Below are 839822 nucleotides of genomic sequence, written 5' to 3'. Positions count from 1 at the left end.
TACTTCTTTGGCCCGGGGGAACGATTTCCCCGCCGCGGGATAATGTGCGGGGAGGGGATCGGGAATTCCTTTAGATGGCAGTTGACTAATCGGGGGAGGGTCAGACAGACGGTTATCGAAGAACAAAAGGGAAGGCCAAAGAATAAAGGGTTTCCCCAGTAAAATGACACGCTGATTGCGGTTCCTGTTTTCGGGGTCTTTCCCCGAAATGGCGGTTTCCGTCTTCTTGCTCCACAGCGACCCGGAGCGCTCGGTAAGCGGGGTGGGGAGAGGCAGAGGTGGTCTATGCAGCCAATCAGAGTCTGATGTGTTCTGTCGAGCGCGTCCTGATTGGCTAGCAGTGACCTCATGCTGCAGCAGCGGGTGGGGCCAGAGCCGTAGGGGGAGGCTGTTGCAAAGGCCGAGAGGGAGAGTGACGATGGTGTTCGTTGCTGCCGCGGCCGATTCGGAACACAAGCCGTGGCGAAGGGAATCTAAAGGCTCTTCCTTGACTATTTTCTCCTGTCCCTGCGCGAGGTGAGGGCCCCGGCTCGGCCTCTGCGAAACTTTGGGGCGCTGGCGCGGACGAGGAAATAAATTCTCCCGTGACTTTAGTAACTGCGTCAGGGCAAGATGGCGCTGGGTCTCCTTGGGGCGCGGGGGGAGAGGCACGTCCACCGTCGCCGCAGCGCATGTGACCGGGCTGCATTCCTGTGGGGTTTGGCTCAGACCCAGGCGGGGGCGGGGGAGGGGAAAGGGCTGGGGCGGAGTAGTCTGTGGTGCGGTCGGCGGCGGCGGCGGCCTGAAGAGGAAGAGTTGACTGAGGGCGCTTCCCCTCCCCCATACTGCTTAACAGCTGCGGCTCGCTGGGGAAAGCCCCCCGAGGGACGCTCCTGATGGGGCTGTGACGGCTGTTGGTGAAAAGAAAGGCTTGTCGCCCTGTTTCTTATTTGCCTTTCTCCTACGAAGTATACTTACGTAAGGTGGCAGGTCCCTAATGTGGGAGCTGGAATCAGCCACGAGTCGGGAAAGGCCACTGGACTGAGTAAAGAGTCTAGCTGCTGGGCCACAGCGCTGAGGAATATCGATTAGTTTCTGAGAAAACTTAAGTTTCCAGGTTCGAATAGCAAAATAATCTTTAAGTTTGGAATCAAGTGTAAAAAGCGTGATGATACATACCCAGGAACACTTGTAATTTCCTGAACGTTAAAAAGAAATCAAGGAGTATACCATCTGAAGTTTGAGGGCCCTTTTCAAACTTGTCGCTTCTGTCTGTATTTACTTTCTTCCCCTTTTCTCCCTGTCTGTATATCCTACAAGAATGTTAAATCCTATCTGAATTTTTTTAAATTTAGACGTAATTAGTAATACAGAATAAAAACTGCTAGTATTGTAATATACATGAAGTAAGGGTGTTTTCAGTATTCTTGGTCTCCTGTTGTTTTTCTGTTGTCCTCTTAACTGTGGTTTTTAAAAATAAAAATGAACTTGTAATCATTTTTGGTAACTGTTATTCATTAAGATTCCTGCACCATTATGAAATATTAAAACTTGCTTCTTTAAATCACTTTTGTATAAGTACGAATTTTAATTTTAGTATTTGAAACTTTGCTAGGTGAAGATTTCCAGCAGCTCAAAAGTTCTTATGGTCAATATTAGCAGATTAAGTAGGGAAGTCTAATTTTATTTTTTTATTGTTCCCACTTGCCAAAGTAGTATAGCAGCCATTAACTGAACTAGAGAAGAAAAAGGGCTTCTCACCTTGGGTGGTGTTGAGTGAGAGCTGGGAGTTACTCAACAAAGACTTTTCCATCTAAAATCTGACTTGCTTTTTTACTGAATATCTATATTTGGTGCTGTGAGAATGTTTGTTGGTCCTACAAAGATAAGTTTAACCTGGAACCAAGGTTGAGCTATTTCCTTAGTCTTAGTTGTAGACTTGGTAGTTTGAAAACAAGATTGAATTTTTAATGCTTTAGTACAAAGATTTTAAAATTAAACTTTTTTGTCCACTCTCAATATAAATTGGGCTTTTTTTCCTATAAGAATTCTTGAGTAATTTCAGGGATCTATATTACATGTAAGTAAATGTCTCATTCCCCTTAAAGGAATTTTCTTCTGGCTTAGAAAAGAGGGAGTAAATATGAAGTCAGTAGATTTAAATGTAATTTTCAAAATGTTATAACTTCACTGTGCCTTAATAATGAAACCAGGCCATATTGCAAGCTAATGGAACCAAATTCTTGTGCTTTTAATCCGTTTGTGTCCTCACTGTTCCTGATTGCCAAATCCATGAACATATTTAGCTCTAATTTTTCTTTACTTTCCTGTGACTCTTGAAATAGTACTTGCAGTTACTTGTCTTTGTCTACCTTCTTGCATTTTATGTTCTCCCTCGACAATTTCATTTGTGCCCATTCTCTAATTAAACATCCAAATTTTCATCTCAGAGCTGCAGATGCAGTGTTCAGGTTTACCAGGGGCCACAGGCTTCCTGAGGGTTGCAAAGAGTTCCACATAACTTACTGACTGAACAACAGGCTTCCTGAACTCATTTAAAAAAAAAAAAACTATACTTGGTACTTGATCCCAAACTGTAGCTTTCAGACTAAATCAACAAGCCAAAAACAAAAAGCCCTCTTTTGATTCTCAGAGTTTGAGTAGAGGTAAAGGGCTGATGATGCTCAGCAGCAAGGTTTCCTCCCCTTTCATGTGTGAGATGGGGAGGGGAGGCTGCCCCCACAAAGATGGGAAAACAGCAAATGGCCTTAATATTTTTTAACGTTCATATTTTTTTCACCTATTAATGGACATTGTAACCTACAAACTTCAACGATATCTGAACACCAGAAATTATTTGGGTTTTATAGTCCCTTGATATATTTGGTGCTTATCATGTAGTACTGCTTGTTCTGATATAGACAACCCAGTAAGTACTGCCCTTATGTTTTTGTCACTTGTCATTTTATGTGTTACTGTGTCAGCCACTAGCAGCTATATGTGTTTTATGTATTATAACGTTGGCATTCCAATAATAGGGCTTATTAAAATGATATGTAAAATGAAGCCCTGCAGGAAATCAAATTTGAGCTTTTAGCATAAACACTGATAACCCTTCTGTCTTAAAGCTTTTGGGGGGATTTTTGAATAGTCGTTGTCTGTTAACTTTATTTTTTGACATTTGCTGAAACTAAATTCATAGTAAAGAAATCATCTTAATTACATGTGACTTTCAGTAGATTTTGTTTTTATATAAAACTCCTCTGCTTCACCTCTCCCTGATTTTAATGGCCTTTAAATGCAGAATGAAAAGATTTATATCTGAGAACTGAGTTGAAACCATTAAATACACCTTTAAATATTATAGTTAAACAACATACACAGTTTGCTTAGTTTAACTTCCTGGGGGTGGGTGGGCACAGATTAAGTGCTATCTTATTCTCCCTGGGCAAGGTGTTTGTGTTAGCACTAAAATTCGTATTTGCAAGTGTTGGTCAAAAAAACTTTGCAGGGTTGTGGATACCTTAGGTCAAATTGATGTTTTTCTCTTAAGGAGAGTTAATAAGTTTGTTCCTCTAAGTATCTAAAAGAAAGTTACCTGCTCTCTGCTATTGAAAAAGATCAGGTCCATGGTCTCTTCCCTGTTGACTTGTTTATGTTTAGTTCAAGTTTGAAACATCTGTAAATACGGGATTTCACCTGGAAACTAGAAAAATCGTGTTCTTCTATCTACATGAGGCAAATAGGAAATAGCAAAAACTTACAGACCCCACCTTCTCTGAGTGATCTAGGAAAAGTATTTTATGCCTTTTTTTTAATGCCATTTTTTTCTTTAGTGCTTATGTTTGCCATAAATTCTGCTTGCTTCAATGTTGATCTTGCACTTATATTTCTTACAAAAGAAAACTGGGTTTGGGGTTTTTTGTTTCTTCTTTATTATATGCATACACCTTAACAGAAAAGGACATGGTCAACATTGTGTTTTTGAGGTACAGAATATACCTTCAGTAAACAATCTTTTATATGGTGCTGGTTCTATTAAAAGTAATTTGGTTATGGACCCAGGGTAAATGGTATTTCATACAACTGAAAATTAAACCAAGTTATATTATGTGATGATTTATTTAAAGGGATTATATCAGTTTAATATATTTTATCCTCAAAAGTATTTATTTTTAAAGGTGATGGTAGTTTAGTCACTAAGTTGTGTCTGACTCTTGTGACTCCATGGATTCACATGAACTTGTCAGGCTCCTCTGTCCATGGGATTTCCCAGCAAGAATACTGGAGTGGGTTGCCATTTCCTTCTCCAGGGGATCACTACCCAGTGATCAACCCAGGTCTCTTGCATTGCAGGTGGATGCTTTACCAGATGAACCACCAGGGAAGTACCCTCTCAAAGTAGGTTAATATTTGTATCTTAGATTTAAAACCATATTATGGTTTTCTCTCTGCAATTGCTTTGTTCTTGGGACAGACTGGAACTCTAGCTCTAAGTTCAATCAAATAATTTACATTCCTAACATATTTAGGGCTTCCCTGGTGGCTCAGACGGATGGGAGATCCAGGTTCAGTCCCTGGGTTGGAAAGATACCTTGGAGAAGGGAATGGCCACCCACTCCAAGATTCTTACCTGGAGAGTTCCACGGACAGAGGAACCGGGTGGGCTACAGTCCATGGAGTCAGAAAGAGGTGGACACAATGACTAATACTTTTCACACCATATTTAAGATACATGGAAACATGGAAGATAATTCCTAGCTCTTACATTTTTCAGTTCGGTTGACAAGATAAACTCCTTTGAAAAATTATATATGACTGAAGAGATACTCTATCCATAACATAGAGGTCAGGGGTTCACTTGTACCATTTTTGAACTTTAAATGACTAAAAGTTAACTAGTTCCTCTTCTCCACAAACTCAGCCTTTTAGGTAAGTTTTATCTTAGGAAATAATAAAACACTATATACAACTGTTTGCATTTATAACATTTTGTGAAAGTTCTTTATTATGTGCTCCAGATGTGGGTGGTGGTATATAACCTATAGTATGTGATTTCTTAGAATATACCTCTTCAAAACTCCTTGGTCTATATGCTAATTCCCTTTGCTAGTTGCTACTCATGTCCTTCCTGTTTTTATTAATTGCTTTTTTCTGCTGCTTGTTTCCCAGTGTTATGTCCACAATCACCTTTTGTTGTTTAGTTGCTAAGTTGTGTCCAACTCTGCGACCCCTTGGACTGGAGCACACCAGGCTCCTCTGGCCTCCACTATCTCCCATCGTTTGCTTAAATTCATGTCCATTGAATCACCTTTACACAATCAATTCCCACCCTTTTACCTATTGATGAACTCCAGAATCGTCTCTGAACTCAATTGGAACTGCTAAATATCTCACACGTCTCTGAACAAATTCAAAACTGACCTTTTTTCTCTTAGCTTTTCTCCTTTTGTTTCCTTTTAATGGTTCTCCCCTTCTAGGTAAATTTATATAATCAAACATTTTTCCAATCAGTCTTTTTTGCTTAAAACACTCAATTAGTTTGCCATATTTGAGGATCAAGCTACAACACACCCTATGGCATGCAACGTCCTTCATCTGTCTCTGGTTTATCTCCAGAAAATGAGATATTCCCTTTTCTTTGTTAATTCTGTGTCTGTCACACTGTCCTGTTCATGTTATTCTTTTCCGTTATAGTTTATGAAATATTGGTAGGCAGTGTCTCATCTTTGTGGCTAAAGTGCAGAGTTCCTGGCATATAACAGGCACTCAGTTTTGTTGCAGGAATAACATAATGTGCTCTGATGCTAACTGCCTGAACATTTTGCCATAGCATGTGTTTATCGTAATGATAGCAAGTCAGTTGGATATATAAATGGATGGAAAATGTTCTGGTTCATTCTGTACCATCATGTTACAGAACTTTTGGGGTTCACCCACCCACCCATCCATTTATCACCTATTTTGCCAGTGTTTTTAGTCCTCAAATCTGCTTTCTGCCACCTCATCCTCTTCACTTAAATATTTGTACCTGTTTGTACAAGCTAGGGTTTCCCTGGTGGCTCAGTTAGTAAAGAATCTGCCTGCAATGTGGGAGACCTGGGTTCGATCACAGGGTTGGGAACATCCCCTGCAGGAGGGCATGGCAACTCACTCCAGTATCCTTGCCTGGAGAATCCCCATGGACAGAGAAGCCTGGCGGGCTGCAGTCCATGGGGTCACAAAGAGTCGGACACGACTGAGCGACTAAGCATAGAATAGGACTAGTCTGTATTCTGTTAATTTATAATCTGGCTTGGGTTTGGGCTTCCCCAGTGACTCAGATGGTAAAGAATCTGCCTGCAATGTAGGAGACCTGGGTTCAGTCCCTGGGTTGGGAAGATTCTCCGGAGAAGGGCATGACAACCCACTCCAATATTCTTGCCTGGGGAATTCCATGGATAGAGGAGCCTTGTGGGCTACAGTCCATGGGGTGCCAAAGAGTCGGACACAGCTGAGCAACTAACGCTTCGGGATTAAGCCTTGTAGGTTTGTATTGTAAGCATTCAACCAGGAGCCCCAGTTAACAGGTAATGTGCTTCGTAGAGGTGATTGAATTTTTGAACTAGGAGGGACAATGTGGATTTCAATAGTGGATGGGGTAGGAGCAGTGAAACAATGCATTTGCAATCAGTATGGCTTTATGTGCAAAGGCAAAGAACAGGAGTAAAGAAAATATGTTCTAAGTATAAGAAACCTGTCTGACTAGTCTTACATGAAGTACACTGAGAGATGAGACTGAAAAAGAGGGTGGACTGGAACCAGATTATTTTTTTTAATCTAGAGTCCTTTTATCAGTGAAGCTCAAGCCATTCTCTCTTCTTTCTCTTTTATTTTGAGGAAATAGTTTCAAAGAGGGAAATTACTGACTTGTCTCACAGAGGTCCTCAGGGACTTCACAGGGACCCAGATATTGCTTACTAATTCCAAATTGAAAACTGGACATTCAGTAAAGAGCCTGTCATGTAACATTTTAGATACCAGAGTCATAATTTGTAAATGTTCACAAGTAGCTAAACATCAGAACAAGCTAAGAATGAATACCATTTATAAGGGATCTTGACATCTGTGGGGCAAGGATATGGAGGGACAGCTGTGCTTAATCTGTCACGTGAGCTAGTGTTTTCTTTGCCTTTGTGCTGTGTCTTACAGAAATTAGTTTTTAGTGATAGAGACTTGGTTTTGATTGTCTTTTTACAAGTGACGAAATATCCATCAAGATAACTTGGATTTAAGTACTTCATTTTTCTAGGTATGACCAAATTTGATCATGTTTTCTTTTTTCCTTAATTTTTAAGTGAATCCTAATCAGTTAGTGCTTACATTAAAGAAGTCATTCATGTTTGTTTTCAGTATTTTATGTATCTTTGTCTTGCTCCTACATGATCATTAACATAGAGTAGACACTTAATTTTTGGTTCCCATTCTTGCTCTCTTCCCCCTTTTTTCCCCTTTTGTATTTTCCAGACTTCCCTCTTGATTACCCACTTGATTAATTGCAGTTTCTGTAGTTAATGTAACAATGTATACTGTTGAAATATGTGTATCAGTGTGATCTAAATTTATCCTTACCTCTGTAGGCAAGAAATAATACAACAAGTCAAACTTTGGTATTCTTGAAGCCCTCAGCCTCTGTAAAGATGACCAGTTAAATTGATGGGGAGATTAAGACTGTCTTAAAATTTCCTCACATTAAGCTACAGAGTAAACTGAGCTTTAATTGAAGTTCGGTAGTAGATTACTTCTTAATTCATACCTTTAGGTCCAAATAGCTTCTCTGAAATAAAAAACAAAACAGAAAACATTGAAAGAAGCAGAGGTTTATGTCATGAAAATCAAAATTTCATGATTATGAAACTATAATAGCTATGGCATAGTTATTTCTGTGTATCCCTGCCTTTTTTTATCAGCCAAATGGGAATTATCAAATTATCAAATTCCCCATTATCAAATGTTCAAGGATAAGGTCTAAATTCTGACCGGAATTTAATTGGAGACTTAGATCAAAGTGAAAAAAATTTTTAAGGTAAATTCTTTGAACAAATGGCTAAGTTTTCTGAACCAGGTACTTAGTAAAATCAACTATTTGTGGAAGCGAAGCGACTGCTTGCTTTTTATGCATAACCTTTTTTTCTCGCACCAGCCCTTGCCATCATGTGTTCCAAAAATACTAGTAACAAACAATACTTAGGTTATGTCTTCCATTTTTCAAACAGTAAAACAAATCATATGTTCCTACTGGAATAAATGTTACATTTATAAATGCAGTTTTTTCCTTGCTATGCATTTTTGTGAAATAACATAATTTGTGTGAAATTAAAATATAATCATTCTGAAATGAATCACCAATGTAAAAGGAAGGAATCAGATTATAAAATCAAATGAGGTAAGGCTTAGAAGATGGAAGAGGATAGTTAAGCATTCATATGTGGATTTTTAATTTCATTCTTTGGAAAGGAATTCTCAGTGAAAAGAAGATCTTCATATCAATCATAAAATTTGGTATTTTAGAACTCAGTAATTAGAGCCAGACCAGCAAACTTCTTAGAATTTGGGGCCCCAGAATGATCAGGTGAAGGTAAATGTGTTAAGGTATTGGTCCTCTTTTAGATTGAGAGCATAAGGAAGAGTTTTGACATCACAGGCTATTTTGACTTAAAGTATGAACTTGAAAGTAGTTTCATTGTTTAGAGTTTAATTATTCATTCCCTTGCAGCCTCTCCCTCTCACTGGCAGAACTTACATCCTTGCTTACTCATTCTGTTACTGTGCATCAAAGAGGCATTGTGTACCCAAAGTTGTTAAGCTACTTGGAAGAAAGGTACTTACAAGAACAGGGTAATTATTAGTCATAATAAACTGTCTTTGTAGAGATACATGGGTAACTCCCTTATATATTAGTAGCAGTGAGCAACTAGATAGCTTCCCAACAAGCTGGTTAGATTTGTTCTAAATGAAGGACTTGTGCCTCATAGTCTAGGTCTAATGTCTTATAGGAGCCTAACAGAGTCTTTGTTTTGAAGATAGGATAACAAAATTTAGGACAGATCAATGTGTGTCCATAAATCTCTAAGATATGAATCAACAAAGCAAAATAATCATGAAACTTGTAGGGATTTTTGGTAGAACACAGCAATTCAATTTGGTATGTATGAGAGACAGACTAAAAAGAACTAGTTGGCAGGGGTTTCAGTTCAGTTCAGTCGCTCAGTCGTGTCTGACTCTTTGCAACCCCATGAATCACAGCACGCCAGGCCTACGTGTCCATCACCAACTCTCGGAGTTTACTCAAACTCATGCCCATCGAGTTGGTGATGCCATCCAGCCATCTCATCCTCTGTCGTCCCCTACTCCTCCTGCCCCCAATCCCTCCCAGCATCAGGGTCTTTTCCAATAAGTCAGCTCTTTGCATGAGGTGGGCAAAGTATTGGAGTTTCAGCTTCAGCATCAGTCCTTCCAATGAACACCCAGGACTGATCTCCTTTAGGATGGACTGGTTGGCTCTTCTTGCAGTCCAAGGGACTCTAAAGACAGTTCAAAAGCATCAATTCTTCAACGCTCAGCTTTCTTCACAGTCCAACTCTCACATCCATACATGGCCACTGGAAAAACCATAGCCTTGACTAGACAGACCTTAGTTGGCAAAGTAATGTCTTTGCTTTTTAATATGCTGTCTAGGTTGGTCATAACTTTCCTTCCAAAGAGTAAGCGTCTTTTAATTTCATGGCTGCAGTCATCATCTGCAGTGATTTTAGAGCCCAAAAAATAAAGTCTGACACTGTTTCCACTGTTTTCCCATCTGTTTCCCATGAAGTGATGGGACCAGATGCCATGATCTTCAGTTTTCTGAATGTTGAGCTTGAAGCCAGCTTTTTCACTCTTCTCTTTCACTTTCATCAAGAGGCTTTTTAGTTCCTCTTCACTTTCTTCCATAAGGGTGGTGTCATCTGCATATCTGAGGTTCTTGATACTTCTCCCAGCAATCTTGATTCCAGCTTGTGCTTCTTGCAGCCCAGCGTTTCTCATGATGTACTCTGCATATAAGTTAAATAAACAGGGTGACAATATACAGCCTTGACGTACTCCTTGTCCTATGTGGAACCAGTCTGTTCCATGGCCAGTTCTCACTGTTGCTTCCTGACCTGCATATAGGCAGGGGTTTAGGCCTAATCAAATACACTATAGAGTTGCTAGATTTAGTTGTCTAAATAGCAACACTGTCATTTTTCTTTTTCTTTTTTTTTTTTCATTTATTTTTATTAGTTGGAGGCTAATTACTTCACAACATTGCAGTGGGTTTTGTCATACATTGACATGTATTTCAAAAATAGTTACTAACAGCAAATAAGGACAGGGTCTCTTGATTTTAGAAACTGTTACTTTGAAAAACTTACTGCTGCTGCTTAGTCCCTTCAGTCTGTCCAACTCTATGTGACACTGTGGACTGCAGCCCGCCAGGCTCCTCTATCCATGGGATTCTCTAACCAAGAATACTGGAGTGGGATGCCATTCCCTCCTCCAGGGCATCTTCCCAACGCAGGGATCACACTCAGGTCTCCTCCGTTGCAGGGAGATTCTTTACCACTGAGCCACCAGGGAAGCCTGAAAAACTTGCTGCATTGTTCTTACTCTCTTTTTGCTGTGGAATAATGAAAAATAATCCAGAATTCATTTGGGATTATGATTTGTGAATCATTCATGTTATCTCAACTCTCATTTTGTGACAAGTCAATCCTGGAAGTAGACAAATGTGTAAAAGGATTATAAAATTAAAGAATCCATTTCAGAGCATTGTATACTACAAAGAAAAGGTAACAAAAACATGAAAATTTATAGTTCATAGGGCATTTGTATATTGTGTGTGCTTTCACAGAAATGAGGGTAAAGGAAATAAAGTATAATGGTTTCACTGGTTCTCTCTGGGTTGTATGCTTACAGATGAATTTTCTGCAACAGGCAAGTATTCCCAGAAAGCATTTTTCTTCAGAGTTCTAGTTTGTAGTGACAAGGCAAAATGCTTGTATATTATCTTTAGAAATAGGATGCAAACTGTATGATTTACAACTTGTCAAAACCCAGGAACCATCTCTCATTTCAACATTTGGTGTCTGTTATGTCCATAAGTATGTCCATTATTTTTTGGTTCACCTCCCCTTGTCTTTGTAACCATTGCCACTATTTTAGCTCAGACCTGGCATAGAGTAGCCTACCCTAAATATCAAATAAATGAGTATATATAAAACTGTGTAGTGACATAGCTTACTCTGGCTTTAATCTTGCCCCTTCTAATCCATCTAACATCCTTCAAAGTGATTTTACTAAAATGTGAGTCTGATCTTACTTGAAATGCTTTAAAGGAATCCATGCTCCTAGAGTGGCATAAAGGAAGGAACTCTGTGACTTGGTGGCTTCTCCCTTTTTTCCAAAGATGCAGTTGCTTTTCCTTTTGCTTCCACCCATATTACTGCTTTCAGTTCTCCAAACTTGTTCTGTCAGACCTTTCTTTTGTATCATCTCTTCATGGAATATTCCTACTCTACCCACTTCTGAATGCATCCTTCAGTTCAAATGTTCTTTTCTCTCTCAAGCTTTCTCTGGTGCTCTCCCAGAAGTCTGTTGTTATTTAAATTCCATGTACCCTTTACCCAGTTCTGTTAATATCATAGCAGTTTGTTATAATTGTTTAGAATCTCCACACCCTGCTAGAATGTGAGCCCTTGAAGGGCCGTGTTTAACTTGCATTGTCTCTCTCAGATAAATACATAGTCCCTGCATTAATTCCCAGGGCATAGTAAGTGCTCAAGTAAATGTTTTAATTACTTAGGTCTCTTCTCTCTTTGTTGTAAGTATGAAACTGCAAAATAGCTCCTAAACTTTAATTGTGAAGAGAAGTAAAGATGAATTTTTGTAGTTAAAAGCTAGGAAAATGGTAATGGTTGTGCCCAAGAGCAAAGCCACTCTATTTGGGGGTGGAGGTGGATGAATAATTGAACATCAATTCTATCTTTCCTAGTAGTCTTTGTCCATTGCAGATAAAAACCTCCTCAAAAAAAAGTGTTCAATCGTGTTGATCAAATTGAAAATTCCTGTCCAACCTCTGGTATTTGGTTATAAATTCTTATTTTTCAGGTTAAACTTGCCTTTCCATAGCATAATAATAATAAGATAACTGTACGGGTACTTTTGCTTCATTACATTAGAAAAAAGAACCTTTGCATTGCAAACTTTTCTAAACTGATCAGCAGCCCTATTAACAGGATAAAATTTCAGGACTAGATTCTGGTATCTCATTTCAAAAAAATAGGCATGGTCCCACAAATAATGAATGGAGATCATAAATGCTTACCAATAGGCAGCAACAGTCCTAGGGACTAAACATCCCAAAATGGCTTTGATAAAAAAGTACATGTTTGTCTCTGCACAGAAGGATCCTTAGTCTGAATTCTTATTAGTTTACAATCAACAGAAGATATTGTTGATATTCATTTTTATAAAGTTGAATCTAGTAATGTGTTGACCAGTCCCTTGCACAACACAAGCAATTTTATAATCTTCAGGCAGGTTTGGCACTGTTAAAAATAAATTGTAAGATTTGTAACATTTTTATAAGGTGATACATTCTGTTATACAGATCCTGACAAATTCTTTTCCTTCTTTTCCAAACTGTTAGGTGAAAGTGCTACATGAAAACTGGTAGAAATATCATCACACATTTAATTCAGGGCAGACTTAAGGTTGGTCACCCATTTCTAACAACTTAATTGATTTTTCATTGAAGACAAATTCTTAATGCCCACGGTCATACTCATGGCTACCAAGCCTTTAAAAAAAAAAAAAAACTTAAAAAAATTAGCTTCTCTACTACAGGCATGTTAAAGTGTTGCATGTCAGTAGTTCCCAAGCTAGTTTGACTACTATAATTATCTGGGACGCTCACTAACTATGCATTCCAGGGCTCCACCCCAGTTCCCCCAAACAGGTTATTATGTATCATTCGTAATTTTCTTAGAATGTAGCAATTCCATAAGAACCACAGTTGCTGAAGTCCTTAGTGTGACCCAGGAGTCTGCATTTTGCAGAAACTTCTCATGCTCAGGCACTTGCCATGCAGGTACCAGTTTGATAAACACTTACATGGAAGGAAGCATTCCACTAAAATGTGTCTGTAAAGCTACAGTGCCAACAGTTGTTCCCCATTCCCTATTTCTTTTTTGGAGAGCTCTATTGTACCTCCAACCTGAGAAGCCTGGGGGTACTATTGGCATGAACCATTTAGTTTCTTCTTGGAGGTTTCTTCAGAATAGCGACATAATTTGTTTCCTAAAAAAGTTGTAATGTTCTGATGGACTTTTTTCTGTAGTAGATAAGGGTCAAGTTTTGTTAGCCTGGAATCAGTCTGTCTTTTAGGAGTGCTTAGGTTTTTTGTGAAAAATACCTTATTTATATACTCTTTTAATATACAGGAGCGTTTTAAATGGGGAGGAGCTATCAGCTGTTATTTTAAACATAGTGACATTTCATCCTACTACTTTTACAACTAACTTTTTGGAGATATTTAGACAATGATCTTTCAACCAAGGTTACTGTGTTCTCTTTAAGGTAAAAGCAGGAACTTGAAATCCCAGAAGTGCAACTCAAGAGCAGAAAGAAGCATTCTTTCATTCAATATTAGTAACTTAAGAGTAGTAGATTTTAAGAACTTTAGATATCATGAGTTAGGACTTAAGGACCCACTTCAACATAAAAACTCCAGCCCCAATACCAGTAAATATTCTCATCATATAATTCCACATGTATCATGTTCACCAGGCAGCTTTATGCACACTATTAGACTTCCTATATAATAACCTCCTTGAAGGAAATTACTGGCTAAAGAGATAATTGTCTTTTCTTCATAAACTGATAAATGAACTTTTTTTCAAATACACCTGCTCCTTGGTTACTCTGTCTTCAGTCCAAAAGATACCAATTTGCTTATTAACAAGAACAGGTTTTTTGATCTTACATTTAGATTGTTAAATTAGTATTCTTTTGACTTATTTATAAATGCCAAATATAAAGAACTACAAATGACTTGAGCAAATCCATAATACAGCATATGGAGATATATATACATATATATATGAAAATATAGTAAATAGTATACCAAGAGTTTATGCTTCCATCAAGCTGGTAATAAACATTGTGTGTGGGTGTGTATAAGGGAGAGAGGGAGGCTGTTTCTGAGAATGCTGACATATCTTTTAGTCTTGATATGGTCACCACGTTGTCCAGAGGATTAATCTGGAATAGAAAATGTAAATTTAACTTACTCTAGATCAGAATTAAGCTCAAGGTGGTCTTTGCCTGCTGATTGTGCCAAACTAATTGTCTTGGCAGTGTTTCAGTGGATACTGGGTAGGGACAGTGGGAGTTGCATTCATAGGCATCACTGTTTAGATAATGAGGCATTTGGCTATCTTAAAGAGTCATAGTTACTCCTTATCTTACCCTCACTTATTTCTTTTTGATTTGTAATTAACTTTTATTGGAGTATAGTTGATTTGCAATATATTAGTTTCAGGTGTACTACAAAGTGAATCAGTTGTAAATACACATATATCAATCTTTTTAAAATTCTTTCCACATATAGGTCATTACAGAGTGTTGAATAGAATGCCCTGGTCTTCATTATCTATTTTCTATAAAGTAGTGTGTATATCTCACTTAATTGAATTTTTTAACTTTTTTTTCCCCCCAAATTAAGGCATAGATTTGCCTCAAATGGGAAACCTAAGTGGTCATGTCATTAATTACGGGATTCTTCAACTTGAAAAGCAAGATGACATAAATGCATTTAGAATGTATGGATAAGATATTTTGTGGGGTGAGAAGGAAAGAAAATTTTTTTCAGATGAGTATATTCCAATACATCCTGCCTAATAAATTCAAGTCTGAAGGGACAAATGGGGTGTGGAATTGAGTCCTTCCAACATTCCACTATGTTGAGCATTATTCCTGTTCAAAGAGGCAGTGAGGGAATTTGTGAGTTGCTGCAGTTAAAAGGAATGTGCCATACAAGCACCAAAGGGCAGAGAGAAGGATGAAGTTACTGGTCTTAAGAAGATGACTGAGTTTACAAAAGTGCCAAATACATGAACAAGAACACATTGTAAATTCCTCTCAAACATTGTCTATGAGAGTAGGTACATCTGTGGGCTATCACAGTGGTCAGTCCTGCTCCATGCAGCATAGCATAGCAGATGTTAGCAGAGATTGATGGAATTCAGCCTAAAAACGTCCAATATACAGTGTTACCTCTCCCTGCCTCTTTATGCATGCATTAGTTTGCCCAGCAAGTGACTGGCTTCTGTTTAAACAGCCTCAGTGATACTGGACATCTCTGTGGTCAGCTCTTTTTTCCTCTGCACCTCTGGAACTGAATACATTATTCCAAACTGGTTCTGTCCCACAAAACATGATGAGTAAAATGAGGAACCGGATAGGTAGGTGGCAAACAGCAAAAGTTATTTGGACATGTAACTCACTTGTAAGTAGACTAACCAAGTAAGCAAGAACTACTGGAGAAATTTAACCTCAATTTTTTTTTTTAGATGTTATTTTAAAATCAGTTCAGTTCAGTCACTCAGTCGTGTCCAACTCTTTGTGACCCCATGAATTGCAGCACTCCAGGCCTCCCTGTCCATCACCAACTCCCAGAGTCCACTCAAACTCATGTCCATTGAGTTGGTGATGCCATCCAGCCATCTCATCCTCTGTCTTTGGGAATATTCAAAAAATAACTTCTATTATGTTACTTACTAGAATTACAGCAAGTTTCAGAAGCTATTTGAGATAAAAGATGTTACTTGTAAAACTAAAATATACACATAGTATATAATTGTACACATTACAGTAAACTTAAATCTGTTTGAGTTATTTCTTCATAATCATTGAATTTCTTTTTCCCTAAAGTGTGAGTATATTTAATACATGCTATATTAATTGACCAAACAAGCACTTGGTGATATTTTCAGGTGCCAGAAAGCATTATGATGAAGACCATGTTGAAATAAATATTCAGCCAGCACTTGTAAGTTACTGTGACCATACATGCTTGCATGAAGTTGAGGTTTATCTACCCTTTATCCCATTAAGGACTAGAGTAAGACTAGGCAAACTATAGCCAGCACTGCCCAGCACTGCCTGTGTCTTTATAGCTGAGGAGTTAAGAACGTTGTTTATATTTCTGAAGTGTTATTGTGGGGGTGGGGACACCCTATTTGACTGACACTGTGGTTTGAAAAGCCTAAAATATTTCCTTTGTGACCTCCCTATAGAGAAGAAAAAAAGAAAAGATTGTGGATTCCTGAGCTAGAGCAGTTCAAGTATTCTGAACTTAAGACTTCTGAAAACAAATAATGCTCAAATGGTAACCGGTAAGCCAGAGAGCCTGCTGGTCATCAAGGGATCAGTTGGTACACAGAAAAGGAAGCCAGGTTAGCCAGGAGGTCAGACTACACATACCAAGAAATGGCTAAGGAATAGACAAATAATTATATACCCTGTGTCTGAGCCAGTAGATGGAATAATATGCTGTGATTAAAATGAATTTATAATAACATTTAAAAAATGTTCTTAATATATTTAAATTATTAGTATAATGCTTTATACCCTATATTTTAGTGATATATAGGAAGAAAATATAGGAAGTATGCACACACAGTGCCTACTTCTTGTGTAGGGGTAGGGGTTTTACTTAGTCCTCTGCCGAGTGCTGCGTAGTCGGTCATACAACAGCATTCTCTGAAGTATCATGTTGTTGTTGTTGTTTAGTCAATCAGTCGAGTCTGACTCTGTTGCAGCCCTGTGAACTGTAGCACACCGGACTCCTCTGTCCATGGGATTTCCCAGGGAAGAACACTGGAGTGGGTTGCCATTTCCTTGTCCAGGGGATCTTCCCGCCTCAGGGATTAGACCTGCATCTCCTTCATTGCAGGCAGATTCTTTACCGCTGAGCCACCAGAGAAGTATAGTGTTGGCACTGCCCATATTTTAAAGAGAAACAAGCTAATGCGTTAAGGAAATTTGTGAGTCAGGGCCTGAATCATGCTCAGTATTCAAAAATAATTAATTAATGGGATAGGTGACATTAATAAATGGAAAACAATTATTTGTCTTCTCATTAGGAAAGTAACCTTCAAATATGGCACTAACCAAGTAAAAGTTTTAGTGCAGTGGAACCACAGATTACTATGAATACTTTATTACTTGACAGACTACTAATAAAGTTAATTGAATTTTAATAAGCATTGTCAAGATTTTCTTTTGAAATGATAGACTCTTCAGTGAAGTGTTGGCATTTTATAAAGCAATTAACAAAGCTGTATTGAACCTAAAAATTGGTCACCAATTCTTGTACATCCTATGTGTAATTGCCTTCCTTGGGCAGCCTCTGACATATTAAAATTTAAGACAGAACTGTGCACTTAATCACATTCACCAATAAGAGAATTTAATTTACTCCATGAGGCATTAATACATAATATATACTGACAATTTCACAGGGGGGACTGAGTAAGAGGTTGAAACTGCAAAAATTACCTTATAAGATTTTCTTCTAATTGTAAAATACATACATGAGGTCTGTTGTGTTAAATTTTTAAAGTGTTCAGTACCGTAATGTTTCTCCTTTTTTTCTTTCTGCTGCTTATTTTCCAGGTGCCCTGTCTTTCTAATAATGTCTTCCTCTAAGTCATCTTTCGTTTTGCAGAATAATTTAGCACTTGTTGGCAATATACAAACTTAGCAAGTATATTCTCATACTTGTTTAGGAAGTAGCAAATATCATATTGCATGTTCTTCTACCTTGTGGCACTGATCTTAGTACAAGGTCCCACTGGGTTGAGGACTGGTAGTATCAAGAACGCTGTAGCCACTTGTCACAGATGGACACAGCTATAAAAGCAGCAGCATCTGTCTAATATCTTTGAGAAGTGTCTCACTGGACTTACCTGACTAAATTTTTTTTTTTGCAAAGAGAGACAGATGTTTATTTCTTCTAAGGGCCCAGAAGTGAGACAGCTTGAATACAGTGTTTATAGTCACTGGCTAGTCACTTTTATTTATTTATTTTTTCCCATTTATTTTTTATTAGTTGGAGGCTAATTACTTTACAGTATTGTAGTGGTTTTTGTCATACATTGACATGAATCAGCCATGGAGTTACATGTATTCCCCATCCCGATCCCCCCTCCCACCTCCCTCTGGGTCTTCCCGGTGCAGCACTGATTTTACCAAGTATTTGGCAAGGTGTGGCTGTGGTACAGGACCTTTTATTTCACAACTTAATTCAGGTCCTTGGCCTGCAAAGGCTTGGTCCATTTCAGTGCTTTCCTTCAACCCCAGGCCCTTGGTCGGCAATAAAGTAATAAAGAATTGTACATTTTAATCATAAATAGGTGAAAGAGAGCTTAAATTAGTTTAATAACCTTGGCATACATTATCTCCGAGCCTAAAACATCTTGAATAAATAACAAAGCATTTGTACAAACTGGTTTTTCTATAAAAAGGCCACATTTCCATCCAGCACATTTTATTTGGCTGTGTTCCTTTCCTATAATAGGACAGAACTTCAAGAATTCCAAAGCAAATTTGCACTTTCGCATAAATTACTGTTTGGTGACTGTCATGCCTCCATAGATATTTTCTACCTGATTGTATAAAATACGGATAGCTTGAGATTAACCGGAGAAATTATCCCAAGCAACCATAATGTATTTGCTTTTTAAGCCAGTAGTACTTAAATTGGGGATTCTGGGTCAACCTATAGCAGAATTAACTGTGGTGCCTGTTTTTGACAACCTACCAAGTTAAAATCAAATTAGTCCTGTATTTTGAAAAGGTATACTCGAGAAAATTTAACCTTTTTTGAGGTACTAAATTTCAATGAAGAGTTTGTCTCTTAAAATACAATTATGAGAAAGGATACCATAATACAGGCTCCTCACTTATGAGATGTTTTATGAAACCCGGATTAATATTTTAAAAAGACTTCAGGAATGCAAATATTACAGGCTATCGCTTGAACAGTTGTAAATAGTGTGTTTGAGCAATCATGGTTTTTTAAAGGAGCTGTGAATTTACAGTGCAATCCTATGAGGAAAGAAGGGAGAGAAAATTGCTATTTTCAGCTGCACACAGATGAATTAATTGCATCACATCTGAGATTTGATAGTCCCTCTCCTCTTTATTCTTGTTGAACAGGAAAACTGCATGATTAACTAGATGTTTAAAAAAAAAAAAGATACTTTAGGATGTCAGAGAATAATGAAAACACTTTCAAAGATTAGTTGTGGAGGCAGGAGAGAAGGATTTTGCCTGGCCAAATGAGTTTAAATATTATAACAAGGAAATTAGCAATATTTAAGAAAATTGGTTATCTAAAAGGAAGTTACTTGTCTGCACAGTAGGTTTACCATAAACAATCTGATACTGCTAACCTTTGGTAGGCTTTAAAAAATTTTTTTTACAGTTACATTTGTAATATGTGAACCCAACCATTAACTGGAAAATAGTCGAGGAGAATTCAGGTGCAAAAAGCAAGATCTTTGTACATAGGGAATACAGCTTCAAAACACCTCCAGAATGTGGATTAAAGTAGTTCATCAGAATCCTTCCTTTTCTTATGGCGTTTCATGGAACCAAATTATTTGGGCTAAGATTGTTTCAGGCTCCCAGAAAAAAACTTAAATGACCTTTAGCATCAGTTTCTTCCAGAGATACTCCCCTAGATCCCAAATAGGCAGATTCCTAACCAATTTTGTGCTATGACTTTTGACAGCCCCATGAAGTGAAGTGGTAATCGCACAGTCGTGTCCTACTCTTTGCGACCCCATGGACTGGAGCCTGCCAGGCTCCTCTGTCCATGGGATTCTCCGGGCAAGAAGTGGGTTGCCGTTTCCTTCTCCAGGGTCTTCCCAACCCAGGGATTGAACCCTGGTCTTCCTCATTGCAGGCAGATTCTTTACTATCTGAGCCACCAGGGAAGCTCCATAAAGCCTAAGAATTCTCAGCATGCTGTAAATGTGCATTACAGAGTGCACACACGACTCTCTGCCATCCCCGGACTAGCTGTTAGTAATGAGGCCTTTAGCTACTGTTACCCCAGCACCCCTTTCTAGCTTAGGACAGCCTCTTCCCTCAACAGACCCTGGAGAAACCAGCTGACTTCAAAGTGGAGGTGAGAAGCCACAGTGAGGAACTTTAGTTGGAAACGTTAACAGAAGTTAACCCTCTTCAAAGTTGGACCAATCAAGAGGAAGGAGAGGTTCTGTCGTCCAGTTTTGGCCTTTTGTGGAAATAGGCCCTTTCACTGTATATATATGATAAACGGGCTTAATCATACAGTGGACACACCCAAGATCCCCTTTCTCTTCATTCAGAACTCGCTAGCTCCTGGTGGGATGGGACTTGCCCTCGTGAACTTTACCCAGCCGTCCAAACATTGGCTCCCCGTCTGGAAGAGGGAGCTGTGGGTGGCTGCGCAGCAGATGCAGCAAGCTCGTGGCTTGGCCACCTGCCCGAGAGAGTCGGGGCCTGGCGCGCTCGTCCAGGCAGCCGGCTGGCCCGCGCCGAGAAGGGCGTAGCCGGGCCGCTGGCAGCGTCACATGGGCACCGCCCTCGCGGCGGGGGAGGGGCCGGGGTTGGCCCCGGAAAGCGGCTCTTGCGTCTCCAGAGGCCCGCCGCCCCTCCGCCTAGACTGCCAGTCTGCCGGCAGCCAGCAGTTCCACGGGGTCGAAGGAGAGGGCAGGCCGCGCAACCGCTGCCCGGCTGGAGCTGCCGCCCCACCCGCGACGTCGCGGAAGAGCCTCAAAAACGCACACCCTCCGCGGCCGAGCCCACTGCCGCCCAGCGGTTCCTGGGCCGGGCCCAGAGCCTTAGCCTTTTCTGCGTCACTGAGTGTCCTAGTCGCACCCTTTACGGTCAGCTGCTCATTCCTTCCGAAATACATATAATGTGTCTTACAACTTGCCGGGGTGCACAGGGCTCAAACAACCTGGCCGCAACCATTTTCGGAAATACTGGTAGCTGTTAGTCTGTCCATTGTCCTACGTGCCGAGTGGAAATGACTGTGCATTATGCTCTGCTAGAGGAGGCCAGAACGACAATGTCCCTGCCATGGGGAGGATCTGTATTTGAATTCTGAGGCCCCTGTCACCGCTTACCAGCTGTGTCCAAATTTAAAAGAATGTCGCTGAGTCATTTGTTGATGGATCAAATGAGGTAAAACATACAAATCCCTTAGCATACCTGGCATAAAGTTGTATCTAGCATAAAGGCTAAGTATAAATAAGGAAATGTGTAAAATATTTATCGAGCATCTATTTGTTCAGTAATATGTTGGTTGTGTTAGGTAAGGCTTCTCCCCGTCCCCATACGAATGGCCTCCTCCCATCTGAAGGAGCTGGTGTTTCTTAGTATGTTACCAGCTCCCAGGCATCCTTCAAGCTCCTGGTTCTGAAGAAGTTTCTGTTCGTATTCAACTTGACCGTTATTGCAGAGCTTAGTACTGGATGAGTATTTTGTAGGGATGGTAGACAAGCCTAGGTATGGTATGATTGTAGCACTGTTCTGTTTTTATTTCAGAGAAAAAATGTACTAGTGGTAGTAGATAGGCTTCCTCCCAAGTACATTTTATGCTGCTGACTGACAACAAACCATAATACTTCCCAACCCGTGCCCCCTACCATTTGGAGCCAGGTGCAGATTGGAGATGGGGTGGTGAAAAAAGATCTAAACAAAGATGGTAGATTTTTTTTGTTAGTTGCACTAATGACACTAGCAGATTTTTGTGCTGCTTGTGATAATTTATAAGCATACAAAAATTATTTTCCACCAAAAAATTGACAAACTCCAAACTTGTGACTAACTCATTCATGATCCATTTGATCTTGAGATGTGGAGGAGTAATTAGAACTTTTCTAGGCTGAGTTGTTAACTTGTTTTGATTGATTTCTGCATTCCCAGCAGGACTCTTAAGTCCTTGCCCCTTCAGACACTATTCTCACTGCTGCATATCTAAGACAAGATCTTCAAATATCACAATTCCTACTGTGGAGTGAAATGGTCTTATCTTCACGCTGGTTAAAGAGGTGGAGTTTCCTTATACTTTAGAACATTTTCTATGTAAGTTACACTACAGTTTTTTTTTTAATGACATTTTCAGTGCTTAATGACATGGAAGGATGAGCATCATGTATAATTTGATGAAATCCCATATACAAAGTAATCTCATTATTGTAAAAAAAATTAAATGTTATGCAATGCCGAGTTATTCCTCTCTTAATATGGGGAAATAAAAGTTACTTTGTAAACTGGGGTGGGTTGCTGTGCCCTCCTCCAGGAGATCTTTCTAATCCAGGAATCGAACCTGCATCTGTTACCTCTACCTGCATTGGCTGGCAGGTTCTTTACCACTGGCACCACCTGGAAAGCCCATAAAGATAAACAAATAATGTCAGTTTGATAAATCAAGAAATAGAAACATAAACATTATTTAGGAATCTGGAGTTAACCTCTCAAAGATGTTGCCTCTTGAGGTTAAGAATGGGGTGGTGTTCCTTTTAATTTTAAGCTCTTGGATGTAAGGTGGGGTATTTCTTTTCTTTAAAAAGAAAATGCATGATTTACTTTGCTAAATAAATTAAAAAAAAAAAATCTCCGTGTTTAATTTTTAAAAATTTATTTTCATCCAGATTACCCTACCCTTTTCCAGGTTACTCTTCACCACTCAGCTTGCAGAGCAAAGAGAAATTTGAAAACCCAGCTGAAAGGCACTTTGAATAACATCAGTATCAGGTAGAGACAAATTATAAATTGCTGAATATAAAGCACAAGGGTTTTTCCTTTCTTTTAATTGTAGGGCTAGAAATACAACTGTTTAATTGTCCTAAACTGCATCACACTCTTTCTGGGATGGCCTTCTGGCTTGAATCTTTACTGATTATATGTTTTGTTGCACTATGGGAACTATATTAGCAAAACAGTTCTAAAGTCACAGTTGTGTATTTGGCGCCCTCTAGTGCAATTTTTAAATGACAAAAACATAGTTATCTTTGCTGAGCTGTTAACTGGAAGAGAATAAAATTTAAATTTCAATCTACCTTCCCAGTGTGACTGATCTTGCTTTTTTCCGACATGCGCCAAGACTGACCCCCCCACTCTGTATCTACGTGTTATTTCCTAGTCATGACATTCACTAGACTGTGACCTTGCACTAACTAGTTCCTTAATCTCTGCACTTCAGTTTCCTCATCTGTAAAATGAGGATGATAATCATAAGAACGCTAACATGAATGCCCTGCACATATTAAGAACACAATAATTGCTAGCTATCTTTCTTTTACACTTAATAGATCAGTCAGTACTAAACATACTTAAAGATAGTAATTGATCTTGACTCATAATCTGCTAGTTGGAGAATGTGAAGAATGCTAATGACTAGCTTAAAAAAATAAAGAATAAAAGCCTAGATGTGATTCTCCTCTCTGGTCCCATCTTACTGAGTCAGTTCATGCCAATTCTGAAGTCTGGAAGCGTGGTAGATATCTGCATCCCTATTTCTTAAAGGGTATATAATTACAGGCACTGTATATTACTTCTAACTCTCAAAACTACAATCTAGTTAGGCAAAGGATATTATCCCCATTTTCCAGAAGAGAAAATAAGCCCTAGGTCACCCAGATAAATGTCAGAGCCACACTTCCAACTCGAGTCAGCCTCTAGAGCCCATGGCCTCAAAGGTCATCAGAAACACTTTCCAAAGGGAGAATGCTAAGTTATGTAGTCTTCAGAAGTGCAAGGAAAATCTTGCAACTCCCTTCAGGCATTCAGTCATCAGTTCAGAGGATTCTTCCTGTCAAGAAAGCCCATCTATCTAGCCCTGCCATAATGATATTTCTTTTTTAGATCCCTGATGGTTCACATTTGCTTGGCAGCTTGCAGTTTTCAAAGATTGGCCCATGGGGTATCTCATTTTCTATTCCAGAAAGCTTTTTGCACTCATCGTCCACTGAACCTCCAAGCTGGGGCAGTAAGTTCTTCCCTGGCAGAAGATTGCAGCTGCTTTGATTTACCCTCCATGGAATACACTGCACACCCTAAGCCTTACAGCTGGGAACACAGATCTGGCCATGCAAGCATATAAAATAAACTCTGATGGGGAGAGGTGTTCACACTCGCATCAGCCTGGTCACCCCACGTTGGGCAATGAGCTCTCTCACTGGAAGCCGTGCTACAGAATCAAAGGCAGGGTCTTGGCTATCGAAACCACATTCAGCAGCCCTTCAATCAGCCAGGCCTCCCCAACATATGTGCTCACTTGCTTGCGGCAAGTATATGATCATGTAATTGCTTTTCCTCTCTTACCTTTTCTCCCATCTTCCCCTCACTCCCAACTCCCTCTGGTCCTTAAAAACTTCCTCCAGGTTTACACCTTAACCTCTTTGTTTGGATCCCAGTGAATGCCTAGGCTTGTGTGGGTGCAAGGTTATGAATCAGCCATAGACACAGGCCTGGGGGATGTGCCTCCTGGAATGTAGAAGGTCCACGAGTTGAAAACAAATGACCCTCTTTTATCCCAGTGGGATTTTGGTTGTTTTCTAAGCCTGCTGTTCAGCAGGGCACTTCACCAGAAGCTACAGTTTCTGGATCTTTTAGACAGCATGAGCACTAAGAGCAGAGCTGCCCACATGTGCGTCCTCTACAAGAATTTCAGCAGAGCCTGGGGGCCTGGGAAAGTTCTCTTTTAAACAAGCCTCAGTTTCTTCCTTAGGAGAACAGACTTTACATTATTTGAAAAGTAGCTTAAAGTATATCACTCACCATCATTTTTTCCATAATGAGAAGTTCACAAAATGATAGAAGGGGTCAGATTTGAGAGATCTGACTATAAATTTAAGAAAAATAAAATCCTGTTCATTCTCAATTATCTGTGCTGGTGGAAGGAAGCAGGAGACAGAATTCCAGTGCTACGTCAATACACTGTTCATTTTTATTGGTTTTACAGGGCATTTTAGTCATTAACATTTTTATATGGGTGTGTCTGTGGTTCTGGAAATTTACAAGTGTTTACAGCAAATAAAGCTACTCCGGGAAGATGCTGAAGGGGCTACAACGCTGTCAAATGACTTTTCCACCCTTTGGACCAACTCTGCTTAGTGAGGGGTGGAAACAAACTGGGCTTTGGCCTTAGACAAAGAAAGGTTTAAATCCTGATGCTGCTGTGTGACTTTTTACACCTTACTTGGAAAATGGGGGAAATGCTTTATGGTATTAGAGAATAACCTTCCAAGTTGTAAGGGAATTCTCAAAACACAACCATGAAATGTCTCCAGCATTCATTCAGGTATTTTAATCTAGAGGAGCCTGGATGAGTTACAAATGTCCAAGAACACACCAGAACTGCTAATTAACTTGGATTGGGGGACTTTAGCAACCTCTCTCTGAGATTCTGGCTATAGACTATAAAGGGGCTTCCAGGAATGACCCAGGAAGGTCACAGACTACAGTCTCTGGCTGGAATCTGGCCAGTGAGTAACTCAGCTTAGAAGATAAGCATATTTTGTGTCCCCATAAAAGAAATAAAAAAAGCTCAATTTCTTTTAGGTTGCTACTCCATGGTTTATCCTTTGTCAACTTATCCTGTTAATACATGGTTAATTTCCAATAATTAATTTAAATGTATACTAAGTGGCAGATGTGGGCTTCTGAGTTCATGATGTTGCCTGAGAGGTGAGATGGCAAGAAGGCTCATTTGAGCAGCTGCCCTAAACAAAATCCTGGCATCATATGCACAAGTTCTGAACTGGGGTGGCAGAAGTGGGTGGTGGTGGTGGAGGGATGGATTAAAGGCAGGGGTGAGCCGGTTAGTTTCAGGTAGAGAGAACTGGAAAGTGAGAGAACCCAAGAATATATGATCTGCTGAGAACACCAGATAAATCTCTGCATCTATATTTAATCATACCTATGATGTAACTACCATGTTCTGGACTAAGGACCCACTCTTGATCACCAGGGTAGAAACGGGTCCTTGTGCCCACAAACAAAAGAAAGCTTGACAAACTCAATCATATGTTCTTCCCAAAGAGTACATTTGTCTTCAGGATCAGGAAACCTGAGCACTGTTCTACTAAATGTTTAGATCTGTATTCCTTAGAATATAGGTTCAACAACCAACAGAAAAGTTCAGGGACTTCTCTGGTGGTCCAGTGGCTAAGACTTGGTGCTTCCAATGTAAGGGGCCTGGGTTCAATTCCTGGTCAGGGAACTAGATCTCACATGCTGCAACTAAAGGTCCCACATGCCGAGTATAAGACCTAACGCAGCCAAATAAAGAGAAGTTCAGACAGTAGGGCAAGTAGCATTTTCTGCCATGATTCCCTTCCTGTGGTTTCCCACTCCAAATCTACTTGATTAATAATTCAAAATGCTGAACTAGGAGCTGACTGAATTCCCTATAGACAGAAAACACTGAAAACTACTGGCAGTACTGCCTTCTCTGTTGTTTTTTGGATAGCGTAGGTATGTGTGTATTCTCGGGGCAAAGAGTAAACGAGTAAGGACTTAAGAATTGGCATTGTAAGACTATCCCCTAGTGATAATGATACCAGGATCTTGATGTCTTTCCTGACGGTCTTGTCTAATACAAATGTAGACATAAATTACATAGAATCTCTGGATGGTAATTTACATTACATGATGGCAGTGATGACAAATGGTCTGTCTCGTTATATGGGGTGGGGAAAGGACTTTTAACTGGTTAAACAATTAAAACAGAAATTGGGAGGCTTAGTTCCACTTCTTAATTGACCCTGCATGACTGAGCAAGTAACATATTCTTAATGTTTCCATTTTTCCATACATAAAATAGAAATTATGTGTGATTTTATCATTCAAATCACTGTAGTGATTACCTCACTATAAAGATAGTTATGAGAATCAAGTATTCCTTCCTGTATTCCTGCACGCACTCTTGGGTGCCCTCCATGTGGTGGGTACCTAAAACATGTTCTCTGCCCCCATGTAGCAGAATCTAGTGGGTGAGGCATATCAGAATGTTTCGAGGAATGTCCACTGAGTCACACAAGTCAAAGGTTATTATCAAGGGGTGACCACCAACTATCATAATGTTCCTTGGCCCTTCACTTCTCTCTTCATACTTCTTTGTCAAGGTCAAAGTGATAGAAGAGGTAGGAGATTAAGTGGTAATTTGGGAGGAGGTGATCTGCTTTGGACAGGCTGCCATTCCCCCCGCCACCCCCAATCCCCAAACCCAATCAGTCCTAACTCTTTACTGTACAAATCAGCATTTTCTGGTTACATCTCTTCTCTTCCATTTGCCCCACCCTCTTGACAGGGAAGTAGGAAAATTGAGATTTGCAGAAGTTGGTAAAAACTCATGTCAGAAGGCAGAGTTCCATTTCTAGATCCAAGAAAAACTTCCTGTTTTGTTAAGACCCTTCTTAGGAGCGGAAACTAGCTCACTCAGATGAAAACCACAATGAATAATTTCACTGATTTGTACCATATGTTTAGCAAGCCTAAAATCCCAAGAGGGGGTTGGTGAATCAGAAGAGAAACCATCAGAAGGGAACTGACCCATATCATCCCCCCAACTGACCAGGCTCTTCCTCACTTCCTCCTGCAACACACCCTGCAGGAACAGCCACAGCTCAGAGAGTGGAATAACTTTGGGAGCACATGATACAAAGGCAACCTGGCAGAGCCTCCTAGGCTGGTTCAAGGATGGCACCACTCAAATTGCTCATCCCTTCTCCAGATGGATTTTTGTGTTTTTTTACAAAAAGATCTAGAAAAGCAGCTGTATTAGCTTAGACTATGCTGCAGTAACCAGCTAAGCCCAGAATCCTGGCTCAACACAATGAAAGTTTATTCTTGCTTTCCTTATGTGACTGATGCAGGCTAGGGGGAGAGTGGGAGGTAGACACAAGGGAATCCTGCTCAACAGCCCTGGCTGATACGAGCTCTGCCATTTGGAGTCTTGTCCTTCACCGTCCTGGCAGTAGAGGAAGAGGATGCGTGGAGAACGCACACGTGTGCTCGCCTGTGCACAGCCTGGAAGCAACGCCGTTTACTTCTGCCCCAGTGGTTGGACAGGGCACACTACGGAGGGGCTGTGACTGATGCGGAAGCGTGCAGATATTTGGCAAGCGTTCAGTGCCTCTGCCCTTGTAGCACTGAAAGCTGAGTGCATGCTGGAACATGTAACGACAGTTCAGAATCCCAGACCATGGAAGAACTGTTTGAATCCGGATCCACTGAGATGTATCATCTCTGGGTCTTCCTTATGGATTTCCTGAGTGCCTAACAGGCAGTTCTCAGGTCACAAATGGCCCACACCATTTAAGGAGTGTTCTTCATGAGGGTTGTGCTGGCATTGCCTATTAATTTGCCTAATTAGCCAGTTCACAAGAACCGGTCGCTTAGCATAGCCTCACCAAAGGTTCTTGGGGGGCTGACTTAGCTTGGTGTCCCTGAAGCATGGACAGATCAATCACTGGAATCAAAGCTGGCTTTTTAAAAGTCGTGGAATTTTAAGCTGTTCACATTTAATTCCACAAAAATGACACCATAAAACCGGAAGATTGTTCTCTGAAAGACTATTGACCAAAATTGTTCAAAATATGATTCAAGCCTCCTCTTGCAGTTGACTCATGTCTGACTCTTGTTCAATGTTTTTATGCCAGGGGAGGATGCTCTGTACTCACCATCATCACCAATTAAATATACATAAAGCCCATACATGGATGATCGAGTTCTCTTAAATGATCTTGTATGTCCCTGCTGGGGGACAAGGAGCCACTTTCTATGTAATAGCTTATCCAGTACTTGAATTTCTCTGCCTCCCCTCCACTCTTGCTCCTTGCTCTGGGGACATCTTGCCACCCACCAAAAAGGAGAGAAGCAGAGAAACAAGGGAAATAAAACTCAGTTCGAGGCCAGCTGACTTCACAGGGCGGTTCGCAGTCAGTCTGTTTTACTTGGCCTGCTTTGAAGCTGTTTTGGGACATAATGAGGTTCTTCAACCAAGAGGTCTTTTCCAGACCTGATTTCCCCTTGGAATGACACATTATTCTCGCTTCCAACGTAGCAATTGTAATTCCTGCCTGGGGAGCAGCAATTGCTTTGAATTACACACTATTTGAATAAACCAGTATGGGATTAACAAAGGCTTATTGTTCTGCAACCTTCTACTGAAACTTGCAGGAGTAATTTCTGGCAACATTACTTTTCCCTGCTTAGCATTTGACTATTCAACCAACACTTCTCCACTCTTTAATTGATCCTTCTTCGTTGAATGTAATAGAAACCTTTTTAAGCATTCTACCAACACTGAACAGGATGAAATAATACTATCAGGGTTTTCTTAGTTCACCTTTTACTCCCTTTCCCTCTCTGGTAGGTTTACTACAATTCCATATCTTTAGAATTTCTCAGATTTCTTGTGCCCCAAAACTACTTCCTGACCACTATATATACGTGCAGGTATACACACTGTAACACACAATTTAGGATTCTGTCCTTTACAATATGTGTACCATGCTGTTTTTTAAGTAGACCTCAGGAGCACAGAATATAAACAGTGATCATCCCCGGTCTGGGACGACTCTCATTGTTAAGCTGGAAATGCTATTTTAAACACGTTTTCATGACGACTTGAGGAAACCACCTACATTTTCTCTATTCCATTTTAAAAAATTCTCATTCACCTTTTAAATCATTTGCAAATGAAACTCAACAACTAAGAATAAATCTAAAAATAAATAAATAAATAATTTTTTAAAAAAAAGAATAAATCTACCAATATTTACTTCCAAACCAAAATTATTTCTAACAGTACCAAAAGAGGATCTCTTTACAATGACAAGGTCTAAAGTTACAACTATGAAAATGCTGAGACCAAGACATTACTGACTGATAGAATAGATCTTTATAAAAGCTTCTGAGTCGGTGAATGTGAAATGAATAAATTAGAGCTGTAATGGGTTTTTTTCTAGCTGGTTTTAGGCCAGTTAAATCTAATAAAGATCATGAAGATAGGAAGCTAACTTGAAACCAAAATAACTACCAAGAGCACTTTGTATTCCATTAATAGGTAACAAAAAGCTATGCATTGCTAAATGAAAATATAAATTCTGCTTACCTATGTAAAACTTTAGGCCCACATAATTATTGATCTAAAAAACAGCTTAATAGCACAATATTTTTAAAATCGGCTTTGATGAAATCCACAAAAAATAATCTTGACTCATTTGTCTCCAAACTGTCTTCTTATATCCTATACCTAAGTTGAAATTTTTATTCCAGGGGGAGTTGGAAGATATTTCAGATACAGCTATGTCATAAGAAGTTTGATAAATTAGTATTATTAAATTAGATGATGATCATGAACTAAAAGGAAAAAAAGTCAAGTCTAGAATCTTCACTGAAAAGATTTCAATATATAAAAATATAAGCCAACTTTTCTTCTTTTTCAAACCAGAGACTTTGAAGCATTTCCTTTTAGAAAAATAAATAAAAGGAAATGGTGTTGCTGCTGGTGATAATTTCATTAGCAAGGAGATAAAACTAATTCATTTAGGGAACTTGTTTCAAAGTTGAAGTGTAGATGAAATCCAACAACACACAACTGGAGTTGAGTGGGCCTTATATAGACACTTGGCTCACAGGCAGCATAAACAAGAAATCGCAGTAAGTTCAAACAAAGCTGAGGCCAAACTCATGTGGCGATTTGTAGAGGAGCAAAAGGTATTTGCAACTGTACTATAAACAGACGTTAAAGTAAATGAAAATCGTAGGAGCAGGTTCTAAAAAAAAAAAAAAAATGAAGGGCTTTAGAAAAGCTGCATCTAGCCCAGATTTACAGTACTCTTGCCTGGAAAATCCCATGGACGGAGGAGCCTGGTGGGCTGCAGTCCATGGGGTCGCTAAGAGTCGGACAGGACTGAGTGACTTCACTTTCACTTTTCACTTTCATGCATTGGAGAAGGAAATGGCAACCCACTCCAGTGTTCTTGCCTGGAGAATCCCAGGGTCAGAGGGGCCTGGTGGGCTGCCGTCTGTGGGGTCGCACAGAGCTGGACACGACTGAAGTGACTTAGCAGTAGCAGCCCAGGTTTATTTTTTTCCCCCTCATGAGTAGTGAGTGCATGATTACAAACAAGTGAGTAGGAAAAAAAAAAAAAATAACAAGGAACTTGAAGTATAAACTTCCAGACTTCTGGTAATACAGTTTATAACAGGCTCAAGTATTCAAGCTTCTAAATTAAAAAGAAATAAAACAAAAAAATCCCAGTCTGAGCCTAAAACATTTCATATTTGGTAAACTATTTGGGGAAATTCCACCAAATCTTCAGGCCAAGTAATTTTATTTATTCTTACCCTCCAGCCTGTCCATTTCATTTTGCTTCAGCAGTTGTTAAAAAACTGAGTAGATAGCTGGGATAGACCCAGGAGCTCTCTTTTCTAAGGAAAAAAACTACATGTGCATCCTGGGCAGATAAGAAAAGTCAGTTTCTTCCAGGTTTGGGCCCTTGTCACTGTTGCAGAATGTTCTCCTTACTCCTGTCTCCCTCAGTGCACCATATACTGACCACTCGCCTCCCTGGGCACCAAGGATCACACTGCTAGGAGCTGTGCTGAGTGCCAGAGTCACTGGTGGCTGTGATCAGTGAGGCAGAACTCTGAGCGCCTAGGTGCTCACCCAGATCATAGCTTTTCCTCCCCTTCCTTCCTCTACTGGATGTTCACCCTGCAGTGACCTAGTTGGTTATGCTGCCCTGGGGCCTCAATTGCCTTCATTAGGACTGAAGACCTGCCCCTTAGAGGCTACTCCGTCTTGCTGTTTGCCAGCTGTATGCCTTCCTATCCACCCTCCCACAGCCCCCATGGGCTGGGAATGAGTCAATTGCTCGAGAACCATGACTCCATCCAGACAGTCATTTCCCCTGAAGATACTGATGGCTGCCTGGACCAAATCCTAGTTTGGGGACTTCCCTGGTAATCCAGTGGCTAAGACTCTATATCCCCGATGCAATCGCTCCCAGGGTTCTACCTCTGATCAGGGAACTAGATCCTACACACCACAACTAAAAGATCCTGCCTGCCACAACTAAGACCTGGCGCAGCCAAATTAATTAACAACAAACCCTCCAAATTCTAGCTTGCCTTATCTACTGAGCCCACCTGAGTACCTTTTCCAGAGCCAGTCTAACCGACAAAGTTCGCCCTTTGCCTCCCTCCTCCTACCTGCTGATGATGCTAAAATGTAGGTGATGGTAACAGTAATCAATGATAGTTATTAGTAATAAGATTAGTCTCAGGACTTCCCTGGTGGCCCAGTGGTTAAAGAAAATCTGCTGGCCAATGCAGGGGATAAGGGGATTGCTAGTCTGGGAACTAAGATCCCACATGCCACAGAGCAACTAAGCCTGTGAGCTGCAGCTACTGAAGCCCATGTGCCCCAGACCTTGTGCTCCAAAACAAGAAAAGCTACTGCACAAGAAACCCGTGTAGCACAACTCGAGAGTAGCCCTCACTCAGTACAACTAGAAAAAGCCCATGCACAGCAGCAGAGATCCAGCACAGCCAAAAATTTAAAAAAAAAAAAAAAAAAGTTTCTCTCAGAAACTGTCATAGGTGTTTAATATACTTATTTATCTAATAATGACTCTAGCACTTGGAGAAACCAACACGAGGAGAGGTTAGGTGACTTGCTCAAGGTCACCCAAAGAACAAACAGCACAGCTGGAATGTGAACCTAGGTCTTTCTGATGCCAGGTATATTTCTGCTCCCAATTCCAACATGTGGGGTTTTGCCACACACCAAGCAATTTTAAGGCACCAGTTGGGTGTCCTATAGTTCAACTCAACTCTGACACTCTCTGGAGAGCATCAAATCCCACAGGCTAAGGGCTCAGTCCTATGAAAATTCACACCCCACCCCCCTTCAGACACAATCACAAGAACAGTTGTCACCTGTCATAGATTGGAGGTTCCGCCAACTCCTTCCTTGGGATCCATTAATTCACTACAGTGGCTCACAGAACTTACAGAAACATTTTACTTTCCAGATTAAAAGTTTACTGTGTAACTCAGGAACTGCCAGATGAAAGAGCTGCATTGGGCCAGGCAGGGGGAAAGGACGCAGAGAGCGCACCACTCTCCTCATTCTCCACCCGTTCTCCAGCCCAGAAGCTCCCCTAAGCCCATCCTCTTAGCTTTTTCTTGTTCAGTCACTAAGTCAAGTCAGACTCTTTGCAACCCTGTGGACTGCAGCATGCCAGGCTTCCCTCTCCTTTATTATCTCCCAGAGTTTGCTCAAACTCATATCCATTGAGAATCGGTGATGCCATGCAACATCTCATCCTCTATCATCCCCTTAGCTTTTTCTGGAGGCTTCATTACTTAAGCATGATTGGTTAAATCACTAGTCATTGGTGACTGAGTTCAGTCTCCAGCCCTTCTCCCCTCCCCTTAGGTCAAGGGCATGTGACTGAAAGTTCTCTCTAATCACATTGTTGGTTCTCCTGGTAGCAAGCCCTCATCGTCAGGTGGGGTCCAAAAATCATCTCTTTGAAAAAGGCACCTTTATCACTCTCATCACTTAAATTCGAAGGGGCTCTGGAGCATTATGCCAGGAATAGGCAAAAAGATCAGATATCTATTTCTTATCATAAAACAGAATATCACACCAGATAAATACTCTTACCCACAGGCCAATGGTTCTCAACATTTACTTTGTCACTACATCATCCCCACATGCTGAATGTTTGTTGAAGGGAGGCACCCCTCTGGGCTGTGCAGAATCTCAGCTATGTGGCCTCGCAGTAGGCCGTGGACACCATCCATTAGAAAACTGATGTCTTTGCCCCCCTCATTAATGCCTCTGTTATGTAAGCTGGCTTCACTATCAGCTGACATGGCTTGTTCACAATGATTGAGCTTTACACCTAAGTGTGGTTATCCATCTGCTCTCTGGGGCCTGTGTAGGTTTCCCCAGGATCTAGGAAGCTCCAAATCTTAGGGTTTGGGCCCAGGCCTTTACTTTTACTATTCAGAGCTGAGCCTCAGAAAGCTGTAGTGAGCTGTCCCATGTCAACAACTAGTTAATGGCAGAGCCAGGACATTTTATATGTAGTATTACCTTTTTCAACCCCCATAACAACCCTATGAAATAGATGCTTTATCATTGTCATTTAACTGTAAAGAAATTGAGCCACAAAGAGGTCAAGTAACTTGCACAAGATTACACAGCTAGGAAGTGGCAGAGCCAGGATCTGGATGAAGATGTCTATTTCCTAACCGTACTTCTAATACCTGCACCAGATTGGCTTTCATGGGAAATGGGGAATGGATGTTTCTGAAACCCACCCGAAGACACAGGGATCTGAAGTTTTTGGTGCAGGAAGAGCAAGGACCATTTATCATAGACATCCATATTGCTAGGCTCAAGGCTTGCCTGCTAATGGACAAGGGACCAGGGATGACCTTTACCGTCCACAATTAGCTTTTCAGAGCTTTTCACTTTGCTCCAAGAAACTTATCCAGCCCCATGTGGTCTCTAGGCCATTCTCTGCATGCTTTATGGTCACTTCAATTCCTAGGTTAAAGTTCAAAGCAGATAAGACGCAAGGAAACAGAAAAGGAACCAAATAAAACTACCAATAAAACAAAAGTTTGGCAATTTTGAAATCTTGTTGCATAACTCTTTGCTTGGGAAGAAATGCTCAAAAATCAACAAAAGGAAGAAAAAACAGGATGTTAAAAAGTACTTTTATTATGTTTTTAGAAGCTTACTGCCAGACTACAATTATTTCTGCCAAAAATAACATACTTACTCCTTGCAACCTACAAGATTTGGGGTTTGCTTGGAATTTTGTGGACTTTTGGGGAGTGAAACCATAAGTTCCCACCAAGTTCATTTTCAAAAAGAATGTGCCAGAAATGAAGATGTGTCCGTCCGGGGAAGGAGTCCCCAGGGCGGAAACAAAGGTCCAACAGCTCCTACTATGAGTTATGGGTCCCAGAAAGCTTTGGCCTGAAGACCGGCACCTTCCACAGGGTCCCTTCAGTGCATGCACCTGGAGTGAGCGCAGGGCTCCTTTGGAAGGCTCTGTCCAACGGGCAGGGAATGCAAAATGACACAAGATCTAACGATGTGGGAAGGGCCCAGGATCAGGAGCCAAACAAAGCTGGGCTCAAATCCTGGATCCACCAACTCCTAGCAGTGCGACCTCCCTGATCATCCATTTCCTCATCGGTGAAATGAGAATAACATGCTGTCCTGCAGGACTGTCGTGAGGGTTAAATGAGGTATCAGACGTGCGTGGCTCAGTGGCCAGAAGCGTCCAGAAGTAGTAGGTTAAGCCCTTCCACTTGGGAGAAGCCTGGATAGAGCCACATCACTGCTAGCCAGGAACAGAGGGAGGGGAGAAGCAAGACCCTGAGGGGGCAGAGAGCTGATGGGTGACTCAAGGGTTCAGGAGGGAGAGGAAGAGAAGAGAGAAGGGCTTGCTCCCTTTTGTCCTCCAAGATATACTTGGTAGACAGATGAAAGATTCCAAGGGTAAAGGAAAAATTACTTTGCAACATCCAAGAGTCAGGTTTTTCAACCACTTAAGCACCACCCTGGAGAAGGCTATGACAACCCACTCCAGTACTGTTGCCTGGAAAATCCCATGGACGGAGCCTGGTAGGCTGCAGTCCATGGGGTCGCTAGGAGTCAGACAGGACTGAGTGACTGCACTTTCACTTTTCACTTTCATGCATTGGAGAAGGAAATGGCAACCCACTCCAGTGTTCTTGCCTGGAGAATCCCAGGGACTGGGGAGCCTGGTGGGGTTGCACAGAGTCGGACATGACTGAAGCGACTTAGCAGCAGCAGCAGCAAGCACCACTCTTCCAAATATTGAAAGCATAGAAAAGTGGTCCCCATTATTGTTACTAGTGGTGGGATTTTTTTTTTTTTTTTTTTATGTTTTTAAAACATTCTCTCCACTTGCTTGGTCAAGCTTCATGTCGCTAACAGCAGGGGGTTCCTGATCTAACTTCCACATTTCTCAAGTCATGAATTCAGTAGCTTCAGGGACAGCCCCTGATCCCCCACCCTCCTAAGTTGGGCAGAGATTATAGCTCCTGGGGGTGCTGGGCGGGGGTCAGTTCTCTGGGTTTTCAGGGAGTCACTGCAGAAGGCACCAGCCCAGAAGCCTGTTCCTTCAGTACTACAAACTATTTTACAAGCACCAACTTTCCTAATTGGTTTTGTGCTTAAATCCTAGTTTGGTTCATATTTCTTGCACTAAGAGTATACTATTCCAAAAACAAGGGCCGAGGGGGCTTACCTTTATTTTAAGTGGAGAATCAGGACCATTGTACAGAAATGTTTATAGTTCCAGAAAACCATGCCGTGTGCCAAAGGAGCAGCAGGACAGCGTGGGTCTGAGAGGTTCCCAGGCAAAAATCCTCACCACCCCAGCTTTCTTAGGCTTCACAGCAGGGTGGGACTTGAAGGAACCGTCTTCAAAGACCGAGCAGTGTGCATTCTGGCTGACTTTCCTGTTCCAGCGGGCCGTGGCCTTTGCCTTGCTCCTGCTTCCTCGTTTCCTCCTCCACACCTTCCTTTGTGTAACTGCCCATGTGGAGCTCCCTTCCTTTTCTCCAAAATGCCAAGCCCCTTTCTCCTGCCATCTTTTTTCCCAGCGTGACTCCTTTCAGAGTATCCATGTGTCTGTATGTTTCAAAGAAGTTCATAGTCTGCAGCAAGCGTGACTAAATGGATGTCGTTTATTTATTTCAGGATATGAGCCCCTGCAGATTGCCACGCATTGTCCCAGCGCACAAGGACTCCGCAGAGTTGCTGTTTGTTGTTTGCTAGGGGAGCCTCCACTGTCTGAAGGCAGCTCGAGAAACTGAACATGGGGATTTCTGTTGCTGCCCGTGCCTAATGAGCATTTGATTAGCTTTGTCCAAAATGAACAGAAATTCAAAATGACCCATTCCAAGCCTGTAGAGTCAACCTGGACTGACTCTCCCTATAAGAAGCTTTCCACATGAAGATTCTGGCTTGGCAGGCAGGAAAGGCTTTAGTATTCTAGTTGAACCCACTGTAGTTTTTCCAGGGATAAAACCAGCCATGAGTATAGCTCAGAAGGCTGGTGTTCTAGCACCTCTTCTCTAGGTGGAGACACCATGAGCATTTCTCAGGTGGCGCTCTCACAGCGATGCTCACTGAGCCCCTGCACTGAGGCCTCAGCTCCTGCTCAGGAAGCTCCCGTCCCTGGTCTGCCATCTGCTAATCTCCTGTTGGTGAGATCAAAGCAGTACTTCTGTTCTGCTTCAAGTGTCACTACTAAAGAGAGTACTATGGGCCTATGTCAGTCAGGGTATTCCAGAGAAATGGAACTAAGAGGATCTGTATATATAGTGAAGGAGTTTTGTTTTAAAGAATTGGTGCATGCCATTGTGGAGGCCTGGAAGTCCAAAATCAGACGGCAGAGGCCAGCAGCAGGCCGGAGACTCAGGAAACAGTTGTGGTTTGTATCCACAGGTTCTGCTATCAAGCCAGGAAGAGTTGATGCTACAGAGGCAGGAGTAAGGTAGTCTGCTGGCAGAATGTGCTTTTGCTATGCGAAGGTCAGCCTTTTGTGCTATTTAAGCTTTTGACTGATTAGATGAGGTCCACCCACATCATGGAAGATAATCTGCTTTATCTAAAGTCCACTGATTTAACGTAAACCTCATCCAAAAACATGCTCGCAGAAATATCCAGAATAATATTGGACCAATTATCTGGGCACTGTGTCCCAGCCAAGTTGACACATAAAATTAACCATCACAGACCCTTTTTACTAAGTGACAGGAAGGAACTGTCTCCCACTCTTTGTTCCTGCTGCACCCTTTCTCTGGTGCAGTCACTTCATCATAGGTACCCCCCACCCAGCTTCCTGTGTCCCCGACCTGGTATGATTTTCCTTAGAGGTCAGTGACGGGGGGTTTGAGGTAGAAGAAGGGGTGCTGGACTAGAAGATAGTTAGAGGAACACTGAACTCAAAATCTACTCTTCTCACGAATTCCCAGCCTATATGTCCAGACCAAGAAAGAGAACTCTCGTTGCTCTCAGGTTTCCTTCCACAGCAGCCTTCACCCCCAGGTCAGAGGAAGATCATTTCCCACCCTTCACCAACATCTTGGCTCTGGAGCTCAAGTTTAGCCAACCACTGTCTCTCTAAGGAGATACATCTCCAGTTGGTCAGCCCCAGTAGCCCGTGGTGTGAGTACAAAACTTCCTGATCCCATGTATGTGGTTTTGTTGAACTATGGGGACATTAGTCATGTTTACTGTTGATGGAAAACAAAGAAATGCTGTAACCAAGGCCTCACTGTGGTTCTTAACTGTTGCTCACTAACTGTAATAAGATTATAAAAAGGCCCCAAATAGAAAGTGTATATACGGTCAGAGTAAACAGGATCAGAGACCAGACTACTCCTACAGGGACGGATGGTGACTTGTCTCCTTCACTGAAATAAGTTTGTGTACACACCCTCCCTGATGCTGCCTGTGTATTTCCTGTTTTATTGAGATACAATTCACGTTTCATACCATTCATCCATTTAAAATGTATGACTCAATGGTTTTTAGTATAATCACAGAGTTGTGCAACCATCACCACAAAGAATTTTGGAACATTTCATCATCTCCTAAACAAACCCCATACCCATAAACAGCCACTCTGATTGCTTCTCTCCCTGCAAAATTCCCAGATCCTAGGCAGCCACTAATCTACTTTTTGTACCTTATGGATTTACCTATTCTGGACATTTCATTAAATGGAATCATACAATATGTGATTATGACCAATTTTCACAAACATAAAATTAGCTTAGATCTTGTCATGATAATTAGACCAAGCCCTCACTTCCCAGAGATACCTGTCACATTGCTCATCTCAGTACAACAGGCAAATAAGCATCTAAGCAGTAAGAAAGTCAGATTCTGAATTTCTAGCAGCCCTAAGCAGGCAGAAATCCTGGGTTCCGTGTCAATCTGACTTACAGTCAAAAGAAATCTCAAGGGGTGTTTAGTAGACAAGGCACTTATGATCACATGAAGAGCCTGCTGAACAGTTCTGTCCGGCCGGCTAGGTGGCGAATTTCCTGGGGTCCAGCTGTACCCTTTAAGATGTGTTTCTTGGGAAATTAGCTCTCTTACCTCTTGTAATTCTCTTCCCAAGGAGAAATCAGTAAATGTGAAATAGGCATTTTATGTCTATGTCCTGACTGAATAAGAGGAAGACACAGAGGGTGTAAAATCAAATGTGTACAGTATCAGAGCCAGACCCCAGGACCAAAGATCCAGAGCATGCTGCCCCTCAATGCGGTGCATCTGGCAGGTTCCAAGAAGGAAGTGCTGAGAACTGGAGTCAGTGCTCTGAAATGGTGAGAACAGCTAGCTATTCAAAACAAAGGAAACACTCATTATTAGCCAGCTCTCAATCGCCTGTCTCTAAGGCCTGTGGAATGATTTTCCATTCTCAGAGTCTGAGAATTATAAAATGTGGCTTAAAAAGAAATGAGTTCTTAAACATAAGAGTTTAAGGATCCTTCGGCCAGTTCATGAGGCTAACCAGGACCCATGTTTGTGACAAAGCTCCCTGTAGAGGTTACAGAAGGCTGGTCCATTGGAAAAAGGTACTGGCCAGATGAGCAAACTTGAGCTTGAAGGGAAAGAATGACTGAGTTTACATAACAGCAATGACCGAAGTGAGAGTGAAAGGGGAGGAGGGTGGAGCATGTCCCTGACCACAGCTCATTCCAAGCATGGCCTGGAAGTCAAATCCTCTCAATAAAGAACTCCAATAACGCCTAAGCTTTGTGCAAAAGTTTCAGAGACAGAAGATCATGGCTATTCCCTCTCTTTCATGCAAATTTATACAAAGCTCAGAGGAATGAAGAAAACAAATCACTCAGCTTATCTAGTCAATTAAGCTGGCAGACAAATACACATTCTAAAAGGAATCTAAACAAGGAAAAATTTGGAACATGGTCATTACTTTATAAACTGCCTTACACTTTTTATAATCCCTTGTGATTTCTTCTCTCCCCATCTGCATTTTAATCTTGAAGGTGGGGGATATGTATTTTCCTTCTGTGCTGGCATTCACTGTGCCCGGCACACATGGGACAGGGAACTCTATCACTTTAGGCTGGTGGTTTGAAGCCAAGAACCCACACTCAGGCAGGCAATGGTGACACAAGGCAGAAGAAGCAAAATTTTCGACAAATTAAGCAAATCAATTTGTGACTAATCAATAGTTAGTTGTAGCATCTTGAAACCCATTCCAAGACCCAAAGTGTTTTAGAAATTAATCCCATGAAATGTGTTGCACATTTTAGTGAACTGAAAGCAAAATCACGGTTTTACACGGAATATATATTTTAATAAATCATGTGTGTAATCCCTTGAAACAGTCTAGAAAATTTTCTTTTTCTTGGGAGGGTGCAAACGTGTTAAATGAAGTTGAAATACAAGGAAAGAAAATGCAGGGAGCGGGGATTGGGATGGGGAATACGTGTAAATCCATGGCTGATTCATATCAATGTATGACAAAACCCACTGAAATGTTGTGAAGTGATTGGCCTCCAACTAATAAAAAAAAATTAAAAAAAAAAAAAAGAAAAGAAAATGCAAAGGTCCTGTGTTGAAGAAGAGTTTTCTCATTCTGGGAAGGAAAAAAAAAAAAAAAACAACCCAAAACATCATGCTGCTTTCTGAAGTGCTGCAGCCAAAGAAAATAATGCAGATACAAGCTGGACTAACCAAAAAATGGGCAAAAGATCTAAATAGATATTTCTTCAAAGAAGACATACAGATGGCCAAGACGCACATGAAAAGATGCTCAACATCATCACTAATTATCAGAGAAGTGCAAATCTAAACTTACAATAAAGTACCACCTCACACTGTCAGAATGGCTACCATTAAAAAAGTATACAAGCAATATATGCTGGAGAGGGTGTGGAGAAAAGGGGACCCTCCTACACTGTTGGTGGAAATGTAAATTGGACAGTCGCTAATTTAAGAAACCTGCATACTGCTAATAACAGTATGCAGGTTTCTTAAAAACCTAAAAATGGGGACTTCCCTGGTGCTCCAGTGGTTAAGAATCTGCCTTGCAATGTAGGGGACATGATTTCAATCCCTAGTCGGGGAACTAAGATCCCACATGCCAAAGGGCAGTTGAGCCTGGGCACTGCAAGTCCAGACCCTGAGCCATAACTGCAGAGCCCGTGCGCCACAAGCAGAGAGAAGGCCGCACCAGAATGACATCCTGAGAGGCGCAACAGAGACCCAACACAACCAAGAAGTAAATAAACGTTAAAAAATAAAAACCATTAAGAGTCAAAGGAAAAAGCAAAGCTCGGGAATGTTAAAACAAACAAACAAACAAAACCTAAAACTACCATATGATCCAGCAATCCCACTCCTGGGCATATATGAGGCGAAAGCCATAATTCAAAAAGATACAGGCACCCAGTGTTCACTGCAGCACTATTTACAATAGCCAGGACATGGAACCTACCTAAACACCTATTACAGAGGAATGGTAAAGAAGATGTGGTCCATGTATATGGTGGGATATTACTCAGTCATAAGAAAGAACAAAAGAATGCCATTTGCAGCAACACGGATGGACCTGGAGGTCGTCATAGTGAGTGAAGTAAGTCAGAGAAAGACAAATATCATATGATATTGCTTGTATGTGGAATCTAAAAAACTGGTACAAATGAACCTATTTACAAAACAGAAATAGAGTCACAGATGTAGAAAACAAATTTATGGTTACCAAGGGGGAAAATGGGGGCGGGGAAGAGGGATTAAACTGGGAGACTAGGATTGACATATACACACTATTATATATAAAATAAATTACTAATAAGAACCTACTGTGAGCACAGGGAAATTTACTCAGTACTCTGTAATGACCTATATGGGAAAAGAGTCTAAAAAAGATTAGATATATGTATATAATAACCAATTCACTCTGCAGGTACAGCAAAAGCTAACACAACATTGTAAATCAGCTATATTTCAATAAAAATTAATTTAAAAAATAAAATTAAAAAGAGTGAATATATGTATAACTGATTCACTTTCTTGTACAGTAGAAACTAATACAACATTGTAAATCAACTATATTCCAATAAAAATTAATTTTAAAAACTTAGAAAGTACAAATTGGGGGATGGAAATACTGACCTTATGAAATTTAATGTTTTAGTTGCCCCTCCCCCCACATGTGGCCACCACTAATGGCCATTTCCAAGTTAGTGGTTCTCATCTAGGATGCTTGAGATAGTTACTAGGAGGTTATTAAAAAGTCAGATGCCGGGGCTCAACTTAGACCTACTGAATCTGGGGCAAGATTTCTGATATTGAATATTTTTTAAAGCTCAACAGGTCATGGTATTATAGCTGGGTCTGTGGATTGTACCTTGAAGATACACTGAAGTAGACTGCTGCTATGGACTGTTTCCCTTCCATATGGCTGTGCTGAAGCCCTAACTCCTGTGATGATATTTGGAAATGAAATCTCTAGGAGATCATTAGTTTAAGGTGGCAGCATTGAGACTGGGGCCCTCATGATGGGATTAGAGAAGAGACACCCAGGCCGTCATGCTTTCTCTCCATGTGAGGACACAGCCAGAAGGCTGCTATTTTTGAGCAAGGAAGAAGGCAATCATCAGGAACTGAATCTGCTGACACCTTGATCTTGGACTTTCAGCCTCCACAACAGTGAGAAATAAATGTTGTTTAAGCCACCCCATCTATGGTATTTTGCTATGGTAACCCTAGCTGACAAAGATAAGCATGAAGTAGATACATGGAGTTTCCCCTGCTCTGTAATGCTGGAAAAACTGCAGTCATATCATAACACAGAGTTTTTCAAATAGTTTGAGGTCATATTTTCTATACACATTCAAATTTATATTATGCTAGGCCTTGGAACACTCATATGTAAATGCTGAGTCAAGCATCTAAGTCATGGCTGGGTGGGAATGGATTCGGTAAAGATAAATGTTTTTGAAACTGTTCTAGACAGTCTATTCCTTTTTGTAATACTTAGCATGTTTTTTGTCCTATATTTCATTTGTGTACAGGCTTTCTTTGCCACTAAACCATAAACTAGATTCAAAGAGGCAGTACCTTTGCCTCTTTGTGGATTGGCATGACCAATCCACATCTGCAGCCTCACAGTTTAACTGAGTACCTGGCACACAGTAAGTGTTCAATTAATATTGAATGAAATGCTTGTTCAGTGAATTATACTTGCAAACATTTTGAAGGACAGTTTTCTGCTCAAAAAAAAAGCAATAACAACATCAACAACACTTCATTACTGGACATTTTCAGACACAAAACAATAAAATAAGCTCCTATACACTTATCATCCTGCTTAAAATATTACCAACCTATGACCTATCATGTTTCAACTATATCCTTCCACTCCATGTACCCCCAGATTCCACAACATACACAATTACTTTAACAAAAACCCCACACCTTACCTCATTTCATCCATTTTCTTCAGGATCTATCTCTTTAGGATAAAGACCCTTAAAAGAAAACAGGACAAAATATAATTACAATAACACTATCAAGCTTGAAAAGATTAACTATAATTTTAATACCATAAAATATCCAGTTAGTATTCAAATTTTTCTAGTTGTATCATAAATAATATTTTTGTTTTGGTCTGTCTGAATCAGGACCCAATGCCCCCAAGGCGAATTTACCTCTTGATCTGTCTTTCAAGTTTTTTAACCACCAAATTTCCCTTCTTTTTCTCTTCTTGCAACTTTTTGTTTGTGTTGTGAAAAAGCCAGTTTATTTGTCCTGTAGACATGTCCACATTCTGGACTTTCCTGATTATATTTTTATGACATCATGTTCCCCTAATGTGTTCCCTAATCCTGCAAACTGGTAGGTAGAATGATATCTATCTAGAAGGTTGATAAAATTCAGGCCCCACCACCTGCCTGAAAACTGCTTTTCTTGGTAGGGGTTGAGGACAAAAAGGCTTCTCTTTTGGTTACTATTGTTGCATAACAAATATATCACTTAGCTCATCAGCTTAAATAACTACATTTTTAAAACTAATTTGTTTTTAATTGGAGGATAATTGCTTTACAATATTGTGTTGCTTTCTGCCATATATCAACACGAATCAGCTATAGATACACATATGTCCCCTCACTCTTTTTTTTTTGTCCCCTCACTCTTGAACCTCTCTCCCACCTCCCACCCCATCGTACCTCTTAACTTTTAAATTTTGCTCATGATGTTTGGGGTCAGGAATTTGGAAAGGAAAACAGGTACAGTTTACCTTTGCTTCAAGGTGTCTAGGGGCTTAGCTCAGGCTAAAAACTATACACATACCCCAATACCAATATTACCACTGCACATGGAATATAGTTTTAAATTTCTTTATAGTCTTTTATGGGCTGAACTGTGTGCCTCCAAATTTATATGCTGAAATACCTCAGAAAGTGACAATATCTGGAGATAGGGTCTTCAAAGGGGTAATTAAGGTTGAATTCATTAGGGCGGGTCCTAATCCTATGACTGGTGGTGTTATAAGAAGAGGAGATTAAGACAGAGACTGCACAGAAGACTGCACAGAAGACTGTGTGAAGACTCAGGGAGAAAATAGCCATTTACATGCTAAGAAGAGGAGCCTCAGAAGAAACCAATCCTGCTGACCCCTTGATCTTGGACTTCTAGCTTCTAGAACTGTGAGGTAAGAAACTTCTGTTGTGTAAGCCACCCAGCCTGCAGTATTTTTTCATAGTAGCCCTGGCAAACTAAGACATAGTTCCTTTTATCTTTAGGGTCTATCACAGTAGGGGTAGAGTTAGCTTACTATATTATAAAGTTATTAGAAATAATTCCTTTCTGTATAGTTGCCACTAATTCAATACACAGATTCATTTGCTCTCAATCTTTAGGAATTTCTTTTTTTAACCCATCTTGTAAAATTTTTGCTTTATAATATTTAAAACATAGACATGGTTCCAAAGTCAACCCTACAAACTAAAGAACATTGAGAGAAGTCAAGTCTTCTGTGTAATTTTCTCCTCTTCACTCGACCCCCTTCTCCTTGAAGATAACCAGTTTTCCTAGTGTTTGGTTTATATTCCATACATATAAGTAGCTGTATTTCCCTTCTTCAGATAATACTAGTATACTCGACACACTGTTGCACATCTTGTTTTTTTCATTTAACGATACATTCCAGAGATCATGTGAATATACAGAACCGCTTCTTTTTACAGCTGCACAGTACTCCATTTGCATAGATTCCTTTCTAGATGGACATGGGTGTTGTTTTCAGTCTTGTGCTATTACATAAAGTAGCTTCTTTGGCTGCCTGAGACTTTAGGATAAAATCTGATTAACTCTGCCAACATCCTACGTCCACCCCTGTCTCAAACTGACTTACTGCTAGTTTACCCTGATTGCTAAAATATTCCATCTTTCATTCTTTCTTACCTTATTTGGCATAGGAAATCCTTAGCATGAATAACTCAAAATTCTATATTCAAAATAATACTCATTGGGTGTCTGAAGGAAAAAAGCAGCAATTTCTAGTTCTGTGGGTTACTTACTATTTAGCAACTTAGTCTCCTCACCCTCCCTCCCTCCTTTCTGCCCTAAGCAAGACCAAAGTCAGGGATTGTAGGAATGCTTCTGGTTCAGCATTCCTTACATCTAGATGAGGAGTCAGACCACATCTCAGGTACCATCTCCCCATTGCTGATGTGGAGAACAATCTGCCAGTTCACTTACTTATTCGGTAAATATTTAATGAATGAGTGCTATGTGTCACACATCATGCTAGGTGCTAAAGACAAAGTAGTGAACCAGACGACCTCATTATCTATTTTCCTGGAGCTCAGACAGTGGTCCTTAGGTTCTGTGACTGGCTCAAGCCATTTTGGTCCACACAAAAAACAGCACTTAGTTATCCTTCCCAAGGAGCTCACAGCTTCAAGAATATCGTCATCTTCCCAAGGTTAACACCAGACTGAGACTTTCTGCTCTTTGTATGAAAGTGATGGCATGCTCAGTCATTTCAGTCATGTCTGAGCTTTGCAACCCCATGGACTGTAGCCCACCAAGCTCCTCCATCCATGGGATTCTCCAAGCAAGAATACTGGAGTGGGTTGCCATTCCCTTCTCCAGGGGATCTTTCCAACCCAGGTTTCCCACATTACAGGCAGATTCTTTACCATTTGAGCCACAAGGGAAGCCCAGAAAGTGATGGGAAAAGGCCCAAAAGGTTTGGCAGTACTTTCAAGGCTTCGCTCTCAGGTGGCCAGACTGTAGATCCAATGGGAGCAAATGCTCTAATTTTAATGGATAGCAGTAAGGCTTTCCTTTACATGCCTCTTCTAAATCAATCATGTCTCAGTCTTAATTTCACATTTATTTTGCTCTGGACTCCCAAATTCTTTTTATAAGAGCAACAATCATCATTCATTGAATATTAAATATGCTCCAGGCATCGTGCTAAGTCTTTTCCACTTAAATCATGTAGTTACCTCCAATCATAAGGTAGGTACTATTATTATTGGGTTTCCCAGGTGGCTCAGTGGTAAAGAATTCACCTGCCAATGCAGGAGATGTGGGTTAAATCCCTGGGTTAGGAAGATCCCCTGGAGAGGAAAAGGATACCCACTCCAGTATTCCTGCCTGGGAAATCCCATGGACAGAGGAGCCTGGCAGGCTACAGTCCATAGGGTTTCTAAAGAGTCGGACGTCCGAGATTAAACAACAGCACTGTTATGAGGAGCGCACTGAAGTTTAGAGATGTTAAATAACATGCCAAGGTCACACATCTAATAAGGGCAGACACAATTAGAGAAATCAGACTGGAGCAGGTAAGGCAGTCTCTACTATTACTAATTGGCTATAACTAGAAAAACAATAGTAACAGCTAAGTTTTATTGAGCTCTTACTATTGTACCAAGTACTAAGTGTTTATGCATATTTATGGGGCTTCTAGGGTGGAAAAAAAATTCTTCCTCACCCCTGATATTTCCTTCCACAGGGCAGAAGCACTTCTGGCGTAAAATTTCTGACCTCTCCTTTTTCCTTGACTCACTCCTCCCGAGGAGCGGGGAGGGACAGGAGGCCACGAAAGGGGAAGAGAAGCAGTTTCTCTGTGGTGAGTATGTGGGTAGGAAGCCTCTCTCTTCTTTCTCTCTGCAGCAGGTCTCCTCCAGAACGCCTGTTGGTTCTCTTCTCCCCTAATGCCTGGTTTTCAGGGACAGTTCACAACTGGGCGGCCTGCCCCAGCCAAGTGGTACCTTGCCTAATTCTGGGGTTCACTTACCCACACATATAAACCACTGACTTCAATATAAAACCTATGAGAGTAAAGTTGATATTTTGATTCCATTTATTTGACTTGTTCACGTCCATTCCTTAATTACTCAGAGCTTTGTAATGGATGAGGGCTGTCCTTCATTATATCCTCTTGAAACCCCAACATTATCAACCCATTTAATTCTAGTAAGACTTCCATTAGAAAAGTACTCTTATCCTCTCAAATGAGGAAACGAAGCAGTCCTCATTTGGCCTCTCCCTTGAAGGATAAATATTTGCTCTCAGTTCAGGATCAGAAGAAACTAAAGCACGTGAGAAAGTCTGCAAACTGTTAAAGCTATACAACAGAAGGCCATAGAGCGGTGGTTCTGGCTCTGACGCTGGCAGTGGGACTCGGATTGGTTAACTTTCCTGCTTCCCGTTCCTTTATCAGTAAAGCGAGGGTTACGAGAGGCTGCCGGTTGCAGCTTGGTCCTGCTCTACGGTTCAGACTGTGAATCAATGGTGACTCGCCACTGACTGTTTCCCCTGGCTTCCTTTGCGTCATTGTGGACTCTTGGATGCTGACTTTTCCTTTGATCGAGCTGGGCCCAGTCTCTGGGGTACACTAGGTGCTTGAGATTCCCCCTCCGTAACGGGCTCTGCCTTCTGAGGTTTGCTGCTTGGTTGCCTTTGGTTGCGCGGCAACATAACACACGCCCACACTTCCGGTCCTGAGAGCCGGATCTGCTGTCGTCGGGCTGTCGTTGAAGGGGCTTCCCCCACCCGGCTGCATTTCCTTGCTTCCTCACAAGGGCCAGATGATGGCGAGAGAGACTCCCTAGTCATTCCTACGAAGTTGTGGGGACTGAAAAACATGCACATATACATCAGGTCAGCATTAGGAAGAAAAACCTCAAGAGATCCAGGCTTAAAGCCTGGTTTGGGGCAGTGAGTTCTGCCGTTGCAAAAGCCTGTCCTTTCAATGGCACCGTGAAATCTCGTTGAGTCACCAGGTTCTGGGGGGATGGAGGCCATATGGCAGGCCTACACTGTGTTTCATCTGATTCCGAAACTCTGGTGGTTTAACACCGGAAGACAGCAAAATAGCAAAGAACAGGAAGTGGAAAAAACATTTTGCCTAGTGGAAACTACCTCTCCTTCACCTGCATTCCTCCAAAACAGCAGTCAAATTAGCACAGAGACCTCCTTTTGGCGGCGGGTGGGGGGCGCGGAGGGGCATCCCCGGATGGTGCCTCCCCAGAAAGGACTTTGTTGATGAATTTGATACTCCAGTTCTTCAGAGGAGTTCTAAAGGCTTAATTAGAGGAACCTGAGGTTGTGTCTCCCTGCTTCCATAACAAGATAACTCACTCTTGCATTTTTTGAAAAAAGAAATTGCAGTGGGGTTGGGGCAAGAATAGAGCCAGAGCCAAGTTCTAAACCAGCGAAAGGAAATGTTTACATGCTGGGAAGTATTGGGACTACTCCTCCATAGGGAGGAGCAGAGATGTGTTTGGTTTGACCAAGGGGAACACAGGAATAAGACAAGCACAGGTTTTGAAAGTGCAAAAGGGTGGGGACATCAGTGTGTGCCAGAGGAAAAAGAACAGGCAGTCAGGGTAAGAAAGACTCCTCTGTCCTTCCGAACTTTGCCCTCGTAGGACCGTCCCCACCCACCACCAGCAGACACCTCCTCACTTAGGTGGGGGAGGGAGGCTGTGACCCTCGGTGGCATTGTTCCCAGGATGAAAAATATGGGTGTTGGCAACCATATCAAAGGCCTGGAATTGTTCAGAAATCTTTACACCTCTGATCACCAGACTGCAGAGCCCAAGGGCCATTCAAGGCCTGTGGAAACTTTGGAACAATAGACTTGGCCCCCTGCCTATCTGTTTCCCTGGCTTTCTGACAGACGTATTGGGCTCTAGACCAATCACCAACTTACCAATCTCCTTCAAGCTGGTTCTCACTAGTTAAAGTCTATGCTGAAGCCAACAGCAGTTAGAGACGGAGAGCTGAGGTTAGTGCACTCCACTCTTCTGGGACTGAAACTAGCCTGACTGAGTGAGGTACTCACCTCAGTACACAATTTAAGGGAGTGCCAAGAAACTCAATGAACAAGATAAATAATATTTAATATAATTAAAATGTTTTCTGATATTTTGTTCATCATGGACTATTTTTCATTAGTTCTGATTTTCTAAAATGATTAATATGAATATTATTAATCTTAAAATTACTGAGGTTTTTGGTGCCCCCTTAAATTTTATACCTTGTGGGGAGTACCTTAATCATCTCACCCTAGACTTCAGTCCTGATGAGAAATGATTCACAAAGGGTCAAAAATAGGAGATGTGGAAAAGCTCTGTGAAGACTAATCAGGAGGTGAGGATCCTTCAGAAGGTGTGGAAAGTGTGGCCCTGATATCCCAGGCCTGGATACTGAAGTTGGGTGAAGATATGAGAAAAGTCAGCCTTGTTACAGAGAATTCTGCCAGGGAATACAGCTGGAAAGTTCTCTCCCAGGGCTTTGTCCAGTCCACCTGAAACCGTTCACAGGGAGGCTGGGGCAAGTGTTAGCAGCAGGTTGTTGCCTACTTGTATCATCTGAGAAGGATTGAAAAAGTTCCTTTTCCCCAAGGTCACAACGGGTACACCATAGTAGAGTGGTCAGTCCTTTGGCTCGTGAAGTTGTTTTGGTTTGAAAGAAACTGCTGTTGTTATGTTTAAAAATAACTGGACTATATAATGATCTTTTACTTTTATCTAGTTTGTTTCACTTTTTTCTATTTCATATTCAGTGCTCCCATTTCATTTCATTTATGTTTTCCAACTTCTCCATCTCTCTCTTTTTTTTAATGTTCTTTCTGAAGCCTTTATTAAGCATAGTAGAAAAGCTTTTCTATACATATACATACATAATAAATATATATATTTTAGAAAACTTAGGAATTTTTGCCTAACTAAAAAAATTTATGACATTTTGATTCTACTTGTTTGACTTAGTATGAATAGAATGCTAGATTTCTAATTTAAAAAAGATATGCAACAAGCAACAAAGGTTTACTGTATCGTGCAGGGAACTATAGTCATTATCTTGTAATAACCTGTAATGCAAAATAATATCAAAAATAATATACGTGTATATGTATAACCGAGTCACTTTGTTGTGCACCTGAAACACTGTAAGTCAACTATACTTCAATAAAGTATATATATATATTAAGGAAAAAAAAAAGAACCTGCCCTTATAATACAACGATCTCTGTGGCAAACAATTATTGGTAGAGATCTCAGCAGAGACAGACTTACTCATTCATTCATTCATTCAACAAACATTTATTAAGCACCATAAACCAGACTAGAGTAGGATCTACCCTGCTCAATATAATAGAAAGTGACAGATAGGAATGTGAACTGAGTATACCAAGGTCAGGTTCAAGGGAAGGGCAGGATGGCAGAAGGACTCCTCATTCAGTTCAGATCTCCTTCTATCTGGGACTATGGTATATAAGGAAGAGAAGGACTCAGGGAAGGCGCCTGCCTGGGATTACAGAAAGGGACAGAGAGAACTCTCAAAACACCCTCATCCGTCTCTCAGATTTGTGTCTGGGCTTTGCAGGACTAAAGTGAGGTGAAGTCGCTCAGTCGTGTCCGACTCTTTGCGACCCCATGGACTGTAGCCCACCAGGCTCCTCCATTCATGGGATTCTCCAGGCAAGAATACTGGAGTGGGTTGCCATTTCCTTCTCCAGGGGATCTTCCAGACCCAGGGATCAAACCCGGGTCTCCCGCATTGCAGGCAGAAGCTTTAACCTCTGAGCCACCAGGGAAGCCCTAAGCATGACCTTAATTTGCAGAGTTCTTGCTCACAACTCCAGGGGGTACCATTCTCCTAGAATATAGTGGCATTGGACAGGATGGAGGGTTCTGTCTTGGCACAGTGAAGACAGTCTCTGAGAGGGAGCTGAGTTTGCCCCCGAAGTTATGTCACTGAGCATCTGTGGGCCTGTGCACCAGAAATCCTGACCTTTGGGAGGGGTGGCGGTGGTCAGTGGAGGGGAAGAAGAGGAGCCTAGATGGGTCCCACCCCTTGGATTTCTTCCCAGGGCTGACCTGACACTGTGAGAGTTTGTTCAGCTTTGTGGCCCTGGCCTAGCTTCTTGGGTGAGAAAGGGGCTGTGACCCTAGTTAGGCAGCCTCCCTGGGAGACAGAAGCCATTCCACTGGTGCTCTCTAGCATGTGCTTCCCAGGGGAGGTGGCCTGGGACCTAGTCACTGATCAGGAAGCCTGGGAAATGACAGGAGAGGGGATGACAGGAATGTTTTAGGTCCCTGAAACCTCTCTCTCTTTTTAAACAATTAACCAACAAACACGTTTGCAGTGCTTTTATACACACCTTCCTGTTCCCTTTTCATGACAACTCTGTTATGAGAGGTTCTATTATTTTATTCCTGTTTTCCAGCTGCGGAAATTGAGTCCCACGAGGTGACATAACGTCCAGATAAGACAGTGAGTAAATGGAAAAGTTGGGATTGAATGTTACATTGATGCTTCTTTCCCTGTGTCACTCAGGTCCTGTGACCCAAATGCTCCTAGACCTCAGACCAGAACCTTGGGTTACCCTTTCCTCCTCACACACGCCCCACGGTGGTGAGCGTTTCTACCTAAGGAAGGCGCTCCATCTGCTCATTTTCCCTCTCTCCCTGCTACTGTCCTAGTTCAAGCCATACTCACCATTCTGCTACCACTCCTGTAGTCCCTTGGTTTTTGTTTTTTTTTTCCCTCTTCTTGCTGGCTGTGTGTCTTTGAGCAGGTTTCTCAACCCCTCAGGGCCTTAAAAGGGGTCTGAGACTAGCACCACCAAGGAGCTGTGCTAAAGATTAGGCAGATGCTTTGTTTACAGGGGTTCCTTCCAAGAGAACTGTAAACGTGAGACCCACGTGTAATTTATACACTTCTCTAGTCACCATATTTAAAAAGGCAAAAAAGAAATAAGTGAAATTAACTTTAGTAATGTAATCTATTTAACACCACATATATACACAGTATCCATTTTAAAGGGGCATCCCTGGTGGCTCAGATGGTAAAAAAAATCTGCCTCCAACGCTGCAGACCTGGGTTTGATCCCTGAGTCGGGAAGATCGCTTGGAGAAGAGAATGGCAGCCCACTCTAGTATTCTTGCCTGGGAAATCCCATGGACAAAGGAGCCTGGTGGGCTACAGTTCATGGGATTGCAAAGAGTCACACACCACTGAGCAACTAACACTTTGACTTTAGTATTTTAAAATATTAACATTTATATTCATTTATTTCATACTAAGTCTTCCAAGTCCAGTATGTATTTCACTCTAACTGTGTGTCCCTGTTTGAAGGACTAGTCCCATTTCCAGTGTCCAGTAACCACTTGTGGCCAGTGGCCTCTGCCCTGGGCAGTATAGGCTTCGTGTGCTCAGAGCAAGGGTCTGGTGTGCGCTCTGCCAGTGGCCTGTGGCCGTATACAGTGTCACAGCTGTTCCACGGCCCTGGGCCCCAGGCACATGCTTCCTCCTGAGATCATGGCTTCTGCTCTTGCTGCCTTCACCACGGGAGGTTATGGGGCTGACTTCAGGGGGCAGAAGTTCTGTCGTGTTTCCTGCCAGCTGCCAGCCTGAATGTGAGGCCCAACACTCCTTAGTTTTCTTGTCTGCTCATGGGAAGCCCTTCCACTCAGCGAACCTAATTATATCCAATCAATCTTTAAACAATGAGCATGTCTGGTGGGGCTCCCTGGGGTGGGAGAGCATATTTTGAGTAAGGAGGGTTCGGGAAATTCCCCTTTGAGTCAGGAGAAGAGGCCTGTCCACATCCCCGGCCCCATGATGTGGAGGAGGGAGGTGCCAGACTCCACAGTGGAAGGTGGTGATTAGGAAGCGGTTTCCGGGCAGAGCGCCGAGCCTCTGCAGAGTTAGGCTGTCCTTCCATTTCTTTCATTTTAAAAGAGTTTGCCTAGAAGCACCTGGAGCCTGGAAGGATACTCTGCCCTTCAGTGGGTTTCCTGCTCCCATCCCCAGTGCTGTCTGCCTCTGCCCAAGTACAGAAGCAGAGCACTCTCTTTAGAGAGCTGGGTCCAGCAGGCCAACTGCTGGCCCTCAGCCCCGGCTCAGCTTCTGCCAGGGGCTACTCATGCTGGGGGGTCCACTGCTCTCCTGCCCAGAGCAGCTCCATGGCTTGGCTTTGCCTTCCTCCTGTTGCTCAGGAACTCAGCTGTGGTCATTTGCTGGGGCTGCCCTGGCAAAGCACCACAAACTGGGTGGTTTATCTTAAAAGAAAGTTACTATCTCCCAATCTGGAGACAGAATCTGACAGAGGTCAGAAATCAGGGTGTGGGCAGGCTGGGTTCCTCCTCTGAGCTGTGAGGGAAGGACCTGTCTGAGGCCTCTGTCTCAGCTCCCGGTGGCCTCTGGAGTTCCTTGGCTCATAGGTGATGTCCTTCCGGTGTGTCTACGCTTGTCTTCCTCAGGGTCCATATATCCTTTTACAAGGAGCCCAGTCAAGCTGGATTGGGATCCACTCTAATGACCTCATTTAGCTTGTTTATCTTGGTAAACACCCTATCCAAACAAAGTCACTTTCTGTGGTACTAAGAGTTAAGATTAAATGTGTGAATTTTGGCGGACGGATGCAATCCACTTTATAACACCAGCCTAAGCTCTTCTGGAAGAGAAGAGGGAACATGGGAACCAAGGAGGTGTCTGAGCCTCTGAGCTCTCCAGGGCCAGTGACCGTGTCTTTAAGCCTGTGGTGTATCCCACAGAGCTACCAGGATAATTACCCATAACTACCAAACCAGTTCACAGACACTCAGAATTGCCTGGTGCTGCAGCCAATACAATGGCCAACAAAACTCTGCCCCTGCCCTTTAGGAAATGTAATCCAATAGGAGAGATAACCAAGTAATAAAATACAGGGCAGAGAAAGGTATGGAGAATAAAGCCATAGAAGTGGGAATACTTTCTTTTTGCGTTGAGAGATAAGTGAAAGATTCATGGAGAATCGCTTGGATGAGACGAGCTTGGCAGACCCTTTGAAGGCAGAGATGAGACCAGCTGGGCACGCCTGGGGTGGAATTCCAGGGAAAGGTGGGCATTCCAGGGAGGACTGGGTTGCATGGACGTGAGTGGAAGCAGCTGGGTGGGAGAGCAGGACAAAGCCTGGTCGTGGTGGGCTTTTCTTGCCAGGCCAGGGGGGGCCCACGGGGGTGTTTTGTAGCAGGAGCACCACATAAAGCAAATCACTCCTTAGGGATATACATCCGGTCGGTGAGAATGGGCTAGGAGGGCTTAAGGTGGTGGAGGAGGGAAAGGGAGGGCTTGCAGGAGTCTGGGGAAAGGACTGAGTTAGGGCAGGTGCCCTGGAAATGCAAAAGGGGGGTTGGGAGTGGGGAAGTGGAAAGGAAGAGCCCACAGAACATGATGCCCAGGTGTGGGAGAAAAGAGAGCAAAGACAAAGATGGCTTCAGCTTTTCAAGTCTGAGCAATTCAGAGAGGGCGGGTACCGTTCAGAGCAGGAAGCAGGGAAGTCAGGGTGTGGCTGTCCTGCTTCGTGCAGACACACCCTGCCAGAGTGGGACACTTCCCCTCCTCCCGCCTCCCTTCAGTTGCCAAAAGCAGGAGTGGCCTCCCCTGACCCCACTTTGTCTCTTTTCTCAGAAGCTATATCTTAATCGGTTAAAGGTACTCTGTTGTCTCAAGGGTGTTCTTAATGTTGTAACGAGGAAATGAGAGAAGGGAAAGACGTGCGAGCAATATCAGGGAGGCTATGAAAAATGATGAGGTTTCAGTGGCGTAAAATAGATATCTGACAACATCCGCCCACAGCTGGCTCAGTATCCGCAGAACACCTCTGACACGGGCATCCTCCTTTTGAGGCAAAATAGACACTTGTGTTTAGTCCCCAGGCCCTGGCTTTTCTGCAGGACCTGAGACGTATACAAAATGACTTTTGTCTCCTTACGAAAACGTCTCATCTCCCGTGTGTATAGGCTCTGGAACATGCCTGTGTGGTGTGTGTGTACGTGTGTGTCTGTGTGTACTGTGTTCCCTACTTAGTATCTCTCCGTCCCTACCCTATCTCAGCCCTCTCCCACTGCTAGTAAGTTCTAGGGCCCCTGGCCTAGTCAGGCAGAAACTCTAGTATGGGCAGCTGCCAACAGTGTAGCTGGCAAATCACTCTCTGCTAATAAAGATGCTGAAAATGAGATCTAGTTGACGCCACCTTCTTCGTCTCAGCTGTGACCTGTTATCTCTGAGGGCTGAGGTGCGGGGCGGGGGAGAGCCCAGTAAGAGATGCAGTTGGGGCCCTGACCACACCTGTTTCTGGATGGGGCTCACGCAGGAAAACATCTGGAAATATCATGAGGTTGAGTATAACGCAACACAGTGTACAAAAGGCTAAGCAGTCAGCCTGATGGAGACGATGGGGTTGAAGACTATAAAAGGCTGGGATATCATCCCTTTTGGTTTCAACGTCTGCCATTTCATAAAAGGATTTAAATTCCATCAGAAACGATCCAAATGGGCTGCGTGCGGTAGGGGAGTGGTGTAAACCATTACCTTTTATCCATATAATAAAACACACTACAGTCATTAAAAGGGAGTGGCAAAAGTGATTATACTGACATGGAAAGATGTTTATGATCTATTGTTGAGGATATACTGTAGTAGCTAATTTGTGTGTGTGTGTGTGAAAAGCATATATAAACTAAGTGTTGAAAGTGTTTATGACCTAGTTGTATTATGGGTGACTTATGTCCGAGCTGTAGCATGGGTGATGTTTCTCTCTTTTTCTTCCTCTTTTTTTTTTTCTTCAATGAAAATATAGTACTTGTGAAATTTTAAATAGATATAATTACTTATCAGTTATTTAAAATTATTTCGTATATGCCCTCAGAAATACTTCATTGGTGCTTAGAGAGTAGCCTTAGATGAGGAGCATTTCCTGACTACCCAGGGTCTCCCCTAGGCCCTCTCCTCATCGTTTCCATCTCAAAGCTCCTGTCGGCAGGACTGCGCTCCTGAATCCTGCTGAGGAGGCTGTGGGGAAGCATCACTGCCTTCATCAGGAGAGGAAGGGGGTCTTAGGCAAGTTCAGTGACTTTTACTGTGAAATCCCCAGTTACTCGGGTCCTGTAGGAGGTGAGGATTGGCCTTTCTGTCTCTTCTCCTGTTTTCCAGCTGCTTCTCTCATGAATAGGTTTCCTTCCGTTTCAGTGCCATGACTTTGCTCTCCCAGAGCTACTGTACCCAGGCCAGCTGGTGAGCAGGACTAGTTTTTAGGGTTACAGAGTCTTCAGGTCTCATTGGGGTTAAGTGCCACAAGAAAGGCAGAAACAAAATTAGACGGTCACCTGGAAATTCGGGGGTCCGGGGCCAGGGTGAAAGGAGGCGGGCCTCCCTGTACTGCATGACTGGAGGGCAAGTGTCCGCTAAGCGGGCAGGTCACTCTCAGGAACTTGAGTGCAAGGTTTCCTGCAGCAAAACTCTTAGGGCTGAAAGAACACCCAGCTGTTCTTCAGACAGCTGTGCAGACTTTTGTCGCGGCTCTGGAGGGTTAACGTGGGTCAGCCCCACCTGTTCAGCCCCACCTTGCCCTCCGAGGAGCGCCCCGGCTGCAGCGAGGGTGCTCTGCTTCCTGCAGAGCCTGCAGTGAGCGGAGCCAGAACTTCGGTGCAGCCTTAGACACTGTTGGGTTGTAGGATGGCTGCTGCTTTGTGATTTTTTTTACTATGACCCAGCTATCAGTGTTTCGTTTGGGGAAATCTGACCTGGAGAAAAGGGGCTACCCGAGGATACCCAGACTCCCCAAGGCCTCAGGCTGCAGCCTCTCGACTCTTCTTGACTGCTCTGCTTTTTCTTTTCTAAGGACAGAAGAAAGAATTCTGACAAACCAACTCCAGGGGGTTCAGCCAGAAAATAGGGAGCAGTGATTATAAACTCTGCCTGTGACCCTGGGTTACTTATATAATTTCTCTGAGTCCCAGTTTCTTCATATGTAAAGAGAAGGACTAATAGTATATGATTTGGAGTTGTTGTGAAATAAGGTATCTTAAAGAATTTAGAGGACGGCACTGGGAGGCACTAAACAGGGATGGACTAGAAAAACGTGTAACAACTGGTAAGGGCAGAGACAGCTGCTCTCATCAGAGCAGAGGGTGGGGCTGCCGGAGCACGCTCTGGAGAACCACTGGGTGCCAGGTGTTAACTCATTACCTGCTGGATTGTGGGGAGACTCCAGAAACAAGCTGGGGTGATGAGAAGGGTAATGCTGTGTCCACAAGTGTGAAGTTACTTCAGTATTTTAACTGTCAAGTATGGCAGCATACCACCTGAATATCGATTGTAGTTCTGAATGTTAACTGTTAATTTTTCATTAGAATAAGTAGATATTAGCTACAGGACTTTGAAAGCTATCAGCTTGTCCAAAAATTTCATTTGGGTTTTTCTGTAAGACATATGGAATATATTCCCTCCTCCCCATTATATGTGTGTATGCATTGACAGACAGACAGACACACACACACTCACACACTCACAGAACGTCTTAACCTTTAAGACAGAAAACCCAGAAAGGTAAAGGATCGACATGTGTCAGACTTGGACTGCTGCTGCTCAGATGTGCGATCTCAGGGTCTGGAGTGTGCGGGTGCCAGCAGCCTGTTCAGAAGGTATTACCTTCTGATGAGCCTTGCAGTCCTGCTCTGTCTCGTGTGGGTTCTGTGGAGTTCCCGCACACTCCAGACCCTGAGACCGCACATCTGAGCAGCGGCAGTCCAAGTCTGACACATGTCGATCCTTTACCTTTCTGGGTTTTCTGTCTTAAAGGTTAAGACGTTCTGTGAGTGTGTGAGTGTGTGTCTGTCTGTCTGTCTGTCTGCCTTGCAGTCCTGCTCTGTCTCGTGTGGGTTCTGTGGAGTTCACACTTCCCAGTCAGGGAAGAAGGCTGGTGGGATATGGGAAAACCTCCCTGGGCTCTAGCGGCAAATCAAGGTGTTCTCTGCTAGCTTGCTAGGACTGCCTTAACCTGGTATCACACACTGGGCGACTTAAACAAGAGGAAGTTATTTCCTTGCAGTTGTGGAGGCTAGAAGTTCTCAACGAAGGTGCCCACACGCTGGTTCCTTCTGGGGGATCTGTTCCCGGCCTCCCTCGTTGTCTTGCAGATGGCTGTGTTACCCCTGCATCTCCACACCATTTTCCTTGGGTGTGTGTCTGTGTCCAGACCTTCTCTTTTTACAAGAATTCCAGTCACCTTGGATCAGGGCCTTTCTTAATGACCCCACTTTAGAGCCTATCTCCCACTATGTTTACATTCTTCGGTTTTGGGGGTTCATACTTCAATATAACAAACTGGGGGGGAGACATAATTTGGTCCATAACAAGTTCTTTCCGCCTAGCCTCGTGAACCCAGCATACTTGGCAGGCTTTTCTCTCTGGCACATGTAGGGTACATGCTACTCTGAGATTTCTCCCTGTGTTGTCTTCTTTTTTTGCTTTCTTGTGAAAATACTCAAACACATAGTAGGATATATGCCAATACATGTATCCCTCACTAAATTCAATACAGCTTAAACATTTTGTCATATATCATTCTTTGTATGTATGTGTGTGTATTTCCCTAAAGGTAAATATTTAAGTTACCTTTAAATGTTGTAGGATGCACTTCTAAAAATAAATGATAAAGAAAAAGATAGTCTTTCACACACCACTGTACCATTATCATGTGTGTATGTGCTAAGTCACTCAGTCGTGTCCAACTCTTTGAGACCCCATGGACTGTATCCCACAGGCTCCTCTGTCCATGGGATTTTCCAGGCAAGAATACTGGAGTGGATTGCCATGCCCTCCTCCAGGGGATCTTTCGGACCCAGGGACTGAACCCATGTTTCCTGTGGCTCCTGCATTGCAGGCAGATTCTTTATCACTGTGCCGTTGGTTCTAACAATAATTCCCTATATCATCTAAATATAATCAATCCATATTCATGATTCTTAGACTATCACCAAAATGTCTTAAAATGATTTTCTTCACCAACCAAGCAAGATTCATGCATTGAAAATGGTTATGTATCTTCAGTATCTTGCCTCTTTTTAGCTTAAACATTTCTCCCTCACCTTTTCTTTTCAGGATACTGACTTTTTGAAGACACTAAGCCACTTATACTGGAAGACGTTCCAGCCAATAATACTGGAATGTCCCTTATTCTGGTGTTGTCTGACATCTCCCTTGAGGTCACTACAATAAACAGCCATTAAAACCATTTATTTACTGTAAAACAGTTGTTGAAGACAGACCTGGCATGACTCCAGCTCCTTATGTATGTTCTATATGAGAAATTCTCACCAGATTTTAGTACCAGGAAAGAGTTGTGCCTCCTGCCATGAATGGCATTTTATTTTTTTCTGATGAGAGCTAGGAAACATTCTGTCTCTCTTTTTGTTCAAAAAGTACAGAGTGTAATTTACAGCTGTGGTACTTTTTAGGGTTATCACATCTGCTTCGCCTTTTCCCCTTGATCCTGAGTTCTACTTTGGTCACTCTTTAAGGTATTGTGAGTCTTTCATTGTAAATGCAAATTCTTTTTTTGTTTGCTTTGAAGATTTGGGATATAAGTAAATCCAGCTGATTTCTGCAAGGCCTTTCCTAACATCCAAGCTCAGAGATGAAGGGCTTGCCCAAAGGTGCTTTATAGCTGATTCCTTTCAGGGAACCAGAGGGTTGCAGAGAACTTCTGAAGACCAAGCCTCTCCCCCACACAAAGCGTTCTTCAAGGTAGTTATGATTTAACACTAACCTTGTTTTCTTGTCTTGTTAACAGTAAACAGGACATCTGCTCCACTTGTTGATTTCTTAAGGGGATCCTGGCTCTCCCATAGTAACATGTGGCCCACATGTATCGGCCATCATTCAGCTGTTCACCAAGCTCTGTGCCAAGAATGAAGAGAAGTCCAAGAAACCAGTTATGGCCTCTGAACTATCACGGTTAGGATTTATGGCTCTTTTATATTTCCTTGAGATCACAATAGCTTTTGATATGCTAGGACTTATGCAAACCCATCCAGTGGGGCTATTAATCTCAGTGTAAACTTGATAGCCAGAAATATAAATACCATGAGGTCTGGTTTTAGTGGCTGCTTATTAAGTACTTATTATGTGTCAGGAACTTAAGTGTATTGTCTTATCTAATCCTCACAACAATTCTGTAAGATAAACACTGGTGTCTACATTTTCTAAAACAGAAATCAGAGGTTCAGAGATGCTGAGTAACTTGCCCGAGTAAGTTGTGAAGCTAGAGTTTAAATCTACATCTGTCTCCTAAACACATCTTTTAACATTATACCACATTGTCTGTGTTTTGTTCCTTGCCTAGAAAAAAATTAAAGAGGAGAAAAACACTGCTGCTAAACTCAGAGTGAGGGGAAAGGAAACTATTTATTACGCTTTTGACCTCCTCCAATACACATGGGGCAGGACTGCTCCAGGACGGGAGTTAGGTTAATTCTGCTTGTTTATTTTCCTGATCCCTAGGGTGGAAGTGACTTCTGACCACCCCAGCACCTGACAGTATGTGAGGCATCAGCAATAGCATCTGGTCACACAACTTCTTCCAGAAGGCCCACCCACGGCCTGCTTCCCTTCACACTGGCAGAACAAAAGCATCAGCATTCCCAGACCATGAGGCTCGCCAAGAACTCAAATGCTTATTCAATAGAACAAATATGGTTGAAGAGAGTTTATGATTTGATTACATGTTGGCAACCCACTCCAGTATTCTTGCCTGGAGAATCCCTTGGACAGAGGAGCCTGGCGGCCTTTGGTTAATAGGGTAGCCAAGAGTTGGACACGGCTGAGTTACTGAGCACACGGAGGCAGAGCAGTTGTGCCAGCAACCCTGATGATCTGTGCTAATGGGGGGACGCTGGGACTGAAGTGACACCCACACCATCTGCACTTGGAGGGGCTTTTCTGGGGTTAGGAAGTGTGAGGTCAAGAAGTGGTAACTTAGGGCTCCTCCAGGGCTTCAGGAAGTCCCTGAAGTTCAATGCAGACTTCGTGTGTATATGCACATATTTCTGGATAAGGGTCTTTAATTGATGTCAGATTTTCAGAGGGGACTCTCACTCCCAAAGGTTAAGAATCATCACTTTGAGACTAATTGAGACAATGCTTTATTATTTAATATTAACTGGAGCTAATTTAAATTTAGTTCACCTTTCTGTTCGGTTATCTAGGCGGTGGGGAAATGCCAAAAGTGAAAACCATGTCACTGATTAACTAGAGGAAGTTTAACCCAGCAGTTAAGAGCCAGGGTCTGGAACTTTGCTGTTCTCTAGCAACATGCTCCTGGGCAAGTTACTGAATTACTCTGAGCTTCAGTTTAGTCCTCTGTAGAATGGGTTGATAACTACAGTTCTACCTCATGATGTTCCCAAGTGGCACTAGTGGTAAAGAACCCGCCTGCCAATGCAGGTTAGATGTAAGAGAGGCAGGTTCGATCCCTGGGTCGGGAAGATCCCCTGGAGGAGGACATGGCAACCCACTCCGGTATTCTTACCTGGAGAATCCCATGGACAGAGGAGCCTGGCGGGCTGCAGTCCTCACAGTCGCACAGAGTTGGACACGACTGAAGCGACTTAGTACACGCACACCTCATGATGTTATGATAATAGACACAAAGTCTTTAGCCTTACCTAAGGTTAGCCATTATTATTGTTTGTTTTATTATTTTGTTTCTTATTTTACAGAGTGGAATCATCACTGGTGGCAGAGTCTTTGTGGCAAGAAGCTGTCAAGTTTGTCCTTCCAATTCCCCCACAGGTTCGGCACAAGCTGGGTCCTCCAACATCATCCCTCCTCTCTCCTCCCTAGATCATTTAAAGCTGGCTTAGTCTTGAGGCCAATTCAAGAATCACCTTCTCAGTATCTCCCAGCACATTCCATATTCCAGCATGGTTTATTATTTCTTTTTTAAAAGTTTTTACATTGAAGTATAGTTGATGTACAATATTATATGTTATAGGTATATAATATATAAAAATTCACACTTTTAAAGGTTATACTATATTTACAGTTATTACAAAATATTGGCTATATTCCCTTTGCTGTACAATAAATCCTTGTAGCTTGTTTTATATACAATTCTTTGTACCTATTAATCCCCTACCCCTATACTGCCCCTCCTGACTCCCTCTCCCACTAGTAAACACTAGTTTGTTCTCTATATCTGTGAGTCTGCTTCCTTTTTCCTATATTCACTAGTTTGTTGTATTTTTTTAGATTACATATAAGTGATATCATACAGTATTTGTCATTCTCTGACTTATTTCACTTAGCATAATGCCCTCTAAGTCCATCTACGTTGCAGCAAATGGCAAAATCTCATTCTTTTCTTTGGCTGAGCAGCATTCCATTGTATGTATGCTTTTGTGTGTGTGTGTGTGTGTGTGTATATACATTTTCTTTATTCATTCATTTACTGATAAACAGTTAGCTTGTTTCCATATTTGGCAACTGTAAATGCTGCTGTGAATATTGGGGTACATTTATCTTTTCCAAATTAGTGTTTTGTTTTTTGAATATATACCCAGGAGTGAAATTGCTGGATCATATAATAATTCTATTTTTAGTTTTTTGAGAACCCACCATACTGTTTTTCAGTCCATTTTAACCATCTTTAAGGGCACAATTCAGTGACATTAGGTATTCACACTATTGTGCAACCCAAGATCACTATTTCATATCCAGAGCTTTTTTCTTATCATCCTGAACTGGAACTCTGTATCCATTAAATAATAATTCCCCTTTGCCTCTTTCCACCAGCCGCTGCTAACTATCATTCTACTTTCTGTTTCTGCAAATTTTACTATTATAGGTAACATATATTGTGCAATCAGACAGCATTTATCTTTTTGTGTCTGATTTACTCCACTTAGCATAATGTTTCCAAGGTCATTCACACATGCATCAGAATTTCATTTGTTTTTAAGGCTGAATAGCGTTCCATTGATGTATTAATATATATCTCATTTTGTCTATCCATGCATTTGCTGATGAATATTTGGGCTGTTTCCACCTTTTGGCTGCTGTGAATAATACTATGATGAGCACTGGTGTACAATATCTGTTTTAGTCTCTATTTTCAATTCTTTCAGATATTTACCTAGAATTATCAGATCATACAGTAATTCTAGTGACCAGAGACCTGACCTTGGATCTTCCTCGTGTCCAAAGATCTACTTGCTAATGGACTGGGACAGGCTATTCTATCTCTGCATCCTGGGGGGCTATGCAGATTAGGCTGCCTGTGACCTCCCAACACAATGGTCCCTTGTGTTCCCACTGGGCATTTACATTGTGCCAGAGTCTGTCCCGAGTGTCATGTCTTGCATGACTCTGTGAGATAGATTTGATTATTATCCCTCTTTTACAGATTAGGAAACTGAGGCCTGGGAGTGTTTCATAACTCTCCAAGGGCACACAGGTTGCAAGTTCTGAGCCAGGATTTGAACCCAGATAACATAACGTAGCTTTTGTGTCTAACTGTATGCAATTCTACTTTTCCAAATGGAGTGACCATTAAATTAGTCAGTCAGGATTGAATTTCTTTGCCTAGAAGGGCTAAACAATTTACATAGGATAATTATGGTAAAAATCAAAGATATAAATAAAAAAGCTAATCCAAGCATCTGTGGTTTAAGAGAACCTCTCTTGGGCACCCTCTTATATATCTATGTTAAAAAAAGTTTTTTAGCCTCGTATGCTGTGTAGAGGAGCTAATTTGCTTTCTATCTGCAACATAAATCCTCAATTCTATGATGTTTAAGGGTAACTCAGCGGACCTAACAGAAATATGCTCTAAGGTGTTGAAATTGCAATGAAATGTATCACTAGATGGCAGTACAAATCAATGTTTAAAAATCCAACTGCTTTCTAACTCTGTAAATGAAGCTCTAGGAAAGCACCATCATTTTTGACAAGATCGGGCAAGTGTATTTAATTCAAGATGGATTTTAATTACCAAGAAGAGAATTCACAAGGTTTTTAAAGGTAAAAGACCTGAAAAGTGTAGACTTTTATAAGGAAAGACACTTCTAAGATTTTTGAAATTCCTGCTTTGGAGGAAGACAAGGTTTTAAGTAAGTATTTTGACTTGGGAAACTGCCATCAGCAAGGTAACATCACATCCGCAAACTTCTGACAGTCTTTCAGTCCACCATCTTGGTTTGGATAAGAATCAGCCTTTAGTCCATAATTGAAAACAAGGCTGTCAGTTTAGTCCTTGGGGAAGTTCCTTTCAGTTAATGCCAGAGAAAAACCCAGTATTTAAGTAATTCAGGAAGTCAGAATTGACCTATAGGTTGGTTTAACACCTAAACCCCTGGGTCTGTGAAATATGGTAATGATGATAATGAAATAATGAGATAATGAAATAGATCTCACCCATCAGAAGGGAATTCGCAGCTTTTTATTTGAGAAAGTGGCAGGCAGTGGGAGGTGAGGTAAACACATTTTCTCAGCTCAGCTCACCAAAATTTGGCTTTCATCAGATGGATTTTAATGATCTAACTGGTATCCTGCTTAGGAGAGAGGATTAATGTTTTAATTTAGAGAAGGCCTAGAGTCAAAATGGGAAACTTTCTTTTTTTTCTCTCAAGCTATCATATGCAAATTATAGCCTCTTCCAGAAAGTTCACAGGGAACCGGCATCAGAGAAATGGAATCGAGCTAACACCTCCAAGAAACTGAAATCTCAGGACACGCCTTTCAAAAGGCACACACAGGCTGACTCCAGCCCATAGGCCACCGAGAGTCAGAATATATCTGGAAGGCACTGTCAAAGCACAGAGTGACAAGACCGTTCTTTGCGACCTTATGGGCAAATCATTGAACCTCTCTGAGTCTCAGATTCCGCATTTGTTAAATGGGCATAATAATACCTCACAAGGGTGTTGTCAGGGCAAATGAGATAATGGATGTGAAAGTACTTGTAAGCTATATGGTGCCATCATATATGGACTACTATTGCTTTTGATATGTCAGCCCACCTAACTCCGTAGTCATTCACACACACACACACACACACACACACACACACACACACACACACACACCTCAATAATGTAGACTGGAAGCCCGAACATTGTCTTTGTTCTCTACTGCCCCATACACATCTATCTGCACCTCTTTGTCTCCATTTCCACAACCAGAAGACTCTCCTGTGTGGACTTTCTGCTTCTAACCTAGCCTTGCTTGACTCCTGCTCACTGCTGAAGAAATAATCCTGTTAAAAACTCACTGATTAGATCTTTCCCCTGCAAAGCTTTCAGTGGTTTCCTACTGTCTGCAGAATAAAGTCCAAACTTCAAAGCAGCTAGAATGAAAAGCCATCGACACTCTGGCTCTCCTACCTAAATACCATCAATGAGAGGGCCATACAGAAAACAAAATGTAAGTGTTACATCAGAGGAGAGGTGATGTAACCACAAATGTTTGCCAGCAATTTTTTCTTCCTCTTCTTTCAATCTTGACCTTGAGAAAGTCCATCTGAGGCTTGCCTTCCTCTGTAGGGTCATTTTAACGGAAACTTACCCAACTTTCAACCCCTTCTAGCCTGCCGAAATTCCTTGCACTCACACACCTGTCCTAGAGCATGCTCTGCCATGATATTTAGCTTACTTTGTGAGAGCTCACCCTCTTGCTGGAAGTCAGAAACTCAAAACCCATTGACTGAACCTGACTCTGAGATGTGCTTTTGACTCTCATAATGTTGGTCTGCGCTGTGCTGAACAATATAACAACTTATTGGACAACTGATATTATAAAAAAATTCTGCCCTGTCTTGAGAAACTAGGAAAGCTAAGCAGCCGACCCTAGAGTCTCAGATTCAAATGGCCTCAGATACAGTGGCCTTCTTGTAAAAGTTGTCTATAAAGCTGTCTCCACCTTCTCAATTTCAACGTTTCCCCCAATTCCAATACTTACAAATGTTTTATTCCGCAAAGACTGCTCTTGTCAGTGTCATTAGTAACCCCCATACTTTCCAAATCTAGTGGTCTCTTCTCAGTTTTGTCTTACCCCACCTTTCAATAGATTTGACACAACCACCTTTATTTCTTGACATACTTTTTCCCTCCTCCTGGCTCTCATTTATATCCCATGTTCTGGGTTCTTCTCACTCTCCATCGCCGGTTCCTGTCCTCTGTCTCACTTCTAAAGTCAGGGCAGTCAGGACTGGCTCAGGGTCCTCTTCCCTATTTGTACATTCTTTCTAAATTATCCTATCCAGTCTCAGAGCTGTAAAAGCCATCTATTTACCATGCACACTAACGTTTTTTTCTAACTTGGACTTCTCTTTAGGAGTCCACATGTCCACATCTAACTGCCTGTCTAATTTGCCACTGCCTTCTGAATTTTTAATAAGCATCTTGAACTTCACTGTCACAAAAAACAATTTTTGGATTTCTGTCTTCCAAACTTCTTCCTTCTCCTCTTCTTCCTACCTCAGTAAATGGCGCCACCATCTGCTCTCAAAGCAAAAACCAGTAGCCCTCTCCCCACATTTAGTCCTGCTCCTGAAACACACCTCTGTAGTGGATGCTGTGACGTGCCCAGCAGAGCGGACGAGGGGACGTATGCCCAGAGCTGCTGGGTGTCCTGACAATGCAGCCCTCTGCCCTCTCTGGAAATTGTCCTCACCTGAAAAGAGCTACCTCACTCAAGGTCACCCCCCTTTCCTAGGGGCAAGAAGCCATACAGAGACAGATGTTTGAGGCTGAACTCCTAACACAGGGTTACTCTGGAAAGCCATCCCAGCTTCAGTGTTCCCCCCACTCCCACCCCAGGGAATCAGCTGAGGCTTCACTGAGACTGCATCACAGCCCAGCTTCTCCTTCTGCCCAGCCTGCTTCCTTCCTTTCCCTTTTCTTCCCTGCCGTGGGTGTTTACCCCAAGAGCCCTAAATAATACACTTATTTCACCCTGATCTCACTCTCTTAGAGTCAGCTTCCCAGGAAACCCAATCTGCAACACCATCCCATATTTATCCACCTTTTTCCATTTCCACTGACTATTCTAGTCTAAGCCACCACCTTCTCTTACCTTGACTACTGAAATAGCCTTCCCCCAATGCCCCTGTTAGTACTGTTTTCCTCACAACTGTCAGCTATCTTTTTAAATATTCAACTTGTTTTATCTTATTTCATTAGATGATATTTGATACAAAAATGTAATATGTGTGTGTGTGTATATATGTTTTGAACCTTTAATAAAAGTAAAAAATGAATGTAAAAAAAAACCATGATGCAGAAAATTTAGTATGAATGTAAATCTCACTAGATGTTCAAATTTGGTATAGTGCAAGGTTTTTTTTTATTTTTTTGGTATAGTGCAAGTTTTGTTCACACTATTTTGCATTTTTAAAAACTCAAATCACTTTGGTTTATATACATGCTATAAAGTATTGGCAACAAAATTCTTCAGATTCACAGTATTTTGGCTACATTATTTCTAACAGATATAGATTTACTTCCAGTTTAAAAGAAAAGAATATTTTTAAAATAGACAAAAGCATATTTACTGTTTGTACATAATCGAGACTCAATTAGTGGTTTCATCTAAAAATTTGTTTTTCATAAAATGCTGACATCGTCATTGACTACATCTATATATATGCATGCCTTCCACTTAATTAAGATCTGGAACTATTGAAGTTGCCTGTATATCTTTCCTTGATGATAACCCCTCCTAACTTTCCAGAAGTGATCACAATTGTGAGATTTGTTTTTATCATTCCTGTACGTAAATCTTTATAGCTTCACCATATAGGCAATTATCACTAAATAATAAAGAGATTAGTTTTGTTTTTGTTTTTCAGATTTATAAAAATGGAGCCATGGTGTACCTGCTGAGCTTGTGTTTTTCCCACTCAAAAGTATGTATCTAATATAATGTGATCATTTATGTTGATATTAGTTAATTAGGTTTATTCATTTCCATAATTATGGTAGTATTAATAGCATTTAATAAATTGATTATCCACATAAATAAATCCACTATTTATATATTCTCTGATGATAAATATTTGTATTTTCCATTTTTGTACATTTTTTTGGTGCTTATAGTTAAGAATGTCTCAGCATATATACCTAAAAATAGAATTGATGAATTTAGTATATGTAAAATGCTCAATTTTATAACATGCTGACAAATTATTTTTCAAAGTGATTATATCAAATTTTACTTTACCAACAGCATAAGAAGCCCTATTGCTGTACCTCATAGTAGTGCTTTAAATTTATGCCAATAAAATGGATATTATCATTGTGCAATTAATTTTAGAATTACTAAGGAAGTTGAGTAATCTTCAATGTGTGTACCATTTGTTTCTTTTTCTACTAAATTCCTGTACATATCTTTTGCTCATTTTTTTCCATTTTTTTGGCTGTTAGGAAGTTGATTTTCGAGTTCTTATATATTCAGTATTATTATTTCTTACCAGTAATAAAGTTAATAAATACTTTCTACCAGTTTGTAGCATCACTACAAACAAAGCTAGTGGAGGTAATGGAATTCCAGTTGAGCTATTTCAAATCCTAAAAGATGATGCTGTGAAAGTGCTGCACTCAATATGCCAGCAAATTTGGAAAACTCAGCAGTGGCCACAGGACTGGAAAAGGTCAGTTTTCATTCCAATCCCAAAGAAAGGCAATGCCAAAGAATGCTCAAACTACCACACAATTGCACTCATCTCACACGCTAGTAAAGTAATGCTCAAAATTCTCCAAGCCAGGCTTCAACAATACGTGAACCGTGAACTTCCAGATGTTCAAGCTGGTTTTAGAAAAGGCAGAGGAACCAGAGATCAAATTGCCAACATCCGCTGGATCATCGAAAAAGCAAGAGAGTTCCAGAAAAACATCAATTTCTGCTTTATTGACTGTGCCAAAGCCTTTGACTGTGTGGATCACAATAAGCTTTAGAAAATTCTGAAAGAGATGGGAATACCAGACCACCTGACCTGCCTCTTGAGAAACCTGTATGCAGGTCAAGAAGCAACAGTTAGAACTGGACATGGAACAACAGACTGGTTTCAAATAGGAAAAAGAGTACATCAAGACTGTATATTGTCACCCTGCTTATTTAACTTATATGCAGAGTACATCTGAGTCAGACATGACTGAGCAACTTCACTTTCACTTTTCACTTTCATCCATTGGAGAAGGAAATGGCAACCCACTCCAGTGTTCTTGCCTGGAGAATCCCAGGGACAGCGGAGCCTGGTGGGCTGCTGTCTATGGGGTCGCATAGAGTCGGACACAACTGACATGGCTTAGCAGCAGCAGCAGCAGCAGCAGTGCACATCATGAGAAACACTGGGCTGGATGAAGCACAAGCTGGGATCAAGATTGCCGGGAGAAATATCAATAACCTCAGATATGCAGATGACACCACCCTTATAGCAGAAAGTGAAGAACAGCCTCTTGATGAAAGTGAAAGAGGAGAGTGAAAAAGTTGGCTTCAAGATCAAGATTCAGAAAACTAAGATCATGGCATCCGGTCCCATCACTTCATGGCAAATAGATGGGGAAACAGTGGAAACAGTGGTTGACTTTATTTTGGGGGGCTCCAAAATCACTGCAGATGGTGACTGCAGCCATGCAATTAAAAGACGCTTGCTCCTTGGAAGGAAAGTTATGACCAACCTAGACAGTATATTAAAAAGCAGAGACATTACTTGGCCAACAAAAGTCCTTCTAGTCAAGGCTATGTTTTTCCCACTTGTCATGTATGGATGTGAGAGTTGGGCTATAAAGAAAGCTGAGCTCCAAAGAATTGATGCTTTTGAACTGTGGAGTTGGAGAAGACTCTTGAGAGTCCCTTGGACTGCAAGAAAATCCAACCAGTCCATCCTAAAGGAGATCAGTCCTGGGAGTTCATTGGAAGGACTGATGTTGAAGCTGAAACTCTAATACTTTGGCCACCTGATGTGAAGAGCTGACTCATTTGAAAAGACCCTGATGCTGGGAAAGATTGAGGGCAGGAGGAGAAGGGTACGGCAGAGGATGAGATGGTTGGATGGCATCACCGACTCAATGGACATGAGTTTGGGTAGGCTCTGGGAGTTGGTGTTGGACATTGGAGGCCTGGAGTGCTGCGGTTCATGGGGTTGCAAAGAGTCGGACATGACTGAGCGACTGAACTGAACTGAACCAGTTTGTGGCTTTTAGTTTTCTTTATGGAATATTTTGATGAACAGAAGTCTTTTTAATCTAGTTGTTTATTGTGTTTATTGATTATTTCCCTTATGATTTTTGTGTTTTATTCAATAAATATTTCCCACTTTCCTCGGTTATATTTTCTACCAAAAGTTAAATTTTTGCTTTTCACAGTTAAAACCCTTAATTCACCTGGAATAGATTTTTGTGTATAATATGAATAGATATCCAATTTCTTTTTTTCTCCAAGTGGCTAACTGTGAAGAACTGGGAAAGGTCTGAGACTTATCCTACTTGCCAATGGAGAAGCTAGTCTGCCACAGTCTTGTTGACACTGGCAGAATACATGAGACTCCTGGATCTCAGACAAAGGGCAGGATTTATTACTCACAGCACAGCAAACAGAGTGTTGGGTGTTGGTTTCTTTGGTCATGTTCCCAAACAGAGGGCTATGAGAAGAGGACTGGGTGGAACCTACAGTGCAGTGGTTTGTGTTATGGGAAAGGAAACAAAGTTTAGAGAACCTGAACCTTTTATAACGGGCAGTGAGTCAGCCTGATCTTTACCCCAGTGTGTGCTGAGTCGCTTTAGTAGTGTCCGACTCTGTAGCCCCATGGACCATAGCCCCCCAGGCTCCTCTGTCCATGGGATTTCCCAGGCAAGAATACTGGGGCGGGTTGCCATGCCCTCCTCCAGGGGATTTTCCTGACCTGGGCATTGAACCCATGTCTCTTAATGTCTCCTGCATTGGCGGGCGGGTTCTTTACCACCAGTGCCACCCGGGAAGCCCACTAGGGATACGTTATCTTCTCAGAAAACAATAAACAAACCTACTTTCTTATTCTGTAGGAAGACCCTATCTCTGTTTTTTCAGAGTAAGCTATACAAAGAGTTTTGAAAAGACAGCCTGGAAAAAGGCAGTCAATGTCTCTGCTCACAGGATGTTCAGAAACACAAGAGGCTCATGTAAAATTGTCTCCTAATAACAACCAATTTGGGGAGAATCAAATCTTAATGATACTGGGTTTTCCTATCAGTGAATATACCTCTATACTTGAAAACATTTTCTTTCAAGTTTTTCACTGAATTATATAATTTCCTTCATAAATGTTCTCTATATATTTTGCTTGATGTATTCTTGGGTAATATAAGTTATGTTAATGCTATTTTTTTGAAATTATGTTTTCTAATTGCTTGCTGCATGATAGAGAAATGCAGCTGTAAAAAAAAACTTTAAAGAACTTCTAAATTGTAAAGTAAATTAAACAAATAGAGAGCTTAGTGAATAACTATAAGGTGGCTACACTAGCAACCATCTGGGTCAAGAAACAGAACTTTTCCAGTCATATCACAACTCCCTCTATATGTCCCATTCAATTCAGTGCCCCCTCTCTTCCTCCAAAATAACTACTATCCTGACTTTCATAGCAATCTCACTCTTGCATTTCTTTATGCTGTACTTTAGTTTGCCTGTCTTTTTTTTAAACACCTTGTTGTCTTTTAACTCTCTTAATTTACAGATTCCCCCTCCATCCTTTCTTTTCCTTACACCTCATCTGTTGCAGAACTCAGTCTGTTGGACACAGAATTTTACGACCTGGATTTCGCTGTTTGCACACTTGTGATATAGTCAGTCTATCATGTTTCCCTGCCCACTGGATTTCCTAGAAACTGGCAGCTCAGTCCAGATGCTCCATCAGGATTAGGTTTGATTCCTTTAAGTTTTTCTTCAGGAAGTCTGGTTTTCACTCTTTTTAAAAAATAAAAATATCAGCAGCCACTGATATTCAATGTTTAGACTCATTAACTGTCAGTTGCAAAAAGACAATATTCTATTTCTCCCATTTTGCTTTTATGGATTACTTTAAATAACTGTTTGAGATGCTTCCTTTTCTCTATTAGCTGGTTATCCAATGGAACCGTTTATAAAGAATAGGCAGGAAAAGCACTTGAGTTTTCTATTTCCCCAGTTTTTTTTTAAAGAAATAGAATTTTATATATTGATCTTAAATCTAGTCATTCAATGAATCTCTTATAGATTCTAATAAGTTTTACCTGTATCTTTTATGAGGGCAGTTATAATTAAAAAATGATGACAGTTTCATTTTTCTTTTCAAATTCTTATCCCTTTTACTTCTATTTCTTGTTTTACTCTGCTGGCAAAGATAATGCAGTGTTGACAGAGGTAGTGATGGTGGGCTTATCTGTCTTATTCTTTATTTTAAGGGACTACTTTTTATATGTGATAATTATAAGCAGAAGTATATTATTTGGTAGAAATTGTTTCTTAGGTAAAGGAAAATTTTCCTCATTCCTAGTTTTGTAAAATTTCTTGTTATCATCAATGAGTTTTAAGTTTTATCAAATGATTTTTTTTGCACTTATCAGGTAATAATATGGTTTTTATCTTTTAGCCTCTTAATGTGGTGATTTAAATAAATATATTTTAGGAAGCCATTATTATTAACATATAAATGGGTCCAGTTTTCCTTTTTCAAACTGTCCACAAAATGAGTTGTAGAGGCATTGCTTCTATCTATCCTCTGGATAACTGTGTACTAGATTTAAGTAAATAGATTGTTCATTGAAAGTTTGATAGTTAACTTTCTTTGTGGGAGATTACCAGTTTTTTAAAAATCAGGTAAAACACATAAGGAAGTTAAAATTTTTTCTGTGTCCTTATATTTTATATGTTTCTTGTAAATAGTATACTGATGGGTTTTTAAAAATCCAATCCCCCCAAAATTTTTTTAACTGACAGTTTTAGTCTACTTATATTTATTAGCTTCTCTAATTTGTTTTTTTTTTCCTACCTTACATTGTGCTTATTTGTTCTGCTTTTTCTACATTTTTCTGTTTGCTTTTTTGGGGGGCCATCTTTTGTATTGATTTAGTGTTTTTTCTTTCTTATTTTACTTTCCCTCATTGAAGCTATATCTTCTATTGTTTACTTAACATTTTTATCATTGCTATTTAACTTTCTAAAAACAGCACAGAGAATACTATATAGTGGATCCACTTTGGAGTTATTTCACCTGAGTTTGAACCCAGCTCTTTGCTTACAAGCTGTGTGACCACTTTCTTTGCCACTTCATCTGTAAGCTGAGGATAACTATAATATCTAACTCAGAAAGTTGTTATGAAGGTTAAATGAGTTACTACATATGCCTGGTGCATTATAAACAATCAGTGGCTAGCTATTGTTCATCTATATCTCAGCTCTCTTCCCAATTAACACACATTTCTTCAACTCTGATCATCTCAATTAACATGCTATTGTTATCCAGTATTTTAGCTGTCCTTCTTAATCCCACAATTTAGATGTTTTATTATTATTTTGTACTATATTTGTTTAGATTTACTCACATATGCCCCAATTTCTTTGCTCTCTATTCCTTTTTGAATCTCAAATATTACTTGTTGACTCATTTTCAGAGATTTTTTCTGTGTTAGTTTATTGTGAGTAAATCCCCTTAGGTTTTGTTTATCTGAGAATGACTGTACTCCACCTTTGGTCTTAAAAAACTGTTTTGATGTATAAAATTGTACATCAACTATACTTCAATTTTTAAAAAAAATAATAAAAAAGTTTTGCTGAAACAGTTTCAGGCTGACAATTATTTTACTTCAGCACTTTGACTATATTATGCTAATATCTCTGGGATTTATTATCAGTCTAAAAGTTATTCTTTTGTAGATGGTATACCACTTCTCTTTAGTTACTTTTATGGTAGTTCTTCTATGGACTACACTTTTACTGCCATGTTTGAATTTACTTTTCATTTATCTTCCTTGATATCTTTTATGATTCCTATATGTGTGGATTCATATTTTTCACCACTTATGGCAATTTTTCAAACAACTTGGATTCAGATATTATCTTTCCCTTATTCTTTTACTCTTATTGGAACTCAAAATAGACATATATATCTTCCCTGATTCTGAACCTCTTTTCATTTTCCAACCCCTTGGCTTTGTGTATTTCATTCTGGGTAATTTCTTTAGATTTATGTTCTAGCTCACAACTTTCCCCTTCAGTTATACTTAATGTACATTTAATTTACAAACATATTTTAAATTCCAGTGATCATATTTTTCTAAGCATTTTTCTTCAGATCTATCTGGTTATATCTAATGGATTCTTTATATATTTTTTAGAAACCACTTTTCTTTCTTTTACATATAAAATATGATTACTTACATTCTCTATCTGGTGATTCCAATATCTAAAATATAAAATAATATGTTAATTATTTCTGATGATTCTGTCTGATGGTTTATTTGTGTGTTTAGTAATTTTAACATTGTGAGCACTTACTCCACTAAGCATAATTGGTGAGCCAGCTACCGGTGTTCTAGCAAGTTCACAGATTTCTTGGAGTTTCTTTTGACTATCCAGAGTCTGTAAGATTGAATTCCAGACTAGAGTTGGCCAATTTCATGGGTTAAAAATTTCAGAGAGTGTCTATTCCTCTTTTTCTTTTCTCTTTTTCACCCTATCTAGAATCAGTGTGGAGACAGAGTTCTTGATAGGCTTCTTTGCTTTGCTAGCTTGAATATTTTTCCTGGGCCACACTTATCTAAGGTTGTAGCCATCTTCAAGGGTACTGGTTTAGAGTATGGGGATTCTCAAATTTAGCCCATCTACTTCCAGCAGCCCAAAGCTTAACGTCCCATTCCTTTCTCCAATATATGGATTTTGCATTTGCTTACACTTTATGCTATTTTTTCCCCATTTATTTTTATTAGTTGGAGGCTAATTACTTTACATTTATGCTACTTTTTACTCTTTTTCTTTTTTTTATGCCTTTGGGATTTCTCTTACTTCCTTGCAAGCCACTGCTACTGCTAAGTCACTTCAGTCATGTCCGACTCTGTTCGACCCCACAGACGTCAGCTCACCAGGCTCCCCCATCCCTGGGATTCTCCAGGCAAGAACACTGGAGTGGGTTGCCGTTTCCTTCTCCAATGCATGAAAGTGAAAAGTGAAAGGGAAGTCGCTCAGTCGTGTCTGACTCTTAGCAACCCCATGGATTGCAGACTACCAGGCTCCTCCATCCACAGGATTTTCCAGGCAAGAGTACTCGGGTGGGGTGCCATTGCCTTCTCCATCCTTGCAAGCCAAGCCATGTCTTAAAACCAAGCTCATTGTAACAAAAGTAAACAAATGGGACCTAACTAGGCTTAAAAGCTTTTGCACTTCAAAGGAAACCATAAACAAAACAAAAAGACAACCTACAGAATAGAAGAAGATATTTGCCAACAAAGCAACTGACACAGGATTATTCTCCAAAATATACAAATAGCTCATGCGGCTCAGTATGAAAAAAGAAACAACCCAATCAAAAGAATTGAGTGGAAGATCTAAATAGACATTTCTCCAAAGAACTCATACAGATGGCCAAAAAGCATATGAAAAGATGCTCGACGTCACTAATTATTAGAGAAATGCATATCAAAACTACAATGAGGTATCACCTCACGTTGGTCAGAATGGCCATCATCAAAAAGTCTACAAACAGTAGACTGGAAAGAGTGTGGGAACCCTCCTACATTATTAGTGGGAATGTAAATTGGTACAGTCAATATGGAGAACAGTATGGAGGCTCCTTAAAACACTAAGAATAGAGCTACATTAGATCCAGCAATACCACTCCTGAGCATATATCTAGAGAAAACCATAATTCAAAAAGATACTGCACCCCAGTGTTCACTGAAGCACCATTTACAATAGTCAGGACATGGAAGCAACCTAAATGTCCATCAAGAGGAACAGATAAAGGAGATGTGGCACACAGACACAATGGAATATTACTTAGCCATAAGAAATGATGAAATAATGCCATATGCAGTGACATGGATAGACTTAGAGACTGTCATACTGAGTGAAGCAAGACACTTCACTTCAGACAAAGACAAATATATGATACTGTTTATATGCAGAATATAAAAAAATGGGAGTAAGAAACCTATTTACAAAACAGAAATTGAATCACAGATATAGCAAACAAACTTATGGTTACCAAGTGGACAGGGGAGGGATAAATTGGGAGATGGGGATTAATATATAGATTCACTATATATAAAGTAGATAATCAACAAGGACCTAGTGTATAGCACAGGGAACTATACTCAGTACTTTGTAATAACCTTAATGGGAAAAGCATCTGAAAAATAATAGATATAGGGATATGTATAACTAAATCACTTCGCTATACACCTGAAACTAACACAACATTATAAATCAACTATGTTCCAATGTTAAATTAAAAAAAAAAAGGTTACTGTAATTTATTTATTTATTTTTTTGCATGTTAATCTAGTCTTTAATTAAGACTTTGCAAGATGAAAATGTCCAACTGCTTTTTATTTTTTTGCAAAAAGTAGTGACACTTGGTAATATATATATATATATTTAAACTTATTTACCAAGTGGCCTATTGTTTTATACCTGATAGGGTTTTTCTTTTCTTTTGTAGTGGTTTTTGCCATACCTTGACATGAATCAGCCATGGAGGATCATTGTAATTTATTAAAAATCTGGTAGTATTGTGTTAGGAAGGCCTTTTAGAGTATCCAGCTGATACCTGCTAGGAGCACAAGCAAAGAATAATCTTTTAAAAATATAAAATAGTTTCCATCTCTCCCCTATTAAGACCCTCAGATGGCTTTCTCTAATACTTAAAAAATGCACCAACCATTCTGGCCTACCAAGCCAGAAGCTGGTTTCTAAAGTTCCTATCCCCTCCCTGCCATCTGCTGCTCCTCACCTAGAGTGACCTTATTCCTGCCTTAGAGCCATTACACTAGTGGCTCCCCCTGTGTGGCATATCCTTCTCTTTCTTCTCATGGCTGGCTCTTCTTATCATTCAGGTCTCACCTTAAATGCCACCTTTTCATAGCACCCTTCCTTGATTCATTTCCCTATTTCTGCATCACATCACCTTGTTATAATTCTCTCTAGAACACCTCCCCTTCACCAATCACAGCCTTGTCATGGTGAAGGGACTTGAATAACTCAATGAAGCTATGATCCATGCCATGCAGGGCCACCCAAGACAGACAGGTCATAGTGAAGAGTTCTTACAATATTATGGTCCACTGGAGAAGGGAATGGCAATCCACTCCAGTATTCTTGCCTCGAGAACCCCATGAACAGTATGAAAAGGCAAAAAGATATGACAATAGAAAATGAGCCCCCCATGTTGAAAGATGTTCAATATGTTACTGGAGAAGAGCAGAGGGCAATTACTAATAGTTCCAGAAAGAATGAAGCAGTTGGGCCAAAGCAGAAACGATGCTCAGTTGTGGAAAGTAAAGTCCTATGCTGTAAAGAACAATATTGCATAGGAACCTGGAATGTTAGGTCCATGAATGAAGGTAAATTGGATGTGGTCAAGCAGGAGATGGCAAGAGTGAACATCAATATCTTAGGAATCAGTGGACTAAAATGGACAGGAATGGGCGAATGTAATACAGATGACTATTATATATATATCTACTACTGTGGGCAAGAATCCCTTAGAAGAAATGGAGTAGCCTTCATAGTTAACAAGAGAGTCCGAAATGCAGTACTTGGCTGCAACCTCAAAAATGACAGAACGATCTCGGTTCATTTCCAAGGCAGACCATTCTACATCAGAGCAGTCCAAGTCTATGCCCCAACCACTGATGCTGAAGAAGCAGTTGACTAATTCCGTGAAGACCTATGACACCTTCTAAAACTAACACCAAAATAAGATGTTCTTTTATCATAGGGTATTGGAATGCAAAAAGTAGGAAGTCAAGAGATATCTGGAATAACTGGCAAGTTTGGCCTTGGAGTACAAAGTGAAGCAGGGCAAAGGCTAACAGAGTTTTGTCAAGAGAACATGACAGTCATAGCAAACACTGTTTCCAATAACAGGAGAGATGACTGTGACTCTACACATGGACATCACCAGATGGTCAATACCAAAATCAAACTGATTATATTCTTTGCAGCCAAAGATGAAGAAGTTCTATACAGTCAGCAAAAACAAACCTGGAGCTGACTGTAGCTCAGATCATCAGCTCCTTATTGCAAAATTCAGGCTTAAATTGAAGAAAGCATGAAAAACCACTAGGCCATTCATGTATGACCTAAATCAAATCCCTTATGGTTATACAGTGGAGGTGATGAATAGATTCAAGGGATTAGATCTGGTAGATACAGTGCATGAAGAACTATGGACGGAGGTTCATAACATTGTACAGAAGGCAGGGACCAAAACCATTCCAAAGAAAAAGAAATGTAATAAGGCAAAATGGTTATCTGAGGAGGCTTTACAAATAGCTGAGGAAAGAAGCAAAGTGAAAGGCAAGGGTGAAAGCAAAAGATGGCCAACTGAATGCAGAGTTCCAGAGAATAGAAAGGAGACAAAGAAAAAGCCTTCTTAAATGAACAATGCAAAGAAATAGAGGAAAACAACAGAATGGGAAAGAGTAGAGATCTCTTCAAGAAAATTGGAGAGATCAAGGGAACATTTCATGCAAAGATTGGCATGATAAAGAACAGAAATGGTAACGACTTAACAGAAGCAGAAGATATTAAGGAGAGGTGGCAGGTATACACAGAATTATTAAAAAAAAAAAAACTCTTAATGACCCAGATAACCATGATGGTGTGGTTACTAATATAGAGCTAAACATCCTGGGCTGTGAAGTCAAGTAAGACTTAAGAAGCATTGCTACGAAAAAAGCTAATAGAAACAATGGAATTCCAACCGAGCTATTTAAAATCCCAAAAGATGATGCTCTGAAAGTGCTGCACTCAATATGCCAACAAATTTATAAAGCTCAGCAGTGGCCACAGGACTGGAAAAGGTCACTTTTCATTCCAGAAAGGCAATGCCAAAGAATGTTCATACTACCATACATCTGTGCTCATTTCACATGCTAGTAAGGTTATGCTCAAAATCCTTCAAGCTAGGCTTCAACAGTACATGAACTGAGAACTTCCAAATGTACAAGCTGGGTTTAAAAAAGGCAGAGCAGTCAAAGATCAAATTGCCAATATTTGTTGCATCATGGAGAAAGCAAGGGCATTCGAGAAAAACTTCTGCTTTATTGACTACACTAAAGTCTTTCACTGTGTGGATCACAACAAATTCTTAAAGAGAAAGCTTAAGAATTTTATGTGTGAAAAATTCTTAAAGAGATGGGAATATCAGACCACATTACGTGTCTCTTGAGAAACCTGTATGCAGTTAGAACTGGAAATGGAACAACAGACCGGTGCAAAATTGGGCAACAAGTATGACAAGGCTGTATATTGTCACCCTGCTTATTTAACCTGTATGCAGAGTACATGTGAAATGCCAGCCTGGATGAATCACAAGCTGGAATCAAGATTGCTAGCATAAGTATCAACAACCTCAGATATGCAGATGACACCGCTCTAATGGCAGAAAGTGAAGAGGAACTAAAGAGCTTCTTGATGAGGGTGAAAGAGGAGAGTGAAAAAGTTGGCTTAAAAAACTCAACATTCAAAAAGCAAAGATCATGGCATCTGATCCCATTACTTCATGGCAAACAGAAAAGGAAAAAGTGGAAGCAGTGACAGATTTTATTTTCTTGGCTTCCAAAATCACTGGAGATGGTGATCAAAGCCATGAAATTAAAAGATGTTTGCTCCTTGGAAGGAAAGCTATGACAAACCTAGACAGTGTATTAAAATGCAGAGATATCACCTTACTGACAAAGGTCCATACAGTCAAAGGTATAATTTTTCCAGTAGTCAAGTATGGATGTGAGAGTTGGACCATAAAAAGGCTGAGTGTCAAAGAACTGATGCTTTTGAATTATAGTGCTGGAGGAGACTCTTGAGAGTCCCTTGGACAGCAAGAAGATCAAACCAGTCAACCCTATTAGAAATCAATCCTGAATATTCATTGGCAGGACTGATATCGAAGCTGAAGCTCCAATACTTTGGCCACATGATGGGAAGAACCAACACATTGATGCTGGGAAAGACTGAAGACAAAAGAAGCGGGAAGCAGAGGATGAGATGGTTAGACAGCATCATCAACTCAATGGACATGAATCTGAGCAAATTCTGGGAGATAGTGAAGGACAGAGGAGCCTGGCGTGCTGCAGTCCATGGGACACAGAGTCGGACACAACTTAGCAAGAGAACAACAACAATAAGAACAACTAGCGCATCTATTGTTATTAGCAGACATTTCCCTATTTATTATCTCTTTTCCTACCAGAACATGAGACCCATAGGAGCAGGGATCTTATGTTTCTGGTTCACCACTATCTTTCCCAGGCTTTAGAATAATTCCAGACACACAGTAAGGACTCTGCATGTTTGGCAAATGATTGGAGCTGAGTACTGGCAATATCATCTCTGTAGACAGACCTAGGCTCTCCAGGGCTCCACTGTGCCCACTACTTCCTATTATCTCAGCAGCCCAGCTTGCTTTGCTCTGTGACTTACTTATCTCCCTGGCTCTAGTAGGTATTCGAGTTTTAAATCCCTACTCATAATGTTACTTTAATTATCTTTGACATTTTGAGAGCCAAGGCCATGTTTATGTCTCTTTTCTTCTTCAATGTCTTGCAAATAGTAGGGGGGAAGGAATTAAATTCATTGAATATATTGCCTACTAGTCAAGCACCAGCATAGCACTATACCTTAATTTATAGCCTCACAACATCACTATAGAGCCAGACTTTATTATTTGTGTTCATTCAATAGGTGAGGACACCAAGGCTTAGAGCTGTTTAGAGTTATGCAGTAAACGAAGGATCTGGCATTAGGACCTACCCAGACAACACATACTCAAAATGAACTACTGCAAAACTGCTGCTCGTGTCTAGGGAACAGGTGACTGTTTCAATATGCAAGAGCCAAGGTGGAGCAACTAATTGGGTATTTCAGAATATTTCAGGCCAAGTTTTACTTAACAGTCTGGCTATTCACTTCTCAATTTCACTCCACTGAACCTATGAAGGTTTAGCTTGAGGTGTGTCTCTACTTGGTGAGGAGAGGCCTTGGAGGTATTAATCATGCCTTTCGCATGATGAGGGTCCTGCACACCCAATAAATGTCTGCTCTTGGCAAATATTATAGAATCTGACAGCAAGGAGATTTTTCAAAGATGGTTATTTCAGTCAAATCATCACCTGTCACTGGATCACTGAACAAAGACAGACGCTGAATACAACGAATGTACGCCACAACACCAAACAATCTTTTAAATAACAAAATCTTATTTTTATTTTTTTACAGAAATTCAGATATTCCAACAAATTTCTTTACATTTCCTGGACCTTAAAAAATTACACACAACTTTTGGACGCAATACAACAGAACAGAATGAGAAAGGGAGTCACTTTTTTTTTTAAAAAAGATAAAAACATACTTCTTATACCTAATTAACATTTAGTGATTTACATGTGTTTTACCTATGTACAAATGGTACACTGTCAATGACCCATCTTCAGAGCACTATGGTATGCTAAATTACACTTAGGTTTTATGGAAAACAACTTCTTAAAAACACTTGCATGTGGATAGGAAGCACTTTTCCATTTTCATAAACATCACTATTAGTGTTGTAGGACTCCCCATGGAATCTACAGTTTACACGGATTAGAGAAAGCCAATACCTTCTATTGTTATTGTAGGTAAAGTAGAGAGGTACCTCCCTTAACTAAAAGATGAATTCTTGAAAAGTTGTGTGTAATTAAATTTAGTAAGTAGGGTGTTTTGAATGCAGAGGGAGAGCTAATATTTAAAGCAACAAATAACTCCCAGAACAGCTAATACTTTAGAGATAATAAGTACTCCCCTAATGCGTTTCTTTAGAAAATCCATATCTTTGTGAATTGCATTTCACTTATTTGACTGTATCTGTAATATACTTTTTAGCCATTTGAAACATAAAACTCATTTGGGGTGAAAAGATGCTAATACCAGTGACATTTGACAAAACTAGGGGTGTGAGACAGGATAAAAGAAATCAACCATGATCTGTATCTTGGTTGATTCTTCTTGTATTACTCTCCACTGTTCCAATAATATATACTAAATGGATCTTAATTTTGAGTTCAAAAAATGAAGGCATTCTACAATGTTCATGTTTTCTGCTCAGGTATAGAATATGGTTTGGCTTATATTGATAACTCCTGCACATACATTTTAGCTTGTGTCATTCTCAAGCAATTGGCTACTTCAATATTAAATATTTTTCTGTTGTTGCATATTGCAGGATATGTGATAAGGGTGATGGTGGGGGACGCCTGGGAGCAAAAGATCGTTGAAGACAACTAATCATTTGTCACTACTTCTAAATGCCAATCAACTAAAAACAAACAAACAAACAAAAACTGTGTTCTTGAAACTAAACTTAGTAAACAAAAAGACAACTTACTCCTACCAAGTTTTTTTGACCTGTATTAAGTATATATTCATTTAGTTCTAAGGCTATTAAATTATTATGTATTTTATTAGTACCACTTACTATCATTTAGAAATAGGTTTAATGGAATGGTGTTTTTTTAAAATAAAAATGAGTGCCTGTCAGTAAGGGAAAGAAAGGATATGGATTTCTGATGATATGACAAAGAAAAAGAAAAAGAAGATATTTTAGATGTTTATTTGTAAAGTATATTAAATTCTTATACATATTACTAGGGGCAATTAGAAAAAGTGTTTATTTGATAGCAGCCTATATATTACATGTGCGCATTCAAGGTGAAAATGAGCTTTCTATATTTTTCAGAGTTCCTTGATGCTATTTCCTGAAAGATAGGGAAATCTATGTTGCTCAGGAACCTATGATGTAAAGATGTACTTCCTGTAATATACAGCTTGATGGAGTAATAGTATATGTCAGAAACACTTTCTCAGTAATAACTGGTACAGACAGATTAAACTGAACAAAGACTCAGTAAAAAGTTTGAAGCGTTAACATCTCTTAACTGAGTGGTTGTAACTAATCACACAGTGACATAAATGAACGGCAGAGATGGGAACCAAAGGTCATGGCTCCTATGAAAATATTCAGAGGCATTTTCTAAATGTTTCCTCAATAACTGATGGTTGATCAGCCTCTTGGCTATTGAGATAGGAATAATTTAGGATGTACTGCCTTTTTTAAAATAATGTTGAAAGATTAAAGCTTTTTGTTTTCTGTTTGATTAAAAAAGGACAGTTTACAAACCTCAGTACATATATATTTTACATGTTAATTCTAGCACATTTATATTCCTCTTCCTTAAAATATTTCCTGAATGTGATTTCTCATGAATGTCATCTGCTCTCATTCAATGATAGTTTCCAGTGAGCTGGTGTTTAATCCGTGATTGTATCTCCTTTCAGGAAAATCACTCCCATCTCTGCTGATCTAGGTTTAGTAGATGCTTTGACAGTTGGATCCTTCACTCTCGCCGGTATCCATCTCGGTACTCTGATCTCTCCCAAGCGTTTTCCTTCTCGATGCTGATGTACAAAAGCTGTTATTCAATTAGTTTAGCTGTTATTTGATTTGTTTTGTGCTCATTCTAGAGAATATTGGCTTAGCAGAACTGCAGAGGGGGGTGGGGGGATGGGCAAGAGAAAGAGAAAAGAGAGAAAGAACAAATGCATCATTTTCTGTCCTCAAGATTTTTGTGCATATTTGTCAAGGAAAAACCATACCAACAAATGCACCTTAGATCTGTTATCAAACAAGACTGAAAAGAGTGAGGTTTCTGGTCCATTAAACAAACAGCACAGCCTTCCTGGTGAGGGGGGAGGGTCCCCTGATAATTCAGGTATGCATATTCCCTGCATGTGGATGAAGATTACAGGCTGCTTTGAAGGAGCAAGGAAGAATGTAAATGATCCCATGCATCACCGATTTTTCTGCCTGGCACAGAAAATGCCTCACTTGAGTGTTTTCCTTTTCCTTCCAAGTTTTATTTATTATTGAATGAACATTATAACAGTTTCAAAAGGAGTGACTATAGAGATGAATCATCCACAATCCAACCACTTTGAGACACCAGCTGTTTTCTTCCCATTTCTCTTTCTGTTCCTTATCTAAGGTGTGCACTTATTTGATATAGTTGGAATCACAGCATAGATGACATTTTCAATACAATATTAAAAACAGTTTCCTATATTTCCACTCTCTCCATCATCAGCAGCAGTTTCTCATGACTGCATTATATTCCATTCCATTCTCATTTCTCTCCAGGCCACGCTCAATATTCCACCCTCTATGATTTCACCACGTCAGATACATAGGTACGTTTCTGTTTCTTTTGTTACTATCGAAAATGAATATTTTTGCATATGAAACTTGACTTGTTCTTTTAAATTCTTTTCTTTAGGACAAATGCTCAGGGGAAGGCTGCTTTTCCTTTTCTGCAACATATTAGGGACTGTGCCTGTATTGACAGAGACCACAGATGGTGTGATCTCCTCCATCCTCTGGCTAATTTTCATAGATTTTGGCACTGCTAACCAGGAGTTAGGGGTACCTTATACATTGTGAAGATGGGCCAATGCACCTAGTAGCTCAGATTGGGGCTGACAGAAAATAATCTGTTGGATTTTGAATCACAGAGCGCTTAGAAACACAAATTATAATAAAACAATTGGCCCATTATTCAGTTATAGTCCTCATCCCACATTTTAAGATAAGATTATGCTTTCTGCATAAGTGCAAGAGAAACCCCTGAAAGATTCTGTCGTTGTTTCTAGAATTTATCCCCTGTTGGCTTCCAACAGGCATTTAAAAAATCTTAACGCACATTATGATTTTTAACGAACTTCTCTCAGTCAGAGAATTTGCTTTAATGTACCCAGACTACACAGGGGATAATTGAAATGTGATCATGCCATAATGATTATTAGTCTGTAACGATTCTCTGAGCTTGAATCATGCTGGCAGAGGCCCTCTGGAAGGGAATGCTTTCTTCAGATAAGCAATGTAAGCCAGCAATCCAAGGATCTGACATAGTGCCCCAGGGCACTTCTGAACTTGAGTGGTCTCTGCTACAGTGTCATGGAGGTACTCTGGCTCGATGGCATCCAAAGTTGGGCTTGTGGGTCCATGATTCCACTGCCCCAGCTCATAATTCGCTCATTCTGCATCATTTTCTATTTAAAATCCACAAAACTGAAAGTCTGGGTTTTCCAGCAAGATTTGTGAAAGGTGCTACCTGGGGAGGGAGAAGGAGAGGAGTGGGTGGGGTTGCAAATGTTAGAAGGAGAATAGGGAAATGGTGATGAAAAGTGACCCTGCATGTGGAAGTGCGCTTCTCAGCATACCCATGTGATGCAGGAGACAAGGGAGACAAGAGGGGGTCCCCATTGTATTGAGGTTCACAAATGAATATACCCCTGATTTAATGATAGAAAATTCTGCTTTGGTTGAACCATTTGTTTCTAGGTAGCGCTAGTGGTAAAGAACCCGCCTGCCAGCGCAGGAGACATGAGACGTGAGTTCGATCCCTGGCTTGGGAAGATCCCCTGGAGGAGGGCATGGCAACCCACTTCAGTATTCTTGCCTAGAGAATCCCATGGACAGAGGAGCCGGAAGGGCTATGGTCCATAGGGTCACAGAGAGTCGGACACGACTGAAGTGACAGCACACACTCACACAGAACCCAAGACTCCCGCTTTTTCTCTCCCCGGTGCTAAGCTGCCTGACTTGGCATTATAACAACACATTGGGCTGGGAAGAGAGCAGACAGGGGTGGAAGGGCTTCAGATCAGCCCTTAGAGCTCTGACATCCAAGCCTGGGGAGAAAGGAACTTTCTAGAGGAAAAGCATCTTCCTGGGAAGATTCTGAGCTTTCTTGTACAAAGGGAACCTCTGTGGCCAGTCTCACAGAGTTTCCTATTTATGCCCCACCATCCTGGCCCACAGCTGAGGGGCAGACCAGGACAAGTCTTTCATCACCAACCCTTCCTGGATCTGCTCTGGTCATGGGTCACAGGTAGCCACTGCGTAGCCAAATGCCTCATTGGATCCTTCACTGCAATCTCACCATCAATTTCTCAGCTCTTCCTTCTTAAAGCTCTCTTCTTTGTTGACCACTGTCAGCATGGGGCCTACACTCCCCAACCCTGGTGCTAACCTTGGGAAGGAAGCTGAGGAGTGAATGGGAAAAGAGAGAGTGAGGCCTTTGAGCCAGACCTGGACAAAGGGAGGCAAGTGGGTCTCTTTGCATACGAGATTCAAGGAGGTGCTCACTCTCAGGGTTGTGCAAACACAGGACAAGGGCCTCCTTAAATTTTGCATACTAGGCACATTGGCCTCACCCTAGTCCCAGTCCTGCTGTGAGCGCAGGCTGCACGGTCACCAGGTCCCTTGCGGAAGCTGGCTGGGCTGGGGTTACTCAGACATGGCTCCTACTGTGTATTCTTTCTTCCTAGAAAGACTGATTCCACCATGCAACAGGAACCCCAGGGCATGCAAGAATTCTGCAGCATGTGCCAGGCTGAAAAAATCAGCACTTGTGTTCCAGGGGTGATCAGAACATCAACACTCCCCACTCAATGCCAGGACAACACTCTGTAGAAGCAGTGCAGTGAGAATGCTACTATGATTACTTAAATGACCTGCACAAAGAATTTTCCACCTGAAGGCTTGGAGGGGCTAGCCCTTCAAACAGATGTGTGAAGCTGGCAGGGTTTTCCCCTCCAGATGTTGCTGTCACTCCTTCTAATGATTCTGAGACACCAGGGCCGTCTGCAGAACTTGGTGGCAGCATTAGCATGGTTACACTGTGATCTTTGCTTTATAAAACTTTCTGCTTTTTTCAAAATTCTTGCTAACATTTCCCACGCACCATGGATGTTGCACAGCTCAGGGGAGTCAGTTTAAAAGCTGTCATCTTCTCCTAGGTTTGTACAGAGCAGGACTGAATAAATAAGTCATTCAGTGCGGCTGTGGATCTTTGTTCAGTTGGGTTTGTCCTTGTACCATGTCATGGGCTCTGAGGCACCCTTGTTCCATTTCCAAAGGGCTCTTTGCAAACCCTTTTCGAAGCTGTCATTTGAATCACTGCTCATGAGAGCAGCATTTATAATGGCCACATTGTCCACATTATCTAAATGCTGTGGTATCGCTGGGTTTTCATTGTGTTTGCCGGCTCTGAAAGGTCTCCTGGACCTGCTTCTGCAGATTGTTCCCATCTGACCTATTCCGTAGGGGCTTGGAGCTCCCGCTGTCAGGACAGCTGAGGGGCAGGCACTGAGTAAGAAAACTGCTTGGTGGGGGCGGTCAGGCTTTTAGCAGAATGGTGTGCTAAATCGTTGTTGTGAAAACGAGGAAGGGTGGAACTCCAGGCTGGTTTCCCTCCTTGGCCCTACAGCCTTTGTCATTTTCTCCCCCTCTGTCGTTTCAAGCTGTGCTCACCTCTAACAACGCTTTCTGACACCCTTCATCTTCGGGAGGTTGAATATGCCCCCCCTGGAAATAACACCTCACCTTCTAGGCCCTCAGGAGCTCTACAGGATCTGCCCCTTGGTAGGGGTGGCAGGGGGAGAGCTGGCTACATATTCTCCACATTCCTCTCACTGAGAGGTGGGTTTATGTTCCCTTCCCCTTCAATCCGGGCTTTAAGAGTATCAGCGGTTTGCTTTTTAATGTGGTAAACAAACAAACAAACAAACACACAGAATACAATCTACCGTCTGTCATTTTGAAGTGTGTAGTTCAGTAGTGTTCAGTAAATTCACATTGTTGTGAAACAGATCTCCAGGGCTTTCCATAATGCAAGCCTGAAATTCTATACCCATTATACAACATCCCCTCTCCCTCAGTAACATACCCCCATCCCTCAATAATCACCATTCTGTTTCCCCTTTCTATGAATTTGATGTCTTTAGATAGCTCCTGTAGGGGGAATTATACAGTATTTGTCTTTTTGCAACTGGTAGATTTCACTTAGCCTAGTATCCTCAGGGTTCGTCTATGCTGTAGCATGTGACAGGATCTCCTTATTTTCTAAGGTGGAATAATACTCCACTGTATGTATGGACCACATTCTGCTCATCCGTTCATCTGTTGATGGGCATTTGTTCCCACCTTTTGCGTATCGTGTGCAGTGCTGCTATGACATAGGTGTGAAGATACCTCTTCAGGACCCTGCTTTCAATTCTCCTGGATACACACCCAGAAATGGGACTGCTGGATCATATGGTAGCTCTATTTTTAGCTTTTTGAGGAACCTCCATGCTATTTTCTTTTGTGTGTGTGTGTGGTTTTTTTTCATAGTATTTTCTACTGTACTGTTTCATAATCCCACTCACAGTGCACAAAGATCCAATTTCTTCATATCTGTCTGACATTTTAAAATTTCTGTTTTGAGAGAAGCCATCCTGATGGGTGTGAGGTGATAAGTGTAGTTTTGATTTGCATTTTTCTGATCATCAGTGATGTTGAGAGCCTTTAGAGCACTGGCAATTTCCAATCTCTCTGCTGGGGTGACCACATGAAGAGGTCCAGGTAGCACAGGGAGAGGGAGACTGGTCCAGCTGAGCTCACCTTTCCAGCCATCCCTGCAAGGGGCCTACCTGTGAGTGAGCCTCCTTGGACCCTCCATACTCCTGATCGCCAGAGTGACCCTAGTTGATGCTACATGGAGCAGAAGAACTGCTCAGTTAAACCCTTCCCAAATTCCTGATCCACACAATTGTGAGAAATAATAAAACTGGTTGTTAGGAGCCATCTTAATGGGTGTTGAGTTTTTTCAACAAAACTTTGACAAAGTTTTAAGCCACAAAAATGTGGGATAGTTAGGGCAATAGATAACTGCAACAGTGGGCAGATGCCCTTTCTCTGACTGTGGTTGAGATCTGCTACATTAAATATTCCTTCATGACACAATTTCTAGAGGAACAGTACCTGAAACCCCGTCCTCTGATGACTGGTTTACCTGTATCCCCTCTTTGGGCAATCACTGGTTTGTCCGTCAAGAGGTCTAACTGTAGTGGGTTTGGATTTGTGCTGAAAATAAATGCATGGTCAAAATATACTTCTGTGCTGAATTAAGGTCTAACACTGATTTTGGTCGCAGCCTATTAGCACTAACACTGTAGGTGATGAGAAGGTCTGAAGTTGTTGAGGTTGCATGTATATGTCCATTGCTCATCTTGCCTTGCAGGCCGCCCTCCTGTTCATCCATCCCCACCAGCACACACTCTGGCCCCTGACCACAGTGATGCAAGAAAACAGTGATAGGAAGCTATGCCCCAGTCCCCAAGTCCTTCTAGATTCTCTAATGCCTTTTTACTACAACCAGAAAGGTAATGCCAGTACTTCTTCTAGGCTTCATCATCCAGCTCACATCCAGATTTTTAGTTGCTCATAGCCTGGACTTTTTGGTGGGCTTGGCTGTGACTATACCTGCTTGGTGGTATCGAGAGTTTTAGTACCAGTGCCAGAGGCAGAGGGATGGGCATGGAGGAGAAAAGAAGGATTACAGTCTATAGTATTATAGTCTTTGACTCTCTTCACATAGGACCAGTGGTTATGTTTACATTTTTAGAACAGAAAGCAAAATACAAAATAGAAATAACTTACTTGTGAAGACATCCACCCCCATAACCTGTCATAGTTCGGTTTGGTTTCTTACCATCACATTTCAGTTTATTTGCTTCATAGCACTGCTCATGATCTGTAACTAGCTCATGCATTTTTTTTTTTTTTTCTTCTGCTTTTCCCCCCATGAGAATGTGAGCTCTAGGCCATCAGCATCTCCTTTGTCTTGCTCACCCATGGACCACCAGCTCCCAGCCCCGAACCTGATGACAGGTGATCAATAAATACTAGCAGAATAAATGGGAGAATTAAGAAACTAAAGAGGGTCTCCCTCTCCCCTGCCAAAAACCTATTAGGTCAGTGCTTTTTAAACTTCAATATGCTTAAGAATTGCCCAGGTATCTTGCTAAATATGCAGATTTTGATTAAGCTGGTCTGGGATGAAGCCTGGAACTTTGCATTTTTAACTATCTCCCAGGTGATGCTGCTGCCGCTGGTCCCACACTCTTGGAAGCAAGGCTCTGGACTGAGCTCCCTAAGGAGAGACTGTGTCCTACTCATCTTTATTCTCCCAGCTCAATGAGGTGCTTGGTTCACAATGAGTGTTCAAAACTTGTTTTTTGAGTGAATGGATGGAGCCAACCAGTCACATAAATCTATGAAAAACCCAGCAAAGCAAAGCTTGGGAGACTGGTGGAGGCACTCAGTGACCTGAAACTTCAATGAAGACTCTGGGGGGCTTTCTATTCCTTCTACTTCCATTAAAGAGCTGGGCAGAGGAAGCCAAGGTTAGGGAGAGGGGTTCTCCCATCCTCAGCCTACAGACAGAGATTTTATCTCTTGGTTGTAACAATAATTAAAAAAAAATATACACACAGAGGTATCTAGGAAATGCAAAATATACAACCTGAGACAGAACTAGTAACTTTTCTCTCGTCCTTACTTCCCTTCTCCTGCTTTTTAGCCTTTATATTCTCTGCCTTTCTTGCTGTTTTTCTTTCTGTCTCTTGCTAATTTCATTTCCATCAGACGTACTAATTTGAACACAGAAGAGTTAGAGGATAATTGCAGAGGATAGTTCTTCTGGCTACTCATGTAGATCTTCTTTGCTGAGAAGGGGCAGAAAATGGCCTAAGGATAAGGTCCTGGTGACTGTGCACTATTCTTGTGTTCAATGGACAATTCACCATTGACATCAGGCACAACACTACCCCATGTGACCTTTTCTAGAAAGTAAATAATTTATGAGCAGGAATTTCTATTGTTAACTCAAGAACGTCTCTTTTCTTTCTCCCCTTGTCTCCATTAAGAAATACTATAGAATCTGTTCTCCATAGTGGCTGTACTAGTTTGCATTCCCACCAACAGTGTAAGAGGGTTCCCTTTTCTCCGCACCCTCTCCAGCATTTATTGTTTGTAGACTTTTTGATAGCAGCCATTCTGACCGGCGTGAGATGGTACCTCATTGTGGTTTTGATTTGCATTTCTCTGATAATGAGTGATGTGCATCTTTTCATGTGTTTGTTAGCCATCTGTACGTCTTCTTTGGAGAAATGTCTGTTTAGTTCTTTGGCCCATTTTTTGATTGGATCATTTATTTAAAAAACTGGAAATAGAACTGCCATACGATCCAGCAATCCCACTGCTGGGCATACACACCAAGGAAACCAGATCTGAAAGAGACACGTGTACCCCAATGTTCATTGCAGCACTGTTTATAATAGATAGGACATGGAAGCAACCTAGATGCCCATTGGCAGACGAATGGAAAAGAAAGCTGTGGTACATATACACAATGGAATGTTACTCAGCTATTAAAAAGAATGCGTTTGAATCAGTTCTAATGAGGTGAATGAAACTGGAGCCTATTATATGGAGTGAAGTAAGTCAGAAAGAAAAACAACAATACAGTATATTAATGCATATATATGGAATTTAGAAAGAAGGTAATGATGACCCTATATGCGAGACAGCAAAAGAGACACAGATGTAAAGAATAGACTTTTGGACTCTGTGGGAGAAGGTGAGGGTGGGATGATTTGAGAGAATAGCATTGAAGCATATATATTATCATATGTGAAACAGATCGCCAGTCCAGTTTTGATGCATGATACAGGGTGCTCAGGGCTGGTGCACTGGGATGACCCTGAGGGATGGGATGGGGAGGGAGGTGGGAGGGGGCTTCAGGATGGGGAACACATGTAAATCCATGGCTGATTCATGTCAATGTATGGCAAAAACCACTACAATATTGTAAAGTAATTAGCTTCCAGTGAAAATAAATAAATTTTTTAAAAAAGAAATACTATAGAATCTATTAAAAGCAACAGGTACAATTCCTTGGAAGGCTTCCCCAGGCATACTGAGAATAGAATGAGGGTGCTTACTTATTAATCCCAACAAAATTCACTGTCCAGTTTTAACAAGAAGCCATTCCGTACTTCACAGGTTGAAAGGCTGTTAATAATGAGTTCAAAAGACACGCCTGTCGGAGGGGCAGAGTGTAGCACCCTCATTCTTAGTGCATTTCATAAGGACTCACAGGGTGTCAACCTCACTATGCCATCCCTGCTTTGGTGACTTCCACAGAAGTCATATACTTCCACTTTAGTGACTTCCATAGAAGTACATATACTTCTGTGCACAGAAATTACATATTTTTTCAAAATTGTTTTGCTTTCCCCTTTCATAAACTAGCTCATAAGTAACAATTTACTCTGTGGTCATGGCAACCTTTTAAAAATATTAATAAAAACAAAAACAAATTGAGTATTACCATACATGAAACTGCAAATCAGGGAACCCAAGTATGTGTAAGCTCCTCAAAATAAATACTCATTTCTGCCTGTGACTGTGAATATTCAGCCTCCCACGTCTTCCTCTAAGCTGCTTCTCCTTCCTGCTCAGGGAAGATGACCAAGAATAACGTGTCATTTCCTCCTTCCTTGCTTTTGTCCACGTCTGTCTCGCCTGAGGTGCACTTTCCCTCTGCCTCACAGGTTTTCTCTTTTCCAAATGCTACCTTGAGATATAAGTTTCCTGATTTTCTTGAAGGCATATAGCTGTTTGGTTACATATGTTTTCTCTGGCTTTGAATACGAATCTCACGTGGGTGGGTAACCCTATAGAAGCTCTTTAACATCTCTGAGTTTCATTTGAAAGATGGGAGTAACCCCTTCCCAAGGCTGTCCTGATGACTGACTGATAGAGATGATGCTTATAAGGTGCTTAAGACTGAATGGACAAATGCGGCCAGTAGGAAGAACTCAATAAATGTTGCCAGGTTGTTTTTGTTGAAGGGGTGAGGTAGCTTTAAAAAATGTCTGAATATGAAACAGACACACACATCAGTGCTGTATCTCTACTATCATGATTTCCCAAGTGACCAAGTATCTGAGGTTCTTGGTCTTGGAAAGAGTGGTCAGGGTGACTCTGTGAAGCGGCAGCCACCCCAGAGGAGGTGCTAGCAGCTTTCAGAATGAAAGGCAGGGCCACTTTCCCTGGTCAGGCACACCAGATCGGCTTTTCTTTGTAACTTGTTTGAACTCTCAGGCTGTTGAGAGTTGTCACTAGGAAAATCCAGTCCCAACCCAGAATGTCCCAGTCCACTCAACCAGAACCACAATCACCTGCTTCTAAGTATATCTCCAAGGTTTCAGTTCTATGAAAACTTTCCAGAGTTGTCCTGCTCAGCTTTGTTTATACACAAGATGACTTTGTAGGAGAACATCCATTTTTTAAGGAAATATATTTTTGCAAAAGTCAATATTCGCAGTAGAGGCTGTGGACTCTCCGCCTTTTACCCTTGGGTGTTGCCATTTCACTGTCCACTGGACCAGTGTCCAACTGCCTGCCCCAGCTTCTCTTTGCCTGAGGACTTTCTCTGGACATAAGAACCCTCTCCGCTTGTTCACAGGGCAGACGAGAACCGCCAGGGGATTAAGTCTCCTCTTCCCAGCAGTCCTCAGTCGATGCCTGATGGAAATTGAGGTTTACATACCACCTCCCTTGTCCACGGTCTCCCAGGCTTCTCCCATGGGGCTGAGCTCCAATTACCCAAGAAGTGACTTGTGGCTGCCCTCCCTTTCACGTCTTCCCTTCTCATGTCCCGCCTGTGTTTCCTGGGATCACTTCCCCAGCAAACTATTTACACTTGATTCCTGGTTTCAGGGACTGCCTATGGGAGAATCTGAACTAAGACTGTAATTTTTTTTAATTTATATTTTTAATTGGAGGAAAGTTGCTTTACAATGTTGTGATGGTCTCTGCAGTGCGACAATGCAAATCAGCCATAATTATACATATGTCACCTCTCTCCTGAGCCTCCCACCTCTCCTTCGATCCTAGTCCTCTGGATCATCACAGAGCACCTGGCTGGGCTCCCTGTGTTATATAGCAACTTCTCACCAGCTATCTGTTTGACACATGATAGTGTGTGTATGTCTGTGCTACCCTCTCCACTTGTCTCACTCTCTCCTTCCCGCACTATGTCCACAAGTCTCTGTAACTGTGTCTCCACATTAGAAAGTCATCTGCCCTTCACTCCGGCTGTTTCCTACAAAGGATTCAGTTTGGCCTTTTTGCTCTGCTTTGTGGAGCTGATGCTGATATGCTCCTAGTGGAAGTAGATACCTATCTTTGTGGGGAAGTTTACAGGTAATGGCTGCCAGCAAAACAAGCTTGGGCATGAAAAGAGAAAATGCTAAGGATTTCTTTAAGGCATAGGAAGACAGGCACAAAACAAATTATCCATCAAAAGTTAAATGTCAAGATTAGTAAGCTCTTTTGTGAAGTTTCATCTCGCTTCCCTTCCCTTGACCCCTGAGACCCAGGGAGGCCTGCAAGAGTTTTAATGTGATTTCTACAATGTGCTTAACTTTCAGAGAGGGAACAGCTTAGCCCCTGGGAGAATTCCATTAATACAATTTTGCAATAGAAAAGCTTCCTATTGCCTAATCTTATCAGATCTGTTTTATGGACAGTAAGTGGGTAAAAGCTGAGTTTGTGACTTGGTAACTGTGAATACACAATTTTTGAGTGCTTAGAATTGTGGAATAAAGAAGAGATTTTCTATGTCTGCAGAGAGGAGGTGCAGAACTCCAGAAATGACCATTTACTAAAACAGAATAAAACAGGAGCATGCCACATCCAAGTAGCCACCACAAAATAACACACGGGAGGGAAAAAGAGAGGAACCAGTTACTCCAATCTTTCTCCAACTCTCCTAATAAGACCTTTGATATAACCTTAAAACCATTTGTTAGTAGCCATCCTTACTTATATTTGTACTTTTGCTTAGTTTTACATCATTCACTCAGCAAATACTAAATTGAGCATATATGATGCATCAGGCACAGTTGTAGGCACTGGGGACACCGTGGTGGACAGAAGAGAATAAATCCTAGCTCTCACAGACCTTGCACTTGAATGTGGTAGACAATAAACAAATAAACATACATTGTAATATGTCAGATCATTTTAGGTGCTAGGAAGAAAAAGAAATCAGAGTAAGAAAAGAGTTGCTATTTGGAAGTAGGTGATCAGGGAGGGCCTCTCTGCACCAAGCGAGGGGACAAGATAGCTGGGGTCTCCACCTTCTGGGTGGAGCATTCAGCAAAGTCAAAGGCAGGAGGAAGAGCAGGGGAGCCAGGGTATCTGGGGACAGGAGACGGGTCAGCCACGAGGATGGGGCAAATCTTGTGATGGGGAAGTCTTCGGAGGGTAGGGAGGTAATGAGAACTACATTATAAAAACTTCAACTATGGCTATTTGTAGCAACCAGACTGTAAGGGTAAGAGTGGAAGCAGGAAGGGCAGTTAGGAGACAATAAAGTAGCCTGGGTGAGCAGAAGTGCTGGCTTGGACCAGGCTGGTAGAGGTGGAGGTGGTGATAGGCAGATTTAAGATGCACTCTTAAGGCAGACTTGGCGATAGGCTGCATGAAGTGTATGTTGCAGGAGGGGAGAAGATTGACTAATGGATGATGAAGTTTCTGATCCAACCTATTTGGGTGAATGATATGCTATTTCTTGGAACGGGGGAACACTGGGGGAGAAACAGTATTAGAGGAAAATCAGAAATTTAGTTTTGTATGTGTTAAAGTTTGAGCCAATTGTAAGACATCTAGGTGGAGGCCACCCAGGACAGACGGGTCATGGTGGAGAGTTCTGACAAAATGTGATCCACTGGAGAAGGGGATGGCAAACCACTTCAGTATTCTTGCCTTGAGAACCCCATGAACAGTAAGAAAAGACAAAAAGATATGACACTGAAAGATGAACTTCCCAGGTCAGTAGGTGCCCAACATGCTACTGGAGAAGAGTGGAGAAATAGCTCCAGAAGGAACGAAGGCTGAGCCAAAGTGAAAACAACACCGAATAGTGGCTAAGATTGGTGATGGAAGTATAGTCCGATGCTGTACAGAACAATATCACATAGGAACCTGGAATGTTAGGTCCATGAATCAAGGTAAATTGGAAGTGGTCAAAAAGGAGATGGCAAGAGTGAACATCAATATTTTAGGAATCTGTAAGCTAAAACGGACCAGAACGGGCAAATTTAATTCAGATGACCATTATATCTACTAGTATGGGCAACAATTCCTCAAAAGAAATGGAGTAGCCCTCATAGTCAACAAGAGTCCGAAATGCAGACTTGGGGGCAATCTCAAAAATGACAGAATGATCTCTGTTTGTTTCCAAGGCAAACCATTCAATATCATAGTAATCCAAGTCTATGTCCCAACCACTAATGCCAAAGAAGCTGAAGTTGAATGGTTCTATGAAGACCTACATGACATTCTAGAACTAACACCAAAAAAGATGTTTTTCTTATCATGGGGGACTGGAGTATAAAAGTAGGAAGTCAAGAGATACTTGGAGTAGTAGGCAAGTTTGGCCTTGGAGTACAAAAGGAAGCACGGCAAAGGCTAACAGAGTTTTTCCAAGAGAATGCACTGGTCATAGCAAACACTCTCATCCAACAACACAAGAGATGACTCTACACATGGACATGACCAGATGGTCAATACCGAAATCAGATTGATTATATTTTTTGCAGCCAAAGATAGAGAAGCTCTACACAGTCAGCAAAAACAAGACCAGGAGCTGACTGTGGCTCAGATCATGAACTCCTTGTTGCCAAATTCAGACTTAAATTATAGAAAGGAGGGAAAACCACTAGGCCATTCAGGTATGTCCTAAATCAAATCCCTTACGATTATACAGTGGAAGTGACAAATAGATTTAAGGGATTAGATCTGATAGACAGAGTGCCTGAAGAACTATGGATGGAGGTTCATATGTCTGTATAGCAGGCAGTGATCAAAACCATCCCCAAGAAAAAGAAATGCAAAAAGGCAAAATGGCTGCCTGAGGAGGCCTTACAAAGAGCTGTGAAAAGAGAAGTGAAAGGCAAAGGAGAAAAGGAAAGATATCCCCATCTGAATGCAGAGTTCCAAAGAATAGCAAGGAGAGATAAGAAAGCCTTCCTCAATTATCAGTGCAAAGAAATAGAGGAAAACAATAGAATGGGAAAGACTAGAGATCTCTTCAAGAAAATTAGAGATACAAAAGGAACATTTCATGAAAAGACTGGCACAATAAAGGACAGAAATGGTATGTACCTAACAGAACCAGAAGATATTAAGAAGAGGTGGCAAGAATACACAGAAGAACTATACAAAAGAGATCTTAATAACCCAGATAACCATGATGGTGTGATCACTCACCTAGAGCCAGACATCTTGGAATATGAAGTCAAGCGGGCCTTAGGAATCATCACTATGAACAAAGTTGGTGGAAGTGATGGAATTCCAGTTGAACTATTTGAAATCCTAAAAGATGATGCTCTTAAAGTGCTGTACTTAATATGCCAGCAAATTTGGAAAACTCAGCAGTAGCCACAGGACTGGAAAAGGTCAGTTTTCATTCCAATCCCAAAGAAAGGCAATGCCAAAGAATGTTCAAACTACCACAAAATTGCACTCATTTCACATGCTAGCAAAGTAATGCTCAAAATTCTCCAAGCTAGGCTTCAACAGTACATGAACTGAGAACTTCCAGATATTGGATTTAGAAAAGGCAAAGGAACCAGAGATCAAATTGCCAGCATCTATTGGATCATAGAAAAGGCAGAAAAATTCCAGAAATACATCCACTTCTGCTTCATTGACTACACTAAAGCCTTTGACTATATAGATCACAACAAACTGTGGAAAATTCTGAAAGAGATGGGAATACCAGACCACTGTACCTGCCTCCTGAGAAACCTGTACACATGTCAAGAAGCAACAGTTAGAACTGGACATGGAACAAGAGACTGGTTCCAAATTGGGAAAGGAGTACGTGAAGGCTGTATATTGTCACCCTGCTTATTTAACTTATATGCAGGGTACATCATGAGAAATGCCGGGCTGGATGAAGCACAAGCTAGAATCAAGATTGTCGGGAGAAATATCAATAACCTCAGATATGCAGATGACATCACTCTATGGCAGAAAGCAAAGAGGAACTACAGAGCCTCTTGATGAGGGTGAAAGAGGAGAATGAAAAATCTGGCTCAACATTCAAAAGGTCCCATCACTTCATGGCAAATAGATGGGCAAACAGTGGAAACAGTGACAGACTTTATTTTCTTGGGCTCCAAAATCACTGCAGATGGTGACTGCAGCCATGAAATTAAAAGATGTTTGCTCCTTGGAAGAAAAGCTATGACCAAACTAAACTGCATATTAAAAAGCAGAGACATTACTTTGCCTACAAAGGTCCATATAGTCAAAGCTATGTTTTTCCAGTAGTCATATATGGATGTGAGAGTTGGACCACAAAGAAGACTGAGTGTTAAAGAATTGATGCTTTTCAACTATGGTGTTGGAGAAGACTCTTGAGAGTCCCATGGACTGCAAAGAGATTCAACCAGTCAATCCTAAAGGAAATCAATCCTGAATATTCATTGAAAGGACTGATGCTGAAGCTGAAGCTTCAATACTTTGGCCATCTGATTTCAAAGATTGGCATCATTTGAAGAGTTGACTCATTTGGAAAGACCCTGATGCTGGGAAAGATTGAGGTGAGGAAGAAAAGGGGACGACAGAGGATGAGATGGTTGGATGGCATCATTACTCAATGGACATCAGTTTAAGCATGCTCCGGGAGGTGGTGAAGGACAGGGAAGCCTGGCGTGCTACACTCCATGGGGTCCCAATGAGTCGGACATGACTGAGTGACTGAACAACAATGACGGGGGAGGCATAGAGGAGGTCGTTAGACACAGGGTCTGGACAGCAAGGGGAGAGGGTGGGACTGGAGATACATATTTAGGAAACACCAGTTGTGTGGATGGTATTTAAGATCATGAGCTAGGAAGAGTTCACTTAGAGGCTGTAAGAGAGAAGGGGGTGGGGGATACCTAATAATTGGAGGCTGGGTCATATCCACCTTTAGAGGGAGAAGTGGTCTGGGAGCAACAAAGAGCAAGGGGCTGTTACTCCTTAGCAGCTTTATATTAGGCTGTGCAACTGGGCAGTTTCATATTAAAAAAAATAAACTCAGTAGCAAATAAAATAGAAGCCTCAGCTGTGATGTCTCTGGGATAGAGTATAAAGGATTGCAGCTGGGACCTTCTGGACTTGGATGAGCTTGAAGCACACAGGCAGTTGGGATGGGGCTGTTTGGGAGGGTGGTTCTTCCTGCCCACTGCTCTCTCAACTCCTCTCCTCACCTTCCGTCTCCCCGTCTTCCTCCTTGGCCTTCTTCTCTTCTCTTTTCCCTCCACCCCACTAGTCAGTGAGCCTGGGGTTCCAGAACATAAGAAAGCTTCCCCTGAGGTATGTATGGGTCACTGGCAAGGTCACTTTACTTTAAACATCCATCCCAGACGTTTCACTAATTAGGAATTCAGTAAAATTTGTAAAATGTCAGAATGCAAATTCTCCTGAAAGGGGAGTTTATTTGTTCTTCACAGATCAGTGTGAATTACTTTAATCAGATAATCAGTTAACAGCTGGTTGAGATCAATGTGTACTATATTTTCCGTTTTAAAAAAAAACCTCACTAGGAATAGAGCAGAGATTTTCAAGTTTTATCATGCATAAGATTGACTTTGGAAGCTCATTAAAATGCAGAGTCCTAAAAAAAAAAAAAAAAAAAATGCAGAGTCCTAGATTCCATCCCCAGAAATCCCCACTTTCTGGATCCAGATGATTCTGATGCAAGTGGCTTTTGAACCACATGGGGAAACACTAGGTAGAGAGGATTGAACAGAACTTTGGGGATCACTGTATTTCTGTGGAGAATGTCCTTGGCAAATTGCCAGAAGTAAGACTTTTGAAGCAGGTCTCAGGGGATCTCTGACGAAGGAGGGAGGAAGGGAGAAGAGATCCTAGAACGGAAGGGAATGGAAGAAAGCTAATGCCTTCTCTGTGACCTTGTTGACATCGGAACCCCTTAACGGCTTCCAGGGTGTACTATGGAACTGAGCATTTACGATGCAAAAAGTACGGGATTAGGTATTAAGCACTCTGCAGACATTGACTCATTTAATTCTTATCATTTGCCTATGCCTGAGGTACTTTATAATCCTTGTTTGAGGATTAAAGAGGCCGCGTAGTACCTTTGCAGAGCAGTTCTGAAACCCTTGCCTGGCTGACTAAATCCATGCGCATACCCACCCGGTCGCTTTGCCGAAAGGCACAGACTGGGCACGGATCTCAAAGGGGAGGCTGTGACGCTCACCCAGCTGCCCAGGAGTCAGACTCCGTCCTCCGGAATGGTCTTGCTTTGGTGCCCCCTAGTGGCCGCTAACCTGTAGCGCTGAGAAGTGACGGGGGGAACCATCACTGAATTGAGTCCTGGCTTCCAAGGTCAAGAGTACGATTCTTAAAATACAGCGCCAAAAACCACTGCAATATTGTAAAGTAAAAAAAAAAAAAAAAAAAAAAAAAGAAAGAAAAGAAAAAAAATATAGCGCCTTTCACCTGGTCAAACATGCAAGCCCTTGACTCCCTGTATCTGAGCATTTCCAGGGAACTAGCGTTAGAGCTATGTCACTCATCTTCTGCCTCAGTGACACATGATATGCTAATTTCCAAACTACAAGCCACAGCCTTTTAACCTGATCACACAGCGGCACACACCTTCCCTCCAACCATTTGGGCTCAGAGGACCGGCTTAATTTTCATTAATCGGTGAGGAAAAGGACTCCTGCTTCTGTACTCTACTAGGCCTACTTCTATTTTTAACAGCCTGTCTTCCAAAACACTAGTGGGCTAAAAATAGACTTACTTACAATACAGTCAATCATGTACTCAGATGCCAGGAGGAACTAGTTTATGCTTCATCCAAGATGAAACACTTTAAAGAAGCACATTATTTCATGTAACTATTTATTAATATCATTCTTAAAGAGTCCTCTGACAAGAACCCTTTGCAGTAGACCTTGGAAAGGAGAGAACTTGAGGCAGAAAGTTGTGAAAAGAGTTTTCTGAAGAACTACTTGGTAATAGTTTTGGCCAAGGTTCTAAAATGCTTTGGGAACTTTCTTCCTTAACTTCAAACACTATCGGTCTCTTAGATTTAAATTTAACTCTAGACCTGTGCTTCTATGTGATCTAGACGAATGGATCATCCTGTAAAATCGGGTTGCCAGATTTAGCAAATAAAAATAGAGGATGCTTAAATTTCAGATAAACACAACTTTTTTTTTTTTTTTTTTACTATAAGTACGTCCCAAATATTGCACGGATTGCCTAAGACTTTTCTAGTTTTAGCACTGACCATTATGTTTGGGAATGCCCTCAGTGCCAGGCAAATGAGGACAGTTAGGTACCCTAAATAAAATATAAACCATACACTCCTCTTGAGGATTTTTCCATTCACTGAGAAGTCTTGTGGAAGAGAAACTATTTTCTTGGTAATAGCTTTACTAAGACGTTAACTTACATACCATAAAACATCACTTAAAGAATATAACCCATTGATTTTTGATATATTCATAGAGTTGCACAACCAGCACTACTAACTAATTGTAGAATATTTTCATCACCACAAAAACATCATACCTCTCCATTCTCCCCTCCCTCTGGTCTTTGGAAACACTCATTTATTTACCTTCTGTCTCTCTGGATTTGCCTATTCAGGGCATTTCCTATAAAGTAAGTCATGCAACACATGACTATCCTTTGTGACTGGCTTCTTTCACTTAGCAAAATGTTTTGAAGGTTCATCCATGTTGTAGCATAATTCGGTACTCCAGTCCTTTTTATTGCCAGATAGGGTACCATTGTATGAATATGCCACATTTTGCTTACTTGTTCTTCAGCTGAATAGTATTTGTTCCTAACTTATGGTTATTATGAGTAACGCTGCTCTAAACATTCTTGTACAAGTTATTGTGTGATGTATGTTTTCATTTCTCTTGGGTACATATACCTAGGAGTAGGATTCCTGGGTTATATAGTAACTGTGTGATTTTCTGAGGAATTTCCAAGCTGCTTTCTAGTGTCCACACCATTTTATATTCCCATCAGCGAAGTATGTGGGTTTCAATTTCTCTATATCTTTGTTAACATTCATCTCTCTATTTGATCACAGGCATACTAGTGGGTGGGAAATGGTATCTTTCTGTGGTTTTGATTCATATTACTCTACTGATTAAAGATACTGAGTATCTTTTCTTTCTTTTTTTTTTTTTACTGAGTATCTTTTCATGTGCTTATTGGCCATCTATATATTTTATGTATATCATTTGGAGAAATTCTGAAATCCTTTGCTCAGTTTTTAAACTGGGTTACCTGATTTTTTTTGGTTGAGATTTAATATTAATAAAGGAAATTAAAGATGATTCAAATAAATGGAAAGATACCCAATGTTACTGGAAGAATTAATATTGTTAAAATGGCCATACTACCCAAAGCAATCTACAGATTTGATGTGATCCCTATCAAACTACCCATGAAAATTTTCACAGAACTAGAACAAATAATCCTAAAGTTTATACAAAAACATAAAAGACCCAGACTTCCAAACCAGTCCTGAGGAGAAAGAGCAAAGCAGGAAGCACAACCTTTCTAGACTTCAGACTGCGCTGCAAAGCTACACTAAACAAAACACGTGGTATTGGCACAAAACCAAATATACAGATCAATGGAACAGAACATTGGGTCCAGAAATAAACCTGCACACCTACGGTCAATTAATATTTGACAAGGGAGGCAATAATATAAAATGGGAAAAAGACAGTCTCTTCAACAAGTGGTGCTGGAGAAGTTGGACAGGCGCGTGTAAATTAATAAAGTTAGAACACACCTTCATACCATGCACAAAAACAAACCCAAAATGGCTTAAAGGCTTATACAAGACACCATAAAACTCCTAGAAGAGAACATAAGCAAAACATTCTCTGACCCTATCATACCGGTATTTTCTTAGGTCTTCCAAGGCAATAGCCATAAAAACAAAAATAAACAAATGAGACCTAATCAAACTTATAAGCTTTTGCACAGCAAATAAAACCATAAACAAAATGAAAAGACAACCTACAGAACGGGAGAAAACATTTGCAAATGATGTGACTGACAAGGACTTAATTTCTAAAATATATAAACAGCTCACATAATTCAACAATAAGAAAAAAAAAAAAACCCCCAAAGTCTACAAATAACAAATGATGAAGAAGGTGTGGAGAAAAGGAAACCCTTCTATTCTCTTGGTAGGAATGTAAGTTGGTACAACCACTATGGAGAATAGTATGCAGGTTCCTTAAAAAACTAAAAATAGAACTACCATAGGACCCAGTAATTCCAATACTGAGCATATACCCAGAGAAAACCATAATTCCAAAAGATACAGGCACCTCAATATTGCAGCACTATTTACAATAGTCAGGACATGGAAGCAACCTAAATGTCCATCAACAGAGGAATGGATAAAAAAGATGTACATATATATATAATGGAATATTACTCAGCCATAAAAAGAACAAAAATGATGCCATTTGCAGCAATATGGATGGATCCAGAGATTGTTACATTAAGCGAAGTAAGTCAAACACAGAAAGACAAATATCATATGATATTGCTTACATGTGGAATCTAAAAAAGGGGTACCAATGAACTTATTTATAAAACAGAAGTAGAGTCACGAATGTAGAAAATAAACTTATGGTTACCAGGGGATGGGGAGGGGGATAAACTGGGAGATTGGAACTGACATATACACATTACTATAAAATAGATAACGGATAAACACCTACTGTATTGCACAGGGAACTCTACTCAATACTCTCCAATGGCCTACGTGGGAAAAGAATCCAAAATCAAAGACTGGATTTATGCATATATGTAACTGATTCATTTTGCTATACACCTGAAACTAATGCAGCATTATAAATCAACTGCACTCCAATAAAAATTTTAAAACAGATTATGCATATGTGAAAAAGAAAAAAAATACTAAATGTATTAGTACCATAGTTAAAAAAAAAGTACATGCACCCCTATGTTCGCAGCAGCACTAGTCACAATAACCAAGTGATGGAAATAATCTAAATGTCCTAGGTGAGTGGATAAAGATGGTGTGGTGTATATATACAATAAAGTAATACTCAGCCATAAAAAAGAAAGAAATAATGCCATTTGCAGCAACATGCATGCAACTAGAGATGATCACACTAAGTGAAGTTAAGTTAGAAAGAGAAGACAAATGCCATATGATATCACTTTTATGTGGAATCTAAAATATTGCACAAATGAACCTATTGGTGAGATGGGCTTCCCTGGTGGCTCAGACAGTAAAGCGTCTGCCTGCAATGCGGGAGATCTGGGGTTCGATCCCTGGGTTGGGAAGATTCCCTGGAGAAGGAAATGGCAATCCACTCTAGTACTCTTGCCTGGAAAATTCCATGGACTGAGGAGCCCGGTAGGCTACAGTCCACGGGGTCGCAAAGAGTCGGACACAACTGAGCAACTTCACATGAGATGGGAATACCAGTCCACCTGACCTGCCTCTTGAGAAATCTATACGCAGATCAGGAAGCAACAGTTAGAACTGGACATGGAACAACAGACTGGTTCCAAATTGGGAAAGGAGTATGTCAAGGCTGTATATTGTCACCCTGCTTATTTAACTTATATGCAGAGTACATCATGAGAAACGCTGGGCTGGATGAAAAACAAGTTGGAATCAAGGTTGCCAGGAGAAATATCAATCACCTTAGATATGCAGATGACACCATCCTTATGGCAGAAAGAGAAGAAGAACTAAACAGCCTCTTGATGAAAGTGAAAGAGGAGAGCAAAAAAGTTGACTTCAAGATCAACATTCAGAAAACTAAGATCATGGCATCTGGTCCCATCACTTCATGGCAAACAGATGGGGAAACAATGGAAACAGTGACAGACTTTATTTTCTTGGGCTCCAAAATCACTGCAGATGGTGACTGCAGCCATGAAATTAAAAGACGCTTGCTCCTTGGAAGAAAAGTTACAACCAACCTGACAGCATATTAAAAAGCAGAGACATTACTTTGCCAACAAAGGTCCATCTAGTCAAGGCTATGTTTTTTCCAGTGGTCATGTATGGATGTGAGAGTTGGACTATAAAGAAAGCTGAGCACCAAAGAATTGATGCTTTTGAACTGTGGTGTTGGAGAAGACTCTTGAGAGTCCCTTGGACTGCAAGGAGATCTAACCAGTCTATCCTAAAGGAAATCAGTCCTTAATATTCATTGAAAGGACTGATGCTAAAGCTGAACCTCCAATACTTTGGCCACCTGATGTGAAGAACTGACTCATTTGAAAAGACCCTGATGCTGGGAAGGATTGAAGATGAGAGGAGAAGGGGACGATGGTGGATGAGATGGCTGGATGGCATCACTGACTCAATAGATGTGACTTTGAGTAAACTCCGGGAGTTGGTGATGGTCAGGGAGGCCTGGCATGCTGCAGTCCGTGGGGTCGCAAAGAGTTGGATACAACTGAGCGAATGAACAGAACGGAACTGAACTCATGAAACAGAAACTGACTCACAGAATAGACTTGTGGTTGCGAAGGGGAGGGATGGACTTGGCGTTAAGGATTAGTAGATTACATATAGAATGAATGGACAAGAAAATCCTACTGTATAGCACAGGGAACTATATTCAACGTCCTGGGACAAACTATAATTTAGGAAAGGAATATAAAAAGGAATGTATATATATATGTATAACTGAGTCAGTCTGCTGTAGAACAGAAATTAACACATTATAAATCAATTATACTTCAATAAAAAATAGTGGGGGGAAAAAAAAGAATTCTTAACATATTTTGGATACAAGTCCATTATCAGGTACATAATTTCCAAATACTTTCCCTCTATTTGTGCTTTGTCTGAGAAATCTCTTTTCCACCTAGTGTTCCCCAAATGGAACACTGGAATTTAGTCGAACCATCTTTCAAACATTGAAGTTACACTGTGCCAGGCAGGGCGGTTCCCAGGATGAAAAGGAGCTGCCAGGAGGAGCTCACAGTCTTGCCTGTGGGGGGTGAGTCAGAAACATGCAAGCAAATGATTTTGGGCAAGACTGGGATGAGCAAAGCTTTAGAAATATAGATATTCAGCTACCTCTAGTATTTGGTGCAATTCAGAACACACAGAAGTGATTGATATATATCTGAAATAAAGATTAAATCAGTAGCTAGAGAAACTTGGGATCCTCTTGCCTCTCTTTTTCCTGGGTGTTGAGTTGTGATGTTTTTATTTGCCACATAATTGAGAGAATTCTAAATGGCTTTTAACAAGCAACATTTCCATCACCATCAAACATCCCTAAGACTTTGGTTACAATGAAGTCATGCTATCTGGGAGCTATTTTCAGTTGGGTAACAGATTTAATAACCTGCCAGAACACAGGAGTAGTAAATTTCGAAAGACTCAGGCCAGGGAGCACAGAGCCTGTGTAGATCCATAGACCTGGTGGACTGGAGGGAGGGTGGCAGGAGTGTGAGGATGGGCAAGGGATGCCCTGACAGGGCAGGAGAGGCCAAAGAAAGGAACACCTAAGAGCGTCAAAGATGAGTTCTGACTGCACAGTTGTGCCCAGGGCTGCCCTGCTCATGGGGATGAGCATTTCACCTTGTAAGGTGAGAGGATAATTCACATAAAAGTAACTCTCTGCAAGAAGGATCAAACTACAAAGTTTGAATGTCATGAGATTAGGGGCAATGAACGAGTGTGAATTAATGTGTACGTATTATGATTCTGAGGGCCTCCTGAAAACCAGCTCATGTGAACATAAGAAAGAATTACTTTAATGTAAACAGGCTCCCTTTTAGGCACTAAAACAGTGTCAGCAGAAAGACACTCTTGAAAAATCTCTCCCATCTCTTTGCAAATCAAAACCTCAGTGAGGTACCATTACACGCCAGTCAGGATGACTGCTATCCAAAAGTCTACAAGCAATAAATGCTGGAGAGGGTGTGAAGAAAAGGGAACCCTCTTACACTGTTGGTGGGAATGCAAACTAGTACAGCCACTATGGAGAACAGTGTGGAGATTTCTTAAAAAACTGGAAATAGAACTGCCATATGACCCAGCAATACCACTTCTGGGCATACACACCGAGGAAACCAGATCTGAAAGAGACACGTGCACCCCAATGTTCATCACAGCACCGTTTATAATAGACAGGACATGGAAGCAACCTAGATGCCCATCAGCAGACGAATGGATAAGGAAGCTGTGGTACATGTACACCATGGAATATTACTCAGCCGTTAAAAAGAAATCATTTGAATCAGTTCTAATGAGATGGATGAAACTGGAGCCCATTATACAGAGTGAAGTAAGCCAGAAAGATAAAGAACATTATAGCATACTAACACATATATATGGAATTTAGAAAGACAGTAATGATAACCCTATATGCAAAACAGAAAAAGAGACACAGATGTACAGAACAGACTTTTGGACTCTGTGGGAGAAGGCGAGGGTGGGATGCTTCGAGAGAACAGCATCGAAACATGTATATTATCTATAGTGAAACAGATCACCAGCCCAGGTTGGATGCATGAGACAAGTGCTCGGGCCTGGTGCACTGGGAAGACCCAGAGGAATCGCGTGGAGAGGGAGGTGGGAGGGGGGATCAGGATGGGGAATACATGTAACTCCATGGCTGATTCATGTCAATGTATGACAAAACCCACTACAATACTGTAAAGTAATTAGCCTCCAACTAATAAAAATAAATGAAAAATAAAAAAAGAAAAATCTCTCCCATCTCTTTTTATATACGTCAGATATTAATTAAAGCAAATAAATTAGGTTGCAATTATGTGTAACTGTGAATTGTAGTATTAAGAGGAAATGCTCTTCAGCACAACTAATTGGCATCAACTGCGATTTGTCCAAATTAATTTAATATAGAGAGTGAGGTTAATATTTTGAACATTCTAATAATAAAAAGAATTAGAGAAATGAGATTAGAGCAGCTGCCAGCTATGGATGACATTTCTTGGGAGTCCTATCACATTTCTGGGGTTACCTTCTGTTCACTCCAACATCAGTTGTCTCATCAGTGAGAGAAGACCCCATGGACCAGTTTCCATTAGGGATCTCCGAGTTTACAAAAGAACTCATCCTTCCCTCCTCTGCCATCTCCCCTACAAAAACCCTGTCAGACTTTACCGTGATATTCTGAGAAGACCAAGACTAGCTTTGTAAGATGAATGCAGTTCAAAGTCTTGCCAAGGGCCATGTCTCCCATTCTGAGATCTCCCACTCTACGAAGGCAATTTGCTCTAAATACTGGAATCCCCTTGGAAATATGCAGGAGAATAAAAAAAAAATGTGTGTGTGTGTGAATGAATGAACACATTCATATATTGTTAAAAATCAGAATTTAAAAAACTAACAAACTGGTTTCAGGTTTTTCTTTTCCTTAATAGGATCACCTGCCACTGTTTTTCTTTGAAAATAATCTTAGTAACAACATGTTTACTTGACACGTGATCCTTTTGGGAAGATGAGCTGAAGACTAAATAAACCTGACAGAAATATTCATGTACACATGCATAAACACACACACACACTCCTATTTTCTCTTCGTTTGCAAAGTTTAAAGCAGCCCAGTGCTTCAACCTGCACTGGCTATTAAAAGGACACCCTCATCAAGTATTTGGGTGGCGGGGGACCTCGGCCATTGAGGCTGACTCTCAGTCCAGTGCTATTGCTTGCTCCCACCCCACGCTGAATCAGAGAACTGGGGCCTCTCAGGACTGGGTACATCCACACTGCACATACAGTGCCTCCTGGCCTCACTCTTTGGTGAGAAAAACATGTCCCAGTTGAGATCCTTTCCTCCTCTTTGGAGGGTTTTTGAAGACACATCTTCTATACAGGAGGGTGTGGGGATGGCCAAGTCCTCCAGACGCCCAGGTTCTAAGTTCCAGTTTGGATACATCTCAAGTTGGTCATCCAGGAGGAAGTCAGAGTCCTTAAGGAAACTGCCCTGAGGTTCTTTCCTCAATACACAAACTGGGCCGTCAGTCTTTGGTGAAGTTTCTGCTGTCTCAGGACCCCTGCTCTAGGACTGGTAGAATTTTCTGCTTGGGCTTTTCCACCTAGCTGAAAATTTCATGAAGTCATTTCTTGGACCTGGGACAGTGCCTACAATGACATTAGTATTTAGCATTTTACCATTTATTTTGCTTTTGCCATGAGTGAGGCAGGCTCTGGGCTAAGAGCCTTCATACATTTTCGCCTGTAACCCTTGCCCCATGAGACATGTATCAATATTCCCATTTCACCGGCATGCAAGCAGGCTTACAGAAGGGAAGCAGCTTGATTGTGGTCACTGGGTTGGTAAGTGGTCCCGCTAGGATTTGCACATCGTCTGTGCGATACTAAACACCATACTGTTAGCTACTAGTGGTTGTCGCTTCTCGGATTCAGGGCTGTTTCCTGCACAGAACATTTGCATACAGGGTGACCCAAAACGTTTGTCGACAGAGTGAAGGAGAAAAACTAACAGTTTTACACTGCCAACTTTATGCCAGGCAATGATCTGGGCACTTTATGAACATACACACCCAAACAATTCCAAGAGGCAAGTATCATTAATGTCCCCGTTTTACAGATGGACAAGGGAGGCGTGGAGAGGTAATGTAACTTGTCCAAAGTCCTATGGCGAGCAGGTGGTGGACCTGGGATGTTATCGTGGGCAGTTTGACTGGTCCAGAGCCTGTGATCCTGAACATGACTCACACTCCCAACTCCTGAACGAGCCTCAGCACTTCCAAAGAGTGGCCAAGAGGCTTTTATTCTGGTGAGGCTTTTATTCTGGTGGTGTAAGGGAGGGTTATTCCGGATGGGGAAGCTATTCTTGGAAGCTACCCTGGCCCCTGTAGGCCTGCTCAGCTACTACCCCTGCTGAGTTCCAGGAGCATCTGGTACTTAATGGCTTTCTTGTCTATTGCTCCTTGGCATGTAGTATGTGATTTGGTACATTTTAAGTGAATAATCAGCTAAATACAATCTCCTCCACACATTTCTTGACTGTGCAAGAAATTAGCTAAGAGGGAAAAAAGGAAATTGAGAAATAATTTTAGAGACGAGAAGGAAAGGACAAAAGCTGACAGGAAAGATAAAGAAGAGATTGTGAGAAAAATAGTAGGACCTAAATTAAAAATAACACTAAGTTAAAATGGAGTTTTGTTTTGTTTTTCCTCCCAGAAAAATACATGTGTCTGTATCAGGGAGGAGACCTGCTCAGCAAAACATGAGAAACTTCCTCTCTAGGGCTGCCTGTGAACTGTGAATGACTGATCCTAGTTTTATGAAGTTCAGTGCCTGATTCCCGAAGAGATGAAGTGGAATGAGGAACATGGCCGAAGGAAGAGGAAATGGGCTTCCTAATCAGAGAAAACTGGGTTCAAATCCTGACCCAGCCAGTGACTCACTGTTTGAGCTTGAGCCAGTAACATGATGTCTCTGGGCCTGTGTTATCACCTCTCCAATAAGGATAATAAACCTCACCTATCCCATAGGGTTAGGTTAGAATTAAATGATGACAATTGAAGGAAAGTGCCTGGCATGCAGCAGTTATTCAGTAAAACTGTCATCTGCCTTTTCCACTGCACCCTGACATTCTGACTACAAGCTGCCCCAAGGCAGCCCAGAGTTTCTGCCACACAGACCTCAACTGAAGGAGCTAATATAAGAGCAAAGATCCTGAAAACACAGTGCTTGCATTTTAGACAGCCTTTGATGTCACTGAAGCAAATGCAGAGGTGGTAACTGTGCTGCTTTATTTGTAATTGGTTAGTGACCACACCTTTTAGTAGACGTGCTTTGAAAATGGAGGCAGGGGAGTCAATTTCATTTGGCCAGAATGTAATTCAATACACTCATAAAAATAAATCAAAATGTTTCCAACTAGAAGATCAACCTTCTACGCATCATTTGCATTATTCACTTCATAGGATTTTTGAGAGGAAGAGAGAGAAGTTAAATGGAGGTCAAGGAAAACGAGGAAAATATGATCTGGAATCAATAAGGCAAAGCCATTTCTATTCTTATTTCTTTTCAGGGCAGATTAGGGGCTCCAATTAGAGAAATCCATTAAGCCAAATATGAAGGGCAATTAGAGCATTATCCAACTCTGCATAAATGGGCTTTGCTGTCCACCTCTGAGACAGTGAAGGTTGTTTGCAGACTCTCAGATGCTCTTCAGCATCTTCCCATATGTGCTGTCCTGGGATTGGGCTACCAAACAGCTGGGCTCCTCTCCCAGCTCTGACACTGGCAGCTGCTCACGTGTGTGTATGTGTGTGTGTGTGTGTGAGAGAGAGAGAGAGAGAGAGAGAGGGACAGAGAGACAGAGAGAGAGAGACAGTTTGCCTCTGATCCTCCCTGGATGAGTGTACTCTGGCTATACCTACTTCCAGGTTGACCACGGGGAGGTGTGGATAAAGCACCTTGAAAAGCTGGCCCTGGGGTGCTGCAGGTATAGATCCATGACCAGCTTTGAGCTTTGCAGGAGGCAGTCAGATCTGGCACCCATTTAGGGACCTGGAACCCAGGACAAGACCGGCAGCTCATACACAGACAGGTAGACCTGCCCTTCTCCAAATCACTGAGGCCAGCACATCAAACCTTCTGTTGCCTGGAGGTGAATGACAGTGTGATCCTGAGCCTGAGGTCAGAGAAAGCTGGGTTCCAATGCAGCCCTATCAGTGTGTAATGAGAACTCTGCTTACTGATGCCAAGAAGCTCAGAATCAAATCTGATGCTCAGCTGCAGCAACTAGAGTAACTTTTATGATTAGCATATTTGAATTGGTTCCATTCCTTGGTTCTGAGTTTTCTCTTTTAATAATATATGTGTCTTTTATTATATATATATCCTTTATTATAAGTAATATATAGACATATATGTGCATACACTTTATTATAAGTGGAGTCAGATCCTTTTTTGGAGATGTAATTTTCTGCCCAATAGAAGTGGCTGGGTGATGATAACGTTTAAGATTCATTGAACTTCCCTGGTGGTTCAGTGGTTAAAGAATCTGCCTGCCAATGCAGGGGACATGGGTTCTATCCCTGCTCTGGGAAGATCCCACATGCCTCAGAGCAACTAAGCCCAGGCGTCACAAGTACTGAGCCCACGCTCTAGGGCCCGCGAACTGCAACTACTGAGCTGGTGAGCCACAGCTCTAGCCTGAGTGCCTAGAGCCTGTGCTCAATAAGAGAAGCCACTGTAATGAAAAACCCAAGCATTGCAACGAAGAGAAACCTCCACTTCCCGCAACGAGAAAGCCTTGGAGCAGCAATGAAGACCCAGCACAGACAAAAATACATACACTTTAAAGCAAGATTCATTAATTAACTCAAAGAGTTCATCCTCAAATAATCTTTTTTAGCATCTATCTCTTTGGGATATCTCACAAGCCTAATAAATCTGGGTTATAGCCTTAGACCCTCTGTGGTCTTTGAAGTTGTTTAACCTTAAGTCTCAGTATAAAAATCACTGCCCCATTTACTGAATAAAGTGCTACAGGGATCAGATAAAATAATGAATTCCTTTGAATTGAGGCTTTTTTGAAAAGTACAGGAGTGGTTCAGCCATTCTCAATGTACAAATAATTGTTGCTTGATGAGGAAAATGCAACTAGGAGGAGTGAGGAAGAAGATGAAAGTGTATTACACACTTCGCTTGATATTTTCTGGTGGCTCCTCTGGATCCCTTCTCCACCCAGCCCTACATTTTAGGAGGCTGATCTCCTTCGACTGTGTTAATCCGCCTGTTTTGCCCTCTTAGCTGCAGCCAATAGGAAATACTGGCAGGAGGTCAGAAGAGAGCGCAGTTAGGGGATTTTTTTCTCGTAAGGGCCATAGGTTTGTGGTAGCATCCTTCTACTGAAAGCCACAGCTCCTGGGAGAAGCCCTCTCCCACAGCCAGCTGCCAAAACATGTCTCTCCAGCTTTTTGTAACCACTCTCTACGTAAAGGCTCCCTCTGCTGGTAACCTGCGAACGCTCTATGTTCTTTAGTCCTCCCCACATCTTTGTAAATAGTTGCTTTAATAAACTCTGCTAATTACTCTGATGGAGGGCATCTGTTTCCTTTTGGAATCTGGTTGTGTCCCCCCAGAGGCACAGCCATCACAAAACTTCCTTAGGGTAGATATCATTGCTCATTTTATAGATGAGAAAAAGACATGGTTAAATAAATTTCCCAAGGTCCCGTGAACTGTAACCTATAGAGCTAAGTATCAAACCTTTGTCTTACATCCTTTCTATCCATCTCATGTTCTCTTCTATGGGTAAAGTTTTATTTTTTGATACTTTATTAGGACCTATAGAATAATGCTCAATGACAGTTTGTGGTGAAGACATCTTGTCCTTTACCTTAAGGGGAGGACTTCCAGAGTTTCACAGTTAAGGATGATGTTTGCCATTGATTGATTTGTAGTGGATACCCTATATACAGGGTCACAATAAAGTTGTCCTGTATTCCAAGTTTTCCAAACTTTAAACTTTTCTTAGATCACTTAATACTTTCTTTTTCTGTGACTACAAGAATGAATGTTGGCTTTTCAACTTTAATGTGATAATGTGATGAGTTTAGTTCTGGGCAGGTGCAGATCATCAAAGATTTTGGTGATGGAAGAGATGTGAAGAGAGGAAGCTGGAATTTCCATCTCCATATCCACTGAGCTTGGAAACTTCCCCTAATCACCTCCCCAGAAAGTCTTTCCAAGCTCTGCTGTTAAGAGAGTGGAGAGTTTCTCATCGGCCTGGGAGGAACCAGTCTCCTGCGGTGCCTCCTCTGGGCACTATATAACATGAAGCTACAAAAACCTGTCCAATCTCTCTTCCTCTGGAGAGCCCTTAGGACATGGCCAGAGGACCTGTCTCAGGTACTTTCATCATTTCAGTTGTTCTTTCTGAACGCCCAATGAGTGTTCTCTAGGCTTGCTTTAAATGTGGTGTCTAGAGCTGAAATCAGCACTGCAGGCCTGGTTCAAATACTGTTAAATGGAGGACACTCCCTTCCTCGCTCTAGACATTTTATCTTTTACAGCCTGAGATTCCATCAGCTTTTTTTTTTCACAGTATTGTTGCCCAGTGGCCCTGCCACTTAACTAAATCCCTGTGGTTTTCCTCCACATAGCTCTTGACTTATGACTTCTCTGATTGTGTGGTTGGATGGTGAGAACTACGGTCAGGTCCTTATATTGACCTTTGTTGAATTTCATGCTATTAGAGCCAACCTGTCAAAATCTTTTAGATCCATATACTGTTATTCATCAATATGACATCCCACACAGCTTTGTTGCCTGATACTTACAGCTGTCAAAATCATAGAGGCAAAGAGTAGAATGGTGGTTCCCAGGGGCTGGGGGCAGGGGAGAGGGGATAGGGAGTTAAAAGAAAAAGAATTCAGGAGGAAGAGGAATCTTTGGGATAGAAATAGGATGGATTCAGTGGTGAGGGGATAAAAAGTGTGCCAATAAAGATCTGAGATGACAGGAGGGGATCTGAAGTTGTTATTAGATGAGCATCATGCCAGCAGAGGGGCTGGTGGGGTCCACCGAGGTTGGAGGTGTATTTTGAACTTGAGCAAAGGGGAAGCAGTTTGGAGTCATTTCTGGAAGGGAAACGTGAAGGACCAACAGGGAACAGATGAAGGAGGTCCCCATGCGCGATGGATGAGTGCTCAGCGGTGATTAGTCTTGGGTCTTTCTCCAGCAATGCTTGGCTACCTAGGAACAGAGGTGGGGAAAGCAGACGGGGTGTTGGTGGTGATCCTGCATGCAGGGTTCTCAATGTGGGGGAAGAAGCTTGGGGTGCTGACAAGGTCTGAGGAGGGCAGGGCAAGACACCCTCTCTGTCTACAGTTCAGTTTAGAAGGAGGGGTCTCTGGATGCAGCTTTGCTTTCAGGAGCCAAATTGTGAGGGGTGGCTGGGAGGCTTGTGAATTGTAGTTTGCTATAAGATCTGAGCCTGCCCCAGGTCAGGGACTTGAGCCCCGAGGGCTGCTTGGCCCCCAGGAAGCCCCCACAGGAACACCTGTAATGTAAGAGGGGCGAGAAAAAGTCTTACAGATTGGTTTGGGTGGTTTGGGGGTGAAAAAACACCTGCAAGGCTTATTTTCAGGGCAAGTCTAAAGGGTCTTCAAGATACTTTCACAGTTTTCCTATTGACAGTGAGACATTCCGGTTTGTATTCAGCCTTCACAGCAGGCTGGGACATGGCTAGAATTTACCAACTTATTTTAAGTAGATTTTAACTGCCACAGAAGCTGCTACACAGTAATGATTGCAAACCACATGCACCATTTCTTTCCTGCAGAACCTTCAGTCAGAAAATCTCCCTGCTGTTCTCAGGCATAGCTTCGCTCTTTGTTTTTAGGGATGACAATGAGGGGGCCAGTTTTGGGAGCCAAGTAAATTTTTATCAGTATTCAGGAAGGAGGAAAATGATGGACTTTAACACACTGAAAGATGTAAAAATTACATTTATCTTTGCATGACAAAGAGGCTTCAGTTCCAAATTTACTGCCCCTAGGAGCAGTTTCGCTTGAGTAAGAACAGCTAAACTGGCAATTATTCTGACATCACACTAATGCTAGGGAGCTGGAAGCTCCGTCCCCTGAGAGAATTGTAGAAAGGCAAGCCACGCAGCACATTGGGCTCAAAGCTGCTCAAGGAAGTTGGAGGTTCTGAGTTTTAACTCTGGACTTTCTATATGATTCAACATTTTGGTAACTGGGACTGTCTTGACAAATAATGATTCATTTTGTATCCCCAGAACCTGGCAGGCTCTGGTGCTTCATGGGTTTAATACACAAAAAATCACCATTGGAATAGAAACTGGGGGGCTATATGGTGGTACACACTTCACAGCATCACCTCCTAGTTTCTGCGTTATTAGGAAAAGGAAAATAACCATGATGGTTGGAGTAGTGGTGAATAAGAGCCTGTGTTCTGGAAGTAGACTGTTGAGAGTGAATCCATGTTCAACTGTCGACTCGTCAGACAGCTCCACTGAGCTATCTTCATCTGTAAAGTAGGACAATATCTTTGTGCCTACTTCACAGATGATTTTGAGGAAGAAATGAGATAATACAAGCAAAGCCTCTAGCATATGGCAAAATCCTAACGATGCAAGGGAGTGGGAGTCTTTTAGCCATTATTATGGTTACATTTTTCTCTAATCCTACCAAAGATTGACTTCTCAATCCTGGCTTGCACCCTGAGGTTTTCCTAAGTACACCAAACATGCAGGATGTCCCTGTTGAGAGAGAAGGCACGAGGCTCAGTTAACTCACAGAAGCCAGCACCGTGCCCAAGTCACAGTACTTCCTCAGTTGGTGCTTACTGAGAGAATGAATCTTGAAAGAAAACTGCTCTTGACGTCTGGGAACCACAGTGAGTTGCTCAGTTGTGTTCAAAACTCTTTGTGACCCCATGGACTGCAGTCTGCCAGGCTCCTCCATCCATGGGATTCTCCAGGCAAGAATACTGAAGTGGCTTGCCATTTCCTTCTCCGGGGGATCTTCGCGATCCGGTGATCGAACCTGGGTCTCCCACATTGTAGGCAGACTCTTTACCATCTGAGCCACCAGGGAAGTCTCCTAGTTAACTAAAAAATGCCCAAAGAATCAGAATTGGGAGATCTGTGCAGAATGCAGGCCATAGGATTTTAAACCAATTCCCCCAGTGGTTCTGACACAACACTTTAGAGCAGCCTAAAGGCCTCCGCTGAGAAACTCCAGGGGACACTTAAAAATGCGATTTGTGCCGATGTTCTTCTACCTTTAGGTTTCCTTCTTTCTTCAGTGAGTGAAAGAGTGAAAGGACTGAAATCACCTGCAGTCACGTATTGGGCTGGGAAGGTCTGAGCCCAAGCAAATTCTGGGGCTCAGAATCTGAGCCCTAGAAGTTGGGTGGTACACGCACGGACATGCTTAAAGGGTTTGCCACAAAGAGGCAGAGTTATGTGGACATCCTCTACGTCTGGAAAACCCCCAGAAGGGCCATTCTTTCGATTGTTAAGCTAGAAGCCTATCTGTTCCTCAGTCTGACATTTCAGGACTACCGAATTTTCCACTTCAGAATTAAAGGAAGAAATACTCTGTAATGCCATTATAAATAATTCAAAATCCAAGAGGGCTTATGACCTGCAGTCACACTCCAAGTCCAGGAAGGATGTGTTTAGATCAGCAATATATATATATATATATATATATTACTAGGAAATAAATGCTAGGCTCATCAGTCTGTAGGGGAGACATGTCTGTGTATTTCTATGATTTGTCTAAGGAATTACACTTTGCCAGAGTCTGGCTACTACTTGTCAACTCCAGTTGAGGTCACCAGTCTGTTCTATTACCACACGGTGCTACAAGGCACCACTCTGCCTTCCCCACTAATCTCTCGTTGTAGATGTTGCCTTGAACTGGTCTTAAGATTCAATTATTAATCAGAATTAATTTAACAGGCTGTTGATGCCAGGAATGAAATTTTTTAAATTTGCAAAGCTGGGATAAGCTGATCAAGGAGAATGGTATAATTTCACAGGAAATACATTAAGCTTCCCATGACTGCCTAAAGAGCTTACCAGGGTTCATGGGAATGCAGAGAAAGGTGTGTTTGGGTGGATAGTTACTGGTCCACAGAGAGTAATTAGGAGGAATTTGTAAACATAGAAGGCCTCAGTTTAGCCAAAATTTTCTTAACTTGTAAGGATCACAATGCTACTACACTCTTAAAAAAACCTTATTTAAAATGTAGCGCCACAAATTTTCCTTAGACAAATGGTACTCCGGAGATATTTTCTGCACTTAAATCTGTTTTATTTCCTTTGATCATACCAAAGTGGTGAGACGTTATCATCTTATTAATTATCTTTGAGGCACCAGACTTCAGACAGGAGGCTAAAAAATGACCTAAATTATTTGCCATACACTGGAAATACAGAGGAATCTGTGTTAAGTGTGAGAAGCTGTTTTTGAAGACATTTTCTCATCAATTAATGAACTGACCTCACCCCGGAACTCTCACACTGCCCTGTGCTTATCTGAGGTCACCTAGAAATGTGATGGGTGCTCATCTAAATGCAAGAATCTGTTTTTTTCATTTTTATGTTTCCTCCTTTTTTCCCACCTGTAGATGAATGTTGATGAAGGCTGAAATTACTTTTAGTCAGAGAATCGGACCTCCCTACCCCCTGCTGCCAGGATTAGAATTTGCTCTGTAACATTGTGTAAGCTCTATGTGATCATGTGCAAGTCAGGAGGGACTGTGAGCTGCACCACTTGCAGACTCACTGTTAGATGAAAATTGTTCAAAAAGCAGAAAAAAGTGCCATTCAAGACATTAAAATACAAATTTTCATCATATTTTTCCCTGTGGTCATTCTCTCTTGCCTCATCATGATGTTTGTTTCCACTCTTTCTTTTTGCTTATTGCAGTAATAGACGTGTAACATAAAATCTGCCACTTAACCTTTTTTTTCACATTTACACATTCCATGTACATCTTAAGCAATACAGTTCAGCTGTATTAAATACATTCCCATTGTTGAGCAACCACCACTGGCCATGGTGCTTTTTTACTTCATATTTAATGTCCCTCTGAGTAAATAAAAATTAAAAATTTAAACAGCATAAATTTTACCATGTGTTTTTACATCGTGCAACACCAGTTTTAAATGCAAATATCAGAGCATTTAACTTATTTGCGAAATCACTGAAATCACACAAATATATTTTGTCCCTGGGGGGTGCCTTGAGCTGGCCAGAAAAAGTAAACAGATTCAGGAAGACTGGGAAGGAAGAGAGGGTTCCCCGGGCATAGAGTGGGCTCCAGAGAGTGGCTGGGTTGGGCCTCTGGCTCGGGGACACTTCAGAGCCTTACTGGCACCCGGGAGCCCTGTCCCGTGTGCTTCCCATGCCTGACGGCTGCTGCTGCTCCCCGCTCGCCGGCTGACGGACACACTGCTCCCTGGCTTGGGGAAGGCCTTGGGGTTCTCCCCTTCCCATCGTGGGATACACGGGTGGGAATCTCCAGCCCTCAGCAGATGAGTGGACCACTCACCCTGCCAAGGGTACTGCAACCTCTGCATTAGGTAAAAGGGTCAGGGCGGGCAGCAGGTTCTTCCCTCACTGAGTTGCAGCCTCCTATCCACTGTCCACCAGACACGCTGCAGAATGGCCAGTCCTGGGGCAGAGGGTGGCGGGGGTCACAGTGTGGGCACACGGTGGGAAGGCTGGGCGGGGCTCAGGTTCCAGGGCGCAGACAACTGGGCTGAGAACGCACCCCCAAGGAGCTGGGGACACGGGGTGGGTGGGGGAGGAGGGGTTGGAGGCAGGGGGAAGCAGGACCATGAACAGTCCCAAGCTCCTCTCCGCCTCTCCATTGGCTCCGGTGCACCACTGCCCCGTCAGACTTCACCAACAGGACCTGGTTTCAAGATGGGGGCTGCAGAGCATTAAGCCCTAAGCATGGGGCCCTTCTGCGCCTGGGAGCCTGTGGGACTACACTGGCCGTGCGCTCACAGTGCCCTGGGTACAGAAGCAGGAACAAGGAAGCAACAGGAGGCTCTGCGCTGCCCACCTGCGAGGCCGGCCCCATCCATCCCAACTAGCAGATGGGGTCCTTCCTGACCCAGGAACAGCCCTGGGAAGAGTAGTCTACCCTCTGGACAAAAGCTTTCTCTTCTCTTTACGACTGCCCTGTTTTCAGCATTTCCCCCTTTTCTTCTTCCTCTTGTTTCCTGCAGACTTAAGCCTGGTGCTTTTACCAGACCCCAGGGCTGGGGACAGCGTGGGTTGCACTCCTTCTGAACACAGAGTTGAAAATTTGACACTGTTCGTGGCTTCTTTTTGAATTTTCCTTTGCTGCTTTTCCCTTCCTTGCTTCCCTGCTGTCTCCCTCTGTCTGAGCGAGGGGAGACGGGAGATCTGTCTTTTAATTATGTTTTACAGTAAATTAAGGTGACATTCCCTGCCTGGCAGGATGCCTGTGGTTTCAGCAGTTAATGCTGGTGAGGCTCTTGCGGCTCCTGAGGTGGGGTAGGGGAGCTGCTTATAAGGACTATGGGAGGCCCAACAAGAAGAGGAGAGGGGAGAAAAAGCTGGAGAAATACACAGAAGCACAGAAAACACAGGAAAGGAAGCACGGGGAAATGGGTGAGGGCAGAAGATGGAAGGAAAGTGTCAAAAAAGGAAGGGAGGAGAGGAGGAGGATGGAAGGAAGAAAGGGAGTGAGCATTTTTGCCTGCTTTACCCACGTGGTTTTAAAGACTAGAGGCTTGACCTGGTAAAGATGCTGCCCCCAAGCAGACATACTCGTGCACACAAGCCTCTTGACAAGGACTGAGAATCCTGGGTGGAGACAAGGAATGTCAGTACCACAACTCTCTCTCTGTTCCCGTCAGATTCTTGAAAATGTGAGTGCGTAGGAGTCCTGAAATGTGCTTAAGAGTCTTCTCAGAGCACAGCTCAATGAATTAGCACCCCATGAAGATGTGGGTGCTTGGCAGAGAACTGGGGGGGGGTGTGTTTAAATGGGAATGTTCAATGGGATAGAAGAATGCTGGCAATCCCCCACCCCGGATCTCCCAGTAGGGCCCAGAGCTGTGATGAGAAGACCTGGGATTTTTCATTCATAGGAATCTTCACAACAAATGAACTCTATTTTTCCAGAGTGATCAATGCAGGTGCCATATAAGCCAACTGCACTCATAACCTCAAGTCTTGAAAATTCTTTCCTCCTAACAGTAATATAATGAACTAACGTCTTGGGCCTCACTGAGAAAGTACTACTAAATCTCGAATTGTTCAAGAAGGGAAAAGAAAAGGGCAACTTGCTATCTGATGGACTTATAGCCAAGATGGCACACAGCTTCTTGGTTGAGTCTGACATACCATCCAGAAAGGAAGCATGGGGAAATCCAGACTCACAAGGATCTGCAGGCCTCCTGCTCTTCTTGTCCCCTCAGTAACTACTGTTTCTTTCCAGAGAAAGGGCTCATGTTGAATTATGATACAGACCCCACTGAGATCTTCCTCACAGCTGCAGCAACACCTCATCTGCCAAGGGAGACCTCCGTCAAAGACCTGGAGTATCTGATACGTTTACCGAGGTTTCTCTCACAACTGGGGAAATATGAGAACACTCTTTATCTCTCATTCAAGAGAGGAAGCTAACCCGTGCTGGTGAAGGTGGCCCTGTTCTTTTAAGAACAGACTTCCTCAAAACGGTAATGTGTGGATCGCTCCCATCAGAATTATATGGAATGGTGATGAATCATCTTTCTGCATCCTCACTGCAGAACTATGAAATCCCTGTGGGTGAGGGGTTAGCATCCACATTTAAGTAAGCTGAGAGTTTGCCATCACTTATATACTGATGTTTGTGAATCACTACTTGGAGCAGGGGCCTCAAACCAGGGCGAGTCTCACTGTCACCTGGAAGCCTGAAAGATACAGGTGGCTGGACCCCACTCACAGAGTTTCTGATTCAGTAGGTCCAGGGTGGGGCCTAAGCATCCACATTTCTAACAAGTTTCTGGGTGATGCTGACGCTGCTGGTCTGGGGACCACACTTTGAAAACCATTGGGTTAGAACAATTAAAACAATCTAGCCTTGTGTCAGTCAGGTGTAACCTACTTACTGTTCCCGGGAAGCCCTGAGGAACAGTGTGGGAGGCGGTGGCGGGCTGGTGTTCTGTCCCTTTTGGAGCTGAGTGTCCGGGGAAACAGTACAGGGTCCCCTGACCCCGAAGTCAGGTGGGTCAACACCAGGACCCTGGGGGACAAACGTGGGTTAGTACATCTGCCTGTCAGATGGCCAGACCTCTGGCTGGCTCTTCAGACTCTTGGGAACGCAGTTTGGTTTCAGGTAACAGTGGGGTTAGGGTATTGTCTTAGGCCAAGTCTTGAAGGGTCTGGCAGATCCCAGAACTGAGCTGGAATAACCAGAGGCAGATGATAAGGCAAAGTCATCATCACCATGGTAGCAGCCACCTGGGCATGTTCCCACACCGACAGGCCACTGAGCGCCAAAGACTGTTTTGGGGCTTTCCACAGCGTCTGACTTCCTCCCCTCCCACCATGGTCTCCTGTAGTTACCAGTAAGGCCACTAGAGGGCTCAGCAGGACAATTATTATCCCGAAGGGCCAGGAAGGAGCTGGAAGAGGCCTGAATTTCCAAAAGCTGCTCCCTCCCATTGTCAAGGTCTACTGGCATTTTTCAATCTTATGTGAAGTGCCACGCAAATGTAGCTTTAAGAATCCTTTAGAGCGACCCTTCCAGCCAGGTTTGCTGCCTACAAAGCCCCTACTCCACCAAAATGCTGGAGCTGAAATTCTGTCCCAGTAGTACTTTTCAAGGTCACAGCTCTTTGCAGTTCTCCATTTTGTCCAGCAGCATTAAGAACCTAAGACACGCACAGGAAGTTATCCACTTCTGTATTTCGACCTCCCTGTCCTGTTCTTCCCATCCAACTCTAAATCAGCATCAGATACAGGGAAGACGGCTGCAGACCTGATGCACTATCTTGGAAATAATTGTGTGTTAATCCAGACTGGATCTATGGAAATCAAAATGGGCCAAATGATAAATCAGTGATGATCCTTTGCTTTTTAAAAAAGATTCATCATAAAATGCCTTGGATTTACCATGGAAAAAGAAATCTCTATTAACATGACATGGCACATTTGGTTAATCTCTGTATTTCTAATTTTACATAAACAAGGAGTGTATCTCAAAACTCTTCTGGAAGTTTGCACACGTGGGTCTCTACACTTGCCTTAAGTGGCTTTCAGATTATGTTTGGACTGCGTCAGTGACTTCCCTGGCCCCCTTAGTTCATTAAGCAATACACTAAAAGGAGAAAATGTGACTTAATTCAGCTGCTGAGTGTCCTTAAGTTCCAGAGCTCTAATCATCGGTGTCTTGGAAAGAAGTGGATACCAGCCAGATAACCTCAGACTGTAGAAATCAGCATAACCGGGATAACTAAACCTGGGGTCAGCCACGTCCACCTATGACGTGGTAGGTCTGAGTGGGGAGCGCAGGCTATTTGCCTTTCTCCTGCGCCTTGTCCCTCCTGCCCTCATCGTTCCTCACTTAATGACAGAGACTCACAGGGCTCCTGCTCCTCTGGGCTGTCTCTTTGCACATAGCCCAACTATAACTTTCTCCATAATCCTATTGTGAGAAATGAATACTGCTGGGAGGAAGCTGCATGGAAACAGCTGACTTAGAAGCAAACTTATCATTTACTTTTTGAAACTGGCTGTTGTCAAAGTCATTTTATAGATGAGGAGCCCAAGGTCCAGAGGGGCAGTGTAACTCTCCCAAGTTCATCCAGACATGTAGTGGCAGAGCCAGGATTGGGACCTTTTCTTGGGATGAAATCAGAGTGACTCCTTCACTTCATTAATTTCCTGGTTGTGTACAGGGTTCTCTCCCAAAGAGAAATGAGCTGGGGGCAGGACATTGATCGGTGCTGTGATGGAAAGAGAACTGAGTTGCAATACAGGCTCTGCCCCATTTGGCCAGGTTGCTTTCCCTCAGTCATCTGTGAATTAAGGGTTCTGGAGTGAAGAATCCATCTCTAAGGGCCCTTAAGCTCCACAATTCTTTGTGTGTCTAAATGATGGGTAGGGCTCCCAACACTGCAGGGGGAGTAAGTGCTTGGTCACATCTCATGAACGTCCCTGCAATTTCCAATTCTGGTCATCACAGCAAGTAACTTGTTAAGTTTCTTCCTACCCAATTCCCTTTCGACACACATTTGAAACTTCAGGGAGACCAAGAACAGGAAGTTCCAACCCGGAAGTCACAGTCAGGTGGGGAGGCTGTACCGGAAGTCAGGACTCTGTGTCAGGCGCAGATTCCTTCTCCCCAACTTACTTATTCAGTAAATCTATTTTATCACATTGAATTCACTCAAAGTAGAAATACGGTTTATGTAGATTCAAGGAACACCAAAAGGGAATGTGTGTGTGTGCACATGCGTGTGTGTGTACAATGAAAGGCCAATATAACCCATACGTGGCTTAAACACTATTCTCCTTTCTCATTCATAATCGCATGTTTGTTCAACATATGTATATGTGTCCACCATATACACAGGTACAGAGAAAACAGTAAAGAAATGAGGAGATTTCCACTTTTCTCCATAGCTCATTTTAACCCTGCAGCATGGTATTTATTTTCACATGGCATTCACACCTGTGAAGACTCACAGAGCAATTATCTGTTTAGGCTGGTGGCCCCAGAAGAACACTGCACAGCAAAGATGCTCTGGTGACCACAGCCTGCATGAGAAGCCTACACGCATTTTCACTGTGGAGTAGAATGCTGCCGTGAGAATGTGGTCACATGCCCAGAATCCTAAAAGCTGACAATATGAGGGCTCATTGTCAGAGAACAATAACCAAACGCTTTCTCCAGGCGTCCCCAGCTCCTTCCCAGGGAGATGCCAGGCTGACAGCGGCAGTTCTCTGGGGATTGTCGGAGAGAGAAATACAAATACAGAATCAGGAGCAAAGACAGGCGCTCTATGGCTTAAAAGTGACGGTTCATGCGGCCCCACTGCCAAGCGGCGGAAGCGGGAATCAGAACAGCAGAGGAATCATGCGGGGATGGTAGGCAGAAGCGCACGAAACACAGCCATGCTCACACTTACATGGCGTAGTCTCACACTACCTTAGTGTGCTTTAAGCATTTCCATCATCTGAGAGTTTAGGAGGGAAAAACAGAATGGTTAATGGTACAATAAATTAAGAGCTCGCACTTTTATTTTTAAAGGTTAAAAATAACAGTGTCATTCCTGGCCATTCCATTCCCAGTGTGAAGAGAGACACATGTGATTCATAGTGGTGAGATATACAGTTCTGAGAGCCAGAGTTTAGTTTCATATCTTGGTTTTGCCACTTGCAGCTGTGTGACTCCATGCCTCAGTTTCCTCATCTGTAAAATGGGTCTAACAGTAACACTTACCTCATAAGTCTGTGGTGAGGATGGAATAAATTAACACATGTGAAATACCTAAACAGTTCTATTCAATGCTAAGCATCATTCAAGTATTAGTTATCACTGTTGTTCTTTTGATCTTTGGCTCCCTCAGGCAATACCACCCAGATTAGATTAATACCACTCAGATTAAAACTTTGCAGACAGCTAATGACTCAGTAAGAATTTTAGATGCTCAATAAGAAAAACAAAGAAATATAAAACACTTAGGAGGAATAAAAGAGACAAAGTTAGAAATGCAGAGGTTGAGCAATAGTTTATATGTTATTATAATTCTCTGAGGGCATCATTTCAAATTCCAAAGCTTTTTAAGAGTTTGCTTTTTAAGAAAGATAAATAAAAATCAATGGCACACACACAGATTGATTAGAGCCCTGAGGCCTGGTTCACGGTGGACAATCCCAGGCTATGTACACATCACCAGGTGTTACCCTGCAGACTGCTGGCATTTTACAGGCTTTACCTTGCTTTTGCCCCATGCCTCATGCAATAAGCGGCCAGTGCTAGGACAGGGGTGGGCCATGAGTACCAAGTCAAACAGAAGGACACACATCTCCCCTCTATTCTTTTCCAGATCCATTCTGTCAGCTTTGACCTCACTTGGCAGGATACTGTGGTCAAGGAAAGTATGAGACCTTAGCCTGAAAGGAACCTGCAAGTAGAGAGCTCTGAGGAGGATTACACTGCCCTCACTGATTACACTGTGTCCCTGAGTGGGCAGAACTAGTGTCCTGCTAGTTCTTTACCTGCCTCCACAGTGAATTCCCTCCTTCACATCCATCTCCGAGTGCTGCATCTGCTTAGAGACAGGTCTTATTTAAAAACACGGCAGATGGCCAAGAGGCACATGAAAAGATGCGAGAAACACAAATCAAAACTACAATGAGGTATCACCTCACACCAGTCAGAATGGCCATCATCAAAAAGTCTATAAACAATAAATGCTGGAGAGGGGATGGAGAAGAGGGAGACCTTCTACACTGCTGCTGGGAATGTAAACTGGTAAGAGCCACTATGGAGACAATGTGGAGGTTCCTTTAAAAACTAAAAATAGAGCTACCATATGACCCCGCAGTCCCACTCCTGGGTATATATCTGGAGTAAAGCATGGTTTAAAAGGATCCATGCACTTATGTTCACAGTGGTGCCGTTTACAGTAGCCAAGACATGGAAGCAACCTAAACGTCTACTGACAGATAAAATGGATAAAGAAGATATGGTACATGTACACAGTGGAATACTACTCAGCCATTAAAAAGAATGAAATAATGCCATCTGAAGCAACATGGAGGACCTGGAGATGATCATACTAAGTGAAATCAGACAGTGAAAGACAAGTATCATATGATATCACTTACATGCAGAATCTTAAAAAATGATACAAATTTATTTACAAAATAGAAACAGATTCACAGACTTAGAGAACAAATGTATGATTATCAGTGGGGGATGGGTGGGAGGGGAGGGTTAGACTGAGAGTTTGGGATTGACAGGTACACATCGCTATCTTTAAAACAGACAGGACTTCCCAGGTGGTCCAGTGGTTAAGAATCCACCTGCCAATGCAGGGGATATATGTTCAATCCCTGGTCTGGGACGAGTCCACATGGTGTGAGCCAACTAAGTCCATGCAGCACAACTACTGAGCGGGAGCTCTGGAGTCCGTGAGTCGTAACCACTAAGCCCGTGCACCACAACTACTGAGCCCGAGCACCGCAACCACTGAAGCCCATGCACCACAACCACTGAGCCCGTGCACCCTAGAGCCTGAGCTCTGCAACAGGAGAAACCACTGCAGTGAGAAGCCCGCGCACCACAGCTAGAGAGTAGTCTTTGCTTGCCGCAACTGGAGAAAGTTCATGCGAAGCAAAGAAGATCCAGTGCAACCAAATTAATTAATTTAAAAATAGAATAAAATAGATAACCAACAAGGGCCTACTATCTAGCAGAGGGAACTCTAGTCAATATCCTGTAATAACCTAAATGGGAAAAGAACTTGAGAAAGAATAGATACATGTATACGTATAACTGAATCACTCTGCTGTACGCCTAAAATGCAACCTTTTTATTTTAGGACCATCTTACTTAACACAACATTCTCAATTTATACTATGAAATAAAAATTTTAAAAAATAAAAAATTAAAATTAAAAAAAAAAACAACATGTGGCATTCCATGAACCCAGAGTAATGGCTGCCCTGTCCTTCTGACCCAGGGACACCTGATTCCTTCCCCTCTGACACCTCACATCTCCTGCTTCCCATTTCACCCTCTCCTGATTTCTCTTGTCTGGTAGTTACCTGACTATGTCACTTCTGATTCATCACCGGTCTGAGAAAGTCTCCAGGGTGGAAGCTGGAGGCCTCTCCCCCATCACTCTAAGTTCCCTCACACCCTTTCTCACTTCTTCAAAGGCAGGAAGGATTGTGTTGGCATTCACTGGGATGTGAGCATTTGGATGAAGCAATGTGATTCTTTAAAGCTGGAACATTCAGCACTAAAAACATCATTTCAAATGAAAAATTAAAAGCAACATTGAAATCTTCAGCTGCTCAAACACAGAAGAGAAGGATGACAAGGAAGATGCCAGGGACTGTTCAGTACCCTGGCTTAACTGACCTTTGGCAGCAAGGGTGGGTCATAGGCTGGCTAGCAGGAAGCATACTCACCCCTGGAACACAGATCCCATCATGGTTCTTGACTTCCACAGGAGTGCATTCTCCCACCATGCAGTGTGTGGTGTGTGTGAGGTGTGTGTATATGTGTCCAACCACAGACCGCTGTGCTCTGAGAAGGCCTCCGCTCTGATGGTATTCTCTGGTGTAAATATAACCCCAGCTGCCCTCTGGGCTGTAGCTCCTAAAGGCTGGGCCTGGGTTATTTCTCAGGTAGCCTCTCTTACTCTGTCAAGCACATCAGACCCCCACTGCAGGGGCGTGTCAGGGTTGCTGGTGACTGCAGTTTCATTTATCTGGCAGGGAAGCTAGCTTCTTAAAGACATACTCTCAGATCTTTCCCAATCACAGGTACTGCTTCAAGGACATGGAATACAGAGCCTGGGCTCCGGAACACAGAGAGGCACCCTGACGTGTCCAACTCCTCTTTGAAGGGATGTTACTTACGTCACATGGAATGTTGCTCTGGCAAAATTACAAACGGGAGAATGAGGCAGCGAATATTTAGGGGAGCAGAGGGATTTCTAACCAGAAAAAGCAGGTCTAATGAAATGATACTTGCAGCAATGGAGACATTTAAATAGAATTATTAAGCAATTAGCCAAATTATAACTAGAATGGGAACTACATGATGATTTTAAAAGGAACCATTTGAAATAAGTCACTCTTTTGCCTTGGAGGGCTTTCATCCCATGCTGACCAGAAGGGTGTTATTTTAACAGAAGAGACAGAGGCAGTCACATTTTTCTTGCCGATGGGACAGCAATGCCATCAGTCTCAGAGGATCAGTGATCCCATCAGACCGTGGGACCACATCTGGAGGGCTGGAGTCCTTGGTGCAGGGCAGACAGCTGTGGCGTCGTCATTCTACATGGGGTGAAGTTTAGGGAAGAGTTCAACTGCAGTGACTTCTAAATTCTGCTCTGGATCCCACAACCCAGTGCTTGCCTCCCAAGGTACAATAGGTATTTCCAGGTATAAGTTTTCAGGCTAAGTTTTAGTGGGTGGCCAACGTAAGAAAAGGCCAACAAATTGGTTCTATTGCTGGCTGAGGAGCTGACGCCAGAGTAATCTTTAGAGTATTTTGATGCTCTGTGCTGTGTCTTGGCTGCACAGATCTCAAGGGAAACCTCTTCTGGATCCCTCTGAACTCTAAGAATTATTCCACAGATGACAGGTATGCTATTCCAATCATGGCTGAGGCAATGGGGCATACTTTATGTGCGTCCTTCCATAAGAGTGGGAGAGGACTTCTTAGAGAAAAGGAATTGCATTACCTCTACCAAAAGGCAGCAGTGGCTTGATGGTTCCATGTCCATGTGTGGCCAGCGTGCTTTCTCTTTGCTCTAGATGCACACAGACCTTATGTACCATCACTGCTCATACGCGGCACCTCTGTTCTGAGAGCTCACTAAATATGTGTCACTGTCAGAATGGAAGATCAACCAGCAGGCTGAGAGTCCACTCATTAAGCAATTTTAATATTTATAATACTCAAAACATAAAAGCAGACATAGTTTGTGTGTTTCCATTTGATTTACTCACACTTGAATGAATATCTGTCTCATTCACTGGAAACTTTACAGAAACCAGCCCAAATGTCCCTCTGAGTATTTCTTTTGTATCTGGGTGATTTACACTGAGTCCTTGGAGTTTGGGTTCTATAGTTTAATTTCCCACTTCCAAGGTAGTAGCAGATAATAGATGGAAGGCTGAGTGTTGACTGATTTTTTTTTCCCCTTCAGATGCATCACCTCCTGACCCTTTGGTGCTCTGTGGTGGAGTGTAACAATGAAAAGAACAGAAATGAAAGAGAGTCCTAGTAAAAAGCATTTTCAGCTGAGAGGCCTTTCATAGAAGACATATGAGATGACGCTGCAATTTATTGTGAGTATCAAAGAAATCTAGGCTGGATGTGACCTTGGTAATTAATTGTCCAGTCCTCGGCTTCATTTTTCAGATGAGGAAACGAAAGCTCAGAGAGGACAAGTGAGAGCCAATTGGGAGAGTCAGGGTTAGAGGCAGAGCCCCTGACTAGTGATCCAGGACCACCCGACCCACCACACTGTTTCCCATTTGCAATAGAAGAGTACAAAGATATCCATCAGGGAATATATTAGGAAGAGTGTGTCCAGCCTGCCTTCTGAGTTTGGAACGATTTAACCTCTTCACAAGAAAGCTAAGGGCAAAGTTAGAAAACTGCTTTAACTCCTACAACAAAATACAAATCAAAAGGTTTGTGTGGTCTGTCACTAGGCCACTGATCCCCAAATTTGAATAAACTATGGACTTCTTTAAAGGAAAATAATTCTATAGGACCTATGGTAAATTTTCTTAATCAGCACTTGAGAAACAGTCACATAAGAAAGCTGAAGTCTCATTCTTTGAATAAGATTTTCAATTGAGAAGTTTCACTGAAAAAAGACAAATTTTATCTTTATAATCGGTAAAATGAAAGCACAAAACCTAAACGTCCTTATTAAACTTCAAGACCCCCATCTCTCTGCAAGCATACGTGCCCAAAATCTGATTTGAGAAATAACTGTCCTAGCTTAGAACTCATCACTGCTCTCCTGTCTGGCCCGTGAATAACCTTCTGTTTACATCCCTCCCATCTCTGTTCCTTTGGTAGCTACTTCTTCTGTACAGAATCAGTTTTTTTTTCTGGTTCACATTTTTGCAATGGAGCCTGTGTGTCCTGTATTCCTGTTTTCTCTTCACTCTCTCTCTCTCTTTCTGAATCTGGGGTCATGTTCTGACTTTCCTAATATTTGATTTAGATGAAAATTCAGCACGTTCTATTTTTGTGGAATGGAATTTTTAATGGAAATGCTGGTTTTCTAAGGTGAAACAGATGCAGGTTTTGAATCTGCCATCTAGGAAGCATCAGTCTCTGTCTGGATTTCAGCAAAGAAGTTGCATTGGTTAAAACACACTTTAAACACCTCAGCTGGCCTTGTGCAGTAGTAGTTAAGTTCCTTGTTTTACAACCTTACCAATTTAACATTGCCATCCTTTCCTCCCTCCGGGGTGACAGGTGGCTAAAAACACATTTAGATTTTCCTCTGAGGGGGAATTTCTCTCTCCTTGACAATCTCTCTATGCTCCATGTCTCATAGACAACTCGGAATTTGCAAGGGAGCTCCCCTTGGGAATGCCTCTTTGCTTCCTAACTCCATTTGTCTATCCTGGGTCAGAAATTTCTTTTTTTGTTAAGAATTCATTTCCCAGTGGAAATGTAAGCATGGTAGAGTTTCTTCTAGGTTTTTACAGTATTATTGTTTTTGCTTTGGATTTTATAGAAACGGAATCGGTCCTAGCTCTACATTATTTTGGCTTAAAATAATGGAAGGATGTTTCTTTATACTGTACTTGTACATTCCAATATGGACTGCAAGGACATCAAACCAGTCAATCCTAAAGGAAATCAGCCTTGAGTATTCATTAGAAGGACTGATGCTGAAGCTCCAATACTTCAGCTACCTGATGTGAAGAGCCAATTCACTGGAAAAGACTCTGAAGCTGGGAAAGACTGAAGGCAAAAAGAGAAGGGAGTGACAGAGGGTGAGATGGTTAGACAGCAGCACCAACTCAGAGGACTTGAATTTGAGCAAACTCTGGGAGATGGTGAAGGACAGGGAAGCCTGGCATGCTGCAGTCCATGGGGTCGCAAAGAGTCAGACACAACTTAGTGACTGAACAACAACAACAAATTGCTAGATACAGGATGTTATTTATATTTAACTTAATTAAAATAAAAATGATTAAAAATTTTAGTTCCCCAGTCTCACTAGCTACATTCCAAATGCTCAGAAGCCACATTTTTCTAGTCCAGGACACTGTACTAGACAGAGCAGATAGAGAATGCTTCCATTATTGTTCTATGGGGCAGTCCTGCTCTACATTAAGCTCTCATAAAATGTTAATGTAAGCTGTGTACTATGTGATAGAAGTCTAACTCTGAAAAAGACACAATGAAACATAAATATGTAAGTATGTAACTCCATCTTCTGTGAAAACCCACCGGTAAAAGTGTTGAGGATAATTATTTATTTACTAAGCAGTACAGTAGAAGTCCCTTGGACTGCAAGGAGATCCAACCAGTCCATCCTAAAGGAGATCAGTCCTGGGTGTTGATTGGAAGGACTGATGCTAAAGCTGAAACTCCAGTACTTTGGCCACCTCATGCAAAGAGTTGACTCATTGGAAAAGACCCTGATGCTGGGAGGGATTGGGGGCAGGAGGAGAAGGGGATGACAGAAGATGAGATGGCTGGATGGCATCACCGACTCGATGGGCATGGGTTGGGTAGATTCCGGGAGTTGGTGATGGACAGGGAGGCCTGGCGTGCTGTGATTCATGGGGTCGCAGAGAGTCAGACACGACTGAGTGACTGAACTGAACTGAACTGAACAGTAGAAGTCTGGATGTCTTTATGTTCCAGTCAGCCACATAAAGCCTCATCATTGAATTTCAATTCTAAGAAGATCAGCCTTTATTTAAATGAAAAGATAGAACTGACTTTCTCTAAACGGAGATGTGTGTGTGCCGAGGTGGGGATGTTGGAAGTGTTTGGTGAAACGTATCAGAAACACCTGGAAACTTGTATCAACTTAGACATTTCCTCTCCTACCCATCTAGGATGAAGATTTGTTGGGGGAGAGGAGGTGCTGCACTTGGAACTTCTATAGTTTGAAAAAGTTCATCAAGTTGTTCTCATGTGTCTCCTCATTCCATCCTTCTAGCTAGGAACCACTGCTCCCCCAAATGCTTAAACTAGTTGGGGAGACATGCTTAATCAGAGAATATCAAGGAAAATTTAACATAAGTACAGTGAGTAAAGCTTTATGGTGAGCAAGGTTACAGTGCTTCTCCAAAGCAGTGTGAGTGATGACTGAAGGGAAGTCAGCAAAGCATTAAACATTTATTCATTCAACAATCACCTATTGAGCATCTAATAATATCTGTCAAACATCTTGACGTGTATTGTGAATATGATTAAGTAATAAACAAGGGATGACGCTGCAGTGTGGCAGCTAAATTTTTGCATAGGTTTTGGAGTCAGCCTGGGTTTAAATCTGGTATGCTCTAGCCATGATCTCAGGTAAATTAACTTTTCCAAGGTTCCGTTTCTTGCATGAACTTGGACATAATAGTAGTGTTTACAAATGGGGTTATATGAGAATTGAATAATATACATTCCATAGTCAACATTCAGTAAAATGTAGTTACTACATTATTATTAAAGAGTATATAGTTTAGTAAGGAAGATAAACTCATTTGATCTGTACACTTCAGGGCAGAGATGCCTGGTTCAACTGATATGAAATGGTGCTAAAGAAGACAAAGGTATAGGTTTAATCCCTGTGTGGGCCAATCAGCTGTATGGCAGACCAGATGTCCTTGCCTTTAGTCTTACCATCTCACAAATGTGGGCCTCTGGAAATCAAGATGATTGTATATGGACAATTATATGTGAGAGCTGAGAATGACCCAAGATAGAGTCAGTTAAGATTCCTTTCTTCAGAGATGAGCAGACTAAGGTTCAGAGTCAGAGTATTTTGCCAAACTTTAAACATAATCCCTTGGTATTCCTGATTCCCCGCCCAGTGTTCATCATATACACACTGATAGTCCCCAAAAGGAAGAGAAATCTTTATCACCATGAAATATTAGGAAAGATGCTTATCTTACTATCACTGGGTTGTGGGTTTTTTCCCAAACACTTTGCATTAGCTCTAGAACCCAGACACCACACTGGGTATAATTTTGATTTGTCCTCAGAAGTACACTGACATTCTGAGACATCACTCCTAGGAGGGTCTCCATGCAGACTCACAATCTATGATGGCCAAGTGTTCTTGGGATCCAGTTTGGGGTACATTCCAAAGGTCAACCTGGTTTATCACTGGTCAGCAGAGGTAAACCTTCAGTTCTTTCCAGAATACTGGAATAACTGTGACTGCACACTGAACTAATGAAAAACAAGGTGCAGGAAGGCAGAATCTGATCTTCATGTTCACTATAGCCCTGATACTATCTTTCTTGTTTGTAATTCTCAGGGTAGAGAGTCAACTTCCTGCTTTCAGTCAGTCAGTTCAGTCGCTCAGTTGTGTCCGACTCTTTGCCACCCCATGCACTGCAGCACGCCAGGCTTCCCTGTCCATCACCAACTCCCAGAACTTGCTCAAACTCATGTCCATCGAGTCGGTGATGCCATCCAACTGTCTCATCCTCTGTCGTCCCCTTCTCCTCTTGCCTTCAATCTTTCCCAGCATCAGGGTCTTTTCCAAGGAGTCAGTTCTTCGCATCAGGTGGCCAAAATATTGGAGTTTCAGCTTCAGCAACGGTCCTTCCAATGAATATTCAGGACTGATTTCCTTTAGGATTGACCAGTTTGATCTCCTTGCAGTCCAAGGGACTGTCAAGAGTCTTCTCCAGCACCACAGTTCAAAACTTGCTTTCATTTTGCCACCTCCTAAAAGCATAAATGATGAAAGAACCATCGGCTTTTCAGAATGTGATAGCCTCTTGGTCTGCTGAGTACTTCTTCCTGTGTGGCTGTAGGGGATATCTTCTTTCAAAGACAAGAATTATTTCAGCAAAGAAGGCCAGCCATGCACAGTGACAGTAGAGAGAGGCATAAGACAGTCAGGATGTACCTTTAAGAATTTAAGTCAGATTATACCACTCCCGGTTTACAGTCATCCAAGGGCTCCCATCATAGCTGAAATAAAATCCAAACTCCTTTCCCTGGCTTAGAAAACCTCTGGATCTGACCCTTGCTTACCTTCCAGCTTCATTTCACATCACTCCCCCTCTCACTAAGTACTGTCCAAGTTGACCTTCTTTCTGCTTCTCATTCCTGTCTTTGGATCTTTGACCTTGTTCCTCTCACTGCCTTGAAGTCTTTCTCATGACTGTTGTTGGGTCTTTTCAGATTTTGACTTAAATGTCACATCCTCAAAGGCTCTTCCTGAACAACCAACCCAGGGGAGCTTCTTGGTTATTGTCTACCATACTGTGTGTGTACAGAGTCACTGAATTGTGTCTGACTCTGCAACCCTTTGGACTGTAGCCTCCCAGTTTCCTCTGCCCATGGAATGGAATTTTCCAGGTAAGAAAACTGGAGTCGGTTGCCAATCCACACCTCCTGTGTCTCCTGCATTGGCAGGCAGATCCTTTACCACTTATGACCTAGTTTAAAAGACAGTCAGGGTGTACCTTTAAAAGTTTAAGTCAGATTACATCACCCCCAGTTTACAGTCATCAGATAGCTCCCATTCCCTGGAAAAGGAAATGGCAACCCACTCCAGTATTCTTGCCTGGAAAATCCCATGGACAGAGGAGCCTGGCAGGCCACAGTCCATGGGTTCGCAAAGAGTTGGACATGACTGAGCGACTAAACACATAAAATAGCTCCCATCACAGCTCCTTCAAAATTGGGAAAGGAGTATGTCAAGGCTATATATTGTCACCCTACTTATTTAACTTATATGCAGAGTACATCATGTGAAATGCCGGGTTGCATGAATCACAAGCTAGAATCAAGATTGCAGGGAGAAATATCAATAGTCTCAGATATGCAGATGACACCACCCTTATGGCAGAGAGCAAAGAGGAACTAAAGAGCCTCTTTAGGAAGGTTAAAGAGGAGAGTGAAAAAGCTGGCTTAAAATTCAACATTCAAAAAACAAAGATCATGGCATCCAGTCCCATCACTTCATGGCAAATAGAAACAATGGAAAACAGTGACAGACTTAAATTTCTTGGGCTCCAAAATTACTGTAGATGGTGACTGCAGCCATGAAATTAAAAGACACTTGCCCTTTGGAAGAAAAGCTCTGACAAACCTAGATAGCATATTAAAAAGCAGAGACATTACTTTGCGAACAAAGGTCTACATATTCAAAGCTATGGTTTTTCCAGTAGTCATGTATGAATGTGAGAGCTGGACAATAAAAAAGGCTGAGCACCGAAGAACTGATGCCTTCAAACTGGGGTACTGGAAAAGATTCTTAAGAGTCCTTTGGACAGCAAGGAGATCAAACCAGTCAATCCAAAAGCAAGTCAGTTCTGAATATTCACTGGAAGGACTGATGCTGAAGTTGAATCTCCAATACTTTGGCCACCTAAAGTGAAGAGCTGATTCATTGGAAAAGACCCTGGTGCTGGGAAAGACTGAAGGCAGGTGAAGAAGGAGATGATGGAGGATGAGATAGTTGGATGGCATCACTGACTTGATGGACATGAGTTTGAGCAAACTCTGGGAAATAGTGAACAACAGGGAAGCCTGGTGTGCTGCAGTCCATGGGGTCACAGAGAGTCAGACATGACTGAACAACAAAAACAACCTAGTTTAAATTCTCTGTGTAGCACTTTTTACTCTGATATCTTCTTGCTTCTTAAATATAAAGTCTGTCTCTCTCCAGTAGAAAACAAACTCTAAGAGAAGTGGGATTTTTGTCTACCTTGTTCGCTACTTTATCTCCATCTTCCAGAATTGTGCTAATATATAGTGGGTGCTCAATAGGTGTTTACTGACTGAAATGAATGGATGAACAAGTGACAACTGTTTGAGGATCACAGCTCGTCTCAGCTTTCTTGGTGCTATTTGTGCCTACAGTGAGTTTCCTAGGCTGTGGATATTGGCTGCCTAGATGCAAAGTGCGAAGCACCCTGGAGAGCTCACTAAAGCTCACTCTTACCAGAAAAACACACAGCAAATGTTGGTTGATTGAATAATACCCAATGAGTTCTTACTCTGCATCTGATAATAGGGTCTTTATGAGCACTCATTCATTTCATCTCAATAAATCAATCAGATAGGCACTATTCTCATTTCCATTATAATGTGAGGAACAGTAAACTGAGGTCCTTACAGTTAAATATATCACCCATGGCCACACAGATAGTAAATGGAAAGGTCAAGATTTGAACCCAGGGCATCTGACTCCAGAGACCACACTGCTAACTGTTACAGAAAATTCACAAAGGAACACACACAAGTGAAGAGAATGCAAGGAAGGAATGAATGGCAGAAAGAAAATGCCAGAAAATACAAACTTGTACTTGTTAATGCATAGAAATCTGGCTGATAACTGTCTTCTACCTGCATCAAAATAAAAAGTATCCCTACCTCTCCAAGGCTACAATGGCCTTTAGTGGTTTGGGAACATCTGGTGAGAGGTACAAACGTCTCAGCAGTATGGAGATCTATTAAAGGAATTCACTGGGCACGATCCACCCAAACCATCATGTAACTGAAGCTGCCTTCTCAGCATCCAGACTTGAGTAGGTCATGCTGAATGGATTGTGCACATGTGTGTTGATTAACTAGTCATTGTTACATTGGGAGCCTGTCGGCTAGCTTTTGGCCCTAAGTCTTCCTTCTGTCCCCTTTCTTCATGCAAGAGTTTGTCTCTACTGGACAATGGCAACTGCCACAACTTTTTGTCACCTGGACTTGCCATCTTGATCCCTTGTGCCCAGCCAGACCCCACTGATGTCTACTAGGCCCAGACACGTAATTTTAGGAAGCAAATGATGCTACAAAATATTTAAGGTCAAATAATAAAAGCACTAGAGTTGTCCAAGGGCATCCGGGAGATACAGGAGAGAGAGAGAATGAGAGAGAGATGAGGATTCAGAAGGAGTTTGTGGTTCAGCCCAGACTGAATCCAGAGACAGGAAAGTCCTCCTGAGGATTTAGTTATTCTCACCATCTGGTCTGACCTTTGCATCAGGTAGAAATACTGAACAGAAAGCTCCTAAGACAAGGTGGTGAGCTATGACAGGGAAAGAGCTTTCTGAGGTGGATGAAAAGTATTCTAAGTGAGAAATGACAGAGTAAAAGGAATGCTTTAGGACTCAATTTGCTGGGTTAAATATGCTTTGCAGAAGCATTACTCTGTGACACATTTGGGCAGAATGAACATTGTTTATGAAGAAAATTATTCTCTCCTCAGATATATGTACTCAAGCCCTATGAACTAGAGTCACTGAGTAGCTGGGTGCAAAATTTGGTCCTTTGCAGCTACCTGTTTTTTCTGTTATTGTTCAATAGAGAACACGACGCTATGGGCACTAATATCACCCCATAGGATGACGGACAATGCAACCAACTTTAGATTTTCCATCATGAGAGGCCTATGACAGTTTGCTGCTGCAGTTAAACTCAGAAATGTTCACGTTTATCTTCTGTGCCAAGCTCTTTAACTGGAGCGGAAAATAACAAAAGACAATGCTGATTTCTGTAAGTTTCATTCCATTTCAAAGTTTTCTCACTGTTCCAGCTTGGTTTTCATTAATATATACTGAAACTGCAAAAGATAGGAAAATAGGAAGAGAGAAGGGACAGAAAAAACTTACATAGAACACACACCATTAGTCCCTAAATAACTGGAGGGCTGATCAAGCAGAGGGACTGAGACTATTTAGTGTATGACAGGCATTTCCTTGTGCCATCTTAGTCCATTTCCATGACATCTGTGAAGGCAAGTATTATTAATCCTCCATTAATCGATGAGGACAGTAACTGCAAATTTAGCCTCTTACCCAGAATGACCTAATTAGTAAGCAGTCGTGCAGGCTCGGTGGGTAGTGATTCAAATTCAGGGCTGGCTGCTCTGAAGACTACATTCTACCAAGCAGCCTCCGCCACCGTCCCCCTGCCCAACGCCCTGCGTGTTGCTCAGCATTCCAAAGCACCTTTTTTCTTATGAATTAAGGTGTTCTATGAGACTTGACATCACTAAACTTCACGACTGTTTGGTGAAGCAGGAAAATCCCCACCACATCTGCTTTTTTTCCAGTGAGAAAATTGTGCTGAAAGGAGGCTCTCAGAGAATCTGGGAATCTGGCTGGGGTGTCTGGTGGGTTTGATGTAGGCAGGCACTCGTGGGGACTACATGGGAGAAGGTGACAAGGGCCTCCTGGAAGAGAGGGGCCTCAGGTCACTCTCCTGTATGACAGTGCTTTAGCCCTGATTTTTCCCTGATACAGGATGCGGTTACTCATAGGGCAACACACACCTGCCTCCAGGCTCTAATATTTGCTTTATGGTTGGAAAATTCTGATTTTTCTTCCAAAAGAAACAAGCTCAGTTTTTCTCAAGGAAAAACTTCTGATACATTCTTGCCAAAGTTCTCTTTACAGGTCCATAGATGAAACCACCTGAATTGGGAGGGAAAAACTGCATAGCCTGCACCTTCACCAAAACTCTCTCTGCTTAGGTAGATACTGGAATGCTCTCCTGCTATAGGAAGCAGCTGTGACAGGACCATGTTATGCTTAATCAGACTTCTGCTCTGCCAGGCACAGTGATGAGCATCACACATTTAATGTCTCATGAAATCTTCCTCAGATCCCCATCGGATGGGCAATAGCACACAGCGTAAGAACGCAGGCATTGAGTGTGAGCTGTGTGGTCTTGGGCTGGTGCCTTAACCTTTTGGTTTGCTCTGTGTAAAAATGAGGATTATTTAACAGTACCTCCCTCATTAGGTTGTTATGAGGATTAAATAAGTTAATATATGTGAGCCACTGAGAGCCACTGAGAACAGGGCCTGATCAGTAGTTCACAGTTGATAAATATAAGCATCCTTATTATCATTCCCATATTATTAATATAGAAACAGAGGATGATATTGAAAAACACCACAAAGAAAGATGAAAAACCTGACTCTACACCCAGCTGTATTGAGTCTAAAGTCTCTACTCCTTCTCTATGCTGAGAAGCCCCTCCTTAAAGATCAATAAGCAGGTCAGGAAAATATGAATCCAGCTTTTGAAAATGCAAAAACAAAGTTAAAAATAATCAAAAAGCCCTGAAGACATTGAATTGGCTTCAACAAAACTGTTAAATATTAAATATTAATATTAAACCTATTATAATGATTTGTAGACTCAAACTATTAAACTCTCTCCAGTTAATTTTAGTATTACCACTATGCATGGATAGTATTTTTTATTAGGAATAAAAACACAGATTGATGACATATTACTTTGATTAAGAGAGCTTAGATAAGAATATAATTTTTAATTTGTAAAGATGAACATGGTCACATGGTAAAACGGTCAATGTCTAGCTATAAATATATTATGAATTATAAGAGAAAAGCCAGAAAGAGAGTAATTTTTTATTTTTTCTAGTTCATCTCCAAGGTAAAGCCAACATGTTATTTATTATTCAGTCAGGTTCATTTTGAGAATGAAAGTGGATGCTATTCATAATTATGTCAGGTCAGTAGGTATAAACCAGGCTGTCTGAGGAAATTCAGGATGGATACCCATGCTTATCAGTTTAGTCGCTCAGTCGTGTCTGACTCTTTGAGACCCCATGGACTGCAGCACATCAGGCTTCCCTGACCATCAGCAACTCCTGTAGATTGCTCAATCTCATGTCCATCGAGTCGGTGATGCCATCCAACCATCTCATCCTCTGTTGTCCCCTTCTCCTCTTGTCTTCAATCTTTCCCAGCATTAGGGTCTTTTCCAGTGAGTCAGTTCTTCGCATCAGGTGCCCAAAGAATTGGAGCTTCAGCTTCAGCATCAGCCCTTCCAGTGAATATTCAGGACTGATGTCCTTTAGGACTGACTGGTTTGATCTCCTTGCAGTCCAAGGGACTCTCAAGAGTCTTCTCCAACACCATAGTCCAAAAACATCAATTCTTCAGCTCTCAGTTTTCTTTATGGTCCAACTCTCACATCCATACATGACTACTGGAAAAACCATAGCTTTGACTATATGGATCTTTCTTGGCAAAGTAATGTCTCTGCTTTTTAATATGCTATCTAGATTGGTCATGCTTTTATTCCAAGGAGCAAGCGTCTTTTAATTTCATGGCTGCAGTCACCATCTGCAGTGATTTTGGAGCCCAAGAAAATTAAGTCTGTCACTGTTTCCATTGTTTCCCCATCTATTTGCCATGAAGTGATGGGACTGGATGCCATGATCTCCATTTTTTTAATGTTGAGTTTTAAGCCAGCTTTTTCACTCTCCTCTTTAACCTTCCTCAAGAGGCTCTTTAGTTCCTCTTTGCACCACCATAAGGGTGGTGTTATCTTGCATATCTGAGGTTATTGACATTTTTCCCGGCGATCTTGATCCCAGCTTGTGCCTCATCCAGCCTGGCATTTCGCATGATGTACTCTGCATATAAGTTAAATGAGCAGGGTGACAACATACAGCCTTGACATACTCCTTTCCCAATTTGGAACCAGTCTATTATTCCATGTCCAGTTCTAACTGTTGCTTCTTGACCTGCATACAGATTTCTCAGGAGGCAGGTAAGGTGGTCTGGTATTCCCATCTCTTTAAGAATTTTCCACAGTTTCTTGTGATCCACACAGTCAAAGTCAAAGTGTAGTCAATGAAGCAGAAGTAGATGCTTTGGATACCCATGCTAGCCAAAGGGAAACCACTTTTTGTCCGTATCTTCCATGAAAATCCAGCAATCTGTGACTTAAAAGGCACCTGTGACTTCTATCACTCCTCACAGCACGAATAGGTCATTTTATACTTTTTCTATTTTCTCCCTTTATAATTTCCCATTTCTACTTGCCTTTGATGGTAGGCAAGCCAGGCTGTGGACCCTTGGTCAACGAGAATAGAACTATTCTAGGAGGCTCTTGACTGGCGGTCCTCTGTCTTTCCAGAAGGCAAGTCCTAAGGCCAGGAGTTTGGGACTGAACTGCAGCCTGGGCCTCATAAGGATGAGCTTTGAGAATCAGTATGTTTTGGGGACAATTTTTTCCCCTTACCTTTCTACTTATACCATCTGTCTGGCTAACTTCTTCAGCTTCTCTGGCTTGGGGAGCCTTCACCCATCTTTCCTGTGGTTGGAGGACAGAAGGGCTGCTGGCTATGTGCTCCTGAGCCCTGGGAAGGGCCATCAGGCCAGTACCCTCAGGCATAAGTTCTATACTCCAAGACACTGCTCTTTTGCTGGAAGTATATCTGGGAATCTAGGTCTCTTGGTTTTGGACAACAGGGCAGGGAGGGAGCTAGATTTGAGTTAGGGTTCTCTGCTTGCTGGGGCAGGGCTCTCCCCTCCTCATGCTGTGAGGCCATGTCCTTGACCCTTTGCCTGCTAATTCTGGGGACAGACAGCACCCTCCTGTGGGTATGGGGAGTCTGAGGGCAGTGGGGACAGAGACCCAAAGGCCTAGTTTCTCTGCTCTAACACCATCAGCACCCAGGAAGGTCAACTGTATTTCTTAGGCTGTCCCATAGAAAGAGGCCCGGGCTGTCTCAGAACCTCAGATGAGAGTTTGCCAGGGCTGATTTATGAGTCAGGAACAGCAGGAGTGGGCTGCAGAAACAGAGTCTAAGACTAGGAAACTGACAGAACTTCTCTGTTTCCTCTTGGGTTGTCCTCACCTGGATCATTTGGTTCTGCTGTACGAGGCCCTGCTAAAGAGAGATCTGGTTCACAGCAGAATGTTCAGGACTTCTGACAATACCATCTGACTTTAAGGATCAGGGGGTATTTGGTCTTGAGCTGAGACAATCTAATAAGTACAGGAAAGTGGCTTTCAAAATGCCAAGGGTTGTCGTCTGGAAGAGGGTCTGACTTCTTTTGTGAAGTCTCCAAAGGGTGGCAGAGGCCTCTGAGAGGTGGGCCTTGACCCAAAGATTGAATAGGCCTTCTAAGGGAGTCAGAATAATGAGAGGGCCCAAGCATTTCCAAAATAGTTTTAAGAATACTTTAAATAAAGATTCCCTGGAGAAGAAAATGGCTACCCATTCCAGTATCCTTCCCTGGAGAATTCCATGGATAGAGGAGCCTGGTGGGCTACAGTCCACGGGGTCAGCAAAGAGGTGGACATGACTGAACAACTAACACAACACCATATTCATTAAATAATAGCTTTTATTCACTGATAGCTTCCTTTGGTTAGGTGCTTTACATACCATGCTGCTGCTGTTGCTAAGTCGCTTCAGTCGTGTCCGACTCTGTGCGAGCCCATAGACGGCAGCCCAAGAGGCTCCCCCATCCCTGGGATTCTCCAGGCAAGAACACTGGAGTGGGTTGCCATTTCCTACTCCAATGGATTAAAGTGAAAAGTGAAAGTGAAGTCGCTCAGTCGTGTCCAACTCTTCGCGACCCCATGGACTGCAGCCTACCAGGCTCCTCCATCCATGGGATTTTCCAGGCAAGAGTACTGGAATGGGTTGTCATTGCCTTCTCCTTACATACCATGAGAGACTGCTAATTAATTACCCAATCCATTCTTTCATTTTGCCTTAATCCCCTATCTTGTTGAGGGTAGTAGTGTGTCCATCTAAAATCATAACTCTTCCAGTCTCTCTTCAAGTTAGGTAAGACCAATGAGTTATAAATAAAAATTATTGGGTGGGGCATCTAGTGTATTATAGTGTTAAGTCATTCAGTTGTGTCCAACTCTGCGATTCCACGGATTGTAGCCTGCCAGGCTCCTCTGTCCATGGGATTCTCCAGGCAAGATGCTGGAGTGGATTGCCATTCTCTTCTCCAGAGGATATTCCTGCCCTAGGGATCGAACCCAGGTCTCTTGTGTTGCAGGCAGATTCTTTTACCGTTTGAGCTACAGGGAAGACTTGGGGCATCTAGGAAAATGTTTTAAACAGTTAGCTGGAAGGCAAGCTTCTTTTGTCCTTCCTTCTTCTTCCTATCTGAAATGCAAATGTGATGGTTGGAGCTGCTGCAACCATCCTATGATCACAAGGTAATCTAGGATACAAGCCACAAGCTAAAGATAATACAGCAAATTAAAGAAGGAAACTGGGAGATTCTTGATGTTGTGGAGCCCCCTTGCCAGTCATGAACTGCTACAATTAGAATTCATACTATATGAAGGAAAATCAATGTCTCTGTGTTAAAGGCATTATTATTTGAATTTCCTGTTATATGTAGCTGACTCAGTCTGGAAACACACATTATTTCATTGAATCCTCACAACAATTCTGTATTATAGGGCTTATTATATCCATTTTGTAGACAGGAAAATGCAGTCTCCAAGAGGTTAAATAACTTGTCCCAGAACACATAAGCAGAAAGTGGTAGAGGTAAGATTTGATCTTAGATCAATCTGACCCCAAGTTCATCACATTTCCATGTTGCTTATTTCTCTCTCTCTCTCTTTTTAACAGAGTAGCTAATGTGTGACAGCAAATTCTATAGAAATCCATGCCATAAACTACTCCCGTTTTCTGAAGATGCTTCATTAGGCTCACTGTTGTTATGCCTGACCCATGCCGACCTGACTGGAGAAGGGGAGTGATCATTTGCAACCTTCTAATCTCCGTGCCACTTCCTTCTACAACCCTCCTATCTTAACATATCCTCTCTCTTTCTCACTTACCCACTCTCTCTCTCTCATACATGCCTGCTTGAAATGGATACTCAACATTAAGTGCTATTCTAAGTTAGTGGACCTATTGTTTCCAATGTCCATCCTCTGCATGTCTAGACACCAGCCAAATCACACAAACATGAGTAATTTAAAGAAGGGAAGTCACAAGCTGGGCCCTGTGCTTTCCAAGCTCCTACATCTTGTTTGAATAGTTTATTATCTATATGTCTTTTCTTCTTTTTTTAAATTCAGTTTAGTGGCCATACTAGCAAATGTGAAGGTTGATTTACAGTTTGTACTTTGTGCACTCTCTGAAGTGGAGCAAAAAATTGAAAGGCTCATGTCAAGCCCATTCATTCACAGACACATTTAGGATCAAATTATTTTTAAAGCACAAATTAACTTTAAAGCCCATAAGGGCTATTTAATGCTTCGGAGTTTTGCTTTACAAATCTATAGTGATCTCCCTGGCATAACATATATTTCAAGCTAAAGCTATTGCAGATTTGGAAATATGATTTTTTATATAAAATACTCTGGGATGAAATACTTCAGAGGATGAAAAATTAAGTTCGGAGTGAAGTAAACCAAACCTGCTCAATAAATACAGTCACCTGGAGACAATGACCCAAAAGGCCTCAGAGTCACAGAATGTTGTAGCTGGAAGGTCTGAGCGATCATCCAGCCCAGCCCTCTCATTTTAGGGAAGGGAAAACTGAGGCCTAGAGCAGTCATTTGGCTGTTGTCTAAATATACAGAGAGCAGACACTGGAAGCCATAGGTCCAGGAACTCAAAACAGAACAGCACTTAACATTGAGTATCCATTCAAGCAGGCATGTATGAGAGAAAGAAAGTGACTGAGAGAGAGAGAGGGAACGAGTTAAGGTAGGAGGGTTATAGAAGGAAGTCGCACAGGTCGTAAGTCACATAGCTACTTAGGACAGAACTAGTCCTTGAACCTGGGCATTCCAAACTCTTCATTCAAATGAAAAATACTTATAAAATAAAAAATTTTGTTAAGAGAGAAATTTTGGGGGACCAATTTATCTTTTTTCTGAAATTATTTATTAATCTGGGGAGCTGTTAATAACATTCTCCACATACCTTACTGCAGGACCTATGGAATATGCTATCATGTATCACTATTTCTATTCATCACATATTGCTTGGGCCATAATCCTACTGATGTACATGTCTATGTTCATTTCTTCATGCACACTCTAAAGTTCTAGAGGCTTGGGGCTCCGAGTTACTTTGGTTTTGTATTCTTGCTGGTATAGCACCAAGACAGTCACAGAGCAGACACTTAACAGCTACTTCTTGGTAGAATGAACAATGAGAACAAAGCAATCTTTGTGTACAAGCCCACAGTCCCTAAAATTCTTTACTTTTACTCTCCCATTCATGGCCTGCCTGTGTTAGACCTTTGCTGAAGGTTACAGCTACTCTGAACCTCTCTTCAATCTATGATTCCCCCAAGCTGTTATGGGTTACTTGGTTTTAGGGGTTGGACAAAGAGGGATTTGCTAATAGGCCACTGATAGCCCACAGGCTGCCTTTATGTGAATTAGAAAAAGATCACTCCTTCCTTGCCAAGGGTTCTCAGTCAGGGGGAAATTTTGGATCCTACGGGATATTTGGCAATAACTGGACACATTTTGGTCTATTACAACTTAAGAGTGCTATTGGCTTAGAATGGGTACAGGTCAGGGATGCTGCTAAACATCCTGAGATGCACAGGAAAGCCCCTGAGCCCCAGATAATTAGCTGGTCCAAAATGTCAACAGTGGTGATGCTGAGAAATGCTGTAGCAGGAGGAAAACATTCAGAACTAGACTAGGATGAAGAGGGGCCTTGTTTTTACTTAAATGTGCTGTACTAAGAATTTAGCATTTTCTGCATCAAATATTGATTTGGACCAAGGCTGAATACTTCAGAACACCTGTATTTAGGAACATCAGGACTACACTAGAGTTTATTTAAGCTCTATGTTTCCACCTTCGAGAAAGACCCTTCAGACTAGGATCACTTCTGGAATACAGTGAGCCTTGGACTACAGAAGTCTCATCCAGTCACTTGGTATCACGGAAAGCTCCTTAAATGCACAAATTCCCAGTTATAATTGATGATTGTGACTTATTGAGAGATCCTCTCCTGTTCCTCCTCCAGGTGATATTGTCACCAAATTCTAAGTTCAGCCCCTCATGCTTCACTCAATAAGCTTTCTCTCATTGGTATTGCTGTCTTCTTGATATACGCAGGTTGTTCTCATCTCCACCCTCCAATTCAACAGAGCTAAGTAGCTCTCTAAAAAACTCTTAGTAAATTTACCAACCTTTGATTATACCACTTAATCTGTGTTTGTAAAGTGCTTCACCTATATTCTTTTTTTTTTTTTTTTCACCTATATTCTTATTTAAGCAGTTTATTGCATCTAAATGAGGTTTCACTTGGAGCTGGGAGAACGGGTTATTTAATTTGTTCCTCTGTGAACTCTGCTTTTGCAACTCCAGAAGCTCTGCTACTTTAGGCCTTCAAAGATAGCAAAAACAAGGTTATAAAGAAATGTAGTGAGCTGGTCGCACTATAGGCTAAATCAGATCTCCTGAGTTCAGCATCACATGGAATGACTTTAATGGGTCTAGTCTTTGTTTTCCAGAACATTTGGGCTGACAAGGTTATACCCCCTGGAACTTGAAGACTTAGCTTTCTCTGAGGAGCAGGAACAGTAAAATGTACTTAAGGAATAATTCAGGATTTCATTTCAGAACCAAGATGATTCTCCCCACTTTAGAGTGCATCTGCATTAAACCACCTCCTGTCCATAGCTCCAAGTGCTTCTGGGTCAGAAACCTTCATTTCCTGTCTCTTCTGCTCTTATGGAGGCAGCCTATCTGACCCTGGGGTGGCACTATGAGTAGGGGGCCTGTGCTACTCTGGAGGGAGGAGGAGGATATTGTGCAGCCCACTCAGTCACATTTCTGCATGTTCTCACACCTACATACACTTGCTAAAACCGATGGAATAGATTTTCTCTGGCTGGCATTCCCTTGCATATTTATTAAAAATTTGCTACAACATAATAGTATTGTTTTAGAGACAGAAAACTTGCAGAAAAGATTAATCTAGGTATCCAGAATGAGTGACATCAGCAAGATGGCTGAAGAAGATGTTTGTTACTTATATTCCTTCCTCAACAACAATAAAGTGGAATCCTTAGATAGACAAAAGTACCTTTGTGGGAACTGTGGGATCCAGGTGGAGACTATGAAAGGCCAGTACAGTCTAAGAATTGGGAAAGCTATTTTAGGAGAAAGACTCGCATTCAGGCATCTAACTGGCTGACCACAGTCATGCCTATAGACCCAGGAACAACACTGTCCCCTGAGGACTAGGCTACAGGCCCTTTTGGCTTTGGATCACAGACTTCCCTCATAGCTCAGCAGGTAAAGAATCCACCTGCCATACAGAAGACCCTGGCACAATTCCTGGGTTGGGAAGATCTGCTGGAGAAGGGATAGGCTACCCACTCCAGTATTCTTGGACTTTCTTTGTGACTCAGCTGGTAAAGAATCCGCCTGCAATGTGGGAGACCTGGGTTCGATCCTGGGTTGGGAAGATCCCCTGGAGAAGGGAAAGGCTACTCACTCCAGTATTCTGGCCCAGAGAATTCCATGGACTGTATATAGTCCATGGGCTCGCAAAGAGTCAGATGTGACTAAGCGACTTTCACTTCACTTTCATTTTCATGGATCATATACTCAGGGACCTGGAACGAGTCTTGTCCACCTGTGGGCTGAGTCTCCTGTGTGCTTGGCCTTGGCTGTGGGCCTTGTAAAGTGCCCTGTGAACTGGCTCTAGATACTCTTGGCCATGGTCCAGGAGCTCCTGGTAAGCACTGACTTAGACAATCACCCATGGAGGAGAGCAGATTTGTGGAAGTGCTTTTCCAGAAGAGAAATTCTAGCAGTTCACTGGAGCAAAACAATTCAATACTGGATTCAGTGGAGAGGAAAAGAGGAACAATTTGACTTGACCTGTGTCAACCCTCCCCAAGGTGGCACTGCTCAGAGCCAAGAGCCCTTCTCAGCCTGTGGTTACTCTTGTGGGGCAAAGGAGGGTGTGTGCATGAGTGCTCAGCTTCCCCACCTGTGCGGGATGATGCTGGAGATGCTCACTTCTCTGTGTCATTAGATGCAAGGATGGGGGCTGCAGTGTGTCAAGCAGATGAGATCCTAAAGACAGTATTAAGGACTCCACGGGGGATGCCTGCCCATGAGCCAGTGGGGATGTCTCACCTGCAGATCTCCTCACCAGGCCCCTGCACATTCCCCTGAGCTCTGCAGGGCCCATCCACATGCCCCATTACCTCATGCCTGACTCCCTGTATGTGTTCCTAATGAGTGGCAAGAGCAAGCTTTTGCGGATGGTGACACGACTGAGTGACTGAACTGAACTGAACTGAGTGAGCTTGAATCAGTGGGCCCAGGAGATTGACAAACTTGAACATTTAGCACTACCCTTGGAAAAGCAAAAGAGGGGTTGTCAGCACCTGGCATGGCTCTGTAGGGTTGAGAGAACTCATTCCAATTTAAGAATTCTAACACAAGAGGAGGCAAGAAGTGTGGAGCAGGTATTGCTATAGAAGATCTGAGAAAACCTCAGATCCACAGCAAGGTTGACAGAAAGTATTTCTCTCTTGAAATCAGTTAGTAAAGATGCAAGAGGCACCTACAAATGCTAAGAGAGCAATGCAAGAGTTCAAGGAACATAAAGAATCAAGGACACATGATATTACCCAAAGAACACAAAAATTTTCCAGTAACCGATCCCAAAGAAATAAGGATATATGATTCACTTGACAATTCAAAATAGCTGTTCTAAAGAAGTTCAGTGAGCTATAAGAAAACACAGAAAGATAAACCAAAGTAAAAATACATATATAAGAAAAATTTAGTAAGTAGATAGAAGCATTACAAAAAAAAGAATAGATCAAGCAGAAAAAAGAATCTGTGAATTAGAAGACTGGGACTTTGAAATTATTATATCAGAGAATAAGGAAAAAGAATAGGAGAGAGTGAAGAAAGGCTGTGTGATCTATGGGCTAGCATCAAAAGAAATAATTGGTGAATTATTGGAGTACTATAAAGAAAAGAAAGCGAGAAGAGGGCAGAAGTTATTTAAATAAATGATGGCTGAGAACTTCCCAAATCTGGGGAGTGATTTAGACATCCATGTTCATAAAGCAGATGTGTTCCCAAACAAACTTAATTTAAAGCAAGACACAGTACAATAAGACACACATTACACTAAAAGTGTCAAATATCAAAGACAAAGAGAGGACCTTAAAAGAGCAAAGGAAAAGAAGTTTGTAACTTACAACAGAATCCCAGTAAGACTAAGAGTGGGTTTATCAGCAGAAATGTTACATGACAGGAAAGCTTGGAACAATATATTCAAAGGGTTAAAAATTAAAAAATCGCCAACCAAGAATTCTCTACCCAGCAACACTGTTCTTCAGAATTGAAGGAGATAAAGACCTTCCCAGGCAAACATTTACATTAAACAAAAAGAGAGATTTCAAGTAACCAAACTTTACACCTCACAGAACTAGAAAAAAAAAGAACAAACTCGCCACAAAGTTAGGAGAAGGAAAGAAATAAAGATCAGAGTGGAAGTAAATGAAACAGAAATGAAGATAATACTAAAAAAAAGAAAACCAATCAAACTAAGAGCTGGCTTTTTAAAAAGATAAACAAATTGACAAACATTTAGCTAGACTAACAAAGAAAAAAGAGAGAAGATTCCAATTAATAAAATGAGAAATGAAGGATGAGCTATTAAAAGAGGAGATACACCACAGAAATAAAGAGGATTATAATACTATGAAAAAATATACACAAGCATATTGGACAATCTAGAAGAAATGGACAAATTCAGAGAAACGTGCCACCTACTGAGACAGAATCATAAAGAAAGAGAACATCTGAGCAGACCAATAATGAGTAAGGAGGTTGAATCAATAATAAAAAACCTTTTGACAAAGAAAAGCCCAAGATCAGATGGCTTTCCTGGTGAATTCTAGCAAACATTTAAGGAGGAATAAATGCCAATCCTTCTCAAACTCTTCCAAAAAATTAAAGAGGGAACACTCCCAAATGCATTGTATAAGTCCAGCATTATCCAGATAAAAAAGCCAGAAAAGGATGCTGCATGGAAAAAAAAAAATATATATATATATATATATATATATATATATATATATATGCCAGTATATCTGAGGAATACAGATGTAAAATTTCTCAAAGTATTAGCAAACTGAATACAACAGCATATTGAAAGACTCATACACTATGACCAAGCTGGACATATCCCTGGGGTGCAAGGATGGTTCAACATATGCAAATCAAAAAATGTGATACATCATACGAATAGAATGAGAGCTAAAAATCATCTCAAAAGATGAGAAAAAGCATTTGACAAAATGCAACTCCCTTTTCAAGATAAAAACTCTCAACAAATTGGGTATGGAAGGAATGTACCTCAACAAAGTAAAAGCCACATATGACAAACTCACAGCAAACATCATACTCAATGGTGAACAGCTGAGATCTTCTCTAAGATCAGGAACAAAATAAGGATATCCACTTTCAAAACTCCTATTACATAGTACTGAAAGTTATACCAAGAGCAATCAGGTAAAGAAAAGAGGTAAAAGGCAGCCAAGATGAAAAGGAAGATATAAAATTGCCTTTGCTTGTAAATGGTATTTTATATACATATATAATTCTAAAGACTCCATCAAAAAAACTGTTAGAACTAACCAAAAATTCAGAAAAGTTGCAGGATACAAAACCAACATACAGAAATCAGTTTCATTTCTACACATTAACAACAAACTATCTGAAAAAGAAACAAAGTAAACAAAAATTCCATTTCAAAACAATAAAAAAATAGTAAAATACTTAGGAATAAATTTAACTGAGGAAGTGAAAGATTTCAGATACACTGAAAACTGTAAGACTTTGATGAAAGAAACTGAACACAACGCAAACAAATGGAAAGATTTCTTGTATTCATGGATTGGAAGAACGGATATAGTTAAAATGTCCATACTACTCTCCAAATGATCTGTAGATGTAATACAATTCTTATCAAAATTCCAATGGCAGTTTTTCATAGAAATAGAAAAAACAATCCTAAATTTTGTATGGAACTACAAAAGACCTTAAATAACCAAAGCGATCTTGAGAAAGAACAAAGGTGGAGGCCTCATACTTCTGCTGTTCAAACTATATTATTTAGCTAGAGTAATCAAAACAGTATAGTCCTGACATAAAAATAAAACAGACATAAGACTTGAAAAAGTCCAGAAAAAAACTCATGCTTTTATGATCAATTAATCTAAAAGCCTGGTGTGCTGCAGCTCATGGGGTTGCAAAGGGTCAGACACAACTTAGCTACTGAACAACAAAAATCTACCAAAAAGGAAGCAAAAAAATACAATGGAGAAAAGATGTGTTGGAAAAACTGGACAACTACATGTAAAAGAATAAAACTGGACCACTTTGTTTTTAATACCATATCCAAAATAAGCTCAAAATGGTTTAAACACTTACATAAGATCTGAAACCATAAAACTCCTAGAAGAAAATGTAGTCAATAAATTCTTAGGCATTGGTTTTAGCAACAATTTTTTTGGATCTGTCTCCTCAGGCAAAGGTGATAAAAGCAAATGTAAACAAATGGGACTACATCAAACTGAAAAGCTTTTGCACAGTGAAAGGAACTAGCAACAAAATAAAAAGACAACCTACTGAATGGGAGAAGATATTTGCAAACATTACATCCAATAAGGAGTTACTATCCAAAATATAATAACAACTCATACAAATCAATATAAAAAACAATCTAATTTAAAAATGGGTATTGAATTCAAATAGTTTTCCAAAGAAGACACACAAATGGCCAACAGATACATGAAAAGATGCTTCTTGTTACTAATCATCAGGGAAGTACAAATCAAAACCATGAGATATCACTCATATTTGTTAGAATGGCTGTTATCAACTCTATAATTTCAATACCTTTAGAGCATGAAATTTTTGCACCTTGTTTTATGTCCTTGGTTATGTTCCAGTGTGTCCTAGTTTATAGTCTATGGGAACTTGAATAGAATTCATATCCTATTATTGTGTGAAAATTGTATAAATCTTAATTATGTCAAATTGGTTCACTGTGTTTTTCAGGTCTACCATATCCTTCTACTTCCCTGTATATTCATTCTATTAAATTTTGAACGTTTGATATTGAAACTCCAACTAAAAATCTTACCTACTTAAAAAAATAATTGTATACATACAGTGGAACTATATGTAACCTTGTTCTCTATTTTCCAAGTCTCCTGTAAATGTGTTATCATACTTTCATAATTAAAAAAAAAGAAAAGAAGGGCTTTATTAAAAAGACAACAAATAACAAGTGTTGGTGGGGATATGAAGAAAAGGGAATCTTTGTGCACTGTGGGTGGAAATGTAAATTGGTAAGGCTACTATGGAAAACACTATGGAGGCTCAATATATTAAAAATGGAGCTGACATATGATCCAGCCATTTGACTTCTGGGTAGATATCCAAAGGAAATGAAAACAGGATGCTGAAGAGATATCTGCACTCTGAAGTTCATGGCAGCATTATTCACCATGGCCAAGACATGGAAACAATCTAACTGTCCACCACTGGATGAGTGGATAAAGAAGATATGAAAAAAAAATATATTTATATATATAAACTCAGCCCTAAGAAAGAAGGAGATACTGACATTTACAAGAACATGAATGGACCTTGAGAGCATTATGCTAAGTGAAATAAATAAAACAGAGAAAGACAAATAGTGCATGATCTAAACAGACAGTACAGTTGTAGACTGGTGGCTGCCTGGGGCTGGGCAGTGGGGGAAATGGGAAGATGTTGGTCAAAGGGTATAAACCGCCACTTATAAGAGGAATAAGTTCCGGGGATTCAATGCACAGCATAGTTAATACTGTATTGTACACTTGAAAGCTGCTCATTTAATATCTTAAATCTTAAATACTCTCACTTAAAAAAAAAGATAAATATGTGAGGCAATGGAGTTGTTAACTAAACCTATCCTGTCAATCACTTCATAAACAGGTTCTGAATCAAATCATCACATTGTACACCTAAACTTAATGCTACATGTCAGTTATGCCTCAATAAAGCTGAGGGAAAAAGAAAAAAAAAAAAAAGATTAATTGTGGAGATGCTTTGAAGGTTCTATTTTGTAAATTAGCAGCATAAGGGTTAATTTTGGGAAGAAGGCTCCTGGAAGATGTTTGAAGCTCCCAGGGAAGGGGAAATGGAGGCCAGTTTAAGCAGAGAAACCCCGGGGGTGTCTCTCTAGGCTCCTGGGATCAAATCCTGAAAATGATCAAAAAGGCTGATGTGCTACAGTTCATGGGGTCACAAAGAGTTGGACACCAATTAGCGCTTGAACAACAACAATCTCAGGACAAACTGGTTGAGAAGTTATCTATTTGCTTTCCTTGGCAGTGGACTCATTGCAAAGGATCAGGAAGCATTTCCTCCTCTTCTGGAGAGGGTGTGGCCTGGACCTTCTGGAGGTCTTTGCTTCTTATGCTGAGAGGGGAGGCAAGGTGTCTCCGCTAAGTCAGTGCTCACTAAGGCAGTGATGGTCAGACTGTAGAAGTGAGGTGGGCTGTCTGAACAGAGGGAGAAATAGCTTCTACCTGACACCAGGAGGACACTTGTGTTGCTAGTTCCACATGTGGTAGACCTCTGTTTGTAAACTGAAGAAAACTGGGCATGAGGTAGTAGGTGGCTGGGGAGCCTCAGCAAAGATCCCTGGAAACACCGATTAATCTGCCTCACAATTCTGCCAGCTCATCTCTGCTACCAGTTTGACAAGGCATGCTTGGCTTATGAAAATGTATTCTGGACATTCAGCTCACATCTCTGAGTATCTTCCTTTTGCTAATCAAACCCAGAGAAGCATTTCAGCTGCTCAGATGCCAAGCAGACTGACACTTTAATCTGGACCGTGGCACGTTATTAGCACTGTGCTCACCCTTTCATTCATTTGCTTCTCTAGCAGAAGAAGCCACGTGAATGATTTTTTCACTGAGAATGATAAATGGGTTTGACGTTTCTCACTCTCATGTTTTGCATGGTCTGTGAATGTACTTGCATTTCCCAATTTTCAAATATAACATGTCCAGATGTGTATGAATGAGAAGATGCAAATATCCTGATGAGCTTAATTTTCCTGGAGAGAATTTTGCAATAATATGAATGTGGAGCCCAAATTGTTAAACGCACAAGGGAAAAAGAACAGAAAAAGAGCTTTCTCATTAAAAAGAATCACAATCAGCTCATTTTTTGCATTGCTTTGATCCTAGAGTTTCCCTCCCATCAGGGGCCTGGTGACAGGGGGGACTATTGTGGCAGCTGAAACCTCTCTATAGCCATGTTTGTTTCTTTGTAATTTTTGAAACTGATTGTTCCTTGACAAACTGTTTGGGTGCTTTCAAATATATGGGCTGCAGTGGTGAATTCAGAGAGATGATGTGGAATCCCTATTAAAATATGCAAATATCAACGAGCTCTGATATAAAACGACTAGAATCCTGAATGGTCGTGATTATTTTTGAGCAAAGGGCTTCCCCATGAACTGCATTTAAAGTGATTAATTTAACTACTGTAATATGGGGTATTAGTGTTGAAGGATATATACTTTATAATACAGGAGTAATACAACTGCTGTTTTTTATGAGAGAAGAGGGAAAAGAGGCACAGGCTCCCTACTGCAAATTATTTTCTGCTAGGATATTGAGAAATCATTCAGAAGCCAGGGTCAGAGTTTTTTGTGTGTAATCAAATAGGAGGCTCTGGTGCAAAGCTGAAAGTAAGTGGTTGAGGGAGCAGAGAATAGAGAATAGGGTTTTTTGTTTTTATTTCCTCAGATCCAAATGGACTAAAGAAATGCATCCTTTTGATGACAGACAAAGGGCAGAAGAAGATGTCTACATAAAAATAAACTGTGGTGAGCTGTGGTGGATTCCTAGTGGTGCTTTGTTAATTGTGATGGTTGTAAATGTGGACCATCTGTTTTGGAACCATTATTAAAAATGCAAGCACATTCCCCACCATTCACATGATTTACTACTTTCTTAGCAGGATCAAGATGAAAAATTTTCAGTTGCATTTACAGGGATCAAATTAAGCTGATATTAAACCCATTTAGTAATGCTGGGAATGGTTTGGGGCTTTGCCTAATGCATTAAAATAAAAATTATGAATACCAACAGGAGGCCATAATATATTTGCTCTTAAATCTCTACACAGCTATGAATTGTATAGGCAGTTTCTTCTATGTAGCAGACATATAATGAGAAGAGAGAATCTCAATGTTGGTAAGGGCATTACCAGATATTAAAAAAGAGGAAGAAGCCTAAACACTAGCACTTAAAGATGATATCTCAAAGATCTTGAGTTTGTATAGGAAATCCCTCTTCTTTTTTTTTTCTTTTAACATTTGAGTCAGAGAAGAGAACAAGCTAATAAATTCCCAAATCCAACCCATGTAAATAACCACATTATAGGAAAAGTGAAACATCTTTGTTTTTCTGACTTTGCTCCAGTTTCCTTCTCTGAGTGCTTCTGAACATCTGAAATTTAGATTATCAATCATTTCACTTATAAACTTGATTCCATAATGATATGCTCACTCAAGGTCAAGTACAAAAGAATCCCAGAAGAACACAAAACTGAAACTGCAATTAAAAAAATCAAGTAGATATTTAAAGATCACATATATTGGGCTACCCAGGTCAGCTGTCTCAGGCACACTAAGAAATCCACAAGTAAGGATAAACTTCGGGGAGAATTTCCTACTTGTGTGGATTGTGATAGGTTCAATAGATTACCCAGAAGGTGGTAAAAAGACTCTCCTTGTAATTGACAGAAAATGAAACAGAACAGGAAAATGGGCTAGCATATTCTTCAGAAGAGTTTAGGCACATTCATCCCTAAGAGCTCAATCCTTCCTTCCCCTGTTTTCTCATCACTCCTCCGGCTTGCTGTAAGTCAGCACTGCCCAATACAACTTTCTGTGATGCTAGAAGTGTTCTGTATTGTTGTTAGGGGAAACACACTGATTGAAACCGCCCACTCTGGCCAGGCACCATAGTAACCATTTGCATGAGTTGTTTTATGACAGGAGATCCTGATAAGGAATACGGAACTAATAAGCCACCACCAACTGGAAGAGTTCGGGAAAGGTTGAAAGGAGACACCGTGTGTCGTTCCACTTCCCAGAATCCCTCTCACTATCATCCATCTTGGCTGAGCAATGCATGCGCCACCAGGAAAGACTCTGAATTAGACTGATTGGCCAAAGATCACCTGGAAACTAATCCCATCACCATAAAACCTGAGAACTGCAGAGCAGTTCTCCTGGGTTCCCTGACCCTACTGCTCTCCACCCCGGTGCCTTTTCCCTATAAAATCTCTTGTTTTGTCAGCACATGTGTCTCCTTGGACAATTCATTTCCGAGTGTTAGACAAGAGCCCAGTTTTGGGCCCTGGAAGGGGTCCCCCTTTCTGCAACATTTGTGCTGTCTAATATGGTAGCCCCTGGCCACATGTGACTACTGATCATTTGAAATGCAGCTAGTGTGGCTAAATTGGAAACTTTAGGAAACAAATTGCACTTAATTTTAATTAGTTTAAATTTAGCCAGTGTAAGTCTAAGTCCTTAATATTGCAACTGAAGACTTCATGATGAGTCAGCAGTGGGAGGATTCCAAAGGATAGTTGGTGATGTGGTGTGAGGGAGGGATTGTTCTGAGGAGGAGGGTGTAAGTGTGTGGTTAAGGGAATTCATATGAGATTAGAATGATACAAATGGTGCCTTCCAAGGGAGAAGGTTTCTGTGAATCTATACCTAAAGCTCTCAATAAGCAACTTAGGGAAGGTCTTTGAGTTCCTCTGGAATGTGAAGCCCTCGGGGCTATATAATAAAGCACAGGCAGGGCTTTTCGTTAGGATTCTCCCAGTGTAATGGAGAGATGAAGAAGAAGAAAGATTATACTATTGACCAAAACACAAGTAAATACATTTTCCAAGAGATTGGGAAAGGGATGGATTCCAGAGATAGCACTGGAAAGTAAGGTTGTTAAAAATGGTGGCATCTGCACAAGAAAAATTCCCAGGAACAAGAAAGCCATGATTTTCTGATTTGTGGTTGGGCTAGGTCAAGCTCAACCTTAGAGAAGATTAGAGAAGGTCAATCAGATGAACAGGAAAGGGTTGGGACGCTGTGTGGGCTGACTGAAGATTATGGCGTGAGGTTAAAAAATCAGAGTTTTTACCTGACATATCAGTATTTAATGCCCAGCACGAGATAGGCATCGTTTGTGCACAAAGTATTGAACAGGGTTCTACCCTCAGGAAATTATAACAAAGATGGCAAACCAGCTCTACCTAAGCTGCAATAAACAACACAAAGCAACACTTCAATGCAGTGCTTGGGAGAAGCAGAGCAGGATACCCCCAGCTTCAGAGCAGGCAGACTCCTGTGGGTTGGGGTGGCTAGAGTGCAGGGCGGGTTGGGCTTGAAGAGTTTAACTGTATGGAAAGCAGAGGAGGGAGAAAGGACAACAGTCAGAGGGAAAGTACAGAATGACTGGAGGAGCCAGCTGTCCGAAAGTTAAGGTGGTCATGGTCAAAGGTGTGGGCTTGACCCAGAGGACCCTAGAAAGTCAGCAGACAGCTAATGCGGCAGGCTTGGAAAGGGCATTCTCTGGACAAATGCAGTGGTGTTAAAACAGCACAAGGCTGGGAGGCCCCAGGGAGGCAGTGACTGGAGCAAGATGAGCTATTTCTACACCAGGGCAAAGGATGCTTAGGACCGAGCCACCGCCCAGCTGAATGGCCTGAAAATGAAACTGTTCAGCTCTAACAGCCCCTGTCTGCCTGGGAAAGAAGGGTCCAAAGTTCATTTTATACGTGAGTTGCCACCCAGGTCAAGGCAGAAATTTCAGAGGAGGCTTAAGAGATTAAACCCAACATCTCCTTTATGTAACTGCTCATAGTAATTGGAAGAAGGATTCTGAAACCATGGTTACCATAGAGGACTAAAATTAAGATCAAAGGTGATGATTTCAAATCCAAGGAAATAGAATAGGTTCAAGCTAGAGCTCACATTTATGCTTTGTATAGACTATCTGATAATCCTTTGCAAATGCATCCTTTTATGAAGCAATCTCAGGAGACAGGATAGTCGTTCACGAAGCCCTGAAGCTTAGCAGACCCTCCCAGTACTGGGTAACAGGACAGAATCCTAGGCTGAAAGGAAATGAGGTTTATAACAGGTATGAGGTTTTTAGACATGCATTTTACAGACACTGCTGATTCTTGTTGCTCCTGCTGGGCCTAGTTGAGAATTGGCATCTATTAGCAAAGGTAGTCACTGTAAAAAATATTTTCCCAGGAGACTTCAGAGTAAAGATTTTCTAGTAGAGCTAGTTCTTCAAGTTTTTCTTTCAGTCAGGGATAACCATATCATTTATAAGGAGGGGGAACAACTGTTGTGTATTGTCCTAGAACGGGTGACAGGAAGTACACCCAGGGGCTAGCTCTCCTCATTGTGAAAGGGGTTCTGGCCTGTCTGGAATGTTGTAGACAGCTATGAGGCCTCTCTACTCTGAATAAACATAGCAGTTCCCCACATAAGGGCTTCCCTGGTGCCTCAGATGGTAAAGCATCTGCCTGCAATGCAGGAGACCTGGGTACAATCCCTGGGTTGGGAAGATCCCCTAGAGAAGGAAATGGCAACTCACTCCAGTATTCTTGCCTGGAAAATCCCATGGACAGAGGACCCTGGTAGGCTACAGTCCATGGGGTCGCAAAGAGTCGGACATGACTGAGCGACTTCACTTTCTTTCCCCGCATAAATCCATCATTCTTCAAAGAGAGGGGTACACTGTCAGCTGTTCTCACCACTGAGTTTCTTTCCCGCATTGCTGCTGTCAGGCAATGTGGTGGTTACCCAGCGTCTTCCAGAAGCCACAGCTGCAGCCTGCCTTGTGTCAGAAACCAAGATGGGGTTCAGAGTGTGGGCACCAACTGTGGGTGGGGTGGGCGGTAGGGAAGAAGTGAGTGGAGTTAAAAGGAAGGGCCATCTGAGAGGGAGGTGGCTTTGGGGAAGTGTTCTGAACAGGAGAAAAAGGTAGTGCTGGAATAACTCTTTGTCTTTTGGGAACAAATCACTATAATTAGAATTTTAAAATTTTATATTTTAAGTTCCCTCAAATTGTTACTCAAGTAGTCTCTTTATCTTAAGAAATTTTTTGTGTGTGATGTAGAGTACACATTCAGAAAAGTGCATAATATACAAATGCACAGACTAATAATTTACTATAAAGTGAACATTGGTGTCATCACCAGTCAGGTCAAGAAATAGGACATCCTGGAAATCTCATGTGCCCCTCCCTAGTCACATGCTTATGTCTTGCCTCTGGGGGTAACACCATTCTACATTTCTTAACAATCATTTTTCATTATGGCATTATGAGCTATGAACATATTCCAACAATATTCTAAGTCCAACTTTTGATACTAGAGTAATACTAAAAATATTCTTTTATATTTTCTTTCTCTCAGCATTGTGCATTGTGAAGTTCATCCCTACTGATGTGGGTAGCTATGTTTCTTTTATTTTCATTTCTGTATTCCATTGCATAAATACACCAGTTTTTTCATCGGTCCTAGTAGGGATGGCCACTTGGGTCATTTCCCTTTTTTTTTGAGATCATTGTTTTCTCAGCAGCTGCTGGCTCCCCATACTGATGATCACTACTGAGTGATCATGCCAGAAAAATAATTAAAGTTCAGAAGGAGACTTTCCAGATTGTAATAAAGATCAGTCACTGAGAAAATGTTATTGATCACCTTCCAAGTAAGACATCATACACGATACACAACAAGGTTCACAGAGGCTCCAATACTGAGAGGAATTTGAGTCTCTGTATTAGCAACTCAAACTTTTACCTGCTCTAATTTTATCAGTATTAGACAAATAACTTTCTGTATTGGTACATTCAGGTTACAAATTATCAAATAATAATTTAAACCTTTATCTTTTTGTGAGCTGTATTAATTTTGCAGACTTACTATCCAAATTTTTCCTTGTTGTGTGCATTCTCCATAATAGCTTTCTCTCATGATGATATAATCAGCTAGTAGGTGACAGCAATAATGTCTTCATGTTATTTCAGGTTTAGCCTTCAAAATGAGAATGAACTAAAAATGGAAAGTACTTTAATATATGCATTCATTTATGCTAGCACTGACAAAGACTGATGCCAAGCATCAGTGTGGCATCTGTCATAATAATAATAATAATAATAATAATAATAATAATGATAATTGCTAATGATTATAACAACCATGGCAACAACATGCTGTCATCCATACATAAAATAATGCCACTAATCCAGAGTCAGTAGGCTGTAATTTTTAAGTTTTTCCCCTTCAGGATTGGGAAATATATGTCCCCAACCATCCCTGCTCTCTTAACTAGCTCCCACTAAAAGTCTGCCCTCAGGCAAGTTGCCTCTGATCATATTTCATCCTGACTCTATCTTCAAACTAGATAGAGTTCTGCTGGGCACACTCAGGGTATTCCTGGACCACTTGATATAAGAAATGCTATAAGGGAGAGGACAGAGTGATAATCATTTGCTGCCAGTTTATTTTGGCAGCTATGGTGACAACAGTCATAAAATGTGTCTTAATTAAACATTATAAAGCAATTGGAAAGAAACAACTCCCTTAACTGTTTTCCTAGTGGAAAACCCTTTGGTCACGGATTTCATATAAACCCAGGCCCATATATATCTGCTGTCTAATAGAGATTGTCACTTGAATATTTTCTTGGTAGCTCCCACCTCAATATGTCCTCAAACTAGAATGACCACGTCTGGTTTTCCAGCCACAGGCTCAGTTTATATTGTTGTCCCAGTAGCATGAACAGCACCTCCCTTCCTTTCCAATTGTGTGCTGGTCTGAACAATAAACAATATGCTCACCCTACCCAAAATGCACTCTTGTCCTCTCTGCCTCAATTTCCCTCCACATCTCCGATTTACTATTTCACTGACGTTCACTTTCTCAACTACTGGCACTATCATCCTTTCTGTGGCTTAAAGTGGAGAAGAATGATGCTGTCTCATGAAGCCTTGTGGATTCTACCTTGGAAGCCTCTCTCCCAACCAAGCACTTCTTCAACTGCCACTGTGCTTCTCCACACACCATTATCTCCTGCCTGGGTGCTTCCATGAAGTCTCCCCTTTGCTTCCTTTGCCTCTAGTATTGCTCCTCTGTCATTTGATTTTCACCCTCTTTGAACCACAAGACTGATCATGTCACCCCAACTAAATCCGTGCAATGGCCTCTCACTGACTATGGATAAAGTCCATGGTTCATGGGGCCCATCACGGCTACCTGCAGGCTGCTCCTTTTGGCGCGGCTCATGTCACCCTCTACCCTCTAGGAGTGCAGGACCTCAGGTGTTAGAAGCATGGTACCTGCACTCTCCAGATACACTTCTCCTCTGGCACCTTCCTCCCCCTCACTTGGCTCACTCCTCCAGATTTCAGCTTAGTTGCTGCTTCCTCCAGGAAGCTTTCTCTGGCCCTTCTAGACTAGCGTATGTGTTCCTGCCAGGTATAGCCTGCATCTTTCCTACTGGAGCACTGACCATAATTTATTCTCATTGCTTATTTATATACCATATGCTCCAAGAGGCTAGAACTGTGTTCATCTTGTTTATCACCAAAACCCCAATACCTGACTCAGTGAGTATCACTGGTGTTCACAAAGGTTCATCAGTGAAATGACTAACATTCAAATTCAGGGTATCTGAGGCACAGAAGAATGAACTCTTTCTGTGCTATTTGGGTCAGACACCTTTTATCTTCCACAGTAATCTCCCTAGCAAAAATAAATAAATTGGACCTATTCTAACTTACAAGTTTTTGCACAGCAAAAGAAACCATAAACAAAATGAAAAGAACCTATAGAGTAGGAGAAAATATTCACAAATTATGCAACTGACAAGGGCTTAATTTCCCAAATATATAGACAGCTCATACAATCTAATAATGACAACAACAACAACAAACCCAATTGAAAAATAGGCAGAGGACCTAAATAGACATTTCTCCAAAGAAGACATACAGATGCTCAATATGGACATGAAAAGATGCTCATTGTTGCTAATTATTAGAGACATGGAAATCAAAATTATAATGAGTTACCACCTCACACCAGTTAGAATGGCCATCATTAAAAAGTCCACAAATAGTAAATTCTGGAGAGGGTATGGAGAAAAGGGAATCCTCTTACACTGTTCATGGGAATATAAATTGGAACAGCCACTATGGAGAACAGTATGGAGGTTCTTAAAAAAAACTAAAAATAGAGTTACCACATGATCCAGCAATCCCACTCCTGGGCATATACTCAGATAAAACTATAATTAGAGGGGCTTCCCTGGTGGCTCAGCGGTAGAGAATCTGTCTGCCAATGCAAGAGACACGGATTTGATCTCTGGTCTGGGAGGATCCCACATGCCAACAGAGCAACTATACCTGTGCACCACAATTACTGAAGCTGGCACCACGTCTGGTTTTCCAGCCACAGGCTCAGAAAACTGTGAGGCCACACAGTGGCTGAGGCCACACCCCACAATTACTGAAGCCTGTGCACTCTGGAGCCTGGGTTCAGCAACAAGAGAGGCCACTGCAATGAGAAGCCCATGCACTGCAACTAGAGAGTAGACCCCACTTGCTACAACTAGAGAAAAGCCAAGCATAGCTAAAAATAAATAAATAAGATTATAAAAAAACTGTAATTTGAAAAGGTACATGTACCTCTTTGTTCATAATAGCACTATTTACAATAGTTAAGATATGGAATTAAATGTTCACTCTTGCCATCTCCTGTTTGACCACTTCCAATTTACCTTGATTCATGGACCTAACACTCCAGGTTCTTATGCAATATTGTTCTTTACAGCATTTTATTTTACTTCCATCACCAGTCACATCCACAACTGGGCACTATTTTTGCTTTGACCTAGTCTCTTCATTCTTCCTGGAGCTATTTCTCTACTCTTCTCCAGTGGCATATTGGGCACCTAATGACCTGGGGAGTTCATCTTTCAGTCTCTTATCTTTTTGCCTTTTCATACTGTTCATGGGGTTCTCAAGGTAAGAATACTGAAGTTGTTTGCATTCCTTTCTCCAGTGGACCACGTTTTATCAGAAATTTAATTCAGATGACCATTCTATCTACTAGCGTGGGCAAGAATCCCTTAGAAGAACTGGAGTAGCCCTCATAGTCAACAAGAGAGTCTGAAATGCAGTACTTGGGTGCAATCTCAGAAATGACAGAATGATCTCTGTCTGTTTCCAAGGCAAACCATTCAATATCACAGTAATTCAAGTCTATGTCCCAACTGCTAATGCCAAAGAAGCTGAAGTTGAATGGTTCTATGATGACCTACAAGGCTTTCTAGAACTAAAACCAAAAAAAGATATCCTTTTCATCATAGGGGACTGGAATGCAAACGTAGGAAGTCAAGAGATACCTGGAGTAACACACAACTTTGGCCTTGGAGTACAAAATGAAGCAGGGCAAAGGCTAACAGAGTTTTGGCAAGAGAATGTACTGGTCACAGTAAACACCCTTTTCCAACAACACAAGAGACAACTCTACACATGGACATCACCAGATGGTCAACACCAAAATCAGACTGATTATATTCTTTGCAGCCAAAGATGAAGAAGCTCTATACAGTCAGCAAAAACAAGACCTGGAACTGACTATGGCTCAGATCACGAAATCCTTATTGCAAAATTCAGACCTAAATTGAAGAAAGTAGGGAAAATCACTAGACCATTCAGGTATGACCTAAATCAAATCCCTTATGATTATACAGTGGAAGTAACAAATAGATTCTAGGGATTAGATATGATAGATAGAGTGCCTGAAGAACTACAGACAGAGGTTTGTAACATTTTACAGGAGGCAGTGATCAAGACCATCCCTGAAAAGAAGAAATGCAAAAAGGCAAAATGGTTGCCTGAGAGGCCTTACAAATAGCTGAGAAAAGAAGAGAAGCAAAAGGCAAAGGAGAAAAGGAAAGATATACCCATTTGAATGCAGAGTTCCAAAGAATAGCAAGGACAGATAAGAAAGCCTTCCTCAGTGATCAGTGCAAAGAAATTGAGGAAAACAACAGAATGGGAAAGACTAGTGATCTCTTCAAGAAAATTAGAGGTACCAAGGGAACATTTCATGCAAAGATGGGCACAATAAAGGACAGAAATGGTAAGGACCTAACAGAAGCAGAAGATATTAAGAAGAGGTGGCAAGAATATGCAGAAGAACTATACAAAAAAGATCTTCACGACCCAGATAACCATGATGGTGTGATCACTCACCTAGAGCCAGATATCCTGGAATGTGAAGTCAAGTGGGCCTTAGAAAGCATCACTACGAACAAAGCTAGTGGAGGTGATGGAATTCCAGTTGAGCTATTTCAAATCCTGAAAGATGATGCTGTGCAAGTGTTGCACTCAATATGTCAGCAAATTTGGAAAACTCAGCAATGGCCATGGGACTGGAAAAGGTCAGTTTTCATTCCAATCCCAAAGAAAGACAATGCCGGAGAATGTTCAAACTACCTAACAACTGTAGTCATTTCACACGTGAGCAAAGTAAAGCTCAAAATTCTCCAAACTAGGCTTCAATAGTTCGTGAACCGTGAACTTCCAGATGTTCAAGCTGGATTTAGAAAAGGCAGAAGAACCAGAAATCAAATTGCCAATATAAGTTGGATCATAGAAAAAGCAAGAGAATTCCAGAAAAACATCTATTTCTGCTTCATTGTCTACGCTAAAGCCTCTGATTGTGTGGATCACAACAAACTGTGGAAAATTCTGAAAGAGATGGGAATACCAGACCACCTGACCTGCCTCCTAAAACATCTGTATGCAGGTCAAGAAGCAACTGGATGTGGAGCAACGGACTGGTTCAAATTGGGAAAAGAGTACGTCAAGGCTGTATATTGTCACCCTGCTCATTTAACTTACATGCAGAGTACATCATGAGAAATGCCGGGCTGGATGAAGCACACGTTGGAATCAAGACTGCAGAGAGAAATATCAATAATCTCAGATATGCAGGTGATACCACCCTTATGGCAGAAAGTAAAGAGGAACTAAACAGCCTCTTGATGAAAGTGAAAGAGGAGAGTGAAAAAGTTGGCTTAAAACTCAACATTCAAAAAACAAAGATCGTGGTACCTGGTCTCATCACTTCATGGCAAATAGATGGGGAATTAAGGGAAACAGTGACAGACTTTATTTTCTTGGGCTCCAAAATCACTGCAGATGGTGACTGAAGCCATGAAATTAAGATGATTGCTCCTTGGAAGAAAGCTATGAACAACCTAGACAGCATATTAAAAAGCAGAGATATTACTTTGCCAACAAAGATTCACCTAGTTAAATCTATGGTTTTTCCAGTTGTCATGTATGGATGTGAGAGTTGGACCATAAAGAAAGCTGAGTGCCAAAGAATTGGTGTTTTTGAACTGTGGTGTTGGAGAAGACTCTTAAGAGGCCCTTGGATAGCAAGGAGATCAAGCCAGTCAATCTTAAAAGGAAATCAGTCCTAAATATTCATTGGAAGGACTGATGCTGAAGCTGAAGCTCCAATAGTTTGGCCACCTGATGTGAAGACCTGACTCATTGGAAAAGACCCTGACGGTGGTCAAGTTTGAAGTCAGGAGGAGAAGGGGATGACAGAGGATGAGATGGTTGGATAGCATCACTGACTCAATGAACATGAGTTTGAGCAAGCTCTCTCTGGGTGTTGGTGATGACAGGGAAGCCTGACATGCTGAAGTCCATGGGGTCTCAAAGAGTCGGACATGACTGAGCGACTGAACTCAACTGAAGATATGGAAACAAATTAAATGGCCATTGACAGATGAATGGATAAAGAAGATATGCTACATATATACAATGGAATACTACTCAGCCACATAAAAGAATGAAATAATACCATTTGCAGCAACATGGATGCAACTAGAGATTATCACACTAAGTGAAGTAAGTCAGAGAAAGACATATATGATATCACTTATATGGAGAGTCTAAAATACAGCATGAACACATCTATAAATCAGAAACAGACTCTCAGACATAGAGAACAACCAACCTTCCCATTGGTTGCCAATGGTGAGGGAAGTGAGTAAGGGAAGGATTGGGAATTTGGGACTAGCATATGCAAATTATTATATTCAGAATGAATAAACAAGATCTCTCTGTATAGCACAGGGAACTATATTCAATATTCTGTGGTAAACCATAATGGAAAAGAATAAGAAATATATACATAAATGTATAACTGAATCACTTTGCTGATAGCAGAAATTAATACAACATTATAAATTAACTACAATAAAATTTTTAAAATATCCATCTGGCTTTAAATATGACACTATATATGATACAAGATTATTGATAGGAAAAGCTATTTATCAATAATTCTAAATTAAAAATATTATGAGTTTGCTGATTATTTATTTTAAAAAAGAAAATGTATCAAGAACTAGTATACACAGTTGACATTAGATTGATGGCCTCAGGACTTACTCTCATAGAAAACCTGTCCTATTTCCAGGTTCAGTCCCTTAAGGGCAGATGTGGATAGTCCCCCCAGCACTCACTGCTGCATCCACTAATCTGTTCTCTTAGACAGAAATTGGAAAGGGTGCTTATCATTTTGTTCACTCCCTTCAGCACATGTACTAAGAAAAGAATCTGAAGGCATATGTTCATCTTCTGCCTGGCTTAGAAAATTGACATTTATGAAAAAGGAATTCAATGATTTATAAACTTATGAAGAGCTCCAGGCTGAAGGACTTGAACTTCATTTTTTAAAAAATCCTTTCCCTCCAGATTTATTCAGATATAATTGACTATTTAAGGTGTACAACATGTTGGTTTGATGCATTTACCTATTGCTAAATGATTACCATCATAGCATTAGCTCACACCTCCATCTTGTCCATAATTATTAACATCCTTTCTTTTTTATGGTGAGATCTACTCTCCTGGCAACTTTCAAGTATATAATATAACATTGTTAACTACAATCACCATGCTATATATTAGACCCCCAGAACTTATAACTAGAAATGCATACTCTTTGACCAACGTCTCCCCATTTCCCCCACCCCCCAGTTCCTGGTAACCATCACTTTATTATTTGTTTCTATAAGTTTGTTTACATTCCACATATAAATGATATTTTCAGTATTTACTTTTCTGTAAGACCTGCGCTTTAGATTCATTCCTAATCTTTTCGTAAGATGATCCAAGGTCCATGGGGTTTGTGTGAGACGGCAGCAACTGACCAAAGAGTGAAGAATAAATATTTTGTGAGGGATTTTCCCAGGCAGTGCAGTGGTAAAGAATATGCCTGCCAAAGCAGGAGACACAAAAGACATGGGTTCGATCCCTGGATCAGAAGATCTCCTGGAGGAGGAAATGGCAACCCATTGCAGTATTCTGGCCTAGAAAATCCCAAGGACAGAGGAGCCTGGCAGGCTATAGTCCATGGGGTCACAAAGAGTCAGACATGACTGATCATCCATGCATGTACCCTAAAATCAACAGATAGTCCTATAATAATAATAACCTTTTGTTGTTGTTGCTGCCATTTACCTGTTTTAAGACTCATTAGCTTTAAAGTATCTAATAAATAGTGCCTTGCAGTGTGTGTAATTATTACAACTGGGTAGAACCAGCCACTGGTAGAGCAAAAAGAATATTTTCCCCGTAATATCCAGACCCCAGTCACCCAAAGCTCTGGCCTTGAGTTTCTGTCTTCTTCACCTCTTCTCTTCCAATTCTAGAGAATTTCTACCATGTTGTAAAGAGTGTGGGCCTCGGAGTCATTCAGGCCACAAAATACCTGACCACTATGACACACCAAGCACCATTATAGGGTCTGGCTTCTAAGCAGGGCATTCCTGAGGCATAAATTCAAATTCTAGTTCTGTCAATTCCTTGCTGGATGATCTTGGGCAATCCAACCACCTTTGAAATGAGTGGTAATTTTTGAAATGGGAATAATAATTCTTCCATGCTGAAAGTGGAGGTTGTGGGATTGACCGGAATAATGATTATGTAATAAGTGTCTCATAATGTTTTAAATACCTAGTAGGTGCTTGATAAATGGTAGCATTTAAAATCACCTGGGCACTCTGGCCCTTGCAGGAGGTCGGCATAGTTTGTTGTCTCATGCCTTCTTATGCCTGCTGGAGGAAGACTGTGGAAGGGGAAGGGGAGGAGGTCGTAAGAGCACAAAGCCACAGGTATAGCCCTTGTGTGCACACAGACCACCTCTTCCCCTAGGATCCAGTATAGTGCTGGCTGAGGCGGAGATCCAGACCACCTGATCACAAGTAAATACTTCTGTTGAATGTACAAAGGGGCCAGGAACTATGCTTTCCTCTCAAGAATTATCCATGTGTGATTAAACACCAATGCCTACCAATATAATTAGTAAGAATAAACATTCAGAAGATTAAATAATGAGTCTGCTTTATTCTCTTTGGGTGGATGAGTGAAATACAAAGAGAGAAAAAAAATATATATCTCGTGGAGACGGTTTTGTATTTCACAGAAGGGAGTCAGACTCAGTTAATTCATTCTCTTCTTCCTCCTGTTGATTCTTTTGCTTCTCCTCCCACTGCTCAGCTTCTCCTCCCCCTTCTTCTTCTGCCACTTCACCAGCATCATCGCTATCATCATTATCAACAGCAATGGCAGTAGTAGCACCATTAACTTTTATTGAAAACTTGTTATGTTTGAGGCATTAGGCTACATAAGCCCTTTGGGATGTCTGTGTATCTCTTGTCAAGCAGACAGTTTAGAAAAGGGTTTTGAGCTGAAAATAGTAATTTGGGAGTTGGGATCTGTGTTCATTTTCTAGGGTTGCCATATGTACTGAGTGGCTTAGGTAACAAATTTGTTGCTTCAGAATTACACAGGCTACCAGTCTAGGATTCAAATGTTGGCAGGGTTAATTCTTCCTGAGGGCTGCAAGGAAAGATCTTTTCCAGGTCTCTCCCCTCTGGTAGTTTACTGGCAATCTTTGGCCTTCCTTGAATTGTAGAAGCATTATCCTGATCTCTGCCTTCATCTTTATATGGTGGTGGTGGTGGCAGTGTGTGTGTGCACACACGCATGTGTACAAATTTCCCCTTTTATAAGGGTACAGTCACACTGGATTAGGGCCCACTCTAGGACTGCATTTTAGCCTTACTACCTCTTTAGAAACCCTATTTTCCAGCCAAGTCATATTCTAAGGTACTAGGGACCCAATATGTCCTTTTCGGGAGGGACAAAATTCACCCCAACATGGACACGGAAATAAGTGAAATTATTAGAAAGAACATGTAGAAGGAGGAGAGGACTGAGAAAAGGAGCTGAGAATTTTCAAAAGCAGTGTTTACTGCCTGCCTGTGAGGCATCATGAGCACAATGAGGCCCTTGGCTCTGACAGTCAGGAGGGTGAAGGCAGATGGCTGATCCCAGGCATGTCCCATAGTAGGCCTTGGTTGGGTGCCCTTTCCTCATTCCAGGGCCCAGCCCTACAGATAAATATTTTGTTCAAACTGAATGAAGAAAAAGGACCTGCTTGCATTAATAAATAATATTCATTCTAGGAATGTCAACCGAATTTAATCATTTTGATATTTTTTTCATGTTGTAAACATTCAGATGATGTTCAGATCAAAGAACATAATGGACAAACATTCTAAACAGATCCTAAGTGCTCTCCATTTTAGTAGACACTTCAGAGAAAATTTCACGGTCATCAAAAGAGCATCTCTGATTACAAAAAAGAGAGTTTTGATGCTTTGGTTTTGAGAATCCAGAAGCTGTATTTGTATCAAAGACAACTTTGGGGTCAGTGCAATCCCTTTGCTGGTTTGGGAATCTGTTGAGATCTAGAACCATTTGAGGATGCTGGGAAGAAACTGTTGTAGAAATTTTTCTCCTAATAGAATGAATTTTATTCTGAGTTAATAATTCAAAACACACAATACATGTCTAAACAATCTATGAATAACTCAGTCCTGAAAAACTTAATATTTTATATATGAGAGAATCATTATGCTTTGCAACAGTTAGCATAGGAACTCTGAAAAAAAAAAAAATGAAGTGTAACTAAAACCCAGAACCTTCAAGTCATTTTGACCCAAATGACCTAAACATCAACTAGAAAAAAGTCAGCGAGCTTTCCCCCGGAACCCTGCTCTTTGTCTGAAAGCTTGCACCTCTCAGTGCCACGCGCCAGGCAGAGCTGTGTCTTCACCCAGGATTGCTCTAATTCTGTGCTGTCACTCTCGGTCATTATACATGGCCTGCAGCAAGCTTTAATTACCCGTAAAGGCACCACCTGTCGCCTTTTTAGTGCTTAATCACAAAATATATCACGGTTTACTGAGTGACAAGCCTGAAACACTATACTGAGTCACAGAATCTCAGAATCCATGGGAAGAATAAAGCCCAGGTTTGGGATGAAACTGAGTGGCTGAGATAAACCTGGTGAATCTTATTCCCTGAGGGGTGAGGGATCCAGTCTAAAACCTGTGGATTGGGCTCAGAGGAAATGAGTGTAAGTAGAAAGGGTGTTTGGGGGCGGCCTGAAATTCCCAGAGGAAAGAGGAAATATGACTCTCCATGTGGGATGATGGTCTCCAAAGAACTGGGAGACCCTGGGGCCCAAGTCCAGGCTGGATGCTTTGTGCTTTGGTGGCCAGAAGCTTCTCTGTGGTGCTGTGAATCCTCCTTCAGTGCCACTGCAGTCCAGGCTCCACAGGGTTGCAGCTGAGGGCGCCTGGAAAGAGTGATGGAGGGGAAGAGGAAAGGACTGAAAACAGGAGGAAGACTGATGTGGGGCCATTCAGCTCAACTCTGGCCATGCATGATGGCTTCAGATAGGAAAGGATGTCAAATACAGTAACAGGTGATAACTGTCCCCATTATCATAGGCAGTCATGACCTCCATTCATGAGGACTGTGTTTTCATTTGAGTCATTTTTCTCTTGAAGAGCAGTTACTGGGGCTCCAAAATGCTTCCTTACCCTTTAGCTCTGCACCATCGCATTATATGTGGAGCTGACTTCTGGAGCTGAACTTAAAAGAGACGCCAGAGAGGACCCCAGATATCATCAATGAAAAATGTCACTGAATGTCCTTTCCTTTGGTTACGACCAGGAATCTGTGATAACTGGCTCAGTCAGATGCTTTCTCTGAACAGTAAACTGAGGTGAGTGTACAGATGAGTGAGGGGAATGTATGGGGAGCAGGAGTCCTGAGCCTTCCCTAGGGTCCTCAAGGAGAAGGCATTACAAAAGGGTAAAGTGCCAGGAGTTGGGGGTTACTTAAGAGGAGCCACTTAAGAGGCTGCCCACCATACGGAATCAAGTAGGATGGTAGACATCTACTGTATTTTGTTTTTTTTTTTTTTTTTCTGCTTTCTATCCTTTCATCTTTCTTCTGGTACTTCGACTTTCCCTCTCCATCATCCCCAAAGTGATTCTGGCAGTCCTATCTGCAGAGCTGGACACGTGAGTCAAGTCTGGTCAACTAGAATATCACACATCTGGTGATAGTGATTGACTTAGGGTTGCATATATGGCCCAACAAGAGCTGATAAAAAACAATGAAACTTTCTTGGGAATCCTGGAGGGATATGCCCCACTTTTTAGACTGACTTAAAACTAGAGAGAATCTAGGGCTTGGAGCTTCTGCTTCTACATGGTATGATCTAAGGCTCAAGACTGAAGGTTGACATATCAGAAGGAGAACCAAGAAGAGTCCTGATGCTATTGTTGAACCAGCCCTGAATTCAGCTGTGCTTTAAGTGAATTATTCCTGACGTACTTAATCCAGTTTGGATTGTTTTCTGAGGTCTGCAACTGAAAGGGTCCTAACTGACTCAAGGGAAGAAACTAACATTTATCTGATACATTTAGCGGTCATGAACATCCTACATCCCATCTGAAGGCAACATTTTTTTAATACCAAAGAGATTTACTTCGCTATTGGTTAGGTTGAGTACATTTGTGAATTTTTTAGACATTTACTTTATCTATTGCTAGTTGACTGTGACAGTTCTTTGCTTTGGTATAGTGGGCTCAGAGTGTTTATATTCTTGTTTTTGATTGTGATCTTTCAAAAGCAAGGACTGGAGTTTTCCAACAACTTTGTTGTTTGACCTTTAGTTTCTTTTGAAGGCAACTTCTGAATCCTCTGGTTTTAGAGTTGACAAAGTATTTTACCTACAGTGATAAATATTTTACCTAAAATATTTAGCCTATAATGAATTGCCCTAACATGAGGTACACATGAAGCTTTGAGATAAAGGAAGTGGCTTCCATAATTATCACCTTCCTTTCATCTTTGAGTTTCTTGTTTTAAGCAGCCTAGAAAAACAGAAGGGTCCCAGATATGTATAACTTGCACAGGAATTGAGAGCTTCTTCCAGAGCATATTTATGGCAAATATGACCCACAGGGTCCCCTGCTGCTGACATTCACCAGTTCAGACACCTCCTTCTAGATTGAAGTCTTTATACCCCGTGGCCTCTTTGTCTAGAGCTCAAGGCTCTGCTAGACCACTGATATTCTCAGAATCTCTCTGGTCTCTCCTTGGACAAGCAGGAACTTCTGAGACCCTATATGCCTCGAGCAGCCCTTGAGAAACTGGAAGCATATCCTTAGGCCCATCTGCCTGATCACCCTGCCTCAGCTCTGTATAGTCTGTGGCTCAGAGGCCAGATGATATGGCTTTCTGCACAAGGCTGGTGGTCTCATAAAGAGAAGCTGGGGCAAGGTCCTATCTATTCTGGGGCCTCCAGAACTTATTTGGAGCTTCTCCAGAACTTATTTGGAGCTTCTATTGTACTTTGACTCCTGTCCACTCCCTGGTCTCAGAGTTGTGTGTGTGTATAGAAACTCCAGCATCTCAACTGCTACACACTTCTCCAATTCCTCCTTCATGTACTCTCTCTGGCCAATAAGGAAAGGAACTAGTTTTCTAAGAATACGCAAAGAGGTGATTGGGTAGGTAGGTTGATGGTGGGGGTAGGAAGCAAAGGTTTGAGTGGGAGATAAAGGGCCATTTAGTTCAGCTTAGATTGAATTTGGGAGAAGGCAATGGCACCCCACTCCAGTACTCTTGCCTGGAAAATCCCATGGACAAAGGAGCCTGGTAGGCTGTAGTCCATGGGGTCGCTAAGAGTCGGACATGACTGAGTGACTTCACTTTCACTTTTCACTTTCATGCACTGGAGAAGGAAATAGCAACCCACTCCATGGTTCTTGCCTGGAGAATCCCAGGGATGGGGGAGCTTGGTGGGCTGCTGTCTATGGGGTCGCACAGAGTCGGACACGACTGAAGCGACTTAGAAGCAGCAGCAGCAGATTGAATTTGAGGTGTCTGAGTGCTGCATTCAATATGCCAGCAAATTTGGAAAACTCAGCAGTGGCCACAGGACTGGAAAAGGTCACTTTTCATTTCAATCCCAAAGAAAGGCAATGTCAAAGAATGTTCAAATGACTGTACAGTTGCTTTCATTTCACATGCTAGCATGATTAAGCTCAAAATCCTTCAAGCTCGGCTTTAGCAGTACATGAATTGAGAACTTCCAGATGTACAAGCTGGGTTTCAAAGAGGCAGAGGAACCAGAGATCAAATTGCCAATATATGTTAGATCATAGAAAAAGCAAGGGAATTTGAAAAAAATATCTACCTCTGCTTCATTGACTATGCTAAAGACTCTGACTGTGTGCATCACAACAAACTGTGGAATATTCTTAAAGAGATGGGAATACCAGACCACATTATCTGCCTCCTGAGAGACCTGTATGCAGGACAAGAAGCAACAGTTAGAACTGGACGTGGAACAACAGACTGGTTCAAATTGGGAAAGGAGTACATCAAGGCTGTATATTGTCACCCCACTTATTTAACTTATATACAGAATACATCATTCGAAAATCTGGAATGGATGAGACACAAGCTGGAATCAAGATCACCAGGAGAAATATCAATAACTTCAGATATGCAGATGATACCACCCTTACAGCAGTAAGTGAAGAGGAACTAAAGAGCCTCTTGATGAAAGTGAAAAGGAGAGTGAAAAAGCTAACTTAAAACTCAACATACAAAAAATGAAGATCATGGCATCTGGTCCCATTACTTCTTGGCAAATAGATGGGGAAAAAGTGGAAATAGTGTCAGATTTCATTTTCTTGGGCTCCAAAATCAATGTGGACAGTGACTGCAGCCACGAAATTAAAACACACTTGCTCCTTGGAAGAATACCTATGACTAACCTAGACAGTGTATTAAAAAGCAGAGACATCACTTTGCCGACAAAGGTCCATATAGTCAAAGCTATGGTTTTTTCCAGTAGCTATGAATGGATGTGAGAGTTGGACTATAAAGAAGACTGAGCACCTAAGAATTGATACTTTCAAACTGTGGTGCTGGAGAAGATTCTTGAGAATCCCTTGGACAGCAAGAAGATCAAGCTAGTCAATCTAAAGGAAATCAACCCTGAATATTCATTAGAAGGACTGGTGCTGAAGCTAAAGCTCCAATACTTTGGTGACCTGATACAAAGAACTGACTCATTAGAAAAAATCCTGATGCTGGGAAAGATTGAGGGCAACAGGAGAAGGGGGTGACAGAGGATGAGATGGTTGAAAGGCATCACTGACTCAATGGATATAAGTTTGAGCAAACTCAGGGAGATAGTGAAGGGTAGGGAAGACTGGCGTGCTGCAGTTCATGGGGTTGCAAAGCGTAGGACAAGACTTAGCAACTGAACAAAAACAACAGGGTATTTCAAGGGGCTTCCCTGGTAGCTAAGTGGTAAAGTGTCCACCTGCAATGCAGGAGACATGGGTTTGATTCCTGGGTTGGGAAGATCTCCTAGAGAAGAAAATGGCAACGCACTTCAGTATTCTTTCCTGTGAAATCCCATGAACAGAGGAGCCTGGCGGGCTATAGTCCATGGTGTTGCAAAAAAGTTAGACCTGACTTAGCAACTAAACGACAACAAGGTATTTCAAGACACCCTGCACTGGCCATTGGAAACAGGATTTGGAGCTCAACAGTGGTTGTGGTCAGAGTGGTTGATTATGGGTGGTCAAAATAATAGGAGTGGATGAGTGTAAGGAAGAGAAGAGGTTTGAGAAACAGAAGCTGGGAGGATCCTGGGAGGGGGTGTTGGATAGGTAGAAGGTGAGTTCTCCATCCTGCTTGACAATGAAGCCTAAGATCCCACATATACATACATACATATATATTCATACAGATCCATCCATTCATCCATCCATCCAGATCCCAGAGAACTTGATGCCTCTTGGAAAGCTCACAAAAATCTACTTAAGCAGCAATACAAAGTTCATTTTGCCTTTCTATAAGAGAGAAGTATATCTGGCAAACTGAGATGTAAACTCAATTATCACTGAGCAAAATTCTCAAAGAGAAGGCACTGTCAGCCTTAGGCTTAAGAACATCACTGGTTTAGGGACAGCAGCCTCTTCATGATCTGCCTTTGTAACTGTTTAAAACTTCAACTCACTTACAAAACAGCAACAAAGGACAAAGCCTAGACCTGGTGTCCTGAGCTCACAGAAAAGGAAGGCCACCTGGAAGAGCAGAACAAGAGACTCCAGCACTGTTTGTGGGTCAAGAGGTAGAAGGCTGCCAACGCAATTGCCAGGAAAGAAGACAGAAGACAACTCCTGGAGATCAAGACAGCCAAGTTTACGCCTGAGCAGTGCCTGCAGGGTGAGTTGTGGAAAAGGCAAACTTATGAAGGGCATTAATCAAGGTAAGAGCAAAAGGAAAATGAGGCACTTCAGGGCACAGTGTGTGGGAAGCAAGGGCGTGATGGAAATCATTAGGAGAGATGCTGGACTCCCTTGCCCAGCAGGCCCTTTTGTTAGCACTGTCTGATTCTAGCTCCTAAGGTTAGATGCTGGGATTGTCAATGCCCAAGGCTGGTCCTCAAGGAATCTGATTCTTCCCTATTGTGTCATGAAAAAAGTAGGAGTCCAGGGTCTGGGAGCTTTGGGATGCTTTTCTCCCTGGGCTAACTATTAGGGGACGACGGGGTGGGACATAGGCCATGCATCTCATGTTGACCAGACAGACCCACGAGGATCGTTTGTCAAAGGGAAGGGAATCTCTTCTTGAGGTGAGGCTGGTGCAGCTGTCTGGATGTGAACATGCTGTATGTGTTTCCAGCACATGTCTGAGACTCTACTCCCATCCAGACGTTGCTGACTGCAGCATCAGCCAGCCAGGTCCAGAACCCAGAGCCCAGACCTTCTGGCTCCCAGGCCAGTGCCCTTTCACAAGCCAGTAGACAGCCCAGTAACAATTTATGTGCCTGACCATTTTCACCTCTGAAATTATGATAGTAAAAAATAGCTCTAAAGCACAGAATTTTAACTGCATTTTAGAATAGGACACAAAAAAGTTAAACTATGAGCATCTTGTCACTGAAATCATGCCATGTTTTAAAGATTATGACCTAATCAAAACTATCCAGATATGCTGTTTTGGAAGCTCTCAACAACCAGACAGGGTGTTTTTGAATACAGCAATATAAATCATCTATATGAGGGAAAACCACCGAGTCTTAAACATTACTCTCAGGGGGAAAAAATCATCCTCCAAACCATTCTCAGATTATATACCAGGGAATTCCATATGATTCATTATATACCAGGGAATTCCATGTGATTCAGGGAATTCCATATGATTCCAACCAGTTAATTTTGAACTGGTTTCAAAAAAATTTCAATATATACAGGTCAGAGTCAATCCACAAGAAAAAAGCAGTGACAGAGACAGGAGTTGGTTTTAAAAGTTTTTTTAAGAAAATATATTTGAATATACGAAAGAGGTATTTTAATTATTAACCACTAAAAAATTTGAGACTTTTCTTCTTTTTTATTTTTCATTTGAATATGAAGGTTTCACCAATCAGACTTTATAGCACTTACCTTTTTGGTACTAGGATAGCCTATACTATTTGCATATTTGTTCATACTTTAAGAAATGCTGACATTTTATAAACACGGGGATTAAGAGTGAATGATGATTACCAGGGTTTGGGGGAATTAGGGAGCTTTTAAGGGTACAAACTTGTAACCAGTGGATAAGTCTTACAGATCTGATACACAGACAATACCATATTACAAACTTCAAAGTTGCTAAGAGATTAGATCTTAATTGTTCTCACCACAAAAAGAAATGATCATTAAGTGATGGAACATAGATGTTAGCTAATACTATAGTGATGATCACATTGTGATATATAAATATATCAAATCAACATGCTGTGTACCTTAAATTCATACAGTGTTATATCAATCACATTTCAATAAAAAGCCAATTATATGATGAAATGGTACCAAAATTATATTTGTTTGGTAGATTATACATTAGGGCAATAAACACTGCCTATGTGTAGTAATATATACATATCAATTAGCGATACCTACATATTTCAAATGCATTTCAAAAACTAAAACTTATTTTAATAAATGTAAGACTTAAATTTTTTTTCTATGTTGCAGCTTATTTTTTCCATGAATACATTTCTGATCCTAAGTAACTGTTTATATGAATTCAGATTTCCTTCATTTGAGTAATCCTTTTTTCCCAAATTTCTTGAGTAACTTCTTTAATTAAAAACACAACAGAAAGTATATTCTTTTTTTTTTATTTCTTATATGCCAGGCATGTATTTATGCCCTTAAGATCATTAGATTATTTAAAAGAGACAAATTAGGAATATAATCTTTTTCTCTCATTTCCCTTGAGGACAAGAACCATAACCGGCAGCTCTATCTGTAGAAGGGGATTCTCAGGACAATGTTTTCTTTTGTTTTGTTTTCTGGCATAGACTTGCTCACCCTGGTCTGCTCATAGTAACTGATATGTGATACTGATGTCTACCTCACCTGGCCTCCTTACCTAGGACAAGACCCCAAGAGCTAACACTAGTTGCTGCCACAGATGTTGTTTATAGAGGTATCAAGGACAGATATGTTGGAGTAGAAAAAAAGACCTTAGTGAGTTTTAACAACAAAGTTTATTTCTTCTTCATCTTCACATGAGTTGGCTGGGGGCTCTGCTCTATGCTTCTTTATTCAGAGACGTGAACCAAATCAGCAGCCACAATTTTGAGCATTCATTTGTCTCGCAAGCAGAACTAAAGATAGGTCTTGAGGCATCACATTGTCTGTTAAAAATGTCTGGTCTGGACAATACTCGCTACTCATTGACTACAATAGTGTCATGACCTCACTCAATCTCTAGGAAGCAGAAAGTACAATCTCATCATGTGCCAGGAAGGTGGGAAGCCAGAAACACTTGGTGGGCAGCATCAATGATTATTATAGTCACTTACACAATATGCATTTACTGTCTCCTTCCTAGGAGAATGCTGACTTTGATGAGTTATCTATCTCTCCCAGGCTGCCCATGGAGTTAGGCAAATCTGACCCTATTTCCTATTCCAGGAATCAACCTTGATATATTTAAGTGAATCAAAATAATCTCAACCTGGTTATAATAGTTCAGGAAGGAACATGAAACATAATTCAGGCCAATGAGATGGAGTGAGAGGTTATAGGGCCTTTGGGGAAAGTTTCTTCTCATTTTTCTGGGACAGCTTCTAGGAATGACTCCCTTGTTCTCTCTGGATATGAAAGAGAAAGCATGAGAGCCCAAATGCAACTTGTGGCTATTCTGCGACCAAGAGGAGAACCAGTTTCAGGATGGAGTTGACACTGAGGTTGGTAGAACAGAGAGACAGAAAATACCTGGGGCTCTGATGAAATAACTGGCCTCTGGGTCAGCCAAACCTAAAGCCTATTCTACCTTTGGACTTATAGTTATCTTATCCAAGATATGCCCTTTTGTTAAAGCCACTTTGAGTTGGATTTTCTGTTACTTGCTGCCAAAAACATCCAAACGGATACATCTGCTTAACCAGGTCTCCCATCATATCCTTCCTGCTTGATCTGTAGCCCATGACTCCAACCTGGTCTTCTTATTCATACCCTACTGGCTGTCTTTCTCTCTTGTCACAGTTCACTCAGATATAGAATATAAATTTGCCTTAAATTCCCAATATCTTATGGATTCCTCCCCTTGCTTTCAACTTCATGACCATCATATGTAGCCTGCTGATATTTTACTTTCTGCCTCCAACTACGTGGACCGTTTCTGGTCTCCCTTGATTAGCAGCCCCCCACACCAGTGCTAAGAAGGACACCAGCTTCTTGAGGACATTTTTGCTTCTTGAAAACATGTCCTTGTATTGTTAAACTGTATTTTACCTGCACAGTGGTTGAAACTAAAACAGCCTACCTGGTCAACTGCTATCCAATACAAAAGGTCAGCAGAGTGGTACCCCTACTCTGTCAGCAGCACATACTATCAAAGAGCTGCCAGCTTTGTGATTTAATGACTTGTTTGAGTCCTAAATTGGGGCTGTGCTCCCAAGGCCTCAGCCATCTGATTTAAAGCTGCCACTGAAGCATCCCATCACATCTCATACACGGGCTGAAGGGTGATGGCAGAGCTCGTTCCTATGGCGCTTGTCACAGCAGAAGGCAGAAGCCCCAGCGCTCAGAGAGCAGGGATGTGCTTTTAAGGCTCAGGTTTTAAGGGGGATATTTTAGGAGAATTCTAATAGGACTGAAGTTAACACATCTTGTATGTCTCCCAGCCTGGCTCATTTACCACCATAAATATAAGAAGCTGTGCCAAGACATCTTACCTCAAGTAGTTTTGGAGAAGTCAGGGATGAGGCAGAGCTGTGAGTAATCTAAGAAACAGAAATATTCTAGGAGCTGTCAGAGTGGAGGGCCTGGTGTGACTGGTGACTGGACATATGGGGTCTGAATTGGTCTTTTTCTGAATTATTAATACTTCCCCAAACCATACCATGAAAGACCTGGACCTCTTAGATTTACTGTCCTTGTATTTGACAGAGATGATTCCAAAGAGATCTCTGGCAGATTCTAGGAAAATACTCAGAGACTGACAGTTGCTTTGGGGAATAGAGAGACAGCATGTGTCTGCTTTTTTCTCCCTATTCCTTTTCTTTAGCTCATTTTATTGAGTCATGCAAGGCTTTCACTAATACAGTTGAGGCTTACAAACGGTCAGAAGAACCATTGTCTTAATGAACATCATTTAAGGAAGAGAGGAAGAAAGAAAGGAGACGAGGGGCAGGGAGAGAGAACAGAAGGCTGTTATCTAGCCCTCTTGGCTTCCTCTCATCCAGAAGGCTGACTTTCCGGTAGTGGAAAGGAGGATGGGTCAAATTATGGTAATTAGAATCTTATGTGGCAGCTCATGATTTGCATTTCCTTCATTTTATTGTTTCCCTTCACGTTTGCTGGAGGATGAAATAATACACTTCTATGTTTGTACCAAAGGATTATTCTTGGGACTCAGAAGAGGGATGGCCATCAGTGAGCACGTCTGGCCTGGTTTCCCAGAATGGTTTTCAGGAGGACAAGGCAGGTGGCTTAACAGAATCAGGTGACCTATCTATAGGGGAACTTGAGAGACTTGAGAAAAGGATCACGAGATTTTTAAGAATTTCCCTATGCACCCAGGTGCTAATTCATTTGATTGTACATTGGATTATCAAAATCATTTATTTTTCCCTTTTGGCTCTCTACTAAACATGTTTTGCCTTCCAAGAGACTCAAGTTATGGGAAAAGCCTACAGGGAGTTAGGTATAGCTCATTTTCTTATCAAAGGGAGGTTGCAGTCTTTTCTTCTGTCAATACAGCAAAGACCTTCCAGCCCAGGCCCTGGGTTTTCCCCATCTATTGTGAGGTGTGATTGGCAACTTCTCGCTGATGATAGAGACTACCAATTTTCCCTAGCTGCCAGTCACAGGTCACCTTCAAGCTCACTTCATTCTAAATAAGAAAGGAAAGAAAGTGCTTGAAACACGAAACTGGAGGATTGGTTGGAAGTTCCTATAATATATTTTAACAGAATCACATTTTCCAGCAGCTACTTTTGAAAAGAAACTATTAGAGAAACATTGGGTTTTGGATGTAATGTGATTGCAACATCACTAGTTGTGGGATGAACATCTGCTATTAAAAGCAGGGGCCCACACTGACAGCCACCTGAATTCTTCATCTTTGCTATCAACACGAGCCCTGTAGTTCCAATTATTATTCTACATCACTCCCCATGCAGAAAATTTACACAGCCTTCAGTTCATTCCCTCTTCTGGGAGGCCCTGTGGCAACTTTGTCCATGTTCTGATTATTATTCGAGTCACTAATAGCTGGAAAGTGAATGCTCTGCATTCATCATGTGCCAAGGATGATGGCCTGAGAAGCTTCAGCACTGGGGTCATTTGGTCCACTTTTTCGTTTTGCACAAGAAACTGGGGCTCAAGTGACCTCCCTCAAATCTGTTGGTTATTTAGAGAAAATTTGGCAAGAGTTTCTTAATGTAAATGTCTTATTAAAGTCTAATGTGTACTGTACTTCTGTAGTAAATGTAGAAAAGTATGCATATCATATATGTTAGCTTAGTGAATTCACAAAGCAGGAACACCTAGCCAGATGGCACCCAGTTCAAGAAACAGAATCCATATATCTGTACTCCCTTCCCAACAATATTGTGCCCCCCAAAGATGACCTCATCTTGACTTCTAACACCCTAGACTATATTAACAGATCCCAAAGCCTTTAACTCAGTGCTCCTTACTACTAGAGTTTCTTTGGAAGAGAGACACCTTCTAAAGGAGATAACATAAAACTTTAGCGCTTTGAAAAATGATACTGGAAGGAGAGCCCAACTTTATTCTGAGGTCAAATTTCCATCATATTCTAGTCAACAGTGCTACAATCTTTCACAGTTGGGGAAAATGCCACTTTACTGGGGCCAAGTTGCTAAAAAAACAAAAAACAAAAAAACAAGACAAGCCTAAACCTGCTCCTGTTCAATCAGCTGTGGAGTGCAGGGCCACCTAGTTTCTTCGTGGCCACTCTGATGACAGTTATAATTCTGTAAGTGTAGGCTCTAATCATTCTTTGGAAAAATTTATTACCTTTTTGTGGCTGCTACTGACTTTCACCCTGACATATTACTCTCCTTGACAATATTGCTTTTTCATTGCTGATCTTAGTAGATCCAGAGACAGACATATCATTTGAGTACATTTTGAATTTCTTCACAATGAACAGCCAACTTTCTAAGGCTCATTTCCTATAATGCAATGTTAGTCTTTTTGTTTGTTTTCATTTTGATTTAAACACTTAGTTTCTATGACAGATATTTACCATCCTTCCTCTGTTTTCTCCCCTTTCTCCAGGAGGTAATGAAAATCTACATGCTTCACTTACCATCCCGTTGTACAGCAGACTGCAACTTATAAATGCGAGCAAATAGCAGGGTCTGAGACAGACTAATGGTCAACTCACAAAATATTCGTGAGGCTTACATCTTTGGTCACACATCCCTTTTTGCATAGTCAGAAACTTTTTCCAAAACAGTTTTTTTTATGTATGGAAATGTAAGTGGCTAAAGATTCAGTCTATCTGCTGTTCAAACTTTTCAGCTTATCTGTGGATCATCTTATTTTTCTGCTCTACAAGTTACTGAACATGGGAGAAACAGAATAGATTCTCCTTGTCTAGTAAATGAAGGAGATCAAGTTACAGTAGTAGAAACAAGGTACGGGATCAAAGTGCTTGGGTTTGCTCTTCAGAGAGCGTTTTACACAGCCTGTGCCTTCTTCCCCAGAGGCAGCAGGACTCTTTTGCCACTTGAGTCCTGAAGAACTCTGAAAGAGCCAATAGTGGACAAGCTATTTAGTCATGGATTGTAAAAGTGAACTGAAATAAGTAGCCATGACAGAAATGATTAACTCATCTGTAATTGAGTTTGGACTCACAGAGAATTCTAGTAGTTTTTTATTTCAAATGTGGAAGAGAGATGTTATGGTTTCTAGGGAAGAAGCTAGCCATAGATAGTTCTTCCCTCAGGTTAAAAAAAATTATAGGCTCTAAGTCTTCAACTAATAAGGGGACTAGAGGCATACACTTCTACCCATTCTCCTTCCTGAGATGTCTCCCTATCCACTGGATGGTTGTAGGCCCTCTTGCCTTTGTGGGGTGAAGGAAGAGGGAAAAGGGAAGTGGGAAAGAGGGCCAGAATGATACAGATGGGGAAATGCTCTATTCTTGACTTTGAATGAGAATGTGATGTTTTCCTTCCATCAGCAGTATGGAAACTTTGCTATTTTGAACTTCTTAAAGATCCAGTATCTTTCTATAATCCATTGGGAGACTGGGAGTAGGCGAACTCTCTCAGAAAAGCCCTCAGGTGCCTGAGAGCATAGTATCTCAAGGAAGAAAAACGTGAAATCATCCTGTAGCTACTACTGAAGACTCGTAAAAGCTAACTGTCAGATAAAGATTGTCCTAGTTTGATAGGCCAGGTGAATCAGACGTAGCTGCCTTGGAAACCAAGAATACCAAGGCTCTGCACTCCTGGGAGAATATTATTTCTAATCAGGCATGAAATATATCCCTTAAGATGCCTGAAAGTTAGAAACTACCTCCATCTTTGATTGGCAAAAGTGGCAGTAGCCCAAAGAAGTTGAGGACCCCAAGGATGGCAAGGCAACCAGCAGTTCCGGCCATGCCGCCAAAGATGCAGGCAGGTGGGAAGACTCTTGAATTGTAGGGATCACATGGCTGGAAGCTAAAAATATCAAGGAGCCTGTGATGTAAGGCTGCCAGAAAGTCTTTCTCTCTACTTAACTCCATGATTAATTGAATCCTTTTTAATTATGCCAGAAATAGCCCTGTCAATAGAAATGTTGCCCAAAGGCTCAGTGCCCAGGCTTTTGAAATGTCCTTTGTACTTCTTTGTGTTTGTTTTGAGCAATGAGAAAGCTTCTCTGATGCCAAGGAAGTCTAAGCCAATGACATCCTCCCCCTTTTACAGATCATATCATGACAGTGATAACTTGGTTACTCAAGAGGAAACAGCTCAGAAAGACTGTTCCAGTTACACCAACAAGAAGCATGGAAAAAAAGGGAGCAGGTTATGGCAAAAATAACAGAATATCAATCAGAAAATTAGTGGTAAAGCCTTAGATTTGTGGAAGATCTAGAAAGTTCAAGATGCTCTACCCACACTTTCATGTCAAAAATGCATAGAAAAACCAATAACTTGATACTTAAATGTATATATTTCAGTGTTTTATTGATATGAATTGCTTTGCTTATTCTTTTTTGATCCTTATTTGAACCTCGGAGATAGAAAGGTATATATTAATTTTGTATACAAGGACAATGAAGCTCAAAAAGATTATGTGGCTTGTCCAAAGTCACAAATAATTAGGAATCTTGTCACTTAGTAGTCAGTCAGATATGAATTTCAATGCACTAGAATGTCTTGTTCAACACATTTCAGAAGGGTGAATTCTAGAAGATGGGCTCGGCATCCTAACATAATCAAAGAATTACTCAGATTACTATAGCCTGAACCATGAGCTTCAGAAGGAAAAGAGGATGTGCCCACACGTGGCTTACAATCTAGTTGGGGAGAGTGACCCTGAAATAAGGGATGAACAAGACACTGCAAAACTGGATGGTATCAAAAAAGCAAGCAAATTCCAGAAAGGATATATATACATGGCCAGGCAATGCTGGCAGGTTTTCAGGTAGGAGGCAGGATCTACAGGAAAGAGGCGCTGTAGAAAAGTAGTGCCTGTGGGGAGACCAGTGAATGTGTGATTTGGACCCAGAGAGCAAAAAGGCAACTTGAGGAACATTCTGATTTTAAGTTGTGTACAAAGAGATTTTGGAATTTGTGGGGAGAGCTGCCTTGGGGTGATGAATAGGTCAGAATTTTGTTGTTCAGTCACTAAGTTGTGTCCGACTCTGTGACCCCATGGACTGCAGTATGCCAGGCTCCTCTGCTCCACTATCTCACTGTAGGGTTTGCTCTATTTCATGTCCATTGAGCCAGTGATGCTATCTAACCATCTCAACCTCTGCTTCCCCCTTCTTCTGCCTTCAATCTTTCCCAGCAAAAGGGCCTTTTCCAATGAAAATAGGTCAGGCTACAAGGACTCAAATCATTTAAAGCTTCAGGATAAATTTCAACACTTGGAATTGCATTTGGAAGCAGTCATGGAGCCAGGCTGGAGCACAGAGCCCTGGTGAGCACACAAAGTCCATCTGGTTTACGCTACTCAGCAAAGTGCCATCACCAGCTTTCTTCTTGTCTTGAAAGGCAGTTTTGAATAAAAAACCTAGCAGGGTAAATCAGGAGATTCAGAAACCCAGAGACATACTTGCCTGGATGACAAATTCAACAATATACAAAGTAAATTCAATGCTTTCATGTTACAGAGAAGAGAAGAGCTCCTAGAAACAGTTAGGGCCTACAATCAGTCAGAAAGTTGACAAAGAGTCTTGTCAAGGCTTCACTCCTCCATTGAGATGTGTATGGAAGGGAATTCTCTCGATAAATATCTAAGTCAGCCACAGCCACCTGAACCCAGGGCTGGTAATAGTCAATGCTGAAGACTAATACTTTTAGGAAAATCATAGTTTATGAATACATGGCTACATTAGGTAATTTTTCTGTTTTTTTTTACTACTCAATGATTTGAGTTGTCCAAACCCATTTTAAGGTACACATGGATGTAGTAGAAAACAGTGGGAAAAGAGTAATTGATGCTTGAAATAAAGTCAAAGCTTTTTACTTCTAGTAGGCTGGGCAGTGGGACAGGACGCCAGAATCTATGTTTTTATATTAATTTTATTTCCTTCATGGTGGCTTCCTGTGCAGATAGTTGAAGGCTGGCTGGGAACATGGGAAACCCCAGAAACCCAATCCATGTAAAGATAGCCCCTTGGCTATCCTCTTTTCTCTGGGAGTTCGCTATCCTTAAAATTCACTTATTCCCTGACCTCTGTTCTTAGATCTGTGCTAAGTTCTCTCCATGTATTCACTAAGAACACCATGTGCTTATCAGCTGTGGTGTGAGAATGTACACGTGTGTGTGTGTGAGAGAGAGAAAGAGACAGACAGACAGAGACAGACAGACAGACAGGGAGACACAGAGACAGGGAGCTGGGGGTGAGGTAGGCAGAATTAAATGGTACAGGGTGGTTACTGGCTTCCAGAGTAGTTCTGGAAGGGAAGCTGTCATGAGCATGTGATGGGCTGTGAATCCCAGCCTTTACTTTGCCCCTCTCAGTTCCCCTGTGCTTTTCATACTGGGAGCATCTTGGTCTATTGGCTATTTTGAAGTTTAAAGACATTTTTTAAAGCATAGTCTATAAATACAAGAATGGCATTCAACCAACAGGCAGCAATTGCTTTCCACACCAGCAGAAGTTGGATGTGTTGGATTTAGAGACACAGTGCTTTCCTAAAGGAGTTTGCCAGGGTAATTCTGGCTATAATTTTTGTTCTTCTGTTGACTTTCACCACAATTCCCATGAGCAAGCAGTCCTGCCCAAGAATGTGAGAGAGAGACTGGTGAAGGTGAAGAGAAAGTCAGAGGAGGTGGGCAGTACAATTTGGACGCTTCTTTCACAAACACCTCAGGAAAATGCCTCCTTGCCCATGAATGGCCACATCTCCATACACTGTTGACACAGTATCTTTCTCTTGGGCTTCAGCAATTCTCACAGCATTCACCTGAAGCAGGCAGGGAGAAGACAGCCTTAGCCTCAGTAGAAACGCAAGAAAGTCACGGTACCAGCTGGCCTTAGTCAGTGAGAAAGCGTTAGACTTGGAACTCCAGGCTCAGTTCATCTTCTCACATACATAATTTAAGCATAAAATAGAGTACTATGAGCTTTCTCAACAGTGTGAGAGCAAAGTAACAGGAAAAGGTTTTATAGTCCCATTGGATAAAGCCCTACAGTAGATTGAAAAGATAAAGTGTGAAATGGTGTGTGGAGAGAATGAGCAAAGTTAACGGAGTCAGTCTGAGAGGCTGCAGCTGACAGGATTTGGGATGGAGTACCTATGATGCCTTGTGGAGGACAGTCTTGAATAGTTTGTTCATATCTCTGGATACACACACGCTGAGCTCCCTAATAGGCTGTAGTGATTCTGTTCTGCATTTTAGATTATAAACTAGTTGACCTACATCATGTGTCAGAGATTATAAGAACAGAACCAAGGAAACGGCTGGGAAGGTTCTTCATCAGGGAGTTAAATTTCCTATGTGTGATCAGAAAGAAATGGTTTCTACTCCTCCTATGGTACTGTACACAATTTATCAATACAAAAGCCTCACTAGGGATAGATTGCACTGCCCAGGTTTTAAAAATTCAGTGGAAAAGAATGCAAGGTAGATAACCATTCCAAATCTATTATTCTCATTCTTTCTATTGTTTTAGGACATGTGACTACCCTGGGAATGAGCTAACATTAATTTCTGGCTTCACAGCTGCTGTGTTCCAACAAGTTACCCAAATTATACTGAAAGGAATTACAAGACTCTCCTGTACTTGAAGGGGCTTCCCTGGTGGCTCAGACAGTAAAGAATCCGCCTGCCAATGCTGGAGATGCGAGTTTGATCCTAGGGTCAGGAAGATCCCCTGGAGAAGGGCATGGCAACCCACTCCAGTATTCATGCCTTGAGAATTCCACGCACAGAGGAGGCTGGCAGGGCTACAGTTCATGGGGTCATGAAGAGTCAGACACAACTGAGCAACTGACCCTTTTACTTTCCCAAACGTGAAGGGCAGAGAGCATAAGATGAATAACATGAGGCTTCAGTGATGATGGTGAGGGCTTCTGAGTGGTTGTCTGTGCAACTGTGAGAACAGCCCCTTTTAGAAGTGGAAGAGTACGTGCCACAATGCCCAGCAATGAAAACATATACAACAAAACAAAGCATAAATGTTAGGTGGCTTGTAATAGCAAAGATCTATCTGAACAATCATATACTGCAGTAAGGCTGAGAAATATACAGGGTGCAGTAAGAGAATTTTCTAGAACTATCTTGGTCGAACAATACTGGGCTTTTAGAATATATTACATTGTTTCTTTAAAAGTTATTTTTCTAATAGCACAAATGCATTCATATAATCTGGGTAATTAAACTTAACTGTGTAACCAGAAAAAATGAGAATTAACTGTACTAACCATATATAACAACGTTATTAGGCATATAAATCTTCTGTTTAAGTTTCATACAGTGTACACACTCCTGCTTACACACACACATACACGTCTTCCCCAGGATGATGAACCTTCATCTCACCATGTTATTCAGTATGGCACCTATTATCTCAATCCCTCTTTCTCCCCTACCTACAAGGAAGTAATAGTACTAAAGATGTTGATGAGGTCTGTTAGTAGGAACACATGCTAAAGTAGCAGAATAAGAGAGTTCATTTTATGATAACAGTAGCAGCCATTTATTAGGCATTACATATGTCTCGTATTGGGTTAATCACTTTATATATCATCTTGTCCAAACTTTGACAACTCTATGAGGTAGGTATTATTTTTAATCTTATTTGGCAGATGAGGAGACTGAGCAAATAGCAATCTACCTATAGAAGATACCAAAGTTTGGCTCCTAACCACTATACTACTTTGATGTTGATAATATTTATTATTGTAATTCTAAATATTGCAAGCCAATCCCTGCTCCTGCCTCTTTTCTTGTGGGTATATGAACTTTGTATAAACATTTCAGTCTGTAGTCAGTAGCTAAGCTGGCTGGACTACTGTGCTCAGGGGGGAAGTTTTTCAAAGTGAAATTGTTTATACCTCATCCATATTGCTCCTTTGTAAGTTTTCACCTAATATCCATGAGGCATGAGTTGTTTCCATGAAGAGAAGTTGGGGGTGAGGGAGAGTTTGTTCACACAGAGGGATGCAGACCTGGAGTTAGAGATGGTGGGGGACCAGAACACAGGTGCACTACTGGCCCAACCAATGTTTGTGAAATAACTCCATAGGTGATAAGAGTCCATGGATGTGCTCACAGGGGTTAAAGCCTAAGCAACCTTGCTACATAATGAGATATGCCCTTCAGAAAGAAAAATTTGGCACTATTGCACAGAAGGGACTTCTTGGAGGAGCAAATGGAGATAAGGAAGAAGTTACTGCCATAGTCCACTTGAGAGATGATGTGGCCCTGGGGAAGGAGAGCAGTGTTCAGATTTTCAAGACATCTCTAGTTTGAGATTAACAGGGTTTGGATATCAGTGTGAAAGAAGGTTGGGAAAATATGGACAATATTAACCAAGATGACAAGGAGGAGCTTCTTTATTTCCTTGCATGCATGCTAAGTCACTTTAGTCATGTCCAACTGTGTGACCCTGTGGACTATATAGCCTGCCAGGATCCTCTGCCCATGGGATTCTCCAAGCAAGAATACTCGAGTGGATGGCCATGCCCTCCTCCAGGCAATCTTCCCGACCCAGGGATCAAACCCTCATCTCTCACATCTCCTGCATTGGCAAGCAGGTTCTTTATCATTAGTGCCACCTCGGAGAAGTTAAATAAATGAAAATCTGGATATGCTGGATTTGCCAGACCAGTGGGACAGTCAGGTGGCAGGGTCCACTGCGTAGAGCTAGAGCTCTAGATGCTCACTGACTTAATATATCTATTGAGCACCTACTTTAGCTCCAAGCCCTCTTTTAGAGACCTGGGCAAGAGCAGTGAATAGTCATCATCATGTCAGTGTCTGGTAAGGTCACAGGGGTGACTGAAATCCCAGGAGTGTGAGACAAGCAGAGAGGATGGCCAAAGATGGAATCCTAAACAACCTCAACAACCAGAGGGCAGGTGGGAGAGGAGAAGGGGGCAGCGAAGGGAGCTGAGAAGGAGTGGTGACAAGAGCAGGAGCACACAGTTTTAGGCGGAACAAAGGGAGGGAATCAGGTCTGCTTTTTAAGTTTAAAAAAATTTAACATGCTTACAAAACACACAACCTAAAATTCATCATATAAACTATTTTAAGTGTACAGCTCCATGTATTAAGTGTATTCACACTGCTGTACAAAGGATTTCCAGAACTTTTTCACCTTGTAAAACTGAAACTCTATACTCTTTAAACAGTTACCCATTTCCCTCTCCCCCAGCCCCTGATAAGTGAAAAGTGTTAGTTGTTCAGTTGTGTCTGACTCTTTGCAACCCCATGGACTACAGCCCCTGCTCTGCGCTGTCATGGACTATAGTTCCTCCGTCCATGGAATTCTTCAGGCAAGATAACTGGAGTGGATTGCCATACCCTTCTCCAGGGGATCTTCCCGACCCAGGGACTGAATCCCTGGTCTCCTGCATTTCAGGCAGATTCTTTACCGTCTGAGTCACCACAACCCCAGATCCTGGTAACCAACATTCTAATACTTCCTGCTTCTATGAGTTTGATTACTTTAGATTACTGATGTAAATGGGATTATACAGTATTTATATTTTTGTGACTGGCTTATTTTCTTAGCATAATGTTCTCCAAGCACATCCATGTCATAGCATGTGATAGGATTTTCTTTTTTTAAAGAAGAATAATATTCCACTATATGTATATACCATATTTTATTTATCCATTTACCTGTAGACGGATGTTTGGGTTGCTTCTACCGCTTGGCTATTATGAATAATGCTGCTGTGACACAAGTGTGCAAATACCTATTGGAGTCTCTGCTTTCAATTCTTTTGGATATATTCCCAGAAGTAGGGTGGCTGGATCATACAGTAGTTCTACTCTTAATCTTTTGAAGAACCACCATACTGTTTTCCATAGTCTACTTGGTTTTTGATAACCCTCTCTAATTCTGACTGGGAAGAATAGAAAAGAGAGCTATTTTATATATTAACTGTGTGTTAAGGAGAACATATGTATTATCTCACATAATACTCAAAACAACATTATAAAGAGGTATTATTACCACATTTTGCAGGAGATACAGAAACAAGAAGTAGTCTATATAGCTAGTTAAGACGTGGGACTTGACTTTGGGTTGCTCTGATTTTCAGATATAGCCATTTTGTTGTTATATTTCTAAGAAGAAGGGCTCATTTTTTCAAGTTTCCTATTGATTCATGAACAGTTTTTCATAATTTGGGGAGTATTTTGTGAATCACATAGTCACACTGAAAATGATCGAGAGTCAGTAATTATACAGCCACTCTGATAACGGGGCCCCAAATTCTTAAATAGTCATATCCTTCTATGCAGAAAGTAGACACAGTTCATTCCTGGCGTCACCAATAGCACTCCAGGTTAGCACTACACGAGCCTCTCATCTCCAGCTTGCTGTCTGCATTGTACCCAGTTGCTGTTATTGTGCAGAATTAATGAATAGTTTGCAAACTAGCATCACTTCTGTGAAAGTTGATGGACATGTTAATTATACATTATTTAGATTTCACAGTTGCATGACCCAGATTCTTCTTTTCGGCCAAATTTCCAAAGATTCAGACATTTTAGAAACTCCAGTAACACAGTGCATTAAAATGCAAGCAATGGAGGAACTGGCCACACAGAGGCAGGATGATGATGAGCCTGGTTTATCTGATTGGAGGGCTAGAGTCAGGTAGTCTGTTTTTGGGATTTTAAGTTGATTCAACAGTGCGTATCTTTCCTCTCTGGGGTTTCATTAAAGTCTTTTGTAGGCACTGTACCTACTCAGTGTCTCCTTTCTGTTAGGCAAGGATGAAAGCATTTACTTGAAGCCTAATCCTAGCTGCTCGTTACCAATTTCCTCAGTGCATTAACTCTCTTATTTTTGGTGCTTGTAGTCTATCTTTCTAGAAGATCATTATGCACACTTGGGTTTGAACTCTGGCTTCACCACTTTTTATTGAGCTACTAATATGACAGGCATTATGAGACAGCAGTAAACAAGATAAAGTCCCTGTCTGTGGGAGCTCAGAGAGAGCCCATGGGGCTTAGCAAGTGAGGAGGCAAGTACACTGCCTTGTGACCAGGAGGAAGCAAGGGGCCTGTGGACACGCACAGAAGAGATCCCAATTCCAGGAGCCAGGTGGAGGGTTATGTTTGGGAAAGCTGCTTGGACAAAGTGTTGTCTAAACCAGTGTTTCTCAGATTTTATTGCACACTAGAATCACCTGAGGGGAGTGTTAAACAGAGATTCCTGGGGCCCATCTTTAGAATTTCTGATTCAGTACATTTAGGGTGGGGCCTGAGAATTTGCATTTCTAACAAGTTACCAGTTGATGCTGTTGCTACCTACTCTGGGGCCACATTTTGAGAATCACTTTTTTAAAAAATTTAGCTGCACCAGATCTTATTAGTAGTTGTTGCACGCAGACTCTTTGTTGTGGCGCGTAGGCGTCTCTCTAGTTGTGGTGTGCGAGCTCTCTTGTTGTGTTGCATGGGCTCAGTAGTTGAGGCACACAGGCTTAGGTGCCCCACGGCTTGTAAGATCTTACTTCCCCAACCAAGGATCAAACTGTACCCCCTGCACTGGAAGGCAGATTCTTAACCACTGGACCACCAGGAAAGTCCCAAGAATCATTTCTTCAAGCCAAGATATGAAGGAGGGTGAAGATGGAAAGAGTGTGTGTGTATCTGTGTGTGCACATGTGTGTTTGTGCTCACCCATGGGGGGTGGATGAAACAAGGGGAGTGCTGGGTAGAAGTATTCCAAAGGCTTGGTGATAAAGAAGGCATGCCATGCTTGGGGACATTAATGCTGTAGAGTGTAGAATGTAGGAAGTGCTGAGAGGGAGGTGTCAGGAGTGACACATTACAAAGGCTTCAGTTAGTTGGAGTCTTGGTGGATTTATACAAGGACAAGGATTTGAGGCAAAGGATTTGAAGATGTTGACAAAGAGGACTGAAGTGAGGGTCAGAAAGCAAGTGATGACAGATAAAGTCAAGCCTGAGGGATCAAGGTCTTGATCAGCTTGAAGGACAGAGAATGGATATCTGGGTTTTTTGCCCCCCCTTTTTTTTTTTTTTCTGGAGGCCAGAGGTAATGGCAGAGTCCAGGATCTAGAGTGGGTGACTGGAGTGGCAAGGAACTGAAGAGCATTAAGCAGAGGAAATCAAAGAACTGAAAGTCCACACTTGTGTGCATGATCACTGATAAGCTCTTTATGAAGGTGGCAGGGCTTGAAGGTGAAGGAAGACTGGGGAAGCTGATCAAATGCTCAGAAAGCATGCAGGTCTAAGAGGCTGTAAATTATGAGGGACTGGGAAAGAGGAAGATTGGTGACATAAATCTCAAGTCTTTTTATTTTGTGTGTCTTTTTTTTAACCTGGGGGTGCCAGAATATGCCCTGGAATCGCCAGAATATGCCCTGGAATCTGCACTCAAAATCAAGGAAGGCAGTGTCCTTAAAAGGCTGTGGGATGATGAGCGGGAGCTTCAGAATGGGGCTCTCAGGGCAGAGCAGGGCTTTGGCTGAGGCAAAGAGGTGGGGGAAGATTCAGGGAGGAAGTTGAGGGAGATTTTTTTAATTATAGGGGGAAAAAAAGGAAGACCGCATGGAAAGTCAGATGTCCCGGCATGATGGTGGTTCCAGGGTCTTTCTGACAGTGGGAGTGGGACCCCTGCCTGGGACACTGTTATGACTCTCTCCCATCCAGCGAGTCCTGGTTCCCATGAAAGAAGAGTAGACTTCTGCATGAGCACTTGCTCAGGAGGAAGAAGTGGCCACCAGTGTGGAGGTGGGATCTCGTTGCTCAAGGATGAAGCCACACCTATACAGATTTGCAGAAGACAAGGCGCACTGGATCCTGCAAAACTTCAAAATTCCTTCACTTATAGGCAACATTATAAGTTATGAAATAGATTAAAGATTACTTTAAAAACAACATATTTCCCTGGAGAAGGAAATGGTAACCCACTCCAGAGGGAAATCTTATGGACAGAGGTGCCTGCTGGGATGCAGGTCCATGGGGTTGCAGAGTCAGATATGATTTTGTGACTAAGCACGCATACATATTTGAAAAAATAATTTAGAATATAATTATCTGCTTTTCATACATTTTCTGAGAGAACTATATGGCATAAAATTGAAAGTTGACATTCAATAACCTGTAAGTACCTAATTTACCAGATTATTTCTTCCTTCCAATTACTTCTGTAGAACCTTAAAAAAAAATTTGTATTATATTCCATAGTAACAAATAACAGGCCCTACCTTAGTTTTAAATTTGTTTAAATTATCCTGAATATTATAGCTTACTGGAAAATCTTTCTTATGGTGTTTTATAGGGCTTCAATATTTTCTATGCAAAGCACATTATAATAAATTTTTTTTCAAAATTGAAAAAAAAAACCAAATTTATACTATTTTGAAGAATTCCACTTAGGGATTTTAGTCACAAAACTGTGCTGCAGGGATGGATTCTTAGAGATCAAATACCATTATGATAAGAAGCCTATGAACTGCTGTCAAGTCAGACTTGTTGCACATGCCTATTGAGCTTGTGTAGAATCCATGTTCCAAGAGAAATGAAAAGAGGAAGGAAATGAAAACTAGTGATCAGGAGCTCTAGACTATAATCTGTTAAACTATATTTTAGGTACAGATGATATAGAAAATCAACAAGACATCTCCCTGTCCTTAAGTAGCTCCAAGTTTAATGAGACAGACAGATAAGTGAGTCCACACTGATTAGAGACTCTGCTTATGTGGCACTTACTAGGCCCTGGTGATGCTTTACATGTGTAACTTACTTTATCATCACAACCACCCTATGAAGTTAAGACCTATCATTATTCATTCTACAGAAGAAAAAAACAAAGGCACACAGATCATATAGTTGATAAGCGGCAGAGCCAGATCTTGAACCCAGGGAGTCAGGCTGAAGAGTTTGTGCTCTACCACAGGAAGCTGCCTGTAATTATAGTATGTGTGAAAATAGCTATAGAAGGCTCATGAATAGGGAAGAAAAGAGGGAAGGAGGGCTCCCAGAGGACATAGTGGCATCTGAATAGGCCCCTGAGAAGAACAGCTCACATTTATTGAGTCAGGCATTATGGCAAATATTCTACATAAAATAATTCCATTGAATTGAACCCTCTTGACATCCCTCTGTGGAAGCTTAGTTATCATCATCCCCATTTTAGAGAAGATGACACTGAGACACAAAATGCTCATCACTGGCTGCACATTTTGGAGCATATTTTGGAGACTGACTTCACTAAGGCAATCTGATGTCAGAACCGGGGCACCCAGCCACTGCACTGCAGGTGCCTTAGTCCAGGAGCTCCAGAGGGCAGAAATGGCAGGTAATGGTGAGAGGGGGCAGGGGCCTGGGGCAGAGGGAGTGTGTTGGCCAAAGTAGGAGGAGGTATGTGTGGGAAATGCCCTGAGGCTAGCGGGTTCAGGGACTTCCTGCAGGGAGCACGTAGTTGGGAGACTGGACAAATGCAGAGTGAAAGATTTTGATTCCACTTGGGAATGAGGATAATTGTTCCTTCCACATGAATACACAGAGCTCAAGAGTGCCTCTTGGATAAATTTGTGAAGTGGTGAAGTCTGTGGTTGGTGTGCTCCTGCCTGCCCCCTCCCCACACCAAGCATACATCCCTAACTCATGTGACCCAGCAATTCCAATCGTCAGCTGATTCTGGCTTAGAGAGGGAATGGTTGCACAAGGCACTCAAGCCCGGCGGGTGCGGTTGCCAACTCTGCCCAAGGTTGTGGGAGAATGAGCTACTCACAGTACTGTCGGGCTGCTGGTGACTCGAGGAGGGACCACAGAGAGCCCACAACTATGCAAATCTAAACTCAGTCAATGTGGTTTGAAGCATGTATGAAGGACATTGTGAGAAGTATGTGGGCTTAGGCTCTATCCAGCCATACCACCTCTGGCTCTGCCACCCTGATAGGAACCTGGTCTGTTTCCTTCTCAGTCCTTCCCCAAGATAGTGTTCTAGTCCCAGGAAGCTGAGCCCAGGTTGTTCTGGAAGGAGCTTGGGTAAGCACTGCCTGGGCAAGGAGAACAGATTAAATACATGCCAGATTCTTTCTAGACATCAAATCTAGACAGGCCAACAAGCATCTAGGGGAGAAAGGCTGCTGAACTGATTTATTTAAATTACAAGAGACCCCCATCCTCTCTTTTCTTTTCACTGGGAGGAATTTCTCAAGAGAAAGTGATTTCTGCTGTTTCTGTCCCAACTTTGCCTCTAGCTCAGTCATTCAGATAGGGAAGGAGAAAGAACAAGTGGTTAATCTACAGCCACTGAGCCGCATATCACTGAGCCATAGAGGATGGTGCAGTGGTCCCCTCAGGTTCTGCAGAGTAATTAAATAAGACAAGTGATGTGATCAGGCACTGGGGATTTCTGGGAACACTGCCTTTGGGAGTTTGGATCAGGGCAAGGGAATAAATAGCTGCAAAGGACAATAAGAAACTGTAAACATAGCAACTAGAAGGTATCCTCAGGAAAAGCCTCGCGGCTCCTCATTCCCATCAGACCCCGAGCCTGCAGCGCTCCCTGACTCAATACCACAGCAGCAATAGGACTGATGGGCCACGTAGGGATTCTGCTAAAGGACTTCAGGGCTTATTAGAGTGCCATTCCTTGCCAACTTCTTAAATCCTGTTTTCTAGGAGCTCCTGGAAGGAAAATACCAAGTGCTCAAGCCTGAGGTCATCTCCAAACATATCAAAGAATGTTCAGAGGTGATGGTTTAGTCACTAAGTCGTGTCCAACTCTCGCGACCCCATGGACTGCAGCCCTCTAGGCTCCTCTGTCCATGGGATTTCCCAGGCAAGAACACTGGAGTGGGTAGCCATTCTCTTCTCTAGGGGATCTTCCTGATTCAGAGACCGAACCCGGGTCTGAAGAGGGGACCACTTCAGGCAAATTCTTTACTGACTGAGCCACCAAAGAATGTGCAGAGATCCATTAAAAATCATACATGGAACACTGTTCCTTCAAGGCAGAAAATAATAACAAGGGAGGTGGCTTCTTTCTCCTAAGATCACACCAGAAGTCTATGGGGCTATATTTCACTCTCTGCATCTCTTTCCTTTGGCCCAGACAACTTGAGACTCCTAGAGGTCATGGCACTCAGAATCAGACTGCACAGTGCCCTCTGGATGATGCTGGAACATAATGCTCTTTTCCAGCAAGGTTGTCTCAGGACATAGTTCACTAAATTAAGCATCATTTTATTTCTCAAATGGAGCTTTTTGCAGCTGAATCAGGAGTAAGGGGTGTTCATCCATAAGTAGGTGTGTTTGTTCCCTTTGTTATAAAACCTGTCACAGATTTTTACAATGTGGGAATAGTTGCCCTTCAGTCTGGCAGCCTACCCATCCAATGTGATCTTCATAGTTCTACATGCTATAAAATAAGAAACCAAACACTAGGGAAATTCTCAATGAAAATGCAGCATCTAACTGTCAACACAAATATTTGGGATGTTAAAAAAGCTATTTCTTGTTGGATTAAGACCACAGATTCTCCAAGTGTGGACCCAGGACCCATAGATCCATAGGACCTATGAGTTTGTTAGAAATGCACATCCTTGGCCTCACCTCAGACCTTCCAAGTCAGAAACTTCAGGGTGAGGCCCAGTGGAGCAGAAGGCTTGGAAGTAGGTTTTGGTGTGTACTGCTAGGTGAGAACCACTGGTTTACACTGACCTGAGAAAAAGAGGGAGCAGGCAGGGGGGCTCCTGTGCTTGAACTAGACTTCAGGGCCTTTCAGACACAGGCTGTCTGAGCTTGGGAGGAAGGGAGGGAAGAGTGATGACTTGGCAGTGGGAGCGGGGAGACCCATAGGTAGCCTGGTAGCATGCACATGGAGTATGAATTTTTAAAATTTGCTTTATTTGACATTATAGTCATGGCAATAGGCTGAAGTGTCATATTTCCAAATACACTTTTATCAGTATAGGCACAGAGTTATAGCTGTAGCCTGGGTGGCTCTGGACTCACAGAGATGACTTCCCTTCTAGTGCTTTGTATCTACCATGTCCACCATGATGAAGCCCTGATGTTCTCAGGAATGCCTTTAGAGCTATATCCACTGGATTTATATACCCCTTTGGCTTTAGTCGGATACTAACCAGTCTATACTTTCACCCCCCACTAGGAAATATGGACAGTGGCTATTTTTGAAATTATATTTTCTTTCTTTTCTTCTCAACAATGCATTCTAAGATTCTGATACAAATCGGATGCACTTTAGAGTACATATGGAAAATCAAGATTTAAGAAAAATGTAAACATGCATTTTTTCATATTCTGGTAAGCTGAGGAAAAAAAAAAAAAAAAAAGGATGGGAAAGACAGTTCAGAGAATCTAGAGGAAGAATCCCTGAAGAATAAGCCTTTTAGCCAAGAAAAAAGATTGTTGGTTGTTGGTTACATTCAGAAGATTTGCATTTTTAAAGTTAATGACTAAAGTAATAAAAGGTTCCAGTTAAATTATTACAGTGACTGTTTGCTTCAGGGCAAGCAAAAAACCTTTGAGGCTTTAAATCACATTTTTCAGTCTGGCAGGAAAGGGTATTTTAAATTCCTACAAACGATTTCTTTAATCTTTGTAACTTTTCTCTACCTGGCCCCTTATTCTCACACCCCCGGCAGGCAAATGAAAAAAAAAATTTGTACAAAAGAATGTTGGTATTTGGATACAAAGGTAGAGCTGAGGCTTCCTTGGAAATATCCTAGGTTAATAACCTATGAAAAATTGGTAGCTGTATTTAATTGCCTAAAAAACATCATGTTTTGGCTATCCTGTTTTTGAGCTTTGGTGTGATCCAACCTTTGACATGTGCATTGACAATGCGGCAGGACCCTTGAAATTGAACCTGCCCAGAAAAGCCCAGTGATGTGCTGTAACTGTAACACCAGAGCTGACATCTCAGCATTTGCATCAAAGAGGCAGGGCAAGTGGAAATTTTACAGTACAGTTCTGCACTAATGCATAAAGATGCTAAGACTCACGTATTTTGCCTCCTGAATGAGGTCTTTAATCCAGCATGCTCCTTGTACTGCAAACAGAGATCCTCAGAGCAAAACTCCATTAAAGAGCATGATCAGAAAGAACTGAATGTACAAAAGTTTTTGAATAAAACAAAACATATCTCAATGCCCAGAATATAAGTAATCAAAGCACTCTCTGTCAACAAAGCCCACCTTCTGGAAAAGCATTGGGGCCTAGTGATGGACATTTGCTTAGAGGCTTTACTGAGGTTTAAGCCCTGGAAAAGCAAAATGTTTTATTTGGCCTCAGATTGCAAAGACTCTTTCTACACTATCTGAATAAAGGTATAGAAGTAAACAGTAAAGTGGCTGGAACTGGGCTCTGGAGACTGACTGACTGGGACCAAATTCTGACTCCATTGCTTATTAGTTGAGTGACACTGAACAAGTTATCTAGCAATCTTTTGCATTAATTCCTTTATTTGTACAATAGGGCCAACAGCAGTATCTAACTCAAAGTTGGGGTTGGGTAATGATGTAAAGTGCTTAGAACCATGGCTGGCACATAGCAAATTCAATAAGTTCAGCTTCTACTACTAATATTATTTTAATTTTTATGACTGAGAGTCCTGTAAGAAGATGAAAGCAGCAGCACTGCTTTCTTCCTTTCTTTCCTCCTTTCTTTCTGTCACCGTTCTTTCTTTCCATTTCTAGTTCTTTGCCACATTCCAAAAGGGATCAGAAGCTGAGGAGTGATATTGAGCATGTGCAGAGTTATGTGTGGATGCAGCCCTGGTCTGGAGGCAAAGAGACTGACTTCTCTTCCTGGCTTTACTGTTAACTACTAAAAGCCGTGTGACTGCGGGGAAGTTTGCTTGCCTTCTGTATTAGTTTGCTAGGGCTCCCTTCACAAAGTTATCACTCCCTTAAAACAACAGAAATGTCTTGTCTCACAGTTCTGGAGGCTAGTGGTCCAAAGAAAGGTGTCCACAGGGTTGGCTCCTTCCAAGGCTGCGAGGCAGAATCTGCTCCAGGCCTCTCGCTGGCTTCCAGGGGTTTGCTGGCCACCTTCAGCCTCCCTTGGCTGGTAGAAGCATCATTCTGCTCTCTGCCTCCATGGTTACAAGGTGTTCTCCCTGTGTGGGGGTCTGTGTCCAAATGTCCTATTTTACAAGAACTGGATTAGAGGCCCACCCTACTCCAGTGTGACCTCATCTCAACGATTATATCTAAAAGGATCCTATTTCTGGATCAGTTCACACTCTGAGGTACTGGGGGTGAGGACTTCAACATGTGAATATGGTTGTGGGGGCAAGACATACAATACAACCTATGATCAATGGGACACTTTTCAGAGTCTTCTGGATGTTGCCGTGCTCTGTGATTCTCTGAGAGGGGCATAAAGCATATACGGTATTTCTCCACCTTAACTAACTAGAGAGCGCTTTTGTTCTGCTGTGGAGAATCCTGATGCTGGCCTCATGCTAATCACGATAACATTGTGGACAGTGCTGATGGGGCTGTGACTTCCCTACCATGAATATGGAGAATCAGGGCTGACCATAACCCAGTTTGGAATGTCTTCCCTCCATCTCAGGGCAGAGTCCATCCTGGCTCTCCTCCAGCGGCACCCTGCCTATCTGTGGCTAACTCACTGGGATGATGGGTGAAACCAAACCAGCAGCCCCTCACTGCCCTGTCAGTCTTTGGGTGGGTGAGAGCTCCACATCCCCACCCCCGCAGAGGCCCTTTCTGGCTCAGAGACAGCTGGTGTGGGTGACAGGGAGACTGGCGGCTGCATTTACATTCAAGCAGCTATGATCCCATGCAAACTAGACGGGAAAGCCCATAAGGGAGAAAATGACTTACTCATAAAATTTTATAAATAGCTTGAAAGAAATACCTGCTTCAGCTTTGCTTTGTGTTGCTGTCAGCAAGCACATCTTTCATAGTAAGCTGACATTCTTGTTGACAGTGCTGTTAACAGCATTCTGAATAAGGTAATTACCCAATAAAGTTAATGTTAGCCAAACTGCACAAAATTTGAGTTAAAAATATATCTGATCACAGGACGGAAACCTGAGTCATGTGTCCTACCCACTGAACCTGTGATGTGCCTGCCTTGAGAGGAGGAACCGTCTCAGGAAGGAGAGTGTCATTTATATTCTGGACATGAACCGACCCTTGGAAGGAGGAGCCTCAAGGATGCTTTCTTCTCTACCTTAAGGCAGCAAGAAAACGAGACTTCTGCCTTCTATTTTATCTCTGCATGATGTTTCTGTTCACTTTGCAGGGCACAGTGCAGTTTAGCACAGCCAGCCCTTTTCCTTGAGGAGCGAGCTGAGGTGGCATCAGAATAGGAATTCATATCACTGTATGGGTTCCAATGTCCTTGTAGGACTGGTGCAAGGAAACAGTCTGAGTGCTGTCTGAGCTCTCCTGTCTGCATGCCCTGGAACTGCAAAGTTGTGAGACAGCTCACACAAAGGGCATTAAGATTGAGCAGAGGGAGTACAGGACTTAGGGTCAAAAGAATTGGGTTCTCATAGCCAGCATGTCATTAATAATTGACTGATTTTTGGCAAGCCAGTTTCCTTTTTCACATCTTGTTTTTCTCATATGTCAAATGGAGGTTAAAAAAAATTCACTCTATCCCTCTGGGATGAGATAATAATAATAATAGGCATGGAAGTACCATGAATATAAGTAGTTATTTTTAGCCTTAAATGATTGGCCAGCAGGGAAGTTGTCATTTTAGGATATCAAAAAAAAAAAAAAAAAGATAAAATAGAAACTTATAAAAAATAAAAAATAAGATTTAGGAACTTCCTAACAAACATTAAGTCCATGGCAGACAGCCTCATTAGTGAATTCTACCAAAGAATCAAAGAAGAATTAATATTACTTCTAATCAAACAACAGATTAGAATTGAATAGAAAATAGAAAAAGAGGAAGCACTTTCAAACTTCTTTTACAAGGTCAGTGTTACCCTGATACCACCAGACAAGGTTGCCATAAGAAAAGAAAATTAAAGGCAAATATCTGGGGTAAACACAGATGTAAAAATCCTCAACAAAATATTAGCAAGCCAAATTTAACATTACATTAAAAGGATCACACATCATGATCAGGTGGATTTATTCTAGAGTTTCAAGGATGGCTCAACATCCACAAATCAATCAATGTGATACATTGACAAAATAATGGATAAAAATTCTATGACCATCTCAAGAGAAGCAGAAAAAGCACTTGACAGAATTCAACATCTACTTATGATTAAAAACTCTCAACAAATTGGGTATAGAGGGAACATAACTCAGCATAATAAAAGTCATATATGACAAGCACATAGCTAACATCCTACTCAATGGTGAGTAGGCACTCAAAGGCAAAAGCTTTCCCTCTAAGATCAGGAATAAGACAAGGATGCCCACTCTAGCCACTTTTATTCAACAAAGTATTTGAAGTCCTAGCCAGAGCAATTAGACAAGAAAAAGAAACACAAGGCATCCAAATCGGAAAGGAAGAAGCAAAACTGTCACTGTTTGCATATGAGATGATATGATATATATTAATAGAAAACCCTAAATACTCCATCAAAACCCTATTAGAACAAATAAATACATTCAGTAAAGTTGCAAGATATAAAATTAATAGGCAAAAAACTGTTATATTTCTATACACTAGTAATGAACTATCAGAAAGAGAAATTAAGAAAATAATCTAATTTACAATTGCGTCAAAAAGAATAAAATACCTAGGAATAAATTTAACCACAGAAGTAAAAGTCTTACACAGTGAAAACTGTAAGACATTAATAAGAGAAACACTACACAAATAAATGGAAAGATATTATGTACTCATGGATTAGAAGAATTAATATTGTTGAAATGTCCATACTACACAAAGCAATCTATAGATTCAATGCAATCCCTTTGAAAATTTTCACAGAAACAGAACAAACAATCTGAAATTTGTGTGGGGCCACAAAAGAATACAAACAGACAGAGCAATTTTGAGAAAGAAGAACAAAGTCAGAGGCATCATGCTCCCTGATTACAAGCTATGTTACAAAACTACAGTAATCAAAACAGTATGATATTTGCATAAAACAGATATATAGATCAATGGAACAAAATAGAGAGTCCAGAAAAAGTCCACTCATATATAATTTATGACAAAGGAGTCAAGAGTATGCAATGGGGAAAGGACATACTCTTCAATAAATGATGTTGGGAAAACTAGATAGCCACATGCTAAAGAATGAAATTGGATCAATGTCTTACACCACATACAATAATTAATTTTAAGTGGATTAAATATTTGGATGTAGAAAGTAAAACTATAAAACTCTTTGAAGAAAACACAGGTAGTAAGTTCCTTGACATTGGTCTTGGTGATTTTTTCTTCTTTTTTAATTTGGTGATGAAAGTAGAAATAAGCAAGTGGGACTACATCAAACTGAAAAGCTTCTGCACAGTAAAAGAAACCATCAACAAAATGAAAAGGCAGCCTAATGAGTGGGAGAAAATATCTTCAAATTATATAGCTAATATGGGGCTAATATCATATCTATATGTATAAAGAGGGCTTTCTTGGTGGCTCAGTGATAAAGATCCACCTGCCAATGCAGAAGACATGCATTCAACACCTGGATAGAGAAGATCCCCTGGAGTAGGAAATGGCAACCCACGCCAGTGTTCTTGTCTGGAAAACTCCATAGATAGAGAAGCCTGGTGGGTTGCAGTCCGTGGAGTCGCAAAGAGTCAGACATGACTGAGCACTACTATTACTACTACTTTATATATAAAGAACTCATGCAAGTCAACAGTGAAACCTCAAACAACTTGATTTTAAAGTTGTTAAAGAGTAATTATCCTCCAATTAAAATAAATAAGTTAATTAAAAAAATTGTCAGAGGACCTGAACAGACATTTTTCCAAAGAAGACATATAGATGGTTAATAAGCATATGAAGATATAATCAGTAATCATCCGTTGTCATCATGAAAAATCAAATCAAAACCAGCTATTACCTCACCCACAATGAGCTATGACCTCACCGCTGTCAAGAATGGTTGTGATCAAAAAGACCAGAAGTAGCAAGTGTTAGCAAGGATATGGCGGAGAAGGCAATGGCAACCCATTCCAGTACTCTCGCCTGGAAAATCCCATGAACGGAGGAGCCTGGTAGGCTGCAGTCCATGGGGTTGCGAAGAGTCAGACATGACTGAACGACTTCACTTTCACTTTTCACTTTCATGCATTGGAGAAGGAAATGGCAACCCACTCCAGTGTTCTTGCCTGGAGAATCCCAGGGAAGGGGGAGCCTGGTGGGCTGCTGTTTATGGGGTTGCACAGAGTCAGACATGACTGAAGCGACTTAGCAGCAGCAGCAAGGATATGGAGGAAAGGGAACCCTTTTACAGTGTGGTGGAAATGTAAATTGTTGCAACCACTATGGAAAACATTACGGAGGTTTCTAAAAAATTAAAAATAGATCTACCATATGATCCGCAATTCCACTTCTCAGAATTTATCCAAAGAGGATGAAAACACCAATTTAAAAAAATTTTCAAATATCTCAGGTGGAAGGGCTGAGAATTAATTATGGAGGTTCTGTGTGAGCTGCCCCTGAAAAGTGTGAACAAGCAAAGATTGATTGATTAAATCAGTATTTGCAGAGCTCCAACCCTATGACAAGCATTGTTCTAGGGACTTAAGAGTTCATCAATGAACAGAAGGAAGATCCTTGCACTTAAGAAACTTACATTCTAGTGGAGAAGGTCAAGGCCAGGTGAGTCAGAAGGTGCAAGTCATGAGGGTGAGGAGAGATCATCCTGGGAAGACAGCAGTGTTAACAAAGATAACAAAAGGAACTCACGGGGCAATAGAAAACACGTTTCATTTCTGGTTTTGTTTCAGATTATTTGGTAGTGGCTGTCTGGAGTTGATGCTGAGGAGAATTCTGAGACTTCCTTCTGGCTCAGGTGGATGAGGGACAGGGTTGATTAATGATGTCTGTAATGAGTGTGGAAAGGGAGGATTGGAGGATGTGTATTGGATATTCGCCATTCTCACGTGGCTAGATCATACTTGTGCCATTATGGTCTGTGCTCTTCCAGTCTCCCAAGAGTGTTTTGAAGTTCAATAAGCAAGTATTACGAAGTCCAGCACTTGGATATTCTCACAGCAAGGCTTTCATACATACGTGGAAGTGTTACTGGCTTACTTCTCTAACTTTTGTCTTCTCTACATTGAGATCACAAGTAGGTGTGTAATGCAGCAGTGTTTCATAGAACCTGTTTCTGTTTGTGGTTTCATTTCTATGGCTCCCTGGACCCCAGCTCAAAGTAATCTTCAGCCTCTAAAAATTCTCAGAATTTTAAGTTGCTTATTTTTTATTCCCATCTTCTGTTTGGAGTCATCTAATTTATCCCCTTCATAGCACTTTAGAGAATGATATACTTCTTTCCTTTAAGTCTCCTAAAGAAACTATGCAGCCCTTCTTGTTGACTCATTTTTGCCTCATACCTCTTACAGTTTGTTGGGGTTTCAGAATATCTTATACTAGAATGACTCCAACTGTCTAGTTGGGCCTCAAAGGAGGAAACCCTACTACTTAGGCTTTGATGGGTCAAATAAATAAATTTAGAAAATCCTTTCTCTGTTAGGATTGTACTGCTTTTAGACTACCATGTTAGTGCAAAATTTATTTTGGATATCAAGAGTGTCCATTTTTTCCTATTAGAGCGGACTATAGGAAATTGTCATATTTTAGGTCAAAAAGGCTGCCAAAATTTTTCTATGGTTCAAGGTATATTTGCATACCTTCTTTAGCAATCCTAATCTGGAGCATTTGAGCTTTAGACTATATTAGGGAAGACTGTCTTGTTCTTAGAAAGGCAAAAGAGAAATGAACGTAAATATTTCGTTAAAACATGTCTTTCTGCCTTTAAAACACATTCTTCCTGTTACCTCCTTATGACAGTAAGAAAAGTTGCTCAAAAGCCTTTCTTCCAAAGCTTGAAGAGTTGGATGCCCTTCAACTCAACTTTTGTAAATGACTTAATGCCAGAAGGCAGATTGTCCCCTTTAGTATTCACTGGTTGGATGGAAAAAATAAAGTATTTAATGAGAAACTCTGGGATATGTGGAATGATATTAACAACTCTATTTGTTTCCCAAATGCCTGAGGCCAATTTGGTTCCTGGATTAACTACTGAATAGCATCTGTGTTTAATAGCTGACAGAACCTTGCAGGCTGGTGTTCAGGGAAGTTCTGTCTGATCATCTTTTTTTATTTCATTCATGTAATCCAGTGACTGTTTGTGCATGCAGGTATGGAGGTACCTGGATGTTTTGATAAACATTTGTATGAAGGATTGCAGTGCAACTGAAGAGTAAAACGTAACAGGCAATTGGAGAGAGGGCTGTTTCAGTTTGCTAGAAATTGGCAACTGACCCATTTTCTTAAAGGGGGATGCTGGGAGTAGTGCTCTGTTCCTGGAAATAAAAGCCAAACCAATCTCTTTGTGCCATGGACTTTGCTCACTGGACCTACTTCTTATTGTCTGAAAACTGTCAGTCATAGAAATAATGCAGCCAGTTGGCTAATTAGCAGGGATTCTGCTCCTGGGAAGGGGAGCATCTATGGATGACAAAGGGACACTAAGAGACCTTGGCTCCCTGCACTGTCATCTTATACCATTTAGTCACACATACGAGATGTGTTGGGCAAAGCAGCAGGCTGAAGCCCGGCTCTGCTGACATCACTAATAAAAATGGCAGCACCCAGAGAGGTTTTCACTCCCCAGAGACAGGAGTGTGAAGTCAATTCACAAAAGGCTAGTGAGATGCTGTCCTTTGGTGTCAACTTTTTTTCATTGTGCCAAGAAGAGGGTTCTCAGCAAAGTCTCAGACTCCCTCTGCCAACTGACCAGGTCCCGGTCCTTAAAGATGATAGACGACATGAAGCATGAAGATCAAAACTAGAGATCTGATATATTCCCAGTAACAGGAAGGAAGAAGCACTGTTCCTGGTTTTGTTTTCTAGTAGAAGAATCACAAGAGTGTTTGAATGTCTGCTTCAGTCTTTCATGAGCATTCTCCTTGGAGGCTGATGTGAAAGATATCAGAAGCTTCTTTTTCTTTCCTCAGACAGTCATTGTCTCAGAGCTTTAGGTATTAGAGAACAGAAGATGCCATGTGATGGGGATAAGAGGTAGAAAGCAATCTGGGAGTGCTTACTTTTAGGTAAAGATGAAATCTCACGTCTTCTTTTTCTGCCTTGTTCTACAATTTCCTTAAAAGCCATGTCACATAAAGACAGTATAAATAAAAATTATTTTGCAAGTGGGGAAAAAGAACTCAAATTTGGAGGTATGATGTTAGAAAGGCATCGTCAGAAGCCACTGAACTCTGTTTTTATTCTAAAGCCAGTCTGTGGATCTGGTGATATATTTTGGTCCATTCATTTAACTTTCATGATTTTTTCAACAAAATCACTCCCTGCCACCTGTGGAAGCTGCAAGTTGGTTTAATTAGGGTTTGTACTTTGAGAGGCTCATGAAAGGTGTTTAGAAATACAAGGTAGTGTAACAAAGTAGGCTGAGGACATCTTATAAAAAGATTAAAAATACACACAGGGTACCTAAAGCTCATTTCAGAGAAGCCTAAAAGCAAACTTTACCCAAGAGGCTACATAAATACCAACTGGAGAGAGTAAGATCAGCTTTCCCAGGACTCAAAATATCAGAGATAGGGTGATTCTGTTAATCCTGTCCCTTTGAGTATTACTAGAATTTTCAGCCGCTCTCTCTAGTTCCTCTCCAGGATGGAAGCACCTCTGGGTTTACAAATCCTCCAGCAACCCTACTTCTTCCAGAGCTCATTCCCTGACTGCAGGGCCAAATGACCTCTCTCAGCCCCATCTACTCCCCAGCAGCTCTAGTTCTAACAGTTTCTATACTGAGGGCACCAAGTGAGAAGACTGCAGAGAATGGGCATGATGGTTATCCTGACAAATAGCATCTTCAGAAAGTCCCAGTTTATCCCATTTGATCAGAACTTTGATCTGTTTTTAAATTGGTTTGGATTATAATTTCATCATTCAAAAGTTGGAGACATTCAGTGATTTTTGCTTTTAGCTTTCTAAAAAGAAAATCCAAGTATCTTAAAGATAAGCAATTATAACTCTTCCCACAATTATAAGCTCTGTTAAATGCAAATAACAATGGAAGTAAAATGTATGAACTTGGTATCCAAACCAAGACTAAGCCACCTTGGATTTGGTGCCAATCAGAGATACTGACTGCAAACACTTGAAATGAGTTTTCCTTCTCCAAACAGTTACTTTATGTGTTTTGAGTATGACTTTTCTGGGCCATGTGGTATGGTTTCCCAAACCCACAGTTTGAACTTTTTTGAAGATGACAGAGTGGTAAAGGCAAAAAAACTGGGAAGAAAGGGACATCAGAAAAACAGTGGGAGCAGGACATTGGGGAGTAGAATAAAAAACTGAATGTTTGCTCTCTTTCTCATCCTCTGATGTCAAACTTTGTGACTCATCTTAGGGGCTCAGAATCAGAGGATCACACACAAAGCTGGAAGTATCACAGTCGTTTTCAAACTGCAGGCCAAGGAACCCCAGGAGTTCTTTTCTGGGGCTGCCTCACAGATGGGGAAGGAGAGAAAGGGTTTATTATTCCACTTTTCCCAGATCTTTTGTGGACTTGACAACAAAACAGAATCCTAAAGGGAGAGTCAATTAAAATAGTTTTCCAGATGAAATTTAACCCATTTAGCATTTCGGTTTTAAAATTAGGATCATCACAAAATGAACAAGGTGGAGAAAATCAGCAATGATTAGAAATGATCCAACTGAAACATCCTGTCATTATTGGTTCACACCCGTCGTGGCTGGACTTTCCAAGCTGACAAAGAGGGTACTCCTCACATTGGCCTCTCCGAAGTCTCATTCCTATGATCCTCAGACTCACAAGAAAATACAAATTAGCTGTAGATCACTCCACTTCTCACTCTTTACATCGTCTATCACCTCTCTTTTGTTTCTTTTGTTTTCTAGAAAACCAAGCTAACAGCAAATCTCAGCTTCACAATTCGCACAAATTATTTTAAGGTCATTCAAGATGGTCACCATGGATTTCTGTGCCAACTCAAGAACAAAGAATTTTGTTGCACAATGATGGGATAACAGAAAAGATATTGAAACAAGGGTTTAGAGAATTACCAGAGCTGACTATAAAATACGGAAGAATGTGCTGGAGTTTTAAAACAGTTCCCAGGTAGTGTAAGAAGTGCAAGGGGGTAGACAGAGCCTGATGTCAACCATGAAAGAGCTGCCAGAACTCTTCCAGAAGAGCAAGATTTCTGCCCAAGAGATTGGAGGCTGGACTCCCACTACTGTGCCAGTCATCACACATCCGCACTGCACATAAATGGTGGGGAGTGGAAACACCTGCTGAAAGCTCTGCTGAGACGGAACTACAATAATTAAGTCATGGGGCTCTGCCCTGCTGCCACAAGGTCATCATGGAAGGAATGATGGAGCAGCTTACAAAACTAAGAAGTATTTGGTCTTTTACATGCCCTGCATTGCATTTTGTATGTGACAGCAGCTCGGTAACTGTTAAAGATGGTGCATAAAATGCCTTTGCAATTTCTCTTGGGAAATGTCTTTCTTTGCAAAACCTAGGTTGAAAGAAAAGCATAACTATTTCTAAAAGTGATGACAAGAAAGCAAGAATGAGTCCTTTATGCTAATACTGCCCCTCCCCAACATAAATAATTCCCAGGGTTATTAAAATTGGAAGGTTATCTAGGCATCTCTTTGAAGTACAGCAAGAAACCACAGCAAGGTCTTTTTGGTCAAATACCAAGTTCAACAGCATTCTGCAGCCTATGCCAAACTTTATACTTCTAAGAAAATAATCTAACCTGATTTCAGATGTGTTTTATCAGCTCCCTAGTAAACTACTAGTGACATACACTTTCCTATTACTTGTAACTAGGCTGGAATCCTTTCCCTTAAAATGGTCACTTATTTAGACCTATCAAAATTTTAAGAGTTCAACATAATTTTCCCCACCCACTTCATCAAAAATCAAAACAACAAGCTAAGTGTCATCTTCCAGATGCTTTTAAGGAACCCATTATATGAAGTGTCTTTGAAGTTTTACATGTGATAGCCTATGAAATTGAGCTCCATTTTACATTGTAGCTTCCCTCATCCATACCCAACATTATTTCCTCTAAGAACTAGAAGATGGAGGTGTGAACCTTGGCATCAGCTCTTAAGAAATGTATGACCTTGAACAAGTCACCTAGCTTCTGTGAGCATGAATTTTTTTTTTTTTGGCCTGTAAAATGAGGACAATAAAATGAAGATTGCTGGAAGGATCAAATGAGATAGAGGATATAAAAACAAACTGTAAATTGTAGAGTGCCCCACAGATATAAATACTAAAGAAACAGTGATAGTACAGTGGGATGAGCATCAAATTTGACATCAGGAGACATAGGTATAAATCTGGAATCTTCTGCTTAACAGTTGTGTGATTTGGGGCAAGTCTTGTAAACTAGGGAAGACCCACTTTCTTCAAATGTAAATCTGGATTATTAAACTACCAAAAAACTTTGTAGTTAAAATAATACCCAAGTGAACCAGGGGGAGAGGTCTAGCCCAACCCATGCCAATCAGTTATTTTCCCTTGGGAATTTGAGATTAGGATTAAAGGACTATCATTCATTTCTGAACAAAGATGTGAGACAGAAAAACTTGGACCACCCTGTATAAAGGGCTGATTAGTAAAGAAAGCAGGTTTACTGATGAGGAAGAATGAAATGCGTGAGCAAGACAGAGATACATACGTACACAGACAGAAAGAGTACTGTGTATGTACTTCTTTACTCTTGACCTCTTTACTCTTCCATTTCTAGGTGACGTCCCTAAGTATCCTTTTTGTAAATTCCTCCTGGATTAGTCAAGGTTCAGTTGTAGATAAGAGAATCCATTCTAACTAGTTTAAGTGGAAAGGGGTTTAGTGCAGGAATTGGATACTTACCAGGTTGTTGGCAGGGAGAGGAGCAGGCTTTAAGCCAAATTTTCAGGAAAACCCCCCAAATGATCCCACAGAAGTGGCCCACTGGGGGAGTTACTACCCTTCCAGAAAGATGGTAAACAAGAAAGCTGGGGAAGCAAGAAACTGCTCCCACAGCCACTGGCTTTGGACCGCACTGGTTTTGTCAGGAGGCACACCAGTAAGATTATACCTGTGAAGCCGAGAACAGGTCAAGGAGGTAACTGCTACTCCTCTCAACTTCCAACCCAGCCCCATAAATTCTAAGGATCTGAGCAATGTGAGCTCTCTTGCTTCAGTCTGCGGCATGCAGCAAACCAGGCATGGGATATGATAGGGTTCAGTGGGCTAATCTACATATCCCCACAATATCTACTTTGACTCTTTCTCCTCAAAGGTGGTCCAGTCAATTTCTGTTCATTTGAACCCAAGAGCACTCATCAACACACCCAAGTGAAACTGCCAGACTCCTGATTTGCTACAATGGAGCCCTTAGGTTTCTTTCTATGAGATGTTCAGGGATGGCCACTTCAGAGACCAACATAAAGAAATAAGGACGAGGTCTGGCTCTGCTTGGGAAGTTGTGATCATTATGACGTCTCTTCTGTCCTCTTTCAACATTTTTTGTCCTGAATTACTGTTGGCAAGCCCAGAGCTTAAGATGTGGGTACTTTCTACATGAAATAGCATAACTGCAGAAGAATTGACACCGACAAGAACATTTTTGGCACCATCACAAGCCTGAACTGAAGTCTTAGTAAAACAGCAGGTCCTTCTGTGTCCCGCAATGCCGGGCACCACTCCCCCACCTTCAGTTCAGACCACTTGTCGCACTGAAAGCCCACATTCCGTGGATCTGGGGGCAGATTTCAGGAGCCCAGTTACTCCATTATTCTGGTGCTAGGCCTGCATAGAGTCATAGAAAGTGCATAGAATATGAGTCATTTGCTTTGGCACTTAATAGCAAGGGACCTTAGACTAGAAATTAATCCCTCAGAACTTCAGATGCTTTTTCAAGATGGAGCAGTAACGCCTGATATAGACATTTTGTGAGAACTATGTGAGATAGTAATTACACAGCCCTCTGTAACAGTGCTCAGCACACAGACCACATGTATTAAACACTAGCTTTTTTAGGGTTGGAGTTTTGATATTTGTGGGCACAGCCATGTTTCTGAAGCCCTACTTTTGGTCAATGGAACCTTGTCTTGTTGTCCTCAGTATTAGTCTGTGTCTCAGTTATAGAAATCTGCTACACAGCAGCTTGCCCTCACCGACATCTGAAAGTTTTGAGATTCCCCACTATACCAATCGCCCTCTTTATGGTCACGACATCCTTAACCGCCACTGCTGGCTTGAGGTGCCACCTCCTATTTGTCATGTTCTCTGGGTGCCAAGCTCTACCTGGCTTTCCTCTCATCACTTTTAGTTGGGTCCTTACTTTTCCTCCTTGCTACCGGTATTTCCCTCTCTTTCTTTCTGGCTTCAGTGAACATATCTGCTCTCAGAGTCTGGATATTAGCCTTCTCATGTCAGGTATGAAACAAAGTCCTTCAGGTCCCTGCTGCTCAAACTATGGTGTACTGGCATTGCCTGAAGCTTACTCTGAATCAGAATCTGCAGTCTAACCAGATCCCAGGTGATTCATAGGCACATGAGAGTTTGAGAAGCACTGAACTATACAAGGAAATGTAGCTAGGCTTAGAAAATCTTTTGATAGTGGCTGGCAAAATCTTTTAATCTTTTTCCTTGTGATGTTCTAGAGACAAACTGCTGTTTTCTAATAGAGCTTGCTGGCACCTCCATCAAAAGGACTGTGGTATGGTATTCCATGCCTTTTCATTCAGGGCATGGGCTTTTTGTGCTTTAAGGATGAACTTCAGACTTCAGTTAAGAAGCCATTAAATGAAAACTCTGGTAGGATGTTGACTCTAAGGCAGTTCTACTTGCTTCTGGATCAAATCAAATGAAGGAATTCTGCATTTGTGATTCATACTATAAAGAGAAAGAACTCTTGAAGTCCATTTTTTATCTTTGGTTTGCCCTCCTCCTACTCCAGATTTCCTCAAACCTTCCTTTTACCAGTCCTTCAGAACTAGCACCCAAGCACACAGCAGAGCCAAGAAGTCCTAAGGTACATGGTGGAGAAAAGCTTTGAAAAATGGCAGGCATTTTTGGTGACATGACTGAATTGGTATCCTGTGTTTGTATTCAAAACATGTCTTTGTGATATTGGGGTACTATAATTTTATCCTTTTTCAATTATCCAGATACTCCAAAACCCCGCCCTTCCCCTTCTTAAAAGCTCTAAGTGGTGTAAGGATGAACTATCTTAAACAAAAGCAAAAAGAAATCATCTTATGAAAGGTATAGAGATATTGAGAGACATAGTGGTCTTTCCCACCTAATTGCCCCACACCACCTCACTTCGACCTATACTGTCATTAGGTGATTGAGGGGAAAAAAAACACACCCTGTCCTTCATTTTGCTTTTGTACACATAGATGCTACCCATTTTTCTGATGAAGTGTTTAAGGAAAATAAGTCTTCCATTCTCAGTGCCAAAATCAGTTTGACCTGGTCCTATCCAATCAGTACATCTAGGTTGACTGTTGTCTTCTGAAAATGATGGGCTCCATGATACGCATGAGGTAATCTGCTGTTTTCCTTTAGATATTGACAGGGTTGGGAGTTGGGTTAGAAGAGACGGCTTAAAAGTCATTAAAAATAAATAAGAGGAAAGAAAAGGGCTCTCCCTTGCAAGACTGAAAAGGTCTAGAGGTCAACGGCTAGAAAGATTGAAAGTGCCCCCAAGACACTTAATAAATCAAGAGATAGTGGACCTTGCTGTTAATAGAAAGTAAATAATTTCTTGCTTCTTAAGCACAGTAGTGGTGGTTAAAATACAATAAGTTAAATTTCTGACCTGAATAGGATTTTTCTAAACTGTGCTGGGTACACAGTGACTATCACTTGCTTTTAAAAAATGCCACCAGGAAAATATCTGATGGGGCTCCATCTTAAATAAAAGATACTGTATGAATTTTTCAGCAGTAGGGATGACTTAGAAGTAAGTGCTTCAGAAAAGACTACCTGATGTGTACATGATGCAAGACATTTTCATGGATCATTTCCTCATCCCTGCAGGAACTGGGTGAAGAGGTGAATGTTTCCCTACTTGCAATAAAATACTTACGTTCAATGGTTAATTACAAATTAATAAAAAGGGTCATAATGAGTGGATGAGTCCAGTGGGCCTTAGGAAGCATCACTGTGAACAAAGCTAGTGGAGGTGATGGAATTCCAGTTGAGCTATTTCAAATTCTGGAAGATGATGCTGTGAAAGTGCTGCACTCAATATGCCAGCAAATTTGGAAAACTCAGCAGTGGCCACAGGACTGGAAAAGGTCAGTTTTCATTCCAATCCCAAAGAAGGGCAATGCTAAAGAATGCTCAAACTACCACACAATTGCACTCATCTCATATGCTAGTAAAGTAATGCTCAAAATTGTCCAAGCCAGGTTTCAGCAATATGTGAACCGTGAACTTCCAGATGTTCAAGCTGGTTTTAGAAAAGGCAGAGGAACCAGAGATCAAATTACCAACATCTGCTGAATCATCGAAAAAGCAAGAGAGTTCCAGAAAAACATCTATTTCTGCTTTATTGACTATGCCAAAGCCTTTGATTCTGTGGATCACAACAGACTATGGAAAATTCTGAAGGAGATGGGAATACCAGACCACCTGACCTGGCTCTTGAGAAACCTGTATGCAGGTCAGGAAGCAACAGTTAGAACTGGACATGGACCAACAGACTGGTTCCAAATAGGAAAAGGAGTACGTCAAGGCTGTATATTGTCACCCTGCTTATTTAACTTATATGCAGAGTACATCATGAGAAACACTGGGCTGGAGGAAGCACAAACTGAAATCAAGATTGCCAGGAGAACTACCAATAACCTCAGATATGTAGATGACACCACCCTTATGGCAGAAAGCGAAGAAGAACTAAGAGCCTCTTGATGAAAGTGAAAGAGGACAGTGAAAAAGTTTGCTTAAAGCTCAACATTCAGAAAAGTAAGATCATGGCATCTGGTCCCATCACTTCATGGAAAATAGATGGGGAAACAGTGGAAACAGTGGCTGACTTTATTTTTCTGGGCTCCAAAATCACTGCAGGTGGTGATTGCAGCCATGAAATTAAAAGACGTTTACTCCTTGGAAGGAAAGTTATGACCAACCTAGACAGCATATTAAAAAGCAGAGACATTACTTTGTCAACAAAGGTCCATCTAGTCAACGCTACGGTTTTTCCAGTGGTCATGTATGGACGTGAGAACTAGACTATAGAGAAAGCTGATCGCTGAAGAATTGATGCTTTTGAACTGTGGTGTTGGAGAAGACTCTTGAGAGTCCCTTGGACTGCCAAGGAGATCCAACCAGTCCATCCTAAAGGAGATCAGTCCTGGGTGTTAATTGGTAGGACTGATACTGAAGCTGAAACTCCAATACTTTGGCCACCTGATGCGAAGAACTGACTCATTTGAAAAGACCCTGATGCTGGGAAAGATTGAGGGCAGGAGGAGAAGGGGATGACAGAGGATGAGATGGTTGGATGGCATCACAGACTCAATGGACATGGGTTTGGGTGGACTCTGGGAGTTGGTGATGGACAGGGAGGCCTGGCATGTTGCAGTTCATGGTGTCACAAAGAGTCGGACACAACTGAGCAACTGAACTGAATGGAACTGAATGAGTGGGTCTTTCCCAGTCCACATTACAGGGTAGCTAACTTTAGCTAAGAGAACAAAAATGCAATATTTATAAAACAAAGTTCAGTTTCTGGCAGCATAGGGAAGCATCATTCTTAGTTTAAGACAGATGCCTATTAAAGATATTACATCCAGATGGTATAGCAGAGTTTTTCACATTGTGGTCTCTGGGCCAGCAACATCAGCATCTCCTGGGAAGTTGTCAAAAACATAAATTCTAAGGCCCCACCCTGACCTGCTGAATCAAAAACTCTGGGGGTGAGAGCTAGCAACCAGTGCTTGAACAAGACCTCCAGGCAACTTGGGTGCTCACCAGTTTGAGAACCACTGCTCCCCAGAGAAGTCTAAGCAGGGATTGTGATAGAGTAGAAAGTGCCAGGGTTTTGGAGCCAAGACTGAGTTCCTCTCCTCCTTGCTTTGTCAGCACTAGCTGTGTGATGTTGGTGAGCCATTGGCCTTCCTGATCTTGACTTTTCCTTCTGAAAAATAAGGACCATATCCCCTCCCCACAGATCTGTTGTGGGGCAAATGAGATGACCTAAGTCCTTGTTCATGCAGTAGCTCAGAAAACACTGATGCTTCTTTTCTTCCCTTCCCTGAAGCTGGGTCCCTGCTAGGAAATCTAGCAGGTCAGATTCATCAATATTTGTGGAAAGTTAAGAGCATTTTTGTATACTATGGACATTGTACTGAAAGTCAGATAACTTGTATTAGGCAGGCTATTGCTGACTTGGCTGTCTTATTCAAGCCTTACTGCCATGTGTGGCCACTGAGCACTTGAAATGTGGCTCCTTGAACAGAGATGAGCTGCAAGAACAAAATACACACAAGATTTTTAAGACTTAATATGAAAAGGTGTCAAAATATTAATTCATATTTTTTCAATATTGTTCACATATTGAATTTAAAGTTTGGATATCCTGGGTTAAATAAACATACTCTTAAAATTAATTTCACCTTTTTTAAAAAAACAAAAAACAACTTTTAAAAGTGTGGCTACAGGTAAACGTGAAAGTATTTTTGTGCCTCACATGATATTTCTCTTGAACAGTGTGGGTCCAGGCATCCCCAGGGACTGGCATGGCACTGTCCACATGGCAGACCCAGGGGACCAGGGAATAGAAACTGCTGATAAAAACTGCTTACTCGTTTCTTGGCTACAAAATTTACAATCTCTGTGGCACTGCTCCTCATTAAAGTCTTTGCAGCGTTTTGTAGCTGCAAAGGATTCCACAATCTTTTCATGAGTTATTCCTCAGGACATAGTTTGTAAGGCAGGTCACTGCTAAATTATGAGGCTCATTAAAATGATCTTCATCATTCACAGGTCAGTGGAGGCCTCCACAGACATATACCCTCACACAGTGGTGAAACGGAATAGCAAAGGAATGCTAAGAACTACAAAGGAGAGTCTGGGATGGGGTGGGGCTGACAGAGTAATCTGTGCCTGGTAGTAACAGCCTGCCCCAGGGAAAGCTCACTGAGTGGTCCCTGTATCCCTTGTGGCATCACCTCTCCGCACTCCACCATGCTTTCTTACAGGCAGAATCTAGAGACTTGATTAACGCTTCAGGCATTTTAAAGTCAGTTTTCAGGAAATAAGAATTCTTTCAGCATTCAGCCCACTCTATCTTCTCTTGCTTAACAAAAGACTGTGAAAGGCAATTCCCTCAGATGTCTATTTGTCCTCAGTTCGACTTAAAAATCAGCTCAGGAAATCATCTGTCGATCAAGTATATTACCGAGAGAGACAGTCATGGAATTACGTGAGCTGAGATGTTTAAAATGACAATTTTGTACTTGCACCTCTTCAATTATTCAAGACAACACAAGTCTGCTCTAATCCTTAAAAAGGATTAGATTAGGGTTAAGGAAACTTGGCACTCTGTGTTTCAAATATTTAGAGTTATTTGAAGAACCCAACTCTTACATGAGACTCAGGGAAGGTTCTAAAACTGGAAAGAAGACCCTCAACATGAGAAAAGCACCAGGCAGTAAAGACAGGTGACCCCACTATGTCTAATATGTGTAATATCTGATTATTCTTTTCATTACAAGGGTTTGTTTTGATGGGGTGCAGGAAGTTCCCAGCTAGCTAAGCTGAAATAAATATTGAGCACCTGCTGATGCCAGACACTCTGCCAGGCACTGTGGGTACAGAACTGAAAGAGATACAGTCTGAAGTCCAGCTTGGACTAAAACAGAAACAGGTGACAATCCCCTTTATATATCCATGATTATTATTTTATTGATTTTCATGTATAGAGTTCATTGTTTTCTTTTTTTCCTTGCTTTCAAGGCACCATTCTAGGTAATTGGCCCTTGGGACATTTTTAGAGTATAAACCTATATTTAATTTTAGCAACAGAGAAAGGGTTATTTTACACACAAAAGTGAAAAGTCTTTAGAGTCTATATTTAGTATTCAGAACAAAAATGTCTTTTTTGAATGAATGAATGCTTCTTTGAAGGTAAAACTGTCGCATCATAATGTAATATGAATGCACATTTCAGGCTGCTTAAGCAGGTTTTCCCCTACCCTAGGACAAAAGATTCATTTTTTTTTTTCTTAAAAGAGACTTGAGGATGATCCATTTCATCAACTGACAATTTTGCATTTAAAGTTTATATATGCCAGACTGTAGCTATTGACATTAGTATGAATATCAACATCAGTCTATGACAGTCAACCAAAGGTTCAGGGCAAGGTACTGTTACTTAAAGTTTTATAAAAAACTCCTAATTTCATCTCAGAACTTGGTTAACATGTCTACATTTGTTCTGGATTCAAGAGGAGGTTTTCCCTCTTCATTTCTTAAAATAGTACCCCCAAACTGCACTTTCTACTCAGTTGTCTACTTTTTTTTTTTTTTGTTTGTTTTTGTGTAGTTGTCTACTTTAAGGATAGATCTCCACCCCTCTGCACCTCCCACCCTCAGAGCCCAGAGTAAGACTTACCTATCTTTGCTTACTTTACTTATTGTATTAAAGTTAATATCACACTAGTTACTGGGCTTCTGCCCTACTGTGTGGGTACTTCTCTCCGTGAGCGAGACTCGCTCAGGCCCACTTTTTGCATTGTCTGGCATTCAGTTTTCCTGCTTTTTCCGCTAGGCTGTGTTCCCTCTCTCCTGTCACTCAGGACCACTTGTCAGGGTCCACACAACTTGCTTTGACCAATGGAACATTAGCAATGTGACACAGCAGAGGCTCAAACATCCTGAGCTGTTGAGCTTGATTTTTCTGTCTCTTGTCATCACCTTGCGAAGGACATGCTGGCCTATTAGTTCCAGGAAGAACAAGAAGGACACATGGAGCAGAACACCCCGAGACAAATCTAACCCAGATGCTCCAAACCCGGGTAACCCACTGACTCGTAAGGAATAATAAATGATTGCATTGAGCCACGGAGTGTTGGGATGGTTTGTACACAGCAGTAACTCCCATCCTTCTCACCCTGTCACTACCACAAGGGACAGCTCTCCTCTTCTCTATTTCATAGGCTTTTTTTCCACCTTACTTCACTATGTCCCAGCAACTGTTGGCAAAAAGTGGGACCTTCTATGGCACTAGGGAAGTGAAAGAGGAAATCAGGGGAGGATACAAGGGCAAAGGAGAAGACTGATGCTAGTTGTGAGATTCCTATTAGGAGGATGAAAAATTTAATTGTCACCATACTCAGCCTGCTCCTGCCTCAATTCTTCCATCTCCTTTCTCTCCCCCAGTCCTAATTTCTTACCCTTAATAAACATTGTCCCCACAATCTTCACAATGAGGCTGAAGTTCTACTGTTTTTATTGCTAACATTTATTTGATACTAACCAGATAAGCACTGAGCTAAGTACCTTATTAAGATTTTATCTTTTAACCCTCACTGTGATGCTGTAAGATAGATAGTATGATCTACATTTTACTTCTGAAGAAGCTTAAGAGACATCAAGATCCACAGCTAGTAAGTGGTGGAGCTGAGGCTCCAATCCAGGCAGCCTGATGTCACAGCCGGGGTTCTTTCCCCCCACACCCCACTGCCTCCTCTTGTTGAATCCCCTTGTCCCCATTTCCCACTGTCATTCTCCTCACCCACTCCACAGACACACAACAATGAATGTACTTTTATTCGAATATGTTTTATATTACACTGTGGATCACTGTTTGATGTGTATTATTTTTAATTTTTGTAAACAGTATTTTATTAATCATATTATTTCTTTTTATTTTTCACTAAGCATCTTGTTTTTGATACATTCATGTGGTCATGTGTTGATTGCCAAAGCAATCCTGACAAAAATGAACAAAGCTGGAGGTATCATCCTTCTAGACTTCAGATTATACTACAAAGCTATAGTAATCAAAATAGCATGGTACTGGCACAAAAACAAATATACAGATTAATGAAACAGAATAAAGAATTCAGAAATAAACCCACGTGACTATCATCAATTAATCTATGACAAAGGAGGCAAGAATATACAATGGAGAAAAGTTTCTTCAACGAGTGGTACAGGGAAAACTATACAGCTACATGTAAAACAGCGAAGTTAGAACACTCCCTCACACCATATATAAAAATAAACTCTGAATGGTTTAAAAACCTAAATGTAGGACATGACAGCATGAAACTCCTAGATGAGAACATAAGTGAAACACTCTTTGACATAAATCATAGCAATACTTCCCCAGATCAGTGTTCCAAAGCAAAACATAAGTAAAAGCAAAAACATTTTTAAATGGGATCTCATCAAACTTAAAAGCTTTTGCACAATAAAGGAAATCAACAACAAAAAGATGACCTTGGAAATGGGATAAAATATTTGCAAATAATGTGGCTGACAGGAGGTTAATATCCAAAGTATACAAACAGTTTGCCCAACTCAATATATATATATATATATATAAAACAACAATACAATAAAACAATTGGCAGAAGACCTAAACGACATTTACCCAAAGAACACACACAGATGGCCACCAGGCACTGGAAAAGATGCTCAACATCACTAATTATTAGAGAAATGCAAATGCAAATCAAAACTACAGTGAGGTATCACCTAACACCAGTCAGAATGATCACCATCAAAAAATCTACAAGTAATAAATGCTGGGGAGAATGTGGAGAAAAGGGAGCCATCATACACTGTTGGTGGGAATGTAAATTGGTACACATACTATGAAGAACAGCATGGAGGCTCTTTAAAGAGCTAGAAATAAATTCAGCACCACCAAACCAGCTCTTCAACAAATGCTAAAGGATCTTCTCTAGATAGGAAACACAGAAAGGTTGTATAAACACGAACCCAAAACAACAAACCAAATGGCAACAGGATCATACTTATCAATAATTACCTTAAATGTAAATGGGTTGAATGCCCCAACCAAAAGACAAAGACTGGCTGAATGGATACAAAAGCAAGACCCCTATATATGCTGTCTACAAGAGACCCACCTCAAAGCAAGGGACACATACAGACTGAAAGTGAAGGGCTGGAAAAAAATACTTCACACAAACGGAGACCAAAAGAAAGCAGGAGTCGCAATACTTATATCAGATAAAATAGACTTCAAAATAAAGGCTGTGAAAAGAGACAAAGAAGGACAAAGAAGGATGATCAAAGGATCAATCCAAGAAGAAGATATAACAATTATAAATATATATGCACCCAACATAGGAGCACCGCAGTATGTAAGGCAAATGCTAACAACAATGAAGGGGGAAATTAACAATAACACAATAATAGCGGGAGACTTTAATACCCCACTCACACCTCTGGACAGATCAACTAAACAGAAAATTAACAAGGAAACACAAACTTTAAATGACACAATGGTCCAGCTAGACCTAATTGATATCTATAGGACATTTCACCCCAACAATCAATTTCACCTTTTTTTCAAGTGCACACGAAACCTTCTCCAGAATAGATCACATCCTGGGCCATAAATGTAGCCTTGGTAAATTCAAAAAAGTTGAAATCATTCCAGTCATCTTTCCTAACCACAATGTAGTAAGATTAGATCTCAATTACAAGAAAAAAACTATTAAAAAATCCAACATATGGAGGCTAAATAACATACTTCTGAATAACCAACAAATCATAGAAGAAATAAAAAAGAAATCAAAATATGCATAGAAATGAATGAAAATGAAAACACAACAACCCAAAACCTATGGGACACTGTAAAAGCAGTGCTAAGGGGAAGGTTCATATCAATACAGGCTTACCTCAAGAAACAAGAGAAAAGTCAAATAAATAACCTAACTCTACACCTAAAGCAACTAGAGAAGGAAGAAATGAAGAACCCCAGGGTTAGTAGAAGGAAAGAAATCTTAAAAATTAGGGCAGAAATAAATGCAAAAGAAACCAAAGAGACCATAGAAAAATCAACAAAGCTAAAAGTTGGTTTTTTGAAAAGGTAAATAAAATTGACAAACCGTTAGCCAGACTCATTAAGAAACAAAGGGAGAAGAACCAAATCAACAAATTTAGAAATGAAAATGGAGAGATCACAACAGACAACTCTGAAATACAAAGGATCATAAGAGACTACTACCAGCAGCTCTATGTCAATAAAATGGACAACTTGGAGGAAATGGACAAATTCTTATAAAAGTATAACTTTCCAAAACTGAACCAGGAAGAAACAGAAGATCTTAACAGACCCATCACAAGCATGGAAATCGAAACTGTAATCAGAAATCTTCCAGCAAACAAAAGCCCAGGACCAGACGGCTTCACAGCTGAATTCTACCAAAAATTTAGAGAAGAGCTGACACCTATCTTACTCAAACTCTTCCAGAAAATTGCAGAAGAAGGCAAACTTCCAAACTCATTTTATGAGGCCACCATCACCCTAATACCAAAACCAGACAAGGATGCCACAAAAAAAGAAAACTACAGGCCAATATCACTGATGAACATAGATGCAAAAATCTCTAACAAAATTCTAGCAAACAGAATCCAACAACATATTAAAAAGATCATACATCATGACCAAGTGGGCTTTATCCCAGGAATGCAAGGATTCTTTAATATCCACAAATCAATCAATGTAATACACCACATTAACAAATTGAAAGATAAAAACCATATGATTATCTCAATAGATGCAGAAAAAGCCTTTGACAAAATTCAACATCCATTTATGATAAAAACTCTCCAGAAAGCAGGCATAGAAGGAACATACCTCAACATAATAAAAGCTATATATGACAAACCCACAGCAAACATTATCCTCAATGGTGAAAAATTGAAAGCATTTCCCTTAAAGTCAGGAACAAGACAAGGGTGTCCACTCTCACCACTACTATTCAACATAGTTTTGGAAGTGTTGGCCACAGCAATCAGAGGAAAAAAAGAAATAAAAAGAATCCAGATAGGAAAAGAAGAAGTAAAACACTCACTGTTTGCAGACTACATGATCCTCTACATAGAAAACCCTAAAGACTCTACCAGAAAATTACTACAGCTAATCAATGAATACAGTAATGTCGCAGGATACAAAATTAACACACAGAAATCCCTTGCATTCCTATATACTAACAATGAGAAAACAGACAGAGAAATTAAGGAAATAATACCATTCACCATTGCAACAAAAAGAATAAAATACTTAGGAGTATATCTACCTAAAGAAACAAAAGACCTACATATAGAAAACTATAAAACACTGATGAAAGAAATCAATGAAGACACAAATAGATGGAGAAATATACCGTGTTCATGGATTGGAAGAATCAATATTGTCAAAATGGCTATTCTACCCAAAGCAATCTAAGATTCAATGCAATCCCTATCAAGCTACCAACGGCATTTTTCACAGAACTAGAACAAATAATTTCACAATTTGTATGGAAATACAAAAAGCCTCGAATAGCCAAAGCAATCTTGAGAAAGAAGAATGGAACTGGAGGAATCAACCTGCCTGACTTCAGGCTCTACTACAAAGCCACAGTCATCAAGACAGTATGGTACTGGCACAAAGAAAGAAATATAGATCAATGGAACAGAATAGAAAGCCCAGAGATAAATGCACGAACTTATGGACACCTTATCTTTGACAAAGGAGGCAAGGATATACAATGGAAAAAAGACAACCTCTTTAACAAGTGGTGCTGGGAAAACTGGTCAACCACTTGTGAAGGAATGAAACTAGAACACTTTCTAACACCATACACAAAAATAAACTCAAAATGGATTAAAGATCTAAATGTAAGACCAGAAACTATAAAACTCCTAGAGGAGAACATAGGCAAAACACTCTCCGACATAAATCACAGCAAGATCTTCTATGACCCACCTCCCAGAATATTGGAAATAAAAGCAAAACTAAACAAATGGGACCTAATGAAACTTAAAAGCTTTTGCACTACAAAGGAAACTATAAGTAAGGTGAAAAGACAGCCCTCAGATTGGGAGAAAATAATAGCAAATGAAGAAACAGACAAAGGATTAATCTCAAAAATATACAAGCAACTCCTGCAGCTCAATTCCAGAAAAATAAATGACCCAATCAAAAAATGGGCCAAAGAACTAAACAGACATTTCTCCAAAGAAGACATACAGATGGCTAACAAACACATGAAAAGATGCTCAACATCACTCATTATTAGAGAAATGCAAATCAAAACCACAATGAGGTACCATTACACGCCAGTCAGGATGGCTGCTATCCAAAAGTCTACAAGCAATAAATGCTGGAGAGGGCGTGGAGAAAAGGGAACCCTCTTACACTGTTGGTGGGAATGCAAACTAGTACAGCCGCTATGGAAAACAGTGTGGAGATTTCTTAAAAAACTGGAAATAGAACTGCCATATGACCCAGCAATCCCACTTCTGGGCATACACACTGAGGAAACCAGATCTGAAAGAGACACGTGCACCCCAATGTTCATCGCAGCACTGTTTATAATAGCCAGGACATGGAAGCAACCTAGATGCCCATCAGCAGATGAATGGATAAGGAAGCTGTGGTACATATACACCATGGAATATTACTCAGCCATTAAAAAGAATTCATTTGAACCAGTCCTAATGAGATGGATGAAGCTGGAGCCCATTATACAGAGTGAAGTAAGCCAGAAAGATAAAGAACATTACAGCATACTGACACATGTATATGGAATTTAGAAAGGTGATAACGATAACCCTATATGCAGAACAGAAAAAGAGACACAGAAATACAGAACAGACTTTTGAACTTTGTGGGAGAATGTGAGGGTGGGATATTTCAAAAGAACAGCATGTATGCTATCTATGGTGAAACAGATCACCAGCCCAGGTGGGATGCACGAGACAAGTGCTCCGGCCTGGTGCACTGGGAAGACCCAGAGGAATCGGGTGGAGAGGGAGGTGGGAGGGGGGATCGGGATTGGGAATACATGTAAATCCATGGCTGATTCATATCAATGTATGACAAAACCCGCTGGAGAAAAAAAAAAAAAAAAAAGTTTGTTATCTAGTGGTTGTAAATTAGCTGGTGAGGGAAAGGATCAATTTAGAGTGCATCAGGAGAGAGAGCCAGAGAGAAATGGGTTTTGAATAATGAGGGAGGATTTCTCTCCATTTTAGCTTCTAATAAAATTTTATTACTTATGTTTGTTTGACTTATAGATTATATTTGCCATGTGTATGGTGAGGAAAATAAAGATGTGCTCTGATCCAAACACAGTCACACACTAGCCTAGTGGCACGAAATTTTTATCACCCTGTGTACAAACTGAAAGGACTATATTCTCCTATATTCAGGAGATTCTTGTCTTTACTGCATTTTCTGCCTTGGTGGAATCCTTTCCCTCTATCACTTCTGAAGGACATCTCTCACAGACATTTTTAAGGACCTGAGTTTGCCTCTCACAGTTCCACAATGCAGTGAAGGACTTCGCAGCCAGGCTGGAATTGGGTAACATGGTAAAGAGTGAGTCTCATTTCCATCAGGGGGTCATGGATTCTCCTTGGTAACTGCCACTGAATTTACAGAGACAGCTATAAGGTTTGAGCTCTTTGAGTAGCAAATGTAAAGGAATAACTCCTCCCATATCCCACCCCTGCTTATCCTGAGATATGAGTATATGCAGGAAGATTATAAAAGTCAAAGGAAAAAAAAAAAACTTCCAACAAACCAACCCTCACCAGTCATATTAAAAATACTTGCAAAACTACCAGATAAAAAAAATATTTAAACATGTGAATGGAGCAATCTTTAGATTTTAATGAGGTCCCCATAATAAAATAGAGTTGATAAGAACAGAGGGAGCCCCTGGTGCAGTGATTAGAGTGGGGGCTCTGCATCACATGAACCATGGCATACAAATAAGCTATTATGTGTTAATATAATAAAAACTATAAAATCAAACTCTCAAAGTAAACACAGTTGATCGGTGTCAAACACTGCGACAGACAGTTTACATGCATTATTTTCACCAAATCTCTGTGAGGCAGGTACTATGAATGTCCTTACAGAAGAAGACACTGAGGCTTACAGAGGTTTACCCAAGTTCACAGGGCCAGCAGGTGGCACAAATCGATTTCCCAGGGCTGGCAGACAGCTCTGTTTCCAAAAATAGTAGCAGCAGAACTATACTGTGGGTGCGTGCTCAGTCGTGTCTGACTCTTTGTGACTCCATGAATTGTAGCCTGTCAGGTTCCTCTACCCATGGGATTTTTCCAGCAAGAATTCTGGAGTAGGTTACCATTTCTTCCTCCAGGGGATTTTCCTGACCCAGGAATTGAACCTGTGTCCTCTGCATCTCCTGCATTGGCAGGTGGATTCTTTATCACTGTGCCACCTGGGAAGTCCAGACTATATCAGAGAGGTGATTATTTAGCCTATTATAGAGTGAAATGACTATTTTCATGGGTTACCTGATTTCAAATTATAAAAATTAGAAATGATTTGAGACGGTCTTTATTTCCCTACTCTGTGGCTCCGCTTCCTTATCTGTAAAATGAGGTGCTGGATGAGGCTATTGGTCCTTAACCCTGGCTGCACATGAGAAACTCCTGGGAGTTCTTGTACTTGGATCCACCTCACGCCAACTGAATTAGAATCTCTGCAGTGGTGCCCAAGCACTGGAATCTACTTTAAAGCCCCCCAGGTGATTGTAAAGAGTCAAGTGATTTATGCCTCTAAAAGTCCTCACTCTGTATTTCAACACTTCTTTAGCTTGATCACTCCTCGCCCAATACATGAGAGGGGAGAGTTGGTCATTCACTCTACATCTGAAGAGTTATGAAGCCCATCACTAAGACTTTCTCTCAGGTTGATTTAAAAAAAAACAAAAACTAACTAACCAGTCACTCATGTTTTTAGATTTTTCTGAAAATAAAACTTCAAGACAGTGTCATCTGGTAATCTGCTACCTTATACTAGTCAATATAGTATCTTTGAACACCCTCAGGGAAGGTGTTAATTTTTTTTTTTTCTTTTTCTTTTAAATGGGTGAACTGGAAACAAAGCTCCCAGAGTCCAGATAATTGCACTTCTCCTGTCAGGACAGTCAGAGAATGTCTTTCATTTTGGGTGTTGGCATTGGCACCAAAAGGCCAGCCCCTGGTGAGGAACTATCAGGCCAGCAGATGGAGTTTGCTCATGTGACTTCCGGGCTTGTCACCTTCTCCGGGACAAGGGACAGTGTTCTAGATTCTCTGTGGAGAATCTGGGTCAGAGCCTCTTTCAGTGAGGGCCGCAGCCTCACCTGTTGCCCTGAGGCGCTGTGGCTGGCTTTTCTCCAGTGACCAACCAGTCTCGTGGCTCTGTCAGAACACGTGTTGGGGTGGCTGACACTAACACCACAGCTGCTTTTTCTCCCTGGTTGAATCCTGCCCTCCAGATCTCTTGACGATATTGTCACTCTCTCTCTTGTGGGCTCGACAGCACATCAACTTGCAGACAGCGTTGGGTGGCAGTTGCCAGAATTCACATTTCACCTCCTGGTTATTCCAGGCACATCATCAAAGGTGACACGGACAAATTAAGTTAGAGAGATGATATCTAGTCAGGCCAAACTGATCTTTCTCTACCAAATCCAAGGCCCAGATTACATCTGCAGTAAACCAGGAAGAAAAAGTCAGTGAAATGCATAAATAGCACTTGCTGAGGATCAGCAGGCTGACTGACTGGAAAGACATGTTTCAAGGGTGACAATGTTGGCAGTTACAAGGGACTTTTCCTCAGTTTCTGGAGCTTAGATTTTCAACAGGCTGCTCTAAAACAAATGTTTTAGCAGTAAGAGAAAACTAACCCCCTCTCCATTCTGACTTGTCCCTGTCCACAACACACCTACTGCATTTTTTCATTTCTTTACAGTTGCGTTCTTTTTTGTTTATCTAACACTAACAGACTCGATGCTTTTCTGCAAGCTGATTTGTTTAAAGCCTCTCAGAAGCCGAACCCTTGTATATTCAATTGTCCTTGGGAAGCAGTCTCTACTTATTATAGCATCATCTTTCACTGGTGCTGGAGTGAGGTAGCTCAGGGATGGGCATGCACTCACTTTACAGACACCAGGTACCAACAAAGTTACCTGCCAAAGCCACAGGTATGAGAATGGGATTGGACTTCAGAAATATAACCTAATACATGTAACACTACCTGTTCTCCCCAAAGAGACAGAGGGCAGACCCTGCCCCACTTATTCAGGAACTCCTGGTGTCTATCATGAGGCTTGGCATACACAAGGGGAGGAAGAGATGTTTGATGAGTTGACTGCCCTCGTTTTTCCCATCACTCAGCACATAGCAACTGCACAGCCACATTTTTGTGGCTGTTGAAATAAGGCCTAAAAAGGTGCACTTGTGTGTCGCAAGTGGCAGAGTTAGTACATTGTTCTAATATGCTATTCTTTGATTCTTTAAAAATACATGTGAAGGAAAAACTGTTTCATGTACAGAAAACATGTTAGGAGGGGACATTGTTTACAAAATTCTTTCATGTAATTGATTCAATAGTGTTTAAATTTATTAAGCATTTACTATTTCCTGACAACTATAATACTGGAGATGAGATAAATAAGATATAGTTTTTATTTTCAAGAAATTTAGAGTAAAAAATGTTATTTGCAGGGTTTTTGTGGGAGGTGGTCATATTCTGTGAAGCACTGTGTAGTCCACCAGGCTCTTCTATCCATGGGGATTCTCCACACAAGAATACTGGAGTGGGTTGTCATGCCCTCCTCCGCGGGATCTCCCCAACCCAGGGATAGAACCCAGGTCTCCCACATTGCAGGTGGATTCTTTACCAGCTGAGCCACGAGAGAAGCCCTGAGGCACTAGCAGAGAACTCCTATTTCTGCAAGTAATCTCAACATTTATTTATCTCAAGAGTATCTGCTTGGAACTGTGTCCTTACCTTCCTTAACAGATATTAAAAACAACACTCTTTCTCCTTTGTCAGGGCCAAGTGAAGAATCAGGTTACAGTTTGGGGCAAGTGAAGTGACAGGTTACATTTTCAGTGTGTTCTCTGACCGGGCAATTGAATATCAGTGAGCATGTAGCAAGAATGTAAACATCATTTGCCAAAAAATTTCATGTACACTAAAAAAAGAAGTCTGAGTAGGGAGGCTGAGGCCCAAGGAGATTTAACTAGAATTAAAGTTAAGAACACTAACATTTCACTTGGTACCTGTTCTTTTCCAGGTAGGAAATATGAAGAGAATAAGAGACTTCAGCGTGAATAAGAGAAAAAACTAGAGGGGTTCATTGCTAGGAAACTAACTAGATAAACAGGAAGAAACTAAATTACTTGAGCATATTTATGGGGGGGAAAAATTTTCAGAGGTATATTTGTGGCCTAGAAAGTTAAATGTGTAGATGAGAAGACCAGAAATAAGAGATTTTCCCTGAAATAGAGTTTACTTTAATGACTGAGTCCATATTACATGTAAAAAACAGCAAATTTAGGAAGAGATCATGGATCTTAATTAATTAATTTATTGGATCATTAATTTCAAAGACTGAGGGGCCTACTGATGCAATCTAGAGTACATTGATCTGAAATTGGACACAGTCTTAATAAAATAAAATTAAGAAATAATTGGCCACAGATCAGTAACTTAGAAGTAAGTAAACATAATCAATAAACTTGAGTGGCCCCTCAAACTTGGGAGGTGGGGTTATGATATTCCTCAAATTTTCAGCTCTCATGATGATACTGTTAAAACAGGGAAGTAAGGGGTAGGGAGAAGCAGGTAACTTTTAATCTAACTATAGGACTTCATTTAAAGTTTTGCTGGAATGTTGAAAATTTACTGGTAGGGCTAAGTGTTAGATTTCATGTTTTCGTTGTATACAATTTCTTTTTTATTTTTCACTCCCTCCTTCTTCCTTTCTTTTAGCTGCTTTGATGTTAACCTAGAGATTCTTTCTCAGTCCTGATCTCAGGGACTGAAAAGATCACTGAAATGTCAAAATTGCTTTGGATATTGGAATAAAGTGGTTAGAGATGGAGCTTGCATGACAGCCACTCAAAGTCCGCCCTGCCTTTGCCCTCAGATTCTTAAACCACTTCAGACTGGCAGTCTAATCGGGGAGGGCTGAGAGGAGGACACTTGCTCTGACGGCATCATTTCAGGTTGGGTACCCATCAAAGGGAGAGCTTCCTCTTCAAGCGCACCATGGTACATTCATGATCTCAATGTGTATTTGTTGGATAGACTAGAGTCAGTCTCACAACAACATCTTAGATGTTGTCCAAGTTACCTCGGCATAGAGGGTCAACTGAAGGAGACGAACTCTAGCAACACATCCATGGGCAACTGTAAAGTTCTCTTCCTTCTCCCACACTTTTGGATGTCCTCCCCCTCCCCCTCCCCAGTGGTGCACTCTGCCCTGGCACCTAGGGAAGACAGCGGACAGCACTGACTACATGGGTGCCTGCAGATGCCCAGCAAGACATGGAGAGTCATGCTGCTGGTGAATGTGTTACTTTAACCATTACAGACACAGTAACTGTTTCCACATAAATCAAGAGTCTGAAGTAGAAGAGGGGTTAGCTATGAGAGAATATTACAAGGATGTGGGCTTCCCTGATGGCTCAGATAGTAAAGAATCTGCCTGCAATGCAGGAGATGCAGGTTCAATCCCTGGGTCAGGACAATCCCCTGGAGAAGGAAATGGCAACCACTTCAGTATTCTTGACTGCAGAATCCCATGGACAGAGAAGCCCGGTGGGCTACAGTCCATGGGGCTGCAAACAGTCTGACATGACCGAGTGACTAGCACTTTACTTTCACTTTAAACATTAAAGGAGGCATGTTTCAACTTAACAGAAATAAAAACTTTCCAAGGTTAAGATCTGTGTAACAATGGAACGACCATTTCATGAGCTAGATATGAATTCATTAATTCATTAATTCAGTCATTCAATACATAATTATTGCTTACTTACAAATGCCATGCATTATTCTAAGCACTGAGGATACAGTAGTGAACAAGAGTGAAAAATCCCTGCCCCTGTGGAGCTCTTCTGGGGAGACAATTAACAGCAGCAGCAACAACAAAAGCAGAATATCCAGTGGGCTGGATAAAATACATGTGTCAGAAAACATTTTAGAGAGGTTGGCCAGGGAACACCCCACTGAGAGGGTTATATTTGGGTAAGACAGGAAAGATATGAAGGAGCAAGCTTTGAGGTTTTGAGGAAGAACATTTCAGGCAGAGGGAACAGCAAATGTAGACCCTGAGATGGGACCACCCCTGGAGTGTCTGAGAAACAGCAAGAACGTCAGTGCATCTGAAGCAGAGGAAACAAGGAGAAAAAGCTCAGAGGAGGTCAGAGTGGCCAGGACGGAGGCAGATCTGCCTGGTCTTGCACACCCTGGGAAAGGATTCTAGCTTTCACTCTGAGTGCATCATCCAGTCACTGGAGGGTCCCGAGTTGAGGAACAGCATGATCCAGCTACCCTTCTTTAACAGGATCGCACTGGTTCTCCTCTGCTAAGACTTGGCCTGCACCAGGGTGGCTGCAGTGATGGGACAGAGAAGGGTGAGGATCTGGGTGTCTTTTGACACAACTGATCAACTAAACGACAACAAGAGCAAGTTAATACAAGGACTGATAACTGACTATGAAATCGGGCAGTTAGGACACTAGGGGCGATCTTCATATGACAGGGTCCGTGTAGAGCTGGGGGAGAAAAAGTGAATGAAGTGAGCTTATGAAAGAGTGAGAAGCTGCAAGTATATAAAACCATTCTATGAGCACTAAGGTCTGTTTCAACTCTCATATTGATTTGAGTCCTTCTGAAAAAGTGTCAGGATATATGCTATTTTTTCGATGTACACTCTGAGATGCTTTAGTGACCACAAGGACTTCATTCAACACAAATCCCATTGGGAAACACAATTCACTGCGGCCTTGCTAAAACTTTAATTCAAAGTACTTGAAGGTTTCCTGATCTTATCTCACTGGGTTTTTTATAAAGTTACAGAGTCAAGCAAGAGGATGAGTTTTAAACCAAGGCTATTCCCTATTCTCAAGTGTATTAAGTGTATTAAGCTTTTGTTTGAATACCGTTATCTAAAAGCTACCAAATGAAAATAAGACTAAACTCTTACTTGTACAGGGCTGACTAGTCAGTGGAAAGCAACAGAATCAGCATGCACTAAGAATTGATTACATCATGTTATGTAATAGAACTTGAAATTCTGAGTAAAATGATTTGTGTTTGAGTCCTGGATCCATTCCTTCCTAGCTATGAAAATTTACACAAAATATTTAACTTTTACAAGCCTCAGGTTCTGACATGTAAAACTAGGATGACAGTAACTATCTCACAGGATTATTCCAAAGATCAAATAAAATGTCATTTGGAGGAAATGATTAGCGATAAGCGAAGCCTATATCAACATGACTGATTATAAGTTGCTTCTATACTCATGTTTTTGTCAGATTCTCCCAACTGTGTAGAGGAGGCAGAGATGGGTGTTACTGTTCTCATTTTAAAGAAAGTGAAGCAGAGGCTCTGAGATGTTAAGACACTTACTCAAAGTCACGTGACTAATAAGTGCCAAAGTTGGGACCAGAAACAGAGTTTGGGTCTGTGATCTGGGGCTCTGTTCACTGTCAAGGCGTCCACATGGAATCTAGTGGGGTAAGGAGCCTCCTCTGCATGGGACTGAGTTTCTAAATCTGACTCTTTCTCCTCTTGATGGTATGAATGAGTGGGGCCGTGGGGAGGTACATGGCTAAGGAAGGAACACTGAGGCATCCTCGACCTCCTTCCTTTTGAACTTTCTTTCCCTTCTCCTAGTCACCCCTGCATTGCTAACACATCCCTAAAAAAGCCTTCAAGGACAACCTTAAAGGACAGCTCTGAGGGTGTCCCTTGAATTGGAATATTTTACAGCTGGAAGAAACCTCAGATGTCATGTAGGCAAGCCTGCATTTTACAGACAAGGAAGCTGAATTCTGGGACTATTAAGATATGAACACAGAGCCCCTCAGGTCACATCACACCAGCTCTCGGCAGTGAGCGTTCTATCCACAGATCACACTGCCGCCCACAATGAGGTCGTGGCACGGCATGGTACCTTCAGTCAAAATTCTGAAGTGTTAAAAAAAAAAAAGAATTCTGAAGTGTTTCTCAATTAGTTATTTACCTAAAATGAATTTATTGTAACTCCCCCTATTATAGCATTAAAAAGAGCTTAAACCACTTAATAAATGGTAGCTGAAGTCATCTCTTGATGGATAATGTTTTCTCATTTGCAGTTGAAGTGCTAGAAGACAAAGTGACTTTAAAACTGCTTGAGAGGCCCCAATTATCTGATAAGCAGTTCCAAAGACCATACACACAAATGCAGAAACAGACCTCTTTATGAGTGGTGTCTGACAAGGAAAGAGATATTTGTGGCAAAGGAGCTCTGGAAAATGTAATTATTTATCCTTTCACAATTAATGAAAGAAATTGAAAATGAAGCTTTCATTTCAAATCCTTTTTATCTGGATGAAACTTTAATTTTACATAATTAAATTGACTTCACAGTTCAGTGTGTTAAAATATGCAATTAAGCAGCATAACGAGGTTAAATGCCTAGTGTTGTTGGCTCATTTAGAAATCACGCTGTCCAACTCCCAAACAAGAATGAACACCTGCCTGTCTGCATCTATCCCCAGATCCAGGGACAGCACACAGCCAGCAGGGCTGGCTCCCCAGATTCAGGGGACACGGCTATGTTTTCTTGCATATGCTAACTCTTGTATACAGTGAGCTGGGTATTTAAAGTTTTCACTCCTTTTTTGTGTTTCAGTGGAAGCTTGTGTGGGGCATGTAAAAATATTTCAGAAGTCTGATTGACTGCCACAGATGATTAACTTTATCTCTTACAGAAGTTCCCTCTAAGATAACACTTGCATCATCAAAGCTGTTGCTTTTGGTTTGGTGAAAGAACATCACAACTCCTTCATTCAAACTTTGCCATTTCACAATTTATGATAAACTTCAGCTTTGAGCTCTTTCAAATTATGTTTACATTCTTTGAAAAGGAAGGCCTTATGAAATGCTGTGAGGGGTGTGGTATGGGGACATGGAAATGGGATTGAGGTGAGGTCACTGGAAATCCATCTTAAGAGGCAGAGGCAGACGTGTTCATCTGAGCACCTCTCCTCTTTTCTCTTTGAAAAGCACCTTCATGAAGATTAATTCATGATTCTGGAGCATATAGGTCAACAATCAGAACTGAGTGTCCTTCCCTTCTCTGCTATGGTCTGCAACAGTGATTCTTGTTTTGACCACTGGGGTGGCTGTTGGGAAGGACTCATAGATCTAAGCAGTATCTTATTATACTGAACCCATTTGGTGGCTTCTCTAGATACACAGGGCAAGCACGTTCTTATATTAATTATAAAAAACAAATGAAGAAAAATGATAAGGCCTTTCAGGACAAACTTCTTTGCATTGTGGGGCATATGCCACAGTTGCAGGTTTATTCTTCCTATAATGGTCCCACTACTTGCTATAGGGTGTAGTTTGTTATGATGACTGGCAGATCATAAAACTGGAAGACTGTAAAAAGTATTACAGTGCGTGTGGCGATATAACCTATACATGAATGTACAAAGGTTTCTTCTTCTGAGCCAAAGCTTCAATTATGGTACTATCTGCTTCCATGATACGAGAAGGCATCATGTAGTTTATAAAATCCCCTAAAATTCCATGAGCTAGATCTGCCTCTTGTTTTACTGCATTGCCTTGGAACCCAAAGGAGGCCTTAGCTATCAAAGGACATAATGTTAGTTTTACTAGAAAAAAAAATAATCATGAGAAACAGTTTCAATAAGGGAGAACTTATATTAACGTAGCCATGCAAATTGCAAAAGCCCCTATTTGTATATAACCAATTTCATAATTACAAATTATTTTTATAGATCCTCAGGGAAGTAAGATCTAATAGAAGGTAACATCAAGGTATTTGGTTTTGGTTATTGTGTGCACTTCAAAGCCATTAAACTACTGGTTAGTGAAACTATGCCTATATACAAACATACAAACAAATCACTGATAGGCTTTCTCTCAAACAACCTAAGTTTTTGCAAGTTTCAACACTGAACAAGTATTTGAATAATAACAATAAAGCCTACTTTGTACAACTGTAAATCTATAATTTCTCAGAAACATTCATGTATGATTACATTTTATACAAGGCTTAGACCTGCTCTGACTTTAAACAGACCTTATTGTTTAAGAAATGCCTGGGTAATAAAACTGTTGACACATTATCAGAGTTCTAGGAAAAGGAATTGCAATTGTGAAATAAAAATGCAGGAGAATTGAAATATTTTATCAGTATGGCCTGATGTTCTTTGCTGCTTTACTAGATCTATCTTATGTGATCTAGATGAACTGCTACAGATTTTAGTTCTTCAGAACCACATGGAAGAAACTATGGTCTACACCCATATATGATACATTCAAATGCAGAAGAAGATCAACATGAAAAATTATATACAGATAGTCCCTAAACCTTATATTGGTTTCTTTTAATCTTCTTTCCCATTAAAGCTTTTACTAAGGTGTTTCCAATATATCGAGTTGAAAATAACATTTTCTTTAATAAAGACCTAGATAGAAGGGATCAGACATCCACATTTAATTGAATCAACTGGAGGGAAAGATTCATCTTAAAAACTATTATTATTCTAAAATCCTTCTGTTCCTTCCTGAGGTATGAATTCAGGAGAATTGTCAGATTCTCATAATATGAGATTATGAGGGAGAATTCTCAGTAGTCAAGTGAAAACTTTCCTGGTTTTGCTAATTTTTTTCTTCTTGTTACACATGGTCAAAGAGTACCTGGAAAGTTAAAGGTTCTTAATGTAACTTTGATTTGTACAGTGAATAAACAGCATTCTGGGTGGTGGTCAGAAACAAGCATTTGCAGAACAAAGTACTGTTTTTTTTAATTCATTCTCTAGGGAAAGTTATTCTAATATTAAGTTATCTTTACCATGAAATTTGAAGTGAATTTAACAGGGCAAAGACCCATGTACATACAACAAGTCCCAAAGACAATAGCCAAGGGCACGAAATTAATGAGTACATGTGAAAGCACTTTAAATCTGCAACATGCTTTATAAGTGTAATTACCGTCTTCACATGGTCCTTTTTATGTAGAATAGGCAACTTTGAGAGGGAAGTGGTTGTGTTTTGGGGAAGTTCAGCACTATTCCCTTATGAGAGGATTATTTTTGTGTTTAGAATATTTCTGATAGAACTGAGTAAACCATTATGTTTTCTGTCTATAAATGAGGGAGATAAAGGGCTCATGCATGACTGCTGCTCTCCTAGACTTCTCTATTTATCTCTTTATATTTCATGGTTTATAAGCATAAAGAGTGATGCTCTAAACATAAAGCTTACTACACTATCATTACATGTGACATTCATGTAGGTGCTAACGTATGCTTATATTTGAGGCAGTAAAGAGTTTTGAAATAAACACTACTCGAAATAAACTGAATTTCATAATTCAAGGATGGATTTAGTTCTTAATTAGGGAAAAAAGCTAGAAGGCTGCGCCACTTAATTGAAGGTGGCTCCAAAGTATTAAAGATAATATAAAGATAAAACAATTTAAGGAAACTAAGGCTTTAACAAAACAGAGACAGTAAAATTCTATCCCAAGAAATTGGTTTAGAAATCTGGAAAGAAAATTAAAAGATTCATCTTGAATAATGACTTGCTACCTCTTACTGGGATACTATAATATTTATATATCATTCACTAGTCAATGTCCTATTTTCTACCCTAGTTTGTGTGTTGTGTGTGTATGTTTCAGAAGGCATTTTCTTTTTGAAAAGAAATTTGAGGACTTTGATTACCCAGATAACACATTTAAAATTCAGCTAATTAAGCAATTACTGAAATAGCTTACTGTAACTATTTGGGGTATCTCTACCTCTTTTGGAGAGATTGAATCTAAATTCATATATAGTGAGTAGCTGAGTAAAGATGCTTATAGATGATTCTCAAAGATTCCCCAGGCATTTATTTCACTTACTGTTTAGCCAAGTAGAGAATGTTCTCTCTCTTTCTCTACATACATGTTGTATCATAGCCATGAACTCAGAGAGGGAAGGAAAAAGAAACTGAAAAAGTATTGAAATATTATGGACTCAGCCTCAGAAAGGTAAATGCAAAAATATGCTATTTTAATTGCGTAAATGTCTTGAATTATGCTTGAGGAAGTCTAAACTAGACATCATGAAAAGATGCAGCATCTGCTTGTCCCAAACTCCCAAATCATCCTTTCCCTAACCCTCCACCTCCTTGGTAAACCCTAAGGTTGTATTGTATAGCAGAGGGAATTACATTCAATATCCTGTGATAAACCATAATGGAAAAGAATATGAAAAAGAATGTACACCTTGATGTACAGTAGAAATTAACATTATAAATCAACTATATTTCAACAAAATAGATTTTTAAAAACATGAACAGTGGATAAACATCAAGGTCCTACTGTATAGCACAGGGAACTATATTCAGTATTTTATAATAAACCATAGTGGAAAGGGACATGAAAAAGAATGTAGATACATTGTCTAACTGAATCACTTTGCTGTGCAGCAGAAATTAAAATAACATCGTAAATCAACTATACTTCAATTTTTTAAAAAAAGCAGCAAATTAGACCAAGAGGGGATGCTACCAGATGCGAAAGGATGGAGAACGCCGTTTTTTGTGCTGTGGGGTAAGTTCCCCAAAGCAGTCTTACCTTTGTTTTCTGCCTTCAGTTCCTCTGCCATCAAGCTGTCTTGTCGGTTACCGAGCACGAATGCCAGAAATGAGAGGATGAGGGCATCCAAAATCCCAATGATAGCCAGGATGTAGGCCCAGCGGACTGAACAAGCCCCAAGAGTGTACTTGTCTGTCTTTTCTCCACACATCCGTTTTACTTCATCTGAATCCCAGCCATCAGGGAAAATCATACAGCCAAGCACAAGGCAAGCAGCTTAGAAAGAGGAAAAAAAGAGAAAAAAGACTTAACATAAATTTCATTTTAGCAAATATTGCCACTGTGTGTCAAATCATTGTCCAAATTCTCCATGTAAAGAACACCATGTCTTACTGCTGTCCAACCCTGACTGGCTCTTCCTCTCCACCAGTTAACTTCAAAGCCCATCACTCTGCAATGAAAGGGGCTCTGGGAACACTCTTTACAGGAGGACGGAACATTAAAAGAGAGATCAAGGTAGGTTGATCAATAAGAAAAAACCTAAAAAAAAAAAAAAGTCAAATTTTGGCATGCATTTGTGAGAAGGCTTCCACTGCAAATAGACCCACAAGCAATCCTAACACTGCAAGATGACAATTCAATTCTGGCTTTCAAGAGCTATGACAGCAGTCAGATAAGGGATTAGATGTGGGATAACATGGAGATACAAGAGGATATATTGATTCTGAGTCACAGTAAAAAAAAATAGTTTCATATTGTGACCAACACACACACACTACGAAGTTTCTTGAAGTTATACTTACCGCATGCAATGCACTCTGATATTTTCTATTCTGTTCTCTGTTCTATTTCATTTTTAAAAAGGTTGAAAATCATGGCAACACAGTATGGAATTGCAGAGCTTTTATTTAATATGTAAGTTCAGGAATTTAAGGAGAATGCTTAGTACTTGTTCTATTTCTCAAAAACCACCATGTGAAATACACAAATACTTTTTAATAAGAATATATTGATTTGAAGGCTATCACTGCTACTCTCCTTACATTTAATCAAATTATTTTGGGGTAAGTGGTGACAGTGTTAGGTTATATTCTGAATATGTGGTTCATCCATTAATTAATTCACTCATTAATTCAACAACCACTTCCTGAGCGTCTCTGAAGGAGTACCAGACATAGTTCTTGGTGCTAGGGATACAGGGATCAAGAAGAGAGACATGGCTTATGCTACCATAGACTTTATGTTTTGTCGGGGAAAGAGGACAAAAGAAAATGAATAAGTACCCAAATAAAGTAATTTTAAGTTGTAACAAGTAATAGGTAGGAAAGAAACAAAGCGCATAGAGAACAGAGAGTGGAACCTTCTTCAGAGAAGGTAAACAGATAATGCCTCTTGAGGGAATGACATTTAAACTAAGGCCCCAAACAAGCAAAGCACTAGACATGGGAAACGGCAACAGCATGTGCAAAGGCCCTGAGGTTGAAGAGAGGCTTGGTGTGTTTGAGAAGCTACCAGAAGATTAGTGATGGGGCTGGAGAAAGTGATCATGTTGAGGCATCCTTGCAGGTTATCCATTTGCGGGGCACGTAAATAAGAAAACTATGACAGCACAACCAAGTTAAGAGTTCTGTGATTGTCAGATATAAACAATCCCTGAGGCTGGCAAGAGGAAGCTGCATATAGCTCTTGCCTCACTGCTACTTACTGAACAAGCTGGAAGTAGACAACTACTTTCTTACTTCTTAACAGAAGCACAGGTCTACAAGGCAGGTCTGGAGAAGACAGATACCAAGGGGGGCAACAATCAGGAAGACAGCCTGGGAGAACTCTGCTTTAGCGTTCCTTTTGATTTTACAGAATGACAGTTCAAAACTTCAGGCCACACTTGGTTGCTCTTTTCTCTTTGCCCACATCCCAAATGTTAACATGCTTGCCTTATCTATCCCTGCAGTATCTCTATATACACGTGCCTACTTTAAGCCTTTGTTCTCTCTCAAAGGGAACCCTAACTTCCCTCTGCCTTCTCTTTGCCTTCACTCTATTTCAGATCAGACATTACTGCTCATACTCAAAATGTCATGCTGGTTCCCACTGGTGCTGAAGAACACTTAAACACTCAGTCAGGTATTCAAGGCTCCACGGATCAGTCCCTACTTATGTTTCCAGTCCTCTTCCCCTTTATACGCTCCACTTCACGTGGGCTGTAATATGCATGATTGCCTGTCTATGCACCAAGTTTTGGGATCTCTGTTTTCTCTTCTGCCTAGAATATGTCCCACTACTATCCCTAAGTATTCTACCCTTAAATATTTTTTTATTGTGGTAAAAGTCATATAATATAAAACATACTACTTTAACCACTGTTAACTGTACAGTTCAGTGCCACTCAGTATATTCACATTGTTGTGCAACTCTCACCACCATCCCTCTCCTGTGTTTTTCACCTTCCTTAGACGAAACTCTGTCCCTAACCGCCTGGCATCTATCAGTGTGCTGTCTGACCTAAGTATTTAACTACTCTAGGTAACCTGCACAAGGGGAATCCAACAGTACTTGTCTGCACCTAACGTATGTGCTGTGCGTAGTCGCTCAGTTGTGTTCGACTCTTTGCGATCCCACGGACTGCAGCCCGCCAGGCTTTCTGTCCGTGGGGATTCTCCAGGCAAGAATACTGGAGTGGGTTGCCATGTCCTCCTCCAGGGGATCTTCCCAACCCAGGGATCAAACCCAGGTCTCCCGCATTGCAGGCGGATTCCGTATTGTCTGAGCGCCAGGGAAACCCACACCTAATGTATACTGGAAAGCATTTTTAAGGCTAACTTTATGTCCCACAAACATCCTGCACCTTCTCCTCCCCACCCTGTACTCTACGGTAGGCCCTCACAGCCATCTGCTGCATACACAGTGGTGTACACATGTCAACCCCAGCCTCCCAATCCATCCCTCTCCCCTTTCCCCTTGGTGTCCATATGTTTGTCCTCTGTGTCTCTCTCTTTTTTTTCTGCTTTGCAAGTAGGTTCACCTGTACCATTCTTCTAGATTCCACATATATGTGTTAACATACAAATAGCTCATGCAGCTCAATATCAAAAAAACAATTAAAAAAATGGGTAGAAGACTTAAATAGACTTTTCTCCAAAGAGGACAGACAGATGGCAAAAAGGAAAATGAAAAGATGTTCAACACCACTAATCATTCAGTTCAGTTCAGTCGCTCAGTCGTGTCCGACTCTTTGCGACCCCATGAATCACAGCACGCCAGGCCTCCCTGTCCATCATCAACTCCTAATCATTAGAGAAATGCAAATCAAAACTCAGTGAGGGGACTTCTCTGATGGTCCAGTGGCTGGGCCTTCACACTCCCAATGCAAGGGGCCCAGGTTCCATTCCTGGTCAGGGATCTAGATCCCACATGTCGCAACTGAGACCTGGTGCAGCCAAATTAAATAAGTACAAAAAAAAAAAAAAAACCCTACAATGCGGTACCACCTCACACTGATCAGAATGGCCATCATCAAAAATATATTTACAAACAATAAATACTGGAGAGGGTGTGGAGAAAAGAGAATGCTCTTAAACTGTTGGTGGGAATGTAAAGTGATACAGCCACTATGGAGGACAGTATGGAGATTTCTTAAAAAAAACTAAAAATAAAACTACTATGAGATGGTTGGATGGTATCATCAACTCAATGGACATGAGTTTGAGCAAACTGGGAGATAGTGAAAGACAGGGATGCCTGGAGGGCTGCAGTCCATAGGGTTGCAGAGTCGGACACAACTGAGCGACTGAACAACAAATGACTTAGCAATTTCACTCAAATATTTTTTTTAATTAATTTATTTTCTATTGAAGGATAATTGCTTTACAGAATTTTGCTGTTTTTTGTCAGTCCTCAAAATTTCACTCAAATATTTAACATTCAGTCAAAAGCAACATTCTTCACAAAGTGAACCATCTCAAATTCTTCTTGACCTACACTGTTGCCCTTCTCTGAACTCACATAGCTGTTGACTGCACTGATCTTAAACATCTTGTTTTTTTAAACATGTTCTATAGTTATTTATTTACAAGCATTGTCTCAATTACAGACTATAAACTTTCTAAGGAAAGACTCCTGGCTTAAGTCATATTTATAGCACCTAAATCAGTGCCTTGTACAGATTGGCATTAAAATACTTTTGAATGGGAAAGTGAATAAAGGAATAATCAAATTAGAGCACCTAGACAGTATACTCTAAAATACAGTTTATAAAAGTCAATATCACAACTACCAAAAGTCACAAATCTAGTTAAATATGGATTCATATTTCAGTGACATTTAACAGAAACAATTTTGTTATAACTAGACAACAGATTACAAGTGCTTGGGAGATTAGAAAAAAGTGAAGCTAATGATCTTCCATTCTTTCTGTAGTTTCTAGCATTTGGTACCAACATGCTCTCCAGGGCACTTCTAGTAGTAACCATTTTTGTATTTTAAAAATATGTGGTTTCCATGAATGAAAATTCATTTTATTTGCAAAGACCCAGATTTTTTTTTTTCTTTCTTATTTTTTATTAGTTGGAGGCTAATTACTTCACAACATTTCAGTGGGTTTTGTCATACATTGACATGAATCAGCCATGGAGTTACATGTATTCCCCATCCCGATCCCCCATCCCACCTCCCTCTCCACCCGATCCCTCTGGGTCTTCCCAGTGCACCAGGCCCGAGCACTTGTCTCATGCATCCCACCTGGGCTGGTGATCTGTTTCACTATAAATAATATACATGCTGCTCTTTCGAAACATCCCACCCTCACCTTCTCCCAGAGTTCAAAGGTCTGTTCTGTACTTCTGTGTCTCTTTTTCTGTTTTGCATATAGGGTTATCATTACCATCTTTCTAAATTCCATATATAATGTGTTAGTATGCTGTAATGTTCTTTATCTTTCTGGCCTACTTCACTCTGTATAATGGGCTCCAGTTTCATCCATCTCATTAGAACTGATTCAAATGAATTCTTTTTAATGGCTGAGTAATATTCCATGGTGTATATGTACCACAGCTTCCTTATCCATTCATCTGCTGATGGGCATCTAGGTTGCTTCCATGTCCTGGCTATAATAAACAGTGCTGCGATGAACATTGGGGTGCACGTGTCTCTATCAGATCTGGTTTCCTCGATGTGTATGCCCAGAAGTGGTATTGCTGGAAAGACCCGGATTTTAAAATACAAACTATACCTCAGAAAAACACCTCCAAGGAAGCTACATTACTCGGAATATCTTTTAAAATATCCTAAATGCTTCTTAACAATTTTTGTTAATGAGAAAATTACTTTCTTATAAGAAAAAAAAGAAAATTAAAAAATTTAATGAATGGGAATCACTTGGAGAATGGTAACTTGTAGTTTTAGCCAAACTTAACACATATCACCAAGTGACCCAGGCTCAGGCAGGGTATTGGATATTATTATAAGTCAATTTCGCTAGAACAGGATGTTTGTGGAATGCTGACATCAACAAAGACATCTTTTCTCAAGGTCTTTCTGCACTGAAGGTAGACTATCTTAAAAGATTCCATTTCTGGAAACTCTGAATATCACACTGGGATAAAAAGAGCAAAGATAGAATTCACACTCTGAAGCTAAAACCACAGGAGAATATGAGTGGCAATTCATTATTCCCCATCTTCAAAGTATATGATTGTCTTAATCAAATTTTAAGTGAAGAACCTGGGAAAACAGAGGCTATATAATATACTGTTGTGCTTCATTTTATACAATTGCTATTCTCCTGAAAGTAACAAAAATACAATTTTTGAAATTCAATTTTCACTTTCTATATAGTTTAAGTGATTTGGCTATTCAGAGAAATCTTAAGATAAAACCTGGACTGATAAGGTTGGGTTTTGGCCTCCCAGGGTCGGGGGAAAGGCTTAGGTCCCCCCAACCCACCCCACAGGTGTGTCCTTCAGGCCATGGGGCATTAGAATTTGTACTGGATTCTCCAACCTTTTCTTGTTGGCTCTCTCTTAAAGTGAAAGGTCTGATCTTTTAAAAAATTTGTCTGGTTTGAAAATCTGAATGGTTATATAGAAGGATAATAAAACATGAAATTCAACTGCATTTAAAAGCTTTTAAAACTCTGTAAGTGAAGTCTGTGATTAAAATCCAATTTTTAAAGAAATAAATCCTATCTTTTTGAAGCTGTGCTTCTACTTCAAATGGCCACTGCATAGCAAATTTTATCTTCTGATTATGTTTTATTAAATACACATTTTCTTCTCATCCTATCTGAACTTCCCCAATTTGGCTATTTTATTTTTGAAAGGTAAATCTTCCCTGAATTACAGTGTATTAAAGATTACTTTACACCATTAAGATAGTGTAGGCTCTGTTGGTTTCTTTAGAAAGGTATGGGTCTCACATTCTGCATTGATGCTATTATAAATTCTGCTTCCTGGCATTCTATTAACCAGAACCTTACTAACCTGCACAATCTGTAGAGCTTCTGGAAACTAACAGCTATTTGTAATCTTGACTAAGAAGTACTTACAAGATCCTAGGCTAATGTCTCAATAAATGAAAGATTAAATAACATTCCTCTTGGTTCTATAATTATTTCTAATTCTTTATAAACTGGTCATGATGCAGCACCATCATTACACTAAACATTAGCATATACACGGCACCAGAACATTTGATTAATTTGGACATGCTATTTCCTGACTGGGAGGGATAGTGGAGAATTAGTTCCAGCTGGGCTGTTATCCAAAAATGGGTTTCCTATTAGGATGTCACCTAGGAAATGACTAAGTTACTTGCTGTTATATATTCCTTCATTTTGGCAGCAGGTCTTCCAGAAGTGTATTACAGAATATTCTTGAATGTTAAAGAGACACAAGAGCTCACAAGCTGGAGGTGAGCAGAGAAGAATGATGAAAAGAAACCCGTGTCCTTACTGAATGCCGCCATGACATCTTCTAATCTGGAATATACAATCAAGGCATCTTTGTGAAGGCAGGACTGTTGATTTCAATTTTAAGCATACTCCAAATAGTGAGGAAGCGTTCACATTCTAAAAGGAACCTCTGTGTAGAGGCTACTGCTGCCCACAATGGGTCCTTCTGAAATAGTACATAAACAACTAGTGGTTCCCTAGAGCCACTAATTGCTCTGGCATTTTTCTTTGCCAAAGAGCTGAATGTAACCTCTGTGAAAGAAACAGCCTCAGAAAAATCCACAAATGTTTTTAATTGGGTCTTTCTCTGAAGGAAAATGAAGCAAGAGGGAAAAAGCAATAGAGGGGTCTATGATTTGGGTTACTTTGGCCTGCTGATATTGCTGGACCAACGATCCAATCAGGACTTTCAACACTGCAAACCTGAGAACTGCTTATTTTTTGGACAGGAAGGGAAAGTCTAATTCATTCTTTTAAAAGTCTATGCACTGGTGCACAGAAAGCATGATAAATTGCCTCATGTTGCTGAAGCACTCAAGGGGAACGCAGCGAAAAAAACGAACCTGCACTCACTTAACTATCAATTATTGAGGCATACAGTAATTGAAGAAACTGATGCCAGCAGAGCTGCCAGGCTATGGAGGGGGGACTTTCACACGAGGACTGTTACTCTACACACCTGCTAAAGGAGAGGCAAATCATTCCTACAGTTTCTTCACCAGCACATGGCCAACAGAACGGAACTGCTGTATGAACTACAGTATTTATACATCTGGAAAAGGTACTGTATTTATACCTCACTTTAGCTCTGGAGAACTGAGTTGCTAGACAATCCAGGACATGAAATACTGTGGTTTAGAGTCCAGTGGAGAAAACAAAATTTTCTCCTGATCAGGTCTGATTTTAAACCTACTATAATTTTATGGCATTTAACTTTGGATCGTAACACAAAAAAATACAACATTCCTTAGAAAGGGGAGAAAGAAAATGTAAATAACAATGGGTTCTCAAAAGAAGAGCATTAGAAAGTTGTGTGTAATGAAGACAGGAGCTTCTCTATGCAGGTGCTCAGCCCTAATTGTCCCAGTAAAGGGAGCCATACATTCACCTGTACCTTGCACTCAACCACCTGTAGAACCTACCCCATGCGGTGGAATCAGAAAGGGGAGAATCAGGAGCCCACCCACACCTGCACTGGCAGCTAAGGGGTGGAGAAACTGCTTTTCTGGAATAGGATACCAGACAAGAGGAAAAACATTTAACTAAGTACAATGTAGCTTGCTACTTTGCTCAAATTTTGAGGGTTACTAACCAGATATAATATAAATCAGAATGTAGAACTTAAAAATACAATGCAGTTCTGATCTCTAGAATGCCAGCAGATGGTTTCTGATGTCTATCTTGGATCCAGTCAGACTCTGTGAAATCTTACTATGACATAGTTAATAACAGTATGCATCATCATAATAGCTAACATTTATTATATGAACATCATTAGTGGGGCACACTGCACATACATCATCTAATTCTCAAATAAAGCTAAGACAAACACAAGAGCATTACTTCCTGTCTTCTCTAATTTCCAGAAAGAGGGATGTTTCCTGAAATACCCTTGGCTCCTTATCTCATTCTTCCTTCCTTCCCATGGAGATGAAGTGAATTCCCCAGGAACATCTGGAAAATTACTGGCTGTACCAGCCCAGGCCTTTCCCCTACTTACCTTAGGAGCAGTTTGCCCTCATGCAGCATATATCCCAGTCCTCTGTGCTGTACATTTTATACAGGGTGAACTGCCCAGGAGTAGGAAGATGACTATGCTTGATTCTGGGGTTGCAAATTAGGGAGTCCTTTTGGCTCAGAGACTCAGAGGCATTTCTTCAGTCATCCTCAGTCATTTCTTCTTTCTCACATAAAGGGCATATTTGGCCTTCATCTGCCAGCTCTCCTTTCTCTCAGTTGCTTCAGAGCTTCAGAGTGTCCCATAGTTCTGGAGGCTGGAAGTCTGAGATCAGAGCACCACCATGGTGGGTTTGGTTGGCACCTTTTTCTGAGTTGCAGAGAGCTGACTTCTCTTTGGGTCCTCCCTCATGCATGAAGGAAACGGAGCTAGTAAGCTCTGTGGCCTCTTCTACAAGTGAGTCATGGGGGCTCCACCCTCAGAACCTAATTACCTTCCAAAGGCCCCACCTGCTAATACCATCACACTGGGATTAGGGTTTCAACCTGTGAATCTTAGGGAGGCATAAACGTTCAGCCCTTTGCAGAGCAGAAACAGAGGGTTGTCATTCATTGCTTCTCCACCAACCCCAACATTACTTTGTTTTTTACATACAGGAAAAAAGGAAGCTGAAGCACAGAAATTCCAAATAGCTTGCTCAAGGTCATACAAAGCCCTCAAGTGGTGGAACAGGATTTGAACTCAGGTAGTCCAGTATTCTTGCCTAGAGAATCCCGTGGACAGAGGAGCCTGGTGGGCTGCTGTCCATAGGGTCGCACAGAGTTGGACACAACTGAAGCAACTTAGCATGCATGCACTGGAGAAGGAAATGGCAACCCACTCCAGAATTCTTGCCTGGAGAATCCCAGGGCCAGAGGAGCCTGGTGGACTGCCATCTATGGGGTCACACAGAGTCGGACACGACTGAAGCGACTTAGCAGCAGCAGCAGTCTAGCTTTGGAATCTATGCTTTTAACACCACATACCCTATCATCCTTTACTTATCAACAATAATGATGCACACGAAATTACTTTATCTTAGAGTTTAAGATTTCAGTTTTGTTTTTCTTTTCTTTCAGCCACACAGCAGGGCATATGGGATCTTAGTTCCCTGACCACAGATGGAACCTGTACCCCCTGCAGTGGAAGCGCAGAGCCTTTACCACCGATCTACAAAGGCAGTCCCCAAATTACTTCAGAATATTGTTTTTTCTTAAAATGAGAACATTTACAGAATCTTGGCAGTGCTTATTTTTTATAATTAGACATTTATTTTTTGAGTACAAGAACTATTAAAATGATGCTTAGAAACTGCTAGCTTTTATATGAATTTTTTTTTTTTTTTTGTTTACACCAGTATTATACCTAATCAGAATTTTACCTTTTATATAGTGGCAAGAACATTACCTATAAATTCTAAATGTGTGAAATGGGAATTGATGAGATTAATTATAAATAAATATAGGTATATTTTGGTTTTATAAACATTTCACAAAAAATGCATCCTTTTTTTGTTTGTTTTGGCTTGGTATTTTGAGTGAGTTTTTGGCTTGATATTTTGAGTTAGTTTTTGGCTTGATATTTTAAGTTGGCTTCGTGTTAGCCAAACATTTTATGTGTTCTTAAAAGGCATATATTCAAGAGTATATATGCATTTATGTGTATATATAACTAAGAATATATGTATCTTATTCATTTATATATGGCTACAAATATATAGAATAATTTCTGCTCCAGTTACAAATAAAGACATGAATCAATCCAGTTCTATTTAAGTTTCTGTGAAGCTTTGTTTCTTTTAAGTAACTCCCTGGGTGTCAACAGATACATTGTTTTAATGAACATTTCAATCAACAGGATACCAAACAGGTTGGCAGGTCACAAACTTGTCTGAAAAATTGCCCGAGAGCTCTCGACTCAGGCAACATTTTCAAGTGCTAAAATCTATATTGCATTTCTGACACAGGATCTTAATAGAGGAAAATATCATCTTTCTCCACAACCGTATGAACCATACACCGATCACCGTTCTCCCAGTAAAATCTGCTTCAGCCATGATAACACCCAAAGCAGAGACCAATGATTATCTTGCCAGCACTTTTCCAAGTGGCTCTTTGTGCTAAGCTACTTTATTTGTAAAACAGGGAGCCCTAGTCTAGATGATTGAGTGGTTATCTGCTATTTACCTTATATCATTCATATTTAGGAATACATTTATATTCACCTGATGCTCCAAACATACACACATGATGGGAAATAACTGCATTTGTAGAAGTGATTCTTGATGGACTCAATGTGGCACCCTCACTCTCTGCCCTAACTTGGGAAAAGTTGCCATTGGCTGGAGACAAAGTCAGGAATCTCATGCCAATCTGGTTAGCAACACTTTATTTCTCAGTAAAAGGGGTAAATTTAGGAGCAACTAAATTCCTTGTCAGTGAGGAGGAGCTCTCCCAAGCCTGCTAGACTCCCTGGAAACCATGTGCCTATTTGTATACACTTTCCTGAAACAGACTTTGGTACTAATATAGCTCTATACAGCTGGACTACTTTTTATTTTATTCTCCTGAAATAACATTTGAATACTTTAGAAACTTCAACTGGCAAAAATCAATTGTTCAAAGAAAACATGTGGAAAAACTACTACATACTCAAGATGTTAAGCAGTGGAACCAAGCTCGAGCAAGATGGGTGCTTTCCTAACCATCCTTTGTAAGGAAGGCTCTTACTTTCAAGGAGGCATCAGATACACATTATTAATAGGCTCCCAGATTATGTTTTTTTCACAGTTTAGCAGATATTTCTTTCATTCTCTTTCCCTTTCTTTCTCCCCCACCTCTTTACTCTCCCTTCCTTTTCTATATCTATATCGATATTAATATCCATATTGATCTATAGAGATCTCCCTCTGCTTCACTCCTGGTGCGTATACAGCTTAAGAACAGTCATATAACCTATAGAGAGCTGTCACTCTCTTTGCAGAAAGGGCTTGTAACATCACTCAGGACGGACACGATACAGTTTAGGCACTGAATTATTTTTTCACCAAGTTGAAAAAGGCAGAACAGCAGAATGGGGCTCTGAATCTGGATAACAAAATTTTCGAACTGACTGTTTCTGATGTCTACTCTGTTCCTCCTTAGTGTCACTTCCTCTCTTCCATCCCCTTGCCCCTTGGATGCTTAAGATAAAGGTAATGTGGATTCTGAGGGATGTTTTATTACATCTAAAACAAAAAAGTGCTAAAGAAAAAGACAACTATGGTAAATTGTTTGAGTTCCTTTTTTTTTTTTTGGTTCTTTATTTCTTGTTCCCTTTCCCCATTAGATTTTCCTTGGGAAAAAATGTCTTTTAAAGGCTTCCATTCTTTTGCTCTGTCTTTGAAATAATTTATTAGACTTGGGGAAATACTGTGAGATATGTCAGGCTTTAACCAATCTATGGTAAAATCTTCCAGTTATTTATATGTTTATGAAGAATGCCTATGATTTAGAACAAGAAACTATCCCCAGAGAAACCGAATTGGAATTGGCAGTAGGTATCAAAAAAAGAATAGGAGAAAAACTGGTCAAGAGAGGGTAAAATAACTCAGCATGCTAAATGTTCTGTCAAAAGATTTTCACACATCTTGCAACTTCAAATTCTGAAAGCCAGAAGTTTGTAGATAAAACCTTGACCATTGTGATATTTGAAGAACAATGCCTGAATCAGAACAATGCCTTCCCTTGACTAACACAAAGTGTAACCCAATCTTAACTTGCCCGAAGGTGGCTTTGCTTTGAACTCAGGTGCCAGAATGGCCTGAGGCAGGGCTGTGTAGAAGTCTGGAACCTCAGCGGGTAGCTTGGGCTTTTGCTCTTTGCCCTTGGGGATCATTCCTCTTCTCAGGGTTCAATACTTTGACCTTTTAACCACCACCCCAGGTTCCTGCTTGAGGGTTAAAAACTCTATTGTGCTTCATTTGCCACTCTCATAACCAAAACTGGGTTATGCTGATGGAATTACAGGACTGTGATGATCTAAAGTATTTTGAATTTTGAGATGATGGCCACATGAATTACTGATAAACTCTGCCAGTTAGAAACTTTTCATAAAGTGATAGGATGGTAGACTTGTTTCAAGATGTTCCACTAAAGAATTTTTGTTCTTCTTTCATTTTTAAATAAAACCAATATCTTAATCCAGAATACCAGTTTTCTATCTGTCCAGACAGAGTAGGGGCTAAATCAATTTTTGTTAGAGATAAATAAATGACCAGGGGAAGAGCTTAAAATTACTGAAACAGAACAGTCTGGAGCAAACATGATCTGGGCTTGGGTCCTGGTCCTGATCTTAACTTGAACCCAGCTCTAGGCCAATACTTTGGCCATGTGATGCGAAGAACTCACTCACTGGAAAAAGACCCTGATGCTGGGAAAGACTGAAGGCAGGAGGAGAAGGGATGATAGAGGATGAGATGGTCGGATGGCATCACTGACTCGATGGACATGAGTTTGAGCAAGCTCTGGGAGTTGGTGATAGACAGGGAAGCCTGGCATGCTGCAGTCCATGGGGTCACAAAGAGTCAGACACGACTGAGCGAATGAACTGAACTGAACTAAGGAATAAGAAGAAGATGAATACACATTCTCCACCTTACAGCCCTGCCTACTCTCCCTCTTCAAGGTACCGTTTGTATCCTTCAAAGAGAAGTCAACACATCACTTGGGACAAATTGAGGGTTTGTTTCTATGATCAAACACGATTTAGATGAAACATTTCCTCATTTGCAATGTGCATTAGTTTTTCTACGACTATTGTAACAAACCATGATCTTAGTGACTTAATACAAATATTTTATAATTCTGTACATCAGCATTCTTATTTGCATCTCAATGGGCTGTTTTAGTTTGGAGGGATGCATTCCTTTCTAGAGGCCATAGGCAACAATCCATTTCCGTGCCTTTTCTTGCTTCTAGAGACTGCTGGCTTTTCTTAGCTCCTGGCCCCTTAGTCCTTTTCAAGGTCAGCAATGGCAAGAGAAGTCCTTTTCATGTATCATCTCTCTAACTCTATTGCCTCTTCTCCATCCACTTTTAAGAATTCATGTGATTAGATTGGAGTCACCCAGATAATCTAGGATAATCTCCCCATTACAACATCATCTGATTAGCAAACTTAATTTCCTATTTCCATGTGACCTAACATATTCAGAGGTTACAGGGACTAGTGTATAGACATCTTTGGGGGGCATTATTCTGTGTATGTGTATAGTGTGGTATATGATGTAAAACATAGGGTGTCATTATAATCTTTTTATAAAATTAAAGTCTAGTTGGTCTATAAAATTTCACGTATATAGCAGTGATTCAAATATATATATACACACACATATATGCTTTTTCAAATTCTATTATTATAAGATATTGAATATAGTTCCTGTGTTAAAAAGTAGGTCCTTGTTCATCTATTTTATAAATAATTGTGGGCTATGTGTTAATCCAAAACTCCTAATTTATCCCTTTCTCTCACCTTTCCCCTTTGATAACCAGAAGTTTGTTTTTTAAGTCTGTGAGCCTATTTGTTTTATAAATAAGTTCTTTTGTATCACTTTTTCAGATTCCACATATAAGTGACATCATATATTTGCCTTTCTCTGACCTACTGCATTTGGTATGATAATCTCTAGGTCCATCAGTGTTGCTGCAAAAGGCATTAAACCAATCTTTTTCATGGCTGAGTAATATTCCACTGTATATATGTCCATCAATAGATGAATGGATAAAGAAGATGGGAAAAAGGACTGCTCTTTACCAGGATTGGAATGGCATATAGGACAAAACACAAACCACCTTGCCTCCTGTGATCTTCTCTACTCCAGGGCTCTGCTACGGGGGTACCGTGTCACCTCTCTACCTCTGCAGTCAAGTCATCAAGTTACCATGTAGCTGGGTTCAAACTCCCCAAGGAATGATCTGGTTAGTCACTATCTAGTATATAGTGTCCTGTTGATCAGAGCTTCTCTCCAATCTGCCAGTTGGCTGACCTCTTTCTAGATGGCTGCCTTTGGCCCCAGTGTCCATCCCTGGCCCATAGCTGTGATCAGTTATTGGGACCACATGGTATGCTTCATTTGTACATGAGGGACTGCCATGGCTCATGGCCTTGGATGGGTGCTGTGGATACGGCCGTTCATATCATATTTTGCCCAGTTCTGGGGAGGCAGTGTTGATGTAGGAAGTTAGGGTAAGGGTTAGAGGTGAGGGTGGATGATTACTAAATACTCTGAATAATTTGTGGCACCAAAAGTTTGGTTTTGGTCCTCTTTAATGGTCACTCAAAAGTAAGATGAGGAGCACTTTTCTAAGTCCAGGGACAGACCCTTAACAGCTTTGGAATATGGGGAATTTACCCCATAGCTAAACTTTAGCATTTCAAAGATGTCAGCACCTTAGGTGAACGTGGCCTGCCTGAGGGATCAGAGGGAGTGAAAGTGGTGGCCCTGGAGAGGCCAAAGCAGGAGATGGCTACGGTATTTAGTGGTTGAAACTTGAAGAGACTGGTCTGTGACAACACATGGAAAGCCTATGATGACTCTATCATTTGGGTTTTCTTCCCTGGTTGCTGTGGCTAGAACTCCCAAAACTATGTTTAGTAAAAGTGGTGAGTGCTGGCATGTTGTTATTATCCTGTTCCTGTCCTCTGATTTGCAGTTGCTGTGGTACAGACTGAGGGACGTTAAGTCAATTGCAGATCTGCTGTATGGGACAAACTCTGAGCCCCTGTGCTTCACAAGGCTGGCCTTCCATGGATCTTTGCTGGGTTTTCTCAGCATGACATGGTTCTGTCTCGGGTTCCTACTTAGCCTTATGTTTTCCTCTTGGGACCAATCTTTGACTTTATTTTGAGTCTACATGTCTGAAGTCCTGATACTTTCCCTATCTCTGACTGTGTACATCCTTTTGCTTAGGCCCTCAAAGGCAAGCTTGAGTCATGTTTCAAGAATATGGAGTATCTTGACCAAAGCAAGTGATGCTCAGAAAGGCCATGACTTGGGGGCCTTCTTGCTATAGGATCAAATCCACTGCTCGGCCACATCTCTGCCTTGGATATTGCCTTCAGCTTGAATCATGCCTAAATTTGGAATTCTTTGGGCTATCTGCTATTCCTCTTAGTGACTCTATGCAAGCACAGACTTGCTAGTCCCTACTTTCTCTCTTTCAGTCCTGGATCCCCACTGGGATCACAGCATACTATTTGGCTGAACCTATCTAAACTGCAGCAAACAAATCCATTTCAAAAGCTCCAGACTTGTAGAGGTGATTACCAAAGACTATTATTTTCCCCTTCCTTCTTAAAAATGTGGGTGATCAATAGGCATACCTCTGATGTCTACAGGGTGACAGAGTTAAATAAAAATTTCCTGAAACTTTTGCCATTTGATGCATTTGGAAGTTTGAATAAGAATGCATATGGGCCCTGTAGCCTAACCTCTAGGTATTGTTGCACTCAACCTGAGGGCTCAACCTTCACACCTTTAATCTATCTTCACAAAGACAGGCAACATATTGGGAGGTTCAGATGTAGTTGCATGAAGTTAGTGATTGGTCTAGTGTGTAGCATGAGCTCAGTACCTTTGTTCTTACCCATTATTCCCATGTACTAATCTCTATTAATGTATTGATAATACATTAATAGTATTATTATTTTTATATAAAGTCAAAGCCATCATTTAGGTTTCTGAGAATTCAGAATCCTCAGTGAAAACAAGCAGTTTGCACAAATGTTGAAGAAAATAAATTTGTTAGAGAAATTGGAGCAAACACCTTTAGTTTCTTCATTTTCCTAAATTTTAATACTGTAAAAATAATAGCTAACATTGGTAAGCACCTGTATCAGACATATATTAATCAACTCATTTAAACCTCATTCCAACCCTATGGAGTGGGCATTATTAACATCCCCATTTTACAGAAGTTGAAACAAGAACAGAGAGCTTAAATTATTTAAAAATGTCACAGTTACCAAGACTGACACCTTCGGCAAGCTGATTGTTGTTCTCTTAACCAGTCGACAATGATAGAATTTAGTTTTTACTATTTCAGGAAAATATGGAGCTTTCCTCTGACAATAAAATCAGAATACCAAAAAAGAATTAGAGTCACCTAAGAACTGATGAGACTAGTGTAGATAATATGACAAAAGACAGGTTTGTGACTTAATTAAATACAGTCAACAATTAAGGTCAAAGCAGGCTGGAAAAAAGGCAAAAATTGGACTTATCAACAAATGTTGTACTGCAGCTCATGGCTAGAAGTCTGTTACTGAGAAATGGTCTTGTGGTGCAATAGTACTAGAGTTCCTAGGAACTTCAAGAAATGGACCAACTTATCTTAAAGTATTGGCATTCTGAATTGTCAAAATGACATCTCTAGAAATAACTGGCAGCAAAATCAAAGTAAACTGAAATGAAGGTACTTCATTGATTTTTGTTATTGTTGTTGTTGAACTTTAGGGCAATATATTCACAGTTAAGGGAGTTCCTGTCAACAGCCGATGAGAATCTTAGGACATGCCATTTTTTGTATGGCCAGACATAAAGTTATTTTAATTTCCTTGGCAAACAGCCTCTTCAGTCACGTACTATTATATATGTTCCTGTTCTGGAGATAGCAGGCGATTAAGACACATCTAAATCCTTTTCCCAAGGGACTTGTAATCTAAAAGGGTACCCAGTTTAACTGCCATAATTAGAAAAAAAAGGGAAATATAGGCTTCTGAGTATAACTGAACATGTACTCCCAAATCTGCAATCTATGTTTTGAAATCTCAAAATTTACTGGAAGGGGAAATTTAAGATATTTAGTCCCACACCATTTTTCTTTCAACCAGATTCAAGAGTTGGGAGAATACTGGAACACAGAGGAACTAGCAGTTGGAGAAGAGAAGTAAAACAGTATGTGTGTGAATGTGTGTGGGGGGGCATGGTTGTTTAATTGTAGTATATAAAATAAAGTATAGGTACAGATATAACTGTTAGGAAGATAATTAGTACCAAAACAGGAATATGCAGTAAAACTTACAATTACCAGTGGAAGTCTCTGCTATATGACAATAAGATTCAAACTCAAGCTCCCTACCACTAGTATGGTATGTTATTCATCTCTTCTACTGAAAATACAGTAAATATCAGGACTAGATGTTTCCAGAGTGAAAGTTATGTTTCCTCTAAGTAGCAGGAAAAATGATTTACAATTCCCATACTTTAAATGAGAATACTTCATGTATTTCCTCAGTGCCAGATCCTAGAATGTTGCCTAGAACCCTGATGTGATCTACGGTTTACATGATCGATAAAAGCAGACAAGAACCTCACTCTTGGGTGTTTCTTCATGGTGATGGGTGTTTGGTTTCTACCAGCCCTCCAAGTTGGCCCTTGGAAGCAAGGATAAGAGTTCTAGACACTGATATTCCTGTTCTCCCCTTACCATTTCTTTATTTTTGGCATATTCCAGGTCTTTGGCCTCTCTGATATCTCTGTAGACTACATTATTAGCATTTCTTGGAATCAAGCACCATTTCATAGCTTTAAATTATACTTGCTTGCCTTTACTTTGCTGGTAGTATCATGGCTGAATATGCCCCTCCAATCCCGAGTTCTTCTCCTTGAGCATCCTCTTCCTGCACTGGGTAGGGGGATCATACTGGTTCCTTAAATTCTACAGGAAGTGTTTTCAGTCATGCAGATACAATCAAGGGAGAACTCAGCACAGCCTTTATAAGCCAGAATGGAGCCAGTATACAGAAAAATCTAAAGAAAAAAAAAAGTACTAGAGAAAATGGAAAAGGCACACAGTTCTGTATCTAAAACTACTCATGGGTCAGAGAGAGAGAAGCAACATCCTTCTTGTGGTTCCAGCAAGACCTCTATCAGGGATGATTAAATCCTTAAGTTAAATGTTCCTTGAAGTTTCAGCTGTCATGGAGCTATTTTAGACTGGTCTTCCCAAGATAACAATAGCTGCAGTATTACACATTATTCTTATATGGTTGGTGACCAGTGCATTCTCATGGTTCCTACTGGGTCCCAATTTTGTACATCCACCTGACCAGAAAGTTTCCACACCTGGGGAGGGGGTATGTGTTTTATTTTACACATTCCAGGCTGATATAATGTTAAATTTGATAGAATATATTTTTCAGTGAACTGGCTAGAAACCCTAGGCTCTTGGCTCTTCCCTGATTGAACACTATGTACCCTGGGAAATGGTGAGCTCTGGAGTGAATTAAGCCTAATGGAGCATGAACTTAGGTCTCCATCCATCTGCTGTCAAGCACACTCATATATTTGGTTTGACTTGAAATGGTGCTTTAGATGTGGTTGAGTGATGATGCAACTGCTCCTCTGGCACACCTGGGATGTTGAATGTTTGGTGTCAAGTTTAGAATGAAGACCTAAGGCTTTTTTTTGTTTTTTTTATCATCATGCCCTGAGGGACCAGGATATTGGTTAGCATCATACATTAGTCGAGCTGGGCATTGGATCCTGTAGCTATTACCCACCCTTGCACCCTTGCCCCACTGCTGCTGACCCTGCTCCTAGAAAACTCTCATAATTGCAGCTTCTCACATTTTTTGTCATTTTTCAAATTGTTGCCACAAATGAGAATCGTGGCTGGGCCATTTAATCTGGAATGGTATTGACATCAGTACTGATCACTGAAATTTCATCACACAGACAAACATCATCCATGATGATCTTTCTCCTATTTGAAGATTAATTAAAAAAAGAGGCCAGCATGGGGTATTGTAAGATATGTCCTATCAAACTGAAAATTTGACTTCTAGTAAATAGCTATTACCTATAATTTTTTATCACCTCAATGCAGTAAGTTCATACATCCTCAAACAACGTAGTTTGGGGATACAATCTTCACTGAACTTGATTTTTGGCTCTACTTCAACCTAGAGTAAGAGCTCTATTATGAATGCCAACTGTCTTGAATATAAGACCTTAATGGTCAAAATATTGAGAATACTGCTCACCTGGTCTGAGGTGTCCAGCTGTAACAATGCCCACAGTAGTCCTTTGGGATGTTGAGTCATAGGCCAGAGCTAGATGTTACGCAGCAGTGTCCCTGTTGAGGTCTGTCAGTGATAGCCCTATCTGGTTTATGTGCCAGTGGTAGCACTTGCTGGCAGCAGCTGATGTCTTGGAATTTTTAAGGGAATGCCAAGTATCATGTCTGTGGTTACTTTTGATGATGATGTTGACTAGTTAGTATAATCATGAAATACGGTTAGGCTGTATGCCTATAACATACAGCCTACTGCTTTGCCACTAAAATAATGTACTGGAAGATGAAAGCTTGACAACACATCCCTGACTCATTCCTCCAAACAAAATGAACAAATTGAGAGTGCTGGCAGAGACAGGAGGGTGTGTGCCAACCTGAGTCAAAGTTTTTGCTCCCTATTGAGAAAGAGTGGAGAGGGCTATGGAGACACTAAATTTCCCGCTCCTGGAGGGAGTCAGACCAGCCTGCTTGCATGTGCTGCTTATATTCCTGGGAGAACTATCAGATTTCACATCCTGGAGGAGAGATATTTGGTCGCTGAAAAGAGGACGGCTGCTTGTTCCCAGAAATGCCTCCTTCCTGCCTCAGACCAGCAACTGCCAGCTCAATGCTTATCAATTGACATAAGCAGAAGTTTTCATGACCAACAGCAAGGGCCGAGGGAACCTCAAGGTCCTCACTGATGCTGAAGATAAATAAACCATGATGAGACAGAGGAATGATAATTCTCTTATGGGGTATCAGACACCCAAGAAGGAAGGCAAAGCTGAATTGGACCTGGGGGGGTGTATTGCCATAAAACTGAAAAAAGTAGAAGAAAGACAAGAGATTTGAAGTTTAGAAACTTAAAATATAAATAGTAAGGACTCTGAGAATATAGGGATAAATAAATTTTTAAAAAAGAAGAAAACTTCTTTGGATAGACAAGGTCTTAAATTATTACTGGTTACCAAGACTCAGATGGGATTAATGGGAAAACATTCACATACCTAGTTATACCTTGGGGAAGCTTACAAATTCCTTGGACTAAAAAAATCTTATAAATTTCCACAAAGAACATCATGACAACAAAAATTAGTTAAAGGAACAGTTACTATGTGATACAGAATTCTGAAACAAAACATATATTGAAAGGGAAAATAATAATCCCTCAACTAAAATTCTGAAGCAGTCTAGCAAATCCTACACATTTTAGTGGAAGTAGAAATGCAGTGGTATAGTGGTATATATATAACAACTGACTCTACAGAAAAATGATAGATAAAAAAAAAACCCGAAGCCTTGCTTTGTAGTGCTTGCCAATTTCACGGTGTAAATACTCCCTCCATGGTCAATTTCAAGCTATCAAGGTGATGTCATTGAACACAGAGTTGAGAAGAGATGAGTCAGTTTAAACCAGCTCTAGGACATCCCTCTACAAGAGAGGCAATGCAGACAACAGAAGTTACAACAGCTTAAAAATACCATCTTTGAGGAATACTGGATGAGTAAGCAAAGAAAATACCTTAGTGGGAGGACACTTTTAATATGTTCATAGAGAAATGCAGAAATGCAGGTGTGATTATCGCTGTTGGGCTGAGAAGGTAAGCCTTTGAAGACTTGAAAACAATTAATTTGCACTTCCAAATTAATAGGGCAAAATGCAGTAAGGAGAGAACTGACCAAGTCAGAAAAGTAAGAAGAGGGACTTCTGGTTTCCAGTCCACCATACAAGGAGCTTGGAAGTCACCACTTAACCTGAACCATAAGTAAAAATTTGAACTAAAAAGTCAATAAGCTTTTTTAGATCTGTCAGGGAAGTGAGGTCACAGGGCAAACCACTGCTCCCAAATTTGGAGAGCCATACAGGTGGACATAAAGATTCACAATAGATAAGAGCAGAAATCCATGAGTGGAAACCTCAGGTACCAGTGCTGAGGTAGGAAAACCTGAACTGTGGACAAGTCTGAGGGTTAAAAACCCCAGGGGACCCTGTTATAAGATGGCCCCCACACTTTGGTGAGTTTTACCTCCTTGAGCTCTGCCAGATCCCCACCACGAAGACTGGAGAAAAATCACTGCATGCTTCTGGCAGAAAGATGGAGAAGGCACCATTCTGAAAATCGCCAGAGCATCTGTTCATCTTAACAGGACCTATCTTCAAGGAAAACTATTTTACCAGAGTCTAAACCATTGGGATTTTATCAGAGGCTAATAACCCTTGGAGAAGGAAGGAAATATTCAACACTAGCCTCTTCTAGCCATCCTGTTCCACGTAAGGCTAGAGAAAAATTGAGAAGCACTTATAAAGAAAAGTAAGTAGAGGCAAAAAGAAAATATGATTTATGATAATATTAAACCTAAAATAAATGGAAGAAACAACACAAAGAATATCAGTTACGGAACAAATATGAAAAGTCTGAATTCCCCTATCAAAATACATTATCATACTCAGACAAAATCTAGTTATATATGTTAATAAAAATCAAAATTAAGATAAGACAAAGATATGTCAAACATATGTGTGAATATGTCTCCTTAGGTAAGGAAAACAAAAGCAAAATTAAACAAATACGACAAATTAAACTAAAAAGCTTTTGCTTTCAGGAAACTACAAAAAAAAAAAAAAAAAAGAGAGAGAGAAAAGGCTACCTACCGAATGGAAGAAGTTATTTTCAAACAATATTACCTGATAAGGGGTTAATAGCCAAAATAAACAAAAAACTCATACAACTCAACACCGCAAACAACCTGATTAAAAACTGGTCAGAGGATTCAAATAGATGTTTTTACAAAGAAGATATACAGATGGCAATGGGCTTATGAAAAGATGCTGAACATAACTAATCATCAGGGAAATGCAAATCAAAATCACAATGAAATATCATCTCACACCTGTCAGAATGGCTATTATCAAGAAGACAAAAAATAACCAGAGTTGCCAAGGATGTGGAGAAGAGACCCTTGCGCACTGTTGTGGGAATGTAAATTGGTGTAGCTTCTATGGAAAACTGTATGGAGATATCTCAAAAAATTAAAAATAGAACCATCATACAATACAGCAATTCTACTCCTGGGTATTTATCTGAAGAAAACGAAAGCACTAATTATAAGAGATATATGCTCCTATGTTCACTGCAGCATTATTTACAATAGCCAACCCAAGTACCCATTAACATATGAATTGATAAAGTTTTGATACATCTTTATCCATCAGACTTTATCCATAACTTTATACTTTATCCATTAGTATACAATAGACTATTACTCAACCATAAAAAGAATGAAATCTTGCCATTTGTATCATCATAGATGAACCTAGATGGTATTATGTTAAGTGAAGTAAGTCAGACAAAGACAGATACTGCACTGTATGATTTCACTTACACGTGGAATCTAAAAACCAAACCAAATCAACAAACAAAACAGAATCAGAGTTACAGATATAGACAACAAATAGGTGAGGGAAAATAAGAAAGGTTGAAAATAAGGATATGAACAAAGTTAAATCTAATTAATGCATACAAAGAAAGCAGAAGTAGCACAATTCAAAGTCAAAAGCATTTAATGGGACCTTGGCCTCTGATAGCTCAGTTGGTAAAGAATCCACCTGCAATGCAGGAGACCCCGGTTTGATTCCTGCTTCAGGAAGATCCTCTGGAGAAGGGATAGGCTACCCACTCCAGTGTTCTTGGGCTTCCCTTGTGGCTCAGCTGGTAAAGAATCCAGCTGCAATGTGGGAGACCTGGGTTTGATTCCTGGGTTGGTAAGATCCCCTGGAGAAGGGAATGGCTACCCACTCCAGTATTCTGACCTGGAGAATTCCATGGTCTGTATAGTCCATGGGGGTCACAGAGTCGGACATGACTGAGCAACTTTCACTTTCTGCCTCTGGCCGCTTGCCTGGCCAGGGTCACCTCCCAGCTCTGACAGTCTGTACCTTCATGAAGATCTCTACCACCCCTTTGGCCATGTACAGGCTCATTCATTTGTCACCCCTCTCCACGGGGACTTCTGTGCCCGCCTCATCAGAGTCCAGGAAGAACTCCCAGGACAGATCATCGAACTGCCCTGCCTCCTTTACCTTGCTGGTTCTCTGAGGTCAGCCCTGCTCCTCCAACGGCCTGGTCTTGGCACATTTGTAAATGGCTGTGTCCTCCTCAGAATAAAGTCAGGGAACATTTCTGAAGATACTGAGCACAGGAAGCTGCCTCGCAGCCATGAGCTAGTGACGTCCGGGGATTACAAGAATTCCTTGTGTGTGTATTTCTCTCCCACACACACACGCACAAACTTCACACACTCGTTAGTGCATGGCCTCTTCCATAGCCACCCTGGCCCTTCTGGTCTAGCTGTTCCCCCTTTCCACGCCCTTCCCCATCCATGCACCTCCCAGTACCTGGCCTTTCTGAGCACCCGCACCTCCTGTCTTTACACTCCGGTGGAATGCTCTCCACCTGATAACTCAGCACAATCCTGCCCCCTTCCCATTTAGGTGTGCCGTCTGGAGCTGTAGCTGGGCCACACGTGAAACCAGATTGCCTGCAACACAGCACCACGCGCAATTCAAGGCCTGTTGGGGGCGAGTTAACCGCCCGGCTCCTCCCACCAGTTTCCACCTGTGGAGAATACAGACACCTTTGTCTCGTCTTTCCACAGACAACAGCCTGCCCTCGCGGCCCAGGTTCTTGGTATCTCAACAGTAAGGCTAGGCTGACACAAAGAATAGTGTGAAAACTCCAATATAAAAAGATAACCACTTTCACTGAAAAAAAATTTTTTTTTTTTTTTGCTCACAATTTGATTAACATTTACTTTCTTTTGATGAAATATCAGTAAATCCCCACCTTTTCCTTAATTCTCCTGGGCCCCACAGCCATTTTCAAGTTTTCCTGAGTGCTCTCCTCGGAGATGAGCATAGCTTCCAAAACGCAGTTCCGAGGAACTGAAGAGAAACGAGAGACGCCCAGGTGGGCAGGGGAAAGCCCTCTGCACTAGCGGCGCGGGTCTGGCCACAAGATGCAGGCGAGGAGTGCAGAAGATGCCACACTCCCCAGAGTTCAGCGGGAGAATTGCGTCCAGAGGGGCCACAAGACCAGCGACACTAACTTTCTGTACTCCAGTCAGAGGGAAAGGGACTCTGGTACCACAGGGGTTGAAAAATGAGGCTGAGGCTGAGCCCTCCTGTTGCAGAAAAGCCCTGTTCGGAAAGCCGCCTCCAGCCGGTGGCTCCACGTAGGCGAGGCACACGTGCGGTCATGTCACGTGGGCTTCTGTGCTTCAGGCTGATGGGTCGATTGATGGAGGGCAGGCTTACTGCAGGCTCTGGAAGCCAAAGTGACATCAGGCGCCTCTACGGAGATAGGAGTTTGTGGGCTTTTTCTTTCTTTCTTATGCCTCAGAGTAGGGGCTGACATCTGGAGGTCACTTAAAATTTTGGATTAGGTCACACTGAAACTGTCTTAGTTTGCAAGGAGTCCATTTCAAGAAGCAATTTATTAAATGGTGAGGTCAGAACTCTGCTAAATCACTGTGCTAAAACTTAAGAGACAGTTCATCCCTAAAATATACTGCGTGGGTTTTAACTGGGTTCTGGTTTGCACAAAAGACATTTTGAGAAACATGAGATATAGTTTAACATAAACTGAAAATTAGATCGTATTGGGGAATTATTGTTTTGTTAGGTAGCCAGGGAAGAGGCCAAGGAGGAAAAATAATTCCAGTTTTCAGTGACACATGTTGAAGTATTTAGCCAGCTAATGATGTTTGGAATTTGTTTTGTAATATTTAAAATTTTACTAAATCAAGGATATGGGGTAAAATGGAAGGAGAGGAACTATTATAGAATAAATGAAGGAAAAATACTTAAGACCATGTGAACTGAATGCAATAGAATTGACCTTGCTTGGATGAAAATTTTTGTCTGTGAGAAAGTGCCATCACAATCGGAAATTCAAAAATGGCTTTTTATTAGACAGCATTAAAAAAAAATTTATTAGGTAATAAGATTTTTTAGGCATGTATTTTTAAGTCCCTATATATCAGATAGATACATGAAAGAATTTATCATTAAAAATGTTATTTGGGATTTGCTTTAAATTATTCCAGGAAATATGCTGGTAGGGGAATAGATGAAACAAAATTGGCAGTATTGATAATTTCTAAAGCCAAGAAACAGGTACATGGGGAGGCTTATTATAGTAGATTGGTGCAAAAGTAATTGTGGTTTTTGCATTGCTGAACTTTGTCATTTGTTATTGGAATACATCCTTAAATAAATGTGGTTATATTGTACATTATTTTAAAAGTGGGTTATAAAGCTGCAGAGACAACTTGCAACATCAACAAAGCATTTGGCCCAGGAACTGCTAATGAATATACAATGCAGTGGTGATTCAAGAAGTTTTAAAAGAACAGAGCCTTGAAGATGAGGAGCATAGTGGCTGGCCATCAAAAGTTGACAGTGACCAACTGAGTGGATCATGGAAGGTGATTCCTCTTACAACTACGTAAGAAGTTGCCGAAGAACTCAACATCAATCATTCTACCATCATTTGGCATTTGAAGCAAATTGGAAAGGTAAAAAAACTCGATAAGTGGGTGCTTCATGAGCTGACCAAAAATAAAAAAAATTGTCATTTTGAAATGTCTTCTCTTATTCTATGCAACAACAAGGAACCGTTTCTTGGTTGGATTGTGACATGCGATGAAAAGTGGATTTTATACAACTGACAACAACCAGTTCAGTGACTGGACTGAGAAGAAGCTCCAAAGCACTGCCCAAAGCTTAAATTTGCACCTAAAAAAGGTCATGGTCACTGTCTGATTGTCTGCTGCCCATCTGATCCACTACAACTATCCGGATCCTGGTGAAACCATTATGTCTGAGAAGTATGCTCAGCAAATTGAGAGCAACATCAAAAACTGCAGTGCCTGCAACTGGCATTGGTTAACAGAAAGGGCCCAATTCTTCCCAAGGATAACACCTGGCCACATCTTGCACAACCAACGCTTCAAAAGTTGAATGAATTGGGCTACAGAGTTTTGCCTCATCTGCCATATTCACCTGACCTCTCACCAACACACTAGTACTTTTTCAAGCATCTCAACAACTTTTGCAGGGATAATGCTTCTGAATGTGCAGCAGACCCAGAGACAGCCTGGTACAGATTGGATATGGGGGATGGAGGGCTCTAGAAAAAAAAAAAAAGTTGACAGAAAAGAAAACATGATGGATGTTTAAGGGAAAAAATAAAGGATATGGTAAAATCAAATAGTAGAAGACAAAAAGGCAATTAAAAATAGAAAAATCAAAACTATAAATATGGCATGAGTTTAAACCTCTCGACTGTAAGAAGAGTGAATCTATTAACCTCAATGCTAAAAACACTCTCCTTTTGCTTGCTGACAGAGGAAGGAAATAGAATTAAACACACCATGTGACCCAAGACAAAAGCACATTTGAAGCCTTATTAATGTAAAGGCAGTTCAACCATTTTCAACTTTTAGAGTCAACCAATGGACAAAGTGGAGATGATTAATAGTGCTTGCAGGATATGTCACATAGGAAGTTCCGTATACTCCTCATCCCCCAAGGAAAGAGTGGAGAACCCTTCCTGCTGGTGGAATCAAGAGAGGGAGTTTCATGGTCAATGACTAAAGAAGAGTGAAGACCCTAACCGGGTTCCTCATGAATCCAGTAGCTCACCAATCTAGCTCACCCCCTGGCCAAGGAGGGTGAGTGGGTAGAGAAATTATAGACTTTGGCAGGCTGAGAGGAAAACCAAAAACAGAGGGGATCAATTAGCTCTTTCCTGATTATCTTTGTGCCAATATTGAGAAGTGACAGGAAAAAAAAATGAAATGGTGGTATAACATGTTGATATTAAGAGAGGACTCAAAGCAGCTCTTATTGATTCTACATAGCATGTAGATCTTGCATGGCCCTCACACGTGGGGGGTGTGTAAGAAGCCTAAAGATGTTGTCTGGTGGTCTTATGGCCTGGGGCTGGGGGGATGGTGGGGGTCAATACAGCAGGGAAAGAAGTGATCTTACAGCTAAGGACTGAAGGGTAGATTCCCAGACTGGGAAATGAGTAGAGATTGGAGCTAACCCAGGGAATCTCTGAGGCCTGATGGCTGAGGTTGAGACCTACTCATTAAAGGAAGATAGCAAACTCCTTGGGAGAACAGACCAAATATATTATAATGCTGGAGGCAGTATGGCCAGAACTTCTTCAGGTCAACAAATGGGACCTAATGAAACTTAAAAGCTTTTGCACTACAAAGGAAACTATAAGTAAGGTGAAAAGACAGCCCTCAGATTGGGAGAAAATAATAGCAAATGAAGAAACAGACAAAGGATTAATCTCAAAAATATACAAGCAACTCCTGCAGCTCAATTCCAGAAAAATAAATGACCCAATCAAAAAATGGGCCAAAGAACTAAACAGACATTTCTCCAAAGAAGACATACAGATGGCTAACAAACACATGAAAAGATGCTCAACATCACTCATTATTAGAGAAATGCAAATCAAAACCACAATGAGGTACCATTACACGCCAGTCAGGATGGCTGCTATCCAAAAGTCTACAAGCAATAAATGCTGGAGAGGGTGTGGAGAAAAGGGAACCCTCTTACACTGTTGGTGGGAATGCAAACTAGTACAGCCGCTATGGAAAACAGTGTGGAGATTTCTTAAAAAACTGGAAATAGAACTGCCATATGACCCAGCAATCCCACTTCTGGGCATACACACTGAGGAAACCAGATCTGAAAGAGACACGTGCACCCCAATGTTCATCGCAGCACTGTTTATAATAGCCAGGACATGGAGGCAGCCTAGATGCCCATCGGCAGATGAATGGATAGGGAAGCTGTGGTACATATACACCATGGAATATTACTCAGCCATTAAAAAGAATTCATTTGAACCAGTCCTAATGAGATGGATGAGGCTGGAGCCCATTATACAGAGTGAGGTGAGCCAGAAGGATAAAGACCATTACAGTATACTAACACATATATGTGGAATTTAGAGAGATGGTAACGATAACCCTGTATGCAAGACAGAAAAGGAGACACAGATGTACAGAGCAGACTTTTGGACTCTGTGGGAGAAGGTGAGGGTGGGATGTTTCAAGAGAACAGCATCGAAACATGTATATTATCTATGGTGAAGGAGATCGCCAGCCCAGGTTGGATGCATGGGACAGGTGCTCCGGCCTGGTGCACTGGGAAGACCCAGAGGAGTCGGGTGGAGAGGGAGGTGGGAGGGGGGATTGGGATTGGGAATACATGTAAATCCATTCCATGGCTGATTCATGTCAATGTATGACAAAACCCACTGGGGAAAAAAAAAAAAAAAAAAAAAACACCTCAACTGACGTCAGAATGCAAACCAAGGGTGTGGCGCCAATGCTATGAAGATATCTAAGTTCCCTGAGGGAGTAAGCATCCCGGAGAACCTGTAAAGTAGGGAAAACTGCTCTTATAATAAAGTATACATAATATAAAATTTACCACTTTAACCATTTTTAAGTGTACAGTTCTGTAGCATTTTAAGTTCATTCACATTGTTATGCAACCATCACCACCATCCATCTCCAGAACTTTTCATCTTCCTAAAATGATACTTTCCCTATTCCCCTATTCCCCCAACCCCACCCCAATTTATGGCAATGACTATTCAATGTTCTGTCTTTATGAATTTGACAGCTCTTGGAATTTCACAGCAGAGAAATCATACAATGTTTTGTTTTTCATGCTGGTTTATTCCACTTAACATAAGGTCTTCAAGGTTCAACCATGTTGTAGCATGTGTCAGAATTTCCTTCCTTTTTTAACAATGGGTAACATTCAAGATTGCTGGGAGAAATATCAATAACCTCAGATATGCAGATGACACCACCCTTATGGCAGAAAGTGAAGAACTAAAGAGCCTCTTGATGAAAGTGAAAGAGGAGAGTGAAAAAGTTGGCTTAAAGTTCAACATTCAGAAAACTAAGATCATGGCATCTGATCCCATCACTTCATGGCAAATAGATGGAGAAACAGTGGAAACAGTGGCAGATTTAATTTTGGGGGGGCTCCAAAATCACTGCAGATGGTGACTGCAGCCATGAAATTAAAAGACGTTTACTCCTTGGAAGGAAAGATATGGCCAACCTAGACAGCATATTAAAAAGCAGAGACATTGCTTTGCCAACAAAGGTCCATCTCATCAAGGCTATGGTTTTTCCGGTAGTTGTGTTTGGATGTGAGAGTTGGACTATAAAGAAAGCTGAACGCCAAAGAATTGATGCTTTTGAACTGTGGTGTTGGAGAAGACTCTTGAGAGTCCCTTGGACTGCAAGGAGATCCAACCAGTTCATCCTAAAGGAGATCAGTCCTGGGTGTTCATTGGAAGGACTGATGTTGAAGCTGAAACTCTAATACTTTGGCCACCTGATGTGAAGAGCTGACTCATTTGAAAAGACCCTGATGCTGAGAAAGATTGAGGGCAGGAGGAGAAGGGGACAGCAGAGGATGAGATGGTTGGATGGCATCACCGACTCAATAGGCATGAGTTTGAGTAAACTCTGGGAGTTAGTGATGGACAGGGGGGCCTGGCGTGCTGCAGTCCCTGGGGTCTCTGAGAGTTGGACACGACTGAGTGACGAAACTGAATTGAACTGAACTGAACATTCCATTGTTTGTGCACCATATTTTGTTTATCCATTCATTTATCAGTGGACACATGGGTTGCTTCTGCCTTCTGTCTATTGTGAATCATGCTATAAACACGGGTGTACATGTTCATCAGATATTTTTCAAGTCTGCTTTCATTTTTTTTTTTCATTATATACCCAGAGGTAGAACTTGGATTATACAGATTTTCTATGTTTTTTTATTCTTTGTAAAAAAATGATACTATTTTAGCTGTTGCATCATGTATTAGGTTGGCCAAAAAGTTTGTTTGCGTTTTTCTATAACAGCTTACAGGAAACACTGAACAAGTGTTTTGGTCAACTCAATACATTCCTACCAGCTACATGCAAGAGTTCCAGTTTCTCCACATCCTCACCCACATTTGATATTTTGATATTTTCCTTTTCTGTCTTTCTTTTTCTTTTTTTGATAGTAGTCATGTTAATGGGTGTGAGGTAATGCTGTGGTTTTGATTTGCATTTCCCTGATGACAAGTGGTATGGAGCATATTTTCATGTGCTTATTGGCCATTTATATGCCTTCTTTGGAGAAATGTCTATTCAAGTCCTTTGCTCATTTAAAAATTGGGTCATTTGTCTTTTTGTTGTTGTGTTGCAGTAGTTCCTTATAAATTCTGGATATCAATTCCTTATTAGATACATGACTTACAAACATTTTCTCCACTTCATAAATTGCCTTTTCACTCTGTTGACAGTGTGCTCTGATGCATGAAAGTTTAAAATTTTGAAGAAGTTCAATTTACCTACTCTTTTTTTTTTTATTGTTGTTCTTGGTTGTGCTTTTGGTCCTTATAGAGTTTTAAACTTAGAATTGACAGAGAGCCCAAAGAATCTGTCAACATATCTCCAAAGCTTAATGAGCAGAAAGAAACATGGCTAACTTTAATTGGGAAATTCATGCCTTTTTTAGTTTTTATATTTTGCTACTGAGTGACATTGGTTCTTTAACGTGGCACTCCTGGAACCAGAGCAGCGCAGAGAACACCCACTTAATGAACTTGTGTCCCATGGATCTGGTGGGAAGGTAATGGATGCAGGAGCTCTACTGTAAAATATGATCATGTTGCTTTTTTGTTGTTCTTGTATATCTGAATTTTAGTGTGTACCTTTTTGGCCCTTAATCAAAAAGGTGGCAGAATATTCAGAAGCAAAATGTGACAAAAGCCTCATGAAAACTTTGATAGAATATCATTCCACACCAAGAACAAGCCCTGACTGGCAAGCACACTGCTCACACACAGGCCCTGTGATGTTGGATGAGGATTTGGAACTTATTTAGGTTAGTTTGTTTTTCTTTCTTAAGAACATGAAAACCATCACCCTGGGAATAAGAAATCTGTAATACAACCATGCTAAAGATGGGAATTTAAATTGAAAGTCGTAAAAGGCAAAACAGAGTTTCAGAAGGAATCATTGCACTGTCGCATCCATTACCTTCCCACCAGATCCATGGGACACAAGTTCATTAAGTGGGTGTTCTCTGCGCTGCTCTGGTTCCAGGAGTGCCACGTTAAAGAACCTGACAAACTGGCTTTCTTTCCCTTTCGTGTTTGAGAACATAAATATTGCATTGGCACTAGGGTAAAACTCAATTATAAAGACAAGTTAGATGAAAAGCTCAAAATAAAAGCTTTGCTCTTTTAGTTTTGTTAGACTTCTGCAATCGGGTAAGGAGAAATTGTTCCAATCTCCAAAGTATACTACATACTCATTGTTTTTGAAAAGGCAAATGAATTATTACACTTACATTCTTTGGCTTAATATACCGCAAATCTGATTTCTGTTCTGTTGATGCTTCTAAGAAGGCTATAAACCTCCTTTTGGCAGGAAAAATCACTGTATATTTTATTTATTTTTTGATCATGTGCTATTAATATTCTCAGGCAGTATATTTGTTCTATCCTTGTTTATGGATTCTTACAGTATATAAATCATGTGAACCTCCTCATATATCTGCCAATTTGAAATAAACTGCAGGTTTTTGCATAGATTCTCAGCTCAAACTGAAGTCTTTGCTCAGAGCTTATCTCTTATTAGTCATTAATGCTTGTCTTTATTTCGGGAGAGTATTTTCTTTTTGCATTATTACCCCCTTTTCCTGACCTGATAACCATTTCCTTGTTATGGGAAAGATTCCTTTGACATGGAACAGAGAAATCCTACCCAGAATGACTTGACCTGCCTCTCCCAGAGCTTGTTATTTTCTTTTTTGGTTGCACTGGGTCTTTGTTGCTGCGTGGGCACTTCTCTAGTTGCTGGGAATGAGGGCTCCTCTCTAGTTGCAATGCATGGGCTTCTCATTGCAATGATTTTTCTTGTTGCAGAGCACAGGCTCTGGGATACGTGGGTTCAGTAGTTGCAGCACACAGGCTTAACTGTCCCACTGCATATGGGGCAACGACATTCCTGGACCAGGAAGATTCTTAACTACTGGACCATCAGGGAAGGCCTCTTCTAGAACTTGTTGATGGAAACAGTTTCTAACAAAAGGATAAAATGATGGATTATTTCATTTTAACTTCACCAGTTAATTCGGCTTTAAAGAAAGACCCTTATCTTTCCTTATGCTTCCTATTCACCTTTTCCCAAAGAGTGGCATTTTTGCAAGTTCATTCCCACCCTTGAGACCCCTTTTCAACGAGCCTGTCTACTGCCCTTTACCATAAAACTATGCATTTAATTTTTATCAATCAGCTCCAATACCAACCCCCAAAACAAATTCCTGGGTTGGAACGCTACAGGAACACCCAGTTTACCAGATGCTGAAAAATCCTCAGAGCTGTCGATTTCTTTTATCTTTTGTGACACATGCTTGAATTTTTCAGTTCTTGCTGTGTTCAGTCCGCTTCTTTAGTGATGGTGAAGCAGGGACCTACACTTGTTTCTATCTTCCCTTCTAAGACTTTCTGCCTACTCCCTTAGCTAATTTAGCTCATATTCTCAATACCCTTCATAAAGGAAATTTGGTAAATTTACAGAATTTAAATTTGTACATACAAAGTATGTACACACATGTAAATGCTCAGTGACACATTTTTTTTTTTCCTGTTTTGTCCTTTTAAACTTATCTCTTTTTAAACTCTTATTTGCTGAGTACATTTTTTACACCCTGTTGCTTTGTAGTTCACATTTAACCCTCAAAATGATCTTGTAAGTAGGGGTTAATCCTGGTTTATAAATGAGAGGTTTGAATCTTGGGAGTCAAATCATCTGGCAAAGAGCATGCATATTTCAGAAGTGGGCAAACAAGAAGGTGAGCCTAAGCCTGCTTCTGTTTCTACTCTAGCCCACTACATTTGTACCTGGTGTTCTGCACAATTTCCAGGCCTTCTGCTCATTGCTAGCCCTTGTCTATATAAGGTAGACAAGTGCTAGATTTAGTACATTTACTGCTAGTGCTGTAGGTCCCTTGGGTAAGTGGTAAGTTTATTCTGGATGTTTTATATTCCTCCTGTCACCTAACTTCATCTTTTGTTACATAGATCTCACTCAGCAGAAATAGTGTGTAAATATTCCAGATGTGAAATATGCAGATGCAAAGTCCTTAACGTTCATAGTCTCAGCAGCTTCTTTGGCCTTGTTTACAATTAGGATATTTGCTCCTTTGCATCTGCATTTCTCTCAAGCTAATTGTCCTTACCAGAATATTGAGGATTCAAAAGTCAAGGAAACCCAACCAATAACGTTGTACCCTTTTGATAAGAGTCTCTCTGTCTTCTTACTTCTTTGTTGCTTTGCATCTTTCATTGTTTCACTCAGTTCTGGTTGGAGATGACCCATCAATGACAATTACATTGAATTAATACAGTTAAGTGATTCAAGTACTCAATTAAAACCTGACAAACTGTTTCCCTTTCTTTTGGGGAAGTGGTGGTGGTGGTATACCTCCATACAAATCTGAATTTTTCACTCTATTTTGACATTAGGTCTGTAGTGACACAGATTTCTATCACCACGGCTTCCACTTTCAGAAAAAGAAAAAAAGGGGCTTTTAGTCTTAATTGGATAAGTGAATCAATTTTGTTAATTCAATATAATTGTCACAGTGCCTTTACTAATCGTTATTCTTTTGGGTGTACTTGGGTTAAGACTATTAAATCTGGTTCCCAAGGCTTCCATACTGCAATAGATCAGCGTTTCTCAACATTCATTTTTAATTATTCCTGTATAAGGAGCATTTTTAGACCTTTTTCTTAATTGCCCCCCTTCACAAGAAACTTTAATACCAAAGTGCATCATGTATCTGTTTATAAATTGCAGCCCTTTGGGAAGGGCTCACAAATCTCTAAATTGATATTGCCCCCATAGATAATGAATGTAGAGACCACCAAGGTAAACTCGACAACATTATGGTTAGGTGCTAATTCTAGAACAGTTTTTATGATCCTTGCTGTTTCTGAATAGGGAAGAAGGGGCGAACACTCCTTATTTCTCCTGTTTCAAGACCCTACCACTAGACCTAGCTACTTCTCAGCTATGTAGAATATAAACCAATTACTAATTTTGTGTGGTGTTATTAAGAATCTCAGATGTCAGAAATGCAAATCAAAACTTTAATTAGGTACCAATTCACTGGTCAGAATGGCTATCATGAAAAAATCCATGAACAATAAATGCTGGACAAGGTGTGGAGAAAAGGGAACCTTCCTACACTGTTATTGGGAATGTAAACTGGTGTAGCCACTATGGAGAACAGTATGGAGATTCCAGAGCTACCGGATGATCCAGTAATCCCACTTCTGGGCATGCATCCAGAGCAAACCATAATTTGAAAAGATACAGGTGCCCCAGTGTTCATTGCAGCACTATGTACAATAGCCAGGACACGGAAGCAAACTCAGTGTACACTGGTGGAGGAGTGGATCAAGAAGATGTGGTACATATATACAGTGGGATATTTTTCAGCCATAAAAAAGAGTGAAATGATGGCATTTGCAGCAACGTAGATGGACCTAGAGATTATCATACTAAGTGAAGGAAGTCAGACGCAAAAACACAAATATCACGTGATATCACTTATATGTGGAATGTAAAAAAAAAAAAAGGGTATAAATAAACTTATTTACAAAACAGAAAGAGTTACAGATTTGGAAAACAAAACTTATGGTTACCAGGTGGTAAGGTGGGAGGGGAGGGATAAATTGGGAGATTGGGACTCATATATACATACTGTGCTGTGCTATTCTTAGTCACTCAGTCATTCATGTCCAACTCTTTGTGACCGCATGGACTGTAGCTTGCCAGGCTCCTCTGTCCATGGGATTCTCCAGGCAAGAATACTGGAGTGGGTTGCCATGCCCTCCTCCAGGGGGTGTTCCCAAACCAGGGATTGAACACACTACTATATATATATAATAGGTAACTACCTCCTGTGTAGCACAGGAAAGTCTACTCAGTACTCTGTAATGACCTATATGGGAAAATAATCTAAAAAATAGTGTATATATGTATATGTATAACTGATTCACTTTGCTATACACCTGAAATTAACACAACACTGTAAAGCAACTATACTCTAATAAATTTTTAAAATTAATTTTTAAAAAAGGAGAAAAAGGATATCAGATGACAAATTGAGGTGTACAAGAAACCCAACTTTCTGTATTTTTCTATAATGAACTGAATTTCTATTTCTTTCTCCCAACTGCTGTGTGGTAGACATTTGATATCAGGCAACCCAAGGCCGTCACTCCTCTTTTCTCTGGGGTTTCATTTAAACTCCAGGCAGGCTTACAGACCTCTGGTCTTGAATCTCCTATCAGGACTGATATCTGCTGAGATGCCCTGTCTTCCAGCTGCAGGTTTCAGTAGGGCGCTGTTATATTCTCTTTGTGTGTGTGTGCTCAGTCCCTCACCATGGTGCTCCCAGGAGTCCACCCCTCTATTCCAATCTGGCATCAGGGCTCACCGGGCATGCCTAGCAGGTGGTGCAGGGGACCTGGACCTGTCTGGGGCCTGTCTGCTATTTCATGCTGCTTGTAGGACTGGGCTCTTGCTACCTCTGCCCACTTTGAGGGTCTGAGGACATGGTCCTGGGGTGTGATAAGGAACAAGACTTCTCTTCAGGGGACCCCTTTACTCCCCTCAACACTCCTTACACCCTGAAGGCACTTTGCTCTCACTATTCACAGTGCTCCTTTCACACCTTTTGTCTTACGCCAGGGCTTGGGCTTTTGCAACTCAAAAGCCAAGAATTTGACTTTTCTTATCTGCTAAACTGTCCTTTATCTGAGGGAGTGAAGGCAGGGTCCTGCCCAGCTGCCCCAAATATGGAAAAAGCAAGGGTAACGCAAAAGACTAGAGGAGCAGATGTTAAGTTAGCATTCTGAAACAAGATCTCCCCTATTCTCAGGTGCTTATTTCTCACTCTAAAGAATTAGTTCTTAACTTTTTTGTCTATAACCATTTCTAAACTTAATACATTTCCATTGGTAAAAGTATTTCAATAGGGCAAGGCATGGCCTACCCATTTAAGAATCAATGGTAACCACTCCTTGGTGAATTTAGTAAGGTGTGCCCATTTATATCTAAAATGCATAAACCACGCAAGAATCCTTCCTTCCTTACTGCTTTCTGAGAATCTGTTGTGTTTCTTGAACTTTAAACTTATCCTTGGAATCTAGGTTTTGGAAGCAGAAGCCTAACTTCAGTCTGAGGCTTCAGATGGTGGTGAAGAAAGGATATGGCCCGTTTGCATCTGATCATTCTTAGAGATATTCATGGAGTGCAATCTAGAAAGAGACAGACTTCTTGTGGTTCTAGCAAGACTGAGGTGAAGAGCATAATGATGGCCATACACATTTAGAGCCTGGTTAATCCTGGACATACCAGTTACATGGAGAAATTTATTCTGAACCTGGTCTTGAAGATTGAGCAGAACTTCTTGTACCATCGGCTGTGTTTGGAACTTTGCTTTTATAGCTCTTCTCCAAAGAGGGGCAAGGCACTAAGAAGTGCAGAGTGCAAGGAGTTCAAGCAGAAATTTATTCCCTTAATCAAAAATTTTAGAACGTACCCATTTTAATAGAGAGTCATTTCAGAAAGTACTCCCCTAAGTTTAAAAATATTTCATTCAAGTAAAGGGCAGAAATGGTTTGGACGTAACAGAAGCAGAAGATATTAAGAAGAGGTGGCAAGAATACACAGAAGAACTATACAAAAAAGATCTTCATGACCCAGATAACCATGATGGTGTGATCACTCACCTAGAGCCAGACATCCTGGAATGGGAAGTCAAGTGGACCTTAGGAAGCATCACTATGAACAAAGCTAGTGGAGGAGATGGAATTCCAGCTGAGCTATTTCAAATCCTAAAAGATGATGCTGTGAAAGTGCTGCACTCAATATGCCAGCAAATTTGGAAAACTCAGCAGTGGCCACAGGACTGGAAATGTCAGTTTTCATTCCAATCCCAAAGAAAGGCAATCCCAAAGAATGCTCAAACTACTGCACAATTGCACTCATCTCACATGCTAGCAAAGTAATGCTCAAAATTCTCCAAGTCAGGTTTCAACAGTACATGAACCGTGAACTTTCAGATGTTCAAGCTGGATTTAGAAAAGGAAGAGGAATCAGAGATCAAGTTGCCAACATCCGTTGGATCATCAAAAAAGCAAGAGAATGCCAGAAAAACATCTACTTTTGCTTTATTGATTATGCCAAAGCCTTTGACTGTGTAGATCACAACAAAGTGTGGGAAATTCTTACAGAGATGGGAATACCAGACCACGATACCTGCCTCCTGAGAAATCTGTATGCAGGTAAAGGAGCAACAGTTAGACCTGGACATGGAACAACAGACTGGTTCCAAATTGGGGAAGGAGTACGTCAAGGCTGTGTATTGTCATCATGCTTATTTAACTTATATGCAGAGTACATCAGGCAAAATGCTGGGCTGGCTGCAAAATGCACAAGCTGGAATCAAGATTGCCAGGAGAAAATATCAATAACCTCAGATACTCAGATGACACCACCCTTATGGCAGAAAGCGAAGAAGAACTAAGAGCCTCTTGATGAAAGTGAAAGAGGAGAGTGAAAAAGCTGGCTTAAAACTCAACTTTCATAAAACTAAGATCATGGCATCTGGTTCTATCACTTCATGGCAAATAGATGGGGAAAGAATGGGAACAGTGAGAAACTTGATTTTTTGGGGTTCCAAAATCACTGCAGATGGTGATTACAGCCATGAAATTAAAAGACGCTTGCTCCTTGGAAGAAAAGTTATGACCAATCTAGAGAGCATATTAAAAACTAGAGACATTACTTTGCTGACAAAGGTTCATCTAGTCAAAGCTCTGGTTTTCCAGTAGTCATGTATGGATGTGAGAATTGGACTATAATGAATGCTTGGCACTGAAAAATTGATGCCTTTGAACTGTGGTATTGGAGAAGACTCTTGAGAGTCCCTTGGACTGCAAGGAGATCAAACCAGTCCATTCTGGAGGAAATCAGTCCTAAATATTCATTGTAAGGACTGATGCTGAAGCTGCAACTCCAATACTTTGGCCACCTGATGTGAAGAGCTGACTCCTTGGAAAAGACCCTGATGCTGGGAAAGATTGAAGGCTGGAGGAGAAGGGGACGACAGAGGATGAGATGGTTGGATGGAATCACTGACTCGATGAACATGAGTTTGAGTAAACTCCGGGAGTTGGTGATGGACAGGGAGGCCTGGCGTGCTGCAGCCGATGGGGTCGCAAAGAGTCGGATACAACTGAGCGTCTGAACTGACTAAACTTTAAAGACAGACAGTATCAGCCCTAATTTCCCCTTCCTTTCCTCTCTGGCTAAAGAGCACACTTCGGGCCTCCACTTTCTTCTGCAACACTATGGTTGCTGCAATAGTAAATCTATTTATCATGCTAACATGGAGTCATCTGACTGCAGTGTCTCCTAGGATCTTGCCTGGACTTGCTGTCCATTTTCTCAGTCTTCGTCTAAGCCTTCAGAGATATTCAAACACAAGGAGAAACCCATCTTCATGTGGGGAATACTTACAAGGTCCTGGGTAGGTCTCATAAGTGATCATGCATAGTGAGTGTATCATGGAATCTTTGTTCTCAGCACTATACTCTGTCTCTTGTTGAATGAACAAAATCTTAGAGACTGAGGGTCCTGCATTTCTGGTGATCAGTTGATCGCTTGTGGCTACAGGTACCTGGTTACACCTTCTGGAGGTTTCCCATGATGAGTACGGGAAGGGCATCTCCTAGGGGCTCTTACACCCTGACATTTGAAAGTCTAGTCAGTTGAGTAAGGCAGGGAAAATATATTTTTGGAGGAGACAGTGCGGAAGAGGACAAAGAGTACCTCGATATGGCTCATGCTACTGCTTCTAAGAGTTACTGTTTGTTTTTTGTTGTTGTTTTTGTTTTATGAGTTACTGAAGCATTCTGGGTTAGGCTTCATCTGAAAAAGGGAAAACATGAATTAGACCTGCAGGGTCCTAAAATTCTATATCAAATGCTTTCCTCCATGGTCACAAGAATAAATAAATGAGTTTCTCTTTGAGGAGAATGACCTGTTTCTCTTCTGGAAGTATCCACAGAGGCAGGATACTCTGAGATGATCAATTCACGTTTTGATCAATTTCACAGCAATTACTGCTGTCAAAGAAATAGCCTGAGTATGATTTTCCCTCTCACCCAAAAGAGGACAAAGAGAACCCTGAGTGGTGGAGAGCAGGAAAATCCTTAACTCCTAAGTTCTCAAAAAAGGATGGAAAATTATCTGAGAAGTAGGAGCCAGTGAGGTCTGAGCTGGGCGTGCTTCCTGTCTCAGGTCCAGACAGCACACGGCAGGGTGGAGCATCCGGGGCTGCCTGGCAATGGGCGCCTGCATTCCAGCCTCTGTAACTGCCTTTCTTTGGGGCACCAGCGAGGTTTTACCCTGAACACATCAGTAGCATCAAGTGTGGACAGAAGATCAGAGCAGGAGTTGGAAAATCATATACCCTGCTGCCTAGGAGCAAACAATGGATTTTACATTTTTAAATGATTGAAAACAAATAAAAAAGAATACTTTTTTATGACTGTGAGATAAAAGGGGGGGGGGAATGTATATATTGGTCTCTGCCCCTGGATCCAGGAATAGAACTTCCTAAATCCTTGTAATTTCCTAAGTGATAAGAACCCTAGGAATATCAGGAGCCTGGTTCCTGACACAGAATTCCCAAATCCCTAGGAATTTTCTGTGTGATTGGAGTGTCATTTGTTCTACTGAGGTGACTCTTCATGGGCTCTTAAATGAAGTTGGTCATCAGAAAAGATCAAGTCATGATTAGAAACAAAATTTTCAGCTCCACCCTCCATTCTCCAGAGAGGAAATGGAGTTAATATTGATAACTGATCATGCTTACATGAGGAAGCCTCCATAAAATTCTAATAGTATGGGGTTTGGAGAATTTCTGGGTGGGTGACCACGTGGCGGGTTGGGAGAGTAGTGTGCTCAGGAGAGGGCAAGAAGCTTGGCACCCCTTCCCACATATCTTGCCTTATCTATCTCTTTCATTTGGATATTCATTTGTATCCTTCATCATTTCCTTTTATAATAAAGTGGTAAACAAATAAATAAGCTGTTATTTCTGAGTTCTGTGAGCCACTCTAGCAAATTAATCCAACTCAAAAAGAGGGTCATGGGAACCTCTGCCTTATGGCCAGTCAATCAGAAGCACAAGTGATCTCCTGGATGTGTGACTGGCATCTGAAGGGGTGGGGAGTCTTGTGGACTGAGCCTTTAATCTGTGGATCTGATGAGATCTCCAGATAGATAAAGTCAGAATTGAGTTAAACTGTAGAACACCAAGCTGGTGTCACAGAATTACTTGGAGTGGGGAAAAACCTCACACACATGGTGTCAGAAGTACTGTGACTGTGTAATAATGTGAGAGCAAAGGAGAAAGACAGGAGAAGGAGGACTAAGTTTTCTTTTTGCATGCATGTGTGCTAAGTCGCTTCAGTAGTGTCCAACTCTTTGTGACCCTATGGACTGTAGCCTGCCAGCCTCCTCTGTCCATGGAGATTCTCCCGGCAAGAATACTTGGGTTGCCCTCCTCCGGGAGATCTTCCCAACCCAGGGATCAAACCTGTGTTTCTTATATCTCTGCATTGGCAAGCAGGTTCTTTACTACCAGCACCACTTGGGAAATCCAAGTTTTCTCCTACACAATGACAATTGAAAATTACATGAAATTCAAAGTTTCAATGTCTATAAATGAAGTTTTGCTAAAACACAACTACATTCATTTGTTAACCTATATATTGTCTATGGCGTCTATGGTTTCTACAGTATTGGAACCAAGCAATTCCAAGGGTGACCACTATGGCCTGTAAAGCCGGAGATATTTATTATCTTCCCATTTATAAATCATGAACCCTTGACTAGAGAGCCCTAGGAGATTTTCACTTATCTCTGGTGAGAGGATGCCCATAATGATTGAGGTGAAATTCACCATCACCTGGGGTTCATGGTAGACCAAATTAGATCTAGAGAGAGAAATGTGATGTTTATTATATGAATGATGCAGATTGACTTACACCTATTATTGTTGTTTGCAGAAAAGATTAATTACATAAGAAGTTTTATTGAATTGGGAACTTGTCTTAAAGTGCCTTTTTTATTAGGCGGGTTTTTTTTTCATTCAAATATCATCTCTGGATAGGGTGGAACGTTATATAATCTCAACTTATTAGTAAACTGCAAGTTCTTAAAACAAATATAATCCATCCCTATTACAGTTTCTAGTTTAAGGTGGAAGATTCTTTAATATTTGGCTATACAACCAAGGAAAAAGAAAGTTTCATTGAAAATATGTCTATGTCAAACCTACCTCTCAGAGGATTATTTAAAGGCATTTCAAAGAGCAAGAATCAGATTCTTCTACTGGGAAGAACAAGTGGCATTCTATTCTATTTCATTCTATTCCATCACATTCTCATCTCATTTTATTTATTAAATTTAGCTACACAGTCTTTTGTTCAAAAGAAATCTGAAGCACAGAAGCATGGCATAAAACCAGACAAAAAGTTGAGTTGAGTTGGTTGGTAGAGAATTTGGAGGTAGGGTTGGAGAAGGGTTATCCAGAATCTTGCCTCCTCCTCATCTTCACCTATGAAGGTCCTTTAGGAGGGGTTTCAGAAGACTGATTTTGAAAAACTCTGAATGAATATAACTTTATTATTTGTATGAGTATTGGGTGATTTGTTTTAAATCTCAGTTAAGTGGGAAATAATTCTTTAACATGAATTAACTTTAGTACTACAACAATATGGCAACAAAAGGAGATAACTAGAAAGCAAAACTTAAATTCAGAATTGTGGATTAACAAATTTGGCACGGATGTATGTTCTAGAAACTAAAACTTCAAAAGTAATCTGGGGCTTCCCTGGTGGTCCCAGAGGTTAAGAATCTGTCTGCCAATGCAGGGGACATAGGTTTGATTCCTATGTCTGGGAATTCCTATGTCCTGGAAGACCCCACATGTTGTGGAGCAGCTAAGCCCCAGTGCTGCACTACTGAGCCCTTGCTCTAGAGCCTGCAAGCTGCAACTACTGAGCATGAATGCTGCAACTACTAAAGCCCTTGCACCTAAAGTTCAAGCCCTGCAAGAGAGAAGCCACCACAATGAGAAGCCTGAGCACTGCTTCCAAGAGTAGCCCCCGCTCTCTGCAACTAGAGAAGCCTGCACACAGCAATGAAGACACAGCGCAGTTGAAAATAAATAAATCACAAAAAAAATAATCTGGCATTTACTATAGCATTTTCTTTACTATAGGGGGTTAAGTTCTTCCCCTAAATATACATGTGCCTTTATTACAAACATTACAGACAGAAATAGTTCTTTATCGATAATAACAGCATACACAAAAGCTGATAAAATTTTTTTGATTAAGTCTTTAATTTGAATAAATGGAAAGAAATGTCAAGTTCCTGGCTAATGAGGCTAAATGTTGTAGAAATGTAAATTCTTCCCAAATCAAATTAAAGGGGCGTGGACTTTTGATAGCTGTTTTTGTTTTAGTAACTTAGTGATAATGTTGAAGTTTACTAAGAAACAATGAAAACAAATTAAAATAAGTATTATATTGATATTACCTCTCTATTAGTAGAAACTCTGAAATATATACTAACTGGAAGTTAGTTGGCTCTGAATTTAGATTAGTACTTAAACTGCTTTGGGGGCCAGGGATTGATTGGCATAGTCTTTCTGGAAGTTGACATTATGTTTCAAAGTAAAGGTATCAATTTCCTTTGACTCAGGAAAGTGGGGTGGAGGAACAAATACTAAGAAATCACCAAACATGGACAAAGATTTATAAAGAACATTCAGCATACAATGATTTAAATAGCAAACAAAATTAGAAACCATATACCTTTTCAATTAGGGGTAATTAAATTTTGAAATAATCACAAAGTAGAATAATAGAGATCCATTTAATTATCTTCAAATTATATGAGGTGGGAAAGTGTTCAGGACAAGTGAAAAAATCAGGTCACAAAATCCACCCATGTAATACCACTTTTGCTTAAATTAAGATGGGTAAGAAATGCATCTTAGCAGCAGTGGTTTGTATTTTCTAACTTGTCTACAATAAACATGTATTATTTTTGTAGTCAGGTATAAATAAGTACCATAAGAAGAAAAAACATCCCATCTGAACTAAATATAAGCTTGAATTCAAACTGCTGCCTATTAAAATTAATGTCAAAGCACATGACACAATCAAATCCTAACAAGGGCTCAGCAGTTGAGAGGATAAAAATAAACTTGCAAATATACATTCAAGCAGAGGAAAGGGGCATAATTATCTAAAAATTGTCTTCCCTGTTGGCAAAGTCCCATTCCACGACCCTCTAAAGCAAGCCCCTCACGTTGACTCTGTAGCATCAGAACACTTGATCTTCCCAGAGATTTCAAGGTTTCCCATTCTTGTAGGGAACAGAATGGGGTATAAGCAACAGAACTCAATGGAGCATTGTCAGACACTATGTTGACAGATGAGGTCCTTGAGTCCTATGGCTGTGCTTCTCAAAACTCAATGTGTCTGTGAGTCACCTGGGGATCTTAAAATGCAGTGTCTGATTCAGTGGGTCTGGGGTGGGGCCTGAGGTTTTACATTTCTAACAAGCTCCCAGGCAAAACCTGTACTTCTAGCCCCCGCCCGCCCCCCTACCCCTCCGCTCCCTCAACAGTGATACTTTGAGGAGCAAGGATTTCCAGAGGGAGTCTCTGGTCCAAAGTCAAACAGCTAGTATAAAATGTGTGTGGGTGTAGCTTTCTATTCTTTTGACTGTTTTAAAAACAAATGTGAAATGAGTTTGAAAAATGGATGTGTGAAACCTTAGCTTTCCCAGGATGAATTATTTTCCATAACTATTCAGGCTGCTAATAACAATGCTTGACAATTATGTAGTTCATTATATTTTCAAAGCTTTTCTGTAACTATTAATTTGCTCATCCACCAATTTATCTTGAAGAGAGGTAACTATTATCATGGCTCAGTTAATTGTACACAGTGTTTTCAGTTTTTTACAGTAGGCTGATGGTGGAATCTGAATTTAACTTAAACTATGGAAGTATTATTACACATAAGTATTATACACAGACATGTATGAGAACATAGACCAAGATAATGTGGGTGGGACCTGGCCCACATGTGCCTTAGTGTTGTCTTTTAAAAGTTAGAAGAATGGTATTTGCTGAATGAATACATGTTAAAATTAAGTCCTTTGGTAGCTGTGTGGTTTAGGGAAGTTACTTAATCTCTCTAAGCCTTAATATTTTTATTTGTAAAACAGGGATAAAAAGGTCTTGTGGGGATTAAATGTGATGATATTTCCCTCCTCTATTAACCCGTCCCTTGCTCCCTTCCTTCCTTCTGGTCTCTTGCTTCCTCTCTTTTATCCTACCTCCTTCTTTTATTTCCTTCATCTTACCCCCCAAGTATTATTAAGATATATGTAACATGTAACATTTTAAAAGTTTAAGGTGTACAATGTGACACTTTTATACACATATATATTGACAAATGATTATCCCAGTGATGTTATTTAACACATCCTTCACCTGACATACGTACCATTTTTGTCATTCTGGAGGACAGAACATTTAAAATCTACTCTCTTAGCAACTTTCAAATACACAATATGGTATTGTGAACTAAAGTCACCATGCTGTACATTATACCTCAGGACTTATTCATTCTCTCACTGGATGTTTGTACCCTTTGACCTCTTTCCTTCTTCTTTCAATAAATAATGTTTAAGAGCACACTCTATGCCAAGAACTGTTGTACATGTTGCCTAGAGATATGGCAGTAAATGAGACAGACAAGAATCCCTGTCCTCATCCTCATGGGCTTTACATTCTATTGGAGGAAACAGACAACAGACGGGGCACACCCACCCCCTGAGCCCTGCCAAAGCCAAACAAGCAAACAAACCAACCTCTCAAAACCAGTAAGATATGTTAAGCATGTACAACAGTCACTTAATAAATGCTTATTAAATTAAAATGTTATTAGTACATTGGGCAATGAGGCTATGTCTCATGGAATACAATCTGTTCAAGTACATGCTCACTTTTCCATAGGAAACAGCAGTATTTTATAAGCTTAAGCTTAGTTTAGGTTGGATGGATACTATCATTCTTTGTATTCGGTCAGCAACTCTTTCATTCAATAAACATTTAAACCAGACTAATTTTTTCTCCTATAGATGCTTCCCTTCCTATGTTTTTGCCCTCTGGTAGAATTTACCCTGTGTGGGCACCACCAAGCTTCCCTTCTTTACTTCTTCTTTCATCTCCTTCAAGTTTATCTTTTTTTTTTTGGTCCTGATTCTTCCAAGCAAGGATCTCTTAGTGATTACAGTAAGCATTGCATATTCAATTGTCCTGGCTAATGTATACATTTACAGCATGAATAGTCTTTCCTATTTTCACAGAACAAAACCTATGATAGGCCTTTGGGACAAACTTCCCTGGAAGGACTTGAAAATTGTTAGGTCCTGCAAGGGGAGTTCCTTTTTATGGAGGTATGAATGATATGGTAAGAACCAGAAAATGGTAGGACTTGATAGGGACATATTTGTGGAGCAAAGAGGGTTTCAAGTATCCTCAAGTCACACCATCAGAATTTCTTGATCATGTCACCCACACAATCCTGAGCATAAGTGATTGATGAGTAATCCCCTGTGTAGGCAAATATTCCTGTAGCCATGAGGGGTGATGAATGCTGTCATATAGGCAGTGCCATGACATCCAAATAGGGGAAATCTGTTTTCAGCTTGGAGACCAGTCAAGACATTACTCTTGCTGTCAAAGGAGTGGAATATGTCTCCTCCCATACCCTCTGCATCAGGAGCAGCATGGCGGGGATGGCAGGCTGAGTAGCCACGACTCCACGTGGGCAGAAACAGCCCATTTTCAGGTGAAGCAAGGAGGGCTCATTGTCCTGCACGCTTATCTCACTGCTTTTCTTCTTCCCCGTGACACTGAAGGAAATATTCTGCTTTGGACATGGCATGTTTGAGAAGCCAATTAATCATCTCAGCAGAGATGTTGAGGAGGCAGCTGGATATACAAGCCTGAAGATCAGGGAGAGGTCTGGGCTGGGAATAAAAAAATTGAACCTCACTGAATTGCATGAGATCACCCAGAAAAAGAATACAGATAGGGAAAAACAGAGGACAAGAAGTTATTTCAAATAAAATGTCTTCCATTTGCCAAAGTAAAGCTGTAGAGCATCCACTGTGAGACTCTTCTGCTCCTGTCCTTCAGAATTGAGAGACCATCTGAGATTTCTTTGAGCTCTTCTTTCACAATGAGCCTAGAAGGAATCTTAGGAAACAGAGGGTACCATGCAGTTTTGGACTTTTGATCTCACAAAGGTACATTCTTAGTGGGAAAAATGTGCCAAGCACAAAAGTACAATTACTGTGTAACAGAACCTTAAGAAACATGGGAGAGAAAAAGTATATTGTAAATCTGACATTTGACTATGAACCTTGGCTTGTAAATTCTATTCAGGTTCTAAGTGTGACTTTGTCTTTCGCTATTCTACAAAGGTATAATAAACACAGACCAGTCAAGCTAGTTAACAGGCTAATTCATTTCATGTATGTTTTGATTTAAAGTACACATGTCCCTTGATACTGCCTTCAAGAGGAGGACTCTCACTCCCTATCTCTTCAATACAGGCTGGACTTAGTGACTCTTCTAATGAACAGAATAAGGCACACATATGGCTGTGTGACTTCAAGGATGGTCCACAAAAGATGAATGAAGTTTCAGACTTTCTCTTTTGTATTACTAACTGTGGTAGCAGTCAGCTGCCATGTAGTGAAGACAGCCAAGCAACCCTGTGGAGAGATCCGTGTGTTGAGGTCTTTGTTTCTGCCAATGCCCTGAAGGAACTGAGATTTCTTGCCAACAGCCATAATGGAAGTGGATCCTCCACTCGGAGGCTCAAGTTAAGGCTTCAGATGACTGCAGCCTGGCAGACAGCTTGACTGACATCTCATGAGAGACCTTGACCTAGAACCACCCAGCCAAGTTGCCATAGGATTCCTCACCTTCAAAACTGTGATTAATACATATTTTAGGTTGCAATGTTTTACATTAATTTTTTACACAGCAATAAATAATGAATATAATGTACAATTATCAGTTATAAAGTATATTTCTTTTACTTTTTTGCTTATTTTGTAGAAAACTTATTTAGATTTTAATAAAATTTTCTATGAGTATCCTCAAATTAATATGAAAACAAAAAGAAAAATAGATTTCCTGTTATTTTTAAGAAGCAAGAAACAAGTGAAACCTAAGGCCACGCAAATGTCAATGTTCAAAAGCAGAATTAACTTCAAAGTAAAGAAAGTCTAATTTAAAGTTTTTTATGGCTATATAATTATATCTAAATGCTTCTGCCATAATTTCATTATTTTTAAAACATTATTCTCCTATCAGAGTATAATAATTACATTTCCTTAAGTGCTATGAAATTTTATAATCTTGAGAATTAAGAATTCTGCCTTTTTCTTCTAGTTAAAAACAGAGATGGCAATAGATTGGGGGAAGCTTTTAAACATGTTAACAAGAAGAAAATAGCTCTTAAAACACCAGGCACAAAGCAAAATATCAGAAAATAAAGGTTTTTTTTCTCCTTCTTTTAAGAGGGTAGTTATTCATATGTAACTCTAACATGTAGCACATGCAGACAGAAACAAAACTATTTATTTATTTTAATTTAACTACAGTTAATTTACATTATCATTTTTATTTCAGGTATGTAGCTTCAGATTCTTTTCCATTAAAAGTTATTAGAAGATAGTAATAACCTTATGTTACAGAGTAAATCTCTGCTTATCTATTTTATATATAGTGGTATGTACCTATTAATCTCATACTCCTAATTTATCCCTCCCCCTCCTCTTTTTCCGTCAGTAACCATAATGTTTTCTCTTTTCTTTATTTCATTCTTTTTTATGGCCATGTAATATTCCATCAAACACACACACACACACACACACACACACACACACACACACACACCCCCATATGTTCTTTATCTGTTGATGGACACTTAGCTTGGTCGCTCCCATGTCTTGGCTATTGTAAATAGTGTAGCTATGAACATTGGGGTGAAAATATCTTTTCAAAGTAGAGTTTTTTGTCTTTTCTGGATATATGCCCAGGAGTGGATTGCTGGATCATACAGTGACTGTTTTTAGTTTTTGAAGGAACCTCTATACTGTTTTCCAGAGTGACTGTACCAATTAGTATTTCTCCCAACAGTGTAGGAGGGTTCCTTTTCCTCCATACCCACGCCATCACTTATTATTTGTATACTTTTTGATGTGTCCGTTCTGACTGGTGTGAGGAGATACTTCATTATAACTTTGTTGTTGTAAATATTGTCTTTCTTTCCTCCAGCTGTGCCACACAGCTTGCAGGATCTTAGTTCCCCAACCAGGAATTGAACCCAGGCCATGGTAGTAAAAGCACCAGATCCTAACCACTAGATCACCAGTGAACTCCACACTGTACTTCTGATTTGCAAGAAATAAGCCTATTTAAAAAAAAACAACAACATTTGAGAAGTGCTGTTGTCTTCCTCCTCCGAACATTAGACTCTTGCCTGTAACATTAGGATAGTATTTACCCTGCCCAGAATTCTATCTTTACCAGGATCCAGAAGAATTCTTTAATTATGCATTTAATGACACCAACCAACTATAGAAATTAAGAAAAAAACCTACATTATGAAATTAGTACTCTATATGGTTTATTTAACAGTTAATTTACACTTAAATTATGTGCATCTATGAATTCCATACAGTGGGGTTGGAAATAAACCTCCAGTTTCTCCTGGAAACTGATGGGATCCAAACCCCAAAGGGGTTGATAATCTTGAATCTCATCTACTCTGGATCTTGTCTCTTTTCATACTGAACAGGGTCTGCAGAGCCTTTCCTTCATGCCCCATGCCAAACTGCCATAGAACCCCACTGTCCAATTCCGTGGCCATTACCTGTATCTCGGTTCTGTAGATTTAACTTAAACTGAAGAACAGGTTTCTCAGTTGGACTAGCTACATTTTAAGTGCTCAAGAGCCACATGAGGCTGTTGCCTTAGCTTTAGGACAGAGCATGTCCATTGCTGTAGAAGGTTTTAATGGATGCGCTACCCTAGAATGCTGCTTCTGTGCTATTTCCATGAAAAGTTCCCAACCTTGTCTTCTGTCACTGCTCCATGTGCCGATGTAACTAATAAATGAAAAGCAGAAAAATTGAAACTGGCAAATTTAATAAAATTAAGATCATTTATCTGACACCACCCAGAGATGAACATGTTTTGGCTTATTTCCTTCCAGTCTATTTTCCAAGCAAATGTAAACAGAAGTAGTTCATAGAGTGTACATATATATATATATATATAGAGAGAGAGAGAGAGAGAGAGAGACAGAGACAGAGAGATTTTTCTATGTCATTTCTATGTCAATATTTTCATATGTCACTGGCATGACATCATCATGTGTCATCCTACACAGGATTTTATCATATAGATATTTTTGTATTATTCATGCTGTTCTCAACTTTTCACCACCCTGATTTTGTATATAGTGAACATTCTCATAGTTAACTTATTTATTGTTTAATAAATCAATTATCATTCCCTTTAATACATTTCTAGAATCAGAATTTCTAATGTTGGGACTGCTGAGTCAAAGAATACCAAAGTTTTCAGGTTTTTGATGCAAATTGACACAATGTCTTCCAGAAAATGTACATTAATTGACAAACCCTCCAACATTATTTCAGAAGGACCCTGTCTTTTATTTCCTAGTCAGCTATGGATTTTTCAAAAATTTGTGTTCTTTGCCACTTCGGTAAGAGGAAAATTAAATTCCTTTCATTTGTATTTATTTACTATGAGGCTAAACATCTACCAGTCTTTACCAATGGTATGCCTAAGATGCTTTGCTTCATCCAATGTGGTTGTCAGATAATTTTTAAAAAGACCAGATATGCTACCAGAAATATCATCTACCAGAGAAGAATTTGCACATCATAAGTGCATAATATGATGTTTCTTAATGAAACTTTTTCTACATCTTTGCCTTGATATGCTTAAAATACTATTTTTTTTTCACTCCTTTGGAAGCCAGAGATGATTTTTTTTAAAGGTGATAAGCTTGAAGCTATGACTTCCTAAATTCACATCTGTTTACATGTATAACCTTTTTTTTTTTAACCACTGAAGTGTTAGTATTCCTCCTAGACATTTCTGAGTTTTTAAATATATCAGGAATATTAACCCTTTGTTCAAAAATTTCTCCTCTGATCTTGGTTTTTGCCTTCAGACTTAATTAGCAATGTACTTAGAAGTAGAGAACTCTTAATAAACATAAAATGATTAAGTGGACACCCCACTAAGTGATGGGACTTCCCTGGAGGTCCATTGGTTAAGAATCCACCTGCCAATGCAGGGGACAGGTTTGACCCCTGATCCGAGAAGATCCCACATGCCGTGGAGCAACTTAGTCTGTGCAGCACAACTGCTGAGTCCATGCTTGAGAACCTGGGAGCTGCAATTACTGAGGCCTGTGTGCCCTAAAGCCTGTGCTCTGCAACAAGAGAAGTCACTGCAATGAGAAGACCACGCACCACAACTAGAGAGTAGCCCCTGCTTGCTATAAAAGCCCTTGCAAGCAATGAAGATCCAACCAAGCCAAAAATAAATAAATAGATAAAACTAGTTTTAAAAAAATAACTAAAGGAGCATAAAAGCAACAGGGCAAATCACAAAGCAAACCTTGGCACATCTCACCACATAAAATTCTTATTCTTGTATAGTTCTGTTTTCTTTGCTGGCTGCTCCTCATTAGTTGGCTCTTAAGGTTAGGGTACCCCAGGCTCAGCCTCAGACAACTTTCCTTCTCTCTACCTCTTCAGTACTTGCCAAAGATCATATCTGGTTTCAGCTTTAAAAGTACACCCATATGCTGAGGATTCCGTGTCCATCTCTGGTCCCATCCTTTCCTCTGAACTTGAGACTTATATATACAACCACTTTGGAGGGACATCTCAAATATAACATGTGTAAAAGGGAACTCCTGGGTTTTCCTCCCAAACCAGTTTTCCCCACAAACTCCCTTATGCTACAAATTACTGATCTAGCTACTCAGGTCAAAAAACCCTTGTGTCATTTTGAGGCTCCCCTCTCTCTCACCCCCACATTGGATACTTCAGCAATATCTGCTGACTCTGCCTTCAAAATATGTCCAAGATTTGATTATTTCTCACAACTCTTTATTATCATCCTAGACTTAGCTACTTTCATGTGCTATCTGGATTGTTGCAATTGTTTGCTAATTGCTTTCTCTTCTTTAGACTTTGTCCTCTCCATCTTTTTTCTACATAGCAACCAGAATGATGATCCTTTTAAATCTTAAGCCATACCATGTTTCTCTTCTGTTCCAGTCTCCCAAATGCTTCACATCTCACTCAGAGCAAAGGCGGGGGGCGGCGGGGGGGGGGGGGGGGGGGGCGGGGGCAGGAAGATCCTGCAGAACTGTTCTTATCTACTGTCTTTCTGACTTCATTGCCCATTGCTGTCCTTTCTGTCCAATCTGCTCAGCCCCACTGGTAGCTCTTATATTGAAGACACCAAGTATTCACTGCCTCAGGGCACTTATAGCTGCTGTTTCCTCTCCAGAAAGCTCTGTTCTTAGATATCCAAATAGTGAGTGCCTTCTCTTCTCTGCTCAAATGTCATCTTCTTAGGCACACAGCCTCCCAATTCCTGGGATTCTTTACTGTTTCTACTCTGCTTTATTGTGATTGCCTTATTTAATGAATACATTTCTATTTCTTCTTCTCTGAATTGCTCAGATCTTCGATTCCTTTTTCTTTCAAACTTTTAGTGTTTCTGTTTAAAAGACTGACTTATATTTGGGATACATTTACCCTTTGTGGGAAACATTTTCTCCTGATTTTGATTTGCATTAAAATTTTATTTATGATATCCGCTGAAGTATAGAAATATTAAAATTTTATGTTGTGTGTGTCAATCTTTCTTCCTTATCATTTATTTAGTTGCTTTTATGCCTTATGAAGTTTTTTCCCCTTTCGAATTTAATAACATAATCACATATGCTTTCATGTACAGTGTTCTTAAATTTTTTAACTTTTCAGTCTATCTGAGATCTTTGCTGTATGGTGTAACTGACAACAAGATTGAGTAGATGACAGTAACACCAAGGTATGTGAGAACTGACCAAACAGGATGAAGAAACCAGGGCTTCTAGAACATAATTGGTTTTGATATTTTAAAAGTATGCATTCTGAGCTTTTCCTAATCATGGACAAAATAGAAGATGCCCCTGCTACTGGATTCTCGCCTATCTAAGCTGATTTTGGAAAAGCCTCAATGTGGCCGAGAAGCCTTGCTGAAGAACTGAGCTATTTCCAGTTGGTGTCTGCTCACCAGGAATCTGAAGGGTCCTGCAGAAGTCCTCGTTGGCAGCCCAGTTTCTTCCATTATTAAATGGGTTGAGCAATATTATTGATGAAATATATAGACAGGCAGCAAGTATCACACAGACATAGGTCCAACACAGAGTGGCTAAGAGTGCAATGCTTTCCCAGGTCTGAGGATCTAACTTCAAAACAAATAACTGTCTTTATTGTTCTCACCCAGTACTGAGCTTTTGCCACTGATTAAGGTTGGTTTGGCTTCAAGCCATCATATCCGCAGCTTACTATGAGCAATGTCTCTAATTTTACATGGCACTCACAGTCTGTAGCAGGCAATTTTTTCTCTCATTGTATCCTCTTTTCTGGACTGTTATCTCATTGTTCCATATCTTTATGTCCTATTGCCCCAAAGAGAAAGGTTTTTTCCTCCAATTAAACGCACACAGCTTTTGGAAAATATCAGAAAGCATCACATCTGACTTGATTTGACCTAACATTTCACACAGTGCATGCAGCAAAGGTGCAAAGACGAGCAGTAACTACCAGCCAGAAGGATCCCTGCGTGTTGCCTTTGATTACAAAGCCCTCTGATCATGCAACAGTCGTTTTAATCTTAATGATAAGATTACACAAAATCAGTGACTCTCCAACAAATGTCAGGGAAGAGCACATAACAGATAAAGGCAAATAATTATATACTTAATATTCTATTTTGGAACTTCTTGAGGCAAAGCAACAAGATAATGCTAATTGAGTGTTTCCCAAGAACTTCATACTATGATTGGCTAGGTTACTTTTGACCCATGTATAGACCTTTTTTATGTTTTGCTCAAGTGTTTAAAAAAAAATAAAGATTGATTTAGTTCATAATTCAAGTCATTCTCCGCCTTTAAAGTTATAGAGCCAACGTACAGGGCAGGCTGTGAACTTGTAGGGGGTCTGCTGAAAGTCATAATAGATTAGACATAAATGTAAATTAATCAGTAAGTGAGCTAGCATTGCAAAGAATAAACATCTAAGGTCAAGTAAAAGTGGGGGGAACATTATTTCATTCACATTAGGAATAAAAGTCCTGAGACAGTCATGCAGTGAAATGACCACATTTTTTCCTTTACTGATTGGGTAGAGAAAAAAGACACGGGGACCCTGAGGGCCCAGTTACTCTAAAGAAGAGGGTAGCAATAGGAAGCCATTCCTGGGATCAACCAAAATGGTGGGAGAAGAAGAAAGGTGAAGGAAATCAGCACAAACTCCATGAGGATTCGGGATGAACTGAAAAGGTGTGCTTCTCCACAGAAGCCAAAACTAGATTAAGCTGTGATTCAAAAATACAGGTCTGGGACCGAGAGAGTTAACAGTACTTTGGTATAGGAGAGGAAGGGGAAAATCCTTTGAGTTCCCACTAAGTGCTAGGCATATCCTAGGCACATCACAATCTTATGATGCTGGTTCTTTCATCAAGAGAGGAGTGGGGAGGAGAGTCAGCATTGGTACTGCCATTTCTTAGCATTTGACCTTGAAGAGATTGTTCATTTCTCTGAGCCTTGTTTCCATGCCAGTCACTCTTTAGCCACTTACTCATCCAACATTTATTGATCATATTCACTGTATCAATCGGTGTGCTTGGAATCAACAATGCAAAGCTGAATTAGGATATGGACTCTGGATCCAATAAGCCCTCAGTCTAGAAGAGGGAAAAACCACATCTAGCAGGTAGATTATAAAACAAGATGGTTAGTGCAACTAGGAGAGAGGAACTCTGTGAGCTCAGACCATTTACACTGTGATGATATTAAAAATATTTGCCATCTTATTAATATGGTTTTATTGAGTCACAAGGGAGGCAGCCATGAAAAATCAACCCATGACCCATCATTTAGGCCCTTGCTCTGCCTACTGGCTGGATGTCAGCCCTGAAAACATCCCTTCAAGTAGGAAATTTGCACGAGTAATTACAGCAGCAGCAGCAATACAACAAAATATGCACTTGGGAATTAAGGAAGGGAAATTTTTTACAAAAAAAATTCAACACTCTTCCACTTGCTTTTACAAATTGCTCTTTAATACTACAATCACAATCAATAAAAGTAATGAAAAGAAAGAATAATTCTTTCAAAAGAAAGAGGAACATTGATATTAGTAGAGAAAAAAAAATCAAACACCTATTCTTCAACTAAATTGTAAAATGCATATAATAACATTTTCTGGGTTATTAATAGGAATAAACTAAATAAAGGATGTAGGCCAGCTATTTCCATACTTAGCAGTTACAGGGCCCTGAATAAATGGAGACTCTTAAAGTGTTTTTAACAGATGAGGAAACAGACTCAAAGAGGTTAAGCAATTTGTTCAAATTTACATAACTAGTTAGTGCTGAAGCCAGAATTTGATATCATTATATAATAACACAATGGAGAGTCCGTAATTTTTCCTTATATTTGTTTAATTATTTCTCTAAGTTGTAAGTGGCAAGTATAATGATATGTTAACCTTAGTCACTATTTACCTTTAGCTCTTTTGACAAGTTCAATGTTGTACACTGAACATTCATTAATGCTGACATTTGATCCAATTACAAGGCTTTGGAGGAAGATTGGCTAATCTGACCGCAAGTTCATCACTCAGGAAACATTGATCCTGCTGGGGCAACTAATCTAAATTATAAGCATAAGCACCCACGATGATGGAAGCAGCCACTGGGTTGTGAGCCTTGAAAAGTCAGATCTATAAAGTGACAGCGATGGCCCATGGCATGTGATGATGTTTAATACAGGCAGGGAGCGTGAAAGTGATCTGTGATTACAAGAATGTGGCATAGCCACCATAAAACACCTTTAAGCACTCACATATATCAGGTGCCATGTAAGCCAACTAAGGATTTTTCCCCACAAAAAAAAAAAAAAAAAAAGGATAATTGTAGGAGGAGATATTTTCATTGAAAATTTGCACCTTTAAAAACATTTCACCTAAAATCATTTAGAAACTATAATGGAATATTTTAAACAGGATTTGTAAAAATAAAGCAAGGTACACCTGCAATGCATTTGGAGTCTGTGATTTTTATGCCCAGAAGGAGAACTCCATGCAGAAACAGAAGTGATTAAAGGAGGAGACCTCCCCTCCTCACACTGTCTGAGTCAGGCAGTCTTCTCTGACAGTTAAAGAGATTAGGAAGATACCTGTCAGTCTAGGCACTGGACAAAGTAAAAAATAGTAGATCAGTTCTTTCCTCAATTGCAAGTCCATTAGCTAGATCATTCTTTCCTCATGCATCTGAAAAAACTCACCTTTAAGCAGAGGTAAAACCTATGTAAAGCTTCACTAAAAAAAATAATCACATTTTCTTTCATTCAAGTTACGAACAATGGATAAATGGGAATTAGGGTGTCTATAATTTAGCTCTTGCTGCCTTGGACACAACTCTATCTGGATATAATTTCTTTGCAGTTATGCAAAGCAGAGTTTCTGTACAAAGACAAGTCAAAGTGATCATGGAGACTACAGTTTAGACTTTCCTGGATTTTGTTTTCTTTACAAATAAAAACTCAATATGGTTTTATTTTTAAATCAAATGGATTAAATTTAAATCTGAATTTTAAATCTCTGAACCATATTTTCCTCATCTTCTGAAGAAAACACTTTAACTTTGAAAACAATTCAATGTCCAGTCTTCATTTATGGACCCACCTACTAAGAGTTCTGAGGAAAATTATGCAGAAAAAGTCCCTGGTTAATTATAGATATGCAAACCACTACTTTCCAATAGATGCTACACTTGGAGATAACAAAAAATGTTTCCATAAAAACATGACCTATTATTTCAACACAGAATGAATTAACCTCTTTTGAAAGTTAGTTTTTTTTTTTTTTTTTACTTTTAATAGGTTGCCATCTTTATTTTTTTCTTTTTTTCTTTTATTAGTTGGAGGCTAATTACTTCACAACATTTCAGTGGGTTTTGTCATATATTGATATGAATCAGCCATAGATTTACATGTATTCCCAATCCCGATCCCCCCTCCCACCTCCCTCTCCACCCGATTCCTCTGGGTCTTCCCAGTGCACCAGGCCCGAGCACTTGTCTCATGCATCCCACCTGGGCTGGTGATCTGTTTCACCATAGATAGTATACATGCTGTTCTTTTGAAATATCCCACCCTCACATTCTCCCACAGAGTTCAAAAGTCTGTTCTGTATTTCTGTGTCTCTTTTTCTGTTTTGCATATAGGGTTATCGTTACCATCTTTCTAAATTCCATATATATGTGTTAGTATGCTGTAATGTTCTTTATCTTTCTGGCTTACTTCACTCTGTATAAGGGGCTCCAGTTTCATCCATCTCATTAGGACTGATTCAAATGAATTCTTTTTAATGGCTGAGTAATATTCCATGGTGTATATGTACCACAGCTTCCCTATCCATTCATCTGCTGATGGGCATCTAGGTTGCTTCCATGACCTGGCTATTATAAACAGTGCTGCGATGAACATTGGGGTGCATGTGTCTCTTTCAGATCTGGTTTCCTCAGTGTGTATGCCCAGAAGTGGGATTGCTGGGTCATATGGCAGTTCTATTTCCAGTTTTTTAAGAAATCTCCACACTGTTCTCCATAGTGGCTGTACTAGTTTGCATTCCCACCAGCAGTGTAAGAGGGTTCCCTTTTCTCCACACCCTCTCCAGCATTTATTGCTTGTAGACTTTTGGATAACAGCCATCCTGACTGGTGTGTAATGGTACCTCATTGTGGTTTTGATTTGCATTTCTCTAATAATGAGTGATGTTGAGCATCTTTTCATGTGTTTGTTAGCCATCTGTATGTCTTCTTTGGAGAAATGTCTGTTTAGTTCTTTGGCGCATTTTTTGATTGGGCCATTTATTTTTCTGGAATTGAGCTGCAGGAGTTGCTTGTATATTTTTGAGATTAATCCTTTGTCTGTTTCTTCATTTGCTATTATTTTCTCCCAATCTGAGGGCTGTCTTTTCACCTTACTTATAGTTTCCTTTGTAGTGCAAAAGCTTTTAAGTTTCATTAGGTCCCATTTGTTTAGTTTTGCTTTTATTTCCAATATTCTGAGAGGTGGGTCAGAGAGGATCTTGCTGTGATTTATGTCAGAGAGTGTTTTGCCTATGTTCTCCTCTAGGAGTTTTATAGTTTCTGGTCTTACATTTAGATCTTTAATCCATTTTGAGTTTATTTTTGTGTATGGTGTTAGAAAGTGTTCTAGTTTCATTCTTTTACAAGTGGTTGACCAGTTTTCCCAGCACCACTTGTCAAAGAGGTTGTCTTTTTTCCATTGTATATCCTTGCCTCCTTTGTCAAAGATAAGGTGTCCATAGGTTCGTGGATTTATCTCTGGGCTTTCTATTCTGTTCCATTGATCTATATTTCTGTCTTTGTGCCAGTACCATACTGTCTTGATGACTGTGGCTTTGTAGTAGAGTCTGAAGTCAGGCAGGTTGATTCCTCCAGTTCCATTCTTCTTTCTCAAGATTACTTTGGCTATTCGAGGTTTTTTGTATTTCCATACAAATTGTGAAATGCTTTGGTCTAGTTCTGTGAAAAATACCGTTGGTAGCTTGATAGGGATTGCATTGAATCTATAGATTGCTTTGGGTAGAATAGCCATTTTGACAATATTGATTCTTCCAATCCATGAACACGGTATGTTTCTCCATCTGTTTGTGTCCTCTTTGATTTCTTTCATCAGTGTTTTATAGTTTTCTATGTATAGGTCTTTTGTTTCTTTAGGTAGATATACTCCTAAGTATTTTATTCTTTTTGTTGCAATGGTGAATGGTATTGTTTCCTCAATTTCTCTTTCTGTTTTTTCATTGTTAGTATATAGGAATGCAAGGGATTTCTGTGTGTTAATTTTATATCCTGCAACTTCACTATATTCATTGATTAGCTCTAGTAATTTTCTGGTAGAGTCTTTAGGGTTTTCTATGTAGAGGATCATGTCATCTGCAAACAGTGAGAGTTTCACTTCTTTTCTTATGTGGATTCCTTTTACTTCTTTTTCTGCTCTGATTGCTGTGGCCGAAACTTCCAACACTATGTTGAATAGTAGTGGTGAGAGTGGGCACCCTTGTCTTGTTCCTGATTTCAGGGGAAATGCTTTCAATTTTTGACCATTGAGGGTGATGCTTGCTGTGGGTTTGTCATATATAGCTTTTATTATGTTGAGGTATGGTCCTTCTATTCCTGCTTTTTGGAGAGTTTTAATCATAAATGAGTGTTGAATTTTGTCAAAGGCTTTCTCTGCATCTATTGAGATAATCATATGGTTTTTATCTTTCAATCTGTTCATGTGGTGTATTACACTGATTGATTTGCAGATGTTAAAGAATCCTTGCATTCCTGGGATAAAGCCCACTTGGTCATGGTGTATGATCTTTTAAATATGTTGTTGGATTCTGTTTGCTAGAATTTTGTTAAGGATTTTTGCATCTATGTTCATCAGTGATATTGGCCTGTAGTTTTCTTTTTTTGTGGCATCTTTGTCTGGTTTTGGAATTAGGGTGATGGTGGCCTCATAGAATGAGTTTGGAAGCTTACCTTCATCTGCAATTTTCTGGAAGAGTTTGAGTAAGATAGGTGTTAGCTCTTCTCTAAATTTTTGGTAGAATTCAGCTGTGAAGCCATCTGGTCCTGGGCTTTTGTTTGCTGGAAGATTTTTGATTACAGTTTTGATTTCCTTGCTTGTGATGGGTCTGTTAAGATCTTCTATTTCTTCCTGGTTCAGTTTTGGAAAGTTATACTTTTCTAAGAATTTGTCCATTTCATCCAAGTTGTCCATTTTATTGGCATAGAGCTGCTGGTAGTAGTCTCTTATGATCCTTTGTATTTCACTGTTGTCTGTTGTGATCTCTTCATTTTCATTTCTAATTTTGTTAATTTGGTTCTTCTCTCTTTGTTTCTTAATGAGTCTTGCTAATGGTTTGTCAATTTTGTTTATTTTTTCAAAAAACCAGCTTTTAGCTTTGTTGATTTTTGCTATGGTCTCTTTAGTTTCTTTTGCATTTATTTCTGCCCTGATTTTTAAGATTTCTTTCCTTCTGCTAACCCTGGGGTTCTTCATTTCTTCCTTCTCTAGTTGCTTTAGGTGTAGAGTTAGGTTATTTATTTGGTTTTTTTCTTGTTTCTTGATGTAAGCCTGTAATGCTATGAACCTTCCCCTTAGCACTGCTTTCATTTTCATTCATTTCTATGCATATTTTGATTTCTTTTTTGATTTCTTCTATGATTTGTTGGTTATTCAGAAGCGTGTTATTTAGCCTCCATATGTTTGAAGTTTTAACAATTTTTTTCCTGTAATTGAGATCTAATCTTACTGCACTGTGGTCAGAAAAGATGACTGGAATGATTTCAATTTTTTAAAATTTTCCAAGACCAGATCTATGGCCCAGGATGTGATCTATTCTGGAGAAGGTTCCATGTGCACTTGAGAAAAAGGTGAAGTTGATTGTTTTGGGGTGAAATGTCCTATAGATATCAATTAGGTCTAGCTGGTCCATTGTGTCATTTAAGGTTTGTGTTTCCTTGTTAATTTTCTGTTTAGTTGATCTATCCATAGTTGTGAGTGGGGTATTAAAGTCTCCCACTATTATTGTGTTACTATTAATTTCCTCTTTCATACTTGTTAGTGTTTGCTGTAGATATTGCAGTGCTCCTATGTTGGGTGCATATATATTTATAATTGTTATATCTTCTTCTTCGATTGATCCTTTGATCATTATGTAGTGTCCTTCTTTGTCTCTTTTCACATCCTTTATTTGAAAGTCTATTTTATCTGATATGAGTATTGCGACTCCTGCTTTCTTTTGGTCTCCGTTTGCATGAAATATTTTTTTCCAGCCCTTCACTTTTAGTCTGTATGTGTCTCTTGTTTTGAGGTGGGTCTCTTGTAGACAGCATATATAGGGGTCTTGTTTTTGTATCCATTCAGCCAATCTTTGTCTTTTGGTTGGGGCATTCAACCCATTTACATTTAGGGTAATTATTGATAGGTGTGGTCCCATTGCCATTTACTTTGTTGTTTTGGGTTCACGTTTATACAACATTTCTGCATTTCCTGTCTAGAGAAGATCCTTTAGCATTTGTTGAAGAGCTGGTTTGGCGGTGCTGAATTCTCTCAGCTTTTGCTTATCTGTAAAGCTTTTGAATTCTCCTTCATATCTGAATGAGATCCTTGCTGGATACAGTAATCTAGGTTGTAGGTTATTCTGTTTCATTACTTTCAGTACGTCCTGCCATTCCCTTCTGGCCTGGAGGGTTTCTATTGATAGATCAGCTGTTATCCTTATGGGAATCCCTTTGTGTGTTATTTGTTGTTTTTCCCTTGCTGCTTTTAATATTTGTTCTTTGTGTTTGATCTTTGTTAATTTGATTAATATGTGTCTTGGGGTGTTTCGCCTTGGGTTTATCCTGTTTGGGACTCTCTGGGTTTCTTGGACTTCGGTGGCTATTTCCTTCCCCATTTTAGGGAAGTTTTCAGCTATTATCTCCTCAAGTATTTTCTCATGGCCTTTCTTTTTGTCTTCTTCTTCTGGAACTCCTATGATTCGAATGTTGGGGCGTTTCACAGTGTCCCAGAGGTCCCTGAGGTTGTCCTCACTTCTTTTGATCCTTTTTTCTTTTTTCCTCTCTGCTTCATTTATTTCCACCATTTTATCTTCTACCTCACTTATCCTATCTTCTGCCTCCATTATTCTACTCTTGGTTCCCTCCAAAGTGTTTTTGATCTCATTCATTGCGTTATTCATTTTTAATTGACTCTTTTTTATTTCTTCTAGGTCTTTATTAAACATTTCTTGTATCTTTTCAATCTTTGTTTCCAGGCTATTTATCTGTAACTCCATTTTGTTTTCAAGATTTTGGATCATTTTTATTATCATTATTCTAAATTCTTTTTCAGGTAGATTCCCTATCTCCTCCTCTTTTGTTTGACTTGGTGGGCATTTTTCATGTTCCTTTACCTGTTGGGTATTTCTTTGCCTTTTCATCTTGTTTAGATTGCTGTGTCTGGAGTGGGCTTTCTGTGTTCTGGAGGTCTGTGGTTCCTTTTTATTGTGGAGGATTTACCCAGTGGGTGGGGTTAGACGATTGGCTTGTCAAGGTTTCCTGGTTAGGGAAGCTTGCGTCAGTGTTCTGGTGCGTGGAACTTGATTTCTTCTCTTTGGACAGCAATGGAGTGCCCAGTAATGAGTTTTGAGATGGGTCTATGTGTTAGGTGTGACCTTGGGCAGCCTGTATGTTGATGTTCAGGGCTATGTTCCTGCGTTGCTGGAGAATTTGCGTGGTATGTCTTGCTCTAAAACTTATTGGCTCTTGGGTGGTGGTTGGTTTCAGTGTAGGTATGGAGGCTTTTGGACAGTCACTTATTACTTAAAGTTCCATGTAGTCAGGAGTTTTCTGGTGTTCTCAGGTTTTGGGCTTAAGTCTCCTGCCTCTGGATTTCAGTTTTATTCTTCCTGTAGTCTCAGGACTTCTCCAACTATACAGCACTGATAAGAAAACTTCTAGGTTAATGGTGAAAAGATTCTCCCCTGTTAGGGACACCCAGAGAGGTTCACAGAGTTACATGAAGAAGAGGAGAGAGAGGAGGGAGATAGAGATGAGCATGAGGAGAAAAACGGGGGACTCAAGAGGAGAGAGACAGATCTACGCAGCTGTATGTTCCCAGAGTGTTCTCCGTAACCCAGTCACCTACAAAGATTCACAGAATTGGATTGGGAAGAGAAGGGGAAAGGAGGAAATGGAGGTGTTCTGAGGTAGAAAACAGAGAGTCAAGATTGGGAGAGAATAATCTTCGGTTTAAAAATAGGGCTTCTCTTTTTTTTTTTTTTTTAAGAATGAATCAATGAATTTGGTAAAGTTGCAGGATATAAAATTAATACATAGAAACCTCTTGCATTACTATACACTAACAATAAAAGATTAGAAATAGAAATTAAGGAAAAAATTTCATTTACCATCATAGCAAAAAGAATAAAATACCTAGGAATAAACCTATCTGAGGAGGCAAAAGACCTGTACTCAGAAACTATAAGATATTGATGAAAGAAATCAATGATGACACAAACAGATGGAGAGATATACATCATGTTCTTGATAAGAAGTATCAATATTATGAAAATGACTATACTACCCAAAGCATTCTACAGATTCAATGCAATCACTGTCAAATTAACAAAGAAATTTTTCACAGAATTAGAGCAAAAATTTTTACAATTTGTATGGAAACACAAAAGACCCTGAATAGCCAAAGCTGTCTTGAGAAAGAGAAATGGAGCTGGAGGAATCAGACTTCCTGGCTTTAGACTATACTACAAAGCTATAGTAATCAAAACAGTATGGTATTAGCACAAAAACAGACACATAGATCAATGAAACAGGTTAGAAAGTCCAGAGATAAACCCATGCACTTATAATCACCTAATCTATGACAAAGGAGGCAAGAACGTACAAAGGAGAAAAGACAGTCTCTTAAATAAGTGGTGCTGGGAAAACTGGACAGTATATGTAAAAGAATGAATGAAATTAGAACACTAAATAACACCATACACAAAAATAAACTCAAAATGGATTAAAGACCTAAATGTAAGGCCAGACACTATGAAACCCTTAGAGGAAAACATAGACAGTACATTTGCTGATATAAATTACAGCAAGATTGCTTTTGATTCACCTCCTAGAGTAATGAAAATAAAAACAAAGATCTAATTAAACAACTGAGATCTAATTAAACTTAAAATTTTTTGCATAGCAAAGGAAACCATAAACAAAACAAAAACACAATCCTCAGAGTTGGAGAAAATATTTGCAAATGAAGCAACCGACAAGGGATTAATCTTCAAAATATAAGGATAGCTCATGCAGCTCAATATAAAACCAAGCAAAACAAATAATCCAATCAATAAATGGGTGGGAGATTTAAATAGACATTTCTCCAAAGAAGACATTGTTGTTCAGTAGTTAAGTCATGTCTGACTCTTTGTGACCCCATAGACTGTAACCTGTCAGGTCTCTCTGTCCATGGGATTTCTTAGGCAAGAATATTGGAGTGGGTTGCCATTTCCTTCTCCAGGGGATATTCTCAACCCAAGGATCGAACCTGCATCTCCAGGGAAGGCGGGTCCTTGGCAGGTGGGTCTTTACCACCCAGTCACCAGGGAAGTCCAAAGAAGACATACAGATGGCCAAAAAAGCACACGAAAAGATGCTAAAAATTGATAATTATTAGGGAAATGCAAATCAAAACTACAATGATGTGTCACCTAACACTGGTCAGAATAGCCATCATCAAAAAATCTACAACCAACAAATGCTGGAGAGGGTGTAGAAAAAAGGGAACTCTCCTACACTGTTGGTGGGAATATAAACTGATACAACCACTATGGAGAATAGTATATAAGTTTCTTAAAAAACTAAATATAGAACTATCATATGACCCAGCAATCCTACTCCTAGGCATATACCTGGATAAAACCATAATCCAAAAAGATACATGCACCCCAATATTCATTAAGCCAGGACATGAAAGCAATGTAAATAGAGAGGAATGGATAAAGAAAATGTAGTACGTATATACAATGGAATACTACTCAGCCATAAAAAGAATGAAATAATGTCATTTGTAGCAACATGGATGAACCTAGAGATTGTCATACTGAGTGAAGTAAGTCAGACACAGAAAGACAAATATCATATGATATTGATATATGTGGAATCTAAAAAAAAAAAAAAGATACAAATTGAACTTATTTACAAAACAAAAGTAGAGTCAGGCATGTAGAAAACAAACATAGCTATCAGGGGATGGGAGGGAGGGATAAACTGGGAGGTTGGGACTGACATATATACACTGGTATATATAAAATAGGCAACTAATAAGAACATGCTGTATAGCAGAGGGAATTCTGTTCAGTACTCTGTAATGGCCTATATGCGAAAAGAATCTAAAAAAGAAAGAGTGGAGATATATATATATATATATGTATAACTAAGTCACTTTGCTGTACACCAGAAAGTGATACAACATTGTAAATCAGTTATATGCCAATAAATTTTTTTAAAATAAATGTAACCTTTATCTTTTCTATGGGACAGAATAGGGGACATAAATGAATTTCTATCTCTATAAAATTAATTGGATTGCCATTAGATAAGAATCATTTCCATCACTATCAATTTTCTAAAAGTTATTCTCTATCTACTACTAATCAACAGTAAAAAGGAAATTAAACAAATGAACACACTCTTAGAAAATAAGATAATCCCTAGTTAGTTCTACTCACTAGCATGTCCCCTAATGCTGAAAACACATGCAGTAAAAAAACTTTTGACTGTTTCAAATTGTGTTGGTATTATAGGTGAGGTGAATGAATAACTAAAGTCTGAGTGACGGACTAGTTGAATACCCAATTCCAAAGACCTTAAAAAACTAAAAACAGAACTATCATATGACCCAGCAATCCCACTCCTAGGCATATACCTGGATAAAACCATAATCCAAAAAGATACACGCACCCCAATATTCATTAAGCCAGGACATAGAAGCAACCTAAATACAGAGGAATGGATAAAGAAGATGTAGTACATATATACAATGGAATATTGCATGCAGTATTATATTTAATGGAATATTACAAACTACCACACAATTGCACGCATCTCACACACTAGTAAAGTGATGCTTAAAATTCTCCAAGCCAGGCTTCAGCAATACGTGAACCGTGATCTTCCAGATGTTCAAGCTGGTTTTAGAAAAGGCAGAGGAACCAGAGATCAAATTGCCAACATCCATTGGATCATTGAAAAAGCAAGAGTTCCAGAAAAACATCTATTTCTGCTTTATTGACTATGCCAAAGCCTTTGACTGTGTGGATCACAATAAACTGTGAAAAATTCTGAAAGAGATGGGAATACCAGACCACCTGACCTGCCTCTTGAGAAACCTGTATACAGGTCGGGAAGCAACAGTTAGAACTGGACATAGACCAACAGACTGGTTCCAAATAGGAAAAGGAGTACGTGAAGGCTGTATATTGTCACCCTGCTTATTTAACTTATATGCAGAGTACATCATGAGAAATGCTGGGCTGGAAGAAGCACAAGCTGGAATCAAGATTGCCGGGAGAAATATCAATAACCTCAGATATGCAGATGACACCACCCTTATGGCAGAAAGTGAAGAACTAAAGAGCCTCTTGATGAAAGTGAAAGAGGAGAGTGAAAAAGTTGACTTCAAGCTCAACATTCAGAAAACTAAGATCATGGCATCTGGTCCCATCACTTCATGGCAAATAGATGGAGAAACAGTGGAAACAGTGGCTGACTTTATTTTTGGGGCTGAAAAATCACTGCAGATGGTGATTGCAGCCATGAAATTAAAAGACACTTACTCCTTGGAAGGAAAGTTGTGACCAACCTAGACAGCATATTAAAAAGCAGAGACATTATTTGGCCAACAAAGGTTCGTTTAGCCAAGGCTATGGTTTTTCCAGTGGTCATGTATGGATGTGAGAGTTGGACTATAAAGAAAGCTAAGTGCAGAAGAATTGATGCTTTTGAACTGTGGTGTTGGAGAAGACTCTTGAGAGTCCCTTGGACTGCAAGGAGATCCAACCAGTTCATCCTAAAGGAGATCAGTCCTGGGTGTTCACTGGAAGGACTGATGCTGAAGCTGAAGCTCCAATACTTTGGCCACCTGATGTGAAGAGCTGACTCATTGGAAAAGACCCTCATGCTGGGAAAGATTGAGGGCAGGAGGAGAAGGGGATGACAGAGGATGAGATGGTTGGATGGCATCACCAACTCAATGGACATGGGTTCGGGTGGACTCCAGGAGTTGGTAATGGACAGGGAGGCCTAGCATGCTGTGATTCATGGGGTCACAAAGAGTTGGACATGACTGAGTGACTTAACTGAACTGAACTGAACTACAATGGATGCAATGGATCCAATTCTAGCAATGTGGCATTCTATGATAGTAAATACAAATTTATCTTGGTAATACACCATGGAATCAGCTCTTTTAGTTTTCTGGTTGTTCTTTTTTTAAGCATAAAATATGTAGTTTTCTAAACTGATCTCCCATATGGTAACCTAGAAAATTTTGGCATATACTCTAACTAACTCTCCTTGGTTTTCCCATGACAGTAAATCTGTTAGCAGGGCATATGAATTTTTACAACTCTATGAAAGATACATGTTGTTGTATATGAATTCTCCAACCAGATGGTATAGCCATGTTTCATTTGAAGTTAGCAGTCTGGATCTATACTCAGTTAAGGGTGAGTAAGCCTTGGATCCTCCTGCAGACAGGGAGCTCCAGCCAGAGCTGATGCATGGTTTTCTTTAGTTGAACGTCTTCAGATAAAAGTGCAGTTTTTCTTGGACTGGAATGTTAACATTTTCTGCCCATCAATGTTGAGGTTTTCCTCAAGAAAAATTAATGAAGATTCTATGTGTTGGATATCTGTTATTTCTGATGTTTCTTTTCTCTCAGCATTTGAGTTGATCTCTAGGATATAGTTAAAATAACTTGTTTTAAAAATCCCTAAAGCATTTCAGATTCAAATTCAAATGCACTGTAAACAAAGTTGATTATATAACTCAAGAGATTGAACCTTCAAGTTCTTGAGTTTGTGATCAAGGTTATTATTTTCTTTTATATTCTGAAGTTAACACTGGAAGAATAGGCATTCAATTAAATATATGTATTTTTAAAAATACCAGTCATGATTGGGTTTGTGAAGAAAGTTTACCTGAGAAATTGGGACTTAAATTGTGTTGAAGAGGAAAATACTTTTAAACACAGAAGAGTATGATGTATTTGAGAGAACTGTGAGAATCAATTAAAAATGTCTAAAGACAGGGACTTCCCTGGTGGCTCAGTGGGAAAGAATCCGCCTGCCAGTGCAGGAGACATGGGTTTGATCCCTGATCTGGGAGGATCCCTCTGCAGAGCAACCAAGCCTGTCTGCCATAACAGTTGAGCCTGTGCTCCAGAGCCCATGTGCCACAACTACTCAAGCCCGCTCACTCTATAGCCCATGCTCCACAACAAGAGAAGCCACTCAATGAGAAGCTTGCACACTGCAACTAGAGAGTAGCCCCTGCTCACCACAACTAGAGAAAGCCCGTGAAGCAGCAATGACCCAACACAGACAAAAAATAAATAAATAAATTTAAAGCGTTGTCTTTTTTTTTAATGCCTAAAGATTATTTCAGGAAAACCATATATTTTGATTTAAAACTTTGAAAGTTGATGATCTAATGGTCAGTATACAGAGTTTTTGCTTTTATTAAATTATTTTGATCCAATATTTGAGAAGATAGGTTCTGTCAACAATTACAAGTCCTAAAAGAAGAAACTTCTTTGCTTGCTTTGCAAGCTGGTTGAATATTCCTTTGCTTGTTTGTTCACTCACTTGTATCATCCCTCCAACCAATACTTATTAAAGTGCCTACAAATCACCCTCATTACTCTGGAAGTTGGGTATCACTTATCATACCTCAAGGAGCACATAGTTAAAGAGACTAGGTTCCAGAGTCAAGCTCCCTGAATTTGATTCTAGACATCTCCGTTTATTAGCTGTGTAAACTTGGACGAGTTACTAAAGGTGGCTGTGCTCACTGTCTTCATCTGAGAAATGGAAATTAATAATAGTGCTTACATCATTGAGTCTTTAGGAAGATTCGATGAAATAATCTAGTTTAAAAATCTGGAGGGGTGAAGGTAAATAGCGAATGCTAACGTTGTTGTTGTCAGGTTGTGTCTGACTCTTTGTGACGCCATGGACTGCCGCATGCCAGGCTTCCCTGTCCTTCATTATCTCCTGGAGTTTGTTCAAACTCCTGTCCATTGAATCAGTGATGCCATCCAACCATCTCTTCCTCTGTCATCCCCTTTTCCTCCTGCCTTCAATCTTTTCCAGCATCAGAATCTTTTCCAATAAGTCAGCTATTCTCATCAGATGGCCAAATATTGGAGCTTCAGCTTCAGCATCAATCTTTCCAATGAATATTCAGGGTTAATTTCTTTTATGATTGATTGGTTTGATCTCCTTGCTGTCCAAGGGACTCGCAAGAGTCTTCTCCAACACCACAGTTCAAAAGCATCAGTTCCTCAGGGCTCAGCCTTCTTTACAGGCTCACTCACCCTTAACTGAGTATAGATCCAGACTGCTAACTTCAAGTGAAACATGGTTATACCATCTGGTTGGAGAATTCATATACAACAACATATATCTTTCATAGAGTTGTAAAAATTCATGTGCCTTGTTAACAGCCTTACTGTCACGGGAAATCCAAGGAGAGTTAGTTAGAGTATATGACAAAATATACTCTCACATCTTTACATGACTACTGGAAAAACCATAGCTTTGTCTATATGGACCTTTGTCGGCAAAGTGATGTCTCTGCTTTTTAATACACTGTCTAGGACTGTCATGGCTTTCCTTCCAAAGAGCAAGTTTCTTTTGGTTTCGTGGCTGCAGTCACCATCTGCAGTGATTTTTGAGCCCAAGAAAATAAAATCTGTCACTGTTTCCACTTTTCCCCCTTCCATTTGCCATGAAGTGATAGGACTAGATGCCATAATCTTAGTTTTTTGACTGTTGAGTTTTAAGCCAGATTTTCACTCTCCTCCTACAACTCTCATCAAGAGGCTCTTCGGTTCCTCTTTGCTTTCTACCATAATAATAATCTGTAAGATGATTCTGTTCAAACATATCACCAGAACTGAACCATAAACACAAGCCATGTCCTGCCATTACAGTTATTAGTATCTACATATTATAAGGTAAACACATATTGGATTTATCATCTATTGCTCCCTGTCCCCATCCCAAAATAGCATACAAATATCTTTTTCTCTTCTCAATCAAGTAGACAAGACAAAAAGTCAGGATACAGGCATTTTGGATTCCTGAATTAATTTTGCCTGTCATTCGGGAAGATCCCCTGAAGGAGGGCATTGAAACCCACTCCAGTATTCTTGCCTGGAGAATCCCATGGACAGAAGACCTCTAGAGAATCCCCATGGATGAAGGACCTGGTAGGCTGTGGTCCATGGGGTGGAAAAGAGTTGGACATGACTGAAGCGACCAAGCATAACAACAACACAGAGGACAGCAGTTCAGATGGCTTGCTTTGGTCTAATATGAGTTAACTCAATTAGTTACTAATATTGTCATGGATATTGTTAACTATTTGGGGAAAAGACTCCAGGGAAAAGTGTACTTGGGTAGAATGGTTAGGGCAATCACCTTCCCCTCAGTCAGCAGAACACTGCTTCTGGAGGCTAAGGAGATTTCTCTGTAGTTTACATCTTTATATACAGCTGCTATCACCACCTCACGGGAACTTGAATTTCCTTTGACATTGTCTTAATTAGGTTTACTGTGCTCTGCGTCCAGCAACTTCAGGGACCATTACTGCACCATTCTTAAGCCTGGTTGATATCAGTGTTTACGTGATCTCAATATGGAAGCATCTACTTCCTTAAGAAAGTTAGTTGTACTACTAAAAGAAGTGTGGTGTCTCCATGACCACACTGCCAGTCAGCAGAGCACCACTTTTAAGATTTAACCCCATCCAAGTTTACCTTTGTAAGTATAATATGGAGACGTATGGCATCTAGTTTTAGGGAATGTGTTTGAGAGTAATGAAAAGGGGACCAGACAAATGGTGTACAATAGAGTATATGACCTTGGGAAAACCATTTGACTTTTATGTGTTAAGAAAGAAGAGATGAATATTGATGCCCAAAGGGCTGCTGTGAGGCCAAATGTGGAGGTTTTTGAAAACAAAAAGAGCTATGCAAATGTGACTATTAATATAACCTTGAAAGCAAAGATGAAAGTCTTCAACGATGATTTAATTTACACTGACTAGAGAGCAATCTATTTCCTTAACACCTGTACATACAACAGAAGGTGACTAGGAAGTTCACATGGGGTTGTTTATACAGCAACTCTCTAACCCACTCTGACACGGAAATCATGTACCTTCTGCTAAATTTGCATCTAGTTGATAGAAATAGACAACTTGGCATAGTAAAAACAGGCAGCATGGTATGACTAACACTCTCCCCCACACTGACTGAGGGAAGAAACCCCCCCCCCCCCCCCACCTTTTTTTCTGACTCCAAGCCACAATCAACTGGAAAGAGATCTCAGCCTGAGGTTGGAGATGGACAGAGTTGGGCTGGTTGTGCTGCAAAGCGGATGGTAAACGGATCGCTTGTTGTTACATTGGGTTCAATTAAACAAAAAGGGTTACTGTGGGAAACTTGAGGGCCAGGAAACAATCTGAAACGTTTCATGATGATTAGGAAGAAAGTGACAATGAGGACCTTCTCCCGGGGGTAGTGGGCCAGCAGGGCACAACAGGGGACCACTTCTAACTAAACCCTTTCTTGCTAATATTAGTGTTAGTTGGCTCAGAAATAGGGTTCCTGGCTAATACAGATCAAAGCAAGACAGCTTTCTATGGCAGCAGCCCAGCTTATTCCCTGACTTCACTGTCTGAAGTTTTGAGAAGCAGCACCATTCTGTTCAGTTGCTTATTTAGAATATTTCACTGAGGTACCCACGTTAATGGTTTCAATTTTTGTGCTGAAAGGTAGTGTCTTTGGTCTGTTATAGGGCCTCAAATCATTTCCCGAATCCTACTAAGAATTCCCTACCACCACCAGAAGCATCCGTAAAAAGCGTGTGGCTATTCTGTGTGTTATGCAGCACTCCTAGCCGGCATCTGAAAGTTCCTGCCCTGCTGGTGCAGCCTGGAATTTCCTGGTGAGAGGGAAAGAGCCCCGAAGGGCTGACAGAAGATGGTGGTCAGATCCTGGTTCTAAATCCCGAGTGCTTTATGTAGGAAGTACCCACTATGTTCTAGGCACAGAGAGGGGCACAGGGTATCTGAGATGAAGCTTGCCATGGAGGAGCTGACAGTCTACAGGGGCACAGACAGGTGGAGAATGAAACACGTTAAATGTGGCATCTACCTACCAAACCATCAGAGCAAGCCAAGGGCAAGGAGTGGACGATGCACTCTGCCCACATAGAGCCACGGGTGCTGAAGGATGAATGGGGTTCCAGTCACAAGAAGGTCGTGTGCAAAGGTACGTGGTGGGTTCAGGTAACCGGATGGTGCAGGTAGTGAGACCTCACTGAATCTCAGATTTTCCACTGGTAAATTTCCACCTCACAGACATGTATTGAGAAACAAATAAGATAATGTAATGTTTGTTATGCTAGCTCCGGTATCTCTTCTAGATTTTCTCCAAGTAGGGTTTGGGGATCACCTGTGTCAGAATTATTTGGGTTACTAGTCAAAAAGGCAGACATCTGGACTCTAACCCAGATATCCTGAGTTTGAATCTGGGGTGCAGCCCAAGGAGTTGACATTCTAGTAAATACTCCAGGTGCTAAAGATGGAGAACCACTAATGCCATCTATAGCGATTCTGAGCAATTCTGAAAGAACTAACCTGACTTCACAGACTCACTGGGTAGCTAAAGGACTAAGTCAGCATGTTTTCAAAGTTGGGCTGAAGTGAAAAAAAAAAATCAGAAAGATGTCTGTGTAGATAGATTGGGGAATGTATTTCCCTGAAATCTTTCTTCTCAGTCTATCTCAAGATATTTAAAAGAAGTTAGATATTTAAAAGAAGTCAGAACTGAGAATTTGCAATAATATATATATACACACACAGATATATTTAATGGTGCATAAAGTACTATATGCATATTTTCTTTTTACGAAGTCAGCATTAAATACCAAGCAATTTTAACTGCAAGGAAGCAAGAAATTTGAAAGCTCTCCATAATTTTACTTCAAATCATGTATTATTTTCTTCCAGTGAACACTTGGTGATTTAATATTATGGCCCTATTTTTTTTTCTGCCAAAGGCGTAGCACTGAAAATAATTGTACTAGTATCTATGGAAAAATACTTGATTAAATGGACCCACATATCACTGTAATTGCTTTCTACTGGCAAGTTAGTAGCCAAATAAAATGGGATATTATTCAACTGTCAAGACTCAGGATTTACTATCATTAAAGCCGTTCAAGTTGATTGTGATTGTGGAAATTCTCAGTATGGTGGAAAACGAGAATTTAAAGCCGTGACCTGGGAGCTGGGGGAGGGGAAGTCTGTAAGCGGCTGAAATGAAGCTCCAGAGGAAGGAAGACAACGGACAGAAGGGTGAGTGAGAATGAAACGCTCCAAGGGAGTCAGTTATACCAGAAAGAGTGTGGGATTTGGAATCAAATCCATACTCACATTCAGGCACCTTCATGCATTTGGCAAAGTAATTAACAATAGCATTCTCAATTTCTTCAGTAAAGTGAGAATATTATTGTCTATCTTGCTGGGCTGCTATGAGGATTCAATCTCTGCAGATACTAGATGTTTAGTAACTAATAACTATTAAGACCACTCACTGGTATATCCAATGGAAATGTAAAAAAAAAAAGACCCTAGATTTTATTTTTAATCCTCAGAATGAATTTCAAACCATGCTTTGTTGTTTGAAGAGTCAAACTTAAACCTGACCTTTCCAAAGTCATTAGCTACATATGACTTAGAGAAGCTGAAAGCACTGCTAGGCCAGCTTTGCAGAGCATGCTTTCGGGAAGCAGGGTTCCCTCTGGCGGCATTTCATCTACTCTGAATTCTTCAAATGCGAGGTTGTGCCAACAGCAACCGGTTTTAAAATATACAGAGTTGGAAAATATGTTGATGATGGGATATTTTGATTCTTAAGAACCACTTGGAGAGGGAGCCATAAAATTAATTAGCATACACATAAGATTGCTCAGCATGTATTAGATTATGTTCTGCTAGATTATGCATGATTGAAAATAAAAAGGGGAATGTAGAGAAAGTGAGTCATCACAATCAGCCAAACCCCTATTCTTACCCTTAAGAAAGGGTAAATGGGAGGCCAGGGCTCTGTTTCTAGCCAGAAACAGAACAGAACAATATTCTGTTCTGAGGCATGTGGACATGTGGACAACCACGCATAAGTTAACACGTGCTCCAAAGGGAAGTGGAGAAGGCACTGGCACCCCACTCCAGTACTCTCACCTGGAGAATCCCATGGCCGGAGGAGCCTGGTAGGCTTCAGTCCATGGGGTGGCTAAGAGTCGGACACAACTGAGCGACTTCACTTTCACTTTTCACTTTCATGCATTGGGGAGAAGGAAATGGCAACCCACTCCAGTGTTCTTACCTGGAGAATCCCAGGGACAGGGGAGCCTGGTGGCTGCCGTCTATGGGGTTGCACAGAGTCGGACACAACTGAAGTGACTTAGCAGCAGCAGCAGCCAAAGGGAGGTAGACACCCATGACCTTTTTAAAAAAGATGTCCAGATGGAGAATGAGAAGATCCATGTAATATCTTAGAAAGAAAATAAAATGTGATTGCAAATGGTCTTACAGTGGGCAGATATTCATCCAGACAGGTCCTCCTCATCTCAGGGAGTCCTGAAGAAGTCTGAGAGGTAGGAAGAGAATGCTGTGAGGATGGTGGGCAGATGAATCTTGTGCAAGGCAAGTGGGTTTCCTGTGGGCAGGCCCATCTCAGGCTGAGTGATGTCTAAAGGGCCACCCTCTTCAGGAAGCGTGAAGGGGGAGGATGCCTCTGTGTGTCAACTCCTCATGTGGGATTTATATCTACCTATGCCAGGAGACTGGTCATTAGGTTTTAGACAGCATCAAGAAGTGGGGCTGGGAGCAGGGTATCATCAGTATCACATCGCTGAAAGTAGCCCCCTGATTAGTTCACAGACACTTATTTCCTAGCAAGACCCACTCCAGCTCATGTTGCCCTCCTCTATGGCCTACAGCAGGCCTCACCAGACTAATGGATTCATCTGAATTAAGCTCATTTGAACTTGTGTAGAACAGTACGTGGTGACCATGCAAAAACAAAGAAAGCCTCAATGGAACAGGCTTTTCCCTTGCATACCATAGCTCCAATCTCATCTACTTTCCCTTGGAATCATGTAAGACACAATTAGCCAATTCAGGGATGTTGGAAGGAATTAAAAAAAAAAAAATAGCAGCAGACATCTTGTTTACTTTACTTAGGTGGAGAAGCTCAAATTACTATTTGGTACAACTAGAGTGATTATACAGAGTTTTAAATAAAATGTCTCAATTCTAAAATCTGTGACAAGAGGAATAAAACCTCCCCAGTAAAGAAAACCCTACCAGTCATTTTCTGTTTTTTTGTTACTGTACTCATTTTATTGAAGAAACAAAATGTGGTGCTTCTCTGGAGACAAAAGCACATCATTAGTTCTAACCTTTGTCAATGCAGCACAAAAGCAGACATATTTTGTTTCATATCAGAAACCCACAAATGAAAAACTGAAAGTCATTGGTAACCAAGGAAACTAACAGTGAATGGCTGGCTGTCTTTCAAAGGAAGATAAGAAGGGGCAGGAGAAAGATAATGGAACACAGGTTAAATCCCACTGCAGGAAAAGATGCCCTGTGCCCAGGTATCCTGTTAGTACCATCTCTATTTGCATTTTGCTGATTTCTTGTAACAAAATCCCCTGCCACAAACAATTCAAAACAAGGAATGCCTATTTTTGGTCTTAGTCCACAGAAGAGTTGTGTTTTATGATAAAACCCATTCAATATTTCATTTTGCCTGTGGCCCTGTAGGTATCCCCAATTTTGCCCTCAAGGGCTGTCACCCCAAAGTACATACCAAACACTATTTCTTGCCAAAATATTTATTTGCTCTGTGATTGCCAAGTTATCATTCCTGGAACATAATAACATTGTCAACTGCACCTATTCACGATGCACACCCAGATATCTGCTATAGAGTCATCTTTCTCCAGTTTCAATTATCAGTCAAATGCATTCACAGGATGCCACCATGCACTGAGAGAAGAAATTAGATGTAGAATCCTGGGCCAAGATAACCTTAAGAGATGGAACAGACATATGGAGTGAAAAGATAAAAGACATCCAACTGGAAAAATAGCAAGAGAAAACATAGCAACTGCCCTTTGCCAAAGCCAGCTACACAGCACCGTACATACATATGGGAGAGCTGGAACAAGGGTTGTCATCACTCACGGATGGCTTCCTGAACCAGTTGGAGACAGAAAAGGAAGCAAAGATGGAAAGAGGCATAAGAAGCCCCTGAGGTAGGGAATGTGTCAGGTGTGAATGCTCGCAAATAGGAGAGAACAATTTGTATTTAGTGTAAGAGAGTAAATGTGTGTGTGTCTGTATGAGTGTGTGTAAGGTTCATTTAGCCGGTATATGGAGTATAGCTGCCCTATAAGAAAGGGCTGGTGGGGTAAAGAAGCATGTGGTTAGAAACCTGGAGTTTATAGAACTAGAACTAAAACAGACCTTGAAGAAAAATCACATTGCTTAGTGACTCATCTCCAGGCAGGTGAATATCCAGACTGTTGGGCATAGATGGCACTTAGTTTCTTTTGGCATGTTCTGAAATGAGACTCTTTGACCTTACAAATATTATTACAACCATATACAGAGTGCCTTCTGGGTGCCGGATGCCTCACTCAAAGGTTACAGATGTTATGTCTAATTCTCATGATAATCCTGCAAGGTATGCACAATCGTCCTCATGTCACAGGTAGGGAGTCTGGGGTCAGAAAAGTTAGGTCACTTGCTCAAGGTCACACAGATAATTGAGTCTGGAATTCAGATCCAAGTCTGATTCCCAAATTCAAATGTTCCCAATATAACCTGCTGCTTTCCTTAGAGGTGCATTTCAGAGGGTACAAGATTCAGGAAATTATTTTTTCATGGCAGCCCACCTATATCCTCTAATCCTAGAAACATGTCTGAATACCTAAAACAAACAAAAATGCTCAGACATTATTATCACTAGCCGAAAGGAGAAAATCCTTTGGGTCAGTTCTTGCATTTTCTGCCAATGACATGGGGCAGAAGGACCAGCATGATGCTGTGGAGGACTGTCACATCTACTTTCCTATTCCTGTTCTTAGGTAATGCAACTAAGAAACCTACTAATTAAATCGCATGTGGAGTTGCAATCCGAGGGGAATTGCCTACTTGTGGTTTCTCTTTGGAAGCAAGTCAGAAATTTCTTGGCACACAGTGAATGGGCAGACCTTAGGTACCATCTGAAGATATTTTTAATGTGAGCATTGTCATGCAGGAAGTTGCTCCCAATTAAGCTTAAGTAGTGGGCAAAAAACAGCCGTCTCCAGGGAGGCAGTATCACCTGGCTCTGAGTGGAGGCTGCTAGTGTGCAGCTGAAGAGAAGGAATTGGGCCTGAGGATTTGGAGAGATGCCAAGCAACAAATTAGTTCTGCATCCAGTAGATGAGGTTGTAATTTCCTTTCCTTGGTGGGGAGGACGGGATGAAATTTTGCAGGTAAATGCTCTGAGAAAGTCCCCACAGACGGGTGAATGTCAAAGTGTTCTGTGTAAATTTGAGGGGTGAAAAGAGTGACCTCTATACACATATGGGGTCAAGCCAGAGCTCAGTAAAGGGGTCAGCAACTGACAGCTGGTTAAATCTGGCTTGCAACCTGTTTTCATACAACCAGAATGACTTGTGCATTTTCAAAGGTTTAAGAAGAGAGGAATGCTTGTCAGAGCCCATATATGGCCTGCAGAACCTAAAATATTTACTATCTGGCCTTTTACAGAGAAAATTTGCTGATCCCTTGTTTGAATGCCACTGGTAAGGGACTTAGGGCTCCTCTGTGCCTCAGTCCCATTCTGGAATTTGATCAATTGTGGTTTTTAGTCAATCCTCAATTTCTGGTTCAGTCTTGCTTCTCTTTTGGATCTTTCCACTCAGCTTAAAAATATCTTTATGTTGCCAAGACCCTGCCTCCTTTGAAAGACTCTGCCCTTGGCCAAACTCAGGCTCCTCCAAGCCTTCTTCTAGATGAGGCTTCAATCTTGGCCTATAAAGACGGCAGACTCAGAGCAAAGGACCTCATCCTCCCCTGCTCCACCAAGAGACTTAAACCAACTCTAGTTTCTCACAACTCAAGGCCTCATCTCCATCCACTCTTAAGTTCATGTCTGAGAAAGCTCAAGGCTGCCAAAAAATTTACTGCATTCCAGCCAACACCAGAAACCCTGCCTCTGATAAGCATCAGTCAGCAAATCCAGATGCCCTAATTACACAGAGCAGCCCCTTTAACCTGTGTTTAGTAATTTTCCACTTTTCCAGCTTGAGTCCTAATCATTGCCCTTGCCTAGTCCCTCCTTCTACCTTTAAAAGACCTAGTCACCTCTGCACGGATCAAAATGGAGCTCAGCTTACATTGGACTCTCTTCCCTACTATGGTAGTTATTGAGTAAAATCAGTCTTATTTGCTTTTTACTAATGTCAGACTTTAATTTTTTGGGCTCCAAAATCACTGCAGATGGTGACTGCAGCCATGAAATTAAAAGACACTTACTCCTTGGAAGGAAAGTTATGACCAACCTAGATAGCATATTAAAAAGCAGAGACACTACTTTGCCAACAAAGGTCTGTCTGGTCAAGGCTATGGTTATTCCAGTGGTCATGTATGGATGTGAGAGTTGGACTGTCAAGAAAGCTGAGTGCCGAAAAATTGATGCTTTTGAACTATGGTGTTGGAGAAGACTCTTGAGAGTCCCTTGGACTGCAAGGAGATCCAACTAGTCCATCCTAAAGGAGATCAGTCCTGGGTGTTCACTGGAAGGACTGATGCTGAAGCTGAAACTCCAATACTTTGGCCACCTGATGTGAAGAGTTGACTCATTGGAAAAGACCCTGATGCTGGGAGGGATTGGGGGCAGGAGGAGAAGGGGATGACAGAGGATGAGATGGTTGCATGGTATCACCAACCCGATGGACATGGGTTTGAGTAAACTCTGGGAGTTGGTGATGGACAGGGAGGCCCGGCGTGCTGTGATTCATGGGGTCACAAAGAGTTGGACACGACTGAGCGACTGAACTGAACTGAATGTCTAACTTCTATTTCTGATGCCTCCCAAAACTTTCTTCATCAGCCAAATGGCCCTTGCTTATTACCTCCAAGATCCTACCTCCCACCTACTCCTCAGTCCCCAGAAAACAGGGTGCTATTTCCATAAAGTTCCCACTGTCCTCCTTGTTTGTGCAAGTTGCTCAGCCGTGTCCAACTCTTCAAAACCCCATGGACTGTAGCCTACCAGGCTCCTCCATCCATGGGATTTTCCAGGCAAGAGTACTGGAGTGGGTTGCCATTTCCTTCTCCAGAGGATCTTCCTGACCCAGGGATCAAACCCGGGTCTCCCACATTGTAGGCAGACGCTTTACTGTCTGAGCCACCAGGGAAATCCTATAGATAGATAAGGTAGCTGACATTTATTGACCGTCTGTTTTGGGTCAGAGAAATGCTGGACACCTCACCTAGGTGATGTCATTTAATCCTCACAACCTATAATCACCATTCATAGATCAGGAAACTGAGGCTGAGATGGTACTATTAATACCTTCCCCAAGGTATCACTGCTAACGAGGGCAGAGTGATTCTAGAGCACATGACCTGATGTGCTTCTTAGGCAAAATCAAGGTGGTGCTATATGCCAGAGGCATAGAGAGTGGAACCAGAAATGTATCATCTTGAGGAAGGAAGAAGACCTGGCTGAAATCATCTTTATTTCGTTTGTACACCTTTATGGAAGAATCCCCTGGAGGAGGGCATGGCAACCCACTTCAGTATTCTTGCCTGGAGAATCCCCATGGACAGAGGAGCCTGGTGGGCTACAGCCCATGGGGTTGCAAACAGTTGGACACTACCAAGAGATTAAGCACAGCACAGCACATGAAAGAATCACAATGCTGGATTTCTTATGTCCAGCTCAGCCCAGTCTGAATAAAAAGCAAAGGCAAGCGCCCCGTTTCCCTTCCTTTCACAAACTACACTGCTGAGGACATGTGAGCATCTGATCAGTGGCCAGGTACAGAGGCACCTGGAAGCAGGGGCCAAGGCCCCGGGGCTCAAGGTTGCACACAGACAAATTTTCCCAGAGATACTTAACCCTTGGGTTCCCAGAGCTCACAGTGCCATCCAGCCAGATAGCTTATGGCTTAAAATCTTTATTTCAGAATAACAGCCATAAGGAGCCCAGACAATCAAGGCTTTGTTCAAATTTATACCAGTTTCAGAGCTTGAGGAGGCTCAGATTTCTAGCTCAGGGAAGAAACATCACCAGGGACGATGCTTCTCCTTATAGACCATTAAAGGGCAGCCTTCTCCCCACTTATCAAATATCTTCCCTCACTGGCTTGGCTCAAACTCACCCTTATCCCGCACCCCATGGGGTGTTACATAGTCTGATTATTCTCACAGCAGCTGCTTCCTCACCCGCTAGTACACTCAGAGGTGACCCTGTCACATGAAGACAATTGGATTCTTATAAGTCCTTTGAGATGAAGATAGACTTCTATTGAAGTAAGTCACTATTGAGTCAGATTTTTTTTTTTTAACCAGACTCTCTTTCAGAGTATGAATCATTCCTTTTAGAAGTTTCACTGTGATGCCCCATTGAAATTTTGTATCACCTTAAGTGACTCTCCACTTTGCTTTCACAATCTTGTCCCTTTTCCTGCCACAGACCTCTTTTGCATCTCTCTGCAGTGTCAAGGGCAACTCTTTCTCCACACTGTGGATTTTCTACCCCTCTCCAAACGGGCTTGTATTGACAAGAGAAGGAGTACTCAGAAGTTTTTTGCATTGAAGAGCTCACTTTCTTCAGGTTGTAAATGCTTCCTGAAGATTACAAACTCTTTGGGCACTCAGGCATAAAGAAAACAATGCTTTTAGCAAGGGATTCACCAATCTGAATGAAATAATCTAATTTTGCTTATGTAAAGTTCTGCATTGTCATTATTAGCCTTGTATGAAACGTTTCTCCAATAACTTCAGAATCATAAAGTCTTGAAGCATTTAACTGGCTCACTCCCATAAAAGGGACTGTTCGCTAAGGAGGAAGAAAGAAGTAGTGAGGATGATCTCTACCATCACCCTTATTATCTGGGAGCTATCTGCCGGAGTGCTTCTCTTGGCCCCATTTTTGTGGGCTTTCCAGCAACTTCTGAGGCTGTTGGGGATGTGTGCGTCCATCTCAAAGGATGACTCAGTCACTCCTGGGAGAAGCTGTGTCTTCCGGGTCCAGTGGCTTAATTGCAGCCTCTTATTATACACATCTTCTCCAGATCACCGAGCAGGAGCACATGGGATCTGACCCTGGCGTTTCAGGCTCCTTTGCATTTATGTGGGCAACAGGCAGATAGCTACTCCTAGTTGCTGTCTCCCCTCAAGTAAAAGCCTTCTATTGGGCTCATTCTTGGATGGGATTTAAAACAGATTCCTTGATAAAAAATTTTCTCTCTTGCTCATTTACTAGAGCAGTGCTTCTCAAATGTCAAACAACATGTGGGTTACTTGAGGATTTTACCAGAAGTGCAGATTTAGTAAGCAGATCTCAGGTGGGGCTTGGGATTCTACATCTTTTTTTTTTTTTTTTTTTCTAATTAAAAAAGTTATTTACTTATGGCTGTTCTAGGTCTTTGCTGCTGTGCGGGCTCTTCTTTAGTTGTGGCCAGCAGGCTTCTCACTGTGGTGGTTTCTTGTTGCTGATCCCCAGCTCTAGAGCACAGGCTCAACAGTGGTGGTAAATGGTCTTAGGTGCTCAGCAGTATATGGGATCTTCCTGGATCAGGGATCAAACCTGTGTCTCCTGCGTTAGTAGGCAGATTCTTTACCACTGAGCCACCAGGTAAGCCCAAGATTCTACATCCTTAACAAGCTTCCAGGTATTGCCAATGTGAACCACCAAATATACTTTTGAGTATAAGATATTAGCTTCAGTGAAATTAAAATTTTGTGGCAGCATCTCAAGGGAGTCCCTCCCAGAAGCCCATGGTCCCAGTGGATGTACAGACACCTTCTTTGCTCTTGGTGCTCTCAATCACTCACACCTCTGTGCTTGTTTTTGTTCAGTCATCAAATCGTGTCTGACTCTGCAAACCCATGGATTGCAGAATGCCAGGCCTCCATGTCCCTCACCATGAATCCCATGAACCTCTCTGCTGCTGCTGCTGCTAAGTCGCTTCAGTTGTGTCCGACTCTGTGCGACCCCATAGACGGTAGCCCACCAGGCTCCCCCATCCCTGGGATTCTCCAGGCAAGAACACTGGAGTGGGTTGCCATTTCCTTCTCCAGAACCTCTGTGCTAGTCACACACAAATCCACCCTCCACCCTGGATTACTCACATTTGGCAGATGTGTACCCTCTCAGCAAGAGCTTGTATTCAGTTAGGCAAAATCCTAAATGCAGTGAACATCACAATTTATCTTTCTGGGCTGGCCTCCTGTCTCCCCGTAGTCCTAATCACCTACTAAGTGACTGATACTGGCTGAGAGGTTGCTACAGGCCAGGTCCTGCCCCACGGACTCTGCAAACTCTCCATGTTCTGTCATTCCTCAAGGGTCTTGAATATATTATTCCTTTTCCAGGAGTCCTCTCTCCCCTCCTCTGCTGTTAGGTGGCAAGAGGTCCATGCTACCTCCTCGGGAAAGCCCTCCTAAATTCCTCCAGGCAGGGCTGCGTGGCATCCTTCTCTGTACTCCATCAGCTTCCAGGAAAGATCTGGTTTATTTTGTTCATTTGCCTGTGTCTATTCCCCAAGTGTATCCTCCAGACTGTGAGTTCTTGAAGTGAAGTGTTAGTCATTCAGTTGTGTCTGACACTCTGTGACCCCAGGGACTGGGCTTGCCAGGCTCTTCTGTCCATGGGATTCTCCAGGCAAGAATACTGGAGTGGGTTGCCATTTCCTTCTCCAGGATATCTTCCCAACCCAGAGATTGAACCTGGGTGTCCTGCATGGCAGGCAGACTCTTAACCGTCTGAGCCACCAGTGAGTTCCTGAGGGGCCTGCAAAGTGTCCTGTCATTCCTAGCATCGATCCCAATGCCTTTCCCTGATCTCCAAATTAATGCAATAAAGTGAATTCTTCTAGCTAACCTATTTGCTCTTCAGAACAGTCAAATCCTTTCTCAACTCCTAGATCATAGGTAAGCAACATCTAAGTGATGCTGTCCACTGATCCACTTTACTGAAGCACAAAGAGAAATGGGAGGAGCTCTTCAAAGGATGGCTTGGGCTGGGGAGTTGACAAGACATGTCTCATACAGCAGAATTAAACATCCCCATGTGCTATTCTACGAGCCACTACTGCATCATGGTGAAGAGTATGGGGTGTGGGATTAGACATTCTGGGTTTAATCTGAACAAGCAGCTTTACTTTCAAAGCCAGTTCTCCTGACAGGACTAGTACTCACCAGCACTAGTAGTCACAGACAGCTGTTGTGAGGATGGAATGGGCTTCTCTAAACCAGCACTTAGTCAGTGCCTGGCACCAAGCAAGCACTCTGTACATGGTTGTTACCACATTAAATAGCACCATGCTAATCTGAGGAAGAAAGGCAATGCCAAAGGATGTTCAAACTACTTAACAAGTGCACTCATTTCACACGCTAGGAAAGTAATGCTCAAAATTCTCCAAGCTAGGCTTCAACAGTATGTGAACTGAGAACTTCCAGACATTCAAGCTGGATTTAGAAAAGGCAGAGAAACCAGAGATCAAATTGCCAACACCTGTTGGATTACAGAAAAAGCAAGAGAATTCTAGGCCATCCCTGATAAGCTCACTCCTGAGCACAGTGCTTGGCAGTGGGGAAGCGCTCAGTACACGGAGATGCTATTATCACTATCAGGAGTGGAAGCAGCCCACGAATGGGAACAGCACACTTCAGGACTTGCATCTCGGCCACTGGCATCCTACATAGGAAAAGTTCTACAGGGATAATTATATTGATGTTTAGATCTGTTAGATGGAAATGGCCCAGCTACTCAGTCAAGAAAGTGGAGAACACATATCTAAATATCTAATAGAAATGGTAGATATTTCACTCTCCAATCATAAGAATAGAAGCCTTCCTCAGAAGTCAGTTATCACTGCTGATATGAGTCAACTTGCTTTAATTAGTAGATATGTGAGCCCACTTATACACTTATTTCAATATCATCCACTCCAGTGATGAGAGGGGTGTACAGCAGACACTGGTGGTCGATGGACTCACCTCTTCCCAAATCCCTTTCCCTTTCTGACTCAATAAGTTGCCAGATGAAGCCTGTTGTAGGCTTCCTGGGAGCTTTGATTTTTCTGATACAGATGCTGCCCTTTCTTCTTCATCCTTCTTCCTAAAGGAACATGAAAAAGATGTCAGGAATTGCAGCAGCTATTCAGTGATTATGAGGAAAGGACAAAGAGAATCAAGGCGATTTCGGCACTGGCCTTGTCGATTTGTTGAAACACATTCCAGTAGTGTTACATGAAAACTCTTTGCATAAGTCTCTCTAGTGCAGGGTGCTGCCTGTGCTTGTGCGGGCTCAGTCACTGCAGTCGTGTCCTACTCCTTGTGACCTGTGGACTATATAACCCACCAGGCTCCGCTGTCCATGGGAATCTCCAGGCAAGAACATGAGAGTGGGTTGCCGTGCCCTCCTCCAGGTGATCTTCCCAACCCAGGGATAGAACCCGCATCTCCTGCATTGTAGGCAGGTTCTTTACAGACTGAGCTACCTGGGAAGCCCTGGAGGGTGCTGCTACTTGAAGCTAAAAGAATATCTAAATGATGCAACATGGATGCAATTAGACATGATCATATTAAGTGAAGTAAATCAGAAAAACACAAATACTACATGATATCACTTACATGTGGAATCTAAAATATGACACAAATGAAGCTACCTATGAAACCGAAATAGAATCATGGACACAGAAAATTGACTTGTGATTGCCTAGGGGGAGGGATGGAGTGGGAGGTTGGGGTTAGCAGATGGAAGCTTTTATATAGAGAGAATGGATAAACAACACAGTCTTACTACAGAGCACAAAGAACTGTATATAATATCCTATGAGAAACTATGATAAAAATAATATAAAAAGAACCTATCTATATATATATATGTATAACTGAATCACTTTACTGTATAGCAGTAATTAATGCAACACTGTAAATCAACTGTACTTCAATAATAAATAAATATAGTACAATAAATACATTGTGGTGCTTTAAAAATTAATATTTGTCATATAAACCCTACAAATACAACAATAGAAAGATAAATTAACGACTTATTCCAGACTCTTTCTAGATCCCTGCAGAACTCATATTCATAAATCCAGCCCCAATTCACTCTATTTCCTTGGAGGCAAAATGAACACTTTCCTCAGGCAAGAACCACTAGCTCAAGCTAAACTCAGCTATCCAAGGTCCAATCTTAAGTTGACATATGTCAGCCTTACTTAGTTCAGATCATTTCACTTGGGGTTCTGGGTGACCTGAACCCTTATGAACTAAAGAGGAAGCTCTCTAGAGTTGATCCAAACAGATTAATTCCCTCTTTCTGAAAAACTCAGGTTCACAACCTGTACATTTTCGCAACTATATTATGAATAGTAAAAGAAACAAATAAATAAGGAGACTTGTGCTTTCATCAGGCTGAATGAAAAGAAGTAAATAATTGAGACTTCCCCTAAGACTCCTAGCTTGTCCTGGGTATCCCAAAGAGATTTCTTATCCCTTTCACAGGCAGCAGTTGGGGTCTGTGACTCCACAATCATCAATCTTTCTAAGAGCATCCACTGTACTCAGTGTGAATCAAGGTATTCATGTTCACAGCTCCATGGGGGGAGGGTCCTGAGGGCAGGAGGTTGGGGGGAGCAGGCACTGTGCTTATTCAACTTTGTATTTAAGCAGTTAGCCCAGAATTTGGTACTCCACAGAAGTTTGCTAAATGCTGAATAAATGGAGTCATTTCTATTAATAGTGAGTTGGTAATTCAAATCTCATTGCTGTACTCTAAATGTATTATATTTGCAGAAAATCATCTGAGTGACTAATGATTTACGTTATATAAACATTCAGTAGCGCGGTCCTCTATAATTATGTTTATCTTTGATTAGGACAACTACAATTTGTGCCTGCCCATTTAATTTGTTTTAGTACAGTACATACTACGAGTAAACTTGGAGTGTCGTCCCAGTTAAAACAATTTTCTTATTGAGTTTTAGGATCTGTTTTTCCAATGGAAACTGGATAATGCAGCCAAAAAGATTTCAGGTCTCTTTTCTTGCTGTTTGCCAATTTTTATGTTCTATTTCACAGAAATAAAATTTTGAATCATAATTCCTCATTGCACATACATGCAGCACTATTTTCCTTCACTGGAAATGATACTGGTGATCATTTACAGAATGTTCCAGAGTGTGCTACAGAAAATAAAACTTAAAGTCCTCGGTGAGCAACTAACAACCAAAGTGGAAGTGAACAAATTCTCTAAAATACAAGAGTATAAACTGAACAACTGATTTATTGACTACAATACACCTGGCATTGGGGCTGTTTGCTATACAAAATTTACTCAAGTCTCATGCAGTCATTGAAGGGGATCAGGATATGCCATCCTCAAGTATGCCCTTTGACAAAGATAATTTTGATCTGAAGGCAATTAAGAAACAACAGATATGGGGAGGGTTTTTGCCTGCCTAAGAAGAGGGCACACATTTCCCCTTTCCTGCTCTAGGATGAGGGGAGTGACCCTTATTGCTGGAGATGGAGAGCTGGCACCAAGAGTCTCATTTGTTTATGAGTCTCCATAAACTAATCTTCCATTAATTCTCCCATATATTTCCTAGTGTGCTTTGCTTTGTTTAGTCACTAAGTAGTGTCTGACTCTTTGTGACCCTATGGACTATAGCCCACTAGGCTTCTCTGTCCATGGGATTCTCCAGGCAAGAATATTGGAGTGGGTTGCCATTTTCTTCTCCAGAGGATCTTCCTGACCCAGGGATTGAACTTGGGTCTCCTGCATCTCCTGCACTGCAGGCAGATTCTTTACCACTGAGCCGCCATGAAATTGCGTATTTCCTAGTTATACTGTCTAGCCCCTCCTGTGACATACGGGAAATTTCCTGACATTTCTGCTCCATAGGGGTAGGTTTTCCATACTATTGCTCTTCAAAATCAGGATCTCTCATCCTCAAAAAGCAGAGCAGTACCTGATGCAGGCTTCTTCATAACATTCCAGGCACCATGGCTTAGGGGAACGTGAGAGCTAGGTTCACCGCCAGGCAGTACTTTGTACTAGCCAGCTAACCAAAAATAAGGTAATTAATCTCTCTGAGCCTCATATTCCTTGGTTATCTAAGAGAGGGGTAATAATACTGTTGGGGAGTAAAATCTTTCTGTCTATCCTCTTATGTTCAATGAATGGGGATCTGTAAATTTAACTGACAAAAACTGATAGGAAGATAACTGCATTAATATTTTTACACGCATGAGAGTTCACAGGAAAAAAGTGAAACTCAAAGAAGTGGTTAGATGAGGTTATACACCCTTCTTAAAGAAAAGAGGGTCTGGGCTTCAAGAGAGTGATTGTAGAGAAGTAGTCAGTCTTTTGTGCATTAAATTTACAGATCCCTGCTCACTGAACCTACCTCTTAGGTAGATGGAAAGCGTTTACTCCTGTTGGATGTCACACACTGCCAGATATCAAGGAGCCTTTCTACTGAGAAAACTGTCTTGATCACCATAAAGTGCTCAGCTTGGCAGATGAAGAAAATGCTGTTAACCCAGTTTTATCATGACTGATTCTAGATGTTGATTTCCCAAGAGTAAGCATGGGTGCTGCCAGTTCATCCATGGTGTGTGTGTGTGTGTGTGTGTGTGTGTGTGTCTGCTTCCTTATAAGCACCCACTACTATTTATATGGCATTGGCTATGTTATGGGCATTGTGAGAAAAGAGATTTCTTGGGAACAGCTGGGTTTAAGAAAGTTAGGAAAGAACTCTCACAGTGCTAGCAGTTTGAGCCTGGGTTGGTGTTTGAGCAAGAGCTCTAGGTGAGAGGGTGTGGAAGACAAGTGATGCTCTCACCTACAGCAGCAGATCATTCTACAGACATAGGTCCCAGAGCCTGTTAGAAACAGCAATTGTAATTTATGAGTGCATCAGTGAAATATTTGTCTGGTGATGAAGGAGAAACTTGGTAATTAGTATTTTGACTAGTCTGTGAAATCAATGACAAGTTATTTTGACTACTGTCAATTCAAAAACACAAAATGTTTTATCAGTGGCTGCAGTCTCCTGGTACAGGTTAACATTCAGCAAAGAACTAGTAGCTGACATCCATTAACGGGGCTTGGATTTGAACTGTGTTAGTGGATAAGAGCTCATTAATAGATTTTTCAGGGTTTCTCATGGATAAGATCATAGTTCAATAGCCACACAAGGAAATCCTACAATTTTTACCACAAGTAGTTGGAGCATTCCTTTGTGAATGGGCTTTATGCTGGCATTTTTACAAGCTATTTGCTAAAGACAGAACCCCATGCTGGATTTTGCTCAGATTGTTTGAATCTAAGTTTAAACAAAAATAGAGTTTTCAGGGACTTCCCTAGGGGTCCAGTGGTTAAGACTGTGCTTCTACCGCAGGGGCTGCTGGTTCGATTCCTGGTTGGGGAACTAAGATCCTGCATTCTGTGTGGTGCGGTAAAAAAAAAAAAGTTAAAAAAAAAACAGTTTTCAGTCTTGGCTGCCCATTAGAATGACCAAGGGAGCATTTAAAAGACCCAGGCTGTATTCCAGGCCAAACAGTTTAAGTACCTCTGGGTGTTGGGCCCAGGCATCAATCCTGTAGTTTGTAAAACTCTCCAGGTGATTTCATTGTGTGACTAGGGTTAAGCAGTAATAGCCTAGAGCTCTCCATGGGTCACTCAATTTCTCCCACTGCTCCTGCTTTATCCTGGAGATAGCAAGATACATGCAACAATGGCTAGGAAAGTTTCAAGACAATCTATCCAGAAGAATCATAATGTGTATGATAATCATAGTGTATATAATGTATATAGAATGTATTTGATTCTACATATAATAGTCCCTGTAGTACTAAGTAGTAGAAGCAGTTAAGAATAACAACAAAAATAACTAATACTATGAATTATCTCATTCAGCCATTAAGAAAAGCCATGTGAGGTAGGTACTATTGTTACCTTCACTTTAAAAATAAGAAAACTGAGGCTATGGAAGGTGTAAGAGTCTGCAGGAATATTCAGAGAAGTTTTTATTTGGCATGAGTGTGTGCTAAGTCACTTCAGTCATGTTCGACTCTTTGTGACCCCATGGGCTGTAGCCCACCAGGTTGCTCTGTCTATGGATTTCCTAGGCGAGAATACTGGAGTGGGTTGCCATTTCCTTCTCTAGGGGATCTTCCTGAACCCAGAGGTCAAACCCACATCTCTTGCATCAGCAGGCAAGTTGTTTATACTAGTGCCACCTGGGAAGCCCCTTTATTTGGCATGGCCCTCTTTTATTTCTTGTGGTAGAGAAAGAGTCAGAAAGAGATTAGGCCAGGAGAGCTGCCTTCTTGCAGACAGAGCCCAGAGAAGAAGTCAAGGCTATACCGACAGAGGAGATCTGACGGGTAAACGCCTCCCTGATGAGCCAATTGTACCTGATGTTTATACATCAGATTCTTGCGGGCATACCTGCCCTCCACCTCCCTGTAAAGATCAAGCTGAGTTTTTGCAAAAAACAAAAAACAACACATTATCTAAAACAGTAGAGCTTACAAGCAAATAAGCTCACAAGTCCCTTGGCTAAGTATCACTGAAGTTGAACTAAAAAGGGGGTAAGCTTTTAGTTTCATGAAACTAAAGAAAAATCACTGTGCATTACAGGATTTTGAAAATAACAGCTCAAGAGACAGTTGCTGGGTTATAGTTCGATAATCCGTTAGTTATGAATGCCAGCTGGTGAGGAGGAAAAACCTCTAGAGCCCAGACTTACGCTGCATGTCTTATAATCAGATCTGGCAGCTGGTAGAAGCAGGATGCTCCCCAGTCCTCTCCTATCACACCCTGCATGGGAGAGTGGGAGTCCAGGTTACTGAGAAGAATGTGGGAGGGGGTAAAAAGTGGCTTTTATTTTCACTTGGGCAAAAAATACCCTCTTCCTACGACTAACAAGAAGGAGGAGGAAGAGAGAAACTTCACAAGCGAGAGGCTCCATTTTGTAAACATGAGAAGTACTGTGCTCTGAAAATTGAAGCGAGGAGTAAAACAAAAATTTTCGGTTGGAAACATTCTTATTTATGCTTGTTCTCTACCATATTTATTCTTGAACAACCAAATTACTCTAGGGGAGGAATAGAAAATAAACTAATTTGTGAAACTTGGAAGTTATGGACCAGCAGAAAAATCTCAGTGTGAAGCAATTTAAATATTGCTCCCGAGGAATCTTTAAGAGCAATAACCAAAAGATTTATTATTCTTCGTGTCTATTTTGTTATTCTTCGTGTCTATTTTGTTATGTCTGGTTATAAAAACTTAGGTTGTTTTTCACCATTTATATATTACTTCAAAAACATTGGCTAACATAATGAGGTGCAGAGAACAGATAATCATCACTTTCATAAGATCTTCTTTCTATGCCTGTAAATAATAATAACTTAAAAGTTCTGATATATACAATGCTATGGTAATTAAGTGCAACATGAAAAAAATGTCATTCAGAAGCTAATCTTCTGAGGATGTGAATGAGTGGTCTTGCAAATATTCTATAATCTCTCCCATCTATTTCTCCTTTCATGTAAAACTTTTCCCACTCAATTTAAGGAGGAATTTGTCACTGAAATGACAGGCCAGAGCAAGAAAGGATAATTAGTCATCTGAAGGAACCCTCTCATGTTTTACTTAAAAGACACAGCCAAGAAAGAGAGGTATCTAAATAAGTTCTGATTCTCAAGTTTACCTGAAGTGAAAATGGACCAAAGAAGGATATTTACTGAGAAGTAATTATTGCATAAACAATCAGCTGGATTGTTTTATAATAAAACTCTTTTATAAAAAACTAGCTCATTCATGTATCCTCTCTATAGAGTTCACTGAGCATGCAATGTTTTCCGAGGTGCATTAAGAGAGGGAATCGCATATTCCCATTCAAGTGAAGCTACTAGTGATTCTAATTTAGCTCAATGGCTGATGATCTAAAAGTCTGATATTGCCAACTTTCCCTATCTTGTGCATTGTTGGTGATCAAAAATAAGGCCTGATTTATTTTGCAATTCACACTGTTACTGATATTTCTCAAGTTATTTGGCATCTCACTTGGAAATAAGGTAGACTGTCCAGGAAAATATGTGGTACATATTTTCTGTACAAAATACAGTCAACATGCTTACTTATTCCTTGTACTACTTTCAATGCAATGTGCCTTATTCTTGCCCTCCCCCCCCACCCACAGGGTATGTTGAGGAGAAGCAGACCTCTTTAATATGAGTCAACCTAAGGAAGCATTGTATAAGGGGCAAATATACTTCTAAAATCAAGTAATATGGTCCAAAACCAAACATAAAAGTTTTCCCCATCCCTCAGAGGTAAGCCCTTTCAACTCTTTGAACTGTTTCTTCTAGCATTAATTTCCATGTTTCTAAGTGTATACATATACTGCTACCTCTTAATACATTTGCTTTAGACACTGACTATTGAAAAATGCTTAATTTCCTTTATGATGGGTAAATATTCTTCTCCTGCTAATATAGTTATGACTAAGTCCATTTGTATTCAATGTTCCCATTATAATGACAACATAAGGATTGTTCACTGCTGAACCAGACAGTTAATATTATTCCATTTCCTTATTTGAATTATATTTTATTGTTTATGTAGCTCATAACTCCCTTATTTATTTACTCATGTGCTGGGGGGCATCTGATTAAATGTTTCTCACAACCTCCAACAGCTCTATAAAATGCCTTTCAGTATGACCTTCAACATGGTCAAACTGTCTTTGATTTACGGGTCCATCTCTCTCTCTTGGAGATATACCTATTAGGGTCCTCTAGTTTCCTGCTGCAATCTTGGATGGCTGTGTTCTGGCTGGTGGCAGAGATACCATGCTTGAACTTCCTTTCACTCTCATAAGCTCTCCATCTCTTTCCTGTTATTGATCTCTACTTGTCTTCCTCCTTCTTTGTTTATTCCCTTTGGTTTCGTGGGACACATGCTTTAGTAACTTCTTGAATAATGGTGCAGAGAGAGAAAATTTTTTGTGTGCTTGCATGTCTGAAAATGTCTTTTTTTCTATCTTCTTCTTTACATGATAGTCTGGTTACAGCATTTTCTGTTAAAGATCATTTTCTTTCAGTATCTTGAAGGTATCACTCTATTGTCTTCCAGCTTCCAATGCTCTGTAGAGAAATTCCATACTCCTGTAATCCTTTTCCTCTACATTTTGTCCCTTTATTCTCTCCAGAAGGTTTTTTTTTTAGCATACTTTCTTTCTCCCTGGTATTTTGAAATTTCATTATCATGTACCTCGGAGTATACCTTGTTTTCATTCATTGTCTGAGTACCTGGTAGCTTTTCAAACTAGAAGTCAACACCAGCCTTCTTAGAAATTCTGTTCCATTTCTTTGAAAATGTCTTCCTCACTGGCTTTTAAGTTCCTCTTTCTATAACTCTTATTAGTTGGGTGTTGGGCATTCTGCGTTGATAACTGTTTTCTTACCCTTCCTCTGTCTCTCTCTCTCTCTTTTTGTTCTACATTCTGGGGGATCCTTCCATTGAAAAATATTATTTGGGCACACCAATTATCTTAACCTCTTTGATCTTAAGTTCTCTGTATTATTACTAAATTCAGAATCGTAGTGAGGCTTCTGGGAATATATATAAAATTTTTAGTACACTGTTTGGCACTCTTCAATGAATAGTATGGGAATCCTAAAGACATGAGGTTATGGACTGAACTGTGTCCCTTCCTAATTCATATGGTGAAGCCTGAACTCTCCATATAACTATATTTGAAGATAGGGCCTGTGAGGAGGTGATAAGGGTGGGGCCCTAACCTGATAGACTGGTGCCCCATAAGGAAAGAAAGAGACACCAGAATTCTCCTATGTCCACCACACGAGGTCACAGTGGGAAGCAGCTATCTACGGAGGAAGAAAACTCACCAGGAGCCAAAACCAACCATGCTGGCACCCTGACTTTAGATTTTCAGCCTCCAGAACTGAACATAAATTTCTGTTGTGTAAGTCATCTAGTCTATGGGATTTGTTATGGCAGCTCAAGCTGATTAATATATTTATAGTGACTATATGTTTTGTGAAAAATGTTATTAGCTATTGGACTTACATATTTACTTCAGAAAATAAAGAAGGTATCAGTGAAGAAAGATATCTGTTATGTAGCCATGAAAGTTTAGGATGTTAGTGGTACTTAATGCTATCGTAGAATCACTGAATTACACAGGTGAACAGAGAGGAGAGGTTAAAACTACTAAAGTGGTCTTTATATCCAACACCAACTGTCAGGTATCACAAGTGGGCTGGACCAACAAGGTTGGTGCCAGAGAAATGAGTGGACAATGGGTAGAAAAAATGGCTACTCCATAGTGAAATAAACCAGCCTAATGATGGCAGTTTTAGCATTACTTTAATAAAGATGAACCTTTTTTAAGAAGATGAAAATATACAGATGGCAAGTTTTCCCAAGTGAGAAGGTTTATATCTAGGACAGATTAAAAAGATGAATTAAATATTGTTTCCTCTAATGTAATTATGTACACAGTAACAAGCTGTACATGTTGGAAAAATGACCCCTTACTGCCACAATGTAATAAAACATGTGGCCATTCCGTCTAATATCAAGTTTTAGGAAGGAAGCTACAATGATGAAGATATTAGGTGGTTTCTATCCTTACAGAAACAAAATTAACAGAGAACAATTGTATAGACACCAACGGGATAAGGGGAGGCAGGGTGGATTGGGAGATTGGGATTGACATGTATACACTATTGATATGCTCTATAAAATAGATAACTAATGAGAACTGACCATATAGCACTAGAAATTCTTTTGGATGCTCTGGTAACTTAAGTGGGAAGAAAACCCCAAAAAGAGGGAATACATGTATACGTAAAGCTGATTCACTTTGCTGCATAGCAGAAACGAGCACAACATTATAAAGCAACCATACCACAATAAAATAAACAAAAAACCCAAATTATTCCTGCTTCATTATGGTGGTAACCTTCAGCCAGTCTGTTGGGGATGGAGGTACTATAGGACACTTATGGTCATCACCCTAGGGGAAGGTCATGAATAGACTTATTTAGTCCAAAACTATGTTTGCTTTCACTTTACCAGTGGTTTCCCCAGCCACCTGAATAGAAACAGACAAACAAAATGTCCATCACAAGGTAGGTACTGAGGTATGGGTTGTGGAACAAATGAACATTGTTTCTCTAGAAAGTTGTTTTTGTTGACTATAATCTTGGGAATTTACAATGGAAGATAAACCACTAAATTATTCCTCCAAATGTTTAACTAGTATTCAGGATTGACTGATGTTTTCAAGTATCTGACACTGATAAATTGAGTAACTTGGTCAATAGTTACTTTAAACAATTGTAACAAGTTATAATAGCTGGAAATAGTTATAAAATAGTTTTATATTTAATTTATTTTATATTTATTTTTATAATATAGTTATAAAAATAGAAGGCTTAGCCAGGGCTGGAAAAGTTTCAGAAGCCTCTCACAGCACTAAAAATTGTTTATAGATTTCATGATTAATATCATCATCATCATCACCCTTTGTGGTTACCAAAAAATGCCTATTTTGAGGTGCTCGAAGCATTAGTAAGGCTATACGATTTCTTGGATAATATTCACAGTTTTCATATCTATACCCTTTAACATTTAACATTTAACCTAGTGCCCTGGATTGTATATAATTCTGACTTAATTTAAAAGGGTTATCTGTATAGAAAGCTAGAGGCATTGAGTCAAGTTTCTTAGAAAACATTTCTAAAATAGCCATTGTTCACCTTTTAAAATGTAACTAGGTTATTTCACAATAGTTGTGTATTATAAATTGTTCACATTATAACACGGTAATAATCTTTAGGCTTAGAATTTGTATAACAGTTTAAAATGAACCACCAAATCCTTTCCTTTTATTGTAATAATACTATCTATATTCTGAAGACCACATTCAAGTAGTGGTATTAGAATGGTCCTATGCAACTTAATTATGTACAGGAATTTAATCATTTGTGTCTTTAGGACTAGGAAGACTGCAAATCTTATTGCTGCCTCTAAACGAAAAGCTGGGCTTAGTGATCTCTTCATTGTTTTCTTTCTAAAAGAGCTATGATCTCATCAGGGACTGATAACTTAGAGGATGGGTTAAATATGAGGTTTGAGCCTTGTCTCTTTGGAGGAATATTGGGATAATAAGCAGGGTTACTTTGGCCTGTTCCTAGAATCTCATAAAGGGCTAGAGAAAGAAGGAATCTCAAATAGTGTTCCATCTCGATCCAAAGAGAGATGACTCATTACCCACTAAATCAGTCTCTGATTTTTCTAAGCAATGCCAGTGTTGAGAAAGTCCTCCTTAGATTAGATCTCAGGTTCCTTCCTACAATGTATTCCTGATGGTTCCTCTTCTGCCTTTTGGGATGATAATGCATAAGTTAAAATTCTTTTTTGATATGGGCGCTTATAAAGGCTGGAACCGTGTTTTTTTGCCTTCTTTTTCTTAGGCTAATATCCCCAGGTCCCTCCAGCGTTCTTAGCTTCTTCATCATACTGTTCTGCAACTGCCATAGTTCTTCATTGTCTTGCTTTTTTTTAAATTTATTTATTTTAATTGGAGGCTAGTTACTTTACAATATTGTGGTGGTTTTTGCCATGCATTGACATGAATCAGCCACGGGTGTACATGTGCCCCCATCCTGAACCCCCCTCCCATCTCCCTCCCCATCCCGTCCCTCAGGGTCATCCCAGTGCACCAGCCCTGAGTGCCTTGTCTCATGCATTGAACCTGGACTGGCGATCTATTTCACATATGGTAATATACATGTTTCAATGCTATTCTCTCAAATCATCCTACCCTCGCCTTCTTCCACAGAGTCCAAAAGTCTGTTCTTTACATCTGTGTCTCTTCTGCTGTCTTACATATAGGGTCATCTTTACCATCTTTCTAAATTCCACATATATGCATTAATATACTGTATTGGTGTTTTTCTTTCTGACTTACTTCACTCTGTATAATAGGCTCCAGTTTCATCCATCTCATTAAAGCTGATTCAAATGCATTCTCTTTAAAAGCCGAGTAACCTAGATGTCCATCAGCAGACGAATGGGTAAGAAAGCTGTGGTACATATACACAATGGAATATTACTCAGGTATCAAAAAGAATGCATTTGAATCAGTTCATTGTCTTTCTTTAAAATGTGGTGCCTGGAATTGAATGCAGTGTTTAGGCTATAGGAAAAGCTCTACAAATAAAAGCTAAGCCAATATCTCCCTTGTTTTGAATCCCGTTAATGCATCCTAAGATTACATTTGCTTTTTTTTTAGGGATCTCATCATTTTGTGGGCCCATAGTGTACTTTCAGCAAACTAACCCTCTACTCCCAGATCTTTATCACAAAAACTGACAAATCCATTCTCCCTCCATCCTTTGCATGTAGAGCTGATTAACAGTCCTATTGAATATAAGCATGTTAGCTTAGACTACTGACTCCCAGTCATGAGTCATGCTCCCTTCCAAGGACTAATCAGGATCTCTGGAGGAGGCAGAGTTGGGTGACTGGATGACACACAGGTGACTAATTTAAAAAGCATAGTCTACATGGTTATATATTTGAAAAATAAAAAAGAGACACTGGAAAACCCTCAAGAAATGAGAAGTCAAGGTATTCCAGTTACCAATTTATTACTCAGCTACAAATTCATATTTATCACTTGCTTTGCAAAAATTGAGCTGGACCTTTTAAATATTTTATTTAGTCAGCTAGTAAGATCTTAAGCTTTGTCAGTAAAAGGTATTGTAGAGATATTGAGGGGGATGAGACATCTCCTTGTGAACAGCTTTTCTTGGTACTCCAAGAGCAGATTTCTAGCAAGTCCCATCATCATGGTACCCCAGTGACTTCTCTGCCATTCAGAGAGCCACAGTTTGTCCCTCTCCAACAAGGTCTGGATTTTAATCCTCAGGCAAGGGTGGAGGGTAGGGAGACTTTTTCTCAGACACTCTAAACTCTAAGTGGAGTGGCTATTCCTTATATCTGATTTTCTTATCTTCTTTAGAGCTTTTTGGGCTTCCCAGGTGGCTTCCCAGGTAAAGAATCCACCTGCCAATGCAGGTTTGATCCCTGGGTCAGAAAGATTCCCTGGAGAAGGAAGTGGCAACCCACTCCAGTATTCTTGCCTTGAGAATCCCATGGACAGAGGAGCCTGGAGGACTACAGTATATGGGGTCGCAAAGAGTCAGACATGACTAAGCATTTTTGTTGTCGTCCAGTTGCTTCTAAGCAACAACAACAGTAGAGCTCTTTATTTTTTTACTCGTCAATCTCTTGTTGCTCCAATCTCCTTTAGAAGTAACAGTTCTTTATAGTCAACATTCCGGTTCAAGTTATTGTGTGATTTTTTTCTCCTAATTGGAACTATAACACGTGACAAATGCAAAAGAAAATAATGGAGCTCTTCCCTCTCCTGAATCAAGTGGTTCTGAGGTACTAGGTTCAAATCCTATGCATGGTGCTCCAGGCCTCCCATTGATGGTCTCTATTCTTGCTCTACCATCTTAGAAATCTTAGTTTTCAGATTTCTCCTTTCAGCACTCTTTACCCTAGTCAAATCTGTATGCTGTTCTCCACGAGGTGACCTATATTCACAACCATCTCTGCCTTTTTTGCATGTGGTTACCTCCTTCTTGAATGCTTGTTTTCCTCCTCTGAACCAGTCTTATTCCTTATAAACTTGGATTACCATTCCATTCCTCTAAAAAAAAACCTTCTCATCAATTTTATCACATTTTAATTGCTCATTTGTCCTGCACCTGATGTTGCTATTTTTGTGGCTTTGATGTACATGTACAATGTAAAGTATGGATTTTAAATATTTGAAATCTCTTTTTTAAGTCTGTTGAAACTCTGACAGTAAATCACAAACTCCTCAAAGGCAGGGACTTTGTCTTTTATTTGTCCTGTATATCTTTCTTGGGGGGCCTGGTACAGAGTTCATTGGAGGTTTCTTACTAAGTCAGAGCTAGCTGAATGACTAGGGACAGCCAGAACCTTCAGTTCTTTGTCAGTTCTTTGACAAATGATGTGCTGACAACTGCTGCAGGAAAAGAAATATGCCCAAAGAAGTATCCATTCCTTGGGGTACATGTGACATTGAGGCAGTGCATATGGTCCAGTTTATACATTTCCTACTTATGAGTACAGGTCAGAAATAACCCCATTCAGTGTAGCATTAGGGCTTCCCAGGTGGCACTTTTGATAGAGAATCTGCCTGCCAACACAGAAGACATAAGAGATATGGGTTCGATCCCTGGGTCGGGAAGATCCCATGGAGGAGGGCGTGGCAACCCACTCCAGTATTCTTACCTGGAGAATTCCATGGACAGAGCAGCCTGGCGGGCTACAGTCCATGGCGTTGCAAAGAGTCAGGGCATGACTGAAGTACCTTAGCATGCATGCAGTGTAGCATAAGCACTGTGTCAAGCTAAAGAGTCAGCAAAATGTTACAGAGTAGGGAACAATCACGTTTAAGAGACAATATGGCTGGGACACAGACTGGCTATAGCTACTATAAGTAGTTTCTTAAAGAGTTTACTCAACACATTTTATGCATTAATTGGAAAGTCTGAGTCATGAGTGGTGAGCTGGAACACAGCCACTCTATCAGAACTGAAGCCAGGCTTGGAATAGCATCAGCCCTGCAGGATTGGAAACGTACAAGTGACAGATAACACAAGGACTGCTCACCAGCTTCCATGTGGGGACAGGAAGGGCAGGCGAAAGAAGTGTGGTAAAGACTTCTTAAGGAAGACCTGAGGTGCTACTACCTACGCTGTAAATACTGAAGAAGCTAATCAGCCTCGCTTATGGCCCTCAGGTGCCAAGTAAATCATTTTAAACTGTGGGACCACAAACTCTAGAGAGTCAATAAGCAGAATTGTGAACAGTGACCAAGTCAACAGTTAATTTTCCAGAATATGCAATAAGTAAGGAGCTGCTGACCCCTCTTTATCAGTCTTCATCACCATGTGAAAGCACATGAGCCTCAGAGTTGTCAATAGCAGCCTTCTATGAATACAAAGAGAAGTGAGGAGACAGGTCTAAGATGTTGGAAGAAATAACAGAGAACTGACATTGTAAAGGAGAGAGGAACATTTACAGTCATCGGCAAGTAATAATACATACAAGATATTTTTGTCGGCTTAAATGGAAGTACTACAATTACACAAGAGGAAAAAAATCTAAACAAAATTTATGTGATAGAAGGCAAGATGGTATTTTATTTAGCAATATTCTCAGACACTTAAGCAAAAACATTTTCAAGATATCTTAAGGTTAATATAACTGGTGCTGAGGACAGTCATTGATCTTCTGGATTTGAGAAGTCTTCTATTCTGAAATCAAGAAACATTCCCACTTAATGTGCAGCCTCCCCAAATTATGGCCTAAATGTCCAAAGGCACCATTATTAATCATAAGAGTAGAACTGGGGTCAGTTCTTAAGTTCTTTAAAAAGAGCCAAACTTTAATTAAAATTACATAGAAAAATTCTATAAAAGTGGTTCATTTAATTTTAACTGAAAAAGCCTAAATTTAACTCTAGGGAATCTCAGTAACATTAATCTCCTTATCTCACTACACACACTCACACACACAGCCACTTATTTCCACTGAATAGAAAACGCTGCCACTTGTTGCAATAATTTAGCAATTCTGTACATGCAGTAAGATCCTTGGCAGTTTTCACCTGATGGAACCACAAGGGAAGATTTATTAAACAAATTTAATATTCTAGCATCACAGTCTCAAAGTAAATATTATTTACATCATCTCTGATATCTTCCCAAGAGATATTTTGTAAACATAAGAGGATCCTTCATACATCATCAGATTAAAACAAATCATTGAGCATTGGATTTTTGCTGTTCATCAAATTCTACAGCTTGATTTGCCAGTGTCTGAGGATTGAGTATTCCAGGGCAGTGCTGTGTTTTGGCTTTTGGTGCTTTATCTTAGCTGAAGATGGCAGTGATTTAGGAAAGCCTTAGTCTCGGGTAGTCACTGTAGCAATAAAGTACTGTTCTATTTAAAGCTTGCTTAGTAATGTACCTAATACAACATTACCTCCAATGAGGTTTTATACTCATGCACAGTTATCAGTCTTGATGTAGACAGGAGTGAGCCATGTGTATCTGATTTTCAGTGGACAAGAGAACAGTTATCACTGTCATATACCCCAGACTTGTGCTTCCCTCTCTCTACTCTACAAGCCCTTCCATCTAAGGCATTCAATCAAAAGTTACCTTGACTTCAAGATTAAGGGCATAGCATCCCTGACCCCAGAGGAATGTTACAAACCTCCTCTGCTCTGACGATTCCGGATGAAAAGGGTCATAAATTTACTACCTTTAACAGATTTAGACATCTGATTTGGGTAATTCATGCTTATAATTATTTTCTGATTTCCTTTATTGCAAGAGTAGCAGTCAAGTGCTGAACAAGAATATTAGATTTTTCAATAATTCTCTCACCACAACACCACATGAGGCAAAAGTGCTGTCTTTGAATTCTGCCGTGGAGGAAATATAGGCTGGCAGTTTCTGGATCAAATTTTAGAAACCAGAGTTCTAATCCCAGATTCCCAGCACAGAGCAGCTGATGTATGCAAGGAACCATCCTGGTGCTGAATTCTTCCTGGTCTGTTATTCACAAGAACATTCAGTGCAATAATGAAAGCAATGGTATCTTCATGAAAGTTAAGCAAAATCAGTAGGTCTCTACATTGGAAAAACAGCTCAGAAGGAGACTTAATTTTGTGGTGAATCCTGTTCATCCCAGATCTGTCCACTATTACAATATCTTCTTCTAGTTCTTCCTGAAGATGTCCCTTCTCTTACCATAATAACTAAAAAGGTAGTTTGGTTATAAAAGCAGCAGAATAGTGCTCTATCAACTAAATAATTTAGTTTCTAGATGTTACCAACCAAGACATACCAGTACCTCACAATATCTCAAATTCTTTTGCATCTTTACAGTGTCCAGCATCCATATGTCAAAAATTCTACATTACAAAGATTTGTGTCCTAGACTGAGGACCCCAGATCACAACAAGGGAAAGGAAAGTGAAGTCCTTCAGTCGTGTCCAACTCTTTGCAACCCATGAACTGTAGCCCGGCAGGCTCCTCCATCCATGGATTTTCCAGGGAAGAATACTGGAGTGGTTACCATTTCCTTCTCCAGGGGATCTTCCCCACTCAGGGATCGAACCCTGGTCTCCCGCACTGCAGGCAGACCTTCTCTGCAGGCAGACCGTCTGAGCCACTAGTGAAGTCTTGGAGACTGAGGACCCCATATCACAACAAAGAGGACCATAAAATGAGGGATGGAGGGGAGGTAAGTATTTTAAAGTGCTTAAATAAGAGAACAGACACAGTACATTATGCAAATCAGAGCAACTCAGTTTATTGTAGATTCCTATTTGGGAAACTGAAAAAACAGAATGGAAGCTTAAAACCATCTGCCTCTAACATTGACACCTGTAACTGTGAACAGCTGGACTCTAGAGTCAGGAAGTCTGATGCTCAGAGCCCTAAGTGTTTTTGGGGTTGAAATGAGTCACATATACCACCGTCTCTGGAAAGCAATCTTGTAAGAAACAAGCACTCAGGTCAAAAATGTGAGGTTCTGGAGTTAGCACATATATTGATTAAAGTGAAAAAATTACATGAGTGTGGAGATGTTTTTCCTATAATATTGCTGTCTTATTTATATGAAAGGAATGACTACAGTACGTTTGTGTTGTTTATTCTTACTGACTACATGCCAAGTGTGAAAGTGGAGCTTATTAAGTCCTGTCAGGAAAATTGGCTCTGGCAGGGCCATGGGAGGGAAGATGACAGCTAGTTGGCTGGGGTCTTATTTTGGAAACTTGGAAGAAGCTTCATGATGTGAGTACTATGTGAATATTTTAAACATTGCCATTTCTGTGTGGGCAAACTTGATTGAATTTGGTTGATAAAGTCACATCCAGTAAATGAAAGACCCCAGGGAAGAATTCACAGATTGGTAAAAATTTCCTCTTAAGATTTCAAGTTTAGGTGGACCTTTGTGACTCAAAGTTATTTGTAACTGGGGGACGGAGGACAGCCAATGAGCAAGGGAGGCTGCTATTCACATCACAAATGCCTGGTGATGTTAGTCTTCACAGAAATTATCAATGATAAAAAGAAAAATATGATCTTATGGATAAGATATAAAGGTACAAAACTAAGGCAGGTATGGTAGATACTTTGAAGAGTGTGTGTGTGCTCAGTTGCTCAGTTGTGTCCACCCCATGCACTTTGCCACCCCATGCACGGTAGCCCTCCAGGCTCCTCTGTCCAGAGAAAACGCCAAGTGCTGCTACTTTTTCTGCTGGTTTGCCACACTTATTGCTGCTGTTGGACTTTGGTTCATGAATGGGAGGATTCTGGTCCCCTGTACTGTGGAACTGAGACACGTGGCATTATGCTTAAAGAACAAAAAGGTAAAATTTTAAGTTTGTTGTTTAAGTTGCCTGTTTCATGTGATAGGCCACAAAATGCCAAGTGGAATTACAGTCATTGTTTTTAAATAAATGTCACACTTAGTTCAAAATTGTCATCTTTTCAACGCACATTTTGTTTGGTGAAGGGTGATCACATACTCAATGTAATTCCTGTCTTTGCATGATACTTAAATCTAGGTGGAAACTTAATGCAAGGGCTATCTTAGTGAAGAATTTATCTGACTATGTATGATTTCATGGATGTTTTAATAAATTAGAAGCAGGAAGGGGCCTCTACATACAACTGTCACATAAATGATTATGGGAAGATGAAAAATGAATATGGGAAGGCTTCCCTGGTGCCTCAGATGGTAAAGAATCTGCCAGCAATGCAGGAGACCCAGGTTCAATCTCTGAGTCGGGAAGATCCCCTGGAGAAGAGAATGGCTACCCACTCCTGGGTAGCCTGGGTATTCTTGCCTGGAGAATTCCATGGACAGAGGAGCTTGGTGGGTTACAGTCCATGGGGTCACAAAGAGTTGGACACAACTAAATGACTAACACATGAATATTTAATTCATCATGATCTTTAAGGAGGCAAAAACACAGTGCTTACTACCTATAAATCATCTTAATGATTTACACTACATATGATGAGAAAGTTCAAGGTTATACCGAACTCAGATTTATTCTCCTTTTGCTCTTTAATCAATCTCTGGAGATAAGTGTCTCTCATATATGATAAACCAAAGACATTTTCCACTAGGGAAAGAGAAGAAAATCTCATAAATCTCAACCTTTTTTGTAAAGCTTCATTTTTTTTTTTTTTTTTAGTTGAAGGGATACTACTAAATGGTCTCTCAAAGAATATTCTTTTTCCTTCTATCCATTCTCCTATCCATTCAGACATCTATCCATACTCCTACCCACCTTTCTATCTATCCATCCACCCTCTCTCTCTTCAAAATAATAATAATTCAAAATGACTCCTTCTTTTATTCCAATGTTTAAGTCAGAAAAAAAGCAGGGCTGCTTTGGCTGAAGGGAGGGTGATGAGGAGGCCCACTCACTGGCCTCATCCTCCTTTCTCACCCCTTCTTCCCCCTGGAAGTATAGCTGAAGCAATACCATAGACCCTATGGGACTCTGTGGAGTTCAGGAGGAAGATGAGTTCCAAGGAGATGAAGTGACTTATCCATGAGTGACTATTAGAACAGCTAGACTCCTATAGGAGTTCCTGACTTTCAGCAGTCCTCTTTTATATACAAACCACAGAATTTAATTAGAGGAAGCCTCTGATTCTCAACATTAGGTATTTGACTAGTAGCTGGGCTGTTGACAATAGCTACAGCTCCACAAACTGCACCCTGAATTGTTTTTAAAAGTAGATGCTCCATTTTCAGATGTGTGTAGAAGTCTCAGTATATTTGGTTTAAGTTTGTGGTGATGTAGCAAGCAGTTGAGAGATCACTACTGCCTGAAGTAGTGGAAAAACTGCTGGAAAAACTTCCAGCATGCACAATATTCAAGACTCAGGATCACAATAATAACACCAAAGAACATCATTTTTTATAGTAAATTCTTCAGTAAACATAATCTTTTATTTCTGAACTAGACACCATCACTTCCCCAGTGTTTCAGTTACCCACTTTTGCAGAACAAACTGTCTCAAAACTTGGTGGTTTAAAATAACATCATCTTATTTTTTAATGATCTGAGTCAGGCATTTGGACAGGGTGCTTCTGCATGGTTCTCTTGCTTCACATTGCAGCAAGAATTCCCGGAATTCCCAAAAGATCCAAAATGGCCTCATTCACATGGTTGGCAGTTGATGCTGACTTTGGCTGGGAGCTTAGTTAGACGTATTGACTAGAGGCCTCAGTTATCCTTCATGTGGACTTCTTTGCACAGCTATTGGGCTTTCTCACAGCATGGCAGCTAGGTTCCAAGAGGAAACTTATCTGTATTTGAAGGCATAATCTGAAAATCTTTTAAGATACAGACTCAGACTCAGAAGTTGCTCAGAGTCACTTGTGCTATGTATCAGTCAAATGAGCTAAAGAGTCAGCCTGGATTGAAAAAAGAATGTCAAAGACACATTGCAAAAGAGTTTGTGGGAAGAGAAAATGTCTGCTAATCATATATATGATTTGTATCTAAAATATATAACAGATCCTTACAACCCAATAATAAAATACAAATAACCGAATTAAAAGTGGACAAAAGGATTTAAATAGGCATTTCTCAAAAAGAGATATATAAATGGCCTATAAACACACAAAAAGAAGTTCAGTGTTATTAGTTACCAAAGAAATGTAAATAAAAAACACAATTTGAGAATACTTCCTAAATATTAAAATGGCTACAGAAATAGAGACATAATAACAAGTGCTGGTAAGGATTGGTGAAATTAGAACCCTCATTCGGTTCTGATGGGAATATAAAATGTCACAATCTCTTTGGAAAACAGTCTGGTAATTTCTCCAAAGATTAAACATAAGAGTTACCATGTAATCCAGCAATTCTATTACTATAATAGGTATACAACAAAGAGAAATGAAAATATATGACCACACAAACTTGTACATAATATCCAGAGCAGCATTATTCATAATATCAAAATACAAAGGTGGAAGCAACCAAAATGTTCACTAGCTGATGAATGGATACATAAAATGTGGTCTATCCATACAGTGTAATCAGTTCAGTTCAGTTCAGTTGCTCAGTCGTGTCCGACTCTTTGATAGTATTTGACAATAAAAATAAATGAAGTGCTGAGGCATGGAATAACATGGATTCATTTTAAGTGAAAGATACTAATCACAAAAGAACACATATTGTATGATTCCATCTTATATGAAATGTACAGAAATATACATTAGTGAAATCTATAGAGACTAGAAGTAAATGAGTGATTGCCTAGGGCTGTGGTGCAAAGGATGGAGAGGAAAGGGAAAGTGGTTGGGTATGAGGTTTGGGGGGGAAGGTAATGAAAATGTTCTAAAATAAATTGTGGTGATAGTTGTGCACTTGTGACTATATTAAAGCCATAGAAGTGTACAGTTTAACTAGGTGAGTTTTAAGGTACATGAATTATATCTCAATAAAGTTTTTAGTGGGATGAAGGATATTGTTGCAGCCATCTTTGAAAATGCAATCTACCACTCTGAGGGATTCACAGTTTATGCCACAATAAGTAGAAATCTAGGGAATTTAATAAGTTGTAAACACATATGCTTTACCATCTTGAATGGGAAGAGTACTTTTCGGTACGTAGAAGATGATGTTTTCTGTGTCAGCATGGATTATTAAAAGGCCAGAAGACTAGGCATGAGAGGCCTATTTGAAAAATAAAAAAAATTCTTTGGAGACCTAGAGTTCAAAGTTGTTATAAAGCTAAAGTTTTGTGACCTCTGTCAGTGCAGGGATCCTCTCTTCCTGCCCTCCTTCCTTTTAACATTCTATAATAAAATGAGAGAACAGAAGTTGGAGTGTACATGCTCCCATCTCTTACCCTAGTTACAGATGCAGCTAAAAAGCCAGTTACAATCCCCTTGTGAGAGAGAGAACAATTCCCTAGTCTGCCATCCTCACAGATGGCAGTAAGATTAAGTGATCTGCCAGCTTCATGGAGGGAAAGGTGTCAGTGTCATCACCTCTGTTTGGAAGTACTAGGTGCCCCCTCTTGCCCAGCTCACTCTTCTCTGGTTTTCATCATCATTTTGTAGCAGCTGCTTCTTTTCATGTGAATCTGATAGAGTGGGCAGTAACTCAGTTTGCAAACGTGTTAACTCTGGGAAATTACATATTAGCATCATGCTTTTAGGAAAGGCCACATACAAAAACATGAGTGTACTTGTTTCTGGAGTGGCAAACTCTTTCAGTGAAACCTCTCTCATAGAATATTATGCTTTTCTCCTAATACCTCAACAGGAGGAAAAAAAAAAGAAACCAATTCAACTAAACCTCAAGAGCCCTCAAATTAATTTTCAGGGCCAGATCTCATTTGACTTTTGGATGGGCAGCTGATGCGTCATGGGATTATTTAATGGGTAGGGTTGGAGACTGAAAATTTGGAGATCTGGGGATGGGTCCACAGATTAGGAAGATAAAGAAACTTGAGATCGTAATCCTCACTTTGCCCCTTGGATTGTCTCTGTAAGAGAGGACATGGAGGACAAATGCCTGAGCAGAGCTGACTTCTGGGAGCAGAGGATGGGTTTTCCTAAAACGTGTAGAGATGTATCATGTGAAGGACTGTACAGAGGGCTTTCTTTCTGAGGAAGGAAATAAGACAGGTTTCTCAACCTCAGGGCATTTGAAGGTCAACCTCAGTCATAATCACATGATATCTTTCTCTATATTTGCACTCTGGCTATGAAAAAAAGTAGTCAGATACTTCATTTAGCCTTCTTGTTAATCATAAACCCCCAAACTGAGCTCCAACACACAGAAAGTATTGGTTTCAAGATCCTCAGTGATTAGTCTGGGCTATTATGTAACTAAAAGTGGAAAATCACTGGAGGGATAAAATGCTACACTAAAGATAAAAGGTATTTCTATTTGGCTAGAGTTGCCATGCGCAACAAAAGATCAAATTGGAGAATTAGATGAGGGGTTAAAACTGATAAGGAGTCCCTGTAGAAATGAAATGAATGTTGATTTATGAATATATTCAAAGAATCACAGACTTGAAGGAGTAAAGTACAGACTGTCACACAGCGATGAATGGTCAAAATGGAAGCAAAAACTGCACAATTTGATACAGCAAAAGATGAGGTAGAAGCAAAAAATATGTAACACAATCTACACAGACAAAGGGTTTTTGCATAATTGTTCCATCTAAAACTCTTAAACACTTATGAATCTATGCTAGAGTGACAACTGTTCCTAATAAGTCTAAAGCACTATTAGACATGTAAGTGTCCTTTGAGTCTTCCAGGATCAAATTATACTTAATAAGATTTTCCTGCTTCTCTAATTTCCCAAGCCTGGTCATAGGCTCGTCTGAAAGTCCCCTAACTACTGTGTTCTTACCCTCACCATATAACACTTGCCATATTGTATGATGCTGGTGTAGCTCCCCAAGTAGACCACACACTCCCTGGATAGAGACGTTATGACATTGTTAATTTCTCAGTATCTAGAACACTGGTTGATTCAGCTAATACATATTTTCTGATTAAAGGAAAACTTACTGAGCATTAAGTGGTTAGGTATATTTAATTCAGACTATTTGAAAACTGATACCTCAGCATATTGATTTAACAAATATGTAGCATTCTACCAACTAGAATAAATACGTATTATTCTATTAACCAGAATATCTCTCACCCAAATAATTCCAAATTAATAGAAACTTTAATTAATTATAAAGCTAATATGATGAGCACTGGCCAAAAAATTTCTAAAACTAGAACAAGGACTACAATTTGCAACCTGATATGTAGCACTAAAATATCAGTAGCATTAGACTAGAAATTTTAGAAAAAGTCATGGTAAAAGGAGTACATGAAAAACAACAGAAGTAAAGAAGAGGATTTTTTTTTAAAGATAATGAAATTAATGAAAGAACAGTTTTCACACTGTGTTCTAAAAATAGTATCAGAAATAAACATTAATAGTGACAAATAAAAGAGACTGTAAGTTGTGACTACATATGAGATATTGAATATTATTCTTACTAAAGTCATTTACATCTGAAAAGACCCCTTTGTACAATCTTAAAAAGCCTCCAGTTTCTTACTCTCTACAGCGCACACTGCAGGCTGCCTCATTTCTCCTAGAGTCCAGAGGGAAGGCATTAAGCCTAAGCATTGCTCCTGATACAACCACAACTGATGGTTTTATCTGATCACTGAGTGAAAAATTACTAGTTGGGGATGAGTTGAGAAGCTGCCAAGGGGACTGTTGTTTCAGCTGTCCTGAATTCTAGTGATCTACTCTGCTAGTGGAAAGAGGATTACACATCATTTTGAACTCAATGAAGATAACCCTCCCTAAACTCAGCAAAGTAGCTGAGATATTTATTTACTAGTCCTAGCTCTACTATTAAGAGGAGTGGGACTCCTTTGGCCATCATATGACCTTTCTGGATCTTAAAGAGTTTCCCATTTGAATCAAATAATCTGAATCTAGTGATTTTTTATATCACACTTCCTTTTCAGAATCTAGTATAGAGCTCTCCTCTCTGAAAATAAGAACTACTTTTAATAGAACTGCCATATGACCCAGCAATCCCACTTCTGGGCATACATACCGAGGAAACCAGATCTGAAAGAGACACGTGCACCCCAATGTTCATCGCAGCACTGTTTATAATAGCCAGGACATGGAAGCAACCTAGATGCCCATCAGCAGACGAATGGATAAGGAAGCTGTGGTACATATACACCATGGAATAGTACTCAGCCATTAAAAAGAATTCATTTGAATCAGTTCTAATGAGATGGATGAAACTGGAGCCCCTTATACAGAGTGAAGTAAGCCAGAAAGATAAAGACCATTACAGTATACTAACACATATATATGGAATTTAGAAAAAATGGTAACGATAACCCTATATGCAAAACAGAAAAAGAGACACAGATGTACAGAACAGACTTTTGGACTCTGTGGGAGAAGGCGAGTGTGGGATGTCTCGAGAGAACAGCATTGAAACACGTATATTATCTAGGGTGAAACAGATCACCAGCCCAGGTTGGATGCATGAGACAAGTGCTCAGGCCTGGTGCACTGGGAAGACCCAGAGGGATCGGGTGGAGAGGGAGGTAGGAGGGGGGATCGGGATGGGGAATACATGTAAATCCATGGCTGATTAATGTCAATGTATGACAAAAACCACTACAAGACTGTAAAGTAATTAGCCTCCAACTAATAAAAATAAATGCAAAATAAATAAATAAATAAGGTACAAGAAAAAAAAAAACTAAAAAAAAAAAAAAAAGAAAAGAAATAGTAGTTACTCTAGTTTATTAAGGTCTGTGACATAGTCCAAGTGAATCATTAAAAAATGTGATGACAAGTACAGCCAACATAATCAAACAATATACAATGAATTGGAAGAGGTAGGGCCTTAAAAGGGGTATAAGTGGAGGCAGCCAAACATGGTGTTTAAGAACAAGGGCTCCAGAGCCATACTACCTGGGTTTGAATCCTGGTTCTGGCACTTACCAGCCATGAAACTTTGAACAAGACACTTAACCTCTTGAAACATCAACTTCCTCATCTGTAAAATGGGGAGGATAATAATAGAACCTTACTAATAGGTTGTGATGAGGATTATATGAGCTTGTGCTGTAAAGCCTAGAATAAACACTGCATAGAGTGGGGGTTGTTAGTCAAGCATCTATTCATGGAAGCACTGATGGGGTTATTTTCTTCATCATGGAATTTTTTGTCAATTTTTAAAATTGATGTATCGTTGATTTACAATGTGTTAGTTTCTGCTGTGCAGCAAAGTGATAGTTATATACACACACATTCATTCTTTTTCATATTCTTTTCCATTATGGTTTATCATAGCACATTGAATATAATTCCCTGCTCTATACAGTAGGACTTTGTTATTTATCCATTCTAATATAATAGTTTGTGTCTGCTAACCCCAAACTCCCAATCCATCCTTCCCTCAACACCTTCCCCTTTGGCAACCACAAATCTGTTCTCTGCATTACAGACTTTCTTTATTCTTCACTTTTTTCATGTTTATAAAACATAATCTTTATCAAAGTACAGTAATGGGTATCATATTGCAGTAAGAAGCCAAGATGAAAAAAGTTTCTGGCTATAAAAAAGAACAGCTGTTTTATGGAGCTAGTATGAAAAGAGATTATGGGGAAAAAAAAAAACACAGCAAACAAGGGCGGAACATAATCCTTTCAGTTACACCTGGGAGTCCTGTTGTGAATAAACATGTATTCAGTCAACAGATATGTATCGAAATATTACATTGTGCCAGGCATTGTTGTAGTTGTTGGGATACAATGGTGAATAAAACAGGTAGCACAGAAGAAAATAAAGGAATTGCTCATGATGCTGTTGGGAAAATGGAACCCCTGTTAAAACAACAATACCATCACTACCAAACCAGTGAACAATGGTGCAAGCTGCTAATGTCAGCTTCAGGATGTGCTGTTGGTTTCTGCAGACATCAAGTGTTTTGGCAGGAGAGACATGATTTTGACCTATGTACATTACCAGGCAGAGTGTTAATGGAGGGGCTTGTCTTTTCACTACTTAAGTTTTCATAACATAAAGTTGTCATTCTCAGAGTCTCATTCCATAGGAGTATGCAGGTGCTCCAGTGAGAGGTCCATCCTCACCAATCTACCAAAAGAAATACCTCTTGTCAAAGTCACCAATGATCTCCTTGATTCTAAGTCCAATGATCAGTATCCAAACCTGCTCCTACTCCCCCAAGCCTGGTCCCTGAACAATCTTCCTCATCTCAGTTAATGGTGATCCTGTCCTCCTGGTTGCTTAGCCCAAAGTCTCTCGAATCATCCTTGACTTTCTTTATTTCTCACACACCATGCCCAATCCTCCAAAAGCAAATGTGTTCAAAATAACACCACTTCTCTCCTCTTCCTCCACTGTGCCAGACTTTCATCATTTCTCATCTCAGGATGTCTTTGGTGTCTTCAGAGGGTTCCTACATTGCTCTTGTCCACTTATTATTTACTTTCTAAAAATACTAAGTCAGATCACATCACTTCTCTGTACAAACCCTCCAATATCTTCTCATCTCACTCAGAAGTACATCCCAAGTCTCTGCTCAAATGATGCCTTATTCAGTGAGGTCTTCCCCAAATGTCCCATATAATACAGCAGTATCTCCCACCTCCCATCCCCAATGTGTACCTATTTACACGCTGCCCTCAGAACCAGAAATCCCCCAACCCCTTCATCCTCCCTTTTCCCCTTCAAGGCACTTATCTTTCTGACAACTTGCTTTTTGTTTTGTTTCTGTTTTTGTTTTTAAATATTTCCTGCCTTTAGACCATAAACTTAACACATTGCTGCTGCTGCTGCTGGTAAGTTGCTTCAGTCGTGTCCGACTCTGTGCGACTCCATAGACGGCAGCCCACCAGGCTCCCTCATCCCTGGGATTCTCCAGGCAAGAACACTGGAGTGGGTTGCCATTTCCTTCTCCAATGCATGAAGGTGAAAAGTGAAAGTGAAGTTGCTCAGTCGTGTCCGACTCTTAGTGACCCCATGGACTGCAGCCTACCAGGCTCCTCCATCCTTGGGATTTTCCAGGCAAGAGTACTGGAGTGGGGTGCCATTGCCTTCTCTAGGAACTTAACATGAACAGGGATTAACCTGTTTTGCTCACTGCTCTATCCTCTGTCTCTAAAGTAGGCACTCAGAAAATAGTTGCATATGTATAGGATGTCAGAATATCCAAAGCCATCCCCTCCTTCTTTGATGGCAGAACCTGGACATCCACTTAGGGAAAATCCTGATTATTCCTTCATCCATGGTCTCATTCTTCTTGTCAGTGACTAGTATAGCCCTGCATAAATGATTGAATAATATGATGCAATGTGAAAATTGCTGGGAAAAGTTGGCTGATAAAAAAAGGGACATGTAGGAAAAGAAGTCCCTTCTCCCTCAACATAGTATCTGGAGCTGGGGCAGTTACCTTTTGTTCCTGAGGACAAGGAAGACACCTGGAAGACTGGAGAACATAAACAATGGACAGTGATGAAATTGTTAAGCTGCAGATTCAACTAGTCTGGAACTGCCTCACCAATGAGTTCTTGTTCAGTGAGACTATTTGATTCCTTATATCAAAGCTTAAGGCCAAAGTTATTCTGAGTTCATTTTCAGTTGCTTGGCAGGAAAAGCACTTATAACTGATACAGTATGCATAGATTGCAAATTTCCTCCACATACACAGACATTGGCTAGGATTTTGTCTTCAACAAAGTAGGGATTACTATTGTTGTGACTATGTTAAAGAAAGTCATAAAACTCTAAAGTCTCAGCTTGAAGTCATTACTGGTGCCATAGGAATAGTAAATTCAGGGGTTACTCAAAGTTAAACCATTTGGATGAAAGGCAAACCATTTATTTAATAATTATTTCTTGACATCTGTGTATCACTGTGATTCAGGTATCTGGAAATATCTGGATAGTAGATATTATCTAGGAAAAAATCATAAAACTATTAATTGGAATTTTAAATTTACATTCAGGTGTTTTAGCATTATGTAAACATGAATTATACCTAGGAAAAACAGAAGAAATATAAGGTGTCATTATTAGAACTCTTCCAAATCTGAAGCTTTGGAAAGAACCAATTAAATATACAAAGGAGTAAATTAGCTTTGTTGTCTTTATAAGGCCCCTGAGAGTCCTAGAAGAAGAAAGCCTTTATTTTGTGTTATGTTTTAAGAATGCTGTTGTTTCATGTCATGCATGAAAAGCTGATTCTTGGTGGCTAGAAAAAAATTTAAATTTCTAGATTTATTTTACTAAAGTCTGTTTCATGGCTTCACATTCAGTTAACAATCATCTTTATTTAAAAGTCAGCTGAATCACTGACTTTAGGGGAAGAATCCTTATTGAGAAGGCTGTATTCCAGGGTCGGTCTGTAAACACTTTAATTCTTCTATCAGAACTCATTCTTCTAGGCCAAGGCTAGACTTGAGTGATGATTTAAAATGTTTGTAAAACTACAATGACTATTTCTGAAAAACAGTGATGAATGGGGTGACTGCAAGTGCTTTTAGTTGCTGTGGGGAAATATTTTTGAGAGAAGAAAAATGACATAAGTACAAATGTTTCCAAATAAATTTTAAAAGAGACATCTGCCATTTATCTCCTGAAAACATCTTTATAAATGTGAAGAGGGTATGCAGAATTTTTCCACATTTATTAGGGCTCATCTATTAGTTTGAGCCAGCTCATACATACGAAAAAAAAATATTTTGTGCATCCTTTTGTGCAGACTTTTGTTCTATCAGTGTTTACTTAATTTATCGAGGGAAAATCAAGTAAAAGCCATGATATTCAGACATGACAGAGCTGTAGTCATGGGAATAAATATTTATAAATTACCAAATGAAGTCCTTCTTTTTTACCTAATATCCAAATGAGCCTTTAACCCTGTGATAACAAAGAAGAGCAGGGAAGAATTCTGAAGAAACTGGATTCTTTTAGAAATTTTTCCTTTTCCCACAAATATTTAATGAAAGTCTAGTATGTGTCAGGTACTCTGTACTAAGGACATAGTGGTAAACAAAAGAGTGACCCTGTTCCTGTCCACTAAACATACTCAAGATTGGTACCTTTGGGGCTCTTATCAAAAACTCTAATTAAGTGTTTAAATTCACAAACTTTAAGAAGCCCAAATAAGTAACTGTAATTGAAGCAACTATTATGAAAGTGCCATGAAAGCATAGAACGTACAGAAGGACCACGACCAAGATGTTTCTAGTGCTCTTCCTAACTGGTCTAAACTTTAGACAGGCTGCCACGATTTTCTTAGAACATTTACATCAGCATTTACCTCTTGCCAGTTTAAGATAAGAACGTCTTTCTCAAGGACCTAGGAGCCATCCCTTGGAAATGTAATCATCAAGAAAAACAGCACCCCTATCTCCCAGTCTGGGTCATGAAGGGGTGTAGAAGCCCAATTTAAGTGCCAATTAGCAAACACAGATGGCCTAATCATATTCACCAACCTTTCCTCTAGCTCATTTCAGTACTTGAAACCTCTCCCTCCTTTTCTCTCAATAGAGCTGAGTTCAATCCCTCGCAGTAATCTTGAATAGTCTTCTCCGCCAGTTCAACCTGTCTGGTCCAGTTTTTCTTTGAGGGCATAATCTAATTTGAGTGGCAGAGTGGCTGGGGACACTTCACAAAGGAAGTGATGATTAAGACAAGTCTGAAAGTTGGATTATTTAGGCAAATGCTGATGGGGGATGAGTGGAGTGTAGGTGGGCTGTTGTTGAGGATGGAAGAGGTATGCAAGGCAAGGAGGGATACATTATTCTTTATCACAACCTTTCATCAGCCTTGGTGAATTTCAGCCTTCTCACTGGCTCTGAAGAGGTAATTTCAAAAGCAGGATCACTTTATAAGCCCTGGATCCCTTTCTTTGACAGTAGCAATTAAAAGGCATTGAGGTTCATTTGCAATTACACAGGAAAGCCAATTTAAGATTCAAGGCAATAAAGGTTTTGTTCTTAAAATTCTTAAATAGCTCAAGTTGCTTTTCACTTAGCTGATCTTTGACGTTCCCATCTGGACACCGAGGTTTTAAAAAGTTCTGGGAGTCTAGCATCATTTATTTATTTATTTATTTAGTTCTGGAATTCTGCCTTTTTTTTTTTCATTTTTATTTATTTATTTTTTAAATTAATTAATTAATTAATTAATTTATTTTTTCAGTGGGTTTTGCCATACATTGACATGAATCAGCAATAGATTTACACGTATTCCCCATCCCGATCCCCCCTCCCACCTCCCTCTCCACCCGATTCCTCTGGGTCTTCCCAGTGCACCAGGCCCGAGCACTTGTCTCATGCATCCCACCTGGGCTGGTGACCTGTTTCACCATAGATAATATACATGCTGTTCTTTCGCAACATCCCACCCTCACCTTCTCCCACAGAGTTCAAAAGTCTGTTCTGTACTTCTGTGTCTCTTTTTCTGTTTTGCATAAAGGGTTGTCATTACCATCTTTCTAAATTCCATATATATGTGTTAGTATGCTGTAATGTTCTTTATCTTTCTGGCTTACTTCACTCTGTATAATGGGCTCTAGTTTCATCCATCTCATTAGAACTGGTTCAAATGAATTCTTTTTAACGGCCGAGTAATATTCCATGGTGTATATGTACCACAGCTTATTTTCATTTATTTTTATTAGTTGGAGGCTAATTACTTTATGATATTGTAGTGGTTTTTGCCATACATTGACATGAATCAGCCATGGATTTACATGTGTTCCCCATCCCGATCCCCCCTCCCGCCTCCCTCCCCACCCCATCCCTCTGGGTCTTCCCAGTGCACCAGCCCTTGTCTCATGCATCCAACCTGGGCTGGTGATCTGTTTCACCCTTGATAGTATACTTATTTCAATGCTATTCTCTCAGAACATCCCACTAAGACTGACTCCCTTCACCCCACCCCCAGCTTTATTGAGGTATGATTGACAAAGAAAATTTGTATATGTTTAAGATGTACAACATGCTTTGATATACATACACACATTGTGAAATTATTACCACAGATCAAGCTAATTAACACATCCACCACCTCACATAGTTACCTTATGTATGGTGGGGGTGGTGAGGTGTGTAGTGAGAAGACATGAGATCTACTCCGTCAGCAAATTTTAAGTATATGACACACTATTGTTGACTAGAGGCTCTATGCCATATACTATGTCTCCAGAACTTATTTATCTACTAACTAAAAGCCTGTATGCTTTGACTGACATTTCCCCATTTACTGTACGCCTGCCCCCGTCCCTTGTAAATACCATTCTATTCCCTGAGTTTGACCTTTTGGATTTCACTATGAGGAGCTTTCATTACAAGCACTATTGTTAGATACATTTCTTTGCATATTTATTTCTGAATGAATTACTCAAATTCCACCTCTCAGTCATACACATGAGAGCTGAGTGTGGTATGAGAAAACATTGATATGAAAAATTTAGGAACAAAGAAGCTATGATTAATGGCACAGGTTAACTCACAGCATTTGGGTTCTCAAAGATAGCCTATGGAAGAGGAGGAAGAGAATCACTGTCAAGGCAGTTAGGAAAATGAAATGTCAGTCTCTAAGTAAAGCAGTGACTTTATCCTTCATAGCCCTCCACTGCCCTGTATTGACCCCAAACTACATAATTAATCGGTTGAGAGGTGTGAAAATTTAGATCTGAGCACGTGTCACTGTGGGGCTTTCATCAAGAACTCTTTTTAATTCATAGACAAATTTTAGAAGCCCAAACACATTTTGTGGGCATTTAAATACTTCTAAAACTACTAGCAGCTATAATAGAGGAACTTCTCTTTATTCTAAACTTTGGTATTTGTAAGTGCACTCAATTCTTTTTGAGGCATTCATTGTTTTGTTCTGCTTCTTGGCTATCAGTCCATCCATCCATCAGACCATCCATCTATTTATCATCACTACTGAATCATCACGATAATACTTAACATAATTATTCAATCCTCAACAACTTGCCAGTTGGCTAAAATCATCACTAGTTTGCAGATGTGGAAACTGAGGTACAAGGATTAAATAACATATTTAAAATCCTATAGCTAAAAAGCAAGGGATCTGGGATTTTAAATGTGGTTTGACACATTAAGACACATAGAGTCTATATTCTTAATCTCTGGTCTTGAATTTCTAAACCTACTTATGTAATTGTTCCCTAATATTTCCCACACCATGTAACTCCAAAAGCAGAACAAATTCAGCTTATTGCCTAATGATGGAACAGGAGTTATTGTGATAATTATCCAATTCAATGATGGAGGATGACAATATTTTACTGAGTACTTACTGTAGGCAAATTACTATGTCAGAAGCTGATGTCAGCAGCAAATGACATGCTTCCAAAGAGCCTTACAGACAAGCTGACATGTCCAAGGCAGCCCAGGATTGCATCATCTAATTGTACAAAACTCAGCACTTTTATATTCTTTCTTTCAAATTATCTAAATTGGGATTTACTTCAGATACCTATAACTACCCTTATTCTATCATTATCCTTATATAGAAGCCAATCTAAATTTTGTTTTCTAACATTTTCTGCCTTTTAATCAACTCTCTTATTTTGACCCCATGTTTCTCTTTCCTCTGCTATAATTAATTTCAAGTATGAGGATGGGGAGATTGAGCAAAGATGATGCTATTTCTCTTTTACTCTTTCCCTTTATTTTTCTTTTGCTGCAATCAACTATCTGCACTGCCAACTTCTCTCAGTTGAGGTAAACGTCAGACACTAGTCTTCTTTGTTTGCCTTTTCATTCAGATACTTTCAAGTGTTCTAACAAATACACCCTTCCTCTAATTAGCTAAGGCAAAACTGTGTAGAGGATGATGTGTGCCCTGGAGTAGTTTCTGCCTGGATCTCTCCCCATGCAGCCTGCTGCTTGGTATTGATATCTCCTTCCAACGGTATCACATGGTGGATTGGAATTCCAGCTCTGAACTGACCAGTGACTGGATCTAACTTTCAGTTATCTCAAGTTCCTTGTTTGTAAACTGGAGACAATAATAGTACACGCCTCATATGGTTGCTCTGAAAATTAAATAAAACTTGTGTTGTCATGTTATCTTAACTCATTATGATCATTTAATAAAGTATCTGCTATTCTTACCACCACCACCACTACTATCACCCAACACTTATCATCATCATCCTAGGGTTTTCTCCAACTCCCTTATCAGCCTATTCTGACATTTCCTGGTCCACACAGCTGTGCTAAGCCACTTCAGTCATGTCTGACTCTGTGACCGTATGGACTGTAGCCTGCCAGGCTCCTCTGTCCATAGGATTCTCCAGGCAGCAGTACTGGAGTGAGTCACCGTGCCCTCCTCCAGGGCATCTTCCCAACCCAGGGTTCAAATCTGCATTTCCTGTGGCTCCTGCATCGCAGGCGGATTCTAACCGCTGAGAGACCGGGGAAGCCCCCCATACAGCTAAGAGCTGCTTTATTTCTCACTCTTCCTGCACTACTGCTTTTTTTCTTTTTTGGCCTTGTCATGCAGCTTGCAGTCTTAGTTTCCCAACCAGGTATTGTACCCTTGGCGGTGAAAGCATGGAGTCCTAATCACTGGACTGCAAGGGAAGTCCCTTTATGGTACTTACAATCGTACTCCCTAATGTAGACAGCTGACTTTGCTTTAGTCAGTTAAAAGGGAAGAAAAACCCTGACTAATTCAATCAAAGAAACCCAGATATTTAGTGAGTCTTTTAGATTAGGGATACACGGAGGATTTCTTATTTACAAGTCAAAGTCTAACATTTACTCCCAAGCTTTAATTTGTTGTACTGCATCTCCAGTCAAAGAAAATAGTTATACAGCCAACTGGAATCAATACTAGAATGGGGATCAGCTAACATGATCAGTTCAGTTCAGTTGCTCAGTCCTGTCTGACTCTGCGACCCCATGGACTGCAGCATGCCAGGCCTCCCTGTCCATCACTAACATGATAATGGGACAGAATTTTGGTTTTAGCAATAATTCTGTGAAGGAATTATGGCAAAATGATGTCTATTTAACCTTAGTTGGGGGAAAGGTGTTTATTTTTGGTACTTTTCTTTGTTTGAATAGTTTCACTATGAAAAATTAAAGAATAACTATGCTTCCCTCATAAGCCCCAAATCTCCACTGGCAATGTCTGAGAATGTAATATCATATCTTCCCAGAATAGTCTCTTCCTTTTATCTTCATAACTGCATTATTTAATTACTGTACTATTTAACTAAAATATTTTAAAACTAATTAGACACTGTTTTGTTTTAACTATTTCTCCAGATGTCTTCCTTGCTTACCAGCCAAATTTAGGAAGTGATGGCAAACAAGCTTGGCGGGAGCTGCATGTTTAACTGTTTATGGTCGCTGTATAATACCAATACTGTCATTCTAAATGTACTTTACTGTTCTCATAGGTTTTTACACTCTCTGCCATTTCCATTACTGATGATTCTGTGCTTCTACCTGCTCATTTAAGCTGAAACTCCTTGTCATACCCTACCTCTCAAATCAAAGATAATATTTATTTTGAATATTATTTACTTCAAAATAAAAAATATCTATCTATGTATCTCAAGACATATCTCAATTACTGAAAATCCTCTACTTACAGGAGATGGGAAGTTTCTTGCATTTATATTATAGATGGACAAATAGAAGTGCAGGACTTTAAATCCCAATTAAGATAATTAAAAAAAAAGCTGTAGCTAACATTTATTGAAAACTCACTCTGTTGCTTGTTATAATTTTTTTTTTTTAAATCCTTTCATCAATGCCACTGTTGTTGTTGCTGCTCAGTCACTAAGTTGTGTCTGACTCTTTGTGACCCCATGGTCTGCAGCACATTAGGCTCTTCTGTCCTTCACTATTTTCCAGAGTTTGCTCAAATTCATATCCATCGAGTTTGTGATGCTACTTAACTGTCTCTTCCTCTGCTTCCTGCTTTTCCTTTTGCCTTAAGTCTTTCCCAGCATCAGGGTCTTTTCCAGTGAGTCGGCTCTTTGCATCAAGAGGCCAAGGTATTGGAGCTTCAACTTCATTCCTTCCACTAACTATTCAGGGTTGATTTCCTTTAGGATTGACTGGTTGATCTTGCAATCCAAGGGACTCTCAATAGTCTTCTCCAGCATCACAATTCAAAAGCATCAATTCTTCAGCACTCAGCCTTCTTAATGGTCCAACTCTCACATCCGTACATGACTACTGGAAAAACCATACCTTTGACTATATGGACCTTTGTCGACAAAGTGATGTCTCTGCTTTTTAATTTGTTGTCTAGTTTTGTCATAGCTTTCCTTCCAAGGAGGAAGCATCTTTCAATTTCATGGTTGAGGTCGCTGACCGCACTGATTTCAGTTCAATTCAGTTCAGTCTCTCAGTCGTGTCTGACTCTTTGCGACCCCATGCACTGCAGCACGCCAGGCTTCCCTGTCCATCACCAAGTCCCAGAGCTTACTCAAGCTCATATCCATCGGGTCAGTGATGCCATCCAACCATCTCATCCTCTGTTGTCACCTTCTCCTCTTGCCTTCAGTATTTCCCAGCATCAGGGTCTTTTCAAATGAGTCAGGTCTTCACATCAGATGGCCAAAGTTTGGAGCTTCAGCTTCAGTATCAGTCCTTCCAATGAATATTCAAGACTGATTTCCTTTAGGATGGACTGGTTGGATATCCTTGCAGTCCAAGGGACTCTCAAGAGTCTTCTCCAACACCACAGTTCAAAAGCATCAATTTCTTGGTGCTCAGCTTTCTTTACAGTCCAACTCTCACATCCATACATGACTACTGGAAAAACCATAGCTTGAACTAGACGGACCTCTGTTGGCAAAGTAATGTCTCTGCTTTTTAATATGCTGTCCAGGTTGGTCATAGGTTTTCTTCCAAGGAGCAAGCGTCTTTTAATTTCATGGCTTCAGTTACCATCTGCAATGATTTTAGAACCAAAGAAAATAGTCTGTCACTGTTTCCATTGTTTCCTCATCTATTTGCCATGAAATGATGGGACCGGATGCCATGCTCTCTGTTTTTTGAATGTTAAGTTTTAAGCCAGTTTTTTTTTCACTCTCCTCTTTCACCCATATCAAGTGGCTCTTTAGTTCTTCTTCACTTTCTGCCATTAGAGTGTTATCATTTGCACATCTGAGGTTGTTGATATTTCTCCTGGCAATCTTGGTTCCTGTTTGTGATTCATCCAGCCCAGCGTTTCACATGATGTACTCTGCATAGAAACTAAATGGACAAAGTAACAGTATACAGTCTTGACATACTCCTTTCTCAATTTTGAAACAGTTTATTGTTCCATGGCCAGTTCTAACTGTTGCTTCTTGATCTACATACAGGTTTCTTAGGAGACAGGTAAGGTGGTCTGGTAGTCCCATCTTTTTAAGAATTTTACATAGTTTGTTGTGATCCACAAAGTCAAAGACTTTAGCAGAGTCAATGAAGCAGAAATAGGTATTTTTCTGGAAATCCCTTGCTTTCTCTAAGATCCAGTGGATGTTGGCAATTTGATCTCTGATTCCTCTGCTTCTTTGAAACCCAGCTTGTACATCTGGAAATTCTCAGTTCATGTACTGCTAAAGCTTAGCTTGAAGGATTTTGAGCATAACCTTGCTAGTATGTGACATGAGTACAATTGAATGGTAGTTTGAACATTTTTTGACACTGACCTTCTTTGGGATTAGAATGAAAAATGACATTTTCCAGTCCTGTGGCCAGTTCTGAGTTTTCCAAATTTGCTCACATATTGAGTGCAGCACTTTAACATCATCATCTTTTAGGATTTTAAATAGCTCAGTTGGAATTCAGTCACTTCTACTAGTTTTGTTGGTAGTAATGCTTCCTAAGGCCCACTTAGTTTCACGCTTCAGGATTTCTGCCTCTAGGGCAGTGACCACACCATTGTGGTTATCTGAGTCATTAAGACCTTTTTCGTGTAGTTATTCTATGTATACTTGCTACCTCTTCTTAATCTCTTCTGCTTCTGTTAGATCTTTACTGGTTCTGTCCTTTATCATGCCTATCCTTGCATGAAATGTATCTCTAATCTTCTTGAAGAGATCTCTAGTCTTTCCCAGTCTATTTGTTTCCCCTATTTCTTTGCATGTTCATTTAAGATGGCCTTCTTATCTCTCTGTCCTCTTCTCTGGAACTCTTCATTCAGTTAGGTATATCTTTCCCTTTCTTCCTTGCCTTTTGCTTCTCTTCTTTCCTCAGCTACTTGTAAACCTCCTCAGGCAACCACTTCCCCTTCTTGCATTTCTCTTTCTTTGGAATGACTTTGGTCACTGGCTCCTGTTCAATAGTTCTTCTGTGTCCATAGTTCACTCTGTTCACTCTGTCTACCAGATCTAATCCCTTGAAATTATACATTACCTCCACTGTATTATCATAAGCAATTTGATTAAGGTCATACCTGACTGGTCTAGTGATTTTCCCTACTTTATTCAAGTTAAGCCTGAATTTTGCAATAAGGAGCTCATGATCTGAGCCACAGTCAACTTCAGCTCTTGTTTTTGCTAACTGTACAACACTTCTCCATCTTTGTGTAAAAAGAACATAATTGATCTGATTTCAGAATTTACCATCTGGTGATGTCCACGTGTAGAGTAATCTCTTGCGTTGCTGGAAGGGGGTGTTTGCTATGACCAGTGTGTTCTCTTGGCAAATTTCTGTTAGCCTTTGCCCCATACTCCAAGGCCAAATTTGCCTGTACTCTGGGTGTCTCTTTACTTCCTACTTTTGCATTCCAAAGTCCTATGATGAAAAAGACATCTTTTTTTGGTGTTAGTTCTAGAAGGTGTTGTAGGTCTTCCTAGAACTATCAATTTCAGCTTCCTCAGCATCAGTGATTGGGGCATAGACTGGGATTACTGTGATGTTGTATGGTCTGCCTTGGAAACGAACCAAGATTTTTCTGTCAGTTTTGAGGTTTCACCCAAGTACTGCATTTGGGACTCTTTTGTTGACTAACAACCCCATTAAATGTGCATTATGATTATCTTCATTTCACAGATGATAAGACCAAGGCATAGGGAGGTTATGTAACTTGCTCACAAAGGTAGATCGAGCAGGATCCACTTTTTAAACTCTGTTCTGTACAAGACTGACTTAATTACCATGCCTAGACTTGCATGTGTTTGCTTAACAGGTTAGATTTCTGCCAGAGGTGTCCTAATGCTTCCTACAGGACTGACAACATTCACAACAGCGTCAGCATCTTTTACTGTTTGTACTCACTCTAAGGAAATGTTATTGTTCTTTTAAATGCCAGCCGTGATGCCTCTGGCCTCAGGCTTGGCCCTCTGTGGGTGCTGACCCTCTGCCATGAGCCCTCAATCTTCAGTCTTGCTGGACCTAGCCATGGTGATGGTTTATAGAGGGGACATCACACAGGGAGCATTGCAAAGCCTCTGACAGACATACAAAGGCCTCTGATCTGAACACAAGTAGTTAGGTTCAGGGATTGCTTGGTGCATTTCAGGCAGACAACTCTCCTGAGACAATTAGCACAAAACCATACATTTGTGCAGTATTATGTGGTTTTCAAAGTCCCTTAACATATATAATCTCATTTGACCTTCTTCCCAACCCTTTGAGGCAGGCAGGAGCAGTATTATCATTATTTCCCTTTTTTACATTTTTAGAGAAATGTGACATTCAAAGAGGATAAGTGATTTGTCAAGCTCACAAAATGTGAAGCATTTCAAATACAGAGTCAAGGCAAGTCAGCCCTGGACACCTGTCAGGCTGCTTAAAACAACAAAGCTAGTTCTTTTCTGTAGACACGAACAAATGATGGATTTGAAAACAACAACAGCAACAAAAACAACATGATCCAAGCAATACTGCTTTTTGATATCTCTGTTTATCTTCTTACTTCCAAATCCCATTCACTACCGTCTGGTCAAAAACCAACTGCGCTGACGGAACCCTATCACTAAAGATGGATAATTATGATGGGCGTGTGGTTCATACAATACGTTTCCAGTCCCCATGAGCCTCTAGTTCTGTCATCTAAGGTGTTCTTCATTGGCTCTAACCAACATGTTTATATTAAAAAACAAGAGCCTGACAAAATCTGTGGTAGCTTTTTAATATTTTTTATGATGTTTCTTTTCAGTAACTGTCATTTTGATTTTGATCAGCTTCAAAAGCAACCTGGGTTTTCTGCTCTCTTAATATGAAAGTAAGTTTGGTGTCGTTTCTGTAGATGTAGCAACAGTGATAAATTTTGCTTTATGTGTCGGGGATGTTCTTGAAAGTTATCTGTAAACTGAATCACCAAAAATGTGATTGAGGCTCTTAAAGTGAAGACTGCTTTGATAAGAAATATCGCTTACTGATGTGTTATAATTTCACAGTCAGCTTTATCAAACCAGAGTAGACCTTAGAATTTCTCTCTCTCTGTGTGTGTATGCATGTATAATTTGTAAGTACATAATGATAAAATATTTTTTACTCATTACTCTGTAGTCAGAATTCTCAAGTTATAAGTTTGTGCTACTACAGTAGTTATAATATGAGTGAGCATAATTTTGAAAGGCTTAACCAAATACAGTTTGGATAGCCATTTAGAAAACGAATATATATGCTCATTGCTGTCACTGGAATTAGAGGAACTGACCATTTTCTTCACTTGCTTTAACAGGAAAAACTTTTCATTTCTTTTTATTCCATTACTAAGAAGGAATTCTTTGTAAAGTTGGATTATTAGAAAGGAGAGGCACATAAAAGGATTGTCCTTATGAAACAAAGTGAAAGCCATTATTCTGACTGAGACCTATCAATCAAAGGTTTAAGAACTTTATTAGATGTGTAGACTTTTTCTTATGGGTTAAAAGAAAGGATAGTTTCTGAATTTGCATTGCCAAAACCCAGGTTATTTGAGTATTTAGTTATCAATACCTTGTATAAACAGCTGAAAATAACAGAATTGTGTTTAGTGAGAGACATTTCAGAACCTTAAAGGATGAAGGAAGTGGCTGGTAAATCCCAGTAGGAAAACAACTATTTCCCCCCGGTAAAGTCCATTTAATTCTGATGGTCCTTTGTGACCATTTTGAAATAATTCATTGGCTCCCTGGAGACTGACAATCCTAACTTCATCTGGCAGGGGAACAGTCTTGAAACAAGTTCTGCATGGCCCAGCAGGTTCAGTAGCTGAATAATTGAGTGGAAAAATCCATTATTGAAGAAATTTGATCTTCCTGCTATTTGCTTTTCCAATAAGTTGGGAAAAAAAAAAAAACTATCATCGTGACCGACAGAGTTTTTTTCTGTTATTCTGAAGGAGCTTATTTCAGAGCTTCTGTCAATCCAGGTAGATTCAAATTATACATTTAAGCATTTTAAGTCATAAAAACCTTAAAATTAAATCATCAGGACTTATACAGATTTCAAAAAAAATTAACTGTTATATTTTAGTATGTATTTAAAAATCTATAGGGTCTAAGCTGATTGACATAGTACATGTTAATTAATACTTGCTGAAAGGATGAATAAACCAATTTAGCGTCCAAGCCCCATTTGATAAGCTTATCTTAGAAATTCAGAATTTTGTCCAAATGCAGGAATTTCTGTGGAATTTCTTTGTTATAATTTCTACAATTATAAGAAATTGTATTCAACAAATCTTCAGCATCTATGTACAAGGCACTGTGGGGCCATAAGGGAAAGATACTAAGTGCCATGTAATATAGAGGTGCCATCATAGACCCAGCAAGTATTGTGGAAGGGTGAGAGTGTGTTAATTCCAACTTGTGGTCATCAGAGAAGACTGTATAAATTCTGACCCTGGCCTGGTAGTTTCTACAAGCTGTAATTTATTGAAAGCTTGGCTTTGTGAAAAACACTCTTCACATAGTTTCCAGAATTTTCTTTCTGCTCCAACACAGACCATGAATAACAGAGTTGAGTATAATGACTATTGTCAAAGGAATCATATCCCCAGTATGTGCATCACAGTTTTTTACAAGGTGAGAATGGAGTAATTTGAAAAATTTCCTTAAAGGTCATCACCTCCTTTACTACCCCCTCCAGTTCCCCAATCTTTTAGATTATGGTTTAAAGTCTATTTTTCACTTTTATACAAACACAAACTTGGTTTCCATTCACTGTAAGTCCTAGACTGATGTATTTCAGTGATAGGTTTGTACGAAACACTTCTACTGACATCATTCTGAAGGCACCACTGATTCTGTGTCCTTGATGTTTAATTATGGGGAACTTTACCACTCAGCATTCCAATGTAATAAAAACTGAATGGAATCATAGTTGCCAGTCACCTTACATGTAAAACTTACAGGACACTGGGGACAGACATATCAAGTAAGGACTCAAGAGTCAAACTGCTTTCTGGAATCTTCTAGTTCCTACCTACTCCACTTGCTGCTTGTCTCCTGTATATTAAGTTCCATTCAGAAGGCAATGAAAGAAAAGAATCTGGATCTTTAACAAAGGCAAACTGCTTACAGAAAAATAAGCCTCCAATGTAAATGGTTTTCAGTTTTTTAAAAATGGACATTTTGACAGTTGACTATCACATGAGTCAGGGGCTCTCTGTGTATAGGTTCCCACCCTTGCTGAAGATGGAATGAGTTTTTCTATGGGTTTGGAGAGCTGGGGAGCCAAGTGCAGGGCAGCCACGATTTTAGGTCATGTGGACCAGAGCCAGCTGTAGGCTCTGACATAGAGAAGGGCTTGTGATGACCAGGCTTGCCTGGTGCTCTTGGCATTCTGGCCCTAGCTGGGAGTTGAGTAGTCTGAGTTCATGTTTGGTGCTTCTGTGGGATGAGGGAAAGCAATGCCAGCTGTAGGGAAAAAAATGCCCAAGACCTGACTCCAGCTCTCCACATGGCTGCCTGCTTTTTGCCAAGTTCAGGCCTTGGCCTGATTCCCCCTGAGAAGACGTCTTGACCACTCTATCCAGCAGCCACTCTCCCAAAGTCTATCTCCTTATCCTGTTTAGTTTCATTCAGAGAACTTGTCATTGTCTGGAATATATGCTTCATGAGTGCTGGAGCCTCATGGATTTTGTTTACTCTTGCAATTTCAGCACCTAGAACACACCTGGCACATGTAGATACTCAATAACTTTTTGTTGAAAGGATAAAATTAAGTTGGATTTTTTTTCCTAAAAAGCCTATTACAAGAGTTAAGAGATATAGTCTCTAATAGGGAAGAGAAGAATCTTAAACTATCCTGTCTCCTGAATGCCCCTCACCTCACCCCATTCCTCTACCAACAGATTCTGATGTATCTTTCAGGCAACCAAATCCTTTATGAAAAATCTCCATAGTGTAAGAAGAGATATTATTAGTGAGCATGTGCTCTGCTTATAAATGGATTGGAGATGGGAAAAATACTGCAAACCTCTGGCTTAGTGGAAAAAGCATCAGAAATGAATTTCAGAGCTGCATCTACTACCAGTAAATGGAGACTTGGGTAATTAATTGGTTTGTTCTTCCATCAGATATGGATGACAGTACCTACTTCATAGACCATTATGATTTAGATAAGACATTATATATGAATGCACTCAGCACAGTGCCTGACACAAAGTAGCAGCTTGATACCTCTTAGCTGGATATGAATATGCATGACTTTGGGCAATTATAGCCCTTCTATGTATGTCAGTGTCCTTATCTGTAAAAGAGTACTAACTCCAACTCATGGGGAAACTGTGAAGAATGAATGAAACAACAGTACACCCCCTTATGAACGTTCAAGCATGAGGCTCTATTTCTGGTTTTGTCACGAGCTAAGTGACTACATCAATCTTTGGTGTCTAAATCTTTATCAGTAAAAAGAGGATTTTATCTGCATTATCTACTTCTTCACTTTGAGAATAAAATGAAATAAAGGTTTGGAAAATGCTAAAAGTAAAAAGTATTATGAAACATGAGTTTTTTGTCATCACCACCATCAACATCAAAATGATGCTTTCAGTGGCTCTGATAGCAGCTCAGATAAACAGTAAAGGTCCTATTAGGACCTGTATGACAATAATCTTTCAGTCATAAATCAACTTGGTGACTTGGAAAGTATATAGGATGAAAGTTCCATATACTTTTGAGTGTTTGTATTCTCCACAAAACAGAGCTCAATATTTCAATAAATATTTGTTGAATGGAAAGAATGGAGGCTTAATTCTCAAAAGTAGTCAGCTCAGAAAGTATTCAACAGTGAAGTAATGTTATGGTGATAAAATCTACTAAACAATTCTTCTACTATGAATTCAGATGCCTTACTTACTTTTTGATGCTTTTGAACTGTGGTGTTGGAGAAGACTCTTGAGAGTCCCTTGGACTGCAAGGAGATCCAACCAGTCCATCCTAAAGGAGATCAGTCCTGGGTGTTCATTGGAAGGACTGATGTTGAAGCTGAAACTCCAATACTTTGGCTACCTGATGCAAAGAGCTAACTCATTTGAAAAGACCCTGATGCTGGGAAAGATTGAGGGCAGGAGGAGAAGGGGACGACAGATGATGAGATGGTTGGATGGCATCACCGACTCGATGGACATGGGTTTGGGTGGACCCCGGGAGTTGGTGATGGACAGGGAGGTCTGGCATGCTGCGGTTCATGGGGTCTCAAAGAGTCGGACATGACTGAGCGACTGAACTGAACTGAACTTTTCCCTCACTTCCCAACGTTATGTGGGCGTCAGTGGGCCAGGAGTTACAGTTACAAGGGTTAAACACAAAAGAGTAGAGAGGAAGGCTGGGTGCATTACCCCACACAGTCATCAGGCCAGGCGCAAAGAGGCTTGAGTCCTTTCTTGTGGCTCCTGGTATAGGATGGGGAGTCTACCAGCCTGGCTGGGGCCAGAGCCTGAGGATCAATGCCACAGTGCTCCCTGGGGCTGTAGTTGCAGGATAAGGGAAACTCTGGGTGGTGTCTAGGTTTAAGAGGTATAAGGCCTTTACAAAACTAAGCTAGGGCAGCTCAGGAGTGCCTGTGTAACCAGACTACGGTTATTATGGGGCTTCACATCAGTCATTGTTGATGTTTGGCACTTTGGTTGCTTGGATGGGTAAGAAAGAGACTGGGTGCCTGGCCTTTTCTCACCACTGCTACAAGGAAGAGAAGCCTGGTGTAGGTCCTCTGTGATGTTTCCATAACACCTAGTGCACATCTACAACACAGACCTTCTTCAGCATATTCAAGTGTTAAGTTTTTGATGTTTCTGTCGTTAGACTGTGATAGGTGCTCAGTGAAGCCTCACATCCTCCGATGATGGACAAAGTCTCTGGCATAAAGAAGGTTCTATACTGGTTAAATGAATGAGGAAGAAAATGGATAAAGTGTGTGATAGGTTCTTTCACTCTCAAACCCTAATGCTGCTCTCACTTTAAAGAGAGGACAAAGGATTCATCAATCAATTAAGGAACATCTAACACCATTGCTCTGTCCTACTACTTCTAGCCCATTATAATCAGTCCAAGAATTTCAGTTACACCTACAAGAAAAAGTTTATTTCCAAAATAGGACTTGAAAGCCACATTTAACTGAAATGATAATAAAAAGAAAGTAAATATAAAACACTTCTGTGATAGAAGCTATTAGTGGTAATAATGGTGATTCTACATACATAGATGTAAAAATCACACAAACTAGTAGAAATCTATAGGAGTTACTCTCATTTATTATATCACTAACTCTTGACTTGTGATCATTCAGATCGAATCAAGAGCAAAGTTTTCTCTTTTAAAAATAAAAAGTAGACACAGTCAGGAGAATATTTACCTATTAATGAAAAGCCTTCAAGGCCTTTAGAAGCATTCACATACATGCAAAGCGAGCAATCACAATGCTAGCAGAAGCCAGTGTGGTCAGTATACAAAGCAATTTTATATACTGACTGAAAAAGGACAAATTCTAGTCAGAATTTCAGCAAAGATAATGCCAGTTCCTTAAAAATTCAGTCTATTTCAGACTTTAATTAATTACAGTTGTATTTCCTCTGAATTAATGCAAGTAAGTAACTACATTTTATTTTCTTCCACATATGTCAGTAGAGGCAGGCTCTACTTGCCTATTTATATGTATAGTGAAGTAAAGTAGAGTAGACTTGAATAATCTAATGAGAATAATAAGCATTTAATTTCTTCTGGTATGACTATTATTGGAAGCCTGCAATCTACCTTTAATCAAGGGAGATCAATTTAAAGATGCATCTGCAAGTCTTTTTTTTTTTTTTTTTTTGCATCTGCAAGTCTTAACTAAAGTGCTTAATGATTCAGTTGTATCGAAGCTTGAAATATAAAGAGTGGAAACTTCATTTTGTAGTTAATTCTAAAGGCAGCTTTAATGAATATTCACAAAAAGAATGACTGAGTTGAATTAAGCAGTGTGCAAAAGACATACAAAAAGAACAGTTATGCAAAAACAAGTTTAAATGGCAAGAAATACCTTAACGTGCTTTGTATACAAATTAATAAAAGAATGTTACTGCCATCAAGCAAAGTATTATTGGCTGTGTCACCTCATGTATCCATTTATCATGCCATAGCTTTGTGACTTACATCCTGCATGAATTTATCTGGCAGGCAGATGACTATATTTGCTTTTAATCAGGGAAGAACAGAAGAGATAGTATTTGTGAGTTCTTTAGTTCAATCAACATTGTTATTCAGTACTCAGATATGGGTTAGACATTGGGGATAAAACAGAAGAACAAGATAAGGTCACAGATTCCCTCAGTGAGCTTATAGTCACTTGGGTAGGAGGGACATACAAAAAGAAAATGATTTAGAGCTCATTAGTCACTCCAATAAAGAGTGCAAAGGCCTAGCCATTTATCTTCTGGCAGTGAATGCTGGCCAAGTCTAAGAGCGTAAATCTTAGATTGTATTATTAGGTATTTGAATGCAACCTCCATCTATAACAGTAGATCCTATGATCACCAAGGCAGGTATGAAGTTCAGTGAAGAGCTTTGTGTCATGAGCTATGTTTTGTCATTAATGTGCCTTTAATCTACCTTGATACAAACAGATGTGAATAGAGTGATTTTTATTTCCTAGTCTTTGATAACATTCTAAAAGATACAGGATTGCTATTGTTATCTCTTTTTCACATTGGACAAAGAAACCTGAAAAGTGCTCACTTAGACTTGTAGCTACTCATCAATCATATTGAGATTAAAATCACAAATGGAGGAAACTACACTTCATGAAGATGCTGTTACTTCTGAGTAGGATCTATGTGATCTGTCTCAACTGATCAATTCTACATATTTAAGTATGTCATGGGCTCACCATGGAACTGGAGTTCACAGTGAAGGTCTTCATTGGCACTTGCCCTCTTGGCTAAACACATGATTATGAGCCCTGAGAAGGTCCTATGCAGGGAGACTGGATCCTATGTGATGAAAATTAAAGAAGCAATTAGAAGTTTGGGTACTGTCATCACAGCGGGATAGAGGGCTCTTACCTGAGCAACAGGGAAGCCTAGGAAAGGCTTGCTCCAAACCATTTTCAGAAGAATCAGATAAACAACTGTCCTCATATCTGCCATTATTTTCATACATGCCAGCAAAGGATGTTTGAAGCAGATTCCACAAGAGGAAGGGGCATTTGGTGGGACTATTCCATTCAAAAATTATTTTTTTAAAAAAGCCAGTTTCTATCAAAGCAGTTCATATCACCCAGCATTCAACAATCTTAATTGTTTAAAAAATAGAGAGTCATATGATGTACCTCAGGATTCTCTGCTACTTATTACAACATTACTCATTAGAAATATTGTAATCATGATATTATAAACACAACTTAATTACAAAATAAAGTTTTCATTTTCACTCTTGATACTTCACTGTTCCTACTTACGTCCTAACCAGATGCTATTAAGTGTAAAAAAACAAACAATTCCCATTAACACAAAGCTTATAGTCTGGTGGGGAAAATGGGCTGCCTCATCTGAATTACAGAAAAAAATTCCAAAATTTTAATAGTGCTCGGTGGTTTTTTTTTTTAACTTTATTTTTAATTGAAGGATAATTGCTTTACACTATTGTGTTGGTTTCTACCAAACATCAACAGGAATCAGTCATAGGTTTACCCATGTCCCCTCCCACCTGAACATCCCTCCCACCTCCCTCCCCATCTACACCTTTAGGTTGTTACTGAACCCCAGTTTGGAGTCCCTGAGTCATATAGCAAATTCCTATTGGCTATCTATTTTACAGATGGTGATGTATGTTTCCATGTTAGTCTCTCCATACCTCCCACCCTCTCCTTCCTCCCCACCCCAGACATGTCCATAATCTCTTCTCAATGTTTGTGTCTCCACTGTTGCTCTGCAAATAGGTTCATCAGTGCCATCTTTCTAGATTCCATATATATGTGTTAATATACAATATTCATTGTTCTCTTTCTGACTGACTTCACTCTGTATAATAGGCTCTAGGTTCATCCACCTCATTAGGACTGACTCAAATGAATTCCTTTTTATGGCCAAGTAATATTCCATTGTGTATTTGTACCACAGCTTCTTTATCCATTCATCTGTCAAGGGACATATAGGTTGCTTCCATGTCCTAGCTATTGTAAAGAGTGCTCAGTGTTTTTAAGAAGAGTTGTGGAGGGCTAAGAGAGCATCCATCAGGAATCCTAAATTTGGTCAAGAGGGCTGAGAGAAGTTTCCCCTGATGTTTAGATAGAGACCTGGAGTATGATTAGGGTGGAAGTGGGGTTGCAGGGGAGGCACAGAAAAAAGCCCATGGAATAGTGCCTGTCACAGAGTAGGCTCTTAATAAATGATTGCTTAATTAATAATGCAGCAGCATGGGCTCTTCAGCCTTTTGCCAATGCTGACAAGGGTACCATATCTTTAAGGCTATGATTATAAGTTTTCACTGCTGGAAGCTATGCTGTGAGGTCTATAGCAGCTTCAAAGATAAGTTTCTATTTATTATGAGGTATGCCATGGAAGTCCTGCAAGAATTGTTTCACACTTCTAAGAGTCAATTTCCAAGAAATTCATGCCCCTAGAGCAACTTGACCCCGAGAAGTTGTCAAGAGATTTCTGAAGCTGTTCCCCACAGACTGAGAGTATACAAGGGGAAACTGTACCATTGAGTGTGAATTTAGTCATATGCACTGCAGATTACAACAGTCTAAGATTATGGGAAATGATCCATACACAGTGTAGTCCAAAATATGATTCCCTTCACTCCATGTGCAGCAGCACACCTTTCTCTATAGTTTAATCTACCAAACCAAGTAGGAAAGATTTGTCAGGAAATCAAAGGTATCCTCTTACTTAAGTGGGCTCTCTGCACTAGCTTGTTATCCTATTATAACAAGGCTCAAAATAGAAAGAAAATGATTTTAAAACAATATTTCTTTGGGCTTAATGACTCTTCTTACCCTCACACCACATTTTGTGATTTTTACCTTTCTCTAATACTAAGTGAGCCAGTGGCTTATGTAATCAAGTCTGCACTCTGATTTTTGCTTGAGTGGGTGGTTTTTCTAGCTACCAAAACAATAATTAATATGTTAACCTAAAACTCCATTGTGGGCATCTGAAGCTTTTGAATACTTGAGATACAGAGTGATACATAGAACTTTTTGTAAATTCATATATAGTTATCTTGTGAAAAGCAGAGTCACCTTTTAAACTGGTATATGAGGCTCTGGCTTGCTGGTAGACCATTAACAGTCCCCTTACTCAACCCTCCCACCCTTCCATTAATGGCAAGTCTCTCTCATTTTTTAAAAATTGAGGTATAGTTGGTTTACAATGTTGGGCTAGTTTCAGTTAGATAGCAAAGTGATTCAGTTATATATATACATACATAGACACATATATTCTTTTTTCATATTATTTTCCCTTATAGGTTATTACAAAATATTGAGTACAGTTTCTTGTGCGATACAGTAGGTCATTGTTGGTTATCTATATTTTATAGACAGTAGTGTGTACATGTTAGGGCTTCTCAGGTGGGCAATGGTAAAGGATTCACCTGACAATGCAGGAGATCAAGAGACCTGGGTTCAATCTCTGGGTCGGGAAGATCCCCTGGAGAAGGGAATGGCAACCCACTCCAGCATTCTTGCCTGGAAAATTCCACGGACAGAAGAGCCTGGTGGGCTACAGTCCGTGGGGTTGCCAAAGAGTTGGGCACGACTGAGTGACTGAGTATGCACGCAGTGTGTATATGCTACTGGCAACTCTCAAAATGGAACTGGTTGCTGTGGTCATTCCCAGGGCATCTTCTCACTTTCCAGTTGGTGCACAAAAATGATGCTGCAACAATTGAAACTGACTTTGTAAAGGTAGAAGGAAAGCTCAGGTGTGGCTATATGAGAAGGAATGAGATTATGACTTTTCAGGGACCATGTCTGGCTACAGAGAGAACATCTGGGGATGGCCCCAGTGAATGCCTTCTGAGCAGGGACCACAAGCTATTTTGTCTTGCCATCTCCAGGGCCCATTGAAGGGCCTGGCACACAAGCACTCACTGAATAAATGAATATGTTTGTTGAGCTGGGTGGTGGAGGAGAAGCAATAGGAAGTTACGCAGCCTTAGAACTCCCAGGTGAAGGCAAGAAAACTGGCAAGCAGCAAGCCCTCTGCAGTCGTGGTGGGTGTTGTGACCTGCCCTCCATGTCACTCAGATGACTTTCACAGTATGATTGCTCAATGTTTAATTTCTGGTAAAAATAAAATATCTTTAAACATTGTCGCTTATATTTAAGTACTCTTTTCTATCACCAGAGTCGTCTTCATATTATAACTGATTGTATTACTCCTCCTGCTTAATACCTTCAGGACTGTCAAATGCCTACCAGATAAAGTCCACACCTTGACAGAGCCTAAGACAGCTTTCATAATTTGAAACTTACCCAGTTCTCCAACTTGTCATCCCCTTAGAGACTTAACTCTGCATAAGCTCAGCTACTTGTAATTTCCACAACTGGGCCATTTCATGGGACCCTAGGCTGCTGTTTATCTGTCTCCTTTGCCTTCCTCCCTCAGTTGAACATCCACTAATCTTGTAAGACTCAGCTCTGAACAAGTCTCTGACTCTACCTTTCTGGATGGCCTTGTACACCCTTCTTCAGTGGCATGCATAAGGTGTCACTGAATTTGTGAGTTAACATAGATACCTCTGAATTCTAGACAGAGGCCTAGAGGCCTCCTTTCTGGGGCCACCTTCATATTCATTTCTGTATCCCAAGTGCGTATCATATGGTAAATGCTCAAGCAGACTAAATGAATGAATAAATAACCCAATGAGCATTTCCCTCTGTGTCATTTTTGGCATCAAAATAGGAATAATTTGTCTCTTTGTTTCACACACAAACGAACCTCCAAGTTTTATGTCTCTAATATGGAAAAGAATCTCTCAACAAGATACATTTGAAAAGAAAGGTCCTTTTCAACATTTCACATACTGCCAGAAGTGCCTACCAACTTTTCCAGTAGTTTTCCAGCTGACTCATCTGGAGCCTACAGATTGGGTTACTGTGCTCTGCTAGAAGAGCTTTTTATAAAACACCCCTATATTGCCTGGCATATAACATAGGAGACTCATAAAGTGAAAGGAAAAGGAAAGAGAAGTCGCTCAGTCATGTCCAACTCTTTGCAACCCCATGGACTGTAGACTACCAGGCTCCTCCATCCATGGGATTTTCTAGGCAAGAGTACTGGAGTGGGTTGTCATTTCCTTCTCCAGGAGATCTTCCCGACCCAGGAAATGAACCTGGGTCTCCTGCACTGCAGGCAGACTCTTTACCCACTAAGCCACCAGGGAAGTTCTGCTAACCAAATCAATCACTTTTTAAAAAGTTACTACACCCATCTGTTGCGACTGCCTTCCATAAAAATGAAGTAAGTACATAATGCTAATTCTAAAATATTTAAGATGTTTTCACCCCTTGGAAATTTTAATAAAATATTTAGATTAAATTTTCTTAAAACATATACAACTTTTAAGAAGGGAATCTGGAGACTTCCCTGGTGGTCCAGTGGCTAAGACTCTGAGCTCCCAATGCAGGGGACCCAGCTTCAATCCCTGCTCAGGGAACTAGATCCCACATGTTGCAACTAAGACCCAGCACAGCCAAATAAATAAATATTGAAAAAAGAAAGGGAATCTGGGACAGGGGAGATGAAAAAAACATAATTTAAGTCATTTCAACTTCTTACTTTGTAATACTTTGTACAATCAATTATTTTTTGAGCAGTAAGGATAATTTATATGTTGTGTTATCTCTTCTCTTCAAAATACAGAAGAAAAGATGTGGGCACAGATAACACTAGGGAAGAAAAACTAAAAAAAAAAAGAAAAAGAAAAAGAAAAACTAGTGGGAGGGGGAAGTGGTATGTGAATTGTAAAAGTTGCTTTTGGCTCTCTAAAAGATGGAAGAAGTAGATGTGAGAAGAAAGAATACTTGATCTCCTCTAACTTGCTTTCCCCACGATTCTTAACTCCTCCTTTCTCTTTCTCCATTCAGTTCAGTTCAGTTCAGTTCAGTCGCTCAGTCATGTCCGACTCTTTGCAACCCCATGAATCACAGCACGCCAGGCCTCCCTGTCCATCACCAACTCCCGGAGTTTACTCAAACTCATAGCCATTGAGTCGGTGATGCCATCCAACCATCTCATCCTCTGTCATCCCCTTCTCCTGCCCCCAATCCCTCCTAGCACCAGGGTCTTTCCCAATGAGTCAACTCTTCGCATGAGGTGGCCAAAGTACTGGAGTTTCAGCTTCAGCATCAGTCCTTCCAATGAACACCCAGGACTGATCTCCTTCACGATGAACTGGTTGGATCTCCTTGCAGTCCAAGGGACTCTCAAGAGTCTTCTCCAACACCACAGTTCAAAAGCATCAGTTTTTTGGCGCTCAGCTTTCTTCATAGTCCGACTCTCACATCCATACATGACCACTGGAAAAACCATAGCCTTGACTAGATGGACCTTTATTGGAAAGTAATGTCTCTGTTTTTTAATATGCTGTCTAGGTTGGTCATAATTTTTCTTCCATTAGAACTGTCTAATTCTTAAGGCTTCCCTAGGTTCAATTCGAACACACCTTCTTTTATTTCCTCCTTCCAAATGAACATAAATGAGTTTTATTTTCATGCTTCACCTTCCCCATAATTTATACATGTTCTGATATCCTAATTCAGATTTTCATTCTATTCATTTTTCACATTAATTCTCAACTGACTGACCCTCTTCATCTGTAATTATTACCATGAAGGTTTTGAATATCATTAAACTCTTCTCACTGGCTGTGTTAACTTTAAGGTAATTTGATTAATTCAGCAAGTCATTGGTAGATGCAAAACTAACACCTCACTGAATTTGTGCATTATCAGTTTTTTGCAGTAACTAGATATGAAAGATAAATTAAATCCTTATGGACCAGATTTTTAAAAGGCTGGTTGTTTACTTGCAAGATTTTAAGTAATTTTGTTAAGCTTTAAAAAGTACATTCTAAATTGTTCACCCAGAATTACAAACAGAACAATCTTCTGAATTCCCCTGCAGTCTTGGTTTAATAACTTTTCATTTCTGTGCAGTGTGTATATTTCCAGAGGTCAGTCAAAGGTTTTTCGCTTGGGAAAACCCAATGACTTGGAGGCAGAAAAAGTAATCAACTGATAAATTGTAGAACAATGTAACCTGCCAAGGTCCTCCTCATGCAAAGGTTTCTGCTTTCTTCATCCCTTATCCCAGTACAAAGCGAGGTTAGTACACGTGTGTGTATGTGTGTGTGTCCGGAAAAAGCTACAAATACAGTAGCTTTGGATTAAAATGATAAGGCAAGTGGTGTAGAGTGCTGAAGAGCCCCATGCAGATCTTGACAAAAGTAAGACCTGTTCATGGTGTATGTGTGTGTGTGTGTGTGTGTGTGTGTGTGTGTGTGTGTGTGTTAGTTGCTCAGTCATGTCCGACTCTTTGCGACCCCATGGACTGTAGCTCGTCAGGCTCCTCTGTTCATGGAATTCTCCAGGCAAAAATACTGAAGTGGGTTGCCATGCCCTTCTCCAGGGGATCTTCCTGACTCAGGAATTGAACCTAGGTTTCCTGCACTGCAGGCAGATTCTTTACCGTCTGAACCACCTCATGGTAAATGTCAACATCTTCTTTTAGAGGAACAAATAGTTAGCTAAAATGTTTTCGTGGGTGGAATGGGAGTCACCAGGTGTTACAAGAATCCATGACAAGCCCATGGTACAAGAGAGATAGAAGGCAGATAATAAAATGAGGAAAGGAAGTACAGGAGGCGGATGGTACAGGATTGTTGGTAGCAGAGAAGGGAGAGTATACGAGAAATGAAAAAGTGCTAATCATGGCAGACACGCGTGAGGCTCAGGAGCCACTGAGGGATGACAGTGAGATGTAATCACTGCCCTTTATGTACGTGCATAAGGCTTTTGTGGGCTTCCCCGGTGGCTCAGAGGGTAAAGCGTCTGCCTGCAATGCAGGAGGTCTGGGTTCGATCCCTGGGTCGGGAAGATCCCCTGGAGAAGGAAATGGCAACCCACTCCAGTACTCTTGCCTGGAAAACCCCATGGATGGAGGAGCCTGGTAGGCTACAGTCCATGGGGTCACAGAGTTGGACACGACTGAGCGACTTCACTATTCACTAAGGCTTTCGTGTAAAAATAAAACATAAAACCAAAATAAAATCCAAAGGATGTCATCTACATTGGTAAGCCTAGTCAACACGTCCTAGTTGATTTCAGGTTCATCAAATTCATTGAGTTACTTTGGTGACTTCTGTTTATTCTGTGGACCACTATGACGTGTGAGTTTTTTCTTCTAAGTACCTACTTAAATGATAATTTTAGTTAAATGCTAGGAAACAGAATAAAATCATGTTAAAACTTTACTAATAAAGATTTAGTACATTATTTTCTATTTACCTGCTTGACTAAAGGGGTAAAAAGGAATGTTTGCAATGTTTTGGTTTGGACAAGTCTATCTTGGCAATACTTTAAAATATCAACTATCTAGATACTCTGTAAAATGGTTCTAGAAGTGCCAGACCAGCTACTGAATGATCTTCAGTTTTTTATCTGGTTTTATTAAAAATAATATACAATAAATGAAAAAAAAAACCCTTACCAAAATAATGTAATTCATCATATTACAGGCCCCAAATAGACATATAATCTCAATAGATACAAAGAAGCATTTGACAAAATTCAACAAATGGGAAAGACTAGATACCTCTTCAAGAAAATTAGAGATACCAAGGGAACATTTCATACAAAGATGGGCACAATAAAGGACAAAAATGGTAAGGACCTATCAGAAGCAGAAGATATTAAGAAGAGGTGGCAACAATACACAGAAGAACTATACAAAAAAGATCTTCATGACCCAGATAACCATGATGGTGTGATCACTCACCTAGAGCCAGACATCCTGGAATGGGAAGTCAAGTGGACCTTAGGAAGAATCACTATGAACAAAGCTAGTGGAGGAGATGGAATTCCAGCTGAGCTATTTCAAATCCTAAAAGATGATGCTGTGAAAGTGCTGCACTCAATATGCCAGCAAATTTGGAAAACTCAGCAGTGACCACAGGACTGGAAAAGGTCAGTTTTCATTCCAATCCCAAAGAAAGGCAATGCCAAAGAATGTTCAAACTACTGAACAATTGTACTTATTTCACATGCTAGCAAAGTAATGCTCAAAAGTCTCCAAGCTAGACTTCAACAGTACATGAACCGTGAACTTCCAGTTCACGCTGGTTTTAGAAAAGGCAGAGAAACCAGAGATCAAATTGCCAACATCTGCTGGATCATCAAAAAAGCAAGAGAATTCCAGAGAAACATCTACTCTGCTTCACTGACTCTGCTAAAGCCCTTGACTGTGTGGATCACAACAAACTGCGGAAAATTCTGAAAGAGATGGGAATACTAGACTACCTTACCCACCTCCTCAGAAATCTGTATGCAGGACAAGAAGCAACAGTGAGAACAGGACATGGAACAGCAGACTGGTTCTAAATTGGGAAAGAAGTACATGAGGCTGTATATTGTCACCCTGCTTATTTAACTTATATGCAGAGTACATCATGCAAAATGCTGGGCTGGATGAAGTACAAGCTGGAATCAAGATTGCTGGGAGAAAGTATCAATAACTTCAGATATGCAGATGACACCAACCTTATGGCAAGACAACAAAGAGGAACTAAAGAGCCTCTTGAGGAAGGTGAAAGAGGAGAGTGAAAAAGCTGGCTTAAAACTCAACATTCAAAACACTATGATCATGGTATCTGGTCCCATCACTTCGTGGCAAATAGATGGGGAAACAATGGAAACAGTGAGAGACTTTATTTTCTTGGGCTCCAAATTCACTGCAGATGGTGACTGCAGTCATGAAATTAAAAGACACTTGCTCCTTGAAAGAAAAGTTATGACCAACCTAGATAGCATATTAAAAAGCAGAGACATTACTTTGCCAACAAAGGTCCATAGAATCAGAGCTATGGTTTTTCCAGTATGGATGTGAGAGTGGGACCATAAATATCAGAGTAGAAATAAAATATAGAAATCTGAGCACCAAAGAATGGATGGTTTTGAACTGTGGTGTTGGAGAAGACTCTTGAGAGTCCCTTGGACTGCAAGGAGATCCATCCAGTCAATCATAAGGTAATCAGTCCTGAATGTTCATTGGAAGGATTGATGTTGAAGCTGGAACTCCAATACTTTGGCCACCTGATGTGAAGAGCTGACTCATTTGAAAAGACCCTGATGCTGGGAAAGATTGAAGGCAGAAGGAGAAGGGGACGATAGAGGACGAGATGGTTGGATGGCATCACTGACTCAATGGACACGAGTTTGAGCAAACTCTGGGAGTTGATGGTGGAAAGGGAAGCCTGGCATGTTGCAGTCCATGGGATCTCAAAGAGTCAGACACAACTGAGCCACTAAACTGAACTGATCAGTAGATCACTGATAGAATCAAAGAGGAAATCAACAGATACTTGGAGATAAATGAAGGAACACACAATTATCCAAAATTTATGGTATACAGCAAAAGAAGTTCTAAGTAGGAAGTTTATTGAAATACTAGCTTACCTCAGGAAATAAAAAGAATATAAAATAAACAACCTTACCTTGTATCTAAAGAGGCTAGAAAAAGAATGACAACAATAACAACAACAAATTCCCTAAAGTCTGGAGGAAAGAATGAAAGAAATCATAAATATCAGAGTAGAAATAAAATAAAGGTGAAAAGATCAATGAAACTAAGAGCCGGTTCCCTGAAAAGATAAAATTAAATAACTTTTAGCCAGATTCTAAGGAATAAAAGAAAGAGGGTCTAAATCAATAAAATCAGGAATAAAATAAGCGAAGTTACAACTGATACCACAGAAATACAAAGAATAAGAGACTAGTAAGAGCAAGTATATGCAAAAAAAAAAGGACCACCTAGAAGAAATGGACAAGTTTGCCGAAATGTACAATCTTCTGAGACTGAACACAGAAGAAATAGAAAATATGAACAGACCAATTACCAGTAATTAAATTGAATCAGTAATGAAGAAAACTTCCAACAAACAAAAGTCCAGGACCAAATGCCTTCACAGGTGAATTCTACCAAACACTAAGAGAAGAGTTAACACCTCTCCTTCTCAAACTATTCCAAAAAACTGCAGAGAGAAGAATGCTTTCAAATTCATTCTGGGAAGCCAGGGTCATCCCGATGCCAAAACCAGAAAAAGATATCACAAAAAAAGAAAATTACAGGCCAATATCACCGACGAACATAGATGTAAAAATCCTTAACAAAAATGATAGCAAACCAAATCCAGTAATAACGTCAAAAAGATCTTATATGATACTCAAGTGGGATTTATCCTAGGGATGTAAAGATTTTCCACTATTGGCAAATCAATCAATATGACACATCATATTAACAAATTGAAGAATACACATCATACGATCATTTCAATAGATGCAGAAAAAGCTTTTGAAACAATTCAACATTTATGATAAAAAACTCTCCATAAAGTGGTATAGAGAAAATATATATCAACATAATAAAGGTGATATAAGAGAAGCCCACAGTGACCATCACACTCAGTGGTGGAAAGGTGAGAGCATTTCCTCTAAGGTCAAGAACAAGACAAGGATGCCCACTTTTATCACTTTTACTCAGCACAGTATCAAAAGTCCTAACCACAGCAATCAGAGATGAAAAAAATAAAAGGAATCCAAATAGGAAAGGAAGAAATAAAACTATCATTGTCTGCAGATGATATATTACACACAGAAAATCCTAAAGACCCCACCAAAAAGACTACTAGAGCTCATCAATGAATTTGGTAAAAGTGCAGGATACAATTTAAAAATCTGTTGCATTTCTTTATACCAACGATGAACTATAAAAAAGAGAAATTAAGGAAACAATCTCATTTTCAATCACATCAAAAAGAATATTTAAAAGTAAACCTACCTAAAGGAGGTAAAAGACCTGTACTCTGAAAACTGTAAGATAGTGATGAAAAAAAACTGACAACAACAAAAATAGATGAAAGATACACTGTGTTCATAGATTGGAAGACTAAATGTTGCTAAAATGACAATGCTATCCAAGACAATCTATAGATTCAATACAATTCCTATCAAAATACCAAGGACATTTTTCACAGAAGTAGGATAATTTAAAAATTGTGTATGAGATATAAAGGCCTCTTAACTGCCAAAACAATTTTGAGAAATAAGAATAGAACTGGAGAAACAGTGCTCCCTGACTTTAGGCTATACCATAAACCTACTGTAATCAAAAACAGTATGATACTGTCACAAAAACAGACACATGGACCAGTGAGACAGAATAGAAAGTCAGAAATAAGCCTACACACAGTCAATTAATCTACGACAAAGGAGGCAAGAATATACAATAGCGAAAGCCAGTCTCTTTAATAAATGGTGCTGGGAAAACTGGACAGCTATATAATGAAATTTGAACATTCTCTAACACCACATACAAAAATAAGCTCGAAATGGATTCAATACCTAAATGTAAGATTGGAAACCATAAAACTGCTAGAAGAAAACATAGATGAAACAGAAGTGCAACTCTCTTAAGTATAAACAACAGTATTGTTATCTTTTTGATCTGTTTCTTAAAGCAAAGGAAATAAAAGCAAAAAATTAATAAACGGGACCTAACTAAACTTGAAAACTTTTGCACAGCAAAGAAAATAATTGACAAAATGAAAAGACAACGTATTGAGTGGGGGAAAATATCTGCAAATGATATAAATCACAAAGGATTAATATCCAAAATATGTAAACAGTTCATACAATTTAACAGCAAAAAAAAAAAAAAAAACCCACAAACAACCACAACCACAAAAATGGGCAGAGGAACTGAATAGATATGTTTGCAAAGAAGACATACAAACGTCCAACAGGCATAGGAAAAGATGCACAATATTGCTAATCATCAGAGAAATGCAAATTAAAACCACAACGAGACATCGCCTCACACCTGTCAGAACGGCTATCATCAGAAGGAACACAAATAATGAATGTTGCTGGGAATGTGGAAGTAAAGGAATCCTGTACACTGTTGGTAACAATGTAAATTGGTATAGTCACTATGGAAAACAGTATGGAGGTTTCTTAAAAAAAAAAAATAGAACTACCATATGACCCAGCAATTTCACTACTGGGTATTTATCCAAGAAAAAACACTAATTAGAAAAGATATACGCATCCCAATGTTTATAGCAATATTATTTACAACTGCCAAGATACGGAAGCAACCTAAGTGCCCATCAACGGATAAATGGATAAAAACATTATGGTATATGTACACAACAAAATATGACTCGGCCATAAAAAGGAACTAAATGTTTCCATTTGCAATAATATGGATGGGCTTGCAGGGTATTATGTTAACTGAAATAGGTCAGACTGGGAAAGACAAATACTATATGATATCACTTATATATGGAATCTAAAAAATAAAATCAACTAGCGAATATAACAGAAAAGAAACTGACTCACAGATATAGAGAACAAACTAATGGTTAGCAGTGGGTGGGGGCAAGATAGGGGTAGCAGTAGGGGATTAAAAAGTACAAACCACTATGTGTAAAATAAGCTACAAATATACATTGTATAACACTGGGAACGTAGCCAATATTTTAGAATAACTACAAATGACATATAATCTTGAAAACTTGAGAAGCACTGTCGTACACCCTAAACTTATATAATATTGTACATCAACTATACCTCAAAAATATATTAAAATTAATAATTAGAAAAAAATTAATAATTAGAACTTAGTAAGTTAGTTATAAGGTCAACATACAAAAATCAATAATATTTGTATACATTAGCAATGAAAAACAGATTAAATAACATTTCTCTTAATATGCATTTCAAAAAACAATTTAAAAAGGATTTGAAAAGAGGAAGAAATTTTTAAAAGATGTACAAACCTCTGTACTAAAGACTACAAGGTACTGTCATGAGAAATTAAAGAAGACTAAACAAACAAGAGGACATACTGTGTGTTTGGATTGGAAGACAGGTCCAGTTCATTGCTCAGTCGTGTCCGACTCTTTGCCACCCCATGAACTGCAGCACGCCAGGCCTCCCTGTCCATCACCAACTTCCGGGGTCTACCCAAACCCATGTCCATTGAATCAGTGATGCCATCCAACCAATCTCATCCTCTGTCGTCCCCTTCCTCCTGCCCTCAATCTTTCCCAGCATCAGGGTCTTTTCCAATGAGTCAGCTCTTCGCATCAGGTGGCCAAAGTATTGGAGTTTCTGCTTCAACATCAGTCCTTCCAATGAACACCCAGGACTGATCTTTAGGATGGACTGGTTGGATTTCCTTGCAGTCCAAGGGACTCTCAAGAGTCTTCTCCAACACCACAGTTCAAAAGCATCAATGCTTCGGCACTCAGCTTTCTTTATAGTCCAACTCTCACATCCATACATGAATACTGGAAAAACCATAGCCTTGACTAAACGGACCTTGGTTGACAAAGTAATGTCTCTGCTTTTTAATATGCTGTCTAGGTTGGTCATAACTTTCCTTCCAAGGAGTAAGCGTCTTTTAATTTCATGGCTGCAATCACCATCTGCAGTGATTTTGGAGCCCCCCAAAATAAAGTCAGTCACTGTTTCCACCGTTTCCCCATCTATTTGCCATGAAGTGATGGGACCAGATGCCATGATCTTAGTTTTCTGAATGTTGAGCTTTAAGCCAACTTTTTCACTCTCCTCTTTCACTTTCATCAAGAGGCCCTTAGTTCTTCTTCACTTTCTGCCATAAGGGTGGTATCATCTGCATATCTGAGGTTATTGATATTTCTCCCAGCAATCTTGATTCCAGCTTGTGCTTCATCCAGCCCAGCGTTTCTCATGATGTATTCTGCATATAAGTTAAATAAGCAGGGTGACAATATACAGCCTTCACGTACTCCTTTTCCTATTTGGAACCAGTCTGTTGTTCCATGTCCAGTTCTAACTGTTGCTTCTTGATCTGCATACAGGTTTCTCAAGAGGCAGGTCAGGTGGTCTGGTATTCCCATCTCCTTTTTTCCACAGTTTATTGTGATCCAACACAGTCAAAGCTTTGGCATAGTCAATAAAGCAGAAGTAGACATTTTTCTGGAACTCTCTTGCTTTTTCAATGATCCAATGGATGTTGGCAATTTGATCTCTGGTTTCTCTGCCTTTTCTAAAACCAGCTTGAACATCTGGAATTTCACAGTTCACATATTACTGAAGCCTGGCTTGGAGACTTTTGAGCATTACTTTACTACCGTGTGAGATGAGTGCAATTGTTCAGTAGTTTGCACATTCTTTGGCAGTGGAATGAAAACTGACCTTTTCCAGTCCCGTGGCCACTGCTGAATTTATCAAATTTGCTAGCATGTTGAGTGCAGCACTTTCACAGCATCATCTTTTAGGATTTGAAATAGCTCAACTGGAATTATCACCTCCACTAGCTTTGTTTGTAGTGATGCTTCCTAAGGCCCACTTGACTTCACATTCCAGGATGTCTAACTCTAGGTGAGTGTGACTGATCACACCATCGTGATTATTTGGGTCGTGAAGATCTTTTTTGTACAGTTCTTCTGTGTATTCTTGCCACCTCTTCTTAATATCTTCTGCTTCTGTTAGGTCCATACCATTGCTGTCCTTTATTGAGTCCATCTTTGGATGAAATGTTCCCTTGGTATCTCTAATTTTCTTGAAGAGATCTCTAGTCTATTCTATTGTTTTTCTCTATTTCTCTGCATTGATCGCTGAGGAAGGCTTTCTTATCTCTCCTTGCTATTCTTTGGAACTCTGCATTCAAATGGGTGTATCTTTCCTTTTCTCCTTTGCTTTTTGCTTCTCTTCTATTCCCAGCTATTTGTAAGGCCTCCTCAGACAGCCATTTTGCTTTTTTGCATTTCTTTTTTCTTGGGGACGGTGTTGATTCTTGTCCTATACAATATCACAAACCTCTGTCCATAGTTCATCAGGCACTCTGTCTATCAGATCTAGTCCCTTAAATCTATTTCTCACTTCCACTGTATAGTTATAAGGGATTTGATTTAGGTCATACCTGAATGGTCTAGAGGTTTTCCTGACTTTCTTCAATTTAAGTCTGAATTTGCAATAAGGAGTTCATGATCTGAGCCAGAGTCAGGTAAGATACCAGTATTCCTGAAACTGGTCATAGATTTAATGCAATTCTGATAATAACACCACTGAGGCTCTCTTTGACAAAAATGAACAAATTAATTAAAAATTTTGTATGAACATGCAAAGTATCCAGACCATCCAAGCAACATGGAAAGAAGGAACATAGTTAATGGACTTTAATACTTTAAAATATACTATCAAGCTATATTAGTTAAGACAGTGCAGCATTTGGCATCAGAATAGACAGAAACAGGTCAATGAAACAGAATAAAGAGCCCAAATAAAGACCTACATTTATATGGTTATTTCCTTTTTGATAAATTGTACCAAGATAATTCAACAGGGAAATGAAAATCTTTCAACAAATGAGACTAGAACAACTGGATATCTGTAAACTTCATCATACACAAAAATTAATTCAAGATGGATCATAGCCTCAAATATAAAAGCTAAAACTATAAAACCTCTAGATGAGAATATCTATATAAACTGGGGGTTGGAAAGGTTTCTTAGATTGGATACAGCAAATATGCACAAAATAGTAAAAACTGATAAATTTGTCTTCATTAAAATTGAAACTTCTGTTCATCAAGAGATATTGCTAAGAAAATGAAGATGCCAGCCACACAATGGGGGAAAATATTTATAAAACATGTATAAGACAAGGAATTTATATCTAGACAATAAAAAATCTTCTACTCAAAATAAATGACAAACAAGTCAATAAAAATGGGAAATATCCAAGTCAAACCTTTATAAAGGAAGATTTAGGAATGGCCAATAAGCACACGAACAAGTGGTCAACATCATTAGGCTTCAGGGATTTGCAATGGAAACCATATCACTAAACATCCACCAGATATCACTACATATCCACCAGAATGGCTGAAACTAAAAAGACTGATGACTTTAAATGTTGGTAAAGATGTGGAACTCTCATACTTTGCTGATGGAAGTGTGCAATAGTCCAACCACTTTGGAAAACATTCTGGCAGTTTCTTATAAAACTAAACATACCTTACCTGTGACCCAGTAATTTCACTCTTAGTTTCTTATGCAAGGGAAATGAAACATATTCACAAAAAGATGAAAAAAAAAATTCATGACATCTGTATTTGCAATGTTCATTAACTGGAAATAACCCAGGAGAGTACAGAAACAGACATTCATACACAGGAATCCTAATAAACATAAAAATAACTAGGATACATGCAACAACATGAATGGATCTCAAAAACATTACGCTTAGTGAAAGAAGCCTTACACAAAAGAACTCATCCATTTTTTTATATGAAGCTTTAGAACACACAAAAGTAATCTGTTGTGGAAAAAATCAAAACAGTGGATGCCTTGGAGAGTAGAAGTTAGGACTGAGAAGAGTATGGGTGAAATTCCTGGGGTGATAAAAATGTTCTATCATTTTTATGGGTGTTTGAGTTACAGGGGTATGCATTTGAATGGTATGCTTAAGATCCATACTTTATAATGAAATATTGAACTCTAATTAATGATATGCATGCTGAAGTGTGTAGGTGTGGAAGTCACTGGCATTTGCAACTCATCTTGAAATATCTAAAAAGATGGATTGATAGATGGAAAGGTATATGATAAAGCACAAACGTGTTAACAATGCTAGACTATAGATGGCAAGTACATGGGTGATTACTGCACAATCTTCGAACTTTGCTTATGTTTGAAAATTTTCATAATAAAATGTGTAGGCAAAAATAATAACATGTATTACAGTTGTCACCTGTGACAGACTGTGCTACTGGGCTACACGAATAGTCACCAATAATTAGCTTATGTCAGCAGTTCAGAGGGAATCTGACTGGTCAGCTGAAAGGAGTTTATTAAGCAAGCATGAAAAGATTCTCAGAACTTATTTTGACTAAAGATGAGTGAGTGTTTTAATTTCCATAAATCTTCTGAGAGTTTTTGCCAGTACATCCCTGGGTATATCACCTTTCAACTTAGGACTGAACATTGAGAGGTCTTTTTGTAGCACAGAATCTAACATCAATAGTTAACAATTTAAGGACCCCTGGTTGGGGAGTAGGGGTGTGGATATAACAGCCAAAGGCAGAATCCGTGAAAGGTGGTAATCCGTGTTCAGATGTCTCATGAAGTGGATGGAAAGTGACAAGGATTATAACTGAAGTGGGCTCATCATAAGGCAGCTCCACAGGGCCTCTCAGTAGGGGGGCTCACTAGGAGTTATCTGTGCCTGGAAGAAGCCTTTTCAGAACAAGTCTATAATCCTGCGAATCTTTAAACATAAAACACAGTGACTCTTTCTGAAACCTCTTTCCCAGAAAAGCTAACTGACTATAAGTTTTTCTTGATATCTGACATACAAACAGCCAATATTAAGTGATTTAGAAAAAATGTCTTAAATAATTATCCTTTATTGCATTTCTTTATCTGAGGTACCATTTTTCCTGACACTTTATATATGCCACAATAGAAGATGATATGCCAGCAGAATTCTTTTTGTTTTTCCATAGAAAAACAGACCCAAATGTATTTTTCTCACTTCTTCATGGTTGAGGGCAGAAGGAGAATCTGTATTACTATGGAAAAGCTTTAAGTATTTATTAAAGATGTCAGAATGCATTAGTGGCCTTGAGACAAAATGGGCACAGTGATGGTTTTCTAGAGAATACAAGGTGATAATGAGAGTGACCACTCACAGAAGCCACAGCTCAATATGCTTCGCATTATGCAGAATAAACTCCACCTCCAACTTAGCCATTAGCATCTACAGAAGGCATAGATTATGAAACTTCTAACAAAACTGAGTATCAGAAGGAGAGCAGGGGATACCATCTACAGGTTTAAGAACTTCTATATGAAATTGATTTTGCACACACACATATTCACTTATACACATGTACCCATATGTTTCCATATATACATTTATAAATATACAAACTATATATAATCATATTTATATTACATAATGCTGGAATTTAAACCACCATAGCCAATCCTCCCAAGTGTAGAATATGATGTGTTTTGAAGCAGAAAGTATAATTGACTAGACTTTTAAAACTGTTCCAAATTAAATAAAATCTTAAACAAGTGTTATAAGCTATATTAAAGGTGAGATAATAATAGTACAAATGAGATTTACGTTGGTTGGAAACATATTTGAGCATGGACACAAGAGAAGGGATGCAGCTACTTTGCCTGTGTCCTGCTTCCCCTACCTCCCTGCTCTTAGCTTGGAGAATTCTTCTCAAGGCATGATTAGAAAGACCCTCTAAGTACTTATGAAAATTTCATTTACATGAGCTATCTAATTTTAGTTGCCCCTAGAAACACTTTCACAAAACTACATTTTAATACCATGATCACTAGTTTCTGTTCTCTAAGGGTTTCGATTACTACTACCTTAGCACGGAGCTTCCCAGGTGACTCCGTGGTAAAGAATCCACCTGCCAATGCAGGAGACACAGAAGATAAGAGTTCGATCCCTGGGTTGAGAAGATCCCCTGGAAGAAGAAATGGCAACCCATCCCAGTATTCTTGCCTGGAGAATCCCATGGACAGAGGAGCATGGTGGGCTACAGTCCATGGGGTCGCAAAGAGTTGGACACGACTGAGCATGCACGCACCTTGGCTTTACCATGTCAGTTATCACTTCTGTACCTGCTTGACTTTCTATCCTGTGAAAATATGTTGAGACCTTTCATCCACTGAAGTGGTCTTTCTAGTTTTTTGTGCACAGTGTGTAGGTGGTAGCTGTACTATTTTATTCCTGCCCTGTTATTTTACTGGGGCTTCAGGGGAAGACTGCTACATTTAATTGGTATGTTTTTAGAAAAACCTAGAGTCAAATTTGCACTTGCATTGCAGCAGCTAGCCTTAGCCTAGGTTTTTACACTTCTAATGACTTTTCATCTATTTCTTAAAATCCTTCTTATAATTTTCCTAATTTACTTTATTTCATCAATCTAAGATTATAAAACAATATTAGTCTATGAACCACAAAGAAAGAAAAAATTCTGTCAATTAGCCTAAGAAACTATGCTAAGATCTGTTGATATTAAAACACATATTGATTTCAGAGAGAGAAAAATGAGAAAAAATTCATTCTTAGAATTGATAAGATATGGTATCTGTTTTGCTTTGTTTGCTCCTCAGATTCTGTTTGGAGGCAGGTGGAATGCTTATAACAAATGACCGAATGAGCCTGCACATTGCATGGGGTCCCACTTGGCTGGGCGAGCTATTGGCAAAAAGGACAGAATGACTGTATCTCTGGCACTTGTGTTGGTACCCTGGTCACATAAGGGGCACCCTCACAGACCGGCGATTCTCAGGTGCACATAATAAAAACCTCTCCTCTGATATCTGTATCTTTAAACCCCACAGCAACTATAGCCCTTCCAAATGATATATAGACAATAAAAATTCGTGGAATTAATCTCCAAATAAATGATGAACTTACAGAAGAAAGTTTTATGTGAACCTTTATTGGCTACTTTTTTAACAAGAGGCCAAGTTAAACCATCGATTAAATTTAAGGTATTTTGTTATCATTTACTAAGACTAAATAAGGCATTGAACATAATGCCTGATACAGAGTAGGTCTTTAGTGAACATCTGCTGAATAATTAAACAAAATGAGCTAGTTCTTTCTAAAGTTATCATGAAATAGAAATTTGAAATGTCAAGTGGTATAGTTGAAACAGAAAAAGATACCTCAATTAGTTCAATCAGACGACTCTATGGTCTTGATTCTTAGTTTAGAATATCAAAGTGCTGTGTGGATGATATTTTTTAAGACTAATCAACACAGTATGGAATTCACGACCAGGTTCTCCCATGGGCTGAGAGCTTGCCAACTTGCAGCTCAGGCTGTTCATTTACAAAAGAAAGTAAACAAAGTGAGCTCCCAGGCACCTACCAGCTCCTAATGTTGATTTGTTAAAACTAAAAGAAATAAAATCATGAGGAGGTCCATGGCTGAATTGCCATGCAATCCTGACTCTTCTATCCTTGGATGAAACTCGAAGGACATAACTTCACTGCCTCCAAGGATGCCTTTTCTCATTAATATTCTTGGGAAAGCCTCTTATGAAATACACTGCCTTTGATAATAATCATGCTTTTCTTGAAAATGGATCTACTAAATAAAAAATCAACAGAAGTAATTCTAGGTGAGTGAAGGCTATTTAGCTAACAACAAGGAATTTAGCTATTTATCACATAAACCAGAATGACATAATTTAAAGGGTGCTGCTACATAACATTTTTTGAGACTTTGAGCCTAATGGGACTGTAGAGCAGTTTGTATGTAGGGAAATCTGTTGTTTCTCTGATATGACAGCCTATTATCCCACTCTTTGAAGCACTTCATAAGGATAGATTTATTTGGAAAACATCTTAAAGTTTTTAATAGAAATATAGTTGACATACAATATCATATTGGTCTCAGGTGTACAGTATTTTTGCCATTTGTATAAACTGTAAATAAAAGTTAAAAGTTATTACATTATTTATTATCCAATAAAAGTTATTACAACATAATGCTATAATTCACTGTTATACAATATATCCTCATTGCTTGTGTATTTTATACATATCAGTCTGTGTCTCTTAATCCCATTACCCTAATGTTCCCCACTCCCTTCCTTCTCCCCATGAATAACCTCCAGTGTGTTTCCTATGTTTGTGAGTCTGTTTGCTTTGATATATATCTTCATTTATATTATTTTTTTAGACTCCATATACAAGTGATATCATACAGTATTTGTCTATTTTTGCCTGACATTTCACTAAGTATAATATTCTCTAGGTCCATCCATATTGCTGCAAGTGACAGAAGTTCATTCTTTTCTATGGCCATTTTTTCAAATTCATGTTTTTGTTTTTCTCCAGGAGTAGAAATGCTGGGTCATATTGTAGTTCAACTTTTAGTTTTTTGAGGAGTCTCCATATAGCTTTCCATAGTGGATGCACCAATTTATATTCCAACAACAGTATATGAGGGTTCTCTTTCCTCAATGTTCTCACCACATTTGTTATTGTATTCTTTTTGAAGACAGCCATTCTGGCAGGTGTGAGGTGATATCTCATTGTGGTTTTAACTTTTGTTTCTCTGAGGATTAGTGATGGTAAGCATCTTTCCACGTGCTTGTTGGCCATTCGTATGCCTTTTTTAGAAAATTTAGAAAAATGTCTAAAATATCTAAATTAGATATTTAGAAAAATGTCAAAAATATCTAAATGTCTAATAAAAATCTAAATTAAAAATCTAATTAAATTAAATTAAAAATCTAATTAAAAATCTAAATATCTAAATGTCTAAAATATCTAAAAATAAAAATATCCTCTGCCCAGTTTTTAATTGGACTATTTACTTTTTAAAATTTTGAATTGCATGAACTGTTTATATATTTTGGATATTAACCCTTTGTTGCTCATATCATTTGCAAATATTTTCTCCCATTTAGTAGGTCACCTTTTTGTTTTCTCAGTGATTTCCTTTGCTGTGCAAAAACCTGTAAGTTTCATTGGATCCCATATATTTATTTTGCTTTTATTTCTTTTGCCTTAGGAGACAAATACAATAGAATATTGCAACAATTTATATCAGAGTGTTCTGCCTAGGTCCTATTCTAGAGTTTTCTAATTTTAGGTCTTACATTTAGGTTTTTAACCCATTTTGATTTTATTTTTGTATGTGATGTGAAGAAATGTTTGAATTTCGCTGTTTCACAAACAGCTGTTCAGTTTTCCAAGCACCATTTACTGAATGTCTTTTCTCCACTGTATACTTTTGCCTCATTTGTCATAGACAAAAAGGCAAAATAGTTGTCTTAGGAGGCCTTACAAATAGCTATGAAAAGAAGAGAAGGTAAAGGAAAAGGAAGAAAGGAAAGGAATACCCGTTTGAATGCAGAGTTCCAAAGAACAGCAAGGAGAGATAAGAAAGCCTTCCTCAGATCAATGCAAAGAAATAGAGGAAAACAATAGAAAGAGAAAGACTAGAGATCTCTTCAAGAAAGTTAGAGATACCACGGGAACATTTCATACAAAGATGGGCACAATAATGGATAGAAATGGCATGGACCTAACAGAAGCAGAGGATATTAAGAAGAGGAGGCAAGAATACACAGAAGAACTATACAAAAAAGATCTTCACGACGCAGATAGCCACAATGGTGTGATCACTCACCTAGAGTCAGACATCCTGTAATATGAAGTAAAATGGGCTACAAACAAAGCTAGTGGAGGTGATGGAATTTCAGTTGAGCTATTTCAAATCCTAAAAGATGATGCTGTAAATGTGCTGCACTCAATATGCCAGCAAATTTGGAAAATTCAGCAGTGGCCACAGGACTGGAAAAGGTCAGTTTTCATTCCAATCCTAAAGAAAGTCAATGCCAAAGAATGCTCAAACTACCACACAATCGCATTCATCTCACACGCTAGTAAAGTAATGCTCAAAATTCTCCAAGCCAGGCTTCAACAGTACCTGAACCATGAACTTCCAGATGTTCAAGCTGGATTTAGAAAAGGCAGAGGAACCAGAGATCAAATTGCCAACATTAGCTGGATCATCGAGAAAGCAAGAGAGTTCCAGAAAGACATCTACTCCTGCTTTATTGACTACACCAAAGCCTTTGACCGTGTGGATCACAACAAACTGGAAAATTCTTAAAGAGATGGGAATACTAGACTGCCTTACCTGCCTCCTGAGAAATCTGTATGCAGATTAAGAAGCAACAGTTAGAACTGGACATGGAACAACAGACTGGTTCCAAATCGGGAAAACAGTACATCAAGGCTGTATATTGTCACTGTATATTTCTTTTTTAACTTATATGCAGAGTACAACATGTGAAATGTTGGGCTGGATGAAGCACAAGCTGGAATCAAGATTGTTGGGAGAAATATCAATAACCTCAGATATGCAGATGACACCACTCTTATGGCAGAAAGCAAAGAACTAAAGAGTCTTCAGTTCTTTGATGAAAGTGAAAGTGAAAGAAGAAAGTGAAAGAAGAGAGTGAAAGTGAAAGAAGAGAGTGAAAAAGTTGGCTTAAAGCTCAACATTCAGAAAACTAAGATCACAGCATCTGGTCCCATCACTTCATGGCAAATAGATGGGGAAACAATGGAAACAGTGACAGACTTTATTTTTGGGGGCTCCAAAATCACTGTAGATGGTGACTGCAGCCATGAAATTAAAAGATGCTTGCTCCTTGGAAGAAAAGCTACGACCAACTTAGACAGCATACTATCAAGCAGAGACATTACTTTCCCAACAAAGGTCCGTCTAGTCAAGGCTATGGTTTTTCCAGTGGTCATGTATGGATGTGAGAGTTGGACTATAGAGAAAGCTGAGTGCCAAAGAATTGATGCTTTTGAACTGTGGTGTTGGAGAAGACTCTTGAGAGTCCCTTGGACTGCAAAGAGATCCAACCAGTCCATCCTAAAGGAGATCAGTCCTGGGTGTTCTTTGGAAGGACTGACGCTGAAGCTGAAACTCCAATACTTTGGCCACCTCATGTGAAGAGTTGACTCATTGGAAAAGATCCTGATGCTGGGACGGATTGGGGGCAGGAGGAGAAGGGGACCGCAGAGGATGAGATGGCTGAATGGCATCACCAACTCGACAGACATGAGTTTGAGTAAACTCCAGGAGTTGGTGATGGACAGGAAGGCCTTGTGTGCTGCGATTCATGGGGTTTCAAAGAGTCAGACACGACTGAGTGACTGAACTGAACTGAACTGAACTGAACTGATACATTTTAGGGTTATTTGTTTCTGTGAAAAGCGTCATGGATATTGTGATAGGGATTGCACTGAATCTATAGATTGCTTTGGGTAGTTTGGCTATTTGCTGCTGCTGCTGCTAAATCGCTTCAGTCGCGTCTGACTCTGCGCGACCCCAGAGACGGCAGCCTACCAGGCTCCCCCATCCCTGGGATTCTCCAGGCAAGAACAGTGGAGTGGGTTGCCATTTTCTTCTCCAATGCATGAAAGTGAAAAGTGAAAGTGAAGTTGCTCAGGCGTGTCTGTCTCTTAGTGACCCCACGGACTGCAGCCTACCAGGCTTCTCCGGCCTGGGATTTTCCAGGCAAGAGTACTGGAGTGGGTTGCTGTTGCCTTCTCCTTGGCTATTTGATCAATATTAATTCTTCCAATTAAAGAGTACAGGATATCCTTCCACATCTTTTTGTTGTCTTCTATTTTCTTTTCAATAATTTTCTAGATTATAGGTTTTTTACCTCCTTGGTTAAGTTTATTCCTAGGTATTTTATTCTATTTGATTTGTTTTGAAACGAGATTGTTTTCTTGATTTCTCTTTCTGATAGTTCTTTATTGGTGTCTAGAAAAATAAGTTTCTGTATATTAATGTTGTATCTTGCAACTTTGCTGAATCCATTTATTAGTTTTAATAGTTTCTGGGTGGAGACTTTAGGGTTCTCTCTATAAAGCACTATTTCATCTGCAATTGGAGAAGGAAATGGCAACTCACTGCAGTATTCTTGCCTGCAGAATCTCATGGGCAGCAGAGCCTGATGGGCTTCAGCCTATGGTGTCACAAGAGTCAAACATGACTTAGTGACTAAACCACCACCACTATTATCTGCAAACAGTGACAGTTTAATACCTCTCTTGTAATCTGGATGACCTTTATATCTTTTCTTCTCTGATTGCTATGGCTATGAGTTCTAGTACTATGTTTTTTTTTTTTTTTTTTTTTTTTAATTTTTTTTATTATTATTATTATTATTTTTTTCCAGTGGGTTTTGTCATACATTGATATGAATCAGCCATGGATTTACATGTATTCCCCATCCCGATCCCCCCTCCCACCTCCCTCTCCACCCGATTCCTCTGGGTCTTCCCAGTGCACCAGGCCGGAGCACTTGTCTCGTGCATCCCTCCTGGGCTGGTGATCTGTTTCACCATAGATAGTATACATGCTGTTCTTTTGAAATATCCCACCCTCACATTCTCCCACAAAGTTCAAAAGTCTGTTCTGTATTTCTGTGTCTCTTTTTCTGTTCTGCATATAGGGTTATCGTTATCACCTTTCTAAATTCCATATACATGTGTCAGTATGCTGTAATGTTCTTTATCTTTCTGGCTTACTTCACTCTGTATAATGGGCTCCAGCTTCATCCATCTCATTAGGACTGGTTCAAATGAATTCTTTTTAATGGCTGAGTAATATTCCATGGTGTATATGTACCACAGCTTCCTTATCCATTCATCTGCTGATGGGCATCTAGGTTGCTTCCATGTCCTGGCTATTATAAACAGTGCTGCGATGAACATTGGGGTGCACGTGTCTCTTTCAGATCTGGTTTCCTCAGTGTGTATGCCCAGAAGTGGGATTGCTGGGTCATATGGCAGTTCTATTTCCAGTTTTTTAAGAAATCTCCACACTGTTCTCCATAGCGGCTGTACTAGTTTGCATTCCCACCAACAGTGTAAGAGGGTTCCCTTTTCTCCACACCCTCTCCAGCATTTATTGCTTGTAGACTTTTGGATAGCAGCCATCCTGGCTGGCGTGTAATGGTACCTCATTGTGGTTTTGATTTGCATTTCTCTGCTAATGAGTGATGTTGAGCATCTTTTCGTGTGTTTGTTAGCCATCTGTATGTCTTCTTTGGAGAAGTGTCTGTTTAGTTCTTTGGCCCATTTTTTGATTGGGTCATTTATTTTTCTGGAATTGAGCTGCAGGAGTTGCTTGTATATTTTTGAGATTAATCCTTTGTCTGTTTCTTCATTTGCTATTATTTTCTCCCAATCTGAGGGCTGTCTTTTCACCTTACTTATAGTTTCCTTTGTAGTGCAAAAGCTTTTCAGTTTCATTAGGTCCCATTTGTTTAGTTTTGCTTTTATTTCCAATATTCTGGGAGGGGGGTCATAGAGGATCTTGCTTTGATTTATGTCGGAGAGTGTTTTGCCTATGTTCTCCTCTAGGAGTTTTATAGTTTCTGGTCTTACATTTAGATCTTTAATCCATTTTGAGTTTATTTTTGTGTATGGTGTTAGAAAGTGTTCTAGTTTCATTCTTTTACAAGTGGTTGACCAGTTTTCCCAGCACCACTTGTTAAAGAGGTTGTCTTTTTTCCATTGTATATCCTTGCCTCCTTTGTCAAAGATAAGGTGTCCATAGGTTCGTGGATTTATCTCTGGGCTTTCTATTCTGTTCCATTGATCTATATTTCTGTCTTTGTGCCAGTACCATACTGTCTTGATGACTGTGGCTTTGTAGTAGAGTCTGAAGTCAGGCAGGTTGATTCCTCCAGTTCCATTCTTCTTTCTCAAGATTACTTTGGCTATTCGAGGTTTTTTGTATTTCCATACAAATTGTGAAATTCTTTGGTCTAGTTCTGTGAAAAATACCGTTGGTAGCTTGATAGGGATTGCATTGAATCTATAGATTGCTTTGGGTAGAATAGCCATTTTGACAATATTGATTCTTCCAATCCATGAGCATGGTATGTTTCTCCATCTGTTTGTGTCCTCTTTGATTTCTTTCATCAGTGTTTTATAGTTTTCTATGTATAGGTCCTTTGTTTCTTTAGGTAGATATACTCCTAAGTATTTTATTCTTTTTGTTGCAATGGTGAATGGTATTGTTTCCTTAATTTCTCTGTCTGTTTTTTCATTGTTAGTATATAGGAATGCAAGGGATTTCTGTGTGTTAATTTTATATCCTGCAACTTTACTATATTCATTGATTAGCTCTAGTAATTTTCTGGTAGAATCTTTAGGGTTTTCTATGTAGAGGATCATGTCATCTGCAAACAGTGAGAGTTTAATACCTCTCTTGTAATCTGGATGACCTTTATATCTTTTCTTCTCTGATTGCTATGGCTATGAGTTCTAGTACTATGTTAAACAAAGTGGCAAGTGTGGGCATCCTTGTCTTGTTCTTGAATTTAGTGGAAAGACTTTCAACTTTTCACTGTTGAGTATGATACTATCTGTTGGTTTGTCATATTTTGTTGAGATACGTTTCCTTTATTATGCTGAGATATGTTTCCTTTATACCCACTTTAACAAGAGTTTTTATCATGAATGGATGACATTCACATGTGGCTCCTGGCTTGTGCTGGCCACAGACAGAATTCTGATGCTTTGCTATGGCTGCACAGGTGCCCATCGCTCTGCTAAGACACCGCGTTAACTGCAAGTCCTCTTTATCCCTCACAGCCAATCACTGCCCTCAGCCTCTGCCACCTTTGCCCTCTATGGAATCCCAGGGGATGAGCTGTGGTAGAGCAGCTACTGTCAGTGATCTGGGCTGCTTCTGGGGCTCTGTTTGAGTAAGCAGCAAGAGTGGCCACTGCCACTCCGCCCCAGCTCCTTGTTGGGACCAGGTTGCCCCTATGTCCCATAGTTGAGTCTTTTATCCAGTCTTGGCTGCCCCAGATCCAGTGCTGCAGTGTGACAAGGAGGATTCACTCAGTTTGAGCTGAGGTGTTTAGCCAGGCAGTTGTGGGAAAACTGGAAGACGCTAGATCATACCTTTCTCTGCCCTGCCTCAGAGGCAAGCCAGCTAGCTCGAGAGTGGAATCTGCCCTCTTCACTGCCCTTCTCTGCGGTCCTCCAACCAAACAAGGGGGCTTGTCTGTCTCATGCTGGACCCAGAACTGGTGCACCGAATCTGCGTTTTGGACTGCTCACTCCATAGGGCAGGTGTCTGCCTGTGTAACTCTCTCTCTTTTCCTCTGAGTCTCCTCCCAGGGGCACAGGTCCTGGTCTGATCCCTTTTCTTCCCTTTCTACCCAATTACATGTGGATCTTTCTTACAGTTTTGGTTCCACAGGAGTCCTTCTGCCAGTTTGTAGTTTGTTTTCAGTGAGAATTGCTCTACATGATGTGCTTCTGATGTGTTTGTGGGAAGAGGTGAGCTCCAAGTCCTCTTACTCCACTATCTTGATCTGATCTCCCTTAAAAGATCAATTGCTTGTTACTAGTCACCATCTATTGAGAGGCAAGAGTGGATTTTCACAAATAAAACAATACAGCTTAGGAAGACAAAAATAAATCTCTCTGACATGACCAAAAGGGATCAAACCACTTGATTTAAGTTTTGGATAGTTTATCATCCAATAGGATTTAATTCACACTTGGGAAGTACTGATTTAGAAGGCAGAAGGGACTAGATAATTCAGTTTGCAGACACTGAATAGAAAGAAAATCCTTAGAAAAGGTTAAAATATTTGGGAGCATGGAAAGAAAGTAAATTACATGTGGTTCTATAGTAAAATGCAGTGGCTAGATGTTTAACTCTGTAAACAGAAAGGTTAAACTACACAGTAGAGGTTATGATTATTTTCTTCACACACATCAAGAAAACTCTAAGTAGAACGTGGAGCTTTCAATGTCAAACGAGGTAAAAATATTGGCCTGAATTCAAAGAACTGCTGCAGCAAAGTGATTAACGCAAGGTGATTGAATTATGAGACAAGATTAAGGGTATTTCTTGTGTATAGGCTGGTCACGTAAACCAGTACCATGGAAAAGAAAAGCAGGCAGAAGATTTTATCTGAGACAAGACAGCAGTGGTTCCATTGGCATTTCACATTCATGTTATACAGAAACTGAGACTTGGGGGGACTGTCTGAGAGCTTCAATCCTTTGGGTGCTGATGATAGAGATTTAGCCCTAATTTTCAGTTCTGTAGGTATCCCATCAGGTGAGATAATTAGAAAATCTAGCAAACCATCTTCTCACTAAACTGTGAGGGGATCTTGCAATCCTGATCATACTAACTGTTCCTGGGTAGTATCAGCCAAGGGCTTATGAGTCTTGGCTCCGGACCACTGAAATTCCTAAGGAAGAATGGGTTTTTCAGAACAGAAATCTGATGGTGGCACTATCACTTCTTTCCCCAAACATCCTGCTGTCACAGCTCTCATCACACACAAGGACACCGATGGGGCCACATCTCTCTCCCTGAAGCCATGCTCCTGTTTTGCTCACCTTCACATCTCATGCACCCAGTACACAGTCTGGCACATGCCAGGTCTTCATAAAGGCTTGCTGAATAAAAGAACTGATAGATATTGTCAAAGAGGATGTTTCAAGGAGGAGTTTAGCTAATTAACTAAAGAAAATACAGTCTAAATGTGTGGAAAGTTTCCAGATCATGAGTTCCAAAGGAGAAACTCTCCCCAAGGACTTTGGTGGAATTCCCATTCTTTGCTCTTATTTCCTGATGTTTTTAATATGAGGGCAGACGGCTCATACAACAACTAGACTGACTTGAAGAAGCCTTCTCTACAGTGATGGTTACACTTGATTCTGACTGATGTGCAAACTACAAAGTCAACAGGACCAGTGATTCTGAATTTTTCAAGTATTCTCAGAAGAGAGAACTGCTCAAGTCAAACAATCTCACTTGTTCCTTTTGTGATGGTATCTGACCCCATAAGTAAAAAGTGTCTCTGATATACTAGCTGTTTTGCAGCGAAGGACAGGCCAGTTCACAGATGAGGAAGAAGCCTTGTGCAGCTACTGCCAGTCTGCAGCCCTGTGAAGGCTGATGCTTGAATTTTAACTGCTAGAGTTCAAACACTTTCTTGGACATCAAATACTTTTCTTTGATATCGTTGAAAAATACATTTGACATTAGAACAAAAATGGTTTAAGCTCTTATTTTCATGGTGCAGGGAATTAAGAATCATAGAAGAAATTTAGATCCAGAAGAGGAAGACTCAGGAGAAGGCAGGGAAAGCAGGGGTTAGAATAAAGAGAGGAGAATAAGAAGCCTACAACATTAAACTCAACTAGTTAACACACAAATACACAGACACACACACACACTTCCCACTGACAGTAGATCTTCAAAACATCACCATAAAAATAGGTTTATTTTCCCACTGCCAGCTTCAACTAAATTTCCCTCTCCTGGGGCACTAGCACTTTCAGAAACAAGGGAGAGTGACTTGTGCATCCCAGCCCCAACCCCGACCCCATCACAGCTTCTCTGCTACCATCACCTACTGGGATGTCTTTGAAACTAGGAAAACCACTCTGGCCCAGCATCAATATCCCTGCCTCCCAAGTGCCTAGAAATGCCCAAGGAAATATCTCCCATCAATCTCTTGACTTGTCTTCAGTCAACTCCTTCTCTCTTTCCCCCCTCAGTTGGAATCTTAGGCTCACGTCACAAGGGGCCAGTTAGTAGGAATGATCTCAAGCAACAGGTTCTCCTTAATGTCCCCCAAATTTATCTACATCTAACTCATCCTCATATGCATATGCAGGTTTCAGAGAATGAAACGGGTCAGGTCCAATACTCTTATCTGTGCCCTTGACCATATCTTCTCCAGTAAACTCTAGAACCATATTTTATCTTCCATTCCCTATCCCTGGCCCCATCTTCAATCATTACAATTCTTTTCTTTCCTTTGGTTTTCTTCTAGTTACAAGATTCATCTTTCTCTTCCCTTTTCATTAAAACTCTCAAATACACCCTTAGTTTTTTTCCACTCCCATTCACATGCATGCCCTTTGCAATCTGGCTTTTATCACACACACTCTTCCTTCCCACCCTATTTAATCCTCCTACACTGGCTTGCAAAATCTAACGGGAACCCTTCAGCCTTTAAAATACTCAAACATTATTAAACATCAAACTGGTGATACTTCACTTTTCCAAATTCCTTCCTCCTTTAAGTTAACTTCCCTTCTTTCCTATTTCCCCCGTGAGGGGTTTCACCATCTACTCAAATCTTACAACAAGCAGGGTCCTAATTTCACAACTGCTTTTTTCTCATATATCCCAATGCCGAATAATCACAACAGTTTGCTTATCTTGAGTCTTATATAGCTCTTATATTTGTCTTTTCCCTTGTCTGGTTCAGGTTCGTATAATTTTATCTTTAGATTATAGCCACAGCCTCCTCACTTATCTCTCTACTTCCCACTTTGCACATCTCATTCTTTAATGTGAGCTTCTGGACTTTTCCCATGCTTAAAACTCCCCACTGACTGCCTAGTCATTCATGTCCTCTTAATATAATAGTTTATGTTTACAAACACTGAACGAGTTGAAATTCTTCATATTCTCTGTGCTGATTCTTACATCCAGACCTTTGCTTATGTTGTTCTTTCTGCTTGGACACCTTTCTCTCGCTAACCTTTATTTCATGCAAGTTTATCCCTTAAGAATCAGATTACCAGTGACTTCTTCCAGGAAGCTCTCCCTGACATGCCCATGCTCCCACTTGCTTCTCTACACACTCCCAGAGCTTCTCTGAGAGCACCTTATCTTTGATTATTTAATGTGCCTAGCTCTCCCATTTATAAAGTATGTCTCTTTCCTGAGGGCAAGAACTGAATGTTTATATCCTTAGAAGTGCAGTTCCTGATTCGTGTTTAAAGTTCAGTAAATGTATATTGAGTGAATAAATCAATGAACCGCTGGAGCCTTTTCATGAAATACAGGAAAACTGAGGCTATACAGATTCAATTGATTTTGATGTGCTTCATAAAGGTAAGAGTCTTCAGAAGGCAACCGATTAAACAGAAGATTAAGCTAAAGCCCAGGGCCCAAGGAATGTTAAGCAAAGAATCTTTGGATACAGATTTATTATGGACAAGAACTCAGTGAGAGAGTGTCAAGAGAGATTAATACACACATAAAGACCCGTAGGAAGTGATGGCAGATTAAACTGATGGCTTTGCAAATTTGGTGCTCGTCATTCTCCTGTTTAAGCTATGATATGGATATAGCCACAACTTATTTGTTTCTCAAGGAAACTGAAGGTCAATGTTTAAAACTGTTGACTAAGGGGCACTGGGGAATGAATGTCCATGAAACAGTATAGTGTGTCTTAGTCATTCAGTCGTGTCCAACTCTTTGTGACCCCATGGACTGTAGTCTGTCAGGCTCCTCTGTCCATGGAATTCTCCAGGCAAGAATACTGGAGTGGGTAGCCATTCCCCTTTCCAGTGGATTCTCCTGACCCAGGGAATGAACCCGGGTCTCCTGCATTGCAGGCAGATTCTTTACCATCTGAGCCACCAGGGAAGCCCATGAAACAGTATAAGTCATGTAAAAAAGGACAACAACTTTCTCCAACAGGACAGAGGATCCACAGGTCTTCCCTGGAAGGAAGACCTATGTTTACAATGGTGGTGGGATATAGAAATCTAGCCTTCATTTAGATAGGAAGGCAATCTTGAAGCTTAAGAATTAATAACAATGTCTAGCAATGGAGGGATATTGGTGGTTCTTGAGACTGCCTATCATCATCATCAGTTTTCTTCCTCAGACTACTCAAAATGAAAATACAGTCTAAATATAAACAGTGTGTTTGTAATCTTTGCTACAAGACAAATTCCTTAACCACCCATTCTAAAAGAATGGCCTCACTCAAGTCCCTTCTATTTGGAAGTTCTGGAGACAGTGCTTTCAAGAACCACAGATCAAGAACAGTTGGGGTAGGGGAAAGTAGTTTCCCTCTTCATGTTTCAAGGGTAATGTGAAAAAGCCTACCATAGGGGCCTAGGCAGCTTGTTTGCTTCTGATTTTTAAAATTCTTGGGAATATTATCTGCTATTTTATCCCTCATTTCCCACATGTTAAAAATAGGCTTATTTGTCAACAATATATTAAAAATGCACATAACCCTTTCAGTGAACTTTAGTCAGAATTGTGTAGCTAGTCATAGTCAATTTCTATCACTATAGTCTTTAAGTAAACTAATCTCCAAATTTCTTTTCCAGGTTGATTTTTTCAAAGTAATTAGGGGCATATGATAAACTTCAGGGCTTCCCAGGCGGCTCAGTGGTAAATAATCTGCCTGTTAATGCAGGAAAATGCAGGTTTGACCCCTGAATTGGGAAGTTGCCCTGGAGAAGGAAATGGCAACTCCAGTATTCTTGCCTGGGAAATCCCATGGACAGAGGATTCTGGCCAGCTACAGTCCATGGGGTTGCAAAAGAGTTGAAGACAACTTAGTCACTAAACAACGACAACAAAATTAGTAGAGCAGTAAGACTCTTCTGTAAAAGAATCCAGGAGAAATACAATATGGTAGATCACATTTTTCAAAGAAAGATAGAAAATGTACTTGTGAAAATGGGTTATATAAAAAAAGTTGGACATCATTATTATGAATGTTCTCAGTGTTTGAAGAAAAGGAAATCTCCCTATGCTTGATTTTGATACTTCCAAATGAATCCGTGTGCTGTAAAATTCTTCTTCTCAAATAGAATATTGTTTTGAACTGAGATAGACTTGATCACTTGCCAAACCAAGTTCCATACTTCTCTCTTGCTTCCAAAGTGATATCTCTAATAGCTGGACCATAGATGATCCTAAAATTATAATTGTATGTTATTTTTTTTTAATAACAAAATATAGATTTAAATCTGTGAGAAAAATACTCAAAAACACCACCACAGTTTTTTCTTTTCATCTAACAGATTTGTTTCTTTCAAAACTCATATGGTACATCTCTTGAGAGGAACATAATTACTCAGTTAAAAGCTGTACTTTAAGCCAAATTGACAGTCAGAATACCCACCAACCCAGCCAATGACTCAGAGTGGTTGGTTATCCCTGGGTGGGAGAGGTATTCAGGATTTTACAAAGTTTTTATATTCTGTTTTATATATTGCATATTGTTAGGTTTTCTAAAAAATAAAAAGAAATATAATTTTATTTTTAAAATTTTTTTTAGAAATATAATTAAAAAAATAATTTAAAAACAAAAATAGAATGCATCCAAAGAATTATCAGGGTGGTAAATATAGTTAACACCATTCCTTTGAGAAAGGAATGAGAGTGTGAGAATATTTACCCTTGGGAAGACTTGGTTGTCTGCAAATACCTAAGATGGAGTGGTGTTTCTTCTGAAGGCAGAATTCAGGTTAATTGGGAGAAATAGCAGGGAAATAGATTTTTGTTTCTATTCAAGGAACATTTTTCTTATAACCTGAGCCACTCATTGGTGGATTTCACTTCTTTCAAAGAATGAGCTTCTGTTCACCAAATGTGTTTAAGAAGAGGCTTGGGAACCACAGGCCAGGGACTTCAGAGATGAGGCAACTGTACTGTGAGGAAGTCAAGGGTGGAGAATGGAGTATGAACTTCGAGGCTCCTTCCAAACAGAAGATAGGTCTCTGATTTGTGCTGAAACACATAACTTCATTCCACACCTCATCTTCTGCCATTGATTGAAGATTAAAAAAATAGAGGAAGGAGTTTAATTTAATGGAAAATCATTTTTGGTCTCTTAACTGGATGAAATGACAAATTCTAAATTTTTTCATGGCTGTTTATATTATATAGTCTATAGTAGACACTTCAAGGAATCATGTAAAAATGAGAAGTATGAATTACTGACATCATAAACCATTTAGGATGGAGCTGCTGAAGAAGGTTTTGGAACACTGAGGCAAGATGAATTTAAGCAGAATATGAAATACAATCAAATTAATATTTTAATTCAGATGCTACTCTGATTCACATTTGCTGGCTTCTCAAAAAGAGCTCTTTTTACCAAGGGAACACAGGATGTCTGAATAGTGTGAAAATGTCTGATAAATATAAGGTAAAAACAGCCACTATTTCAGAGTGATTGTTAGAAGGAAAGGAAGGGTTATTTGGGTAGGGTATATATTTACATAGAAGAGTTCATAAGAAAGCAGCATAGAGCTTATTAGGAGCAATTCTATTAGTGGAAATTGATGATAATAGAGACAGTGCAACTGCTAGGCCCTCATTCCTAGATAAACAGGGACAGGTACTAGAAATAAATTTTTGCTTTTATTTGCTTTGCTTTTTATTTTATTTGCTTCAGATAGAGCATCTGTTCATTTATCATGGAGACTGAAATTCAAGAAAATCGCTACATCTTTTTAGCTTGTGACATAATAAAAAATGCAAATCATACCATCAGGTTCAAATTTCAGTTTGAAATTAGTTGCCTGGAGAATCCCCATGAACAGAGGAGCCTGGCAGGCTACAGTCTATAGGGTCACACAGAGTCGGACACGACTGAAGCGACTTAGTGTGCATGCATGCACTACCAAACGTATTGACTGAGTGTCACTGAGGACAGAGCCAGTGAGGACATAGCTGAGAGGGATTAGAGATGCATCTGAAATTTGTAATATGTCACCAGGAAAGGCACGAGCTGTCATTAGCCAAAGTGTGGTGCTGTCATGGGGCGTGTAAGCAACGCTGCTGACTGCTCAACATGGGCAAGACTTGACAAAAGCAGGCAAAAGGTAGAAGTGGAAAGGCTTCAATCAATCAATTGTCAAAATCAATTGAATATTTACTCTGTAAGGTATATTTTACCCATCCCACAATATTTCAGTGGTTTTGGAAAATAGAGCTTTCATAACACAGAAACAGTCTAATTTAATTTAAGTCAGCACTTTAAACATGTAAGAGCAAACAGATTTTGGAGAAGTCAGCATTTTCATATAAGACTCTTATGCTCCAAAACACAATGAGTCATGTCTCTGTTACAGCAAATATTTATGATTCTCATAAGCTTGTCTTAAGATTATCCTTGAAGATAATCAGGAAAATTGGGTGGTGGCAAGGAATGAAAGACAGTATATATAGCACAATGGTTGAGAAGATAGTTTTTAGTCTCAAATACAAAGTAGAGTTTGTTTGGATCTATGTCACCTGGGAAAGTTACTTAACTTTTCCAAGCCTGTTTTGTATCATGTACACAGGGGAAGCAATGGCATCCCCCTCATAGGGCCTGCTATCAGAGTTGAATGACATAACATCCCACACTAAGCACCGTGCCTGACACATAATAAACTCTCTATAAATAGATGTCATTAGAATACTGCATTTACAATTGTTGCTTTTAAGAGATGATGAATGAGAAGGTATGGACAGTCATATACAATTCTTTCTACCTTTGCCATGAAAGTAGGAATATTTATCTTTAGTTTACAGGTCAAATGTCATCCATTCATTTGAATGTTTATTGAAGATCAGCAAGATACCGGTAATATAAAGACATATAAGGCATTTCTTTGTCCTTATGTTCTTCAGAGTCTAACAGAGGAACAAACACAGTCATAAAAATACTTGTTGTACAATGTCATGGGTGCTACCCTGGAGATAAATGTCAGAGATCCCATGGTCCAAAGAAGGAAGGTAAGGGCAGAGGAAAACTTCATCCCCTGCTTCTCTGTTCTTCAGTCACTACAGTCTATACTATTCAGGGCCACAACATAAAAAATGAGTTGAAAAACATTATATAATAAAAATATGGCATTAGAGGTGTTGAATCTTTTAATGAAGACTAATCATCAATCAATTAGAGGATGAGATGGTTGGATGGCATCACCAATTCAACAGACATGAGTTTGAGCAAGCTCTGGGAGTTGGTGATGGACAGGGAAGCCTGGTGTGCTGCAGTCCATGGGGTCACAAAGAGCCAGACATGACTCAGCGACTGAACTGAACTGAATCATCAATTCTATTAATTCTTAGGGGGATTTTTTTGTTGTTGTTAAACTATATTTATGTTAGCCTGTCACTTTCATGTATGTTGACTTTATGTTTCAGTCAAAACAAAGTTTCTTTCTCCATTAATTCACATAACTTAAAAAAAGCCCACTTTTTAAAAACTAACATTATGTTGTTTTACATCTCAAGGAATAGAGCCATGGGAAATTGAACGGGAATCTGAGGAACTGATTGAAAAGTTTAGTTCTTGATTTATAATGTTTTAGGGAATGAATTCTGGTTTCTCTGGCCTCTGGTAGGAAACCACCACTGAGTTTTGGGGACCCAAGAATCTGTACTATATCACTGGTGGTAAGAAGGCAGAAACAACCAGAAAGGAAAAGGAAGCTAGGTGGTATGATTTTTAGCATGTCTTACAGGCTACAGCCAGGCATCAGTTAGGTCCTACAAGAGCGAAGCTCTATGGATACTACAAGGTTACAGGGTAAACAATAAGATGTCAGTCCTGGAACAATAGAAAGAAGAGTGGACTGTAAGTGAAACTATCACAGTCCTAGTATTAACTGTGCAAAAAGTCCATATGTGACTTTGGTTAAGTCATTCAACATTCACCAGTCTTGGCTTTCTCAGCTGAAGAAATTTCCATCTCTTCTATAGCACAAATACTGAGTACTTACCATAGGAAAAATAGTAAGATTCAAAGAAGAATAGGACATGGTCCTTGCCTCCAGTTTAGTGAGGGAGATGGGGAAACAAGTGCGTTTATCACAAAAGGAAGAGTGCTACATGGCATCAGATGCTTAAATGGGACTGCGCATCAGAGTCACCTAGGGATTTCCATTTTGAATCCACCAAGTTAGCTGTTCTCTGTGGAGTCTGAGTTTGAAAATTCTCCCCAAGTTAATCCTAAGGTATATACCTATTAGGGATTCTATTAGAAGGGTTTTTTTTTTTTTTTTTTGTCTCCAGGGTTCCTTGAGGGCCCATAGGAAGGATGTGGAGAATGGAAAGGAGGGTAATTTAGACAAGATTATGAGCCTCAGGCTCCTTCGAACCTGATATCTTTGAACCTACAGAAGAGCCAAGCGTGGCTCCTGGGGAAGCCATTGTTGGTACTCCAAGACCTGATAGAGAGGCTAACAGACATGCATTAGGGTCCAGGGCTTAGAGGGATTAGAGGAAAAGTGCCATAGGTGTGAAAGGGGTGGGAGGGTCCACAGGACAATGCAGCTGGCATAACAATTAGTTCAATAGCAGGGTTCACCTGTTTGTACTGAAGGTAAGTCCTCTACAAAGCCAGGATCCATAGGAGCATGTGGAAGGATGCACTAGATCCTTGAGGCATATTAATGATACAAATTATAAGGAAAGAATCCCCCTCCCTTATCATCAGCACCAGTCACTTTCTTCACTGTGGTCTGGTCTCTGACAAAACAGCTTTCTTATAATGTCTAAAAGGATTCCTCCCCAAAGAGGAATGGACAAACATAGTTTTATGACTAGAGGAATGCTTTTGTCTTAGTTGTCTATTGGTTTTGACCCTAAAGCTTGTCCAGATCCTCATCTGACACCATAGAATGACGGACATACCAGCTTTGGGGATGTCAGTGCATTGACAAGAACATAAGAAAGTCTACATCTTCTGATACAATGTGGGCATAACCAAGGTGAATACAAGCTGTATTGGAACCTTCTGAAGACATGTCAAGTCAGTGGCATCTTCTGAGAATGACTGATTTATTTAGAGGGTCTAAAACATTGCTATGATTAAGCACTGCATTACTGCATATGTGTTCCTTTGGATATAAGTATTGAGAAGTCATTGAGTTCATTGGTAAAGGAAACAGAATAAGCATGGTCTCTCGCTTTGGAAACTGCTGTCACAGAAGTTAAGTGAAAGACTTTACTACCTAAAAATTTTAGTTTGATGTAAAGTTGACTCCATTTTGTATACAAAATACAGAAAATACATAGCTGTCTGAGAAGAAGTGATGCAAATAAAACCAAGTTTGACTAGAATTACTTCAGTCATTGGGGAAAGACTGGCACAAAAGAGTGTGAGGGGTGAGCTACAAGCACATTATCTGGAGAACAGAAACTCTAACAGAAGATCAAGGAGAATTTTTGGTTTCACTTGAAAGTTAGAACATTTTACTCCTTATGAAGTATCTCATACAACACAGTTATGAAAAGGAAAACCGCATGTAAGAGATAACTAATGTTTTTCCTTGGTGCTTAGAAAAACAAATAAGCAAATGGTATAGAGGGGACTTGGCCATCTCATGTAGTACTTCCTCAAAAGTTTTCATTAAAAAAAATACAAATATAATTCTCATTAGATAAGGTACACAACTCTCCCAGTGTCACCACAGGGAAGAAGGCGAGACTTTTGGGGCCATGGACTGACTAGTGGGAAAGAGGTCAGAAAAAAAGCTTTGTGTCCTCTCATGGTCCTCTGTACATCTCTGTTATAATACTATACAAAATCTTTGGATTTTACTTGAAAATTCTACATTTTTTCCCTCTTTTAAAAAGAAACCTTGAAAGCCCTGGTATAAAACTGATGATTGACAACTCAGTTTCTAAACATGAATAAGATGACTTGTCATGACAAGTCAGAGTATTTTTATTTCCAGATGTGGAAGCTGAGGGTAGGTGTTGAGTGCAGAGAGAAGGCAGATTCTGAGTCACCAAACTGATTAGAGCTCACCTCCCAATTCCTACCTCTGTTTAGCTCTTCTAATTAAAATACATTTTCCCTTTTGTGAGTGGATGGCTGTATGCCTTAATGCATCATGTTGTTGGCCCTGCCACATATAGTCCCAAATGATCATCACTCACCAGCAGCTTCCCCAGAATGGGAGCCTAGAGGATCTGTTGACTGATAATATAAATGTTACTAAAAGAATGGACTAGAAATGTCTTCAATACTTGTACAGACCAAATTTTTATATAAAACCCACTTACTATCATTTCTCTAATGAATCAAGATGCTACATGAGACATACCTTGTCCCAGAATTGATCTTTTAAGTGGTAGGTCACATGGCAAGATTATTGGAAATTATATTGAGACAGGATGGTAAAGCAGGGTGTCACTTATACAGGGTAAAGTGAGAAAACACAGGGTAACTTGAGAAATAAAAGGAGGGTATCTATCATCTGTCTTCATCTGGATGAAGTGCATGGGTATACTGAATGACTTTCATTCAAGTGCCAAACAATAAGTAATTTGATTTTAAATTAGTATTTTCCCCGGATTTAAACATTCACACAGCTTTCACTTCTCCTCCTGTCTTCCCTGTCAATTTTCTTCTCTTCTCTCCTCTCTTAACACAACCTCCCCTCATATCTACTGAACATATCTGTTTTAGACAAGTTAGAACAATTTAACTAATAGGCCAGTTTAGTCCTGATTCTTAAATACAGTTGTTTTTTTTTAAAGTACTCAAGTAAATAGCAGCATTTCATCTTCTGCATTAGTCTCTTCCATGTATTATTTAAAACACAGAGCTTTCTGAACAGGAGTTAGACTGAAATTTATGATTTTCTGCAGGGCTTCAGTTTCTTTCAAAATATCTATGAGTCACAACACTAAATAAGGTCATCTCCACAGGATTTAACATTTTTTCATGAACTATGTTTCACATGATTGAATGCTTAGGTGGTTGTAAAGACTTATTTACACTTTTCTAAAGTCTACTAGTTGGCTGTAATTTTAACTCATTAATAATATTTTCAATTGATGATAAGTTAAGCCATCTGAAAAATGAGTTTCTAGATATGCAAGCTACACATTGTTATTTAATTTTCCATTTTTGCAAGATTCCATCACTGACTTCTTTCAGCTTGTATTTCATTGTCACTACTGGAGAGTGGTTACTAATGGGAGTAGTGAGCATGAATAATTCACAACACACAGCCAGCGTCCAAGCCTCTGGTTCCAGCGCCAAAAGAAAGATGGCACCCTCCTCCCCAGTCTCCTACCCATTTTGGGAATCTGGTCACAGTTTTCTAATACATGGACACAAGCTGGGTGTTATGGGGTGGCCCTCCAAGACTTCAGAACCAGAGAACTCAGCAATGTCTGTTAACTGAAGGTCAACCTTCCCATCCTCAGCTTCTTCCCCTGACTTCTGAAATGTACTGGTTGCACAGTCACTTCTGATTGTCTTGGTCATATAACATAACCAGACTTGAGAGACATTCAGGAAAATACATTTCTCTCTGTCTAATTTTTCCTGTTTTGTTTCTTTCTCATATAAAAACTTTTATTTAGGTGATCAGATTCACTGCAGTATCTAGATGAGTTTATTACATTATTCAAATATCTTGTTATCCTTAGTAATAATCAACTTTTATAGCTTACACACCACAGGCCCTTGGTAAATATTTGCTGAAATAAATGAAATATAATTTAATGTCATGAGTTCTTACTCCTGGCTAGTTTACCTGTCTTAGTGGTATATTTTGTAATGCAAGGAAGGATTTTCTAAAAGTGGTATCACATCAAGAATTACTAAGTCTTGACCATGACAAGCAAAGCTATGACTGTAATTTTGACATCTGAACATCAACCAGTAAAAGCAGACCCAATAAATCACATAACCTAGGGGTTATGAACACAAAAGTTAGACAAAAAAGGTGTAAATTCTTTATTCTATCTGGTGTGTGACTTTGGCCAGGTTACTTTATCTCTCTGTTCTTCTTATATGGAATAATAGTAGCTATACCATAGGATTGTTGAAAGGATCAAATGAGATATTACATATGAAGTGTTGAACATAATGCCTGACATAATAAGCACATAATACTAATGGTGAATTAGAACTCCTAAGTGGTATAGAAATCTTCTATGACAGCAAGATCAATTATTGCAACTCCATTTACCTAACAATCATTAAGTTCTTGGCTGAATGCCAGTTTTAATATTTCTGCTTAGCCAGATGATTTCTTTATAATCATTGAGTTTTATATATAAAATGCTATATTTGAAGGCAATAAAACATAACCCAAGGATCTTCTAATCAGGTTGTTAGCTTGAAATTTGGTTAGTTGCCTTGCACAATGTAGAACTGATGACAAGTCAGATTTGGAAAACATCTAGAAGGCATGATAAGAAAAATAAATATTAATGAAAACAACTATAATGTTATTATAGTCCTTTTCCTAGATAAATTCAGCAATGTCAAATCAACTAAGATTGGTTAGAACAATCAAAAATAAAAACAAACAAAAACCAAAAATATTGACTTATTTATCAAAATTAAATAGACAAGAATAACTCATTGTAAGACTGATGGACGATATAAAGTATGGTGCAAAAGATCAGAGATTTTTTACTGATGAACTGTCATCAGCCAGAAATAGACACATCATAAAGTATCTTAGGTATCATATGGAAAGAACTCTGGAACAGAGACATCACAAGTGAATACTAGGCGACACAGTGAATGAGAATGAATACACAATCCACAGTAGTTCACATTCACACAGTCAACACCTGAGCCTCTAGTCAGTCTGCCCAGACACTAGTTACTGGAAAAGGAAGATTCCTCCAAGCCTGGACTAATTAAGTTCCAGTGTTTACTTCTCAGCACAAAATGCTGTTAATAACAGCTGGGATGTTAATATGGCAACAGAAGGGATTTGATTATTTTTAGGGTATGAAATAATCTCAATATTCTGTGGTTTTAATTTGTAAATCACCTTAGTCTCATGAAGAATGTGATACATCCCAGTTAGGCACAGCAAAACAAAAGTTAAATTGAAATGAGAAATGAGAACAAGGTGACCTCAAGCCACTTACATTTTAGATTCACACTCCTAAATTCACTGGGCCTAGGGGCAGTTTCATGTTGAATGGGAAGAGTTAGGGTTAAAATTTTCTGAAAGATGTTCAAAGGTTAAGAAGTAGCAAATGGTCTCAAGTCATTCCTTCCCATCTATGTTAGGAAAGGACCTAACTCTATCTAGGCTGAGGATGTTGGGTCCTTTATAACTTATTATCAAAGACAGGTGCAAAGCAGCAGAGGAGAGCATATTCTTGTGTTACAACACAGTTTTCTGTGCGCTACTTTCTGCCCTGAGTTATTAATCTGAAGGCCAAACTCTGGCTTCAATTCAAAAGGCGTGAACTCTGAGAATGTGAAATGTTGTTTCTCTTGGGCAAGGATATTGCAAAACATTTATAGAACAAGACCTGAATTCTTAGTTTAGATTCAGGGTCAAAAAAATGGCAGAAAGCTACAAACCGAGCTGAAAGTGTGGACAGGCACCTTACAATAAAGAAATCTAATATATAAATAATCATAATTATAATACAGATTAATGTTTAATGAGGCAGAAATCTAAGTGCTTTATGGATACATCCAATTTTCAAAATAACACACAAAATACGTACCACTCACATAATCATTTAAAGAAGGAAAGCTAAAACAGAGAAGTTAAGTAGCATGCCCAGGTCACACAGCTAATAAAAGGGTGAACCAGGATCTGAAACATAAGCTTTATGTATTTTTCCATATTTTGAGATTATAAAAATCTAGCTTAAGAAAGAAGAAAATTAGGAGATGGTAATTTTCATCATTGGATTCATTAGATTACAATCATTAATCTTAAAAATATGCTACACTTAAAGATGTATCAATTATAAAATCTACATATACGTAAATTTCATAACAGATTGATTATAGGTAATATATGCACTTTCTTAGAAATGGTCAAGAACTGAATTTGTTCCTTATAAGGCTCCAACCTCAATTCAGACCTCTATTGTTTAATGCAAAAGTGACAGTGAGTCCCCAAAATAAATTTTCTGAGGGGAGAAAGAGTTGCTTTCCCATTCCTACTCCACCCTGGGTAAACTTAAACCCTCCTTAAAGAACCCTCAGCAACATCTGTCAAGTTGGAAGATCTCAAACAGCCCAACCATGGACAGGGTGAGGCCTAACCAATTAGAAGGAAATCACTCCAGTGGTACGTCATAAAGGCAACCATTCTTTTCTGGAAAAGGAACTCACAGCTGGCTCATATGGAGCTGTCTATGATGCTGATCTCTTTTTGAGCCTGGCTACTCACACTGGTCTTGCTGGTATTTATAATTCTTCATCTCCATTACTTGGCTCATGTCTTGCTGCGTGATACCTTTCCAATGTTGCTGCGGACGACTTTCATCCCTGTAGCCTATTTAGGCAGGGCTTTACAGATTAGGAAATTGAAGCACAGAAGGTTAAGCAACTTGTCCAAGGCATATGGCTAGTAAGTAGTCAAGCTGGGATTCAAGCCCAGCCAGGCCAGCAGCAAAGATCATACCCTCAACTTCCACATAGAATCACTTCCATGAAAAAAGGTCTACAAGGCTTAAACACTGCATAGAAGCAGGCAGGAAGAGCCATAGTGTGAAACAGAGTTCTGGAGCAGATATGGTGGCTATTGATGAGAGCACAATACAGTTACAAAAGTAATGCTCAAAATTCCCCAAGCCAGGCTTCAACAGCATGTGAGCTGTGAACTTCCAGATGTTCAAGCTGGATTTAGAAAGGGCAGAGGAACCAGAGATCAAATTGCCAACATCCTTTGGATCATCAAAAAAGCAAGAGAGTTCCAGAAAAACATCTACTTCTGCTTCACTGACTATGCCAAAACCTTTGATTGTGTGGACCATAACAAACTGTGGAAAATTTTTAAGAGATGGGAATACCAGACCACCTGACCTGCCTCTTGAGAAATCTGTATGCAGGTCAAGAAGCAACAGCTAGAACTGGACATGGAACAACAGACTGGTTCCAAATAGGGAAAGGAGTATGCCAAGGCTGTGTACTGTCACCATGCTTATTTAACTTATATGCAGAGTACATCATGAGAAACGCTGGGCTGGAAGAAGCACAAGCTGGAATCAAGATTTCCGGGAGAAATATCAATAACCTCAGATATGCACACCATGAAAGGAGCAAATGGCCAGCTGGCCACATTTCTATAAAGAAAGAATCTCCTTTTGGAGACCAGTGTGCTTCAAAAGGAGTCCTTCTTCCTTTTCTCATGCTCTTACCTGGGAGAACTACCAGCATTTCCTCTGATTATGCAACCTTCCTTTATTTTTATTTCCGAGAATCACCAACACCTAAATTTTAAATAGGATTGTCAAGTTTAGGTTAATTTTTAAGCATTAATGTTGCCAAGGATAGGAAGGCATGCTTGTTTTCCCATTTTGTCACCAACACTGTAATTACTATTACTATGAATACTACAATAATAAATAAACAGCAGAGGCATTTATGGGGGAGAAAAAAACTTGATTCTGCATTCAAAGTACCTTGACAACATGACAGATGTCTCCCTGAGCAAAATAAATCCACAGGAAATGTACAGCAAAGTCAGGGGAGGACACAAACAAGGGGAAGGAATTGTGTTCCTAGGAGGAACACTACATTCCTACAGGTCAATCTCTGCATGTAGACCCTGCCTGCAAATCAAAACATACCTGATAAATAGAAGCCAAGGGTGAGCTATCCAAAATTTATAGCTATTATAAACATGCCAACATTATTCAAACAGAGAAATTTCCTGTGAAACACGAAATGCAAATCTATGTTCACCTAAACTCAAAGAAAGAAAGACTATTTAAAACCTATGTTGTTACCCAAATCACAAAATATCTGTCTTGCTCTGGACCAACTTAAAAGCTGTTTTTCCAAAATACTCCAAAACATGAATGAGTGTGTGCATGCATGCATGTGGACAGGGCTGGGGTTGGGGCCACTAACCTCATTCAAGTCTACTAAGAAATGTTCTGATTAGTATATCATGTTGTGCAGTCTATTGAAAAGGTCAAGGTCTATAGCTGAGCTAAATATAACCTGGTAAGAGGGAGTTAGGAGCACTCTGGAAAATTTTGAGAGGCTTTCTACTGTTTGGAAGATAGGAACATTTTTTGAAGGGATTTTGTTCTCTTTTTATGAAGTGTGTGACTGACAAAAAAGAGGTATCAAGGACAACTGAAACTTCTTAGACAAATAGCTTTAGAGAGAAATCTAGAATAATTTCTCACGGCTTAAGGAAATCATACAAATAATGTTATGTTCCTCTTGTCTATCTTTTCTCTAAGAAACTTGAATCATCTTCACAGGTTTAAACAGAACTGGTAATCTTGCTGCTTTTGTGAGAGCTGAGGTCGGCGTGACCTTCCTGAAACAGCAGCTGACAGGTGTAGTTTGCTGCTTAAAACCCCAATGACTCCTCATCGCTTGTGGGATGAAGTCCAACAGCCTTCTGCCACGTAATCAAGGCTTTTGGTTTTCTGGCCAATGCTTATGTTTCCAGCTCCCTCTTATGTTGTTTTTCTCCCACTCATTCTGTGGTCCTTCAAATGACCTGTGATATAACTGTGAACCTTGGACAGGTGAACCCACATTATCTGTATACCCTTCCTTTCCATTGAACTGTTATTTCCCCAATAATACCACCACTTACAGCTCTGTCTCACCCTCTGTTCCTCTTTCCAGAGCAAAAATGATCGTCTCTTCCCTTTGGCCACCACTGTACCTTTTACAGGCCTACAACATAACACCCAGAATATTTATCGTATTTATCAACATGCTTGTCCTCCCCTCAGCTGTAAATTCTAGGAGGGCAGTGTCCACCCAGCACAGTGCCTGGTACATAACAAGTTGAACTGTAAACAATCAAGATCTCCAGATAGATAAATACAGAAGTTAAGCAAAAAATTTCTGCATTGTGTAAAGACATCCTCAGATTAATCAAAGCTGCTATAATTTTTCTGTTTTTAAATCTCATCCCTTCTTCCTCACTATGTGCCAATTACAAAAGCAAAACCCTTAAAGCAATGTCCCTTGGGGGTTCCTACCATCCCTATACATATTTGGGAAGAAGCAGTACATACCAAAAGAGTATTGCATATGTAAGCATGTCAGGGGGTGCTGAAAGAGTGTACCAAAATACTAGGCTGGTGATTCCTCTAGCCCTGTTTTAATCAGTTTCGATTTTCTGTGTCAAGCAACAATAGTTATCACGTGCCTAGCACTGAAGAGTACTAAAAACAGTTGCACCTTCATCTTATATAATTTTACATGGCAGGAAACTGAGCTTTCATTTGCAAGATTATTTTTATTAAGATTCTTCAGGTTTCCTGGACAAGTTTCCTACTCACCCCTTATACTAAACTGAGCTCAATGACAGAAAATCACCACACATCATGTTCCTTCCAGCACTTCCCTTCAAGCACCATAAGACAGTGGCTGAAAGTTGGAACCAATTGCCTGGATTCAAATCCTAACTCCATTATAGGTTAGCTATATAACCTAGTGCAGTTTTCTTTACCTATCTGTGCTTGAATGCTTATAAAATGGGGGTTAACAGTATCTACTTCATTGGGTTGTAGTCAGGAAAATGATAAAATGAAATAAAAAAGTATACATATATGCGTATGTATGTATAGTATATGTATACTTCAATATGGTAAGGACTAGAAAGTATTATTCCTGATCAAGAAACTTCAGCAGCCCACCTTGATTCCTGCATCAAGTGTGAACTTTTGATGCTACTTTTTAAATCTTTGCCATTTATTTGTTTTTCCACTCACACACCAGGTTCCCACATTATTTCCTATTTAGAGGTCATTAACTCTCATCTCAACCTATAGATGTCTCTTTCCCCCACAGGTCCAACTACTGGATTCTCCAAAGCTGAAGTAAAGCCCAGTTTTCCCCAAATATTTCTTGAGTCTACAGTTCTGCTCTAAGGATCCCTGGAGCACTATCAAACAATTAAAATAATGCACAGAGTTACTGCCTAGCTGTTTTGTATAAGAAAGCAAGAACAATGGCGGCTGCCTCATTTCCTCCCAGGGCCGGTTCACAGTCTGTGCTAGTGCTTGTGTGCTAACTGTCAGAGAAATGCTGCTTTGTGTCTCTCTCACAGGAAGACAAAGAAAAGAGTTGCGGGCCCCACTTTCTTCCTACCACTCACTTGGGCTGGCTAATCAGCGCAAGTTTGGCCAAACTGTAGCTCTCCTGGGCAGGGATGCCTATTGAGGCAGGAGATAGATGGGCTCCAGGTGAGGCATCTACAGCCAGCCTCTTGATTATACTTGTAGATAGAAATAACAGGAACAGGGTAAATAGCTGGACTTTGCCTTCCATGGACACTTTAACAGTAATGGCAGGGGCAGAGAGGAGCTGGGTCCTGCCTAGATAAATATAGAGAGACCACATAATTCTCGTACTTGAGGTCAAGGAGACCTTACCAACAGCACATACACAGAAAGGCTCCTTAGCGGTCAAAAAGGGAGGGGGTGCCACCCCACAGTAGGTGATGTCAACCTACCCACAGGCCTCGTCACTAGAATCCATCTTGGCTAAGAGATTGTGGATACAGGACGATCCTGAGATAAACCAAATACAGTCTCAGAATCAGGCAAAGCAAGAAGACTGGCCAGAGGAAACTCAGAAGAAATACTCCATATAAGTGATTCAAACTTCCAAAAAGGCCTGACTAAGTCTGCCTGTGTGTGCCTATTCACACGCACTCTTTCTCCTCTTTAACACTTTACTTGCTTCACCACTTTCTGTCTCTTTGTGGAAATTCATCTCTACAGCAGACAGGCCAGGGGCCTTGCCCTGGCCAGTGGCCCTGAAGGCCTAGTGGCTAGGAATCAGCACTCTTGCTGCCACAACCTGACTTCAGTCTCTGGCTGAGGAACTGAAATCTTGCTTCAAGCCACTGTAGGCCAAGGGCACCTGAGATCACTACTGGAACACTTATGGAAGGGAATTTTCTACAATAATACAAATATAATGATTAGCTTAAAACACACCAGTTTTTTAAAAAAATTTCCGGGTGTAGATAGATTATACAAATTTATATTTACAAGAGCTCTCCATTTGCTCCTCTCCCTCTGTTACTTTCATTTTGCAACACAGAACTATTTATGTGTTCATACACAGACATGCAAGTAGAGAACAAATGCTTGTAATAAAATAAGTAATCAAGACTGAGAGGAAAACTGCATTAATTATTTGAAAGAATTTTACTGTTTAGAAGAATATTGGTTTCAGACATTTTGATTCTTATTTAGTTTAAGCATAGGATGAAATGTTACCCAGAATAAAACAACACTCTAAAAAATGTAGTGAACTTTTAAATCACTAAGTAATAATTAATTGTGTATATGTTCTCACAGTTGCCTAGATGTATTTGCATTTCTGAAAAGTCATGTAATATTAAACCATTTTCTCCAGACTTGGAATAGCTGGAATTTAACTTGTATTTGCTGATATTTACAGTGAGAACAAATGAAAATATTTTTTCTAAAATATTGAAAATCTAGCTGGTTGTTATACTACTTATTATTGTCTTGTCTGACTGTCACCCCATGGACTCTAGCTCCTGCCAGGTTCCTCTGTCTGTGGGATTTCCCAGACAAGAATACTAAAGTGGGTTGCCATTTCCTTCTCCAGGGGATCTTCCCAATCCAGGGACTGAACCCAGGTCTCCTGCATTGGCAGGCAGATTCTTTATCGTTGAGCCACCAGGAAAGATGTATTTAACATAAATGAAAATTAAACAGGGATGGCCCAAATATTCCTTCCATAAGCTTTCCAGGCTCCTGAAACTTGGAAAGGTATAAACCTCCACTTTATTCTCCTACTTTCCTCATGTCCGATGGAATGAAAAAGGCCAATGAACTGGAAGGTCAGACTACCATGTAGAAGTTTTCTAAGAGGAGTTTGCCAGAACATGTCCCTCTAGACAGCCAAGGAATCCTGTCTACTCTTACCATCATCACAGTCATGATTTATTTATACAGGATATGTGTGTGTACAATCTTTCAGTTGTGTCCAACTCTGCAACCCCATGGCCTGTAGCCTGCCAGGCTCCCCTGTTCATGGGATTCTCCAGGCAAGAATACTGGACTGAGTTGCTGTGCCCTCCTCCAGGCGATCTTCTTTACCCAGGGGCTGAACCCATGTTTCCTGTGTCCCTGCATTGCAGGCGGATTCTTTTACCCACTGAAGCATCAGGGAAGCCAATAGAGGACACATATACATACAGATTGCTTATATATTCAAGAGGGAACCTTGAGGGATCATTCTGGAACCACATTATTATAATTCAAATAAACACCCATTATAATTCTCATGCACCCTCCCAAGTCCAGATTCCAATCCCTAGAAAACACTATTGAAAAAGAATTACAATATATCTCTCAAGTACTGTAAAGTAACCAATGCAACCATCTACACGGACAAGTGAATAAATTAATTTCACCTGGAAGCAGAAGAATTAAACTGGCATAGACTATACTTCTTTAAAGCCAGCATTTGTTGAATTCTTATTAGTACATGTGCCAGAAACCTTACATTAGCTCACTTAATCCTCTCAACAACACTCTGAGGTCAGTACATATTACCACCTTCACTTTATAGAAGAGAAAACTATGACTCAGAATAATGACCAAGGTCACACAGCTTTCTGAGACCAGGCAATGGAGCCAAGATCTGAACCCAGACCTCCAAATGCAAAGTAAGAACTTTTGTAACTCAGTTACACACCTTCTAGAGGACTCAGGAATTTACTATAGGTGTTGAGGCCCTATACAATCCTCTATAGCTACAGTGGATCTTTAATTCAGGGTGTTACCAAGGACATTAGCAGTAGTAACAAATTGTACTACAATGAATTCTACATTGTCACTTTCATTACAGGGAGGAGCCCATTCATTAAAAGATCAGTGTTCATGTCAATTATTACTTTGATTACCTGACTTTATTTGAGGGACTTTCATCCCCCGCTGCCTCTCAACACACAAAACTCCATTTGTTATCTTCTGCCTTATTAACCTTTATTCTGCAATGTGTGATTAATAATAGTTGGCAATGAGTCTGGGCTACATATCAGGGGGATTTCCAAGATAAATTTACTGACCCAAAGGTGCTAGGTTAAATATTTTGTTATGGATTCATGTATTTCCACTAGAAATATACAATTAAATACAAACTACAAATGAGGTGTTAAATCAAATTCCATGGTTCTTTCCCTGGGATGCTTTTTTTAAAGTCAGGCTGCAAACAGCATGCATCTACTAAAGACCCATTAAGTACGCTGTGGTTCAGAAAGTTGTGTTATAATTAAACACACTGCAATACAGCTCAGAAACAGCCTCTGAAACAAAAATTTCATTTGCTAATATCAGGCCAAAATTTTCCTCCTTTGCAATGTGTGTGTGTGTGTGTGTGTGTGTGTGTGCATGTATTATCCTTAGTAAGAGTTTTGGCTTACAGAAGGCTCAAAGGCAATCGGGAGTCCATTAAGTTTCAGTGTCTGAATATTTTCACACAAGTTGAGAAGGAAAGAAAATTCCCTGCCTGTTCCATATAAAAGAGAGGTTCTTGCCTATTGTAAACTTTTCAGCTTGCAATGCCCTAGTGGAAGAAGGCCAGGTGGAGGCAGGAGGCTGACCCAGGAAGACGGAATGTGTAATTTCCTTGCTCTTAGACTTTTCACATAGATTTGCTAAAGCAGTAAGCTCCAATTATGGGACCCTTTGGAGGATGGTAGGAAGGAGCTGCTGGTTGGAAAGAGGCAATAGGCTAAATTAAGTCTCCTTGACATTTCTAGGGACTACCCATACAACTGGAGGGGAGGGAGTGGCTTCCATGGTATTCCACCAGAAGCCAACCTGATCAAACTCACCTTGAAGAAAGCTCTTGAAACATTAGAAACCCTCTTCATACTCTACTCAGAGCAAGCAGGAAAGATGCAGATGAGTTGACTGGTAACAAGATCTGGATATTCCCTGGAGGTCAATATTAGAGGAGAACAAGAATCTAGGGAGTGATGAAAACTGGCAGGGATGAACATTTAAAAGAGGCCCAGAGCAGGCCATTCAGAGGTAAAAAAAAGCCCAGGGCTGGTACCATTTGGTGAGGCTTATTTGATATTTGATCATTCTCTTCAGTGACAAAAAACAAAGCCAGACAAAGACAAAAATTAAAAGGTAATGAACTACAGGAAAAAAAGGAACCGGGGCAGTCCAAGATGGCAGTGTAGGAAGATCCTGACCTCACCTCCTCCCACACACACACTGAATCTACAGCCACACACGACTTGAAAACTGGCTGAACAATTCCTTCACAACAAACAGTAAAGGGGCCAAACCAAGACAGGTAGGAGAGGCAGAGATGAAGTCTTGCCAAAACTCCACCCTAGGCATGATGAGCTATAATCAGGAGGGAGCTCATACATCTGGAGTTTCTCTCTGAGGAGCAACGGGTTTGTGCCCCACATCAAACATGTAACCCTTGGGACCTGCAATGGAGAGATAAGCCCTGAGAACATCTGTTCTGGAAAACAAAGTGGGGCTCACGACCAGGAGACTCAAAGTGCTATAGGGAACTGAAACTTCTCTCTCACCCTGGGGACCAACACAAAAGCAGCACTTTGAAAAGTGACTAGACTATATATGAAGGAGATTCATTTGCTAATCTCAGTGTCTGCTGGAGTATCAGGGGGGCTGACGGGACTCTCCCCAAGCATGAAGGCACTGGCGGGCATCACTTTAAAGCCCTCATGCTGCCTTATAGCACTGGCAAGTGTGCCCAGCCCTGTGTTCTCCAGTCACCTTGCTAAAGCCAGCAGGCAGGTAGAGTCCACGCAGGGCATGCTTCTTAGTCATCTGACATCTTTTTCCATTGCTTCACTTTCAGTCTCTGTGTGTCCTTATTCCATGCCTCTGAGTCTCTCAAAGGCAAAACATAGGTTTTTTTAAATTAAAATTCATTCAACCATTTTATGTCTTTTGATTGGAGAATTTAGTACATGTACATTTAAATTATTAATAGGTATGTTCTTATTGCCATTTTGTTCATTGTTTCCTGGTTGTTTTATAGTCCTTCTCTATTTATTCCAAGGATGAAAGCATGGTTCAGTATTCACAAATCAATCAATATAATGCACCATACTAACAAAATGAAGGATAAAAATCATATGATAATCTCAAGAGATGCAGAAAACACCTCTGACAAAATTGAACATCCATTTATGATAAAAACTCTCAACGAAGTGGGTATAGAGGGAACATATTGAAACATAATAAAAGTCATATATGACAAGCTCACAGCTAACATCATAATTAAGCTCAAAGCTTTCCTTTAAAATCAGAAATAAGACTAGGATGCCTACTCTTGTTGCTTTTATTGTGGAAGTCCTAGCCAGAACAATTAGGCAAGAAAAAGAAATACAAGTCATGAAAATTAAAAAAAACCCAGCAAAACTGTTGCTATTAGTGGATAACATGATTTTATATACATAAAACTGCAAAGACTCTGCTAAAAAATAGAACTAATAAACTCAATAAAGTTGCAGGATATAAAGCAAATGTACACAAATCTGTTATGTTTTCATACACTAACAATGAAGTATCAAAGAGAATTAAGAAAATAATCTCATTTACAATCAAAAAGAATAAAATACTGAGGAGTAAATTTAACCACGGAGGTAAAAGATCCATATATTGAAAACTCTAAGACATTAATGAAATAAATTAAAGAAGACTCAAATGGAAAGATAGTCCTTCCTCACAGACTGGAAGAATTAATATTATTTAAATGCCCATATTACCCAAAGCAATCTACAGATTCAGTGCAATCCCTATCAAAATCCCAGTGGCATTTTTTACAGAACTAGAACAAAGAATTCTAAAATTTGTATGGAACCACAAATTACCATGAGTAGCAAAACAATCTTGAGAAAGAAGAACAAGGATAGAGGTATCATGCATCTTGATTTCAAAGTATACTGCAAAGCTACTGTAATCAAACCATATGGTACTGGCACCAAAAAAGACATAGAGATCAGTGGAACAGAAAACAGAGCTCAAAAATAAACTCATGGATATATGGTTAATTAATTTATGACAAAGGATATAAGAATATACAATAGGAAAAGGATATTCTCTTCAATAAATAGTGTTTAGAAAACTGGAAAGCTATATACCAAACAATGCAACTAGACTTTTCCCACCATATATTCTCGTATCCTATCTCGCACCATATAAAAAAAATTAATTCAAGATTAAAGACTTGAATGTATAAACCATAAAAATTTCTAGAAGGAAACATAGACAGTAAGCTCCTTGACATCAGTCTTGGAAATGATTTGTTTTGTTTTGTTTTTGTTTTTTTTTTGATCTGATTCCAAAAGCAAAGGCTATAGAAGCAAAAAGAATTTTAAAAAGCAGGAAACAGGGCTACATCAAACTCAAAAACCTCTGTACAGCAAAGGAAACTGTCAACAAAATGAAAAGGCCTACTAAATGGGAGAAAATATTTGCAAACCATATATCTAGTGAGGCGTTAATAGCCAAAATATATAAGGAACTCATAAAACTCGATAGCAAAAATATGCAATCTGATTTTTTTTAATTGGCAGAGGATCTGAATAGACATTTTTTCCAAAAGAACATATATAGATGATCAATAGGCACATGAAAAAATGTTCAGCATCACTAATTACCTAGGAAATACAAGTCAAAACAACAATCAGATATCATCTCACATCTGTTAGAATGGTTATTATCTAAAAGATAAGAAATAACAAGTGTTGGGGAGGATATGGAGAAAAGGGATTCCTAGTGCACTGTTGGTGAGAATGCAAGCCGATGCAGCTACTATGGAGATCAGTATGGAGGTTCCTTAAAAAATTAAAACTAAAACTACCACATGATTCAGCAATTCCACTTCTGGGAATATATGCACCCCTATATTCACTGCAGCATTACTTACAATGGCCAAGATATGGAGACAACCTGTGTCCATTGGTAGATGAATGTATAAAGGTGTGGTATATATACAATAGAATACTATTCAGCCTTAAAAAAGAATGCATTCTTGCCACTTGTGACAGAATGAGTGAACTGTGAGGGGACCCTCAAAGTGCCCTTACGTGAAATAAGTCAGAAAAAGAAAGACTAATACAGTATGATCTCACTTACATGTGGAATATAAAAAAAAAAAATCCAAACAAGCAACACATAACACAACAAAACTCATAGATAAAAGAACAGAATGGTAGTTTCCAATGGCAAAGAGTTTGGGGGATGGTCAAAATGGGTGAAGGAGGCCAAGAGGTGTATAAATGTTCAGTTATGAAATAAATAAGTTAAAAGGATGAATAATATGGTAGTGCACATTTGAAAGTGATCAAGAGAGTAAATCTTTAATGTTCACATCACAAGGAAAAAACCTTCTTTTATATAATACCAGATGCTACCCTTATGGCAGAAAGTGAAGAAGAACTAAGAGCCTCTTGATGAAAGTGAAAGAGGAGAGTGAAAAAGTTGGCTTCAAGCTCAACATTCAGAAAACTAAGATCATGGCATCTGGTCCCATCACTTCATGGCACATAGATGGGGAAACAGTGGAAACAGTGGCTGACTTTATTTTTCTGGGCTCCGAAGTCACTGTAGATGGTGACTGCAGCCATGAAATTAAAAGACGCTTACTCCTTGGAAGGAAAGTTATGACCAACCTAGACAGCATATTAAAAAGCAGAGACATTACTTTGCCAACAAAGGTCTGCCTAATCAAGGCTATGGTTTTTCCAGTATTCATGTATGGATGTGAGAGTTGGACTATAGAGAAAGCTGAGTGCCAAAGAATTGATGCTTTTGAACTGTGGTGTTGAAGACTCTTGAGAGTCCCTTGGACTGCAAGGAGATCCAACCAGTCCATCCTAAAGGAGATCAGTTCTGGGTGTTCATTGGAAAGACTGATGTTGAAACTGAAACTCCAGTAATTTGGCCACCTGATGCGAAGAGCTGACTCATTGGAAAAGTTCCTGATGCTGGGAAAGATTGAGGACAGGAGAAGGGAATGACAGAGGATGAGATGGTTGGATGGCATCACCGACTCAATGGACGTGGGTTTGAGTAGACTCTAGGAGTTGGTGATGGACAGGGAGGCCTGGCATGCTGTGGTTCATGGGGTTGCAAAGAGTCAGACATGACTGAGAGACTGAACTGAAGTGAACTGAAGATGGTAACTAGACTTATTGTGATGTCCAGTGTACACCAATATTGAATCTTTACATTGTAGATATGAAACTAATACAATGTTACATGCTAATTACACCTAAAGCTTTTTAAAAGCTGTGACTTTGGAGAAGAGTGCATTACAAGAATGATGTACATGGGAATAATTTTCATGTTATTCAGTGAGCCTAATCACACCAAAGAGGAAGTCGGACAACTTTCAAAATTAAAAATTATTTGAGACCTTTTCAGGGGGAAATAAGAACACCAAGGGCATCTTTCTCGGGTGTTAGTTCTAGAAGGTCTTGTAGATCTTCACAGAACTGTTCAACTTCACCTTCTTCAGCATTACTGTTTGGGGCATAGACTTGGATTACAGTGATACTGAATGGTTTGCCTTGGAAACGAACAGAGATTATTCAGTAGTTTTTGAGATTGCATCCAAGTACTGCATTTTGGACTCTTTTGTTGACTATGATAGCTATTCCATTTCTTCTAAGGGATTCCTGCCCACAGTAGTAGACATAATGGTCATCTGAGTTAAATTCACACATTCCAGTCCATTTTAGTTTGCTGATTCCTAAAATGTTGATGTTCACTCTTGTCATCTCCTGTTTGACCACTTCCAATTTGCCTTGATTCATGGACCTAACATTCCAGGAATGCAAAAGTAGGAAGTCAAGAAATACCTGGAGTAATGGGCAAATTTGGCCCTGGGGTACAGAATGAAGCAGGGCAAAGGCTAATAGAGTTTTGCCAAAAGAACACATTGGTCATAGAACACACCCTCTTCCAACAACACAAGAGAAGACTCGACTCTACTCATGTAGAATCTTTTACACATGGACATCACCAGATGGTCAGTACTGAAATCAGATTGATTATATTCTTTGCAGCCAAAGATGGAGAAGCTCTATACAGTCAGCAAAAACAAGACAGGGATCTGACTGTGGCTCAGATCATGAACTCCTTATTGCCAAATTCAGACTTAAATTGAAGAAAGTAGGGGAAACCACTTGACCTTTCAGGTATGACCTAAATCAAATCCCTTATGATTATACAGTGGAAGTGTACAGATTCAAGGGATTAGATCAGACAGAGTGCCTAAAGAACTATGGACAGAGGTTCATGACATTGTACAAGAGGCTGGGATCAAGACTGTCCTCAAGAAAAAGAAATGCAAAAAGGCAAGATGGTTGTCTGAGGAGGGCTTACAAATAGCTGAGAAAGGAAGAGAAGCAAAAGGCAAAAGAGAAAAGGAAAGATATACCCATTTGAATGCAGAGATCCAAAGAACAGCAAGGAGAGATAAGAAAGCCTTCCTTAGATCAGTGCAAACAAATAGAGGAAAACAATAGAATGGGAAAGACTAGAATCTCGTCAAGAAAATTAGAGATACTAAGGGAACATTTCAAGCAAAGATGGGCATAATAAAGGACAGAAATGGTACAGACCTAACAGAAGCAGAAGATATTAAGGAGAGGCGGCAACAATACACAGAAGAACTATACAAAAAAGATCTTCACAACCCAGATAATCACAATGGTGTGATCACTCACCTAGAGTCAGACATCTTGGAATGCGAAGTCAAGTGGGCCTTGGGAAGCATCACCAAGAACAAAGCTAGTGGAGGTGATGGAATTCCAGTTGAGCTATTTCAAATCCTAAAAGATGATGCTCTTAAAGTGCTGCACTCAATATGCTAGCAAATTTGGAAAACTCAGCAGTGGCCACAAGACTGGAAAAGGTGGATTTTCATTTCAATCCCAAAGAAAGGCAATTTCAAAGAATGCTCAAACTACCATACAATTGCACTCATCTCACATGCTAGCAAAGTAATGCTCAAAATTCTCCAAGCCAGGCTTCAACAGTATGTGAACCATGAACTTCCAGATGGTCAAGCTGGATTTAAAAAGCAAAGGAATCTGAGATCAAATTGCCAACATCCATCGGATCATTGAAAAAGAAAGAGAGTTCCAGAAAAACATCTACTTCTGCTTCATTGACTGTCAAAGCCTTTGACTGTGTGGATCACAACAAACTGTGGAAAATTCTTCAAGAGATGGGAATACTAGACCACCTGACCTGCCTCCTGAGAAATCTGTATGCAGGTCCAGAAGCAACAGTTAGAACTGGACATGGAACAGCAGACTGGTTCCAAATAGGGAAAGGAGTATGTCAAGGCTATACATTGTCACCCTGCTTATTTAACTTATATGCAGAGTACATCATGACAAATGCTGGGCTGGATGCAGCAAAAGTTGGAATCAAGATATCCAGGAGAAATATCAATAACCTCAGATATGCAGATGACACCACCCTTATGGCAGAAAGTGAAGAAGAACTAAGAGCCTCTTGATGAAAGTGAAAGAGGGGAGTGAAAGAGTTGGCTTAAAACTCAACATTCAGAAAACTAAGATCACGGCATCTGGTCCCATCACTTCAGGGCAAATAGATGGGGAAACAGTGGAAACAGTAACAGACTTTATTTTGGGGGGCTCCAAAATCACTGCAGATGGTGACTGCTGCCATGAAATTAAAAGACGCTTGCTTCTTGGAAGAAAAGCTATGGCCAACCTGGATAGCATATTAACAAGCAGAGACATTACTTTGCCAACCAAGGTTTGTCTAGTCAAGGTTATGGTTTTTCCAGTAGTCATGTATGGATGTGAGAGTTGGACTATAAGGAAAGCTGAGTGCCATAGAAATGATACTTTTGAACTGTGGTGTTGGAGAAGACTCTTGAGAGTCCCTTGGACAGCAAGGAGATCCAACTAGTCTATCCTAAAGGAGATCAGTCCTGGGTGTTCATTGGAAGGACTGATGTTGAAGCTGAAACTAAAATACTTTGACCACCTGTTATGAAGAACTGACTCATTTGAAAAGACCCTAATGCTGGGAAAGTTTGAAGGCAGGAGAAGGGGACGACAGAGGATGAAATGGTTGGGTGGCATCACCGACTCAAGGAACATGAATTTGATTAAACTCTGGGAGTTGGTGATGCACAGGGAGGCCTGGCGTGTAGCAGTCCATGGGGTCACAAAGAGCTGGACACAACTGAGTGACAACTGAACTGAACTGAAGAACAGAAAGGCTTGAATTCAAGATAAGACAGAAGCACTATTCATTTTAGTATAAGTCATAATGGACAAACCGTCAGGTTTTATCTAATGTAACTAATCCAGAAATCCTATATTTGAGGCTTAAATGATGTTATCCTCAATTAAGCCAGATACACTTTCAAATGGCTAAATCTCTTGGTTTTTCCAGAGCCTGTTTTATAACAAGAGTTTCGCTTCTGGGGAAGGGCAGGAAGAGGATCCCTCATTTTAAAGAATTTCACAATTGCACACTCCTTATCCTCAAATCACTATCTATTTACTACATAAAACAGACCTCTTTCCCTTCAGAAATCATTTTTGCAGATAGAGTTGCAGTATGAAGGGATGGAGTGGCAGGGAACTGACCCATGAAGGGGGAGTTTTTGTTTGCCAAGAGCTCTCATTCATCATTTCTCAGCTAAAACTTCTGGTTGTTCAAGAAAGAACTTAAAGAGAAATGACTTCAGGCCTTGGGGTTATTGGGAAAAGAAAATGTCATGTTTCTGCGAGAGGAAAACAGATGTCCCATCAAAGTACATCTGACCCTAGAATATTCCAAATTTCTGTCTTTGTGAAGGCAAATTATAATCTTGTGGTTGCTTGCCTAACCACCACATGTTACTCAGTGACTTGTGTATGTGGTTAGCTTATATCCTGAGATAACTTCAGGGCCATGCACATCTTCCTCCAAACTTCTAAATGTGAGTTTGAATTTACTATTGGAGTTACTTTCATCCTCTAAAAGTGGGATCTTAAAATTCACTGGAAAAGGGTTGAAATTCCAGTTATTAGTGATGTTTTATAGCCATCAGTATTTGGATATAACATACTGATTTTATTTCCATTTTCTCTGAATGGAACTTAGTTAACTTAGATTAACTAGAAGAATTAAAATCAGACAATTCTGTACTTCCTCACGCACTTTTTGGGGTTGAATGAATTGAACATTCCAAAAAGAAGATATTTTAAAAGAATTCTTGCACTGAGAAAAGTCAGTGAAAAAGTAAGCGGCATCAACTGTCTCTTCCCTCCCTGTTGCACTGGGGTGGTTCTAGCAGCCTCCCATGTGGGAATGGGTGCATCTGGGGAGGAGACAAGGGCAATGTCTCACTGAAGACCATGACTTGTCTGGGCAGAGTCTCTTATCCAAGATTCCACTTGGGGGAAGACAGAACGATAGAATTGGATTATCAAAGCATGTTCTGTATGGGACTTATTTGGAAAGTCTCAAAGAGCAGCCCAGTGCTGAGATTGGGTCTCAGGTTTTTTATGGCAGTCCAAATACTGCATCTCTTCTTCAGAAGATGGGGCTACTCCTCACTGGCTTTTCATTAAAATTATGGAATAAGTACTCTCTGGTTCCTTAAGACCATTCAGACCAGTGAAGAGCTTTAATCTTCACTAGTTTTATTGCCTTATCTTGCTTAGGGGAACAAAGTCAAAGTGATGCAAGAAAGGAAAATTTTCAAAACTGAGTTTTTGTGATGAAGTCCTGGAACTGGGGCCAAAAAAATACAAGTTGCCTTCCCCTTGAGCTGTCATCTCTGTTCCTGCAGAGTGTGCTAACACTCCTGGGACTACTCCTTACCATGAGGGAAAGCTCTGTTGAACAGTCACCTCTCTTCCTTATCTTACTCAGGCTTTCAGCTGCACTGCAATGAGATGACCACTTCTTTCTTCAAACACTCCCCTCTTCTGTCTTCCACTGCAGGCTCTCACTCTTCTGGTTTTCTCTGACTGTTGGGCATAGGCTTTTTCATTGCCCTTTCAGGCTTCCCCTCTAAAGACCTATGATTCTTGTCATTCCCTGTGCTTCATCTCAGGCTCCTTTTTCTGCCTTGCTAGATGTTCTCCCTAGGGGATCCCATTTATTCCTGTGGTTTTAAATGTCATCTATGTTTTAATTAGATGGTTCTTAAATTTAAAGAAAAAATGTTGATGTTTACTCATTTAACATTTATTGAGATTATGCAAGGCAGGAGCGTGCTTCTATATTATCATTTTGACAACCTTAACATCCTGGTCGTACACACTCATTCACTTAAGAATCCTTCTCAGTAATCTCTCTTCATTCACCAACATTGCCAATCTGTCAACAAGTCTTAAAAACTTGCTTCTTTTTGTTTTTCACACCTCTTCTTTCCTTCCTCCTGCTCAAAATCTTATTCAAGAGCCTCATCACCTTCTGCCTATGGGGAGAAAACAGAATTTTATCTGGCCGTCTGGTGTGGAGAATACTGAACCCAATTCAATGTTCATACAGGGTGATGGTGGGGGTCATTCACTCAACACATATCATTTGGGCCTACTATGTGCCTAGTGCCATTTGGGATCACACTGTCCTTGCTCTCAAGTTGTTGATATCTTAAGTGGAAGAGGCAGAAAAATTAATAAACCCCTAGAAGATGGTAAAGGCGATAATGGGATATGCACAGGTGCCATGGGAAGGGCACTAGCTTCAGCCTTGGGGATAAGAGAAGTTCTACCCCTGAAACTGAGCACTGAAAGAACTGGAGTTAGCCAGAGATGTGAGGGTGTGCGCGTGTGTGTGTATGTGTGTGTGTGTGTTGCAGCGAGGATGTGCATGTGAGGAATGTAAGCACCAGCACAATGAGGCAGAGAAACTGCCAGTGTCTCCTCACCACAGGGTTTTAAGCAGGAAAGTGATAAGGTCAGAAGCACTCTTTAGAAAACTCCCTCTGACTATGGTCAGAAAAAGGATTGAGAGGAAAGTCATTTGGAGGCTGTTGAATTCAGTAACCAGCAACAGATAACGGTGGCTTTGAACTAAGACAGTGGCAGTGGGGATGGACAGAAGTGGAATGATCAATAATTGACTGGCCTTGGCAAATGATTAAATGGAACAGAGCTAGGTTCAAATCTGATCTTGATCATTAACTGGATGCAAGCCAATCACAACCTTCCCTAGCCTCAGTGTCCTCATTGTATGAGGGAGATAACAATAACTAATGCCCAGGATCATTATGATGGTAAATCAGGATTTACTGGATGTGAGAATACCTGACATAGAAAGTTGTCAATAAATTTTCACTTCTTTCCTTCTCCAAACATTTTATTGATTCTATAATACCTTACTCCAGAACACAGCTGCAGCTGCTGCTAAGTCGCTTCAGTCATGTCCGACTCTGTGCGACCCCATAGACGGCAGCCCACTAGGCTCCTCTGTCCCTGGGATTCTCCAGGCAAGAACACTGGAGTGGGTTGCCATTTCCTTCTCCAATGCATGAGAGTGAAAAGTGAAAGTGAAATCGCTCAGTCGTGCCCGACTCTTAGCGACCCCATGGACTGCAGCCTACCAGGCTCCTACAGCAGTTCTCTGCTATTTCATTATATTGAAATTAATTTCCTGTAGAGCAATGTTTCTCAGTCTGGGCACTACTGAGATTTGGGGCCTGATGATTCATTGTTGTGGATGCTATCCTGTTCACTGATTAGGTGCCAATAGATGCCAGGAGTATCCCAACCCCAGGGATGACACTCAGCAATGTCTCCAGACATTGCCAAACTTCCCCACAACCTGAAGTGGGGGGAGTGGGAAATGGCTGTAGTTTAGAACCAGTATTCTAGGATTTCCTGTCCCTTTGCCAGCCACACTTTCAATACCACCTCCCATCCCTCCAAATACAGATTTTTTTGTTACTTTCCTCCATGAACCACCACTCTAGTCAGGTAAGTATATTACAATCTCATTCTCGTCTCATACCACCTAATTTTTCCCACACTGTACACAATGCCAAGAACACAGCATTGAATATCACTGAATGATATTTTCATCAACTCTATTATCAAGAGATTAAAGCCCAAACACTTAGCATGCAGTCAATACTGCAAAAGCCTATCCCCTCTAAGTCTACAGTTAGATATCATTACCTCCTCTTATTACCCTCCCTCCCCAATTCATCCTTTGCCATAATACTCTGCCTTCCAGACTTTTAACATTTTGTAGATTAGGGCTTCCCCCCGCCCCACCTTCAACCTCAGCTCACCCACACAAAGAAAACCAACATAGATTTGCCAACTTTATTTTTCTAGGTAGTAACATTTCAACAACGACAGGAACAAGCACCCCACTATCACTTCGTGAAAGGAAATTTTCAGAAAAATCGAAAAGAATATAATCTCGATATAAAAAAAAAGAATTTAAATGGATTGAATTTAGTTTTATGAAAGGACTCAAAACATTGGTCTTATTTTCCTCATTTCTGAGAAAACTGGTACAGATTTCATCATGGACCAGCTTTCAAAAACCACCAGTCTCATTTCCAGGCTGACCAGACTAGGTTACTTTCTTCTTTGACCAGACCCTCCTGGCCCATGGGCCTCTATATGCAACCACCCAATATGTTCTTCCAACCCATCTCTGCTGGAAACCTCCACTCCTTCTCCAAAGTCAGCATACAGAAATTAAGTTATGTCCAAATCAGAGGCAATCTTTCTCTTACTTACTTTACTTCTTGGGGAACTTCCATAGTCTACCTATTGGAGGTGTGTTTACATAGGCTATAACCAGCAGCATCTCCTCACCTTTGACCCCGCAAGTAAATAGCAGGCATCTAATAAATGCATGCTGTATCAAGACAGACTCTGGCTTTGGATATTCCATTGCTTCCACCAGGAATACGTACTCTACTAGTTTTCTATTGCTGCCATAATAGATCGCCACAAACTGATTTAAAATGGAACAAATTTACCACCTCATAGTTATGTAGGTTAGAAGTCTTACACAGGTTTCACGGGGCCTAAATCAAGGTGGTGGAAGGGCTGTTTTTCTTTTTTGGAGGCAGAATTCTATTTGCTTTTTTCCCCCGAAATTCAAGCTCATAGAAGCCACCTGAATGTCTTGGCACAGAGCCCATTTCCTCCATGTTCAGAGCCAGCAAAGTTGCATCTCTCTGACCCTTCTTCCATAGTCACATCTTTCTCTGACTCTGACTTAAGCCATAACAAGTCCTCTGATTGCAAGTATCCATGTAATGATATAGAGCCCACTTGGATAATCTAGGTGAACACCTCTACCTCATGTTCCTTAAATTTAATCACACCTGCTAAGTTACTTTTACCACAGAAAGTAGCATATTCACAGGTTCTGAGGATTTGGCTGTGTACATTTTTTGAGGCTATTATTTCATCATCTTTACCCACTTTCACTGTTCTTTATCAATTTACATTCCTCACTTTTTATTCATGATCTGAAACTTGCTCACAATCACAAAAATAATAGATGATAGAATTAGGATTTGAACCTGGGTCTATGTGGACACAAAGCTTCCTCTAATACTTTTGTGATAAAGAAAGTGATGGAAAACCTCTGTCTTGTGCTGTGGATGGCCACCATGTGGAGCGGGTGATGAGGCAGTGAAGTACCTTTTTCTGAGTACGTTTTAGATGGCATTTGAAAATGCACTGATGCTTTCCACCAACCCCTGTATGAGTCTATGGTTCTGTGTTCAAAGACAAGTGTTCACGGTCATACGAGACATCTGAAAGTCACTCTTGTACATTGGATTCCAGTTTCTGTAACTCATCTCTGCATGGTAAGGCTAATCCCTAGTTGCCAATGTATTTTAGCATCTTGGAACATTACACAGTTAGGCTTCCTAAGCTTTGGTCTAAGAACACATGTCTCACAAGCTTCCTTTTAGTTGTCACAGGGTTCAGATCTGCAAAGCCTGTGTGGAGTATTAAGGGCTATTTTTGTTTAAAAATTTAGCATTGATTATACAGTGGTGATTCATGGCTTGGGTACTTCAAGGCTTAATTAATATAATAGTGTATGGTAAATAAGGTCTCTGTGGCAGAATTCATAACTAATTGGTACTGAACTAAAATCCAGAGTAACTAAACTTTTTTTCCTCTAGCAGGGCTTAGTAGAGACTGTTTCTTACAGTAGAAACCTTACCATGACTTCCATTCACTATGACCTACAGACTGTTGAGCCAGTCAGACAATACCAAAAACTGCTCCTGACTTCAGAATAGTCTTCACCTATCTGAGGAAGACCTTGGTGGCAAGGTTCTAAAGAAATCATCGGTTTAGAGGCAGGGCTGTATATCCTAGATAAGTCTCTCCAATTTCTCTCATCCACTTGCATTAGAGACTACTAGGGAAAGAGAGCTCTTTCCTTTTCCCCCAGCCTTGTTGAAGTATAATTAACAAGTATGTTTTCATATATGTATACTTGTGAAGTGATCAGCACAATCAAACTAATTAACATATCCATCACCTCACAAAGCTACCATTTTCTTTCTGTCTCTCTCACTTTTTTTTTTTTTTGGTAGCGTGAACACTTAAGTTTTTTTTTTAAGCAATTTTAAGTATATAATACAGGTTTGTTAGCTAAAGACACTAAGCTGTACAGAAGCTCTCCAGAACTTATTTTTCTTTTATAAATGATACTTTATACTCTTGGATCAATAACTCTCCATTTCCCCTGCCCTTCAGTCCCTGACAATCCCCATTTCACTCTCTGCTTCTATGAGTTTAACTATTTTTGTTTTTAGATTTAAGTGAGATCATGCCGTATTTCTGTGTCTGATTTATTTCACCTGGCATAATGCCCTCCAGGTTCATCCATATTTTTGCATATGGTAGAATGCCCTTCTTTTTAAAGGCTGAATAATATTCCATTGCAAATATATGCTACATTTTGAGAGTGCTGTCTTGATTTAAGTAGCAAAGTGTCATTGATGATAATGCTCCATCTATATATGATTATCTGAGCTTCAAAATGTTCATATCCATGAAGGAGAGAATCCAACAGTTTTATCTAAATTAATTAAAACTGACAAATGCATCATAGATTCACATGCACAACTTTTATTGTCCATCAAGACAGATAAAACAGCTGGAGGGGCTGAGGTTCAGATGTAGGCTTAGTGAGATCACCCTGTTTCATCATGTGCTTCAGATATGGGCGATCTACCTAGCAAAATCAAACATTTGGGCTGGAACCCACAACAACTGAATAGTAGGGATAACAGATACACAATCAAAAAGCAAAACCAAAGTGGCCTAAAACAGGAAATTTAGCATAAGAATATTTTTCCAATAGATAGTCCAAAGACTCTATTAATAACCTCATTTTCTAAAAGTTCTCTATGAATGAAACTTAAAAGCTTTTGCACTACAAAGGAAACTATAAGTAAGGTGAAAAGACAGCCCTCAGATTGGGAGAAAATAATAGCAAATGAAGAAACAGACAAAGGATTAATCTCAAAAATATACAAGCAACTCCTGCAGCTCAATTCCAGAAAAATAAATGACCCAATCAAAAAATGGGCCAAAGAACTAAACAGACATTTCTCCAAAGAAGACATACAGATGGCTAACAAACACATGAAAAGATGCTCAACATCACTCATTATTAGAGAAATGCAAATCAAAACCACAATGAGGTACCATTACACGCCAGTCAGGATGGCTGCTATCCAAAAGTCTACAACCAATAAATGCTGGAGAGGGTGTGGAGAAAAGGGAACCCTCTTACACTGTTGGTGGGAATGCAAACTAGTACAGCCACTATGGAAAACAGTGTGGAGATTTCTTAAAAAACTGGAAATAGAACTGCCATATGACCCAGCAATCCCACTTCTGGGCATACACACGGAGGAAACCAGATCTGAAAGAGACACGTGCACCCCAATGTTCATCGCAGCACTGTTTATAATAGCCAGGACATGGAAGCAACCTAGATGCCCATCGGCAGATGAATGGATAAGGAAGCTGTGGTACATATACACCATGGAATATTACTCAGCCATTAAAAAGAATTCATTTGAACCAGTCCTAATGAGATGGATGAAGCTGGAGCCCATTATACAGAGTGAAGTAAGCCAGAAAGATAAAGAACATTACAGCATACTGACACATGTATATGGAATTTAGAAAGGTGATAACGATAACCCTATATGCAGAACAGAAAAAGAGACACAGAAATACAGAACAGACTTTTGAACTTTGTGGGAGAATGTGAGGGTGGGATATTTCAAAAGAACAGCATGTATGCTATCTATGGTGAAACAGATCACCAGCCCAGGTGGGATGCACGAGACAAGTGCTCCGGCCTGGTGCACTGGGAAGACCCAGAGGAATCGGGTGGAGAGGGAGGTGGGAGGGGGGATCGGGATTGGGAATACATGTAAATCCATGGCTGATTCATATCAATGTATGACAAAACCCACTGGAAAAAAAAAATAAAAATAATAAAAAAAAAATAATAATAAAAAAAAAAAGTTCTCTATGGGAAACGGAAGTGTCAGAAGGAGGAAGTAACGTGTAAAGAAGCTGAGAGCTTTTAGAAATAATTACTGCTAAGTGGAAATGTCACTCTCTCCCACATTCCCATATCCTTTTAGATTAGCAAGCAGCAGTGACCAGATGGAGGCTGTGTGTTCAAATGCCTTCTGTGATGCTTGCCAAACAATTGCAGGAGTCAAGCTCCTCTTGAACAGATGGACCACTGATTTCTCAGGTTAAAGATCAGCCAGGCTCATTAAAGAAGTTGCAAGGGTTCAGCAGCTAAAATTCCTTTTTAGCCTCCCATCCTGAGGGACAGAAGCATCTTCTGCAACCAAAAAAAAAAAAAAAAAAAAAGGTTGACCAGAGTTGGGCGATTAAATAGCCCACAAGATTGATATCAAGGACTACAGGAAAGCATATGGACGAAAAAGAATGGGTTTAAAAGATGGCCATTTAAGCCTAATGCTGTTGTTCTTTGGAATTTTCTGGTGTGGTCTATTATCAGTACTTTCTAATAGCCTATATGAGAAAAAGAGTGGTTTTTGTATATACGTGGGGCTTCCCTGATGGAAAAGAATCTTAAAAAGAGTGGTATATGTATGTATATGTAACTAACTTTGCTAAAAACCTGAAACTAACACAACTTTATAAAGCAACTATACTTCAAAAAAAAAATTTTTTTTTAATGTATTGACCTGAAGCGAATTACTGGAAGACATTTTGTGTAAATTCAAGCTTAATTTATTACCATTTTGAAATAACCAGCACAAGCTGGATAAGGGAAGTCAACAATAGGGGCATCTTGTCATCAGCATAAAAGGATTAAATTAAATGGAAAATTTGAGACCAGCACTCCAGGGTAAACACATGAGGAACAAGAGGTCAAAAATTACATTTCATGCTCCTGAGCAAGATCAGATCACAGAAGATTAGATCAATAGCTTCTCTGACAGAACAACTTTAATTGATATTGAAAAAGAGCCAATTATTTACTCCTACTTTAGGGAAAGACTTGATTGATGTAATGGTCTGGGAAACTGTGTTTGGAAAATTTTTTTCAAATTGACCTGGAGATGAAATGTCAAGTATTCCCAAGTCAACCTTTAAAAAGCATGTGAATTAGTTAAAATTTGACTTCACTGTCCTCTCACATTCATCTGCTTTCCATCTTCATTTATTGCACTGTAGAGTTACAGATGTCTACCAGTTTCATTAGAGACAGATATTAAATATAGTCATAGATCCACATAAATGAAACCAATGATAACCAGAACTCAAAAACCTATGACAGATACACAAAAACTAGAGAGAAAGGAACACAAGCACACCACTACTCGAGATATTTTTATAATTAGAAATCTTTAGACATATCAATACATCTCCACTTTCCTAAGCAGGAAAACAAAATGCCATTTCACCTCGGTTTGACTTTGGGTCCTCTTTATGATTACGAATTATTTACGATAGCCTCTCTGCAACTATGGCTGTAGACAAAGCTGTGGATGGTGTGGGCCACAGGAACACAATGTAGCTCATTAAGGAGAACTTCTGAGCACACCGATGCTTCCTCCAGGAGGCAGAGCTACACCAAGTGTGCTAAGGGGGACACATAGCTCACTCAAGGGTGATGGCATCACTTGCTTCCTACTTTCCAGTGATATAATGCTTCTTTTTTCTTTCTTTCCATGGTTTCCATTCCCAACATCTATAAAAAGCTTATGATTTCCACAGCTTGTTATCTCTGTTGATTTTAATATTCACCACTCTCTTCTCTCTGCATTTTTCTTTCTTGTCTCTTTGAATGCCCATGCTTCTCTCACGTTCCTTAGCTCTCAAATGTTGGCATGGTCTTGACACATTACTGCACAGGCACGGGGCTCTTTTTCCTTTTCTTAGTAATATGCCTAACAACTAATCTCAGTGTTCCTCGTCTGAAATTTAGGTGTTCTGTGAATTTCACTGTTGCTGGGCTCAAGGGTTACTCCTCTGCTGGTAAAGGCCCTTTTCAACTTGAAACCATGTTTAGAGCAGAACCGGACTCTTGAGGGGGCTCTTGGTGAGGAGGGTGTCTATGAGTTATCATGGATTTATTGAAATGGGTCCTGAATTATTTCACTCAGTAATAGAAAATGAATATTTTCCAGATATTCCATGGGCATGCACAGAATAAAATGATGGGTACATTTCTGAATGCCTTAGAAATTGCGTTTGGGTGCATTTCATTGGATTGTAGCCAAATACAACTTCATGTAATACAGATCCAGAATGACAATTCTCACTGCCTGACAGAAGCATCATTTGGATTTTTGGCAAATTCTCATCAAGTAATATGATCAATCCTTTCCAAGAGATGTAAAATAACACAAAGTATTCCATTTTCTCCTAGGTTTTCTCTCTTACCAAAGAATAATTTATCTTGAATAACTCATTTGCAGCTCAGTCAGAGAAATACTTATGCCTAAAACACCTGGTGATAGGATTAATGAGCATCTTAAATACAGGTTAACAGGACAAAAAGAGGACAGAAAGGGAGTCAGGACTTACTGTCTGTAATATAGTCTTGGTAAATTGACTCTTTCCTCCTCTCCCAATATTTTATGCCCATGTCTGTGTCCAACATGGAAGAGGCAACAATGGAACAGAAGTCATAATTGTAAGTCCTGTTTGTTATCTCCAATGGGCTTGTGGTCTAGTTATTCAAAGCAGAAAAACCACAGTTTAAGAATAGGATAAAATAATGGAATAATTTGGGAAAGTTATCACCTTATAGAGAAACAGATTTCTAAATTAATAGTGTAGAAGCAAAATGCATACTTGTTAGTTCAGTGATGACTAAGTGAGGGTATAAAAGCAGCCTATAAATACTTTAAAGGTGTAAATACCAAGTAGGGTGAGGAATTATTTTGTCTAGTACTCTACAGAAATAGCACTGAACACAGAATTAAGAAAAGGAATACGCTGAATTATATTGTGAACAATTACAAAGGAATTCTTAAACTGTAGTCCCAGGTTACTTAATGACCTGAAGAAGAGCTCTGGCTCTTTGATACTACCTGCTGTCATCCTACAGTTGTCCAGTCAGGTCAATGAATATCGAGACTAAATAGACCCCAGGATAGAGAAGGGTAAGAAATACTCTCCAGCTCTTTCAGAACAGAAGGTGAGGTGGAAAGGTGGGTAGAGGTAGGTCATGGTAGATTTGGGGAGCCCTGCTAAGGAAGCTGCACGTCAGAGTTACCCAAGAAGCTCTACCAGTACATTGGTGCCAAAGTCCTGTCTCAGATCTACTGAATTAGCATCTTTGGAGTCAAAGCCAAAATCAATATATTTGAAACATTTCATGGAATTTCTTTTCTGATGAGATATCAGGGTTACAAATATTTGCTGATAAGCTTTAAGCAAAGGAATAATCAGCACTGCCTTTTAGAATAATCATTCTGGCTGCCATATGGGGAACAAAATTAGAGACTGGAAACCACATGGAAGTTTCCTGAATAACCCAGGGAAGAGGGGATGAGGGCTTAAGTTAAGGCAGTGTCAGAAAGAGTGTAAAGGAGAATCCAAACATGTTCAATGATGGCTTAGCAGTTTGAGGACATGAAGGAAAGTGAGGAGCCAAGACTTCAAGTCAAGTCTGGAAGTCAAGACATCCTTCACCACCCTTCACTAGAAACTAGGTAGGGAGTTTCTTCCAAAACTGTATGGGACAACATAATCAGAGAGATAGAGTCACATATTAAAAGAGAAGTTGAAGTCCAAGAAGCAAAAAAGGACACCAAAGCCTACCAAGCTGGCAGGGGTAGAAAGAAAGAATGAAACCAAACTTGGCATCCTGGAGCCAGCTGAGTAACAGCAATAGCAAGGAGACAGGGAATGCAGCAACTATTTAGAACAGGTATAAATTTTGTGGGCTTGAGTGGACTGGTCAAGATTAAGAAGGAGGGAGGGGAATTACAATCATGTGGAAGATAAAAAGAAGCCTAAAGTGAGATACAGGTTAGTGGGATAGAAGTTGAGGCAATCTGCTCTGGAAAGATCAAGCTTGAAGTGTTAGGAACCATTCAAATGGGGGTGTCCAGGGCACAATTGGAGGTAAGGGTCCAGAGTTCACTGGGCTGAGCAAGAGTGAGTCATTAGCAGCTAGTTGGTGGTTAAAACTTGGAGAGTGAATAAGATCACCTTGTGAAAGGAACAGAGGCCCAAGAATGGAAGGCTGGATTTGTACATGGATAAATATACAGATGCTGATAAAGGGAATAGTCTTATGAGAGGTTTCAAAGAAGAAAGATCGGAAAAGGCAGGACAAGAACTGTGAAAAAGTGCTTTTCTGGAGTCTGCGGGAGAGAGAGTTTCAGAAGAGTGATCACTCATGCCCAGTGCAGTCAAATGTCACAAGAAGCTTCATTTTTTTATGGTGTTTCTGTTTATATACATGTACCTCTATTAAAAAACAGTATAATGTAGGGGACTTGTCTAAATCTAATAGGTAAAAGATGACTATAAAAATCATTGCATTATATATAAAATCAGGGGCTTCCCTGGTAGCTCAGCTGGTAAAGAATCCACCTGCAATGTAGGAGACCTGGGTTTGATCCCTAGGTTGGGAAGATCCCTAGGAGGAGGGCATGGCAACCCACTCCAGTATTCTTGCCTGGAAAATCCCGATGGACAGAAGAGCCTGGTGGGCTAGAGTCCATGGAGTTGCAAAGAGTCAGACATGACTGAGTGACTAAGCACAGCACAGCATGGCATGTATAAAATCATATAAATAGACAATTAATTTGGAAGTGGAAGCATGGCAGTTATAAGTACCTGGGAAGATTACTGGGTAGCTGATCTTTTCACTTTCTCCTCACTGACACACTAAACTAAACTTAGTTTCTCTTTTACCTTGGACACTGTGACAAATGTATAAATTACTCAATCTGATGAGATTTGTAGGTTCTTTTGTCTAGTGTTTTGTTTGTCTACTAGCCCAGTGCAAAAAAAAAATCAGGCACCTACTTTTGAGAATATATGTTTGTGTCTATGGTAGAATAATTTTTTTGTGATAGTAATTTATAATTTTCACTCCATATTTCCTATTTCTTCTTCCCTCTACAGATAAAGAAACAAAGACTACCTATAAAAACTTCTCTTCTTGGCTTTTGTTTCCAGAAGCAAAATCCATTGAGAGAAATGGGGTGTCAGAAGATAGGGGTATCATGAGGAAAACATGAAGAGAGAAAGATTTTCCCAAGTTAAAAATAGGCTCCCCAGAATCAGAGGAACAAGAAAGAAAAGTCTGTGTGCATGCTTCTGATGGAAATAGGAAGAAAGGGAAATATTTTCCAAAGCCAAGACCATTATCTATGATGGAAGGAAGAGACACATGTATGGTTTCTTGAGCATTAGAAACTATGAAGAAGTGGCATTGAATAGAACAATAGGACCTAGGAGAAGTCAGCCCAGGACTCCTAGCCTTGACATAGCTTCTTGTATGCTCAGTGTCAAACCAAAGCCATCAATCAATGCACTCAATGACATGAGCTGGGATAATGTAGGGACAGATATGTGATGACTGAGGGACCTTCATGATTCCTGGCAAAACCATGGTGGGAAAAGACTTATGGATAGCTGAGTTTATAGTCCAGCAAAATGTAGCATATCATGCATTGCATGCTAAGTCACTTCAGTCATGTCCGACTCTTTGTGACCCCATGGACTATAGCCCGCCAGGCTCTTTTGTCCATGGGATTCTCCAGGCAAGAATACTGGAGTGGGTTGCCATGCCCTCCTCCAGGGATCTTCCTGACCCAGGAATCAAACCCACATCCCTTAGTCTCCTTCATTGGCAGGTGAGTTCTTTAACACTAGTACCAGCTGGGAATAGTCAGAATTAAATTGCTAACTGAAAAATAAAGGAATATGGTATCTCCTGTACTCATGAGCTTGTGGCCCTCTATTCATACCCACAACATAAATCATTCCCCACATGAATCCCTTTGTTAATACATCTAGATGTGATCCTTGGGGAAATCCTAAAATCCAGGCTTTCACACAACAGGTGGGCCAGGCTGTTTTTGTGAAGGTCTCAGGCTCCAGAAAAAGTAAAACAATTGCCTTTGGAGCATCTCTGAAAGTAAGAGTCTCATTTTAAGGCCAATGACGTAATTATGTTCGCTTCATGCCACAAAGTTAATCGGGATCCTGAGTGTGTTAATCAGCAGAAGCCTAACTCTCCCACTAGGAAAATAATCAGCTCAGACCCAATGGCCTTTGCCAACTCTTCTTTTATCTAGTGGTAACAGACGTCGGCTTTGAGAACTACTTGTGTCTTCACTGGAGTCCTACTACTCCCGGAAATTGTCAGCTGACAAAGTGAACTGGTTAGTTTGGACACTCTAGGGAAGAAGAAAAGGTTGTTGGGGGAAAGAAAATAATAAACACTGACAGGAATAAAATGAAAAGAGATGCAATGATTGTTTTAAAAATGAACATCAGTGGTTTAGAGCAAGAAGCAAACATTAAGTGGGCATCCTTCGGGGCTGACCTAAGACTTTGTAACTCAGACCCATTCCAGACTGTGTTTCTACTTCCGGAATTTTAATTTATCTTTTAAATACAGGCAATATTTTTGTTTCAGACCTTACATAATTGTAAAGCACTTTCTACCAGAACAACCAAAGAGCATTATGCCCCTGCCATGGAGAGAAAGTATAAATGTAAATTGATACTGGGTATCATAAATTATTTTTTATTACAAGACAAGTAAATGACTGCCTCTGAAAGTGGACTTGCTTGTGTGGTAAGAATTAGAAGAATGTTTATTGTTGCAATATAAACCTTTAAAACAAAACCCTTGGAGGTACAAAGACAGATTTTAGTGCTTCTATTACTACTCTACAATTTGCTGTTAAATCAGTCCCCTTTCTTAAAGCAGCTAGTAATTTATGGCCTAAAATATGTTGCTGTTGTCATCTGTGAATTCAGAGTCACAAAACTGTTAAATTTAATGAACTATGGTTAAGAAATGAATGAATAGATATGAGCATCACAAATCAAATTCTCAAATCTATACTTCGCTTTTCTTGAATTCAAAGTATGCTTGCAACAAGCACAGCTCCACCCCTCATTGGCTTGTCATGCTCAATTTTACAAGGACAAGCAAACAACCAGGCATGCTAGCTGTCTGCCAATTACAGATGTGGCTGCTCTGGGCCTCGGGTGTACTGGAAATATTACTGCTGGGTAGGAAAGTGCTCTCTAGGCCATATGCTTGCTGTTTGTGGCCATAAAGAGCCACATGGCCTCTGGTGCGAAGTGATTTGGGCTATATTTGAGTCATTGGAAAACAGAACTAATATCTCATGCAAGTCTGCGGCAATTCACTTGCTTTCATTTCTAAGGGATATAAAATGACTTAGATCTAGAACTATAGGCCCAAATCTCAAACTGACTTGCAATCAATAATGATTTTTCAGTGCATTATCTTTTCCTTCCTAAGTCAGGGCCCCCTTCAGACATTATACTACTGTTAACATTTCAACAGAAGTTGTACTGAGGACCATTTAGTCTGGGAGGATAAAATCACAGAATAGATACATTTTTGGATGAGAAGTAACTAAAGCAATACTCTCTCATGGACCAGTTTTGTAACTGTACATCCTCATTTCTCTTGTGTCTATACTCCCTTCAGAGCCTGACTCATGCTACCTGGGTCTCACTCTCAGATTTGCCATTGTTGGTTTACCCCAGCCTCATTTGACCCTGTTACTCAGCCTCAGTGTCATAAGACACTGAGCTCCCGTCCAGTATCTCCATCTCCTGTGCCGACTAAGCCTTTTCTGGAATGACCCTGCACAGATACTTTCCACCCTTGTTCTGGATCATCAGGCTATGCTCCAGCTGAAGAATCTGCCTGGCTTCTTGCCTGCCACTTCTTCTATGATTCTGGCCCTCAAACTGTGGGCCAAATCTTTCAACGTGACTTTTGACCTTCTGTAGAGAAAGAGATGTCACTACCCACAGACAGGATATGGGAAGCACTTCACAACTACTTTCACTGAAGGGGGTGTTATACCCAATATTTGATGCATGTTCTTTATCACACTTCTTGTAAGACACTTCACCAGCTCTGGTCAGGCAGGAGCTGGATCTTGAACATGAGACTGAGTTTTCCTAAAAGAGGAGATGACATCACAGGCAGTGGCAACTATATAAACACAAGTTCATCATTCTGAAAAGGGCTTGGGGTTCTTAGGAAACAGGAATTAACTCCTTGCAATAAGAACACTGGGGGTTGAACACGGAACAGCAAGAGATGAAGTTAGGGATATAAGGCCTAAGGGAGGATCTTGTGTTTAAGATGTATGGTTTTGCTGTCCCAAAGACCACAAAAGAACATCCAAGGGAAGCTGTGTTAAAAAGGTCTGGCCAATCAGAGCATCACATCCTTCTGAATCTTGTCCTTGGTTCAGAGTTGGACATGTGATACAACCAAAATCAAGAGATGCAGTGAACCTTTTGCTGAACCTCTAGAGAAGAAAGCACATGGTCTTTGTTCCCTGGGACTATGAGCCTGGGGCTGCTAGGAGCTAACATGTAGGGTCAGACACTGAAAGCAGTGAGGGAGAAGGCTTCAGGGGGAGAAACTGAGCTCCTATATGAAGCCATGAGTGAAAACAGACCCAATCCTAGATTGGTTATATGAGCTAAAAAATTTCCTTTCCTGTCAAAACCAGAGTTGGGTTTCCTATCCCTCGCAATGGTTCCCAACCTTTGTGGCACCAGGGGTCAGTTTCTGGGAAGATAGTTTTTCCATAGACTGGGGTGTGGGGATGTGGGGGATAGTTCAGGCAGTAATGCAAGCAATGGGGGGCGATGGAGAACAGCAAATAAAGTTTCGCTGGCTCACCCGCCTGCCATATTCCTCCTGTTGTGTGGTCCAGGTTCCTAACAGGCCACAGACAGTACTGGCCCAAGGTCCAGGGGTTGGGGACCTCTGCCTTACACCCCCAAAAGTCTTCAGACATATGACTTGGATGCTACACTAAGGTACTTGGACTTAATTCTCTAGAAAATAAAAAGAACGTGTGAGGGTATGGGATCTACATAGTTATGACTCTCTTAATATTAAAGTTATAATTAACCTTTCATAATCCTGAAGAAGGGCCTGGTGATCTTAGGGAATGATAAGCCATTCCTTAAAACTAGATTTGTTTGATTTACATTTGTTAACATGGTCTGTTGCACATGGTTTATAACCCTTCACTATATGTTACCTTAGGCAGTTTATCATTGGTTCTCAGACACCTGTCCTGTTCACTCAGCTAGCTCTTCTCTTGTTGATACTAGGGACCATGACTCTGTGTGCAACACACAGTCCTGAGGATACAGTAGGTGTTTTCCAACTGCTTAACTGCCTGGGGTAAAAAGGATGAGAAAAAAGACAAAATTCTTTTACTGGAGACTGTGAACCCTTCTCACCAAGTTTAGTTTCAATTTCCTTTTCACAGCATAGCTTATTCTCTGAGAGGAAGCTAAACGACTCTATCTACAGAAGTGCTAACTCTCCTGCTCTTGTATATGTTTCTGCCAATCAAAGCAACTCACCCAATTGCATTGAAATGCATTGATGAATCTGCTGATGATTGCTGAAACCAAAAGGAACACATCAATCCCTGTGAAATAGTCAAACTAACAGAGTTTCTGATGTAAAAGCAACTTATTTCATTTTCCTTTGTGAAAAATGGATCACAACGTCTAAGGAGCTATTAATCTAATTATCAGCCTTCTACAAAGATCCTCTACTCTCTTGAGAGTTTAATTTGGAACATCCATTTCCAAAAGATAGAGAAGGACAGAGATCAATGTTCCCAAAGATAACCATGAATAAATTTTGTTATTTGATTTACACTTAAATAAACATGGTCACCCTTTTTTAAAGGTACAGTTTCTGCCCTTGTCACATTTTTTTTTTTTGAGTTCTATCAAAAATACGTTGCTAGATAAAGATAAATTATCACCTCTATCAGGTGGGGAGGCAGAACTAAATAGATATTCTTTAAAGAGTTTAGAAGATAAGTGAATTTTCCCCTGTATTCCAACCTATAACTGAAGGCAAAGTAAGCTTCATAGCCACAGTGAGGCCAAAACCTTCACTGGGGACACCTTGGGCCTGTTGCTTGATCTTCCTCATCACCTGCGGCCGCCCTCCCACCTCTCTGTCTAGCTTCTTCCCCAACATTCTACCTGTACCTCTCCGCAATCACTACTGTTATTCTTTCTATTTAAAAATAAAATTTATCATTGTCTAATACAAGGCCCTATTCTCAGTCTTGACTCTCCCTATTTGGGGGGATTCTTAATATTTGTTACTGTCCTCTTCTTATTGAAACTCCCTTCCCTTTGGTCTCCACTCCAGTTGCATCATTCTTCAAAATACATCCAAATCTGTCCAAGCTAAACACCATCTCCATTGCTACCACCTACGGACAGCTTTTATGAAAGCTTCCACCAAATCATTCATTCAGACTATGCCTTACACAAAAACCAGAGAGATCTTAAAAAATTGTCAAGTTTTCTCACCATGATCACCGCCAAATCTTCCAGTGGCTCTCCACCACGATTAGAGCACAACTTAAAACTCCTTGCAAAGGACTAAAAGGCCCTACAGTATATGTTCTCTTCCTGCCCTTCCAACCTCATCATCCACCACAGACTGCTGTAGCCACGGTGCTGTGAGCATCCTGAGACTGTTTTCAGAACAAGGCCTCTGCTTTGTTCTCTCACTTCATTCCTGAGTCATCTCCTTGGAAGAGCCTTCCCTAACCCTTCAGCTGAACTAGCACCCCTGTTACTCCTATAACCCAGCTTTATTTTTCCTCACTGTACTCAGCATTATAGAGCATATTATTACAGAGGTGTGTTTAGTTACTGTCTGTCTCTTGACTACAGTGTACCCTCCATGAGGGTAGAGATTTTGAGTCTTCCCAATCACAGGATGGTGCCTTTCACTCACTAGTTACTCAGTACAACCACTGAATGATAGCTTGCCTGTCTTTGTTGAGAAGAATCCCCTGTTATTTATACTGAGTCCACAGAATCAGAACTAGTTTCTGAGATCTTAAAACTGCTTCCTGGCCTCTGATATCAGCACACCAAGAAATCTTAAATGCAGCGTCAACAAAAGTCTAGATAACCTTTCTCAAGTGGGTCAATAGGATTGTTTACAAGTGTCTTAAACAACAGAAACGTATGTCTCACAGTTTGGGAGACTGGGAAGCCCACATCAAGGTACCAGCATAGTCAGATGAGGGGCCTCCTCCTGTTTCATGGCTGGTGCCTTTTTATTCTTTCCTCACATGATGGAAAGGGCAAGGGAGCTTTCTGGAGTCTCTTTCACAAAGGCATTAACACCACACCCTCATCACCTAAGCACCTCCCAAAGGTACCACCTCCCAATACCAGTCAGGCACTAGGATTTTCAACATGTGAATTTGGGAGGGAATACAGACACACAGAACACAGAAACCAGCATTTTAAAGAAATGCTTGTACATGCATCCTAAGTCACTTCAGTTGTGTCTGACTCTTTGCAACCCTATGGACTATAGCCCGCCAGGCTCCTCTGTCCATGGGTTTCTCTAGGCAAGACTACTGGAGTGGTTTGCCATGCCCTCCTCCAGGGAATCTTCCCTATCCAGGGATTGAACCCATGTCTCTTATGTCTCCTGCATTGGCAGGCAGATTCTTTACCACTAGTGCCACCAACTAACATCAAAAAGGGGTGTGTCACATTTTCAGGTTGACACTAGTCATTATATACTCATGCTACTTAAGTAAATAGCTAATGAATTTGTCATTTTAAACTAGAGAGATAAGGACTGTTATGACACTTCCATACAAAAACCTCCATATCTTTTGCCCACCCCTATCTTTGAACGGTCTCACTGCTGTGCCGTAAAGATGCTTGTTGACATTTTCATAGTCACATATCCTAAGTAAAGTTCTTTTACGGATATTTTCTCTGTGTTTGCTTGGTTACTGTCACTATGTTTTGGAAAACCACCTCTTCCCCATTTCATGTGGTTTTCCTAACCACTGAAATTGGAATTTCTGCTGGTGGGGACTGGGAATCTGAATTTTCAAAAGCACTCAAGATAATTCTTATGCATAGTAAAAGGCCAGAAAACTTGATTAGAGGGGTAGGCAAAGGGCTCATGAGGGACCAATCCAAATCTTGCTTTGGATTGCTAGATGAAGTTTGAGAAAAGATGCTCTTTATACTAGAGTTGCTGATCTAGAAAGAATGAATCTGGATCTTCCACCAACCCTCTTTTTCACACATGGGAAGAGGCTCCCAACCTGCAGGATAAAGCCAAGGAAAGATAAGGAGATTCAAGAGATTTGGAGGCAATTCCTGTGGACCAGTCCCTGAGACTTGATTCCTTAAAGTCTTCTTCCAGTCTTGTGAATCCTCTCATAGCCCTCTTGGCTGCAGGAGCCAACACTTTCTCCTTTTGCTTAAATTCATTAACTTGGGTTTCTGTCACTTCCAAAAGAACCCTCACTACCCTAGAGTAAAATAGAGCCCATAAGAATCAGAGTAAAATAATGCTCAGGAGGTTCTAGAAGGCTGCTAGAATCTTTATCATATACATTAAAAAAATTTTTTTTTAATTTTATTTACTTTTGGTGTGCTGGGTCTTCACTGCTGCGCAGGCTTTTCTCTAGTTGCAGAAAGTGGGGGATACTCTCCAGTTGTGATGTGCAGGCTTCTCATTGCTGTGAATTTTCTTGTTGTGAAGTACAGATTCTAGGGCAAGCAGGCTTCAGTAATTGCAGCTTGAGGGGTGGCTCCCAGGCTTTAGAGCACAGGCTCAATAGTTGTGTCATACACGCTTAATTGCTATGTGGCATGTGGGATTTTCCTCGATCAGGGATCAAACCTGTGTCTCCTGCTGTGGCAGGAAGATTCTTTACCACTGAGCCACCAGGGAAGCCCTTATCATATACATTTATACCGACGCTGTTAGTCCTCAGAATGCCTAATGTCATTATGTTTCATTACAAGTGAATAAGTACATATAGAAATGGGGACATGAGCAGCTGGAAAAGGAGAGGAACTGCTTTTCTTGGAATGATTTGGGAGCTAAAACAGTGAACAGCATATTGAGATTTAAGATGTGTGATACACATTGAGGAGCTCAACTCTTGAGTGGGAAACAAACACCCACTACTACTTTAAGGGGAACTGTTAAACTCCAACGCAAGCTGAAGGAGCGGTTGAATCAGTACCATCTTCTCATATTTCCAGGATGATGCATGTGTCCACAACACAGTCTGCTTCTCTAGAAAGCCAGCATCACAGCAGAAATACCCGGTGTATATAATTTTTCAGTAGCTTGAAGTACTGAAGAAGCCAAACCAGAATAAAATGAATGAAGACTTTTTAAAAAAGTAAACTGTGGAGCATAAAAATGAGATTAACAGGGATAAAATAATACTTTAGGAGAGACACAGTATCTGTACATTTTGGAAGAAATCTGAAGAATTGTGGGTCAAATACAACTCAGCACTAAGAGTCCCCATTATTCTTGGTCTTATCCAAAGTAGCACTGTAATCAGTGTTCCAAAATTAAAACACAATTTTTTCTTGTGGATATTATAGTACTCTTGAGCAATACCATGTGTCAGAGTCTATCAGGGTCCTAAAGTCAGTTTAATTCAGTTCAGTAAACACTGACAAGCACGAAGCTAATCCTGGGAGAGATGCTACAAGACCTTGACAATTGCAGAAGTCCAGAGAAAAAGGCAGGACAAATTTCACAAGTGCCAAGGGCAACCATATGTATAATTTCTAATTCTTCACTTGTAAAAATGATGCTCCTGACCACCTTTCAATACATCTACAGTTGTTCCCCCAGAAGTACTTGGAGGCATGTGTGCACAGCTGGCTTCTCTCCTCTGTATTGATTATTGTCTATAGCTTCCAAGTAACATAAAATTAATAGTCAACACATAATCAAAGCCATAATCTTGGCCTGCTTCTTGGATTTTTTTGTAATGGAAAAAAAATCAAAGGTGTTTTCTTGACACAAAGTACAGTTGGGGGAAGGTTGAGTAAACACAATTTAAAAAAACAAACCAACCCAAGGACACAAATGATCAGCTTCTTTTAAAGGTGCTGGTTTCCCTTTTACTCCCAAACTAAATTAGTTTCAATTTTATTTTCAGTATATACACATATCCCTGGTGGCTCAGATGATAAAGAATCTGCCTGCAATGCAGGAGACCCAGGTTCAATCCCTGGGTCAGGAAGATCCCCTGGAGAAGGAAATGGCAACCCCACTCCAGTATTCTTGCCTGGGAAGCCCCACAGACAGATGGGCCTGGTGGGCTACAGTCCATGGGATTGCAAAGAGTCGGACACGATTGAGCTACTAACAACACATATATACTGGAACAGTCATATCAGAAATTTCATGGTTAAAATACTAAAAGCAACACATATATAGTGAGTTCAATTTTCTCAGTCATGAATTTAGCCAAAATTTGATTTGGTACATGAAGTTGCCAATGGCTCCTGTCTGTGTGGTTGGACAATTCTGAACATCCTGTATTACCCGCAATCAGAGAAGGCCCAGCAAATCTCAAAACACCCATATAAGTTTCGGGAACTTTCCTTCTTCCCTCAAATACCTTTATGTCTGGTTGAAAATTCTCATGGCAAAGAACCTAACATCATTCTGTCAGGTTACATCATTATTTCCAGGAAGTCTTTGTACAGAACAAATGCGTTTGGGGAAGAACAACTGATTAACAGTTACCCACACCAGAATGTAAATAGGAATAGCCAGCCACTATGGAGAACAGTATGGAAGTTCTTAAAAAAAAACAAACTAACTAAAAAAAGAGCTAACATATGATCCAATAATCCCACTCCTGGGCATATATCTGGAGAAAATCATATGTAGAAAAGATACATGCACTCCAGTGTTCGTTGCAGCACTATTTACAATAGCCAAGACATGGAAGAAACCTAAGTGTCTATCAGCAAATGAATGAACAAAGAAGATGTGGTATATATACACAATGGAATATTACTCATCCATAAAAAATGAAATTATGCCATTTGCAGCAACATGAATGGAACTAGAGATGATCCTACTAAGTGAAGTAAGTTAGGCAGAGAAAGGCAAGTAGCATATGATATCACTTTTAGATGTAATTCTTTAAATGATATAAATGAACATATTTACAAGACAGAAATAGATTCATAGACTTAGAAAATAAACTTATGATGACCAAATGGGAAATGTAGGGGGAGGAGGGATAAATTAGGAGGTTGGGATTAACATATGCTGCTGCTGCTGCTAAATCGCTTTAGTTGTGTCCAACTCTGTGCGACCCCAGAGACAGCAGCCCAACAGGCTCCTCTGTCCCTGGGATTCTCCAGGCAAGAACACTGGAGTGGGGTGCCATATACATACAACTATATATAAAATGGGCTTCCCTGGTGGCTCAGATGGTAAAGCGTCTACCTGCAATGCGGGAGACCCAGGATCGATCCCTGGGTTGGGAAGATCCCCTGGAGAAGGAAATGGCAACCTACTCCAGTACTCTTGCCTGGAAAATTCCATGGACCGAGGAGCCTGGTAGGCTACAGTCCATGGGGTGGCAAAGAGTCAGACATGACTGAGCGACTTCACTTTACATATAAAATAGATAATCAACCTGCTATATAGCATGAGCAACTCTACTTAATATTCTGTAATAACTATATGGGAAAAGAGTCTGAAAAAGAATAGCTATATGTATGCCTGCATGCTAGATCGCTTCAGTCATGTCTGACTCTTTGCGACCTTGTAGACTGTAGCCTGCCAGGCTCCTCTGTCCATGGGGATTCTCCAGGCAAGAATACTGGAATGGATTGCCATGCCCTTCTCCAGGGAATCTTCCTGCCCCAGGGATTAAATCTGTGTCTCTTATGTCTTCTGCATTGGCAGATGGGTTCTTTACCACTAGTGCCACCTGGGAAGCCCAGATATATACATATATATATATATATATATGTTAAAAATTATATATATATATATATATATAATTAAATCACTTTGATGTTCAGTTGAAACACAACATTGTAAATCATCAAAGATACTACAATATAAACAACCACAATAGCAACAATAAAACAGTCACCCACACCAAAGTGAGTGCTAAGCATGTCAGGCTAGAAGGAAGCAGTGAGGGTCCTGAGGGAACAGGAGGAGGCGAATTTTGTTGGAAGAGAAAAGAAAACCCTAAGACAAGGGTCTCCAAACATTTTTGTTCATATATCCCAATCCCTCCAAATTTTGAAAAATTATGTGCCCCTTTGCAAATTTTTTGATTAAACATCTAAAATAATTTATTATAAAGTGAAACAGCTGTAAAGGAAGTATATAACTATTCTAAAACAAAACACTTTCACATTACTCTTTTAAACATATCCAATGGAATTTAAGTAGCATAGAGACTGGATAACCTATTGTCATTTATTTAGTAAAAGTAGACCCAAATTCTTAGTCAAAGTTTTTACACCATTCCTTTGCTCCTTTAAGTTGTATTTGCCTTCCACTTCCCCTCTAGTCATTATTCAAAAATATCATATTTTCATCTTTTGAAAGCTTTTATGATTTTATCATAGTACTCTGAAAAATAAAAGTATATGAATTAGAATTTTTTAATGTCCTATTACTACAGGTGGCAACAGGTTTAAAAATTTTCTTTTGAATGAAGAAGTAATATTGATAATTATTGGTAGTAATACATAAATATTATCAGTATTATAAAAGAGATCAAAACAACACATGTAGATTAAGTTTTGATAAAATATCAAAGTAAAATGCTTCTGAAATGTAGCTGTAATGGTCTGTTATTTTTACTGCTGATCTAGCTCATACATTCCTAGATTAACATTTATTATTGGAATGAACACAGTTCATTATCAATTTGATTCCTCTTTTTCATTTTATAGACATATACTGTGAAATGTTGCTCAAGTAAATAAGTGGATGGGATTGTATTACAGTAATTCCAACCAGTTATTTGAACAAATTTTGAGTCATATACCCTAAATCCCAGGGTGATTTATTATTAAAGTTAGTTAATAATTTAATTAATAATATTAACCATTAAAATTTTGTCATATAAATTTAGTCAATTAAATTTAATATTAATAATTATTTAAAATAATTTAAATGCTTATTATCTTTTAATCTACTTTTAAAATTATGGTATACTGATATACAGTATGAGTTTCAGGTTCACAACATGATGATTTGGTGTTTGTATATACTGTGAAGTGATCACCACAGTAAGTCTAGTTAACATCTGTCTCCCTTCATAGTTACAAGTGCTTTCTTGTGCAGAGAACTTTTAAGATCTATTCTCTTAGCAATTTTCAAATATGCAATTCAGTAATATTAACTATAGTCTCCATGTTATACATTACATTCCCAACACTTAGTATTTTATAACTGGAACTGTGTACCTTTTGATCTGCCTCACTCACTTCACCTACCACCATGCCCTGCCTCAAGCAATTTTTAATTTATTTTGGAAAACAGAAACTCGTCTTACAAAAGCATTTGATACTTATTCATTAGAGTAAATAATTTTATCGGATTCTGGGAAGTACACCAAAAAGATTTGACCAAGATTCTTCAAATAACTATTAATTATAACTGTTTCTCTTTCACTTAAAGACATCTTATCTATCTCAGTGTACTCAGAAATGATTGGAGAAGGTAAACTATCATCAATTTCAAAACTCATTTGCCAACCAATTTTTAAAAAACAACATGACAATTAAATTTTTGGCACAACTTTGGAGCTGCAGATCTAGCTCATTCAATTTATGGAAGTTGGCTTTGATATAATGTAATTGGCTAAGTAGTCCTTATTGCCAAACAATTGGCTTGACAGTCACACTTTTTGTTAGATACACTTTGGCCTCATGTTTACCTTCTAACAAATGTGTTAATATGTGCAGCCACCTCATTCTGGATTCTTAATTCTCAGATAGAGAGGTAGATAGGGCATGGAGCTCTGCCAAGAGTTTGTTGCAAGGATGAAATAAAATACTGCCATCTTCACTGTTTCTTTCTATGCTTTGTTGGCTTTGTTATCAAAGAACTCTCCCTCAGGAACAATGCTTTCTTTAATAATAGTGGGGGATGGAAACAATGAGTCATTAAAGAAAGATTACCATCACTTTGGGATCCAGACTATCTTAACAAGGACCAGCACACTTGCCTCTAACACTATACTTGACCTGTAACAGAAATGTGTTTAAGACAGGAAAGATGCCCTACCTAAGTGCTTTGATTAAGGGAAGTTACCCAACTTCAATATGTCCAGTTGTCCTTTTGTTTGACATTTTGGGGGTTACCACAGTGAGATTTTCGAGGGCTTAAAGAGACTTTGTTTTATAAAGCAGGATAAGAGCGAGCATGAAAGAGGAGATGAGAAAGAACTCTCGTAACAGATAGACATATTGGCTACAAGTCTCTTGTTCAGTAGATCAGTATTAGTAAAGAGTATGTATGGACACTGAGGACCCAGAAATTGATTCCCTTGTGCGTGCTTACCGCATGGACACCCTCTGCAAGTCCTAGGAGCATGTGAACACAGGTGTGGAGCTCTCTTTCCTTAGGAAACCAAAGGAAGGCTGGAAGGCAGTGCTACAATCAGAGAAATTGTGAGGGCAGTTTGGTACATTCTGGCCAACAGCAAGGGTTTTCCTAGGGAAGTCATGTCTCCTAATTTTCAGGTTAAGAGAACAAAACCTCTTTTTTTGCCAGCAGCAAAGTACACACTCAGTGTATCAGGAAGTATGTTTTTTTTTGCAGACACATAGGTCAACAGTTAAATTTAGGCAAATGAACAAAGTAGACAAACTTATTTAAAAGGTCTCTAACTTGCCCTGAGGGTAACACACCCAACTCCAGGCCCATAGTCCCATGGTTAGTCCTCAGGAGCTCTCAGACTGCTTCTAATGATTTGAAATTCCCTACACTGAGGCCCCATTCAAACCTACTTTCCTTATGCCTTGAAATTAACCCCACTCTTCATCTCCCTCCCAATCCAAACTCTCAAGTCATTTTTTATGGCTGACTTCCCTGAGGAAGAAGGTGACCTGATTTTCTAATTCACGGTAAAGTATGAATGATTAAAAGGCTTAATTCTCCTTGACATTGCATTCATTCTCAAAGATGAGTTATTGGTGGATTATGAACAGAGCTATTTTATTTGAGAGGTAGAATAAAGAAAGGGGTGTTCTCTTCTTTTGCTCTTCCTTCCCAAATACAGAAGAACTGAAAATCAGCCCTTTGCTTGATTCCTTCCCACTCACCAAACAAAAGATTTACCTAACCTACTGGGAGTGTGTTCAGGCCTTTATCTTTTACTAGTACGTCAAGCACTTAGGGAGGCATGATGCAAGTAACTGAACTATTGAAGAATGGGCTCAGACAGTATTCTTCTGATTTCAAGAAATGAATAGGTTTCCCAGACACTCACCTGGCTATCGGTGACTCAGGCAGAGAAGGAAATATATTTGTCTACACTGCTCAAGAATGAAGAGGACAAATCTTCCTGATAGACACCCAACAACTTAAATTGTCCTGGCATTTTCCTCATGCACCTTGGGAATGGACCATCATGGAAGTACACTTAATTTCAAAAATTCTTTCTCTTCATAATGTTTTTGTTTCTTATGCCAATGAACTTTTCTAATTAGAAAGAAATCATATAATTCAAAGCACAATTAAAAAAAAAATCTAGTCATTCTATTAATCAGCTGAGATTTATGTCACAATCCCAGTAAACAAGAGCAAAAAATAATACAACTTGGAAGAAGCTGGAGGGTGCAGCCCTGGCTTTTTACCTCTGGAGCAGCCTCTTCCATGCCTGGGTAACAAGCTCTTTCCTAATTTGCATCTTATGATCCCAGTTCTTTGAACAGGGGCACTGCTCTGTTGTGGATAAAAGTCATGGAGCCCAGTGAGTTCTTTTAGATCTTAGAGTCAATTACAGCTAAAAAGTTACAACAAATGAAATTTGTCATCAGACTTTATTTTTAGTGCCAAATATTAAAAACCAAACCAGGAGACTGTTAAAGAGTGAAATATCTCAAGGAATTAATCTTCAACGCAGATTAGCCCCTCTGGGCATTTGGATAGAAAGATGTGTTTTTAAACTGCTATTTTGAAAACCAGAAAGTTAAAAATCAAAAGAGCAAAATTTTACTTGCTCTGTTTTTATGTCAATAATTAATTCCCAATTTACTTATCCCTCACACAGCACCATCCTACAATCTCACTTTACAGAATCCCAGCAAGCCAAGTCTGTTGAAAGATGGCAATGCAAACACTACCACTATTGAAGGTAAAAACAGCAGGAAAACATTACTGTGATAGGTTACAAAGACCGTTCACTTTAAGTATGTCCCTGTGTTACCATGGGCTTGGTTTCTTTTGGGTGCAGATAGCTTTAACAGAAAAGAAGGACTATTTGCCAAAAAAATTAAAAAAGTGGAAATGGCTATTTTATATGATCCTAGAATCATTGTGCCAGATTTTAGGCATCATTAAGCTTAGCCCAGTAGTTTTCAATTTTGATTGCATATTCAGTCTTCCTAAAGCATTTCAAAATGTCTAATACCTGGGTGCAACCTCAAATCAGTTAAATGAGAACATCTGTGTTGAGTCTTCCAGACCCTGGTATTTTAAAAGTTTTCCCAGTTCTAATGTACAGCAGAGTTTGAGAACCATCTCTGTTTCACAGATATATACACGGAGCCCCAGGGAGAATTAGTGACCTGTCCAAGGTCACATTAAATGGTTTTCAGTGGAACCATTCCTAGGCAACAGCTCTTTTGACATCCTCTGTCTCTGGTGAACACTCCCAAGTTTCTAAATAAGAGACTAGCTGGTTCCTTCAGGCTATGAATTATTTATAGAGCATCTACAATATGCCAGATGCTGGGCTAGTAGCTGAGGATAAAATAGTGAGCGAAACAGATGAGATTTCTGCCCTTATAGACTTTATGGTCTAGTGGGAAAGACAGACATAATGGATTAGTGATAAAATAATTGCAAAATTATCACTGTGATAAGTATTGAGAAGGAGAGGGTCATGGTAGCAAAAGAGGCTGACTTTTCTGAGGAAGTGAAGACTGAATGAGACCAATTTGGCAAAGGAGAAAAAGAAGAATGGGTTGGGGAGTGGGTAGAGAAAGAGGAGGGAGAGGTGGCAGGGGGAGAGAGAGCTCAAGGGCAGAGAAAGGACTTCCTGATCTGTGTAGGAGAATGGCATCTGTGGCACAAGAGAACAGTTCTGGGAACTCAAAGAAGGCCAGTGAGACAGGAAGGGAAGTCTTGGGGGAGCTAACAACCAACTCTGTTCATTGATTTCATTTACAATATAACCCCTACCTTAAAACATGGACTTAACCTGTTCACTGCAGAAATAGTGAAAAGAGTCACATGTACCATGACATTGTTCCTTTTCTTTCAGTTTGAAACAAACACAAGATATGAACCCACCAGTAAGATTCAAATAGACTGTGGACCTTGGATTGGGCACTGATTCTCAGTGTCTGGCTACCAAGCCCAATTACTTCAAGATTTAAAAAACACTAATGCTAAAGAAAAACCTTAAATCAATTTAATCAGAATTTAGGGAGGAGGTGAGAGGGTACTGGTATTTTTTAACAGCTCCTTGTGATCCCAGTGTACAGCCAAGATTGAGAATCCCTGTTCTAGGTTGAGGATTTGATCGGGAAAAATACAAGGAGTGAACAGAAAAATTGTTTGTATTTGCTCTTCTCTATCTTCAATTACTGCCTCCACTGGATGCATTATGACTCACCATGTAATGGAGTTCTCCTCTGTGTTAAAACTTCTTAATGAACAGCTGGATTGGAATTAAAACTGCAGGAACACCAGGGAGAGCTCCTAAATGAAAAGTAAAACTCCCTGCTCCTGTTTCTCCCTCACATTCTCTCTTCTCATCTTTAAGCTTGCCCTTTCTACTGACTTAGTGCATTTTGTTTTAAAAACTAGAATTGTATATTTTGAGATCACTATAGATTAATATGCAGTTGTAAGAAATTACACATAGACTTCCATACCCATCACACAATTTCCCGCAAAGGTAATATCTTACAAACTATAGTACAATATTGCAACAGGGATATTGACTTGGATACATTCAAGACAGAATGTTTCCATCACAAGGATCTCTCATCTTGTCCTTTAATACCACATCGCCTTCCCTCTACCATCACCTACTCTTTTACCCTTGGCAACCACAAATCTGGTATCAATAGCTACAATTTTGTCATTGAAAGAATGTTATGTAAATAAAATAATAACTTTCTGGGATTATCATTTTTCACTCTGGAGATTCATCTTGGTTGTTGCTTGGAGTTTGTTCCTTTTAACTGTCAAATGGTATTCCACACTATGAATGTACCACTGTTTACCTTAATCATTAACCTATTAAAAGACAACCTGAGTTGTTTCCAATTATTGAGTGTTATGAATGATATTGTTACGAATGCTTGTATGTAAGATTTTGTGTGAACATATGCCTTCACTCCTCTGGGAGAAATGTCTAAGAGTACAAATGTTGGGGCTTATGGTAGTTAAACATTTAGTTTTATAAGAAATTGCCAAACTGTTTTCCAAAGTGGCTATACCACCGGTTTATACACCCATGAGCAATGCTTGAGTGATGCAGTTTCTCCATATCCTTGCCAGAATTTGATGGTGTCATTATCTTTTTATTTAGCCATTCTGATAGGTGTCTAGTGATGTCTTGTGTTTAATTTGCATGTCATTAGCTGCTAATGATGTTGAAGAGTTTCTCAAATGTCTATTTGCCATTTGTATATCCTCTTTGATGAGATGTCTTTTCATGTCTTCTGATTATTTTCTAATTGGATTGTTTATATTTTTACTGTGGAATTTGAGAGCTTTGATTATTCTTTATATGTTCTAGATACTAGTCCTTTGTCAAATATCCAGTTTGCAAAATGCATTCTACTGTGGAGCCTGAATTTTTGTGCTCTTAACAAGTCTTTCACAGAACAAGAGTCTTACATTTTGATTGAAATCCAATGTAAATTTTTTCTTTTATGGATTTCATTTTTGATGTCAAGTCTTAAGAACTCTTTGTTTAGCCCTAGATCAAAAAGATTTTCTCCTATGATTTTTTCCTAAAAGATCTTATAAATTTTCATTTAATTTCATAATCTAGTTTGAAATAATTTTCATATAAGGTGTGAGAATTAGGTCAAGAAACATTTTTATACTTATGGAGGTATAACTGCCTCATCATTACTTGTTGAAAAAGCTATCTTTCCTCATTAAATTGCTTTTATACCTTTTTTTCAAAATGAATTTCTTTATTTTATTCCATCTATTCCTCTGCTAATATCTCTCTGCCAATCTTTTATTTGCTGTGTTTAGACCATTTACATTTAAAGTAATTATTGATATGTTAGGACTTAACTCTGTCACTTTAATCTTTTGTTTGTTCTCTCTAGTTTTTACTTCTTTGTTATGTTTTTCCTGGGATCCTACAGTCACTTGAACATCTGTTTAGAAGTCCATTTTAATTTATCGATAGTGATTTTGAGTGCATCTCTTAGTAAAGATTTTTTAGTGGTTGCTCTGGATATTCCATTATTTATACATAACTAATTGATAACAGTCTACCATTATCATCATTTCACGAGTCTGACTGGAATATAGAAAATTTACTTCCTTCTATATCCCTTTAGTCTCCCTTATTTATAAAATTGTCTTCAATATTTCCTCTATATTCATTTATAACTGCATCAGTATTTTAACTTTTACTTCAATTGCCAAATGTAATTTAGAAAACTCAAGAGGAGAAAACAAGTCTACCATATTCACCCACATTTTTGCTCATCATGTTCTCTCTTTCTGCTGAATGTTCTAACACTCCTTCTCTTGTTTCCTTTCTCTTCTAAGAATTTCCCTTAGCCATGCTTTTAGGGTAGGTCTACCTTTGTTTCTCATTATTTGACCTTGTTTTGATTTCTCTTTCATCCTTCAAGTATATTTTTGCAGGGAATAGAATTTGGGGTTGACAGTTTGATGTTTTTTTTATTTTAGCACTTGAAAAACAGTATTTCAATTCCTTCTTTTCCTCCATGGTCTCTAAAAAGAAATCCCCGGCCGTTTGATTTTTTTTTTTCTATATAGGTAAAGTGATATTTTATTCTGGCTGCTTTAAACAGCAGCCTTAGTTTTCAGAAGTTTAATTATAAAGATCCTCATGTGGCTATCTTTGGGTTTATCCTGTTTACCCTGCTCAGCTTCCTGAATCAATGGGTTTATGTCTCTCGATAAATTTGGAAAGTTTTCAACAATGTTTCTTCAAGTACTTTTTCAGCCCCACCCTCTTTCTCCTTTTTGACTGAGACTCTGATGACATAAATATTTGAGTTTTTGTTATAATCCCATGGGTCCCTGAGGCTATATTCATTTTTTTTTTCTTTTTTCCTCTCTGTTTTTTAGATTTGGTAATTTCTGTTGTCTTTCAGTTCACTGATACCCCAACCCCTATTTTGCTGTTGATTCTATCCATTGAATTTTTCATTCCAGTTGCTGAGTATTTCAGTCCTAAAATCTCTTTTTTTTTTTCTTTATAGTCTTTATTTTTCTGGGACTTTATACTTCTTTCCTGAGGCTTTCTATCTTCAGATTTGTTTCAATTTTACTAGTATTTATTCATCAAAGCATTTTATTATTGTTGCTTTAAAATCTTGGTCAAATAATTCTAATATCTCTGTAATTTTGATGTTGGCACCTATTGATTGTCTTTTTTTTCCTTGGTTTGAGATCTTCCTGGATCTTGTATGACAAGTAATGTTTAGTTGGAATCTGGACTTTTCATGTTATGTTATGAGGCTCTGGATCTCCTTTAAACCTGTTTTAACTGGTTTTCTCTGTCATCACTCTGGCAGAGGTAGGGGTAGTTGCAGGTAGAACTCCATGTTCCCTACTTAGATCTGCTGACACCCAAGGGTATGGGTTCTTTGTTACTACTGGATGATGATGGAAGTTCTGACTCTAGACTAGACCTTCTCTGATACTACATCAGTGTGGAGGGATAAAAGCACCTGGTTACTGCTGGGTGGAGATGGAAGTCCAGGCTTCCTGTGTGGTCTCCACTGACACAGAAGCAGGATAGAGTGGAAGTCTAAGCCTCCAACTGGCTGTTGCTGGCATGGGTGGAGGTGGAGCCACAGTTTCCTCTGTGATGTTGGCTGGAGTGGATTGTGCATGGATGCTAGGTTGCTTCATTTGGGACTGACTCTTTGCCACCCCAGGACTGTACCCCTCCAGGCTCCTCTGTCCATGGAATTCTCCAGGCAAGAACACTGGAGAGGGTTGCCATGCCCTTCTCCAGGGGATCTTCCTGACTCAGGGATCGAACCTTCATTTCTTACCTTTCCTACACAGGCAGCAGGTTCTTTACCACTAGTGCCACTTGGGAATCTAAAAGTTTTCTATCTTGCTGGGCTGCCCCATGGTGCTTTGGAGGTATTTGGAAAATAAATCTAATGCATTTGGAAAATATATTTTGAAAATGTAATAAATAAGTACACTATAAAATAAATCAAATGTATTTGGAAAATTGTCTTCTCTGAGGTAGAACTTGGCTCTATGCTTTAAATGTATACCATGTCTCTCCTTCTAAAGAAATTTTTTAGTATACCTCAGTGACCTTCACATTTTTATGGCTGTGACCAGCAAACTTTTGAATTAGCTATCTCTATTACTTCCACTTCATTGCAATTGGTTTTCCTTAAATTTCCTGGATTTGCAGTTCTACTGAGACCACTCTGAAAGATTACCAGTTCATCTGCAAACTGCTTTTCTTTAAAGTAAATTCAAGTGTCTGCTGCATTTAGTATTGTTTGGTTACTGCTGTTAACATTATATCTTCCAGCTCTTTCACTAACTGTCGATATGACTTTGTGCAAATCATAGTCTCACTTATCTTCATTAAAAAGTGGGGGTTATAATCTGGACCTATACCTTTTTTAGGATTGAACTGAGGCCCAAGTAATATCATGTATATTTATTTAATGAACATCAATTAGTGTCAGACACTATGGTTGGCTATGGATATACAACAGTGAGTATAATACACCCTCAAGGACTTGAACTGGTCTAAGACAGAGATAAGTGAACAGGTCATGGGATAAGTGGAAGTGAACATTATATGCTCAGCAATATCACGGGTACACTTAGGAACCTTGAGGGCTCAGGCAAGGCTTCTCAGAGGAGGTAGATCTACGCTGAGTTTTGAGGTATGAGTAGGAGTTCAGTGATGGGATAATATATGGGATATGCTCTGCATACTTTGAGATACTAGGAAAAAGAGAATATTTTCCTTATAAAGTCAGGAAAATAGCTTTCATGCTATTCCAACAAACTAAAAGTGAGATTCACTTTCAAAGAAATGTGTGTGTATTATGTGTAATCAACTCCATTCTCTGCTTTGGAGGAAGAAATATGTACAGAATGTCTTTTCACTATGTAATTTTGGTGTACAACCATGGTCTTTGAAAATGGAGAAGAGAAACTTCTTAAAGACTTTTCATTAATCTTTTTGAGAGAGATTAACTCTTATATTACAATGACTTACTCTGATAATTATAACAGTGACTAATTCCATTAATTGCATTTATTCATATTTGAATACTTGGTTAGGTTCTTTTACTATCATCATTCATTCATCATTTTGTGTTTATCTTTTTTGGATATATAAATATGTTATGTATACAATAATTGGCCAATTTCAATATTCCCAAGGAGTTTTAATTTTTTACTTCATGAACAAAACATGAACAAAACAACTCAGTCATCTATGCTCAGACAGTTTTCCCTACAACATCCAACACCACTGTTACACCTTTTTCATCCAGAACTCACCTATAGTTCATGATTCTCCATCTTAACCATTTGCAACTTTTTACCGTCTGCTTTCTCGTTACCTCTAAGTACATATAGGAGAATGCACAGTTGTGCTTTGCAATTATCATCATTTGCTTCTAATTTGCTCTTCAACATTGGCAATATGAAAGCTTTTCATTTCCATATCTCATTTTAATGTGATGGCTTTAAAAATAAATGCAGCCCAGGTAAAATGTTCATGACTGAATGTAGTCATGGAGTTCAGTTCAGTTCAGTTCAGTCGTTCAGTTGTGTCTGACTTCCTGTGACCCCATGAATTACAGCACGCCAGGCCTCCCTGTCCATCACAAACTCCCGGAGTTTATTCAAACTCATGTCCATCGAGTCGGTGATGCCATCCAGCCATCTCATCCTCTATTGTCCCCTTCTCCTCCTGCCCCCAACCCCTCCCAGCATCAGGGTCTTTTCCAATGAGTCAACTCTTCGCATGAGGTGGCCAAAGTACTGGAGTTTCAGCTTCAGCATCAGTCCTTCCAATGAACACCCAGGACTGATCTCTTTTAGGATGGACTGGTTGGATCTCCTCGCAGTCCAAGGGACTCTCAAGTCATGGAGTTAGAAGACACAAATTCCACTAGTTGTATGATTTATATCCCACAGGGCAGAAAAGTAACATATATTTTCTTTAATGCCCATCTTTCTGAATATTGATTTGTGGGGCCAGTGTCATTCTGACACAACTGCAAATGTTGAAGAATTCTGCTCTGATGCACTACTTCCTACATATAAGCAGTGTGACTTTGCAGTTCTTGAAGACTAGGGAAATTTCATCAGGTCATTGCTGAGGATCAGCCAACAGAAATCTACCACAATAACTCTTTGAAGACTAAAGCATGCTAAGCTAATTACATTTCTTTTTACATCAATGCCACACAAGAAAAAACAAAGAAATAGTGACACAAGTAATTTATCTCAAAATATGGCAATGATTTTAATGCTATTACATGCCATTTCTCATCAACAAGGTAGAAAGTAAAGTGTTTATTGCCCTCTTATAATGTGGGCAGATACTTGAATCAAGTATGGAACATGGTGGAAGAGGGCATATGGTATGTATTGGAATCAGTCCCGAGACCACTGTATTTATATTCAACATTTACGACCCAGAATCAGAAATGCACTTACAGACATGTGGTGAATTCTCAATCAGAAAGGCTGTTACTGCTCTCAACACCACAGACTGTGTTCAAAAATACTTTAATAATTTTGAGATATTTTAGTATCAAAAGAATGTAATTTAATGCCATAAGGGTAAGCATATGAGTAAGAGAACATTTGGAACAAAAATCTAGCAGCAGATATTAAAAATAAAAAAAAAGAATATCCTGGGAAATATTAAATGTGTATAAATATAAAGTGAATGAACAAGTAACAAATGATTATTAAAAAAAAATAACATGTTCATGAAGAACTAAGGGTTAAGGATAATTCCTTCCACTATAGTCTGTTTTAGCTATATTTTTCTATGAATGCCTCTAATTCAGTTACTACATTTTAAATTCTTCGTGAAGGAAGTAGGGAACAGTTAGAGAAGAGCAACAAATCAAGATGAAAGGAATAGAAAACTGGTTCACAAAGAAAGATGAAAAAAATGTGGTCACTTTAGGCCTGGGGAGAAAAATAAGTAATAGTTGACTTGATAACTATTTTCAAATACAGGCTGGATCATGTCAGTGTGCTGAAGAGTTATTTTCAGTATCAAGCAAATAAAACAAGACACAGAAAACAAGACTCTAATGAAAAGAAATGGGCTAACATGAATGCTAAAAAAATACTGGACTTATAATTTTTTCTTAAATATGGAAAATATCAAACTATGAAATAGAATTACTTGAAAACATTTTGCAAATCATTTCCTCAAGCACATAAAAATATTTTTTGTTTTTTATAAAATAAACAAGCAGTCATTACAGAAAATCTAGAAAAAACAGTGAGCAAGAGATGACTATAAAAAACATCTATTCCACAAGCTGGAGAGAGCTAAATCCTTCCAGTCTTTATTTTTTCACACACATATGTGTGTGTGTGTGTGTGTGTGTGTGTTGTGTGTTTTTAGCAAAACAGGGTATCTCTGTCCATTCTATTTTTGACCTGATTACCCTTCCACTTAAAATCATACGTGAACACTTTTTCACAACTTCATAGTATTCTACTGTCCTGTAAAATGAAAGTTCAGTCATTTCTGACTGTGATCTCATGGACTGTAGCCTGTCAGGCTCCTCTATCCATGGAATTATCCAGGCAAGAACACTGGAATGGGTTTGCATTATCTTCTACAGGGGATCTTTCTGACCCAGGGATGGAAGCTATATATATTTCTAATACAAATTTATATATACATATTATCTAATATAAATTTCTGACCCAGGGATGGAAGCCATATTCCCAATTGTTGAATCAAGGGTTTGCAGAATTAACATTTTTTTAAATTAAAAATATAAACTTATGTATAAACACATGTGGCAAAAATACAAAAGCATGTACTTCAAAGGTATATAACATATTTAAGATGTTATTTGACTTTGTCTAGCAAATAGAAAGAATGAAGAAAGACACAAACAGAACTTCAGCTTGATTTAGAATTTTTTATGTCCAAAACATTTCAGCTAAAGAGAGAAGACATGTTCATAATTCTCCTTCTAGGTGACAGAATGCATGGGAACTACTCTCTCTCTATATTTCTATAATCAAAAGCTCTTCAAAATAAAATAACTATTGTTGAGAAAAAAATAAATTCTAAGGGCATCAGTAACTGTTTCTTAATTATCTTCGATAAAATTTGAAATGATTGATAATACCACCGACAGTGTGAAAGAATGACTTTTTCTAAAAACTCAGATATAACTGAGTATTACAACTTTAAAACATAATATACTGAAAACTAGACACACCAGAATCATCCGATAACCCATTTAGTATAGAATAGAGTTGAATAAACAGTAAGAAATATTAACTATGCCTTAACAATACTGACATTGGAAAAATAAAGGTTAGTAGAAACCCCTTAAGTTGTAAGGGTTAGAAAGACACTTTTAGACAAGTTACACTACATTAGTGCATTTCAGCTTCCTTGTAAGGTGCATACTCAAACACCTGAGGAGGTGATCTATGTGATGAGGACAGGTAGAACACAGCATCCTGGATTCATCCTGGACAATAGGTACAATCTTCTGTAATCTTAATGTAGGGTAGTTATCATTCATGCCATCAGAATCAAGAGCTCTGTAAATACCTACTAGGCAGATGACTTAGCCTACACAAGGACGCTGATTCTGTGGTCTTTTTCTGCACATCTTTATGACTTCAAGTAAGAAGAGCTTAATACCATTTTTTCCTCAGTTTGGTGGTAAGCATCATATCTTTTAAGAATTAAAGCATTAAAAACTGACTTCTTCCCTACTTTTTAGGTAAAAGTGGCATTTACTTACAAATTCCGAACTGTGGACAAAGATAACAAATTTTCAGGTGTCATTAATAGCAAGTCAATTGTGTTTTACACTATTATATTTCATATATAACATAGAAAGTAAAGTGCTATACTGGTCTGGTAAACATGAACAATTCTGAATTGTTTCAATATTCCTAAAATCTCAATAATGATACGTGAAGGTTTGATGATTCATGTCTATTCTCACTGAATCATTTTCTGTATAGGTATCTTTAGGAATCTAATTTCCACCCCTTTGACCAAATGTATTTACAATAAGCAGACCTCAATCTGATTATTTTAAAATTCTTTCAGTTAATCCTATTCCCAGCACAGTAAAATTGATCTAATTTATTGTTCAGAAATTCAGTTATTACAGCCAGAAAAAGAAATGAGAAGAAAAAGAGCAACAACCATGAAATCAACTACGCTACAGCTAGTTCAATAGCAGAGTGTAGACAGAGCGCCAGAATAAATTTGATTTTCTTTGAGATTTTCCTTGAATTACAATCTTTCCTTTTCCCTCTATTTCAAATGGAAACCTGCCATTTCCAGAATTCTCTTTTATTTCTGTTAATATACCTGAGCCCTAGGCTCTGACAGGTCAATTGGCCCAGAACTTCTGAACTCATGGTATTTTATGGTAGACATCAGAGAGGAGCAGGGCTTGGGAAATACAGCCCCCATACCCCCAGAAAAGGAGTGAGTAGCTTGTCAATAAGGCTCACCCTTACATTTAAGGGATAGGTGTATATGTCTTCAGTTCTACAGTTCACAACAATAAAACCACAGGAAAAAAAAATTCCATTTAGATGGAGCTCCAAATTTTATTAACACCCTATTTGCTCTTAACTTCAAATATAAAAATGTTTGCCTTCAGTTTAAACCATATTAGCAATTGTAAAGAGCAGTTGCTGCTCCCAAGTGACTGAAGTGGTTTAGTTGACTAGTTTTGAAGGCTTCATCTTACTTAACAGCTTTTAAATTAGTAAAATGAACGTTGTTGAAAGAAAAACAGCAATAAAAAGTATATGGAATTGGATTACAATTTTGTAAACAGTCTGTGCAAAGATACTTATGATTAACCAAGGAATGATATTTAAAATTCATAAGGATACACCCAATGAAGAAGTTTGTTCTTTCCTTTATTCTTTCCTTCCTTCAGTCAACACACATTTAACTAGCACTTTTGCCAGACACTGTGAAATACCATGAGGATATATTAATTCATTAAAGATGAGAAGGCAAGAGGTAAATACAAAGTTGCAATATGAAATGATAAATGTATAGACTAAGACAACTAAATGTCAAGTAAGCTAGAGGGTAAAGCTACTAGACGTGTAGGGTTAGATGGGGCAGGTTTAAGAAGGCATCTCGGAAACATGTAACAGCTTAAAGATGACCAGGTATTGGAAAGGTCAATAAGAATATCCCATGGAAGGGAGGCTGTGAGACACAAAGGAGCATGGACCATTCCCAGAACTGTGTGTGGTCACATATGAACAGAAGAGAGGGTTTATCCCACGGGCAGGGATTTGCTCAAGAATTTTAGACCAGGGATTGATTTGATTTGCTTGTAGAAAATTCACTCAGTATTCTGTGGAAAGGAAAGGGTGTAGAAGAGCAAAAGATGCGAGGCAGGGGGACCAATATGGGCTAATTACAGTGGTTCAGGTGAGAGAGGATGAAAGTCCAAGGCCGGAAGGTACAAGGAAAGAGAGAAGGTGGGTGAATTTAAGTGATAGTGAAAAACCTACAAGGACTTCAACCCACATGCACATATGAAAGGATCATTACATATTAATATGTAATTGTATATACATATATAATATACATGCTTTTATATTGTTATATAATATAATTTTATATTGTTATAATACATATATTATCAATGTTAACATACTTTCAGCTTTATGAAGCAAACTTTAGTAAGCCATACTTTATAAAATGACAAACTAGGTTGTAACAAATTATTTCCATTTTATGTTTCAAAATATCTAGTGTTGATATCCACATAATTAGAAGGGATCACAAAAATATTGATAAAATCAGCAGGTCTACTGAAATAGATTTCTAGAAGCTGTCTAACCCCCTCAACTATCTCTGAGAAGAACAAACTTCAGAAGAACTTTGTCACAAAGACTTATGATTACCTGTGGAATCTTTGAGGCACCAATATTCACCCACATTTCCATTTCTTCTAGGACTGAATCAGTCCTGGAAACAGCCATCCAATGAGGGATGATGTACAGCCAGTGTTTACCCATTTACATGTACTGTACTCATCTTTATGATTCAATCCTCTATTATTCTGTTAAAGAATTCTTTAATACAATAATACATTTATTGCATTTGGAAGAATAAAAATTGTGAAACATCTTCCTGTTGATTCATTTCATTATTTTTTATTTCTATCAGTATTTCCTTTTTCTTCTACATTAAGAAAGCACTATTAAATTATAATGGAATGTTTTAAAGCAATTTACCAAATTCTGTACAGTTTTGGTGTTAAATATGATTATAACTGCATGTGGTTTATTATCTTGCTTCAAAATATAGATGAGATCATTAGTTTAATGATTTAAACCTCCCAATAAAAAGAAATTAACATAACAGAATGAGCTAATTCATCTTATTACCACTCAATGGGCCTCTTTGGGGAGGGAAAACATTCTGTAATTAATGACACGATATTGGTGCACTAAAAGCTAACACAAGCACAACATACTCCCTCATTCTCTTGAAGGCCTTTCTCCAAAGGCCTGGAGTCGCTGAGACGAGCTGGTGGAAGACCTTTTCAACACGACTTGCCAGGGTGCTATTAGAAGAGTATAAAAGCATAAGAGCTGGGTCATGCTTCCTTGCAAACATAATGGGCTTCTTCCCTTAAGAGGAAATACTAACACAAAGTTAAACAATGAAGGTTTGAAATATATTAAAAACTATTTTTTCAAAGTATATCACATCAGTCATTTTACAACAAGAACTCTGCTAATATGAATAGAGAAATTTTTATTCATTTTGTAAATGAGGCAACAGGTAAACAGGGGTAAGTGGATTTCCCAAGATCACCCATAAATTTGATGTCACAGTGGAGGCTGGATTTCATGAATCCTGACTCTTATCCTTATGTCTTTCTTTTCCCCATAAAGTGGTTAAGATGACACTACTCCCTTCAGGAATAACATTAAGACAATAAGAACGCTTTCTAACCATGTTCTATGCTATCGCTTTTGGAGTAAAAAATGACTTTCATTCATGCTTCCCTGAATCTGACCTTCTATGAGTTATTATACTTGGAATGTTCATGCCCAGAGCCCAGACCCATTGCCCTCATGGGAGGAAATTCACTGAACAGTTTTGGAACTGATCCTCAAAGGAGAAATAGATAAATATACCTTTCCACTTAAAAATTTACTTACATGTTCTATTTTTAGCTTAGAATTGACAGTGGATGCCTTTCATCCTACCAGCTGGTGTTTTTAAGCGTTCTTATTGCCAAGGGAAAAGAAAATTTTATTAAACATTCTTGCCATGTACAGATAGTGAAGCATAAATGAATGCAACAAATGAAGACTAAAATTCATTTCAGATTAAAAGATACTGGACCAATTATCTTCTAGTGCAAAGATAAGACATCTGGAATAAAGAACAGAGGCAGGTAACAAGAAAGCCTTAGGGTCCAATGATTTGATAGAACACATGGGGATATTTTTCCCCCAGTAATGGTAGTTGCGGTTGATTTTGTTATCATAGTAGAAACCATAAGCACAACGATGAAAAACTGCATTTTATAGTACTGTAAGTCCACAAAAAAACATCCATGGTGATTACCTCACTTAATTTTTACAATAACTCTATGGTAAGTACTATTTTTCTCTCCTATTAGAGATTGAGAAACTGAAGATCAAAGATAAATCTGACTTAAAAAAAAGAAACTTGGCAAAAATCACTTGGGCCTTGGGCACCAACACCTACTTCACCCCATGCCTAGCTCTTCTGTCTTCCTTAAAACCCAGGCCTTTGGATCCTGACTTTTCACAGGGTGTCTGTGCTGCTTATGACAGGTTAGGACTCTGTGACTCAGGTGTCCAGACTCTGGTATCAACATGAGCCATGCAGGGCTCTGGCTCTGCCTCTCTGCCCCGAGGCATCTGCTGCCTTCTCTGGTGGCAGTAGAGATGGGATTAGTGGAAAAGACTGGGATATCAGAGTTAAGAGATTTCTGCTCATCAGAGTTAAGAGTTAAGAGGATCCAGGCAGATTCCCAGCAAAAGGCACCACTGGAGGGAGGAGTGACCAACACTTTCCACACTCCAGTATATCTTGTATCCAGTTTTGCACACTTAGGGAAGGGCATTAATATTGAAATTTATGTTTATGCTTTCTTTCCCTCCTTTTTTATTGGTGTGTGCAGAAATTCTGTAGGAGGGTTACCATAGTAACAGAAAAGTAAGAGAAATGATATTTCACCTTGAAAATGCATATCATAGGCTATTAACTAAAGTGGCAGATCTGCTTACCCTCACAGATGAAGACAAAGCCTTCTGAGGTTACTTCCAGTTGGCTTTACTATTGTTCCAACATATATATATATACACATATATATGTATATATATATTATGCATACATGTGTATTTTTTATTAATAATGTTCAAAAGGAAATTTTACCTTTTGAGGTTGAAATCTAAGAATCTTTCTTATCAGATAAATTAGCAATGCTTTTTGACTATATATATATATATATATATATATTCACAATGTATACATATTTTTAAATAATAATGTTCAAAAGGAAATTTTACTTTGGGAGGTTGAAACCTAAGAATCTTCTTTATGAAATGAATTAGCAGTGCTTTGTTCTGACACATAAGTAAACCTTGCAAATGCATAAAACATGCTGTGGGAAGAATGCTTTTGTTTTTTGTTCTGTCAGTCATACTTGATGACTATAATAACGGTAATCAGATCATTTTCTCTTCCATTCTCACACTCCCGGCAGCTCAGCTACCCAGCAAATCACTTATAACAATCAGTGTCTCCGATCACAGAATAGTCCATGGGATGATTTCCCTTGGTTCTATGGAGACAGGAAGACGTTCAGGGCAGGAATGATAGAACGAGCAAAAGAAATCTTGTTCTAAACTTAGGCCTTTAATTTTATGTCATAAAAAGGCAGAAATGATATCTGAAAAGCAATTTGGAAAAGTTCATAAGAAGAGGAGAGTTTATAAGGATCTAGACTAAAGTTTTTCTAGGTTTCTGCTCCCTCTCTTTCCGGAAATGCTTTGTATTCATGTCTTATTTATGGACTGGTCTGGGCCCAGAGGGTGAGCACTGTTCCTGCCTGACGAGTGGGACAAGATAGATTTTCAAGGGCACGTATTCAATTACATTTAAGTTGAAGCAAAACAGGTTAATGCCTTAACACAGACTTTGGAACCACCAAGATTCCAAATATTGTTTAAAATCCTGGTTCCTGTATTTACAAGCTGTGTGATTTCTGATGATTAGTTTATCCTCGCAAAGTGAAGTAATAAGAGAAGATAAAGTGAGTTAATGTACACAGTGTCTGATGTACACTGAGAAACAGTATTTACTGAAACACTGCTCAAGTGAAGGTGTCCACAAAATTCAAAGGTGGTAACTAGCTGACTGGTGGGGGTAGAAGAGGAAGGGGTGAGCTTTCCATGAAGAGATGTGTAAACTAAACACCTTACGAGAGAGGAGTATAGAGAAAACAGGGTGACAGACTGGGAAACTGACTGTAATCTTGGCTTCCGCTTTTTGCTCTGGATTTTGAAAGACAAAGGAATAATGCAAGCATGAGCGTATTGAGGATTATGGAGCAATTTGCACACACTGCACAGAGCATTAAAGGACCTGTGCTAAGTCACTTCAGTCTTGTCCAACTCTTTGTAACCCCACGGACTGCAGCCCGCCAGGCTCTTCTGTCCATGGGATTCTCCAGGCAAGAGTACTGGAGTGGGTTGTCATTTCCTTCTCCAAAAGGAGCTGAGGGGCATTTTTCTTTTTGGCATGGGAAAGCAGGGAATATTGTATTATGGAGAGATATGGACATGGAGGGGTTTTAACAAGTTTATTGGTAACCTTTAGGATCCCAGGTCATAGAGAGAACTGTAGCCAATTGTAGAAGGTTAAAGGTCATGTGGAAAATGAAGTGGAGCAGGGCACATATATTACTCTTTAAATAAATTTGAAAAATAAATAGATGAGGAATACAGGAGAATTGCTTGAAGGAGAAAGTGAAGGTTTGATGCTTTGTCTTTTAAGATTAGTGAAACATGTTCCTCTTTAGAGACTCAAGAGACTGATTTGGTGACAAAGGAGTAATGAACGAGTGATGATGGACAGATGAAGGCCCTCAAAGAGGCAGGAGGGAAAGGGAATAAAGATGCAAGTGGAGGGAACAGGTGAACGTCTACATTGCTCTTTAAGTCAGAAAAGAAGGGGGAGAGGGTAGGTTGAGACACAGACATTTTAAATTGGAAAGCAAGAAATTTGAGGGCTCTCACAAGTCATAGATCCTTTAAATTGGTGGACATGGCAGTTATAAATGAATGTGAAAACAGAATATATTTTCATGTGATTTACATAAGAACCAGAACCATATGTCTTGAATATTTATTATTATACAATATTTATTAAGCTCTTCTGTGTAACTGAACAAGTTTCCAAATGGAAAGCACAGCCAAGAAAACAGTTTGCATGCGCCAGGCAAAGCCTGAAGACACAGCTGTTGCCCAGTACTCCCTGCAAAGCACCATTTCTTTGGTAAATTCAGTATGGTCTATGGTCTGATGCTAGGTTCAGACGTGCTCTGAATGGATCCATTTCAGAGATAATCAGTTTGAAACTGAAACATTCTCCCTAAAATGAGTAAACAATCTGGGGTAGGACAGTCCAGTGATTCAAGAATTTAACTATCCTGTTTCTATCACAGGAATTTTGATGTTGTTTCCTGTCAACTGTTGTAAATAATAAAAGAGAAACTATCACTTAATGAAACACAAATGCAAAACCAAAATTTTACAATAAAATCCAATTCCTAATAGCATTGTTATTCAAATGACCCTATAGTTCTCATTTGTCAGTTGAGAATTTATGCAGGAACAAAAAACCTATAATAATTTTAAACTAAATTAACTCCTGATGAATAAGCACATACTAAAGGAAAGAAACATTCAAAGCTAATGAGAATATTGTTTAAATATGATGGGAATGAAATTGTAAATTGGTAAGCATAAAACGTTTCTAACTGGAAGATTTGTATTTTGTGTGCTGTGTTAGTCATATTAGTTTGAATAGGAAAATTTATTGATTATTTTGGATATAGTATTAGAATGTTTAATTTGGATGAGATAAACAGACTACAATGGAAATCACTTTTACATGTAAAAGGAATATAATTCTGTACTTTCATTTACTGTATGCCTCTAGGCCCCCACCTCTGCACTGAAGGCAGGTTGGTGGGGGAGCCCTGAGCAGCTGGTCTTCCCCGGTGATGTACTGCTCCCCAGCAAGTATTTGGTAGAGCCCTGATCTCTGCCTGCCCTCCCTGAGGCAATGTGTGGGTTGCTGTTTTTAATGCCTCTCAATCTACAATGTGCTTTTGCACATGGAAAAGTTCTTGCTATCTTGCCAAGCTTGATAGGGTCATCTCTTTACTTGCAATGCTAAGGGAAAATACCTACAAAGGAATAGGAATGTGGAACTTCAGCTGGAATAGACCATGATCCATAATGGGAGATATACACCTATGAACACATCAAAAAGCCCCTAAAACTCGGCTGAAAGTGATCATTTTCCAGTCCATTTCCCTCAACCGTATAGTCTCTGGGGCAGCAGAGTATTGCCAGTATTCCTAGTAAACTGACCGCTGAAGCAAAAGGTAAATCTTAGGAGTCAGGGTAGAAATGAAACACCAGAGCTGCATATCTGAGTCTCTGGTCCAAGCTAAACCCTGTATTATCTGCCAGAGCTACAGCTGGAGTGAAGCCCAAGACTCCTGGTCTCTGATATCTACTCTTCTGGATCTGAGACCCATAAGCATAAATTCTGGGTCCCCGGGAACTAGATACCAATATTTACAGGAACTTTCACTGAGTTCCAGATGAACTTGCCATGTAAATGAATGTAAATTCTAGAAATTCTAAAGGGGTCACCAACACCTAGGACACGGCAGGAGGATGAGCAAGCATGGGTATCTGTGGCCATTGTAACTGCAACTCTATAAGAAGTTCTTAAAAATAGGAGGTGGCACCCTAAAAGGAAACATGTGAGAGGAGGAAAGAATGAATTCCAGATTGTAGTATTAAGATAGAAGAGGCTTAGGTTTTATATTATACATTGTTCTACCTGGAAAAAGAATTAAAGCAAGCTTTCTGGCAAAACATTTAAATCAATTTTTCCCGCTTATTTTTCTGATCATTATTAATATATTTTAAACATACAGAGAATTATTTTTTCTTATTTTAGTAGCTTTAGGTCTTCAGGCCCTTTCGTGGTTTTCTGTACACCCAGTGGAGAGTGGAGAACTCCAAAAAATTTAAAGGCTACCTAATACAACCAGCTGAAGCTCCAATACTTTGGCCACCTGATGTGAAGAACTGACTCATTGGAAAAGACCCTGATGCTGGGAAAGATGGAAGGCAGGAGGAGAAGGGGACAACAGAGGATAAGATAGTTGGATGGCATCACCGACTTGATGGACATGAGTTTGAGCAAGCTCCGGGAGTTGGTGATGGACAGGGAAGCCTGGAGTGCTGCAGTCCATGGGGTTGCAAAGAGTAGGACATGACTGAGCAACTGAACTGAACTAAACTGAATATGACTAGGGGGAATTGTTGGATCTGAGTACTCAGGGGTTGATTTTCAGATATTCTGCTGGGGTCAAGAAGGATTAATATCCCCGTGCATCTCCTACTCCATCTGGTTTCTCTAAAGAAGGGTCATTATTTATTTGTAAATTCTCTTACAAATTCAGAAGAAATATCATTCTACTGGGGGTGATTTGGGCAGCTTCCATGTATCCCATGGTAGTTCATGAACAAAAAGGAAGTACCTAAAAGGATGGGGGAATGTTGACCACTCACTTGTGGATTCTGTTCATCTTACATATTAAAAAAAGGAAAGAAAAGAGGGTTAGGCAAGAGCATCTAGTTTCTAAAGAAAAAGAATGTGGGCTGCTAGGAAGGTTAAAAGTGGGACTGATTATAAAACTGCAGAAACTATCTGAAAGTTAGCTACAAAACCACCTAACAAGAGCTTGATAATGAGGCAGACATAGAGGTCTCAGTGCAAGCCCCATACCGGCCCCACACTCTCCTATGGGATGGTTGGCACATATAAAAAGGCTCCCCTGATAAGTACACAGGAAGCCTACACTGGGCCACGGTGTGAAAACACTTAGGGCATCATCAGTGAAGAGGCTTTAAACTGCAGAACTATTTGTACCAGCCACATGGAAAATAAGAATAAGCTAATCCTCCACAAAAATTCCTCATCTCCAAACTTTTCCACCAAACTAGAGTGCTGTATCTACCTGGATTTGGGGGCAAGGTACTAGTCAGGGTACTAGGGTACCACATACATCACATACATGGTACCACACTGCATCACTCATCTGTGCATCTTCAACCAGCCAGCTCCTGGTCCTCACACTACCTAGAGTTGAGAAACCTGGGGTTTGTTCCCAACTCAGCTTCTGAGTTCCATCTTAGTCCTGACAAAGGAGAACTGAAAGAGCCCAAGGGCAATTACCCGAACCTTGTGCTCCCCCTCTGGTGACCACTACACTAATTTATTGAATATTTACTGAGGCACACTAGATGATGAGGACAAAAAGTAAGATAGGATGTATTTGAAGACTTGAATTGAAATATAAAGGATGAATAGGAATTCCCTGAGCTCTATCCTGAGTTACACATAGCACCTGCCACGGAATTCACAAGGTTCAGGGCAAATGAACATTCGTAGCCCTTTATTCAGAAAGTATTAAGAATTTCAAGACGGTGACAGTAGAGCAGTAAATCATGTGGGGCCCCTCCTGAGCCTGAAACACTGTCATGACACAGGCTGCATGCCCAGGAAGCCAGCCCTAACTATACAACCTTTATTTTTTTGCCTAAAGTCCAATCTCCCAAGATCTCAGAACATGTCTTTTATCACTTGCCCCTCATTCTCAGTGGAGACTCTGGATCCTGCTAATGCTGGCAGACTTAGCTGCCTGCCTGGAGCTTTGTTGCATGCTCTGGACTCTCAACAAAACTGTGTCATTGAAGCTGGGGTTCTCTGACACTACATTCCTACAGAACTACCCCTGCAACCTGTTGCTATATGTATACATGTCTTCTTACAGCCCCCATCAGCTGGACCTCTCTCACAGTCAGATGGATGGACTTTCTCTCCTCCTTTGACCATCTGACACCCACCTGAGGTGGTGAAAGGGTAGGTATAATTCAGGTCCTGGACCTTCCAAATTCCTTAGGCTCTGGGGGTGAGAGAGAGAGAGAGATCATGAAGTCATTCTCCTAGGCTGAAGAGAAATGTCTCAGGATCCCAAACTCAAGTGGACCAGATGAAAAGTAGTATGATGGCCTTCCTAGCCCTTTTATACTAGTAAAGGAAAAGTGAATCAATGAAAATAGCATTGCTTCCCAAAGATCAACATGGGGTTTTGATATGCACATGCTTTTAATACGTACATGGTCAGCATTTTCCTTTCTTCTCTTGAAAGTCATCCAAAATCACACTCAATTTTTGGCAAAACTAGGAGAAGAAACTCTAAAATATTTGTAGGGGTTACCAAAAGCAATCAAGTTCACTCAGAAGCTGCATGAAAGAAATTGGAGAGGAGCCAAGCAGTGATTTCTATGCAAGAACTCAGCTATGGTGGTCTCAGAAAGCACTAACAAAAATACACATTTTTAAGTCAAGAGGCCCATTCCAAAGGGACTGTGCTTGCAGCACTGTGGGTAGAAATGGGAGTGAGCTGACCTGGTTTAGTTCACAGAAGCAAAGGAGAAGGAACTACAGCATCAATCACGGACACAGCCGTATATACAGGAAGCCAAGAAGAGCCATAGGTCTGTGAATCCCAGTTATCAAGCAGTACAACTCCCATCCCTTCCTGCCTTCAACTTTTAAAAAAACAATAGAAAATCTATAGCATCTGTTGTTCACAGGAAGCTATCAAAGTGATCTCCCCCATCCCTAAAAAGAGTCAGGCCAACATGCCTCTACCAGAAAAGTTTACCAAACCCTGAAAAGGAATATAATTGTGATGCGACTTAAACTGTTCCAGGAAAGAACAATAAGAGGGACATTTCCAAATTCTTTTAATATAGTAAGCATAATATTAATACCACAAGATGACAAAGAGTGTCCACAAAAAATCCCCAAAGGTCAATGTCTCTTATGGATGTCAATGCAAAAATCCTAAATAAAATATTGGTAAATGGAGTCCAACAGTACATTAAGGAATAATGATAAAAAAGATGGCCTAATATTTAGAATTATATTAATATAATTCATCATACTAGTAGTTTCAAGAAAATAAAAATATAGGATCAGCATCACTTTTAATTTTTTTAAAAAAGAACATCCCTTGAAATGAGAATTAAAGATACTGCCTTTCACAAAAAAATATATTTCTCTTAGTGCAAAAGTCAACATCACATCCAGAAACTGAGAGGATGGGAATAAGACATGGGAGACAGATTTTTCACTGTCTTCATGATGTTTAGATCACATGAATGAAATACCTATAAAAACTGTATGAATAATATGTTAAGAAAGAAAAGACCTTCTCATCAGGCTTTCTGTCCACAACCCCATTCTCACCTGTAGTAAACCCTCCAACCATGTGTGAGAGGCCTTAAGTCCTCTGCCTCACCTGCCTCAGCAGAGAAGACAGACTTCAAGGAGGTAAGTCCAAAAGGAATGGAGAAGCCAAAGGGATCCACAGGAGCACGCTTCCTGCAGACCCAGAGCTTTTAACCTCCTCCCCTCCCCACCTGCCATCATGCTGTATCCCCAGCACTCTGGCCCAAGAACGTCCATGCTCTGAGGCATGGCGTGAAGGAGGTGAAAATGTCTCTATGTCAGGGTGGGTAAGTGTGGAGTGAACTTTGAGACCTTCTGTGTCACTAGTTCTTGTCTGCTCAGTCCTGCTTCCCTTGATCTTTTGGAGCCTGCAAGTATCATTCGAAATCAGATGGAGGAAGAAAGGCAATGCCTCTACTTTCACAGTTAGATGAGCTTTCTTAAGAGTGAAAGGACATGATAACTTAAAGAGCCCCAAATCACTGAACGAGAGGAAAGCGGGGAGAAGGAATTAAAAATCCTAATCTCCAGACCTACTATGATTAATAAGATGTGAAAATCTCAAAGATACTCTGTAGAGACAAATCAATAAAGTTGCCACATAAGCCAATTCTGCTCATTTTCTGGAACCAATTATCTTATGTAAAATGACTATGTCCAAAATAACAAGTTTAAGATTTTTTTATTTACTAAGTTACTTGAACAACTACAATAATATTTCAAAATGTATCAAGGGTGTCTCACCCACATGTTCACTCTTACATCTCCTTTACATGATACACTTTTTTGGGGGAGACAAACAGTAAAATTTCTGTATAGCTTTAGAAGTCTGTGGATCGTTGATTTAAAAACCTTGTCCTTTCATTAAGAAAAGATATTATAATTGAACATAAAAGTTATAAAATGGTAAATGAAAGTGGCATCACCATGATTCACACCTTTTCTGTATGAGTCCATCATCCCCAAACAATTTATCAACAATTAATTAAGCATCACCACTTGCTGAAGGTTATTTGCCACCCTACTTTTGGACAAGAAGGGCATATAAAGGAACAGAATTGATCTTGCAAAACATTTCAGGAGTAAGACTGGAATTAAATGACTGGTTCCTGTCCTTTAATCAGTGGATGGACTGGTCCTCAAACTTTTGTTTTGGTCACAGTGAGCACATTTTCACTGAATTTAAGGACTTCCACCTCTGGAGTCAACATCTCAGTTCAGCGAACACTTCAGTCTCTCCGCAAAACCAAGGTTGAGAGTATCCATGTGGTTCCACGTGTGTCTATTTCATCAGTTCACAAAGTATACACAGCACACTTCTTGTATTTCCATGTACGTTTCCTTCCCTATGGGCAGATAATAAATACTGTCCAACAAATTAAAACTCAGATGGAGATCTGGCTCTGCAAAGAATGATGCTGAGCGTATCTTCCAGGCCTTCTCTAATCTGCAGCCTGGATCACAGCCAGCCCACAAGCTGCCAGTCAAGAGGGGGCACACCTAGCGTGGGAAGAATGGCAGATGGCACACTGGGCAAACTGCCAGCCGCCTTTTGAGTCCTAAATCTGTTCCGTGTTCATGATATGAAAGCAATTGCTGTTTTAGGGTTTGAGGAGGTGGCAAGGAGAAGGAACAAGAAAAAGCAAAACTTGGAAGGGTGAGATCTTCTTTCAGCCCTTTTCATGATGAATGACTGACTCTACCTACTACACACATTGCAGCAGAGAGTCACCAGAGTGCAAACACCTAAGAGCCTAACAGGACAGATCCAACTGAGAAAAGAACTTTGCTAACTGCACCACTGATGGGATGAAAAGAGTGGCTTGAAAGAAGCTCCACCCGGGCAAATGCACAAATGTCAGCAATCCTCTGGAGCCCCTTGATCAGGAAAGTCCGACTCCACGAGAGGGTTAGACTGGGTCCCTAGAAGCAGAGCCAGAGCCAAGTAATTTTGCAAGTGATTTATGAGGAGTATTCTCAAGAGACACACTTGTAAGGAAATGAGGAAGGAAGGAGATGACAGGGGAGGGCCAGCTGTGAGGGGAAGGAAGCAATTACCCTCCAATAAGGGCAGTTCTCCAGGGAAAGGTACAAATGTGAGTCCATAGCAGCCAACACTTACAGACTGAGAGGGGTAGGTGGGTGCAGCATTACCGATGTGCTACCACAGCACGGTGCATCCTAGACTTGCAAGGTCAACCACTTAGTCCTCGACCCTACATCCTTTCTAAAACAGCCATCTTGGACTTCCCTGGTAGTACAGTGGATGAAAACCCACCTTCCAACACACGGGACACAGGTTCAATCCCTGGTTTTAGAAGATGCCACATGCCAAGGAGCAATTGAGCCCATGTGCCACAATTACTGAGCCTCTGCTCTAGAGTTCACAAGCTGCAACTACTGAAGCCTGTGCACTCTCGAGCTCATGCTACACAAGAAAAGTCACTGCAATGAGAAGCTCACACACCACAACTAAAGAGCAGCCCTGCCTGCCGCAACTAGAGAAAGCCCACATGCAGCAACAAAGACTCAGTACAACGGAAAATAAAAGAAATAAATAGATAAATTATTAAAAAATAAATAAAAGAGCCATGTTCACAAGCAATGGCTCTTTTTCAACTCAATGGTTGAAGTGGGGCATCATATATCTTATACTCGTGAGACGTTTCTTATATAAATTTCAACTACCCATTATGCACAGCAATACTGTTTCAAATATTTTCATGAACACACTAGATCCCTCACCAGCTCCCGTGCTCTCATCCTCTTTTCTGATTCCTAAGCTCCCACTATGTTTCATTTTCCATGTCATCCTGGACTCATGAGACTTGCCCTGCCCTGGCCCACTTGCTCCTCATTGGCAGCATCCACACTTTACAAAGAAGGAAGGATAAGGAAGCAGAACTCGGTACTTTCCCCACAGAGAAGGCATCTCCTTTCAAAAAATAGTCATCTCCACAAAATCAACTGAGTTTGGTCTCGGTTCTGAACTGCCAGTTTTATGTATCCAGGTGTGCCGAAGACCTGCAAGTATCGATAATTTTATGTGGCTGAAGCCTAGGCTGAGTGAAAGTGAGAGAAGAGGCAAGAATGATAATTGAAGAGCCTGATTACGGAAGGCCTCCTATGCCCTTATTCACAGGCCTTATTCATGGAAGTGCAGAATATGTGTTAGGATAGCCCTGCGTTTAATAGGTGAGAATCATGTTCCCTAGGAAGGCAAAGTGACATGATTGACCAGTGGCAGAAATGAGACTAGAGTGCTGGCTTCCTTGCTTCAATCTGGTATTGCCCCCCAAAGTGGTTCCTTAAAAGACTAGACCTAGTGCTTTATTTCATGAATGGGTAAGTCTCATGGTTTTTCTAAGTAAATCAGAATTCCCAACACCCCCATCCTCAGCGACTCTAGTTTAAATGTCAGCTGCAAACATCTACTGAAATAAATTCCTAATTTTGCCCACGGGTTATTCAGAATTTCATTATTGTTAGCTTATTTGCATACTGAATACCTGTTTTATGCATGGCCCTGTTCTGGCCATAATTTCAGCTCTGGGACACTCTATGTGTAGAACAATTGTACAACATGTTTCATAATTTGTTATTTTCTTTTGCGGATACTTAACTTTGTAATGAAGTGATTCAAAATAGCCTACAACAGCGATCTGTACAAAGAAGCAACTCTCATCTTGGCAATTGGGCATAAGCACATATGTTCAGGCCTCACAATTACTCATCCTGGAAGTACTTTCTCAGAAGAGTCCACTCCAAACTGTCCAAGTAAAGTTGTTTATTCTCTTTTCTATTTGAGATACATTTTCCATTCCATGGAAGGGTATTTTCTCTATAATTTTTCACCTGCAGGTGAAAAGGACTACCTGTAACCAGCTACTCACAATTAAGCATTGAGTATCTTGTCACTTTCTGTCTTTTGGAAATTGGGGAGATGGTAGGGAGGGGTCAGGAGGAGGAATGTCCTTTGATGAGCAGCTGGTATGCATCAGGCTATGCATCAGGCACTGAACTAAATGACTTGCATGTTTAGTCTCATTTGATCCTTACGACAATTCGGTGAGGCAGAATCATTATTCTGATTTTACAGTTAAGGAGCATGGCTCAGAGAGTCAATGGTTAACCACAGGTCCCAGAGCACCAGGATTCACACAGGGGCCTGTCTTGCTCCAGGGCTTTTATTTCCCTCCTATGTGATATTTTCTTCTCTCCCTACCTGTTTCCATGACAGAATGCTTCAAAATTTTGTTTGGTATAAACCTGTGATGAGTAAATACCAAGCATTATAAACTTCATCCTAAAGTTCCACTTTCTGTTTTGCATGTGATGATAACGATACCTGTTTCATTACAATTTACAACCTTACAAATTAATTGTGAGGAACAAATGAGATGATCAATAAAAAAAATCTCAGAAAATAACAAACTGCTACACAAATGGGAAGCGTTATTCTACGTATAGTTACAGTAGGCTCAACTGTGGGGGCTGGGAGTAGAAAACAGATGCTAGGGGCACTGAGAGCTCAAAAATCTGCAGGTTTGGCAGATACAGGAAGTCTGGGAATTGAACAGATTTGCCCCTTGGGGCTGCTGAATGTCAGCAGAAGTGGAAGAAGCACCCAGGATGACCACTCAATATCCTGAGTTAGTTCAAGGGTGGTACAGAACTATCAGACCTAAGAGCTCCTACGGAACTCTTCAGGATGGCCTTTAGAGAATTAAGCACCTGAAGAAAGCAATTACTCCTTAATGAAAATTGCAAGTGCTTATATGTTACTGTCCACTATGAAGGATCCACGGTGACTAGATTTAAGTAAGTCAAATTCTCTCCTTTCAGATAAGGGACCTATGGGCTCTTAGAGCTTTTTTCCAGCATGAAGCCCTTCTGAATTATGTGAGACAGTAGCCGGGCCCAGCCTCAGCCAAGCCCAGCAGCAGTGCAGACTCCAGCCAAGGCAGGCTTTCTTGAAATGGTTCTACTCAACAGTGGAGGGATATCTCCCTGGACACCACAAGGGTATGGTTTCACCTGTCACACTTTCAGAAAGTTATTTTAGCAACAACTAGGTCCTACTGTATAGCACAGGGAACTATATCCAATATCCTGTGATAAACCATAATGGAAAAGAATATGAAAAAGAATATATTTGTATAACTGAATCACTTTGCTGTAGGGCAGAAATTAAAACATTGTAAATCAACTACACTTCAACAAAATTTTTTAAACAAGGAAAAGAAAAACCTGTTTTCATCAGATTATGGTTTTCTAATCTGGGTTCTGGGGCAATGTTGTCCTGTTACCACCCCACCTTCAATCAGAGCTCACTGTCTCCACTGAACATTCTTGCTATCCAGGGTACAATTTATTATGCTTTGGAGTTAAGACTAATAACAGCCAAGAGCTAACTACAGCAGCATGCTAAGGCAGTGCCTGACACTGGAGAAGGCTCCTTTACTAGCAGCCTTTAAGTATACACCTGAGTTTCCCTAGGAGAGAGATTTAAGATGCAGGGACAGAACACACGGAGCATGCCTCTAAGCAGCACTCACAGAACAAAGTCCAGCTCAACAGGACCCTTAATACCAGGGACATGAGTGAGACAAAGACAAGTAAATGGGTAAACCACTGGCCAGCTAGGGATTAAGATGAGCTGAGGTGCCTGTTTGTTGCCAATCCCCCACCCCTGCCAGTTTCCCCCTGGAGGATTCATTAAGACCTTCTGGGTCCAGGGAAGTGCAGCAGTGGAGAGAATACTAAAAAAGCAAATATCAAAACTGCCCCAAGGTCCATAATCTTGGCTTTTACTCATTCAGGAGCTATGGCTTCTAGGACTCCTTAGAGACTGAACACCCAGAAACCAACAAGACTACACACCTTCCCACGCCAGGTAATTTGTGGAAGTTAAAATAATTCCTCAACCAGTCAGAAGTTTGTTTTAAGATAATGAAGCCTCACAATGGGTTCTTATAAATGTATCAATCTAATAAATGCCAATTTTGATTCATGAGAATTTTGATAACTTTCTACTTTAAAAATATTATCTTCATTATTATGAAATGATAAAAACAGAAAGGTTAAAATTTACATTTAACCTTGTATTCTTATTCGGCCAATCTTTCCTCCATTGCAAAATGTAGAGAGAGCTTTGGAGATTTCAGTAATTAATTCCCATGGTATGGGGCTCAACATGGACCAGCCCCTAGCGCTTTTCATAAGCTGTTCATAAGTCTGGAAAGCTTTTCTTCCCCCTCTGGTGAATTTCTGGGCATCCCTCAAATCTCAGTTAAGTGTCTTTTTCTCAGTGAAGCCATCTTGGATGTATTGGACTCCTTTGTCAAATGGTCAGGTAGGATACCATTCCTTCCTTTAAAGCACACCGCTGTGCTCCTAATCACCCACTCTTCGGTATGATGATTGGATTAATATTCATCTTCTCTTCACGGAATGCTGCATGAGAGCAGAGACCACACCAGATTTGCTCACCAACTTAGGCCTATTGATAGCACAACGCTTGGCACATAGCAAACGCCTCATAAATATTTACTGAATGAGTGAAGAAATGAATGAAAGTAGCTGCAAGAAATTACGATCTATAAAGACCAGGATCACAATGAAATGTTCAACACAAATCAACAGCAGTTTATCAAATGACCTCTCTTCTGTTTTAAAGTTAATATTGCTCCAAATGTGTGTGCCTATGAAGTATATTTGTTTTTAGCTTATCTAATATGAAGACTTAGGTGGAAATAATTCCTCTAAAACTTTTCTTTTCCTTTAGCAATAAAATGGAGAGGGAGATTAAGGAGTTATTTCAAACTTTCAGTGAAAGTCATTTATATACATCCATTCCCTCCAACATTTGGATCTTATAATACTCGAGGGGTGACAAAAGTCAGGAGCAATATCAATACTCAACATCATCTGAAATCTAGTTTCCAAATCCGTTCACCAGAAAAGTCCTGTCACATTATTTTGCTGTTTTATGTCTCCTGCATGCTATTTCCAAGTCAGAAAACCTTTTGATGGGATTTTGTGTTTGTTTTATTTTTCTATTCATAATAACAAAGAAGCTCCTTTGGGCATGTCCATTCTACATGGAAGAAGGTAGATGTTTGTCAATTAAAAATGCTTGGGAGAACATCGAATAGATGTTTGCAATAACAAACACATGTTACCAGGCTAATTTCTCTAAGCTCAGTACACACAGATTTGAGACATGCTACACTCAGGCAGGAAGAAAAATTACTTCTAAGACAAGTGTCAGTGACAATATGTGTTAAGAATTTTTTTTTTCATTAAGAGGCTAAAAATTAACAGAAAAAAACATTGATCAATTTCATGTATTCCAGTCAAGAAAGAACAGAAAACTATTTTCTAGTCATGGCATCTAGATAAGCATTTCCTGAATATTTTGAGAAAAACTAGTGTGTGCTACTATATTTCAAAATTTAGCACTACACAGAATTAAATGGTGTCCTGTATTGCAGGATTTATCAGAACCTTTGTGAACTGTTACATCACCAGAATGGAATTATAAACATGCATATTTCACAAACATACTTGACCACAGAGCCTTTTCTGTAAGACATGATTTTTTTTAATTTAGAAATTTAAAACTGTTGTTAAAAACATAACATAAAATCTACCATTTTAAACATTTTGAAGTGTACAGTTCAGTGATGTTAAGTATATTCACATTGCTGTACAACATATCTTCAGAACTCTCTCATTTTGCTAAACTGAACAACTATTTCCCCATTTCCTCCTTCCTTAGCCACCTTTCTACTTTTGTAAGACATGATTTTTAATATACCAAAAAACAAGAGTCTTCAAGTAATATGCTAAAAAAAAAAATCTGGATTAGTTAAAAGATTAAAACTACCAGGACAGATGTAGTGGATGATTATCTAAAATCATTCAGCGGTTTTCTTTGACGATAATGGGTCACATCTTTTTGAATCCCCATCTGCACCATTACTTCAAAGTTTCTATTGATTATCATTACTATCATGAGTTTCAGAACCCACTCCAGTAATCTTGCCTGGAGAATCCTATGGACTGAGGAATCTGGCAGACTACAGTCCAAAGGATCGCAGAGAGTCAGAAATGACTGAAGCGACTTAGCAGGCATGCATGCATGGATGAGTTTCAGAGAACAAAAGTAGGGAATAATGTTTTGATATTATTAGAAACAATGGTTTTTCCAGCTGTACTAAGAACTTCTTGAGAGGAAGCTTATAGTTTACAAGGGCTGTTTTATATATAAGGAAGAATTACCATGGAAAATTATTATTAAACTTATTGTATCAAGTTTCTTCTCATCTTAACACCCTGCAGTGACTCTCATAGCCTAAAACATGAAAATAAGCTTCTTTGTAAGTATTCTGTGGCTCCATGATTTTGTCCAAGTTTAAATTTCTAGTCCTTTTTCTCAATACTCACTGCTTCATACATCCCACTAGTCTTCTGCCTGCTGTATGCTGTTTTTAGATCTCTGTGCCTTTATCTCTTTTTATGATTTTATCTGAGCATGGGCTTCTTCCATGTTCTCCACTAAGAAGCCACCTTCTCTCTGCAACAGGAAGTAAAGCCTCTCCATTACATCTTGCTTAGTCTTTCAGCACATAATTCATTCTGCTATTACATCCACTATTCCAGAGCCACAGGGTCTTTGAGGTCGAGGATAATGCTTTAATCTTTTTATTCACCTTAATCCTAGCACAGTGTCTCTTTATAATAAATACGCAAAAATTAGTACAACTGAATTGAACTGAATCCCCAAATAGACCTCCTCTGAAGGTCTTTTAGAAGTAGATTAAATTCTAACTGTTCAGGGATGACTTATGGCTGCATCTTCCACAAGGAAAGGGATGAGCTAAACCAGCTGCAATGATTTCTTGTACTGTGGTGAATGTGGGTAGAAGAAGAGGTCTTATTTATTTATTTTATATGACTCTGCTGAGTAGATCACTTGTGCCTCCTGGCTTGGTATGTTTTCCTGTTCCTCCATAATGGCAGGTTTGAAGGAAGCATGGTGAGCTTGTGGGCAAATACTGCACTGTGTGTGTGTGTGTGTGTGTGTGTGTGTGTGTGTGTGTGTGTCTAGGTGGGAGAAAGAGGATGTGTATGTCACAGAGCTTTATAAATATTTTATCTCAAATAAATATTTTACTTCTTTCTTATTTATTTTAGTGAAGGGTGACTATTTAGATGCCACTTGTCAAAATCAATTTCTAAAATAAATTTACTCTAAGATTTATTTAGTGCTTATTATATGCCAGGCACTATTCTAAATGCTTGGCATGGATATCTAATCTGATCACCACAACAATCCCACAAGATAAAGACTGTTTCATTGTCATTTTACAATCAGGAAAAACAAGGCACAGAGTACTTATATAATTTGCCCAATGTCACACGGTAGAGAAGGGATTTAAAACCAGGCTGTTTTGACTCCACAGCCTCAACTTCTGCACCATGTGCAGGAATAGAAATGCACAAAGTTAGGATTGAATAAATACCTGTTTTCTTGGCAAACAGTTGAATCAACTGATAAGACAGGAAGATTATAAGAGAAGCACAATTGTGTTAAATCTTTTATAATGTTAGTTGACTTGCCTGTCATTTGCTATTCATTCTGTAGTAGAATACAAGTTAAAAAAATGTGGGGTACGTTGGGTGCTTGACTGAAAAGTCCAAATGGGAATAATCCTCATAAAGAAAATCTTTATTGTCATTAAGAGGAAAGCTTTAGAAAGACCAGCCATAAGTTACACTGGAAAATATTTTAACAGGTTGTAAAACTTACATTTGAAAAAAGCATTTATTCCCTATAGGGTTCTGGTAGTTCTTCTCACCATGGACAATATGTTGGTTGGATTTTTTATTTCACAGAATGTCAGTATAATTCTGAGCCATTTCTTTGAAAACAGTTTTCATTTCACTGCCTCTAGATCCACAAAGGATAAAATCTTAGTTTTGTTAAAATTACAGCTATTTGAAATTAGAAATCTCTTTTATTAGGATCATTAATACTTGTTATCAGTCTCCTAGAGGGTTTAACATAGGAGGCTCCTATAATGCCACATCAAATTGTCCTTTGATCAGGTTCAAAATCCTCAATCAAGGGTTGGATTGTGACATTTTACAATGAAATTGCATTTTTTAAATCAAGCCAGTGTCATAAAAAAAGGACTGTGTTAAATTAAAAGAGACTTAATGGATAATAACCAAATATAATGATACTGGTTTAAACAAATATAGAAAAAATATTGGGTCAATTGGAGAAATATGAATATGGACTTGATTTAGATGAGATGAAATTTTATCTAAATGAAAAGAAACCATTGGTTGTAAAAGTAACAGATTACATAATAGTGGGCATAATAGGATAACATTTTGATTAGATAAAAATGACTATTTGTGAATACTCATACACATATCTGCATACAAAGGGATTTGAAAACACATGCAGGAGAATACTACAGTGATGATTTCTGAGTTCTAAGAATGTCATATTTTTTATTTTTGCTTGCATATATTTTCTAATATTCTAGAAAACCCTTAGTGTTTAAAGGTTATTAAAAATAGAGTGAAGTAGCTTTTTAGGACAGAACTTCATATTACCCATTTCATGGAAAGTGAGACTGGATTTCTAAAAATGTATCTTCTCTCCACGTCTCATCTTTCCCTCTTGAAAGCACATAAAATTCATCAGTGGCACAAATCTTATCTATATTGTTTTACTCAGTTCTAGTGACTAAAACAGTATACATTCACTAACCCTGAGTAATAAAAATGTTACATTAAGTAAAATATTTAATCAAAACATTAACAATCCAACTTCAGTGTAAGATTTCTCATAGTATCTATACACATTTATTAATATAATTCAAATTTAATATATTAATCCAAATGAAAAGTATTAAACATGAAATTGTATCATGCAGCTCTTAGATTCTATTAATAAAAATAAAATGTAGTCAGAAAAAATGAGGTACAGAGTGGTTACGTAACTTGCCAAAGTCACAGAGTAGAGAACATTCTATCTGAGGTTGATTAAGGTTTCTGTAAACTATATACAGTAATTGTCAAGATCACAGATTTTGAAGCCATTGTCTTGATTTTGATCCCTAGCATTGCCATATACAAACTAGGGCAAGTAACCTAAACATCTGTTCACTCATGTGTAACACAAGAGTAATGACATTCATCTTATATTGGTGATGAAGCTTAAATGAAACATCTTATCACTGTGGCTAGTACAGAATAAGCTCATGGTCAAAATAATGAAAGAAAGGAAGTAAGATAAGATAAAAACAAGGAGGAAGCCACATCACTTTGTTTCACCAGTGACAACAAAACATCATATCCTATTCTGAAACTGAGTATTGTCATCGTCGATAACTATTACCATTGCCATCAGAGATGTGTATTCAGACTATTCCATGGGATGCTCTGAAGTGAATTACAAAGACTATTCCTGACTTCTAGAGTCCAGCAGACAATTAATAAAAACACATAGAAAATAAATCAAAATAATCAGGCATATCCTCTAGAAAGAAGTACGTAATCGTCTTATTGTGTATAGCATAATGATCATGTGCCAGGAATACAACGAATGAGAAAACTGTGGGACCTTGATGTTTGTAAAGAAAAACTGTCTTCTTATTGCTGACAGATGTCTTTGTAGAAAAGCTGAGATTTCTTGGACTTACTTGAAACTGAGAAAGCTTTAACAGGCAAAGGGTAGAAATAATTACTCTGTTAACTGGGTTGGGAACTGATAGGGAGGCAGTATTCTGGCTGTGACACGTAGACTGGACAAAAAGATCCCACCAGAAATTAGATTATGGAAATGATGGCTGGGATGAAATGGAAGAGATGGAAAAGCCAGAGAGATGGCTGTGAAGAGAAAGCACCAGTGAGGAGAATATAATAAGTGTCCTTTCGCTATGTGACCCTGATCAAGTTCCCTACTTTCTTTGTTCCTCAGTTTTCTTATCTGTACAACAGAGAGTAATAGGGTTGTTATCAGAATTCATCAAATTAGCATTTGTAGTGCAGTTTGTGATTGCACAAAGTGAGCACTTAAGGTGTTGGGTAAATGCAGTATGTTGGGACTGTTCCCAGGTCAGGCATGGAGAAGGTCACAAAGATAAGTTGCTCTCTCAGTCAAGGTTAAAACACTTCGAAATCTTGTTTTATACACAGTATGTTATATGAATGAGATCATGTGGGAAATAGAGGCTTACAAAGAGTGAAATAAAAATAAGAGGATCAATACGGATTAACCCATTTGTGAAACAGTTCATTTTCTCAAATTCAGAATAATCCTGCAAGAGACATGGCATGGAATTATCAACAAAGGCCAATTCTGGCTAAGACTACTACTGTAATTGACCATTTTTCCTTTTCTTGCTTTTGAAAATATGGGGACAGACACTAACAACAGAGAGAGGAAAAAAGCCAACAATATACACTTTATCCTTTTCTCAGTATCTCCCAGCTTGTCCATTCTTCAACCTCTTATCAACTGTTCTCCTTTCAAAAAGAAGCACAAAGCAATGTATGCGCTAATCTAACACTTGACCCCACACAGGGCCCTCACCTGGGGTGTGGGCATTCTCAGACTGTACAGCCACTTACTTCTCTACACTTTTCCATAACTGTGCTATAATTGTGCTCAAAGGGAATGCCAGATTAGGGATAGATACTCGTACATTATTCATCTCACATATAGGATATGGATTGTACCTCATTTGTGCTCACAGAGTTAAGAAATGTCACCTTTCTCTAATCAATGTCAACAAAAACTGCTACATTGATTTGAGTTGGTTAAAGTTTCTCTGATAACCATTTTTTTATGGGCTTCTCAAAAATAAGAAACAAAATTTAATGTTTACTATTAGGGAACGGAGTTCTATCACTGTTAAAGGTTATTTAGAAGGGGGTAACATCAGGAATACTGGAAATCTTCAAGAGCTAAATTCAAATAGGATAGGCAGGAAAACTGACAGAAAATGCAAATTTTCAGTTAATGTGTATCTCAGTCACATGACCAGCCTTTGGAGAAGATTTATACCAAGTTTTATGAGCTATTTGAACCCTCGTAAATAATACTAAGAATAGTTAATAGGCTATTTATTTGGGAAGGAGCCAAATGAAGAAAAAATAAGCTAATTCACTAAGATACAAGTAAACAAAACCCAGTTCGGCACCACTTCCAATTACCGCGTCCCAGGAAATACAAAATGAAGCCCCCTGCACAGTGCTGAAAAGCTGTATCCTCAGACACGCTGATTTCACACGACGGGGCACAAAAGGTGGCAGGGGTTTAAAAGGATCCTAGCCTTTGTCTACTTGAATAAAACAGTGCTGATGAGTTGGGGACAGAATGGAGGTCTGCTTTGAGCCCCCCTGCTTCTCTGTTTCTACACAGCACTTACAAGGATCTGCAGCAGCCATTTCTGACATTAATCCATCTGTTCTGAAGCTGTTGACACTCACTTTATTTACTCCAGTGACCGGAGGTTAGATCAAACCATCCCTATGTCCAGAGGGCAAAGGTTTGATGTGAGCTCATTAAGTTGGAATCTCCCATGGAATGAATGACAGGAGAGCTAAGTGAATCAAAGTTCTCTTTCCTGGGAAGCACCTCAATGGTTAAAGTTAGGAAATGTTTTGACAAGCCCTCCCTACCTTGGGAATTTGTCATTCTCCATGGAAACTGCTCCATGTTGAAACATGCCTATACATCTCTCAATCTGAGAGCAGATCTTCACATCTTTGCTCTCAACTCATAAGAGTGCAAATGATGCATCCATATTATTGCTTGTTTTTTTTTTTAAATATATAACTGAAAGTCACTATTTCCCCCTCTTTGTTTCTGAAAATTTCAGGATGACCTGGTAATATAAGCCAGCCAGCCTCCCAAGCTGAAGCTATTGCCAATAGCTTCCATTTTCACCCCATTCTTAAAGAAGGTAGGAAGTTAAAAAGTACATTTCTAGACTCCTTAGAAGCTAGGTTTTGGGTGCAATATATATTCTGCCAACAAGATGCCTTTGCTGGCAACAAAGGTCATTAAAACCTCAAGAACTGGATTCCATATTCCACAGCTTCAAGGGTGTCAGACAATTGAGGAAGGGAGCAGGTAGGATAGGAGAGCAGCTGTACTTCTTGACCTCTGTGTTGCAGCTATGGTATTTTAACCTCAAAATCAATTGTCCAGTTGATTTCTGCTCCTCCAGCTCTTCTGATAATTTTGTAAACACCTAAGTCTCTATACTAAATTCTTCTCTTTAAAATATCTCAAGTACACTGAAAACCGACAAAGCCATCTCTCCTGGGTGAAAGTTGGACAAAGACCTGCCCTCTACTGCTAATGTTATAGGAAAACAAAAACACTGAACACTAAGGAGATTCATGGGTCGGTCTACCAGTGAAAGAAATCGTAAACAATCTGGAGAAGAGAAAAAGAGAGAGAGAGTGGCAGGGCAGGGAGACAGAGAGGAAGAAGAAGAACATAAAGCAGGGAGAAGGAAAGGGAGGAGGAAAGAAAGAAACCAAATGACTTGGTGTCCAAATCGATAATTTGCTCAATGCAAACTCTCAATTATTGCCAATCTATGTTTTCAGTCTGTCCCTTCTCAAATATGCTCCTGTCCAAATGCATCTAATTTCTTGATTGGGTGAGGAGAAATCAACCCAAGAAACATTATTAAATTGGATATGCATCTAATGCCATCTGCCAAATAACAGAAGATGGCTTGTTTGTCATGCAGCACAATCTAATACAGGGATAATGAAATGGATTAGCTCCACATAGTTAATTTGCCACTTTTTTTCTTATCAGAGATAAGCCTGTATAACCTGAATTTTTAGCACTTTACAGTGTATTAATATAAACTATATTCATATACCCTATCTCATTTGCTCCTAATACAGTTTTGTGAAATAGACAAGTAGGAATTATTTTCACTCCTGTTTGACCATGGAAGGATTAGATACTCAAGGAGACCCCATGTCATTGAGTGGCAGAAATGTGAGTTAAGCTAAAGATTTTTGTCCTTTTCCCAATCCTAAGTGCATCCTATTTACTCTTGCTTGACCATCACACCAACCATGTGAGACAGTAAGGGCAAGAAATGACTTCCCTGGCATTTTTACAATGACTCTTATTGACACCAACAAAGAACAAGTCACTGCCTTTATCCTGACTTACAACTAACTTTAGATACCACTGGACTTCACAGATATAAGTACAAAAATAAAAATAATTAATTCTATACAGAATGTTAGGAAAGAGGGGCACTGATGTGTGTGGTGATATTAATAATGGAGGTGACCATTGGAGAATCATTAGGATGGTTTATTCCTACTGCAGTGAGCATCCTAGAGGGAGGGAGGTAGAATTAAAAGAGAGCATCAGATATACAATTCTTGAGAAACAAAAAAAAACGGAAATAGGATCCAAAACTCAGATGATAATTCTGGGTAAATGCTCTGCTGTTGGAACATGTGGAGTCCTAAAACATGGTTTTGCTTGATCCTCATCAGAAGATTTTTAACTCCAGCTAAAGTCCTTTCTAATCCATAGACTGGAATTAGAGCTAGGTCAAACATCCAGTTCCACTTATCCATAAAGTCTTGACCCAACAACAAAACAACAACATAAAAGCCAGTTTGCTTTAATCAAGTAGAACTGATGGAAATACTAGCAGAGCTATGACTGAATAAGAGTTGACAACACCATGGGCACTCAACCAGACTCTGTAGACTTTGCAAAAAAACACAACAGTTGCTTTTTAGCAATGGAAGAGCAGATTGTTCCCAAATTACCTAGGTATTTTTAGTAGTAGCATTGGTGGTGGTGGTTTAGTCGCTAGGTCATGTCCAACTCTTTGCAACCCCATGGAATGTAGCCCTCCACGTTCTTCTGTCCTTAGGATTTCCTAGGCAAGAGTACTGGAGTGGGTTGCCATTTCCTTCTCCAAGGGATCTTCCCGACCCAGGGATCAAACCTGTGTTTCCTGCTTGGCAGGCAGATTGTTTACCACTGAGCCACCTGGGAAGTCCAGTAGTAGCATTAGTGTAATGCTACAGAATAAATGTTTGTGTCTCCCCCCATTCATATATTGAAATCTTAACCTCCCAAGTTGATGGTATTAGGAGGAAGTAGGGCCTTGGAAAGGTGATTCAATTATGAGGGTGAAGCCCTCGTGAATAGGATTAGTGCTCTTATAAAAGAGACTTCACTGAGCTCCTTTGCCCCTTCTGCCCTGTGAAGACACAGTGAGAAGACACCATCATGAATCAGGAAGCTGATCCTCACCAAACATGGAACCAGTGCCTTGACTTTGAACTTCTCAGCCTCCAGAAATGTGAGAAATTAGTTTCTGTTGTTTATAAGCCACTCTGTCGGTGGTATTTTGTCAGGGCAGCCTGACTGGACTAAGACATGCCCACAGTTGTCTGAAGCATGGTAACACAGTCCAATTATTTCTTGTTTCCAATGTTGACATTCCCTGCTTTCCTGAGGAAGGACAAAGATGCAAGTTCTGTCTAAAAACACATTAATGTGATGAGCTTCTGAAGTTCAGATGAAATGCAATGGATCCCTAACCTCTAGGAAATCCCCCAAAACCATGTTTTTAGTAGGCTGAAATCAGAAACATACCTACAATTTCCAACAGCACTAGGAGTTTTTTTTTTTAATTGAAGGGTAACTGCTTCACAATATTGTGTTGATTTCTGCCATACATCAACATGCATTATCCATAGGTGTATATATATATGTCCCTTCCCTCTTGGATGTCCTTCCCACCCCCACCCCCCCATCCCATCCCACTCCTCTAGGTTTTCACGGGGCATGGGTTTGAGCTCCCCGAGTCATATGGCAAATACCCACTATCTATTTAACATATGCTAATGTACATGTTTCCATACTACCCTCTCCATGTGTCCCACCTTCTTCTTCCCCTTTCTGGGTCCACAAGTCTGTTCTCTATGTCTGTGTCTCCACTGCTGCCCTGAAAATTGGTTCATCAGTACCATCTTTCTAAACTCCATATATATGTGTTAATATACGATATTTGTCTTTCTCTTTCTGAATTACTTCATTTTGTATAATAGGCTCTAGGTTCATCTACCTCATTAGAACTGACTCAAATGCATTACTTTTAATAGCTGAGTAATAGTCCATTGTGTATATGTACCACAACTTCTTTATCCATTCCTCTGCTGATAGACATCTAGGTTGCTTCCATGTCCTAACCATTGTATTTACACTAGGAATTTGTTTGTTTGTTTGTTTTTGCATACTCTTGATAGCCATAGTTAAAGAGATATCAATTTTCAGCTATGTCAATTATTGTTAGGTAAAGGTATCACTGATGCAGTTTTTTGGTAAATCTGTTTAAGCAATAAAGATGAATTCTTCTTTAAAATTAAAGTTAACATGTCCCTGGAAAATAATATGCAAAAAGGAGGATACCTTGCTCAAATGTTAGATTCCATTATTAATTCTGGAACAAAAAGACAGGTATATCACCCCCCTAGCTACTTATCTCCTCTCTAGTACCTGTCATCAACGGGACACTTCTCTTTCTCCCACTTGTCAAGGCTATAGCTTGGGGGTGATGTGATGTAGCCAGGATTAAGATGGGTCAAATCAGCTATAAAAGTACTTGGATCCCTATAAGTTCTTGCCTTCTACACTCTTCACAGCCAAACACTAAAGTATTCTTTAGATGGTCAATGGTGGCTGTTTGTAAGAATTTTTATCTCCTCCAACCAATATTTCTGCCCACTCCATTTTGTTATAGGCTTCTTTGAAGAAGACTCAGAGTGAAACCTTATGAATGAAGCCAAGGTTGTAATTTTATTTCGGGTTTAAATCTGTTACTTCTGGTAAAATTCACTTAGCATACATAAAATACTACTTAGCATACTAGGATTTGGACACATTAAGAAATAACAAGTGGTACTTAAATGTGGGGCTGAACACAGCACATTATGAACTGATCTGAAAACAGGAACCACTCTATATATTTTTAAAAGAAGAAATTTAATATTTGGTTACGCAGTTGTTGGAAGCATCTTAGAAGCCAAAGCAGACAAGGTTAACTCGCTCAAAGATTAACTGCTGCACAGGGCTGGAGAAACAGGAACATCCTTGGGGCCAGGGCTCCATGTGGTATGTTTCCGGCTATCCCTGCAGCTTGGTTATGGGTGCAGGAGCCCAGGAATCTGCTGCCTAGACAACCCCTCACCCCTGTGGCCAAGGCCACGATGCTGTTACCCCTCCTGCACTGTTAGAAATCCTCCCCTCTCTCTATCTCCCCATCTCCTAACAATGTCTTTCATTAGCAGAACCTCATGGAAAGCCCACTGATAACAAGATAGGAGCAACACAATCTGAGTGCTGGGACCTAGAAGAGCACAGGCTAGTTGAGAGCAAACAGGCCAATAACAGAACATAGGGTTTTTAAAATATAGCAGAACAGAGACCCTTTAAAACTGAGTTGGTGATAAAGTTGAAAACAATCATAAAGTATTTAAAGCCTAAATGTGAAGCCACTGTATATTTCTTTCCAGATCTTTGGCAACATCTCACAACTTAGTTGTTAATACTGAATTTTTTTATTTTTGAAACTGCAGTCTGAACACACATATATTTCACTACTATTTCAATTTTGTAAATGTATTATTAAAGGTGTATACCATTAGTCCTCTATCTATGCATTATCCCCTTCCACCCTTCAATCTTTCAGGTAAACATAAAGTTTTTCTGAGAGCATCTTAATAGCTCCATTTTGAGTTAACTATTTCATCATAATTTTTGAGCTTACAAATACTTAAAGCAGCACATTGTATAAATACAACTTTATAAATTAAATTTATATGCATGTTTATATTATTCTTTACTAATAGAGTAAATAAAATTGCAAAAGATAATGTTCATTTATATATACAGAACTGTAATAGTTAACTCACTAAAAAGTGACTCTGTAATTGCACTAACAAACATAGATAACAAGAGTGTTCCTGGCAGTTAGAAACTCCATGCTCTATTGGAAAACAGAAAACAAAAATGAAACCAAAATCTTCATAATCAACTAAGTTCCCACTGTGAACACTTAAAATATAAAATAATTATCAAAATAATACATATAATAATTTATGAAAATAGAGGTTGCTCTGACTTTTTGAATTTCTTTTTCTTCCAAATAAGCTAAATATTTGAACAATCTTATAAGGAGTATACATGGTCATTATCTTGAGCTGCTAATTCTTAGCAGTTTGAGAGAAATTACCATTAATACATAAAATTCAAATTCTAAGTCCTTCTTTTTTATGAATTGAGTTTTAGATTTGGAAGTGCTTGCCATACACTGTCTGAATTTTCAGATCATAAACTTTTCAATTAGTTGTGAATCAACTAATGTGCACATTATAGATCTGAGATAAGCATTCTGTGACTCAATTAATTTACTTCATCACCAGTAACTCATTAAAATAAAAATGATGATAATTGTGCATCTTTAAATCACAAAATCCATTTTTGGTGAACAGGGCTGCCTATAGTCAATGCTGGTAATGATGATGAAGTGAAAAGTTGCAATCCACACCTAGTTTGCAGATTAAGATTAAATGAAACTATAAAGGAAAATCACTGAGGAGGCTCTGAGGGAAAACGACAGAGGCACAAGGAAGAGATCAGCTAACTGATCCCACCTAATAAGATAAGAAGTAAGAAGCGGGTTACACACTTCATTTCCTTTTCATTCATCATTCACACAACATAGACTAGACCATGACACCAAAGGGTAGGGTTTCCACATAATTTATATATATATAGCTGGGCAATAGAGGAATTAAAGAATAGAACAGTTAGGCAATTACGCCCCTCAAGTCTTTTCATCAAAGCAGTGGGATGGCATTAATGGGTTGGGGAGGCAACAGAATAGGAAGGAAACAATAATTATTTGAGCTCATTCTATGTGAGGGATCTGGGCCAGGCATTCTACATACAAGATCCCACTGAATTACTCTAAAAGTCTTGAATAAAACTATTATCTTCATTTTACTGGGAAGGACACTCAGCCTCACAGAGGTTAAATGACTTGTCTACAGGATACTAATAACAGAGCTGTGACCAGAACTTAGGCCTGCATGTCTCAGGACTCGGGCTTTTCGCTATGTTACGCATACCTCTGACAGCTACAATGCGAGGCAGATGAGGATATAGTAACTGACTAGAAACTAGCAGAATCCCTGTTCTGAGTGCCCAAGGACAGTAACAGTTCTCATTTCTCAGTGGTTAGAACCAGTCTTACAAGATAGATTTTGACTGCCTGCTTTATTTACCACAACTTGACCTTGGTGGAGGGTTTCAGAGGATAAGCAATGGGTATGACTATAACAGTTGCCTGAGTGATACCCCTCCTCACCATCTTCCTTTTTCCTCAGCAACCATTTGTACACATATGACATGAATTTCAGTCCTAGCTTCTGCCTGAGAAGTACTTAAACCAGTAAATGGAAGAGTCAAAGCTATTCATCTTACCCCTATCTCTTTCCTGATCACCTTCCTTAGGCCTGCGATGGGTGTTACCAACCAAGACAGTCTTAACAGCCCCCTCAGCTTTACTGACCATTAGACAGGTTTCTTCCTGATGTTAGGCCCTTTAAACTTCCCTTTTCTTAGGGCATCTACTCTAGAAAACTTGCAGTTGTGAATTTTTTTTCTGCCCCTATGAGATGTTAAGTCTTCTACAATGCAGGAACATCTTTCTCAAGGGCCTGGGAACCATCCCTTCAAAATGTAATCATCAGGAAAGATACCACCCCCATCTCCCAGTCTCTGAGGGAGTGCAGGAGCCTAACATAAAAAAGCACCAATTAGCAAACACATATGGCCTGAATCACAGGGTCTAACTCCTCTCACCCCAGAAGTCCTCCAGTACTTTTCCACTAGTTCATTCTAGTGCTTAAATTCACCACCTTTTGTTTCAGTGAAGTTGAGTTCAATCTCTCTGCCATACTGCAACAGTCTTGAATAAAGCCTTCCTTGCCTATTTAGCTGATCCAGTGCAATTCTTCTCTAATGTAAGCAAGTCTTATTTAGATCAAGAGCCAGGCAACTGCAAAGGCTCTATTAAGTTTTCAAGGCAAATTACAAACCAAAAATGTATTTGAAATGCATATGACAAATGCAAGGTTAATATCTACTAAATAAATAACTTTTACATATTAAAAAAGGTACAAATCCTCCTACTCTGTTGGTGTGAATATACATTGGTACAACCACTATGGAGAATATTGTCGAGGTTCCTTCAAAAACTAAAAATAGAACTAGCACGATCCAGCAATCCCACTCCTGGACATGATCCAGAAAAGACAATAACTCTAAAAGATACATGCACCTCAATGTTCATAGTGACACTATTTACAGTAGCCAAGACATGGAAGAAACCAAAATGTTTACCAACAGAGGAATGGATAAAGAACATGTGGTACATATGTATAAGGGAATGTTACTCAGCCATAAAACCAAATGAAATAAGGCCATTTGCAGCCACTGGGATGGACTTGGAGATGATCATACTAAGTGAAACAAATCAGAGAAAAATAAATATCATATATCACTTATGTGTGGAATCTAAAAGTAAATGATACAAATGAACTTATTTACAAAACAGAAATAAACTCACAAATGTAGAAAACAAACTTATGATTACCAAAGGGCAAAGGGAGGGAGAAGCAAGGGATAAATTAGGAGTTTGGGATGAACAGACACATATTACTGTGTCTGTTTATATGTGTCTACACATATAAAGTAGATAGCAAGGACCAACTTGTCTGGCACAGGACACTAAACCGATATTTTGTAATAACCTATATAGGGAAAGAATCTAAAAAAGAAAATTGAAGAAAGAATGAGCTTTAACAAAAAAGGTATAAGGATGCCTACTGTACCACACCATGAAAACTATAAATGACTTAAATGTACATCAATAGTGTCATGGTAAATTAAAATACCCCACCTGTTGATTAAAATATAATGCATCCATTAAAACTGATACTTGAGATGAGAAGTTGCCTTGTTACACTTTGAGTTAAATAAGCAGATCCTATTTGTGCAAAGTCACATAAATCAATTCATACCTACACATGAATGGGGGAGGATTCTAAGGAAAGAACACCAAAATGCTAACAGCGGCTATTTCTGGGTGATACTTATAGGAAGATTTTTACTTTCTTTCATATTTGACTATATTATTTGAAAATGTTAAACAATGAGCATCATCATTTTTGCCAACATAATAAAAATATTTTAAATATAGAATATATATTCTAAAACCAATTTTATCATATATATTCAGGCATAGAAAAACAGATGCTTTAATCAAAGTGTTTACAGTTATCCATCAATAAAATAATTACTAATTTTTATTTTTCTCATTTTTTCTATATTGTTTGCTTTCATAAATATACTACTTTTAAAATCAGAAAAATCCATTGCATTAGAAAACAAACAGAAAAAAATATTCTTTATCACCAACAAAGCAGAAAGACATTTTTCCTTCCCTATTCATACCCTAGTACTTTAAAGATTAGATATGCTTAAATGAATTTGTAATTGATGGGCTTGCCTTACTGACTCCAATTCCTTCAGTTATCTTAACTTGGAACATGGAAGCCAAGTACAGTTTCCAGTCTTGCCAGCTTATCACCAAGAAGACATTCTAAAGTGTATGAGTCATAAGACACTCTCCCTGACATTCTCCATGAAAAAAATAATGAGCCATTGCAATACATATGCTATCTAGAAAAAGAAAATCTAAAATTTCAATTCCACTTTCAGTTCTCTCTGGACCTAGTCCCACTGGATTTTAAGAAGGAGTTATGGGCTCTGGTTTTCCTATTATAAGCCCTCCACCTCTGAGAACCTGCCCTGGATAGACACGTGAATTGAAGAAGTAGAAGGTTTATAGGAGCCCGATCTTATAATTTCCACTCTACTTTGTCTCTTCAGTTTAGTAAAGGCTTTTCAGAGAGGGGTGCGGGCAGAGAAAGAGCTCACTGCAGAATGGAGACAGGACATTCTCAGGGAAGTCATGAAGGCAAACACAGAGTCAGAGGCCATTCCTTTTCTCTCTGTTCCTTTTGAGAAGGTTGACTTCGTTTCCATAAACTGCTTTTTAAAGACATTATTTAAAATCTGTAAGTCAGGAAGTGTATTTTAACCCCAAGGATAGCACTTTTGATGCTAAACTCCATAAGCAGAACATCTTTTTTCTTTCTTTTCTGCCTCACCCTACTCTCTAGATATCTCAAATAGGTTCAGGTGATTTTTTTCCCCTCAGAGTCTTCAGGAAAACTCAGAAGACTACAGATGTTTCTCAGGAAACAAACAAAAATTTAATTGCCTTAAGGTATCCATCCATCATGAGGGGGTTTTCTTTTTCCCCTTTTCCTTGAATATTTCCACTCAAATGAGGGATGAAAATACAAAACCAGAAAGTTGTATGAACTGAAGGAAGCAGCTGAATGTGAAGAAACTAGCCTCCTCATATGCACCTACCAAGAGACTTTAAGCAGACAGCCAAGCAAGTGGTCATCCGAGACAGAAAATGTTACTGACATTTCACATTCTTAGGAAAAAGAGCCCAGACTCACTAGCTGGAGAGATAAAGCTGAGTTTGAGGCCATTATCACTGAAAGGGATGATGGGAAAGCACCACGGAGAGATGCTCTTTGTCCTCAAACTCAGTTTTCCACCCTGATTAAATCACACATGGATTAGCAAGATGGACTGAAGTACTTTCCTTGGAAATGTAAACGGATCAAGGTAAACCCTCGCACTAAGGCCTAAAAAGATACATTGAGATACCATGAACCACAAATGTGAAGAGCAATAAAAATCTTATTCTTTGCCCTGTCTCATAGAGTTATTGAATGCAGCAAGGGCTGATGTGACTTATGGGATTCCATCTCAGAATCCTTAAATGATCCCATTCTAATTCCCCACTTCTGAGCCTGCAGAGACTTGCTAAATATACTGAGATTGTCACACCTGTACTCCGTATATGTATCATGCCATCAGGGGAAGAAACAAGAAACAGTGTGACATTTTCCATCAAAGCCCAGCAGCACAGTGTGGCAGGGCAGTTATTTTTGGCTCTCAGGGGGGAAAGTAAGTAATTACATTGGGCAGGGATTCCTTGTATATCCTAATGCATGGCTTTGTTAGAAATCCTCACATGATGCATCACTACAAAAACAAATGAGCACAGATTCCTCACCTCTGTCTCCATGGAATTCTGTCTCTGAGTTCTGAAATTTACTTCTTCACATTTGTCTCCCCAGGAAGCCAGACCAAAAACTCCACACCATAATTTCATCTGAAAGGAAATGAACCCTTTCGAAAGATAAAGAAATCATCTTTTTTTTTAATCTGAAAGGCATTTTTGTTTGTGAAACTACATCTATTAGTATTAAAGCTCAATTATGCCGGTGTGCACCTCCTTTCAAAAAGCAACAATAGACACTTCAGTATATCTTCTTAAATAGGTTTTATACTTCTGTCATTGCATGCATACTCCGTCTCTTTGGTTGTGTCTGACTCTTCACGATCCCATGGACCTTAGGCCCCTCTGTCCATGGGATCCTCTTGGCAAGAATACTGGAGTGGGTTGCCGTGCCCTTCTCCAGGGGATCTTCCCCATCCAGGGATCAAACACATGTCTCCTGCATCTCCTGCATTGCAGGCAGATTCTTCACCTGCTGAGCCATCAGTGAAGCCCCCACTTCTGTCATTAAGTTATTTCAAATTTAAATGATCAAATAAAAACTGTGTTAGGGCCTAAACATTATCAAATCATTTCTTCCCATTCTTTAAAGGCAATCAAAGCCATTTTATTTTCTATCAAAGCAATTCACATTAATAGTCTGAGCACTGTGTCCTGGTATCTTTGACACTGAGAGACTCATAATAGAAATATCTATAAAAACAATCACACTAAGTGATCTTTTACATTGAAACAGAGCCTTGTATAATGTTCATTTAGTACAAGGATGGTTTTCAAAAACAGGTTCCAAAATATTCATAAAGGGTGATAGGGAATTAACTGAATGCTGTGGATTGACAGGCTATCAACAAAATAACACACATTTTTCATGAAAATGGCTAAATCACTATTTACTTGATGAACTGCAATGTAATGGTTCTGAAGGAGCCATTCTGCTGTATTGGCTAAATAATATGTGTTTACCAAAACTGAGTAATTATAGAGTCATCATATAAAGCACTGTCTGTGCCTGCCAAGGAGCGAGATGAACCTGCTACAGGATGAGACCTTGAAATCTGGCTACAGTTATTTCTAATTCTGGCACTGCAGACAGGAATGAATAAACTATATTCTGAAGTAAAGTAAAAGAAGGAAAAGAATTTCCCTGTCATTTTCACTATTCAATACTTTTTAGGAGAAAAAAAGGTCTACCAGTTAAGACTGTGATCCCAATAAATTATTTTACTGAGAAAGAACCCAAGGATGCCATCTTCCTTTGCAATATTTGTACCATATTAATGGTAATGGAAGTTACCCACATGTCTTGAGGAGGAAAATATAAAATCAAAGTAAATCAATTTAGCTGAAAATGAAAATTTTTTCATCACCATGAATTGGAAAGCCTAAAGGTAAGTCATATCTCAACTTATACAGCAGAAGATGGATTTCCTACATAGTGGGAGACAAACAAATAAAATATAAGAGAAAAAGAGGAAACTGTCAGTATTTGACCACTCCTGACTTACAAAAATAGTAATTTTATATGGTTCAACTTAATATCATACATGTGTCCCAAACTTTTACTTCCAGGTAAGTGGATACTTTCATTTATCTAAATTGACTGATAGAAAAAAGAAAAAACTATAAAGTTTAAAGCATTTTTATAAAAACAAATGTTTGTTTCAGGGAGAATTGAAAAATGCCTAAGATATGAACCTTGATGAAATCTCTATTTAAGGAAACATAGAAGTGAGAAAGGTAAGAGATTGTCAGCCTAGGGTTCCCCAAATGAGGAGCAGGCATTGGTGATAAACATGCCTGAAAGCTAGAGAAAGCAGTAGTAAGCAAATGCCACTGGACTTAAAGATTTAGAGACTATTTTTGGCCTTGACTTATATATAGCCTAACTGGCTTTTTCACTTGTATTATCAATTAGATGAAAAAAGTCTGGAAGGTGAGAAACTTGTAATTATTTGATTCTCTCATATAGTTCAGTAAGTGTTTTGATAATCTGAAAAAAAAAAGACACAAACAAACTTATTTACAAACCAGAAACAGACTCAAAGCCATAGAAAACAAATTTATGGTTCTCAAAGGGGAAGAAGGGAGGGATAAATTAGGAGTTTAGGATTATAATATATATACTGCTATATATATATATGGGCTTCCAAGATGCCTTAGTGGTAAAGAATCTGCCTTGCCAATGCAGGAGACACAAGAGATCCCTGGGTCAGGAAGATCCCCTGGAGTAGGAAATGGCAACTCACTCTAGTATTCTTGCCTGGAAACGCCCATGGACAGAGGAGCCTGGTGGGTTACAATCCATTGGGTTGCAAAGAGTCAGATGTGACTGAGCAACTGAGCACACACTACTATATATAAAATAGGTAAAACTGAAAAGGACCTACTGTATAGTACAGAGAGCTATATTCAACATCTTATAATAACCTATAGTGGAAATAATTTAAGAAGAATAAACATATATTATATATTATAGTTATATATATATATATACATATAAAACTTAACCACTTTGCTATATACATGAAACTAAATCAACTACAGTGTAGTGTTAGTCACTCAGTCGTGTCCAACTCTTTGTGATCCCATGGACTGTAGCCCACCAGGCTCCTCTGTCCATGGGATTCTCCAGGCAAGAATACTGGAGTGGATTGCCATTCTCTTCTCCAGAGGATCTTCCCAACCCAGGGATCGAACCCAGGTCTCCTGCATTGCAGACAGTTTCTTTACTGTTTGAGCTACAGAGAAGACCAAAAACTTCAATAATTTTTTTTTAAAATAGTAGTTTGATTGACCAGTTAGAGAAAGCATTCTCCTTTTAAATTCATTTTTTATAGAATGAATCCCAAAGACAACTGGGGAGTGAAATTTTCTTTCACTGCTGATTAAAGTTATCATCAGATGTTTTAGAGAAAGAATGTGGTTTTTCCCCTAGTGTTTATCTCCACAATTTGGTCAAGTCCTCACACTCTGCAGTCTGAGAGCCAAGCTCAGATGCAATTTGGTATTCAATTACATCAACATAACACATTAGAAAAAGTTGTAGAAAAAGGACAACACATACTATAAAGTTGCAATCAGAACCCAGATGCAAAATAACAACTACAGATTTCAATACTGCTCATAATGTGACAGCTTTTGTATCTTTGTGTCTGAAAACTAATAATCTCCTAAAGTTAAGAATTTATTTATCTATTACTATTAACCAGTCAGAGGAATGCATGCTATCTTGTAACTGATAGCTTAAAAAACAGTTGATTAAATTTGAAAAAAAAATTGAACACTTCAGATGTTAAGATCTAAATATGATATGCATGCCAAATAAAACTGTCATCTATGAATAGCTCTGATGAATAATCTTCCTATTGAAAGGGTTTAAGACACAGAAAGAAAATAGAACACTCAATGTGATCTTCTGGTGGCCACATCTTCACTGATTTGGTTTTTAATCTGCTTTTCCACCTGCCCCCTTCCTTCTACAACGCAAGGTATCATTCTAACTGATTAGAAAGCAAAAAACACAAACAGAACTGATTTCCCTTAAGTCAATTTCTACTGAAGATTACTTTTCAAGTCCAAATAATTTTTTTCATTTCTGGGATAATTCCAGTCCTCTTGAGGAAAAATTCATAGAAACTGACCTACAAGGCATTTTACGAAATAAATATCCAGCTTTGTCCAATCCCTGTGTCCCTCTGAGAAGGCACTAATAAACCTTCTTGGTGATTAAAACAATATCATATAACACTAGACTTTCATTAGCAGCTCCTGCAGAAGATGAAATATCCTGCTCACAGTGTCAAGAGGCTCAGATTAAATCAAAGGACAGAAAAAAATGGTCTTCGTTCTCTCCTTTGCTACTACTAACATGCAGGAGAGATAGTAAGTGAGGTGGGATTTGAAAAATTAGGGCAGTATTACAATATGCAAAAGTCTCTTTTTAAAAGACATATAAAAAAATGAAATCAACTGTTTCCATGTCTGATATCATCAACTCTGTCTGCATACAAATTTGATTGTTATAAACAAAAAAGTTATCTATATAGAAAGGAGGAACTAGTCTAGAAGACTTATTGTTTTGTGTCACTTCCTTAAAAGAAATGCAGTAACCAGAAGAGGAATAATTAACTTTAGGGGCAGGTACCATTTCTCAAGCTTTGAGAACATTAATAGATGAAATGATAAAAGTTTATTGAATACTTACTGTATTCTGGGTCCTTGTATTAAGTATATCACTTCCTTTAATCTTCACAACAACCCTATAAGGTAGATGCTCCTTGATATCCCCATTTAACAATGAAGAAACCAAAGACTAGAAAGATTAACCAGCTTGCCCAAGGACATACCTAGTAAGAAGGGAAGCTGTGGTTGGACTCAAGAAGGCGGACTCCAGAATCAATGCTCTTATCCATAATGTTGTACCATTACCTTATACACTAAAGCTTGTGAAATTGATACTTCAGTTCCATAAAACACCTACCTGTGTTTTAATAATATAAGGCACTTAAGTGTCCTAGGAACAAATAAATACACAAGACCACCACATATTGGTCAGATGACCAATACAGTATTAAAAAGAAAAACAATGACTACTATAAACCAAAAACAAACAAATCAAAAGCTACCTAGGCAAAACAATATTTCAGAGCAACTATAGAGCATTATTAACAAATATCTGAAAGGTCCCCACATTTAAAACATTCTTTAAAAAGAATCATCACCTACCTAAATCAGGTTCTTTGTTGTTAGGTTCTGCCAGTCCATATTTATGATTCAGAATTACTGGAAAAGAACAACTTTGGGTTGACAGAAGGTATTCTATAACCAATACAGTGGAGGTACCCTAAACCTTCAATTAAAAGTTCTAAAATTCCTTTAAACATAATCCATAAACAACAAATCTCTTAAAAGAACGGCTTCTGAAACATTCATGAAGTGGGTCAATTAAAATAACACTTTATACAAGGGATTTCACAGCAATCATAACCTAGCACTCACTTCACTGACACACAAATTAATTGTCCTGAAAATCCAAAAAAAAAAAAAAAAGCTATTGTATGCTTTCTATAGGGATGTTCACCTGGCTAGAACACACACATGGATCTCCCTTAATGAGTGGTGAAGTCACTCTGCAGGCATGTCACAGATACTCTGCTGGTTACAAATGGCCCCGGGCTGGTATCTCTCTCTCTGCTTCTGTTCTGAACCATGCATGGGGAAATAAGTGCACTGAAGGAATCCTGCTTCTGAGTTAGTTGTTAACTGCAGGTGGAATGATGGTTTCTCTATCCTCTTTAAAATGCCCAAAGGTTGTGTTAATTTGCCAACAACCCCTTTTTTTTTATGGTAATCATCAGTCAACTTTAGCTGGGATGAATACTGCATTAATCTACATTTCAGTTCAATAAGCCCATCAAGATGCTAGATTTTGATACGTCATCTTCCTATTATTATAATTTTTCTTTTTAAAGTTTTATTAATTCTTTCTTTCATGCTTCTCTGTATTTTTTTTAAAAATATAGTTTTATTTATTTATTTTTGGCTGTGCTGGTTCTTCGTTGCTGTGCAGGCTTTTCTCTAGTTGCAGCAAGTGGGGTGAGCAGGGGCTACTCTTCTTTGCAGTGTGTGGGCTTTTCCTTGCTGTGGCTTCTCTTGCGGAGCAACAAGAGAAGTGGGCTTCTGTGGTGGGTGGGCTTCAGTAATTGCACACATGGAGTCAGTAGTTGCAGCACCTAGGTTCTAGAGTTCAATAGTTATGGCACATGGGCTTAGTAGGTCCATGGCATGTGGAATCTTCCTGGATCAGGGATCAAACCCACATTGGCAGGTAGATTTTCTACTATTGAGTCACCAGGAAGCATCCTATAATTTCTCCTATCCTGTCTGTATGCTCCTCTACTACTCTCTTTCAGTTTCCAAAGATAATACACCCATACCTCTTTTTTCTGACCACTGAAGAACATCTCTGAAATTGCTCTTGCAAAAAACCTGCAAAAGCATAGGCCACCAGTATTTTCAGAATATCATGGAGTAGCCTTAGAGTGAAATGGGGTGGACTTCCAGACTCCTCACCTAGACCACTTACCAGGGGTAAAGAGTCACAGTGGCTTTGGGATTAAGGAATTTTACAATTACATATTCTTGGTGGTTAAACAGAAGCACATGGGGCCAGACTCCATGTTATCTGAATTTTCTCATGACTTTTATGGAGGGTCATAAAAGCTGAGCCACCAGGGAAGCCAAAGAATACTGGAGTGGGTAGCCTATCGCTTCTCTGTCGGATCTTCCCAACCCAGGAATCGAACCAGGGTCTCCTGCATTGTGGGCAGATTCGAACCAGGGTCTCCTGCATTGTGGGCAGATTCTTTACCAGATGAGGTGCTGCTGCTGCTGCTAAGTCGCTTCAGTCGTGTCTGACTCTGTGAGACCCCATAGACGATAGCCCACCAGGCTCCACTGTCCCTGGGATTCTCCAGGCAAGAACACTGAAGTGGGTTGCCATTTCCTTCTCCAATGCATGAAAGTGAAAAATGAAAGTGAAGTCGCTCAGTCGTGTCTGACTCTTCATGACCCCATGGACTGCAGCCTACCAGGCTCCTCCATCCATGGGATTTTCCAGGCAAGAGTACTGAAGTGGGTTGCCATTGCCTTCTCCAGATGAGATGCTAGGGAAGCCTTAAAAATTCTAGATTTCTGAGCCATTTGCTGATCTATGAGTGGTGGACCAGCTGGGTCAAGGGACTCATGCAAAGATGACTAATGGTGTTTGTATCCTTCAGTGCTAATGGCCAGTCACAAAATAATCAGAGCTCACAGAACACAGACCCTGCAGGTCAAGCATCCACACAATGGAAATAATGGTCATGGACTCCTCCTGTCTCCTCTCGCCAATCCACACCTAACTGTGCTATCCAGGGTGGGTACCATCCTGATAAATGGGTATTACTGGGAGACATGAGTACTGGGTAATACTGTGCTGTTTGCTTTGGGGCCAGGCTTAGGATTACATCTTGCTTGTCTCTCACCCTCTTCACCGGCTAAAAAAGACCAAAAAGTCTCCCAAGTTTCTACTAACATACTGATCTTTGTTTTTTAATTTCTTAACCACGCTTTCTGAAAATGGGGTCCTGACATAGTTCCAACTGTTAGGTATAAACTTTCTTACTCTCCAACATAACCCAAGTCAATGAGGACGATTCAAGATTTAATTACCAATCACTAGATCACCTATGACAATCACTCCAAAGGAGAACTCCAAATATCACAAAAATGAAAGATTGGCTTAAAAATGAAAAGCATCTCTGCAGAAGTACAGTGAGGTCTAAAGATAAGGAAGTCCTATTCTTTGGCATTCTAGAGCAGAGGAGAGTAAGTAGTGATCTCTGGCAGCCTCAGTGATATACTTAAAAAAATAATCACCGCCCAAACCCAGCAGTTTGCCAAGGAGACTCTTTTAAAAAAAGTACAATATGATGCCAGAAAGAGCAAGGTTTAATAAACACACAATTAAATAATCTAGCAAACATTGCCTGGTCAGATGGCACCCAGCCTGCAGAACCATCTGGCCGAAGAAATATTCAGAGAACCAACAACCTGAAAACCTAGATTCTACCCAGTAGGCTACAAATCTAGGTTCCTAGATATAAACTGCTTCATGAAAAAAATAATGATTCACAAAACCTCAGCAATCTACTCTTTTAGATTTTCCCCTCAGCTTCCATAAATTTATCATTCAGTTTAATTCGATATACAATGTGCCATTTCTTTTATCTTTTAAAAAACAAGAATCCTCATACCAAAGCTTCATGTCAATGTCTGTTATACATAGGCTGAAATAGAGAATTACATTAAGGCTAAAATTTCTTTTTTAAAAGAAGTGAAACAGATAAGGGTTAATAACTAAATCATATAAGGAACTCCTACAATAGCAAACATTATATATAACTCAAAAACGGGGCTAAAGACTTGAATAGAGGTTTCTCCAAAGAAGACAAATAAATGGCCAATAGCTATATGAAAAGGTGCTCAAAATCACTAATCATCAGGAAAATGCAAATCAAAACCACAATGACATATTATCTCACATCCATTAGTTGGAGGAGAGAGGTGTGAGGAAAAAGGAAGAGAAGTTGTACAAACTGTGATTGCATGTTGATTGAGTTAGAATGCTAAGTAGAGAGTTCAGGCAAGATCATGGGATTTTCAAAGCAAGAATACTGGAGTGGATTGCCATTTCCTCCTCCAGGGGATCCTCTTGACCCAGGGATGGAACCCATGTCTCCTGCACTAGCAGGTAGATTTTTTACCACTGAGACCCTTGGAAGCCCACACAACATCGTGCTATACTTAACAACACTGTTTGCACACTTAAAAAATTTATTAAGAGGGTAGATCTCAGGTTAAAGATTCTTAGCACATACACAAAACAAAGAAAGAAGAGGCATAGGCAACTATTAGAAGTAATTGATATGTCTTGATTGTGGTGACGGTTTTATGGATGTATTTATCTCTCTAAACTCATCAAATGATACATATTAAATTTGTGCAGTTTTTTGTATATTAATTATATCTCAATAAAGCTGTTTTTAAAACTGTAAAAAAAAAAGGAATTGAAAAGAACCACTCACATGACTAAGTCATAAATCATACATTAGTGTATATAAATATTCAGTAAGTAGATACCCAGTCTTTCTTAGGATTCATGGTTAATCTATGCAGTCACACAATTCTTTAGAAATAGAGTCCCACAATTCATATGTCATGAACCAATCAGAAAGTCTTGGTGGTCTTGATCTTTCCTAAACTCTCTACTTAGCATTCTAATTCAATCAACATGCAATAACAGTTTATGCAACTTCTCTTCCTTTTTCCTCACATCTCTTCTCCTTCAACTAATTTTCTGCTAAAGAGACAATATTTAAACTGTAGGTTGAATGTCATTTGCTTACATGTCTATAAATATACACACACAAGCTTCCCTGGTGTCTCAGTGGTAAAGAATTCGGCTGACAATGCAGGAGACATGGGTTCAATCCCTGGCCAGGAACACACCTGGGAGAAGGAAATGGCAACTCACTCCAGTATTCTTGCCTGAGAACTATCATGGACTGGGGCACCTGGCGGGGTATAGTCCATGGGGTGCTGAAAGAGTTGGACACAACTTGGCGACCAAACAACAATAATATGTTAGATACACACAAATTTTCAATTTCTCAAATTTCCCTTCCCCTCATTATTAGGCTGTTCCATATAATTGCTGTTCAGGTAGTTCAAAATTTCATATACTTATACTTCAGTTCACTTAAAACCATACTCTAGGGGTGATGAGAGTGAAAGAGGAGAGTGAAAGGCTGGCTTGAAACTCAACATTCAAAAACCTAAGATCATGGCATCTAGTCCCTTCATTTCATGGCAAATATAAGGGGAAAAAATAGAAGCAGTGACAGATTTTATTTTCTTGTGCTCCATAATCATTGCAGATGGTGACTGCGACCATGAAATTAAAACATGCTTGCTCCTTGGAAGGAAAGCTATGACAAACCTAGACAGTGTATTAAAAAGCAGAGACATCACTCTACTGACAGAGATTGGTATTATACTCACTGCTGCTGCTGCTGCTGCTGCTAAGTCCCCTCAGTCGTGTCCGACTCTATGCAACCCCTTAGACAGCAGCCCACAAGGCTCCTCTGTCCCTGGGATTCTCCCAGCAAGAACACTGGAGTGGGTTGCCATTTCCTTCTCCAATGCATGAAAGTGAAAAGTGAAAGTGTAGTCGCTCAGTCGTGTCTGACCCTTCGAGACCCCATGGACTGTAGCCCACCAGGCTCCTCCGTCTATGGGATTTTCCAGGTATTCTCAGAGCTATGGTTTTTCCAGCAGTCACTTACAGATGTGAGAGCTGACCATAAAGAAGGTTTAGCACTGAAGAATTGGTGCTTTCAAATTATGGTGCTGGAAAAGACTCTTGAGAGTCCCTTGGACAGCAAGCAGATCAAACCACTCAATCTTAAAAGAAATCAACCGTGAATAGTCATTGGAAGGACTAATGCCAAAGCTGAAGTTCCAATACACTGGCCACCTGAAGAGCTGACTCACTGGGGAAAGACTGAAGGCAAAAGGAGAAGAGTGGCAGAGGATGAGATGGTTAGACAGCATCACTGGTTCAGTGGCAATGAATTTGAGCAAACTCCAGGAGACAGTGAAGGACAGAGAAGCCTGGTGTGCTATAGTCCATGGGGTCACAAAAAGTCACACATGACTTAGTGACTGAACAACAACAATAATTGTATACTGACTTAAATTGTGAAACATATAGTAGTTTTAGTATGCTTTGTCATGGTGGCTGAGACTGTGGTTGCTTCCTTAGAATTCTCTGTAAATCATGTTGTTTATATACAGGGATAGTTTTATTTCTTTCTTACCAATTTTGTTTTACTTCTTTTTTTTTTTAACCTTATTCATTGGCTAGGATTTCTACTATTATGTAGAATAAAAATGGTGACAGTAAACATCCTTGGTTTGTTCCTGATCTGAAGGGGGAAAACATTCAACTTTCATCTTTTACTATTCAACTTTCATCTTTTATTATTTTAGCTATGTGTATGCTGCATGCTAAGTCACTTCAGACTCTTTGAGACCCTATGGACTGTAGCCTGACAGGCCCTTATGTCCATAGGATTTTCCAGGCAAGAATACAGGAGGGGGCTGTCATGCCCTCCTCCAGGGGATCTTCCTGACCCCCTGGATCAGACTCGTGTTTCATATCTCCTGCGTTGGCAGGTGGGCTCTTTACCACTAGCGCACCATAGGCTTTTTGGAAATGCACTTTATCAGATGGGGAAGTTTACTTTTATTCCTTGTTTATTGACTGTTAATTTTTTTACATCATGAAATGAACATTGAATTTTGTCAGATGGTCTTTCTCTATCGTTTGAGATAATTGCATGATATTTAACTTTTAGTCTGTTAATACAGTAAGTAAAATTGTTTGATTTTAGAATCATTCCTGGAATAAAGCCCAGATGGTTTTATATATACATTATACATATATAGGTATAATGTGTCATACATTTATGTCATACATTTTATATTCATCATCTATCTATACATACACACACATATATTAATATATTATATATATTATATCATAAATTAGTCAGGAAGTATTTCTTTTTCTTCTGTTTTTCAAAGCTTATTATTATATATATACATGTATGTGTATATATATATATACATACATATATATATATATATATAAAATGTGTGTGTGTGTATGTGTGTGTGCTTGTATGCTCAGTCACTCAGACATGTTGGACTCTTTGCAAACCCCTGGACTACAGCCCAGCAGACTCCTCTGTTCATGTAATTTTCCAGGCAAGAATACTGGGGCAGTTTGTCGTTTCTTTCTCCATGGGATCTTCCCAAACCACGGATTGAGCTGTGTCTTTTGTGTCTCTTGCATTGACAGGCAGATTATTCAACACTGTGCCACCTGGGAAGCCCAAATATGTCTCATATATATTATATATCTCATACCTAGTATTTTATATGTATTGTTGGATTTGATTTGCTAATTTTAAATTGATTTTATGTCTATGTTTATGAGGGATTTCATTTGTAGTATTCTGTAATATCTTTGCCTGACTTTGGTATCCAAGGTTACTCTGGCTTCATAAATTAGGAAGTATTTCTTTTTCTTCTTCTGTATTTCAAAGCTTATTATATCTTTCTAATTCTTTGATAAAATTCATCAGTGCAACTACAAAGATCTGAAGTTTGCTTTATGAGGAGATTTTTGTTAATACATTTAACATTGTTTATGGCAGAAAGTGAAGAGGAACTAAAAAGCCTCTTGATGAAAGTGAAAGAGGAGAGTGAAAAAGTTGGCTTAAAGCTCAACATTCAGAAAACTAAGATCATGGCATCTGGTCCCATCACCTCATGGGAAATAGATGGGGAGACAGCGGAAACAGTGTCAGACTTTATTTTTTGGGCTCCAAAATCACTGCAGATGGTGATTGCAGCCATGAAATTAAAAGATGCTTACTCCTTGTAAGGAAAGTTATGACCAACCTAGAGAGCATATTAAAAAGCAGAGACATTACTTTGCCAACAAAGGTCTGGCTGGTCAAGGCTATGGTTTTTCCAGTGGTCATGTATGGATGTGAGAGTTGGACTGTGAGGAAAGCTGAACGCCGAAAAATTGATGCTTTTGAACTGTGGTGTTGGAGAAGACTCTTGAGAGTCCCTTGGACTGCAAGGAGATCCAACCAGTCCATCCTAAAGGAGATCAGTCCTGAATATTCATTGGAAGGACTGAGGCTGAAGCTGAAACTCCAATACTTTGGCCACCTCATGCAAAGAGTTGACTCATTGGAAAAGACCCTGATGCTGGGAGGGATTGGGGGCAGGAGGAGAAGAGGACGGCAGAGGATGAGATGGCTGGATGGCATCACCGACTCGATGGGCATGAGTTTGAGTAAACTCCGTGTGTTTGTGATGGACAGGGAGGCCTGGTGTGCTGCGATTCATGGGGTCGCAAAGAGTCAGACATGACTGAGTGACTGAACTGAACTGATTGATATAAGCCTGTTCATAATTCTACTACATCTTGTGTTAATTTTGATAAATTATAATTTTCAAAAAATTTAACTTGTTGAGTTGATTGACATAGACTTGTTCATATTATTTATGTCTTATTCTTTTTAGTTTGTAAAATCTGTAGTGAAATCCCCTTTCCTTCCTGATATTGGTAATTACATTTTCTCTCTTTTCTCTTGAACAGCTTTGCTAGAAATTTAATAATTAACATAATTATTAAATTATAATAATTAATATAATTAAATTTAATAGTTTTGTTGATGTTTTTGAAAAACAGCTTTTGGCTTTGTTAATCCTCTCTGTTGTTTGCATTATTTAAGTTTTATTATTCCCTTTCTTCTATTGATACTTACTTTTGGGTTAATTTGCTCATCTTTTTCTGCCTTCTTAACAAGGAAATGTAAATAATTGATTTTTAAGCTTTTCCTTTCTTTTTTTTAATTTAAATTATTGAAGTAGAGTTGATTTACAGTTTTGTGTTAATTTCTGTTATACATCAAAATGATTCAGTTATGTATTCACTTACATACTTTTCTATTATGGTTTGTCATAGGATGTTGAATATAGTTCCATGTGCAATATAATGCCTTTCTAATATAAGCATTGAAAACTACAAATTCCTCTTAAGCATCACTTTAACTGTATCCCCAAACTGCTATGATGTGTTTTCATTATCATCCAGTTTTAAATATTTTCTAATTCCCTTCATGCACAAATTACATCTCTGACAAAATCATGAAGAATTATTTTCATAAGTCTCTAAAGACAAGATATACAAGAAAATCTATATGCTCATAGTATGTGAATTATTTGAAAATCTATGCAAGTATAACCAGTGATGGAGTAACTTTTTTAATTAGAATTAATATTTAATTTTCTTTAATATTTAAAGAAAATATTTCCAAGGTCAAGTTTCAGAGAAAGCACCGGACACGAAAATCATTCACTGCAGTCAAACTAATGCCACGAACAAGAGCAGCCCAGGTGCACAATCTATCAGGTCATTAATGCAGTTCATTCTGTATAAACATTTTTTAAAAAGTAGAACCTGGTAGAATCTTCACAATACTTTGGTAAAAATCTTCCTAATGCTTTAAAATAAGACTGCTGCTAACCATAAAATTTGTTTCATCTCTGGTATCCTGTGGAAAAATGCAGAACTGAAGAAAATTGTCAAACATAAAGATGTTGCACATTTTTTGACAAAGGACAAATGTTACAAATCTTCCAAATTTCTCTGTAAGGACAAGTAGTATGTGACATAGCAGATACTTTGAAAAAAATATAATTACACTTAATCTGTCTCTTCAAAGCAACAGTGTCTTTTTTAGCAATGAGAGCAGAAACATTTGAAAGACAAACATGGAAATGTTTAAACATATGGATTTTAAGAAATAACATATGGAAATATTTTCATTTTTTTCTTCATAAAAATTATGTGTCACCTTTAAAAAGCCTCACATCATTTTAAATGTGTTTTAAAATCTTTTGAAGAATTTTAGTAGGAACCATTTGAAATATAAAACTGCAACATCATCCAGTTAGTGTGCCAGAACAACTTAATGACATGAGAAGAGACAGAAATCTACTAGCTGAATTTCAGTAAAAGCCTTTGCATAATTAATGAGTGGATGAAAAAACTGAGCATCATGCTTTAGTAAGTGCACTCAGTCAGTGATGCCCGTCCTCACATGATGCACATGTTGTTGCAGACCTGTATTTCAGCCATAAGATTTATTAAATCCACACATCTTTAAAATGAATGAGACTTTCAAGCTGCTCCATCACAAAGTAAGAAACCAAGACTTAAAAAAATAAAGAATCCTGTTCAATCACATTGCTGTTGCTGGTAACAAAAAAGAACTGACAAGTGATGCTATCAAAAAGCTTAGAAACTACTGGTTAATAACACAAATTGGGTTTGTGTACTGATTCTACCATAAATAATCCTAGGATAGTTATTTAACTTCTCTAATAATCAGTTTTCTTCTATGAATGATAAGAATATTAAAAATATATACCTCTTAAGATTGTTGTAAGGATTAAATGAGACTAAAATGCATATAAACTACCTAGATCACTCATGTAAGGTCACTTATGTAATTTTATTTTAAAAATATTATTACATATTATTATATTAACAATTATGTTATATTGTTATTATAATTAACATTATATAACTTCATGTAATGTAAGTCACTTATATAACTTTGAAATATTCTAGTAGCCTCGTTAAAAGAGTGAAAAGAAACAGGTGAAATAGCTTTAATAATATAATTTATTTAACCTTATAACTCCAAAATATTGCATGCATGCTAAGTTGCTTCAGTCATGTCCAACTCTTTGCAACCCTATGGACTGTAACACACCAGGCTCCTCTGTCCATAGGATTCTCCAGGCAAGACTACTGGAGTGAGTTGCCATGCCCTTCTCCAGGGATCTTCCTGACCCAGGGATGGAACTCACATTTCTTATGTCTCCTGCAATAGCAGACAGGTTCTTTACCACTAGCACCACCTGGGAAACCCTCCAAAATATTATTTTTTTGACATCTGGCATGGGTCACATTTCAAGTGGTCAGTAGCTGCATGTGGTTAGGAGCTATCATATTTGGTCAGTGCAGGTCTAGAAGATAATAAACATACAATAAGTATAATTTGAAAATTTTTATTATTATTACTACTATAGTTTTCAAAGCACCAGTCATCCTCACATTCAAATTTAAATCCAAAACATATTCCTAGATCAAATATTATAGTATTATCTTTGCCACTTCTCCTTTTGGATCTTGGCGATGGCCTTCTTTTGTTGTTTGAAAATCATAAGCAACCCATTGACCTTATGAGGTTGAATCACAGGCCATGGGGCTAGTCTATAAATAATCAGTCAGAAGAAAATGTATCTTTAGACAGGAATTCAATATGAAACAGACTTTCTTGAGGTGAACTTTCAAAATAGGTAAAAAAAAAAAAAGATATTAAACAATCCAAGCAAGGAGCCATTGATTAAGGACACTTTATGTTCTAAAAAATCCAGAATATATTCCAATCATAAAAACTAGTGTGTAAATCTTAGGTGGGAAGGGGTGATAAAAAATAAGTAAAGAAATCTAATCTGGGAGGGAAAAAGCAAAGTATAAAGGCTTTTAATAAATAAATACTGAAAAGAATATTACAGAAAGCATTTGATCCCATTTTTTTCCATTCATTTTTATTTTTAGATGCATACTCTTCTTTCATTTAATGTTGTTGTGCTATCAAATGACAAAATTATATCTTTAGCAAAAAAGATATATCCAAGATGCAAATAAAATATTTAATAAACACTGAATATACTCAATAAATAATTAATGTTAATAAATTAATTATAGTTAAATAAATATCTAATAAGGTGAATCGGATTGTTAATGAAAAACATCATTTTTGAAAAATATTGTTTTTTTGAAATTATCTGTCTAAAGAATTGATCAATAACTGAAATCTGTTCTTACAAAATAACCTTTTGAGCATAAGGCTATTTTGAATGTGACTTATTAGCATTAACCTGAAATTTTAGGTCTTCATTTTCCTCTAATCATTTTTAAAGTCTATTTGCACAGTAAATATCTAATTTAGAAACACTCACATCCTCAATTTACATTACATACAGTACAGAATTCTACATATACAATACAGAATCCTCACAGAATCACAGTAGGTATAAACATGGCATCGTAAAATGGACCTGGGATACTGATAGATCTTGCACTAAGTTCACACTTTTTCATTGAAAATAAAATAGCCCATTACTCACTGAAAAGCAAGTCATTAATTGTAAAGTGTCTCTCGGGATCCTTGAGCCTTTTCTGAATCCTTGAGCCCTTTCAAAGGGGAAGCTATTCATGCCCTTCCCAGAAAAACTGACATATGCAAAAAAGCTTTTGTATGCAATTTTCATTGTGCCTCCTCGCTCCTCCAGCCCTAGGTTAATCTGCTGGTGGCACAGAAAGATCGCCCACAGGCAAACATTCCATAGTTCTACCAGCCAAGAAAGTAGTTACACAGAGGAAACTGCTTCTCCTTAAGCCCTAGCCCCACCATACCAATTACCTTGTTGGTAAGGGGAAGGTAGACTCAGTCAGGGACAGTTAGTTCTCTGTAACCATCAAATAAGTTGGTCCATAGTATATACCCAGTAGCATCACAACTAACATCTTATTGGTGTTTTTATTTTTTTAAGTTTTATTTTAAATTGGAGGATAATTACATTACAATGTTGTGTTGGTTTCTGCCATATATCAACATGAATCAGCCATAGGTATAGTATGTCCCCTCCCTCTTGAATCTCCCCCCTCCCCTCCCACCCCTCTAGGTTGTCACAGATTTGGGTTCCCTGCATCAGACAGCAATTCCCACTAGCTATCTATTTTACATATTGTAATGTATATTTTTCAATGCTGCCCTCTCAAATCATCCCACCCTCCTTCTTCCCCACTGTGTCCACAAGTCTGTTCTTCATGTCTGTGTCTCCTTTGCTGCCCTGCAAACCAGATCATCAGTACCATCTTTCTAGATTCCACATACATGTGTTAATATATGATATTTGTTTTTCTCTTTCTGACTTACTTCACTCTGTTTAGTAGGCTCTAGGTTCATCCACCTCATTAGAACTAACTCAAATGCATTTCTTTTTTTCTGATTAATAGTCCATTGTATATATGGACCACATCTTCTTTATCCATTCATCTGTTGATGGACATCTAGGTTGCTTCCATGTCCTAGCTAATGTAATGCTGCAGTGAACACTGGGGTACATGTTCTCTTTTCAATTATGATTTCCTTGGGGTATATGCCTTACCGGCATTTTAAAGTTGGAATTTTTTTTAACAAAAGGGGTGAATTAATATATATTATAGAAAACCATAATGTCAGTTTACTAAGCATCTAAAGGAAAAATACGTTGTCAGTTATACAAGCCTTATATTACTATACATCTGTTTTTTCATCCAATGATGCAGCAATGCTTTTGAACTCATACTGTCTGGCACTAGAAAGCTACAGCAAAGACCCAAGGAGCTTATAATCCAATGAAGGAGACATACGTAAACAACAGTTATAAAAGAAGGAAACCAGAGGAGGGGCCTGGTTTTCAGGGAAGGTTTTAAGCAAAACTGAAGACAAAGCTGAGTTCAGAAGAATGAGTAGGGACACAAGGCAACCCAGGTCACGAGAAAAGCAGGAGTGACAGTCTGCGAAGAGAGAAAGTGCTGAGGCTGGCAAGCTCATCAACCTGGCTGACGCAGAGGTCAAAATGGGGACATCATAAGAGCTGGGTCTGGAGAGATGGGTAGAGGCCAGATTATAAAGGATTTTACATATCTTGCTGGAGCTTTTGGACTCCATCCTGAAAGACTGTGGCAAGGTAATAAAGTGACTGAAACTGGGACGCAAAGGCATGAATGGATTAAGCAGTGGTTCCCACAACGAGGTCCACAAAGCCCTAGGACATTGCTAAAACCTTCAGAGTTTTGTGTGGTCAAAAATATTTTCATAATAATAGTAAGACATTGTTTACTTTTCTTACTCTCATTCTCTCATGTACCATGGAGTTTTCCAGAGGCTACAAATTGAGTGATGCCATCATTGATCTGATGTTCCTGTGTTATTCTTGTGTTTTTTTCACTTTTGTTTCTAATGAAGTAAATATCTGTAACTAGATCTATATCTATCCATTGCACATACACAAAGCCCTCAACAAATTTTAAGAATGTAAAGGTTTCCTGAGACCAGAATATTTCAGAATTGCTGAATTAAAGGTTTCACTCCAACTGTATAAGATGGAACAGGGGTGGAAGGAGAGGAACAGTTAGGAGGGTCATTTGCATCACTGGTGATTGATGACAATGACCTGGATTAAGGCTTAAAGTAGGAACAGAGAAAAGGAGATGAGTCTAAGATATGTTGAGGAGGCATAAGCAACAGAATTTAGTAATTAATTAAATGTAGGCTATAAGGGAGAGATCTAGAAGGATACTCAGATTCTGGCTTTGAAAGTTAAGTGGAAGCCTCACAGAGAGAGCAACCAGGAGGAGCTCTCAAGAGCAGAATGATTTTTTGGATGTGTTTTACACCTATTTGGTCATGTGCACTAGAGAGCTGGCTATACAAGTCTGGAAAACAGTAGTGTCTAGAGCTAGAACTAGATTGTTAGGTAGCCTCAGCATGTAAGTGGTAACTGAAGTCTTTAAAGGAGATGGGATCATCTCTAGAGAATGTGGAACATGACAAGAAAGCAGGACTTAAGAGAAACAGGAGTGGGCAGAAAAGGACTCTTAGAAGGAAAAAAAAAAAAAGCAACTCATAAATGTACTATCAGGAAGGTAAGGCAAGGGTGTTTTAGGAAGAAGGTATGAGTCAGTTATATAAAACACTGCTGAAAGGAGTCTTCCAATTCTGACAAGACGACAAACCAGACCTGATCACTGAGCTCCTTCCCTTAAATCAGCCCTGGAGAAAGTATGTAGGTATCAGGAACATTAAAACCGAGAAACTCCTGGGGATGCCAAAGGCTATCATGAATCAGCAAGGTAAAGGGCAGTCTGGTGCAATGGGAGGACAGGTTGAGGGGAAGCTTTTAAATTCTGCTCTAGCCTCCACCCGGCAATGCTGTGGAAGATCACAAAAACCAGCACAAATAGCCTGTTTCTGGGGTACAACATCATGCATGCAGAATCCTAGCGGAGCAGGGAGCTGGAGTACAACACTGAAGCTGATTGACCCTGGGACATTTATTCCTCCACTTCTCCCATTTAAACCTCCAGGACTAAGTGATGACAAATGAAGGAGACTGGCATAATAGTTATATGAAACATAGGAGAAAACTCTAAACTCTTGCAGAAAGGAAGAGCTTATCATTTCCAAAGGGATAATGAAATCATATCTCCAAATAGGAAAAAAAAAGGATACAGAAAGAGAATAAAGTAATATTTAAAAGTACTGAAAGGAAAAACTTTTAGCCTACAATTTTATGTCCTACAAATTATTATATAAATGTGATGGTAAAATAAATATGCTCTCAGGCTGCTAAGGTCTCAGAAACTGCACCTCAAAGGCCCACTTTGGAAATATTCTTAGAGGAAGTACTTAAAAAAGACAAGACATAAATTCATGAGAATCCTCCAAGAGATAAAGGAAATAAGAATGATCAAAAAGTTAGAAAAATATATTACCCTCTAAAAAGGGAAGGACCAAAGAAAAGAAACAGAAAAAAAATCCACAAAAAACCATAGCCTCAAACAACCCAGTTCTAAATACCAGAAGATATCAACATGTGTGGGGATGGAGCAGGGGGCACTAAAAGGAAGAGAGTGTCTCATTGGAAAAACCTGTAGATGATGCTAGGTTAATAATTCGACAACTATGAATACAATAAGAATGGCACAATTATGGCAGAGAGGCCAGGAGAAAGCCTGAGAGGTGTCTGCTGACAGAGTCATTCTTGACTATATGGATAATCAATTTAAGACTATTTGGATGATCAATTTAAGCCAGATAATATACATGTTTCGATGCTGTTCTCTCGAAACATCCCACCCTCGCCTTCTCCCACAGAGTCCAAAAGTCTGTTCTGTACATCTGTGTCTCTTTTTCTGATTTGCATGTAATGTATATTATCTAGGGTGAAACAGATCACCAGCCCAGGTTGGATGCATGAGACAAATGCTTGGGCCTGGTGCACTGGGAAAACCCAGAGGGATCAGGTAGAGAGGGAGGTGGGAGGGGGGATCAGGATGGGGAATACATGTAAATCCATGGCTGATTCATGTCAATGTATGACAAAACCACTACAATATTGTAAAGTAATTAGCCTCCAACTAATAAAAATAAATGAAAAAAAAATAAGAAAATAAGAGAAAGGTAAGGCCTCTTTTAAATAAAATGATGTTTTATTTGCAAAAAAAAAAAGAAAAGCCAGACAGCAGTGGATTTAGGAAAGACCAAGAGATGAAGAAACAGACAAGTGGACAAGTGTAGAAAACTCTTGTAAAATTGCCTTTATGGAACAGACAGAGGAAACCACAGATGGGCGAAACCCTGAGTTGAGGGAAGGCTTCTGAGATGGGAAGGAAGTGAGCATTTTTTATTTTATTTATCATCACAAAATAGATTTAAGGTGTTTCTGAAAGACACACAAATCAGTTGAGCAAATTAGGATAAAGGGGAAGTGAAAGGGGGAAATTAAGTCATCAGATGTACACCATGCATACCTTATACACTTGTAAAGTGGAGGAGTGTGCTGAGTCACTTGCAGCCAGTCAAAGAGAACAATTTGCTTAAAAATAAACCCACAAAAACATGAATTTCAATTAGAACCTCTATCTGCATTCACACAAGATGGCACAACAGGCCCTAGAAGGGCTGGCCAAGTCCTTGCCTTGGACCAACACTCTCATGTTTCCATCATCTTCCACAGGGAATAGATGATGCCTCGATAAGGCGTCGGTTACTCCAACTTGAAAGCAGACAAGATGTAGGTTGAAAGGGCATTTTTTGCAAACCAGATTTTTAAAAGAATATCTTAAATTTAGTTTTTTTTTTCCTATCTTGTTTCCACTGTCTCTTTTATTTTTTCATGTTTTCTAAATGCTGTCACCATCATATTCAGTTGATACTGAAGCCCTGCTAAGAGTAATGACCAGAGCAGTCTGAGGAGCCATTGAGTCATTTCTCCTTGATTTTGTCCTTCTGTATCTCAAGTAGAGATACACAAACTGGATGAAGCACAAGCTGGAATTAAGTTGGCCGGGAGAAATATCGTTAACCTCAGATATGCAGATGACACCACCCTTATGGCAGAAAGAAAGCGAAGAACTAAAGAGCCTCTTGATGAAAGTGAAAGAGGAAAGTAAAAAGTTAGCTTAAAACTCAACATTCAGAAAACTTAGGATCATGGCAATCAGGTCCCATCACTTCATGGCAAATAGATGGGGAAACAATGGAAACAGTGAGAGACTTTATTTTGGGGGGCTCCAGAATCACTGTAAATGGTGATTGCAGCCATGAAATTAAAAGACACTTGCTCCTTGAAAGAAAAGCTATGACCAACCTAGACAGTATATTAAAAAGCAGAGACATTACTTTGCCAACAAAGGTCTGTCCAGTCAAAGGTATGTTTTTTCCAGTAGTCATGTATGAATGTGAGAGTTGTACTATACAGAAAGCTGAACACCAAAGAATTGATGCTTTTGAACTGTAGTGTTGGAGAAGACTCTTTGAGAATTCCTTGGACTATAAGAAAATCAAACCAGTCCATCCTAAAGGAAATCAGTCCTATTTTAGTATATGTGCTGCCGAAGCAAGCACAGGAAATCAGTCCTGAATATTCATTATAAGGACTGATGCTGAAGCTGAAACTCCAATACTTTGGCCATCTGATGTGAAAAACTGACTCATTGGAAAAGACCCTGATGTTGGGAAAGATTGAAGGCACGAGGAGAAGGGGATGACAGAGGATGAGATGGTTGGATGGCATCACTGACTCGATGGACATGAGTTTGAGTAAGCTCCAGGAGTTGGTGATGGACAGGGAAGCCTGGCGTGCTGCAGTCCATGGGGTCACAAAGAGTCAGACACAACTGAGTGACTGAACTGAACTGAACTGAACCGATCTCAAGTAGAACAAGAGCCTTGTCTTCAAAGAATAGTTCAAATATCAATAGGCATGTTCCTTTTCATAAACCATGGGTCCACCTTAGCTCCCTGTTTTCTTTCTTTCCTGGATTAAAGTTTTAAGTCTACCTTCATTTTTCTTTGTTGATTTGCCTCAGTCATGTCTCAAATTCATATACATATATAATTTAATTTATGTTTCCAAACATAAATGAGGGCTTTCCTCATAGCTCAGTTGGTAAATAATCTGCCTGCAATGCGGGAGACCTGAGTTCGATCCCTGGGTCAGGAAGATCCCCTGGAGAAGGGAAAGGCTACCCACTCCAGTATTCTGGCCTAGAGAGTTCCATGGACTGTACAGTCCATGGGGTCGCAAAGAGTCGGACATGACTGAGCGACCTTCAGTTTCACTTTCATGTTTCCAAACAACTCTGTTATGTACTATGACTCTACCTTTATAGATAAGGAAAAATAAAATCAGAGTAACTTGACTAAGTTGTACTGATTATAGCCCAAATAGAAGTGCTGAGATTCCAATCTTTTTGTAAGAAATAATTAAGGAATAACACAGACAGACCTCCGAGTGTACATCCCTGGATCTTTTCTTGGATCTTTAAATGGTTATTGCTCTGTTCTGGTATTTTCTATGTTAGTCTGTTTGTTGGTGGTGATGGTGGTTTAAATAACATCAGGGATGGTTAACATAAATTTCTAGCTAGAAGAGCAAGTCTATTTCACAGTACCTAGTGAGAATGTGAAGGGAAAGTGTTCATCCCACGGTTGTTTCAGAAGGCACTTCTTGTTTGCTTCAGAAAGTTGAAGGAAGACTAGGGACACATTGATAGATGCTGACAACTTTTTCTGTAGGAAAGAGTGAAACCTTACCCCACTCTTGGGGAAGATGGAACATGAAATATTGTGTTATATTATCTTTCTATATTAAAAAAAAGCTAGGCTGCTGTTTTAAAATAGGGAAGATGTGACCCCAAATGCCTTTTGGGAGGTTAATTTTTAAATGTTTGCACACCAACAATTTCATCAATAAAAGCATCCATCTCTGATTAAAATGAGAAATACTCATAACTAAGAAGAAAAATAGATAACATCACTAGTAGCTATTGATTTTTTAATGATTTTCAGTTTATCACAGGGAATTTTCTTTTGGTGCAAGCATTTTGCTTGCTTACTTTGGGTCAAATTCTAAACCTAGCTCTGACACCAGTATTTAATTCCCAGCGGCAAGTATATATACACAAGGAAATCTTCCAAGAATATCTTCTTATCAAGTGAGCTATTTAAAATAATAATCTGTGCCTTCTTGGGTGGCTCAGTGTTAAGAATCTGCCCAACAATGCAGGAGTCACAGGTTCAATCCCTGTTCTGGGAAGATCCCACATGCCAAGGAACAACTAATCCCGTGCACCCACAACTGTTGAGCCTGTGCTTTAGAGCCCAGGAACCTAACTACCGAGCCCATGAGTCGCAAACACTGAAGCCTGCATGCCCTATGGTGTGCACTCTGCAACAAGAGATGCCACTGCAATGAGAAGCCTGCACACCACACCTAGAGAGTAGCCCCCTCTCTCCGCAACTAGAGAAAAGCCCACAGAGCAATGAAGACTCAGCACACCAAAATAAATAAATAAATATGTAAATAAAAAATTATAATCTATTTTCCTGCCATAAAAGAAAAAACATACTGATGTCACATTTTAGCTAGACTTTTGGATAGGGAAAGTTATTTTCTTAATCATTTCTAAACAATTAAAAAATAGAAATCTGAAAATCATGACAAAATAAAATTTTCTAGAGTCAAAAAATTATTTTATAATCCTAAGTGGTTAATTATTTTTAATTAATTAATTAATGTAGTATATTTGATTTACAATATTGTGTTAGCTTCAAGTGTACAGTTAAGTGATTTAGTCATATATATATATATTCTTTTTCAGATTCTTTTTCCACATAGGTTATTACAGAGTACTGGGTAGAGTTCCCTGTGCTATACAGTAGGTCCTTGTTGATTATCTATTTTATATATAGTAGTATGTATATGTCAGTTCCAACCTCCTAATTTATTCCTCCCCTCTATATTTCCCCTTTGGTAACCACGAATTTGTTTTCTAAATCTGGGAGTCAGTTTCTATTTTGTAAGTATATTCATTTGTATAATTTTTTTTAGATTCCACATATAAATGATATCATATGGTATTTGCCTTTTTCTGTCTGACTTCACTGAGTATATGAAGTCTAGGTTCATACGAATCTCTAGGTTCATCCTTGTTGCAAATAGCATTATTTCATTCTTTTTTATCACTGAAAAACATTCTATTGTATATATGTACCACATCTTCTTGATCAACTCATCTATTGATGGACATTTAGGATGCTTACTTGTCTTAGCTGCTATAAATAGTGCTGCAATGAACACTGGAGTGCATGTATCTTTTTGAATTAAGTATTTTTCTGGATATAGCCCAGGAGTGGGGTTGCTGGATCATATAGTAGTTGTATTTTTAGTTTTTTAAAGAACCTCCATACTGTTCTTCATAGTGGCTATATCAATTTACATTCCGCTAACAGTATAGGAGGGTTTCCTTTTATCCATACCCTTTCCAGCATTTATTATTTGCAGATTTTTTGATGATGGCCATTCTGACCAGTGTGAGGGAATATCTCATGGTTTGATTTGCATTTCTCCAATAATTAGCAATGTTGCACATCTTTTCATGATTTTTGACCATCTGTATGTCTTCTTTGGAGAAATGTTTATTTAGATTTTCTACCGATTTTTTGATTGGGTTGTTCATTTTCTGGGTATAGAGCTTTATCAGTTGTTTGTATGTTTTGGAGATTAATCCCTTGTTGGTCACTTCACTCACAAATATTTTCCCCTGCTCTGTAGGTTGTCTTTTCATTTTGTTCATGGATTCCTTTGCTGTACAAAAGCTTTTAAGTTTAATTAGGTCCCATTTTTAAAATTTTACCATTACTCTAAGAGGTGGATCCAAAAAGATATTGCTGCAATTTATGTCAGAGTATTTTGCCTATGCTTTCTTCTAAGAATATTATAGTGTCCAGCCTTACATTTAGGTCTTTAATTCATTTTGAGTTTTTTTTTTGTACATAGTGTCAGAGAATGTTCTAATTTCATTCTTTACATGTAGCTGTCCAGTTTTCCCTGTACTTTAAGTGGTTAATTCTAATAGTTCCACAAGGACAGGTTATAAGCGAGAAGCCAGAAGCCATGACTTAGACTTAAGGTAGACATTTTAGTACTATATGAAGCTCTGTGAACATCTGATTAAGTAAACATTTTAGATTCAGCATTAATCAGACAATATAACCAGAACAGCAATTGTTAATATGTCAACTACACATATACAGATACTGGTGACAGAACTGGCTAAATTATCAAACCTGAAAAGAAAATGCCTACTTTGGTTATTTCCTTAGTTTTCAAGATCCAATTGTTCTCATCTTTGAATAAAGAATACTGACTACAAAAAAATGTACAGAGACAATAGTGCGGATTCTCAAATATGATGAAACAATTTAATTAATGATTATGTTAGGATCCCATTTTCATACATGAATTGTTCTATTGTCTCTTCCTAAGTGAGGAAAAGTTGGTACTATGGGATCACACTAGTGGGTTATATATCTAGTTTTTAACATAATTGTGGACAGACATCTACAAGACGGCAATCATATAGGATGATGTTAGGCAAAGGCAGCATAATATGATTGCAACTCCAAGGGGCTAAATGACCATTTAAAAATGAGCAGGGTGAAATGTTATCATTACCTACATGATGCATTATGACACAAGGTATTATCTGCTGCTTTACTGGGATAGCACTTTCCATCGATTGTCATTAGGCAAGTTGTATCCTGGCATATGCTGCATAACCTCAGCTTTTATACTGTGAAAGAGCAGTTGGGACTGCTGGGCAATAGGTCCTCATCCCTGATACTCATCATAGCCAAAACTGATGCATGAGGTGTTTCAAGTTGTGATTGCTTAAAGTGAACAATCGAAGCTACTCTGTTCATGACCCTGCATATAAAAATGTCAAGTACTTGAAAAACTAGATGATTTGAATCTGAAACAGGGTTTAAAACTGATTCCACACAACCCTCTGGTCTGCTTATAACCCCAGATAGAGAAGTGCAAATGATTTCAACTCACAGCAAAGAAGAGCCCTAACGCAGATCAAATCAATCAGGAAACAAGTCAGGCAAAGTCAGTACAAAATCTGATCATAGAATGCTTTGTAAGTTTGCTTCTTTCAAATTTACATAGGAATTTAAACTACATGTTGACAAAAAAGACCCTGCTAGGCCTGCTTTAAAGAATGATCTGACATTAGCATGATTCATTTTATATAAGCAACTAACAGATTTAAAAGAATAATTTGCTTCCTTTAGGAATTGGGAGGGAAGCTCTCTGATGGTGAAGTTCTTAGCAAACTCTTCCACTTAGATAGTTTAGTGTGGGCTATAAGAGGTATAGGAATAATGATATTTCACTAACCCATAAAGCCAGCTTTTCAAGTTCAAGAGGTTTCATGGGAGAACTGGACTGGTCACCATGAAGATATTCAAGGACACTGTTTTTCTCCTCCCATCCTCCCTCCTTCCACCTTGCCTTCCATCTCACCATAAACATTACTAAATGTTGACAATGGACAAGTCTCTCCTGGATTTGACTAGATATACTATGAACACCTTGAAATAAAATGTTTTTGAATCCCTAGCACAGTACCTAGAACATAGTAGGTACTTTACAAAGGTTTGCTAATTATTCATCACTTTAATTGTATTCAATAAAAATTTTTGAAAGTTTATTATGTGTCACACATTGGGCTGGGGGATGGCTGGGGTGACAGTGAGAGCAGTGAATAATACATAGTTCCTCCTCTCTCATCTAGTAAAGAAGAAAGATCCCAGAAGTTAATTATAAAGCAATGTGGAGTTCAATGCTAAGCCATTCATCAAAAAGCATTTTTTAATGTAATAATGTAAATAAAAGCATGAGGTTGGTTCAAGAACAAAGGATGTCTTGTGAAAACAGAATTCTTAGGAAAATGTATGTAAGATAGAGAACTAACAAAATTACCCCTGGCACACCTATTTTTAAATTCTCTGATCTGCTCTTATTTGGGTCACTTTCATAAACATTGGGCTTCCCTGGTGGCTCAGCTGGTAAAGTGTCTGCCTGCAATGTGGGAGACCTGGGTTCGATCCCTGGATCGGGAAGATCCCCTGGAGAAGGAAATGGCAACCCACTGCAGTACTCTTGCCTGGAAAATTCCGTGGATGGAGGAGCCTGGTGGGCTACAGTCTACAGAGTTGCAAAAGAGTCAGACATGAGTAAAGTGACTTCACTTTCTTTCTTTCTTTCCTTCATAAACACTGACTTCATTTTCTTAAGAGCTTCACTATGGTTTGGAACATAGTGTAGAACACAAGAATAAAAATTAAAATGTCACATATAAGTTAACTGATGAAGTTCCAATCTTTAACAAGCAAGACAAATTAAAATTGAAATCCTTCCATATATTAGAATAAAATGCTAAAATGGACAGTGTAGAAAATGCCATGCCAATAAACTGGGAGACATCCTAGTGCCACACTGCGCCAGCATCAATAGGGTAATGGAAATATTTTACACTATTTTATGGGTGTTAAGTTATAATTTTACCATTGTGAACAGAAATAATAGGTACTGTTTGTGAAACAGCAGTTAAAATGACACACAAGCTTCCCTGAAATTTTCTAAGTATAATGATTTATTTTAAGAATATCCAGCCCAGTAGAAGGGAGAGCTGGGAAAGGATAAGAATGTATCTATTTTGTAAGTAAAAGGTTAAAAAGAAGATGGAAGAAATGCTTCATTTAGTCGTCTCTATGAAAAATCTCCAGAAAAACCTTCTAGGAAATAATTTCACCAAATCATCTCCCAGAGGTAAGATAATCCCTCAGACACTCCCAACTGTGAAAATATAAAAACAACTTCATTACTAAAAACAGAAATTAGTAACATAATTAATCAGACGTGACATAATTACAGATGTGACATTAGAACTAAGAAGAAAGCTGAATCTTTAAGAAAAGCATTTCATCTAAACTGTTTTTCTTTCATTACCTGTCCTTCTTTTCCCCTCAGGTAACAGATAGCAAAAAACCATAGTTGTCTTTCTAATCATCATCATAATAGTGATGATAAGAACTGATATTTATTGAGCACCTAATATGTGCCAGGTAGTACCATATTAAGAGCTTGTATACATTATTTCATTCACTATTCCTAACAAGCAAATGAGGCAATTTTTTTTTTCAGATAAAACCTTATTCTCAGTGACGTTAACAAAGGTCACAAACTACTACATGTTGGAATAAACACTCAAGTTCAGGTCTGTGTGTACTTGACACACGAACATCCTTTGTCAATATCAACACCTGGACAATCCCTTTGAACATCCCCATTCCGAGCATCCCCAGTCTCCAACTTCACATCTGCTTTCCGTCTCATCTCCTTCAGTACCATGATTACAGCACGCCTTTCCTCTCACTGGACCCTACAATCTACTGATTGAACAACATTTTACTGCCCCACCTAGCAAATTCCATGTATCTTAACCATAGACACAAAGCGCTATATTAGATCTCCAGAACTTATTCATCTTATAACCAGAAGTTTGTATCTTTTACAACCTCTCCCCCTTCCAACAAATATGTTCTGTTTCTGAGATGGGTTTCCTTAAGATTCCATATATAAGTGAGATCATAGAGTATTTGCTTTGCCTGATTTATATCCTCATGGTTAATCCATAATGTCGCAAATGACACGGGATTTCCTTCTTTTTAATGACTGAGTAATTCTGTTGCATATATATAGACATATATATGGTGTATATATAAACCATATATACACCACATTCTCTTTATGCATTCATCATGGACATTTAGGTTTCCATGTCTTGGTTATTGTAAATTATGTTGCAATGAACATGGGGGTGCAGATACATCTTCAAGATAATAACTCCATTTCTTTTGGATTTATATCCACAATTGGAATTGCTTCTATTTGCAATTTTTTAAAGAACCTCTGTACTGTTTTCCATAGTTCTGCCAGCTTTTCCAACCATCACTAACCCTTCCTAATAGTTCAGCCTTTGCTCCAAGGCTGGGCCAAGTTAGATAGCTCACCTCTTTGCTTCTATAAGCAGCAGCCTTCCTGATGACTTCATTATAAATGTCCCAGTGACAACCCCCAAACATCTTGCTCAATGCGGCCTACCTTACCCTTAACCTTTATTTTAACTGGCATCCCTACCACCTCTCCCACACTGGTCTCTATCACCATTACTTTATTCTCCTTTCCTCTCACAACACATAATGCATCCTTCCTAATGGACTAGAGTTATTTACTCTAAATACTTACTTTTTTCTTTCTCTCAGTAGAATGCAAGTTCCATGAAGGCTGAGAATCTTGATATGTTTCACTAATCAATGTATCCCCAACACCTGAAACACTGTAAGGAGTTCAATAACTATTTGTCCAGTGAATCAATTAATTTGATTATAATTGTTGATTCACTCAAAGGTATTAATATATTTCCCCAAAGCCCTTGAGTCCTTGGGTTTAGGGATTCCATATTGTTCATCTCTGAATTCCCAATGTATTTTTCATCACCATAACCATCATCAGGGTAATGGGGGATAATAATGAATGTGTACAAGTTGCCAGCTCTGAAACCCTTTTTTTGGGGGGTACAATACCGTATTTCATCTTTACCATGAGAGAGCAATTACTTTATTATCCCCTTTGTACAGGTGAAGGAACTAAGGCTTACAGAGATGAAGTAACTTGTCCAAGTCATATAGACAATTCATGACAGAGTTGGAATTCAGGCCCATGCAGCTTCACTCTAGAATTCTTGTTCAACCACTGTGTAATAAAAGTTAGTTGAAGATAAGTAAATCTCTATAAGCCACATAGCTCTACTTTAATGTATTTGGGGAAAGAAGGAAACTAGAGAGATCAGCATTAGGAGGACAATGGCAATCTTTGCTTTCTGCACTTGAACAATTTCCAAACCCATTTCTTCCTCCTTTTCATCTTGGCAACTTATTATTCCCCCTTTTTTATTTTTCTATAGCACTTTTTCTTTTCCAATGCTTTGATCTCCAGTGTTGACAGCCATCATCTTTTTTGGCTTCCCTGGCTGAGCCTCTCCAATACTCAGTGAAGACTTCATTTCCTCTAGTTTAAGATGCTGCAGAAAAATTATCTTCATGGCCTCTTTCCAAGAAGATTTTTAAGTGACTTGCCCCCATCATTATGTAATGTTCGTTGACCTCATCTCACATTTGCAGTCCATTTCCTTCTCTCCAGTGTGCTTGTTTGGGTCTTTTCTTTCTGACTCCCGAATCTCTGATACCATTCCATAAAAATTAGCTGCTAACAGGTGGCCATCTGCAGCACATCCAGTTTTCCCCTTCCCCAATGCCTCTCATCTGCTTAGGACTCACTTCCACTTTTTCTCTTTTCTACCCTCAACCAAATCTGCCTGTATCTTATCTTTCTTCATTTAATCTACTTTAGCAAAGCTATTCTTGCTCACCTACCACAGTTATTTCTCAAATTCACAGCATTTTCCTTTTTAAAAAAAAATCCAATGAAAAATCTTTTTTTAATGCTATCTTTTCTCATGTCGTCCAGCGTCTTACTTCATAAAGTATGTATTTCTCTTTTGCACAAACTTACTATATTTATTGTTTTCTCTCTCTGTCAGTCTTCCTGATCTTTCAAACAGTTAACAACTACAAATGTCTGTCATACCGTGCCCTTGAGTTCCTGGTCATCTCCCTCATTCTTCTTAACTCAAATTACCTCAAAGTGTAATCCACATTACTCTTCTCCATGCTTCCCACCTGATTATTCTTCAATCCTGTCAATATGTTTTAAATATACTATTCTACCAAATCCAACCCTTGGAAGGCTACCAGCAACCATCTAAATTTTAATTTTAGGTATCTTAAATGCAACATGTCTTCAATTTTCATCTTCCTCCATCCTTATATGGAATTCAACACTTACCACTACCTCTACCTCTCAGCTCTTCTTTTCTTCTTTGAAAAGCTTCTTTGTTATCCACCTGTCTTGTCTCTTTATTAAATAAAAGGCAGAGGACTGTGATAACGGTTCTATATCTGGTTCCTCTACTCCATCTGCAAGGTAGACAGCCTGCCGCCAACATAATGCTGAGCGCTGTGCCAGTGGGTTGGGGCCCATTACTAGTGTGGCCCCCTCTGGTTCTCTCCTTTCTGTGTAGGAAAAGCAGTAAGAAGGTCTGGCTGTAACCCCTGGAAGAAAACCCATCAAAGTTCTTTCCATTTTGCTTTGCTTCTTGGCTCTCTCTTATGGCTTATCAGCCAAGGCAGACACAGTCTTCTGTATGACCAAGTCTGGGCCCCTGAAATTCTCCCTGGGATCAGGGCCAAAGCTCTCTACTAGTAAGTGTTCCTCTATCTTTCGTTGCCTTCTCTGAACTTTTTTTTCGCTTGGAATTTGAGGATGAGAGTAAACTTGTCAAGGATAGGATGGGGATATTTCTAGTGCCCTACTCCAGCTCAATCATATTTTCATGCCTTCATAACACAGAGAAGATGATTACTTCTCTGTGTTCCTCCTGCCCCTTTTCTTCCTCCCTCCCCTCACTGTGATATTCCTGAGCTTCTAGCTTTGATATGATCCTATTCTGCCTTTCCTTCAGCAAACATATATGGCCACTGACCTCAACTAAAATCTCCACTCAGAGGACCCCTAAATCTGTAGCTTTAGTTTCATCCTTCTTCCCAGTTCTAGTTTGGAATCTTGAACTTTTTGCTGAAGATATCCACTGCAAAAGAAACATGTCTAAAGTCAAGTTTATAATCTTCCCCCTAAAATCCACTCTCCTTTTTAATATCTAGATCTGTGCTTTTAGTGGTATTATAATCCTCCAGTCATCCAGATCTGAAACACAAATCCATCTTTGACTTCTTCCTTTTCTTTCCCTTTCCCATTTCCCATGGGTCACTAAATTCTGCTCACTCATCTTAGAAGTGTCTTTCAAATTCACAACTGTTCTATATCAATCTGTCAACTGTATTTCAAGCTCTTGTTACCTTAACAATGACAATTTCCTTCTTTAACTGATCTCCTTAACTCTGGTTTCTCTTTCAAGTAATCCTATACAATGGCAGCAGATCGCCCTTCCAAAGAAACACTATGAACCTATCACTCTACTGCTCAGAAAACCCATGGCACTCTAGTCTCTGCTGAATGAAGTTCAAGCCTCTTCATCTGACACTTTGGCACCCTCCATGGTTTTTCACCAATATACCTCTTCTTCTGTTTTCTCTTTTCATCACTAGCCAACTTGCATTCTAGACTGCAACCAAAGTGGATTTGCTAGTTTTACTGTTTGAAACAATTTCCTCACAGAGCAAAGAGCTTGGGCTCTAGAGTTAGACAAATAAGAATTCAAGTATGGACTTAATCACTTGTAGTCTGCATAACCTTCCTGAGCTATGGTTTATCATCAATAAAATGGAAACAATCATGGTATTTGTCTTGTAGGCTTGCCATAAGGATTTAAGTGCAGAATTAGCACAGTACCCAACACATTAGAAGGGATTCATTATCTTTTAGCTAGAATGAAAAGTGAGAGTCACTCAGTCATGTCTGACTTTTTATGACCCCATGGACTGTAGCCCACCAGTCTCCTTTGTGCATGGACTTCTCCAGGCAAGAATACCAGAGTGGGTTGCTATTTCCTTCTTCAGGGGATCTTCCTGATCCAGGGATTGGACCCAGGTCTCCCACATTGCAGACAGACTCTTTACCAACTGAGCCACCAGGGAGTTTTTAAATAGAATACTACTAATTATTTCTCCTTCTTGGAGCATGATTTATGCTTTCCTATCTATGTCTTCTCCATGCCATCCCCACTGCATGGAATGCTTCCACTCCATCTCTGTTCATTGAAATCACACTCTCATTTAAAGGCTAGGTTGAAATCCTTCCCTTCTATGAAGTGTTCTGGACTCATTATGTTCTGAAGTGACTTTCCCCTTCTCCAAAATCCTAAGAAGATCTGCATAACTTTTAAGAGGTTTATCACATTGTATCACAGTTCTTCATTTTTAGGAAACTATCACAATGTAAACTTTGCAAGTTTTCTCATTTCTTATACTCAATTCAAAGCCACTTGACCCATGTTCATTGTTGAATCATCTACTGTGCTTCTGCAGTCTCTTGACTCCAGGAATTATTTGTTTAAACAATGAATTAATAAAGTTTTGATTTCACTTCCCTTAAGAAAAATAGAAAATACCCACAACGCAAAAATAACATAAAAGTTAGGCTTTATTGATATTTTATTGAGCATGTCAATGTACTTCCCCTAGGTCAGGTACTGCTAAGCATTTTATGGCATATTAGGCATGCCGTAAAAAAAGGACTTCCTCATATATTTTAATTAATACAACTTGGGGGAAAAAGGATTCTTTTCTTAGCTATTTCACATACAATTTGGTTGATTCTCAGCAAAAACACTGGCAGCAACTTAAAGCCTCTCAGGACTAATACCTAAAAAGTGGTTTTTTAAATATTGCCTTCAAGAAATAGCAAGGCAACAATAAAATCAGATCAGAAGAAATTCAAAGTGTAAACTATGTATTTGGGAAGATTCCCCTGGAGAAGGGAAAGGCTACTCATTCCAGTATTCTGGCCTGGAGAATTCCGTGGACTGTATGGTCCATGGGGTCACAAAGAGTCAGACATGACTGAGTGACTTTCACTAAACTAGGTATGAAAAAACATTTATCCTTTCTAAAGATTAAGTAAATGCAAATCAACACAGACTTAAGGAAATGATGATGATGATGATTATGCTCAGTTGTGTCCAACATTCTACAACCCCATAGACTGTAGCCCACCAGTCTCCTCTGCCCATAGATAGAATACTGGAATGGGTTGCCATTTCCTACTCCAAAGGATCTTTCTGACCCAGGGATCAAACTCATGTCTCTTCAAGAATCCATCCACCAATGCAGGATATGCAAGTTGAAACTCTGGGTCAGAAAGATCCCATAGAGAAGAAAATGGTAACCCGTTCCAGTATTCTAGCCTGTCCAGAAATCCCATGTACAGAGGAGACTGGCGAGCTACGTCCATGGGGTAGCAAAAGAGTCGGATACAACTTAGCAACTAAACCTCAGCAATATAACCTAAGATAATGATCAAACAGGCACACACATATACTATCCATCAAGTTATAAAGTAATAAGTAATTTTTTGAAAAGAAATCTATGAATATGTAGTTGGGAGTCATGAAGGCTATAATATTCCATTCAAGACATGGCCCAACAGAAGCAAAATCATATAGGCAAACATATGTTACCACATAAAATAATATCAATCTGGAAGTTACTTTGCCCAATAAAAATAGAGAAAGCTTTTTAGAAATGCCATCAACATGATGGAATATTATATAGCCCTTAAAATTCATAACCATAAAGTCAATTATATCAGACTCCTGTCCTTCCTTTTGGTTGCCTGGCATCTGAGCCCCTCCCTAATGTTAGGAGAATTCCATATCTTATGAGTGTCAGTAAGAGGCTATAGAAATATAAAATGCCAGATCCTCATTCTCCTGGCCTTCCCTATAGCTAGGGAAGTGACCTACAAGTTACTGTTCAGATGCTCCTGCCATGCTTTAAAGAGGAGCTGGTGAGTCAGAAAGAGGAGCCAGGGAAGGTTTCTCTCTAGAGACAGTGGTGGTCAGTGGTGTATTAGTTTGCTAGGGCTGCTATGTCAAAGACCCATAAACTAGGTGGCTTAAAACAACAGAAATTTATTGTCTAATGGTTCTAGAGGCCAGGAGTCCAAAATCAAAGTGTGGGCAGCAGCATGTCTCCTCTGAAATCTGTAGGGGAAAATAATTCCTTGTCTATTCTAGCTTCCTATGTTTGCTGGTGATCCTTGGCCCCCACTCTCTGCCTTCATCATCATGTGGCCATCTTTTCCTTGTGTCTCTCTCTCCTCATACAGGGGTATCACTCATATTGGGTTAGCCCCCCCCCCCAACTCCAGTCTGACCTCATCTACATCTGCAACTATTTCTAAATGGGGTTGCTTTCTGAAGTACTGGAGATTAGGATTTCAACCTCTCCTTTTTGGGGGCCCAATGCAACCCCCACAGGGGCTTCCCTGTGGCTCAGCTGGTAAAGAATCCTCCTGCAACGTGGGAGACCTGGGTTCGACCCCCGGGTTGGGAAGATCCCCTGGAGAAGGGAAAGGCTGCCTGCTCTAGTATTATGGCCTGGATAATTCCGTGGACTGTATAGTCCATAGGATCGCAAAGAGTCAGACACGACTGAGTGACTTTCACTTCACTCTGCTTCGCTTCAATGCAACCCATCACAGGTGGTATCTACCAATCAATGCCGGTCTATCTGCAGCACAAGCTTTAATGTCTATTGCTTGGTGGCTTCCTCCTCATGCTGGAGACCTGACTGGGACCTTGCTGGGGTCTCTCCAGCCAATTACAGCTCTCCTGGCAATTTTAGAAGTTATCTAATACCCTCTAATAGCTATGTTCTACTTAAATTAGCTACATTTCTGTTGCTTTCAACCAGGACTGCAATAGACTATGTAGAAGTATAAAAATTATGTGTCTACGGGTTTTGATACAGTTTAATGACATGTATCTACCCTTATGGTGTTATACAGAAAAGTTTCATTGTCTTAAAAATCCATGTGTGCACTCATTCATCTCTCACTCCCCCCTCGCCTCTGGAACCACTGATACCTTTTTTTTTTTCCCCTCAGCTTTAGTATTTATTTATTTATTTATTTTTCATTTATTATTATTAGTTGGAGGCTAATTACGTCACAACATTGCAGTGGGTTTTGTCATACATTGACATGAATCAGCCGGAACCACTGATACCTTTTAAAACTGTGTCCATACTTTTGCCTTTTCCAGAACATCATAGAGTTGGAATCATACAGTGTTTAGCCTTTCCATATTGACTTCTCTCCCTTAGCAATATGCATTCAAGATTTCTCCATATCTTCTCTTGACTTCTTTTTACTACTGAATAATATTCTACATGTACCACTGTTTATCCATCAATCAAAGAATACATGTACACAAAGAGTAAGCCCTAATGTATCCTGTGGACTTTAGTTAACAATGTACCAATATTGGCTCACCAATTGTAACAAACGCACCTTACTAATGCAATAAATCAATAAACTGTAGGGGGCATGGGGTGAGAGTAATATATGAATTCCCTATACTTTTGCCCAATTCTACTGTAAACCTAAAACTGTTCCCAAGAATCTATTAATTAAAATAGTAATATATAATTATTAAAATAGTAATGTATAATTATTAAAACAATGTATAATTATGTATCACATCAAATAAAAAAAAAGCAGGATAGAAAATAGAATGTGTTATATGATTGTAAGCATGTGGAAATATGTGTACTTAGGTAGCCAAAAACTGGAAATTAGGGAAATATTGTATTGTGGTTGGGGTGACAGATAGCTCTGCTTTATTAATTTATATTTTTATTTATTATAAATTTACTAATTTATATTATATAATTTTCTTAATTTTCAAAAATTTCTTAATTTTATATGATGTTCAAAAATTTCTTAATTTTATATAATTTTCTTAATTTTCAAAAATTCTGGAAAAAATGAGAAGGAAAGAAACAATGACTCAAAGTACCTAAAATCTAATACTATAATTTATTATTTTCTTAGTAGGAATTTCAAAACAGTGTTTGGGGATAGAGAATCTATCTACTACTTTGGTATTAAGAAAAAAATATCAAGCATCATTCACAGAATAGTTAAGAGTGACAGCCATTTAACCATGCTCTCAAGACAGAAATTGAATCTTAACTATTTTGCTGTTAGTACCTAGCATAGGCATTACAAACAGAACATGCTTAAGTATTTGCTGTTGAACGGTTAAATTACTTATAATTGTATGAGTAAGCAAGTGTCCTTGATGTAGGAGTAAGAATTTATTCTCCCACTTTTCTACTTCAATTTCCAATTTCTTGGCTCTGCTCAAACTGACACCAGTTGATGAATAAAAATTTATGCTCTTAAATAAATTTCTGCACTCATTGTTTTTCATCATGATCTCAATTATATGCTAACCGGAGTTAACATTTACTAGTGGTATAATGATATGGGGCAATCTGTTTTCTTTTCAGGCTGACTCGTGAGTGAATGCTAACAACCATTAAATCCAAATGGGCAATGCCATTATTAAACATTGGAAATACACTCACTTGAGATGGTGAATAAAAATTTTTAGACAGCAACATTATATGAATTTGTCAAATTTCTTTTGAAATCAGCAAGAGAATTCAACCCTCAAAATTGAAACGTTAAGGCTGCTGGTTGGTAGCATGAAACTGTACGCAACAAGCCTGTTTTGGATCACTGCTTAGCTACTAAGGTCAATAAGACTGTTTGTGCCATTTACAGTTTATGCATAAATCTAACAGCATAAACAGATACTCTAGCCAATTTACATTCTCAGCAGCAACTCTGCTTTTACAATTTGTTTGTCTTCTGAAAGGAGGCAAAGAACAATTTAATTGATTGCACATAGTGTCTCCCTTACAATTTTCTTAAAAATATCAGGCCAGCTGTGTTTCATTTCAGAGTTCCCTGTCCTCAGATTGAGGCACAATCATGTTTTGCTCAGAATATAGAGGCTCCTAAGAAATTCTATGAAATGCTTAACAACGTTCCTTCTACAGAATTCTTTAAAGAATCCACACAGAAATTCCTCTGCTAGAGATCCTGAAAAACTCATCAGCTGCAATTTCCTCTTCTTATTCCTGAAGCTGTACGTGTTTCTTAAAAAGCAAAAGAGAAATTCTAATTAAGAGCATTGTTTTTACACGGATAAAATATGAAAGCTACTATGTCTTATGGTTAACCATTTTTGGTATAACTATGATTCTACACTGTTCACACTAATGCCCTCAAACAGGTTTCAAAGAAAAAATAAACTTTTGTGTGATACACAATTCACATACTGTGTATCACACAGTTCTCTTTCACTGATGTAGGAGAAATACAGTGCCACATTTAGAGGAGATGAAGGGATTCATTTAACTCTCCCATCTCTACTGTAAGTTGTACTTTTTAAAAAAGTCTCTATCTAATAACCAAGAGAGATTTATATTTTAAATCATTTTTTCTACAGAAAAGAAATAAATCAACCAGCAGGTCAAGTGCAAAAAAAAAAAAAAAAGATTCCTAGAGGAAAAGAGATGATGTCACGAATAGGACGCTTTGCCTGGTTTTGCCTGGTGTTTGACTATGACAGGAATAGAAAAGAGTTGTAAACAATGACCCTAAATACTAAAACCAACATGAGATGGTGTTTTTATGAGTAAACACTGTTTATAATGCAAAATACACCGCTGCCTGGAGCATCCCAGAAAGGTTTTAACAGAAGAGAGGCACACAGCTGTCCTCACAGAGAAACCAAGAGTACAGGCCTCAAAAGCACGGACTCTAGAGCCAGACCACCTGGGCTCCAATTCTCACTCTACCTCTGATTGACTATGTGGCCTTAATGTAAGAAAGTTATCTTACTGCTTTGTGCCTCAGTTTCCTTGGCTATAAAACAGGCATAATAGCATCTTCCCCATAGAGTTGTTAAAAAGAGCTTGGAGGAGTACCTGGCAAATGAGTGCCTTCTAAATCTTAGTATAATTATTTGTGGACATTGAGGATCCAGAAAAGAACCAAATGGCAGGGGTCAACTGGAGAAACAGGCACATCTTAGGCAAACAAGGTAGGGATGTGATCACATCCCTTTATGCCAGTGCCGGCTTAACAACATCAAATCCATTTGAGAAAAGAAGCTGGTCAGCACAACCTGGGATCTCACTCTGACTGGTCTGATGAGGAAGGAATCTGCAGGTGGCAATAAGCCAGAGCCGACCCCTTTCCTTTTCTTTGCCTGATGTATTCTAAGCCAGTAGTTGATTTTGAAAAGAGAATAGTAGCTACCTTTTCTTACTCTAAGCTTACAGGTAGAAAAGGGATAACGAGTAGGTTTGCAATCCAACCTCTTCTGTTATTGCATATGAATTGTGGAGTGGACTAGAAGGGGATGAAGAACTTCAGAAAGAAATCTCCTTGTCAACATGCTAATGACAGACCTCTGATGACAAACGGTATTTACTTAGGAAAAAAAAAGATACATATGTATGTACAAGTGAATCACTTTGCTGTACACCAGCTGAAACTAACATTGTTTAAACAACTATACTTCAATTAAAAAAAAATCAAATGGTATTTACTAACAGAAGAGTCCTTATCTATAGAATACTTATAGGAGGATGTACCTGGACTACCCAGAACTGCTTACAGACTTGGAATCTATAGATGTATGGGATAGAAAATGTCACATAAACTATGGAACTCTCTAGCATACAATGGAGATTTTTCTAAGTGACGCAAACTGCACACATCACTTACACGCCTGTTTATCTTGGCCCAGGATATACATACTGGTGCAGTAAGAAAAGACCTGGGGTGCAAAGAAAAGACGAGACCACTTCCTGCTTTGCCTGTGCCCTGCAACTACTTGAATCCTTACAATTATTAGTGTGTGCGTGCCAAATTGCTTCAGTCGTGTCTGACTCTTTGCGACCCAATGGACCATGGCCCACCAGGTCCATGGGATTCTTCAGGCAAGAATACTAGATGGAGTGGGTTACCATTTCCTTCTCCAATTATTAGTGCAATTGATACTAGGTAAGATTTTACTATTTTCTCTACAATGTGTAACATTTCACTATTTGTTGTTTCATGTTAATCTAGCCATATTTTGAATTACTGATAAGCAATTCTAGTTTCATTTGTTTCCTCTCTATGACAACCTTTACACAGCAACCACACAAAGGGAGGTGAGGGAATGGGGTGGATTGGAAAAGAGCAGGAGTTTTGGGTGTGACATCAGCTCTCACAATTCTGCACCAGCTCTTTAATCTGTCTTCATTTCAGCTTCCTCATCTGTCAAATGGAGAGAGTCACTCTAGGGACTGCTATGAGGATGAAGTTAACTCTGTGTGTGTGTGTGTGTGTGTGTGTGTGTGTGTATGGCTTAATATAGCACATAAAACTACAGTAAACACTTGCTAAATCACAGTTCTTGAAATTAGGGAGAGATCTTACTAAATCTTAGATCAGTGCCTCTTGTTGGCAGACAAAAGGGAGGAAAGAGATAGTAAAATGAGAAAGATCCTGTTCCTTTCACCTTAATTTTATGCTAATGTGCTTCCTGTTCTGATCTGAACAATCAGAAAAGAAATTTGCATGTAGAACTTCAGCCACATCTTTCAAAACAGATTTAGAATAAATATATATATAATACTGTTACTTGGCTTGTATCTGTTTTGTGGAGTTAGCATATCTAGTTCAACAGATTGCCACCAATTTAAATAAATGTTTTTACTTTCTAAAATCTGAATTGCAGTACTGCTGTATTACTTCTAAATGGAAAATATTCCTTTGGTTTGTTTTCAATATTGCCCTTGTCTGAACTACTTTTCATGTGTGTGCTATTTGTCCTGTTGATATTCTGATAGACTCAACAATGAAATTAGAACAAACCCACAATCATTAAAGGAGTAGAAAAGAGCAAATTTAATTTTCCGAGGACTTCTTCTGGGCAAACTATTTCTATTGTTCTGAAACTTATTTCTAAGTTTCAATTAGGTGTATAATGGGTGACTTTAGGAAAAGAGGTGGTGTCATCTGCATATCTGAAAAATATCAATAACCTCAAATATGCAGATAACAAAAGCTCAGTTTTCAGAAAACTAAGATCATGGCATCTGGTCCCATCACTTCAAATAGATGGGGAAACAGTGGAAATAGTGTCAGACTTTATTTTGGGGGGCTCCAAAATCACTGCAGATGGTGACTGCAGCCATGAAATTAAAAGACGCTTACTCTTTGGAAGGAAAGTTATGACCAACCTAGACAGTATATTAAAAAGCAGAGACATTATTTTGCCAACAAAGGTCCGTCTAGTCAAGGCTATGGTTTTTCCAGTGGTCATGTATGGATGTGAGAGTTGGACTGTGAAGAAAACTGAGTGCCGAAGAATTGATGCTTTTGAACTGTGGTGTTGGAGACGACTCTTGAGAGTCCCTTGGATTTCAAGGAGATCCAACCAGTCCATCCTAAAGGAGATTAGTCCTGGGTGTTCATTAGAAGGACTGATGCTAAAGCTGAAACTCCAATACTTTGGCCACCTCATGCGAAGGGTTGACTCATTGGAAAAGACCCTGATGCTGGGAGGGATTGGGAGCAGGAGGAGAAGGGGACGACAGAGGATGAGATGGCTGGATGGCATCACCAACTCGATGGACATGAGTTTGAATAAACTCCGGGAGTTGGTGATGGACAGGGAGGCCTGGTGTGCTGCGATTCATGGGGTTGCAAAGAGTCAGACACGACTGAGCAACTGAACTGAACTGAACTGAACTTGGGAAAAGAGTGGTGAGGGTCCTTTATGAACATCCATGTTACCTGTATATTTCAAAGAATTAAGACTATTAAATTTCAAAAGCATACAAAAGCCTTATAAACTATCTTTCCATCCTACCACCTTCTGTCAAAAAGTTGTACTAATAAGCCTTTTTGGTTGTTCTCCTGTGAAGGATATACCTAGCCAAAATGCCATTCTGAACAATGACTTCAAGATATTCATAATACAGCCAATGGCTCCATAACTATCTATTATCTTGTTAATCCTTTCATAAACATAAGTAACCAACATTAAATTAAAATTAAATGTTAATTTTTAATTAAAAAACTACTAGAACTGAGAACTGAAATTATAAGTCATAAATTGAGAGGTTAACACATTCAAAACCAGCTTATCACCAGTAAGCATGGGGACAGAGTGAAGCACTTAAAAACTGATGCTTTCAAATTGTGGTGGTGGAGAAGACTCTTGAGAGTCCCTTCGAAAGCAAGGAGATCAAACCAGTCAAATCCTAAAGGAAATCAACCCTGAATATTTATTGGAAGGACTGATGCTGAAGCTGAAGCTCTAATACTTTGGCCACCTGATATGAACAGCTGACTCACTGGAAACAACCCTGATACTGGGAAAGATTGAGGGCAGAAAAATAGGGCAACAGAGGATAAGATGATTGGATGGCATCACTGACTCAATGGACATGAGTTTAAGCAAACTCTAGGAGATGGTGAAGGACCAGGAAGCCTGGTGTGCTACAGTCCATGGGGTTGCAAAAAGTCAGACACGACTTAGCAACTGAACAAGCTTATATTACCTTTTAATTAAAATAGCCTTTCCCTTCTCCAGGGGACCTTCCCAACCCAGGGATCGAACACAGGTCTCCCACATTGCAGGCAGAGTCTTTACCAGCAGAGCCACAAGGGAGGCCCAAGAATACTGGAGTGGGTAGCCTATCCCTTCTCTAGGGGATCTTCCCGACCCAGGAATTGAACCGGGGTCTCCTGCATTACAGGTGGATTCTTTACCAACTGAGCTATGAGGGAAGCCCTTAAATACCCTCACTGAAAACAATCCATTTGGAGTGAGTCTATTTTTATGAGGGCATAGTCAATATGCCTTCTCTATTCTGCAGTGTTTAAAGCACAGAAGAAATTTTCCATTAAAATAATTTCTGGTTGGGTTCTATAATACTCTTATATGATTGAGGAAATGAATCATTTCTGAAAATCACTCAAAATCACATTGAGATGCTCAATATACATCAGTATTAGACATTTTGCTTTCCCAATCCATCCTTCAAACGTTTTAATTTACATGTTTACTAATATCCTTTTTAACTGCGTCCTTGTAGAGTTATTAAGATCATTTGGTGATTATCTTTGTATGATCCATATTAATCAGCAAAATATTACATACATTATTACACATACTTGGTTCTCTGCTGCAAAACAATATACTGTTTATGTCCTTTGCATGACCTTGTTTGAATCTTTAATAAGATGTGTTATAACCAAAAATGATTTAGTCAGTCAGTTTAATGGTGAAACATTTCAATTTATGGATTATTACTCTCCTTAGCCACTAAATTTATGTTAACTTTTAACTTGTTTACACATTCATTATTTTAGTTATCCAGTTGATTCTCATAGCAACCTTGTGGACAAGTTAGATTCTTCAGTGAATAATACAGGCACAAAGAGAGGTTAAATTATTTGTTCAAGTCATGCAGTTGGTTAGTGAAGGAATCAGGTCTCCTGGATTTTGTTCAAAAGCTCTTCCTAATAATCAGGAAATACCACCTCACACCTGTTAGATGTTAGATCAAAAAGACAAGAAATAGCAACTGTCAACAAGGACGTGGAGAAAAAGGAACCCTCATACCTTGTTGGTAGGAATGTAAACTTGTGGAACTGCTAAAGAAAACAGTACAGAGAGTCCTCAAAAAATTAAAAGTATAACTGGCGTGTGATTCAGCAATTCCACTCCTGGGTAGTTATCTGCATGAAATGATACACTGTCTCAGAGAAAATGTTTGCACTCCAATGTTCATTGCAGCATTATTCACAATAGCTGAGACATGGTCACAACCTAAGTGTCCATCAATGGATGAATAGACAAAAAAGATTTTATACACACACACATATACATACACACAAATGGAATACTATTCAGTCATCAAAAGGAAAGAAACTGCCTTTTGTGACAACATGAATGAAAACTTGAAGGCATTATGATAACTGAAATAAGTCATAAAAAGAAAGACAAATGCTACATTATCTCATTTATATTTTAAAAAGTTGAACTCACAGAAATTTAAAAAAGCTGAACTCGCAGAAACAAAGGATAGAATGGTGGTTATGAGGGGCTGGAGGATGGGGGTTGGGGAGAAATTGGCCAAAGAGTATGAACTTCAAGTTACAAAATAATAAGTTCTGGAGATCCAATATACTGCATAGTGACTATAGTTAACAGGACTTCATTATATCTTTGGAATTTACTAAGAGAGTAATAGCTTAAATGTTCTCACCACACACACAAAGAAGGTTAATTATGTGAGGTGATGAATATGTTAACTAACCTTATCGCAGTAATCATTTCTCAGTGTATAGCATATATCAAATCATCATGTTATACATCCTGAACTTATACATGGTTATTTTGTCAATTCCATCTATTCATGCTAAAGCTAGGGAGGATCAAACTTAATGAACACACACGAAAGGAAATAAAAACTGAAAAAAGAGCATCTGAGTGTCAATCCCTGACTTAGCTTCTTTTAGGCTTCTTCTTCTAAGATACCTACACATATAAACACACACACACATACACACACACAGCTAAATCATTAAAATGTGAGACAAAACAAAAGTTGGGGTACTGTCATGAAATTTGGAGGCAACAGGCTAGTAGAATCTGAACTGGAGCTTGCCATGTCTTCCCATTGAAATAATACCAACATTTTTGAAGAGACAGACAGATGTTCTCCCCTCTGCCCCACTCTTCCCAGCCCCTGACTCAGTAATCAAGTACCTGAACCAACCAAAACCTTGCACCATCTCTCTGCCGTGAGTTTGCTATGTTTGGTCACTAAGTGTTGGCATCATCCTCCCTCTCTGGATACCTACTCTACATTCATTCTGTAACTCTTGTATCCAGAAAACTATAGGAACCATATTGGAAAGGGGATAGGCATAAGAAAAGAACGTATACCAGCAGTACACTGCTTTCTGAGAGGTGAAGTCCTACTGAAGTTGGCAGGAGAGCAAATTGATATAACCACTCTAAAAATAAATCTGATAACCTTTAACAAGAGCCTGCTCATTTAAAATACCCTACCAATTCCATATCTAGGAGTCAAGAGAAATCATCAAACATACAGGCAAAGATCTATGTTCAAAGATATTTATCATGCTATTTATGACAGCAAATAATTGAAAATCACCTAGACATCCAAAAATAAGGCAATAATTACATGTTCTAATCATAAATACAATGAAATAGTATGCATTCATTTTATTTTCAAGACTATTGAACAAATGAGAAAATGTTTACAATTGGCTAACAAGAAAACACGTGCTCACAGTACTTAAACCTGGATAATAAGATGATGAGAGATGCTAAACTTTTCTTACTTTCTTCAGTTCACTTCAGTCACTCAGTTGTGTCTGATTCTTTGTGACCACACGGACTGCAGTATGCCAGGCTTCTTTGTCCATCAGCAACTCCTGCAGTTTACTCAAACTCATGCCCATTGAGTCAGTGATGCCATCCAACCATCTCATCCCCTGTCATCCCCCTCACTTCCCACCTTCAATATTTCCCAGCATCAGGGTCTTTTCCAATGAGTCAGTTCTTCGCATCAGGTGGCCAAAGTATTGGAGTTTCAGCTTCAGCATCAGTCCTTCCAATGAATATTCAGAACTGATTTCCTTTAGGATGGACTGGTTGTATCTCCTCGCCATCCAAGGGACTCTCAAGAGTCTTCTCCAACACCACAGTTCAAAAGCATCAATTCTTTGGCACTCAGCTTTCTCTATAGTCCAACTCTCACATCCATACATGACTACTAGAAAAACCATAGCTTTGACTAGATGGACCTTTGTTGGCAAAGTAATGTCTCTGCTTTTTAATATGCTGTCTAGGTTGGTCATAACTTTCCTCCCAAGGAGCAAGTGTCTTTTAATTTCATGGCAGCAGTCACCATCTGCAGTGATTTTGGACCCCCCCCCCAAAATAAAGTCTCTCACTGTTTCCATTGTTTCCCCATCTATTTGCCATGAAGTGATGGGACCAGATGCCATGATCTTAGTTTTCTGAATGTTGAGCTTGAAGCCAACTTTTTCACTCTCCTCTTTCACTTTCATCAAGAGGCTCTTTAGTTCTTCTTCACTTTCTGCCATAAGGGTGGTGTCATCTGCATATCTGAGGTTATTGATGTTTCTCCTGGCAATCTTGATTCCAGCTTGTGCTTCCTCCAGACCAGCATTTCTCATGATATACTCTGCATATAAGTTAAATAAGCAGGGTGACAATATATAGCCTTGACATACTCCTTTTTCTATTTGGAACCAGTCTGTTGTTCCATGTCCAGTTCTAACTGTTGCTTCCTGATCTGCATACAGATTTCTCAGGAGGCACGTCAGGTGGTCTGGTATTCCTATCTCTTGAAGAATTTTCCACAGTTCGTTGTGATCCACACAGTCAAAGGCTTTGGCATAGTCAATGAAGCAGAAGTAGATATTTTTCTGGAGCTCTCTTGCTTTTTCAATGATTCAGCAGAGGTTGGCAATTTCATCTCTGGTTCCTCTGCCTTTTCTAAATCCAGCTTGAACATCTGGAAGTTCATGGTTCACGTATTGCTGAAGCCTGGCTTAGAGAATTTTGAGCATTACTTTACCAATGTGTGAGATGAGTGCAATTATACGGTAGTTTGAACATTCTTTGGCATTGCCTTTCTTAGGGATTGGAATGAAAACTGACCTTTTCCAGTCCTGTGGCCACTGCTGGTTTTCTAAATTTGCTGGCATATTGAGTGTAGCACTTTCACAGCGTCATCTTTTAGGATTTGAAAGCTCAACTGGACCCATCACCTTCACTAGCTTTGTTTGTAGTAATGCTGCCTAAGGCCCACTTGCCTTCACATTCCAGGATGTCTGGCTCTAGGTGAGTGATCACACCATCGTGATTATCTGGGTTGTGAAGATCTTTTTTGTATACTTCTTCTGTGTATTCTTGCCACCTCTCTTTAATATCTTCTGCTTCTGTTAGGTCCATACCATTTCTGTCCTTTATTGTGCCCATCTTTGCAAGAAATGTTCCTTTGGTAGCTCTGATTTTCTTGAAGAGATCTCTAGTCTTTCCCATTCTATTGTTTTCCTCTATTTGCTTGCATTGATCACTGAGGAAGGCTTTCTTATCTCTTCTTGCTATCCTTTGGAACTCTGCATTCAAATGGGTATTATCTTTCCTTTCCTCCTTTACCCTTCACCTCTCTTCTTTTCACAGCTATTTGTAAGGCCTCCTCAGACAACCATTTTGCCTTTTTGCCCTTCTTTTTCTTGCAAGTGCAAATCAAAACTACAGTGAGATATCACCTCATATTCAAGTTGTCCAATTTTTACTTAAAGTTTCCAGATGGTTGCCATGTAAGACAATGTGATAATTTAAATAAAATTATTTCACCCCAAATGGGAAATGGGGCACAAAGAACTTAGTTGATCTCTACTGATTATGTTCCCACTATCTCTCATGTTGAAATCTTAAACATCCTTCAAGACCTCAGTCATACCCCAGTGACACCAAGGTTTTCCCCGTTCTCCATTTGTTTTGCTTCTAAAGATCCACATAGCAGTCTTTGTGCCTTTCTTATAGAATTTATCTTATCTGCCATTAGAGCTATTTTTGCTCTCGACTAGCCCCTCAAAACTTTAATTACTTAAGGGCAAGGACTTCTGTAGTGGTCCAGTGATTAAGAATGCACTTGCACTGAAAGGGGAGGGATTGATCCCTGGTCGGGAAACTAAGCTCCCACATGTAGTATGGTATGGCAAAAAGAAAAACAAAAAAAAACAAAAAAACACCCACTTAAGAACACGGATTATGTATTATAGTCTTCCACCAACCACAGAACCTAGCAGGGTGACCTGATCTTTTAGAATTAGCATCCAAGTAAGAGTAAGCTGAAGAAAGGAAAAGAACTTCTTGTATCCAGCAGAGGGTCAGACATGGCTATACAGGATGTCACTGAACCCTCACTTCAACCTCATGAGGTAAGTCCTGCTGATTTTATAGACAGAGCATCTGTGGTTCAGAAGGGTTCATCAGGGTACCCACAATCCAATAGCTATTAAACGACCAGGAGGAATCCAACCCATTTCTTGGACTCCAAAGTCTAAAGCCTTTCTAACTCTAACCTCTACCAAGAGATAGAGGTTAATAAGCACAGGTTTCCAGAAAGACAAACAGTATGTATACCCTTAAATATTCCCTAAACTATAAATCCCTTGAAAGCAGGGTGTGTGCTGCACGTCTTTCTGAATCTGTCTGGTTTTTGTACACTGCCTTTAACTCCAAGAAAAAATCAGTGAGTATCTATCATCTCCGTTTCATCTCACCTGGCATATCTGACATGAGTTGGCTGCCATGCAGCATCAATGACATCACATTTTCTTTCTGCACACCTACCCATGTCTTTCTCCAAAAGAACACATTTAGTTCAGTAGAAAAATCATTGGCTTCGAGTCTGATGACCTGAATTTGAATTCAACTACACAACTACGGGAATGTTATTTGCTCTCTGACTTTAATTCATGTATCAATTAAATGAAATGATTTCAATTAGTGGACATAGTTATAACCACATCCTAGAGTGATTTTGAGGAAACAATAATATAACTGATTGTAAAATCTGATACATGAATTTTCTGATACCTGGTAGATAGGCAATTGACTTAGTCTGTTCGGGCTGCTAAAAGAGTACTATTAATTAGATAAATGATAGAAACTTCTTTCTCACAGTTTTGGAGACTTGGGAAGTCCCAAGATGAAAGCACTCACAGATATGGCATCTGGTAAGGGCCTAATTCCTGTTCATAGAAGATCATCTTCTTGTTGTGTCCTCACATGATGGAAGGGATGAGGGAACTTTCCAGAGTCTCTTTTCTGACCTAATCATCCCCAAATGACCCAACCTCCTATATTACATTGGGAATTAGGTTTCAACATATGAATTTGGTGGGGGTGGGGGGGACACAAAAATTCAGTCTATAGCAACAATACATATTGGTTATCTCTTTGACCTTTCCTTGGATAACCACTGCTAATGTCAGCTATGAAACTGATTCCTTATCATGTCCAAATCAGCCTGTATTCTGCAGGTAAAATGCTCCCTCTCTCTCCCACCTAACAAAGAAGCTTTGCTTACCCAAGTCTATGATCTTTGGACTCAAAGTCTCCACATAAATAGGAATATATCTGCTGCACAATTACACCTCCATTCAGTTGGGTCCCAGCTTACTAGGAAGCTCCCAGTTGGCAAGGATCTGAGTGGAGTGACTGGGTTATAAATGAAAAGCTTTAAATTTGTGAATGACTATGACTTGACAGTATGCTTGTGAAAAGGTATGAATCCTTATCTAGAGGACAATAAAGGAAACAGAAACTCCTAGCCAGATTCATCCAGAAATGAGTCACTCTGTGCTAGAATTCTAGCTGTCATTTTACCTGTTTAACTCAGGGAAACTTGTTAACCTCCTAAAGGTTCCATTTCCTATTTCATAAACAGGAATTATGAATCTTACATTTCAATGCTCTTGTGAAAAATAAAGGAAGTTGTAAGAAGTGAATGCCACAGGCCTACAGTCTAACATATAATAAACACTCAATATATGCCAACCATATGTTCTCAAACATATTCATACTCTAAATATTATGCTTTGTTCCAAAGATATAAAACCAAAATTTATGATTAAAAAGTTGCCAGGAATGATTGGTAGGCAATATAGTATAGTGGTTAAAATCTTGGACTATTTATTTAAAGAGTTTTAATTTGAATCCTGAATCCACCATTACTGTGTGACTTTAGACAACTTACACTCTTTGCCTAGCTTACAAAATGAGGATAACAATAGTACTTGGTTCATCAGACTATTGAGAGGAAAAAGTAAAATTTTATGTTAAGCACTTAGAAGAATACCAGGTATATAATAATGCCCTAGATAGCTGTCATTATTTGGGAACACTTTTTTAAATTAATTGAGATAACACTGGTTTATAACATTATATTAGTTTCATGTATACAACATTCTACTTATATTTCTGTACACACTACAGCATGAATACCACCAAAAAATGACTTTCCATCCATTACCATACAGCTGATCCCCTGGATTTTATTCTTACTTTGCCACTCATTTGATAAATTAAGTGTTAAATGCATTGCTAAAGTCAGCAATGGAAAACACTTTATTTCCCATCAGTTCTACATTATGACTAAGTAAAAGTGCAAGGGAGGAGGAATAACAGTTTTGATACCATGAAATATAAACAGGAGAAAATAATATCTCAAATGTCATTTTTTCTTCATTCTCTAATTCTACAGTACTGAAATCATTTTGCTAGGCTCAAAAATTTAATCACTAGAAAAGCAGATGGAAAAGGAAATGGCAACCCACTCCAGTATTCTTGCCTGGAGAATCCCATGGACAGAGGAGCCTGGTGGGTTACGATCCATGGGGTCTCAGAGTCAGGCATGACTGAGCGACTGAACAACAAAGTCGATTGACAAAGCCCATTATGATTTTACCTTAGGTGAAAAATAAGATCTCACAAAAAGGATCAATACTATTTTGAAAAACTATACATCTGAATTTAGAAACATATAAATCACACATATGTACACACATACACTCACCCACACACCCCTTCTTAAAAACTCAAGTAACTAAAGTAATTGCAAAAACTTGAGTAGTTTTGATGGATTGGATCTGTTAATGCCAAATATCGATAAAAGACCAGGGTGAAACAACCAACTTGAGAACAACCTAATTTTCATCTTCTTTGCATTGGTAATTCTAGAGAAGTTTATTTTTACTTAAACTATAGGAATACTAAGCTATGAAGTCAAGTAACTTTGAATCCCTATAAGGTAACACAGGATAAAAATACAAAGTATTTCAATATAAATATTTAGCTAGTTAATAGGTAGCTGGTTTCTAGCAAAAAAAAAAAAAAAAAGTGCCAGCTACTCACTTGAGTTTTTCAGGTCAGATTCATGGAGCTAAGCTCCTCTACCTCCTAAAAAAGTTCTTGTCTGACACAGAGGCAGAAAGCCATGGAGACAAAATACTTGTTTGAACTAGTGCAGTCTGTCTAATACTTTTACGGCTCTTTTCTGATTCCTTTTATGACTGAAGAGGTGACTACAGTGATTTAATGCTACTAACCAGAATCAAAAGTCAGTAACCTTGATTTTCAAGCCAGATTTTACCTTTTAAAATACTCTCTCTGAAATACACTGTGCATTTATCAAACAATTTTACTTTAGTAAAAATGGACCAGTAATCACATCATTATTGATCTCTAGTGAAACACATAATCACTTTTTTTTTTTTAGAAATCTTTGCTTCATTTGGACTAAGAATCTAACTCCAAAGACATTCAATTAAATGTAATTTTGAAAAATTTTAAATGTTTAGTGTCAAATTTAAGCCTAGTTATTCACCCATATTACAGAAAGTAGGAAAGCCAGAAAATAATTGTCTAAGTGCTCTCATTAAAATAAATGTTTAAAGATTGAGTTTATCAACCATGATATAACATATCATTCTTTTCAAGAGTATGTGCTGTGCTTTGTCACTCAGTCATGTCTGACTCTTTGCGACATCATTGACTGTAGCCTGCCAGATTCCTTTGTCCACGGGGATTCTCCAGGCAAGAATACTGGAGTGGGCTGCCAGGCCCTCCTCCAGAGGATCTTCCCAACCGAGGGATCGAACCCAGGTCTCCAGCATTGCAGACAGATTCTTTACCATCTGAGCCACCAGGGAAGCCCTTTTCAAGAGTATGGTAAAACTATTCTCTAGTACAAGCATCAGCCAAATTTTTCTTTAAAAGGCAAGGGAGATCTTTGAAGCTTCAGGTCATATGATCTCTGTCATAGCTCCTCAAATATGCTGTTACAAAAGCACCTACAGATAATTTGTAAACAAATGAGCAGGGTTGTGTTCCAGTAAAACTTTATGTCCACTGAAATAAGCATTTCATGTAATTTTCACATATCACAAAATATTATTTTTTTTCAATTCTATAAAAATATAAAAATCATTCTTAGACATTAAGCCATGCAAAACCAGGTGGCAAACCAAATTTGACCAGGTAGCTATAGTGAGCCAACCCTGTTTCTAGCCATCACAAAGGAATATGATGTTATAGATTTACTGTCTGGTAATAAGAGAAATTAGGCTCACAAAGGACATGCTTTGATCCATAGTGCCATCAAAACCACAATCTAGTCTGGAGAGATCCTGAGGTTCACTTCATAATCTTTCTCTTTTTCTTTCCCCTCCAAAGACATCTTTAAGCACACTTGTAAAAAACGTTATCAAAGTTATCCAAAGACCAAAGTAATGTACTCAAAAGGAGAAATTTAAATAACTCCATCATTAATTATATATTTTTTCTCATTCATTCATCCAGGTGATAAAATTTCTCAGAGTGCCTACTCTGTGTTTGATGCCTTGAGAAATGTCAGGAGTGCAGAGAGGTGTAAGAACACAGTCCTTGCCTTGAAGGAGACCAGGGTGCAGCGGGTGAGACAAGCAAGTAAACTCAGATGCCACACTCTATGCTCTGTGCTAGGGAGCAGGGATCCTCCTCTGCCTTGGGAGGGTCCAGCCCAAAGGCCCACTCCTCGCCTGTGTGGCAAAGCCTTCTCGTAGGATATGTGAGCTGAGCCTCAAAGAGTTTGCCAGATAAGGCGAACCAGAAGAGAGTAAGCAAAGTCTATTGGCAAAAGCCCTCAGCTAAGCAAGCCAATTCCCTACTTTAAACTTTCACATAAATTTACTTTAATTAGATTGTGGAATCTCCCCCAAGTGAAGAGACTAATAGTAATAACAAAGTGGAACTTTTCTGTTTTATTTGCTCAGAAAGTTCACTATTTAAAACCTGAAGCACTTCTAGTGGAAGTAAACACTGAGTCATCCACAAGTAGTCACTGGTTAGAAGCTTTTTTCTATAACCTTTTTGAGTTTATCCTGTTATTTTTTATTGTATCCATGTGGCATAATGCTAAATAATTCTTCTTTCTCTCAGTGTTTTATACCTTTTACATGTTCGTATACTGCTATTATCATTCCCCTGAGTCACTTCTAAGCAAAGCTAGACATTCTTTGCTAAAGATTCTTTAATCTTTCCTTGTAATTTAATTCCATTGTTCCCTTAATAATTCTTATTATTTGTTTTCTCTTCAAGGCGTTTTATCTTCAGTTTTCTGAATCTTTCTCTTAATGAAATGTCCACACCTGAGCCACTCAAATACCAATAGCAGAAACAGAGAACATATAAGTTTATTGATGGCTGCTCATAGTATAAACCTAGTTTGTCTTGGCTTATATTTTCTAAATATTCTCCTTTCCAAATTGAATTTCTGAAAAATATCTGGCACTGGGTAGTGTCTTTTTCCTTAAATAAAATATGAGTTTAGGATTTTTGCGTTGCTTCTCAAATTCTACATCACCCAAGAGGCTATGCTCACCTTTTTTTTTCTTCCCCATTGGTCTCTGTCATTTTCTATTTGGTAAACACAAGTTAATTTTTGGTCTTCTGAATACTGCTGAAAGTAATTGGCTATCTTTATTTAATGAAAATGTTAGCTTAAATATTATGCCAAATACATTTCTAAAAATTCCATCCTTTGAAAAATGTTCAAAAATAATATTTTCTCTAAGGTTTTCTTTTCCTCCAAGAATTTCAAGAATCTTTATAAACACATTTGGGATAAACACTAGGAATGAGCCAATAGTAGCCATGCTATACCGTGTTTACAGTTTGCGGCTGAGAATTTTTATTTTCTCAACATATAATTCACTACTTGTGCTACTTCTGAACACTACACAGGGGGTGAGGGTCCTTTCCAAAGAGAGGGGAGAGGTGAAGTGACCCAACAGCCACACCTAGGACTGGAGCTCAGCCCCAGACTACAAATGACCCTAGAACTTCCTCTCTACACAACAGACAAGAAAATGTACATTTTGTTACTTCTACAGGACTTAAGTGAGAGGCTTCACAGGTGCCTAGGTAGTAAAGAATGCAGGAGACACAAGAGATATGGGTTTAATCCCTGGGTGGGAAATGGCAACCCACTCTCCAGTATTCTTGCCTGAAAAATTCCATGGACAGAGGAGCCTGGTGGGCTACAGTCCATGGGGTTGCAAAGAGTCAGACACGACTGAGTGGCTGAGCATGTGCACATGCACACACACACACTTCAGTGCAGATATCAATATAAAATTCATAGCTCTAAAGTACTTACAACAATGTAATGAGACACACAGTCCAGTAAACCTTTACAGATGGTGGCTGTCCTTCACCATCAGGGGGTATTTATGAGAATGATGTAAAATGGAAAATTCATAAATAGATCTCATGAAAGGTTTGGAGAAGAAGAGGGTTAAAATTTTTGAGCTAAAAATAATGAGAAAAAATTTTAAATGTCTGTGTGTTTCACAGAAATTATAGAGGCTGGGCTGCTTTAGATAGTGTTAAAAGGTATTTGAATTTGTTAATTTGGTTCAGTGGAAAGGATATTGTCTTTGAGTTCAAATGTCTAGATTTTTTTTAACATCTATGAAATCTGGTAAAAACCAGATGACAAGTAATTGAAATCTGGAATTTTTCAAGCATAACTCATAAACTAAGGAACCTCGGTATACTCTATGTAGAATATTTGATTTTCTTTAACAAAACGGCAAGCATATGACTTGTCAACATGAATAACCTTAAGAATATGCCCCTAAGTAACTGAAAGAATTGACCTACCAGATAGGGATAATTATATTCTCCCATTAAGTGATGAACAAAAATCTGCCAAAAACAACTTCTGTTACAGTATAATTTATGCCAAATTGTTCTTTTTAACAATTGGCAGATTCAGACACTTCTTGTGTTCATCATCACCATTGAGAATACACATCTTCTTAGAGTGTCAGTAAGGAACTTGACCCTGGATGACTGCTCAAAGACATCAATCTGTGAAAACACATGGCAGATCAAGTTCTAATTCTCTCAGAGAGCCCTTCTATAGCCCTCCATATAACCCCTGAGCAGGGTAGCCACTTCAGGGTAACATAATTGCCTTAAGAATAGACAAACGCAATGGAATTCTCAACTGTGATCTCAGTGAACACAGTAGATGTGGAAAAACATCATTAGAGCAATAACAAATGATAAGTGAAAGTCTTAAATTACCCAGCAAAATTAAAACTGTACAAAATACCAACATTCACCCTGATTTCAAACAACTTAGTACCTAGATGCTTGCTCTAGCATCTTAGAGCTATACCAGGGCCTTGCCCACCCGAGGACGCAGGATGTTCAGGGATGTGAGAGACAATAGGGCTAGCAGCTTCTGGGCCAGCTTACAGAAAGTCTCCATCCCTCAGAAAACTCCACAGGAAGTGACTTCTTCCTCCCAGTACCTTGCCATCTTTCAGCAGTGCAAAGAAGCTTCTGGAAATTGGTGTTTTTACTCCCACAGGACTAAAACCCCAGTCAATAGAAAGGGAATTTACCATTTGTAAAATGAAAGTCACTCGTTGTGCCCGACTCTTTGCAACCCCATGGACTATACAGTCCATGGAATTCTCCAGGCCAGAACTGGAGTGGGTAGCCTTTCCTTTCTCCAGCAGATTTTCCCAACTCAAGGATCGAACCAGGATCTCCTGCATTGCAGGCGGGTTCTTTACCAACTGAGCTATCAGGGAAGCCCCGTACTGTTTGTAAGTACCTACTATATGTCAGACCCTACGGTAGACCCTGGGGACACTGAAACAAATCAGACCTAATACATGCTCTCAAGGCACTGAGGCCAGCAAGTGCCTTGGCCACTAAGCTCAGCACAAAAAAAAAAAAAGGATAAACAAGTCATAGTAAAACAGTGTGATAGGAGCTGTGAAACAAGGACATGTAGCTTCGATGAGTACCCGCGCATGTTAAGTGACTTCTGTCGTGTCCAACTCTTTGTGACCCATGGACTGCAGCCCTCCAGGCTCCGCTGTCCATGGAATTCTCCAGGCAGGAATACTGGAATGGGTTGCTGTGCCCTCCTCCAGGAGCTCTTCCCGACCCAGGGATCGGCCCCGCTGTTCTTAATGTCTCCTACATTGGTGGGCAAGTTCTTTACCACTAGTGCCACCTGGGAAGTGCCAAGAGAGTACCTAGGGGATGCTCTTTTTTTCAGGAAAGTTTTCCTGAAGGAGGGAAAAGAGAAGTTTGCCAGTGAAGAACAGAGAGTAAGGGAGAGGAATGGGATATGGCAGCTGTCGAGCAGGCTCACCCCGTCTATCATCACAAGAAAGTATTGAAGTGGTTCTGGTTTTTGCCAGAACCCCTTTTCTATGGGGCTCAAGATAAAGTTTTAGCCCACGGGAGACTTTATTTGTGCTATTTGCTTAACATGGAACCCTTATTCCCTGTTTTCTATCAAATTCCCACCCTCCTTTCAAGACTGAAACTAAACTTTGAACTAAACACTCCTTGGTTTAGTTCAAAGCAGCTTGGTTTAGGACACTGCTTCTTTCTGCTTGCTCACACTCCTTGCTCACACTCCTTTCAAATAACAGATGCGATGCTCTGTAAGTGTTTGCTGAATAAGTGGGTTAGTGGAGGGTAAGAAATGTGCCTTCTTTTCATACCATGAAGTGTGTATGGGGGAGAAAGACAGATTGTAGAGAAGAGGAAAACAAAGGACAGTGTGGTAACTTGGGGGAAGTGAGGGGATAATGTGATGAAGTGGCTGAAAACTCCCTGATCCACAGTTACATTTTTCTTCCTATGCTTCCACTGTAAGCATGGCCACAGCATCCCAGGAATTCCCAGAATTGCTCAAAGGTCTCAGATTTTCTTAGGTGTGTGGGTGATGAGACCGCCAAAAACTAACGGAGATTCATATACAGGCATGCATCCTTTTATTTCGCTTTGCTTTTACTATGTTTTCTTTTGTTTCTTACAAATTGAAAGCTTGTGGCAACTCTGCACTGAGCAAATCTATTGGTGCCATTTTTCCAATAGCATGTGCTCACTTTGCTTCTCTGTATCAGATTTGGGTAATTCTCACAATTATCAAAATGTTTTCATTATTATCATACTTGTTATGGTGATCTCTGTTTGGTGATCTTTGAATTACAAAAGATTATGACTTACTGAAGCCTTAAATGATTGCTAGCATTTTTTAGCAATAAATTATATTTAAATTATTTACTTTTTTAGACATACTGCTATTTACTTTTTTAGACATAATACACTTTTAGACATAGAGTACAGCATAATATAAAGATAACTTTTATATGCATGGGGACATCAAAAAATTCATGTGATTTGCTTTATTGCAACACTCACTTTATTGCCATAGTCTGGAACCAAACTTGCAATATCTCTGAGGTAAGCCTATAAAAATATTTTTTTAAATGAAATAACTATGGCAGTTAAGAAGAACATGGTGAAATGATTTATTGGGTAACAAAATAAAAAAAAAAATAAGATTCTCTACTCTTAGTGTTACAGCTCTAGAGAAATTTTTTAGATGAGAATATTCCACGATATAATATTATAGTCTATAATTTTTACTTTAAAGGAATTTTTACAATTTTATTAGAAAATTCACTTGTTACGAATTACTTTAAATGTGTTTCAAGTGCTATAGGAATGTTTTTTATGCTCTAATAAATTTACTTTTGCGTTTGATTTTATTTAGTCTTCTTTGACTTCCAGATTTTTACTGGGACTCCTTGGATATATTAATCTAATGATTTTTAACTCAACCAAGCAAAACACTACAACTAAAAGAATAAGATCTCTGCATATTTTTCAACTTTCTTTTTCTTAACTCTTCAGTATTGTGCCTTTGTACCATATTTCATTGTAGAAATATAGAGGATCTAATAAAGAGCACAGGTTGAAGAAAAGAGGATGTCTTTGATTTTCCTAGATTGAGCTTTGAGAAACCTTTAAAGTAATAGTTTTGTCATTCCTTCCCTTGAGAAACTCAGATTTATAGCATCATAACTCTACCCTTGCTAGCTAAACCCTCTGCTTTCAGTCAACATCAATTGTCTCTAGTATCTTACCATAATCGCTGCCATGGAGCCTTTCATTTCTGGACTATTATTTTTCTTATGTCAATACCATTTGGTGTCATTTTGTGCCATCTTTATTTCACTATATTTAACCTCCTTCATGTCTCTCTGTAGAAATGGTCTTTGAAAGCCATTTCATACAATGTAACCAGAGTTCCAAAGACTAGCAAGAAGAGATAAGAAAGGCTTCCTCAGCGATCAGTGCAAAGAAATAGAGGAAAACAACAGAATGGGAAAGACTAGAGATCTCTTCAAGAAAATTAGAGATTCCAAGGGAACATTTCATGCAAAGATGGGCTCGATAAAGGACAGAAATGGTGTGGACCTAACAGAAGCAGAAGATATTAAGAGGAGGTGGCAAGAGTACACAGAAGAACTGTACAAAAAAGATCTTCACGACCCAGATAATCATGGTGTGATCACTCACAGTCACCTAGAGCCAGACATCCTGGAATGTGAAGTCAAGTGGGCCTTAGGAAGCATCACTACGAACAAAGCTAGTGGAGGTGATGAAATTACAGTTGAGCTATTTCAAATCCTAAAGTATGATGATGTGAAAGTGCTGCACTCAACATGCTAGCAAAATAGGAAAACTCAGCAGTGGCTACGGGACTAGAAAAGGTCAGTTTTCATTCCAATCCCTAAGAAAGGCAATGCCAAAGATGCTCAAGCTACCATACAATTGCACTCATCTCACACGCTAGTAAAGTAATGCTCAAAATTCTCCAAGCCAAGCTTCAGTAATACATGAACCATGAACTTCCAGATGTTCAAGCTGGTTTTAGAAAAGGTAGAGGAACCAGAGATCAAACTGCCAACATCCATTGGATCATCGAAAAAGTAAGAGAATTTCAAAAAACATCTATTTCTGCATTTTGACTATGCCAAAGCCTTTGACTGTGTGGATCACAATAAACTGTGGAAAATTCTGAAAGAGATGGGAATACCAGACCACCTGACCTGCCTCTTGAGAAACCTGTATGCAGGTCAGGAAGCAACAGTTAGAACTGGACAAGGAACAACAGACTGGTTCCAAATAGGAAAAGGAGTACGTCATGGCTATATATTGTCACCCTGCTTATTTAACTTATATGCAGAGTACATCATGAGAAATGCTGGGCTGGAGGAAGCACAAGCTGGAATCAAGATTGCTGGGAGAAATATCAATAACCTCAGATATGCAGATGATACCACCCTTATGGCACAAAGTGAAGAAGAACTAAAGAGCCTCTTGATGAAAGTGAAAGAGAAGAGTGGAAATGCTGGCTTAAAGCTCAACATTCAGAAAACTAAGATCATGGCATCCGGTCCCATCATTTCATGGCAAATAGATGTGGAGACAGTGGAAACAGTGGCTGACTTTATTTTGGGGAGTTCCAAAATCACTGCAGATGGTGATTAAAAGACGCTTACTCCTTGGAAGGAAAGTTATGACCAACCTAGACAGCATATTAAAAAGCAGAGACATTACGTTGCCAACAAAGGTCTGTCTGGTCAAGGCTATGGTTTTTCCAGTGGTCATGTATGGATGTGAGAGTTGGACTATAAAGAAAGCTGAGCACTGAAGAGCAGATGCTTTTGAACTGTGGTATTGGAAAAGACTCTTGAGAGTACCTTGGGCTGCAAGGAGATCCAACCAGTCCATTCTAAAGGAGATCAGCCCTGGGTGTTCATTGGAAGGACTGATGTTGAAGCTGAAACTCCAATAATTTGGCCACCTGATGCCAAGAGCTGACTCATTGGAAAAGACCCCGATGCTGGGAAAGATTGAAGGCAGGAGGAGAAGGGGACAACAGAGGATCAGATGGTTGGATGGCATCACCAACTCAATGGACATGGGTTTGTGTGTACCCCAGGAGTTGGTGATGGACAGGGAGGCCTGCCGAGCTGCGGTTCACAGGGTCTCAAAGAGTCGGACATGACTGAGCGACTGAAGTGGACTGAACTGAACATAAGGTGAGCAACTGAAAAAACTGAGTAAGCCCAAGAGAAAATTGGTTCCTATTTTAATGTGGCTGAATATATTGGATTCAGTTCAGTTCAGTCTTCAACTGTGCAGTCCAAGGACTCTCAAGAGTCTTCTCCAACACCACAGTTCAAAAGCATCAGTTCTTCAGCGCTCAGCTCTCTTTATAGTCCAACTCTCACATTCATACATGACTACTGGAAAAACCATAACTTTGACTAGACAGACCTTTGTTGGCAAAGTAATGTCTCTGCCTTTTAATATGCTGTCTAGGTTGGTCATAGCTTTTCTTCCAAGGAGCAAGCATCTTTTAATTTCATGGCTGTAGTCACCATCTGCAGTGATTTTGGAACCCAAAAAAATAAAGTCTGACACTGTTTCTACTGTTTCCCCATGTATTTGCCATGAAGTACTTCCCTTGTGGCTCAGTTGGTAAAGAATTCACCTGCAATATGGGAAACCTGGGTTTGTTCTTTGCTTTCTGCTATAAGGGCGGTGTCATCTGCATATCTGATGTTATTGGTATTTCTCCCAGCATTCTTGATTCTAGCTTGTGCTTTTTAGCCCAGCATTTTGCATGATGCACTTTGCATATAAGTTAACTAAGCATTCCATATATATATATATATATATATACACACACACACACACACACACACACACACACACATATATATATATGGGATTATCAGCACATTAATTCAAAGTTGCAAAAAATTAATAAACAGAAACCTCATTATTACAGAGTTGGCAGACCAGAAGGGGGAGCTCTCACACCCTGCAACCATAGCAGAGTCCAACTGGGGAACTCTTCTTTCCTGGCAAGGACTGCACCAATGAAAAACCATGGGCTCTTTGTTTACTGAGCCTGCCCAACATCCTTTTCCCCTCTATAAGAGTGGTTCCTTCCCTTGCCCTTGGGAGATTTGCATGTGGCTCATCATAATTGCAGACCCAGACTGCACTGCTCTGCTGATCCCAAATAAACTCAACTTTGTGGGAGAAATGTCTGGCAGTTCATTATTATTTCAGGTCAACAGAGGTGATAGAGTAGCCATGCTTCCTATGTGGACCCAAGGGCAGGAAAGATGCCCTACAGAGAGAGGAGGAAGAAGAGGAGCCTTGGTGTTCTTCCAGTGTCATTCTTTCAGGCCCACCTGCCTTTCCTGTTCTTGAGGCCAGTGGGACAGTGTGGATCCCCTTTGGGTTTTAGGTTTACTTGCCTATTTCCACCACATTTAGCCAGAAACAGCTTTTATTAGTACATGTACATTTATAAAAAAACAAAGTCATTTTTGAGTGTTTGCAAAATCTAAAGCTCGGTGAACACCATCCACATTAGGAAATAAAGAGTAAACCTCACTATGACTTAATCCAATATGTGAAGTTACCTGGCGCCCTAGAAAAATCCAAGCTGAGGAAATTTACTCTCATAAAGTATTGAAATTTATTCTCATAAAGTATATTTGAGACAGAGCAGAAACTGAGACAAAAAATGCAGAAGAAAATCAGTATCTCAGTGGTGGGCAATTTATTTCTTCCACTTGTTGTCCAATTCCTCCCACGTCTCCTACCTATTGCTTCTCTTGTCAGTCAGTGGGCCCTTCTGATAACTAAGTAGATAAAACCTGTGGAGAGTATCTCTGGGGTAGGAGTGGAAGAGGAAGTCTGAGAGTGGGTGGCAAAGAAACTGGCTGCCAGTTTCAGAAAAAAAAGAAAATTATTGCCTGTAATGATACAAGTGACACCATGTGGCAGACTGGCTGGAGCCCACAAGAAAGTCACTGAATGTGCTCAGAGAACAAGGGGCATGTCAGCAGATGGGAGAACACAGCTACGTCACAGCTGAACAGCTCTGAAGTTGGCTCTTTAATGGACTAGACACACATATTTAGGAAAAACTAGAGTTAATTTTAAAATCTCCATGTTTGTTGATCATGCTAAAATAGCCAGCCAGTACTTAATAAAATAACTACAAGCTCCTTGTAAATCAAACCTTTAGAATCTCTTCCTCCCTGATGTCTTTCATGGCAATGAGGCATAGAGTAGACGTGGGGTAATCGTAATATAAAATGAGCTCTCTGGACAAGAACTAGGCACAGCATGTGGCAGTGTTGATCCTCAGAAAACAATGGCTACTAATTATAACTAATTAACCTCAACTGACTTACTAAGGATAACCAGAATGTTTAAAAAGGGATATAAAAATAATAATAATATTAATTATATACTTAAATATTCACCCATAACTTCTTTACAAAATTAATTATCCTGACGGAAATGTAGGACAGAAGGAGAACTAACACTAGCCTAAAACAAATATAACATGCTTGCAGAAGATTTCTTTTCCTTTTTAGAAATAGCTATTTTTATCTCTCTGATTATTAAAAAAAAAAACTTTCAAAGAATCAGAAGACTTAGAAGGGTATAAAAAAGAAAATTTAAATGACCTAAATTACATCACTAGGTTCATTAATTGATATTCCTGAAATTATCTTCCCAGACTACACTAAAAAGTTGAGAACTACTATACTAGGTAGATTTTTCAGTCTGCTTTGCCAAAAGGTTGAACCAGAATTTTTTTTTTTTTTGCTTTGTCTTTTTTTTTTTTTTTATTAGTTGGAGGCTAATTACTTCACAGAACCAGAATTTTTTATAAGAGTTTTATTGAGATACAATTTGCATGCTATATAAGTCAACCTTTTAAAATATACAAATGGGCTTTTTGTATATGCAGAGAGTTGTCGAGCCATTGTGAATATATGACTTTAGAATATTGTCATTACCATTAGCAGTCACTCCCCACTGCTCTTACCCTCAAGCCTCCAGTAAACATTAACCTATTTCTGCCCCTAAAGATTTCCCTATATTGGAAATTTCACATAAACAAAATCATATAATATGTGATCTTTGTGGCTAGTTTCTTTCACTTAGCATGTCTTCAATACTCATCATGTTGTAGCATGTATCACTACTTCATTTCCTTTTATTGATGAACTGCTGCTGCTGCTGCTAAGTCATATCAGTCGTATCCAACTCTGTGTGACCCCATAGACGGCAGCCCACCAGGCTCCCCGTCCCTGGGATTCTCCAGGCAAGAACACACCCCATTATATGGACACATGGAATTTTGTTTATCTATTCATCAGTTGACAAACATTTTTTTTTCACTTTTTGGCTATTATGAACATTCATGTAAAAGCTTTTGTGTGAATGTATAATTTCATTTCCCTTTTGTAGAACTGCTAGGTCATAGAGTAACTACGTTTAATTGTTTGAGGTCCTACCAGACTGTTTTCCAAAGTGACTCCACCATCCTGCATTCCCACCAGCAGTATATGAGACTTTTGATTTCTTCACATCCTCAACAACACTTGTTATTATCTGAATTTTTTGATTCTGGGCATCACAGTAGGTATGAAGTGGTATCTTGGGGGTTTGATTTTCATTTCAATGATGGCTAATGATGCCAAGTATCTTTCCACATGTTCACTGGACATTTGTATATCTTTCTCAGAGAAATGTCTATTCAGACTCTGCCTGTTTTTAAATGGGGATTCTTAAAGTGATGGGGATATCAGACCACCTGACCTGTCTCTTGAGAAATCTGTATGCAGGTCAGGAAGCAACAGTTAGGACTGGACATGGAACAACAGACTGGTTCCAAATTGGGAAAGGCGTACGTCAAGGCTATATATTGTCATGCTGCTTATTTAACTTATATGCAGAGTACATCATGAGAAACGCTGGACTGGATGAAGCACAAGCTGGAATCAAGATTGCCAGGAGAAATATCAATAAGCTCAGATATGCAGATGACACCACCCTTATGGCACAAAGTGAAGAAGAACTAAAGAGCCTCTTGATAAAAGTGAAAGAGGAGAGTGAAAAAGTTGGCTTCAAGCTAGCTCAACATTCAGAAAACTAAGATCATGGCATCTGGTCCCATCACTTCATGGCAAATAGAGTGGGAAACAGTGGAAACAGTGACAGACTATTTTTTGGGGGGGGCTTCAAAATCACTGCAGATGGTGACTGCAGCCATGAAATTAAAAGACGCTTACTCCTTGGAAGGCAAGCTATGACCAACCTAGACAGCATATTAAAAGCAGAGACATTATTTTGCCAACAAAGATCCGTCTCATCAAGGCTATGGTTTTTCCAGTAGTCATGTATGGATGTGAGAGTTGGACTATAAAGAAAGCTGAGTACCGAAGAACTGATGCTTTTGAACTGTGGTGTTGGAGAAGACTCTTGAGAGTCCCTTGGACTGCAAGGAGATCAAACCAGTCCATCCTAAAGGAAATCAGTTCTGAATATTCATTGGAAGGACTGATGTTGAAGCTGAAACTGCAATATTTTGACCACTTGATGCGAAGAACTGACTCATTTGAAAAGACCCTGATGCTGGGAAAGACTGAAGGTGGGAGGAGAAGGCGACAGAGGATGAGATGATTGGATGGCATCACCAACTCAATGAACATGAGTTTGAGTAAACTCTGGGAGTTAGCAATGCTTAGGGAGGCCTGATGTGCTGCAGTCCATTGGGTTGCAAAGAGTCAGACACAACTGAGCGACTGAATTGAACTGAACTGAACTGATTTGTCTTTTTTATTACTGAGTTCTTTAAAAAATAGACCCTTAACAAATAAATGATTATTTTCACTCATTCTAGGAGTTGTAATTGCACTTTTGTTTTGATGTTCTTTGAAGCAAAAAAGGTTTAAACTGTGATGAAATTCAATTTATATATATTTTTTCTCTTGTGTTTGTGCTGTTGGAAACATAGCAAAAAAACTGTTACCCAAGGACAGAAAGATTTACAACTATATTTTCATCTAAAAATTTACAATTTTAGGTCTAATATGAGCTAATTCCTGTATATGGTGTCAGGTAGAAGTCCTGACTTCATTCTTTTCCATGTGGATATCCACTAGTCCCACTACCATTTCTTGAAAAGACTTATTTCCCCATTAAATACTCTTAACATCATTTTTTTTAAGTGGACATCTATAAATAGATGTACAGGAATATTTCTTGACTCTCAATCCTATTTCCTGATCTATACATCAATTCTTATCCCAGTACCACATTGTGTTGAATAATAAAGTGTTGTAATATGTTTTGAAATTGGGAAGTGTGAGTCTTTTAATGTTGTTCTTTTTCAAGATACTTTTGCTTTTATGAGTCTCTTACAGTTCCACAGGACATTTAGCATCAACTGTCAACTCTTGCAAAGAAGCAAACAGATTTTCACAGGAGTTGCTTTGTCTGTAGATTAACTTGGGGAGTACTGCTGTATTAACAATATCATGTCTTTGGGTCCATGAATATGGGATGCCTTTCCATATTAGTTCTTTAATTTCTTTTGACAATGTTTTGTAGTTTTCAGTGTACAAGTCTTAAACTTCTTTTGCTAAATTTGCCCCTATGTATTTTTTGATGCCATTAAAATGGAATTGTTTTCTTGATTTCATTTTCATCGTGTTGGTTGCTTGTGTACAGAAATAAAACTGACATATATTAATTTTTTATCCTACAACCTTGATAAATTCATTCATTAGCTCTACTTTTTCCAGATTCCTTAAGTTTTTCAATATACAAGACCATGTCATTTGCAAATAAATTTTTTCTTCTTCCATTCCAATCATGATGCCTTTTATTTCTTTTTCTGGCCCTATTTCCCAGATTAGAACCTCCAGTAGAATGTTAAAGATCAGTTGTGAGAGTAGACATTCTTGTCTTGTTCCTGATCCTACAGGGATCTTTTAGGGCTTTTAGTAGTCTCTTAAGTATGATGTTGGTTGAAGGCTTCGATTCCAAGCTTGTTGAATGTTTTTCTTTTATCATGAAAGAATGTTACATTTTATCAAATGCTTGTCTTGTGTCTATTGAAATGCTCATGTAGTGTTTGTCCTTTACTCTGTTAATAAGATATATTACATCACTAGTATTTTGTTAGGGATTTTTGTGTATTTACGAAGGATACTGGTCTATAGTTTTCCTGTTAGTCTTTGTCTGAGTTTGATATCAGGGTAATATTGCTCTCATAGAATGAGTTGGAAAGTATTCACTTCTCTTTTTACATAAATTTATGAAGGACTAATGTGACATTCTTTGGGCACTCTGAATACATCATTTTTGGCCTTCCAGTTAACAGTTTCAGTGAAAAGTGAGCTGTATATCTTACTGAATGAAGATCCATTGTATATAATAAGTTGTTTTCCTCTTGCTACTTTCAAGATTCTGTTTGTCTTTGTCTTTCAATGATTTGACTAGTTTGTCTAGGTATAGATATCTGAATTTATCTCACTTGGAATTGGCTGAGTTTCCTGTATGCTCAGATTGATGTTTTTCATCAGTCTGGGGGCAAGTTTGCCAATATTTCTTGAAATATTCTATCCCTTCGTCTTTCTGTCTCTTCTCTCACATCTCTCCTGCTGGGACTCCTACTATGCATGTATTGATACGTTTGATAACGTCCACAGGTCTCTGGACTCTGATCATTTTTCTTCATTTTTTTCTTTTTGTTTCTCAGACTGGATAATCTCAATTGGGCTTGCTTCAGTTCTGCTGGTTCTTTCTTCTGCTAGCTCATATCTGCTTTGGAACTCCCTACTGAATTTTTCATTTCAGTTATTGTACTGTTCAATTCCAAAGTTACTATTCAGATCTTTATAATCTAGCTCTCTATTTATAGCCCCTATCTGGTAAGATATCATCCTTCTATTTCCCTTTAATTCTTTAGACATGGATTTTAGTTCTTTGAATATATTTATATAGCTAAAGTCTATTAAACATAATAGCTAGAGGAATTGTGCTCAATAATTTCAGCATTTTGGCTTCCTCGGGAATAGTTCCCATTGACTGCTTTTCTTCTTTTGTAGGGGCCATACTTACTCATTTCTTTGTGTGTCTTACATTTTTTGTTGAAAAGTAAACATTTTAAGTAATATAATGTGACAACTTTGGAAATCTGATTCTCACCCTTATCCAGGGTTTGCTGTTGCTCTTTTTTTTCTGCTGCTGTTGTTTGTTTTCTGACTTTCCGGAACTAATTCTACAGAGTCTGTACTCTATGTTATGTGTAGCTAGCTACAGAATTCTCTGCTCAGTTAGTCTAATGGTTGGTTAATAGTTGGACAGGGATTTTTCTTAATTGCCTTAAACTAAGTTTCCCAGCCTTTGCTGAGGGGTTCTATGTGTATATCGGGGCACAGCTGCAACACACTGTAAGTTTATAACTCTTTATAACTTTAGTGCCCTCACTACCTGCCTGTACAGAGCCTCAAAGTCAGTAAGACATGATAAATCAGGACATTCTCTGGTCCTTCCTGACATGATCACAGCCTTACACATGTATGTAGCCTCCTATGTCCCCAAGACTATGGAAAAGGTTTTCAAAAACACCTATGGACATCTTGCTTCTCACATCTTCCTTTTAAGTTTGTAGTCAGGCTCTTGGTTGCCCCATTCAGCATTGCAGCCTTGGACAGCAGTAGCATTAAACAATTGCCAATGATTATCTTTTACACACTTCTAGAGGATAGTGATTTTCCTAGATAGTAAGCTCCAAATCAGTCGATTACAAATGCCGTGTGAAGAAAACTTTTCCAGGTAACTGTGGGGAAAGTCAAGGAATGACAATACTCTGGAGAGAGGATGTTTTGGAGAGTTCCAAACCCATTAGCCCAGTGGCTACTAGGTTGTTAATTGTGAGACTCCTAGTAATCAAGGCTACCACAGAGTTGGGTGAAGGGGAATGCATATAAGATAAGTAAGAATGCCACAAAGGTCACTGTTACTATTGAGATTCAGCTGTTTTTCTTTAATAGTTGCTTCTCAGATTTTTGTAAACCTTTGGTTACCTTCTAGGGCTTTGAAAAATTTGATTTTCATAAACTTTGCTAGCGATCTCACTGCTTTTATGGAGGTGCAATTTTTAGAGACCCATTCCCAAAGTTCTTCATCCCTTCAAACTTTTAAAAATAAGTATTGTAGAACTTTTTCCTGTACTAAAAATAACAAAAAATGAGAACATGACATTTGAAGCAATGATCTTCAATTTAGAACCACTTATAGTTCACAGTATTCTAATCCAGCTAAGAAAGTACAGTTGCCTTAGCTCATCCTAGCATTAAAGTAAAACTCATTCTACTATTTCTTTTTTTTTTTTTTAAAATATGGAACGCTTCACGAATTTGCGTGTCATCCTTGCGCAGGGGCCATGCTAATCTTCTCTGTATCATTCCAACCTTAGTATATGTGCTGCCGAAGCGAGCACTCATTCTACTATTTCTTGAAGGACAGAATAACTGAATTGGTACCTGATGAAATAAATGAATGAATGAGTGAACACATGCATAATTGATGAATGTCCTTCCTCCCCAGAAGCTCAAGTGTGACCAAGCGAGGCAGACTGGCAGCCTACCAAGATGCCTTCTAGGGAGGCAATTATTATCATGGTGATTTTACCCTGATGCCAAGTCTGGCTTTTGGATTTGCAGACTCAGCTTAAAGCTAGTCTGTCACCTTATAAGTGGGACCACATCCCTCCGACAGCTTCTCGTTAACCCAGCTGAGAAAGATCAGAAAGCCAACTTATTAATTTACTATATAAATTATATAAAATATAAATACCATGAGGACTACAATAATTTTTCAGCAGGTCTAGTGCATTTTCTCCCTGGAGGTAGATCTAGATGGAAAGACAAATCCTTTTGAGATGTTTGCCAGGTGAGCACAGAAACACCACAAGAATTATTCTAAAACACAAACGTTTAATGACACTGGGTGACTGAGGCCTGAGAATCTATTAAAACTTAGCTTCTGCCTTGTTCCTGTTGCTTAGGAGACTAGAAATAATGAAAAGGTTATCTCACCATATAAGATCTAAGATCTTTTTACCTGGAGGAGGGAGTTAGTCGAGAGGTAAATGAAATAAAGGCAACAAACGCCTTCTTTTTTGGGGGGAAGGGGCCACCACCAGTCTTTGTTTGGAAAGTTGAGCCCAGCATGGAGTTAGGCTGGCACGGCCCCAGTTGTGATGGACAAGGAGACAGACACTTACATGAGAAGAGGAAGTGGTCTGACCTGGGGAGAACAAGATTTCCCTGAGCCTGAGAAAGGTAAAAAGAGGGGACAGAGTTTGGGAAAGTGGTTCTACAAGTAGAGGCCCACAGCCCCCTTTCAGAAAACTGCACACTTAGTACCTACCTGCTCAGAAACCCCAAGTTTTCAAATGGACCGTTAAAGCTGTGAGAGTAAAGGCAGACTAAAAATGGGAGGCCCAACTTCTCTAGAACCTGGAGAACTTCCCTGTAACCTGTAGAATTCCTCAGTGGAAAATATGACTAAGATTTAAATTCCCAACTGCTCCTTACTTTTCTGGTGCGAAAGACTTCTTTCTCCTGGGCAAAGTTTAAATGGTTCTCATCAAGGTCCTTTTTGCCGATTCCCCTTTTTATATGTACCATTTCTGAACAATCCCTCTTTTGATATGTTCATTCTTTAGTCTTACTTTGTTTTCATAACAGAGCTGCTCCAACCCAAGCTCTAGGAGGTGTCTCATTTTATCACCACCTCTTGATTCTGCTTCTCAGTTTTATATCTACTGCATCTGCATCAGACAGGTTCTTGAGGCATTTAGTCTCAAAATAACTGTCTAAAAAGACTTCTAATCTTTCTCCTTCCCATTTGCATAGGTGCTCAGTCTCTTCAGTAGTGTCTGACTCTGCGACCCCATGGACTGAAGCCCACCAGGCTTCTCTGTCCATGGGACTCTCCGGGCAAGAATACTGGAGTGGGTTGCCATTCACTCCTCCAGGGGATCTTCCAAACCCAGGGATTCAACCTGTGTCTCTTATGACTCCTGCATTGGCAGGCAGGTTCTTTGCCACTAGCACCACCTGGTACCCTCTATTTAGTCTTCTGTGTTCCTTTTATTGGGGTTCCTTGGTGGCTCAGCTGGTAAAGAATCTACCTGCAATGCAGGAGACCTGGGTTCAATCCCGGGTTGGGAAGATCTCTTGGAGAAGGGAATGGGAACCCACTCCAGTATCGGAGTGGCAGGCAGATTCTTTATCACTAGTGCCACCTGTACCCTTTGTTTAGTCTTCTTTGCTCCTTTTATTCTTTAATCTTTTATTCAATCTCCCTCAATTGCTGGTGTTGATAGCATGTCCTAATATGCTTATTCACTGGGTTTTCTCCTTCTTCCATCCTCAACGTCCTCACAGGTGGCTTCACTTGGTTTCCTTTGCCATCATTATTGCCCACTATTTAACTTATTCTCCCCACACCCTCTGCTCTAATTATTCAAAATGTCCCTCACTTCCATTTTTCCTACTTGCATAGGTTGCAGAGGGAAAAGGAAAAGTGAAATGAATAGTACTCACGTCCACCATGATTCCAGGATTCACAAGACACCCTCTTAAACTGCTGAAAGGGGCTATGGCTAGAAGTCAGACGACTGATGATTTGCCTCAAAAGTAATTCCACAAGACACACAGAAACAAGCCTTACTGACATTCAAGATTCAAAACTAACCTTTAATGAGGGCCCATGGACTTTTTCCATTTCCCTAATGAGAAAGGAATGAAAAGAGTGTCACTTTCTTGCATATTTATAGCTTTTTTTTTTTTTTTCAAAAATAAAAAAACAAGACAGCAATTCCTGCAGTCTTACTTTTAGACTTTAAAGGCTGTCAAAAAGAGCAGCAAACTTGCAACAAGGTCCAGGCTTACTGAGAGCAATATTTTTCCATCTGGAAATCAAATGAATTTAAAATGTTGCTCTTTAGGAGAAAAGACCATTTCCTTCATAGAAACACTTTGAAAGAGAAGCCAGGTGCTATGTATTTAATCAGCAAATGCTAATGAAATGCTAAGATCTCAGGGCATAAACTGTCAAACTGAAGACCTTCAAATGCTGATTCAACTATCTGAATAGATCTAGTTAAAGGAAATACACTCACAGGGGCCAATGAGCATGGACATTTTTAAACATTAACTTTAATGATGATTGACAAGGCCAGCCTACGTCTAAACAGATTAGGAAAGCGCTAGTTTGTGAGGGATGATGGCAATCCTGTGTCTAAGACCCCAGCCACAGATTATCTTGGTGCTTGAAACCTCCACACGTTGTCAGTGTGTTGTATGGTGCTTAGTCAGTCTGTCGTGTCCGACTCTGTGACCCCATGGACTGCAGTGCACCAGGCTCCTCTGTCCCTGGGGATTCTCCAGGTAAGAATACTGGAGTGGGTTGCCATACCCTCCTGCAGGGGATTTTCCCAACGCAGGCATCAAACCCACACTGCAGGTAGATTCTTTACCGACACCAGAGAAGTCACTGTGTTAGGAGCCACCATAAGAACTGACACTAAAATATGAACAATTGACAAGAGGAAAGAAAAGGCGCAGGGAGTAAAAGCATAGATACTAAAGTCCTATGAGGGTTTTTTCACATCTGTGACTACAAGTGATCCTATCACTAGATAAGATATTCACAAAAACCTCCCGAGACCCAACAGTTACTATCATTAAGACCAGCCATTACAGCATGCTGGTCAGGAGCACGGGCTACACAAGGAGACTAACTGTACTTGAAGCCTGCATTTGTCATGTCCCAGTGCCTTACTTGCCTCAGTTTTCTCATCTGTAGTGCTAATGAAAGTTACTCGGTCGTGTCCAACTCTTGCGACCCCATGGACTGTAGCCCGCCAGGCTCCTCTGTCCATGGGATTCTCCAGGCAAGAATACTGGAGTGAGTTGCCATTTCCTTCTCCAGGGGATCTTCCTGGCCCAGGAATCGAACCCAAGTCTCCTGCATTACAGGCAGATTCTTTACCAACTGAGCTATGAGGGAAGCCCTTCTTATCTGTGAAAGGGGGCAAATAATGTACTTTGAGCACTGCTGTGAGCAGTAGATTAATTACTACAGATAAGTTGCCTTTAAGAGTGGCTAGCGCATGGTAAGAACGTAACCAGTATTTCGGTTATTATTTTTCAGATGGGAAAACTGAGCTATAAGGAAGTAAGGTGACTGCTGAAAACCACACAGCAGTTGTGCCAGATCCCTAAGCAGTAATCAGGGCCATCTGTCTCCAAACCCAGGCATGCACTTTGCCTATCATCTCCCCACAGTAAGATCTTATGAAGCTGGCTGCTATGTTTTTCAGATTTCTTTGCGGAAATGGGACACAGGATACGTAAACTGTGGTCAGATGTAGGGTATAAAGAGAATGACAATCTGAAAAGATCTAGGTCAGGGATATGCAAATCTCAATGCACAAGTTCAAAGCTCTTGATATTCAGGCTACATCCAAGAACAGTTAAACCCAGTATCTTTGGAGGTGGGACCCATTCATCCGTAGTTAGTAAAGCTCCCCACCCTTGTCAGGTCAGAATCACTGGGAGAACTTGTTAATTCAAACTTCTGCCACGCATCCCCCTCCCTCCCGCCCACCGCCCCAGAGTTTCTAATTCAGTGGAGATGAAATAGGACCTGAGAGTATGCATTTCTAGAAATTTTCCTGGATAAGTCTGAGGAGCCGCACATAGTAGGAGGATGAATGTATATGCAGAGATAGGAGGAGCTGATTATTCCAGATTGGAGCCTAGAGGCACAGTGGGGAACAAAACATGCTCCTGCCCACCTCACAACTTCTTTCCTAAAGCTGATTCAAAAAGGTCAACATTTTTATGCCCATCTTTGGTACTTTTAATCAAATTAGTGTCTCTCATCATTCCAGTACATCTATTCCAGTAAAAGCAGTAATATTTCATTCAACACCAAACTTTCAGATTGGATATTTTTTAAGTTGCAATCCACTTACTGCTATTCATTTACCAAAATGTTTTGTATTAATGGATGAGCAGAGATTCATCCAGCAAACAGTGAAAAGAGGAGTTACAGTCCTAACTTGTCCTTGAATTCTAAGTTCCATGACAGCAAAGACATGTCTGTTTTAGTTACACTTCATGTCCAGAATAAGTGCAGTGCCTGACACACAGGAAACATTCAAGAGCTGTATATTGAACAGAGGAAAGAGGAAGGGAGGACGGTAGGAGGAGAAAGAGAGGAAAGAAACATGATGCAAGGCAAAAAACAAATGGAACAAAGAAGATTAAGTGCATATTGTCCATAATAAAGAGAAAACAGTCATTGACTTTTATGTATTGAAATGCATGTCATGGAAATACGGAAAAGAAAAACTTTTAACATATAAGGCAGAAATACTATAAGCTCAGTAATAGTAGATCTTTTTGAGTCATCCTATTGAAGTCTCCTCTTATACACAGTATTCCATTGAATTCTCCTGTTAATTGACTTGATCTGTAAATCTTGGTCAGCACATAGAGGAATGGCGTCCACTTTAATTTATAGCCAAAAGTGAATATAGTCATATGTGAACATTTTATTTTAATCCTGTCATCAGGCTTTATGAGTTTTACTTTATGTAGTAGTTTAATATTTCCTTTACGATCTGTTTTTGCAACATGGATTATGTTTTATTCCTCTACACTTAAAAAACAGCTTTATTGTAGTATAATTTATATTACTTAAAATTTACCTGTTATATATGCCTATCTGCAGTCTCTATGTTTTTTGGAAGGTATAGTTCAATTTCAAATTCTACTTGTGAGTAGCTTTCAGCTTTAGAAAACACACTGACCCTATGATACTAATTATCAGTAGCACAGTGAAACAGTATTAAACTCCCTCTCTTGATATTAAAGTGTTAGTTGCTTAGTCATGCCCAACTTTTTGGGACCCCCTGGACTGTAGCCCACCAGGCTCCTCTGTCCATGGGATTCTCCAGGCCAGAATACTGGAGTAGGTGGCCAGTCCCTTCTCCAGGGGATCTTCTCAACCCAGGGATCGAACCCCCGTTTCCTGCATTGCAGGCAGATTCTTTACCATCTGAGCCACCAGGGAAGTCCAAGAATACTAGAGTGAGTAGCCAGTATAAAAGGAAGCGCTTTATTTACTAATTTTCTTCTTACTATTCCTCACACTTGCTATTTTAAAGATAATTCAAGATTTTCCACCAAGTTTATAAATAATAAACTAGTCATTTGTTTTCTTTCAAGATTTATTACAATTACATTCTCAGTAAACACATTTTCAACAATTAGGAATTAAATCTGCACAAATCAATTTTCTTAGTGATTCCTTTTATGACATGAATTCCCCTTTCTTGTTTTCTTTGTTTTTATTCATTTCTTTCTTGGCTAGAGAATGCCTGTAAGAAAAATTTCCAGCATTATATATAAATGACATATTTTCTAAGCCCTTCTAAATCTGAGAATGTCTTTCTGTTTCTTTCAGGCATATATGGCTTAGAATTCCTCTGTCACAAATGTGTCTCCTAAAATTCTGTTGACACATGGTTTTCATGTTATGGAGATTCTAAGACTTATTTGACTTTTTACTGCATTGTAGGAAACTTATTTTTTTCCTTATTGAATGCTTGTCAGAATTTTTCTTTACTCTTGGAATTCAAAAATATCACACAGATATGTTTAGACTACAGCTATTTTCATTAATTTTTCCTGAAACACAATAAACTCTTTCAGTAGATTCAGGTCTTCTTGGACCTTGGAACAGTTTCTTCTATTTATATCTATGAATTCTGTTGACATTCCATTTCTTCATGAACCTTCTGTTAGAAACATCAATTACCATAAGCTGAACTGTGGTTTCTCATTTCCACCTGTAACATCTATTAATTTTCACTTCTTTACACACACACACACACACACACATATATATATATCTACAAGGATATTATTTTAAATAACATAATGGTTAATATCTAGGAAGGATTCACCACATGCTAGGCACATGAATTATCTGAGTGAATCTTCATAAGACAATTCTATAAGATGGGTTCTGTTGTATCCTTATTTTGTAGTTGAGAAATTTAAGGCTCAGAGAAGACGTAGGCTACATAGCTGGTAAGGGATGGAGTTATGATGGGAAGGCAATTATTCTGGATTTTTGATGCTGCACTCTTAACCACTATGCTTACTGATAAGAATATGATATATATCATAATGAAACAGATAAGACTTTATAGTATAAGCAGAAAGTATTTTTCCCATTAGGTCTGTGCCATCAGCAGAATTTAATATTTCTGCTATAGTCAGAGAATTTCATATAATCAATCAAAATATACGAATATAAATATATGGCATTTCCCATCATGATTAACACTAGGTTTGGTGAAACCCAGGATAGCTCTATGACTGAGTCCCAGACTGTGGCCTTAACCACACCCACTGCTTCCTCCACAATGATGCGCAGCCATCTTCCCCCATCTTTATTTCCCCTCAAGTTGAAAATGGATCTACACATACACACGTAATTTTGTGACTTCTTGTGATTGATAGTTCAGTGGCTTTCTTCTCTATTAGGTCTTGTCTTACAAGCATTAACTGATGCACCTCCAGGAAAGTCCATTAGCTAATGTATCTATCTATTATACCACCCTCCTCCTCAGACGTCTTACTTCCTCACCACCGGCTTAGAAAATTAAAATAGTTGACTTGTTCAAGATTTTAGAAAAGAAGCACTTTTTTATTTCAGATACGCTGCTTCTCTCAGATACATCATGATCCTTAAGAAATCCCTTTCCTGGCCTCTTGAAATAAGGAAGGAATTCCATTTTCATGTTCAAGAAAACGTCAAAATGGACAGGCACATTTACAAACTTACACAGGAAATACCCCCAACATCAGCAGGTAGTTTGTTCTGGTTCAGACCAGTCTTCAATGAGCAATGCCCAGGAATTTTACAAAGTTTCCCCATATTACCTCAAATTCCCTGACAGATCAATTTGGCAACCTGGTCTTGTCCTGCAGCAGCATCAGGGACCTGTGAATCTATCTCATTTTCAAGTCTGCTCTAGAAGTGGGCTTGGTTGCACTGAAGTTGGCAAGAAGGAGCAAGGTCTATACCTCCAGGCCATCTGGCACTATTTGTTTCAAAACTTCTATGCTAAGTTTATAAAATAAAAGTCAGGATTCTTGCCAGACATAATTTGGTTCTTGGTTTCAGAATTCAGGAGCAATATATTGGATGAGAGACAAGAATAAATTGAACCCAAAGCATAAAAGAAAAACATTGATAAATCGAACTGAAAGAATCCATTAACAAAAATGAAAAAAGTAATTCACAGACTAGGAGAAAAGATTCAAGATCTACATATACATCAAGGGAGTAGTACCAAGGGTACATGAAGAGCTCTCACACCAAACTCTTAACAAAAGATTTGAAAAGACACTTTATTGAAGAAGATATGTGCCAAGAGGCACATAAAAAGATGCTTAACATCATCATTAGTCATCAGAGAAATGCAAATTAAAACAATGAGATCCCATCATACATCCACTGAATGGCCATGTACAAGGGACTATCAATGCCAAGTGTGAATGAAGATGTGAAGAAAGTGGAACTCTTGTACACTGCTGGTAGGAATGTAAAATGACACAGCCATTTTGGAAAACAGTTTAGAAATTTCATAGAAGTTAAACATGCACTTACCCTTATGTCCAAGAAATTCCATTCCTAGGTATTTACCCAAGAAAAGTGAAAGCGTGAGTCATTATACTCTTGCACATGCATGCTCATAGTAGCTTTATTCATAACAGTTAAAACTTGTAAACAACATAAATGCTTATCAACAGAAAAACAAAAAGTAGTACATCCATACAAAGGAACACTATTCAGCAATGAAAGGAAATGAACTACTGATTAACACAATCATTCTGATGAATCTGAAAAGACTCTGCAAAAGAAGCACAAGACTGTACACTGCATGTTCCACTTCTCTAAAATTCAAGAGACTATCAGCTCATTTATAATGACAGAGAGTAGATCAGTGGTTGCCTCAGTCAAGGATGAGGGGAATGACTGCAAAGGGAAAGATTTGAGGATGAAAAAAAATTGTCTACCTCTTGCTTGTGATAGTATTTAGGCATATTGTCGGGAGCCGTTATGGGAGGTCCCGCCCATGACGAGGTCATGAAGAAAATACCGGGCAGGCAAGGCCGTCCGAGACCCCATCCATGACGAGGTCACAAGGAAAATACCTGACAGGCAAGGCCGTCTAGGATAAGGGACCCTCCAGGTTGGCCTTGACCTCTACCCTACCCTATATCCTCCCCCCTTTTCTGCTGTTGTTCTTGTTTGCCCTGCTGCGGATTCTTGTGTTGCCTGCCAAGAGCTCTCCTGCTCCTCTTTCACTGAGTGAGGACCAACTTAAAACCCTAATTAATAAATCTCCTGGATGCTGGTACCCTATGAAGGGGCCAGGGATGAAGGAAATGCTTCAGTTCAAACCCTTTTGCTGGCATTCTCGCTTGTTTGATAAATGTGTGCTCTCATTGCACAAAATGCTCATGATTGTTCTAAACATCCTAAACATAGTACGCTAACAAAAGAAACTATTAAGCATAGGCCCCTTCGCGGGGTGAAGAAAGCTCCACAAATATTATAGCCACAAATGTGCCTAATAAAAAATAGTTTAGATAGAGATTAGCTGGCGACTTCTTGCAGGTAATTAACTTTTGGACTAAGAGCCTATTTTGTGCCATATCTGCTGTTTTTGCAATCCTTTGCATTTCTGTTCTGTGAAAATGTAATCCTATCTAGTTCCCATAGAGATGACGCTTATTAGAAAGAAAATAGATTAATTATAAGAAAGACAGGGTCGGCTACTAAAGTTGCTTAAAGTTGCACCAGGTGCAAACCATAAATTGTCAACAGGCCTGAAAGCCAAAAGATATTATACATAGAGATTAACCATTAAAAAGGCCCTAATAGCCACAGAGCCCTTTGGGGGGTGAGGAAGCCCTGTTAAAAAATACATAAAATATTGTTTTAAAAGTGGTTATTAGATCAATGTTTGATTGACGTTAATGTGCTGAGGTTATGCAGTGGACACTATTGTTAATATGGTTAAAGATATAGTAAAATAAGAGTTTAGCCCTAGTGTAAAAACAATAAGATAACTGTTAATTTTAACCAAGAGTGCTAAACAGGGGCTGCCTCCCCAGAGCCACAGAGTCTTTGTGTGTTAAACTTTTTAGATAAATTTAGCTGAGAATTTCTGCAAAAAGACTGACTTTTATGTTAACAGGATTGTATGTCTATTATGTTACAACTTGCTGTACCATGAGACTGCCACTTTTCTGTTTTCTGCTAACCTCAAGGCCAGAAGATAACATACAAAAAATCTATGGGAAAAGACTCTTATAAACAAAAATATACAGAGCACACCTGGTTTCGTGAAGGACAAGCTGATATAATGTTAAACTAAGTCTGTATGCTTATCTACCCCTTAGAAATGTACCAACTTAGGGTATAAAGGCTACGGTGAAAAATAAAGCAACTGCCCGACTCTGCTGCATATTCCTGGTCTGGTCTCTTTCTTTCTCTCTCTCTCTCTCTCTCCCTAGCAGACTTGGCCCTATCAAGGCCGGTCCTACGTGTCTCTCTCTCGCCGATGCCGTTCATCCTGAGGGTTCCCCTGGATCCTGCCGGGGCTGGACCCCGGCAGCATATAGTTTGTCAAAACTCACAACTGCACACTGGAAATAAGTGCCTTTTGTTACATGAAAATTATACCCCAAAGAGTTGAATTTTTTTTTTTTTTAAACTAAGCCGAAAGTAAATTTCATTCAGGAAAGCTCAGAATTCTACTGCAGTGCTCCACCCATTTCATGTTTTAGAATTTTTATAAGAATGAGTTTGCCCAAAGTCCAGGAGATAGTAAAGGACAGGGAAACTTGGCGTACTGCAGTCCATGGGGTTGCAAAGAGTCAGATACAACTTAGTGACTGAACAACAACAATAAGAATTGAAGAAGCCACCAGCAAGGAAACTCTAGATTTGAAGGCAAATAAAAATTTAACTAACATTATTGAGAGGACACAGGAAAAGTCAGGAAGCATTACTAGTTTTTTTTTTTTTTTTCCAGTATGTAGATTTCTCCTTCCCAGGGGTTCTGTACTGCTGAGAAGACACTGAGATGATTTGGGAAGGGGATAAACGTGAAAGGTGGAGCAATCACTATTGTGGCAACTATCACAGAAAACGGTGAAAGAGACAACTTATGCTAATGGACCCAGTTCTCACAGGTGCAAGCTGATTCCTTAGAAAAGCCAATAGACAGTTTTAAGTATTCCAAGCAATGAGGCTTCTGTCATTTCTTTAAAAATTGATTCCAAAGAATAAAAAGATATTGTGATGAAGAGATGCTTTCCCAAAGCATTCAGTTTGAATTGCTTCACTCCTTAAACTCTTCCTGTTCCTCTCCTCCTACCTGATGTGTGCATTTGTGACACATCAAAATCTGATTTCTTTCCTTTTCCTATAAAGAACAGAGCTATGTCTCCCTTCAAGTAACAAAAAAGCAGGGAAACTAGGACATTTTAACAATCAAACGTATTTCACAAGAGGTATTCAGGATTATCAGCACTCCAGGATCCCTCTCTGGGTCACCTTTCATAGCAGTGGTTTAAATCAGGCACCTGTGAGGATGCGAGGTGAGTCAGCAAATTCTTCCCTTCTCTCCTGTGATTACACAAGGTGTGGAACTTTACAAGATGTCACGGTGAATTCATCCCCTGCCACCCACAACAACAGGGATATTTTCGACCTTTCTGCAGGCCTAATTGTTAGTTGGAAACTGGAAACTGTCCAGATATTTGGGGAAATGTAGCCAATCTGTGATATCTCCTTTTTGCCCTCACCAAACAAAACTTCCTTCCTACATCATATAGCAAAATTTTAAAGTCACAACCCAGGTATACTACATAATGACAATGCTATATTGCTTTATAGGATTCCTAGAACTTTTAGGGAAAAAACTGCATATTCTGAATTGTAGATGTATAAATATTACTGGGAAGATGACTAAAGTAGCATAATTCACCAATATATTCTAGCAATGGGGAGGAGGAGCATAGCCACAACTTCCCTGCCCAGCCTTCAGTAACAGAGAATGGCCTGCAGACATTTCACCAACTTTATTTTCTTCTTGATGTCCACCCAAGGAGCATATTTTGACAAAGCTTTTTTATAGGGCAAAAATTCCTTCTCACAATGCAACTTTTCACAACCCCCTGCCAGTTCAGTCTTATCACCATGACAACCTTATCCCAAGAAAAACAGCAGGGATATCATCAGGAGAACGGAAAGGAGACAACTTCTAATGTTACCCTTGCCCTAACGGGGGAGATGACTGACTTCAGGGATCTCATCTAACATTGCCTTTCCTGTAGGCTCTTGGTATTTGATGATACGCTGAAAGGGTCTATATGAAAACTTCCTTATACTTCATTCATGGCAGTTATCACTATCTGAAAATATATACTTTTTACTTGTGTATAGTTTAACACAGAAGATGAAGGCAGGCAGCTATGATAATGGTAAGACAGAGCAGGATTACTAGAGAGCTATAATAATGCACGCTTTGAAAAATAGAGTGAGAAAAAGTACTAGTCCATGCAGGTTTGCCTCTAGAAACACATTACTGAAGTGGTGGACCCAGGATAGTGACTATGAGGTTTCCTTTGCACACACTTGTTTCTACCAGATTTTGGGGTCAAATCTTACAAATCTAGATGTTGTCAAGCACTCTCTCTCTGCCAATAAAAAATTGAAACATGTAGTTTTCAGTCTCGTTAGTTTTATATTACTTTGATTACTTTTCATCAAGTCCAGTTTTCCCCAGGTCAATTTTTACAAATTTCAATTTTACCAAACAGATTTGGTCCTACAACTTGTTTACCAAACATACCAAATTTTACCATGTACAGTATTTATCACTTTAATTTTCACTTTGAATTTTTATTTCATTGTGAATTTTAAATAAACTAATAGTGTGTATTTATTGCTCAAAGAAAGCAACATTAATAAGGGAGACAAATATGATGACAGGTGGGGATCAAAACATTCTGCTTCCAATTCTACTAATTTATTGAAGAGTCAAAAAAATAATTTCATGTTTACCATGTGCTGAGGACTGTGCTAGGATCTAAGAGACAAAAAAACCCACATAAAGGCGTCCTAAGAAGCTCACAATCTGGTGGAAGAACACATACTTCTAGTGGGCTCCAAACTATTTGCAATAGCATTAGTCCCTCTGATATCATTCACCGGAATTTACTACAAAACCATCCCATTAGATCAAGGCAGGGCCCTGTGTGTTTCTAACATCTCAGACAACCTCCAGATAGGACTTCTTCTGCCATCTTATTTTCCATTTTTCATATGTGTCTCCCACCCACCCATCCCTATTCTACAAAGAAACTTTAATATCCATTCATAGATAACAGAAATATCGTTCAATAAACAAATATTCAAGACATGTTTGGGAGCTGATGGGATAGCAGGTTATAACACACCATCAATAAACAGAAAGTCAATTAAGTGAGCACATTGGATTAACAAAATTCGCCAGCACTATGTACTGTGGAACTTCTCAGAACCTTTAAGATGTTAGTGTGCTTTATGAATCATTAGTAGAGCAAGAGAGCATGCAGCAATTCACAAACTCATTTGTCTATAGAAATATTTTTCTTAAAAAGTATCTCTTAAGAAAAAAAAATTGCAATGGGGAACACATGTAAATCCATGGCTGATTCATGTCAATGTATGGCAAAAACCACTACAATACTGTAAAGTAATTAGCCTCCAACTAATAAAAATAAATGAAAATAAATAAATAAATAAATAAAAGAAAAAAAATTGCATGTTTAAGGTATGGACATTTCCCTCTACTCAGAAGTATAGTCAATGTCAGGCAGAGTGCTTTATTTGTATTAATTCATTATTAACTATTCACTGGTAAATGTACAATAAAATCACAACCAGCTGACCCTAGGGCAAATCAGATGTGAACAAGATCCTGGAAACATTGAAGTCAATGATGAATCAAGAACTATGCTAATACTCAGATGCAAGTACCAAATTTACTGCTCTTGTTGGTCCCACATAGACATCATATATTCAGAACCTACAACTCTTGAATTTCCTTTCACAGGCTCCCTGGCCAGAAAAGGACAAAATCCTAAAAGTCAAAGTATATGTGAGAAAGTAGCTTCCTCACCATCTCCCAGACCATTAGAGGATAGATGTTTATGCTGTGGGTGGACATCTGAGTATTTCCAGCTATAAAACTAAAGTCATCTTTTAGGTCCTGACTGCTCTGGTTGAATTCATATTGCTTTTAATGGCTGTTTGAAACAGTAACAATTTATCACCAAAGAGGAAATTATTCTGAAAGACCTATATTATTCTTAAATGGACTGCAACTTTCACTGAAAGGAAAAAGGAATTAACTGACCATTAACAAGCCATTCACCAACTTTTTTTTATCCTTTCTGATGTTTTCAATGTGCAGCAAGATAATTCTGGTCCAGATTTTGGTCTAGATAAATCCTACAGGTAAATTCATAGAATTGGGGGACACTCGTTTACTATGTGCATATCCCAGACAGCTCACTTTATTTTGTTGCAACACTATTTTGTCTGTGCTAAATTATGTACCTGTACTCTTATAAGTATTCTCTATTGTCACTTTCAAAATCTTAGCATAAAGCTACCAAATAACCTATGAACCAATTATGTACGTATAACATCTATATTGTGACTCATCTGGAAACAAAGAAAATTTGCCAAATCTCTCATTTGGGGAAATAATATTACTACTCTAGAACTTGCAAGTTAAGGAATGAAAGCATCAAGTTCAAGTCCAAAGTAAAAACGGTGAACTATATTCTGAAACTCAGAGAACTAGAAAGCAACTAAAAAATAGGAAAGACATAATGAACTGGAAAACATAGAACCACGTGAATTAGACTCTCACCCTCTGAGAGAATCATATCCAAATGATATGATATCCTCTAATGCTAAATTCTCCCAACTCCCATGAATCATTCTGGGAGAAGAACATTTGCTCTTGTTAGTAAATCATTTTGATGTTGTAGGAAGCAGAGAGTTGAAAGTAAAAAACACAGGTTTTTTTTTAAAAAGGAATAAACCAGGTGGATTGGCTTGTTTTGAAGACTGAAGCCAAAGCTCACTGTCTGGGGTCTCTCTGATTAGGGTCTAGAATTTTATAATCTCTTATAGAGTCAAGAATTCCAAAAACTGATGTTAGCTTTTCTCAGCTAACAAGATCACAGGATCACAGAAGATCTAAGAGTACAAAACAGGAAGGAACATTGTAAACGGTATGCCTTATTAAAACATGTGGTTGGATGAGAGAGGCAGAATAGTTGCAGTTAAGAAAATGGACTAGTTACAGGTAAGAAATCTGGAGCCAGATATGTGAGTTCAAATCCAGCTCTGTTCCTTATCAGCTTTAATATCTTGGGAAAGTTATGTATTTTCTTTGCTCCATCTACACATGCTGGTTACTAAGCTACTTTCTATCAGCTCTCCCTTTTATATTCTAATCTTTAATGCTAAGGATAGACCTCTGCAAGCCACATTTCTGCTTTGTCATATTGCTCATTTTAGGCTCTGCCAATGTGGAAGGGGGAGGAGCCAGGAAGGTCAGAGGAGGAAAAAGGAACTTCTTGTTGATCTTCTTGTCAGTTGCCTTAATCTTTTTCTTCTTCTCATCAGTGGCAGTTAGCTTCAAAACCTGCAGTTGACTCCAGTTTGCAGTTTTCCAAAATTCCAAGAGCCTTCATTGTATTTCCACATAGAGACTAGCACCAACAAGGAAGCATCCTCTCCCAAGAGGACTAAGCTCCTTCTCTGGGCTTCTAAGTCTTATAATTTTAATCTCTTCCCTCTGTTCCTCCATCCTTAGAGGTGTTTGCTGCTTCTTGCAGTGGTTGCCTCCATGAAGTCCTTGCATTCTTTTTTGGCCTTTCAGTCCTTCAGTACATGGTTAATGAGTATGTTAAAACGGTTAATAATTCTTCATATTAAATTTTCTCAAAACAATTGATGTGTGAAAAGATCATCTAGAGCTTGGGAGAAAGCATTTGCAAATTATGTATCTGATAAAGGATTTACATCCAGGATATATAAAGAAGTCTTTCAACTAAAAAATAAGACAATAAGGGCTCCCCTGGTAGCTCAGTGGTAAAGAATCTGCCTGCCAATCCAGGAGTTACAGATTCAATATCTGATCCGGAAAGATCTCACATACCATGGAGTAACTACGCCTACTTGCCACAACTACTGAGCCTGTGCTCTAGAGCCTGGGAGCTGCAACTACTGAGGCCCAAGCGTCCTAGACCTCGTGCTCAGCAACAAGAGCAGCCGTGGCAAAGAAGCCAGTGCACCACAACTAAAGAGTAGTCCCTGCTCTCTGTAACTGGAGAAAAGCCTGTGCAGCAACGAAGACCCAACCCAGCCAAATAAATAAATTAACAACAAGCAAGAGACTTTAATAGACAATTTACCAGATAAGACATACTACCAAGAATGAGCAAGAAACTGGAACTCTCACACATTGTTCATAGGAATGTATAATTGGACATGCTGTGCAGTGCTTAGTTTGTGATCCCATGGACTGTAGCCCACCAGGCTCCTCTGTTCATGGAATTTGCTAGGCAATAATACTGGAGTGTGTTGGCCTTTCCTACTCCAGGGGCTCTTCCCGACCCAGGGATGGAACCCATGTCTGTTTCTTGCATCTCCTGTATCAGCAGGCAGACTTTTTATCACTGTGCCACCTGGGAAACAAAATGGTACCTACACTCTGGAAATAGTTTGGAAGTTTCTTTGAAAGTTGTTTATAAACTTACCATACAACCAAGTAATTCCAGGCCTAGGAATCTATCCGAAAGAAATGAAAACACATGCCAACACATTATTCATACATGTAAAAACTAGAAAAACGTAAATGTCCATCATCTGGGGAGTTAATGAACAAAATATAGTAAGTATTCATTCTAACAAAATTCAATTCAGCAATAAAAAGGAATGAACCCGTGATACATGCAACTACATGTATGATGTTTAAAAGCATTATGCCAGTAAGAGAGAAGGGATTCGCAGGTGGCTCAGTGGTAGAGAATCTGCCTGTAATGCAGGAACACAGGTTCAATTCCTGGGTCTGGAAGATCTCCTGGAGAAGGAAATGGCAACCCACTCCAATATTTTTGCCTGGGAAACCCCATGGACAGAGGAGCCTGGTGGACTATAGTCCATGGGGTCACAAAGAATCAGACATGAGTTAGGAACTAAACAACAACAACAGTGAAAGACAACAACACAAAATACCACAGACTATAGGGTTTCACACTTATGAAATATCCAGAAAAATATATCTATACAGATACAGAGCACATGAGGCTGGAAATGAGAGCAAGTACAGACTGCAAACAGGCCATAGGGAGTTCTGGGGGGTGATGGGAATGCTCTAGAGCTGGATTATGGTGATAATTATACACATCTATAAATTTACTAAAAATCACTTATATAAACTTATGATGTAAACTTATGCTGGATAAGTTTTATGGTATATAAAACTGTACCCAACAAAGCTATTAAAATGGTATGGTTTCTGTCTCCTGGACAGATCTGACAGATATAACTTTCATAGGATCTCTGTGAATATAAAACAAGTTGATGAAGTTGAAAGAGGAGAGTGAAAAAGCTGGCTTAAAACTCAACATTCAAAAAACTAAGATCATGGCATCTGGTCCCATCACTTCATGGAAAAGAGATGGGGAAACAATGGAAACAGTGACAGACTTTATTTTCTTGGGCTCCAAAAGCACTGCAGATGGTGACTGTAGTCATGAAATTAAAAGATGGCTGCTCCTTGGAAGAAAAGCTATGACAAATCTAGACAGCATATTAGAAAGCAGAGACATTACTTTGCCAACAAATGTCCATATAGTTAAAGTTATGCTTTTTCCAGGAGTAGTGTATAGATGTGAGAGATGGACCATAAAGAAGGCTGAATGCTGAAGAATTGATGCTTTGGAACTGTGGTGTTGGAGAAGACTCTTGAGAGTCCCTTGGCCTGCAAAGAGATCAAACCAGTTCATCCTAAAGGAAATCAGTCCTGAATATACATTGGAAGGACTGATGCTGAAGCTGAAACTCCAATACTTAGGCCACCTGCTGTGAAGAACTGACTCACTGGAAAAGACCCTGATGATGGAAAAGATTGAAGGCAGAAGGAGAAGGGGGCAACAGAGGACAAGATGGTTGGAAGGCATCACCGACTCAATGGACATGAGTTTGAGCAAGCTCCAGGAGTTGGTGAAGGACATGGAAGCCTGGTATGCTGCAGCCTATGGGGTCACAAAGAGCTGGACATGACTGAGCAACTGAACAACAACAAGGAGGTGTGTAGACTTGCACCAGGCATTTAGTAAGTGCTATGTAAGTGTTAACTCTTAATTATATTACTTTGTCCCTTTGTCCTACCACAAATCAAACACTATATGTACACTGCTCTTTGAAAAATGTTTGGCACATAGTAGGTATCAGTACAGAACAAGCTGACCATGCCCTTGTAAAAGGCCAGTATGGAGGTATCCATATTGAAATGACAGAATCACTGGTCTGTGGGAATGCTATGCAAAGAAAAACAAAACAGCACATGCATACACACACATTGTCCTATTTCAAAATAGGACAAATATACTGGGCTAGGAGTCAGAGACAGGAAAGGAGAGGAAAGATTTAGGCAGAGGCAGGAGCAAAGATATAAATGAAAGGCAGGAAGTACTGGTGAGCATAAAGGAACAGACTGCAAACCAGAGAAGTGGGTCCCCCACCTCCCTCCCTCCTGCTACTCAGGCAGGTACATGTCTACAAGCATCTTGTCTTGGCCAAGGTCTTTCAGCTTCTTGCTAAGCTAAAATTAGGGCCTTGAAATTTCCAAACTAAACTATTAAGTTTCCTTTCTTCCTTCCTTTCTCCCGAACACTTTTTTTTTCCCCAAAAGAAGCTAGAGGGAGGTTTTGACCACAAGGAAAATGTTATTTAAACCCAAATTGTCCTTCTGGGGAAAACGAAGTGCAGCACCCACGGCAAAGGCTGTCTGGTGAGGTCTCCTAATACAGTCCTCCTGAATTCCACAGTACACCTAAATCACATGCCCCACTGCTAATGAGCTGACTCAATACTGCTCTCTATGGATAAACAACCTAGCAAGAACACTGACTGCCCAATGAAAGGAAAGCTGGGTCCACAGGCAAGACGTGATAGCCAGAGAATTACAGTGACGAATTCCTAAGTGCTTCTGGGCTAAAGGCTTAAAGTTCAGAAGTACAAGGGGAAAGTAAGCACTGGGGATATAGCTATTTCTAGTAAATGGGCAGTTACAGAGATGCAATTTTTCCTTGTGTCTTTACATGAAATTCTAAAAAAAAAATTTTACTGTGGGATACTCTCCCCTCCTTAAGTTCCATCAATCTCTCAGCAATAGGCACTTTCATCTGCAAGTCATAATAACTCAATTTTATTTGCCTGGGTACCCAAAACAAAAGCAAACAAATATGCCAAAACACATTTTTTTCTAACATGATGTGAACAGCTCTAGAATTTCCAAGTTGGAAAACACACATCCACTGTACTGATGTTTCCAATTCCACTATTTCTAACTGTGGTCATGACTATGACAGCGGCTTCCCTCTTGCACCTGCTTAAAACTCAACAATCTATATCCCAAAGCCACAAACAGCCCATTGTATCTGGCTTAACATTAATACTAGATAGAAGTTAAAGTTGAATCCCATCTTAAGACAAAGCTTGAGTGTAAAAATGCACCAATTCTCTAATAGAAATAGATTAAGAAATAGAATAAGAAAGATGCTTATTCAGGTTATGACTTAAACACAGAGTATTTAATCCCCAAGCTGGAAATAAAAGTGCTATTACTTACACTGATAGCTCATAAAGCCCTCAGAACTCAGCATCAAAATAGTTCTCTCTGATGATCAAACATGTTACTTGTATGCATTAAAGGTAGAAACGTAATAGTATCTCTCAAAAATTAAAAATGTCTCTCTGGTATTTTAGTTTGATTGTCAGAACCTAGCTAAACCTACCCCAAATATAATTAACCCATAAGTGAAGTGAAAGTTGCTCAGTCATGTCTGACTCTGTGACCCCATGGACTATAGCCCATCAGGCCCCTCTGTCCAGAATTCTCCAGGCCAGAATGCTAGAGTGGGTTGCCATTTCTTTCTCAAGGGGATCTTCCCTTCCCAGGGATTGAACCCAGGTCTCCTGCATTGCAGGCAGATGCTTAACCAGCTGAGCTACCAGCGAAGCCCCTAATTAACCCATAAACTCCATATCAAACCTAAAACACTTTTCAGGGCAGAATATGGAGCAAGGCGGTCCAGACTTCATTACATGTAGAAAAAATGCTTCAGGACATTCACAACTAAGCTATGAAGTATTTTCATAAATATGTAATTAATAATCATCCACACGTAGCAAAATAAATGAAAAAAATCTTACATTTGGCAGTGCTGGCTGTTTGGTTTGTCTTTTCTTTCCTGGCTATTTTTCAAAATTCAACAATTCACAAATGGATTCACCCATCTCTAATATAAGTTAGTTGGGTTCTCATTTCTGTTTCATTTTTTATGTCTTATCTGAATCTCCTGAAATGACTATCAAGAATGTATTCAAATCCATAACCATAAAATGTATAGGCAAGCAGAAGAATATAATTTTCTATCAAGATGAGAGCAGAAATCCTTACTATAGAAGTGGGGCTGGTATAGTTATGTGTGGAGCCAGTCATAGAGAGGAAAGGAAAGCCCATGATGGGGTACTTGCCAGGAGAAACAGATCACCTCCTCTAAATGAGACAAGAACTTTGCGTGTCATCCTGGTCTATATCCCAGTCACTGCGGAATTTTTTTTTCTGATTTCATCTTCTGACACCATCATAGATAACATTCAGCTTACTTTGCTTCCGAAATGATCAACTGAGCAACTACTCTGTGCGTGACAACATACTAAGGCCTGGGATATCGAAATAAAAGCGGCTTTGGCCTTGGCTTTATTGGGCTCATAGTCGAGCCCTCTGCCTTATTGCTCAACCTTCTCAAAAAGAGAAAGTAATTTCCACTCTATTCCAGTCACCCATGGGTCTCAGAGCATCTTTGCTGAGTATTGTTTTGCCTCTAGTGTTTCCTGCATGTTCAAATTATCGTTTCCTTTCAATTGATCCTTCTCTACCCTCTTCTAGAGACCACAGGAAACTTCAAACTCTTCTGCTTCCCTTCCTAGCCAAGTTGCCAAGGGCAATCATTTCAAAGTGGTCCTGTCTTTCATTCAGACCTCCTCAGCCTTGTCCTTGTCCTTGTGTTTTGAAGCGTGAAAATACAGTAAATTATTATACTGCCATTCGTGTTGTTCAGTTTCAGGTGAGTCCTTGATGTCCTCCAAAATGTTGTTATTCCCTTCTTGGTAACTTTCTTGATCCCTCCACATAGTTGTTCTAAACTTTTTCTCTACTGTGTCCCTCTTCCCTACCTACTCACATACTCTAGCAGATGACCAAGCTGGTACAAGACCTTTCATCTTCTTGACGTTGCCTCATCCTCCTCACCACCTGTATCTCTACCCACTGTGTCCCCACACCAGCCTGCCTCACCTTTCTGGACTGAATCTTTCAGAGTGATCTCCTGATGTCACTTGCTACCACCTCTTTAACAACCTTGCTATGGCGGAAATTTTCTCCTGCACCTTCAGTAACTCAGCATAAATAAATAAATAAAAACGTAAATAACTCAGCGTAAATAAAAATACTCAAGTCTCTTCTAGCCTAAAAGAGAAATTTCTCAGTTCTGCTGTCACTCTAAACTCCAATCCTTTTCTTTATTTTCATTGCCAATTTTAGAGCTTCAATCTTCTACAGTTTCACCTTACAAGTGAAGAAAGCAAAGTTAAATGTCCTGGTTACATAATCTGTGCATGTGAGAATGGACCCAAACACAAGGATACTACTACAGTTCTTCACCTTGATAACTTCCTTCCTCCTAACACTACTCTCTCTTCCAGTGCCTAAATTCTAATCATGATTGTGAAGACCATTTTCCACGCCTAGAACCTGCCCCCAAGACAACAGTACAATTTTGGTAGGAGATCTGGGTTCTCTGGACTTCTGAATAGGGCTAAACAGACATAAAAATCTAATATCTGTGGGAGGGGGGATCGGGATGGGGAATACATGTAAATCTATGGCTGATTCATATCAGTGTATGACAAAACCCACTGAAATGTTGTGAAGTAATTAGCCTCCAACTAATAAAAAAAAAAAAAAATCTAATATCTACTATCAGCTTTGCTGTAACTTGTTCAAAGCCATTTTTCTTCTTGCAAAACTTCTTCAAAATGTGTGCGTTGTATGTATGGTTAACGTTCCTTTTACATTTACTCTGGTTGTGTTTCCGACTCACAGAGAAAATGCAGCTCACAACAAAAGAAGTTACTAGACCACAGGCCGAAAAGGGCAACCACTCATAAACAAGCCCCCTACCACCATCATGCAGTATAATATCAAACTGTGCCTACTGCCAAAGGCTATTATTACATGTTTAAGATGAAATCTTTGAGTAATAATTGCCTGTCTGTATCCTTTGTCTTCAGGCCATCTTGGAAACTGCTAAAACCTAAGATTAGCTGTGGGTTGCGGATCTGGGGGCAGAAACTTTTATAGAGCAACCTCTTTGTTACTCAACTTCTAAGACTGAAATAAAGGAACTTTTAGCTGTAGCACTTGGTTTCTCTGAATTTTTATGACACCATATAGGAAAGTCAACATCTGAATTAAAAATATACTTAGCTGTAATGACCTAATAGCTTAAACTAGTTAACCCATTAACAAGAAAAGGAGGAAACTTCAGAAAATGAATTGAATCAAATCTTCTCTGGGAGACTCTCATTATCATTCTCTAACATCTGTTTTTGTTTTTGTGTTTTTTTTTAATTTTTTTTCTGGTCTTCCCACTTTTTCAATGGGAAGAGAACAGAAGCAACATGCCACCCTGGAGGAAAGCATTAAGTGGCTACAGATACTTTGGCAGACCCTCTTCCCTCTGCCACTTGGACTGGACTATGGTAAACAAAGCAAGAAGCCTCTGGTGTAAAATCTAGGAGGCACTCACAGAGCCACGTAAATGTAGGGTTGGCACTTATATAATCTGAGAGTGAAAGACAGCACCGCCAGAGAAGGCTGACCCATCAGCCTGGATCCCTAAGGGAAGATGCTACCCATGAAGCCACCCTGCCACCCACATGGACATTAGCGAGAGGAATAAGTTGTGGTTAAATCTCTGAGATTTTGAGGGCTATTTGTTACTGCAGCATAAACTCCCAACATATACCCATCTTCCCAACATTACAAATTGAAAACAACTTAAAGTTTTCATAGGATGACACTATATTCTAACACAGCATAGAGGAAAAAGCATGAGTGGGGCTTTTAAGGTAGATCTGGATCTGGATCCTAGGCCTAACACTTATCAGTAAGTGACTTTGTATAATTTATACTAACTCCTCAGGTTCTGTTTGTAAAATATTACTAAAGATACTTTTTCAGATTTTTTTTTTCCAGAATTAAACAAAACTACTTAGTCAAATGTTCGGCCACAATGTACAACTTCAAAACTTGGTAATGGTCACATCTGTCATACATGATTAGTTTACTAATTTCAACATGGTTAGGAATCCGAGGCTTAATCTAGAAGATGGAGTTCAGGTTGTCCACAGGTTAACTATCCCTGAATAGACTTGAATAGAACACCCGGATTTTATCCCAGGAAAACACCTTCTGTTGACTTTTCCTTTTCCTTCTCCTAATCTCCATCTTCCTTATTTTTATTTCCCAGGAGTACCTCCCCAAAACTGTCTTTTTACCAATCAAGACAGATTTATGTATCTTGAAATCACAATAGTCTCTCTCATGGTTCCAAGATTTCCTTGCTAGTTTGGCCCCATTACAAACATGCATTTAATCAGGAAATCTGCACTGTTTTACTAGAAACCTATTATTTTGTGAGTCAGAGATGAAGATCATTACCTCAAGGCCCTCCGTGTGTCATTAATAATAATGTCTTATACTGATCACCGCTTTTCCTTGAGAAGCAAAAACACTGCCTATACATTATCTCATTAATTCTCATGACAGCCCGTGAGGTAGTGTGGGGTGAGCGCTGCTAGTAACCATCCCTCCTTTTCTCTTCTGTGCCTACTTTCAGATGGAAAAGTTCAACAGCAATTTAAAAATTAAAGTTATTTTACCAAAATCAATCATGAGAGATTTTCCAGATGCTATTAATATTTAGAATGTACCTTCACAATATACAACAATTATTCCAGACTTTCATGCTAACACAGATTTAAGTTACACCATAAAATCAATAGAAATCTATAAATGAAATCATTCTGCTCTGCTGGAAGAGTCCTGCAACAATGGAAAAATGCTATTGTTTTCACACCAGCCTTACAAGAGGATGACACTACTCTGGCTTCAAGCACCAGTTAGTAAACTTTTTCTGCAAATAAACAGTAAATATTTGAGGCTTGTGGGCCATAACATCATTGCGGCAACTACTCACCTCTGCTCTTGTAGCAAAAAAGCAGCCATAAATGAGTGGATGTGGCTGGGTTCCAATAAAACTATACTTATGGACCCTGACATTTAAATTTCATATAATTTTCAAGTCATGAAATATTTTTCTATTTTTTCAACCACTAAACAATGTAAAAATCACTTTTAGCTCAGTTTTTGTAGAACTGTAGAAAAACAGATAGCAAGAGTAATTTGGCCCACAGGATATACAGTTGCCCAACTATTAGCTTAGAGACCAAAATGGGGATTTTTGAATCTTCAGCACAGATGATCTCCACATCTTTACTCTCCCTGAAGTCTTTCTTCACACTCTTTCACTGTTTTCATCTTGGGCAAAAATGTTTGTAAATGTTCAAACACATACACACAAAACAGAAAGCACTTATTTAAAATACATACATATCCACTGTGGAAATCAACTTCCTTAAAGCTGAAAATACAGTGAATAGAAAAGCTGGGTTTCATCTTCCAGTCTGTCACTTCATTTATATTTCAGGTGCCAGCTGATCCATCCTCAGGCAGAGAAACTGGTGGCTTGTCTTCAAGTCCGGTTAGAGGCGTCTGGTTAGAGGCGTCTGGCCGCCTACTTCCCCTGCCCAGTCTCCTTCTGGCCATCCCTTCCACCAGAATGCACCTGGATGCTTTCACCTGATTAATTCAATAAGCACTCATTCAGGTTTTCTTCTACAACAGGCTCTGTGCCAGGCACCATATAGGATGACAAGTGTGTACTACAGACACATGGTCAGGTGTTCAGCCAGCATAGAGGAGGGTGTGGTTAACTGTTGGACATGACACCTGGGGACGCAAAGCTCCAAAGAGGAGGTTGTGCTTAAGCTGTGCTTTCTAAAGAACAGAAACCCTTCAAGTGTATCACTAGCCATTGCCCTGGTCTTCTATCAGGGAACATCTCCTGGACTGCCCTGTCTCCTTTAAAGCTGTAGGTGCCCTATGTCTTGTTTTCTGGTGACGAGCTGCTATCGAATGAATGTTTGTGTCCCCCTCAAAATTCATATGTTGAAATTCTAACCCCCAAGGGTAACGGTATTAGGAGGCAGAGCCTTTGGATGGTGCTTAATTCATGAGGGTGGAACCCTCATGAATGGGATTAGTGCCTAATAAAAGAGGCCCCGAGATCTTGCTCGCACCTTCCACCAGGCAGGGATACACAAAGAAGTCTGTGATCCTGAAGGGAGCTACCACTCAACCATACTGGCACCCTAGCCTTAGATTTCCAGCTTTCAGAACTGTGAGCAATACATTTCTGTTGTTTATAAGCTATCCAGTCTGTGGCATTTTGTTACAGCAGCCCAAAGAGATTCAGACATTAGCTTCATAGCTAAAACTTGTTAGCATGATGCAAAGCAAAGTGACAGGGTTTGAGAATCAGACTGTCCTGGGTTTGAGGTCAACTCTAACACTTAATATCTGTGTGACTTGGGCAAGTTATTCACTTTTCTGAGTGTCCAGTTTTGTGATATGACACATAGTGCATAAAATTGTTAGAAAAAGTAAAATCAGAGGAATGTCAACTACTCAACATGGAGGCAGAGGTGGATAAGCTGAAACTGATGCTGTTACCACTCACTGAAGAAGAGAACATGGTGGCAGAGCAATTAAGAGCTCACATGTTAGATTTATGAAGAAATGGACTTGCAAAAGGGAGCTCTTATGGGGAAGGGGTCAATTCCAGAGAAATTTACAAAGATGTCTTATTAGCACTTAATGACTACTGGGGGAGGGGTGGATGACAAAGAAGATTTGGCTTGGGTGACTGGATAGTGATGCCTTCCACAAGAGAGAGGAATATAAGAAGTGCAGATATAGTATTAATAAAATTTAGCCAAAAGGATGGAATGGAAATAAAGAGATTTTTTAAATATATGCACACATGGTTAGTCTTGTAATTTTAGACAAGGAAGTCTCAACATTATTTTGTATCTATTTTTGTATAATCAGGATAACATAGATGTCCTGGCCTACTATAAAAGAATATTCACGTACTGTCAGTCAAATGTGAATGAGCATGCTTTGGAAATTAAAGGATAGTAAAAATATTTGTTTTACATTTTATTATTTTTTTTTAATTTTTTTTGTTTTACATTTTAAAAAAGAAAAAGTAAAATCACGTGTAAAGAGTGTCTAGCATATTTTAGACATCCAACATACTACATCACACTCAAACAGTCATCTTTTAACAGATGACCCCTAGAGTTAGGCCATTCTGAAGCATGGACCCTAATTGTGGCCACCAGTGATATAGTTGGGCAACACTCTCTTTATAAAGCTGCTCCTTAGGTCCCCGTGTGCAGGACTCAGGGACCTGAATAAATCAATGGAGGCCTAAGATATGTAAGTCTGCTGATTCAGTTTTGTGGAAAACTGTACATCAAATTGTACTTAGCTTTTTGATATTTTATTGAGTAATTAAGGATGGGAACATTCACATCTCAAAAAATTAATTTTGTCTAAAATTTGCTTTTTTAAGGCTGAAATCAGCTATTATGAAATCAGCAATATGATGGTTAGTAGTACCTTTGACATTTCACTTTTAATGTGTAAAAATGACATAAAGGAAGCCCAACATAAGACTTCCCAAAGATTCTGCCAGTTGTCTGAAGTCCCACTTACACTAGTAAACAAATTCTTCCTTCAAGGCTTCAAATACTTAATGCTGTTTCTAAAAAAAAAAAAAAAAAGCTGGAAACATTTCCAAGGAGAAATCTCTGTGTTGAGAACATTAGGCATGCAATATGTTGTTTCCAGTTAAGAAGGAAGAAGCATGAACAGGAACAGAAGGACAGCCCAGCCTGGCCCTCTCTGTGAGGCTCTGCACATCGGATCTGAACATATGCCCCACACAGCCTCTTCCAGGGAAGGCCCATTTCACTCCCTTGCCCCAGGGCACTGTCAGAGCCCATTTTCTTGGTGATCCATAACTCTGGCTGGGAATTCATCTATGTCTGTCAGTAGCAACAAATTTGAAAAACATTTCTCTGAACTGTCACCACTGCAAAAGGATCATTATGCTGACATCCACCATACACCAAGCGAAAGCCCATGCTATACACAGAGGAAAGGACACACACATCACAGTTCCCAATAAAAAGCAAGTCTGAAAAGCATTTATTGAGAATAAAAGAGCCATGGCAGTAAAATATTCCCAGGAACCCAAGTACAACAGCCAAGCTAAATCTCAGTTTTCTTTCTGACAGCCCAGAGATTCATGACCATCTTCCCAGTTAATACACTCTAAACAGAAGCTCCCTGTATCTGAAGATTTCCATCAATGGCCCTGTGAAAGTCACCCAATCTTGTTTTATCTTTATTACTCAATACACTTTTAAGTAGTCTAAGCAAAGTCTACCTGTGCCCTCACATTATAAGATGGGAATTCAGACTTGAACAATGTCCATCTCAAGTGCATCAGGGAACTAAAACTGTCAATTGTCAAGAACCTGAATTCCTTGCTTCAACAAAGGTAAACACACTAAATTGGCACTTCTAAATTACATCCTACCAATCCACAATGACAGGTGTGTTCCAGTTTTCCAACCCTCTGCAATTGGCTGTGCAGAGCACTGTTTAATGACAGTTCCTTTTAATTATTTTTATTATGGTAAACATACATATCACATAAAATGCATCATTTTAAAACATAAAATTCAATGGCATTAAGTACACCCACGAGGTTGTGCAGCCATCACCATGCCTCAGTTCCAGAGCTTTTATATCATCTCTAAATGGAAACTTGTACTCATTAAGCACTGACTCCCCATTCCCCACTACCCCCAGTCCTTGGCAACCAATAATCTGTTTTCTATTTCTGTGGATTCATCTATTCCAGATGTTCTTAGGAACAGATTCACATAATACTTGGTGTTTTGTTATCTCTCATTGAATCCTCTCTGCCATCACTGTAAGATGACTTATTCCACTGTTAATATTACCTGCTCTCCCCTTAACATTGGAACTCATCTAAAGGAGGTGTGATAGTCCATTTTACATGTCGATTTGGCTAGGCTACAGCCCCAGTTATTCAGTAAAACATTAATCTAAGTGTTGCCATGTAGGCATCGTATAAATGTGATTAAAGTCCATAATCAGTTAGCAAAGGCCTTGAGAGCACAACTGAGTCTTACCTGAAGATGACAGAGAAATTCCACCATAAATAGCAGCTTTGGCTCATGCCCAAGAGTTACTGCCTGTCCTTCCTGACAGCCTGCCCTATAGATTTCAGATTTGCCTAGTCTGTCCCCGCCATGTAAGCCAATTCTCTGGCTTATATACTTTCTTAACATGTATCTCCTACATGTATTGATTCTCTGGCTGAACCCTGACTGATACAGGAGGAAAAAGAGAGGCTTAAATACATAGTATTCTGAATTTTCTAGTCTACTGAAGTTGGCTACCTAAAAGTTAGTGCTTACAGAGCTATAAAGACGCCCTATCTTAAATGGTTGTTTTAGATAGTCTTTGTCTGGATGCCTCTGTCAGTAACTATTAATTGACATTAAGAGGAAGAAAAAGGTCTGACTCTGTATCCTGGGTTTAGATTCATACTTGGGGCCCCGGTATCTGGCCAATACTACACACAGCTTGCTTCAGAGCTCTGAGATTACTTTTGGTTATCTTCACAAAGCTATGAGACACGCAGGGCACAGACATAAACGCCTTCACTCGTTAGCCCTTTACTCCAAGTATTAGGAAGCAAAGAATTCAAGCTTCCTAATACCATTTGGAACAAGAAGCCTCATGTGCTTTATCCAGCTCATCTTTGTCTATGGAAATTTGACTCATTTAAAATTCACTTCAAAGACCAGTCTACTCAATAGTTACTCCAAGTCTCCAAATTAAATTAAATGTGAAGGCTTCCCGTTGAATTCCTACAACACACTATGCCTCTCTTAGACCACTGAGCATAGTCTGCATCTTGATTTTCATTGTCCATGTGAAGGTGCCATCTCCTCCCCATCAGATTATGCGAGTGATGGATCACTCATCTTTGGGATCCCATGAAGACTAGCACAGTGTCTACTAGGAGACTGTCTGCTGAAGTGAATTAAGTCCTAGGAGTCTGGGGAGAAATGAGAGCCCATCTTTAATCCTTCTGGGTCAGAACTGGGTTGTCTTTTCTTCACTGTTTCTCTGCTCCTTTACTCCTTTACCTGCTCTCCCTGCCACCTGTTTTTACCAAAGCTAGAGGAAAATACTTGAATCCCACAGCTGCCATGATCCAAATGAAACTCTTCCTGGAAATGATGAAAAAAAAAAAGGAGAATTCAAAAGGGTCAAGTAAGGATGACTCCAAGAACACATATCTTCCCATTTTCTTGATTATTCCTTTCCATCACCTGCTTCTCAAACTTGTCCTCATCAAGTTTAACAGTTAAAGTTGTTACCCCTTTTTCTGGATATCGAGTCAGAGGAAGTCTGTGGTCAACATTAAGGATTAGGGAAAACAAGGAAGAAAATTATTTCATCTGTTATATTCTTGCCTTGAGTCTGGATTCTGAACCTTTCTCTTCACCCTCCATGGGCTGAGTAGTGACTGCAAGTTGCAAGCAACCACATTTTTCATCCTTTTGTTACAGGATATTTCCTTCTGTTATAGAAGCTATATCTGGATACAATCATTTTACTGATACTGCATTTATCCAACAATTTTTCAACCTCTTTTTTATTAACGTTTGCCATATTGCATATCATTATTTCTTAATTTGGTACATCTGTGTAATGAACTATATTGATAATATCAAGATGAAAATCTATCTCTCTATATCATATTTCTCTTATTAAAATAAGATTGTGCACTGGCTTTGCCTGTGCAGTAAAATCCTCTAACTAATCCTTATATCATATTAAAATATTCAAAGATTGTTCTACTAATTCATCCTGGATAGATGTTGGTAGAGGAAGAGGTTTTCTACTAATTTAATGTCCAAGAAATTTCTCCAATCACTTAAGACATGCTATAGTTATTTCTGAGAAGAAGTCTTCAGAAGATTTTGGGGGGATTGCTAGTTAATGTAGGGGGTGTTATTATTTTATTAAACAGAATTTATTTTTATAAGTTTAATTCCCTTCCCTTAGAAATTGTGAGTAGGATGTCACATATGATCTACACTTTTGTATCAAACATACAGTGGATGCTTGAAAAATATCAATAGAAGGATTATCAGACAACAAGTAATTGTTAACCAGGCCAAATGTGGTTGGACTAAAAGCTAATTTAGTATACTGTATTGGTTGGTCTTTATCTTTCTGGCTTACTTCACTTTGTATAATGGGCTCCAGTTTCATCCATCTCATTAGAACTGATTCAAATGAATTCTTTTTAATGGCTGAGTAATATTCCATGGTGTATATGTACCACAGCTTCCTTATCCATTTGTCTACTGATGGGCCTCTAGGTTGCTTCCATGTCCTGGCTATTATAAATAGTGCTGAGATGAACATTAGAAAGATGGTAACGATAACCCTATATACAAAACAGAAAAAGAGACACAGATGTACAGAACAGACTTTTGAACTCTGTGAGAGAAGGCGAGGGTGGGATCTTTCTAGAGAACAGCATCGAAACATATATATTATCTAGGGTGAAACAGATCACCAGCCCAGATCGGATGCATGAGACAAGTGCTCAGGCCTGGTGCACTGGGAAGACCCAGAGGGATCGGGTAGAGAGGAAGGTGGGAGGCGGGGATCAGGATGGGGAATACATGTAAATCCATGGCTGATTCATGTCAATGTATGACAAAAACCACTACAAAATTGTAAAGTAATTAGCCTCCAACCAATAAAAATAAATGGAAAAAATAATTAAAAAATTAAAGGTTATTTAATTTCAGGTTACTCTGATGGTAGCAGAGTGTCTGTATCAGAGGAGCTAGAAATCATCTGGACACTGTTCCATCCATAACTTACATCTAAAGAATCATGCTGCTTCCAGTGCCCCATCTTAGAAAAAAAATTGTCAATCTAGAATGTAATCAGCCCAAGGATCCAGTGTGATTAAATGAAAGAACTATGTTACGTGAGGCACAACTCAGGGAAATGGGGATGATGAAAACCAAGAAGAGAAGATGTCATGAAGAAAGTGAAACTCAAGATCCATAACCCCAGAATGTCCTCTCAAAGACAGATGACATATTTTATGTGTTGCTGGGAAAGCAGAATTAGATAAATGTATACAAATTAGAGAGATGCCAATTTGGGCTCAATATAAGAAGGACTTTCTAAAATCAAGACATCCTATATTTTCTTAAGAATGTAAAGTATTTTTCCATTAAACAAAACTTTACTTATATAAAGTGACATTTAACTTCAGCCATTCAAAATTTAGCATCTGAACTGAGATGTGCTTTCACTGTTATATACATGTGAGATTCTGAAGATTTATTATGGAAATATAATATTAAATATCTGATGAATAATTTTTTCAATTACATATGTAAACAATAATTTATACCCATTGAGTTAAATAAAATATGTTACTGAAATTAATTTCACTCATCTCTCTCTCTTTTTATAGGTATTCAAACATCATTCCCTTCTTTATTTTCTATCAAAGTGGTTGTTCAGTTGCTAAGGAGTGTTCGACTCATTGTGCCCCATGCACTGCAGCATGCCAGGTTTCCCTGTCTTTCAGTATCTCCTGGAGTTTGCTCAAACTCATGTCCATGGAGTTGGAATTGCCATCCAACCATCTAGTCCTCTGTTGCCCTCCTCTCCTCCTGCTGTCAATCTTTCTCAGCATCAGGGTCTTTTCCAGTGAGTCAGCCTTTGCATCAGGTGGCCAAAGTGTTGGAGCTTCAGCTTCAGCACCAATCCTTCCAATGAATATTCTGGGTTGATTTCCCAAAGATTGACTGGTTTGACCTCCTTGCTCTCCAAGGGACTCTCAAGAACCTTTTCCAGCACCACATTTTGAAAGCATCAGCCCTCTTTATGGTCCATACATGACCACTGGGAAAACCATAGCTTTGACTGTATGGACTTTTGCTTTTTAATACACTCTAAGCTATCATAGCTTTTCTTCCAAGAAGCAAGTGTCATTTAATTTCATGGGTGCAGTCACTGTCTGCAGTGATTCTGGAGCCAAGAAAATAAGTTCCATCACTGTTTCCACTTTTTCCCCATCTATTTGCCATAAAGTGATGGGACGGGATACCATGATTCATTTTTTGAATGCTGAGTTGTAAGCCAGCTTTCTCATTCTCCACTTTCATCCTCATCATGAGGCTCTTTAGTTCCTCTTTACTTTCTGCCATTAGAGTGGTATCATCTGCATATCTGAGATTGTTGGTATTTCTCCTGGCAAACTTGATTCCAGCTTCTGCTTCATCCAGTTGGGCATTTCACATGATGTACTCTGCATATAAGTTAAATAAGCAGGGGTCTTTGCGGCCCCATGAACCGCAGCATGCCAGGCCTCTCTGCCCATCATCAACTCCCAGAGTCCACCCAAACCCATGTCCATTGAGTCGGTGATGCCATCCAGCCATCTCATCCTCTGTCATCTCCTTCTCCTCCTGCCCTCAATCTTTCCCAGCATCAGGGTTTTCAAATGAGTCAGCTCTTTGCATCAGGTGGCCAAAGTACTGGAGTTTCAGCTTCAACATCAGTCCTTCCAATGAACACCCAGGACTGATCTCCTTTCAGATGGACTGGTTGGATCTCCTTGCAGTCCAAGGGACTCTCAAGAGTCTTCTCCAACACCACAGTTCAAAAGCATCAATTCTTCAGTGCTCAGCTTTTTTTATAGTCCAACTCTCACATCCATACATGACCACTGGAAAAACCATAGCCTTGACTAGATGGACCTTTGTTGACAAAATAATGTCTCTGCTTTTTAATATTCTGTCTAGGTTGGTCATAACTTTCCTTCCAAGGAGTAAGCATCTTTTAATTTCGTGACTGCAATCACCATTTGCAGTGATTTTGGAGCCCAGAAAAATAAAGTCAGCCACTGTTTTCACTGTTTCCCCATCTATTTACACCAACAGTGTAAGAGGGTTCCTTTTCCTCTGCAACCTCTCCAGCATTTATTGTTTGTAGACTTTTTGATAGCAGCCATTATGACCGGCGTGAGATGGTACCTCATTGTGGTTTTGGTTTGCATTTCTCTGATAATGAGTGATATTGAGCATCTTTTCATGTGTTTGTTAGCCATTTGTATGTCTTCTTTGGAGAAATGTTTGTTTAGTTCTTTAGCCCATATTTTGATTGGGTCACTTATTTTTCTGGAATTGAGCTGCAGGAGCTGCTGGTATATTTTTGAGATTAATTCTTTTCCAGTTGCTTCATTTGCCATTATTTTCTCCCATTCTGAAAACTGTCTTTTCACCTTGCTTATAGTTTCCTTCGTTGTGCAAAAGCTTTTAAGTTTAATTAGGTCCCATTTGTTTATTTTTGCTTTTATTTCCATTACTCTGGGAGGTGGGTCATAGAGGATCCTGCTGTGATTTATGCCAGAGAGTGCTTTGCCTACGTTTTCCTCTAGGAGTTTTATGGTTTCTGGTCTTACATTTATATCTTTAATCCATTTTGAGTTTATTTTTGTGTATGGTGTTAGAAAGTGTTCTAGTTCATTCTTTTACAAGTGGTTGACCAGTTTTCCCAGCACCACTTGTTAAAGAGATTGTCTTTTTTCCATTGTATATTCTTGCCTCCTTTGTCAAAGATAAGGTGTCCATAGGTGTGTGGATTTATCTCTGGGCTTTCTATTTTGTTCCATTGATCTATATTTCTGTCTTTGTGCCAGTACCATAGTGTCTTGATGACTGTTGATTTGTAGTATAGCCTGAAGTCAGGCAGGTTGATTCCTCCAGTTCCATTCTTCTTTCTCAAGATTGCTTTGGCTATTCGAGGTTTTTTGTAATTCCATAACAAACCGTGAAATTTGTTCTAATTCTCTAAAAAATACCATTGGTAGCTTGATAGGGATTGCATTGAATTTATAGATTGCTTTGGTTAGTATACTCATTTTCACTATATAGATTCTTCTGATCCATGAACATGGTGTATTTCTCCATCTATTTGTGTCATCTGATTTCTTTTATCAGTGTTTTATAGTTTTCTATATATAGGTCTTTTGTTTCTTTAGGTAGATTTATTCCTTTTATTGCAATGGTGAATGGAATTGTTTCCTTAATTTCTCTGTTTTCTCATTGTTAGTGTATAGGAATGCAAGGGATTTCTGTGTGTTAATTTTATATCCTGCAACTTTACTGTAGTCATTGATTAGCTCTAGTAATTTTCTGGTAGAGTCTTTAGGGTTTTCTATGTAGAGGATCATGTCATATGCAAACAGTGAGAGTTTTACTTCTTCTTTTCCAATCTGGATTCCTTTTATTTCTTTTTCTGCTCTGATTGCTGTGGCTAAAACTTCCAAAACTATGTTGAATAGTAATGGTGAGAATGGGCATCCTTGTCTCATTCCTGACTTTAAGGGAAATGCTTTCAATTATCTTCTTTACCTTTTTCTTTACTGTGGATACTAGAAAATTAGAAATTACATATACGGCTTACATTCTGAATGGGCAGTGTTTGTCTAGAGAGATGGGCAGGGCCCTGACCATGACCTTAATCTCATGAACTGGAACACAGTATAACAGTAGAAAAAGTTCAGCTAACAAGCATATGAAAAGATGAGCTTTTAAAACCATTAAAAATCTGGAGAAAGGTAAAACAGTGAGATATCAGTTACATATACAGACTGACCAAAAGAAGAAAATTAGAAAAATGAGAAAACTGAAGGTACCAGTGGAGATGAGAGGGTACAGGAAAGCACCTTGAAGGTGGATGTGTGGACTGGAGCAGTTGGCCTAGACAGCAAACTGAACGAAGTTTGATAGCAAACTATCAAAGTTAGTATATGCATGCCCTATGGACCTCAGTTTCCAAACAGTCCCACACAGGTGCATCAAGGGATGTGGACAAGATGCTCAGTGCAAGGTGGAGATTGAAAGGCAATCCAGGTGTCACCAGATAAACTGTGGTGAATACTGCTGTGGAGTACTGTGCAGGTGTCAGCAACAATCGACCATAAGTCCCTATAGCCAATGGATGGATCTTCAGAACCCGGTGCTCCAAGAAAAAACATTTCAACTAGATAATGGGTAACAGAGAGAAATCTATAGCAGTATACCATTTACCGAAATTTAAAAAAATAGAGGAATACAAAAGAGAATTTTTTTTAAGAATCCATACATTCCAAAGGACACACTGCAGATTTCTTACAATGGTTTGTCAGTGTGTGAGAAGACATTGGGAGGAAATGAGGGGGAAAGGGGTTAACCAGAAAAAATATATCAAAGAAAAGAGACAATCAAGTCATGCTTCTGCACTTTCCATGGTGCCTTGGGCTTCTCAGGTGGCACTAGTGGTAAAGAACCTGTCAGCCAATTCAGGAGACATGAGACATGGGTTAAATCCCTGGGTTGGGACGATCCCCTGAAGGAGTGTATGGCAATACACTCCAGTATTCTTGCCTGGAGAATCCCATGGACAGAGGAGCCTGGAAGGCTATAGTCCATGGGATTGCAGAGTTGGACATGACTAAAGCAACTTAGCATACACTCATATGGTGCCTATATAAGACAAGTGGCATAAGCTCTCTGAATTTCAGTTACATCATCAGCAAATAAAATCTACTTTGAATGACTGCTAATAAAAATAAAAGTGCCACAAATAAAGCGCCAAGCACAGTGTTGGTATATCCTGATTAGGCACTGATGTTCACAGATTGTTTAACTCCAGGCTAATCAGGACTCGATGAAGAAAACAAGGTGCAATGATTCAGATTTCAGGTAGTTTGAAAGGATTATCCTTTGTCTTACAGGAATTACTCTCCCTTTGTAAATACTTCTTCCATCCAGAATTTGCTCTCTCTATTTATATACTATACAAATGAATAATTTATCACTGTATCTATCAGAAACGCAGACCCAAACTAAGGCCTGAGGAAACATAAATAAAAAGAATTAATGTTATTCAATGACAGAATATTAAGAAGTTTTGAGAAAATGGTGATCCTTCCCATATATTATGTTCCTCATTTAGTCTCAGCCAACATCCCCAGCAGGATGGCACACCCTGATGTACTCCTCTTCAGTGCCACTGCATATAAACTCAGGCAGCTTTAAAATGTTAATTGTTCCAACTTTGGTTCCTGTGTATATCTTATCCTTCCTCACAGAGTGGTCCATAGTGTTATACTGTAACATATTGCATATATATTACATATAAATGATATCCATATGACATATAATAATATAAACTAGACAAAAATGCCCGGTTTCAAAGCTTTTACTGCTCCTCACAAATCCACTGCACACAGAAATCAGTACATTTCAACCCCTTCAGAGCCTTTGTCAGGCATCCAGAAATGCAGAGGAAAAACAGCCTTTCTGCATAGCCTTCACAGGCACCCCACTGAAATCAGGCACCTGTCCAGTGCAGTTGGAGATGCACCTCCTTTCAGTTGCCAACTTTCAAGCTTTTTTAGACTGTTTTTAAATGGGGTTGGGGAGCCCCAAATGTCACTGGAAGATTAGCCAGGATCATGTGGCTGGTTCTACCTGGACCCCTCCTCACATGCTGGACCCAGACTCATGGCTGGAGTCCTGGTTATGGGCCCACATGATCCTCCCCCTACACTGAGGGAAGGATGGAGAAAGCGCCACCCTGGAGAAACAGGCTTATTGTCTTCTGTCTTGAGCCCTTCCCTTTAGATGATAAACAGGTGAAATCTTAACAGTGCACCATACAGGATATCAGAGAGTTTTCAGGGTGTAGGAATTACTATCAGCAGGACAGGTTAGGAGAATTAGGAGGAGAATCAGTGCTCACCAAAGGAGACTCGTTCTGTGTATAAGCTATCAGGGACACAGGGCCGGGACAGAAGATATAGGTAGGCTACAGTAAAAAAGGATAGGATGCTAGGTTGTTTAAGGTCTTAAACAACCCAGAGGACGGGATTAGAGTATTGGGAGTAATGATGACAACAACTAACACTTAAGGACCTCTCAGCATTATAGTAATACCAATGTACTTGGTACTACGCAAATAATTTTGCATGTAAAAGTATCTTACATGTAAAATGCTTGCAGTATAAATATAAAATTAATACTTTATACTAATTCATTAATTTATTGTCTATTAATTTATTAATAGGAAGAGAAAGGAGTAAGTTGTACTAGATCTTAACAGAGAAAAGGAAAGTATGGACTTGGACTTACAGGATGTAGAGACCAAGGGAGGAACAGTGCCATAGTCAAAAAGGGAAGGTGCATGGAAATTTCTAGGAACTGCCTTATGAATTCAAGCTTTGCAAATACCTGCCAAATGAGAGGCTGAATGTATCCTTATGGGGTGTCAAGGTAGCGGCTGTCGTAAAAAATTCAAATTTACTCAGAAGTTTGGGATTCATTTTCTATGTTTGATGAAAATATAAACAATTAAAATCATAAGACTGTTGATTCTAGAAGTAAAATTTTAGACTATGATTCAGTTTCTTTTCGTCTTAATTTTCTTTTTTAATTTAATTTTTATTTTACATTGGAGTATTGTTTATTCACAACATTGTGTTAGTATCAGCTATACAGCAAAGTGACTCAGTTATTTATATATATGTGTGTGTGTATATATATATTATTTTTCAGATTATTTCCCATATAGATTATTACAGAATAATATGCTATCCAGTAGATCTTGTTGATTATTTTATATAGAATAGCATACATATGTTAATTCCAAACTCCTAATTTCTCTCTACCCCAGTCATTAATTTTCTTCTAAAAAGACAATATTGTAAAGTAATTAGCCTCCAACTAGTAAAAATAATTGGGGGAAAAAAATAAATAAAGGAGAGAAAAGAAATAGCTAAAAAAAAATAATAATAAAAAATAAAACTCTAAAAAAAAAAAAAAGAACTGTATCTGGCCTTACATATAGTAACTTGTAATCTGGTAGGCTTCTATGTATTGGAAAGAGGGGACCATGATAAGCAAAAAGATTCTTGCAACAAATATGATCCTTTAATCCCATTGAGACAAGGTTAATCATAGAAGGGTCTCAAGATTTGCTTTGTGTTGCAAAGTTTGCCAACAGCAAAATCAATACTATCTGACTCAAAGGAAAATGTACAGAAACTTGGAAAGAGGTGACATAGCACTAAGTACGAGATGGATCCAACAGGATCCATCAGGATCCCTGCTCCCATTGCCTAGCTTGTTCCTCTCTCATTTCTCTCTGTGTCTTCTTTCTCCCAGGTCTCTTTTTAAACGGGGTCTTATCAGACAGACTTTTCATCAGCACTCCCCATCATCATCCTTACCATGCCTGGCTTTCTCCATAGTGCTTTTTGCCACCTGATACAGTATGCTATATACTTAGTTGTGTGTCTGTCTGCTCCCAGTAGAATGTAAGCTCTGTGAGGTCAGAGAATCCATCTGTTTGATTCACTGCTGCATCATCAACAGCATTTGGAATAATACCTATCACTCCTCAGGGGCTCTATTAATATTTGTAGAATGAATGGTGACCCATACCATCTTTAGTTATGAGGTTTCCTTTATCCTTCAGGTTAACATTAATTCATAGACTCTGGGTACCAGTCCCTTTATTGTTGATGGAAGGGGGAAAATTAGACAGTTCAGGGTAGTTCTGAGTGTGGACACCAGAACAAAACCACCTGGCTTAAAGCTTGGCTTCACGGCTTCCTTGACAGCACTGCCTAATAGAACTTTCTGTCATGATACAAATCTTCTGTTCTACACTGTCCAGTACAGTAGACATGAGGCACGTGGACCTACTGAGCACTTCGAGTGTGGCTAGTGTGACCGAGGAACTTAATTTTTATTTCATTTAACTTAAATGTAAATTTAAGTAGCTTCGGTTAACCAGTGCTTACTGTACTGGACAGCACAGTTGTGTAGCTGTGTAATCCTAGAGAAGATTTCTTAATTTCTCTGTGCCTCCATTTCATCATTAGTGAAATGGCAGTAATACCAATGGCAGTAACAATAACAGCAGCAGCATCCATAGGATTTTGTAAGAAGTAAATCAGACAATATGCAGTACGATAAAAAGTACCTGACACACACTGAGCTCTAAATAAGTGGTACTACTGTGGGCAAAAGGAGCTGGCTTTACAATAACATTGAATCATTCAGACATAACAACAATATTAATCTAACATATAAATAAGAAAATGGAAACATAGGCATTTCCAGAAAATAAGATTATATCAAATATGTGATGACTCAGAAAATAGGGTTAAATGTAAAACAAATCTAGAATCACATGCCAACAAGTTGACAATTTTAGTTGACTGTAATGTTCAGTGCAGTTCAGTCAGTCTTTGTGACCCTTTGGATTGAAGCACGGCAGGCTTCCCTGTCCATCACCAACTCCCAGAGCTCACTCAAACTCATGTCCATCAAGTCGGTGATACCATCCAACCATCTCATCCTCTGTCAGCCCCTTCTTGTCCTGCCTTCAACAATGTGCAACATCAGGGTCTTTTCTAATGAGTCAGTTCTTCACATCAAGTGGCCAAAGTATTGTAGTTGCAGCTTCAGCATCAGTCCTTCCAATGAACGTACAGTTCCAATGACTGTAATGTTACTCTTTAATAAATAAGCAGCTACCATAGCAGCCAGAAATGGTAGGGACCTAACAGAAGCAGAAGGAAAACAATAGAATGGGAAAGACTAGAGATCTCTTCAAGAAAATTAGCGATTCCAAGGGAACATTTCATGCAAAGATGGGCTCAAAGGACAGAAATGGTATGGACCTAACAGAAGCAGAAGATATTAAGAAGAGGTGACAAGAATACACAGAAGAACAGTACAGAAAAGATCTTCATGACCCAAATAATCATGATGGTGTGATCACTCACCTAGAGCCAGACATCCTGGAATGTGAAGTCAACTGGGCCTTAGGAAGCATCACTACGAACAAAGCTAGTGGAGGTGATGGAATTCCGGTTGAGCTATTTCAAATCCTGAAAGATGACACTGTGAAAGTGCTACACTCAATATGCCAGCAAATATGGAAAACTCAGCAGTGGCCACAGGACTGAAAAAGGTCAGTTTTCATTCCAATCCCAAAGAAAGACAATGCCAAAGAATGCTCAAGCTACCGCACAATTACACTCATCTCACACACTAGTAAAGTAATGCTGAAAATTCTCCAAGCCAGGCTTCAGCAGCATGTGAACCATGAACTTCCAGATGTTCAAGCTGGTTTTATAAAAGACAGAGGAACCAGAGATCAAATTGCCAACATCTGCTGGATCATCGAAAAAGCAAGAGAGTTCCAGAAAAACATATGTTTCTGCTTCATTGACTATGGCAAAGCCTTTGACTGTGTGGATCACAATAAACGGTGGAAAATTCTGAAAGAGAGGGGCATACCAGACCACCTGACCTGCCTCTTGAGAAACCTGTATGCAGGTCAGGAAGCAACAGTTAGAACTGGACATGGAACAACAGACTGGTTCCAAATAGGAAAAGGAGTATGTCAAGGCTGTATATTGTCACCCTGCTTATTTAACTTATATGCAGACTACATCATGAAAAATGCTGGACAGGAGGAAGCACAAGCTGGAATCAATATTGCCGGGAGAAATATCAATAACCTCAGATATGCAGATGATGTCACCCTTATGGCAGAAAGTGAAGAAGAACTGAAGAGCCTCTTGATGAAAGTGAAAGAGGAAAGTGGAAAAGTTTGCTTAAAGCTCAACATTCAGAAAACTAAGATCATGGCATCCGGTCCCATTACTTCATGGCAGATAGATGGGGAAACAGTGACTGACTTTATTTTTGGGGGCTCCAAAATCACTGCAGATGGTGACTGTAGCCATGAAATTAAAAGACGCTTACTCCTTGGAAGGAAAGTTATGACCAACCTAGACAGAATATTAAAAAGCAGAGACATTACTTTGCCAACAAAGATCCATCTAGTCAAGGCTATGGTTTTTCCAGTGGTCATGTATGGATGTGAGAGTAGGACTATAAAGAAAGCTGAGCACTGAAGAATTGATGCTTTTGAACTGTGGTGTTGGAGAAGACTCTTGAGTCCCTTGGACTGCAAGGAGATCCAACCAGTCCATCCTAAAGATCAGTCCTGGGTGTTCATTGGAAGGACTGATGAAGTTGAAACTCCAATACTTTGGCCACCTGATGCCAAGAGCTGACTCACTGGAAAAGACCCTGATGCTGGGAAACATTGAGGGCAGGAGGAGAAGGGGACGACAGAGGATGAAATGGCTGGATGGCATCATCAACTCGATGGACATGGGTTTGTGTGGACTCCGGGAGTTGGCGATGGACAGGGAGGCCTGGTGTGCGGCGGTTCATGGGGTTGCAAAGAGTCAGACATGATTGAGCGACTGAACTGAACTGAACTACCATAGCAGCCAGGCATTACAAAGTCATTTCAGAATCAAAGACAATGAGTATCTTCTTAAAGAATCCTTGTGAACAATGTTAACTAAGCAATATCATAAAAGGGCTCCCTTCTATGTCTGGTGTTTATCATTGAGAACAGTTTACTTCCCAACACTTTTCTCCAGTTTCCCGTCTCTACTTTATACCCAAGATTCTACACATTTTTCTTATTTCTGAGGGTCTACTTAGATGTCTTTTAAAAACTCACAAAAGTGAAATGGTAAAATGATCATTTCATAAGAAAACAGGATTATGAAGGATAGCGTATGACACCACTTTATTATTGCCCAAGGAAGCAGCAAACTGACGTTATTGTATTTGGAAGGAGGCTTGAATTAATTTTTTTAGTATTTTGTATTTTGGGGAGCCTCCAAATGAGATTTACTTTCACTACCTCTGCAGGTTTTATTTTCTTTATACACTTCATGCTTTTCTTCCTTCCCAGAGAATTTGAATGTCATATCAAAATTGCAAAGAAGAGGATGGGGGAGAGGAGGACTAAAAAAGGTTATTTTGCTCCTTGATTAGACTTTACCTGATCCGCTCTTCTCTTGCTACCATTATATAAATATCTGTAACCTGAGCAGGGATGGCAGAGACCACACATGATTACTGCTGCCTCTTTCACATGCCAGACCCATCTGTCTAGCTCCTTGAACTATATTGCTCTCTTTTGTCTGTCTCCTTCATCCTCTAGAACATCTCACCTTGTTCTGCTCTCAGATTTGATGGTCGTTACCTTGAAGGCTGAGAGCTGAAAGAATTTCTTTTGGAAAGTTGTTTAAAAACAAGGTTTATACTCACATATGTTAACATTTACTTGGTTCAGTAATGTTTTCATCCTTCATGTTAAGGTCAAAAATCAAAATCATAGGGACCACAGATCTGATTTTAGTAAAACATCTGTTTATTCAGTGCCATATTTCTCTGGTCAAGGTGAGCTGTTTAGAATGTGTCTTTCCATATTTACACACATAAGATATAAAGGCATAATTAGGTTTGGTTCATGGTTCATTGTTTTGAAACTTGAAATAAAAATAGGACCTATTTTTTCAAATGCTTAAATCATATAGAAGTGATAAGATCTCTAGTTGCACTGACTGTATGTGGAAATCACTATGTTGATCCCTCTCTAAAAATAGCCAAGAAGCTGTCGTTAGATCAGTTCCTAGGACAGAGCTTTGAGTTGTGGCATCAGTTTAAAGCACTGAAATGTAAAGCAAGTCTCCTAGGCACTGAATGCAATGGTGAATAAAACAGCCACGATCCCTGTCCTCAGGAGGCTTCCAGTAAGAAGAGCACAAGGAGCTAAATGGCTAATTGCTACACTTCTGTCTGAACCCCAAAGATGTGATTCTACATATCTCAATCTTCAAACCCAAAAAGAGGGCTAAAAGGGAATCCACTTCAGGCAGGTTCTACAACCGTCTCTGTTCTCCTTTTACCATCATAAAATTCCCACAAAGGCCTAGAATGGAAAGGGTTAACCTTACCAAACAAAAAATGGACTAACAATGAATTGACAGCTTCAAAATGTACATGATTCCTCCTCTGGTTTAAAAGAGAAATAAAATTTTGAGGTCATATAAGAGTTTTATGGAACAGCAACCTACTATATACTTTCCATTTATTTTTGTTTCCTTTGGGACTGCCTTTCTAGAGTGATGATGATGACACAGAGATGATGATGGTGATACTATTATCTAACATTTATGAGTCTCTTACAAGCTCCACCAGGACTTCCCTGGTGGCTCAGATGGTAAAGCATCTGCCTACAATGTGGGAGACCCGGGTTCGATGCCTGGGTCAGGAAGACGCTCTGGAGAAGGAAATGGTAAACCACTCCAGTACTCTTGCCTGGAAAATCCCATGGATGGAGGAGCGTGGTAGGCTACAGTCCATGGGGTCGCAAAGAGTTGGACACAACTGAACGACTTCACTTTCTTTCTTTACAAGTTCCAGATGAGAAAGATACTATTTTCATCCTCATTTTGCAGATAAGGAAACTGAGGCATAATAGGCTCAGAAATTGGTCCAAGTTCTTCTAAGCAATGCAAAATTCTTTCCAAACTTGAGGATAAAATCAATCACAAAGAGATCCTTAATATCAGAGAGCATTTTAGTCTTCATATTTTTCTAATACCTGTAACAGGCATGTAACAGGGAAGGATAAATGAATAAATGAAATGATAAAAGAAAAACTGAGAAAATCACAGTATTTCCATATTAAATTTGGTACTTTTATATTGAAACTAAGAGAATCTACATTACATGCATATGTCATTGGCAGTGGAGACCTTCACTTCCTTGCTTCTACTATATAATTCATCTTAAAAAATATGATGTGGCTTACATGCATCCATCCACATTTCGCCAATCATGGCCCCCTTCAGCAATGGCATAAATTGTTTGACTTGACACTTTGAAATTTAGGTTTTATATGGCCAATGAAAGTGAAGTGAAGTGAAAGTCATTCAGTCGTGTCCAACTCTTTGAGACCCCATGCACTATACAGTCCACAGAATTCTCCAGGCCAGAGTACTAGAGTGGGTAGCTGTTCCCTTCTCTAGGGGATCTTCCCAATCCAGGGATCGAACCCAAGTTTCCCACATTGTAGGCAAATTCTTTACCAGCTGAGCTACCAGGAAAGACATATGGCCACATAACTGAGCAATGTTAACTAAATATTATCCACAACATTTACATTTTGGGCAACATGATAGATCAGATATCCCCCACAAAACCACACAAATAGAATACCTAAAAATGTTGAATAAAATTTCAAAATATTTTTTAATGTGCATAACTTACCAATAGTTAAGTAAGAGAAATCTTTAGAAGTAAGAAAAAAATTCAGAGAAGCAACTGAATACTAATACTGACCTTGGTGGCATTCAGTTCAGTTCAGTCACTCAGTTGTGTCTGACTCTTTGTGACACCATGGACTGCAGTACACCAGGCTCCCCTGTCCATCACCAACTCCCAGAGTTTGCTCAAACTCATGTCCATTGAGTCAGTGATACCATCCAACCATCTCATCTTCTGTTGTCCCCTTCTCCTCCCATCTTCAATCTTTCCCGGCATCAGGGTCTTTTCCAATGAGTCAGTTCTTTGCATCAGCTGGTCAAAGTATTGGAGTTTCAGCTTCAACATCAGTCCTTCCAATGAACACCCAGGACTGATCTCCTTTCAGATGGACTGGTTGGATCTCCTTGCAGTCCAAGGGACTCTCAAGAGTCTTCTCCAACACCACAGTTCAAAAGCATCAATTCTTCAGTGCTCAGCTTTCTTTACAGTCCAACTCTCACATCCATACATGACTACTGGAAAAACCATAACCTTGACGAGACGGACCTTTGTTGGCAAAATAATGTCTCTCCTTTTCAATATGCTGTCTGGGTTGGTCATAGTTTTCTTCCAAGGAGCAAGCATCTTTTAATCTCATAGCTGCAGTCACCATCTGTAGTGGTTTTGGAACCCCCAAAAATAGTCTGTCCCTGTTTCCACTGTTTCCCCATCTATCTGCCATGAAGTAATGGGACCAGATGCCATGATCTTAGTTTTCTGAATGTTGAGCTTTAAGCCAACTTTTTCACTCTCCTCTTTCACTTTCATCAAGAGGCTCTTCAGTTCTTCTTCACTTTCTGCCATAAGGATGGTGTCATCTGCATATCTGAAGTTATTGATATTTCTCCTGGCAATCTTGATTCCAGCTTGTGCTTCATTCAACCCAGCATTTTTCATGATGTAGTCTGCATATAAGTTAAATAAGCAGGGTGACAATATATAGCCTTGATGTACTCCTTTCCCGATTTAGAACCAGTCTGTTGCTCCATGTCCAGTTCTAACTGTTGCTTCCTGACCTGCATACTGATTTCTCAGGAGGCACATCAGGAAGTCTGGTATTCCCATCTCTTTAAGAATTTTCCAGTCTGTTGTGATCCACATAGTCAAAGTCTTTGGCGTAGTCAATAAAGCAGAAATAGATATTTCTCTGGAACTCTCTTGCTTTTTCTATGATCCAATGGATGTTGGCAATTTGGTGGCATTAACTGACCCTTAGTGACTGAGGTTTTTTCCTCATATTTTTCATATCATGATACACATAGAAAATGAAATTATTATAATAGCAACTGCTAGAAAAAAATGGGAGAGAATTTGGGAGCATTGATATGCAACTGCAAAAACATGCACCATATTTACTTCACATAAGAAAAATAAAATATAAAGTATTACATATATTGAACAAATACTCAATGCTAAATATACTGGATTTGTATAAACTTGACATTAGAAAATTTGTAGATTTTTTAAAATTTAATTTATTTATTTTTTCCCGCACTATGTGGCTTGAGGGATCTTAGTTCCCGACCAGAGACCGAACCTGTGCCCCCTGCAGTGGAAGCCCAGAGTCTTAATCACTGGACCACTAGGAAGGTCCCTGCAAATATTTTTAAAGTAACTGGAATTTTCTTTCATGAACGTAAATATTTTTTTCATTCTATGTCATGCTTGAGATAGCTGCATATAATTCTTAATAATATCTTTGAAAGATTATCTTTTCAAAAGTCTCACTATGGATAAGTCATTGTTTCTACAAATTTGTAGCAGCTAAAAATCAATGAGCTTGGTAATCAATTAAGAAGTTAGAGGAAGACTAAAAGAATATGCCCAAAGAAAATGGAAAAAAGGAAGTAAAAAATAAAAGCAAAAGTTAATGCCACATAAGACAGAGGAATGTAATGGAGAAGAAGAGCAAAGATAAAGTTGGTTCTTTTAAAAAAGATTCATAAATTTGACAAACTTTTGGCAGAGTTGACTTAGAGAAAAGAGAGAAGACACCAATGAAGAACTTTTCAATGATTTTTGAAGTATAGTGTGAACAACTTTATGCCAATAAAGTTGACAAGGTAGATAAAATGGATGAATCCTTAGATTCTTATATCTTATATATATATTTAAATATATCTTTAAAAACTGAAGATGAAAAACCTGAATAATTCTATAACAATTAAAGAAATGCAATCAGTAGTTTAAAGTCTTCTTTAAGGAAATACCAGGCCCAGACAGTTTTACACAGTAATCCTATTAAACATTCAAAGAATAGCTAATTCCAATGGTTCACAAAGTCTTTCAAAGAAAAGAAACAGTCTTCTCAACTACTTTTATGAATCTTACATAATCTTGATATCAAAACTAGATAATGACAGTATGACAAAGCAAAAAATAAAAAATCTTACCCGTGAAAATAATTTTAAAATAATAAATAAAATGTTAGAGACTGCTAAGTCTTATCATATGTGTGAAAGTTGCCTGTGTTTTTAAAAATGCATTATTTCAACATCAGAAAATCCAGTATTGTAATTCATCTCATCAGTATGTACCAGTCAGAAAAGTCATTTGATCACCTCAATAGATGCAGAAAATTCATTTGATAAATTTCAATATATATTCACAATCCAAAAATTTATCAATGTAGGATATAAGAGAATTTCCTTAACCTAATAAATAGCATTTGCAAAAAAAAAAAAATACAGCCTATGTCATAGTGAAATATTAAAAACATTTCCTTTAAAAACAGAAAAAGATAAAAATTAAACATGTTACTTGGGAATATGTACTTTAGTGATAAAACTAAGAAATACAGGGTAGTAACAGAAAACTCAGAGAAATAGCTATGTCTGGGTGGTTATAATCAGGAAAATGGATAGTAGACACACAAAGGGTCATTATAGACAAACACACACAAGCACATATACACAATATAAAATATATTATTCATAACTTATTTGCAGATGAACTGAAACAATGATTCATTCTGCAAATGTTAAACAAACCCAGAATGGTGACTAGTCTAAATAACATTATAACTATAACAGAAATTTAAATCACTTTATCTTCTATTGTACAAGTTCAAGCTTGTCTTCATATAAGTCATATTTGTACACTAAAATCACAGTTTAACATGTTTGGGAATAAATTTCAAATGAACTGCTCACATCTCCATGAAGACTTAGAAAGAATTATATGTGCAGACTCATTCGATTTCCTGAGTAAATCTATCACAATTAAAACTTTATGTTTAGGGACCACTTTCCACATCATTACGTTGGTTTTTTAGAAACCTTTTGCAAAAAAATCAATTCTTTAACAGCACACAAAAGAAAGGAACAGCCCTCATCAAATGAACTCACATTGATTGCAGAATTCTTCCCCTTTGTTCTAGGCACATTAAATTCAGCCCCCAAATTCTAAGAGGCCAAATTCTAAGAGCAATGCTAGTGTGATGTATCAAACCACAGTATTAGGACAGTTCAAGATTTTCTGCTTTGTCTGTTCAGGCACAGACACTTTAGTGGGAACTGGAGCCAGAGTGGAGCACTGGGGCTAATGAGGGGCAACTCTGAGGAGGATTAAAAAGAATGTTCTCTGAGTATGAGATGGAAAAGGGGGCTTGATATTGAGCAAGGAAGTGTGCTTTTCAAAAGCCTTCCTCTAAAGAACTTTCTGAACTTCTGGTCCCCAAAGTAGAAATAGAAGACAAAATAGAAACCACACTGAGTTCAGGTTCCATTGTTTTTTTAAAAAAAAAAAAAAGAAAAAGGGGACAAAAAACAGAATTTGTGTGTTCTCTGAGTGGCTTCCGGCAGAATAAGGTATATATGAATATAGTAGGCACTCATTCATTCTCTCTTTTTCGTTGTCATTGTGTTTAAGGACTAGAATATGTAGGTAGACAGTAGTAATGAAATTAGGTGCCCAAGTTTTCATTCTGATCATATGAAGCATAACTTGCCTATGGCTGGGGTCCATGTTCTAAGCTATTGTAAACATTATTTTTAAATTCTGCAAAGTCCCTAAAGCTTCCCAAGAAATGCTATTTCCAATTTTACCTTTTTTTTTTTTTTAAATTTTGAAAACATGGTCAGGCTGCTGCAGATGCAACAGAGCAGAACCTTATGGAGTCTCTTCCTGGGAAAGGCCCCTCCCCCATATTGTCTGCTGTAGTTCCTCTCTGAAGCACCTAATATCTGATACACATTTCCTGAGTTATTTTATAGACACTAAAACCACCACCAAATGGAAAAAATTAACTACTTGATAATCATGAGCATGTAACCCCCAGACCTATTGGCACCTAAGGATTGATAACGCTAACCTGTGACACAGCCCTGTTAGTCTTCCCTATAGTCCTGTCTTCCCTGTAGCTCAAACAGTAAAGAATCTGCCTGCAATGCAGGAGATCTGGGTTCAATCCCTGGGTCGGGAAGATCCTCTGGAGAAGGAAATGGCAATCCACCCCAGTATTCTTGCGTGGAGAATCCCATGGGCAGAAGAACCTGGTGGGCTACAGTCCATGGGGTCACAAAGAGTCAGACAAAACTGAGCGACTTACACTACACTACTACAGCCCTGTTATCTTACCATCAACCACTCAGAGAATTGCACATAAGCTGATAGCATGCACTTTCCTCCCTCACCTTGCCTTTAAAAATGCTTTGCTGACATCATCAGTGAGTTCAAGTGTTTTGAGCACTAGCTATCCTGAACCCCTTGCTTGGCACCTTGCAATAAATGCTGTACTTTGCTTCACAACAACCTGTTGTTAGCAGATTAGTTTTACTTTGTGTGGATTCATTAGGTTCAATAACACAGAGAAACAACCCACAACCATAATGCATAGTTTATGACCACCAAAATTAAACAGCTATTTAGAATCCTCCAGTTTTGAATTTCTCAACTTTTTTTGAATTCTACAATAACCTACTATTAGCAGGTCTCCAGTGTGGCAATCCACTCCAGTACTCTCGCCTGGAAAATCCCATGGACGGAGGAGCCTGGTAGGCTGCAGTCCATGGGGTCGTGAAGAGTCAGACACAACTGAGCGACCTCACTTTCCCTTTTCACTTTCATGCATTGGAGAAGGAAATGGCAAGCCATTCCAGTGTTCTTGCCTAGAGAATCCCAGGGATGGGGGAGCCTGGTGGGCTGCCATCTATGGGGTCGCACAGAGTCGGACACAACTGAAGCGACTTGGCAGCAGCAGCAGCAGTGAGCTGCTAATTCTCCAGGGATGTCCAAGTTATTCCAAAATGTCCATCTCCAAGCTGAGAAACAATAACCAAAAAGTTCAGATGGGAGAAAGACCAATCCAATGAGTCCTCTGAAAAACATAGGCCAGTGGAAAGTCACAAAAGATTCTTAACAAGACAGATAAGTTATCAGTTCAGTTCAGTCACTCAGTCGTGTCTGACTCTTTGTGACCCCATGGACTGCAGCATGCCAGGCTTCCCTGTCCATCACTAACTCCCAGAGCCTACTCAAACTCATGTTCATCACATTGGTGATGCCATCCAACCATCTCATCCTCTGTTGTCCCCTTATAGAGAGTAATTTAAAAGAATTTATATCAAGACAAAGGACTGCAAAAAAGTCCAGGAGGAGCTGACCTTTTCTGAGTGTCTCCTTCTACTGCCTGGATCCTGGGCGAATGCCTTTCTTACTCTTTTTCACCCTTCACATTTTATCCTCCACCCTCCATCATCAAAATGCTATCTTACACATAGTGTTAGGGGGTAAATGACTGGATCTGACTCTATAAAAAAGAGAGTTCTGAGAGGCACAAGATGACAAGGCTGGAGCTCCCTCTAGAGACCATCCTGCAGTGCATGGAGGGGTCCTCAGTAAAGCGAGCTAGGGCTGGACGGTTCCTGGCCCATTACCCCACCCCAGCTCACCTTGCTGAAGAGCCCTTTCCAGCAGATGGAGAGGTCTGCAAGGGCAGAGCTACTCAGTATGCCCTGAAGGATGTAGTTTGGAAGCTGCCCAGCAGAGATTAACCAAAATCTCTTCACCAGCACTTTTAGAAGCAAATGGTCTGAGCAAGAATGCTTATTTAATAAGTTCTCCTGTCAATCTCAACTCTGGATACTCACCACAAAAGGGATCTTGATACTGTGGATATAAAACAGAGAATGTTCATTTGTTCATTATTCAATCCAGCAGTTTGGGTCATAGTCACAGATGTGGTCATAACAAATGAATACTCTAATTTTACAATAAGCTGATGACTTCAAATAGGAAAGAAAAATATTAATAAGAAGCAATGTTGGGCTTTTAAAAATATTCTTTAGAAAAGCTAAAGAAATACAAAGAATTAACATGTTAATGAAAGACAGAGCAACACAATCTTCATTTGAGCATAAATCACTACTTTTTTTGCCCAGGAAGAAAAATAATGATTCACAGATATCATATTGAGAAACCTAATTTTCAGTGTATTACAGTTACTTTTAAAATATCAGACAATAAAATGTGGATTCTGAATTGTTCCTGTAACATGATGTTATTAGAGAATATTCAATTTTTTCTTTTGATAACTGTGAAGAGGGTAACATGAATAATATTTCTCTGTCATTTGGTGAAACTTCACAAGAATGCCTAAGTATTTGACATAAATGAAAGATTGTCTGGTCCACATTGCCTTCAAAACATGGCTTCTTTTTTTTTAGATTAGTTCAGCTGAACTTACTAAACAGTTCAACATATCTCTACAACATCTTGTTACTTCTGAGTCACTATTATAGCTAAATAAAATGGAAGAGCTAGACCCTGTCAACACAAAATTAAACTCTTAACTGAATATGGTATTTTCTTAGTAATGTACAAAATTCATTCTAGGAATCACAATGGCATTTATATAACACTGCAGTTTCTGAAAGGCTTTCATAGCCATTATCTTTCTCGATCCTCAGGACAAAGCAGATCTGAAATATACAAGTTGTGAAATGAAAATGTCCTTCTTTAAGTTATGTATTGTCCAATTTTTCTGTCTACTAAATTTTCTGAATACTAACCACTCCTCTAGGCCTGCACTCTTTAGTGCAGCAATTATAGCTAACATTTATTGAGTGTTTACTGTGTGCTGAGATGGTTGGATGGCATCACTGACTCGATGAACATAAGTTTGAGCAAGCTCTATGAGTTGGTGATGGACAGGGAGGCCTGGTGTGCTGCAGTCCATGGGGTAGCAAAGAGTCAGACGCGACTGAGTGACTGACCTGAGCTACTGTGTGCTAGGTCCAGTTTTAAGTGTTTTACATGCATTAATCCAATAATCCTAAGAACATGGTGCTGTGCTATATGATTTTACTTAAAGTCCCATTATATTGAGGAAATCTAACTCTAGACATTTATCACCTATAATTGTTTCCTACTTGCTTTCCCTTCTAATTGCACCCTGTCTTTGATGGTTTTCCTAATATTTACTTTATTGGTAAAGGTAGCAACACTTGGTTAGCAGATGACATGTTTTTAATGTCCAAAAAACCTTCAATCTCTATGTATCACAAGTACAATTAATGTAAACTTTAGAAAAATAACATCAAGAAAATGAAAAAATCAAGAGTAGTTAGATGACTTGCCCAAAATAATCCAGCCAATAAACAATCAAGTCAAACTATAAATCTACACCCAGTTCCCTAATGCCTCCTGAAGCTGCCCAAGTCTATTTTTTACCCTTTTTGGAACTATGTCTGTGACCTGGTAATCCTGTCTACCATCACCACCTTCATCATCACCATCAATAAACAAATCTACTAAGAACATTTCTACATTCGATGCAGGGCAGAAATGGATGACACAGAGCCAGCAATGCCAACATTGCTACAGGAATTCACACTTTAATAATAAAAGTAAGGAGATCAGAGGTACAACCAAGGGGATATAGTGGGTAAAGAACCACCCAGGTTCTAGGTTACGAAAACGAATAGAATGAGGAGTACCTCAACTCACCTAAGCATGTTTGAAGAGGGAAGCCTGATAAACATGTACTAGATATTTCCCTGTGAATACCAGCTCCTTTTCTTCACATTGATGCAAAATGTTGCAAATGCCTACTGAAGATTTAAGCTAAGCAAATGAACATTTAAGTTAGGAGGCACTGCACTGGAAATCAGATGTGTTAGTTTCAACTCTATCAAGGTATAATTTTGCCAAGACAACTTCTCTCAGCCTCAGAGGCAAAATATTCTGTTGGTTAGGGGGAGAATCTGATTTTAGTTCAAGCCATTTACTGGCTCTGTGCCCTTGAACAATTTTTAACCTTCAATTTTTTCATATACAAAATGGATAAAATAATTCTAACCTTGTTGGTTTACTGTAAAGGTTAAATATACTAACAAAATTAAAAGACACTTGCTCCTTGGAAGGAAAGTTATGACAAATACAGACAGCATATTAAAAAGAGACATTACTTTGCCAACAAAGGTCCATCTAGTCAAGGCCATGTTTTTTCCAGTAGTCACATAGGGATGTAAGAGTTGGACTATAAAGAAAGCTGAGTGCCAAAGAATTGATGCTTTTGAACTGTGATGTTAGAGAAGACTCTTGAGAGTCCCTTGGACTGCAAGGAGATCCAACCAGTCCATCCTAAGGGAAATCAGTCCTGGGTGTCCATTGGAAGGACTGATGTTGAAGCTGAAACTCCAATACTTTGGCCACCTCATGCGAAGAGCTGACTCATTTGAAAAGATCCTGATGCTGGGAAAGATTGAAGGCAGGAGGAGTAGGGGCCGACAGAGGATGAGATGGTTGGATGGCATCACCAACTCAATGGACACGAGTTCAGGTAAACTCCGGGAGTTGGTTATGGACAGGGAGGCCTGGCGTGCTGCGGTTCATGGGGTCACAAAGAGTCAGACACGACTGAGCGACTGAACTGAACTGAACTGAAATATACTAAGGTTTTTGCAAATAATCAGCAGCAGTTGCTTAATAGTATTTACCATTATTATTTCTTTATTGAGAAAATGAGGAGACTACTAAATAATTTTTCATATCCCTCCAATTTTTAAAAGCCTATATTCTTACTTGGAGAGTCCCAGGGACAGAGGAGCCAGGCAGGCTACAGTCCACAGGATCGCAAAAAGTGAGACACGACTGAAGTGATTTAGCATGCACGCACACATGAGTCTCTATCTACTTGGCACTGGGTTAAGTACATTTGTCTAAATGTTTGCTTTAACAGATTGTTGCTTAATGACCATGTCATTTTTATAGCATGAAAGGCCAATCAAATCACTTCTAGAAAAAATAATTCTTATTTTCAATCAACCCACAATCCAATTGGGGTACATTAGCATTAAGTCATTAATGGAAGAGAGATTTTAAAAAAATGCCTCAAATTGCTTAGATTAAGTATATTTTACCTAATTTATCCTCTAGTGAAAAATCACCTATGATTTGGTGCAAAACTTCCACGATTTTCCAAACAAGAAATAATTATTTTTCTAAATTCATACTATATCATCTTTTCTCTGGAATAGTATCTTTCATACATTTTGACTACAACCCATTGCAATCTAGTCCACACACACATATGCAAATAGTTTAAGAAATAAAAAAGAAATAAAGGTTTCACAAACTATCTGCGTTGCGTTCACATTTTCTCTTCTTTTTTAATTCAAGGTTTAATGCTGATCATTATCTACTAAACTGATATCATGACCCATCGAAGGGCCACCAACCACCACCTGTAAAACACTACAGTACAGCAATTCTTTCTCTGTGAAGAAAATGTCAACTAGTCAGTATTACTTCTCGTCCAGTCAGCTGGTTAAAACATGTACATTCAGGTAAATAATATGTTGCACATAGATCACAGTATTGCTGGTCATTAATCAACTGGAATTTAAATAAATTCAATTAATCTAGCTTATAACTATATTATGTTCTTAAAATGCTCCAAAAATATATTTGCCCTAAATGCTCACTATAAGTTCCCTTTTCCCACTATAGGCATTCAGTTCAGTTCAGTTCAGTCACTCAGTCATGTCCAACTCTTCGCCACCCCATGGACCACAGCACGCCAGGCCTCCCTGTCCATCACCAACTGCTGGAGTTTACTCAAACTCTTCTCCATTGAGTCGGTGATGCCATCCAGCCATCTCATCCTCTGTCGACCCCTTCTCCTCCTGCCCTCAATCTTTCCCAGCATCAGGGTCTTTTCCAATGAGTCAGCTCTTCGCATCAGGTGGCCAAAGTATTGGAGTTTCAGCTTCAACATCAGTCCTTCCAGTGAACATTCAGGACTGATTTCCTTTAGGATGGACTGGTTGGATCTCCTTGCAGCCCAAGGGACTCTCAAGAATCTTTTCCAACACCACAGTTCAAAAGCATCTTTTCTTCAGCGCTCAACTTTCTTTATAGTCCAACTCTCACATCCATACATGACTACTGGAAAAACCATAGCCTTGACTAGATGGACATTTGTTGGCAAAGTAATATCTGTGCTTTTTAATATGCTGTCTAGGTTGGTCATAACTTTCCTTCCAAGGAGTAAGCATCTTTTAATTTCATGGCTGCAGTCACCATCTGCAGTGATTTTGGAGCCCCCCAAAACAAAATCAGCCACCATTTCCACTGTTTCCCCATCTATCTGCCATGAAGTAATGGGACCGGATGCCATGATCTTAGTTTTCTGAATGTTGAGCTTGAAGCCAACTTTTTCACTCTCCTCTTTCACTTTCATCAAGAGTCTCTTTAGTTCTTCTTCTAAAGGCATTATAGACATCAATTTAGCTTTACAATCTGCAACCATGGCTGATTCATATCAATGTATGACAAAAAAAAAAAAAAAAAAAGAAATTGTAGGAATGCTCTTTATCAAATTTTACAATGACTTTTTCTTTCTTAGGTTGAGTTATTTTAATTCTCCATGTTTGCTTCTATCATACAAGAAATTATATCCTCTTTCCTTGTTTACCTTTATCCTAGAATCTATGAGAACTTCTTATGGGTAAAAAGGCGGGTATAGTCATAACTTTTCTTTCTTGATAATTGGCATTAGCTCACAGCTTTGGACTGTAATGCATATTCCAGCTCTCTGCTTATTCTGTGTCAATATATTTTTAAGCTATTGATAATATCAAATTCAACAGGCTTTTGATGTTATCAAGTTTCACAGGCTTTTCAACCTTGAATTTCTATGTCTTCTCTATTCATATTTCATTTATTTTTGCTGTCACTCTTCTACATCCCTGTCATTCCTCACACCTGGATGTATTTGCCTATGTTTCACATACTGAGCCTTCTGTCAATGATGATACACTTTTCCCATTCTGATTTTTACAACTTCTCTCGTGACACCAAAAAGACCAGGCAGAACACCCTGCCCTTGGAGTTTCCAGACACTTGAGTAAATGGGCTTATGATGCATTCTACACTAAATCCAAAGCTGAGTTCCCTTCCAACTCCTGTCTGCCATGATTTTCTAATGTGAAATTCTTCTTAGTTAAGTTCTTCATGTCTGCCTTTGAGCTAAGGCCTTTTTTCTGGTCTACAACTATTTGTCATTCATTTTACTACCTTTCACTACTCTTCCACTAGCCCTTTCATTGATAAGTCATAATTTCAAAATTTCATGCAATTAGACTAACTTCACAGAGCCTATCATTTAAGATCTTTTCTCCTATTGAGAATACACAGTCCCCACACTGCTGCACACCTGGTTTCATTAGGAAAGATATCAGAATCCAGGCACAAGAGACCCATTCTGGTAATTCCATGTCAGCAACTCTATTTCAAAAAGGTTTGCTATCTTCTTTCATTGTGCTCAATAGTAATTAGATATGGTTCATGTCTATATTGATCAAAAAAGCATTTCTCTTCCTCTTGCAACCTACTCATTCTTCTGTTTTGTTTTAGTAGAAGTAATGAGAAATGTGCTCAAGATTACACTTAGGACAATTTAACAAGGACAGTGCTGTGATCCTGTGCAGTACATGTGTCATAGAATTGTAATCATAATTTGAGAGCTGTATAATAATAGTTGCATAAACATGTAGGATGCTGGGGGAAGATGGTTTTGCTTATTTCTTTTCTTGAAATGCCCCAGTGATTTTTCATAACAGCTTTATGTTTAAATCACCAAACAACTTATCTATTATTTGCCATGTGAACCAGCCTCTTAACTTTACGTCGTCAGTAATATCTTCTTGTTATTATTAAGAATAAAGGTCTTAGTCTTTCCTCATATCAAATAAAAACTCCACTCGACTCATTATAAGGAAAAAAATCACATTAGTGAAAATTTGTGTTCACCCTCAAAGTTCATATATATTATGGAAATTACACTTTAAAGCTTTCCCAATTATCATGCTATTAAGCCCCCCAATTAGAATTCTCCTGGAGAGTTCTTTGCTTCATGCCAGTGTGATAAGAAGTTCTCTCTACTCCTGTCCCCATGGTTTATCTCCTCATACCACACACAGAAGGGCATTGAGCCACATGCTGCAACTATAGCTATATGCTCTGCTAGGTTTGGGTCTTTTTGTTTTCATTTAAAAGTTTGCTCACTTTGAAAAGTTTCTAAGGTAAAGATATAAAATGTAATACACTGGCCTGGCCATCTAGATTCTTTTTACTGCATGATATCATCACACCAAACATAAGCACCAATCACTAAAAATTCGTTTTCATACTAAGCATCTGATACAATTATTCTAGTTATGTATGTATACATATTTATTATTTATAAAAATATACAAGCACCCATTTTGACAACGGAAAAAAGCTTTTACATGTACATGTAGCCTCACACCAAAGAAACCACCTAATAAGATATGATTTGGGTTATATAGGGCCAATTATTTTTCACAAATGTTCACTTAAAATCTCACAGTTATAAAAATTCATTTGATATTCACATTACTATGTTTTCCAACATCTCTTCAATTCTCACACTACATGAAAGCAAAAAAAGAAGTTTCAAAATTCTCATTTAAAATCATTTTCTTGTAAGTTTGGCTTGGCAAATCGAAAATTCTTGCAAGTGAAATTTGTTGTTAGAAAATGAAAACTGCCTTTCCTGAGGGTACACATTCTTCTCTGCATCTGGGGGAATATTTGAAATGCTCTAGCAGAGGAAAACCCCCTTTTAGGGCCATTCCATAACTCTGAACTTAGGATGGATTAGCATCTCTAAGAGGCAAGACCTTACTTCGTCATATGCTCTGCTGCTGCTGCTATTAAGTCGCATCAGTTGTGTCCGACTCTGTGCAACCCCATAGACGGCAGTCCACCAGGCTCTTCTGTTCCTGGGATTCTCCAGGCAAGAATACTGGAGTGGGTAGCCATTTCCTTCTCCAATGCATGAAAGTGAAAAGTGAAAGTGAAGTCGCTAGGTCGTATCCAACTCTTTGTGACCCCATGGACTGTAGCCCACCAGGCTCCTCCGTCCATGGGATTTTCCAGGCAAGATTACTGGAATGGGTTGCCATTGCCTTCTCCTGTCATATGCTCAGCACCAGCCAAATGGTGAAACCTGGTGACTGTTCTGAACTTGAGTAAATCCTGACCTTGTCTCTTCAGAGTTCCCCCATCAGAGCTCTGCACATGCTGGGCCACACAGCTGAGCAGGCCTGCATATCCAAGAAGAACACATCTGCACTGATGCCCAGAATTATGAAAGGAAAGTTTGGAAGACATACCCTCTTCTCCTGTGCTGACTGTTCCTACAGGTGTGTAAGGAAATCAAATGTGGAACAGGAGTCCCCACTCTTATGAAAGAAAGTCTAACCTTCTGATTCTTACATAAAACCTCCATTTTTAATAACATGATATTTTTTCATGAGAAACTAAAAGGTAAGGGTAAATCTGCTGGATCCTAATATATAACTGATTATATCCCTGCATTGTAATAAAGATCATTACCTATGCATCAGAAAAACCCTTGATTTAGGAATAGGCTCATCATAAATTAGGCCATCAAAAAATTCTGGAAGAATTCCTTTAGTGCAATTACTGCTGGGGTCACAAATCCATGAGAAAAATGAGTATCATGGCTTTCAAAGTATATGGTATTCACTTCTCAACCTGGAATGTGGGACATTTTAAGTAACTTCCTTTTTTCCCATTCTTCATTCATTTTTTTATTCATTAACTCAATAAAAATGAATACCTATTATGTGCCATACATATACATACTACTGTGTGACAAGATGCAGCAGTAATAATAACATAAGAACAGTAACCCTACCTACTGGCTCAGCTGGTAAAGAATCCACCTGCAAGGAGGGAGACCTGGGTTCGATCCCTGGGTTGGGAAGATCCCCTGGAGAAGGGAAAGGCTACCCACTCCAGTATTCTGGCCTAGAGAATTACATGGACTACAGTCCATGGGGTCGCAAAGAGTCGGACACGACTGAGCGACTTTCACTTTCACTGTGTACTGAATACTGTTTTCCTATACACCTTGGCTTATTTAATCCTTGCAGCAATCTCCTGAGGTAAATACAATTATACGTTCACCTTGCAGATGAGCAACTGAAGTACAGAAAGATTAATTCCCTAGATCATATAGTGAATGAATACCAGAGCCAAAGTTCACATCCACCTCTTTTTACTCCAGTGTCCATGATCTTTACCACTATGATATATGAGAAAAGGACATGGGTTTGTAGAACTTTGAACGTACTGGAAAAGACAGACATTAAACAAATAAACACATTTGTAATACCAAATGCTGATAAGATATATAAGAAAAGAGCACAGTGCCTTGAGATAGGATCCATAACAATGCCAAGGCTCTTCCTGCTGCCTAAGAAGTGTGATAATTACCTACGGTAATTCTCATCTCACCAAAATGGCAACGGTACATAACTGAAGAACTCAGGCTGATTAAAAAGATCTGGGGAAAACTAGGGTTAAGAAGCTGGGGAAGGTAAATAAGCAATTCAGTCTTCAATCCTTGCCATACTTGCCATACAATCAAGGCTCACTATCTTGGAGGCCCTTCTTGTTGGTACAACTCAGAATGACTAGCGACAGGGATCTAGTGAATGCAACCCCCCCCCTTCCCATTTTACCCTTCCCAAATACCAAAATCCAATCAGGATTAGGTGCTCCTTCTTCACACGTGAAGCCAAGAACCTCCTCATCTGCTATATTCCACCAAAGTTTATGGTAGAGGTCTAAAAATTTCAAATTCTGCCTCAATGCTTTAGCTTACTAAAAAAAAAAAAACATGGAGGAGAAGGAAGGAAATGGCAACCCACTCCACTATTCTTGCCTGTAAAATTCCATGGATAGAAGAGCTTGGCAGGCTACAGTCCATGGGGTCACACATGCAGGAGAAGGGGTGGAGGGAGATGGGTTGGGAGAAATAAACAGAGGAAGAACTAAAAAAAGAAGAGGGAGAAAGAAAGATCTCATTGGCTTGTAATTGGTGAAACTTGCATTTCTGAAAATAATTTAAGATAATGGCTTATAGTCAACAAAACAAAAAAACTCCACCTTTACGAGACTTGGATTAACAGACCTGGAAACAGAGACTGAAATGCTGATTTGAAAACAAAAACATGAAATCAGAGAATCACGCTCCCACAAAGACAAAATCCCGTTTCCATTCAGATTAAAAAAAAAAAAAAAAAGATCTGGACTTTATTGCCCTGTTTGCCAATTACAGATCTACCTCTTTTTATTAGTAGAGAAATCAAACAAAAAAGAAACATCTCTCTTCTCAAGAAATTATTTCCCTGTGGATTTGGGAAATTTTGCATCTCTAATTGTTATTATTTATTTTACACATTATTTTTATATCTTCACTCTTTATGTTAGGCAAGGTCCCTAAGTACAGGATTACATCTTGAAGAAGTGTGACATATTAGCTCCTAAGTCTGTAGTTTCATTCCACTGAGGTTAATGATGATTCAGAGGGGAGAGAGAGAGGGAGAGGGCAGGTGTTCATAATAGCACCATTAATTATGGTCGTTTCTGCGCATCTAGGTAGAAAGCAACATCATTTTCAGGTCCAATAAATTAAGTACGTTTTCTAGTTCATTGTTCAGAATCATAAAAGAATAATTCTTGATGTTGTATTGCCACAAGAAAGTCTTCTGCTTTCATCTTAGTGTATTATTTCATATGGGATTTTATGGTCTACCTGGCTCTGATTTATGAGGTTACTATATTAAAATGCTTAGATAACTAAATACACATCTTAATAATTTGACTTCCAATGAAGGTTAAACAGTCTCTGATAAGCAAATGGCACATTAAGTCTCATCTTTAATAGTTAGCAAATTACACTTGAGAGACCTAGGTAAATTATAAGAAGCCTTCTTAATATTAAAGAGGAATAGTCCAAAGGTTAGAAACTAAACTTTGACAGTAATTTACAATCAATTACGTCAAATATATTGTTAGTATCGAGACTTTTGTAAAAAACCTGAAAAGCACATTAAATGTGACTTTCTTCAGAAATACCTTCTTTATCCCATCTTTTAAAAAAATCTGTGAATACAACTGACTTTAACTCTTAATATACTTGACTTTGAGTCATAATCAATTCTTTAATTAATATACTTCATTAATAAATAAAATTATGTCCTTCTGTGGTTTACCTAGAAATAAAATACCATATAAATGGCAAATAAGTGCCAAGAACTTAAGGATCTGGACTTAGCTGAAAATGAAGTAAACATCCTTATAGCTTCATCAGTACAAACGTTATCATCACATTTTACACTGATATGTGGGAAACAGGATAGCATACTAATATCAAACTTCTGAAAACATGACATCATATTTCACTACTGTAGAATAAATGATTTTTTGTACTCTCTTCCGGGAAGAGAAAAGAAAAAAACATCGTAATAGTTGCAACTTGTATTAACTTCAAAGCTGGGAATTCTTTCCCAAAGATAGTTTACTTTCTTTCCTTTTTAAAACAACAACATCAATTTAGACACAAAATCTCATAAAAGTAAAACATCTTGTAATATGTTGAGAAATCACCCAAAAATCACTTTCAGACCTTTGAAAAAACAATCTAATTTGAATCATCAGTCTAAATAGGTCATTTAACTCAGAAAAATTAAAATTAGAAAAAGAATTGACCCTGTATAGCTAAAGCATCTGCATCCTCAATGTCCTGCTGTCTTCAAAGTCAAACCATAGCTAAGTGTCAAGAACAACAATAATATATTAATTTATTCCAAATCTCCAAGTTAGTCTGCTCTTGAGATGGCCATAAAAGACAACATTATATAGAAAAATCATGGGGAGGGATGCTTGAAGAAGTTGAGAATGGAAGTACAGAAGGAAAAGCAGAGAACTCTATATTTAAGAAGAATAAAAGGTATATATATGGGGGGGGGGCGGGTCTCTACTAGCGAGACCCCCTTTCACATGCACAAGTTCACAGTATATGCAAATGAAAATCAGCTGCAGCACACTTAACACAAAGCAAATAACTTCCAAAGAAGTTTATTCTCCCACAAGCTTCTCGTATAGTTAACTAGCAGCATAAGATCATGACTCTTAATGCTCTTGTCTGGGACCCTTCAGAACTTAAGCAGCCTGTAACATTCTGGTAAACACAGGGATCAAAGCCTTACTCTCTAGAAAACCTTCCCAGGCATAGGAAAAACAACAAAATCTTAAAGGTAACACCTTTAAAGAAAGAGAACAATGAACTAAAACACAAATGAGAATGTGGCTGCCTGAGATATCCTCTACTTTTCCAACCAGATCATCCATAACATCAAAAGGACCCCCACCATGTTGGAACAAGAAGGTGTCAAGTGTTGGAGGATGGAATCTACCTTTAGAAGGCAGGGCGTCGAAGGTGGCTAGCAGAAAGGGAATCAGCACCGCTGGAGGCAGAGAAAGGAGTCAGTTTCAGGGCTCTCCAGAGCCACCAGGAAATGCACCCTCCCTCTCTTTTTGGGTTAAAAGTAACTCGGATGCTCAGGAAAAGTACTTTCACATTCTCCAGCTAGCAACAATCTATCATCCATAGGCAAAGAGTGATCAGAGACACCAAAGAAACAAGCTTTCCTCTGTGTCCATCTCCCTAAGGCCACTTCCCCAAAACTGAGATCTTGAGAAATCTTGATTCCCTCAAGAATTCTGTTCAAAGATGGAATGAAAGGACCTTTGCTCTGACAAGGGAGCAAACAGAAGACTTGACATTGGGGAATTACAAAGGAACATCCTACGGTACAGTTTTCTTAAACGGGTAAATCCCAAAACAGAATTCGGGTTTATTCACGTCCAAATGATAAAAATTTTATAACTTCCTGGGACAGAGAGAAACAACTTCACTCCAGCCCCCAACCCCAATCACCCTCAGAAAGCAATGACTTAAACAGTCCCAGAGAGGGACTGAGCAGGCTGACCCTCCTTCCACTAGAATCGCTCCAAATCCGCTTTTCGCCTCGCTGTCAGCCCCTCGTTTAGTTTCTCTGCTCGCTCCTTAAGCGGCCGCTTCCTCTCCTCACCTCGAGTTCTTAGCGGACTCGGCCCAGCAAACGCCCTGCCCCTGACGTGTCCCTCTGGGTGGCGTCCCCCGCACTTGGGCGGTTCTCGAAAGCCCCAGTCTAGGCGCTGAGGCTGAGGCTGAGGCACCCTAGGGGTTCCGGCCTCCCGGGGCTCCCGCCAGAGCGGATTAAGTTGCTCGGGCCCCCAGAGGCGCGCACTGCCCGCGTCCCTCCCACTCCCGCCCCTCCCGGGCTCCCGCGCCCCGGGTCCCCCAGCCTCCGCGGAGGTGAGCGCGCACTCACCGGAGGTGAGCTGCATCCAGGCACAGATCTTGTACACCGTAGCCGTGTTGCAGAAGAAGAAGAGGGTAAAGCAAATGATGCAGGCAATGATGAGCATCATGGAGAGGCCGATGAAAAACGAGGCGGCTTTGAAGGCGCCCGAGGGCAGCGTGGAGAAGTCCGTGAAGCTGCCCCTGCAGGTCAGCTCCCGGGAGAAGCCGTTGCCGATGCAGTAGTGGAAGAGCCCGAAATAGCCAGCTTGCGGGGTGTCCACGCCGTCGCCGATCCAGTAGGGCTGGATGAAGCACACCACGTTGACGATGGCAAAGCAGATGGTGAAGATGGCCCACAGCACGCCGATGGCCCGCGAGTTCCGCACATAGTTGGTGTGGTACAGCTTGGCAGCCTCCTGAGCCGGGAGCATCGCGGCGGCGGCGGCAGCGGCGGCGGCTCCGGGCATTCTCCCCCTCCTCCTCCTCCTCCTGGTCCTCCGCCTCCCCCCGCCTCTCCGCGCTCAGGAGACACACTCACCGAGCCGCGCGAGCTGCAACTCCCCTGCCTCCTCCTCAGCCCAGGAGCGCCAGTTTCGGAGTCTGCATCCCGGCTCCCGGAAGGAGGGCGGGGGAGCGCCGAGCACCCCTCCGGCTCGCCTGGCACAGACTCCCGCCCCCCCCCCTCCCTCCCTCCCGGCCGGGGCTCCAGCCCTCCTCACCGCCCTCCGCCCCTCTTCCCGCCGTCGCCGATGCAGCTGCGGCAGCTGCAGGCGGCAAATCCAGCGCGCGGCGCGCGAGCTCGGGCGCCCCTCCAGCCTTCCGCCCCCAGGCGACCCGGGGACGCCCCTCTAGTGCCGGGCGTGGGCCAGGGAAGCTGGCCTTGAGTTGCGAAAGGGGGAACTTTAGAAGGGAGTGGGAGCATCCACAGGGATTCCCGAGGCGATCCCAGGATCTCAGTTGGGGTTAGGGGCCGGGCACCGAAGACTGATTCTGGAAGCCTTTCAAGCACCGCACAGCAACGTGCTTCGACCTCTGCGTCTTTGCAGGCGTACGAGGGGCAACGCGGCAGGTGAAGGCGAGAAAGGCCGAAGGAAAAGAGACGTGCTGCCCCAAGACAATCCCCGGTGACTACCACAGAAAGACTGCCCCTGGCTAACTCCTCGACTGGCTGGAGACAAGTTGGGCAGGAGCCTGGCAGACAATAACGTAAAAGGCTCACCTCATGGGGAGTCTCATAAGCTGGACCTATTTCTTCTTGGCATTCCCATTCCCTCCGCCCCCGTTGGGTCAGACGAACCGACGCTTGTACTTTCCTTTAAGTAATGTCGCTTCCCCCATGAATTTTGCCATAAATGGGGCCTGTGGGGCATAGAAGTGACGGTGTCACCGAAATGTATAGTTTTCCTCAAAACATTGGTTATTTTGGCCAGTGTTCTATTTCTTATACAAATATTCATTGGCAGATATTTCGTGCCCAGGCACTGGGCTGCGGGCTAAGGATACAATAGTCACAGCAGATGGTTGTCTTCTTTCCCTGTCCAGGTATTTCTTCCTCCCCCACAACTAACCACAAAGTTGTTTTCAGAGTAATTTCCTCTGAATTATCCATATATAATCCCTTACGTTTTCATGTGGCATTACTGTTACACACCCCTACTTGGTGCTGTTTCCTTAGCTTAATGTTTTTCCTTTCCAGACTTTCTATCACTCCTTTAACATTCCCTGCCTTTTAAACTCTTTTATTTCCATTTGTTACTTTTTTGGTTCCTTCTGACTATGAGATGAAACCCATAAACCCTACACAAAACAATGAAACCAGAATGTTCAGTAGCAGCCTCAGGAATGGGTAACAAATCATTTTGAACACTGTGATCACTGAATTCTCTGAGCAGAAAGGAGAGAATTCTGTTAGAATTTGACCCTTAAATCTACCCTTAATTGCATACCTTATTAGAACCCAAAAGCATATGTAAGCTCTTTGACACTGTTGCCATTATGTCCAGTCTGCCTAGCTTCTTCTTAGAACAGTGAAAGATGTGAGATAGCAGGTGGAAAGTGAAGTTAGCAGGAAGAGGTAAGAACACTTAATACAATAGTTCAGTTTGGAGGGGTGGCTGCTTAGCAAGCAGGAAGGAAAGCTCCAAAAGGTATTCAGCTACATAGATAGCAGTTATGTGGAAGAGGGGTCATACCCTAAGTGGTGAAGACCAACCATGCCCCTCATCTATTAACCTGAAGATTTGACATTGTATGGGGAGAGAAAGGGGAGTTTGTGGAAATAAGGATATGGGACACAAAAGCTAATGAAGGGATTGAAACTAGATTTAAAAGTGCAAGTATTGAGTATTGCAATTTTGGACTTCCTTGGTGGCTCAGATAGTAAGGAACCTGCCTGACAATGCAGGAGACATGAGAGATGTGAGTTTAACCCCTGGGTTGGGAAGATCCCCTGGAGGAGGTCATGGCAACCCACTCCAGTATTCTTACCTGTAGATCCCCATGGATAGAGGAGCCTGGCAAACTACAGACCATAGATTCACAAAGAGTCAGACACGACTGAAGTGACTTAGCAAGAACTTCGTACAAGTATGCTTGTAGACTCTAAGAAAGTCTTTTAAAAATCAGAAGGATTGGGGTGCAGGGTGGGGATGTGGGGAGGAAGGAGGATGACCTACATATGAGCCAGCCCAATATAACACTTGCAAGTCTCTAAAAATATAATTTGTGATGATGCATCATCAGTGCATTGGTGGCAATGGAGGGTCAGATCGCCTGTTAGGTTTCATTTGTTTTAACTTCCCTGAAATTGCTGTTAAATCAGAAAAGCAGAAGAGTTTTAACATGGAAGGATGAAGGGGAAAGGTGAGGGTAATCGGATTTATGGGGCCATCTGGCAGGCCATGTGTCCTAGGGGCAGTGATAGCTTTATAGCAAGAACTATGGTAATTTCTAGTGACTCTTTCAAGCCTTCAAATCCTGCCCAAACCTGCTTGTATAAAGTGGTCTTTCTTTAAAATCAATGCCTAAAGGAGATCTTGCTGTTCCCCTGGGGTGGTTGAGATAGAAGGTTGCTGAGAGGGGAAAGGCTGAGAATCAAAAAGCCTGGTTTAGCTCTCAGTGTTTAAATTGCCTTTACAGGACCAAGAAAAGACTGGCGAGTGACTCAGATTCAAATGTTGTGATTCAAAGAGCTTTTCTATTTGAGTCATGCTGAAGGAGAGCCTTATTCTTATTCCCGTTTTGGAAATGCCTCTGTGTTCAAGCTCAGAATCACTATGCCAAGGGGCATACTCAAGGTGTCCCCTCTTATCAACAGCATCTAGGGACAGACCAGTGTTTGTGTATTGTGACCTAAAGTGATCCCTTCCCCCTGAGAATCTGAGCTGTTGCTCCTTGAGGTAAGGGGTCAATCACAGATGTATTGAACACTTTCAGTCGTCTTCCTCCTCACTTTTATCCTTCCCTGAATATTTCCAGGATGAAGAAGGATCTCCCAAGACCATTGGAAATAGGGATGGCCTGTAGACTTTTCAGTTACTATCAATGAATGCAGATTGTCCTTCTACATCTTCCCAAATCCACCCCCTCCCCCATTGCACATCTCCAAACTTGCCCTTGGCAACCAGAAATCCCAGAGGTAAGGCTGTCCCTGTCTTTAATCTAAAGCTTTAGTCTCAAACCATGCAGACTTTAGGAGTTCAGACAGTCAAGCATCTAGACAACTAATTACATTCATCAAATGTTATATGACCAAGGAAGTTGTTTTGGGAAGGAAGAAATAATACTAGCCTGGTTCATGCTAAGAAGTTACTATTGATAGAAAAGTATTTTGAAACTAAAGCATGATTCATATGTACTAAATAACTAGTAGAAGTCACTGTCATTGACAGCATCAAATTAGAAACACAGAATACTCAAATCTCAAACTTCACTGTTTAAAATGTTTTTCTCTTACTGCCACAAAGGGTCAGTAGTGAGATCCAGTTATTCCCCAAACTGTTTTAAAGTTAGGGCTATAAAAGAAAAACAACCGAAGAATAGTTGGACTATATAACACTACTAAAAAGATTCCGTGAGTTAAAGGACTGACTGTTTTGATTCCAGGCTAGTCTATGATGGCTTAGAGAGTATAAAAGCTTTGCAGGGCAAGGAACTTGGGATCCAGACCCAGTACTATCTTCACTTAATAAGAGATCAAGGCTCTTGGGGTTCTTTTCCTCATTTCAATAATTATAGTGAGGACAAGGGGACATAAGAGGAATTCTAAGGTCCCCTTCTGCAGTAAAATTCAATTTTGTTCTACAAAGACTATTTCTGGATGACTTTGCAAAAATAGATAAAATGCAGTACTTGGGGAAAAAATGGGGTGAGACCTAACAAGAGATATCAGACGCTGACAATGCAGACATGTTATTTAAAATTGAAAATCCTTTCTGAAATCAAATTGTTATATTAATAATTTTTCAGGCAATGGGCACTTAGTATTTTCAAGTGAGTCATTGCTATGACCTTGGGAAATGCAGAAAAAGATGATTTCCAAAAACTGTTACTTAATCAGTAACTAGGACTATTACCAAGGCCAATATCAAAACCCACTCCAGAACATGAAGATTGTAGAAATGAAGCATTTTTCACTCACCAAGGGTTTCCTTCTGCTCCTCCCCCATCTTTTTCTCCTTTCTTTCTTACTTTTTTTAGGGCTTTCCGGAAATTGTGAAACATCTCTTAGTTAAGTAGTCACTAGGTTAGCAGTGGTAATCAGATGGATGGAGTGTTTCAACACCCCATACAATTCAAGATCAAATGATCACAAAGCTCCAGTTTCATTACACCTATACCCTTTGCAATGACATGTGGAATTGCACATACACAGAGAAATGGGAAATAGAAATATCAGTCATTCTCTTTCTTAACCTTTTCCTCTAGTTTCATTTGCATTCTGTGTAAAAGTTATCCCTTTTATAAGTACTCTTCACTTTTCCAGAACCTAGCTAAAACCATAAGTTATTTTCTTGTAAGACTGAACATCTCCTATGTTAGAAGAACTATCTCTCTGGTAACCCTTTTAAGCCCTTGATAATTGCAGAACAATTCTGTCTGAAGGTAAAAAGTAACCTGTATTGAGTAAAATACTATGGAAACATGACCATCGCTTGAAGGATGATTTTTTAAAGTCTGTCATGCAGTGATACTATATTAAAGTTTTAAATTCAGTATGTAGGTTCATTTCTTTTTCAATCTAGTGCTGATTCATCTTCCTGATCTTTTTAAAAAATGAATTCTATGTGTTATTCATTCTGACCCTACTTCATGGAGTTTCCCATTCAATATGCACCTTGATTGAAAATCATTTTCATTTTGAAAATCTACACTTATATTTTTAGTATTGGGCTCATATTTGAAACCACTACTTGAATTCTCTGATAAAGGCATATTTATCCACAAAACTTGTCTCTCCTACTGGGCAACCACTTGAGTCTCTCAAATCTCAGGTTTGGCCTTGGTGAGGATCTTCCCCAAGACACATGGTCTTATAGTCCCAAACACCCTCTAAATGTGGGGGGAAAAAACCCACCCAGATGCTTTCTTTTACTGCTGTAGAGACACAAAAATATTGATTTTGATATTTTAGTGCTTTTATTGAAGGGTCACATTTTCATGTTGACATAGTCAGGTTTTGCGAGAGAAGCAACCCAAACTCTCAGTTGCTTATAACAACAAGCTTTTTCTTCTAACCCACATCACATGATGGTTGTTGGCTGGCTAACCAAAGACCAAACAGTAGACCTGAGTGCAGGTCTGCTTATATTCTTATTCTGAGATCCAAGTTGAAGAAGCAGCTCCTCTCTGGGCCATGTTGGCAGAAGTATAAGAGGCAGAGGCAAATTATAAAACTGTATCTAAAACTTCTGCTCAAATATAGAATGCAGCATGTCAACTCATATCCCATTGGCCAAAGCATATCATAAGAAAAATCTGAGAGTCAATGTGCTAGGGATATATAATCTTAGTAATATTATTTACTTAGTAATCCTTATAATCATATTTACAAGAAACAAATGAGTGAAAAATTAAGAACTTTAATCAAATCCATTATATCCATCCTCTGATAAAATATTAATACCAACTTACTTTTCAAACAGATTTGGTTCCTAGAAAGACTATGTGCATATATGATTTTTGTTTTAAGACCATCAGTCAGTTCAGTTGCACAGTTGTGTCCAACTTTTTGCAACCCCACAGACTGCAGCACCTGCAGCACCAGGCTTCCCTGTCCATCACCAACTCTCAGACCTTGCTCAAACTCATGTCCACTGAGTTGGTGATGCCATCCAACCATCTTATCCTCTGTCATCCCCTTCTCCTATTTTCAATCTTTCCTAGCATCAGAGTCTTTTTCTAAGGGATCAGTTCTTCACATCAGGTGGCCAAAGTATTGGAGCTTCAGTTTCAGCATCAGTCCTTCCAATGACTATTCAGGACTGATTTCCTGTAGGATTGACTAGTTTGATTTCCTTGCAGTCCAAGGGATTCTCAAGAGTCTTCTCCAACACCACAGTTCAAAAGCATCAGTTCTTCAGCCATAGACTGTTTCATTTTGAATAAACACTTCACTGAAATGAAAATACTCTTTTTTTATTTATTTTTTATTTTTGGCTGTGCTGTGCAGCTTATGGGGATCTTAGTTCCCCAACCTGGGATTGAACTCAGGCCACGGTGGTGAAAATGCCAAGTCCTAACCACTGGACCACCAGGGAATTCCTCCACTCATTATTGAATTATCTGCCCTTACTTGATTTTTTTATGGAATGAATTAATAAACTGAAAAAGTTCCCATGAGAAGCTAAATTCATCATTGATTTCATCATTTTACAAAATTCAGAAATGCTATATAATTCTCCCTTTTAAAATGTGTGTCTTCAGAAATGGCATTTAGTTTCAAAGTGGATTTTACTTCATGAATTCTCATGCACCTACAGTGTTTTCCAAACTTGATTATGAATTCTTTCAAACAAACAAAAAAACCCTAGTGTAACCATAGTAATGACTTACAAGATTATTATTGCAATGTTACTTAAATGTACAGAGTAAATATTAAAAGCATAAAATTTAATCAACTTTCAACAAAGCAAGTATACTGAGCAAACTGATCAAAATGATCAAAACAGCCATTTGATGGTTCGAAAATGATCAAAAAAGCCAATTCGTGAAGAATTGCTGGGATCCGGGTAAGAAAAGTAGAGTCTGCGATCTTTTTGCCTGGGGTGGCTCCCTTCTTACTCACGCTTAGCTCAATGAGCATATTGTTTTAGCAGAGCAGGGCTGGCATTGAACTCCAACAGCTTCTGCCAGGAGGAGAAGACTTCATTTGGAGTAAAGGACAAAAGTCCATGCCAAGCAACATTATCACTGAAGTTAGCTAGTTCAATAAGAAATGAGTATGGAAAACCCATGTCTCTGCTAGCCTGAGGTCCCACTTAGGGCAAGTTGTGGACTGGTCAGAAATTTAATGGGGATACCCTGGAAATGAGAAAGCCATAGAAAAGCTAGATAAGCTCTACACACATCTCTGACCAACTGAGAAATGACATGCACAGTTAGAAGAGACAAAAAATGATTTGATAGAAAGTAAAAGCTAAGGAAGACTTGAGACATGCTAGAGAAATTCACTGTCAGAGGATTGAAGTCTTACTGGTTTGATGTATTTGAGCACAATCTCTACCTGTGGCTCAGCTGGTAAAGAATCCTCCTGCAATGCAGGAGACTGGGGTTTGATCCCTGGGTTGAGAAGATCCCCTAGAGAAGGGGAAAGCTACCCCACTCCAGTATTCTGGCCTGGAGAATTCCATGTTTGCAAACAGTCAGACATGACTGAACGACTTTCACGTCACTTCACTTCTACCCAAATCATTGCCTGACCACAAAGTTATGCACATCTAAAGGAAAACTCTAGGAAGCCAGGTTAAAAAATGTAATAATAATAATAATAATAATAATACTTGAGCAGAGATATCAGGAGCTATGAATCATGAGGGAAACAGGTTCTGCAAGCTAAGTCCAGGCAAATTACTCAAAAAAAAAAAAAATATTCTTCAGAAGGGAGAAATGAGAATCTTTGTAGCAATGAGAGTTGTTATAATTTATTATTCAAACTGTTCAGTTTTCAACAACAACAAAAAAAGAGACATGCAAAGAAATAGTAAATTCTAACCCTTACTAAGGAGAAAAATCAGTCAATAGAAGGTGACTTTTAAGTAGGCCCAAAGGTTAGCTTTAGCACACAATAACCTCAAGGCAGCTATTTAAAAAGATTTAACCATACAACCGACAAGGGGTTAAAATCCAAAATATACAGACAGGTCATACAACTCAATTTTTAAAAATGTTAGTCATTGTAAAGTAATTAGCCTCCAACTAATAAAAATAAATGAAAATAAATAAATAAATAAAAAATGTTAATCAAAACCACAATGAGGTATCATACTGGTCAGAATGACTTTTATCAAAAAGTCTACAAATAGTGAATGCTAGAGAGGTTGTGTTGAAAAGATAATCCTTCTCCACTGTTGGGAGGAATGTAAATTCCTGTAACCACTATGGACAACAGTATGGACGTTCCTTAAAAAAAATAAATATAGAGTTACTATATGATCCTGCAATCTCTCTCTAGGGACTATATCTGGAAAAGATGAAAACTAATCCAAAAAGATATATGCACCCCAATGTTCATAGCAGCATTATTTATAATGGCCAATATGTGGAAGCAAACTAAACATCCATCAGCAGATGACTGACTTAAGAAGATGTGGTGTGTGTGTGTGTGTGTGTGTGTGTGTGTATATACACACACTGTATATATACAATGGAATATTAGTCATACAAAAGAATGAACTACTATACATAAAATACATAAGTGACAAGGATTTACCCTATAGCACAGGGAACCATGAAAGTGAAAGTGTTAGTTGCTCAACAGTGTCCAACTCTTTGTGACTCCATGGACTGTAGCCCTCGAGGTTCCTCTGTCCATGGAATTCTCCAGGCAAGAGTACTGGAGTTGGAAGCCATTCTCTTCTTCAGGGGATCTTCACAGGGATCAAAACTGGATCTCCCACATTGCAAGAAGATTCTTTACCATCGGAGCCACCAGGGTATAATAATCTATAACAGAAAATAATCTGCTATGCATAGAACTGTACAAAAAAGATCTTCACGACCCAGATAATCACAATGGTGTGATGACTCACCTAGAGCCAGACATCCTGGAATGTGAAGTCAAGTGGGCCTTAGGAAGCATCACTACGAACAAAGCTAGTGGAAGCAATGGAATCCCAGTTGAGCTATTTCAAATCCTGAAAGATGATGCTGTCAAAGTGCTGCACTCAACATGCCAGCAAATTTGGAGAACTCAGCAGTGGCCACAGGACTGGAAAAGGTCAGTTTTCATTCCATTCCCTAAGAAAGGCAATGCCAAAGAATGTTCAAACTACCGCACAATTGCACTCATCTCACATGCTAGTAAAGTAATGCTCAAAATTCTCCAAGCCAGGCTTCAGCAATATGTGAACCGTGAACTTCCAGATGTTCAAGCTGGTTTTAGAAAAGGCAGAGGAACCAGAGATCAAATTGCCAACATCCACTGGATCACTGAAAAAGCAACAGAGTTCCAGAAAAACATCTATTTCTGCTTTATTGACTATGCCAAAGTCTTTGACTGTGTGGATCACAATAAACTGTGGAATATTCTGAAAGAGATGGGCATACGAGACCACATGACCTGCCTCTTGAGAAACCTGTATGCAGGTCAGGAAGCAACAGTTAGAACTGGATATGGAACAACAGACTGGTTCCAAATAGGAAAAGGAGTACGTCAAGGCTGTATATTGTCACCCTGCTTATTTAACTTATACGCAGAGTACATCATGAAAAATGCTGGGCTGGAGGAAGCACAATTGGAATCAAGATTGCTGGGAAAAATATCAATAACCTCAGATATGCAGATGACACCACCCTTATGGCAGAAAGTGAAGAAGAACTAAAGAGCCTCTTGATGAAAGTGGAAGAGGAGAATGGAAAAGTTGGCTTAAAGCTCAACATTCAGAAAACTAAGATCATGGCATCTGGTCCCATCATTTCATGGCAAATAGATGGGGAAACAGTGGAAATAGTGGCTGACTATTTTTCTGGGCTCCAAAATCACTGCATGGTGACTGCAGCCATGAAATTAAAAGACACCTACTCCTTGGAAGGAAAGTTATGACCAACCTAGGCAGCATATTAAAAAGCAGAGACATTACTTTGCCAACAAAGGTCTGTCTAGTCAAGGCTATGGTTTTTCCAGTGATGTGGATGTGAGAGTTGGACTATAAAGAAAGCTGAGCACCAAAGAACTGAACTTTTGAACTGTGGTGTTCAAGAAAAGGAGAAGACTCTTGAGAGTCCCTTGGATTGCAAGGAGATCCAACCAGTCCATCCTAAAGGAGATCAGTCCTGGGTGTTCATCGGAAGGACTGATATTGAAGCTGAAACTCCGATACTCTGGCTACCTGATGCGAAGAGCTGACTCATTTGAAAAGACCCTGATGCCAGGAAAGATTGAGGGCAGGAGGAGAAGGGGATGACAGAGGATGAGATAATTAGATGGCATCACTGACTTGATGGACATATGTTTGGGTAGGCTCTGGGAGTTGGTGATGGACAGGGAGGCCTGGTGTGCTGCAGTTCATGGGGTTGCAAAGAGTCGGATATGACTGAGCAACTGAACTGAATTGAACAGATATATATATATTTATATAGCAATACAATATTGTAAATTAATATAGTCCACTAATAACTATATTATTCACTGTATTTAATAATACAATAATGTTTAAAAAAACTAATATAATATTGTAAATCAACTATAGTTCACTAAAAAAAATTTTTAATGTTTTAAAAAAGGAAACCATGTTTAGAAACCTAAAAGTATAATGACAATTACATAGCAAATAGAGAATATCAATAGAGAAATAGAAATCACAAAAAAGAACCAAATGGTGATTCTCAAGTTGAAAAGTTCAATAACTGCAATGACAAATTCATTAAATAGGTTCAACAGATATGATATGATACCAGAAAGCATCAGTAAATTTGAATATAAGTCAAGAGAAAATATACAATCTGAAGAACATAGAGAAAAAAGATTTTAACAAAAAGCATAGCTTCAGTGATCTGTGGTACAATATCAAGTGTACCAAAGATGTGTAATGAGAATCCCCTATAGGGACAAAAAGCTTATCTGAAGAAATAGTGGCAGAAAACTGTCCACATTTGATGAAAAACATTATAGACCCAGGAAGGTCAATAAATTCCAAGTTGGATAAACACAAAGAGATTTATATCAAGGCATATCATAGTTAAACTGCTAAAGCTAAAAAGGAGGAAATATTGAAAAAACAAGAGGAAAAAAAAAAACTTCATAGGAACACTGTAACTATACAATTTATAGCTGATTTCTCATCAGAAAAAATGGAGGCCAATGGCATTGGGATGACATTCAATAAGCTGAAAGAAAAAAAAAAACTAAACCAAGAATTCTATATCCAGGAAAATTTTCCTTCGAAACTTAATATCACTCAGCAATTTCAAAAAAGAAACAAATTATTGATACATGGAATAGCTTGGGTAAATCTGCAGTGAATTAAGTTGAGTGAAGAAAGCCAATCCCAGAAGATTATATACTTTGTCATTGTATATAACATTGTTAAAATAAAAATTATAGAAGTGGAGAACAAATTAACAGCTGTTAGGGGTTAAGGAGGGAGTGGATATCTAAGGGAAGTAGGTCAGCTCTAAAAAGATAACTGGGGTTGGAGGGGATTCTTGTATTGATGGTAATGTTTTGTATCTTGATCTGTATCAATGTTAATATCTTAGTTGTGCTGTAGTACTATAGTTTTGCAAAATGTTACCAACTGAGGGAAAATGAGTGCAGGATACACAGAATATTTCTGCATTATTTCTTACAATTCCATGGGAGTCTACAATTATCTCAAAATAAAAAGCCTAGTTTAAAAAATTACATGTAAAGATAAACATTGTATTTTTTAAACTTCAGAAAACAAAGTGAATAGACCAAATACTCCAATTAAAAGACAGAGATTGTCAAACTGGCAAGAAAACAATCTAAACGTCTATGAACTGATAATGGATAAACAAAATGTGTTTTATCCATACAACACAATTTATTCAAACACAAACATAGAAAAACTACTGATACATACTTCAGGATGGATGAAGCTTAAAAGCATTACACTAAGAGAAAGATGAAAACAATTTATAAGAAATTTCCAGAAAAGGAATGTATCTAGAGACAGAAGATTAGTGCTAGTCTGCAACTGGAGGTGGGAGAGGGACTGATTCAAAGGGGTACAAGAGAACTTTGGGGGGAAACTTATGTTCTAAAATTGGATTATGATGATTGTTGCAGAACTGTAGACACTTACTTAAAAAGAAATCCTTGAACTGCACACTTAAAATACTTGAATTTTATAGCATGTAAATTACACTTCTATAAAACTATTTACCAAGTTATGCTTAATTGAGTCTTCATTCTCATACCTCTTTTGAAACCTACTCATACAATTATTAATCCAAAAGTCTTTTACAAATTAAATATAATCAAACCACCAAACTAGAAAAATTAAAATTAACATTTCTAGGACACAACTGAGAAACTTAAAGATACCACCTTTTCCTTAAATAAGAAGTCCTCTCACTCTCACTGTGAATATCACCATGGTTGATCTAGTGCAGGTTTTCAGAGGCTGAAGTGTGCCTTATGGCAAATCAATTATCTCACCAATTTTCCCTCCAAACTACTGCAAAACTCTCCCTTGCATAGTTGGACCAGAATGCGCTTTGTCTTTACTTGGTGCTTAGACATCATTCACTAGAGTGTAAGCTCCACAGGACTGGAAAATTTTTTTAATTCACTGCTGTGTCCCCAAAGCATTGAACAGTAGTACATGGCATACTGCAGATATCAAAAGAATAAATAAGTGACTTCACACATGAAGACCACTTCTATTATGTGTTATAACTTCACAATATTATTCCAGTTTACTGTGTCATTTTCATATGATATTATCATAGTCACTAAATAAGAAATGAACATCTTACTCTAAGAAAATTATTTTCAGTTGCAAATTATCACTGTAAAAAAAGAAGAGCAAAAATTTTCCCCTGTATTTGAAACTAGTAAGAGTTGTCTATTCACTAGTGGTTCAGTGGTAAAGAATCCCCTGCCAGTGCAGAAGACAAGGGTTTGATCCCCAGGTTGGAAAGATCCCCTGGAGAAGGAAATGGCAATCCATTCCTGTATTCTTGCCTGGGAAATCCATGGACAGAGAAGTCTGGCGGGCTACAGTCCATGGGGTTGCAAAAGAGTCAGACATGATCTAGCAACTAAACAACAATAGTAGTTGTGGGATGATCGTTATCATTTTGACATCAGGATGTATAGTAGACCTGGACATTCTTACCAACACATTCAAAATTAAACTCTGGTGGATCACTCAGTATCAGTGCAGTCATAAATATGTAGCTCTCCTCTGATCTAAAACTGTTTGTCATTTCAGTTTTTCAGTCTATTTCCTCAGTAGACAGTGTTTTTGATAATTTGAAATATGTTTATATTAATTTTTAAATAGCATCTAACTAAAAACTAAAATGAAAAATTCTCCTAGAAAATTCATAAATGCTGAAGAATGTGTTGTGTGTATCTCAGTTTAGGAAGCACTGACCTAACTCACTACATGTTTGACCTGATGTTGTTTCTCAGTTTGATGAGCATTTATATTTCATTACTGTCCTCACTAAAAGCATGAAATGCTCCAACTACTTATTCTGTTGGGAGGTGTATTCTACTTAATACCTTTTTAAATTGAAAACATCTGCTTTTAACTATTTTTCAGGCTCAATTCATTCCTACAATGTGTTATTATGGAGAATTCTGAAATCTCAACTATTTCTTTAAAAACTGAAGCAGATTCTTGGCCAAGGGTAGAGGAGTGACTGGAGAGGGAGAACGGAGAACAAAGACAGTTTATGCGGGAATTCCCTGGTTGTCCAATGGTTGGGACCCCGTGCTTTCACTGCTAAGGGCACAAGTTCAGTCCCTAGTCAAGGAAATAAGACCTTGGCGAGCCAGTCAAAAAAGAATTCTTTTTCTTTTTTTTAAGTGAAGATAAAAAAAAAAAAAAAAAGAATGCAGTCACAACAACAACAAAAGATAACTCACTGCAACCTCCCAGTCTGTTCCCTGGCAGAGGCAATGACAACCCTTTGGGAAAGAAAACTAGTTTCACTACTAATCTTCCCCCACAGAATATCAACTCAGACACCTTTGCATTTGGGGGTCTTCTACACAGAAAATTAATTCCCTTCCTTCACTGACATGACCAAATATTAGTGGCTACTGTGGTTGTACAGAATGCTAAATGTTGGGGTTGTGGAGTAAATGAGGCACAGTCCCTGCCTGAGAAGGCTCATGCTATCAGGTAAAAGAGAGACAAACTGAGTATTACATACAATGCACTATGTAAAGTTCCGGCATCAACAGAAGTGCCTTCTGAAGGCATTGAAGGGAAGTATCTAATTAGCCTTAAATCCAAGAAAGCGCCCTTGATGAGGAATGGACTGATGAAGGGATAGAGAGAAGTAAGAACAAGCAGCAGGATGTTACAAGAAGAGGTAGCAAAAGCAGTAAAGGCACTCAGGCAGGAAAGAACAAAGGAACTTGGAATTGAAGAGAGATGTGTCCGTTTTTTTATTCATCCCTCTACCCATCCATCCATCATCCATTCAACCAACAAATACTCAGTGTTAAATTATCTCTTAAATTCCAGATGCTGGGCTAAGTAGTATGAAGTAAAAAATTATTAAGATTTGACCCCCATTACTCTAGAGGAACTGGAGTCAAATAGTTCAGGAGAGACCTAAATAACTGCAGGATCTCCTAATTTATTTCTTGAAGCTGTTCAGTTTTCTCCTTCTTTACTGCCAAACTAATCTATTAGCTGGTGCAAATCTATTAGGTTGGTGCAAATGTAATTGCAGTTTTGGACCATGAATTTTAAATCATTTTAACTAGGCTCAAACACATTTTAATTTATTTTTTAATAAATTTGTTTTATTATTTTTTTAATCAAAATAGGAACCATTACAATTAACACATTCTTTTCCAACAAGAAGTACGTTTGTTTATTCCTACAATGTGAAAATCCATGCTTCAGGATTCAACAAACTCTTGGAAAGGATTTTCTGTCTCTTGCTAGTTGTGGAAGCATTTCCCTTGAAAAAAGTTGTCAAGATGCTTGAAGAACTGGTAGTTGGTTGGCAAGAGGTCAGGTGAATATGGTGGATGAGGCAAACTTTCATAGCCCAATGTGTTCAACTTTTGAAGCGTTAGCTGTGCAACCCACAGTTGGGTGTTGTCCTGGAGAAGAACTGGGCCCTTTCTGTTGACCAATATGGGCTACAAGTGTTGCAGTTTTTGGTGCATCTCATTCATTTGCTGAGTATACTTCTCAGATGTGATGGCTTTGCTGGGATGTAGAAAGCTGTAGTGGATCAGATGGACAGGAGACCACCAAACAGTGACCATGACCTTTTCCTGGTGCAAGATTGACTTTGGGAAGTGCTTTGGAGCTTCTTCTCGGTCTAACCACTGAGCTGGTTGTCATATAAGACCCGCTTTTCATCGTATATCACAACCCAATTGAGAAATGGTTTGTTCTTGCGTAGAGTAAGTAAAGACAATAGTGCAAAGTAACAATTTTTTTTTTTTTTAATTTTTGGTCAGCTCGTGAGGCACCCACTTATCCAGTTTTTTCACCTATCCAATTTGTTTCAAGTGCAGAATGACCGTAAAATGATAGATGTTGAGTTCTTTGGCAACTTCTCATGTAGTTGTAAGAGGATCAGCTTCAATGATTGCTCTCAATTGGTCTCTGTTGACTTCCGATGGATGGCCACTAGGCTCCTCATCTTCAAGGCTCTTGTCTCCTTTGCATAACTTCTTGAACCACCACAGCACTGTATGTTTGTTAGCAATTCCCAGGCCAAATGCATTGTAGATCTTGTGAGCTGTCTCCACTGCTTTATGACCCATTTCGAACTTGAATAAGAAAATCACTAGAATTTGCTTTTTGTCTAACAACTCCTATTTATCCTTCACACTGAGGACAGCATACTTTTTGAAATGCAAATCTGATTAGGCCATTCCCTCTGTTTAAAACACTTAGTGAATTCTCACTGCTATGAGATGAAATGAAAAATGTCTTCGCATGCTCCTGCCTGGTCTGGATGCTTCTACCAACCTCTCTAGTCTCAACTTATTTGACTCTTGTCCTTCTCATTCACTTCTCTAGCCATACAGGCCTTTGTGTCTTTGTTCTTACCATGGTCTGGTCCCTCTGTGACAGGACCTTTCTACATGCTGTCCTGTGTGTATGGGAATACTCTTGGAGAAATGTATCCTTCCTCATCCTTAAGACTTCGGCCTAACTCTTATTTGTTCTTCAGGAAAGAAGCCTTTACCAACCTCTTAGACCTCCTGATAGTCCCTTATGATCTCTCATTTGCACTATTCACCACCCTTATAATCCTGTATCTATTTATGTGATGTTCAAATAAGGCCTATTTCTCTCACTAGATATAATAGTAAATATATATCTTTCCTCACCTAATCCAGTGCTTAATAAAATATTCACTGAATGAATGAATGAACATATATAGTGTGTCATTCCCAGATGGTGTTAGTGGTAAAGAACTCGCCTGCCAATGCAGGAGATGCCCGCAAGAGATGCAGGTTCAGTCCCTGGGTCTGGAAGAATCCCTGGAGGAGGGAATGGCAACACACTCCAGTATTCTTGGCTGGAGAATCCTATGGACAGAGAAGCCTAGTGGGCTACAGTCCATGGGGCTGCAAAGAGTCAGACACTACTGGAACAATTTAGCATGCATGCATGCACATATAGTATGCTAGGTTGCACTTTCCAAAACTGGCCACGACAACATCTCCCATTGCATGTGCTTTTCTTAATGTGTGGCTTTAATGTACCTCCTATTGAGAGGTGGTAACTGTGTTCTCTTCCCTTGAGTCTAGGCAGGTGTGTGATTACAGGAGTGTTGCTATGTGACTTCTGAGGCTAGACCATAAAAAGCAACAGCTTCTGCCTGCTTCTTCTGAGACTTTCAGACTAGGAACTCAGCCACAGGCAAGTCCGAGATGAAGAACTGAGACCCTTCCCCCTGTTCCACAACCATGTCTATACCAGCTGATATCCAGCACCATCTGTTTTTTCTCTTTAAGATTTAATTAATGTCTTCATTTTTGGCTGTGGTGGGTCTCCGTTAATGCATATGGGCTTTCTCTAGTTGCAATGAGCTCAGGCTTCTCTTGTTGCAGAGCACAGGCCCTAGGGCTCTCATCTTTAGCTGTTGTAGTGCATGGGCTCAGCTGCTCCCCTGCATGTGGAATCCTCCTGGGGTGGGGACTGAACCTGTGTCCCCTACATTGGCAGGCAGACTCCCAGCCCCTGGACCACCAGGGGAGCCCTTCTAGCACCATCTTGCATCACATGTGAGAGCTATCTTGAAAACAGGCCCCAGCCTCCAGTTGAGCCACACAAGCTGGCACTGTGTGCAGCAGTGACGAGCCATGTCTGCAAAGCCCTGCCCTGTTTTAAGGCAGGAAATGTTGGGGTCGTTTGTTACACAGCAAGAGATAACTGGCATATATATAGTAAAAGAGATTCATACTTAACTGACAAAATATCAAGATTAGGTTGTCAAAATCAGTAAATTGGATTGATTTTTGGTCACTCACAAAGTGCTTTTTTCAGTCAACTATTTAAATAATGGAACAGACCAAAGCAACCATCAAAATAGCACATCAAAGATTCAAAGAGGACTTCCCTGGTCATTTAGTGCTTAAAATCTGCTTGCCAAAGAAAGGGACACAGGTTCAATCCCTGATCCAGAGATATTCTACATGCTGCAAGGTAACTAAGCACATGAGTAGCAGCTACTAAGCCCAGGCACCAGAACTACTGGAGCCTGAGCACCCTCAGCCCATGCTCTGCAACAAGAGAAGCCACCACAATGAGAAGACCACACACCGCAACAAAGAATAGCCCCTGCTGGCTGTGACTAGAGAAAACCTGCATGTAGCAAGGAAGACCCAGTGCAGCCAAAAATAAATAAAACTTTAAAGAAGATTCCAAGAGGACAACATTGTAATTCAACTATACTTCCAACAAAAAATAAAGAGTCACAAATTAATCATAGTAATATAAAAGATTTGTGCCCTTTCACCCACTCTAGACCCCAGCTCTATACTTTATTTCTGCCCATTCTTTAGTCTTTCCTATCTTCATTTTCCATTCTTATGCTATTTAAATCTACTAAATTGCCTTGTTGTAATCTTTGTGATACAGGGTTTAAGCCAATGAGAATTTTGTGACTGGTAGAGAACAAACTTAAGAGTATGACGAAGGATAATAGAAATACCTGATCAAAGGAATCTGCAGTGACATTTCTTCTGAACAAAAATGTCTAAAATTGTTTAGGGTCTTGATTTTCCTTATGCATGTTTGTAGCATTTGTCTTACTGGATAAACAAAAGTTGAGGAACTTTGTGGATTCTCTATAGCATGGCTACTGATTAGGCTAATAAGGTTATTATGTTTGTGATAGGGGGCGTGTAACTAATTTCTCTCTGGAGTACACCTTAAGAAACCCTGTTCCAGTATCCCCTCAAATGTTAAATGTCTAGTGACAGGATGCAAAGACAGCATAGTACACTGTGAATAAAGAGTGCTAGATCTTTAGTCTGGCGACCTGTGTTTGAATCCTGGCTTGTCATTTATTAATTATGTAGCTGTGGCCAAATCACTTATTCTTTCCAAAGCTCAGTTTCCTTGGCTAAACAATGGGTACAAATTGGTATTCATTCCGGAGGGTTGCTGGGAAGGTTAAAAGAGATAATCTTTGAAGCACTGAAGAGGTGCTTGGCCATAAAAAGTGCTCAGTAAATCCAACTCTTGCATTGCTCCATCATGACTCATTGCTTCTGGTTTTATTCTACATGGCCAATCTTTGCATGACCTTTAGAGAAAAATGGTGTGTGTGAAATAATCTTCAAAGAAATGAGTCAGTTTATAATTTTTAAGATTACTTATCATATCAAATCATTACCCTACCAGAGGCAGAGATCAAGATGGTGAAGGAAAAGAACACAGAGCTCACCTTCTCAACAAACATACATGTGGGACAAGTTTCACAAACAAATGACAGAAAACTAGAGGAAGATCCCTTATACAACCAAAGCTGCAAGAAAGATCTCCATGTAACCAGGTAGGATGAAAAAAAAATTCCTCTTCCCTCTTCTGTTTGTCTTCCTGTTTATTGCAGTTGTATTACAGGTTCACTCAGTGAAGAACAACCCTGCTTCGTGTGCTAATGAATCTATATACAAAATGGAAACAGACTCACAGACATAGAAAACAAACTTATGGCTACCAAAAGGGAAAGGGAGGAGAAGAGGGATAAATTAAGAGTTTGGGATTAACAGATACAAACTACTATATGTAACACAGATAAGCAACAGGATTTACTATACAGCACAGGGAAACATATTCAATATCTTGTAATAACCAACCTATAATGGAAAAGAATCTGAAAAAACATATATATAACTGAATGACTTTGCTGTATAGCTGAAACTAACACAATATTATAAATCAAGGATAATTCAATAAAAATAAATAAAACAGGTAATGTTAGAAAAAGATAATGAAAATCAAAACCATAGTGAAATACCACTGCATGGAAATACTATTGCATATCCACCAGTAAAGCTAAAATTAAAAAGACAGACACACTAAGTGTTAGTGAGGATGAAAAGAATCTGGACATCTCCTGTTGTGCTGGCAAGAGTGCAATTTGGCAAAGCCACTTTGTTGAAGTGAAGATATTGTTTTGCCAGTATCTGCTAAAGCTAAACATTTGCATACTCTTGTGATCCAGCATTTCCACTCTTAGGTATGTCCCCTAACAAAAATGCAAGGGATTCTGTGTAAGTTCTTGTATACCAAAAGACTTATACAAGAATGTTTATTGTACCACCCTTTGTAAAACTCCCCAAGTGGAAATAACCCAAACACCCACCAACAGTAAATAGATTTTTAAAAATTTACTTTGTATTAATACAATGGGATACTGTATAGCAATGAGAATAAACAAACCACAACTGCACACAAGTGTGAATCTTGAAAGGTTCTGGTCACCAATTCCAATGTGTGTTGTGAAAAGGGCATTTCCACATAACAAGAAGAAACTCGCTGAAACTACAGTTTAACTCGATTCTGACACTATGCTGAAATAGCATCAGAACCCACAGCTTAAGGGGTCACTCCTACAAGACTGCCTCCTCCCAACTTCAGATGCCATTTGCAAGTCCAGATTGTCACCTGTGCTTCTGATCTACCTGCTACAGATTGGAAGTTCCAATGAATCCCTCTTTGGGTTTGATTTGCTAAAGAAGCTCATAGCATTCAAAGAAACATTTTACTTAGAAGATCACGGGTTTATTATAAAAGGTTATAACTCAGGAACAGCCAGATGGAAGAGATACACAGGGCGAGGTACAGGGAAAGGGTGCAGTTTTCCTGCCTTTTCCAGGGGCATTACTCTCCCAGAACCTCGGTGTGCTCGCCAATCAGAAACTGTATGAACTCTGTCTTTTGAGGGTCTTGTGGAAGCTTCATGACATAGTCCTGACTTATTAAATAATTGGCCACTGGCAGTTGTGTCAACCTCTAGCCCCTCTCTTCTCCCTTGAGATTAGGGGTGTGGGACTGAAAGTTCCAACCTTTTAATCATGTGGTTGGTTCCCCTGGCAACCAGCCCGAATTTTTAGATTACCTATGGGCTTTCTGAAAGTCACCTCATTAACATAACAAAAGACACCTTTGGGGCAATTCCAAGAATATTAAGAGCTCTGTGCCAGGAATGGGTTGAAGACCAAATATATATATGTTTATTATTGTTAATCCCAATATCACAGTCTCTTAAGAATTTTGTTGATGAAAAGAAATCAAGCTCAAAAATACATATTGCCAGATTCTGACTACAGAGTTAAAAGATAGGCAGATCTAATTGACAAAGATAGGAAAATGATTACTGTTGAAAGCAGTAATGACTGGGAAGGGCCTAAGATAGATAACATTTTATTTCTTCCTTTGGTTACAGGAGTGTGTTCATTTTGTGAAAATTCATTAAGTTGTACAAAAAATACTTTGCTTTGGTGTGTACATTCAGTTCAGTTCAGTCGCTCCGTCATGTCCGACTCTGCAACTCCATGAACTGCAGCACGCCAGGCCTCCCTATCCATCACCAACTCCTGGAGCCTACTCATATGCATTGAGTCGGTGATGCCATCCAACCATCTCATCCTCTGTCATCCCCTTCTCCTGCTCTCAATCTTTCACAGCATCAGTGTCTTTTCAAATGAGTCAGCTCTTCACATCAGGAGGCCAAAGTATTGGAGTTTCAGCTTCAACATCAGTCCTTCCAATGAACACCCAGGACTGATCTCCTTTAGGATGGACTGGTTGGATCTCCTTGCAGCCCAAGGGACTCTCAAGAGTCTTCTTCAACACCGCAGTTCAAAAGCATCAATTCTTCGGCGCTCAGCTTTCTTTATAGTCCAACTGTCACATCCATACATGACTACTGGAAAACAATAGCCTTGACTAGATGGACCTTTGTTGGCAAAGTAATGTTTCTGCTTTTTAATATGTTGTTTAGGTTGGTCATAACTTTCCTTCCAAGGAGTAAGCGTCTTTTAATTTCATGGCTACAGTCAACATCTGCAGTGATTTTGGAGGCCAGAAAAAATAAAGTGTGACACTGTTTCCACTGTTTCCCCATCTATTTGCCATGAAGTGATGGGACCAGATGCCATGATCTTAGTTTTCTGAATGTTGAGCTTTAAGCCAACATTTTCACTCACCTCTTTCAATTTCATCAAGAGGCTCTTTAGTTCTTCTTCACTTTCTGCCATAAGGGTGGTGTCATCTGCATATCTGAGGTTATTGATATTTTTCCCAGCAATCTTGATTCCAATTGTGCTTCATCCAGTCCAGCGTTTCTCATGGTGTACTCTGCATATAAGTTAAATAAGCAGGGTGACAATATACAGCCTTGACGTACTCCTTTTCCTATTTGGAACCAGTCTGTTGTTCCATGTTGAGTTCTAACTGTAGCTTCCTGACCTGCATACAGGTTTGTCAAGAGGCAGGTCAGGTGGTCTGGTATTCTCATCTCTTTCAGAATGTTCCACAGTTTATTGTAATCGACACTGTCAAAGGCTTTGGCATAGTCAATAAAGAAGAAATAGATGTTTTTCTGGAAATTTCTTGCTTTTTCGATGATCCATTGGATGCTGGCAATTTGATCTCTGGTTCCTCTGCCTTTTCTAAAACCAGCTTGAGCATCTGAAAGTTCACAGTTCACGTATTGCTGAAGCCTGGCTTGGGGAATTTTGAGCATTACTTTACTAGCATGTGAGACGAGTGCAACTGTGCAGTAGTTTGAGCATTCTTTGGGATTGCCTTTCTTTGGGATTGGAGTGAAAAGTGACCTTTTCCAGTCCTTTGGCCACTGCTGAGTTTCCCAAATTTGCTGACATATTGAGTGCAGCACTTTGACAGCATCATCTTTCAGGATTTGAAATAGCTCAACTGGGATTCCATTGCTTCCACTAGTTTTGTTCATAATGATGCTTCCTAAGGCCCAGTTGACTTCACTTTCCAGGATGTCTGGCTCTAGGTGAGTGATCACACCATTATGATTAACTGGGTTGTGAAAATCTTTTTTGTACAGTTCTTCTGTGTATTCTTGCCTCGTCTTCTTAATATCTCCTGCTTCTTTCCAGTGCATACCATTTCTGTCCTTTATTGAGCCCATCTTTGCATGAAATGTTCCCTTGGTATCTCTAATTTTCTTGAAGAAAATTACATTATACTTCAGTTTTTTTAAGTGTGTACATTGTATTGTGAACATTATACTTCAGTTTTTTTAAGGCAAGCCCCCTGGCTCAAGTTTATACTCCAAATTCATAGCTATTAGCTAAAGGTTTTATTTTGGGGCCAAGACAGTCACCGTTTGTTCTTCAAATCCTGTTTTGTTATACTTTCAAAATCTCTGGAACCAAATGACTAGGATCTTAGGTGGCTGGTTATGACCTTTCTTAGGCCTTCTAGAATGACATCTAATGACATAATCATTCAGTTCAGTTTAGTTCAGTTGCTCAGTCGTGTCCGACTCTTTGCGACCCCATGAATTGCAGCACTCCAGACCTTCCTGTCCATCACCAACTCCTGGAGTTTACTCAAACTCATGCTCATCGAGTCGGTGATGCCATCCAGCCATCTCATCCTCTGTTGTCCCCTTCTCCTCCTGCCCCCAATCTCTCTCAGCATCAGGGTCTTTTCCAGTGAGTCAACTCTTCCCCTGAGGTGGTCAAAGTACTGGAGTTTCAGCTTCAGCATCTGTCCTTCCAATGAACACCCATGACTGATCTCCTTTAGGATGGACTGGTTGGATATCCTTGCAGTCCAAGGGACTCTCAAGAGTCTTCTCCAACACCACAATTCAAAAGCATCAATTTTTCAGTGCTCAGCTTTCTTCACAGTCCAACTCTCACATCCATACATGACCACTGGAAAAACCATGGCCTTGACCAGACAGACCTTTGTTGGCAAAGTAATGTCTCTGCTTTTCAATATGCTATCTAGGTTGGTCATAACTTTCCTTCCAAGGAGTAAGTGTCTTTTAATTTCATGGCTGCAATCACCATCTGCAGTGATTTTGGAGCTCCCCAAAAAATAAAGTCTGACACTGTTTCCACTGTCTCCCCATCTATTTCCCGTGAAGTGATGGGACCAGATGCCATGATCTTAGTTTTCTGAATGTTGAGCTTTAAGCCAACTTTTCCATTCTCCTCTTCCACTTTCATCAAGAGGCTTTTTAGTTCATCTTCACTTTCTGCCATAAGGGTGGTGTCATCTGCATATCTGAGGTTATTGATATTTCTCCCAGCAATCTTGATTCCAGCTTGTGCTTCATCCAGTCCAGCATTTCTCATGATGTACTCTGCATATAAGTTAAATAAGCAGGATGACAATATACAGCCTTGATGTACTCCTTTTCCTATTTGGAACCAGTCTGTTGTCCCATGTCCAGTTCTAACTGTTGCTTCCTGACCTGCATACAGGTTTCTCAAGAGGCAGGTCAGGTGGTCTGGTAGTCCCATCTCTTTCAGAATTTTCCACAGTTGGTTGTGATCCACACAGTTGAAGGCTTTGGCATAGTCAATAAAGCAGAAATAGATGTTTTTCTGGAACTCTCTTTCTTTTTCGATGATCCAGCGGATGTTGGCAATTTGATCTCTGGTTCCTCTGCCTTTTCTAAAACCAGCTTGAACATCTGAAAGTTCACGGTTCACGTATTGCTGAAGCCTGGCTTGGAGAATTTTGATCATTACATTACTAGCGTGTGAGATGAGTGCAACTGTGTGGTAGTTTGAGCATTCTTTGGCATTGCCTTTCTTAGGAATTGGAATGAAAACTGACCTTTTCCAGTCCTGTGGCCACTGCTGAGTTTTCCAAATTTGCTGGCATAATCATTAGACCTTACCAAGCCTTTCTGCACATTTTTGACTAGTTTTTGCAGGATTATCATCACATATTATTGCTATTGTTTTGAGATTTTTTTGCCAGCTGTTGCCTGTTCTTTTTAATACTCCTAGACATGACATGCCTCTGTTTACCTCACTTACAAAACTACAGCCAAAAGAGGAATTAATCTAAACCTTGTCTCTCAGAATTTGCCACTCATAATTGTGATTGAAATCAGGCTCAAGCAGAAGTATCATAAAGCAGTAAGAGCTACAGAGAAAGGGTGGCTGGTCCAAACAGTAACCAAGAAATAATCATACTAAATCAGGAATAGAAACAGAAGTAGAAGAAAGTGGCTGAAATTTTTTTCTGTGAATTTCAAAAACTTCTTGAAATATCCATGATTATAGGCCACAGACAGTAGTATTTTATATATAATAATTAAAAACTAGTACTTACAGTGCTTAATATGTGTCAGATTTTGTGCTGTGTTTCTATACATATTGTCTCTGTTAAGTCTCATAACTACCTATAAGAGGGACTATAATTATAGTTATCTCCATTTTACAGATGGGGAATTGGAAATTTAGAAATATTATGTAACTCACCCCAGACTGTCCAGTAAATGAATGGCAACGTTGGAATCTGATCTTAGGTCTATCTGGTCCCAAACTCCACTATCTTAATCAGTACCCTCTACTATTTATTGTACAATAGATAGTGTATGCTGATTGGAGATCAGGGATGAAAGTTTGTATAGGAGAGCTGAAATGACATATGTTACAGTAAAGTGTCATAAACATAGATCAAAATTCAAATATTGAAAGTATAAATCATGCTAATCATGCCCGGAATAGACAGGTCACCAGTAAACCCAACCATATGCCATATTATTTTATTTTATGGGACCTGGATGCATTGTATATTCACCAAAGATATCTCTTACTCTCTCAACATTCATCAGCATGTTATTTGTTTAGAAATTCAAAGTTGTTGGATCTGTTAACTGAGATTAATTTATAAACATTATGGGTTTTACACATCATCTGGGACCATTCTTTATTATTTTGTGCCTGTACAAGGAAAAAGAAAAAGAAGACTTTGGGACTAGAGGTTCACTTTCCTGTATTACTGTTGCCATGACAACTCCCAGGCTCTTCTCTGATGAGCTGTTGCTATCACTCAAAAAAAAAATTAGTAAGTTTTGTGTTTTTACTTTCTACCATTGACTTTCTCTGAAGTATTTTATTTCTTATGTCTTATGACCCATGACCAGACAAACTACAAGGCATGAATAATCATCTTAGTTGCTTTGGGATCACGTTCATTGGTTTGTGTAATTCAAATTTTTTTTTAAATCATGAAACTAATTACTGTGCTTTCAATTTAAATTTATGATGTATTATGGTTGAGCTAACCATAAAACATTACATCATAAAACAACAGGTTTGGCTGGTGCTGAAAGATTATGGCAAAAATCAATGGACCAGGCTTTCCAAGCTAGTATGGTAGATTGTGGAGGACAAGATTGTCTATCAGAGCAGCAGAATAGATAAACTGGATGTCTAATGTCGTTGAAGGGACTATTAGTTTGCTACTTTACTCCAAAATATCTCTTCTACTACTCATCAGACATGGTGCCTGAAATGCCACTACTAGAGCTTTATTTCTGTGAGTCCTCAAAAATTTTCTTAGAAAAAAAAAATCTTGTGTGAAATAAAAGATACATATTTAGAAATGCATAAACAATAAGTAAATTTAACAATTACAGTAATTACTAAGTAAACACCTGAGAAACCATCACTGAAATCAAGAAATAAAACACTGATAGCACTCCCCTAATTCTCCATGTATCTTATCCAATTAACAGCTCCTTCTCTCTTTCCCAGAGATAACAGCATTCTTGATATTTACAGTAACTATTCTTTTCTTTATAGTTTTACCAGCTGGGTATGTATTCCTAAACAATATAATTACATATTTTCTGTTTTTAACGACTTCCCATAAATGGAATTATGTTTTAGATATTTAATGTTTTCCTTCTCTTGCTAACTTTATATGCAAGATTCATTTAGGCTGTGATTTTTTTTTTTTTTTTCATTTCAGTGGGTTTTGTCATACATTGACATGAGTCAGCCATGGATCTACACGTATTCCCCATCCCGATCCCCCCTCCCACCTCCCTCTCCACCTGATTCCTCTGGGTCCTCCCAGTGCACCAGGCCGGAGCACTTGTCTCATGCATCCCACCTGGGCTGGCGATCTGTTTCACCATAGATAGTATACATGCTGTTCTTTTGAAATATCCCACCCTCACATTCTCCCACAGAGTTCAAAAGTCTGTTCTGTATTTCTGTGTCTCTTTTTCTGTTTTGCATATAGGGTTATCGTTACCATCTTTCTAAATTCCATATACATGTGTTAGTATGCTGTAATGTTCTTTATCTTTCTGGCTTACTTCACTCTGTATAAGGGGCTCCAGCTTCATCCATCTCATTAGGACTGGTTCAAATGAATTCTTTTTAATGGCTGAGTAATATTCCATGGTGTATATGTACCACAGCTTCCTTATCCATTCATCTGCTGATGGGCATCTAAGTTGCTTCCATGTCCTGGCTATTATAAACAGTGCTGCAATGAACATTGGGGTGCACGTGTCTCTTTCAGATCTGGTTTCCTCGGTGTGTATGCCCAGAAGTGGGATTGCTGGGTCATATGGCAGTTCTATTTCCAGTTTTTTAAGAAATCTCCACACTGTTTTCCATAGCGGCTGTACTAGTTTGCATTCCCACCAACAGTGTAAGAGGGTTCCCTTTTCTCCACACCCTCTCCTAGGCTGTGATATTTAACTACAGTTTACTCATTACCATTAGTGTATAGTATTCCATTGTACTCTACTGTTGATGGACATTTGGGCTATATTTCCTTCATCTTTGGGGTTGTTCATATGATTTTTCTACTTCATTCTTTTACTGTGATAAATTACATTGATTGATTTAATGTTAACCCAATCACACATTCCTGGGGTTTTAGTTCCTGAGCAACTATTTTCATACTTTGAGATTGTGGCTGTGCTGTGCTCAGCCATGTCTGACTTTTTGTAATCCCATGAACTGTAGCCTGCCAGGCTCCTCTATCCATAGAATTTTTCAGGCAAGAACACTTCAGTGGGTTGCCATTTCTTACTCCAGGTGATCTTCCCGACCCAGGGATCGAACCTGTGTCTCTTGTGTCTCCTCCACTGGCAGGCACCTGGGAAGCCCTAACATTGAAATTAACCTCTCTTTTTCCTTTTGCTTAAAACCCTTGCTGAGTTTTAGAATCAAGGATATACTAACCTCACAACAGGAATTGGAAAATGTTCCCTTTCTATTCTCTGGAAGAATTTGTATCTGTTTGAGTTCATCATCAAAATATTTCATTATTGAACATTTGGTAGAATTTTTCTGGTAAAGAACTTGATTTCTGTCCCACCACCCCTGAGGGTGCTAAATCAAAGCTCAAGCTTCCTATTATGTTTTTTAACATTGGCAAAAGCTCTCAAGCAGTGTTGGTGCTCAGTGACTTTACTAACCTCTTTGGGATCAGGTTATCAGAATTTGTCTGACATTTCCCTCAGAATTTGTCTGACATTTCCCCACAATTTTATTTATTTATTTTAAGCTAGTTTTTTATTTATTTTTGGCTGTGCTGGGTCTTTGTTGCTTTGCGCAGTTTTCTCTAGCTGCAGCGAGCACAAGCTACTCTCTAGTTATTGATGCACAGGCTTCTCATTGTGGTGGCTTCTCTTGTCGCAGAGCACAGGCTCTCGGTACCTGTGAGCTTCAACAGTTGCAGCACACTGGCTTACTAGTTGTGGCATATGGGCTCTAGAGCTCGGGCTCAGGAGCTGTGGTTCACATATTTAATTGCTCTACAGCATGTGGAATCTTCCTGGACCAGGGATCAGACGCATGTCCCCCCTGCATTGGCAGGCAGATTTTTATCCACTGAGTCACCAGGGAAGTCCTCCCCACAATCTTAAATTCTTTAAGGTTTAAAAGTAAATTTAAAAGTTTTTATTTGCTTTTGCTTCAAGTCTGTATTTTTATTTGTTTTAGAGTCCAGAGAAAGTAGATCTGAATAAATGTTTAAAAAGGAATCCTCTATAAAATGCAAATGTGCTTGGGAGAGTAAACTCTTTGACTACTTCATTGATTCAGTTAAGTTCATTGTTTTCCTAGTATATTTCAGAACTGAACTAGGTAAAAATGATGAGACAAAAGTGAAGGAAAAAGTCTTTTGTCCTAGTAAGGACAGATCATAGAAGTGGTTTATCGCCCATGCCACACAAGCTCCAACTTCTACTGGAAGAAGTAGAAAGAACTGCTGTTGTACCCTGACCCACTTGCTTCAACATTTATGTTCTGTTGACTTCACTCCTGGCTCCACATCCTCTGGTCCCAGCACCACCAACCAGCTCTGCTCCCATCTTTTCCACACATTTTGTCTCTAGTGTGTCATGGGACATTAGTCTCTGGAAACCAAGAGGCACCAAACCTTCAAACGTTCACTTCAAAAGAATTAGGTCCTTGAAGAGTTTCAGGGGACACAGTTTGACAAGTAATCACATGGTGCCCTGGGTATAGTAAACCACCCTCAGAAATTACTTTGTTCTTTGAAAGAGGTCACAGGCTCTCTGGATGAGATAAATTTCCTGCATTATTGAGGGAATAATAATCTCTCTTCCTTAGGGAAGTGTTAGATGTTCAGTCATGTGTGACTCTTTGTACCCTCATGGACTGTAGCCCATTAGGCTTCTCTGTCCATGAGATTTTCCAGGCAAGAATACTGGAGTGGGTTGCCATTCCCTTCTCCAGGGGATCTTCCTGACCAAGGGATTGAATCTGGGTCTCCTGTATTGTAGGCAGATTCTTTACTATCTGAGTCATCAGGAAAAGGATGCCTTATTCACTTATCTACCTGAGATCTGAGCAGTCTACCTGAGATCTGAGAGGTCTACCTAAAATCAGAAAACTAACCAAACAGATCACATGGACCATAACCTTGTCTTAACTCAATGAAACTATGAGCCATGCCGTGCAGGGCTACCCAAGACAGATGGGTCACGGTGGAGAGTTCTGACAAAACGTGGTCCACTGGGGAAGGGAATGGCAAACCACTTATTATTCTTACCTTGAGAACCCCATGAACAGTATGAAAAGGCAAAAAGGACACTGAAAGATGAACTCCCCAGGTCGGTAGGTGTCCAATATGCTGCTGAAGAAGAGTGGAGAAATAGCTCCAGAAAGAATGAAGAGGCTGAACCAAAGCAAAAGCAATGCCCAGTTGTGGATGTGACGGGTGATTGAAGTAAAGGCTGAGCTATAAAGAATAACATTGCATAGGAACCTGGAATGTTAGGTCCATGAATCAAGGTAAATCGGAAGTGGTCAAACAGGAGATAGCAAGAGTGAACCTCAGCATTTTAGGAATCACTGAACTAAGATGGACTGGAAGGAGTGAATTTAATTCAGATGACCATTATATCTACTACTCTGGGCAAGAATCCCTTAGAAGAAATGGAGTAGCCCTCATAGTCAACAAAATAGTCTGAAATACAGTACTAGGTGCAATCTCAAAAAGACAGAATGATCTCTGTTCATTTCCAAGGCAAACCATTCAATATCACAGTAATACAAGTCTATGCCTCAACCACTAATGCCAAAGAAGCTGAAGATGAATGGTTCTGTGAAGACCTACAAGACTTTCTAGAACTAACAACAAAAAAAGAAGTCCTTTTCATCATAGGGGACTGGAATACAAAAGTAGGAACTCAAGAGATACCTGGAGTAACAGGCAACTTTGGCCTTGGAGTATAAAATGAAACACAGCAAAGACTAACAGAGTTTTGCCAAGAGAACACTCTGGCCATAGCAAACACACTCTTCCAACAACACAAGAGAAGACTCTACACATGGACATCATCAGATGGTCAATACCGAAACCAGATTGATTATATTCTTTGCAGCCGAAGATGGAGAAGCTCTATACAGTCAGCAAAAACAAGACTGGGAACTGACTGTGGCTCAGATCATGAACTCCTTATTGCCAAATTCAGATGTAAATTGAAGAAAGTAGGGAAAACCACTAGACCATTTAGGTATGACCTAAATCAAATCCCTTATGATTATATAGTGGAAGTGACAAATAGATTCAAGGGATTAGATCTGATAGACAGAGTGCCAGAAGAACCATGGACAGAGGTTCATGACATTGTATAGGAGGCAGTGATCAAGACCATCTCCAAGAAAAAGAAATGAAAAAAGGCAGAATGGTTGTCTGAGGAGGCCTTACAAATAGCTGAAGAAAGAAGAGAAGCTAAAGGCAAAGGAGAAAAGAAAAGATATACCCATCTGACTGCAGAGTTCCAAAGAATAGCAAGAAGAGATAAGAAAGCCTTCCTCAGAGATCAATGAAAAGAAACAGAGGAAAATAGAATGGGAAAGACTAGAGATCCTTTCAAAAAAATTAGAGATACCAAGGGAACATTTCATGCAAAGATGGGCTCAATAAAGGACAGAAATAGTATGAGGACCTAACAGAAGCAGAAGCTATTAAGAAAAGGTGGCAAGAATACACAAAGGAACTATATAAAAAGATCTTAATGATCCAGATGACCCTGGTGGTGTGATCACTCACCTAGAGCCAGACATCCTGGAATATGAAGTCAACTGGGCCTTAGGCAGCATCACAACAAACAAAGCTAGTGGAAGTGATGGAATTCCAGTTGAGCTATTTCAAATCCTGAAAGATGACACTGTGAAAGTGCTGTACTCAATATACCAGCAAATTTGGAAAACCAGCAGTGGCCACAGGACTGGAAAAGGTAAGTTTTCATTCCAATCCCAAAGAAAGGCAATGCCAAAGAATGCACAAACTACTGCACAATTGCTTTCATCTCACATGCTAGCAAGGTAATGCTCAAAATTCTCCAAGCCAGGCTTCAACAGTATGTGAACTGTGAACTTCCAGATGTTCAAGCTGGATTTAGAAAAGGCAGGGGAACTAGAGATCAAATTGCCAACATCCATTAGCATCATCGAGAAAGCAAGAGAGTTCCAGAAAAACATCTACTTCTGTTTTATTGACTGCACCAAAGCCTTTGACTGTGTGGATCTCAACAAACTGTGGAACATTCTTAAAGAAATGGGAATACCAGACTACCTAACCTGTCTCACGAGAAATCTGTATGCAGATCAAGAAGCAACAGTTAGAACTGGACCTGGAACAATGGCTGGTTCCAAATTCAGAAAGGAGTATGTCAAGGCTGTATATCGACATCCTGCTTATTTAACTTATATGCAAAGTACATTATGTGAAATGCTGGACTGGATGAAGCACAAGCTAGAATCAAGATTGCCAGGAGAAATATCAATAACCTCAGATATGCAGATGACACCACCCTTATGGCAGAAAGCAGAGAGGAACTGAAGAGCTTCTTGATGAAAGTGAAAGAGGAGAGTGAAAAAGTTGGCTTAAAACTCAACATTCAGAAAACTAAGATCATGGCATCTGGTCCCATCACTTCATGGCAAATAGATGGGGAAACAATGGAAACAGTGACAGACTTTATTTTCTTAGGCTGCAAAATCACTGCAGCTGGTGACTGCAGCCATGAAATTTAAAGATACTTGCTCCTTGGAAGAAAAGCTTTGACCAACCTGGACATCATATTAAAAACCAGAGACATTACTTTGCCGACAAAGGTCCATCTAGTCAAAGCTATGGTTTTTCTAGTAGTCACGTATGGATGTAAGAGTTGGACAATTAAGAATGCTGAGCACCACTGGGAAGACCCAGAGGGATCGGGTAGAGAGGGAGGTGGGAGGGGGGATCGGGATGGGGAATACATGTAAATCCATAGCTGATTCATGTCAATGTATGACAAAAACCACTACAATACTGTAAAGTATTTAGCTTCCAACTAATAAAAATAAATGAAAAAATAAAAATAAAATAAAATAAATGACTAAAAAAACAAAAGAATGCTGAGCACCGAAGAATTGATGCTATTGAACTGTGGTGCAGGAGAAGACTCTTGGATGGCAAGGAGATCAAACCAGTCAATCCTAAAGGAAATCAGACCTGAATATGCATTGGAAGGACTGATGCTGAAGCTGAAGCTCCAATACTTTGGCCACCTGATGGGAAGAACTGACTCATTGGAAGAGACCCTGATTCTGGGAAAGATTGAAGGCAGGAGGAGAAGGGGACATCAGAGGATGAGATGGTTGGATGGCATCACTAACTCAATGGACATGAATTTGAGCAAGCTCCAGGAGTTGGTGATGGACAAGGAAGCCTGGCATGCTGCAGTCCATGGGGTCACAAAGACTTGGACATGACTGAGCAATTGAACTGACTGACTGACCTAAAATCACTGATTTTCCAGGTAATGAAAGGGTTTGGAAGGCCCCTAAGACATGCTGGGTTGCTCTAACTGCTGAAGATGTCCCCAAAGTCTTTGTTTTCCAGCAGTTATTTTACAACGTCATTAATATATCTTCTGAATAAGTTCAGACATCTCCTATGGACTTTTAAGCTAGTCCTTGCAACAACTCTGCTTCCATCTTAGCCTCTTGCTTTGGCTTTCCAGTCTACTGCAGAATTTTCATGGGGATGTATACATAATAGAGCTTTGTGTGATTTATTTTTGATAACTAACGGGACAGTATGATATGAACTTGTGTAAGACATGAAATCAGGTCACAAACTTAGGTACACAAGAAATGTTATTCTTCCCTTTATCTTTTAATATTTCATTTTCAATTCTATCCCTCAGACCACCAAGTTGGGAGGAAATTTCGCTATATTAGTAGTTACTTTGGTGTTGTATTTCCAGTCCCCCATCCTCCATCCCTCCCTCTAAGTTGTGTCAAAACTTCAGAAGCTTTCACAATGAACAGCACTAGGTTTAGGAAGGAGCAGGAGGATATCTGTTCATCTGTCATTGGTTTGCAATGCTCATTTCTTCACTTCCTTCCTCTGAGTTGGCCGCCATGTTCTCCAGATCCACAAGCTCTTTGTACTTGCATATCACTCATAAGCAAGGCCAGAAAACTCAAAGCTTATGGTTTTTCTAAACCAGTGGTTCTCAACTAGGGCACCTTTGCCCCCAAGGAACATCTGGCAATATCTGTAAACCTTTTTTATTGTCACAACCTAGAATAGGTGGGTGTTACGTAAAGCTAGTTAATAGAGGCCAGGGCTGCTGCTGCTTTTGCACATCCTACAATCAAGGACAGCCCCCTACCCCACCTAAGAATTATCAGTCCAAAATATTAATAGTGCTGAGATTGAGAAACTGTGCTCCAGACCAGCAACTTTGTCCACTCATTAAAATTCCTGGAGATATTTTGAAAAATATCTATTCCTGGGGCCAAAGTAGACTATTTAAATTGGAATCTTTAGAGGTAGACTTTGGTACTGGCATAAAAAAATATAAAACAAAAAAATATCTCCAGATAACCTGATATGCAATCATGGTTGAGTACCACTGTCTTGGATGATTCATCCACTTATTTCTCTCTGGGGTGCAGCACTCCCTGTGTGCTATCAGGAAATGAAACATCAAGAAACTTATAGACCTCTCAGCTCTCTATCCCAAGAAAGTCTTCTTTTAATTTAAGGGAGATTCTCTCTCCCTTCTGTTTCTTTCAGCCCACTTTTCTGTTTCTTTCAGCCCACTTATACATTTATACTTTTAGGTCCCATAAATCACTTGTGTACTTTCTACCTGCCCCTCACTTTCCCTTAAGCAATGAAGCACAGCTGAATTAATGGGAGAAAATGAACAGGAAAATGCTGGGTGTGTGTGTGTGTGCGTGTGTGTGTGTTTGGAGTAGGTACCAGTGTTTGGGGGGACATGAATTAATGTTGCCAAATATTATCCAGGTGTAAAATTCTGCATGCCAGGTTTCAGCAATACATGAACCATGAACTTCCAGATGTTCAAGCTGGTTTTAGAAAAGGCAGAGGAACAAGAGATCAAATTGCCAACATGCCCTGGATCATTGAAAAAGCAAGAGAGTTCCAGAAAAACATCTATTTCTGCTTTATTGACTATGCCAAAGCCTTTGACTGTGTGGATGACAATAAACTGTGGAAAATTCTGAAAGAAATGGGGATACCAGACCACCTGACCTGCCTCTTGACAAACCCGTATGCAGGTCAGGAAGCAACAGTTAGAACTGGACATGGAACAACAGACTGGTCCCAAATAGGAAAAGCAGTATGTCAAGGCTGTATACTGTCACCCTGCTTATTTAACTTATATGCAGAGTACATCATGAGAAACGCTGGGCTGGATGAAGCACAAGCTGGAATTAAGATTGCCAGGAGAAATATCAATAACTTCAGATATGCAGATGACACCACCCTTATGGCAGAAAGTAAAGAAGAACTAAAGAGCCTCTTGATGAAAGTGAAAGAGGAGAGTGAAAAAGCTGGCTTAAAACTCAACATTCAGAAAACTAAGATCATGGCATCCGGTCCCATCACTTCATGGCAAATAGATGGGGAAACAGTGGAAACAGTGGCTGACTTTATTTTTGGGGGCTCCAAAATCACTGCAGATGGTGACTGTAGCCATGAAATTAAAAGACGCTTACTCCTTGGAAGGAAAGTTATGCCCAACCTAGATAGCATATTAAAAGGCAGAGACATCACTTTGTCAACAAAGGTCTATCTAGTCAAGGCTACGGTTTTTCCAGTGGTCATGTACGGATATGAGAGCTGGACTATAAACAAATCTGAGCGCCGAAGAATTGATGCTTTTGAACTGTGGTGTTGGAGAAGACTCTTGAGAGTCCCTTGGACTGCAAGGAGATCCAACCAGTCCATCCTAAATGAGATCAGTCCTGGGTGTTCATTGGAAGGACTGATGTTGAAGCTGAAACTCCAATACTTTGGCCACCTGATGCCAAGAGTTGACTCATTGGAAAAGACCCTGATGCCGGGAAAGATTGAGGGCAGGAGGAGAAGGGGATGACAGAGGATGAGATGGTTGTATGGCATCACTGACTCAATGGACATGGGTTTGTGTGGACTCTGGGAGTTGGTGATGGATAGGGAGGCCTGGCGTGCTGCAATTCATGGTGTCACAAAGCGTCAGACACAACTGAGCAACTGAACTGAACTGAACTGAAACTTCACAAACATTCTATAACTTCTTAAAATCTACCACTATAATTTTTTACTGAAGCAGCTGGAATTGTGCTCCAATTCCAGCTGCATAGGAGTGTGGGAGAGAAAATAGCCTTCATTTCAGAGGATCTCTGTAAAAGAGTTCCTTTATAGGTCTAAATGTTTCTAGTTTTGTTGAACAGTTATCTGAATCTATAACTTCACATTTACAATTGTTAAAGGACAATTCTAGTAGGATATTTTACCATCAACTCACACTCAACCTTTCCAAAGCAAACACATCCTCATCTGTTTTAAATGTCCCCTTTTTCTACTCCATCCTCTCCTTTATTTCTGAATTACCTTAAAGAGAAAAGCATTCCTTCATCACTCAAGGGTGAAAAGGTAGAATCACTTTTGGTAACTATCTTTCCTCCATCCCTTGATCCTAGTACCTTATCAAGATCCTTTCAATATTTTTTGAATGTATCTTATTGCAATTTGATTCTTACAATTTCCACAGCTACCACCTTAGTTCATGACCTTATCATTTCATGCCTGCTTTACTGTAATATTTTCCATCATACTTGGCTCCATTGATTGCCATGCTCCATTCATTCTGCAGTCAGGATATTGATGTCATTGAGTCCTGCCTTCACCAACTCATTGCTCTGCATAAGAAATTGCAAGGATTTCCTCGTTGTGAGTTGAATCAATTGCAAGTTCCTTTATGTTGCATTCAAGTCCTCCACAACTGACTCTTTCATCTGCCTACCCTTTCTAAATCCATAAATCTTCTAACCTATCCAGGCTATGACCTAAAAATCACATACCCACCATGGCCAGTTCTAAAACTGATGTTACAGACAATCTGGTGTGCAGCTGGGACCACAATTCCTGCCACTGCACTGGGCTGCCTGCCTCTCTGGAGACAAAATTTTCAATCAGTCCTCCACACAGAAAGCAAAGGTGAGTTTTCTGGAGGTGAAAGCATTCAATAGTAACAGTAGAACTGAGCCTTCAAGAGTCCTTCTCCCCCAGCCAAGAAAATAAATAAAAAATACTATCCCTCCTGGATGGAATGGCCAAGATTACTCCTACCCTTAAAAACATAAAGGATGCAGGGGTAGAGGTTCTCATTGTATTCTCATGCCATTCAGCAATTTGGTCCCTACAAAATCAAATATTGATATATTGTGGTGGATGAAGGAAGACTACTGCAAACTCAGCCACATAGGACTTGTAGCATTAGATGTTGCATCCTTGCTGGAGCAGATTAATGCAGCCTACATATATTGTATGTAGCCATTGATCTAGTGAATGCATTCTTTTTCATCTCTTGTCAGAAATAAGAATCAGGAGTGGTTTGTATAAATGTGGCCTAGACCACAGTACAGTTTATGTCTTCATCTAGGGCTATATTAACTCTCTTTTTCTCTGTCGTAGTCTGAAGGACCTAGAGCATCTGGACATTCTGTAGAATATCACATAGGCCCACTGTTTCCATCTTTCAATGAGATCATGTTCATCATACTGCTTGAACAAGAAATGCTAAGTATACTGGGGGTCTTGGTAAGACACAGAAACTCCAGAGTGAGAGTGATGATGAAGTACAAAGTCCTGCCCCCTCCATTAACTGGGGAAAACTCTGAAAGAACGTCTCAACTCCAGTGCTTCTCCTGGAATGGGCTGAAGCCTCTCTTGAAGCCTTATCATAGATCAATTTCTCCTCAGTGAATTCTGCTTTCTTCACTGCTTTATAAGGATTGTTTCATAGTGCAGTTCCCAGTAGGTCTCCTGTGTACAAATATCCCACTGAGAGTCTGTTTCATGGGCAACCTGAACCTTAGATAAAGCCTGTGGGGGAGTTGGTAGGTGATATCAGCCACCAAGGTAGTGAGTAGTAGATTCTGATGGCAAAGTTCTAATCTGGTTTTTGGTGGGAGGGATGACAGAGGAAGAATGGCCTACCATCCACAAGAGACTGTGAGAAGCTAGGACCACCTCCAATTCCAGCTGCATAGGAGTGTGGGAGAGAAAATAGCCTTCATTTCAGAGGACCAAAGCAAAAGCAGAAACCTGAGAGGATTACTGCCCTCTGATGAGCTCTAGATGGCGAAGAAAATGTTCCAAGCAGAGTAAGGGGATTTTCTGATAACAGAACATGAGTTTCAGATTGCTGGTGGAAAGGGAAGGAGTAAGATAGAATCTAAAAGGGGGAAGCAAAGAATTGCTTGCTGATGAGAGTGGGTGGGAGGAGAGGCATCTTGGGTTATTACCAGTAATTCAAGTAAACAGAGAAGAACATAATGAAATCAGCCTTGGGAGTGGGCAGGAGAGGCTGTGCCTGAGGATGAAGAGGACAGGTGAGGGCATTGTTGGGAATACAAAGTGTCAGGATCCCCTTTCCACTGGAGTTTATGTGAAGGCTGGGAGGAGTGGCTAATATTGAGCATTAGACTCTCTGAGGCTTTCCCTTCAGTCCTTGCATAGGGGAGACTCTATCTTTGCCTAAAATAAAACTCCCAGCACATTTGTGAAATCAGGTGAATTATTTTTTTTCTCTTTCTCAGAATAGCAACTATGAGACATATACTCCCCCATCATAAAATTTTTCCCTTCCTAATCACTGATATAGCATTAAATTAAAGATGTTTGGTTATAATAAAAAGGTTCAGAAATTGAAGCTGTCAAGCAAAAATATCCGTGTTAATATCAGCACCATTAAACATACACACATAAAGAAAAAAAAAAGATTATCTGCCAAGTGGAAAGAATAAAATCATCAAGAAATGAAAACATGTTCTGCTTATAAATAGCTGAGGTGAAGAATAGACAGGAAAAAATAAAGAGTGAATTTCAATAACTGCTGAACAAAGCTTTCTCATTTTGTCCAAAAAATTGATTAAATGCCTATGGAAGAAACACTCTAATTCTAAGCCCATCTTTAACCTGAGTAACTTTGGGGAAAAGTCATTGATTTATTCATAAAACAAATATGTATGTGTTTGGCACCTACTCCCTGGTGGCTCAGATGGTAAAGTATCTGTCTACAATGTGGGAGACCCAGGTTTGATCCCTGGGTCAGGAAGATCCCCTGGAGAAGGAAATGGCAACCCACTCCAGTACTATTGCCCAGAAAATCCCATGGATGGAGGAGCCTGGTAGGCTACAGTCCATGGGGTCGCAAAGAGTCGGACATGACTGAGTGATTGAACTGAACTGAACTGAATGTGTCAGGCACCAAACTTAATCTTAAAGACAAAGCCATGCAGAAGATGAAGAGGATCCTTCCCTTCATAGAACTGGGGTTCATGGCCAGATACAGACAGAGCAACAGTCGGATAGTGTGGTAAGGGCTGATGGAGAAAGTATAGGAATTTTCTGGGAGCACTTAGGAGGGGTCTCACCTTAATTTCAGTAGGAGTCAGAATAGTGAGATGACTAGAAGGGAAACACCTCAAACAGAGGCAAAAGCAACAGCTCCTTAGAGGCCTAAGGTAGAGGAGATCTTGCAAAACCGGCTGGAATTGTCGATGAGTGATAGGCGGAGAGGAGCAAGGGAGCAGCTAGAGTTAAACCAGGTAAAACAATTTAGTCCTTACCTTGGAGAGGATGAGTCATTGATCACATCTGCATTTGAGAAAGATCACTCTTAGTACTGTGTGAAAAAAAAAGGAAAGGATTGTTAGAGAGGTTTGAAGCGATTAGACCAGGTGATTTTTAAGATTTTTTTCCACCTCAAACCTATGATTTGTTTAAGGAAATTGTATAGAACTTCTTTGTGTAATCACTAGATAGTTCAGAATAGCCACAGATGATAAGGGCTAACATTTACTATAGCCCTTCTGAAAATCAGGACCTATTTAAGCATTTTATATCAATCAGTAAATTAAAATCCCACAACAACGCTATGATATATGTTCTATTATTATTTTCATTGTCCTACTTTACAGAAAAGGAAACTGAGATGCAGTGAGGATCATTGGTTAGGTGGCAAATCTAGATTTGCATTAGATTTCAGTGCCCAGATTTTACCTTAGGATGCACATATACTAACTACTCCACTTCCTATTCAGAAATCTCATGTCCTGGGAATTTCTTGGTGGTCAAGTGGTTAGGACACTGCACTCTCATTCAGAAGGGCCCAGGGTTGAACATGCCTGTTCAGGGAACTAAAATCCCACCTGTCTTGTGGTGCGGCCGAAAAAAAGAAAAGAAAGAATTCTCATTTCCTACAGGAAGCATTTCCCAGGTGAAATGAGAAGGAATCTCTCTTTGTGACCAGGAGTGACAAATCTATAATCTGTACCTAAAGTTGGGATGCACTCCAAAGGGAAAGCAGAAAGGTAACCAAGGTGATTTTCTCAACGTCTGGGCTCAGAGATTAACTTTGTTTTGTCATAAATAAAAAGGTTTCTAGCTTTCATAAAATCTTTTCCCCAATCCCACAATCATCACACTTAAATTGGTTAACCAAATGCCTTCTCTTTTTTAAGCAATAAATTGGAGGAAAAAAGTGTAAGAAGCAGTATAAGCCTATGATCATATCCTTTAAAAATAATTAAAGATGTTCTTTTTTCTTTAGCTAAAGTAATTACTCCTGTTTTTCAACTGAATTAAAAGTGACTTGAGTTTAAAAAAATGAATTAAATGCACAACAGATGGGAAATCACTTTGATATTCCAGGTTTGGTAGCTGAAAGTGTTGCAGATTTTGCCTAAAATTACTATTAATAACAGTTTTAGGAAACTGGTAGTTTTTAAGCAGCTTAGTGGTTAAAGAAAATAAACTTTTCATATGGTGATTTCCAGAGAAGATGGTCCCTTCAAATTGGGAGTGACTAATATACTAACTGTTATTGTTGGTCAGTTGCTAATATTCTAACATTGTTGTTATTCAGTTGCTCAGTCGTGTCCCACTCTGCACTTTTCAACTCCATGGACTGCAGCATGCCAGGCTTCCCTATCCATCATTATCTCCTGGGGTTTGCTCAAGCTCATGTCCACTGAGTCAATAATGCGATCCAACTATCTCATCCTCTGCCACTCCTTCTCCTCCAGTCTTCAATCTTTCCTAGCATCAGGGTCTTTCCCATTGAGTCAGCTCTTTGCATCAGGTGGCCAAAAGATTGGAGCCTCAGCTTCAGTATCAGTCCTTTCAGTGAATATTCAGGGTTGATTTCCTTTGGGGTTGACTGGTTTGACTCCTTGCAGTCCAAGGGACTCTCAAGAGTCTTGTCCAGCACCACAGTTAGAAAGCATCAGTTCTTTGGTGCTCAGTCTTCTTTATGGTCCAGCTCTCACATCCATACATGACTACTGGAAAAACCATAGCTTTGACTATATGGACCTTTGTCGGCAAAGTGATGTCTCTGCTTTTTAATACTAAGTCTAGGTTTGTCATAGTTTTCCTTCCAAGGTGCAAGCATCATTTGATTTCATGGCTGTAGTTACTGTCTGCAGTGATTCTGATGCTCAAGACAATGAAGTCTGTCACTATTTCTATTTTTCCTCATTTATTTGCCATGAAATGATGGGACCAAAAGCCATGATCTTAGATTTTTGAATGTTGAGTTTTAAGCCAGCTTTTTCACTCTCCTCTTTCACTTTCATCAAGAGGCTCTTCAGTTCCTCTTCACTTTCTGACATTAGGGTGATATCATCAGCATATCTGTTGACATTAATCCCAGCAATCTTGATTCCAGGTTATGATTCATCCACCCTGGCATTTTGCATGATTATTCTGCATAGAAGTTAAATAAGCAGGGTGACAATAAACAGCCTTGATGTACTCCTTTCCCAATTTTGAACCAGCCTGTTGTTCCATATTGGGTCTGACTGTTGCTTCTTGACCTGCATACAGGTTTCTCAAGAGGCACGTAAGGTGGTCTGGTATTCCCATCTCTTTAAGAATTTTCCACAGTTTGTTGTGATCCACACAATCAAAGGCTTTAGCAAAGTCAATGAAGCAGAAGTAGATGTTTTTCTAGAATTCTCTTGTTTTTCTATGATCGAAAGGGTGTTGGCAATTTTATCGCTGGTTCCTCTGCCTTTTCTAACTCCAGCTTGTACATATGGAAGTACCTGCATGTACCATTGAAACCTAGCTTGAAGGATTTTGAGCATTACCTTGCTGGCACGTGAAATGAGAGCAACTGTGCAGTAGTTTAACATTATGGAGAGGCTCTATACAGTCAGCAAAAAAAAGACTGGGAGCTGACTGTGGCTCAGATCATGAACTCCTTATTGCCAAATTCAGACATAAATTGAAGGAAGTAGGGAAAACCACTAGACCATTCAGGTATGACCTAAATCAAATCCCTTACAACTATACAGTGGAAGTGACAAATAGATTCAAGGGATTAGATCTGATAGAGAGAGTGCCTGAAGAACTATGGACAGAGGTTCATACATTGTACAGGAGGCAGGGATCAAGACTATCCCCAAGAAAAAGAAATGCAAAAAGGCAGAATGGTTGTCTGAGGAGGCCTTCCAAACAGCTATGAAAAGAAGAGAAGCGAAAGGCAAAGGAAGTAAGGAAAGATATACCCATTTGAATGCAGAGTTCCAAAGAATAGCAAGGAGAGACAAGAAAGGCTTCCTCAGTGATCAATGCAAAGAAATAGAGGAAAACAATAGAATGGGAAAGACTAGCAATCTCTTCAAGAAAATTAGAGATACCAAGGGAACATTTCACGCAAAGATGGGTTCAATAAAGGACAGAAATAGTATGGACCTAACAGAAGCAGAAGACATTAAGAAGAGGTGGCAAGAATACACAGAAGAACTATACAGAAAAGATCTCCATGACCCATATAATCATGATGGTGTGATCACTCACCTAGAGCCAGACATCCTGGAATATGAAGTCAACTGGGCCTTAGGAAGCATCACTATGAACAAAGCTAGTGGCGGTGATGCACTTCCAGTTGAGCTATTTCAAATCCTGAAAGATGACACTGTGAAAGTGCTGCATTCAATATGCCAGCAAATATGGAAAACTCAGCAGTGGCCACAGGACTGGAAAAAGATCAGTTTTCACTCCAATCCCAAAGAAAAGCAATGACAAAGAATGCTCAAACTACCGCACAATTGCTCTCATCTCACATGCTAGCAAAGTAATGCTCAAAATTCTCCAGGCCAGGCTTCAACAGTACGAGAACTGTGAACTTCCAGATGTTCAAGCTGGATTTAGAAAAGGCAGAGGAAATGTTGGCAGTTTGATCTGGATCATCAAAAAAGCAAGAGAGTTCCAGAAAAACATCTATTTCTGCTTTATTGACCATGACAAAGCCTTTGACTGTGTGGATCACAACAAACTGTGGAACATACTTTAAAGCAATGGGAATACCAGACCACCTGACCTGCCTCCTGAGAAATCTGTATGCAGGTCAGGAAGCAACAGTTAAAACTGGACATGGAACAACAGACTGGTTCCAAATCAGGAAAGGAGTATATCAAGGCTATATATTGTCTCCCTGCTTATTTAACTTACATGCAGAGTACATCATGAGAAATGCAGGACTGGATGAAGCACAAGCTAGAATCAAGATTGCCAGGAGAAATATCCATAACCTCAGATATGCAGATGACACCAACCTTATGGCAGAAAGTGAAGAAGAACTAAAGCGCCTCTTGAACTAAAGAGAGTGAAAAATTTGTCTTAAAACTTAACATTCAGAAAACTAAGATCATGGCGTATGGTCCCATTACTTCATGGCAAACAGATGGGGAAACAGTGATAGACTTTATTTTGGGGGGCTCCAAAATCACTGCAGATGGTGATTGCAGCCATGAAGTTAAAAGATGCTAGCTCCTTGGAAGAAAAATTATGACCAAACTACACAGCTTATTAAAAAGCAGAGACATTACTTTGCCAACAAAGATCCATCTAGTCAAAGCTATGGTTTTTCCAGTAGTCATGTATGGATGTGAGTGTTGGACTATAAAGAATGCTGAGCACTGAAAAATTGACACTTCTGAATTGTGGTGTTGGAGAAGACTCTTGAGAGTCCCTTGGACTACAAGGAGATCAAACCAGTCCATTCTAAAGGAAGTCAGTCCTGAATATTCATTGGAAGAAGTGATGCTGAAACTAAAAGTCTAATACTTTGGCCACCTGATGGGAAGAGCTGACTCATTTGAAAAGATCCTGATGCTGGGAAAGATTGAAGGGAGGAGAATGGGATGACAGAGGATGAGGTGGTTGGATGGCATCACCGACTCGATGGACATGAGTTTGAGTAAACTCCGGGAGTTGGTGATGAACAGGGAGGCCTGGCATGCTGCAGTCCATGGGATCACAAAGAGTTGGACACGACTGAGGGACTGAACGGAACTCGAACATTCTTTGGCATTACTCTTCTTTGCAATTGGAATAAAAAGCTACCTTTTCCAGTCCTGTGGTCATTCCTGAGTTTTCCAAATTTGCTGGCATATTAAGTGCATTTTACAGATGAGAACAGTGAGATACAGATCAACCAGGTAACATAAACAAAGTCGAATGACTTGTAAATGGCTTAGGTGGGATTTGAACCTAGTGAATCTGGCTCCAGACACTTCATTGCCTCCAAGGAAAAATCTCCTGAGGAGAGCATCCTTCCCAAATACAAATACAAAGCCCAGGAGGAGAAAGTCTAATGCTTCATCCCTTTCTTCTTGCTTTAAAACTAGACATGATACCTGGAGGTGCAGTGGTCATTATGGCATCATGAGGAGTCAAGAAAAGCATGAATTAAAGATGGAGAGAATTCAATGATGTAGACCTTTCCACTGAGTGCCACTGAACCAACGGCTGTAATAACCTGCCTCTGGATTTTATATTATGTGAGAAAACTAGAATCCTGTATGTTTAAGCCACTGTAATTGGACTTGCTGTGAATTGCAGCCAAGCACCTTTGTAATCAATGCACTCATGCACTATTCTATGACAGCACTTTTCAAACGCCTGCAATCATCTGGGCCCTCATCTCCCTCCCTTACAAGACTGGGTGTGCCTTAATGGCAGGACAAACCCAGTCTAATAATTAGTTATTCTCAGGGACGGCTGCCAGTGACCACCCCACACGACCACTTTTGGACTAAATGCCTTCAGTCCAACAGCTCTCCACAAACTCAATCCTGCTAACAAAAGTGAGCCTGAAAGCTAATTCTTCACCAGTTCAATCTTAAAATGACTGCAACACTAGATGACATCTTAACTAAAGCCTTGTTAGAGACCCTGACTGAGCCAGGGAACCCAGCTAAGCTGTGCCCAAACTTCTGACCTGCAGGAACAATTGTTTAATAAATATTGTTTATACTACTAAATTTGGGAGTAATTTGCTATAAAGTGATAGGTAACTAACGCAGTGTCCAATAAATATTCAATTAATAAAGCAACAAGCATCCATTGAGCTGAAAAAAATGGGTAAAGAGTGGAAATACAGGAAATATTAGGGAAGAATTCTTCCATAGAGAAGGTGATAACTGAGCTGAAATTTGAAGGGTGAACAAAGGGGAATGGACTATATCTAACAGTGGGATTGGTGTGTAAAGGGCAGAGAGAATGTAAGGGGATTTGAGTTAAGAAACTTTCTAGTAGAGCCTTAAGAATGGAGGGCAGGATAACTGTGGGAAAGAGCTAGAGATAGAGGTGAAAGCTTTAGTAAGAGGAATACTCAGAGGCTTTGTATGCTGTGCAAAAATGACAGCTTTGTCTTCTAGACAATGGAGAGCCAGTGAAGGCTTTCCAATAGGGAAGATGCTTTAGATAGTAGTTATGGAGGGTGATGGAGTGGAAGTAGTGGTGTGGAACACTGGAAGGAGGCTGGCTGAATTACTAGTGGGGAAATGTGAGGATATTTGACTAAATATCTTTCAGAGCAATGCCACTCCATTTGAGAGAGGGGTATAGAGGATAGGATCTAAGGTGACTTGTAGATCCTGTAGGTATACTTCACTGAGCGAGGTCTCTGCTAAGCTGCAGACATAAATGAAGGCATTATCAACGCAGAGGTGGTAGGTGAGGGATGACGGACATTTAACGTGCCCATACCATGTGGCCGATCTGAAATTCTCTTATGGTTTCATATTTATTTCTTACAAGGACTTGGTGAGTGGTGCATCATTCACTCCATTTTACAGAGGACAAGGAAACTGAAGTTCTGAGAAGTCAAATAACTTGCTCAAGAAAGTGGAAAAAAAGTGAAAGTGTTAAGGCGCTCAGTTGTGTCTGATTCTTTGCAACCCCATGGACTGTAGCATGCCAGGCCCTTCTGTCCATGGGATTTTCCAGGCAAGAATACTGGAATGAGTAGTCACTCCCTTCTCTAGGAGATCTTTCTGACCCAAGCATTGAACTCAAGTCTTCTGCATTTCAGGCAGATTCTTTATCATCTGAGCCACCAAGGAAGCCCAGCTAATAAGTGAAATGTTCCCACCCACATGACCCTCTCAGAGACCCAGATTATTTCCACTTCCCACAGTGCTCTAGGAGACTGACAAAGTGACAGGACCAAGAGGGGAATTTGGGGAAAGAACGGTATTGAAGAGGTGGATGAAGAAAAGGAACCTGTTAAGTGGACCACAAATAGGTAGTCTGAAGCAGGGGAGAAGATTTGAAAGGGTGGTGTCATGGAGGCAGCGGTAAGAGAGAGATTCAAGATGAGGACACTGTCTACAGGATTAATGCAGCACTGAGATGAATGACAGAAAAGCAATTATAATCGGTCTTAAAAGGGCAATCTCAATAGCTTGGTGCCAGATTGCTCGTGCCTGAGGAAAGACTTAGACAAACAATCAGGGGCAATAAATGCAGACAAGAGTCTGGCTGTGAAGAAAAGGAGAAATATTAAAAAATGTAGACAGGGAACTCAGGGTTCAGGTAATATTTTGCTTGTTTACAGGATGAGTTTAGACATCAGGAGTTGATCACATTCTGTGCTCAGAAAGATCTAATGGCTAGGAAGAGGTCTGGTGGTTACAGGAGTGGGAGATTATTGATAGAATCAAGTTTGTCATCTGACACAAGAAATCTCAGTCTGGAGAGAGATGACAGCCTCCACCTTGGTCTCTGAATGTAGTCTCCCCTCCATGTGACCTGGAATGATTCTTCCTCTGCTGTCTTGAAGTGATCTATTCGGTTCCATTATTTTTTATGTCTGCTCTTGAAAACAATTTGAGATCTTTAAGAACTAATTCAAAATTCTTCTCCTGAGGGGCAGCACCAGACTACAAAAATAAGTTCTAACAAGATTTCTGGGTCTACCATAAATGTTCTGTGTGACCCTTGTTTCTTAGTTTTTGCTCTGTCTTCTCTCCTTAGATCCCTAAAATATTGTAAGGATTCAAGAGATCACTGTGTTCTTCTATCTGCCTAGTATTGAACACACTTTTGTGCACACAATGGGTGTGTAATAAACACGTTGATTTGCATCTGCTTGATTCTGAGAAAATCAGGTCCATATAAACATTTTAAGGAAGACCTCCATTTTTCTTAAAGGGAGGAAAATATCTCAGCATTTAATCCCTGCAGTCCATAGGCTAGAGGTGAGGTCATAAATTTATACCTAAGCAGTCTTTGTTATTTTTCTCATTAGGTAAAATTGTTATCAGTTCAGTTCAGTCCAGTTCAGTCACTCAGTCATGTCCGACTCTTTGCGACCCCATGAATTGCAGCACGCCAGGCCTCCCTATCCATCACCAACTCCCGGAGTTTACTCAAACCCATGTCCATCGAGTTAGTGATGCCATCCAGCCATCTCATCTTCTGTCAACTCCTTCTCCTCCTGCCCTCAATATTTCCCAGAATCAGGGTCTTTTCCAATGAGTCAGCTCTTCGCATCAGGTGGCCAAAGTATTGGAGTTTCAGCTTCAGCATCAGTCCTTCCAATGAACACCCAGGACTGATCTCCTTTAGGATGGACTGGTTGCATCTCCTTGCAGTCCAAGGGACTCTCAAGAGTCTTCTCCAACACCACAGTTCAAAAGCATCAATTTTTCGGCGCTCAGCTTTCCTCACAGTCCAACTCTCACATCCATACATGACCACTGGAAAAACCATAGCCTTGACTAGAAGGACCTTTGTTGGCAAAGTATTGTCTCTGCTTTTTAATATGCTATCTAGGTTGGTCATAACTTTCCTTCCAAGGAGTAAGCGTCTTTTAATTGTTATAGCAACAGCTAAATAAATTTTACAGGTTAAACCAGAAACTGCTGGCTCCCTTCTCCTTCAGACCATCAAGATGCCCTTTTCTTAGCATGTAGGGACAGAGTAATTGTGAATTCTATATGTAAGTTGCTTTCAAGCAGCCATTACCAAAATGAACGAATTGAATAATAGCATTACCATGGCTAGTTGATGTAGAAATTTGACCCAGAGACAAACCCACTAACATGTTTCTGCTTGTTTCTAATTTTAGAATTCTATCAGACCAAGGCAAAACTAAGTCAAATTATCATTCAGTTCCACATAAACTGACGTTAAGAAGCTGTTCTTTTTCATTTCTACCTGGAAACCTATTTCATCCAGCATTTAAATTAAATGCAATATATAGGCATATGGTTGGTACATGCAGGATGATTAAGCTAGTTTGTGGATGCAGAACAAGTTCACATCTAGAAGAAAGGAAGACATATGCAGTTCTCCATCCAGGCATGTTTCAGTGTCATGGTTGATATGTTTTACTCTTCATAAGTTTGCTTTGATATTGTGTAGTCACTCTCCAAATTACATCTCTACATAAGGATGAAATCCCAGCCCACCTCAGTATCTCTGCGGTCTTCATTCACAAGGAACATGAAAATCACAGCATGAAGAGGTCAGAACGTTTCCCATTCCACTCAGACTCAGAATCGAGTTAAACAGCAGTGACATCCTTATTGCACTGGTTACGAATATACACTATGGCTGCATCACTAACATTGTATTTTGCTTGTATCATTCAGTAGACAGGCTGGCGGTCAAGTCCGATTTTGAGCCCAAGAATAGGAGAATCAGGAGTGAGGGATTATGTTTTTGAAGTTCTGAAGCACTCCCTAGCTTTGTCGTGAATTTTCATCACTTGAGTGTTTGGAGGCCATGTGCCTGAGGGGGCTGTCTGTCAGCAGAGGCATAAAGCAGTGTTCTTGGCTGCGTGTGATCAATAAATATCCACTGGCCCTTCTGTGAATAGCAGAGTTGGTGACCTCAGTGTCACAGAAAATTTCTAATTTGGATAATTACATTCTGCTTCTCTCTATTGCTCCTGTAGCCTAAATAGAAAATGGAATTCTTCATTTTCGTTTGTCAACTGCTGCTTAACTCACACTGCTGTGAGGTGTCGCTGTGAGCTGTTAAACATCTGCTGCGCCCTACTTCGGAGGTGGTTGCATTTTAATTGAATTTCACTTTAATTGACTTGAACACACTATATAGGTAATAAATCTGTTTGCAAAATGCTTTCAAGTCTACTCAGATAGAAAGATTCCCATGAATATTAAAATACAATAATTAGCTTCATGAAAGATATTTGGGGATTCATTTTTCTTAAAAGAGTGAAGGAAAGTCTATTATTGAGTATTTTTCATGAATGTACAATAAAATAAAAATTATTTTTCTTTATAAAGCTAAGAGTGTTCAATTAAAAAATTAACCAGTGGGTACCCCCTCAATACCTGCTTAGCACAGGACTAGGTTCTGGTTCTTGTGAAGAAGTGCTAAACAGATCCAAGAATAAGTAGTTTCCACTAGAGCTCAGGCCTATCTCACTAAAGCAAGCACTGGGAATACCAAAATACAGAGGGAGGGGAGGAGAGCAGAAGACTATATGCTCTGCCCCCACCACCAACCACCTCTCCTTCCAATCTCCCATCAATACCAAACCCTCAGTTTTAAAGCTCTATGGAAGATCCCTTGAAAAGTGAATTTATGTCTTGAAAGGACTAACAATCAAATATTCTTACAAGTCTTTTTTTTCTTTTCAACACTTAATGAGAGCCCACTATGTACCAGAAACCTTACCTACAGTACTGTGATCGCCATTGGGTGGGTGAAGATATTCTGAGAGGTGTGTTAAGTGGCCAAAGTTGCATGGTTAATAAATAACAGAAATAGGATTCAACTCCTTTGGCAAGTTGTTGCCATTTCTGCCTCCCCAGCTGGCCTCCCTGCTGATGAATTTGATGTGGCCCTTGTCCCACAGGCTGAGGGAAAAGCAGACCCGTACATACCTACCATACAATGTCATGGGAGCTACCACAGAGAAGTATACATTCTGGTACCTGAACTCAGAGGAGGGAATTACTAACACTGCCTTCGAGGGGGAAGGGGGGAGCGGGGTCAGAAAATGTTTTCATAGAAGAGGTAAAATTTTAGAATGGGTCTTGAAGGACAAAAAGGGAGTGAGTTCCAGAGTACAGCCTGATTAAGTGAAAAGTAACTGGGCTTCAGAATCAAGAAGACTAGAGTCTGAATCCTGGTTCTAGCTCAAACATTCCATGAACTCGAGCAAGCTTTTTAAATTTTTTCTAAACCTGATTTTTCTCATTTTCAAAATTGGAAAAACAGCTAAATTCTAGGAGTACAGGAGGAAGAAATAGATAGCACAATGCCTAGAACGTAGTGAACATGCAGTGATAACCATTTATCTTCTTTCTCATGCAGAGAGAGTGACATGCACCGAAACAGGATGATGTGAGAACCAGAAATTTGGTGTGGCTCCAGCTGAAAAAGGGTGAGGTATCTTGGTGGGAAACAAGGTTTATACAGATTCTGAAAGACTTTAGGTATCCTTTAAGAAGTTTGGATTTTATCCTATAGGAAGTCAGGAGCCATCAGTTATTTTAAAGCCAAAAAATGTCATGATCAGATTTCTGTCTCAAAAAAACTCTGATTTTCAGTGTGAAAATTGAACACTACAGTGATAAGGAGGCCAGTTAGGAGTCTGTTACAATGGAACAACTTAAAAGATTTGAGACTCAAAATCCAAATACTGAAAGTAAGGATAGAAAGTGACAGTAAATGCAATTGATGGAAATTTTTGACTGAAAAACATTAAAGCTAACTTGGAAATTTTAATTAATGGGTTTCTGTAGACAGTTGCTACTAACTAGTTCAGGGGAGTGAACATGTTTTTGGAGAAAGGATTATTAATATTATCCATACAACAGAATTTGAGACATGTAGGACATACCAGTAGACATTTCCAATGTAGCTAGAAGTTTGGCCTGATGCTCAGGATAGCGGTATGAACACGACTGTTAATGTTATGTAGGTGGAAGCTGAAGTCATGAGATCAGGCAAAATCATCCTGGGAGTGCAGACAAAGCACTAAGAGAAGAGATCCATGGGAGGATCCAGGGGAGAACATATGTCTTATGGAAGCACATTATTACTGCCATTGGTTCAGTGACCTCTTGTTGAGGTAAGAAAAAAAGGTTGCCTGATGAATTTTAGGAAGCCTTGAGGGTTGGGTAAGGGTTAGGGAAAGAGAGTGAAGGTTAGCTAAGGGGAATCATCAAGGCAGGAAACCTAAAATGAGTTTAGCATAAATTAGCTCATCCCATTAACTGTCAGGGCCTTGGAAAGCAGAGATCATTCATGCACAGAGGGAAAGTTACTTAAAACAATTTTCTCAAAGAGCAGTAGATAAGACATTGGCCAATGGAAACAAACCTCAACTGAACACTAAAAGGACACTTGGCCCTTGGGAAGGTGGAGAGGGTGATAGGAGGGAGATTTCAAAGAGGAAATGGTACAAATGTTCTTAGAATGAGTGAATCTTGAGTTCAATAGGAACTTGAAGGCCATTAAGTCATTCAGAGAAGCATGGGAACACTCATTATGAGCTTAGTATGTATAAAGATAAGTCGCTCAGTCGTGTCCGACTCTTTGTGACCCTATGGACTGTAGCCCACCAGGCTCCTCTGTCCATGGGATTCTCCAGGCAAGAACACTGGAGTGGGTTGCCATTTCCTTCTCCAGGGGATCTTCCCGACCCAGGGATCGAACCCAGGTCTCCTGCATTGCAGGCAGACGCTTTAACCTCTGAGCCACCAGGGAAGAACTAGTATGTATAACCTAATAATAATTCTCAAGTGAATGTGTTTTTTTCTTTTGCCTTCCTAGATATTTAACCTTCATTTCTTTGAGCCTGGGTATCCCAATGTGGGTAAAAGAATATGTCTGAGAAATTAGGAACTTTGAAGAAAGAATGCAGAGTGAGGTTATGGTAACATTGTGAGATTCAGCTTCTGACATGTAAAAAAGGATCAGACAACAAGACTATAGCTTTACTAACTCAATTTTTGTCTTGAAAGAGAATTTCCTAAATCCCCTCTTCCCCTATATTGGCAAATTTACTACTGCGCTTGGAAGACAAAGCTCAAGATGGTGTTATACCATCTTGTAAGTAACATACTGTATCCTCCAACAGACCACAAGGTAAGGTGAAGGATGTGGCAGAGACACTGGTCTTCTCAAAAAGTGAAAGAAGAGACGAGATAGTGTCTATAAGACATCCCTGTTGAATCCTGACCTACTATGAATTATGCATTGTGGAAATAAAACTTTTGTTTAAAAAAGCATTATGAGTGAAGTATAGTGATATTTTCTGTTCAGTTCAGTTGCTCAGTTGTGTCTGACTCTTTGAGAGCCAATGAACTGCAGCAGGCCAGACTTCCCTGTCCATCACCAACTCCCAGACCTTGCTGTTCAGTTCTACTTTATATGATTTTATTTTTTAAAAATCTTGGACACAATCTACTAAATTGATTTTACAACCTAAAAATGGACTTTGATCAATAGTTTGAAAAATATTTAAGATTTGTAATGAAAAATTATATATTCTTTATTTTCAATATGATGGAGAAGTTTTACTATGTTCTAACATCTTTGGAAAACACTGAAATGTCAAAGAAGTTGATGAGGAAGACAAAGAAGAAGTGAACTTAGAAATTAATGGAAAACAAACAAACAAAAAAGAAATTAATGGAAAACAATGTCTTTGGATAAAGAGCCTCCAAGAGCCCTCTGTATCCTAAACTAGAAGTCTTTTTTCTTAATATTTATTTTTATTTATTTATTTAGCTGTGCTAGGTATTAGTTGTGGCATGCAGAATCTTTAATCTTCCTTGAGGCATATGGGATCTTTATTTGAGGCATGCAAACTTTTAGTTTTGACGTGTGAGATCTAGTTCTTAAGCCAGAGATAGAAACTGGGTCCCTGCATTGGGAATGTGGAGTCTTATCCACTGGATACCAGGGAAGTCCATAAACCAGAAGTCTTGATGTTAATAATATAGGGTTGGAGCTGGAAGACTTTGAAGGACAAGGAAGTACAGGACAAAACAGGGGAAAAGAGAAGGATTGAGGGGGCACAACTGGCTCTCATCAAGGTGGTTTCCAGGAAATCCCTGGAGGAAGTCTCCCACCTAAGCCTGCCTGTGCACAATTTTCTAGAGAGAAACAAGCAGAAGCCATTACTGAAAACAGTAGGATATGCAGAGTTCTCTGGAGGGGTGCCAGGTGCTTATTTGAATTGCTGATGGTCGATGATCAACATCTTTATTTGAATTGCTGATGAAGTGGGATCCAATTTTGGTATATCAGGGGTTCAGATGTGTAAGGAAATACCTCCAATCTTAGAAAAAAAGGGATGTGACATCTAAAATACTACATATTTGTAACTAAAATTATTTTTCATCTCATTTCCTGCCCTTACTATATTTTCTTGAAGAATCTCCACTTAACAGTCCCCAGGTCACTCACCATATGTCCATTAGAGGTTGTGAGGAGAACAGAGCAAATGGAGATTGGCCTTGGGGACAGATATTCTGAAGAGAAAATTTTTACAAGGCTCAGTAAGTAAGGGTCTTTGTTTGCAAGCAAGAGGCAAAACAACAAAACCCCAAAACCAATTTAAGCAAGCAAGAAAAAAGAAACAGTGTTGGGGTGACTTACAAACTCAAGTCAGCAAGTATGCAGTGAGGACAGGGCCAGAGCAGTCTGGGGACCTCAATAACAAGAACCAATATGTATTCTCTTGAAAGTGCCATCACTGGAATGGGCCAGCTCTCTGTATCAGTCTCAATTCCAGAGTCAAATTCCCAGAAGACAGTCTCTAATGACCTAATTTGGGTCACAGTCTTATCCCTTGACTAGGGAATGACAGCACATCTTGATTGTTATACTCATCAAGTCTGTATCCAGTGAAGGTGAGAATAATAATTATACAGGGCAAAATTGGGACAAACAACAGAAGAGGGATTGAATGTTGGACTGTGGAAAATCACAGAGTCCACACCATGCAGGTATCATGCTGATAAAGAAAGCAGCCTCAGGAGACCTACTGGGCCCAGAGGGGACAGAGCATCTGACATCCATTCTGAGAGGCCTGGGATCTGTGCATGGCTCATGTCCAAAGCAAATGCATTTGACTGCCTGCATTCCTTTCCAGGACTGAATTTGGAATTCAAATCAAATGCTATTTGGATGGAAGACATATGACTTTACTGGACTGTTTCAAAGAGCACATCAAAGGAGCTCTTTGTAAATAAATCATATGGCTGTGTTATATAAATCTTGAAGGGCTGTAACTGCTCTTAAATATGCAACTGGGTTAAGTTACAATTAATGGCAAATGCCAGGACATTGCTGAATATATTTTTTTCCTTTTCTTTTTATCCTTTCAAGAGGTGAAAATGTTGATTCCGTGCCTATGGGAATTATGGATCAATCTTGTCTATTCTTTTGCTCATCATCTGCCATGATGTTCCATATTTGAACACTTACCAAATGCAAACTGGGCTTTTTCCCATGCAAATACAGGTTTTTACTAAGAGCATTAGGTTACTTTTAAATCACGGGAGAGCACAGATTATTGAAAGATAAAATACTCCTATGATGCCACTTTCTTAAATGAATAAACTTCACATACAATTTGAGATGTATCTCTTCAGTAAATTTAAGTAACATACTACACATACACCAGCGTTCAAATCCACACACGCATGTTACTGCTGCTGCTACTTCCTAAGTATATGAGCCCCATCTGGTTTGTGTGATCACAAATGGACACAAAACGTCCATTTGTGATCAGCTCTTCTTTCTCCAGAGACAGAACTACCCGAGGGAAGACTGCCATTTGTAAAGCTTGAAATATATAAAATATGTGCTTCTTGCCTCATGGTCTTCCTTTACTAAAAACTTTCAACAGTCTTCTGGTGGCCACTCAACTTGTGGTCCCTGCTGCTGTTACCCAATAAGCCACAACTTTGGTTGGAAGACAGTGCAAATTCTTAAGTAAGACCAGCAGTATCTGATCTTAATGCTAGGTTGGAGATGCCAAACTACTTATCCAGAAGTTCCAAAGATGTTTCAAACTAAAGAAACTTTAGAGTCCAATTCCTGGACAACTTTTGAGAAAGTGCAAATGCTAATACCATAACAACAGAAACCATTCAAGTAGGTCATCACCTTTTTAAATCTATGGATGCTAAATCTAGCTGGGAAAGAGAAAAATCCTGAGGGATAGTGAGGGATCTGAGAAGGCCATCTGCTTTAAGTGGAATTAGACATGTCAACAAATCATTTGTTCATTCCAATTTGATCACTAGGCAATTCCTGCCTTCTGACAGAATTTCAATTTCACCAAAACTGGACTTGTGTATTTATATGATGGATTTCATGTTTTTAGTTGCAATTTCCTTGAAAATACGCCAATATAAAAGAATGAAGATAAATATATCTGTGGATGTAGCTCATCACTACCATTCTAGGGAAGGATATTTCTAGAGATATTTGCTCAAAACGTCTAAGCAGAAGGATTTTGTGAGATCTATAAAAATTCCAGCAAAGTTTTATTTCATTTTCCAAAAATGAATTAACCAAACAAATATGAAGTTCCTAGTTATCCCTATATCAAAATAGTGTAGTGTACTTCAAGTTACTTGCCTTCCCCAAACATTGTATGTAATAATCGTGGATCCTCACTGTGACTACAAAAATCTTTCTTAATACTTTATATGGATTTCTTTCCTTAGTTTTACATCTGAACAACCAACTAATTCTGCTTCCACTAATGTCAGCCTGACTGATGTACCACCTCTTTAAAATGCTGTAAGTTCAGATTTGATTTTTCCAGATGAGATACTGCATTTTTCATGATGAATCAATTTGAAGGCTTGACTAATTTTTTATAAAGGAAAGATTGTTTTCATGGTTTCTGGTCTTTCTCTTTCCTGAATAAGACTGAACTTGCATGGAGAATCACCAGTGGTTTCTCATTATGTAGACAGCTGCAGTAGAACCCTAGGTTTTGGTTGGAAGGATCATCTTTTGATCTTCAACATGGCTACCTGTTGAAGTAGCCATGGTCATCATTCAGTCCTGTCCAACTCTTTGTGACCCCATGGACTGCAGCACATCAGGCTTCTCTGTCCTTCACTGTCTCCCAGAGGTTGCTCAAACTCCGGGATTCAGTGATGCCATCAAACCATCTCATCCTCTGTCATCCCCTTCTCCTGCCTTCAATCTTTCCCAGAATTGGAGTCCTTTCTAAAGAGTTGGCTCTTTGCATCAGATGGCCAAAGTATTGGAGCTTAAGCTTCAGCACCAATCAATGAATATTCAGGATTGATTTTCTTTAGGATGGACAGGTTTGATCTCCTTGCTGTCCAAGGGACTCTCAAGAGTCTTCTCCAACACCACAGTTCAAAAGCATCAATTCTTCGGTGCTTAGCCTTCTTTATGGTCCAACTCACACATCCATACATGACTACTGGAAAAACCACAGCTTTGACCATACAGATCTTTGTCAGCAAAGTAATGTCTCTGCTTTTTAATATGCTGTCTAGGTTGGTCATAGCTTTTCTTCTAAGGAGCAAGGGTCTTTTAATTTCATGGCTGCAGTCACCATGTACAGTGATTTTGGAGCCCCCAAAAATAAAGTCTGTCACTGTTTCTATTGTCTCCCCATCTATTTGCCATGAAGTGATGGGACCAGATGCCATGATCTTAGTTTTTTGAATGTTGAGTTTTAACTCTCCTCTTTCACTTTCATCAAGAGGTTTTTTTGGTTCCTCTTTGCTTTCTGCCATAATGGTAGTGTGATCTGCATATCTGAGGTTACTGATATTTCTCCTGATAATCTTGGTTCCAGCTTGTACTTCATCCAGCCCGGCATTTCTCATAATGTACCCTGCATATAAGTTAAACAAGCAGGGTGACAATATACAACCTCGATATACTCCTTTCCCAATTTTGAACCAGTCCATTGTTCCATGTCCAGTTCTAACTGCTGCTTCTTGACCTGCATACAGGTTTCTCAGGAGGAAGGTAAGGTGGTCTAGTATTCCCTTCTCTTGAAGAATTTTCCACAGTTCGTTGTGATCCACACAGTCAAAGTCTTCAGTGTAGTCAATGAAGCACAAGTAGATGTTTTTCTGGAATTCTCTTGCTTTTTCTTTGATCCAACAGATGTTGGAAATTTGATCTCTGGTTCCTCCACCTTTTCTAAATCCAGCTTAAACATCTGGGAGTTCTCGGTTCATGTACTGTTGAAGCCTAACTTGGAGAATTTTGAGCATTACTTTGCTAGCATGTACCTGTCAGAGGGACCAATATTTTTTTGTCTCAGCCTATCTTGCTGTGAGTCATGACTTAATCATTTCATCAGAAATTACCACTGACCTTCTGTGGGACTTGTTCTTCCATAAGACGTACAGAATCAACTGTAGTCAAGTGTTGCTCACTATGCTATTGAATAACTTGTAACTTCTGAGGTTTGTGAAACAAATGTATGATTCAATATAGTTAACTGTGTTCTTAGGGGACTTACAATCTCCCAAATTATAAAAGAAGTATATGTTGTATGATTCCCTTTGGGATCTTCTAAAGCTTGAATGGTAACTTCAGTTTTCTCTCAGCCCTAGAGACGTTTTGTGTGGACCTCTCTGTAGATTAAAGTAACTATCAATCTAAGAATTACATAATTGGTCAAATTAAGTGCTACATATGACCAAATTTGGGGATGGGGGATACTGTGTTTATTTTTCTTCGCTAAACTTTGCCTTATAGCTTTCTTGAAATTGTTGTCTTAAGGGACTGACCTAGACTTGCTGCCCATTCTGACAAAGCTCTCCTTTATCTCAGGTACCCTAAATAAATGACTTTGGGGCCAACCTTGGATAATCTGATTCAGAAGCAGAAGAAAATAACTCCTCCATCCAAAGTCAAATCTACTTCTTCCTGCTGAGTATGACCTGAAACTCTTTTCACAGGAATGAAAGTGTCTCATTTCACAGCTAGAAATCAAGGGCAAACACATGGAAGATTTAAACTTTGGTGTAGATGAGGTTCAGTCCAACTGCAAATGCTGTTTACAAGGGTCGATTATGTAGGCCTGGGAAGATAAAAGATGGACCAGCAACAGTGAGGATGGGAGGTTGCTAGTGATGAGTAAGGGACAGTAAAAGAGAAACTCCAGAGGAAATGCAAACTGGTAGTAGGTATTCAGAAGACTGAGAGAGAATGACTAGCATAGTTTTGCCCTAGTGGGTAAGGTCTTAATGACAAACAGATCAGGAGAGGTCAAGAAGAGGTAAAACAGAAAGATGATAACTTATACATGTGCATTTGCTTGGGTAAGATGTTTCTGGAAAGCTGTGACAATTGAGAGGAATGACTCCTCAACCATCAATTTTGAGGCAATATTTTAGAATGTGGAAAAATCTTGAGGCTAAGCATTTATACTCCAATCAAAGTGTTTGGAATGTTTGTAACAGAGTGTGAAATAAACCCATGATATAGCTAATCAGAGTTTCCTAAAATATGCTATATTCATGTGTCTGGCATTAAAATACTGAATGAAAATCACACTTTGAATCTCATTAACATACTTGGGAGACTCTGATATGCGAGGGATGGTATAAAAGCATAGTTCTTATATTTTCAGAGACTCTCCAGTGACACAATGGGAAATCTATATACTTTTTTAGACTATAGTTTCTCATCACTATAATGAACCATGCTGAGAAAAGTGTCAGGAAAATACTCAGAACAATGAAGCAGTTTCTACCAGAAGAATTCTCCCTGGCCAGTGCCCTGTCCTGACTAAGCAAGGCAAGTATACAAAGGGAAAAGGGAAAGTAAATTAAAATTTATCTGAAATTTGAAATAAAAATCAAGATAAAAAAAAATCAAGATAAAGTTTTGGACTTTCTCTCTGTTAAAGCAGAGTTCAATGAGACAATAATATTAAGTTAATCTTTTCCTTTTTACATAAGACCTATGGCTTGGTGGAACACAGAAACATCATAGACATTTAACGTATCTTGATTTTCAATGCATATTTGATGAAGATTTCCACAACAGCCTCGTGGATGAGTTGTTGACATGACAGCAACATTGGTGAGTTATGGAGGTTTGCACAAACACAACTGTTGCTTGCGAATGACAGAGTGTGGGTCAGTCTTTTTCCAGAGCAAATTCTGAGTAAAGCACACAATGCTATCAGTGAGACAGCATCTTCAAAAAACGTGCTAGAAGCTCTCCTTGACTTTATCTATTCATCAATCTCAGTAACTTGAATAAATTCCCAGAAAGCAAGGTTATCCAAATTTCAGAATGCAAAATTAGGAATGATGATTTATTGAATAGAGTAAACACATCTGATTCCATGTTACCATTTATTATTTACAGCAGCTAGAATACTGAATTAAAACCTATAGAGTGAAATTTAATAGAAATAAATGATAATTCATGTATTTTTCATCAAAAAAAGTGTGGTTTGGAGACAGGTTGTTTTTCATGAAAACATCTCATAGAACATTCTATCTTAAAAAAGAAGTGTGAAGACCACTAGACTAGTGATTTCTTAGCTTATGGAGTATTTTTTAGTGGCACATTTTAAGAAAGACATTGATAAATAGTGAAGGATCAGATGTGACTGAAGGATCTTGGAGACCATACCTACGAGGAACAATGGAAGGTAATATGCTTCTTAGTGTTGATAAGTGAAAAGTAAGAGGTTCACTATAAAACTTTTAAAATATATTTTAAGAGTTTTCCTGGACAAGTAAAAGGATACATTTGTTTTATACTGCCACAACGACAACAATAACAAAATCCCCCAGACCTGATAATGAGGCAGATTTTAAGTCCTGAGAAAATACATATTTAATTAACTAGGAAAGTGATGTAGGTTGCTTGGCAAGGCAAGGAACTCCTTTTGCATCATGGCAAAGAGGTCCTCAGGAGACTGACCACAGCACAGAGCCAGTAATTAAGACATGGGAGTAGGTAGAAGGAGAGATATAGATTGTGAAGGGAAGAACACCAAGGATGGAACCCTACATCAAGAGTCCCTGAGGAAGGCAATCCAGAGGAGACTGAGTAGGAGAAAGTCAAGACTTAAGAGACAGAAAACAGCATCACTTTTTAGAAACCAAAGGAGGAAACCAAGAAGAAATAAAACGATCACCAGCATCGAACAATTCAAGAGAGATCAAGTAAGAAAAGAACTGAAGAGTAAACTTTGGATTTAACAGACAGGTCTCTGTTGATCATAGCGATTTCAGCCACCGTAAGAGGACAGAAGCCAAACTGCGGAGAGTTGTGGGAAAATGAAAGGTGAAGGGAAGCAGATAGTTACAGTTGTTCTTTCCAAAATGTTCCCTGAAAAATTCCAAAGGAAGAACAATGGGGCAATGTTATGGATCAAATGTTTGTATCCCCCACACCCAAATCATATGCTAAAGCTGCAGACCTCAATGTGATGGTCTTTGGAGTTGAGGTGTTGGGAAGTAATAGGGTTAGATGAGGCCATGACAGTAGAGCCTCATCATAGGATTAATGGCCTTTATAGGAAGAGGGAGATAGAGAAAGATCCCCTTCTCTCTGTCATGTGAAGACACAGAGAGAAGGCAGCCATTTCAAGCCACCAGAAAGAGAGCTCTCATCAGAATCTGACCATGCTAGCACCTTGATCTTGGACTTCTAGCCTTCAGAATTGTGAGAAAATACACTTTTGTTGCTTAAGCCACATGGTTTATGGTATTTTGTTACAGCAGCCTGAGCTGACTAATACAAGCAATATCCAAAATGAGGTTCTGGATCAAGGGACTTCTAATTTTTTTTTTTAGGATGGGCAAGGTTGAATGTATTTCCAGGCTTAGGTGAGGAAGGCAGTGAAAAAGAAAAGGTTGAGGAGACAGAAAATAAAATGGATAATTAATGGAACAAAACTCCTAAGAAAGCAGTAGGAAGTGGAGCCAACAGCATGACACAGGGATTGACCTGAAACAGGAAAAATACATAGTGGGTGTATGTGAAGCAGAGTTTCCAGAATCACGCCCCATAATTGGCTGTTGAAGTGTTTAATATTCTGCATTCAGGAAGTGTTGGAAGACAACAGAGTACAAGGTTGAAGAAGAGGATTCCACAAAATGCTTTGTTTATCAGGAGCCTTGTTTTATTACTCACCTTTAAGAAACTATTTCCTCCAAGTATTTGGGGGAATAATGGAGAAATTTTTATTTCCATTGTAGCTATATGGTAAATAGAGTGATTCTAAGAAATTAAAAAAACAAAGTTTAAATAACTGCTTCTAGGTGAAGTTTTAAGTCAGGAACATACAAGTCCATAACAGTCAATGAAAATAAATAACAAACATATTATTAATGCTACACAATACTCAGCCAAAAGCATTTTCTAAAGATTTCCAATGCAAATCTGAGTGTCGGAAATATCTTTCTATGAAGAGAATAATTTCACCTCTCCTGGAGTTATTAAATACCCAATTTTTAAGATACAAACTCTTATTTAACTATTGAGTTCTTTGAAAAACACACTTAAGGTTATCCGGGCTCAAGGAGTCTCCGCTGATGACCTTTACCGACACAATTTAACCCTGATTTTTCCTGTTCCTGCGGCTCAGGGAATTCCATACACTCCCCCAAGTAACACCTGGCACCTCTCAAGTACAAAATGTTTGTTAATTCAAGTTTCATTGCTTTTTAGCATTTTCCCAGGAAGTAATAAATGTGACAATCAAAGCATGACTGTTTTGCAGAGCCTCATCTATATATAATATAAATAGCCTGATTAAAGATTTAATCGTCCTGATTTGCAAGTAGAGGGTTTTAAAACACTGCCATCTACTGCACAAGCCACAAATTGCATAGGCGTTATTTTTAAGTTCTTTTATTTATTTATTTATTTATCTGACTGTGACAGGTTACAGTCTTAGTTGTGGCATGCAGGATCTTCGATCTTTGTTGCAGCATGTGGGATTTTTAGCTGTGGCATGAGGTATCTTTAGTTTGTTATTCAGTTACTCAGTCGTGTCTGACTCTTCGAGACCCCATGGACTGCAGCACATCAGGCTTCCCTGTCCTTCACTATCTCCTGGAGTTTGCTCAAACTCATGCTCATTGAATCAGTGATGATATCCAACCATCTCATCCTCTGTCGTCCCCTTCTCCTCCTAACCTCAATCTTTCCCAGCATCAGGGTCTTTTCTAATGAGCCAGCTCTTCCCATCAGGTAGCCAAAGTACTGGAGTTTCAGGTTCAGCATCAGTCCTTCCAATGAATATTTCAGGGTTGATTTCCTTTAGGACTGACTGGTTTAGTTGTGGCATTTGGGATTTAATTCCCTGACCACGTATCTAACCTGGGCCTCCTGCATTGGGAGGGCTGAGTCTTGGCCACTGGACCACTAGGCAAGTCCCTGCATAGACATTTTATAAACTGAAAATAGATATAGGAGAACATGTTTGGCTCTGCTGTATCCAGCTCTATCACTAAACTGGTGAAGATGATTTGAAATAGTAAAGTTGAATTTATATTTAAAGATAAATTTATATATGCACTACCATGATACTTTCTAGAATAGTCAAGCTTGTGGAAAGGCAAGATTGGGGAGCATTTGTGGGTTCTGACATGGGAAGCGTAGTGTGAAACTAGTTTTTAAGTATTACTTCTGCTAATGGCTAAGAACTTCTTCTTGTGAGTCACTAAGTAATAACCATCTCGAACATTTAAAACACACTTGATTTAAGGGGAGACTTATAAAACCTTCAGTGAAACTAAATAGCTTTTTGTCTGGCTCTCAGAGTCCTTGAAATTCTCAGTTCAAGGGAGGTCAAATATTTATATAATAATGTGTAGAGTTAATTCATCCTTTTCTGCAGATTTTTATTATTGAAAAGTTGCTTTCAACAGAATAATTCATAGATTCTTTTTATATCTCATTTGAGTATATATATTTGGTAGAGAAATTTTTATGAGAATATAATCGCTAGGGCCTGTATCACCCTAATATCATGAAAAAGTACCCTTGACTGAATTAAATAAAAAGAGTATGCTTTCATTGTTAAGCCTCCATTTGTCAAGGGAAAAAATGTTCTCTAAATCTCAATCATTTTATCTGTTTGCCTTCACTGAAGTGGATGATCTATTCTGTGATTTGCAGTTATTGTCTAGTAATACACATTAAAGTGACATATCTTAGGATTTCGATTGGCAAGGCAAATATAAACAAGCAAGATCAATAGCCTGATGACCCCATGGATCAGAACTTTGGAGTCTTAATGTTTACCCATTATCTTTCACAGGCTTCTATTTAGGTGCATGGTGTGAATACCAATTTACCTGCTTACAATCTGTGAATAAAGCATATTGACCAAGAAAAAACAATAGAGAGTAAGCATGATAGACTGGTGCCCTGCTAATGTGACCATTAATCATTAGAACAAGCAATTTAGAAAAGTGTATAGTAGGGAATTCTGGTGCATTTAAATTCAACATTTTAAACTGGACTCAACTTAGTTTAACTTGGTTCACTTAGTTCACTAAGTTCACTTTTTGGGTTACATCTATAGAAATAATTCTTGATATATAATGCAGATTCTCAGTAATCTTATAACAGCTTTATTTTTCTGGTGTGATGGTTTATTTTATGTGTCAGTTTGGCTAGACCACAGTGCCCGGGTATGTGATTAAACATTATTTTAGATATCTCTGTGAGAATGTTTTGGATGAGATGAACATTTAAATCAGTAAACATTTAAAGTATAGTGGCCTGCACTGGATGGGATTCATCCAATCAACTGAAAGCCTGACTAGCAAGAAGCAATTCTGTGTCAGATAGCTTTCAAACTTAAACTGTCAATTTATATTCCCATCAATAGTGCAAGAGGATTCCCTTTTCTCCACACCCTCTCCAGCATTTATTGTTTGTAGATTTTTTGATGATGGCCATTCTGACCAGTGTGAGGTGATACCTCATTGTAGTTTTGATTTGCATTTCTCTAATAATAAGCCATGTTGAGCAGCTTTTCCTATGCTTGTTGGCTATCTTTATGTCTTTGGAGAAATGTCTGTTTAGGTCTTCCACTTATTTTTGATTGAGCTGTTTGTTTTTCTGATATTGAGCTGCATGAGCTACTCACATTTTTTGTAGGTTAGTCCTTTGTCAGTTGCTTCATTTGCAATTATTTTCTCCCATTCTGAGGGTTGTCTTTTCATCTTATTTACAGTTTCCTTTGCTGTACAAAAGCTTTTAAGTTTAATTAGGTCCCATTTGCTTATTTTTATTTCCATTACTCTAGGAGGTGGCTCAAAGAGGATCTTGCTGTGATTTATGTCTGTGTTCTGCCTATGTTTTCCTCTAAGAGCTTTACAGTGTCTGACCTTTAATCCATTTTGAGTTTATTTTTGTGTATGGTGTTAGGGAATGTTCTAATTTCATTCTTTCAACATGTAGCTGTTCAGTTTTCCCAGCACCACTTATTGAAAAGGTTGTCTTTCTTCATTGTATACCCTTGCCTCCTTTGTCAAAGATAAGGTGCCCATAGGTGCATGGGTTTATCTCTGGGCTTCCTTCCTGTCTTGCTCCTTTGATCTATATTTCTGTTTTTGTGCTAGTACCATACTGTCTTGATTACAGTAGTTTTGTAGTATAAAGTCAGGAAGGTTGGTTCTTCCGTCTCTGTTTTTCTTTCAAAAGCTTGCTTTGGCTATTCAGAGTCTTTAGTGTCATACAAATTTTAAACTTTTTTTTGTTCTAGTTCTGTGAAAAGTGCCATTGGTAATTTGATAGGGATTGCACTTTTCTTTTTTCCATTTATTTTTATTAGTTGAAGGCTAGTTACTTTACAATATTGTAGTGGATTTTGCCATTCATTGACATGAATTAGCCATGGATTTACATGTGTTCCCCATCCCGATCCCCCCTGCAGCCTCCCTCTCCACCCCATCCCTCTGGGTCTCCCCAGTGCACCAGCCCCGAGCACTTGTCTCATGCATCCCACCTGGGCTGGTGATCTGTTTCACCCTTGATAGTATACTTGTTTCAATGCTATTCTCTCAGAACATCCCACCCTCGCCTTCTCTCACAGAGTCCAAAAGTCTGTTCTGTACATCTGTGTCTCTTTTTCTCTTTTGCATATAGGGTTATCATTACCATCTTTTTAAATTCCATATATATACATTAGTATACTGTATTATTGGTCTTTATCTTTCTGGCTTACTTCACTCTGTATAATGGGCTCCAGTTTCATCTATCTCATTAGAACTGATTCAAATGAATTCTTTTTAACGGCTGAGTAATATTCCATTGTGTTTATGTACCATAGCTTCCTTATTCATTCATCTGCTGATGGGCATCTAGGTTGCTTCCATGTCCTGGCTATTATAAACAGTGCTGCGATGAACATTGGGGTGCACGTGTCTCTTTCAGATCTGGTTTCCTCAGTGTGTATGCCCAGGAGTGGGACTGCTGGGTCATATGGCAGTTCTAGTTCCAGTTTTTGAAGGAATCTCCACACTGTTTTCCATAGTGGCTGTACTAGTTTGCATTCCCACCAACAGTGTAAGAGGGTTCCCTTTTCTCCACACTCTCCAGCATTCATTGCTTGTAGACTTTTGGATAGCAGCCATCCTGATTGGCGTGTAATGGTACCTCATTGTGGTTTTGATTTGCATTTCTCTGCTAATGAGTGATGTTGAGCATCTTTTCATGTGTTTGTTAGCCATCTGTATGTCTTCTTTGGAGAAATGTCTCTCTAGTTCTTTGGCCCATTTTTTGACTGGGTCATTTATTTTTCTGGAATTGAGCTGCAGGAGTTGCTTGTATATTTTTGAGATTAATCCTTTGTCTGTTGCTTCGTTTGCTATTATCTTCTCCCATTCTGAGGGCTGTCTTTTCACCTTGCGTATAGTTTCCTTCGTTGTGCAAAAGCTTTTAAGTTTCATTAGGTCCCATTTGTTTATTTTTGCTTTTATTTCCAATATTCTGGGAGGTGGGTCATAGAGGATCTTGCTGTGATTTATGTCAGAGAGTGTTTTGCCTCTGTTCCCCTCTAGGAGTTTTATAGTTCCTGCTCTTATATTTAGATCTTTAATCCATTTTGAGTTTATTTTTGTGTATGGTGTTAGAAAGTGTTCTAGTTTCATTCTTTTACAAGTGGTTGACCAGTTTTCCCAGCACCACTTGTTAAAGAGGTTGTCTTTTTTCCATTGTATATCCTTGCCTCCTTTGTCGAAGATAAGGTGTCCATAGGTACATGGATTTATCTCTGGGCTTTCTATTTTGTTCCATTGATCTATATTTCTGTCTTTGTGCCAGTACCATACTGTCTTGATGACTGTGGCTTTGTAGTAGAGCCTGAAGTCAGGCAGGTTGATTCCTCCAGTTCCATTCTTCTTTCTCAAGATTGCTTTGGCTATTCAAGGTTTTTTGTATTTCCATACAAATTGTGAAATTATTTGTTCTAGTACTGTGAAATTATTTGTTCTAGTACTGTGAAAAATACTGTTGGTAGCTTGATAGGGATTGCATTGAATCTATAGATTGCTTTGGGTAGTATAGTCATTTTCACAATACTGATTCTTCCAATCCATGAACACAGTACATTTCTCCATCTATTTGTGTCCTCTTTGATTTCTTTCATCAGTGTTTTATAGTTTTCTATATGTAGGTCTTTCACTTCTTTAGGTAGATATACTCCTAAGTATTTTATTCTTTTTGTTGCAATGGTGAATGGTATTGTTTCCTTAATTTCTCTTTCTGTTTTCTCACTGTTAGTGTATAGGAATGTAAGGGATTTCTGTATGTTAATTTTATATCCTGCAACATTACTGTATTCATTGATTAGCTGTAGTAATTTTCTGGTAGAGTCTTTAGGGTTTTCCATGTAGAGGATCATGTCGTCTGCAAATAGTGAGAGTTTTACTTCTTCTTTTCCTATCTGGATTCTTTTTATTTCTTTTTCTGCTCTGATTGATGTGGCCAAAACTATGTTGAATAGTAGTGGTGAGAGTGGGCACCCTTATCTTGTTCCTGACTTTAAGGTAAATGCTTTCAATTTTTCACCATTGAGGGTAATGCTTGCTGTGGGTTTGTCATATATAGCTTTTATTATGTTGAGGTATGTTCCTTCTATTCATACTTTCTGGAGAGTTTTTTTATCATAAATGGATGTTGAATTTTGTCAAAGGCTTTTTCTGCATTTATTGAGATAATCATATGGTTTTTATCTTTCAATCTGTTCATGTGGTGTATTACATTGATTGATTTGCAGATATTAAAGAATCCTTGAATTCCTGGGATAAAGCCCACTTGGTCATGATGTATGACCTTTTAAATATGTTGTTGGACTCTGTTTGCTAGAATTTTGTTAAGGATTTTTGCATCTATGTTCATCAGTGATATTGGCCTGTAGTCTTCTTTTTTGTGACATCTTTGGTTTTGGTATTAGGGTGATGGTGGCCTCATAAAATGAGTTTGGAAGTTTGCCTTCTGCAATTTTCTGGAAGAGTTTGAGTAAGACAGGTGTTAGCTCTTCTCTAAATTTTTGGTAGAATTCAGCTGTGAAGACATCTGGTCCTGGGCTTTTCTTTGCTGGAATATTTCTGATTACAGTTTTGATTTCCGTGCTTGGGATGGGTCTGTTAAGATCTTCTATTTCTTCCTGGTTCAGTTTTGGAAAGTTATACTTTTCTAAGAATTTGTCCATTTCATCCAAGTTGTCCATTTTATTGGCATAGAGCTGCTGGTAGTAGTCTCTTATGATCCTTTGTATTTCACTGTTGTCTGTTGTGATCTCTCCATTTTCATTTCTAATTTTGTTGATTTGGTTCTTCTCCCTTTGTTTCTTGATGAGTCTGGCTAATGGTTTGTCAATTTTATTTACCATTTCAAAAAACCAGCTTTTAGCTTTGTTGATTTTTGCTATGGTCTCTTTAGTTTATTTTGCATTTATTTCTGCCCTGATTTTTAAGATTTCTTTCCTTCTACTAACCCTGGGGTTCTTCATTTCTTCCTTCTCTAGTTGCTTTAGGTGTAGAGTTAGGTTATTTATTTGGCTTTTTTCTTGTTTCTTGAGGTAAGCCTGTAATGCTATGAACCTTCCCCTTAGCACTGCTTTTACAGTGTCCCATAGGTTTGGGGTTGTTGTGTTTTCATTTTCATTCATCTCTATGCATATTTTGATTTCTTTTTTTATTTCTTCTATGATTTGTTGGTTATTCAGAAGCGTGTTATTTAGCCTCCATATGTTTGAATTTTTAATAGTTTTTTTTTCCTGTAATTGAGATCTAATCTTACTGCATTGCAGTCAGAAAAGATGACTAGAATGATTTCAAATTTTTTGAATTTACCAAGGCTAGATTTATGACCCAGGATGTGATCTATTCTGGAGAAGTTTCCATGTGCACTTGAGAAAAAGGTGAAATTGATTGTTTTGGGGTGAAACATCCTATAGATATCAATTAGATCTAGCTGGACCTGATTGCACTGAATCTGTAGATTGTTTTGGGTAGTATAGTCATTTTCACAATATTGATTCTTCCAAAGAACATGGTACATCTCTTCATCTGTTTGTGTCATCTTTGATTTCTTTCATCACAGTCTTATAATATTCTGCATGTAGGTCTTTTGTCTCCTTAGATAGGTTTATCCCCAGGTATTTTACTCTCTTTGTTGCAAAGGTGAATGGGATTGTTTCCCTAATTTCTCTTTCTGAGTTTTCATTGTTAATGTATAGGAGTGTAGGGGTTTTTGTGTATTAATTGTGTGACTTTGCTAAGCAAAGACTAATAAAACTAAAATCTGGTTCTTTGAGAAGACCAACAAAATTGATAAAACATTAGTCAGACTCATCAAGAAAAAAGGGGAGATGACTGAAGCCAATAAAATTAAAAGTTAAAAAGGAGAAGTTACAAAAGACACTGCAGAAATAAAAAAGATCATAAAAGACTACTATAAGCAACTATATGTCAACAAAATGGACAACCTGGAAGAAATGGACAGATCCTTAGAAAAGTACAACTTTCCAAGACTGAGCCAGGAAGAAACAGAAAATATGAACAGACAAATCACAAGTACTGAAAATCGAAACTGTGAACAAAAATCTTCTAATAAACAAAAGCACAGGGCCAGATGCCTTCACAGGTGAATTCTATCATTTACCTATCCTTTTCAAACTCTTTCAAAAAACTGCAGAGGGAGGAACACTCCCAAACTGATTCTATGAGGCCACTATCACCCTGATACCAAAATCAGACAAAGATTTCATATAAAAAAGGCAAATATCACTGATGAACATAGATGTAAAAATCCTCAACAAAATACTAGCAAACAGAATCCAACAACACATTAAAAGGATCATACATGATGATCAAGTAGGGTTTATTCTCCACTTGATGCAAGGATTCTACAATATATTCAAACCGATCAATGTGATATACCATATTAACAAATTGAAAGGTAAAAAAACACGATAATCTCAATAGATGCAGGCAGAGCTTTCATCAAAAATCAACACTGATTTATGATAGAAATTCTACAGTAAGTGGGCATAGAAGGAACCTACCTCAACGTAATAAAGGCCATATATGACAAACTCCAGCAAACATTGTTCTCAATGGTGAAAAATTGAAAGCATTTCCGCTAAGATCAGGAACAAAACAAGAGTGCCCACTGTCACCATTATTACTTAATATAGCTCTGGAAGTCCTAGCCATGGCACTCAGAGAAGAAAAAGAAATAAAAGGAATCCAGATTGGAAAGGAAGAAGTAAAACTCTCACTGTTTGCAGATAACATGATACTATACAGAGAAAAATCCTAGAAATGCCACCAGAAATATTACTTGAACTAATCAATGAATTAGTAAAGTCACAGGATACAAAATTAATACACAGAAATCCCCTGAAATTAATTTTGATAAAAGACTCATGTCTTAACTATGGACAAGTGAGCTTGGAATTTAGTAAGCTGAGACTTTTATTCTCTTTTGTTAAGCTATTCAGTGCAATTAGAAGCAAACAGCTTATCCTATAGCCCTTAAATCCCTCACAACTTTATTTTCTCTATGGGAGCAATCACTTGGCTATTCAAAGTGTTGCCTTCAATGGACACTTAATTCCATGTGGCTGTAAGTGTTAACTGTCATTACCTAACTTAATTAGCTCTTTTGCCACTATGTGTATGCTGTGTGACACTAGAATCTGTGACACTGCTTTTATTAGCTGGATTTTAGGTGCCACCAGGCCCAACTAGTTCAGATAACCGGTTCCAGGTTTTATCCATTTTTCTGAGGTTCTGTTGCCTATCAGTTCAGTTCAGTTCAGTAGCTCAGTCGTGTCCGACTCTTTGCGACCCCATGAATCGCAGCATGCCAGGCCTCCCGGTCCATCACCAACTCCCAGAGTTTACTCAAACTCATGTCCATCAAGTCAGTGATGCCATCCAGCCTATAGACACCTCTATAAATGACTTTTGTATCTTAAGATTTTAGTGGTGGTGGTGGTGGTGGTTTAGTCACTAAGTTATCTCTGACTCTTGCAACCCATGGACCATAGCCTGCCAGGTTGCTCTGTCCATGGGATTCTCCAGGCAAAAATACTGGAGTGGATTGCCATTTCCTTCTCCAGGGATCGAACCCAGATTTCCTGCATTGCAGGCAGATTCTTTACCAGCTGAGCTATGAGGGAAGCTTTTAGTGGTAAGAAAGAAAAACAAAAACATAAATGAAAGACTTGAAACTGTGTATACTTAACTATTTTATTAACATAAGCACAGCTGAAAAGAGCAAATTTTGTGAATATATTTCAGAAAAGAAAGGAGAAAGAGGAGAAAAGTGACTAAGAGGAAACAAAGGAGAAACTAGGAGGGCAGAGATGAAGGAGAGAGAAACAAGAGGGACAAGGAAGAAGTTAAAGGGCATGTTGATAGGAAAGAAGCTAGAAAGTGGGTAAGAGATATTGAGGGAATGGAGTAAAACTGGGGGAGAAATAAATGTAGAAAATTCAAACGCAAGAGATGGCTTCCAAAGCTCACACCTTTAAACATGATAATCCAAGTTTACACAATTAGTAAGTGGCATTTGGATTTGGATCCAAATCTCCTAATTCTTTGAGATCCTTTATTTCACCAAAGTGCCCTCTGGACAATTCAAACATAATTTTTTTCATTTGATTTGGTGCATAGAAAACTATAAAATCATGTACAAACGAAGATGGTAATGCGTTACTTGAACCATGCAGTTTACTCCATCCAGTCAACTCAAAAGTAGAGGTTAACTAGCTCCTTTGATTCTATATTTTGTTTTGCCTTGTGAGACCTTGCTCCTGTATGTCTTTCATCCCAGAAAGTAACCAGATAGTCCCACAGTAGGTAATCTTAGTGTTTTCTATGATAGACTGTATATGGCACCTTAGTTCATGGATCCATTTCTTACTAAGTTTACACTGACAGGACTGTGGAATGTACAATCTAGATAGGAGGCATTTGAGTTAAGTCAAATGCAAAATGTAAGTAAATGGATGAATTTTTTCTGAGGCAAAATCTCATTTTATTTAGGCCAATATGATTACAGCTTTATAACATGATTTCAGACTATAATGCCATTACTATGTTAATCCTGAGGACATCAACTGGATTTTATATACTAGCTATAACAATAAGTAATATTTTATAGCTATATGATGGTTGTTATGAATATGAATTGCCACTATCAACTGTTCCTGTACCATTACCAATTATTCTCTATTGCTTTGACTTTACAGTGAAGGCGCTATAATCTGTGCAAAGCAATTTTTAAATCCTTTGGATTACTCTAATTCTATCTGCCTATTTTTAATGGATGAAAATTGTAGAAGTAGGCTATTCTGGAGTTGGAGGTCTGATTTTACCCTTCTATTACTCATATAATTTCAGCCAGTCTTTATCCTTACACATAGATGATATTATTTGCTAGCTATTTTAAAGGGAGAAAAAAAATTTTTTTAATTAGTGAATAGAAGACTTAATACACAAAAGAAGTGAATCAGAAAAACCTGAATAATCAGGCAATTTCAGAATAAAATAATTATGTTTAAAGTCAATAGCAATGGGGACTTCCCTAGTAGTCCAGTGGTTAAGAATCCACTTGCTTGGAGAAGGAAATGGCAACCTACTCCAGTATTCTTGCCTGGGAAATCCCATGGACAGAGGAGCCTGGCTGGCCATAGTCCATGGGATTGCAGAGTCAGACATGACTTAGCCACTAAACAACACCGCAACAGGGTGGTAACCAGTGAAGCCACAATGGAGTGTGTTATTATAAGAGATATGCTTCAAAAAAAAAAAAAAAAAAAAAAAAAAGAATCCACTTGCTAGTACAGGGAACATGGACTCAATCACTGGTCTGGGAACGAAGATCCCACATACCTCAGGACAACGAGGCCCATGTGCCACAACTACTGAATTCTATACAGCCTAGAGCCTGTGCTCCACCACAAAAGGAGCCACCACAGTGAGAAGCCCACACACCACAATTATAGTAGCCCCTGCTCACTGTAACTAAAGGAAGCCAGCACACAGCAACTAGGACGCTGTGGGCCCCAGTGATGACCCAGTGCAGCCAAAAAAGTGATCAACAGCTATGAATAATCTGCTTGAACAAGGCTAGTTAAAATATTTAGTGAGAATTCTTTACAGTATTACTGTACATGAAAATAATACATCCCAACTATGACTATACTCTTTTCGAAAAAAAAGAAAAATTTTGTCAAAAGTATACTAAGAACGCTTAAAGAATAGAGACATGTTTATGTATAACTGACCACTTTGCTGTATACCTGAAATCCACCTATCATTGGTAATCAACTCTACTTCAATATAAAATTTTTAAAACTGTTAAGTATAACAAGAACTCTTAAAAATCAACAATAAGAAAACCAACTACCCAATTAAAAAAATTGGATGAAGGATGTAAATGGACTCTTCTAGAATGTATACAGATGGCACATAGGCATATGAAAAGGTGCTCAACATCATCTGTCATTAAAAAATTGCAAATTAAAACAGCAATGAAATACGACTATAGAATGGGTAGAATTTTTAAAAATTCTATTAGAATGGTTAGAATTTTTAAAAACTGACACTACTAAACTAACAAAGACGTGAAGCAACAGGAACATTCACTCATTGGTGGGAATGAAAAATGGTGTAACAACTTTGGAAGACAGTTCAACAATTTCTTACAAAGTTATGATCCAGTAGTTGTGCTCCTAGGTACTTACCCAACAGAGTTGAAAACATAAATCCACACAAAACCCCACACAGGAATATTTACGGTATAGCATTATTCACAGATGCCAAAACCTAGAAGCAACTGAGAAGTCCTTCAATAGATGATGAGTAAACAAACTCTGGTACATCCATGCAATGGAATCTTATTCAGCAGTAAAAAGAAATGAGCTATCAAGCCACAGAAAGATGTGGAGGAATCTTAAAATGCATATTGATAAGTGAAAGAAGTCGATATGTACAGATGTTATGATTCCAATTATATGACTTTCTGTGATTCAAATTATATGACATTCTGCAAAAGGTAACATTCTAGAGACAACAAAAAAGATAAGTTGTAAAAAATAAAACAAACAGTGGTGGCTAGAGATTCAGAGCAGAACAGAAGGGAAGGAATGAATAAGTGAAGCACGGGAGAATTTTAGGGTGGTGAAAATATTCTGCATAATACTGTAATAGTGAATATACAGCATTATGCATGTGTCACAACCCATAGAATTCTATAATAAAAAGAGTGACTTTCGATGTAGACAAAAAATAATAATTTAGGAGGTTGGAAGATCCCAGGAAAATGTAGACTGTGACAAGAGAATCTAATTCTATTACAAATGTAAGAAACAATTTCACTGGAGGGAGTCCAGGGAAAGGTAGTGACCTGAATAACTTTGGAAATAAATGTAAGATAAAAGGCAAAAAGAACTGCACATAAATAATGTACTACAGTCTATAAAGTTGTTTCCCACAGGAATATGGGTTAACAATTCTAAGATTACTATACACATTTATTGGAATTAGACAATTAAGTAAATGAATGCCAGATGGTGGGAGCCAAATTCCTTACTGCTGAAGTAGATGCGAGAGTTGGACCATAAAGAAGGCTGAGTGCCAAAGAATTGATGCTTTCGAATTGTGGTGTTGGAGAAGGCTCTTGAGAGTCCCTTGGACTGCAAGAAAGTAAGTCAATCCTAAAGGAAATCAACCCTGAATATTCACTGGAAGGACTGGTACTGAAGCTGAAGCTCCAATACTTTGGCCAACTGATGTGAAGAGCTGACTCATTGGAAAAGACCTGGAAGGTGGGAAAGATTGAGGGCAGGAGGGTGACAGAGGATGAGATGGCTGGATGGCATCACCAACTCAATGGACATGAATTTGAGAAAACTCCAGGAGATAGTGAAGGACAAGGAAGCTTGGCACACTACAGTCCATGGGATCACAGAGTCAGATACGACTTAGTGACTGAACAACAAGGGAAGAAAGCTAGAATGATCCTTGTGGTAATCGAGTAGAATTGGAAACATTAAGAACTCATGTTTAACTTCATATATATAAAATGGGTACTTACAGAAATATTTACACATATGTGTATAGACATGGGTTAGTATATACACATATATATATTTCCTTGGTCGGTCAGCTGACAGAGACTTAAAGAAATGACACCCCTACAGCAACAAACACACCTAACATTCAGTGTGGATTTTTATTTTCTTCTGCTAAGATAGCAAAAGAGACGATTTATTTATTTATTTATTTATTTTATTTTATATCATAGTGGTTTTTGCCATACACTGATATGAATCAGCCATGGATTTACATGTGTTCCCCTTCCTGACCCTCCCTCCTGCCTCCCTCTCCATCCCATCCCTCTGGGTCTTCCCAGAGCACCAGCCCTGAGCACTTGTCTCATGCATCCAACCTGGGCAGGTGATCTGTTTCACTCTTGTTAGTATACTTGTTTCAATGCTATTCTCTCAGAACATCCCACCCTCGCCTTCTCCCACAGAGTCTAAAAGTCTGTTCTGTATATCTATGTCTAAAAGAGACGATTTATTGTACACATGTTATATTCAGCCACAACTGAGAAGAGAACTAGTCCATAATATCACAGATTCAGGGCAAAGGACCAATAGGAACCATGTTGTTACAAGCAAGGTGAGTCTCTCAAAGGTGGTCAAGGGGATCAGAATGGCCATAGATATTCCAGATCCACTGAGACAAGTTCTAGATAGTAGGCATGCAGCCCAATAATCTGTACCCATGTCCCTGGCTTCTGGCTTTCCCTGTTTCTGCATCTGTGGCTTCCATGGGTATACAAATTTACTTGGACTTCTGAGTCATCTTTTTTCTTTTGCACTTCAGCCTGTGCATTTGCTTCTTCCTCCACTTTGCTCTCATGGCATGGAGGTTTTTCAAAAGATGGTGCTATGGCTGAGAGTTCAATGTGGGTTTTTAATACCATTTTCCATTAAAAGGAACCAAGATCCTTGAAGAGATAGCTGATTCTAGGACTAGGGCAGGAAATATACAAGATAAGCCTAAAGCATCTTGTAATGCCAGAAGTAAGGAACTTCTTAAAACAACCCATATCAATGGGGTTATGTCAAAGGGGCAGAGGAACCAACTAAAAGAGCTTCTAATGGCCAAAGACGGACCAATTTGAGCAACAGAACTGTGTTGGATTATACCCCAAAGTTTAAAGGAGTATTTGTGAGTCCACACTGATAAAAATAAATAATTGCATAAATTAACAAACTGGTAAGAAGGGACAAATCCCCCATGCAGAAGAAGTCCAAATATAAGTTATATAGCTTCTTCACCCCAAAGGAAGGAGGTATAATTTCATTCCTTAAGTGTGGGCATGCTCAGAGACATTCCTTCTAAAGAGTACAATATGGTAAGTGGAGGGGAAAGGATAACTTTAAAATGAACAATGTCAATGTCAACAGTCATAAATTATGTTGATTGCATGTCTCCTTCATATAATATGATGAAAATGGCACTTTACCTCTTATCATATTCCTTCCTCAAACCCACAACTCCAGTCTAATCATGAGAAAAACATTAGAACAATTCCAGTAGCAGGGCGTCCTACAATGTACTTTACCAGGACTCCTTAAAACAGACATTTCTCCAAAGAAGACATACAGATGGCTAACAAACACATGAAAAGATGCTCAACATCACTCATTAGCAGAGAAATGCAAATCAAAACCACAATGAGGTACCATTACACGCCAGTCAGGATGGCTGCTATCCAAAAGTCTACAAGCAATAAATGCTGGAGAGGGTGTGGAGAAAAGGGAACCCTCTTACACTGTTGGTGGGAATGCAAACTAGTACAGCCGCTATGGAAAACAGTGTGGAGATTTCTTAAAAAACTGGAAATAGAACTGCCATATGACCCAGCAATCCCACTTCTGGGCATACACACTGAGGAAACCAGATCTGAAAGAGACACGTGCACCCCAATGTTCATCGCAGCACTGTTTATAATAGCCAGGACATGGAAGCAACCTAGATGCCCATCAGCAGATGAATGGATAAGGAAGCTGTAGTACATATACACCATGGAATATTACTCAGCCATTAAAAAGAATTCATTTGAACCAGTCCTAATGAGATGGATGAAGCTGGAGCCCCTTATACAGAGTGAAGTAAGCCAGAAAGATAAAGAACATTACAGCATACTAACACATATATATGGAATTTAGAAAGATGGTAATGATAACCCTATATGCAAAACAGAAAAAGAGACACAGAAATACAGAACAGACTTTTGAACTCTCTGGGAGAAGGCGAGGGTGGGATGTTTCGAGAGGAATCGGGTGGAGAGGGAGGTGGGAGCGGGGATTGGGATGGGGAAGACGTGTAAATCCATGGCTGATTCATATCAATGTATGACAAAACCCACTGAAATGTTGTGAAGTAATTAGCCTCCAACTAATAAAAAAATTAAAAAAAAAAAAAAAAAACTCCTTCTCTTTACAACTTTTGTATCGCTCAGTCATGTCTGACTCTTTGTGACCCCATGGACTATACAGGTCACAATACTTGAGTGGGTAGCTGTTCCCTTCTTCAGGGGATCTTCCCAACCCAGGGATTGAACCCAGGTGTCTCACATTGCAGGCAGATTCTTTACCAGCTGAGCTACTAGGGAAACCCTGTCTATACAAAGAGCATCTTAGAAATTCCCACAACTAAGGGGAGCCTACAGAGGCAGATATGATGGCCAAATGTAATGTGGCATTTTGGAATGGATCTTGGAATAGAAAAGGGATTTTAAGTAAAAACTAAGGAACCCTGAGTAAATGATAGATTTTAGTTAACATTAATGTATCAATATGGGCTCGTTAGTTATAACAAACATACCATACTAATGTAGTTACTAATAGGATAAATTTGATAGAGAAGATATATAGGAACTTTCTGCACAAGCTGCTCTCTTTTTCTGTAAATCTAAAACTATTCTGAAAATTAAATTCTATTCATGAAAAAAGAGGCATGCTATTTGCCATCACTACTGCTACTGCTAAGTCACTTCAGTCGTGTCCGACTCTGTGCGACCCCATCCCTGGGATTCTCCAGGCTAGAACACTGGAGTGGGTTTCCATTTCCTTCTCCAATGCATAAAAGTGAAAAGTGAAAGTGAAGTTGCATTAAGCTTGGATTAATTCTAATATTTCTTTATTTTACATTCAAAAGCAACCTGCAAGAGATATATAACTAGTAAGCAAAAGAGCAGGAATTTACTAGATCTCAGTTTGGCTGCAAAACTCTATTGTCTTTCCACTAGACCAGCATTTGTCAAAATATGTCCTATGGGGCATTAAGCCCATTAAAGAGTCTGCAGGAAAAGTGTTTTTTGTAAGAAATTATTTACTTGTTAAGTATATTTGGGAAATTTGTTACAGAGCTCCCCTGGGGCCCTTTAGAGACAGCCAATAGACATTAGTAAATAAATGATTCTGAGAAATCTTACAATAAAGAAACCTATTTAACTCTAACACAGTGTCTCCCAAACTTCTTTTCTTTTCTTTTTTTTTTTAGGTTTGTTCTATTTTTCTTTTTTTTATTAGTTGGAGGCTAATTACTTCACAACATTTCAGTGGGTTTTGTCATACATTGATATGAATCAGCCATAGAGTTACACGCATTCCACATCCCAATCCCCCCACCCCCCACCTCCCTCTCCACCCGATTCCTCTGGGTCTTCCCAGTGTACCAGGCCCGAGCACTTGTCTCATGCATCCCACCTGGGCTGGTGTTCTGTTTCACCATAGATAATATACATGCTGTTCTTTCGAAACATCCCACCCTCACCTTCTCCCACAGAGTTCAAAAGTCTGTTCTGTACTTCTGTGTCTCTTTTTCTGTTTTGCATATAGGGTTGTCGTTACCATCTTTCTAAATTCCATATATATGTGTTAGTATGCTGTAATGTTCTTTATCTTTCTGGCTTACTTCACTCTGTATAATGGGCTCCAGTTTCATCCATCTCATTAGAACTGATTCAAATGAATTCTTTTTAACGGCTGAGTAATATTCCATGGTGTATATGTACCACAGCTTCCTTATCCATTCGTCTGCTGATGGGCATCTAGGTTGCTTCCATGTCCTGGCTATTATAAACAGTGCTGTGATGAACACTGGGGTGCACGTGTCTCTTTCAGATCTGGTTTCCTCAGTGTGTATGCCCAGAAGTGGGATTGCTGGGTCATATGGCAGTTCTATTTCCAGTTTTTTAAGAAATCTCCACACTGTTCTCCATAGCGGCTGTACTAGTTTGCATTCCCACCAACAGTGTAAGAGGGTTCCCCTTTCTCCACACCCTCTCCAGCATTTATTGCTTGTAGACTTTTGGATAGCAGCCATCCTGACTGGTGTGTAATGGTACCTCATTGTGGTTTTGATTTGCATTTCTCTGCTAATGAGTGATGTTGAGCATCTTTTCATGTGTTTGTTAGCCATCTGTATGTCTTCTTTGGAAAAATGTCTGTTTAGTTCTTTGGCCCATTTTTTTGATCGGGTCATTTATTTTTCTGGAATTGAGCTTCAGGAGTTGCTTGTCTATTTTTGAGATTAATCCTTTGTCTGTTTCTTCATTTGCTATTATTTTCTCCCAATCTGAGGGCTGTATTTTCACCTTACTTATAGTTTCCTTCGTTGTGCAAAAGCTTTTAAGTTTCATTAGGTCCCATTTGTTTAGTTTTGCTTTTATTTCCAATATTCTGGGAGGTGGGTCATAGAGGATCTTGCTGTGATTTATGTCAGAGAGTGTTTTGCCTATGTTCCCCTCTAGGAGTTTTATAGTTTCTGGTCTTACATTTAGATCTTTAATCCATTTTGAGTTTTTTTTTGTGTATGGTGTTAGAACAAGTCGTGCTGGGAAAACTGGTCAACCACTTGTAAAAGAATGAAACTAGAACACTTTCTAACACCATACACAAACTTCTTTTGTAAATAATCTACTTTTCACATAACTTTTACTTCACTGGCCTCACTCCACCAGGCTGGGAGACCGTGATGATGTCTTCGCGCAGTATGTATTGACAATCTGTGGCAGATACTGCCGACTGCTTCCCAATATCAACTCACCCTGTCTTCTTTAGTAACAAGCTCAATTTTTAATTTGACACATTATCTGCTAAAGACTACATTTCCCAGCCTCCTTTGCTACGTGTTCTAACCTTGTGATTAAGTTTTGGCCAATGAGATGTAAACTGAATTATCTATGGAACTTAAGCAAATATGCTTAAAAGGGAGGCAGGGCTGTCTTTCCAACTCCCTTCCTTCTTCTTGCTAGCTGAAGTGTATATATGGGAGCTGGAACTCTGACAGCTATCTTGAACGATGAAACAGCACACTAAGGATGATACAGGAGCCAAACAGAAGAAACCAAGACCCCTCACACCTATGTAGCTGCCCTATCAACTCTAACCTTCCTACCAACTGCCTTTACAAGAGAAAGAAGTGCAAAGATACACACACCTATCTTGTTTAAGCCATTTTTATGATTTTTTTAATTGAAGGATAGTTGATTTACAATGTTGTGTTTATTTCTGCTGTACAGCAGAGTGATTCAGTTAAGTCCCCTACATGTGAAATTTCAAATATGCAAACATATGTTTGCATGTCCAATCACATAAGCTAGTTCACGTGCCTGGCGTACATTGTCAAGAGTGTGCTCCCCTACAGGTGGTCGTGCTTGTGTGTACTTTACAGTACTGGACTGAGTACAGTAGTACCGTGTCTTTATTTCAAGCCGGGGTGTCTGGAAGAAAGCGTAAACGCAGTGGTGATGTAGCTGCTACTGCCGAAAAACCTAACATTCACAACACAGGAAATGGCAAGGGGATTTTCTTTATTTGATGAGGCACTTGTTAGTTTTTGAGGCATAGGACTTGACTATAAAACTGTACACAAAGGTTGCAGCAGCTATTCAGAATGTAATTCAGTGCTACCGTGTCATCTATGATGAGAAAAAAAAAAAAAAGAGCTACTACCTGGACATTTTTTTCAAGAGGGTAGACAGAATTGAATCCAGCAAGGAACCAGAACCTGTGCCATCAGCATAAGACATGAGTGAAATTGCAGCTTGCCCTCCATCTACTATCGCTGATGATCCTTCAGCTCTACCATCTCCCACCTTTCTCTCCCTCCTCCAGTCAGCAATTCTCCTAGGCTGTTCCCAGTGCCAGCCCCTGTATGTCAAGTGTTGTACTGTATTGCTATATTTTTCAAGGTACTATACTGTAAGAGTAAAAATGTTTACTCTTTATTTTTTGTGTTTGCTTTTCATATATTATTTGTGTGTTTTTAATGTACTATTTATGTGCAGTAGCATATATATATTTATGTGTGTAGGCATGTGTACTAGGTTACTTCAATCATGTCTGGCTCTGTGAGACCCTATGGACCTGTAGCCTTCCAGGCTCCTTTGTCCATGGGATTTTCTAGGCAAGGATACTTAAGTGAGTACCATTTCCTTCTCCAGTGGATCTTCCCAACCCAGGGATCGAACCCTGGGTTCGATCTTATGTCTCTTATGTCTCCAGGATTGGCAGGCAGGTTCTTTACCATTAGCACCATCTGGGAACCCCTATATATATATATACACTATATACTTATACTATATACAGTACTATATAGTTGATTATGTTATTTGGGCACCGAGGCTCACTCTGTTGGACTTAGGAACAAATTGAACTTACAAACATTCTCTTAGAATAGTACTCATTCCAATGTAGGGGACTTACTATATATATTCTTGTTGCAGATATATATATATATATATATATATATATTCTTTTATTCTTTTCCATTATGGTTTATTACAGGATAATGAATATAGTTTCCTTGGCTATACAGTAGGACTTTGTTACTTATCCAATCTATATATAATAATTTATCAGACGTCTGCTAATCTCAAACTCCCAATCCAGCCCTCCCCCATATGATTTTTAAAATTCGATATGTGGCTAATTTGGTTTAGTTGCTATATGCAGCTGAAATGACTCCTAAGTGATACACATTCTTATTTAAAATAAAACAGTCTGAATAAAAGAATACATAAGCAAAAAAAACTCACTAAAGTATTGATTATTTAGGGGTTTGGGAGAGGAAATAGTTCTTTTGTGCTAATAATTAGCACTTAGTTTCAAACAGATAAAGTCCTTGAAAGTCAGTCATGGCAATCTGTTGTCTATTCAAGTATTAGAACAGAAGTATCATCTTCTGAAAAAGCTTCCATTATTTCCCAGTCAGACTTAGATGTTCCTCTCCTAACTTGCATCAAACCTTGAGATACTCCCTATAAAACAATCACTGCACTGTGAATTGTCAGTCTTTTTATCACCTAAAGAGAAAAATTTAGGTTCTCTCTCCTCTTATCTCCCATACCACAGGCAAGGACAGCTGTTACAGTGCAAGAAATAATTGTTGCATGAATGAATAAATAAAGGAATTTGCTCAAACTTTCCAAACAGGTAAATATGTTCTTTACCCTAATTTTCCAATATTATCAAGACAACTGGGCTATTTTTTCATGCGATCTTCCTTCTAGTTTTTGGTCTTTCTGTTTGTGTTTCCTATGGAAGCCTCCCCTTGCACACTCCACATTTTATACAGTGTAGAATGACTCGTTCCTTGTAAAGCCATGCAAGCCCTTCTCTTTTATCTTGGGTCTGATACACAGAACAATTTGATCAGGATGGAGATTTGTCACGGCCCATTGTGACTTAGTGCAGCTTGCCAGGTGACACAGGCCCAGGAGAAATGTGGCTCAGGGATGGCCATGTGGAAAATGGATAACATCATGCTCAGTCTTGTTGGCTTCCTGACTAGAAAGTGTGTTGGATTGGGGGCGGGGGGTGTCAGGTAGGGATGGCAAGTCCCAGAGTCCTGAAGACTCTTCAGTCAGCTCAGGTTCTCAGGTAGAACATTTTTATGACCTTGTAGAGGATAAAATCCTGAATAGCTTCTTGACTAAGAGTCCAAGAAAACCCCAAATTTCAGTATTTCATCTCTAAACATATAGCTTTCAGTATAAAATATGCTTAGACATTACAAGTGAGATAAGTTTCTCTCTTCTCATTTTTCACTTGAAAAGAAAAGTGACAGATACAGCATTTTGAATTTGAATGTCTTTCGAAAGGACAGGTAGTCTGTGCTTCGCTCCAGACCCACAGTCACAATTACTTTATGTTACCTGCTTATCCCTGCAGGTATGTGCATTTGAGATCTCTAGAAATAAAAGTTTATTTTCAGAAACCTCCATATTTTAAACACTACCACTGGTCCCTGTTTCTTAGGCATTCATTTTATAAATGATCCATCTAATTGGGAAAAGGGAGGATTATTTAATAAATTGTGCTGAGATGGTGAATTAATAATTTAAGACCACAATTTAGATTCTTATTTCTCAACCATATATCAAAATAAGTTTAAGGTGGATTTAGAGCTACATATACAAGTTTCAAACCATTAAAAGTGAACTAGAACTGGGAATGGGATATTTCTGGAAGGAGGAGGAATACTAAATTTAAAACATGGACGAAAATGTGGATTATTTAACCACATAAAAGTTACTTTTGCCTTTAAAACAAGGATGTTTCCAGACCTATATGCCTGCTATGAAAGAATGGTTAAGTGAAAGATGGTGCCTTTATATCAATGGGATATTATGCTGGTATTAAAGTTATAGTTAGGAAGAATTAGAATAATGATACTAATCACCAATATAATAATAGTTATGTGTCACATTTTATACAGGTATATCTTCAGTACCCACAGTAGCTGAAATGTGTTATCATTATTTTGATTTCATAGGCAATGAAACTCAGGCAGGAGAATAAAAAAATAACTAATATTTATTGAATGCCAGGGCTTCCCCAGTGGCTCAGCAGTAAAGAATCCATTTGCAGTGCAGGAGCCACAGGAGACATGGGTTCCACCACTGGGTCTGGAAGATCCTCCGGAGGAGGGCTTGGCAACCCACTCCAGTATTCTTGCCTGGAGAATCCCACGGACAGAGGAGCTTGGTGGGCTACAGTCCATAGGGTCGCAAACAGTCGGACTTGGCTGAAGCAACTCAACACGCATGCGCACTGAATGCCAACAATGTGTCCTAAATTGCATTTTACCCCTAAACAACGACCATGCAGTGTAGGTATTATGTGAGGTGATGGATGCGTTAATTAGCTTGGTAATCATTTCACAGTGTGTATATATATATGTACACCTTAAATATATACAATTTTTATTTGTCAATTATGCCTCAGTAAAACTGGAAACAAGACACTTTAATTCTGAGTAGGATGTTAAAGCTCTACCACGTCATGTTTTACTACTGTGCTATTTTTCTGAGTTCAACAGATAAATGCTTTGAGTTCTTAAGATTTGAATAAAAATTTTAAAATAAAAGTGAAGAAACTAAGGAAGGAAGATCACACAACTAATAATTTGCACATATGTTAGAAAAAGTGCTTTTCTCTTGTTTTTTCTTTCTATTTTTCCTTAATTTCTAAGTTACCCTTAGTGAGAATTCACTTTATAAGGAAAAATTATGTTTTTGAAGAATTCCAATAGAAAAAAATAGCCAGTGCCATTCATACCCTGTCTGTGGTCTCCTTGCTCAGTCACCAAGAGTGCTCAGGGGCCGGTAGGGAAGGCACCAGAACTTGAGTGCTTAGAGTACGTAAAGGTTCAGAAGCACAGGCGGGGAAGAAACTGTGAAATCAGGTACAGCTTAGAGGAGAGACTTTTAACCATTCTGGAGTCACTAGGTATCACTTTTAGTATCTGATAAAAACTGAAGACCCTCTTCCCAGAAAAATGCACCTCCATTTACTCATGTACAATTTCAGGGTATTTCCAGACCTCTTTACCCACAGAAACCCAGGTTTAGAAGAACTGACCCCAGCATCAGTCTCCTGGAAAGGAAGGGCCATCTTACCACTAGGGTAAAAAGTGGGGAGATAATTTTAAGAGGTGAAATGGAATGGGGCTTCCCAGGTGGCACTAGTGGTAAAGAACCCACTTACCAATGCAGGAGATATAAGAGATATACGTTGGATCCCTGTTGGGAAGATCCCCTGGAGCAGGGCATGGCAACCCACTCTAGTATTTTTGCCTTGAGAATCCCACGGACAGAGGAGCCTGGCAGGCTACAGTCCATAGGGTCGCTAAGAATCAGACACAACTGAAGTAACTCAGCACACCAAAACAGAATGGCCCTTCTTCTCTGTTTGCATTTTAATTTGACTGTTAGAGATTCCTATGGATGACCTAACAGTCCCTTTCAAAAACATTAACAATCTTGGGAGAGTGAAAGAAAAAATGGTGAGCCATTAACACTGTAGTATAAGTAAATTCAGGGCTTCCTCGGTGGCTCAGCAGTAAAGAATCTGCCTGCAATGCAGGAGATGCATGAAATGCTGGTTCAGTCCCTAGGTTAGAAAGATCCCCTAGAGGAGGGCATGGCAGGCCACCCCAGTATTCTTGCCTGGAGAATCCAATGGACAGAGGTGCCTGGTAGGCTACAGTCCACAAGGTCTCAGAGTCAGACATGACTAAGCCACTGAACACACACACATAAGTAAATTCACTCAGAATGCTTTCTTTCTAACACCTGTGCACAATCAGATGGATTACACAAATGAGAATTTTAGTTATTCTGGAACTTGGAATACTTGGGGAAATGAGATAGGCCTGGAAAAGGATATACATTACTGATCTCTAGATGGAAGTGAGGGTATTAGAGGTGAAAGAGGGGTGCAGAAAGGAAGGAAAGGTTTCAAATATATTTTTAAAATACTTAATATGTGCCAGGTATTGTGAAAATCAACTCATGTATATTATTATGACATTTCAGTCAGTTCAGTCGCTCAGTCATGTCTGACTCTTTGCAACCCCATGAACCATAGTACGCAGGCCTCCCTGTCCATCGCCAACTCCCAGAGTCCACCCAAACCCATGTCCATTGAGTCGGTGATGCCATCCAACCATCTCATACTCTGTCGGCCCCTTCTCCTTCTGCCCTCAATCTTTCCCAGCATCAGGGTCTTTTCCAAGGAGTCAGCTCTCCGCATCAGGTGGCCAAAGTATTGGAGCTTCAGCTTCAACATCAGTCCTTCCAGTGAACACCCAGGACTGATTTCCTTTAGGATGGACTGGTTGGATCTCCTTGCAGTCCAAGGGACTCTCAAGAGTCTTCTCCAACACCACAGTTCAAAAGCATCAATTCTTCAGTGCTTAGCTTTCCTCACAGTCCAACTCTCACATCCATACATGGCCACTGGAAAAACCATAGCCTTGACTAGACGGACCTTTGTTGACAAAGTAATGTCTCGGCTTTTTAATATGCTGTCTAGGTTGGTCACAACTTTCCTTCCAAGGAGTAAGCGTATTTTAATTTCATGGCTACAGTCACCATCTGCAGTGATTTTGGAGCCCCCCAAAATAAAGTCAGCCACCGTTTCCACTGTTTCCTCATCTATTTGCCATGAGGTAATGGAACCAGATGCCATGATCTAAGTTTTCTGAATGTTGAGCTTTAAGCCAACTTCTTCACTCTCCTCTTTCACTTTCATCAAGAGGCTCTTTAGTTCTTCACTTTCTGCCATAAGGGTGGTGTCATCTGCATATCTGAGGTTATTGATATTTCTCCCGTCAACCTTGATTCCAGCTTGTGCTTCTTCCAGCCCAGCATTTCTCATGATGTATTATGACACTTAATTCTCCCCAAAACTTGTGTTATTTTCCCCCACTTTACAGATTTAAAAACAAACCCCAGGGGCTCCACAATGGAGAAACTTGCCCAAGTCAGCTGATGAGTGATATGACCAAGACTGATTGAACTCAGGATTGTTTTCCTCCAAACAAAGCCTCCTTGCCACAATGATTTCTTCGGACAAGAATCTAGCCATTCCTTATAAGATTGTTTTTATGAGAAAATGTAGGTCAAAGTCTTGACTTACAAATGTAATTCTGAAACACAATCTGTTTTTTAAATGGAAGCTGCCAATGTTCATCTTGATCATCATACTGTTATTTGGAGGGGTTTCTTCCTAACACACAGAATTGGCCTAATGGGCTTCATATACCAGTGCTTGCTTTTTAGATGATCTCCCTGAAAAATCTACTGGCATTCTTCAAACAAACATATGCCTGGGTGTTATTTAATTAACTGCTGAGCTATGAACATTGTGAAATTCAAGTTTACTTATGTTTTCAAACAACATATTTTAAATAAAGTTATTTGCAACCAGAGGAGGAAGCTCATTTCTCCATCATTCACTTGACTAATATCTGTCGAGCATCTCCTCTGTGCCAAACACTCTAGTAGGAGGGAGGCTGCTGCAGTGAACCAAAGAGTCCCTTTCCTCAAAAAGGCTGTGTCTCCTGAAAATTTGTCAACAGAGTTGAGATGCTTTTACTCTGGTGCCCCTGTGGAATAGAACTTAAAAGAATGAATGTATTGAGAAGAAAAGGCATGGAAATAGCCTTTCTACTACATAAAATACAAATCATCTCTGGATCTTCCTGCTCTTCTCGTGCACTTTAAATTGTTACTTGGATGAATGCTTGTCATTCAATCAGAAATTCAACTCTTTGCTTGCATGGAGTGAATTACAAGTTGCTGTGGGGGAAACACAGGCATGGGCTTAAGCAGGCTGCAGTCTAATGGAGGGGACCAGGCAAGCTAAAATTGTCAAGAAAACTCAAAGTTAGGTGTCAGCAAACATTTTGTAAAGGACTAGATACTGAATTTTAATTTTGGTCTTGCAGCGATTATGGTCTCTATTACAACTACTCAGCTCAGCCATCGTAGCATGAAAGCAGCCACGCACAACATGTAAAAGAATGGGTGTAGCTATGTTCCAATAAAGACTCATTTGCAAAGAACAGGCAGCAGGCTGGATTTGACCAACAGGTTCTGGTTTGTTGTCCTTGCTCCCAGTGAGGCAATTCTGCTGCAAGTACCCTCTTATAGAAGGCCAGCATAGGAACCCCTTCCTTTCCTCAGCATAGGATGCATGTCCTTTTCAAAATGACAAGGCCATCTTCCCAGATAAAGAAACCATGTGTGGGGCAATGATTTTTTCAGGTAATGCATTCCTATGCCAGAACTTCCACGAAACCACATGTAGACCCACACTGCAAAAGTAAAGTATTTAAATTAAAACTGCAAATGATTGGTAAAGAAAAGCAAGGAAGCCATTTCAAGTAGGAAACAGAATAAGCCTCAACTCACTAAGAATAGGAGGGCAGGAGGAACAGTCTGATGGAAGAAAGGGCATGCATAGGCATGAATGAACACAGCAGTAAGTTTCCATAGGAAGATACACATGAATCTTTGGAGTTGACATTTTAATTCAATTTGAAAAACAAGCAGGGGATCTAAGGGAGAGACAAGTCCAATGTAATGAGTTGAAGCAGGAAGAAGTTGCAGTCTGGAGGCCAAACTCTACCCAGACCAATGGTCCAGGATATGTCATGTGGATGGTCTACTCTAGTCGAGGTTGTGCCTTATTATACTACTGAGGGAGATCAAAGGCCTTGGTGAATTGTTGATGTGAAGCTTAAGGAAGGAGAAAGATTGTAGGTGATAAATCATGACCTGGCCATCTGTGCGGACAGAAGCAGGTAACAAAACTTTCACTTGGGCACTTTACATACAGATCAAAGACATATATCTTATGCAGGCAGCAGTGGCAACTGATGTCATAATCCTAAATTGGGTACCCAAACATAAGCAGCAGGCCACCTGTAGCCAGGCTATTTCGTACCTATTCAACAAACCCAGATACCACCCATCAAGCTGAAGCATTCAGAAGATGTGCTTTCCTACTATGTGACAGACCCAATTCTGTTTTTCGTCTTTGAAAGACATGTTCTATTTCCCCATATCTGAGCCGCATCCTCTGGAATCTAAGCTGTCCTGGTTGTGTCCCAGTGTCCACTTGGTGCTCCAAATTTACGGTTCTAATATTTTTCTTTTCTCTTAAGGGGGGAAGCCCAATTCTTACAGGACCACTTATTTCCACACTTTATATACTCCTAGATTTTTTTTTTTTTACATTTCCATATTCTGCTCCTCTTGAACATCTACACTCTTCCAATGACCTACTTTCCCTACCATCTGGGTCAATTAAGCCCAACAAATGTTAACAAGCATTTACAATGCCCAGATACTGCTTAGGTTTTGCAGATAAAATAATGAATAAAATACTGCAATTCTCCTCAGTGAGTTCACAGGATGAATTTGCAGTTGCTATAGAAAGAGATTTATTTATAATTTATTAGAAATTGATGAATGCACCATTGTGAAAGTAGACGTTTCTCTTAAAGCATTGTTGATAATAATAACTTACATTTTCATAAGCACAGTTACAAACTAAAAGCCTTTAGGGTTAAGCAGTTTATGTCAATTAATGTTACATTAGATGTGAAACCTATCAGGGACTATCATTCATCTGAAAGCATCCAAATTAGAGAACATGAAACACATTCTTCTACAAAACCAAACGTGTCTCTGGGCTACCTGGTTGAGATCATGGGTTTATGCTTTAGTTTTTATGAAGTAAACTCATATGTTTTCATTTGACTAGCACAAGAAACTGTAAGGCAGCCTGGATAGGCACTACTGTGTTTATTTTACAGACAAGAAAACTGAGATTATAATCTTCTACCTGTTTGGGTGAAGTTGTACTTATTATTGTGATAAACTCATCTATATGTTTATTGGTACAGCAACTGGTCTCTGAGAAAGGCTCTCTGTGAAATCTGGCCTTTTAGAAAAGCATGTGTGTAATAGTGAATAAAAGTAGTGGCCACAGGACTGGAAAAGGTTAGTTTTCATTTCAACCCCAAAGAAAGACAATGCCAAAGAATGTTCAAACTATTGCACAATTGCACTCATCTCACATGCTAGCAAAGTAATGCTCAAAATTCTCCAAGTGAGGCTTCAACAACACATGAACCGTTAACTTCCAGATGTTCAAGTTGGATTTAGAAAAGGCAGAGGAACCAGAGTTCAAATTGCCAACATCCGTTGGATCATCAAAAAAGCAAGAGAGTTCCAGAAAAACATCTACTTCTGCTTTACTGACTATGCCAAAGTCTTTAACTGTATGGATCACAACAAACTGTGGAAAATTCTTAAAGAAATGGGAATACCAGACCACCTTGCCTGCCTCCTGAGAAATCTGTATGCAGGTCAAGAAGCAGCAGTTAGAACTGGACATGGAACAATAGACTGGTTCCAAATTGGTAAAGGAGTACGTCAAGGCTGTTTATTGTTACTTACATGCATAGTACATCATGAGAAATGCTGGGCTGGATGAAGCCAAGATAGAATCAAGATTGCTGGGAGAAATATCAATAACCTCAGATATGCAGATGATAACAACCTTATGGCAGAAAGTGAAAAGGAACTGAAGAGCCTCTTGATGAATGTGAAAGGAGAGTGAAAAAGCTGGCTTGAAACTCAACATTCAAAAAATTAAGATCATGGCATCTGATCCCATCACTACATGGCAAATAGATTGGGAAACAATAGAAACAGTGACAGACTATTTTTTGGGCTCCAAAATCACTGCAGAAGTGGCTGCAGCCATGAAATTAAAAGATGCTTGCTCCTTGGAAGAAAAACTATGACCAACCTACACAGCATATTAAAAAACAGAGACATTATTTGTTGACAAAGGCCCATCTAGTCAAACCTATAGTTTTTCCAGTAGTCATGTACAGATGTGAAAGTTGGGCCATAAAGAAAGCTGAGTGCTAAAGAATTGATGCTTTTGAACTGTGGTGTTGGAGAAGACTCCAGAGAGTCCCTTGGACTGCAAGGAGATCCAACCGGTGACTCCTAAAGGATCAACCCTGAATATTCACTGAAAGGACTGATATTGAAGCTGAAACTCCAATACTTTGGTCACCTGATGCGAAGAACTGACTCATTGGAAAAGACCCTGATGCTGCAAAAGATTGAAGGCGGGAGGAGAAGGGGACAACAGAGGATGAGATGGTTGGATGGCATCACTGACTCAATGGACATGTGTTTGAGCAAGCTCCAGGAGTTAGTAATAGACAGGGAAGCCTGGTGTGCTACAGTCCATAGGGTCACTAGGAGTTGGACACAACTGAGCAACTGAACTGAACTGAATAGTGAATAATGTTGAATATGACCTCTCTTGTCAACAGCCAGGATTCCAAACCCTGACCTCATTAATTACTATGCTTAAATATAGGCTAGTGAATATAACGTCTTAAGGACATCCCCCCTTAAGGGCAATGCCTGGCAAGCAGAGTGGGGTTCAATGACTAATACTTGTCCATGAGTATTCTAGTTGATAATAAGTCGTTTGATGTGATAGGTGAGAGGAGCTAGACTGGAAACCAGAAATACACATGTGCCATCTGTATCCTGAAATGTTGTTCTCAAGTGTGTTTTCATCTCAAGTGTGGGAGTGGGAGCCAGATTAAGGAGGCAAGGATATACAATGGAAAAAAGACAACCTCTTTAACAAGTGGTGCTGGGAAAACTGGTCAACCACTTGTAAAAGAATGAAATTAGAACACTTTCTAACACCATACACAAAAATAAACTCAAAATGGATTAAAGATCTAAATATAAGAGCAGAAACTATAAAACTCCTAGAGGGGAACAGAGGCAAAACACTCTCTGACATAAATCACAGCAGGATCCTCTACGACCCACCTCCCAGAATATTGGAAATAAAAGCAAAAATAAACAAATGGGACCTAATGAAACTTAAAAGCTTTTGCACAACAAAGGAAACTATACGCAAGGTGAAAAGACAGCCCTCAGATTGGGAGAAAATAATAGCAAACGAAGCAACAGACAAAGGATTAATCTCAAAAATATACAAGCAACTCCTGCAGCTCAATTCCAGAAAAATAAATGACCCAGTCAAAAAATGGGCCAAAGAACTAGAGAGACATTTCTCCAAAGAAGACATACAGATGGCTAACAAACACATGAAAAGATGCTCAACATCACTCATTAGCAGAGAAATGCAAATCAAAACCACAATGAGGTACCATTACACACCAGTCAGGATGGCTGCTATCCAAAAGTCTACAAGCAATAAATGCTGGAGAGGGTTGGAGAAAAGGGAACCCTCTTACACTGTTGGTGGGAATGCAAACTAGTACAGCCGTTATGGAGAACAGTGTGGAGATTCCTTCAAAAACTGGAAATAGAACTGCCATATGACCCAGCAGTCCCACTCCTGGGCATACACACTGAGGAAACCAGATCTGAAAGAGACACGTGCACCCCAATGTTCATCGCAGCACTGTTTATAATAGCCAGGACATGGAAGCAACCTAGATGCCCATCAGCAGACGAATGGATAAGGAAGCTATGGTACATAAACACAATGGAATGTTACTCAGCCATTAAAAAGGATTCATTTGAATCAGTTCTAATGAGATAGATGAAACTGGAGCCCATTATACAGAGTGAAGTAAGCCAGAAAGATAAAGACCAATAATACAGTATACTAACGCATATGTATGGAATTTAAAAAGATGGTAATGATAACCCTATATGCAAAAGAGAAAAAGAGACACAGATGTACAGAACAGACTTTTGGACTCTGTGGGAGAAGGCGAGGGTGGGATGCTCTGAGAGAATAGCATTGAAACAAGTATACTATCAAGGGTGAAACAGATCACCAGCCCAGGTTGGATGCATGAGACAAGTGCTCGGGGCTGGTGCACTGGGAAGACCCAGAGGGATGGGATGGAGAGGGAGGTGGGAGGGGGGATCAGGAAGGGGAACACATGTAAATCCATGGCTGATTCAAGTCAATGTATGGCTAAAACCACTACAATATTGTAAAGTAATTAGCCTCCAACTAATAAAAATAAATGAAAAAGAAAGAAAGAAAGAAAGAAACTTGGCTGAGTGAGATGCTAATGGATCTCTTGGCCTTTAGTCTGTCCTTCTTCAAACCTAGTACATGAGAAGTGATCAAGTAACATTCTCCACACTTGAGCACTGAGTGCTGGTATCATTGGCTCATGCATGGAATGAAAACTACTCTGTTACATCAAACATTAAAGAAGAAGAAGGAAAGTTACACAGGTGGGCAGATACTTTCGCTCCAGTGTAGTTAGCTGACATTTTAATACTTTGGTTTTTCTTTTAGACATGACTTAAAATTATTCTTACATTCAAACTAATATATGGTGCTAGTATTTAAAGATCACATCTACTTGTGGCCAATGAAGAAAGCTTTCTTAAGCAAAATAAATAAACTTTCCATTTCAGCCTGATTTTCACATAGTTCTCACACTTCACTTAGAGAGATTTCATATCCTAAATATAAAATGTGAAGGAAAGGAGAGAGGGGGAGAAAAAAGAAGTGAGAAGGAGGAAAGAAGAGTATGTTACCTGGTTTTAGAGGAAACAAATTTCCTTGGAATTTTCGTATATTCTAAAAATCATTTTAAACATATGATTTCATAGAAACATAAAGATATGCTTTTTTTCTTTAATTCCTTTGGTATGGTAAGAATAAGAAGGATATTTCTAATTAAAAAAAAAACACACACAATAACAAGATTGTGCAATCAGTTACTCTGACCAGTGTCTTCATTAGAATTCAGGGTGCTGTTTGGGCACCCATAAATCTGGACCAGATGCAGGAGACAGCTGCATCCAACTGTTTCTCTATTTATGAAATAAGTGATGAAGATTTTGTCCCTCCAACTAGCACCTTAATTCATACATATCTGCTTCCTACATGCTTTCATGGGTGAACAAATTGTGTGGAAGTTTTCAGCTTGATGCCTATTAATACACTGACTGCTTAGACAGCCAGTTGCCCTACTTCAACCATTTCATTAGGTTTCCACATGAGCAAAAATGGATTCCAACTGTATTATGAATCTAAGGAAAGAATCTGTCTACTCACTCCCCCAAACTATGTATTATTCCATTAATTTAAGAAAACAAACAGGATTTTAAAATGAATAGTTAATGCACAGAAATTTAGTAGGTTTTCCTCTGTGCCCTTCTTCAATTTTACAGTGAATTCCAAGACCCATTTCTCTTTCCAGATTACTCTGTCCAGATTTTATTTCAAGCAGGGTCCATGCTTTAGGAAGACAGAATGTCTTCTCCTGTCATGGACACCGCCAGCATTTTAGCTTCAGCACCGCTGTCTGACTGTTTCGACTTTATTAACCTTTTCCAACTGATGGTACCCTTATGGCTCTACTTGAGGTGTCTCTAAATGAGACATATTTTGAATTTCTCTAATTACAGAACTATCTTGACAATGACAGTCACTGACTATAATTACTCGCCCAGTTTCCTCCAAATCTTAAAAAAAAAAAAAAAAAAAAATTGTCAAGGCTGACAGGCTACTCTGACATTTCAAAAATAGTTATTTTCTTGGGTGTAAAATTATCTGCTATTTTGCCTCCCCTATTCTGCCTACTCGGTGGTCCTATGCATCCTCCTCCCTCTGCAGAGGTCTTCATCAATCATTCACTTTTGCGAAGAGATGCTACACATATTTTTCCTCTCTGTGGCCACTACCCTGGAGCCCCCGGAACACTGAAGTGAATGCGTGCATTTGAAAGCCTTGTCTACAACATCTCTGCAGCTCTCCCATAACTCACTGCATTTTCCACCAAAGGGTGGGAGTGAGAGGAGCATAATGAAAATTTACCAAGACATCAGTCTCCTATACAAAGGATTTCAAGTCTGCTAGTTCTGTTAGTGTTCCTGTGAAAAACAATGAACAGACTAATGAATTATCTTGAAGCATATTAAAGAGGAAGATAGACACAAATCTGTAGGGATAATGAGACTTATCTCTGTGGGTTTTTTATTAATGAGAAAAATATGTCTTTTCTATACAGAATGAAATCTTTAGCCAAGAAACAGTTACTTAAGAAAGATCATTTAGGCCATTGTATTATCACTTGTCTAACGTTTCTAATTTACATTTGTGTTCTGACACAGGAAAGAACTGAAATGTGACACTTCTGGATACCAGGACTGTTTGTAATGACACAAAACAAATTTAATCATCTGACTTTCTTGCACTTACTTGTTTTTTTAAACTTCCACACTTTTCTTGAACCTCAACTTTTTATGATGTCAACCATGCTCTGGGTATTTGCACCAAGAAAATTTGATTGATGTGTCAGTGAGTGTTATTTCTCTATAAGGTTAATAAGGAATGGTGATAGCACACCTTTATTAGTCATTATTACCATTTACATGGCACCATTCATCTCAGGACAGTCAACAAAAATAATGTGAATCCAGATTCTGCATTTGTCACTTTGTCAACTGTTAGAAATTTAATCAGACTCTGTGATCTTCGAAGAATCACAGAGCACTGAGTACTAAGGTAGAAAACACCTTAGAGATGACCTAGTCCAGCACCTTCCCATTTTGACATTGACATTTGACATTGACAGAATCACCTAAGGTCATCTTAAAATTACAAATATCTACGTGGGACATATTCTTGAAGATTTTGATTCAGAAAATCCAGTATAGAGCTCAGGCACCTGTACTGTTTAAACCTCCAGAGGGAACTCTGATGACCAATAAAAAACTGGATTGTGAGTTACCATCAGATTCACTTCTCTTATTTCAGAGGAAGAAAAGACTGAGAACTACATAGCTTTTGAGACTTTTCAAAAGTTACATATGTAGCACATGATACTGTTAGAGTTACATCCAACTTTCCCCACTCTTCATTCTGTGCTCTTTTATATTGGTCAGGATTCATTTGGTTGCAAACAGCAGAAATTCATCTAAGCCACTTTAAGCTAGAAAGGAAGTTCATTGGCTTCTGTAATGGGAAAGTCCTCAGAGTTAACACTGGGACCAGGGGCAGTGTTTCCCACTCCAAGCCTCTCCAGTGTATCCACTGGAAGCCATGAAAGCATATTCTACCAATCTGGTAACTACAATGGAAAGAGTTTTTTTCTAATAGCAGTAGGGGAAATAAAATAACCCAGGGAGCACCCTGATTAGACTGGCCACTTGCTTCCTCCTCAGCCAACGGAGTACCCTAATGACAAGGATGGGTGAGTGAGTAAACTGTCCAGTAAGTGTGGAACAGAAGTGGATGTGTTGTCAGAAAATGACTGGAAAATATTTTAGACATATGAAAACTACCAATGTCTAGTTCATCTGTCTGAACCACCCTGTAATCTAATTCATGAGTTTCAAACTATTTTAACCATGACCTACCGTGATGAAAAATAACCTGATCCTAAGATTCCCAACTTTTATGAAACACAAGTTTCACAAAATAATACTGTTTTGCATTGCACTCTGATATTTTCCATTCTATCACTTTCTACTTCATTAAAAAAAAAAAAAAATCCAAGTCCTGATTTACAATAGTGTTTTCATGACCACAGTTGGTTGAGAGAAGTTTGAAAACTAGTTTGATTGATATTCAACAAATATTTAATGAACAATTAATAATGTCCAGCTATAGAGATAAGAATTCTTTAGCATTTAAATGACACAGATGGCAATCTCTGGTCTCTAAATGTGTAAATAATCAAGAAGAGACTAATGAGGTGTGTGGCACAGAAGAAGGAAGCTAATCAGAGGGAAAAGCAATACAGCATCTCAGGAAGAGAGCTGAGGGTTGGGGTATACTGAATCTAGCCAGAGATGATGCTGGATAAGAACCAGGCAAGCAAGCAAGCAAGACGGATGGCCAGCCGAAACCAGGAAGTAACACACAAACCAAGGGTGAACAGAAGGTAATCCCAGGAGACAGCCAAGAATACATGAAAAAACAGAAGCTGAGAGGAAAGACAATCAGCATGACACTGGAGGTAATGTCAAATGAGAACCAGCAGCATGTAAAAGTAGGTCGAAGGCCCTTTTAACAGCTTGTGCTGAAAATCTGCCCAAGAACAGCCAGTGAGACAGAGGAGGAGGAGACTACCCTGCCACATTCACAACCTAGGGAAGGTGATAGGGAATAACAGGGAATTGGAAATCTTGCTTAAATATTACCAGGATCTGTGGAGGAAATCAACTGTGAGTATTATAACCACCCTCCGCCTCTTTATGAGAATGTGCATTATGGAGCAAACACTACTCTAATACATACAGTTAACAAGGATTTCTACAGGAGAGATTGATAGCTAGGTCTCAAATGGTAATGGAAGATTCTAAAATAGTCAAATCCTGTGGTGAGGTCCTTAAAGCTCATAGAAATGGTATTATCTAAGAAATGCAAGGAATATCTTCAAGATGAGTATGTTTCATACATTTTGTGAGGGATAACTTTAAATTATACTTGTTTATTTACCGATTTACACCTCTTTTGTTGACTGAAGCATTTGAACCAACTAATATTTGTGTTTTATTATACAAAAAAATGTCTTCACATTATGGGTGCTTCCTCAAACTGTGAAAATAACTCCCAGATATCTTTTCATGCTGTGAAATAACTGCAAGGAGGCCTATGAATTTTGATACCTTTCTTCTTGATTTCCTTGATTTCCCTTGGATTCTTGCCTGCATCTTTACCTCTTAGAGAATTTTCTCTTTGTTTATTAGCTCTGGTCTCCTCAGACAAAGAAATAACCATTTCCTATTGAAGTGCCTTCCTATTTCATTTTCCTTACTGCTTTCTTTCTCCCAACTACATCTTTTTTGCCATATAAAACTGAGATCTAATAAGCATGTGGTCTCAACCTGGTAAAAGCCCTTGGTAAGCTGCAAGACCCGGATTTATGTACCCCCCAAAATCTCTTCCCATGAATAAGCTTCAGACTGGGTTAGAAGCAATTGCCAACTCCTGTCTCCTCCTACCCTTCATCTCAAGGACAAAGAACACAGCCTCAGCTTCCAATTTAGCTCCCAATGTGCAAATAAAGCCCAGCCGCAGAGAGGGAGCTATTGCTCTCCTGGATTTATTGCTTCCGTGGCAAGCACACTTACACACCACACAGCCAGCCAGGGAGCCCTGGCCACATGCTACCTCTCCTCACAATTCATTGCTCCCTGTCTGCTGTCATGAGAGACCAGGCTTTCAGGTTAACCAACCTTCAGTGTGACTACCCTGTACATCTGCCCAATGTTACATGTCCCTGTGGTTGGAAATGAGTAACTTTAGGAGGCAGTTGTGGAACAGTTCTGTGCATGAGCCAGTAAGATCAAGGCATACAAGTTCTGCAATCATTTTTCTAAAACCATTCTGACTTAATCTTTTGGAATTCAGATTTTTTTCTGATTTTATAAAGAAAATATGGTTGTGGTCCATATACTACTTAATATGCCCTGCAAGTCTGAGACAGCATCCTATTATCGAGCATATGAATATCTCAACAGCAAAACATGTGACTTCTTACCCAAAACCAGACAAATGAAGAGACTGAACAGTTTTAAGTCAGATTAAGCCAGATATTGTTTCCAAATGATAACCAAAAAAAATTTGTTTTCTGATCTTTCTAGATTTCAGACATCTATTATAGACAAAAGCTAATATATAATGCATTGGGTACCACCTGCAGTATCTGGTTATCTGAGATTGGCCAGTCACCTGCTGAGGCTGTGGCATTATGAATACTGAGAATTGGGGGTTTTGATCAGAAGATCTCCACTCATTACTGCTCTGTTCTTAAGTCTGGGAAGTGCAGGCACCCATTCCTATGTGGTCTTTTTGTTACCAATCAATATGCTGAGCCTGACTGAGATTATAAATTTCATCAACTTTAATGTGAAAGGACAGTCTGTTGAGATATTATTTTGTGCTTTTCCCCCAGCATTTTCCCAAACCTCCCATGTCCTCTACATTCCTTTGCCTCTGGGTAGGCAACCTCTTTTTCTGCTATTTGTTTCCCAAAAGGCTGAAAACCTTGAGGAGATGACATTAGGAAGAAATGGAGAGAAGTGAATGATTTTGAGGAGTGAGAAACAGAAGGAGAGAAAGGGGATTTTTCAAAAGACTTAGAAGGATTTGGAGAACAGCAGACACCACAGGGAGTAGGGACCTAAGGCTGGATGGGAAAGGTGGCAGAACTTGGGTGAGAGGCTGACTTCATGGTCACTGTTACGGACAGAACGTTTGTGCACCCCCCTCCCAAGCTCATATGTTGAAACTCTAACCCCTAGTGTGATGGTATTTGGCCTTCACGAGGTAATTAGATAGGGTCATGAGGGTGAGGCCTCATGATGAGACTGATGTCCTTAGAAGAAGAGAGACCAGAGTCTTTTCTCTCTCAAGTAAGGATACAGCAAGAAGGTAGCCATCTGTAAGCCAAGAGGAGTATCCTCACCAGCAACCATATCTTCCAAGCTGGACCTTGAATGTTTCAGCTTCCAGAACTCTAAAGAATAAATTTTTGTTCTTTAACCCACATGGCCTATGGTATTTTATTACAGCAGCCCAAGTGAAGCCACAGTCACCACAAAGCGGTGACAAAAATTCACATGTCCAAAGTAAAAGAGCTTTTCAAAGGTCCATGAAAGATAATAGGAATATTAACGGCAACTAGGACGGATTGAAGATGGGAAGAGCCACTCATAGTATTTTGTAAGTTCCCTGGAGTACCTCATAAGACTAGGTTGAGTGTAGGGGGTTCCAATATGATTGAATTTGAACTTTCTGTCAACCTGGCCAAAGTACTTGATACCAAAGTCATACTAAATTAGATTTTAAAAAAATAAAATAATTATGTTGTATATCGGAAGGTGTAGATTCATATTTGCCATCATTAATTTGCTAACATCTTTCTCTCTCTTATTTCTTGCTATTTTAGATATACTGCCATCTTACTCCTGATACCTATGGTTTGATTTACATTTTTTATGCTTTATTGTTTACATTTTCCACTTCTCCATATTTCTTCCTTATCTATCCATTTTATTCTCTATTTTTGATGAGGAAAAATTTTCATCTCAGAAAATTTGGGGATGACCCAGTAGGACAAAAATAAAAGTAGAACATGGGATAGAAGTGTGAGCGTGAGTGTGACCCCCCATATAGCTCAAAACAAACCATTCAATTACTTTTGTTTCTGTTTGAGAATCTTGACCCATTGGTGTCCTCTTATAGGTAAGGCTCTGGCTTGCAATGGGATATTGGAGCAGGGACTAGGTGTGGGAGTGGGAAGGCTCTGCCCACTTAGCAAATCTGTGTTCTTTGCTGCTGGGCTGATAGCAAATAGCAGTACAAATATGTACAAAGTGCCCTGAACAAAGTCCTCCATAACTGCAATGATACTACACAACTGGCAATACTCAGCAGTGTTATGTCTTTGAGGAAAAAATAGGTGAAGGATGAACTTCAGTAATTGTATATCAAGAGGGTTTAAGGTTTAGGAAATGCTTCAAGGATGTCATAGTATGTCCCATATAATGAGGCCACCAGTAGACTCTTCAGATATGATTCCATTGTTGTCTGACTGAAAAGTGTTGTGAAAGAGGAACAACACTTGGTTGAGGGCTTCCCTTATTGGACGAGTATCTATCTTCTTATCAGACCTTTTCAGCATCTTGCTCCCTAGCACCAAGGTCTTCCTGTAAGTGGCCCTGAGGAGTATCCTGATGTTGCTCTCAAGTGCCTGCAGGTGGGACTAAATAGTTTAAAGTTTTCATACATGTAAAAAGAGTTATAAATTCACAGTTCCTTAAAAATCTTGGCTATTTATTGCTAGGAACTTATTGTTATTTTAGCAAGTAATTTTTAAATTACATTTTATACTGTTTACTACTAGTGTATAAAAAATGTTACTGACTTTCATCCTTTGTGCTTTCAATGTTATAAAATATTCCCAAGCATTCCTTTAATGTGAAGATTTTTGTCAGTGTCACTTTTTCAGAGACATCTTGATTTTTTTCATTATAACCACTGTCCTAATTTACATTGATATGTTCACTTTCACAAAATTCCTCTAGAATTTTTCAAATGGTGTTTGCCCAGAGTTGTTTGAATGATGGCATTGTCAACATACCCACAGTCAGGAATTTATTCTATAACTCCATCCATAAGAGATTCAGTTTTCTCTTCCAATGCTATCATTTTTCATTTCTTTGCTGCACTTTCATCTTTCGTGGCCAATTCCTTTTTTTGAGTATTCACTTTGGCAAAATGTCATGTGGGCTGGGTTATCACTGAGAGGCAAGAAGGCAGCACAACTGCATGCTTTGCTGTGTTTGAACTTCATAACAAATGCACAGTGACAGATCACAGACTTTAAAAGTACTGATGTGATTGGTCACTGTTCTTTATGCACTGATTTGATACATATATCCACTACAGGAGTGAGTATATATCTGGAGAATATATACTGGAGAATATATCTGGAGAATATATACTCACTCCTGAAAAATGAAAACACTAACTGAAAAAGTTACATGCACCTCAATGTTCTTAGCAGCACTATTTACAATAGCCAAGATATGGAAGCAATACAAAAGTCCATCAACAGATGCACGGATTAAGAAGATGTGGTATTCACATACAATGGAGCATTATTCCACCATAAAAATGAATGAAATTTTGCCATTTGCAACAACATGGGTAGAAAGCGAAAGTCACTCAGTCGTGTCCCACTCATTGAGACCCCATGGACTGTAGCCTGCCAGGCTCATCTGTCCATAGGATTCTCCAAGCCAGAATACTGGAGTGGGTAGCTGTTCCCTTCTCCAGGGAATCTTCCCAACCCAGGAATCAAACCGCGGTCTTCCACACTGCAGGCGAATTCTTTACCAACTGAGCCACCAGGGAATCTGAAGAAAATTATGCTATGAAAAATAAGTCAGATAAAGACAAATATTGTATGTTATCACTTATATATGAAATTCAAAAAATGAAACAAACTCATGAATATAACAAGAAAAATAGACTCACAGATATAGAGAATAAACCAGTGGGAAAGGAGGGAAGGGCAAGATAGGGGTAGGGGACTAAGAGGTATAAACCATTATATATACAATATATAAGCTATAAATATGTCATAGAGCAGAGGGTATATAGCCAACATTTTATATGAATGGAGTATAACCTATAAGTTTTTGAATCACTATGTTGTACACCTGAAACTAATATTGTAAATCACCTAAACCTCAATAAAAACTAAAATTAAAATATGATCATGTTTATGTGCAAGTGTGTGTGTGCACATGTGAACAAAAAGTTTCACATGTGAAGCATAAATAACAGAAACAAAGAGAGATTTCCACTTTATACGCTTCTGAAGTTTTCATATGTACATTTTACTTTTCCCTTTTAAAAGGAGTTAAGACATGATTTATACAAAGCAATATATGTAAAGAACAACGTATGCTGAAGTTTAAAGTTAATATGTTAACTTTACTCTCCTTTGAAAAAGGTTTTTAGAACACTTAGACTCCTGCCAGCTCCCTGCCACCTTGCATGCCATTCTTTTTTCCTTTTGCAGATGGCAGATTGTGGGAACTCAGCCTCCATAATCACACAAGTCAATTCCTTATAACAGATTTCTTTCTATCTCTAGCCTATTGATTTTGTTGCCCTGGAGAACTTGGTTAATATATGGCCTTAGATCAGCGAAGTGGTGATGGCAGAAGCCAGGCTAAAATGAGTTTGCATGATACTCTTGCCTCATGTTTTAGTTCTGACTTTTTCCAATAGCATAAAATTAGACATTATGACTATTACTATTATCATCAATATTTTTTTGCAGGCAATGTTTTAGATTCAGCTATGTTTACCATTTTCTTTCCTCACCATTATTGCTTGTATTTTTATTCCTTCCTTCCAGTGGAATTCTCCCTCTTTTGAAGTATAACTTTTACATCTAATTTAAGTATAGATCCATTTGTGACAAACTCTCTATCAAAAGAAATTTATTTATTTTTCTCTCATTCTTAAAAAGAAGGTCTTGACATAAATTTAAGATAGATATTTTATCTCGGCTCTTGGAAATAGTCTTCCCCTCCTAGTATTTATTGTTGACTCATAAGTCTCTTATCAGTCTATTTGTGGTTTCTTGTTAAGACTTTTCTCTTGGGCTGTTTTTACGATCTTTTGCTTGTGTTTGTTTTTCTGCAGTGTGGTAAAGTGGATAATGGTAAATTCTGTGGTATCACATGGTAAGGAACAGGCTTTACTGGGGGAACACTAACATGCCAAGGATACTAAGCAAGGACCCAAATGTCTCAATTCTTCCTCCATCCCATAGAAATCTAAGTCACTGTGGGCCATACAACCAAGCTGCAGTGAAGAGACACCCCCTTCATCCTCTCTTCTTTTTTATTGGGCAAGTATGAGAATAATCTCAGTGGGGCAATCACAGATTACTTAGTTTCCAGGAAATAATGTTTCAGGTATCAACTATTTAGAGAGAGTTTTCTGAGAAACTCAGCTGCCCAAAACCTTGGAGGTCTTCAGGCCAATAAGAAGTTGTAGAGCATCCTTTGGAGACTGGAGGCAGCTCCTGGCCCTAACTAGTTCATTGTCCAGGTAACAGGCTTCTGGAGTCTCAGCAGTTTCGGTCTCTGCTGATTCATTTGCTGTAGCAAACTTCCAGCCACTAATCTCTGGTCTCTGATATATCTGACACAGGAAGAGAGAGCAGTTGTTTGCCCCTCATTCCCACTCTGCAGCCCTTCAGGTTCAGGAGTGGATATGTCTCTAAGTTCAGCCAGTCAGGGTTTATCATTTCCCCTGAGCAGTTAAGGAACCTGCCTGACAATGCAGGGATGCAAGAAATGTGGATTCCATCCCTGGGTTGGGAAGATCCCTTGGAGTAGGAAATGGCACCCCACTCCAGTACTCTTGTCTGGAAAATTCCATGGGCAGAAGAGCCTGAAAGGCTACAGTCCATGGGGCTGCAGAGTCGGATGCAACTGAGCACATCCACATCCACTGAGTGAAGTATTAATAGATTTCTCTTAAGAGTCCTACATTCAGGGAATCCAGTTGCTATTCTGACTCAAAGGGCGACATCTAGAGGCAGAGGAAAGTAGCTGCAGAGCTAGCTGAAGGCATTGGTATGTGAATTTTACTTCCAGCCATCCCTGTGGCCCTCTTTCCCTGGTGACCAGAGTTCCTGCCAGGGCACAGACTACTTCCTTGATGCCCAACCCACACTCATCCATTTTGGACTTCATTCTGGTTAGAATGAAGAATGACGTTTCCCTGTGACGACTTTTACAGTGGAGCGCTTTGAGGCTTTTTTCCCTCTTTGCTGATTTTCTAGGAGGTCTCTTTCACAGTGGAGTGCTTCAAGGCTTTTTTCCCTCTTTGCTGATTTTCTAGGAGGTCTCTTTGCCTAAACACTGTTCCATCTTTTCTCTCTTCCATTTACTAAGCCCCAGGAAAACTTGTTTGTCTATTAGTCTTCTGGCTTTCTTTTGTATCCTATCGCTGCAGCTGCCTGCAAACACCCAAGAACTGGGCCCAGAGCCAGAGACACATCACTTGTTGACAACCCTGCCACTCAAATGAGGGATTTTCCTAACTTGGCATGCTGTCTCCAGATAGTGCAGTCTCAGACTCAGAGAGACTCTGCTTTCCCCATACTGCTCAAGAATGAGGAGAGGATGCTGGTCCTCCTCTTTGGTCAGTCCAGCAATTTATCCTGCAATAGCAGCCCCAAGGATTGGTAGATCCTGAAAGCATGTCTATCTCCTTCGGCAGACCACCCACCCCTTCTAGTCTCCCTGGCTTAATTCAGAAACTCTAAGTGTAGCTAATTGGAGCAAATTACTGAAAAGCAATTTGGTAAATATATCTATAGTCTTCAGAATATAGACATTTTGACCTTGTTACTGATTCCCAAGGGGTCAGTGACCCTTCAATGGATCCTTTGCCTGGAGTCACAAATGCTAATCAAATGAAACCAGGTTCAGAATAGCACAGCAATTTAGGAATGAAGAAGGGAGAGATGTGCTCTAAAAACACTTTCTCCTGGAAGGGAGAAGAGTAAGGGAATTTTAAGTGAGGTAGATTTCAAAAGAGCTCTAGGAAGGGGCGGACATTTCCAGGGGAAGCTGGGTCATTCAGTCCACATGCTTCTTTGCACAAATTGCTAAGGCCAGCTGCTGCTGCTGCTGCTGCTAAGTTGCTTCAGTCGTGTCTGACTCTTTGCAACCCTATGGACTGTAGCCCCCAGGCTCCTCTGTCCACAAGATTCTACAGGAAAGGATACTGGAGTGGGTGGCCATTCCCTCCTCCAGAGGATCTTCCCAACCCAGGGATCGAACCTGTACCTCTTATGTCTCCTGCATTGGCAGGCAGGTTCTTTACACTAGCGCCACCTGGGAAGCCCTCCTACCACCTGAAAGTGAAAGTGAACATCGCTCAGTCGTGTCTGACTCTTTACAATCCCAAGGACTATACAGTCCATGGAATTCTCCAGGCCAGAATACTAGAGTGGGTAGCCTTATCCTTCTCCAGGGGATTTTTCCAACCCAGGAATTGAACCCACATTGCAGGTGGACTCTTTACCAGCTGAGCCACAGGGGAAGCCCTAAGGCGTAGCAGAGTACAAATACCCTCCCTGGGCAGGGATCTTAACATAATAATGATGCAAAGGTAACTTTTAGACACAGTTAGTCTCCATCTCCTTTGTGCAAGCACTTTACTGTGGTCAAGTCAGACCGGATTCAGGGCATTGATTGACCACTGCCCAAAGCACAGCTGAGAAACATCTCTGTCAAATAACAAATGCTTTTGCAACAAACACAGATAAATCAAGGAAAGGATCAGCTTGCAGAGGCTGGGATGGGTGACAACCTGATCATTCCAGTTCTAGGATTTTAACCTAGGGAAATATTGGAACACATGTTAAGATCATTCATAAACATTTTTACAAAAACAAAAATTGGGAAAAATTTTAAGGCTCAGTTGGTGATTGGCTAAATAAATTATGATGCACCCATACAACTGAATTCCATGTAGCAGCTACATTGTAGCTACTTAAATTTACAATGCAGATCTACAGTTACTGAAGTGAAAAAAAAAAACAAAAAACAAACCAGAACAGCATATGTGATATGAACCCAATGTATATTTCATTTGACCCCTGAAGCATTTGGAACTGATGATTGTTTCCTCTTTCATGAACCTTTCTTAGTTTCATGATACCTTTTTGTTCACTCCTAATTTTCCTGTGCTTTCTCCGGCTGCCTTCTCAACCTATCAATCTATACTTTTTGTCCACTTCTGAATGTAGATGTTTTTCAGATTTCCATGTTCCCCTTCTTTTATCTTCTCCTTCCATCCAAGCACTTTGAATGACTTCACCTGGTTCACGAATTTAATAGCCATTTAAATGTTAATGACTCTCAAATCTGAGTGTTTAGCTTAAGTGGTTTTCTAAACTCCAGAACCTTTTAGCCAACTGGGCGTGACCATTTGGATATCTTTCAGGCTCCTCAAACTGCCTGCCCCAAACAGAATTCTTCTCCTCTATCCTTCCCAAACCACTTCCCCCCAGTGACGGCCACTACCTCCACTCAGTGTTCTAACAGTGATTCTTGTCTTTTCCCTCTCTAACCAAACAAATCTGTCAGTCCTACCACCTAAATAGCTCTCTAATCTGTATTTCTCTTCATATCCTCTTCCTAATGTTGGACTATTTAATAGCTTCATCACATGATCAAGGCACTGGCAGAGTATGGGTTCTCAGGGAGCTCTCAGAACCACCCACACTGCCAGCCAAGACTCTTGGCTATTTGTTATTTAAGAATTCTACCCTCATCTGAGAAAAAGACGAACTTGATGAATGGAGGGCAGAAGACAAAGATCTTCCCTGCTCAGTTCCCAAGAAACAATTGATATGATACTGCAAGAGAAGGATATTAAAATATTAGATGCTCTTCAAAATCTTCTCACCTTTCTCAGCCATGGGAATTTTTACATACTAGTTACTTTGCAATATTTTTAATAAGCAGTAGAGGAAGCCCATTCTCACTGTCAATCATCTCATATGTAAAAGAGAGAGGCACTTAATTTGCATACACCTACCCCAAACCAGGAAAGCAGTGACCAGATCAGGTCCAGAGTTTAATTGTAAACGGACATCATTTTATCAGCTAATCCTGTGACAGGAGAGGCATTCACTATCAGAACTATGAGATAGAGCCAAGAGAGAAATCACCAGTAGACAACTGATAGACCAATGTATAGATGATATATGGTTAATACTTAATAAAAATGTCAAAGAGAAATGAAAAAAAACTTTTTCAAAGAACTCTTTGATTTCTGTCACTTAATGTCCTGTGTCTTTCAAACCAGGTAATTAACTTACATCCTGACAAGTAGGAGGAAGTCTCCCTTGATATTTGACCAATAATTTCTCTAAAACATCTGGAATTATTTTTCATGGAAAAAATTGGAAAAAGAATATTTGATTTATCAAAAAAAGATTATATTCAACATAAGACAATATCAGAACATAAATGAATTTCCTCACAAATATTTTTACAGTTGAATGTAACTTTTATTTGAAATACACAGGGGGGAACTTGAAAATAACACCATCTTTGCAAGATTTGAGCCTTTATCAGACCCTGTTTTTGCCATCCCCTATTTGAATTTCCTAAAAACTCTAAAATGGTTTACGGTCTCTGTTTTTTCCAGTCTTGCCTGTTTAATATAATCAATACTGCTGCCACTGTGATCTTTCCAAGATGCAAAGATCCATGCTAAAAATCCTTCAATGATTCCCTATAATCTTCAAGATTATGTCTAAACTTCATGTTATGGCATATATAACTTTTTATACCCAGGACATTCTTACCTCTTCAAGCTTTTTTTTCTGTATTCTCCCCCAGCCTTATTACTCCATTTCCTTCCTTGTATCCAACCAGCTGGCTCTGCTGAAACATCTGCAGGTTTTGTAATGTTTTAATCTTGTTTCTAGCACTGGGCCTTTACATGTTCTTCTTATCCATCTGGCTAACTCCTACTTATATTTCAGCATTTATATCATGTCATTTTCTCTAGGAAGTCTTCTATGATGTGCACTTTTTATTTTATGTCCTACTCCCATCATTTTGTGTGAAGTGCCCACACCCCAATTCCCACAGACCAGTTAATACCTGAACATTCAGTGGGTTTTGTTACATGAAAGGGAACCCTGAGCTTGGGGAACCTGGATCTTTTATAAACATTCCTGCATTTTACTCTTGAAATAGGTATTATCCTTAATTATGCTGGATAGAAAGCTTGGCTGCCCCTTTGCTCTAGTGAGAGACATATCTCTATCTTTTAAAGCTGTCTGCTAGCCAAACATCCTGGAAGAGATAGTCCTGGAAAAAAGGGCAGCCAATGTCTTGCTCACAAGTGAAAATTCAAGAGACCCATGGAAGAGTGATTCACAACAATATTTTGAAGCTAGAGCCAGGATTTATGGTGGATTTGTGAGGTAATTTTTAAAAAGGGCAAATAAATACGACTTTGAAATCGCTGACCTAAACAGCTAGAAAAAATGTAATGGTGATTTATTGAGATGGAATCACTGTCTAAGTAGCAGGGCAAGAAGATAAGTTTGGTTTTGGCCAGGCTAATTAATCAACAAAATAATTACAATCATAGTGATATTTATTGAGTATCTGCCATGTGCTGGGTGCTGTATTAAACACATCACATACATTTAATTGATAAACACCAGCTAAGCACCTTATACATGCCAACTTAAAAATACAGTCCTGAAAGTAGAGTTGTTTTATTTGGTGGGAATTCTTAGGACTTTAAGCCCTGGAGACAGCATCTCAAGTAGCCCTGAGAAACTGCTTTGAGGAGGCCAGGGAAGGAGTCAGGTTATATAGAAGTTTGCTACAAAGCAGGACGTCAGTATGAACATCAAAGATTATTGTTAATTAAGGAAAACCAGATATCTCAAGTTAAGGAATCTAGCGTTATTCTATGTATGTATGGAAAGATGAAGGCATCCAGGCTCAGTGAAATGATTCCTTTCACATGTATCTCAGCTTTCTGGGGCCAGTATCCTGTGTTTTCACATCCCCAGTCTGTAGGGAGTGGCTGCAGGTATTCTCCTTTCTGAATTATTTTTAGGGCTCATCAGCTCACACCAGAGAGATGCAGGCACTGATGATTGTGACATCCTAGTTTATTGATATGGCAGGAAATACTCCATTTCATGTACATGTTAGTCATTAGTCTAGGAGCTGGAGATACTGTATTGAACAAAGCCAGCAATATCACTACTTTCCATTGTGGTGCTTGCATTGTAATGAAGGACAGTCAGGCTGCTGAAAAAGTTCACTATGAGTGGAGATTATCTTTTCCTGAGATGTCAACCTTGAAAGGTAGGTTTTACTTTTATTTTCCCCTGCTTTACAGATGAGAGGGAAAAAAGCCTTAGAAAAGTAATATGACTAAGGTCACAGTTAACAGGTGTTGAAGCCAAGATGCTAACTCAGGTCTGTTTAATTCTAGAACCTATGTTTCATTATTTGCCTTTTGAATAAGAATGTAATTATGAATGCATGCACGCTAAGTCGCTTCAGTCGTGTCCGACTCTGGGCAACCCTATGGACAGCAGCCCACCAGGCTCCTCTGTCCACGGGATTCTCTAGGCAAGAATACTGGAGTGGGTTGCCATTTCCTTCTCTGTAATTACGAATATTCACTAGAAAAAGTGAATATAATGAATGTCTTTTAAGAAGTGTTAAATTAGCCTGTGCAATAAATTTTCCTCAAAAATGCAATATTGAAAGTTTAAAAAAAAAACACATCAAAATAATGGATCTGGCTGTTACAGTGGAAAAGTTAACTGAATTGCTTTTTCAACTTAATATTGATTTAATTTCACTCTGATATTGGATTTTCTTATACTTCATCACATAAATTACTTTTGACTATATTTTCATTACATAACTATTACTTTCTTTTTTCTTTTGTGATATAATTTTTAAAATTATGTTATTGAAATGAATTTGAGTAGAGGTAAATTTTATTTTCCCTATTCAATGGAACATTTAAAAAGACTTCTAAGACATATTCATAGCTCTCAGATAGTGTAAAGCATTGAAAATTGTGGCCTGTAATGAAAACCCAACACTTAGAAGGAGATACCTTTGACTATTTAGCAAAGAAAAGGTTTTGTGAAAAATATTTCCTGGGGCTATGTACAGTGAAATTCTCAAATAATGTGATAGGGGCCATAAGAAACATTATATTTTTGCTAAATGTAATGAAAAAGATGAAAGAAAAAATTGTGGAAAGGAAACATTACTAACATATTTATTCAACTACTCATTTATTCATTTTGTATTTATATTAATTGTTATTTAATGAGACTTGGCATTTGTAACACTCAATAAGCTTCTAATTACTGCCTGTCTTCCCCGCTAGACTCCAATTTTTACAAGGACTGATATGATGTCTCTTTTGGTCACACATCATTCCCCTAGCACTCCAGCATGATAGGTCCTCAACAAATGCTAGATTCATGAATGAAGGAATTAATAAATACATCTGGATATTTTCATCCAATTGGTGCCTGAAAAATCACAGGCACAAATATTCATAATACAAGGCTGAAAGTTTTAGGTGCTACAAGTGTAAATGATTAATCCTGTGAGACTTGAAAGGTTAGAAAATTTTGTTCAAAAAATTGGGGGAATTTCATAGCTTCAGGGCTTGGATTTAAGATAGGCAGATACCTTCAATTTGGTTTCCTAGAAAATGCAGTCCGAGTCAATGATGACAGTGCTTTCAGATAAATGGAAGCCTCATACCAAGGGCAGAGAGGGCAAGTACAAAGGGAAATGGGATGAGAGAACATATGTGAGCTTGAATTTTAAAAATAACTAATTGAGTTTCACTTCTGTCTAGATTATAAAAATTTGAAAAGAGCATCACACCTACCCTAAACAAAAAATGTAGGATAAACTAAAAAAATAATAATTTTCTCTAATAACCCATCAGAGAGCTAAGATCACAGGGAAGTCAAGTAATCTCACATCAGGAAAGACAGGCTCCTCCAAGGAGAGATAGAGTGGGAGCCCTAACTCATGTGTGGTAAAATAGCGGCTGGGGAAAAGATAGATGTCATACAATCAAGCAAAAACATTCAGCTAAAATTTTAAATAATTTGTTAAAGGCCAATTGTGATTAAAGTAGAGCCGCAGATACAATGGGAGTTCACACTCACCCACAAGCTCATCTCTGCAGACCCTTACTGAATGCTCACCAAAAAGATGAGGGGCAGAGCAGAGAAAGTTTTGCTTGGAGGTGCAAGTCTAGAGGAAGGGGAGTGGCTACCTCTCCTTTGGGAAATGGACTTGGAGAAATGTTGGGAATTGGGAACTGAACAAAGCCCTGCCTGGACCCTTGTTTTGTATAAAACAAAAATCTGAAGTCTTTGGAACAAAGGCAGAAAACCCTGTCACCTCCATGGTACATGTGAAAAGCTCAAACTACAACTGGGAGAAAGGTGAAAGGAAAATCCCTCTAAGCCTAGAAGTGGAGCAGGAAATACTCTTCTACCGAGCATTTGTGGTGCAAAGACACACAGCAGAGTTTAGCTGCTATGGGAAGGAGGACAGGTTTACTGAGAAAAAAAACACCACTCCTTAAGGCTCAAGGCCTGCCTTAAGCCTGAAGCAGGACAGGGAAACCGAGTACACTCCATCATCCTCCAATCAGACAAGCAAGTACTAAGTTACAGAAAGCATTGTGTCTCTGGGGGAGAGGCAAGAAGTTGAAGAGAGACCACCTCTAAATTGTGGGTGCACAGGGAAGGCTAAAAGTTGAGGGGGAAGCAAGAATATTGAAACAAAATGAAACACCCAAAACTGTCAAAGTCCATTCAGATTGCAAAAATGAAATACCACTGACTGTAGTTTATAAACAGAAAATTATTTCTGACAGTTCTGCAGTTTGGGAAGTCCAAGATCAAGGTGCTAGCATGGTCAGGTTCTGGTAAGAGCTCTCTTCCTGGTTCATAGCCGGTGCCTTTTTGCCGAAGCCTCGTGTGATAGAAGGAGCTGCGAGTCTCTGTGGAGCCTCTTTTATTAGAAAGTTAAAGTGAAGTCATTAAGTCATGTCCAACTCTTTGTGACCCCATGGACTGTAGCCTACCAGGCTCCTCTGTCCATGGGATTCTCCAGGCAAGAGTACCGGAGTGGGTTGCCATTTCCTTCTCCAGGGGATCTTCCTGACCCAGAGATCAAACCCAGGTCTTCTGCACTACAGGCAGACGCTTTACCATCTGAGCCACCAGGGAAGCTTAAAGTGAAAGTGAAAGTTACTCAGCCGTGTCTCTTTGCGACCCCATGGACTATACAGTCCATGGAATTCTCCAGGCCAGAATACTGGAGTGGGTAGCCTTTCCCTTCCCCAGGGGATCTTCCCAACCCTGGGATCAAACCCAGGTCTCCCACATTGCAGGTGGCTTCTTGACCAGCTGAGCCACAAGGGAAGCCCAAGAATACTTCCCTTCTCCAGCAGATCTTCCCGACCCAAGAACTGAACCAGGGTCTCCAGCATTGCAGGCAGATTCCTTCCAACTGAGCTATCAGGGAAGCCTATTAGAGCACTGTCTAAAAAGGAGGGTGCCACCCTTATGACCAATCACTCCCCAGAGGCCCCACCTCCTAGAACCATCAGATTGGGTGTCAGGATTTCAACATATGAATTTGGTGATACAGAGCAGGGGGATAAAACATTTGGATCAAAGGACTAAATTTATTAGCATCAAGTTTTTCAATAGTATTGTTGTCATTTTATTTATGAGACTTTTCCACTTATCATTAATTTCTTTTTTCAAAACCAAACTTTTGGCTTTATTAATTCTCCCTATTTGATATTTGGTGCCTATTTTATATTTCATTTTTATCTTTATTTCTACTTCTTTCTATACTTTTCGGTTTATTCTTAAGTCTTACTACTTAAGGTGAACTCAGCATTAATTTCTAGCTTTTAAGGCTCCATTTCCCTCTTAGTACAGATTTCACTGCATTCTACAAGTTTTGACATTTACCATTTTTGTTACAATCAGTATTAAATATTTTTAAAAATCTAACTATTTCATCTTTCAGTTCTGTCGCTCAGTCATGTACGACTCTTTGCGACCCCATGAATCGCAGCACTCCAGGGCTCCCTGTCCATCACCAACTCCTGGAATCCACCCAAACCCATGTCCATTGAGTCGATGATGCCATCCAACCATCTTATCCTCTGTTGTCCCCTTCTCCTCCTGCCCTCAATCTTTCCCAGCATCAGGGTCTTTTCCAATGAGTCAACTCTTTCGCATGAGGTGGCCAAAGTATTGGAGTTTCAGCTTCAGCCATCAGTCCTTCCAATGAACACCCAGGACTGATCTCCTTTAGGATGGACTGGTTGCATCTCCTTGCAGTCCAAGGGACTCTCAAGAGTCTTCTCCAACACCATAGTTCAAAAGCATCAGTTTTTTGGTGCTCAGCTTTCCTCACAGTCCAACTCTCACATCCATACATGACCACAGGAAAAACCATAGCCTTGACTAGATGGACTTTTGTTGGCAAAGTAATGTCTCTGCTTTTTAATATGCTATCTAGGTTGGTCATAACTTTCCTTCCAAGGAGTAAGTGTCTTTTAGTTTCATGGCTGCAATCACCATCTGCACTGATTTTGGAGCCCAGAAAAATAAAGTCTGACACTGTTTCCACTGTTTCCCCGTCTATTTCCCATGAAGTGATGGGACCAGATGCCATGATCTTAGTTTTCTGAATGTTGAGCTTTAAGCCAACTTTTTCACTCTCCTCTTTTACTTTCATCAAGAGGCTTTTTAGTTCCTCTTCACTTTCTGCCATAAGGGTGGTGTCATCTGCATATCTGAGGTTATTGATATTTCTCCCAGCAATCTTGATTCCAGCTTGTGCTTCATCCAGTCCAGCATTTCTCATGATGCACTCTGCATATAAGTTAAATAAGCAGGGTGACAATACACAGCCTTGATGTACTCCTTTTCCTATTTGGAACCAGTCTGTTGTTCCATGTCCAGTTCTAACTGTTGCTTCCTCACCTGCATACAGGTTTCTCAAGAGGCAGGTCAGGTGGTCTGGTATTCCCATCTCCTTCAGAATTTTCCACAGTTTATTGTGATACACACATTTCATCTTTGAGTTATTTAAAAGTATGTTTTTGAATTCTCAAACCTATGAATTTTTTATCTTTTAAGTACTGACTACTCCTTTTTGATTTTTGATTGCATTGCAATGAGAATTATGATCTTTATGATGGCAGTCCTTTTAAATTTGTTTAGATTTGCTTTATACCCTCGTACATGGTAGTCAACTTCAGTAAATGTACTGCATGTGCTTAGAAAAGTGTCTTATCTGGTAAAACAAGTTTATGAATTATGTTTTTCAAATCTCCCACATCCTTACAATTTTTGTTTGTTCAACCTAACAGTAACTTCGAGAGACTCTTGAAATCTTTTGCTACAGTGGTGGATTTGTCAACTTTTCCTTGAGTTTTCATCATTTTTTTGCATTTTCACATTTTGTTGTATTTTTAATAGAGTTGTCCCATAATTTTGATGCAATAAAAAGTTATTAAGCTTCAGATTATATTGTACCATGACTCTCACTCTTGATGAAAGAGATAAGTGTCCATTTTGGTCACTTAATATTCCTGGGTTGTTTCCAAACATGATTACTATGAAAATTAACCAATATGAGTAGTTTCTCAGTATTCATGGGGAATTGTTCCATGGATGCTCAAGTCTCATATAAAGTGGTGTGGTATTTGTGTATAACCCAATGCACATTCTCCCGTGTATTCTGAGTGACCTGTAGATTATGTATAATGTCTAATACAATGTAAATGCTAGTAAATAGCTGATGAAAGTGAAAGTGTTAGTCACTTAGCCATGTACAACTCTTTGTGACCCCATGGACTAATGCCTGCCAGGCTCCTCTGTCCATGGAATTCTTCAGGCAAGAATACTGGAGTGAGTAACCAATCATTCCTTTCTCTAGGAGATCTTCCCGACCCAGGGATCCAACCCAGGTCTCTGGCACTCAGAAGATTCTTTACTTTCTGAGCCACCTGGAGACCAGTAAATTCAAATTTCAGTTTTTGGAATGTTCTGAATTTTTTTTTTTTTTGAGTATTTTCAATCTGATGTTGGTTGAATCCACGGATGTGAAACCTGAAGATCCAGAGGGTCAACTGTACTAATCAGTGGAGTGCGTACACATTTTTATCCTAGCAAAAAGGTCAGAATGAACTCTAATGTAATAGGTGGGTTAGTTTTCTATTGGTGCTATAGCAAATCACCACGTACTTAGTGGCTTAAAACAATACAAAATTATTTTCTTAGAGGTCTGGAGGTCAGAAGTCTGAAATAAGTCTAACTCATTTCGAGGTCTGAGCAGGGCTGCATTCCTCTCTGGAGGCTCTGGGGAAGAATCCATTTTCTTCCCTTTCCAGACTTCTAGAGTCTGCCTGCATTCCTTGGCTCCTCTCCCCCTTCTAAGTGAGCAACATCAGGCCAACTTTCACATTGCCCTTCTCAGACTTATGTTGCCTCCCATTTTCACTAATGATGATGCTTGTAATTATGTTGGGCTCATGTGGATAGTATTGTCTAATCTCCCTATCTCAAAGTCAGCTGATAATCTTCTTCAATCTGCATTCTAATTCCCCTTTGCCATGTAATCTAACATATTAACATGTCCTGGAATTAGGTCGTGGCTATCTTTGAGAAGACATTATTCTGCCTACCACAGGTGGTGAATGGAGGTGGGAGGAACAGGAAAGGTGGACATCATGCTTAGGTTGAATTAGAGTAAGTTAAGATTAGAGAAGGAAAAAAAAAAAAAGATTAGAGAAGGTACATAAAATAATACAGCAATCTGCGCGAGTATGATATGGCTTTCAGATCTACTTCATGTTTTCTCCTAAAAAATGCAAGTAAACATAGGTAATTATTAGTTAATTGGTATTTATATGTTATTAAAACATATTTACTTCAGAAAAAAGTCAACATTTGGTTTATTTTCAGATAATACCCTAATTAATGTCCTCATCTGAGTGGACTTCTATGAATGCCTAACATAGTACTGAGGATACACTACCCAATTTCTAAAGATCATGCTTCTCCTTCACATTCAAACTTGCTTAACAGTAAATGTTCAAAGTACTTAAAGTTAACTTCATTTCTGAATAAACTGTCTGGATTTTAACTCAATTTTATTTATTTATATGCTTATTTATTTTCTGCACAACGAACATTTCCTTCCTTCTTTGTGGTTCAGGGTGGTCTTCAAAGTGGCTAAAACTACAATAATAAGACTGCTGAGCGAGGATGGGTGCCATAATTAAAGACACAGAAAACAATCATCCTTGCAGCTAAAATTAGAACTTCGGGAGTTTTGGTGTTTTAATTTCTGAGTAGTTTTTTCTTAGTAATTCATTTCATTAACCAAGTGCGGTTAAACACGTACTTTGTACCAGAGCTCATGCTAGTCATTTGGGATAAGTAAAGTCATTAATCAATTCAGTAAATATTTACTGAGTGCCTCCTAGGCATCAGGAACTCTTCTGCTTGAGCTCTACAGAGGCCTTACATTTCAGTGTGAGAGACTGACAATAACAAGTAAAATATGTAGATGATAAGTACCATGAATAAGTACTGTGAATCAAAACAAAGGGAAAAAAAGGGGGATAGGGGACAGTGGAGACAAGCAGTCAAAGAAGCCTTCTTTAGTAAGGTGACATTTGAGCAGAGATCAAAGGAGATCAGGAGTGAGCAGTGTGAATAAGACTGAGAAAAAGATTCCAGGAGGAACAGCAAGAGCAGAGTCACAAGAAGCTGGAACCTGCCCAGCATGGTCCAGAGAATCTACGGAGGCCAGTGTGGCTGAAAGAGAGTGAGCTTAACAAAGAGAAGCAGAAGATGAGGTAAGCCAAGTAAAGGGCGAGGTGGGAAGCAGGTTTTAGGGGGTCTTATACATTGTGAAGATTTGGCTGGGATGGAAAATGAGAAGGATTTGAGCAAGGGAATGACTCAAAATTATTTTCATAAAGTTAGATTAAGTTACTAAAATAAAATCTTCTTGAAATTTTCCATCTGTATTTGGGCTTGTCTCTAGTTTATCTGATGCCACGACCAAGTTCCTCAACCAGTATTAAAGATTTTCTTTCTGTTTGATTACATTTTAAACAATTAATTTATATTTTATTAGTCCTGGGATGCCAGTATATTACAATGTAAATCAGATTTTCAAAATGGCATTGAAAAACAATTAGCTTGAAAACACATTTATCACCAAGTATTTTAGGATTAAAACTTCTATGTTTATTTAATATACAAATCATTAAGTTAAAAACTAGAGAATAAGTAACCAAAGATTAAAAGAGCACAGAGGTACTGTTTAAAAAATTAAAAATAAGGATAGTAAGCTTAGTTTCATTTGTTTCCTTTTTGGGGGGCTCATAAACAGTATTATAAATAAGTTATTTGAGCTTTGTTTTGAAGAATGAAATTTCCCATTGTTTTATGTTATTTGTTTAATGTTTTAACTTTGAAAAATCAAAATTATAGTTAAAGACCATTTTAACACATAAATACTACACTTTTTGCTCCTTATGTTTACATATTGATAGGCAGCAATTTTTAGGACTCTTTAAAATATCCCTCATGTACGGCTTGTGATGTGTTCACTTTTAATAGGAAACTGTTTCCACATCATTTTCTCATACTTCTTAAACTAATGATACATGTATTACCAAATTTTTTTGTTTATAAAACTAATTCTGACAAATAGAATTTTTTCCTTCAATTAAAACTTGAGTTTTAATACAGCAGGCCTAAAACTACAGCTATTAAATATGCCATAGAGGATTTTAGTGAGCTTCTTACTATTGGGATATTTTCTGAAGACACATTCTTTCTGTGGAAAAAATAATTTATACCATTTGAGCACCAACTTCCATCTACTACTATTACATTTTTAAAGAATTATTTGCAGGTTAATGTGTAATAAACATATATTCTCTGTGTGCAGTCTGACCCAGAGGACTGGCTCGACTATCTTTGTGGTGCTAACTTCTGTATCTCCTTTGCTAGGCTACTTCCTTTGTAGCTTCAGATCCCATTTCTTCTGGACCTCTTTAACTAGTTACCCTGTAGACACTTCAAATTAAATCTGAGAAACTCACTTTGGTCTTAAAGATAAAACTAAATCCCATAAAGATAACACTAAATCAATAAACCTTCTCCTTCTTTATTTTTTATTTCATTATCTGCAAAGCCTAAAATCCCCTAAGAAACCTAAATGCTACTCTCAAAGACTCCAGCCTCCAACTCATTTAATCAGTCACTGAATTCTATAAAATTACTTCTAAATTTCTCTCAGATGCAGCTTCTTTACAGTGTGATGTAATAGAAAGATTAAGGGCTTTGGAGTCAACCAGACCTAGATTCAAGTATATTCTACTTGAAAGATAAATCACTTAACTTCAGATAGTTTTTTCCCATTCACAACTATTATATTGTAAAGCTTAAAACAGATAATATATCTATCATAGTGTCTGCCACATTATGTTTAATAAGCCTTCATTGCCATTCCCTGTTACTCATTCTCTGTCCCATTCCCTTGTTTCCCATTTCTTTAGTTTAGGCCATCATCATTTATTGTTTAGAAGTTTGCAGTAGTCAAATGGATTCTATTTTCCATGCTATAGTCAAAAGGAACTTCCTTAAAGTCAAGTGTTCATTTGCTTCTTTGCCTAAAATTCTTTTTTGGCTCCCTGTGGCCTATACAAGGTTCAGTCCTCTTAGTATAACATGCACTTGTATCCAGCCTACCACTTGCCACTCTTTGTAGATTTATTCTTAAAAATTACTTGCTGGTCCCTGGCATGGGATTGCCCATTTGCTCTTTTTATGTCTTTATCTTGTCTTTTTTGTTCTTTTGCTTAGAATCCCTTTGTTGGTCTCACAGGTGAATCCTTACTCTTAAGTCTCAGTTCCCTCCTCTGGGAAACTTTCCTAAATCTGTCTAGACAGTAAGGCACTCCCCGCCAGGTGAACAAATTATTTATTGATTGCTTAACAGGTATGTCCCAGGCAGTATAGTATATACTGAAAATGGAGCTGTGAAGAAGACAGGGTTTCCTGCCCTCATAAAGCATCTAGAGATAGACACTAACATTTAGACAATTATTTAGTTACAATTTTGTTGAATGTTAAAAAAAGTAGTGTTACAGAATGTATAACCCCATCTAGAGAGTGTGGATGAAGAAAAGATACTGAAAGATTTGATGGATGGTCCCACTGTACCTTTTATAATTCTTTCTTAAAGTACTTAAACAATTGCATTTGAATTGCTTTAAATATATGATTTTTAACTATCTGATAAGTTATAGGAGACCATGATTATCAAAAGATCTTTTTGGCTATCACAAATACAAGATTCTGATTCTGACATCCATGACTTAAATCTATGTACATCAGGCACTAAGTATATAATCTTTTATCCCTAGCAATAACCCAGCCATTATCATCTCCTTTTTACAGATAAAGAAGTTTACAATTCAAAATTGATGCTGAAAGCTCAGATTCTCTGTATGCAGGTGCTGAATCAATTTTCCTAATGGAAAAAATCTCCAAACAAGATTCCCAAAATGGACTAAAGATTCCCTAATGGACCGGGTTGAGTGACCTCAGCGTGCACACTGGGGGACTTACCAAAATGCTGGCAGAGGTGATGTGATGTCCTGAAGGCTACCTTCTGCTTCCCCAAAATAATTCCTCAGAGTGGGAAGTCCAGTGCAGTTCAGGCAAGAGGAAGAGAAGAACATCTCAAAGCAAAAAGGGCCTCAGCAGCTGATACGGCAGTCCCTCTTCCGCTGTCTATTCCCACCTCAGAATTCCAGCTGCAAGGACAGGGTATAACTAAGGCTTTGCCTTTCAAGGCAAGGGTTCCAGGCAATCTGGCCTCTCAAGGAATTCTCCAATCCTCCACTCTCAAAGAAGACTGGTGTGGAGAAAACCTCGCCATGTCTATCAAGCCAATGGACCCACTCCACCCCACCCCACTAACCTGCGACTGTCCCAAAGTTGAGCCCCATGGTGGGCACCAAAATTGATGCTGAAAGCTCATCTTCTCTGTTCACCAGTGTAATCAAATCTCAGAGACAGAGTTTTGGGTGAAGTAGGAAAGGATAGCTTTATTACTTTGTTAGGCAAAGTGGCAGGTGGGGGTGGGCAGTGGACTAATGCCTTTAAAACTATTGTGTCCCAACTTGGGGAAGATAGTGACAAGTTTTATTTTAATTGTTCAAAGAGAGTGTGAGCAGCTTGCGTACGTTCTCCTGATGGGTTGATAGTGAGGTTAAGTAGGCACCAACATCATCAACCTTCAGGTTCAACTGGTCTGGGGTCAAAAAGCTTACGGGCAGCCTACTATCATTAACCGTTTACTTCTCCCAGGGTTCAGTATCTGCAAAATGCCTAAAATGTTGTGCAAGTCCTTTGATGGGGAAACAGGACCCGGTCCCAAGGCTGCTCTTGACTTGCTCCATGGGGTCACATCACCTACCTTGGCTAAGCAACAACCACTTGAATGTGCCCACTGGAATTCAGGAATGGTCATGGAGGCTGAATGAAGGCTATTTCCTGTTATCAAGGAAATGGGGGACACACAAATGCTTTTTGCATAGAAGGCCCATAGGACCTGGCTGGGCAGCAGTATGAATGGTTCAACAACTCTTCCAAGGTCTCTCTGAGCCAATGGCCACAATCCAGCAGCTTTCAGACCGCAAACCCTCTTTTTTACCACACATTTCTGTCTGCTTCTATACCTGTTTATTTTCACAATCTTTTAGCGTTTGGTTTCTAGTAAGTGTTCCACAAACAGCCTAATGCTAAAAGGAGTGTTACTTTTCACTCTTGTTGCCTTCAGCAACTCACAACAGAACTTCCTCACTTTGAGGGGGAGAGACATTACCAGATGTGCTCGCTTTTAGGCTTGGCACTAAGGCTACTAATTCTAAATTGTTTGTTCAATGCCATCAGTCTTTTTTTTTTTTTTTTTTTTTTTGCATTGGAGGCCAATTTTCCATACCATCCTGAAGAAAAAGAAAAAAAACCCCACTTTTTGAGAATATTGGTCAATTGAGCCCACCTTCCTCAACTGCCTGTGTGGAAAGGGGCCTCCGCTCCACAACCTCCTTCCCCTCATGGGTGGGGCTACACGACAAACTTATCCATCACTTGGGGTTTCTAAACTTGGCACCTCTAGGCTGGAAAACTGAAGCCACGGGTTCTCTGCTTACTGGGAGCCTGCGGGGGCCCCCTCAGCTCCCTTCAGCACACTGCCTCCTTCCGTTCTATCGACTTCTAGGTGGCAAAGACCACAGGCCTAGTTGCCCACCACAAGAAAATAGGAGCGGAACAACCCTTCGGTGGCGCCAAAGCCCTACAGCCTCGGGCCTTGAAAGATTAGGGAGGGGCCGACGCTCCTCTTGCGCGCTGACGTCACGCCGACGCTCGGCCACGCCGGCTCCTCCCAGAAGCCCGCGAGTCCGGTTTCCGGCGGGAGCGTGGAGACTCTGGTGTAGGTGAGGCTACGCTTTTGGACCCGGAGCTGGCCACGGGCTTCTCTGTCGTCTGGTAGCTGCCAGAATGCTTCACCTGGAAAATGTGGTGCTTTGTCGCGAGTCCCAAGTGTCCACCTTGCAGTCCCTGTTTGGAGAGGTATTGTGGTCCAGCTGTCTTTTCTAAATCCCGGAGGCAAAGAATTACGTGGTCTTGGCGACAGTTTCCAATTTTTAAATTTTCGTTTGAATTGAGGGGCCGTAGACTGTGTTTGAGTTGAGATAGGGGATGTCCCACTCCTCACTTAAAGTAACTTCTGAGGAGTTTCTTGAACTGTACTGGCCCGCTAACTAGGACTTGTTGGCCCAGGCATGTTTTTTTTACACACGCCAGTTTTGAGAGAGTGTTAATACAGAGTAACAACTCAAAGTTGCTTCTTACCCCAGTTGTATAGGATTTTATCCAACAGGTGTGTTTGCAGTGTTACTTATTCAAATCTGAATCCCCCCCCCGTTTCAGTGAGGTAGTTGCTCTTAAGTCCTGTGTGGGTGGGTGATTGCTGGGAAGGCCAGTAAGGTCCATCGTAGCGCATCTGGTTTAAAACTTTAACGGCTGTTCCAGCGTTATTAAAGCACAGAAGAGGTATAGTCTTGGCTTCTTGACTAGCAGTTCGGGTGATGGCTAAGAGAGGAGGTTAAGTTTCCTGTGGATGAAATCCACTAGGGAGTCCTTTCCGTAGGAGCTTGCATTCATCAATTCAAAACTTTAATCTACTTTTTTATTATATTCTGGTGGCTTTTAGTGAGCCTTTGCTTCAGATTCATGAATGAGACTTGGAATTAATCAGATTCGGGTCTCATCTGAAGGAGAGTAAATGAGAATTTAGTCATACTTATGTTATCCCCCCACACCTCAGGTGTTTCTTGAGTACTGCTTTCATCCAGCTAGCCAGATGGCAGCCTAGGGTGGCCTGTGAAGTGTTAGTGGAAAAGTACCAGCTTCCTAAAGGGGCGCATTAGTTAGGGAAGATGTCAATGACTGCACCCTCAGTCAATATTCTGGTTACAATGCTTTTAATCGTAGTTGCCCATATTATCACTGAAACATTTTCTTGGTTATACCTCATGCATTCATTCCCTGGAGTTAACAGACCCAGATCTTTCCAAACAGAAGTGGTGCTCCTGAAAATGAATGTTGGCAAATAGAGATGAGTAGTATCAATTTGGTATAGATCAGAGAAACAAATCATGTTTAGCAGTTTTAATAGGACTTTTCTGTAAGGCGCCGTACATGTGGGAGATTTTAAAGATTTGTTAAAAAAAAAAAAACAAAACTGGTTCATATTTCCAAGCAGACTCATTTATGTATTCAGGAAATTGTTACTGAGCATGTTCTCTGTTCCAAGCACATTGCCACATCCAGAATTATTAGTTTATGTTAGATATATGAAGGTGAAAAGTTAAATAATAGTGCAAGAGTTCAATTCTGGGTAACACTAGAAAAGATTAGGTAAGGTGGAGTATTATTAAACACCTTTAGGATGCAGACAAGTATGGCAGGATTCCAAAAAACGAGAATTTCAGTGTAGCTTGAAAAAGTGTCCTAATGAATATCTTGAGCTTCTCTTCAAGGTGAAATATAGTATTTGAATAACAGAGATGCTCAGCAAGCTTGCATTTAGTTCTTGAGACAGAATTTTTGAGCTAGTTAATTTGCACGATGCTTATGTATGAACTTAAGAATCCATGTATTAGAACATCCATTTTTAGTTTTGGGGCTGCTATTGCCATAGGCATTTGCCATTAATATTTTCCTGTATGAACTGAGTTCCTCATTTGTCCTGCAAAAAGGAAAGTTGTAACTTGGTGGCTAGAATGTAATAAATGTCTGTGACTACAGTTGACCTTTGAACAATGTGGAAATTAGGGGTGCTGACCCCCTGTGTAGTGTAAAATCAGTGTGTAACCTTTGACTCCCCCAAAACTTAGCTACTAATGGTCTTACTGATAAACAGTCAACTAACACATATTTTGTGTGTTATATGTATAATATTTTGTACTCATTTACAATAAAGTAAGCTTTAGAAAAGGAAATATTATTAAGAAAATCATAATAAAGAGAAATACATTCACCGTACTAAACTGAGTTTATCAATGCCATAAGTTTACGTTGGCTACAAGATGAATTGTCTGTCAATATGTATATCAGTATTGTCTTAATAATGCAAAGCATTGGGCATTTTATACATATTAGAAGGAAGAAGGGTGGAGAAAAGGAAAAGAGGGAGAGGGAGAGAAGGAAGGGATAGGCTGGGAAACACAGACATACCGTATGGTACTGTAATCCTTTGAAAGCCAAGTTATAAAACAAAACTAATACATTATTAATTTTATATTAAATATCCCTCACCGTATGACTTTGTAAGGCTATACTATTATCTATATATATTTTATGCTTCATGACATACCTAATTTTTTCTTAATTTTTTTCTATATTTTTAGGCTATGTGGTTCTTCTGTGAGTTTTTTCAAATTGTTGCAAATCTCCAGAATTTTTTCCAGTATATTTATTGAAAAAAACCCATGTATAGATGAACCTAGGAAGTTCAAAACCTGTGTTGTTCAAGGGTCACCTGTACTGTTGTAGTGGTAGATGGTGATCATAGAGACTGTCCTTTTTCATGGAAATTGAATTGTCACCCAATTTTCTTGTAATTATTTTTTAAGTGTATGTGAATTCCTTCAAAGCATATTTTGCCTCTAATTTTTTTACTCTTTAGTGCATCATGGTTTTCAGCGTTTAGTTGTTGTCTAATAAATGTTCATTGAATGAATGAAGCATATTTGTAATATTGACCAGACCATAGAGAGATGTTTGACACTTTTTACTTTTCTCTGGGCTGCTAACTCATAATGTACTGCAGGAGAATCTTGGGAATAGATGTTTTGAAATGTATGCTGTGTAGATTTGATCGTTGGAAACAATGATGATGATATGTATACATTTAGGGGTAAATGTAGTATACATAATTCAGAAGTATTCTGTAAGTTTTCCTTAGAACAGAGGATTCTTGAAATTCTAGCCCTGCGATTCTGTATGCTTAGTTTCAGAGCTTTAAAGTGTACAGTGAAGTTGCAGCCTGTGAATTAAATTCTATAAAAAAGAGTTAAGAAGTATGATCAGAATTATTCTTTAAAAAATCTGTTAAATCTCCCATAAATTTGAAAATACAAGCATATATATATATGTAATAATAAAAGATTTAAGTGTGTGTGTGTGTGTGTATATATATATACACAGTAATATGTCATGTATAATACATAGGCCAAATATGATTTTTCCAGGAATTTTGAGAAAGAGTAGAGTTGAATTTAAAGTAAGTTTAAAGTGTAATGATGAAATCATTAAATGCTCACTGTTGAAATAATTTGGATTAAATAATTTACTTTATCATGTAAAACTTTTTCACAAGTTAATAAATGTTTATTTTATGTTTTGTGTGTGCAGATTGATATTTAACTTTTTTCCCCTAGAGACATCATTTCAGTTTTCCATCTATTTTTATTTATGGACATACTGCCAGTGGAAAGACCTATGTAACACAAACTTTGTTGGGAAGTTTAGAGGTAAGACTACCCAAGCTCAGTGTTAATTGATTTTTATTTGTAGACTCCTAGAAATGGAAGGGATCTGGGAGATGTTTAGTTTAAACTTATGTTTGTCTAAATTTATTTTTTACTCTTCTCTTTATCCTCACTCTCTCAGTAAATTGAATAGTAAACATGCTCTGTAGATTCTGTATCATTAATATCTTGACTCTGTGTAGCTTTAATTGTAGCCATTGCTGCTCAGTTTCATTTATCGTGTTTATTTCATTTATTTCCACAACAGTTTTCTAAGTGCAGTCTGTTCTTCACCCTGCAACTAGTCCATGAAAATATTAAATAAGATCTTCAGCAAAATGTTCAGGTGTTTTTCTTGGTATATAAGACCCTTCGTGAGCAGAATTCACTTTATCTTTGGTAATGTAATGCCTGAGAATTTGAGACAGAATCTAGCAGACTTATGTTCCTCTTCTAGGTTCAGCCCTTAGTGCTCTCCCCATCTGAAAAGTAGGGCTAATAGCGACAACACTTGGAATTTTTGTGAGAATTTAGTGAGTTAATATATGAAAAGTTCTTACCACAATACTTAGTGTATAGTAAGCACTCAGTAAAGGTTAGATGCTATTATTCATGATTATTGCCACACCTCATTTCGTATCCTAAGCCAGGGATGGGCAAACTTTCTCTTTAATGGCCAGTTAGTAAATATTTTAGGCTTGTGGGCCAGGTACTTTCTGTTACAACCTCTCAACTCCTCCTTAGTAAGAAAGTGGCCGTGGACTGTATCTATCTGAATGGACATAGCTGTGTTCTCATACAGCTTTATATATCAAAAGGCTGTTTGCTACTCCTGGTCCCAACTTTAGCTCACAGTATATGTGTTTTGTGTGGCATACTGAAGTATTGACGGTTCTTGCTGTTTCTTACTTTGAACCCTGGGCATACACTGCTCCCTTTGCTTGGAATCGCTTTCTTATACTCATTCTCTCTACCTCTCCTAACCTTGAGTGCGCAAGGTCCTGGCTCAGGCGTTTGTGTTTGTAACTCCCTGTAGGAAGTGTCCAAAAATAATGTACTTTGAATAAAAGCATGAAAATTGAATACGGAAGTTCTGTATTTAAGGTCTATTTCACTTTTTAATGTATCATGATTTTTGCTAGTTAATCATTGTAATGTTGATTATCACGACTTCTCGTACAACTTCACAAAGAGACATTTAGGATATGTTGCCATTAAAGGCCACAGATAGCACACAGATAGCAGTAAGCAAGACAGTTACTCATAACAGAGACATCATGGACTCTAGTTCATAAAGGAGTGGGGGTAAAGGATGTCAGAAAATGCTGGTGAAATTGTGCCTGAGTAAATATATTGTAGCCTTACTTACACTGCTCCTCTGGAAAAGAAAAGCTTTATTGGGTGAGATTTATAGAGCATTACTAAAACTGGTTATGTTGTTTAGTCACTAAGTCATGTCTGACTCTTTTGGGACCCCATGGACTATAGCCCGCCAGGCTCCTCTCTCCATGGAATTTTCCAGGCAAGAATACTGGAGTGGGTTGCCATTTCCTTAGTCAGGGGATCTTTTCAACCCAGGGATTGAACCTGCATCTCCTGCATTGTCAGGTGGATTCTTTACCACTGAGCCACCAGGGAAGACCAAAAATAGTTAACAGGTGCCATGCCTCTGAGTGATCAGTACTGTTTTGTGATTTCATTTTGAGAACAGACTATATTTGTAAGTCTTTTGTTTCTTCATTGCTTCTGGAGTTACTTCCATTTGGTAGTTCTTTAAATGAAGAGTTTGTTCTCAGTCCTCACAGGTGGATTACTGTGGTTTCTAACTCTTAATTTTAATTAGCATTTTTTAAAATCTAGGTGTGTCCATCATTAAAAATATTATCTTAAAATTATAAATAAGAAATTCTTACTAAGAATTTTAACATTCACATGTCATTGGGGTTCTTTTTATGAATTCTTTAAAAGAAATTGCAAGTTTGCTTTGAATCCCTGTTGGAAACAAATGAAAACTCAAATAATTGAAGTGAGTTTAATGGAGGGACTGTTTTACAAAGGTTGAAGAAATGTTTAGGGAACCAGTAAGGGATGGTGATGTGCTGAGAGCCTTTAGCTCCCTCAGATTTAAATAGACCATAAGAAGGAACTGTAAAGGCCCCAGCAAGAGGTGTAATCTGTGACAAGGGGCTGCCCAACTCGAGCCTTTAGGAGAAGATGGAGCCGCTGTCAAGCTCTGGGCCACTGAGGGATGGGAGAGGGAGTCAAGGGAATACTCAGTTTTTTTCTCTCACAGTTTTTTCTCTCTTCGTCTGTCTCCTGGTTCTTCCCATTGACTGAATCCACTAGATCCAGAAAAACATGAGTCTGAGCAATGCAGTCTGTAGTGGTCAACCTCGTGGGGCGCAGAGCGGTTTGGAAAATGGTGGGGTATAGATTTAGAAGGGCAAATGGGCGATATCCAGCAAAGCCATTATTGTGTTTGTATGTTTTCTATTTACACTTTTTTTTTTTTGTTTTCAGCTTCCACATGTCTTTGTGAATTGTGTTGAGTGCTTTACCTTGAGACTGCTTTTGGAACAAATTTTAAACAAATTGAATCATCTTAGTTCTTCAGAGGGTGAATGTTCTGCTCACATAACCTGTGAAACATTTAATGACTTTGTTCGCTTATTTAAACAAAAAATAACTGAAGCTGAAAATCTCAAGGATCAGACTGTATATATTGTAAGTAATTTAATTTCATTATATCATATCTTACTTGAAAACTGATCTATTAGAAAGTTTTCATATTTTTTTTGAAATCCGTTATGTACAGTGCATTGTACAAGGTGCTTATGTGATATAAAAAATGTTTGATATATTTCTTTTTTTAAACTGAGGTATAGTTTTTCTGAGGTATGTATAGTTGATGTTTCAGATGTACAGTGTAGTATACCTGAAACACTGATTCATAATTTTTAAAGGTTATACCCCATTTATAGTTATTGTAAAACATTCACTATATGCTCTGTGCTGTATAATGTATCCTTGTAGCTTATTTATTTTATATGTAGTAGTCTGTACTTCTTAATCCCCTGTCCTTATGTTGCCCCTTCCTCATTCCCTGTGCCCACTGGTAACCACTGGTTTGTTTTCTATGAGTCTGTAGATGTAGTTCTTATCTAAAGAGAGCTTCAGTTTAGTAGAAGAGTTATGATATACTCATATGACCACATGTAGAATGAGTGATAACATTGATAGGCAAAACACTGATCCAGGTACATCTGGTACAGCCTCATAAAGTGGTAACATCTGAGATAGAGCTAAAATTATGATTAGGGTGTTATTAGGAAAAAAATGAAGAGAAATTTCAGATGGAGGGAATTAGGCAAAGGCATGCAGATGGGAATGGAGGCTAGGGAATAGTAAATACTCTGGTCTTTGTGGGTTATAAAATATGAAGGAAGACAAAGAAGACTAGAAAAGTGGGAGGGGGTAGATCGTGGAGTGTCTTGAAAACTATACTAATGTGCCTTATTTCATTTCCTAGGCAGTGAGAGGAAGATGTAGAGCAACAAACATGCTTTAGGAAAATTGCTCTGGAGGCATGTTGAATAGATAGATCGGAGGGAATTGAAAGACATAGGCTAGATGGTTTTGAGGCTCTTGTAACTGTTTTCATTAGAGGCAATTTGGGCCTGGATTAGAGTTGGGGTAGAAAATGCAGAAAAGAATAAATGTAAGAGACAGCAAAGGTCAAATTTGTCAATTGTGTATGTGGTAGGTCTGGGAAAGATGAACCATTTGATTTTAGATTGACTTGGTTTAACTTGTTACATCAATTTGAAAATAATTAGTAGACAAATGAAAGTATATAATGTGCTTTATGTTAGTGAATTTTTTATAATACTTTAATCTTATTTTAAAAATGATTATATCTGGAGTTGGAATTAAATTTTAGTATAATACCGTCTCATAACAGCTAAGTTATAAACTCACTGAAAGGACTGAGTTTTATGCATTCTTGCATCTTCTTAAATGTATAAAACAGTTCCTTTCACTTTTTAATTTTGTTCATTTATTTATGCAAATATGCCAAGCACTGTTTTAGATAGTGGAGATAGAACAGGGACAGAAGAGTCTCTGCCTACTTGGGGCTTATAATCTAATTGAAAAAGGTAGATAATAAGCAAGTTAATATGTAGTATGTTAGATGTGATACATTAGAGTAAGGCAGAATCAGCTGGGCAGGGGAACATAGTTATTTTCTAAGTGAGGAAGGCAGAGAAGATCTCACTGAGATAATGATAACAGAACTGAAACTGGATGGAAGTAAGGGGCAAGCCATGAAAATATCTAAAAAAAAAGAGTATTCCAAGCAAAGAGATTGGAGTATCAAGGAGGCCATTTTGGCTGGAATAGTTTAAGTAAGAGGGGAGAGGGGTAATGCTGAGAAAGAAAGAGTACAAGATAGAAGCATGCAGATTAGTGTTGTGGGTTGATTTGTTTCCTCCAAAAAGTACGTTGATGTTCTAGCCCCTAGAACCTCAAAATATGATGGTATTTGTAAATGGGATCATTGTGGTTCTAATTAAGTTGAAGTCATACTAGAGTAGACTGGGCCCCTCATCCAATATGACTGATGTCCTAATGAAAAAGAAGAAATGTAGACGCAGACATGCACGTAGGGAGAATGCCACATAAAGACTGGAGGTATGTTGCCACAAGGCCAGGAATTCTCAGGAGCTGGAAGAGAGACCTGATACAGCTCCTTCTCTAGTACCTTCACAGAAAGCATGGCCCTGCTTGATCTGATACTTAGAGCAACTTGATCTGATACTTATAGCCTCCACAGCTGTGAGATGTAAGTTTCTCTTAAGCCACCCTGTGTGCGGTATTTTGTTATGGTAGCCCTAGGAAACTAATACAACTAATTACGAAGTTTTCGTGCACCTGAAGGAATGCCGTTGTCATGATCTGAGTGAAGAAAACTACAGCAGGTGGGGTCTTTCTGGGGGAAAAAGTTCTGAGGAATTTGGTTTTTGGGTATGTAAAATCCAAGTAGAGATGTTGAGTTGGCACTTGGACACTTGGCGTCTGAGGTCAAGAGAGGTCCAACATGGAAATACCATTTTAGATTTCTGAGCATATACTTAAAGCTGCAAGATGGGATTAGGTCACCAGTAGAGTGCGCGAGTTAGAAAAGAGTTGAGTCCAGTGACTGAGTACTGTGGTGCTCCAGTGTTGAGGTAGTGAAGAAATTTGGAGACAGAAGATATCATTGATGATCAAATAAAACTTAGATAGTGAATAGTCTTGGGAGTCTCTCTAGGCTTCCCCTTCCCTGGACCTTTGACTAGAAAAAGCAGGCTTTTGTTGGAGTGCTTTTGGTCTGTTCTCCTTGGCCTTTCTGTGTTGTAGGCTTCTTCAGCTCCACACGTGAGGCAAGAAAATAACTTAGACAATTCACCCTCCAAAGTGAGGTGTCATTCTTCTGGTCCTGAGGTCTCTAGCTAGTTTGCCTTCTTTCCACCTTTCAGAGCCTTATTTGTTTTGTATGTAATACTCAAGATTCTTAGTTTTACCTAGGAGGAATAGGAAAAAGTACATCTGCTCCATCTTTAGAGTAAGTACATAGTAAAGAATTAACAACTGCTAGAATAGTTTGGCACCATTACCTTGATTTATGCTAAGGCTACTTAAGTTTAACCCACATTTGCTTCTTTTACCATTAGTGCACATATCACCGTGGTAGAAGAAGGCATATAAAATTTTAGTATTATTATGAAAAGAGTTTGACCTCACCCAATTCCTGATAGAGGATCAGAAACAGCACATCTCCTGCCCTCACCTTATAAGGGCCTACAGATCACACTTCAAAAGCCAGTGATACAAAATATAAGTTGATCTTTCACTGGGTAGGATAGGCGACAAGATCACTGGAGGAGAGGGATTTAAGGAAATAAAGAATCTACCATATCAGAAGGAGGTCATTAATATGCAAAAAATACAGGAGTTACGTTAGAAACGTGATAGTCAGAAACTGACATTTAAAGGACAAGGATGAAAGACCCCAGAGTGCTGGATGACTCCAGCAAGCAGAGCTTCAAACTGTCTTCAGGGAGGAGGAGGAGGGGTCAATGTTCTGTGAAGAGCCATGAGGAATCAGTAGGACCCAACTCATGTTTCAGGCCTCATGGATCAGTGTAGGCATTCGATGTTGTTTGTTAGATGACTAAACATTAAAGGTGAAAAAGTTTGTAGGTGTTTAGCATAGAACATTTAGAGTAATTTTGTAGAATATGCAGTTATTTAATATATGAATTGGTAAGCTTCAGCACTTAGGAAATAATGCAGAAAGATGTCTGAGAATGTTTTCTAGTCAGTAAACAAGCTTACAAATCGAGTCTATTAGATTGCTTTCATGTCAGTTATTTTTAAAAATGTTTGAATTTGAGTTAAAATTTTAACTTCTTTGAAGATTAGTTATTTGATAATTGCTTTTGAAGAAGTATCATTTATTAAAATACTATAAAATCATTAATTACAGTGGGTTAATTATATTAAGTCAGAAGATTGAACTAATACTGCTTCAGCTTTGTGTTTTGAATTAAAATGGGCATACAAATGGACCAATTTATTTGAATTAATCTATGTCCTCTATTAGAGAGTTTTAAATGGAAATTGATGGGAAAATTGCATATTGAGAATACATAGTTGAGAAACTAATTTGTTCCTTTTTAGCAGTAAATAACTTCAGCTTTATTTTGTCTAAATGAATTAGGAATGAAATATCTTAAGTTGATTACTCTAATACATTGTTTCAAGCTGCCTATTAATCAGCAAAACAGATATAAAACATTTTGGATTATTCAGGGAAATAATATTATATTCCCTGCATTTTAATTTTATTCCTAATATAAATGAATATAATTTGCAGCATAATCCCGATAGTATTATCATAACACTGAACAAAAAATTTAATCTTTCTTAACATGTTTGGTTTTCTAGCTAAAGGGTTTAGCATGCATTTACAAAGTTCAAGCAAGTAATTTTACATACTGAAATTTAGAATTTTCTTCTATCTCTCAGGTCAGAAAGCTTTGTAATTATTGTTATGTGGTAGACATTTATCTTTTATCAAGTGAAATAAAAATGCATATAGTTTTATTTCATGTATACCTATAAGAAAAGGTCCTTAACATCTTAATTCACGATCGTTTTGATAGTTTATCTTTAAAACCTTTTTAAGTATATTTATGACTTATTCTCTAAAATTTGGGTTAAAACATGTTAGTAGTAACTTATTGACCTATTTGAAATGTCTTCCATAAATTTTAATACTGTTTAAAATATTAATTCATGTCACATTTTTTAACATGGAAGGTTCAAATCTTAAATTATATTATGTAAATGTTTTGTAAAAGGGATTTTAAAATTGGTTTTGACACTGCATTTTTTTAAACAAGGTTCTAGATAAAGCCGAGTATCTAAGAGATATGGAAGCAAACCTTTTACCTGGATTTCTTAGATTACAAGAATTGGTAAGTGATGTGTGAATCTTTTTACCCTATGGCCTAATCAGTAGATATATGTTGTCAGTTTTTTCTTTTTGCCTATATGATAGCTGAGAAATAATCTCTTAATATAAATTTGATGTGCATTTCTCTATTATGAGTGAAGCTGAGGATTTTTTTAAAGTTTAATTGATTTGTGCTTTGATCACACTTGTTCTTCAGTTATTTAGCTTTTATTTTTGATTGTGAAGTGGCTAACACTACTTTCTATTAAAAGATTTTAGGTGTTTACTGGACTAAATGGTGGGACAGGGCTAGACTTTGAACTGTCTGCAAGAACTTTAAAATTTTCTTTTTATTTCAGAAATATAAAATAGAATGATAGGTCTGCTCTGGATCATCTGACATTCTGTCTCATGGCCACTCAGTTATTGGAACCAGCTTTGTGATTCAACTTAAAATCGTGTTGGCACTGAATTGTATTGATTCTAATTGTCATGGCTTCATAAGAAAAGAAAGGGATAAATTTACTGTGTATCATCATACGTGTCAGGTGAAAACCAAATAATAATACAATAGTAATGGCAACAACAGGTAGTAGTTTCTAGTAGGTTGAATAAAGGAAATCGGTGAGAGTTCAGTTTTCACCAATACCATTTGGTATAGGAATACTAAACTCAAAAGGCTATTTCCTGTTAGTACCATATTGATGAAGTGAGCAAAGATTTAGTTTAAGCAAAACAGTAATGTTCATCATATTCAAATAATGTTAATTTAAGTTTTATTTGCTTTATAGTCTTCTATTTACCTTATAAATTAAAGATTGGTTTTATAACTTTATACGTACCTTGAACATAAGTAGTTTATACCTACTTAGTTTTATGTCCCTATTATTTAAGTATAATATTAAGGGACATTATAATAAAAATTACTGGTTGGGCATAGACTTGGATTACTGTAATATTGAATGGTTTGCCTTGGAAACGAACAGAGATTATTCTGTTGTTTTTGAGATTGCATCCAAGTAGTGCATTTTGGACTCTTTTGTTGACTATGATGGCGACACCACTTCTTATCAGGGATTCTTGCCCACAGTAGTAGATATAAAGGTCATCTGAGTTAAATTCACCCATTCCAGTCCATTTTAGTTCACTGGTTTCTAAAATGTCAATGTTCACTCTTGCCATCTCCTGTTTGACCATTTCCAACTTGCCTTCTATCATGGACCTAACATTCCAGGTTCCTATGCAATATTGTTCTTTACAGCATCAGACTTTACTTCCATCACCAGTCACATCCACAACTGGGTGTTGTTTTTGCTTTGGCTCTGTCTCTTCATTCTTTCTGAAGTTATTTCTCTACTGATCTCCAGTAGCATATTGGACACCTACCGACCTGGGGAGTTCATCTTTCAGTGTCCTATCTTTCTGCCTTTTCATACTGTTCATGGGGTTCTCAAGGGAAGAATACAGAAGTGGTTTGCCATTCCCTTCTCCAGTGGACCACATTTTGTCAGAACTCTCCATCATGACCAGTCTTGGGTGGCCCTACAAGGCATGGCTCATAGTTTCATTGAGTTAGACAGGGCTGTGGTCCATGTGATCAGTTTGATTAGTTTGCTGTGATTGTGGTTTTCATTCTGTTGGCTCTCTGATGGATAAGGATAAGAAGCTTATGGAAGCTTCCTACTGGGAGAGACTGACTGAGGGGGAAACTGCGTCTTCTTCTGATGGGCGGGGCCATGCTCAGTAAATCTTTAACCCAAACTTCTGTTGCTAGGCAGGGCTGTGTTCCCTCCCTATTGTTTGACCTGAGGCCAAACTATGGTGGAGGTAATGAAGATAATGGTGACCTCCTTCAAAAGGTCCCATGCCTGCACTGCTGCACTGAGTACCCCCAACCCTGCAGCAGGCCACTGCCAACCCATACCTCTGCCGGAGATGCGTGGACACTCACGGGCAAGTCTCTTGGAGTCACTGCTCCTTTCTCCTGGGTCCTGGTGCATACAAGGTTTTGTTTGTGCTCTCCAAGAGTCTGTTTCCCCAGCCCTTTTAAGTTCTGATGGGTTTATGGTGGGGTTAGTGGCGACCTTCTCCAAGAGGGCTTATGCCATACCCAGGTCTGCTGCACCCAGAGCCCCTGCCCCTGAGGCAGGCCACTGCTGACCGTACCTCCGCAGGAGACACTCAGACACAGTTGTGTCTCAGTCTCTGTGGGGTCTCTGGATCCTGGTGTGCACAAGGTTTGTTTGAACCCTCTGAGTGTCTTTGGCGGGTATGGGGTTTGATTCTAAATGCAGTTTCGCCCATCCTACTGTGTTGCTGGGGCTTCTCCTTTGTCCTTGGACATGGGGTGTCTTTTTGTGGTGGGATCCAACATTCTCCTGTTGATGGTTGTTCAGCAGCGAGTTGTAATTTTGGAGTTCTCACAGGAGAAGATGAGTACACCTCCTTCTGCTCCACCATCTTCCTCACCACATCGTTCTGCTCCTTGTTGCTGGTGAGCTGGAGTTTGCTGCTCCTGAGAAATCTGTACACAGGTCAAGAAGCAACAGCTAGAATTGGACATGGAACAACAGACTGCTTCCAAATCAGGAAAGGAGTACATCAAGGCTATATGTTGTCACCCTGCTTATTTAACTATATGCAGAGTACATCATGAGAAATGCCAGGCTGAATGAAGCACAAGCTGGAATCAAGATTGCTGGGAGAGATATCAATAATTTCAGATACGCAGATGACACCATCCTTATGGCAGAAAGTGAGGAAGAACTAAAGAGCCTCTTGATGAAAGTGAAAGGAGAGTGGAAAAGTTGGCTTAAAACTCAACATTCAAAAAACTAAGATCCTGGTATCCGGTCCCATCACTTCATGGCAAATAGATGGGGAAATAATGGAAACAGTGAGAGACTTTATTTTTTTGGGCTCCAGAATCACTGCAGATGGTGACCGCAGCCATGAAATTAAAAGGTGCTTGCTTCTTGGAAGAAAAGCTATGACAAACCTAGACAGCATATTAAAAAACAGAAACCTTACTTTGCCAGCAAAAGTCCGTCTAGTCAAAGCTGTGTTTTTTCCAGTAGTCAGGTATGGATGTGAGAGTTGGACTATAAAGAAAGCTGAAAAAAAAAAAAAAAAAAGAAAGCTGAGTGCCGAAGAATTAATGCTTTTGAACTGTGGTATTGGAGAAGACTCTTGAGAGTCCTTGGACAGCAAGGAGATCCAACCAGTCCATCCTAAAGGAGATCAATCCTGGGTGTTCATTGGAAGGACTGATGTTGAAGCTGAAACTCCAATACTTTGGCCGCCTGATGAGAAGAGGTGACTCATTGGAAAAGACCCTGATGCTGGGAAAAATTGAAGATGGGAGGAGAAGGGGATGACGGAGGATGAGATGGTTGGATGGCATCCCCTGCACAATGGATATGAGATTGAGGAAACTCTGGGAGTTGGTGATGACAGGCAGGCCTGGCTTACTGCAGTCCATGGGGTCAGAAAGAGTCAGACACAACTCAGCGACTGAACTGATAATAAAAATTAAATATTTGGGGAGACAGTGCCTAAGGCCTTTCCACCTTTAAAAGTTAAATGCATTACTCAAATTTGAGAAACTACTAAAAGTTCTAAACTGATTGCCACCAAAATCACTGTATGCTTAAGATTAACTCCTAAAATCCACTTTTACTAATAGTCTTGGGGGGCAGATGCGGAGAGGACGGGAGAAAAGTAAATATAACTCTTGGTGACATATCTTGGAAGTCTTCTCATGCAGTCTAGCCTCTCCCAGTTTGATTATTTCTTAGCAGTTTACTACTGATACCAGAAATCTGTCCTCATTGAGTAGAGGTCTCTTCCTCTCTTTCTTTTTGTTGTGTTGTGTTGAGTTTGTGGGATTTATTTTTGTTTTTGCATGTATTCATCCACTGTTTCCCATTGCTTTGTTCAAGGACTCCTTCTCTGGTAGCCAGAGTGCATTCTTGCTGTCCTCTCGCCTTTCAGTAAAACTTACTCCCTTATTTTCCCCTGTGCCTAGTAATGGTGATCATGCATTCCCACCACAGTAGTTAGGCCATTCACTTTTTTTAGTTTTATTTATAGAAACTATATGAAGAAAACAAAACGATTCATAGTAAGCTCAGCTCCACCAGAAAAGAAAATTGTTTTGATGTTTCTGAAAACATGCTTGATTTTTAAATGTGTGTGTCATTGAAAAGAAATATAGCCAAAGCATTTCCCATTTTTTATATTAGATACTTATCAGAGTAAAATGAAGTTTAAATTATGATAGATATCACTGTACTTGAAAGTACTTTCAGATGAACAGATGAGAACCAACTTAAAGTCCTTTTAGACTGTTAATAGCCTATATTTTTTTAATCTCTCAGTATTTTTTTAGCTGACTTTATAAAATGCTTTTGGATAATCATATTTTAAAGGAAAAGCAGCTCAATGCTTTGTAATCAAGATTGTGTTTAGAGCATGCCCTTTTATCACTATAGAAATCAGGAATTATTAAAAATTAATAAGACAAAAAGCATTTGAAAGTAAAAATCTTCTTTGCTCTTTCATGAAGATGCTACACTTTCTATGGAGTCATTAATTTATTGAACTTAACCTTCTTTGTTAGCCAGAAGTATATTTCTATAAATAATGAAAATTTGAGTATAAGTTTACACATAAGTTAAAAACTATAAAAGTAAATCACCATCAAAGTATAGTGTAAGAGATTTAGTCCTAAGAATAGTTACAGAACAAAACAGATATCATATCTGTTACTCAACTTAGGAGACATCCCAAAGAACATGGGAAGAATTAAAATTTGTGTTGGAGAAAAAAAATAAAACAAAGTAAACTTTGTGTTGGGAATGCAGAGGTGTCTACAGATAAATTCTAGCATTAAAATTAGCATTCATGGCCACTTTGTAGAAGGATAACATACACACTGAGTTTGTTCTCTTAATGTTATTTCTAGAATATTATAATTTCAAAAGATGTCTATTTACTTAACATTGGTATTTTGGATGCTTACTCTTGTTTGTGTTTTTAATGTAAGCTCATCATCTTCTTCAACAAATATATTCTTTTTTGTGGGTACTATAGCCATATCAATTTTGCCTTTTTTGGTTTATTATTTAAGTGTATGATTTCTTTGACAACACCCATAAAAAGGTCTTATTTTAATCATTCAAGCAGATGTGTTTCTTAATTTCTATAAAATAAGTCCTTCTGTGACTGTGCTAGTGTTACATGTAACTGAATTGTCAATTAACCTGAAAGTTTTATGGAAATTCTAAGTAATTATGTAGGAAAATTTGCATATAAAGATGAGCTCCTTGATTAGGTTTTCTAAATATGGCCTATTAGTATGCAAATAATTTGCCATATATTAGAACTTTGCTGGATTTATTTTGAAAGAAAAATTCAAATGAAATTATTGTTCTGATTAAGATTTTTTAATGCAAGTTTACTTTTATTTATCTCTCTTTTACAGACTGACAGAAATGTGACTGTTATCTTTCTCAGTGAAATTGTTTGGGAAAAGTTTCGTCCAAATACCGGATGCTTTGAACCATTTGTCTTGTATTTCCCTGATTATAGCATAGGTAAAATTGAATACATTGTTTTGACTGATGATACTCAGTAAAATATTTTTTTGTTACTTAAAAGATTAAGCTAGCATGTTCAAATGAGAATACTTTGATGTCTTAATCTATTAGGGTTTGCTGCCAATCTCAAATAAATGTTTGTATTTCTGCACTTAATATAGGTTTTATTTTGGAACTATGAGAGGTGGTTCTCTTATAATTACTCTTTTTTTAGTGAGCATTTCTCACATATTTATGCTAATGGTGTATTTTCACCTTTTTTTAGTCAGGACAGTAAGATATATATGTTGTGATTATAATACCTTACAAGTGAAAATCAGACTAAGTTAGCAAAGCACATTAAAATTGTATTGAAATGTTCATATACCATGTGCTTGAGTTAAGTACTACCCAGAATGTATCTTTTAATTTTGTAAATCTCATTTTTCATTACTGTAACTCTTACAGTGGCAACTGCTAGTCCTTATTTTTGTGTGTGTGTGCTTAATCATAAATTTCATAGATCCTAATGATTTTTATCTTTGGAAAAGCACAATAGCTTTTTGTGTTTCTGAGTAGTTTTGTAGACTAATGCTGTGCTGTTACTGTACAAATATGATACTTCTGATTCAAAGATTATAACTTAAGCATAAGGTGGTTAGAGGCTCTGAAAAAGATACCATTCCTTGACCTTGGCTTCAAAACACTGTCCCTCTGAACTAATAGTTATAAACATTGATTATATTAAGATCAACATAGTTTTGTCTGTTTTCACAAGAACAGCAGTCAAATAACACCTCCTGCCTTTGCTAATTAACTGAGATAGAAAAAAGAAGCCCAAAATAGATGAAGGGAGCCCTTATTTTTAATAGGGCTATGAAAATCACAAGGAGAAAAGGGTAGGAAGAAAATAAAGGATTTCGTTAAAAAATTTCTTTGTACTTAATGTCATGACTGTTAGATGTTAAAGTTTCTCATGACCTATTTTAGGTTTAAGTACTGAAAAATTATTTTAAAATGCTAGTTTTCTAGTGAAGTTGAAATTAAAGTATGCTATCATGAATTGTAGAATTTGATTTTTTTAAAATTAGGATGTAAAGCAGCAGAGATGGAGACAATTTGAGGAGATAATTAAAGTGATCTTATTAATTTTTAAAAGTATAGGAAAGTGTCGATTTTTGAAAAGCATGATACGGAATCAAGTTCATCTAGTTATGAAATTTTAGAGCCTTTAACATACCATTTTTTAAAAAAATTCAAAAGCACCATCACACAAGAAAGTGTTAAAAAGGAAGTATTAATTGATAAGCCAAATTATAGTCAGAATAAGTAAGCATGGAACCTGGGCAAAAGGATAATCTTAGTGCCTGAGTCATCCAGTCATAACTTGATACATATGTCATCTGAAGGACTATGTTATCTAACCTTCAGGACACCCTTTTCAAGATCTTAGTAGTATCAGGGGCCTAATTTGGATTTCTAGTTTTCTGCTCTCTCCCACATGCAGACTGCTTATCTTTTGGTAATGCTTTTTTTTTTTTTCTTTCAGTTGGATTATAGTACAGTTAGTCAGGTTTTTAGTATAGTTATTGGAATAACTAAATTCCAGTCAATTGGAATAAATTATACTATGCTCTAGTAAACAATCTGAAAATCTCAGTGACTTATAATTTCCCACCTCACAACCTTTGTGCAATTTTTATCCTACACTTTACATATATTACTGTTTGGGCTTTACAGAAATGAAAAGGCAAGGTGGAAAATATCTTTTATCGTGTACCCTCCTGGATATTTGTTGAGCTTTTTGGATAATGAATGTATAGTTTCAACTTTGGAAAATTTCAGCCATTATTTCTAACAATATTTCATCTGTCCCCTCTGCTCCCCACACGTTTTTCCAGGGCTGCCATTACATGACTGTTAGATCTCTTGATATTGTCCTGCTGAATCTCTTATTTATTCATTTAAACTTTGGATATTTTTTTCCTCAGTGTTTTATTTGGTTTAGCTTTTGTTTCTGTGTCTTCAAGTTCACTGACCTTTTTCTCTACAAGTGTCTTCGTCTTCAATTATCCAATCCAGTGGATAAAAAGAAAGAGAAAAGGCAGAGGAGCCAAAGGTCAAATTGCCAACATCTGTTGGATCACAGAAAAAGCAAGAGAGTTCCAAAAACATCTACTTCTGCTTTATTGACTACACCAAAGCCTTTGACTGTGTGGATCAAACAAACTTTAAAATTCTTCAAGAGATGGGAATAGCAGACTACCTTACCTCCCTCCTGAGAAATCTGTGTGCAGGTCAAGAAGCAACAGTTAGAACCAGACATGGAATAACAGACTGGTTCAAAATTAGGAAAGGAGTACATCAAGGCTGTATATTGTCACCCTGCTTATTTAACTTATATGCAGAGTACATCATGCAAAATGCCAAGCTGGATGAAGCACAAGCTGGAATCAAGATTGCCAGGAGAAATATCAATAACCACAGATACGCAGATGACACCACTCTTATGGCAGAAAGTGAGGAACTAAAGAGCCTCTTGATGAAAGTGAAAGAGAGTGGAAAAGTTGGCTTAAAACTCAACATTCAAAAAACTAAGATCCTGGCATCCGGTCCCATCACTTCATGGCAGATAGATGGGGAAACAATGGAAACAGTGAGAGACTATTTTTTTGGGCTCCAGAATCACTGCAGATGGTGACCACAGCCATGAAATTAAAAGATGCTTGCTCCTTGGAAGAAAAGCTATGATCAACCTAGACAGCATATTAAAAAGCAGAGACATTACTTTGCCAACAAAAGTCCATCTAGTCAAAGCTATGGTTTTTCCAGTAGTCATGTATGGATGTGAGAGTTGGGCCATAAAGAAAGCTGAGTGCCGAAGAATTGATGCTTTTGAACTGTGGTGTTGGAGAAGACTCTTGAGAGTCCCTTGGACTACAAGGAGATCCAACCATTCCATCCTAAAGGAAATCAGTCCTGAATGTTCATTGGAAGGACTGATACTGAAGCTGAAACTCCAATACTTTGGCCACCTGATGCGAAGATCTGACTCATTTGAAAAGACCCTGATGCTGGGGAACATTGAAGATGGGAGAAGGGGACGACAGATGATGAGATGGTTGGATGGCATCACCGACTCCACTGACTTGGACATGAGTTTGAGTAAACTCCGGGAGTTGGTGACGGACAGAGAGGCCTGGCGTGCTGCAGTCCATGGCATTGCAAAGAGTTGGACACGACTGAGCGACTACTGAATCCAGTGGAATTTTTTTTATAGATCTCATTATGCTTTGTTTTCCTTTATTTTCTTGAGCATATGAGCATGTTTTTAATAGTTGTTTTAATGTCCTTGTGTACTAATTCAATTACCTCTTTCATTGTGGTGGTGTTTCTATTAACTGATTTTTCTGTTATGGATATCTGTTATACTTTGTCATGTGCTTAGTAATTTTTGATTGAATGATAGATATTAAGTTTTTTGTTCTTGCATGTTGGACTTTTTTCTGTTAAGCATTTAAATTACTTGAAGATATGTTTGACCCTCTTGAAGTTATTTTTAAGCTCTTCTGGAGAGGGGGTTCAGGGCTAATTTTAGTTCCACTTCTAAGGTATTTCTAAGTCCTTTTGGGTTCTCTGCTGAATGCTCCATATATTTAGTATAGTTTCTCTATTCTTACTGGTGGAAAAATGAGCAGATTATATCCCTGTCTGAACTCTGGAAATTGTTTGACTTACAGCTCTCCAATAATTGTTTTTTTCCCCAGAAGTTTTTCTTGTTTGTTCTTCTGGGCTTTTACTCTGTCTATGCATGTAAATGTTGGCATTCAGCTAAGAATCAAGGGCAACCCTTAATGTAGATTTCTGGGGCTCTTTCTCTGCATAGTGTCCTTCTCTCATGAACTTTACCCTGTGTATTCTAGTACCCTTAGCTTTCTCTACTCCCACTTTTGTCTCAACTCACTAAGATTAATGGGCTCCTTTTGCAGCTCTACTGTACCACTATTGTAAAGTTTCCTCTAATTAGAAAGCCTGGCTGATGGTAATACTCACCTCATTTCCCTTTTCTTGTATTAGAGTTCTCGGCTACCTGATGTCTGAAAATAGTTGTTTTCTATATTTTATCCAGTTTTTAATTGTTTATCTATAGAAGAGTATTTCTGAACTGGAAATACTCCCTCATGACTGGAAGCAGAAGTCCCTCTTTCTTCCATCAGTCCAGTTATCTGTCAGCTTTATATAAAAGTACCTTTATCTCCAAGTTTTAAGGCACTTTTTACAAGTTTTTAGTGTATCAAATATTTATGTTTTAAAAACATGGTAACATTAAATTTAAAATTGCTATTAGATATAAAAATCCATAGGCTCCAAAGTCAAATTTTGGACTTTGTATATTTTTTCCAGTGGTTATGATATAAAATTGCAGATCTAGTAACAATCTCTATTTAGAATTCCTTCAGGATAACATTCTAGACATGAGGATAGGCTTTAAAATAATCTTTTGGGAAGGGGAACTTTGTTTATTTGGTTTTTGGCGTTTTCTTTGGGCCAACTGCCCTGTTTAGCAGATGCTATTAATACAACTATTTCTGAATTTCTGTATATTAGTACCTATTGATAGACCACATATATTGTTATGTACCTGACTGTGAGGAATAAGAGAACAGTTAAAATCAAGGTCTGATAGTAAATAGCAAAGTATTCATAGTAAAAATACTCAGAAGGATTCTTAAGAAAAAGGAAATTGACTTGATAAGAGCATTCCATAAGAATTTTCACTTGAAAGTATTGTGATAGCCTTGAACCCTGTGGAACTAGGTTTACAGTACTAGTCTTGGTCAGAGAGCTCTTAACTGAGAAGTCTAAAGAGACCATTGCATCAAGAAGTCAGAGGGAATTGCAATAAGGAATAAATGACTGACTGATTCAGGTGCTATAAACTGGGAAATTTTGAATAATAGATGGTTTCTTTTTAGTTTTAACTGTGCTTCTACAATATTACATTTCTAACAGAATAAAATATAAGTTTAGGATTGTTAAGGCTTCCCTGATAGTTCAGTTGGTAAAGAATCCGCCTGCAATGCTGGAGACTCCAGCTCAGTTCCTGGGTCAGGAAGATTTGCTAGAAAAGGGATGGGCTATCCACTCCAGTATTCTTGGGCTTCCCTTGTGGCTCAGCTGGTAAAGAATCTACCCTCAATGTGGGCCACTTGGGCTCAATCCCTGGTTGGGAACATCCCCTGGAAAAGGTTCCCACTCCAGTATTCTGGCCTGAAGAATTCCATGGACTGTATAGGCCATGGAGTCACAAAGAGTTGGACATGACTGAGCAACTTTCACTTAGGATTCTAAACATGTGATACTGTATAAGAGTAAGATAAAAGAGAAATAAAGATACCAAAGTTGTAGGAAGAAAACACATTTTATAAAAAAGGGAATGACAAAGTAAAGATGAAGATTTTCATGAAAAACTTATTGAATTGTTTTCATTTTGCAAAAAAAAAATGAAGAGCAGTTTTCAATTTGGTGGTGATTTATATAGTACCCTTTGTTTTTACTTAGCTGATTTATGTAATTGGAAAAATAACTGAAGTCCATATTATTTTTTTGCTCTTGATATTGATGTTGCTTTGCTTATTATAAGGTTCTTGTGATTTTCTTTAGATGTCATTTCTTAGTATATATGTCAGATAAAATTTAGTAATTTTTTTAGAACATTAGATTCATGATTCTTTTACCTCAGTTTCAAAACTTGTATTACTTTTACATTTTAATCTTGTAACTTTTATTATTCCTGATAATTGCTGAACCTTCATGTTTATTGTTTAAACCTGTATTATAAAATGCTAAAAGATACGACTAGGGTGCTAGGTCAGTCATTTCTGTTCATTTATGTCCCGTGAACAGGGAACCTGCAGAAGATCCTATCTCATGATCATCCTCCAGAGTATTCAGCTGATTTCTATGCTGCCTACATTAACATTCTTCTTGGAGTTTTCTACACTGTCTGTCGAGATTTGAAAGAGCTCCGACATCTGGTGAGTTCTCATTTTGCTTAAATAAAATGTACATCTTTTATGTAGAAAAGGTGTGAGATAGGCTAGAAGCTAAAAATTTATTCTAGAAATAGAAATCTGTGGGTTAGTACAAGTTTTGACCTGATCTGAAACCTTTCAGTCATCTTTAGTTGTTTACTTTCATATATCCTTAGGAGTGTGTTTTTGATTTCCTCCTTTCTCTTTTCTCTAATCACAGATAATTTTTATTAAAATGAAGACTAACGGAGAGGAGGTGTGAAAACCTAATAATTATAAATCTATTTTTTTTTAACAATTGTTTTTCAGGTTTTTGTATTAATATGTATTGATATTACCAGGGCTTCTCTGGTAGCTCAGTCAGTAAAGAATCCACCTGCAGTGCAGGAGACCTGGGTATGATCCCTGGGTTGGAAAGATCTCCTGGAGAGGGCATGGCAACCCACTCCAGTATTCTTGCCTGGAGAATCCCCGTGGACACAGGAGCCTGGCGGGTTGCAAAGCCCTTGAGGTTGCAAAGAATAGGACATGACTGAGCAACTAAGCACAGCGCATGTATTGATAGTGGTCTGAAATCTAGATGCACTTGAATGTGGTCAGAAGCTTTACATAGGTCTTTCGTTAGTCACTAACCTTGAGTTAGCAATGTTTATATAAAGGATTACTTTGAATTTATATAAAAGGTTACTTTAAAAACATTTTTTTAAACATTAGAATAGCTATTTATACTTCACAGGCAGTTTGGAAAATGTATTTAATTTTCATATTTAACTTAATTTTGATCTTTCTTCTTTGGTTGTGTGGATCCAAGAGGGAGAAGGCAAGAATATCTGGTTTCTTAGAATCTTTTATTAATACTTAAGACCTTATCTCCATGTAACAAGATGGTAAAATATCTTGAGGTTAGAAAATGGAAGTTTCAAAGGAACAGATTCTCTTGATATATTTTCTTTGCTTTGCTCTTTTCTTTGCTCTGAAAAATGTTACTTAGAGGGATTCAGTGTGTATTTGAGATAGAATATAGGAGAAATTGTGTTCACATTTAGTATGTTTTTGGAACTTTTAAATTGTAGGCCTCTTCTGATTTAGATGTAGATTTGCCAAGTGTCTTCTAAGTAGGCAACAAACCAGAGACAAACTGTTCTAGCTCAAGCTCATCACTAACACCTCTCCAGAAGTCGAGTGTCGGAGATTCCTGGTGACAGAGGGAATGACAACAAGGGGGCTTACAGAGGGGAGAGAGGGTCAGTGTGCATCCTGCGTGAGTTGGAGTCGGGAGTGAGGACTCATCCTCTGTCCTTCCTGCAAAATAACTTGTTACCATTCCTTAACTCTGATGTCCTTGAATCCTGTGAGTATCTGTGCTGGCAGTCTTTTCAAAGTAGATTATTATAAAGTACAAGAAGGAAGAATTATTTAGAGAAACTATTTGTAGGAAAAGAAAGTGTTAAATCTAAATATGGTTTTTATAAAGTCCTTTGGGTTTCACTGAGGAATGATTTTGTTGAGGGACGAGATTACAACTTTTATTCTTGTTATTGTTACATTATATTCAAAAACTTGAAACTTGAAGTGTGGTTTAAGTCTTTATTACTACTAGTGATACTAATAAATATAAGATGATCTTTCATTATTGAAGAAAAAACAGTATAGTGTCCTTATTTTTCTGTATATGTAGAATGTAGGATAATAAACATATTTTCCATTTTCCTTTGAATGGATACTTTTGTTTCAAAGTTTGTAAGTGGCACATTTCTTGAGAATTTAATAAATCATGTGCAAAATATTCTTTTTAGGCATCTTTTATATGTATGTACTTTTAAATCTGCTTTGGGGATTGTTGCTGCTGCTGCTAAGTCGCTTCAGTCGTGTCCGACTATGTGTGACCCCACAGACGGCAGCCCACCAGGCTCCCCCGTTGCTAGGATTCTCCAGGCAAGAACACTGGAGTGGTTTGCCATTTCCTTCTCCAGTGCAGGAAAGTGAAAAGTGAAAGTGAGGTCGCTCAGTCGTGTCCGACTCTTCGCGACCCCATGGACTGCAGCCTACCAGGCTCCTCTGTCCATGGGAATTTCCAGGCAAGAGTACTGGAGTGGGTTGCCATTGCCTTCTCCTGGAGATTGTTATGTTACTTTATATCTAGAAGCCAATATATTAAGTGGGATTTAGCCAATTAAGGAATATTTTACATGTTGTATTACTGTTGTTATTGATAATTATGGTTTTTATTGTTGTAGTAAACTATGATAACATTTTATTTGGGCAATTATACTGAAGTAAATTTGCCTGAATCCTAACAAAAATTTTACTTGAAAAATAATTTCTAATTGTGGTAAATTTTTTTTCTCTTTTTCCCCCCTTTGTTTATAGGCAGTGCTTAATTTTCCTAAATATTGTGAACCTGTGGTTAAAGGAGAAGGTAACTATAATTTTACTGTAATAATTTTTCTTTTGAAAAAAATTTCTGTAAGATCTAAATTATTGAAATTTTCTCTTCTTTGGGATAGCGGGTGAACGTGATACTCGCAAGCTCTGGAGAAACATTGAACCTCATTTGAAGAAAGCCATGCAGACTGTTTATCTCAGAGAAATATCAAGGTAATTTTTTATTTGTTATATATGTTGTTCCTGTATCTTTGTTTAGAATATTCACTAATGTGTCCACATGTTTTCCTATCTTCTTCACATTGGGAAAAAGTTCTTGTGAATTTTGAATCATTTCTTACTATTTTGGGAAAGACAAACAATTTTTAGTGAGTAATGTTACACAAGGCATATTTCTAATAATTGTTAATTTTTTTTAATCTGGAAAGCTACAGGAAAATCGGTTTCAGCTTTGTTTTTAGTTATGTTAGATATTTGAATGGCATAATGAAAAATTGAGTATTGAAGTGTATAAATCAAGTCATAAATCTATGTTTGTTTGTTCATAGTAATGAAACTACTCAGGAGACATGATTGCGCAGACATAGTATCGTGAGAAGAACAATGGTTTTGATTTCCAGCTTAACTATTTTCTACCTTTTGAGGTATTAGCAACTTACTAAAACCTCTAGACTTCAGATCCCTCTTCTAACAATCCTTAGAAGATTTCAGTAATATATGTGAAAGTGATTTGTGATACAAATAAGAAAGCCTTATGGATGTTAGGTTTAGTCTACATTGCAAAGCAACATAGATTTAAAAACGTCAACATTTTGTCTTTTTCACTTGCTAATCAATTTTATCATTTTTCTTTTATGAATACCTTAATCTATAATTACTTTGTGTTTGATTTAATTAGCCAATTAGAAGATTTTAATATTAATAGTTTCTGAATAAATAGAAACATTGCAAAGATATATAATCCTTTTTTTAATAATAAAAAGTCATTTGATGAAAGTTTTTGGAAGTCACAGAATAGAAAAGCTTGTGATCTGATCTTTTAAAGGTAGAAAAATTTGGGTGATTGTTAAAGTGACTCTTAAGGACTTCTAGTTTTCCATAGGATAATATTGGCCACCTGAATCCAGTTCTCTCCATAAAGATCACTAAGGAGAGCAAATAAAATCACTCTAACCCTAGCCTGCAGTCTTACTAGAAGTCTGCTCTGCTGGCTCTGTGGTAAAGAATCCGTCTGCCAATGCTGGAGCCCCAGGAGATGCAGATTCTATCCCTGGATCGGGAAGATCCCCTGGAGGAGGAAATGTCAATCCACTCCAGAATTCTTGCCAGGATAATCCCATGGACAGTGGAGCCTGGTGGGCTATAATCCATCGGGTTGCAAAGAGTCGGACCTGACTGACTAAGCATGCATGCCCACGCTACAGAGTTAACTACAAGTTTTAAGTTATATGTAAATAGTGAAATAAACAATCGAAGCCAGCAGAGCCAACTCTGGGGCTGAAGTGAAAAGTTAAGCAATGACTATAGGGAAAAGAGGAGAGGACAGTGGGGACAGGGCACGGGGTTGACATGTGTCCTGAAATACAAATGTATCACCTCTGGAAAGAGAGTCTAACTAAGTGAGAAAATACTGAGAGCAAGTGGGGCCTGAGCATTGGCTGTTGGAGAATCACAAGGAAATGTTTCAAGAGTATGTAGACAAGATTAACAAAGCAGTTTTGGGAAAGTACTGTTTTTGAGGGTGATTTGGAAGGACATGATATATCTCCTATCTGCTTGGTGGTAAAGAATGAAGTGAAGTGGGGGAGGATTAAGGCAAAAAGGTAAACTACTTACCAAGGAAGGTGAATCTGTAATAAAGCAAAATGATAAGTGAGCAACATAAGTGAGTTTTCAAGAAACTTGAGGAGAGAGGAAGTATAAGCCAAGGAAGTTTATATCCAGCCAACCTGTCATTCAGGTATCGTGGCTATAGAAAAACAGTGTTAAACTTGTAAGAACTCAGGGAACGCTATATTCATAAGCACATTCTGAAAAATCAGTGCAATGGAGATGCTTAGGGAAGCTTTAGCAAAAGGATTGATGGCACTATATTTAATTATAGGTCAAAACTGAAAGATGGGAACAAGGGTAGAAGAATACTGTGTATATAATTACATTCTCTGACAGGATGGGAATAACACAATTACAAGGTTGAAATACGGGAAAACAAGAGAAAGAAAAAAAGCAAAGTAGAATAAACTCATGGTTTGCTGTATAGGTAAAAGGTGACATCAGAATAGTTCAGAACTTAAAATTATTAAAATAAAATTACAGAAGTCTCACACCCCATTATCCCTTTCATTTCTTTCCTAATCACATAGGTAATTTCTAATTTGTTCTCAACATCTTTCACAAGTATGTCTGTATACATATATATCACTATATATGCAATTAATATGTAATCTATAGTATGTTTAGATATAGATCATAGAAATCAGCATTGCTAATTTGATCTGCTGCTTTACTGAGGCACTCTGAAAATATTGTTCTTTATTGGGGTGTACCCATTTGTGTTTATTGATAGGAAACATATATGTTTGATTATCCTTGATTAGTTTGCAGAATCTCTTATGTGATTATTTTCTGTGTCTTTTTGAAAACAAAATTGGCATTTAGGGCAGTTTGCATTTTTGTTCCAGCTGTTTACCTTTGTAGTAATAGCACATATAATGCTTGTAGTTCCTTTTTTATCATATTGTGACATAAAGGGCCAGTGAGACTCTACAGCAGTGTAATAGAGAAATGACATTCTAAGCCTGGTGATATCTCCTGGTCCATTTGAAACTACTTCCCTGTAAATGACTCAACTATTTTCCTTGCTACCTGTGACTGTCATTCACACAGGTATAATAACAATTTTTGCTAAATTAAATCAACAGTATCAGTTGGTGCTTTTTGATAACTTTATAATTGTGATCAGAAAAAGATTTTTGAAAAAATTAACATCTGGGCATTGATATATAATTTTATATTGTTCTAATATACACTAAGTGATTTTGTTGCAGTACCAACATGTGTATATTATTTGTCTTGTTTATAAGGTAATTAATGTATTTTGTCAAATCAAAACAAAATTATGTTTTTCTAGGGCTTTAAGTATAGTATATTGATTTTATATATTTTCAATCTATTATTACCCTTCCGTTTTTTTTTCCAGTTCGCAATGGGAAAAGCTACAGAAAGATGACACAGATCCAGGACAACTGAAAGGTATCACAGAAAGTGTTGAGACAGTTACCAGAGACACTTCTTCAATGATTACTTGTAATCAAGATACTAAAGTTTACACTAAAGAGCATTAGTAGTGTTATAAAAGATAGTTTACAAGCTACCATTATTTATTTATTTATTTATTTGCTGTGTCACAGTATCTTAGTTCCCCAACCAGGGACCAAACGTGGTTCCTGGCGTGAAAGCACTTAGTCCTAACTACTGGACCACCAGGGAATTCCCACAGGCTACCATGATATTTTAAATAATGATTTAAGCTACCATGATATTCTAATTACTCATTTTCTTTTAAGCAGTACTGCAGTGTAATGGGAGGAAAGGAAGTTTGAATATCAGTTTTCTATTTTTTACATCTTGGATTATATCATATGAAAACCAAGCAGTTTATATTTCTTTAAATGCTTGTATTAAACCAATCGATTGTATACCTCATTTTATCTCACTGTATATGTATTCCATGAGTTTTATGGAATAAAATTCAATTTTATGTTAATTTAGTTTGAGGATTACATTTCATTTGGTTATATTTTGAAAGCTTTGTGCTTTTGTTTCCTTTAAAGAAACCGTTACCTTGGGTTTATCCCAGTAGAATTATAGCTGATCCTTGAACAACATATATTTGAACTGCAGAGGTCTACTTATAACACAGATTTTTTTCAGTAAATATATTGTAAATTATTTTGGAGATATTCAGCAATTTGGAAAAACTCATGAATGAACTGCATAGCCTACAGATAGCAAAAAGAAAGAAATTAAGGAAAAGTTAAGTATGTCATGAATGCATAAAATACATATAGGTATACATATACAAAATATATGTTAACGGACTGTTGACATTATCATTAAGGCTTCCAGTCAGCAATAGGCTATTAGTTAAGTTTTGGGGGAGTCGAAGTTATATGCAGATTTTCTACTGTATAAGAGTGGGGTGTCACAAATAGCCTCCATTATTTAAGGGTCAACTTTACTTTTATTTAGAAACAATAACAACAAAAAAAACTATCCAAAATATTTTGGGTCAGTAGCCAGTGGTGGGGAAAGTGGTATGGAAATGAGGTGATATTGAGATTCTGTTTTGGTTTTTAAATGCTTGAGATACTCTACAAATGATTTTCAGTTGTGTGCTGTAATGAAAGAAATAGATATAGGAGTTAAAAATCTGCAATAATTTGTCTGCTCTACTGCCTGTGTGACCTTTAGACCAACTCAGTGTCTTCATCTAAAATGGAAAGAATACCTACCATTAAATTACTGCAGATATTCAAAGATGCTTAAGTAAAGCACCTAAGTAAAACTTAAGTAAAACACATTTAAATGTGTAAAACATAAAATGTGCTTAAGTAAAACACATTTAAATGTGTCTTCCACATGCTAGATATTCAGCAAATATCAGATTCCATTTTCCCTTCCCCTAAAAATCATTGCTGCTTGACTGACTACTGTTTTATTTATCCATTCATTCTTTTGTACAAGGTACTGTAAGGATACAAAAAAAACATTAAACTTATCTCCCTCAGTAAACACTGAAGGTTAGTAAGAAATATAACTTATGTTTAATTAATTCTTTATATAAAGTTACATGGACCATAAATATATACAAAGTGAGAATTCACAGTAGAGGTAAACTTTCTGTTTTGGTGTGGTAGGGGAGCATCAGGGAACGTTTAGTGGAGTGTAGCTTTGAAGGGCATGATGGATAGGATTTAGACTTCACGTAACAGTAAGCAGAGCATATCATTATAACACATAACAGAATGAATAAAACATATCATTAATATTTGCCCCTACCACCATCATTATCATGGCATTTTAAGGTCAGGGCACTTAAAAATCTTTTGACTACAGGATACCATAGGAAGTCAATACATAAGTGAGAAAAGATATGATACTTAAAATCTAATGGTAGCCTGTTAAATACTTCATAAAAATATTTTGTTGTATAGGTCTTTCAGCATATACTCATGTGGAACTTCCTTACTACTCTAAATTTATCCTAATTGCTGCATACCTTGCTTCTTATAATCCAGCAAGAACTGACAAGAGGTTTTTCCTTAAGGTAATCATTTCTTTTCACTTTATTTTTGAAGAAATAGGGAATATTTTGAAATTCCTCAACTCCTATAAATTTATAAGGGAAAGAGATTAGAATAAGAGATTGGTATCCTTAGGGTTCATTCTTTAAAGATTTTGTGTTTCTTTAATCATTTATCCTTTGTTTTTCACTTCATCTTTGCCAATCAGCAATGTTAATTGAGAACTTTCTTTAGGATATTAATGAATGAGTGCCACTTTTGGGGTGGAGACGTGATGGAGCAAATGAGCTAAGAAAGATGTGTTAGTGTCTAGTAAGATTGATATGATAAACAACTTGCAGGAAGTGTTGAGGAAAGAAGGCTTCATGGAGGAGGTGGTGTTGGTTGCTGAATTTTGAAAGACGTAATCTGAAAATGACAGCAAAAAACAGACAAGTCTTTCCTGAAGTGAATATAGATAATAAAATCCACAGGCCTTCAGAACTTTATCCATCAACAGAGCATTCCTCACACTTAACAAACTTCTAAACAGAGTTTCTTTGGAATGCATGAGCCATTTCTTCAATCACCTTCCACCTAAGGAAACACCAACTCTCTTTTTCCATAATGAACTCAGCTGTTCTTCCGCATATAATGACTTGCTCTCTTTTACCAATTCATTATGTCAAATGGGTGAAAAATATCCTTGCAACCAGATACATTTTGCTACACATCCTAGGCATGTACAGTTACAAGCTAATTAATAAAAAATTCAGTCAAACTGAACTTTTCTTTCCAGATATTGGCTGCTTTTCCGTCTAACTCTCCAATCTTTTTTTACATTGGTTTCTCCATCTAGAATTCCTTCCTCTCCAATCTCTGAATGCTTGAATTCCACCTATTCATTTTTTTTCCCCCTTGAATCATTTATTCTTTATTTCTCACTTTAAGATAACAACCTAAGTGGGTGAGCTAGGTAATTTCACAGAGGAGTTCAGTAATAATTGTACATTTAAAAAAGAATAAATAGGTTTTGTTAAAAATAAGAGAGATGGGAATAATTTAAAGGGTGGTAACTCCTTTATTATTCTAAAGCTCCTATTAGAGTATCATATGCTCCATACACTGTTATCTGGAACATTCAGGAGCCTTTGCATGTACATTAATTGGAAAGAAATCTCATTTTAGAATTGTTTTCTTTTTGAAAAACTGTGCAATTTGACTTATTAAATGTATTGTAATACATTTTTATCTATTTCCTTTTTGCCTGTCTCTACCACTAGTCTTTCTTGTAAAGAGGGCAAGGACTGCCATCTATTTTTTTCCTCCACTCTTAAATCGAAGTACTTAACTAAATGCTCTCAATTTTATGTGAATTGACCACTTACTGTATAGAATGAATGAAAACTCATTGATCTTTGTAAGTCTTACTTTTATAGAAATAAATGTGCTGTAATAAATCAATATAAGTTCTTTAGGAAGTATCACTTTTATTTTAAAACCTCTTTACATGCAAAGGTAATCTTGTACACGATCAAAATCTGATTTTAAAAGTCTAAAATATGTTGATATTTTAAGGTGATATTTTAGGCAATAAATAGAATAAAATAATAAAGCCCAAGATACATAAATTAGTATTGTGTGTACCATGTTTTAAACAAATTGTGCTTTCTGTTTTATGGAGTCCTATCTTTTATCTTAAAAATTATTTATCTTAATTGCAGCATCATGGGAAAATCAAGAAAACCAATTTTTTAAAGAAACACGAAAAGGTATTGTAATTTCTCTAATGAAAAAACTTATGAATTTAGGATATTATTAAAAGTAGGTAAATGCATAATTGTATTAGCCATTTGGCTGTCAGAAGTTACTTGTATTGATATGGCATCATCATAATGTAATAGTATTTTATTATGTAGAATATGGTGATTGGGGAGGCACAATTCAGGTGAGCTGGTTCTAGAGATAAAAGTGAGCTGACAAAATTTTTTTCTTAGTGAGTTAATAGATGAAAAAGTTCACACTGGAATTTTCAGTTAAATATAGCATATATTCCTCTTGTCCCCTTTGAAATACCCACAGATATGGCATTGAAGAAGTTAAAAAGGTAAAACTAAGAAGGTCTAAGCAGATCAGAGATCTGTAAAATTTGAAGTTGGCTGGTAGATAGATGTACAGGTGACTAAGCAGATCAGGGGCTTCCTGGGTTGCTCAGATGGTAAAGAATCTGCCTGCAATGCAGGAGACCAGGTTTCGACCCATGGGTCGGGAAAATCCTCTCGAGGAGAAAATGGCAATCCACTGCAATATTCTTGCCTGGAAAATTCCATGGACAGAGGAGCTTAGCTAGCGTAGTCCATGGAGTCACAAAGAGTTGGACACTACTGAGCAACTAATACACACACATAAACAGATCAGGGAAGATTGAAACGTAATGCCCCAAACAAGCTGATTTGACCTGAGGAATCTGGGCAATGCTTAGGAATTAGAAGCAATATGCACCTTTGGAGGTACGGTTGTGGGGCAAGATTGAAATTGGTGAAAGGAGCATTTAGTCTGTTCAGATCTCTCTGTGACTTTTCTTGACAGAAACTAGAGGAGTTTGAACTATAGACAGCACTATAGAAGCTGAGAGTTTTGTTTCTCTTTTATTGTTAAAAACCATTTTACTTAGCTTACACTTCTGAATTGAGGACGTTGTTTTACTGTCTTTGCTGCTGCTGCTAAAAAAAAAAAAAAAAGCACTTGCTGTGAATCTGTTATTCCTGTGTTATTCTTGTTTTCTCTGGGTGCTTTCAAGTTCTCTTTTCCTTTTACTTTAGTGTTCTTTGAGTTTTCACTGTGATATATCTGGGATTGAATTTCTTTTTACTTGGCATTAATTTGCTTCCTGTTTGGAATAATGATGCCTTTTTAATTCTAGTAAAGTCTGTTGGGGTCCTTTAATGGACGGGAACCTTGTGGTACGGAGTTGACGATAAGAAAGTGAAAGAGAGAAAGAGGCTGATATCCCTTGGTTTACGCAGAGGACCAATAAAGTCCTTGACACAGGACTTGCATCGCTCACGAAGGCACCAGGCGCCCTCTCGAGGGGGTCTTAGAAGCCCGGGCAGAAAAGTGAGCACGACGGGTCTCCACGCTCCAGAGAGTCAGCCAGAAAAAGAGAGAGAGAGAGAGAGAGAGAGAGACAAAAAAGACCCGGGGACCTAAGCTCTGATGAAGCAAAGGTGCTTTAATGATTTTCCTATGAGTATATATAGGCTGTGGTACAAGAAACTTCTTTCGGGAATGATAGAGATCAGAAAACCAAACGTACAGCAACCGTTACCAAGGGAACAAGGGGTAATGTTAGTCACAAAGTCAGGACACAATCCATATCTCAAGAAAGGGGAACGAGACTAAGCAGTTTTGTCCTAAAGAGAATGTTTACTAAAGGAGACCCAAGCCTGCCTCACACAATGACCTCAGTCCCTGGGAGCAGCGTGCTGTTCTGCTTGAAGAGGGACAAAGGACTCATGAGAGACAGCACGTAGGAATCCTCCCGTCAAACATTCCCTGACAAAGTCTTAGTCATTAACTTTTCAAATATTGCCTCTCCTCCATTCTCTCCTGGAATAGGAAATGGCAACCCACTCTAGTATTCTTACCTGGAAAATCCCATGGACAAAGGCGTCTGCTGTGCTACAGTCGTGAGGTCACAGCGAGTCAGACATGACAGAGCATGCACAAACACACAAGTTTCCATTCTCTCTAGCATGTCTTGCTGAGACACTAAAGTATCAGTGTCAGTCTAATTCTACATTTTCTATTTTTGCTGACCTGTGCACATAATATCCTGCTTCCTGAGTATTTTATTATTTTTGGTTGTTGGCTTAATTTAAATGTTGGCATTCTTGAGGCCTGGGGTGTGTTCCTTTAGGCAAATTTTACGTCTGCTTCTATGCAAGCACTTAGAAACACCAGTAACTTGGGATCATTTTAAATTTAGTTCTCTGCCTGGGTGCTTTCAGACCACAAAGATACTGTGAATTCTGCCTCCATATCAGAATTATCTCTGGCTTCTAGTTAAAAGTCTCAAGGAAGACTTTTCTCCTCCATTCACACAGAGCTAGAGTTTGGCAGGCAAATTTCCTTATCAAACCCATTTGCTTGGCATGGAAAGACTTTTCTAATTCGCCCTTTCACTGAGACATCTCTGATTATGCTCTCTGCTATAGGGAGATCATTGATTTTGTACCCTCTTTCTTACATGTGTAGATGCTTTGGGTCATAAAGGATTATTAGGAGAAGGGAGTACTTCTGGCTGAGGTAGTGAGGGAAGGATTTGTAGTAGGGCTTGCATTTTGAGTGGGCACTCAAGAATGGTGAGGATTAGATATTCAGAGATGATACTCTGATTGAAGAAATACCAAGAAGTACAGGTGAGAAAGTATAGGATTTATAAATGACATAATGAAATACAGTTGGCTGTAGTATATGGTGAGTTTGAGAGAAATCAGTTGAGGCCAGATTGTGGAAGAATTTCCTCACTCAGCAGTTAAGGGAAGAAAGCTCATCTTATTCTCTGTATCTTAGTACTTGGTGGTAATTGGTGCATGTTTATTGCACAAATGAATAAATTGGATGAATGAATGAAGAAAATCAAAGAATGAACATAGAGCTAAGAGATTTTAGGCCTTACTCTTTAGACAGAAAATTATTTAAGAATGTTGAGGAGGGAGATACATGCATGCTGATCAGAGAGAACTGTGAAAGAGCTTGCACTTTAGACCATCCTTGTGAAATGAATGGATTTGTACAAGTCTAGGAAGATAAGACTTGATGGGGAGGGAACTGTATGAGCGAAGACATTGTGAGGGTGTTTTTAGTTCTAGGTGAATGATAGTTCGATATTCTTATAGATTTGATTTTTGAAGTAGCCTCTTGTCTTTGGTTCATGTCATTTAAAAATCTGAACTAACTTACTGAAATCTGTATACACTTAGTAGTTCCTTTTTATTTTTGTTGCCTCTCCTCTTGAAATCTTATTGAATGCTTACTTTATGCCAAGCATTCTGCTAGAGGCTATAGACAAAGTGGAGAACAAAAGAACCATTGTCTCTGCTCTCATGAAGCTTTCAATTTAATCAAGGGATCAAACATTAAAAGCAAACCATATGAGCTCAATTCTGTTTCCTTATTTAAATTAAAGGAGATTTGATTTAATCTTAAAAAAAAAAAGCAAACCATACAAATAATTATCATTAACAGTTGTTTTAAATCTGTTGTGTTTCTTCACTTGTATTTTTCTCTATGTACCTTCATTTTTTTAAGATGTACTCATTTTTCTAAGATTTTACTTTTCAATTCAACTAATGCATGTATGTGATACCAGGTTATTTGCCAGTTAGTTTATATGGAAAAGCAACATTTTTCCTTTCCTCATTCATAGTTCTGTTCCCCTCAATTAAACTTCTTTTCATTGCTCCTAGTTTTAGTATTTTCTGCTATAAATATCTGTAACTCCAAGTTTATGTTCCAGGCTCTATTTTTCTTAATTTGACTTGATACCAGTTTTGATTCCATTTTATCTCCTCAAACGTTTATTTTATTTGGTTTCCTTTTTCACCTGTTTCTTCTATTCGTACAGATCTTCATTCTCTAATGAGCTGTGGTGAATCTGTGGTGAGGTATTTCTCACACTTTGACTTTCTCTGTAGGTGGGAAGCCAATTTGCGTTTATAGAACACAAAATCAGTTCTGTGAAGAAGATAAATGTCATATGCCCTGAAGGGCACTGGAACACTTTAATTTTAAATTGAAAATGTGTGGAAATGTGTTTTCTAATCATAAAATAAGTGAAAATTAGAAAAGTTTTGGTGGCATTTTGCAGTGTGAGTCTCAGCTTGAATTGCCTCCTACTTTACTCCCAACACTTCAGGAATTTGATAATTTTTACTATTTTCAAGTCACTTCTAAGTGTTAATGAGGACAGGGACACCAGTTCCATTTAGATAGCTCAACTTTTACCTTTATTTTTTTCTTTCTTCCCTCTAACATAATTTCATTCATTATCCTTTCATCCATTAATTTTTTAAACTAAAAATCCCAAGTGCTAGGGATGAGAAAGGTAAATAAAACATCTGTTTTCGAGGCATTTGTGTGGAAAAGAAAAAATGTAAATAAGTATATCATGATAATAATAGTAAAAGTTGTTGAGCACTGTAAGCCAAACACTGTAGACTCTGTGTATGACCTTACTTAATTCTCAAAATTAGTTAATGAATGTAGTTACTATCATTATCCTCATTTTTTAGATGATTAAGTTGAATATTAAAGAGAAATTTAGTAACTTGCCTGAGATTATATAGTTAATATCATTAGTACCAGTATCCAGTTCCTGGACTTTCTGAATCCAAAGCCCGCTGTGATGTTTGATATACTGTTCTAGCACTCATACAACTGACGAATGATTATTATCTAGGATTTTTAAAGACTCATACAAATGAGAAAAAGGCAAAGGTCCAGTAAATAAATGGGTAAGTGATACAAAAAGGAACTTGAAGTGTCTTATAAACATGACACAGTTATCACCCTCATTGACTAATGAAAGAAGTGCAACTTTTAAATATACAATTTATTATTTATTTACTTATTTATTTTTGGCTGCACTAGGTCTTCATTGCTGTGTGTGTGATTTCTGTAATCTCAGTGAGCGGGAGCCACTTTATAGTTGCAGTGCATGGGTTTATCATTGCAGTGGCTTCTCTTGTTGTGGAACATAGGCTCTAGGATGCCCGGGCTTAAGTAGTTGAGGCACAAGGGCTTAGTTACCCTGTGGCATGAGGAATCTTCCCAGACCAGGGATGGAACCTGTATCCCCTGCATTGGCAGGCGGGTTCTTAACCAGTGGACCACCAAGGAAGTCCCAAGAAATGCAACTTTAAGCAACACTGGGGTATTATTTTATACTCTTAATATTAGCAAAACTATAAAAGAGTGTGTACGACTCCAAGTGTTGGGTGATGGTGTGGAAAAATAAGAGCCTGTAAATTCTGCAGTTTGATCATATCAGAGTCAATATTTGAATGTACTTTGCATTGATCAGGATAGGCTGGGTAGTACTGTAGTGACAAACTCTGACCCTCATTGGCACCCAAAGCTGGTGCTCTGTGACATGGACAGGGTGGGGAGGGAGGTAGGAAAGGGGTTCAGGATGGAGGGGACACATGTATACCTTTGGCCAATTCATATTGATGTATGGCAAAAACCATCATTATATCATAAAGTAATTATCCTCCAATTGAATAAACTGAAAAAAAAAGAAAAGGAATACTAGTGTGGGTTGCTATTTCCTTCTCCAGGGACTCTTCCTGACCCATGGTTTGAACCCTCATCTCTTGCATTGGCAGGCAAATTCCTTGCCACTGAGCTACCAGGCAAGCCCACATATATAGTAGTAGTTTTAAAATTGTCATGAAAATGATAAAAATACCAAATTCTGGAGAACAATTCCTTCTCAAGAGGGGAGGGAGAATGAGGTAAGGATGAGGTGCAGGGGTCTTCAGTTTGTAACATGATCAAATGCTTTTTTTGTACAAATTGCATAATATTTGGATGTGGTTGAAATTGGGTGGTGGGTACACTGGTATATTTTCTAAATGTTTGAAGTGTTTAACAAGAAAAGAACATAAACTTGAAGACCTGGAAAATGATTTCTAAACTATCTTTTAGATATAAGTAGCTGGTATAAATTACTTTTTTTGTAATTCTGAGTAGGTTTTTTTTTTTTAAACTTATTATTTTAAAGAAATGGTTAATCCCATGCATGTAAATAAAGCTTCCCATTTATTTGCCCTTGCTCATATAGAGTACTTAAATCCTTACAGTTAACTAAAATCATCTGATAGAATTATCTAATCTAGTCTAATTATCTATAGACTCTTGATCACTGCAGTTTTCCAGTAAGAAATAATTGTACTATTGACTCTGTAGACCAGTATGAATGTTTTACAGTCTTAAAATTTTTTAGTAAATTTTACATTGTTTCAAACTGACAGCTTTTTCACATCCTATGAAACACTGCATTCATTTTCTAAGCTTGTATTTACTATAACTCATTTTTTCAGAACAGTTAATGTTGAACAAATACATTTTTCAGGAAGTGGCACAAAGAGGAGTGATGAGGAGTTAGTAGTAAATTATAGTCTAGGGGTTAGGGCCTAGACCCTACTTTTGATTGTGCACTATCTTGACAAATGACTTGGCTAAATCACTTAATATCTGGTTACAGCAGCAAAATAGGGGTGATGTTTGGAACTACACTGGATGACTTGTGAATTCTTTAATGTTTGTTGATGCTAAGTCAGAACATCTTGAAGACAGCATTGAAAAATAAATCATTATCATGTCAGGTAAAATTTTAACTTGGAGACTGCCAGTTAAATTTCTTAGCCTCTGTGGGGAACTGTGTACAGTATAATTATGTTGTTATTGGGAATTTATAATACAGAAAGCAAGTGTTCTGCTGTAAGAGGAAATCCATGCTCTTTTTTCTTATAGACAAGCAATCATCTCCTCGGACCAAAACCATTTCCATTAGACAGATTATTAGCAATATTATATAGTATTGTGGACAGCAGAGTTGCTCCAACAGCAAATATCTTCTCCCAGGTAAGCTTAATGATAGGCTGTTACATATTTTCTTTATCTTTATGGAATTCTTCAGGTAGCGTGTCAGTAGAGTTCCAGACATTTAGATATTTGGTCTGCATATCTTAATACTATAAAATGAACAATGTCCTTGGTAAGTAATTGAAATTAAAAATATACAGGCTTTGAGGGTATCACTGAATTTGCATATCCTTAAGGTATAACTGATGACAGAAACAGCTTGATGTTTCTAGGCTTTTTCTTTTTTTAATAAAGAAATTTAATAATGATTATCTTGCTGATTAAAAAGTGACTTCATGACTGTTGAATTATAATATAGAAATGTAACGAACAAGTTTAAGAAATGTATTTGTAAGAAAATGATCTATAATATTCTTATTCCTCATATGTATACTTTGCAAGTTGACAATATATATTTTTATGAAAAGTGATAGTTTCCAAAATGATTAAGTTCTCAAACTTTTCACTAGATGGCAGCAGTAGCATAAAAATAGGAAACATGATGTTTACAAAGTAGTTAAGCCTCTTTTTTTTTTTTTCTTTTGATAACGTTTAATAAAAACCTATTCATTGAAAATATAGTCAGAGTTTTCCTGTGGCTCAGTGGTAAAGAATCCACCTGCGAATGCAGGAAACAGTTTCAGTCCCTGGTCGGGATAGATTCTTTATGCTCCAGAACAACTAAGCACGCAGGCCACAGCTATTGAGCCTGTGCTCTGGAGCCTGGGAGCCGCAACTGCTGAGCCCATGAACTGCAACTGCTGAAGCCTGCACCATAGGGCCCATGCTCTGCAGTGAGAGAAGCCACTGTGATGAGAAGCCCGCACGCTGTAACTGTAGAGTAGCCCCCAGTTGGTGTATCTAGAGAAAAGCCCGCATGGCAGCAAAGGCCCAGCATAGCCAAAAATAAATAATAAAATAATTTAAAAAAATACAAAGAGTCACAATAGATCTCTTAAATGGTTCAGAAAAACAATACTTAGCACATGGTGTGAATGGATAGAAGAAAAGACAAAATGATGGCACTAGTATTTACGGAAAAGCAGTGTTACCTGAGATGTTTCAGTTAGCATTTTGTTTTATGTATGTTTTTAGGTTGAAAACATGTAAATAACAGCATTTACATTTCAATTTACTGCAAATAAATATGGTTCGTGAATAGATGTTAGATTTTATAATCTAATGCATGATGGTAACCTTTAATGTTTCATTTAAAGAAGTCTGGTGACCAAAAATAGGTATATTCTCACTGTGCTCAGCACACTGATAATTTTTATGTAAGTCAGCTTTATAGAAAATTGTATATACATTTATTACATTTTTGGTTTAAGTTATATAAATAACTAGCTAGATGGGTAGGTGTGTGGTTGCCCTAATGTTGATAATTTAAAAAATCTAATTCAGTTTTAATATGTATTACAGGAATTTTTTATGATATATATGTATATGTTTATTATACATGTAAATGCTTTGTCTGAAATTAGTTTTTAGTCAAATTGTACATTTTATTAATAGCTTTCTACATATAATACTTGATGATCTTTATTGTAAGGAATTTAGCCTCAAGAGGTGAAATGACTTTCTCATTATGACTAAGTGAGTAAATCTTCAAGAATTAAAGCCTAGAGAAGTGAAGTGCAGTGCTTCTAAACAGAGCAGAAAGATGTTTGCATCATGTATGATTATTAACACTTCTTAGGTGCCCCAAAATTACTTTTGTGGGAGACACATATAAGGATGATAAATGGGAGTTTCTTTCTTTCAGAGACCTTATATTTTAGGGGGATAAAAAAACATGTACATAAAAGTAGTATTGTAAGGCTGTGAGTGAATGCTAGATGGTACTGCTGCAACGTTTACAGTAAAAAGAGGTCACTTCTGGATTGGACAAGAGGAGAGAACTTGAAGGCATCACTTGTAAAGGCGAAAAATGGAGCTAGGCTAATGAGGAGGATTTTTTTTTTTAAATACTGCTATTTCTAATTTATATAAATGATATGTGTTTGTTGTACAAAAATGAGTAAATAAAAAAAGAAAAATAATAATAGAATTAGCTGACACCTTATATCCAATGAATAGGATTTATAGAACTTTTAAGAGAGAGGACAACATGACCAAAGTGTGGGACTAGGAGAAGAAAACAAGACACACTTGTGTGAGGCGAACGTGATAACCATTACACTAGAGAAACGTGGCCTGTGAGACACACATTTGTGAAGTGTCACACCCGATGAGTTGAGAATAAGTGGGATTATACAGTAGCCCCACTACTAAAATTACAGCTATTTTAGTTGTGATTTTAGTTGTGATGTAGTAGTAAGTAATACTGCCACTACCACACGTCACACCTTACATATTTACCTAACATTGGTAGAGCATTTCCTAGCAGCAGATGTAGGTTTATAGGGATGGACAATCAAAACAATGATAGGCTGCTGATTTAGGGATCTACTAAGCTACTCTGAGACTTTTATAGGTGAACAATGTCACCAGTCTTTGCTTTCAGTAATGTCTATAAGCATGTACTTAAGCAATTAAGCACAAAATCTATCTTTGTGTTTTAATGAAGCAAAATTCTTTTCAACTTTAACGACCTCAGCCTTTTCATTCTTTATCTCTTCTAGTTAGCAGTTATCAAAATGATAAATTTTGTATATTTAAAATACTGCTTTAAATGAATTTATGTTTATTTGATGAAAAATCATTTAGGACTTGATCTCAGTGATTCCACTTGGGGTACAAAGGTTGGAGGAGATGGTACAAAGGAATAGATATCCGTAGGTTCTGCATCCATAGTGTCAGCCAACCACAGATTGAAAAAAATCCAGAAAATTCCAAAAAGCAAAACTTGAATTTGCTTCACTGGCAACTATTTACATAGCATTTACAACTATTTAATAGCATTTACATTGTAATAGGTACTAAAGATAACCTAGAAAAGGTTTAAAGTGTGTGGGAGGATGTAACTAGGTTATACACAAACACTATGCTCTTTTATATAAGGTACTTGAGCACCCTCAGATTTTGGTATGGAGAGCTGGCGGGTGGTGTCCTGGAACCAATCCCCAGGATGTTGAAGGGTGACTATATAACTGATTCTAGGAAGTTTATGTTTACTTTTGTTCAGTCAATAAAATAAGAAAATTAAAAAAAAAAAAATACCGTCTTTAAGAACAAAATGTGGCAGAAATTGCATCCAAAAGAAAGGTACGTCTTCCATGTACCTTGTATTTTTTTCTCCCCATTTTCTCTCACTGACTTCTTTTTTCTCCTTTTACTTATCCATCAAAACTATACTGTTTGCCCATAGGAATGACAATTTGTCTTTAACTTTTAAGTGCAAAACAAAACTAGGACATTTGTATTGGAAGTACTTATTTGATATGAACACTAGATGGCAATATTGTTGCATTGTAGCTGTAAGATGAGCAGGAAAATCTAGTTTTTACTTGTTAATATTGTCTTTGATATTTAGAGAGAGCTGTTTGTTAATTTGATACATTGGTTTATTTGAAGAAAAAAAATCCTGAAGATATTTACTGTTACATGAGCACAGTCACACTTCTACTCTTTCATTAAAATGAAATAAAAATGGTAAGGAATTGTGTTGCATGAATATTTTCTACTGAAAACTAAATTGCTTTTTATTAGTTATCTTATGTCTGTATGAGATAGTAAAATATTATTTTTCTATTCATTTTGTCTGCCTATAACTGTTTTAAGGATTTGTTTTGTAGTAATTAGGTTATGCTTTTAATTTATCTTTTTAAATCTTTTTTGTCTTTTTTTTTTTCTTGGAGAAAAAAATGAAAATTTGTTTGGAAGCTTGAATGATTTATTTCACTGTTTTGATATTTCTGTGTCTTCTCTTATTCAACCTTGCCTACTCCCTCATAATCTTACAATTAGGTGAAAGCAGTAAAAGTATGGTTCTTTAAGATTGTCAGATATATCACTTATTTTAATTATTAAGCCATATCACTTTATCTTTTCCCAGAGGATAGAATTGCTGAAGAATTTATTTCTGAAATTATTGATACAGGTTTTGAAAATTGAATTAAAAGGAAAATTATCTTTAAAAAATTAAGGACATTCAATTACACATATACTTATATCACATTATTATTGATCTTATTTAATCAGTTAGCATTTTGAAAAATTACTTTTAAAGGTAGTTACTGTAATTTCTGCAGTTTGGGAGTTTTAAAATAATAACTTGTTTCTTTAATTAATTATAAGAAACAGTGCACTGTGAATTAATTTCTAGGAAGATAAGAAAAGGAGCATAATTCTTGTTATACATAGTTTACTAAGAAAAATTTTAAGTTAAAATATCCTTATAAATTTATTTTCATTTCAAAGAGTATAAATAAGGAGCATTTTGGAGCCAAGGGTAGTAATGTGTAGAATATTTTTTCAAAAATATGCATTTCCATTCCTATTTTCTTTTGAACTCACATGATACTGTATATTGGAATACATTTGCACTTATCAGTTCAGTCATTCAGTCCTGTCCAACTCTTTGCAAGCCAGGGACTGTAGCACACCAGGCCTCCCTGTCCATCACCAACTCCTGGAGCTTACTCAAACTCATGTCCATTGAGTGGTGGATGCCATCCAACCATCTCATCCTCTGTCGTCCCCTTCTCCTCCTGTCTTCAATCTTTCCCAGCATCAGGGTCTTTTCCAGTGAGTCAGTTCTTCACATCAGGTGGCCATAGTATTGGAGTTTCAGCTTCAGCATCAGCCCTTCCAATGGATATTCAGGACTGATTTCCTTTAGGATGGACTGTTTGGATCTCCTTGCTGTCCAAAGGACTCTCAGGAGTCTTCTTCAACACCACATTTCAAAAGCATCAGTTCTTGGGCGCTCAGCTTTCTTTATAGTCCAGCTCTCACATCCATACATGACTACTGGAAAAACCATAGCTTTGACTAGATGGATCTTTGTTGGCAAAGTAATGTCTCTGCTTATGCTGTCTAGGTTGGTCATAGCTTTTTTCCTAAGGAGCAAGTGTCTTTTAATTTCATTGCTGCAGTCACCATCTGCATTGACTTTGGAGCCCAAAAAAATGAAGCCTTTCACTGTTTCCCCATCTATTTGCCATGAAGTGATGGGACCAGATGCCAGGATCTTAGTTTTTTGAATGTTGAGTTTTAAGCCAACTTTTCCACTCTCCTCTTTCACTTTCATCAACAGGCTCTTTAGTTTTTTGTTGTTTTCTGCCATAAGGGTGGTGTCATCTGCATATCTGAGGTTATTGATATTTCTCCCAGCAATCTTGATTCCATCATGTGCTTCATCCAGTCCAGCATTTCTTATGATGTACTCTGCATGTAAGTTAAATAAGGAGCGTGACAATATACAGCCTTGACGTACTCCTTTTCCTATTTGGAACCAGTCTGTTGTTCCATGTCTAGTTCTAACTGTTGCTTCTTGACCTGCATATAGATTTCTCAAGAGGCAGGTCAGGTGGTCTGGAATTCCCATCTCTTGAAGAATTTTCCAGTTTCTTGTAATCTACACAGTCAAAGGCTTTGGCGTAGTCAGTAAAGCAGAAGTTGATGTTTTTCTGGAACTCTCTTGCTTTTTCTGTGATCCAGTGGCCGTTGACAATTTAATCTCTGTTTCCTCTGCCTTTTCTAAATCCAGTTTGAAAATACGGAAATTCACGTTTCACATACTGTTGAAGCCTGGCTTGGAGAATTTTGAGCATTACTTTGCTAGCGTGTGAAATGAGTGCAGTCATGCAGTAGTTTGAGCATTCTTTGGCTTTGCCTTTGGGATTGGAATAAAACCTGACCTTTTACAGTCCTGTGGCCACTGCTGACTTTTCTAAATTTGCTGACTTATTGAGTGCAGCATTTTCACAGCACCATCTTTTAGGATTTGAAATAGCTCAACTGGAATTCCATCACCTCCACTAGCTTTGTTCGTAGTGATGCTTCCTAAGGCCCACTTGACTTCACGTTCCAGGTGTGAGTGATCACACCATCATGATTATCTGGGTCATTAAGATCTTTTTTGTATAGTTCTTCTGTGTATTCTTGCCCCCTTTCCTTAATATCTTCTGCTTCTGTTAGGTCCACACCACTTCTGTCCTTTATTGAGCCCATCTTTGCATGAAATATTCTCTTGGTATCTCTAATTTTCTTGAAGAGATCGCTAGTCTTTTCCATTCTGTTGTTTTCCTCTATTTCTTTGCTTTGGTTACTGAGGAAGGCTTTCTTATCTCTCCTTGCTATTCTTTGGAACTCTGCATTCAAATGAGTGTATCTTTCCTTTTCTCCTTTGCCTTTTGCATTTTTCTTTTCTCAGCTATTTGTCAGGCGTTCTCAGACAACCATTTTGCCTTTTTGCATTTCTTTTTCTTGGGGATGGTCTTGATCACTGCCTCTTGTACAATGTCATGTTTGGACTTAGGTTTAGTTGTAAATCAGCTTGAGTTTTTCCCCCAAGTATTGCATTAATTGTGGTAGCATTTAGTTATTAACCATCTGTATTTTGCTCATTTACATTTTGGTTTATTGATATAGGACATATATAAGCTATTTTGGTAATTTTGAAATGAATTTATCATTAATCAGAAAGCAAAATGATTTAATTGTTTTATGTATGGAGAGTTTTTGAAGCGGGTGCTTCATCTCGAATTTACCATAGCTGTAGGACTTTTTTTTGCTAATAATTGTAGGTAAGGTTGCATTTATTTATTCAACCAAAAACCAATGTTTGGCATTTTTCTTCAATTATAGGTAGATGTATAGAACATATATAATTTTTCATTTCAGTGATGGGATTTTGACCATATTTATTTGATTAAAAATGTTTAGATATAATTTAATTCAAATTTCAAAGTCAGTATTTGATCTTTTTTCACTAGTTGGAATTAAAATTTTCTTTCTCTGCTTAAAATTTTATTTAACAGATTTTTTTAAGGGCTTATCATGTTTCACACTCTGTGTTATATAAAGAGATTACAGAAGTCAAGCAAATGCAGTGCTTGCCCTCAAGGACCTTATAATCAGCCTGTGGCTTCCTCTGCCATTCATTAGTATCGTGTGCAACTGCCGAATTATATCAGAGTTAATGGTGTTTATGTATTTTTACTGGGAGGGCATTCATACTGAAGGGACTAATATTTAAAGCGAGTATGTTGCAGGAATGGGGATCCCTCCAGGCCTTGAAAGGAGGCTCTTGTCTAACACTCGGAAATGAATTGTCCAAGGAGATGCACATGCTGACAAATGACAAAGCAAGAGACTTTATTGGGAAGGGGAACCCAGGCAGAGAGCAGTAGAGTAAGGGAACCCAGGAGAACTGCTATGCTACATGCTCACAGTTTCTTGTTTTATGATAAATGAGATTAGTTTCCTGTTGTCTTTGGCCAGTCTTTCTGACTCAGGGTCTTTCATGTTGGTGCACACATTGCTCAGCCAAGATGGATGCCAGCAAAGAATTCTGGGAGGTGGTAGGACGCGTGGTATCTCCTTTTGACCTTTCCCGAGCTCTCCGGTTGATAGTGGCTTATTAGTTGCGTGTTCCTTACCAGAACCTCCTGTCCTCAAATAACTCAGGCAAATAGTTATATGGTGCCTGGCGAGGATAGGTGGTTTCAGTCAGTGTGTTTCCCCAAACAAATATATTAAAACAGGATTTTTTTCACTTCAGTAGTCCCTGCTGTTTCATAATACAGATCTTTAAATATCTTCTTCCAAGTTAAATGGCAAACCTATTTGTTGAATGTTTCCTTCTGACAGTCCTTGAACTTAGTGATATGCAGCATGATTGTTTGATACCTATGTCATACCTATCTCGTAAAAGTTGAAACTCATTAAATTAGGGACAATAAATACTCTGTTGTCCATAGCATATTATAAACTAAGTGGCGTTTCTTCAAGTTACATGGCTGTATTTCAAATACTTTCTGATTAAAAGTTATGCTCATTATGTTACTTTTTTATATGCAGTATTTCAAGCTATATTTGTAGATTTTTAACCAAAATCACTTTAATCAAACTCATAGACTTATGAAACCTTTTTATCTTAAAAGTTAGTATAGAATACTATAGTTGTTTGGCTTATATTTTTTAAAAAGTAGTTATATTTATCAAGTGCTAATCATAGAACATCAGAAATCATAGATAATAAAATACTATCCATTGCATATGTTGGTTAGATAAGAATTTGAACTTGGTAAATATAAAATGTAATGTCCTACAATTTAGATATATAAGATATTCATATAAAATGATGTAAGTATGAGAATTACTCTTATAGAAAATGAAGTTGGTGAACAAAAGGGACAGTATTACTAAAAACAAATTCCCTGGTTACTGGAGTATTAGAAAATGTGAAAAGCTATTCTTTTGTGATTTCTCTGTTTTTCATTTGACTTGTACTAACATTCTAGTGTCTCTATGATATACAGCTGAAATGCTTGATGCCATTAAGGTTAATTATGTAAATCATAGAAAATATCCTGAATGGTAGCATTTTTTAGTAATCTTACTATTTTTTTTCTTAGCCACAACTGAAATTGTGAGGCATTCCATTTCAAAGATAGTGCTAGAGCCTTACTTAATGCCTACTTTGTTGATGAATAGGTCAGCAGGAGTGCTGTTTGACGGAGGCAGGCTCTTCTCTAGCAGTGAAGAGCCTTACCATCTTGAAGCTCTGTCTCCACCGGGGCAGTAAATTAGATTCTGAAGTCTCACGATACTCTTGGTGTAGATGTGTTACCATTCTGCCTGTCAGACTGCTCTGCTGTAAGTGCTGATTTCAGGAGACTTTTTAAGAACAGTTTTGGGATGCTTCATATTTGGAAAGAGTAAAGTTGAACTGTGGTTGGTTTTCACTAGCTGCTCTGTTGTTTTAAGGAATACTGATTTTACCAAGTATTAGTAGTGTTACCAAGGATAATAAAAACCACAGGAATATTTTACTATGTTGCCCAGGGATAAAATCTTTCTCATTTTCATTTATAAAAGGATGGTGTTTACACCTACTTTTCTCCTACCTTCCCTAAATCTGGTGTTGAATTTCTTCAGTGTAATTGCCTTTTATGAATATATCAGCCCAGCAGTAGGCATTTTTACTGAACTCCAGAAAAATGGAACCATTGCTTAAGGGTAACATGTAAAATACTGCCTAAGGGATAGAAAAATTGTATAAATTATGCTTTTAACTGTTAAAGAGAGTACTGTCTTGGAACCTTATTCTTTGTAGGCAGTATTTTATAACTACCTTTCTAATAAATATACCAAATGTATACCCTTTATTTGCATTTTTTAGGGGGAAATGTGTTTAATACCAATAAATTTTATGTGACTTTCAAATTTTTTGCTGAAAATGGACAAAATTTTATACGAATATGGGCTTATACATGTCTATTCAAGTAAACCTATTAATATAGAGACTGTATAGGCAAATGCATACCTTAGATAGAGCTTTATGGCTAGATTATTTTAATGAGGACAGGAGTTTTAATAAGAACAGTTTAGGAGTTAAATGATTTGAAAAAATCTACATTATGGAAATAGGTGCTGTAAAATGCTCTGTAAAAAGTTGATTAAAAGAAATGTTGATGCTTAAGGGGGTTTCCAATGAAAAATTGTCTTGTTTCCTTGTCAGCTCACAACTGATCAGAGTCCTTTGGAAGATATTGGCCTCATCTACCTATTAGTAGATATTTTTCATGACCTTGTGCTGCACCAAGTCCTTTTGAGAAACTAGGGTCTTTAGTCCCAAGTCACTTCTAGAACCTAAGGTGCTCCCTCACTTTGGCCATTCTAAGTAGTGGTAGAGAGTTGAATTTCCAACAATTAGGAATAAGAAAGGGAACTAGTTTTACCTAGGACTGTCTAATTTATTCCCTTTGCTTCAAATGCTACGTGTATGCTAACTTTTGAGTTCTGAATTTCTAGTCCTTTTCCTCTAGCTCTGGACCCAGATTGCCAACAGCACAGTCATACCTGAATGTGCCATATGTATCAACACTTGATATATCCAAAGCCAAGTTATTCCCTAAGTAATCTCCTAACTGGTCTTCCTGATAGTGACATCTTCAAATTTGTTTTGCATACAATCATCAGAAAAAAATCTTTGAAAAGTAAATATGCTTTTATGTTTATGGTTTTTTAGTGAGTTGCATTATCTGTGGAACCAAGACTACATTCCATAACATTTCTTGTAAGGCCCTCCACAGACTGGCAGTATTTTCAGCTACTTTTATTCATCTTGTACACCATTCACTGTAAGCTCTTTCTTCTCTGAAAGCACACCCATTTTTATTGTTGTGTTGTTACATGTGCTGTCCTCCAGCACTGTTGAGCTCTATTTGATGCTTATGGTTCACATCCCCCACAGTGCCATTTCTTAATTCACATTTTGCCTCCTTTCCTACTTATTAGTCATTACCTTTTCTAAAGTCGGGTAATTGGATTTATACATATCACTAGCATAGCAGTCATAGTGTGTTATTGCCGTTGTATTATTGTCTCCCCTGATACTTTAAATTCTTCGTGGGCATAAACTTTGTTTTTATTTTTCTCTTTTGCACAGTGCCTTGAACATGGGATTCATTCATTGAAAGAATGACTTCCCATTCTTGTAAGCATGAAGTTAGGCCTTCCTGGATACTAAAGATTTGCAGTCATTTATGTACTAAAAAGGTCCAGAGATTAGAGATGCTATCTTTAGTTCCTCTAAGTAAAAACATTCATGGCACTTTCTATTTGAGTGTTTTTGAAGAGTAACAATCCACTCGCTGCCTAAAAAAAAATACAAATTCAAAGTGATTTTAAGTGGAATTAGCTTTGAAAATATTTCCCTCCCTTCCATTATAGCACTCAACACCTCTCCTTTTTTATTTGTAAAAAAATGTCAGTTGAACTCTTGATATATGCCATATGTTCATGAATTATCACATTACTTGAAATCAAATCAAATGTGTTTCTTTTTGGGTTGTGTGGAACTCACACACTGATATATATCACGTTTTTTAATTTAAATAATTTAATGTTTCAGATTGTAAAGCTCCTCCAAAATGAGCAGGTTAGGATGTTTCACAAATCAATTAACATATATACCAACCTATCAAAGTATAAAAATAATGAGCATGTTAAAATTTAATTACAGTTGTAAATTGATTTCCTTTTGTTGGCAGAAAGAACATAGTTTATTAGCCCAGGAACAGGTTCACACTGTTTTAACATCAAGCACTTCCAGCTGAAGCTTGTTAGTGACTGCCTCTCAGATTAAGGGGAAAAAACCCTCCCTGTGGTACATGAACTCCTATTGTTAAGACATAAATAATCAGCTCATCTCCTACATGGATGAGAACAAAGAACATAATAGTACACAGAGCAAAGATTAACTTAGCAAATATTGTATAACCCTGTTAAAGATGTAAATTTTAAAACATCTTATGTTTAAGGAGATTTTTATTTTTCTTTATGAATGCCTCAGTCATGACATAAGCGCTAGTTGGAGGGAGGAAAAATAACATTGGCTTTTGAATTAGGTAGATGCATTATTTTATGCTAAAGTAAAATAAAATCCTTTAATTAGTGTCAGTATGCTACATATATATGTATATGTGTGTATATGGGTATATGTGTATAAAGGCTAAGGAAATACTATTTTTTTTGATAGGAGTATTTATTTTCAGATATTTAGTTTCGTTTATTTTTAAGCCAATGACTAAAAACCAGAATTTACATTTTGAGGAAAAACACCAGTGAAAATATGCCTTAAACTTACAGGTAAAGGGACTGACTTTTTGTACAGCTTTCTTTTTAAACTTTATTCTGTACTTCTAGTCCAGAATCTAAATCCTCACTTTGGGGAAAAAATGCATTTTCTAGGCTAATTTTTATTCAATTGAATTTCACTCATTTGAATTTGAGCTTGAGACAGTAGACAACAAAAACAGCTGTGGAGAACAGTGTATATTTCCCTAAAATCTGAAAACTGTTGGCAAAGAAATATGTCTTCATAGGGAATAGAAACCAAGAAGGGGAATAATAATTTCCCCACAGAAATATGAATTTACTCAAACAATTCAATATTTCTTGAAAACGATTCTCAAGTGTTTCAGGAAAGATCAGTAAAAATTCTTGATGTTTATCCTAACTTTTATTCAACTGTTGCATATTTTGTATGATTTATAGTCATTTTTTTGTAGGTTATCTTTAATCCACAAATGTACAGGAAATTTTTTATAGGAACTTTTGCCTTGGGATAGCATTTTCAGTGTTGTCTGATAATTTCAGATTTTCAGAAATTGTGCTTTTTCCTCCACCCTAATTTATCTTTTAAAAATTAGGCCTTAAAATCAATAATTTTATGTGTAATATAATATTTAATTTTCATTTATGAAAGGTTTGCACATCATCTGTTGTTATTTAGTCAGTAAGTTGTGTCCAACTCTTGCGAACCCATGAACTGTAGCCTGCCAGGCTCCTCCTCTGTCCATGGGATTCTCCTGGCAAGAATACCAGAGTGGGTTGCCGTTCCCTTCTCCAGGGGATCTTCCTGACCCAGGGATCGAACCCGCATCTCCTGCTTGGCAGGCAGGCAGATTCTTTACTACAGAGCCACCTAAGAAGCCCATTACACAGCATTAGGTTAATAAATGGCACATTAATATTACTTTGGTGACATCAGACCTCTCGTGTTTGATAATTTTGTTCACAGGATTGTTGATTGTTGATTCTTAAGGCTATTACCTATATCCCTGGGGCAGAATTTTTGCCTGTATTGAGATGTTTCTTTATCTTTTTTGTTACAATTTCATTTGCATTTTTCCCTCTGTTTTATCTGCAGTGTCTTTGCTGCCAAGTCTCTAACCTTCAGCAGACTCAAGGTATCGCCTTTCACTGTGGAGTGCCTTCAGAGTTGTCATTCTGCTCACTTTTCCTTATTGTTGCCTTCTGTAAAGCTTTCCTTAGTCTTTTTACAATGATGTCTTCCCTATATTCTGCATCTCCTTTTGGAATAGTGTAAGGAATATAAGCTTTGAAAATTCAGATTGTATTCAAATCTCGTGTAGTTTTTACTACTATTAGCTCAGTGACCTTCAATATTTATTAACCTCTCTGAAGTTGTTTCCTGTTCTGGAAATAAGCTTTATTTATAGTACCTGACTTATGGCTGGGCTCTTTTGAGGACTAAAGGAGTTAAAGCGCCCAGTACACTGCCTGTATCTATAGTCTGTAGATGCAGATCTGTTGATGTCTGTATCTAATCTATAGAGCCTGGACTTAATAGCAAGTTCCAATCCCTCTACCATGAATTACCCATGGTCACTAATATTAAGTAGTTTCCCATACCTCTTATTTCTCTTCTCTCAAGTTTTGTCCATATTCTCTGCCAGATCCTGAGAAGAGTGAATGCTAATTACATAATGTGTAATTCTCAGGAATTTTGAAGAGCAGTAGAAGAAAAGATAAAAGCACTGAACTTTACTCTTTACTGTAGTCATAGTCTTGACAGACTACCTTCTAATATTCATAAACACCCCAAGTGAGGCACTATTTTAGCTAAACACTTTTAATATGTTAATTATTCTTAGGATTACATACCTAATTTAAAATGTGTTGTTACAACTCTAAAATATTTTGTAGTAGACCTCTTGCATGGTACATATGTTATATTCTTTTTCATTAGGACTTTCGCATTTGTAATTTGAAACATGTCCAACATATTAATTAGTTTGGGGTGACTGAGTAGGGGCTGATAAAGCCGGTCATCCTTTTATGATGTCTGTTTTCACATCTGTGAAACAAGGCATTGATCTCCCAAGATTTCCAGTCCTGATGGGCTGGCTCTCAATTTTATTTCATAATAATTTTTACATTGGAACACTTTAGTATTTATTGTTTAAAGTGCATTTGTTTTTTGTAGACCTCAAACAAAAGCAAAATTTTCACCATTTAAAACAATAGAAATAAAAAAGTAGAATTTGGGAAAATTTAGAACACGAAGATGGGATTTACATAATAGCAGTTTTGCTATAATCCTCCTGTGCTTTAGAGTAAGTGATAAGTTGTATTAGCCACAGGTTTGGAGCAACTTTGTGATGTCTTTATGGGCTCACAGCATGAAACCAACAGCTACAAATTCTTGTGGCTGAACCACAAGTCGCAGCTAATTATCAAACTTTTAATAGGAATATCTGTAATCTATAAACTTAAAAACCCATATAACCTCACCCCAGTGGCATATTGATATTGAAATAATATTCTTAAACTTGCCCACTTTGAGCAGTATTTTATCAAGTAGTTTTTTTAAATCCCTGTAAATAAAGGTCACAAATATTTTTATTTCTATGAGTAGATTTAAGTATCTGCTTTATAGGTTCTTAAGTTATTTTGAAGCAAAATGCATTCTAGCAGTTTATAAGTTCTCAAAGCCCTCTATATTTTGTGTATTTTATCAGTGTAGTTAATTTTTAAATAAAAATATTTTGAGTTGCTATGGATTTATGTTCAGTTGTAAAAAAAAAAACATAAGGGCTCTTTCTTGCTGTATGCCCTTTTCTCAGTTTCACAACCAGTAAATTGATATTGATGTGATCTGCTGATCTTAATTAAATTTTCCACTTTTGCATTTATTCATTTTTGTGTATGTCTATGCGTATTGGTTATTTGAAATTTTATTGTATGTGTACGTTTGTGTATCCCTCCATAGTCAGTATACCAGTTCTGTAATCACAAGGACCTCTCCTTTTATAACCACACTCACCTCTTTCTTGCCTATTCCCCCAGTCCCTGGCAACCACTAATGTCCACCTTCCAAAATTTCGTCATTTCAAAAATTTGTATAAACAGATTCATACAGTATTTAACATTTGAGATTGGCCTTTTGTCATTCGGCATAAATTCCTTTGAGAGTCATCGAAATTGTTGCATGTACCAATAGTTCATTCTTTTTTTGCTGCTGAGTTGTATTCCATGATATGAAATACATAGCTTATTTAACTCTTCACCCTTTGAAGGCTTTCTGTGTTCTTTCCAGTTTTTGGCTGTCACAAGTAAAACTACTATGAATGTTTATGTACAGGTTTTTGTGTGAACATGCACAACAGATGCAGCTACTGTTAATATGGTAATTGCACATTTAATTTCATAAGTGGTATCAATGTTTTACTACCTCCAATGAAATATGATAACCTTACTTCTTTCTAAGTTCTTTTAACTTCCTGCTTTTTAAATATTGTTTTGAGGATCAGATGATAATCAGTTTTTAATCAAATATGAGTTAGAAAACTCATGAGATAGTCTGCTTTATCCATATTTCTGCTCTTTCTGTTGTTCTTTATTCCTTTTTCATGCTCAAGGTTCCTTCTTTTATTATTTCCTTTTTGCTTAAAGAACTCCATTTAACCATGTTTCAAAGATAGGTCTGCTACTGACCGATTCTTTAGTTTTACCTCATTTGAGGATATCTTTATTTCCACTGTATTCATGAGGGATAGTTTTGCCAGATATAGAACTTAGAGTTGCCATTTCTTTTGGCCTGGACTCCTGTTCAGTCCAGGAGAGAAATAAGTCTGCCAGACTAGCTTTCTGTTCTGGATTGGGGGTCATTAGATGCTGAGCCTGCTGCAGTCGTAGGACTTGCTGTATCTACATTGTTCCTCCAGTCCTGGAAGTAGTCTGCCTTCCTCTTTCTGCCTTTCAGAGTCCTTTGGTAAGGTTATTTCCAGAGCTTATAGTTGTGCTTAGCTGGAAAGAACTGTAAATGTGAATCTAAGCCATGTTATCTGGTCCAGAAGTCCTCCTATATTTTTTTAAAATGTGTTTTCTTCTGGCTTGGCTTATTGTTAGTATTTGTTTATGAAACATGTTCTAGGTTTATTTAAAGCTCAGTTGGATGAGAAGTTTTCTGTAAATTATATACTGCTAAAAAGGATTTCAAAATATTAAAATATATTTTGCCAGTATGTAGAGAGCTTTGCCCCAACAAAGATTAAATCCTTCTAAGACATCAATTTTATCGACTACAAAATACTCCTATTCTTACTTGTTGCAACTAAAACACTTCCTTCATTTGGAGCCTTAACAACAGTAATGGCTCTTGGGTGTCTGTTTTCTGTGTTGCTAAATCCTTGGCTGCTGCAACAGATGGGCAAGACCGATTCCACTTCTGTCTTATGTTTGCACATGCTCACATACAAAACTGAGTCTGGTCCTGAGTACCCTTACTAGTCTACAGGCTTTTGCCATATTCCTGTTGATTATATCAAAATATTTAGACATTAATGCCAGCCTGCAGATAGCAGGACGTCATCATTTTGTCATGAGCACTTAATGTTGGGAAAGGAAGTAAATCAATATTTTCCATGATTCTATTTGTCTTTGACCTGGAAAAGGAAATTACATTCTATTCCAGTATTCTTGCCTGTAGAATCCATGGGCAGAGGAGCCTGGTGGGCTACAGTCCATGGAATCGCAAAGAGTCGGACATGACTGAGCTACTTTCACTCACTCACTCATTCATCTTTGAATGTGCAGTACCTAGACCAAGTCCTCAAGAGCTTCATAGATATGCAGTGGGAAATAAAATTAAAGATTCAGTAATGGAGAGAAAGCTGGGTATTCTTGTTCAGTTCAGTTCAGTTGCTCAGTCGTGTCCGACTCTTTGTGACCCCATGAACCGCGGCACACCAGGCCTCCCTGTCCATCTCCAACTCCTGGAGTTCACCCAAACTCATGTCCATTGAGTCGGTGAAGCCATCCAACCATCTCATCCTCTGTCGGCCCCTTCTCCTCCTGCCCTCAGTCTTTCCCAGCATCAGGGTCTTTTCCATTGAGTCAGCTCTTCTCATCAGGTGGCCAAAGTATAGGAGTTTCAGCTTCAGCATCAGTCCTTCCAATGAACACCCAGGACTGATCTCCTTTAGGATGGACTGGTTGGATCTCCTCGCAGTCCAAGGGACTGTCAAGAGTCTTCTCTAGCACCACAGTTCAAAAATATCAATTCTTGGACGCTCAGCTTTCTTTATAGTCCAACTCTCATATCCATACATGACCACTGGAAAAACCACAGCCTTGACTAGATGGACCTTTGTTGGCAAAGTAATGTCTCTGCATTTTAGTATGCTGTCTAGGTTGGTCATATTTTCCTTCCAAGAAGTAAACGTCTTTTAATTTCATGGCTGCAATCACCATCTGCCATGATTTTGGAGCCCAGAAAAATAAAGTCAGCCGCTGTTTCCACTGTTTCCCCATCTATTTGCCATGAAGTGATGGGACCAGATGCCATGATCTTAGTTTTCTGAATGTTGAGCTTGAAGCCAACTTTTTCACTCTCACTTTCATCAAGAGGCTCTTTAGTTCTTCTTCGCTTTCTGTCATAAGGGTGGTGTCATCTGCATATCTGAGGTTATTGATATTTCTGCCGGCAACTTTGTTCCAGCTTGTGCTTCCTCCAGCCCAGCATTTCTCATGATGTACTCTGCATATAAGTTAACTAAGTAGGGTGACAGTATACACATATAGAAATAATTTTCCAAAAGTTTCATGTATTTTTCCAGAATTTTTCATCTAGGCATAAATTAATATGTTTGAGATTCAAAATGTTGACCCTATGTGGTTGTTCAGTTGCTCAGCCATGTCCGACTCTTTTGACCCCATGGACTGCAGCACACCAGTGTTCCCTGTCCTTCCCCATCTCCCAGAGCTTGCTCAGACTCATGTCCATTGAGTCAGTGAGCCATCCAACCATCTCATCCTCTGTCGTCCCCTTCTCCTCCTGCCTTCACTCTTTCCCAGCATTGGTATTTTCTAATGAGTTGGCTATTCACATCAGGTGGCCAAAGTATTGGAGCTTCAGTTTCAGCATCAGTCTTTAATCTTTCAACTTAATTTTTTCAGTTTACTCTAGCATCATTTTCATAAACTATCAAAGTACTTTTAAGTTGTTGGTATTTACATTTATTTATTTAATGTTCTCCTAAATTATGTATTTGTCTGTTGTTTCTGTTCATATGGTAAGTTCAAGGACTCTGAAATTAGTTTTTTGTAATGTGAGAAATCACATTATAATTTGTTTCATTTTAGATTTTTGTGTGTATTAGCATCTCCTAAATCAGACCCTATCCATGTTCCCCTGCCAAACTGAGCAGTCATCTTACTAATATTTTGGAAATGCCTTTTGACTGCTATATCTTAAAGTGGTACTATATCCTTTGTACAATTTATGTGATTAATGTATCCATGGAATCTTGGTAGAACTGATTCAAGGGACTATCTGTTTCAATGTAATTGCCTTTGATAATTGTAGGTAATACAGTAAAAGTAATAAAACAGTGAGATACCTGAAAATATTCTTGAAATTCTAACTTAACTAGATTAAAGACAGATTTTGTGTTTATGGAAAAATGGGAGAGTAAATTTAGCCTATAATTTGGATTAAAGAGTTGAATTAAGTATGTGAGAGTATTTGAATCACAGGAAAGTAGAAGTTATAACAAATAATATAAGGAAATGCCAGTGGGAGAGTAAAATGTGAGTAATGTTTCCTATATTAAAGGAAAAAGAAGTACTAAAGAAACCTATTTTAATAATAAAGGGAGATTAATATTTCAAATGTTAAAGGGTTTAAAAGACATTTTAAAAGGGATTCAAATATCTATTACTAACCTACTTTAGCAAATGAATCCCTTGTAAAAACAAAAATAGAAAGGAATGAAGTTAATGAATATATTTTGCCGTAGGAGATAATATTAACTCTTCTATATAGCCTCCCATTTATTACAATTTCAGACCTACTTTCTCATTATTATTCCTACCTGTTTCTAAACTGGAAAGGATAATGAGTTTGTCTTAACTTTCAGCAGTACTCACTTTCCCCCAAAGATCCTATTATTCCTTGACTGCTCTTATTTTGTGTCTCACGCCTTCATAGTAAGGGTCTTACACCACTCATCTTGTGAGAGCTGGGAGCATCCTGACTGAATTTTGTCATTACTAAGTGAGCCCTTCTTTAAATCTCTTTTTAATTCTCTTTTGTCTGCGTTAATATACCTTTGTTGTTTTAGTTTGCTTCATGTATCTCATTCTGTCCTTTAACTGTTAACCTTTCCATATTCTTCTATTTTGTTGTATCTCTTCTAAAGAGTATGTAGTTGGATTTATTTTTCAGTCACTTAATCTTTGACTTTTATTTGCAACATTTAGTTAACTTTTAATATAATTTCTAATGTAATTTTGTTGATATCTTGTTTTATTCTTTCTGTTTGTCTTACCTACCTTTTGTTTCTTTTTCTTAGTTTTAGATTTTTATAATTCAGGTTTCCTTACTTCTGTTCTTTTAGTTGTTGCTTTAAATATAACATTTATACTTATCCAAGTCAAAATTTATTGATTTACCATCATATTTACCAGTTTCATCATTCCTTCTTGAATTTCAGACCTTCCAACTTGCATTCCTTTATTTTCCCCTGGAGAGGTATATTTTAGGAATTTCTTTAAATGAGTAGGAATATTTTGGTGGCACACTGTTGTTTTTAGTTTGGAAATGTGCCTTTTATTTCATCCCCAGTTTTAAGAGATTGGTTTCTTGGGGGCATACATTTCTGAGTTAACAATTATTTTCTTCAGTATGTTAAAAAATGTAGTTCTACTATTTTATGTCTTTCATTGTTGTTCTTAAAACAGTTGTCAGTTCAATTGCTAGTCCTGTAAAGATAATCTGATTTTCCTTTTCTAGCTACTTTTAAGAGCTTTTTATATTTGATAATCTGTACTTTCACTGTGGCATGTCTAGGTATTGATTTCTTTTTATTTTCCCTGTTGGATTTATTTAGCTCTTCACTTCTATGATTTGGTGTTCTTCATCTTTTTGAATGAATTTTCATCCATTATCTTTTCAGATATTACTTCTGCCCCTTTTTTCTGTCTCTTTTCCTTCCAGAAATTTGATTAGAAGTATGTTAGATTTTCTCATTTTGTCTTTTCTATTTTTTTTAGCCTCTTTAGTTTGCATTCTGTATCATTTTTTCAGAACTGCCAACGTATTCCTTAGTTTTCCTTACATCTGGGTTTAATGTGCCATATAATTTTTAATTATATTTTTCATGCAGCTTTTTTGTCAATTCATTTTTTTATCCACTTCCATTTCCTGGTGAAACTGACACAGTGAGCATTTTTTCCAAAGGGATTAATATATGTGCCCATTACTTTTCTTGATCTGTTCAGAAGTATTTTTTTTAATTGAAATATAGTTGATTCATAATGTTGTGTTAGTTTCAGGTATACAACATGGCAATTTTATGTTTTTTAGATTGTTCTCCATTTAAAGTTATTACAAAAAATTGGCTATGTTTCTTATGCTGTGCAATAATCCTTGTAGTTTATTTATTTTATTCCTAGTAGGTTTTACTTTTTCATTCCCTACTCTTGTCTCACCCCCACCTTTCCTCTCCCCACTCCTAATTGATAGTTTGTTGTGAATCTTTATAAAATCTCACACAGATACATCTTTTTAACATTTATTTTTGGCTGTCCTGGGCCTTTGTTGCTGCCAGGGAGCTTTCTGTAGTTGTGCCAGGTGGGGCTCCTCTCCAGTCGCCGTGTGTGGACTTCTCACTGTGGTGGCTTCTCTGTTGAGGAGCTTGGGCTCCAAAGCACACAGGCTTTAGCAGTTGCCGTGCGTGGGCTCAGTGGTTGCAGCTTACAGGCTTAGCTGCACTGTGGCAGGTGGGGTCTTCCTGGACCAGAGATTGAACTGGTGTCCCCTTCATTGCTAAGTGGATTCTTAGCCAGTAGACTACCAGGGAAGTCCATACAGATGTTTTTAATCTTAGGTAGTTTTATCTTTTACTTTCTAAATAAGTTAAGCATGGCATATAATTCAGAAAGCTGTAGGAAATATATGAAACAGTTTTCAAATAAAATACAGTGAGTTTTAAGTAAATTAATGGGTTATTAGAAAGGAAACCTATTCATTAAATTTGAGATTGAAAAGTGCTAATAGATAGTAATAATAGGTAATAGATAATAGCTAATAGATAGTAATATAAATAGTAGCTCATATTATTGAATACTTTGTTTCAGGCACTGTGTTAAGTTGCCTTACAGATGACTTCATTTAATGGGCACAATACTATTTCATACATTTTTAACAACCAACTTAATTTTTTTGTTTCATTTAACTCTTAAACTAGGTAAATGTGAGCTCTTTTATAAAAATGTTGAGTAACTTAACATTTTTTATCTGTTCATCAACTTTACTCATATGTACCTTTTAAATACTACTAAGAAAATCATTAATAGAATGACAACTTGGTAACTATACCTCCAAAATGAGCAAACACTTACAGTACATACCAGGTTTCCGATTTAATGGTCAGGGAGCCCTTAGTCCTGTTGTTGGAGACGTACTGACGTGTCTGTTCCCTTGAACACTCCCTTTTTCACAGATCATCCTCATTCTTTTAACACATTCTCTATTCGGGTAAGATTGTAATACAACTTATTAGAAGTTAGCTCTCTCAGCTATGATCACATTTTAGTCATTCTTTTCATAAGTTTTAGAATTGTAGTTAGAAGACCTAAATCCTAGTCAAGTAAGTTTCTGCTATTATGTAGTCATTATCACTTTGGATAAGTCACTGAACATTTTGATTTCTACATTGCTAAATTATCTGCATCTAGCAATTTTTCACTGCAGAGAGTTTGACAAACTTTTTCCAGTAAGAGGCCTACATAGTAAATATTTTAGGCTTTGCAGTCCAAGAGACAAAAATGGAAAATACTATTATGATATAAGTACTTGTATATAAGTAAGAGAGAAAACTCTTGTCTCACTCCACCTTGCTGGCCTATCATAGGTGATCGCATTTGTGGGCATGGTTTGTACTCAGGTGCCATCAGCTCTTAGAACAAAGAGGGAAGGGACCTGGCCAGCCGAGTAGGAAGAGTGACCACTTGTGGTTAGTTTCATTCTTTGCCACAGTGGCTTTCATGTCCCTGTGTACTCTTCTCTCACTCTGGAGAATCCAGCTTTCTTATCAAATTTCAAAGAATTGCTAGTATACAGACTGCATTCTGTGATATTCCCCTCTTAAAAGTCAAAAATGCTAGAGAAACTTCATGAGTTGGAAATTAAAGAATTCTAAAATAGCTTGGGGCCAAAAGAAAAAAAATCAAAGTGGAAACTGGAGTATAAATTCCAGGATAGTAGAGTAAAACAGTAGAATGAAAAAATAGTATAATTCAGTTCAATATAAGGCAAGAAAGGAATGAGAAAGACACAGAAAAAATAGAAAAGTTGACACAGTGGTAGAAATAAAATTTTAGAATATCATTGCAGTGAAAGGAAATAGAGTATATATTCCACCCTAAAGGTAAAGGTTGTTAGACTGGCCTATAAAAAATATCCCTCTGCATATTGTTTATGTGAGAGCTATCTAAAGTTAAGAAAATATAAAAGTTTTAATTGAAAAAATGCTTTCTATTTGCTAAATATAGTATTTTCTGTATATAAAATACTGTGGTATCTACACATCTGTTAGTTTTTAAAAATTGTTAATATTGACAGCTGACTGAACACTGCATAACAGTTCACCCTTTAAAATTGTAATAAGGAGCATACTACACATAGCATGTGTAGTATAGTAGAGGGAACATGAACTCTAGGTTTGAATTCTTACTAAGCCACCTGTCAGTTCTGGGGTCTGAGGAAAGTTACTTAACATCTCTAAGAATCATTTATAATATAAGTGTAATAGCATCCACCTTGTAGGTCATGAGGCATAAATGAGATGCTGTGTATAGAATACTTGGTACCAAGCAGATCACTACTACTGTTACTGTTTTTATCATTCAGAGTGTTTACTGCATCTCAAGGTATTGATCACAGATTAAGTGAACATTTTTTTTTTCTTCCTAAGGCATATGATTAAGTATTAAAGATACTGTCACCAGCAGTAACAGATCACCAAGATCTTCCTCCTTGCCATCGCTGACTTCTTTTTCTGTTGGCCTATAGGAGATGAGAAAAAAAAAATTGGGAAAAGAAAATGGGCTACTCAAAGAATTCCAGCTCTTGTGTCAGCTCTGTTTCTTGGATTTCAGAGCACTTAATACTTCTGTCGGCATTATGCATGTGAAATTATTTTGGATTTTGATTTTTGACTTGTCAAAATACACTTTTGCCAGTGTTAATCTCCCTGAGGATCAGTTTAAAAGCAAGACTAAGTCTAGATCTGAAGGATGTATTTCTTATGTAACCAGCTACTCAACTCTGAGGAAGACCCACTTTCACATTTTAACTGCTCGATTCTCAAGGGAGTGCAGATTTGATATTCTGAGGTATTTGGATAGAAAGTTCATAAAATTTTTATGGAAAGAAGGAATGTCCTTTGTTTATAGTTTTTAAAGGTTAGCAGTCCTATGTGTGTCGTTAGTTGAAACATATTTATCTCTAGTGGAGTCCTTAAAGGTTGATCATTAGTTTGATTAACTAGGACGTTAAGCATATGTACAAATTTGTGTATACAAATTTCAAAGTAGTCATATTCTTTGCAGATGTTCCTGTGAATTCTGTTATATATTGTTATCAAAGTAACTATAAAATGTTTCAGAAACAAGGACAGACATCACGCAATCTGGTTAAACCATTTTCTCATAAAAATACTTTTATTTTTAGATTACCTCTTTAGTGACTCTTCAGCTGTTAACCCTGGTTGGCCATGACGATCAGCTTGATGGACCAAAATACAAATGCACAGTGTCTCTAGACTTCATCAGAGCTATTGCTAGGTAAGCATAGAATAATCGTTAATGTAAAATGTCTTGAATTATGTAAATAATATACTAAATATAAAAATTAATCTTCTTCCTAATGTAATGTCATTAGTCATTTAAGCAAGAGAAGATCATTTAAGTGCCGAGAATGACTATTTCACTGTAGAATGAACCCTCTTGTCAGATTTACAAATGACAAAATTCGGAGAATTAGTTAACATGTTATATGGCAAAAATCAAGATTCTGAGAGTCCGAGACAGACTGGAATAATGGTCCTATAGTAGCAAGGTAGGATTTAATGGGCAGTTGACTGCAGACAACTTGTATATACTGTAGTGTATGTATGTTTGTGTTTAGTTGCCAAGTCCTGTCCAACTCTGCAACGCCACGGACTATGTATATAGCCCACCAGGCTCTTCTCTGCATGGAATTTTCCAGGCAAGAATACTGGAGTGGGTTGCCATTTCCTTCTCCAGGGGATCTTCCCAACCCAGGGATTGAATCTGTGTCTCCTTCATTGGCAGGTGAATTCTTTACCACTGAGCTACCTGGGAAGCCCGCCAGTTATCTCTAGTAGTAGCTTCTTATTTTCTCAAACTCCTATCCCTCAGGATTGGATGCTCTTTAAGTGCTATCCTTTCTTCTTGTTGCCGCTTCTGGATAGTTATTTTCTTCCCAATTTCTTGCAAAAATTTGAATTTCTTTGAGACCTTTACAACTGGCTCTATTTCCCTCTTTTTCTAATTGATTATCTTCTACCAGACTCCCAGCCATTCCACCACATGTATTGAACAGTAGGATATGTGGTTTACAGGTTTCTTCTTGGTCTAGATTCTGATTCTAGACTGTATTCAAACCACAGGTCCTAACATCTGTATTCACTTTGTTCAGCAGTTACTGCTTCAGAGAACAAAGTTGAACCTGTGAGTTGAGAACTCCTTGCACTACCTGTGTCTGTGAGCATCTTCTGTCTTCCTTTATCAATAGATTGGGGTCCCGCCTCCTGTGTCAGATGGGCTCTTCCACTTCCCCTCTGAATTCCATCTCTGCCCTTTTCCCAGCCTCTTTCCCAGCCCTCAGACTATCTGTTCTCAGTCACCCAACAGGATTGACCACTCTCTCTCTTTTAAAACTCTTCTCCTAGAGTCCATGATTCCAATCTTATGATTTTCATCTTTATTCCTTGGCTGTTTCTTCTCAGGCTCCTTTGTCAGCTTATCCTATCCACTTAACCTTCACATTTAGTTGTTCCTTGAGGCTTGGCTCTTTTCATATTTTTTTCCCTAGACTATTTTTACTTTACTCCTGACTTCAACAACTATCTATGTACTGATCTTACTCCCAGTTTTTAGAGGCCAGACCTTTTTTTCTAGTATTCTTGAATTTTGGATATTTCCCACCTGTATCAATATATTTCCAAAACTGAACTCAGGAATCCCCCCCTTCTTCTGCTTGCCAACAAAAAAGGAATGATGCAGCTTTCTTTCAGTGTCCCCTGGTTCAGTGATTAGCACTGCAGTCTCTCGTGTTGCACAGGCCTAAGACCTGGTAGTCACTGGTGGCATTTGTCACCACCCGCCCCCCCACTCCCAGCAGCCAAGCATTAGTCTTTCTGAGCCTGTCAAGTCCGTCCTATATATCTCAGTTCATTCGCTTTTATCATTTGTACCGTTAATGCTCTAGACCAAGCCACTGTTATCTCTTCTCCGGTAACCTCCTAATTGGTTTTCTGTCTACTCTTATTCTCTTATAATTTGTTGTCCACACTATTGCCAGAGTGATCTTATAAAAACTTAATGTCACCCTTCTACTTAAAAGTCTTCTATAATTTTCTGTAACTCTTAGGATAAAAAACCAAAATGTTTAGAATAATTTTCAAGGCCCCAGTGACTTGGCCTCTGCCTTTGTGCCCAGCCATACCTATCACACACGTCTTCTCCTGTAGGTATTTACACTTTGACCACTTTGGGCTTTTTTTTTTTTTTCAGTTCTTCATATTCACCATTCATTGCATATGCAACACTTTCCAAATCCTCCTCTATCCAACTAACTGCTACATAACCTTTAGATTTCAGTTTAAATGCATATTTCTTGAAGACGCTATCCTCAAACATACCATGACCTCCCATCGTCCACGCCCTCCACCCCACTCCCACACACTATTCACAGTTTATCCATGTCCCCTTATTTTCTGAGACTTACCATTATTTTATTAAATTATTCATTCAATAAGTAGAACTCATTTTTCTTCCTACAGTGTAAGCCCGTGAAGAGCAAAGCAGAGACTGTGTCAATCAGTGACTTACTCAGACCTTCTCAGAGGGTGGGAAGGATTGAGAGTAGCACTGAAACACATACATTACCATGTGTAAAATTAGATGGCTGGTGGAGATTTCCTGTAAGACGCAGGCGGTTCAGGTCTGATGCTCTGTGACAACCTAGAAGGGTGTGATGGAGTGGGAGGTGGAAGAGAGGTATACATGCGTATACCTATAGCTTATTCATGTTGATATATGGTAGAAACCAACATAATATCATAAAGCAGTTATCCTCCAATTAAAAATAAATAATTAAAAAATTTGTGAAGTTACTTAAAATTGTAATTTTAAAGGATAAAAGCACAGGAAAATACTCATGATACAAACTTAAGTGGTTAAAACAGTAATACAAAAAGTTGTATATCCAAGAAAGGTAGAAAAACCTAAGCAAGGGAATAATGGTCAAAATTGTTGGTTATTGCCAAGAAATCAGGCAGAGTCTATTTAATGGTAAATCTGTCATTTGTGACTTTAACAAGAACACTTTCAGCGATACAGTGGGGTACAAGTTAGGATATGGTGCATTTAAGTGGTATTTGTGAGTAAATTGATGCCGCACATGCAGAGAATACTTTTTATTCACTTAAGATTTATTGTGATGTTCATTATAATCACTATACTAGGTTTTGGGGATGTAGCAAGATGTGTAACAGATCTGTATCCTGTCCTCATGTACCTATTTTCTAGACTGTTTTTGCTATAAAGAGGAATAGAGGATTGTTACCTACTGAACAGGTTGTGGGGGCATGAATAGCTTATTATTTTTAAAGATATGAGCATATTTAAATGCTGCTGGGAAAAAACTTGTAGGGAAGAAGAGTTAATGATACAAAAGAGAGGTAATTTAAAGTCCTTGAAAAGATATATAACATGCGATTTAGAAACATGAGGTAAAGAAATAGCCCTGAATGAGAGAGGGGAATCCTTTTTCATTACAACAATAGGAAAAGGTGGTTTCAGATGGAACTGAATTTGGATATCTGTTGGCAAGAAGTTGAAGGAGCTCTGATCTGAGGCCTTCTATTGTATGTGTAAAGGTAGAGGCAAGAGACTTAAGGACAGAAGTACACCAGTTTGAGACAAATACGGATATTTGAAATAGCTGCCGTGGGGAATGGAAGAAAGTGCTAACGAAGAAAGCAACTTGCTGAGAGTGTTGAGGGCCCAGCTGGGGTTCCTGATCTTGAAGCTACAGTGGCACCAATCTGTGAAACCTGTGCTCTCCTCCAGCAGCATTCCATGTGCCGGGTACTGGGACTGCAAAAGGGTGCAATTGAAATCACATAGGATTGGAATTTGCCAGGTGAATTCAGTCGATGCTAGCAAATGAATGCTTGAGGTGACAAACCATGGAATCTAAGCTAAGAAGGGAAGAAAGGAAGTAAAGCATGGGGAGGGCTAATAGTTCAGTGCCTGGCACTTAATACTCAGTAATTATTTGTAGATGAGGAGAAGGCGAAGAGAGATTTGTAACCTGGTTGTTTCAAGGTATTCCAGGTCACTTAAAGGAGATTGGGATCAGGGTGGAATGTCTAAATTTTTTTTTTTTTTTATTAACGCATATATATGGAATTTGGAAAGACAGTAACGATGACCCTATATGCAAGACAGCAAAAGAGACACAGATGTAAAGAACAGACGCTTGGACTCTGTTGGAGAACATGAGGGTGGGATGATTTGAGACAATAGCACTGAAACATGTTTGTTATCATATGTGAAATAGATTGCCAGTCCAGGTTCAATGCATGAGGCAGGGTGCTCAGGGCTGGTGCACTGGGATGACCCTGAGGGATGGGATGGGAGGGAGGTGGGAGAGAGGGTCAGGATACGGAACACATGCACACCCATGGCTGATTCATATGAATGTATGGCAAAAACCATCACAATATTGTAAAGTAATTCAGTTCAGTCACTCAATTGTGTCCGACTCTTTGCGACCTCATGAACTGCAGCACGCCAGGTCTCCATGTCCGTCACCAACTCCCAGAGTCCACACAAACCCATGTCCATCTAGTCGGTGATGCCATCCAACCATCTCATCCTCTGTCATCCCCTCCTCCTCCTGCCCTAAGTCTTTCCCATCATCAGGGTCTTTTCCAATAAGTCAGCTCCTCATATCAGGTGGCCAAAGTATTGGAGTTTCAGCTTCAACATCAGTCCTTCCAATGAACACCCAGAACTGATCTCCTTTAGGATGAACTGGTTGGATCTCCTTGCAGTCCAAGGGACTCTCAAGGGACACCACAGTTCAAAAGCATCAATTCTTCGGTGCTCAGTTTTCTTTATAGTCCAACTCTCACATCCATACATGACCACTGGAAAAACCATAGCCTTGACTAGACAGACCTTTGTTGGCAAAGTAGTGTCTCTGCTTTTTAATATGCTATCTAGGTTGGTCATAACTTTCCTTCCAAGGAATAAGCGTCTTTTAATTTCATGGCTGCAATCACCATCTGCCATGATTTTAGAGCCCAGAAAAATAAAGCCAGCCACTCTTTACAGTGTTTCCCCATCTATTTGCCATGAAGTGATGGGACCAGAAGCCATGATCTTAGTCTTCTGAATGTTGAGCTTTAAGCAGACTTTTTCACTCTCCTCTTTCACTTTCATCAAGAGGCTCTTTAGTTCTTCTTCACTTTCTGCCATAAGGGTGGTGTCATCTGCATATCTCAGGTTATTGATATTTCTCCCGGCAATCTTGATTCCAGCTTGTGCTTCCTCCAGCCCCAGTGTTTCTCATGATGTACTCTGCATATAAGTTTAATAAGCAGGGTGACAATATACAGGCTTGACGTACTCCTTTTCCTATTTGGAACGAGTCTGTTGTTCCATGTCCAGTTCTAACTGTTGCTTCCTGACCTGCATACAGGTTTCTCAAGAGGCAGGTCAGGTGGTCTCGTATGCCCATCTCTTTCAGAATTTTCCACAGTTTATTGTGATCCACACAGTCAAAGTCTTTGGCATAGTCAGTAATGCAGAAATAGATGTTTTTCTGGAAATCTCTTGCTTTTTCGATGATCCACTGGATGCTGGCAATTTGATCTCTGGTTCCTCTGCCTTTTCTAAAACCAGTTTGAACATCTGGAAGTTCACAGTTCACATATTGCTGAAGCCTGGCTTGGAGAATTTTAAGCATTACGTGACTAGCATGTGAGATGAGTGCAATTGTGCGGTAGTTTGAGCATTCTTTGGCATTTCCTTTCTTTGGGATTGGAATGAACACTGACCTTTTCCAGTCCTGTGGCCACTGCTGAATTTTCCAAATTTGCTGGCATATTGAGTGCAACACTTTCATAGCATCGTCTTTCAGGATTTGAAATAGCTTAACTGGAATTCCATCACCTCCACTAGCTTTGTTCGTAGTGATGCTTCCTAAGGCCCACTTGACTTCACATTCCAGGATGTCTTGCCCTAGGTGAGTGATCACACCATTGTGATTATCTTGGTTGTGAAGAACTTTTTTGTACAGTTCTTCTGTATATTCTTGCCACCTCTTCTTAATATCTTCTGCTTCTGTCAGGTCCCTACCATTTCTGTCCTTTATTGGCCCATCTTTGCATGAAATATTCCCTTGGTATTTCTAATTTTCTTGACGAGATCTCCAGTCTTTCCCATTCTGTTGTTTTCCTTTATTTCTTTGCTTGATCTCTGAGGAAGGCTTTCTTATCTCTCCTTGCTATTCTTTGGAACTCTGCATTCAAATGGAAATATCTTTCCTTTTCTCCTTTGCTTTTCACTTCTCTTCTTTTCACAGCTATTCGTAAGGCCTCCTCAGACAGCCATTTTGCTTTTTTGCATTTCTTTTTCTTGGGGATAGTCTTGATTCCTGTCTCCTGTACAATGTCACGAACCTCCATCCATAGTTCATCAGGAACTCTGTCTATCAGATCTAGTCCCTTAAGTCTATTTCTCACTTCCACTGTATAATCATAAGGGATTTAATTTAGGTCATACTTGAATGGTTTAGTGGTTTTCTCCACTTTCTTCAATTTAAGTCTGGATTTGGCAATAAGGAGTTCATGATCTGAGCCCCAATCAACTCCTGGTCTTGTTTTTGCTGACTGTATAGAGCTTCTCCATTTTTGGCTGCAAAGAATATAATCAATCTGATTTCAGTGTCGACCATCTGGTGATGTCCATGTATAGAGTCTTCTCTTGTGTTGTTGGAAGAGGATATTTGCTATGACCAGTGCATTCTCTTGGCAGAACTCTATTAGCCTTTGCCCTGCTTCATTCTGTACTCCAAGGCCAAATTTGCCTGTTACTCCAGGAGTCTCTTGACTTACTACTTTTGCATTCCAGTCCCCTGTAATGAAAAGGACATCTTTTTTGGGTGTTAGTTCTAGAAGGTCTTGTAGGTCTTCATAGAACTGTTCAACTTCAGCTTCTTCAGTGTTACTGGTCAGGGCATAGGCTTGGATTACCATGATATTGAATGGTTTGCCTCTCATGGAGAAATCAATCTGAAGACACCATCCAAGGCTGGAATGGCAGCTCCATGGTCCACAGTTCTTCTATTTTGTGACTCCAGGATCCTTCGAAAAGGTGGCTTCTTCATGGAAGAGAAGGCACATCACAGTAAAATCGTTCCAGGAAGGGTCCTCAAGTTTGACAGCAGGAAGGAGGCATCTTCTCCTCTTGGTTCCAGCTCAGACAGACCCGCGATGGTGCCCTGAGGACCGGAATGTCTGAATTTATGTTTTTTAGAAGTAGAACATTTCTGAGTGTGATCATGACTGTAGAAAAGATCATTGGAGGTAAAAGGGACAAGTGCAATGAAGTCACTAAAGCTGAGGCAGATCTTGAAATAGAGAGGAAGACTGAACTGGATGCTGCATTATTCACTAAGAGGTGGTGACAGGGGGATAAAGGCTGGTTAGTGGAATGGTTTGAGTCTCACAGGATGCGGAGCCTTTTGTACAAGGACAGCAGCCTCACATGACAGGACTGCCTGGGCTATAGTAGAGTCTAACCTCATTGGAAAGAGCTAAAGAGGAGACTCGATCCCTCTGTGGGAGCCAACTTTCAGTTAAGCCTGGTTGAGAAAAGAAAACCATTCAAGGAAGAGGTAGAGGACAGAGAGAACCTTCTTGACCAAGGAACTGTGAAAGATTTGGACACAGAAGCAGTAGGAGACTGGTTCTAGAAAGGAGCACAGAATATGGAGGGTAGAGTATGGAAGAACACAGATGAAAACATGCTTAATAAATACTGTACTTGAATTGTTCTTAATGTTAGGGTTAGTTGAAGTTTCTGATTGTTTTCCCTCCACAGTCTAGAAAGACACTGCAAAGTAACTTAGTATTGTGACTTAAAGTTGTGTGATTGCAAATTCTCTGAAAAACCAAACTAAGTAAGAAAAACTCTACATAAGTAAAAGGAAATAAAATAGTATCCCAAGAGAAAAAAGTATGTCAGTGTGTTGAAAGCATCAACAATGTGAAATAAAAGGATAAAGGCAAAATTAAATCCTTAGATACATGCCATGTAATTAACTTATAAGCAGTCTAAATTCTGATTTAAGAATGACTCCTAGGCAGAGTGCCACCAACACTATTTTTGTTTATCCTATTTCTTTCTAGATGCTTACTTTAGAAAATAGTTAATTTGTGTTCAGTGAGAGAGAGAATCTTCTATAGTATTTAAAAACTATCTTTGGAATGTGTGTCCAGTTTTAATGTTGCCCTTGCAGTTACTTTGTAAAATTCTGCTGTCTTAAAATGATACATGTGGGGATCAGTTAGTAAGTTACCTGTTTATATTGGAGGGTGGAGGGATGATAGGAAAAGGTAGTTAGCATCTTGGGAGTAAATGTTTCTTAGAGGGATGATCTTACATATTCAATTCCCAGTTAATTTAGTTTTTTTTTTAAAGTCCAAAAACTTTAACTGTATGATTCAATTTGCTTGAGTACTTCCCAGTGGCAAAGCAGAGAAATAGAATATCATGAACCTTTTACAAAGGCTTAGTGTTTTTAAGCCAGTCCAATCATTCTATAAAGAAAAATTTATTGCACAAACTATGCTGCAGTGTTAAACAAATGGATTATTAAATAAGATGGAGTTCTGCCACTAACAAATCATGGTATTTTCATTTGTTTATATTCTAGTACTAGTCTGTTATACAAACATTTCTCTTTAGCTATCACAGCATAGTTGCAATTCTCTGTTCTCCTTACCTCTCATAATATTGTAGTTATGGCTTCATATGGATCATTTTGCATGGCTTTGTAATAGTCTTATCAAGTAATGCTGTCTAGTTCCACAGTATGCAATTTTATTTTAATCATAGCTTCTTTAAACTTTTTCTTTTCTATTCAGTGGGAAAAAAAATTAATAAATCCAAGAGACAATAAAACTTAACATTAAGTTCAATTTACTTTGTCACTTAAGGTTTATAACCGTAGGCCCCAAAGTCATTGTAGGGAAATGTGCCTGGAGAGATGTAAGAATCCAACCGTCCTTTTTGCCTATGATTAAAAATAGCCTACTGTGTCTTTTGTCGTCTAAGACCCTCTGAAAAAGATGTTTTTAACCAATCATGAAAAATGTTTTCTTGATTTTTTAAAAGGTAGTTTTAGTGGTACATTGTTACAAGTAAATTTGGGGAGTTCTGTAATGGGCTTCCCTAGTCTAGGCTCAGACAGTAAAGAATCTGCCTGCACTGACCCAGGTTTAGTCCCTGGGTCGGGCAGATCCCCTGGAGAAGAAAATGACAGCGCACTCCAGTATTCTTGCCTGGAGAAGTCCATGGACAGAGGAACCTAGCAAGCTACAGTCTCTGGGGTCGCAAAGAGTTGGATATGACTGAGCAAATAACACCACTAACCCATAGTAAATGAAAGGAAAGCACATAAAAATAAATAGCTTTATGATATAATAGCCATACCTTTTGTGACATTATGCCTAAGATAAGTTGTTGTTTTTTTTTATTTTAGTAAGTATTTTTAGTTGTTTTAGTACCCTCAATGATAACAGGATTGTTTTGGCAGTGTTTTTATGCAATTTGGAAAGTTTTGGTGTTCTTCAGAGAGGCACTGTTGTAGTGAAACAATTAAAGTACTCTTCATTCCATCATTAGGTGCCACAAAGCCATAGCATCTCATTTGAGCTATTTTAAAATGTTTTTGCATAAGCAGTATCTATAGTTCCCTATTCCTGATTTTTAAAAAAATTTGATACGTCAGTCATTTGCTTAGAAACTTTTTTAGAAAGTGTATTACAAAATGATAGACAAAAACACCAATTAATGATGGTTTAATAAATAAGAGCATGCAATTAGTGAAGCTTTAAAAGGCTGTTCTCATATGGATGATTATTTTTGCAGAATTGAATACTTTAAGGCTTTAATTTTATACTTATTGCTAGATCATTATATCTAATTATTTTGACCATTTATTCAAATAATAAACCTCCAAGTCTGAATATCTATAGTGAAGAATGAATTTAGAGAAAGGAAAATAATTATATGTCTCTGTCGTCTGCTATTTTATTCTGCCTGCCATCAGAGTACAAAAATATACATTCATATCGTCTGTTTGTTGTATCGTATTCTTGGATCATACAGATTTAGTTACAATACACACACAGGTCAGCCAGTGTAAAAAGACTGAAAAGAATGAAAACTACAAATGAGGACAGATGAGCTATGCATTATGTAATGATAAAACAGGTGTTTTGGGAGATAAACAATGTTCAGAAGCAAAGAAGATTTAAATACTGCTGCATCTGTAATTGCTTTATTCTGGTTATTAGACAAAAAGCAAATAGCTTTCAGATGAAATCCAAACTTGCTGTGCTATAATTGAAATATATGAATGTTGGATAGTTCTGACTTCACTTACTTCTGTTAGAAAAGCAAACTTTATGCATGGGAGGGAAACTTTTTAAAGAAACTCTGTTCCCAGTGACGTTAAAACCAATGTTAATTCTGTCGTGATGCTTCTGACAGTGTCTTAGGGTTGTCTAGCATTAGTTGTGAATTATTTGGCATGTGCTTCTCAGAATCATGCATACAAGGCTGAGCAGTCGAGGGGGTGAGGATGCTAACATACTGTCTGTTTTTGTTTATAGGACGGTGAACTTTGACATAATAAAATACTTGTATGATTTCTTGTGAAAACAAGCTTCAAAGCCATATGGACACTGTGACAATGACTAAGCCAAACTGTGTTCATCCAACTACTCAGCTGGCCTGGGAGAGGAGTTCTTTGGCTCCATTGGATTTGTCCAGACAGGTGCTGGCCCAGCATGGAATCTGATGAAAATACTCTGATTGGTCTGGGTGAATGTGAGCAGAAGACTATTTACCAGGGACCCTGGAGTATTTGGAAAGAACGTGTTAATTATAAACAGCAGGGTCTGAGCACAATCTGTTCTATTCTTAATGATGTTATCTTAACACCCAAATTGCCTGAAACCCATTTACTTAGGACTGCATTTTGCTCTGTGAACTATCCCCTGCGCTTTGAACGTGCCAGCAGCCCTTGTATATAAGCCCAGTCTATTCACTTCCTCTCCACAGGAGCCTCTGCAGTTGCTTGCCAAAGCAGATTTTCCTAAGGCCACCACTTTCAAAGATCATAGTTGCACAATATAATAAGTAGAAGTTTTTTGTTATTTTAAGATCCAAGTTTATATGTGTTTATCTTTCACCCTGATTTTCTCAAAAGGCAAGGTAGTTTGATCAGATAGGGCAGCTTTCCACCTCTAAGCCTCCTTGTTAACTGCAGTATATTTAGGTGAGATTTATCTAGTCACTCTTGCAATAAACTACTCAACATAGCTTTTTAATCTGCATGATGGTTTTCTTTCCTTTTTTAAATCACTGGCCTTTAATAGTTCCACAATAAAAATTTTCCTGTTACATCAGTTATGAACCTGGGGTCTGATTTTCTTACGTACTTTTGAAGTTTTCTGTTAGCACTTAAATGCTTGAAAATTGTTTTGGACAGATTTAAAGTGCTTAATTACAGAGCCTAGTTTAAATTTCAGTTGCATTTTATACTTTCCTTCTTTTTTTGGAAAAAAAATTCTCACAATAGTCACCTCCAAATAGGAAGCCTATTAATGTAGTGACTGACACTTTCTGGATCAAAGAAAACAAGGAATGGTCTACTTGCGTTTATTGAGAGGTACTGAGTAGGGAGAAGAAATGAAATTATTCTTTGTCTCCCCACATAAGATACAAGATAGCAAGGAGCACCCTCACCCTCTGTCTCTTGTCCCATGGCAGATGGTGAAATTTTGTGTTCTACAAGATATTTGGAGAAGCCAGGGCCAGGATAAAACCATGTGCGTAGCAAATTCCTTGCAAATGCACTTAGAAATCTGTGCATCATTCAAGTAGAAGGCAGTCTGAGGAGCTGATTCAAGGAGGAGCAGTGCCACTTGGAATTTTCACCCCATTTATAATTTGCTATCAAGTGGCAGGTCTACTGTGCAGCCTTCTTGGATAGCCTGGGATCAGTGTGCATTCTGAGGGAAAAACTCTGGAATTTGAGGGGGAAAGAGTTTTATGTTTTGTAATTTACTTCCTGATGGCTTGCTAAATGACTCACTAATTTGATTAATTTATTTAAATGAAGACTAACAGAGCTTAATATGGATATTAGCATTTTAACAAGGGTCATCTGCAGATGCATTTTCTAATTGGAAGATATAAATCTCCAATTAAAGGGGAGAATCTAATGATGAGAATTATGCTGGCTGGTGGGCCAGATACTTAAGAGAGGATGTGCTTAAATTATTCTCCGCATCTATTCTACCTAAATCTAAAAATGATTTAGGAAGTAGACAAATGAAGTTACCAAGCTGTGGGATTTCAGATTGTTTACACAGTGGTTATCCTCCATTTTAAAAATGTCTTCTTTCCATTACTATGACTCAGATATATACGGCTGGGGGAAACCTTACTCCCCTTCTTACTTTCCAGTCAGTTACAATCCCTAAATCTGTCTTCATTGCCAAAGCAGTTCTTTTTCAGTAATTCTGGAAGGGATCCTGATCCAACAAGCCTCTTTTCCTTAAGGCCTAAAAAGTCAAAAAGGTGTCAGATCTCTAGGGCAGCAGTTAAGAGTTGGGGCTCTGGAATCAGATACCAGCTGTATCTCTAGAGCTATGTGACTTAGGCTGGTTATTGAATCTGTCTGTGCCTCACCTAGAGTGAGGTACACCTACAACTTCCCTCATGGAGTTGTTTAGAGAATTAATAATTAAGTTGATATATCCAAGGTGGTAGGTCTCAACTGGAGGGAGTTTTGTCTACCAGAGAATATTTAGCAATTTGTGGAGACATTTTTGATGTGACAGTTGGGTGTGTGGTGGGGCTGGGAAGAGACCTGGGATGCTCCTGGAAATAGAGAACAACAACACTGACATTCTTGTCTTTTCTGATAATAGCCATGCTAACAGATGTGAGGTGACATCTGATTGTCGATTTGACTTGCATTTCCCTGATGATTAGTGATGTTGAGCGCCTTTTCATGTACCGTTGGTATGTCCTCTTTGAAAATGTTCAGGTCCTATGCTCATTTTGATTATTTGTTTTTTTTGCTTTTGAGTTTTTAGAGTTCTTTATATCTTCTAGATACAAGTCTTTTATCAGATATGTGACTTGCAGTTATTTGCTCCTAGTCTGCAAGTCCTAACTTGCATTTTTATTCTTTTAACAGTGTCTTTTGTAGGACAGAAGGTTTTAGTTTTGATGAAGTCTGATTTCTCTATCCATTTTTTTTTGTATGAAATATGGTTTCAGTATTGTAGTTAAAAAAATCTTTGCCTAACAAAGGTCACAAAGACCATCCTAAAGGCCCACATCAGAATTATCTGATCCAAATTTCAGTAGTGCCAAGATTGAGAAATCCTTATCTAAGTAAGGTAACTGGCACACCATAAGTGCTCAATAAATGTTACCTATTGTCACTGTCCTGAAATATTTGTGGCCTAGAAAGGAAGTCAGTGATGGAATGCAATAACATCCCAACTAAGTAGAGAAAAGGCACTCTCACCTAATCATATCTAGGAAACTTCTTGTTAAAAATTTTTAATTATTCAAATGGACACAATACCTTGAATTTTTACTTTTGGAATTGAAGGATTCTAATTCACATGCAGGTTTCATTACTTATTTTTCAGGATCTTGTTGAATAGTCAAAAGCATGAACTGAGAATGATCAAATCAGAGAGCAGGTGACTGAGGAGTTACATTGTTTGCCCTCAAGGTGTGATGGCTAAACAGTTAGTGGTAAACTTCCAAGGGATTTAGTTAACCAGCAACTGTTTAATGTAATCAAGGTGGTCTGGAGCAAGGAAAGCTCAGCATCGTAAGAAGTCTCCTTTGTTCCTCCAAGGTATGCTCTACTCTGCTTGTACTATGCATAGAAAAGTAATGGACCAAATCCAGGAATAATGCATCTTACCACATTAAGTACTCAAAAGAGAGTCTCTAAAATAATAGATGAAATGCAACCACTGCTCCATGTACACGATCAGGACTGTAATAGCATCCTCCACTTTTACCTGAAGTCTTACACTATTGTGTACCGTAGTTGCATCTTATGCCTGTTTCCATGAGCAGAGACTTGGATTAGAGGTAGTTAACTGGAGGTTGATATTGTTCAACTTCATCCCCTACATTTTGAAAGCTTCATCTCCTACAAAGTGTGGCTGTCTATCATATGTAAAATAGTTTAGATAATTTTGCATGTAATTTCAGTCTGATGACACAATTTGCTTTCAAAAATGCTTAGATTTCTTAGAGCTCAAGTCCTTCCTATCAAGATATCAACATTTTCACTCAAATTGGCTTTTAAATGCCCTGAATGCACAGTTAGTGTTCATTTTCTAGCAGTGACACATTCATGAAGCACAGTTTGAGAAGTAGAAATTTGGTAGAGCAGAGAAAATTATAATCAATTCATTCATTTAACTGCATGTTGATGCACAATAATGATGGGAATTTTAGGAGGCATTCAACTGTTTGAGTAAATAGTGGTAGCTTTGGCATGAGGAAAGAGCCTGGATTTTAGAGGCAGTAAAGATTTGCACAGGGTTTTGGATAAACCATAATTCACTTCACTGGCCTTTGAGGAAGTTGAGAGTCTTATTTAATGGCAGTTTCCATAAAATTATTCAATATTCATAAAAAAAAATACTAAGTATCAGCTATGTGTAAGGCATTGTGTTGGGTGTAGGAGATACAGCAGTGGACAAAGACAAATTTCTGTCCTGAACAACAAGTGCTATCAGCATTTGCAGAGCCAGTGTTTGAAATGGGAAGTGCTAAGGGAAGAACTAGGTCTATGGGATGAAGAGGATCATGAGTTCAGTTTTGAACATATGCCATTGAGGTGCTTGTCCAAGTGGAAATGTGAAGTAGGTAGCTGAATCTAGTTAGAGGTCAGAGTTAGCACCAATCATTAACTGTCAGGATCATCAGAATAGAGGTGAAAGGTGTTCTTGACATGGTGAGGGAGAAACCATCTTGAAATGAATTAAGAAGGTGTTCATAGCTATTAGTCTTCAGCTCACCACAAAACTACAAAATAATTTTATTTTTTCAAATAACAATTCTCTACTATTCTTACAAACCCCATTCCCTTCAGCATAAGAAATGGCAATAGGAGACCTGGGCTAAGTCCTGCAGCTTAAAAGGAAAAACCAAACCCACTTAGTATCTTAGTTCTATGGAGAACATTAGATCCAAACAAATGCTTTCATCACTTTGGGCCAACTTTCATAATAATAGAGACATTACACTGGCTCAGGTGTGCCTGAGAATTTCTGAACCCACTTTAGGTTGACTTCCTCTGGGAAAGAACATTCAGCCATCCTAGTTCATGGGACTCATCCAGCTGGGAATAGAGCGTTAGAGGAGCAGAGATGTACTAACCCCAGAAGCATCCATGAGAAAAGACACTAAAATAGAACCCCCTGCTGTTTTCTATATCGGTCTTTACTTAATTGAAAAACATAGACTAAAGTCATCAAGTAGGTGGAAAGACATGGGAAAGAGCCACCTGGCTTGAGGAAGGGTAAAACAGACAGCTGTTACAAATGCCTCTGAGTGTAAAAACAATAATTAAGCTGAAGTGACCTACAGAGAAAGGAAATAGAGCTAAATAATCAAAATTTTAAGTTATGATATTATAACTGAACATTACATGGGAGAAATAAAACATGTACCAATAACAAGACTTTTTTTAAGATTACTAGACTAGGGGAGCTAACTCCCCAGTTTAGGTAAGGTTAAATCTTCGGAACTGTTGAACAGAAGAGGACACTGCCCACAGCTCCTGCTGCCTGGGCTGGTTGCCCGATTTTTTTAAGGGTAAAAGTTCTGGGTTAAACTGAAACAAAGAAGAGAATGGGAAAAGAGCCCTACCCCCATTTAAAACAAAAACAATTTAGAATATGTTTTTTATAGTACTGTTAAACATAATTTTAAAATCTGTTTTTAGTTATTATAAAAGGAGCACGTTTACTCTGGAAATTTGGGGCAACCAGAAGAACTAAAAATCACCAGTTAACAATATCAGAGAAAACCTCTGTAAGTAAAAATTTTGGTATACTTTAGTTATTATATTGTTCTTGTAGTTTAAAGAAAAAGTGTAATTGTGTCTTTTATATTTTTCAATATAAGGACAGATCAAGTGGAAACTAATGCTTCTCACAGCCTATGGTAGAGCTTAAGATTGGTATTTAATCAAAAATGTTTAGATTTAAAAAAATTTTTTTTTTAAATCACTTTTATAGCAGGTAGTTAAAATGTGAAACTACATCAAACGTAATGAAAAGCAATATACTTCAGAGAGATGATATCAAAAACAAATTCTCAAATATTTGTGGCCAATGTTTCCGTTAATAGAATTGCTTATTTAAAACGCTTGTCCTTAAAAATAAATGAAAAAATAAAATAAAATGCTTGTCCTGATAATAAAATGGGAAAAAGAACTACAAAAAAAAAAAAAAAAACACCAAAGTGAGGGAAGAGATAAAAGTTGAAGTATGGAAGGAGGAAGGAAGGCAGTAAAGAAGATGCTGACTTCTGGAAGTAAGAATCAAAAATGATTTGGAAAAAGGATGTTCCGTTATCTATTCCTAGATGATAAACCACCTCAGACTTAATAGCCTGAAAACAGCAATCTTTATTTTGATCATGAATCTGCAGTTTGAGCAGAGCTTGGCTCCATGCAGTGTCCTGTGGTGCAGTTTGAAACTGGAATTGAATAACATGAAAGCCAGCTTCCTCACTCTTTGGAGGGTGACGCTGGCCAGTGGCTCCTACCTGGAACACCTCCATGTGGTCTCTCCATGTGTTCTCTGCTCCTCCTCATGGCATGGCGATTAGGTTCCGAAAGTCAGCGTCCCAAGAGAAACTAGCAGGTGCTGCGTGTCCTTTTCTAATCAAGCCTCAGAAGTCTCATAGCATCCCTTCTGCAGCATTGTGATTAAGGCAGCTGTTAAGTCCTGCTTGTACTTAAAGGGGAGGGAATTATATCCATCTCTTGTTAGAAGGAGTGTCAAATAATTTGCAAGCATGCTTTTAAATCACCACAAAGAACATAATAGGCTGAAAATTAAGATATTATAGATTGCAGATGGAGAGTATATTTTATGTCCTTTCAAAATCTGAATTCGTGTAACACACTGTTGGTTGTACCCATATCTCCACCAAATATCTCTTCCCCACTCTTCCAAAGCTCGGGAGCTCTGGCTGCAAAGGGGCCTATGTGATTGGAGCATAGAAAGCAGAGGCAGTTGTGCTAGGAGATGGGATTAGACAGACAATGGTTGCCAGGTCATATGTAGCTTGCAGGGCACTGAAGGACCTTCATTCTTATTCTGTATGAGATGGGGGGAGAGTTTTGAGCAGAAGAGTCATATGATTTGGCTTAGTTGTTTTTTTTTTTTTTTTTCCAGAAAGGTGGAACCTATATTGAGATTAGAGTCAAAGCAAGAAAAGCAAAAGGCTATTAAAATAATGTAAGTGCGAGATAACAGTGGCTCAGATAAGGGTGTTAGCAGTGGAGGTGGTGAGAAGTTGTCAAATTTAGAATATAATTTAAAAGAAATATCTAGAGGACTTGCTGATTAATTGGTAGGTTCCAGTGTTGAAAGAAAGAGGGATGATTCTGGGGGTTGAGACCTGAGCATCTGGAAGTGTGGAGGAGAGAGAAAATCAGGAGTTCAGGTGTGGACATAGTCAGTTAAGGATTTCTGTTAGGTGTCACGTTAGCAATGTCAAGGAGGCAGTTAGACAAGTCTGGGGCTTGGGGTAGAAGCCCAGGCTGGAGACATAAATTTTGGGGTTGTCAATATCTAAAGGGGAATGTATAAGGGAAATGTGTAAGTGAAAGAATTAATGGCCATATATCCTGGATCAAAAAACTGCTTACTCACTGAGTTCCAGCCCAGGAGCATTCAGAACCCCCTGCCCACCCTACCGCTGCCCCCAGAAGGTAAACCCCCTCCCTGGGGAGTTGCTTCTAAACTGTAAGGAATCTTGGATCACACCTTTCCATGGGAAGATGGGATTCATGGTATGACTGGAATTTTATTCTTTAAATACTGAAATAGCAAATACCAAGTTTTTAACATGAATACTAAAATTTCAAATGATCTTTGCAGCATTAAAAAGAAAAATTACAGGAAAGGAGTAAGTGGATCATATATTTAGATAAAGCAATTTACATGATGCCCAGTCCAGACAAAATGACCTCTAAATACTGAGTTCACGGGTTGAATATGCTAATTAATTCCCAAAGCCCATTCTCTTAGAGCTGTTCTTACTATTAGGAATTTATATTCTTTCCATTTCAGAAGTAAAAATTAGTTAAAAGGCAATATGCTGCATTTCTTCAGTAAAATAAAGATTGCTTATGTCATTGTGCTCAGTCATGTCCGACTCTTTGCAACCCCCTGGACTATAGCCCATCAGGCTTCTCTGTCCATGGAATCTTCCAGGCAAGAATATTGGGGTGGGTTGCTATTTCCCTCTCCAGAGGATCTTCCTGACCCAGGGATCAAACCCACAGCTCCTGCATTGGCAGGCGGATTCCTTACCAGCTGCACCACCTGGGAAGCCCTGTCTAAATGTATAATATTTGGTCACACTTTTTTTGGTGAGAATATCCATCTATCTTTTGTTGTTGTTTTTTACCCTAATCATGATAAGTGCACCACTGAATCATGCTCGGTGGAGAACATGTTTGGAGTTGCGGCTACAGATGCTGGGTTGGTTTGCAGTGATACTCCTTTAATTTCCATCATGAACGGTTCATTAGTGAAAGTTGTAGGAGACAGAACAGACTAAACCTGACAGGCCTATCTAATGATTAAAACTCTTAACTGTGGCTCTGTCATTACATTACAATAAATAAGCACTACCTGAGTAAGGAAGATGAGGGCAAAAGCTCACGGGATTACTTGGACACATATTGCCATTTGATATAGAAATTTATTTTTATTCTTCTCTTTCACTCTCTCATCACTTTTCACTGGTAAAACTAAATGATTGTAATGGTGATAATTACCAGGTGAACATTTATGTGCTTGGCATCATAATAAACAATTCATATACATTATCTTTAATACATATATAGTGTGTAGGAAAAAAATAAATTCAGTCCACAACTGACACTAGAATCCCCTCCATCTCCAATCCTATTACTACCAAGGCGATAGTTGACTGCACATCCTGGGGAAAGGTGTGACTGTGTTCACACCAGATCCAGCTTCTCCCCCCAAAGTAACTGGGCACATGCAGACTGTATGGCTTTGTTCCCACACAAGGACATTCCTTCAAGACTACAATAGGTAACTGTTTCACGTAATTCCATAGAGACAGAGAAAGTTAAACAAAATGAGAATACAGAGGACTTTGTTTGTGTTGACAGAGCAAGAGAAAGCCCCTGAAAAAAAGAAACAGGAGTATACAACTTACTATATATCAAAGCATTAGTAATAAGGATGCCAAAGAGATTAAGAAAAGAAGAATACAGTGAAAATTTTCACAAAGCACTAGAAAATACATTTTAAAAAGTAACAGAGCTGAAGAATACAATAACTAAGATGAAAAACACATTAGAAGGAATTAACTACACATTAGGTGATACAGAAGAATGCATAAGTGATCCTGGAAAATAGAATAATGGAAATCATTCAGAACAGCCAAAATGAAAACAGTATGAAAAATGAGAATGGTTGAAGGGATCTCTGGGACAACATCAAGCAGAGTAATGTTTACATTA

At 39.2% G+C, this 839822-nt stretch overlaps 2 protein-coding genes, 1 long non-coding RNA gene and 1 other non-coding gene across 14 annotated transcripts; 2 read left to right on the top strand and 2 right to left on the bottom strand.

Moving 5' to 3' along the window:
• Positions 1-5897: 5897 nt before the first annotated feature.
• Positions 5898-636662, bottom strand: LHFPL3 (LHFPL tetraspan subfamily member 3). 6 transcript variants are annotated; one of them, XR_009696661.1, is made up of 5 exons: positions 636224-636662; positions 238990-239226; positions 43648-43695; positions 14165-14301; positions 5898-12587 (listed from the first exon to the last, which is right to left on the bottom strand). XR_009696661.1 is itself a non-coding variant. In XM_061165192.1 (4 exons), exons 1-3 carry the CDS (start codon positions 636660-636662, stop codon positions 43682-43684), a joined length of 690 nt encoding a protein of 229 aa, XP_061021175.1. In that variant the 3' UTR covers positions 5898-14301; positions 43648-43681. The 6 variants fall into 6 exon arrangements, 2 of the variants coding, with proteins under 2 accessions (XP_061021175.1, XP_061021174.1); XR_009696662.1 differs by having other exon boundaries at positions 5898-10657; XM_061165192.1 differs by having other exon boundaries at positions 5898-14301.
• LOC133072203 (uncharacterized) lies at positions 44021-72923 on the top strand. Of its 4 annotated transcripts, XR_009696668.1 has the most exons (8): positions 44021-44879; positions 47193-47309; positions 51918-51964; positions 60309-60472; positions 62236-62308; positions 68364-68420; positions 69017-69164; positions 69279-72923. It is a non-coding gene; the product is annotated as an uncharacterized LOC133072203 (long non-coding RNA). The 4 variants fall into 4 exon arrangements; XR_009696667.1 differs by having other exon boundaries at positions 44354-44879; positions 69017-72923; XR_009696665.1 differs by lacking the exons at positions 68364-68420; positions 69017-69164; positions 69279-72923 and having other exon boundaries at positions 44470-44879; positions 62236-62698.
• On the bottom strand, positions 572786-572892 carry LOC133073149 (U6 spliceosomal RNA). Its single transcript, XR_009696859.1, has one exon. It is a non-coding gene; the product is annotated as a U6 spliceosomal RNA (small nuclear RNA).
• Positions 636663-757414: 120752 nt separating the features above from the next.
• ORC5 (origin recognition complex subunit 5) lies at positions 757415-831435 on the top strand. Of its 3 annotated transcripts, none has more exons than XM_061165188.1 (14): positions 757415-757594; positions 760969-761061; positions 763579-763782; positions 768507-768581; positions 774045-774156; positions 780046-780176; positions 782544-782592; positions 782681-782771; positions 785758-785810; positions 787859-787887; positions 789568-789615; positions 796385-796495; positions 820155-820267; positions 830644-831435. In XM_061165188.1, exons 1-14 carry the CDS (start codon positions 757523-757525, stop codon positions 830687-830689), a joined length of 1227 nt encoding a protein of 408 aa, XP_061021171.1. In that variant the 5' UTR covers positions 757415-757522; the 3' UTR covers positions 830690-831435. The 3 variants fall into 3 exon arrangements, with proteins under 3 accessions (XP_061021171.1, XP_061021170.1, XP_061021173.1); XM_061165187.1 differs by having other exon boundaries at positions 787775-787887; XM_061165190.1 differs by lacking the exon at positions 796385-796495 and having other exon boundaries at positions 787775-787887.
• The last annotated feature ends 8387 nt before the right edge of the window (positions 831436-839822 follow it).

This window comes from Dama dama, chromosome 18 (assembly GCF_033118175.1).
Source record: "Dama dama isolate Ldn47 chromosome 18, ASM3311817v1, whole genome shotgun sequence".
NCBI classification, from domain to species: Eukaryota; Metazoa; Chordata; class Mammalia; order Artiodactyla; family Cervidae; genus Dama; species Dama dama.
Note: the sequence above shows the minus strand (reverse complement) of the source record. Positions and strands in the feature narration are given on the sequence as shown.

What these genes read in the sequence shown, in the direction of transcription:
- LHFPL3 (XM_061165191.1), bottom strand. Translation starts at nt 636,662, where the DNA reads ATGCCCGGAGCCGCCGCCGCTGCCGCCGCCGCCGCGATGCTCCCGGCT. An exon ending in CTGGATGCAGCTCACCTCCG is followed by an intron (nt 239,227 to 636,223) that starts GTGAGTGCGCGC and finishes CCTCTTTCTAAG; the next exon opens with CTGCTTGCCTTGTGCTTGGC. An exon ending in ACTGAAGGCAGAAAACAAAG is followed by an intron (nt 84,262 to 238,989) that starts GTAAGACTGCTT and finishes CCCCCTCTGCAG; the next exon opens with TTCTGCTAAGCCAATATTCT.
- ORC5 (XM_061165187.1), top strand. Translation starts at nt 757,523, where the DNA reads ATGCTTCACCTGGAAAATGTGGTGCTTTGTCGCGAGTCCCAAGTGTCC. An exon ending in TATCTCAGAGAAATATCAAG is followed by an intron (nt 782,772 to 785,757) that starts GTAATTTTTTAT and finishes TTTTTTTTCCAG; the next exon opens with TTCGCAATGGGAAAAGCTAC. An exon ending in CAGCAAATATCTTCTCCCAG is followed by an intron (nt 796,496 to 820,154) that starts GTAAGCTTAATG and finishes TTTTATTTTTAG; the next exon opens with ATTACCTCTTTAGTGACTCT.